At 46.2% G+C, this 934,204-nt stretch overlaps 9 protein-coding genes, 1 long non-coding RNA gene and 15 other non-coding genes across 38 annotated transcripts; 20 read left to right on the top strand and 5 right to left on the bottom strand.

The window, feature by feature from the left end:
• The first annotated feature begins 18,774 nt into the window (after positions 1–18,774).
• LOC141198608 (uncharacterized) lies at positions 18,775–559,337 on the top strand. Of its 8 annotated transcripts, XM_073663035.1 has the most exons (9): positions 528,832–528,898; positions 540,699–540,984; positions 542,231–542,303; positions 546,460–546,543; positions 546,673–546,852; positions 546,935–547,058; positions 553,312–553,409; positions 553,605–553,695; positions 557,087–559,337. In XM_073663035.1, the coding sequence occupies exons 4-9, from the start codon at positions 546,466–546,468 to the stop codon at positions 558,589–558,591; spliced, it is 2,076 nt and encodes a 691-aa protein (XP_073519136.1). In that variant the 5' UTR covers positions 528,832–528,898; positions 540,699–540,984; positions 542,231–542,303; positions 546,460–546,465; the 3' UTR covers positions 558,592–559,337. The 8 variants fall into 8 exon arrangements, with proteins under 8 accessions (XP_073519142.1, XP_073519135.1, XP_073519140.1 ...); XM_073663036.1 differs by lacking the exon at positions 542,231–542,303; XM_073663037.1 differs by lacking the exon at positions 540,699–540,984 and having other exon boundaries at positions 528,840–528,898.
• LOC141198580 (oocyte zinc finger protein XlCOF7.2-like) lies at positions 31,986–32,514 on the top strand. The gene is made up of 2 exons (XM_073663005.1): positions 31,986–32,299; positions 32,374–32,514. Exons 1-2 carry the CDS (start codon positions 32,120–32,122, stop codon positions 32,512–32,514), a joined length of 321 nt encoding a protein of 106 aa, XP_073519106.1. The 5' UTR covers positions 31,986–32,119.
• Positions 42,306–44,862, top strand: LOC141198622 (uncharacterized). Its single transcript, XM_073663060.1, has one exon. It carries the CDS (start codon positions 42,615–42,617, stop codon positions 44,166–44,168), a length of 1,554 nt encoding a protein of 517 aa, XP_073519161.1. The 5' UTR covers positions 42,306–42,614; the 3' UTR covers positions 44,169–44,862.
• Positions 138,409–149,992, bottom strand: LOC141198630 (gastrula zinc finger protein XlCGF66.1-like). 2 transcript variants are annotated; one of them, XM_073663070.1, is made up of 6 exons: positions 149,651–149,992; positions 142,135–142,307; positions 139,173–139,322; positions 138,867–139,046; positions 138,660–138,783; positions 138,409–138,577 (listed from the first exon to the last, which is right to left on the bottom strand). In XM_073663070.1, exons 3-6 carry the CDS (start codon positions 139,248–139,250, stop codon positions 138,459–138,461), a joined length of 501 nt encoding a protein of 166 aa, XP_073519171.1. In that variant the 5' UTR covers positions 139,251–139,322; positions 142,135–142,307; positions 149,651–149,992; the 3' UTR covers positions 138,409–138,458. The 2 variants fall into 2 exon arrangements, with proteins under 2 accessions (XP_073519171.1, XP_073519172.1); XM_073663071.1 differs by lacking the exon at positions 149,651–149,992 and having other exon boundaries at positions 142,135–142,942.
• LOC141198564 (uncharacterized) lies at positions 181,614–185,145 on the top strand (the record flags this gene model as incomplete). Its single annotated transcript, XM_073662992.1, has 1 exon — positions 181,614–185,145. A coding segment is annotated over one exon (825 nt), but the record flags the coding sequence as incomplete, so codon positions are not given.
• On the top strand, positions 237,599–453,813 carry LOC141198618 (uncharacterized). 5 transcript variants are annotated; one of them, XM_073663053.1, is made up of 8 exons: positions 237,599–237,663; positions 441,961–442,158; positions 443,591–443,736; positions 443,866–444,045; positions 444,129–444,252; positions 444,337–444,434; positions 444,633–444,723; positions 451,201–453,813. In XM_073663053.1, exons 3-8 carry the CDS (start codon positions 443,659–443,661, stop codon positions 452,490–452,492), a joined length of 1,863 nt encoding a protein of 620 aa, XP_073519154.1. In that variant the 5' UTR covers positions 237,599–237,663; positions 441,961–442,158; positions 443,591–443,658; the 3' UTR covers positions 452,493–453,813. The 5 variants fall into 5 exon arrangements, with proteins under 5 accessions (XP_073519154.1, XP_073519155.1, XP_073519156.1 ...); XM_073663055.1 differs by lacking the exon at positions 237,599–237,663 and adding an exon at positions 422,578–422,662 and having other exon boundaries at positions 451,204–453,813; XM_073663051.1 differs by lacking the exon at positions 237,599–237,663 and adding an exon at positions 422,578–422,662.
• LOC141198621 (uncharacterized) lies at positions 248,416–256,324 on the top strand. 2 transcript variants are annotated; one of them, XM_073663058.1, is made up of 8 exons: positions 248,416–248,682; positions 248,778–248,848; positions 250,240–250,389; positions 250,519–250,623; positions 250,707–250,830; positions 250,914–251,011; positions 251,208–251,298; positions 253,591–256,324. In XM_073663058.1, exons 3-8 carry the CDS (start codon positions 250,282–250,284, stop codon positions 254,748–254,750), a joined length of 1,686 nt encoding a protein of 561 aa, XP_073519159.1. In that variant the 5' UTR covers positions 248,416–248,682; positions 248,778–248,848; positions 250,240–250,281; the 3' UTR covers positions 254,751–256,324. The 2 variants fall into 2 exon arrangements, with proteins under 2 accessions (XP_073519159.1, XP_073519160.1); XM_073663059.1 differs by having other exon boundaries at positions 248,416–248,848.
• LOC141198634 (uncharacterized) lies at positions 473,848–501,337 on the top strand. The gene is made up of 8 exons (XM_073663076.1): positions 473,848–473,941; positions 493,714–493,863; positions 493,988–494,167; positions 494,251–494,374; positions 494,458–494,555; positions 494,740–494,830; positions 497,386–498,373; positions 498,453–501,337. Exons 2-8 carry the CDS (start codon positions 493,786–493,788, stop codon positions 499,078–499,080), a joined length of 2,187 nt encoding a protein of 728 aa, XP_073519177.1. The 5' UTR covers positions 473,848–473,941; positions 493,714–493,785; the 3' UTR covers positions 499,081–501,337.
• Positions 559,338–577,893: 18,556 nt separating the features above from the next.
• Positions 577,894–587,331, bottom strand: LOC141198617 (uncharacterized). Its single transcript, XM_073663050.1, has 6 exons — positions 587,125–587,331; positions 586,816–586,995; positions 586,617–586,740; positions 586,436–586,533; positions 586,147–586,237; positions 577,894–580,490 (listed from the first exon to the last, which is right to left on the bottom strand). Exons 1-6 carry the CDS (start codon positions 587,200–587,202, stop codon positions 579,136–579,138), a joined length of 1,926 nt encoding a protein of 641 aa, XP_073519151.1. The 5' UTR covers positions 587,203–587,331; the 3' UTR covers positions 577,894–579,135.
• A 12,981-nt stretch (positions 587,332–600,312) lies between these two features.
• LOC141198587 (uncharacterized) lies at positions 600,313–603,393 on the top strand. Its single transcript, XR_012270491.1, has 3 exons — positions 600,313–600,350; positions 600,587–600,714; positions 603,335–603,393. It is a non-coding gene; the product is annotated as an uncharacterized lncRNA (long non-coding RNA).
• An 83,511-nt stretch (positions 603,394–686,904) lies between these two features.
• TRNAG-GCC (transfer RNA glycine (anticodon GCC)) lies at positions 686,905–686,975 on the bottom strand. The gene has a single exon. It is a non-coding gene; the product is annotated as a tRNA-Gly (tRNA).
• Positions 686,976–687,098: 123 nt separating this feature from the next.
• Positions 687,099–687,171, top strand: TRNAK-CUU (transfer RNA lysine (anticodon CUU)). Its single transcript has one exon. It is a non-coding gene; the product is annotated as a tRNA-Lys (tRNA).
• Positions 687,172–687,950: 779 nt separating this feature from the next.
• TRNAG-GCC (transfer RNA glycine (anticodon GCC)) lies at positions 687,951–688,021 on the bottom strand. Its single transcript has one exon. It is a non-coding gene; the product is annotated as a tRNA-Gly (tRNA).
• A 123-nt stretch (positions 688,022–688,144) lies between these two features.
• On the top strand, positions 688,145–688,217 carry TRNAK-CUU (transfer RNA lysine (anticodon CUU)). The gene has a single exon. It is a non-coding gene; the product is annotated as a tRNA-Lys (tRNA).
• Positions 688,218–688,996: 779 nt separating this feature from the next.
• Positions 688,997–689,067, bottom strand: TRNAG-GCC (transfer RNA glycine (anticodon GCC)). The gene has a single exon. It is a non-coding gene; the product is annotated as a tRNA-Gly (tRNA).
• Positions 689,068–888,700: 199,633 nt separating this feature from the next.
• LOC141198647 (U2 spliceosomal RNA) lies at positions 888,701–888,890 on the top strand. The gene has a single exon (XR_012270504.1). It is a non-coding gene; the product is annotated as a U2 spliceosomal RNA (small nuclear RNA).
• Positions 888,891–889,988: 1,098 nt separating this feature from the next.
• Positions 889,989–890,179, top strand: LOC141198641 (U2 spliceosomal RNA). The gene has a single exon (XR_012270498.1). It is a non-coding gene; the product is annotated as a U2 spliceosomal RNA (small nuclear RNA).
• Positions 890,180–891,277: 1,098 nt separating this feature from the next.
• On the top strand, positions 891,278–891,468 carry LOC141198640 (U2 spliceosomal RNA). Its single transcript, XR_012270497.1, has one exon. It is a non-coding gene; the product is annotated as a U2 spliceosomal RNA (small nuclear RNA).
• Positions 891,469–892,567: 1,099 nt separating this feature from the next.
• LOC141198643 (U2 spliceosomal RNA) lies at positions 892,568–892,757 on the top strand. The gene has a single exon (XR_012270500.1). It is a non-coding gene; the product is annotated as a U2 spliceosomal RNA (small nuclear RNA).
• A 1,098-nt stretch (positions 892,758–893,855) lies between these two features.
• LOC141198636 (U2 spliceosomal RNA) lies at positions 893,856–894,046 on the top strand. Its single transcript, XR_012270494.1, has one exon. It is a non-coding gene; the product is annotated as a U2 spliceosomal RNA (small nuclear RNA).
• A 1,096-nt stretch (positions 894,047–895,142) lies between these two features.
• Positions 895,143–895,333, top strand: LOC141198639 (U2 spliceosomal RNA). Its single transcript, XR_012270496.1, has one exon. It is a non-coding gene; the product is annotated as a U2 spliceosomal RNA (small nuclear RNA).
• Positions 895,334–896,432: 1,099 nt separating this feature from the next.
• On the top strand, positions 896,433–896,623 carry LOC141198649 (U2 spliceosomal RNA). Its single transcript, XR_012270506.1, has one exon. It is a non-coding gene; the product is annotated as a U2 spliceosomal RNA (small nuclear RNA).
• A 21,991-nt stretch (positions 896,624–918,614) lies between these two features.
• Positions 918,615–918,805, top strand: LOC141198651 (U2 spliceosomal RNA). Its single transcript, XR_012270508.1, has one exon. It is a non-coding gene; the product is annotated as a U2 spliceosomal RNA (small nuclear RNA).
• A 1,098-nt stretch (positions 918,806–919,903) lies between these two features.
• Positions 919,904–920,094, top strand: LOC141198638 (U2 spliceosomal RNA). Its single transcript, XR_012270495.1, has one exon. It is a non-coding gene; the product is annotated as a U2 spliceosomal RNA (small nuclear RNA).
• Positions 920,095–921,192: 1,098 nt separating this feature from the next.
• LOC141198650 (U2 spliceosomal RNA) lies at positions 921,193–921,383 on the top strand. Its single transcript, XR_012270507.1, has one exon. It is a non-coding gene; the product is annotated as a U2 spliceosomal RNA (small nuclear RNA).
• The last annotated feature ends 12,821 nt before the right edge of the window (positions 921,384–934,204 follow it).

Here is a 934,204-nt window from a genome sequence, read left to right as displayed (position 1 = left end):
ATGTACTGGTCCCTCTGTATGGCGGAGCCTCCAGGCTTCTTAGGCCAAGGGACCTGAAATCCCTCGCAGGTTGGTTCTCTGCTGCTGGGCTTGTAACCATGACAGCCTCGGACCCCAATGTCCGGTAGATTGGTTCTCTGCCAGGACCGGCTCTCGTCGCCTCTGTCCCTGGCTTGCAGTTTCTCCTCTGCCTCACGGACTCCTCAGCTACAGCTGAACTGTCCCTCCTTCTCTGGGACTAGTCTCACTCCTTAGCTAGGTCGTCCAGTTTTCTCTAACCCTGCCCCCAGTTCCAGCTTTTATAGGGGCAGCCAGCTCCCCCTGCTGGCCTGGGACAGGAGGTGCTGTATGCTAATTGTCCCTAACCAGGGGACCTCCCTCCTGCTTTCAGAAACAGATTATTGTTTGTGGCATCCAGGCCTGGGGTGACACACACACACTGCTCTATATTTAGTATGATGCCCCCACTCCTCCATATATATAGCATGATGGTCCCACTGCTCCATATACAGGTGCATCTCACTAAATTAGAACATCATCAAAAAGTTAATTTATTTCAGTTCTTCAATACAAAAAGCTGTCTTTCAGCTCATCTGCGTTGTTGGGTCTGGTGTCTCTCATCTTCCTCTTGACAATACCCCATAGATTCTCTATAATAGATTCTCTATGGGGTTAAGGTCAGGCGAGTTTGCTGCCAATCAAGCACAGTGATACTGTTGTGTGTAAACCCGGTATTGGTACTTTTGGCCGTGTGGACAGGGGCCAAGTCCTGCTGGAGAATGACATTTCCATCTCCAAAAAGCTTGTCGGCAGAGGGAAGCATGAAGTGCTGTAAAATGTCCTGGTAGACGGCTGTGCTGACTTTGGTCTTGATAAAACACAGTGGACCTACACCAGCAGATGACATGGCCCCCCCAAACCATCACTGATTGTGGAGCCTTCACACTAGACCTCAAGCAGCTTGGATTGTGGACTCTCCACTCTTCCTCCAGACTCTGGGACCTTGATTTCCAAATGAAAATTGGAACTCTAGGACCTTGTGGAGTGTGTCAATGACTGCCTTCTGGACATCTGTCAAGTCAACAGTCTTCCTCATGATTGTGGAGCATACTGAAACAGTATTGAAGAACTGGAATAAATTAACTTTTTGAAGATATTCTAATTTAGTGAGATGCACCTGTATATACTATGATGGTCCCACTGCCCCACATACATATAGTATAATGGCCCCACTACTCCATATGTAGTATGATGGACCCACTACTCCAGATATATAGTAGGATGGCTCCACTGCCCGATTATTTAAAAAAATAAAGTTTATTCTCACTTAATCCTGATTCCCTACATCACGGCCTCTGTCTCCTCTTCCATGGCGGGACAGCAGAGCAGAGCGATGCAATGATGTCACCGAGCCACCTGCGTGAGTATGCTGACATCTCGTTAACCGCAGGCCTATGGCGATCTGTGGCATATGAAAGAGATAGTGATAGGGCAGGGAGCTTGTGTCTCACTGCTTTATCATGCGACGCCTCTGCATAAGAGACATTAGGGCTACATTAGCTAGGCCACAGAAGACACTGGAGCTGGAGTATATAGAATAGGAGACACTGGAGCTGGTGTATATTCATCACAGGATACATTGGGGCTAGAGCATATACATCACAGAAGAAGCTGGAGTATATAGACTAGGAGACACTGGAGCTGGAGTATATAGAATAGGAGACACTGGGGCTGGCGTATATTCATCACAGGATACATTGGGGCTAGAGTATATACATCACAGAAGAAGCTGGAGTATATAGAATAGGAGACACTGGGGCTGGAGTATATAGAATAGGAGACACTGGGGCTGGCGTATATCCATCACAGGATACATTGGGACTAGAGCATATACATCACAGAAGAAGCTGGAGTATATAGAATAGGAGACACTGGAGCTGGAGTATATAGAATAGGAGACACTGGGGCTGGCGTATATTCATCACAGGATACATTGGGGCTAGAGCATATACATCACAGAAGAAGCTGGAGTATATAGAATAGGAGACACTGGGGCTGGAGTATATAGAATAGGAGACACTGGGGCTGGCGTATATCCATCACAGGATACATTGGGGCTAGAGCATATACATCACAGAAGAAGCTGGAGTATATAGAATAGGAGACACTGGGGCTGGAGTATATAGAATAGGAGACACTGGGGCTGGCGTATATTCATCACGGGATACATTGGGGCTAGAGCATATCACGCGCCCCCTGGGCCAGTGTTGTTTGGGGGATACCCAGAGCCGGATCAGATGGGGGTTGTAGTCTCCGAGTGGCGGTGACCCGGTCCGTGCCCAGGGTGTCAAGCTCAGTGTGTGGCAGTCCTACAGATGTTACTAGATGTTCTTTTATGTCGACTACGCCACCCGTTGAATTGCGGTCAATACGGCCGCCGCTGCAGCAGGGTCCACTGAGGCTGGTGATGTGTGTGCAGCTTAGGTAGTATAACCCCCAACGGGAGGGGTATAGCCTCAGGGGGTCAGGTGTAGAGGATGGTGGTTGTGGAGGTGCAGGGAGGATGGTAATGAGACTCAGAGTCGGGCTGTGCAGTTCAGGGTCTTTACTTACTGCTGTTATGCTGGTCACTCCGGCCTTGAGTGACCGCCCGAGCCGTGCTGCGTCCACCAGGTCCTGGACTCGGCCAACTCCCAAGTAATTCTGGAGCGTGATCCTGAGCTCCCTTTCTGACGTTCCTTCTCTCTCTGGCCTTCCCCACCAGGGATCCACCTAAGTCCGGCTCCCTCGGGCCTCTTGTTGGTAAACCCTTGTCTCTGGGTTCCCTGACCCTATTCCTGGTCTGCCTTCCGGGTGGATTTAGTGGGTGGCCGTGGCAGATCCTGCCCACGACCTCCGGTCTCTGGCTGAGGATTAGTGCCCTCCACCAGCTTGGGATCCGGTACCCTTGTGCCAACTCTTCACCCGCTGATCTAATCTTGGGTTCTTGGAGTTCTCTCTTCTCCCCCTCTGGGTCCTTCTTTCTCCTCTCTCTCTCTCTTGGCCCTGGAGCTGCTCTTCTCCTCTGCTCTCTTCCTCTGACTCACTCTGCCAAAGACTGACAGACTGACTGACCTCTACAAAAGACCCTGATCTAAGATGGTTCCCACCTTATATACTCCCTCTATGTGTGAGCTCAGGTGACCAGCACCCATTGAGCTCCTAGCATTACCCAGACTGCTCCCCCTATCTGCCCCTACACTACTGGGATGTTCCACCCCCCTCCCACTCCAGCCAGGGACAGACACTGTCGTACCTGCACATTTCTCTAGTGGGAGTACCATTGGTCTGTCCCTCGGAAATGGGATGTGTGTAGTGCATGCAGCCTACTGAGCTCAGTTCCACACTCCATCCTTACCCGGGAGTGGAATACCACACCTCTGGCTTGAGGTGTAATACCCCTGTAGCAGCCGAATCCTCAGGGTGCTACATTCCCCCCTGGTAAATCACAGCACGTCCTCGGGCTGCAAGATATAAAAACATCCAAGACATACAAATTTTTTTTTTTTCATAAACATAAACATATAAACATATAAAACATCATATATATTATCAGCAATAAACTTTTCATATAAACATTTTTCATAAATAACACTCTTGTAAACATTCCTGTCTCTGGTTCCTCCGGTCACGGTGCAACTTGTGACCGGGTAAAGTGCGACAGTCTCTTGAAGAAAAATGGTTTTCCCATAAAACCAGTAGGGGGCGCTTTAGGAAGCGCAACTATATACAAAGGGGATATGGCCGCTCTCAGTCCTCGGCCAGGTATTAGGAACTAGGGACACACGGGCATCAGTTCACACTTTGTCCCAACGGGGAACATATTTTAAATAAGTAACAGTTCTTGGTACCCCGACGGGCAACTTTATACAGTCTCTCTCTACCGTACTTCAACGACGGCGTCCTCCTGCTCTTTCTTGTTGGTTGGTTTCAGTTTCAGACCCGTCCGGGTCCTCTTGCTCCTCCTCACACCGCAGCTCCTCCTCCGTCAGGCGATGCACATGGAGGGCGTAGGGTCCTTTGGCACACTTGTGCCGGGTGAAGGTGACCTCGTCCCCTACATACAGGTCACGACCTCTGTGTCCCTCCGGCAGATGGCTTTCTACGTCTCTGCGGGTCACAAAGACGTCGCCGGGGGTATGATGGTCTCTAATGAAGCCCCACCCATGCTGCAGGTTGAATTTTATCACAGTCCCGGTGGTACGGGGACCATGAGCTACACGGGGGTTCCTCCTGGTCCGGCTCTTCTGCTCCGCGCTCCTTATCTGTGCTTGCTGTTCCCGGACCCGCCTCTCTCTCCGCTCCTTCTCGAAGACCTCGAGCTGCTGGCGGCAGCACTCTGCACGCTCCGCTGCGGCCGCCCGAGTCTCCTGAGTGAACCCCATGAGGTCTCCTCCGGTGGGGTCCCACTCAAACTGTGCCTCCTCCAGCGGGGGCGAGGTCCTCTTTACAGGCTTCGGAGCCGGAATCAGGGGCTCGCACATGGGCCTTGCTCTCTGGAGTTCCAGCTGAATGTACTCCTGGGGCCATATGAAGGGCTGCCCATCCGGGCACGTATGCTGGGCGAATAGATCTTCACCCAGGTGCGGCACTCTAGATGTTGAGGGCGCGTTGATGGTAGCGGCGCCCGGGTTAACCAGGCCTTGCGACCAGGCTTGGGGCACCCTAAAGGCAAAGGGCACCGTAAGAACGGCGGCGCCCGTGGTTACTCGGCCCTGCGACCAGGCCGGTGGCTCCGCGGAGGTAGGGGGCGCTGTTGGAATAGCGGCGCCCGGGGGTACTAGGCCTTGCGACCAGGCCGGTGGTATTTCCTGCTTGGCCACGCTCGAGGTCGAGGCGTGTGACGTCACAGGGGTCGCGGCCGCGGTTTCCGGTTGAGGCCTAGTCGGCGGCGGTGACGATGCAGCGACGGGCACGGCCGGGGGAATTTCGGGCTCTGCGACGGGGAGCTGGGGCAGGCACGCGGTTTCCCGGCTCGGGGTAGAGACGTCGCCTTTACCTGCCTCCGTCCGTTCAGCTCCCTTCTCGGCGCCGTCTCCGGCCTTCAGTCCTCCTGCACCATCCTCAGAGGCGGTCTGTCTCCTCGTCTCGGGTGGCGTGCTCCGCTGTCGGGTTTCGGTCTGCTGGGCCATCTCTCGGCTCCACTCCGCCAACGTCTCTCGCTGTACCCGGGCCATCCTCCGTGCGAGGCTCTCCAGCGCGGTCTGTGCACACTCCCGGTCTCGGGGGAGCTGTGCCAGGACCTCCACTAAGCCTAGTGGGGTTGTGGCTTGTAGCAGGCTCCTGACCACTGGGTCGGTGCTGCCTGTCTCTCCCTCCATCTCCGGGTAGGCTTTCTCTGGACTCCTCTCCAGACTTCTTGTCTCCGGGTGCGCTCTCTCCAGACTGCTCCAGGCGACACCCATCTTCGTTCTCTTGTTCTGTCTCCGCCCACATTGAGGGTGGTCCCGGGGCAACTTTGTGATTGTCAGTTCCAGGGGCAGTTCTCTCACGCTGATGAACACTTCCAGCATCACAGTCTCTGTTGGTGGGCGCGGTTTCCGCTTTTGGCGCCATTCTTCGACCTGGCCCACGATGGGAGGTGGCCTCTTGCCACCCTCTGGCACGCCCATAATGGCGTCCGCTCTTCCAAGGCGGGAAATCTTTGGAAATGGCGGGAATCGTCTCCCAGTGGCGGGAAACTCCATGGATGGCGGGAAAAAGCTGCAAATGGCGGACAACCGGCGGGAAACGACCTGTGATGGGGTCCGTTGGCGGGGACCCTCCGGAACCGGCGGGAGACTTCTTTTTAAGGTAACGGTGAACTTTTCTTCAGGCACGCAGTACCCGGTTGTTGCGGGCACGAGATCCTGCCGACTACGCCAAAGTTGACGCGCCCCCTGGGCCAGTGTTGTTTGGGGGATACCCAGAGCCGGATCAGATGGGGGTTGTAGTCTCCGAGTGGCGGTGACCCGGTCCGTGCCCAGGGTGTCAAGCTCAGTGTGTGGCAGTCCTACAGATGTTACTAGATGTTCTTTTATGTCGACTACGCCACCCGTTGAATTGCGGTCAATACGGCCGCCGCTGCAGCAGGGTCCACTGAGGCTGGTGATGTGTGTGCAGCTTAGGTAGTATAACCCCCAACGGGAGGGGTATAGCCTCAGGGGGTCAGGTGTAGAGGATGGTGGTTGTGGAGGTGCAGGGAGAATGGTAATGAGACTCAGAGTCGGGCTGTGCAGTTCAGGGTCTTTACTTACTGCTGTTATGCTGGTCACTCCGGCCTTGAGTGACCGCCCGAGCCGTGCTGCGTCCACCAGGTCCTGGACTCGGCCAACTCCCAAGTAATTCTGGAGCGTGATCCTGAGCTCCCTTTCTGACGTTCCTTCTCTCTCTGGCCTTCCCCACCAGGGATCCACCTAAGTCCGGCTCCCTCGGGCCTCTTGTTGGTAAACCCTTGTCTCTGGGTTCCCTGACCCTATTCCTGGTCTGCCTTCCGGGTGGATTTAGTGGGTGGCCGTGGCAGATACTGCCCACGACCTCCGGTCTCTGGCTGAGGATTAGTGCCCTCCACCAGCTTGGGATCCGGTACCCTTGTGCCAACTCTTCACCCGCTGATCTAATCTTGGGTTCTTGGAGTTCTCTCTTCTCCCCCTCTGGGTCCTTCTTTCTCCTCTCTCTCTCTCTTGGCCTTGGAGCTGCTCTTCTCCTCTGCTCTCTTCCTCTGACTCACTCTGCCAAAGACTGACAGACTGACTGACCTCTACAAAAGACCCTGATCTAAGATGGTTCCCACCTTATATACTCCCTCTATGTGTGAGCTCAGGTGACCAGCACCCAATGAGCTCCTAGCATTACCCAGACTGCTCCCCCTATCTGCCCCTACACTACTGGGATGTTCCACCCCCCTCCCACTCCAGCCAGGGACAGACACTGTCGTACCTGCACATTTCTCTAGTGGGAGTACCATTGGTCTGTCCCTCGGAAATGGGATGTGTGTAGTGCATGCAGCCTACTGAGCTCAGTTCCACACTCCATCCTTACCCGGGAGTGGAATACCACACCTCTGGCTTGAGGTGTAATACCCCTGTAGCAGCCGAATCCTCAGGGTGCTACACATATACATCACAGAAGAAGCTGGAGTATATAGAATAGGAGACACTGGGGCTGGAGTATATAGAATAGGAGACACTGGGGCTGGCGCATATACAGTTCTGCTCAAAAGTTTACATACCCCGGCAGAATTTTTGCTTTCTTGGCCTTGTTTCAGAGAAAATGAATGATAACAAAAACACTTTTTCTCCACTCATGGTTATTGGTTGGGTGAAGCCATTTACTGTCACATTTCTGTGTTTTCTCTTTTTAAATCTTAATGACAACTAGTGATGAGCGAGCATGCTCGCTACTGCTCGTTGCTCGCCGGAGTATCTCACTGCTCGAGATGCTCTGCGCTCACCGAGTATTTCCGGGTTGGTCGGGCGGTAAGTCGGGTCCCGTCCCTGCATGTTTGGCGCTCTTTACAGAGCCAATGAACATGCAGGGATTGCCTGCCATGCACTGTAATGCCATAGCCATGTTGGTTGTGGGCATTACAGTGATTGGCTGGCCGCACAGCGTCATCAGGTGTATATCAGACCTGGCACCGCCATGCTCATCACAGTCACTCCGGATCAGACAGTGTAGGGAGAGCTGCTGCTGCGTTAGGGAGAGATTTGATTGTGTATTAGGTAGTGTAGGGAGAAAAACCGCACATTACACATATCCATCTCAACAAACAGTCCTTTTGAGGACTAATCCATCTGCAGAGATATCAGGCAGGCAGTGTATATAGGCAGGCAGGCAGTGTATATAGCAGACTGCAGTGCATATAGCACAAGAGGCTCCATTCCAATTCTGCCTTCTGCTGCTGTTAGATATTTCTATACAAAGGCCCAGGTCTCAGGGGCGAGGAATACTTTTCTTTGGATCTTAATCCTCATTATTTGCTTATAAAGCAATCCAGAGAACACCGTTTTTCTGCGCCATTTGCTTGTTGGCACTGCAGAATACAGCCAGGTCCTTTCCATATTAGAGCGCTAGAAATCCAGCTATTTAAAACTGTGTTTTCTCCGTCACACGGATCACATATACGTTGTCAGAAAATACTGCCATTTCTGGCCTCCATTTTTTCAGTGTGTCAGTGAAGCAATTCACAGCAGTTTGCTGTTCACACTACTTACCTACAGGCCAGGTATTTAAAACTCTGTTTTCTCCATCACACCGATCATGTTAGAACCTTGCTGTTAGGTTTTTTTTCCTTTGCTGGTCACATGACCTTGTTGGCCTATTTAATCCTGCTCCGCCCTTCTGGCTTTGCTGGACTTCATTGTATATCTACTTTCTAGCTAGCCTGTGCTCTGTATCTAACTCTGTTAGTTTGCTTGGTCTACGGACCTCTAGGTTCTATCTATTTTGTTTGTTCGTCTGTCTGCTGCTATTTCTGTTAGGAGGTGTCCCATATTCCTCCCAGTCCTTAGTACTTGTAGGGATTCCCTCCCCAAATCTATAGGTCTCCGTACAGACTAGATTAGGACTTTAGCAGGTCTGATCGCAGGATCAGGTTCCCTGTTACATCGTAGGGATTCAGCTGAGTCTTATAGTAGGGACAGATCTCCTCTCTTTCCTTAGCTTTGGTAGCAGAACATAACAGATCACATATAACTTCGCTTCAAACTCAGTCATTTGTAGTGAGCGTGGAAGATACTATCCTCCATTTAAAATGGGCAAGGCACGTGGCAAGGGACGGGGAACTGGACGTGATGGTAATGGTGCATGCAGAGGCCGAGGACAAGGCCGTGGGCAAGCCGAAATTGTGCCACAACAAACACCCACATCTTCTCGCCTGACCTTCCTGTCCCAATTTCTAGGGGACCGCAGCACACCACTATTGAACCCAGATCAGTGTCAAAAGGTTGTTGGTTGGATAGCGGATAATGCTTCCAGTCACTTAGCCACCACCACCACCACCCTGTCTTCCACACGGTCATGTCTCAGTAGCCATGAGTCTGGACCTCATATTCCTCACCCTGAGCCTCCTTCCTCCCACCATGCCGAGTACCCAGAGACAACTGATCCCACAATCTGAAGAGCTGTTCACTTTTCCATTTATAGATTCGGGCCTCTCGCCCGGTCCACTTGAAGCGGGGCAAGAGGAGATCACGTCTAGCGATGCCCAAATATTTGAGCAGCCACGGTCACACGAAGGCGCCGGTGGGAAACTGTCACAAGAGGTGGACGATGATAAGACACAATTGGCAGAAAGTCAGGAATAGTACCAGGGTGCAGAAGTGGGAGACGAGGTGGTGGATGATATAGTAACTGACCCAACCTGGCAGGAGGACATGCAGAGCTGTGCTATATTACCCGTACCACATGTATAATGGAATTCCTTAACATTACAATGAAACATTAGACCTCGCCAATAACCCCTTCTCCCATAAGTCAATGTCTCTCCAACAATAACCCCCTTGATGGCATTCCAGGTGTATCCAACCATAAGCCCCATATTTTCTCAAATGTATTCATTGAGTTATGTTTTTTATATACCCCTTTTTCTAATCTGATAATATTATTTATCCTATTTTTGAATTCACTAACCTCTGGAGGTGAGGGGTTAATCCATTTGAATGCAATATGTTTCCTAGTTTTAAATAAAATATGTGAAATCCCTATTGAAATTGGGTCAAATTCCATATCATCTTCTAATATACCTAATAGGCATTTTTTGGGTCTGGTTGAATATCTATTTTATATACCCTCTTTATAATAGACAGAACTCCTTTCCAGTATTTACCTAACTCCCGGCATTCCCATAGCGGATGTAATAGGCCCGCAGCATCCATGTTACATCTTGGACATTCAGCGGCAGTCCGGTATCCTATGTTACATAGGAATCTAGGCGTCTTATATTTCCTGTGTATTAATATGATCTGGGGAAATCTCTGCCCCTCATGTAAAGATAATTGGGGAACCAGTTCTAATACCGCTCCCCATTGATCCTCAGAAATTGGACCTATATCTCCATCCATTTTTGTCTAGCTGGAGAAGGAAATATTTTTAAATAATTATCAAGAAGGATTCAGTAAATATCAGAAATATACGACCCTTAGTATTTCCCTTCTCTAATACCAACTTAACAAAAGTATTATTTTCTACCCAGAAGGGCGTCCATCTTGATTGTGCATTAAATGAATGCCGAAACTGTAGATATTTATACAATTGTTTATTTGTCAACCTAAACTCCCCCTTTAATTGATCAAAGGACTTAAGTATCCCTTCAGACGATGTTTTATATCGTATATACAGTACAGACCAAAAGTTTGGACACACCTACTCATTAAAAGATTTTTCTGTTTTTTCATAACTATGACAATTGTACATTCACACTGAAGGCACCAAAACTATGAATTACCACATGTGGAATTATATACTTAACAGAAAAGTGTGAAACAACTGAAAATATGTCTTATATTCTAGGTTCTTCAAAGTAGCCACCTTTTGCTTTGGTGACTGCTTTGCACACTCTTGGCATTCTCTTGATGAGCTTCAAGAGGTAGTCACCGGAAATGGTCTTCCAACAATCTTGAAGGAGTTCCCAGAGATGCTTAGCACTTGTTGGCCCTTTTGCCTTCACTCTGCGGTCCAGCTCACCCCAAACCATCTCGATTGGGTTCAGGTCTGGTGACTGTGGAGGCCAGGTCATCTGGCGTAGCCCCGCATCACTCTCCTTCTTGGTCAAATAGTCCTTACACAGCCTGGAGGTGTGTTTGGGGTCATTGTCCTGTTGAAAAATAAATGATGGTCCAACTAAACGCAAACCGGATGGAATAGCATGCCGCTGTAAGATGCTGTGGTAGCCATGCTGGTTCAGTATGCCTTCAATTTTGAATAAATCCCCAACAGTGTCACCAGCAAAGCACCATCACACCTCCTCCTCCATGCTTCACGGTGGGAACCAGGCATGTAGAGTCCATCCGTTCACCTTTTCTGCATCGCACAAAGACACAGTGGTTGGAACCAAAGTTCTCAAATTTGGACTCATCAGACCAAAGCACAGATTTCCACTGGTCTAATGTCCATTCATAGAATCATAGAGAATCATAGAATGGTAGAGTTGGAAGGGACCTCCTGGGTCATCTGGTCCAACCCCCTGCTCAAAGCAGGATTCACTAGATCATCTCAGACAGATGTCTGTCCAGCCTCTGTTTGAAGACGTCCATTGAAGGGGAACTCACCACCTCTCGTGGCAGCCTGTTCCACTCATTAATCACCCTAACTGTCAAAAAGTTTTTTCTAATATCTAATCTGTGTCTCCTCCCATTTAGTTTCATCCCATTGCTTCTAGTCTTTCCTTGTGCAAATGAGAATAAAGATGATCCTTCTACAATGTGACAGCCCTTGACATATTTGTAGACAGCTATTAAGTCTCCTCTCAGTCTTCTTTTTTGCAAGCTAAACATTCCCAAATCCTGCAACCGTTCCTCATAGGACATGGTTTGCAGACCAGTCACCATTCTGGTCGCTCTTCTCTGAACTTGCTCCAGTTTGGCTATGTCTTTTTTAAAATGTGGTGCCCAAAACTGTACACAGTATTCCAGATGAGGTCTGACCAAAGAGGAGTAAAGACCGATAATGACTTCACGTGATCTAGACTGTATGCTTCTGTTAATACATCCCAGAATTGTATTTGCCTTTTTTGCTGCTGCATCACACTGTTGACTCATGTTCAGTCTATGATCTATTAGTATACCTAAGTCTTTTTCACATGTACTGTTGCTTAGCTCTATTCCTCCCATTCTGTATATGCTTTTTTCATTTTTATTGCCCAGATGTAGTACTTTGCATTTTTCCCTGTTAAAAACCATTCTGTTGGTTGCTGCCCACTGCTCCAGTTTATTTAGGTCTTTTTGAATCCTCTCTCTCTCTTCAGTTTACCCTCAATTCCTTCATCTAAATCATTGATAAAGATGTTGAACAATACAGGTCCCAGGACGGAGCCCTGTGGTACCCCACTTGAGACATTCATCCAGCTGGATGTGAAGCCATTTACAACCACCCTTTGAGTCCGATCACTAAGCCAGTTATGAATCCACCTAACAGTTGCCTGGTCCATTGCATACTTGGTCATTTTTTCAATAAGGATGGTGTGAGATACTTTGTCAAATGCTTTGCTGAAGTCAAGATATACTATATCTACAGCATTTCCCTGATCCACCCAGTCAGTGATTCTGTCATAGAAGGAAATTAAGTTAGTCTGACATGACTTGTTAGTTACAAACCCATGCTGACTCTGGTTAATCACTTCATTCTTATCCATGTACTTACATACATGTTGTTTAATAATTTGTTCAAAGATTTTTCCTGGTATAGAAGTCAGACTCACCGGCCTATAGTTCCCTGGGTCCACCTTCTTCCCCTTTTTGAAGATAGGAACAACATTTGCTCTTCTCCAGTCTTCTGGGACTTCTCCTGTTCTCCAAGAATTTTCAAAGATTATGGAGAGTGGTTCTAAAATTTCTTCTACGATCTCCTTCAGTACTCTGGGGTGCAATTCATCTGGACCTGGAGACTTGAACTCATTTATGTTAGCTAAATATTCCCTCACAATCTTTCTGTTTACAGATAACTTGGATTCCTCTATTCCTTTAAAAGGACAGTGAAGATCAGTTGATGTTACATTTTCTTTCTGAGAGAAAACAGATGCAAAATAGGAATTAAAAAGTTCAGCCTTCTCAACATCCTGTCTTACCATTTCTCCATTTTCATCCTGTAAAAATCCTATAGCATCTTTGACTTTTCTTTTACTTTTGACATACCCCCAAAATCCTTTTTTATTGCTTTTGACATCTCTTGCAAGCCTTAATTCATTGTCAGCTTTAGCTAACCTGATACGTGCCCTGCAGGATCTGCAGACAGCATTATAATCTTCTTTAGATATGCCTCCCTCTTTCCATTTAATAAACATTTCTTTCTTTCTTTTTAGCATGTGTTTAAGTTCTGTGTTCATCCATCCTGGTTTCCTTAAATGCTTCCCATTCTTCCTACTTTTCGGGATTGTTAACGATTGTGCTTTGAGAATCTCATTTTTAAAAATTTCCCATCCTTCCTGGACATTTTTGTCCTTAAGGACATCCAGCCATTGGATCCCTCCTATTCTCTTTCTGAGTCTCTTAAAATCTGCCTTTCTAAAATCTAACCTTGAAGTTTGAGTCTTCACATGTCTTCCTCCTCTAGTTATCCAAAATTCTATAATAGCATGATCGCTGCCTCCTAGGGTCCCAGTCACCTTTACCTCCTCAACCATTTCCTCCCTGTTTATAAGGATTAGATCCAAAGTAGCAGATCCCCTTGTTTTCTCCCCTACCTTTTGGAAGATAAAGTTGTCAGCAAGAGAGGATAAGAATTTGCTTGACCTGTTAGTTTTACTTGAGAGAGATTCCCAACAAATGTCTGGATAGTTGAAATCTCCCATGACCACTACGTCATATTTTTTGGAGAACTTGGTCATTTGATACATAAAGAGTTCATCCATATCTTCAGCTTGCCCAGGTGGCCTGTAGTAAATGCCTACAATGGTGTCCTTTCCGTTGTTCTCTCCTTGTATTCTTACCCAAACAGTTTCCACAGAACTCCCAGTCTCTGAAGCTTCAATCTCTGTGCAGATATACGCTTTTCTAACATACAATGCGACACCTCCTCCTCGTTTATCAAGTCTGTTTCTTGCAAATAAGTTGTATCCTTTTAGCCTTTTATTCCAATCATGTGTATCGTCCCACCAAGTTTCAGTGATTCCAATGACATCATATTTCTTTTCCTGCATTAGTAGTTCCAATTCTCCTTGTTTGTTGCCCATGCTTTGTGCATTTGTATAAAAACATTTTAGTTTGTGATTGGTTTCTCTTCCTCCCATATTTTTATTATTTAAATTGTTTTGTCTTTGTTCTTCCTTTCCACTTCCAGTAGCAGAGATCTCAATAGTATTTGTCAGCTGTATGGCTTTTTCTGGCCTTTTGCTTCCCTTCCCACATTGTTGTAGTTTAAAGCTCTTCTGATGAGTGTAGCAAGGCGACTTCCAAATACATGTTTTCCAGTCTTCGTAAGGTGCACCCCATCTCTAGCAAGTAGTCCATCGTATAGGTAATTCATTCCGTGATCCAGAAATCCAAATCCTTGTTGACGGCACCATCGACGTAGCCAGTTGTTCACCTGTAGAATCTTATTCCACCTCATTGTTCCATGGCCATCCACTGGGAGGATGGATGAGAAGACCACCTGCGCTCCCAATTCTTTCACTTTCTTGCCTAAGTCTTCAAAGTCACTGCAGATGGTTTCCAGGTCCTTTCTTGCGGTGTCATTTGTCCCCACATGTATTAGCAGGAATGGGTAGTGATCTGTAGGTCTGATCTGTAGGTTCTGTAGTGATCTGTAGGTTCCTTGAGCTTGAAGTTCACCTTTAATCTCTTTAAAAGTTTTCCTGGGCTCTTTTGTTACCATTCGTATTATATCCGTCTCTTTGATTTGTCATAAATTTTCCTCCTGCGGCCACGTCCAGGGAGGTTGGCTACAGTCCCATGGATCTTAAATTTCTAAATAATATGTGCAACTCCAGTCACAGGAACATCAAGCTGCTTGGAGATGGTCTTATAACCTTTACCTTTAACATGCTTGTCTATAATTTTCTTTCTAATCTCCTGAGACAACTCTTTCCTTTGCTTTCTCTGGTCCATGTTGAGTGTGGTACACACCATGTCACCAAACAGCGCAGTGAGTATCTGTAGCCCCATATACAGGCCCACTGACTGATTACAAGATTGTAGACACCTGTGATGATAATTAGTGGACACAACTTGATTTAACATGTCCCTTTTGTCACATTATTTTCAGGGGTACCATCATTTCTGTCCAGGCCTATTTCATGAGTTTAATTTTTTTTTTAATTCTGTGGAAGCAGGGTTGAAAAGCAATGACTGACTTTCATTTGTTAGTTTTCAAAGATTTTTAATTTATTATTACTTTTGTCAGATTCAAGTTATTTCTGTGACCGTTGTGGGTTTTTCTTTCATTAAACGAGGGGTACCAACAATTTTGACCACGTGTGTATATTGATACAACAACAATGATAGAATACAAAGCATGTGGCTTGGAAACTGCTGTTCTCATGATTGTGCTGCATTCAAGCAGCATTGTGATTATATCAATAGTGAACATTACACGACGGTCATATAGTGAAGTCCCCACACACCAATTGTTTATTTAATTCTCCTAAAAAAACTGATAGGTTATGTGTACATAAGTCTCTGAATCATAATGGGGATAATTTGGGAAGCTTGGGGAACCTGACATGATCGAGAGGAGATGAGTTTAATGACAAACATATGAAAACATCGTGTCGGCATAACCTGCATTTTCTTACATCATAAGACACAATACGTATATCCACATCATTGGTTTTTTCCTTTAAAAAAATATTCCATATAAACAGCACGTAATTGACAAAGTTGTATCCTTTTTTTGTAGTAGACATAAATATATTTAAAACGCACATATACTGTATGTGCAGACCTTATCATACACTGCTCAAAAAAATAAAGGGAACACTGAAATAACACATCCTAGATCTGAATGAATGAAATATTCTCATTGAATACTTTGTTCTGTACAAAGTTGAATGTGCTGACAACAAAATCACACAAAAATCATCAAAGGAAATCAAATTTATTAACCAATGGAGGGCTGGATTTGGAGTCACCACCAAAATTAAAGTGGACAAACACACTACAGGCTGATCCAACTTTGATGTAATGTCCTTAAAACAAGTCAAAATGAGGTTCAGTATTGTGTGTGGCCTCCACGTGCCTGTATGACCTCCCTACAACGCCTGGGCATGCTCCTGATGAGGCTGAGTATTGTGTGTGGCCTCCACGTGCCTGTATGACCTCCCTACAATGCCTGGGCATGCTCCTGATGAGGCTGAGTATTGTGTGTGGCCTCCACGTGCCTGTATGACCTCCCTACAACGCCTGGGCATGCTCCTGATGAGGTTGCGGATGGTCTCCTGTGGGATCTCCTCCCAGACCTGGACTAAAGCATCCGCCAACTCCTGGACAGTCTGTGGTGCAACATGACGTTGGTGGATGGAGCGAGACATGATGTCCAAGATGTGCTCCATTGGATTCAGGTCTGGGGAACGGGCGGGCCAGTCCATAGCTTCAATGCCTTCATCTTGTAGGAAGTGCTGACACACTCCAGCCACATGAGGTCTGGCATTGTCCTGCATTAGGAGGAACCCAGGGCCAACCGCACCAGCATATGGTCTCACAAGGGGTCTGAGGATCTCATCTCGGTACCTAATGCAGTCAGGCTACCTCTGGCGAGCACATGGAGGGCTGTGTGGCCCTCCAAAGAAATGCCACTCTACCCCATTACTGACCCACTGCCAAACCGATCATGCTGAAGGATGTTGCAGGCAGCAGATCGCTCTCCACGGTGTCTCCAGACTCTGTCACGTCTCTCACATGTGCTCAGTGTGAGCCCTCTTTGATCTGTGAAGAGCACAGGGCGCCAGTGGCGACTTTGCCAATCCTGGTGTTCTGTGGCAAATGCCAAGCGTCCTGCACAGTGTTGGGCTGTGACCACAACCCCCATCTGTGGACGTCGGGCCCTCATACCACCCTCATGGAGTCGGTTTCTAACCGTTTGTGCAGACACATGCACATTTGTGGCCTGCTGGAGGTCATTTTGCAGGGCTCTGGCAGTGTTCCTCCTGTTTCTCCTTGCACAAAGGCGGAGGTAGCGTTCCTGCTGCTGGGTTGTTGCCCTCCTACAGCCCCCTCCATGTCTCCTGGTGTACTGGCCTCTCTCCTGGTAGCGCCTCCAGGCTCTGGACACTACGCTGACAGACACAGCAAACCTTCTTGCCGCAGCTCACATTGATGTGCCATCCTGGATGAGCTGCACTACCTGAGCAACTTCTGTGGGTTGTAGAGTCCGTCTTATGCTACCAAGAGTGTGAAAGCACAATCAACATTCAAAAGTGACCAAAACATCAGCCAGAAAGCATTGGTACTGAGATGTGGTCTGTGGTCCCCACCTGCTGAACCACTCCTTTATTGAGGGTGTCTTGATAATTGCCAATAATTTCCATCTATTGTCTATTCCATTTGCACAACAGCATGTGAAATTGATTGTCAATCAGTGTTGCTTCCTAAGTGGACAGTTTGATTTCACAGAAGTTTGATTTACTTGGAGTTATATTCTGTTGTTTAAGTGTTCCCTTTATTTTTTTGAGCAGTGTATATATATATATATATATATATATATATATATATATATATATATATATATATATATATATATATATATAAATCATACATATATGCAGACCTTATCCATACATACACCCACATATAGACAGGCTTACAGTATATGTAACCACACAGAGAGTCAGCACTTGTGAGGTAGCCAACAGGCAGATGCCCCCTTGCTCAGGCAAGCCCTGCGGTAATAGTAATACACGCGCCACCCCCAATTGCCATAGACCATAATAATGCTCAACTTTGTTCCCCTCCAAAGTTATTGTGCTCAATAATACTAAAGGTTCATTTAGATGTCTGTGCAATGTATGGACTGGCCGTGGGTCTCTCCTGACCTGAGCATGACGACTTCATAGAAGTTTATGTAGCTCCATGGTGAAGTCCTGGTGATAAGAAACAGGGAAGGGTCAATGGAATCTTCCCACCTGGTGGAGTTGAGACGGTCAGGCACAACTGTGCAAAGAGAAGTAGCACAATGGTATTCCTCTTATAGACTGCTTCTCCACTGTTCAAGTTGACAGAAGGAGGCAAAAAAATGAGGAAAAAAAAGCTTTATGATGACCCGAGGAAGATATCAGATCGATTTTGAAACACATTGCTATCTTTTAATATGTTTTTTGTTTTTCTACCCTTTCTCATCCTTGTCTTCAGCATGACAGCGCCCACCATAAATCTTCCTAGTCAGGTCACAGTCCAGAGTCAGAATTCCAAGGTCAGCGTGTGTCAAGGCAAAAAGGGTAATACAAACGGGTAGTCAATAGGGAAAGCCAGGGTCTGGCAACAGAATACCAGAATGTCTAAATTCAGAGCACAAAGCACAGAGGGAACAGACCACATTGAGCTGAAAGCTACAACTGGCAGCTATCTGAGACTGACAGCTCAGGTAAGTAGCAGGTTAATCACTAGGAACAGGGAACACTTTACACACCTGAAGGAAACTCAGCATCTCCCAATCTCAGATTGGACGGCTGAGCTGTCAATCAAAGTACTGACAGCTCAGCACGTCCCTGCACTAGATTAGATGACTGAGCTGTCAGTCACTGCGTCCAAGACACATTGAGCGGAGGAATCGTGACAGACACAATATCAAACACACTGCAGGACACAACAGTCCCCATGATAAAGTCGGAGTCAGCACAGGTGCAAAATAGATGAAACAACCACTCACACCGTCGGTTCATGGAGGGGCGGCTGCGCAGTATTATAAGTGTGCATGGATAAGGCCGATATAGGGCGCCAGTCACACAGATAAGTGTGGTATATAGTGTCTGGCCTATAACCTAATAGAGATGCTCACCACACACTAAACACTTGTACACGCTCCATCCTGCCGGGTACAGTGGAGTCCTGCATCCACTGAGGCCCCTGATCATGTGACCCCTGACTCCTCCCCTCCTGTGACCTCATCACAGGTCCTGTGCGCACAGAGCAGCCATATATGTGGTGGCGGCTCTGCAGGTGGAGGTATGTGGAGATTCCCCATTATTCTCTATATAGCCACCATACTCCGCAGCGCTGTACACACATTACTATCACAGTCCCCATTGGGGCTCACACCCTCTATAGACTTTATTCACACATTGCAATTGCATTAATTAAATTAGATTTCTACATTTGTGTGACCTCCCAACTGTTAGAGAAGATAAAGAGGGATAGATTGTACATCATGACATCTTCGGTCACGTCCATAACCATTCCTCTAACCCCTAACACCACCCATTACCATTTGATTCTACCTTGAAAACATAAAGTAAATGGACAACCCCTTTAAGGCCTCACTCTCACTTGCAATTAAATTGGTTGAATGCAATCCGATAAAAAATCAGATTGCATTCGGACCAATTTAATCCCATGTTTCTGTGCTCAGTTGCGTTTTTTTTTACAGCACCGATCAGATTGCGATTGGGCTGGAAAACAATCTCAGCATACTGCGATTGCGTGCTGGAATCGGATCACACGCACCCATATAATCTATGGGTGCGTGTGAAACATCGCACTGCACTTGGATAACACCCGAGTGCAGTGCGATACCCACCGATGCCAGCAGCAGAGGAGATGGAGAAATTGATTTCTACGTCCCCTCCGCAGCTATGCCGTGATCCTCTTCATGAGAGAGGATCGCAGCATGGAGCACTGACATTCGGCTCCCGCTCGCCGCAGAGCAGGAGCCGAATGTCATTAGCATATCACATCCGATGCTCTCGCAACGGATGCCATACGCTAGTGGGACCCCAGACTAAGGCTGTGTTTACTGCTAAATCCGTCCGTTGTTCTGTTACTTTGTAGGAATAGAGCAATGGAAAACAGACTGGAGATGGATTCACCATTAGATGCCCAGGAGTGGAGTTCGACTGTCACCACTGACTATAATGAGCTCCGTCAACTTTCTGTCAAGATTCCTATCATATTTCTCACCTAAGTTGTTCTTGTTCTTATAAATCCACTCTCAGGCCGTCTCCTCGGTGTTCCTCTCTATCCTCAGACCATCTCCTCTGCATTTTCTTGTTGGTCTCCTCAACGCTCCTCTTTACTCTCAGCCCATCTCCTCAGCACTGAGGCCATCTCCTCCATGTTCCTCTCTGCTATCAGGCCATCTCCTTGGGCTCCTCTCTGCTCTCAGGCCATCTCCTCAGTGCTCCTTTCTGCTCTCAGGTCATCTCCTCAGCGCTCCTCTCTGCTCTCAGGCCATCTAAGCGCTCCTCTCTGCTCTCAGGTCATCTAAGCGCTCCTCTCTGCTCTCAGGCCATCTTCTCAGCGCTCCTTTCTGCTTTCACCCCATCTCCTCAGCTCTCTTCTTTACTCTCAGGCCATCTTCTCAGCGCTCCTCTTTACTCTCAGGCCATCTCCTCAGTTCTCCTCTCTGCTCTCAGGCCATCTCCTCAGCGCTCCTCTTTACTCTCAGGCCATCTCCTCAGTTCTCCTCTCTGCTGTCACTCCATCTCTTCAGCACTGCTCTCAGGCCATCTCCTCAGTTCTCCTCTCTGCTGTCACTCCATCTCTTCAGCACTGCTCTCAGGCCATCTCCTCAGCGATCCTCTTTGCTCTCAGGCCATCTCTTCAGCGCTCCTGTCTGCTCTCAGGCCATCTCTTAGCGCTCCTGTCTGCTCTCGGGCCATCTCCTCAGTGATCCTCTCTGCTCTCAGGCCGTCTCCTCAGTGCTTCCCTCTGCTCCCAGGTTGTCTCCTCAGCGCTCCTGTCTCCTCTCAGGCCATCTCGTCATTGCTCCTCTTTGAAACTCCCCGGCGATCCTCTATCCTCAGGCAATCCCCTCAGTGCTTTTCTCTGCTCTCAGGCCATCTCTTCAGTGATCCCCTCTGCCCTAAGTCTGTCCCCTCATCACTTTTCTATGCTCCCAGGTAGTCTCCTCAGCTCTTCTCTCTAAATAAGCTGTCTCCTCAGTGTCCCTCTCTTCTCTCAGGCTGCCTCCTTCGCACTCCTCTCTACGCTCAGGCTGTCTCTTCAGCGCTACTCTCTACACTCATGCTGTCTCCTCAGCTCTATGCTCAGGCTGTCTCCCCAGTGCTCCTTTCTACCCTCAGGTTGTCTCTTCAGTGCGCCTCTCTGCTCTCAGGCTATCTCCTCAGCGCTCCTCTCTGTATTTGGGCCATCTCCTTTCTTCTCTGCTCTCTAGCTGCCTCCTTAGTGCTCATATCTAACCTCAGGCCATCCCCTCAACATTCCTCTCCACTTTCAGGCTGTCTTCTCAGCCCTCCTTTCTACCCTCAGGCTGTCTCCTCAGCTCTCTTCTGTACCCTCAAGACATCTCCTCACCATTCCTCTTTGACGTCAGGCCATCTTATTGGCATTCCTCTCTGCAATCAGGCTGCCTTCTCAGCGTTCCTCTCTTCCCTCAGACCTTCTCCTCAGCGTTCCTCTCTGCTCTCAGGCCATCTCATCATTATTCCTGTGTCCTCAGACTAGGGCTCATTACAACTTTGAACACCACAATGTGCCCTGTACCAGCAGAGAAGAGGTTTCCACTTTTAGTGTTCTGAACACAATCTACGAGCCTGTGTAACAAATACTACAATCAGCATTACTCACCTTCCCCTGCTCCAGTGCCGGCTCTCTGCTGCTGCTCGGGTCTTCTTTATAGGCTGCAGTGGTGATGTCATGTCTTTAGCGTGTGTGACAACCGCAGCCAGTCACTGAGCTCAACGGTTCATACTGAATAAATTGGCATCAGTTCTGAGATCAGTGGTTGACTGCAGCGGTCTAATGCGCTATAGTTATGATGTCACCTGGGCTGAAAATTTAGTATTTTAACAATTTTTTCATGTCGCCATTTTCTGAGACCCGTAACTATTTTCATTCTTCCATCGATGGACTGGTTTCAATAATTATTTCTTGTTTTCTTCGTTTTTGTTGATACAATTTTGGAGGAAATATGACATTTTAATAGCTTTTTATTACATTTTAATGTGGAATTGTGGTGATCAAAACCATTTTTCCTAGTGTTTTGAATTTATACCACATGGGAAAAAATATTTCAAAATTGTATTAATTCAGGCAGTTACGTGCATGGCAATACCGAATAATGTTTTCAATGTATTACATTTTGCTATTTACTTGGCGGGGGTGATATAAACTAAATTATTGTTTGTGTTTTTTTATATTTTGTCGTTTTTATATATATATTTTTCATTACTCTCCTTGTCCTGCCCGAATTTTTCTCCACTTCCACATAGTGCTATAACCATCTATAGTGCCCTATAAAGTAATAGCCCCCCTCTCAGTGCCATATACAGTAATGATCCTCATATTTGTTAACCCCATAGTTTTAGTGCCCCACACCACTAATAGGGTCGTTCTTCTCTTTTGCTGTAATCTACAGGATATGGTTGTAATCATTTATTTTTTGTAACACCAGAACTTAACACCTGAGCATGCACTGCACCCTCCTAGGTGCCACCATACCAGTGTTTCTTTATGTATTACCATATAAAACAGTGCACCCCTAAGACACATTGAAAGAACTGAGAGATTTAAACTTGCTTATAACATATCATAATCACAATGGAGACAAGCTTCAGAATATTACCCAACTATTTTCACTTTTTGGCTTTGTCAGGGGTGAGATGTGGAGTCCACGTTCTATGGATTGAGGGATGATTCCTGAACATTGCACCCATAGCTTATAGCAGTTGAGAATAAAAAATAGTTTTCTTGATCACTTTGAAACATACACTGTCTGCGCAATTATTAGGCAAGTGAATATTTTGACCATAACGTCATTTTTATGCAGATTTTCCAAATGCAAGCTATATAAACATTTGTTTATTGGATGAAGTAGACCAGGTGTTGTGTAGAATTATTAGGCAGCTTCTTTTCCTCAGGCAAAATGGGCCAAAAAGAGTTTTAACTGATTATAAAATCTCAAAAATGGTTAAAAGTCTTACAGAGGGATGCAGCACTCCTTAACCACTTCGCGCCAGAGCCTGTTTTTGCCTTCGTGACCGGGCCAATTTTTACAATTCTGACCACTGTCACTTTATGAGGTAATTACTCTGGAACGCTTCAACGGATCCCCCTGATTCTGAGATTGTTTTTTCGTGACATATTGTACTTCATGATAGTGGTAAAATTTCTTCGATATCACTTGTGTTTATTTGTGAAAAAATCGGAAATTTGGCGAAAATTTAGAAAATTTTGCAATTTTCAAACTTTTAATTTTCATGCCCTTAAATCAGAGAGATATGTCACACAAAATAGTTAATAAATAACATTTCCCCCATGTCTACTTTACATTAGCACAATTTTGCAACCAAAATTTTTTTTTGTCAGGGAGCTATAAGGGTTAAAAGTTGACCAGTGATTTCTCATTTTTCCAACAAAATTTACAAAAACATTTTTTTAGGGACCACATCATACTTGAAGTCACTTTGAGGGGTCTTTATGACAGAAAATACCCAAAAGTGACACCATTCTAAAAACTGCACCCCTCAAGGTGCTCAAAACCACATTCAAGAACTTTATTAACCCTTCAGGTGCTTCACAGGAATTTTTGGAATGTGGAAGAAAAAAATTAACATTTAACTTTTTTCACAAAAATGTTACTTTAGATCCAATTTTTTTTATTTTCACAGGGGTAACAGGAAAAAATGGACCGCAAAATTTTTTTGTGCAATTTCTCTTGAGCGCGCTGATACCCCATATGTGAGGGAAAACCACTGTTTGGGCGCACTGCAGGGTTCGGAAGGGAAGGAGCGCCATTAGACTTTTTGAATGTAAAATTTGTTTGAATAATTAGCAGACGCCATGTTGCGTTTGGAGAGCCCCTGATGTGCCTAAACAGTGGAAACCCCCCACAAGTGACACCATTTTGGAAACTAGACCCCTTAGGGAACTTATCTAGATGTGTGGTGAGCACCTTGAACCCCAAGGTACTTCACAGAAGTTTGTAATATTGAGCTGTAAAAATAAAATTTTCACATTTTTCCCACGAAAACATTTTTCATCCCTTAATTTTGCATTATCATAAGGGTAATAGCATAAATTGCACCATGAAATTTGTTGTGCAATTTCTCCTGAACGCGTTGATACCCCATATGTGGAGGCAAACCACTGTTTGGGCGCACGGCAGGGTTTGAAAGGGAAGGAGCGCCATTTGACTTTTTGAATGTAAAATTTGTTTGAATAATTAGCGGACGCCATGTTGCATTTGGGGAGCCCCTGATGTGCCTAAACAGTGGAAACCCCCCACAAGTGACACCATTTTGGAAACTAGACCCCTTAGGGAACTTATCTAGATGTGTGGTGAGCACCTTGAACCCCAAGGTGCTTCACAGAAGTTTATAATAATGAGCTGTAAAAATAAAATGTTCACATTTTTCCCACAAAAACGTTTTTCATCCCTTTAACTTTGCATTATCATAAGGGTAATAGGATAAATTGCACCATGAAATTTGTTGTGCAATTTCTCCTGAACACGCCAATACCCCATATGTGGAGGCAAACCACTGTTTGGGCGCACGGCAGGGTTTGAAAGGGAAGGAGCGCCATTTGACTTTTTGAATGTAAAATTTGTTTGAATAATTAGCAGATGCCATGTCGCATTTGGGGAGCCCCTAATGTGCCTAAACAGTGGAAACCCCCCACAAGTGCCACCATTTTGGAAACTAGACCCCTTAGGGAACTTATCTAGATGTGTGGTGAGCACCTTGCACCCCCAGCTGCTTCACAGAAGTTTATAATATTGAGCCGTAAAAATAAAATTTTCACATTTTTCCCATAAAAAATGTTTTTCATTCCCTAATTTTGCATTATCATAAGTGTAACAGGATAAATTGCACCATGAAATTTGTTGTGCAATTTCTCCTGAGTACGCCGATACCCCATATGTGGGGGAAAACCACTGCTTTGGTGTACGGCAGGGTTCGGAAGAGAAAGGAGCGCTATGTTGGCTGGGATAGGCAGCAGACACCATGTCACATTTGAAGAGTCGCTGACATGCCGAAACAGCAGAAACCCCCACAAGTGACCGCATTTTGTAAACTACACCTCTCAAGGAATTCATCTAGGGAAGTAGTGAGTATTTTTTAATTTTTTAATTTATACCATTGGGCAGTGAAAAAAGCATAATTATATTTTTACCACAAAAAAATGTTTTACCCTCAGATTTTACATTTTCACACCGGGCAATGGGTAAAAATGGTGCCGAAATGTGTCACACAATTTCTTCTAATAGTGGCAATACCCCATATGTGGCTGTATCGTACCGCTCAGCCATACGGCGAGATCTGGGGGGCGACGGAGAGCTATTTGACAATTGGAGAACAAATTATTGTAGAATAGGCATTTGGATTTGGGAGCACAAAATTTTCTGAATTTCTTTTGGGGGGCAAGGGCCATTTAGCTTTTCCAGAGCCTTTCTGCTACCAGTAACTTGGAAGTCCCTTATATTTTTAACAAATGACGGACCTGAGTGGGGACTAGCTTTTTTTGAGGACTGAGTTGAAGCTTTTATTGGGAACATTTTACGCAACATTTATCCGGCGCTCTAGGCTGAGCACTTACATTGGGGTTTCCATCTAAATTTCCAAGTGATGTAATTCAGATGAAACCCCTGCGGGATCCATTCACTGTAATGAGGCAGCAGAGTTACTCTGGACTCCTTCTGGCCCCTGTTTAGCGGTGTCCTTTTTTTCTGAAGTGCACAAAACTGTGGCCAACCGCACTTTTATGCACGCCTAAAACAAATGACACCGTGGGATCACAGGCCGGACGGCATCCACAGTGGCCTATATCTGCCTCATTACAGGGAATCTTCCGTCATGGCTTCCGTCTGAATCACGTATTTCAGAGATTTACACGGAAACTCTGGTGTAAGTGCTCAGCGCAGTGCGCAGGATAAATGTGAGCAGAGCCTTACTGCGATCTTTGGGAGACATAATAAACAAATCTGTAGCTGGTGAAGAATTGGTTTTATTTATTTTTTACGCCGTTCCCCGTGCGGTATAAGTGATGAGATTACTTTATTCTTCGGGTCGGTGCGATTACAGAGATACCAGATTTATATCGTGTTTTTATGACTGACAGCTGTCACACACTAAGAGACGCTTTTTTTTGCAAAATCTAGTTTTTGCATCGCCATATTTTGAGAGCTATAATTTTTCCATATTTCGTCCAACAGAGTCATGTGACAGCTTGTTTTTTGCGGGACGAGTTGACATTTTTATTGGTACCATTTTTGGGTACGTGACATTTTTTGATCGCTTTCTATTCCGTTTTTTGGGAGGTAAAATTAACAAAAACCAACAATTCAGGAATTGTTTTTTGAGGTTTTTTTTTATGCCGTTCTGCGTGTGGTAAAAGTGATCAGGCAGCGTTATTCTTCGGGTCAGTACGTTTACAGGGATACTACACTTACTGTATATTTATCGGTCGACCATGACAGCACCACGAGAGAGGGAATCCGCCCACCAAGGACAGGAAACCTACAGGCTTAAAAGGGGGCGGCCCTCCCTCTCGCCTCAGCTTCCAAAAATACCTTAGAGTGGCCTTGGTCATAGGGGATGAAATCAGACATTTCCAATTTGCGGCCTTGCCATTCGGTCTCGCTATAGCCCCTAGAATATTTACGAAGGTGATAGCGGAGGTGATGGCTCATGTACGGGAACATAATGTGTTAATTATCCCTTACTTAGATGATTTTTTGATCATTGGAGACTCAGCCTCTCAATGTGTCTCCCATCTTAAATTGGTCTCCTCTATTCTGGAAGGCCTGGGCTGGATCCTAAATCTGGAGAAATCCAGGGTAGTCCCTTCGAGAGTACAGCAGTTCCTAGGTATCATGCTAGACTCAGACCTCCAGATGTGTTTCCTTCCAGAAGCCAAAAAACAGAAGGTCATAAGGCTGGTGGAAGGAGCTCTTGCGAACCCGGTCATGTCCCTTAGGGCTGCAATGTCCTTACTTGGTACCCTGATATCTTGTCTGCCGGGGGTAATGTGGGCACAATACCACTCCAGAGTTTTACAGTGGGACGTCCTACAGAATGAGGTCTCGTTACATGGGCACTTGGAGAGACTTATGTTCCTATCTCCCCGGTCTATTGACTCTCTACAGTGGTGGGTGAATTTAGAAAGCTTGTCTCGAGGAGTTCCCTGGGTGGTCAGAATATCTGAAATAATTACAACTGACGCAAGTCTACATGGATGGGGAGCTCACTTGGGGGATATGATTGCCCAGGGGTTCTGGTCGGATGCTGAGAGAGCTCTTTCCTCTAATACTAGGGAACTACTGGCAGTTGATAGGGCTGTTAATCATTTCTTACCATTCCTTCACAATAAGAACATTAGGATCCTGTCCGATAATAATATAGCAGTAGCTTATATTAACCATCAGGGGGGTACTCGTGCTGGATCGCTAATGAGAGTGGCGGATCATCTCTTTCAGATCTCGGAACACCATCTCCTCTCTTTAACAGCCCTCCACATCAAAGGGAAAGAAAATTCAAAGGCAGACTTCTTAAGTCGTCATTTTTTAAGGCAAGGCGAATGGGAACTAAAACAGGACATTTTTTCCCTATTAGTCCGGAAATGGAGTCTTCCGGTGGTGGATCTCTTCGCCACAAAGCAAAACCGGAAGACAAAGGTTTTTTGGTCCCTAGATCCGAGAGAAAGGCCCCTGACAGTAGACGCTCTCCAAATCCCTTGGAACTTCAGTCTGGCCTATGCCTTCCCACCGTTAAACCTTCTGCCTATGGTGCTAAGAAAGATCAGAGAGGACAAGGCAAGGGTCCTCTTGATCGCCCCCTTTTGGCCCAAAAGACCCTGGTTCTCATGTCTGAGGAACATGTCCATCTCGGACCCTTGGGTCCTGCCCGAAGTTCCAGATCTCCTCAGCCAGGGTCCAGTGCTCCATCCGCGAGCTCCGGCCTCCACTTGACGGCGTGGAATTTGAGAGGTCCCTGCTAGAACTAAAAGGTTTTTCCCAGAGTCTAGTATCTACTTTATTACGTAGTAGAAAGCCTGTCACTACCAAAATTTATGCAAAAGTTTGGAACAAGTTTTTATCTTTTTCTAAATCTTCAGTGGATAAGGGAGCGCCAATTGGGAAGGTTTTAGAGTTCCTACAAAGGGGCTTCGAGCTGGGGTTAGCAACAAGCACCTTGAAGGTCCAAGTGTCGGCACTAGGTGCCCTCTATAACTGTGTCCTCGCAGAAAACTATTGGATTTTCCGCTTTATAAAAGCAGTAGGTAGGTCCAGGCCGGTTACCAAAACTAATGTCGTTCCATGGGACCTAAACCTGGTTCTGAAAGCGTTAGCTGGGGCACCCTTTGAACCGATAGATTCTGTATCCCTGAGATCTATTACCCTCAAAACAGCGCTTCTTGTAGCCCTAACATCTGCTAGGAGGATTGGTGATATTCAGGCTCTGTCCTCTGGCCCTCCCTTCACCCAGGTTCTGGACGACAGAATAATTCTTAGAGCAGATCCAGCATACTTGCCTAAGGTAGCTTCCGGGTTTCATAGACTTCAGGAAGTAATATTACCCTCTTTTTGTCCGAACCCTAGTAATCAGATAGAAGCAGATTTCCATGCTTTAGATGTGAGAGGGTGTGTGGTTAGGTACCTTGCTGTCACTCAGCCCTTTAGGAGAGAGAATTCCTTATTTATCTCCTATCAGGGGGTTAGGAAGGGGCTTAAGGTCTCTAGATCCACCATAGCTAGATGGATTAGGGAGACCATTACGCTAGCCTATGTATCCAGCGGAGAGGAAGCACCGCGTGGCCTGAAAGCTCACTCTACCCGGGCGGTGGAAACCACATGGGCAGAGAGGTCTGGCGTCTCGATGGAGGACATATGTAAGGCAGCTACCTGGTCTTCTCCATCTACCTTCTATAAGCACTATAGACTAGATCTGAGTGCTTCGTCTGACCTCACATTTGGGAGAAGGGTGCTCCAAGCCGTGGTCCCTCCCTAGAATCTTCATCTCTGCAATTCTCTCGTGGTGCTGTCATGGTCGACCGATAAAGAGATTAGTTACTTACCGGTAACGGGATTTCTCGGAGACCATGACAGCACCCTTATATTTCCTCCCTTCACCCCTTTTTGGGAGCACTTCTTATCTGTTTTCATTCTTTATTCTCACACATTGATGTTGTAAGAAAATGTATATACTGTTTGTTTCATGATTATGTTGCTATGTCTACTAACCGGGCGGTCCTCTCAATGCTCTGTAATCCAAACTGAGGCGAGAGGGAGGGCCGCCCCCTTTTAAGCCTGTAGGTTTCCTGTCCTTGGTGGGCGGATTCCCTCTCTCGTGGTGCTGTCATGGTCTCCGAGAAATCCCGTTACAGGTAAGTAACTAATCTCTTTTTTTTATGTTTTGGCGCTTTTACACAATAAAACAATTTTATAGAAAAAATATTTTTTTTGCATTGCTTTATTCTGAGCGCTATAACTTTTTTATTTTTCGGCTGATGGAGCTGTATGGCGGCTTTTTTTTTGCGGAACAAGAAGACATTTTCAGCGGTACCATTTTTATTTCCATTTTGCTTTTTGATCGCATTTTTTTCCACTTTTTGTTTGGCGATATGATGAAAAAGCATATTTTTTTGCTCCGTTTTTTATTTATTTTTATTACGGTGTACACAGAAGGAGTTAATTAGTGTGACAGTTTTATAGATCGGGTTGTTTCGGAGGCGGCGATACCAAATATGTGTACTTTTTTTGGTTTTGCATCAATATACGGATTTATTGGTTTAATATTTTTTATTTATTTTTAGTTATTTTGTGATTTTTTTTTAACCGTTTAAAAACATTTTTTTTTTACATTTTTGCTTAGTCCCTGTATGAGACATTAATTTTTATTTTTCTGATCACTAATCTCATGTAATGTAATAGACATATATTACATTACATGAGATCTTTGCTGACTGCTTCACAGTCAGTGTGTTCTGCCAGGCTTCAGCTGCAGGCTGAGCCAGGCAGGACACCATATATGGCAGATCTGGAGGTGGTCATGTGACCTACAGCTGCCATAGCAACGCCAGGTCCTGGAAGGTATAAGGGGGCCGTCGGAGAGGTAAGTGGACGACCCCCTCTCCTCCTGCTGTCTTCTATATGCCGCGATCACTATAGATCGCGGCATATAGAAGACAGCAAAGGGTTAACATCACTGGGACCTGATCCAATCAGGTCCCGATGATGTTCCCTGTCAGAGCTAATGCTCTGCACCGGAATCGCAGTGCTTGCAGGACCCTGGGGGTCCTGAGCGCTGCGAGACCACCCACCGTTTTTAAACGTTGGCGCTGCACAGAGCCCAGAAAGCGCCGACGTTTATCTACAGTGGGCCGTCGCGAAGCGGTTAAATTGCTCAGATATTGGGTGTGATCACACAACCTTCAAAAGTCTACAGGGTCACAAAAGAAAAAAAAAGAATAGCATTAACTGCTAAAGATTTCAGGAGACTCAAACTTGAAGCGACCAGGAAGATATTATCCTCTTGAGCTGTCATATTCCAGAACTGCCGCCTCTCTGGATGCCCAGAAGTACAAGGTGTTCGGTGCTCAGAGACAAGGCCGAGGCTGAATACCGAACACCACTGAACAAGACTCAAGAAAAAACTTGGCCAAGAAATATCTGAAGACAGATTTTTCAAAGGTTTTATGGACTGATGAGAGTGACTCTTGACAGACCAGATGGATGGGCCCGTGGCTGGATAAGTAATGGGCACAGACCTCGACTTCGACTCAGACATTAGCGAGGTGGAGATGGGCACTGCTATAGGCTGGTATTATTACAGGTGAGCTTGTTGGACCTTTTCTTTCCAGAACTTAACGTGGAAATAAATAAACCATTAACATATTTTATTGGCTGTACAAAGACTGTTGCGTTCTTTATATTATTAAATTACCGTATTTTTTGGACTATAAGACGCACTTTATTCCTCAAAAATTTTGGAGGAAAGTGGGGGGTGCGTCTTATAGTCCAACATACATAAATACTGTGGCTGTGTGTGGTGGGGGATGTGGGGGGAGCGACAGCGGCAGAGAAGCAGGGCACTGGATGCAGCAGCCGCCTGCTGCAGCCTACACTGTGCCCGCTACTAAAGAAAATGAATATTCACTGCTCCCCACGCCCATGGGCATGGGGAGTAGTGAATATTTATTTTCCTTAATAGCGGCACACTGTGCCTGCAGTGTGGCTCCTGGTATGTATGGCACCCTTCATCCCTATAAGTATGGTCCCCCTCATCCCTCTTCTTGGTATGTATGGTACCCTTCATCCCTGTATGTATAGCCTCCCCCCTCATCCTGGTATGCTTGGCACCCCCTGATCCCCATCACGCTGCACACAAAAAATAAACAATCACACTCCCCTCCTCTCTCCTCCAGCGCTGCATCCCGCTCTGCTGCCGACAGGATTCTCACTGTGTGAGCTGCACATGGCGTCCCTGACATGCGCCCTCACACAGTGATCTGCTGTGCCGAAATAGTCACTGCTCCCCACGCCAGGACTGTGTGCGTGGTGAGCAATGACCATTCATTCTCCTTAATAGCGTGCACACTGTAACTTCAGCGCGTCTCCTGCTGCCGCTCTGCCATGCATGCCAGGATGGTGGATTGGGGTGCCATGCATACTAGGATGGTGGATTAGGGTGCTATGCTTACCAGGATTTTGGATTGGGGTGCTATGCATACCAGGATGGGGATAGGGGCCACTTATTACAGGAAGAAGGGGGCCATATATACCAGGATGGAGGATATTAACAGAATTGGGGGACATTACCCCTATAACAGTGTCAGCAGCAGACCCCCTCCCACTTAACAGAGCATAATGACCACATTTTTTGCTTAATTTGTTTTTTTCTATCTTCCTCCTTTAAAACCTAGGTGCGTCTTATGGTCCAGTGCGTCTTATAGTCCGAAAAATACGGTATCTGAATTATTTTATAACTTCCGTAATCCCAACTGATAACACATAGGTATCTCTATCTGACCTCAACATGTATGAAGTGCTCTACCACATTATTGCTTTATACCAGCATCACAATGCTATTAATTTTTTTATTACACAGAATTTTATATATTTTACACCAACTCATCTTCAATTCACTCAGATTCCCACAATATGAGATACTAACAATTTATCTATATAATTTTCCTAGAGAAGAATGGATAGAGACAAAAAGAAGATGGCGGAGAGGATATTCCACCTCACCCTAGAGATCCTCTTCCGGCTTACTGGAGAGGTGAGAGATTCTGATGGCGTCACATTACATCATTCTTATCTATGGGAATAACAGATGGACAGAACTGGAGAGGTGAGGACTCTGGAAATGTCTGGAGGGAGATTTATTAATGTGTCTCTCCATAACCAGAGATTAATCATGGGGCCTCCATCTCACCCCCTGATACATGAGGACATCAATGACCAGAAGATCCTAGAACTCACCTACAAGATGATTGAGCTGCTGACTGGAGAGGTGACACTGCTGGGACATTATACAGTAACGCTATGAAGGGATCGAGGGGATGACGGTATCATTGTATGTGTCAGGTTCCTATAAGGTGTCAGGATGTCGCCGTCTATTTCTCCATGGAGGAGTGGGAGTATTTAGAAAGACAAAAAGATCTATACAAGGACGTCATGATGGAGGTTCCCCAGCCCCTCACATCTCCAGGTAATAGACAGGACTAAATACACACGGCCTATAATTATCTGTATGTAAAGAATGAATTCAGTCCCTGTATGTGTTTCCTCCAGATCTATCCAGTAAGAGGACAACACCAGAGAGATGTCCCCATCCTCTTCTTCCACAGGACTGTAAACAAGAAGATCCCAATTTTCCTCAGGATCATCAGGTAGATGGAGAGAAGATGTCATGAGATGTCTCCTATGATGTGTAGACGGCTGTAAAGGTCTTGTGTTCAGTCTTGTTTTATCCACCAGTATTATGTTTTATATTTGTGTAATGAGAACGGTGGAGATGACAGGATTAGAGCTGATCATAGAGGTGACTTCTCCATCTGTCTTTGACTTTTATAATATTTGTTTCAGGGTGAAGATCTGATCCATATTAATACTACAGAGACATATGTGAGGGCTGATGAGCGGTGTAAAGAGGAGATTCCTACATATGACTACCCAGGTGAGTAGTAACCACTGAATACAGAGAAGTCACAGATTCTTCTCAGTCACCGGCTGTGGCTGCTTTATCGGTGGTGTAGTCCGGCAATATCACAATCGTGTGATCACCATTTTGCCGCTCTACCACAACATTCTCCTCCATCCAAAAATGTTCACATTACTTTGTGTGATTGTGAAAGACATTTTCTGTAGAACTTACAACCTGGAGGATCCACCTACCCCCTGGGATTAAAAGACTCTGTCCGTTACCTGCCCAGATCTGTAAACTGCAAAGCCAAATGTCAGCGTACGTAGAATGTGCTGACGAGTGAGAAAATCACTTGAAGAAAAATTATGATGGACCTCTTAGAGGAAGCGAAGGGTAATGATGATGTTGGCTTACTAGGTGCCTGATATCTTATTAGATGAATCCACCTTCTGTGCTGCTGAATGTTCTCATATGGTCCCTACAAGACCAGGTCCAGTCTTTCTGACCAAACTTCACTTTTATGAGATACAACATTAAATGTGCAGTGAGGGCCAAGTGTGAATTTCTGTATAATAACAACAGAGTTTCCCTTTATCCTGAGTTTTCAAACCAACTAACTTCAAACAGAATTGTGATATCCTATACAGAAAACATTACACCTGTGCCATGATATATCTCTAAGCTGTGCATGGCTGATGGGTGTAATATACATTTATTCACGCCTGCAGGAGATGTGTTGGCATGGCTCGAGCCCTGGTTTCATGGATTCACCCCACGTTATAAATTACATTGTTTTTGATCCCAAAGGAGTTCAGATTACTGCACAATCTCTCCTGAAATGGGGGCACTAATACTTTCTCTACTCTTCTGGTCCGGACTCATAGTAGCTCCAATGGTCCACCATAAATTAATGCGTTTAGTGAGTTTAGAGTTGGAGCTCTCCTTACATATGTTATTGTTGGGGATGTAACATATCTTTTAATCTGTCTTTTTTTTACAGGTTCATTTTGTATGATAGTTTGATTGTGGTGGGATTGGCCTGCCTCACTTATGTGTCTCTGTAACGCCCTGGTAGTCTTTCAAAGAAGGTCTCCATTGCCTCTTCCAAATGCCCGAGGTCTAAATTTAAGACACCTCAGCTCTGCACTATTTTAAAAAGTTCTCCTTGAACATCTAATATTTCTTCTTGAAACTCATCTGACAGAAAATATTGTCCCTTACGATAGTTTAGATTCCCAAGAGCCCCCGAGCCCCATACTCTAATTACCCCAGAGAGGTTTCACCACAAGTTATTCATTTTTCTCTGATGAAGACTGTTGAGTTTGATCATTTCAGTAGATGTGTTATTGTCTATACTCACAGTTTTTGACTTCAGTAGTTAGTGCCCAAAATTCTCTGATTTAATCTCTTCCTGCAGCCAGTTTTCTGTTCCTAATCAGGACCCATTTTTCAAATCTGACGTGTGCCACTTTATGTGGTGATAAGTGTTGGAATTCTTCACAAAGGATAATGGGAAACAAATGGACCTTACAAATTATTTTCCAACTTCTTTTGAACCCGACAATACCCTATATTCGTTTGTACACTACTGTCTGGGTACATAGCACGGATAAGGAGGGAAGGAGCGCCATTTAGCTATTTGAATGCAGATCTTGCTGGAATAGTTTGCAGACACAATGTATTGGGGGAACTGTTCATGATCACCTGGCAGCTCAAAACATGGCCACCACGAATAGGCTTGGCTCTATCTACTCCATTTTCCAGATCCCAGGGATTGCCTTTCTCATCACCCTTTAACCCCAAGAAGAATAGTCAGGTAGCCGGGTCATAACCAAGAGGGCAGAGAAAATACAAAATCAGAAGACACAAGAGTAGTCAGTAAACGGGCCGAGGTCACAACAGGAAACAAATACACAAGCCGAGAGCTGAGCACAGAGGACTGAACCAGAGGATAACAAGGCTGTATCTGGCAGCTCCGGCAATATTCTTCAAGCTTTAGTAGGGTGTGGTGCTTTCCAGTTGGCTGAAGCAGGGAGCAGATTACTCCAGCTGGACAGCACACGCACCCATACTGCCAGACTGGATGGTACTACAGGTCCCAGGCACCCTAATCTTAGTGGCTGGACAGAGCCTGTGCCACCCAGAGCTTTTGGTTCCGACATCTCCTCCATCATCAACACCACCTGCAGAATGAATAAGGCGGTGCCTGGTGACAGAAGGAGACATCGGGGGAGCAGATCCCAGAGGAGATGGGACACATCATTTATAGAATCCCTAATATAACAAAATGGCAGAAAACCAGAGCAGTAGAAATCCCCATAAAGTGTCTCCATTTTGGAAATTATAACCCTTAGTAAATTTATCTATAGGCGTAGTGATTATCTTGACTCCACAGGCACTTTCCGGAAATTGGCACGCAATGGATGTTGGAGAGTGAAAATTGCACTTTGGCCATTTTATTACCCAACACATAGTGCCCAGATTGTGCTTCAGGAGACACACACAGTAAATGAAGTGGGTACTTGTCACTATAGTAATGCCAAATACATGGATGCTTGTGACAACACCGCTTTTCTTCTTAATTATGCCAAACATGATTTCTGATTTCCAAGAGCAATATACCTTTTTATTTTTATGTTGACTTTTTTAACCTGTGTTCTTCTTTGGTTGATTAACACAGACTATTGTTTGAATAATACTGAATGTTAACACTTGAGTTGAGATGTACTGCAACTTGTCTGCAAATCTTGCAAGATAGGGACATGGAGCAATACTGTTTGATAATATACTAATTTCATATTATACCAGCCCAGCGAATTGTTGATTTGTCGAGCAATGGAGGACAAACTATGCAAGTTGATTAAATGCTCAAACAATGAGTCATGAGCTTCTTCCACCTTCATCCCTAACCCTAACCCTTGACCTGTGAATGATGGTTGCAAAGACAATTGTGATCTATAAAAAGGGGGTCTCTGCCTCTATTCGGTGTCATTCTACAGCATATCAGCTTAGGGGACTTCGGTCCCAGCTGGAGGAATACAGATCGGCTCCATTGACCATTGCTGAACCCTCAGAGACGTCTTGAAGAATCCAGGTAGGAACAAACAGTTCACCTGGCCGCAGACCTCACTGCTCTCGGTTAGTTTCCTAAGCTTGTCGTTACCTCCTCTCTTTGGGGGCCAGCCAAAAGCGGGGGACCACTGGTGCCGGTAGTTGGCTCTGGAAGCCCCAAAATCGCAGCTGTTCTATCCCAGGCGTGCCAGCGGAAGGGTGAGGACTCTAATTTGCACCATCTTGGGTACTTGCTGGGACTGTTTTACCTGTTTATTGTTAGAACCCTCCTGTTTGTTTTTGTTTCTATCTTGTGTTTTGCGGTCACGTGACCATCTTCCTATATATTCCAGCTCCGCCCTTCTGGCTTTGCTGGACTTCAGTGTTGTTTTGACTGTCTCTCTAGCCAGGTGCTTTTGTGCCTATCTATCTCTAGTTTGCTTGGTCCTCTGGACCTCTAGTACTTTTGTCAGTTTATCTTTTGCTCTGCAACAACTTCTGTTAGGAGGTGTCCCATTTTTGTCCCAGTCCTTAGTTCTTTTAGGGACCCCTCCCTTTCTCTATAGGTCTCCGTTCAGACTAGCCGAGGACGAAGGCGGGTCTGTTCTCAAGGAACAGGTTGCCGCTACAATGTAGGGACTCAGCTTAGTCTTACTGTAGGGACAGCTCTCCCCTTCTTTCCCTAGTTTATGTTGCAGATCATAACAGTAAGTCCAGCCCAAACAAAAACCTTAAGGAAAGAAATCCGGGGATCAGTATGGTTTCTGTTCAAGATTTGGCTCAACGCCTGCAGGGATTGTCTCTGGAGTTGTCCGAGCTCCGGAAACACGGGAGTAGCTGTCCTGGGGCGCATTTTGTCGAACCCAAGGTAGGACTCCCTGATATTTTTTATGATAAACAACAAGATTTTTTTTCCTTTAAAAATGCTTGTTTATTATATTTTCGTTTGAGACCAAGGTCCTCTGGGAATGAATCACAGCGCATTTTGTTTATCATATCTTTTGCGCAAGGAACCACAGGGGTGGGCCTTTTCTCTCCAACCTAATGATCCGTGCTTTAGGTCAGTGGAGGATTTTTTTTCTGCTATGGGGCTATTGTATGACGATCCTGATCGAGTCTCATCTGCTGAGACTGAACTGAGGCGTTTGAATCAGGGGTCAGGTGATGTTGAAAATTATTGTACACACTTCAGGAGGTGGTCCTCAGAAGTGAAATGGAATGATTCGGTGTTAAAATGTTTTTTTCTTGCTGGTCTAAGTGAAAGGGTTAAGGATCTGCTGATTGCATTTCCCGCACCTGAAACCTTGCAGGAAGCCATGCAATTAGCTATACGTGTGGACAGGAGACTGCGTGCCAGGGTTGATGATGAAAAAATTCCTGCAATGGCAGCTCCTAGTCCCCAGAGGGTCTGCTCGGACGGCGGAGAACCGATGGAGTTTGGGGTGATGTCACTTCGCTCTCAGGAAAGAGACCGCAGGTTTTCCAAGGGATTGTGTTTTTATTGTGGTAAAACTGACCATTTGATTAAGAACTGTGAGCTTTGTTTAAGTAAAGAAAAAAAAAAAGGTCAGTTACGCCCGTATTGCTTGTTTGAGCTCTAAGGGAGTATTTCTTTCAGGGAGTACCTCATTGCAGGAAGATTTGATTGAATTTCAGGTATTTGTGGATTGTGGTTCAACACTTAATGTGATTGATAAGGGTTTTTTGGAAAAACTTAAATTGGAATCCAAACCTTTGTCATCACCTATTTCTGTGATTGCAATTGATAACACTCCTTCGAAACGTATTACTCGCAAGGTATTTCCCTTCACTATCAATGGCATTCACCAAGAAAATTTGGATTTGGTGGTATTAAATAATTTACCCTCTCCAGTCGTTTTAGGTTTGCCTTGGTTAAAACTGCACAATCCTTTACTGGACTGGTCTACTAATGAGATTAAGTCTTGGAGTCCTAAGTGCTATGATAAGTGTTGTAATGGTCGCATTGCGGTTGTGGAAAAAGGGGAATTACCTGTACCTATTCAGGATTTTTGGAAGTTTTTTTCAGAGGAGGAGTCGCAAGTTTTACCTCCTCATAGGGACTATGATTGCACCATTGAGTTTGTTCCTGGAGCTACTCTTCCCAAGAGTCTCTTATTTAATCTGACTATCCCTGAAAGAAAGGCCTTGGAGGAATACATACAGACGAGATTGGCTGCTGGTCATATTAGACCTTCTAAGTCGCCTGGTGCCGTTGGATTTTTCTTTTTGCTAAAAAAAAGGACGGCGGTTTACGTCCATGTCTGGACTTTCGTGAAATTAATAAGATTACCGTACGCAATTCCTACCCATTGCCGTTAATTCCTGACTTGTTTAACCAGTTAGTGGGGGCCAAGTGGTTCTCTAAAATTGATCTCCGGGGGGCATACAATTTGTTACGAATGAAGGAGGGTGATGAATGGAAAACTGATTTTAACACTCCGGTAGGTCATTTTGAGAATCTGGTGATGCCTTTTGGTCTTACCAATGCACCCGCGTTTTTTCAGAACCTTATTCATGACATCCTGAGACCTTTGATTGGTAAGAATGTGGTTGTGTATTTGGATGACATTCTGATTTATTCACCAGATCTGGAGTCTCATTGGCAGAGTGTACGTGAAGTTTTGCAGTTATTGAGTGATAATTCACTCTTTGCTAAGCTGGAGAAATGTGAGTTCGCTGTGCAGAGAATTAGTTTTTTGGGCTACATTATCTCCAGCGAGGGCTTTGAGATGGACCCGGTGAAGGTTCAGGCTGTGCAGAAATGGCCTAGACCTATTGGTTTGAAACCAATACAGAGATTTTTGGGTTTCGCCAATTATTACAGGAAATTCATTAAGAATTTTTCTATAATTGTTAAGCCGCTGACCGATCTCACCAGGAAAGGTGCGAATACGGTCCAGTGGACTACTGAGGCCATTGAAGCTTTTGTGTATCTCAACGAGAGGTTCAGTTCTGCCCCTATCCTTATGCAGCCTGATGAGACCAAGCCTTTTTTGGTCGAGGTGGAGGCTTCTTCGGTGGGGCTCGGTGCAGTTTTGTCGCAGGAGAACAAGGATGGAGTACATCCCTGTGCTTTTTTTTTGAAAAAAATTTCAGAGACCGAACTTAATTACGATGTTGGTAATCAGGAATTGCTGGCTATTAAACTCGCGTTTGAACATTGGTGTCATTTCTTGGAAGGTGCTAGATTTCCTATTCAGGTTTTCACAGATCATAAGAATTTGATCTATCTGGATGCTGCCAAACGCTTGAATGCCCGTCAAGCTAGGTGGGCACTTTTTTTTTCTCGGTTTAATTTTTCTGTTACCTATATCCCTGGTACTAAGAATGTTAAAGGTGATGCTTTTCTCCCATGGTTGGTACCGAGGAGGAGGAGAGCATTTTACAGGAAGGAGTTGTGGTAGCAGCATTGGACTCCGTTTTGGAAGATGGGATTCTGAAAGCCCAAGAGGATGCCCTATCTAACACTCCTCATGGGAGGTTGTTTGTGCCTAGAACCTTTAGGAGAGAGTTGTTTGTGGAGTATTATGAGTCTCGGTTGGCAGGTCATCCAGGAATTTCTGAGACTAAGAGACTTATCAGTCGCAGGTTTTGGTGGCCTGGGTGGCAGAAGGAAGTCATCAAGTGGGTACGTCAATGTACGGTGTGTGCTGGGTCAAAGGCTTCACATACCCCTGCTGCGGGGTTGCTTTGCCCTCTGGTGGTTCCTAGTGCGCCTTGGACGCATCTGGCAATGGATTTTATTACTGACCTTCCTGTGTCCGATGGTTTCACTGTCATCTGGGTTGTCGTGGACCGTTTTAGCAAGATGTGTCATTTGGTTCCATTCATTAAGCTACCCTGCGCTAAGACACTCGCTAAGGCGTTTGTTAAGGAAATTGTCAGGCTCCATGGCGTTCCCACTGACATTGTTTCTGATAGGGGACCTCAGTTTGTGGCTCGCTTTTGGTGTGCTTTTTGTGACAGGTTGGGAGTCCATTTGTCATTTTCGTCTGGTTATCATCCTGAGTCTAATGGACAGACTGAAAGAAAGAACCAGGATGTTGAACAGTTTTTGCGTTGTTTTATGGCGGACAATCAAGAGGGGTGGTCTGAGTTTCTGCCACTCTCAGAATTTGCTCTTAACAACCATACATCCTCCTCTGCTGGGTGTTCTCCTTTTTTTTGTTGTACTGGGAGACATCCGTCTTTTGGTTCGTTCTCCAAATTGGGGTCGGCGGTGCCGGAGGAGGAGAATTTTTCCGGTGATTTGGAGAGAGTTTGGACTAATGTACGTTGTAACCTTCAAGAGGCTAACAAAAAGTCCAAGAAGTATTTTAACAGGAAACGTAAAGAGGTTTTGTTTACTGTGGGTGACATGGTTTGGTTGTCCTCAAAGAATCTGCGGTTGAGGATTCCCTCTAAAAAATTGGGTCCGAAGTTTGTGGGGCCATTTAAGGTGCTTCAGGTGGTTAACCAGTCTGCTGTTAGGTTGGAGGTTCCCACCTCCTGGAAGATTAATCCTGTGTTTCATGTTTCCTTGTTGAAAAAGGCTGATGTATCGGATAGGGAGGCCACTGTCAGAGTTCCTCCGGTGGTGGAAGACGGCGAATATGAAATTTCTCGTATCCTGAATTCCAGAGGGCATAGAGGGAGATTGCAGTATCTCGTCGCTTGGAAAGGTTTCGGTCCTGAGAATAACTCCTGGGTAAAGGCAGATGATGTCTCTGCACCTAGACTTGTCAGAGCTTTCCACAGGAGATTTCCGGATAGGCCTGGAGGATCTGGAGGATCCTCATAAAAGAGGGGGGTACTGTTAGAACCCTCCTGTTTGTTTTTGTTTCTATCTTGTGTTTTGCGGTCACGTGACCATCTTCCTATATATTCCAGCTCCACCCTTCTGGCTTTGCTGGACTTCAGTGTTGTTTTTACTGTCTCTCTAGCCAGGTGCTTTTGTGCCTATCTATCTCTAGTTTGTTTGGTCCTCTGGGACCTCTAGTACTTTTGTCAGTTTATCTTTTGCTCTGCAACAACTTCTGTTAGGAGGTGTCCCATTTTTGTCCCAGTCCTTAGTTCTTTTAGGGACCCCTCCCTTTCTCTATAGGTCTCCGTTCAGACTAGCCGAGGACGAAGGCGGGTCTGTTCTCAAGGAACAGATTGCCCGCTACAACGTAAGGACTCAGCTTAGTCTTAATGTAGGGACAGCTCTCCCCTTCTTTCCCTAGTTTATGTTGCAGATCTTAACATTTATTGTCCGCTTTGTGGTTCAATAAACTATTACCACACTGTTTTACCTGCACCCTGTGTTGTCTGAGTAGTATTACGCCCACGGAAGACCCGGTGTCTTCACAATGTTAAATATGGTTTGGGCACACTGCAAGGCTCAGAAGCGAAGGGAAGATTTGACTTTGGGAGAGCGGATTTTGCTGGATTGGTTTATGGATGAGTAGAAGTTTTTATTGGTATCATTTTTGCCTACATAATAATTTTTGATGGCTTCTTATTCCATATTTTGGAGGCAGAATGAAAAAACAGTTGAACACCACGTTATACTGGTTCATCCTATGAGGTTTTCTATTATACTGTGACTGTCATTCTATCAATAACTTGCCATTTCTACAGACACTTTAAGTAGAAATGTTCAAAAATTACATTTCAAGGATATTTTATTCAAAAATAATTGTTTCTTATTGTTAAACAAAGTAGCACTCTGTAATGCTAAGTATGTAAATATGAAGTATGAAATATGACTAGCATTACTGCTGTAGAAAATAGAAATAAATGAGAAATTGTAGCACATAAATTGGCCAATTCATGTGTACCTGACAGCTGCGGTAAGGTGTTTCTTGATGTCAGGACCCTACCAATGTGAATACCTCTCTAAGGGACATCCGTCTGCTTATGTGTGGGAAAGTAAGATTTTCTACAGCAGTAATGCTATTCATATTTCATATGTCATATTTACATACTTAGCGTTACAGAGTGCTACTTTGTTTGTTAATTGTATATGGAGGTAGCTTCTCCTAGTAAGCACCTGTTCACACCTATTTCTTGTATTGGAAGTGCCGTTAGAAACAGAAAAAAATATGTTTAAGCTTTGACAGAGCACTCCACCTCTATGCCGCAGGTGGTTTTAATTGCAGTAGGATCTTGCTTTCCCACACATAAGCAGACGGATGTCCCTTAGAGAGGTATTCACATTGGTAGGATCCTGACATCGAGAAACGCCTTACCGCGCCTGTCAGGTACACATGAATTGGCCAATTTATGCGCTAAGATTTCTCATTTATTTTTATTTTCTACAGCAGTAATGCTACTCATATTTCATACTTCATATTTACATACTTAGCGTTACAAAGTTCTACTTTGTTTGTTAATTGTATATGGAGGTATCTTCTCCTAGTAAGCAACTGTTCACACCTATTTCTTGTATTGGAAGTGCCGTCAGTTTTTTCTGTTTCTATGTTTTTTATTCTTGGCAGATGACTGTACCAGGAGATCAGAGGGACAGCTGACATCTTCAATTTTTAAATCAGATGATCTTCAGATTCCACGGGATACAATTGAAGTGAATGCCATTACTCCAGATATACCATCATCCCTTCACAGCAAAGATCTATCATCTAATCCTATGAAACAGGTCCTGTCTTCTGATTCATTACCGACTACTAAGGAAAATCAAAATAAAAAAATAAGCATTACAAAACGTACTGCTCCTAACGCAAAGAAGTCATTTTCATGTTCAGAAAATAGGAATAGTTTTATCCTTGAAAAGTGTATTCTTAAGCATCAAAAATTACACACAGCTTACAACAGATTTTTTTGTTCCAAATGTGGGAGATGTTTTAACCAGAAATCAGACTTTGTCAAGCACCAGAGAATTCACACAGGGGAGAAGCCTTTTTCATGTTCAGAATGTGGGAAATGTTTTAACCAGAAAGTGCATCTTGATCGCCACCAGAGAACCCACACAGGGAAGAAGCCTTTTTCATGTTCAGAATGTGGGAAATGTTTTAACCGGAAATCAGACTTTGTCAGGCACCAGAGAATTCACACAGGGGAGAAGCCTTTTTCATGTTCAGAATGTGGGAAATGTTTTAACCAGAAATCAGACTTTGTCAGGCACCAGAGAATTCACACAGGGGAGAAGCCTTTTTCATGTTCAGAATGTGGGAAATGTTTTAACCAGAAATCAGACTTTGTCAGGCACCAGAGAATTCACACAGGGGAGAAGCCTTTTTCATGTTCAGAATGTGGGAAATGTTTTAACCAGAAATCAGACTTTGTCAAGCACCAGAGAAATCACACAGGGGAGAAGCCTTTTTCATGTTCAGAATGTGGGAAATGTTTTAACCAGAAATCAGACTTTGTCAAGCACCAGAGAAATCACACAGGGGAGAAGCCTTTTTCATGCTCAGAATGTGGGAAATGTTTTAACCAGAAATCAGACTTTGTCAAGCACCTGAGAATTCACACAGGGGAGAAGCCTTTTTCCTGTTCAGAATGTGGGAAATGTTTTAACCAGAAAGCACATCTTGAAAACCACCAGAGAACCCACACAGGGGAGAAGCCTTTTTCATGTTCAGAATGTGGGAAATGTTTTAACCAGAAATCAGATTTTGTCAAGCACCAGAGAATTCACACAGGAGAGAAACCTTTTTCATGTTCAGAATGCGGGAAATGTTTTAACCGGAAAGACTATCTTGATGGCCACCAGAGAATCCACACAGGGGAGAAGCCTTTTTCCTGCTCAGAATGTGGGAAATATTTTAACCATAGATGGATTTTTGTTGTACACCAAAGAACTCACACAGGGGAGAAACCTTTTTCATGTTCAGAATGTGGGAAATGTTTTAACCATAAATCAGATTTGAATAGGCACCAGAGAACCCACACAGGGAAGAAGCCTTTTTCCTGTTCAGAATGTGAAAAATGTTTTAGTTGGAAAGCACATCTTCATAACCACCAGAGAACTCACACAGGGGAGAAGCCTTTTTCATGTTCAGAATGTGGAAAATGTTTTACCCAGAAATCAGTTCTTGTTAGACACCAGAGAATTCACACAGGGGAGAAGCCATTTTCATGTTCAGAATGTGGGAAATGTTTTAACCAAAAATCAGATTTGATTAAGCACCAGGGAACCCACACAGGGGAGAAGCCTTTTTCCTGTTCTTTATATTTTTAATCCAAAAAATTTTCATTGAGCTTTTTTTCATTAGTTTTTTTGATAAAACACAGAAACCAGTACGTACAATAATAAAATAACATACCATAGGGATGACATACATGCATCTCTCCTATATATCCTTTCAGGTGGCCCATTACCGTCTGATAACTTTCAGTTACTATATCTTACAATTAACATTCCACATTCATGAAATCTCTTATATAGCCATAATATTGTAATAAACATTATAATCCTATACACATATAGGTGTGCTATATTACCCATACCACATGTTAAGGAATTCCAATGAAACATTAGACCTCGCCAATACCCCCATTACCACCCATAAATCAAATAGTCTCTCCAACAATAACCCTCTTGATGGCATTCTAGGTGTATCCAACCATAATCCGATAATATTATTTATCTTATTTTTGAGTTCACTCATTTCTGGAGGTGAGGGAGTAATCCATTTGGATGCTATATGTTTCCTAGCTTGAAATAAAATACGTGAAATCCCTATTGAAATTGGGTCAAATTCCATATCATCTTCTAATATACCTAATAGGCATTTTTTGGGTCTGGTTGAATATCTATTTTATATACCCTCTTTATAATAGACAAAAAACTCCTTTCCAGTATTTACCTAACTCCCGGCATTCCCATAGTGTATGTAATATTTGAGGTCTACCTATGATGTCAATTACAGGCCTCTCTCATCTTTTTAAATGGGAGAACTTGCACAATTCGTGGCTGATTATCGTATTTTTCGGACCATAAGACGCACTTTTTTCCCCCCAATATTTGGGAGGAAAATGGGGGGTGCGTCTTATGGTCCGAACCTTACCTGCGGTGGTGGTAAAGTGGGATCGCAGGGCCCTCCAGGAACGCGGCGGTGGCGTCGTCGTCAGCAGCAGCAGAGATGAGCGGCTGGGGCAAGCAACTGTGCCTGGCTGGTACTGGGGCTGGCGCCGGTGTCGGGCTGTGAGCGGTGTGCGGCCTGAGCAGATTTTTGATGTGCGTGGCCAACTTCCTAGAGCTGTGATCTACAGGAAAATGGCCACCGGAGCTACCGGTCCGCGCATGCGGCGGCTCGGGCGGCGATTTTCATGTAGATCACAGCTCTAGGAAGTTGGCCGCGCACACCGGAAACCTGCTCAGGCCGCACGCCGCTCACAGCCCGGCGCCAGCCCCAGTACCAGCCAGGCACAGTTGCTGGCTCCAGCCGCTCACCTCTACTGCCGCTGACGACGCCACCGCCGCTAATTCCACCGCGTTCCTGGAGGGCCCTACGATCCCACTTTACCACCACCGCAGGTAACGTTCGGACCATAAGACGCACCCCCCATTTTCCTCCCAAATATTGGGGGAAAAAAGTGCGTCTTATGGTCCGAAAAATACGGTAATCAGCCACGAATTGTGCAAGTTCTCCCACTTAAAAAGATGAGAGAGGCCTGTAATTGACATCATAGGTAGACCTCAAATATGAGAGACAAAATGAGGGAACAAATACTGAAAATCACATTGTCTGATTTGGAAAGAAATTTTTTTCAAATTTGGGTGGAAAATAAGTGTTTGGTCAATTACAAAAGTTCATCTCCATACTTTGTTATATATCCTTTGTTGGCAATGTCAGAGGTCAAACGTTTTCTGTAAGTCTTCACAATTTTGGCACACACTGTTGATAGTATGTTGGCCCATTCCTCCATGCAGATCTTCTCTAGAGCAGTGATGTTTTGTGGCTGTCGCTGGGCAACAAGGACTTTCAACTCCCTCCAAAGCTTTTTATAAGGTTTAGATCTGGAGACTGGCTAGGCCACTCCAGGACCTTGAAATGCTTCTTACGAAGCCACTCCTTCGTTGCCCTGGCGGTGTGCTTGGAATTATTGTCATGCTGAAAGACCCAGCCCCGTTTCATCTTCAATGCCCTTGCTAATGGAAGGAGGTTTGGACTCAAAATCTCACGATACATGGCCCCATTCATTCTTTCATGTACATGGCCCCAAAGCATGATGTTGCCACCCCCGTGCTCACAGTAGGTATGGTATTCTTTGGATGCAACTCAGCATTCTTTCTCCTCCAAATACGACAAGTTGTGTTTCTACCAAACAGTTCTACTTTGGTTACATCTGACTATATGACATTCTCCCAATACTCTTCTGAATCATCCAAATGTTCTCTAGCAAACTTCAAACGGGCCCGGACATGTAATGACTTAAGCAGGGGGACACGTCTGGCACTGCAGGATCTGAGTCCCTGGCAGCTTAGTGTGTTACTTATGGTAGCCTGTAAAAAAAAAAAAACAGGCAATGTGAACTGAGGTCTAAGATGGTAGACATGCAAGAAATAGGAGCATGTTCACACTAGCAAAAAAGAAACAAAACCTACAAAAGACAAAAGACAAAAATATATCTCATACCCTACCATCATTATATATAAATGTAAAGCAAAGTTGCATAATAAATATAGGGTACTTAGTGAACTATTTTTGATCAAAAAAAGTATACAAGCCGTCCCACCAGCGGCAAGGTGACCCTAAATTGGGACGGTACCTATACTGCCTATATTAAAAACCTTACTGTATATCAAAGTTGAAGTAATGCATATAAAAGGGTAGACAAATAGGACCGGGTCCCAACTCCAGACCACCCAGGCCAGTGGTAAGCTACATATATACCAGTCAGCTCAACAAAGGGGATGCCACACCCTTAAATTGCACAGAATGCAAACAAGACAAAAAACCAGGCAATGTGAACTGAGGTCTAAGATGGTAGACATGCAAGAAATAGGAGCATGTTCACACTAGCAAAAAAGAAACAAAACCTACAAAAGACAAAAGACAAAAATATATCTCATACCCTACCATCATTATATATAAATGTAAAGCAAAGTTGCATAATAAAAATAGGGTACTTAGTGAACTATTTTTGATCAAAAAAAGTATACAAGCCGTCCCACCAGCGGCAAGGTGACCCTAAATTGGGACGGTACCTATACTGCCTATATTAAAAACCTTACTGTATATCAAAGTTGAAGTAATGCATATAAAAGGGTAGACAAATAGGACCGGGTCCCAACTCCAGACCACCCAGGCCAGTGGTAAGCTACATATATACCAGTCAGCTCAACAAAGGGGATGCCACACCCTTAAATTGCACAGAATGCAAACAAGACAAAAAACCAGGCAATGTGAACTGAGGTCTAAGATGGTAGACATGCAAGAAATAGGAGCATGTTCACACTAGCAAAAAAGAAACAAAACCTACAAAAGACAAAAGACAAAAATATATCTCATACCCTACCATCATTATATATAAATGTAAAGCAAAGTTGCATAATAAATATAGGGTACTTAGTGAACTATTTTTGATCAAAAAAAGTATACAAGCCGTCCCACCAGCGGCAAGGTGACCCTAAATTGGGACGGTACCTATACTGCCTATATTAAAAACCTTACTGTATATCAAAGTTGAAGTAATGCATATAAAAGGGTAGACAAATAGGACCGGGTCCCAACTCCAGACCACCCAGGCCAGTGGTAAGCTACATATATACCAGTCAGCTCAACAAAGGGGATGCCACACCCTTAAATTGCACAGAATGCAAACAAGACAAAAAACCAGGCAATGTGAACTGAGGTCTAAGATGGTAGACATGCAAGAAATAGGAGCATGTTCACACTAGCAAAAAAGAAACAAAACCTACAAAAGACAAAAGACAAAAATATATCTCATACCCTACCATCATTATATATAAATGTAAAGCAAAGTTGCATAATAAATATAGGGTACTTAGTGAACTATTTTTGATCAAAAAAAGTATACAAGCCGTCCCACCAGCGGCAAGGTGACCCTAAATTGGGACGGTACCTATACTGCCTATATTAAAAACCTTACTGTATATCAAAGTTGAAGTAGTGCATATAAAAGGGTAGACAAATAGGACCGGGTCCCAACTCCAGACCACCCAGGCCAGTGGTAAGCTACATATATACCAGTCAGCTCAACAAAGGGGATGCCACACCCTTAAATTGCACAGAATGCAAACAAGACAAAAAACCAGGCAATGTGAACTGAGGTCTAAGATGGTAGACATGCAAGAAATAGGAGCATGTTCACACTAGCAAAAAAGAAACAAAACCTACAAAAGACAAAAGACAAAAATATATCTCATACCCTACCATCATTATATATAAATGTAAAGCAAAGTTGCATAATAAATATAGGGTACTTAGTGAACTATTTTTGATCAAAAAAAGTATACAAGCCGTCCCACCAGCGGCAAGGTGACCCTAAATTGGGACGGTACCTATACTGCCTATATTAAAAACCTTACTGTATATCAAAGTTGAAGTAATGCATATAAAAGGGTAGACAAATAGGACCGGGTCCCAACTCCAGACCACCCAGGCCAGTGGTAAGCTACATATATACCAGTCAGCTCAACAAAGGGGATGCCACACCCTTAAATTGCACAGAATGCAAACAAGACAAAAAACCAGGCAATGTGAACTGAGGTCTAAGATGGTAGACATGCAAGAAATAGGAGCATGTTCACACTAGCAAAAAAGAAACAAAACCTACAAAAGACAAAAGACAAAAATATATCTCATACCCTACCATCATTATATATAAATGTAAAGCAAAGTTGCATAATAAATATAGGGTACTTAGTGAACTATTTTTGATCAAAAAAAGTATACAAGCCGTCCCACCAGCGGCAAGGTGACCCTAAATTGGGACGGTACCTATACTGCCTATATTAAAAACCTTACTGTATATCAAAGTTGAAGTAATGCATATAAAAGGGTAGACAAATAGGACCGGGTCCCAACTCCAGACCACCCAGGCCAGTGGTAAGCTACATATATACCAGTCAGCTCAACAAAGGGGATGCCACACCCTTAAATTGCACAGAATGCAAACAAGACAAAAAACCAGGCAATGTGAACTGAGGTCTAAGATGGTAGACATGCAAGAAATAGGAGCATGTTCACACTAGCAAAAAAGAAACAAAACCTACAAAAGACAAAAGACAAAAATATATCTCATACCCTACCATCATTATATATAAATGTAAAGCAAAGTTGCATAATAAATATAGGGTACTTAGTGAACTATTTTTGATCAAAAAAAGTATACAAGCCGTCCCACCAGCGGCAAGGTGACCCTAAATTGGGACGGTACCTATACTGCCTATATTAAAAACCTTACTGTATATCAAAGTTGAAGTAATGCATATAAAAGGGTAGACAAATAGGACCGGGTCCCAACTCCAGACCACCCAGGCCAGTGGTAAGCTACATATATACCAGTCAGCTCAACAAAGGGGATGCCACACCCTTAAATTGCACAGAATGCAAACAAGACAAAAAACCAGGCAATGTGAACTGAGGTCTAAGATGGTAGACATGCAAGAAATAGGAGCATGTTCACACTAGCAAAAAAGAAACAAAACCTACAAAAGACAAAAGACAAAAATATATCTCATACCCTACCATCATTATATATAAATGTAAAGCAAAGTTGCATAATAAATATAGGGTACTTAGTGAACTATTTTTGATCAAAAAAAGTATACAAGCCGTCCCACCAGCGGCAAGGTGACCCTAAATTGGGACGGTACCTATACTGCCTATATTAAAAACCTTACTGTATATCAAAGTTGAAGTAATGCATATAAAAGGGTAGACAAATAGGACCGGGTCCCAACTCCAGACCACCCAGGCCAGTGGTAAGCTACATATATACCAGTCAGCTCAACAAAGGGGATGCCACACCCTTAAATTGCACAGAATGCAAACAAGACAAAAAACCAGGCAATGTGAACTGAGGTCTAAGATGGTAGACATGCAAGAAATAGGAGCATGTTCACACTAGCAAAAAAGAAACAAAACCTACAAAAGACAAAAGACAAAAATATATCTCATACCCTACCATCATTATATATAAATGTAAAGCAAAGTTGCATAATAAATATAGGGTACTTAGTGAACTATTTTTGATCAAAAAAAGTATACAAGCCGTCCCACCAGCGGCAAGGTGACCCTAAATTGGGACGGTACCTATACTGCCTATATTAAAAACCTTACTGTATATCAAAGTTGAAGTAATGCATATAAAAGGGTAGACAAATAGGACCGGGTCCCAACTCCAGACCACCCAGGCCAGTGGTAAGCTACATATATACCAGTCAGCTCAACAAAGGGGATGCCACACCCTTAAATTGCACAGAATGCAAACAAGACAAAAAACCAGGCAATGTGAACTGAGGTCTAAGATGGTAGACATGCAAGAAATAGGAGCATGTTCACACTAGCAAAAAAGAAACAAAACCTACAAAAGACAAAAGACAAAAATATATCTCATACCCTACCATCATTATATATAAATGTAAAGCAAAGTTGCATAATAAATATAGGGTACTTAGTGAACTATTTTTGATCAAAAAAAGTATACAAGCCGTCCCACCAGCGGCAAGGTGACCCTAAATTGGGACGGTACCTATATTGCCTATATTAAAAACCTTACTGTATATCAAAGTTGAAGTAATGCATATAAAAGGGTAGACAAATAGGACCGGGTCCCAACTCCAGACCACCCAGGCCAGTGGTAAGCTACATATATACCAGTCAGCTCAACAAAGGGGATGCCACACCCTTAAATTGCACAGAATGCAAACAAGACAAAAAACCAGGCAATGTGAACTGAGGTCTAAGATGGTAGACATGCAAGAAATAGGAGCATGTTCACACTAGCAAAAAAGAAACAAAACCTACAAAAGACAAAAGACAAAAATATATCTCATACCCTACCATCATTATATATAAATGTAAAGCAAAGTTGCATAATAAATATAGGGTACTTAGTGAACTATTTTTGATCAAAAAAAGTATACAAGCCGTCCCACCAGCGGCAAGGTGACCCTAAATTGGGACGGTACCTATACTGCCTATATTAAAAACCTTACTGTATATCAAAGTTGAAGTAATGCATATAAAAGGGTAGACAAATAGGACCGGGTCCCAACTCCAGACCACCCAGGCCAGTGGTAAGCTACATATATACCAGTCAGCTCAACAAAGGGGATGCCACACCCTTAAATTGCACAGAATGCAAACAAGACAAAAAACCAGGCAATGTGAACTGAGGTCTAAGATGGTAGACATGCAAGAAATAGGAGCATGTTCACACTAGCAAAAAAGAAACAAAACCTACAAAAGACAAAAGACAAAAATATATCTCATACCCTACCATCATTATATATAAATGTAAAGCAAAGTTGCATAATAAATATAGGGTACTTAGTGAACTATTTTTGATCAAAAAAAGTATACAAGCCGTCCCACCAGCGGCAAGGTGACCCTAAATTGGGACGGTACCTATACTGCCTATATTAAAAACCTTACTGTATATCAAAGTTGAAGTAATGCATATAAAAGGGTAGACAAATAGGACCGGGTCCCAACTCCAGACCACCCAGGCCAGTGGTAAGCTACATATATACCAGTCAGCTCAACAAAGGGGATGCCACACCCTTAAATTGCACAGAATGCAAACAAGACAAAAAACCAGGCAATGTGAACTGAGGTCTAAGATGGTAGACATGCAAGAAATAGGAGCATGTTCACACTAGCAAAAAAGAAACAAAACCTACAAAAGACAAAAGACAAAAATATATCTCATACCCTACCATCATTATATATAAATGTAAAGCAAAGTTGCATAATAAATATAGGGTACTTAGTGAACTATTTTTGATCAAAAAAAGTATACAAGCCGTCCCACCAGCGGCAAGGTGACCCTAAATTGGGACGGTACCTATACTGCCTATATTAAAAACCTTACTGTATATCAAAGTTGAAGTAATGCATATAAAAGGGTAGACAAATAGGACCGGGTCCCAACTCCAGACCACCTAGGCCCGTGGTAAGCTACATATATACCAGTCAGCTCAACAAAGGGGATGCCACACCCTTAAATTGCACAGAATGCAAACAAGACAAAAAACCAGGCAATGTGAACTGAGGTCTAAGATGGTAGACATGCAAGAAATAGGAGCATGTTCACACTAGCAAAAAAGAAACAAAACCTACAAAAGACAAAAGACAAAAATATATCTCATACCCTACCATCATTATATATAAATGTAAAGCAAAGTTGCATAATAAATATAGGGTACTTAGTGAACTATTTTTGATCAAAAAAAGTATACAAGCCGTCCCACCAGCGGCAAGGTGACCCTAAATTGGGACGGTACCTATACTGCCTATATTAAAAACCTTACTGTATATCAAAGTTGAAGTAATGCATATAAAAGGGTAGACAAATAGGACCGGGTCCCAACTCCAGACCACCCAGGCCAGTGGTAAGCTACATATATACCAGTCAGCTCAACAAAGGGGATGCCACACCCTTAAATTGCACAGAATGCAAACAAGACAAAAAACCAGGCAATGTGAACTGAGGTCTAAGATGGTAGACATGCAAGAAATAGGAGCATGTTCACACTAGCAAAAAAGAAACAAAACCTACAAAAGACAAAAATATATCTCATACCCTACCATCATTATATATAAATGTAAAGCAAAGTTGCATAATAAATATAGGGTACTTAGTGAACTATTTTTGATCAAAAAAAGTATACAAGCCGTCCCACCAGCGGCAAGGTGACCCTAAATTGGGACGGTACCTATACTGCCTATATTAAAAACCTTACTGTATATCAAAGTTGAAGTAATGCATATAAAAGGGTAGACAAATAGGACCGGGTACCAACTCCAGACCACCCAGGCCAGTGGTAAGCTACATATATACCAGTCAGCTCAACAAAGGGGATGCCTTATGGTAGCCTGTGTAACGTTGGTCCCAGCTCTCTGCAGGTCATTCACTAAGTCCCCCCATGTGGTTCTGGGATTTTTGTTCACCATTCTTGAGATCATTTTGATCCCACGGGGTGAGATCTTGTGTGGAGCCCCCGATCGAGGGAGATTATCAGTGGTCTTGTATGTCTTCCATTTTCTAATTATCGCTCCCACAGTTGATTTCTTCACACCAAGCTTCTTGCCTATTGCAGATTCAGTCTTCCCAGCCTGGTGCAGGGCTACAATTTTGTTTCTGGTGTCCTTCAACAGCTCTTTGGTCTTCACCATAGTGGAGTTTCGAGTGTGACTGTGGACAGGTGTCTTTTAAACTGATAACAGGTTCAAATAGGTGCCAGTACAACAGGTAATGAGTGGAGGACAGAGGAGTCTCTTAAAGAAGAAGTTACAGGTCTGTGAGCCAGAAATCTTGCTTGTTTGTAATTGACCAAATACTTATTTTCCACCAAAATGTGAAAAAAATTTCTTTCCAAATCAGACAATATAATTTTCAAGATTTGTTTTCTCATTTTGTCTCTCATAGTTGAGGTCTACCGATGATGTAAATTACAGGCCTCTCTCATCTTTTTAAGTGGGAGACCTTGCACAATTGGTGGCTGACTAAATACTTTTTTTCCCCACTGTATATTAGTGCATTAGGAATCGCCAAAACACCAGATTCCTTGTGTCACTTTATAGTTATTCAAATTTTATCCTAGCCGATTTCTTTTTCCATATAAGAGAACGAAACTTGGTATGAATTTTCTGAAAATGGGAGTTATGGATCCAAATAGGGGCATTATGCAGAATGTATAAGAGTTGGGGCATCAATATAATTTTTAATAAGTTCCCTCTTCCTACAGCCGATAATGGTAATCTCCACCACACATCTATTTTCTTTTTATAGTTTTCCAGAAGAAGATATAGATTCAGTACAATGTAATCCTGAGATCTTTTTGTTATACTTATACTTGGTATTAGAATTTCTCAACCCTTTGTATTCTTGTATGTTCTAATATGCTCGAATTAGGGATATCCTCACCAGGGCCGGCCTTTGGGGCGTGCCAGCTGTGCAACTGCACAGGGCGCCTCAAACTTGAGAGTGAAGGGGGGCGCTGCGCTGGCTCCCTCCCCGTCGGTATTTTTCTTATGGAAGAGCAGAGAGGGAGCGCCCAGCGTTTCTTCTGTGCTCAGGCGCCGGCGCCCCCTCTCTGCTCTGAAATGTCCGGCCGGGACCCGGGCGCGCTGCACTCTCTCCTCCTCACACACAGGGGCGGAACTACCGCCCGTGCAGCCGGTTCATTGAACGGGGGCCCCGAGGGAGAGGGGGCCCCTTCAGCCTCCAGCAGGGCCGCCATCAGGGCATGACTGCCCTGACTCCAGTATGGGGCCCGGCCGGTAGGGGCCCCCTTGGGGGCCCCCCTCTTGTGTGTCTCTCTCCTCATGGGGCCCCCGGCCCCATGCTAAGCGCCGGGGCCGGAACATCTCTGTCATGATTTCTCTGACTTCCGGTCATGTGACGGCACCGTCACATGACCGGAAGTCAGGAGAACCTGGTGTCATCGATTTGGACGAGGATTCTGCAGGGATCGCATGGGGGTAAGTATAACAAGTTTTTTTTTTTTTTTAAATACAATTTACTAGGAGTGGGGGGAATGGGAGGTGCACATGTGGGGGAGGGGAATGAGAGAGGTGCACATGTGGGGGAGGGGGATGAGAGAGGTGCACATGTGGGGGAGGGGGATGAGAGGTGTGCACATGTGGGGGAGGGGGATGAGAGAGGTGCACATGTGGGGGAGGGGGATGAGAGAGGTGCACATGTGGGGGAGGGGGATGAGAGATGTGCACATGGGGGGGATGAGAGAGGTGCACATGTGGGGGAGGGGGATGAGAGAGGTGCACATGTGGGGGAGGGGGATGAGAGAGGTGCACATGTGGGGGAGTGGGATGAGAGAGGTGCACATGTGGGGGAGGGGGATGAGAGAGGTGCACATGTGGGGGAGGGGGATGAGAGATGTGCACATGGGGGGGATGAGAGAGGTGCACATGTGGGGGAGGGGGATGAGAGAGGTGCACATGTGGGGGAGGGGGATGAGAGAGGTGCACATGTGGGGGAGTGGGATGAGAGAGGTGCACATGTGGGGGAGGGGGATGAGAGAGGGGCACATGTGGGGGAGGGGGATGAGAGATGTGCACATGGGGGGGTGAGAGCTGCACATGGGGGAATTGGGAGAAAATGAGCTGCACATGGGGGAATTGGGAGTAGGGGGATAATGAGCTGCACATAATGAATGTGGGGTGGGGGACAGTAAATGATGATGGGGTGGGGAGAGCAGGACATGATATAATGAATTGGGGCAGGGGGTGCATGTAAATAATGAATGCGGGGAGCAGGAAGTATAGAGTAGGGGGCGTTGCGGATGCAGGAGTGTAACTGGTAACAAATTGGCGGAAAGAGTAGAGGTTCTAATTAAATTATATATTAAGTGCCTATTTACAGTTAATGGGGGCACCGTGGTGGATTACAATTTATATTTGGAATGGTAGGTTGTATAATAACTAACCATATATTGATGGTGGATACACGTCTGTATTCAGCTGCGTAATGTAGAAGTTGGGGAATGTGCTCTAGATAACTGTGTTATTTTATGCAGAGACGAGTCCTGGCTGGAAGACGTAATGGCGGTCTGTGCTGGATGAAGGAGAAAAGCGTAGCTGAAGGACTTCACCTAGAGACGTCACCAGTGAGTCAGTGTATTACATGTACACTTACACTATATACTATGTACCGGGCTCCTGTGTATAATGTCACTGGTGATCACTGTATTACCTGTACACTGACACTATATACAGAGCTCCTGTGTATAATGTCACTGATGATCACTGTATTACCTGTACACTGACACTATATACAGAGCTCCTGTGTATAATGTCACTGGTGATCACTAGATTACCTGGACACTTACATTATACATACCATGTATAGAGCTCCCGTGCATAATGACACTTATGGTAATATTAGTAATGTGGTGGTAATATTAGTAATGTGGTGGTAATATGTGGTCTGGTCATGGTGTGGCAGTTTTTCCCCCTTCTGTGTGGTATTATTCGGTCACTATGTTGTGGTAATATGTGGTCTGGTCATGGTGTGGCAGTATTCCCTGTATGTGGTATTATTGGTCATTTTTAAAAAAAAATGTATATGACACATTCCCTTAAAGAAAACTAAATAAAAATATATCTAAAAAGAGTATTGGATATTTTAAGAAAATTTTAATAGGTTAGAGTAGGGCCCTGCCAGAAGAGTCTACCTTATCGTGGTGGCGGCTTTAAAACTTTTCAACTTTTGTTGCTTGTTATTACTTGATCATTTGATTAATAAAAAATGCACTTGTTGTTTTCACCTACATGAGTTTAATTTTTTTTCTTTGGGGGGGGGCGCCAAGAGGGATTTCGCACAGGGCGCCATATACCCTAAGGCCGGCCCTGATCCTCACATGGTGGAATAACCGACTTATCCCAATTAATGGACAGGCCTGACCATTCACCAAACTCTCCAATAATGTTTAGAATAGGATCAATAGAGTTCTGGATATCACCTACTGTACATATATAACGGTTTGTGTATTATACAATCACTGTATTTTATGTAGTGTGGGCACCCGCTTCTGCAGTGCCACCATGTAACCAATTGTTTGTGAAATAAAGGTTTTTGACCAAACTCATGTTTGGTGTTTCTGCTTTGGGTTCCTGATTATTCCCAAATGGTCTGCCATTCATATCCTAGTGTAGATATGTCACCATCTTATTGGTACTAGACAATTGTTTGATACGTAGATCCTTTCCTTTGGTTTAATATATATTATTTGCTTCGTTCAATTTTTGTTGTGTTAACCCCTTTACTCCCGAACGTGATTTGCACGTTAATGACCAGGCCAATTTTTACAATTCTGACCACTGTCACTTTATGATGTAATAACTCTGGAACGCTTCAACGGATCTCACTGATTCTGAGATTATTTTTTTGTGACATATTGCACTTCATGATAGTGTTAAAATTTCTTCGATGAGACTTGCGGTACTTTGTGAAAAAATCTGAAATTTGGCGAAATTTGAATTTTTATGCCCTTAAATCAGATAGAGATGTCACACAAAATAGTTAATAAATAACATTTCCCACATGTCTACTTTACATCAGCACAATTTTTGAACCAAAATTTTTTTTTGTTAAGAAGTTATAAGGGTTAAAAGTTGACCAGCGATTTCTCATTTTTCCAACATAATTAAAAAAAAACTTTTTTTAGGGACTACATCACATTTGAAGTGACTTTGAGGAGCCTTTGTGACCGAAAATACCCAGAAGTGACACCTTTCAGGTGCTTCACAGGACGTTTTGGAATGTGGAAGAAAACAATGAACATTTAACTTTTTTTCACAAAAATGTTACTTTAGAAAAAACATTTTTTTATTTTTGCACTAAGTATCGTGGGTGCTCGAGTGACATGCTCGAGTCCCTGCCCCGCATGTTTCACGGTTGTTAAACACCCAAAAAAAACATGCGGGGATTGCTCGTGTATGGCTGGCATCCCACATGCGGGGTGGAGACTTGAGTATGTCACCCGAGCACCCACGATACTCGGAGCAAACCCAAGCACCCGATGCAAACTCAAGTAGCGAACACTTGCGCTCAACACTAGTCGCCATATCCTCATCATTTTTTTTTCTTTACTTTTGAAAAAATACCAACCCTAACACAACCCTAACCTTAACACAACCTCAATCCTAACCCCAACCCTAACCCTACCCCAAGGGATCCATTCACTATAAAGAGGCAGCAGAGTTACTCTGAACTCTATCTGGCCTCTGTTTAGCAGTGTCCTTTGTTTCAGAGGTTCAGAAAACTGTGGCTAACGGCACTTTTATGCACATCTAATTAAAAGACAGACACCGTGTGATCACAGGCCAGACTGCATCCACGGTGCCTCCATCTGACTCATTACAGGGAGTCTTCCGCCGGGGGTTCCATCTAAATCACGTATTTCAGAGATTTACAAAGAAACCCCGGTGTAAGCCCTCAGTGCAGAACGCAGGATAAATGTGAGCCAAGCCTTACTTTGATCTTTGGGAGGCAGAATGAACAAATCAGCAGCAGGTGAAGAATTAATTTTATTCATTTTTTTATGTCGTTCCTCATGTGGTATAAGTGATTAGACTACTTTATTCTTTGGGTCGGTGCGATTACAGTGATACCAGATTTATATTGGGTTTTTATGTTTGGCTGCTGTCACACACTAAAATACACTTATTTTTGCAAAGACTAGTTTTTGCATCGCCATATTTTGATAGCTATAATTTTTCCATATTTCGACCGACAAAGTCATGTAAAGGTTTGTTTTTTGCAGGACAACTTGACGTTTTTATTGGTGCCATTTTCGGGCACGTGACATTGTTTGATCACTTTCTATTGCAATTTTTGGGAGGCAGAATAAACAAAAACCAACAGTTCACGAATAATTTTTTTTATGCTGTTCCACATGTAGGGTGACACCACTGAATGTAAATTCTTGGTGATATTGGACGTTTTTTGATATATGAATTATTTCTGTCATTACAGAGTGTCCAAGTAAAAAATGTTTGATTAAATTCAAATGGATCTTAAAGCCAGAGAACTGGTCTGGCAATCTAAGGCTATAGAAATTTTTAAAAAAGGTAGTAAATGTGGTTTTAGTGACACCTCCACCTCAAATAAAGAAACCATACGTCAATAGAAAAATCTATTATTCAAGAAAACCAAACTTTGATGGACCAAAACTTCACTTGAGAATTATCTAGATCAAAAAATAATTCCTAGGAGTCTGAGAATCCATCTTTTTCCCACTTTTGAACTTGAAGATGAAACCCTTGTTAGTAAATGGATCACAGTAGCACCTACATGTTCCATTTTGTTCATTAAGGTCATAGTGGACAAAAATACCTCCCTCTTGGTGGAAATAGATAATGAGATTGAAAAAAATAGAAAAAGTCATGCATAAAGATATGTCAACTAAGAATCTTCAAAATGGCATAAAGATATTGAGAAGGACTTGGAAAAATGTGAACATAATCTAAGTCAAGGCAAATTGAAAAAATTTGCCAGAGATCAGGCGGATTATGAATCCAATAAAGTATACAGATGGCAATTCAAGAAATTGTATAGAAAAACACCCTAGACGCGAAGTATATCCTCAAATTCACATCAGCAGCAGAAAGCACATCATCCAATAGGGACCAGGATGGACCGGATGGTGCCAGTTATAGTGGGCAGAAAACAAGATATTTTGATAAGAAAAAGAAATTTGGAGCACCTACTCATGGAGGAGGTAGAAACCAAAGGAATGATAAACTTAAGGTGATTAATCTCTTGACCTATATTCTCACTGAGGCACAAATAAATGTGTTAGAAAAATGATTAACCTTTTCTCCGTCTCAACCCTTAGACCCATTTCTAGCAATCAGAGATGTTCATTTCTTCGCCAGAAAACTTATATTGAAAAAACTTCATCATAAAACCAACAATGAAGAAATTTTTACCACTAAAGAAGAAATTGAGGCTTTGCGTATCTTGGAATCACTAGCAGAAGAAAACACGACTATTGCAGCAGAGGTAAGTACTTTCCCCATACAACTTTTCAATAAATCCGAAACATTTTCAGCTCTAAATTTAGGGTCCAGCAGTTGACATTTTCACCAAACTTGTATCAGCAGAAATTGAGCAACTTAACACTAAAAAAACTTACTCAAATTTGAGCAATGCAGACGGAACAGCATTAAAAGAAATGCAAGATTGGAAAGATGTTGTATTTAAGGGGGCAGATAAAGGTGGTAACTTAGTTATCTGGCCTAATACTGTGCATGAAAAACAGGCATATAAATTGTTGAATGATACCAACAGTTATTGGAAATTACCAGCTAAACCTATGTCGGCCTTTCAGATGGAATTGATCAACTTCTAGAGAGAGCTCAGAAAGAAGAAATGATCCCTAAAAAAATGGTCGATGTGATCAAAGAACTAAATCTCAGATGGCCAACTCTACATCTAATTCCGAAAATTCATAAGGATCCAATGGATCCCCCTGGAAGACCCATTGCAGCGGGCATTGGAGGCCTTTGTGAGGTAATTGGGCAAACCATTGATTATTTTTAAAACCTCTGGTAACCACTTTACCGTCTTATATTAAAGACACCACAGCGGCTTTACGGAGATTAGACAACATGCATCTGACTGAGAACATGATTATGGTAACAGCAGATATTGAATCTCTGTACTCTCCATTAGGCATACCGACGGGCTAACTGCAGTTGCGTGGTTTCTGAGAAGGAGTAACATTGAATCTGACATGGCAGAACTAATTTTGATTCTCCTTGATTTCATTTTAACCCATAACTGTTTCATTTTTAATAATAAAGTGCATTTAACACTACAAGTGTAATGCAGGTGCCGGAATGCAACGCACAGAGACACAAGGCGAGAACAGTCAGAAATGTTTGTAAACAGTTTTATACAACAGGTATACTGAAACAAGGGATTAGCAACAAGGGTAATGAACAGTGGTTTGAAATATCAGAAAAATATGAAATTTCTCAAAATAAGGCGCAGTCTCTTAAAATAAGGCGCAGTCTCTTAAAGTAAGGCGCAGTCTCTTAAAATAAGGCGCAGTCTCTTAAAGTAAGGTGATGCCCTCAAGCATGAGAAGCACCACACAAGTTCTTTAACCGTGAATTTGGCCCTAGCGGGGGTCACCGGTTATTCCCGCTAGGCCGTGAGTCTCTTTCCGGATGAATTCAATTAAATCACGTTGTGCTACTTTAGCCCCAACCGTCCCCCTCCCAACCTGAGTACTTAAACCCAATTGTCCCCGATACCGTGGGTGAGCAGTGGAAGTGACGGCCCTGCTCACGTATGCAGCTCCTCTCTGCTTGGCTGTTGGGGGCAGTCTCTCGAGCCTTGGATAGGGGGGTCCAGGCCTCGGCGGCCGACGTCGGGTTCCGCGAACTCACTCAGCACAGCGATCAGGTTCCTAGTATCCTCAGCAGGCACAGCACTCGAGTCACAACTGTGAGGGATCCGGAGCTCTTTTACCGGTGCCCGGCTGGAGCACCTCTCAGGCCTCTGGATTTGGCCTGTCACACGGGGTTTCTCAGGACGCAGGGAGCACGTCTGCTCCTCTCTGCTGCTTGGCGCCAAAGACCCCTCAGGTTTGGCGCGCTGGCCTCTTATCTCTCTGAACTCCTTCCTGGAAGTCACCTGATCGGGTCCAGCCTCTGAATCTCTCCTGCCTGCAACTTCCTTTGTGTATTTTGGTTCCGCTTGACTGTCTCTGGCCAGTAGATGGCAGTCTCGCTCCATCCTTGAAACGTCATGTTGAAGTTCTGTTACAAGCTTTTTAGCTCGTTCTACATTCCTCCCTCCTTTTTGCTCGCCAGTCCTCGGGCGAGTGGACTCCTCGCAGAATTGATGTCTCCTTCCAGGCAGTGCAAGCTCAGACAGGAGTTGGGCACACTCCTGCGTTTTATGTTGGATTCGAGACCAGATAAACTCTTCCTGAGCATACCGGTTAGGAGGAATTCCGGCATTAGCCCGCTCAGTTCTGCGGGGCTCTTCTTGCGGAGGAGACTCCGGGAGATCCGAGGAATCAACTACTGGGGATTGCAAATCATTTCCTGACTCATTCTGACTTCCACTCGGGAGTGGCACCAACGGTTCTGACGGGCCCAACTGCATTGTGGCCCACCCTTCTTCATCCCCCAAGGTTCCTGTATGTGGCACTTCAGCCAACACGTCTGAGGGCCCAGCCCTGTTACAGACTTCTGCTTCAGAGGAGCAAGGTCGAAACATATTACGGTGCAACACCCTGGATGTCGCGGTGTCATCCCCTTCGGGCCTAACCTCGTAGACGGGGTTGTCTGGGTGAACCTTCTTCACCACCCGATATGGTATTGCCTCCCAACGATGGTCCAGCTTACTCCCAAATCGTTTAGCCCTCACCAGCACTCGGTCTCCTGGCTGAAGCGATCCACCTGTGGTCGGGGGCCGAACTGCATGCTCTACTTCCTGAAACTTCTGAGCAACCAGTCTTCTCACGGTATGGAGTCGACGCTGGTGTTCTCGAATCCAGGTACTTGGGCTACTGCCCGGACCGGGGTCTTCTGAGTCTAGCTTCAGTTCGGTGATTTCTCGGCCACTTCTTCCAAACAGCAACATGTAGGGGGTGTAGCCGGTGGTTGCATGAACTCGATTATTATACACCCACACCAGCTCGGACACGAATTCGGGCCACTTCATCTTTTTGTCCGCTTCCAGTGTTCGCAACATTTGCAACAGGGTTCGGTTAAAGCGCTCGCAAGCCCCGTTCCCTTGCGGGTGGTAGGGCGTTGTCCGGGAACGGTCGATCCCATAGATGCGGTATAGCTCATCCATCACTCGTCCTTGGAAGCAGGCCCCCTGGTCAGAATGTATTCGCTTCGGGCACCCATAAATCCGGATGAAATCTTGACAGATGGCCTTGGCTGCGGCTTCTGCCGTCTGATCTTTAGTGGGCGTCACTACTGCAAACTTGTTGAAGTGATCAGTCATGACTAAACAGTGTCCATAACCGTTGTATGAAGTTCCTACCATCAAGTAGTCAATCATCAAGACTTCCAAGGGGGCAGAAGTTCGGATGGTCTGAATGGGAGCTCTTTGCTCCGGGGGCTTGTTCAACTCACACTGGCGACATGTTCGGCAGACCCCCTCGACTTCTTGTCGCAGTTGAGGCCAATACACCAGCCGTTGCAACCACCGGAAGGTCTTTTCTACTCCGAAGTGAGCACCTCTTCTATGAGCTTCTTGGTCTAGCTGTGTTACTAGTGCTCCTGGAACTACCACTTGCCAGGTAACATCAAACTCTCGAGGCAGCTGGATTCTTCGGCATAGCAAGCCATCCTTCAGGAGGAGCCTCTCCCACTGGCCTAGGATTTGTAGGGTAGTTGGAAGTGAAGCGGCTCTGGTTTCCTGGTCGGGTCTCTGATTAAGGGCGACCCATTCTCTCAACTTTGCTAGCTCCGGGTCGGATTGCTGCAGATGTATCCATTCGTCTCTTGAACGTCCCAGAATCTGAGTGGGCCTCGGCTCCCTTCTGGTCTCTTGGGCGTCGACCACAGCAGCGGCGAACTGACTGAAATCCGGGATCTCGTCGCCTTCGAGCTCCTCATCTCTGTCCTTCTTCGGCCCCGCCTGAGTGACCCGGGACAGGGCATCTGCATGTGTGTTCAGGGCCTTGGACCGATAGGCGATTTTATACTGGAATTTGGACATCCTTGCGACCCACCGCTGTTCTAACGCGCCCAGTTTGGCGTTCTCCAAGTGGGCCAAAGGGTTGTTATCTGTCCGCACTTGCACTTCTGACCCTGACAGGTACTCAGCAAACTTCTCGGTCATGGCCCACACCAGTGCCAGTAGCTCCAGCTTAAACGAACTGTAGTTGTTCGGATTCTTCTCCGTATCTCGGAGTGACCTGCTGGCATACGCGATCACTCGCTCTTTCCCTCCTTGTACTTGAGCCAGCACTGCTCCCAGCCCATGCAAGCTTCCATCAGTATACAACATGAACGGCTGCGAAAAGTCAGCGTAGGCCAGAATCGGGGCATCTGTTAGCGCCATTTTCAATGCTCGGAATGCCTCTTCTTGTCGTGGGCCCCACTGAATGGGCTGCCGCTTGGCTCCCCCGGCTGTTCCTCTCAGCAATTCATTGAGCTGGTTCGCAATCTTAGCGAAGTCTTTAATGAATCTGCGGTAGTATCCAGCGAGCCCCAGGAATGCCCTTAGTTCCCTTAGATTGGCGGGCGTGGGCCACTTCTGCACGGCAGCTACTTTCTCCGCAGTGGGGTGCACCCCTGCACTGGACACAGTGTGCCCCAGATATTCAATTTCTCGTTTGAAGAGACGACACTTACGAGGCTTAATTTTCAGGCCGTGCCTTTGTAGCCGTTCTAACACTTGTTCCAATCGGCGGAGATGATCCTCAAACGTTGCGGAATAGATAATTATATCGTCCAGATATATTAAAGTGGCTTCAAAGTTGAGGTCCCCCAAGCATCTCTCCATCAGCCGTTGGAAGGTTCCTGGCGCATTTGTTAGTCCGAATGGCATTCGATTGAACTCAAACAGGCCCATAGGGAGAACAAAAGCTGTCTTCAGACGATCCTTCTCAGCTACTGGGACCTGCCAATAGCCACTGGCCAGGTCGAGGGAGGAGAAGAATTTGGCGCTCCCTAGTGCAGATAGAGACTCTTCGATTCGGGGGAGTGGATAGGAGTCCCGTACTGTACAGGCATTCAGCTTCCGATAGTCTACGCAGAATCTCAGGGTACCGTCCTTCTTTCGGACCAGCACGATCGGAGCCGCCCAGGGGCTCTGGCTTTCACGGATCACACCGTTCCGCAACATGTGGGCCAATAGCTCTTTCACCTCCTGGTACATTTGAGGCGGGATCTGCTGATATCTCTCTCGGATGGGAGCAGTATTTCCGGTGGGTATTTCGTGCTGAATGTCCCGAGTGCACCCGAAATCATCTTCATGCTGTGCAAACACTCCCTGATATCGCTGTAGAAGTTGTTCGATCTGCCTCACTTGTCCAGCAGAAAACTCAGTCAGGTTAGCTTCCATTTCTTCCAGGAGGTGGCGTCCAGCCAACGGTTCTCTTCCATGTTCCTGGCTATTGAAGGACACCTCTAGGGTCCATGGCTTTCCTTCCACAGGTGCCAGCCCTATAATGTCAGCTCTAGTAAGGGCCTCCGGCATTACGCACACTCGCGCCACCTCTTGTCGGGGCAACAACTGTAAACTGGTGCCACTTAAATTGATGCAGCGCACGGGTACTCGACCGTGCCGCACGGTGGCCAGAGTTCGAGCAATCAGGAGTCCAGAGGGCGCTTCTTCTCCCTCCATTGGTTCAACTTGAATGTCCACGCCCTCTAAGGACACATGTGCCAGCACCGGCAAAGTGAGTACAGTCTGTCCCACCGGCAGTGTTATTGTGGCTTCGGGCGGTATCGATACCTTACCAAGGTACTGGGAGGTAGTGGGCAACTTTTGAATCTGACTGACCCGCACGAGGTGCTGGAACACTCTCTTGTTAGCTGGGTCTCGAGTGGCGCGGGTCCAGTTGTTTTTGCTACAGCCCTCAGCCAGGAACTGTCCGACTTCTTTCAGCACATTCATGCCCAGGGTTACAATGGGCCCATCGCCTCCGGGCCCGGTGGTCAGTACAATCCCTTTTCGACCGAGGTCCTTTCCACATGCCCGCACAAACATCCATACTACTCCCGCTACTGGGATAGGTAGTTGATTAGCCGCCACCAGTTTGACAGTGGGTTCCCGGCAGGAACGAGCGACTTCAGGAAAGTGACTTTGGAAGTACTTCTCAGGCATAGTGGTCACTTGAGACCCGGTGTCCATCAAACAACGGATCCGCTGCCCATTGAATTCAGCCCAGATAATGGGCCTCTCGGAGACAATGTCTTCAGAGCTCCCTCTTCTACTCTCTGAAGCTCGAGACCCCACGGTATGCTCCACAACCGTGGGGCATTTTAGTTTAACAGCTGTCCCCTCCTCCTCCTTTCTCGGTTGGGACAGTCTTTGGAGATATGCCCCCTACCTCCGCAGGTCCAGCACTCCGGTCCTCGTTCTGCTGATAGGTCGGGTACATGTCGTGCTGGGGCCAGATAGGAACGTCTTTCTCGTTCTGGTCTCCGTCCGCGTTGAGCAGTACGGTCCGTCGGCAAGGGGGCAGTAGGAGTCTTCCTAATAGAATTCAGCTCACCCCGAATGTCTCGAATTTCCTGACGTATTTCCCGTACCCAATCAGGCTCTTGGTTGGTGAATCCAGGAGCAATTGCCTCATGACTTCTAACTGTGGCTTTGAGAACAGGAACTTCTCTCTCCAGGACTCTAGCTTCAGCCCCTACCTCCAGGAAGCCCATATCAGGGCTCAATCGCAGCCGCTCCTTCAGGATCTGCCTCAGGGAAGGGTCTTTCAAGCCAGCAATCAGTTGGTCACGCAACACCTCATCCAATGGTCCCAGTCCTCGGTTCCCATCTCGAGTTTTCTTAGTGATATGGGCCGTCACTTCCTGTAATGCATTAACATACTGATTTACTGTCTCATTTTCCCCTTGGACCCGCTGAAACAACCGTAAGCGCAAGTGTCCCAAATCTGTAGTGTCACGAGTGCATGTCCTCTAGAATTTTTATCACTTTATCCACGGTGTCACGGTCCCCAGGTGGGCGGTACATCACAGTCTGTCGGGCCTCTCCATCAAGGGTTAGGAGGGCCAACTCCGCCTGGGCTAGAGGGTCAAGGGGATACATACGTAGCATACTTCTCAGTCTTTCTGCCCAGTCCCAAAGTGACATGCCATCCCCTGTAAACTTGGGGTATATGGCTCCGGCCGGACCCAGCCATAGACTGATCCGCCATCTCTGCGTCTGAATGTTGCATCCTGCCGACTACGCCAAATGTAATGCAGGTGCCGGAATGCAACGCACAGAGACACAAGGCGAGAACAGTCAGAAATGTTTGTAAACAGTTTTATACAACAGGTATACTGAAACAAGGGATTAGCAACAAGGGTAATGAACAGTGGTTTGAAATATCAGAAAAATACGAAATTTCTCAAAATAAGGCGCAGTCTCTTAAAATAAGGCGCAGTCTCTTAAAGTAAGGCGCAGTCTCTTAAAATAAGGTGCAGTCTCTTAAAGTAAGGTGATGCCCTCAAGCATGAGAAGCACCACACAAGTTCTTTAACCGTGAATTTGGCCCTAGCGGGGGTCACCGGTTATTCCCGCTTGGCCGTGAGTCTCTTTCCGGATGAATTCAATTAAATCACGTTGTGCTACTTTAGCCCCAACCGTCCCCCTCCCAACCTGAGTACTTAAACCCAATTGTCCCCGGTACCGTGGGTGAGCAGTGGAAGTGACGGCCCTGCTCACGTATGCAGCTCCTCTCTGCTTGGCTGTTGGGGGCAGTCTCTCGAGCCTTGGATAGGGGGGTCCAGGCCTCGGCGGCCGACGTCGGGTTCCGCGAACTCACTTAGCACAGCGATCAGGTTCCTAGTATCCTCAGCAGGCACAGCACTCGAGTCACAACTGTGAGGGATCCGGAGCTCTTTTACCGGTGCCCGGCTGGAGCACCTCTCAGGCCTCTGGATTTGGCCTGTCACACGGGGTTTCTCAGGACGCAGGGAGCACGTCTGCTCCTCTCTGCTGCTTGGCGCCAAAGACCCCTCAGGTTTGGCGCGCTGGCCTCTTATCTCTCTGAACTCCTTCCTGGAAGTCACCTGATCGGGTCCAGCCTCTGAATCTCTCCTGCCTGCAACTTCCTTTGTGTATTTTGGTTCCGCTTGACTGTCTCTGGCCAGTAGATGGCAGTCTCGCTCCATCCTTGAAACGTCATGTTGAAGTTCTGTTACAAGCTTTTTAGCTCGTTCTACACAAGGAACAGCTACGGGGGTCACATGTGCCACTTCATACGTGAACTTATTTTCAGCAGCAGAAGGGAAGGAAGGGAGACACAGATTCTCTACTTCGTGGGTAGGCGGAGCCCCATAGGATAGTCACCTCAGATTGGAAAATGACGACCGGCCCCTCCAGTATATAGGCTCCTCCTACTCCCATGTTCATCAGTCTTTTTATCTGAGGTCTCAGAGGATAGTCGCTGCTTCGGCAGCTACTCAGAAGAGTTTGTTATTTTATATCCAGCGAGTCCTGGACCCCCCGTGGTCTAGAGGTCTCTAGGGGTCTCGGCGCTGCTGAGACCCCTGACCCTCCCCTGGCAGCTCTGTGTACCCCTTGAGGAGGTGCCCACTTATGCCTGCCGGCCCCGGGGGATACAGGGCACTCCCTGGCGGAGGCGCACACCACACATCTGAGAGGGTCCCTGCGTGCTCCGCCATAGGGGGGAGCAAAGGGCCATGGCGCCACACATCCCTGAGGATCCCTGTGGCATTCAGCCGGGTAAGTGCTCTTTGGTCTAAAGAGTATCTTTGACGGCTACGGCAAGTGTACTGCCTGTGTGTTTCTTGTCTATTTCAGACACTGCCTTGACTGGGGAGCAGAGACGGAGGTTGCTTCCTGCCTTCATTGAGGCAGGAAGCTCCCTGTATTTGCGCGCGTTTCCTTGCTTTTATTGACTTGCTTACTGCCTTCATAGAGGTAGTTTTCTGCCCTCGTTTTTTGAATAAGCGCGGGCGTTGACGGGGGGCGTGGCCTAGCGGGGGCGTGGCTTAGCGTCTCCTGGCTTCCTGCCGTCATTACTTAGACAGGAAGTGCTTGGTTGAGCACGCGCTGGCAGTCCCTGCTTCTCCCTCCGGCGTCCAGCGGCACCTCCTGCTCTCTGCTCCCCGTCCGTCCACACACTCAGGAGGAGCGGTCGCCGCAGTACCGGTGAATCCCCTCTGCCTCCGGCAGAGGTTCGTTGTCAATGCTGTCACTTCGGCTACCTATTAGGAGTCCTCGTGAGCACTGCCGCTTTCCCTCCTAAAGCTATTTACTTCACTGACCTTTTTAGGCAGCGTAGTATTATAGTTGCTGTGATGTTAACCCCTTCTGAAAAAGTGGAGCTTTAGGGGAAACACATGGTGTTTAAGGGAGTTTCCCCCTATTGATTTTTTGCTCGGCTTTCTGGGGTAGCTCTTTTCTAAGGGTGAGCTTTAACCCCTCAGAGCCTGACACATATGTGGCACCCCAGGGGTCTGGTTTCCACAGTAATAGCAGTATTACGTCTGTGAGCAGGTGGGAGGTCTCCTGGGCAGGAATCCTAAGCATGCCACACCTCCTGCCCAGTCCTGGGAGGGGAAGAACTTCCCCTACATAAACTGGGGCTGAGGCAGGGTTAGGGAGAGGAGTTCCAGACAGAGACGGAGTCTGGTCTGGACACGCAGAAACAGGGACAGATAGACATCAGGAGCTCTGTAGGAGCCAAGGAGAAGCGCCAGGGGCTGGAGCTGTGCAGAGCTCGCCCTGGGAGAAGGTACTAAAACCGGACACAGGAGTCCGAGGCTGTGGGGACTAAGATATACCCAGCAGCAGAATCCATCCGGCAGGGGATTCCAGGTCCTCTGGCCATAAAAGCCCGGAGGCTCAGTCACAATGAAGGGACCAGCACCGCCATCCCGGAGCGGAGGCTAACAGGAGGCCCCAGGTCACCAGCCATACGGGTGAGCACCACACGGTATACCCAGGGACGTGGGCTACTTGTAACCGCCGAAAGCAGGGTAGCCAGGAAGGGTACAGACTAACGGGAAGGCCTACAACTCCACCTGGCCAGGGGAAGTCCGGCTTACTCGCAGACTAACCAGGCCCCAACTACTAGCCAGTACTCCCGGGGGAATTTGCCTTGTACCATCAGTAAAGGCCCTGAACTGTACCCTCGCGTCTCCGTGCTTCCTTGTCGCACCGTTAGTGCTGGGACATCCACACCATCACACCCAACATCACCCACATCCGCTGCCCTGAGGCCATACCTCTCCCGTTGGGGGTTATATCAACATTGCTGCACACCTATACTACCGGCCTCAGCGGTCTGCCCTGCAGCGGCGGTTTCATAACCGCATTCAACGGGTGGCGTAGTCGGACACTAATACCATCATACCAATAACTGCCACTTAGTTTGACCACCCTGGGCGCGGACCGGGTCACCGCCACACGAAGACTACTACCCCCATCGGATCCGGCTCCGGGTATCCCCCGCGCGCACGCGCGCCGCACTACAGCACTGGCCCAGGGGGTGAGTCAACTTTGGCGTAGTCGGCAGGATTACGTGCCCGCAACCACCGGGTACTGCGTGTCTGAAAAAAGAGACTTTTATACTTACCTGTGGTGAAGTTTCCCGCCGTCCGGAGTCGTTTCCCGCCATCTGGAGCCGATTCCCGCCATCCGACGCCATCTTCTGCCTTCTTCCCGCCATCCGTGGAGTTTTCCCGCCATTGGACGCCATCCTGAGGGCGCCGCGCGGGAAGAAGAGGGGCGTGGACTCCGAAAGCCCGCGAGAACTGAAGCCCCGCCTCACGTCCGGACGTTGCGTAAGGTCCTGGAAGGAGCCCAGCAGACGCCGACGTCACAGGAGCGCGACGGAAGGTCCTCAACCCTGACAATCCACTGCGGAGCCGCGGCCTACGGAAGAGGATCATCGCAAGGTAGGCCACGGTCCACTAGGGGGGAGGAGGATGTCGGATACGGAGGAGAGCTTCACCGCCACAGCCGCCGCCAGCGCCACCGCTGCTGCGGTCATGCCTTTCACCATGCCCTATATCCCGGGGGCAGCCTGGCTACCCCAGTACTCAGGGGAGTCACATACCCTAAATGACTTCAGAGAAAGGCTGGATAGCCTCTTCCAGGTGTATCCCCTCACGGAGGCGCAAAAAGTGAGCATCCTGGTGGCCCAATTAATCGGGGCAGCCCAAAGGGAGGTAAAGTCCTGGCCACCTGGGAGGAAGAGGACTGTCAGAGACATACTAACCCGGCTGAAAGACACATTTGACACCCGCACCTCAGCCGAAATAAAACTAAGATTTTATGGGTGCAAACAACGGGCACATGAGAGTATAAGAGACTATGCTCTAAACCTACAAGAGGCCCTGAGAGCCATTAAGCAGGCAGACCCTGACAGCGTGGGAAATGAAGATAAGCTGTTGACTGAACAATTCATTGAGGGTCTACTGTGCAATGCCCACCGGACCCAGTTGCGGGCAATGGCCTTACAGGACCCTGACCTGGACTTTGCACAGTTCAAGGACAGAGCCATCCGGGTGCTCCGAGAACCGGCACCAGGTGGCGCTGTGACCCACAGGCGCCCTGCTATCACTTATCACCAGGAGACGGCGCCCTTGTCTGCAGGGCCTGTGGGAGCTGATGCGCAGGCTTTAAACAGTGACCCGGCTACAGACCTGCACCATCAGGTCCAAGAGCTAACTAAAAGCGTTGCCGCGCTAACCCGAACTGTGCAGTCTTTACAGGTTTCTACTGCAGGGAAGATCGAGCTGGCATCCGGACCGGAGGACATCCCGTGGCGCCGACCAAGGAGGACCCCACCGGCCAGAGGAAGACCCAGCGATCGATACAACGAGGACGGACGACCTATTTGCCGCCGCTGCATTCAACCCGGACATGTGGCAAGGTACTGTCATTTAAACGGGCACAACCTGGGGTAGAGGGCCAACCCCCAGGCATAAGACCATCAGGCCCATCAAACTGGTGTGATAAATACATAGGGGGACGTCCAATCTTGCCTGTGGTACTGGATGGCATTCCTATGAGTGCCCTACTAGACACTGGGTCACAGGTCACCACCATCCCGTACGTGCTCTTCAAGCAGTACTGGAATGATTCGGACATAACCCGCTACCCAGACGACGACCTGAGTATCATCGCCAGCAATGGTCAGCCCGTGCCGCAGGTGGGATTCAAGGAGGTGACCATTAAAATCGGTAAAGTCGAACTGGCGGCACAAGGACTGATTATAGTGGACATAGACCGTCATGAGAGTCACCCTAGAATCACCCTGGGAACCAATGTAATTGAAAATTGTCTTGCAGAGGTGATTCTCATTTTACAGCAGGTTGCCAAGAACGCCAGTTCCGGCCAGCAGCGTGTGCTCCAAAAAGAGATCCGGGCACTGATGAAGCGGCAACAGGTGGAACTATCTGGTGGTGAGATAGGTAGCGTGAGAATGTGTGACCCGTTCCCCATTGCCATGCCCCCAAAAAGTGAGATGATGATTTGGTGCCGGGCAGCTATTGGTCTAAGAGGTAGAGACTACCAAGCAATGGTAGAACCCGTCTACTCAGACAGTAGGCCCATCATTTTGACAGCACGGGGGGTGGTCGATGTACGCCATGGGAGGGTGCCCGTTCGCATCATAAATATCGGTGAGAGAGAAGTACACCTGCCCCGGTATGCCACGCTAGCTAAATTGTTCACCATAAACCAGAATTCTGTACAGGCCGTGGAACCCTTGCCTCCATCTCAACCAGAGGAAGGTAACGGCTCTAAGAAACCAGTGGAGGACTGGTGTCAGCAACTACATCTGGGTACTGACTCCACTCCCTCACACCAGAAACAAGGAGTCTATCGGGTGGTTCAAGAGTACGAGAGAGTGTTTAGTAAACACCCGTTAGACTTCGGGCGAGTAAAGGGGGTAGAACACCACATCCCCACGGGAGACCATCCTCCCATAAAGGAGAGATACCGACCCGTACCCCCTGCACACTACCAACACGCCAAGGGGATGCTTAGAGACATGAAGGAGGCTGGGGTAATCAGGGACAGCTGTAGCCCCTGGGCAGCTCCACTAGTCTTAGTGAAAAAGAAGGACAACACTATGAGAATGTGTGTAGACTACAGGAAGGTCAACCGTATCACACACAAAGATGCGTACCCGTTACCAAGGATAGAAGAGTCCTTAGCTGCATTAAAATCTGCTAACTTCTTCTCTACTTTGGATCTCACTAGCGGGTACTGGCAGGTTCCTGTAGCAGAGGCAGACCGAGAGAAGACCGCATTCACCACCCCGATGGGTCTCAGCGAATTTAACTGTATGCCGTTCGGGCTCTGCAACGCACCAGGAACCTTCCAACGGTTGATGGAATGCTGTCTGGGACACCGGAACTTCGAGACGGTCCTGTTATACCTGGACGATGTCATCGTCTATTCCAAGACCTGCGAGGACCACCTGAAACACCTGGCAGAAGTGTTCGAAGCTCTGGCAAACTACGGCCTAAAGGTGAAACCCTCCAAGTGTCACCTCCTGAAACCAAAGGTGCAATACCTGGGACACGTGGTGAGTGCTGACGGAGTGGCTCCTGACCCTGATAAGATCACCGTGATTAAGGACTGGCCAAGACCCTCCAGCATAAAGGAAGTGCGGCAGTTCCTCGGGTTGGTAGGCTACTACCGAAGATTCATTCCCGGTTTCACCAAAATGGCAGCCCCTATGCAGGACCTCCTGATAGGTCAATCTCGAAAAGCCAAAAACCAGAAGCCGCCCTTCAGGTGGGAAAAGCTGGAAGAGGAGTCCTTTTGCCAGCTGAAGATGGCCCTCACGGGGGATGAAATCCTGGCATATCCAGACTACAGCCAGCCCTTTATCCTCCACACGGACGCAAGTAACATCGGGCTAGGAGCCGTGCTGTCCCAGATCCAGCAAGGAAAAGAACGAGTAATCGCTTACACTAGCCGAAAGCTACGACCCACCGAGAGGAACCCTGAGAATTATAGCTCATTCAAGCTGGAGTTCCTGGCAGTAGTGTGGGCAGTGACCGAACGTTTCAAGCATTACCTTGCCTCCTCCAAATTCATCGTGTACACGGATAACAACCCGTTGACACACCTGGACACTGCAAGGCTCGGTGCTCTGGAACAGAGATGGATGGCTCGCCTGTCCAACTTTGAATTCACCATCAAATACCGGGCAGGACGCTCAAATGCCAACGCGGATGCCCTGTCTAGAATGCCGAACTTACCGGACGTAGGGGAAGATCCAGAAGATCTGGAAGAAGTTGAGCTCCCTGCGTTCCACCGTCATGGGATTACCCTGTATTCCCACTGTGTGAAGGACAGACGCTCCGCGACGTTCAATCCCTTGCCCCACTACAACTGGGCGGAGACGCAAGACAGTGATCCTGCAGTCCGTCTGGTGAAGGAAATGCTGACCCAAGCCGATGCCAGTCTGGACCCAGACGCCCCAGAGGAGACTAAGCAACTGTGAAAGGAGAAAAGTAGGCTGTTCCTCTACAGGGAGAAGTTGTGCCGGAGAATGGTTAACTCTCGAACACATGAGTTGACCTGGCAGGTAGTGGTCCCCAGACGAGACGCGGCTATGATTCTGGAGGCGTACCACAACGGAGCAGGACATTTCGGGTGGAAGAAGCTGGAGTTCTTATTGCGTGAACGGTTCTACTGGGTAGGCATGAGAGGAGCCATCGAGAGGTGGTGCAGAGACTGTGGACCGTGCCACCTAAGAAGGAAGGACCGTGCCAGTCAGAAGACTCCCTTGCAGCCCATCATCACCCGACAGCCACTGGAACTGGTAGCCCTGGACCATGTGAAACTGGCTCCAAGCAGATCTGGGTATGTCTACGCCCTCACAATCGTAGATCATTACTCCCGGTTCCTGGTGGTGGTCCCGGTCAAGGACTTAACGGCTCAAACAGCAGCTAGAGCCTTCCAGCAGCACTTCTGCTGTCCACACGGGTACCCGGACCAAGTGCTGACAGACCAAGGGCCAGCCTTCGAAGCGGAAGTCTTCCAGGAGTTCTGCAACCTGTATGGCTGCACGAAGATAAGAACAACGCCCTATCACCCACAGACTAATGGACTCTGCGAGAAGATGAACCAGGTGGTGATAGACCTCCTGAAAACATTGCCCCTGGAAGAACGCAGTCTGTGGCCTGAGAAGCTGCCTGATCTGGTGGACCTATACAACCACATCCCTGTAGGTTCTACCAACTGTACCCCGGCTTACCTAATGAGAGCGAGGCCTGGTAAGCTGCCTATCGACCTGGATATGGGAGTCCTGACGCCCGAGGACACCTCGCCAGAGGCAGACTGGGATACAGGACGGCAGCAGCAGTATCGGAAAGTGCAGGAGAGCGTGGAGCGAAGTCTGTCTCAAGCTAGAGAAAGGCAAGAGAGGGCTTATAATCAGTATGCTCCCGCTGTTCCCCTGGTACCTGGAGAGCAGGTCTTGAAGAGGAAAAGACGGCTCCACAAGTTGGACGACCAGTGGGAGAAGGACCCGTACACCGTACTGCCATCAAGCCATGAGAACCCAAAGATTTGCGTGATCAGTAAGGATGGAGGAGAAACCACAGCCGTTGTCTCCAGAGACCACCTGAAGAAGTGTCCCGAGCAGCTGCAAAACCCTGAAGAAGAAGATCAAGAAAACCCTCGACCCGCAGAGGAAAGGGAAGAAATGATCAGGACTGTACTCGGAGACTTCCCCCGGTCTTGGACACAAGTAAACGGTGCTGTCGTGGTACCCGTCCTCACCTTTCTCCAGCCGGTCCCGCAAGTGCCTACAGAGGAACCAGTAGAGCTGGAAAAGCAGCCGGCCCAAGAGGCAGAAGAGTCCACACCAGCAGTACAGAAGGATCAACCCTATGCTAGTAGTGAGCCTGCCGTGCCCCTAGTGAGCCAAAGAGTGCGCAGAAAGCTGCCCAGCCTGCCCATAACACCTCCTACACCCTGTAGTGCAGGACCAGTTAGTGAGCTCCGTAGGTCCACTAGGGTTACCAGAGGCCAGATGCCCGTATGTTGGAGAATCTAAGTTGGCTAGTTGCTTTAACTATTTTATGTTTACCTGTTTTGTTGTAGCCGTTGCTAATTATGTTTTTCAGTTACAGATTTCTTTATATGGACTGACAGGTTATGGACAGTGAGTAACCGGAACTCTGTTGTAAATATGTTTGGAGCGTAACCCAGGAATGGACTAAAGACTGTTAAAGACTCGGGGCAGGACAGACCCCTACCTGGTTACGGCTCCCTGTTCTTTGGTGAAATGGACACCCTTATTGCTTCCCGGTTACGGACACGCCGTGACCATCTCATGTATTTAATTGTTATTGTTTATACCCTGTTATGTTTTGAAAAAAAAATAAAAAATATGTTTAGTCCGGGAGTACTAAATTTCACTAGGGGGGAATGTGGCACCCCAGGGGTCTGGTTTCCACAGTAATAGCAGTATTACGTCTGTGAGCAGGTGGGAGGTCTCCTGGGCAGGAATCCTAAGCATGCCACACCTCCTGCCCAGTCCTGGGAGGGGAAGAACTTCCCCTACATAAACTGGGGCTGAGGCAGGGTTAGGGAGAGGAGTTCCAGACAGAGACGGAGTCTGGTCTGGACACGCAGAAACAGGGACAGATAGACATCAGGAGCTCTGTAGGAGCCAAGGAGAAGCGCCAGGGGCTGGAGCTGTGCAGAGCTCGCCCTGGGAGAAGGTACTAAAACCGGACACAGGAGTCCAAGGCTGTGGGGACTAAGACATACCCAGCAGCAGAATCCATCCGGCAGGGGATTCCAGGTCCTCTGGCCATAAAAGCCCGGAGGCTCAGTCACAACGAAGGGACCAGCACCGCCATCCCGGAGCGGAGGCTAACAGGAGGCCCCAGGTCACCAGCCATACGGGTGAGCACCACACGGTATACCCAGGGACGTGGGCTACTTGTAACCGCCGAAAGCAGGGTAGCCAGGAAGGGTACAGACTAACGGGAAGGCCTACAACTCCACCTGGCCAGGGGAACTCCGGCTTACTCGCAGACTAACCAGGCCCCAACTACTAGCCAGTACTCCCGGGGGAATTTGCCTTGTACCATCAGTAAAGGCCCTGAACTGTACCCTCGCGTCTCCGTGCTTCCTTGTCGCACCGTTAGTGCTGGGACATCCACACCATCACACCCAACATCACCCACATCCGCTGCCCTGAGGCCATACCTCTCCCGTTGGGGGTTATATCAACATTGCTGCACACCTATACTACCGGCCTCAGCGGTCTGCCCTGCAGCGGCGGTTTCATAACCGCATTCAACAGGTGGCATAGTCGGACACTAATACCATCATACCAATAACTGCCACTTAGTTTGACCACCCTGGGCGCGGACCGGGTCACCGCCACACGAAGACTACTACCCCCATCGGATCCGGCTCCGGGTATCCCCCGCGCGCACGCGCGCCGCACTACAGCACTGGCCCAGGGGGTGAGTCACATATATATATATAAAAAAAAAAAAAAGAGTGAGTTTTGAAAACAGGCTGTGCAGCTTTCACACTTTTTTGCCATCCTTGTACATCCTGGCATCTGGTGTGGGTGGTATGTCGGATCAGGGGCCTGGGAGTGCGGATCGGTCTCCTGATCCGTTTCAGGTTCAGTCGCACGCCTCTGATACACTCAGGCCTTCTACTACATCAAGTTCAACGCTCAGTGATGTTAAAGTGGAGACGCTCACTCGCTCCATTGATAGTCTCTCTAGTCTCCTGGGACAGTGGGTGTCAGCTAGATCACACCCAATGCCACGAGGTAAAAAGCGCCGCAAGACTATGGTGGCGTTGTCTCCCTCGCAGAGCGCATCAGAGGCTTCGGATTCACCAACAGATTCGGTTGATGAAATTTCTGAGTCCGAAGAGGAGGATCAACAGGATCGCTCTGTTTCTCTTTCAGGTCGTGTAGATGGGCTTATTAAGGACATGCGGGAAGTATTAGAGCTGTCTGAAGAGCCGACAAGACCGTCTAGGTCGGCCCGTCTGTATCAGAAGACACGCCGTGTTCGTTCTACATTACCTGCGCATGAGGAACTTAACGAAGCGGTGGAGAAGGAGCGTCAGTGTCCGGATAAACGCTTCTGAGGAACGCGTTTTTTTGATGCCCTATATCCCTGTGCCAAGGAGATGGTTATTAATTGGGTTCCCTCTCCTGAGGTGGATATATCTCTGTCTCAGCTGACCAAGTCTTCCCTGCTTCCTGTTAAAGGGAGAGCCAATCTTCAGGATCCTTTGGACAGAAGATCGGAGTCAGCGGCGAAATCCATCTATGAAGCCGCAGGTCATGGTTTCCAAGCGGCCTTGGGGGCCATGTGGGCCGGTGAGGATTCTCTGCGGTGGTTGGATCAGCTGCGTGCGGCGTGGCAGGATGGGACTTTGCGTTCAGAAGTGGAAAAGCTTTTTCAGCGAATGGAAGAAGCTATGTGTTATGGCAGAGATGCAGTACTGGACACTGCTTCAATTCTGTCCAGGGCTCAGGCTTCGGCAGTCACGATTAGAAGAGCTCTGTGGCTTAAACAGTGGACCGGAGATGCGGTATCCAAACAGGGATTGCTTAGTCTGGCATATAAGGGCGGTCAGCTCTTTGGTTCAGATCTTTCGGAACTAATTGCCAAAGCTAAAGCTAAGGATGTTACTCTGCCTGGGAAAAAGGCAGTGGCATCCACAGCCAGCAGGACAGGGCCCGGCAGAGGTCTTCGGTCCTTTCGGGCCAGGGGACGATTCAGTCAGCCTTCTTGGAGATTGGGTCATCCCTCATCCTCCGGCAGATCCGCCCAGAAATCTCGTACTCCCTGGAAGCAACGGTCCCGTCAGGACAGACGAGAGGTTGATAAAAAGTCCGCTAAGGCTGACTGACGCCAGGGATCCCCCCGAGGGCTTTCGGGTGGGAGGTCGTCTGCTACAATTCGGGTCGATCTGGGCATCCCACATAGCAGATGCCTGGGTGACACGGGTTATGTCGGCAGGCTATTTCATAGAGTTTCATTCTCTACCTCCAGACAGGTTTCGTCTGACGGGCATTCCGTCCGTGCCAAGACTGGCTGCCGCACTGTTTCAGGAAGTCGACTCTCTCCTACAGCAGAGTGTGGTGGTTCAGGTTCCTCCGGAAGACCAGGGAAAGGGTTTTTATTCCAACCTTTTTGTGGTCCCCAAAAAGGAGGACAAGTTTCGTCCGGTGCTGGATCTCAGGGATTTGAATATTTACGTCCAGACACGGAAGTTCCGCATGGAGTCTCTCCGATCGGTGATAGCGACCCTGTCGCAGTACGATTTCTTGGTGTCGATAGACATCCGCGACGCCTATTTGCATATCCCTATCGGCAGGGCTCACCAGTGTTTCTTGCGTTTCGCTATAGGTCAAGCCCATTACCAGTTTGTGGCCCTACCCTTCGGGTTGGCCTCAGCTCCCAGGGTTTTTACAAAAATTCTGGCTCCTCTCATGGCGCTTCTTCGAAGACAGGGGGTTACGATCGTCCCCTACCTGGACGACCTGTTCATAGTGTCACCCACAGCAGAGGAGGCAATAACGGCTCGCGATCTCTCCCTTCAGTGCCTGATGGACGTCGGGTGGCTGATCAATTGGAAGAAATAGTCATTGGAGCCAGCACAGTCCATTCTTTTCCTGGGGATGCAGTTCGATACAGTTCGGGCAGTTGTGTCCCTGCCTCCTGTCAAACAGATGAACCTTCGTCTTCTGGTCCAGGCTATGAGGTCGGCGCTGTCAATGTCCCTTCGGGAATGCATGCGCCTTCTGGGTCAAATGGTGGCAACTATGGAAGCAGTACCGTTTGCACAATTTCATTCCCGGGATCTCCAAGACCTTATTCTGACCCATTGGGATCGATCACTAACTTCTCTGGATCGCTCGGTCATTATCTCCCGCAGGGTGCGAGAGTCTCTTGGATGGTGGTTACGTCCGGAGACTCTATCCGTGGGGAAATCCTTCCTTCCCCCGAGATGGTCGGTGGTGACAACCGATGCCAGCCGGACAGGCTGGGGGGGAGTTTGGAACGACCTCTGGATTCAGGGGGTCTGGTCGCCAAAGGAGTCGTCTCTCCTGATCAACATTTTGGAGTTGAGAGCAATATTTCTCTGCCTCCAACATTGGACGGTCTTATTGAGCGGTCTACCGGTCCGGATCCAGTCGGACAATGCTACGGCTGTCGTGTACATCAACCACCAAGGCGGGACGAGGAGTTCCAGTCTCATGTCGGAGGTCTCTCGGATCCTGGTCTGGGCCGAGTCCAAAGTTCCAGCAATTTCTGCAATTCACATTCCAGGGGTGTTGAATATCTCGGCGGACTTCCTCAGTCGCGAGCAAGTGGACCCTGGGGAATGGAGTCTCCATCCAGAAGTGTTTTCTCTGCTGTGTTCCCGTTGGGGGACTCCTCAGGTGGACTTGATGGCATCCAGGCTGAACGCCAGGGTTCCGACGTTCATGTCCAGGTACAGGGACCCGGAGGCAGTGGCGGTGGATGCTCTAGTGGCCCCGTGGGGTCAGTTCAAGCTGATCTATGCGTTTCCGTCGATATCCTTACTGCCTCTGGTGATCCGACGGATCAAACTCGAAGGGGTATCAATAATTCTGATAGCACCAGACTGGCCGCGGAGGACATGGTATTCGACGCTAGTGTCTCTTCAGGCGGCACCTCCGTTTCCGCTACCCCTTCGCCCGGACTTGCTCACTCAGGGGCCCATTCGTCATCCAGACCTGAGGTCCCTTCGTTTGACGGCGTGGCTCTTGAGACCGAGATCTTGACCCGTCGCGGTTTTTCGCCCGAGGTCATTGCTACCTTGCGGGCGGCCCGGAGTACAGCTACGTCCAGGATTTATCACAGAACTTGGGAGTCTTTCTATTCATGGTGTTCTGGATCCTCAAGAAACCCGAGTGTTTTTTCCATCCCCAACTTCTTGGCTTTTCTGCAATCTAGTCTGGCCAGGGGTTTGGCAGTAAGTACGGTGCGGGGACAGGCTTCTGCTCTTTCCGCACTTTTTAGGAAGGCTATTGCCTCTCGCAGGGATGTGCGTTCTTTTTTTCGCGGAATCGCACGTCAGTTTCCGCCACGGAGGGCAGTTGTGGCTCCATGGCGGCTTAATCTAGTCCTGGAAGCCCTTCAGCATAGGCCTTTTGAGCCTATGGATTCTGCTAAACTTTTACTACTTTCTTGGAAGGTGGCCTTCTTGGTGGCAGTCACCTCTTTGAGAAGGGTATCGGAATTGGCAGCACTTTCTTGCTTACCTCCTTTTCTGGAATTTTTTCCGGATCGCGTGGTGCTTCGTACTCGTGAAGATTTTTTGCCTAAGGTAGTGTCACAATTCCACATTAATCAGGACATTGTGTTGCCTTCGCTTTGTCTAGGACCTAAGAATCCAAGGGAGCGGGCCTTGCACTCGTTGGACTTAGTGCGGGCATTGAAGATCTATCTTACGATCACTCAAGGTTTTCGGAAGTCGGACTCTCTTTTTGTAATTCCGGCAGGTCGTCGGCGTGGTCAACGTGCTTCCAAAGACACGATAGCTCGGTGGATCTGTTCAGCTATCCTGGAAGCGTACCGGCTCAAGGGCGAGCCTTGTCCGGTTAAGGTTAAAGCTCATTCCACGAGAGCCATTGGCTCATCGTGGGCTTTTCGTCAGGGGGCCTCGGCAGCGCAGCTCTGCCGGGCGGCCACCTGGCGCTCCGTTCACACCTTTACTAAGTTTTATAAGGTGGACGTAAGTGCTTCAGCCGATGCGGCCCTGGGACGCAGGGTCCTGCAGGCGGCGGTAATTTAAGTTATCCCTTTACTTAGTTTTCCATTATTTAGTGCGGTTTGCGCTCTTGCCTAGGTTTTGGGGTATGGAAGCTTCTGCCTCTATTTCCCACCCTTAAGTAGGTACTGCTTTAGGACGTCCCACGAAGTAGAGAATCTGTGTCTCCCTTCCTTCCCTTCTGCTGCTGAAAGACGGATTTTGGTAAGAACTTACCTGTAAAATCCTTTTCAGCGAAGGAAGGAAGGGAGACACAGCACCCTCCCAGGGCAGAAGTGTGTTGTTGTGTTTCTAGATGCAGCGCGTCTCCTTCCTGATGTCGATCTTCTGGACTGGGTTTAGCGCTCTACGGCTCTCCTTCCAGTTTCGCCAGCTCTACACAGTTGTCAGGTCCAATGGGGTATGCCTAAGACTGTGTGTTTCTATTACATAACCTGTTTTCTCTCATTTCTGAAATTTCAGAGGGGGATATGTTGTTCTGCTGGTTGGTCTGCTCTTCCTTAGCTTGTGTACGGACTGATGAACATGGGAGTAGGAGGAGCCTATATACTGGAGGGGCCGGTCGCCATTTTCCAATCTGAGGTGACTATCCTATGGGGCTCCGCCTACCCACGAAGTAGAGAATCTGTGTCTCCCTTCCTTCCTTCGCTGAAAAGAGATTTTTTTGGACGACTTGATACCGGGCATAGAAAATATACATCACTAGATGTGTTTTATTGACGATGTGTGGTTTATTTGGGAAGGGTCATTGTCCACCCTGAATGAAGTAATGTCCAGACTCAACAACAAGTAATTTAATTTAAAACTTTACTTTTATAACAGGTCGAGATGTGGAGTTTCTTTAAATCAAAATCCACACTGAATCAGAGGGAAATTTGTCAACGGAAGATTACAGAAAGAGTACTGCAAAAAATTCATTACTTCATGCCAGTTCATCTCATCCTAGTTCTACCATTAGGGGAATCCAGTAGGCCAGTTTTTATGGATTAAAAGAATTTGTTCTGGAGAGAAAGCCTTTGAGGAAAAATCAAGAGATCTACGATGTAGATTCCAGGCGAGAGGTTAAAGTCGGAGAAAAATTAACCAAGGCTATTTAAGAGCTAAGAAAATTTCTAGAAACTAACTATTGTACCAAAATCAGAAAGTTAAGGATAGTGACATGGACAAAACCAGGTACGATTGATTGCTAACTATAGTAACCAATGGTTTGAATTTTTAGTAATTATTAAAAAACATTGGGGAGTACTACAAGTTGATCCCGTTCTGAAGTATTGCTTACCTGCAAATCCTGCAATAACAGCACGAGGTTACAAGAACTTGAGAGACCTACTAGTACACAGCCAAAATGAGGGGGATCAGAGGAAAAAGAGTGAGACGTGGATGGCAACCAAAGGCTTTTTTCCTTGTGGCAGATGCAAAGCCTGTCCAATATTGTTAAAACTAAACAATTCCAAAATGCAGATGGCACTAGGGTATATGATATTCGGCACCATCTCACATGTAGTTCTAAATGGGTAATCTGCCATGCTCTCTGTCCCTGCGGAAATTTTTTTTATAGGCCTCACTACGAACATGTATCAGAAAGCATATAAGAGATATAGAAAAATCAAATATGGAAGAAGACATTGAGAATTTAAAGACATTACACTTCCGCATGTGTCATAACGGGGATGCCAGTTTACTAAAAGTTAAAGGCATTGATCAGGTACATCTGGGTTCGAGAGGGGGCAATATTAAGAGGATACCGGCCAAGTAGAAAGTAAGTGGATTTTTCGACTAGGGACCTTGGCACCATCTGGGTTAAACAAAAGTTTTGGTTTTGGTTCATTTTTGTAAGGGTGGAGGCATTGTAACTTAATGATGTTATTTTTATGGTTTTTAATATGTTTTTAATTATGATTTTAATTATATCTTTTCTATACTACAATAGGATAATAATAATAATAATTCTTACCTGTCTCCCTGTGCCTCCTCCCTTCTATTCACACCTGGTTTCTTTCATGTGTAATTAGCTAAGAGGTATACATTTAGAGGGCCTTGTCTCTGACCATGCAATGTCTCTGAGCAGTTATCCTAAGTAGCAGTTTCCAAAGTAGCTGACAGAAATGTGCCAGAAATGAGGCCAGAAGTGACCAGAAGGTACAAGTAACTATTTATTAAATGTGCTTAGTTTCTCCTTCTCATTCACACTTAAACCTTCATTATGCTTACATATGCCCTTACTGTCTTTGCACCACTAATCCTTACTCTCCTTCGCTATCCCTAAACCCCAGCACCCTCTAACCAAATAATCATCTTTCCTTCCCTCTTACCTCCCCACATGACCTCATCTGCAGGCCTGCTCCTTAACCTTAGATCTATCCTACCAAAACACAAAACAAGCCGGACACTTTCCTTCTCCCACCTGCTCTCCCTCTCTCTGCTTCTCCTCACTGCAGGTGACATTTCTCCCAAATCCTGGACCCCCACAACTTACATTTCCCACCAATTCCCCCTTGTATCACTTCTAACCAACTGCAAACTACCGCAACCTCTCCTACGTAAAACCCGTGCCCCTGACACCCACCCCCATGCTCCCTCTCTCTGGAGCACTCTGAAACGCCCACTCTGTCTGCAACAAGCTCCATTTTGTCCACGACCTCTTTACCTCTTGTCACCTCTCCTTCCTGGACATCACAGAGACATGGTTGACACCCTCCAACACTGCCTCCCCTGCCGCGCTGTGTTACGGTGTCCTCCATTTCACCCACACTCCTCGCCCTGGTAACAGACATGGTGGAGGAGTGAGTCTTCTCCTTTCTACCAACTGCACCTTTAATCCCATCTCACCACTATCCTCCCTTATTCTCCCTTCTTTTGAAGTCCACTCTGTCCGCATCTACTCTCCCTCCAACCTGTCATATACCAACCTCCGGGCCCGGTCACTGCTTATATTGACCAATTCTCCACCTGGCTTCTTTACTTTCTCTCTGCTGACATTCCCACAATCATCCTGGGCGATTTCAACATCCCCACTGACACTCGCCAGTGAACAGCATCCAAACTCCTGTCGCTTACTTCATCCTTTGGAATTACTTAGTGGTCCCCCTTAGGAACCCACACAGACGGACACACACTAGACCTCATCTTCACCCGACTCTGCTCCCTATCTAACCTCACAACCTCCCCGTATCCCTATCTGACTACCATCTACTCACTTTCTCATCCCTGTCCTTCTCACCTGTCACCCATGTCCAGAAACTAGCACACGTCCGCAGAAACCTTGCACATCTAGACACTCACACTCTCTTACTCTATTCTACCACTGACATCCATATCTTCACTCCACGACACAGAGAACGCCACTGCTTTCTACAATGCCACTCTTGTCGCTTGGTCGCCCCTCTTGTCTATGGCAGAGCGCGACGGGTTAATAGGCAACCCTGGCACAACAACTTCACTAAACAGCTTTGGCAAGGGTCGAGGGTTGCGGAGCAGCGTTGGAAGAAAACACATTCACAAGATGACTTCACTGCATTCAAACAAGCAACATTTGCATTCAAATCAGCCCTCGCCTCTGTTAAAAAGGCCTACTTCACAACCCTCATATCTTTCTTATCCTACAACCGCAATTATTCAACACTTTCAACTCTCTCCTCCGCCCTCCACTGCCCCCTCTGACCTCCATCATCTCTGCTGAGGAGTTTGCCACACACTTCAAAAACAAGATTGACCAAACACGGCAAGACTTTACTGTCCGACCACCACAACCCCTTTGTTTCTTAGACCATTGCCCTTCCCCCATGACCTCCCTTTCCAACATCACGGAAGGAGACCTGATTCATCTCCTCTCCAAATCACACCTCACCACTTGTGCTCTCGACCTCATCCCATCACACCTCCTCCCCAACCTCACCCCCACACTCATCCCATCCCTAACCCATCTCTTCAACCTATCACTAACTTCTGGTACCTTCCCCGCTGCCTTCAAACATGCCACAATCATGCCCATCCTCAAAAAGCCATCCCTAGACCCAACTGCTTTGTCCAGATACCGCCTGATATCGCTGCTCCCATTTGCCTCCAAACTGCTTGAGCAACACGTTGACGCTGAACTTTCCTCTCTCTTCTCATCTAACTCTCCCTTTGACAACCAACAATCTGGCTTCTGACCCCACCGTTAAACCGAAACTGCCCATACCAAAGTTACTAATGACTTACTTACAGCTAAAGCTAACAGACAATTCTCTGTACTCCTTCTTCTTGACCTGTCCTCTGCCTTTGACACAGTTGACCACTGCCTCCTACTACAGATCCTCTCTTCCTTTGGTGTCAAAGGCTTTGCCCTATCTTGGAACTCCTCATACCTTTCTAACCGCACATTTAGCATCTCCCACTCCCACACTACCTCCTCATCCCGCTCCCTCTCTGTTGGAGTCCCTCAAGGCTCTGTCCTAGGACCCCTATTCTTCTCCATCTATACCCTTGGCTTGGGACAGCTCGTAAAATCTCATGGCTTCCAGTACCATCTGTATGCTGATGACACCCAGATCTACCTCTCTGGCCCAGATGTCACATCTCTGCTGTCCAAAATCAAAACATGTCTATCAGCCATATCCTCCTTCTTCTCCTCCCGCTTCCTCAAGCTCAATGTGGACAAAACTGAACTCATCATCTTTCCCCCATCTCGCATATCTTCCCCACCTGATCTTTCTATCACAGTAAATGACATCACACTTTCCCCTGTACCGGCAGTCTGCTACCTCGGAGTAACTCTTGACTCTGCCCTGTCCTTCAAACCCCACAACCAAGATCTCGCCACCTCCTGTCACCTCCAGCTCAAAAATATTTCCAGAATCTGTCCTTTCCTCAACCCTCAATCTACTAAGCATCATCTCCCGCCTAGACTACTGCAACATCCTCCTCTGTGGCCTACCTGCTAACACTCTTGCACCCCTCCAGTCCATCCTTAACTCTGCTGCGCGATTAGTTCATCTCTCACCTCGCTACTCCTCTGCTACCCCCCTTTGCAAATCCCTTCACTGGCTCCCAATTGCCCAGCGTATCCAGTTCAAACTACTAACACTGACATAGAAAGCCATCCATAACCTTTCTCCTCCATACATCTCTGAACTAATCCTCTCGATATATTCCCTTATGTAATCTCTGGTCCTCCCAAGACCTCCTTCTCTCCTTCACACTTATTCGTTCCTCACCCAATCGCCTCCAAGATTTCTTCCGAATATCTCTCATCCTATGAAATTCTGTGCTTCAACACATCCGATTAGCCTCCACATTTGGATCCTTCAGACGAAACCTGAAAAACTCTCTCTTCAAACAAACTTACAGCCTGCCATGACCTTGCTTGCTGCCAATTCAACAACACCGGAGCTACTGCAACCCCCCCAACCTACTGCCTCCTTCCCCGTTCCTGTAGAATGTAAGCCCGCAAGGGCAGGGTCCTCTTCCCTCTGTACCAGTCTATCATTGTTAGTTCATTTACTGTAAGTGATATCTGTATTTGGTATGTAACCCCTTCTTATGGTCAGCACCAAGGAATCAATGGTGCTATATAAATAATAATAATAGTGCCTAGCACTAGGAAGTGACTGCCTTTATGCTGTCTATCCGGTGAGCACGCCGGTATGCTGATAAGTTTAACTCATTAATATTCATTTAACAAACGTAATATGCAGACAACATAGAACACATATATACAGTTATATGAAAAAGTTTGGGCACCCCTATTAATCTTAAGCTTAATGTTTTATAAAAATTGATGTTTTTGCAACAGCTATTTCAGTTTGATATATGTAATAACTGTTGGACACAGTAATGTTTCTGCCTTGAAATGAGGTTTATTGTACTAACAGAAAATGTGCAATCTGCATTCAAACAAAATTTGACAGGTGCATAAGTATGGGCACCCTTATCATTTTCTTGTTTTAAATACTCCTACCTACTTTTTACTGACTTACTAAAGCACTTTTTTTGGTTTTGTAACCTCATTGAGCTTTGAACTTCATAGCCAGGTGTATGCAATCATGAGAAAAGCTACTTAAAGTGGCCACTTGCAAGTTGTTCTCCTGTTTGAATCTCCTCTGTAGAGTGGCATCATGGGCTCCTCAAAACAACTGTCTAATGATCTGAAAACAAAGATTATTCAACATAGTTGTTCAGGGGAAGGATACAAAAAGCTGTCTCAGAGATTTAACCTGTCAGTTTCCACTGTGAGGAACATAGTAAAGAAATGGAAGAACACAGGGACAGTTCTTGTTAAGGCCAGAAGTGGCAGGCCAAGAAAAACATCAGAAAGGCAGAAAAGAAGAATGGTGAGATCAGTCAAGGACAATCCTCAGACCACCTCCAGAGAGCTGCAGCATCAACTTGCTGCAGATGGTGTCACTGTGCATCGGTCAACTATACAATGCACTTTGCACAAGGAGAAGCTGTATGGGAGAGTGATGCGAAAGAAGCCGTTTCTGCAAGCACGCCACAAACAGAGTCGGCTGAGGTATGCAAAAGCACATTTGGAGAAGCCAATTTCTTTTTGGAAGAAGGTCCTGTGGACTGATGAAACCAAGATTGAGTTGTTTGGTCATACAAAAAGGCGTTATGCATGGCGGCAAAAAAACACAGCATTCCAAGAAAAACACTTGCTACCCACAGTAAAATTTGGTGGAGGTTCCATCATGCTTTGGGGCTGTGTGGCCAATGCCGGCACCGGGAATCTTGTTAAAGTTGAGGGACGCATGGATTCCACTCAGTATCAGCAGATTCTTGACAATAATGTTCAAGAATCAGTGACAAAGTTGAAGTTACGCAGGGGATGGATCTTTCATCAAGACAATGATCCAAAACACCGCTCCAAATCTACTCAGGCATTCATGTAGAGGAACAATTACAATGTTCTGGAATGGCCATCCCAGTCCCCAGACCTGAATATCATTGAACATCTGTGGGATCATTAGGGAGGGCTGTCCATGCTCGGCGAACATCAAACTTAACTGAACTGGAATTGTTGTGTAAAGAGGAATGGTCAAAAATACTTTCATCCAGGATCCAGGAAATCATAAAAAGCTACAGGAAGCGACTAGAGGCTGTTATTTTTGCAAAAGCAGGATCTACTAAATATTAATGTCACTTTTCTGGTGAGGTGCCCATACTTATGCACCTGTCAAATTTTGTTTGAATGCAGATTGCACATTTTCTGTTAGTACAATAAACCTCATTTCAAGGCAGAAACATTACTGTGTCCAACAGTTATTACATATATCAAACTGAAATAGCTGTTGCAAAACACCAATTTTTATAAAACATTAAGCTTCAGATTAATAGGGGTGCCCAAACTTTTTCATATAACTGTAAAAGTAAGCAGACATTGGCTAGTTTAAAGTGCACCTGTCAGCAGGATTGTGCAAGCTAAAGTACATACACTGTCAGGTGGGCGACATTACACTGATTGACATGATTCCTTTGCTAAGCAATGTGAACTGAGGTCTAAGATGGTAGACATGCAAGAAATAGGAGCATGTTCACACTAGCAAAAAGAAGCAAAACCTACAAAAGACAAAAATATATCTCATACCCTACCATCACTATATATAAATGTAAAGCAAAGTTGCATAATAAATATAGGGTACTTAGTGAACTATTTTTGATCAAAAAAAGTATACAAGCCGTCCCACCAGCGGCAAGGTGACCCTAAATTGGGACGGTACCTATACTGCCTATATTAAAAACCTTACTGTATATCAAAGTTGAAGTAATGCATATAAAAGGGTAGACAAATAGGACCGGGTCCCAACTCCAGACCACCCAGGCCCGTGGTAAGCTACATATATACTAATCAGCTCAACAAAGGGGATGCCACACCCTTAAATTGCACAGAATGCAAACAAGACAAAAAACCAAGCAATGTGAACTGAGGTCTAAGATGGTAGACATGCAAGAAATAGGAGCATGTTCACACTAGCAAAAAGAAGCAAAACCTACAAAAGACAAAAATATATCTCATACCCTACCATCATTATATATAAATGTAAAGCAAAGTTGCATAATAAATATAGGGTACTTAGTGAACTATTTTTGATCAAAAAAAGTATACAAGCCGTCCCACCAGCGGCAAGGTGACCCTAAATTGGGACGGTACCTATACTGCCTATATTAAAAACCTTACTGTATATCAAAGTTGAAGTAATGCATATAAAAGGGTAGACAAATAGGACCGGGTCCCAACTCCAGACCACCCAGGCCCGTGGTAAGCTACATATATACTAATCAGCTCAACAAAGGGGATGCCACACCCTTAAATTGCACAGAATCCAAACAAGACAAAAAAACAAGCAATGTGAACTGAGGTCTAAGATGGTAGACATGCAAGAAATAGGAGCATGTTCACACTAGCAAAAAGAAGCAAAACCTACAAAAGACAAAAATATATCTCATACCCTACCATCATTATATATAAATGTAAAGCAAAGTTGCATAATAAATATAGGGTACTTAGTGAACTATTTTTGATCAAAAAAAGTATACAAGCCGTCCCACCAGCGGCAAGGTGACCCTAAATTGGGACGGTACCTATACTGCCTATATTAAAAACCTTACTGTATATCAAAGTTGAAGTAATGCATATAAAAGGGTAGACAAATAGGACCGGGTCCCAACTCCAGACCACCCAGGCCCGTGGTAAGCTACATATATACTAATCAGCTCAACAAAGGGGATGCCACACCCTTAAATTGCACAGAATGCAAACAAGACAAAAAACCAAGCAATGTGAACTGAGGTCTAAGATGGTAGACATGCAAGAAATAGGAGCATGTTCACACTAGCAAAAAGAAGCAAAACCTACAAAAGACAAAAATATATCTCATACCCTACCATCATTATATATAAATGTAAAGCAAAGTTGCATAATAAATATAGGGTACTTAGTGAACTATTTTTGATCAAAAAAAGTATACAAGCCGTCCCACCAGCGGCAAGGTGACCCTAAATTGGGACGGTACCTATACTGCCTATATTAAAAACCTTACTGTATATCAAAGTTGAAGTAATGCATATAAAAGGGTAGACAAATAGGACCGGGTCCCAACTCCAGACCACCCAGGCCCGTGGTAAGCTACATATATACTAATCAGCTCAACAAAGGGGATGCCACACCCTTAAATTGCACAGAATGCAAACAAGACAAAAAACCAAGCAATGTGAACTGAGGTCTAAGATGGTAGACATGCAAGAAATAGGAGCATGTTCACACTAGCAAAAAGAAGCAAAACCTACAAAAGACAAAAATATATCTCATACCCTACCATCATTATATATAAATGTAAAGCAAAGTTGCATAATAAATATAGGGTATTTAGTGAACTATTTTTGATCAAAAAAAGTATACAAGCCGTCCCACCAGCGGCAAGGTGACCCTAAATTGGGACGGTACCTATACTGCCTATATTAAAAACCTTACTGTATATCCAAGTTGAAGTAATGCATATAAAAGGGTAGACAAATAGGACCGGGTCCCAACTCCAGACCACCCAGGCCCGTGGTAAGCTACATATATACTAATCAGCTCAACAAAGGGGATGCCACACCCTTAAATTGCACAGAATGCAAACAAGACAAAAAACCAAGCAATGTGAACTGAGGTCTAAGATGGTAGACATGCAAGAAATAGGAGCATGTTCACACTAGCAAAAAGAAGCAAAACCTACAAAAGACAAAAATATATCTCATACCCTACCATCATTATATATAAATGTAAAGCAAAGTTGCATAATAAATATAGGGTACTTAGTGAACTATTTTTGATCAAAAAAAGTATACAAGCCGTCCCACCAGCGGCAAGGTGACCCTAAATTGGGACGGTACCTATACTGCCTATATTAAAAACCTTACTGTATATCAAAGTTGAAGTAATGCATATAAAAGGGTAGACAAATAGGACCGGGTCCCAACTCCAGACCACCCAGGCCCGTGGTAAGCTACATATATACTAATCAGCTCAACAAAGGGGATGCCACACCCTTAAATTGCACAGAATGCAAACAAGACAAAAAACCAAGCAATGTGAACTGAGGTCTAAGATGGTAGACATGCAAGAAATAGGAGCATGTTCACACTAGCAAAAAGAAGCAAAACCTACAAAAGACAAAAATATATCTCATACCCTACCATCATTATATAAAGCAAAGTTGCATAATAAATATAGGGTACTTAGTGAACTATTTTTGATCAAAAAAAGTATACAAACCGTCCCACCAGCGGCAAGGTGACCCTAAATTGGGACGGTACCTATACTGCCTATATTAAAAACCTTACTGTATATCAAAGTTGAAGTAATGCATATAAAAGGGTAGACAAATAGGACCGGGTCCCAACTCCAGACCACCCAGGCCCGTGGTAAGCTACATATATACTAATCAGCTCAACAAAGGGGATGCCACACCCTTAAATTGCACAGAATGCAAACAAGACAAAAAACCAAGCAATGTGAACTGAGGTCTAAGATGGTAGACATGCAAGAAATAGGAGCATGTTCACACTAGCAAAAAGAAGCAAAACCTACAAAAGACAAAAATATATCTCATACCCTACCATCATTATATATAAATGTAAAGCAAAGTTGCATAATAAATATAGGGTACTTAGTGAACTATTTTTGATCAAAAAAAGTATACAAGCCGTCCCACCAGCGGCAAGGTGACCCTAAATTGGGACGGTATCTATACTGCCTATATTAAAAACCTTACTGTATATCAAAGTTGAAGTAATGCATATAAAAGGGTAGACAAATAGGACCGGGTCCCAACTCCAGACCACCCAGGCCCGTGGTAAGCTACATATATACTAATCAGCTCAACAAAGGGGATGCCACACCCTTAAATTGCACAGAATGCAAACAAGACAAAAAACCAAGCAATGTGAACTGAGGTCTAAGATGGTAGACATGCAAGAAATAGGAGCATGTTCACACTAGCAAAAAGAAGCAAAACCTACAAAAGACAAAAATATATCTCATACCCTACCATCATTATATATAAATGTAAAGCAAAGTTGCATAATAAATATAGGGTACTTAGTGAACTATTTTTGATCAAAAAAAGTATACAAGCCGTCCCACCAGCGGCAAGGTTTTGCTTCTTTTTGCTAGTGTGAACATGCTCCTATTTCTTGCATGTCTACCATCTTAGACCTCAGTTCACATTGCTTGGTTTTTTGTCTTGTTTGCATTCTGTGCAATTTAAGGGTGTGGCATCCCCTTTGTTGAGCTGATTAGTATATATGTAGCTTACCACGGGCCTGGGTGGTCTGGAGTTGGGACCCGGTCCTATTTGTCTACCCTTTTATATGCATTACTTCAACTTTGATATACAGTAAGGTTTTTAATATAGGCAGTATAGGTACCGTCCCAATTTAGGGTCACCTTGCCGCTGGTGGGACGGCTTGTATACTTTTTTTGATCAAAAATAGTTCACTAAGTACCCTATATTTATTATGCAACTTTGCTTTACATTTATATATAATGATGGTAGGGTATGAGATATATTTTTGTCTTTTGTAGGTTTTGCTTCTTTTTGCTAGTGTGAACATGCTCCTATTTCTTGCATGTCTACCATCTTAGACCTCAGTTCACATTGCTTGGTTTTTTGTCTTGTTTGCATTCTGTGCAATTTAAGGGTGTGGCATCCCCTTTGTTGAGCTGATTAGTATATATGTAGCTTACCACGGGCCTGGGTGGTCTGGAGTTGGGACCCGGTCCTATTTGTCTACCCTTTTATATGCATTACTTCAACTTTGATATACAGTAAGGTTTTTAATATAGGCAGTATAGGTACCGTCCCAATTTAGGGTCACCTTGCCGCTGGTGGGACGGCTTGTATACTTTTTTTGATCAAAAATAGTTCACTAAGTACCCTATATTTATTATGCAACTTTGCTTTACATTTATATATAATGATGGTAGGGTATGAGATATATTTTTGTCTTTTGTAGGTTATGATTCCTTTGCTGATTAAATCCATCCAGTGGTTCTTGTGTAATCTTTATATTCTTTTCTGAGATAATGATATGCTCGTGCTCTGGGGCAGGCATTTGGGGAGGGACTTTATCTTGGTGCTCTGCTTGTGTATTCATTTGTCTGCTTTCTGGTAGGTCACTGTGCGTTCAGTGACCTGCCCCCTATTTTAAATAATGCATATGCAATTGGGTATATGAAAGTCTGACATTTATATGCATCAAAATGGCGACTACGCGAGCGCATGCACAATAGCCCATTTTGATCGAATTGATTAGATCTATGCTTCAACCAGGTTTTGTTCTCAACTATTTTTTCGGCTCTATTTAGCATCCAATTGCTATAACCTCTCTTGGATTGTCTATTTCTGATATTACTTCTCTTATATAGCCAATTTCCGTGCTACAACTACGTTTTGCCCGGATCATCTCCCCTACAGGTATACCTCTAGTTGTGTGTCTTGTGTGATGACTCTTTGTGTGCAGGATTGTATTACCTGCTATACTTTTTCTGAAAGTTGAGGTGATCATAGTTTTAGAGGGAATGCCAACCAGATTTAAATTAAAAAAAATCTGTGTGTGTCAGTTCTTAATGGAAAGTAAACTTTAAGTTAAATGGGTTGCAATTGAAATAATCACATTTTGTACAGCAGATACATCGGAATTCCATATGATGATCATATCATCGATGTATCTGCCGCACCACCATATAAAGTCTCTATATGGATTGTCCACGCAGTACACATACGCCTCCTACCACCAGCTCATAACTAAGTTGGCTAAAGAGGGAGAGAATTTTGCCCCCATTGAAATTCCATTGATTTGCATGTAATATGTTTCATTAAACAAAAAATAATTGTTTCGTATGAGCAAATGTACAACATCCAAAACAAAATTGTAAATCTGTTAAAAAATTACTGTATTTTTTCATGTGAAAATTTAGAGCATAAAGAACTATTTTGTGGGGGATCGATGTATACAGTGAGAAGCTATCCAAGAAAAATTTGGACCACTCCTTCACTGTGTCTTTTACCGGCTCATCTTCCTCTCCCCTTCCCCTTATTGTCGGGGTCCCTCAAGGATCAGTCCTAGGCCCCCCTTCTGTTCTCTTTGTACACCGCTGATGACACCAATTATACACCTCTTCTCCGGACATCACCCCTGCATTATTACAAAATACCAGTGATTGTCTTTCAGCTGTCTCTAACATTATGTCCTCCCTCTATCTAAAATTGAATCTGTCAAAAACTGAACTACTCATATTTCCTCCCTACACTAACCTACCTGTGCCCGATATTGCCATCTCCGTTTGTGGCTCCACCATTACTCCCCAGCAACAAGTCCACTGTCTTGGGGTCACACTCAATTCAGATCTTTCCTTCACTCCTCACATCAAATCAATCACTCGCTTGTGTCATCTACACCTCAAAAACATCTCTAGAATCAGAACTTTTCTTACTTTTGACTTGGCAAAAACTCTTACTGTAGCTCTTATTCATTCTCGTCTGGACTATTGCAACTCTTTACTAATTGGGCTCCCTCTTTCTAAACTTTCCCCTCTCCAATCCATCCTGAATGCAGCAGCCAGGATCATATTCCTCACCAACCGATACACCGATGCCTCTTCCCTGTGCCAGTCATTGCACTGGTTGCCAATCCAATACTGAGTTCAATATAAACTTTTCACTCTTACCCACAAAGCTCTCCACAATTCAGCACCGCCCTACATCTCCTCCCTCATCTCAGTCTACCACCCTCCCCGTGCCCCCTGTTCTGCCAATAACTTAAAGCTAAAATCCTCCTTAATCCGAACCTCCCACTCCTGTCTCCAAGATTTCTCCATTCTTTGGAATGCACTACCCAGGACAATTCGATTAATTCCCAATACCCACAGATTTAAGCGTGCCGTAAAAACCCATTTGTTTAGACTGGCCTATCGCATTAACACACTTGTCTAACTGTCCCAGTTAGGCCAATATCAAAATTTTCTTCAAAATCATGTTCATACCATCCATGCACTGATTAGCCTCTGTCTCTACTAGTGTTGAGCCACCCCCGTAGTGTTCGAGTTCGGTTCGGTTTGTCGATCACCCGTATGTTCGCCGAACTGTTCGTCGAACACCTTCGAACACCGTTAAAACCAATGGCAGGCAAGCAAAAACCCATAGAAACACATAGAAAACACATAGAAAACACTTCAAAGGTGTCCAAAAGCTGAAAAACCGCTCAGAAGACACAACTAACACATGGAAAAGTGACAAGTACCTATAGTCATGCGAAAAGAAAGGAGGTGGAGGAGTAAAAGGAGGGGGAGACACAGATATAGACATGTCATGCCCTTCTAGACTCAAGAAAGACTGGAGTAAAAATGTAAAATCAGCCTACCAACACCCAGACGTCGTGACAAGAAAATTAAAAAAAGAAATATCTTTAGGTAGAATGGCGGTTCCATTCAGAACACTTTCCTTACAAGGCGTAGTGGTATCCCCGTTGTGAGTTGTGCAAAAAACGGAACCCAATACATTCGGACTAATCCACCATTTGTCATATCCAAGGGGCAGGTCCGTAAACGACAACATCGATGCGGAACCAAGTACAGTAGTATATACTGTACATCCTTTGACAAGGCAATCAGGCGGATCAAGAAGTTGGGAAGGAGCACCCTAATGGCCAAAACAGACATTGATCCGGTTACTTACTACCTGTGCCTCCGAATAGTGTCCACCTATTGGGCTGCTTCTGGGAAGGAGCATACTATATAGATCGCTGTTTGCCCATGGGGTGCTCCAGATCCTGCTCACTATTTGAGGCATTTAGTTGCTTCCTCGAATGGGTTGTAATGGACGTTTCTAAGGGGGCACATATTATCCATTACCTCGACAACTTCTTATGCCTGGGCCCAAAAGATTCGCCACAGTGTGAATACGCGCGGTAGTCCACCTGTGAGAAGGAGAGAGCTGGAGGGAGAGCGGACACCACAGAGCCGAGGGGTTAGATGGAGAACGGAAGAAGGAAAGAGTGCGAGGGAGGTAAGGGAGTACAGTGGAAGGCCGACCTGAGCTCCCCCACATTCCTGCTGGGCGGGGAACAGCCCTGGGAAGAAAAGCCGCTTGCGCATCCCTTTGAGGTTACGGGCACGAGCGGGCAGAATGACTACGCTGGAGTGCCAAGCCGACACGGCCAGTCCGTTCCTGCCCGTGTGACCTCCGTGTCGCCGGGTTTGTGCCAGAGCCGCGGTGGACCCTGACGGCCAGCCCCCCTCTCCCATTACTGGTGCCTGTCCGCTGGTGGGTCGAGCCCCCCCCCGTGGTGGGGGGGTAACATCTGCAGAAGAAAGACCATCTTCCAGCCAAACTAAGATGTCTACTTCTTTTCGTGGACAATGTGATACGATCCCTTTCTTACGGACACGCCCATCGCTACAAATTCCAGATGAGGCACAAAAACAGCAGGTGCTTCAACGGATATCAAGTGCTCCTTCAAGTGGGCTCTCCTCCACCTCAACTTCAACATCACAAATACTCCAGTCCTCAGAGGTGTCACCCCAATAACACTTGCTTCCTCACAGCTCCCAAGTCTCCAGCTGCCCTTCTGAATATGGGGTAACACAGATGGTTGAGTCTGCAGAGCTGTTTACTCATACTATAGCCTGGGAAACGGAGGTCTGCTCCAGAGCTTCTGTTAATCCAGACGAGGAAATGATCTGCACTGATGCCCAGAATCTTTATAAGTCGGATCCAGGACCAGATGAAGAAGGTTCTGAGCATAATGTAGACCCTCGTTCCCAAACTGTAACTCCTGTTGGTGGAGACAATGATGAAGACTATGATGAGACTCAAATACCTGATTGGAGCGACAACTTGACTTTTCGGTCAGGGCAGGAAGAGGTTGGCTCTGAGGACGACGGGTGTGAGAACACACAGGGTGATGATGACGAGGTTGGAGATCCCACTTACTGTCAACCCACAGTCAGCCAGTCGATGAGGTCAGCAGAGGAGGTGGAGGAGGATGTGACTAGCCCAGGGGATGGGGATGACTCTGTACCCAGGCCTTTGCCTGGTCTTGGGGATGTCGCGGTGGTCGGCTCCCGGGCCCGTACCCTGGGGTCACTCTTTAAAAGGGTGGATAATTGTTAATTTTATAAGAGTTCGTGACGCCACCTGTGGTATCTGGTGAGAAGCACCAGCTCTGCAGCAGTCCACAGAGGCCGGTGATAAGGCAGCTCGATGGTATAGCTCCCCACAGGTGGAGCTAGGCCTCAGAAAAGCGTATGCAGGGGGAATGCAGGACAGGTGAGACCCAGCTGGGTCAGAGCAAGAACGGGAACGGACACGGTAGTCACTTCAGTACCTTTTACTGGTGGAAATTCAGGCACATCCCGGAGCTGTAGGGTGAAGGGTGTATATCAGGATCCTCCCCAATGAGCGGATGTAGGGCCTCCTGTTTCTTGCCTCTGCGTAGTAAGTTTCTGACCTGCCTGGAGCTAGGCCTAACTTTGTCTCTGTCCTGCGCTGGCTGACCTTGTGGTAGGGCCTTGTCTTGGAGTTCATGCTCCCAGTATGAGGGGCCTAAGCGTCTCCTGGCTCTGTTACGTATCAGCACCTTAGCGATCCTGGGACTTGTAGTTCTCCAGGGATTCCGGTTATGTCTTACTGGGTCATAGAGATCCCGGTAAGCTCGGATCCGGTGTCCGGTAAATGTTTCGGGGTGAGCTGGTTAAGCTCCTCTGCCCCCTATGTACTAACTCTCCACTCGCCTTTGGCCTACTCGGGCCCTCACTAGGCTATACACACTAACTGCAGCTTGCCACGCTTCACCGATCTTATGGCGCCGGCACACCTTAAGCTCTAACCGGGCTCCCTGAATCTAGCTAGCAGGAGCCTCGTGCTCCACTGCTGAATTATTAACTGAGTTCTCTAGACTAGACTGAGCTCCACTGCAGACTGACCTCTCTTAGGCTTCTCTACTGCAGGAACTCTTCAGAGGAACTGAACTGCCTAGCTCCACCTTCCCTATTTATATCCCTAACGGGCTCCCTCTGCTGGTCTGAGGTGAAAGGTGGAGATGTGTGAATGTTTATGGGGGCCTCTTGTGGAGGATTCCATCAATGCACTCTTCTAGGATCAGGGATACCAAGCGCAGCTGGGCGTCACAGATGCTATTGACGACGAGGTTAGGTTGTGCCTTCCTGGACAGAGACGGAGTACTGGAAGCACGTCAACAACTGCATCCTCAACCACAACTCTGCCTCTGACCACAAGTCGTACTGGCTCTTTAGGTCGCATGGGCTCTAAGCCTTGCATAGCCTGGGCATTTTTTCAGATCGATAAGGATGACCCAACTCGTGTTATCTGTAATATTTGTTATCAAAAGCTAAGTAGAGGCCCAAAAATCCATAGTTTGAGTACGTCATGCATGAACCGTCACATGGATATGAAGCATAAGTTGCAGTGGGAAGCTCACTGTGCTACAATGCGGCCTAGTGGGCCGGGCCAACCACCGTCTGCCCCATCTTGTGCATCCGCGGCCTCTTCATCCTCTGTGACTGGGGGGACAGCAGTCACACATGTTTTTGGACGCAGACCTGCCACCTCTTTACCCGCAACAGCCAGTGTGATTGGCAGGTCATCAGTTCATTTGGAAGTGGAAACACCAGCTGGTGTTGAGCCCTCTCCGACATCGAGAGCACCACCTTTGGATCAAGGCAACCTAACATGTCCGCCTGCATCGTCCTCACAGACCGGCAGTTTGCCGGGGACACCCTACTCAACCCCGTCTAATCACAACAGCCAGCCCTCGGTCCCTCAGATGTGGACAAGTAAAAGACCATTTCCTCCTAGCCATGACAAAGCTAAGAGGTTGAATTTCACCATCTGCAAGCTGTTGGCTACAGAAATGCTGCCTTTCCGCCTGGTGGACACAGAGGATTTTCGAGACCTTATGTCCATCGCAGTGCCCCAGTACCAGATGCCCAGTCGGCACTACTTCTCAAAGAAAGGTGTCGCACACAACATCACCGCTTCTTTGAGAAACTCTGTGTGTGACGGGGTGCATTTCACCACAGACACTTGGACGAGTAGGCATGGACAGGGGAGTTACATGTCGCTGGCTGGGCACTGGGTAACTATGGTGACAGCAGGACAAGGGGCTGCTGTCCAAGTCTTGCCGTCCCCACGAGTTGTACATCAATCCTCTTTATCTAGAAGTTCCCCCACTGCTTCTGCCTCCTCAACCTCCTCTCGGTCCTCCACCTGCACCCGAAGCCTGTCTGGTAATGCCACTCGCTTTCTAACTGCGCAGAAGGAATCCTGCACACCTCCTTACTATGCTGCAGCAGGGCTTAACGGCATCAGGTGGTGTTTACTTTGAAATGTCAGGGAAATGTGAGTCACACAGCTGAGGAGTTGTGGTCTGCTCTGGAGACCCAGTTTCATGAATGGTTGTCTCCACTGGACCTGCAACCAGGGAACGCCGTGTGCGACAATGCTGCAAACCTGGGTGCGGCCCTTCGCCGGGGCAATGTCACACACGTGCCTTCTATGGCTCACGTGTTGAACCTGGTTGTCCAGCAATTTTTAGCCCACTATCCCGGACTAGATGGCCTTCTGCAGAGGGCACGGTCACTGTGTGCTCACTTCCGCCGTTCGCATCCCGCAGCTCAACGACTTACATCTCTACAGAAGTCGTTGGGCCTGCCAGTTCACCGGCTGAAATGCGATGTGCCGACACGGTGGAATTCAACTCTGCACATGTTGCAGCGACTGTGGCAGCACCGACAAGCCCTGGTGCAATACGTTCTGACGTATAGCCTGGGCCAATGAGATCCAGAGGTGGGGCAAATGACGCTGCAGGAGTGGTCTCAGATCAGGGACCTATGAAGTTGACGCGCCCCCTGAGCCGTGGGGTACCCGGAGCCTGGCCGGTAGACGCTGGGGGTTGTAGTCACTGTGGCGGTGACCCGGTCCGTGACTAGGGCGGTCAATCCAAGGGTAATTTGTATATATGGGTTATATAATGTCTCTACGCCAAAGGGGCCGCCGCTGCGGAACAGTCCTCTGAAGCTGGTGGTTTTGCAGCAATGGTATTACTACTCCCCACAGGAAGAGTGTAGCTTCAGGGCAGTGTGGGTGGATGATGGTGGTTGTAGTGCAGGGAGTCAGTATGAACACAGAGTCCGTGTGATGCAGTCCCAAGATCTTTACTCACAGTTGTTGCAGTCCAGATTACAGGTACCAGAGCAATCTCCCTCGTCGTGCTGTGCGTACTCAGTGAGGGGCTCAGTCCACCCCCAGATAGCTCCAGAGTACTTAACAGGACCCTCTTCTGTGTGTCCTTTCTCTGGCCTTCTCCCTGCACCTCACACCCAGTGACACTTCTATCCGGTATCCTCGGGCCTTGGCGGGCGACGTGTGTTCCATCCCCTGGGTCCTATGTGGCTACCTTCTTAGTGAGACTGGTGTGGACTTTGGCCTGCAGTACATGAAATGCTGCAGCCTCCAGTTTCTAGTTGAGCCTTGCTGTTTCTCCGCTAGTTGAGGGACCGGTTCCCCTTATCTGGCCTGACCCCTCTACCTCCTGGTAGCAGCGGGCGTACGGGTGGCCTTCTGCACGGCCCGTACCCCTAGGGTCACTTCGGTTCCTGGAGCCTTCCTGCTCCCACTCCTCTCTTCTCTCCTTCAGTCCTGGGCCTCCCAGGCTAGGCCCGCCTCCGGGGCAGAGCTCATGCAGAGCCTCTGCTCCTGTCACTTCTTCTCCTCTGACTGGCTTGCTCTTTCTAAGATGGCTTCCTATTTATACTCTCCCTGTCATGTGCTCTCCTAAGCTGCTTTCTCCACCCACACCCACTACATAGGACCCTCCTGCCAGCTAGGGACCTGGGACTGTGCTCTCCCTTAGGAGCAATCTCACCCTACCCCCACTGCGGGTATGTGTTGGATGCAGGTGTGAGGGTCCCGAGCCATTCTCCTTCCTTACCTGAGGGTGAGAAACCACACCTCTGGGTGAGATGCAGTACCTCTGTGGCGACTGAACCCTCAGGGGCGCCACACACCCTTCTGCACAGTTTTGAAATGGCGACGAAGATGTTTAGTGCTGACGATGCCATTATCAGCATGACTATTCCTGTGATTTACATGCTGGAGCACACGTTAAGCAGAATTCAGAGTCAGGTGGTGGGACAAGAGGAGGTGGAGCAAGTAGAGGAGGAGTCGTATGCGGAAGGGATAACATCTCCAAGGTCCAGACGGTCGGCAGCACCAAGGCGGCAGGCATGGGAGGGCGGGGGAGAGGGATTAACCAGGGCGCATGGTAGCAGCCAAACTGTTGAGGAAGGTGCAGGAGCCGAGGAAGAAGTGGAGGACGAACTGGCGATGGGCATGTAAGACTCATCAGATGAGGGAGACCTTGATCACATTTCTGTTGTGTGAGGTTGGGGGGAGAGGGCAGAGGAAGGAAGCATGATTCTTATGTAATGCAGGTGCCGGAATGCAACGCACAGAGACACAAGGCGAGAACAGTCAGAAATGTTTGTAAACAGTTTTATACAACAGGTATACTGAAACAAGGGATTAGCAACAAGGGTAATGAACAGTGGTTTGAAATATCAGAAAAATACGAAATTTCTCAAAATAAGGCGCAGTCTCTTAAAATAAGGCGCAGTCTCTTAAAGTAAGGCGCAGTCTCTTAAAGTAAGGCGCAGTCTCTTAAAATAAGGCGCAGTCTCTTAAAGTAAGGTGATGCCCTCAAGCATGAGAAGCACCACACAAGTTCTTTAACCGTGAATTTGGCCCTAGCGGGGGTCACCGGTTATTCCCGCTAGGCCGTGAGTCTCTTTCCGGATGAATTCAATTAAATCACGTTGTGCTACTTTAGCCCCAACCGTCCCCCTCCCAACCTGAGTACTTAAACCCAATTGTCCCCGATACCGTGGGTGAGCAGTGGATGTGACTGCCCTGCTCACGTATGCAGCTCCTCTCTGCTTGGCTGTTGGGGGCAGTCTCTCGAGCCTTGGATAGGGGGGTCCAGGCCTCGTCTGTCGGCGGCCGACGTCGGGTTCCGCGAACTCACTCAGCACAGCGATCAGGTTCCTAGTATCCTCAGCAGGCACAGCACTCGAGTCACAACTGTGAGGGATCCGGAGCTCTTTTACCGGTGCCCAGCTGGAGCACCTCTCAGGCCTCTGGATTTGACCTATCACACGGGGTTTCTCAGGACGCAGGGAGCACGTCTGCTCCTCTCTGCTGCTTGGCGCCAAAGACCCCTCAGGTTTGGCGCGCTGGCCTCTTATCTCTCTGAACTCCTTCCTGGAAGTCACCTGATCGGGTCCAGCCTCTGAATCTCCCCTGCCTGCAACTTCCTTTGTGTATTTTGGTTCCGCTTGACTGTCTCTGGCCAGTAGATGGCAGTCTCGCTCCATCCTTGAAACGTCATGTTGAAGTTCTGTTACAAGCTTTTTAGCTCGTTCTACATTCCTCCCTCCTTTTTGCTCGCCAGTCCTCGGGCGAGTGGACTCCTCGCAGAATTGATGTCTCCTTCCAGGCAGTGCAAGCTCAGACAGGAGTTGAGCACACTCCTGCGTTTTCTGTTGGATTCGAGACCAGATAAACTCTTCCTGAGCATACCGGTTAGGAGGAATTCCGGCATTAGCCCGCTCAGTTCTGCGGGGCTCTTCTTGCGGAGGAGACTCCGGGGGATCCGAGGAATCAACTACTGGGGATTGCAAATCATTTCCTGACTCATTCTGACTTCCACTCGGGAGTGGCACCAACGGTTCTGACGGGCCCAACTGCATTGTGGCCCACCCTTCTTCATCCCCCAAGGTTCCTGTATGTGGCACTTCAGCCAACACGTCTGAGGGCCCAGCCCTGTTACAGACTTCTGCTTCAGAGGAGCAAGGTCGCAACATATTACGGTGCAACACCCTGGATGTCCCGGTGTCATCCCCTTCGGGCCTAACCTCGTAGACGGGGTTGTCTGGGTGAACCTTCTTCACCACTCGATATGGTATTGCCTCCCAACGATGGTCCAGCTTACTCCCAAATCGTTTAGCCCTCACCAGCACTCGGTCTCCTGGCTGAAGCGATCCACCTTTGGTCGGGGGCCGAACTGCATGCTCTACTTCCTGAAACTTCTGAGCAACCAGTCTTCTCACTGAATGGAGCTGATGCCGGTGTTCTCGAATCCAGGTACTTGGGCTACCGCCCGGGCCGGGGTCTTCTGACTCTAGCTCCAGTTCGGTGATTTCTCGGCCACTTCTTCCAAACAGCAACATGTAGGGGGTGTAGCCGGTGGTTGCATGAACTCGATTATTATACACCCACACCAGCTCGGACACGAATTCGGGCCACTTCATCTTTTTGTCCGCTTCCAGTGTTCGCAACATTTGCAACAGGGTTCGGTTAAAGCGCTCGCAAGCCCCGTTCCCTTGCGGGTGGTAGGGCGTTGTCCGGGAACGGTCGATCCCATAGATGCGGTATAGCTCATCCATCACTCGTCCTTGGAAGCAGGCCCCCTGGTCAGAATGTATTCGCTTCGGGCACCCATAAATCCGGATGAAATCTTGACAGATGGCCTTGGCTGCGGCTTCTGCCGTCTGATCTTTAGTGGGCGTCACTACTGCAAACTTGGTGAAGTGATCAGTCATGACTAAACAGTGTCCATAACCGTTGTATGAAGTTCCTACCATCAAGTAGTCAATCATCAAGACTTCCAAGGGGGCAGAAGTTCGGATGGTCTGAATGGGAGCTCTTTGCTCCGGGGGCTTGTTCAACTCACACTGGCGACATGTTCGGCAGACCCCCTCGACTTCTTGTCGCAGTTGAGGCCAATACACCAGCCGTTGCAACCACCGGAAGGTCTTTTCTACTCCGAAGTGAGCACCTCTTCTATGAGCTTCTTGGGCTAGCTGTGTTACTAGTGCTCCTGGAACTACCACTTGCCAGGTAACATCAAACTCTCGAGGCAGCTGGATTCTTCGGCATAGCAAGCCATCCTTCAGGAGGAGCCTCTCCCACTGGCCTAGGATTTGTAGGGTAGTTGGAAGTGAAGCGGCTCTGGTTTCCTGGTCGGGTCTCTGATTAAGGGCGACCCATTCTCTCAACTTTGCTAGCTCCGGGTCGGATTGCTGCAGATGTATCCATTCGTCTCTTGAACGTCCCAGAATCTGAGTGGGCCTCGGCTCCCCTCTGGTCTCTTGGGCGTCGACCACAGCAGCGGCGAACTGGCTGAAATCCGGGATCTCATCGCCTTCGAGCTCCTCATCTCTATCCTTCTTCGGCCCCGCCTGAGTGACTCGGGACAGGGCATCTGCATGTGTGTTCAGGGCCTTGGACCGATAGGCGATTTTATACTGGAATTTGGACATCCTTGCGACCCACCGCTGTTCTAACGCGCCCAGTTTGGCGTTCTCCAAGTGGGCCAAAGGGTTGTTATCTGTCCGCACTTGCACTTCTGACCCTGACAGGTACTCAGCAAACTTCTCGGTCATGGCCCACACCAGTGCTAGTAGCTCCAGCTTAAACGAACTGTAGTTGTCCGGATTCTTCTCCGTATCTCGGAGTGACCTGCTGGCATACGCGATCACTCGCTCTTTCCCTCCTTGTACTTGAGCCAACACTGCTCCCAGCCCATGCAAGCTTCCATCAGTGTACAACATGAACGGCTGCGAAAAGTCAGCGTAGGCCAGAATCGGGGCATCTGTTAGCGCCATTTTCAATGCTCGGAATGCCTCTTCTTGTCGTGGGCCCCACTGAATGGGCTGCCGCTTGGCTCCCCCGGCTGTTCCTCTCAGCAATTCATTGAGCGGGTTCGCAATCTTAGCGAAGTCTTTAATGAATCTGCGGTAGTATCCAGCGAGCCCCAGGAATGCCTTTAGTTCCCTTAGATTGGTGGGCGTGGGCCACTTCTGCACGGCAGCTACTTTCTCCGCAGTGGGGTGCACCCCTGCACTGGACACAGTGTGCCCCAGATATTCAATTTCTCGTTTGAAGAGACGACACTTACGAGGCTTAATTTTCAGGCCGTGCCTTTGTAGCCGTTCTAACACTTGTTCCAATCGGCGGAGATGATCCTCAAACGTTGCGGAATAGATAATTATATCGTCCAGATATATTAAAGTGGCTTCAAAGTTGAGGTCCCCCAAGCATCTCTCCATCAGCCGTTGGAACGTTCCTGGCGCATTTGTTAGTCCGAACGGCATTCGATTGAACTCAAACAGGCCCATAGGGAGAACAAAAGCTGTCTTCGGACGATCCTTCTCAGCTACTGGGACCTGCCAATAGCCACTGGCCAGGTCGAGGGAGGAGAAGAATTTGGCGCTCCCTAGTGCAGATAGAGACTCTTCGATTCGGGGGAGTGGATAGGAGTCCCGTACTGTACAGGCATTCAGCTTCCGATAGTCTACGCAGAATCTCAGGGTACCGTCCTTCTTTCGGACCAGCACGATCGGAGCCGCCCAGGGGCTCTGGCTTTCACGGATCACACCGTTCCGCAACATGTGGGCCAATAGCTCTTTCACCTCCTGGTACATTTGAGGCGGGATCTGCCGATATCTCTCTCGGATGGGAGCAGTATTTCCGGTGGGTATTTCGTGCTGAATGTCCCGAGTGCACCCGAAATCATCTTCATGCTGTGCAAACACTCCCTGATATCGCTGTAGAAGTTGTTCGATCTGCCTCACTTGTCCAGCAGAAAACTCAGTCAGGTTAGCTTCCATTTCTTCCAGGAGGTGGCGTCCAGCCAACGGTTCTCTTCCATGTTCCTGGCTATTGAGGGACACCTCTAGGGTCCATGGTTTTCCTTCCACAGGTGCCAGCCCTATAGCGTCAGCTCTAGTAAGGGCCTCCGGCATTACGCACACTCGCGCCACCTCTTGTCGGGGCAACAACTGTAAACTGGTGCCACTTAAATTGATGCAGCGCACGGGTACTCGACCGTGCCGCACGGTGGCCAGAGTTCGAGCAATCAGGAGGCCAGAGGGCGCTTCTTCTCCCTCCATTGGTTCAACTTGAATGTCCACGCCCTCTAAGGACACATGTGCCAGCACCGGCAAAGTGAGTACAGTCTGTCCCACCGGCAGTGTTATTGTGGCTTCGGGCGGTATCGATACCTTACCAAGGTACTGGGAGGTAGTGGGCAACTTTTGAATCTGACTGACCCGCACGAGGTGCTGGAACACTCTCTTGTTAGCTGGGTCTCGAGTGGCGCGGGTCCAGTTGTTTTTGCTACAGCCCTCAGCCAGGAACTGTCCGACTTCTTTCAGCACATTCATGCCCAGGGTTACAATGGGCCCATCGCCTCCGGGCCCAGGGGTCAGTACAATCCCTTTTCGACCGAGGTCCTTTCCACATGCCCGCACAAACATCCATACTACTCCCGCTACTGGGATAGGTAGTTGATTAGCCGCCACCAGTTTGACAGTGGGTTCCCGGCAGGAACGAGCGACTTCAGGAAAGTGACTTTGGAAGTACTTCTCAGGCATAGTGGTCACTTGAGACCCGGTGTCCATCAAACAACGGATCCGCTGCCCATTGAATTCAGCCCAGATAATGGGCCTCTCGGAGACAATGTCTTCAGAGCTCCCTCTTCTACTCTCTGAAGCTCGAGACCCCACGGTATGCTCCACAACCGTGGGGCATTTTAGTTTAACGGCTGTCCCCTCCTCCTCCTTTCTCGGTTGGGACAGTCTTTGGAGATATGCCCCCTACCTCCGCAGGTCCAGCACTCCGGTCCTCATTCTGCCGATAGGTCGGGTACATGTCGTGCTGGGGCCGGATAGGAACGTCTTTCTCGTTCTGGTCTCTGTCCGTGTTGAGCAGTACGGTCCGTCGGCAAGGGGGCAGTAGGAGTCTTCCTAATAGAATTCAGCTCACCCCGAATGTCTCGAATTTCCTGACGTATTTCCCGTACCCAATCAGGCTCTTGGTTGGTGAATCCAGGAGCAATTGCCTCATGACTTCTAACTGTGGCTTTGAGAACAGGAACTTCTCTCTCCAGGACTCTAGCTTCAGCGCCTACCTCCAGGAAGCCCATATCAGGGCTCAGTCGCAGCCGCTCCTTCAGGATCTGCCTCAGGGAAGGGTCTTTCAAGCCAGCAATCAGTTGGTCACGCAACACCTCATCAAATGGTCCCAGTCCTCGGTTCCCATCTCGAGTTTTCTTAGTGATATGGGCCGTCACTTCCTGTAATGCATTAACATACTGATTTACTGTCTCATTTTCCCCTTGGACCCGCTGAAACAACCGTAAGCGCAAGTGTCCCAAATCTGTAGTGTCACCGTGCATGTCCTCTAGAATTTTTATCACTTTATCCACGGTGTCACGGTCCCCAGGTGGGCGGTACATCACAGTCTGTCGGGCCTCTCCATCAAGGGTTAGGAGGGCCAACTCCGCCTGGGCTAGAGGGTCAAGGGGATACATACGTAGCATACTTCTCAGTCTTTCTGCCCAGTCCCAAAGTGACATGCCATCCCCTGTAAACTTGGGAAGATGGCTGAGCATAGCCCCCAGGGGTATATGGCTCCGGCCGGACCCAGCCATAGACTGATCCGCCATCTCTGCGTCTGAATGTTGCATCCTGCCGACTACGCCAAATGTAATGCAGGTGCCGGAATGCAACGCACAGAGACACAAGGCGAGAACAGTCAGAAATGTTTGTAAACAGTTTTATACAACAGGTATACTGAAACAAGGGATTAGCAACAAGGGTAATGAACAGTGGTTTGAAATATCAGAAAAATACGAAATTTCTCAAAATAAGGCGCAGTCTCTTAAAATAAGGCGCAGTCTCTTAAAGTAAGGCGCAGTCTCTTAAAGTAAGGCGCAGTCTCTTAAAATAAGGCGCAGTCTCTTAAAGTAAGGTGATGCCCTCAAGCATGAGAAGCACCACACAAGTTCTTTAACCGTGAATTTGGCCCTAGCGGGGGTCACCGGTTATTCCCGCTAGGCCGTGAGTCTCTTTCCAGATGAATTCAATTAAATCACGTTGTGCTACTTTAGCCCCAACCGTCCCCCTCCCAACCTGAGTACTTAAACCCAATTGTCCCCGGTACCGTGGGTGAGCAGTGGATGTGACTGCCCTGCTCACGTATGCAGCTCCTCTCTGCTTGGCTGTTGGGGGCAGTCTCTCGAGCCTTGGATAGGGGGGTCCAGGCCTCGTCTGTCGGCGGCCGACGTCGGGTTCCGCGAACTCACTCAGCACAGCGATCAGGTTCCTAGTATCCTCAGCAGGCACAGCACTCGAGTCACAACTGTGAGGGATCCGGAGCTCTTTTACCGGTGCCCGGCTGGAGCACCTCTCAGGCCTCTGGATTTGGCCTATCACACGGGGTTTCTCAGGACGCAGGGAGCACGTCTGCTCCTCTCTGCTGCTTGGCGCCAAAGACCCCTCAGGTTTGGCGCGCTGGCCTCTTATCTCTCTGAACTCCTTCCTGGAAGTCACCTGATCGGGTCCAGCCTCTGAATCTCCCCTGCCTGCAACTTCCTTTGTGTATTTTGGTTCCGCTTGACTGTCTCTGGCCAGTAGATGGCAGTCTCGCTCCATCCTTGAAACGTCATGTTGAAGTTCTGTTACAAGCTTTTTAGCTCGTTCTACACTTACCTCGCTACCAACACAACAAGGACTTGGACCTCCTGGATGCGCAAGACACATGAGTGCCTTCTTGCTGCACTACCTGCAACATGACCCTTGGATTGTCAGAATTCGAAGTAATCCCGACTACTGGGTTGCCACACTCTTAGATCCCCGGTACAAAAGTAAATTTGCCGAAATAATTCCTGCCATAGAAAGGGATTCACGCATGCAGGAGTATCAGCAGAGGCTGTTGCAGAATCTTACATATGCTTTTCCACAAAACACCAGTGGTGCACGCAGTAAATCTCACAGTTCTAACTTGCAAACCGTGGGACTGTCGAGTCTTCATCACTCAAACCGTAACAGTAACACATTATCTGCTGGTAACAGCAATTTTGTGGAATCGTTTCACCACTTTTTTAGACCATTCTTTGCAAGGCCACAGGAGACAAGAAGTCTGACACATAGTCAACGCCTAGAGAGGATGGTACAGGAGTATCTCCAAGTGAACATCGAAGCCATGACTGTGTCACTGGACCCTTGCTCATTTTGGGATTCCAATCTGGAAAAATGTCCGGAGCTCGCCACTCACGCCTGGGAGATCTTGTCATGCCCTGCAGCCAGCGTTCTCTCTGAACATGTGTTCAGCGCTGCTGGTGGTATGCTGACAGATAAGCGCACGCGGCTGTCCACTGAGAATGTAGACAGACTCACGTTCATAAAGATGAACAAATCATGGATCCGCAAGGACTTTTCTACCCCTGTGTCATCCTGGGGAGAGTAAAAGCTTGAGGATTTGGTAAAATCACCTCACCAACCGTTTTAAGCAACTCTGGGGCAATTTATGCCACTTAAGTGGTGCCTGTGCCACAATTTTTGTAAAAAATGGAGACTCTTTTTGGAGTCCCCTTGCTGTGTTTTACGTGACGTTGGCATCGTCAATTCCAGGTGGGTCGGGTCGCCCCCCCCCCCTTTTAACTGTAAGAAACTACATACACTATGGCTTGGGGTAACACAGATGGTTGAGTCTGAAGAGCTGTTTACTCAGAGGTCTGATCCAAAGCTTCAGTGTCTGCTAGTCAGCGTAGAATTTTTAACTGCATCTAGCCTAGGCAATACTTTGGGCATAGTAGCCCAGCTGCGAAGCAAGCTGCACCGCCTGTGTATCTAATAAGAATTTTTAAAGGCATCTAGCCTAGGCAGACTGTGGGGACCCCCAACCAAACCCAGATGCTCAGCACCCCTACCGCCCCCCTTTCCTTGACAATACAATAATGTAACTCTTACAACTGGATGGGTGAGGATCGGTCACAGCTTTATTAACCCTGGGTCTCCACACCGGCAAGTTGGCCAACAAGTGTAACTCTCCAACATGTCCTTTCTATTTCCAGGCCACGGAGGATCCTGCGTACTCGTATGCAGGACTCTGACCCCCATCCATCACTCTTAATGCTTGTTCCACTCCGTCCTGGAGTCCTGACAGGAATATGTCCAGTCCAATATCCATTAAGTGAACACCATCGGGCCATATGAGGCCTGCTTTATCTCCTTCCAGTTGTCGGTGTTTTATCACTACACCGCCTCTGTCTCTTCTAAATTTTGCCATCCGAATATTTATTACCCGCCTTGTCCGTTCAATGGCCGTGATGTCTCGCGCACCTTGCCATACCGCTATCGGCACAATCTCTGACCATACTATAGTTAGTTTTGTGAAAAATTCTCTAAAGCTTTCAGTGTCTAGTTTCATTATTGCCATTAGTTATGCGCTCTTGTGATGACCTAGGTCGTTTCCCCCGGCCTGTATAACTAAGATGACCGGACCTCTTGCCTCTCTCCCTACCTTGATTACCTCCATTAGTACCTGTGGCCATAGCAGGCCTCTAATACCTAATTCGCTTATGCACAGCGCCCCGAAGAAGGCGATCGCAAATGCAGTAGACAGTAGTATTGCTTCAAATTGTGAGTGTCATGTTAATGGTGTTAGGGCTATGATATGAGAAATAAGTTTTAGTGACATGGGACGAGACGTCTACACTCCTGACTTGGCTGACCCCTTTTCCACCCTTTTATGGATTGTCTGATGATTAATCTCTTTGTCACATCTCCCCAATTCAGTAGTTGGAAGTGAAATGCTACTCCAGTCAGACACCGCTGCGCTGACGCCCCTGATATGCCCCTCATCATTAGCTGGTGGAGAAATTCTATGGTGACTTGTAATCTGGCTTGTTCACATTGGTCAACCCGTCTGCCTGCTACTAGCCGTGTCCACTCTTCCCATGCCTTACCGTATGCCTGCCACATCGACGGGGCAACTGATGCTCTGATTAATGGCATCAACTGTTCGCCACTAGATCCCATAGGGAGGGTGGGCAACTGTTGCCCGATGGGTGGGCATTGGGGAGGAGCTCTGTGAAAATCTGCCAATTGAATTGTTATAAAGCGTTAGCAGCAGCTTTAGACCCCTCAGCATAGTGGCTAGCGCGGACCCATACATTGTGTTTTAGGCACAGGAATGCTAGCCGGCGTAGTAGGCCTAGCACTGGGAGAGACGATGATGCCATCTTATTAATGCAGTGCGCTAGGCTGGTGTTTTTTGTTATGAAGCGTATATTTTTGTTAGCCAGGCGCGCGCCCCATATTTCTATTGCTACCACTATTGGGAAGAAAAACTATTTTCCGGGCTAGATGCAGCTAAAAATTATTATTAATTTCAAAGCTGGTGGAGCTTAGTATAGATGGCCTAATACAATGAGTACCACACACTGCTATTATGCCCAAAATTATTTTCCAGGCAAGATGCAGCTAAAAATTATTATTAATTTCAAAACTGGTGGAGCTTGGTATAGATGGCCTAATACAATGAGTACCAAACACTGCTACTATGCCCAAAATTATTTTCCAGGCAAGATGCAGCTAAAAATTATTAGTAATTTGAAAGCTGGTGGAGCTTAGTATAGATGGCCTAATAGAATGAGTACCACACACTGCTAATATGCCCAAAATTATTTTCCAGACAAGATGCAGCTAAAAATTATTAGTAATTTGAAAGCTGGTGGAGCTTAGTATAGATGGCCTAATAGAATGAGTACCACACACTGCTAATATGCCCAAAATTATTTTACAGGCAACATGCAGCTAAAAATTATTATTAAATTCAAAGCTGGTGGAGCTTAGTATAGATGGCCTAATACAATGAGTACCACACAATGCTACTATGCCCAAAATTATTTTCCAGGCAAGATGCAACAAAAAAATATTAATTTCAAAGCTGGTGGAGCTTGGTATAGATGGCCTAATACAATGAGTACCACACACTGCTACTATGCCCAAAATTATTTTCCAGGCAAGATGCAGCTAAAAATTATTATTAATTTCAAAACTGGTGGAGCTTGGTAGAGATGGCCTAATACAATGAGTACCACACAAAACTACTATGCCCAAAATTATTTTCCAGGCAAGATGCAGCTAAAAATTATTATTAATTTCAAAGCTGGTGAAGCTTGGTATAGATGGCCTAATACAATGAGTACCACACACTGCTACTATGCCCAAAATTATTTTCCAGGCCTGATGCAGCTAAAAACTATTAGTAATTTGAAAGCTGGTGGAGCTTAGTATAGATGGCCTAATAGAATGAGTACCACACACTGCTAATATGCCCAAAATTATTTTACAGGCAAGATGCAGCTAAAAATTATTAGTAATTTGAAAGCTGGTGGAGCTTAGTATAGATGGCCTAAAAGAATGAGTACCACACACTGCTAATATGCCCAAAATTATTTTCCAGGCAAGATGCAGCTAAAAATTATTAGTAATTTGAAAGCTGGTGGAGCTTAGTATAGATGGCCTAATAGAATGAGTACCACACACTGCTAATATGCCCAAATTATTTTCCAGGCCTGATGCAGCTAAAAATTATTATTAATTTCAAAGCTTGTGGCGCTTGGTATAGATGGCCTAATACAATGAGTACCACACACTACTACTATGCCCAAAATTATTTTCCAGGCAAGATGCAGCTAAAAATTATTATTAATTTCAAAACTGGTGGAGCTTGGTATAGATGGCCTAATACAATGAGTACCACACACTGCTACTATGCCCAAAATTATTTTCCAGGCAAGATGCAGCTAAAAATTATTAGTAATTTGAAAGCTGGTGGAGCTTAGTATAGATGGCCTAAAAGAATGAGTACCACACACTGCTAATATGCCCAAAATTATTTTCCAGGCAAGATGCAGCTAAAAATTATTATTAATTTCAAAGCTGGTGGCGCTTGGTATAGATGGCCTAATACAATGAGTACCACACACTACTACTATGCCCAAAATTATTTTCCAGGTAAGATGCAGCTAAAAATTATTATTAATTTCAAAACTGGTGGAGCTTGGTATAGATGGCCTAACAATGAGTACCACACACTGCTACTATGCCCAAAATTATTTTACAGCAAGATGCAGCTAAAAATTATTAGTAATTTGAAAGCTGGTGGAGCTTAGTATAGATGGCCTAATAGAATGAGTACCACACACTGCTAATATGCCCAAAATTATATTACAGCCAAGATGCAGCTAAAAATTATTATTCATTTCAAAGCTGGTGGAGCTTGGTATAGATGGCCTAATACAATGAGTACCACACAAAACTACTATGCCCAAAATTATTTTCCAGGCAAGATGCAGCTAAAAATTATTAGTAATTTGAAAGCTGGTGGAGCTTAGTATAGATGGCCTAATAGAATGAGTACCACACACTGCTAATATGCCCAAAATTATTTTACAGGCAAGATGCAGCTAAAAATTATTATTAATTTCAAAGCTGGTGAAGCTTGGTATAGATGGACTAATACAATGAGTACCACACACTACTACTATGCCCAAAATTATTTTCCAGGCCTGATGCAGCTAAAAATTATTATTAATTTCAAAGCTTGTGGCGCTTGGTATAGATGGCCTAATACAATGAGTACCACACACTACTACTATGCCCAAAATTATTTTCCAGGCAAGATGCAGCTAAAAATTATTATTAATTTCAAAACTGGTGGAGCTTGGTATAGATGGCCTAATACAATGAATCCCACACACTGCTACTATGCCCAAAATTATTTTCCAGGCAAGATGCAGCTAAAAATTATTAGTAATTTGAAAGCTGGTGGAGCTTAGTATAGATGGCCTAAAAGAATGAGTACCACACACTGCTAATATGACCAAAATTATTTTCCAGGAAAGATGCAGCTAAAAATTATTATTAATTTCAAAGCTGGTGGCACTTGGTATAGATGGCCTAATACAATGAGTACCACACACTACTACTATGCCCAAAATTATTTTCCAGGCAAGATGCAGCTAAAAATTATTATAAATTTCAAAACTGGTGGAGCTTGGTATAGATGGCCTAACAATGAGTACCACACACTGCTACTATGCCCAAAATTATTTTCCAGGCAAGATGCAGCTAAAAATTATTAGTAAAATGAAAGCTGGTGGAGCTTAGTATAGATGGCCTAATACAATGAGTACCACAAACTGCTGATATGCCCAAAATTATTTTACAGGCAAGATGCAGCTAAAAATTATTATTAATTTCAAAGCTGGTGGAGCTTGGTATAGATGGCCTAATACAATGAGTACCACACACTGCTACTATGCCCAAAATTATTTTACAGCAAGATGCAGCTAAAAATTATTAGTAATTTGAAAGCTGGTGGAGCTTAGTATAGATGGCCTAATAGAATGAGTACCACACACTGCTAATATGCCCAAAATTATATTACAGCCAAGATGCAGCTAAAAATTATTATTAATTTCAAAGCTGGTGGAGCTTGGTATAGATGGCCTAATACAATGAGTACCACACAAAACTACTATGCCCAAAATTATTTTCCAGGCAAGATGCAGCTAAAAATTATTATTAATTTCAAAGCTGGTGAAGCTTGGTATAGATGGCCTAATACAATGAGTACCACACACTGCTACTATGCCCAAAATTATTTTCCAGGCCTGATGCAGCTAAAAATTATTAGTAATTTGAAAGCTGGTGGAGCTTAGTATAGATGGCCTAATAGAATGAGTACCACACACTGCTAATATGCCCAAAATTATTTTACAGGCAAGATGCAGCTAAAAATTATTAGTAATTTGAAAGCTGGTGGAGCTTAGTATAGATGGCCTAAAAGAATGAGTACCACACACTGCTAATATGCCCAAAATTATTTTCCAGGCAAGATGCAGCTAAAAATTATTATTAATTTCAAAGCTGATGGCGCTTGGTATAGATGGCCTAATACAATGAGTACCACACACTACTACTATGCCCAAAATTATTTTCCAGGTAAGATGCAGCTAAAAATTGTTATTAATTTCAAAACTGGTGGAGCTTGGTATAGATGGCCTAACAATGAGTACCACACACTGCTACTATGCCCAAAATTATTTTCCAGGCAAGATGCAGCTAAAAATTATTAGTAATTTGAAAGCTGGTGGAGCTTAGTATAGATGGCCTAATACAATGAGTACCACACACTGCTGATATGCCCAAAATTATTTTACAGGCAAGATGCAGCTAAAAATTATTATTAATATCAAAGCTGGTGGAGCTTGGTATAGATGGCCTAATACAATGAGTACCACACACTGCTACTATGCCCAAAATTATTTTACAGCAAGATGCAGCTAAAAATTATTAGTAATTTGAAAGCTGGTGGAGCTTGGTATAGATGGCCTAATAGAATGAGTACCACACACTGCTAATATGCCCAAAATTATATTACAGCCAAGATGCAGCTAAAAATTATTATTCATTTCAAAGCTGGTGGAGCTTGGTATAGATGGCCTAATACAATGAGTACCACACAAAACTACTATGCCCAAAATTATTTTCCAGGCAAGATGCAGCTAAAAATTATTAGTAATTTGAAAGCTGATGGATCTTAGTATAGATGGCCTAATAGAATGAGTACCACACACTGCTAATATGCCCAAAATTATTTTCCAGGCAATATGCAGCTAAAAATTATTATTAATTTCAAAACTGGCGGAGCTTGGTATAGATGGCCTAATACAATGAGTACCACACACTGCTACTATGCCCAAAATTATTTTCCAGGCAAGATGCAGCTAAAAATTATAAGTAATTTGAAAGCTGGTGGAGCTTAGTATAGATGGCCTAATAGAATGAGTACCACACACTGCTAATATGCCCAAAATTATTTTCCAGGCAAAATGCAGCTAAAAATTATTATTAATTTCAAAGCTGGTGGAGCTTGGTATAGATGGCCTAATACAATGAGTACCACACACTGCTACTATGCCCAAAATTATTTTACAGCAAGATGCAGCTAAAAATTATTAGTAATTTGAAAGCTGGTGGAGCTTGGTATAGATGGCCTAATAGAATGAGTACCACACACTGCTAATATGCCCAAAATTATATTACAGCCAAGATGCAGCTAAAAATTATTATTCATTTCAAAGCTGGTGGAGCTTGGTATAGATGGCCTAATACAATGAGTACCACACAAAACTACTATGCCCAAAATTATTTTCCAGGCAAGATGCAGCTAAAAATTATTAGTAATTTGAAAGCTGATGGATCTTAGTATAGATGGCCTAATAGAATGAGTACCACACACTGCTAATATGCCCAAAATTATTTTCCAGGCAATATGCAGCTAAAAATTATTATTAATTTCAAAACTGGTGGAGCTTGGTATAGATGGCCTAATACAATGAGTACCACACACTGCTACTATGCCCAAAATTATTTTCCAGGCAAGATGCAGCTAAAAATTATAAGTAATTTGAAAGCTGGTGGAGCTTAGTATAGATGGCCTAATAGAATGAGTACCACACACTGCTAATATGCCCAAAATTATTTTCCAGGCAAAATGCAGCTAAAAATTATTATTAATTTCAAAGCTGGTGGAGCTTGGTATAGATGGCCTAATCCAATGAGTAACACACACTACTACTATGCCCAAAATTATTTTCCAGGCAAGATGCAGCTAAAAATTATTATTAATTTCAAAGCTGGTGGAGCTTGGTATAGATGGCCTAATAGATTGAGTACCACACACTGCTACAGGCCCTAAAGGTTTTATTTGGCTAGGTGCAGTAAAAAATTTGTATTACGTACACAGGTGGTGTAGCTTGCAACACAGGTAGGCTACTCCACTGACTAACACACACTGCAAGAGGCCAAAAAGGATTTGCTTATCTAGATTTAGCCAAATGCTGTGAAAAACACTTGCACAGCACTAAAACAGACCTGCCTGGCAAAAAGTGATAGGAACTGATGTAACCTAGCCCTCAAAAGCCCTGGAATTACAACTAGTCACTACTCCCAACCTATCTGTCGATTTAAGAGCACAGACCTGCCTGCTAAAAGTGCTACGAACTGCTGTAACCTAGCCCTCAAAAGGGCTGCAATTACAAACTAGTCCCTACTCCCTAAACCTTTCTGTCTACTTAAGAGAAAATTTGCTTGCAATTCAGTTACACAATATAGCGCTAACAGCAGCAGCAGTGCCGTCTAACACTCAGCTGCAGCAGTGAGAAAATGGTGGCGACGGGGAAAATGGCTTGGTCTTATAGGGCAAGGACATGTGACATACACTGCCAATGACACATGCCCTTGTTTGTGTGAAAAAAAGCACTTTGCTCCGTGTGTGCGCTGCTGATAGGCTGACAGACTGCACCTCCCCACTGTAAATGCGGGAAAGAGAAAAAAAAATGGAGATCTTCATTATTTATGCAGAGATCCATCCCCTGCCCCTCCCCCCACCCCGCTGTACACTCAAACTGCGTATTAACATTAATTTTCATCATTACTGAGAAAAAATCCAGTTACGAAAAATCCAGTTGGGTGCACGAACAGTTATCGAACATAACCTCGAACAGCCGGATTTTTTTCAAATCGTTCGGGTTCCTCGAACGGCTCGAACACCGCCCAAAACAGCTCGAATTTGAGATTGGCGAACAGTTCGATTTGAACACTTCTCTTCTCTAGTCTCTACTGTACACACACTGGCTGGCGACCAGTTCATGTGGTGTTATATACTTACCCTATTTAGCATATTATGGCTGTATTATACAACATATGTATATGTTACCTTTTGTGTCTCCCCTATTTCCTCATAGACTGTAAGCTTGCGAGCAGGGCCCTCACTCCTTTTAATATCTGAGTTTTGCTTATTTGGTAATGTCTTTTTGTCTGTTCAAACCCCCCCTAAAATTGTAAAATGCTGCGGAATATGTTGGCGCTATAAAATAAATATTATTATTATTATGGTTGTCATATGATGTCACTCATGGCCTGCAACATGTCAGTACTACCCTGAAGGAAACCAGGTGCCCTCTGGATGAGGGGTTGGAGGAGCCGGGTAACCCACTCCCCCAGCCCCTCACCCAGAGAGCCAATGTCAGACACGATTGGTCTCATGGGGCGTGGATTTATTCCTCTATGGGTTTTGGGCATACAATATTGGCATGACAGGAGTTTCTATTTTGAGATACTCCATTTCTTTCTTTGAAAAAAACGTAAACTGAAATCTTGTTCCAACAAAGTAAAAAGTTTAGTTTTAACAGACTGAGTTGGATTACCTGATAAACGCCTGTACACATTATTGTCAAACAGCATATCTTCAACCCAGTTCACATGATCCTTTTATCCGTGACAACCACTGATCCTCCTATGTCTGAGGTTTTGATAAGTTGGTATTGGTTCTGAGTTGTTGTAGGGCGCACTGTAAACTGGGTTGGATATTGCTGGTATAAATTCATCCATCTTGGATTTTTTCAGAAAGCGTCTTCAGCTCTGATTCTCTTATTTTGTAATCGATCCATAGCTGGTTTGTGTTTTTGTACTGGATATAAATTTGGATTTGGTACACTAATGACATCTTGTTGAGATTATCAGCAGTACTGTTATGAGTATTTTCTTTTTTCCAAGCAGAACAGTGAAAGTTGCTCCGTAAAGCGTAAAGACCTGAGGGCGTTTTCTGGATTCAATTCACCACAATGTACATTAATTCAATCGTCAGAATGCTTTCTAAGAGGGATATTCCTGATGGATTTGTTGACATCACAAATTGTGGAAAAAAGGTCGAAATTGTAAGTGGGTACACAGTTCATACCACGAGAGTCTGTGTTAGTCATCAGTTAAGGCTGTAGTAGATAAGTTACAGGGAATCTGTCACCCTCTGGGACTTATCTGACCTCTAAAATGGTGTAAAGGTGATAGAAATTTAAATCTATACCTACCTGTACGCCTCATATTAGTGGTCTTGTTCTAGTAATAAAAAAACATTTCACAGCAAGTTTCTGATGCGTTCCCGTCCCGGGGCCCGCAAGAAATCCTTTCTCCTGCGTGAATTACAATGTCCCCCCCCTGCACGTCCGTGCCCTCTGACGTGCAGTTGCCGCGACCAAATCCAGCGCCTGCGCACTTCTTCTTTCACCCAAGGTGCACTTCTTCCTGCCATCTATGTTCACTGTACTGCAGGGATCTTGTGCGCAGGCGCCATGAAGTCAGAGTGACTCGTTAAATGGCGCCTACGTATTATTACGACATGGCGATCGCGATCGCATAGAGGCTGTGGGGGCGCGATCATGCCCTATGGGAAAAGGTAGTTGAACTGTATAACACAGAAAAGGGATACAAAAAAATATCCAAGGAATTAATAATGCCAGTCAGCAGCGTTCAAAATGTGATTAACAAATGGAAAATCAGGGGCTCTGTAAAAACCAAACCACGGTCTGGTAAACCAACAAAAATTTCGGACACAATTGCCAGGAAAATTGTTCGAGATGCGAAGAAAAACCCACAAATAGCATCAGCTGAAATTCAGGAGTCACTGAAAACTAGCGGTGTGGCTGTTTCAAGATGCACAATAAGGAAGCACTTGAAGAAAAATGGGCTGCATGGTCGAGTCGCCAGAAGAAAGCCATTACTGCACAAATGACACAAAGCATCTCGTCTACAATACGCCAAACTGCACAGAGACAAGCCTCAAAACTTCTGGGACAAGGTAATTTGGAGTGATGAGACCAAAATTGAACTTTTTGGCCACAACCATAAACGTTACATTTGGAGAGAGGTCAACAAGGCCTATGATGAATAGGAACACCATTCCTACAGTAAAGCACGGAGAATGCCAAGAGTGTGCAAAGCAGTCATCAAAGCAAAAGGTGGCTACTTTGAAGAACCTAGAATATAAGACATATTTTCAGTTGTTTCACACTTTTTTGTTAAGTATATAATTCCACATGTGTTAATTCATAGTTTTGATGCCTTCAGTGTGAATGTACAATTTTCATAGTCATGAAAATACAGAAAAATCTTAAAATGAGAAGGTGTGTCCAAACTTTTGGTCTGTACTGTATATTGTACCCATAAATAAATATTTTTTATGAGAAAAAAATATAGAAAAAGTACACACATTTGGAATCGTCGCGTCCAGAACGACCCGACCTATAAAACTGTCCCACTAGTTAACACCTTCAGCGAACATCGTAAAAAAAATACTAAAAAAACAAGGTACGGACTGTGGCCTGAGGCTTTATGTGAGCTCCCACTCATAATCCTGTAATCCCAGCCTGTACCGACTAAAAGATTTATACCGCTAATCCTACCTCCTAACACACTCCGCTACCTGTGAGGAGTTGATATCGGGGGTCCCCGAGGAGACTGACCCGTCAAAAGAGAAGCACTGGCAAGGAGGACAGCCAGTCCAACATGGCGCCGGCCGAAGAAGCACAACAGGGGAGATAAGATGTCGGAGGCCGCATCTCATCTGAGACGCTTTGCTCGTGTGACTAAGGCAGCCGTAGAGGATTCTCTTTTAGGCTGCGTGCACACGATGCGTTTTTCATGCGTTTCCGCTGCGGAATTTCCGCAGCGGAAACACATCAAAAACGCATGGTAATCCGCACCCCATGGTCCCCAATGGCATTCCGCAATGTTAATGCACATGCTGCGGATTTTTCCGCAGCGTTTCTGCAGCGCTCATAAATCCGCAGCATGTTCATTAATTTTGCGGAAGCGCAGCCACTGACTTGCATTGAGACGCATAGAATCCGTGTCTGTACATTTGTACAAGCGGATAATATGCGTTTCAATGTGCGGATGGTACCCAGTTCTGGAGGAGAGAAGACTCTCATCCAGACCTGGGTACCATTGTACCTGTAAAAAAAAGAACAAAATAATAAAGTTTATATTCACCTGTCCGGCGGCCCCTGCAGCGCTTCTCATTCCAGGACCTGAGATGACGTCTCGGTCATGTGACCGCAGGCTGTCTCGCGAGATGCCGGCAACCTGGAAGAAGCCAGGAAGGAGCGCGACAGCTCACGCGGCGGGGCATTGGAGGTGAGTATAGCTTTATTTTTTTATTTTTACGGTCACACTGTATAAATCCATGCCGTTTGCATGGATTTATACAGTGTGACCTAGTTGTCAAGCACTTTCCAAGTGATGCTATCGCCTGGAAAGTGCTTGTCAGTCCGCATGCGGAAACACATGCGTTAACGCATGTGGGTACGCATGTGAATCCGCATGTATTCTGCAGGAAAAACACATGCACAATCTGCATGCGTTTTTTCTGCCAGGGAGATGCAGAAATGCTGCAGAAATTTTCTGCTTCATTTCTGCATCGTGGACACATAGCCTAAGGTCAGCCGGGGGAGGAACAGGAGGAGCAGGGAGAACCGTGTGCTCCTGATAAAGAGCAAATGATGCAGCAAAAATATTCAGCAGCAACTGTCCTGGGCATAAAGTGAAGGAATTTACTTGGTGCCGGCAGTAAACCTAGAGCATACCACAGACCAGGAACCCACCATGAGGGATGTGCTAACTGTGGTCAATATGTCCAACAAGTCCCTGCAAAGGGCGTTTGAAAGAATTAAAGAAACAGAGGGCAGAATTAGTAATATTGAGGATCAATTGTCTCCTATGCAAAGGATATGAAAACATACAAGCAAAATCTGATTACCCTGCTTAATAAAACAGATGATTGGAGAAGAGACCCTGTAGAAAAAATCTACTCCTATAAGGAGTCCCAGAAAGAGCTGAAGGCAAAAACCCAGTTGAATATATGGCGACCTGGCTCAGGGATGTGTTTGGAAGAGAGGTTCTGTCTCCCATGTTGGCAATAGAGCGTGCTCATAGGGTGCCTTTCAGACCCCCTCCACCAGGAGCTCCGCCAAGGCCCTTTGTATTGAAGTTACTGCACTATAGAGACACAATCCTTCGCAAAGCACGTGACTGTCCTAACTTATCCATTGAAAAGACCAAGGTGGCCATCTTTCCTGACTTCTCTGCTGAAGTGCAGAAACGCAGAGCACAATTTACACCTGTAAAGAAAAGGCTGCGAGACTTACTACTCCCATATTCTGTGATGTATCCGGCACACCTGAGGATCGTTGTCTCAGGAAAGGTGCTCATCCATGAATCTCCCCGGGAAACTACACAATGGCTGGACATCAGCGAAGCTAAATTTAAAGTGGATAAATCCGGACCTCCATAAACATCAACACTTTTGCTTTGGTGGCTTTTGAATCTTGATGCCATTTGATATGGACAGCGGGAATCTCTAAAAAGGATTTGAAGAAGAGCTTTTCTTTTTAGGTCAGGCTTTGGACTTATAAAAGCTTCCAATCTCTCCTCCGGGGAGAAATATCTGTGATGTTTGATTGATTGTATTGCAATGTTAGAAGTTATTTATGTTATGTGTTAAAAAGGGGTACATGCAAAAAAAGAAGGGAGGGTGGAGGAACAGCTCAAAACGGTCTACTGGTTATTCTGTTTCCCTGCGCACATATGGCTGAGCTTGTAAATACTATAGCGTGAATTGTGCGGGGCATGGGAGAACCAACTAAGAGGTGGCTGTATATACTTGGTTATATCAATACAAGCCAGCTATTGTCTGCTTGTTAGAAACACATTTGACCCATGAAACAAAACAAATTCATAGGTCGTGGATAGGCCATGTTTTTCATTCAGTATTTTCTTCTCATGCCAGAGCGGTATCTGTTTTGATTTATAAATCAATCCCATTTAAATGTCTTAAAACTGTCATGGATACTGAAGGACGGTATATTGGTATATTAGGCTATATATACGGAAACAAATAATTTTGGTAGCTTTATATAAACCCCCTCCATTTATAAGGATAATTATTAAAAAAAATATTATACTTTACATTGGAATTTCCTACGACTCCAGTTTTGTTGGTTGGAGATTTCAATAATTATCTCCACCCACATTGGGATAGACTACATATGGGTAACATCCCTGACCCGGCCTCCTCTACGGGGATGGCTAGATTATTTTCAGAAATTGGGTATGTGGATATTTGGAGACAGAGAAATCCCTCAATTAGACAATATTCATGCTACTCAATGTCACACCATTCCTTGTCAAGGACTGACTTGGCAATTGGAACAGAATCTCTGAATCCGTTAATTCACAAAGTAAAATATTTTCACAGGGGAATCTTAGACCATTCTCCGATATGTGCGCAATTGAGAACAGGGGGAATAGAGGGGGCAATGAAATGCCCGTGATGATTGAACCATATTGGCTAATGTTGGTGGGTAATTCTTTAAAATAGGATCTGATATAATTTTTTTAAATAAACGAGGGATCAACATCAAAAATCAAGATGGATAAGTGGATTCAGAAATTTCATTTAAGCCCGAATCAGACATTACAATTTGAACACATTAGACACTATATCCTGAGTCATCTGAAAGACACCTCCCTAGAAATTACTACTAATGACTTTGATTGCTTAGTGAGGGCCACGAGGACTTCATCATCTATCTCTTCCTTATACAATGCAATGAGGGATGTGATGTTGGGAGTAAATCCTGACATTTTTTTCAAACACTGGGAAAAAATTTTTAAATGATCAAGACATTGGAGTTAAGATAAGAGAAGGTTGGGGAAAAACCTGTAAAGCAATAACTAATGAGATGTGGAGGGAAACCCAATTTAAGATCATTCATAAAGCAAGATACGCCTCTGATCTCCCCAAAATGCCCCTTAAAAGTGATAGAATTACTTATTGTCCTAAATGTAAAACCCCTTCTACGGACTTATCACATGGGCTTTGGCTGTGTCCAAAACTACGCATCTTCTGGGGGCTATTCTAGATTGCATTAAAGAAATGTGGAACTTTAAAACACAACTCCCTCTTACGATGATATTGTTTCACTACTGGCCTAGAGATAAAACAAAAGAAGGAAGGTCTCCATTTAAGATCCCCCCATTATTCTATGTTTTGGTTCTATTGGCAGAGCGTATGTTACTAGGCTGCTGGTTGGAACCTTCAATCCCGACTTTACAGGATTTCATCTCACAATTAAAAAATCCATTATATCTAGAAAGAATAAAAGCAGGAAAAAATAAGAAACTCACGAGCAAATACTTTGTGAAATGGAAAAACTTTTATTGGAAAACACTGTAATCACGAAGAAATCACATATTGTAACGTCGTTTGTTAACTCCGTTTGGTGTCACACTGAGACATTGAGAGGGTCCCCAGGAAAACTCCTACAAGACCCAACAGTTGATTCTGCAAATATTGTTTGATACATACGAATCTATTGGGAAAAGTAATAGATATTAGAACTCATAATGAGAAACCAACTTGCATAAAGGTGTGAAATGGTTACAGAAAGATTAATAATGAATAGCATGTAGATCAGGGAAAGGAAGGAGGATGAGAATAAGAACAAATTAGAAAGGAAGGATTGGTCTATGTCACAACGTATGGCTGAAAGCTCAAGAATCAACAGCAAGACCCATCTGGATTGATTTTTTCTTGTGTTTGGATGTGTTTTGATTTATCTTTACAAAAATACTAATAAAATATGTTTAAAAAATAATAATAATACTATGGGATGCCATGAAGGCCTATGGTACAGGAACACTTATAAGAGATATTATTAGATATAAAGCTAAAACTAAAGAATTCACACAAGATTTCCAAAACGGGGTACAACAGGCTGAGGTGCAATACATCCTAAACCCATCAGCTGGTAATGGCCGGGAGTAAGAGGCAGCTCAGAGATTATTTCATGATCATCTTATCTCTAAGGCGGAAAACAAGCAGTTCTTTACAAAGAAAAATATTTTGAACAGGGGGAAAGTGTGAGGCATCTTCTTTCTAGCGTAGATAAATCACAGGAGGGTCCATCTTATGTCGCGGAAAATGGAGACACCACATCAGGAAACAATGTGCTAAATGCCTTTCATACTTACTATTCTAATATTTATGAATCAAGATTTAGAGGAAATGAGGACGAACTTGGATTGTTTCTTGAAAATATAAAATTACCTAAGTTTGAAGAGGAAAGTAGCTCCTACCTAGGAAACCCACTGACAATGTCTGAACTTGAGGACGCATTACAGTCCCTTGGTAATGAAAAGGCACCGGCTCTGATGGATTGCCATGTGAGTTTTTTAAAAAATATAAGGATCTCCTAATCCCTAAACTATTAGATACTTTTAATGAAGCAATAGAATCGGGTCACATGCCAAAATCTACGAATGAGGCAATTGTAGTGGTCCTTTTGAAACCAGGGAAAGACCCGCTGTCATATCGTCCCATTTTTCTTCTATCGGTAGACACTAAAATTATTGCAAAGGCCTGGCAAATAGATTATTTCACATTATTACAGAGATTATTCATCAGGATCAATCAGGCTTTGTGCAAAACTGGTCCACAGCAATGAATTTATTATAAGGCTTTTTTTTTTGAATATTCAGAAATCAGATGTAATAATAGGACATAAAGCTATTCTTTCTCTCTCTATGCGGCTAAAGCATTTGATGGCGTAGAATGGATATACCTGTGGGAGGTTCTGAAAAGGTTTGGGGTGGGTCCCAAATTCCTATCATACATACAGGTTTTGTACTCTGGACCTCAGACTAAAATAAGAACTAACGGTCTCTTATCTGCTACAATCACGTTGGGGAGGGGCACACGACAGGGATGCCCCCTGTCCCCTCCTTCTCGCGATGGCCATTGAACCTTTGGCCTGTATGTTGAGTGCTAGTCCGGATATTGTAGGCTTTAAATATGGTATCTTAGATGAATGATTTTCACTCTATGCTGACGATTTACTGATATATATACAGTTGAAACCAGAAGTATACACTATATAAAAAGACACACATGCATACTTTTCTCAATATCTGACATTAGTGATGAGCGAGCATGCTTGTTTAACTCTTTAAACGAGCATGCTCGGGTACACGCCGAGTAGTTTCGGCGTGCTCGGCATTTCAGTTGAAGCAACCGCGTCTGCATGTGTCGCGGCTGTTACACAGCTGTGACATATGCGGGGATTGCCTGTTTGTTAGGCAATCCCTTCATGTGTCACACACGTATAACAGCAGCGGATGATGGCGGAAGCTGGTAAGATTGTGTCAATATCCACCATGAAACGAGTACTGTATCAACATGGGCTGAAAGGCCACTCTGCCAGGAAGAAGCCATTACTAGAAAAGAAACATAAAAAAGGCAGATTAATGTTTGCAAATGCACACAGGAACACAGACCTTAATTTTTGGAGACATGTCCTGTGGTCTGATGAAACTAAAATTGAACATTTTGGGCACAATGACTATTGTTGCATTTGGAAGAAAAAGGAAGAAGCTTGGATGCCTAAGAACACCATCCCAACTGTGAAACACGGGGGTGTCAGCATCATGTTGTGGGTTTGTTTTGCTGCAGGAGGGACTGATGCACATCACAAAATAGATGGTAGCATGAGAAAAGAAGATTATGTGGCAATACTGAAGCAACATCTGAAGACACCAGCCAGGAAGTTAAAGCTTGGGCGGAAATGGGTCTTCCAAATGGACAATGACCCGAAGCATACTGCCAAAATGGTAACAAAGTGGCTTAAGGATAGCAAAGTCAATGTTTTAGAGTGCCCATCACAAAGCCCTGATCTCAATCCTATTGAAGATTTATGAGCAAAGCTGAAAAAGCAGGTGCGAGCAAGGCGACCTATAAACCTGGATCAGTTACAGCAGTTTTGTCAGGAAGAATGGGCCCAAATTCCGACCAACTATTGTGAGAAGCTTGTGAAGGATATCCCAAAAGTTTGACCCAAGTCATTCAGTTTAAGGGCAATGGCACCAAATACTAATGAAATGTATGTAAACTTTTGACTTTGCAGTAAATTATAAAAATTCCTTAAAACATTCTTTCTCTCTCATTATTCTGGCATTTGGCAAATATTATAAATTATGGTAATCCTAATTCACCTAAAACGGGAAAGGCTTATTCTGATTTCATGTCAGATATTGAGAAAAACATGCACATGTGTATTTTTATATAGTGTATGGAAACTTCTGGTTTCTACTATAGGTGATATCCAGAAGTCTATTGATCCTATTCTGAACATTATTGGTGAGTTTGGTGAATGGTCAGGACTGTCCATTATTTGGGATAAGTCGGTTATTCTACCATTTGAGGATATCCCTAATTCGAGCATATTAGAACATACACGAATACAAATACACGAATACAAATACAGTTATATGAAAAAGTTTGGGCACCCCTATTAATCTTAAGCTTAATGTTTTATAAAAATTGGTCTTTTTGCAACAGCTATTTCAGTTTGATATATGTAATAACTGTTGGACACAGTAATGTTTCTGCCTTGAAATGAGGTTTATTGTACTAACAGAAAATGTGCAATCTGCATTCAAACAAAATTTGACAGGTGCATAAGTATGGGCACCCTTATCATTTTCTTGTTTTAAATACTCCTACCTACTTTTTACTGACTTACTAAAGCACTTTTTTTGGTTTTGTAACCTCATTGAGCTTTGAACTTCATAGCCAGGTGTATGCAATCATGAGAAAAGCTACTTAAAGTGGCCACTTGCAAGTTGTTCTCCTGTTTGAATCTCCTCTGAAGAGTGGCATCATGGGCTCCTCAAAACAACTGTCAAATGATCTGAAAACAAAGATTATTCAACATAGTTGTTCAGGGGAAGGATACAAAAAGCTGTCTCAGCGATTTAACCTGTCAGTTTCCACTGTGAGGAACATAGTAAGGAAATGGAAGAACACAGGGACAGTTCTTGTTAAGGCCAGAAGTGGCAGGCCAAGAAAAACATCAGAAAGGCAGAGAAGAAGAATGGTGAGATCAGTCAAGGACAATCCTCAGACCACCTCCAGAGAGCTGCAGCATCAACTTGCTGCAGATGGTGTCACTGTGCATCGGTCAACTATACAACGCACTCTGCACAAGGAGAAGCTGTATGGGAGAGTGATGCGAAAGAAGCCGTTTCTGCAAGCACGCCACAAACAGAGTCGGCTGAGGTATGCAAAAGCACATTTGGAGAAGCCAATTTCTTTTTGGAAGAAGGTCCTGTGGACTGATGAAACCAAGATTGAGTTGTTTGGTCATACAAAAAGGCGTTATGCTTGGCGGCAAAAAAACTCAGCATTCCAAGAAAAACACTTGCTACCCACAGTAAAATTTGGTGGAGGTTCCATCATGCTTTGGGGCTGTGTGGCCAATGCCGGCACCGGGAATCTTGTTAAAGTTGAGGAACGCATGGATTCCACTCAGTATCAGCAGATTCTTGACAATAATGTTCAAGAATCAGTGATAAAGTTTAACTTACGCAGGGGATGGATCTTTCAGCAAGACAATGATCCAAAACACCGCTCCAAATCTACTCAGGCATTCATGCAGAGGAACAATTACAATGTTCTGGAATGGCCATCCCAGTCCCCAGACCTAAATATCATTGAACATCTGTGGGATCATTTGAAGAGGGCTGTCCATGCTCGGCGACCATTAAACTTAACTGAACTGGAATTGTTTTGTAAAGAGGAATGGTCAAAAATACCTTCATCCAGGATCCAGGAAATCATTAAAAGCTACAGGAAGCGACTAGAGGCTGTTATTTTTGCAAAAGGAGGATCTACTAAATATTAATGTCACTTTTCTGGTGAGGTGCCCATACTTATGCACCTGTCAAATTTTGTTTGAATGCAGATTGCACATTTTCTGTTAGTACAATAAACCTCATTTCAAGGCAGAAACATTACTGTGTCCAACAGTTATTACACATATCAAACTGAAATAGCTGTTGCAAAAAGACCAATTTTTATAAAACATTAAGCTTAAGATTAATAGGGGTGCCCAAACTTTTTCATATAACTGTAGTTGAGAAATTCTAATACCGAGTATAAATATAACAAAAAGATCTCCGGATTACATTGCACTGATTCTATATCTTCTGGAAAAGCTTAAAAAGAAAATCGATGCGTGGTGGAGATTACCATTATCAGCTGTAGGAAGAGGGAACTTATTAAAAATTATTTTGGTACATTCTGCATAATGCCCCTATTTGGATCCATAATTCCCATTTTCAGAAAATTCATAGCAAGTTTCGTTCTCTTATATGGAAAAATAAATCGTCTAGGATAAAATGTGAATATCTACAAAGTGACAAGGAATCTGGTGGATTGGCGATTCCTAATGCACTAATATATTATATGGCAGTGCAATTGGAACATTTGGGTGGGTGGCATAGCGCTGAAAACCCAAATAGTATTAAGGGGTTAATTACCTCAGGACACCGTGGAATATTCCTATTTTATAGCGGAACTGAATGACCTCGCACACAAGAAATCACTATACCCTACACTTGCTCTACTCTACAAGGTCTGGGATAGGGGTAAAGATATAATGGAAATAGGAGACTGCAATGAATCTACACCTATATGGTTTAATAATAAATATGCAGAGGTCTATAAATTAGAGGGATTCCGGAGTTGGGTGGATAAAGGAATATATACGATATAAAACATATATACGATATAAAACACATTGTGTGAAGGGATACTTAGGGAATCATAGAATGGTAGAGTTGGAAGGGACCTCCTGGGTCATCTGGTCCAACCCCCTGCTCAAAGCAGGATTCACTAGATCATCTCAGACAGATGTCTGTCCAGCCTCTGTTTGAAGACGTCCATTGAAGGGGAACTCACCACCTCTCGTGGCAGCCTGTTCCACTCATTAATCACCCTAACTGTCAAAAAGTTTTTTCTAATATCTAATCTGTGTCTCCTCCCATTTAGTTTCATCCCATTGCTTCTAGTCTTTCCTTGTGCAAATGAGAATAAAGATGATCCTTCTACAATGTGACAGCCCTTGACATATTTGTAGACAGCTATTAAGTCTCCTCTCAGTCTTCTTTTTTGCAAGCTAAACATTCCCAAATCCTGCAACCGTTCCTCATAGGACATGGTTTGCAGACCAGTCACCATTCTGGTCGCTCTTCTCTGAACTTGCTCCAGTTTGTCTATGTCTTTTTTAAAATGTGGTGCCCAAAACTGTACACAGTATTCCAGATGAGGTCTGACCAAAGAGGAGTAAAGACCGATAATGACTTCACGTGATCTAGACTGTATGCTTCTGTTAATACATCCCAGAATTGTATTTGCCTTTTTTGCTGCTGCATCACACTGTTGACTCATGTTCAGTCTATGATCTATTAGTATACCTAAGTCTTTTTCACATGTACTGTTGCTTAGCTCTATTCCTCCCATTTTGTATATGCTTTTTTCATTTTTATTGCCCAGATGTAGTACTTTGCATTTTTCCCTGTTAAAAACCATTCTGTTGGTTGCTGCCCACTGCTCCAGTTTATTTAGGTCTTTTTGAATCCTCTCTCTCTCTTCTCTAGTATTAGCTATCCCTCCTAGCTTTGTGTCATCAGCAAATTTAATCAGTTTACCCTCAATTCCTTCATCTAAATCATTGATAAAGATGTTGAACAATACAGGTCCCAGGACGGAGCCCTGTGGTACCCCACTTGAGACATTCACCCAGCTGGATGTGAAGCCATTTACAACCACCCTTTGAGTCCGATCACTAAGCCAGTTATGAATCCACCTAACAGTTGCCTGGTCCATTGCATACTTGGTCATTTTTTCAATAAGGATGGTGTGAGATAGTTTGTCAAATGCTTTGCTGAAGTCAAGATATACTATATCTACAGCATTTCCCTGATCCACCCAGTCAGTGATTCTGTCATAGAAGGAAATTAAGTTAGTCTGACATGACTTGTTAGTTACAAACCCATGCTGGCTCTGGTTAATCACTTCATTCTTATCCATGTACTTACATACATGTTGTTTAATAATTTGTTCAAAGATCTTTCCTGGTATAGAAGTCAGACTCACCGGCCTATAGTTCACTGGGTCCACCTTCTTCCCCTTTTTGAAGATAGGAACAACATTTGCTCTTCTCCAGTCTTCTGGGACTTCTCCTGTTCTCCAAGAATTTTCAAAGATTATGGAGAGTGGTTCTAAAATTTCTTCTACGATCTCCTTCAGTACTCTGGGGTGTAATTCATCTGGACCTGGTGACTTGAACTCATTTATGTTAGCTAAATATTCCCTCACAATCTTTCTGTTTACAGATAACTTGGATTCCTCTATTCCTTTAAAAGGACAGTGAAGATCAGTTGATGTTACATTTTCTTTCTGAGAGAAAACAGATGCAAAATAGGAATTAAAAAGTTCGGCCTTCTCAACATCCTCTCTTACCATTTCTTCATTTTCATCCTGTAAAAATCCTATAGCATCTTTGACTTTTCTTTTACTTTTGACATACCCCCAAAATCCTTTTTTATTGCTTTTGACAACTCTTGCAAGCCTTAATTCATTGTCAGCTTTAGCTAACCTGATACGTGCCCTGCAGGATCTGCAGACTGCATTATAATCTTCTTTAGATATGCCTCCCTCTTTCCATTTAATAAACATTTCTTTCTTTCTTTTTAGCATGTGTTTAAGTTCTGTGTTCATCCATCCTGGTTTCCTTAAATGCTTCCCATTCTTCCTACTTTTCGGGATTGTTAACGATTGTGCTTTGAGAATCTCATTTTTAAAAATTTCCCATCCTTCCTGGACATTTTTGTCCTTAAGGACATCCAGCCATTGGATCCCTCCTATTCTCTTTCTGAGTCTCTTAAAATCTGCCTTTCTAAAATCTAACCTTGAAGTTTGAGTCTTCACATGTCTTCCTCCTCTAGTTATCCAAAATTCTATAATGGCATGATCGCTGCCTCCTAGGGTCCCAGCCACCTTTACCTCCTCAACCATTTCCTCCCTGTTTATAAGGATTAGATCCAAAGTAGCAGATCCCCTTGTTTTCTCCCCTACCTTTTGGAAGATAAAGTTGTCAGCAAGAGACAACTTAAGTCCTTTAATCAATTAAAGGGGGGATTTGGGATGACAAATAAACAATTGTATAAATATCTACAGTTTCGGCATTCATTTAATGCACAATCAAGATGGACTCCCTTTTGGGTAGAAAATAATACTTTTGTTAAGTTGGTATTAGAGAAGGGAAATACTAAGGGTCGTATTTCTGATATTTACTGAATTCTTCTTGATAATTATTTAAAAATATTTCCTTCTCCAGCTAGACAAAAATGGATGGAGATATAGGTCCAATTTCTGAGGATCAATGGGGAGTGGGATTAGAACTGGTACCCCAGTTATCTTTACATGAGGCGCAGAGATTTTCCCAGATCATATTAATACATAGGAAATATAAGACGCCTCGATTCCTATGTAACATAGGATACCGGACTGCTGCTGAATGTCCAAGATGTAACATGGATGCTGCGGGCCTATTACATCCGCTATGGGAATGCCGGGAGTTAGGCAAATACTGGAAAGGAGTTCTGTCTATTATAAAGAGGGTATATAAAATAGATATTCAACCAGACCCAAAAAATGCTTATAATAAGAAGCCACCAAACAATGTTATGTAGGCAAAAATGATACCAATAAGAACTTCTACTCATCCCACAAAAAAACAAGCCCCCACTCAAGTCAAACAGAGGATTCCACATTATTAGATTCTCAAAGGCTCTTAAGAATCAACATGGCTTCCATAAACCAATTCGAGCAAAATCCGCTTTTCCGAAGTTAAATCTGCCCCTCGCTTCTGATCCTTGCAGTGCGCCCAAACCACATTTATCATCCATGTATTTGGCATTACTATAGTGAGAAGAACCCACTTAATTTACGGTGTGGGTCTCCTGGAGCACAATCTGGGCACTATGTGTTGGGTAAAAAAGCGACCAATATGCAATTTTTACTCTCCAACATCCATTGTGTGATAATTTTCAAAAAGTGCCTGTGGAGTCAAAATAATCACTGCTATGGATTAATTCACTGAGGGTTATAATTTCCAAAATGGAGTCACTTTATGGGGATTTCTACTGCTCTGGTTTTCTGATATTTTGTCATATTAGGGCTTTTCCAAATAGTGGGTCCCATCTCCTCTGGGATCTGCTCCTGCGACGTCTGCTTCTCTCACCAGAAGCCGCCTTATTCATCCTGCAGGTGGCGCTGGTGATGGAGGAGACGTCAGAACCAGAAGCTCTGGGCGGCGCAGGCTCTGTCCAGCCACTAAGATTAGGGTTGCTGGGACCAGTAGTACCATCCAGTCTGGCACTATGGGTGTGTCTGCTGTCCAGCTGAACTAATCTGCTCCCTGCTTCAGCCAATTGGAGAGCACCGCACCCTACTAAAGCTGGAAGCATATTGCTGGAAGCTGCCAGATACAGCCTTGTTCGCCTCTGGTTCAGTCCTCTGTGCTCAGCTCCCGGCTTGTGTATTTGTTTCCTGTTGTGACCTCGGCCCGTTTACTGACTACTCTTGTGTCTTCTGATTTTGTATTTTCTCTGCCCTCCTGGTTCTGACCCGGCTACCTGACTATTCTTCTTCTCATGTCACACCACAGAACAGCAGGTAACACCATGGCCCAAGCCTAGGGGTCTCTGTGTAAGTCCAGATCCATGTAGAGGTGTTAAATAAGTGATGAGCAAGGCAAACCCTGGGATCTGGAAAATGGAGTAGATAGCGCCAAACCTGTTTGCGGTAGCCATCTTTTGAGCTGCCAGGTGACCATGAACAGTGCCCCCAATACATGGTGTCTGCAAACTATTCCAGCAAATTCTGCATTCTTAATAGCTAAATGTCGCTCCTTCCCTTCTTAACCTGCCATGTGCCCAGACAGTAGTGTACAACCGTATATAGGGGATTGTCAGATTCAAGAGAAGTTGGAAAATAATTTGTAAGGTGTATTTGTTTCCTATTATCCTTTGTGAAGAATTCCAAAGTTATCACCACATAAAGTGACACGTTAGATTAGAAAAATGGGGCCTGATTAGGAACACAAAACTGGCAGCAGGAAGGGGTTAAATCAGAGTATTTTGGGCACTAACTACTGTACTCAAAAACTGTGAGTATAGAGAATAACATCTACTGAAATGATCAAACTCAACAGTCTTTTTCAGTAAAAAATGAGTAACTAGTGGTGAAACCTCTCTGGGGTAATTGGAGTATGGGGCTCGGTGGCTCTTGACAATCTAAACTATCGTAAGGGACAATATTTTCTGTCAGATGAGTTTCAAGAAGAAATATTAGACATTTAAAAATAACTTTTTATAGTAGTGCAGAGCTGAGGTGTCTTACATTTAGATCTCTGGCATTTGGAAAAAGCAATGGAGACCTATTTTCAAAGACTATCAGGGAGTTAAGAGTCTCACAAAAGTGAGGCAGGCCGATCCCACCACAGCCTGTCAAAAAAAATATTTTTTTATTCTAGGTTAGATCCCCAACAACAACGTATGTTTGGGGGGAGACCTCCAACACTAAACTGGAGTTTAGAGAAAGTATTAGCGCCCCCATTTCAGGAGAGATTGTGCGGTAATCTGAATTCCTTATGACTGAAAACATAATGGAATTTATGACGTGGAGTGAATCCATGAAACCAGGGCTCGAGCCATGCCAACACATCTCCTGCAGGAAGCCAACAGCATCATTACCCTCCGCTTTCTCTTACAGGCCCATCATAATATTTTTCTTCAAGTGATTTTCTAATTTGTCAGCACATTCTATATACGCTGTCATTTGGCTTTGTAGTTTACAGACCTGGGTAGGTAATGGTCAGCATCATCTAATCCCAGGGGGTAGGTGGATCCTCCAGGTTGTACGTTCTATAGAAAAGGGCTTTCACAATTTACAAAGTCACTTGAACATTTTCAGATGGAGGCGAATGTTATACTCCAGTGGCAAAATGGTGATCACACGATTGTGATACGGCCGGACTACACCACCGATAAAGCAGCCACAGCCGGTGACTGAGAAGAATCTGTGACTTCTCTACATTTAGTGGTTACTACTCACCTGGGTAGTCATATGTAGGAATCTCCTCTTTACACCGCTCATCACCCCTCACATACAGTGCCTACAAGTAGTATTCAACCCCCTGCAGATTTAGCTGGTTTGATAAGATGCAAATAAGTTAGAGCCTTCAAACTGCAAACGAGAGTAGGTTTTATGAACAGAAGCATAAATCTTACAAACCAAAAAGTTATGTTGCTCAGTTGAATTTTATTAAATTTTAAACATAAAAGTGTGGGTCAATTATTATACAACCCCTATGTTTAATATTTTGTGGAATAACCCTTGTTTGCAATTACAGCTAATAATCGTCTTTTATAAGACCTGATCAGGCCGGCGCAGGTCTGTGGAGTTATCTTGGCCCACTCCTCCATGCAGATCTTCTCCAAGTTATCTAGGTTCTTTGGGTGTCTCATGTGGACTTTATTCTTGAGCTCCTTCCACAAGTTTTCAATTGGGTTAAGGTCAGGAGACTGACTAGGCCACTCCAACACCTTGACTTTTTCCCTCTTGAACCAGGCCTTGGTTTTCTTGGCTGTGTGCTTTGGGTCGTTGTCTTGTTGGAAGATGAAATTACGACCCATCTTAAGATCCTTGATGGAGGAGCGGAGGTTCTTGGCCAAAATCTCCAGGTAGGCCGTGCTATCCATCTTCCCATGGATGCGGACCAGATGGCCAGGCCCCTTGGCTGAGAAACAGCCCTACAGCATGATGCTGCCACCACCATGCTTGACTGTAGGGATGGTATTCTTGGGGTCGTATGCAGTGCCATCAAGACTCCAAACGTCACGTGTGTGGTTGGCACCAAAGATCTCGATCTTGGTCTCATCAGACCATAGAACCTTGAACCAGTCTGTCTCAAAGTCCTCCAAGTGATCATGAGCAAACTGTAGACGAGCCTTGACATGACGCTTTGAAAGTAAAGGTACCTTACGGGCTCGTCTGGAACGGAGACCATTGCGGTGGAGTACGTTACTTATGGTATTGACTGAAACCAATGTCCCCACTGCCATGAGATCTTCCCGGAGCTCCTTCCTTGTTGTCCTTGGGTTAGCCTTGACTCTTCGGACAAGCCTGGCCTCGGCACGGGAGGACACTTTCAAAGGCTGTCCAGACCGTGGAAGGCTAACAATAGTTCCATAAGCCTTCCACTTACGGATGATGCTCCCTACAGTGGAGACAGGTAGGTCCAACTCCTTGGAAAGGGTTTTGTACCCCTTGCCAGCCTTGTGACCCTCCATGATCTTGTCTCTGATGGCCTTGGAATGCTCCTTTGTCTTTCCCATGTTGACCATGTCTGAGTGCTGTTCACAAGTTTGGGGAGGGTCTTAAATAGTCAGAAAAGGCTGGCAAAAGAGATCTTTAATCCACACATGTGAAGCTCATTATTCTTGGTGCCTGAACTACTTCTTAATACTTTAGGGGGACCAAACAGAATTCTTGTGGTTTGAGGGGTTGAATAACAAATGACACTCTGAATTAACTTTTAACGTTTTAAAAAAAACAAACAAACAAACAAAAAAAACAATATTTGCAGCAGTGCATTTCCCACTTCCAGGCTGATCTACAGTACAAATGTCACAATGCCAAGTTAATTCCGCATGTGTCAACCAGCTAAATCTGCAGGGGGTTGAATACTACTTGTAGGCACTGTAGGTCTCTGTAGTATTAATATGGGTCAGATCTTCACCCTGAAACAAATATTGTAAAAGTCACAGACAGATGGAGGAGTCACATCTACAACCCCTGGCAAAAATTATGGAATCACCGGGCTCGGAGGATGTTCATTCAGTTGTTTAATGTTGTTGAAAAAAAGCAGATCACAGACACGGCACAAAACTAAAGTTATTTCAAATGGCAACTTTAGGGCTTTAAGAAGCACTAAAAGAAATCAAGATTAAAAATGTGGTGCTCAGTAAGGGTAATTTTTTTCAGACCAAGCAGAGGGAAAAAATTATGGAATCACTCAATTCTGAGAAAAATTATGGAATCATGAAAAACAAATACACAAAAGAACACTCCCATACATCACTAGTATTTTGTTGCACCACCTCTGGCTTTAATAACAGCTTGCAGTCTCTGAGGCATGGACTTAATGAGTGACAAACAGTACTCTTCATCAATCTGACTTCAACTTTCTCTGATTGCTGTTGCCAGATCAGCTTTGCAGGTTGGAGCCTTGTCATGGACCATTTTCTTCAACTTCCACCAAAGATTTTCAATTGGATTGAGATCCGGACTATTTGCAGGCCATGACATTGACCTTATGTGTCTTATTTCATGGAATGTTTTCACAGTTTTTGCTCTATGGCAGGATGCATTATCATCTTGAAAAATGATGTCATCATCCCCAAACATCCTTTCAATTAATGGGATGAGAAAACTGTCCAAAATATCAATGTAAACTTGGGCATTTATTGAAGATGTAATGACAGCCATCTCCCCAGTGCCTTTACATGACATGCAGCCCCATATCATCAATAACTGTGGAAATTTGAATGTTCTCTTCATGCAGTCATCTTTATAAATCTCATTGGAACGGCACAAAACAAAAGTTCCAGTATCATCACCTTGCCCAATGCAGATTCGCGATTCATCACTGAATATGACTTTCATCCAGTCATCCACAGTCCATGATTGCTTTTCCTTAGCCCATTGTAACCTTGTTTTTTTCTGTTTAGGTGTTAATGATGGCTTTTGTTTAGCTTTTCTGTATGTAAATCCCATTACCTTTAGGCGGTTTCTTACAGTTCGGTCACAGACATTGACTCCAGTTTCCTCCCATTCATTCCTCATTTGTTTTGTTGTGCATTTCCTGTTTTGAAGACATATTGCTTTAAGTTTCCGGTCTTGACACTTTGATGTCTTCCTTGGTCTACCAGTATGTTTGCTTTTAACAACCTTCCCATGTTATCTGGACCAAATACAAACTTTAGATACAGCTGACTGTGAACAACCAACATCTTTTGCAACATTGCGCGATGATTTACCTCCTTTTAAGAGTTTGATAATCTTCTCCTTTGTCTCAATTGACATCTCTCGTGTTGGAGCCATGATTCATGTCAGTCCACTTGGTTCAACAGCTCTCCAAGGTGTGATCACTCCTTTTTAGATGCAGACTAACGAGCAGATCTAATTTGATGCAGGTGTTAGTTTGGGAAATTAAAATTGACAGGGTGATTCCATAATTTTTTCCTCAGAATTGAGTGATTCCATAATTTTTTCCCTCTGCTTGGTCTAAAAAAAAATGACCCTTACTGAGTACCACATTTTTAATCTTGATTTCCTTTAGTGTTTCTTAAAGCCCTAAAGTTGCCATTTGAAATGACTTTAGTTTTGTGCCATGTCTGTGATCTGCTTTTTTTCAACAACATTAAACAACTGAGTGAACATCCTCTGAGCCCGGTGATTCCATAATTTTTGCCAGGGGTTGTATGATCAGCTCTAATCCTGCCATATCCACCGTTCTCATTACACAAGTATAAAACATATAATACTGGTTGATAAAACAAGACTGAACACAAGACCTTCAAAGCCGTCTAAACATCATAGGGGAGATCTCATGACACCTTCTCTCCATCTACCTGATGAGCCTGAGGAAAATTGGGATCTTCTTGTTTACAGTCATGTGGAAGATGATGGGGACATCTCTCTGGTGTTGTCCTCTTACTGGATAGATCTGGTGGAAACACATACAGGACTGAATTCATTCTTTACATACAGATAATTATAGGCCATGTGTATTTAGTCCTGTCTATTACCTGGTGATGTGAGGGGCTGGGGAACCTCCATCATGACGTCCTTGTACAGATCTTTGTGTCCTTCTAAATATACCCACTCTTCCATGGAGAAATAGACAGTGAAGTCTTGACACCTTATAGGGACCTGACACAAACAATGATACCATCATCCCCACGATCCCTTCATAGCATTACTGTATAAGGTCCCAGCATTCCCAGCAGTGTCACCTCTCCAGTCAGAAGCTCAATCATCTTGTAGGTGAGTTCTAGAATCTTCTGGTCATTGATGTCCTCATGTATCAGGGGGTGAGGTGGAGGACCCATGATTGAGCTCAAGGGTCTTCCCCATCCCTCAGACACAGGGGCCTGACAGCGCTCACTAGAGGTCTTCTTCACTACTTTGTAATCCTGGTTATGGAGAGACACATTAATAAATTTCACTACAGACATTTCCAGAGTCCTCACCTCTCCAGTTCTGTCCATCCGTTATTCCCATAGATAATGAGGTAATGTGACGTCATCAGAATCTCGTACCTCTCCAGTAAGCCGGAAGAGGATCTCTAGGGTGAGGTGTAATATCCTCTCCGCCATCTTGTCCCTGTCCATATCCATCCTTGATTGGTAAATGTGGAAAACTCTTTTCTATAGTAGATCTTCACTGAGAGGATCCGATATTGTAGAGACCTTAATGAGAAGAAGATGAGCCTATGTAACATCATAAAAATCCTGTGTAATAATACAATTACTGGAGAAAATAAAGGAAACATATGAGGAGATTTATTATTTTAAAGAATTTAGCTTTCTTCTTTATATATGCTAATAAAACCTATATATTTTAGGCAACAGACAGCAAGCAGTTTCTTCCTTGGAGTCTGTAGCTGAATACGTTTCTCATAGACTCATCTTCCGTATTGCCAATTCTCATCTCATTTACCAACACTGGAATCGGCATTAGCAATACTGCAGGAGATATTCATTACACGTGACATGAGAAATAACTACTTCATGATGAGGACGACATCTTCATCTTCTACTACGGCTCTAGAAACATATTCGGCCAGAGTCCGTCACTGACTACATCTCCACTGGCCGTCTATATGAACGTTTCCCGTCTTCCCCGGACTGTAATCTTATATCATGTTACATCTCATTTCTGATTTACACACAGAAGTTTGAGGATTTTATAAAAGATTTTTTATTTGCACAAACAGGGCAGACAGAAATGATTTGATGCCAAAGTCTCCATGTACAGTGTTTTATGGGGTTTATTTCTGGCCTTATATTACAAGAAAAACACCAGAAAAAAAGATATTAAAATGTTTCAAAAGAAAATTGGCACCATCAGTTCATGTAACAATAAAAAAAAACATGCAAAACGCATAAGATACATTTTGTTATTTTTTAATACGTTAAACATTTGTTTTTTAAAAAAATAACTCTTTTGAGCATCAGGACATAGATGTACGTCGCAGGGATCGCACAGGTGTGGCTGCACAAAACCCTGGCAGCTTACCCACTTGCTGCTGTCAAAAGCAAACATGGCATCTAAGAGGGTTTGGTAGAATTCAGCTCAATGCCCCTTCCCCCAAGTACTCGATAGCAGGGGGCTGCCTAGTTACTACGATACTTAAATGCCTAATAATGGTGTCTGGGCCTGTAATGTACGAATGTCTATTAGGCCAGGCCAGAGGCAGCGTCCAATAAGTTACCTTTTAATGCCCCCAGACACATTAGCCTAAAGTTGATGAAAGCACTAATTTCGGTGGTTTGTTCAACAATATAATGTATTTGGGGGCCTCCTGACAGATTATGCCAGGGCAGAGAAGGATTTGGCATACTGAATTTCAGATGCTAATCCGTTTGTTCTTCCTGTAGATAATCCTCCGCTAGAGGAATCTGGAGGCGACCCTCATACAGTTCACAGGAAAGCTGGAATATTTGTGTGTATGGGGGAGTCAGGAGAGATAGCCGTCTGCCAAATGACCGATCAGCCAACACTTATCTCATGTGTACGGGCCGTTAGTATTACATGACAAGCAGTGATAGTACACAGCACTACAGTAGTACAGTGCATTACCGGAGCCTTCAGTGGCTTGTATTGCTGTATGATCGCACTAAGCAGAGTTGTTTAAAAAAGTTTAAAAAAAAGGTTTAATGTGAAAAAAATAAATAAATCAGTTTTGGCATTTTGGAGTCATATTTCCTGACTCTGCAGACCGCATGCTACCGATGTACTTGACAGGCCAGGTCCAGATGGTATTACTCACTGCACAATGTTAGTTAAGTCACGTCCATAACAACTTCATAATACACTATTATCCTTTACACATCTTGTACACAGTGGTGTAGATAGAAATCACAGGTCCCACAGCAATAGCTGTAATTGGGCCCCTCAACCCCAAAAGGAAAAAAATATATATATGTATTTGGCATATCTCTTGACTCTGCAGATCGCATGCTGTCATTGTACTTGGCAGGCCAGGACCAGATGGTATGGAGATGAATGAGGGAGACCAAAGTCCAAAAATCAAAAAACTTTTCTTTACTTAACAAGAACTTGATGAGAAGCATATACATCAGATAGCAGGCACAACACTTTATGAATGCTTCTTCTACACTATGCAGAGTCAAGATTTTCCGGTTACATGTGGTGGCACATAAGTTTTGTTACAAGCTACAACAGTCCAGAAAATCATTATGGGAAGGCCCATCATCACCTGTGGGGACTATATAGGGCGAGACGTGTCGCTATGGCCCCTCATAGTTAGGGTATGTGCACACGATCAGGAGCCGCTGCGGGTTTGACGCTGCATACTAATGCAGTGTCAAACAAGCAGCGGAGAGATGTTACAGCATAGTGGATGGGATTTGTAGAAATCCCATGTCCACTATGAGTCTCCGTGCACCTGCGGATCACCCGCGGACATGGACATGCGGCGCATCTTTCCAGACCGCAGCATATCAATTTCTCATGTGGAGTCGCTAGTCTCCACATGAGAAATTAGATCACTACAATGTATTGAATGCAGTGAATACACATGGTTCAATGAACACATGGGGATTCACCTGCGTTCATATAACGCAGTGCTTTGGATGCATCATAAAGTATACTGCGTCCAAAGAGCTGCCTGTCCGGATCGTGTGCACATTCCTTTACTGTTAGCTCCCTGTTTATTTGTGAGGACCTCACTGGCTGAGGTGCATTGGTACAACTCCTCACTGATACTCTCAAAGTTCATCTGATGAGGGCCACACACTTCTTGTTGAAGCATTGCATCTTCAGCTCTCCGTAGGAGAACTGGTGTCCCAGTTTGGCAACACTGTAGCTTCCTGTCTACTATAGACAATTGTTTCCATAAATTCTATTTGTCTAAGATAAGGAATCCTTCCTTAACTTAATCCCTTTTAATTAGGTCTTCTGCTTCCTCAGTGCAAAGTTCTGTACCGTTTAAGTAGGCCTCCTGGCCTGAGCGAAGGACCTCATCCTGCTGCTCACCTTAGTGAAGTTTTCTTCCCTTAATTAGGCCTATTGGTCTTCTGTTCCCACTCGGCAGAGTTCCGAACCGTTTAAGTAGGCCTCCTGGCCAGAGCTATGCCCCCTGCATGTAATCTGGATTCCCACTGCCAATCTTTGCTTTCCTTCAGAAAGTACTATCTGATGTCTTCCTCCTGGCACACAATATGATATCAATTAAAAAAAAAAAGACAGAAACAATACACAAATACCCTGAAATAAATAAATAAACCGCAATAGTGCATAAAAGTAATAAAGGGTACTTAGTTAACATAATTTTGATCAAAATAATGCGAAAGCCATCCCGTCTCATCACGGCGACCCTTATGAGACAGTCCTAACTCTAATATTAAAAACCTTACCATTTGTTAAGTGACATACATGTGGATAAGGGCTGAGAGACTGAACCACTAATGGACACAGAGACATGGGAAGCAAGATGAAATAGACTTTCCAGCTCAGGCAAAGGGTGACCACACACTTATATGCACTTGTGCACATTAGACTGAAAAAACCTGAAGGACTGAACTGGAATGTAAATTGGTGTGTATGCAGCATGTAAGAGGATGTTCACACATGGCCACCAAACAGACAAAAACAAAGACAGAAACATGTAAGAGAATGAGAAGTCCTAATATTCTGAACAGCCATGTTAAACCTAGCAGCCATCTTGTTCAGAAGTTTGAGCTAATGAGATGCATTTCCTGTGCGTCCTAGTCACAAGGGAATCATAAAATGATGTCAGTGCCATTAGCAGGTATGGTTAGTATACACAAAGGTTAATAGCAACAGCTGCAGGTCAATGTAAGAGTAAATAAGTAGTGTTACATACATAGTTACATAGTTTATAAGGCCGAAAAAAGACAAGCGCCCATCCAGGTCAGCCTATTTCTTGTGCACTGCAGCTATTCCGCAGCGTTGATCCAGGGGAAGGCAACAAAAAACCATGCGGTATAGGCCAATTTACATCATTGAGGAAAAATTCACTTCCCGACACCAATCTGGCAGTCAGATTAAATCCCTGGATTAATTAACTATCACTAAGCATAAGATGTAATTTTATTGCTCTCAAGAAAGGCGTCCAGGCCTCTCTTGAACTCATTAAGTGAGTTGGACATCACCACTTCCTCTCCCAGAGAGTTCCAGAGTCTCACGGCTCTTACCGTAAAGAATCCCCTTCTATGCTGGTGCAGGAACCTCCTTTCCTCCAGACGCATAGTGTGCCCCCTCGTCTTTGTCACCATCCTTGGTATAAACAGGTCATGGGAGAGATCTCTGTACTGCCCCCTGATGTATTTATACATGTTTATGAGGTCTCCCCTAAGCCTTCTCTTTTCCAACGTAAATAGGCCTAATTTTGACAACCTCTCTGGGTATTCTAGTCCCTCCATTCCCTTTATTACCTTAGTCGCCCTCCTTTGTACCCGCTCTAGCTCCAATATGTCTTTCCTGAGCACCGGAGCCCAGAACTGTGCACAATATTCTAAGTGCGGCCTTACCAGCGCTTTATACAGAGGAAGAACAATGTTCTCATCATATGCCCCTATTCCTCTTCTGATGCATGCCATGACTCTATTTGCCTTCGCAGCTGCTGCCTGACACTGAGCACTGCAATTTAATTTGCTATTAACCAAGACGCCCAGGTCCTTCTCCATGTCAGATTTCCCCAACGGTTTCCCATTTAATATGTATGGGTGACTGCTGTTTTTCTTTCCCATGTGCATGACCTTACATTTATCGGCATTGAACCCCATTTGCCATTTTTTGGCCCAATTCCTTAGGGTAGTAAATAATGTCCTTGTAATTGTGGTATGGAAATTAGGACAATACAGTTGGCAATATGTCGAGAATTATTAGGAAACTGTCATTACTAGTGTTGAGCATTCCGATACTGAAATATCGGGTATCGGCCGATATTCGCGGTATCGGAATTCCGATACTTAATTCCGATACTTTTACAATATCGAATACCGGAATCGGAAGTTCCCATAATGCCTGCGCTCTGCAGTGTCTCTGAACGATGACAAGCTGGATGGCAGCACTCAGCTGAGATCCAGCCTGTCATCAGAATGCCATCCCAGCGTGAGAGAATTCTCCTGATTGTTTAAAAGCCGGCGCGCGGTAAAAAACCGGCAGGCGGTAAATAGCCGCCGGCTTTTAAACAATCACACAGCCCCATACTGCTTCCCCGCAGCCTCCCACCCCGATCCTCCGCTCCCCTCGCCACCTCCCATCCTGATCGTAAGTTAAGACCGGGCGGGGAGCGCAGCACCAAGGAGCGGGGAGCGAAGGACCCGGGCGGGGAAGCCGGCAGTGAAAAGACTTCACCGCCGGCTTTCCCGTTCTGTGCTGCGCTTTCCCGCCGGTTATTTCAAATGAACAGCTGAGGTATCAGGTGATGCCGATCAGCTGTTCATTTGAAGTCGCCGCGGTGCCCTCGGAGGGTTCATGTGAGTTCATGCTTGACTGCATTGCATGAACTCACATGAACTTTCCCACGGCCGCACAGGTCAGCCTCACCTCCCAGACCATCAGCCCGTCATGATTAGTGTGTGTGGGTGTCTGTGCGTGTGTCTGCGAGTGTGTGTGCAATGTCTGCGGGGGTGTGCGCGGTGTCTGTGCGATGTCTGCGAGTGTGTGCGGGTGTGTGCGGTGTCTGTGCGATGTCTGCGAGTGTGTGCGGGTGTGCGCGGTGTCTGTGCGATGTCTGCGAGTGTGTGCGGGTGTGCGCGGTGTCTGCGGGTGTGTGTGCGCGGTGTCTGTGCGATGTCTGGGCGTGTGTGCGGGTGTGTGCGGTGTCTGTGCGATGTCTGGGGGTGTGTGCGGGTGTGCGCTGTGTCTGTGCGATGTCTGGGGGTGTGTGCGTGCAGGCAGACATAGGCCGATGTGACACTACTACTCCCATCGGCCTATGTCTGTCCCCCGTCCACTCGTGCCAGCAGGATCAGCTCGATGGGAGCAGTAGTTCCCATCAGCCTGATCCTGCTATTTAAATTGACCCATGGTCCCCAATAAATTTTAAATACATGTCATTGGTGGCCAGTGGTTACCTACAGTAAATTAGTTTATACATTACCTGTCCCTGCCGATCGCCACCTAAAATAAAGTAAAAAATAAAAAACTACACCTATACTCACCTAATTCCCCGAAGCCATCGATCTCCTGTAATAAAATATAAAATAATAAACCACAACCTTATCCTTACCCCTCCGTAGTAGTCCACGAGTGTCCCACGAAGATCTCCAGTTCAGAGGAGCCACATAGAATGTGACCGCTCTGAACAGCCGCCGCCGCTAGAATGACGGGGCCGTAAAGCAGCCCCGTCATTGCATAAGCGGGTTCACCGGAGTTCAGGCAGCGCTGCTCCGGTTAGCTGCTTTACAGCCCTGCTGTATCGTGAGAAATTCCCACGGTACAGCAGTGCCGTAAAGGAGGTCTCCGGAGCTGCGCTGACTGAATGCACTCCGGTGACCTCAGTCAGTGGCTCCCGCTGCCGGGAGCTGACGTGTTCCCGGCAGTGTGAGCTTACAGCAGCCATGCACAGCTGTCACCATCTCCAGATGTGACAGCTGTGCATGGGAGATCAGCGCAGGAACGTGGACAGGTAACTATTTTTTTTTTTAGTAAACTAAGAATTAAATAAAATGGTGTGTTTTATTTCAAATAAATTATTTTTTTCTGGGTGTAGTGTGTGTTTTTTCTTTTTAACACTTTGTAGGTTAGTAATGGGGGTGTCTTATAGACGCCCATCATTACTAACCTGGGCTTCATGGCAGCTGGCGCTGAAATGAACCCCAGCCCTATTACCCCCTGCCACCGCACCAGGGCAGCGTGGAAGAGCGAGGCTAAGTGCCATTTCTGGGGCGGCTGACGGCTGGTGTTTCTAGCCAGGGAGGGGGTCAATATTCATGGCACCCTTCCTGAGCTATTAATATCAGCCCCCAGCTGTCTGCCTAGCCTTTGCTAGCTATTAAAATAGGGGGGACCCCACGTCATTTTTTGGGGGGGGTCCCCCATTTTAATAGCTAGTAAAGGCTAGGTATTCAGCTGGGGGCTGATATTAGTAGTCTGGGAAGCTCCGTTGGTATTACCCCCTTCCCAGGCTTCAAACATCTGCCCCAGCCGTCTGCTTAACCTCCGCTAGAGACTAAAATTATGGGGGATCCCACGCCAATTTTTTTTTTAAATAAATCCTTTATTTTAACACTAAATGACATTTGAGGAGTTAATAAAGATGCAGTCCCTAAATTATTATTTATTTTTTAATTAATTTTTCCCAAAAATGTTGACATGGGCTTTGCCATATTTTTGTATGCCAGCCAGGTACAGCATCCAGCTTCTATGAACGCGCCATTTTCCGGGGTGGCTGCGGACTGCAATTTGCAGCGGGGGGGGGGGGGGGGGGCAGAAAGCTTGGGTCTCCCTGCCCTGCAGATTCCATCCCCCAGCTGCCTAGTTGTACCTGGCTGGACACAAAAATAGGGAGAAGCCCCACGTATTTTTTTTTTTAATTATTTCATGAAATTCATGAAATAATAAAGAAAAAAAGGGCTTCCCTATATTGTTGTGTTCGGCCAGGTACAAATAGGCAGCTGGTGGATGGGGGCAGCCCGTTCCTGCCTGCTGTACCTGGCTGGACACAAATATAGTGCGAAGCCCCACGTCAATTTTTTTTTAATTATTTCAGGAAATTCATGAAATAATTAAAAAAAAATTGATGTGGGGCTTCGCCCTATATTTGTGTCCAGCCAGGTACAGCAGGCAGGAACGGGCTGCCCCCAACCACCAGCTGCCTATTTGTACCTGGCCGGACACAACAATATAGGGAAGCCCTTTTTTTCTTAATTATTTCATGAATTTCATGAAATAATTAAAAAAAAAAATACGTGGGGCTTCGCCCTGTTTTTGTGTCCAGCCAGGTACAACTAGGCAGCTGGGGGCTGGAATCTGCAGCGCAGGGAGACCCAAGCTTTCTGGGCCCCACCCGCTGCAAATTGCAGTTCGCAGCCGCCCCGGAAAATGGCGCGTTCATAGAAGCGCCATCTTCTGGCGCTGTACCCAACTCATCCAGGGCCCTGGTGCGGTGGCTCACTGGGTAATAAAGGGGTTAAGGCCAGCTTGGCATTATTAGCTGGCCCTAAGCCCGAAATTCATGGGGTCACGCCAATATTAGACATGACCACCATGAATTTCTAGTAAAGTATTTTAAAAAAACACAACACCCAGAATAAAGTCCTTTAATTGAAATAAAGACACAATTCTTTATTGTTCTAAATTAAACTATACTTACCATCACGCCCATTCCAGCTGAAGCCAACGATCTCCTGCAATAAAAGAAAAATAATAAAGCAACCTTATCCTTACCTTTCCATGGTTCCCAGGACAGCTCCAGCTCTGCTACATCGAGATGACAGGTTGGACCGCAGCAGAACGCTGCCATCCAGCCTGTCATCCCGCGGACACTGAGAAGAGCAGGCTTGCTTGCGCTCCTCAGTGTCTCTCTGTGACGGCATCCAGATGAGCCGAGGTCATGTCCAATGAACTCGGCTCACCTCATGCACGTCACTGACAGCGTGGGAAAATTCTCCTGCACTCAGCGCTTCAGCGTGAGAATTCTCCCACGCTGTCAGTGACGTGCATGAGGTGAGCTGAGTTCATTGGACATGACCTCACCTCATGCACGTCACTGACAGCGTGGGAGAATTTTCCTGCACTCAGCGCTTCAGCGTGAGAATTTTCCCACGCTGTCAGTGACGTGCATGAGGTGAGCTGAGTTCATTGGACATGACCTCACCTCATGCATGTCACTGACAGCGTGGGAAAATTCTCACGCTGAAGCGCTGAGTGCAGGAGAATTCTCCCACGCTGTCAGTGACGTGCCTGAGGTGAGCCGATTTCATTGTCGGCTCATCTGGATGCCGTCACAGAGAGACGCTGAGGAGCGCAAGCATGCCTGGATGCGCCATTTCTGGGGCGGCTGACGGCTGGTGTTTCTAGCCTGGGAGGGGGTCAATATTCATGGCTCCCTTCCTGGGCTATTAATATCAGCCCCCAGCTGTCTGCCTAGCCTTTGCTAGCTATTAAATTAGGGGGGACCCCACGTCATTTTTTTTGGGGGGGTCCCCCATTTTAATAGCTAGTAAAGGCTATGTATTCAGCTGGGGGCTGATATTAGTAGCCTGGGAAGCTCCGTGGGTATTACCCCCTTCCCAGGCTTCAAACATCTGCCCCAGCTGTCTGCTTAACCTCCGCTAGAGACTAAAATTAAGGGGAACCTCACGCCAATTTTTTTTTAAATAAATCCTTTATTTTAACACTAAATGACAAGTACAGTAATCAACACTGTCACTGTACTTCATATATATGTGACTGACATGTTTCTATCTATCTAATCTATGTGTGATTCTCTATTCCTTCTATTCTAAATTGTCGGGTACAGATGCTGAATTGCCGGCCGGCTTTCTTAAAGAGACGGTGCATGAAAACACTATTATTTTTTTAAATAAATCCTTTACACTAAATGACAAGTACAGTAACCAACACTGTCACTGTACTTCATATATATGTGACTGACATGTTTCTATCTATCTAATCTATGTGTGAAGCTCTATTCTGTCTGTCATAAATTGTCGGGTACCGCTGCTGAATTGCCGGCCGGCTTTTTTAAAGAGACGGTGCATGAAAACACTATTATTTTTTTTAATAAATCCTTTACACTAAATGACAAGTACAGTAAGCAACACTGTCACTGTACTTCATATATATGTGACTGACATGTTTCTATCTATCTAATCTATGTGTGGTGCTCTATTCTTTCTGTTGTAAATTGTCGGGTACCGGTGTATGCCGCTGATGAATTGCTGGCTTTTCGCATAATACATTCTACATTATTCTTAGTTGTTTTACTTCATGTAGAATTAACCTACAAGGAAAGAAAGGATTTATTTTCATTCCGATATTAGTGTCCCATTGACTTGCATTGGTTTCCGGTATCGGAATCGGCGATATCCGATACTTTTTGAGTATCGGTCCGATCCAATCCGATACGATATTTCCTGATATCGGAAGGTATCGCTCAACACTAGTCATTACTTAAGTAACGACATGAGAATTTATAGATTCTAATGGAGTTTGGTAAAAATACTCATAAATATTGTCATGTTGCATTATCACATTGGTGTTCTAAAATGCACGTCCTCCCTGCAGTATGATGTTATCATGTATAAGTCTTTTGCCGCAATATGTAGTTCCTTTGTTTAAGCTATGCATAAAAAGGCTCTGATACTGTTGTTCAGGGCCATTCTATCGCCAGTCTACAGGCAGTCCATGAAAGTCCATCGCCAAGGCAGTCCACCGCCAAGGCCACACCATCGCCAGACCGAAGCCACACCATGGCCAGACCATCGCCAGATATCCTAATGCTGTGTCGCTCGTCTAGACACCTGCGCGTGTCAAGTATATTCTCCCTGCCTGCTTTCTGAACTGTTCTGCCACGTACCTCTGAATAAACTTCATTCTCTGCTTTGAAGAAATTGTCTACACTGTTTTCTCGGCTCTTCCAGCTCTCAGTAAGGATTTTCTTACAAAACACAAATACCCTGAAATAAATAAATAAACAAAGAAACAAACCGCAATAGTGCATGAAAATAATAAAGGGTACTCAGTTAACATAATTTTTGACCAAAATAATGTGAAAGCCATCCCGCCTCGTCGTAGCGACCCTTATGGTACAGTCCTTACTCTAATATTAAAAACCTTACCATTTGTCAAGTGACATACATGTAGATAAGGGCTGAGAGACTGAACCAAAACAGTGGACACAGAGACATGGGAAGCAAGGTGAAATAGACTTTCCAGCTCAGGCAAAGAGTGGCCACACCCTTATATGCACTTGTGCACATTACACATAAGGCTTTCGCATTATTTTGATCAAAATTATGTTAACTAAGTACCCTTTATTATTTTCATGCACTATTGTGGTTTATTTATTTATTTCAGGGTATTTGTGTATTGTGTTTCTGTCTTTTTTTCTGGTTAGTGGCCATGTGTGAACATGCTCTTACATGCTGCATGCACACCAATTTACATTCCAGTTCAGTCCTTCAGGTTTTTTCAGTCTAATGTGCACAAGTGCATATAAGGTTGTGGCCACCCTTTGCTTGAGCTGGAAAGTCTATTTCATCTTGCTTCCCATGTCTCTGTGTCCATTAGTGGTTCAGTCTCTCAGCCCTTATCCACATGTATAGCACTTTACTTGGGCTACATCTAGGAAAAGGTCTTAATCACTTTCTGAGTGACTTACCATACTCTGCATCTGGTCCTCTTTTTAATATTTGTGTGAGTCTATTTGTTCTTTGTTGAAATTAATAAAGGTTTACACATTTTATTCTATTGGGCATTGGCGTCCCTGTTTGTAGGTTTTTCCTTCAGAGAGACCAATGGTCTGTATTTCTCACCTACTTACCCCTATCTGACTCATCACAAGGGAATTGTTCTCCTGTGTGCCCATCTAGCTCAGTATGATGGTCTCACACAGTATGATACTATTATTAGTATCAGACTTGGATACTAATAATAAAAATAATAAACAGTATATTATTATTCTATAGGTGAGTATTGCTGTACTTTATTGGGGCACTTTATTAGCTCCTTCCCAGAGCATAGGTAGTCAGAGATCGTTCCAACTTATACATTCATCTTCATAGCACATGGAAACATTCCCCATGTATAAATCCCACAGACAATCATCCCTTATTTTTGCACTTTGACCTCAATTCCAGCCCTGAACAACTAGCAATCAGCGAGCGTCAGTCACTATTCATGTGGATGACGAGTTCTTGTTGATCTATTGCTTCTTGCCCCTTCAATACATATTATTATAAATGTCTATTACCTACAGAGGCTCAAGGAGCGGAGCCGCGCGTGTAGGAGGCGTACGGAGCGGAGCCGCGCGTGTAGGAGGCGTACGGAGCGGAGCCGCGCGTGTAGGAGGCGTACGGAGCGGAGCCGCGCGTGTAGGAGGCGTACGGAGCGGAGCCGCGCGTGTAGGAGGCGTACGGAGCGGAGCCGCGTGTGTACGGAGCCGCGTGTGGACGAGGCGTACGGAGCGCAGCCGTGTGTACGAGGTGTACGGAGTGGAGCCAGGCGTGTACGAGGTGTACGGAGCGGAGCCGCGTGTGTACGAGGTGTACGGAGCGGAGCCGTGTGTACGAGGTGTACGGAGTGGAGCCAGGCGTGTACGAGGTGTACGGAGCGGAGCCGCGTGTGTACGGAGCGGTATCGCGTGCGTTTGTACAAGGTGTACGGCGTTCAGCTGTGTGTACAGAGCGGAGTCGGGTGTACGGAGCAGAGCCGTGTGTGTACGAGGTGTACGGAGCGGAGCCGTGTGTGTGTACAAGGTGTACGGAGCGGAGCCGCGCGTGTACGGAGCAGAGCCGCGCGTGTACGAGGTGTACGGAGTGGAGCCGCGCGTGTACGAGGTGTACGGAGCGGAGCCGCGTGTGTACGAGGTGTACGGAGCAGAGCCGCGTGTGTACGAGGTGTACGGAGCGAAGCGGCGCGTGTACGAGGTGTACGGAGCGAAGCCGCGCGTGTACGAGGTGTACGGAGCGAAGCCGCGCGTGTACGAAGTGTACGGAGCGGAGCCGTGTGTGTACGAGGTGTACGGAGTTCAGCCGTGTATACAGGGCAGAGCCGTGTGTTCAAGGTGTACCGAGTGCAGCCGTGTGTACAGAGCGGAGTCGGGTGTACGGAGCAGAGCCGTGTGTGTACGAGGTGTACGGAGTGGAGCCGTGTGTGTGTGTACGAGGTGTACGGAGCGGAGCCGCATGTGTGTACGGAGCGGAGTCGCATGTGTGTACGGAGCAGAGCCGTGTGTGTGTACGAGGTGTACAGAGCGGAGACGCGTATGTGCGAGGCGTGCGGAGCGGAGCCGTGCGTGTATGAAGCGTGCGAAGCCGTGTGTGTATACCTCCCAACTTTTGAAGAATAGAAAGAAGGACGGATGTTGAGGCAAATTTTAGCCATGCCATTTACCATTTCTTTCTCCCCTGGCAGGAGGAGTTGTCATAGGGGCGCTGGTAGTGAGGGACATTCAGCAGAGGAGCCGGGTAGAATGACTCGCTCCAGCGAGCTGTTCCGGAGCTGCGCTCATTGAGTGGCAGGACACCGCTCCTGAGCGCAGCTCCGTGGCCCGTTGGAGTGGCTCATTCTCCTCGGCTCCTCAGCGTCAGCGGTCAGACGATTACAGCGGGGGACATCTCTGGACAGGTGACTATATGAATTTTATTATTTTAATTTTATTTTTACACTGGTGGACACTGGGGGAGCAGACCCTACTACCCTCATCATTGTCCCTGCTGGTGCTGATCCCAGTGTCGGCAGGAACTATGATGAGGGCAGTGTTCAGCACCCGGCGCTTGGGAACAGCACAAACTGTAGCGTTGATTCCCAGGCGCCGATACGTGTTACACTGATAACACACAGATGTCATCCATGTGGGACGTTTTGCGGACCGTGCATGTGCAAAAAATGGACATGTCAGCTTGTGGAGCACACATCCCATGAAAACACACTGACATGTGCGCTGACCCATAGATTTGAATGGGTCTACGTGTGGAAACTGTCACCACACGTACTAGAAACACGGAAGTGTGAAAGAGGCCTTAGATAGCAAAAAATCCCAAACCAGAAAGAGTACAAATATCAAATGCAAATGCATACAGTATAGACCTGACAGGGATAATGCTAAGTGATTAGGATCAGTGTCCGTGTAGTGAACAAGTGAGGCATAGATGCAACATTGGTATGGGAGCCTAGGGATATGAATGGCAAATGCCTATAGGTATAATCAGAGGGTAATCTAGAGGTGACACTTGTATGTAAGGCTGAGCGTAGTAATCCTGGATGGTGGAAGTAGTCACCAGCTGCATCCCCTCACCCCGACGCGCGTTTTACCGCCAGCTTCTTCCGGGGGCGTGTCAGAGTGAGGGATGACTCAAATATTTAAATTCAAAGGTGGCCAATGGGAGTCCCAGAGTGCCCGACTCATGTGAGACTTAATGGATGCATGACGCTGTTGTGCCAGCTTCTCCGAATGGGAATCTTCCTTCCGGCGCCCAATGACCGCAAGCGTGGAACACAAGCGGGTCATGTGATGAGCATCATCAGAAGTCCTGGAGGCATCGAAAGCGGCCCATGCACACTGTCTCTGTGATGCAGATTGATGCGGATTGAAATCAATGGATTACTAAGGGTCGTGTAGATGAAATGATGCAATAATACAAAAAGGAGAACTCAATAGGAAACGATGTAGGTGTATGATGAATTATAGATTATGAAATGATGAGTTATGAATATATTAGAATAATTTAAGGGGGGCCATGTTGCAGGGAAAATGATGCACAATGATACACTGAGGGGATTATATCTAATGAGAAACGTGATGATGTGTAATAAATCACTGTGTAAATATGAAAAATAAAGAATAAATAAAGCTGCCTAGCCTCTCACTGGTGGAAAGTGAATACACTGATGAGTGTGGTGAAAGTGAAGATGCTAATTAAAGTTATATGAATGGGCAGGCACCAGTGCTGGTGGCAGGAAAGAGTAGGAAAGGATAAGAATGAAATTATGAAAATGCCCTTTAAAGTTACAGTTATATGAAAAAGTTTGGGCACCCCTATTAATATTAAGCTTAATGTTTTATAAAAATTGGTGTTTTTGCAACAGCTATTTCAGTTTGATATATGTAATAACTGTTGGACACAGTAATGTTTCTGCCTTGAAATGAGGTTTATTGTACTAACATTCAAACAAAATTTACAAGATAAAGTGACATGTGCTGGGGAACAGCGTATCAATATAAAATAATCAATATAGGGCAAGTGAGCACATAATTGCGGGTATATATGTATCTAATGGACATCATGATTAAAAATATATAAAAAATCATAGTAAGAGATCTAAGATAAACTAATGTTTACATGTCTAAGTCAGTAATAAGTAAAAATTAATCATGCCCCAAAAGGGGCAAGAAGGCCTGATATATTAGGCCTAAGATGTTAACAAGACATAATAAAATCATGATGATTGTAGGACAGAAGGTAGCTACCCGCCTAAAAGCTACCTATAAAATGCCCGTCTAGGTGAATTAATTAAGACAATAAGGAAACAATGAGATCAAATGATATACATAAAGTGGGGCCCAACTTCTGGTTTCAACTGTATCTGTGTGAATAAAGTTCTATGTACAGTTGAAACCAGAAGTTTCCATACACTATATAAAAAGACACATATGATGTTTTTCTCAATATCTGACACGAAATCAGAATAAACCTTTCCCGTTTTAAGTCAATTAGGATTGCCATAATTTTTAATATTTGTCAAATGGCAGAAAAATTAGGAAGCGAGAATGTTTTATCGCATTTTTATTACTGCAAAGTTAATTAGAGACACACTTGTGGATGTATTTTAATGCCCACCTGAAACACACTGCTTCTTTGTGTAGCATCATGGGAAAGTCTAAAGAAATAAGCAAAGATATCAGGAAGGGAATTGTGGACTTGCACAAGTCTGGCTCATCCATGGGTACAATTTCAAGATACCTGAAGGTGCTTCGTTCATCTGTACAAACAATTATACACAAGTACAAACAAGATGGGAATGTCCAGCCATCATACCGCTCAGAAAGGAGATGGGTTCTGTGTCCCAGAGATGAACATGCTTTGGTCCGACATGTGCATATCAACCCAAGGACAAAAGCAAAATACCTTGTGAAGATGATGGCGGAAGCTGGTAAGATTGTGTCAATATCCAGAGTGAAATGAGTACTGTATCAACATAGGCTGAAAAGCCACTCTGCCACTCTGCCATGTATCAACATGGCCAGGAAGAAGCCATTACTGCAAAAGAAACATAAAAAAGCCAGATTAATGTTTGCAAATCTGCACAGTAACAAAGACCTTAAAGAAGATGTCCAGTACTTTTTACTATGGCCCAAATGTCCCCCAATGTATTTACCCTGTTCAGATAAAAGTTTTTGTAAATACCTTTCTTTGTCCTTCTGGCCGCTCACGTGACGCCCGGCTGCAGCCAGCTCTGACATCCACTGATGTCACGTCAAATTCTGGCTGCAACCGTGCGTGACTCAGTGCTGCGCTCCACAGTGAGTGATGGGCTGTGGGCGGGGTTACCCCGCGCGTCACACCCAGCATCCACCGCTCTCTTTCCCTCTCCTCATTGGGAAAGCACGCAGTGGATGCTGGGTGTGACCCGCGGGGTAACCCTGCCCATAGGCCCGGCATCCAAAGCGGGGACCGTGTCACTGATGTCTCGCCTCACTTGACGTGACATCAGTAGAAGGAAGAGCTGGCTGAAGTTGGGGGTCACGCGATGCTTGTGAGCGGCCAGCGATAGCGCCGCTCACAGGCCAGAAGGACAACGAAAGGTATTTACAAAAACCCTTATCTTAACAGGGTAAATACATTTGTGCCATAGTAAAAAGTACTGGACAACTCCTTTAATTTTTGGAAACATGTCCTGTGGTCTGAAGAAACTAAAATAGAACTTTTTGGGCTTAATGACCATCGTTACGTTTGGAGGAAAAAGAGAGAAGCTTGGAAGCATAAGAACACCATCCCAACTGTAAAACGGGGGTGGCAGCATCATGTTGTAGATTTTTTTTGCTGCAGGAGGGACTGGTGAACTTCACAAAATAGATGATATCATGAGAAAAGAAGATTATGTGGCAATACTTGTTACGGATCCGGGTGGTGGAACCTCTGTGCCGCGGTGCAAGGAGGGGCGTAACTAAGTATCAACTCAGACCGACCCTGGTCGTACGGCGGCTAACGACTCCGTGACCAGGGAGGGACCGAGCAGAGGGACCAGGTACTACTCTGGGGATGACCTTGTAAGAGAGCAGGTGGCTCCCACGGGTCAGAAGACTGGGGCTGACCGGTATAGCGGATGGACACAACAAGCAGGCAGAAGTCTCTGGATAGTTGACAGGTGGTCACGGCACGTGACGGCAGAGCAGGTTAAAGTCTCTAGGTTAACAGACAGGTAGTCACGGCAAGTGACAGCAGGAGCCTCCAGGTAGGCTACGGCAAGTGACGGCCAAGCAGTCTGAAGTCTCTAGGTTAGCAGGCGGGTGGTCACGGCAAGTGATGGCAGAGCCTCCAGGTAGGCTAGCAGGTAACAGGCCGGTAACAGGCGAGTGCTCCCAGGTAAGCGGGCTAGAAGGCACGGCAGGCAGGTAACTGGCAGGTGCTTCCTGGTAAGCAGGCGGACTTGCCCATAGACAGACTGGCGGGTAGAACGGAAGGCAGTGTAAGGATCTGAGTCATGTGTCTGTTCTGTCCGGTTTCTGCCCTTGTCCAAGATGGAGCTGTATGTACCTGTTCTGTTTGGTTCTGCCCTTGTCCAAAATGGAATTGACAGCCTCGGGGTCCATCTTGTTTCCTGTCTGATATCTCCTGCTTCCTGTGTGCTATATATATATAAAGAGACTCCGGCCAACTATACTTTGCTTGTGTATCTTGTATCTTACCTGCTGCCAAGCTTGAAGGACTTGCATCTTGCCTGTTGCTTCTCTACACTGGGATTCCCCACCTGTTACCTGCCTGCCGTTTATCTGGACTTTCATCTGTGTGCAAAGACCCGCTCTGCATCCACCTGCAGTTCAGCCTGCTCCCTGCAAGGAGCCTTATCCGGGCTCAGGATCCTGTGGACTGTGCACCTGGGACATCTAACGGTTTGTACTGACATCACAACCGTTTTCCATAGACTGTTTAACTGATCTCCCACCTGTTACCTGCCTGCCGTTTATCTGGACTTTCATCTGTGTGCAAAGACCCACTCTGCATCCACCTGCAGTTCAGCCTGCTCCCTGCAAGGAGCCTGGTCCGGGCACTGGATCCTGTGGACTGTGCACCTGGGACATCTATCGGTTTGTACTGATATTACAACCGTTTTCCATAGACTGGTTACTGATTGCTTATTGCCTATTCCTGCCTGCTATAACATATGCTTGCCTGCTGCAATATACCCTGTTAATACAAAAATATCGTGTTTTGTCTTCATTCCGACCCACGCTATCGATCTCCACAAGTATATAGTTGACAGGCAGACTGTCGGGCTGGAGAGTAGTCAGACTGGCGGACTGGAACAGTAGTCAGGCTGGCAACTGGACCTGAGGGCTGAAGCAGAAGTAAGTATGCTGTGCATCAACTTTTGCCCGGGCACCTCCATTTTGGAGGAGGAGCCTTATATATGGGAGGACCCTCGGCTATTGGCCGGGGACTCTTTAGGACGGCACGCGTGGCCCCTTTAAGAGAGAGGGAGCGCGTGTTTGTCTTCATTCCGACCCACGCTATCGATCTCCACAAGTATTAAGTATATAGTTGACAGAATACACAAGCCTCAAAAGAATGGAGTTCGCTGGGTCAGATACTGTGGACGTGCGTCTAAAGAAAATATGCTCATATATCACAGGACTTCATGGGGACCTGCAGGCTACTAAAACAAAACTTGCAGCAATAGAGACTCAAATGACTCATAATGCTAATGTGGCCGACTCGTCCATCCACGCATTAGCAAATCGCCTGTCAACTCATGAGACTGCAGCTCCGGTTCCAGTAGCAATGCCAACTCCGGCTCCGGCTTTCCCTAAACTCCCGCCATTCAGGTTTGGTGGAGAAAAATTCCGTGGGTTTTTAAATCAGTGTCAACTGTATTTTTCTTCACAGGCAGCTCACTTCCCAACTGAATGAGCGAAAGTATTAACCATGATAATGCTGTTAACTAACAAAGCTCTTGCCTGGGCAAATCCTCTGATTGAAACTGATGATATGTGTTTAAATTCACTGGAAGACTTTATTTCTGCAATGGGTCAAATGTTTGGTGACCCCAATCGGAGTGCCACAGCAGAAGCCGCATTATTGACACTCCAACAGGGAAAGCGCTCTGTCGTAGAATATGCAATGGAGTTTCGGAGGTGGGTGCTGGACACTACGTGGTGCGATTCGGCAAGACATGCAGTGCTTAGGAGGGGTTTATCCGCTGCAATTAAGGATGAGCTGGCATGGGGGGAGTCACCTGTTGCCCTGGGAGACTTTATCAATCATTGTATTCGGATAGATGTTCGTCTCACAGAACGTCGGCAAGAGAGATGGGCGGATGCTAATCGGAAGAACTTACTATCTTTTTCTCCTCCCTCCAGAGAAACTCAGAATAAGTCTCTCTTCAGGTGGAGTCGGAACCTATGCAGGTGGATGCAATTCAAAGAACTCGTCCTGACGCACGCAAGGAACATCGTTTCAGAGAAAATTTATGCTTCTATTGCGGAAAATCTGGTCACTTTATTTCAAATTGTCCCAGTAAAATTCGCAGGACTACAGCTGCAGTGATCGAATACGATGTCTCAGACGATGCCTCAGTAATTTCTCATCAAAGTCCTCCTCGGGATAAAGAAACCGACCAGGATTACGATTTCTCCGACTGTGCTTCTGATACCTCTTCACCCGTGAATGCAGCCGTTCTTTCAGTAGGCTCCACTACTTCGGCCTCGGAGAGCTCTAAGAAAAATTCACACTGTTACATTCCTCTCAAGATAAAGATTCAGTCCGGCTGGGTTACTAGTTCTGCTATGGTTGACTCTGGAGCCAGTGGTAATTTCATGGACATCGCATTCGCTAAAAAACACGGTATACGTTCACAGAGGAGAATCGCACCGGTATTAATGGAGACCGTGGATGGGTCCCCGTTAGCATCTGGGCCTGTTGACCATGAAACAGCAGCATTGAAGGTTCGTATGGGGGCGGACCATGCAGAAAGACTGTCGTTTTTGCTGATCTCTTCTCCCCACTTTCCTGTAATCTTAGGCTTACCGTGGCTACAATTACAAAACCCTACTATCAACTGGGCAACAAAGGAATTGCAGTTTCCAGAACGGCAGATGTCTTCCAGGAAATCAGCTTTAATTGGGTCAGCATGTGTAAGTGATCTAAAACTACCTATGGAATATCAAGATTTTACAGATGTATGTGATAAAAAAAAAACGCGGACAAGCTGCCACCACACCGGCAGTATGATTGCCCCATAGAACTCTTACCTGGCGCCGCGATTCCGTTCGGTAGCATTTATCCTCTGGCCGGACCTGAACTAAAAGCTCTCAAAGAGTATATCGATGAGAATTTAACTAAGGGGTTTATACGACCATCTTCCTCTCCAGCTGGTGCCCCAATCTTCTTCGTGAAATAGAAGGATGGCTCACTTCGACCATGTATCGATTATCGTGAGCTCAACAAAATTACGGTCAGAAATTCTTAACCACTTCCACTAATTCCTGAATTACTTGAGAGGATACGATATGCCAAAATCTTCACAAAATTAGACCTTCGTGGAGCATACAATATAGTACGGATTCGCCCTGGTGACGAATGGAAAACAGCTTTCCAGTCACGTTACGGACATTTTGAGTACCTTGTTATGCCTTTCGGACTTCGTAATGCACCGGCTACCTTTCAACACTTGGCAAATGATATATTTAGAGACATACTCGATATTTTTGTTGTGGTTTATTTGGATGACATTTTAATTTTTTCCAGCAACTTTGAGGATCATCAGCGGCATGTGAGAATGGTGTTGGATCGTCTACGGCAAAATCAGTTGTGCATCAAGTTGGAGAAATGTGAGTTTCACAAGTCGGAAATTCAATTTTTGGGGTATGTTATTTCTCCTCAGGGTCTCAGCATGGATTCAAGCAAGACTCAAGCCATTCAGGAGTGGCCAATTCCCAATACACTAAAGGAGGTGCAACGATTTATTGGATTCGCCAATTTCTACAGACGGTTCATTAAAATTTTTTCGGAGATTGTCTCACCCATTACCCAACTGACACGGAAAAAGACGCTGTTGGTCTGGTCGCCACAAGCGCAGACAGCATTTGACAGGTTGAAGTCTAAATTCACATCAGCTCCCATTCTCATACATCCGGAGCCGGATCGAGCCTTCATAGTGGAAGTAGATGCCTCGGACTGTGCTATAGGGGCTGTACTTTCACAGAGAACAGGTGAGAAAGATCTTTTGCATCCATGTGCTTTTCTTTCACAGAAGTTATCACCTGCAGAGAGAAACTACGACGTTGGAAACAAAGAATTGTTGGCCATTATAACGGCATTTAAAGAATGGAGACATTTGCTACAAGGGGCATCCCAACAAATTGTCGTACTTACGGACCATCGTAACCTTGAATTCATGAGGTCGGCAAGGTGTCTAAAACCCAGACAGGCTCGGTGGAATCTTTTTCTTAATCAGTTTGATTTTATTATTTCCTATAGGCCGGGTTCTCGTAATGGGAAAGCAGATGTATTATCCAGAATTCATTCAGTTGATATAAACCCGGCTGCACCTCCAAGAACCATACTCTCGAAAGACAACTTTATAGGTCTGTTACACAATCAAGATCTATTAACAGCTATCAGGGAGGCGTACGCTGCAGACCCGTTCCTGATTCAACCGTCCAGCCAGGTAAATCTAACCTTGAAAAATAGACTTTGGTTCCAGGGACAACGCCTGTATATTCCGGAAACGGTTACATTAAGGGTGCTAAAATTAATGCATGACTCTAAGATTGCTGGTCATAGAGGAGTTCAGAAGACTCAAGAATTCTTATCTCGCTTCTTCTGGTGGCCAACTTATCGGAAAGACGTTCAGCATTACGTCTCATCTTGCGAGGTATGTGCAAGATCAAAGGTTCCTCGCTCCTCACCTACCGGACTGTTGCAACCCCTTTCTATTCCATCCCGTCCCTGGGGGTCTATTTCAATGGATTTTATTGTTGAGTTGCCTATGTCAAAAGGAAAGAACACTATCCTAGTAGTAGTTGACCGCTTAACCAAGGCTGCTCATTTCATTCCCTGTACCGGCTTACCAACAGCGAAACAGACAGCGGATCTTATTTTGCAAGAGGTTTTTCGCCTACATGGAGTTCCTGATGAAGTGATATCAGATCGAGGAGTCCAATTTACTTCAAGATTTTGGCGAAGCTTTTGTGCAGCTCTGGACATTAAGGTAAATCTGTCATCTGCTTTTCATCCGCAGTCTAACGGTCAAACGGAACGGACAAACCAGACATTGGAGCAGTATCTGCGTTGTTACGTGTGTCATCTGCAGGATGATTGGGTAAACTTACTTCCGATGGCCGAATTCACGTATAATAATTCACAGAGTGCGTCCACCAAACAGTCTCTGTTTTTTGCTAACAAGGGGTATCATCCCAGCATTCTTCCACGGTTTCCAACAGATACAGCCGTACCCGCAGTAGCCGATCGGATTACTCTTCTTCGGCAAAATCTAGAGGTCTTAAAAGAAACGCTGGCTACAGCTCAAGAAAGATATAAGAAGGCAGCAGATAAGTTCCGCAAGTCAGCACCAACATACAAGGTAGGAGACATGGTTTGGCTTTCAACAAAGAACTTAAAACTAAGAACTCCAACGTCTAAATTGGGGCAGAAGTATGTTGGGCCATACAAAATCGGTAAATTGGTAAGCCCTGTAGCCTGTCTACTCAAGTTGCCAAAATCTTTGAAAGTACACCCTGTTTTTCATGTCTCTCTGCTCAAACCGGTAGTACCAAATCCTTTTTCCGGACGCATACCTGTTCCACCCGATCCAGTTGTTATTGACGGGCAAGAGGAATTCATCGTGGAGGGGATCATCGATTCTCGCATTTATAGAGGACGGCTCCAGTACCTAGTGAAATGGCAAGGCTATCCATCGGAGGAGAATTCTTGGGAACCTCGGGAGAACATCCACGCTACTCGTTTGATTAAACTGTTCCACAGCAGATATCCCAACAAACCGGCTCCAAGGTTGTCCGGAGGACACCCTTTAAGGGGGGTGTAATGTAAGGATCTGAGTCATGTGTCTGTTCTGTCCGGTTTCTGCCCTTGTCCAAGATGGAGCTGTATGTACATGTTCTGTTTGGTTCTGCCCTTGTCCAAAATGGAATTGACAGCCTCGGGGGCCATCTTGTTTCCTGTCTGATATCTCCTGCTTCCTGTGTGCTATATATATAAAGAGACTCCGGCCAATTATACTTTGCTTGTATATCTTGTATCTTACCTGCTGCCAAGCTTGAAGGACTTGCATCTTGCCTGTTGCTTCTCTACACTGGGATTCCCCACCTGTTACCTGCCTGCCGTTTATCTGGACTTTCATCTGTGTGCAAAGACCCGCTCTGCATCCACCTGCAGTTCAGCCTGCTCCCTGCAAGGAGCCTGGTCCGGGCTCAGGATCCTGTGGACTGTGCACCTGGGACATCTAACGATTTGTACTGACATCACAACCGTTTTCCATAGACTGTTTAACTGATCTCCCACCTGTTACCTGCCTGCCGTTTATCTGGACTTTCATCTGTGTGCAAAGACCCACTCTGCATCCACCTGCAGTTCAGCCTGCTCCCTGCAAGGAGCCTGGTCCGGGCACTGGATCCTGTGGACTGTGCACCTGGGACATCTATCGGTTTGTACTGATATTACAACCGTTTTCCATAGACTGGTTACTGATTGCCTATTGCCTATTCCTGCCTGCTATAACATATGCTTGTCTGCTGCAATATACCCTGTTAATACAAAAATATCGTGTTTGTCTTCATTCCGACCCACGCTATCGATCTCCACAAGTATATAGTTGACAGGCAGACTGTCGGGCTGGAGAGTAGTCAGACTGGCGGACTGGAACAGTAGTCAGGCTGGCAACTGGACCTGAGGGCTGAAGCAGAGGTAAGTATGCTGTGCATCAACTTTTGCCTGGGCACCTCCATTTTGGAGGAGGAGCCTTATATATGGGAGGACCCTCGGCTATTGGCCGGGGACTCTTTAGGACGGCACGCGTGGCCCCTTTAAGAGAGAGGGAGCGCGCGCGCACCCTAAGCACAGTGCCCGGGAAGCTGCGCGCGCCGGCAGCAGCAGGAAGAGGAGCGCAGGAGGATGCCGCGCAGTGAGCGGGGAGGTGAGAGGGACGGCGTCTCTGCCTGGCAGGAGGCTGAGACGCCAATGCTACAATACTGAAGCAACATCTTAAGACATCAGCCAGGAAGTTAAAGCTTGGGCGGAAATGGGTCTTCCAAATGGACAATGACCCGAAGCATACTGCCAGAGAGTGGCTTAAGAATAACAAAGTCAATGTTTTGGAGTGGCCATCACAAAGTCCTGATCTAAATCCTATTGAAAATTTATGGGGAAAGCTGAAAAGGCTGCGAGCAAGGCGACCTACAAACCTGGATCAGTTACACCAGTTATGTCAGGAGGAATGGGCCCAAATTCCAACCAACTATTGAGAGAAGCTTGTGGAAGGATATCCCAAACGCTTGACCCAAGTCATTCAGTTTAAGAGCAATGGTACCAAATACTAATGAAATGTATGGAAACTTTTCACTTTGCAGTAAGTAATAAAAATTCCTTAAAACATTCTCTCTCTCTCTCATTATTCTGGCATTTGGCAAATATTAAAATTTATGGTAATCCTAATTGACCTAAAACCGGAAAGGTTTATTCTGATTTCATGTCAGATAGTGAGAAAAACATGCATGTGTGTCTTTTTATATAGTGTATGTAAACTTCTGGTTTCAACTGTACTTGAACTTTATGTCCATATCTATATATAGATATATATGTGTGTGTGTGTGTGTATATATATACATATATATATATATACTACAGACCAAAAGTTTGGACACACCTTCTCATTTAAAGATTTTTCTTTACTTTCATGGCTATGAAAATTGTATATTCGCACTGAAGGCATCAAAACTATGAATTAACACATGTGGAATTATATACTTAACAAAAAAGTGTGAAACAACTGAAAATATGTCTTATATTCTAGGTTCTTCAAAGTAGCCACCTTTTGCTTTGATGACTGCTTTGCACACTCTTGGCATTCTCTTGATGAGCTTCAAGAGGTAGTCACCGGAAATGGTTTTCACTTCACAGGTGTGCCCTGTCAGGTTTAATAAGTGGGATTTCTTGCCTTATAAATGGGGTTGGGACCATCAGTTGTGTTGTGCAGAAGTCTGGTGGATACACAGCTGATAATCCTACTGAATAGACTGTTAGAATTTGTATTATGGCAAGAAAAAAGCAGCTAAGTAAAGAAAAACGAGTGGCCATCATTACTTTAAGAAATGAAGGTCAGTCAGTGCGAAAAATTGGGAAAACTTTGAAAGTGTCCCCAAGTGCAGTTGCAAAAACCATCAAGTGCTACAAAGAAACTGGCTCACGTGAGGACCGCCCCAAGAAAGGAAGACCAAGAGTCACCTCTGCTTCTTAAGATGTTTATCTGAGTCACCAGCCTCAGAAATGGCAGGTTAACAGCAGCTCAGATTAGAGACCAGGTCAATGCCACACAGAGTTCTAGCAGCAGACACATCTCTTCAACAACTGTTAAGAGGAGACTTTGTGCAGCTGGCCTTCATGGTAAAATAGCTGCTAGGAAACCACTGCTAAGGACAGGCAACAAGCAGAAGAGACTTGTTTGGGCTAAAGAACACAAGGAATGGACATTAGACCAGTGGAAATCTGTGCTTTGGTCTGATGAGTCCAAATTTGAGATCTTTGGTTCCAACCACCGTGTCTTTGTGCGACGCAGAAAAGGTGAACGGATGGACTCTACATGCCTGGTTCCCACCGTGAAGCATGGAGGAGGAGGTGTGATGGTGTGGGGGTGCTTTGCTGGTGACACTTTTGGAGATTTATTCAAAATTGAAGGCATACTGAACCAGCATGCAAGTATATAATTCCACATGTGTTAATTCATAGTTTTGATGCCTTCAGTGTGAATGTACAATTTTCATAGTCATGAAAATAGAGAAAAATCTTTAAATGAGAAGGTGTGTCCAAACTTTTGGTCTGTACTGTATATAGTTGAATATTTATATATATATATCTATGTGAGGACACAGCATTTCTTCTTAATTCTGCCAAATGCAGTTAGTAGTGGGCACAGGGACAGGAGCTATTGTCGCTGACTCTAGTTGTAGATGTAAATAATTGTTGGAATCTTGAATGGCTGCTGTGTACAGATTATAGCGCCCCCTACAGCTTATTGTCCTGCTGTCCTCGTGGAACAAAGGCACAGGATAACTGACAGATTGATCATTGTTAGTTTTGCTGTCTACCTGTTGTATTAGTGAGTTCAAGGTTGTTCTGCAAATATTGAAGGTCAAACTATGAACACTTCGACAATGAGAGATGACTTTCTCCCAATCCTGTAGAAAAAAATGCCTGAATACGAGGTGTGACCTAGAAAAGTAGGATCTGCCTCTTTTCCCACACACTCTACAGCAAGCCACCGACCAGCTGGAGGAACACAGATCTGCTCCACTGACCATCACTGAACCCTCAAAGACGCTGGAGAATCCAGGTTGGGACAATCAGGTCACCTGGCCACGTACCTCACTGCACTCACTCAGCTTCCTAAGCTTGCCACTACCTCGTCTCTGGTTGCCGGCCAATAGATGGGGTAGTCAGCCCTGGATGCTCAGAGCCAGTGGAAAGGTGAGACTATGTCATGTGCACCATCTTTTGTACTTGCTGGGGCTGTACTGTATGTGACTGGCTGGTGTTGGTGCAATAAATTATTGCCGCACTGTGTTACCCTCACTCTGTCTGGTCTGAGTAGTGTCTGGCCCACGGGAAAGGAGATCGGGCGTTCAATGGGGGATGAGCCCTGGTCCATATGATTTTCTAAAGATGAGACCACCCACTGACCCTCGTGTCTCCACTCTATCTATCTATTAGATTTCAAAATGTTTATGAATTTCTCTAGAAAAATATTTAGATTTGAGAGTCCTCAGTGGTTGATACCTTTTAATGGCTAACTGAAAAGATGGTAACAAATTGCAAGCTTTCAAGACTACTCAGCTCTCTTCATCAGGCTAGTATACCACAAAATCTGAAGAGTCACATATTTATACACAATAAGGGTATGTGCACACGATGCAGAAATGAAGCCGAAAATTTCTGCATCATTTCTGCATCTCCCTGGCAGAAAAAACGCATGCGGATTGTACATGCGTTTTTCCTGCGTAATACATGCGGATTCACATGCGTTTCCGCATGCGGATTGACAAGCGCTTTCCAGGCGATTTTAGCATCACTTGGAAAGTGCTTGACAACTAGGTCACACTATATAAATCCATGCAACCGGCATGGATTTATATAGTGTGACCGTATAAGAATGTTTAAAAATAAAAAAATAAAGGTACACTTATCTTCTGATGCCCCGACGTGTGCTGCCTCATTCGTTCCTGGCTTGTTCCTGGCTGCCGGGATATCGCGAGACACTGCACTGAAGGGCCTGCGGTCACATGACTGTGACGTCACCGAAGGTCCTTCAGTCTTGCACGCGAGCAGAGGGAAGGAGACCGGGGGCCGTCAGAAGGTGAATATATCTTTATTTTTTATTTTATTCTTGTTTTTACAGTTTCTATGGTACCTGGGTGTGGAGGAGGGTCTCCTGTCCTCCACACCCGGGTACCATCCGCACATTAGAACGCGCCAATAACGCAAGTACAAATGCAGTCTTGCGGAATTGGTGCGTTATAATGCAAGTCAATGGCGGCAAAAACGCCGCGTTTCCGCAAAATTAATGGACATGCTGCGGATATTTGAGCGCAGCATAAACGCTGCGGAAAAATCCGCAGCATGGGCACAGCACATGCGGATTATCATTGGGGAACATTGTTGCCCTTCTACCATGCGTTTTTAATGCATTTCCGCAGCCGCAGAAACGCTGTGGAAACGCATAAAAAACGCATCGTGTGCACACAGCCTAAGACACACAAATTATGCAATAGGTAAGACAGGTGATGAAAAGCAGAGTTATTATGAAAGAGATAAACAGTTCTGGCTATAAATATTTTTGTAGATAAGGAGTGTGAAGGTTTTATTGTCCTGTGTCCAGTGTTGTGATGACCTCACAGGTCTGAGTCTGAGGAACACATTCCTTAGTTGATGTAGAATGACATAAATCCATGCGACACATTCATTCCTGTTCTGAAAGTGTTAAAGGTCATCATCAGTTTATATTCTGAGATTCTTCTTTTTCTTTGAGATTTGAAGTTACCTTTTAATACCAGTAATTTCATGGCTTTTGTGCTGTGATCAGGGGAACAAAAATGCTTGGCTACAGGCAGATCTATTCTTTTTTCTTTTATTGTGTGGCGATGATGATTTTTGCCCTGTCTCCCCTACATAAAGACCCCCAGCTGGACATTTGGTACATATAATTAAGTACACTACATTAGATGTGATACAGCTGAACGTACCTGGGATCTTATAGTCCTGATGTGAATTGGGGATCTTCATCTTGTCTGTGGTCGTTATAAAAGGACAGGTTTTGCATTTTTTCTGGTTGCAAGGAAAGGTTCCTGTAGCTGGTGGAGATGACAGGGAGCTTCTGACATTGTCAGGAAAACTTGGTCAGACCTTGCAGCCCTCTGGCGCCCCCTTATCCTGCTGGTTAAACACAGTATTGACCGAGGATAAGCAACAGGGCGCAGCTGCTCTCATTTATGTCGACTATTGTGGCACGTGATGTGACTGGACGTATATATACCACCAGTTCCTTGAATTTCTCTATAAAATGATCTATGACAATGATTATATAATGTACATTGTGGACCATTCAGCCTCAGATGCAGAGTGTGAACATTGCCAAAAATCTATATTGCACATTTAACTGAAATAAATGATACAATTCATCAGAAATGTTAACCATTTAGACGCTTTTCCAAAGTTCCGGATAAATATGAACAAAATGTAAATGTTGATTCATAAGCCGTGAATTCAGCGGGTCAGTCCTGAGGGAATTTACATCCCATGTAGGAATTCAGAGGATCTGGGAAGGGATTTTGCGACAAATGAACAACACCGGATGGAATGGGCCCAGATAACCCGGCACCCAGGCTGGAAAAGATCCATACGCTGGTTTTCTTCGATGCCGATATGAAAGAAATAAAAACAAATATTTTCTAACACTTTTCTATTTTTTTTATAATTATTTGATATTAACCCCTTTACTACCTTGGGTCAGGCCCCTGTGACGTGCCGGGGAGGAGGGGGGATATGGAAATGAAGCTAATAGGCGGGGATTTCTTCGCGTTCCCCAGACGTGAAGCTTGCCAAAACTAATTTAATAAAAAGCTATTACACAGCAAGTAGACCTCTAATATGGGACATACAGGTGAGTATAGATTCACACTTCTATCACCTGTATCCCCATATTAGAGGTCAGATAGGTCCCAGGGGGTGACAGATTCCCTGTAACATGTTAACTGCCATGGGTGGACTCCACCTGTGGCTGTTAGGGGCACATGACAGCTGTACTGATCAGCTGTCATGTCCCTGGAAAGGTGCGGTGTCATCACCGAAGTCCACACGCTTCGCACACGCGCAGTTCCACATGCGTCGTACACACGCGGCTCCTCTCCGTGCACCTCGTACACACGCGGCTCCGCTCCCTACACCTCGTACACACGCGGCTCCGCTCCGTACACCTCGTACACACACGGCTCTGCTCCGTACACCTCGTACACACGCGGCTCTGCTCCGTACACCTCGTACACACGCGGCTCTGCTCCGTACACCTCGTACACGCGCGGCTCCGCTCCGTACACCTCGTACACGCACGGCTCCGCTCCGTACACCTCGTACACACGCAGCTCCGCTCCGTACGCCTCGTACACGCGCGGCTCTGCTACATCCACACTGTAAACCCCTCCTGACCCCACACATAAACTTCAGCTCATCCAGCACCATGACAACCAGCACAGCAGAGTCCTGCATCCACTGAGGCCCCTGATCATGTGACCCCTGACTCCTCCCCTCCTGTGACCTCATCACAGCTCCTGTGCGCACAGAGCAGCCATATATGTGGTGGCGGCTCTGCAGGTGGAGGTATGTGGAGACCCCCATTACTGGGCGCAGGGGGCATTAACCCCTTCTGCACGGAGACTCTTTTGGGGTCTTGTGTTGCCCCTTTATAAGAATCATAAGGTTTTTGTTCTGTCTCCTGTAATAGATACATACGACCTAACTATGGAGACAGGAAGGGAGGAAACGTATTGTTCTCATAGTACAGGACCCCTTTACTGGCCCCACAGTGTAATGCCCCCAATATGCCCCTTATGCAGGATGTATGATGCCCCCACACAGTGTAATGCCCCCATTATGCCCCTTATGCAGTATGTATGATGCCCCCACACAGTGTAATGCCCCCATTATGCCCCTTATGCAGGATGTATGATGCCCCCACACAGTGTAATGCCCCCATTATGCCCCTTGTGCAGGATGTATGATGCCCCCACACAGTGTAATGCCCCTATTATGCCCCTTGTGCAAGATGTATGATGCCCCCACACAGTGTAATGCCCCCATTATGCCCCTTATGCTGGATGTATGATGCCCCCCACAGTGTAATGCCCCCATTATGCCCCTTATGCAGGATGTATGATGCCCCCCCACAGTGTAATGCCCCCATTATGCCCCTTATGCAGGATGTATGATGCCTCCACACAGTGTAATGCCCCCATTATGCCCCCTATGCAGGATGTATGATGCCCCCCCACAGTGTAATGCCCCCATTATGCCCCTTATGCAGGATGTATGATGCCCCCCCACAGTGTAATGCCCCCATTTTGCCCCTTATGCAGGATGTATGATGCCCCCACACAGTGTAATGCCCCCATTATGCCCCTTATGCAGTATGTATGATGCCCCCACACAGTGTAATGCCCCCATTATGACTCTTATGCAGTATGGATGATGCCCCCACAGTATAATGTTCCCACAGTACCGCCTGAGATCCTGCAGTTGGAATAAGTCCTGAGGTTTTACTGTTGGAATAAAACCTCTGGAACATGGTTTTCCCTTTTTCTGCTCCCCTACATAAATACTCTTGATATCGAGGCTTTGTACAGTAATATACCGCATGAGGATGGTATCAGAGGAGTAAGACATTTCTTGAAATGGAGATCAGTAGAGTGTAGCAGACATAATGACTTCATGGAGGATCTTATAAAATTCACTCTTACACATAACTTCTTTCTTTTTGATAGGAAGTACTTCCCCCGAGCTCAGCGGTACTGTGATGGGGAGCCTCTGTGCCCCCTTGTATGCTAACCTTTTTCCTGGGCTGGTGGGAGGAAACCACAATATGCAGAGATGATCATAAGTGGTGACATCCATATATTGGGGTGTGGTATAGATATATTGACAAAATTTTTATCATCTGATCAGGGACGAGTGAACAGTTTCTTGAATTTGTCAGGAAACTCAACATCAATAGAGTGGGCCTGAGATTTACAACGGAGTTTAGTTATAACCCCTTGCCTTTCCTGGATGTACTAATCAAGAAAGAACTGGATGTGACCCTAGGGACATTCATCTACCATAAACCTACAAGCACTAATAAACTATTGAAGTGGGATAGCCACCACCCCATCTGCCTGAAAAAAAAGAATACTCAAGGGCAAATTTTTATGGTCGAGAAGGACGTGTTCAAATGTCACATTTTAATATACAGACAATAGACATGAACACAAGATTAATGCAAAAGGTTACCCACAGTACATTTTGGATTTCGCACGATTGTGTACAGAAAAACGGGAGAGACAGACTCTTCTCCATACCTAACCAAGAGACCAAGAAAAAGATGGGATAACACGAGTAATAGGAACTGAGTAACCAAATCTTTAATATCTTAACAAAACACTAGGATGTACTTGTGGCCGACCTGGACCTGAAGGGAGCTGTGGGACCTATTCCCACAATAACTTCCAGAAAGAGTCGGTCAATTAGGGACCATTTAGTGCATAGTGTCTATAAAAAACCTGCACGCAAGGGGACTTGGCTGGATAGAAGAATCTGTAGTTTTTTTTAGATGTGGAGAATGTTGTACATGTAATTGGATGAGTGCATGTAAATCTTTCTCGAGTTCCTCCGCCGGTAAAACCTTTTTCCAGAGGGATTAATCCAACTGTAAAACCTCAGGATGGGTATATATGGCCATATGCACCTGCTCCCTAGATAATGTAGGCAACAAGACCAAGACGGGATCTATGAGGAGGGTGGGGGAGCATTTGACCAATATACGCCATGGTCGGGACACCCCATTATCGAGACACATGAACAGTGTACATGTTACATAGTTACATAGTTTATAAGGCCGAAAAAAGACAAGCGTCCATCCAGTTCAGCCTATTTCTTGTGCACTGCAGCTATTCCGCAGCGTTGATCCAGGGGAAGGCAAAAAAACCCCATGCAGTATAGGCCAATTTACATCATTGAGGAAAAATTCACTTCCCGACTCCAATCTGGCAGTCAGATTAAATCCCTGGATTAATTAACTATCACTAAGCATAAGATGTAATTTTATTGTTCTCAAGAAAGGCGTCCAGGCCTCTCTTGAACTCATTAAGTGAGTTGGACATCACCACTTCCTCTCCCAGAGAGTTCCAGAGTCTCACGGCTCTGACCGTAAAGAATCCCCTTCTATGCTGGTGCGGGAACCTCCTTTCCTCCAGACGCATAGTGTGCCCCCTCGTCTTTGTCACCATCCTTGGTATAAACAGATCATGGGAGAGATCTCTGTACTGCCCCCTGATGTATTTATACATGTTTATGAGGTCTCCCCTAAGCCTTCTCTTTTCCAACGTAAATAGGTCTAATTTTGACAACCTCTCTGGGTATTCTAGTCCCTCCATTCCCTTTATTACCTTAGTCGCCCTCCTTTGTACCCTCTCTAGCTCCAATATGTCTTTCCTGAGCACCGGAGCCAGTGTACAGTGAAACCGAAGACATCTCCAATTGCATCATTGAGGTGGTTAAACCCAATGTAAGAGGAGTTGGTCACAATAGATGTATCCTCAAAAAGGAAAGTGAGTGGGTCTCCTGACTGTATTCACTAGTCCCGAAGGGACTCAATGAGCAAATTTCATATGCCTGTTTTGTGTGAATACAGCCCCATCCTGGATTACATTTTTGGATTTTATACTCTACCCATTGCTACTCAGTTCCCTGTGAATGGGGTTCACATTTTTTGTACTTTATCGAGATATATTCTACATTTACTATATAGTAATTAACAAGTATGATGATCCTTGTGTATCTCTAATTATGCAATAGGGTTCAAATTTGACCATTTAGGAATATACTGTGGGCCATCATCCAATATTTTTTGTAGTGATGAAGTAGATCTAAAAGCCTATTGCATGATGTGAGGCTGTGCAATATGTGACGCTGAGTCACTTTTCACGGCCAGGCCATGAGAAGGAATAGTCAAGGAGTCCGAAGTCAAAAGCCAGGAGGGTACGTCATAAACCGAGGGAAGAGGCAAAGGCATAGTCAGGTAACAGTCCATTGGTCAGAATACCAGAAGGATAGCGGATCAGAGCAGAAGGGGTCAGGCATCAGAAGATCAATACACAGAACACTAAGGCACAGAGCCACAAACCTCACACTACGTGAATGTACGTCTGGCAGAAAAAGCCCAGTTAAGTAGCCTGGCAGTCACCTGGAATAATGAACACCTGAAGATAGCCGGTGCCTCCCAGTCTCAGATTGGACAGCCGAGCTGTCAATAAACACACTGACTGCTTCAGCACGCCCCTGTACCTGACTGGATGACCGAGCTGTCAATCAAAGTACCGACAGCTTCAGCATGCCCCTGTACATGATTGGACGGCTGAGCTGTCAGTAACTGCATCCCGGACACAGTGAGGGGTGGAACCGTGACCCAATACTTGTTTTTAATCTCCCATGATGCTGATCTCAGAGACAGGACTTTTCTATATTGGTGGAATGCAATACAAATTCATTATGCACTTCGGCGTAGAACATATACTTCTGGACATGGGCAGTCACAGATAGGAGACTGGGATGCTCTTCAGAGTGGAACGCACACATCCAGGCATACGTAATCTCCGACAATGTTCCTAGATACGCTCTGGTGTGTAACACATAACTACGGACATGCGCAGTCACGGATATGAGTGGAGCGCCAGCAATCAGTTTATCTGGAGTTTCAGTTAAAGCGCGTCACTTCCGGACATGCACACTAGGGGATGGACATTATCGAACCTCTAGCGCATGAGAATTAACGCAGGCGCAGTACATTATTGTAGACAGACTCCATTCTATATACACTATGTCAATTCACCTCTAGGAATGGGAATGAGCCTCCTAGTCTGGGGAGGGGTTTTGGATGAAGTTGAATATTTAAACATGGACACCTGGCTATTAGGCACACTCCTGAAGATGATGTGTGTTCAGATGTTTTAGCTGCCTTTGATTCAGCCTGTCTCATCTGTTTCCCTTCAAGCCAGGACTTGCGTTTTTTATTTGTCTCAGCTATCTAATAATTGAATCTACACATATAAAGCATACAGTGTATCACTTCCTCACAGTAAGACTCTTCTAGTTGTCCATAGCAACCAATCAGTGCTCAGCTTTCATTTTACCTCAGCAGCTTCATTGTTGAAAGCTACAATCTGGTTGCTATAGCCAACCAAAAAGATCTTACTGTGAGGCAATTCTCAAAAATGAGGCCCCAGTTACCTCTGCAACAGCCGTTGCTATAATTACAGACTTTAGACCAACTTATCAGGTTTCCCCCCCTTGCGACTATATGGTTGCTGCACCTTTAAGAGTGACTCCTTGGATGCAGTCTCTAACTCTTTGAGACCCTTTGGGCAAAAACTGTGGTTTGGCATTTGTGGCACCCCAGTGGTCCAGTTGCCACTGTGGCCTTGCCTCCCTCACAGGGGGTAATGCCATGCCTGGTTTACCAGTATACAACACTTTCCTGGCTCCAAACCAGAAAGGGGAGCTCCTCCCCTTCAAATTGGAATCTGGAGGCGGGGTTAGAAAGAGTTAGTGGAGAGGAGTTGGAGACAGGAGAGCGACGAGGAAGGACCTGGGGAAGGGAGCTGTGTACAAGCTCGCCCCAGAAGAGAGAAGCGCAAAGGAACCGGACACCGGAGTCCGTGGTTGTGGGGCACTGAAGGCCCAGCAGCCGAATCCGGAGGGCAGGAGACTGCAGGTCTCCTGGCCCCACCAGATGCCCGGCGGCACAGCAGCACTATAGGGCACAGCACCGCCACGTGGGAGCGACACTTAAGGAAGGCCCGAGCTGTCTGCCATACGGGTAAGGAAGAGACGTTTTACTCAGGGACAAGGGCCGCAGCATAGCTTCAAGTAGCAGGGCCAAAGAGAATAGCGCAGAGGGAAGGCCTACAACTCTACATGGCGAGGTGGATCCCCAACTTGCTTCCAGGCCGCCTGGACCTCTACTACCAGCTAGTACCCGTGCCCCGGTCTGCCTAACTACCGCAAGTAAAGATAAAAGGAAACCGCCATTAAGCTGTGGACTGGTCATTATCTGCGGTATCACCTGCATTACACCGTATCAACAACATCCACCTCCACAATTCTACATATACTGCCCTGGAGCTTAGCTCTGCCTGTGGAGAGCTGAACCAACTCTGCTGTGTGACCATCAGCTCCAGAGGATCTGCACCGCAGCGGCGGCCCCATATAGCCGCATACCACAGGTGGCGTCACGAACATTATCTCTAAAAACTTTATTTCCCCTTTTACTTTCCCTTTAATTGACCGCCCTGGGTCACGGACCAGGTCACTGCCACCGTGACATCCCCAGCACCAACCGGCCCGTCTACTGAGTACCCCACGGCCCAGGGGGTGCATCACATTAAACACACAGACACCCATTTTTTTCTTTATTTCTATAGAGCCTAAATTCTGGGGACAAATCTTGTCAAGGTGAACAATTTTTAGGTTTCATGTTTGCAGTATTTTTAGTCTGATGTTAAAGACGGCAGCGCAAAATTTCACTCAAACCAGATGAAAAATGTTTTGTATTCTATGGGCTCCACACACAGATTTACTGCTTTATATATGTAGATATAAAGAAGAAAGCTAAATAGTGTAAAATAATAAATCTCATATGTTTCCCTTATTACCTCCAATAATTGTATTATTACACAGGATTTTTATGATGTTACATCTGCTCATCTTCGTCTCATTAGGGTCTTTACAATATTGGATCCTCTCAGCGAAGATCTCCTATATAAGAGAATTTTCCTTTTTGATCCATCAAAGATGGATATGGACAGAGACAAGATGGCGGAGAGGATATTACACCTCACCCTGGAGATCCTCTTCCGGCTTACTGGAGAGGTGAGAGATTCTGATGACGTCACATTACATCATTCTTATCTATGGGAATAACAGATGGACAGAACTGGAGAGGTGAGGACTCTGGAAATGTCTGGAGGGAGATTTATTAATGTGTCTCTCCATAACCAGGATTACACAGTAGTGAAGAAGACCTCTAGTGAGCGCTGTCAGGACCCTGTGTCTGAGGGATGGAGAAGACCCCTGAGCCCAATCACGAGACCTCCACCTCACCCCCTGATACATGAGGACATCAATGACCAGAAGATCCTAGAACTCACCTACAAGATGATTGAGCTGCTGACTGGAGAGGTGACACTGCTGGGAATGCTGGGACATTATACAGTAACACTATGAAGGGATCGGGGGGTGACGGTATCATTTTATATGTCAGGTTCCTATAAGGTGTCAGGATGTCGCTGTCTATTTCTCCATGGAGGAGTGGGAGTATTTAGAAGGACCCAAAGATCTGTACAAGGATGTCATGGAGGTTCCCCAGCCCCTCACATCATCAGGTAATAGACAGGACAAAATACACACGGCCTATAATTATTTGTATGGAAAGAATGAATTCAGTCCCTGTATGTGTTTCCTCCAGATCTATCCAGTAAGAGGACAACACCAGAGAGATGTCCCCGTTCTCTTCTTCCACAGGACTGTAAACAAGAAGATCCCAATGTTCCTCAGGATCATCAGGTAGATGGAGAGAAGGTGTCATGAGATCTTCCCTATGATGTGTAGACGGCTGTGAAAGTCTTGTTTTATCCACCAGTATTACAGTTATATGAAAAAGTTTGGGCACCCCTATTAATCTTAAGCTTAATGTTTTATAAAAATTAGTGTTTTTGCAACAGCTATTTCAGTTTGATATATGTAATAACTGTTGGACACAGTAATGTTTCTGCCTTGAAATGAGGTTTATTGTACTAACAGAAAATGTGCAATCTGCATTCAAACAAAATTTGACAGGTGCATATAACTGTATATGCTCTATATTTGTGTCATGAGAATGGTGGAGATGGCAGGATTAGAGCTGATCATAGATATGACTTCTTATCTGTTTGTGACTATTACAATATTTGTTTCAGGGTGAAGATCTGACCCATATTAGTACTACAGAGACATATGTAAGGGGTGATGAGTGGTGTAAAGAGGAGATTCCTACATATGACCACCCAGGTGAGTAGTAACCACTAAATACAGAAAATAACAGCGTACGTAGAATGAGCTGAAAAGTTAAAAATCACTTGATAAAAAATTATCATGATGGGCCTTTAAGAGAAAGCGGAGGGTAATGATGCTGTTGGCTTCTTAGAACCCTGATATCTTATTGGATGAATCTACATACTCCATTCTGTGCTGCTGAATAAGCTCATATGGTCCCTACAAGACCAGGTCCAGTCTTTGCGGCCAAACTTGGCTGTAATATACATTTATTCACGCCTGCAGGAGATGTGTTGGCATGGTTTGAGCCCTGGTTTCATGGATTCACTCCACGTCATAAAGTACATTGTTTTCAGTCCCAAGGAATTCGGATTAGCACAATCTCTCCTGAAATGGGGGCACTAATACTTTCTCTACTCTCCTGAACGGAACTTATAGTAGCTCCAATGGTCCATACTACATGAGTGCATCTACGGTTTAGTGTTGTAGTTCTCTGCCGATACATACGTTCTTGATGTGGGTGAAACATGTTTTTTTTTATTCTATGTCTATTTGTTTACAGTTTTTCCTTTTGTATGATTTGTGGTGGGATTTGCCTGCCTCACTTACAGTTAGGTCCATATATATTTGGACAGAGACAACATTTTTCTAATTTTGGTTCTAGACATTACCACATTGAATTTTAAACAAAACAATTCAGATGCAGTTGAAGTTCAGACTTTCAGCTTTCATTTGAGGGTATCCACATCAAAATTGGATGAAGGGTTTAGGAGTTTCAGCTCCTTAACATGTGCCACCCTATTTTTAAAGGGAACAAAAGTAATTGGACAGATTTAATAATTGTAAATAAAATGTTCATTTCTAGTACTTGGTTGAAAACCCTTTGTTGGCAATGACGGCCTGAAGTCTTGAACTCATGGACATCACCAGACGCTGTGTTTCCTCCTTTTTTATGCTCTACCAGGCCTTCACTGCGGTGGTTTTCAGTTGCTGTTTGTTTGTGGGCCTTTCTGTCTGAAGTTTAGTCTTTAACAAGTGAAATGCATGCTAAATTGGGTTGAGATCAGGTGACTGACTTGGCCTTTCAAGAATATTCCACTTCTTTGCTTTAATAAACTCCTGGGTTGCTTTGGCTTTATGTTTTGGGTCATTGGTCGTCGTTTCATACTACAGATGGACAATCAGTTTGGCTGTATTTGGCTGGATCTGAGCACACAGTATGGCTCTGAATACATCAGAATTCATTCGGCTGCTTCTGTCCTGTGTCACATCATCAATAAACACTAGTGACCCAGTGCCACTGGCAGCCATGCATGCCCAAGCCATCACACTGCCTCCGCCGTGTTTTACAGATGATGTGGTATGCTTTGGATCATGAGCTGTACCACGCCTTCGCCATACTTTTCTCTTTCCATCATTCTGGTAGAGGTTGATCTTGGTTTCATCTGTCCAAAAAATGTTCTTCCAGAACTGTGCTGACTTTTTTAGATGTTTTTTAGCAAAGTCCAGTCTAGCCTTTTTATTCTTGATGCTTATGAGTTGCTTGCACCGTGCAGTGAACCCTCTGTATTTACTTTCATGCAGTCTTCTCTTTATGGTAGATTTGGATATTGATATGCCTACCTCCTGGAGAGTGTTGTTCACTTGGTTGGCTGTTGTGAAGGGGTTTCTCTTCACCATGGAATTTTCTGCAATCATCCACCACTCTTGTCTTCCGTGGGCGCCCAGGTCTTTTTGCATTGATGAGTTCACCAGTGCTTTCTGTCTTTCTCAGGATGTACCAAACTGTAGATTTTGCCACTCCTAATATTGTAGCAATTTCTCGGATGGTTTTTTTCTGTTTTTTCAGCTTAAGGATGGCTTGTTTCACCTGCATGGAGAGCTCCTTTGACCACATGTTTACTTCACAGCAAAACCTTCCAAATGCAAGCCCCACACCTCAAATCAACTCCAGGCCTTTTATCTGCTTAATTGAGAATGACATAACGAAGGGATTGCCCACACCTGTCCATGAAATAGCCTTGGAGTCAATTGTCCAATTACTTTTGATCCCTTTAAAAACAGGGTGGCACATGTTAAGGAGTTGAAACTCCTAAACCCTTCATCCAGTTTTAATGTGGATACCATCAAATGAAAGCTGAAAGTCTGAACTTCAACTGCATCTGAATTGTTTTGTTTAAAATTCCTTGTGGTAATGTCTAGAACCAAAATTAGAAAAATGTTGTCTCTGTCCAAATATATATGGACCTAACTGTATGTGAGTCTGCAAGTCCCTGATAGTCTTTAAAAAAAGGTCTCCATTGACTCTTCCAAATGCCTGAGATCTAAATTTAAGACACCTCAGCTCTGCACTATTATAAAAAGTTCTATTTAGATGTCTAATATTTCTTCTTGAAACTAATCTGATAGAAAATATTGGCATTTTTTGATAATTTAGATTGCCAAGAGCCCCCGAGCCCCATTACCCCAGAGAGGTTTCACCACTAGTTACTCATCTCAATTTTTTTTTGCTGATGAAGACTGTTGAGTTTTTATTCATTTCAGTAGATGTGTTATTGTCTTTAGTCACAGTTTTGCCCATCAACATTTAATACCTCTACGTGGATATGGACTTACACAGAGACCCCTAGGCTTGGGCCACTGTGTTACCTTCTGTTCTGTGGAGTGAGATGGGAAGAATAGTCAGATAGCCGGGTGAGAATGAGGAGGGCAGAGAAAATACAAAATCAGAAGTCACAAGAGTAGTCATTCAACGTGCCGGGGTCACAACAAGAAACAAATACACAAGCCGGGAGCTGAGCACAGAGGACTGAACCAGAGGAGAACAAGGCTGTATCTGGCAGCTTCCAGCAATATGCTTCCAGCTTTAGTAGGGTGCGGTGCTTTCCAGTTGGCTGAAGCAGGGAGCAGATTACTCCAGCTGGACAGCACACACACCCATACTGCAAGACTGGATGGTACTACTGGTCCCAGGCTCCCAAATCTTAGTGGCTGGACAGATCCTGCGTTGCCCAGAGCTTCTGGTTCTGACGTCTCTTCCATCACCAGCGCCACCTGCAGAATGAATAAGGCGACTCCTGGTGAGAGAAGCAGACGTCGCAGGAGCAGATCCCAGAGGAGATGGGACACACCATTTGCAGAAGCCCTAATATGACAAAATGGTAGTAAATGAGAGCAATAAAAATCCCCATTGTGGAGATTATAACCCTCAATGAATAGTAGTGACTATTATGACTTCACAGCCACTTTACAGAAATTTGTGCACAGTGGATGTTGGAGAGTGAAAATTGCAAATATACCATTTCATTACCCAACACATAGTGCCCAGATTGTGCTCCAGGAGACACACACCGTAAATTAAGTGGGTTCTTCTCACTATAATAATGCCAAATACATGGATGCTAAATGTGGTTTGGGCGCGCTGCAAGGCTCAGAAGTGAGGGGGAGACTATACTTTGGGAGAGTGGATATTTCTGGATTGGTTTATGGGTACATGTTGCTTTTCAAGAGCTTTTGAGCCACTAATAATGGGGAAACCTCTGTTTTTCCATTGACAGATGATGGACCTGAGTGGGGACTTGTTTTTTTTTAGATGAGTAACAGTTTTTATTAGTATTATTTTTGCCTACATAATATTGTTTGGTGGTTTTTTATTCCATGTTTGGGAGGCAGGATGAACAAACAATTGAACACCACGCTCCACTGGTTCATCCTATGATGTTTTCTATTAGGCCGGAGTCACACCAGCGTATGGTATCTGATACAAGAGCATCAGATGTGATATGCTATTGACCTTCGGCTCCTGCTCTTCAGCGATCAGGAGCCGAGTGTCCTGCTACTGTGCTGCGATTTTCTTGCATGAGATGATCGCAGCACAGGTGCAGAAGAGATGGAGAAAGTATTTTCTCCATCTCCTCCATGGTATGACCCGGCGTATATCGGACTGCACTGGGTTGACATCCGTGTGCAGTCTGTTGTTTCACTTCCACCCATAGACTTGTATGGGTGCGAATGAATCGAGTATCGCTGCTAATCACAGCATACTGCGATTGTCTTCTCATGTCGAATCAGCATGAGTAAATAATCGCTGATCTGAGCTGGCCGATATAATAACACTGGGCCGAGTGCTATGCGATGTTTTATTGCATAGCACTTGGCCATGTTATACAGTAGTGTTACTCCGGCCTTATACTGTGAACTGTCATTGTCTTGGTGAATAATTCAATATTTTTACATAACTTGGCATTTCTACTGACAGTTTAAGTAGAAATGTTCAAAAATATAAAATTCGAGGATATTTTATTCAAAAATAATAATTGGTTTTATTCTTGGCAGATGACTGTACCAGGAGATCAGAGGGACAGCTGACATCTTCAATTTTTAAATTAGTTGAGCTTGAGATCCCACAGGATACAACTAAAGTGAATGCCACTACTGCAGATATACCATCATCCCTTCACAGCAAAGATCTGTCATCTGATCCTATGAAACAGGTCCTGTCTTCTGATTCATTACCGACTACTAAGGAAAATCAAAGTCACAAAATAAGCATTAAAAAACAAACTACTGGTAAAGCTAAGAAGCCATTTTCACAATCAGAATATGGAAATAGTTTTCCCCTCGAAAAGTCTTTTCTTAAACATCCAAAAATTCACACAACGAAGAAAATATTTTCTTGTTCCACGTGTGGAAAATGTTTTAACCACAAATTAGGTCTTGTTAAACACCAGAGAAGTCACACAGAGGAAAAGCCATTTTCATGGTCAGAATGTAGGAAATATTTTAAGCAGAAATGGAATATTGTTATACACCAAAGAATGTACACAGGGGAAAAGCCTTTTTCATGTTCAGAATGTGGTAAATATTTTACATGGAAATCAAATTTGTTTCAGCACCAAAGAATTCACACAGGAGAGAAGCCTTTTTCATGTTCAGAATGTGGGAAATTTTTTACCCGGAAAGCGAATCTTGATATCCACCAGAGAACCCACACAGGGGAGAAGCCATTTTCCTGTTCAGAATGTTTAAAATGTTTTAATTTTAAATCGCTTCTTGATAGACACCAGAGAACCCACACAGGGGAGAAGCCTTTTTCTTGTTCAGAATGTGGAAAATGTTTTAACCAGAAATCAGATCTTGTTATTCACCAGAGAACTCACACAGGGGAGAAGCCATTTTCATGTTCAGAATGTGGGAAATATTTTACATGGAAATCAAATTTGGTTCAGCACCAGAGAACTCACAGAGGAGAGAAGCCTTTTTTCATGTTCAGAATGTGGGAAATGTTTTAACCAAATTTCAACTTTGCTTGACCACCAGAGAACTCACACAAGCAAAAAGCCTTTTTCATGTTCAAAATGTGGGAAATGTTTTATCCATAAATCAGCTTTGGTTAAGCACCAGAGAGCTCATACAGAGGAGACGCCTTTTTCCTGTTCAAAATGTGGAAAATGTTTTACCCGAAAAGCGCATCTTGATATCCACAAAAGAACCCACACAGGAGATAAGCCTTTTTCCTGTTCAGAATGTGGAAAATGTTTTAATTTTAAATCGTTTCTTGATAGACACCAGAGAACCCACACAGGGGAGAAACCTTTTTCCTGTTCAGAATGTGGAAAATGTTTTAATCAGAAATCAGATCTTGTTATTCACCATAGGACTCACACAGGGGAGAAGCCTTTTTCATGTTCAGAATGTGGGCAATATTTTACATGGAAATCAAATTTGGTTCAGCACCAGAGAAGTCACACAGGAGAGAAGCCTTTTTCCTGTTCAGAATGTTGGAAATGTTTTGTAAAGAAATCTTCTCTTCTTAGTCACCAAAGAATTCACACAGGGGAGAAGCCTTTTCCATGTTCGTAATGTGGGGAATGTTTTACACAGAATTCATCTCTTAATAAACTTTAAAGAAATCACACAGGGGAAAAGCCTTTTTCATGTTCAGAATGTTGGAACTGTTTTAACTCTTCTGTTCCTAGGGTACATGTGAAGTTGTTACATCACATGAGCCCTGCGCCCAATCAGCTTCATTCGGCTTCACTGTCCCCTTCTTCGGACGTATTGAACATCAACAAGAAGCCAGGGCTGCTGCTGCTTTCTGATTTCCTCTTATTGTTCGATGTGTCCAAAGGTGGGGACAGTGATGCCAGCGTGAATGGCCGCAGAGCTCAGATGACATAAAAATGTCACATAAGCCTCGGAAACGCAAGTGCTCACACCACTGAAACTGCACAGGCATGGGACGTTTGTATAATTGTTTTCATTTTAACAGGACCAAATATGAGGAATGAGAAGGGGTTGTCTAAGAGTAAAGATGTGCGGTTGTGGATGTTAATAATCACCTAGGCAGGTTATCGATGCAATTAGTTTTATTCCTTCCGGCCATGGTGAACAGCAATTCCAGGTAAATGTCCAACAGGCAATTCTCTTAGTCCTAGAGTTCCAACCTGTGATCAGTAGTTCCACTGCCCCGTACCAGGTGATACCCACTGTCCCCCAAGTTTTGGTTGGCCCACAGCTTTTTGTATCTCCCGCCGGTATATTGGCAGTCACAGCATATGCTCCTTTGGATGATGGATATCACAACCGCAGCCCGTGATTCCACCCAGCTCTCCGTCCGACTAGCAATGAATCTTCCCTTTCTCCTGCACAGGGTTCAGCCCCCTGAATCGGCAGAAGAGCTCACCCCTCCCTCCCCCAGCTAATTGTGCCTTAGTGGAGATATTTTCTCAGGTGGAACCCTCCCCTGGTTTTGCATGTGAGACTACCTGTGGTGACGGAGAGAACAATGGCCCAAGGTCTTGGAGCTATGGTCACTGAATGGAATAGATACCGGAGGTTGAACTGATGAGCAAACAAATCACTAACAAAACACAGCAAGCAAATTTCTAACAAAATACAAAATTAAGATTGATGAAAAGGGGTGCTCAGTGCTGGAAAAGTATTTAGAAAGCGGCCAGGTCCTCACACTAAGTACTGGACAACCTCTTTGAAGATCAAAAATTCCACACAGAGAGAAGCCATTATCGTACCTAAAGTGTGAAAAAAGAATTACCGGAACATCGTATTTTGTTGACCATCAAAAATAACTCAGACGAGGAGAAAATATATATGTTATTGACAAATTGTACAAAAACATATAACAGACAAGCATATAATTAGATGAGAAAGGGAAATTACTTTAAAACTTTTTTTTTGACTATAAGACACACTTTTACCAAGAAAAAAATCTTGCTAATAAGTGAGTGCATCTTATCGACAGTGTCCTTCCAGATCACTGAGAGAACTGCTCTTCCACCTCCAGCCCCACACTTATCTAACTGATTGGTGCAGACCAGGAGAGGAAAGTAGCGGGATCTGCACAGAGGCTGCATGTCCTGAGTTAGCAGCTGAAGAACCTTCTACTTGACTAGCTCAAGGACCTTCCAGATCATGTAATCAAATCACATCACCTGGAAGAAACTGCAAAACGGGGTAATGTATATACAGTATATGTGTATGCAAATGTGCATATGTAACAGAGGTGTGTGTGTATATAAATGTGCATATATAGCAGAGCTGAGTGTGCATGTACTGTCCATGCAGCAGTGTTATGTGCTTGCCTGACTGTCTATGCAAATGCTGGAGCTCAACCCATTGATTGCCCGTACTCCTTTCCTGTGGGCATAACACTACTCAGACAATGCAGGGTGAGGGTACCACACTCCGGTAAGAATTTATTAGTCACCAATGGTTAACAGCATATGGTATTAGGTATTCAGTGGCGCTGGTAGGTATGCCTCTTTGAACCTGCTGCAAGTAAGACAACTTACCACAAGTGGTCAGGGAATGTTAGAATAATATGCTTATGAACTTGCGCTCAATGGAGGCATATACAAAAGTGGGGTGACACTCGAGTTAATTAAACATAAGACAATTTATTAAGAAAAAATGATAAAAATAGGTCTTTTTGATAAAATTAGTTAAATAATTTAAAAAGGAGGGATGAGGTGATGCGTCATATGGGGTATAGTTGGATGGGTGGCAGGCGTTCTTCTCTGTTGAGGAAATACTTGGCACGTTGTAGGACGAGTTTGCACCTGGTTAAAAAGCGGATAAGTATTAAGTGAAAGGGAGGGGAGTTTGGTAAACAGTTCTTAGGGAGTGTATTATTGGAAGCTACAAACACGAAACGCGCGTTAGGGGCACTCTGGACCACTTGTCCTGACCTTGGGTAATTATAATTGATTTGATGGTTATTGATGTACTTTAACCAACACATATACTGTTTTGTTAGGTATTTTCTATTCATGTTTATGGCAGGGTTTCCTTTGGTTTAAATCCTATGACAGGATGATAAGCATCTGTTATTAGCATTGGTGATGGTGTGACATTTGTTCACTCTAACACAGTGGAACTATACAGAATTTAGTATTTATATGTGATACATATTTTTTTGATGCCCTGTTGTGTCTACCTGCTGTCTATGCGATATATCAATACTTACCCACTGCAATAAGTATATAGTGTCTGTGATTTCCCAGATATATCTACACTTACCTCTTGTTAAATTTGTCATACAATATATATGCCACCTAGGTCAGGTTTATATTCTTGGTACAACTTATTTTTCGGTATTTAATATTTTTATTATTTCTGCTCAATACAATTTCTTATATTGTATCTCTATTTGGCTGTATACTCCTAATTTCTTCTATGTAGGATTTATGCTTGATACATAGGAGGGCCTTTGATTTATTGGTCTTATATCGGTACCTTTGCAACCATATTGTTCAAGATATACTGATGGTATTGATTACAGAAAAAATTCCAAACTACTGAAGGTTCCAGTGAGTGCTGTTGCAGCAATAATCTGGTAGTTGAAAGAACATCATTTCACCATAAACCTGCCACAGCCAGATTTCAGACCGAAGAGTGAAACAAATTATCCTAAAAATTGTCCAAGAGCCAACTATTATCTGAGGAAAGCTACAGGAGGACCTGGAATCAGGAGGTAAAATTGTTTCAAAGAAAACTATAAGTGATGCACTCTAGCTCCATTTCTGAACAAAAAGCATGTTCAAGCATGTTTAACCCCTTAAGCCCCGAGGGTGGTTGGCACGTTAATGACCAGGCCAATTTTTACAATTCTGACCACTGTCACTTTATGAGGTAATTACTCTGGAACGCTTCAACAGATCCCCCTGATTCTGAGACTGTTTTTTCGTGACATATTGTACTTCATGATTGTGGAAAAATTTCTTCGATATCACTTGTGTTTATTTGTGAAAAAAACGGAAATTTGGCGAAAATTTTGAAAATTTTGCAATTTTCAAAATTTGAATTTTTAAGCCCTGAAATCAGAGAGATATGTCACACAAAAGAGTTAATAAATAACATTTTCCACATGTCTACTTTACATCAGCACAATTTTGGAACCAAAATGTTTTTTGTTAGGGAGCTATAAGGGTTAAAAGTTGAGCAGCGATTTCTCATTTTTCCAACAAAATTTACAAAACCATTTTTTTAGGGACCACGTCACATTTGAAGTCACTTTGAGAGGTCTTTATGACAGAAAATACTCAAAAGTGACACCATTCTAAAAACTGCACCCCTCAAGGTGCTCAAAACCACATTCAAGACCTTTATTAACCCTTCAGGTGCTTCATAGGAATTTTTTGAATGTGGAAGAAAAAAATGAACATTTAACTTTTTTCACAAAAATGTTTCTTTAGACCCAATTTTTTTTATTTTCACAGGGGTAACAAGAAAAAATGGACCCCAAAATTTGTTGTGCAATTTCCCCTGGGCACGCAGATACCCAATATGTGGGGAAAAAACACTGTTTGGGCGCACGGCAGGGCTCGGAAGGGAAGGAGCGCCATTTGACTTTTTGATTGTAAAATTTGCTTGAATAATTAGCGGACGCCATGTTGTGTTTGGAGAGCCCCTGTGTGCCCAAACTTTGGAGCTCCCCCACAAGTGACCCCATTTTGGAAACTAGACCCCCCCAAGGCACCTATCTAGATGCATAGTGAGCACTTGGAACCCCCAGGTGCTTCACAAATTGATTCGAAAAAATGAAAAAAAAAACCTTTTTCATTTTTACGAATCAATTTGTGAAGCACCTGGGGGTTCCAACTGCTCACTATGCATCTAGATAGGTGCCTTGGGGGGTCTAGTTTCCAAAATGGGGTCACTTGTGGGGGAGCTCCAATGTTTGGGCACACAGACTCTCCAAATGCAACATGGTAACCGCTAACAAATTGAAGGGAAAATCGGCTCAAATTGTTAGCGGACACCATGTTGCGTTTGGAGAGCCCCTCTGTGCCCAAACTTTGGAGCTCCCCCACAAGTGACCCCATTTTGGAAACTAGACCCCCAAGGCACCTTTCTAGATGCATAGTGAGCACTTGGAACCCCCAGGTGCTTCACAAATTGATTCGTAAAAATGAAAAAGTGAAAGAAAAACCACTTTTTCATTTTTATGAATCAATTTGTGAAGCATCTGGGGGTTCCAAGTGCTCATTATGCATCTAGCTAGGTGCCTTGGGGGGTCTAGTTTCCAAAATGGGGTCACTTGTGGGGGAGCTCCAAAGTTTGGGCACAGAGGGGCTCTCCAAACGCAACATGGTGTCCGCTAACAATTTGAGCCGATTTTCCATTCAATTTGTTAGTGGACACCATGTCGCGTTTGGAGAGTTCGTGATGTGCCTAAACAGTGGAGCTCCCCCACAAGTGACCCCATTTTGGAAACTATACCCCTCAAGGATTTTATTAAGGTGTATAGTGAACATTTTGAACCCAGAGGTACGACACAGAATTTGTTTACATTACGTCATCATATTGAATAAGTTGTCATTAGTCTTGAGCGCAAGTGCTCGCTACTTGAGTTTGCATCGGGTACTCAGGTATGCACCATGTACAGAGTGTGCTCGAGTGACATGCTCGAGTTCCTGCTCCGCATGTTTCACGGTTATTAGACACCCAAAAAAAAAAACATGCGGGGATCGCTCGTGCATGGCAGGCAATCCCCGTAAAGTTTTTTTGGCCGCGAAGCATATGGGGCAGAGACTCGAGCATGTCACTCAAATACCCACAATACTCAATACATACCAGAGCACCCGATGCAAACTCAAGTAGCGAGCACTTGCGCTCAACACTATTCGCCATATCGTCATCTTTTTTTCTTACTTTTGAAAAAAATCCCAACCCCATCACAACCCTAGCCCTAACCCTAGTATAACCCTAACCATAGCACAACCCTAGCCCCAGCACAACCCTAGCCCCAAACCCAGCCCTAACCCTAGCCCAATCCTAACCCAAGAGTTTATTTTTGACGCCGTTCCTTGTGCGGTATAAGTGATTAGATGACTTTATTCTTCGGGTCGGTGTGATTACAGCAATGCCAGAATCATATGGGGTTTTTATGACTGACAGCTGTCACACACTAAAAGACGCATTTTTTGTAAAATCTAGTTTTTGCATCGCCATATTTTGAGAGCTATAATTTTTCCAGATTTTGGCAGACAGTCATGTGACGGCTCGTTTTTTGCGGGATGACTTGACGTTGTTATTGGTGCCATTTTCAGGCACGTGACATTTTTTGATCGCTTTCTATTCCGATTTTTGGGAGGCAGAATAAACAAAAACCAACAATTCAGGAATTGTTTTTTTTTTTTATTTATTCTGTTCCGCGTGTGGTAAAATTGATGAGGTAGCGTTATTCTTCGGGTCAGTACGTTTACAGCGGTACCACATTTATATTGTTTTTTCTATGTTTTGCACTTTTACATAATAAAAGCAATTTTATAGAAAAAAATATTTTTTAGCATCGCTTTATTCTGAGAGCTATAACTTTTTTATTTTTCGGCTGATGGAGCTGTATGTCGGCTTGTTTTTTGCGGGACGAGATGACGTTTTCAGCGGTACCATTTTTATTTACATGCGTCATTTTGATCACCTTTTATTCCACTTTTTGTTTGGCGGTATGGTGATAAAGCATTGTTTTTTGCTTCGTTTTTTTTTTTTTTTTTTTACAGTGTTCACTGAAGGGGTTAACTAGTGGGACATTTTATAGGTCAGGTTGTTCCGGACGCGGCGATACCAAATATGTGTACTTTTATTGTTTTTTTTTTTTTTTTTAATAATAATATTTATTGATGGGTACATTATATTTTTATTTTTGGTGGATTATTTTTTTTTAATATTTTTGCAATTTTTTTTTTTTTTTTTCACTTACAGACAGTTTATACACTTTATTACTTTGTCCCACTCTGGGACTTTCACTTTTTTTTCTCTGATCGCCTGCATGGCACAGGAATGCAGCACCATCCCTGAGCCATGCAGGCTGTCAGCGGTGCACATTGAGAAGATTGTTTGGAGATGCACTGCGCATGTCCAAACAATCTTCCTGCTGTCTGGTGACCCGGATGTTGTCATGACGACATCGGGTCGTCATGGCAACACCCGGGAAGCCTTTGCAGACTGCGCTGGAAGCCGGAAGAGGAGGTGAGTATCGCCGATCACCTCCCCTTGCCCCCGCAATGCCGCGATCGACTTCGATAGACTTCGATCGCAGCATCGCGGGGGTTAATGTGCTGGGAGCGGTGCAGGACCGCTCCCTGCACATAGTATCGGGTGTCAGCTGTGACAATCAGCTGACACCCGGCGGCGATCGCGCCCGCACAGCCTGTGTGCGCGCGTGATCGCCATGACGTACTAATACGGGTCTGGCTCTTAAGTCCCAGGGCACAGACGCGTATTAGTACGTCAGATGTTGTTAAGGGGTTAAAGTTTGTTCAACAACATGTGGACAAGAATGTGAATTACATAGTCTGATCAGATGAGACCAAAAGTGAACTCTTTGGATGCCATAATACACTCCAAGTTTTGACACTAAAAGGCACTGCATATCACCCCCAAAACAACATACCAACAGTGAAGTTTGGAGGTGGGAGCATCATGGTGTGGGGCAGTTTTTCAGCATACGGCACTAGCAAACTTTGTATAAATGAAGGAAGGATGAATGCACAAATATACAGAAACATTTGTGATAAAAAATCAGCCATCTTCCAGGATGATGAACATGAATCTAGGGTTTACATTTCAGCAAGATAATGATCCCAAACACACAGCCAAGGAAACTCTGAAAAAAAGCTGGTAGAATGACCCCGCCAATCACCTGACCTGAATTCAATAGAAAATGTATGGAAGAAACTAAAGGACAGAGTTCATAGAAGAAGCCCATGGGACCTTAGGATTTGAAGAGCGTTTGTGTTGAAGAATTGTCCAAAATCACGCTTGAGTAATGCATGCTACTAGTTTCTCCATACAGGAGGCATCTTCAAGCTGTCATCACCAACAAAGGCTTTTGTACGAAGTATTACTTTTATTTTATTTTTCATGATTACACATAATTAAATTTATGGCTATCTATGATTGGATTTCTTTACCTGTGTGGATTAGATGGGTTGTTACCGACAACTGGTGAAAATTTCATGTCAATAGAACGTTTAGATAGTTAGGTCCAAAAAATATTTGGACAGTGACATAAGTTTTGGAATTTTAGCAGTTTACCAAAAGATATTCAAGATAAAATTATATAATCAATCTGGGCTTATAGTGCCAACTTTCAGCTTTAATTTGAAGGTATTAACATCCTAATTGGAGTAAAGGTTTAGAAATTACAGCTCTGTTATATGGAGCCGCCTCTTTTGGTCAATTCTCAAAAGCTCTTTCATTGGCTGTATGGGCTCTTCTCTCATTAATCCATCATCAATGAAGCAAGTAAAAGGTCTTGAGCTGATTCCAGGTGTGGCTTTTGTATTTGGAAGCTGTTGCTATGAACCCATAACACAGAAAGATGCTCTCAATGGAAGTGAAAAGATCAAATCACCAAAGGGATTGCAGAAATGTTAGGAGTGACCAAATTAACAGTTTGATACATTCTGCAAAAAAAAGTGCACTGTTGAGCTTGGAAACTCAAAAAGTTGTGGACGTCCACTGAACAAAAACAGTGGTGGCTGATTGAATAATTCTTTCCATGGTGAAGAAAAGCCCCTTTACAATATCAACCTAAAGCCCCCGTCTCACATAGCGATATCGCTAGCGAGATTGCTGCTGTGTCACGGTTTTGGTGACGCAACAGCGACCTCACCAGCGATGTCGCTATGTGTGACACTTTGCAGCGATCAGGCCCCTGCTGTGAGGTCGCTGATCGCTGCAAAATATCCTGGACCATTTTTTGGTCGTTGGCCTCCCGCTGGCCAGCACACATCGCTGTGTGTGACCAGCGGGACCAACAATCAGGCTGGTATCCATGGTAAACAGCGGGTTACTAAGTGCGCGCGTGCCCCTAGTAACACGATGTTTACCATGGATACCATCGGGTCACTAGGGGCACGCGCGCACTTAGTAACCCGCTGTTTACCATGGATACCACTCTGCTACGGTGCGCGGGAGGTTACCGTTCACCTTAGCAGAGTCGTATCCATGATAAACATCTGGTTACTAAGTGCGCGTATGCCCCTAGTAACCCGATGTTTACCATAGTTACCAGCCTGCTTCTGCTTCAGCAGCAGGCTGGTAACCGGGAGCAGGACATCGTGGACGATATCGCTGCTTCCCTCATCGCTGGTGAGCCTGCCTGTTTGACAGCTCACCAGCGATGTATTAGCGATGCAGCAACGATCCCTGACAGGTCGTATCGTTGTCGGGATCGCTGCTGCATCGCTTAGTGTGACGGGGCCTTAAGTGATGAACACTGTCCAGGAAGTAGGTGTTTTTTAGTGTCTAGGTCCAACATAAAAGAGAAGACTTCAAGAGAGAGCAAATACAGAGGGTTCACCACAAGGTGCAAAGCATTAATGAGCCTTAAAAATACAAAGGCTAGATTAGACAATATGAGGCGGGTGTGTAGTACCGTGCCACGGCCACTACCAGAAGACAGCTAGCTCCGCAAGTGAGTATTTCTGGACGGCAACAATAAGTGATCGGCAGGGGAGTCGGGTGTTTGACCCCAACCCATCAAACATCGATGACCTATCCTAAGGATAGATCATCAATGAAAAAGTAGTGGACAACCTCTTTTAGTTGCCCCATTACTTTTGAGCCCTCGAAATGAAGAGGCTTTGTAGACCAATGGATGCAATTCCTAAACGTTTCACAGGGTATTTTTGTTCAACCCCTTTTTTTGTATCATTTTAAATCCAAATTAGTGGCTTGCGGAGCTTAAATCACGAATATTCAGTCACATTCCAAATACTTCTGGACCTAACTGTATTCATATATTTTCTAATGATGAGCAAGCATGCTTGCCACTGCTCGATACTTAATAGATCATCGCGGTGCTCGGATTTTCAATCAAATATCTCTGGTGCCATAGTTCCTGCCCCACATGTTTCGCGGATGTTAGACAACCATTAAACACACAGGGATTGCCTGCCTTACACGGTAATGCCGTGTTGCCATGTTGGCTACTTGAATTACTGTGATTGCCGGCCGCATTCCTTCATCTGGTTTTATACTCGAACAAGTAATGAGCGCACCCCGATGACTGATTAAGTATCGAGCAATGGCGAGCACGCTCGCTCATCACTAATATTTACAATACATGGACAGATATTGCATCTCTCATACACGCGCGGCTCCGCTCCGTACACCTCATACACACGCGGCTCTGCTCTGTACACCACGTACACGTGGCTCCGCTCCGTACACGCGCGGCTCCGCTCCGTACACCTCGTACACGCGCGGCTCCGCTCCGTACACCTCATACACACGCGGCTCCGTTCTGTACACCTTGTACACGTGCGGCTCCACTCCGTACATGTGCGGCTCCGCTCCGTATGCCTCGTACACGCGCGGCTCCGCTCCATACACCTCGTACACACGTTGCTCCGCTCGGACACCTCGTACACGCGGCTCCGCTCCCTACACCTCGTACACACGCGGCTCCGCTCCGTACACCTCGTACACACGCGGCTCCGTTCCGTACACCTCTTACACACGCGGCTCTGCTCCGTACACCTTGTACACACGCGGCTCTGCTCCGTACACCTTGTACACACGCGGCTCTGCTCCGTACACCTCGTACACGCGCGGCTCTGCTCCGTACACCTCGTACACGCGCGGCTCCGTACACCTCGTACACGCGCGGCTCCGCTCCGTACACCTCGTACACGCGCGGCTCCGCTCCGTACACCTCGTACACGCGCGGCTCCGCTCCGTACACCTCGTACACGCGCGGCTCCGCTCCGTACACCTCGTACACGCGCGGCTCCGCTCCGTACACCTCGTACACGCGCGGTTCCGCTCCGTACACCTCGTACACGCGCGGCTCCGCTCCGTACACCTCGTACACGCGCGGCTCCGCTCCGTACACCTCGTACACGCGCGGCTCCGCTCCGTACACCTCGTACACGCGCGGCTCCGCTCCGTACACCTCGTACACGCGCGGCTCCGCTCCGTACACCTCGTACACGCGCGGCTCCGCTCCGTACACCTCGTACACGCGCGGCTCCGCTCCGTACACCTCGTACACGCGCGGCTCCGCTCCGTACACCTCGTACACGCGCGGCTCCGCTCCGTACACCTCGTACACGCGCGGCTCCGCTCCGTACACCTCGTACACACGCGGCTCCGCTCCGTACACCTCGTACACACGCGGCTCCGCCCGTACACCTCGTACACACGCGGCTCCGCTCCGTACACCTCGTACACACGCGGCTCCGCTCCGTACACCTCGTACACACGCGGCTCCGCTCCGTACACCTCGTACACACGCGGCTCTGCTCCGTACACCTCGTACACACGCGGCTCTGCTCCGTACACCTCGTACACACGCGGCTCCGCTCCGTACACCTCGTACACACGCGGCTCTGCTCCGTACACCTCGTACACACGCGGCTCTGCTCCGTACACCTCGTACACACGCGGCTCTGCTACATCCACACTGTAAACCCCTCCTGACCCCACACATAAACTTCAGCTCATCCAGCACCATGACAACCAGCACAGCAGAGTCCTGCATCCACTGAGGCCCCTGATCATGTGACTTCTGACTCCTCCCCTCCTGTGACCTCATCACAGGTCCTGTGGGCACCGAGCAGCCATATATGTGGTGGCGGCTCTGCAGGTGGAGGTATGTGGAGACCCCATTACTGGGCGCAGGGGGCATTAACCCCTTCAGCACGGAGACTCTTTTGGGGGTCTTGTGTTGCCCCTTTATAAGAATCATAAGGTTTTTGTTCTGTTTCCTGTAATAGATACATACGACCCAACTATGGAGACAGGAAGGTGGAAACGTATTGTTCTCATAGTACAGGACCCCTTTACTGGCCCCACAGTGTAATGCCCCCATTATGCCCCTTATGCAGGATGTATGATGCCCCCCACACAGTATAATGCCCCCATTGTGCCCCTTATGCAGGATGTATGATGCCCCCACAGTGTAATGCCCCCATTATACCCCTTATGCAGGATGTATGATGCCCCCACACAGTGTAATGCCCCCATTATGCCCCTTATGCAGTATGTATGATGCCCCCACACAGTGTAATGCCCCCATTATGCCCCTTATGCAAGATGTATGATGCCCCCACACAGTGTAATGCCCCCATTATGCCCCTTATGCAGGATGTATGATGCCCCCACACAGTTTAATGCCCCAATTATGCCCCTTATGCACGATGTATGATGCTCCCCACACAGTTTAATGCCCCAATTATGCCCCTTATTTAGTATGTATGATGCCCCCCACACAATGTAATGTTCCCCCAGTACCGCTTGAGGTTTTACAGTTGGAATAATCCCTCTGGAAAATGGTTTTCCCTCTGCCTGCTCCCCTCCATGTATACCCTCGAGCATGTATACATGCATGTAGGGGAGCAGGCCTTACTAGATATCGAGGCTTTGTACAGTAATATACCGCACGAGGATGATATCAGAGGAGTAAGACATTTCTTGAAATCAAGATCAATAGAGTGTAGCAGACATAATGACTTCATCGAGGATCTTCTAAAATTCCCTCTTACTCAAAACTTCTTTCTTTTTGACAGGAAGTACTTCCACCAGCTCAGGGGTACTGCGATGGGGAGCCCCTGTACCTCCTTGTATGCTAACCTATTCCTGGACTGGTGGGAAGAAACCATAATATTCAGGGATGATCATAAAGTGGTGGCATCCATATATTGGGGTACAGTATAGATATATTGACTACATTTTTATCATCTGGTCAGGGACGAGTGAACAGTTTCTTGAATTTGTCAGGGAACTCAACATCAATAGAGTGGGCCTGAGATTTACATCTGATTTTTTTTTACCAGTTTCCTTTCCAGGATGTATTAATTTAGAAATAACAGGATTGGACCCTAGGGACACTCTACCATAAACCTACAAGCACTAATAAACTATTGAAGTGGGATAGCCACCACCTCATCCCCTAAAAAAAGGAAAACCCAATGGGTCAATTTTTACGGTTGAGAACTAACTGTACTAATGTCACAGATTCTAATATACAGCGAATATACATGAACACCAGATTCAGGGATAAGGGTTACCCACAGTACATTTTGGATTCCACACAATCGTTTGCAGAAAAACGAGAGAGATAGAAACCCCTCCATACCAGACCATGAGACCAAGAAAAAGATGGTGTTTTAAAACCTCACCTTGCCACCCCGCCTGACGTTACTATTACAAATATCAAAGAAGACTGACCGTCACTATCAAAATAGAAAACTGGTGTGTACAGGTGCTTACTAAGAGTAGCCATCTCCATATATAACAATCATATAAAGTAGTACTCTGTAACGCTAAGTATGCAAATATGAAAAATATGAAATTTGAATTGCATTACTGCTGTAGAAAGTAGAAATAACTGAGAAATCTTAGTGCTTAAATTGGCCAATTCATGTGTACCCGGCAGCCATGATAAGGAGTTTCTCTTTGCCAGGGCCTAAATAGTGTGAATCCTCTCTTGGGCCGGTTTCACATGTCCTTATATTTCCGGGACCGGAAAAACTGGTACCTGAGATATCCGTGTGTCCGTCTGTGGCAACCGTGTGCCGCCTGTGTGCAGCATCAGGATCACACGGACCGGCGCCTGGGAATCAGCGCTACAGTTAGCACTGTCCCCAAGCGCCGGGTGCTGAACACTGACTCATCCTGGTTCCCTGCACAAAGAAGACTGACCGTCCCTGCACCTCCTCATCTTCCATCTCCAAATTGTCGTCCATATCAGTGACAAACTGGAAGCACTGCCTCAGTGAAGCGGCAACAGGTTCTGTTGAAACTCTTTTCTTAAGGTGACAAACAGCACACCACTGCAGAGTTGTTGAAAGGTCTAACAGACCAGGCAGATCTGTGGCTCTCGCCACTGAACCTACAACCAGGTATGGTTGTGTGTGATAATGGTCTTAACCTGGTGGTGGCTCTGAAACTTGGCAAGCTCGTATACGCTCCATGCCTGGCCCACGTGCTCAACTTAATGGTTCAGCGTTTTCTGAAACCTACCCAGATTTGCCTGAGCTACTTGTGACGGTACACCGCATGTGCGCCCATTTCCGCAAGGCAGCCAAAGCTGTTGCCGGACTGGCAGTGCTGCAGCAGCTTTCAAGTTCGTGCTTACAGACTGTTGTGCAACGTGACCACGCACTGGAACTCCATATTACATGTGTTGGCAAAGCTTTGTGAGCAGAAGAAAGTTGTAGTTGAATACCAGCTACATCATGCTCGGCCTCCGCGCATAACAACCGAGAAGTAGGCATGGATGTCTGACATCTGTGAGATTATACCAAACTTTGAGGAATCGACAAAGAGGGTGAGTGGCAAAGATGCCATAATCAGGGTAACCAATCCGCTTCTGTGTCTACTCAAACACTCGCTGCTCACAATTATAGAGGAAGCTTTGCATGTGAACCAGGAGGAGATGGAGGAAGAATGAAGACAGGGTAATACTACCAAGCCCAGCCTCATGTCAACTTCTCTGGATGGGATGATAATGAGGAGGAGGAACAGGAGATGATTGCCTATGCTACAGAGGGTGCTAGCCACACCAGATTCATCCTATCTGTTTAGCGTGAATGGGGTGAAGAGGAGGAGGAGAGCGAGGAGGAAAAGGAGGAGATGGATAGTAGTCCTCCTGGTGAGGACAGGGAAGTCTGTTGGGAATCTGGCACACATGGCTGACTTTATGTCCCGCTGCTTTCCCGTGACGCTTGCGTTGCACGAAGTTTAGCCAACACTGATTACTGGTTGTTCACTCTTCTTGACCTATTCTACAAGCAGAACTTTCAATCTCTCCTTCCTGCAATGGAGAGGGCTAGTAAAATGGTGCAATACCAGAAGTCCCTAGTTGAACAATTAGTACAAAAATTACCATCTGACAACACTGGCAGCAGAGGTCATAGATCCTTGGACAACCGAGGAGCAGAGATGAAGGAGACTCAAACCAGGTCACACAGAGGCAGGGGGAGACTATCAAAGGTCTGGGACAGTTTCATTAGACCCTCCCAGTGCCCTAATGCACGGGATACTCTAACAAGGAGGGAAACGTTTTGGAACAGCATCCCCCATGATTCCTCTGTGCCATACAACTATAGGATATCCGAACTGGACATGTGGCATCAACTGTTTCTCTACGCCTTGGAGGTGATGGCCTGTCCTGACACTAGGGTTTTGTCAGAGTGGGTTTTTAGTGCCGCTGGGGCATAATAACTGATAGGTGCATCCTTCTGTCAAATGAAAAGGCTGACAGGTTGACTCATATCAAAATGAACAAGATCTAGATTGGCACAGGCTTTTCAACCCCACCGGATGACACTAGCAGAACATAAATCCAATTAAAATGTTCCTTTTTTTCTGGTGCATTCCCATACACCCCTTTTCCACTCAAACAAGTGTATACGGTTCATGGTTTATTATTTTCCGTGTCCTCCTCCTTATCCACCATATCAACAGGGTGATCGTGAGACCCTCGCTCTTATTTTTTTTACAGGGTGTGTATGATGCCCTTCGTCATCATTTTGAGAGGCCTACCTCTAAAAATCTCTTACACGCACACATATCTATGTGTATAATCCCCAGGGGGAAATGTTTTTCAGCCCTTGCACTTAGTGAATATGCTTTACCAATCTAGGAGTCCCACTCCTTTCAACTGGGATACAAATGTTTTCTGAGGCCCTCCTCTACGTCTCTTCTAAGCCATATTGAAATCCCTCCTTCTAATTTTTGGCTGCCCTTGCACTATCTAACAATTTTAACAGAATGTGTATGAGGACCTTTTTATGTCTAATACAGGGTATATCAGAGATCCTTCTCCTTCTTATTTTTGGCAGTTCTTAATAGGGAAAAGAAAATATGTAGCCTGAAAAGAACTTTTGTTTTAGGTTGTTGCAGCAGTAAATATTGTAGTGCGGCAGTGTTCACAATGTGCGGTAATGAGGCAGTGACCCAAGGAAAGTTCAACTTAAATGTCTTTATTTGCAAAAACTCACAATTTAAATGCAAATGATGTCCTCCGGATTGCAGCTGGGTGGTCCAAACGCCCGTGTAAACTGGTTGACGTGGGCGACTGCAGCGCTGTTTTCCTCTGAGGTGCGCCAGTAACATTGCCTTCACAGGCCTGTGTTATACCTTCACACAGGCTTGCAGTGCACAGAGTCTCCTGCACTGGAGCTAGCAAACAAACCACTGACATTCCCAAACCTTTGCTGCAGGTTTTTAAATGAAAACTGTTGACATGAGCCACTTGTAAGACTCGGGCTGGAGGGAGTGATCCACCCCACTTCCATCCTGTAGATCACTCCAAAAATAAAAGCCCATGTCGGGTTTTCTTAACCCAACTTCTTAAGCTTGACCTAGTCCAAACTTACTTTTATTTTGCACTACAACCATAGCTATGTCTGTGATTGCAATGCACTCTAGCGGGTTCAATAACCTTCTATGAGAATGCTGGGGGATACATACCATCTCTTGCATATGATCCTCCTCACTGCCTCACAATGGACTTTACCAGTCTAGGAGACACACTCCATACAAATGGGAAAAATTTCAGAAATCTCATGCATACTATTCCTTTTTTTTCCTGACATGGAAGACTGCTGCATTTTTGAAACAAGCAACATGTCAATTCTTTTAGCATTTTTCCAGCGTTTGTGCTGCATTTTTTCAAAATTGAAAGCAATGAGAAAGTGCAAAATGCAGTAAAAATGCTACGGGTGAACATAGCCTAAGGAGTGGAGGAGGCGGTTTTTTTTTCTCTTTTTATTTTTGCCGCTATGGTGCCCATAAATTGAGAAGGCTCGTGCGGCTCAGCACCAGACACCATCTCTTTTCCCATCATCACAATTTCAACGATCTCCACATTCCCACGATAGTGATGCAATTGAAAAAAATAGTAAATCAGGGAGTCGAAAACTCGCTGACACACCAATCAGCCTTTGCCTGTGAGTCTGAGACTCCGTGCACTGCAGGCACAATGACGTCACACCTGTAGGGCCTCAGTACTCACACTGTAAACAGTACTGTGTTGTTTTTTTTAAATATCAGGAATAGTGGGGGCATCATATTACGTGAAGGACTGTGGGGGCTCTCATACTGAGTGGGCGGCTGGTGGGGCTATTATACTGAGTGTGGGTCTGTGGTGGACTGTAAGGGCCTCCATACAGGGTGGGGGTCCTCATTTTGTGTAGCAGGCTGTTGTTGCCATAATACTGTGCGAGGTCCTGTGGGGGCCATCATACTGTGTGGGAGCCCTCATTCTGAGCTACATGGGCACACAGGAGAACAATTTTCTTGGTGATGAGTCAGATAGAGATAAGTAAGTGAGAAATGCAGACCTTTGGTCTATCTGGTTGCAAACTTAAATTTATATGGTGCTGTGTGTCAGGAGGGAGATATCAGATCTGATCCGATCTGAAGGAAAGCAAAGATTTAATGGCAATGTGAATCCAAATTCCAGGCAGGGAGCATAGCCGAGACAAAGAGCAGGGCGAGGTCCTTATCTCAGGCCAGGAGGCCTACTTGAACGGTATGGAAGGTCTAATTAAAGGGGATTAAGTTAAGGAAGGATTCCTTATCTTAGGCCAGGATTTAATCAAGGTCTATACTAGAGAAGAAGCCACAGTGTCTCTAAAGTGGGACGCAAGTTCTCCTACTGAAAGCTGAAGAAGCTGTGCCACTGCAAGGTGTGTGTGGCCCTCATCGAATGGACTTTGAGAGCACAAGTAACGAGTCGTACCAATGTACCTCAACCAATGAGGTCCTCACAAATCAACTGGGAGTTGCTCTGAGGGGCCATAGTGACACATCTCGACCGGTAAGGTCCCCACAGGGTATGAAGTGCCTTCCCACATTTTTTTCTTGCTGGCTGTCATAGCTTGTACAAACAAGTTATGTACCACCACATGTAACTGGAAAGTTCCTGACTCTGCATAATGCAGGAGAAGCATTCATAAAGTGTTGTGCCTGCTATCTGATGTATATAACTCTCATCAGGTTCTTGTTAAAGAAAAGTTTATTTTTAGACTTTGGTCTCCTGCATTCGACTCCACTCCAACTGGTCCGGACCTGCCAAGTACAACAGCAGCATGTGGTCTGTAGAGTCCGGGAATATGACTCGACTAAATATATTATATATAATGTATATACCGTATATATATAATATATATATTGTAATGCAGCTTCTTGCTGCATTGCTAAAATGTCCAGGGGGTGTGTTCTGGCTGACCATTTACCTCCCCCTCAGGTGACTGATCACATGTGTGTGACATTATCACAGGTCCTGTGTGCACAAAAGGATATATAAATCCTGGTGGTTTTGAAACAGTAGAGAGTGAGAGGCCTGGTGATGCCTGGAAGGCAGAGGCTGTATCCCTGTGTCCCGGATACCAGTAGCCTTGGAAGGCAAGAGGCTTGGTAGGCCTGGAGTGATGCCTGGAAGGCAGAGGCTGTATCCCTGTGTCCCGGATACCAGTAGCCTTGGAAGGCAATCGGCTTGGTAGGCAAGAGGCCTGCAAGGCGGAGGCTGGATCCCTGTGTGTGTGGGGGGGATACCGGTAGCCTTGGAAGGCACGCCACCTGGAGACTAAGTCTGGGGAGCCTTAAAGTCACAGCTGTGGCAGAACTGAGCTGATAGAAGCAGCTGAGACCCGGCAAAGGTAAATCGGCGCTATAAATGAATATTGTTGCTGTACCTTGCTGAAGTCTGTATTTGAAGTCAAGCAGGCATAGCTGCCACTGGAAAGGCTCTAGGATACATGTGTAACATTCCTGCGAGCTACTAAGATGGACTGTGTTCTAAGCGGTTTATGATGTGTAATAAACTGCTGAACTTCATATTACCGGAAAATGTTGCATGTGTGCTTTAATTGACCTGGTGAAGTGAGTGCCCCCAGCATGATGAATAGCGCTACCTTACAATATATATACAGTACAGACCAAAAGTTTGGACACACCTTTTCATTTAAAGATTTTTCTTGAAGGAGTTCCCAGAGATGCTTAGAACTTGTTGGCCCTCTTGCCTTCACTCTGCGGTCCAGCTCACCCCTAACCATCTCGATTGGCTTCAGGTCTGGTGACTGTGGAGGCCAGGTCATCTGGCGTAGCACCCCATCACTCTCCTTCTTGTTCAAATAGTCCCCCTTACTCAGCCTGGAGGTGTGTTTGGGGTCATTGTCCTGTTGAAAAATAAATGATGGTCCAACTAAACGCAAACCGGATTGAATAGCAAGCCGCTGCAAGATGCTGTGGTAGCCATGCTGGTTCAGTATGCCTTCAATTTTGAATAAATCCCCAACAGTGTCACCAGCAAAGCACCCCCACACCATCACACCTCCTCCTCCATGCTTCAGATATATATATATATATATATATATATATATATATATATATATATATATATATATATATATAAATATTCAACTATATACAGTACAGACCAAAAGTTTGGACACACCTTCTCATTTAAAGATTTTTCTCTATTTTCATGACTATGAAAATTGTACATTCACACTGAAGGCATCAAAACTATGAATTAACACATGTGGAATTATATACTTGCATGCTGGTTCAGTATGCCTTCAATTTTGAATAAATCTCCAACAGTGTCACCAGCAAAGCACCCCCACACCATCACACCTCCTTCTCCATGCTTCACGGTGGGAACCAGGCATGTTGAGTCTATCCGTTCACCTTTTCTGCGTCGCACAAAGACACGGTGGTTGGAACCAAAGATCTCAAATTTGGACTCATCAGACCAAAGCACAGATTTCCACTGGTCTAATGTCCATTCCTTGTGTTCTTTAGCCCAAACAAGTCTCTTCTGCTTGTTGCCTGTCCTTAGCAGTGGTTTCCTAGCAGCTATTTTACCATGAAGGCCAGCTGCACAAAGTCTCCTCTTAACAGTTGTTGTAGAGATGTGTCTGCTGCTAGAACTCTGTGTGGCATTGACCTGGTCTCTAATCTGAGCTGCTGTTAACCTGCGATTTCTGAGGCTGGTGACCTTGGATAAACTTATCCTCAGAAGCAGAGGTGACTCTTGGTCTTCCTTTCCTGGGGTGGTCCTCATGTGAGCCAGTTTTGTAGCGCTTGATGGTTTTTGCTGCTGCACTTGGGGACACTTTCAAAGTTTTCCCAATTTTTCGCACTGACTGACCCTCATTTCTTAAAGTAATGATGGCCACTCGTTTTTCCTTACTTAGCTGCTTTTTTTTTGCTGTAATACAAATTCTATCAGCTGTGTATCCACCAGACTTCTGCACAACATAACTGATGGTCCCAACCCAATTTATAAGGCAAGAAATCCCACTTATTAAACCTGACAGGGCACACCTGTGAAGTGAAAACCATTTCCGGTGACTACCTCTTGAAGCTCATCAAGAGAATGCCAAGAGTGTGCAAAGCAGTCATCAAAGCAAAAGGTGGCTACTTTGAAGAACCTAGAATATAAGACATATTTTCAGTTGTTTCACACTTTTTTGTTAAGTATATAATTCCACATGTGTTAATTCATAGTTTTGATGCCTTCATTGTGAATGTACAATTTTCATAGTCATGAAAATACAGAAAAATCTTTAAATGAGAAGGTGTGTCCAAACTTTTGGTCTTTACTGTGTATATATATATATATATATATATATTTTTTTTTTTTCTCCCTTAGAGGTCGGGGAGCCCAATAACATCTATTGCTGTTTGACCTGTGATTTCTATCTACGCCACTGTGTATAGGATAATAGAGTATATTAAAGTTGTTATGGACGAGACTTAACCACTTCGGACCAGAGCCTGTTTTTGCCTTCGTGACCGGGCCAATTTTTTCAATTCTGACCACTGTCACTTTATGATGTAATTACTCTGGAACGCTTCAACGGATTCCCCTGATTCTGAGATTGTTTTTTCGTGACATCAGGATAGTGGTAAAATGTCTTCGATATCACTTGCGTTTATTTGTGAAAAAATCGGAAATTTGGCGAAAATTTTGAAAATTTTGCAATTTTCAAACTTTGAATTTTCATGCCCTTAAATCAGAGAGATATGTCACACAAAATAGTTAATAAATAACATTTCCCACATGTTTACTTTACATCAGCACAATTTTGGAACCCCAATTTTTTTTTGTTAGGGAGCTATAAGGGTTAAAAGTTGACCAGCGATTTCTCATTTTTCCAACAAAATTTACAAAAACATTTTTTTAGGGACCACATCATATTTGAAGTCACTTTGAGGGGTCTTTATGACAGAAAATACCCAAGTGACACCATTCTAAAAACTGCACCCCTCAAGGTGCTCAAAACCACATTCAAGAACTTTATTAACCCTTCAGGTGCTTCACAGGAATTTTTGGAATGTGGAAGAAAAAAATTAACATTTAACTTTTTTCACAAAAATGTTACTTTAGACCCATTTTTTTTTATTTTCACAGGGGTAACAGGAAAAAATGGACCCCAAAATTTTTGTGCAATTTCTTTTGAGCGCGCTGATACCCCATATGTGGAGGCACACCACTGTTTGGGCGCACGGCAGGGTTTGGAAGGGAAGGAGCGCCATTTGACTTTTTGAATGTAAAATTTGTTTGAATAATTAGCGGACGCCATGTTGCATTTGGGGGGCCCCTAATGTGCCTAAACAGTGGAAACCCCCCACAAGTGACACCATTTTGGAAACTAGACCCCTTAGGGAACTTATCTAGATGTGTGGTGAGCACCTTGCACCCCCAGGTGCTTCACAGAAGTTTATAATATTGAGCCATAAAAATACAATTTTCACATTTTTCCCACAAAAAATGTTTTTCATTCCCTAATTTTGCATTATCATAAGGGTAACAGGAGAAATTGCACCATGAAATTTGTTGTGCAATTTCTCCTGAGTACGCCGATACCCCATATGTGGGGGAAAACCACTGCTTTGGTGTACGGCAGGGTTCGGAAGAGAAAGGAGAGCTATGTTGGCTGGGATAGGTTGCAGACACCATGTCACATTTGAAGAGTCGCTGACATGCCGAAACAGCAGAAACCCCCACAAGTGACCCCATTTTGTAAACTACACCTCTCAAGGAATTCATCTAGGGAAGTAGTGAGTATTTTTTAATTTTTAAATTTATACCATTGGGCAGTGAAAAAAGCATAATTATATTTTTACCGCAAAAAAATGTTTTACCCTCAGATTTTACATTTTCACACAGGGCAATGGGTAAAAATGGTGCCGAAATGTGTCACACAATTTCTTCTAAAAGTGTCAATACCCCATATGTGGCTGTATCGTACCGCTCAGCCATACGGCGAGATCTGGGGGGGACGGAGCGCTATTTGACAATTGGAGAACAAATTATTGTAGAATAGGCATTTGGATTTGGGAGCACAAAATTTTATGAATTTCTTTTGGGGGGCAAGCGCCATTTCGCTTTTCCAGAGCCTTTCTGCTACCAGTAACTTGGAAGTCCCTTATATTTTTAACAGATGACGGACCTGAGTGGGGACTAGCTTTTTTTGAGGACTGAGTTGAAGCTTTTATTGGGAACATTTTACCTAACATTTATCCGGCGCTCTAGGCTGAGCACTTACTTCGGGGTTTCCATCTAAATTTCCAAGTGATCTAATTCAGATGAAACCCCTGCGGGATCCATTCACTGTAATGAGGCAGCAGAGTTACTCTGGACTCCGTCTGGCCTCTGTTTAGCGGTGTCCTTTTTTTCAGAAGTGCACAAAACTGTGGCCAACCACACTTTTATGCACGCCTAAAACAAATGACACCGTGGGATCACAGGCCAGACGGCATTCACAGTGACCTATATCTGCCTCATTACAGGGAATCTTCCGTCATGGGTTCCGTCTGAATCACTTATTTCAGAGATTTACACGGAAACTCTGGCGTAAGTGCTCAGCGCAGAGCACAGGATAAATGTGAGCAGAGCATTACTGCGATCTTTGGGAGACATAATAAACAAATCAGTAGCAGGTGAAGAATTGGTTTTATTTATTTTTTACGCCGTTCCTCGTGTAATATAACTGATTAGATTACTTTATTCTTCGGGTCGGTGCGATTACAGAGATACCAGATTTATATCGGGTTTTTATGACTGACAGCTGTCATACACTAACAGACACTTTTTTTTTTGCAAAATCTAGTTTTTGCATCGCCATATTTTGAGAGCTATAATTTTTCCATATTTCGGCCGACAGAGTCATGTCACGGCTTGTTTTTTGCGGGACGAGTTGACATTTTTATTGGGTACGTGACATCTTTTGATCGCTTTCTATTCCGTTTTTTGGGAGGTAAAATTAACAAAAGCCAATAATTCAGGAATTGTTCTTTGAGGGTTTTTTTTATGCTGTCCTGCATGTGGTAAAAGTGATCAGGCAGCGTTATTCTTCGGGTCAGTACGTTTACAGCGATACTACACTTACTGTATATTTTTTTTTTTATGTTTTAGCGCTTTTACACAATAAAACAATTTTATAGAAAAAATATTTTTTTTGCATTGCTTTATTCTGAGCGCTATAACTTTTTTATTTTTCGGCTGATGGAGGTGTATGGCGGCTTTTTTTTTGCGGAACAAGATGACGTTTTCAGCGGTACCATTTTTATTTCCATTTTGCTTTTTGATCGCATTTTTTTCCACTTTTTGTTTGGCGATATGAGGAAAAAGCATAGTTTTTTGCTCCGTTTATTATTTATTTTTATTACGGTGTGCACAGAAGGAGTTAATTAGTGTGACAGGTTTATAGCTCGGGTTGTTTCGGACGCGGCGATACCAAATATGTATACTTTTTTTATTTTTGCATAAACATACGGATTTATCGGTTTAATGTTTTATTTATTTATTTTGTTGTTTTTTTTTTAACAGTTTGAAAACATTTTTTTTTATTTTTTTTACATTTTTACTTAGTCCCTGTATGGGACAATAATTTTTATTTTTCTGATCACTGATCTCATGTAATGTAATAGACATATATTACATTACATGAGATCTTCACTGACTGTTTCACAGTCAGAGTCTCCTGCCTGGCTTCAGAAGCAGGCTGAGCCAGGCAGGACACCATATATGGCAGAGCTGGAGGCGGTCATGTGACCTCCAGCTGCCATAGCAACCCAAGGTCCTGGAAGGTATCAGGGGTCTTCGGAGAGGTAAGTATACCACCCCCTCTCCTCCTGCTGTCTTCTATATGTCTCGATCACTATAGATTGTGGCATATAGAAGACAGCAAAGGGTTAACATCACTGGGACCTGATCCAATCAGGTCCCGATGATGTTCCCTGTCAGAGCTATCGCTCTGCACCGCTCCTGCAGCGCTTGCAGGACCCTGGGGGTCCTGAGCGCTGCGGGACCACCCACCGTTTTTAAACGTCCGTGCTGCACGGGTGGTCGGGAAGCGGTTAACTAACATTGTGCAGTGACTCTGTTTTCCGTATAGTGATGGATATTTTTTGTTGCTAAATCTTTTATATTGTTTTTTCACTTTTAACCTTTTACTAAACTTTTTTAAACAATTCTGATTAGTGCGATCATACAACATACAAGCCTCTGATTGCTCTGGTGCTGCACTGTACTACTGTAGTGCTGTGTATCATCACTGCCTGTCAGTGTAATACTAATTACCCCATACACATGAGTTAAGTGTTGGCTGAATGGTCATTTGGCAGATGGCTATCTCTCCTAACTCCCCTATACACACAAATGTTCAAGCTATGGTTGGTATAAGAGAGTCGGCTCCAGACTCCTCTACAGGAAGAGCAAACGGATTAGTCTCTGAAATTCACGATGCCAAATCCTTCTCTGCCCTGACATCATAGGTCAGAAGGCCCCAAATAAATTATATAGTCCACCAAACCTCCCAAAAATCAGTGCTTTCATGCAACTTTAGTCTAATGTGAATAGGGGGCGATAAAAGGTAACTTATTGGAAGCTGTCTCTGGCCCGGCATAGTAGACTTTCATACATTGCAGGCCCAGACACCATTATTAGGCATTTAAGTATTGTAGTAACTAAGTAGCTCCATATAATCGAGTACTTGGGGGAGGAGGGGCATTTAGCCCATCTGTGTCAAACCTTATTAGATGCCATGTTTGCTTTTGACAGCAGCAAGTGGTTAAACTACCAGGGTTTTTATTACAGCCGCACCTGTGCCATCCCTGCGGTGAACATCTATGTTCTGGTGCCCAAAAGAGTTAATTTTTTTTACAACAAATGTTTAACGTGTTAAAAAATAACAAAATATGTTCTTTGGTATTTGCATGTTTTTTTCTTTTTACAAGAATTGTTGGTGCCAATAATATCTACTTTTTTCTGGTGTTTTTCTTGTAATATAGGAATGCCTAATGCTAGAAATAAACCCCATAATACACTGTACATGGAGACTTTGTTATCAAATCATTTCTGCCCTCGGTGTTTGTGCAAACAAAACAGCTTTATAAATGCCTCAAACTTCTGTGTGTGAATCAGACATGAGATCTAACGTGATAGAAGATTACAGTCCGGGGAAGACGGGAAACATTCATATAGACGGCCGGTGGAGATGTAGTCAGTGACGGACTGTGGCTAACTATGTTTTAGAGCCGTAGTAGAAGATGTTTTCCTTATTATGAAGTAGTTATTTCCATGTCACGTGTAATAAATATCTCCTGCAGTATTGCTAATGCCGATTCCAGTGTCGGTAAATGAGACGAGAATTAGCTTTATGGAAGATGAGTCTATGAGAAACATGTTCAGCTGCAGACTCCGAGGAAGAAACTGCTTGTTGTCTGTGGCCTAAAATATAAAGGTTTTATTACTAGATGTAAAGAAAAAATGAAATACTGTAAAATAATAAATCTCCTCATATGTTTCCCTTATTATCTCCAGTAATTGTATTATTACACAGGATTTTTATGATGTTCCATCGGCTCATCTTCTTCTCATTCAGGTCTCTACAATATTGAATCCTCTCAATGAAGATCTTCTATATAAGAGAATTTTCCTGATTTACCCATCAAGGATGGGTATGGACAGAGACAAGATGGCAGAGAGGATATTACACCTCACCCTAGAGATCCTCTTCCGGGTTACTGGAGAGGTGAGAGATTCTGATGACGTCACATTACATCATTCTTATCTATGGAAATAACAGATGGACAGAACTGGAGAGGTGAGGACTCTGGAAATGTCTGTAGTGAGATTTATTAATGTGTCTCTCTATAACCAGGATTACACAGTAGTGAAGACCTCTAGTGAGCGCTGTCAGGACCCGGTGTCTGAGGGATGGGGAAGACCCCTGAGCCTAATCACTGGGCCTCCACCTCACCCTCTGATACATGAGGACATTAATGACCAGAAGATCCTAGAACTCACCTACAAGATGATTGAGCTGCTGACTGGAGAGGTGACACTGCTGGGAATGCTGGGACATTATACAGTAACGCTATGAAGGGATCGGGGGAATGACGGTATCATTGTATGTGTCAGGTTCCTATAAGGTGTCAGGATGTTTCCGTCTATTTCTCCATGGAGGAGTGGGTGTATTTAGAAGGACACAAAGATCTGTACAAGGACATCATGATGGAGGTTCCCCAGCCCCTCACATCACCAGGTAATAGACAGGACTAAATACACACAACCTATAATTATCTGTATGTAAAGAATGAATTCAGTCCCTGTATGTGTTTCCTCCAGATCTATCCAGTAAGAGGACAACACCAGAGAGATGTCCCCGTCCTCTTCTTCCACAGGACTGTAAACAAGAAGATCCCAATGTTCCTCAGGATCATCAGGTAGATGGAGAGAAGGTGTCATGAGATCTCCCCTATGATGTGTAGACGGCTGTGAAGGTCTTGTGTTCAGTCTTGTTTTATCCACCAGTATTATATGTTTTATACTTGTGTAATGAGAACGGTGGAGATGGCTGGATTAGAGCTGATCATAGATGGGACTTCTCCTTCTGTCTGTGACTTTTACAATATTTGTTTCAGGGTGAAGATCTGACCCATATTAATACTACAGAGACATATGTGAGGGGTGAAGATCAGTGTACAGAGGAGATTCCTACATATGACTACCCAGGTGGGTAGTAACCACTAAATGCAGAGAAGTCACAGATTCTTCCCAGTCACCGGCTGTGGCTGCTTTATTGGTCGTGTAGTCCGGTCATATCACAATCGTGTGATCACCATTTTGCCGCTAGAGCATAGCATTCTCCCCTAGTTACTCATTTTTCTGATGGAGACTGTTGAGTTTGATCATTTCAGTAGATGTGTTATTGTCTATAGTCACAGTTTTTTACTACAGTAGTTAGTGCCCAAAATACTGATTTAACCCCTTCCTGCAGCCAGATTTGTGTTCCTAATCAGGGCCCATTTTTCAAATCGTGTGTCACTTTATGTGGTGATAACTTTGGAATTCTTCACAAATGATAATAGGAAACAAATGGACCTTACAAATTATTTTCAAACTTCTCTTGAATCCGACAATCCCCTATATACGGTTGTACACTACTGTCTGGGCACATGGCAGGTTAAGAAGGGAAGGAGCGCCATTTAGCTATTTGAATGCAGATCTTGCTGGAATAGTTTACAGACACAATGTATTGGGAGCACTGTTCATGGTCACATGGCAGCTGAAAAGATGGCTACCATCTACTCCGGAGCTATCTACTCCGTTTTCCAGATCCCAGGGATTGTCTTGCTCATCACTTATTTAACCCCTCTACATGGATCTGGAGTTACACAGAGACCCCTAGGCTTGCGCCTCGGTGTTACCTGCTATTCTGTGGAGTGAGATGGAAAGAAGAATAGTCAGGTAGCCGGGTCAGAACCAAGAGGGCAGAGAAAATACAAAATCAGAAGACACAAGAGTAGTCAGTAAACAGGCCGAGGTCACAAGAGGAAACAAATACAAAAGCCGGGAGCTGAGCACAGAGGACTGAACCAGAGGAGGACAAGGCTGTATCTGGCAGCTTCCGGCAATATGCTTCCAGCTTTAGTAGGGTGTGGTGCTTTCCAAATGGCTGAAGCAGGGAGCAGATTACTCCAGCTGGACAGCACACACACCCATACTGCCAGACAGGATGGTACTACAGGTCCCAGGCACCCAAATCATAGTGGCTGGACAGAGCCTGTGCCGCCCAGAGCTTCTGGTTCTTACGCCGCCTCCATTACCAGCGCCCCCTGCAGGATGAATAAGTCATTGCCTGATGATAGAAACAGACGTCACAGGAGCAGATCCCAGAGGAGATGGGACCCACCATTTGCAGAAGCCCTTATATGTCACAATGTCAGAAAACCAGGGCTGTAGAAATCCCCATAAAGTGACTCCATTTTGGAAATTATAACCCTCAGTGAATTAATCTATAGGAGTAGTGACTATTTTGACTCCACAGCCAATTTCCTGGAAATTAGCACGCAGTGGATTTTGGTGAGTGAAAATTGCAAATACGAGGGTCAGTCAATAAGTAATGCCTCCTATTTTTTCTCCTTTTAATTGGCAAGAAATTCAAATGCAATTAGATAGGTTGAAAACCACAACATTAACGATTAATTTGTCACTTTTCAATATAAACTCCATCCATTTCCACAGTCTTTGTTTAACAAGGGCATGTATTCCAGCATGGTAAAAAGCATGGTCTTGCTTCCTAAGCCATTGACGCACGGACTTTTTCACGGCCTCCTCAAACTCAAAGTGAATCCCACGATGAGCTTCTTTTAGCAGCCCGAACAGATGGAAGGTCACCACGAATGATGTCATCGACTCGCTGAATGTTGCTTGGAGTCACTGCAGTTACTGGCCTGCCACTCCGCATTTTGTCAGTCAACGGTGATGGCCCTTCAGCTGTGTTACAGCGACAAACCCATCGTCTAACAGTACTGACATCCACTGTTGCATCACCGTACACATTTTTCAGTCTCTCATGAATTTGAATGAGCGTTTCACCTTCTGCATGCAAGAATTCAATCACAGAACGTTGTCTAATACGAACATCGATGTCAGCCATTTTGCAAGCAGATACAGTCCTGCCACCTGTTGGTGCAGGAAGTTGCAATTGCTGTGGATTGGAGAAGAAGGTTTGAGGAACTGTGCCAAATTCGAATATTTAACATAACTACCTTATTTAAGGAGAAAAAAAATAAGAGGCATTACTTAATGACTGACCCTCGTATATTAATTTATTACCCAACACATAGTGCCCAGATTGTGCTCCAGGAGACACACACCGTAAATTAAGTGGGTTCTTCTCACTATAGTAATGCCAAATACATGGAGGCTAAATGTGGTTTGGGTGCACTGCAAGGCTCAGAAGCTGAGGGGAGATTTGACTTTGGGAGAGTGGATATTGCTGGATTGGTTTATGGAAGCCATGTTGTTTTTCAAGAGCCTTTGAGCCACTAATAATATGAAAACATCTGTTTTTCCACTGATAGATGATGGACCTGAGTGGAGACTTGTTTTTTGTGAAATGAATTGAAGTTTTTATTGGTATTATTATCACTTACATAACATTGGTATGAAATGGAATGTAAAATTCAAGGATATTATATTAAAAAATAATATTTTTTTTATTCTTAGCAGATGACTGTATCAGGAGATCAGAGGGACAGCTGACATCTTCAATTTTTAAATCAAATGATCTTGAGATTACACAGTATACAATTGAAGTAAATACCATTACTCCAGATATACCATCATCCCTTCACAGCAAAGATCTGTCATCTGATCCTTTGAAACAGGTCCTGTCCTCTGATTCATTACCGACTACTAAGGAAAAAAAGAGTCACAAAATAAGCATTAAAAAACGAACTGCTCCTAAAGCAAAAAAGCCATCTTCACATTCAAAACCTGGAAATAGTTTTCCCCTCAAAAAGTCTCTTCTTAAACATCAAAAAATTCACACAGCAGAGACTAGATTTTCTTGTTCCAAGTGTGGGAAATGTTTTAACCATAAATCATATCTTGTTTGTCATGAGAGAACTCACACACAGGAGAAGCCATTTTCATGTTCAGAATGTGGGAAATGTTTTAACCGGAAATCAGATCTTGTTAGGCACCAAAGAATTCACACAGGGGAGAAGCTTTTTTCATGTTCGGAATGTGGGAAATGTATTAACCAGAAATCAGATTTTGTTAAGCACCAAAGAACCCACACAGGAGAGAAGCCTTTTTCATGTTCAGAATGTGGGAAAAGTTTTAACCGGAAAGCAAATCTTACTAGCCACCTCAGAATTCACACAGGGGAGAAGCCTTTTTCATGTTCAAAATGTGGGAAATGTTTTAACCGGAAAGCGAGTCTAGATATCCACAAGACAACCCACACAGGGGTGATGCCTTTTTCATGTTCAGAATGTGAGAAATGTTTTAACCAGAAATCAGATTTTGTTAGTCACCAGAGAACTCACACAGGGGTGATGCCTTTTTCCTGTTCAGAATGTGGGAAATGTTTTGTGAAGAAATCATCTCTTCTTAGTCACCAAAGAATTCACACAGGGGAGAAGCCTTTTTCATGTTTAGAATGTGGGAAATGTTTTGTAGAGAAATCAAATCTTAATAAACATCAGAGAACCCACAAAGGGGAGAAGCCTTTTTCATGTTCAGAATGTGGGAAATGCTTTAACAGGAAAGCGCATCTTGAAAGCCACCAGAGAACCCACATAGGGGATAAGCCTTTTTCATGTTCAGAATGTGGGAAATGTTTTGTTGAGAAATCAAATTTTAATAAACATCAGAGAAGCCACATAGGGGAGAAGCCTTTTTCATGTTCAGAATGTGGGAAATGCTTTAACCGGAAAGGGCATCTTGATAGCCACCAGAGAACTCACAGAGGGGAGAAGCCTTTTTCATGTCCAGAATGTGGGAAATGCTATAACCAGAAAGAGCATCTTGATAGACACCAGAGAACCCACACAGGGGAGAAGCCTTTTTCCTGTCAAAAGTGTGGCAAATGTTTTGTACAGAAATCATCTCTTCTTAGTCACCAAAGAAATCACACAGGGGAGAAGCCTTTATCATGTTCTTAATGTTGAATATGTTGGAAATCAACTCTTAATAAAAATCAGAGAAGTCACACCGGGGGGAAGCCTTTTTCATATTCAAAATGTTGGATATTTTTAACCGAAAATTATATCTCCTTAAAGGGGTTGTCCACTACTAAAGCAACCCCTTGTCATTCCTCATGTTTGGCCTGGCTAAAATAGCACTCATACTCACCGTTCCGGCGCTGTTCCTGCGTTGTCATCACTCGCATTTTCGGGGCTTATGTTAGGTTGTTACATCACTGGAGCCCTGCGCCCAATCAGCGCCGGATTCACTGTCCCCTTTTTCAGACTTATTGAACATCAACATGAAGCCAGGAGTGCGGCTGCTCTCTGACTTCCTCTTGATGTTCAATTTGTCCAACTGTGGAGACAGTGACGCCAGTGCTGATTGGGCATAGGGCTCACATGAGCCCAGGGAATGCAAGTGCCGACAATGCTGGAATGGCGCCGGCATGGGAGATTAGTTTGTGTTTTCACAGAAGAAAACCTGTATGTGTTTGAAAATGTGCATATTGCTCCCCCATCTTAATTAAACAGACGTGATAGAATTCTAATAATCCTTCTACACTGATTGGGGACAGTTCATCAGCATTTCTTTACGCGCAGACACTAATGTCTTCCTTGCAAATAAACTCCACATGTAATTGATGAGAACCGACTCATATCCATTGCATCCACACATGTCGTCCTCCACACCCTGTGGTTCCTGTGTTAAATCCAATATAGTGTTGGTGGCCTGGTATTCAATCCGTTGAAGCTGGCACAGTTCCTGTAGTTGCCATTTCTTGTTGCGACTATGCATCCACTCTGGTACTCTTCCCAAGGCGTAGCTTCTGGGGTTGGACATGGTAGCATCTGAAACCTGCTATGTATGCCTCACCTATGGTCTCCTGGGTCTGTCTATATTCCTCCCTGGTTGTGGAACCTTTGAACGGTGTCTACAACCACTAGTCCCCTGCAGCTCCCCTGGATCGGCCGGGCTGAGTAGTATCCCACCGCTGCCACCAAATGTGAAGACACGGGGTCTTCCATGGACATAATACTACTCAGACATCATAGAGTCAAGCAATATGGCAATACTTTATTTAACCAAAAACAATAAACATATAGAACAGTCCCAGCAATGACCCAAGATGGTGCAAAATTACACAGTCTGGCCCCTGCGCTTAGCCTTCCAGGACCAACTACCTCAACCCCGCACCCCGCTTTGGTTGGACACCCACAGAAAGGAAGTAGCTGCAAGCTTAGGAAGCTGATAGTCCATTCAAGTAAGTGGCCAGGAAATCCGAGGATCCTACCCTGGCTTCTCCGAACATATCCATGGAACCAGGTGACTGGATGGTACCAACCTGGCTTTCTCCGAGTGTACCATGGGTTCCAGTTGACCAAAGGGTCCCACCTGGCAACCCCAAAAAACATATCTGTAGCATCGGCGTCTCTGCCTCGTACTAGGCAGAGACGCCGTCCCTCTCACCTCCCCACTCCTGGCGCGGCGCCCTCCAGCGCTTCTCTCCCTGCTGCTTCCGGCACGCGCTCCTTCCCCGGCAGTGTGCTTAGGGCGCGCGCGCTCCCCCGCTCTTAAAGGGACCGCGCGCGCCGTCCTAAGGAGTCCTCGGCCAATTGCCGGAGGACCTCCCATTTATAAGGCACCTCCTCCAAAATGGAGGTACCCGAGCAATGTTGTTTGCACTGTGTCTCACCTGTGCTTCAGCCCTCAGGTTCCGCTGCTAGCCTGACTTCTCATCCTGCCTGCCAGCCTGTTACTTACCTGCCTTGTCCATCAGACCGCTCACCTGGGAGCGTCTCCTACTTACCTGCCTTGTCCGTCAGACCGCTCACCTGGGAGCGTCTCCTACTTACCTGCCTTGTCTGCCAGTCCGCTCACCTGGGAGCGTCCTTCAGTTACCTGCCTGTTACCTGCCTCGTCAGTCAGACCGCTCACCTGGGAGCGTACACCAGTTACTTGCCTGTTACCTGCCTTGTCTGCTGACTGCTCACCTGGGAACTGTTAGAACCTTGTTCTTAGGTTTTTTCCTTTGCTGGTCACTTGACCTTGTTGGCCTATTTAATCCTGCTCCGCCCTTCTGGCTTTGCTGGACTTCATTGTTTAACTACTTTCTAGCTAGCCTGTGCTCTGTATCTAACTCTGTTAGTTTGCTTGGTCTACGGACCTCTATGTTCTATATATTTTGTTTGTTCGTCTGTCTGCTACTATTTCTGTTAGGAGGTGTCCCATTTTCCTCCCAGTCCTTAGTACTTGTAGGGATTCCTTCCCCACATCTATAGGTCTACGTACAGACTAGCTTAGTACTTTAGCAGGTCTGATCGCAGGATCAGGTCCCCTGTTACATCGTAGGGATTAAGCTGAGTTCTATCGTAGGGACAGATCTCCTCTCTTTCCTTAGCTCTGGTAGCAGAACATAACAGGAGCGTCCACCAGTCACCTGCCTGTCTCCTGCCTCGTCTGTCAGACTGCTCACCTGGGAGCGTCCACCAGTTACCTGCCTGTTACCTACTGTCTCCGTCAGCCTGCTCACCTGGGAGTGCCCGCCAGCTACCTGTCAGGTACCCGCCTCGCCTGTCTACCCAGAGACTGTCCCGGTCACTTGCTGTGACCACCTGCCTATCTACCCAGAGACTGCCCCGGTTACTTGCCGTGACCACGATGCCCATCTATCTAGAGACTGCCCCCGTCACTTGCCGTGACCAACTGCCTGTCTACCCAGAGACTGCCCCCGTCACTTGCCGTGACCACCTGCCTATCTACCCAGAGACTGCCCCGGTCACTTGCCATGACCACCTGCCTGTCTTCCCAGAGACTGTCCCTGTCACCTGCTGTGACCACTTGCCCGCTTACCCAGAGACTGTCCCCGTCACTTGCTGTGACTACCTGCTTGCCCTCCCTGGGAGTCACCCGCTTCCTTACAAGGACTTCCCCCTTGTATTGCAGCTCAGAGGTTCCACCTCCCAGACCCGTTACAGTTTGCTCGGGCCATGGAACCCGGTGGCACCCAAGCTCCCTCGCTCTCGGACCTATGTCATGAACTGTCCCGTCAGAGGTCCCAACAGGAGTCCATCCTAAGTCACCTGTGGAATGTCAACTCTCGCCTGGACACTCTGACTGCTCCACCAGCAACCACCGCTAGTGTCATGACTCGCAACCCGGCAGCGCCGCTGCCCACCAATACCATGGCATCCTGTCCCGGACCCCGGCTGTCTGCACCTCCTCGCTTCGGAGGCGACCCCGCTCAAGCTCGGGGCTTCATAAACCAGTGCACCCTGCACTTTGAACTCTTGACTCACCAGTTTATCTCCAACCGGGCCAAAGTGGCATTCATCATGTCCCATCTCACTGGGGAGGCACTGGCATGGCTTAACCCCCTGTGGGAGAGAGGGGATCCCCTGGTGTCCGACCTGTCGTCTTTCCTCATTGCTTTCCGGAGAGTCTTCGATGAACCGGGACGAAAGACCTCACCTGCCTCCTCTTTGCTACGTCTCCATCAAGGGAGTCTCACCGTGAGCCAATATGCCATACGGTTCCGCACCCTCGCTTCTGAGCTTGCCTGGGATAATGAGGCCCTGGTGTCCGTCTTCTGGGAGGGTCTTTCCGGTCGGATTAAAGATGAGCTCGCCGGTCGGGATATTCCTACCACCCTGGATGACCTGGTGTCGCTGGCTACCCGGATTGACATCCGGTTTCAGGAACGCACCAAAGAGACCACCCGTGAGAGAAGGTTTCCCCGCCTAGCTCCTACTTTCCAGAAACCTGTCTCCTCTTCTGTCACTCCCCGGGCGTACTCACCCGAGCCCATGCAGATCGACCTGACCAAGGTGGTCAAATCTCGCCAAGAGTCTCGCCGAGCCGAGGGGAGCTGCTTCTATTGTGGCAGTAAGGAGCACCTGATTCGTTCCTGCCCGGAGAGGCCGGGAAACTCCAGTGTCTAGGACCGCTCGGAGAGGTCGCCCTAGACAAAAATAAATCCTCTCCAACCCTGACTTTGTCTGTATCTATCTCCTGGGGAGAGAACCGTCACTTTGAACTCGCCCACCTGGATTCTGGATCCGCTGGAAACCTCATCTCCCAGTCTCTGGTTGAGAAATACCGTATTCCCACCAAGTCTCTGGCTGAACCCTTGTCGGTCGCCTCAGTGGATGGAAGACTCCTTCCGGTGACCATCCTGCTCGCCACGGAACCCATAACCCTGCAGGTGGAAATGCTACACTCTGAGGTAATCTCCTTCCATGTGTTGCCCGGACTCTTCCACTCCCTATTGCTAGGTCTACCTTGGCTCCAGACACATGAACCCGTGTTGAACTGGCATTCCGGTGAAGTACTCCGGTGGGGGCCGGACTGCCATAAGACCTGCCTGGTTCCAGTTCGTCCGGTTCGTCCTCCACCTACCCCAGCTAATTTACCCGGTCTTCCGGCTCCTTACTGGACCTATGCTGACGTCTTTGGTAAGAAGGAGGCAGAGACATTGCCACCTCATAGGCCATATGATTGCCCGATCGACCTGGTACCTGGCGCCACTCCACCCCGTGGGCGTATTTATCTGTTGTCTGCGGCCGAAACCCGGGCCATGTCTGAGTACATAGAGGAGAATCTGGCCAGGGGATTCATCCGGAAGTCTACTTCCCCGGCTGGAGCCGGATTCTTCTTTGTCAAGAAAAAGGATGGCTCGCTACGCCCCTGTATTGACTATAGAGGACTCAATCAGATCACGGTTAAAAATAAATACCCCCTTCCGCTCATCTCTGAGTTATTTGATCGCCTTAAAGGCGCCAGGATCTTTTCCAAGCTGGATCTACGTGGAGCGTATAACCTGGTCCGTATCCGTCAGGGAGACGAGTGGAAAACGGCATTTAATACCCGTGACGGACACTATGAGTACCGTGTGATGCCCTTCGGTCTCTGCAATGCTCCCGCCGTCTTCCAGGAACTGGTCAACGACATCTTCCGTGACCTTCTTTACTCCTGCGTGGTGGTATACCTGGACGACATCTTGGTCTTCTCTCCGGATCTTCCCTCACACCGGAGGGATGTTCGTCAGGTCCTGCTGAGGCTCAGGCAGAACCACCTCTATGCTAAATACGAGAAGTGCCTTTTTGAGCAGACCTCTCTTCCATTCCTGGGCTATGTTATCTCCCAGACAGGTTTGCGAATGGATCCCGAGAAGCTCTCTGCTGTTCTAAAGTGGCCCCGTCCGGAGGGCTTGAAGGCGATACAGCGATTCCTGGGCTTCGCTAATTACTATCGTCTCTTCATTCCTCACTTCTCGTCTCGGACTGCGCCCATATCTGCGCTCACCCGTAAGGGAGCAAATCCCAAGGTATGGCCACCCGAAGCTGAGGAGGCCTTCCTTTCCCTGAAGCAAGCCTTCTCCTCTGCCCCTGTGCTGCACCGTCCGGACTGCAACAAACAGTTCTACCTGGAGGTTGATGCTTCCTCCTCTGGAGCCGGAGCGGTGCTCACCCAAAAGTCTTCTTCCGGGAGAATGGTAACCTGCGGCTTCTTCTCTAAAATCTTCTCCTCCTCTGAGCGCAATTACTCCATTGGAGACCGAGAACTGTTAGCTGTTAAATTGGCACTGGAGGAGTGGCGTTACCTGCTTGAAGGGGCTCTATACCCGGTGATCATCTACACGGATCACAAAAACCTGGCATATCTCCAAAATGCCCAGAGACTTAATCCACGTCAGGCCCGGTGGTCTTTGTTTTTTGCCCGCTTCGATTTCATTCTTCATTTCCGCCCGGCGGACAAGAATGTCAAAGCTGATGCCTTGTCCCGATCCTTCCTGTCCTCCGACCAAGAGGAGGAGCCTATGCACATTATCGACCCCTCCAAGGTATTGAATGTGGCCCCCCTGGATTTGACTCGTCTTCCACCCGGCAAGACGTTCGTGGCGCCTCCTGACCATGAGAAGGTTCTTCACTGGGGTCATTCTTCTAAACTTGCTGGCCATGCCGGCCAAAAAAAGACCTTCCTACTCATTTCCCGGCATTACTGGTGGCCTACCCTGCGTAAGGATGTGGTAGACTTCGTCTCTGCTTGTTCATCTTGTGGCCGCAACAAGGTTCCCAGACACTTACCAGCTGGTCATCTCCTGCCGCTTCCCATACCTGTTGCCCCGTGGCAACACATCGCTATGTACTTCATTACTGATCTTCCTGTCTCTGCCGGGTGTACTGTCATTTGGGTGGTCGCGGACTGCTTTTCTAAAATGGCCCACTTCATTCCCCTGCCTGGTCTTCCGTCTGCACCTGAGCTGGCTAAGGACTTTATCCGCCATATCTTCCGTCTTCATGGCCTACCCCTCCACATCGTATCGGATCGAGGGGTTCAGTTTACCTCGCGCTTCTGGAGAGCCACATGTAAACTGCTGGACGTCACCCTGGACTTCTCCTCCGCTTACCACCCTCAGTCCAATGGTCAAGTGGAGCGGATCAATCAGATCCTTACCAGCTATCTCCGGCACTTTGTTAATGCCCACCATTCTGATTGGGTGGACCTCCTCCCTTGGGCCGAGTTCTCTTACAATAACCACGAGAGCGAGTCCTCTTCCAAATCCCCGTTCTTTGTTGTCTATGGCCAGCACCCCCGGATTCCGTTTCCCGTCTCCGCCTCTGTGGACAACCCTGCCGCGCAGTCTCTTGTCAGCGAGTTTTCTACCATTTAGGAGAGTACCAGGTCCGCTCTTCTTCTGTCCTCCGAGCGGATGAAGAGATATGCTGATAAGAGACGTCTGGATCCGCCTCAATTCCGTCCGGGAGACAAGGTTTGGCTCTCCTCCAAACATGTACGGCTCAAGATACCCTCCTACAAGTTAGGTCCTCCCTTCATCGGCCCATTCGAAATCCTCAGGCAAATTAATCCAGTGGCCTACAAATTAAAACTCCCGGCCACCTTATGGATTCCTAACTCCTTCCATGTATCTCTCCTCAAACCCGTTGTCTTTAACTCTTTTTCCAATAATCCAGGTGCCTCTCCTGCTCCGGTTTCCGCTGATGACGTCTTTGAGGTAGAGAGTATTCTGGCCTCCAAGAGGGTAAGAGGAAAGACCTTTTTTCTGGTAGATTGGAGGGGGTTTGGTCCTGAGGAGACAACTTGGGAGCCCAGGGAAAACATCAACGCCCCGCTTCTCCTTGAAAAATTTCTTTCTGGCCAAAAAAAGAGGGGGCCTAAAGGGGGGGGTACTGTAGCATCAGCGTCTCTGCCCCGTACTAGGCAGAGACGCCGTCCCTCTCACCTCCCCACTCCTGGCGCGGCCTCCTCCAGCGCTTCTCTCCCCGCTGCTTCCGGCACACGCTCCTTCCCCGGCAGTGTGCTTAGGGCGCGCGCGTGCTCCCCCGCTCTTAAAGGGACCGCGCGCGCCGTCCTAAGGAGTCCCCGGCCAATTGCCGGAGGACCTCCCATTTATAAGGCACCTCCTCCAAAATGGAGATGCCCGAGCAATGTTGTTTGCACTGTGTCTCACCTGTGCTTCAGCCCTCAGGTTCCGCTGCTAGCCTGACTTCTCGTCCTGCCTGCCAGCCTGTTACTTACCTGCCTTGTCCGTCAGACCGCTCACCTGGGAGCGTCTCCTACTTACCTGCCTTGTCCGTCAGACCGCTCACCTGGGAGCGTCTCCTACTTACCTGCCTTGTCTGCCTGTCCGCTCACCTGGGAGCGTCCTTCAGTTACCTGCCTGTTACCTGCCTCGTCAGTCAGACCGCTCACCTGGGAGCGTACACCAGTTACTTGCCTGTTACCTGCCTTGTCTGCTGACTGCTCACCTGGAAGCGTCCTTCAGTCACCTGCCTGTCTCCTGCCTCGTCTGTCAGACTGCTCACCTGGGAGCGTCCACCAGTTACCTGCCTGTTACCTACTGTCTCCGTCAGCCAGCTCACCTGGGTGCGCCCGCCAGCTACCTGTCAGGTACCCGCCTCGCCTGTCTACCCAGAGACTGTCCCGGTCACTTGCTGTGACCACCTGCCTATCTACCCAGAGACTGCCCCGGTCACTTGCCGTGACCACCTGCCCATCTATCCAGAGACTGCCCTCGTCACTTGCCGTGACCAACTGCCTGTCTACCCAGAGACTGCCCCCGTCACTTGCCGTGACCACCTGCCTATCTACCCAGAGACTGCCCCGGTCACTTGCCGTGACCACCTGCCTGTCTTCCCAGAGACTGTCCCTGTTACCTGCCGTGACCACTTGCCCGCTTACCCAGAGACTGTCCCCGTCACTTGCTGTGACTACCTGCTTGCCCTCCCTGGGAGTCACCCGCTTCCTTACAAGGACTTCCCCCTTGTATTGCAGCTCAGAGGTTCCACCTCCCAGACCCGTTACAATATCCATGGGACCAGGTGACCTCATTGTCCCAACCTGCTTTCCCCAAATGTATCCATGGGTTCTGTGATCGTCAATGGCGCAGATCTGTATCCCTTTCAGCTGAGCCGGGGTCCTCCTAAGCTAACATCCTGTATCCCGCTTGATCGAGCCATGTGTCCTGCATGCTGTCCTAAAGAGTCTCTCAATCTACTTGCAGCATGACAGAAATCCCTTTTTATATTTAAATCTGTGGCTCATTCACAGGTATGGGGGGAAGGTGGCAAAGGCTTAGGTTTCATTATTTGAGCATTTAATCGATTTGCATAGTTTGTCCTCTGTTTTGCGAGTCAACAAGCCACAGGGCTCACACAATAGTTAATCAACATATATAGCAAAATTGTTCAAAGACCATACATCTCTGTCTCACAAAATTATCAGGGAATAAGTTGCAGTAAATATCAACTTAAGTGTCAACATTCAGATAATATGACAAAGTCTCCTGACTTACTGAAAATAGACGTCTGAATAATTAAGATTAAACTCTGTGTTACAGCAAATGTGCATATGTAGCAGAGCTGTGTGTGTATGTAAATGTGCTTATGTAGCAAATCTGTGTGTATGTAAATGTGCATATGTTGCAGAGCTTTGAATGTATGTAAATGTGCATATCTAGCCGAGCTGTTAATGTATGTAAATGTGCTTATGTTGCAGAGCTGTGAATGTATGTAAATTTGTGTATATAGCAGAGCTGAGTGCATGCATTGTCTATTCAGCAGTGTTGCGTGTGTATATATGTGCGCTGTAGAGTGTTCATTAATGTTCTTGCTGTGAACCTATATGTGAATAAAACACATGGTGCAGAGAAACACTAACAATAGATCTACTAGTTCCATATTCTACCCTAGTACATTAAAATGTGTAATATTCACCCCTCCACTTTACACCAGCAAGGAAAATTTAATTAGTAGAAAAAATATTTTTCCTTTTTTCTGCAGTCTTAACCTTGGATGTGTCTTATGATTAGGTGTGTTTTATAGTCTGCAAAGTATAGTATATTAGAATTAAAAATATATGCAGTTACTAATATCTTTAATCCAAAAAGCTATATTCAATGTGCATTCAATATTTCACATTGTTATACAGTGGGTGAAATAAGTATTGAACACGTTGTCAAGTACACACTTCTCAACATGTGACGTGGGGTGTGCCTGCAAGGGTTAATTCATCTCCTCACACTCAACCCAACACTCAACCTCTGTTCTAGGCTATAAAATGAGCGTAAATAACACCCCGACTTGGTCCGCACACCCCGGTTACAGAACACGATGCCACCACTCATCAAACCCCAGGTGATAAGTCCCCTAAATACAGTGGGTACGGAAAGTATTCAGACCCCTTTAAATTTTTCACTCTGTTTCCGTAGTGCCGGCGTCCCTGCCCTCTGCTAGGCAGGGACGCTGCTCCTCTCACCGCTCTGCTCCGTGCCCGGCTTCCTCCCCCCGCTCTGCTGTCAGCGCGCGCTCCGTCCCGGCGTCCTCCTCCTGCTCTGCTCTCAGCGCGCGCTCCTTCCCGGCCCCTGTGCTTAGGGCGCGCGCGCGCGCGCTCCCCTCCTCTTAAAGGGGCCGCGCGCGCCGCCCTAAAGAGTCCCCGGCCAATGGCCGGAGGACTTCATCATATATAAGGCACCTCCTCCAAAATGGAGGTGCCCGAGCAATGTTGTTTGCACCTGTGTCTCACCTGTGCTTCAGCCCTCAGGTCCCGTTGCCAGTTACCTGCCAGTTTCCTGCCAGTTTCCTGCTAGTTACCTGCCAGTACCTGCCAGTTACCTGCCTGATTCCTGCCTGAATACTTGTTACCTGTCTGCCAGTCTGAGGTCCGACGGTCTGCCTTACTACTCCTGTCAGTCTGTCTAAAGGACCAGCCTGCCCGCTCACCTGGGAGCGCATATCAGCTACCTGCCTGCTTGCCTGAGGTCCGACGGTCTGCCTTACTACTCCGGTCAGTCTGTCTATGGACCAGCTTGCCCGCTCACCTGGGAGCGCTTCTCCGTTATCTGCCTGCTTGCCAGCCCGGAGGCTCCGTTGTCACGTGCTGTGACCACCAGCTACTCCAGACTCTTGCCCGCTCACCTGGGAGCGCATCTCCGTTACCTGCCTGCTTGCCAGCCCGGAGGTCCCGTTGTCACGTGCGGTGACCATCAGCTATTCCAGAGACTCTTGCCCGCTCACCTGGGAGCGCTTCTCCGTTACCTACCTGCCTGCCAGCCCGGAGGTTCCGCCGTCACGTGCCGTGACCACCTGCTATTCCAGAGACTCTCGCTTGCTCACCTGGGAGCACACATCTACCACCTGCCTGCTAGCCTACCCGGAGGCTCTGCCATCACAGGTCGTACCTAACCCTTACCCAGAGACTGCCCTGATCACTTGCCGTAACTCCCTGTCCGTTCACCCAGAGACTGCCACCCGCTCCCTTACAAGGGCCGCCCCCTTGTATAGTAGCTCAGAGGTTCCGCCTCCCGGACCCGTTACAGTCCGCCTCCCGGACCCGTTACAGTTTGCTCGGGCCATGGAACCCGGACGGAAGACCTCATCTGCATCATCGTTGCTACGCCTCCGTCAGGGGAGTCTCACCGTGGGCCAATATGCCATACGGTTCCGTACCCTTGCCTCGGAGCTGGCCTGGGATAACGACGCTCTGGTTTCCGTCTTCTGGGAGGGTCTGTCCGGCCGTATTAAAGATGAACTTGCCGGTCGGGACATTCCTACCACTCTCGATGACTTAATAACTCTTGCCACCCGAATTGACCTACGGTTTCAGGAGCGTGCCAAAGAGGTCACCCGTGAGAGAAGGATTCCACGTTTAGCTCCTACTTTCCAGAAACCCGTCATTCCCTCCATCTCTCCCCAGGTACACTCTCCTGAGCCTATGCAGGTCGACCAGACCAAGATGGTCAAAACCCGTCAGGACTCACGCCGTGCCGAGGGGAGCTGCTTCTACTGTGGCAGTAAGGAGCACCGGATCCGTGCCTGCCCGGAGAGGTCGGGAAACGCCTGTGTCTAGGTTCGCTCAGAGAGGTCCACCTAGACAAGAATAAATCCTCTCCATCCCTGCTGTTGTCAGTTTCGATCATCTACGGGGAGAACCGTTATTTCGAACTAGCCCAACTTGACTCTGGAGCAGCCGGGAACCTTATTTCACAGTCCCTGGTTGAGAAATACCGCATCCCCACCAAACCTCTGGCTGTACCCTTGTCTGTCGCTGCCGTGGATGGGGGCCTCTTACCTCGCCCTATTCAACTCATCACCGAATCCATTACCCTGCAGGTGGGAATGCTGCATTCTGAAAGTATCTCCTTTCATGTTCTGCCTGGACTCTCTCACGCCCTCTTGCTAGGTCTGCCCTGGCTCCAGAGACATGCACCCGTGCTAGACTGGCAAACCGGAGAGGTCCTTCGCTGGGGACAAGACTGTCATAAAACCTGCCTGGTTCCCGTCCATCCCGTCCGTCCCTCTCCTACCCCAGCTAATCTACCTGGACTTCCGATTCCTTATTGGTCTTATGCAGATGTCTTTAATAAAAAGGAGGCAGAGACATTACCACCACATAGACCATACGACTGTCCCATCGATCTGCTACCCGGTACTACTCCTCCCCGTGGGCGTATCTATCCTTTATCCGCTGCTGAGACCCGGTCAATGCCCGAATATATTGAGGAGAATCTGGCCAGAGGATTCATCCGGAAATCTACCTCCCCGGCGGGAGCAGGCTTCTTTTTCGTCAAAAAGAAGGACGGCTCTCTCCGTCCCTGTATAGACTATAGAGGCCTAAACCTGATCACAGTGAAGAATAAGTACCCCCTTCCGCTCATTCCAGAATTATTTGATCGTCTGAGGGGGGCTAGGATCTTCACCAAACTGGACCTTCGTGGGGCGTACAACCTGGTTCGTATTCGTCAGGGGGATGAATGGAAGACGGCATTCAACACCCGGGACGGCCACTATGAATACCTGGTAATGCCCTTTGGTCTCTGTAACGCTCCTGCCGTCTTTCAAGAGTTGGTCAATGACATCTTCCGGGACCTTCTCTACTCCTGCGTAGTGGTGTACCTGGACGACATCTTGGTCTTCTCTCCGGATCTCCAGACTCACCGGAGGGACGTTCGTCAGGTCCTGCTCAGGCTAAGGCAGAACCATCTCTACGCTAAATTTGAGAAGTGCCTCTTTGAGCAGACCTCGCTTCCGTTTCTGGGCTACATTATCTCTCAGACCGGCCTTCAAATGGATCCTGAGAAACTGTCTGCCATCGAGAAATGGCCCCGACCGGAGGGGTTGAAGGCCATTCAGCGTTTCCTGGGCTTCGCCAACTACTACCGCCTCTTCATACCACACTTCTCTTCCCGGACGGCCCCAATTTCTGCGCTCTCCCGTAAAGGTACTAATCCCAAAGAGTGGCCACCCGAAGCAGAGGAGGCCTTTCTTTCCCTTAAACAGGCCTTCTCTTCCGCCCCGGTGCAGCATCGCCCAGATGGCAACAAGCAGTTCTTCCTGGAAGTTGACGCCTCCTCCTCTGGAGCCGGAGCGGTACTTACTCAAAAATCATCTTCCGGGAGGATGGTAACTTGTGGCTTCTTCTCTAAACTCTTCTCCTCCTCTGAGCGCAACTATTCCATAGGAGACCGAGAGTTATTGGCCATCAAACTGGCATTGGAGGAGTGGCGTTACCTGCTCGAGGGGGCTCTTCACCCGGTAATAATTTACACTGACCACAAGAACTTGGCTTACCTCCAGCATGCCCAGAGACTTAACCCGCGCCAAGCCCGGTGGTCCTTGTTTTTTGCTCGTTTTGATTTTGTCCTTCATTTTCGCCCGGCTGACAAAAACGTCAAGGCGGATGCCTTGTCTCGATCCTTTCTGGTGTCTGATCTCGAGGAGGATCCGAAACATATCATCGATCCCGCCAGAGTAATGCAGGTGGCTCCCGTGAGTCTAAATCGTCTTCCTCCTGGTAAGACGTTCGTACCAGTACCTGATCGGGAGAAGATTCTACACTGGGGTCATTCGTCTAAACTAGCTGGCCACGCCGGTCAGAAAAAGACCCTCCAGCTTATTACCCGGCACTACTGGTGGCCTAACCTGCACAAGGATGTAATAGACTTTGTTTCTGCCTGTGTGTCCTGCGCCCGCAACAAAGTTCCGAGACACCTGCCGGCCGGCCGCCTCCTACCTCTGCCAGTACCTGCTGCCCCCTGGCAGCATATAGCGATGGACTTCATTACTGATCTGCCCGTCTCTGCCGGTTGTACGGTCATTTGGGTGGTCGCTGACCGCTTCTCCAAGATGGCTCACTTCATTCCACTGCCAGGTCTTCCGTCTGCACCCGAGCTGGCTAAAGACTTTATCCGCCACATCTTCCGTCTTCATGGCCTGCCCCGTCACATCGTGTCGGATCGTGGGGTACAGTTCACTTCCCGTTTCTGGAGAGCCACTTGTAAATTGCTGGACGTCACCCTGGACTTCTCCTCCGCTTACCACCCACAGTCTAATGGTCAAGTGGAGCGGATCAATCAGAACCTGACCAGTTACCTTCGGCACTTCGTTAATGCCCACCATTCTGACTGGGTGGATCTCCTGCCATGGGCCGAATTCTCGTACAACAATCACGAGAGCGAGTCTTCCTCCAAATCCCCGTTTTTTGTAGTCTACGGTCAGCATCCTCGGATCCCGTTTCCCGTCTCCACCTCGGCGGACAATCCGGCTGCGGAATCTCTTGTTAACAAATTTTCCTCCATATGGGAGAGTACCCGGTCCGCACTCCTTCTGTCATCCGAGCGTATGAAAAGACACGCTGACAAAAAACGTCTGGACCCTCCTCAATTCCGCCCTGGGGATAAAGTCTGGCTCTCGTCCAAATATGTCCGGCTCAAGATCCCTTCCTATAAGTTAGGGCCTCGGTTCATCGGCCCACTGGAGGTCATCAGTCAGATCAACCCGGTGGCCTATAAATTGAAACTCCCGGCCAACTTACGGATCCCTAACTCCTTCCATGTATCTCTCCTCAAACCTGTGGTACTTAACTCTTTTTCCAAGTCTACAGGTACGCCTCCTGCTCCGGTTTCTGCTGAGGACGAGTTTGAGGTAGAGAACATTCTTGCCACCAAAAGGGTAAGAGGAAAGACCTTTTTCCTGGTAGATTGGAAGGGGTTTGGTCCTGAGGAGAGAACGTGGGAGCCCGGGAGAACATCCATGCCCCTCTCATCCTAGCTAAATTTCTGTCTGGCCTAAAAAAGGGGGGGCCTAAAGGGGGGGGTACTGTAGTGCCGGCGTCCCTGCCCTCTGCTAGGCAGGGACGCTGCTCCTCTCACCGCTCTGCTCCGTGCCCGGCTTCCTCCCCCCGCTCTGCTGTCAGCGCGCGCTCCGTCCCGGCGTCCTCCTCCTGCTCTGCTCTCAGCGCGCGCTCCTTCCCGGCCCCTGTGCTTAGGGCGCGCGCGCGCGCGCTCCCCTCCTCTTAAAGGGGCCGCGCGCGCCGCCCTAAAGAGTCCCCGGCCAATGGCCGGAGGACTTCATCATATATAAGGCACCTCCTCCAAAATGGAGGTGCCCGAGCAATGTTGTTTGCACCTGTGTCTCACCTGTGCTTCAGCCCTCAGGTCCCGTTGCCAGTTACCTGCCAGTTTCCTGCCAGTTTCCTGCTAGTTACCTGCCAGTACCTGCCAGTTACCTGCCTGATTCCTGCCTGAATACTTGTTACCTGTCTGCCAGTCTGAGGTCCGACGGTCTGCCTTACTACTCCTGTCAGTCTGTCTAAAGGACCAGCCTGCCCGCTCACCTGGGAGCGCATATCAGCTACCTGCCTGCTTGCCTGAGGTCCAACGGTCTGCCTTACTACTCCGGTCAGTCTGTCTATGGACCAGCTTGCCCGCTCACCTGGGAGCGCTTCTCCGTTATCTGCCTGCTTGCCAGCCCGGAGGCTCCGTTGTCACGTGCTGTGACCACCAGCTACTCCAGACTCTTGCCCGCTCACCTGGGAGCGCATCTCCGTTACCTGCCTGCTTGCCAGCCCGGAGGTCCCGTTGTCACGTGCGGTGACCATCAGCTATTCCAGAGACTCTTGCCCGCTCACCTGGGAGCGCTTCTCCGTTACCTACCTGCCTGCCAGCCCGGAGGTTCCGCCGTCACGTGCCGTGACCACCTGCTATTCCAGAGACTCTCGCTTGCTCACCTGGGAGCACACATCTACCACCTGCCTGCTAGCCTACCCGGAGGCTCTGCCATCACAGGTCGTACCTACCCCTTACCCAGAGACTGCCCTGATCACTTGCCGTAACTCCCTGTCCGTTCACCCAGAGACTGCCACCCGCTCCCTTACAAGGGCCGCCCCCTTGTATAGTAGCTCAGAGGTTCCGCCTCCCGGACCCGTTACAGTCCGCCTCCCGGACCCGTTACAGTTTCATTGCAGCCATTTGGTAAATTCTAAAAAGTTCATTTTTTTCTCATTAAAGTACACTCTGCACCCCATCTTGACTGAAAAAAAACAGAAATGTAGACATTTTTGCAAATTTATTAAAAAAGAAACACTGAAATATCACATGGTCATAAGTATTCAGACCCTTTGCTCAGACACTCATATTTAAGTAACATGCTGTCTATTTCCTTGTGATCCTCCTTGAGATGGTTCTACTCCTTCATTGGAGTCCAGCTGTGTTTAATTAAACTGATAGGACTTGATTTGGAAAGGCACACACCTGTCTATATAAGACCTCACAGCTCACAGTGCATGTCAGACCAAATGAGAATCATGAGCTCAAAGGAACTGCCCAAGGAGCTCAGAGACAGAATTGTGGCAAGGCACAGATCTGGCCAAGGTTACAAAAGAATTTCTGCATCACTCAAGGTTCCTAAGAGCACACTGGCCTCCATAATCCTTAAATGGAAGAAGTTTGGGACCATCAGAAGTCTTCCTAGACGTGGCCATCCAGCCAAACTGAGCAATCATGGAAGAAGAGCCTTGGTGAGAGAGGTAAAGAAGAACCCCAAGATCACTGTGACTGAGCTCCAGAGATGCATTGGGGAGATGGGAGAAAGTTCCACAAAGTCAACTATTACTGCAGCCCTCCACCAGTCGGGCCTTTATGGCAGAGTGGCCCGACGGAAGCCTTTCAATAGTGCAAGACATGAAAGCCCGCATAGAGTTTGCTCAAGAACACATGAAGGACTCCCAGACTATGAGAAATAAGATTCTCTGGTCTGATGAGATGAAGATAGAATTATCACCAAAAAGTTCTAAGCGGTATGCGCGGAGAAAACAAGGCACTGCTCATCACCTGCCCAATAAAATCCCAACAGTGTAACATGGTGGTGGCAGCATCATGCTATGGTGGTGTTTTTTAGCTGCACGGACCAGACGACTGGTTGCAATTGAAGGAAACATGAATGCGGCCAAGTACAGAGATATCCTGAATGAAAACCTCTTCCAGAGTGCTCTGGACCTTAGACTTGGCTAAAGGTTCACCTTCCAACAAGACAATGACCCTAAGCACACAGCTAAAATAACAAAGGAGTGGCTTCAGAACAACTTTTTGACCATTCTTGACTGGCCCAGCCAGAGCCCTGAGCTAAACCCAATTGAGGATCTCTGGAGACCTGAAAATGGCTGTCCACCAACGTTCACCATCCAACCTGACGGAACTGGAGAGGATCTGCAAGGAAGAATGGCAGAGGATCCCCAAATCCAGGTGTGAAAAACTTGTTGCATCATTCCCAAGAAGAATCATGGCTGTACTAGCTCAAAAGGGGGCTTCTACGCAATACTGAGCAAAGGGTCTGAATACTTATGACCATGTGATATTTCAGTTTTTCTTTTTTAATAAATTTGCAAAAAATTCTACATTTCTGTTTATTTTCTGTCAAGATGGGGTGCAGAGTATATTTTAATGAGAAAAAATGAACTTTTTAGAATTTACCAAACGGCTGCAATGAAACAAAGAGTGAAAAAATTTAAAGGGGTCTGAATACTTTCCGTACCCACTGTATGTTAGTGTCAGACAATCAAAAAGGCCACACACTCTCTGAAAGGCTATGGATTCTTTAAAGCATACAAGGATCAAACCTATTAAAGATTTTAAGCTTTAATATAAAAATATACAGTGTTTACAAATAAAGGTATAAAAAGGTAAAAATAAAACCACACAAATATGCAAAACAGCTATAAAATAAAAAGGGATAAATAACAGAATGCCTTAATGTTTACATCTACAATTAAGTTCTATTTCCTTGAGGGAAGGGGAATGAATTATGAATCAGACCGGCACATCAGGCCCTCACATGTGAGCAACTTTCTTTTGTGCAACCCATTTTTTATATGCCTGGTCCTGGGCTCATGTTTCCTGGACGGACTGGATTAGAATATTACAATTGCTGGTCTGTGACTGGATCCTGGGCTAATTTAGGGGCAAGCACTTTGCATTTTAAATAGTTTGTGTCTCAGTATTCTTCCAGGAGACCCCACTATGGTTCTGAGTTCCAGCAATAAGAGTAGGCAGACATTGTCTTTGTGTAGAGACGGTCATGTGGATGCTAACTTAACTAGTTATTTTACTGCTGTTCTACATTTCCTTTACAATGATAAGTTTCCTTCACACGCATTTCACCAATTTTGTAACTAAATATATTTCTAAATGTGCTATTGACATGAAATTCTCACCAGAATGTCACACAAGAAAGATCTCATCATGGGTAAAACCAGTGAGCTGTCTCAAGACCTATGCAACTTTATTGTTGCAAAACATACTGATGGCATTGGTTACAGAAGAATTTATAAACTACTGAAGGTCCCAGTGATCACTGTTGCATCAATTATCCGGTAGTTGAAAAAACATAATTTCAGCATAATTGGCCATAACCAGGTTTCAGACAGTTTTAGAAAGAGGAGTGAAAAGAATTATACAAAAATTGTCCAAGAGCCAAGGATTACATGAGGAGAGCAGCAGAAAGACCTGGAATCAGCAGGTACAATTTTTTTCAAAGAAAACTATACTCCTCCTTCATGGCCTGTATGTACGCTCACCACTCAAGACTCCATTGCTCAACAAAAAGTATGTTTAAGCGTGTTTTAAAGTTTGCTGAACAACATTTAGACAAGAATGTGAAATACTGGGAGAAAAAAGTCTGGTCAGATGAGACCAAAATTGAACTCTTTGGATGCCGTATTACACACCATGTTTGGTGACCGAAAGGCACTGCATGTCACCACCAAAACTCCATAGCCACATTGAAGTTTGGAAGTGGGAATATCATGATGTGGGGCTGTTTTTCAGCATACGGCAAACTTTATATCATTGAAGGAAGGATGAATGGACAAATGTACCGAGGCATTCTTGATAAAAATCTGCTGTCATCTACCAACATGATGAAGATGAAATGAGGGTTTACATTTCAGCAAGACAATGATTCCAAACACACAGCCAAGTAAACTTTCAATAGGTTTCAGATTAAAAAAAATAAAGCTGCTACAATGACCATATTAGAGGTCTCAAATCTCCCAGTGGGTGACAGATTCCCTTTAAAGTGGCGAGTCTCAACTTTAATTTAAGGGTAGTCACATCCTAATTGGAGTAAAGGTTTAGGAATCACAGCTCTTTAAAACCCCTTTGCAACCTATGACGTCTTAGTACGTCATAGGCTACCTCCCCCGCTTCAGTGAGGGCTGAGCCCGCACTGAACCGAGCACATGTCAGCTGATTCTTATAGCTGACGTGCCCGCAACAGCCGCGGGTGGAATCGCGATCCACCCGCGGCTGTTAACATGTTAAATGCCGCTGTCAATCTCCAACAGCGGCATTTAACGCGCGCTTCCGGGAAACGCGTCCTAAGCCCCGCCCATCGGCAACCCCGTCATGTGATCGCGGGTCACCGATGGGTGGGCATGACATCCCAGAGTCTGCAGCAGACGCCTGTGGTTGTCATGCGCTGGTCGCTATGAGCGCCACCTAGTGGTCGGCGCTCATAGCACAGGACCAATTCTGCTATATGCAGGGGATCTGCTGATCCGCTGTATGTAGCAGAGGCGATCAGATAGTTGCTGCTTCTAGTCTCCTACGGAGACTATAGAAGCATGCATAAAGTGAAAAAAAAAGTTTTTAAAAATATAATTTTTTTTAAAAAAAATAAAAGTTTAAATCACCCCCCTTTCGCCCCATTCAAAATAAAATATTAAAAAAAAAACCCTACATACACATATTTGGTATCGCCGCGTTCAGAATCGCCCGATCTATCAATGTAAAAAAAGAATTAATCCAAACGGTAAACGGCGTAACGAGAAAAAAATTCTAAACGCCAGAATTACGTTTTTTGGTCGCCGCAAAATTGCAATAAAATGCAATAACGGGTGATTAAAACATCGGATCTACCCCAAAATGTTATCAATAAAAACGTCAGCCCGGCGCGCAAAAAATAAGCCCTCACCCGGCCCCAGATCCCGAAAAATGGAGACGCTACAGGTCTTAGAAAATGGTGCTATTTTTTTTTTTTTACCAAATTTTGGAATTTTTTTCACCACTTAAATATAAAAGAACCCATACATGTTTGGTGTCTACGAACTCGTAATGACCTGTAGAATAATAATAGCCGGTCAGTTTTAGCATTCAGTGAACGTGGTAAACAAAATAAATAAAAAACAACTGTGGTATTGCACTTTTTTTGCAATTTCACCGCACTTGGAATTTTTTTCCCGTTTTCCCGTACATGATATGGTAAAACTAGTAATGGCGTTGAAAAGTACAACTCGTCCCGCAAAAAATAAGCCCTCACATGGCCATATTGACCAAAAAATAAAAACACTATGGCTCTGGGAACAAGGGGAGCAAAAAACGAAAACGCAAAAAAGGAAAATGCTCTGGTCCTTAAGGGGTTAATATGGAGCTGCCTCTTTTTCAAGGGACCAAAAGTAATTGGACAATTATCGCAAAAGGTCTTTGACTGGCTGTATGGGCTCTTCCCTCATTAATCCATCATCAATGAAGCAGATAAAAGGTCTGGAGCTGATTCCAGGTGTAGCTTTTGTATTTGTAAGCTGTTGGTGTGAACCCATAACACAGAATGAAAGGTGTGGACTCACTGAAGAAAACAGTGGTGGATGATTGCAGAATCCTTTCCATGGTGAAGAAAATCCCCTTCACAATATCAACCTAAGTGCAGAACACTTTCCGGGAAGTATGTCTTTCAGTGTCTACATCTGCCATAAAAGATGAGACTTTATGAGAGCAAATAAAGAAGATTCACCACAAGGTACAAACCATTAATCAGGCTTAAAAATACAAATACCAGATTAGACTTTGCTAAAAAAAACATCTAAATAAGTCAGTCCAGTTCTGGAAAAGCATTTTTGGGACAGATGAAACCAAGATCAACCTGTACCAGAATGATGGGAAGAAGAAAGTATGAAGAAGGCTTGGAATGTCTCATAATTCAAAGCACAGCACATCCTCAGTAACATATGGTGGAGGCGGTGTGATGGTGCGGGCTTGCATGGCTTCCAATGGTGCTGGGTCACTAGTGTTTATTGATGATGTGATTGAAGACAGAAGCAGCCGGATGAATTCTGAAGTGTACAAGGTGATACTTTCTGCTTAGATTCAACCAAGTGCAGTAAGGTTGATTGGATGGTGCTTCACAGTACAGATGGACAATGACTCAAAACATAGTGCAAAAGCAAAGAAGTAGAATATTCTGCAATGGCCAAGTCAGTCACCAGAGCTGAACCCCATCGAGCTGCATTTACAGGCTTAAAGAAGTTGTCCACTACTTGGACAACTCCTTGTCATACCCTACACTTGGTCCGGATAAAATAAAAAAAGCTAATACTCGCCTCCGTGATGTCGAGACTCGCAGTCCCAGGGCTCTCGTGCGGTTGTTGTGACACGTGAGCCAGGCCCCGAAACATAGCTGGCGTCACTATCCCTGCCTTTGTACGAATTAAACATGAAGAGGAAGTCAGAGATCAGCTGCAGACCGGACTTTCTCTTTATGTTCAGTTCGACAGAAAGCGGGGGGATAGTGACACCAGCGTGTTTGATGACGTCCACGGCTTCCAGACTTCAGGCAGTAATTACAGCAAAGGATTCTCTACAAAGTATTAAACATGAACATTTTATTTATGGTAACGTTCATTTGTCCAATTACTTTTGAGCTCCTGAAATGAGGAGGCTTTGTAGAAAAATGATTGCAGTAACTAAATGTTTAACAAGATATATTTGTTCAACCCCTTTAATTAAACCTGAAAGTCTCCACTTTAATTGCATCTCAGTTGTTTCATTTTAAATCCAGATTAGTGGCCTGCAGAGCTGAAATCACAAAGATTCACTGTCCAAATATTTCTGGACCTAACTGTATTCATATATTTACACTATATGGACAAATATTGCATCTCTTGCCCCCAAAATAAACCCAAAATGTTCTCCTGCCCCTTTTCCTAACTCACAATCCCAAAATAGACAAGGACATTCGGAGTTGCCAATCCTCCCTCTTGTAGACTTCAGGAGATAAAGCATCTTCAGCCTCGGCTCTTTACTTCTCCTACAACCAACATGGGGAGAAAACGAAACACTTTTTTTTAACCAGTTATTTTTTATTCTAGTTTTTTTTTTATGAAGGGGAATTACAAAAAAATGTCCCCAATCCCCTTTCCCTTCTCCCAATCCATAATGCTGGGGTAAGATTATCTCTCCAGAGACCCCTGTACAGGAATATTAGGGCTCCAGCGACATCACATCTATTATACAGAGAATAGCGCTATCTCCATAGCTCTGTACACAAGGACATAGAGATCAGACAAGGTCCTCATATTCAGGCAGCTTCTATTTTACTCCAACCCTCTTTATAAGAACAAGATCAGAGTCTCATTATACCGAGCAGAGAAGCTCCAGGGACAAAGACCCCGTCTGCTCCTAACACGCCGGGGGTCCGGAGTATCCAGCCACGGGGCCCGGATTCTCTCATTTGTGGCCCCAGCGTTTCTTGTAGAATAAATCCCTTTCTCATCCAGTCCTGTAGTAATGACTTTGTTATCAGGTTTTGTAGGAGGGTTCGTCTGACTCCATCTTATGTCATCAATATCTGTGCGAGAAACAAGAGACGTCCGAGCGCAGTTTTACCGAGTGTCCAGTGTCAGTTCTTCTACAGTCTGATAAAGAGCCGCGGTGTCTCGACCGAACCTGTATACAGCATACACACGGCTCCGTACACACACGGCTCCGCTCCGTACACACACGACTCTGTACACAAACGTCTCCACTCTGTACACCTCATACACGTGCAGCTCCGTAAACCTCGTACACACGTGGCTCCGCTCCATACAAAGATGACTCCACTATGTAGATACATGGCTCTGGTCTGTATACAAACCGCTCTGTACACACGGCTCCAATCTCTGTACACGTACGGCTAAGCTCCGTAAACAGTGTACACACGCGGCTCCGCTCCGTACACCTCGTACACGCGCGGCTCCGCTCCGTACACGCGCGGCTCCGCTCCGTACACCTCGTACACGCGCGGCTCCGCTCCGTACACCTAGTACACGCGCGGCTCCGCTCTGTACGCCTCGTACACACGCGGCTCCGCTCCGTACACCTCGTACACACGCGGCTCCGCTCCGTACGCCTCGTACACGCGAGGCTCCGCTCCGTACACCTCGTACACGCGCGGCTCCGCTCCGTACACCTCGTACACGCACGGCTCCGCTCCGTACACCTCGTACACGCGCGGCTCCCCTCCGTACACCTCGTACACACGCGGCTCCGCTCCGTACACCTCGTACACACGCGGCTCCGCTCCGTACACCTCGTACACACGCGACTCCGCTCCGTACACCTCGTACACACGCGGCTCCGCTCCGTACACCTCGTACACACGCGGCTCCGCTCCGTACACCTCGTACACACGCGGCTGTGCTCCGTACACCTCGTACACACGCGGCTCTGCTCCGTACACACGCGGCTCCGCTCCGTACACCTCGTACACACGCGGCTCCGCTCCGTACACCTCGTACACACGCGGCTCCGCTCCGTACACCTCGTACACACGCGGCTCCGCTCCGTACACCTCGTACACGCGCGGCTCCGCTCCGTACACCTCGTACACGCGCGGATCCGCTCCGTACACCTCGTACACACGCGGCTCCGCTCCGCACACCTCGTACACGCGCGGCTCCGCTCCGTACACCTCGTACACACACGGCTCCGCTCCGTACACCTCGTACACACGCGGCTCCGCTCCGTACACCTCGTACATACGCGGCTCTGCTCCGTACACCTCGTACACACGCGGCTCCGCTCCGTACACCTCGTACACGCGCGGCTCTGCTCCGTACACCTCGTACACGCGCGGCTCTGCTCCGTACACCTCGTACACACGCGGCTCTGCTCCGTACACCTCGTACACGCGCGGCTCTGCTCCGTACACCTCGTACACGCGCGGCTCTGCTCCGTACACCTCGTACACGCGCGGCTCTGCTCCGTACACCTCGTACACGCGCGGCTCTGCTCCGTACCCCTCGTACACGTGCGGCTCCGCTCCGTACACCTCGTACACACGCGGCTCCGCTCCGTACACCTCGTACACACGCGGCTCCGCTCCGTACCCCTCGTACACGTGCGGCTCCGCTCCGTACACCTCGTACACACGCGGCTCCGCTCCGTACACCTCGTACACACGCGGCTCCGCTCCGTACACCTCGTACACACGCGGCTCTGCTCCGTACACCTCGTACACACACGGCTCTGCTCCGTACACCTCGTACACACGCGGCTCTGCTCCGTACACCTCGTACACACGCGGCTCTGCTCCGTACACCTCGTACACACGCGGCTCCGCTCCGTACACCTCGTACACACGCGGCTCCGCTCCGTACACCTCGTACACACGCGGCTCTGCTCCGTACACCTCGTACACACACGGCTCTGCTCCGTACACCTCGTACACACGCGGCTCTGCTCCGTACACCTCGTACACACGCGGCTCTGCTCCGTACACCTCGTACACACGCGGCTCTGCTCCGTACACCTCGTACACACGCGGCTCTGCTCCGTACACCTAGTACACACGCGGCTCTGCTACATCTACACTGTAAACCCCTCCTGACCCCACACATAAACTTCAGCTCATCCAGCACCATGACAACCAGCACAGCAGAGTCCTGCATCCACTGAGGCCCCTGATCATGTGACCCCTGACTCCTCCCCTCCTGTGACCTCATCACAGCTCCTGTGCGCACAGAGCAGCCATATATGTGGTGGCGGCTCTGCAGGTGGAGGTATGTGGAGACCCCCCATTACTGGGCGCAGGGGGCATTAACCCCTTCAGCACGTTGACTCTTTTGGGGTCTTGTGTTGCCCCTTTATAAGAATCATAAGGTTTTTGTTCTGTTTCCTGTAATAGATACATACGACCCAACTATGGAGACAGGAAGGGAGGAAACGTATTGTTCTCATAGTACAGGACCCCTTTACTGGCCCCACAGTGTAATGCCCCCATTATGCCCCTTATGCAGGATGTATGATGCCCCCCACAGTGTAATGCCCCCATTATGCCCCTTATACAGTATGTGTGATGCCCCCACACAGTGTAATGCCCCCATTATGCCCCTTATACAGGATGTATGATGCCCCCACACAGTGTAATGCCCCCATTATGCCCCTTATACAGGATGTATGATGCCCCCCACAGTGTAATGCCCCCATTATGCCCCTTATGCAGGATGTATGATGCCCCCCCCACAGTGTAATGCCCGCATTATGCCCCTTATACAGGATGTATGATGCCCCCACAGTGTAATGCCCCCATTATGCCCCTTATACAGGATGTATGATGCCCCCACAGTGTAATGCCCCCATTATGCCCCTTATGCAGTATGTATGATGCCCCCATTATGCCCCTTATACAGGATGTATGATGCCCCCACAGTGTAATGCCCCCATTATGCCCCTTATACAGGATGTATGATGCCCCACACAGTGTAATGCCCCCATTATGCCCCTTATGCAGTATGTATGATGCCCCCACAGTGTAATGCCCCTTATGCAGGATGTATGCTGCCCCACACAGTGTAATGCCCCCATTATGCCCCTTATACAGGATGTATGATGCCCCCCACAGTGTAATGCCCCCATTATGCCCCTTATGCAGGATGTATGATGCCGCCCCCCACAGTGTAATGCCCCCATTATGCCCCTTATGCAGGATGTATGATGCCCCCCCCACAGTGTAATGCCCGCATTATGCCCCTTATACAGTATGTATGATGCCCCCACACAGTGTAATGCCCCCATTATGCCCCTTATACAGGATGTATGATGCCCCCACACAGTGTAATGCCCCCATTATGCCCCTTATACAGGATGTATGATGCCCCCACAGAGTGTAATGCCCCCATTATGCCCCTTATGCCGGATGTATGATGCCCCCCACACAGTGTAATGCCCCCATTATGCCCCTTATACAGGATGTATGATGCCCCCACAGTGTAATGCCCCCATTATGCCCCTTATACAGGATGTATGATGCCCCCACAGTGTAATGCCCCCATTATGCCCCTTATGCAGTATGTATGATGCCCCCACAGTGTAATGCCCCCATTATGCCCCTTATACAGGGTGTATGATGCCCCCACAGTGTAATGCCCCCATTATGCCCCTTATACAGTATGTATGATGCCCCACACAGTGTAATGCCCCCATTATGCCCCTTATGCAGTATGTATGATGCCCCCACAGTGTAATGCCCCTTATGCAGGATGTATGCTGCCCCACACAGTGTAATGCCCCCATTATGCCCCTTATGCAAGATGTATGATGCCCCCACAGTGTAATGCCCCCATTATGCCCCTTATGCAGGATATATGATGCCCCCCACAGTGTAATGCCCCTTATGCAGGATATATGATGCCCCCCACAGTGTAATGCCCCCATTATGCCCCTTATGCAGGATGTATGATGCCCCCACAGTGTAATGCCCCTATTATGCCCCTTATGCAGGATGTATGATGCCCCCCACAGTGTAATGCCCCCATTATGTCCCTTATGCAGGATGTATGATGCCCCTTATGCAGGATGTATGATGCCCCCACACAGTGTAATGCCCCCATTATGTCCCTTATGCAGTATGTATGATGCCCCCACACAGTGTAATGCCCCCATTATGCCCCTTATGCAGGATGTATGATGGCCCCACACAGTGTAATGCCCCCATTATGTCCCTTATGCAGTATGTATGATGCCCCCACACAGTGTAATGCCCCTTATGCAGGATGTGTGATGCCCCCACACAGTGTAATGCCCCCATTATGCCCCTTATGCAGGATGTATGATGCCCCACACAGTGTAATGCCCCCATTATGCCCCTTATGCAGGATGTATGATGCCCCCCACACAGTGTAATGCCCCTATTATGCCCCTTATGCAGGATATATGATGCCCAAACACAGTGTAATGCCCCTATTACACCCCTTATGCAGTATGTATGATGCCCCCACACAGTGTAATACCCCCATTATGTCCCTTATGCAGTATGCATGATGCCCTTACACAGTGTAATGCCCCCATTATGCCCCTTATGCAGTAGGTATGATGCCCCCACACAGTGTAATGCCCCCATTATGCTCCCTATGCAGTATGTATGATGCCCCCACACAGTGTAATGCCCCTATATTACCCCTTATGCAGTATGTATGATGCCCCCACACAGTGTAATGCCCCCATTATGTCCCTTATGCAGTATGTATGATGCCCCCACACAGTGTAATGCCCCTATTATACCCCTTATGCAGTATGTATGATGCCCCCACACAGTGTAATGCCCCCATTATGTCCCTTATTCTTTATGCATGATGCCCCCACACAGTGTAATGTTCCCTCAGTACCGACTGAGGTCCTGCACTTGGAATGATTCCTCTGGAAAATGGTTTTCCCTCTGCCTGCTCCCCTCCATGTAGACCCTCGAGCATGTATACATACATGTAGGGGAGCAGGCCTTACTAGATATTGAGGCTTTGTACAGTAATATACCGCATGAGGATGGTATTAGAGGAGTAAGACGTTTCTTGAAATCAAGATCAATAGAGTGTAGCAGACCTAATGTCTTCATGGAAGATCTTCTAAAATTCACTCTTAGGCTGCGTGCACACGATGCGTTTTTCATGCGTTTATGCTGCGGAATTTCCGCAGCGGAAACGCATCAAAAACGCATGGTAATCCGCACCCCATGGTCCCCAGTGGCATTCCGCAATGTCAATGCACATGCTGCTGATTTTTCCGCAGCGTTTCTGCAGCGCAAATAAATCCGCAGCATGTTCATTAATTTTGCGGAAGCGCCGCCATTGACTTGCATTGAGACGCATAGAATCCATGTCTGTACATTTCTACAAGCGAATTCTATGCGTCTCTATGTGCGGATGGTACCCAGGTCTGGAGGATAGAAGACTCTCATCCAGACCTGGGTACCATTGTACCTGTAAAAAAAGAATAAAATAAAAAATAAAGTTTATATTCACCTGTCCGGCGGCTTCTCTCTGCTTGCCGGCAGCGCTTCTCCTTCCAGGACCTGAGATGACGTCACGGTCATGTGACCGCAGACTGTCTCGCGATGTGCCGGCAACCTGGAAGAAGCCAGGACGAGCGCGACAGCACACGCCGGGGCATCGGGGGTGAGTATAGCTTTATTTTTTTTATTTTTACAGTCACACTGTATAAATCCATGCCTTTTGCATGGATTTATACAGTGTGACCTAGTTGTCAAGCACTTTCCCAGTGATGCTATCGCCTGGAAAGTGCTTGTCAGTCCGCATGCGGAAACACATGCGTTAACGCATGTGAATCCGCATGTATTCTGCAGGAAAAACGCATGCACAATCTGCATGCGTTTTTTCTGCCAGGGAGATGCAGAAATGCTGCAGAAATTTTCTGCTTCATTTCTGCATCGTGGGCACATAGCCTTACTCATAACTTCTTTCTTTTTGACAGGAAATACTTCCACCAGCTCAGGGGTAGTGCGATGTGGAGCCCCTGTGTCCCCTCGTATGATAACCTCTTCCTGGGCTGGTGGGAGGAAACCACAATATTCAGGGATGATCATAAGTGGTGGCATCCATATATTTGGGTACAGTATAGATATATTGACCACATTTTTATCATCTGGTCGGGGACGAGTGAACAATTTTTTTTTAATTTTTCAGGGAGCTCTACACCAATAGCGATGGCCTTAGATTTACATCTGAGTTTAATTATTACCAGTTGCCTTTCTTGGATGTACTAATCTAGAAATAACGGGATGGGACCCTAGGGACACTCAACTACCATAAACCTACTAACACTAATAAACTATTGAAATGGGATAGCCACCACCCCATCCCACTGAAAAAGGCAATACCCAATGGCCAATTTTTACAGTTGAGAAGGAACTGTTCTAATGTCACAGATTTTAATATACAGACAATAGACATGAACACCAGATTCAGGGAAAAAGGTACCCACAGTACATTTTGGATTCCGCACGATCGTTTACAGAAAAACAGGAGAGACAAACATTCCTCCATACCTAACCAAGAGACCAAGAAAAAGATGGGATAACACTGGTAATAGGAACTGAGTAACCGTATCTTTAATATCCTCAGAAAACACTAGGATGTACTTGTGGCCGACCCGGACCTGAGGGTGCTGTGGGATCTACTCCCACAATAACTTTCAGAATTGGTCAGTCAATTAGGGACCATTTAGTGCATAGTGTCTATAAAAAACCAAGGGGACATGGCTAGATAGAAGAATCTTTGGTTTCTTCAGATGTGGAGAATGTTTTTTCTGTAATTGGATGAGACATATAAATCTTGTTCCTCCACTGGTAAAACCATTGTTCAGAGGGATTATTCCAACTGTAAAACCTCGGGACTTGTATATATGGCCACATGCACCTGCCCCTAGATTATGTAGGCAAGGTCAAGAGGGAATCTAGGAGTAAGGTGGGGTAGCATCTGGGCGATATATGCCATGGTCACGACACCCCATTAGCGAGGCACATGAACAGTGTACATCGAGGTGAAGCCGGAGACATCTCCTTTTGTATTATTGAGGTGGTTAAACCCAATGTGAGAGGAGGTGATCACAATAGATGTATCCTCAAAAAGGAAAGTGAGTGGATTTCCAGATTGGATTCACTAGACCCTAAGGGACTGAATGAGCAAATTTCCTATGCTTGTTTGTGTGAATACAACCCCATTTTGGGTTACATTTTTGGATTTTATACTCTATTCATTGCTACTCTCATTGTTCATTCATTGTTCCCTGTAAATAGGGTTCACATATTGTTTTACTTCATGAAGAGATCTGAGCTTCTATATCAGAATTATTTCTTATCAGTTATATCCCATATATACTATTTACACTGTGTGCAGAATTATTAGGCAAATGAGTATTTTGATCACATGATACTTTTTATACATGTTGTCCTACTCCAAGCTGCATAGGCTTGAGAGACAACTACCAATTAAGTAAATCTGGTGATGTGCATCTCTGTAATGAGGAGGGGTGTTGACTAATGACATCAACACCCTATATAAGGTGTGCTTAATTATTAGGCAACTTCCTTTCTTTTGGCAAAATGGGTCAGAAGAGAGATTTGACGGGCTCTGAAAAGTCCAAAATTGTGAGATGTCTTGCAGAGGGATGCAGCAGTCTTGAAATTTCCAAACGTTTGAAGCGTGATCAACGAACAATCAAGCGTTTCATGGCAAATAGCCAACAGGGTCCCAAGAAGCGTGTTGGCCAAGAAAGGCGCAAAATAACTGCCCATGAATTGAGGAAAATCAAGCGTGAAGCTGCCAAGATGCCATTCGCCACCAGTTTTGCCATATTTCAGAGCTGCAACGTTACTGGAGTATCGAAAAGCTCAAGGTATTCGATACTAAGGGACATGGCCAAGGTAAGGAAGGCTGAAAAACGACCACCTTTGAACAAGAAACATAAGATAAAACGTCAAGAATGGGCCAAGAAATATCTTAAGACTGATTTTTCAAAGGTTTTATGAACTGATGAAATGAGAGTGACTCTTGATGGGCCAAATGGATGGGCCAGAGGCTGGATCAGTAAAGGGCAGAGAGCTCCACTCCGACTCAGACCCCAGCAAGGTGTAGGTGGGGTAATGGTATGGGCTGGTATCATCAAAGATGAACTTGTGGGACCTTTTCAGGTTGAGGATGGAGTGAAGCTCAACTCCCAGACCTACTGCCAGTTTCTGGAAGACAACTTCTTCAAGCAGTGGTACAGGAAGAAGTCGGTATCGTTCAAGAAAAACATGATTTTCATGCAGGACAATGCTCCATCACATGCATCCAACTACTCCACAGCGTGGCTGGCCAGTAAAGGTCTAAAAGAAGAAAAAATAATGACATGGCCCCCTTGTTCACCTGATCTGAACCCCATAGAGAACCTGTGGTCCATCATAAAATGTGAGATCTACAGGGAGGGAAAACAGTACACCTCTCGGAACAGTGTCTGGGAGGCTGTGGTGGCTGCTGCACGCAATGTTGATTGAAAACAGATCAAGCAACTGACAGAATCTATGGATGGAAGGCTGTTGAGTGTCATCATAAAGAAAGGTGGCTATATTGATCACTAATTTTTGGGGGTTTTGTTTTTGCATGTCAGAAATGTTTATTTCTAAATTTTGTGCACTGATATTGGTTTCCCTGGTGAAAATAAACAAGTGAGATGGGATTATATTTGGTTTTTATTAAGTTGCCTAATAATTCTGCACAGTAATAGTTAACTGCACAAACAAATATCCTCCTAAGATAGCCAAATCTAAAAAAAACCCACTCCAACTTCCAAAAATATTAAGCTTGGATATTTATAAGTCTTTTGGGTTGATTGAGAACATAGTTGTTGATCAATAATAAAAATAATCCTCGAAAATACAACTTGCCTAATAATTCTGCATGCAGTGTAGTAACTAACAAGTGTGGTGATCCTTGTTTATCTCTAATTATGCAATAGGGGTCAAATTTGACCATTTAGGAATATACTGTGGGCCATCATCCCATATTTTTTGTAGTGACAAAGTAGATCTACATGACTATTGCATGATGGGAGGATGTGCAATACTTGTGTATAATCTCCCATGAAGCTAATCTCAGAGACAGGACTTTTCTATATTGGAATGCAATCCAAATTCATTATGCGCTTCAGCGTGCAACTCATACTTATGGACATTCGCAGTCTCAGAATGATCCTAGATGTGCTCCGGCGTGTAACACAACTACGGGCATACGCAGTCCCGGGTACTACTGGCACGGTAGGAATCAGTTTATCTGGCTTTTCAGTGTAAAGCGCGTCACTTCCGGACATGCACACTAGGGGATGGACATTATCGGACCTCTAGCTCATGAGAAGTAGCGCAAGCGCAGTACATTATTGTAGACAGACTCCATTCTATATACAGTGAGTACGGAAAGTATTCAGACCCCTTTAAATTTTTCTCACCCTTTGTTTCATTGCAACCATTTAATAAATTCTAAAAAGTTAATTTTTTTTTTCTCATTAAAGTACACTCTGCACCCCATCTTGACTGAAAAAAAACAGAAATGTAGAACGCTTTGCAAATTTATTAAAGAAAAACTGAAATATCACATGGTCATAAGTATTCAGACCCTTTGCTCAGTATTGAGTAGAAGCACCCTTTTGAGCTAGTACAGCCATGAGTCTTCTTGGGATTGATGCAACAAGTTTTTGACACCTGGATTTGGGGATCCTCTGCAATTCTTCCTTGCAGATCCTCTCCAGTTCCGTCAGGTTGGATGGTGAACATGGGTGGACAGCCATTTTCAGGTCTCTCCAGAGATGCTCAATTGGGTTTAGGTCAGGGCTCTGGCTGGGCCAGTCAAGAATGGTCATAGAGTTGTTATGAAGCCACTCCTTTGTTATTTTAGCTGTGTGCTTAGGGTCATTGTCTTGTTGGAAGGTGAACCTTCGGCCAAGTCTGAGGTCCAGAGCACTCTGGAAGAGGTTTTCATCCAGGATATCTCTGTACTTGGCCGCATTCATGTTTCTTTCAATTGCAACCAGTCGTCCTGTCCCTGCAGCTGATAAACACCCCCATAGCATGATGCTGTCACCACCATGTTTCACTGTTGGGATTGTATTGGGCAGGTGATGAGCAGTGCCTAGTTTTCTCCACACATACCGCTTAGAATTATCACCAGAAAGTTCTATCTTCATCTCATCAGACCAGAGTATCTTATTTCTCATAGTTTGGGAGAACTTCATGTGTTTTAGAGCAAACTCTATGCGGGCTTTCATATGTCTTGCACTGAGGAGAGGCTTCCGTTGGGCCACTCTGCCATAAAGGCCCGACTGGTGGAGAGCTGCAGTGATAGTTGACTTTGTGGAAATTTCTCCCATCTCCCTACTGCATCTCTGGAGCTCAGCCACAGTGATTTTGGGGTTATTCTTTACCTCTCTCACCAAGGCTCTTCTCCAGCGATTGCTCAGTTTGGCTGAACGGCCAGGTCTAGGAAGACTTCTGATGGTCCCAAACTTCTTCCATTTAATGATTATGGAGGCCACTGTAAACCTTGAGTAATGCAGAAATTCTTTTGTAACCTTGGCCGGATCTGTGCCTTGCCACAATTCTGTCTCTGAGCTCCTTGGACAGTTCCTTTTGAGCTCATGATTCTCATTTGGTCTGACATGCACTGTGATCTGTGAGGTCTTATATAGACAGGTGTGTGCCTTTCCAAATCAAGTCCTATCAGTTCAATTAAACACAGTTGGACTCCAATGAAGGAGTAGAACCATCTCAAGGAAGATCACAAGGAAATGGACAGCATGTGACTTAAATATGATTGTCTGTGCAAAGGGTCTGAATACTTATGACCATGTGATATTTCAGTTTTTCTTTGTTAATAAATTTTAAAAAAAATCTACATTTGTTTTTTTCAGTCAAGAAGGGGTGCAAAGTGTATATTAATGAGAAAAAAAATGAACTTTTTAGAATTTACCAAATGGCTGCAATGAAACAAAGAGTGAAAAATTTAAAGGGGTCTGAATACTTTCCATACCCACTGTAAAGCGGTGCTGCACGTAGTGGCTTAGAGGAATGCGGTGTCCACCGCTAGTTCCTGGTGGTGCTGTGTGCGTTGTTAGGGGCAGGATGGTATCTAAAGGCGGGGGGCGGGAATAGTGAGGGCGGCTGACCAATCGCCGCCAATCCCACAGGGCTGTGTAGTGTGAACTCCGGAAGTGCACGTGTGACGTCACCGGAAGTGACTCACTGCTCCCAGGAAGCTGTGCGTTCAACAGGCCAGTGTAAATGCGTTTCAGTGAGCCGGAAGTTTGAGGGAGAGAGAACGTGCGTTCCACCAGTATAGAGCATAAGACCCCATGGGCATGAGCCAGAGCCTTTGATGGAGTGGTGAAGGATCCAGGAGAGGGGACAAGAATGTGCCAGAGAGGAATAATCTTCAATAAAGGAGACAATATATGAGTAGGATATGGAGATCAAAACATGTATATTATTGACCTATTCAAATTGAAGACCACATTTCCAAGCGTAAAATACATTTCAACATAGGGTCACATAAGATCCCTGGGTGACAAGTTTCTTTATACCAATTGTCCAATGAGAACCAAACTCCAAATATAAAAAAACCTTATAGAAAGGCAGTAGGTCATAGTCCCTATTAAGGCTTTTCGGTGAAAAGCACCGTGATGGGTACCAATGTGGCCCCCCCCATATGCAAATTGCTTCATGTCATCTTTCGAGAATCAGGTAGTCTACTCTAATCCGCTTTTTCAAGAACATTCCATTCTCTGGGAACGTTTCATAGATGACATCTTTTGCATATGAGAGGGTCCCTTAGAATCCTTAGAGGTTTTTCTCCACACTTAACTCCGCATAGCCAGATTTGAGCTTCACCATGACATATGATTCAAGCAGTGTTAGTTTCCAAGGATCAAGGATACACAGGGCCACCTAACAACTGACCTCTATTCCAAGCCCACCGATCGCAATGGCCTATTACACTTTTCTAACAATCATCCAAGGTCGTTGAAGAAATCTATACCTACATCACAATTTCAGAGGGTCAAACAGATAGTGTCCAGTGACACTATCCGCAATCAGAGGTTACAAGAAATGATGACCAAATTCATTGAACGAGGCTATCCACCTAACTTCTTGCATCCCCAGGCGTCGAATTCCAGAACTGATCGTCCAAACACTAAGGACAGAATCCCCTTCGTTCACACGTTCCACCCCTTCGCCTACATCTTACATAAAACCATTAGGAAACACTAGAACATCTTACAAACCAGCTATCCCACGATCCCTGCGTTCCAACAACCCCCTTCCTACCGTGTTTTAAGAGAGCAACCAATATTAGAGACTCTCTGGTATGTGCCGATTTGGGCACAGCGCACCAATGTCCTAAACAACGGTTCTTCCAGAATCCCAAAATGGATTCAAAGCACAAGTCCACAATTCTGTGCAAAAACCTAATGTTACCCATTCCCCAACACTTTAGCACGGCAGGACATAGTATTTCTCAATTCAAATACCAGGTATTGGAACAAGTTTTGACACCACGTCGGAGGGGGCGACCAAGTGAGCCTTCTCAAACGTAGAGAAGCCTTCTGGATTCATGAATTACAGTCCTTAGAGCCGAAAGACCTTAATAGGGACTGTGACCTACTGGCTTTTTATATAAGGTTTTTTTATGTTTGGAGTTTGGTTCTCAATGAACAATTGGTATAGAGAAACTTGTCATCCAGGGATCTTATGTGACCCCATGTTGAAATGTATTTTACGTTTTTAAATGTGGTCTTCAATTTGAATAGGTCAATAATATACATGTTTTGATCTCCATATCCTACTCAAATATTGTCTCCTTTATTGCAGATTATTCCTCTCTGGACACTCTTGGCCCCTCTCCTGGATCCTTCTCAACTCCAACAAAGGCTGTGGCTCATGCCCATTGGGGGCTCTATATTGGTGTAACGCACTTTCTCTCTCCCTGGCACTCAAACTTCCAGCTCACTGGAACGCGTTTACACCGGCCTGTGGAACGCACAGCTTCCTGGGAGCAGCGTGTCACTTCCGGAGTTCACACTACACAGCACTGCGGGATTGGCCGCGATTGGTCAGCCGCCCTCACTATTCCCGCCCCCCACCTTTAGAAACCATCCTACCCCTGAAAACGCGCACAGTACCAGGAACTAGCGGTGGACACCGCGTTCCTCTAAGCCACTACGTGCAGTACCAACTTATAACCAGGTACTAGAGGTCACAGGTATGCTACGTCCAGCTCTATTCTGTGTATCTCTGCCTCCACAGTCCTTCTCAGCTGATAACTGTGAGTCTGCCACTCTCTGCTCTTTTCTGCAGACCCAAGCAACCAGTGTCACTATATCTCCACACTTTTGAATTCCTACCTTTGAATACCATCCAGCAGTCTAGTAGGTGTCAGCTCGCTTCAATTTTTATATATACTTGCTCTATACTATGATGTTGTATCCGTATTAATGGGGTTTGATGAAATATTATGCACTGTTTGACAGCATGTTTATTGTTCAGGTTAAACAAGAGATATTATCATGTTATTGCGCAATGATCCATTTGTATATGCTTTTTTAATTTTATTATTTATTATTATTCTTCTATTTATTGTTTTGTTCTTTGTGCTATTTCCAACAGTTACTGATGAAGGTCAGATCGACCTAAACGCTAACTTTTGTTTTTGGACTGCATTAAAAAAATTGAACCATTGAATGCCGAGGTTATTCTCCATTCCAGTGTCAGAAAATGCGACGAGAATTAGCTTTATGGAAGATGAGTCTATGAGAAACGTATTCGGCTGCGTGCCCACGTTGCGTATTACAGGCGTATATGCTGCGGAATTTCCGCAGCGTAACCGCTTGTAAAACGCATGTATATCCGCACCCCATGGTCCCCAATGGCATTCCGCAATGTCAATGCCCATGCTGCGGATTTTTCCGCAGCGTATATGCTGCGGTCAAAAATCCGCAGCATGTTCGTTAATTTTGCGGAAGCGCAGCGGAATCAATGTGCGGATGGTACCCAAGTCTGGATGAGAGGAGACTCTCATCCAGACCTGGGTACCAAAGAACCTGTAAAAAAAAGAAAAAATAAAGTTTATACTTATCTTCTGATGTCTTCCCGGTGTTTTCCCGCCGTCGCGCTGTTGTGTGAAGGACCTGCCACGTCATTGAGTCATGTGACCCATCACATGACTCAATGACGTCACCGCAGGTCCTGCACACAACAGCATGAGCCGCTCAAGACTCCGGACGGGGCAGAGAATGCATCGGAAAGTGAGTATAAACTTTATTTTTTTTATTTTTTACCATTCTGATTCTTTTTTTTTTAACTATTACTTGGTCACACTATATAAATCCATGCCGGTTGCATGGATTTATATAGTGTGAACAAGTTGTCAAGCACTTTTCCAAGTGATGCTTAAATCACTTGGAGAAGTGCTTGATAACCCGCATGCGGAAATGCATGCAAAGACGCCTCACAAACGCTTCTACCTGGCGGGAAAACCGCATGTAAAATCCGCATGCGATTTTCCCGCCTGGGAGAAGCGTAAAAAATATGCTTCAGTTCCGCAACGTGGGCACTTAGCCTTCAGCTGCCGACTCCGAGGAAGAAACTGCTTGTTGTCTGTGGCCTAAAATATAAAGGTTTTATTACTAGATGTAAAGTAAAAAACTAAATGATGTGAAATAATAAATCTCCTTATATGTTTCCTCTCATTATCTCCAATAGTTGTATTATTACACAGGATTTTTATGATGTTCCATCAACTTATCTTCTTCTCATTCAGGTCTCTACAATATCGGATCCTCTCAGTGAAGATCTTCTATATATGAACATTTTCCTGATTTACTCATCAAAGATGGATATGGATAGAGACAAGATGGCGGAGAGGATATTACACCTCACCCTAGAGATCCTCTTCCGGCTTACTGGAGAGGTGAGAGATTCTGATGACGTCACATTACATCATTCTTATCTATGGGAATAACAGATGGACAGAACTGGAGAGGTGAGGACTCTGGAAATGTCTGTAGTGAGATTTATTAATGTGTCTCTCCATAACCAGAGATTAATCACGGGACCTCCACCTCACCCCCTGATACATGAGGACATCAGTGACCAGAAGATCCTAGAACTCACCTACAAGATGATTGAGCTGCTGACTGGAGAGGTGACACTGCTGGGAATGCTGGGACATTATACAGTAACGCTATGGAGGGATCGAGGGGATGATGGTATCATTGTATGTGTCAGGTTCCTATAAGGTGTCAGGATGTCGCCGTCTATTTTTCCATGGAGGAGTGGGAGTATTTAGAAGGACACAAAGATCTGTACAGGGACTTCATGATGGAAGTTCCCCAGCCCCTCACATCACCAGGTAATAGACAGGACTAAATACACATGGCCTATAATTGTCTATATGTAAAGAATGAATTCAGACCCTGTATGTGTTTCCTCCAGATCTATCCAGTAAGAAGACAACACCAGAGAGATGTCTCCGTCCTCTTCTTCCACAGGACTGTAAACAAGAAGATCCCAATGTTCCTCAGGATCATCAGGTAGATGAAGAGAAGGTGTCATGAGATCTCCCCTATGATATGTAGACTGCTGTGAAGGTCTTGTATTCAGTCTTGTTTTATCCACCATTATTATGTTTTATATTTGTGTAATGAGAACGGTGGAGATGGCAGGATTAGAGCTGATCATAGATGTGACTTCTCCATCTGTCTTTGACTTTTATAATATTTGTTTCAGGGTGAAGATCTGACCCATATTAATACTACAGAGACATATGTGAGGGGTGATGAGCGGTGTAAAGAGGAGATTCCTACATATGACTACCCAGGTGAGTAGTAACCACTAAATGCACAGAAGTCACAGATTCTTCTCAGTCACTGGCTGTGGCTGCTTTATCAGTGGTGTAGTCCGGCTGTATCACAATTTTGTGAGCACCATTTTGCCTCTAGACCACAACATTCTCCTCCGTCTGAAAATGTTCAGATTACTTTGGGAAATTATGAAAGCCCTTTTCTATAGAATTTACAACCCGGAGGATCCACCTGCCCCCTGAGATTAGATGATGCTGACCATTACTTGCCCAGATCTGTAAACTACAAAGCCTAATGACAGCGTACGTAGAATGTGCTGACAAGTTAGAAAATCACTTGAAGAAAAATATTATGATGGTCCTGTAAGAGAAAGCGGAGGGTAATGATGCTGTTGGCTTCCTAGAACCCTGATATCTCTCCTTTCTGTGCCGCTGAATGTCCTCATATGGTCCCTACAAGACCAGGTCCAGTCTTTCTGGCCAAACTTCACTTTTATGATCGACATTAAATTTGCAGTGAGGGACAAGTGTGAATTTCTGTACAATAACAGCAGAGTTTCCCTTTATCCTGACTGTTCAATTTATTTTAAAACCGACTAACTTCAAACAGGATTGTGATAAACTACATAAAACATTACACCTGTGCCATGATATATCTCTAAGCTGTGCGTGGCTGATGGCTGTAATATACATTTATTCACGCCTGCAGGAGATGTGTTGGCTCCAGCCCTGGTTTCATGGATTCACTCCACGTCATAAATTCCATTATGTTTTCATCCTAAGAAATTCAGATTACTGCACAATCTCTCCTGAAATGGGGGCGCTAATACTTTCTCTACTCTTCTGGTCAGGATTTATAGTAGCTCCAATGGTCCACCATAAATAAGTGCCACTCCAGTTTAGTGTTGGATTTCTCCCTTCATACATACGTTGTTGTTGGGGATGTTACATGTTTTATATTCTTTCTTTTTTTTTACAGGTTCATTCTCTATGATAGTTTCATTGTAGTGGGATTGGCTTTCCTCATTTATGTGACTCTGTAACTCCTTGGTAGTCTTTCAAAAAGGTCTCCATTACCTCTTCCAAATGCCCGAGATCTAAATTTAAGACGCCTCATCTCTGCACTATTATAAAAAGTTCTCTTTGAACGTCTAATATTTCTTCTTGAAACTAATCTGACAGAAAATATTGTCCCTTACTATAGTTTAGATTGCCAAGAGTCCCCGAGCCCCATACTTTAATTACTCCCATTACCAGCGCTGCCTGCAGAATGAATAAGGCGGCTCCTGGTGACAGAAACAGATTCACAGGATCAGATCCCAGAGGAGATGGGACCCACCATTTGCAGAAGCCCTAATATGACAAAATGTCAGAAAACCAGGGCAGTAGAATTCCCCATAAAGTGACTTCATTTTGGAAATTACAACTCTCAGTGAATTAATCTATAGGAGTAGTGACTATTTTGACTACACAGGCACTTTCCGAAAATTAGTCCTGGATGTTGGGGAGTAAAAATTACAGATTGGCCATTTTATTATCCAACACATAGTGCCCAGATTGTGCTCCAGGAGACACACACCTTAAATTAAGTGGGCTCTTCTCACTATAGTAATGCCAAATACATAGATGCTAAATGTGTTTTGGGCGCACTGCAAGGCTCAGAAGCGAGGGGGAGATCTGACTTCGGAAAAGCAGATATTGCTGGATTGGATTATGGAAGCCATGCTGATTATCAAGAGCCTTTGAGCCACTAATAATGTGGGAACCTCTGTTTTTCCATTGACAGATGATGGACCTGAGTGGGGGCTTGTTTTTTGTGGGATGAGTAGAAGTTTTTATTTGTATCATTTTTCCCTACATAACATTGTTTGATGGCTGCTTATTCCATATTTTGGAGGCAGAATGAACAGTTGGACACCACGCTCTACTGGTTAATCCTATGAGGTTTTCTATTAGACTGTGAACTGTCATTCTGTCAATAACTTCCCATTTCTACAGACATTTTAAGCACAATTAACACAAGAATCCCATAGAAAAATAAATAAAGATTGCATACCACTTCTTAATCAATCTAAACAAACACAAATCTAAAAAATAGAGGAATATTTAAAATATTTTTAATCCTCTATTTTTTAGATTTGTGTCTCATAAAATAGATTTTTAAACTTGAGCATATATTTCTTCATTTCCCTGGATTAGCATGTAGCCCAGTGATCTGTTTGTTTAGACATTTTAAGTAGAAATGTTCAAAAATATAAATTTCAAGGATATTTTATTCAAAATTAATAATTGTTTTTTTTTTCTTGGCAGATGATTGTGCCAGAAGATCAGAGGGACAGGAGATTTTTAAATCTGATGATCTTGAGATCCCACAGGATACAATTGAAGTGAATGCCATTACTCCAGATATACCCTCATCCCTTCACAGCAGACATCAATCATCTGATCCTATGAAACAGGTCCTGTCTTCTGATTCATTACCGACTACTAAGGAAAATCAAAGTGACAAAATAAGCATTAAAAAACGAACTGCTCCTAAAGCAAAGAAGACATTTTCAGGTTCAGAATATGGAAATATTTTTACCCTCTCAAAGTCTATTCTTAAACATCAAAAATTACACACAGCGGACAATAGATTTTCTTGTTCCATATGTGGGAGATGTTTTAACCAGAAATCAGATTTTAATATACACCAGAGAACTCACACAGGGGAGAAGCCTTTTTCATGTTCAGAATGTGGGAAATGTTTCAACCGGAAAGCACGTCTTAATATCCACCAGAGAACCCACACAGGAGAGAAGCCTTTTTCATGTTCAGAATGTGGGTTATGTTTCAACCAGAAAGCACATCTTAATAACCACCAGAGAACCCACACAGGGGAGAAGCCTTTTTCCTGTTCAGAATGTGGGAAATGTTTTAACCAGAGATCAGATTTGATTAATCACCAGAGAATTCACACAGGGGTGAAGCCTTTTTCATGTTCAGAATGTGGGAAATGTTTTAACCAGAAATCACATCTTGTTAAACACCAGAGAACTCACACAGGGGAGAAGCCTTTTTCATGTTCAGAATGTGGGAAATGTTTTAAACAGAAATCGCATCTTATCCTACACCAGAGAAGTCACACAGGGGATAAGCCTTTTTCATGCTCAGAATGTGGGAAATGTTTTAACCAGAGATCAGGTTTGATTAATCACCAGAGAATTCACACAGGGGAGAAGCCTTTTTCATGTTCAGAATGTGGGAAATGTTTTAACCATAAATCACATCTTGTTAAACACCAGAGAACTCACACAGGGGAGAAGCCTTTTTCATGTTCAGAATGTGGGAAATGTTTTATACAGCAATCAAATCTTATCAACCATCACAGAACTCACACAGGGGAGAAGCCTTTTTCATGTTCAGAATGTGGGAAATGTTTTAACTATAAATCAACTTTGGTTAAGCACCAGAGAACCCACACAGAGTAGAAGCCTTTTTCCTATTCTTTTTTTTTCAATTCAATAAATTTGAGATTTTTTTCATTGGTTTCTTTTTGACAAATCAAGAAACCAGTACATACAATAATAAAATAACATACAGTGCCTACAAGTAGTATTCAACCCCCTGCAGAATTAGCTGGTTTGATAAGATGCAAATAAGTTAGAGCCTTCAAACTGCAAACGAGAGTAGGTTTTATGAACAGAAGCATAAATCTTACAAACCAAAAAGTTATGTTGCTCAGCTGAATTTTATTAAATTTTAAACATAAAAGTGTGGGTCAATTATTATTCAACCCCTATGTTTAATATTTTGTGGAATAACCCTTGTTTGCAATTACAGCTAATAATCGTCTTTTATAAGACCTGATCAGGCCGGCACAGGTCTGTGGAGTTATCTTGGCCCACTCCTCCATGCAGATCTTCTCCAAGTTATCTAGGTTCTTTGGGTGTCTCATGTGGACTTTATTCTTGAGCTCCTTCCACAAGTTTTCAATTGGGTTAAGGTCAGGAGACTGACTAGGCCACTCCAACACCTTAACTTTTTCCCTCTTGAACCAGGCCTTGGTTTTCTTGGCTGTGTGCTTTGGGTCGTTGTCTTGTTGGAAGATGAAATTACGACCCATCTTAAGATCCTTGATGGAGGAGCGGAGGTTCTTGGCCAAAATCTTCAGGTAGGCCATGCTATCCATCTTCCCATGGATGCGGACCAGATGGCCAGGCCCCTTGGCAGAGAAACAGCCCCACAGCATGATGCTGCCACCACCATGCTTGACTGTAGGGATGGTATTCTTGGGGTCGTATGCAGTGCCATCCAGTCTCCAAACGTCACGTGTGTGGTTGGCACCAAAGATCTCGATCTTGGTCTCATCAGACCATAGAACCTTGAACCAGTCTGTCTCAGAGTCCTCCAAACGATCATGAGCAAACTGTAGACGAGCCTTGACATGACGCTTTGAAAGTAAAGGTACCTTACGGGCTCGTCTGGAACGGAGACCATTGCGGTGGAGTACGTTACTTATGGTATTGACTGAAACCAATGTCCCCACTGCCATGACATCTTCCCGGAGCTCCTTCCTTGTTGTCTTTGGGTTAGCCTTGACTCTTCGGACAAGCCTGGCCTCGGCACGGGAGGACACTTCCAAAGGCTGTCCAGGCCGTGGAAGGCTAACAGTAGTTCCATAAGCCTTCCACTTACGGATGATGCTCCCAACAGTGGAAACAGGTAGGCCCAACTCCTTGGAAAGGGTTTTGTACCCCTTGCCAGCCTTGTGACCCTCCACGATTTTGTCTTTGATGGCCTTGGAATGCTCCTTTGTCTTTCCCATGTTGACCATGTCTGAGTGCTGTTCACAAGTTTGGGGAGGGTCTTAAATAGTCAGAAAAGGCTGGCAAAAGAGATCTTTAATCCACACATGTGAAGCTCATTATTCTTGGTGCCTGAACTACTTCTTAATACTTTAGGGGGACCAAACAGAATTCTTGTGGTTTGAGGGGTTGAATAATAAATGACACTCTGAATTAACTTTTAACGTTTTAAAAACAAACAAAAAACAAAAACAAAAGTTGCTGCAGTGCATTTCCCACTTCCAGGCTGATCTACAGTACAAATGTCACAATGCCAAGTTAATTCCGCATGTGTCAACCAGCTAAATCTGCAGGGGGTTGAATACTACTTGTAGGCACTGTACCATAAGGATGACATACATGCATCTCTCCTGTATATCCTTTCAGCTTGCCTATTACCATCTGATAACTTGCAGTTACTATATCTTACAATTAACATTCCACATTCTTGAAATTTCTTATATAACCATAATATTGTAATAAACATTATAATCCTATACACATATAGGTGTGCTATATTACCAATGTCACATGTTAAGGAATTCCAATACACATTACAATGAAACATTAGACCTCGCCAATACCACCTTCCCCCATAAGTCATTGTCTCTCCAACAATAACCCCCTTGATGGCATTCCAGGTGTATCCAACCAAAAGCCCCATATTTTCTCAAATGTATTCATTGAATTTAATTTTTTACATAACACTTTTTCTAATCTGATAATATTATTTATCCTATTTTTGAGTTCACTCATTTCTGGAGGTGAGGGGTTAATCCATTTGGATGCAATATGTTTCCTAGCTTGAAATAAAATATGTGAAATCCCTTTTGAAATTAGGTCAAATTTCATATCATCTTCTAATATACCTAATAGGCATTTTTTGGGTCTGGTTGAATATCTATTTTATATACCCTCTGTATAATAGACAGAACTCCTTTCCAGTATTTACCTAACTCCCGGCATTCCCATAGCGTATGTAATAGGCCCGCATCATCCATTTTACGTCTTGGACATTCAGCAGCAGTCCGGTATCCTATGTTACATAGGAAATATCAGACCCCTAGATTCCTATGTATTAATTAGTGTTGAGCCACCCCCCTAGTGTTCGGGTTCGGTTCGTCGAACACCGGGATGTTTGTGGAACTGTTCGTCGAACACTGTCGAGCACCGTTAAAACCAATGGCAGGCAAATAAACATACATAGAAAACACCTTCAAAGGTGTCCAAAAGCTGACAAACTGCTCAGAAGACACTCTCTTTAAAAAAGCCGGCCGGCAATTCAGCATCGGTACCCGACAATTTAGAACAGAAAGAATAGAGCATCACACATAGATTAGATAGATAGAAACATGTCAGTCACATATATAAGAAGTACAGTGATAGTGTTGATTACTGTACTTGTCATTTAGTGTTAAAATAAAGTCTCTAGTGGAGGTTAAGCAGACGGTTGGGGCAGATGTTTGAAGCCTGGGAAGGGGGTAATACACACGGAGCTTCCCAGGCTACTAATATCAGCCCCCAGCTGAATACCTAGCCTTTACTAGCTATTAAAATGGGGGACCCCCAAAAAAATGACGTGGGGTCCCCCCTATTTTAATAGCTAACAAAGGCTAGGCAGACAGCTGGGGGCTGATATTAATAGCCCAGGAAGGGTGCCATGAATATTGGCCCCCTCCCAGGCTAGAAACACCAGCCGTCAGCCGCCCCAGAAATGGCGCATCCATAGGCAGCTGGTGGTTGGGGGCAGCCCGTTCCTGCCTGCTGTACCTGGCTGGACACAAAAATAGGGCGAAGCCCCACGTCAATTTTTTTTTTTATTATTTCATGAAATTGACGTGGGGCTTCGCCCTATTTTTGTATGCAGCAGGTAGGAACGGACTGCCCCCAACCACCAGCTGCCTATTTTTACCTGGCCGGACACAACAATATAGGGAAGCCCTTTTTTTATAATTATTTCATAAAATAATTTAAAAAAAAAAAAAATACGTGGGGCTTCGCCCTATTTTTGTGTCCAGCCAGGTACAACTAGGCAGCTGGGGGCTGGAATCCGCAGCGCAGGGAGGCCCAAGCTTTCTGGGCCCCCCCGCTGCAAATTGCAGTCCGCAGCCACCCCAGAAAATGGCGCGTTCATAGAAGCGCCATCTTCTGGCGCTGTACCCAACTCATCCAGGGCCCTGGTGCGGTGGCTCACTGGGTAATAAAGGGGTTAGGGCCAGCTTGGTATGATCAGCTGGCCCTAAGCCCGAAATTCATGCGGTCACGCCAATATTAGACATGACCGCCATGAATTTCTAGTAAAGTATTTAAAAAAAACACAACACCCAGAAAAAAAGTCCTTTAATTGAAATAAACACTTAATTTTTTAATGTTCTAAATTAAACCATACTTACCATCACGCCCATTCCAGCTGAAGCCAACGATCTCCTGCAATAAAAGAAAAATAATAAAGCAACCTCATCCTTTTTTTAAATCAAATAGGTTTTTATTGAACATATTTCAAATATACAATAATTTCAAAAGCATCGCATTTTTTAAACAAAAAGGTAATGTAAATAGGAAACACAAACCCCTTTATAATCCCTTCCCCCCCCACACCCTTTTCCGACAGCAACCCTTCCCTTATGTTGTATTATATTGAAAGGTAAAGTGAAATATAATGAAGTCCCATGCCACTAAAGAACTCTCCTATTAGACCGTTATGATAAAAAAGACAAAACCCAAAGGTGTATTCCTGAAATGTCCGTTTATACTTCCTTATTCATGTTTGCACTCTGTATTCTTAGATTCCTTTGTATTGTATCCAAGGTTCCCATACTTTTTCAAATGTTTTCTGCTTTCCTCTTTTCCCATATATTCTTCTTTCCATTTGTATGGTGAATTCTATTTGTCTAAAAAATTCTTCCTCGGAGTGAGGATCAGCCCCAATCCAGTTTCTCGCTATATCTTTCCTAGCACAATAAAGTATTCTAGCAATAGCTATTTTTATATTTTTGTCAGCTAATATTTCTTCTACATAACCCAGCAAGCATGTTATAGGGTCTCCTGGGACTTCGCAACTATACGTTTCATCAATTGCAGCAAGGACCCCAGACCAAAACCTTAATAGTCTAGGTCATTCCCGCATCATGTGGAATATGCCCGCCTCCCCTCCCCCACATCTTGGGCATTTTGAGTCGCCCCTTAGTCCCATTTTATGCATAATTAGCAGAGATCTATAGACTCTGTGGATTCCATAAATATGAGACAATCTTGCAGGTTCGCTCATTGAGAGTATAGGTATGTATTCCAGTATGTTTTCCCAAATGTCGTCCCTTATTAGACCAATCTCTTCTTCCCATTTACTTTTAGATCTTATTGGAAACTCCAGTAAATAGGTATGCATCAAGTCCCTATACGTGTTCGAAATTACTCCCCTAGTTGTTCCCTCCTGACAAATATATTCCATAACTAGATCTGATTCCACTTATCATACATTTTTTAATTCCTTGGGACTTGATTGCATGATTAATCTGTCTATAATGATACCATTCTGAGTTTGGCAGCGAAAACTCACTCTGTAGCTGCGAGAAGGGTTTGACACTTTCCCCCTCCATAATTTGATACATGTATTTAATTCCTTTATCTATCCATTCTCTCATGACATCAATCTTTTGCATTTCTGGGAGGTTATTATTATTCCATATAGGGGTAGATTTAGTTAGGCCCTTTATTCCTCTCACTCTCTTTACCATATTCCAGATTTTATATATAAGTTCCACTGTAGGCTCCCCCCCCCCCACTCTATTCATGTCTCCTCCCTCCAAACCCTCTAGTATTTGTCTTTCTCCCATGGAATATTCCAAGATTCTTTTTGTAGATCCGCCAGATCCAAGACATGACCATCCCCTAAAGTGTTGACTCTGTGCTGCTAGATAATAAATCTCTGGGTTCGGCAGCGCCAGTCCACCCTCCTCCTTAGGTCGTTGGAGAGTTTCCAATTTTATTCTTGCCTGCTTCTTTCCCCATACCAGAGCTCTAATCATTACATTTAGGGATTTAAATCTCTTTTTAGATATCCAGACGGGGGCATTATGCAGGATATATAACAACTTAGGCATCAAAATCATCTTAAATAAATTTATTCTCCCCACCACCGTTAAATGTAATTTATTCTATATATCTATTTTGGTTTTCAATTTTTGAAGCAGTGGCGATAAATTAATGTTGAGATAATCTGATATCGGTATAGATATTTGTATTCCTAAGTATTTAAACTCTTTTTTTAACCTGAAAATTATCAACTTTCTTTTTCCCATTTGTCAGATCCGCTTCTTGATCTACTTTAAACAATACTGATTTGGACCAGTTAATCTTCAGCCCCGATATCTTCCCAAACCTTTCAATTATCTGCATGGCGTGACTCAATGAGTCATCTGAATCGCTCAAAAATAGCAAAATATCATCTGCATACACAGCAATTTTTTCATCCAGCACTCCATACTTGAATCCCAGGACTTCCCTCGTCTCCCTGATAAGTGCAGCCAAAGGTTCAATTGCCATGGCAAAAAGAAGCGGCGACAGTGGACACCCCTGTCTGGTTCCTCTATCCAAATGGAATGTAGGCGATACTGCTCCGTTAACTCTTATCCTGGCAACAGGTTGGGAATATAATAATTGTACCCATTCAATAAACCTTGGTCCGAGGCCAAATTTTTGCATAACTATCCACAGATATTCCAATTGTACACTATCAAACGCCTTTTGGGCGTCCAGTGAGGTGATTATTCTACGACCTGGATTATCGGGTTTTAATTGGAGGTTAAGATATAATCTTCTTATGTTAGCAGTGGATCTGAGAAAAAAGATTGTTACATCTTTAAAGGGAATGAGGTGTGCAGAGTTCCTCTTTCTCCTTTCTTGGTAATTTTTGTGTACATTTGGAAACAGTTTTATTAAAAGACAACTAGGTGTATCTCTTGTCCTTTGAGTGAAGTTTAGACCATAAAGATATATGAGGGATTTTCTTCTCTCTTTTTTTTTTTCCTTTTCCTTTTTTTTTCTGATTATGTTAATCAACTGTGTATTGCAATCCAGAATGGAAACGGAGGAAGAAAGAGAAAAGGAAAAAAAGAAACAAAAAAAACAACTTGTTTTACAGATTCACTTTCACTTCTCAGGGGGATATAAAGAGAGTCAGATCAAGGCGGGAACCCCCTGCAATACCAACCACTCACTGGACTAAGTGGGAGCAAAGTTGTCTCAGTCAAGTAACAGTATTCTTTGGGGACAGATTGTTCTTGTTGGATGATATGAGGGGGTAGTGGTGTAGCAGAGACAGCCTGCAGTGTCAGGGAAAGGAAAAAAATGGCTGCTGCGTACTCAGCAGTATCCTTCCGCCAAGTTTATACTGGGTCACTCAGCCCCCACTTACGTCCACCTCTCCGGTCCCGGACTCAGATCTCCCACTCCACGGCCCGCTGAGCTCCCTCCTCTCACCGGTGATCTGGGGTAGAGCTGGACATCAAATTGCTGAGGGAAGGAAGGCTGGATGACGAGCTGCCGCCGCGTCTAGATCCCTCCGCCGAGCCTCCACATGTGCGCCTGGCACCCACCGGGGAGTCTCTGGTCTCGCCCAACTCACCGGTCCTCGTCAGGCTTCAGATGCCCCCTTGCTCCGGGCCCTCTTCTGAATCCCGAGGTGAGTCGATCGGGGAAGTCTGATGAGGACTTGGAAGCAGGCCGGAGCTAGAGGGAGAGGGAGGGAGAAAAAAAGTCCGCAGCTCCTGTCAGCTCTGGATCTCAGGCCTTCCTCAGGGAATAAAAAGATTTCTCCAGCCTCTGGGCAGTTGGATCTTCCGGGGGAGCGATCAATACGATCTGAGGGGCTTGGGTTTGGCAGATGGGGTATTTTTCTGTGGCAATGAGCACCTACACCTAAAGCCTTAGAAGTAAGGCTATTTCCCAGGAGCTTGTGAGACGTGCGTCCTTTCAGCTCAGGGATCAGGCCATGCCCCCCTAAACACCTCATTGAACGTGCTATCAACAACACGAAAAATAGTGACCAAGAAACCATAATTAATAAAAACATGGAGAATAATTAGAGTGCCAATTTTGAATTTCATTTTATCACCACCTTTAATAACCATCATAAAAACAATGGTGAAATCATCCAAAATCACTGGCACATTTTGCTGAACAACCCAATACTGGGAAAATCATTGCTTAGAAATCCAGCATTTCAGAAACTTTTTATCATCCAAAAAATTAAAGAACAGAGTAAAGATCAATTAAAGAACCATGTTGTCCCAACAGAATCACAAATGTAATGTGAGAAATTGTGTTGCCAGACGATTTGCCATGGTCTCTACTCATTTACCCTCAACCCCACAGGAGAAATATTCCCTATTAAAAGCCCCATGTCATGTTCCACTAGTTTATTTATGTAATCATATGCTCATGTCATAAATTATATGTGGGTAGGATGAACCAACCTCTACACAAAAGACTCAACTCAAACCAATCCAATATCCAAAAAGGTTTTCTTAAACATGGGCTATCACGTCACTGCACCTTTCAACATAATAAAGAATTTAAACATTTTCGGATCTTTCCCATAGAGCAAATTCCTCCATATATTCAAAACTGCATTGAACAATTAAATTGGAAAGAAATGTTTTGGATCTACAAACTTAACACCTTCACCCCTAATGGTCTTAATGAAATCACAGATGTGTTCCTTTAATAATTTTTATTCTGACTTAACAGTTAACTAATTCATCGAGATTTTAACATGATTAATAATATTCCAGGATCAACGAATGACAGATTCTCTTTTAATCAATTATCTAATTTTCATAATTCATATATACAAAAAGCTCATATTCGATTGGCTGCATATTCAACACAATGTTTTGGTATAATTGTATATATTTTAAATATAGATTAAAGATTAGCACATAGCCCTTCACTTAGTATAGTTTGTCGCAAACATGTGACCATAATCTATTACTAACATCTCAGCACACATGAAATGCTTTCCAATACACATTGTAAGCGTTTGATCCATTCTCCTTAGTTTAATGCATCTTATTAAATGATGCCGCTCACCCATTTTCCCTTCATCTCTTCTTGTTTTCTCACATCCACCATCCTGTTTTACCTGACAACCTTCTTTGTACTGCTGCTTGCCTCTGACCCGGAGCGCTTGTCGACCGGAATCCTCTGGTGCGGCTTGGGAGATCAGCCGACGTTCCTGTGTGTTATACTATTCATCTTATTTAAACCGAAGTGTGTATCAACTTACTTTAGAGTCCACCTTCTCCCCCTCACTCATCTAATCATCAGGCGTATCTGACATTTCCTTTTGTCAGATATGCCATTCAGCTCCCACACTAGAAGCTCTCCTTTGGTAATGATCACAAGCTCTATTTGGAGCACCAGAAAAGCCACACTCGAAAACCACTAAGCACACACTGATTATTTCTCCCCACCTACTGGTTAACTGTAACGGGTCTGGGAGGCGGAACCTCTGAGCTACTATACAAGGGGGCGGTCCTTGTAAGGGAGCGGGTGGCGACCAGGGAAGACGGGCAGGCAGTCACAGCAGGTGACCGGGACAGTCTCTGAATGAACGGGCAGGAGGTCACGGCAAGTGACCGGGGCAGTCTCTGGGTGAACGGGCAGATGGTCACAGCAAATGACCGGGGCAGTCTCTGGGTAAAGGGTTGGTACGACTTGTGGCGGCTGATGGTAGACGTGAGCTCCCAGGTGAGCAGGCGAGAGTCTCTGGATAAACGGGTGGTCACAGCATGTGACGGCGGAGCCTCCAGGAAGACCAACAGACAGGCGGCAGATGAGCGCTCCCAGGTGAGCGGGCAGAAGTCTCTGGACAGGCGGGTGGTCACAGCACGTGACGGCAGAGCCTCCAGGTAGGCTAGCAGGCAGGTAGCAGATGTGCGCTCCCAGGTGAGCGGGCAAGCTGGTCCATAGACAGACTGACAAGAGTTGGAAGGCAGACCGTCGGACCTCAGGCAGTCAGGCAGGTAGTTGATGTGCGCTCCCAGGTGAGCGGGCAAGCTGGTCCTTAGACAGACTGACAGGAGTAGTAAGGCAGACCGTCGGACCTCAGGCTAGCAGGCAGGTAGCAGGAAAATCAGGCAGGAAACAGACAGCAAACTGGCAGGACTCTGGCAGGAATCAGGCAGGTAACTGGCAACGGGACCTGAGGGCTGAAGCAGAGTAGAACAGTGCAACAACATTGCTCGGGCACCTCCATTTTGGAGGAGGTGCCTTTTATATGGGAGGTCCTCCGGCAATTGGCCGGGGACTCCTTAGGACGGCGCGCGCGGTCCTTTTAAGAGAGGGGGAGCGCGCGCGCGCCCTAAGCACACTGCCGGGGAAGGAGCGCGTGCCGTAAGCAGCGGGGAGAGCCGCGCTGGAGGACGCCGCGCCAGGAGCAGGGAGGTGAGAGGGACGGCGTCTCTGCCTAGAACGGGGCAGAGACGCCGATGCTACAGTACCCCCCCCCTTTAGGCCCCCTCTTTTTTTGGCCAGAAAGAAATTTCTCAAGGAGAAGCGGGGCGTTGATGTTCTCCCTGGGTTCCCAAGTTCTCTCCTCAGGACCAAACCCCCTCCAATCTACCAGAAAAAAGGTCTTTCCTCTTACCCTCTTGGAGGCCAGAATACTCTCTACCTCAAAGACGTCATCAGCGGAAACCGGAGCAGGAGGGGCACCTGGATTATTGGAAAAAGAGTTAAAGACAACTGGTTTGAGGAGAGACACATGGAAGGAGTTAGGAATCCGTAAGGTGGCCGGGAGTTTCAGTTTGTAGGCCACCGGATTTATTTGCCTGAGGATTTCGAATGGGCCGATGAAGCGAGGACCTAACTTGTAGGAGGGTATCTTGAGCCGCACATGTTTGGAGGAGAGCCAAACCTTGTCTCCCGGACGGAATTGAGGCGGATCCAGACGTCTCTTATCAGCATATCTCTTCATCCGCTCGGAGGACAGAAGAAGTGCGGATCTAGTACTTTCCCAAATGGTAGAAAACTCGCTGACAAGAGACTGCGCGGCAGGGTTGTCCACAGAGGCGGAGACGGGAAACGGAATCCGGGGGTGCTGGCCAAAGACAACAAAGAACGGGGATTTGGAAGAGGACTCGCTCTCGTGGTTATTGTAAGAGAACTCGGCCCAAGGGAGGAGGTCCACCCAATCAGAATGGTGGGCATTAACAAAGTGCCGGAGATAGCTGGTAAGGATCTGATTGATCCGCTCCACTTGACCATTGGACTGAGGGTGGTAAGCGGAGGAGAAGTCCAGGGTGACGTCCAGCAGTTTACATGTGGCTCTCCAGAAGCGCGAGGTGAACTGAACTCCTCGATCCGACACGATGTGGAGGGGTAGGCCATGAAGACGGAAGATATGGCGGATAAAGTCCTTAGCCAGCTCAGGTGCAGATGGAAGACCAGGCAGGGGAATGAAGTGGGCCATTTTAGAAAAGCGGTCAACGACCACCCAAATGACAGTACACCCGGCAGAGACAGGAAGATCGGTAATGAAGTCCATAGCGATGTGTTGCCACGGGGCAACAGGTATGGGAAGCGGCAGGAGATGACCAGCAGGTAAGTGTCTGGGAACCTTGTTGCGGCCACAAGATGAACATGCAGAGACGAAGTCTACCACATCCTTACGCAGGGTAGACCACCAGTAATGCCGGGAAATGAGTAAGAAGGTCTTTTTTTGGCCGGCATGGCCAGCAAGTTTAGAAGAATGACCCCAGTGAAGAACCTTCTCACGGTCAGGAGGCGCCACGAACGTCTTGCCGGGTGGAAGACGAGTCAAATCCAGGGGGGCCACATTCATCACCTTGGAGGGGTCGATAATGTGCATAGGCTCCTCCTCTTGGTCGGAGGACAGGAAGGATCGGGACAAGGCATCAGCTTTGACATTCTTGTCCGCCGGGCGGAAATGAAGGATGAAATCGAAGCGGGCAAAAAACAAAGACCACCGGGCCTGACGTGGATTAAGTCTCTGGGCATTTTGGAGATATGCCAGGTTTTTGTGATCCGTGTAGATGATCACCGAGTATAGAGCCCCTTCAAGCAGGTAACGCCACTCCTCCAGCGCCAATTTAACGGCTAATAGTTCTCGGTCTCCAATGGAGTAATTGCGCTCAGAGGAGGAGAAGATTTTAGAGAAGAAGCCGCAGGTTACCATTCTCCCGGAAGAAGACTTTTGGGTGAGCACCGCTCCGGCTCCAGAGGAGGAAGCATCAACTTCCAGGTAGAACTGTTTGTTGCAGTCCGGACGGTGCAGCACAGGGGCAGAGGAGAAGGCTTGCTTCAGGGAAAGGAAGGCCTCCTCAGCTTCGGGTGGCCATACCTTGGGATTTGCTCCCTTACGGGTGAGCGCAGATATGGGCGCAGTCCGAGACGAGAAGTGAGGAATGAAGAGACTATAGTAATTAGCGAAGCCCAGGAATCGCTGTATCGCCTTCAAGCCCTCCGGCCGGGGCCACTTTAGGACAGCAGAGAGCTTCTCGGGATCCATTCGCAAACCCGTCTGGGAGATAACGTAGCCCAGAAATGGAAGAGAGGTCTGCTCAAAAAGGCACTTCTCGTATTTAGCATAGAGGTGGTTCTGCCTGAGCCTCAGCAGGACCTGACGAACATCCCTCCGGTGTGAGGGAAGATCCGGAGAGAAGACCAAGATATCGTCCAGGTATACCACCACGCAGGAGTAAAGAAGGTCACGGAAGATGTCGTTGACCAGTTCTTGGAAGACGGCGGGAGCATTGCAGAGACCGAAGGGCATCACACGGTACTCATAGTGTCCGTCACGGGTATTAAATGCCGTTTTCCACTCGTCTCCCTGACGGATACGGACCAGGTTATACGCTCCACGTAGATCCAGCTTGGAAAAGATCCTGGCGCCTTTAAGGCGATCAAATAACTTGGAGATGAGCGGAAGGGGGTATTTATTTTTAACCGTGATCTGATTGAGTCCTCTATAGTCAATACAGGGGCGTAGCGAGCCATCTTTTTTTTTGACAAAGAAGAATCCGGCTCCAGCCGGAGAAGTAGACTTCCGGATGAATCCCCTGGCCAGATTCTCCTCTATGTACTCAGACATGGCCCGGGTTTCGGCCGCAGACAACGGATAAATACGCCCACGGGGTGGAGTGGCGCCAGGAACCAGGTCAATCGGGCAATCATATGGCCTATGAGGTGGCAATGTCTCTGCTTCCTTCTTACCAAAGACGTCAGCATAGGTCCAGTAAGGAGCCGGAAGACCGGGTAAGTTAGCTGGGGTAGGTGGAGGACGAACCGGACGAACCGGAACCAGGCAGGTCTTATGGCAGTCCGGCCCCCACCGGAGTACTTCACCGGAATGCCAGTTCAACACGGGTTCGTGTGTTTGGAGCCAAGGTAGACCTAACAATAGGGAGTGGGAGAGTCCGGGCAACACATGGAAGGAGATTACCTCAGAGTGCAGCATTCCCACCTGCAGGGTTATGGGTTCCGTGGCGAGCAGGATGGTCACCGGAAGGAGTCTTCCATCCACTGAGGCGACCGACAAGGGTTCAGCCAGAGACTTGGTGGGAATACGGTATTTCTCAACCAGGGACTGGGAGATGAGGTTTCCAGCGGATCCAGAATCCATGTGGGCGAGTTCAAAGTGACGGGTCTCTCCCCAGGAGATAGATACAGACAAAGTCAGGGTTGGAGAGGATTTATTTTTGTCTAGGGCGACCTCTCCGAGCGGTCCTAGACACTGGAGTTTCCCGGCCTCTCCGGGCAGGAACGAATCAAGTGCTCCTTACTGCCACAATAGAAGCAGCTCCCCTCGGCTCGGCGAGACTCCTGGCGAGATTTGACCATCTTGGTCTGGTCGACCTGCATGGGCTCGGGTGAGTATGCCCGGGGAGTGACAGAAGAGGAGACTGGTCTCTGGAAAGTAGGAGCTAGGCGGGGAAACCTTCTCTCTCGGGTGGTCTCTTTGGTGCGTTCTTGAAACCGGATGTCAATCCGGGTAGCCAACGACACCAGGTCATCCAGGGTGGTAGGAATATCCCGACCGGCGAGTTCATCTTTAATCCGACCGGAAAGGCCCTCCCAGAAGACGGACACCAGGGCCTCATTATCCCAGGCAAGCTCAGAAGCGAGGGTGCGGAACCGTATGGCATATTGGCCCACGGTGAGACTCCCTTGACGGAGACGTAGCAAAGAGGAGGCAGATGAGGTTTTTCGTCCCGGTTCATCGAAGACTCTCCGGAAAGCAATGAGGAAAGACGACAGGTCGGACACCAGGGGATCCCCTCTCTCCCACAGGGGGTTAAGCCATGCCAGTGCCTCCCCAGTGAGATGGGACATGATGAATGCCACTTTGGCCCGGTCGGAGATAAACTGGTGAGTCAAGAGTTCGAAGTGCAGGGTGCACTGGTTTATGAACCCCCTAGCTTGAGCGGGGTCCCCTCCGAAGCGAGGAGGTGCAGACAGCCGGGGTCCGAGACAGGATGCCATGATATTGGTGGGCAACGGTGCTGCCGGGGTGCGAGTCGTGACACTAGCGGTGGTTGCTGGTGGAGCAGACAGTGTGTCCAGGCGGGAGTTGACATTCCGCAGGTGGTTCAGGATGGACTCCTGCTGGGATCTCTGACGGGAGAGTTCATGGTATAGGTCAGAGAGCGAGGGAGCTTGGGTGCCACCGGGTTCCATGGCCCGAGCAAACTGTAACGGGTCTGGGAGGCGGAACCTCTGAGCTACTATACAAGGGGGCGGTCCTTGTAAGGGAGCGGGTGGCGACCAAGGAAGACAGGCAGGCAGGCAGGCAGTCACAGCAGGTGACCGGGACAGTCTCTGAATGAACGGGCAGGAGGTCACGGCAAGTGACCGGGGCAGTCTCTGGGTGAACGGGCAGATGGTCACGGCAAATGACCGGGGCAGTCTCTGGGTAAAGGGTTGGTACGACCTGTGGCGGCTGATGGTAGACGTGAGCTCCCAGGTGAGCAGGCGAGAGTCTCTGGATAAACGGGTGGTCACAGCATGTGACGGCGGAGCCTCCAGGAAGACCAACAGACAGGCGGCAGATGAGCGCTCCCAGGTGAGCGGGCAGAAGTCTCTGGACAGGCGGGTGGTCACAGCACGTGACGGCAGAGCCTCCAGGTAGGCTAGCAGACAGGCAGCAGATGAGCGCTCCCAGGTGAGCGGGCAGGAGTCACTGGACAGGCAGGTGGTCACAGCACGTGACGGCAGAGCCTCCAGGTAGGCTAGCAGGCAGGTAGCAGATGTGCGCTCCCAGGTGAGCGGGCAAGCTGGTCCATAGACAGACTGACAAGAGTTGGAAGGCAGACCGTCGGACCTCAGGCAGTCAGGCAGGTAGTTGATGTGCGCTCCCAGGTGAGCGGGCAAGCTGGTCCTTAGACAGACTGACAGGAGTAGTAAGGCAGACCGTCGGACCTCAGGCTAGCAGGCAGGTAGCAGGAAAATCAGGCAGGAAACAGACAGCAAACTGGCAGGACTCTGGCAGGAATCAGGCAGGTAACTGGCAACGGGACCTGAGGGCTGAAGCAGAGTAGAACAGTGCAACAACATTGCTCGGGCACCTCCATTTTGGAGGAGGTGCCTTTTATATGGGAGGTCCTCCGGCAATTGGCCGGGGACTCCTTAGGACGGCGCGCGCGGTCCCTTTAAGAGAGGGGGAGCGCGCGCGCGCGCGCCCTAAGCATACTGCCGGGGAAGGAGCACGTGCCGGAAGCAGCGGGGAGAGCAGCGCTGGAGGACGCCGCGCCAGGAGCGGGGAGGTGAGAGGGACGGCGTCTCTGCCTAGAACGGCCGATGCTACATTAACATTATATTCTCTTTTTTAAGAATTATTTTTCTAATGTCATATAGAATAATTGTGCCAGATATTGTTAGAGACTAAGTACAAACCATTGGGATATCATTCCCCTTTTTCCCCCTTTCATAATGAACCAATTTTGCAGCTCTATGCTGATCATTGAAACTCTTGGGTGGCCTTCAGCACTGTTAAACCACATTCATACTCCAATAAATCAATTGAGCACCAGTTCCCACCCCATTTATGAATACACTCATAACAATTTTTTTTTTTTTACACTAATGGTATGAAATAAATTTTTTAGTTGTTTTTATTAATACACGATATTATGTTTTAATGCAATTAATATATTCAATATTTTTCTGTCTTTAATACTTCAACCAACCTCTTTTTCATGGACTTACATATGAAATTGACACATCATGTGTCCCTGTTTGGTGTTTTTTTTTCTCCAAAAAGACCGCATATAAAACTGCTCAAGTTACACATGGTACCTATTAAGTTATGTCCTGAGGAAGTTGTGTTTGACTTTGAAAAGCGTTGACTTTTAACTAGTGATGAGCGAACGCGTTCGCCACTACTCGGTACTCACCCGAGCATCATGGTGCTCGACAAGCTCGGCTCAGGCGGGAACTCGAGGCCTCTCCCTGCATGTTTGGCGCTCTTTAGAGAGCCAATGAACATGCAGGGATTGCCTGCCATGCACTGTAATGCCGTAGCCATGTTGGTTGTGGGCATTACAGTGATTGGCTGGCCGCACAGCGTCATCAGGTGTATATCAGACCTGGCGCCGCCATCATAGTCACTCCGGATCAGACAGTGTAGGGAGCTGCTACTGTGTCAGGGAGAGATTTGCTTGTGTATTAGGTAGTGTAGGGATAAACAACGTACATTACACATATCCATCTCAACAAACAGTCCTCCTGAGGACTAATCCATCTGCAGAGATATCAGGCAGGCAGTGTATATAGGCAGGCAGGCAGTGTATATAGCAGACTGCAGTGCATATAGCACAAGAGGCTCCATTCCAATTCTGCCTTCTGCTGCTGTTAGATTTTTCTATACAGAGGCCCAGGTCTCAGGGGCCAGGAATAATTTTTTTTGCATCCTAATCCTCATTATTTGCTTAAAAACCAATCCAGAGAACATGTTTTTTCTGCGCCATTTGCTTGTTGGCACTGCAGAATACAGCCAGGTCCTTTCCAAATTACAGCGCTAAAAATCCATCTATTTAAAACTGTGTTTTCTCCGTCACACGGATCACATATACGTTGTCAGAAAATACTGCCATTTCTGGCCTCCATTAAAAAATAATTTCAGTGTGTCAGTGAAGCAATTGACACCAGATTTCTGTTTAAAATAGTTACCGTATTTTTCAGACTATAAGACGCACCGGACCATAAGACGCACCTAGGTTTTAGAGGAGGAAAAAAAAAAAATGTAAGCAAAAATGTGGTCATGATGCACTTTTAAGGGGGAGGGGGTCTTCTGCTGACACTGGTATAGGGGTAATGTCCCTAAATTCTGACAATATCCCCCATCCTGGTATATATGCCCCCCCCTTCCTTTAATACGTGGTCCCCATCCCCATCCTGGTATGCCTGGCACCCCTCCATCCTGGTATGCATTGCACCCCTTATCCCCAATCCTGGTATGCATGGCACCCCTCATCCCCAATCCTGGTATGCATGGCTCCCTCATCCTTATCCTGGTATGCATGGCACCCCTCATCCCAAATCCTGGTATGCATGGCACAGTAATCCCCATCCTGGTATGCATGGCACCCCTCATCCCTGTCCTGGTATGCATGGCACCCCTCATCCCCAATCCTGGTATGCATGGCACCCCTCATCCCTATCCTGGTATGCATGGCACCCCTCATCCCTGTCCTGGTATGCATGGCACCCCTCATCCCTGTCCTGGTATGCATGGCACCCCTCATCCCTGTCCTGGTATGCATGGTCCCCTCATCTTTATCATGTTATGCATGGCACCCCTCATCCCTGTCCTGATATGCATGGTACCCCTCATCCCTATCCTGGTATACATGGCACCCTCATCCCTGTCCTGGTGTGCATGGCCCCTCAGCTTTATCCTAGTATGCATGGTCCCCCTAATCCCCATGAAGCTGCACATAAAAAAACACTCATACTTACCTTTCCTCTCTCCTCCAGCACTGCGTCCTGTCTGCCTGCACTGATCTCTCCATGTGAGTAGCGCATGATGTCACTGCCATGGGCGGCTCACAAGGAGAGATCAGCTGCCGAAAGTCAGTGCTCCCCACACCGGGACTGTGTGCGCGGGGAGCAGTGACTTCATGCTGCTTAATAGCCGGCACACAGCGGAGTGCAGCGCGGCTCCTGCTGCCGGGCGAACGCGTGTGCCCGCTTATTAAAGGGCATGAATATTCACCCCTCTCCACTCCCATGGGCGTGGAGAGAGGTTGAATATTCATGCCCTTTAACAGCGGGCACAGGCGATTCCGGCAGCAGCAGGAGCCGCAGCGCGGCTACACTGTGTGCCGCTATTAAAGAGCATGAATATTCACTGCTCCCCACGCCCATTGGGTGAATATTCATTTTCTTAAGCAGCGGGGACAGTGTAGGCTGCAGCGGGTAGCTGCTGCCTCCTGTGCCCCGCTCCTCCACCGATACCGCTCACCCCACACCCCGTATATATATACACCACCCCAAGATTCGGACTATAAGACGCACCCCCCATTTTCCTCCAAAATTTTGGAGAAAAAGTGCGTCTTATAGTCCGAAAAATACGGTACCTACAGGCCAGGTATTTAAATCTGTGTTTTCTCCGTCACACGGCTCACATATACCTTGTCAGAAAATACTGCCATTTCTGGCCTCCATTAAAAATTTCCTTTAGTGTGTCATTGAAGCAATTCACCGCAGTTTGCTGTTCAAACTACTTACCTACAGGCCAGGTATTTAAAACTCTGTTTTCTCTATCACACGGATCACATTTAAGTTTGCTCCAAACTCAGTCATATGTAGTGAGCGTGGAAGATACTGTCCTCCATTTAAAATGGGCAAGGCACGTGGCAAGGGACGGGGAACTGGACGTGATGGTAATGGTGCATGCAGAGGCAGAGGACAAGGCCGTGGGCAAGCCGAAATTGTGCCACAACAAACACCCACATCTTCTCGTCTGACCTTCCTGTCCCAATTTCTAGGGGACCGCAGCACACCACTATTGAACCCAGAGACTATTGAACCCAGAGCAGTGTCAAAAGGTTGTTGGTTGGATAGCGGATAATGCTTCCAGTCAATTAGCCACCACCACCACCCTGTCTTCCACACGGTCAAGTCTCAGTAGCCGTGAGCCTGGACGGCATATTCCTCACCCTGATCCTCCTTCCTCCCACCATGCCGAGTACCCAGAGACAACTGATCCCACACTTGGACACTCTGAAGAGCTGTTCACTTTTCCATTTATAGATTTGGGCCTCTCGCCCGATCCACTTGAAGCGGGGCAAGAAGAGATCGCGTGTAGCGATGCCCAAATATTTGAGCAGCCACGGTCACACGAAGGCGACAGTGGGAAACTGTCACAAGAGGTGGACAATGATGAGACACAATTGCCAGAAAGTCAGGAGGACCAGGGTGCGGAAGTGAAAGACGAGGTGGTGGATGATATAGTAACTGACCCAACTTGGCAGGAGGACATGCAGAGCGAGAATAGCAGCACACAGGGGGAGGGAGGCAGAGCACCCCAACAGGCAGGAAGAAGTAGTGTGGTGGCCGCAGACAGAAGGCAGGCAACCGTTCCCCGTAACACCAGAACGAAGGAAGTTGTCAGTACAGCTGTTAGGTCTTCCCGAGTCTGGTTGTTTTTTAAAGACTCTGCCGATAACCCCAAAAAGGCCATTTGCACCACCTCCCAAGCCAGCATCAGCATGGGTGGCAAAACGACCAGCCTGACCTCCACCAGCATGATCAGGCACATGGCAGCAAAGCACCCAACTTTGTGGGCCGAACCCCAGGGTCCAGGAACAGTGTCTGCGGGTGGCACCATTGCTTCTTCCGCTGTTGTGCATGCAAGCCAATCCCCTGTCCGTGGTGCATGCGAAGACGCCTCCTGCCCTGCACCTGTCGTTGCACACTCTCAAGTAGAAGCATCAGGAAACATGTCCATGTCCTTGTCCCAGCGCAGAGTTCAGTTGTCCATACCCCAGTCCTTGGAACGCAAGAGCAAATATGCAGCCAACGCCCCACAGGCCACACTACTAAATTCTCACATTTCACGACTGCTTGCGCTCGAAATGTTGCCTTTTAGGCTGGTGGACACGGAAGCATTCCGCAACCTGATGGCGGCGGCCGTCCCTCGGTACTCGGTCCCCAGCTGCCACCATTTCTCCCGGTGTGCGGTCCCCACATTACACAAGCACGTGTTCCAAAATATTAGCCGTGCTCTCAACAATGCAGTTACCGGTAAAGTCCACCTAACCACGGACACATGGACAAGTGCTTGTGGGCAGGGATGGCATATCTCGCTGACGGCACACTGGGTTAACATAGTGGAAGCCGGGACCCAGTCAGACCTTGTGACGGAACACGTCCTCCCGACGCCAAGGATTGCGGGCCCTAGGTCAATCAGGGTTTCCCCCATGGTCTACAGCTCCTGCACCTCATCCTCCTCCTCCTCTTCAGCCTCCATCTCGGAAATTACCACATCAGTCACAAGCTGGAAACACTGCAGCACTGCCTCGGCCAAGCGGCAACAGGCTGTGCTGAAGATAATATGCTTAGGTGAAAAACCACACAATGCTGAATAGTTGTGGAGAGCTCTGAAAGAGCAGGCAGATCTGGGGCTCACACCGCTGAACCTACAGCCAGGCATGGTCGTTTGTGACAATGGCCGGAACCTGGTGGCGGCTCTGAGGGGAGGCGAGCTCACACACGTACCATGCCTGGCCCATGTGCTTAACCTCGTGGTTCAGCGGTTTCTCAAATCCTACCCGGAGCTGCCAGATCTGCTTGTTAAAGTACGCCGCCTGTGTGCCTGTTTTAGAAAGTCAGCTACAGCTTCCGCCGCCCTTGCAGTGTTTCAGCAGCGCTTGCAGCTTCCGGCTCACAGACTGGTGTGTGATGTCCCCACGCGTAGGAACTCTACACTGCAGATGTTGGGAAGGATTTGTGAACAGAAGAGGGCAGTTGTTGAGTACCAGCATCAACAAGGCCATCGGTATTCAGTTCAGACTCTACACATAAGACCTCAGGAGTGGATATGGATGTCATACATATGTACCATCCTCCAAAACTTTGAGGACTCCACCAAGATGGTGAGCGGCGATGACGCCATAATTAGCATCACCATCCCGCTTCTCTGTCTTCTGAAATGCTCTCTGCTCACAATCAAAGAGGATGCATTGCAGGCGGAGCACGATGAGATGGAGCAAGGAACCATACAGGTTGATTACACACAGCCAAGCCTCATCTCATCCCAACGTGGATTGGGTGACAATGAGGAACAGGAGGAGGAGGAGGAAGGACAGGAGCTAGTTTCATGCACTATAGACGCTACTACTTGCACAGCTGTCATACCATCTGTTCAGCGTGGATGGCCAGAGGACAGAGAGGAGGAGGAGGAGGAGAGCATGGTCAGTCATCCTCTTGGTGAGGACACGGAAGTCTTGCCTGTTAGTAGTCTGGCACATATGGCTGAGTTTATGTTACGCTGCCTTTCCCATGACCCTCACGTTCTCAAAATTTTGGGTGACAGTCATTACTGGTTGGTGACACTTATAGACCCACGCTACAAGGAGAACTTTCTCCTCTCTTATTCCTGAGGCGGACAGGTGTACAAAAATGGGGCACTAACAGAAGGCCCTTGTTGCGGAACTATTAAAAAAATGCCCATCTGAAAACGCTGGCGGCAGAGGGCACACTTAGTTGGACAACCAAGGAGTACAGGCGAGAGAGACACAACTTCAATCCAGCAGAGGCAGGGGAACACTGTCAAAGTTCTGGGCGAGTTTTCTCAGACCCTCCCATTGGACAGCCCCTGAGGCACGGGGTACTCTCACAAGGAGTACAAAGTTTGGGAAGATGGTGAGGGAGTACCTTGCCGACCGTACCAACGTCCTCCGTTATTCCGCTGTGCCTTATAATTATTGGGTATCCAAGCTGGATACGTGGAATGAACTGGCTCTCTAAGCGTAGGAGGTCCTGGCCTGCCCTGCCGCCAGCAATTTATCAGAGCGGGTTTTTAGTGCTGCTGGTGGAATTATAACTGATAAGCGCATCCGCCTGTCAACTGAAAATGCTGACAGGCTGACTCTTATAAAAATGAACAAGGGCTGCATTGGGCCAGACTTCTCAACACCACCGAATGATAGCAGCGTAACATAAACTCAAATCCAGTGTCTTTTCTTGGGAGGTGTATTCCCATGCACCTTTTCACACCCACTCATGGGTATACGCTTCCTGATTTTGGCTATTTACTCTTGTCCTCCTCCTTCTCCTCATCCTCCACCACCATATCACCAGGGTGACCGTGGTCTGTGATGCAACACCCACATAATTTTTTTAAAGGGTGTTTATGATGCCCGTAAATTTTTTTTATATACAGTATGTTCATGTATACCCCCCCCAGGGGTAAATGTTTGTCAGCCCATACACTTAGTGCATGGGCATTACAAGTATAGGAGGCCCGCTCCTTTCTAATGGGAACATTTTTTTATGAGGCCCTCCTCCATGTCTCTTCCAAGGGGCATTGAAGTGCCTCAAAATTTTTGGCAGCCCTTGCATTCACTGCATAGGCCAACACTATAGGAGGCTCTCTCCTTTCTAATGGGAATTAGTCATTACTGTGGCCCTGCTATATGTGTCTTTAAATTCTTAGTGGGGTTTTTCCTGAAATTGGTCAGCCGTTGGACTCACTGCATACCCTATAACTGTATAGCAGACTCTCTCCTTTCTAATGGGAAAATGTCGTACCTTGTTACTGTGGCCCTGCTCTGTGTGTCTTTAAATTCTTAGTGGGGTTTTTCCTAAAATTGGTCAGCCGTTGGACTCACTGCATACCCTATAACTGTATAGCAGACCCTCTCCTTTGTAATGGGAACATGTCGTACCTTGTTACTGTGGCCTTCCTCCATGTGTCTTTAAATTCTTAGTGGGGTTTTTCCTAAAATTGGTCAGCCGTTGGACTCACTGCATACCCTATAACTGTATAGCAGACTCTCTCCTTTCTAATGGGAACATGTCGTACTTGTTACTGTGGCCCTGCTCCTTGTGTCTTTAAATTCTTAGTGGGGTTTTTCCTAAAATTGGTCAGCCGTTGGACTCACTGCATACCCTATAACTGTATAGCAGACTATCTCCTTTCTAATGGGAATTTGTCATCACTGTGGCCCTGCTCCATGTGTCTTTAAATTCTTAGTGGTGTTTTTACTAAAATTGGTCAGACGTTGGACTCACTGCATACCGTATTACTGTATAGCAGACTATCTCCTTCTAATGGGAATTTGTCATCACTGTGGTCCTGCTCCATGTGTCTTTAAATTCTTAGTGAGGTTTTTCCCAAATTTTGGCAGCCCTTGCAGTCACAGCATGGGCATTACCACTATAGGAGACCCGCTCCTTTATAATGAGAACATTTTTTTTACTGAGACCCTCCTCTATGTCTCTTCAAAGGGGTATTGGGTTGCGTCCAAATTTTTAGCAGCCCTTGCAGTCACTGGATACGCAATAGCAGTATATTAGACCCACTTGTTAATAATGGGAACAACAAAGCATAGCCGGCTGATGTCTCTCTAACAATAGCTAGGGCCGACTGCTGGCCTTTTAAGAATAGTAAGGGCCGTCTGATGTCCCTATAAAAATAGGCTTTATGACTTTCAGAGTCCCTCTATCATAAATAAAACAGGATGTGTCTGATGATGTGTCACACACCACATTGCCAGATAAGGTTGTAAAATGTTAAAATGACATTTCCCGGTGAATGAATTGTCTTAAAAAAAAACGTAAAAAAAACAAAACAATAGGATCTTTCTTTAGTATAAAAAACAGCGTCACCAATTTAACAACAATGTAATCACATTGTTCAGCTCATGCACCTCTTCCTCCATCTCCGAAATGACCACATCCGTCACAAGCTGACAGCACTGCCTTGGCCAAGCGGCAACAAGCTGTGCTGAAGCTAACATGCTTAATTGAGAAACTGCCCAGCGCTGCAGAGTTGTTGAAAGCTGTAACACAGCAGCCTGATCTGTGGCTATCACCGCTGAACATACAGCCAGGCATGGTCGTGTGTGACAATGGGCGGAACCTGGTGACGGAGAAATGACAGCCGGGGTAGATACGGTTTCCCTCTATGCTAGTCCTTTCACCGAGCTAAAGAATATGGCTGTGGTGAAATACAACTCCCACTGAGAAGCTGTTTTAGATTGAAAAACATTGTGCCCACCAGAGGATTTGATTCTGAGGGCTAACCTTTCTCCCCCGCTCAAGAGCCCCATAGCAGCTGCAAAGTTAGCGCTATCATGAACTCTCCTGAGGTAGAAGCCAAAGCATACCAGAGGATTCTCTGGTGGGACCGTCCAACCCAGCCAAGAAGCAGTCCTGGCTTAGAAAAGTGTGTGGAAAGGTTCCTGGACACTCTATGGCTGCTTTTTTACTGAGGAGAAAACACACACAAACACGGGGAGAGCATACAAAGTCCTTGCAGATGTTGTCCTTGCTGGGATTTGAACCCATGATCCCAGTGCTGCAAGTCTTCACTGCTAACCACTGATCCAATGTGCTGCCATTCACCCTCTAATATCTAACAGGCTGGAGAAACTTGAACCTACTGCCACTCTATCTTCAGCTCCTTTGTGAGAAAATGTATTTGGGCAGCCACTCAGTCTACCAAATAAAATTCCTGAAAAGGAAATTGGAGATGGCTTCGCTACTGGTACTGGGGGCAGTGCTAATACCACAGTGTCGTACCATAGTTTGCTGGAAATATTCCAGGCTGGTAGGAGGCAAGCAAATTACCACAGAAAAGTACCAGCAGTAATGTTCAGGGACCAGCGCTTGTAGAAGTCGAAGACAACACCGGGAGAAATAGTGACGGCTGGGGACCGAGTATGGACACGAGGCATGTGGTTGTGAAAAGCTTCCGCCTAAAAGGCCACATTTCAAGTGAAAGCAGCTTTACAGGACTTCCTGTGAGAAATGACACGCAGGGTAGATAGGGTTTCCCTCTATGCCAGTCCTTTCACCAAGCTAAATACAACTGTCAGCAAAAAAAGTTGTGGACTGGCTCCGTACCGTCCCTGGCCACATTCACCTGTCCACTTGTTTGTGGTTAGGCGGTCCTTCCTATAAGTGCACTGGGGAGGGCACGGGTAATGTTGTGGGACCCGTGCTAGTGGAAGGCGGAGGCAATACCGGGAAATATAGGGCGGCTGGGGACAGAGTATGGACACCCGGCTGTCGCCAGCATGAGGTTATGAAAAGCTTCCGCCTCCACGAGCCTAAAAGGCCACATTTCAAGTGCCAGCAGCTGTCAAAAATTTGGCAGTATAGTATTGCAGCCTGTGGGTGGGTGGCTGCCTGCATACTTGCACTTGCATTCCAAGGAATGGGGTAGGGACAACTGAACGCTGCAGTGGGACAAGGACGTGGACGGTGATTGTTGCAAGTCCGCAATGACAGGTTCGCATGCGCCAAGGATCACTTATTATGGACACACTTTTAGGCAGTGACCTGGGAGTCAGAGATGCTTCCAGAGATGCTTCCCCATGGTGTTCCCATGTCTTTTCAGCACTGTATGCATGTGTGTGATGATGTGTCACACACCACATGGCCACATAAGGTTGCAAAATGTTAAAATGAAATTTCCTGGTGAATGCATTTGTCTTGGTTGAAAGCAAAAAAGCATCAAAAACGCTACGTGTGAGCATAGCCCAAGGTGTGGAGGAGTATTTTTGTTTTTGGTTATTTATTTTGCCTTCTATACAAGTCATTACCCTGGAAAGGATGTTCCTTAACATATTTCCCAGGAAAATCCATTTTGGTTTTGTTTTTGTATGTTTTATGGTGAGTCCGTAAAAGTGCCTTAATACTCTGACAACGATGTTGACAGCAGTGATCTGGGAGTCAGAAATGCTTCCAGGGGTCTTCCCCATGCTGTCCCCATGTCATTTGAGCACTGTTCCCATCGATTTGGGCAATTTTTAGGCCCTCTGCAGACCGCCGGGGGTAGCAGCCTGAAAAATGCTCGATTTTCCCATAGACTTACATTGGGCTCATTGCTCGGGAAGAGCACCCGAGTATTCCAATTTGCTCGACCCGAGCAACGAGTACCCGAGCATTTTAGTGCTCGCTCATCACTACCCAACACCCCTGCTTTCCTCACAACGGCCTCTCTTACGTTGAAAAAAATGTATGTGACAGATAATGTCCCTTGGACGCTCAGGATCTGGGCCATGATTGCCTAATGTACGGTGCGCCCTGTCAGTCTTCAGCTCCTTATCAATAGGGTCACCAAGGATATTATTGAATAATGTCTATAGTGTTGGCATGATCGCTTGTGCATTGATGCTTTCAGGTATACACCTTATCCGGATATTATTGTGATTTTCTTGGTCATCAACCATATTAATCAGATCGTTTATTTGCTGGCTGTGAAGATCGAGTGTTTGTTTCTGAGCATTTTGATGGCCCACAACTTGCACGACATCATCCTCTAATCTCTGTACCTTGTCAGTAAGCTGTGACAGGCTAGAAGTGAGGGGACGTATTTCAGTTTTTTATGTGGTCTCCAGCGTTTGTATATATTGCTCTATCTATTGTTTAGTAGGGATAGACGCACAATATGAAATAAAAAATCAATTATAGCGTTCTCCATATCAGAATCCCCTGTGGCTCAGGGTGGGGAGTAAATTTCCCTGTGAAGCAAGCACTGCTCAGTATGTGGGCTTTGGTGAGAGTACAGGGAGATTTGTGGAGCTGTTTTCCTGTGAGGCCTACATTAAGAGAGAAGTTGGTGCAGGACTTACAGGCCTGAGCTGTCTGGCATCATGAGGGTTAAGACTGCTTCCTTTTCTAAGCTGAGATGAGGCAGTAATAGCTCCAGAGCAGAATGATAAGACTTTCAATAAGAAACACTGCATACGAGACATGCTGACGGAGGTGGAGGACCTCAGACTAACCTCGGATCTCTTCCTCCTTTCCCATATCGTAAGTCATGTTTGAGGCTGTAAATTGCTTATAATTCCCCCAGGAACACAGTCTGAAGAGAGTGCTCTCAGTGTGTGCATTCTCTCAGTGCTATGTCCATGCCATGGCCTTCCTGTTGATGTTCAATACGTCCAACGGCGGCGTTGATTGGGAGCAGGATTGTGTGATGTAACAACCTTATGTGAGCCCCGGGAACGCGAGTTGTGACACCAATGGAACGGCACCAGAACGGGAGGTGCGTATGAGTGTTTTTATTTTAACAATGCCAAACATGAGGAATGAGAAGGAGTTGTCCTAGTAGTGGAAAACCCCTTAATGAAGATACAATTTTCAGTTAAAAATGAAAAAGGCTTCTCCCCTGTGTGACTTCTCTGAAGTTTATTAAGAGTTGATTTCCATGTAAAACATTTCCCACATTAAGAACATGAAAATGGCTTCTCGTCTGTGTGAGCACTTTGGTGACTAAGAAGTGATGATTTCTTCACAAAACATTTCCCACATTCTGAACAGAAAAAAGACTTCTCCCCTGTGTGAGTTCTCTGGTGCTTAATAAAATCTGAATTATCGTTAAAACATTTCCCACATTCTTAACAGGAAAAAGGCTTCTCCCCTGTGTGAGTTCTCTGGTGCTTAATCAAAGCTGATTTCTGGCTAAAACTTTTCCCACATTCTGAACAGGAAAAAGGCTTCTCCCCTGTGTGAGTTCTCTGGTGCTTAATCAAAGCTGATTTCTGGCTAAAACTTTTCCCACATTCTGAACAGGAAAAAAGTTTCTCCCCTGTGTGAGTTCTCTGGTGCTTATCCAAATCTGATTTCTGGCTAAAACATTTTCCACATTCTGAACAGGAAAAAGGCTTCTTCCCTGTGTGAGTTATATAATGTCTGATAAAACTTGACTTCAATGTGAAATATTTTCCACAATCTGAACAAGAAAATGGCTTCTCTCCTGTGTGAATTGTCTGATGGTTATCAAGATGCACTTTCTGTTTAAAACATTTCCCACATTCTGAACAGGAAAAAGGCTTCTCCTCTGTGTGAGTTCGGTGATGTCTGATTAAACTTGAATTATTTGTAAAACATTTTCCACATTCTGAACAAGTAAATGGCTTCTCCTCTGTGTGACTTCTCTGGTGATTAACAAGATTTGATTTCTGGTTAAAACATTTCCCACACTTAAAACAAAAAAATCTATTCTCTGCTGTGTGAATTCTTTGATGTTTAAGAAAAGACTTTTCAAGGAAAAAACTATTTCCACATTCTGAACATGAAAATGGCTTCTTAGCTTTAGGAGCAGCTGGCTTTTTAATGCTTATTTTGTGACTTTGATTTTCCTTAGTAGTCGGTAATGAATCAGAAGACAGGACCTGTTTCATAGGATCAGATGACAGATCTTTGCTGTGAAGGGATGATGGTATATCTGGAGTAATGGCATTCACTTCAATTGTATCCTGTGGGATCTCAAGATCAACAGATTTAAAAATTTAAGATGTCAGCTGTTCCTCTGATCTCCTGGTACAGTCATCTGCCAAGAATAAAACCAATTATTATTTATGAATAAAATATCCTTAAAATTTATATTGTTGAATATTTCTACTTAAACTCTCCGTAAAAATTTACTTTATGTAAAAGTATCATTATTTACCAAGAAAACATATCACAGAAAAAATCAGCCTTAGGGTATGTGCACACGATGCAGAAATGCTCAGCATTTTTTCCTGAGCATTTCTGCATCTCCCTGGCAGGAAAAAACGCATGCGGATTGTACATGCGGTTTCCTGCCAGGGACATGCGGAAATGAAGCGGTCTTCACTTTCATTTCCGCATGCGGGTTGACAAGCGCTTCCCAAGCGATTTTAGCATCACTTGGAAAGTGCTTGTCAACTTCACACTATATAAATCCATGCAGCCGGCATGGATTTATATAGTGTGTGAATGTCAAAAAATAAAAAATAAATATATACTTTACCCTCTGATGGCCCCCGGTGTGCTGCTTCGCTCGGTCCCGGCTACCGGCAGTGAAGACTGAAGGACCTGCCGACGTCAGCGTCACGTGACCCGTCACATGACTCTGACGTCAGCGAAGGTCCTTCTTCATTCAACCGCGAAGTGCGGGGAACCAAGCAGGAGTGCTGCGCGGGCCGTCAGAAGGTAAGTATATATATATTTTTTATTTTATTCTTTTTTTTTTAATGGTACCTGAGTCTGGATGAGAGTCCTCTCATCCACACCCGGGTACCATCCGCACATTAGACCGCATGAAAAGCACATCAACATATACAGTGATGCGGATTCCATGCGGTCTAATGCAAGTCAATGGCGCCAAAAAAGCAGCTTTTCCGCAAAATTAATTGACATGCTGCGGATTTTTGAGCGCAGCGTTTATGCTGCGGAAAAATCCTCATCATGGGCACAGCACATGCGGATTTCAATTGGGGAACATTGCTGCCCTTCTACTATGCGTTTTTCATGCGTTTCCGCGGCGTTTACGCAACTGCAAAAACGCCGCGGAAACGTATGAAAAACGCATCTTGTGAACTCAGCATCACTTAGCATCACTTGGAAAGTGCTTGTGACAACTAGGTCACACTATATAAATCCATGCAAACTGCATGGATTTATATAGTGTGACCCGAGAGAGTGGTTAAAAATAAAAAAATAAATATATACTTACCCTCCGATGGCCCGCGCTGGCTTGCTTTGCTCGGTGCCGGCAGCGATGGATTGAAAGACCTGCCGACGTCAGCGTCGCGTGACCCGTCACATAACTCTGACGTCAGAGCAGGTCCTTCAATCCACTGCAAAGTGCCGGGAAGCAAGTAGGAGCGCAGCGCGGGCCGCCAGAAGGTAAATATACATTTATTTTTTATTTTACTCTTTTTTTACAGATTTTTTAATGGTACCTGGGTGTGGATGAGACTCTCCTCTCCTCTACACCCGGGTACCATCCGCACATTAGAACGCGCCAATTACGCAAGTACAGATGCAGTCTTGCGGAATTGGGGCGTTCTAATGCAAGTAAATGGCGGCGAAAACGCAGCATTTCCGCAAAATAATTGGTAGTGCTGCGTTTTTTTCCGCAATGATAATCCGCAACGGAAATTTCCGTAGCATGTGTACAGCACATGTGGATTATCATTGGGGAACATTGCTGCCCTTCTACCATGCGTTTTTAATGCGTTTCCGCAGCTGCAAAAACGCTGCAGAAACGCATTAAAAATGCATCGTGGGCACACAGCCTTACTAACACCAAATCAGATAACAAATGCATTAGCATTTTAGTGTTGGTTGGGTGTGCTGGGGTGTCTGTCCATGTGGGGTGCACTTATATAGTGCTGGGCAGCTCTCCTGATCTAATAGTATGAGCATCATCAATAGGCTACGCCAGACACTGTGCATCACACCTACCTGTGTGACTGGCGTCCTAAACAAGCTTCATCTGTGTGCATCTTTAATACTAGGCAACCACCCCCTCCATGAATTGGTAGGTTTGTGAGTGGTTGCTCCACCAGTATTTTGCACCAGCGCTGCCCCCCCCCCCTTTATCATGGGGGTCTGCGGCATCCTGTAGCATTTGTTATATGATTTGGTGTTAGTAAGGCTGTATCTTTTTCTGTGATTTTTTTTTTGTCCTATGTTAGCCGTCATTATTCACCAAGACAATAACAGTTCACAGTCTAATAGAAAACCTCATAGGATGAACCAGTGGATCGTAGTGTTCAACTGTTTGTTACTTCTGTCTCCTAAATATGGAATAAAAAGCCACCAAACAATGTTATGTAGGTGAAAATAATATCAATAAAACTTCTACTAATCTCACAAAAAACAAGTCCCCACTCAGGTCCATCACCTGTCAATGGAAAACCAGAGGCTTCCACATTATTAGTGGCTCAAAGGCTCTTGAAAAGCAACATGGCTTCCATAAACCAATCCAGCAATATCCACTCTCCCAAAGTCAGATCTCCCCCTCACTTCTGAGCCTTGCAGTGCGCCCAAACCACACTCAGCATCCATGTATTTGACATTACTATAGTGAGAAGAACCCACTTAATTTACGGTGTGTGTCTCCTGGAGCACAATCTGGGCACTATGTGTTGGGTAATGAAATTATATATTTGCAATTTTCACTCTCCAACATCCACTACGTGCTAATTTCCGGAAAGTGCCTGTGGAGTCAAAATAGTCACTACTCCTATAGATTATTTCACTGAGGGTTATAATTTCCAAAATGGAGTCACTTTATGGGGTTTTCTACTGCTCTGGTTTTCTGCAATTTGGTCACATTAGGGCTTCTGCAAATGGTGTGTCCCATCTCCTCTGGGATCTGCTCCTGTGACGTCTGCTTCTCTCGCCAGGAGCCGCCTTATTCATCCTGCAGGCGGCGCTGGTGATGGAGGAGACATAGGAGCCAGAAGCTCTGGGCGGCACAGGCTCTGTCCAGCCACTAAGATTAGGTTGCCTGGGACCTGTAGTACCATCCAGTCTGGCAGTATGGGGGTGTGTGCTGGCCAGCTGGAGTAATCTGCTCCCTACTTCAGCCATTTGGAAAGCACCACACCCTACTAAAGCTGGAAGCATATTGCCGGAAGCTGCCAGATACAGCCTTGTTCTCCTCTGGGTCAGTCCTCTGTGCTCAGCTCCCGGCTTGTGTATTTGTTTCCTGTTGTGACCTCGGCCCGTTTACTGACTACTCTTGTGTCTTCTGATTTTGTATTTTCTCTGCCCTCCTGGTTCTGACCCGGCTACCTGACTATTCTTCTTCCCATCTCACTCCACAGAACACCAGGTAACACCATGTTCCAAGCTTAGGGGGTCTCTGTCTATGTCCAGATCCATGTAGAGGGGTTAAAGAATGATGAGCCAAGAAATCCTTGGGATCTGGAAAATGGAGTACCGTATATTCCGGCGTATAAGACGACCTGGTGTATAAGACGACCCCCCTACTTTCCTGTTAAAATATAGAGTTTAGGATATATTCACTGTATAAGACTACCCCTTTTCCAACGCATATCAAACACCGGTAAAAATTAAAAAAAAACAGATTTGAATTTAACATGGTCCTTTTTTTAATTTAAATTCTTATGACATGCAGGTATATAGCAGGAAAACTGTCACTCATAAACATATTAAAATAGGGGGGACCCCACGTCATTTTTTGGGGGGATCCCCCATTCTAATAGCTAGTAAAGGCTAGGTATTCAGCTGGGGGCTGATATTAGTAGCCTGGGAAGCTCCGTGGGTATTACCCCCTTCCCAGACTTCAAACATCTGCCCCAGCCGTCTGCTTAACCTCCGCTAGAGACTATAATGATGGTGGATCCCACGCCAATTTTCTTTTTAAAAAATCCTTTATTTTAACACTAAATGACAATTGAGGGGTTAATAAAGATGCAGTCCCTAAATTATTATTAATTTTGTAATTAATTTTTCCCAAAAATGTTGACGTGGGCTTCGCCATATTTTTGTGTCCAGCCAGGTACAGCAGGCAGGAACGGGCTGCCCCCAACCACCAGCTGCCTATTTGTACCTGGCCGGACACAACAATATAGGGAAGCCCTTTTTTTTTTAATTATTTCATGAAATAATTAAAAAAAAAAAGACGTGGGGCTTCGCCCTATTTTTGTGTCCAGCCAGGTACAACTAAGCAGCTGGGGGCTGGAATCTGCAGCGCAGGGAGGCCCAAGCTTTCTGGCCCCCCCCCGCTGCAAATTGCAGTCCGCAGCCACCCCGGAAAATGGCGCGTTCATAGAAGCGCCATCTTCTGGCGCTGTACCCAACTCATCCAGGGCCCTGGTGCGGTGGCTCACTGGGTAATAAAGGGGTTAAGGCCAGCTTGGCATTATCAGCTGGCCCTAAGCCCGAAATTCATGGGGTCACGCCAATATTAGACATGACCGCCATGAATTTCTAGTAAAGTAATTAAAAAAAACACAAACACCCAGAATAAAGTCCTTTAATTGAAATAAAGACACAATTTTTTAATGTTCTAAATTAAACCATACTTACCATCACGCCCATTCCAGCTGAAGCCAACGATCTCCTGCAATAAAAGTAAAATAATAAAGCAACCTCATCCTTACTTCTCCATGGTTCCCAGGACCGGTCCAGCTCTGCTACATTCACATGACAGGCTGCACCGCAGCAAAACGCTGCCGTTCAGCTTGCCATGCGGCAGACACTGAGAAGCGCAGGCATGCTTGTGCTCCTCAGTGTCTGACTGTGACGGCATCCAGATGAGCCGAGATCATGTCCAATGAACTCGGCTCACCTCATGCACGTCACTGACAGCGTGGGAAAATTCTCCTGCTCCCCGCATGCGCAGTAGAAGTTTCCCACGCTGTCAGTGACGGACGTCCAGGAGGTGAGCTGAGTTCATTGTCGGCTCATCTGGATGCCGTCACAGCCAGACACTGCAGAGCGCAAGCATGCCTGCGCTTCTCAGTGTCTGCGGGGTGACAGGCTGGATGGCAGCTTTCTGCTGCGATCCAGCCTGTCATGTGAATGTAGCAGAGCTGGATCGGTCCTGGGAACCATGGAGAGGTAAGGATGAGGTTGCTTTATTATTTTACTTTTATTGCAGGAGATCGTTTGCTTCAGCTGGAATGGGCGTGATGGTAAGTATGGTTTAATTTAGAACAATAAAGAATTGTGTGTTTATTTCAATTAAAGGACTTTATTCTGGGTGTTTGTGTTTTTTTTAACTTTGACTATGGGGTTAGTAATGGGGGTGTCTTATAGACGCCTCTCCATTACTAACCTGGGCTTGATGTCAGCTGGCATTATAAGCTGACATCAACCCCAGCCCTATTACCCCCTGCCACCGCACCAGGGCAGCGTGGAAGAGCGAGGCTAAGTGCCAGAATTGGCGCATCCTATGGATGCGCCATTTCTGGGGCGGCTGACGGCTGGTGTTTCTAGCCTGGGAGGGGGCCAATATTCATGGCTCCCTTCCTGGGCTATTAATATCAGCCCCCAGCTGTCTGCCTAGCCTTTGCTAGCTATTAAATTAGGGGGGACCCCACGTCATTTTTTTTGGGGGGTCCCCCATTTTAATAGCTAGTAAAGGCTAAGTATTCAGCTGGGGGCTGATATTAGTAGCCTGGGAAGCTCCGTGGGTATTACCCCCTTCCCAGGCTTCAAACATCTGCCCCAGCTGTCTGCTTAACCTCCGCTAGAGACTAAAATTAAGGGGAACCCCACGCCAATTTTTTTTTAAATAAATCCGTTATTTTAACACTAGATGACAAGTACAGTAACCAGCACTGTCACTGTACTTCTTATATATGTGACTGACATGTTTCTATCTATCTAATCTATGTGTGATGCTCTATCTTTCTGTTATAAATTGTCGGGTACAGATGCTGAATTGCCGGCCGGCTTTTTTAAAGAGACGGTGCATGAAAACACTAATATTTGTTTTAATAAATCCTTTACACTAAATGACAAGTACAGTAAGCAATACTGTCACTGTACTTCATATATATGTGACTGACATGTTTCTATCTATCTAATCTATGTGTGATGCTCTATTCTTTCTATTCTAAATTGTCGGGTGCCGGCTTATGCCGCTGCTGAATTGCCGGCTTTTCATATATTGTCACAGAAGCGATGCGAACTTCCCTGCTCCGGACACAGCGCACCGCTTCTGTGACAAGTGAAAACTGTCGGCACAGAAGTCCTGCGCTGTGTCCGGAGCTGGGAATACGCAGCGATGTGTCAGTTTCAGCACAGAAGCGCTGACTGTCTGGACCTACCGCCGCCGTATTTTAACTCCCTCCACCTTATATTAACTCCGACATGGCAGGGATACGGCCACGGCAGCTTATTAACACCCCCAGAGTATCCCCGCATGTCAATTTCTGAAAGTTCAAAAGCATTACCGGCGTATAAGACGACCCCAGACTAGACAGAAGATTTTTCAGTCTTCAAAAGTCGTCTTATACGCCGGAATATACGGTAGATAGCTACTAGTGTTGAGCCACCCCCGTAGTGTTCGAGTTCGGTTCGTCGAACACCCGTGTGTTCGCCGAACTGTTCGTCGAACTGTTCGTCGAACACCTTCGAACACCGTTAAAACCAATGGCAGGCAAACAAAAACACATAGAAACACATAGAAAACACCTTCAAAGGTGTCCAAAAGCTGACAAACTGCTCAGAAGACACAACTAACACATGGAAAAGTGACAAGTACATATAGTCATGCGAAAAGAAAAGAGGTGGAGGAGTAAAAGGAGGGGGAGACACAGATATAGGCATGTCATGCCCTTCTAAAATCCAAAAAGTGAGAAGCCGACACGTTCAGTCCGCTCCTGCCCGTGCCACCTCCGTGTCGCCGGGTTTGTGCCAGAGCCGCGGTGAACCCTGACGGCCAGCCCCCCTCTCCCAATACTGGTGCCTGTCCGCTGGTGGGTCGAGCGAGCCCCCCTGTGGTGGAGGCAGCTCTAAGCTTTTTAATTTAAATTGTCTCTCTAATTTGAATAAATACACTTTAAATCCATTTACAAGGATCTATTGGAGGGCAAGTCTCATGCCAGCAGCCGTGTAATTCCAGCTCCAGTAGCGTCCACTAAAGCTGCTGCAGTTAAAAAGCTTTTATAAGGATCGAGCTCGACTGTCCACCGCAAGGCATCCTACTGCCAGTCCGAGCCCCTATGCCTTGGGGTGCCTCCTGATGCTCTTCACTGAGTATCCCGTGGTCCCGAAGCATTTCCTTTGAAAAAATGAAGTGTCCAAACTACAGGTGGTGTAGCTTGCTTAACAGCCGGGATAATCTGCTGACTAGCAGACCCTGCTACTAGGCACAAAGTATTTCCTGGGCTAGATGCAGTTAAAAATTTGTAATTAGATACTCTCGTTGGATGCTGAGAAAGCATTCCATAGAGTCTCCTGGCACGCCATATATGATTCTCTTAAAAAGCTTGGGGTAGGGGTCTAGGGGACCCTTTTATAGCTAAAATCACGGCCCTGTATCACAATACGTCACCTAGGCTGAAGATAAATGGAACTGTAGCACCCTGAGGGCTCGGTTGCTACAGAGGTATTGCACCTCACCCAGAGGTGTGATATCTCACTCTCAGGTAAGGATGTAGTGTGGATCAGGACCCGACACCTGCATGCATTACACCACATTGCCGTGGGGCAGGGCGACCAATATGCCCCTGAGATGGGCACGACAGTCCCTGTCCCTGGCTGGAGTGGGGGGAGGGAACACCGAGGAAGGGGAACCCTGTAGTGCAGGAGCAGGGAGGAAGCAGTTCCTGGGTGCATTGAGAAGGGAGTATAAAAGGTGGGCACCATCTTAGTTCAGTGCAGAGAAGTCTGAGCAGAAGTGGCAGGGAGCAGGGGCTCTGCATGAGCTCTGCTCCGGAGGCGGGCCTAGTAACAGAGGCCCAGGCCTGGAAGAGGGAGAAGGAAGGAAGAGGAGCGGAGAAGGCTCCAGGAACGAGGAACGAAGGGATCTCAGGGGTGCGGACGGGCGAGTCGCCACCGCACGCCCGAATCCACCTGCGTGGAGGGGTCAGGCCAAAGGGGAAGACCGGTCCCTGAAACTAGTGGAGGCAGGAAACGACCCTCAGCTAGAAACAGGAGGCTGTGACATTTTATGTGGCGCAGCCCCTCGCTACACCCGCTAGGAAGGCACCACATAGGGTCAGGGAAACTGGCGCCAAGTTTACCAAGAGGAGGCCCGAGGCAGCCGGACAGAAGGGTTGGTAAGAAAGGCCAGACAAAGGACACACAAAGGGGGTCCTGTGAAGCACTCCAAAGTTATCTGGGAGTTGTCTGAGCCCCTCACCTGGTGAGCACAGTACGACGTGGGCAGCCGTTACCTGCAGACGTGGTCTGGATAATAAGAACTGTGAGTAAAGGCCCTGGACTGCATCACTGACTCCGTGTCATTACTGCTGCTGCCCTGCATCATCAACCCCATCCTCCGCATACACTGCCCTGAGGCTATACTCCTCCCGTGGGGAGTTATGCTGCGCTCTGCTGCACCCACAACACCAGCCTCAGCGGTCTGCCCTGGAGCGGCGGTTCACTCTGACCGCAATCCACGGGTGGCGTAGTCGGACATTTAAACATCAAAACCACATAAATAGTTCCGCCACTGGTTTGACCGCCCTGAGCCACGGAACCGGGTTGCCGCCACGGAGACTACAACCACCAGCATCCACCAAAAAGGGTCCGGCTCCGGGTGTCCCAAGGCCCAGGGGGCGCGTCAGAACATTTTCATCACCTTTCACAATCACCAATGGGACAAGGCAGGGATGTTCTCTGTCCCCTCTCTTATACATCCTAGTGACGGAGCACCTGCTCTCATCAATTCGCCATAACCCCAATATTAGGTGGATTGAGGTGGGAGGCACCGAGTACAAGTGCTCTCTATTTGCTGATGATGTCCTAGTATATATCACTCAATCACATATATCCATCCATGCTGTTATGGCTGAAATAGATCACTTTGTTACATGGTCAAATTTTAAAATCAATGCAGCGAAGTCTGAGGCCCTCGATGTCTCCCTCCCCAAATCCATATAGGATTCCATCCAGTCCAACTTTCCCTTTGCCTGGCCCTCACAGGGTATCAAATACTTAGGAATTCCTATTCATAGAGACCTCTCCCATCTATGTTATCTTAATTTTGGGCCCTTTATTGAACAACTCCATACAGACCACGGTTGGCAAGTTAGAACTGTAAGATTCACTACGTGAACCACTGGTGTTTTGTGGAAAAGCACATGTACACTGTGTTCCAAATTATTATGCAAAAAGTGTTTAGGAGTGATAAGGGAAGAATTTGTTTGTTTGTCAGTTAAACTCATTGATGGTGATGTGTGTCAGGGCTCTTTATATCACTGTAAGCAATTGCAGACACCTGTGCTAATTAGTTTGGCAGGTGTGTCCAATGAAAGGCAAGACTACTTAAGAAGGCTCTCTCACATTATTAAGCAGCCTACATTTTCTGCCAAAATGGGAAAGAAAAAGGATGTGTCGGCTGCTGAGAAGCAACAAATTGTGGAGTGTTTAGGTCAAGGCATGACTACAATCAACATTGTGCGATGATCAGGATGAAGTGTCTTGGCAATCAAGAAGTATGTAGCTGATTCACAGTACACACGTGTGCGTGCTGATAAGGGCAAATTGAGGACTCTTTCCTACAGGCAATTACGTCAGGCTGAAAGAGCAGCGGCAAAAAAGCCTTGTCATAGCAGCAGACAAGTTTTTGAAGCTGCTTGTGCCTCCAACGTCCCCCGAACAACAAGATGCAGGGTCCTTCAGAGGTTTGCAGCTGTGCATACGCCATCCTGTCGACCTCCTCTATCCACTTCACACAAGCAGAAACGGCTCCAGTGGGCCAAACATTACATGAAGACTGATTTCAAAACTGTTTTGTTCACGGATGAGTGCCGTGCAGCGCTCGATGGTCCAGATGGATGGAGTGGAGGATGGCTGGTTGATGGACACCCCACGCAAACACGGCTACAGCGCCAACAAGGAGGAGGTGGAGTAATGTTTTGGGCTGGAATCATGGGGAGAGAGATTGTCGGCCCCTTTAGGATCCCTGAAGGCGCTAAAGATGAACTCCATAATGTATGTGGATTTTCTCAAACAGCACTTCCTGCCATGGTTCAAGAAGAAGAACCGTGTATTTCACAGCAAGATCATTTTTCTGCATGATAATGCACCATCTCATGCTGCACATAAAACATCTGCATCTCTGGCTGATATGGGCATAAAAGGGGACAAACTTATGGTGTGACCCCCATGCTCCCCTGACCTCTACCCCATTCAGAACCTTTGGAGCATCATTAAAAGGAGTGTCTATGATGGCGGGAGGCAGTTCACATCTAAGCAACAGCTCTGGGAGGGTATTCTGTCCTCATGCAAAACAATTGAAGCAGAAACCATCCAAAACCTGACAAATTCAATGGACGAGAGAGTTCAGAAGCTCCTTTCGAACAAGGGGTCCTATGTGAAAATGTAACATCACCTAGAATAAAGTTTTGAGTTGAAAACTGTTTGATTTCAGTTTCTAACAACCTGCTAATGCATATAATTTCAAAAATGACCATTTTTTTGGTCTTTATTAAAATGAAAAGGTTGATCGAAAAGTTTGGGGGATCTAAGAGTGTGGCAACCCAGTAGTCATGATTACTTCGAATTCTGACAATATGAGGGTCATGCTGCAGGTAGTGCAGCAAGAAGGCACTTATGTGTCTTGCGCATCTCGGAGCCCCAAAATTATTTTCCGGGCTAGATGCAGCTAAAAATTATTATTAATTTTAAATCTGGTGAAGCTTTAGTATAGATGGCCTAATAGGATCAGTGCTGCACACTGCTACAAAGCCCAAATTATTTTCCAGTCAAGATACAGATAAACATGATTAGTAATTTTAAATCTGGTGGAGCTTATTATAGATGGCCTAATAGAATCAGTGCTGCACACTGCTACAAAGCCCAAATTATTTTCCAGCCAAGATACAGATAAACATGATTAGTAATTTGAAAGCTTAAAACGGTTGGTAGGGTGATTTTAACCAATCATCAAGCTTTTACTCTCCCCAGGATGACACAGGGGTAGAAAAGTCGTTTCGGATCCATGATTTGTTCATCTTTATGAACGTGAGTCTGTCTACATTATCAGTGGAGAGCCGCGTGCGCTTATCTGTCAGCACACCACCAGCAGCGCTGAACACACGTTCAGACAGAACGCTGGCTGCGGGGCATGACAAGATCTCCGAGGCGTAAGTGGCTAGCTCCGGCCATTTATCCAGATTGGAAGCCCAAAAAGAGCAAGGGTCCAGTGACACAGTCATGGCTTCAATGTTTACTTGGAGATACTCCTGTACCATCGTCTCTAGGCGTTGACTATGTGTCAGACTTCTTGTCTCCTGTGGCCTTGCAAAGGATGGGCTAAAAAAGTGGTGAAATTATTCCGCAAAATTGATGTTACCAGCAGATACTGTGGTTCTGTTACGGTTTGAGTGCTGAACACTTGACGGTCCCACGGTTGGCAAGTTGGAACTGTGAGATTCACTACGTGCACCACTGGTATTTTGTGGAAAAGCACATGTAAGATTCTGCAACGGTCTCTGCTGATACTCCTGCATGCGTGCATCCCTTTCTATGGCAGGAATAATTTCTGCAAATTTACTTTTGTACCGGGGATCTAACAGTGTGGCAACCCAGTAGTCAGGATTATTTCTAATTCTCACAATTCGAGGGTCATGTTGCAGGTAGTGCAGCAAGAAGGCACTCATGTGTGTTGCGCATCCAGGAGCACCAAGTCCCTGTTGTGTTGGTGGCGAGGTAACAATCATGCTTCCTTCCTCTGTCCTCTCCCCCCAACCTCGCACAACAGAAATGTGATCAAGGTCTCCCTCATCTGATGAGTCTTCCATCAGTTCGTCCTCCACTTCTTCCTGGGCTCCTGCACCTTCCTCACTAGTTTGGCTGCTACCATGCGCCCTGGTAAAACCATCTCCCCCACCCTCACATGCCTGCCGCCTTGGTGCTGCCGACCGTCTGGACCTTGCAGATGTTAGCCCTTCCGCATACAACTCCTCCTCCTCTACTTCCTCCACCTCCTCTTGTGCCACCACCTGACTCCGAATTCTGTTTAACATGTGCTCCAGCATGTAAATCACCGGAATAGTCATACTGATAATGGCATCGTCAGCACTAAACATCTTCGTCGCCATTTCAAAACTGTGCAGAAGGGTGCATAGGTCTCTGATCTGAGACCACTCCTCCAGCGTGATTTGCCCCACCTCTGGATCTCGTTGGCCCAGGCTATACGTCAGAACGTATTGCACCAGGGCTTGTCGGTGCTGCCACAGTCGCTGCAACATGTGCAGAGTTGAATTCCACCGGGTAGGCACATCGCATTTTAGCCGGTGAAGTGGCAGGCCCAATGACTTCTGTAGAGATGTAAGTCGCTGAGCTGCGGGATGCGAACGGCGGAAGTGAGCACACAGCGACCGTGCCCTCTGCAGAAGGCCATCTAGTCTGGGATAGTGGGCTAAAAATTGCTGGACAACCAGGTTCAACACGTGAGCCATACAAGGCACGTGTGTGACATTGCCCCGGCGAAGGGCCGCACCCAGGTTTGCAGCATTGTCGCACACGGCCTTCCCTGGTTTCAGGTCCAGTGGAGACAGCCATTCATGAAATTGGTTCTCCAGAGCTGACCACAACTCCTCAGCTGTGTGACTCACATTTCCCAGACATTTCAATGTAAAAACCGCCTGATGACGTTGAGCCCTACTGCCAGCATAGTAAGGAGGTGTGCAGGATCCCTTCTGCGCAGTTAGAAAGCTTGTGGCATGACCAGACAGGCTTTGGGTGCAGGTGGAAGACCGAGAGGAGGTTGAGGAGGCAGAAGCAGTGGAGGAACTTTGAGATAAAGAGGATTGACGCACAACTCGTGGGGGCGGCAAGACTTGGACAGCAGCCCCTTGTCCTGCTGTCACCATAGTTACCCAGTGCCCAGTCAGCGACATGTAACGCCCCTGTCCATGCCTACTCGTCCAAGCGTCTGTGGTGAAATGCACCCTGTCACACACAGAGTTTCTCAAAGAAGCGGTGATGTTGTGTGCGACATGCTGGTGGAGCGCAGGCACACCTTTCTTTGAGAAGTAGTGCCGACTGGGCATCTGGTACTGGGGCACTGCGACGGACATAAGGTCTCGAAAATCCTCTGTGTCCACCAGGCGGAAAGGCAGCATTTCTGTAGCCAAGAGCTTGCAGATGGTGAAATTCAACCTCTTAGCTTTCTCATGGCTAGGAGGAAATGGTCTTTTACTTGTCCACATCTGAGGGACCGAGGGCTGGCTATTGTGCTTAGACGGGGTTGATAAGGGTGTCCCCGGCAAACTGCCGGTCTGTGAGGAAGATGCAGGCGGACATGTTAGGTTGCCTTGATCCAAAGGTGGTGCTATCGATGTCGGACAGCGCTCAACACCAGCTGGTGTTACCACCTCCAAAGAAAATGATGACCTGCCAATCACGCTGGCTGTTGCGGGTAAAGAGGTGGCAGGTCTGCGCCCCAAAACAGGTGTGACTGCTGTCCCCCCAGTCACAGAGGATGAAGAGGCCGCGGATGCACAAGATATGGCAGACGGTGGTTGGCCCGGCCGGCTAGGCCGCATTGTAGCACACTGAGCTTCCCACTGCAACTTATGCTTCATGTCCATGTGCCAGTTCATGCATGAAGTACTCAAACTATGTATTTTTTGGCCTCTACTTAGCTTTTGCTGACAAATGTTACAGATAACACGAGTTGGGTCATCTTTATCGATCTGAAAAAATGCCCAGGCTATGCAAGGCTTAGCACCCATGCGACCTGAAGAGCCACCACGACTTGTGGTGAGAGGCAGAGTTGTGTTTGAGGATGCAGTTGTTGACGTGCTTCCAGTACTACGTCTCTGTCCAGGAAGGCGCAACCTGACCTCGTTGTCACTAGCATCTTCCTCCACCTCCTCTGCTGACCTCATCTCTTGGCTGACTGTGGGTTGACAGTAAGTGGGATCTCCAACCTCATCATCATCACCCTGTGCGTTATCACACCCGTCGTCCTCAGAGCCAACCTGTTCCTGCCCTGACAAAAAACTAAAGTTGTCGCTCCAATCAGGTATTTGAGTCTTATCATCGTCTTCCTCATTGTCTCCACCAACAGGAGTTACAGTTTGGGAATGAGGGTCTACATTATGGTCAGAACCTTCTGCGTCTGGTCCTGGATCTGACTCATAAAGATTCTGGGCATCAGTGCAGATCATTTCCTCGTCTGGATTCACAGAAGCGCTGGAGTCGACCTCTGATTCCCAGGCTATAGTATGAGTAAACAGCTCTGCAGACTCAACCATCTGTTCTACCTCATACTCAGATGGGCAGCTGGAGATTTGGGAGCTGTGAGGAAGCAAGTGCGATTGGGGTGACACCTTTGAGGACTGGAGTATTTGTGATGTTGAAGTTGATGTGGAGGAGAGCCCACTTAAAGGAGCACTTGATATCCGTTGAAGCACCTGCTGTTTTTGTGCCTCATCTGGAATTTGTAGCGATTGGCGTGGCCGTAAGAAAGGGATCTTATCACATTGTCCGCTAAAAGAAGTAGACATTTTAGTGTGGCTGGAAGATGGTCTTTCTTCTGCAGATGTTACTGTTGCTTTAACACCTACCCCACGGACACAACCTTTTTTCCCCTTCCCAACACGCCTATTCCCCTTTCCACCAGCAGCAGGCCTTTTTCCACTCATTTTGGTGGTTAACTAATTAACAACTCTGGAGTTGTTTGCACAAAAAAACAATGGATGGGAACCGAGCAGAGCTGAGTGGCCAAACTGTGGTATTAGGCCAAAACTATTGGCTGGGTTAGATGCAGAAAAAAATTATATTCAATTTGCAACCTGATGGAGGTCAGTATAGATGGACTAATAGAGAAAGTCCCACACACTGCTAGAAGGCCAAATATTTTTTCAGAGCTAGATGCAGATAAAAATTATTTTTAATTTGCAACCTGATGGAGGTCAGTATAGATGGACTAATAGAGAAAGTCCCACACACTGCTAGAAGGCCAAATATTTTTTCAGAGCTAGATGCAGATAAAAATTATTTTTAATTTGCAACCTGATGGAGGTCAGTATAGATGGACTAATAGAGAAAGTCCCACACACTGCTAGAAGGCCAAATATTTTTTCAGAGGTAGATGCAGAAAAAAATATATTCAGTTTGCAACCTGATGGAGGTCAGTATAGATGGACTAATACAACAAGTCCCACACACAGCTAGAAGCCCAATATTTTTTCAGAGGTAGATGCAGAAAAAAATATATTCAGTTTGCAACCTGATGGAGGTCTGTATAGATGGATTAATAGAACAAGTCCCACACACAGCTAGAAGCCCCATAATTTTTCAGAGGTAGATGCAGAAAAAAATATATTCAGTTTGCAACCTGATGGAGGTCAGTATAGATGGACTAATACAACAAGTCCCACACACAGCTAAAAGCCCAATATTTTTTCAGAGGTAGATGCAGAAAAAAATATATTCAGTTTGCAACCTGATGGAGGTCTGTATAGATGGATTAATAGAACAAGTCCCACACACAGCTAGAAGCCCAATATCTTTTCAGAGGTAGATGCAGAAAAAAATATATTCAGTTTGCAACCTGATGGAGGTCTGTATAGATGGATTAATAGAACAAGTCCCACACACAGCTAGAAGCCCAATATTTTTTCAGAGGTAGATGCAGAAAAAAATATATTCAGTTTGCAACCTGATGGAGGTCTGTATAGATGGATTAATAGAACAAGTCCCACACACAGCTAGAAGCCCAATATTTTTTCAGAGGTAGATGCAGAAAAAAATATATTCAGTTTGCAACCTGATGGAGGTCAGTATAGATGGACTAATACAACAAGTCCCACACACAGCTAGAAGCCCAATATTTTTTCAGAGGTAGATGCAGAAAAAAATATATTCAGTTTGCAACCTGATGGAGGTCTGTATAGATGGACTAATACAACAAGTCCCACACACAGCTAGAAGCCCAATATTTTTTCAGAGGTAGATGCAGAAAAAAATATATTCAGTTTGCAACCTGATGGAGGTCAGTATAGATGGACTAATACAACAAGTCCCACACACAGCTAGAAGCCCAATATTTTTTCAGAGGTAGATGCAGAAAAAAATATATTCAGTTTGCAACCTGATGGAGGTCAGTATAGATGGATTAATACAACAAGTCCCACACACAGCTAGAAGCCCAATATTTTTTCAGAGGTAGATGCAGAAAAAAATATATTCAGTTTGCAACCTGATGGAGGTCTGTATAGATGGATTAATAGAACAAGTCCCACACACAGCTAGAAGCCCAATATTTTTTCAGAGGTAGATGCAGAAAAAAATATATGCAGTTTGCAACCTGATGGAGGTCAGTATAGATGGACTAATACAACAAGTCCCACACACAGCTAGAAGCCCAATATTTTTTCAGAGCTAGATGCAGAAAAAAATTATATTCAATTTGCAACCTGATGGAGGTCAGTATAGATGGACTAATAGAATGATGCTATGCCCAAAAGATTTTACTTCACTAGGTGCAGTAAAAAAATTGGTATTCTATACACAGGTGGTATATCTTGCAACACAGATAGGCTACTCCACTGACTAACACACTCTGCAATAGGCCAAAAAGGATTAGCTTTGCTAGATTCAGCCAAATGCTGTGAAAAAAACTTGCACAGCACTGGCACAGACCTGCCTGGCAAAAACTGATAGGAACTGATGTAACCTAGTCCTGAAAAGGACTCCAATTACAATTAGTCTTTACTCCCACAATCTATCTATTTAAGAGCACAGACCTGCCTGATAAAAGTCGTAGGAAATGCTGTAACCTAGTCCTTAAAAGGACTGCAATCACAACTATTCCCTACTCCCAAGCTATCTGTAGATTTGTGCGAAAATTGGCTTGAAATTAACAAGGTATAGCGCACACAGCAACAGCGGTGCCGTCTAACACGCAGCTGCAGCAGTGAGAAAATGGTGGCGACGGGGAAAATGGCTTGGTCTTATAGGGCAAGGACATGTGACATACACTGCCAATGACACATGCCCTTGCTTGTGTGAAAAAAAGCACTTCGCTCCGTGTGTGCACTGCTGATAGGCTGACAGACTGCACCTCCCCACTGTAAATTCGGGAAAGAGAAAAAAAAAATGGAGATCTTCATTGTTCCTGCAGAGATCCATCCCCTGCCCCTCCCCCCACCCCGCTGTACACTCAAACTGCGTATTAACTAGAGATGAGCGTTGTTCTACTCGAACTGTTCGCCAATCTCAAATTCGAGCTGTTTTGGGCGGTGTTCGAGCCGTTCGGCGAACACGAACAATTTGAGAAAAATTCGGCTGTTCGAGGTTATGTTCGATAACTGTTCGTGCACCAAAATCATAACTGGATTTTTTCTCAGTAATGATGAAAATTAATGTTAATACGCAGTTTGAGTTTTTTCAGAGGTACAAAAGTAAATTTGCCGAAATTATTCCTGCCATAGAAAGGGATGCCCGCATGCAGGAGTATCAGCAGAGACTGTTGCAGAATCTTACATGTGCTTTTCCACAAAACACCAGTGGTGCACGTAGTGAATCTCACAGTTCCAACTTGCCAACCGTGGGACCGTCAAGTGTTCAGCACTCAAACCGTAACAGAACCACAGTATCTGCTGGTAACATCAATTTTGCGGAATCATTTCACCACTTTTTTAGCCCATCCTTTGCAAGGCCACAGGAGACAAGAAGTCTGACACATAGTCAACGCCTAGAGACGATGGTACAGGAGTATCTCCAAGTAAACATTGAAGCCACGACTGTGTCACTGGAGCCTTGCTCTTTTTGGGCTTCCAATCTGGATAAATGGCCGGAGCTAGCCACTTACGCCTTGGAGATCTTATCATGCCCCGCAGCCAGCGTTCTGTCTGAACGTGTGTTCAGCGATGCTGGTGGTGTGCTGTCAGATAAGCGCACGCGGCTCTCCACTGATAATGTAGACAGACTCACGTTCATAAAGATGAACAAATCATGGATCCGAAACGACTTTTCTACCCCTGTGTCATCCTGGGGAGAGTAAAAGCTTGATGATTGGTTAAAATCACCCTACCAACCGTTTTAAGCTTTCAAATTACTAATCATGTTTATCTGTATCTTGACTGGAAAATAATTTGGGCTTTGTAGCAGTGTGCAGCACTGATCCTATTAGGCCATCTATAATAAGCTCCACCAGATTTAAAATTAAAAATAATTTTTAGCTGCATCTAGCCCGGAAAATAATTTTGGGGCTCCGAGATGCGCAAGACACATAAGTGCCTACTTGCTGCACTACCTGCAGCATGACCCTCATATTGTCAGAATTCGAAGTAATCATGACTACTGGGTTGCCACACTCTTAGATCCCCCAAACTTTTCGATCAACCTTTTCATTTTAATAAAGACCAAAAAAATGGTCATTTTTGAAATTATAAGCATTAGCAGGTTGTTAGAAACTGAAATCAAACAGTTTTCAACTCAAAACTTTATTCTAGGTGATGTTACATTTTCACATAGGACCCCTTGTTCGAAAGGAGCTTCTGAACTCTCTCGTCCATTGAATTTGTCAGGTTTTGGATGGTTTCTGCTTCAATTGTTTTGCATGAGGACAGAATACCCTCCCAGAGCTGTTGCTTAGATGTGAACTGCCTCCCGCCATCATAGACACTCCTTTTAATGATGCTCCAAAGGTTCTGAATGGGGTAGAGGTCAGGGGAGCATGGGGGTCACACCATAAGTTTGTCCCCTTTTATGCCCATATCAGCCAGAGATGCAGATGTTTTATGTGCAGCATGAGATGGTGCATTATCATGCAGAAAAATGATCTTGCTGTGAAATACACGGTTCTTCTTCTTGAACCATGGCAGGAAGTGCTGTTTGAGAAAATCCACATACATTATGGAGTTCATCTTTAGCGCCTTCAGGGATCCTAAAGGGGCCGACAATCTCTCTCCCCATGATTCCAGCCCAAAACATTACTCCACCTCCTCCTTGTTGGCGCTGTAGCCGTGTTTGCGTGGGGTGTCCATCAACCAGCCATCCTCCACTCCATCCATCTGGACCATCGAGCGCTGCACGGCACTCATCCGTGAACAAAACAGTTTTGAAATCAGTCTTCATGTAATGTTTGGCCCACTGGAGCCGTTTCTGCTTGTGTGAAGTGGATAGAGGAGGTCGACAGGATGGCGTATGCACAGCTGCAAACCTCTGAAGGACCCTGCATCTTGTTGTTCGGGGGACGTTGGAGGCACAAGCAGCTTCAAAAACTTGTCTGCTGCTATGACAAGGCTTTTTTGCCGCTGCTCTTTCAACCTGACGTAATTGCCTGTAGGAAAGAGTCCTCAATTTGCCCTTATCAGCACGCACACGTGTGTACTGTGAATCAGCTACATACTTCTTGATTGCCAAGACACTTCATCCTGATCATCGCACAATGTTGATTGTAGTCATACCTTGACCTAAACACTCCACAATTTGTTGCTTCTCAGCAGCCGACACATCCTTTTTCTTTCCCATTTTGGCAGAAAATGTAGGCTGCTTAATAATGTGAGAGAGCCTTCTTAAGTAGTCTTGCCTTTCATTGGACACACCTGCCAAACTAATTAGCACAGGTGTCTGCAATTGCTTACAGTGATATAAAGAGCCCTGACACACATCACCATCAATGAGTTTAACTGACAAACAAACAAATTCTTCCCTTATCACTCCTAAACACTTTTTGCATAATAATTTGGAACGCAGTGTACATGTGCTTTTCCACAAAACACCAGTGGTTCACGTAGTGAATCTTACAGTTCTAACTTGCCAACCGTGGTCTGTATGGAGTTGTTCAATAAAGGGCCCAAAATTAAGATAACATAGATGGGAGAGGTCTCTATGAATAGGAATTCCTAAGTATTTGATACCCTGTGAGGGCCAGGCAAAGGGAAAGTTGGACTGGATGGAATCGAGACATCGAGGGCCTCAGACTTCGCTGCATTGATTTTAAAATTTTACCATGTAACAAAGTGATCTATTTCAGCCATAACAGCAGGGATGGATATATGTGATTGAGTGATATATACTAGGACATCATCAGCAAATAGAGAGCACTTGTACTCGGTGCCTCCCACCTCAATCCACCTAATATTGGGGTTATGGCGAATTGATGAGAGCAGGTGCTCCGTCACTAGGATGTATAAGAGAGGGGACAGAGGACATCCCTGCCTTGTCCCATTGGTGATTGTGAAAGGTGATGAAAATGTTCTGACGCACCCCCTGGGCCTTGGGACACCCGGAGCCGGACCCTTTTTGGTGGATGCTGGTGGTTGTAGTCTTCGTGGCGGCGACCCGGTTCCGTGGCTCAGGGCGGTCAAACCAGTGGCGGAACTATTTATGTGGTTTTGATGTTTAAATGTCCGACTACGCCACCCGTGGATTGCGGTCAGAGTGAACCGCCGCTACAGGGCAGACCGCTGAGGCTGGTGTTGTGGGTGCAGCAGAGCGTAGCATAACTCCCCACGGGAGGAGTATAGCCTCAGGGCAGTGTATGCGGAGGATGGGGGTGATGGTGCAGGGCAGCAGCAGTAACGACACGGAGTCAGTGATGCAGTCCAGGGCCTTTACTCACAGTTCTTATTATCCAGACCACGTCTGCAGGTAACGGCTGCCCACGTCGTACTGTGCTCACCAGGTGAGGGGCTCAGACAACTCCCAAATAACTTTGGAGCACTTCACAGGACCCCCTTTGTGTGTCCTTTGTCTGGCCTTTCTTACCAACCCTTCTGTCCGGCTGCCTCGGGCCTCCTCTTGGTAAACTTGGCGCCAGTTTCCCTGACCCTATGTGGTGCCTTCCTAGCGGGTATAGCGAGGGGCTGCGCCACATAAAATGTCAGAGCCTCCGGTTTCTAGCTGAGGGTCGTTTCCTGCCTCCACTAGTTCGGGGACCGGTCTCCCCCTTTGGCCTGACCCCTCCACGCAGGTGGATTCGGGCGTGCGGTGGCGACTCGCCCGTCCGCACCCCTGAGATCCCTTCGTTCCTCGTTCCTGGAGCCTTCTCCGCTCCTCTTCCTTCCTTCTCCCTCTTCCAGGCCTGGGCCTCTGTTACTAGGCCCGCCTCCGGAGCAGAGCTCATGCAGAGCCCCTGCTCCCTGCCACTTCTGCTCAGACTTCTCTGCACTGAACTAAGATGGTGCCCACCTTTTATACTCCCTTCTCAATGCACCCAGGAACTGCTTCCTCCCTGCTCCTGCACTACAGGGTTCCCCTTCCTCAGTGTTCCCTCCCCCCACTCCAGCCAGGGACAGGGACTGTCGTGCCCATCTCAGGGGCATATTGGTCGCCCTGCCCCACGGCAATGTGGTGTAATGCATGCAGGTGTCGGGTCCTGATCCACACTCCATCCTTACCTGAGAGTGAGATATCACACCTCTGGGTGAGGTGCAATACGTCTGTAGCAACCGAGCCCTCAGGGTGCTACAGTTCCATTTATCTTCAGCCTAGGTGACGTATTGCGATACAGGGCCGTGATTTTGGCTATAAAAGGGTCCCCTAGACCCCTACCCCAAGCTTTTTAAGAGAATCATATATGGCGTGCCAGGAGACTCTATGGAATGCTTTCTCAGCATCCAATGAGAGTATCTAATTACAAATTTTTAACTGCATCTAGCCCAGGAAATACTTTGTGCCTAGTAGCAGTGTCTGCTAGTCAGCGGATTATCCCGGCTGTTAAGCAAGCTACACCACCTGTAGTTTAGACACTTCATTTTTTCAAAGGAAATGCTTCGGGACCATGGGATACTTAGTGAAGAGCATCAGGAGGCACCCCAAGGCATAGGGGCTGGGACTGGCAGTAGGATGCCTTGCGGTGGACAGCCGAGCTCGATCCTTATAAAAGCTTTTTAACTGCAGCAGCTTTAGTGGACGCTACTGGAGCTGGAATTACCGCGGCTGCTGGCATGAGACTTGCCCTCCAATAGATCCTTGTAAATGGATTTAAAGTGTATTCATTCAAATTAGAGAGACAATTTAAATTAAAAAGCTTAGAGCTGCCTCCACCACAGGGGGGCTCGCTCGACCCACCAGCGGACAGGCACCAGTATTGGGAGAGGGGGGCTGGCCGTCAGGGTTCACCGCGGCTCTGGCACAAACCCGGCGACACGGAGGTGGCACGGGCAGGAGCGGACTGGCCGTGTCGGCTTCTCACTTTTTGGATTTTAGAAGGGCATGACATGCCTATATCTGTGTCTCCCCCTCCTTTTACTCCTCCACCTCTTTTATTTTCGCATGACTATATGTACTTGTCACTTTTCCATGTGTTAGTTATGTCTTCTGAGCAGTTTGTCAGCTTTTGGACACCTTTGAAGGTGTTTTCTATGTGTTTCTATGTGTTTTTGTTTGCCTGCCATTGGTTTTAACGGTGTTCGAAGGTGTTCGACGAACAGTTCGACGAACAGTTCGGCGAACACACGGGTGTTCGACGAACCGAACCGAACTCGAACACTACGGGGGTGGCTCAACACTAGTATTAACATTAATTTTCATCATTACTGAGAAAAAATCCAGTTATGATTTTGGTGCACGAACAGTTATCGAACATAACCTCGAACAGCCGAATTTTTCTCAAATTGTTCGTGTTCGCCGAACGGCTCGAACACCGCCCAAAACAGCTCGAATTTGAGATTGGCGAACAGTTCGAGTAGAACAACGCTCATCTCTAATAGCTACCACGAACAGGCTTGGCGCTATCTTTTGAGCTGCCAGGTGACCACGAAGAGCGCCCCCAATGCATTGTGTCTGCAAACTATTCTAGCAAGATCTGCATTCAAATATCTAAATGTCGCTCCTTCCCTTCTTAACCTGCCATGTGCCCAGACAGTAGTGTACAACCGTATATAGGGTATTGTCGGATTCAAGAGAAGTTGGAAAATAATTTGTAAGGTCCATTTGTTTCCTATTATCCTTTGTGAAGAATTCCAAAGTTATCGCCACATAAAGTGACACACGTCAGATTTGAAAAATGGGGTCTGGTTTAGGAACAGAAAACTGGCTGCAGGAAGTGGTTAAATTAGAGTATTTTGGGCACTAACTACTATAGTCAAAAACTGTGAGTATAGACAATAACTCATCTACTGAAATGACCAAAGTCGACTGTCTTCATCAGCAAAAAATGAGTAACTAGTGAAGAAAGTTATGCTCTAGCAGCAAAATGCTGATCACACCATTGTGATACGGCTGGACTACCCCACCGATAAAGCAGCCACAGCCGGTGATTGAAAAGAATCTGTGACTTCACTGCATTTAGTGGTTACTACTCACCTGGGTAGTCATATGTAGGAATCTCCTCTTTACACCGCTCATCACCCCTCACATATGTCTCTGTAGTATTAATATGGGTCAGATCTTCACCCTGAAACAAATATTGTACAAGTCACAGACAGATGGAGAAGTCCCATCTATGATCAGCTCTAATCCTGCCATCTCCACCGTTCTCATTACACAAGTATAAAACATATAATACTGGTGGATAAAACAAGACTGAGCACAAGACCTTCACAGACATCTACACATCATAGGGGAGATCTCATGACACCTTCTCTCCATCTACCTGATGATCCTGAGGAACATTGGGATCTTCTTGTTTACAGTCCTGTGGAAAAAGAGGACGGGGACATCTCTCTGGTGTTGTCCTCTTACTGGATAGATCTGGAGGAAACACATACAGGGACTGAATTCATTCTTGACATACAGATAATTATAGGCCGTGTGTATTTAGTCCTGTCTATTATCTGGAGATGTGAGGGGCTGGGGAACCTCCATCATGACGTCCCTGTACAGATCTTTGTGTCCTTCTAAATACTCCCACTCCTCCATGGAGAAATAGACAGTGACATCCTGACACCTTATAGGAACCTGACACATACAATGATATCGTCATCCCCCCGATCCTTTCATAGCGTTACTGTATAATGTTCAAGAATTCCCAGCAGTGTCACCTCTCCAGTCAGCAGCTCAATCATTTTGAAGATGAGTTCTAGGATCTTCTGGTCATTGATGTCCTCATGTATCAGGGGGTGAGGTGGAAGCTCCATGATTGGGCTCAGGGGTCTTCCCCATCCCTCAGACACAGGGTCCTGACAGCACTCTCTAGAGGTCTTCTTCACTACTGTGTAATCCTGGTTATGGAGAGACACATTAATACATCTCACTACAGACATTTCCACTGTCCTCACCTCTCCAGTTCTGTTCATCTGTTATTCCCATAGATATGAACGATGTAATGAGACGTCATCAGAATCTCTCACCTCTCCAGTAAGCCGGAAGAGTATTTCAAGGGTGAGGTGTAATATCCTCTCCGCCATCTTGTCTCTGTCCATATCCATCTTTGATGGGTAAATTTGGGTAAAAATGGGTAAACTTAGAGAATTCGATATTGTAGAGACCTGAATGAGAAGATGAGTCGATGTAACATCATAAAAATCCGGTGTAATAATACAATTACTGGAGATAATTAGGGAAACATATGAGGAGATATATTATTTTACAGTATTTAGTTTTCTACTTTACATCTAGTAATAAAACATATATTTTAGGCCACACACAACAAGCAGTTTCTTCCTTGGAGTCTGTAGCTTAAGACTCTTCTCATAGAGTGCACAGGAGAGTTAATCCGGATTTAGGCTTAAATTTCACTACCGACATATTCACCAAAGTCCTCTTGATGCTAGAAGAAAGATGCAAGTGTATCAATAGTAAAACTCTAATAGAATTTGGTTTTCCAGCACTATTTCGACCATCCTTTGATGTTATGGACAAAGATATTCTGCGAAACAAAAGTTATGATTTGGAAAGGTTGAAAGAATTTGTCACATTAAATAAGCCTCTTTTGGTTGATAACCAAAGATCGGCGTATTTGGCAATAACGGATCAGATTTTACGTGGAAATGGGAGACTGTTTTTCCTTGATGGACCAGGAGGTATCGGTAAAATATTCTTAATTAATTTGCTGCTCACAGAAATTTGTTCAAATAACATTGCTGTGGCCGATGCCTCGTCTGGGATTGCGACCACTCGTCTAGATGGAGGACGCACGGCTCATTCAGCACTAGGATTGCCCTTGAATCTAGCGCTCTTGGAAACTCTTGTCTGTAATAACACTAAGGGCTCAGGGAAAGCTAAAGAATTACAGACTTGCAAATTAATTGTTTGGGAGGAATGTACCATGGCGCACAAGAAAGCTGTTGAGGCCCTCGATCGCACCTTGAAAGATCTGCAGGGATCCAATCTCTTAATGGGGGAAATTGTACTTTTTACAGGTGACTTCTGCCAAACGTTACCTTTTCTTAAGGGAGCAACGCCAGCAGACGAGCTGAATGCCTGTTTAATATCTTCTCATCTATGGAGACATATGCAAAACCTACAAGAAACAAAGTGATCATAAACCCTGCTGTAACTAAATAAGTAAAAAAGCTAAAGTGCATTTAAATAACATAGAGTTCTTAGTGAACACAGTTTTTGATCAAAAAAGCATAACAGCCATCCCACCATGGCAAGGTGACCCTTTTCAGGATGGAGACATATTAAGAAGCTACTCCGACTACAAATATACGGGTTCTCTTGATGGGAAATTCTACTGTGGACAAATTTACACCCCACCTACTATGCCTCAGAAACGACAGGTTCCCTACAGATTCCACTACCGGCTTAATCTCCTTCCCGGAAAACTTTTACAAAATGGCGTCCTCAGTACTGGAGGTTATTAACCAAGTTTTCTCCGATATTTGTAACAATTTTAACAACCATCAGTCGCTTTGTGAATGCGCAATTCACCAGCCCAGGGGAATGGGGATAACTCGGTACCCGGGCCTTTAGCCTGGCCTTTAGGGATGTCGCGGTGGTCGGCTCCCGGGCCCGTACCCTGGGGTCACTCCTTAAAAAGGGGTTGATTTTATAAAAGAATGAGTTCGTGACGCCACCTGTGGCTTCTGGTGAAGATCACCAGCGCTGCACAGTCCACTGAGGCTGATGATAAGGCAGCTTGATGGTATAGCTCCCCACAGGTGGAGCTGGGCCTCAGGGCAGTATAGGAACGGGGATGCAGGACAAAGAGACTCTGCCGGGCCAGAACAAGAACAGGGACGGACATGATAGTCACTTTAGTACCTTTTACTGGTGGAATTTCAGGCACTCACCGGAGCACTGTAGGGTGAAGGGTGTATGTCCAGATCCTCCCCAATGAGCAGGTTTTGGGCCTCCTGGTTCTGGCTTCTGCGTAGTAAGTTTCTGACCTGCCTGGAGCTAGGCCTAACTTTGTCTCTGTCCTGCGCTGGCTGACCTTGTGGTAGGGCCTTCTCTTGGAGTGCATGCTCCCAACTTACGGGGCCTATGTGTCTCCTGGCTCTTGTACGTATCAGCACTTTAGCGATCCTGGGACTTGTAGTCCTCCAGGGATTCTGGTTTATCTTACTGGGTCGTGGAGATCCCGGCAAGCTTCGGACCCGGTGTCCGGTAACTACTTCTTCTTTGGGGTGAGCTAGTTAAGCTCCTCTGCCCCCTATGAACTAACTCTCTACTCTTCGCCTTCGGCCTACTCGGACCCTCAATAGGCTACTCACACTAACGGCAGCGTGCCACGTTTCACCGATCTTATGGCGCCGGCACACCTAAAGCTCACTATTCTGAGCTACGACTCAACCGGGCTCAACTCTGTATTCAGACTTGCACAAACTGAACTCTCCAGAGGAATTGCTGAGTCACTGAGCTCCACTGCAGACTGACCTGTTTCTGTGTCTCGATCTGCAGGAACTCATCAACAGACTGAGCTGCCTGGCTCCACCTTCCCTTATATATCTCCCTAACGGGCTCCCTCTGGTGGTCTGAGGTGGAAGGTGGAGATGGGTGAATGGTTATGGGGGCCTCTTGTGGAGGAATCCTTCAATACACCCTTCTAGGATCTGTGATACCAAGCACAGCTGGGCTTCACATTCCCCCCTAGTTAAACTCAGCACTCCCGGACTGAAGTACATTTTATAAAACAGTAACAATAGGAACATAAGCAATACTAGAACATTCTTCCCTTTATGGGAGGCACGAATCTTAAACGTTACATAACCAAAATAAATACAGAGTGTCCTCAGAATCCAAGGCTCCTGTGGTGAGGTTCCCATACAGGATGTCCATCCCACAAGGTAGAGTACTTTGGTAGTTTTTGAGGGACCTGTCCTAAACCCTCTACGTAGGCCCTGGGATGGCTGCAGGGCATGAAGATCCTGAATTGGACCTCCAAACGATCCACTCCAGACAGGTTTTCCTTCTGAGGTCACCTAATGGGCACTCCAGGGAGCGCAATTATATACAATAAGAGTTTCTATGGGCTGCACACAGTCCTCAGCCACGCAGATCATTATGCAAATAAAGAATTAATGAGAAAAAAGCACAAATTGATAAGCATGCATGAAATTATACAACTATGCAATACATCACAATTTAATACTCAATACCCCAGGGGTAACTATCTACACTCTCTGAAATTTTGCTACTTTACTCAGTGTACCTAGCAGGAGGTTTACCTCTTGTGCTGCGCACTGATCTGCGTAGTGCAGTAGGTGGTGGGGTGTCAGTGTCTATATCCTCAGTTACTCTACCAGTTCTATGCGTGACCATGTTGTAAAACTGTCTTAACCTCTCTACCTTAACTGCCTTAATCAAGTCTACCATTGGCTGGGCCCTCTTGCTCCGCTCCTGCCGGGGATCCTTCATCCGGGGATACTTCTTGAGCTGGCTCTTCTACAGCACTTACAGGTTCAACTTGCTGTGGAGGGTTTTCTGGCTGTTCATAGAATTCATAGAATTGGAGTACTGGAATAATTACTGCACCTCCTATTTGAGGCCAATCAGCAGGGAAGTCTCCTAGGTCAGTGTGGATCACTGTTTCTTTAGGTTCTTCCTTGGTTGTGAGAGGCACTTCATCTTGGGGTTTCAGTACGTCTGGACACAACTTTAAGTGGTCCCTGGACACTGTAGCAGTTGTTTTTCCTCCATCACGACTGATTATGCATGTCTTTTAGCTGTCAAATCTTGACGGTAGCACAGTGTAAGGGTCGTTTTCCCACTGGTCATCAAGTTTGTGGTTGCGTCTTTTCCTTTTTAGTACTGTTTCACCAGGTGTGCAAGGTTCTGCTGGTGCGTCTTTGTTGTAGTGCATTTCCTGCTTTTCTCTCACCCGAGTAAGACTGTCCTTGACACAAGCTTGTACCCTTCTGTACTGCTTTTGTCTGGTGGTGTCCCAGTCCTCAGTGGTCATATCAGCTTCAGGTTCAACAACACCAAGCTCCAAATCCATGAGCAGCTTTCCTGGCCTTGCCCACATGAGATATGCCGGAGTGCAGTTGGTGGAACTGACTGGTATATGATTAAACAGATCCACTAAATCAGGTAGTAGGTCTGGCCACTGGTTTCTCTCCTCAAGTGGTATGGTCTTTAGCAGGTCGATGATGATGTTGTTCATCTTTTCGCAGAAACCGTTGGTTTGTGGGTGGTAAGGTGTAGTTCTTATCTTTTTACACCCGTACAGATGGCAGAACTCTTTGAACAATTCAGCCTCAAAGGCCGGGCCTTGGTCAGTCAATACTTGCTCAGGATATCCATGGGGTCTGCAGAAGTACACTTGGAACGTCTTTGCTGCTGTCTCTGCTGTCAGGTCTTTGACAGGGGCGACCACCAGGAAACGTGAGTAATGATCCACCATAGTCAAAGCATAGGAGTACCCTGACCTGCTGGGGGAGAGCTTGAGATGGTCAAGGGCCACGATCTCCAGAGGTCGAGTCGTCTTAATCGGTTGCAGGGGTGCTTTCTGGCTGCTGAAGTCTTTTCTTCTTAGGCTACAGGGTCCACAGTCCCGGCACCACCTTTCAATGGAGCTGCGCATTCCTACCCAGTAAAATCGACATTTCAGCAGGGTCTCTAGCTTTTTCCAGCCAAAGTGCCCCGCCTGATCATGGTAGGCCTCTAATACCATCTGGATGTCTGTCTTCGGGACCACTATCTGCCATACCATCTCATGGGTTCTTGGATTAACGTACCTCCGGCACAGCTTCTCACGGTAGATAAACAGCCGGCTTCTCTCGTTCCACAGCTGCTTTGCTTGCAGAGACGCATCTTTCTCCAGGGAGGCACCTTCTTGGGTTATCAGCTGTTTAATGTGGCTGACAACTGGGTCGCTGTCCTGGGTCTCTTTCCAGCTGTGATGAGGCAGGGGGTTTAACGTCTTTTCACGCGGCTTCCTGGAGGCTCGTTGCTCATGGATCATCCCATTCTGGTGAAAGGCAGGTAGCTCTATCTCTTCCAGGTCATCCACTTCTTCTGTGTCTGACTGGTGAGGCATCCTAGACAGGGCATCGGCGTTGGTGTTCTTGCGGTCTGCCCGGTATTTAATTGTAAATTGGTAGTTTGACAGCCGAGCCATCCATCGTTGTTCCAGAGCCCCCAACTTAGCTGTTTCAAGATGGGTCAAGGGGTTGTTATCAGTAAAGGCAGTGAACTTGCTGGAAGCCAGATAGTGCTTGAATCTTTCAGTGATGGCCCAAACCAAGGCCAGGAACTCCAACTTGAAGCTGCTATAGTTCTCTGGGTTCCTCTCAGTCGGACGGAGCTTCCTGCTTGCATATGTGATGACTTTCTCTTGGCCATTCTGTTTCTGATTTAGCACAGCTCCCAGACCTTTGTTGCTGGCATCTGTATACAGCAGGAACGGTTGACTGTAGTCAGGGTAGGCTAGGATCTTATCACCTGTCAGGATCTCCTTCATTTCTTGAAATTACTCCGCTTGCTCCTTACCCCAGTGGAATGGGGGATTTTTGCCTTTAGGGGACTGCCCTACCAGGAGGTCTTGCAGAGGAGCTGCTTTCTTTTTGTAGTCCCTTACGAACCTCCGGTAGTATCCGACTAGTCCCAAGAACTGACGCACCTCCTTGAGGTTCTTTGGCTCCGGCCACTTCTGGATGGCTGTGACTTTCTCCGGGTCTGGTGCTACCCCTTCTGGACTGACAATGTGCCCCAGGTACTGTACCTTCCTCTTGAGCAGATGGCACTTTGAGGGCTTCAAATTCATCCTGTACCGGGACAGTGACCCAAATACCTCTGCCAGGTGTTTCAAGTGGTCCTCGTACGTTCTGGAGTACACAATTACGTCCTCCAGGTAAAGTAACACAGTCTCGAAATTGCGGTGTCCCAGGCAGCACTCCATCAATCTCTGGAACGTTCCGGGGGCATTGCAGAGTCCAAATGGCATACTGTTGAACTCGCAGATTCCCTTCGGGGTGGTGAAGGCCGTCTTCTCCCGATCCTCCTCAGCCACAGTGACTTGGCAGTACCCACTAGTGAGGTCAAGGGTAGAAAAGTAATTTGCAGACTTCAAGGCAGCTAGGGACTCCTCTATGCGTGGCAAAGGGTATGCATCTTTATGTGTAATGCGATTTACTTGACGGTAATCTACACACATTTTCGTGCTCCCGTCCTTTTTCCTAACCAGCACTAGGGGAGCCGCCCAGGAACTACAACTATCCCTAATTACTCCCGCCTTCCTCATGTCATGCAGCATTTCTTTTGCCTTCTGGTAGTGAGCTGGGGGTATAGGCCTATAGCGCTCTTTGATTGGGGAATGGTTGCCTGTGGGGATATGATGTTGAACCCCCTTAATCCTCCCGAAGTCTAGTGGATGTTTACTGAACACCTGCGAGTATTCTTGAACCACCCGGTGTACACCCTGTTTTTGATGGGCAGGAGTGGTGTCTGTCCCAATGTGGAGCTGTTGACACAAATCCTCCACCTGGGTTGCAGGGTCATTATCCTCTACTTCATCTGGTGAGGTTAAGGACTCCGCCTCATGGATGCAGTTATTATTGACAGCATGTAATTTGGCAACAGTGGCATAACGTGGCAGTTTGACCTCATCTTCCCCTAGGTTAAGAAGACGGACAGGCACCCTCCCATTACATACATCTACCACTCCCCTGGCAGTTAAGAGCGTGGGTCTATGCTCAGAGCAAAGGGGTTCTACTACCGCCTGGTAGCTCTGTCCTCTAAGACCTATGGCAGCTCTACACCAGATGAGCATCTCACTCATTGGGGGAACGACAATGGGCATTGGGTCTGTTACCCTCACGTTACCAATTTCACCATCTGTTAACTTTACTTGCTGTTGATACGTCAGGACGCGGATCTCTCTCTGCAGTGCCCTCCTCTGTCTCGGTCTGGCAGTGTCAGCGATCTGTTGGAGCAAGAACACAACCTCTCCCAAACAGTTACCAACAACATTAGTGCCTAGTACCATATATGGGTTGCTGTCATCAGGGTTAGTCTCCACTACAATAAGTCCCTGGTCCTTCAGCTCCACTCTCCCCACCTTTACAGTCACATTCTTAACCCCGAGTAGGTTAAGGGGGAGTCCATTTGAAGCATATACTGACAAATTTGGAGCTGGCGGACGTAGATCGTCCATGGACCAGAACCTCTTGTAGAGGACTTCAGGCATGATGGTTACCTGAGATCCTGTGTGCAGCAGGGCATGCATCGGGATCCCGTCCAACACAATGGACAGGAAAGGTCTTCCTCCGACGAACCCGTTATACCAGTCTGATGGGCCTGGTGAGTCTACTCCTCGGTGGCGGCCCTCGGACCCAGGGTTTTCCCATTTAAAGGACAATTCTGAGCGATGTGTCCGGTCTTACGGCATCGGTAGCAGATTGGTTCCCTCGGCGGGCGGCGCTGGTCACTGGTCCTTGGCGAGGGTGGTGTTGGCCTCCTCCTTCTCCGCATCCAGGGGACATCCTCAGGGCTGTCGGCTAGTAGGTGTCACGCTGTCTCAGCGTACAGGGGGGTCAGGGACCAGATCTGACCCTAGACGGGGGCCCTGACTAATCCCTCAACCTGTAGGTACTGTTAATGGTACAGAGGTCCAGGCCGCCAGCGTAACCCTAAACTCCTGAATATCCCTGAACCTAAGTAATCTAGTCCTGAGAAGGACCCCAATCACAACAATGGGGAACAGGATAGAAAATGCCCAAAACACAGTACTAGACAAACGAGACAGTACAAGGGGAAAACCAAAAACCACCTTGCATACAAAAACTAACACCACAATTACAGAGGGAACAACAACAGGTTAGGAGATAAATGATAAAGGGAGGAAGGGAACAAACCACACCGCATGCTCCTCGCTCCGAACTCCACCAAACAACGATCCACTCTGAAGGTCTGCAAGAAATGCTTTCACCGACAACTTCCCTATCAGACCAGCAGGTATTTGAAGGAATCCCAATACTGCAGCATTAACTGCAGCTGGGCGAGGCTGAGCCTCGTCAAGCACAGAGAGAGAGAATTAACTCCCTCACAACCAAAAAACACAAAGCACCAAAAACTCAGCTGCGAGAAGTCAGGCTGTGTAGTCTCGACGATCTTCGTGGCGACACACCCATGACAGCAGGATCTTCCCTCCTTCCTCGGGCTCCGTCCGCAGCTGCAGAGCACTCAGCACAGTGGTCAGGGTTTTGCTCAACTGACTGTCCAGTTCTTTAGGGGACGTTGCAGGGACTTTAGCTTCAGCAGTCACTGGGGAAAAGGTGGGTGTTGCAAGCACTGGAGTAGCCCCACCCTGGTAACGTTGGATGGCATTTGTTTCCAGGGGCTGCAGTCCCTTTATAGCCATGTCCTTTAGATTGTCAAAGGTGGCATCTGGATGATCCAGGGACCACCAACGCACAGTCCTGCTTTCATCTGGAGACTTCAGTCCCCGGACAAACTGTTCCTTCAGCATTCTGTTCTCATTCTCAATGCTGGTTGGACTAACCTGGTTCAGAGCCCGCAGGGCCCCCTGAAGACGCCAGGCGTAGTCCCGAACATTGTCCTCTGGTTGTTGGGAACAGCTGTAGAACCTCATCCGGAGGTCCGCCTCAGTAAGGTCCTCAAATACAGTCTGTAGTTTTTGGAATATGGCGAACACTGTCTCCCGGTCTGTGGCTGACCATGTTTCCACTTCCCGTTCCGCAGCACCGGTCAGTTGTCCTAATACAACGGCAGCTCTTTGTTTGCCGGTCATAGAGTACATGTCCAAAATACCACATATCTTCCGTTTGAATCCAGACAGGGTATCTGGTTTGCCGTTGTACTGTGGGAGCCACTTTGCTCCAGGAATGTACGGTAAAGTCATAGGAATTACAGGTGTTACAGGCGCTGCTGGTGGAGCGGCGGATTCGGCCTGCCCATTATCGGGCGCGGGCTGAACTTCAGGGACGTTGACCGGTAGGTCGGCGTTCTGCTGTTCGACGGACATCTTAGCACCCCCTAGTTAACCGTGGCCTACCTTCTGGTTTTTCTTCCGGTAGGCCGCAGCTTCGCAGGTGACGGTTGCCTTCAGGACCTTGCGTCGCTTGCGTCCTAAGTCATTCAGCGACGCTCCGTACAGGACCTGGCGCTTCCTGATTTGACGTCGAGGCGTGGGGCGTGTCCGGGACTTCGCGCTCTTTTGCAGGTACGCCCCTTACTTTCCCGCGGTTACGCCCTTCTTCTCGCTCAACGGCCCAACAATGGCGGCTATCTTCACCACAACTTTACGTACACCGTTCAAAATAAAGGCGCACAGTACCCGGTGGCAATGGGCAAAACACGGCGTCGTTGCAGCGGGCACGCAATCCTGTTCGTGACGCCATGAGGAGATGACAAGCCCAGGGGAATGGGGATAACTCGGTACCCGGGCCTTTAGCCTGGCCTTTAGGGATGTCGCGGTGGTCGGTTCCCGGGCCCGTACCCTGGGGTCACTCCTTAAAAAGGGGTTGATTTTATAAAAGAATGAGTTCGTGACGCCACCTGTGGCTTCTGGTGAAGATCACCAGCGCTGCGCAGTCCACTGAGGCTGATGATAAGGCAGCTTGATGGTATAGCTCCCCACAGGTGGAGCTGGGCCTCAGGGCAGTATAAGAACGGGGATGCAGGACAAAGTCTCCGCCGGGCCAAAGCAAGAACAGGGACGGACATGATAGTCACTTCAGTACCTTTTACTGGTGGAATTTCAGGCACTCCCCGGAGCACTGAAGGGTGAAGGGTGTATGTCCGGATCCTCCCCAATGAGCAGGTTTTGGGCCTCCTGGTTCTGGCTTCTGCGTAGTAAGTTTCTGACCTGCCTGGAGCTAGGCCTAACTTTGTCTCTGTCCTGCACTGGCTGACCTTGTGGTAGGGCCTTCTCTTGGAGTGCACGCTCCCGACTTACGGGGCCTATGTGTCTCCTGGCTCTTGTATGTATCAGCACTTTAGCGATCCTGGGACTTGTAGTCCTCCAGGGATTCCGGTTTATCTTACTGGGTCGTGGAGATCCCGGTAAGCTTCGGACCCGGTGTCCGGTAACTACTGCTTCTTCGGGGTGAACTAGTTAAGCTCCTCTGCCCCCTATGAACTAACTTTCTACTCTTCGCCTTCGGCCTACTCGGACCCTCAATAGGCTACTCACACTAACGGCAGCGTGCCGCGTTTCACCGATCTTATGGCGCCGGCACACCTAAAGCTCACTATTCTGAGCTACGACTCAACCGGGCTCAACTCTGTATTCAGGCTTGCACTAACTGAACTCTCCAGAGGAATTGCTGAGTCACTGAGCTCCACTGCAGACTGACCTGTTTCTGTGTCTCGATCTGCAGGAACTCATCAACAGACTGAGCTGCCTGTCTCCACCTTCGCTTATATATCTCCCTAACGGGCTCCCTCTGGTGGTCTGAGGTGGAAGGTGGAGATGTGTGAATGGTTATGGGGGCCTCTTGTGGAGGAATCCTTCAATACACCCTTCTAGGATCTGTGATACCGAGCACAGCTGGGCTTCACACAATCCTAGGCCGTAAACGGAGGGGAGCCGCGTGTGTATGAGGCGTACCGAGCGGAGTCGCCTGTGTACGAGGCGTACCGAGCGGAGCAGCGTGTGTACGAGGCGTACCGAGCGGAGCCGCGTTTCACTTCAGGAAAGCCGTGGACACTCCAGGAAAGCCGTGGACACTCCAGGAAAGCCGTGGACCCTTCAGGAAAGCTGTGGACTGCTCTTGTAAGGGCAGGAGTCATGGGGCATGTAGGGTTACGGTACTGACCTATATGGCAGAATAGAGCTAATTGCTCCGGTCTCTACCCTTCCCAGTCCTGAGGAGGATTCTGTCCTTTGTTTGCCTTGGATGAGGAGGAACTTCCTATTCACTCAGTGGATCTTCCATCCTGATTTGTTGACTGTAAAAAAATACTTCTTTCTGTATTTTTTCCTATCGAGGACTTCTTATCAGATGTGATTAATCAAAGACTATATTCTTATGAAAAAAATGTATAGATTTATTCTTGGATTGTCCATTAAAAAGAATGATTGCAGTAATTATATATAATAGTAAATGGTTACAGAGTGATTGTCCATTTGTCCATAATTAGCTTAATAGTTGAGATTCACCCATCTTCCCCTGGGATCCTGGATGGTAGATTGCGTCTATCTGTGTCCAGCACGTGTGTCAGTATGACACCATGTGTCCGTTGGACCTACATCAGCAGCTGTTTCACACACAGATCCTCGTTCAGTGTCCTGTGGAATGGCCAGCGCCCCCCTGTCTCTAACATGGGCTTTTATAGGCCCCCCCATAACACCTGTTCTTCTGTATATGGCACTGAACTAAAAATACACAAATATCACGTCATCTAGAAACCCTAGCATGATGGCTGATTCAATCTTATGCAATGTATGATACAGATTTCAGAATAAAATGAATATCCGTAATTAGAATTTAACATTGACATTTCCTCCTATACTTCATATGCATTATATGTGACCACTGTCATTTTCAGGCATTTGTATGACGTTTTTCTTCCAGGTCTATCTCCATTTACAGATATATTGTCCACCACTATAGCGCTCTGTTCATTTAAATCTATATTTATGAGAAACAGAGGTGTTCTTATTTTTATACTACTGTAGTAGTTTTTATACACTTTAATCAAAAGTTATGTTTTATTATTGTTCTCACCTTGCTGCTATATACCTCAAGCAAGTTATTGGTAGATTTGGAAAGAACAAAGGATGTGGGTGTGGGGCACGTAAGGCCATTGATGTAGGCAAGTCCTTCTATAACAAAGCCACGGAAGAAAAATATGTCATCAGATCATTCATAAATTGCAGAAGTAAAGGGGTCATCTATAAAGCCACATGCGTCTGTGATTTGGAATATGAAAGACTTTTTTTATAGAAGGACTTGCTCGTGTGCGTGCTGTTATTTTGAGTCATGCGTTCCGGCAGTATGCAGATCGTTGACGCACCGGAAGTGACGCGTCGTGATGTCACACTGCAGAATAATGCGTTCCAATAAGAGGAAATGACGTTGTGGTGTTCAGAAATGAAGGGTTTTGCTTGGTACTTTTGAATTATTTAAGGGGGACCGGGCAACAGGCCGCTATTACACAGGAGGAGACTTGAAGACCTACACAATGGAATGGTTTAATTCCCTGGTGAATCCCTCACAGGGAAGAAAAGTTTCATGAAAATAAGGACACCCTTACCTGGTTCCTTAACAGGATGATGGTTAGACATTTGTCTTTGCTCCCATTCATGTGGATCTGAAAAGGATCTGATGCCTGAGAATTAACTACTAGAACTGGGGGAGACCGTTCCTTTTTTCTCACGTATATGATGGCATGTGGGACACGTTGTTTGGATCGGTATATCTACCCATTGTGTTCAGAGGCGTTGCTTGAGATTTGTTAATGTATATGTAATACCTCTCTGTGCTGTGACATTCACACCTGCCCACCTGTGGTTTATATCTATATATATCTATATATATATCTTGTTTGTGTCTCTATTTTAATTCTGATATTTTAATGAATTAAATTAAATGCTATCTTCTAATTTATGTCCTTTGTATAAACCTATATTATATTCATCTGGGAAAGTACCTTTTCTGTTTTCTACCTTTACAAACTGATTACGCTATTGCCTGATCACAGATATAAGTGACCTGCTTTATCTCCCTCTTCACAATATTGCATCTTGTGAAACCGCTTCTTCCTTCCTGCAGCAGCAATGTTCCCTGATTCCTCATGTCCTGAGCGGCTTTCAGCCTGTTTTGCGCAGCCGGCGTTGGATCTGTAATCATCTCACTCTCCGCATCTCCCAATTCCTGAAACACCAATGGATCCTGCTGCTTAGTCCGGGATTCAGCTGCTGAGATTTCTGTTATATATATTCCTCTAAGGTCGGCCTTCATGGCTTCCCATACATAGAAAATAGAAGTTGTATTTTTATTAATCACAAGATTCTCCTTTAGTTTCCCATCAATTTTCCCCTTAAGGTCTATAACTTGCAACCAAAAGGGGTTAATTTCCCTGTGGGTCTGTACTGCATTGGGAGATTAAGCTTAGGGAGACACAGAGGAGAATGATGGGATAGCGCTCTGCGCAGGAGCTGATGTCAGATATAAGACCCTGCATCAGTTAATTTCCAAGAGACAAATCATTTCTCCACAAAGAGGAGAATGTGGACGAGAAGCAGGAGTATTGGTATACATTAGGACGACCGGCTCTCCAAAGATCAATTACAGCTGTCTCCTTAAGTAAGTGACCAAAAGGGGTACAATTGCCTTTTACCCTCTTAGCTTCATGTCTCCCTCTATCCCAGAGAGAGTCCGGTATATTATTAATGTCCCCTATTATAATATAGGGGGTGTGCGAGAAACCATCAATAATAGAGAGAATTTTGTGTATGATTCTACTGGAATATGGTGGTGGTATGTAGATAGAGATTAGTAATAGAGACTTAGTAATAACTTACAGAACAAACATCCGTACTGACCCTCTGTATCTATTTATCACTATAAGACGCTCACATTGTGCACTAGGGTGTACTAATATACTGACTCCCCGAGAGTATGGAGAGCGCGTGGAGTGATAGTCGCCTGTAACCACTTCTCGTTTAGTAGGTGAAGTTTTTGAAGAGGTAAGATGTGCTTCTTGCAGGAAAATCAGAGCAAGTTTTTCCATCTGAAGATACTGAAAGATCACCTGTCTTTTAAAACTAGAAGAAAGACCCCTTACATTCCCGCTATTGCCACGGACCCCGCCATATATAATCAAATAGATAAACGGAGGCTCAGTCACTGTTGAATGTATGGGAGAATCCCACCTACAACTTAAGTCTCCTTGGAGGATGATTCAACCCCACTTAGACATAAAACAGCGATATAATCATAATAGAACCTGAGGAAAACAACATTTGTAAAGAACTGTCCAACAAGCAGGGACACACTTCTTCCCATATACTCGAGGATCACTGTGTTTCTGAAGAATTGGGGTTTGTACCACAGGATCTTCAACTTGTAACATCCCGAATTTGATCCCGGTGTATTTGCCTCTCATTCAGCCAGTGAAGGACTTCTTTTGAATCTTGAATAAAGCGCACAGAACCTCCGGCTACCACCCTTAATTTGGCAGGGAATATCATTGACTATAGAACGTGCAGATCTCTCAGATGTTTTTTGATATCAAGTAATCTGGCTCTTTGTTTCTGTACTTCTATAGAGTAATCTGGAAAGATTGAGATTTTGGATCCATTAATTATTAGATCTGGGTGATCCCTTGCCTGCCGCAGGATAATATCTCTGTTCTGATAGTGTAATGTTTTAGCCAGCACAGGTCTTTGTGGCAGCCCAGGAGGAAGAGGACAGGTTGGCGCCCTATGAGCTCATTCTACAGCCTATAGGGGGGTTAAGGTTTCAGGCCCAATTTTTAATTTCCTCCAGTTTTCAAAGAATTCAATAGGAGAGGAGCCTTCTATTTTTTTTCAGGCACATCAATAAGTGGTATATTATTGCATCTTGATCTATTTTCAAGGTCATCTGTTTCTGCCAGCCATGCTGATATTTGCTGTTCTACAAGCCTGTTCTCCTTGCTCATATCGGCTATCTGATCCTCAGTGGCGCTGACTCTGTCTTCCACTGCCCCTGCTGTTTTGTATTCTCTGCAGTTTGCGACGTATATCTGCTATCTCATCGTTAAGACCACCAAACTGTACATTCAAAACATAGAGGATTTACATGTATGTCATCTTTGTGAAGATTAGGCTGTGGGGCAGTGAGTACTGTGCCACATGCAGTTTCGCTGACTTTTCACCCCTTCAGTAATGCAGCTGCTTCTCCCATCTCCTCTTCACCCCACTCCTCTGCTCCTGAGCCCATGGACAATTACGGGGTAGCTGCTATAAGAAGGTCACCGTCACCTGCTGAGACCTGTGTTTCTGTGCAGGCAAATCACTCCAGCCTGACCAGCACTATCCTCCTCCATGTCTCCCCTGCTCAATCTGTCCCCTGCGTGACAACCGTGGTGTCATCTTGGAGCTGAGAGCCGCTTCTCCTGCAGTCTTTCTGTGGCTTTCCCTGGTCATTTTTTTCTCCTGGAGCAAAGTACCTCCACACTCAGCAAGATATGACACAGTTCTCTATATTTTCCATCTCTTGGGAGGGCACTATATGGAGATTGCTTATTATATATAAATACGAAAAAAAACTACAAAAAACTAAGTCTCTTTATTACTCACAGGATACTAAGGCTGGAACGCTATTAGCCAATAGAGTAAAAACCCAAGCGATTAAAGCTAAAATTCCCTTTCTCAAGAAAAGCCTGAATCAATCATAACTGTTCATAACTCCATTCCCATAGGTGGAGAAGAGTGAATATTCATTCTCTTTAGTAGCAGGCACACGTGTTCAACGAGCAGCAGCAGCCAGCTACAGCTACTGCCTGTGCCCCGCTCCTCCGCCGCCGTCCCCCCCTCCACAGTCAAAATGTATTATCCGAGCTATAAGATACACCCCCCACTTTCCTCCAAAACTTTGGAGGAAAAAAGTGTGTCTTGTAGTCCAAAAAATATGGTACCTTTTAGGTACAGTGCAAAGGTCAGAAGGGAAGAAGCACCATATTGAAGTTCAGATTTTGTTGTACTGGTTTGAGGGTACCATGTCACTTTGGCAGAGCCGCTGAAGTGCCAGAACAGCAGACCCATCCCCATAAGAGACCCCATTTTACAAACTAAACTTATTAATGAATTCCTCTAGGGGTGCAATGATCAAATTGACACCACAGGTGGGTCACAGAATTTATACCATTGGGCAGTGAAAAAAAAAAAATTAAATTTTTACCACCAAAATTTAGTGTTAGCTCCAGATTTTACATTTTCACAAGGGGAAATGACAAAAATGGCACCAAAATTTGTCCCACAATTTCTGGTGAATGTAAAAATACCCCATATGTGGCTGTACAGTACTGCTTAGCCATACCGAGACTTGGGAGAGGCGGACCGCTATTTTTCTACTGGAACGCAGATTTTCCTAGAATAGTTTGTGGACTCCATATACAGAGCCCCTTACTGCTAGAAAAGCAGAATCCCCCCTCAAATGACCCTATTTTGGAAATGATACCCCTTTTGGGAATTTATCTACAGGTGTAGTGACGATTTTGACTCAATGGGTGTTTTCCAGAAACAGGCAGCAGTGGATATTGCTGAGTGAAAACTGCAAACTGCCATTGTATTCCCCAGCACGTTGTAGTGCCCAGTACTTTGTATTGCCCATACATTGTGCCCAGCTCGTGCTGCTGGAGACATGCACCCTTAAATTAAGCGGGTTGTCATCACTACAGAAATGACAAACATATGGGAGCTAAATGTGATTTAGGCACACTGGGGCTCAGAAGGGAGGTGGGTACTTGGATTTGAGAGCGCAGAATTTGCTGAACTTCTTTTGCGGGGAGTGAGGAGCCATAGTCCTCTTCCAGAGCCTTTGTACTACCAATAACGTGGAAGCCACCTATATTTCCATTGACAGATGACGGACCTGAGTGGGCACTTGCTTTTTTGTGGATTGATTTGAAGCTTTTTTTGGGAACATTTTACATAACATTTGGGATCACATTTATCCTGCGCTCTACACTGAGCACTTATATCGGGGTTTCCATGTAAATCTCCAAGAGGTGTGATTCAAATGAAACCCAGAGGGACCCATTTACTAAAAGGAGGCAACAGAGTTACTCTGGCCTCTGCTCAGTGGTGTCCTTCTTTTCAGAAGTGCATAAAACTGTGGCAGACTTCGCTTTTATGCACACCTAAAAAGACGGACACCGCCGGATCACAGGCCAGACGGTGTCCTCAATGCCTCCATCTGCCTCATTGTAGGGAATCTTCTGCCAGGGGTTCTGTTTGAATCACGTATTTCAGAGATTTACACAGAAACCCCGGGTGTAAGCCCTTAGCGCTGAGTGCAGGATAGATGTGTGTGGAGCCTTACTAAGATCTTTGGGAGGCAAAATGAACAAATCAGCAGCAGCAGTGTGCTGTCACACACTAAAAGACGCTTTTTATTGTAAAAATTACGTTTTGCATTGCCATATTTTGAGAACTATAATTTTTCCATATTTCTGCCGACAGAGTAATGTAAGGGCTTGTTTTTTGCAGGACAAGTTGACATTTTTATTGTACCATTTTCGTACACATGACATTTTTTGATCGCTTACTATTCTGACTTTTGGGAGGCAGAATGAACAAAAAACAGCAATTAAGTAGTTGTTTTTTTTATGCCGTTCAGGTCGTGGTAAAATTAATACGGCAGCTTTGTTCTTCGAGTCGGTACGATTACAGTGATACAACATTTATATCTTTTTTTTATGTTTTGACTCTTTTACACAATACAAACTATTTTATAGATAAAATATATTTTTGCATCACTTTATTCTGAGAGCTGTAACTGTTTTATTTTTAGGCTAAGGGAGCTATATCACGACTTATTTTGCCGGACAAGATGATGTTTTCAGCGATACCATTTTTCTTTACATTCGTCTTTTTGATGGCGTTTTACTCCACTTTTTCTTGATCGCAGCATTTAGGGGTTAAAGTACTGGGAGTGGTGTGGGCACTGCTCCTGTCACTGAGTGCCAGGTGTCAGCTGTCAGAATTAGTTGACACCCAGAGGCAATCATGCGTGCACAGTACCTACCGACCTGAACGTATGGATACATCCAAGGTCGTAAAGGGTTAAGAACCATCTGAGATAGACTTAGACACTAACAAAAAAAGAAGAATATCAGTTACACTAACTAAAACCACAGATAGACTAAACAAAAAAAGGAAAAACAACCTTAAAGACAAGGAAGACAAATAAGAGGTCAATTATGTGACCTACTCAATCTGAGAGGCAGAAAACAGGATCTCAGTGGAGAGTATTTTGTCAATGCCGAGGTAGGCCAAATACATGCCTAGGTCACCTCAGCCGTCTTTTCCTTTTTTCTGGAAGGGACAGTTTGCCAGTCATTCTCCCTGCAACGTGGGTTCAAATTTTGCTCTTGAGGATGATCTGGGATGTTGAGGTCCCTTCGTCTCAGTAAGTCTCTACCCTCTTCGTATGTTGTGATGGAGTGCCAGGCATTGCTGTGGTTAATGGGGAGATATAAGGGGAAGCCCCATCTGTAAATGATCAAGTTCTCCCTGAGACTAGAGGTAATGGGGACAGATTCCTGCAAAAGCGAAGGCTAGTAGAGGACACATCAGAGAAAATCTTCATTTGGTTGAAGGTTTTGGGGAGTTACACTTTCTTTCTTGAGCAGAAGAGCAGGTACTCTTTAACATGAAAGAAGTGGATTCTGGTTAGGACATCACGTGGAGCAGTCTCTGGAAGGTGTTTAGGGCACGGGACCCTAAGGCTTTGTCAATAATCATATCATGGCTGGAGCAGTCTGGTTATCATACCTGGGTAATGGAACAGTGCTGGAGCTATATTAATAGGACAGGTACTGAGGTAGTTGCTAAATATGGGCACGGGCTGCCAGTGCACTGCAGTCAAGGGGCAATCTTCTTCAGCTTCCAAGTCATGCCCCCCTCACTGTCAAATTTTAATTCAGAAGGTCAAAATCATTAAGAAATGGCTCATTTCATAACTAAACCTGACAACTTTTGAAAATATGTAAAACAATGTTACATGATCTGAAAGATCCTTGAGCTAGTCGAGTGGAAGGTCCTTCAGCTGCTCACTCAGGACATGCAACCTCTGATGGTCCCGGTTCCTTCCTTTCCTGCACTGCACCAATCAGTTACATAAGTGTTGGGGCTAGAGGAGAGAGAGCAGTTCTCTCAGTGATCAGAAAGGACAATGTCTCAGCATTCTCCACTATCACAGGAAGCTGCCTCCAGTCTATAACACCCAATCACTTATTAGCAAGATTTGTTTCTTGCTAAAAGTGTATTTTATAGGCCAAAAACTACGGTAAGTTCTAAGGTAATTTCCCTTTCTCATTTAATTATAAGATTGTGCAAAAACATATAACAATTTGTCAATAACATACATAGTTTCTTCCCATTTGAGTTAATTTTTGATGGTCAACAAAATCCGATTTTCCAGTAATTAATTTTTCACACTCTAGGTATGATAATGACTTATTTCTCTGTGGGATTTTTGATGTTTAAAAGGTTTGAACAACCCCTTCTCATTCCTCTTGTTTGGTCCCATAAAAATAAAAACACTTATACAAATCTCCCATGTCAGTGCTGACAGCGGTGTCGGTACTTGCGTTCTCAGTGCCCATGTGAGGTTGTTACGTCATGTAAGCCCTGCGCCCAATCAGCGCTGGCGTCACTGTCCCCACTTTCAGACAAATCAAACCTCATGACGAAGTCAGATAGCAGCCGTAGCTCTGGCTTCATGTTGATGTTTAATACGTCCGAAGGTGGTGACAGTGAAGCCGGCACTGATTCGTGTGAGTCCCAGGAACGTGAGTCCCGACACTGCTGGAACAGCGACAGCACGGGATCTGAGTATTAGTGTTTTTATTTAATCAAGGCAAACATGAGGAATGACAAGGGGTTGTTGTCGTAGTGGATAACCCCTTTAAGAAGATACAATTTTCAGTTAAAACATTCCAACATTCTGAACATTAAAAAATATTCTCCCCTGTGTGACTTCTCTGAAGTTTATTAAGAATTGTTTTCCCAAGTAAAAAATTTCTCAAATTAAGAAAATAAAAATGGTTTTTACCCTGTGTGACTTCTCTGGTGACTAAGAAGAGATTTATTCACAAAACATTTTACACATTCTGAACAGGAGAAAGGCTTTTACCCTGTGTGAGTTCTCTGGTGCCTAACAAAATTTGATTTCTGTGTAAAACATTTCCCACATTTTGAACATGAAAAACATTTCTCCCCTGTGTGAATTCTCTGATGTTTGATAAGACTTGATTTATCTGCAAAATATTTCCCACATTCTGAGCATGAAAAAGGCTTCTCCCCTGTGTGAGTTCTCTGATGTTGAATAAGACATGATTTCTCTGTAAAACATTTCCCACATTCTGAACATGAAAAACGCTTCTCCCCTGTGTGAGTTCTCTGATGTCTGGTAAGACTTGGCTTCTCTGTAAAACATTTCCCACATTCTGAACATAAAAAAGGCTTCTCCCCTGTGTGAGTTCTCTGATGTTTGATAAGACTTGATTTATCTACAAAACATTTCCCACATTCTGAACATGAAAAACGCTTCTCCCCTGTGTGAATTTTCTGATGGCCAAGAAGATGCGCTTTCCGGTTAAAACATTTCCCACATTCGGAACATGAAAACGGCTTCTCCCCTGTGTGACTTCTCTTGTGAGTAACAAGATATGATTTCCAAAAAAAACATTTCCCACATTCTGAACATGAAAATGGCTTTTCCCCTTTGTGAGTTCTCTGGTGACTAACAAGGTCTGATTTCTCTTTAAAACATTTCTCACACTTGGAACAAGAAAATATATTCTCCGCTGTGTGAAAATGTTGATGTTTTAGAAAAGACTTTTGGAGGGGAAAACTATTTCCATATTTTGAACATGAAAATGGCTCATTTGCTTTAGGAGCAATTTGTTTTTTATTGCTTATTTTGTGACTTCGGTTTTCCTTAGTAGTCGGTAATGAATCAGAAGACAGGACCTGTTTCAAAAGATCAGATGACAGATCTTTGCTATGAAGGGATGATGGTATATCTAGAGTAATGGCATTCACTTCAATTGTATCTTGTGGGATCTCAAGATCATCCGATTTGAAAATTGAAGATGTCAGCGGTCTCTCTGAACTCCAGGTACAGTCATCTGCCAAGAATAAAACCAATTATTATTTTTGAATAAAAAAGGCTTGAATTTTATATTTTTGAACATTTCTACTTAAATTATCCATATCCTGTGCTGGGCTGATTGCAAGCACTACAAGTCAAAAAACAACCAGCGAGGCTGCCGAGCATGAAGAGGCTGGATTGAGCGTCCCAGAGGCTGCAGTTAAGTACAAAGGCGGCAGTAAAGTACATAGTTAAACGCAATAATATAGTTTAACACCAGAGCATAGTTTGGTGTTTTCCTTACTAACCTTCTATTTGTTTTTCTGCTTTTACTTGTATTGTTTATCCCCATATAGTATGTGCTCCATGGGCAATGCTACCAGGTGTGTGTCTTGTGAGATGTATGCATGCTTTGAACAGCTGTTTGAGGGTGAAAATGTCTGCGCTCGATGTCAACGAGTTACATGTTTGGAAGCCCAGATACCGGATCTAAATGTGCAGCTAGCGACACTCAGGAGCATTGCAAACCTGGACAGGAGTTTAGAGTTCACTGAGCTTGTACTGATTGGGGCCAGTGATATGGAGGAGGGTGGAGGTGGGGAAGATCAGGATAGAGAAGTACGTAGCTGGGTAAATGTTACAAGAAGGAGTAGAGGGAAAAGTGCCAGGGAGCCCAGTCCTGATCTGGCACAACCTAGTAAATATGCCTGTTTGGCTGATATTAGGATTGCTATCCCAGGACTGGGATCACTGCAGCAGGACGCTCCTAGCAACCAGGAAGACGTCTGTCGTACAGTGCTGGCCAAAAGTATTGGCACACCTGCAATTCTGTCAGATAATACTCAGTTTCTTCCTGAAAATGATTGCAATCACAAATTCTTTGGTATTATTCTCTTCATTTAATTTGCTTGCAAGGAAAAAACACAAAAGAGAATGAAACAAAAATCAAATCATTGATAATTTCACACAAAATCCCAAAAAAGGGCCGGACAAAAGTATTGGCACCCTCAGCCTAATACTTGGTTGCACAACCTTTAGCCAAAATAACTGCGAACAACCGCTTCCGGTAACCATCAATGAGTTTCTTACAATGCTCTGCTGGAATTGTAGACCATTCTTCTTTGGCAAACTGCTCCAGGTCCCTGATATTTGAAGGGTGCCTTCTCCAAATTGCCATTCTGAGATCTCTCCACAGGTGTTCTATGGGATTTAGGTCTGGACTCATTGCTGGCCACCTTAGAAGTCTCCAGTGCTTTCTCTAAAACCATTTTATAGTGCTTTTGGAAGTGTGTTTTGGGTCATTGTCCTGCTGGAAGACCCATGACCTCTGAGGGAGATCCAGCTTTCTCACACTGGGCCCTACATTATGCTGCAAAATTTGTTGGTAGTCTTCAGACTTCATAATGCCATGCACACGGTCAAGCAGTCCAGTGCCAGAGGCAGCAAAGCAACCCCAAAACATCAGGAAACCTCCGCCATGTTTGACTGTAGGGACCGTGTTCTTTTCTTTGAATGCCTCTTTTTTTTTCCTGTACACTCTATGTTCATGCTTTTTCCCAAAAAGCTCTACTTTTGTCTCATCTGACCAGAGAACATTCTTCCAAAACGTTTTAGGCTTTCTCAGGTAAGTTTTGGCAAACTCCAGCCTGGATTTTTTATGTCTCGGGGTAAGAAGTGGGGTCTTCCTGGGTATCCTACCATACAGTCCCTTTTCATTCAGACGTCGACGGATAGTACGGGCTGACACTGTTTTACCCTCGGACTGCAGGGCAGCTTGAACTTGTTTGGATGTTAGTCGAGGTTCTTTATCCACCATCTGCACAATCTTGCATTGAAATCTCTCGTCAATTTTTCTTTTCCGTCCACATCTAGGGAGGTTAGCCACAGTGCCATGGGCTTTAAACTTCTTGATGACACTGCGCATGGAAGACACAGGAACATTCAGGTCTTTGGAGATGGACTTGTAGCCTTGAGATTGCTCATGCTTCCTCACAATTTGGTTTCTCAAGTCCTCAGACAGTTCTTTGGTCTTCTTTCTTTTCTCCATGCTCAATGTGGTACACACAAGGACACAGGACAGAGGTTGAGTCAATTTTAATCCATGTTAACTGGCTGCAAGTGTGATTTAGTTATTGCCAACACCTGTTAGGTGCCACAGGTAAGTTACAGGTGCTGTTAATTACACGAATTAGAGGAGCATCACATGATTTTTCAAAGGGTGCCAATACTTTTGTCCACCCCCTTTTTTAGGTTTGGTGTGGAATTATATCCAATTTGGCTTTAGGACAATTCTTTTTGTGTTTTTTTCATTGAAGACAAATTAAATGAAGAGAATAATACCAAAGAATTTGTGATTGCAATCATTTTCAGGAAGAAACTGAGTATTATCTGACAGAATTGCAGGGGTGCCAATACTTTTGGCCAGCACTGTAGGAAGGAGGGTAATAGGAATGCAGCAAAGACCAGACAGATGTTGGTGGTAGGAGACTCTATAATTAGGCGGACAGACGGAGTCATCTGCCGCCGAGACCGTGAATGCCGAACAGTGTGTTGTCTGCTGGTTGCTCGGGTTCAACATATTGCGGATCGGATACACAGATTGCTGGGTGGGTTTGGGCAAAACCCAGCAGTCATGGTACATATCGGTACTAATGACAAAGTTAGAGGGAGGTGGAAGGTCCTTTAAAATTATTACAGGGAACTAGGAGAGAAGCTGAAGGCCAGGACCTCCAAGGTGGTGTTTTCAGAAATACTGTCGGTGTCACGAGCGTCACTAGACAGACATCGGGAGCTTAGGGAGATAAATAAGTGGCTTAGACATTGGTGCAGGAAGGAAGGGATTGGTTTCATGGAGACCTGGGCCGACCTTCTCACCAGTCCGGTGAGAGGGGGCAGGTGGATGCTGGTTGACTTCAGTAATAATGTCTTTTACAATTAGATTTTTGCCCTAGTTTTTACTCAATATTTATTCCTGTACAAAGGACCTTTTTGAATGAATTAAATTTAATGTAATTGACTCCTGGATGAAATGTAATCATGTTATTTTGAAAAAGAGGTGATGTTTTGATTAAAAATGACTATGAATTATATATAATCATATGAAATAATCATGTTCAAAAGGGGATACTTAAAGGGACTATGAACTATATGTAATCATCAGACTAATCATTCATTAGTTACTAAATATTTTAGTGACATGTCTGCACATCCTGTATATGTTAATTCTGATAGATATATATCACTTGCACTTTATATTTATATAATTATATACATATTCCCTTTATTATATCCCATTATGGCTAATAAGTAATACATCATACATACTCCCCTGTATGCGTTACCCCCTGATCCCCTCATTTGAGCTTCATTTTTATCTTATTTGTATTGTTGTATGTTTTTTGTCTATGTCTGTGCCCTTTTGTGTTTTTATTACATTAATTGCTATCAAATAAAAAATATTTTTATATGACTTTTTTGTCCAGTGAATATCGTTTTGTTGGTTTATTGATCTTGTGTTTAGATATTGTGAATTTATTTTCTTGGTAACTCTGAGAAACTCCTTCTGTTTTGTAGGATTTATTCTACTGTAGGGAAGGGCCGCATCTCAATGGGGAGGGAGCAGCTATGCTGGGGGAAAAAATGGTCAGACGGATGGAGGAGCTTTTAAACTAGGATCTGGGGGGAGGGAGGGTATGCGTGCTTATAAGGGGATAGATAGACTAGACCAGGGATCTCAAACTCAGCTGGGCATATGGGCCGCACATGGAAAAACATTTAATTTGGGGGGCTGCATTATTTGCATGACAAAGTGACATTTTTAGTGATATCATTTTATTTTATATACACCTTTTGAACTGGTCCTCATCTTGCAGACATGGTCTCCCATCCAGGTTCCCCATATTGCAGACATGGTCTCCCATCCAGGTTCCCCATATTGCAGACATGGTCTCCCATCCAGGTCCTTCATATTGCAGACATGGTCTCCCATCCAGGTCCTTCATATTGCAGACATGGTCTCCCATCCAGGTCCCCCATATTGCAGACATGGTCTCCCATCCAGGTCCCCCATATTGCAGACATAGTCTCCCATCCAGGTCCCCCGTATTGCAGACATGGTCTCCCATCCAGGTCCCCCATATTGCAGACATGGTCTCCCATCCAGGTCCCCCATATTGCAGACGTGGTCTCCCATCCAGGTCCCCCATATTGCAGACGTGGTCTCCCATCCAGGTTCCCCATATTGCAGACGTGGTCTCCCATCCAGGTCCCCCATATTGCAGACGTGGTCTCCCATCCAGGTCCCCCATATTGCAGACATGGTCCTCATATTGCAGACATGGTCTCCCATCCAAGTCCCCCATATTGCAGACATGGTCCCCCATCCAGGTCCCCCATATTGCAGACATGGTCCCCCATATTGCAGACATGGTTCCCATATTGCAGACATGGTCTCCCATCCAGGTCCCCCATATTGCAGACATGGTCCCCCATATTGCAGACATGGTCCTCCATCCTGGTTCTTATCTTGCAGACATGTACCCCATCCAGGTCCCCCCCATACTGCGCACAGGGTCCATCCGTCCCCCATACTGCGCTAAGGGTCCCCATCCCCCCATACTGCGCTAAGGGTCCCCATCCCCCCATACTGCGCTAAGGTTCCCGTCCCCCCATACTGCGCTCAGGGTCCCCGTCCCCCCATACTGCGCTCAGGGTCCCCGTCCCCCCATACTGCGCTCAAGGTCCCAGTCCCCCCATACTGCGCTCAGGGTCCCAGTCCCCCCATACTGCGCACAGGGTCCCGTCCCCCCATACTGCGCACAGGGTCCCCGCCCCCCCAGCCGTGATCGTTACGGGGTCTATGTGCCTGCAGCCCGCAAGAAGCAGCCGGAGGGGCAACATGCGGCCCGTGTGTTTGAGACCCCGGGACTAGACAGAGAGAGTGGGACAGCAGGGGCAATAGAGCATCTAGGGTGGGGCTAGGATATGCAAGGCATGTAGGGAGCTGAGTAGGAGTAGCAAATGTGCTAATTGTATTAAATGTCTGCTGGCAAATGCAAGAAGTCTCGCAAACAAAATGGCTGAACTGGAGACTCTTATGTCGGTCATGGAATATGATGTGGTGGGCATTACGGAAACTTGGCTGGATGAAAGCCATGACTGGGTGACAAACATGGAGGGATACATTACATTTAGAAAGGACAGGAAAGACAAAAAAGGTGGAGGGGTGTGTATTTTCGTAAGATCCAACTTAAAACGTGTTCAATGATAACATGGATGGAAGCTGCGACAATGTAGAGTCAATTTGGGTAAATGTACATGGGGATGGCAATAATGGAAAGCTGCTAAGTGGAGTTTGTTACAAGCCTCCTAATATAGCTGAACTGGTAGAGGACAAAATGATGGAACAAATTAAAAATGCAGCAAATAATAATAGGGTCCTTAATATGGGGGATTTTAACTATCCAGACATTCAATGGGACACAGAATCTTCCAGATGTGTTAAAAGCTGAAAATTCTTATCCACAGTCCAGGACAATTACCTCTCTCAGCTAGTAGATGAACCAACCAGGGGAGGTAATCTGCTGGATCTTGTGCTGTCATATAGACCAGATACCATTTCAGATCTACAGGTCCGGGAGCATTTGGGATAAGTTTCAATGTAATATTCAATAAAACATTTCTAAAAGGAAATGCAAAAACCTGAAACTTTAGGAAAGCTGATTTCAACAAATTAAGGGAAGAGCTTAATTGTGTAGACTGGGACCATATCATGGTAACTGGGGATAGATACCGAACGTAAATGGGGCATGTTTAAGGAAATACTTTGGACTTTGCAAAGGCATTCAATACTGTATCACATAACAGCCTTATACTGAAGCTACAGAAGAAAGGACTTAGATGGGTAAGGAATTGGCTAAATGATAGGAAACAAAGGGTCGTCATAAATGGCACATTCTCTAAATGGGATATAGTCAGCAGTGGGGTGCCGCAGGGATCTGTGCTAGGACCAATTCTCTTTAACCTCTTTATTAATGACCTGGGGGATGGGATTGTGAGTAAAACATCAGTTTTTGCTGACGATATCAAACTATGTAGGATATTGAAATCTGATCTTGACATTACGATATTGCAGAATGATCTGGATAAGATGACTGAATGGACAAACACTTGGCAAATGAGGTTTAATGTAGATAAATGTAGTGTAATGCACACAGGATGGAGTAATCCTATGGCTACATATACATTAAATGGGAGTATACTCGGGACTACAGAACAGGAGAAGGATTTGGGTATTCTGGTTACAAGTACTCAATGTCAAGCAGCTGCCGCAAAAGCAAACAACATTTTAGGGTGTATAAAAAGAGAAATAAAATCCTGCGATCCCAACATATTGTTACCCCTTTATAAATCACTGGTGAGGCCACATCTGGAATATGGAATCCAGTTTTGGGCTTCACATTTTAAAAGGGATATTCAGAAGTTAGAGTCAGTTCAAAGGTGGTAACTAGATTATTACAAGGGATGGAGGCCTCTCATATGATGAGAAGTTGGAAAAGTTGAGCTTGTTTAGCTTAGAAAAACGACGGATCTCATTGACATGTATAAATATATGTGTGGTCAGTACAAAGATCTAGCACATGACTTATTCCTTCCAAAGACTAAGGACCAGGGGGCAATCATTACTGGTGGAAGAAAGGCGATTCCGGCACCTAAACAGAAAAGGGTTCTTTACAGTCAGAGCAGTCAGACTGAGGAATGCCCTACTACAGGAGGTAGTAATGGCCGACACTATAACAGCTTTCAAAAAAGGGCTGGATGATTTCCTTGATACACATAACATTGTGGGCTAGAGTTAAATTAGACAAAATGTTACACCTATAAAAGTACATTTGATGCAGGGTTCTTGTACTGATCGCCTTTCTCGGCGTCAAGAAGAAGGAATTTTTCCCCATGATGCAAATTGGCTGAATGTATCCTGGGTTTTTTGCCTTCTTCTGGATCAAAAGATTTAGGTACAGGGATTTTAGTAATACCATAACAGTAATACAAAAAATAAAACTAATTAAAAATTATTTATGGTTATTTGTAATTGTAATAGTGCAGTAATAATAAAAATGGTAATTCATTTGTGAAGCCTAGTTCCAGTAAGTTAGTGTAGTGTTGGTATGGGGAGTACAATTGGGGGAGAAAGGTTGAACTTGATGGATCTAGGTCTTTATTCAACCTACGTTACTACGTTACTATGTTACACTATCTGACTTCCAAACAAGAACCCATCTATCTAGCCAATATCTCTCAGTACACGGGCGCACACTCAGCAGCGTCTGTGTCCTTCAGTAACATGGATAAAATGGCGCTGAGGGAACTTGGCCGGTTTTTATATCGAGAGGAAATGTGATTTCAGCAGCGAATTGCAGAAGCCCTTGTATCTGGACACTGTGGATGCTTCCTGCGCTCTGACTGGCTAGCCGCGCATTCCTGACTTAAAGTTACCGGCTACAGGAAAAAATAAATAAATAAAAAAATTACAAGCGCACTACTGATCTGACCTGATTTGAGCTATCACCAGCCCCCCCCACTCATCTGCCACGTCCCCCCGCTCATCATAAACAAGCACTATGCTAGCTAAACTGATCAAAACGCTGTAGTTGCCCCGCAATCACGTTCCCGCATTTATTCCCTGATTTTGCCGATTATTTCCAAATTTAAGAAATTTTGCTTGCACTTCCGATCATGAATCCGAATGTGCCACATTCGTGTCGAATTGAGGCTGTGTGCCCACAATGCGTTTTTCAAGCGTTTTCGCTGCGGAATTTCTGCTGCGGAAACGCTTGAAAAACGCTTGGTAATACGTGCCCCATGGTCCCCAATGACAATCCGCATGTTCTGTGCCCATGCTGCGGAATTTTCCGCAGCGGATTTTATGCGCGGAAAAATCCGCAGCATGCCCATTATTTTTGCGTTTACGCATGCGGAATTGCCTACTCAATGCATTAGAAAAACGCATGGCAATTCCGCATGTCAAAAACACTTCAAAACCGCGTGTTAAATTCCCCACACGTTTTTTCTGACAAGGAGATGCAGAAATTAAGCAGAAATTTTCCGCTTCATTTCTGCATCGTGGGCATATAGCCTTAAGTCGTAAGATCTGATTTCGAATAAATTCGCTATTCACTACTTACCATGCTGCTAGCCTATTGTCCTGTAGCTGATCCCAGCCTTGTGCAGGTCTACAATTTTGTCCCTGGTGTCCTTAGACATCTCTTTGGTCTTGGCCATGGGGGAGAGATTGGAGTGTGATTGATTGAGTGTGTGGACAGGTGTCTTTTATACAGGTAATGAGTTCAAACAGGTGCATTTAATACAGGTAATGAGTGCAGAGTAGGAGGGCTTCTTAAAGAAAAACTAACAGGTCTGTGAGAGAACAGAATTCTTGCTGGTTGGTAGGTGATCAAATATTTATTTAATGCAATAAAATACAATTTAATTATTTAAAAATCATACAATGTGATTTTCTGGATTTTTTTTAAGATTCTGTCTCTCACAGGTGAAGTGTACCTACGATAAACTTGCAAAATCAGCAGTGTATCAAATACTTATTTTCCCCACAGTAGCAGCAGCTATGGACGTCCATCACGATAGCTTCATCCTCATCGCTAATGCTATAATATGAGAAGTTCAGCTAACAGGCTCTAATGATTGGCATTATCTAGGAGACTGTCTATTGTACTATATGATTGCTGAAAAGATTAGGGATAAAGCAAGAGAATCTCTCAATATCCTATAACTGCTGCTATAAGCACAAGATAAGAGAAACTGCCAATGTGTCGGCTTCATGAATTTTAAAGCTTACCACGGTGAATTTATTCACAGTTCTCCTGAATAAATTGTTCTGTTAGATAGAAACGGTAGGAAGATCTATTATCCTGATTAAACAAACATAATTGATATATATTGCAATAATCTTGAGTGACAAACTCTTTACTACTAATATCCTAGCTGACTTTCAGTTCTGGGACCATTGAGTCAATAATTTTTACATTTTGCTACTATATTTCTAGTTTTAATCGTGAAAAAATAAAAGTTAATTTTTACCATTTACTCCAATTGGATTAGCCTGTGAAATTTGGAAATATAAGTTTTGGAGATATATAATAATTTGTCAGAGCAGTGAATGGATTTACAGATCTGGGCAGTTAAAGGTCAGCATCTCCTAATCCCAGGGGGGAGGTGGATCCTCCAGGTTGTAAGTTCTATAGAAAAGGGCTTTCATAATTCACAAAGTCATTTGAACAGTTTTTGGTGGAAGAGAATGTTGTACTTTAATGGAAAAATGGTGATCACACGACCTATAAAGCAGCCACAGCCGGTGACTGAGAAGAATCTGTGACTTTTCTACCTTTAGTGGTTACTACTCACCTGGGTGGTCATATGTAGGAATCCCCTCTTTACACCGCTCATCACCCCTTACATATGTCTCTGTAGTATTAATATGGGTCAGATCTTCACCCTGAAACAAATATTGTAAAAGTCACAAACAGATAAGAAGTCCCATCTATGATCAGCTCTAATCCTGCCATCTCCTCCGATCTCATTACACAAGTATAAAACATATAATACTGGTGGATAAAACAAGACTGAGCACAAGACCTTCCAAGCCGTCTACACATCATAGGGGGAGATCTCATGACACCTTCTCTCCATCTACCTGATGATCCTGAGGAACATTGGGATCTTCTTGTTTACAGTCATGTGGAAGAAAAGGACGGGGACATCTCTCTGGTGTTGTCCTCTTACTGGATCGATCTGGAGGAAACACATACAAGGACTGAATTCATTCTTTACATACAGATAATTATAGTCCGTGTGTATTTAGTCCTGTCTATTACCTGGTGATGTGAGGGGCTGGGGAACCTCCATCATGACGTCCTTGTACAGATCTTTGTGTCCTTCTAAATACTCCCACTCCTCCATGGAGAAATAGACGGCGACATCCTGACACCTTATAGGAACCTGACACATATAATGATACCGTCATCCCCCCGATCCCTCCATAGCACTACTGTATAATGTCCCAGCATTCCCAGCAGTGTCACCTCTCCAGTCAGCAGCTCAATCATCTTGTAGGTGAGTTCTAGGATCTTCTGGTCATTGATGTCATCATGTATCAGGGGGTGAGGTGGAGGCCCAGTGATTGGGCTCAGGGGTCTTCCCCATCCCTCAGACACAGGTGCCTGACAGCGCTCACTATAGGTCTTCTTCACTACTGTATAATCCTGGTAATGGAGAGACACATTAATAAATCTCACTCCAGACATTTCCAGAGTCCTCACCTCTCCAGTTCTGTCCATCTGTTATTCCCATAGATAAGAATGATGTAATGTGACGTCATCAGAATCTCTCACCTCTCCAGTAAGCCGGAAGAGGATCTCTAGAGTGAGGTGTAATATCCTCTCCGCCATCTTGTCTCTGTCCATAACCATCCTTGATGGGTAAATCAGGAAAATTCTCTTATATAGAAGATATTCACTGAGAGGGTCCGATATTGTAGAGACCTGAATGAGAAGAAGATGAGACGATGTAACATTATAAAAATCCTGCGTGATAATACAATTACTGGAGATAATAAGGGAAACATATGAGGAGGTATATTATTTTACAGTATCTAGTTTTCTTCTTTACATCTAGTAATAAAACCTATATATTTTAGACATCAGACCACAAGCAGTTTCTTCCTTGGAGTCTGTAGCTGAATATGTTTCTCATAGACTCATCTTCCATAACGCTAATTCGCGTCTCATTTAAATCTTTATGACAACCCAAAACATCCAAATAACCCTGATCAAAAGTTCACATACCCTGGTGATTTTGGCCTGATAACATGCACAGAATTTGACACAAATGGGTTTGAATGGCAACTAAAGGTAACATCCTCACCTGTAACCTGTGTGCTTGTAATCAGTGTGTGTGCATAAAAGCTGAGTGAGTTTCTGGGATCCAGACAGACTCTTGCATCTTTCATCCAGCCACTGACGTTTCTGGATTGTGAGTGAAAAGAATTGTCAACGGATCTACGAGAAAAGGTAGTTGAACTATATAACACAAGAAAGGGATACAAAAAAAAATAGCCAAGGAATTGATAATGCCAGTCAGCAGCATTCAAACTATGAATAACAAATGGAAAATAAGGGGCTCTGTAAAAACCAAACCATGGTCAGGCAGACCAACAAAAATTTCAGCCACAACTGCCAGGAAAATTGTTTGGGATTCAAAGAAAAACCCACAAATAACATCAGCTGTAATTCATGACTCTATGAAAACTAGCGGGGTGGCTGTTTCAAGATGCACAATAAGGAGGCAATTAAAGAAAAATGGGTGCATGGTCGCCAGAAGAAAGCCATTACTGCGCAAATGCCACAAAGCATCTCGCCTACAATACGCCAAACAGCACAGAGACAAGTCTCAAAACTTCTGGAACAAGGTAATTTGGAGTGATGAGACCAAAATTGAACTTTTTGGCCACAACCATAAACATTACATTTAGATAGAGGTCAACAAGGCCTATGATGAAAGGAACACCATTCCTACTGTAAAGCACGGAGGTGGATTGCTTATGTTTTGGGATTGTGCGAGCTACAAAGGCACAGGAAACTTGGTAAAAGTTGAAGGAAAGATGAATGCAGCACGTTATCAGCAAATACTGGAGGCAAATTTGCACTCATCAGCCCGGAAGCTGCGCATGGGACGTACTTGGACGTTCCAACATGACAAGTGATTTTGATGAGTGATTCTGACAAGTGATTTTAACGAGTGATTCTGACAAGTGATTTTGACGAGTGATTCTGACAAGTGATTTTGACGAGTGATTCTGACAAGTGATTTTGACAAATGATTCTGACAAGTGATTTTGACGAGTGATTCTGACAAGTGATTTTGACGAGTGATTTTGACGAGTGATTCTGACAAGTAATTTTGACGAGTGATTCTGACAAGTGATTTTGACAAATGATTCTGACAAGTGATTTTGACGAGTGATTCTGACAAGTGATTTTGATGAGTGATTCTGACAAGTGATTTTGATGAGTGATTCTGACAAGTGATTTTGATGAGTGATTCTGACAAGTGATTTTGACGAGTGATTCTGACAAGTGATTTTGACGAGTGATTCTGACAAGTGACTTTGACAACTGTAATAATAATAATAAAAAAAAATTAACTGTTCGCTGTTGGGACTTAACCCCAAAATTCTGTGTCCCAAAGCCAGTGCACTAACCACTGAACTATAAACTCAGCTGTAAAAATATAGGAGTTCTATTTGGTTACATTATTTTCAGTGCACACTTGTCTAAAACTCATTGGGACTTATGCACAGACTGAAAGCAAGCCAAATTCAAATGATATTTAATTTTGATGTGTGAGTCTGATGTGTGACTTACTTCAAACTTCAGAATCATAATGACTTTTAGTCATCCTGAGTATTTTCATGGTTGATCTCATAAGACAAGAAAAGGTATCAGTTAGTATCACTTGACTGGATAGCACAATAGTAAGGCACCAGTCTCTAAAGCTGCAGTGTTAGATTTCAAATCCTGATAGGAATAAGATTTTTTTTTTATTATTATTACTATGGCTATTTCGCACACAAACTACAGGGGTGTTTTACTTTTAATATCTGACACTCAGATTGTCATCCTGATGTGTTAACAGTTTCAGACACGCTGTCTATTTGCATGGTAAATTACATAGCCAAAGTAAATTGGGAGTTTGTAGCCAGTTCTTTGGTGGAAGGAAATAAAAATTTACAATAAAGACATTTTATCACTAGACCCCTTTAAGAAATTATGCAAATATAAAGCCACTTGGAAATATATATGCTGTAAATTAGTGCCTCCCAATTTAGTTTGGCTATGTAATTTACCATGCAAATAGACAGTGTATAATAGATCTCTCTGTCTGTAATGACTCTATATAATAGATCCCTCTGTGTGTAATGACTCTATATAATAGATCCCTCTGTGTGTAATGACTCTATATAATAGATCCCTCTGTGTGTAATGACTCTATATAATAGATCCCTCTGTGTGTAATGACTCTATATAATAGATCCCTGTGTAATGACTCTATATAATAGATCCCTCTGTGTGTAAAGACTCTATATAATAGATCCCTCTGTGTGTAATGACTCTATATAATAGATCCCTCTGTGTGTAATGACTCTATATAATAGATCCCTCTGTGTGTAATGACTCTATATAATAGATCCCTCTGTGTGTAATGACTCTATATAATAGACCCCTCGGTGTGTAATGACTCTATATAATAGATCTCTCTGTGTGTAATGACTCTATATAATAGATCTCTCTGTGTGTAATGACTCTATATAATAGATCCCTCTGTGTGTAATGAGGCTCTATAATAGATCCCTCTGTGTGTAATGACTCTATATAATAGATCCCTCTGTGTGTAATGACTCTATATAATAGATCCCTGTGTGTAATGACTTTATATAATAGATCCCTCTGTGTGTAATGACTCTATATAATAGATCCCTCTGTGTGTAATGACTATCTAATAGATCCCTCTGTGTGTAATGACTCTATATAATAGATCCCTCTGTGTGTAATGACTCTATCTAATAGATCCCTCTGTGTGTAATGACTCTATATAATAGATCTCTGTCTGTAATGCCTCTATATAATAGATCCCTCTGTGTGTAATGACTCTATATAATAGATCCCTCTGTGTGTAATGACTCTATATAATAGATCCCTCTGTGTGTAATGACTCTATATAATAGATCCCTCTGTGTGTAATGACTCTATATAATAGATCCCTCTGTGTGTAATGACTATATATAATAGACCCCTCGGTGTGTAATGACTCTATATAATAGATCTCTCTGTGTGTAATGACTCTATATAATAGATCCCTCTGTGTGTAATGACTCTATATAATAGATCACTCTGTGTGTAATGACTCTAAATAATAAATCCCTCTGTGTGTAATGACTCTATATAATAGATCCCTCTGTGTGTAATGAGGCTCTATAATAGATCTCTCTGTGTGTAATGACTCTATATAATAGATCCCTCTGTGTGTAATGACTCTATATAATAGATCCCTGTGTGTAATGACTTTATATAATAGATCCCTCTGTGTGTAATGACTCTATATAATAGATCCCTCTGTGTGTAATGACTCTATATAATAGATCCCTCTGTGTGTAATGACTCTATATAATAGATCTCTCTGTCTGGAATGCCTCTATATAATAGACCCCTCGGTGTGTAATGACTCTATATAATAGATCTCTCTGTGTGTAATGACTCTATATAATAGATCCCTCTGTGTGTAATGACTCTATATAATAGATCACTCTGTGTGTAATGACTCTATATAATAAATCACTCTGTGTGTAATGACTCTATATAATAGATCCCTCTGTGTGTAATGAGGCTCTATAATAGATCCCTCTGTGTGTAATGACTCTATATAATAGATCCCTCTGTGTGTAATGACTCTATATAATAGATCCCTGTGTGTAATGACTTTATATAATAGATCCCTCTGTGTAATGACTCTATATAATAGATCCCTCAGTGTGTAATGACTCTATATAATAGATCCCTCTGTGTGTAATGACTCTATATAATAGATCACTCTGTGTGTAATGACTCTATATAATAGATCCCTCTGTGTGTAATGACTCTATATAATAGATCCCTCTGTGTGTAATGACTCTATATAATAGATCCCTCTGTGTGTAATGACTCTATATAATAGATCCCTCTGTGTTAATTACTCTATATAATAGATCCCTCTGTGTGTAATGACTCTATATAATAGATCCCTCTGTGTGTAATGACTCTATATAATAGATCCCTCTGTGTTAATTACTCTATATAATAGATCCCTGTGTGTAAAGACTCTATATAATAGATCCCTCTGTGTGTAATGAGGCTCTATAATAGATCCCTCTGTGTGTAATGACTCTATATAATAGATCCCTCTGTGTGTAATGACTCTATAATAGATCCCTGTGTGTAATGACTTTATATAATAGATCCCTCTGTGTGTAATGACTCTATATAATAGATCCCTCTGTGTGTAATGACTCTATATAATAGATCCCTCTGTGTGTAATGACTTTATATAATAGATCCCTCTGTGTGTAATGACTCTATATAATAGATCCCTCTGTGTGTAATGACTCTATATAATAGATCTCTCTGTCTGGAATGCCTCTATATAATAGATCCCTCTGTGTGTAATGACTCTATATAATAGATCCCTGTGTGTAATGACTCTATATAATAGACCCCTCGGTGTGTAATGACTCTATATAATAGATCTCTCTGTGTGTAATGACTCTATATAATAGATCCCTCTGTGTGTAATGACTCTATATAATAGATCACTCTGTGTGTAATGACTCTATATAATAAATCCCTCTGTGTGTAATGACTCTATATAATAGATCCCTCTGTGTGTAATGAGGCTCTATAATAGATCCCTCTGTGTGTAATGACTCTATATAATAGATCCCTCTGTGTGTAATGACTCTATATAATAGATCCCTGTGTGTAATGACTTTATATAATAGATCCCTCTGTGTGTAATGACTATATAATAGATCCCTCAGTGTGTAATGACTCTATATAATAGATCCCTCTGTGTGTAATGACTCTATACAATAGATCACTCTGTGTGTAATGACTCTATATAATAGATCCCTCTGTGTGTAATGACTCTATATAATAGATCCCTCTGTGTGTAATGACTCTATATAATAGATCCCTCTGTGTGTAAAGACTCTATATAATAGATCCCTCTGATAGATCCCTGTGTGTAATGATTCTATATAATAGATCCCTCTGTGTGTAATGACTCTATATAATAGATCGCTCTGTGTGTAATGACTCTATATAATAGATCCCTGTGTGTAATGACTCTATATAATAGATCCCTCTGTGTGTAATGACTCTATATAATAGATCGCTTTGTGTGTAATGACTCTATATAATAGATCCCTCTGTGTGTAATGACTCTATATAATAGATCCCTCTGTGTGTAATGACTCTATATAATAGATCACTCTGTGTGTAATGACTCTATATAATAGATCCCTCTGTGTGTAATGACTCTATATAATAGATCCCTCTGCGTGTAATGACTCTATATAATAGACCCCTCTGTGTGTAATGACTCTATATAATAGACCCCTCTGTGTGTAATGACTCTATATAATAGATCTCTCTGTGTGTAATGACTCTATATAATAGATTCCTCTGTATGTAATGACTATATAATAGATCCCTCTGCGTGTAATGACTCTATATAATAGATCCCTCTGTGTGTAATGACTGTATATAATAGATCCCTGTGTGTAATGACTCTATATAATAGATCCCTCTGTGTGTAATGACTCTATATAATAGATCACTCTGTATGTAATGACTCTATATAATAGATCCCTCTGCGTGTAATGACTCTATATAATAGATCCCTCTGTGTAATGACTGTATATAATAGATCCCTCTGTGTGTAATGACTCTATATAATAGATCCCTCTGTGTAATGACTCTATATAATAGATCACTCTGTGTGTAATGACTCTATATAATAGATCCCTCTGTGTGTAATGACTCTATATAATAGATCCCTCTGTGTGTAATGACTCTATATAATAGATCCCTCTGTGTGTAATGACTCTATATAATAGATCACTCTGTATGTAATGACTCTATATAATAGATCCCTCTGTGTGTAATGACTCTATATAATAGATCCCTATGTGTGTAATGACTCTATATAATAGATCCCTCTGTGTGTAATGACTCTATATAATAGATCCCTCTGTGTAATGACTCTATATAATAGATCACTCTGTGTGTAATGACTCTATATAATAGATCCCTCTGTGTGTAATGACTCTATATAATATAGGAGTTTCACTTTTTGTATTGAAGAACTGAAATAAACTAACTTTTTGATGATATTCTAATTTAGTGAGAAACGCTTGTAGCACTGGTGTGTGCATATGAATAAAGGAAACGGCTGTATACATGTGTATATAAGACTGGTAACATATATATAATGGTGATTGTGTCCTTCTGTCCGAAGCCTGCACTATTTGTTTCCAGAGTCAGCGCATGTGCATGCCGCATTACGGCGCCGCTTTATTGAAGATATTGAGTGTGCGAATTCGCAGACACAGTGTCTTCAATACAATGACACCGGAGGGTATTACAGAGCACAAACTTGCCGGGTCCATGTGCCACAATACACGCTGCCGGCCAATCAAGGGCCAGCAGTGACGGTGGCGTGCATGTGACTGGGCGCATCGCAGTGATGTCGTTCACCCCCGTTGCTTGGACATTGAAGTCAGCTACAGTCTTCAGAAGACGACGATGCCCTGCAGGGGAGCGGGGGAGAGGCGAGTAGGATGCGGAGATTGTTCAGGTTGGGAATAGATGGGGACGGTGGTGAGGAGTCAGATGTGTCTGTGCTGTAATCTCCGCAGACGAGTCCTGGCTGGAGAAGTCACAATGTCTTTCTGAGAAAGATGGAAAAGTGAACGACTCCATCAGAAAGAACATCAGCTGTGATTATCTGTAACTGTGCTGTATAGTCTATAAGTCCTGCAGGACCGGTATCTACCACTAGATGTCACTGTATGGCGGGAATAGTGTGGGACTTTGTGGAGATTTTTCTTTCAGTTACAGCGCGGTCATCTCCAGTAATAGGCTGCACCAGCATAGTGTGATCAGGGGTTACCAGTAAGGGACCACTCAGATACTGCGCCCCCCGGAGCTGAACACCTAGCTACACCTGTGCAAGTGTTCACACCACACAGAGCCCCCAAAAGAGTCTCCGTGCTGAAGGGGTTAATGCCCCCTGCGCCCAGTAATGGGGTCTCCACATACCTCCACCTGCAGAGCCGCCACCACATATATAGCTGCTCTGTGCGCACAGGAGCTGTGATGAGGTCACAGGAGGGGAGGAGTCAGGGGTCACATGATCAGGGGCCTCAGTGGATGCAGGACTCTGCTGTGCTGGTTGTCATGGTGCTGGATGAGCTGAAGTTTATGTGTGGGGTCAGGAGGGGTTTACAGTGTGGATGTAGCAGAGCCGCGTGTGTACGAGGTGTACGGAGCAGAGCCGTGTGTGTACGAGGTGTACGGAGCAGAGCCGTGTGTACGAGGTGTACGGAGCAGAGCCGCGTGTACGAGGTGTACGGAGCGGAGCCGTGTGTGTACGAGGTGTACGGAGCAGAGCCGTGCGTGTACGAGGTGTACGGAGCAGAGCCGTGTGTACGAGGTGTACGGAGCAGAGCCGCGTGTACGAGGTGTACGGAGCAGAGCCGCGTGTGTACGAGGTGTACGGAGCAGAGCCGCGTGTGTACGAGGTGTACGGAGCAGAGCCGCGTGTGTACGAGGTGTACGGAGCAGAGCCGCGTGTGTACGAGGTGTACGGAGCAGAGCCGCGTGTGTACGAGGCGTACGGAGAGGAGCCGCGCGTGTACGAGGCGTACGGAGCAGAGCCGCGCGTGTACGAGGTGTACAGAGCAGAGCCGCGCGTGTACGAGGTGTACAGAGCGGAGCCGCGCGTGTACGAGGTGTACGGAGCGGAGCCGCGCGTGTACGAGGTGTACGGAGCGGAGCCGCGCGTGTACGAGGTGTACGGAGCGGAGCCGCGCGTGTACGAGGTGTACGGAGCGGAGCCGCGCGTGTACGAGGTGTACGGAGCGGAGCCGCGCGTGTACGAGGTGTACGGAGCGGAGCCGCGCGTGTACGAGGTGTACGGAGCGGAGCCGCGCGTGTACGAGGTGTACGGAGCGGAGCCGCGCGTGTACGAGGTGTACGGAGCGGAGCCTGGTGTGTACGAGGCGTGCGGAGCGGAGCCGCGCGTGTACGAGGTGTACGGAGCGGAGCCGCGTGTGTACGAGGCGTACGGAGCGGAGCCGCGCGTGTACGAGGCGTGTGGAGCGGAGCCTGGTGTGTACGAGGCGTGTGGAGCGGAGCCTGGTGTGTACGAGGTGTACAGAGCAGAGCCGCGCGTGTACGAGGTGTACGGAGCGGAGCCGCGCGTGTACGAGGTGTACGGAGCGGAGCCTGGTGTGTACGAGGCGTGCGGAGCGGAGCCGCGCGTGTACGAGGTGTACGGAGCGGAGCCGCGTGTGTACGAGGCGTACGGAGCGGAGCCGCGCGTGTACGAGGCGTGTGGAGCGGAGCCTGGTGTGTACGAGGCGTGTGGAGCGGAGCCTGGTGTGTACGAGGTGTACAGAGCAGAGCCGCGCGTGTACGAGGTGTACGGAGCGGAGCCGCGTGTGTACGAGGCGTACGGAGCGGAGCCGCGTGTGTACGAGGCGTACGGAGCAGAGCCGTGTGTACGAGGTGTACGGAGCGGAGCCGCGTGTGTACGAGGCGTACGGAGCAGAGCCGTGTGTACGGAGCGGAGCCGCGCGTGTACGAGGTGTACGGAGCAGAGCGGTGTGTGTACGAGGGGTACGGAGCGGAGCCGCGTGTGTACGAGGTGTACGGAGCGGAGCCGCGTGTGTACGAGGTGTACGGAGCGGAGCCGCGCGTGTACGAGGTGTACGGAGCGGAGCCGCGCGTGTACGAGGTGTACGGAGCGGAGCCGCGCGTGTACGAGGTGTACGGAGCGGAGCCGCGCGTGTACGAGGCGTGCGGAGCCGCGCGTGTACGAGGCGTACGGAGCGGAGCCGCGCGTGTACGAGGCGTACGGAGCGGAGCCGCGCATGTACGAGGCGTACGGAGCGGAGCCGCGCGTGTACGAGGCGTACGGAGCGGAGCCGCGCGTGTACGAGGCGTACGGAGCGGAGCCGCGCGTGTACGAGGCGTACGGAGCTGAGCCGCGCGTGTACGAGGCGTACGGAGCGGAGCCGCGCGTGTACGAGGCGTGTGGAGCGGAGCCTGGTGTGTACGAGGCGTGTGGAGCGGAGCCTGGTGTGTACGAGGCGTGCGGAGCGGAGCAGCGCGTGTACGAGGCGTGCGGAGCGGAGCCGGGCGTGTACGAGGCGTGCGGAGCGGAGCAGCGCGTGTACGCGGCGTACGGAGCGGAGCCGGGCGTGTACGCAGCGTACGGAGCGGAGCCGTGTGTGTACGAGGTGTACGGAGCGGAGCCGGGTGTGTATGAGGCGTGCGGAGCAGATGCTGCCCCTCTCCAGGAGCGATCACAGCAGCACGACCTGAGACGTTCTTGTTCTACACAGACTGTCCTGACAGAACACGGCTCGTCAGGACGTAGCCCCGACCTCCAGCGACAGCCGGACAGTCCCATTGGATCGGGGACGGTTGGGAGGTTTCTGTATATAAGTTGTGTGTGATAATTGTAGATTTACTAATGTCTTAGCATAAAAGGATGTACCTGAGTGTTTGTGCCGGGGTCCACATGCATGGAGGGGTTGAGGCTTTGCTGGCTGTATTATGCAGACGGCATCTGCCTGTAACAGTAGTAACCAGAAACTACTAGAAACTCTGCACCAAAATGAAGCAAATCCTTATTCTGGGGACTTCGCCTTGTACGTAACACCCCCGGATCCGGTACAAGCCGGGCAGATGTTCTCATTCATGTCATTTTCTGCTGAAGGTTTTGCGGTTTTCTGGAAACTATAAGAAAGAAAAAGCGTAAAACAATATTTGTTTCTGCTGCATTGACATAAGTACAATCTTTCATTACATATAAATCTATTACACGTCGGGTCAATGCTGTAACGAAAACAAAAATAATAACCTTACTTTGATTTTTTCCCCCATTTTTCAATACTTTATGTGCTAAATTGAATGTTGTCATTCCAAAGAACAACTAGTCCCACAAAACACAAGCCCTCCGTCTATGTGAATGAAAAAACAAAGTTAGATTTTTTGGGAAAAAGGGAGGAAAAAAACAAAAAATTGCTCTTGTCAGAATAATGTAATTGCTATATATATATATATATATTTAAAATTGAATAATTTTACCCCAAAATTGTGATCTCTGATAATATTATCATTCTTCATGCGAGATTAATCATTAGTCTGTAGATAAATCCAAACATCTGGAAGATGTAGAACAATATATCTGTGATTCTCTTCTGCCAGGATAAGCGCCTCCTTTCTGTCCTTTCTGTGATGGAGAAAACGCTTGAAAGATTCAGAAAGTCCGATGAGTTTTTGGAGCTTATTGTAAAGGGCCTTAATGACGACCTGGGAAAGAAACCACCAGAAACAAAGGATCCAACCAGGTAAGTTCTAATGATCCCATCTGATAAAATGATCGGCTTTATTTCCATGGGATCGTTCTGTAGCAGAGATGGGACCTGCAGCATTTTGATCCTGAACTTCACTATGTATAGATGTAGCAAAGCTTAATGTGACAATTCACACAGCGCATTGATAAATTGTCACAGAAGGTTAGCTCTCATAATAGAATTAACATCACTTATAGTGGAACTAAACTTACAATTTATTTTCAGAATTGTGAAAATTATGGCACTTTGCAAAGCACTTCATTAGTTTCTTTGGCGTCATATCCGTAAAATGATCATATTAAAGTGGTCTCCAGACCCTGCTTTTCCCCAGTGCAGGAGCGTTGCTGGGGTCCTAAGAGATCAGGGACCCCAGCCCCAAAGTACATGTTTCCCCATATAACCTCCCTGCCACTTAAAAGAGGATTTATACATATATAATTACAGTATACCACTGTTACTAATCTAAAATACACTATACAAAGACCAATATTCCCAAAATTACTACTATACAAGGCCAAAATGATCCTGCTACACAATGTCCTCTACCATCACCACCACACAGCGAGTCCATATATGAAAGAAAACCCCGCAGGGTAAAAGACCATCAAAGGAGTCCAGGGAGTATAAAATCTATCATATTTATTCAGCAATAGAAGAATAGGATGATGGGGGAAGGGACACAACACATATGTGATTGTTAGACATGTAAGCCAAAAAAAAGCAAGGCACGCAAGGAAGGGGTCATTCCAGGTATAATGGCTGTCTATAGTATCATCATGAGTATACTAAAATATCCCAAAATAGACACCGCATATATTCCACTGGGGGCAACAGTCATCATATGCAGGTGCATCTCACTAAATTACAATATCATCAAAAAGTTAATTTATTTCAGTTCTTCAATACAAAAAGTGAAACTCATATATTATATAGAGTCATTACAGACAGAGTGATATATTTCTAGTGTTTATTTCTGTTAATGTAGAGGATTATGGCTTACAGCCAATGAAAACACTAAAGTTATTATCTCAGTAAATTAGAATAATGAACAAAAAACACCTGCAACGGCTTCCTAAGTGTTTAAAAATGTCACATAGTCTGTTTCAGTAGGCTCCACAATCATGGGGAAGACTGCTGACTTGACAAATGCCAAGAAGGCAGTCATTGACACCATCCATAAGGTCCCAGAGTTCCAATTTTCCTTTGGAAATCAAGGTCCCAGAGTCTGGAGGAAGAGTGGAGAGGCCACAATCCAAGCTGCTGGAGGTCTAGTGTGAAGTTTCCACAATTAGTGATGGCTTGGAGAGCCATGTCATCTGCTGGTGGAGGTCCACTGTGTTTTATCAACACCTAAGTCAGCGCAGCCGTCTACCAGGAAATTTTACAGCACTTCATGCTTCCCTCTGCCGAGAAGCTTTTTGGAGATGGAAATTTCATTCTCCAGCAGGACTTGGCACCTGTCCACACTGCCAAAAGTACCAATACCTGGTTTACACACAACTGTATCACTGTGCTTAATTGGTCAGCAAACTCAAATGACCTTAACCCCATAGAGAATCTATTATAGAGAATCTATGGGGTATTGTCAAGATGAAGATAAGAGACACCAAACCCAACAAAGCAGACCAGCTGAAGGCTGCTATCAAAGCCACCTGGGCTTCCATAACACCTCAGCAGTGCCACAGGCTGATCGCCTCCATGCCACGCCGCATTGATGCAGTAATTGATGCAAAAGGAGCCCTGACCAAGTATTGAGTGCATTTACTAAACATACATTTCAGTAGGCCAACATTTCGGATTTTAAAAACATTTTTCAGGCTGATGTTATAAAGTATTCTAATTTACTGAGATAATGACTTTTGTGATTTCATTGGCTGTAAGCCATAATCAGTGACGTACCGCCAATGGTGGCAGGCCACACCACTGCTATGGGGCCCGTGAGCCTCGGGGGAGCGAGGAGGATAGGTGAGTATTGGGGGGGGGGGGTGGCAGGCTGCGGCGGCGGAGGAGCGGGTACACGCAGTAGCGGCTGCTGTAGCTACCACGTGTGCCCGCTGCTAAAGGGACATGAATATTCCCTCTTCTCCACTTCCATGGGCGTGGAGAAGAGGGAATATTCATTCTCTTTAGTAGCGGGCACAGAGGAGCGCTGAGCCGTGGCTCCTGCTTACAGTGCCCGCTACTAAAGAGAATGCATATTCACGCTTGTCAACGCTCATAGTCCCGGTGTGGAGAGGAGTGAATATGCCGGCAGCAGCAGCAGCTCACCTCGACAACTGAGAGCGTGCGCTGCTCAGATACCAACATGAACTGCTGGCAGACAGAAGACAGCAGCTCTGGAGCAGAGGTGAGGAAGGAAGGTGAGTATAAGTGTTTATTTTTTGTGTGTGCAGTGATGGAGCCACACATACCAGGATTGGGGGATGAGAAGGCCATACATACCAGGATTGGGGGATGAGAAGGCCACACATACCATTCCTGACCCCATTTCTGGCGATTGGATATTTCCCTGGATCTCGTGTATCCTGCTGCATATCGCTGTATATAACATAGGCTTACGTCATGTGAACAATGGCCAAATAGCTGATGGCTGAGAACTCGTCCTGTATGATAAAATCTGCGATGGAGGTCCCTAATACGGCTTCCAATGAAGATGTGAAATCATCCAAATGTGTATAAGAACTAGCGAGTGATAAAGGAGACAATGGCTGGTAGGTAATAAGTCATTACCTGTCTGCCAATATCTTCTTCTGGAAGACTTCAAGATATCATGTATTACATATTACATATTATTTTGAAAGCGAACCATGTAATACCACATGTGTCCTGGAGAGGCCACTACGTCCAGCAAAACACAGCTGATTGCTGAGGGGGTTCACTGCCAGACCCCCGACTATCAACTGATCGCCTGCAAGTCCTCATTTGGGGACAGGAGTTGTTCACACTTGGCATATTTTGTGATTCATGAGGGGAGGACAGTAGCCGGATATAGACTTTTTCTATAAAGTCAGATTAAAGGGGTTTTCAGGAATGTTTTTATGTAATATATAGGAGGTTCCCAGTGGTAGAGAAAACACACAGAGCTTTACTTTCTCCTGCTGCTCCAGCTCTGGATCTTCAGCGCTTCCTGTGCTCTATTGTGACTGGCTGCAGGGGTGATGGCTCAACTTCAGCATACATCATTGCTGCAGCCAATCACTGAGCTTAGAAGCTCTGTCAGCGTGGGCCACTGAGCCAAGTGATTGACTGCAGAGCTGCAGTCATGATGTCACCCTTGAAGCCAATGACTAAAGATCAGCGGCAGCGGTGAAGTGCTGGAGCTGGAGCAGGAGGTAGTAAAGCTTCATCTCTTCTACTTAAGTGACGATTTATAGGATTTATATTTAAGTGATGAAAAAAAAATTCTGAAATTTGTAAAAAAAAATAATAAAAATAATTTGCTTGTGTTGCCACTTTCCGAGATCCGAAAGCCGCGGCGTTTTCATTTTTCGGGAATGGGGCTGCGTGAGGGCTAGTTTTTTGCACCACAAAGTGATGGTTATATTGATATCATTTTGGGGTATATACAATGTTTTGATTGTCTGTTATTTTATATTTTTTTCTTGTTGCAACGACTGAAAATCTGTAATTCTGGCATTTTATGTAATGTTCTAGTTACGCCGTATACTAAATGGATTAATTTATTTTAGATTTTGATGGATCTGACTTTTACAAACGCAGCGATACCAAATATGTGTATTTTTTAAATGTTTTATATTTCTTAATTTTTAATGGGGGGAAAACTGGGATGATTTGAACTTTTATGCTTTTTTCATTTTTTTTTACTTTTCACTGTATTTGTTCGTCTCTTTAGGGGGCTTGAACCTGCAATCATCTGATTGCTTGTGCTATATACAGCATTGCTATATATAGCAGAAATCACGGTCTGCTATGAACACTAGCAACAGGCTGGCTGTCACAGGAATACAGTGATGACAGACAGTGTGCAGTGATGGGGCCACACATACCAGGATTGGGGGGGTGAGGAGGCCCCACATACCAGGATTGGGGGATGAGGAGGCCACACATACCAAGATTGGGGGATGAGGAGGCCACAGATACCAAGATTGGTGGATGAGGAGGCCATACATACCAGGATTGGGGGGATGAGGGGGCCACACATACCAGGGGATTGGGGAATGAGAAGGCCACACATACCAGGATTGGGGGATGAGGAGGCCACACATACCAGGATTGGGGGATGAGGAGGCCATACATACCAGGATTGGGGGATGAGGAGGCCACACATACCAAGATTGGGGGATGAGGAGGCCACAGATACCAAGATTTGTGGATGAGGAGGCCATACATACCAGGATTGGGGGATGAGGGGGCCATGCATACCAGGATTGGGGGATGAGGGGTGCCATATGTACCAGGACTGGGGGATGAGGGGTGCCATACATACCAGGATGGTGAAATTTTCCAGTAGCTGCTGCATTTCCTACCCTAGGCTTATACTCAACTCAATACGTTTTCCCAGTTTTTTTGTGGTAAAATTAGGGGCCTCGGCTTATACTCGGGTCGTCTTATTTAAAACATACGGTATTTTAAAATCAGTGAGTACGTGGTGCCCATAATACTGCAGGACTGTGTGGTGCATTATACTATATGGGGGCTGCATTTTACCCTTTGGGGTGTGAAATATACTGTATGGAGGACTATGGGGCGTGCATTATATTCTATCGAGGACCCTGGGAAGTTCATTATACTATATGGAGGATTGTGGGGGGTGCATTATACTATATGGAGGATTTTGGAGGGTGCATTATACTATATGGAGGATTATGGGTGGCATATTATACTATATGGAAGTCTATGTGGAGCCATTATGATATTTTGAGGGCTATGTGGGGGGCCGTTATACTGTATGAAAGCAATTATACGGTGTGAAGGTTTGTGTGGGGTCTATTATACTGTTTGGAGGGCTGTGTGGGGCCATTATACTGTTTGGAGGGCTAGTGTGGGCCATTATACTGTATGTAGGCCCATTATACTGTATGGAGGGCTGTGTGGGAGTCACAGTTGGGGGAATCATACTGTGTTAGGGTCACCATACTTTGCCTTGGGAGTTGAAGTGGGGTACAATAAGGTCATTATACTGTTCATGTAGAGGCTAATGTGAAGGAATGCACCATGGGGGTATCATACTGTGTTTGGGGGCACTTTTATTGGCATCATACTTCATGGGGGCAATGAAAGAGGAATCTAGGACTTCAGTAGGAGGAAAATTAGAAAAGCGAAGTAAAGGCTGGAAAGTTGTGAGATCGGCTCTTCTGTGACACAGACAAATATTCATTTATTTTTTTGGTGGGGGGGTCCAATTAGAGCTTCTGCTATGGGGCCTCATGATTTCTATGTGCGCCCCTGGCCATAATCATCAACATTAACAGAAATAAACACGTGAAATAGATCACTTTGATTGTAATGACTCTATATAATATATGAGTTTCATTTTCAGCATTGAAGAACTAAAATAAATAAACTTTTTGATGATATTCTAATTTAGTGAGATGCACCTGTATATATAAGGGGTGTGGGTGTCATCATGCTATAAGGGGCTATGGGAGTCATCATGCTATATATAAGGGGCAGTGGGGCCATCATATTATATAAAATGGGGAGTGGGTGCCAGAATACAGTTTATAAGGGGCTGTGGGGACATCATACAGTATAAAGGGAGCTGTAGGGGCCATAATATAGTGTACAAGTGGGTGTGGGGGCCATCATACAGTATATATTGGGCTGCGGGGGCCATCATACAGTACTGTATATATGGGGCTGTGAGGGCCATTATACAGGATATAGGTTATTGTAGGGACCATCATGCCAGTTATAAGGAGTTATAGAGACCTTCATACAGTGCATAGGGAGCTGTGGGGACCATCAGACAATGCATAGGGAGCTGTGTAGACCATCATACAATACATAGGGAGCTGTGTAGACCATCATACAGTGCATAGGGAGCTGTGGGGACCATTATGCAGTGCATAGGGAGCTGTGGGGACCATTATGCAGTGCATAGGGAGATGTGGGGACCATCATACAGGGCATAGGGAGCTGTGGGGACTATCATACAGAGCATAGGGAGCTGTAGGGACCATTATGCAATGCATAGGGAACTATGGGGACCATCATACAGTGCATGGGGGAACTGTGGGGACCATCATACAGTGTCTAGGGATCTGTGGGGACCATCGTGCAGTATCTAAGGAGCTGTGGGGACCATCATACAGTGTGTAGGGAGCTGTGGGGACCATCCTACAGTGTATAGGGAGCTGTGGGGACCATCATACAGAGTGTAGGGAGCTGTGGGGACCATGATATCAGTGCATATGGAGCTGTGGGTACCATCATACAGTGCATAGGGATCTGTGGGGACCATCATACAGTGCATAGGGAGCTGTGGGGACCATCATACAGAGCGTAGGGAGCTGTGGGGACCATGATACAGTGCATATGGAACTGTGGGTACCATCATACAGGGCATAGGAAGCTGTGGGGACCATGATACCAGTGCATACGGAGCTGTGGGGACCATCATACAGGGTATAGGGAGCTATGGGGATCATTATACAGTGCGTAGGGAGCTGTGGGGACCATCATACAGTGTGTAGGGATCTGTGGGGACCATCATACAGTGCATAGGGAGCTGTGGGGACCATCATACAGTGTGTAGTGAGCTGTGGGACTATCATACAATATACCGGGTGCTATGGGGGCACTCAGGACATTATTTCTTTTAAATGGGTGCATCATCAGAAATTTATTCTTTTCCCACCCCGAAATCATCGTCCATAGACTTGAAGAAGAACTTTGTAGTTGGGTGTAGTTTGATTGTGTCTTTAAGGGGGCATTATTACTTAAAGGGGATACTCAACGGTATTTGTTGCTTGGAGGGAACACTTCAGATATTGAAACTTTCATAAGAGCATATCTGGCATTATTACTTGCTAGGTAGCACAGTGGGGTCTTTACTACTTTCTATGGGACTCTATTATTTTTATAGGTCCCTTCTATCTGGCACACAGTCTTTGTAGCATTAATTGGTGGAGGGTAATCATAGTAATGACATAATTTTTGAAGTATTGAGGTTCCTATTCCACGTCGGAAGAGCAGGCAGCATGGGGAGGTTGTGCAGGGTGGGAATAGATGGGGACGGTGCTGGAAATGTGAGAAGTCAGATGGTCTTTGTACAGGGTGTTTTTTATGTAGAGGCAATGGTCATATCATAATACTATGTACTCACTGTGTAGTGTTGATGGTAGAGGGCATTGTGTAGCGGGATTATTATTGCCTTGTATAGAAGTAATTTTGGGAATATTGGTCTTTCAGTTGTGTATTTTAGGTTAGCAACAATGGTGTACTGTAATTATATATGTATAGGTCCTCTTTTAAGTGGCGGGGAGGTTGTATGGGGAAACACCTACTTTGGGGCTTTGGCCCCTGATCTTTTAGGACCCTAGCAACGTCCCGACATACAAGGGATATCGGGGGGCACAAAGTGTTCTGGAGGTTTCCTTTACAGTATGAAGCATTTTCCACACAGTATCCTTCCTCTGTAATATACTCCAGGACTGGTGAGGCGCACTGTCGCTCCCTATTTCACCATAACTCGGCCTCAGCACTGCAGTGCTGATCAGCAGGTCTGCTTACTTGTTCTTCGGTTTCGCGCACTATGTCTTCCACTACTGGCGCCCTTGAACCCTTGCACTGGTGACTCCCACTAGTACATCATATTCAGTGCTGCTTTGGGGTCCGTAACTCGGCGTCCAATCCAAGGACCCTTCTCTGTAAGGCCACTCTGTCTCATCTGTCCAAAAAAGTCGGGCGCACTTCATGGCCGCCTCATATAGAATGAATGGAGCAGCATTTTAGCATGCGGACCACCGTTCCAATCTAAAGGGGATGACGGTTCCTGTAGATTGGAGCTTGTTTTCATTGGACAACCCCTTTAATCTTTCACACACTGTTTCTGCATTTCAGTCTATTTTTTGGTAAATATTCGATGACCTGGTGTAATTTGTGATGTGTTGTTCTTCACCTGAGGTTGTATTGACCTCATTTTATAACTTCTAAGGACCAGACTTTTTTTTAATGTATCCTGAATAGAACACAATAGAATTGTATGGAAAACATTATTGTGTTCTTCACAATTCAAGGCAACGTGTCCTTATGAGATCTTTTTCTTGAAGGTATATGGCCCTCAGGTTCTTTATCACCATGCAATCTGAAGAGCCAACTTAGACTAAGAGTGGCCACCACTGGGCATACACCATGGTGCAGCAAGGGCTAGCAATCTGTCCCTCCAATTGTGTGGGTACTTATTGCTTAGGGAATGTCAGTCCAATTCTTCTTTTTAAGAGGGTTCACTGTCTGTGCATCTCTGAGCCCGAAGAATATTAACCAGGTGTTACTGTATTACTGCTGTTCCAAGTGGCAAGCACATGGTTCTCTTAGAGACAGGACCCTTGTTTAAACCCAAGTAGACTTGAATTGGAAAGGCCACTGGTCTGGACCAGGACTCTGGTTGTGTCCGGTGATGGTGGCATGCACGGTTTCTATGTACGTGTCTGTGTGTAGTCAGAAAAGCATTTCAGTAGTGGCCTAATAACTGCAAGGACCGACGGAGGTGTTGGACAAAGGTAACGAGTGGCTGCAGAACGGTTGGTAAATGTGGCCACTTCATGCGAATATTGGCCACTGATGACTGAGGCCTCCCTCCTGGTTTGGTCCTGGAGACCCCCGGCCACTTGTTGAACATCTTTCCTGTTTTTTCCTGTTACACAAGACCCTGTGTCTCCTGTATTCTGCAGCTGCGTCCCGTTCTTCAGTCTTCTCTCTGTAGCATGGTGTGTATGACGTCCTGGATACAATGTTACTGCTCCATCACAGACTGAACCCCAGAACAATTGTCATGGAATTTGGTACCAGAGTTCTCTCTGTGTATGGAGCCCCCATATTTTGTGATTACTCTTATCATTCTCACTGTGTAAGGTGAAAACCAAGAAAAAAACACACAAAACAATATATATATATATATAAAATAAATTTTTTTATTGAAATAGCAATAAGCAACATTGTAATGAAAATATTACTGGTCCTTTAAGAAATTAAACTATGGTCACAGTCACTCTCAGATTGGCCCCGGTGGAGACCACAAAACGAGCTGCGGTCATTGGGGACCACCTGAGAGTCATTGGGACCCAAAGATCCAGAAGAAGGCAAAGAAACCCCCCCAAAAGAATTCTGATTCAGGGGGGAAAAAAATTCCTTCCTGACCCCATTTCTGGCGATCGGATGTTTCCCTGGATCTCGTGTATCCTGCTGCATATTGCTGTATATAACATAGGCTTACGTCATGTGAACAATGGCCAAATAGCTGTTGGCTGAGAACTCGTCCTGTATGATAAAATCTGCGATGGAGGTTCCTAATACGGCTTCCAACGAAGATGTGACATCATCCAAATGTGTATAAGAACTAGCGAGTGATAAAGGAGACAATGGCTGGTAGGTAATAAGTCATTACCTGTCTGCCAATATCTTCTTCTGGAAGACTTCAAGATATCATGTATTACATATTACATATTATTGTGAAAGAGCACCATGTAATACCACATGTGTCCTGTAGAGGCCACTACATCCAGCAAAACACAGCTGATTGCTGAGGGTGTCACTGCCGGACCCCCGACTATCAACTGATCGCCTGCAAGTCCTCATTTGGGGGCAGGAGTTGTTCACACTTGGCATATTTTGTGATTCATGAGGGGAGGACAGTAGCCGGATATAGACTTTTTCTATAAAGTCAGATTAAAGGGGTTTTCAGGAATGTTTTTATGTAATATATAGGAGGGTCCCAGTGGTAGAGAAAACACACAGAGCTTTACTTTCTCCTGCTGCTCCAGCTCTGGATCTTCAGCGCTTCCTGTGCTCTATTGTGACAGGCTGCAGGGGTGATGGCTCAACTTCAGCACACATCATTGCTGCAGCCAATCACTGAGCTTAGAAGCTCTGTCAGCATGGTCCACTGAGCCAAGTGATCGGCTGCAGAGCTGCAGTCATGATGTCACCCTTGAAGCCAGTGACTAAAGATCAGCGGCAGCGGTGAAGTGCTGGAACTGGAGCAGGAGGTAGTAAAGCTTCATCTCTTCTACGTAAGTGACGATTTATAGGATTTATATTTAAGTGATGAAAAATAATTTGCTTGTGTCGCCACTTTCCGAGATCTGAAAGCCGCGGCGTTTTCATGTTTCGGGAATGGGGCTGCGTGAGGGATAGTTTTTTGCACCACAGACTGATGGTTATATTGATATCATTTTGGGGTATATACAATGTTTTGATTGTCTGTTATTATATATTTTTTTCTTGTTGCAATGACTGAAAATCTGTAATTCTGGCATTTTATGTAATGTTCTAGTTACGCCGTTTACTAAATGGATTAATTTATTTTATATTTTGATGGATCTGACTTTTACAAACGCAGCGATACCAAATATGTGTATTGTTTAAATGTTTTATATTTCTTAATTTTTAATGGGGGGAAAACTGGGATGATTTGAACTTTTATACTTTTTTAATTTTTTTTACTTTTCACTGTATTTGTTCATCTCTTTAGGGGGCTTGAACCTGCAATCATCTGATTGCTTGTGCTATATACAGCATTGCTATATATAGCAGAAATCACGGTCTCCTATGAACACTAGCAACAGGCTGGCTGTCACAGGAATCCAGTGATGACAGACACAGGGATCTTCAGTGATCAAGTCACGGGTGCGCCAATGAAGAGATGGAATGGTGCACCCCCTGCTGGCGCACATTAAATGCCGCTGTCACACACTGATAGCAAGATTTAATAGGCTAACTGTCGTGGGCAGAGCTCCGCTCAACCTGCGACTGTTAGAGGCATATGATTGCTGAATAACACAGCCATCATCTGCCGAGAAAGATGCAGACTCGGCGTGTGAGCCTGCAAGAAATGCGGGGAGCAGAATTATGACGGATATAGTCCTTCATAAGTTAAGATGCATTTCTTAGTTAAAGAGTGACCGTCATTAACTGTATTTTCTAGACTATATGACGCACTTTTTAACAACAAAAAATCTTGCTCAGTATTGTGTGCGTCCTATAGACCAGAAGCAGCGTCCTATCAAGTATGCTTATCATGTGTCTGGCACCTGCCGGAGCAGATTTCAGCTGATCGTGGGGGTGCCAGGTGTCAGACCCCCCGATCTCATACTGATGAGCTATCTTACAGATAGGTCATCAATTCTTAAGTCCCAAATAACCCTTTAAGGGGACTGGGAATGAAATCACCACCAAGGCACCAACAGAATAATAAATATGTCCTTGTATAAACTGTTGGTTCATTATAAGCTCATTGTCTACACAATGCAGAAATGAATGATTTATACAGGGGCATCTTTATAAACTCATTACACAGTGGTATTTCACAATGGTGGTGGTTTAGGGGCCTGAAATGAAGTGATGGGTTACCTTTAATACATACATGAACATTCACACACATACACACTCACTTCAACACACACATACATACACACACAAACACACAGACACAAATACACACTCACCTCTATGCACATAAAATAAACACACGTGCACACACCCCTTCAGTGCTGCAGTGCTCAGTACACAAACACACAGACCGTTAGTCCAGGGACACACAAACCATCACACAGCCACCCCTTTATTGAAGGGGTCACAGATACACACCCCTTCAGTGCTGGGGTCACAGACACACATCCCTTTGGTACTGAGGTCACACAAACAGACACCAACACACACCTTCAGTGCTGGAGCCACACACACAGCCCTTCAGTGCTGCATTTCAGGGGACATGTACACATGTGCCAAACACACGTGCACACACACCTTCAGTGCTGCAGTGTTGAAGACAGAAACACACTCCCCATTAGAGCAGGGACACACAAACCATCACACAGCCACCCCTTTATTGATGGGGCCATAGAGACACACCCCTTCATTGCTGGGTTCACAGACACACATCCCTTTGGTGCTGAGGTCACACAAACAGACACAGGCACACACCTTCAGTGCTGGGGCCACAGACACAGCCCTTCAGTGCTGCATTTCAGGGGACATGTACACGTGTGCCAAACACACGTGCGTACACCCCTTCAGTGCTGCAGTGTTGAGGAAACAAGCACACACCCCATTAGTGCAGGGACACGCAAACCATCACACAGCCTCCCGGTTATTGATGGGGCCATAGAGACACACATCTTTATTGCTGGGGTCACAGACACACATCCCTTTGGTGCTGAGGTCACACAAACAGACACATGCACACACCTTCAGTGCTGGGGCCACACACACAGCCCTTCAGTGCTGCATTTCAGGGGACATGTACACGTGTGCCAAACACACGTGCACACACCCCTTCAGTGCTGCAGTGTTGAGGAAACAAGCACACACCCCATTAGTGCAGGGACACGCAAACCATCACACAGCCTCCCGGTTATTGATGGGGCCATAGAGACACACATCTTTATTGCTGGGGTCACAGACACACATCCCTTTGGTGCTGAGGTCACACAAACAGACACAGACACACACTTTCAGTGCTGGGGCCACACACACAGCCCTTCAGTGCTACATTTCTGGAGACATGTACATGTGTGCCAAACACACGTGCACACTCCCCTTCAGTGCTGCAGTGTTGAGGACACAAACACACACCCCATTAGTGCAGGGACACACAAACCATCACACAGCCACCCCTTTATTAATGGGGCCATAGAGACACAGCCCTTCATTGCTGGGGTCACAGACACACATCCCTTTGATGCTGAGGTCACACAAACAGACACAGACACACACCTTCAGTGCTGGGGCCACACACACAGCCCTTCAGTGCTGCATTTCAGGGAACATGTACACGTGTGCCAAACACACGTGCACACACCCCTTCAGTGTTGCAGTGTTGAGGAAACAAGCACACACCCCATTAGTGCAGGGACACGCAAACCATCACACAGCCACCCCTTTATTGATGGGGCCATAGAGACACACATCTTTATTGCTGGGGTCACAGACACACATCCTTTGGTGCTGAGGTCACATAAACAGACACACACTTTCAGTGCTGGGGCCACACACACAGCCCTTAAGTGCTGCATTTCTGGAGACATGTACATGTGTGCCAAACACACGTGCACACTCCCCTTCAGTGCTGCAGTGTTGAGGACACAAACACACACCCCATTAGTGCAGGGACACACAAACCATCACACAGCCACCCCTTTATTGATGGGGCCATAGAGACACAACCCCTTCATTGCTGGGGTCACAGACACACATCCCTTTGGTGCTGAGGTCACACAAACAGACACACACCTTCAGTGCTGGGGCCACCAACACAGTCCTTCAGTGCTGCATTTCAGGGGACATGTACACGTGTGCCAAACACACGTGCACACACCCCTTTAGTGCTGCGGTGTTGAGGAAACAAGCACACACCTCATTAGTGCAGGGACACGCAAACCATCACACAGCCTCCCCGTTATTGGTGGGGCCATAGAGACACACATCTTTATTGCTGGGGTAACAGACACGCATCCCTTTGGTGCTGAGGTCACACAAACAGACACAGACACACACCTTCAGTGCTGGGGCCACATACACAGCCCTTCAGTGCTGCATTTCAGGGGACATTTACACGTGTGCCAAACACACGTGCACACACCCCTTCAGTGCTGCAGTGTTGAGGACACAAACACACACCCCATTAGTGCAGGGACACACAAACCATCACATATCCACCCCTTTATTGATGGGGTCACAGAGACACCCCTTCATTTCTGGGGTCACAGACACACATCCTTTTGGTGCTGAGGTCACACAAACAGACACAGACATACACCTTCCGTGCTGGGGCCACACACACAGCCCTTCAGTGCTGCATTTCTGGAGACATGTACATGTGTGCCAAACACGCGTGCACACAACCCTTCAGTGCTGCAGTGTTGAGGACACAATGCACACCCCATTAGTGCAGGGTCACACAAACCATCACACAGCCACCCCTTTATTAATGGGGCCATAGAGACACAGCCCTTCATTGCTGGGGTCACAGACACACATCCCTTTGGTGCTGAGGTCACACAAACAGACACAGACACACACCTTCAGTGCTGGGGCCACACACACAGCCCTTCAGTGCTGCATTTCAGGGAACATGTACACGTGTGCCAAACACACGTGCACACACCCCTTCAGTGTTGCAGTGATGAGTAAACAAGCACACACCCCATTAGTGCAGGGACACATAAACCATCACACAGCCACCCCGTTATTGATGGGGCCATAAAGACACACATCTTTATTGCTGGGGTCACAGACACACATCCCTTTGCTGCTGATGTCACACAAACAGACACAGACTTTCAGTGCTGGGGCCACACACACAGCCCTTAAGTGCTGCATTTCTGGAGACATGTACATGTGTGCCAAACACACGTGCACATACCCCTTCAGTGCTGCAGTGTTGAGGACACAAACACACACCCCATTAGTGCAGGGACACACAAACCATCACACAGCCTCCCCTTTATTGATGGGGCCATAGAGACACAACCCCTTCATTGCTGGGGTCGCAGACACACATCCCTTTGGTGCTGAGGTCACACAAACAGACACACACCTTCAGTGCTGGGGCCACCCACACAGTCCTTCAGTGCTGCATTTCAGGGGACATGTACACGTGTGCCAAACACACGTGCACACACCCCTTTAGTGCTGCGGTGTTGAGGAAACAAGCACACACCTCATTAGTGCAGGGACATGCAAACCATCACACAGCCTCCCCGTTATTGATGGGGCCATAGAGACACACATCTTTATTGCTGGGGTCACAGACACACATCCCTTTGGTGCTGAGGTCACACAAACAGACACAGACACACACCTTCAGTGCTGGGGCCACATGCACAGCCCTTCAGTGCTGCATTTCAGGGAACATGTACACGTGTGCCAAACACACGTGCACACACCCCTTCAGTGCTGCAGTGTTGAGGACACAAACACACACCCCATTAGTGCAGGGACACACAAACCATCACATATCCACCCCTTTATTGATGGGGTCACAGAGACACCCCTTCATTTCTGGGGTCACAGACACACATCCGTTTGGTGCTGAGGTCACACAAACAGACACAGACACACACCTTCCGTGCTGGGGCCACACACACAGCCCTTCAGTGCTGCATTTCTGGAGACATGTACATGTGTGCCAAACACACGTGCACACAACCCTTCAGTGCTGCAGTGTTGAGGACACAATACACACCCCATTAGTGCAGGGGCACACAAACCATCACACAGCCACCCCTTTATTAATGGGGCCATAGAGACACAGCCCTTCATTGCTGGGGTCACAGACACACATCCCTTTGGTGCTGAGGTCACACAAACAGACACAGACACACACCTTCAGTGCTGGGGCCACACACACAGCCCTTCAGTGCTGCATTTCAGGGAACATGTACACGTGTGCCAAACACACGTGCACACACCCCTTCATTGTTGCAGTGATGAGGAAACAAGCACACACCCCATTAGTGCAGGGACACATAAACCATCACACAGCCACCCCGTTATTGATGGGGCCATAAAGACACACATCTTTATTGCTGGGGTCACAGACACACATCCCTTTGGTGCTGATGTCACACAAACAGACACAGACACAGACTTTCAGTGCTGGGGCCACACACACAGCCCTTAAGTGCTGCATTTCTGGAGACATGTACATGTGTGCCAAACACACGTGCACATACCCCTTCAGTGCTGCAGTGTTGAGGACACAAACACACACCCCATTAGTGCAGGGACACACAAACCATCACACAGCCACCCCTTTATTGATGGGGCCATAGAGACACAACCCCTTCATTGCTGGGGTCGCAGACACACATCCCTTTGGTGCTGAGGTCACACAAACAGACACACACCTTCAGTGCTGGGGCCACCCACACAGTCCTTCAGTGCTGCATTTCAGGGGACATGTACACGTGTGCCAAACACACGTGCACACACCCCTTTAGTGCTGCGGTGTTGAGGAAACAAGCACACACCTCAATAGTGCAGGGACATGCAAACCATCACACAGCCTCCCCGTTATTGATGGGGCCATAGAGACACACATCTTTATTGCTGGGGTCACAGACACACATCCCTTTGGTGCTGAGGTCACACAAACAGACACAGACACACACCTTCAGTGCTGGGGCCACATACACAGACCTTCAGTGCTGCATTTCAGGGGAAATGTACACGTGTGCCAAACACACGTGCACACACCCCTTCAGTGCTGCAGTGTTGAGGACACAAGCACACACCCCATTAGTGCAGGGACACACAAACCATCACACATCCACCCCTTTATTGATGGGGTCACAGAGACACCCCTTCATTTCTGGGGTCACAGACACACATCCCTTTGGTGCTGAGGTCACACAAACAGACACAGACACACACCTTCAGTGCTGGGGCCACACACACAGCCCTTCAGTGCTAGATTTCTGGAGACATGTACATGTGTGCCAAACACACGTGCACACTCCCCTTCAGTGCTGCAGAGTTGAGGACACAAACACACACCCCATTAGTGCAGGGACACACAAACCATCACACAGCCACCCCTTTATTAATGGGGCCATAGAGACACAGCCCTTCATTGCTGGGGTCACAGACACACATCCCTTTGGTGCTGAGGTCACACAAACAGACACAGACACACACCTTCAGTGCTGGGGCCACACACACAGCCCTTCAGTGCTGCATTTCTGGAGACATGTACATGTGTGCCAAACACACGTGCACACACCCCTTCAGTGCTGCAGTGTTGAGGACACAAACACACACCCCATTAGTGCAGGGACACACAAACCATCACACAGCCACCCCTTTATTGATGGGGCCATAGAGACACAACCCCTTCATTGCTGGGGTCACAGACACACATCCCTTTGGTGCTGAGGTCACACAAACAGACACACACCTTCAGTGCTGGGGCCACCCACACAGTCCTTCAGTGCTGCATTTCAGGGGACATGTACACGTGTGCCAAACACACGTGCACACACCCCTTTAGTGCTGCGGTGTTGAGGAAACAAGCACACACCTCATTAGTGCAGGGACACGCAAACCATCACACAGCCTCCCCGTTATTGATGGGGCCATAGAGACACAGCCCTTCATTGCTGGGGTCACAGACACACATCCCTTTGGTGCTGAGGTCACACAGACACACACCTTCAGTGCTGGGGCCACACACGCAGCCCTTCAGTGCTGAATTTCAGGGAACATGTACACGTGTGCCAAACACACGTGCACACACCCCTTTAGTGCTGCGGTGTTGAGGAAACAAGCACACACCTCCTTAGTGCAGGGACACGCAAACCATCACACAGCCTCCCCTTTATTGATGGGGCTATAGAGACACACATCTTTATTGCTGGGGTCACAGACACACATCCCTTTGGTGCTGAGGTCACACAAACAGACACAGACACACACCTTCAGTGCTGGGGCCACATGCACAGCCCTTCAGTGCTGCATTTCAGGGAACATGTACACGTGTGCCAAACACACGTGCACACACCCCTTCAGTGCTGCAGTGTTGAGGACACAAACACACACCCCATTAGTGCAGGGACACACAAACCATCACACATCCACCCCTTTTTTGATGGGGTCACAGAGACACCCCTTCATTTCTGGGGTCACAGACACACATCCCTTTGGTGCTGAGGTCACACAAACAGACACAAACACACACCTTCAGTGCTGGGGCCACACACACAGCCCTTCAGTGCTACATTTCTGGAGACATATACATGTGTGCCAAACACACGTGCACACTCCCCTTCAGTGCTGCAGTGTTGAGGACACAAACACACACCCCATTAGTGCAGGGACACACAAACCATCACACAGCCGCCCCTTTATTAATGGGGCCATAGAGACACAGCCCTTCATTGCTGGGGTCACAGACACACATCCCTTTGGTGCTGAGGTCACACAAACAGACACAGACACACACCTTCAGTGCTGGGGCCACACACACAGCCCTTCAGTGCTGCATTTCAGGGAACATGTACACGTGTGCCAAACACACGTGCACACACCCCTTCAGTGTTGCAGTGATGAGGAAACAAGCACACACCCCATTAGTGCAGGGACACACAAACCATCGCACAGCCACCCCTTTATTGATGGGGCCATAGAGACACACATCTTTATTGCTGTGGTCACTGACACACATCCCTTTGGTGCTGAGGTCACACAAACAGACACACACCTTCAGTGCTGGGGCCACCCACACAGTCCTTCAGTGCTGCATTTCAGGGGATATGTACACGTGTGCCAAACACACGTGCACACACCCCTTTAGTGCTGCGGTGTTGAGGAAACAAGCACACACCTATTAGTGCAGGGACACGCAAACCATCACACAGCCTCCCCGTTATTGATGGGGCTATAGAGACACACATCTTTATTGCTGGGGTCACAGACACACATCCCTTTGGTGCTGAGGTCACACAAACAGACACAGACACACACCTTCAGTGCTGGGGCCACATGCACAGCCCTTCAGTGCTGCATTTCAGGGAACATGTACACGTGTGCCAAACACACGTGCACACACCCCTTCAGTGCTGCAGTGTTGAGGACACAAACACACACCCCATTAGTGCAGGGACACACAAACCATCACACAGCCACCCCTTTATTAATGGGGCCATAGAGACACAGCCCTTCTTTGCTGGGGTCACAGACACACATCCCTTTGGTGCTGAGGTCACACAAACAGACAGAGACACACACCTTCAGTGCTGGGGCCACACACACAGCCCTTCAGTGCTGCATTTCAGGGGACATGTACACGTGTGCCAAACACACGTGCACACACCCCTTTAGTGCTGCGGTGTTGAGTAAACAAGCACACACCCCATTAGTGCAGGGACACACAAACCATCACACAGCCACCCCGTTATTGATGGGGCCATAGAGACACACATCTTTATTGCTGGGGTCACAGACACACATCCCTTTGGTGCTGAGGTCACACAAACAGACACAGACACACACTTTCCGTGCTGGGGCCACACACACAGCCCTTAAGTGCTGCATTTCTGGAGACATGTACATGTGTGCCAAACACACGTGCACACACCCCTTCAGTGCTGCAGTGCTGAGGACACAAACACACACCCCATTAGTGCAGGGACACACAAACCATCACACAGCCACCCCTTTATTGATGGGGCCATAGAGACACAACCCCTCCATTGCTGGGGTCACAGACACACATCCCTTTGGTGCGGAGGTCACACAAACAGACACACACCTTCAGTGCTGGGGCCACCCACACAGTCCTTCAGTGCTGCATTTCAGGGGATATGTACACGTGTGCCAAACACACGTGCACACACCCCTTTAGTGCTGCGGTGTTGAGGACACAAACACACACCCCATTAGTGCAGGGACACACAAACCATCAAACATGCACCCCTTTATTGATGGGGTCACAGAGACACCCCTTCATTTCTGGGGTCACAGACACACATCCCTTTGGTGTTGAGGTCACACAAACAGACACAGACACACACCTTCAGTGCTGGGGCCACACACACAGCCCTTCAGTGCTGCATTTCAGGTAACATGTACACGTGTGCCAAACACACGTGCACACACCCCTTGTTGCAGTGATGAGGAAACAAGCACACACCCCATTAGTGCAGGGACACACAAACCATCACACAGCCACCCCGTTATTGATGGGGCCATAGAGACACACATCTTTATTGCTGGGGTCACAGACACACATCCCTTTGGTGCTGAGGTCACACAAACAGACACACACCTTCAGTGCTGGGACCACACACACAGTCCTTCAGTGCTGCATTTCAGGGGATATGTACACGTGTGCCAAACACACGTGCACACACCCCTTTAGTGCTGCGGTGTTGAGGACACAAACACGCACCCCATTAGTGCACGGACACACAAACCATCACACATGCACCCCTTTATTGATGGGGTCACAGAGACACCCCTTCATTTCTGGGGTCACAGACACACATCCCTTTGGTGCTGAGATCACACAAACAGACACAGACACACACCTTCAGTGCTGGGGCCACACACACAGCCCTTCAGTGCTACATTTCTGGAGACATGTACATGTGTGCCAAACACACGTGCACACTCCCCTTCAGTGCTGCAGTGTTGAGGACACAAACACACACCCCATTAGTGCAGGGACACACAAACCATCACACAGCCACCCCTTTATTAATGGGGCCATAGAGACACAGCCCTTCATTGCTGGGGTCACAGACACACATCCCTTTGGTGCTGAGGTCACACAAACAGAAACAGACACACACCTTCAGTGCTGGAGCCACACACACAGCCCTTCAGTGCTGCATTTCAGGGGAGATGTACACGTGTGCCAAACACACGTGCACACACCCCTTCAGTGTTGCAGTGTTGAGGAAACAGCCACACACCCCATTAGTGCAGGGACACGCAAACCATCACACAGCCTCCCCGTTATTGATGGGGCCATAGAGACGCACATCTTTATTGCTGGGGTCACAGACACACATCCCTTTAGTGCTGAGGTCAAACAAACAGACACAGACACACACCTTCAGTGCTGGGCCACACACACAGCCCTTCAGTGCTGCATTTCAGGGGACATGTACACATGTGCCAAACACACGTGCACACACCCCTTCAGTGCTGCAGTGTTGAGGACACAAACAAACACCCCATTAGTGCAGGGACACACAAACCATCACACAGCCACCCCTTTATTGATGGGGCCATAGAGACACAACCCCTTCATTGCCGGGGTCACAGACACACATCCCTTTGGTGCTGAGGTCACACAAACAGACACAGACACACACCTTCAGTGCTGGGGCCACACACACAGCCCTTCAGTGCTAGATTTCTGGAGACATGTACATGTGTGCCAAACACACGTGCACACTCCCCTTCAGTGCTGCAGAGTTGAGGACACAAACACACACCCCATTAGTGCAGGGACACACAAACCATCACACAGCCACCCCTTTATTAATGGGGCCATAGAGACACAGCCCTTCATTGCTGGGGTCACAGACACACATCCCTTTGGTGCTGAGGTCACACAAACAGACACAGACACACACCTTCAGTGCTGGGGCCACACACACAGCCCTTCAGTGCTGCATTTCTGGAGACATGTACATGTGTGCCAAACACACGTGCACACACCCCTTCAGTGCTGCAGTGTTGAGGACACAAACACACACCCCATTAGTGCAGGGACACACAAACCATCACACAGCCACCCCTTTATTGATGGGGCCATAGAGACACAACCCCTTCATTGCTGGGGTCACAGACACACATCCCTTTGGTGCTGAGGTCACACAAACAGACACACACCTTCAGTGCTGGGGCCACCCACACAGTCCTTCAGTGCTGCATTTCAGGGGACATGTACACGTGTGCCAAACACACGTGCACACACCCCTTTAGTGCTGCGGTGTTGAGGAAACAAGCACACACCTCATTAGTGCAGGGACACGCAAACCATCACACAGCCTCCCCGTTATTGATGGGGCCATAGAGACACAGCCCTTCATTGCTGGGGTCACAGACACACATCCCTTTGGTGCTGAGGTCACACAGACACACACCTTCAGTGCTGGGGCCACACACACAGCCCTTCAGTGCTGAATTTCAGGGAACATGTACACGTGTGCCAAACACACGTGCACACACCCCTTTAGTGCTGCGGTGTTGAGGAAACAAGCACACACCTCCTTAGTGCAGGGACACGCAAACCATCACACAGCCTCCCCTTTATTGATGGGGCTATAGAGACACACATCTTTATTGCTGGGGTCACAGACACACATCCCTTTGGTGCTGAGGTCACATAAACAGACACAGACACACACCTTCAGTGCTGGGGCCACATGCACAGCCCTTCAGTGCTGCATTTCAGGGAACATGTACACGTGTGCCAAACACACGTGCACACACCCCTTCAGTGCTGCAGTGTTGAGGACACAAACACACACCCCATTAGTGCAGGGACACACAAACCATCACACATCCACCCCTTTATTGATGGGGTCACAGAGACACCCCTTCATTTCTGGGGTCACAGACACACATCCCTTTGGTGCTGAGGTCACACAAACAGACACAAACACACACCTTCAGTGCTGGGGCCACACACACAGCCCTTCAGTGCTACATTTCTGGAGACATATACATGTGTGCCAAACACACGTGCACACTCCCCTTCAGTGCTGCAGTGTTGAGGACACAAACACACACCCCATTAGTGCAGGGACACACAAACCATCACACAGCCGCCCCTTTATTAATGGGGCCATAGAGACACAGCCCTTCATTGCTGGGGTCACAGACACATATCCCTTTGGTGCTGAGGTCACACAAACAGACACAGACACACACCTTCAGTGCTGGGGCCACACACACAGCCCTTCAGTGCTGCATTTCAGGGAACATGTACACGTGTGCCAAACACACGTGCACACACCCCTTCAGTGTTGCAGTGATGAGGAAACAAGCACACACCCCATTAGTGCAGGGACACACAAACCATCGCACAGCCACCCCTTTATTGATGGGGCCATAGAGACACACATCTTTATTGCTGGGGTCACAGACACACATCCCTTTGGTGCTGAGGTCACACAAACAGACACACACCTTCAGTGCTGGGGCCACCCACACAGTCCTTCAGTGCTGCATTTCAGGGGATATGTACACGTGTGCCAAACACACGTGCACACACCCCTTTAGTGCTGCGGTGTTGAGGAAACAAGCACACACCTATTAGTGCAGGGACACGCAAACCATCACACAGCCTCCCCGTTATTGATGGGGCTATAGAGACACACATCTTTATTGCTGGGGTCACAGACACACATCCCTTTGGTGCTGAGGTCACACAAACAGACACAGACACACACCTTCAGTGCTGGGGCCACATGCACAGCCCTTCAGTGCTGCATTTCAGGGAACATGTACACGTGTGCCAAACACACGTGCACACACCCCTTCAGTGCTGCAGTGTTGAGGACACAAACACACACCCCATTAGTGCAGGGACACACAAACCATCACACAGCCACCCCTTTATTAATGGGGCCATAGAGACACAGCCCTTCTTTGCTGGGGTCACAGACACACATCCCTTTGGTGCTGAGGTCACACAAACAGACAGAGACACACACCTTCAGTGCTGGGGCCACACACACAGCCCTTCAGTGCTGCATTTCAGGGGACATGTACACGTGTGCCAAACACACGTGCACACACCCCTTTAGTGCTGCGGTGTTGAGTAAACAAGCACACACCCCATTAGTGCAGGGACACACAAACCATCACACAGCCACCCCGTTATTGATGGGGCCATAGAGACACACATCTTTTTTGCTGGGGTCACAGACACACATCCCTTTGGTGCTGAGGTCACACAAACAGACACAGACACACACTTTCCGTGCTGGGGCCACACACACAGCCCTTAAGTGCTGCATTTCTGGAGACATGTACATGTGTGCCAAACATACGTGCACACACCCCTTCAGTGCTGCAGTGCTGAGGACACAAACACACACCCCATTAGTGCAGGGACACACAAACCATCACACAGCCACCCCTTTATTGATGGGGCCATAGAGACACAACCCCTCCATTGCTGGGGTCACAGACACACATCCCTTTGGTGCGGAGGTCACACAAACAGACACACACCTTCAGTGCTGGGGCCACCCACACAGTCCTTCAGTGCTGCATTTCAGGGGATATGTACACGTGTGCCAAACACACGTGCACACACCCCTTTAGTGCTGCGGTGTTGAGGATACAAACACACACCCCATTAGTGCAGGGACACACAAACCATCAAACATGCACCCCTTTATTGATGGGGTCACAGAGACACCCCTTCATTTCTGGGGTCACAGACACACATCCCTTTGGTGTTGAGGTCACACAAACAGACACAGACACACACCTTCAGTGCTGGGGCCACACACACAGCCCTTCAGTGCTGCATTTCAGGTAACATGTACACGTGTGCCAAACACACGTGCACACACCCCTTGTTGCAGTGATGAGGAAACAAGCACACACCCCATTAGTGCAGGGACACACAAACCATCACACAGCCACCCCGTTATTGATGGGGCCATAGAGACACACATCTTTATTGCTGGGGTCACAGACACACATCCCTTTGGTGCTGAGGTCACACAAACAGACACACACCTTCAGTGCTGGGACCACACACACAGTCCTTCAGTGCTGCATTTCAGGGGATATGTACACGTGTGCCAAACACACGTGCACACACCCCTTTAGTGCTGCGGTGTTGAGGACACAAACACGCACCCCATTAGTGCACGGACACACAAACCATCACACATGCACCCCTTTATTGATGGGGTCACAGAGACACCCCTTCATTTCTGGGGTCACAGACACACATCCCTTTGGTGCTGAGATCACACAAACAGACACAGACACACACCTTCAGTGCTGGGGCCACACACACAGCCCTTCAGTGCTACATTTCTGGAGACATGTACATGTGTGCCAAACACACGTGCACACTCCCCTTCAGTGCTGCAGTGTTGAGGACACAAACACACACCCCATTAGTGCAGGGACACATAAACCATCACACAGCCACCCCTTTATTAATGGGGCCATAGAGACACAGCCCTTCATTGCTGGGGTCACAGACACACATCCCTTTGGTGCTGAGGTCACACAAACAGAAACAGACACACACCTTCAGTGCTGGAGCCACACACACAGCCCTTCAGTGCTGCATTTCAGGGGAGATGTACACGTGTGCCAAACACACGTGCACACACCCCTTCAGTGTTGCAGTGTTGAGGAAACAACCACACACCCCATTAGTGCAGGGACACGCAAACCATCACACAGCCTCCCCGTTATTGATGGGGCCATAGAGACGCACATCTTTATTGCTGGGGTCACAGACACACATCCCTTTAGTGCTGAGGTCAAACAAACAGACACAGACACACACCTTCAGTGCTGGGCCACACACACAGCCCTTCAGTGCTGCATTTCAGGGGACATGTACACATGTGCCAAACACACGTGCACACACCCCTTCAGTGCTGCAGTGTTGAGGACACAAACAAACACCCCATTAGTGCAGGGACACACAAACCATCACACAGCCACCCCTTTATTGATGGGGCCATAGAGACACAACCCCTTCATTGCCGGGGTCACAGACACACATCCCTTTGGTGCTGAGGTCACACAGACAGACACAAACCTTCAGTGCTGGGGCCACCCACACAGCCCTTCAGTGCTGCATTTCAGGGGAAATATACACGTGTGCCAAACACACGTGCACACACCCCTTCAGTGTTGCAGTGTTGAGGAAACAAGCACACACGCCATTAGTGCAGGGACACGCAAACCATCACACAGCCTCCCCGTTATTGATGGGGCCATAGAGACACACATCTTTATTGCTGGGGTCACAGACACACATCTCTTTGGTGCTGAGGTCACACAAACAGACACAGACACACACCTTCATTGCTGGGGCCACATACACAGCCCTTCAGTTCTGCATTTCAGGGGAAATGTACACGTGTGCCAAACACACGTGCACACACCCCTTCAGTGCTGCAGTGTTGAGGACACAAACACACACCCCATTAGTGCAGGGACACACAAACCATCACACAGCCACCCCTTTATTGATGGGGCCATAGAGACACAACCCCTTCATTGCTGGGGTCACAGACACACATCCCTTTGGTGCTGAGGTCACACAAACAGACACACACCTTCAGTGCTGGGGCCACCCACACAGCCCTTCAGTGCTGCATTCCAGGGGAAATATACACGTGTGCCAAACACACGTGCACACACCCCTTCAGTGCTGCAGTGTTGAGGAAACAAGCACACACCCCATTAGTGCAGGGACACGCAAACCATCACACAGCCTCCCCGTTATTGATGGGGCCATAGAGACACACATCTTTATTGCTGGAGTCACAGACACACATCCCTTTGGTGCTGAGGTCACACAAACAGACACAGACACACACCTTCAGTGCTGGAGCCACACACACAGCCCTTCAGTGCTGCATTTCAGGGGAGATGTACACGTGTGCCAAACACACGTGCACACACCCCTTCAGTGTTGCAGTGTTGAGGACACAAACACACACCCCATTAGTGCAGGGACACACAAACCATCACATATGCACCCCTTTATTGATGCGATCACAGAGACACCCCTTCATTTCTGGGGTCACAGACACACATCCCTTTGGTGCTGAGGTCACACAAAGAGACACAGACACACACCTTCAGTGCTGGGGCCACACAAACAGCCCTTCAGTGCTACATTTCTGGAGACATGTACATGTGTGCCAAACACACGTGCACACTCCCCTTCAGTGCTGCAGTGTTGAGGACACAAACACACACCCCATTAGTGCAGGGACACACAAACCATCACACAGCCACCCCTTTATTAATGGGGCCATAGAGACACAGCCCTTCATTGCTGGGGTCACAGACACACATCCCTTTGGTGCTGAGGTCACACAAACAGACACAGACACACACCTTCAGTGCTGGAGCCACACACACAGCCCTTCAGTGCTGCATTTCAGGGGAGATGTACACGTGTGCCAAACACACTTGCACACACCCCTTCAGTGTTGCAGTGTTGAGGACACAAGCACACACCCCATTAGTGCAGGGACACACAAACCATCACACATGCACCCCTTTATTGATGGGGTCACAGAGACACCCCTTCATTTCTGGGGTCACAGACACACATCCCTTTGGTGCTGAGGTCACACAAACAGACACAGACACACACCTTCAGTGCTGGGGCCACACACACAGCCCTTCAGTGCTACATTTCTGGAGACATGTATATGTGTGCCAAACACACGTGCACACTCCCCTTCAGTGCTGCAGTGTTGAGGACACAAACACACACCCCATTAGTGCAGGGACACACAAACCATCACACAGCCACCCCTTTATTAATGGGGCCATAGAGACACAGCCCTTCATTGCTGCGGTCACAGACACACATCCCTTTGGTGCTGAGGTCACACAAACAGACACAGACACACACCTTCAGTGCTGGAGCCACACACACAGCCCTTCAGTGCTGCATTTCAGGGGAGATGTACACGTGTGCCAAACACACGTGCACACACCCCTTCAGTGTTGCAGTGTTGAGGAAACAAGCACACACCCCATTAGTGCAGGGACACGCAAACCATCACACAGCCTCCCCGTTATTGATGGGGCCCTAGAGACGCACATCTTTATTGCTGGGGTCACAGACACACATCCCTTTAGTGCTGAGGTCAAACAAACAGACACAGACACACACCTTCAGTGCTGGGCCACACACACAACCCTTCAGTGCTGCATTTCAGGGGACATGTACACATGTGCCAAACACACGTGCACACACCCGTTCAGTGCTGCAGTGTTGAGGACACAAACACACACCCCATTAGTGCAGGTACACACAAACCATCACACAGCCACCCCTTTATTAATGGGGCCATAGAGACACAACCCCTTCATTGCTGGGGTCACGGACACACATCCCTTTGGTGCTGAGGTCACACAAACAGACACACACCTTCAGTGCTGGGGCCACCCACACAGCCCTTCAGTGCTGCATTTCAGGGGAAATATACACGTGTGCCAAACACACGTGCACACACCCCTTCAGTGCTGCAGTGTTGAGGAAACAAGCACACACCCCATTAGTGCAGGGACACGCAAACCATCACACAGCCTCCCCGTTATTGATGGGGCCATAGAGACACACATCTTTATTGCTGGGGTCACAGACACACATCCCTTTGGTGCTGAGGTCACACAAACAGACACAGTCACACACCTTCAGTGCTGGGGCCACACACACATCCCTTCAGTGCTGCATTTCAGGGACATGTACACATGTGCCAAACACACGTGCACACACCCCTTCAGTGCTGCAGTGTTGAGGACACAAACACACACCCCATTAGTGCAGGGACACACAAACCATCACACAGCCACCCCTTTATTGGTGGGGTCATAGGCACACATCCCTTTATTGGTGGGGTCAGAGACACACATCCCTTTATTGGTGGGATCACAGACACACATCCTTTTAGTGCTGGGGTCACAGACACACATGCCTTTATTGGTGGGGTCACAGACACACATCCTTTTAGTGCTGGGGTCACAGACACACTTCCCTTTAGATCTGGGGTCACACAAACCTTCAATGCTGTGCCTACACACACACTCACATGCACGCACACCTACCTTCTTGCTGAATCCCAAAAAGTCTACTCACTTGATAATTGCCAGACGTATGATAGTTACTCCACAGATCTCAGAACAGCCTTGAGGAAGGTCAGGAAGAAAGAAAACAATGCAGCTAATAATCATGTGGAAATATCATGGGGATGAGGACACAGTCCATACAGCACACACTGCAGATCTCTTCCTGATCCTACTCTGCTGTTTGTGCTGTGACACAATGCTGTGCAGCCAGTCTTCCTCCCTTTCCGATGTGACCCGATCCCCAGCGTTCAGTGATGAGCTACTTACCTGGACTGGTCCTCTTCAAGCTGTGACACAAGATGGCTCAGGAATAGAACTTTGTACATTCTGTAGCAGTTATGATGTCATGTGAGGTCTATGATGTCATGTTCTCGGTGCTGTCATGTGCTTTGTGATGTCATCATAACGGACACTGCTGTTTTATGTATCAAGTTTACACTTCAGGAAATAAATTACTAAACAAAAAAGTCACAGACTGCAAATATCCCACAGCCCCATGTTATAATTCATGACAGCTATTTAAATGAACCTTTATTTTAATCCATATAACCTACTGCTATATGAAAAACACTCGAGACCTGAACTGGAATTTTAATTGTCGTGCATGCAGCATGTAAGAGCATGTTCACACATGGCCACTAACCAGAAAAAAACTAAGACAGAAATACAATACACAAACACCCTGCAATAAATAAATAAATCGCAATAGTGCATGAAAATAATAAAGCGTACTTAGTTAACATAATTTTGATTGAAATAATGCGAAAGCCATCCCGTGTCGTCACGGCGACCCTTATGGGACAGTCCTAACTCTAATATTTAAAACTTTACCGATGGCTTTCACATTATTTTGATCACAATTCTGTTAACTAAGTCCCCTTTGTTATTTTCATGCACTATTGCGGTTTATTTTACTGCAGGGGATTTGTGTATTGTGTTTCTGTCTTTGTCTTCTACTGCTATGTGAGTTACAGGAAAACACTGGACTAAAATCACTGACTGCGGTGGAATCCCCAATAAAATGTACATTTTATTTCCTTAAATAACATTTTCCTATACACACCTTACCTAATAACCGTGACATTTTGTGGAGCGTGCCAAATACTACTCTCCATTTAAAGTCTGCCAGCTGTGTTTTCTTGAACCTATTCACACTTGGTCGCAGACCAATACCACACTACAAGGCCAGTGCCTAAAAACGTGGTCATCAGACGTGATCCCATATTACTGCCGTAAACATCCTGAAATTTTTGGGAACTGTCAAATATTATACTCCATTTAACCCCTTTAAAGCATGGGGCGTAATAGTACGCACTAGGCTATCACCCCCGGTTCAGTGAGGGCTCCGGCGCTGAGCCCCCACTGAACCGGGCACATGTCGGCTGATTTATACAGCTGACATGTGCCCCCAACAGCCGCGGGTGGAATCGCAATCCACCCGCGGCTGTTAACATGTTAAATGCCGCTGTCAATCTCTGACAGCGGCATTTAACAGCGCTGCGCCGGAAGCGCATCACTTACCCCGCCCATCGGTGACCCCGTCACGTAATCGCGGGTCACTGATGGGTGGGCATGACAACTCTGGGTCTGCAGCAGACCCCAGTGATTGTCATGTACTGACGCTATGAGCGCCACCTAGTGGTCGGCGCTCATAGCACAGGAGCATTTCTGCTACATAGAGCTGATCTGCTCATCACCTCTATGTAGCAGAGGTGATTGGACAGTTGCTACTTCTAGTCTCCTAATGAGACTATAGAAGCAAGCAAAAAGTGTAAAAAAAAAATGTTTTTGAAAATATTAAAAAAAAATAAAAAATATATAAAAGTTTAAATCACCCCCCTTTCGTCCCATTCAAAATAAAATTCTAAAAATACCACCCACATACACATATTTGGTATCGCCGTGTTCAGAATCGCCCGATCTATCAATATAAAAAAAGAATTAATCCGATCGGTAAACGGCGTAACGAGAAAAAAATTCTAAACGCCAGAATTATGTTTTTTGGTCGCCGCAACATTGCAATAAAATGCAATAACGGGTGATCAAAACATCGGATCTACCCCAAAATGGTATCAATAAAAACTTCAGCTCGGTGTGCAAAAAATAAACCCGGTCCCAGATCCCGAAAAATGGAGACGCTACGGGTCTTGTAAAATTGCGCCATTTTATTTTTTTAATTATGGCACTTTGCAAAGCACTTCATTAGTTTCTTTGGCGTCATATCCATAAAATGATGATATTAAAGTGGCCTCCAGACCCTGCTTTTCCCCAGTGCAGGAGCGTTGCTGGGGTCCTAAGAGATCAGGGACCCCAGCCCCAAAGTACATGTTTCCCCATATAACCTCCCTGCCACTTAAAAGAGGATTTATACATATATAATTACAGTATACCACTGTTACTAATCTAAAATACACTATACAAAGACCAATATTACCAAAATTACTACTATACAAGGCCAAAATGATCCTGCTACACAATGTCCTCTACCATCACCACCACACAGTGACTCCATATATGAAAGAAAACCCCGCAGGGTAAAAGACCATCAAAGGAGTCCAGGGAGAATAAAATCTATCATATTTATTCAGCAATAGAAGAATAGGATGATGGGGGAAGGGACACAACACATATGTGATTGTTAGACATGTAAGCAAAAAAAAGCAAGGCACGCAAGGAAGGGGCCATTCCAGGTATAATGGCTGTCTATAGTATCATCATGGGTATACTAAAATATCCCAAAATAGACACCGCACATATTCCACTGGGGGCAACAGTCATCATATGCAGGTGCATCTCACTAAATTAGAATATCATCAAAAAGTTAATTTATTTGAGTTCTTCAATACAAAAAGTGAAACTCCTATATTATATAGAGTCATTACAGGCAGAGAGATCTATTTCAAGTGTTTATTTCTTTTAATGTTGACGATTATGGCTTACAGCCAATGAAAACACTAAAGTCATTATCTCAGTAAATTAGAATAATTAACATAAAACACCTGCAACGGCTTCCTAAGTGTTTAAAAATGTCCCATAGTCTGTTTCAGTAGGCTCCACAATCATGGGGAAAACTGCTGACTTGACAAATGCCAAGAAGGCAGTCATTGACACCATCCACAAGGTCCCAGAGTTCCAATTTTCCTTTGGAAATCAAGGTCCCAGAGTCTGGAGGAAGAGTGGAGAGGCCACAATCCAAGCTGCTTGAGGTCTAAGGTGAAGTTTCCACAATCACTGATGGTTTGGGGGGCCATGTCATCTGCTGGTGTAGGTCCACTGTGTTTTATCAACACCAAAGTCAGCGCAGCTGTCTACCAGGAAATTTTACAGCACTTCATGCTTCCCTCTGCTGACAAGCTTTTTGTAGATGGAAATTTCATTCTCCAGCAGGACTTGGCCCCTGTCCACACTGCCAAAAGTACCAATACCTGGTTTACACAACAGTATCACTGTGCTTGATTGGTCAGCAAACTCACATGACCTTAACCCCATAGAGAATCTATTATAGAGAATCTATGGGGTATTGTCAAGAGGAAGATAAGAGACACCAAACCAACAAAGCAGACGAGCTGAAGGCTGCTATCAAAGCCACCTGGGCTTCCATAATACCTCAGCGGTGCCACAGGCTGATCTACTCCATGCCACGCCGCATTGATGCAGTAATTGATGCAAAAGGAGCCTGACCAAGTATTGAGTGCATTTACTGAACACACATTTCAGTAGCCCAACATTTCGGATTTTAAAAACATTTTTCAAGCTGATGTTATAAAGTATTTTAATTTACTGAGATAATGACTTTTGTGATTTCATTGGCTATAAGCCATAATGAGTGGCGTACCGCCAATGATGGCAGGCCACACCACTGCTATGGGGCCCGTGAGCCTCGGGGGAGCGAGGAGGATAGGTGAGTATTGGGGGGTGGGAGGTTCCGGCGGCGGAGGAGCAGGCACACTCAGTAGCGGCTGCTGTAGCTACCACGTGTGCCCGCTGCTAAAGGGACATGAATATTACCTCTTCTCCACTTCCATGGGCGTGGAGAAGAGGGAATATTCATTCTCTTTAGTAGCGGGCACGGAGGAGCGCTGAGCCGTTCACCTGTTGGCATATACACTCCTCTCCACGCCGGGACTATGAGCATTGACAAGCGTGAATATGCATTCTCTTTAGTAGCAGGCACTGTAAGCAGGAGCCACGGCTCAGCGCTCCTCCGTGCCCGCTACTAAAGAGAATGAATATTCCCTCTTCTCCACGCCCATGGAAGTGGAGAAGAGGTAATATTCATGTCCCTTTAGCAGCGGGCACACGTGGTAGCTACAGCAGCCGCTACTGAGTGTGCCCGCTCCTCCGCCGCCGCAACCTCCCACCCCCCAATACTCACCTATCCTCCTCGCTCCCCCGAGGCTCACGTGCTACATAGCAGTGGTGTGGCCTGAGGGTGTTCACTGCCAGATCCCTGACTATCAACTGATCGCCTGCAAGTCCTCATTTGGGGACAGAAGTTGTTCACACTTGGCATATTTTGTGATTCATGAGGGGAGGACAGTAGCCGGATATAGACTTTTTCTATAAAGTCAGATTAAAGGGGTTTTCAGGAATGAGGGGTGCCATATGTACCAGGATTGGGGGATGAGGGGTGCCATACACACCAGGATTGGTGATGAGGGAGCCATACATACCAGGATTGGGGGATGAGGGGGCCACACATAACAGGATTGGGGGATGAGGGGTACCATATGTACCAGGATTGAGGGATGAGGGGTGCCATACATACCAGGATTAGTGATGATGGAGCCATACATACCAGGATGGTGACATTTTACAGTAGCTGCTGCATTTCCTACCCTAGGCTTATACTCAACTCAATACGTTTTCCCAGTTTTTTTGTGGTAAAATTAGGGGCCTCAGCTTATACTCGGGTCGTCTTATTTAAAACATGGTATTTTAAAATCAGTGAGTATGTGGTGCCCATAATACTGCAGGACTGTGTGGTGCATTATACTATATGAGGGCTGCATTTTACCCTTTGGGGTGTGAAATATACTGTATGGAGGACTATGGGGAGTGCATTATACTATATGGAGGATTATGGGGGGTGCATTATACTATATGGAGGATTTTGGAGGGTGCATTATACTATATGGAGGATTATGGGTGGCATATTGTACTATATGGAAGTCTATGTGGGGTCATTATGATATTTTGAGGGCTATGTGGGGGGCCGTTATACTGTATGAAAGCAATTATACGGTGTGAAGGTTTGTGTGGGGTCCATCATACTGTTTGGAGGGCTAGTGTGGGCCATTATACTGTATGTAGGCCCATTATACTGTATGGAGGGCTGTGTGGGGCCATTATACTGTTTGGAGGGCTAGTGTGGGCCATTATACTGTATGTAGGCCCATTATACTGTATGGAGGGCTGTGTGGGAGTCACAGTTGGGGGAATCATACAGTGTTAGGGTCACCATACTTTGCCTTGGGAGTTGAAGTGGGGTACAATAAGGTCATTATACTGTTCATGTAGAGGCTAATGTGGAGGAATGCACCATGGGGTATCATACTGTGTTTGGGGGGCACTTTTATTGGCATCATACTTCATGGGGGCAATGAAAGAGGGATCTAGGACTTCAGTAGGAGGAACATTAGAAAAGCGAAGTAAAGGCTGGAAAGTTGTGAGATCGGCTCTTCTGTGACACAGACAAATATTCATTTATTTTTTTGGTGGGGGGGTCCAATTAGAGCTTCTGCTATGGGGCCTCATGATTTCTATGTGCGCCCCTGGCCATAATCATCAACATTAACAGAAATAAACACTTGAAATAGATCACTTTGATTGTAATGACTTTATAGAATATATGAGTTTCATTTTCACCATTGAAGAACTAAAATAAATAAACTTTTTAATGATATTCTAATTTAGTGAGATGCACCTGTATATATAAGGGGTGTGAGTGTCATCATACTATAAGGGGCTATGAGAGTCATCATGCTATATATAAGGGGCAGTGGGGCCATCATATTATATAAAATGGGGAGTGGGTGCCAGAATACAGTTTATAAGGGGCCGTGGGGCCATCATACAGTATAAAGGGAGCTGTAAGGGCCATAATATAGTGTACAAGTGGGTATGGGGGCCATCATACAGTATATATTGGGCTGCGGGGGCCATCATACAGTACTGTATATATGGGGCTGTGAGGGCCATTATACAGGATATAGGTAGTTGTAGGGACAATCATGCCAGTTATAAGGAGTTATAGAGACCATCATACAGTGCATAGGGAGCTGTGGGGACCATCAGACAATGCATAGGGAGCTGTGGAGACCATCATACAGTGCATAGGGAGCTTTGGGGACCATTATGCAGTGCATAGGGAGCGTGGGGACCATTATGCAGTGCATAGGGAGATGTGGGGACCTTTATACAGGGCAAAGGGAGCTGTGGGGACCATTATGCAGTGCATAGGGAGCTGTGGGGACCATTATGCAGTGCATAGGGAGCTGTGGGGACCATTATGCAGTGCATAGGGAGCTGTGGGGACCATTATGCAGTGCGTAGGCAGCTGTGGGGACCATTATGCAGTGCATATGGAGCTGTGGGGACCATTATGCAGTGCATAGGGAGTTGTGGGGACCATCATACAGAGCGTAGGGAGCTGTGGGGAGTATCATACAGTACTTAAGGAGCCGTGGGGACCATCATACAGTGTATAAGGAGCCGTGGGGACCATCATACAGTGTATAAGGAGCCGTGGGGACCATCATACAGTGTATAAGGAGCCGTGAGGACCATCATACAGTGCATAAGGAGCTGCAGGGACCATCATACAATGCGTAGAGAGCTGTGGGGACCATCAGAAAATGCATAGGGAGCTGTGGAAACCATCATACAGTGCCTGAGGAGCTGTGGGGACCATCATACAGTGCATAGGGAGATGTGGGGACCATCATACCGAGCGTAGGGAGCTGCGGGGACCATCATACAGTACATAAGGAGCCATGGGGACCATCATACAGTGTATAAGGAGCCATGGGGACCATCATTCAGTGCATGAGGAGCTGCGGGGACCATCATACAGTGCGTAGAGAGCTATGAGGACAATCATACAATGCATAGGGAGCTGTGGAGACCATCATACAATGCATAGGGAGCTGTGAAGACCATCATACAGTGCATAGGGCACTGTGGGGACCATCATACAGAGCATAGGGAGCTGTGGGGACCATCATACAGAGCATAGGGAGCTGTGGGGACCATCATACAGTGTCTAGGGAGCTGTGGGGACACTCATACAGTATCTAAGGAGCTGTGGGGACCATCATACAGTGTGTAGGGAGCTGTGGGGACCATCATACAGTGTATAGGGTAGTATGAGGACCATCATACAGTATCTAAGGAGCAAGGAGCTGTGGGGACCTTCATACAGTGCATAGTGAGCTGTGGGGACCATCATACAGAGCGTAGATAGCTGTGGGGACCATCATACAGTGCATAGGGAGCTGTGGAGACCATCATACAATGCATAGGGAGCTGTGAAGACCATCATACAGTGTATAAGGAGCCATGGGGACCATCATTCAGTGCATGAGGAGCTGCGGGGACCATCATACAGTGCGTAGAGAGCTATGAGGACAATCATACAATGCATAGGGAGCTGTGGAGACCATCATACAATGCATAGGGAGCTGTGAAGACCATCATACAGTGCATAGGGCACTGTGGGGACCATCATACAGAGCATAGGGAGCTGTGGGGACCATCATACAGAGCATAGGGAGCTGTGGGGACCATCATACAGTGTATAGGGAAGTATGAGGACCATCATACAGTATCTAAGGAGCAAGGAGCTGTGGGGACCATCATACAGTGCATAGTGAGCTGTGGGGACCATCATACAGAGCGTAGATAGCTGTGGGGACCATCATACAGTGCATAGGGAGCTGTGGGTTCCATAATACAGAGCTTAGATAGCTGTGGGGACCATCATACAGTGCATAGGGAGCTGTGGGTTCCATCATACAGAGCATAGGGAGCTGTGGGGACCCTCATACAGAGCATAGAGAGCTGTGGGGACCATTATGCAATGCATAGGGAGCTGTGGGGACCATCATACAGTGCATGGGGGAGCTGTGGGGATCATCATACAGTGTCTAGGGAGCTGTGGGGACCATCGTACAGTGTCTAAGGAGCTGTGGGGACCATCATACAGTGTCTAGGGAGCTGTGGGGACCATCATACAGTGTATAGGGAGCTGTGGGGACCATCATACAGAGCGTAGGGAGCTGTGGGGACCATGATACCAGTGCATATGGAGCTGTGGGTACCATCATACAGTGCATAGGGAGCTGTGGGGACCATCATACAGTGCATAGGGAGCTGTGGGGACCATGATACAGTGCATATGGAACTGTGGGTACCATCATACAGGGCATAGGGAGCTGTGGGGACCATTATGCAGTGCATACGGAGCTGTGGGGACCATCATACAGGGTATAGGGAGCTGTGGGGACCATGATACAGTGCATATGGAACTGTGGGTACCATCATACAGGGCATAGGGAGCTGTGGGGACCATTATGCAGTGCATACGGAGCTGTGGGGACCATTATGCAGTGCATACGGAGCTGTGGGGACCATCATACAGTGCGTAGGGAGCTGTGGGGACCATCATACAGTGCATAGGGAGCTGTGGGGACCATCATACAGTGTGTAGTGAGCTGTTGGACTATTATACAATATACAGGGTGCTATGGGGGCACTAAGGACATTATTTATTTTAAATGGGTGCATCATCAGAAATTTCTTCTTTCACCTCCCAGAAATCATCGTCCATAGACTTGAAGAAGAACTTTGTAGTTGGGTGTAGTTTGATTGTGGATTTAAGGGGGCATTATTACTTAAAGGGGATTCTCAACGGTATTTGTTGCTTGGAGGGAACACTTCAGATATTGAAACTTTCATAAGAGCATATCTGGCATTATTACTTGCTAGGCAGCACAGTGGGGTCTTTACTACTTTCTATGGGACACTATTATTTTTATAGGTCCCCTCTATCTGGCACACAGTCTTTGTAGCATTAATTGGTGGAGGGTAATCATAGTAATGACATAATTTTTGAAGTATTGAGGTTCCTATTCCACGTCGGAAGAGCAGGCAGCATGGGGAGGTTGTGCAGGGTGGGAATAGAAATGTGAGAAGTCAGATGGTCTTTGTACAGGGTGTTATTTATGTAGAGGCAATGGTCATATCATAATACTATGTACTCACTGTGTAGTGTTGATGGTAGAGGGCATTGTGTAGCAGGATTATTATTGCATTGTGTAGAAGTAATTTTGGGAATATTGGTCTTTCAGTTGTGTATTTTAAGTTAGCAACAATGGTGTACTGTAATTATATATCTATAGGTCCTCTTTTAAGTGGCGGGGAGGTTGTATGGGGAAACACCTACTTTGGGGCTTTGGCCCCTGATCTTTTAGGACCCTAGCAACGTCCCGGCATACAAGGGATATCGGGGGGCACAAAGTGTTCTGGAGGTTTCCTTTACAGTATGAAGCATTTTCCACACAGTATCCTTCCTGTGTAATATACTCCAGGACTGGTGAGGCGCACTGTCGCTCCCTGTTTCGCCATAACTCGGCCTCAGCACTGCAGTGCTGATCAGCCGGTCTGCTTACTTGTTCTTCGGTTTCGCGCACTATGTCTTCCACTACTGGCGCCCATGAACCCTTGCACTCGTGACTTCCACTAGTACATGGGTCTCAAACTCGATAGAGTAAATGGGCCGCACTTAAAAAAAATTGTAAGCTGGCGGGCCGCATTCCTTTCAAATTTAATACAGTACAAAATTATTGTTAAACAATTATCTATTTGAACTACTATAACAATTCTCCATTACGTTACTATAATTCTGCTAGGTTTAAACTTAACGGAAATTTGCCGGCTTACTCCACATGCTTATTTTAACAATCCAGTTTTCCACTTCAAGTGTCGCAGAATTCAATCTGGCTGTTCAGTTGGCAGCATTTGCCAGATACGAGAATGTCAAGATTGGGCTTGAAATCATGAGTGTCGGCCAATCGCAATGTTGCACGAAGATGTTCATCTGTAAGTCTTGACCATAATGCTGATTTGTTAAGCTTCATTGAAGAGAAAAACTGTTCTTATACAGTACAGACCAAAAGTTTGAACACACCTTCTCATTTAAAGATTTTTCTATATTTTCATAACTATGAAAATTGTACATTTACACTGAAGGCATCTAAACTATGAATTAACACATGTGGAATTATATACTTAACAAAAAAGTGTGAAACAACTGAAAATATGTCTTATATTCTAGGTTCTTCTAAGTAGCCACCTTTTGCTTTGATGACTGCTTTGCACACTCTTGGCATTCTCTTGATGAGCTTCAAGAGGTAGTCACCGGAAATGGTTTTCACTTCACAGGTGTGCCCTGTCAGGTTTAATAAGTGGGATTTCTTGCCTTATAAATGGGGTTGGGACCATCAGTTGTGTTGTGCAGAAGTCTGGTGGATACACAGCTGATAGTCCTACTGAATAAACTGTTAGAATTTGTATTATGGCAAGAAAAAAGCAGCTAAGTAAAGAAAAACGAGTGGCCATCATTACTTTAAGAAATGAAGATCAGACAGTCCGAAAAATTGGGAAAACTTTGAAAGTGTCCCCGAGTGCAGTTGCTAAAACCATCAAGCGCTACAAAGAAACTGGCTCACATGAGGACCGCCCCAGGAAAGGAAGACCAAGAGTTACCTCTGCTTCTGAGGATAAGTTTATCCGAGTCACCAGCCTCAGAAATCGCAGGTTAACAGCAGCTCAGATTAGAGACCAGGTCAATGCCACACAGAGTTCTAGCAGCAGACACATCTCTACAACAACTGTTAAGAGCAGACTTTGTGCAGCAGGCCTTCATGGTAAAATAGCTTCTAGGAACCCACTGCTAAGGACAGGCAACAAGCAGAAGAGACTTGTTTGGGCTAAAGTACACAAGGAATGGACATTAGACCAGTAGAAATCTGTGCTTTGGTCTGATAAGTCCAAATTTGAGATCTTTGGTTCCAACCACCGTGTCTTTGTGCGACTCAGAAAAGGTGAACGGATGGACTCTACATGCTTGGTTCCCACCGTGAAGCATGGAGGAGGAGGTGTGATGGTGTGGGGGTGCTTTGCTAGTGAGACTGTTGGGGATTTATTCAAAATTGAAGGCATACTGAACCAGCATGGCTACGACAGCATCTTGCAGCGGCATGCTATTCCATGCAGTTTGCGTTTAGTTGGACCATCATTTATTTTTCAACAGGACAATGACCCCAAACACACCTCCAGGCTGTGTAAGGGCTATTTGACCAAGAAGGAGAGTGATGGGGTGCTACGTCAGATCACCTGGCCTCCACAGTCACCAGACCTGAACCCAATTGAGATGGTTTGGGGTGAGCTGGACCACAGAGTAAAGGCAAAAGGGCCAACAAGTGCTAAGCATCTCTGGGAACTCCTTCAAGATTGTTGGAAGACCATTTCCGGTGACTACCTCTTGAAGCTCATCAAGAGAATGCCAAGAGTGTGCAAAGCAGTCATCAAAGCAAAAGGTGGCTACTTTGAAGAACCTAGAATATAAGACATATTTTCAGTTGTTTCACACTTTTTTGTTAAGTATATAATTCCACATGTGTTAATTCATAGTTTTGATGCCTTCAGAGTGAATGTACAATTTTCAAAGTCATGAAAATACAGAAAAATCTTTAAATGAGAAGGTGTGTCCAAACTTTTCGTCTGTACTGTACGTATGTACTTCTGAACATGGCCATGATCCTGGCAGCGGCTTTAAGAAGATTTGGAAATTTTTCTCGTGCGACAAACCAATAGAGATCTGGAACAGCAATGTCCATATACTTCTGTTTAAGAACAGCGTCGCATTGCAAGTCCACAATCTCCATCTGCAGATCTTCTGAAACACAAGCAATGTCTACCGCAAACGGAGTGGCAAAGAGTGTAAATTCAGCTTCAAGATCCTGAAACCCATGAAAACGTCTATCAAACTCTTGTAGTAACTGAGAAATTATATTGGAAGAGTAGTTCAAGCGTTCGGGTTCCGCTCGTACCAGCGACTGCACAGCTGAGAAATGAGCCAAATTGCCAGACTGCAGCTGCTGGGCCACATAGACAGCTACATCTGATTGCTTTTATACCAGCAATCATCATTGTAATCATCTGCTTTGGGCCCTGGAGCTTCAGGTTGAGTGCGTTGAGGTGTTCTGTGACATCTGTTAGAAACACTAAGTCAAATAGAAAAGCTGGGAAGGAAAGTTGGAAAGCGTCTTTATCTTTCAGCGCCATAAAAATCTATCTCCTGTCTCAAAGCAAAAAATCTTTCCAACCCTCTTCACCGACTCAACCATCTGACCTCGGTATGCTACAGGAAGTCTCCATATTCACTGTCCATATCAGACAGGAATGAAGTGAACGGCCTATGGTTAAGACCTCTTGCCCGTATAAAGTTACCAGTCTTAAGCACAAAGTCCATAACTTCTTTCATTTGTACACTTTTTCCACACAGCGCCCCCTGATGCAGAATGCAGTGTATAGCACTGAAAGGACCTGACAATGAACGCTGGCTTCATTTTGCTTTCAATAATCCCACAACACCAATGTTTTCAGGACACATTGCTGGTGCCCCATCCGCTACCACAGACACCAGTTTATCCCATGGCAGTCCTGCTGGGTTAATACAACCTTCAAGCTCTTTAAAAATGTCCCGACCGGTCGTTGTGCCTTTCATTGGTAATAAATCCAATAATTCCTCGGTTATGTTTAGGTTTTCATCAACCCCACGAATGAACACAGCACAGTATGGAGTATCTGTTACCCTCAGTAAATGGTCGTGAATGATTTGCTCTCATGTTACTGAGTAACTCGCTTTTCCAGAAGCTTCACTTGACCCGTTAATACTTGGGAAGAAGTTTCGCTCTTTTTGAAGAGACGCTTTCATCTGCTGAAGCTTTTCCTCTCTGTTTGTCAGACATTGCTCCATACTGTCCTCCATGCTGCGTCATGTAATGACGACGCACATTGTAGTCCTTAAGCTGCGACAAATGAAGACAAATCAGACTCCGGGCTCTCTCCGACCTCTGTGACAAAATATAAGTTTTCCCACTTTTCCTGAAATATTAGTTTTTCATCAGCAATCTTGCGCTTTTTTGATGACGATGCCATTTATGATGTTAAACAGGTGCTCTGTGTATTGAAAAATATGTCTGTTAGCAACTCCGTCCTGCTCCCATAGAAATGCATCATAGTCTGCGGGCGTATGCAGAGTACGGACTATAATGGTGCTGGCCGAGTGAACATGCGCTCTGTCGTGCATCGCCTACTTGAGGCAGACACTCGGACATAGTAGACTTCGTCCAGTAGGTGTATACTCCCGAAAATGATGCAGGACAGAGCACACGTTGACTCTGTCAGCACCATTATATATTCTATGATCCTCGTTGGCACATATGTCCAAATCCCATTTTATATTGGTTCGGACATAAGCCCCGACGGGACCAACACACATGGGCAAGAACACAATGTGAAAGGGGCGTCAGCAATATATGAGGCTGCTGTGTTCTGCCCATACATTGCTTAGTTCACTGCCAGAGCAGTTTTCAACTGATAAAGGGGTGTGCCGGGCGCCCGCACCCCACTGATTTCATATCACTGATTTATTCAATGAAGTGGCCATTTAATCATTAAAGGGGTTGTCAGACAATTTTATTTTGATGGCCTATCATTAGAACAGGTGATCGATATCTGATCGGTGGGATGCAACATCCAGCTCCCCCCACTGATCAGCAGTTCCCGGTGCCTGTGGTATGTGCTCACTTGCGGAGCTGAACTTCACAGCTCCATCAACTGCATAGTGGGCACGGCTGGGCACTTCATATCCACTCTTATTGAGGCGTAGATTTGCATTACCCAGTTGCAGCCATTATAAAGGATAGGCCATCAATATAAAAGCAATGGACAATCCCTTTAAGTCCTGCAGAATCTCTTTATGTAGCTTCTCACCATAGCAATGCCATACATGTCAATATTAAAGAGAACCTGTAATGTCAGAAAACGCTATTTACCTGGAGATATAGAGTCAATCTGCAGGTAAATATCTTCACAATGCTACATGGCCGTCTTACTGTAAGTGCAGCTACCAGGAAAGAATTAACTTATTTCCTCCCGGGAGCTATGGGCTTTCAGTCATAGAAGTTACATTCATCGCTCACAGCACTGCTCACTATACTGTAAGCACGCCCCAGAACTTTTGATTTTCTCCGCACAGATGCGCTGCACACTGAGCTGGCAACCCAAGTGCTGGAGCGTGCTTACAGCAACTACTCATAGTGTAGTAAACAGGCTTAAGGAACTCCTTGCATGACTGAAAGCCGATGGCTCTTGAAAGAAATATAGTTCAGTTTCCCAGTAGCTGAACTTTTAGTAAAGCTGCCAGGAAACGTCGTAACACTATTTACCTGCAGATTATTCCTGTATCTGACATTTTCAGCTATACCATTTTTGGTATATGGCTTTTTGATAATTTTTTATTCTACTTTCTGTCAGTATGATGGAAAAGCTACATTTTTGGTGCATTTATTATTTTTTATTCATCATAAGGCTATGATCACACATTACGTTTTTGCAGTGTTTTTTTCTGCAACCAAAATTTGCTCTTGCTTATAAGTGCTCTTTCACATGTCAGTATCTCCAATGCTGGAGACATTGATACAGGTAGACCCATTCAAATGAATTGGTCTGTGCACATCTCAGTGTGTTTCCACAGACCGTGTGTCCATGTGCTCCACATACTGACATGTCTGTTTTTTTGCAGATGCACGGTCCGCAAAATGTACCACACGGATGACATCCATGTGTCATCCGTGTGACACGGACCGGTGCCTGGGAATCAGCGCTACAGTTAACGCTGTTCCCAAGCGCTGGGTGCTGAATGCTGCCCTCATCATGGTTCCCTGCCGGCGCTGCGATCAGCACCAGCAGGGACAATGATGACGGTAGTAGTGTCTGATCTCTCAGTTTCCAACTATAAAAATAATAAAATCCATATACTCACCTCTCCTAGGTGTCCCCCGCTGTAATCCTCCGACCAATGCTGCCAAGGAGCAGGGGAGAATGAGCGGCTCCGGAGCTGCGCTCAGTGAGTAACAGGACACGGCTTCTGAGCTCAGCTCTGGAGCCACTCATTCTCCCCGACTCCTCGGTATCAAAGGATTACAGCGGGGGACACCTAGGAGAGGTGAGTATATGGATTTTATTGTTTTATTCTTAGTTTTACACAGGGACACAGTGGGAGCAGACACTACCACTACCCTCATCCTTGTCCCTGCTGGTGCTGATTGCAGCGCAGGCAAGGAATCATGATGAGGGCTAGCTGTACGCTGATTCCCTGGTGCCGGTATGTGTGATCCTGATGCAGCACATGGGCCGCACACGGATGCAACATGTAAAACGGATATCTCCGGTAACGGAAATATATGTGAAACCGGCCTAAAAAACAGGTTTTGTGGCGTTTTTTGGTGGAGATTATAGGAATCTACAGTACTTTTAATAAAGTCAGTTTTATTCACCAAAAAACTGCAAAATCAGTGTTTTCCCACTTTCTTATTGCTATGGGTGACAAACGCTGCAAAAATGCTTTTGTTCAATGTCCCCGTTGGGGCATACGTTCGAACCCTACAAGAAAACGGTATACGGATATTTGTGCCTACAGGGCCATAGACTGTAATGATGCCGGCAGAGCAAACGTGCGCTCTGCCTGATTTTCTGGAGTGCACGCCTACAGGAGGCGGACACTCAGACATAATAGACTGCATCTGAATGTGCGCTTCCAGTATGTGTACACTTCCGAAAATGATGCCAGCAGAATGCACGTTCGCTCTGTCGGCACCATTACAGTATATGGCCCCATAGGCACATATGTCTGAATCCCGTTTTGTGGGGGGGTCCGGACGTATGCTCCGATGGGGACATTGAGTATAATGTGAAAGCACAGTAAGCCAGGGATATGGTACAGATTTATACCACAAATGTGTACTTTTTTTTTTTTTCACTTTCAAGTTTAGTAGCAAAATACTTTTATTTCATATTTTATTTAGATTCTTTTTATGTAGCTTTTAACTATTACTTTATAGTAACTGATCTAATATCCTGCAATACTTCTGTACTGCAGAATATTAGGTCTGTCTGTCTGTCTTATATTGACAGTTCACATGTAGGACCCTGCATTTTCCAGGCCCCAAAGATGGCTAACCTAAAGCCATTACTTGGCCTCAGGTTACCATAGGCTTAAGAGTAAGCCCCTCCCCTGAAATAGCCATCTACACTGTGTTCCAAATTATTATGCAAATAATATTTTCTCTGATTTTCCCAAATTACCTATATGAATTGCAGTCATTGTAATTTTCCAGTCAAATAACTATTAGAGTACAATTGAAAGGTTTTTGTACAAACTGCCTATGATAACAGTATATTTAAAAAAAAACAAAAAAAACCTCAAACTGCACTCAAAATGCATGTTCCAAATTATTATGCACAGCCGAGTTTTCAACCTTTTCATTTTAATAAAGAATAAAAAATGGTCATTTTTTAAATTATAAGCATTACAGGTTATTACAAACTGAAATCAAACAGTTTTCAACTCAAAACTTTATTCTAGGTGATGTTACATTTGCACATAGGACCCCTTGTTCGAAAGGAGCTTCTGAACTCTCTCGTCCATTGAATTTGTCAGGTTTTGGATGGTTTCTGCTTTAATTGTTTTGCATGAGGACAGAATACCCTCCCAGAGCTGTTGCTTAGATGTGAACTGCCTCCCGCCATCATAGACACTCCTTCTGATGATGCTCCAGAGGTTCTCAATGGGGTTGCGGTCAGGGGAGCATGGGTGCCACACCATAAGTTTGTCCCCTTTTATGCCCATAGCAGCCAGAGATGCAGATGTGTTATGTGCAGCATGAGACAGGGCATTATCATGCATGAAAATGATCTTGCTGCGGAATGCACGGTTCTTCTTCTTGAACCATGGAAGGAAGTGCTGTTTGAGAAACTCCACATACATTATGGAGTTCATCTTTACCCCTTCAGGGATCCTAAAGGGGCCGACAATCTCTCTCCCCATGATTCCAGCCCAAAACATTACTCCACCTCCTCCTTGTTAGCGCCGTAGCCGTGTTTACATGGGGTGTCCACAGCCATCCTCCACTCCATCCATCTGGACCATTGAGATCATTTCATGCATGATAATGCATTAAATGAATCAGAAATACACTCTATACATTGTTAATGTGGTAAATGAATATTCTAGCTGCAAACGTCTTGTTTTTATTACAATATCTACATAGGTGTATAGTGGCCCATTTCCAACAACGACCACTCCAGTGTTTTAATGGTACATTGTGTTTGCTAACTGTGTAAGAAGGCTTATGGATGTTTAGAAAACCCTAGAAAACCCTTGCACAAGTATGTTAGCCCAGCTGAAAACAGTTTGGCTGATTTGAGAAGCTATAAAATTGACCTTCCTTTGAGCTAGTTGAGAATCTGGAGCATTACATTTGTTTGTTCTATGAAACTGTCAAAATGGCCAGAAACTCGACAGTCTATTCTTGTTCTTACAAATAAAGGCTATTCCATGCGAGAAGTTGCCAAGAAACTGAAGATTTCCTACAACAGTGTGTACTACTCCCTTCAGAGGAGAGCACAAACAGGCTCTAACCAGAGTAGAAAGAGAAGTGGGAAGCCCCTCTGTACAACTGAGCAACAAGACAAGTACATTAGAGTCTCTAGTTTGAGAAATCGACGCCTCACAGCTCCTCAACTGGCAGCTTCATTAAATAGTACACACAAAATGCCAGTGTCAACGTCTACAGTGAAGAGGTGACTCCGGGATGCTGGCCTTCAGGGCAAAGTGGCAAAGAAAAAGCCATATCTGACACTGGCTAATGAAAGGAAAAGATTACTATGGGCAAAAGAACACAGACATTGGACAGAGGAAGATTGGAAAAAAGTTTTACGGGCAGACGAATCAAAGTTTGAGGTGTTTGGATCACACAGAAGAACATTTGTGAGATGTAGAACAACTGAAAAGATGCTGGAAGAGTGCCTAAAGTCATCTGTCGAGCATGGTGGAGGTAATATGATGGTCTGAGGTTGCTTTGTGTAACATACCTGGCGGCGTCCTTGCATGGTGGTCCATCTCCCACTGTGCAAGAGGGCGCACTTGATCTCCTGTCCAGAATGTCTCTCTGACTTCCCTCCATGCTGTCTGTTTGTGTCTGTTTCTGCTGCTTAAGGGCGGCGCCCGATCACTTCCTGCCTTTTGTACCTGCTGTGGGTCACACCCCTTGTGCGTCCTCAGCCTATTGCTGTCTGTCACTTGGTATATAGCTCAGCAGCTCCCTTCTATCCCTGCCTGAGCATAGTGTTTCCTTCAGTGTGTGCTTGCACTCTGAAGGTGCCAGGTCCCGTCTCTTGTCTCCTGCTTTTTGTATCAGTTCCCGTGTCTGAACTGAGTCCTGTATGTCTCCTGCTTTGCGGTATCAGCTCCCGTGTCTGAACTGAGTCCTTTCTGTGTTATCTTGTCTGACCTGTCTGAACTCGCTCCTAGCCTGTTCCTCTCGCCTTCTAGTGGCCGATTTCCTAGACCCGCTCCTGTGTCTGGTCTGTCCTGTCTGAACACGCTCCTTGCCTGTTCGTTCCGCCTTTTAGTGGCCGATTTCCTAGACCCGCTCCTGTGTCTGGTCTGTCCTGTCTGAACACGCTCCTTGCCTGTTCGTTCCGCCTTCTAGTGGCCGATTTCCTAGACCCGCTCCTGCGTCTGGTCTGTCCTGTCTGAACACGCTCCTTGCCTGTTCGTTCCGCCTCTCTGGGGGCCGTATTCCCAGACCCGCTCCTGTATCCCTCTGCAGTGTCGGTCTCCTCCGTACACTCAGTTCCAGTCTGAACTCTCTCCTGTCCTTTACCTGTTTTGCCTCTATGTCCGTTCCCTTCCTTTTTCTGCAGAGTCTGAACTCGTACCTAACTCCTGCTTGTTGTCTCTGCAAGTACTGTGTGAGTATCTGGCTCTGTCTTTCCCTTCCTGTCTGTTCCGTGTGTACAGAGCCCTGTCCTCCCTTCTCAGCCTTGTCTGCACTCTAGCTGTGCTTGCCTGTAACCCTCTGCCTGTATTGTTCCTGAGTCCCGGTGTGTACGGGGTCCTATCCCGCCTGTGTTCCTACCTGCTAGTGCCTCCCTGTCTGCACTCTAGCTGTGCTTGCCTTTACCCCCCTGCCTGCATACCCGCCTGCCTGCATACCAGTCGTGCCTGCCTATACCCTCCAGTCTGTGTGCCAGCCTACCAGCCTGTTCCTGTATTCCCCTGTGTGGGTCAACAGCCGTGTCCGGGGTCTGTCCTGGAGTAGCACCTGGTCCCTCTGCTCGGTTCCTCCTTGGTGCACTGGCGTCGTATGCCGTCGTGCGACCCTGGTCGGATCGGGTGAATACTTAGTCACGCCCCTCCAGGCATTCACTCTCCGGCACGGTCCAGTGGAATCACTACCAATCACACGCACACGCCGCTTAGCCCGGGCGTGTGCATAACAGCATGCTCAGGCCATGGTTCCCGTTGAGCCCCACGGCCTTCGCTCTCTGAGAAGTTTTCCAGCGAATACATGCATTAAAATAAATAAATAAATTTTTTTTTCCTTAGCTGAGTTCCAGGCGAATTACGCACCGTCCAGATGGATCTATCAGCTCTCGTTCCTGCGGATCCGCCACGTTACTATGGGGATCCAAGACAGTGTCGTGCATTTGTGGAGCAATGCATGCTACACTTTAAGGCCTACCCTCTCTATTTTCCTTCCGATTGGGCTAAAGTGGCCTTTATGATTGACTACCTAGCGGGTGATGCCTTGAAATGGGTCACCCCCCTATGGGAAGCATGGGATCCTGTCATCCTTGACCTGCAGGCCTTCCTGGTGGCCTTTCGTATGGTCTTCGAGGACCCTAACTCTGAAGCCCCTGCTGAAGCTTCACTTCCCAATATCCCGGAGCAGCCCCGACGGGTAATGTGTGTGGGTAGCGCAATAGTCCTCCAGCCCAATGAGACTACTGCCCACCCAGAATCCTCACAGGGTGACTACGCTTTCCGGAATACTTCTCTCAACCTCAAGAGGCAGTCCAGACGTGCTAGACTTAGAGGCAAGCCGTCACGCCAGGGTCTGTCCTCCCTGAGACCTCCTGACCCCAACCTTGAAGTCCCTACTGAAGCTTCATCTCCCTGTATCCCGGAGAAACCCCAATGGGTAATGTGCGTGGGTAGTGCACCAGTTCTCCTGGCTGAAGAGACTTCTGCCCATCCAGACTCCACACAGGAGAACTTCCTGCACCCGGCATCAGATGCTTCTCTCTCTTTAACCGGTGTGCATGTCCAAGGATGCTCCAAAGCTGTGGTTACCTCAGAGTCTGTGCACCTCTACTACCTGGCGGAGGATCCCCTGTTGCCTCCTGAACCCTCCGGGATACCACTCGATGACAAATGGAGAGAGACTTCTCTACACCCGGTACACAATACTTTGTCCGCTTCGTCCTGTGAGCCTGACAATGGGTACCCCAAAGTGGTAGTTACCTCCGAGTCTCTACACCCCTCCGACCAGGCGGAGGATCTCCAGTTGTCTCCTGAACCCTTCGGGGTGCTACCTGGTAGCGAAAGGACAGAGACTCTCCTATACTCTGTACCTGATACCTCGCTCGCTTCGTCCAGTGAGTCCAACCTAGTGTACTCCGAAGCAGAGGTTACTCCTGAGTCTCTACACCCCTCCGACCAGGCGGAGGACCTCCAGTTGTGTTCAGAATCCTTCGGGGTGCCACCTGGTGGTGAATGGACAGAGACTTTCCTATACTCTGTACCTGATACCTCGCTCGCTTCGTCCAGTGAGTCCAACCTAGTGTACTCCGAAGCAGAGGTTACTCCTGAGTCTCTACACCCCTCCGACCAGGCGGAGGACCTCCAGTTGTGTTCAGAATCCTTCGGGGTGCCACCTGGTGGTGAATGGACAGAGACTTTCCTATATCCTGTACCTGATACCTCGCTCGCTTCGTCCAGTGAGTCCGACCTAGTGTACTCCGAAGCAGAGGTTACTCCCGAGTCTCTACACCCCTCCGACCAGGCGGAGGACCTCCAGTTGTGTTCAGAACCCTTCGGGGTGCCACCTGGTGGTGAATGGACAGAGACTTTCCTATACTCGGTACCCGATACCTCGCCTGCTTCCTCCAGTGAGTCTGACCTAGTGTACTCTGAAGCAGTTGTTTTCTCTGAGCCTCTGCACTCTTCTGACCCGGCGGAGGACCTCCAGTTGTTTCCTGAATCCTCCGGGATACCACCAGATAACAAAGAGACAGTGACTTTTCCTCATTATGTACCTGATAACCCGTCTATTTTTTCCTGTGAGCTTGACAAGATGTACCTCGAAGCAGAGATTACCCTCAAGTCTCTGTCCCCCTCCAACCCAGTGAACGACTGGTCCTCGAATTCCCTGCGGAAGATTCTGGCAGGCCTGAAGAAGAGGGGGCGTAAGGGGGGAGGTACTGTAACATACCTGGCGGCGTCCTTGCATGGTGGTCCATCTCCCACTGTGCAAGAGGGCGCACTTGATCTCCTGTCCAGAATGTCTCTCTGGCTTCCCTCCATGCTGTCTGTTTGTGTCTGTTTCTGCTGCTTAAGGGCGGCGCCCGATCACTTCCTGCCTTTTGTACCTGCTGTGGGTCACACCCCTTGTGCGTCCTCAGCCTATTGCTGTCTGTCACTTGGTATATAGCTCAGCAGCTCCCTTCTATCCCTGCCTGAGCATAGTGTTTCCTTCAGTGTGTGCTTGCACTCTGAAGGTGCCAGGTCCCGTCTCTTGTCTCCTGCTTTTTGTATCAGTTCCCGTGTCTGAACTGAGTCCTGTATGTCTCCTGCTTTGCAGTATCAGCTCCCGTGTCTGAACTGAGTCCTTTCTGTGTTATCTTGTCTGACCTGTCTGAACTCGCTCCTAGCCTGTTCCTCTCGCCTTCTAGTGGCCGATTTCCTAGACCCGCTCCTGTGTCTGGTCTGTCCTGTCTGAACACGCTCCTTGCCTGTTCGTTCCGCCTTTTAGTGGCCGATTTCCTAGACCCGCTCCTGTGTCTGGTCTGTCCTGTCTGAACACGCTCCTTGCCTGTTCGTTCCGCCTTCTAGTGGCCGATTTCCTAGACCCGCTCCTGCGTCTGGTCTGTCCTGTCTGAACACGCTCCTTGCCTGTTCGTTCCGCCTCTCTGGGGGCCGTATTCCCAGACCCGCTCCTGTATCCCTCTGCAGTGTCGGTCTCCTCCGTACACTCAGTTCCAGTCTGAACTCTCTCCTGTCCTTTACCTGTTTTGCCTCTATGTCCGTTCCCTTCCTTTTTCTGCAGAGTCTGAACTCGTACCTAACTCCTGCTTGTTGTCTCTGCAAGTACTGTGTGAGTATCTGGCTCTGTCTTTCCCTTCCTGTCTGTTCCGTGTGTACAGAGCCCTGTCCTCCCTTCTCAGCCTTGTCTGCACTCTAGCTGTGCTTGCCTGTAACCCTCTGCCTGTATTGTTCCTGAGTCCCGGTGTGTACGGGGTCCTATCCCGCCTGTGTTCCTACCTGCTAGTGCCTCCCTGTCTGCACTCTAGCTGTGCTTGCCTTTACCCCCCTGCCTGCATACCCGCCTGCCTGCATACCAGTCGTGCCTGCCTATACCCTCCAGTCTGTGTGCCAGCCTACCAGCCTGTTCCTGTATTCCCCTGTGTGGGTCAACAGCCGTGTCCGGGGTCTGTCCTGGAGTAGCACCTGGTCCCTCTGCTCGGTTCCTCCTTGGTGCACTGGCGTCGTATGCCGTCGTGCGACCCTGGTCGGATCGGGTGAATACTTAGTCACGCCCCTCCAGGCATTCACTCTCCGGCACGGTCCAGTGGAATCACTACCAATCACACGCACACGCCGCTTAGCCCGGGCGTGTGCATAACACTTTGGTGCTGTGAGAGATTTGTACAAGGTAAATAGGCTATCACTCCATTTTGCAACGCCATGCCATACCCTGTGGACAGCGCTTGATTGGAGCCAATTTCATCCTACAACAGGACAATGACCCAAAGCACACCTCCAAATTATACATGGACTATTTAGGGAAGAAGCAGGCAGCTGGTATTCTATCTGTAATGGAGTGGCCAGCGCAGTCACCAGATCTCAACCCCATTGAGCTGTTGTGGGAGCAGCTTGACCGTATGGTACGCAAAAAGTGTCCATCAAGCCAATCCAACTTGTGGGAGGGGCTTCAGGAAGCATGGGGGGAAATTTCTCAAGATTGTCTCAGCAAATTAACAGCTAGAATGACAAAGGTCTGCAATGCTGGAATTGCTGCAAAGGGAGGATTCTGTGACGAAAGCAAAGTTTGAAGGAGAAAATTATTCTTTCAAATAAAAATCATTATTTCTAACCTTCTCAATGTCTGGACTATATTTTCTAATCATTTTTCAACTCATTTGGTAAATAAAAGTATGAGTTTTCATGGAAAACACAAAATTGACTGGGTGACCCCAAACTTTTGAACGGTAGTGTACATCTATAGATATAGACATAAAGTTCAAAGGAAAACACAGTTTGAGGTATAAATTTCCACAATAAAACAAGTGTTGTGTGCATAAAGTCTTATTGTGAAGGATGTGTCCTTGTTAATCTCTGAATCTCTGAGACTATTGGAGCAGAATCATAGAATCATAGAATGGTAGAGTTGGAAGGGACCTCCTGGGTCATCTGGTCCAACCCCCTGCTCAAAGCAGGATTCACTAGATCATCTCAGACAGATGTCTGTCCAGCCTCTGTTTGAAGACGTCCATTGAAGGGGAACTCACCACCTCTCGTGGCAGCCTGTTCCACTCATTAATCACCCTAACTGTCAAAAAGTTTTTTCTAATATCTAATCTGTGTCTCCTCCCATTTAGTTTCATCCCATTGCTTCTAGTCTTTCCTTGTGCAAATGAGAATAAAGATGATCCTTCTACAATGTGACAGCCCTTGACATATTTGTAGACAGCTATTAAGTCTCCTCTCAGTCTTCTTTTTTGCAAGCTAAACATTCCCAAATCCTGAAACCGTTCCTCATAGGACATGGTTTGCAGACCGGTCACCATTCTGGTCGCTCTTCTCTGAACTTGCTCCAGTTTGTCTATGTCTTTTTTAAAATGTGGTGCCCAAAACTGTACACAGTATTCCAGATGAGGTCTGACCAAAGAGGGGTAAAGACCGATAATGACTTCACGTGATCTAGACTGTATGCTTCTGTTAATACATCCCAGAATTGTATTTGCCTTTTTTGCTGCTGCATCACACTGTTGACTCATGTTCAGTCTATGATCTATTAGTATACCTAAGTCTTTTTCACATGTACTGTTGCTTAGCTCTATTCCTCCCATTCTGTATATGCTTTTTTCATTTTTATTGCCCAGATGTAGTACTTTGCATTTTTCCCTGTTAAAAACCATTCTGTTGGTTGCTGCCCACTGCTCCAGTTTATTTAGGTCTTTTTGAATCCTCTCTCTCTCTTCTCTAGTATTAGCTATCCCTCCTAGCTTTGTGTCATCAGCAAATTTAATCAGTTTACCCTCAATTCCTTCATCTAAATCATTGATAAAGATGTTGAACAATACAGGTCCCAGGACGGAGCCCTGTGGTACCCCACTTGAGAACAGAAGCTTCAGGCCGGAGTCACACTACACGGAGACAAAATTGTCCCAATCCTCACTGATGAGAGTCGCACGAGTGTTCTTCGTATGGTAATCCATGTGTAATGCGATTGCAATGCAATAATGTGATAGATTGTCACCCATCATCAGTATGCAACGCTTTTTTTTCTCTGCAACTAATTCTCCAATCATTTACAGGACCATTTACAGTGTTCTGTGCTACAGAATGATGATAATGTGTCCATAAAAATCGGATGCCACATGGATGGTCTGTGTGGTGTCCAATTGTTTCTCGCACCCATAGGCTTGTATTCATAGGCGGATTATAATGAGGGCAATCCGGGCGACCGCCCGGGGCCCCGAGCCTCCAGAGGGCCCGCGGCTCCGGGCGGGGTGTCTATGTCCGGATTGCCCTCATTATATGTGCGGGCCACCGCCGCGGCACATACCGGCAGCAGTGGCGGGAGGGGGGGTCCGGGCCAGACCACTCCCCCAGCAGCGGCGCACGGCCGCTACTTCTTCATCGGCCGGGCCAGCACTGCAGCAGTTAACTTCCTTGTGCTGGCCCGGCCGCGTCACTGCTAGGAGACACGGCCCTGTGCGCGGCCATGTCTCCTAGCTGTGACGTCACACGGTGCGCGCCCGGCCTGCACTGCTACTTACCACCGGAGAGGAGCAGGAGCCAGGAGGACTGGAGCCAGGAGAACTGGATCCGAGCCTGGGGATGGTGTGTGTGTGTGTGTGTGTGTGTGTATATATGTATGTGTGTGTGTGTTTATGTATGTATGTAAGTGTGTGTGTTGTAAGGCAGCGCTAGTCATCATACTGGGGTTACTTGCTTCGCTGCGTCAATCAATGCACACGTGCAATGTCTTTACGTATTTTCTCACAATGCTGCAGTTTATTACTTCATAAGCCACAGTTCGCCGGGTCCAACTCCGTGGCACGCCGACACACATTAACACAATGTTCATGAGCCAAGTGGCACACAGGCCCACTTGCTCCAGGTTACAGCTTACAGCAAGGTAAAAATAGCAATGTTCATATCACAATGTCCATATAGCACGGGGTATTACCTTTGCCGGGTTTAGCTGTCTCAGTCCATTACGCTTGCCACCACTGTGGCTTTGTGGCTTCCCAGGTAGGGGTCTCTAGCCGTCGTCCCCTCAAAGGCCACTGACATCCACACAGGATCCAGGCTCTGCCTTTCATGACTCTTACTCAAGCCGGCTCTCCCTCAACGGCCACTGACATCCACACAGGATCCAGGCTCGACCTTCCAGGTGCCAGGCTTCACTCCAAAGCCGCTGCCTTCCAAGGCCACTAGCATCCGCACAGGATCCAGTCTTTGCCTTTCAGGCTGCCAGGCTTCACTCGGCCTCACTAGGCCTCTCACAAACGGTGTCCCACTCACAAGGAGCACAGGCCTCACGCCTTACACCGAACACCTGTCTCAAATTAAGCAGGGTTTATATATGCATCCTGTGCACACACACACTCACTGATAGGACCTTGCTGATGTCACAGTCATGTGATCAGACAGACATTCTGTGCACGCAGGACCTGTGCTATGTCACAGTCATGTGACCAGTCAGTTAAAGGGGAAGGTACATGGTTAGGTAAAACACATCCTGGACCATTTACAGTAATGCTAGCAAGCTGCTGCATTACATATCCCCCCCTCTGTTCAAACTTGTGGGGTTGAACACATAATATACACAATAACATTATAACCCCCAGCTCACATAGAGACCATGTACTTTACAATTGTGCTACTCAGCCCCTGGAACCTTAGTCAATGACATTAGCCCATTCCTTAGGGACCTACCATTTGTCACTGTCACTGACTTCGTCAGGTCACCTTTCCGGGTCGTAACCTTGTCAGGTCTTCCCCGCTCCCAGCGGTCAGTCATAATCTTGTCAGACCTCCCCCGCTCCCAGCAGTCAGTCGTAACCTTGTCAGGTCTTCCCCGCTCCCAGCGGTCAGTCATAATCTTGTCAGACCTCCCCCGTTCCCAGCGGTCAGTCATACAGCGGTGTGACTCACATGCCCTGGTATCTAAGGTCCGGTTCGAGTCCGTAATGTCCCGTCCTCTATTGGGTCGTTTGTATGGGCCTTTCAAACCTGAGTTACTGGAGGTCTCACTACCTCTAAACCCACGCCCACTACTCTCAGGACATCTTGAAAGGTCCCTAACTCCAGCTATAGCTGTTCTGTTATTTAGGGGGCCCTTTCTCTGTCTGGTCTCGTAATTTCTAGACGGCTGCCATCTTCTGTTACTCAGATGATGCTGTCTATCCACTCGCAGTCTAGCGAGATTCAACTGTTCTACCTCTCACAGGTAGGTCACTCGGTACTCCAACAGCATGCGCATATATCCCAGGCTTTCTTCTGTACCTACAGCGGAGAATGATACCATGCCGTCTTCGTCTGGTTTCCAGTCCTGACGATCACGTGGACTGCTTACTTTCACCACACCAGACTTCTTGACCATCATCTGCATGGCTTGACCATTTCTCCCAATGAGCTTCCTCACCAAAACATGCGGCACCCGGACGACCTCTTCACGCATACTGTGAGCTTTCCTCATCAACTCCAGTTGTCTAACGGCTTGTTCCGTCTTCAACCTGAGAAACCGTTTCGTGCGAATACATCGCCAGTGCATGTCACTTAGGATAGCCACCCTCTTCACTGTGACTTCGGTCGTGGACAAGACCACCAGCTGTTTAGCTTCTGAGGTCAAGTACACCTTACAGGCTCCCACGGCCTTCTTAAACTCCTCATGCACGGACTCACGGGTGCATTCTTCCCTCAAATCCTCAGGTACATCTACGAGGCACTTTTACCGAGACGTTTCGGTCTCACCAGTGGTTTCCAGATGACCAACCAGCTCAGGTTTCAGGGACAACTGACCTCCAGCTTCTTCACCCTGTATGCTTCTCCTGAGCTGACTCACAGCTACAAATTCACGAATTTTCGTCTTGACCACTTCCATCTCATATTTATCTGTGGTTAACACTCTCTTAGCTCTCCTCAGGTCCACCTTCTCATGGTATAAGGGAGTGGGTGCAACGTGTTCGCCCTTTTCCTTCTCCAAGAAGGCCTTGTTCACTGAGTGATACTTTGTCAGGCGACTTTTGAGCCCGGAAACTTCTTCCTCTAGCTCCGCCACTCGCCTCTCAGCGGCCCGTCTCTGAAGCTCTTCCTCCTTCAACTGCTCTTCCAGCTGCAGAGTTCTCTCAGACCTCACCGTCTCCAATGCGCCCACTCGGCTCTCAATAGCTAGTCTCTCACGCTTCTCTTGCATCCACTGGGTTTGTAGCAACTCCTTGAGCTGCTTGATCTCGGCTCCGACATCCACCGAACCCTCCGAGCCCACATCACTCGAGGGGGTATCTGCTTCATACCTCCCATCACCAGCGGTCAACTCCTGGCCCTGGTCTGTGGCTTTTCCGATGGACTCCTCCATCCTCTCTCGCTCAGCTTCCATCTTGCTGACTGTTTCCTTAAGGTACGTCTCCGCCTTCTGGAGAGTATCACAGGACTTCTGTAGCTCCTTCACCTGAGCTTCCAGATCTAGGGTCTCTCCCCGGAGACCAACATTCTCCTCACGGGTGTCTTGCAGAGTGGTCTCAGCCACTTGGCGCACTTGCTCTGCACCCGCCTTATCCTCCTCTAGTTTTTTCTTCACCTTGAGGAGATCCTCATAATCTCTCTTACTCTGTTGCAGTTCACTACTGCGTTCACCACACTCCTTCTTGGAGTCACACAGCTCCTGGTTGAGCTGTTTGTGCAGTCGTTCTAGGATTTGTTCACGTCCAGAAACACCATCCTGCTGCGCCTCCTTCTCAAGCTTCAACTGCAAAACCTCTTCCTTGATTTTGTGGTGGTCCTCCTTAATTGCGTAGAACATTTCCTTCCAATGGTTAATTTCCGCGTTGCTTCCCTCCACGTCTCACTGCCAGTTCCTCATAACCTGGTATATTTTCTGCTGTTCAGACTCCAGGTTCAGCTGGTCTGCGGACACGTTCCCCAGGTTTTCACATAACTGCTGCACGTCACTCTGACACTGTTGCCTGATAGGCTCCAGCTCTTGGTCATGACTGGCCACCTTCTCTTTCAGGGCGGTCAGATCCTGATCCGTCAGTCTCAGTACCGTACCGGAGGTTGCTACTGGCAACGTCATCTCCTCTTCTACCTCTACAGGAGGACCCACACTTGAAGCAAAGGCACACAGTACTACATTCTCTTTATTTTCATTTTCAGCGAGGACTACCGGAGCAACCTTTTTGTGGACCTTGCGCCGTCGACGACGAGAGGGGGACTCTCTCCCCTCGTCTAGCCCCTCCTGACTGAACTCACTTTTTACTTTCATAGTGTCACAGTCAGCTACGGGGCCTGTGTCACTCCCCATGGTGTTGTGGACTAACAGGTCACCTCCCACTTTGACGTCACCCCCTTCTACTGGAGTTACCCCGTTATCAACGGTCCCATTGTCATTTTTAGGAGGTACCAACCCACAACCAGTAACAATTTTCAGTTTTCTACACTCCACACTCTTGTGAAAATCCGTCCCTTTTTTAGACTCCGCCCCCTTTTTAAGAACCACACCGGCAGGGTAATTTTTACACAAAAAATCAGCAGTAATCTTAGGACTCAGTTCACAACATCTCTTACCACCTCCCCGGGCACTCTGCGACAACGATGGCGCCCCTGGAGAGTTCATAGAATGGTCCACTGCCGCCATTCCATATGGTGCCCACAGCTCCTGTGGTTCCTGCACCATGTCCAGTTTCATGTCCAGTAGACGTTTCTCAAATACCTGCTCCGGTTTTAACAGGCACTTTAATCGCTCAATAGCTTCAGACCCAGTTGCTGCTCCTTTCACAGCCATTTTTACCTGCTCCTGCATTTCCTCAGGACACTATTCACACACCGCTCTCCCCGTAAAAAATCTTCGTGGCCCCGCCGAGCTACAGCAAACCAGATTTGAGTGCGACGCCAATCTTCGCAACCCCGCCGAGTTGCCGCAAGATGCTTTAATCCACACTCGTCCTGAGCCGTTGCCCCTAGCAACCGGGCTGCAGTTGCCCCTAGCAACCGGGTTGCAGTTGCCCGCATCCTCGAACCATATGTAAGGCAGCGCTAGTCATCATACTGGGGTTACTCGCTTCGCTGCGTCAATCAATGCACACGTGCAATGTCTTTACGTATTTTCTCACAATGCTGCAGTTTATTACTTCATAAGCCACAGTTCGCCGGGTCCAACTCCGTGGCACGCCGACACACATTAACACAATGTTCATGAGCCAAGTGGCACACAGGCCCACTTGCTCCAGGTTACAGCTTACGGCAAGGTAAAAATAGCAATGTTCATATCACAATGTCCATATAGCACGGGGTATTGCCTTTGCCGGGTTTAGCTGTCTCAGTCCATTACGCTTGCCACCACTGTGGCTTCCCAGGTAGGGGTCTCTAGCCGTCGTCCCCTCAAAGGCCACTGACATCCACACAGGATCCAGGCTCTGCCTTTCAGGACTCTTACTCAAGCCGGCTCTCCCTCAACGGCCACTGACATCCACACAGGATCCAGGCTCGACCTTCCAGGTACCAGGCTTCACTCCAAAGCCGCTGCCTTCCAAGGCCACTAGCATCCGCACAGGATCCAGTCTTTGCCTTTCAGGCTGCCAGGCTTCACTCGGCCTCACTAGGCCTCTCACAAACGGTGTCCCACTCACACGGAGCACAGGCCTCACGCCTCACACCGAACACCTGTCTCAAATTAAGCAGGGTTTATATATGCATCCTGTGCACACACACACACACACTGATAGGACCTTGCTGATGTCACAGTCATGTGATCAGACAGACATTCTGTGCACGCAGGACCTGTGCTATGTCACAGTCATGTGACCAGTCAGTTAAAGGGGAAGGTACATGGTTAGGTAAAACACATCCTGGACCATTTACAGTAATGCTAGCAAGCTGCTGCATTACAGTGTGTATATGTATGTGTGTGTGTGTATATGTATGTATGTATGTGTGTGTATATGTATGTATGTGTGTGTGTGTGTGTGTGTGTGTGCAGGCAGATATCATTGTGTGATGTTTGTTTATATGTATTTTTGTGTTTCAAATGTGTTTATTCGTGTATGTATATCTGTATATGTTTGTGTGTGTGTGCGACTGCATGCGGCCTCCTCCTGAGTATAGATGGCGCCGTGCGGCCTCCTGCTGTTTCTGGGGTGGGGTGGGGGGGCGCCGTGCGGCCTCCCACTGTGTATAGATGGCACCGTGCGGCCTCCCGCTGTGTATAGATGGCGCCGCGCGGCCCCCTGCTGTGTATAGATGGCGCCGTGCGGACCCCTGCTGTGTATAGATGGCGCCGTGCGGCCCCCTGCTGTGTATAGATGGCGCCGTGCGGACCCCTGCTGTGTATAGATGGTGCCGTGCGGCCCCCTGCTGTGTATAGATGGCTACGTGCGGCCTCCTGCTGAGTATAGATGGCGCCGTGCGGTCTCCTGCTGTCTCTGGGGGGGCACCGTGCGGCCTCCTGCTGAGTATAGATGGTGCCGTGCGGTCTCCTGCTGTCTCTGGGGGGGGCGCCGTGCGGCCTCCCGCTGTGTATAGATGGCACCGTACTGCTCCCTGCTGAGTATAGGTGGCACCGTGCGGTCTCCTGCTGTCTCTGGGGGGGCGCCGTGTGGCCTCCTGCTGAGTATAGATGGCGCCGTGCGGTCTCCTGCTGTCTCTGGGGGGGGCGCCGTGCGGCCTCCCGCTGTGTATAGATGGCACTGTGCGGCCTCCCACTGTGTATAGATGGCTACATGTGCTCAATATTGAGTCATACAATTAATGTAAGGCTATGTGCCCACGATACAGAAATGTTCCGGATTTTTTTTAGCGTTTCTGCATCTCCCTGGCAGAAAAAACGCATGCGGATTGTACATGCGGATTGTACATGCGGATTTTACATGCGGATTGTACATTCGTTTTTCCTGCCAGGGACAAGCGGAAGTGAAGCGTTCTTCACATGCATTTCCGCATGCGGGTTGACAAGCGATTTTAGCATCACTTGGAAAGTGCTTGACAACTGGCAATCAGCATGGATTTATATAGTGTGACCGTAAAAGAATGGTAAAAAATAAAAAATATATACTTACCTTCTGATGGCCTGCCGACGTCAGCGGTCGCATGACCCGTCACATGACTAAATGACGTCACAGCAGGTCCTTTTCAGACCATCGCGAGCTGCCGGCAAGCCAGGACACATGGGATAAAGACACCGGGGGCCATCAGAAGGCAAGTAGAATATTTTTTTTTTATTTTATTCTTTTTTTACAGGTTCTATGGTACCCGGGTCCGGAGGAGAGTCTCCTGTCCTCCGCACCCGGGTACCATCCGCACATTGAAACGCATGGATTACGCATCTACAGATGCAGTGATGCGGATTCCATGCGTTCTAATGCAAGTCAATGGCGGCGAGAACGCAGCGCTTCCGCAAAATAATTGGTAATGCTGCGGATTTTTCCGCAATGATAATCCGCAGCGGAAATTTCCGCAGCATGTACACAGCACATGGGGATTATCATTGGGGAACATGGCAGACCTTTTACCAAGCGTTTTTTAAGCATTTCCGCAGCGGAATTGCCGCTGCAGAAACGCTTAAGAAACGCATAGTGGGCACACAGCCTAAAAAAAAAATATTATAATTAATATTCTGCCAAATTAATTTCACGTGAACTATCACAGGGAATCATGTGACATGTCACGTTGTTATGCACACGCCCGGGCTAAGCGGCGTGTGCGTGTGATTGTAGTGATTCCACTGGACCGTGCCGGAGAGTGAATGCCTGGAGGGGCGTGACTAAGTATTCACCCGATCCGACCAGGGTCGCACGACGGCATACGACGCCAGTGCACCAAGGAGGAACCGAGCAGAGGGACCAGGTGCTACTCCAGGACAGACCCCGGACACGGCTGTTGACCCACACAGGGGAATACAGGAACAGGCTGGTAGGCTGGCACACAGACTGGTGGGTATAAGCAGGCACGACTGGTATGCAGGCAGGCGGGTATGCAGGCAGGGGGGTAAAGGCAAGCACAGCTAGAGTGCAGACAGGGAGGCACTAGCAGGTAGGAACACAGGCGGGATAGGACCCAGTACACACCGGGACTCAGGAACAATACAGGCAGAGGGTTACAGGCAAGCACAGCTAGGGTGCAGACAAGGCTGAGCAGGGAGGACAGGGCTCTGTTCACACGGAACAGACAGGAAGGGAAAGACAGAGCCAGATACTCACACAGTACTTGCAGAGACAACAAGCAGGAGTTAGGTACGAGTTCAGACTCTGCAGAAAAAGGAAGGGAACGGACATAGAGGCAAAACAGGTAAAGGACAGGAGAGAGTTCAGACTGGAACTGAGTGTACGGAGGAGACCGACACTGCAGAGGGATACAGGAGCGGGTCTGGGAATACGGCCCCCAGAGAGGCGGAACGAACAGGCAAGGAGCGTGTTCAGACAGGACAGACCAGACGCAGGAGCGGGTCTAGAAAATCGGCCACTAAAAGGCGGAACGAACAGGCAAGGAGCGTGTTCAGACAGGACAGACCAGAGAACACAAAAAGGACACAGTTCAGACACGGGAGCTGATACCGCAAAGCAGGAGACATACAGGACTCAGATCAGACACGGGAGCTGATACCGCAAAGCAGGAGACATACAGGACACAGTTCAGACACGGGAGCTGATACCGCAAAGCAGGAGACATACAGGACTCAGTTCAGACACGGGAGCTGATACCGCAAAGCAGGAGACATACAGGACACAGTTCAGACACGGGAGCTGATACCGCAAAGCAGGAGACATACAGGACTCAGTTCAGACACGGGAACTGATAGAAAAAGCAGGAGACAAGAGACGGGACCTGGCACCTTCAGAGTGCAAGCACACACTGAAGGAAACACTATGCTCAGGCAGGGATAGAAGGGAGCTGCTGAGCTATATACCAAGTGACAGACAGCAATAGGCTGAGGACGCACAAGGGGTGTGACCCACAGCAGGTACAAAAGGCAGGAAGTGATCGGGCGCCGCCCTTAAGCAGCAGAAACAGACACAAACAGACAGCATGGAGGGAAGCCAGAGAGACATTCTGGACAGGAGATCAAGTGCGCCCTCTTGCACAGTGGGAGATGGACCACCATGCAAGGACGCCGCCAGGTATGTTACAGTACCTCCCCCCTTACGCCCCCTCTTCTTCAGGCCTGCCAGAATCTTCCGCAGGGAATTCGAGGGCCAGTCGTTCACTGGGTTGGAGGGGGACAGAGACTTAAGGGTAATCTCTGCTTCGAGGTACATCTTGTCAAGCTCACAGGAAGAAATAGACGGGTTATCAGGTACATAATGAGGAAAAGTCACTGTCTCTTTGTTATCTGGTGGTATCCTGGAGGATTCAGGAAACAACTGGAGGTCCTCCGCCGGGTCAGAAGAGTGCAGAGGCTCAGAGAAAACAACTGCTTCAGAGTACACTAGGTCGGACTCACTGGAGGAAGCAGGCGAGGTATCGGGTACCGAGTATAGGAAAGTCTCTGTCCATTCACCACCAGGTGGCACCCCGAAGGGTTCTGGAGACAGCTGGCGGTCCTCCGCCTGGTCAGAGGGGTGTAGAGACTCACGGGTAACCTCTGCTTCAGAGTACACTAGGTCGGACTCACTGGAGGAAGCAGGCGAGGTATCGGGTACCGAGTATAGGAAAGTCTCTGTCCATTCACCACCAGGTGGCACCCCGAAGGGTTCTGGAGACAACTGGAGGTCCTCCGCCTGGTCGGAGGGGTGTAGAGACTCGGGAGTAACCTCTGCTTCGGAGTACACTAGGTCGGACTCACTGGACGAAGCGAGCGAGGTATCAGGTACAGGATATAGGAAAGTCTCTGTCCATTCACCACCAGGTGGCACCCCGAAGGATTCTGAACACAACTGGAGGTCCTCCGCCTGGTCGGAGGGGTGTAGAGACTCAGGAGTAACCTCTGCTTCGGAGTACACTAGGTTGGACTCACTGGACGAAGCGAGCGAGGTATCAGGTACAGAGTATAGGAGAGTCTCTGTCCTTTCGCTACCAGGTAGCACCCCGAAGGGTTCAGGAGACAACTGGAGATCCTCCGCCTGGTCGGAGGGGTGTAGAGACTCGGAGGTAACTACCACTTTGGGGTACCCATTGTCAGGCTCACAGGACGAAGCGGACAAAGTATTGTGTACCGGGTGTAGAGAAGTCTCTCTCCATTTGTCATCGAGTGGTATCCCGGAGGGTTCAGGAGGCAACAGGGGATCCTCCGCCAGGTAGTAGAGGTGCACAGACTCTGAGGTAACCACAGCTTTGGAGCATCCTTGGACATGCACACCGGTTAAAGAGAGAGAAGCATCTGATGCCGGGTGCAGGAAGTTCCCCTGTGTGGAGTCTGGATGGGCAGAAGTCTCTTCAGCCAGGAGAACTGGTGCACTACCCACGCACATTACCCATTGGGGTTTCTCCGGGATACAGGGAGATGAAGCTTCAGTAGGGACTTCAAGGTTGGGGTCAGGAGGTCTCAGGGAGGACAGACCCTGGCGTGACGGCTTGCCTCTAAGTCTAGCACGTCTGGACTGCCTCTGGAGGTTGAGAGAAGTATTCCGGAAAGCGTAGTCACCCTGTGAGGATTCTGGGTGGGCAGTAGTCTCATTGGGCTGGAGGACTATTGCGCTACCCACACACATTACCCGTCGGGGCTGCTCCGGGATATTGGGAAGTGAAGCTTCAGCAGGGGCTTCAGAGTTAGGGTCCTCAAAGACCATACGAAAGGCCACCAAGAAGGCCTGCAGGTCAAGGATGACAGGATCCCATGCTTCCCATAGGGGAGTGACCCATTTCAAGGCATCACCCGCTAGGTAGTCAATCATAAAGGCCACTTTAGCCCAATCGGAAGGAAAATAGAGAGGGTAGGCCTTAAAGTGTAGCATGCATTGCTCCACAAATGCACGACACTGTCTTGGATCCCCATAGTAACGTGGCGGATCCGCAGGAACGAGAGCTGATAGATCCATCTGGACGGGTGCGTAATTCGCCTGGAACTCAGCTAAAGGGGGAAAAAAATTTATTTATTTATTTTAATGCATGTATTCGCTGGAAAAACTTCTCAAAGAGCGAAGGCCGTGGGGCTCAACGGGAACCATGGCCTGAGCATGCTGTTATGCACACGCCCGGGCTAAGCGGCGTGTGCGTGTGATTGTAGTGATTCCACTGGACCGTGCCGGAGAGTGAATGCCTGGAGGGGCGTGACTAAGTATTCACCCGATCCGACCAGGGTCGCACGACGGCATACGACGCCAGTGCACAAAGGAGGAACCGAGCAGAGGGACCAGGTGCTACTCCAGGACAGACCCCGGACACGGCTGTTGACCCACACAGGGGAATACAGGAACAGGCTGGTAGGCTGGCACACAGACTGGTGGGTATAAGCAGGCACGACTGGTATGCAGGCAGGCGGGTATGCAGGCAGGGGGGTAAAGGCAAGCACAGCTAGAGTGCAGACAGGGAGGCACTAGCAGGTAGGAACACAGGCGGGATAGGACCCAGTACACACCGGGACTCAGGAACAATACAGGCAGAGGGTTACAGGCAAGCACAGCTAGGGTGCAGACAAGGCTGAGCAGGGAGGACAGGGCTCTGTTCACACGGAACAGACAGGAAGGGAAAGACAGAGCCAGATACTCACACAGTACTTGCAGAGACAACAAGCAGGAGTTAGGTACGAGTTCAGACTCTGCAGAAAAAGGAAGGGAACGGACATAGAGGCAAAACAGGTAAAGGACAGGAGAGAGTTCAGACTGGAACTGAGTGTACGGAGGAGACCGACACTGCAGAGGGATACAGGAGCGGGTCTGGGAATACGGCCCCCAGAGAGGCGGAACGAACAGGCAAGGAGCGTGTTCAGACAGGACAGACCAGACGCAGGAGCGGGTCTAGGAAATCGGCCACTAAAAGGCGGAACGAACAGGCAAGGAGCGTGTTCAGACAGGACAGACCAGAGAACACAAAAAGGACACAGTTCAGACACGGGAGCTGATACCGCAAAGCAGGAGACATACAGGACTCAGATCAGACACGGGAGCTGATACCGCAAAGCAGGAGACATACAGGACACAGTTCAGACACGGGAGCTGATACCGCAAAGCAGGAGACATACAGGACTCAGTTCAGACACGGGAGCTGATACCGCAAAGCAGGAGACATACAGGACACAGTTCAGACACGGGAGCTGATACCGCAAAGCAGGAGACATACAGGACTCAGTTCAGACACGGGAACTGATAGAAAAAGCAGGAGACAAGAGACGGGACCTGGCACCTTCAGAGTGCAAGCACACACTGAAGGAAACACTATGCTCAGGCAGGGATAGAAGGGAGCTGCTGAGCTATATACCAAGTGACAGACAGCAATAGGCTGAGGACGCACAAGGGGTGTGACCCACAGCAGGTACAAAAGGCAGGAAGTGATCGGGCGCCGCCCTTAAGCAGCAGAAACAGACACAAACAGACAGCATGGAGGGAAGCCAGAGAGACATTCTGGACAGGAGATCAAGTGCGCCCTCTTGCACAATGGGAGATGGACCACCATGCAAGGACGCCGCCAGGTATGTTACACATGTGATAAATCAGGTGTGTGTGTGTGTTGGTGGGGGGGGTGTCTGGGGGGGGGGGGGCCGCGCCTTCTAAACTGCCCGGGGCCCTTACTACTCTTAATCCACCCCTGCTTGTATTAGCGAGTCTTGCGCGATATACGCCTGCAATCACAGCACGCACTCCGAATACGCCTGAGAAACAAAACGGTGATCTGAGCTGCCCCATAGAATAACACTGGGCCGAGTGCTGTGCGATGTTTTATGTGTTATACGGTAGTGTGACTCCGGCCTTACCTGACATATCTGCTTCTAGAAGGATGTGACATGGAAGGAGGAAGAGCAGCAGAATCCTGTAGTTGTGGATGAAGGACTTGTACAGGCAACCAGCTAAACACTGATAAAGAGAACAAGTAATGGGAGCATCTCTCCAGGGAAAGTTGCCGACAATGTCTGACTGTATTCACACAGATACAGAAGACTTTATTCACACACATATAGATGACTTTATTCACACAGATACAGAGGACTTTATTCACACAGGTGCAGAGGACTTTATTCACACAGATACAGAGGACTTTATTCACACAGATAAGGAGGACTTTATTCACACAGATACAGTTGTGCTCAAAAGTTTACATACCCTGTAGAATTTTTGCTTTCTTGGCCTTGTTTCAGAGAATATGAATAACAAAAAAAAAATTTCTCCACTCATGGTTATTGGTTGGGTGAAGCCATTTATTGTCAAACTACTGTGTTTTCTCTTTTTAAATCTTAAAGACAACCAAAAACATCCAAATGACTCTGATAAAAAGTTCACATACCCCAGTTCTTAATACAGTGCATTGTCCCCTCTAACATTAATGACATCATGAAGTCTTTTGTGGTAGTTGTGGATGAGGTTCTTTATTCTCTCAGATGGTAAAGCTGCCCATTCTTCTTGGCTAAAAGCCTCCAGTTCCTGTAAATTCCTGGGCTGTCTAGCACGAACTGCGCTCTTGAGATCTCCCCAGAAACCCTCAATGATATTGAGGTCAGTAGACTGAGATGGCCACTCCAGAACCTTCTATTTGTTCTGCTGTAGCCAATGACAGGTCGACTTGGCCTTGTGTTTTGGGTCGTTGTCATGTTGGAACGTCCAAGTACATTCCATGCGCAGCTTCCGGGCTGATGAGTGCAAATTTGCCTCCAGTATTTGCTGATAACGTGCTGCATTCATCTTTCCTTCAACTTTTACCAAGGTTCCTGTGCCTTTGTAGCTCATACATCCCCAAAACATGTGATCCACCTCCGTGCTTTACTGTAGGAATGGTGTTCCTTTCATCATAGGCCTTGTTGACCTCTGTCCAAATGTAACGTTTATGGTTGTGGCCAAAAAGTTCAATTTTGGTCTCATCACTCCAAATTACCTTGTTCCAGAAGTTTTGAGGCTTGTCTCTGTGCGGTTTGGCATATTGTATGCGAGATACTTTGTTGCATTTGCGCAGTAATGGCTTTCTCCTGGCAACTCGACCATGCAGCCCATTTTTCTTCAAGTGCCTCCTTATTGTGCATCTTGGAACAGCCACAGCGCTAGTTTTCAGAGACTCCTGAATTTCAGCTGATGTTATTTCTGGGTTTTTCTTTGCATCCAGAACAATTTTCCCGGCAGTTGTGACCGAAATTTTCGTTGGTCTACCTGACCGTGATTTGGTTTTTACAGAGCCCCTGATTTTCCATTTGTTAATCACATTTTGAACGCTGCTGACTGGCATTATCAATTCCTTGGATACCTTTTTGTATCCCTTTCCTGTGTAATACAGTTCAACTACCTTTTCCCGTAGATCTGTTCACAATTCTTTTGCCTTCCCCATGACTCACAATCCAGAAATGTCAGTGGCTGGATGAAAGATGCAAGAATCTGTCTGGATCCCAGATACCCACTCAGCTTTTATGCACACACATTGATTACAAGCAAAAAGGTCACAGGTGAGGATGTTACCTTTAGTAGCCATTCAAATCCATTTGTGTCAAATTCTGTGTATGTTATCAGGCCAAAATCACCAGGGTATACGATGTCTGCTATTTCAACTTTCTTCTCTGCTAGATACCTAAAACTCAATATGGATAAAACTAAATTCATCATCTTTCAACCATCTCGCTCAACCCCCCATCTGACCTATCCATCAAAGTCAATGGCTAGAGGGTAGAGACCATAGACACATACTGCTAAATAGGGAATCATATTGAATTTTTATGTTAGAAACCCGAGTACCCTTTGGATTGAATCTCAGGTAGGATCTAATACTACAATATTAATAACAGTTATGTTTACAGCTTCGACATGGTATATCGTTCGTTTTTATATTTATTCTGTATTTGTATCACAATATTTTTATTTTTTCTACATGCCAATAATACTATCTCCCGCATCCGCGCATTCCTCAGCAAACACTCTGCAAAAACACTAGTGCATGCCCTCATCATCTCCCGCCTTGACTACTGCAACCTCCTGCTCTGTAGCCTCCCTTCCAACATTCTCGCGCCCCTCCAATCTATCCTAAACTCTGTGACTTAGCCTCCTGGTACTTACCTGCACGCAACCTCCGATCCTCACAAGATCTCCTTCCCTACTCCCCTCTTATCTCCTCTTCCCAACAATTGCATGCAAGATTTCTCCTGTGCATCTGTAGCGCCCCGAGGGTTCGGCCGCTACAGGGGTATTGCACCTCAACCAGAGGTGTGGTATTCCACTCCTGGGTCAGGATGGAGTATGGACCAGGGCTCATTTAGCTGCACACATATACACTCTTCATGTCCGGGGGACAGCTCTACGGTGCTCCCATTAGTATGCAGGCACGACTGACTATGTCCCTGGCTGGAGTGGGGAGGGGGGGAACCCTAGTGATGTGGGAGCAGATAGGGGCTGGTTTCTGGGCATAGGAAGGAGCTCATTGGATGCAGGTCACCTGAGCTCAGATACGGAGGAGGTATAAAAGGTGGGCACCATCTTGGAATTCAGTTCAGTCTGTGAGGAGAAGACAGGGAGCAGAGGCTCTGCAGGAGCTCTGCTCCAGAGCCAGGCCCAGGGACACGGGCAGGGCACGAGAGGGAGAGAAAGAAAAGGAACAGAACAGAAAGGCCCAGAAACACGAAGGTAGAAGGAACCCTAAGGACCCAGGAGATTACGGGTGACGGGTCAGGCAAGGAAAGGGTACCGGATCCCAAGTTGGTGGAGGCAAATAATCCTCAGCCAAGAATCGGAGGTCGTGATCATTTAATGGTGCGACCCCTCGCTAAACCTACTAGGAAGGTACCACATAGGGCCAGGGAAGCTGGCGCCAAGTTCTCCCAGAGAAGGCCGGAGGCAGCTGGACAGAAGTTTGGTCACTGGTGGGGCATGGCCAGAGAAAGGATAGAAGGGTGTTCTGTGCCATGCTCCTGAATTGCCTGGGGGTTGACCGAGCCCCTCACCTGGTGGACGCAGCACGGCTTGGGCGGTCACTACCTGTACAGAAGTGGCTTGGAGTATACGAACTGTGAGTAAAAGACCCTGGACTGCAACACATTGTCTTTGTGTTTCTTACCTCGCCAGCACTAACGGTACAGGGACGCCCTGCACCACCACAACCCCCACCATGTACGCTCACTGCCCTGAGGCTACACTCCTCCCGTGGGGAGTTGAACTATTCCCTGCTGCACCCACAACACCAGCCTCAGCGGTCTGCTCTGCAGCGGCGGTTCACTCTGACCGCAATCCACGGGTGGCATAGTCGGACATTACAAAATATATAGAAGACTGCCACTGGTCTGACCACCCTGAGCCACGGGACTGGGTTGCCACTACTACCCCCATCAGCACCGTACACTAGAAGGCCGGTTCCGAGTACCCCACGGCCCAGGGGGCGAGTCACATCTAATTAGCATTTGGTACCATTGCCCTTAAACTAAATGACTTGGGTCAAACGTTTGGGATATCCTTCCACAAGCTTCTCACAATAGCTGGTTGGAATTTGGGCCCATTCCTCCTGACAAAACTGGTGTAACTGATCCAGGTTTGTAGGTCGCCTTACTAGCACCTGCCTTTTCAGCTTTGCCCATAAATTTTCAATAGGATTGAGATCAGGGCTTTGGGTCATTGTCTATTTGGAAGACCCATTCACGCTCAAGCTTTAACTTCCTGGCTGATGTCTTGAGATGTTGCTTCAGTATTGCCACATACTCTTCTTTTCTCATTCTATCATCTATTTTGTGAAGTGCACCAGTCCCTCCTGCAGCAAAATAACCCCACAGCATGATGCTGCCACCTCCGTGTTTCACAGTTGGGATGGTGTTCTTAGGCTTCCAAGCTTCTCCCTTTTTCCTCCAAATGTAACGAAGGTCGTTATGCCCAAAAATTCTATTTTAGTTTGATCAGACCACAGAACATGTCTCCAAAAAATAAAGTTGTCCAGCACTTTTCACTGTGGCCCAAATATCCCGCAATGTATTTACCCTGTTCAGATAAGGGTTTTTGTAAGGGTTTTGCTCACAGGCATCATGTGACCCCCGGTTGCATCCGGCTCTTCCTTCCACTGATGTCACATCAAGTGAGGCACGATATCAGTGACGTGGTCCCCGCAATGGATGCTGGGCTGTGGGCAGGGTTACACCACACGTCACACCCAGCATCCACCGCGCGCTTTCCCAATGAATGAGGAGAGGGAAATCATGCGGTAGATGCTGGGTGTGACACACTGGGTAACCCTGCCCACAGCCCATCACTCACTGTGGAGCGCAGAACTGAGTCAAGCCCGGAACTTGACGTGACATCAGAGGTCAACAAGGCCTATGAAGGACAACAAAGGATATTTACAAAAACCCTTATCTGAACAGGGTAATTATATTGGGGGGCATTTGAGCCATAGTAAAAAGTACTTGCCAACTTCTTTTAGGTCTTTGTTCCTGTGTGTATTTGCAAACATTAATCTGGCCTTTTTTATGTTTCTTTTGGAGTAATGGCTTTTTCCTGGCTCCGCTCCCTACACCTCATACACACACGGCTCCGTACACCTCGTACACGCGCGGCTCCACTCCGTACACCTCCTGCTCTGCTCCGTACACCTCGTACACACACTGCTCTGCTCCGTACACCTCGTACACACGCGGCTCTGCTCTGTACACCTCGTACACACGCGGCTCCGCTCCGTATACCTCGTACACACACGGCTCCGCTCCGTACACCTCGTACACACACTGCTCTGCTCCGTACACCTCGTACACACGCGGCTCTGCTCTGTACACCTCGTACACACGCGGCTCCGCTCCGTATACCTCGTACACACACGGCTCCGCTCCGTACACCTCGTACACGCGCGGCTCCGCTCCGTACACCTCGTACATACACGGCCCTGCTTCGTACACCTCGTACACACGCGGCTCCGCTCCGTACCCCTCGTACACGCGCGGTTCCGCTCTGAACACCTCGTACACACGCGGCTCTGCTCCGTTCACCTCATACACGCGCAGCTCCGCTCCATACACCTCGTACATACACGGCTCCGCTCCGTACACCTCTTACACACACAGCTCCACTCCGTACACCTCGTACACGAGCGGCTCCGCTCCGAACACCTCGTACACACGCGGCTCTGCTCCGTACACCTCGTACATGCGCGGCTCCGCTCCGAACACCTCGTACAGGCATACCTCCCAACTCGTGAAGATCAGAAACAGGAAAATTTTGGCCACGCCTCTGGCCACAACCCAATCGACACCCATTTACTAGTATCTTTTTCCGCTGGCAGGAGCAGTTGTCAGAGGGGCGCTAATAGCGAGGGAAATTCAGCCAGATGGCCGAGACTGCAGTGTGTAGACCCAAATCCAGGACTGTCCACTGTATTCCGGACAGTTGGGACTAGAGATGAGCGGATGGATTCCTGAGTCTCTGGTCCAGTGTCCAGGTCAGTGCTACCTGTGGACGGGAGACCGTGAGTCTCTTATCTTTCAGGGCAGCGCAACGTCATCTGTGCGTCCTGCTCATCTCTCGTTGGGACCTGAGGATTAGTTTTTGTTCCCTCATTCACAAGCGGAGTCGCAATGATTTCATTAGAGCTGGTGGCTCAGCAGGGGCCGCTGTGGCTATAATGTATTAAGGTTGTGGATTCAAGACCCAGGGACTCCCAGAAAAATATATATTTTTGTAATTGTTCACAAATTTTCTACTTTTGTTTAGAGGGTCAAAAAATCATTTTCTTCACCTCAGTATACAGGCACCATAAAAATACATTGCTATATACAATGTATTTCTATGGAGATGCATACTCAGCTTCTGTACTGTCTGTGCTTTTTTGACTCTACAATGCATTGCCTGCAATCTAGAGTTAAGTTAACGAAATCCTCCTCTGTTCACCATTGAGAGCTGTAGCTCAGTGGTTAGAGATAAAGCCTCTGACTACTGAGATGTAGGTCTGAGTCCCAGCAGAGGCCACAGCAGGCAAAGGAAGAGGGGAGTGTAATATAATGTAATTTATTCACTGACCAGTGAGTGGCCTGCCCCCAAGGAGGAAGAGCTACACCCCAACACCAGAGAGGTGAGTATAAATAGAACCGTAGTGACAGGACAGTCCTGCAGAATACGGGACGGTTGGGAGCTATGCGTACACACTCTGTGCTCCTCGTACACACGGCTCTGCTCCGTAAGCCTCGTACACATGTGGCTCCGCTCCGTACACCTTGTACACACGCTGCTCTGCTCCGTACACCTCGTAAACACGCTGCTCCGCTCCGTACACCTCGTACACACACGGCTCTGCTCCGTACACCTCGTACACGCGTGGCTCCGCTCCGTACACCTCGTACACGCGTGGCTCCGCTCCGTACACCTCGTACACGCGCGGCTCCGCTCCGTACACCTCGTACACGCGCGGCTCCGCTCCGTACACCTCGTACACGCGCGGCTCCGCTCCGTACACCTCGTACACGCGCGGCTCTGCTCCGTACACCTCGTACACACGTGGCTCCGCTCCGTACACCTCGTACACACGTGGCTCCGCTCCGTACACCTCGTACACACGCGGCTCCGCTCCGTACACCTCGTACACACGCGGCTCCGCTCCGCACACCTCGTACACACGCGGCTCTGCTCCGTACACCTCGTACACACACGGCTCTGCTCCGTACACCTCGTACACACACGGCTCCGCTCCGTACACCTCGTACACACGCGACTCCGCTCCGTACACCTCGTACACACGCGGCTCTGCTCCGTACACCTCGTACACACGCGGCTCTGCTCCGTACACCTCGTACACACACGGCTCTGCTCCGTACACCTCGTACACACACGGCTCTGCTCCGTACACCTCGTACACACACGGCTCCGCTCCGTACACCTCGTACACACACGGCTCTGCTCCGTACACCTCGTACACACACGGCTCCGCTCCGTACACCTCGTACACGCGCGGCTCTGCTCCGTACGCCTCGTACACACGCGGCTCTGCTCCGTACGCCTCGTACACACGCGGCTCTGCTCCGTACACCTCGTACACACGCGGCTCTGCTACATCCACACTGTAAACCCCTCCTGACCCCACACATAAACTTCAGCTCATCCAGCACCATGACAACCAGCACAGCAGAGTCCTGCATCCACTGAGGCCCCTGATCATGTGACCCCTGACTCCTCCCCTCCTGTGACCTCATCACAGCTCCTGTGCGCACAGAGCAGCCATATATGTGGTGGCGGCTCTGCAGGTGGAGGTATGTGGAGACCCCATTACTGGGCGCAGGGGGCATTAACCCCTTCAGCACGGAGACTCTTTTGGGGTCTTGTGTTGCCCCTTTTTAAGAATCATAAGGTTTTTCTGTTTCCTGTAATAGATACATACGACCCAACTATGGAGACAGGAAGGGAGGAAACGTATTGTTCTCAGAGTACAGGACCCCTTTACTGGCCCCACAGTGTAATGCCCCCATTATGCCTCTTATGCAGGATGTATGATGCACCCACACAGTGTAATGCCCCCATTATGCCCCTTATGCAGTATGTATGATGCCCCCACACAGTGTAATGCCCCCATTATGCCCCTTATGCAGGATGTATGTATGATGCCCCCCACAGTGTAATGCCCCCATTATGCCCCTTATGCAGTATGTAAGATGCCCCCCCACAGTGTAATGCCCCCATTATGCCCCTTATGCAGGATGTATGATGCCCCCACAGTGTAATGCCCCCATTATGCCCCTTATGCAGGATGTATGTATGATGCCCCCCACAGTGTAATGCCCCCATTATGCCCCTTATGCAGTATGTAAGATGCCCCCACACAGTGTAATGCCCCCATTATGCCCCTTATGCAGGATGTATGTATGATCCCCCCACACAGTGTAATGCCCCCATTATGCCCCTTATGCAATATGTAAGATGCCCCCACACAGTGTAATGCCCCCATTATGCCCCTTATGCAGGATGTATGTATGATGCCCCCCACAGTGTAATGCCCCCATTATGCCCCTTATGCAGTATGTAAGATGCCCCCACACAGTGTAATGCCCCCATTATGCCCCTTATGCAGGATGTATGTATGATGCCCCCCACAGTGTAATGCCCCCATTATGCCCCTTATGCAGTATGTAAGATGCCCCCACACAGTGTAATGCCCCCATTATGCCCCTTATGCAGGATGTATGATGCCCCCACACAGTGTAATGCCCCCATTATGCCCCTTATGCAGGATGTATGTATGATGCCCCCCACAGTGTAATGCCCCCATTATGTCCCTTATGCAGGATGTATGATGCCCCCACACAGTGTAATGCCCCCATTATGCCCCTTATGCAGGATGTATGATGCCCCCACACAGTGTAATGCCCCCATTATGCCCCTTATGCAGAATGTATGATGCCCCCACACAGTGTAATGCCCCCATTATGCCCCTTATGCAGGATGTATGTATGATGCCCCCCACAGTGTAATGCCCCCATTATGTCCCTTATGCAGGATGTATGATGCCCCCACACAGTGTAATGCCCCCATTATGCCCCTTATGCAGGATGTATGATGCCCCCACACAGTGTAATGCCCCCATTATGCCCCTTATGCAGAATGTATGATGCCCCCACACAGTGTAATGCCCCTTATGCAGGATGTATGATGCCCCCACACAGTGTTATGCCCCTTATACAGTATGTATGATGCCCCCACACAGTGTAATGCCCCCATTATGCCCCTTATGCAGGATGTATGATGCCCCCCACAGTGTAATGCCCCCATTATGCCCCTTATGCAGTATGTATGATGCCCCCACACAGTGTAATGTTCCCCCAGTACCACCTGAGGTTTTACAGTTGGAATAATCCTTCTGGAATTGGTTTTCCCTTTGGCTGCTCCCCTACATGTAGACCCTCGAGCATGTATACATGCATGTAGGGGAGCAGGCCTTACTAGATATCGAGGCTTTGTACAGTAATATACCGCATGAGGATGGTATCAGAGGAGTAAGACATTTCTTGAAATTGTGATCAATAGAGTGTAGCAGACTTAATGACTTCATGGAGGATCTTCTAAAATTGACTCTTACTCATAACTTCTTTCTTTTTGACAGGAAATACTTCCACCAGCTCAGGGGTACTGCGATGGGGAGCCCTTGTGCCCCGTCGTATGCTAAATTATTCCTGGACTGGTGGGAGGAATCCACAATATTCAGGGATGATCATAAGTGATGGCAGCCATATATTGGGGTATGGTATAGATATATTGACAACATTTTTATCATCTGGTCAGGGACGAGTGAACAATTTATTGAATTTGTCAGAGAACTCATCAATAGAGTCGGCCTGAGATTTACATTGGAGGTTAATTATAACCCTTTGCCTTTCCTGGATGTACTAATGAAGAAAAAACTGGATGGGACCCTAGGGACACTCATCTACCATAAACCTTCAAGCATTAATGGTCTATTTATGGTCTATGAAAGTGGGATAGCCACCACTCCCTCCTCCTAAAAAAAGGAATTCCCAAGAGCCAATTTTTATTGTTGAGAAGGAACTGTTCTAATGTCACAGATTTTAATATACAGGCAATAGACATGAAAACCAGATTCAGGGAAAAGGGTACTCCTGGTACATTTTGGATTCCTCATGATAGTTTGCAGAAAAGCGGGAGAGACAGACACTCCTCCATACCTAACCAAGACACCAAGAAAAAGATGGCATAACACGAGTAATAGGAAGTTATGACAATAAGAGTGACCACTTCTTTAATATCCTCAGAAAACACTGGGATATACTTGTGGCCGACCCAGACCTGAGGGTGCTGTGTGATCTACTCCCACAATAACTTCCAGAAAGGGTCAGTACAATTAGGGGCCGTTTAGTGAATAGTTTCTACTAAAAACCTGCACTCAAGTGGACTTGGCTGGATAGAAGAGTCTGCGGTTTCTTTAGATGTGGAGAATGTTGCACATGTAATTGCATGAGACCATGTAAATCTTTCTTGAATTTCTCCATGGGTAATACCTTTTTTAAGGGATTATTGCAACTGTAAAACTTCAGGACTTATATATATGGCCACATGCACCTGCCCCCTAGATTATGTAGGCACGACTTAGAGGGAGTCTGGAAGGAGAGTGGGGGAGCATTTGGTCGATATATATGCAATGGTTGGGACACCTCATTAGCGAGACACCTGAACAGTATACATCGAGGTGAAACCGGAGACCTTCTTTTGTATCATTGAGGTGTTTAAGCCCAATTTGAGAGGTAGTGATCACAACAGATGTATCCTCAAAAAAGGAAAATGAGTGGATTTCCATACTGAATCCAATAGCCCCTAAGGGACTCAATAAGCAAAATTTCCTATGCCTGTTTTGTATGAATACAGTTCCATTCTGGATTACATTTTTGGATTTTATACTCTACCCATTGCTACTCAGTTCCCTGTGAATGGGGTTCACATATAGTTGTACTTCATCGAGATATCTGAGCTAGTGATGGGCTAGCCCTAAAATGCTCGGGTGCCCGATGATCGGGTCAAGCACATTGGAATGCTCAGGTGCCCGACCTGAGCAACGAGCCCAATGTACACTGTGCAGAATTATTAGGCAAGTTGTATTTTAGAGGATTATTTTTATTATTGATCAACAACTATGTTCTCAATCAACCGAAAAGACTCATAAATATCCAAGCTTAATATTTTTGGAAGTTGGAGTGTTTTTTTTTTTAGATTTAGCTATTTTAGGAGGATATCTGTTTATGCAGGTAACTATTAGGCTATGTGCCCACGATGTAGAAATGAAGCAGAAAATTTCTGCAGCATTTCTGCATCTCCCTGGCAGAAAAAACGCATGCAGATTGACGAGCGCTTTCCAGGCGATAGCATCACTTGGAAAGTGCTTGACAACTAGGTCACACTGTATAAATCCATGCAAATAGCATGGATTTATACAGTGTGAACCGTAAAAATTAAAACAAATAAAACTATACTCACCCCCGAAGCCCCGGCGTGGCTGCAGCGCTCGTTCCTGTCTGCTTCCTGGATGCCGGCATATCGCGAGACAGAGCGGTGAAGGACCTGCGGTCACATGACTGTGACGTCACCGCAGGTCCTTCAGCGATGCCGGCATTCAGAGAGAAGCCTTCGGAAAGGTGAGTATAAACTTTATTTGTTATTTTATTCCTTTTTCACAGGTACAATGGTACCCAGGTCTGGATGAGAGTCATCTCTCCTCCAGAACTGGGTACCATCCGCACATAGAGACGCATAGAAGCCGCTTGTACAAATGTACAGTCGCGTTTTCTATGTGTCTCAATGCAAGTCAATGGCGGGAGTTCCGCTGCGCTTCCGCAAAATTAAATGACATGCTGCGGATTTTTGTACGCAGCATAAATGCTGCGGAAAAATCCGCAGCATGTGCATAGAACATGCGGAATCCCCTTGGGGACCATGGGGTGCGGATTACCTAGCGTTTCACAAGCATTTATGCTGCGGAAATTCCGCAGCATAAACGCTTGAAAAACGCTATGTGGGCACCCAGCCTTACTGTGCAGAATTATTAGGCAACTTAATAAAAACCAAATATAATCCCATCTCACTTGTTTATTTTCACCAGGTAAACCAATATCAGTGCACAAAATTTAGAAATAAACATTTCTGACATGCAAAAACAAAAGCCAAAAAAATTAGTGATCAATATAGCAACCTTTCTTTATGATGACACTCAACAGCCTTCCTTTCATAGATTCTGTCAGTTGCTTGATCTGTTTTCGATCAACATTGCGTGCAGCAGTCACCACAGCCTCCCAGACACTGTTCCGAGAGGTGTACTGTTTTCCCTTCCTGTAGGTCTCACATTTTATGATGGACCACAGGTTCTCTATGGCGTTCAGATCAGGTGAACAAGGCAGCCATGTCATTATTTTTTCTTCTTTTAGACCTTTACTGGCCAGCCACGCTGTGGAGTAGTTGGATGCATGTGATGGAGCATTGTCCTGCATGAAAATCATGTTTTTCCTGAACGATACCGACTTCTTACTTACCACTGCTTGAAGAAGTTGTCTTCCAGAAACTGGCAGTAGGTCTGGGAGTTGAGCTTCACTCCATCCTCAACCCTAAAAGGTCCCACAAGTTCATCTTTGATGATACCAGCCCATACCAGTACCCCACCTCCACCTTGCTGGCGTCTGAGTCGGAGTGGAGCTCTCTGCCCTTTATTGATCCAGGCTCTGGCCCATCAAGAGTCACTCTCATTTCATCAGTCCATAAAACCTTTGAAAAATCAGTCTTAAGATATTTCTTGACCCATTCTTGACGTTTTATCTTATGTTTCTTGTTCAAAGGTGGTCGTTTTTCAGCCTTCCTTACCTTGGCCATGTCCCTGAGTATCGCACACCTTGTGCTTTTTGATACTCCAGTAACGTTGCAGCTCTGAAATATGGCAAAACGGGTGGCGAATGGCATCTTGGCAGCTTCACGCTTGATTTTCCTCAATTCATGGACAGTTATTTTGCGCCTTTTTTGGCAACACGCTTCTTGCGACCCTGTTGGCTATTTGCCATGAAACGCTTGATTGTTCTCTGATCACGCTTCAAAAGTTTGGAAATTTCAAGACTACTGCATCCCTCTGCAAGACATCTCACAATTTTGGACCTTTCAGAGCCCGTCAAATCTCTCTTCTGACCCATTTTGCCAACGGAAAGGAAGTTAACTAATAATTAAGCACACCTTATATAGAGTGTTGATGTCATTAGTCAACACCCCTCCTCATTACAGAGATGCTCATCACCAGATTTACTTAATTGGTAGTTGGCTCTCAAGCCTATGCAGCTTAGAGTAGGACAACATGTATAAAAAGTATCATGTGATCAAAATACTCATTTGCCTAATAATTCTGCACGCGGTGTAAGTCTATGGGAAACTCGAGCTTTTTTCCAGTGTCTCCCCAAGAGGGACTAAAAATTGCCAAAATCGATGGGAACAGTGCTCAAATGGCATGGGAAGACCCCTGGAAGCATTTCTGACACCCAGGTCACTGCTGTCAACAATGTTGTCAGAGTTATTACGCCACTTTTACGGACTCACAATAAAACATACAAAAACAAAATGGATTTTCCTGGGATTTATGTTAATGAACATCCTTTCCAGGGTAATGACTTGTATATAAGGCAAAATAAATAACCAAAAACAAAAATACTCCTCCACCTTATAGGCTATCTTTCACACGTAGTGCTTTTGAATCGTGACAAATGCTTTCACCAGGAAATGTCATTTTAACATTTTACAACCTTATCTGGCCATGTGGTGTGTGAGACATGATCAGACACATCCTGTTTCATTTATGAAGGAGGGACTCTGAAAGTCACAAAGCCTATTTTTATAGGGCCATCAGGCGACCTTTACTATTCTTAAAGGGCCAGCAATCGGCCCTCACTATTCTTAGAGAACCATTAGCCGGCTATGCTTTGTTGTTCCCATTACTAAAGAGTGGGTCTCCTATACTGTTATTGCATATGCAGTGAGTGGCAGGGCTGCCCAAAATTTGGACGCACCCCAATATCCCTTTGAAAATTTGGACGCACCCCAATACCCCTTTGAAGAGACTTAGAGGAGGGCCTCCTGAAAACAATGCTCCCATTATTAGAAAGTTGGTCTCCCATTGTGTTTGCCTATGTAGTGAATGCAAGGGTTTTCAAAAATTTGGAGGCACTCCAATGCCCCTTGGAAGAAACGTGGAGGTCAGAGGGCCTCCTGAAAACAATGTTCCCATTATTAGGAAGTGGGTCTTCCATTGTGTTTGCCTATGCAGTGAATGCAAGGGTTGACAAAAATTTGGAGGCACTTCAATGCCCCTTGGAAGAGACATGGAGGTCAGAGGACCTCCTGAAAACAATGCTCCCATTATTAGAAAGTGAGTCTTCCCTTGTGTTTGCCCATGCAGTGAATGCAAAGGTTGCCAAAAATTTGGAGGCACTCCAATGCCCCTTGGAAGAGATGTGGAGGTCAAAGGGCCTCCTGAAAACAATGATCCCATTATTAGGAAGTGGGTCTTCCATTGCGTTTGCCTATGCAGTGAATGCAAGGGTTGCCAAAAATTTGGAGGCACTCCAATGCCCTTTGGAAGAGATGTGGAGGAGGGCCTCATAAAAAAATGTTACCATTAGAAAGGAGCAGGTCTCCTATACTTGTAATGCCCATGTACTAAGTGTATGGGCTGACAAACATTTATCCCTGGGGGGTTTACATGAACATACTGTATAAAAAAATTTTTTTACGGGCATCATAAACACCCTTCAAAAAAAATTATGTGGGTGTTGCATCACGGACCACGCTCACCCTGGTAATATGTTGGTGGAGGATGAGGATAAGGAGGAGGACAAGAGCAAATAGCCCAAATCAGGAAGCGTATACCCATGTGTGGGTGTGAAGAGGTGCATAGGAATGCATCTCCCAAAAAAGACACTGGATTTGAGTTTATGTTACGCTGCTATCATTCGGTGGTGTTGAGAAGTCTGGCCCAATCCAGCCCTTGTTCATTTTTATAAGAGTCAGCCTGTCAGCATTTTCAGTTGTCAGGCGGATGCGCTTATCAGTTATAATTCCACCAGAGGCACTAAAAACCCTCTCAGATAAAATGCTACAGTGGTGGCCAAAAGTATTGGCACCCCTGCAATTCTGTCAGATAATACTCAGCTTCTTCCTGAAAATGATTGCAATCACATTCTTTGGTATTATTATCTTCATTTAATTTGTCTTCTATGAAAAAACACAAAAAGAATTGTCCTAAAGCCAAATTGGATACAATTCCACACCAAACCTAAAAAAGGGGTGGACAAAAGTATTGGCACTGTTTGAAAAATCATGTGATGCTTCTCTAATTCATGTAATTAACAGCACCTGTAACTTACCTGTGGCACCTAACAGGTGTTGGCAATAACTAAATCACACTTGCAGCCAGTTAACATGGATTAAAGTTGACTCAACCTCTGTCCTGTGTCCTTGTGTGTACCACATTGAGCATGGAGAAAAGAAAGAAGACCAAAGAACTGTCTGAGGACTTGAGAAACCAAATTGTGAGGAAGCATGAGCAATCTCAAGTCTACAAGTCCATCTCCAAAGACCTGAATGTTCCTGTATCTTCCGTGCGCAGTGTCATCAAGAAGTTTAAAGCCCATGGCACTGTGGCTAACCTCCCTAGATGTGGACGGAAAAGAAAAATTGACGAGAAATTTCAACGCAAGATTGTGCGGATGGTGGATAAAGAACCTCGACTAACATCCAAACAAGTTCAAGCTGCCCTGCAGTCCGAGGGTACAACAGTGTCAACCCGTACTATCCGTCGGCATCTGAATGAAAAGGGACTGTATGGTAGGATACCCAGGAAGACCCCACTTCTTACCCCGAGACATAAAAAAAGCCAGGCTGGAGTTTGCCAAAACTTACCTGAGAAAGCCTAAAATGTTTTGGAAGAATTTTCTCTGGTCAGATGAGACAAAAGTAGAGCTTTTTGGCAAAAAGAATCAACATAGAGTGTACAGGAAAAAATAAGAGGCATTCAAAGAAAAGAACACGGTCCCTAACAGTCAAAAATGGCGGAGGTTCCCTGATGTTTTGTGGTTGCTTAGCTGCCTCTGGCACTGGACTGCTTGACCGTGTGCATGGCATTATGAATTCTGAAGACTACCAACATATTTTGCAGCATGTAGGGCCCAGTGTGAGAAAGCTGGGTCTCCCTCAGAGGTCATGGGTCTTCCAGCAGGACAATGACCCAAAACACACTTCCAAAAGCACTATAAAATGGTTTGAGAGAAAGCACTGGAGACTTCTAAGGTGGCCAGCAATGAGTCCAGACCTGAATCCCATAGAACACCTGTGGAGAGATCTCAAAATGGCAGTTTGGAGAAGGCACCCTTCAAATATCAGGGACCTGGAGCAGTTTGCCAAAGAAGAATGGTCTACAATTCCAGCAGAGCATTGTAAGAAACTCATTGATGGTTACCGGAAGCGGTTGTTCGCAGTTATTTTGGCTAAAGGTTGTGCAACCAAGTATTAGGCTGAGGGTGCCAATACTTTTGTCTGGCCCATTTTTGGAGTTTTGTGTGAAATGATCAATGATTTGATTTTTGCTTCATTCTCTTTTGTGTTTTTTCCTTGCAAGCAAATTAAATGAAGATAATAAGACCAAAGAATTTGTGATTGCAATCATTTTCAGGAAGAAACTGAGTATTATCTGACAGAATTGAAGGGGTGCCAATACTTTTGGCCACCACTGTAGCTCCAAGACGAAGAGAGCCATTTCATTTCACATAAGCAGCTTGGATGCCCAATAATAATAAGGCACAGAGGAATCACAGAGGACGTTGGTACGGTCGGCAAGGTACTCCCTCAGCATCTTCCCAAACTTTGCACCCCTTGTGAAAGTACCCCACGCCTCAGGGCCTGTGCGATGGGATGGGCTGAGAAAATTTTCCCAGAACTTTTACAGTGTTCCCCTGCCTCTGCTGGATTGGAGTTGTGTCTCTCTCACCTGTAGTCCTTGGTTGTCCAACGAACTGTGACCTCTGCCGTCATCGTTTTCAGATGGGAATTTTTTTAATAGTTCCGCAACAAGGGCCTTCTGGTACTGCCACATTTTTGTAGACCTGTCCGCCTCAGGAATAAGAGATATAAAGTTCTCCTTGTAGCGTGGGTCTGGAAGTGTCACCAACCAGTAATGACTGTCACACAAAATTTTGAGAACGCGAGGGTCATGGGAAAGGCAACGTAAAATAAACTCAGCCATGCGTGCCAGACTGCTAACAGGCAAGACTTCCGTGTCCTCACCAAGAGGACGACTGACCATGCTCTCCACCTCCTCCTCCTCTCTGTCCTCAGGCCATCCACGCTGAACAGATGGTATTACAGTTGTGCAGGTAGTACCGTCTATAGCGCAGGAAACTAGCGCCTGTTCTTCCTCCTCCTACTCCTCTTCCTCATTGTCACCCAATCCACGTTGGGATGAGATGAGGCTGGGCTGTGTGTAATCACCATGTATGGTTCCTTGCTCCATCTCATTGTTCTCCACTTGCAATGCATCCTCTTTGATTGTGAGCAGAGAGCGTTTCAGAAGACAGAGAAGCAGGATGGTGATGCTAATTATGGCTTCATCACCGCTCACCATCTTGTTGGAGTCATCAAAGTTTTGGAGGATGGTACATATGTCTGACATCCATGTCCACTCCTGAGGTCTTGTGTGGAGTCTGAACTAAATATAGACGGCCTTGTTGATGCTGGTTCTCAACAACTGCCCTCTTCTGCTCACAAATCCTTCCCAGCATCTGCACTGTGGGGACATCACACACCAGTCTGTGAGCCGGAAGCTGCAAACGCTGCTGAAACACGGCAAGGGCTGCGGAAGCTGTAGGTGACTTTCTAAAATGGGCACACCGGCGGCGTATTTTAAAAAGCTGATCCGGAAGCTCCGGGTAGGATTTGAGAAACCGCTGAACCACGAGGTTAAGCACATGGGCCAGGCATGGTACGTGTGTGAGTTTGCCTTGCCTCAGAGCCGCCACTAGGTTCCGGCCATTGTCACACACGACTATGCCTGGCTGTAGGTTCAGCGGTGTGAGCCAAAGATCTGCCTGCTCTTTCAGAGCGGTCCACAACTCAGCATTGTTTGTCACCTAAGCATATTAGCTTCAGCACAGCCTGTTGCCGCTTGGCCGAGGCAGTGCTTCCAGCTTGTGACTGATGTGGTCATTTCGGAAATGGAGGCTGAGATGCAGGAGCTGTAGACTGTGGGGGCAACCCTGATTGACCTAAAGGCCGCAATCTTAGGCGTCGGGAGGACGTGTTCCATCCCAAGGTCCGACTGGGTCCCGGCTTCCACTATGTTAACCCAGTGTGCCGTCAGCAAGATGTACCGTTCCCTGCCCACGAGCACTTGTCCATGTGTCCCTGGTTAGGAGTACTTTCACGGTAACTGCATTATTGAGGGCACGGCTAATGTTTTGGGACACGTGCTTGTGTAATGCGGGGACAGCACGCCGGGAGAAATAGTGGCGGCTGGGGACCTAGGGACGGCCACCGCCATCAGATTGCTGAATGCTTCTGTCTCCATGAGCCTAAAAGGCAACATTTCGAACGCAAACAGTCACGAAATGTGGGAATTTAGTAGAGTGGCCTGTGGGGCGTTGGCTGCGTATTTGCTCTTGCGTTTTAAGGACTGGGGTATGCACAACTGAACGCTGCACTGGTACAAGGATGTGGACATGCTTCCTGACCCTGCTACTTGAGAGTGTGCAATTACAGGTGCAGGGCAGGAGGCATCTTCGCATGCACCATGGACAGGTGCTTTGCTGCCATGTGCCTGATCATGGTGGTGGTGGTCAGGCTGGTAGTTTTGCCATCCCTGATGCTGATGCTGGCCTGGTAGGTGGTGCAAATGGCCTTTGTGTGGTTATCGGCAGAGTCTTTAAAAAACAACCAGACTCGGGAAGACCTAACAGTTGTACTGGCAACTTCCTTCGTGTTGGTGTTACGGTGAACGTTTGCCTGCCTTCTGTCTGCGGCCACCACACTACTTCTTCCTGCCTGTTGGCATGCTCTGCCTCCCTCCCCCTGTGTCCTGCTGTCCTCGCTCTTCCACTTCCGCACCCTGGTCCTCCTTTTGAATTTCTGGCAATTGTGTCTCCTCATCGTCCACCTCTTGTGACACTTGTCGCCTTCGTGTGACCGTGGCTGCTCAAATATTTGGGCATCGCTACATGTGATCTCCTCTTGCCCCTCTCAAGTGGACTGGGCAAGAGACCCGAATCTATAAATGGAAAAGTGAACAGCTCTTCGGAGTGTCCAAGTGTGGGATCTGTTGTCTCCAGGCACTCTGCATTATCTGCTATTCAACCAACCTTTTGACACTGCTCTGGGTTCAATAGTGGTGTGCTGCGGTCCCCTAGGCATTGGTACAGGAAGGACAGGCGAGAAGATATGGGTGTTTGTTGTGGCACAATTTCAGCTTGCCCACGGCCTCGGCCTCTGCATGCACCATCACCATTACGCCCAGTTCCCCGTCCCTTGCCACGGGCCTTGCCCATTTTAAATGGAGGCCAATATCTTCCACACTCACTACAAATGGCTGAATTTGGAGCGAAGTTATATGTGATCTATGTGACGGAGAAACCACAGTTTTAAATACCTGGCCTGTAGGTAACTATTTTAAACAGCAAACCGGTGTCAAACACTTCGCTGACACACTGAAACAAATTTTTAATGGAGGCCAGAAATGGTAGTATTTTCTGAAAACGTATATATGATCCGTGTGACGGAGAAAATACAGTTTTAAATAGCTGGATTTTTAGCACTGTATTATTGAAAGGACCTGGCTGTATTCTGCAGTGCCAACAAGCAAATGTCGCAGAAAAACTGTGTTCTCTGGATTGTTTTTTAAGCAAATAATGAGGATTAAGATCCAAAAAAAAAGTATTCCTGGCCCCTGAGACCTGGGCCTTTGTATAGAAATATCTAACAGCAGCAGAAGGCAGAATTGGAATGGAGCCTCTTGTGCTATATGCACTGCAGTCTGCTATATACACTGCCTGCCTGCCTATGTACACTGCCTGCCTGATATCTCTGAAGATGGATTAGTCCTCACGACTGTTTGTTGAGATGCATATGTTTGGATCTGTTCTACCTACACTACCTAATAAACAAGCGAATCTCTCCCTAGCTCAGCAGTACCTCTCCCTACTCTGCCTGATTGCGGAGTAGACTGACGAGTACAGCGGCGCCAGGTCTGATATAGACCTGATGACGCTGTGCGGCCAGCCAATCACTGTAATGCCACAACCAACATGGCTGCGGCATTACAGTGAGTGATAAGCTATCCCTGCATGTTCATTGGCTCTGTAAAGAGAGCCAAACATGCAGGGAGGGGACCCGAGCATCCGCCCGAGCATCTCGCAAGTACTCAGCGAGCTCCAAGCATCTCGAGTACTGAGATGCTCGGGCGAGTACCGAGTACTTGCGAGTATGCTCGCTCATCACTAATCTGAGCTTCTATATCAGAATTGTGTTATCAGTTATTTCCCACATATACTATTTAGTAATTAACAAGTGTGGTGATCCTTTTGTGTCTCTAATTATGTATTAGTGGTCAAATTTGACCATTTAGGAATATACTATGGGCTATTGTAGATGGAAGTGACCCAAAGTGTACATATACTGTATATACAGTGTGGAAAATAAGTATTTGACATACTATTTTGCCAGTTTTCCCACCTACAAAGAATGGAGAGGTCTCTAATATTTATTGTAGGTACACATCAACTGTGGAAGAATCTAAAAATAAAAAACAGAATATCACATTGTATGATTTTTAAATAATTAAATTACATTTTATTGCATGAAATAAGTAATTGATCATCTACCAACCTGCAAGAATTCTGGCTCTCACAGACCTGTTAATTTTTCCTTAAGAAGCCCTCCTACTCTTCTCTTCTTACCTATATTAATTGCTCCTTTGTTACATGTATAAAAGACACCTGTCCACACACTCAATCAATCAGACTCCAACCTCTCCCCCATGGCCAAGACCAAAGAGCTATGTAAGGACACCAGGGACAAAATTGTAGACCTACACAAGGCTGAGATGGGCTACAGGACAATTCGCGAGCAGCTTGGTGAGAGGGCAACAATTGTTGGCACAATTATTAGTGATGCGCGAACGTGCTCGGATAAGGGGTTATCCAAGCATGCTTTGGTGCTAACTGAGTATCTTTGGCGTACTCTAAAAACATGTTCGCATTACCATGACTTCATGTCTCGTGGCTGTTAGACATCCAAAACATATGCAGGGATTGCCTGTTTGTTAGGCAATCCCTGTATGTGTTGTAGGTGTCTAACAGCCATGAGACATGCAGCCACGGCGAAACAAACATATTTTTTTAGCATGTAGATTATTTATTATCAGAAAATGGAACAAATACAAGATGACTGTCAATCTTCCTCAGCCTGAGGCTCCATGCTGCATTTCGCCTCGTGCGGTAAGGATGATTCTGAGAAAGGTCTGGAATTCGTCCAGAACTACATGGTAGGACCTGGTCAATCATCTGAAGAGAGCTGGGAACACAGTAACAAACATTACCGTTAGTAACACACCATGATGTCATGGATTAAAATCCTGCAGGGCACCCAAGGTTCCCCTGCTCACACCAGCACATGTCCAGGCCTGTTTGAAGTTCGGCAGTGACCATCTGGATGATCCAGAGGAGGCATGGGAGAAGGTCATGTGTATCAGATGAGACCAAATAGAACTTTTTGGAATCAACTCCCCTCGCCGTGTTTGGAAGAAGAAGGATGAGTACAACCCCAAGAATACCGTTGCAACTGTGAAGCATGGTGGGGGGAAACATCATACTTTGCGGGTGCTTTTCTGCAAAGAGGATAGGAAGACTGCACCTTATTAAAGGGAGGATGGGGTCATGTATCTCGAGATTTTGCCCAACAACCTAATTCCCTCAGTAAGAGTATTGAAGATGGGTCGTAGCTGGGTCTTCCAGCATGACAATGACCTTAAACACACAGACAGGGCAACTATGGAGTGGCTCCGTAAGAAGCATTTCAAAGTCCTGGACTGGCCTAGCCAGTCTCGAGACCTGAACCCAATAGAAAATCTTTGGAGGCAACTGAAAATGTTGTGCATCGACAGCCCCGAAACCAAAAAGATCTGGAGCAGATCTGTATGGAGGAGTGGGCCAAAATCCCTGCTGCAGTGTGTGCAAAGCTGGCCAAGAACTACAGGAAACGTCTAACCACTCTAATTGCCAACAAAGGTTTCTGTACCAAATATTAATTTCGGTTTTTCTTTTCTATCAAATTCTTATTTCATGCAATAAAATGCAAATTAATTATGTAATAACCATACAATGTGATTTTCTGGATTTTTTTTCAAGATTCTGCCTCTCACAGTTGAAGTCTACCTGCGATAAAAATTACAGACCTCTCCATTCTTTGTAGGTGGGAAAGCTTGCAAAATCCGCAGAGTATCAAATACTTAATTTCCACTCTGTATGTATGTTGGTGTGTGTGTTGCTGTGGTAGCCCTTTCAAGAAGAGCTAATTTGGATTAAGATATATTATCTCTAAATCTGCCATTTTTGTTCAAATGAAATAAATACGATGCATTGGAGAAAGAAAATAACACACAGCCAGTGTCTGAGTGTATAATTCTTGTCTGCTCTCAGAGCACAAGCAACACGTATGGACAAATTCACAAATAAATGTGGTCTCCGACTGGGAAGGAGGTTACATCCATGCATGTAAAGGACATATGTATACAAAATAAAAGGACACCTGTGCCAGAAATTCATAACCCCATTGACATAGCTGAAGCATTTCGTTGCTGTTATAGCTCGCTGTATAATATTCATGGACAATACCACGACATGCCACCTAATATTCTTGAAACAAAATATGGACACTGCTTTTCCTTCCAGACAGACCCCTGAGCAGGATTTACTAGACAAAGCTTTCACTGAACAAGAGATAGGAGAGGCCAATAAATCATTCCCTATCGGGAAGAGCCCTGGGCCAGATGGATTCAATAATAGATTTTATAAGATATTTGTACCCATGTTATTACCATTTTAGCCGAAGAGCTCAATAATATCTCAGAAGACTCCCCTCCTTTGCCCCCAATCAGTTAAGAGTCATATAATGGTTTTTCTCAAAGCCTGGAAAAGAACCAAATGCCTGCCCTAATATTCATCCAATATCATTCATTAATGTAGATGTCAAAATATTCTCTAAAATAATTGCACCATGGCTCTCCCACTACCTACCCTCAATTGTTAGCAGCAATCAGGTTGGCTGCATTAAAGGTAGAGAGGCTCGTGATAATACGGATAAAACATTGTTAATTTCACATGCAAAAAAAAACCAGGGGATCCCAATGTGCCTTGTTTTTGTCAACACTGAAAAGGCGTTCAACAGAGTGCACTGGACTTTCTTGAAGAGCATATTGCCACAGATTGAGTTGAGCTCTTTCTTGTTATCTAAAATTCTATCCTTCACTGACCCTAAAGTGATAGGGTAACCGGCCTTCTATCTGACACATTTTCTATTAAAAAGGGGACGAGACAAGCGTGTCCCTTATCACCTCTGCTATACACATTGATGATGGAACATTTAGCTGTAGAATTACATAAAATTCCTGATATTAGTGGAGTTACTATAGGCTCACACAGCGTCGGACTGGAGTACATTGGGCCCACCAGAGAAAATCATTCTTGGGGCCCACTACGTAGCTACATAGAAATAAATATAAGACCTCCAATTGTGTGGTAACACGCTAATATCAGGGTATAATATAAGATAGTACACTTCTTATTGTTATAGAAAGAGATGGCGCCCACATTTTGGTGCAAACTCAATGATAAATGTCCCCTGATGTGTAATAACAGCTAAACCAATGTTTTATAGCACCAGCGTAGTGGATGGGATTTTATGACATCTCATCCATACGCTGAGAAAATCCAGAGCGTGAATTAACCGATGCTGCGGATATTCACCACCGACTTCATCCTTTGCAATACAAAAGGATCAAGTCAGGCTACATTCCCACAGAGTGAAGCCGCTGCGGCCCGACACTGCAGTGGAGTCGCAGCACTTCCGCCCTCATTATGCTAATGAGCAGCGCCATTTTTTTTTTCTCCTGTGGACTTTCCTAATAGATGTTAGTCTATTGGGAAAGTCCACATGTGGACCCGCAAGAGAAATTGACATGCTGTGGATCTGAAAGACGTGCCACTTGTCAGAATCCGCGGGTGATCCGCAGCCTGAGATGCACACATAGTGGACATGGGATTTCTAGAAATCCCATCCACTATGCTTTAACATCTGGCCACTGCAGTTTTGACACTGCATAAACACACAGTTTCAAAACCGCAGAGAATCCTGAACGTGGGAACATAGCCTCAGTGGTAAAGGTGAACCAGCAGTAAAGACAACAATATCTGCACTATATCTGTGTGGATATTACCGCTGTTAATTTGCTATGGGTTTTCCATTGTAGAAATTCTGCAGCAAATGCATAATGTGAATGTATCCACTAATAGTGGTGGGGGCCCTAAATCACTTATGTATGGCGTTATTAGTGATATAAAAAAAGAGCTTTCCCTTACTTAAATCTCTCTGCCACATTTAAGGCCATAACTTCTTATCAAGGGCCTCACTTTGCTAGTAACTTTTAGTAAGACTTTTAGTAAGTCAGGGGTGATACAGGGAGAGGGGACTAAGTCAGTCATGGGTGATACAGGGAGAAGGGGCTAAGTCAGTCAGGGGTGATACAGGGAGAGGGGGCTAAGTCTGTCTGAGGTGATAAAGGGAGAGAGGTCACATGGGTTGATACAAGAAAGGGGTCGCAGTCAGAGGTGATACAGGGAGAGGGGGCTCAGGTCAGGGATGATACAGGGAGAGGAGGTGCAGTCAGGGGTGATACAGGGAGAGGGGGCTCAGGTCAGGGGTGATACAGGGAGAGAAGGTGCAGTCAGGGTGATACGAGGAGAGGGGGCTCAGGTCAGGGGTGATAAGGGGAGAGGGGGCTCAGGTCAGGGGTAATACGGGGGATGAGGATCAGTTAGGGGGTGCAGTCAGGTGTGATACAGGGAGGGGGTGCAGCCAGGGGTGATATGGAGGGAAAAGCCTCAGTCAGAGGGGATAAGGGAATGGGGTGCACCGTGCAGTCAGTCAGTTGTGAAAGGGGCGATGAGGGAATATGGCCCCCATTCATCCTTAAGTAACTTAACCCCTTCCCCTCTATCATCCCTGACTAAAGGCCCCCCCATTTGTATTTACTCACTGTTAGGCTGGCAGGGGGGACCTCCTTCAATCATTGCCAGCAGCTGTAAGGCTGCGTGCCCACTATGCGTTTTTCAAGCGTTTTTGCCGCGGAATTTCCGCAGCGAAAACGCTTGATAATACATGCCCCATGGTCCCCAATGAGAATCCGCATGTGCTGTGCACATGCTGCGGAAATTTCCGATGCGGGTATCATTGCGGAAAAATACGCAGCATGTCCATTATTTTTGCGGACACGCAGCGTAATTGCCGCCATTGACTTGCATTGAAATGCTTAACATCCGTATGTATACATGTATACATGCGGATGTTAATGCGGTTCAATGTGTGGATGGTACCCGGGGCTGGAGAAGAGGAGACTCTCACCTCCAGACCCAGGTACCATGGTACCTGTAAAAAAAAGAATTTAAAATAAAAAATAAATATTTATTTACATAGAATTATATAGAAGGTTTGCTGTGTCTGTTAACGTAGTGTCCAGAGGCTGGAGGCGCTACCAGGAGACAGGCCAGTACACCAGGAGACGTGGAGGGAGCCATAGGAGGGCAACAACCCAGCAGCAGAACTGTTACCTCCTCCTTTGTGCAAGGAGGAACAGGAGGAGCACTGCCAGAGCCCTGCAAAATGACCTCCAGCAGGCCACAAATGTGCATGTGTCTGCACAAACGGTTAGAAACCAACTCCATGAGGGTGGAATGAGGGCCCGTCGTCCATATATGGGGGTTGTGCTCACAGCCAAACACAATGCAGGATGCTTGGCATTTGCCACAGATCACCAGGATTGGCAAAGTCGCCACTGGCGCCCTGTGCTTTTCACACATGAAAGCAGGTTCACACTGAGCACATGTGACAGAGTCTGGAGACGCCGTGGAGAGCGATCTGCAGCCTGCAACATCCTTCAGCATGAACGGTTTGGCAGTGGGTCAGTAATGGTGTGGGGTGGCATTTCTTTGGAGGGCCGCACAGCCCTCCATGTGCTCGCCAGAGGTAGCCTGACTGCCATTAGGTACAGAGATGAGATCCTCACACCCCTTGTGAGACCATATGCTGGTGCGCTTGGCCCTGGGTTCCTCCTAATGCAGGACAATGGCAGATCTCATGTGGTTGGAGTGTGTCAGCAGTTCCTGCAAGATGAAGGCATTGAAGCTATGGACTGGCCCGCCCTTTCCCTAGACCTGAATCCGATTGAGCACATCTGGGACATCATGTCTCGTTCCATCCACCAACGTCACGTTGCAGCACAGACTGTCCAGGAGTTGGCGGATGCTTTAGTCCAGGTCTGGGAGGAGATCCCACAGGAGACCATCCGCAACCTCATCAGGAGCATGCCCAGGCATTGTAGGGAGGTCATACAGGCACGTGGAGGCCACACACAATACTGAGCCTCATTTTGACTTGTTTTAAGGACATTACATTAACCTTGGATCAGCCTGTAGTGTGTTTTTCCACTTTAATTTTGGGGGTGACTCCAAATCCAGGCCTCCATTGGTTAATACATTTGATTTCCATTAATGATTTATGTGTGATTTTGTTGTCAGCACATTCAACTTTGTACAGAACAAAGTATTCAATGAGAATATTTCATTCATTCAGATCTAGGATGTGTTATTTGAGTGTTCCCTTTATTTTTTTGAGCAGTGTATATAGGTTTTATTACTAGATGTAAAGAAGAAAACTAAATACTGTAAAATAATAAATCTCCTCATATGTTTCCCCTTATTATCTCCAGTAATTGTATTATTACTGTTATGCACACGCCCGGACTGACTGGGGTGTGCTTGATTAGTGATCCCACTGTACCATGAACCGAGGAGTGCCTGGAGGGGCGTAACTAAGTATCAACCCGATCCGACCAAGGTCGCATGGCAGCTCAGTCGACTCCGTGCACCAGGGAGGAACCGAGCAGAAGGACCAGGTGCTACTCCAGGTCAGACCCCGGACATCGCTGTTGGAATGCAGGAACTGGGGAATGCAGGAACAGGCAGGTTAGGCTGGCATACAGACAGGTGGGTATTGGCAGGCACAGTTGGTATGCAGACAGGTGGGTACTGGTAAGCACGGCTGGTATGCCGACAGGGAGGTACTGGCAGGCACGGCTGGCGTGCAGATAGGGAGGCACTAGCAGGTTGGAGCGCAGGCTGGATAGGGTCCAGTACAGACTGGGATACAGGAACAGAGCCGCAGATGCGGTAGACAAGCAGAGTAAAGCGAAACCGCCGGAGCGGAGGACAAGGCAGAGCAGAGCGAAACCGCCGGAGCGGTGGACAAAGCAGAGCAGAGAGGAACCGCTGGTTCGGTGAGCAAGCAGAGCAGAGCGAAACCGCCGGAGTGGTGGACCAGGCAGAGCTGAAAGAAACCACTAGTGCGGTGAGCAAGCAGACAGAGCGAAACCGCAGGTGCGGTGGACAAGGTAGAGCAGAGCAAAACCGCCGGAGCGGTGGACAAGGCAGAGCAGAGAGAAACCGCTGGTGCGGTGAGCAAGCAGACAGAGCGAAACCGCAGGTGCGCTGGACAAGGTAGAGCAGAGCGAAACCGCTGGAGCGGTGGACAAGCAGAGCAGAGAAGAACCACCGGAGCGGTGGACAAGGGGGAGCAGAGCGAAACCGCAGGAGCGGTGGACAAGCAGAGCAGGACAGGGCTGAAGGTGCAGGCAGAGAGGACTGGGCTCTGTTCACATGGAACAGACAGGAAAATACAGGAAGACGGTTAGAACACAGGAGGTAGATATGGAGGAAGGGAAAAGGGACAAGCAGAACCAGATACACACAAGGTACTTACAACGAAGTAGCGAGTGGACTCTAAAGTCACAAACAGAAGTAGAGAGACAACGAGTTGGAGCTAGGTGCAGGTTCAGACACTGCAGAAAAAGGGAAGGTACGGATATAGAAATAAACAGACAACAGGCTAGGAGATAGTTCAGACAGGAACTGACACTGGAACGAAGTCACAGGTAACAGGCCTGGGAATACAGCCCCCAGGATGGCGGAAACAGACAAGATGAGAACAGGACCTGGCAACTCAGAGGCGAAGGAGCACACTGATTGTTAGTGTTGCTCAGGCACCACCTTCAGGGTGGAGGGGGTTTAAATATCCAGTGACTCACAGCAATAGGCTGGGGATGCATTAGGAGCGCGCCCACAGCAGCTATAAGAATCAGGAAGCAACCGGGCCGCCGCCCTAAGCAGTCAGACAAGGGACAAGCACACAGCATGAACTGGAGCAAGGTTTGCAGGCTGGACTGATGGGTAAGATTGCGGTCTTGCATAGTGGGAGGTGGTGCACTATGCAAGCACGCCACCAGGGATGTTACAATTACACAGGATTTTTATGATGTTACATCGGCTCATCTTCTCATTCAGGTCTCTACAATATCAGATCAGTGAAGATCTTCTATATAAGAGAATTTTCCTGATTTTATCCATCAAGGATGGATATGGACAGAGACAAGATGGTGGAGAGGATGTTACACCTCACCCTAGAGATCCTCTTCCGGCTTACTGGAGAGGTGAGAGATTCTGATGACGTTACATTACATCATTCTTATCTATGGGAATAACAGATGGACAGAACTGGAGAGGTGAGGACTCTGGAAATGTCTAGAGTGAGATGTATTAATGTGTCTCTCCATAACCAGGATTACACAGTAGTGAAGAAGACCTCTAGTGAGCGCTGTCAGGCCCCTGTGTCTGAGGGACGGGGAAGACCCCTGAGCCCAATCACAGGGCCTCCACCTCACCCCCTGATACATGAGGACATCAGTGACCAGAAGATCCTAGAACTCGCCTACAAGATGATTGAGCTGCTGACTGGAGAGGTGACACTGCTGGGAATGCTGGGACATTATACAGTAACGCTATGAAGGGATCGGGGGGATGATGGTATCATTGTATGTGTCAGGTTCTTATAAGGTGTCAGGATGTCGCTGTCTATTTCTCCATGGAGGAGTGGGAGTATTTAGAAGGACACAAAGATCTGTACAAGGACGTCATGATGGAGGTTCCCCAGCCCCTCACATCACCAGGTAATAGACAGGACTAAATACACACGGCCTATAATTATCTGTATGTAAAGAACGAATTCAGTCCATGAATTTTCTTTCCTCCAGTTCTATCCAGTAAGAGGACAACACCAGAGAGATGTCCCCGTCCTCTTCTTCGACAGGACTGTAAACAAGAAGATCCCAATGCTCCTCAGGATCATCAGGTAGATGGAGAGAAGGTGTCATGAGATTTCCCCTATGATGTGTAGACGGCTGTGAAGGTCTTGTGCTCAGTCTTGTTTTATCCACCAGTATTATATGTTTTATACTTGTGTAATGAGAACGGTGGAGATGGCAAGATTAGAGCTGATCATAGATGGGACTTCTCGATCTGTCTGTGACTTTTACGATATTTGTTTCAGGGTGAAGATCTGACCCATATTAATACTACAGAGACATATGTGAGGGGTGTTGAGTGGTGTAAAGAGGAGATTCCTACATATGGCTGGCCAGGTGAGTAGTGACCACTAAATACAGAGAAGTCATTGATTCTTCTCAGTCACCGGCTGTGGTTGCTTTATCAGTAGTGTAGTCCGACCTTATCACAATCGTGTGATCTCCATTTTGCCGCTAGATCACAACATTCTCCTCCACCCAAAACTGTTGAAATGACTTTGGGTATTGAAAACCCTTTTCTATAGAACTTGCAACCAGGAAGATCCACCTCCCCCTGGGATCTCAAATTTGGACTCATTAGACCAAAGCACAGATTTCCACTGGTCTAATGTCCATTCCTTGTGTTCTTTAGCCCAAACAAGTCTCTTCTGCTTGTTGCTTGTCCTTAGCAGTGGTTTCCTAGCAGCTATTTTACCATGAAGGCCTGCTGCACAAAGTCTCCTCTTAACAGTTGTTGAAGAGATGTGTCGGCTGCTAGAACGCTGTGTGGCATTGACCTGGTCTCTAATCTGAGCTGCTGTTAACCTGCGATTTCCAAGGCTGGTGACTTGGATAAACTTATCCTCAGAAGCAGAGGTGACTCTTGGTCTTCCTTTCCTGGGGCGGTCCTCATGTGAGCCAGTCTCTTTGTAGCGCTTGATGGTTTTTGCAACTGCACTTGGGGACACTTTCAAAGTTTTCCAAATTTTTCAGACTGACTGACCTTTGTTTTTTAAAGTAATGATGGCCACTCGTTTTTCTTTACTTAGCTGCTTTTTTCTTGCCATAATACAAATTCTAACAGTCAATTCAGTAGGACTATCAGCTGTGTATCTACCAGACTTCTGCACAACACATCTGATGGTCCCAAGCACATTTATAAGGCAAGAAATTTCACTTATTAAACCTGACAGAGCACACCTGTGAAGTGAAAACCATTTCCGGTGACTACCTCTTGAAGCTCATCAAGAGAATGCCAAGAGTGTGCAAAGCAGTCATCAAAGCAAAAGGTAGCTACTTTGAAGAACCTAGAATATAAGACATATTTTCAGTTGTTTCACACTTTTTTGTTATGTATATAATTCCACATGTGTTAATTCATAGTTTTGATGCCTTCAGTGTGAATGTACAATTTTCATAGTCATGAAAATACAGAAAAATGTTTAAATTTAGAGAAGGTGTGTCCAAACTTTTGGTCTGTACTGTATACCCGTGCCTTCGGAGATGAGTATATGGTGCGTATATATTCATAGAAGAGGCCTACAAAAGACATTCCTCTCAACACTATATACATCCAATCCCATCTTACATTGTCAAAAGCTTTTTCAGCATCTATTGCAGGTAAAGCTGGTGTTTCTCTCGTCCTTGGGTTAAAATTTATCTTGTCAAGTGTCAATAGTACTTTTCTAATGTTTATCGTGGCCGGTCTACCCTTGATGAAACCTGACTGTGTGCGTGATATTAGCTTTGGCATGATGGTGGCCAATCTATCTGCCATTATCTTGGAGAGTATTTTGTCAACATTTCTGAGAGAAATCGGTCTGTATGAGCCCGGGCCCATTGGGTCTTTTCCTGGTTTATGTAATAATTTGATATAGGCCATGACGCTTGAATTAATCATTCCTTTTCCCTCCAGTATGTCATTAAATAGATCTGTTAAAAGAGGGGCTATGTCTTCTATTAGCGTTTTGTAGAATTCACTTGTGTATTCATCTGAGCCTTGTGCTTTGCTGTTGTGGAGTTTTTTGATGGTGGTTATTTTCTCTTCTAGTGTGATTTTGGCGTTTAGGTGTTGTTTAAACTCATCTGTCAGTTTTGGTAGTTTAACCCTTTCTAGTAAAGTGCTATTTCCAAACTTTTCAGTAGAGGTGTTGCTATACAGATCTCTGTAAAAGGATCCTAGTCTTTCTGTTATTTTCCTGGGATGTTACCCTTCGAGTCCTTCAAACATTGGGGGCCTTGTACTGTTAACTTATTTCTCACCAGATTCGCCATCATTTTCCCTGATTTATTTCCATATTTGGATAAGTTAATTTCGAGATCCCGCTGGTATAATTGTTCCCTTTTTTCCACCCACACGATCTTTGTTCCTTCAACCACTTTTCCCTGTTATGTTTATTCATACTGGTTTGAAATTTGGTGTAGGCATCTCTAAGTTTCTCAGAGGCCTCCTCGAATTTTTTTTGAGTGTTTCTTTTTTTGCCACAGACATATGACATTATTCTGCCTCTTGTTACTGCTTTTACCATTTCCCATAGTCATTTATTATTTTCCCTATTCTCTTCGTTATCTATTAGAAAATCTGACCACTAATCCTTTTACTCTTAGGGTGAAGCCTTCATCATCTTTCAATAAGGAGGAGTATCTCCATAAAAAATCTGAACCTTTTGGCGTGTATCAGCTATATCTAACAGTATCAATGCATGATCAGATATTACTATGTTTTGCATCTGGGTCTCCTCTACCCTTCTTAGTATGTTTGCCGATATGAGAAAATAATCTATTCTGGATAGCGAGCCACACGCATGCGAATAGTGAGTGGACTCCCTATTCTGAGGGTGTAGTAGTCTCCATGCATCACCTAACCCCGTAGACAAACAAAATGGGTAAAACTCTATCCTGTCTTTTGGCGGTTTTGGTCGCCTTTTGATAGTTCTTCCTGTCCTCCTCAACATTGACCACCTAACTTAGAGCACCTCCCACTATTCTATTTGTGCCCAGATCTGCTATTACCGTTTTCTCCAGTTGATGGAAGAAGATTTTATTATTTGTATTTGGTGCATAGACATTGTATAAGCTATACGTTTCTCCCCTACAGGTAATGACAGAATATGAAGTCTACCGTCTTCTCCCACATAAGTTTCACTCATCTGCCCATTTATATTTTTATTCATTAATGTGAGCACCCCTGCTTTCTTATCAACCGATGATGCCCCGAAAACTTTACCCACCCACATTTTTTTCATTCTCCGGAAATCTTTTTTTTCTAAATGGGTTTCTTGGAGTAGAGCTACATCTGGCTTCAGGCGTTTCAGGTGACAAAGAATCATCATACGCTCTTGCGGAGAGCGTATCCTTTTAACATTCCATGAAATTATTCTCATAATTTTTTCCAACATTTTTTTGGGTTACCTTTTCCCCCAAGTGTCTGGTTTTTCTCCCCCATTTTTTCCCTTTTCTCCCCCTTTCCCTGCTTTCAGCTGCAACTGTTCAAGTGAGATAACGTGTGTAGATGAACCGCTCCAGGATTGTATTTTATTATAGATCCCTACAAACAAAACTTGGCTTTTTTAAACTCTAAACATGAACCAAACTTGATGACCATGTTAATAAATGACCCTAAGCTTATATACAGTATTTTAAGCTTCTTTGACTTCACTTCTTCCTGGTCAAATCTCCCTCACCACGGCACCTCCTGTATCATTTTATTTATTTATCTATCACCCCCTTTTTTTTGCCACATTTTCCTTTCAGATTGTTCCTATAGCCCCTCTTTTCAAATTATACCCTTATTATTGTCTCCCCCCCCTCCCCCAGACTCGTCCAACATATTACATGAAAATACAAAACATTCAGTACCCTCCTACCAGTTAGCCCTTAATGGATATTACTGGGGAGAGACCAAGATCTGGATGAGGCAAGGTGGTGAGACACTTGGAGGGTATATGTGAGGAATATCACAGAGTCTTATATAATCAACGTCCTGAGTAGACTCCCATATCTTTCCCCAAGAGTGCTTTTACTCACTGTCCCAACAGTTCTTTCTTTTCATGGGGTTTTTGATCTCCTGTCTTGCCTCTGCTTTCTCGGTGAATTTGATGAGGAGGGGGGTGATCACCCGATGTCTTCTTCAGGTGTTCCTTGCGACTCTCTAGGATCTGTTCTTCGTGCATAGGGGCTGTCCTGTTGTTGTAGATTCAAGATGTTATCCATGAACGCTTCCGCTGCTTTCGGATCTGTGAAGGGTCTGGAGGATGCATCCCACAGTCTTATATGAAGAATTGCTGGATATCTTAATTGAAAACGTATATTTTTGCTAAATAAGACTGAAAAGATTAAAGCAAAGGATCTGCGTTGTCTGGTTACTTCAGCTGAAAAGTCTTCAAATAGTGGAAGTTTTACCCCTCGGACCAACAGGGGCTGTCTGAGGCGGCGATATTTCTATATAATGTCATTTTTATCAGAAAAATCAAGATACTTTACTATTACTTGTCTTGGTCTTTTATTGTCCCCTTTCTCCATATTTCCTGGTGGACCAATGCGGTGCACCCTTTCAGATTTGCGTCCTGTTGTGATGTCCGGTGCTTTGGGTATGTCTATTTCACAGAGTTTTTTCAGCTCTTCATAGGGGAATGTCTCTGGCAGTCCCACTATTCCGAGATTACTCCTTCTGGATCTGTTCTTCAGGTTGTCTATTCAGTCTCTCAATACAACATTTTCTCTTGTAAGTCTAGCCAGACTCTCTTGATCAGTGTGCGCATCGTCCTCTATTGCAGATATCCTTGTTTCTATTCTGTTTATTTACTCAGTGGCCTCATGTAGCTGTTCCTGCATTGCCTGCAGTGCCTGTGTCACTGATTATTTCAAGGTATGTAATATCTCAGGTAATAGTTTATAGGCCACCTCCGAGGCCAGTCTCTTATAGTCCAATCTCAGTACCTGGGTGTCTCTGTTAGCATCGGTGCCAGTGTTCATGTGCGTCTCCAGCCTGCTTTCCTCTGCAGTGGCGCGAGTGTCTGCATGTACCAGCACCATGACACCTCCCTGAAAGCGCGGGCTGTCTTGTTTTTGGCATTGCTGCGCAGTAGATATCATTCCATGTAGGTGGGACGCGTGCCCCACCGTTCAGTCTTCCTGACTTGCCTGGTTACGGAGCCTATCGCCGCTATTTGTAGCCGGTACTTTAGTAAGGTCTGTGGAGGTGCCGGGAGCTCAGGAGTCATCCTCCCTACATTACCAGCGCTGGAACCAGAAGTCCTCAATTTTGCATTTCTTTTGGAAATCAAGATCCTAGAGTCTGGAGGAAGAGTGGACAGGCCACTATCCAAGCTGCTTGAGGTCTAGTGTGAAGTCAGTGATGGTTGGGGAGCCATCTCTTCTGCTGGTGTAGGTTCAATGTGTTTTATCAAGACCAAAGTCAGCGCAGCCGTCTACCAGGACATTTTACAGCACTTCATGCTTTCCTCTGCAGACAAGCTTTTTGGAGATGGAAATTTCATTCTCCAGCAGGACTTGGCACCTGTCCACACTGCCAAAAGTACCAATACCTGGTTTAAAAACAACAGTATCACGGTGCTTGATTGGCCAGCAAACTCGCCTGACCTTAACCCCATAAAGAATCAATGGGGTATTGTCAAGAGGAAGACGAGAGACACCAGACCCAACAATGGAGACGAGCTGAAGTCTGTTATCAAAGCCACCTGGCCTTCCATAACACCTCAGCAGTGCCACAGGCTGATTGCCTCCATGCACATTGATGCAGTAATTGATGCAAAAGGAGCCCCAACCAAGTATTGAGTGCATTTACTGAACATACATTTCATTAGGTCAACATTTCGGATTTTAAAATCATTTTTCAAGCTGGTGCTATAAAGTATTCTAATTTACTGAGATAATGACTTTTGTGTTTTCATTGGCTGTAAGCCATAGTCATCAACATTAACAGAAATAAACACTTGAAATAGATCACTCTATTTGTAATGACTCTATATACTATGAGTTTCACTTTTTGTATTGAAGAACTGAAATAAATTAACTTTTTGATGATATTCTAATTTAGTGAGATGCACCTGTATAAAACCAAGAGGCTTGGTTTTTATGACAGAAAATGTGTTGGTATTAATACAAACCGTATTGGAATCCCAAGGCTTTTCATTTCCGGAGCCCAGCCCGCCTAAACGTGTCAGCTTCCATTTTTACCATTATACCTCTGGAAGAACCTTTCCTCCAGCCACGGGGCAGCAGCAGCGGCTTTTTATGTTCTTATAGGTGTTGTGCCTACACACAACAGCCTTAGGTTAGTGCTATCATCGATTATAACCTATCCCTAACCAGGCGGAATTGCCCTATTTTGTATGCGCTTCTGTCCCTCTCCAGAGCTTTTCAGTCTATAGCAAAAGTGACTATTTTGATTCCACAGCCACTTTCTGGAAATTATCAAGAAGTGCATGTTGGAGAGTGAAAATTGCAAATGTGTCATTTTATTACCCAACACATAGTGCTCAGATTGTGCTCCAGGAGACACACACCGTAAATTAAGTGGGTTCTTCTCACAATAGTAATTCCAAATACATGGATGCTGAGTATGGTTTGGTCACACTGCAAGGCTCAGAAGCGAGGGGGAGATTTGACTTTGGGAGAGCGGATATTGCTGGATGGGTTTATGGAAGCCATGTTGCTTTTCAAGAGCCTTTATTAGACTATGAACTGTCATTGTCTTGGTGAATAATGTAATTTTTTAAAGAACATGCATTTTAAGGAGTGTTTGTAGAAATGTTCAAAAATATAAATTTTAAAGATATTTTATTTAAAATTAATAATTGTTTTTTTTCTTAGCAGATGATTATACCAGGAGAGCAGAGGGACAGCTGACAACTTCAATTTTTAAATCAGATGATCTCGAGATCCCACAGGATACAACTGAAGTGAATGCCATTACTACAGATATAACATCATCCCTTCACAGCAAAGATCTATCATCTGATCCTTTGAAACAGATCCTGTCTTCTGATTCATTATCAATTACTAAGGAAAATCAAAGTCACAAAATAAGCATTAAAAAACAAACTGCTTCTAAAGCAAAGAAGCCATTTTCACTTTCAGAACCTAGAAAAAGTTTTCCCCTCGAAAAATCTTTCCTTAAATATCAAAAAATTCACACAGCGGAGAATAGATTTTCTTGTTCCAAGTGTGGGAAATGTTTTAACCAGATATCAGATCTTGTTTCTCACCAGAGAATTCACACAGGGGAGAAGCCTTTTTCATGTTTAGAATGTGGGAAATGTTTTAACCGGAAAGCGCATCTTGATTGCCACCAGAGAACTCACACAGGGGAGAAGCCTTTTTCCTGTTCAGAATGTGGGAAATGTTTTAACCAGAAATCAAATTTTATGAAACATCAGAATACTCACACAGGGGAGAAGCCATTTTCCTGTTCAGATTGTGGGAAATGTTTTAATCAGAAATTAGATTTTGTTACTCACCAGAGAACTCACACAGGGGAGAAGCCTTTTTCATGTTCAGAATGTGGGAAATGTTTTAACCGGAAAGCGCATCTTAATAACCACCAGAGAATTCACACAGGGGAGAAGCCTTTTTCATGTTCAGAATGTGGGAAATGTTTTACAGACAAATCAAGTCTTATGAAACATCAGAATACTCACACAGGGGAGAAGCCATTTTCCTGTTCAGACTGTGGGAAGTGTTTTAATCAGAAATGTTTTAACCGGAAAGCACATCTTATTAACCACCAGAGAATTCACACAGGGGAGAAGCCTTTTTCCTGTTCAGAATGTGGGAAATGTTTTAATCAGAAATCAGATTTTGTTAAGCACCAGAGAATACACACAGGGGAGAAGCATTTTTCATGTTCAGAATGTGGGAAATATTTTAAACAGAAAGCTCATCTTGTTATCCACCAGAGAACTCACACAGGGAAGAAGCCTTTTTCCTGTTCAGAATGTGGGAAATGTTTTAACCAGAAATCAAATGTTGTTATACACCTAAGAACCCACACAGGGAAGAAGCCCTTTTCCTGTTCAGAATGTGGGAAATGTTTTACAGAGAAATCAAGTCTTATCAAACATCAGGGAACTCACACAGAGAAGAAGCCCCTTTTTCCAGCTTAGAATGTGGAAAATGTTTGACCAGAAATCCGATTTGGTTAAACACCAGAGAACCCACATAGCTGAGAAGCCTTTTCCATGTTCAAAATGTGGGAGATGTTTTGTGAATAAATAATCTCTTCTTGGTCACCAGAGAACTCATACTGGGGAGAAATCTTTTTCATGTTCAGAATGTTGGAAATGTTTTAACCGAAAATTGTATCTTCATAAAGGGGTTGTTCACTACTAGGACAACTCCTTCTCATTCCTCATGTTTGGCCTTGTTAAAATAAAAACACTCATACGCACCTCCCGTTCTGGCACTGTTCCATTGGTGTCACAACTTGCTTTCCCGGGGCTCACATAAAGTTGTTACATCACACAAGCTCTGTGCCCAATCAACGCCGCCTTCACTGTCCTCGCCTTTGGATGTATTGAACATCAACAGGAGGGACATAGCCTGGACATAGCACCAAGAGAATGCACACATTGAAAGCACTCTCGTCAGACTGTGTTCCTGGGGGAATTATAAGCAATTTACAGCCTCCAACATGACTTTCGATATGGGAAAGAAAGAAGAGATCAGAGGTTAGTCTGAGGTCCTCCACCTCTGTCAGCATGCCTGGTATGCCGCGTTTCTTATGGAAGGTCTTATCTTCCTGCTCCGGAGCTATTACTGCCTCACCTCAGCATGGAAAAAAAGCAGTCTAAACCCTCATGATGCCAGACAGCTCCAGCCTGTAAGTCCTGCAGCAATTTCTCTCTTAATGTAGGCCTCACAAGAAAACAGCTCCACAAATCTCCCTGTACGCTCACCAAAGCCCCCACTGTGCAGTGCTTGCTTCACAGGGACATTTACCTCCCAGCCACAGGTTATTCTGATGTGGGGAACAACATAACTTATTTGTATATCAGATTGTATCTATCCCTACTAAAGAAGATATGGAGCAATATATTCAGAGGCTGGAGACCACATACAATACTGAAACACGTCCCCTCACTTCTATCCTGTCACAGCTTACTGACAAGGTACAGAGATTAGAGGATAATGTCGTCCAGGTTAGAGGCCATCAAAATGCTCAGAAACTAACACTGGATCTTCACAGGCAGTAAATAAACCATCTGTTTAATATGGTTGATGATCAAGAAAATCACAATAATATCTGGATAAGGGGTATACCTGAAAGCATCAATGCACAAGCGATTATGCCAACACTGCGATCATTATTCAATAATATCCTTGGTGATCCTATTGATAAGGAGGTGGAGATTTATAAGGCGCACCGTACATTAGGCAATCATGGCCCAGATCCTGAGCGTCCAAGGGACATTACCTGTCGCATACATTTTTTCAATATAAAAGAGGCCATTGTGAGGAAAGCAGAGGAGTTGGGTCCTGGTGATTTCAATGGAAAACGCATATAATTGCTCACATATCTATCCTGAATGACACTTGCTAAAAGAAGGGTATTGAAACCACTACTTGATGCCCTCTGGGAAAATGGCCTGATGTACTCCTGGGGCTACCCATTCTAGCTGTAAATTTTCAAAGATCCAAGCAACATGAGACCTATTTGTGATGTCCTGGACATTCCATATATCTGACTGGCCACCTGCTCCACCATTGCCACAGAGAGTTCCAGCACGTCGCAGAAGGCGTTCAGTGGATCAGGAACTTGATGGTGATGCAGCCAGATGGAAAAGGAACCTGCCAATCATATGAGCTCCTGAAATGAATCTAGTCTTCCTTGATGAGAGAGACAGTTTTCAGATGATTACTTATTTCTTTAAGCATATAATTAGATACAGTTGTGCACAAAAGTTTACATACCCCGGCAGAATTTTTGCTTTCTTGGCCTTGTCTCAGAGAATATGAATGATAACAAAAAAACTTTTTCTCCACTCATGGCTATTGGTTGGATGAAGCCATTTATTGTCAAACTACTGTGTTTTCTCTTTTTTAAATCTTAATGACAACCAAAAACATCCAAATGACCCTGATCAAAAGTTCACATACCCCAGTTCTTAATACCGTGTATTGCCCCCTTTAACATCAATGACAGCTTGAAGTCTTTTGTGGTAGTTGTGGATGAGGTTTTTTATTTCCTCAGATGGTAAAGCTGCCCATTCTTCTTGGCAAAAAGCCTGCAGTTCCTGTAAATTCTTGGGCTGTCTAGCATGAATTGCGCGCTTGAGATCTCCCCAGAGTGACTCAATGATATTGAGGTCAGTAGACTGATATGGCCACTCCAGAACCTTCACTTTGTTCTGCTGTAGCCAATGACAGGTCGACTTGGCCTTGTGTTTTGGATGGTTGTCATGTTGAAACGTCCAAGTACATCCCATGTGCAGCTTCCGGGCTGATGAGTGAAAATTTATCTTCAGTATTTGCTGATAACGTGCTGCATTCATCTTTCCTTCAACTTTTACCAAGTTTCCTGTGCCTTTGTAGTTCACACATCCCCAAAACATCAGCGATCCAACTCTGTGCTTTACAGTAGGAAAGGTGTTCCTTTCATCATAGGCCTTGTTGACCTCTCTCCAAATGTAACGTTTATGGTTGTGGCCAAAAAGTTAAATTTTGGTCTCATCACTCCAAATTGCCTTGTTCCAGAAGTTTTGAGGCTTCTTTGGCGTATTCTAGGTGAGATACTTTGTGGCATTTGCGCAGTAATGGCTTTCTTCTGACGACTCATCCATGCAGCCCATTTTTCTTCACGTGCCTCCTTATTGTGCATCTTGAAACAGCCACACCGCTAGTTTTCAGAGTCCTGAATTTCAGATGATGTTATTTGTGGGTTTTTCTTTGCATCCAGAACAATTTTCCTTGCCGTTGTGGCTGAAATCTTTGTTCGTCTACCTTTGCTGTGTTATACAGTTCAACTACCTTTTTCCATAGATCCGTTGAAAATTCTTTTGCTTTCCCCATGACTCACAATCCAGAAATGTCAGTGCACACACACTGATTACAAGCAAACAGGTCACAGGTGAGGATGTTAATTCTGCTGGGGTATGTAAACTTTTGAGCAGAACTGTACCATTGCTACAGCAGTGGATACAAAAGGTCTAATATCCCTTATTTATAGGCAGTTACTGGCCCTATAGTTGGATAAATATCCTTTGATAGTTAAGACAAAATGGGAGGAGGATGTGGGTCCCTTATCTGAGGAGCAATGGGGGAAAATACTGAAATGACACCGAAACTTTCATTGTCGGAGTCACAAAGATTGTCCCGAATTCTTCTGATTCATAGGGTATATAGATCCCCAAGTATTTTATTTAAAATTGAAATACAAACGGATGACGCATGTCTTAGATGTGATCAAAATGACGCCCACCTGATACATATGATGTGGGAATGTGTAAATATTGGCGACTACTGGAATGGGGTGATCGCTCTTGTACTATCTGTATTTGGGATACAACTTCAGTTGGAACCTAAAATCTGTATCCTAGGACTCCTGGGAGAAGACGTAGACCCAGACTCCCATATAGCAATAGCTACCTCAAGAATATTATTCCAAGCCAGAAAGTTGTTGGCACTACATTGGATAGACAATTCTCCCCCAACGATAACAGAACTAAAATCCAGGATAAATAACACTCTATGCTTGGAAAGGGGATCTTATATTAAAGGAACGCTCTCAAGAAATCTATACACATATGGGAGCAATGGTTAATTACCCCAGGTATTGCTTCAGAAAACCTTCTCAGAAATACTATACTGGACCATTTGTACATTTCCTTATATTAAACCAGGAATTTATATCCTTATACCTAAGGTGTCAGCTAATAATAATTGTCTCAGTCCACACAATTGCCCCTTCTTAGATATATTCTTTTTCTTTTGATGTCCCAATAGGGAAAAAAATAAGCCGTCCGGAAGTATTCAGATATTTATGTACAAATGTAAAATTACTATTCCAAAACATTGTACTATAGAGTGATATTGGGATTTATATCATTGTAAACCGGTTCTTGTATTGTTTACTGGTTTTTCTTTCTTTTTATTTTTTTTGTCACAAAGTTTATTTAAAAAAAAACAAAATGTTGGTCTTTCTTTGTTTTGTTAAATAAAAATGATCTGATTGAAAAAAAGAAATGAGGGAAGGTCTTTACTAGATCAAACGTATACAAAATGCCAAGATCACATGTGAAGGTTCTCGTATGAATTCACAGATAAATGTGGTCTCTCATTGACAAGGAAGTTACATCCACGGATGCAAAGGACATACGTATCCAAAATAAAAGGATCACCAAGACTATAAATTCATAGCCCCACTGACATAGCGGAAGCATTTTGTTGCCATTGTAGCTCGCTATATAATATTCATGGACAACACCACGACATGCCGCCTAATATTCTTGAAACAAAAATTTATAAATATATTATGGACACTGCCGTTCCTTTCTTACAGACCCCTGAGCAGGAGATACTAGACTAAGCTTTCACTGAACAGGAGATATGAGAGGCCAATAAATCATTCCCTATCGGGAAGAGCCCTGGGCCAGATGGATTCAATAATAGATTTTGTAACATGTTTGCACCTCTGTTATTACCATTTTTAGCCAAAGTGCTCAATAATATCTCAGAAGACTCCCCGTTTTGCCCCCCAATCACTTAAGGCTCATATAATGGTTTCATCAAAGCCTGGAAAAGAACTAAATGCCTGCCCTAATATTCTTCCAATATCATTAAATAATGTAGACGTCAAAATATTCTCTAAAGTGATTACAACACGGCTCTCCCACTGTCTACCCTCAATTGTTAGCAACGATCAGGGCAGAGAAGCTCGTGATAATACAAATAAAACATTGTTAATTTCACATGCAATAAACAGGGGATCTCAATGTGCCTTGTTTCTGCCTACACTAAAGAAGCGTTCAACACAGTGCCTTGGTCTTTCTTGAAGAGCACCCTACCACAAATTAGGTTGGACTCTTTCTTGTTATCTAAAATTCTATCCTTCTACACTGACCCTAAAGTGATAGGGTAAACGGCCTACTATCTGACACATTTTCTATTAAAAAGGGGACGAGACAAGATTGTCCCTTATCACCTCTCCTATACACATTGGTGATGGAACATTTCGCGGTAGCATTACATACAAATCCAGATATTAGTGGAGTTACTATAGACTCACATCACTATAAACTAGCTCTATGCGCAGATGAGCTGTTGCTCTATGTTTCAAACCCAGTGATCTCATTTCTCTCTGTAATAAAGGAATTATAACTCGGCCATGTAAGCAATTTTAAAGTCAACTACTCTAAAACAGAGGCCATGAACATAACTTTTAACCCTGAACTGACACAATAACTAATTTCTAATTTCCCCTTTAAGTGGCAGAAAGACACAATTAAGTACCTGGGTATACAAATTCTGGGGAACTTGGATGATCTGTATATTTTAAATTATATCCCCCATCCTTGAACAAATGGTTAAAAATCGAATGAATTATAACTTGAAACCCTTGTCCTGGTTTGGTCGTATTAGTGTGATCAAAATGGACATTTTACCAGATCTTCTTTATATATTTCAGACCGTTCCGGTCTGCGTTCCTCAGACCTTTTTCTCCCGTCTCAACAATTCTAACAGCAAGTTTGTATGGGGAACATCGAGGCCTAGGATACGTGTTACAATATTGTGAAGAAACAGGAGGGAGGGTTAGGGAGCTGCAACGCTGAATCCAAACAGGGTGAAGATAGTCCACTGAAGGGTGCCGGTCCGGCTGGTGAGCACAGACATATGAAGAAAACGAAAAGGAGAAAATCAGCACTCCAACAGGTAAAATATGAAAAAAATGTATTGGATCATTTAAAAAAAAAAAAAAAAATGTAAAATTCTTATGCGCTTCTGGCGCTAGGGTTGTGTCCTTAGTTATAGCAGATGAGAAAAGGACAATGAAGTCATATATATATATATACAGGCACAATGGAGACACATGACACGAAATGAGAAATCAATTAGACATGCAAAAGGTGTGAAGAAAATCCCGGCCACAGTTCACATTGAAGGCAACGAGATCAAATACAGACAAGATGATCATTGCAAGCGTCACACAACAAGCCAGAAATGCAAAACACCATGATGGTGAAAAATAAGATAGAATTAGACCTCATCCTCTTATTCATGCATATCCGTATCCCCCTCTGTATATAAACTGTTTATTGCAGGACATTTGTGTGAAGACCACCGGTGTTAGTTGCCAGGGATTATCCCATATAGGAACACAACACCGGGATTAAGTGTACAGGTGTGAGATCACAGGGTCAGAACATCGCAAATGCCATCAACTATAGCAACGGAAGGTGGAAGGATATACTGATTATAGAGGGACAGGAACATGTATACTGTACATGAGATGGATGATAGATTCAGTATAGAGCATCGCAATAACAATGTCCAATAAACAGAGAAAACGCATCAGTGTCTAAATTGTGAATAGAAATATTGTTCTTATCGATCTGACACGTAAAAATATAATATAAAATAATATGCACAATAACCAATATGGAGAAACTATAAACCTATAACAATGAACATATAGAGGGGAAAAAATTATGCAAATCAAAATTGAGGAAATCCACCCGCATCTGATCTGGTGCAAAGTATAATATCCTGGCAAAGGATCATAGAGCCGCAGATATACCGAGCATTATCTGTCATATCAACGGGAGGCAAATAGATGCATCATTGTAAAACAGACAAGAACAAGTACAGAACACTGGTGAGATTACTGTGGAGCATTGTAATGGCGAATCAGATTACTGTGGAGCATTGTAATGGCGAATCAGATTACTGTGGAGCATTGTAATGGCGAATCAGATTATTGTGGAGCATTGTAATGGCGAATCAGATTACTGTGGAGCATTGTAATGGCGAATCAGATTACTGTGGAGCATTGTAATGGCGAATCAGATTATTGTGGAGCATTGTAATGGCGAATCAATTACTGTGGAGCATTGTAATGGCGAATCAGATTAGATGGAGCGTACAAATCCATGATATCCAAGAGCTGGATGTATAACAGATCAATGGCAATGGGAGACGTCTGCATAGAGTCTGATGGAGAACCTGATCGTGAGGCTATAGATGGAGCAAGCATTTCTATCTGTATCAACGAAAAACAGGTAATTACATTATAATAAAACTCACAAAAACAAATATCTGATGCAGAACTGAATCGTGAAGCTGTGGATGTAGCGGGAATTTCTATCTGTATCAACGAAAAACAAATCATTGGATTATATTGCGAAAAAACTGACAAAAATAAATATATGAGAAATGGAAGATAAATAAGCTGCAGAACATTGAATGGAAATACTCCGTCATTGCTGAAAAATCTATAAGATATTTGCATCATTTATGTGCGTTCTGCGAAGATGAATCAGCGATGATAGCGCAATATACAGAAAGGAAAATAAGTACACCGGCAAATAATAACCGGAAAAACACAAAATAAATTCAGAAAACCTGGAATGTCACCATATAGATGTCTGCTGGGAATAAACCAGTATGAATTTCATCAATAGATGTAAAACCGGTCATTGCGGAAATTCATTACCCGAAGGGTATTTAGTATTTACACGTCAGATCCAGAAGGCTTCACGCATATTAAGGTGTTTCTGTCTGTTTCCACCCCTTACCGGATAATTAACTTTTTCAAGACCAAAGAAAGAACAATGTGTGAGATCATTATTCTCTATGGACACAAAATGTTTTGATGCCCCGGAGTATGTGCTATTAGAACTGTTGATATATGAAATCTGCTCCGGTGCTCTCTATGAATCCTACCAATTTGTATAAAACAATGTTGTCCACTATTCTGGAGGAAGGCATTTATTTGTCGGCGTTTAATAACAAAATTCAGCGCTGGCTGTTACCTGATTATCCCATTTTTCATGGGCTCCCCAAAACACACAAGGTTATCTCCCCCCCACCCTTCGCCCTATTATCTCGGGTATGGGTTCATTGAATGAGAATTTAAGCCAATGGCTGGTGAACATTTGTATCCTCTGGTTATTCAAACACCAGGCTATGTGAAAGATACTACGTCTGTCCTGAGGGTTTTTGACAGGTTTGTGTGGCAGGAAGAATATAGGTTTGTCACCAGTAATGTTGTCAACCTGTATTCCTCCATCCCTCACGCATTGGCCATCATTGCTGTTCAACACCATTTAAATAAATATAGTGGATATTCTGTGAATTTAAAAAGGTTCATTATAACATAAAATATTTGTTGTCCCACAACAATTTTATGTTTGATTCTAAATATTATTTACAAGTACTTGGAGCCCCCATGGGCTCCAAATTCTCACCATCTTTGGCTTTTCTGTACATGTCGTGGTGGGAAGAAATCTACATTTTTTCTGATGATAATCCATTTTTTTAGCACATTTATTTGTTTGGTAGATATGCTGATGATGTACTTTTGGTATGGAGAGGTGACCCCCAGTTAGTGTCACAATTTGTTTTGTATTTGAATTCTTATTCCTTAAATTTAAAATTCACTGTCAGTGAACCTTTGATTTCCACTCCATTTCTGGATATTTTCCTGACAGGGATAGTAACATCTCATAAAGTGGACACCACACTCTATAGAAAACCTTTGTCAGGCAACACATTACAGTAATGTGTCTTCCAATTCTCAACTTACTCTATACAGTTCGCAGAGATGACTCAGTATAGGTGGAGGGAAGCACTCCCGATGCCGTTCAGCGAATGTGACCCGTGCTACACAAACTATGTAACTTCCAACATAAGTACTGATCCATCCTCTGTGGATTCTTTTATGCCTAAGTGAGACCTGCCCATATACCCCCTGTGATGACATCACGGGGGCTAGTCTCCAGCCTTCATATTTTTATTAGATATCTTTTTTTTTGCAATAACTTATCGTGGGTTGATCGTAGAGGCCCGAAAGTGATACCATATTTTCCGTTATGATTTTACCTTTCTCCAGAGACCACACACGGTATAGCTGCCGTCTTCTATTTTGTAACTTTTGCGCCACAGCTCCCTAGAGGGGCTTACAGCGACGGTTAAATATCCATATTGTTCCTTAGCGGACCCTGCCACCCAAAATATAGGCCCCATTATTATCGGACATATGGAACTTTAGTTATTTCATATCGGCTTTTGGCCGTCTGCAGGCCTTTGTTACATTCCCTTTCAAGCACTGGGAATACAACCTTCTCAGTTAGCTGTAAATCTATCACAAGCCTGTGTTAATTGGGTTTGGTAGCAGCTTTTGGGCCAGCATTTGCTTGCAAGGCCCTTCTCATGTGTGTGTTGATTTGCATAGAGATCACTGGCCAAAGTGTCAGCTCTTCTCCCATGGACAATTACTATAGGGGAGGAGAGAAGAAGAGTCTGAGAGAGAGACTTCTTAATATCTATGACAGGGGAGAAGAAAAAGATTTTCAATACTTCCATGACAATCTGTTTTTCATTGATACAGATAGAAATGCTTGCTATACCTATAGCCTCACGATCAGGTTTTCCATCAGACTCTATGCAGACGTCTCCCATTGCCATTGATCTGTTATACATTCAGCTCTTGGATATCATGGATTTGTACATTCCATCTAATCTGATTCACCATTGCAATGTTCTACATTAATCTCACCAGTGTTTTGTACATACTTGTTTTGTCTGTTTTACAATGATGCATCTATTTGCCTCCCGTTGATATGACTGATAATGCTCGGTATATCTGCAGCTCTATGATCCTTTGCCAGGATATTATACTTTGCACCAGATCAGATGCGGGTATATTTCCTAACATCGGTGGTTTTCACACGAATTTCCTGCAATAAACAGTTTATATACAGGGTGGGATACAAATATGCATGAACAAGAGTATGAGGTTTAATTCTATGTTCCTTGTATGTAGTATTATTTGGTCACTATCTGGTGGTAATATGTGGTCTGGTCATGGTGTGGTGGTATTTGCTCCTTGTATGTAGTATTATTTGGTCACTATGTGGTGATAATATGTGGTCTAGTCATGGTGTGTCAGTATTCTTTGTATGTGGTATTATTTGGTCACTTTGTGGTGGTAATATGTAGTCCGGCCATGGTGTGACGGTTTTTGTCCATTTGTATGTGATATTATTTGAAAAAATGTATGTGACACATTCCCTTAAAGAAAAATAAAGAAAAATATACCTAAATAGAGTACTGGATATTTTAAGAAATGTTTAATAGGTTAGAGTAGAGTAGGGCCCGGACAGAAGAGTTTACCTTGTCGTGGCGGCGGCTTACAAAATCTTTTGGCCAAACAAAAGCTGCTGCTATGTATGTGATATGGTGTTCCATGGGAACTGTTAGGGTATGTGCACATGGACAGGAGCCACTGTGGGTTTGACACTGCGTGCTTATGCAGCATCAAACCTGCAGCGGCCAGGTGTTACAGCATAATGGATAGGATTTCTAGAAATCCCATGTCCACTATGGGACTCTGTGCACCTATGGATCACCTACGGAAACTGACATGCGTCGCGTCTTTCAGACCCGCAACATGTCAATTTGTCTTGCGGGTCCACATGTGGACTTTCTCCACAGAATAACATTTATGAAGAAACTCCGCATGTACAAAAAAACAAATCGCGCCACTCAATTGCATAAAATGAGGGCAGAAGCCGCACGACTATCCCGCAGCTTCGGGGCCACAGGCGTCTCCTGAGCGTGGGCACATACACTTAATGTGTGATTGATAAGGATGTGGTGCAGAAATGGAGTTTTTCCAAGAGTGGGCGGTGTGACTGTGGAAGGTTCGAGGAGTCGAGGTGGAGCTGGGGTGGAGCCTGGGCGGAGCCTCAAGGGTGCCCGAAATTTTTTTGCCAGTATGGGGTCTGAAATTACTGGTGGCAGCCCTGCACACATATACATGCACTCATATACTAATCTTTTATGATATTAAGGTCTTCTGGAGAGGGCTGTAGAGCCCACTGTGGAGGAGGGGACACAGCAGGCAGGACTGATTTCAGCTTTCTGCCCCTGCGTGCTGTCCGATGCTGTGGACTCTCCTCCCCCCTCTTTGAGGAAATGCTGCTGGCAAAAGAACAGCAGGAGGCAGAAGACCCCCTGTAAGACCCTGCAGGAGGACAGACACAGCAGCCAATGAGCGCTCTCATCAGTCTGATGGGGAAGTATTCATTGGCCAGCAGCCTCTCTCCTGCATGACATGCCCCATTTTTCAATGCCCGCACTCTGCCCAGGGTATCAAAAATCATTATGGGTGGACGGGGTTAAGCAGCATCAGCCCTCAGTCAAGGGGCCCCATAGCAGCTGCGTGGTCTACTGCCTGAGCACTGCGCCCCTTCCTGCATGGGCCCCCCTTCACCTCTGGGCCCGGGTGCAGCTGCATCGGCGGTGTGTCCACCCCTGGCTGAACCCCTTGCTGCGGCTCTGAACAAATGTAATATTATTTACACACAAACGAGCGGTAAAGAAATCAGTGACACACCTGTGGGATAAGAACGTAAGAACGTCCATTACACCCTCAGATGACTTCCCTCGTGGGTACAGTGTCCGAAATGGGGTCACTTTAGGGGGTCGTATGTTCTTCACACCTCGAGGGCTTTGCTATTGGCCGCTCCGTACACCTCATATACAAGCAGCTCCGCTCCGTACACCTCGTACACACAGCTCCGCTCCGTAAGCCCCGTACACGCGCGGCTCAGCTCCGTAAGCCCCGTACACGCGCGGCTCAGCTTCGTACGCCCCGTACATGCGCGGCTCAGCTCCGTACGCCCCGTACACGCGCGGCTCAGCTCCGTACACCCCGTACACGCGCGGCTCAGCTCCGTACGCCCCGTACACGCGCGGCTCAGCTAAGTACGCCCCGTACACGCGCGGCTCAGCTCCGTACATCCCGTACACGCGCCGCTCAGCTCCGTACGCCCCGTACACGCGCGGCTCAGCTAAGTACGCCCCGTACACGCGCGGCTCAGCTCCGTACGCCCCGTACACGCGCGGCTCAGCTCCGTACGCCCCGTACACGCGCGGCTCAGCTCCGTACGCCCCGTACACGCGCGGCTCAGCTCCGTACGCCCCGTACACGCGCGGCTCAGCTCCGTACGCCCCGTACACGCGCGGCTCAGCTCCGTACGCCCCGTACACGCGCGGCTCAGCTCCGTACGCCCCGTACACGCGCGGCTCAGCTCCGTACGCCCCGTACACGCGCGGCTCAGCTCCGTACGCCCCGTACACGCGCGGCTCAGCTCCGTACGCCCCGTACACGCGCGGCTCAGCTCCGTACGCCCCGTACACGCGCGGCTCAGCTCCGTACGCCCCGTACACGCAAGGCTCCGCTCCGTACACCTCGTACACGCACGGCTCTGCTCCGTACACCTCGTACACACGCGCGGCTCCGCTCCGTACACCTCGTACACGCACGGCTCTGCTCAGTATACCTCGTAAACGCGCGGCTCCGCTCCGTACACACTAGGCTCCGCTCCGTACACCTCGTACACGCACGGCTCCGCTCCGAACACCTCGTACACACACGGCTCTGCTCCGTATGCCTCGTACACACACGGCTCTGCTCCGTACGCCTCGTACACACACGGCTCTGCTCCGTACGCCTCGTACACACACGGCTCTGCTCTGTACGCCTCGTACACACGCGGCTCTGCTCTGTATACCTCGTTCATGCGCGGCTCCGCTCCATACACACTAGGCTCCGCTCCGTACACCTTGTACACACAGGGCTCTGCTTCGTACGCCTCGTACAAACGCGGCTCTGCTCAGTACACCACGTACACACGCGGCTCTGCTCTGTACACCTCGTACACGCGCGTCTCTGCTCCGTACACCTCGTACACGCGTGGCTCTGCTCCGTACACCTCGTACACGCGTGGCTCCGCTCCGTACACACTAGGCTCCGCTCCGTATACCTCGTACACGCACGGCTCCGCTCCGTACACCTCGTACACACATGGCGCTGCTCCGTACGCCTCGTACACACACAGCTCTGCTCCGTACACCATGTATACAAGCGGCTCTGCTCAGTATACCTCGTACATGCACGGCTCCGATCCGTACACCTCGTACACACACGGCTCTGCTCCGTACGCCTCGTACACACGCGGCTCTGCTCCATACACCTCGTACACACACGGCTCTGCTCAGTGCACCTCGTACATGCACGGCTACGCTCCGTACACCTCGTACACACATGGCTCAGGTCCGTACGCCTCGTACACACGCGGCTCCGCTCCGTACCCCTCGTACACGCGCGGCTCCGCTCCGTACACCTCGTACACACGCGGCTCCGCTCCGTACACCTCGTACATACACGGCTCTGCTCCGTACGCCTCGTACACACGCGGCTCTGCTCCGTACACCTCGTACACACGCGGCTCTGCTCAGTATACCTCGTACATGCGTGGCTCCGCTCCGTACACACTAGGCTCCGCTCTGTACACCTCGTACACGCACGGCTCCGCTCCGAACACCTCGTACACACACGGCTCTGCTCCGTACGCCTCGTACACACACGGCTCTGCTCCGTACACACACGGCTCTGCTCCGTACACCTCGTACACGCGGCTCTGCTTCGTACACCTCGTACACACGCGGCTCTGCTCCGTACACCTCGTACACACGTGGCTCCGCTCCGTACACCTCGTACACACACGGCTCCGCTCCGTACACCTCGTACACGCTCGGCTCCGCTCCGTACACCTCGTACACGCTCGGCTCCGCTCCGTACACCTCGTACACGCGGCTCCGCTCCGTACACCTCGTACACACGCGGCTCCGCTCCGTACGCCTCGTACACACGCGGCTCCGCTCCGTACGCCTCGTACACACGCGGCTCCGCTCCGTACGCCTCGTACACGCGCGGCTCCGCTCCGTACACCTCGTACACTCGCGGCTCCGCTCCGTACACCTCGTACACACACGGCTCTGCTCCGTACGCCTCGTACACACGCGGCTCTGCTCCGTACACCTCGTACACACGCGGCTCTGCTCCGTACACCTCGTACACACGCGGCTCTGCTCAGTATACCTCGTAAACGCGCGGCTCCGCTCCGTACACACTAGGCTCCGCTCCGTACACCTCGTACACGCACGGCTCCGCTCCGAACACCTCGTACACACACGGCTCTGCTCCGTACGCCTCGTAAACACACACGGCTCTGCTCCGTACGCCTCGTACACACACGGCTCTGCTCCGTACACCTCGTACACGCGGCTCTGCTTCGTACACCTCGTACACACGCGGCTCTGCTCCGTACACTTCGTACACACGCGGCTCTGCTCCGTACACCTTGTACACACGCGGCTCCGCTCCGTACACCTCGTACACGCACGGCTCCGTTCCGTACACCTCGTACACGCTCGGCTCCGCTCCGTACACCTCGTACACACATGGCTCCGCTCCGTACACCTCGTACACACGCGGCTCCGCTCCGTACACCTCGTACACACACGGCTCCGCTCCGTACACCTCGTACACACGCAGCTCCGCTCCGTACACCTCGTACACACGCAGCTCTGCTCCGTACACCTCGAACACACGCGGCTCCGCTCCGTACGCCTCGTACACACGCGGCTCCGTACACCTCGTACACGCGCGGCTCCGCTCCGTACGCCTCGTACACGCGCGGCTCTGCTCCGTAGACCTCGTACACACGCGGCTCTGCTCCGTAGACCTCGTACACACGCGGCTCCGCTCCGTACACCTCGTACACACGCGGCTCCGCTCCGTACACCTCGTACACACACGGCTCCGCTCCGTACACCTCGTACACACGCAGCTCCGCTCCGTACACCTCGTACACACGCAGCTCTGCTCCGTACACCTCGAACACACGCGGCTCCGCTCCGTACGCCTCGTACACACGCGGCTCCGTACACCTCGTACACGCGCGGCTCCGCTCCGTACGCCTCGTACACACGCGGCTCCGCTCCGTACACCTCGTACACGCGCGGCTCCGCTCCGAACACCTCATACACACGCGACTCCGCTACGTACACCTCGTACACACGCGGCTCCGCTCCGTACACGTCGTACACACGCGGCTCTGCTCCGTACACCTCGTACACACGCGGCTCCGCTCCGTACACCTCGTACATGCGCGGCTCTGCTCCGTACACCTCGTACACACGCGGCTCTGCTCCGTACACCTCGTACACACGCGGCTCCGCTCCGTACACCTTGTACACACGCGGCTCCGCTCCGTACACCTCGTACACACACGGCTCCGCTCCGTATACCTCGTACACGCGCGGCTCCGCTCCGTACACCTCGTACACGCACGGCTCTGCTCCGTACGCCTCGTACAAACGCGGCTCTGCTCCGTACACCTCGTACACACGCGGCTCTGCTCAGCATACCTCGTACACGCGCGGCTCCGCTCCGTACACATTAGGCTCCGCTCCGTACACCTCGTACACGCACGGCTCCGAACACCGCGTACACACACGGCTCTCTCCGTACGTCTCGCACACACACGGCTCTGCTCCGTACGCCTCGTACACACACGGCTCTGCTCCGTACGCCTCGTACACACACGGCTCTGCTCCGTACACCTCGTACACACGCGGCTCCGCTCCGTACACCTTGTACACAAGCGGCTCTGCTCTGTACACCTCGTACACACACTGCTCCGCTCCGTACGCCTCGCACACACACGGCTCTGCTCCGTACACCTCGTACACGCACGGCTCTGCTCCGTACGCCTCGTACACACACGGCTCTGCTCTGTACGCCTCGTACACACGCGGCTCTGCTCCGTATACCTCGTTCATGCGCGGCTCCGCTCCGTACACACTAGGCTCCGCTCCATACACCTTGTACGCACACGGCTCTGCTCCGTACGCCTCGTACACGCTCGGCTCCGCTCCGTACACCTCGTACACGCTCGGCTCCGCTCCGTACACCTCGTACACGCGGCTCCGCTCCGTACACCTCGTACACACGCGGCTCCGCTCCGTACGCCTCGTACACACGCGGCTCCGCTCCGTACGCCTCGTACACACGCGGCTCCGCTCCGTACGCCTCGTACACGCGCGGCTCCGCTCCGTACACCTCGTACACTCGCGGCTCCGCTCCGTACACCTCGTACACACACGGCTCTGCTCCGTACGCCTCGTACACACGCGGCTCTGCTCCGTACACCTCGTACACACGCGGCTCTGCTCCGTACACCTCGTACACACGCGGCTCTGCTCAGTATACCTCGTAAACGCGCGGCTCCGCTCCGTACACACTAGGCTCCGCTCCGTACACCTCGTACACGCACGGCTCCGCTCCGAACACCTCGTACACACACGGCTCTGCTCCGTACGCCTCGTAAACACACACGGCTCTGCTCCGTACGCCTCGTACACACACGGCTCTGCTCCGTACACCTCGTACACGCGGCTCTGCTTCGTACACCTCGTACACACGCGGCTCTGCTCCGTACACTTCGTACACACGCGGCTCTGCTCCGTACACCTTGTACACACGCGGCTCCGCTCCGTACACCTCGTACACGCACGGCTCCGTTCCGTACACCTCGTACACGCTCGGCTCCGCTCCGTACACCTCGTACACACATGGCTCCGCTCCGTACACCTCGTACACACGCGGCTCCGCTCCGTACACCTCGTACACACACGGCTCCGCTCCGTACACCTCGTACACACGCAGCTCCGCTCCGTACACCTCGTACACACGCAGCTCTGCTCCGTACACCTCGAACACACGCGGCTCCGCTCCGTACGCCTCGTACACACGCGGCTCCGTACACCTCGTACACGCGCGGCTCCGCTCCGTACGCCTCGTACACGCGCGGCTCTGCTCCGTAGACCTCGTACACACGCGGCTCCGCTCCGTACACCTCGTACACACGCGGCTCCGCTCCGTACACCTCGTACACACACGGCTCCGCTCCGTACACCTCGTACACACGCAGCTCCGCTCCGTACACCTCGTACACACGCAGCTCTGCTCCGTACACCTTGTACACACGCGGCTCTGCTCCGTACACCTCGTACACGCACGGCTCCGCTCCGTACACCTCGTACACGCTCGGATCCGCTCCGTACACCTCGTACACACATGGCTCCGCTCCGTACACCTCGTACACACGCGGCTCCGCTTCGTATACCTCGTACACACACGGCTCCTCTCCGTATACCTCGTACACACGCGGCTCCGCTCCGTATACCTCGTACACACGCAGCTCCTCTCCGTACACCTCGTACACACGCAGCTCTGCTCCGTACACCTCGTACACGCTCAGCTCTGCTCCCTACACCTCGTACACGCTCGGCTCCGCTCCGTACACCACGTACACACGCAGCTCTGCTCCGTACGCCTCGTACACGCTCGGCTCCGCTCCGTACGCCTCGTACACGCGCGGCTCCGCTCCGTATACGCCTCGTACACGCTCGACTCCGCTCCATACACCTCGTACACACGCGGCTCTGCTCCGTACACCTCGTACACGCTCGGCTCTGCTCCGTACACCTCGTACACGCTCGGCTCCGCTCCGTACACCACGTACACACGCGGCTCTGCTCCGTACACCTCGTACACGCGCGGCTCTGCTCCGTACGCCTCGTACACGCTCGGCTCTGCTCCGTACGCCTCGTACACGCTCGGCTCTGCTCCGTACGCCTCGTACACGCTCGGCTCTGCTCCGTACGCCTCGTACACGCTCGGCTCTGCTCCGTACGCCTCGTACACACGCGGCTCAGCTCCGTACGCCTCGTACACGCGCGGCTCCGCTCCGTACGCCTCGTACACACGCGGCTCCGCTCCGTACACCTCGTACACGTGCGGCTCCGCTCCGTACACCTCGTACACTTGCGGCTCCGCTCCGTACACCTCGTACACACGGCTCTGCTCCGTACGCCTCGTACACACGCGACTCTGCTCCGTACGCCTCGTACACACACGGCTCTGCTCAGTATACCTCGTACACACGCGGCTCTGCTCAGTATACCTCGTACACGCGCGGCTCCGCTCCGTACACCTCGTACACTCGCGACTCCGCTCCGTACACCTCGTACACACACGGCTCTGCTCCGTACGCCTCGTACACACGCGGCTCTGCTCCGTACGCCTCGTACATACGCGGCTCTGCTCAGTATACCTCGTACACGCGTGGCTCCGCTCCGTACACACTAGGCTCCGCTCCATACACCTCGTACACGCACGGCTCCGCTGCGAACACCTCGTACACACACGGCTCTGCTCCGTACGCCTCGTACACACACGGCTCTGCTCCGTACGCCTCGTACACACACGGCTCTGCTTCGTACACCTCGTACACACGCAGCTCTGCTCAGTATACCTCGTACACGCGTGGCTCCGCTCCGTACACACTAGGCTCCGCTCCGTACACCTCGTACACGCACGGCTCCGCTCCGAACACCTTGTACACACACGGCTCTGCTCCGTACGCCTCGTACACACACGGCTTTGCTCCGTACGCCTCGTACACACACAGCTCTGCTTCGTACACCTCGTACACGCGGCTCTGCTTCGTACACCTCGTACACACGCGGCTCTGCTCCGTACACCTCGTACACACGCGGCTCTGCTCCGTACACCTTGTACACACGCGGCTCCGCTCCGTACACCTCGTACACGCACGGCTCCGCTCCGTACACCTCGTACACGCTCGGCTCCGCTTCGTACACCTCGTACACACATGGCTCCGCTCTGTACACCTCGTACACACGCGGCTCTGCTCCGTACACCTCGTACACGCACGGCTCCACTCCGTACACCTCGTACACGCTCGGCTCCGCTCCGTACACCTCGTACACACATGGCTCCGCTCTGTACACCTTGTACACACGCGGCTCCGCTACGTACACCTCGTACACACGCGGCTCCGCTCCGTACGCCTCGTACACTCGCGGCTCCGCTCCGTACGCCTCGTACACGCGCGGCTCCGCTCCGTACGCCTCGTACACGCGCGGCTCCGCTCCGTACGCCTCGTACACGCGCGGCTCCGCTCCGTACGCCTCGTACACGCGCGGCTCCGCTCCGTACACCTCGTACACACGCGGCTCTGCTCCGTACACCTCGTACACGCGCAGGTCCGCTCCGTACACACTAGGCTCCGCTCCGTACACCTCGTACACGCACGGCTCCGCTCCGAACACCTCGTACACACACGGCTCTGCTCCGTACGCCTCGTACACACACGGCTCTGCTCCGTACACCTCGTAGACGCGGCTCTGCTTCGTACACCTCGTACACACGCGGCTCTGCTCCGTACACTTAGTACACACGAGGCTCTGCTTCGTACACTTCGTAAACACGAGGCTCCGCTCCGTATACCTCGTACACACGCAGCTCCGCTCCGTACACATCGTACACACGCAGCTCTGCTCCGTACACCTCGTACACACGCGGCTCCGCTCCGCACACCTCGTACACACGCGGCTCCGCTCCGTACGCCTCGTACACACGCGGCTCTGCTCCGTACGCCTCGTACACACGCGGCTCTGCTCCGTACACCTCGTACACACGTGGCTCTGCTCCGTACACCTCGTACACACGCGGCTCCGCTCCGCACACCTCGTACACGCTCGGCTCCGCTCCGTACACCTCGTACACACATGGCTCCGCTCCGTACACCTCGTACACACGCGGCTCCGCTCTGTACACCTCGTACACACACGGCTCCGCTCTGTACACCTCGTACACACACGGCTCCGCTCCGTATACCTCGTACACACGCAGCTCCGCTCCGTACACATCGTACACACGCAGCTCTGCTCCGTACACCTCGTACACACGCGGCTCCGCTCCGCACACCTCGTACACACGCGGCTCCGCTCCGTACGCCTCGTACACACGCGGCTCTGCTCCGTACGCCTCGTACACACGCGGCTCTGCTCCGTACACATCGTACACACGCAGCTCTGCTCCGTACACCTCGTACACACGCGGCTCCGCTCCGCACACCTCGTACACACGCGGCTCCGCTTCGTACACCTCGTACACACACGGCTCTGCTCCGTACGCCTCGTACACACGCGGCTCTGCTCCGTACACCTCGTACACACGCGGCTCTGCTCAGTATACCTCGTACACGCGTGGCTCCGCTCCGTACACACTAGGCTCCGCTCCATACACCTCGTACACGCACGGCTCCGCTGCGAACACCTCGTACACACACGGCTCTGCTCCGTACGCCTCGTACACACACGGCTCTGCTCCGTACGCCTCGTACACACACGGCTCTGCTTCGTACACCTCGTACACGCGGCTCTGCTTCGTACACCTCGTACACACGCAGCTCTGCTCAGTATACCTCGTACACGCGTGGCTCCGCTCCGTACACACTAGGCTCCGCTCCGTACACCTCGTACACGCACGGCTCCGCTCCGAACACCTCGTACACACACGGCTCTGCTCCGTACGCCTCGTACACACACGGCTTTGCTCCGTACGCCTCGTACACACACAGCTCTGCTTCGTACACCTCATACACGCGGCTCTGCTTCGTACACCTCGTACACACGCGGCTCTGCTCCGTACACTTCGTACACACGCGGCTCTGCTCCGTACACCTTGTACACACGCGGCTCCGCTCCGTACACCTCGTACACGCACGGCTCCGCTCCGTACACCTCGTACACGCTCGGCTCCGCTCCGTACACCTCGTACACACATGCCTCCGCTCTGTACACCTCGTACACACGCGGCTCTGCTCCGTACACCTCGTACACGCACGGCTCCACTCCGTACACCTCGTACACGCTCGGCTCCGCTCCGTACACCTCGTACACACATGGCTCCGCTCTGTACACCTCGTACACACGCGGCTCCGCTCCGTACGCCTCGTACACTCGCGGCTCCGCTCCGTACGCCTCGTACACGCGCGGCTCCGCTCCGTACGCCTCGTACACTCGCGGCTCCGCTCCGTACACCTCGTACACACGCGGCTCTGCTCCGTACACCTCGTACACGCGCAGGTCCGCTCCGTACACACTAGGCTCCGCTCCGTACACCTCGTACACGCACGGCTCCGCTCCGAACACCTCGTACACACACGGCTCTGCTCCGTACGCCTCGTACACACACGGCTCTGCTCCGTACACCTCGTAGACGCGCGGCTCTGCTCCGTACACCTCGTACACACGCGGCTCCGCTCCGTACACCTCGTACACACACGGCTCTGCTCCGTACACCTCGTACACACGCGGCTCTGCTCCGTACACCTCGCACACACACGGCTCTGCTCCGTACACCTCGTACACACGCGGCTCTGCTCCGTACACCTCGTACACACACGGCTCTGCTACATCCACACTGTAAACCCCTCCTGACCCCACACATAAACTTCAGCTCATCCAGCACCATGACAACCAGCACAGCAGAGTCCTGCATCCACTGAGGCCCCTGATCATGTGACCCCTGACTCCTCCCCTCCTGTGACCTCATCACAGCTCCTGTGCGCACAGAGCAGCCATATATGTGGTGGCGGCTCTGCAGGTGGAGGTATGTGGAGACCCCATTACTGGGCGCAGGGGGCATTAACCCCTTCAGCACGGAGACTCTTTTGGGGTCTTGTGTTGCCCCTTTATAAGAATCATAAGGTTTTTGTTCTGTTTCCTGTAATAGATACATACGACCCAACTATGGAGACAGGAAGGGAGGAAACGTATTGTTCTCATAGTACAGGACCCCTTTACTGCCCCCCACAGTGTAATGCCCCCATTATGCCCCTTATGCAGGATGTATGATGCCCCCACACAGTGTAGTGCCCCCATTATGCCCCTTATGCAGTATGTATGATGCCCCCACAGTGTAATGCCCCCATTATGCCCCTTATGCAGGATGTATGATGCCCCCACACAGTGTAATGCCCCCATTATGCCCCTTATGCTGGATGTATGATGCCCCCCACAGTGTAATGCCCCCATTATGCCCCTTATGCAGGATGTATGATGCCCCCCACAGTGTAATGCCCCCATTATGCCCCTTATACAGTATGTATGATGCCCCCCACAGTGTAATGCCACCATTATGCCCCTTATACAGGATTTATGATGCCCCCACACAGTGTAATGCCCCCATTTTGCCCCTTATGCAGTATGTATGATGCCCCCCACACAATGTAATTCCCTCTTTTTGCCCCTTATGCAGGATGTATGATGCCCCCACACAGTGTAATGCCCCCATTATGCCCCTTATGCAGTATATATGATACCACCACACAGTGTAATGCCCCCATTATGCCCCTTATCCAGTGTGTATGATGCCCCCACACAGTGTAATGCCCCCATTATGCCCCTTATGCAGGATGTATGATGCCCCCACACAGTGTAATGCCCCCATTATGCCCCTTATGCAGGATGTATGATGCCCCCACACAGTGTAATGCCCCCATTATGCCCCTTATGCAGTATGTATGATGCCCCCCACACAATGTAATGCCCTCATTATGCCCCTTATGCAGGATGTATGATGCCCCCACACAGTGTAATGCCACCATTATGCCCCTTATGCAGGATGTATGATGCCCCCCACACAGTGTAATGCCCCCATTATGCCCCTTATCCAGTGTGTATGATGCCCCCACACAGTGTAATGCCCCCATTATGCCCCTTATGCAGGATGTATGATGCCCCCACACAGTGTAATTCCCCCATTATGCCCCTTATGCAGGATGTATGATGCCCCCACACAGTGTAATGCCCCCATTATGCCCCTTATGCAGTATATATGATACCACCACACAGTGTAATGCCCCTTACCCAGTGTGTATGATGCCCCCACACAGTGTAATGCCCCCATTATGCCCCTTATGCAGGATGTATGATGCCCCCACACAGTGTAATGCCCCCATTATGCCCCTTATGCAGTATATATGATACCCCCACACAGTGTAATGCCCCCATTATGCCCCTTGTCCAGTGTGTATGATGCCCCCACACAGTGTAATGCCCCCATTATGCCCCTTATGCAGGATGTATGATGCCCCCACACAGTGTAACGCCCCCATTATGCCCCTTATGCAGGATGTGCAATGCCCCCACACAGTGTAATGTACCCACAGTACCGCCTGAGGTCATACAGTTAGAATAGGTCCTGAGGTTTTACAGCTGAAATAATCCCTCTGGAATTGGTTTTACCTTTGCCTGCTCTCCTATATGTATACCCTCGAGCATGTATATGACGCGCCACCTCGGTCGTGGGGTACTCTCTGCCCGTCCGGTCGTTGCTAGGGGAGATGTCACAGTGGCGGTGACCCAGGGCAATAAAAAGGTGATAATTTACAGGGGATTTATAGTTTTTATATAAATGTTCATGACGCCACCTGTGGTATGCGGCTAAAGGGAGCCGCCGCTGCGGAGCAGGTCCTCTGGAGCTGTTGTTAATGCAGCAGAGTTGGTTTAGCTCTCCACAGGTAGACCTTAGCTCCAGGGCTGTGCTGAGATGTTATAGATGTTGCAATTGTGGTGCCGTGTAGTGCAGGGGGTGATGGCGCAGCAATTATTTCTCAGAGACAGCGGGGTGCAGTCTTCAGGGTTTACTCACAGTTGTTAAGTTCCTCAGGTTACACTTTCCAGATTACAACCACCCACGTCGTGCTGCGTTCACCAGGCAGGGGTTCAGCAATCCCTCAGGTATTTCAAGAGTGCCTGACAGGACCCCGTTCTATATGTCCTTCTCAGCCGTCTTCCTGCGCTGGTGTGTGACCCACTACTCGGTAGCGTCAGCCCTCCCTGGGAAAAGGTGTACTCGGACGGCGGGCCGGTGTTTGTAGGGGTGGATGCAGTCGCGGCCTTGGCCCTGTCCGTGCCCTGGGCGCACACATTAAAAATATGGGCTTTAGTGGAAGAGTGGTTATTTGTCGACTACGCCACCTGTGGTTTCTGGTGAGGACCACGAGCGCTGCAGCAGTCCTCTAAGGCAGAGGTCCCCAACCGCCGGTCCGCGGACCAGGACCGGGCCGTTGGGGTTTTTCAGCCGGTCCGCGGGGAGAGGGGGCCCCTCCAGCCTCCAGCAGGGCCGCCATCAGGGCATGACTGCCCTGACTCCAGTATGGGGCCCGGCCGGTAGGAGCCCCCTCGGAGCCCCCCTCTTGTGCGTCTCTCTCCTCATGGGGCCCCCGGCCGCATGCTAAGCGCCGGGTCCGGGACATCTTAGCGCTGCGCTGCTGCGGCAGCACCTTCATGATTCCCCTGACTTCCGGTCATGTGACGGCGCCGTCACATGGCCGGAAGTCAGGAGAACCTGGTGTCAGCGATTTGGACGAGCGCCAGGATTCTGCAGGGATCGCATGGGGGTAAGTATAACAAGTTTTATTTTTTTTTAAATACAATTAACTAGGAGTGGGGGGAATGGGAGATGCACATGGGGGGAGGGGAGAGATGAGAGATGCACATGGGGGAGGGGAGAGATGAGAGATCCACATGGGGGGGAGGGGAGAGATGAGAGATGCACATGGGGGAGGGGAGAGATGAGAGATGCACATGGGGGGGAGGGGAGAGATGAGAGATGCACATGGGGGGGAGGGGAGAGATGAGAGATGCACATGGGGGAGGGGAGAGATGAGAGATGCACATGGGGGGAGGGGGGAGGGGAGAGATGAGAGATGCACATGGGGGGAGGGGAGAGATGAGAGATGCACATGGGAGGGAGGGGAGAGATGAGAGATGCACGGGGGGGATGAGAGATGCACGGGGGGGATGAGAGATGCACGGGGTGGATGAGAGATGCACGGGGGGGTGAGAGATGCACGGGGGGGGTGAGAGATGCACGGGGGGGGTGAGAGATGCACGGGGGGGGTGAGAGATGCACGGGGGGGGTGAGAGATGCACGGGGGGGTGAGAGATGCACGGGGGGGGTGAGAGATGCACGGGGGGGGTGAGAGATGCACGGGGGGTGGATGAGAGATGCACGGGGGGTGGATGAGAGATGCACGGGGGGTGGATGAGAGATGCACGGGGGGTGGATGAGAGATGCACGGGGGGGTGAGAGATGCACGGGGGGGGGTGAGAGATGCACGGAGGGGATGAGAGATGCACGGAGGGGGATGAGAGATGCACGGAGGGGGATGAGAGATGCACGGGGGTGAGCTGCACATGGGGGGGTGAGAGATGCACATGGGGGGGTTATGTTTACATAACTTTGTTGCCTTATGAAGGGCGGGGGGGGCCCCCAAAAATTTCTTGCACAGGGGCCCACTACAGTCTGTGTCCGCCCCTGGGATGAAGTAAATGCAGCTGAACAGCAGCTGTCAGGACAGCTGCCCTGTCCTGCTGCAGGGCGTGATGGGGCCTCAGTGATGCGGCTCCTGGCACAGCATATTATGTGGGGCTCCTGGCATAGCTCCTGGCGGGGACCTGGTCTACACTATATGATAAGTATGCACTAAACTCCAAATCCCTCCATTACCCCGCCCCCATATGACCAAAGCCCCGCCCACCCCACCCCCTCCTTGCTGGGCCATGGAAAAATGATCTTGCTTCAAGCCGGTCCCTGGTGCAAAAAAGGTTGGGGACCACTGCTCTAAGGCCGGTGTTTTGGCAGCCAGGATGTTATAGCTCCCCGCAGGTGGAGCTAGGCCTCAGGGCAGGGTAGAAGAAGTGCAGTGCAGAGGAATGGTGGTCGAGGTGCCGCGCAGAAATGAAAGAGAAGAGGCGGTGTATGAAGTCATCCAGGTTTTTACTCATGGTAGACTTGTTTTCAGCCACAAAGCTTCTCTTTGTTCCTCACGGCATACTGCGGCCACCAGGATGGGGTTCAGCACACTCCGGGTAGCTCGGCTGCACCAGACAAGACCCCTGCACCGGAATGTTCCTCTCTCCTACCGTACTAGAACCGCCTCGTGCCCCATTAAAGTCCCGTACAGGTACTGCAATGTCCGTTGAAGGTGACTTCTAGCACCCGGACCGCCTAAGTCCTTTATTGGTGACTGGAGTGTAAACATTGCTCAAGGCTGGGGTCCCTCTGGATAGACGCAGATTAAAGGAATACAGGTGGTGACTCCACTCCGTCCGTATTCCCCCTGGGATCCACTGCAGCCTCCGGACTTTTCTGACAGAGACATGGAGTACAAAGTCAGATAATCGGGGACCGGTACCCCCTTTTGCGGCAGGAGTCTCTCTGACCCAGTCAGAACAAGGGTAGCCGGTGGCGACTCCGCTCCGTCAGCACCCGTTGAGATCCTTTCGCCTGCGGAGCTCTTCTCCTCTGCTCCCCTCCTAGGCCCTCTTACTTGGACAGAGCTTGCTGTAACTCAATTCTGCCCAAGTCCCCAATCTCAAGGCCTGAGACTGGGCATCGCAGCCTCCCGAGGCATCTGCAGCTTGTACTGTCTGGCTCCTCCAGGGAACTGCGACCAAAGACCCTGTATTAAAGATGGACTCCATATTTATATGGATCCATTGGTGTAACCGTAAAGTGCTCCCTCCATCCTCACTCACTAAGATTCCCCCTACTTTTGGTTCCCCCCATACTCCTCCATTCAGGACCGGGGCAGCACATTGTGCTCTAAACCCCCTTCAGAATGGGAGTGTGTAGTGTTGGATGTGTGGTGGGGTCCGGTGTGGTGCTCCATCCTTACCTCGGAGAGGAAGTACCACACCTCTTTCCATGAGGTGCAGTACACCTGTGGCGACTGAACCCTCAGGGGTGCCACACTGGCGCTCACCCTCCTTGCCCTGAGCCTCGCCAATGTCCCAAGCCGGTATCCTTGGATCTTTCTGGGCAACCTGGAGTTCCCTGGATCCTATGTGGTTACCTTTTTGGCGACTTGAGTGCGGATGTGGCAACTGCACCCTGAATGTACAGAAGCCTCCGGTTTCTAGTTGAACTTTGTAATTGTCACTAGTTAGGGGCCGGTGCCCTCTGCGGCTCGATCCCTCCACCGCCTGGCAGATTCGGGCATACGGGTGGCCTCCAGCACTGCCCGTACCCCTGGGATCCCTTCCTCGTTCCTGGAGCCTTCCTCCTGCTCCTCTCCTCCTCAGTCTGTCCTGGACCTCTCTCTAGGCCCTCCTCTCGAGCCGAGCACCTGCAGAGCTCCTGCTCCCAACTCTTCCTCTCAGACTGCTCTGACTGACTGACCTGTCCTTTCAAGATGGCTTCACTCTATATACTATCCTAACAAGTGCTCTTCTGAACTTCTTCCTCCACCCACACCCACTACATGGTTCCCCCTACTTTGGTCCCCCCCACTCCAGCCAGGGACAGGGCTCAGCAGGAAGCGCGATGCATCTTGCCCCTCCTGCTGGTCTGGAGTAGTGTAGTGTTGGATGCAAGTGTTTGGGTCCTGAGCAGCACTCTATCCTTACCTGAGAGTGAGATACCACACCTCTGGGTGAGATGCAGTACCTCTGTGGCGACTGAACTCGCAGGGGCGCCACATATACATGCATGTAGGGGAGCAGGCCTTACTAGATATCGAGGCTTTGTACAGTAATATACCGCATGAGGATGGTATCAGAGGAGTAAGACATTTATTGAAATCGAGATCAATGGAGTGTACCAGACATAATGACTTCATGGAGAATCTTCTAAAATTCACTCTTACTCATTACGTATTGCTTTTTGACAGGAAGTACTTCCACCAGCTATGGGGTACTGCTAACCTATTCCTGGGCTGGTGGGAGGAATCCACAATATTCAGGGATGATCATAAGTGATGACATCCATATATTGGGGTATGATACAAATATATTGACTACATTTTTCATCATCTGGTCAGGGACGAGTGAACAATGTTTTGAATTTGTCAGGGAACTCAATATCCATAGAGTTGGCCTGGGATTTATATCAGAGTTTAATTCTTATCAGTTGCCTTTCTTGGATGTACTAATCAAGAAAGATTGGGATGGGACCCTAAGAACACACATCTACCATAAACCTTCAAGCACTAATAAACTATTGAAGTGGGATAACCACCAACCCATCTCCATAAAAAGAGGAATACCCAGGGGCCAATTTTTATGGTTGAGAGGGTACTGCTCTAATGTCACAGATTTTAATATACAGGCAATAGACCTGAACATCAGATTCAGGGAAAAAGGGTACTCATGGAACATTTTGGATTTCACGTCGTTTGCAGAAAAATGGGAGAGCCAAACGCTCCTCCATACCAATCCATGAGACCAAGAAAAATATTGGACTACATGAGTAAGAAAAACTTATGACAGAGTGACTGTATCTTTCATATCCTCAGAAAACACTGGGATATACTTGTGACTATCCCGGACCTGAGGGTGCTGTGGGATCTATTCCTACAATAACTTTCAGAAAGGGTTGGTCCATTAGGGACCATTTAGTGCATAATTTCTATAAAAAACCTGCACCCAAGGGGACTTGGCTAGATAGAGGAATCTGCGGTTTCTTTAGATTTGAACGACATTGTACATGTAATTGGATGAGACCATGTAAATGTTTCTTGAGCTCCTCCATGGTTGAAATCTTTTTTCCAGTGGGATTATTCCAACTGTAAAACCTCAGGACTAGTATATATGGTCACATGCACCTGCCCCCTAGATTATGTAGGCAAGATCAAGAGGGAGTCTAGGAGGAGGGTGGGGGGCATTTGGGTGATATATGCCATGGTTGGGAAACCCCATTAGCGAGAGACATGAACAGTGTACATTGCGGTGAAACCGGAGACATCTCCTTTTGTATCATTGTGGTTGTTAAACCCAATGTGAGAGGAGAAGATCACAATAGATGTATCCTCAAAAAAGAAAGTGAGTGGATTGTTAGGGGCCAGTGAATCCAGTCTAAGGGACTCAATGAGAAAATTTCCTATGCCTGTTTAGTGTGAATACAGACCCATTCTGGATTATATTTTTGGATTGTATACTCTACCCATTGCTACTTGGTTCCCTGTGAATGGGGTTTACATATTGTTGTACTTCATCGAGATATCTGAGCTTCTATATCTGAATTATTACTTATCAATTATATTCCACTTATACTATTTCATAATTAACAAGTGTGGTGATCCTTGTGTATCTCTAATTGTGCAATAGAGGGGAAATTTGACCATTTAGGAATATACTGAGGGCCATCATCCCATATTTTTTGTAGTGATAAAGTAGATCTACATGCTTATTGCATGATGGGAGAATGTGCAATACTTGTTTTTAGTTTCCCATGACGCTGATCTCAGAGATAGAAAAATCCTATGTTGGTGGAATGCAATCCAAAACCATTATGCTCTCTGGTGTGAAACGCATGCTTCCGAGACTGTGATGCACTCCGGCATGGAACGCACGTATCCGGGCACGTTTGTGCTTTCTGCCCGCCCGTTGTTTTGTGCTGAATTGTGGGGAATACTTGAGAATTTATTTTTGTTCCATCTGTCTTTAGTTGATCCCACTGATGCATCAGATAAGTCCTCAGAGAATTATAATTAGAGGAACCCATGGACACATTAGGATATGTGAAGCTGACCTCTGCTCTCCTCTATTTCCTTTGAATTTATTGTGTGACCTGTATTTCAAAACAGTAGCTCTTGGTTTGTTTCATTTCCATGTGTAAATTGAATTTGACTCGTAGTCTTTAATATCTCTTTCAAACTTAGTTTTTTTGATGTCTGAGATCCATCCTCCAGACTTTGTAAATTCTTTTGCATATTTTGTTTGAGTTTTGTATCCATAAAGGCTTCTACACTAGGCGGAATACTTTCAACTAGTTATTTTCAAGAAACAAATATCAAACGCAATGTGACTTGGTTATCCTATAAGTTTTTTTTTTAAATGTGGACATACATCCTGTAAAGCGTGCAACTATGTTTATAAAACCGACACATTTGAAGAAAACCTAATGGAACAGCAATTTGCAATACACAATTTCATCAATTGTAACACTATAGGGGTCATCTATTTAATAGAGTGTATAGAGAGTTAACTACAATATGTGGGATGCACGTCAGGTCCGCAAAAAACTATATTAGCAGACAATTATCCGACGCCATCAATCCCACAACATTAAACGTGTCTGTGGTTTCAAGACACTTTTTTCACAAAAACATAACGCGGATGCTCGGGTTCAACATATTGCGGATCGGATAGACAGATTGCTGGGTGGAGCTGGGGAAAACCCACTGTTCATGGTACACATTGGTACTAATGACAAAGTTAGAGGGAGGTGGAAGGTCCTTAAAAATGAGTACAGGGAAGCTGAAGACCAGGACCTCAAAGGTGGTGTTTTCACAAATACTGCCAGTGCCACCTGCGTCACTAGAAACACGTCGGGAGCTTAGAGAGATAAATCAGTGGCTTAGAAATTAGTGCAGGAAGGAAGGGTTTGGGCTCATGGAGAACTGTGCTGATTTCGCGGTTGGCTACAGGCTCTACGGTAGGGATGGGTTGCATCTCAATAGGGGAAGGTGCAGCTTTGCTGGGGGAAAAAATGGTCAGACGGATGGGGGAGCTTTTAAACTAAGATCTGGGGGGAGGGTAGTCATGCTTATAAGGGGTTAGATAGACTAGACCGAGTGGGAGAGTAGGGGCTGTGGAGGATCTAGGGGGAGCTGGGATAAGCAAGGAAAGTAAGGAGTTGAGTAGGAGTAGGAAATTTGCTAATTGTATTAAATGTCTACTAGCAAATGCAAGAAGTCTCGCAAACAAAATGGCTGAACTGGAGACTCTTATGTCAGTCACAGAATACGATGTGGTGGGTATTACAGAAACCTGGTTGGATGAAAGCCATGACTGGGTGACAAATATAGAGGGATACACTACATTTAGAAAGGACAGGAAAGACAAAAATGGTGGAGGGATGTGTATTTTCGTAAGATCCAACTTAAAAACTGTGCTCAATGACAACATTGGGAGAAGCTGCGACAATGTAGAGTCAATTTGGGTAAATGTACATGGGGATGGCAATACTGGAAAGCTGCTAAGTGGAGTTTGTTACAAGCCTCCTAATATAGCTGAACTTCTAGAGGACGAAATATTGGAACAAATTAAAAATGCAGCAAATAATAATAGGGTCCTTATTATGGGGGATTTTAACTATACAGATTTCCAATGGGACATAGAATCTTCCAGTTGTACTAAAAGCTACAAATTCTTATCCACAGTTCAGGACAATTACCTCTCTTAGTTGGTAGATGAACCAACCAGGGGAGGTAATCTGCTGGATCTGGTGCTGTCAAATAGACCAGATACAATTTCAGATCTATAGGTCCGGGAGCATCTGGGAAACAGCGACCATAATATGATAAGTTTCAATGTAATATTTAATAAAACATTTCAAAACGAAAATGCTAAAACCTGGAACTTTAGGAAAGCCTTTCAACAAATAAAGGGAAGAGCTTAATTGTGTAGACTGGGACCATATCATGGTAACTGGGGATACCGAATATAAATGGGGCATGTTTAAGGAAATATTACTAGATTCCTGTAGAAAATTTATACCCTGGAATAAAAAGGAACCAGGAATAAAAAGAAACCATTATCGATAAATAAGACAGTACAAATTTTAATAAGACAAAAACAAAGGGCATTCAAAATCTTGAAGGCCAAGAATATAGAAATAGCATTTCAGTAGTATAAAGACCTAAATAAGAAATGTAAAAAGAAATCAACCTAGCAAAATTATCTACAGAGAAACAAATTGACAGGGACATTAAATTCCCAAAAATGTTATACATACATCAATGCCAAAAAGAGTAAATCAGATGGTATTGGCCCCTTAAAAGACAATAATAACAAGATAATTATAGAGGACAAAGAAAAGGCTGAGATATTAAGCAGACACTTTTCATACGTGTTCACCTTCAAACAGTCTGTTTCAGGGTTCTTTCAAGAGGGCAAAAATCAAAGTTCACCTCCTAATATAACTAGTTTAACACAAAAGAAGTACACCTGCGTCTGAGCAAATTAAACATTGTCAAATCCCCTGGACCAGATGGTATTCATCCACGGATACTGAGGGAATTGAGCTCAGTAATTGACAAACCGCTGCATCTCGTATTCTTAGACACTCTTGTAACAGGGGTAGTGCCACAGGATTGGAGGATAGCTAATGTGGTACCGATATTTAAGAAAGGTAAGAAGGTGGATCCAGGTAACTACCGTCCAGTAAGTCTGACATCAGTAGTGTGCATAGTTTTTGAGGGCATCATAAGGGATGACCTGCAGAGAATAATATAATAAATGATAATCAGCATGGATTCATGAAAAATAGGTTGTGTCTAACCAACATGTTGGGGTTCTATGAGGGGATAAGTGCAAATCTGGATGTTGGTAATGCGGCTGATGTGATTTACCTGGACTTTGCAAAGGCATTTGATACTGTATCACATATACTGAAGCTACAGAAGCAATGACTTGGGGGAACTATATGTAGATGGGTGAGGAATTGGCTAAATGATAGGAAACAAAGAGTCGTCATAAATGGTACAGTCTCTAAATAGGACATAGTCAGCAGTGGGGTGCTACAGGGATCTGTGCTAGGACCAATTCTCTTTAACCTCTTTATTAATGACCTTGGGGATGGGATTGAGAGTTAAGTGTCAAGTTTTGCTGACGACACCAAACTATGTAGGATATTAAAATCTGATCTTGACATTACGATATTGCAGAACGATCTGGATAAGATGACTGAATGGGCAAACACTTGGCAGATGAGGTTTAATGTAGATAAATGTAGAGTAATGCACCTAGGATGTAGTAATCCTAATGCTGCATATACATTAAGTGGGAGTATACTCGGGACTACAGAACAGGAGAAGGATTTGGGTATTCTAGTTACAAGTAAGCTGAGCAGCAGTGCTCAATGTCAAGCAGCAGCCGCAAAAGCAAACAAGATTTTAGGGTGTATAAAAAGAGAAATAAAATCCTGCAATCCCAACGTATTGTTACCCCTTTATAAATCACTGGTGAGGCCACATCTGGAATATGGGATCCAGTTTTGGGCTCCACATTTTAAAAAGGATATTCAGAAGTTAGAGTCAGTTCAAAGGCAGCAACTAGATTATTATATACAGTGCTGGCCAAATGTATGGGCACCCCTGCAATTCTGTCAGATAATACTCAGTTTCTTCCTGAAAATGATTGCAATCACAAATTCTTTGCTCTTATTCTCTTTATTTAATTTGCTTGCAAGGAAAAAACACAAAAGAGAATGAAGCAAAAATCAAATCATTGATCATTTCACACAAAACTCCAAAAAAGGGCCGGACAAAAGTATTGGCACCCTCAGCCTAATACTTGGTTGCACAACCTTTAGCCAAAATAACTGCGAACAACCGCTTCCGGCAACCATCAATGAGTTTCTTACAATGCTCTGCTGGAATTGTAGACCACTCTTCTTTGGCAAACTGCTCCAGGTCCCTGATATTTGAAGGGTGCCTTCTCCAAACTGCCATTTTGAGACTCTCCACAGGTGTTCTATGGGATTTAGGTCTGGACTCATTGCTGGCCACCTTAGAAGTCTCCAGTGCTTTCTCTAAAACCATTTTATAGTGCTTTTGGAAGTGTGTTTTGGGTCATTGTCCTGCTGGAAGACCCATGACCTCTGAGGGATACCCAGCTTTCTCACACTGGGCCCTACATTATGCTGCAAAATGTTTTGGTAGTCTTCAGACTTCATAATGCCATGCACACGGTCAAGCAGTCCAGTGCCAGAGGCAGCAAAGCAACCCCAAAACATCAGGGAACCTCCGCCATGTTTGACTGTAGGGACCGTGTTCTTTTCTTTGAATGCCTCTTTTTTTTTCCTGTACACTCTATGTTGATGCTTTTTCCCAAAAAGCTCTACTTTTGTCTCATCTGACCAGAGAAAATTCTTCCAAAACGTTTTAGGCTTTCTCAGGTAAGTTTTGGCAAACTCCAGCCTGGCTTTTTTATGTCTCGGGGTAAGAAGTGGGGTCTTCCTGGGCATCCTACCATACAGTCCCTTTTCATTCAGACGTCGACGGATAGTACGGGTTGACACTGTTGTACCCTCGGACTGCAGGGCAGCTTGAACTTGTTTGGATGTTAGTCGAGGTTCTTTATCCACCATCCGCACAATCTTGCGTTGAAATCTCTCGTCAATTTTTCTTTTCCGTCCACATCTAGGGAGGTTAGCCACAGTGCCATGGGCTTTAAACTTCTTGATGACACTGCGCACGGAAGACACAGGAACATTCAGGTCTTTGGAGATGGACTTGTAGCCTTGAGATTGCTCATGCTTCCTCACAATTTGGTTTCTCAAGTCCTCAGACAGTTCTTTGGTCTTCTTTCTTTTCTCCATGCTCAATGTGGTACACACAAGGACACAGGACAGAGGTTGAGTCAACTTTAATCCATGTTAACTGGCTGCAAGTGTGATTTAGTTATTGCCAACACCTGTTAGGTGCCACAGGTAAGTTACAGGTGCTGTTAATTACACGAATTAGAGAAGCATCACATGATTTTTCAAAGGGTGCCAATACTTTTGTCCACCCCCCTTTCTTAGGTTTGGTGTGGAATTATATCCAATTTGGCTTTAGGACAATTCTTTTTGTGTTTTTTTCATTGAAGACAAATTAAATGAAGAGAATAATACCAAAGAATTTCTGATTGCAATCATTTTCAGGAAGAAACTGAGTATTATCTGACAGAATTGCAGGGGTGCCAATACTTTTGGCCAGCACTGTAGGATGGTAGACCTCTCATATGATGAGAGGTTGAAAAAGTTGAGCTTGTTTAGCTTAGAAAAACGACGCCTCAGAGGGGATCTCATCTACAGGTATAAATATATGTGTGGTCAGTACAAAGGTCTAGCACATGACGTATTCCTTCCAAAAATATCAAATAATTTGGTCCAGAATCTGATAAATTAGTCAGAGACCAAATTTAATTCAGCAAACCTTAAATTTTTATTAATAAAATACACAGACACAAAATAGAAAAGAGATAAAAAGCACCTCCATGCTATGAGGGATCAACCACTGCATATATATGCCTAATATTATATGTATATGGTATAAAATTAATACTATACTTCCATAAAGTGCTAAAGTGCAAGCTGTGAGTTAAAGATATCCTAACAGTGCAAAATGCAAAACATGGTGTAACAAGATGATAAACATACCACAGAGCAGCTATATTGCTGGCACCAAGGTTGTGCAGCGTCCTTGGGGTTGAGGGATGCTGCACAACCTTGGTGCCTGCAATATAGCTGCTCTTTGATATCATTCTGCATGGACAGCCACCAAAAAAGTCTGGCAATGGCTTTCCATGTAGCAGTAACCCCAGGATGACCACTTAAGACGGAATCATGAAATTCTTGTAACACACACAATCTTAGGTACACAGGCACAAATGATTTAGATCCTGGAGTGTCCGGAGAAGCCAATGATTGGGCGTTATGGATCTCCTTTTCCAATTCTGAGGTTACCATAGAAACTACAATACCCTGAGGAATTATGGAGGATGGAGGTACTGGAGGTGAAACTGAATTGAGACTACGAGATAATGCGTCAGCTTTCACATTCTTAGACCCCGGTCTGAATGTAATGCCTCTGCGGGAGTTTATCTTTTAGCTGATTCAATGTAAGCTAGATTCTTCTGATCAGTGACCACAGTAACTGGATGAACCGCTCCTCCAAAAAATGCCTCCATTCCTCAAAGGCTAATTTTACAGAAAGTAACTCACGATTCCCAACATCATAACTTCTTTCCGCCGGCGAAAATTTTTTAGACAAAAAAGCCCATGGACGCAAGTTAGTCAGAGTTTTGGACCCCTGCGACAAAACCACCCCCACTCCGACCTCCGAAGCATCCACCTCTACAATGAATGGCTCTTTGAGATCCGGTTAGATCAGAATGGGAAGAGACATGAAACACTCTTTTCATGTTTCAAAAGCCCTGATAGCACTCTGTGACCACACCTTGAGATTTGCCACCTTACATGTAAGGTCAGTAAGAGGTTACACAATCTGAGAAAACCCCTTGATAAATTTCTTATAATAGTTGGCGAATCCCACAAAATGCTCCAAAGGCTTGAGATCACAAAGCTGAACCCAGTCAATTATGGCCTGTACCTTCCAAAAACACATTTCTCTAATTTAGCACACAAAGAGTTCTCCCTTAATCTTTGTAACACAACAGGGACATGTGCATTTAATAACCCAAATGGCATGACAAGTAGTGTTGAGCTAACTTGTTTGGCATTTAAAATTTGTGTTCGTGTGCAGGGTCCCGACTTGTTCGCGCCAAAAAATTGGCTCCGAAATGCTGAACAAATTCGCTCAACACTAATGACAAGGTTTTCAAACAGACCCTCAGACCTTAAAAACGCTGTTTTCCACTAATCACCCTCCCGGATGCGTATCAAATTGTAAGCCCCTCTAAGATCAAGTTTAGAGAACACCATGGCCCCCAGAAGCTGATTATATAGGTTGTGGATGAGTGGAAGTGGGTACGTATTTTTAACCATGATTTTGTTGAGTTCTCGGAAATCAAGGCAAGGACGGAGACCCCCATCTTTCTTTTATACATAGAAAAAAGCAGCAGCTACCAGAGAGGAGGAAGGACAGATATGACCCTTCCGTAAACTTTTGTTAGCATATTCTTGCCCATTCAGACCCAGACAAATTGTAAAGGAGAGCTTTAGGCAATTTGGCACAAGGAATAAGATCAATAGCACAATCATAAGGATGATGGGGAGGTAGTATCTCCGTCTCTTTCTCCAAGAACACATCTCCAAAGTCCTTCAGGTACCCCGGCAGACCCTTCAGACTAGAGGAGCATATTTGTACAGTTTTTAGCGATTTCTTGCAACAATTAGGGCCACATTTAACAATCTCCCTCTGACACCAATCAATAACAGGATTGTGAATCTGCAACCATGGAAGCCCTAGTACCAACCCAACAGGTAAATTATCCAACACAAAACATGAGAAGGATTCAAAGTGGAGTGCTCCCACTTGAAGCGTGAAATCCACTGTTACCTTCTTGATCAAATTCCTAGATAATGGTGTCTTGTCAAGGGCGAAGATTTGCATGGGTCTTTCTAAACTAACTGTCCCTAACCCTAACTTCCGAACCAGTCCCGAATCAATAAAGTTAGCAGCAGACCCACAGTCAATGAAAGCCAATGTTGATAACATCTGGTTCTCAAAGCATAACACTGTATTTATCAGTACTTTAGAAGAAAAAGGTACCTGGGAGTCTGGGTGACCTCCTCGGCCATCACCCACACTCAGACGTTCTCCTGATGGTTTGCTAGCCTGAGGGCGAGTAGGGCAATTCTTGAGAAAATGTCCAGAGAGACCACAGTACAGGCAGTCTGAGATCTTGTCTACGTCTACAACACGAAGATTGGCAACTTTAATCTCCAATGGCTCCACCTCCGGTAAATGGACCTGCTCCGGGGATATATAATGGGCAGCTTGGTGTTCCTCATGTCTCTCATGGATTCTACAGTCCATTCGTATGGCCTGGGTCATGGCTTCCGCCAGGGAACAAGGAGCTTCATGGAGGACCAGGGCGTCCTTAAGGGTTTTGGAAAGGCCTTTGTGGAACTGGCACCTGAGACCTGCATTGTTCCACAGAACTGCAGTGGACCACTGCCAGAACTCAGTACAGTAGTCCTCAGCTGTGCGACGCCTTGAACCAGGTTTATGATCTTAGCCTCAGGGACCTGGATCCTCTTGGGTTCGTCATATGTCAGTCCTAAACTGTCAAAGAAGGTGTCAACAGAAAACCGTTCTGGGGCTTGTGGGGACAAGGAAAATGCCCAGGTCTGAGGGCACCCTTGCAGAAGGGACAGGATTATTCCCACCTGCTGGAACTCTTCCCCTGACGATCAGGGGCGCAGGGTAAAAAATAACCTACAGCTCTCCCTGAAGACCCTAAACTGGTCTTTCTCTCCAGAAAATTTATCAGCGAGGTCTAATACAGATTCCGGAGAGACCAACTGTACATCAGAGGGTACTAACGTCACAGCCACTGCCGACAGCTTCAGCACGCCCCTGTACAAGCGGAGCAAAACCGCAGGTGCGGTGAACAAGCAGAGCAGAGCAAAACCGCAGGTGCGGTGAACAAGCAGAGTGGAGCACAACCGCAGGTGCGGTGTACAAGCGGAGCAAAACCGCAGCAGGTGCGGTGAACAAGCAGAGCGGAGCAATACCGCAGGAGCGGTGAAAAAGCAGAGCGGAGCAAAACCGCAGGTGCGGTGAACAAGCAGAGCGGAGCACAACCGCAGGTGCAGTGAACAAGCACAGCGGAGCACAACCACAGGTGCGGTGAACAAGCAGAGCGGAGCACAACCACAGGTGCAGTGAACAAGCACAGCGGAGCACAACCACAGGTGCGGTGAACAAGCAGAGCGGAGCAAAACCGCAGGTGCGGTGAACAAGCAGAGCGGAGCAAAACCGTAGGTGCGGTGAACAAGCAGAGCGGAGCAAAACCGCAGGTGCGGTGAACAAGCAGAGCAGAGCAAAACCGTAGGTGCGGTGAACAAGCAGAGCGGAGCAAAACCGCAGGTGCGGTGAACAAGCAGAGCGGAGCAAAACCGCAGGCCCGGTGAACAAGCAGAGCAAAACCGCAGGCACGGTGAACAAGCAGAGCAGAACAGAACCGCAGGTGCGGTAGACAAGCGGAGCAGAGCGTAACCACCGGAGCGATGAACAAGCAGAACAGAGCAGAAGGTGAAGGCAGACAGGACAGGGCTCTGTTCACATGGAACAGACTGGAAAATACAGGAAGATGGTTAGAACACAGGAGGTAGATATGGAGGCAGGGAAAGGGGACAAGCAGAACCAGATACACACAAGGTACTTACAATGAAGTAGCGAGTGGACACAAAACTCACAAACAGAAGTACAGAAGTTGGAGTTAGGTGCAGGTTCAGACACTGCAGGCAAAGGGAAGGTACGGACATAGATATAAGTAACGGGCTAGGACACTGTTCAGACAGGAACTGAACCGGGAAGAAGCCTGGGAACTCAGCCCCCAGGGTGGCGGAAACAGACTAGAAGTCAGAGATACAGGTAGTGGCCCTGCGTACTCGGCCCCCAGGGTGTCGGAAACAGACTAGAAGTCACGGGTACAGGAAAAGGCCCTGGATACTCAGCCCCCAGGGTGGCAGACAGACTAGAGTCAGGACAGGACCTGGCACCTCAGTTGCAAAAGACAAACTGAGTGAAAGTGTTGCTCAGGCACCTCCTACTGGGTGGAGGGGGTTTAAGTATCCAGTGACTCACAGCAATAGGCTGGGGACGCATTAGGACTGTGCACACAGTAGCTATAAGAAACAAGCAGAAAGCCGCGCCGACGCCCTAAGCAATCAGACAAGAGACATGGACACAGCAGGTAATGGAGCAAAGAGTGCAGCATGGACTGACAGGTAAGATTGCGGTCTTGCATGGTGGGAGGTGGTGCACCATGCAAGCACGCCACCAGGGATGTTTCAACCATATTGGACCACCGAGCTGTCAATCAAAGTACCGACAGCTCCAGCACGCCCCTGTACAAGATTGGACAGCTGAGCAGTCAGTAACTGCATCCCAGACACAGTGAGGGGTGAAACTGTGACGATTATCATTTTCTTCCATACAGTACAGGGTCAAATTGTCTGAGAAGTACTCAGTAATCAATGGACACCCAAGTGTTTGAAAGGGAAGGATATAAAAGTATCACAGAGACTCACATGTTGCCAACCATGAATAAGCATTGGTTTCATATGTGGGCACTTGGTGGTATGCCATCACAACATCACAACAGTTTTTATGAATTTACAATAAATGTGAGGTTTTAACAATATAGACAATACTGGAGAATTCATCTCTCCTCCTTTCTCTACTTGAAATGTCCCTGACCAGGGCGGTTCCATGGGGTGATCTTCAGACAAAGTGCATTGAATAAACAGTGAGCTTACCTCCCTCTTCATTTTCCCATTATATGCATGTTTTCCCTATAGTGACGAATATTTATTTTTGCTAAAACTGTGATAGTTTCACTTTAAAACTTTTTTTAAACCTTTTTTATAAACTTTTTTAAACAACTCTCATTAGTGCGATCATACAACATACAAGCCTTTTATTTCTCAGGTGATGCACTGTACTACTGTTGTGCCATGTATTATCACTTGTCAGTGTAATAGTAACGGCCCCATACAGATGAGATACATTTTGGCTGAACGGTCATTTGGCAGATGGCTATCTCTCCTGACTCCCCCATACTCACAAATATTCCAGCTTTCCTGTGGTCTGTATGACTGACTGCATTTGTAGTCAACCAAAACCCCCAAAATCAGTGCTTTCATGCAACTTTAGTCTAATATTTAAGGGTGGCGTTAAAAAGTAACTTATTGGACTCTGCCTCTGGCCTGGCCTAATAGACTTTCGCACATTGCAGGCCCAGAAACCATTATTAAGCATTTAAGTATTGTAGGAACTAGGCAGCCCCATACTATTGAGCATTTGGGGAAGAAGGAGCATTGGGCCGAACTCTGTCTACTTAGATGCCATGTTTGCTTTTTGCAGGAGCAAGTGGTTAAGCTGCCAGGGATTTTGTTGCAGCCGCATCTGTGCCATCCTTGCTGTGTACATGTATGTTCTGGTGCCCAAAAGAGTTCATATAAAAACAAAAACCCCAAAAAATGTTTAACGTGTTAAGAAATAATAACATGTGTTTTCTGCTTTTTGCATGTTTTTTCTTTTTACAAGAATTGTTGGTGACAATTTTCTTTTGAAACATTTTAATATCTGCTTTTTTTTTTTTCTCTTGTAATATTGGAAAGCCTAAGGCCAGAAATAAACTTCATAATACACTGTACACGTAGACTTTGGTATCAAATAATTGCTGTCCGCGGTGTTTGTGCAATCAAAACAGCTTTTATAAAAGCTTCAAACTTCTGTGTGTGAATCAGACATGAGCTGTAACTTGATAGAAGATTACAGTCTGGGGAAGATGGGAAACATTCATACAGACAGCCGGTGGTGATGTGTTCAATGACGGTTTGTGGCTAAATATGTTTTTAGAGCTGTAGTAGAAGATGTTGCCTCATCATGTAGTTATTTCTCATGTCACGTGTAATGAATATCTCCTGCAGTATTGCTGATGCCAATTCCAGTGTCGGAAAATGAGACGAGAATTAGTGGTATGGAAGATAAGTCTATGAGAAACGTATTCAGCTGCAGACTCCGAGGAAGAAATTGCTTGTTGTCTGTGGCCTAAAATATAAAGGTTTTATTACTAGATGTAAAGAAGAAAACTAAATACTGTAAAATAATAAATATCCTTATATGTTTCCCCTCATTATCTCCAATAGTTGTATTATACCAACAGGATTTTTATCTTCTACTCATTCAGGTATCTACAACACCGAATCCTGTCAGTGGAGATCTTCTATATAAGAATATTTTCCTGATTTATCCATCGAAGATGGATATGGACAGGGACAAGATGGCGGAGAGGATATTACACCTCACCCTAGAGATCCTCTTCCGGCTTACTGGAGAGGTGAGAGATTCTGATGACGTCACATCATTCTTATCTATGGGAATAACAGATGAACAGAACTGGAGAGGTGAGGACTCTGGAAATGTCTGTAGTGAGATTTATTAATGTGTCTCTCCATAACCAGGATTACACAGTAGTGAAGAAGACCTCTAGTGAGTGCTGTCAGGACCCTGTGTCTGAGGGATGGGGAAAACCCCTGAGACTAATCACGGGGCCTCCACCTCACCCCATGATACATGAGGATATCAATGACCAGAAGATCCTAGAACTCACCTACAAGATGATTGAGCTTCTGATTGGAGAGGTGACATTACTGGGAATGCTGGGACATTATACAGTAACGCTAAGAAGGGATCGGGGAGATGACGGTATCAATGTATGTGTCAGGTTCCTATAAGGTGTCAGGATGTCGCCGTCTATTTCTCCATGGAGGAGTGGGAGTATTTAGAAGGACACAAAGATCTGTACAGGGACGTCATGATGGAGATTCCCCAGCCTCTCACAACACCAGGTAAATGACAGGACTAAATACACACGGTCTACAATTATCTGTATGAAAATAATTAATTCAGTCCCTGTATGTGTTTCCTCCAGATCGATCCAGTAAGAGGACAACACCAGAGAGATGGCCCTGTCCTCTTCTTCCACAGGACTGTAAACAAGAATATCCCAATGTTCCTCAGGATCATCAGGTAGATGGAGAGAAGGTGTCATGAGATCTCCCCTATGATGTGTAGACGGCTGTGAAGGTTTTGTGCTCAGTCTTGTTTTATCCACCAGTATTTATATTTGTGTAATGAGAACGGTGGAGATGACGGGATTAGAGCGGATCATAGATGGGACTTCTCCATCTGACTTTTATAATATTTGTTCCAGAGTGAAGATCAGACCCATATTAATACTACAGAGACAAATGTGACGGGTGATAAGCGCTGTAAAGAAGAGATTCCTACATATGACCACCCAGGTGAGTAGTAACCACTAAATGCAAAGAAGTTACAGATTCTTCTCAGTCACCCGCTGTGGCGGCTTTATCGGTGGTGTAGTTCGGCCGTATCACAATCGTGTGATCACCATTTTGCCGCTCGACCACAACATTCTCCTTTATCTGAAAATGTTCAAATTACTTTGTGAAATCGTGAAAGCCCTTTTCTATAGAACTTACAACCTGGAGGATCTACCTACCCCCTGGGATTAGAAGACACTGTTCGTTACCTGCCCAAATCTGTAAACTACAAAGCCAAATGACAGCGTATGTAGAATGTGCTGACAAGTTAGAAAATCACTTGAAGAAAAATATTATGATGGGTCTGTAAGAGAAAGTGGAGGGTAATGATGCTGTTGGCTTCCTAGATCCATGATATCTTATTGGATGAATCTACCTTCTTTCCCCTCTGTGCTGCTGAATGTCCTCATATGGTACCTACAAGACACTGTACAATAACAACAGTTTCCCTTTATCCTGACTTTTCAATTTCTTTTAAAACCAACTAACTTCAAACAGGATAGCGATAACCTACACAGAAAACATTACACCTGAGCCATGATATATCTCTAAGCTGTGCGTGGCTAATGGCTGTAATATACATTTATTCACGCCTGCAGGAGATGTGTTGGCATGGCTCGAACCCTGGTTTCATGGATTCACTCCACGTCATAAATTCCATTATGTTTTCAATCCTAAGGAATTCAGATTACTGCACAATCTCTCTTGAAATGGGGTCGCTAATACTTTCTCTACTCTTCTGGTCAGAATTCATCGTAGCTCCAATGGTTTATCATAAATGAGTGCAACTCCAGTTTAGTGTTGGATTTCTCCCTTCATACATACGTTGTGTTAGATCCCTCCTGTTTGTTTTTTCCATCTTGTGTTTTGCGGTCACGTGACCATCTGCCTTTATATTCCAACTCCGCCCTTTTGGCTGTGGTGGACTTCATTGTTTTTTGACTGTTTTGCTGGCCAGGTGCTTCTGTGCCTATCTCTATCAGTTTGCTTGGTCCTTTTGGGACCTCTAGTACCTTTTTGTCAGTTTATCTTTTTGTGTTCTGCAACAACTTTCTCTGTTCAGGAGGTGTCCCATTTTTGTTCCAGTCCTTAGTTCTTTTAGGGACCCCTTACCTTTATTCTATAGGTCTCCATTCAGACTAGCCTAGGACTAAGGCGGGTCCGTTCGCTAGGAACAGGCAGCCCGCTATATCGTAGGGATTCAGCTTAGTCTTATTGTAGGGAAAGCTTTCCCCTTCTTTCCTTAGTACTTGTTGCAGATCATAACACGTTGTTGTTGGGGATGTTACATGTTTTTATATTCTTTCTTTTTTTTACAGGCTCATTCTGTATGATAGTTTCATTGTATTGGGATCGGCCTTCCTCACTTATGTGACTCTGTAACTCCCTGGTAGCCTTTCAAAAAGATCTCCATTGCCTCTTCCAAATGCCCGAGATCTAAATTTAAGACAACTCAGCTCTGCACTATTCTAAAAAATGGTCTTTGAATGTCTAATATTTCTTCTTGAAACTCATCTGACAGAAAATATTGTCCCTTACGATAGTTTAGATTGCCGAGAGCCACCGAGCCCCATACTCTAATTACTCCCATCACCAGCGCCGCCTGCAGAATGATTAAGGCGGCTCCTGGTGACAGAAGCAGACGTCGCAGGACCAGATCCCAGAGGAGATGGGACACACCATTTGCTGAAGCCCTAATATTACAAAATGTCAGAAAACTAGGGCAGTAGAAATCCCCATAAAGTGACTTTATTTTGGAAATTACAACCTCAGTGAATTAATCTATAGGAGTAGTGATTATTTTGACTACACAGGCACTTTCCGAAAATTAGCAATGGATGCTGGAGCATAAAAATTGCATATTGGCCATTTGATTACCCAACACATAGTGCCCAGATTGTGCTCCAGGACACATACACTGTAAATTAAGTGGGTTCTTCTCACTATAGTAATGCCAAATACATGGATGCTGAATGTGGTTTGGGCACACTGCAAGGCTCAGAAGCGATGGTGAGATTTGACTTCGGAAAAGCAGATGTTGCTGGATTGGTTTATGGAAACCATGTTCCATATTTTGGAGGCTAAAAGAACAAACAGTTGGACACCACGCTCTACTGGTTCATCCTATGAGGTTTTCTATTAGACTGTGAACTATCATTCTATCAATAACTTGCCATTTCTACAGACATTTTAAGTACAATTAACACAAGAATCCCATAGAAAAATAAATAAAGATTGCATACCACTTCTAAATCAGTCTAAACAAACAGATCTCTGGGCTACATGCTAGTCCAGGAAAATGAAGAGATATATGCTCAAGTTTAAATATTCCTCTATTTTTTAGATTTGTGTGTAATAAAATAGATTTTTAAACTTGAGCATATATCTCTTCATTTCCCTGGATTACCATATAGCCCAGGGATGTGTTTGTTTAGACATTTTAAGTAGAAATGTTCAAAAATATAAATTTCAAGGATATTTTATTCAAAATGAATAATTGTTTTTTTTCTTGGCAGATGACTGTACCAGGAGATCAGAGGGACAGGAGATTTTTAAATCGAATGATCTTGAGATCCCACAGGATACAATTGAAGTGAATGCCATTACTTCAGATATACCATCATCCCTTCAAAGCAAAGATCTATCATCTAATTCTATGAAACACATCCTGTCTTCTGATTCATTACCAACTACTAAGGAAAATCAAAATAAAATAAGCATTAAAAAACGAACTGCTCCTAAAGCAAAGAAATCCTTTTCACTTTCAGAAAATGGAAATAGTTTTACTTTCGAGAAGTCTATTCTTAAACATCAAAAAAAACACTCAGCGGACAATAGATTTTTTTGCTCCAAATGTGGAAAATGTTTTAATCAGAAATCAGTTTTTGTTAATCACCAGAGAACTCACACAGGAGAGAAGCCTTTTTCATGTTCAGAATGTGGGAAATGTTTTAACCGGAAAGCGCATCTTAATAACCACCAGAGAACTCACACAGGGGAGAAGCCATTTATCTGTTTAGAGTGTGGGAAATGTTTTAGCCAGAAATCAGATTTGATTAAGCACCACAGAACCCATACAGGGAACAAGCCTTTTTCATGTTCAGAATGTGGGAAATGTTTTAACCAGAAAGCGCATCTTAATAGCCACCAGAGAATTCACACAGGGGAGAAGCCTTTTTTCTGTTCAGAATGTGGGAAATGTTTTATCCAGAAATCAGATCTTTTTAGACACAAGAGAACTCACACAGGGGAGAAGCCCTTTTCATGCTCAGAATGTGGGAAATGTTTTAATCGTAAAATGATTCTTGATAGCCACAAGAGAACTCGCACAGGGGAGAAGCCTTTTTCTTGTTCAGAATGTGGGAAATGTTTTAACCGAAAAGCGCATCTTAATAACCACCAGAGAACTCACACAGGGGAGAAGCCATTTGTCTGTTTAGAATGTGGGAAATGTTTTAATCGTAAAATGATTCTTGATAGACACAAGAGAACTCACACAGGGGAGTAGCCTTTTTCTTGTTCAGAATGTGGAAATGTTTTAATCATAGAATGATTCTTGAAAGTCACAAGAGAACCCACACAGGGAGAAGCCCTTTTCCTGTTCAGAATGTGGGAAATGTTTTACAAGGAAATCAAGTTTGATTAAGCACCAGAGAACCTACACAGGGGAGAAGCCCTTTTCCTGTTCAGAATGTGGGAAATGTTTTAACCAAAAATCAGTTTTGGTTACGCACCAGAGAACCCACACAGGGGAGAGGCCATTTTTATGTTCAGAATGTGGGAAATGTTTTAACCATATATCACATCTTAATAAACACCAGAGAACCCACACAGGGGAGAAGCCTTTTTCATGTTCAGAATGTGGGAAATGTTTTAACCGGAAAGCGCATCTTAATAACCACCAGAGAACTCACACAGGGGAGAAGCCATTTGTCTGTTTAGAGTGTGGGAAATGTTTTAGCCAGAAATCCGATTTGATTAAGCACCACAGAACCCACACAGGGAACAAGCCTTTTTCATGTTCAGAATGTGGGAAATGTTTTAACCAGAAAGCACATCTTAATAAACACCAGAGAACCCACACAGGGGAGAAGCCTTTTTCATGTTCAGAATGTGGGAAATGTTTTAACCAGAAATCAGGTTTGGTTAAGCACCAGAGAACTTACACAGGGGAGAAGCCTTTTTCCTATTCTTTTTTTTTAATCCAATAAATTTTTATAGAGATTTTTTCATTAAGTTTTTTTTTGACAAAACATCCCAATCCTGGTATGCACGGCACCCCATCCCTCATCCTGGTATGCATGGTTGCCTCATCACCAATCCTGGTATGCATGGCACCACTCATCCATCCCCAATCCTGCCATGCATGGCACCCCATCCCTCATCCTGGTATGCATGGCACCCCATCCCTCATCCTGGTATGCATGGCCCCCTCATCCCCAATCCTGGTATTCATGGCAACTTTTATCCCAAATCTGGTATACATGGCACCCCTCACTTTTATCCCAAATCTGGTATACATGGCACCCCTCATCCCAATCTTAGTATGCATGGCTCCCTCATCCCCAATCCTGGAGTGTATGGCACCCCATCCCTCATCCTGGTATGTATGGTACCCTTTATCGCTATCCTGGTATGCATTGCACCCCACATGCCCCAATCCTGGTATGCATGGCACCCCATCCCTCATCCTGGTATGTTTGGTACCCCTCATCCCTATCCTGATATGTATGGTACCCCTCATCCTGGTATGCATGGCACCCCATCCCTCATTCTGGTATGAATGGCACCCCATCCCACATCCTGATATGCATGGTACCCCGCATCCCTATCCTGGTATGCATGGTACCCCTCATCTCTATTCTGATATGTATGGCCCCCCTCAACCCCATCCTGGTATGTATAGTGGGCACAATGTACTGGACACTACAACGTAGTGGTCACTTCAACGGCAGTTTGAAATTTTCACTCAGCAACATCCAATGCTGCTTGTTTCTGGAAAACACCCATTTGTCCCTACACCTGTAGGTAAATTCCCAAAGGGGTATAGTTTCCAAAATGGGGTCACTTGAGGGTGGATTCTGTTTTTCTTGCACTTAGGGGCTCTGTATAGAAGAAATTGTGTGACACATTTCGGCACCATATTTACCCATTGCCCTGTGTGAAAATGTAAAATATGAGGCTTAAACATTTTTTTTGTGGTAAAAAATATAATTATTTTTTCTTCACTGCCAATGGTATGACTTTACAAATGTAAAAATACTCACTACTTCCCTAGATAAATTCCTTGAGAGGTATAGTTTACAAAATGGGGTCACTTGTGGGGGTTCCTGCTGTTTCGGCATGTCAGCGACTCTTCAAATGTGACACGGTGTCTGCAACCTATCCCAGCCAACATAGCACTCCTTTCTTTTCCAAGCCCTGCCGTGCGCCAAAGCGGTAGTTTTCCACCACATTTGGGGTATCGGCATACTCAGGAGAAATTGCACAACAGTTTTTGGGGTGCATTTTCTCCTCTTACCCTTGTAAAAATAAAAAATTTGGGGCTAAAAGATCATTTATGTGGAAAGAGTGCTCACCACACATCTAGATAAGTTCCTTGAGGGGTCTAGTTTCCAGAATGGTGTCACTTGTGGGGGGGGTTCCTCTGTTTAGGCACATCAGGAGCTCCCCTAATGCGACATGGCGTCCGTTAATTATTCAAGCAAATTTTACATTCAAAAAGTCAAATGGCGCTCCTTCCCTTCCGAACCCTGCCGTGTGCCCAAACAGTGGTTTTCCCTCATATATAGGATATCGGTGCACTCAGGAGAAATTGCACAACAAATTTCATGGTGCAATTTCTTCCATTACTATTATGATAATGCAAATTGGTGACTGAAAAACATTTTTGTGGGAAAAATGTGAAAATTTTATTTTTACGGCTCAATATTATAAACTTCTGTGAAGCACCTGGGTGTTCAAGGTGCTCACCACACATCTAGATAAGTTCCCTGAGGAGCAAAAAGTCAAATGGCGCTCCTTCCCTACCGATTCTTGCCGTGCACCCAAACAGTGGTTTTCCCTCACATGGGGTATTGGTGTGCTCAGGAGAAATTGTACTACAAATTGGTAGTCCATTTTTCCTGTTACCCATGCGAAAATAAAAAAAATTGTGTCTAAAGTAACATTTGTGTGAAAAAAAGTTAAATGTTCATTGTTTTCTTCCACATTCCAAAAATTCCTGTGAAGCACCTAAATGGTTAATAAACTTCTTAAATGTGGTTTTGAGCACCTTGAGGGGTGAAGTTGTTAGAATGGTGTCAACTTTTGGGTATTTTCTGTCATAAAGGCCTCTCAAAGTCCCTTCAAATAAGATGTGGTCCCTGAAAAAATGGTTTTGTAAATTTTGTTGGAAAAATGAGAAATCAGTTGTTAACTTTTAACCCTTATAACTTCCTAATAAAAAAAAATTGGTGCTGATGTAAAGTAGACATGTGGTAAATGTTATTTATTAACTATTTTGTGTGACATATCTCTCTGATTTATGGGCATGAAAATTCAAAGTTTGAAGATTGCTAAATTTTCGCCAAATTTCAGATTTTTTCACAAATAAACGCAAGTCATATCGAAGAAATTTTGCCACTATCATGAAGTACAAGATGTCACGAAAAAACAGTCTCAGAATCAGGGGAATCGGTTGAAGAGTTCCAGAGCTATTACCTCATAAAGTGACAGTGGTCAGAATTGAAAAAATTGGCCCGGTCACGAAGGCGAAAACCGGCTCTGGCGCAAAAGGGTTAAACTTTTCCAGAAGAAGATACAGATTCAGTGGAATGTAATCCGGAGTTCTTTTTGTTATTCTTGTACCCGGTATTTGAATTTCTCAACCGTTTGTATTCGTGTATGTTCTAAAATGCTCAAATTAGGGATATCATCAAATGGTAGAATAACCGACTTACCTCAATTAATGGACAGTCCTGACCAGGTGTGCACCTACTGCTGGTGCAGCCGGTGCAACTGCATCGGGGCACGACGGTGCAGGGGGGCCCTTGCCGGGCGGCTGATAATGAGGGTAATCTGGCCTGCTTCTCGGAGCCCCATGGCCAGATTGCCATCATCATATGTGGTGGGCATGGAGCGATCCCTGCAGCTCCGCTGCTGACAGGAGGAAAATGGCAGCAGAGCTGCAGAGATCCGTTTTCTGCTTCCTGCCCTGTGCTTCCTCCCTGACACAGGCCCGCGCTGCTTGATGACGTCATTTGGTGCGAGCCTGTGTGTCAGGGAGGAAGTTACCGGAGACGAGGAGGTGCAGGGGAGCGAGCTGAGGTAAGTTGTGTTTTTTATTTTTTTAACAAACTGGGGAAGCTGGGGAGAGCAATGAGAGGAGGCTGGGGAGAGCATTGAGGGGAGGCTGGGAAGAGCAATGAGAGGAGCTGGGGAGAGCAATGAGAGAAGGCTGGGGAGAGCAATGAGAGGAGACTGGGGAGAGCAATGAAAGGGGGCAGGGGAGAGCAATGAGAGGAGGCTGGGGAGAGCAATGAGAGAAGGCTGGGGAGAGCAATGAGGGAAGGCTGGGGAGAGCAATGACAGGAGGCTGGGGAGACCAATGAGAGGAGGCTGGGGAGAGCAATGAGAGAAGGCTGTGGAGAGCAATGGGAAGAGGCTGGGGAGAGCAATGAGAGAAGGCTGGGGAGAGCAATGCTGGGGCTGGGGAGAGCAATGATGGGGATGGAGGGAGAGAGCAATGACGGGGGTGCTGGGAGAGAGCAATGATGGGGGTGCTGGGAGAGAGCAATGATGGGGGTGCTGGGAGAGAGCAATGACGGGGGTTTCACTTTGCTTGTACTGTAAAGTCTTGTATATTTTCCATGTGCACATAGCCTTACAGTTAATTGGGGAGAGTCACAGAGACTGAATAATTAATATTATTGGCCGGTGGAGATTATAGTTAATGGGGGGGCACAGTGCTGCTTATCACTTTATATTTTGATTACTAAGTGGCTAATAGTATATTAATGGGGGGGTACATATCTGTATTCAGGAGCGCAGTGCGGGGGAGACATGTATGTATACAATATATGTGACCTTGTTATTTTCTAGGCTGGAGAGCATCATGACAAGACTAATCGTGGCTGGGAGATGTCGACATGAAGGTCTGACCAGATGGAGAAGAAGCAGCAGAAACCGACTCTGATCACGTCAGCGGTAAGTGCCTGGATGTAAATATTATTCTGTATCTGCACTGTGTGACTAGGCGTGATCTTAAAATCCCTTAGGCAGCATTTTCACATTTGTGTGAAATGTTCGTGTGCTGCCAGATTTTTTTATCGGATGGTCCATGGACTCGTACAGTTTTATAGATCCATTCACACATCCATGAAAATCACGTATCTGAGAATGAGATCTGTGAGGGTCAGAGAATGTCCTGTTCTGGTGCAATTTTGAGGATTAGAATAGGACATGCTTAATGCATCTGTAATCATTGCTCTGGAGGGAGGGAGGGCTTGGCTTCTATCTGTGTACATATGCTTTTGCATGGGCAGCCATTTTAGGGGGTCTCGTGTGTACACGGTAGTGTGGTTCAAACAGTATTTTTTTCTTTTTTTCAAATGTTCCATGTATGCTCACTGTATGCTATTTTTTATTTCAGATGTCTTACAATAGCGAGGAATTTGTCCGTGAACTAATCGAGATGTATTGGTCCCTGCCCTGCTTTTGGCAGATTAAGTCTGCCAAGTACAGTAACCGAAATAAAAAAAAGGGAGGCATATGGGAAACTAGTTGCTCTCTTTAAGCAGCATAATCCCTGCGAGAAGGTGGATGAGACTGTTGTTCGGAAAAAGATCCAGGGTCTTCGCACAGTCTATAAAAAAGAGCTGGACAAGGTGGAGAAGTCAATGAAGTCTGGTGCCGGCACAGATGAGGTTTATGTGCCCTCGTTATGGTACTATGACTTGCTTGGCTTCACCTGTGACCAGGAGCTGCTGCGCACAATGGTATCTTCGATGCGGCAGACCCTGGATCAAGACCCTGTGATCCCGACTGACACCCCTGTTGGAGATGTAAGTAGCTTCTTTGCTTGCTTCCCTGTAAATAGCATTTAAACTTGGTATGTACATGCCATAGTTGAATAGAAAATATTAACTGTTTTACCTGCTTAATTCTGCAGTTTACAAAAGTTATCCCTTCCAGTTCAGATAAGTACACTCCTTTACTATTTTCGCCCCACTCACTTCTCATATTGTTGAATGCCATTTCATATCCTGTACAGCTAGTGCCTCCCCACACATTTGTTTCCAGTGCACGTTTACCCATGCTGGTCATGATATATCCAATGCCAACACATTTCTGTGGTGTGGTACTGGATGTTGTAAAATAATTTTTGGGTTTAGCTTTAACATTAATTTTCTGTTCCCGCAGCAACATCAGTAAGATCTGTCAACCACAACAAGTGATGACATCCTGGGCGATGAACCTAGCCTGGCGGAGGCTACTGAGGAGTCGAGTGAAGACCCTGCACCCTCAACTCAGCTACTATACCTCGGCGAATAATCAATTCACATAAGAGAAAGGCCACCTTGTCGCCATCACCAGAGCTAGTCTCTTTGGCAAAGCAAATTTTAAGCCAGCAGACCAACACCGGCATGGACAGCTTTGACAACTTCGCCGCTGATCGACTTCAGAAGCTGGATGACACACAGAGGATCCATGCCGAAAGGGTCATTTTCGAGACTTTAATTAAAGCGGCAGCCGGTCAACTGGATGAAACGTTAACTGTACATAGTAGGATCGACCGTGATCCTTGTGCAAGGCAGTCATGGACCCAAATGCCGGAGCTACTGCGTAGCACACCAGTACGACGGATTGTACCTCAGCAAAACCTGCCACTTGCCACCCCCCACCCCCCCACAATATCCCAGGTTTCCTCATTCTTTCCTTGAAGAACTATCTTCTCCGCCCAGGCAAGGATTTTTGAATGCAGAAAACCAATATCAAGATCTTTAGTGACATTTTACTTTTAGGGTTTAAGTAAAATGTTTAAATTGTTAAGTTATTGTTTATTTAATAGTTAATTTAATTGTTTATTTATTAAAATATTTGTTCGTAATAAAAATGTTTTTTGGATTAAAACTTGCAGCCTGCTTTACTGAATTCAGCATATAGTTATTAGCAGGTCTACTAGGCGGGGTAATGGGCAGGGTGCATCTATACAGATGAATAGATATAATGGGTGTGAGTGATGAAACATGTTATTTGTTTGTAACAAAGCTTACACAACAGTGGATATAAACTTTAACGTTTTTTATAAAAACAAAATAAATATAACAACAACAAAAAACAAAAATATAGTAACAACAAAAAACAAAAAAGTTAGTGGCTGCCGCGCCGCTGTTGGGCCACCACAAACCTTGCCAGCATCATTCCGTGCTGTTGGACTGCTTCTGCTAGTGTCCGCTGTGACGCCAGGAGGTCATCTAATGTAGGGATTTCTACGGAGGGAATGGTAAAACTTAAGACGAATAATTCTGTACATTCATCTAATTAACAGGTACATGTTTGTTATTTAACACTTACGGTTTTCGGTTTGCTCAGGTGATGATGAGCTGATGGACCACCGGGATCCTCTGGCATCACCGGCTAGGGAAAGACACAACACTTCATAGTACATGACAGCCCTATACTTTCCAAGTTGTATGGACCTTATATTATGTGAAAGTATTACCGGAAGTCAAAGCTACACCCATATCATGGAGTGATGTTGGCGAGCCTGTAGGTGACTCCTGCTGGGGCTCCGGGTCAGCAGGTGACTCCTGCTGGGGCTCTGGGTCAGCAGGTGACTCCTGCTGGGGCTCTGGGTCAGCAGGTGACTCCTGCTGGGGCTCTGGGTCAGCAGGTGACTCCTGCTGGGGCTCTGGGTCAGCAGGTGACTCCTGCTGGGGCTTCGGGTCAGCAGGCGACTCCTGCTGGGGCTTCGGGTCAGCAGGTGACTCCTGCTGGGGCTTCGGGTCAGCAGGTGACTCCTGCTGGGGCTCCGGGTCAGCAGGTGACTCCTGCTGGGGCTCTGGGTCAGCAGGTGACTCCTGCTGGGGCTCTGGGTCAGCAGGTGACTCCTGCTGGGGCTCCGGGTCTGCAGGTGCTGGAGAAAAAATAACTTATTACATACCTGAGGTACTGAACTGTAATTACAGTTGTAACCAATGTGCTGCCATATACTGTGCTAACCTATGTTAACACCACTCACCACGATGGGGCAGGGTCTGTGACCGGATGCTGGTGATGCGGTCACTAGATCTGAACCTCAGATCCGCCAGCTTCTTTCGGATCTGGGCAGTGGAGCGCTGAACCCCAAATCTTTGGGCCAGGCCCCGACTTATCCTCCGCAGCACCGCCTGCTTATGGAGCACTGGATGTCCTGGGTGCTCATGGCACTCATAGTCCCTGGCATCCAGCTCTGCTATCAGGTAGCGCACCTCTGCATCCCCCCATGGAGTTGCCCGTTTCCTGGCCACCATCCGTGCCTCATCTTGACGCTGAGCTTCCTCAACCAGCAATGCAGCAGACACAACAGCACACTGCACATTGTTCATGATGCTGCAAACTGAAAAATATAAAATGAAAACATGAGAAAAGTTTTAAAAAAAATAAAGCAATAAATGCATTCCATTCCGTTAGCGCGCATGCCAGAAAACATGCTGTACGGGTGTGCGCACACGAGACCCCCTAAAGTGGCTGCCCATGCAAAAGCATATGTACACAGATAGAAGCCAAGCCCTCCCTCCCTCCAGAGCAATGATAGCAGATAATTAGTAGGTGTCCTATAAATTAAGAAGGTAATGGGAACGCATTTGAGACCCCAAACGATACTTATCGTGCACAGAGATAGATGTCAGAAGAACAGTTGAAGAATCGATGTGGAGCGCAGCCCAGAGAACTCTACTACAAGCTGCAATCCACCACGCAGTCAGGAACAAAGGACGGAAGCGCTACTATGTTCCCTTCTGTTTAAGACAAGGCCGCCCAATCAGAACGCAGTAGCGACCACTAATCGGAGTTGAGGGGTGCGGAAAAGGCAACGCAAATGCACGCCTATGTGTCTCAATTCTGAGTCGCTTACTAGGTCGTTGGTAAGGTGTCAAACGCACAGATGCATGCTACCCAGCGGGATTTCAACGATCAAAAAAAGGTCCAGACCTTTCCGACACGACCAGCGATTTCACAGCAGGGGCCTGGTCGCTGCTACGCGTCACTCTAAGCGAGATCGCTACTGAGGTCGCAGTTGCGTCACAGAACTTGTGACTCAGCAGCGATCTCGCTAGCGATCTCACTTAGTGTGACGGTGCCTTTAGGCAGTGGGGCAGAGAATGTTGTGCCACATGCAGTTTTTCTGTCTTTTCGCCCCTTCATTAATGTAGCTGCCTCTCCCATATCCTCCTCACCCGACTCCTCTGCTCCGGAGCCCATGCACAGCTATGGGGTAGCTGCTATAAGAAGATCATTGTCACCTGCTGAGACCTGTGTTTCTGTGGGGGCAAATTGCTCCAGCCTGACCACCACTTCCCTCCTCCTCATCTCCCCTGCTCAATCTGTCTCCAGATTACCTTAACCATGGTGTCATCTTGGAGCTGAGAGCCTGCTTCTCCCACCATATTTCTGTAGCTTTTCCTTGTCATTTTTATCCCCCGCAGCAAAGTACCTACACACTAAACAAGATATCCGGTAGATGAATGGCGATTTTCAGGATGATATCCAGGTCCTATATCAGATACATAGCTAGATGTTCTGCAGGACCTCCTCCATCTCCTTATTCTCACATGCCGTCAAGGTGGTTCTCCTTTTACTTGGTCTCCAAGGTGGATAAACAAAGTACTGCTGCTTTCTGTGTGAATGGGATAGTCTTGCAAGAGAATATCACTACTATAACAGAGACTGGCCTCCCTGACATTCACTTCAGCCAGGGAGTAAAAATGTCCTGCATCCAGAGGTTGTTGACCCACCTAAGATTTTTTTACCACCATTGCATATCACATTGGGCCTAATGAAGAACAATGTAAAGGCAATGGATAAAAATGTAAAGACATTCAAGTATCTCATTGACAAATTTACAAGGTTAAGTGAAGCAAAAAAAAAGATAGGAGTCTTTATTGGACCTCAGATTTGTAAGCTTCTTCAAGATGAGGAGTTTCCCTGTTTGTTGCAGTGCAAGGAAAAGGCTCCATGGGTAGCATTCACATCAGTGGTAACAACTTTTTGGGGAAACTCAAGAGTAAATAACTATGAAGAGTTGGTGGAAAATCACCCCAAAACATATAGGAATCTTGGCTGTAACAAGTCATTAAAGATTATACATTTGCATCTAAACTTCGCAGTGAGCGACGAGTGATAGATTTCACTAAAATACTGCGGCTATGGAGAAAAGATATCAAGGAAAATGGAATCCATCAATGCTTCCAGATTACTGTTGGACAATTGCTGCAGGGTGTTACCTAACCTACTAAGCATAGTATTAGATTGTGTCATAATTGGTAGCAGATGAGGAATGTTGCTCACCTTATGGGGTTATGCATACAGGCACAACTCCAGGATAATATATAATCTGTATTAATACTTGATAACGGTCTGCTGCCACCTTGATATACCATGGAGGATCCTCCAAAAGGTTCTAACATTAATTTGGCAGGTAACGCTCCTCAGTTTCTGAAGCTACTTCCCCTTATCGGGTGGATGAGTGGGTTGCAGACACAATGTGGGATTTGGGAACATTTTCAACACTTATCAGTGAGTTCATTTCCAAACAAATAGCATTTTTCCAAACAACTGGACAATAAACCACTCTAACACACAGCTTAGTGAAATATAATGTGGATATAAAAGGAAGTATGTTCCTGCACGCCATTTGGTAATAAATTAGGACACAAAAAATAGGAATGTATTTTAATATAACATTGATCCTGTTTATATAAAAATTTAAAAAAAATATAAAAAAAAATGTATAAAAAATAAGTAAAAAAAAAGAAGAATGGCACAATACCACCTGCCCCATATATAGAAATGTTGTTTACCTAAGGCTAAGTGCCCACGACGCAGAAATGCTGCAAATTTTTTTCGCTTCACCCTGGCAGGAAAAACGAATGCGGTTTTTACATGTGCTTTTCCTGCCAGGTAGAAGCGTTTGTGAAAAGTTTTTGCATGCGTTTCCGCATGCGGATTGACAAGCGCTTTCCAGGCGATTTTAGCATCACTTGGAAAGTGCTTGACAACTTGGTCACACTATATAAATCCATGCAACCGGCATGGATTTATATAGTGTGACCAAGTAAATAGTTAAAAAAAAAGAATAAGAATGATAAAAAATTAAAAATAAAGATTATACTTACCTTCCGATGTCCCCCGGTGTTTTCTCCGCTCCGTCCGGTCTATTGTATGGGTCGCGGTGGTGAGAAGGACCTGTGGTGACGTCATTGAGTCATGTGACAGGTCACGTGACCTGTCACATGACTAAATGACGTCGTGGCAGGTCCTTCACACCACCGCGATACCATTGGGCAGTGAAGAAAACATAATTATATTTTTACCTCAAAAAAATGTTTTACCCTCAGATTTTACATTTTCACACAGGGCAATGGGTAAAAATGGTGCCGAAATGTGTCACACAATTTCTTCTAAAAGTGGCAATACCCCATATGTGGCTGTATCGTACCACTTAGCCATACGGCGAGATCTGGGGGGGACGGGGCGCTATTTGACAATTGGAGAACAAATTATTGTAGAATAGGCATTTGGATTTGGGAGCAAAAAATTTTCTGAATTTCTTTAGGGGGGCAAGGGCCATTTCGCTTTTCCAGAGCCTTTCTGCTACCATTAACTTGGAAGTCCCTTATATTTTTAACAGATGACGGACCTGAGTGGGGACTAGCTTTTTTTGAGGACCGAGTTGAAGCTTTTATTGGGAACATTTTACGTAACATTTATCCGGCGCTCTAGGCTGAGCACTTACATCGGGGTTTCCATCTAAATTTCCAAGTGATGTAATTCATATGAAACCCCTGCAATACGCGTCAGTGCCCTGGGCTTTAAGAGCATGACCCGTATTAGTACGTCATCGCGCGCGCACACAGGCTGTGCGGGTGCGATCGCCGCCAGGTGTCAGCTGATTGTCACAGCTGACACCCGGTACTATGTGCAGGGAGCGGTGCCGCACCGCTCCCAGCACATTAACCCCCGCAATGCTGCGATCGAAGTTGATCGCAGCATTGCGGAGGCAAGGGGAGGTGATCGGTATACTCATCTCCTCTTCCGGCCTCCAGCGCTGTCTGCCGCGGCTTCCCGGGTGTTGCCATGATGACCCAATGTCGTCATGACAACATCCGGGTCACCAGACAGCAGTAAGATTGTTTGGACATGCGCAGTGCATCTCCAAACTATCTTCTCCCTGTCCAGCGCTGACTGCCTGCATGGCTCAGGGATGGTGCTCCATCCCTATGCTGTGCAGGCGATCAGAATAAAAAAAGTGAAAGTCCCACAGTGGGACGAAGTAAAAAAGTGTAAAAACTCCCAGAAAGTGAAAAAAAAATAGTAAAAATATTTAAAAAAAAAATAAAAAAAATAATCCACTAAAAATAAAAATATAATGTACCCATCAATAAATATTATTATGAAAAAAAAAAAACAAACAATAAAAGTACACATATTTGGTATTGCCGCGTCCATAACGACCTGGCCTGGCCCACTAGTTAACCCCTTCAGTGAACACGGTAAAAAAAAAAAAAAAAACAGAGCAAACAACAAAGCTTTATCATCATACCGCCAAACAAAAAATGGAATAACACGCGATCAAAAAGACAAATATAAATAAAAATGGTACCGCTGAAAACGTCATCTTGTCCCGCAAAAAACAAGCCGCCATACAGCTCCATCATCCAAAAAATCAAAAAGTTACAGCTTTCAGAATAAAGCAATGCAAAAAAATAATTTTTTCTATAAAATAGCTTTTATTGTGTAAAAGTGCCAAAACATAAAAAACGATATAAATGTGGTACCGATGTAAACGTACTGACCAGAAGAATAACGCTACCTTATCAATTTTACCACACGCGGAACAGAATAAAAAAAAAAAAACATTCCTGAATTGTTGCTTTTTTGTTTATTCTGCCTCCCAAAAGCTGGAATAGAAAGCGATCAAAATACGTCACATGCCTGAAAATGGCACCAATAAAAATGTCAACTCATCCTGCAAAAAACAAGCCATCAAATGACTGTCGGCCAAAATATGGCGATGCAAAAACTAGATTTTACAAAATGTGTCTTTTAGTGTGTGACAGCTGTGAATCATAAAAACCCAATATGATTCTGGTATCGCTGTAATCGCACCGACCCGAAGAATAAAGTAATCTCATCACTTATACCGCACGAGGAACGGCGTAAAAAATAAACGAACGCTAGGGCTGGGGTAGGGGTTGTGCTAATGTTAGGGTTGGGGTTGTTTTTTTTTTTCAAAAGTAAAAAAAAAAAAAAAAAAAAAAAAAAAAAGATGACGATATGGCAACTAATGTTGAGAGCAAGTGCTCGCTACTTGAGTTTGTATCGGGTGCTCGGGTATGCACTGAGCATCGCGGGTGATCGAGTCTCTGCCCCATATGCTTCGCGACCAAAAAAACCTCGCGTGGATTGCCTGCCATGCACGAGCGATCCCCGCATGTTTTTTTTAGGGTGTCTAATAACCGTGAAACATGTGGGCGGGGACTCGAGCATTTCACTTGAGCACCCGTGATACATGGTGCATACCTGAGTACCCGATGCAAACTCAAGTAGCGAGCACTTGCGCTCAAAAGTAATGACAACTTATTCAATATGATGACCTAATGTTATCAAATTCTGTGTCGTACCTCTGGGTTCAAAATGTTCACTATACCCCTTAATAAAATCCTTGAGGGGTATAGTTTCCAAAATGGGGTTACTTGTGGGGGAGCTCCACTGTTTAGGCACATCAGGGGCTCTCCAAACGCAACATGGTGTCCGCTAACAAATTGAATGGAAAATCGGCTCAAATTGTTAGCGGACACCATGTTGCGTTTGGAGAGCTCCTGATGTGCCTAAACAGTGGAGCTCCCCCACAAGTGACCCCATTTTGGAAACTAGACCCCCCAAGGCACCTATCTAGATGCATAGTGAGAACTTGGAACCCCTAGGTGCTTCACAAATTGATTCGGAAAAATGAAAAAGTATTTTTTTTTCCACTTTTTAATTTTTACGAATCAATTTGTGAAGCACCTGAGGGTTCCAAGTGCTCACTATGCATCTAGAAATGTGCCTTGGGGGGTCTAGTTTCCAAAATGGGGTCACTTGTGGGGGAGCTCCACTGTTTAGGCACATCAGGGGCTCTCCAAACGCAACATGGTGTCCGCTAACAATTTGAGCCGATTTTCCATTCAATTTGTTAGAGGACACCATGTTGCGTTTGGAGAGCCCCTGATGTGCCTAAACAGTGGAGCTCCCCCACAAGTGACCCCATTTTGGAAACTAGACCCCCCAAGGCACCTATCTAGATGCATAGTGAGCACTTGGAACCCTCAGGTGCTTCACAAATTGATTAGTAAAAATGAAAAATTGGAAAAAAAAAAACTTTTTCAATCACTTTGTGAAGCACCTAGGGTTCCAAGTGCTCACTATGCATCTAGATAGGTGCCTTGGGGGGTCTAGTTTCAAGCAAATTTTACAATCAAAAAGTCAAATGGCGCTCCTTCCCTTCCGAGCCCTGCCGTGCGCCCAAACAGTGGTTTTTCCCCACATATGGGGTATCTGCGTGCCCAGGGGAAATTGCACAACAAATTTTGGGGTCCATTTTTTCCTGTTACCCCTGCGAAAATAAAAAAAATTGGGTCTAAAGTAACATTTTTGTGAAAAAAGTTAAATGTTCATTTTTTTCTTCCACATCCCAAAAATTCCTGTGAAGCACCTGAAGGGTTAATAAAGTTCTTGAATGTGGTTTTGAGCACCTTGAGGGGTGCAGTTTTTAGAATGGTGTCACTTTTGGGTATTTTCTGTCATAAAGACCTCTCAAAGTCACTTCAAATGTGATGTGGTCCCTAAAAAAATAGGTTTTGTAAATTTTGTTGGAAAAATGAGAAATCGCTAGTCAACTTTTAACCCTTATAGCTCCCTAACAAAAAAAAATTTTGGTTCCAAAATTGTGCTGATGTAAAGTAGACATGTGGGAAATGTTATTCATTAACTATTTTGTGTGACATATCTCTCTGATTTAAGGGCATAAAAGTTCAAATTTTGAAAATTGCTAAATTTTCAAAATTTTCGCCAAATTTCCGTTTTTTTTCACAAATAAATGCAAGTGATATCGAAGAAATTTTACCACAATCATGAAGTACAATATGTCACGAAAAAACAATCTCAGAATCAGGGGGATTCGTTGAAGCGTTCCAGAGTAATTACCTCATAAAATGACAGTGGTCAGAATTGTAAAAATTGGCCTCGTCATTAAAGTGCAAACCACCTTGGGTTGTAAAGGGGTTAATTCGCTGAGGTTATAATATCAAAAATGGAGTCACTTTATGGGGATTTCTACTGCTCTGGTTTTCTGCCATTTTGTCACATTAGGGCTTCTGCAAATGGTGGGTCCCATCTCCTCTGGGACCTGCTCCAGCGACGTCTTCTTCTCTCACCAGGAGCCTTATTCATTCTGTAGGCTGCGTTGGTGATGGAGGAGATGTCAGAACTAGAAGCTCTGGGTGGCGCAGGCTCTGTCCAGCCACTAAGATTAGGGTGCCTGGTACCTGTAGTACTATCCAGTCTGGCAGTATGGGTGTGTGCTGTCCAACTGGATTAATCTGCTCCCTGCTTCAGCCAATTGGAAAGCACCGCACCCTACTAAAGCTGGAAGCATATTGCCGGAAGCTGCCAGATACAGCCTTGTCCTCCTCTGGTTCAGTCCTCTGTGCTCAGCTCCCGGCTTGTGGATTTGTTTCCTGTTGTGATCTCGGCCCGTTTACTGACTACTCTTGTGTCTTCTGATTTTGTATTTTCTCTGCCCTCCTGGTTCTGACCCGGCTACCTGACTATTCTTCTTGTCATCTTACACCACAGAACATTAGATAACACTGTGGCCCAAGCTTAGGGGGTCTCTGTGTAAGTCCAGATCCATGTAGAGGGGTTAAAGGGTGATGAGCAAGGCAATTCGTGGGATCTGGAAAATGAAGTAGATAGCACCAAGCCTGTTTGTGGGGGCCATCTTTTGAACTGCCAGGTGACCATGAACAGTGCCCCCAATACATTGTGCCTGCAAACTATTCAAGCAAGATCTGCATTCAAATAGCTAAATGGCGCTCCTTCCCTCCTTATCCGTGCTATGTACCCAGACAGTAGTGTACAACCGTATATAGGGGATTGTCGGATTCAAGAGAAGTTGGTAAATAATTTGTAAGGTCCATTTGTTTCCTATTATCATTTGAGAAGAATTCCAAAGTTATCACCACATAAAGTGACACGCGTCAGATTTGAAAAATGGGGCCTAATTAGGAACACAAAACTGGCTGCGGGAAGGGGTTAAATCAGAGTATTTGGGGAACTAACTACTGTAGTCAAAAACTGTGACTGTAGACAATATCACATCTACTGAAATGATCAAACTCAACACTTCATGAGTAAAAAATGAGTAACTAGTGGTGAAACCTCTCTGTGGTAATTAGAGTATGGGGCTCGACGGCTCTTGGCAATCTAAACTATCGTAAGGGACAATATTTTCTGTCAGATGAGTTTCAGGCTGCGTGCCCACATAGTGTTTTTCAAGCGTTTATGCTGCGGAATTTCCGCAGCGTAAACGCTTGTGAAAAGCTAGGTCATCCGCACCCCATGGTCCCCAAGGGGATTCCGCAACTTCTATGCACATGCTGCGGATTTTTCCGCAGCGTTTATGCTGCGTTCAAAAATCCGCAGCATGTTCATTCTTTTTACGTTTCCGCAAGCGGAATTGCCATTTCCAATGCATTAAAAAACGCAAGGCAATTCCGCATGTGGAAATCGCGCGATAAACGCGTGCGGAATTCCGCATGCGTTTTAACTTGCAGAAATAAAGCAGAAATTTTCTGCTTCATTTCTGCAACGTGGGCACATAGCCTCAAGAAGAAATATTAGACATTCAAAGAGAACTTTTTCTAATAGTGCAGAGCTGAGGTGTCTTAAATTTAGCCCTCGGGCATTGGGAAGACGTAATGGAGACCTTCTTTTAAAGACTACCAGGGAGTTACAGACTCACATAATTGAGGCAGGCCAATCCCACCACAATCAAACTATCATACAAAATGACAATAAAGAAAAAACATCCTCAACAAGAACATATGTATGAAGGGAGAGCTCCAACACTAAACTGGAGTTGCATTCAACCATTGCATGAGCTGGACCATTGGAGCTACCATGAGTCCTGACCAGAAGAGTAGAGAAAGCATTAGCGCCCCCATTTCAGGAGAGATTGTGCAGTAATCTGAATTCCTTAGAATAAAAAACATAATGTAATTTATGACGTGGAGTGATTCCATAAAACCAGGGCTCGAGCCATTTCCTGCAGGCGTGAATAAATGTATATTACAGCCATCAGCCAGGCACAGCTTAGAGATATATCATGGCACAGGTGTAATGTTTTTTATAATAATAATTTTTATTTTTATATAGCGCCAACATATTCCACAGCGCTTTACAGACATTATCATCGCTGTCCCCAATGGGGCTCATAATCTAAATTCCCTATCAGTATGGTCTTTGGAGTGGGGAGGAAACTGGAGAACAAGGAGGAAACCCACGCAAACACAGGGAGAACATACAAACTCCTTGCAGATTTTGTCCTTGGTGGGACTCGAACCCGGGACCACAGCGCTGCAAGGCCACTGTGCTGCCCTTTTTATTTTTTATGAAGTCTTATCACAATCCTCTTTGAAGTTAGTCAGTTTTAAAAGAAATTGAAAAGTATAAAGGGAAACTCTGTTGTTATTGTGCAGAAAATCACAATTGGCCCTCACTGCACATTTAATGTTGTCGATCATAAAAGTAAAGTTTGGTCAGAAAGACTGGACCTGGTCTTGTAGGGACCATATGAGAACATTCAGCAGCACAGAAAGGACTTTCAATGCCCGAAGTCATTTGAACAGTTTTGCTTTGGGTGGAGGAGAAAGTTTTGGTTTAGAAGCAAAATGGTGATCACACGATTGTGATACGGCCGGACTACACCACCGATAAAGCAGCCACAGCCTGTGACTGAGAAGAATCTGTGACTTCTCTGTATTCAGTGGTTACTACTCACCTGGACGGTTATCTGTAGGAATATCCTCTTTACACCGCTCATCACCCCTCACATATGTCTCTGTAGTATTAATATGGGTCAGAGCTTCACCCTGAAACAAATATTGTAAAAGTCACAGACAGATGGAGAAGTCACATCTATGATCAGCTCTAATCCTGCCATCTCCACCGTCCTCATTACACAAGTATAAAACATATAATACTGGTGGATAAAACAAGACTCAACACAAAAGTTTCACGGCCGTATACACATCATAGCGGAGATCTCATGACACCTTCTCTCCATCTACCTGATGATCCTGAGGAACATTGGGATCTTCTTGTTTACAGTCTTGTGGAAGAAGAGGACGGGGATATCTCTCTGGTGTTGTCCTCTTACTGGATAGATCTGGAGGAAACACATACAGGGACTGAATTCATTCTTTACATACAGATAATTATAGGCCGTGTGTATTCAGTCCTGTCTATTACCTGGTGATGTGAGGGGCTGGGGAACCTCCATCATGACGTCCTTGTACAGATCTTTGCGTCCTTCTAAATACTCCCACTCCTCCATGGAGAAATAGACAGCGACATCCTGACACCTTATAGGAACCTGACACATGCAATGATACTGTCACCCCCCCGATCCTTTCATAGCATTACTGTATAATGTCCCAGCATTCCCAGCAGTGTCACCTCTCCAGTCAGCAGCTCAATCATCTTGTAGGCGAGTTCTAGGATCTTCTGGTCATTGATGTCCTCATGTATCAGGTGATGAGGTGGAGGCTCTGTGATTGGGCTCAGGGGTCTTCCCCATCCCTCAGACACAGGGTCCTGAGAGCGTTCACTAGAGGTCTTCTTCACTACTGTGTAATCCTGGTGATGGAGAGACACATTAATAAATCTCACTCCAGACATTTCCAGAGTCCTCACCTCTCCAGTTCTGTCCATCTGTTATTCCCATAGATAAGAATGATGTAATGTGACGCCATCAGAATCTCTCACCTCTCCAGTAAGACGGAAGAGGATCTCTAGGGTGAGGTGTAATATCCTCTCCGCCATCTTGTCTATGTCCATATCCATCTTTGATGGGATAATCAGCAAAATTCTCTTATATAGAAGATCTTCACTGAGAGGATCTGATATTGTAGAGACCTGAATGAGAAGATGATGAGCCGATGTAACATCATAAAAATCCTGTGTAATAATACAATTACTGGAGATAATAAGGGAAACATTTGAGGAGATTTATGTTTTACAGTATTTAGTTTTCGGCTTTACATCTAGTAATAAAACCTATATATTTTAGGCCACAGACAACAAGCAGTTTCTTCCTCGGAGTCTATAGCTGAATACGTTTCTCACAAGATGGTGGTTTGATGGCTTTACGCGATGGTTGTTTGTTCTCGGCCCCGACCCTTTCACAATTCCTGTTTCCTGGTTTAATCGCAAGAGAAACACATAACGAGAACCTGGCTTACACCTCTGGGTTTTCACAAATGCGGCATTGATAAATGTCCACCATGTAAATATGCCGAACACAAGAAATAGATTTAATCACATTAAATAAAAACATTTCATTAAACAATTTATGTGGATGGGAACCAGCTAAGCCGCATTTTGTCCACAGCTATTATGTCACTGTTCACACCACACAGACCCCCTAAAAGAGTCTCCATGTAATGGGGGATCCCCACATACCTCCACCTGCAGAGCCACCACCACATATATGGCTGCTCTGTGCGCACAGGACCTGTGATGAGGTCACAGGAGGGGAGGAGTCAGGGGTCACATGATCAGGGGCCTCAGTGGATGCACAGTGTGAACTGTGCTTCTCCTGTACAGTGATATCCAGAGTGAAGGTGCTACATGGAGACGTCTCCACAGTCAGTGACATTTCCGGCATTATTTGCCCCTCACTACTGGCACAATGACCCCGCTCCGCCATGGACACTTCTCCGGCCAATTGGCGGCAGATTTAAAATAAGTACGCCACCGTCGGGAGACATATTCTAGAATACCCGATGCGTTAGAATCGGGCCACCATCTAGTATGTTATAAATGTGCACCCTTTAGAGCCTTTCATGTGGAACTAAAGGGTGTTTAGCCTAATAAATAATTTAAAAAAACGACATGGAGTCCCCTTATTTTTGTAGCCAGCAAAGGAAAAGCAGACAGCTGAGATCTGATATTATCAGATTGGGAAGGTCTCTGGTTATTGGTCCCTCCTCAACCTAAAATTACTTACGATTATGTCTTTTTGTCTTTGCTCTTCCTGATTGCCCTCATGCGTTGACAATTGGTGTAAAGTGTCTTGGGATTGATGTAAGCTGTAGTTTGTCAAAAATCACAGCTGGCATCAGGCCCTAGTGTTAGTAATGGAGATGTGTCTATCAGACAACCCCATTACTGACCTAGTAAGTGTTAAATAGTTAATTATGGATATTCATTTTATTCTTAAATCTGAGTTCTATACATCAGCCATCGTGTCTAGTTGACATGCGCTATTTGTGTGTGTATTTTTAGTTCACTACCATATGTAGAACAGGTGTGCCATACGACTGACTATAAAAGCCCATGGTGCAGAAAGGGGGGGCTCTCTCTCGCTCTTCCCATTCCACAGAACACAGAAGAAGGATCTGTATGCTGAGGAAGCAGCTGACATGTAGGCCCGGACACGTGCTGGACAAAGATGTGATTTACCAGCCAGGATCCAAGGAAAGATGAATCTCAACAATTAAGCTAATTATGGACAAATGGACAATTACTTTATAACTAATTATTGTATGTACCTGCTGCAATCTGATTCTTTTTAATGGACAATCCAAGAATAAATCGATACATTTTTTTATAAGAATATCGTGATATTGATACTTTGAGAAGTCCTCAGTAGAAAAAATAATACAGAAATGAGTATTATTTAACACTTATGAAAAATATTCCCCACATCCTGCATTGAACTACTGTACCCAATGTATTATATATTTTAGGAGTTGGAGTCGGTCCATTTTATAGCGACTTCAACTTCGACTCCACTAAAATGGGCTCTGTCTCTGACTCCACAGCCCTGGCGAGGACTGCCAAACACACACGGCTCCGCTCCGTACACCTCGTACACGCGCGGCTCCGCTCCGTACACCTCGTACACGCGCTGCTCCGCTCCGTACGCCTCGTACACGCGTGGCTCCACTCCGTACGCCTCGTACACGCGCGGCTCCGCTCCGTGCATCTCGTACGCACGCAGCTCCGCTCCGTACGCCTCGTACGCGCGCGGCTCCGCTCCGTACGCCTCGTACACGCGCGGCTCCGCTCCGTACGCCTCGTACACGCGCGGCTCCGCTCCGTACACCTCGTACACACGCGGCTCAGCTCCGTACACCTCGTACACACACGGCTCTGCTACATCCACACTGTAAACCCCTCCTGACCCCACACATAAACTTCAGCTCATCCAGCACCATGACAACCAGCACAGCAGAGTCCTGCATCCACTGAGGCCCCTGATCATGTGACCCCTGACTCCTCCCCTCCTGTGACCTCATCACAGCTCCTGTGCGCACAGAGCAGCCATATATGTGGTGGCGGCTCTGCAGGTGGAGGTATGTGGAGATTCCCCATTATTCTCTATTATTTCTTCCTCTTCCTTCTATGTCGCCTCCATACTCTGCAGCGCTGTACACACATTGTTATCACCGTCCCTATCGGGCCTCACTCTTTCCTTAGTCTTTCTTCACACGTGTTCACATTTGCCGCCTTCTCCATCTGTGTAATGATGTTTTCATCCATTTTTAGGAATATTTAACCCCTTGGCATCGGGTGATTTAAAGATTTTGTGCTTTAGAACTGAATTCACTTTAAAATGCACTGAAAAAAGAGAAAACCCTTCATGAAATGTCCAGTGTGAATGAGCGGTGATGTGATCCTCCCGGTCGGTGCGATACCGAAATTAAGAAGAATTTATTATTATTTATTGGTTAAAATAAAATTCTGAATTTGGGGAAGAAGGGGAAGGATTTATAATGTTTATTGTTTTTATATATATTTTTATAGATTTTCAGTTATTCCCCATTCGGCCCCTGCGCATACCCCCTCCCACCTCCATAGGGCTATAACCATCCATGGGGGCCTAGATCCAGGGGCTAGCTGGCACATTATATCCCGGGGTTACAAGCCGTAGCCCATGAGAAGCGGCCCGTCCCTAATGGCCACCATCCACATAGGACTATAGTTAGGTGAATCGATGGGATCCGCCAGCAGCCTAATGTGTATGGGCGCTTTCCTATTCCTATGAAGAAGATGATGTTGGAGAGAAAAGGATACGAAGCTTTGGATTTCCGGAGGCCGATTCTTTTGTTCTCAGGGAGATAAGCGAATGCCGGAGCAGCTCTCTCATAGAGAACACAGAAGCTCGGAGCAGAGACCAATGTTCTAGTGTATGGGGGAGTCACGGAAGATAGATTTTGGATGTATCTGATGTGTTTGGGGCCTTTATCTATTTTCCTTTGGCTGCCTTATAAAGGTAACTGAGTTATTAGACTTTAAAGCAGCCACTATTAACACCTTGATGAAATATGAAGTACTAGGTATGTCAAATGCTAGCTCCCTGACATTCATGCAGGCTCGTAAGACAAGCCCGCGTGTTTGCCAGCAGATGATGGCTGTGATAATCAGCCATCATCTGACCCAGTGTTAAATGCCGCTGTTAATCTGTGACAGTGGCATTTACAGCGCGTCAACAAGGGGGCGCACTGTTCTAACTGTTCATCGGCCCTCCCCCGATGCGATTGTGACACCCCAGGGGTCTGGTTGCCACAGTGATAGAGATATTATGTCTGAGAGCAGGTGGGAGGTCCTTTGGTCAGGGATCCTGTGCATGCCACACCTCCTGCCCAGTCTTGGGAGGGGAAGGACTTCCCCTATATAAACCTGGGGCTGAGGCAGGGTAGGGAGTTCTGAGAGGAGAAGACAGGGAGCAGAGCTGCTCTATGGGCTCTGCTCCACAGGCAGGCCCTGTCCAGGGGCCTGAGCCTGGAGTCAAGGTGAGTAGAGACAAGAAACAGCAGAAGCAATACTACTACGAGTCAGGGGCTGGCAGCTGCAGAGCTCGCCCTGACTGAGAAGCTTTCTTGCCGGACCCGGCGTCCGAGGCTGTGGGGACTAACTCTTACCCAGCAGCAGAAGCCGACCGGCAGGGGATTTCAGGTCCTCAGGCCCAGAAACCCGAAGGCACGGTCACACGCATGGGACCAGCACCGCCATCGTGGAGCGGAAGCCATTAGAAGGCCCCGAGTCACCGGCCATACGGGTGAGCACCACACGGTACACTCAGGGACGTGGGCTACTTATATCCGCTTCTAGCAAGGTAGCCAGAAGAGTACAGTCAGTTTGGGAGGCCTACAACTCCGCCTGGCCAGGGGAGATCCCATCTGCTCAAGGACTGACCAGGCCCCGTTCACTAGCAAGTACTCCGGGAGGGTCTATCGTTGTTACCAGTAAAGACCCTGAATTACACCGCACCGTCTCTGAGTGGTTCCTGCTACCCCCATCATCCACATCTGCTGCCCTGAGGCCATACCCCTCCCGTTGGGGGTTATACCATCTACGCTGCACCATCCATCCACCGGCCTCAGCGGACTGTCCTGCAGCGGCAGCTCCATAGCTGCATTCAACGGGTGGCGTAGTCGTCCTACATCTACCGCTGTTACATCGCCGCTCAGTTTGACTCCCTGGGCACGGACCGGGTCACCGCCACGAGACTACAACCCTCAAGAGATCCGGCTCCGGGTAAGCTCCCGCGTGCGCAACGCAGCGCGACACAGGCCCAGGGGCGCGTCAACTTTGGCGTAGTCAGCAGGATCTCGTGCCCGCAACCACCGGGTACTGCGTGCCTGAAAAAGAGACTTTTCAAACTTACCTGTGGTGAAGATTCCCGCCATCCGGCGCCTTCTTCAGCCTTCTTCCCGCCATCGGTGAAGTTTCCCGCCATCCGGCGCCATCTTCTGCCTTCTTCCCGCCCTCCGTGGAGTTTTCCCACCATTGGACGCCATCTTGAGGACGCCGCGCGGGAAGAAGAGGGGCGTGGACTCCGAAAGCGCGCGAGAACTGAAGCCCCGCCTCACGTCCGGACGTTGCGTAAGGTCCTGGAAGGAGCCCAGCAGACGCCGACGTCACAGGAGCGCGACGGAAGGTTCTCAACCCTGACGATCCACTGCGGAGCCGCGGCCTACGGAAGAGGATCATCGCAAGGTAGGCCACGGTCCACTAGGGGGGAGGAGGACACCAGGAACGGACAGCAAGATGGCGGACCGGCAGCAGACTAAGCTGCCCAGCATCGGCAGCGCCCCAGCCGTCGCGGGCCCCGACCAGCACCAGGAGAAGACGCGTGACGCAGGAGCGGTCGCGGGAGCAGGTAAGAGGAGTCTCCCTGTCCCGGACGCTGCCAGCGTCAGCCTGCTCCCGGGCCCCCTGGTGGAGCCGCTGACCCCGGGCGCTGCGAACACCGACCTGCTCCAGCCCCCGCAACAAGCCCTGCGGCCGAGCCCTCCAGCCCTGGGCACCGCCACCACCAGCCCGCGCCCAGGCCCAAAGTCGCACTCTCTGACCCCGGGCGTCATCAACGGCGACCCTCTCCAGGCCCGGTCGCAAGGCCTAGTGAACCAGGGCGCCGCTGTTCCAACAGTGCCCTCTACTTCCAAAGCACCCCCGGCCTGGTCGCAAGGCCGAGTACCCCCGGGCGCTGCCGCCCCTACGGCGCCCTCAACCTCCACAGTGCCACCCCTGGGCGCAGATCTTTTCGCACAACATGCCAGCCCGGACGGGCACCGCGGACGTGATCTCTATCCGGGTGATGTGGTTACCTTCACCCGGCATAAGGGTGCCAAAGGACTGTACGCCCTCCATGTACACCGTCTGACTGAGGAGGAGCTGCAGTACTACCAATACGAGGAAGGCCAAGAGGACCCGGACGGGTCTGAAGCCTACACACAAGAAGGAGCAGGAGGATGCCGTTACTGAAGTACGGTAAAGTGGAACTGTACATAGTTACCCGTAGGGGTACTTGTGTTGCTAATTAAAATATGGTCCCCGTTGGGACAAGTGTGAACTGTTCCCGTGTGTCCCCTATCCTTAACCAGGCTGAGGACTGTGAGCAGCCATCCCATCTCCCCACAGGCTGAGGACTGTGAGCAGCCAATCCTTATCCCCACTGGCCGAGGACTGAGAGCGGCCATATCTTGTAAATATTATGTGTTTCCAGTTATTTATAGGAGTCCTTGGTGGATTTACCGGGAATCCTTTGTACAGTTAGTGGAGCGTAACCCAGGATGGACTAAAAGACTGTTAAGGACTCGGGGTAAGACAGACCCCTACCTGGTTACGTCTCCCTGTTTTGGTGAAATGGACACCTTGCTTTTCAAAACTGCACCCGGTTGCGGACACGCCGTAACCATCTTATGTGTTTTTCTTATTGTATTGTTATTGTTATACCTTGTTATGTTTTTCTAAAAAAATATGTTTAGTCCCGGAGTACTAAATTTCACTAGGGGGGAATGTGACACCCCAGGGGTCTGGTTGCCACAGTGATAGAGATATTACGTCTGAGAGCAGGTGGGAGGTCCTTTGGTCAGGGATCCTGTGCATGCCACACCTCCTGCCCAGTCTTGGGAGGGGAAGGACTTCCCCTATATAAACCTGGGGCTGAGGCAGGGTAGGGAGTTCTGAGAGGAGAAGACAGGGAGCAGAGCTGCTCTATGGGCTCTGCTCCACAGGCAGGCCCTGTCCAGGGGCCTGAGCCTGGAGTCAAGGAGAGTAGAGACAAGAAACAGCAGAAGCAATACTACTACGAGTCAGGGGCTGGCAGCTGCAGAGCTCGCCCTGACTGAGAAGCTTTCTTACCGGACCCGGCGTCCGAGGCTGTGGGGACTAACTCTTACCCAGCAGCAGAAGCCGACCGGCAGGGGATTTCAGGTCCTCAGGCCCAGAAACCCGAAGGCACGGTCACACGCGTGGGACCAGCACCGCCATCGTGGAGCGGAAGCCATTAGAAGGCCCCGAGTCACCGGCCATACGGGTGAGCACCACACGGTACACTCAGGGACGTGGGCTACTTATATCCGCTTCTAGCAAGGTAGCCAGAAGAGTACAGTCAGTTTGGGAGGCCTACAACTCCGCCTGGCCAGGGGAGATCCCATCTGCTCAAGGACTGACCAGGCCCCGTTCACTAGCAAGTACTCCGGGACGGTCTATCGTTGTTACCAGTAAAGACCCTGAATTACACCGCACCGTCTCTGAGTGGTTCCTGCTACCCCCATCATCCACATCTGCTGCCCTGAGGCCATACCCCTCCCGTTGGGGGTTATACCATCTACGCTGCACCATCCATCCACCGGCCTCAGCGGACTGTCCTGCAGCGGCAGCTCCATAGCTGCATTCAACGGGTGGCGTAGTCGTCCTACATCTACCGCTGTTACATCGCCGCTCAGTTTGACTCCCTGGGCACGGACCGGGTCACCGCCACGAGACTACAACCCTCAAGAGATCCGGCTCCGGGTAAGCTCCCGCGTGCGCAACGCAGCGCGACACAGGCCCAGGGGCGCGTCACGATCGTGTAACACCGATGGGTCGTCGTGACAGCCAAGGGTCAGCTGAAGACCCTGTGCCTGTCATGACAGTACTCTTGTGAAAGCCAACCTGTGACCTGTGCCTGCCATTGATAGGAGACTTATCATTTATGATTTTTGCTATACACAGCAATACTGTGGCATTGCTGTATATAGCTCAAGCGATCAGATGATCTCAGGGGGAATAAAACATTTTTATGCAAAAAATGAATAAATATATTTATGTGTGTGTGTGTTCAAATCACACCCCTTTTTGCCTAATTAAAAATTAGGAAATAAAAAACAACAACACCTATTTGGTTGATATCGCTACGTTCATAAAAATCAGATCAAGATATAAAATAAATTAATCCAATCTTGACTGAAAAAAAACAGAAATGTAGAAATTTTTGCAAATTTATTAAAAAAGAAAAACTGAAATATCACATGGTCATAAGTATTCAGACCCTTTGCTCAGTATTGAGTAGAAGCACCCTTTTGAGCTAGTACAGCCATGAGTCTTCTTGGGAATGTTGCAACAAGTTTTTCACACCTGGATTTGGGGATCCTCTTCCATTCTTCCTTGCAGATCCTCTCCAGTCCCATCAGGTTGGATGGTGAACGTTGGTCGACAGCCATTTTCAGATCTCTCCAGAGATGCTCAATTGGGTTTAGGTCAGGGCTCTGGCTGGGCCAGTCAGGAATGGTCACAGAATTGTTCTGAAGCCACTCCTTTGTTATTTTAGCTGTGTGCTTAGGGTCATTGTCTTGTTGGAAGGTTAACCTTCGGCCAAGTCTGAGGTCCATAGCACTCTGGAAGAGGTTTTCATCCAGGATATCTCTGTACTTGGCCGCATTCATATTTCCTTCAATTGCAACCATTCGCCCTGTCCCTGCAGCTGAAAAACACTCTCATAGCATGATACTGCCACGACCATGTTTCACTGTTGGAATTGTATTGGACAGTGATGAGCAGTTCCTGGTGTTCTCCACACATACCGCTCAGAATTATCACAAAAAAGTTCTATCTTCGTCTCATCAGACCAGAGAATCTTATTTCTCATAGTTTGGGAGTCCGTCATATGTTTTTGAGCAAACTCTATGCGGGCTTTCATAAGTCTTGCACTGAGGAGAGGCTTCCGTTGGACCACTCTGCCATAAAGGCCCGACTGGTGGAGGGCTTCAGTGATAGTTGACTTTGTGGAACTTTCTCCTATCTCCATACAGCATCTCTGGAGCTGGCTCTTCTCCCACGATTGCTCAGCTTCGCTGGACGGCCAGGTCTAGGAAGACTTTTGGTGGTCCCAAACTTCTTCCATTTAAGGATTATGGAGGCCACTGTGCTATTAGTAACCTTGAGTAATGCAGAAATTGTTTTGTAACCTTGGCCAGATCTGTGCCTTGCCACAATTCTGTCTCTGAGCTCCTTGGGCAGTTCCTTTGAGCTCATGATTTTCATTTGATCTGACATGCACTGTGCGCTGTGAGGTCTTATATAGACAGGTGTGTGCCTTTCCAAATCAAGTCCTATCAGTTTAATTAAACACAGCTGGACTCCAATGAAGGAGTAGAACCATCTCAAGGAGGATCACAAGGAAATGGACAGCATGTGACTTAAATATGAGTGTCTGAGCAAAGGGTCTGAATACTTATGACCATGTGATATTTCAGTTTTTCTTTTATAATTTGCAAAAATTTCTACATTTCTGTTTTCTTTCAGTCAAGATGGGGTGCAGAGTGGACTTTAATGAGAAAAAAATGAACTTTTTAGAATTTACCAAATGGCTGCAATGAAACAAAGAGTGAAAAATGTAAAGGGGTCTGAATACTTTCCGTACTCACTGTATATATTGTATCAGAGAAAACTTACCGCATAGAAATAATAACAGATCCATACTCGCTATGTAGATACAGTAACACAATCAAGCTTGCTACATTGATACCACAACAATTGTATAATAAAAAGCGTGTGGTTTGGAAACTGCCGTCCTAGTTGTGCTGCATTCAAGCAGCATTGTGATAACAATAGTGAACATTACATGAGGGTCTTAGTAAAGTCCCCACACACCAATTGTTTTTTTTAATTCACCTAAAAAAACTGATAGGTTATGTGTACATAAGTCTCTGAATCATAATGGGGATAATTTGGGAAGTCTGGGGAACCTGACATGATCGAGAGGAGATGAGTTTAATGACAAACATATGAAAACATCATGTCTGCATAACCTGTGATTTCTTACATCATAAGACACAATACGTATATCCACATCATTCCATATAAACAGCACATAATTGACAAAGTTGTATCCTTTTTTGTAGTAGACACATAAATATATAAAAGCACATATAGTGTATGTGCAGACCTTATCATACATACACCCACATATAGACAGGCTTACAGTATATGTAGCCACACAGAGGGTCAGCACTTGTGAGGGAGCCAGCAGGCAGATGCCCCCTTGCCCATCCCAGCCCTGCGGTAATAGTAATACACCCCAACCCTCCCCAATTACCATAGACAATAATAATGCTCAACTTTGTTCCCCTCCACAGTTATTGTGCTTAACAATACTAAGGGCTCATTTAGACGTCTGTGCAATGTATGACCGTGGATCTCCTGACCTGAGCATGACGACTTCATAGAAGTATATACAGCTCCATGGTGAAGTCCCGGTGATAAGAAACAGGGAAGGGTAGATGCAATATTCCCACCACCTGGTGGAGTTGAGCCGGTCAGGCTCAACTGTGATGAGAGAAGTAGCACAATGGTATTCCTCATATAGACTGCTTCTCCACTGTTGAAGTCATCAGAAGGAGACAAAAAATGAGGAAAAAAAGCTTTATGATGGTCCTAGGAAGATGTCAGATCGATTTTGAAACACATTGCTATCTTTTAGTATGTTTGTTGTTTTTCTACACCTTCTCATCCTTGTCTTCAGCATGACAGCGCCCACCATAAAGCTTCTTTTCTCATTTTTTACCTCACAATTATAGAAATATATGAGGCTGTCACGCTCCGGTCAGGAGACTCGCGGCCAGCCCATGCATTGTAGTCTGTACTTGGACATTAGAATGAGCTGTAACGAGGTTGTTTTTATCCTCTTTGCTGTAATGTATAGGACACAGTTCAGACTGAACTTTCGTCAGTCCTCATAGAGCAGAGACGCTTAGCACGTGATACCAATAGAGCTCACAGTATTAGAAATATTTATTTTTTCTCCCACCACATATTCAAAAAACCTCATGGAAAAAAGGCAGCCATATTTACCAAAACCAAGATGCTGTTACACTGACTCACTTTTCACGGACAAGCCGTGAGTCAGGGTAGTCAAGGAGTTCGAGGTCAACAGCCAGGAGAGTACATTATAAAAAGAGGGAAGATACAAAGGCCTAGTCAGGTCACAGTCCAGAGTCAGAATTCCAAGGTCAGCATGTGTCAAGGCAAAAGGGGTAATACAAACTGGAAGTCAATAGGGAAAGCCAGGGTCCAGCAACAGAAGATCAGAATGTCTGAATTCTGAGCATAAAGTGCAGAGGGACCAGACCACATTGAGCTGAAAGCTACGACCAGCAGCTATCGGGGACTTACAGCTCGGCTAAGTAGCTGGGTAATCACTAGGAACAGGGAACACCTGAAGTAAACTCAGCACCTCCCAGTCTCAGATTGGGCGGCTGAGCTGTCAATCAAAGTACCGACAGCTCAGCACGTCCCTGCACTAGATTGGATGACTGACCTGTCACTCACTGCGTCCAAGACACACTGAGCGGAGGAATCGTGACAGACACAATATCAACTACACTGCAGGACACAACAGTCCCCATAATAAAGGCGGAGGCAGCACAGGTGCAATATAGATGAAACAACCACTTACACCGACGGTTCATGGAAGGGCGGCTGCGTAGTATTATCTGTGTGACTGGCGCCCTATATCGGCCTTATCCATCTGCACTTATAAGTGTGGTACATAGTGTCTGGCCTATAGCCTAATAGAGACGCTCACCACACACTTAACACTTATACAGGCTCCATCCTGCAGGGTACAGCAGAGTCCTGTATACACTGAGACCCCTGATCATGTGACCCCTGACTCCTCCCCTCCTGTGACCTCATCACAGGTCCTGTGCGCACAGAACAGCCATTTATGTGGTGGCGGCTCTGCAGGTGGAGGTATGTGGAGATTCCCCATTATTCTCTATATCGCCTCCATACTCCGCAGCACGTACACACATTAATATCACCATCCCCATTGGGGCTCACACTCTCTATAGACTTTATTCACACATTGCATTTTGCAGCTACAAAAACAATTAGATTTTTACATTTGTCTGACCTCCCAACTGTCAGGGAATATAAAGAGGGATAGATTGTACATCATGACATCTTAGTCCACGTCCATAACCATTCCTCCAACCCCTAACCACACCCATTACCATTTAATTCTAACCTGAACACATAAAGTAAATGGACGACCCCTTTACACTTAGGCCGTCTCCTCGGTGTTCCTTTCTATCCTCAGACCATCTCCTCTGCATTTCTTGTCGGTCTTCTCAGCGCTCCTCTTTACTCTCAGGCCATCTCCTCAGCACTCCTCTTTACTCTCAGGCCATCCCCTCAGCGCTCCTCTTTACTCAGGCCATCTCCTCAGCGCTCCTCTTCACTCTCAGGCCATCTCCTCAGTGCTCCTCTTTACTCTCAGGCCATCTCCTCAGTGCTCCTCTTTACTCTCAGGCCATCTCCTCAGCGCTCCTCTTTACTCTCAGGCCATCTCCTCAGCGCTCCTCTTTATTCTCGGGCCATCTCCTCAGCGCTCCTCTTTACTCTCAGGCCATCGCCTCAGCACTCCTCTTTAATCTCAGGCCATCTCCTCAGCGCTCCTCTTTAATCTCAGGCCATCTCCTCAGCGCTCCTCTTTACTCTCAGGCCGTCTCCTCAGCGCTCCTCTTTACTCTCAGGCCATCTCCTCAGCACTCCTCTTCACTCTCAGGCCATCTCCTCAGTGCTCCTCTTTACTCTCAGGCCATCTCCTCGGCGCTCCTCTTTACTCTCAGGCCGTCTCCTCAGCGCTCCTCTTTACTCTCAGGCCATCTCCTCAGCACTCCTCTTCACTCTCAGGCCATCTCATCAGCGCTCCTCTTTACTCTCAGGCCATCTCCTCGGCGCTCCTCTTTACTATCAGGCCAATCTCCTTAGCGCTCCTCTTTACTCAGGCCATCTCCTCAGCGCTCTCCTTTACTCTCAGGCCATCTCCTCAGCGCTCTCCTTTACTCTCAGGCCATCTCCTCAGCGCTCTCCTTTACTCTCAGGCCATCTCCTCAGCGCTCCTCTTTATGCTCAGGCCATCTCCTCGGCGCTCCTCTTTACTCAGGCCATCTCCTCGGCGCTCCTCTTTACGCTCAGGCCATCTCCTCGGCGCTCTTCTTTACGCTCAGGCCATCTCCTCGGCGCTCTTCTTTACGCTCAGGCCATCTCCTCGGCGCTCCTCTTTACGCTCAGGCCATCTCCTCGGCGCTCCTCTTTACTATCAGGCCATCTCCTTAGCGCTCCTCTTTACTCAGGCCATCTCCTCAGCGCTCTCCTTTACTCTCAGGCCATCTCCTCAGCGCTCCTCTTTACTCAGGCCATCTCCTCAGCACTCCTCTTTACTCTCAGGCCATCTCCTCGGGACTCCTCTCTGCCCTCAGTCTGTCTCCTCATCGCTTTTCTATGCTCCCAGGCAGTCTCCTCAGTGCTTCTCTCTACACATAGGCTGTCTCCTCAGTGTTCCTCTCTGCTCTCAAGCTGCCTCCTTTGCACTCATCTCTAACCTCAGGCTGTCTCCTTACCACTCATCTCTTCCTTCAGGCAGTCCTTTTAAGGACTAGGTTACAGCATTTCCTACGACTTTTATCAGGCAGGTCTGTGCTCTTAAATAGATAGATTGTGGGAGTAAAGACTAATTGTAATTGGAGTCCTTTTCAGGACTAGGTTACATCAGTTCCTATCAGTTTTTGCCAGGCAGGTCTGTGCCAGTGCTGTGCAAGTTTTTTTCACAGCATTTGGCTGAATCTAGCAAAGCTAATCCTTTTTGGCCTATTGCAGAGTGTGTTAGTCAGTGGAGTAGCCTATCTGTGTTGCAAGATATACCACCTGTGTATAGAATACCAATTTTTTTACTGCACCTAGTGAAGTAAAATCTTTTGGGCATAGCATCATTCTATTAGTCCATCTATACTGACCTCCATCAGGTTGCAAATTGAATATAATTTTTTTCTGCATCTAGCTCTGAAAAAATATTGGGCTTCTAGCTGTGTGTGGGACTTGTATTAGTCCATCTATACTGACCTCCATCAGGTTGCAAACTGCATATATTTTTTTCTTCATCTACCTCTGAAAAAATATTGGACTTCTAGCTGTGTGTGGGACTTGTTCTATTAATCCATCTATACAGACCTCCATCAGGTTGCAAACTGAATATATTTTTTTCTGCATCTACCTCTGAAAAAATATTGCGCTTCTAGCTGTGTGTGGGACTTGTTGTATTAGTCCATCTATACTGACCTCCATCAGGTTGCAAACTGAATATATTTTTTTCTGCATCTACCTCTGAAAAAATATTGGGCTTCTAGCTGTGTGTGGGACTTGTTCTATTAATCCATCTATACAGACCTCCATCAGGTTGCAAACTGAATATATTTTTTTCTGCATCTACCTCTGAAAAAATATTGGGCTTCTAGCTGTGTGTGGGACTTGTTGTATTAGTCCATCTATACTGACCTCCATCAGGTTGCAAACTGAATATATTTTTTTCTGCATCTACCTCTGAAAAAATATTGGGCTTCTAGCTGTGTGTGGGACTTGTTCTATTAATCCATCTATACAGACCTCCATCAGGTTGCAAATTAAAAATAATTTTTATCTGCATCTAGCTCTGAAAAAATATTTGGCCTTCTAGCAGTGTGTGGGACTTTCTCTATTAGTCCATCTATACTGACCTCCATCAGGTTGCAAATTGAATATAATTTTTTTCTGCATCTAACCCAGCCAATAGTTTTGGCCTAATACCACAGTTTGGCCACTCAGCTCTGCTCGGTTCCCATCCATTGTTTTTTTGTGCAAACAACTCCAGAGTTGTTAATTAGTTAAACACCAAAATGAGTGGAAAAAGGCCTGCTGCTGGTGGAAAGGGGAATAGGCGTGTTGGGAAGGGGAAAAAAGGTTGTGTCCGTGGGGTAGGTGTTAAAGCAACAGTAACATCTGCACAAGAAAGACCATTTTCCAGCCAAACTAAAATGTCTACTTCTTTTAGCGGACAATGTGATAAGATCCCTTTCTTACGACCACGCCAATCGCTACAAATTCCAGATGAGGCACAAAAACAGCAGGTGCTTCAACGGATATCAAGTGCTCCTTTAAGTGGGCTCTCCTCCACATCAACTTCAACATCACAAATACTCCAGTCCTCAAAGGTGTCACCCCAATCGCACTTGCTTCCTCACAGCTCCCAAATCTCCAGCTGCCCGTCTGAGTATGAGGTAGAACAGATGGTTGAGTCTGCAGAGCTGTTTACTCATACTATAGCCTGGGAATCAGAGGTCGACTCCAGCGCTTCTGTGAATCCAGACGAGGAAATGATCTGCACTGATGCCCAGAATCTTTATGAGTCGGATCCAGGACCAGACGCAGAAGGTTTCTGACCATAATGTAGACCCTCATTCCCAAACTGTAACTCCTGTTGGTGGAGACAATTAGGAAGACGATGATAAGACTCAAATACCTGATTGGAGCGACAACTTTAGTTTTTTGTCAGGGCAGGAACAGGTTGGCTCTGGGGACGACGGGTGTGATAACGCACAGGGTGATGATGATGAGGTTGGAGATCCCACTTACTGTCAACCCACAGTCAGCCAAGAGATGAGGTCAGCAGAGGAGGTGGAGGAAGATGCTAGTGACGACGAGGTCAGGTTGCGCCTTCCTGGACAGAGACGTAGTACTGGAAGCACGTCAACAACTGCATCCTCAAACACAACTCTGCCTCTCACCACAAGTCGTGGTGGCTCTTCAGGTCGCATGGGTGCTAAGCCTTGCATAGCCTGGGCATTTTTTCAGATCGATAAAGATGACCCAACTCGTGTTATCTGTAACATTTGTCAGCAAAAGCTAAGTAGAGGCCAAAAAATACATAGTTTGAGTACTTCATGCATGAACCGGCACATGGACATGAAGCATAAGTTGCAGTGGGAAGCTCAGTGTGCTACAATGCGGCCTAGCCGGCCGGGCCAACCACCGTCTGCCATATCTTGTGCATCCGCGGCCTCTACATCCTCTGTGACTGGGGGGACAGCAGTCACACCTGTTTTGGGGCGCAGACCTGCCACCTCTTTACCCGCAACAGCCAGCGTGATTGGCAGGTCATCATTTTCTTTGGAGGTGGTAACACCAGCTGGTGTTGAGCGCTGTCCGACATCGATAGCACCACCTTTGGATCAAGGCAACCTAACATGTCCGCCTGCATCTTCCTCACAGACCGGCAGTTTGCCGGGGACACCCTTATCAACAATAGCCAGCCCTCGGTCCCTCAGATGTGGACAAGTAAAAGACCATTTCCTCCTAGCCATGAGAAAGCTAAAAGGTTGAATTTCACCATCTGCAAGTTCTTGGCTACAGAAATGCTGCCTTTCCGCCTGGTGGACACAGAGGATTTTCGAGACCTTATGTCCGTCGCAGTGCCCCAGTACCAGATGCCCAGTCGGCACTACTTCTCAAAGAAAGGTGTGCCTGCGCTCCACCAGCATGTCGCACACAACATCACCGCTTCTTTGAGAAACTCTGTGTGTGACAGGGTGCATTTCACCACAGACACTTGGACGAGTAGGCATGGACAGGGGCGTTACATGTCGCTGACTGGGCACTGGGTAACTATGGTGACAGCAGGACAAGGGGCTGCTGTCCAAGTCTTGCCGTCCCCACGAGTTGTGCGTCAATCCTCTTTATGTCAAAGTTCCTCCACTGCTTCTGCCTCCTCAACCTCCTCTCGGTCTTCCACCTGCACCCAAAGCCTGTCTGGTCATGCCACAAGCTTTCTAACTGCGCAGAAGGGATCCTGCACACCTCCTTACTATGCTGGCAGTAGGGCTCAACGTCATCAGGCGGTTTTTACATTGAAATGTCTGGGAAATGTGAGTCACACAGCTGAGGAGTTGTGGTCAGCTCTGGAGAACCAATTTCATGAATGGTTGTCTCCACTGGACCTGAAACCAGGGAAGGCCGTGTGCGACAATGCTGCAAACCTGGGTGCGGCCCTTCGCCGGGGCAATGTCACACACGTGCCTTGTATGGCTCACGTGTTGAACCTGGTTGTCCAGCAATTTTTAGCCCACTATCCCAGACTAGATGGCCTTCTGCAGAGGGCACGGTCGCTGTGTGCTCACTTTCGCCGTTCGCATCCCGCAGCTCAGCGACTTACATCTCTACAGAAGTCGTTGGGCCTGCCACTTCACCGGCTAAAATGCGATGTGCCTACCCAGTGGAATTCAACTCTGCACATGTTGCAGCGACTGTGGCAGCACCGACAAGCCCTGGTGCAATACGTTCTGACGTATAGCCTGGGCCAACGAGATCCAGAGGTGGGGCAAATCACGCTGGAGGAGTGGTCTCAGATCAGGGACCTATGCACCCTTCTGCACAGTTTTGAAATGGCGACGAAGATGTTTAGTGCTGACGATGCCATTATCAGCATGACTATTCCGGTGATTTACATGCTGGAGCACATGTTAAACAGAATTCGGAGTCAGGTGGTGGCACAAGAGGAGGTGGAGGAAGTAGAGGAGGAGGAGTTGTATGCGGAAGGGCTAACATCTGCAAGGTCCAGACGGTCGGCAGCACCCAGGCGGCAGGCATGTGAGGGTGGGGGAGATGGTTTTACCAGGGCGCATGGTAGCAGCCAAACTAGTGAGGAAGGTGCAGTAGCCCAGGAAGAAGTGGAGGACGAACTGATGGAAGACTCATCAGATGAGGGAGACCTTGATCACATTTCTGTTGTGCGAGGTTGGGGGGAGAGGACAGAGGAAGGAAGCATGATTGTTACCTCGCCACCAACACAACAGGGACTTGGTGCTCCTGGATGTGCAACACACATGAGTGCCTTCTTGCTGCACTACCTGCAACATGACCCTCGAATTGTGAGAATTAGAAATAATCCTGACTACTGGGTTGCCACACTGTTAGATCCCCGGTACAAAAGTAAATTTGCAGAAATTATTCCTGCCATAGAAAGGGATGCACGCATGCAGGAGTATCAGCAGAGACTGTTGCAGAATCTTACATGTGCTTTTCCACAAAATACCAGTGGTGCACGTAGTGAATCTCACAGTTCCAACTTGCCAACCGTGGGACCGTCAAGTGTTCAGCACTCAAACCGTAACAGAACCACAGTATCTGCTGGTAACATCAATTTTGCGGAATCATTTCACCACTTTTTTAGCCCATCCTTTCAAGGCCACAGGAGACAAGAAGTCTGACACATAGTCAACGCCTAGAGACGATGGTACAGGAGTATCTCCAAGTAAACATTGAAGCCACGACTGTGTCACTGGACCCTTGCTCTTTTTGGGCTTCCAATCTGGATAAATGGCCGGAGCTAGCCACTTACGCCTTGGAGATCTTGTCATGCCCCGCAGCCAGCGTTCTGTCTGAACGTGTGTTCAGCGCTGCTGGTGGTGTGCTGACAGATAAGCGCACGCGGCTCTCCACTGATAATGTAGACAGACTCACGTTCATAAAGATGAACAAATCATGGATCCGAAACAACTTTTCTACCCCTGTGTCATCCTGGGGAGAGTAAAAGCTTGATGATTGGTTAAAATCACCCTACCAACCGTTTTAAGCTTTCAAATTACTAATCATGTTTATCTGTATCTTGGCTGGAAAATAATTTGGGCTTTGTAGCAGTGTGCAGCACTGATTCTATTAGGCCATCTATAATAAGCTCCACCAGATTTAAAATTACTAATCATGTTTATCTGTATCTTGACTGGAAAATAATTTGGGCTTTGTAGCAGTGTGCAGCACTGATCCTATTAGGCCATCTATACTAAAGCTTCACCAGATTTAAAATTAATAATAATTTTTAGCTGCATCTAGCCCGGAAAATAATTTTGGGGCTCCGAGATGCGCAAGACACATAAGTGCCTTCTTGCTGCACTACCTGCAGCATGACCCTCATATTGTCAGAATTCGAAGTAATCATGACTACTGGGTTGCCACACTCTTAGATCCCCCAAACTTTTCGATCAACCTTTTCATTTTAATAAAGACCAAAAAAATGGTCATTTTTGAAATTATAAGCATTAGCAGGTTGTTAGAAACTGAAATCAAACAGTTTTCAACTGAAAACTTTATTCTAGGTGATGTTACATTTTCACATAGGACCCCTTGTTCGAAAGGAGCTTCTGAACTCTCTCGTCCATTGAATTTGTCAGGTTTTGGATGGTTTCTGCTTCAATTGTTTTGCATGAGGACAGAATACCCTCCCAGAGCTGTTGCTTAGATGTGAACTGCCTCCCGCCATCATAGACACTCCTTTTAATGATGCTCCAAAGGTTCTGAATGGGGTAGAGGTCAGGGGAGCATGGGGGTCACACCATAAGTTTGTCCCCTTTTGTGCCCATATCAGCCAGAGATGCAGATGTTTTATGTGCAGCATGAGATGGTGCATTATCATGCAGAAAAATGATCTTGCTGTGAAATACACGGTTCTTCTTCTTGAACCATGGCAGGAAGTGCTGTTTGAGAAAATCCACATACATTATGGAGTTCATCTTTAGCACCTTCAGGGATCCTAAAGGGGCCGACAATCTCTCTCCCCATGATTCCAGCCCAAAACATTACTCCACCTCCTCCTTGTTGGCGCTGTAGCCGTGTTTGCGTGGGGTGTCCATCAACCAGCCATCCTCCACTCCATCCATCTGGACCATCGAGCGCTGCACGGCACTCATCCGTGAACAAAACCGTTTTGAAATCAGTCTTCATGTAATGTTTGGCCCACTGGAGCCGTTTCTGCTTGTGTGAAGTGGATAGAGGAGGTCGACAGGATGGCGTATACACAGCTGCAAACCTCTGAAGGACCCTGCATCTTGTTGTTCGGGGGACGTTGGAGGCACCAGCAGCTTCAAAAACTTGTCTGCTGCTATGACAAGGCTTTTTTGCCGCTGCTCTTTCAACCTGACGTAATTGCCTATAGGAAAGAGTCCTCAATTTGCCCTTATCAGCACGCACACGTGTGTACTGTGAATCAGCTACATACTTCTTGATTGCCAAGACACTTCATCCTGATCATCGCACAATGTTGATTGTAGTCATGCCTTGACCTAAACACTCCACAATTTGTTGCTTCTCAGCAGCCGACACATCTTTTTCTTTCCCATTTTGGCAGAAAATGTAGGCTGCTTAATAATGTGAGAGAGCCTTCTTAAGTAGTCTTGCCTTTCATTGGACACACCTGCCAAACTAATTAGCACAGGTGTCTGCAATTGCTTACAGTGATATAAAGAGCCCTGACACACATCACCATCAATGAGTTTAACTGACAAACAAACAAATTCTTCCCTTATCACTCCTAAACACTTTTTGCATAATAATTTGGAACACAGTGTACATGTGCTTTTCCACAAAACACCAGTGGTTCACGTAGTGAATCTTACAGTTCTAACTTGCCAACCGTGGTCTGTATGGAGTTGTTCAATAAAGGGCCCAAAATTAAGATAACATAGATGGGAGAGGTCTCTATGAATAGGAATTACTAAGTATTTGATACCCTGTGAGGGCCAGGCAAAGGGAAAGTTGGACTGGATGGAATCCTATATGGATTTGGGGAGGGAGACATCGAGGGCCTCAGACTTCGCTGCATTGATTTTAAAATTTGACCATGTAACAAAGTGATCTATTTCAGCCATAACAGCATGGATGGATATATGTGATTGAGTGATATATACTAGGACATCATCAGCAAATAGAGAGCACTTGTACTCGGTGCCTCCCACCTCAATCCACCTAATATTGGGGTTATGGCGAATTGATGAGAGCAGGTGCTCCATCACTAGGATGTATAAGAGAGGGGACAGAGGACATCCCTGCCTTGTCCCATTGGTGATTGTGAAAGGTGATGAAAATGTTCTGATGCACCCCCTGGGCCTTGGGACACCCGGAGCTGGAGCCTTTTTGGTGGATGCTGGTGGTTGTAGTCTTCGTGGCGGCGACCCGGTTCCGTGGCTCAGGGCGGTCAAACCAGTGGCGGAACTATTTATGTGGTTTTGATGTTTAAATGTCCGACTACGCCACCCGTGGATTGCGGTCAGAGTGAACCGCCGCTCCAGGGCAGACCGCTGAGGCTGGTGTTGTGGGTGCAGCAGAGCGTAGCATAACTCCCCACGGGAGGAGTATAGCCTCAGGGCAGTGTATGCGGAGGATGGGGGTGATGGTGCAGGGCAGCAGCAGTAACGACACGGAGTCAGTGATGCAGTCCAGGGCCTTTACTCACAGTTCTTATTATCCAGACCACGTCTGCAGGTAACGGCTGCCCACGTCGTACTGTGCTCACCAGGTGAGGGGCTCAGACAACTCCCAGATAACTTTGGAGCGCTTCACAGGACCCCCTTTGTGTGTCCTTTGTCTGGCCTTTCTTACCAACCCTTCTGTCCGGCTGCCTCGGGCCTCCTCTTGGTAAACTTGGCGCCAGTTTCCCTGACCCTATGTGGTGCCTTCCTAGCGGGTGTAGCGAGGGGCTGCGCCACATAAAATGTCACAGCCTCCGGTTTCTAGCTGAGGGTCGTTTCCTGCCTCCAATAGTTTCGGGGACCGGTCTCCCCCTTTGGCCTGACCCCTCCACGCAGGTGGATTCGGGCGTGCGGTGGCGACTCGCCCATCCGCACCCCTGGGATCCCTTCGTTCCTCGGTCCTGGAGCCTTCTCCGCTCCTCTTCCTTCCTTCTCCCTCTTCCAGGCCTGGGCCTCTGTTACTAGGCCCGCCTCCGGAGCAGAGCTCATGCAGAGCCCCTGCTCCCTGCCACTTCTGCTCAGACTTCTCTGCACTGAACTAAGATGGTCCCCACCTTTTATACTCCCTTCTCAATGCACCCAGGAACTGCTTCCTCCCTGCTCCTGCACTACAGGGTTCCCCTTCCTCAGTGTTCCCTCCCCCCACTCCAGCCAGGGACAGGGACTGTCGTGCCCATCTCAGAGGCATATTGGTCGCCCTGCCCCACGGCAATGTGGTGTAATGCATGCAGGTGTCGGGTCCTGATCCACACTCCATCCTTACCTGAGAGTGAGATATCACACCTCTGGGTGAGGTGCAATACCTCTGTAGCAACCGAGCCCTCAGGGTGCTACAGTTCCATTTATCTTCAGCCTAGGTGACGTATTGTGATACAGGGCCGTGATTTTGGCTATAAAAGGGTCCCCTAGACCCCTACCCCAAGCTTTTTAAGAGAATCATATATGGCGTGCCAGGAGACTCTATGGGATGCTTTCTCAGCATCCAACGAGAGTATCTAATTACAAATTTTTAACTGCATCTAGCCCAGGAAATACTTTGTGCCTAGTAGCAGGGTCTGCTAGTCAGCGGATTATCCCGGCTGTTAAGCAAGCTACACCACCTGTAGTTTGGACACTTAATTTTTTCAAAGGAAATGCTTCGGGACCACGGGATACTCAGTGAAGAGCATCAGGAGGCACCCCAAGGCATAGGGGCTGGGACTGGCAGTAGGATGCCTTGCGGTGGACAGCCGAGCTCGATCCTTATAAAAGCTTTTTAACTGCAGCAGCTTTAGTGGACGCTACTGGAGCTGGAATTACGCGACTGCTGGCATGAGACTTGCCCTCCAATAGATCCTTGTAAATGGATTTAAAGTGTATTCATTCAAATTAGAGAGACAATTTAAATTAAAAAGCTTAGAGCTGCCTCCACCACAGGGGGGCTCGCTCGACCCACCAGCGGACAGGCACCAGTATTGGGAGAGGGGGGCTGGCCGTCAGGGTTCACCGCGGCTCTGGCACAAACCCGGCGACACGGAGGTGGCACGGGCAGGAGCGGACTGAACGTGTCGGCTTCTCACTTTTTGGATTTTAGAAGGGCATGACATGCCTATATCTGTGTCTCCCCCTCCTTTTACTCCTCCACCTCTTTTCTTTTCGCATGACTATATGTACTTGTCACTTTTCCATGTGTTAGTTGTGTCTTCTGAGCAGTTTGTCAGCTTTTGGACACCTTTGAAGGTGTTTTCTATGTGTTTCTATGTGTTTTTGTTTGCCTGCCATTGGTTTTAACGGTGTTCGACGAACAGTTCGACGAACAGTTCGGCGAACACACGGGTGTTCGACGAACCGAACCGAACTCGAACACTACGGGGGTGGCTCAACACTATACACAATCTATGAGCCTGTGTAACAAATACTATAATCAGCATTACTCACCTTCCCCTGCTCCAGTGCCGGCTCTCTGCTGCTCGGGTCTTCTTTATAGGCTGCAGTGGTGATGTCATGTCTTTAGCGTGTGTGACAACTGCAGCCAATCACTGAGCTCAACTGTTCATACTGAATATATTGGCATCAGTTCTGAGATCAGTGGTTGACTGCAGCGGTCTAATGCGCTACAGGTGTGATGGACTCTACCAGGCATGTAGAGTCCATCTGTTCACCTTTTCTGCGTCGCACAAAGACACGGTGGTTGGAACCAAAGATCTCAAATTTGGACTCATCACCGTGTCTTTGTGCGAAGCAGAAAATGTGAACGGATGGACTCTACATGCCTGGTTCCAACCCTGAAGCATGGAGGAGGAGGTGTGATGGTGTGACGGTGCTTTGTTGGTGACACTGTTGGGGATTTATTCAAAATTGAAGGCATACTGAACCAGCATAGCTACCACAGCATCTTGCAGCGGCATGCTATTCCATCCGGTTTGCATTTAGTTGGACCATCATTTATTTTTCAACAGGACAATGACCCCAAACACACCTCCAGGCTGTGTAAGGGCTATTTGACCAAGAGGGAGAGTGATGGGGTGCTACGCCAGATGTCCTGGCCTCCTCAGTCACCAGATCTGAATCCAATCGAGATGGTTTGGGGTGAGCTGGACCGCAGAGTGAAGGCAAAAGGGCCAACTAGTGCTAAGCATCTCTGGGAACTCCTTCAAGATTGTTGGAAGACCATTTCCAGTGACTACCTCTTGAAGCTCACCAAGAGAATGCCAAGAGTGTGCAAAGCCGTCATCAAAGCAAAAGGTGGCTACTTTTGAAGAACCTAGAATATAAGACATATTTTCAGTTGTTTCACACTTTTTTGTTAAGTATATAATTCCACATGTGTTAGTTCATAGTTTTGATGCCTTCAGTGTGAATGTACAATTTTCATAGTCATGAAAATACAGAAAAATCTTTAAATGAGAAGGTGTGTCCAAACCTTTGGTCTGTACTATATATAATATAATATATATATATGTATATATATATATATATATATATATATATATATATATGGGCAGAGGAAGTGGGGGGTTAGGTAAGGTTGCAGCTGGACACGTTGTGTATGAGGGGAGGTATGTGTTCCCGAGGTACCAAGCTTCGGTGATGTAGGACCCGGAGAAGCAGGCTCCAGCACACATAGTGCTGAGAGGGAGTTAATGGGCCCGGATTAAAGGGCTGGGTTTTATGAGCAGCTGAAAGAGCTGGGGGATCAGCTGCTCACTTACCTCCAGTCCAGGTCTTGGAAGGCCTGACTTAAGACAGCTGCGCCTGTCTCAGTGTGCTGTGTGTTGTGCAAGGTGAGCAGACCTTGCATGTGCTGCTCAGAGTCTGCTGGAGGCAGAGAAAAGCATCTGCATTTAAACGGCTGAGGCCGCGCTCTATATGGACCTGCTATTTTATGTTTTGTTCTGTTATACCTTTTTGGAACCTGAAAGAGGCTGTGATATTTTTGTCTCCTGCCTGGTTTATGGACATTTAATAAACCACCAGTTTGTTTGAACCTATGGACTGCATCCCTGTGTGAACCAGCGCCTACCGTAGAGCTGACCCCTCACAATAAATAAATATATATATATTTTTTTTTTCATTACTCTCCTTAGGTGTCCTGCCTATTTTTCCCACTTACACATAGTGCTATAACCATCTATAGTGCCCTATAAAGTAATAGCCCCCCCCTTCTCATTGCCTTATACAGTAATGATCCTCATCTTTGTTACCCCATAGTTTTAGTGCCCCACACCACTAATAGGTTTCTTCTCCTCTTTTGCTGTATTCTACAGGATATGGTTGTAATCATTTTTTTTTGTAACACCTGAGCATTCACTGCACCCTCCTAGGTGCCACCATGCCAGTGTTTCTTTTTGTATTACCATAAAAAAACAGTGCACCCCTAATACACATTGAAATAACTGAGAGATTTAAACTTGCTTATAACATATCATAATCACAATGGAGACAAGCCTCAGAATATTGCCCAACTATTTTCACTTTTTGGCTTTGTCAGGGGTGAGATGTGGAATCCACATTCTATGGATTGAGGGATGATTCCTGAACATTGCACCCATAGCTTATAGCAGGTGAGAATAAAAAATAGTTTTCTTGATCACTTTGAAACATACACTGTGCGCGCAATTATTAGGCAAGTGAATATTTTGACCATATGATCATTTTTATGTAGATTTTCCAAATACAAGCTGTATAAACTTAAATGTTTAGTGGATGAAGTAGATCAGGTGATGTGTATTGTAGTGAGGGGTGTGTGGCCTATGGATATTGAAACCCTTTATCAGGGGTGTACAATTATTAGGCAGCTTATTTTTCTCCGGCAAAATGGGCCAAAAACTGTTTTAACTGACTATAAAAACTCAAAAATAGTTAAGTCTTACAGAGTGATGCAGCACTCCTTAAATTGCTCAGATATTGGGTGTGATCACAGAACCTTCAAAAGTGTATAGGGTCACAAAAGGAAAAAAAGAATAGCATTAGCTGCAAAAGATTTCAGAAGACTCAAACGTGAAGCGACCAGGAAGATATTATCCTCCAGTGCTGTCATATTCCAGAACTGCAGCCTTCCTGGAGGCCCAGAAGTGCAAGATGTTCAGTGCTCAGAGACAAGGCCGAGGCTGAATACCGACCACCACTGAATAAGACACAAGAAAAGACTTGTCCAAGAAATATCGGAAGACAGATTTTTCAAAGGTTTTATGGACTGATGATAGTGACTTTTGACGGACCAGATGGATGGGCCCGTGGCTGGATCAGTAATGGGCACAGACCTCGACTTCGACTCAGATGCTACCGACGTGGAGGTGGGAACTGCTATGGGCTGGTATTATTACAGATGAGCTAATTGGACCTATTCAAGTTGAAGATAGATGCAAAATCAACTCCCAAACCTTCTGCCAATTTTTAGAAGACACTTTCTTTAAACAGAGGTACAGAAAAAATCTTCATCTTTAAAAAAAAACAGGATTGTTCTGCAGGACAATGCTCAATCGCAGCATCAAAGTCTTCACTGCTCAGTACCTGGAAAGGTCTTAAAGATGAAAGACTAATGACATGACTTTTTCCTCTCTGGACCTAAACCTTCCTGAGAACTTTCGAGCTTTTCTTAAACTCGAGATTTATGGTGAAGGAGAACAGTCCCCTCTCTGAGAAGTGTCTGGGACTATGGTTGGTGCTGCCCACAAAGATGAATGTCAACAGAGTAAGAAACTAATTGACTCCATGGATGGGTGGCTTATCACTGGTGTTGAGAAGAATGGTGGCTATATTGGTCACTGATATATATTTATTAAATGTCAGAAATGTATACTATAACAGATGAAAATAAACAATTAAGATGGAAAATTTACATTTTTCATATAGTTGCATAATAATTCTGGACACAGAGATATTCTGCTAAGACAACACCTCACTTTTACTTTCTTAAATATTCAGGTTTCAGGTTTATTACCCTTTGGATTGACCAACAACACTGGAGATGTTAAGGCTGTGTGCCCACAATGCGTTTTTTAAGCGTTTCCGCAGTGGCAAAAACGCTGCAGAAACACTTAAAAAACGCATGGTAGAAGGCCTGCCATGTTCCCAAATGATAATCCGCATGTGCTGTGCACATGCTGCAGAAATTTCCGCTGCGGATTATCATTGCGGAATAAAATGCAGCACTACCAATTATTTTGCGGAAGTGCTGCGTTTTCGCCGCCATTGACTTGCACTGGAACGCATGTATTCCGCTTCACTAGATAAGCACATGCGTTCAATGTGCGGATGGTACCCGGGTGTGGAGGACAGGAAAAAAAAAAAAAAGAATAAAATAAAAAATAAATGTTATACTTACCTTCTGACGGGCCCCGCTGTGCTCGTCCTCCCATGCCGGCAACTCACGGTGGACTGGAGGACCTGCGCTGACGTCATAGTCATGTGACGGCAGGTCCTTCAGTGTACCGCGATCTGCCTGCAGCCAGGATGGAGCGAAGCAAGACTGCTGGGCCATCAGAAGGTAAGTATAGATTTATTTTTTTAATTTAACATTCTTTCGGTCACACTATATAAATCCATGCTGTTTGCATGGATTTATATAGTGTGACCAAGTTGTCAAGCACTTTCCAAGTGATGCTAAAATCGCCTGGAAAGCGCTTGGCAACCCGCATGTGAAAATGCATGTGAAGAACGCTTCACATCCGCTTGTCCCTGGCAGGAAAAATGCATGTACAATCCGCATGTACAATCCGCATGTACAATCCGCATGTGTTTTTTCTGCTAGGGAGATGCAGAAATGCTCAGGAAAAATCCGGAGCATTTCTGCATCGTGGGCACATAGCCTAAATAATAAAAGTAACGATCAAAAATAGAAATTGCCTAATAATTGTGCACACAATGTAGAGTAGCCGGTGGAGATAGAAGCACTTTCCAGAACTTATCGTGGAGTAGTGAGATGTATACAAATAAACCATTAACATATTTTATTGGCTGTACAAAGACTGTTGCGTTCTTTATATTGTTAAATTACCTGAATTATTTTATAACTTCCGTAATCCCAACGGATAGTGTGGCGCCCCTGCGGGTTCAGTCGCCACAGAGGTACTGCATCTCACCCAGAGGTGTGGTATCTCACTCTCAGGTAAGATACGAAATGAGGGGTCGCTCACTGTAAAATTGGGTGCTCAGAGGTAATGTAAAGTCTAATAATATGGAAGAAAACCTCGACACACCATTGGAAAAATAGGATATGGACAATGCAGATTGTGCAACAAGAATATAGTTTATTCAGCCGTCCTTTTAATAGTCAAAAAAATTGCTATACACAAACATATACCATCCTTTAGTTATTCATAGTCCAAGAATATTGTGATCAAGCATTCACTCTCAGGTAAGGATGGAGTGCTGCCCGGGACCCTAACACCTGCATCCAACACACCACTCCAGGCCAGCCGGGGGGAGTGCAAGATGTCTCTGGTTCTTGCTGAGCCACTTCCCTTGGCTGGAGTGGAGGGGAACCAAGTGAGGGGGAACCATGTAGTGGGTGTGGGTGGAGGACGTAGATTAGGGGAGCACTTCAGTAGCTGTATAAAAAGGGGAGCCATCTTAGAAAGACAGTTCAGTCAGAGGAGGAGAGTGTGTGGAGCAGAGGGTCTGCAGGAGCTCTGCTCCAGAGCGGGCCTAGTGAGAGGCCCAGGACTGAGAGAGAAGAAAGAGAGAGAGGGAAGACGAGCGGGAGCAAGAGAAAGGCTCCAGGAACAGAAGAAGGGATCCTAGGGGTACGGGAAGTGCTGGAGGCCACCCGTACGCCCGAATCTGCCAGGCGGTGAAGGGATCAAGCCGCAGAGGGGACCGGCCCCTTAACTAGTGGAGAACTACAAGGATCAGCTAGGAACCGGAGGCTGCTATACTTGCAATGTGCACTGGCCACATCCGCAATTATATCGCCGAGAAGGTGGCCACAGAGGGTCCAGGGGACTGCAGGTCGCCCAACAAGACCCGAGGCTACTGGATTGGGACACTGATTGTGAGGCGCAGGGCAGGAGGGTGAGAGCCAGTGCAGGAAGACGACTGAGAAAGGCACACAGAAGGGGGTCCTGTTAAGTGCTCCTGAATTATCTGGGGGATTGCTGAACCCCTGCTTGGTGAACGCAGCGCGACGTGGGAGGCTGTAAGCTGGACAGTGCAACCTGAGGAACTTAAGAACTGTGAGTAAACTTGGAAGACTGCACCCCACTGTCTCTGTGATTATTGCCTGCACCATCACCCCCTGCACTACAGCGCCCAGCATAACCTATAACATCAACACTGCCCTGGAACTAAGCTCTACCTGTGGAGAGCCACACCATCCCTGCTGCAGTAACATCAGCTCCAGAGGACCTGCTCCGCAGCGGCAGCTCCTTTAGCCGCATTCCACAAGTGGCGTCATGAACTTTGTACATAAATCCCCTGTAAATATTCCCTTTTTGAATGACCGCCCTGGGTCACGGACCGGGTCACCGCCACTGTGACATCTCTCATAGCAACAACTGGCCCGGCACCGAGTACCCCACGTCAATAGCACATCGGTATCTCTGTATGACCTGAAGATGTATGAAGTGCTCTACCACATTATTGCTTTATACAGGCATCACAATGCTATTAATTATTTTTATTACACAGAATTTTATATATTTTAAACCAACTCATCTTCAATCCACTCAGATTCCCACAATATGAGATACTAATAATTTATCTATATAATTTTCCTAGAGAAGAATGGTTAGAGACAGAAAGAAGATGACGGAGAGGATATTACACCTCACCCTAGAGATCCTCTTCCGGCTTACTGGAGAGGTGAGAGATTCTGATGACATCACATTACATCATTCTTATCTATGGAAATAACAGATGGACAGAACTGGAGAGGTGAGGACTCTGGAAATGTCTGTAGTGAGATTTATTAATGTGTCTCTCCATAACCAGGATTACACAGTAGTGAAGAAGACCTCTAGTGGGCGCTGTCAGGACCATGTGTCTGAGGGATGGGAAAGACCCCTAAGCCCAATCACGGGGCTTCCATCTCACCACCTGATACATGAGGACATCAATGACCAGAAGATCCTAGAACTCACCTACAAGATGATTGAGCTGCTGACTGGAGAGGTGACACTGCTGGGAATGCTGGGACATTATACAGTAACGTTATGGAGGGATCGGGGGGTGACGGTATCATTGTATGTGTCAGGTTCCTATCAGGTGTCAGGATGTCGCTGTCTATTTCTCCATGGAGGAGTGGGAGTATTTAGAAGAACACAAAGATCTATACAAGGACGTCATGATGGAGGTTCCCCAGCCCCTCACATCACCAGGTAATAGACAGGACTAAATACACACGGCCTATAATTATCTGTGTAACATACCTGGCGGCGTCCTTGCATGGTGGTCCATCTCCCACTGTGCAAGAGCGCGCACTTGATCTCCAGTCCAGAATGTCTCTCTGGCTTCCCTCCATGCTGTCTGTTTGTGTCTGTTTCTGCTGCTTAAGGGCGGCGCCCGATCACTTCCTGCTTTTTGTACCTGCTGTGGGTCACACCCCTTGTGCGTCCTCAGCCTATTGCTGTCTGTCACCTGGTATATAGCTCAGCTGCTCCCATCTATCCCTGCCTGAGCATAGTGTTTCATTCAGTGTGTGCTTGCACTCTGAAGGTGCCAGGTCCCGTTCTTTGTCTCCTGTCTTGCGGTATCAGTTCCCGTGTCTGAACTGAGTCCTGTCTATGTCTCCTGCCTTGCGGTATCAGTTCCCATGTCTGAGCTGAGTCCTGTCTTTGTCTCCTGCCTTGCGGTATCAGTTCCCGTGTCTGAACTGAGTCCTGTCTGTGTACTCTTGCCTGCTGCCTTTCCTGGAGGCTGTATTTCCAGGCCTGTCTGAACACGCTCCTTGCCTGTTCCTCCCGCCTTCTAGGGGCCGATTACCTAGATCCGTTCCTGTATCTTGTCTGTCCTCTCTGAACACGCTCCTTGCCTGTTCGTCCCGCCTCTCTGGAGGCCGATTACCCAGACCTGCTCCTGTATCTTGTCTGTCCTGTCTGAACACGCTCCTTGCCTGTTCGTCCCGCCTCTCTGGGGGCCGTATTCCCAGACCCGCTCCTGTGTCCCGCTGCAGTGTCGGTCTCGTCCGTACACTCAGTTCCAGTCTGTACTCTCTCCTATCTTTCATCTGTCTTTTCTCTATGTCCGTTCCTTTCCTTTTTCTGCAGAGTCTGAACTCGTACCTAATTCCTGCCTGTTGTCTCTGTACTCCCGTTTGTGAGTTTGTGGTCCACTCGCTACTTCACTGCAAGTACCCTGTGGGTGTCTGGCTCTGCCTTTCCCTTCCTGTCTGTTCCGTGTGAACAGAGCCCTGTCCCCCCTACTCAGCCTTGCCTGCTCTGACTCCTTTGCTCACTGCTCCGGCGGTTCTAGCCTGCTCTGACTCCTTTGCTCACCGCTCCGGCGGTTCTAGCCTGCTCTGACTCCTTTGCTCACCGCTCTGGCGGTTCTAGTCTGCTCTGACTCCTTTGCTTACCGCTCCGGCGGTTCTAGCCTGCTCTGACTCCTTTGCTCGCTGCTCCGGCAGCCTTGCTCCGCTCTGACCCTTTTGCTCGCTGCTCCGGCAGTCTCGCTCCACTCTTGCTCACCGCTCCAGGCGGCCTCGTCCTGCTTTACTCTTGCTCACTGCTCCGGCAGTCTCGCTCAGCTCTGATCCTTTGTTCACCGCTCCTGGCGGCCTTGTCCTGCTCTACTCTTGCTCACCGCTCCAGGCGGTCTTGTCCTGCCCTGTTCTCGCTCACCTCTCTGGGCGGCCTCACTCTGCTGTGTTTGTCCGCCACATCTGTGGTTCTGTTCCTGAGTCCCAGTGTGTACTGGGTCCTATCCCGCCAGTGTCCCTACCTGCTAGTGCCTCCCTGTCTGCACTCTAGCTGTGCTTGCCTGTACCCCTCTGCCTGTATTGTTCCTGAGTCCCAGTGTGTACTGGGTCCTATCCCGCCTGTGTTCCTACCTGCTAGTGCCTCCCTGTCTGCACTCTAGCTGTGCTTGCCTGTACCCCCCTGCCTGCATACCCGCCTGCCTGCATACCAGTCGTGCCTGCCTATACCCACCAGTCTGTGTGCCAGCCTACCAGTCTGTTCCTGTATTCCCCTGTGTGGGTCAACAGCTGTGTCCGGGGTTTGTCCTGGAGTAGCACCTGGTCCCTCTGCTCGGTTCCTCCTTGGTGCACTGGCGTCATATGCCGTCGTGCGACCCTGGTCGGATCGGGTGAATACCTAGTTAAGCCCCTCCAGGCATTCACTCTCTGGCACGGTCCAGTGGAATCACTACAATCACACGCACACGCCACTCAGCCCGGGCGTGTGCATTACAGCATGCTCAGGCCATGGTTCCCGTTGAGCCCCACGGCCTTCGCTCTCTGAGAAGTTTTCCAGCGAATACATGCATTAAAATAAATAAATAAATTTTTTTTTTTTCCTTAGCTGAGTTCCAGGCGAATTACGAACCGTCCAGATGGATCTATCAGCTCTCATTCCTGCGGATCCGCCACGTTACTATGGGGATCCAAGACAGTGTCGTGCATTTGTGGAGCAATGCATGCTACACTTTAAGGCCTACCCTCTCTATTTTCCTTCCGATTGGGCTAAAGTGGTCTTTATGATTGACTACCTAGCGGGTGATGCCTTGAAATGGGTCACCCCCCTATGGGAAGCATGGGATCCTGTCGTCCTTGACCTGCAGGCCTTCCTGGTGGCCTTTCGTATGGTCTTCGAGGACCCTAACCCTGAAGCCCCTGCTGAAGCTTCACTTCCCAATATCCCGGAGCAGCCCCGACGTGTAATGTGTGTGGGTAGCGCAATAGTCCTCCAGCCCAATGAGACTACTGCCCACCCAGAATCCTCACAGAGTGACTACGCTTTCCGGAATACTTCTCCCAACCTCAAGAGGCAGTCCAGACATGCTAGACGTAGAGGCAAGCTGTCACGCCAGGGTCTGTCCTCCCTGAGACCTCCTGACCCCAACCTTGAAGTCCCTACTGAAGCTTCATCTCCCTGTATCCCGGAGAAGCCCCAACGGGTAATGTGCGTGGGTAGTGCACCAGTTCTCCTGCCCGAAGAGACTTCTGCCCATCCAGACTCCACACAGGAGAACTTCCTGCACCCGGCATCAGATGCTTCACCCACTTTAACCGGTGTGCATGTCCAAGGATGCTCCAAAGCTGTGGTTACCTCAGAGTCTGTGCACCTTTACTACCTGGTGGAGGACCCCCTGTTGCCTCCTGAATCCTCCGGGATACCACTCGATGACAAATGGAGAGAGACTTCTCTACACCCAGTACTCGATACTTTGTCCGCTTCGTCCTGTGAGCCTGACAATGGGTACCCCAAAGTGGTAGTTACCCCCGAGTCTCTACACCCCTCCGACCAGGCGGAGGACCTCCAGTTGTCTCCTGAACCCTTCGGGGTGCTACCTGGTAGCGAAAGGACAGAGACTCTCCTATACTCTGTACCTGATACCTCGCTCGCTTCGTCCAGTGAGTCCAACCTAGTGTACTCCGAAGCAGAGGTTACTCCCGAGTCTCTACACCCCTCCGACCAGGCGGAGGACCTCCAGTTGTCTCCAGAACCCTTCGGGGTGCTACCTGGTAGCGAAAGGACAGAGACTCTCCTATACTCTGTACCTGATACCTCGCTCGCTTCGTCCACTGAGTCCAACCTAGTGTACTCCGAAGCAGTGGTTACTCCCGAGTCTCTACACCCCTCCGACCAGGCGGAGGACCTCCAGTTGTCTCCAGAACACTTCTGGGTGCCACCTGGTGGTGAATGGACAGAGACTTTCCTATATCCTAGATCTGATACCTCGCTTGCTTCGTCCAGTGAGTCCAACCTAGTGTACTCTGAAGCAGAGGTTACCCGTGAGTCTCTACACCCCTCTGACCAGGCGGAGGACCGCCAGTTGTCTCCAGAACCCTTCGGGGTGCCACCTGGTGGTGAATGGACAGAGACTTTCCTATACTCGGTACCCGATACCTCGCCTGCTTCGTCCAGTGAGTCCGACCTAGTGTACTCTGAAGCAGATGTTTTCTCTGAGCCTCTGCACTCTTCTGACCCGGCGGAGGACCTCCAGTTGTTTCCTGAATCCTCCGGGGTACCACCAGATAACAAAGAGACAGTGACTTTTCCTCATTATGTACCTGATAACCCGTCTATTTCTTCCTGTGAGCTTGACAAGATGTACCTCGAAGCAGAGATTACCCCCAAGTCTCTGTCCCCCTCCAACCCGGTGAAGGACTTCCAGTTGTCTCCTGTACCCTCTGGGGTGCCACCTGAAAATATGTGGAGAGAGACTTCCTTGTCTGCTGTTCCTGGTACTCCACCCGTTTCGTCTGTTGCTGAGGATGGCTGGATAGGAGGTAGCATCCTAGCTAACCAGATGAGATCAGTTTTTCCTGTGGACAGTGGAAGTGATCTCCTTGAAGTGAACGACTGGTCCTCGAATTCCCTGCGGAAGATTCTGGCAGGCCTGAAGAAGAGGGGGCGTAAGGGGGGGGGTACTGTAACATACCTGGCGGCGTCCTTGCATGGTGGTCCATCTCCCACTGTGCAAGAGCGCGCACTTGATCTCCAGTCCAGAATGTCTCTCTGGCTTCCCTCCATGCTGTCTGTTTGTGTCTGTTTCTGCTGCTTAAGGGCGGCGCCCGATCACTTCCTGCTTTTTGTACCTGCTGTGGGTCACACCCCTTGTGCGTCCTCAGCCTATTGCTGTCTGTCACCTGGTATATAGCTCAGCTGCTCCCATCTATCCCTGCCTGAGCATAGTGTTTCATTCAGTGTGTGCTTGCACTCTGAAGGTGCCAGGTCCCGTTCTTTGTCTCCTGTCTTGCGGTATCAGTTCCCGTGTCTGAACTGAGTCCTGTCTATGTCTCCTGCCTTGCGGTATCAGTTCCCATGTCTGAGCTGAGTCCTGTCTTTGTCTCCTGCCTTGCGGTATCAGTTCCCGTGTCTGAACTGAGTCCTGTCTGTGTACTCTTGCCTGCTGCCTTTCCTGGAGGCTGTATTTCCAGGCCTGTCTGAACACGCTCCTTGCCTGTTCCTCCCGCCTTCTAGGGGCCGATTACCTAGATCCGTTCCTGTATCTTGTCTGTCCTCTCTGAACACGCTACTTGCCTGTTCGTCCCGCCTCTCTGGGGGCCGATTACCCAGACCTGCTCCTGTATCTTGTCTGTCCTGTCTGAACACGCTCCTTGCCTGTTCGTCCCGCCTCTCTGGGGGCCGTATTCCCAGACCCGCTCCTGTGTCCCGCTGCAGTGTCGGTCTCGTCCGTACACTCAGTTCCAGTCTGTACTCTCTCCTATCTTTCATCTGTCTTTTCTCTATGTCCGTTCCTTTCCTTTTTCTGCAGAGTCTGAACTCGTACCTAATTCCTGCCTGTTGTCTCTGTACTCCCGTTTGTGAGTTTGTGGTCCACTCGCTACTTCACTGCAAGTACCCTGTGGGTGTCTGGCTCTGCCTTTCCCTTCCTGTCTGTTCCGTGTGAACAGAGCCCTGTCCCCCCTACTCAGCCTTGCCTGCTCTGACTCCTTTGCTCACTGCTCCGGCGGTTCTAGCCTGCTCTGACTCCTTTGCTCACCGCTCCGGCGGTTCTAGCCTGCTCTGACTCCTTTGCTCACCGCTCTGGCGGTTCTAGTCTGCTCTGACTCCTTTGCTTACCGCTCCGGCGGTTCTAGCCTGCTCTGACTCCTTTGCTCGCTGCTCCGGCAGCCTTGCTCCGCTCTGACCCTTTTGCTCGCTGCTCCGGCAGTCTCGCTCCACTCTTGCTCACCGCTCCAGGCGGCCTCGTCCTGCTTTACTCTTGCTCACTGCTCCGGCAGTCTCGCTCAGCTCTGATCCTTTGTTCACCGCTCCTGGCGGCCTTGTCCTGCTCTACTCTTGCTCACCGCTCCAGGCGGTCTTGTCCTGCCCTGTTCTCGCTCACCTCTCTGGGCGGCCTCACTCTGCTGTGTTTGTCCGCCACATCTGTGGTTCTGTTCCTGAGTCCCAGTGTGTACTGGGTCCTATCCCGCCAGTGTCCCTACCTGCTAGTGCCTCCCTGTCTGCACTCTAGCTGTGCTTGCCTGTACCCCTCTGCCTGTATTGTTCCTGAGTCCCAGTGTGTACTGGGTCCTATCCCGCCTGTGTTCCTACCTGCTAGTGCCTCCCTGTCTGCACTCTAGCTGTGCTTGCCTGTACCCCCCTGCCTGCATACCCGCCTGCCTGCATACCAGTCGTGCCTGCCTATACCCACCAGTCTGTGTGCCAGCCTACCAGTCTGTTCCTGTATTCCCCTGTGTGGGTCAACAGCTGTGTCCGGGGTCTGTCCTGGAGTAGCACCTGGTCCCTCTGCTCGGTTCCTCCTTGGTGCACTGGCGTCGTATGCCGTCGTGCGACCCTGGTCGGATCGGGTGAATACCTAGTTAAGCCCCTCCAGGCATTCACTCTCCGGCACGGTCCAGTGGAATCACTACAATCACACGCACACGCCACTCAGCCCGGGCGTGTGCATTACAATCTGTATGTAAAGAATGAATTCAGTCCCTGTATGTGTTTCCTCCAGATCTATCCGGTAAGAGGACAACACCAGAGAGATGTCCCCATCCTCTTCTTCCACAGGACTGTAAACAAGAAGACCCCAATGTTCCTCAGGATCATCAGGTAGATGGATTGAAGGTGTCATGAGATCTAGCCCTATGATGTGTAGACGGCTGTGAAGGTCTTGTGTTCAGTCTTGTTTTATCCACCAGTATTATGTGTTTTATACTTGTGTAATGAGAACAGTGGAGATGGCAGGATTAGAGCTGATCATAGATGTGACTTCTCCGTCTGTGACTTTTACAATATTTGTTTCAGGGTGAACATATGACCCATATTAATACTACAGAGACATATGTGAGGGGTGATGAGTGGTGTAAAGAGGAGATTCCTACATATGACTACCCAGGTGAGTAGTAACCACTAAATACAGAGAAGTCACAGATTCTTCTCAGTCACCGGCTGTGGCTGCTTTATCGGTGGTGTAGTCCAGCCTTGTTATAATCGTGTGATCACCATTTTACCTCTAGACCACAACATTTTCCGCCATCCAAAAATGTTCACATTACTTTGTGTAATTGTGAAAGAACTTTTCTGTAGAATTTACAACCTGGAGGATCCACCTACCCCCTGGGTTTAGTAAACGCTGACCATTACCTGCCCAGATCTGTAAACTACAAAGCCAAATGACAGCATACGTAGAATGTGCTGACAAGTGAGAAAATTACTTGAAGAAAAATTATGATGGACCTGTAAGAGAAAGCGGAGGGTAATGATGGTGTTGGCTTCCTAGAACCCTGATATCTTCTTGGATGAATCTCCCTTCTCTCCCTTCTGTGCTGCTGAATGTGCTCATATGGTCCCTACAAGACCAGGTCCAGTCTTTCTGACCAAACTTCACTTTTATGATCGACAACATTAAATGTGCAGTGAGGCCAAGTGTGAATTTCTGTCCAATAACAACAGAGTTTCCCTTTATCCTGAGTTTTCAATTTCTTTTCAAACCGACTAACTTCAAACAGGATTGTGATAAACTATACAGAAAACATTACACCTGTGCCATGATATATCTCTAAGCTGTGCGTGGCTGATGGCTGTAATATACATTTATTCACGCCTACAGGAGATGTGTTGGCTCGAGTCCTGGTTTCATGGCTTCACTCCGCGTCATAAATTCCATTATGTTTTCAATCCTAAGGAATTCAGATTACTGCACAATCTCTCCTGAAATGGGGGCGCTAATACTTTCTTTACTCTTCTGCTCAGGACTCATAGTAGCTCCAGTGGTCCACCATAAATGAGTGCGACTCCGGTTTAGATCTGAAGTTCTCTCCCCTGATAAATACGTTGTTGTTAGGGATGTAACATATCTTTTATTCTGTATTTTTTTCCATGTTCATTTTGTATGATAGCTTTATTGTGGTGGGATTGGCCTGACTCACTTATGTTTCTCTGTAACTCCTTGTTAGTCTTTAAAAGTAGGTCTCCATTACCTCTTCCCAATGCCCGAGGTCTAAATTTAAGACACCTCAGCTCTGCACTATTATGAAAAGTTCTCTTTCAATGTCTAATATTTTTTCTTGAAAGTCATCTGACAGAAAATATTGGCCCTTATCATAGTTTAAATAATGAAGAACCACCGAGTCCCATACTATAATTCCCAATACCCACAGTTTCAAGTGGACCCTAAAAACCCATTTCATTGGACTGGCGTATCGCCTCCACACACTATCTGTCCATCCCAGTTGTCCGTCCCAGTTTTCCCCCATATTAAAATCTTCTTCAATTTCAGGATCATACCAACCATGCGCTTAATAGCCTCGGTCAGGACTGCACACATACTGGCAGGCGACCAGTCCATGTATTATTTATCCTATTTAGTATATTAAGGCTGCATTATACAATATATGTACATTCTACCTTTTGTGTCTCCCCCATTTCCTCATAGACTGTAAGCTTGCGAGCAGGGCCCTCATTCCTTTCGATATGAGATATGCTTATTTTGTATTGTTGTATAAGTCCCCCCTAAAATTTGTAAAGTGCTGCGGAATATGTTGGCGCTATAAAAATAAACATTATTATTATTATTATTATTACCTCAGAGACGTTTCACCACTAGTTACTCATTTTTTACTGATGAAGACTGTTGAGTTTGATCATTTCAGTAGATGTGTTATTATCTATAGTCAGTTTTTGACTACAGTAGTTAGTGCCCAAAATACTCTGATTTAACCCCTTACTGCAGCCAGTTTTCTGTTGCTAATCAGGACCCATTTTCAATTCTGACGTGTGTCACTTTGTGGTGATAACTTTGGAATTCTTCTCAAATGATAATAGGAAACAAATGGACCTTACAAATTATTTTCAATGTTTTTTTGGATCTGACAAACCCCTATATACGGTTGTACACTACTGTCTGGGCACATGGCAGGTTAAGAAGGGAAGGAGCGACATTTAGCTATTTGAATGCAGATCTTGCTGGGATAGTGTGCAGACACAATGTATTGGGGGCACTGTTCATGGTCACCTGGCAGCTCAAAAGATGGCTACCACGAACAGGCTTGGCGCTATCTACTCCATTTTCCAGATCCCAGGGATTGCCTTTCTCATCACCATTTAACCCCACTACATGGATCTGTTCTTACACAGAGTCCCCTAGGCTTGGGCCATGGAGTTACCTGCTGTTCTGTAGTGTGAGATGGGAAGAAGAATAGTCAGGTAGCCGGGTGAGAACATGGAGGTCAGAGAAAATACAAAATCAGAAGACACAAGAGTAGTCAGTAAACGGGCCGAGGTCACAACAGGAAACAAATACACAAGCCGGGAGCTGAGCACAGAGGACTGAACCAGAGGAGGACAAGGCTGTATCTGGCAGCTTCCGGCAATATGCTTCCAGCTTTAGTAGGGTGCGGTGCTTTCCAGTTGGCTGATGCAGGGAGCAGATTACTCCAGCTGGACAGCACACACACCCATACTGCCAGACTGGATGGTACTACAGGTCCCAGGCTACCTAATCTTAGTGGCTGGACAGAACCAGCGCCGCCCAGAGCTTCTGACGTCTCCTCCATCACCAGCGCCGCCTGCAGGATGAATAAGGCGGCGCCTGGTGACAGAAGCAGATGTCCCAGGAGCAGGTCCCAGAGGAGATGGGACCCACCATTTACAGAAACCTTAATATGACAAAATGTCAGAAAACCAGAGCAATAGAAATCACCATAAATTGACTTCATTTTGGAAATTATAACCGTGAGTGAATTAATCTATAGCAGTAGCGATTATATTGACTTCAGGCACCTTCTGGAAATTAGCACGCAGTGGATGGTGGAGAGTGAAAATTGCAAATATACTATTTTAATACCCAACACATAGTGTCCAGATTGTGCTCCAGGAGACACACAGCGTAAATTAAGTGGGTTCTTCTCACTATAGTAATGCCAAATACATGGAGGCTGAATGTGTTTTGGGCGCGCTGCAAGGCTCAGAACGAGCGGGAGATTTGACTTTGGCAGAGCGGATATTGCTGGATTGGTTTATTGATGAGTAGAAGTTTTTATTGGTATCATTTTCGCCTACATAACATTTTTTGGTGGCTTCTTATTCCATATTTTGGAGGCTGAATGAACAAACAGTTCAACACTACGCTCCACTGGTTTATTCTATGAGGTTTTCTATTAGACTGTGAACTGTCATTCTGTCAATAACTTGTCATTTCTACCGACAATTTTAAGTAGAAATGGTAAAAAATATAAATTTCAAGGATATTTTATTCAAAGTTAATAATTGTTTTTTTTTCTTGGCAGACGACTGTACCAGGAGATCAGAGGGACAGGAGATTTTTAAATCGGATGATCTTGAGATCCCACAGGATACAATTGAAGTGAATATCATTACTCCAGGTTTACCATCATCCCTTCACAGCAAAGATCTGTCATCTGATCCTATGAAACAGGTCCTATCTTCTGATTCATTTCCGACTACTAAGGAAAATCAAAATAAAAAAATAAGCATTAAAAAACGAGCTGCTCCTAAAGCAAAGAAGGCATTTTCAGAAAATGGAAATAGTTTTACCCTCGAAAAGTCTATTCTTAAACATCAAAAAATTCACACAGTGGACAATAGATTTTTTTGTTCCAAATGTGGGAGATGTTTTAACCAGAAATCAGATTTTGTGAAGCACCAGAAAACCCACACAGGGGAGAAGCCTTTTTCATGTTCAGAATGTGGGAAATATTTTAACCATAAAACAAGTCTTGTTACACACCAGAGACTTCACACAGGGGAGAAGCCTTTTTCCTGTTCAGAATATGGGAAATGTTTAAACCAGAAATCAGCTTTGGTTAAGCACCAGAGAACTCACACAGGGGAGAAGCCTTTTTCATGTTCAGAATGTGGAAAATATTTTAATCGTAAAATGATTCTTGATAGCCACAAGAGAACTCACACAGGGGAGAAGCCTTTTTCATGTTCAGAATGTGGGAAATGTTTTAACCAGAAATCAGCTGTTGTTATACACCTGAGAACCCACACAGGGGAGAAGCCTTTTTCATGTTCAGAATGTGGGAAATGTTTTAGCCATAAATCAGTTTTGGTTAACCACCAGAGAACCCACACAGGGGAGAAGCCTTTTTCTTGTTCAGAATGTGGGAAATGTTTTAACAATAAATCGGTTTTGGTTAATCACCAGAGAACCCACACAGGGGAGAAGCCTTTTTCATGTTCAGAATGTGGGAAATGTTGTAACCAGAAATCAGATTTGATTAACCACCAGAGAACCCACACAGGGGAGAAGCCTTTTTCATGTTCAGAATGTGGGAAATGTTTTAACCATAAATCAGATTTTATTAAGCACCAGAGAACTCACACAGGGGAGAAGCCTTTTTCATGTTCAGAATGTGGGAAATGTTTTAACCATAAATCAGCTTTGGTTAATCACCAGAGAACCCACACAGGTGAGAAGCCTTTTTCATGTTCAGAATGTGGGAAATGTTTTAACCATAAATCAGCTTTGGTTAATCACCAGAGAACCCACACAGGGGAGAAGCCTTTTTCATGTTCAGAATGTGGGAAATGTTTTATCCAGAAATCAACTTTGGTTAATCACCAGAGAATTCACACAGGGGAGAAGCCTTTTTCATGTTCAGAATGTGGGAAATGTTGTAACCAGAAATCAGATTTGATTAAGCACCAGAGAACTCACACAGGGGAGAAGCCTTTTTCATGTTCAGAATGTGGGAAATGTTTTAATCAGAAATCAGCTTTGGTTAATCACCAGAGAACTCACACAGGGGAGAAGCCTTTTTCCTAATCTTTTTCTTTTTAATCCAATACATTTGAGATTTTTTTCATTAGCTTTTTTTTTTTTTACAAAACAAGAAACCAGTTCATACAATAATAAAATAACATACCATAGGGATGACATACATGCATCTCTCCTGTATATCCTTTCAGCTTGCCCATTACCGTCTGATAACTTTCAGTCACTATATCTTACAATTAACATTCCACATTCTTGAAATCTCTTATATAACCATAGTATTGTAATAAACATTATAATCCTATACACATATAGGTGTGCTATATTACCCATACCACATGTATATTGGAATTCCTTAACATTACAATGAAACATTAGACCTCGCCAATACTTCTCCCAAAAGTCATTGTCTCTCCAACAATAACCCCCTTGATGGTATTCCAGGTTTATCCAACCATAAGCCCCATATTTTCTCAAACGTATTCATTCAGTTATGTTTTTTATATACCCCTTTTTCTAATCTGATAATATTATTTATCCTATTTTTGAGTTCACTAATTTCTGGAGGTGAGGGGTGCAATCCATTTGGATGCAATATGTTTCCCAGCTTGAAATAAAATATGCAGCATTTGAAACAACGGATACCGGAAGCCTGTGCTAGCATTTCTTCTGCGGTGTTGCTGTCAGTGTGTCAAGAGTGGGATAAGAGGGTTGCATTGACATTCCAACACAATGGGCAGCACTTTGAACACATTTTATAAGTGGTCATAAACTTGTAAAAAATTCATGAAAGAATAAAGTTATGTTAAAAGCAAGCTCACCATTGTTTTTCTTATGAAATTATCAATAAGTTTGATGTGTCACATGACCCTCTTCCCATTGAAAAAAATAAAGTTGGATCCAAAATGGCAGAATTCAAACTGGCCGCCATGGTCACCACCCATCTGGAAAAGTTTTCCCCCTCCCATATACTAATGTGCCACAAACAGGAGGTTGATATCACCAACCATTCCCATTAAATTTAGGTGTATCCAAATAAATGGCCCACCCTGTATATATCAGTAAATCGTCAGCATAGAGTGAAACTCGTTCATCTAAGATACCATATTTAAAGCCTACACTATCCGGACTAGCACTCAACATACAGGCCAAAGGTTCAATGGCCATCGCGGAAAGGAGGGGAGACGGGGCATCCCTGCCGTGTGCCCCTCCCCAACGTGATTGTAGCAGATAAGAGACCGTTAGTTCTTATTTTAGTCTGAGGTACAGAGTACAAAACCTGTATGTATGATAGGAATTTGGGACCTACCCCAAACCTTTTCAGAACCTCCCACAGGTATTTCCATTCTACGCCATTGAATACTTTAGCTGCATCGAGAGAAAGAAAGAATAGCTTTATGTCCTATTATTACATCTGATTTCTGAATATTCAAAAAAAGCCTTCGTAAATTTATTGCTGTGGACCAGTTTGGCATAAATCCTGATTGATCCTGATGAATAATCTCTGTAATAATGTGAAATAATCTATTTGCCAGGGCCTTTGCAATAATTTTAGTGTCTACCGATAGAAGAAAAATGGGACGATATGACAGCATAGATTTTGGCATGTGACCAGATTCTAAAGCTTCATTAAAAGTATCTAATAGTTTAGGGATTAGGAGATCCTTATATTCTTACATAGCAGTCGATCAGAGCCGGTGCCTTTTCATAGGCAAGGGACTGTAATGCATCCTCAAGATCAGGCATTGTCAGTGGGTTTCCTAGGTAGGAGCTACTTTCCTCTTTAAACTTAGGTAATTTTATATCCTCAAGAAACAATCCAAGTTCGTCCTCATTTCCTCTAAATCTTGATTCATAAATACTAGAATAGTAAGTATGAAAGGCATTTAGCACATTATTGTTTCCTGTTGTGGTGTCTCCATTTTCCGTGACGTAAGCTGGACCCTCCTGTGATTTATCTACGGTAGAGAGAAGATGCCTCACACTTTCCCCCTGTTCAAACTATTTTTGCTTTGTAAAGAACTGCTTGTTTTCCACCTTAGAGATAAAGTGATCATGAAATAATCTCTGAGCTGCCTCTTACTCCCACCCATTACCATCTGACGGGTTTAGGGTGTATTGCACCTCAGCCTGTTGTACCCCATTTTGGAGATCTTGTGTGAATTCTTTAATTTTAGCTTTGTATCTAATAATATGTCTTATAAGTGTTCCTCTACCATAGGCCTTCATGGTATCCCATAGTATTATTATTATTATTTTTTTTTTTTTAACATTTTATTGGTTTTATTGTAAAGATAATACAAAACACATCCAAACATAAACACAAGAAGAAATCAATCCAAATGGGTCTTGCTGTTGATTCTTGAGCTTTCAGCCATACGTTGTGGCATAGACCAATCCTTCCTTTCTAATTTGTTCTTATTCTCATCCTCCTTCCTTTCCCTGATCTGCATGCTATTGATTATTAATCTTTGTCTAACCATTTCACACCTTTATGCAAGTTGGTTTCTCATTATGTTCTAATATCTGTTACTTTTCCCAATAGATTCTTATGTATCAAACAATATTTGCAGAACAAGAATACAAAAAGACTTAGGTATACTAATAGATCATAGACTGAACATGAGTCAACAGTGTGATGCAGCAGCAAAAAAGGCAATTACAATTCTGGGATGTATTAACAGAAGCATACAGTCTAGATCACGTGAAGTCATTATCGCACTTTACTCCTCTTTGGTCAGACCTCATCTGGAATACTGTGTCCAGTTTTGGGCACCACATTTTAAAAAAGACATTGACAAACTGGAGCAAGTTCAGAGAAGAGCGACCAGAATGATGACCGGTCTGCAAACCATGTCCTATGAGGAATGGTTACAGGATTTGGGAATGTTTAGCTTGCAAAAAAGAAGACTGAGAGGAGACTTAATAGCTGTCTACAAATATCTCAAGGGCTGTCACATTGTAGAAGAATCATCTTTATTGTCATTTGCACAAGGAAAGACTAGAAGCAATGGGAGGAAACTGAATGGGAGGAGACACAGATTAGATATTAGAAAAAACTTTTTGACAGTTAGGGTGATCAATGAGTGGAACAGGCTGCCACGAGAGGTGGTGAGTTCTCCTTCAATGGACGTCTTCAAACAGAGGCTGGACATACAGTACAGACCAAAAGTTTGGACACACCTTCTCATTTAAAGATTTTTCTGTATTTTCATGACTTTGAAAATTGTACATTCACACTGAAGGCATCAAAACTATGAATTAACACATGTGGAATTATATACTTAACAAAAAAGTGTGAAACAACTGAAAATATGTCTTATATTCTAGGTTCTTCAAAGTAGCCACCTTTTGCTTTGATAACTGCTTTGTACACTCTTGGCATTCTCTTGATGAGCTTCAAGATGTAGTCACCGGAAATGGTTTTCACTTCACAGGTGTGCCCTGTCAGGTTTAATAAGTGGAATTTCAGGTTGGGACCATCAGTTGTGTTGTGCAGAAGTCAGGTGGATACACAGCTGATAGTCCTACTGAATAGACAGCTGCTTTTTTCTTGCCATAATACAAATTCTAAGTAAAGAAAAACGAGTGGCCATCATTATTTTAAGAAGTGAAGGTCAGTCAGTCCGAAATATTGGGCAAACTTTGAAAGTGTCCCCAAGTGCAGTTGCAAAAACCATCAAGCACTACAAAGAAACTGGCTCACATGAGGACCGCCCAGGAAAGGAAGACCAAGAGTCACCTCTGCTTCTGAGGATAAGTTTATCCGAGTCACCAGCCTCAGAAATCGCAGGTTAACAGCAGCTCAGATTAGAGACCAGGTCAATGCCACACAGAGTTCTAGCAGCAGACACATCTCTATAACAACTGTTAAGAGGAGACTTTGTGCAGCAGGTCTTCATGGTAAAATAACTGCTAGGAAACCACTGCTAAGGACAGGCAACAGGGAGTTAGACACGCTGTCCTCCGCCTCCATATGAACGGCCATACCTGGGACCACAGCACCAAACGGAAACGCAGGAGCACTGCACCGCACCATAAGTGAAGTCCCCTATAGGCTGTTAAGCACAAGGCATATGAATGAGGTACTGGTCTTCAAAACTTCCCCCTCCTACTTGGGACTCTGGCATGTTTCTAATGCACATCCCTTGCCATTACAGTGTCATTTAGGATTTCTTATAATCCTTCCACTAAATTCCTTCCGGCACATATCCACATCTCAACCTATATAAGTAGCGCGACTTAATGAATAAGGCCTGGATTAGGCCGAAACGTCTACTTACTGTCGCCACTACATGATACTGGTTTGATGTTATGCCTATATTAATAAATGAACACTGCAACTAAATCTACGAGTGTACGATGATATAATTCCTTGTAAGGACAGGCAACAAGCAGAAGAGACTTGTTTGGGCTAAAGAACACAAGGAATGGACATTAGACCAGTGGAAATCTGTGCTTTGGTCTGATGAGTTCAAATTTGAGATCTTTGGTTCCAACCACCATGTCTTTGTGCGACGCAGAAAAGGTGAACGGATGGACTCTACATGCCTGGTTCCCACCGTGAAGCATGGAAGAGGAGGTGTGATGGTGTGGGGGTGCTTTGCTGGTGACACTGTTGGGGATTTATTCAAAATTGAAGGCATACTGAACCAGCTTGGCTACCACAGCATCTTGCAGCGGCATGCTATTCCATCCGGTTTGCGTTTAGTTGGACCATCATTTATTTTTCAACAGGACAATGACCCCAAACACACCTCCAGGCTGTGTAAGGGCTATTTGACCAAGAAGGAGAGTGATGGGGTGCTACGCTAGATGACCTGGCCTCCACAGTCACCAGACCTGAACCCAATCGAGATTGTTTGGGGTGAGCTGGACCGCAGAGTGAAGGCAAAAGGGCCAACAAGTGCTAAGCATCTCTGAGAACTCCTTCAAGATTGTCGGAAGACCATTTCCGGTGACTACCTCTTGAAGCTCATCAAGAGAATGCCAAGAGTGTGCAAAGCAGTCATCAAAGGAAAAGGTGGCTACTTTGAAGAACCTAGAATATGACATATTTTCAGGTGTTTCACACTTTTTTGTTAAGTATGTAATTCCACATTTGTTAATTCATAGTTTTGATGCCTTCAGTGTGAATGTACAATTTTCATAGTCATGAAAATACAGAAAAATCTTTAAATGAGAAGGTGTGTCCAAACCTTTGGTCTGTACTGTACATCTGTTTGAGATGATTTAGTTAATCCTGCTATGAGCAGGGGGTTGGACCAGATGACCTAGGAGGTCCCTTCCAACTCTACCATTCTATGATTCTATGAATCATCTATTGGGTCTTGTAGGAAATCAATATGTGATTTCTCCTTGATTACAGTGTTTTTCAATAAAAGTTTTCCATTTAACAAAGTATTTGCTCATGAGTTTATTTTTTCTGCTTCTATTCTTTCTAAATATAATAGATTTTTTAATTGTAAGGTGAAATCCTGTAAAGTTGGGATTGAAGGTTCTAACAAGCAGCCTAGTAACATACGCTTTGCCAATAGAACCAAAGCATAGAATAATGGAGGGTTCTTAAACGAGGAACTTCCTACTTTCGTTTTCTCTCTAGGCCAGTAGTAAAACAATATCATCGTAAGAGGGAGTTGTGTTTTAAAGTTCCACATTTCTTTAATGCAATCTAGAATAGCCCCCAGAAGATGCGTAGTTTTGGACACAGCCAAAAGTCCATGTAACAAGTCCGTAGAAGGGGTTTTACATTTAGGACAATAAGTAATTCTATCAGGTTTAATGTGCATTTTGGGGAGATCAAAGGTATCTTGCTTTATGAATGATCTTAAATTGGGTTTCCCTCCACATCTCATTAGTTATTGCTTTACAGGTTTTCCCCAACCTTCTCTTATTCTTAACTCCAATGTCTTGATCATTAAATTGTTTCTCCCAGTGTTTGAAAAAAAATTCAGTATTTACTCCCAGCATCACATCCCTCATTGCATTGTATAAGAAAGAGATAGATGATGACGTCCCCGTGGCCCTCACAAAGCAATCAAAGTCATTAGTAGTAATTTCTAGGGAGGTGTCTTTCAGATGACTCATGATAGTGTCTAATTTGTTCCAATTGTAATGTCTGATTAGGGCTTAGATGAAATTTCTCAATCCACTCATCCATCTTGATTTTTGATGTCGATCCCTCGTTTATTTAAAAAAAGTCTATGATATCCTCTTTTAAAGAATTACCCACCAACATTAGCCAATATGGTTCAATTATCACGGGCATTTCATTGCCCCCTCTATTCCCCCGTTCTCAATTGCGCACATATCGGAGAATGGTCTGAGATTCCCCTGGGTAACTATTTCACTTCATGAATTAATGGGTTCAGAGATTCTGTTCCAATTGCCAAGTCAATCCTTGACAAGGAATGGTGTGACATTGAGTAGCATGAATATTGTCTAATTGAAGGATTTCTCTGTCTCCAAATATCCACGTACCCAATTTCTGAAAATAATCTAGCCATCCCCGTAGAGAAGGCCGAGTCAGGTATGTTACCCGTATGCAGCCTATCCCAATGCGGGTGGAAATAATTATTGAAATCTCCCATCAACAAAACTGGAGTCGTAGGAGATTCCAATGTAAAGTATAATACGTTTTTAATAATTTTATCCTTATATGTAGGAGGTTTATATAAAGCTTCTAAAATTATTTTAATTCAGTATATATAGCCTATTATACCAATATACCGTCCTTCAGTATCCATGACAGTTTTAAGACATTTAAATGGGATTGATTTATGAATCAAAACAGATACCGCTCTGGCATGAGAAGAAAATACTGAATGAAAAACATGGCCTATCCACGACCTATGAATTTGTTTTGTTTCATGGGTCAAATGTGTTTCTAACAAGCAGACAATAGCTGGCTGGTATTGATATAACCAAGTATATACAGCACACCTCTTAGTTGGTTCTCCCATGTCCCGCACATTTCACGCTATAGTATTTACAAGCTCAGCCATATGTGCGCAGGGAAACAGAATAACCAGTAGACTGTTTTGAGCTGTTCCTCCACCCTCCCTTATTTTTTGCATGTACTTCTTTTTAACACATAACATAAATAACTTCTAACATTGCAATACAACCAATCAAACATTCCAGACATTTCTCCCCGGAGGAGAGATTGGGAGCCTTTATAAGTCCAAAACCTGACATAAAAAGAAAAGCTCTTCTTCAAAACCTTTTCAGATAGTCCCGCTGTCCATATCAAATGGCATCAAGATTCAAAAACCACCAAAGCAAAAGTGTTTTGATTTTTATGGAGGTCCGGATTTATCCGCTTTCAATTTAGCTTCGCTGATGTCCAGCCATTGTGTAGTTTCCCGCGGAGATTCATGGATGAGCACCTTTCCTGAGACTACAATCCTCAGGTGTGCCGGATACATCACAGAATATGGGAGTAGTAAGTCTCGCATCCTTTTCTTTACAGATGTAAATGGTGCTCTGCGTTTCTGCACTTCAGCAGAGAAGTCAGGAAAGATGGCCACCTTTGGTCTTGGATAAGTTAGGATAGTCATGTGATTGTATCTCTATAATGCAGTAACTTCAATACAAAGGGTGGTGGCGGAGCTCCTGGTGGAGGGGGTCTGAAAGCCACCCTATGAGCACGCTCTATTGCCAACATAGGAGACAGAACCTCTCTTCCAAACACATCCCTGAACCAGGTCTCCATAAATTCAACCGGGTTTTTGCCTTCAGATCTTTCTGAGACTTCTATAAGGAGTAGATTGTTTCTACAGGGTTTCTTTTCCAAGTCATCTGTTTTATTAATCAGATTTTGCTTGTATGTTTCAATATCCTGTATAGGAGACAATTGATCCTCAATATTACTAATTCTGCCCTCTGTTTCTTTAATTCTTTCAAACGCCCTTTGAATGTCTCTCCTTATAGATGACATATCTTCCTTCATAAATCCCGTATGGGTGGTAATGCTGGTCAGGGACTTGTTGGACATATTGACCTCAGATAGCACATCCCTCATGGTGGGTTCCTGATTTGTGGTATGCTCTATGTTTACTGCCAGAGCCAAGTAAATTCCTTCACTTGATACCCAGGAAAGTTGCTGCTGATTTTTTTGCTGCGTCATCTGCTCTTTATCAGGAACACACGCTTCTCCCTGCTCCTCCTGTTCCTCCCCACGCTGACCTTTAGGAGAATCCTCTACAGTCTCCTCTGTCACCCGGGCAAAGCGTCTCAGACGAGATGCAGCCTCCAACATCTTATTTCCCTGTTGTGCTTCTTCGGCCGGCGCCATGTTGGGCTGGCTGTCCTCCTTGCCAGTGCGGCTCTTTTGATGGGTCATTCTCCTCGGGGGCCCCCAAAATCAACTCCTCACAGGTCCTGGAGTGTGTTAGATGGTAGGATCATTGGTATAAATCTGTTTTCTGTCGGTGTAGGCTGGGATTACAGGATTATGAGCGGGAGCTCTCAGTCCGTGTGTCTGCTCACATCAAGCCTCAGGCCATGCCCCCTGCCTTGTTTTTTAATTATTTTTTACGGTGTTCACTGAAGGGGTTAACTAGTAGGACCGTTTTATAGGTCGGGTCATTCTGGATGCGACGATACCAAATGTGTGTACTTTTTTATATATTTTTTTCCATAAAAAATATTTATCGGTACAGTGTGTATATATATATATATAATATATATATATATATATATATATATATTACTATTATTTTGTCATTTTTTTTAAAAAGTTTTTACTATTTTGTATTGTACTTTTTTTTTTTACTTAGTCCCACTATGTGATGTTCACTTTCACAGCTGTGATTACAGTTATAAAGCATAGCAGCAATGTAAGAGCTTCGCTATGCTTTATAACTGTCGGTGCTGCACTGACACCAGTTAGGTAGATCGTGCACTATGCACGACCTAAATAACTTGTTAGCTCTGGTCACCCGGATGTCATCATGACGACATCGAGTCACCATGGCAATGATCGGCCCCTGAGGTAACTAGTTTCTGATGACATATGGGACATCACCGCTTTCAGGAGAAATTGTGCAATAAGTTATGGGGTTCAGTTTCACCTATTAACCCTTGTGTACCTGACAAATTTGCAGCAAATACAAAAATTACATTTTTACCACTAAAATGTCATATTTCCACAACTCAATGTTATAAAATTCTGTAAGGCACCTATGGGTTCAAAATACTCACTACAGCCCTAGATGGATTTCATAGGCAGTGAAGTTTCCAAAATGGTGTCACATGGGGAGGGGGGATGGTTCTGCCACCTCAGGGTGGCTTTTAGAAATCTGCATTCTAAAAGCCAAAACCCAAAGCAGAAACACTGAACATGACGTCATGGAAGGCGTTATCTTGGTTTTGGCTTTTAGGTTTTGGCTTTTGCGCCACACTCGGTACCCTGGACCACTTAGAGCAGAAGTATAAGGCATATTACCTACGTGGTCCAAGGTACCAAGTGTGGAGCATACTCGGTACCTTGGACCACTTAGAGCAGAAGTATAAGGCATATTACCTATCTTGTCTTCTTGTCTACAAGTTTTGACCTGACCCTCATGTTGAACACGTCCTCTAACATCTAACCAGCATCTTCTGGGCACTTCTCTCCACAGCCGGTCATTAAGCCCCTCTTATATATAACGCTGTCTGCCATTGATCTGGTGTTGTGTCCATTGTTTCCCCTCCCCCTTCCCTCTCTTTGGAATACTCCGTACCTTACATTCAATGACTAATGAAGGAGGTGTACTCTATTTAAATCTTCACAAGAGGGATTCATTCCCTGGTCCCATCAGTTGGCTCGCCGCCTGTGTAGGGTCACTTTATATCTACAATCCTCTTATGCTACACAGTTAAGCTCATCTATATGTTATTATTTTTAGGCTACCCCAGGATCATTGACATGCTACACTAGGCATATTGCTTTATACACTTGGCCTCATTCTACTTGTACATACTTGCTCCTTTTTGGTTCAGGATACTTGTGTGTCTAAATATATATATATATATAGTGTGGGCACCCGCTTCTGCAGTGCCACCATGTAACCAATTGCTTGTGAAATAAAGGTTTTTGACTGACCTCATGATTGGTGTTTCTGCTTTGGGTTTCTGATTATTCCCAAATGGTCTGCCATTCATATCCTAGCATAGATATGTCACCATCTTATTGGTACTAGACAATTGTCTGATACGTAGATACTTTCCTTTGGTTTGATATATATTATTTGCTCCGTTTTTTTGTTTTTATTGTTTTAAAAGCCAAGTTGCGCTTCTTCCCATCCGATCCCTGCCGTGTGCTCAAACACTAGTGTGCAACCACATTTGGGAGAAATTGCTTAACAAATTGTGGGGTCCAGTTTCTCCCATTATCCCTTGTGTAAATTATAAATTTGGTGCTAAAACAGTATTTTAGTGGAAAAAATATATTTTTTGTTCTCACACCTAAATGTTATGAAGTTTTGTGAATCACTTGTAGGTTAGAAATGCTCAGTACACCCCTAGATGAATTCATTGGGAGGTTTCTTCTGTTTTTCTATGCCAGGGGCTCTCCAAATGCGACATGGCATTCATCTATTCCAGACAAATAGCTCTCTTTCCTTTCCTAGCCCTGCCATATGCCCAAACAGTAGTTTTTGACCACATATGGGGTATCATCGAGTTCAGTAGAAATTGCATTACAAATTATGGGGTCCGTTTTCTCCTGTTATCCATTGTGAAAATTACAAATTTGGAACTAAAACAACATTGAAAAAATTAAAATGAAAATTTTCAATATGTCGACCTAATGTTATCTGTGTGGTACCTGTGGGTTCAAAATGCTCACTATACCCCTGTAAAAAAATGTTTGAGGTGTGTAGTTTCCAAAATGGGGTCACTTGTGGGGGGTTTCTGCTGTTTGGGCACCTCAGGGGCCCTGCAAATGCGACACAGTGCCCATAATTTATTTCACCCAAATTTGTGTTCCAAAATTCAAATAGTCCTCCTTCCCTTCCAAACCCGGCCATTTGTCCAAACAGAGGTTTTTGCCCACATAAACTGTGTAACAAATCAAATTTTGGTGTCCATTTTGTCGTGCTATCCCTTGTAAAGTAAAAAATTGGGGCTAAAGTAACATTTCAGAGGCAAGATTTAAATTAATATTTTTTTAATTCCACTTTGCATTAATTCCTGTGTAGCACCTGAAGGGTTAAAAAATTTCTTGACAGCGATTTTGAAATATTTGAGGGATGTGGTTCTTAAAATGGCATCACTTTTGGGGAGTTTACGGTATATAGGCCCCTTAAAGTTCTTTGAAATCTGAATAGGCCCTTAAAAAAAAGGTTTTGAAAATTTCTTGCAAAAATGAGAAATTGCTGCTAAACTTTTAACCTTTCTAACATTCTAACAAATTAAAGTGACGTTTGAAAAATGATGCAGATGTAAAGTAGACATATTGGAAATTTTATTTATTAATTATTTTGTACGGCAGAACTAACTGGTTTAAGGATATAAAAATTGAAAGTTTGAAAATTTTCCCAAAACTTCTGATATTTTCACAAATAAGCGCAAAAATATATGGACCCAAATTTACCATTAACATAAAGTAAAATGTGTCACGGAAAGCCGTCTCAGAAGCACTAGGATCCGTTGAAGCGTTCCAGAGTTATCACATAAAGTGACACTGGTCAGATTTCAAAAATTTCACCTGGTTAGGAAGGTGAAAATTTGGCTCAGTCACTAAGGGGATAAATGCTTTTAGATTTATCTGAATATTCACAAGTTTTCTGTATGGTGCGAAATATATTCCACTACTACCTTGTTTAACAGTAAGATTAATATCAAGAAAATTAAGGGTTTTTTTAATGAGAAAAATGAGTGAGCCTTGAATTGAAAGGCTTGTTATTAATGTAGTGACCAAAGTTCTCTATTTCCTCTCGTGTACCCTACCAGAATATCAAAATGTCGTCAATAAAACAGACGTACCATATGATACTTGATTGAAAATTACAGTCTCCATATAAAAATTGTTCATCCCATTTGTACATGGCTATATTAGCCTGGGAAGGTGAAAATTTGTCTCCGATGCCAACTGCTTGTCTCTGTAAAAAATCCCTAATGTTCATGAATAGATGACTGGGATCATTGTCATCCCAGTCATCTATATATTCTATTTTTGGGTATATATTTTTTGTGGTTTTAATTTTAGGTACCAGCTGACGATTAATCTCCAATTAGCCCATGACATGGGTCACATTCAAAGAGTGCATAGACATATCATATATAGGGAGCTAGAAGTATCATGTTCAGACCATGAATAAGGCTTATTGCCAAAACGCAAAGGTCCGTCCCGATACCTATTTTATCTTGCTGACCAGCCAGTTACTGCTTCTGGATGTTTTTAATGGTGAAATACAAGTAAAGCTTTATATATACTTACCTGGAATGATCTGTCACTGCTGGATTCCTCCTCTCTTGTACATATGTATCTTCAATATGTTTTGGTAAACAGCTAAAATGCCAAAACTTGTGTCACTGTCCAAATATTTAGCGGACCCAAGTATCTAAAGGTGCCATTGATATGAAATTTTCAGCAGATGTCAGTAACAACCAATGCAATCCAAACAGGCAAAGAAATCAAACCATAGATGTCTGTAAATTAAGTTATGAGAAATGACACAGGGAAAGAGTATTGAAGTTGCCGTCTGCAATTTTTTTAATACTTCATACAAAAGTCTTTGTTGGTGATGACAGCTTCAATACACCTTCTGTATGGAGAAACTAGTCTCATGCATTGCTCAGGTGTGATTTTGGCCCATTCTTCCACACAAGCACTATTCACATCCTGAAGGTCCCTTGAGCTATTTCTATGAACTCTGAGTTTTAGTTCCTTCCATATATTTTCTATTGGATTCAGGTCAGGTGATTGGCTGGGTCATTCTAGCAGCTTTATTTTTATCTGAAACCAATTGAGAGTTTCCTTGGCTGTGTGTTTGGAATCATTGTATTGCTGAAATGTAAACCCTTAGGCTATGTTCACACACGTTGTGTTTTTTTCTGCTGTTATCTTTTCTTTGGCAGGAAAACAGCTGTTTAAAAAACGCAGGTTTTGTTGCGTTTTTGCTGCATTTTTTTGACCACCCATTACTTCCTATGGGTGAAAAAACGCAGCAAAAACACTGGTGCGTTTTCTGCTGCAAAAACACTGAATGAGGTGACATGCTCTATTTTCCAAAAAACACAACCAAGTCACAAAATACACAGCAAAAAAAATAAAAATGTGTGAGCGGAGAATTCTGGTTTCTCATAGACTTTGCTAGTGCTGCAAAACGCAGCTGAAAATTTGCATAAAAATCAGTAGCAAAATACGTTGCAAAAGCCAGCGTGTGTGAATATAGCCTTATTTCAGCTTCATCATCCTGGTAGATGGCGGCAGACTTTTATTAAGAATGTCTCAATACATTTGTCCATTCATCCTTTTGTGACGACACAGCTTTTTTTCTTAATTATGCCAGACATAATTTCTGATGGCCAAGAGCAATATACCTTTATTTTTATGTTGACTTTTTTTAAACTGTGTTCTTCTTTGGTTGCTCAACACAGACTATTGTTCAACAAGTAACAATACGGAGAAAAACAAGAGAACACTCACCGGTCTAAAAAATCCTCCTTTATTTCATCCATTAAAAATCCATAGCAGGGGAGTCGGTGGTACACGTTGTACTTTAATGTATACTGTATATACAGTACAGACCAAAAGTTTGGACACACCTTCTCATTTAAAGATTTTTCTGTATTTTCATGACTTTGAAAATTGTACATTCACACTGAAGGCATCAAAACTATGAATTACCACATGTGGAATTATATAGTTAACAAAAAAGTGTGAAACAACTGAAAATATGTCTTATATTCTAGGTTCTTCAAAGTAGCCACCTTTTGCTTTGATGACTGCTTTGCACACTCCTGGCATTCTCTTGATGAGCTTCAAGAGGTAGTATGAGACCTGTCAGTGAGTCATGTCTGACTCACTGACTGTACCTGTGAGAGCCAGCTTATTGCTGGATCCCATAGGCCACCGTACCATGGGATCATCACATGATCTCAAGGTACCATGGTAACCATCGGGACCCACGATTCTCATCGCGGGGGTCCGATGGTTATTAAGGGGGGTATTTTATCATAAAGGGCCCTCAAAGTCACTTCAAATGTGATGTGGTCATTAAATAAATGGTTTTCTAAATCTTGTTGGAAAAAGGGGAAATCGCTGGTCAACTTTAAATCCTTATAACTTCCTAACAAAAAAATTTGGGTTCCAAAATTGTGCTAATGTAAATTAGACATGTGGGAAATGTTATTTATTAACTATTTTGTGTGACATATCTCTCTGATTTAAGGGCATGAAAATTCAAAGTTTGAAAATTGCAAAATTTTCAACATTTTTGCCAAATTTCCGATTTTTTTCACAAATATACGCAAGTCATATCGAAGAAATTTTACAACTATCATGAAGTACAATATGTCATGAAAAAACAATCTCAGAATCAGTGGGATCGTTGAAGCGTTCCAGAGTAATTACCTCATGAAGTGACAGTGGTCAGAATTGTAAAAATTGGCCCGGTCATTAATGTGCAAACTATCTTCGGGGGTAAAGGGGTTAAAGGAAAGTTGAGTGCAAGGAAAAAGTGTGGTAGGAAAAGGTGCACAAGCAACCGGGATAACCGCAGCCTTGAAAGGATTGCTAAGAAAAGGCCATTCAAAAATTTGGGGGAGATTCACAAGGAGTGGACTGCTGCTGGAGTCATTGCTTTAAGAGCCACCACACACAGACGTATCCAGGACATGGGCTACAAGTGGTGCATTGCTTGTGTCAAGCCCCTCATGACCAATAGACAACGCCAGAAGCGTCTTACCTGGGCCAAAGAGAAAAAGACCTGGACTGATGCTCAGTGGTCCAAGGAGTTGTTTTCAGATGAAAGTAAATTTTGCATTTAATTTGGAAATCAAGTTCCCAGAGTCTGGAAGAAGAGTGGAGAGGTCACAATCCAAGCTGCTTGAGGTCTAGTGTGAAGTTTCCACAATCAGTGATGGTTTGAGGAGCCATGTCATCTGCTGGTGTAGGTGCACTGTGTTTTATCAAGACTAGTGATGAGCGAGTATGTTCTGTTAATCATTTCGCCGAGCATGCTCAGGCAAACACCGAGTATCTTCAGAGTGCTCTGTGTTATGTTTGAATCACTACAGTGTGCATGTTTTGCAACTGTTTGACAGCTTTAATAAATGTGAGGAATGTATGTTTCTTAGGCATTCCTCACATGTATTAAAGCTGTCAAACAGTTGCAAATCAGGCACACGAGAGTGATTCAAACATAACACAGAGCTGTGTTCGCCTGAGCATGCTTGTAAATCTCGAATAACGAGCATGCTCGCTCATCAATAATCAAGACCAAAGTCAGCACAGCCGTCTATCAGGAAATTTTAGAGCACTTCATGATTCCCTCTGCCGACAAGCTTTCTGGAGATGGAATTTTCATTCTCCGGGAGGACTTGGCACCTGTCCACACTGCCAAAAGTACCAATACCTGGTTTACACACAACAGTATCACTGTGCTTGATTGGCCAGCAAACTCGCCTGATCTTAACCCCATAGAAAATCAATGGGGTATTGTCAAGAAGAAGATGAGAGACACCAGACCCAACAATGCAGACGAGCTGAAGGCTGTTATCAAATCAACCTGGGCTTCCATAACACCTCAGCAGTGCCACAGGCTGATCACCTCCATGCCACATTGATGCAGTAATTGATGCAAAAGGAGCCCCGACCAAGTATTGAGGACATTTACTGAACATACATTTCAGTAGGACAACATTTCGGATTTTAAAATCATTTTTTCAAGCTGTTGTTATAACGTATTTTAATTTAGTGAGATAATGACTTTAGTGTTTTCATTGGCTGTAAGCCATAATCATCAACATTAATAGAAATAAACACTGGAAATAGATCACTGTTTGTGATGACTCTATACAATATATGTTTCACTTTTTGTATTGAATAACTGAAATAAATTAACTTTTTGATGATATTCTAATTTTGTGAGAAGCACCTGTATATATACAGGAAAGTCCAGGGTCACTGGAGGACACTTCTGCTGTAATTTACACCACTTTTGTGTTGTCAATGCTGATGATTTTGTTTTCTGCTCCATCACTGTCATGACCCTCCCGGCAAATTTATACCCAAACTCTTAATTTGGAGTTGATTTTTCAGGACCTCACTCTAGCAACTCCATTTTAGTCTCCTCACTAGTGAGCAGTCTACAGTGGAGGCTAAAATGATAAAAAGTCCTCACGTATCTGAAGCTGAACCCATGCAAGTTAACCGCCTATTAAAATGTGAAAGTGCTTAGAGAAAAGAACGGAGACTTTGGGAAAAGCTGTGTTTTTATTGTGGCAACACTGACCACTTTCTCGTCAATTGTCCTTCTCGACTACATAAAGCTGTGGCAGTGGATCTCAACTTTTCCGAAGAAGAATCAGTCTTGTCTGAACCAGCGCCTCCAGTGAATGTGGTCATCCATTCAATTTCTTCTATTGCACCCAACAGTAAAAAAGAAAACAAGGACTCTCATTGCTTTATTTTTATCAAGTTTCAAGTTGATTCTCAAATGATTTCCACATCTGCCATGGATGATTCAGGAGCAAAAGGCAATTTTATGGACATCTTTCGCAAATGAACATGGGGTAAAAATTCAAAACAGACTTTCATCTATTATCATGGAAACTGTTGACAGATCTACACAAAATTCGGAACCAGTGAATCAAGAGACTGAACCCTTAGAGATGTTATGGAACCTAATCACCATGAGGTTTTATCCTTCCTACTAATCTCATCTCCACATTTTCCAATAATCCTGGGGTTTCCATGGCTACAGACTCAAAATCCCACTATCAATTTGGAAACCAAAGAAATGTCTTTTCCATCTACTGTACCCTTCCCACAGGCTTCACCAAATGAAGAGTTTGTAGAGGATTCTTGTGCCTATACAGTGTAATACTTTAATTAGCCAGATGATTAGATGTGGTAATCCAAAAGAAATACATTATTGGGTTTTATTAGAGATTGCTGGCTGTTTTATTAATGTTCTGCTTGCTCTTCAGTTTATGTACACTAATTTAGCTTGTAAAGTGTTCAGCATTCCACTAATTTCATTACTATCTAAGCAGCCTCTAACCATTTTTCAAAAGTCGTCTAGGCCTATTGTGTAAGTGTTGAAAGAAGATCCGGCAGAGCCTTCACCACAGGGAATCTCACATGTAGACCCAGGTGATGCGGTCGACCTGAGAAAGATACCTCCACTAATGCACACTTAGCTTTTGAGGGGGTGGGTGAAAGGAGTTCTGCCCATTCAAGAGACTTGAGCCCAGAGAAGCAGAAGGGAGCATGTGTTTCTGTAGCTGTGGGACTTGGGACAGAGAATCAAGGAACATCAGAAAGATGAAAGGAGAATGAGAGACATCCTTCAGGACAGCAGATGGATTGCACGGCATCCAAAGAGACACCGATTTGTATTTCACATGATTCTAGTCAGATATGGATTTGCTCCATTTAACCATCAGAGATACCATAGATACTTTTGGGGAGACCAGGAGAGGACAAAGAAGTCACCTGGTCCCATGGATGTTGTTTGGGCGTTGCTAGGGTGAACCCACCAGTCACCTAGAACCCATGGAGACATTTAGAGTTGCCAGGAGGGACCCACCGGTCGCCTGGCCCCATGGAAACACTCAGAGAGGCCAGGTTGGGACCCTCAGGTCTCCTGGCCTTGTACCTTGATGGACTGCTAGCTTCCTAAGCTTACTGCTACCTCCTCTCTGTGGGGGCCCACCAGAAGCGGGGGGCCACTGGTTGAGGTAGTCGGCCCTGGAAGTCTCCAAAGGTGCAGTTGTTCTATCCTAGGCAGTCGAAGAAGGAAGGGTGAGACTGTGTAATGTTCCGTCTTGGGTATATGATGGGATTGTTCTGTGTGTTTGTCAGTTTGTGGGTCAATAAAGTATTGCCACGCTGTTTTACCCTCACCCTGTGCTGTCTGAGTAGCGTTACGCCCACGGAAGACCCCGGGTCTTCACAATCCTGATTAATCTTCTAAACTACCATCTGTGTATAAAGAATTTGATGATGTATGTGACAAGTAGTATTGTGTCTAGGTGTTAGCTTAGTTTCCAGTCTCCAAGCTCCTGAACATTCTTTCCTAGATTGTTCTCACCCATCTACGGATTGTTCCTACAACTCCTTTTGCTAACTACAAGAACTTCTGCTACTGCTTGCTCTTCTGCTCATGCTCCTTTGGCCACTGGTTTCCAGCAGTACTGTGCCGATATCGTAACACACCGTCCAATCAACCTTACTGCATTTGGTGGTATCTGAGCAGAAAATATCGGCCATTGGAAACCAAGCATGCCTGAAACTTCACACAGCCTCCACCATGTGTTACAGAAGATGTGCTGTGTTTGGATCATGAGCCGTTTCAAGCCTTCTCCAAACTTTATTCTTCCCATCTTTTTTATACAGGTTGATATTAGTTTCATCTCTCCAAAGAATGCTTTGCACCTTGTGGTGAACCCTCTGTATTTGCTCTTATGAAGTCTGCTCTTTTATGGTGGGCCTAAACACTGAAACACCTTTTTCCTGGAAAGTTTTCTTCACGTAGGTTCATATTGTGAAGGGGCTTTTCTTCACCATTTAAAGGATTCTGCAATCATCCTCCACGGTTGCCTTCAGTGGGCGTGCACACCTTTTTGAGTCCCCAAGCTCAGAAGTGAACTTTTTTTTTGCAAAATATGCCATGCTGTTAATTTAGCAACTCCTAATATTTCTGATCATTTGTAGATTTGATCTTTTCTCTTCCATTGAGAGCTCATTTCTGTGTTATGAGTTCACAGCAACAGCTTCCAAATACGAAGCCACACCTGGAATCAGCACAAGACCTTTTACCTTTAATTGATGATGGATTAATGGGGGAAGAGCCCATACAGCCAGTGAAAGAGCTTTTGAAATAATTGTCTAATTACCTTTGGTCCCTTGAAAAAGATGCAGCCCCATATTAAAGAGCTGTAATTCCTAAACCCTATATCCAATTATGATGTGAACACCCTCAAATTAAAGCGGAGAGTTGGAACTTTAAGGCCAGACTGATTATATAATTGTATCCTAAATATGTTTTGGAAAACAACTAAAATGCCCAAACTTGTATCACTGTCCAAATATTTTCTGGACCCAACTATTTAAAGAAATCAAACCAAAGATGGCCAAAAATTAAGCTATTTGTAATAATGAGAAATGACACAGGGAATAAGTATTTAACTCACTTACTTAAGTTTATTTAATACTTCACACAAAAGCCTTTGTTGGCGATGACAGCTTCAAGATACCTCCTGTATGGAGAAACTAGTCACATGCATTGCCCAGGTGTGATTTTGGCCCATTATTCCACACTAACACTCTTAAAATTCTGAAGGTCCCTTGGGGAATCTTCATCATCCTGGTAGTTGGCCCTAAATGCCCCAAAGTTTCTGAGGTTCTAATCCCCAGAGAGCCAATGGGATTGTATATGCTGTTAACTGTTGTTGATCCAATAAAGTCTTATCTGAGTGTGGTCCCCTACCCTGCATGGTCTGAGAAGTGTTAGACCAACGGGAAAGGAGTACGGCAATCAATAGGATGAACTCTGGCCCATGTGGTCTTTGTAACACTGCTGCATGGACAGTGCATGCACACTCAGCTCAGCTACATACGCACATTTACATACACACAGCTCTGCTACATATGCATATTTATATACACAGAGCTCTGATTCACATTTACATACACACAATACGTACATACAATATGTTAATAACATATATAGTTTCTAACCGTCTGAGTTATTTTTGATGATCAACAAAATACGATTTTCCAGAAATTCATTTCTCACACTCTAGGTATGATAATGTCTTCTCTCTGTATCGGATTTTTGATCTTTAAATGGGGCTGTCCACTACTTAGACAACCCCTTCTCATTTCTCATGTTTGGTCCTGTTAATATAAAAACAATTATACAAACCTCCCATGCCTGTGGCGTTCTAGCGGTGTCAGCACTTGCATTTCCAGGGATTATATGACGTTGTTACGTCATGTAAGCCCTGTGCCCAATCAGCCATGGCATGACTGTCTCCACCTTTTAACACATCGAACAATAAGAGAAACTCAGAAAGAAGCTGTAGCCCTGGCTTCCTGTTGATGTTCAATCTGTCCGAAGGCGGGGACAGTGAAGCTGGCGCTGACTGGCCGTAGGGCTCGTGTGATGTAACAACCTCACAATAGCCCCGGGTACACAAGTGCAGACACGGCTGGAACAGCGACAACATAGAGGGTGAGTATGAGTGTTTTTATTTTAATGAGGCCAAACATGAGGAATGACAAGTGGTTGCCCTAGTATTGGACAACCTTATTAGGAAGATACAATTTTCAGTTAAAACTTTTCAAACATTCTGAACATGAAAACCGCTTATCCCCGTATGAATTCTCTGGGGCTTATTCAAATCTGATTTCTGGTTAAAACATTTCCCACATTCTCAACAGGAAAAAGGCCTCACTTCTGTGTGGGTTCTCTGGTGCTTAATCAAAGCTGATTTCTGGTTAAAACATTTCCCACATTCTGAACATGAAAAAGGCTTCTCCCCTGTGTGGGTTCTCTGGTGGTAATCAAGATTGTGTTTCCGGTTAAAACATTTCCCACATTCTGAACATGAAAAAGGCTTCTCCCCTGTGTGGGTTCTCTGGTGGTTATCAAGATTCTGTTTCCGGATAAAACATTTCCCACATTCTGAACATGAAAAAGGCTTCTCCCCTGTGTGGGTTCTCTGGTGGTTATCAAGATTCTGTTTCCGGATAAAACATTTCCCACATTCTGAACATGAAAAAGACTTCTCCCCTGTGTGGGTTTTCTGGTGGCTACGAAGATGTGATTTCCAGCTAAAACATTTCCCACATTCTGAGCATGAAAAAGGCTTCTCCCCTGTGTGGGTTCTTTGGTGTATAACAACATCTGATTTCCATTTAAAACATTTCCCACATTCTGAACATGAAAAAGGCTTCTCCCCTGTGTGGGTTCTCTGGTGGTTATCAAGATTCTGTTTCCGGTTAAAACATTTCCCACATTCTGAACATGAAAAAGGCTTCTCCCCTGTGTGAGTTCTCTGGTGGTTATCAAGATGCTGTTTCCAGCTGAAACATTTCCCACATTCTGAACATGAAAAAGGCTTCTCACCTGTGTGGGTTCTCTGATGGCTATCAAGATACGCTTTTAGGTTAAAACATTTCCCACATTCTGAACATGAAAAAGACTTCTTCCCTGTGTGCGTTACTTGGTGCAAAACAAGACTACATTTATGTCTAAAATATTTCCCACATTCTGAACAGGAAAAAGACTTCTCCCCTGTGTGTGTTCTCTGGTGACTAAGAAGAGATGATTTCTTCATAAAACATTTCCCACATTCTGAACATGAAAATGGCTTCTCCCCTGTGTGAGTTCTCTGGTGACGAACAAGCTTCGATTTCTGGTTAAAACATTTCCCACACTTGGAACAATAAAATATATTTTCTGCTGTGTGAATGTCTTGATTCTTAAGAAAAAACTTTTGGAGAGGAAAACTATTCCCATAATCTGAACGTGAAAATGGATTATTTGCTTTAGGAGCAGTTTGATTTTTAATGCTTATTTTGTGACTTTGATTTTCCTTAGTATTCGGTAATGAATCAGAAGACAGGATCTGTTTCAAAGGATCAGATGACAGATCTTTGCTGTGAAGGGTTGATGGTAAATCTGGAGTAATGGTATTCACTTCAATTGTATCCTGTGGGATCTCAAGATCATCGGATTTAAAAATTGAAGATGTCAGCTGTCCCTCTGATCTCCTGGTACAGTCATCTGCCAAGAAAAAAACAATTATTATGTTTGAATAAAATATCCCTGAATGTAATATTTTTGAACATTTCTACTTAAACTGTCGGTAACAATGGAAAGTTACGTAGAAAAATTTTATTATTCACCAAGACAATGACAGTTCACAGTCTAATAGAAAACCTCATAGCATGAACCAGTGGAGCGTGGTGTTCAACTGTTTGTTCATTCTGCCTGTCAAATATGGAATAAAAAGCCACCAAACAATGTTATGTAGGCGAAAATAATACCAATAAAAACTTCTACTCATCCTGCAAAAAAACAAGTCCCCACTCAGGTCCATTATTTGTCAGTGGAAAAACAGAGGTTTCCACATTATTAGTGGCTCAAAGGCTCTTAAAAAGAAACATGGCTTCCATAAACCAATCCAGCAATATCCGCTCTCCCAAAAACAAATGCCCCCCTTGCTTCTGACCCTTGCAGTGCGCCGAAACCACATTTAGCATCCATGAATTTGGCATTACTATAGTGAGAAGAACCCAGTAAATTTATTGTGTGCCTCCTGGAGCACAATATGGGCACTATGTGTTGGGTAATAAAATGGCCAATGTGCAATTTTCACTCTCCAAAATTCAGTGCGTGCTAATTTCCGGAAAGTGTCTGTGGAGTCACTAGTCCTATAGATTAATTCATTGAGGGTTATAATTTCCAAAATGGAGTCACTTTATGGGGATTTCTAATGTTCTGGTTTTCTGCCATTTTGTCATATTAGGGCTTCTGCAAATGGTGTATCCCGTCTCCTCTGGGATCTTCTCCTGCGATGTCTGCTTCTGTCACCAGGAACTGCCTCATTCATTCTGCGGGTTGCGCTGGTGATGGAGATGTCGGAACCAGAAGCTCTGGGCGGTGCAGGCTCTGTCCAGCCATTAAGATTAGGGTGCTTGGGACCTGTAGTACCATCCAGTCTGGCAGTATGAGTGTGTGCAATCTAGCTGAAGTCACACTACTAAAGCTCGGAGCATATTGCCAGAAGCTGCCTGATACAGCCTTGTTCTCCTCTGGTTCAGTCCTCTGTACTCAGCGCCTGGCTTGTGTGTTTGTTTCCGGATGTGGCCTTGGCCCATTTACTGACTATTAGTGATGAGCGAGCATGCTTGTCACTACTCGTTACTTACCTGAGCATCACAATGCTCGAAATGCTCAGTACTTAGCGAGTATTTTTTTTTCTTAAATTTTCGGGAGCGAGCTCGAGTCCCGGCCTCACATGTTTGGCACTTTTTAGGCAGCCAATTAACATGTAGGTATCGCCTGCCAGTCACTGTAATGCCGTAGCCATGTTGGTAGTGACATTATAGTGAATGGCTGGCCACATAGCATCATCAGGTCTATATAAGACCAGGGACCCTGCCCTCATCACAGTCTACCCCGGAAATAGGCAGAGTAGGGAGAGCTGCGGCTGAGCGATGCAGAGAATTCTAGCTTTTAGACAGGAATTCCACACCAGTTGTATTTATTTCATCTGAACCAACAGCCCTTGTAATGGCTCATTCTGATGTATATTAATACTGCTGTTAGCAGGTTAGGCAGAGTTTGTGGAGAGATAGTGCACTACAGGTTAGGCTTCATTGCATGTTCTTTCTGGTGCTGTAACTCATATCAATAGCCCTAGTTCTCAGGGATAATAATATTCCTTTTTGCTCTTAATCCTGCTAATTTTTGTGAAAAGCAATATACTACACTATTTTTACTGCTCCATTTGTTTGTTAACAGTATACAGCCACACTTAGTTGATTTGACTAGCATTGCTATGTAGTGCAAGCATAGAAAAAGTCCATCTGTGGTGGTCAGATTTTACTGCGTAATGATCCTGAAATTTTTTGGAATCTGCAAAATATTATACTCCATTTAAAATGTGCCAGTTGTGTGTTGAAAACATACATCCTGACTTGGCCGCTAACCAATAGCATATTGCTATTGCAGTAAAACTTGCTCATCTGAAGTGGTCAGATTTTTACTGCGTTAATAATCGTGAAATTTTGTTGAAGTTGCCAAATATTATACTGCATTTAAAATGAGCAAGGCGCGTAGTAAGGGACGGGGAAGTGGATGTGATGCTGATGGTGCACGCAGAGGCTAAGGCTGTGGGCAAGGTGAAACTGTGCCTGCTGCAGTAGCACAACAAACATCCACATCATGTCGACCTAGCGTCCTGTCTACAAACCCCCACTTTGTAGGGGGTTGCAGAACAACACTCTTGAAGCCAGACCAGTGTGAAAAGGTTGTTGGGTTGATAGCAGACAATGCTTCCAGTCAGTTTCCAGCACCACCCTGTCTTCCACACGGTCCAGTCTCAGTAGTCTTGAGTCTGGACCACATAATCCCGCACCCGGCAACCCCGCCAATCAGCTGCTATTGGTGCCAGTGGCTTCCGTCGGCCAGAAGCGCTTACTTGCAGAGCTTGGCCGTCTAGCTTTAGTGGCCGCCGCAGGGTACTCAAACAATAGTAAGGGCCGCCTGATGGCGCTTTATAAATAGTGAGGCCTGAAAAAAAAATGGGACTTACAGAGTCTCTCTTTCATAAATGAAACAGATGTATCTGATCATGTCTTACACACCACATGGCCAGATAAGGTAGTAAAATGTTCAAATTACATTTACCGGTGAATGCATTTTCCACCGTTGAAGGCAATGTGAACGTGCAAAAACACTAAGTGTGAACATAGCCCAAGGTGTGGAGGAATATTTTTTCTGTTATTTATTTTGCATTATATAGAAGTCATTATCCTGGAAAGAATGTTTCTTAAAAATTGTTGTTTCCAGGAAAATCCATTTTATCTTCGCTTTTGTATTTTTTATTGTCAGCCCGTAAAAGTGGCATACTACTCTGGTAACATTGTTCACAGCAGCGACCTGGGATTCAGAGATGATTCCAGGGGTCTTCCCCATGCTGTTTCCATGCCATTTCAGCACTGTTTTCATAGATCTGAACAATTTTTAGACTCCCTCCAGCCCTACGGAGGATATGGGGGGGGGGGTTGGGGAGGGAACCGCCGGAAAATTGCTCGAGTAACAAATAACCGAGCATCACTACTGACTACTCTTTTGTCTTCTGATTTTGTATTTTCTCTGCCCTCCTTGTTCTGACCCGGCTACCTGACTATTCTTCATATCTCACTCCACAGAACAACAGGTCACACCAAGGCCCAAGCCTAGGTGTCTCTGTGTAAGTCCAGATTCATGTAGATGGGTTAAAGAAGTTAAAGGTTGATGGGGAAAACTGTGACTATAGACAATAACACATCATATTTTCTACTGAAAAGATTAGGCTGAACAGTCTTAGGCTCTGTGCCCACGATGCGTTTTTTCTGCAGTGGCAAAAACGCTGCAGAAACGCTTAAAAAACGCATGGTAGAAGACCTGCCATGTTGCCCAATGATAATCCGCATGTGCTGTGCACAAGCTGCGGAAATTTCCGCTGCGGGTTATCATTACGGAAAAAAACGCAGCACTACCAATTATTTTGCGGAAGCGCTGCGTTTTCGCCGCCATTGACTTGCATTGGAAAACATGGAATCCGCATCACTGCATCTGTACATGCGGAATCCAAGCGTTTCAATGTGCGGATGGTACCCGGGTGTGGAGGAGAGGAGACTCTCCTCCACACCCGGGTACCATAGAACCTGTGAAAAAAAGAATAAAATAAAAAATAAATATTATACTTACCTTCTGACGGCCCCCGGTCTCCTTGTCTTCGCTTGCTGGCAGGTCCTTCAGTGTAGTGTACCGCAAGCTGCCGGCATGCCAGGACAGAATGAAGCAAGACTCCAGGGGCCATCAGATGGTAAGTATAGATTTATTTTTCTATTTTTTGACATTCTTTGGGGTCGTTTGCATGGATTTATATAGTGTGACCAAGTTGTCAAGCACTTTCCAAGTGATGCTAAAATCGCTTGGAAAACGCTTGTCAACCCGCATGCGGAAATGCATGTGAAGAACGCTTCACATCCGCTTGTCACTGGCAGGAAAAACGCATGTACAATCCGCATGCATTTTTTCTGCCAGGGAGATGCAGAAATGCTCAGGAAAAAACCCAGAGCATTTCTGCATCGTGGGCACCTAGCCTTAATCAGTAAAAAAAAATGAGAAGAGTAACTAGTGGAGAAACCTCCCTGGAGTAAATAGATTACCAGCAGCCACAAACTCTAAATTATCGTAAAATCCAATATTTTCTGTCAGATGAGCTTCAAGAAGAAATATTAGACATTTAAAGAGAACTTTTTATAATACTGCAGAGCTGAGGTGTCTTAAATTTGAATATCTGGCATTTGGAAAAGGCAATGGAGACCTCTTTTTAAAGAGACCAAGGAGTTACTGAGTAACATAAGTGAGGCCGACCGATCCCACCACAAATCATACAAAATGAAAATCTGTAAACAAATAGACATAGAATAAAAAAATGTTACATCCCCAACAACAATATATGTATGAGGGGGGAGCTCCAACACTAAACTGGAGTTGCACTCATTTATGGTGGACCATTGGAGCTACTGAGTCCTGACAAGGAGAGTAGAGAAAGTATTAGTGCCCCCATTTCAGGAGAGATTGTGCAGTAATCTGAATTCCTTAGGATTGAAAACATAATGGAATTTATGACGTGGAGTGAATCCATGAAACCAGGGCTGGAGCCAACACATCTCCTGCAGGCGTGAATAAATGTATATTACAGCCATCAGCCACGCACAGCTTAGAGAGATATCATGGCACAGGTGTAATGTTTTCTGTATAGTTTATCACAATCCTGTTTGAAGTTAGTTGGTTTTAAAAGAAATTGAAAAGTCAGGATAAAGGGAAACTCTGCTGTTATTGTACAGAAATTCACACTTGGTCCTCACTGCACATTTAATGTTGTCGATCATAAAAGTGAAGTTTGGCCAGAAAGACGGGACGTGGTCATGTAGGGACCATATGAGCACATTCAGCAGCACAGAAGGGAGAGAAGGTAGATTCATCCAATAAGTTATCAGGGTTCTAGGAAGCCAACAGCATCATTACCCTCCGCTTTCCCTAAGAGGTCCATTATAATATTTTTCTTCAAGTGATTTTCGAACTTCTCAGCACATTCTACATAATGTGACAAAGTCACTGGTAAAGTACTGGAGGAGAGATGTGTAGCACTGAGATTGTTAGCTCCAGTAATTAAACATAGGAAAAAGGTTCCAGCACACGAGGGGGTAAATCAGCCATCTTTAGTGATAGAATGATTGAACACCTGTAGAGAGGGAGGAGGTCATAGGATAAAATTCGCAGCCTTTAGAGTATTTGTGGGGTGGGCCTGGAGGTAACAGCCGTACTTTAAATAGAAACTGTTCCTGTGTCTGCCTCTTTAAGAAGCTGAGTGAGTCGATCACAATACGCTGACATTTGGCTTTGTAGTTTACAGATCTGGGCAGGCAAGGGTCAACGTCTCCTAATCACAGTGGGTACGTGGATCCTCCAGGTTGTAAGTTCTATAGAAAAGGGCTTTTAATGCCCAAAGTCATTTGGACAGTTTTGGGTGTTAAAATATGTTGTGGTCTAGAGGGAAATGGTGATCACACGATTGTGATACGGCCGGTCTACATCACCCATAAAGCAGCCACAGCCGGTGGCTGTGACTTATCAGCATTTAGTGGTTACTACTCACCTGGATAGTCATATGTAGGAATCTCCTCTTTACACCGCTCATCACCCTTCACATATGTCTCTGTAGTATCAATATGGGTCAGATATTCACCCTGAAACAAATATTGTAAAAGTCACAGACAGATGGAGAGGTCACATCTATGATCAGCTCTAATCCTGCCATCTCCACCGTTCTCATTACACAAGTATAAAACATATAATACTGGTGGATAAAACAAGACTGAGCACAAGACCTTCACATCCATCTACAAATCACAGGGGAGATCTCATGACACCTTCACTCCATCTACCTGATGATCCTGAGGAACATTGGGGTCTTCTTGTTTACAGTCTTGTGGAAGAAGAGGACGGGGACATCTCTCTGGTGTTGTCCTCTTACTGGATAGATCTCGAGGAAACACATACAGGGACTGAATTCATTCTTTACATACAGATAATTATAGGCCGTGTGTATTTAGTCCTGTCTATTACCTGGTGATGTGAGGGGCTGGGGAACCTCCATCATGACGTCCTTGTACAGATCTTTGTGTCCTTCTAAATACTCCCACTCCTCCATGGAGAAATAGACAGCGACATCCTGACACCTTATAGGAACCTGACACATACAATGATATCGTCATCCCCCCCAATCACTTCATAGCGTTACTGTATAATGTCCCAGCAGTGTCACCTCTCCAGTCAGCAGCTCAATCATCTTGTAGATGAGTTCTAGGATCTTCTGGTCATCGATGTCCTCATGTATCAGGGGGTGAGGTGGAGGCCTCGTGATTGGGCACAGAGGTCTTCCCCATCCCTCAGACACAGGGTCCTGACGGCACTCACTAGAGGTCTTCTTCACTACTGTGTAATCCTGGTTATGGAGAGACACATTAATAAATCTCCCTCCAGACATTTCCAGAGTCCTCACCTCTCCAGTCCTGTCCATCTGTTATTCCCATAGATAAGAATGATGTAATGTGACGTCATCAGAATCTCTCACCTCTCCAGTAAGCCGGAAGAGGATCTCTAGGGTGAGGTGTAATAACCTCTCAGCCATCTTGTCTCTGTCCATATCCATCTTTGATGGGTAATTCTGAAAAATTCTCTTATATAGAAGATCTTCACCGACAGCATCTGATATTGTAGAGACCCGAATGAGAAGAAGATGAGCCGATGTAACATCATAAAAATCCTGTGTAATAATACAATTACTGTAGACAATTAGGGGAAATATATCAGGAGATAGAAGGTGTAGGTGTTGTATTCTCTAGTCTTGTATGGACTGGAACACAGGTTGAATTGCTGACTCAGACATCTCCTCCATGCTCCCAATCACTGGCTGTGTTACTCACTGCGTCAGCAGCTGATTGGCTGTAATAATCACAAGTTCGTTGGGGCTGACCAGGAAATACAGAGATTGGCAGGGACCCTAACAGCAATGATATTTTTATTATTTTACAACATTCAGTTATTTTCATTGACTTCTACTAATAAAACCTATATATTTTAGGCCACAGACAACAAGCAGTTTCTTCCTCTGAGTCTGCAGCTGAATACGTTTCTCATAGACTCATTTTCCATAAAGCTAATTCTCGTCTCATTTACCAACACTGGAATTATATTATACTGTGTGTGGGGGAGATGGCGGTACTGTGGGAACATTACACTGTGTGGGGGCATCATATATACTGCATAAGGGCAAACAAAAAACCGAAGAAAGATGATCTAGAGGCCGTATTGTAAAACTACAATAATCTTTATTAGTATCAATAATCAATTTTTTTTTTGGAAGTGCATTGAGGTGAAGGGTGCATTGCTGGAAAAGGAAAAAAAAAACAACAAAAAAACCTCTCTAAATCTCTTAGTTTGCGAGTGTGAACGAGCTGCGTGTGTCCGGAGCGTAAGTGCGAACGAAAGTAAGTGTGTGACTTGTTTTTCAGTGACTTTGGATTCAGGGAGTTTGGAAGGGAGGACTTAGGACTGAATTGCTGACTGTATTTCATTCTTTCTTTACGTTACTTTTTACTTAATTAATCCACCTGACCTACTTAGCTGATTCCCCCGTCCATACTTGATACTTAATTGATCCCCCGTCCATACTTAACTGATCCCCCGCCGATATCTAATTGATACACTTGCACATCCCTAATTGATCCCCGTCCATACACCTATATATAAATAATTGTGTTTTGTACTTGTATATATATACTGACTGTATCCCCATATTTAGAATGACGTCCATGTTGGCCGGAGCCGTGCAGTGTACATCTTGCGCAATGTATGCATTCCGTGAGCAACCGCTCGAGGATCCATACTGCTGCGAGAGATGTGAGCATATCGTGCACTTGGAAGCCCAAATTCTGGATCTAAGTGCTCAGATAGCGATACTGAGGAGCATCGACAACATGGAACGGAGTTTGCTGCTCACCGAGCAGACACTCAATGGGTCAATACTGGGGGTGGAGCATAGAGGGGAAGTGCAGGCTGAACAGGCAGGGAGCTGGATAACAGTTAGGAGGGATAGAGGGAAGAAGTATAGGAAGGCTGGTTCAGAACCGGCATTATTGGAGCACGACAGATCCTCTGACCGCCGGGGGAGTGTATGCTCCAGTAATGAGGGGGAGGGGGGGAAGTGTAGGGCAGGCAAGACAGGTTCTGGTAGTGGGTGACTCTATTATTAGGGGGACAGACAGGGCAATCTGTCACAAAGACCGGGATCGCCGAACGGTGTGCTGCCTCCCTGGCGCTCGAGTCCGGCACATCGCGGATCGGGTTGACAGGTTACTGGGTGGGGCTGGCGAAGAAGTGAGTGGTAGATGGAGGGTCCTTAAAAATGATTTCAGGGACCTAGGTAGGAAGCTTAGGGCAAGGACCTCCAAGGTAGTTTTCTCAGAAATACTACCAATCCCGCGAGCCACACAGGAGCGCCAACGGGAAGTTAGGGAGGTGAATAAGTGGCTAAAGAGTTGGTGTAAGGCAGAAGGGTTTGGGTTCATGGAGAACTGGGTTGACTTCGCGGTCGGCTACAGGCTCTACCGTAGGGACGGGCTGCACGTCAATGGGGAGGGTGCAGCAGTGCTGGGGAAGAAGATGGCTAATAGGTTGGAGGAGTTTTTAAACTAGAGACGGGGGGGGGGGAACCAAGGAAATAGGTGGGATGTGAGGCAAGCAAGGGGGAAGGGGAGAAGTGAATATAATGAGGGTGGAGAGGGGGGTGGGGATAGTACAGTTAGATCGTTAGAGAAGAATATGATGCTAAATAACCCCAAAGTTTTATCTTGCATGCTGACCAACGCAAGAAGCCTGACCAATAAGGCGGATGAGCTGCGGGCGCTTATATCGGAGGAGAGGTATGACATCGTAGGCATAACAGAGACTTGGCTAGACGATAGCTACGACTGGGCGGTAAATTTATTAGATTATAGTTTATTTAGAAGGGACCGGAAACAGGGGAAAGGCGGAGGAGTCTGCTTATATGTAAAGTCATGTCTAAAACCCAGACTAAGGGAAGATATAGGAGAGGGAGAAGATGGGGTCGAGTCCATGTGGGTAGAGATAGAGGGGGCAAAAAATAACAATAAAATATTACTGGGGGTCTGCTATAAGCCACCAAATATAACAGAGGAGAATGAGAATCTGCTATTAGGACAAATAGACAAAGTAGCAAAACATAATGAAGTGATTGTAATGGGGGATTTCAACTACCCGGATATTGACTGGGAAACAGAAACCTGTAGATCTCAGAAAGGAAAAAGGTTCTTGACAAATATTAAGGATAATTATCTCTCCTAACTAGTGCAGGAACCAACGAGAGGGAAGGCCGTGTTGGACTTAATATTGACTAATAGGCCTGATAGAATAACTGAGGTACAGATAGGGGGGCACCTAGGTAATAGCGATCATAATATTATCGACTTCAAAATGCCCTTCAGTAGGGTTATCAATAAGGGAACAACAAAAACATTAAACTTTAGGAGGGCGAAGTTTGATCAGCTGATAGAAAACATTCAACTTATTGACTGGGACAAAGTACTTAATCAAAGGAATACGAATAGTAAATGGGAAACCTTCAAAAGAATTCTGAATACTCAGTGCGAGAGGTATATACCGTATGGGAATAAAAGGGCCAGAAATAAGAGGAAACCAATATGGTTGAACAAGAACGCAAAAGGGGCGTTAAATAGCAAAAAAGAGGCATTCAAGAGATTAAAACAGGAAAACAGTAAGGAGGCACTAAAGTGTTACAAGGAAAAAACGAGAACCTGTAAAAAACAAATAAAAATAGCGAAGGAGGAAACAGAGAAACGTATTGCTAGGGAAAGTAGATCAAATCCCAAACTGTTCTTTACGTATATAAATAGTAAAAGGATTAAATCGGATAATATTGGACCGATAAAAAGTGAAGAAGGCAAAATCATAGAGAAAGATGAGGATAAAGCTAATCTAATCTATTAAATAATTTTTTTTCGACAACTTTCACAAAGGAAATAGAACTAACAGGAGAAATGAGAAGTGACAAACTTAATCCTCCACTAAGTATGACTAATCTAACCCAAGTTGAGGTACAGAAACTCCTCAGTAACATTAAAATAAACAAATCACCAGGACCTGATGGCATACACCCACGGGTACTAAGGGAACTAAGTAATGTGATAGACAGACCGTTATATCTTATATTTAAGGACTCTGTTGAGACTGGGTCTGTACCACTTGATTGGCGACAGGCGAATGTAGTGCCAATATTCAAAAAGGGAGCGAAAAGTGACGCCGGAAACTATCGGCCGGTGAGTCTGACGTCCGTTGTGGGCAAAATTTTTGAAAGCTTCATTAAAGAGGCAATTACGGAGCATCTTGATGCTAATAATCTTTTAATCCCGAACCAACATGGATTCATGAGGAATCGCTCCTGCCAAACAAACCTGATTGACTTCTACGAGGAGGTTAGCTCTCGAGTAGATCAGGGGGAACCAGTGGATGTCGTGTATCTCGACTTCTCAAAAGCGTTCGATAGCGTGCCACATAATAGGTTGGTATACAAAATGAGAATGATGGGGCTGGGGGAAAATGTCTGCAAGTGGGTAGCTAACTGGCTAAAGGATAGAAGGCAGAGGGTGGTTATAAATGGAATATACTCAGATTGGGTAAGCGTCACTAGTGGGATACCACAGGGGTCTGTACTAGGCCCAATGTTATTTAATATCTTTATTAACGACATAGTCAACAGGATAAATAGTAAAATATCAATATTTGCAGATGACACAAAGTTATGTAAAACAATTAATACAAAAGAGGATAGTGAAGACCTACAGAGGGATTTGGATAAGCTGGGTAGGTGGAGCATTAAATGGCAAATGAGGTTTAATGAGGAGAAATGTAAGGTCATACATATGGGAAGGAAAAATGGAAGTCACCAGTACTCACTGAATGGGAAATCATTGGGGAATTCAGAGATGGAGAAGGACTTGGGCATCTTGATTGATAGCAAACTAAATTGGAGTGCCCAAAGTCAGGCCGCTGCTGTAAGGGCAAACAGGGTAATGGGATGTATCAGAAGAGGTATAGCTGCAAAGGATGAGAACATTGTTCTTCCACTGTACAAAGCTCTGGTCAGACCACACTTGGAATACTGTGCTCAGTTATGGGCCCCAATATATAGAAAGGATATAAATTAGCTTGAAAAGGTACAAAGGAGGGCAACAAAATTAATAAGGGGAATGGAGGGACTGCAATACCCAGAGAGGTTGGCAAAACTAGGACTATTCAGCCTGGAAAAGAGAAGGTTGAGGGGGGACATAATAAATGTGTACAAATATGTTAGGGGACAGTATAGAGATCTTGCCCGGGATTTGTTCAAAAGGAGGGATATTACGGTAACAAGAGGGCATTCACTAAGACTGGAAGAGAAAAGGTTTCAGCACCAGCATAGGAAGGGGTTCTTTACGGTAAGAGCAGTGAGAATATGGAATTCACTGAGTGAGGAGACGGTAATGTCGGATTCACTACACCAGTTCAAGCGGGGACTGGATGCTTTTCTAGATACCAGGCAGATTTCTGCATATACTTAAAAATAGAATAAAATAGTAGGTTGATACAGGGATTTATTCTGACTGCTGGTTTCAGAGTCGGGAGGGAATTTTTCCTCAGGTGAAGATTGGCTAAATCATTTGGGGTTTTTGCCCTCCTCTGGATCAACTTTAGCAATTACAGAACTAACAGGTCGAACTTGATGGACGCAAGTCTTTATTCGGCTTTACTAACTATGTAACTATGTAATTGTTTACCCTCACATTGCGGCTGAATTTGTGGTTCCATGTAGCAAATGACAGTAAGTTCTAATTTTGACTGCAGGTTTCTTTGTAGAGTTGTACCTTAACTTGTACCTGAACATTTCTTTTTCTCTCCTTTAGACTTTTAACATTATCAAAATTCAGACTTTACAAATTATGGGTCCCCTCCTTTCCATATTGTTTGATGGGAATACCCACTGTACACCAATGATGAGAGTTTTGTACCGAGTGGTTGGGGTCTAAGGGCTAGCGTTTCTCCTTGTGGAGAATGCCAAGCCAAGCCTGGCATGTCAGAGTGAGGAGACGTATAAGCCGTGCATGCTCCTCTGGGCAATTAAATATGCAAATTGTCTCTTCAGAGAGGAAGAATATTAGAACTTTAGCGCCACCTTTTGGAAGTAATCCTAAAAGTCAATATCGACCCTTTAACGAGCCTTTCCATATGACTTAGGATAAAAGCCAAACCAGACTCTCAATTTGCAGACACGGTGTGTCGGGGAAACTCTGCATGATGCCGCTGCACATAAGACTATGTTCACACGTCAGTAATCATCCATTAGAACGTTCTAACATGATTATTGGATGTGTGAACATAGTCCGTATCCAGCAGCAATCTGATAACAGAACAGTTGTGCAGGCCCAACTTTTTTTTATGTGGCAAAAAAAAAAAACTTATTTCAATTTGATCCATTTTGTAACATTGAACCCTATGGAAAACTGATTTGTTAATTAGCCATCCATTTTTTTTTTCATTTTGCAAAAGGTTAATTGTTCGATTTACTGGATCAGTTTCAAAAGGAAGAAAACAGATGGCTAATAAACGGATCCGTTTTCCATAGACGTCAGTGTTAAGAAAATGGACCGAGTTGAAATTAGTTTCTTTTCAGGTGGACAAAAAAGTTGTGTCAATTATTTTTTTTTGTGTGTGAATGGATCGCTGCTGGATCCATCCTAACTGATGATTACTGGACATGTGAACATAGGCCAACGCTATGGGAGCTGTGGAAATGGCGGTGTGTTCACAATCATTTACACTTCAGAGACCAAAGAAGTCTTCAGTTGTAGTGACAAGTTGGAGTCACAGTGATGTAAATTTATCAGAAATCTGTGGCGGTGAATAGAAGAGACTTGGAGCACAAAGCTGGTGCGATGGGGCGGTCATTTTCAAGACTGCTTAAGCTGTAGCGTTATTGGCAGCACATCATCGCCCTGTGTGATCAGATCGTGTGCTGCTGAGATTCTATCATATTAACCATCATTCTGTGCGGACAGAAGTGCGGCTCGCCTGTCTAAACACCTCCAGAAGTGACTGCCTATGGATATGATGCTGCTGATGGGCAGAATGGGTATAATGACTAAACCCAGCATTACAGGGTGCTATATACCATCCAGACGGCTCCTCTTACTTCTCTTGTACATTTTCTGTCCGTGGATGTGCTGTATGTTGCTGCTGCCGGTAAGCAGGGCCCGGACAGTTCTCTCCCATTGTGCACCTTGCATGGCGGCTACACTAGCAGTAGAGGAGAGGTGATCATCTCGCAGCCCATGTGGAGTACGGGCTACATTGTGTCCTCATGAAGCCTGTCAGTAACCTTATCTGCAGATTAACATCTCTGCTATACTAATAGGATTGCAGGGTAACTGTGTGTTAATAGTGTGTATCTGTCCGTACACAGTATGTTCAGAGCTGCAGAATTACAGCACATAATAGGCTGATCTATCTGCTGGCATGTTGGCGACACAGCATCTACCTACAGATATTGTATGTCCTATTTCATTACGATGGTGCTTGGGAGAATACTAATCTAATGACGGAAACCCTTTCTTGTCTTTCTGCCTGTACAGCAATCCCGCAGGGAGGCCTCCGTACCCTCTTTCTGGCTTTTCTTTGTTTCCACCTTTCCCTACACAAGATAACAATAGATCAGTGCCAGTATCTGAACCTGTTCCTTCCACATACAACTCTGCCAAAACTGCCGCCCCCGCATACGGCCTAATTACAGATCTGCCGGTGCCTGTCCCCCCGTCTGAAGTAAGTGCGCAGCCGTGATCAGAAAAAGCCAAAAAATGTCAATTAAACTTTAATAGGTGGGCAGGGAAGATGTTTCTGTAAAGGGGTTGTCTGGTCTAAAACGACAAGTCTGCAGTCACTGTGTATGACTGCAGACTTGTGAATCCTCACATAGAGCACACTGCACACAGTGAGGATTCTGTGGTGTCCACACCGGGAAAGGCGGTCAGGTGGCCACAAGTATATGACGCACCCCCTGGGCCATATTCTTTAGGGGAATACCCGGAGCCGGATCAGATGGGGGTTGTAGTCTCCGAGTGGCTGTGACCCGGTCCGTGCCCAGGGTGTCAAGCTCAGTGTGTGGCAGTCCTTACTGATGTTACTAAAGTTCTTTATGTCGACTACGCCACCCGTTGTATTGCGGTCACTACGGCCGCCGCTGCAGCAGGGTCCGCTGAGGCTGATGGTGTTGGTGCAGCTTAGGTAGTATAACCCCCAACGGGAGGGGTATAGCCTCAGGGGGTCAGGTGCAGAGGATGGTGGTTGTGGAGGTGCAGGGAGGATGGTAATCAGAGACAGAGTCGGGTTGTGCAGTTCAGGGTTTTTACTTACTGCAGATGTTCCGGTCACTCCGGCCTTGAGTGACCACCCGAGCCGTGCTGCGTCCACCAGGTCCTGGACTCGGCCAACCCCCAAGTAGTTCTGGAGCGTGGTTCTGAGCTCCCTTTCTGTCCTGTCCTCGTCTCTGGCCGTCCCCACCAGGGATCCACCTATGTCCAGCTCCCTCGGGCCTTTTGGTGGTAAACCCTTGTCTCTGGGTTCCCTGACCCTATTCGTGGTCTGCCTTCCGGGCGGATATGGTGAGTGGTCGTGGCAGATGCTGCCCACGACCTCCGGTCTCTGGCTGAGGTGTGCTGTAGCCTCCACCAGCTTGGGATCCGGTACCCTGTTGCCAACTCTTCACCCTGTGGTTTAGTTTGGGTTCTCAGAGTTCCTTCTTTCTCCCCCTCTGGGTCCTTCTTTCTCCTCTCTCTTGGCCTGGGGCTGCTCTGCTCCTCTGCTCTCTTCCTCTGCAAAGACTGGCAGACTGACTGACTGACCAGCCTTCTACAAAAGACTCCTCTGCAAAGACCCTGATCTAAGATGGTTCCCACCTTATATACTCCCTCTATGTGTGAGCTCAGGTGACCAGCACCCAATGAGCTCCTAACTTTACCCAGACTGCTCCCCCTATCTGCCCCTACACTACTGGGATGTTCCACCCCCCTCCCACTCCAGCCAGGAACAGACACTGTCGTACCTGCACATTTCTCTAGTGGGAGTACCATCGGTCTGTTCCCCGGAAATGGGATGTATGTAGTGCATGCAGCTAACTGAGCTCAGTCCCACACTCCATCCTTACCCGGGAGTGGAATATCACACCTCTGGGTTGAGGTGCAATACCCCTGTAGCAGCCGAATCCTCAGGGTGCTACATTCCCCCCTGGTAAATCACAGCACGTCCTCGGGCTGTAAGAGATAAAACACCAAAATATACAATTTTTCATATAAACATAATAAAACATATAAAACAACATATATTAGCAGCATCATAAAACTTTTCATATAAAACTTTCTCGTAGTCGTTTCTTGCTTCTAGCTCCTCCGGTCACTGTGCAACTGATGACCGGGCAAAGTGCGACAGTCTCTTTCAGATTAAATACGGCTTTCCTATAAAACCAGTAGGGGGCGCTTTAGGACGCGCAACTATATACAAAGGGTAGGTGGCCGCTCTCAGTCCTCGGCCAGGTATCAGGAAGGAATGACCGCTCTCAGTCCTCGGTCAGTGGGATTAATGGACACACGGGTTAACAGTTCAGTTCTCTGGTCCCAACGGGGACTATATTAGCAGCAACGGTTCACTGTGCCCCGACGGGCAACTATATACAGTCTCTACTCTGCCGTACTCAACGACGACGTCCTCCTGCTCTTTCTTTGTGATTGGTTCCAGGTTCTGGTTCAGACCCGTCCGGGTCCTCTTGCTCCTCCTCACACCGCAGCTCCTCCTCCGTCAGGCGATGCACATGGAGGGCGTAGGGTCCTTTGGCACACTTGTGCCGGGTGAAGGTGACCTCGTCCCCTAAATACAGGTCACGACCTCTGTGTCCCTCCGGTAGGTGGGACTCAACGTCTCTTCTTGTCACGAAGACGTCGCCTGGGGTGCGGTGATCCCTGATGAAACCCCACCCATGCTGCAGATTAAATTTTATCACAGTCCCGATGGTACGGGGACCATGCGCTGCACGGGGGTCTCTCCTGGTCCGGCTCTTCTGCTCCGCGCTCCTGACTTGGGCTTGCTGTTCCCGGACCCGCCTCTCTCTCCGCTCCCTCTCGAAGACCTCGAGCTGTTGCCGGCAGCACTCAGCACGCTCCGTTGTAGCTGCCCGAGTCTCCTGAGTGAACCCCATGAGGTCTTCTCCGGTGGGGTCCCACTCATACTGGGTCTCTTCTAGCGGGGGCGAGATCCTCTTCACGGGCTTTGGAGCCGGGATCAGGGGTTCACACATGGGCCTTGCCCTCTGGAGTTCTAGTTCGTAGTACTCTTGGGGCCAGATGAAGGGCTGCCCATCCGGCCAGGTATGTTGGGCGAACAGGCTTTCACCCAGGTGCGGCACTCTCGATGTTACGGGCGCTGTGGTGGTAGCGGCGCCCGGGTTGCCCTGGCCTTGCGACCAGGCTTGGGGCACTTTGAAGGTGAAGGGCACCGTAAGGACGGCGGCGCCCTGTGTTACTTGGCCCTGCGACCAGGCCGGAGACTCCGCGGAGGTAGGGGGCGCTGTTGGCATTGCGGCGCCCGGGGGTACTAGGCCTTGCGACCAGGCTGGTGGTACTTCCTGCTTGGCCACGCTCGGGGTCGAGGCGTGTGACGTCACAGGGGTCGCGGCTTCCGGTTGAGGCCTAGTCTGCGGCGGTGACGTTGCAGCGGCGGGCACGGCAGGGGGTACTTCGGGCTCTGCGACGGGGAGCTGGGGCAGGTACGCGGTTTCCCGGTTCGGGGTAGAGACGTCCCCTTTACCTGCCTCCATTCGTTCGGCTCCCTTCTCGGCGCCGTCTCCGGCCTTCAGTTCTCCTGCGCCATCCTCAGAGGCGGTCTGTCTCCTCGTCTCGGGTGGCGTGCTCCGCTGACGGGTTCTTGTCTGCTGGGCCATCTCACGGCTCCATTCTGCTAACGTCTCTCGCTGCACCCGGGCCATCCTCCGTGCGAGGCCCTCCAGCGCAGTCTGTGCACACTCCCGATCTCGGGGGAGCTGTGCCAAGACCTCCACTAAGCCTAGTGGGGTCGTTGCTTCTAGCAGGCTCCTGACCAACGGGTCGGTGCTGCTCTGCTCTCCTCCTGTTGTCTCCAGCAGGCCTTCTGGAGTGGCGACCGGCAACAGGCTCCTGACCACTGGGTCGGTGCTGCCTGGAGTGGCGGCCCGCATCAGGCTCCTGACCACTGGGTCGGTGCTGCCTGGCTCTCCCTCCATCTCCGGGTAGGCTCTTTCTGGACTCTGCTCCAGGCTTCTTGTCTCCGGGTGCGCTCTCTCCAGACTGCTCCAGGCGACACCCATCTTTGCTCTCTTGTTCTCAGTCCTCCCACTTCGAGGGCGGTCCCGGGGCCACTTGGTGATTGTCAGCTCCAGGGGCAGTTCTTTCACGCTGACAGACACCTCTAGCATCACAGTCTCTGTTGGTGGGGGCGGTTTCCACTTTTGGCGCCATTTTCGGTCCTGGCCCACGATGGGAGGCGGCCTCTTGCCATCCTCTGGCACGCCCCTAATGGCGTCCGCTCTGACAAGGCGGGAAACCTTTGGAAATGGCGGGAATCGTCTCCCAGTGGCGGGAAACTCTGCAGATGGCGGGAAAAAGCTGTTAATGGCAGACAACCGGCGGGAATCGATCTGTGATGGAGTCCGATGGCGGGGACCCTCCGGGACCGGCGGGAGACTTCTTTTTGAGGTAAACTTGTTCTTTTCTTCAGGCACGCAGTACCCGGGTGTTGCGGGCACGTGATCCTGCCGACTACGCCAAAGTTGACGCACCCCCTGGGCCATATTCTTTAGGGGAATACCCGGAGCCGGATCAGATGGGGGTTGTAGTCTCCGAGTGGCTGTGACCCGGTCCGTGCCCAGGGTGTCAAGCTCAGTGTGTGGCAGTCCTTACTGATGTTACTAAAGTTCTTTATGTCGACTACGCCACCCGTTGTATTGCGGTCACTACGGCCGCCGCTGCAGCAGGGTCCGCTGAGGCTGATGGTGTTGGTGCAGCTTAGGTAGTATAACCCCCAACGGGAGGGGTATAGCCTCAGGGGGTCAGGTGCAGAGGATGGTGGTTGTGGAGGTGCAGGGAGGATGGTAATCAGAGACAGAGTCGGGTTGTGCAGTTCAGGGTTTTTACTTACTGCAGATGTTCCGGTCACTCCGGCCTTGAGTGACCACCCGAGCCGTGCTGCGTCCACCAGGTCCTGGACTCGGCCAACCCCCAAGTAGTTCTGGAGCGTGGTTCTGAGCTCCCTTTCTGTCCTGTCCTCGTCTCTGGCCGTCCCCACCAGGGATCCACCTATGTCCGGCTCCCTCGGGCCTTTTGGTGGTAAACCCTTGTCTCTGGGTTCCCTGACCCTATTCGTGGTCTGCCTTCCGGGCGGATATGGTGAGTGGTCGTGGCAGATGCTGCCCACGACCTCCGGTCTCTGGCTGAGGTGTGCTGTAGCCTCCACCAGCTTGGGATCCGGTACCCTGTTGCCAACTCTTCACCCTGTGGTTTAGTTTGGGTTCTCAGAGTTCCTTCTTTCTCCCCCTCTGGGTCCTTCTTTCTCCTCTCTCTTGGCCTGGGGCTGCTCTGCTCCTCTGCTCTCTTCCTCTGCAAAGACTGGCAGACTGACTGACTGACCAGCCTTCTACAAAAGACTCCTCTGCAAAGACCCTGATCTAAGATGGTTCCCACCTTATATACTCCCTCTATGTGTGAGCTCAGGTGACCAGCACCCAATGAGCTCCTAACTTTACCCAGACTGCTCCCCCTATCTGCCCCTACCCTACTGGGATGTTCCACCCCCCTCCCACTCCAGCCAGGAACAGACACTGTCGTACCTGCACATTTCTCTAGTGGGAGTACCATCGGTCTGTTCCCCGGAAATGGGATGTATGTAGTGCATGCAGCTAACTGAGCTCAGTCCCACACTCCATCCTTACCCGGGAGTGGAATATCACACCTCTGAGTTGAGGTGCAATACCCCTGTAGCAGCCGAATCCTCAGGGTGCTACATTTACAATATGCGTACTTCCGGCCACAATCTGGCTACACTGTTTCCAGCGCGCTCAATGCAAGTGTATTGTGCGAGGCCTTGAACTGTAGTTGGATTCTGGCTGGGAGTATGCATAGCGCGTACTTGCAGACAGCAGTGCACACTATGTGAGAATTCACAAGTCTGCAGTCAGTGTCATGTCGGATCAGAAAACCCCTTTAAGAGCTTGTCTAATCTTGTTTCATCAGGAGCACACTGCTCCTCTGTCTTGCTGGCTACCTCCTTGCTGGGGTCAGTGCTCTCCTGAAGATGGACAGTTTCAACCAGCGGCATGGTCGCGCCGCTGGTCTGAACTATGCACTTTCCTCTGCTGTCGGCAGAGACCGCTTTGACTTTGCAGCGTCGGAGGAGCACAGAGGTACTGAATCCAGGGATGCGGCCAACTTCAGAGCTGCACTTGCAAGCTGTATAGCAAACTGCTTTCCTTGCCTAGGAGACTGGCCACCACTGATAGACAGCAGCAGTGGCCGGTAACCTAGGCACCGAACATTTCTGTTTCTGTAGTCTCTCACCAGTACCTGTATATATTTCTTAGGTGGGTGTGAACGGCTTTACATATAAGATGCCTGATCTCCCTGAAACGTTTCCTGAGCTGTCAGATTTGAGGTTTGTATTTTTACAACTAAAATAAAAAATAAAAAGTTTAATTTTTATTTGTCAAAAAAAAAATTCTGAATTCTATATTAGTTCTAATGATAAAATGACATCCATCCTAGTATTCCCCAGGGCCACCCCTATAGATAAGTCTGTGGGGGCTTATTCTGCACACTGGCTTCTCTGTACCCTGTTGTAACATTTCCATGAAAGTCTTCGACGCACGTTTCTCTTTTTTTCTACTTCAGCGTGTCACAGCTCACCGATATGATGGAGCAAGAGGATGTTCTTCTGGAGCAGTTTGTAAATCTTCCACAACTAAAACAGATTATATCTGATAAAGAGGAGCTAGTGAAAAATATCGAGGAGCTGGCAAGTAAGATTTGGTGGATGGTAGTTGAATACGGTTTTGAGGAATGAAGAGTTTTTCTGGTTCTTGGGGAAAAAAAATATAGATAGATAGATATACAGTACAGACCAAAAGTTTGGACACACCTTCTCATTTAAAGATTTTTCTGTATTTTCATGACTATGAAAATTGTACATTCACACTGAAGGCATCAAAACTATGAATTAACACATGTGGAATTATATAGTTAACAAAAAAGTGCGAAACAACTGAAAATATGTCTTATATTCTAGGTTCTTCAAAGTAGCCACCTTTTGCTTTCATGACTGCTTTGAACACTCTTGGCATTCTCTTGATGAGCTTCAAGAGGTAGTCACCGGAAATGGTCTTCCGGCCCATTTCAAGTTTGCCAATGACCATCTGGCATGGGAGAAGGTCTTGTGGTCAGATGAGACCAAAATAGAACTTTTTGGTATCAACTCCACTCGCCGTGAGCAAGAAGGAGGATGAGTACAACCCCAAGAACACTGTCCCAACCGTGAAGCATGGTGAGGAAAATGTCATACTTTGGGGGTGCTTTTCTGCAAAGGGGACAGGATGACTGCACCATATTGAAGGGAGGATGGATGGGGTCATGTATCGCGAGATTTTGTCCAACAACTTCTATCCCTCAGTAAGAGCATTGAAGATGGGACGTGCCTGGGTCTTCCACCATGACAATGACCCGAAACACATAGCCAAGGAAACTAAGGAGTGTCTCTGCTAGAAGCATTTCAAGGTCCTGGAGTAGCCTAACCAGTCTCCAGACCTGAACCCAGTAGAAAATCTTTAGAGGGAGCTGAAACTCCAATGTTGCCCAGCGACAGCCCCGAAACCTGAAAGATCTGGAGAAGATCTGTATGGAGGAGTGGGCCAAAGTCCCTGCTGCGGTGTGTGCAAACTTGGTCAAGAACTACAGGAAACTTCTGACCTCTGTAATTGCAAACAAAGGTTTCTGTACCAAATATTACGTTCTGTTTTTCTATTGTATCACATACTTATTTCAATCAATAAAATGCTAATTAATTATGTAAAAATCATACAATGTGATTTTCTGGATTCTTCTTCTGTCTCTCACAGTTGAAGTATACCTGCGATAAAAAAAGAAATACAGACCTCTCCATTCTTTGTAGGTGGGAAAACTTGCAATATCGGCAGTGTATCAAATACTTATTTTCCCCACTGGATATACACAGCGGGTGAAATACTCACACTTCACCAATTTTCTAAGTAACTATGTTACTAAAGGTGCTATAGGCATGAAATTCTCCCCAGATATCAGTAACAGACCATCCAATCCACATAGGCAAAGAAATCAAACAATAGATGTCCATAGATTAAGTTATGTGTAATAATGAGAAATTACACGGGGAAAAAGTATTGACTATGCTTACTGAAATGTATTTAATACTTCGTACACAAGCCTTTGTTGGTGATGACAGCTTCAAGATTCATCCTGTATGGAGAAACTAGTCGCATGCATTGCTCAGGTGTGATTTTGTCCCATTCTTCCACACAAACACGCTACAAATCCTGAAGATCCCTTGGGCTCCTTCTATGAACTCTGAGCTTCAGTTCCTTCTATAAATATTCTGTTGGATTCAGGTCAGGTGATTGGGTGGGCCATTTTAGCAGCTTTAATTATCTCTCTCTGAAAACAATTGAGCGTTTCCTTGGCTGTGTGTTTGGGATCATTGTCTTGCTGAAATGTCCACCCTTGTTTCATCATCATCCTGGTAGATTGCAGCCGATTTTTATCAAGAATGTCTCGTACATTTATCCATTCCTCCTTCCTTCATTAATATGAAGATTGCCGTATGCTGAAAAACAGCCACATTCCATGATGTTCCCACCTCCAAACTTCACTGTTAGTATGGTGTTTTGGGGGTGATATGCAGTGTCTTTTGGCCTCCAAACATGGTGTGTATTATGACATCCAAAGAGCTCAATTTTGGTCTCATCTGACCAGACTCTATCCTCCCAGTATTTCACAGGCTTGTCTAAATATTGTTGAGCAAACGTTAAACACGCGTCAACATGCTTTTTGTTCAGCAATGGAGTCTTGCGTGCTAAGCGTGCATACAGACCATGGAGGTTGAGTGCATCACTTATAGTTTTCTTTGAAACAATTGCTGATTCCTGGTCTTTCTGTAACTCTCCACAGGTGGTCCTTGGTCATGGACAACTCTTTTGATAATTAACTTCACTCCTCTGTTTGAAATCTTGCTAACGAGACACCTTTTTATAGGCCATCAGTTGAACCACCTAATATTATTTTTCACTAAGTGGCAGGATGGGTTTCTAATTACTGATAGATTTCAGCTGTTGTCATGACTTTCCATGGCTTTTTGCCTCTCTCTCTCTTCATGTGTTCAGTACCTTTTTCCTGTGTCATTTCTCATTATTACACATAATTCATGGACATCTATGATTTGATTTCTTTGCCTGTGTGGACTGGATGGGTTGTTACCGACATCTGGTGAGAATTTCATGTCAATAGCACCTTTAGTAATATATTTACTTAGACAATTGGTGACATGTTCAATACTTATTTCATCCTCTGTATGTGTATATTAATATAGAATTTTTTTTAATTTTTTTAATCCAGAAAAGAATCTTCAAATTGAGCCAATTCTGGAGTGAAAGCGACAAGCATTATTAGATAAGGTAAGCCACTGTGGATGGGGCTGACATGACAGGCGCAGTCTTTACGGCAGGTTTGGTTCATTTGTGGATTGTGCTAAGGAATTCTGACGATCTCACCCTTGCTATATTGAAGTTGGTGAAATTCACATTGATAATCTGCTGTATTTTCACCCCACAATGACATGCCGGGATTTGGAACATCTTTGGCGTTCTCATTTTTCTATATGGGCAATCTTTACAGTTTGCGGATGAGATTTGTAAAGTCTCATCCACTTACCTTATAAACCTGCTCTGATCTGGCCGTAAAAGCTGCAGCAAATGCGGCCGGCGTGAATTCATCCTCATTTCCTTGTGTTTTTCTTCTCTTCCAGTATGAGCTTCTGACTCAAATGAAAACCAGCAAAGACAGCATGAGCTGAGCGAGGTAATGTGGCGGATACGGGGCTAGAGAAGATGGCGCCTGCGGGACAGTGATATCACCTCTTGTGAATGGTGGATTCTATTCTATATTGATTGTTACCTTTCATTATTATCCTGTCTGTGATGATCATGAGACTGATGCAAAGCCTTGTGAACAGAATAAGAAGTTTGAGTCTAGTATTAGGATTAATGGCCAGTTTGCATTTTTTTTTTATCTAGATTGTGTTATGGAAAATCGAAAAAAAACTCAGTAGTTAAAAATAACATGTAAAGAGAACCTGTGAGCTTTCTCATGCCTCCCGAAGCGCCACCATGGATTTATTCATCTTTTTGTACCCTGTGTAAAGAGCCCATTAATAGTGGCTTACTGATTTCTAGCATTTTTATAACTGCGGCCGTGATAATAAGTAGGTGAATATTTGTGGGGGCATTGCAACGCGCCCCACCACTAGTCACCCTCTAATTAGCAAATTGCCACCACAATTATAAAATAGATTTTCGCCAAATGCAGAAATCAGAAAGCCACTAAAAGGGGTTTGTTAGGACGGGTATAAAGTGAGAAATAAATACATGGTGACGGTTTGTGATCTCGGGGGAGCTGACAGGTTACCTTTAACATAAAGTCCTGGTCATTTTCTGATGACACATCCCCTTTAATTGCAGAACTGTGCTGTCAGTAGATCTCTTTGATAAGTTAAAGGGTAATAAAAGCCCTTTATGTGTTCCTGTGGAAACTGGACTTCTAATCTGCAGAAAGCCGCTGAAGCCACAAATGACATTATTGTTCAGTAGAACAAAGGGAACGTTCTGAAAGGTTTACAGTGCGGGGGGATATGGACGGCGTGCACTGTAAGGGGGCCATGCAAGAATTGGCTGAATATTGAAATATTAGTATATGTATGATGTCGCTACTAGTGATGTGCATATCGGTTGCAGCCGCAGCAGCTGCATGTGTCGCGGCTGTTACACAGCTGTGACACATGCAGAGACTGGCTAACAAACAGGCAATCCCTGCATGTGTCACAGCTGTGTAACAGCCGCGATACATGCAGCCGCCCCGGCTGCAACGGAAATGCTGAACACGACGAAACTACTCAGCGAGTACCCGAGTGTGCTCGTTTAAAGTGTTAAACGAGCACGCTCGCTCATCACTAGTCGCTACATGTTCCCAGATTGCCACTATAGTCCTATACAATGTTTTCAGCATCATCTCGCCCAGTTTTCCATATAATACACATTTTTATATCAGCTGATCTTTTCTACTAGACAGACGATAGGTCCAATTGTCCAGACTTGTATTTAATCCTGATGATTAGTACTGTGAGGTTATAGCATGTGAATGGTACATGACCAGATGCTTTCACAGCAGCCAACCAGAGCTTGGCTTTCATTTTTTAGGAACAGTTTGAGGAATGAAAGCTGCATTATGATTGGCTGCAATGGACGATCTGTAAATGAGCCCCATTTGCTGGGGAAACCTACTGCCGCTAGTAAAATAGGTGAGTCCCTGTGCCATATGGGATGAGGTGTAACGTCCTGCTCCTTCCCCCCTCGCAGAGCTGCAGTCTCAGCGCACTACAGGCCAGGTTAAAAGTCGCTGCCCACCAAGCTGAAGAGGACGCTGACAATTTTGCCGAAAATTTCCTTGAGGGAAAAACAGAAATAGATGATTTTTTAACTCTGTTCATGGAAAAGAGAAGAGTAAGTGCTGTGGTATTGGTTTAATAGTGGTGCGCCTTATACTGGGGAATTGCATGAATAGCAGTTCCCTAAGATATGTCTGTATACAGGGAATTGCTGCCATTAATGGTTCAGCATCTGGGCTGGTCAGCCTTGGATCCATAGAGCGAATGTTATCTGCGGTCTGGATCTGGTGGAGCAGCGGACACGGCTTGTACCGATGAGCGGGAAGCCATGGCCTCCACATTGTATGTCCTCCTAGAGAGGAAAGAAGAGGTTAATCCAGCTCCCCTGCTGATTGTGCATACTCCCCCCAGCAGGGCAAAATGGCTACAAGAGGGGTGCACCCAGCACCAGGGCCGAAGAAAATCATTGTAAAAACCATTTATTGAAAAAAATGTTACAAAGAATTCATCTAATAAAAAAAGCATTTCTCCGCGGCATGCACGACTGCCGCGCTTCACACCATGTGTTCTCCTAGTATGTTCTAGCTCTCCAGCGCTAGGTGGGGGGAAATAATGAAGGTATAGGGTATCCGGTGCCTCCACATCAGCACAATGGTGATGTCAGAAGCCTCGGGGTTAATGCGGCTGAGAAAGTTCCTCCACCCAAGAGAGGAGGCGATGGATCACGTAGTAGAAAACATAGAGGCTTCATGGCTCCTCACATTAAAGATCAGAGAACCAGATGGCATGCATGGTGGAACTGATTTAATGGATATTAACTAAATAAATCATTGATTGGAGAAACAAATGTATATATATTCAGTTCAGAGAACTAATGATCTGTCTACATCATATCCTATACCTTCATTATTTAACCACGACCTAGCGCTGGAGAACTGCGCCATACTAGGATTAAGAGCGCAGAGTCTGAAGTGCGTCAGTTTTAAAAACTTTTCAATAAATGGTTGTTTTTACAATGATTTTCTTCCGATCTGGTGCTGGATACAGCCCTCTTGTATTGTATGTCCTCCTGTGTTATCTCAGTATGACTGGCAGTCACTGATGCACCTATAGTGCACCTATACAACGACTGCACGAAGAAGCCTAGGAAAGACAAAGATAGTGACTGACACTGGCTCCATGGCCCAAGGTGGCATTGTAATTGCTCTCTAGATCATATTGTGCATCTGTGCAGAGCCGAGTCCTGTCATGTTTCACTTATGTCTCTAGAAGCCATTCACATCACCGACGATTTGTCTCCTATCTCTCAGTGCTGCCACAGTAGAGAAGCTGCAACAGTCCATATCCCTGCACAGCCAGGACCATGCACCGCTATAGGTACGATAATATACCGCCATGTTGTCTGCATGTTCATATACACCATCCATACCACGCACCGCTATAGGTACGATAATATACCGCCATGTTGTCTGCATGTTCATATACACCATCCATACTGTGCACCGCTATAGGTACGATAATATACCGCCATGTTGTCTGCATGTTCATATACACCATCCATACTATGCACCGCTATAGGTACGATAATATACCGCCATGTTGTCTGCATGTTCATATACACCATCCATACTATGCACCGCTATAGGTACGATAATATACCGCCATGTTGTCTGCATGTTTATATACACCATTCATACCATACCATGCACCGCTATAGGTACGATAATATACCGCCATGTTTTCTGCATGTTTATATACACCATCCATACTATGCACCGCTATAGGTACGATAATATACCGCCATCTTGTCTGCATGTTTATATACACCATCCATACCATACCATGCACTGCTATAGGTACGATAATATACCGCCATCTTGTCTGCATGTTTATATACACCATCCATACCATGCACCGCTATAGGTATAATAATATACCACCATCTTGTCTGCATGTTTATATACACCATACCATACCATACCATGCACCGCTATAGGTACGATAATATAACGCCATCTTGTCTGCATGTTTATATACACCATCCCTACCATACCATGCACCACTATAAGTACGATAATATACCGCCATCTTGTCTGCTTGTTTATATACACCATCCACACCATGCACCGCTATAGATACGATAATATACTGCCATGCTCTCTGCATGTTCATATACACCATCCATACTATGCACCGCTATAGGTACGATAATATACCGCCATCTTGTCTGCATGTTTATATACGCCATCCGTACCATGCACCGCTATAGGTACGATAATATACCGCCATCTTGTCTGCATGTTTATATACATCATCCATACCATGCACCGCTATAGGTACCATAATATACAGCCATCTTGTCTGCATGTTTATATACATCATCCATACCATGCACCGCTATAGGTATAATAATATACCGCCATCTTGTCTGCATGTTTATATACATCATCCATACCATGCACCGCTATAGGTACCATAATATACAGCCATCTTGTCTGCATGTTTATATACATCATCCATACCATGCACCGCTATAGGTACGATAATATACCGCCATCTTGTCTGCATGTTTATATACACCATCCATACCATACCATGCACCGCTATAGATATAATAATATACCGCCATCTTCTCTGCATGTTTATATACACCATCCATACCATGCAGCGCTATAGGTACGATAATATACCGCCATGTTTTCTACATGTTTATATACACCATCCATACTATGCACCGCTATAGGTACGATAATATACCGCCATCTTGTCTGCATGTTTATATACACCATCCATACCATGCACCGCTATAGGTATAATAATATACCGCCATCTTGTCTGCATGTTTATATATACCATACCATACCATACCATGCACCGCTATAGGTACGATAATATACCGCCATCTTGTCTGCATGTTTATATACACCATCCCTACCATACCATGCACCACTATAGGTACGATAATATACCGCCATCTTGTCTGCATGTTTATATACACCATCCATACCATGCACTGCTATAGGTACGATAATATACCGCCATCTTGTCTGCATGTTTATATACACCATCCATACCATGCACCGCTATAGATACGATAATATACCGCCATCTTGTCTGCATGTTTATATACACCATCCATACTGTGCACCGCTATAGGTACGATAATATACCGCCATCTTGTCTGCATGTTTATATACACCATCCATACCATACCATGCACTGCTATAGGTACGATAATATACCGCCATCTTGTCTGCATGTTTATATACACCATCCATACCATGCACCGCTATAGGTACGATAATATACCGCCATCTTGTCTGCATGTTTATATACATCATCCATACCATGCACCGCTATAGGTACCATAATATACAGCCATCTTGTCTGCATGTTTGTATACATCATCCATACTGTGCACCACTATAGGTATAATAATATACCGCCATGTTGTCTGCATGTTCATATACACCATCCATACCATGCACCGCTATAGGTACGATAATATACCGCCATCTTGTCTGCATGTTTATATACACCATCCATACCATACCATGCACCGCTATAGATATAATAATATACCGCCATCTTCTCTGCATGTTTATATACACAATCCATACCATGCAGCGCTATAGGTACGATAATATACCGCCATGTTTTCTACATGTTTATATACACCATCCATACTATGCACCGCTATAGGTACGATAACATACCGCCATCTTGTCTGCATGTTTATATACACCATCCATACCATGCACCGCTATAGGTATAATAATATACCGCCATCTTGTCTGCATGTTTATATATACCATACCATACCATACCATGCACCGCTATAGGTACAATAATATACCGCCATCTTGTCTGCATGTTTATATACACCATCCATACTATGCACTGCTATAGGTACGATAATATACCGCCATCTTGTCTGCATGTTTATATACACCATCCCTACCATACCATGCATTGCTATAGGTACGATAATATACCGCCATCTTGTCTGCATGTTTATATACATCATCCATACCATGCACCGCTATAGGTACGATAATATACCGCCATCTTGTCTGCATGTTTATATACACCATCTATACCATGCAGCGCTATAGGTACGATAATATACCGCCATCTTGTCTGCATGTTTATATACACCATCCATACCATGCACCGCTATAGGTACGATAATATACCGCCATCTTGTCTGCATGTTTATATATGTAGCACCCCGAGGACTCGGCTGCTACAGGGGTATTGCACCTCAGACCAGAGGTGTGGTATTCCACTCCCGGGCAAGGATGGAGTGTGGAACTGGGCTCAGTTAGCTGCATGCACTACACTCACCCCATTTCCGGGGGACAGACCAACGGTACTCCCACCAGATAGATGTGCAGGTACGACAGCTTCTGTCCCTGGCTGGAGTGGGGAGGGGGGAGGAATATCCCAGTGGTGTAGGAGCAGACAGGGGAGGGACTCTGGGCATAGGTAGGAGCCCATTGGGTGCTGGTCACCTGGGCTCGGGTGTCAGAAGGGAGTATAAAGAGGTGGGCACCATCTTAGTAGGGAGTGAGTTCAGTCTGGAGGAGAAGCAGAGAGGAGCTCAGCCAGAGAGGGCTGACAGGGAGCTGTGGCTCAGTCCGGGCCCAGCTCCAGAGTCAGGCCGGGAGAGGAGGCCTGAAGCCGAGAGAGAGAGAAGTAAGAGGAAGAAGGAACAGAAACACCAGGAAAGGCCCAGAGACGCAAGTAAAGAGGGAACCCTAAGATCCCACGAAATAACGGGTGAAGGGTTGGCAGAACAGGGTGCCGAATCCCAAACTGGTGGAGGCCAATTATCCTTAGCCAGGAACCGGAGGTCGTGGACAAGTTTTGGCGCGACCCCTCGCCATATCTACCAGGAAGGCATACCATATAGGGTCAGGGAAACCGGGAAAGGTTTCACCACTAGAAGGCCCGAGGGAGCTGGACAAAGGTGGATCCCTGGTGGGGACGGCCAGTAGGAAGGAAGAGAGGGGAGCTCAGGACCACGCTCTGGAACTGCCTGGGAGTTGGCCGAGTCCCGCACCTGGTGGACGCAGCACGGCTCGGGTGGTCCTAACTGTGCACAAGGGACCTGATAAAGAACTGTGAGTAAAGCTGTGAAAACTGCAATTGCACGTCTCAGTGATTCCTCGTCGCACCGGCACCATCAGTGCTGGGACATACACACCATCTCTCTCAACATCATTCTCTTCCTCTGCCCTGAGGCCATACCCCTCCCGTTGGGGGTTATACCATCCACGCTGCACATCCGTACCACCGGCCTCAGCGGACTGCCCTGCAGCGGCGGCTTCATAGCCGCATTCAACGGGTGGCGTAGTCGGACACTATTACCATCATACCAATAACGCCACTTAGTTTGACACCCTGGGCACGGACCGGGTCACCGCCACGAGGACTACTACCCCTATCGGATCCGGCTCCGGGTATTCCCCGCGTGCGCAACGCTACACAACATGGCCCAGGGGGCGCGTCAACTTTGGCGTAGTCGGCAGGATTACGTGCCCGCAACCACCGGGTACTGCGTGCCTGAAGAAAAGTTCACATTTACCTCAAAAAGGAGTCTCCCGCCAATTCCAGAGGGTTCCCGCCATCGGACGCCGTCCGGAGTCGTTTCCCGCCGTTTGCCCGCCATCTGCAGCCTTTGCCCGCCATCAGCGAAGTTTCCCGCCATCAGGAGACGATTCCCGCCATCTGAGACGGTTTCCCGCCCTGGCAGAGCGGACGCCATTGTGGGCGTGCCAGAGGGTGGCAAGAGACCACCTCCCATCGTGGGCATGGCCCCAGAATGGCGCCAAAAGCGGAGACCACCCCCGCCAACCGAGACTGCAAGAATAGAGATGTCTATCAGCGTGGGAGGGCTGCCCCTGAAGCTGACAGTCACCAAGTTGCCCCGGGGCCACTCCCAATGGGGGCGGATAGAGAACAAAACGGAGGGACTGGGGGCGGCCTGGATCAATCTGGACAGACCGCACCCGGGAATGGAGGAAGAGTCGAGCAGTACCGACCCCGTGGTCCGGAGCCTGTTGCAGGCCGCCACCCCAGAAGGCCTGGTGGAGATCCTGGCACAACTCCCCAGAGATCGGGAGCGCGCACAGACTGCGCTGGAGGCCTTGGCCCGGAAGATGGCCCGAGTACAACAGGAAGCACTGGCCGAATGGAGAAGGGAGATGGCCCAGCAGGCTGGAACCCGCCAGCAGAGGACGCCACCCGCAACGTGGAGCATGTCTGCCCCTGAGGATGGTGCAGGAGGGACGAAGGCCGGAGACGACGCCGCGGAGGGAGCCGCAGGGATGGAAGCAGGTAATGGGGACGTCATCACCCCGAGCCCAGTAGCCGTAAGCCTGCCCCAGCTCCCCGTCGCAGAGCCCGAAGTCCCACGCACCGCGCCCGTTGCCGCACCGCCACTGCTCCCAACTAGGCCTCAAGCGGCCGGAGCCGCAGTCACGCCCCCTTCCGCGCCACGCCCCTTGACCCGGAGCGCGGCAAAACAGGAAATGCCCCCGGCCTGGTCGCAAGGCCGAGTACCTCCGGGCGCCGCGGCCCCCACAGCGCCCTCCTCCCGGAAGGTGCCATACTTGGACCCAGATAGGATGCCTCCGGCCTGGATGCAAGGCCGAGCACCCCCGGGCGCCGCTGCCCCTACAGCGCCCTCTACCTCCACAGTGCTGCCCCTGGGCGAAGATCTCTTCGCGCAGCATACTAGCCCGGACGGGCTGCCCTTCGTGTGGCCACCAGAGTACATCAACCCCCGACTCCGGAGGGAACGGCCCCTGTGTGAGCCTCTGATCCCGGCACCGGCGCCCGCCAAAATTGTCCCGCTCCCGTTGGAGGAGGCCCAATTCGCATGGGATCCGACCGGTGAGGACCTCATGGGGTTCACCAAGGAGACCCGGGCGGCCGCAGCCCGGCGTGAGGAGTGCTGCCGTCAACAGCTAGAGGTCTTTGGGAGAGAACGGCGAGAGAGGCGGATCCGCGAGGAACAGCTACAGGTCCGAAGCGCGGAACAGAAGCGAAGGGCCCGACGAAACCCCCGTGCGGCCCACGGTCCCCGCACCACCGGGACCGTAATAAAATTCCAGCTAGAGAATGGCTGGGGCTTTATCCAGGACCACCGAACCCCCGGCGACGTCTTTGTTACCCGCAGGGATGTCGAGAGCCACCTTCCAGAAGGACACCGAGGACGTGACCTCTACTCAGGTGACGAGGTCACCTTCACCCGGCATCAGTGTGCTAAAGGACTGTACGCCCTTCATGTACACCGGCTGACTGAGGAGGAGTGGCAGTACGAGGAAAGCCAAGAGGACCCGGACGGGTCTGAAGACTACCCTTGGGAAGGAGCAGGAGGACATCGTTACTAATGAACGGTAATTGAAACTGTATATAGTTACCCGTAAGGGTACCTGTCATGCTGCTAATTGGAGTGTGGTCCCCGTTGGGACTAGTGTGGAACTATTAAAGAACTGTTTCCTGTGTGCCCCTATCCCTTACCAGGCTGAGGACTGTGAGCAGCCATTCCCCTATTCCCACTGGCCGAGGACTGAGAGCGGCCATACCCTGTAAATAGTTGCGCTTCTTGAGGCGCCCCCTACTGGTTTTATAGAAGAACTGCTTTTCTATTTTGGAACTAGTGACTGTTGCACTTTACCTGGTCACAAGTTGCACGGTGGCCAGAGATCAAGAACGTGTTGGTCAAGAATGTTTTATATGAAAAAGTTTTATATGATGCTAAAAGAGTTAATGGTATTTTATAAGTGTGTGAAGAAAGTCTGATAATGTTTCCGTAATGTTTTATACCTGTAACGTTAAAAGAGAAAAGTACCTCCCATAAAGGGATGATTGAAAGTTGATATGTCTTACATGTGAGAGTACACTTTAAAATTTTTGTATGTTTTAATTTGCTTTTGCTCTTTTCCAGCCCGAGGATGTGCTGTGGTTTACCAGGGGGGAATGTAGCACCCCGAGGACTCGGCTGCTACAGGGGTATTGCACCTCAGACCAGAGGTGTGGTATTCCACTCCCGGGCAAGGATGGAGTGTGGAACTGGGCTCAGTTAGCTGCATGCACTACACTCACCCCATTTCCGGGGGACAGACCAACGGTACTCCCACCAGATAGATGTGCAGGTACGACAGCTTCTGTCCCTGGCTGGAGTGGGGAGGGGGGAGGAATATCCCAGTGGTGTAGGAGCAGACAGGGGAGGGACTCTGGGCATAGGTAGGAGCCCATTGGGTGCTGGTCACCTGGGCTCGGGTGTCAGAAGGGAGTATAAAGAGGTGGGCACCATCTTAGTAGGGAGTGAGTTCAGTCTGGAGGAGAAGCAGAGAGGAGCTCAGCCAGAGAGGGCTGACAGGGAGCTATGGCTCAGTCCGGGCCCAGCTCCAGAGTCAGGCCGGGAGAGGAGGCCTGAAGCCGAGAGAGAGAGAAGTAAGAGGAAGAAGGAACAGAAACACCAGGAAAGGCCCAGAGACGCAAGTAAAGAGGGAACCCTAAGATCCCACGAAATAACGGGTGAAGGGTTGGCAGAACAGGGTGCCGGATCCCAAACTGGTGGAGGCCAATTATCCTTAGCCAGGAACCGGAGGTCGTGGACAAGTTTTGGCGCGACCCCTCGCCATATCTACCAGGAAGGCATACCATATAGGGTCAGGGAAACCGGGAAAGGTTTCACCACTAGAAGGCCCGAGGGAGCTGGACAAAGGTGGATCCCTGGTGGGGACGGCCAGTAGGAAGGAAGAGAGGGGAGCTCAGGACCACGCTCTGGAACTGCCTGGGAGTTGGCCGAGTCCCGCACCTGGTGGACGCAGCACGGCTCGGGTGGTCCTAACTGTGCACAAGGGACCTGATAAAGAACTGTGAGTAAAGCTGTGAAAACTGCAATTGCATGTCTCAGTGATTCCTCGTCGCACCGGCACCATCAGTGCTGGGACATACACACCATCTCTCCCAACATCATTCTCTTCCTCTGCCCTGAGGCCATACCCCTCCCGTTGGGGGTTATACCATCCACGCTGCACATCCGTACCACCGGCCTCAGCGGACTGCCCTGCAGCGGCGGCTTCATAGCCGCATTCAACGGGTGGCGTAGTCGGACACTATTACCATCATACCAATAACGCCACTTAGTTTGACACCCTGGGCACGGACCGGGTCACCGCCACGAGGACTACTACCCCTATCGGATCCGGCTCCGGGTATTCCCCGCGTGCGCAACGCTACACAACATGGCCCAGGGGGCGCGTCATATACACCACCCATACCATGCACCCACTATAGGTACGATAATATACCGCCATCTTGTCTGCATGTTTATATACACCATCCATACCAAACCACGCACCGCTATAGGTACGATAATATACCACCATCTTGTCTGCATGTTTATATACACCATCCATACCATGCACCGCTATAGGTAGGATAATATACCGCCATGTTGTCTGCATGTTTATATATACCATCCATACCATACCATGTACCGCTATAGGTAAGATAATATACCGCCATCTTGTCTGCATGTTTATATACACCATCCATACCATGCACCGCTATAGGTAGGATAATATACCGTCATGTTGTCTGCATGTTCATATACACCATCCATACTATGCACCGCTATAGGTAGGATAATATACCGCCATCTTGTCTGCATGTTTATATACACCATCCATACCACGCACCGCTATAGGTACGATAATATACCGCCATCTTGTCTGCATGTTTATATACACCATCCATACTATGCACCTCTATAGGTAGGATAATATACCGCCATCTTGTCTGCATGTTTATATACACCATCCATACCATACCATGCACCGCTATAGGTAGGATAATATACCGCCATCTTGTCTGCATGTTTATATACACCATCCATACCATGCACCGCTATAGGTAGGATAATATACCGCCATCTTGTCTGCATGTTTATATATACCATCCATACCATACCATGCACCGCTATAGGTATAATAATATACCGCCATCTTCTCTGCATGTTTATATACACCATCCATACCATGCAGCGCTATAGGTACGATAATATACCGCCATGTTTTCTGCATGTTTATATACACCATCCATACTATGCACCGCTATAGGTACGATAATATACCGCCATCTTGTCTGCATGTTTATATACACCATCCATACCATACCATGCACCGCTATAGGTACGATAATATACCGCCATCTTGTCTGCATGTTTATATACACAATCCATACCATGCACCGCTATAGGTAGGATAATATACCGCCATGTTGTCTGCATGTTCATATACACCATCCATACCATGCACCGCTATAGGTACGATAATATACCGCCATGTTGTCTGCATGTTCATATACACCATCCATACCATGCACCGCTATAGGTATGATAATATACTGCCATGTTGTCTGCATGTTTATATACACCATCCATATCATGCACCGCTATAGGTACGATAATATACCGCCATCTTGTCTGCATGTTTATATACACCATCCATACCATACTATGCACCGCTATAGGTATGATAATATACCGCCATGTTGTCTGCATGTTCATATACACCATCCATACCATACCATGCACCGCTATAGGTACGATAATATACCGCCATGTTGTCTGCATGTTCATATACACCATCCATACCATACCATGCACCGCTATAGGTATAATAATATACCGCCATGTTGTCTGCATGTTCATATACACCATCCATACCATGCACCGCTATAGGTATGATAATATACCGCCATCTTGTCTGCATGTTTATATACACCATCCATACCATACCATGCACCGCTATAGGTACGATAATATACTGCCATCTTGTCTGCATGTTCATATACACCATCCATGCTCTGCACCGCTATAGGTACGATAATATACCGCCATCTTGTCTGCATGTTCATATACACCATCCATACCATACTATGCACCGCTATAGGTATGATAATATACCGCAATGTTGTCTGCATGTTCATATACACCATCCATACTATGCATCGCTATAGGTACGAGAATATACCGCCATCTTCTCTGCATGTTTATATACACCATCCATACCATGCACCGCTATAGGTACGATAATATACCGCCATCTTGTCTGCATGTTTATATACACCATCCATACTATGCACCCGCTATAGGTATGATAATATACCGCCATCTTGTCTGCATGTTTATATACACCATCCATACTATGCACCGCTATAGGTACGATAATATACCGCCATCTTGTCTGCATGTTCATATACACCATCCATACTATGCATCGCTATAGGTACGAGAATATACCGCCATCTTCTCTGCATGTTTATATACACCATCCATACCATGCACCGCTATAGGTATGATAATATACCGCCATGTTGTCTGCATGTTTATATACACCATCCATACTATGCACCCGCTATAGGTATGATAATATACCGCCATCTTGTCTGCATGTTTATATACACCATCCATACTATGCACCGCTATAGGTACGAGAATATACCGCCATCTTCTCTGCATGTTTATATACACCATCCATACCATGCACCGCTATAGGTACGATAATATACCGCCATCTTGTCTGCATGTTTATATACATCATCCATACCATACCATGCACCGCTATAGGTACGATAATATACCGCCATGTTGTCTGCATGTTCATATACACCATCCATACCATGCACCGCTATAGGTATGATAATATACCGCCATGTTGTCTGCATGTTCATATACACCATCCATACCATTCACCGCTATAGGTATGATAATATACCGCCATCTTGTCTGCATGTTTATATACACCATCCATACCATACCATGCACCGCTATAGGTACGATAATATACCGCCATGTTGTCTGCATGTTTATATACACCATCCATACCATACTATGCACCGCTATAGGTATGATAATATACCGCCATGTTGTCTGCATGTTTATATACACCATCCATACCATACCATGCACCGCTATAGGTACGATAATATACCGCCATCTTGTCTGCATGTTTATATACCCCATCCATACCATGCACCGCTATAGGTATGATAATATACCGCCATCTTGTCTGCATGTTTATATACACCATCCATACCATACCATGCACCGCTATAGGTACGATAATATACCGCCATCTTGTCTGCATGTTTATATACACCATCCATACCATACCATGCACCGCTATAGGTACGATAATATACCGCCATCTTGTCTGCATGTTTATATACACCATCCCTACCATACCATGCACCGCTATAGGTACGATAATATACCGCCATGTTGTCTGCATGTTCATATACACCATACCATACCATGTACCGCTATAGGTAAGATAATATACCGCCATCTTGTCTGCATGTTTATATACACCATCTATACCATACCATGCACCGCTATAGGTATGATAATATACCGCCATCTTGTCTGCATGTTTATATACACCATCCATACTATGCACCACTATAGGTATGATAATATACCGCCATCTTGTCTGCATGTTTATATACACCATCCATACCATGCACCGCTATAATTCCATTAATGTATTTGGTGAAATATAAAGTAGGTTGTATTGAGCTGTGATACAACTCCCATTTTAAGTCCCTTTTTATAATAAAGGTATCAATCCCTCTATAATAATAAACTTTGGGCCCAATCCATGTTTTCATTTGCACATTTTTGTGTGGTTTTCTGTGTTTTTGGCTGTTTCTCATTTCGGCCTTATACTTTTTTAATTTGCCCCTTTTGTAAAGTCTATTTTATGTCTTCGCCTGGGTTTATTTAAAATGTTACAAAGTCTTTACAGAAATGTAAAAAAAAGGAGCATGGAGCGCACCTCCAAAACTCATCCATTTGATGTAATGATCAGACTGTATGAAGCCCACTGCCACGTCACGCCAAACCTCATAGTGGGTCCTAACATTTCCTGCCTGAACGGGAGCGGAGCCGTGCGCCACCCACCGCCGCAGCGACAATGCACCAGCAGGGCGGGCGGCCCGGTGCCTCACAGCACCCATGCTGCAAGACCGAGTCCCCATGACTCCAGGCCGCGCCGCCCCACAAGCACAAAACCACAGCAACAATGGCCGACACACTGCACCAACACCACATGAAAGGAGCAAAAGCCACTCACCTTCCTCAAGCTCTCAAGTGACAGCAAAAATAGCCTAGACCCTTCTGCAGAAATGTACTAGGCCCCCACCCCAAATTATTCTATAGACGGCTGTCATTTTTACTCCGTTTTTTTGCGACATTGCAGTCGAACATATTAGACTTGTGCTAAATCCACCCAAATTCATAAAACCACATGCACAATTTATAAGAATCAGGCGCAAAAATATGTAGGAATACTAAAAGACATAAAAAGAAAAGTGACTTAAAACACATTACAGATCGGGCCCTTTTTTCCCCTTTTTTGGCTCTGATCCCCATACAACCAGCGAGGTTCAGGTACATGGACATGGTGCTTTCTACAAAGTGATGTGAATGCTCAGTAACTTCACAGAGGTAACATGGAATACTTGTATACTCGCACATCTAGTGTATTCTACAGAAGAAAACCACATGCAGGACACCAGAAAGAAAAGGGCAGAAAACTTATTTTCTAAGGTTTATTTTTTATTAACATAACCCAGATTTTCCAGCTTTAGGCTCTAGTAAAGCATTGGATCAGACATTATGGATGGATCTACACCCCTTACCAATCACTCCATAGAACTTGATGGACATGTCTTTTCTCAATCATACTAAGGCTGTGAGTACAAGGAGTCTTTCTGACGCTTTCAAAGCAGAAACTGAACCTCCAAGTTTTTGAGAAGTTTTACATTTTTGAGGTGAGTTTCCACTCCGTTTCTGCTCCAAAGACTCCTCAAAAACTCAGTGTGCACAAACCCCAACTATGTCCTGTAATTTCTGAAAGGTTTTAAAGACTTACTAATATGACAAACTGACGGATACATGCAATAAACCTGCTAAGGGGCCAATCACAATGGGCCAGTAAAACTGCTAGCCGCACAGGCCCTGCGCAGACATTCGGCAGAGACAAGTGGTCTCATGCCATACCTCCATCTCACTTAAAGAAGCCCCCCCATGAGGATTCTTTATACTAAAGCTGCTTATATGTGTATGTAGTGTGGTGTGTGTTACTATACTGATCTACTGCCACATTCTTCAGGAGAAGGAGGTAGATGACTATATTAATACACTCACACTACACTACATTACACTACACTACACTACACTACACTACAACACACTCACACTACACTACACTACACTACACTACACTACACTACACTACACTACACTACACTACATTACACTACACTACACTACACTACACTCACACTACACTACACTACACACACTACACTACACCACACTACACTACACTACACACACTACACTACACTCACACTACACTACACTACACACACTACATTACACTACACTACACTACACTACATTACACTACACTCACACTACACCTACACTACACTACACTACACTACACTACACTACACTACACTACACACACACACACACACACACACACATACACTACACTACATACACTCACACACACACACACATACACACACACACACACACATACATACACACACACACACATACACACACATACACACACACACATACATACACACACACACACATACACACACACACATACATACACACACACACACACACACACACATACACACATACACACACACACACACACACACACACACAGACAGACAGACAGACAGACTCACCGTCCCCCGGCTCCATTACTCCTGCCTGCTCTGACTTCTCCGGGGCAGCAGTGCAGGCCAGGCGCGCACCGCGTGACGTCACAGCTAGGAGACACGGCCGCGCACAGGGTCGTGTCTCTTAGCAGTGACGCAGCCGGGCCAGCACAGGGAAGCTAACTGCTGCAGTGCTGGCCCGGCCGATGAAGAAGTAGCGGCCGTGCGCCGCTCGCTGCTGGGGGAGTGGTCCGGGCCCCCCCTCCCACCACTGCTGCCAGTATGTGCCGCGGCGGCCCGCACATATAATGAGGGCAATCCGGCCATAGACTCCCCGCCCGGAGCCTCGGGCCCCCTGAAGGCTCGGGGCCCCGGGCGGTCGCCCGGATTGCCTTCATTATAATCCGCCTATGGTCCCATTGCTCCAGTCCGGCCCTGGCTACAGTTCATACTAGTCCAGACAACAGATATCACGTCCATCGCACATGTATCCAGTCAGCAACTACAGTGGGCTGATGCAATATATACTCAGCAGGCATTTACAAATGAACATACCACAAGAGTGAAAGTACAGTCTCATATGAAACAATGACTCAATTGAGGCCTCTGAGAGACTAACAAGAGTAATGGAACGATTGATTTACCTGATTACCAATTTTGTGTCTGGCCTTATGGATACATAAGATCCAGCTTGCATGTCTTTCTCTGCTTACTATTACTGAATGGAAACAGTGATTCCCGATGCTGAACGCTCTCCAGGAGAGACCCGTGCACCTCAATCTCATGAGCAAGTAAATCTCCAATAAAACACAACAATAAGACCGACATAACCAGTGCTCCGTGCTGGAAAAAGTCTGTATCCCTTAGAGACGTGCACTCTGCTCTACATCCATTGGTCCAATAGTCTTTAGTCCGTGGCCAGCTCCTCACACTGATGAAACTGGTGTAACGCCTGTACAAGAGATAGCAGCCACAACACTTATTACTCACATCTTCATCTGTTTTACATAGAGGCAGAATCATTTTATATCCTGGTGGTGGTGCTTCACTTGTAAATGACTTTAAAGCAGTACAGTTGCTGGGCCTGAAAACTCCATTCCTTTTTTTCTGCCCTTCACTGACCACTGCTCTTCCAGTAATTCCCTTGCCCCAGCCTGGAAAGTCCAGTATTTACTCACTATGACTCCCAGGTGTAGCCTACACGTTACCTTCTCTTCAGTCGTACTGTCCATTGACAATATGGAAAGGAGTCTGCTGCTCACTGAGCAGCTGCTCACTGGGGTAGATGTGGGGGAGGGTGGTAGTAGGAAGCTGCAGGACAGTGAGGGGGGGTAGAGGGAAGAGTACCAGGGAGGCTAGTCCTGATCAGGCACACCCCAATAAGTTTGCAAAGTTGGCATATGAGGGGGGTGACGGTACAGGGGTAGCACTGCTGCAGCAAGACATGTCCCCTGAAAGCCAGAGGAGTGTCAGCTCCAGTAAGGAGGGAAATAGGAGAGCAGGGCAGGCCAGGCAGGTGCTGGTAGTGGGGGACTCAATTATTAGGGAAACAGATAGGGCAATCTGTCACAAAGACAGGGATTGTCGAACAGTGTGCTGCCTACCTGGCGTTCGAGTCTTGGCACATCGCTGATCGGGCTGACAGATTACTGGGAAGGGCTGGTGAGGACCCAGCGGTCATGGTGCACATTGGAACAAATGACAAAGTTAGAGGTAGGTGGAAGGTCCTTGAAGATGATTTCAGGGAATTAGGCTGCAAGCTGAAAGCAAGGACCTCCAAGGTGGTATTCTCTGAAATACTACCTGTACCACGTGCCACGCCAGAGAGGCAACCGGAGATTAGGAAGATAAATAAGTGGCTCAAGAACTGGTGTAGGTAGAAGGGATTTGGGTTCCTGGAGAACTGGGCTGACTTCTCAGTTGGCTACAGACTCTACGCTAGGGACCGGCTGCACCTCAATGGGTGCTGGGGGAGAAAATGGCTAGAAGGTTGGAGGAGTGTTTAAACTAGGGATTGGGGGGAGGGTATTCATTTTATAGGTGGGGAAGATAGTGCAGATAGTGACCTGGGCACAAATAAAGAAATTGGGGGTGGGGTTAGAACAGTCAATAAAGTAAGAAGGAATAGAGGTACAGAGAGATACAGTACAGACCAAAAGTTTGGACACACCTTCTCATTTAAAGATTTTTCGGTATTTTCATGACTATGAAAATTGTACATTCACACTGAAGGCATCAAAACTATGAATTAACACATGTGGAATTATATACTTAACAAAAAAAGTGTGAAACAACTGAAAATATGTCTTTTATTCTAGGTTCTTCAAAGTAGCCACCTTTTGCTTTGATGACTGCTTTGCACACTCTTGGCATTCTCTTGATGAGCTTCAAGAGGTAGTCACCGGAAATGGTCTTCCAACAATCTTGAAGGAGTTCCCAGAGATGCTTAGCACTTGTTGGCCCTTTTGCCTTCACTCTGCGGTCCAGCTCACCCCAAACCATCTCGATTGGGTTCAGGTCTGGTGACTGTGGAGGCCAGGTCATCTGGCGTAGCACCCCATCACTCTCCTTCTTGGTCAAATAGCCCATACACAGCCTGGAGGTGTGTATGGGGTCATTGTCCTGTTGAAAAATAAATGATGGTCCAACTAAACGCAAACCAGATGGAATAGCATGCAGCTGCAAGATGCTGTGGTAGCCATGCTGGTTCAGTATGCCTTCAATTTTGAATAAATCCCCAACAGTGTCACCAGCAAAGCCCCCCCACACCATCACACCTCCTCCTCCATGCTTCATGGTGGGAACCAGGCATGTAGAGTCCATCCGTTCACCTTTTCTGCATCACACAAACACACGGTGGTTGGAACCAAAGATCTCAAATTTGGACTCATCAGACCAAAGCACAGATTTCCACTGGTCTAATGTCCATTCCTTGTGTTCTTTAGCCCAAACAAGTCTCTTCTGCTTGTTGCCTGTCCTTAGCAGTGGTTTCCTAGCAGCTATTTTACCATGAAGGCCTGCTGCACAAAGTCTCTTCTTAACAGTTGTTGAAGAGATGTGTCTGCTGCTAGAACTCTGTGTGACATTGACCTGGTCTCTAATCTGAGCTGCCGTTAACCTGCGATTTCTGAGGCTGGTGACTCGGATAAACTTATTCTCAGAAGCAGAGGTCTTCCTTTCCTGGGGCGGTCCTCATGTGAGCCAGTTTCTTTGTAGCGCTTGATGGTTTTTGAGACTGCACTTGGGGACACTTTCAAAGTTTGCCCAATTTTTCAGACTGACTGACCTTCATTTCTTAAAGTAATGATGGCCACTCGTTTTTCTTTACTTAGAATTTGTATTATGGCAAGAAAAAAGAAGCTAACAGTCTATTCAGTAGGACTATCAGCTGTGTATCCACCAGACTTCTGCACAACACAACTGATGGTCCCAACCCCATTTATAAGGCAAGAAATCCCACTTATTAAACCTGACAGGGCACACCTGTGAAGTGAAAACCATTTCCGGTGACTACCTCTTGAAGCTCATCAAGTGAATGCCAAGAGTGTGCAAAGCAGTCATCAAAGCAAAAGGTGGCTACTTTGAAGAACCTAGAATATAAGACATATTTTCAGTTGTTTCACACTTTTTTGTTAAGTATATAATTCCACATGTGTTAATTCATAGTTTTGATGCCTTCAGTGTGAATGTACAATTTTCAAAGTCATGAAAATACAGAAAAATCTTTAAAAGAGAAGGTGTGTCCAAACTTTTGGTCTGTACTGTACATAAAATGCATGTACACTAATGCCAGAAGCCTCACCAACAAAATGGAGGAATTAGAATTAATTTTGTTGGAAAATAATTATGACATGGTGGGGATATCTGAGACGTGGCTGGACGAGAACCATGACTGGGCAGTTAATTTACAGGGCTATAGTCTGTTCAGAAATAACCGTACAAACAATCGAGGGGGGGGGGTGTTTATATGTAAAATCATCCTTAAAACCCATCTTGCGGGAGGATATATGTGAATCTAATGGAAATGTAGAGTCCCTGTGGGTGGAGATAAGGGGAGGGGGAAAAAATTATAAATTACTGATAGGGGTTTGTTATAAGTCTCCAAAAATAATGGAAGCAGCGGAGAATATCCTCGTAAAGCAAATAGATGAAGCAGCGACTCAAGGAGAAGTCATTATTATGGGGGACTTCAACTACCCTGAAATACATTGGGGGACAGAAACCTGTAGTTCAAGCAAAGGTAATAGGTTTTTGACAACTATGAGAGACAATTACCTTTCACAACTGGTTCAGGACCCAACAAGAAGGGGGGCACTGCAAGACCTAATATTAACCAACAGGGCAGACCGCATATCAAATATATGAGTTGGGGGTCACTTGGGTAATAGTGATCACAAAATAATACATTTTCATGCAACCTTTAATAAGATGTGTAGTAGAGAGGTTTCAAGGACACTAAACTTCAGGAAGGCAAATTTCCAAAGGTTGAGAGATGATCTTAGTGCAATAAACTGGGACGATATCCTGAGACATAAAGCTACACAAAGCAAATGGGAGACATTTATTAGCATCCTGAATAGGACCTGTGCACAATATATACCCTATGGGAATAAACATGCTAGAAATAGGAGGAAACCACTATGGCTAAATAGAGCTGTAAGGGGCGCAATATGTGACCAAAAGAAAGCATTTAGAGAACTAAAGCAAGTAGGTAGTGATGAGGCATTAAATAAATATAGAAAATTAAATAAATTCTGTAAAAACCAAATCAAGGCAGCAAAGATTGAGGCAGAGAGAATCATTGCCAGAGAAAGTAAAAATAACCCCAAAATATTCCATTAAATGTCACTTGCTTAACCCAGCAGGAAGTACGGCGGCATCTAAAAATCACTAAAGTTGACAAATCCCCGGGCCCCAATAGGATACACCCGCGAGTACTGCAGGAATTAAGTAACATCATAGATAGACCATTATTTTTAATCTTTAAAGATTCCATAATAACAGGGTCTGTACCATAGGACTGGCGTATAGCAAATGTAGTGCCAATATTCAAAAAGGGGACAAAAACTGAACTTGGAAATTATAGGCCAGTAAGCTTAACCTCTACTGTGGGTAAAATCCTGGAGGGTTTCCTAAGAGATGCTATACTAGAGTATCTGAAGAAGAATAACCTCATGACCCAATATCAACATGGGTTTACGAGGGACCGTTTCTGTCAAACTAATCTGATCAGCTTTTACGAGGAGGCAAGTTCCGAACTGGACCGAGGAAATGTAGTGGATGTTGTGTATATGGACTTTTCAAAAGCTTTTGATACGGTTCCACACAAAAGGTTGATACATAAAATGAGAACAATGGGGATAGGGGAAAATATAAGTATGTGGGTTAAGAATTGGCTCAGTGATAGGAAACAAAGGATGGTTATTAATGGAAAACACTCAGACTGGGTCTCAGTTAACAGTGGGGTACCACAGGGGTCAGTATTGGACCCCCTTCTTTTTAACATATTTATTAATGACCTTAAAGGGGGCATACAGAGTAATATTTCAATATTTGCAGATGACACTAAACTCTGCAGGGTAATCAATACAGAGGAGGACAATTTTATATTACAGGAGGATCTATGTAAACTAGAAGCTTGGGCTGATAAATGGCAAATGAACTTTAATGGGGATAAATGTAAGGTAATGCACTTGGGCAGAGGAAATACAAGGTAGAATTACATGCTTAATTGTAAAACACTGGGCAAAACTGTAACTGAAAAAGACCTGGGTGTATTGGTGGACGACAAGCTCACGTTTAGTGGCCAGTGTCAGGCAGCTGCTGCAAAGGCAAATAAAATAATGGGATGCATTAAAAGAAGCATAGATGCTCATGAGGAGAACATAATTTTACCTCTACACAAGTCACTAGTGCAACCACACTTAGAATACTGTGTTCAGTTCTGGTCTCCGGCGTATAAGAAAGACATAGCTGAACTAGAGAGGGTGCAGAGAAGAGCGACAAAGCTTATTAGAGGACTGGGGGGTCTGCAATACCAAGACAGGTTATTACACTTGGGGTTATTTACTGTGGAAAAACGAAGGCTTAGGGGTGATCTTATTACTATGTACAAGTATATGAGGGGACAGTACAAAGACCTGTCTACTGATCTTTTTACTCTGAGGCCAGAGACGGGGACAAGGGGGCATCTTCTACGTCTGGAGGAAAGAAGGTTTAATCATAATCACAGACGGGGATTCTTTACTGTAACAGCAGTGAGACTATGGAGCTCTCTGCCGCATGATGTTGTAATGAGTGATTCACTAATAAAATTTAAGAAGGGCATGGATTCCTTTCTTGAAAAGTATAATATTACAGGTTATATATACTAGATTCCTTGATAGAGAGTTGATCCAGGGAACTAGTCTGATTGTTGTATGGAGTCGGGAAGGAATTTTTTTCCCCAATGTGGAGCTTAGTGTTTGCCACATGTTTTTTTTTGCCTTCCTCTGGATCAACATGTTAGGCTATGGGTTGAACTAGATGGACTTTGTCTTCCTTCAACCTTAAAAACTATGTTACTATGTTACTTTGCCTGTGCTGTCTCAGGGTTACCCGCTAACCCACAGCTCTACCTCCTTAAGCTCTTGGTCGTATCCAGTGCAGCTGACCTCTTTCTGTCTATAGTCCACTTCACCACACAGGGTACAGGCTGCTCTGGCCATATTACTCTGCCACTGGATCCAGTTACAGAATCTTGCTATCTCTGTTCTGCTTCCTTCCAGTCTCACACTCCTCACTATGCGGCCTCATCTGTCACACTCTCTGTATTTGGCGTCACCTCACTACTCATTCCAGTGCTGACTTCTCTAAGCAGGAAGAAACTCTCTTCTTACTTCCAAACACTCCTCCCATCTGTAGGGCCAGCTGACTGTTAAGTCTTCCTTACCCAGTTGTCCAATCTACTACAGCTCTGATGGGAGATATTACATTAAATTCAGCATTAAACATTGCTCAACCATTATACATGTTATAATGACACAAACTGTAAAAGTCTTCTGGGACGGTGTCCGACATCTTCACACACTTTTACTGTATAACCACGAGTCACTTAAATGTCAGGGACATCGATCTGTCTAGTTAGGGGCAGAAGTGATTGTGAATCAATGTCACCTCTTCTGATGCAGATGAAAGTGACAACAGGAGCCCGGGAGAGGAACAGCGAGACACCCCGAAAGAGGGAATGGTGCAGATAGTGGCCTATTATGACTGCACAAGCCCATGTACATTGGTAGCGTACAAACAAGGGGAACAAATACCTGAACCTGGCAGATCCAAATTCAGACTGGTAGAAGCACTACTCTGACCCTGGTCTGTCCCTACATGATGGTGGAGGTTGGCACCCTGAGATAACGCAATGGCGCCCCCTATCAATAGTGGCTCACCCTGAATGCTCCTAACAACTCCTAGTTTATCTATGCTTGTGTAGCAACTTACTTGGGAAAATAGGTTAAACACTAAAAACTACAACTGACCCTGCTTGCTCCTGTACAGACTAGATACCTTGACTACACAGTCCCCAGCGGTACCTGCGGATGAAGAGATAGATCTAACCACAGACTAGAAGATGGCAACTATGGCCTAAACTGCCTAAAAGGCAGACAAGTTGCTTCACGTTCCTCCTAAAGAACCAGAGGGCAGAGCAGAGTGTGAATTATCTAAAAGAAGAGAATTGTGCTGAACAAAGGAATAATCCCAAAGCAAGTAAAGTAAGAAACAAACTGAAGGGATCAAATCCTGGAGCATGACATTGCTACAGACAAGTCCTCTCTCTTCCTCCTCCCTGACTTCTCTAGTTTTCCATTTCTGTTGTGTCTTGGTAATTGTGGGTAACATGAGGCAGCCCATTCAGGTTGTACAGGTGGTCTGGCTCTGCCAGGTCTGCATCCATACGTGCCGTCACAAGAAGGTTTGCTATATCTCGCAGCACAGTCTCAAGAGGACGGAAACAAACTCCATGTGGGCGGCATGAGGGGCCAATATCCTGTAGTGGACAAAGGACAAATACCACCACACCATGACCAGATCACATATTACCACCACATAGTGACCGAATACTACCATACTGAGCATTAATACAAAAACAGAATACTAATATTACCATTACTAATAGTGCCATTATTCACAGGAGCTCTGTGTATAGTATACAGTGTATAGTGTCAGTGTACAGATAACACACTGACTCACTGGTGATGTCTCTAGTTGAAGTCCTTCATCTCCACTTTTCCTCTTCATCCATCGCAGACCGCTATCACTTCTTCTCGCCAGGACTCGTCTCTGCATAAAATAACACAGTTATCTAGAGCAGCTTACAGAGCACATTCCCCAATATTTCCCCAACTTCTACACTACACCAGATGAAGAAAAAAAGTGATATAGTGCCGCCCTGCACAGTAACATGAACCCCCCACAGAAAACAGTATCCTCAAAAATAAAATACATTACAGCAGTAATAATATCCTTTAATTAGCCCCTACAGTAATAATGTCCCACATCCTACTCCCATTGTCTTCATCCTGCCCCCATTGTCTCCATCCTGCCCCCAATGTCTCCATCCTGCCCCCATGTTTCCCTTTGTCTCTATCCTGCCCCCAATGTCTCTCCATCCTGCCCCCAATGTCTCTCCATTCTGCCCCAATGTCTTTCCATTCTGCCCCAATGTCTCTCCATTCTGCCCCCATTTCTTTCCATTCTGCCAATGTCTCTCCATTCTGCCCATGTCTCCATTCTGCCTCCATGTGTCTATTTTGCCCCATGTCTCCATTCTGCCCCCAATGTCTCTCCATTCTGCCCCCAATGTCTCTCCATCCTGCCCCCAATGTCTCTCCATTCTGCCCCAATGTCTTTCCATTCTGCCCCAATGTCTCTCCATTCTGCCCCCATTTTTTCCATTCTGCCAATGTCTCTCCATTCTGCCCATGTCTCCATTCTGCCTCCATGTGTCTATTTTGCCCCATGTCATCATTCTGCCCCCAATGTCTCTCCATTCTGCCTCCAATGTCTCCATTCTGCCCCGTCTCCATTCTGCCCCCAATGTCTCTCCATTCTGCCTCCGATGTCTCCATTCTGCCCCGTCTCCATTCTGCCACCATGTTTCTATTCTGCCTCCATGTTTCTTTTATGCACCCAATGTCTCCATTCTGCTCCCCTTTCTCCATTCTGCCCCCCTTGCCTCCATTCTGCCCCAATGTTTCTATTCTGCCCCAATGTCTCCATTCTGCCCCCCTTGTCTCCATTCTGCCCTCCCTGTCTCCATTCTGCCCCCTATCTCTATTCTGCCCCCCTTGTCTCCATACTACCCCCTGGTTTCTATTCTGCCCCCAATGTCTCCATTCTGCCCCGTCTCCATTCTGCCCCCATGTTTCTATTCTTCCCTCCATGTCTCCATTCTATCCCCCTTGTCTCCATTCTGCCCCCATGTTTCTATTCTGCCACCCTTGTCTCCATCCATACTGCCCTCTGGTTTCTATTCTGCCCCCAATGTCTCCATACTGTCCCCATGTCTCCATTCTGCCCCCTATCTCCATTCTGCCCCCTGTCTCCATTCTGCCCCGTCTCCATTCTGCCCCCTATCTCCATTCTGCCCCCTATCTCCATTCTGCCCCCCGGTCTCTATTCTGCCCCGTCTCCATTCTGCCCCCCTGTCTCCATTCTTCCTCCATGTTTCTATTCTGCCACCCATGTCTCCATCCATACTGCCCTTTGGTTTCTATTCTGCCCCCAATGTCTCCATACTGTCCTCATGTCTCCATTCTGCCCCCCGGTCTCTATTCTGCCCCGTCTCCATTCTGCCCCCTCTCTCCATTCTGCCCCCCGGTCTCTATTCTGCCCTGTCTCCATTCTGCCCCCCTGTCTCCATTCTTCTCCCCTGTCTCCATTCTGCCCCGTCTCCATTCTGCCCGCCATGTCTCCATTCTGCCCTCAATGTGACTCCATTCTGCCCCCAATGTCTCCATTCTGCCTCCATGTTTCCCATTCAACCCCCCCATGCCTCCATTCTCCCCTCAGTGTCCCTCACCCTGCCCCCACCCTGTGCGGTTTTGGTGATTTTTTTCCTCTATAGACTTCTATGTGGAGCATAAAAAACCTCTGTAAGAAACTGCAGATACTTTTTTAAGTGCAGAATCAAAGCTTTTCTGTACTGTAAAAAACAATTAAAAACGCGGTTTCACATCTGCATCAAAATGCATCAGATAAGGGGGAAAAAGCCTAAAATAGTGCACCAAAGATGCAATAACCAGAGGAGATTGTTATTGTGTAGATTGGTGCACAGTATTTATGCTACGTGTGAACACGGCCTTACAGACACAAAAAAGCCAGATGTCATATAGTGAAACTACACAGAGAGGAGAAAGTTCTGAAGGGTCCGACTGTGAATGAGGGAACAAAAAATAATCCACAGGTCCCAACTAGAGAAGAGCAGGACGCACAGATGATATTGCAGCAGCCCGGGCTAATCTAAAGCCGCGACAGGGCCTCCCGTCCAGCCACCAATTACCACTGACCTGGATGCTGGACCTGAGTCCCATGAGTCGATCATCTCATCTCTAGTCCCAGCCGTCCTGGATCCAGCAGACAGTCCCGGATTTAGGTCTATGCCCTGCAGTCCCGAGTTTCTGCTGAATGTCCCTCACTGCCACCGCCCCTCTGATAACTCTTCCTGCCGGGGGAGAAAGACATGGTAAATGGGCGTAGCTTGGGGTGTGGACAGGGGCGTGGCCAGACTACGCGTGCCGCATGGTTTCGCCCTCTTTCTAGTCCTCATAGGTTGGCGGTATGCTTGTACTGAGGAGATCTGGGATATCAGTGATTAGGTCCCATATTGTGCACTGTAAGGTCTGGAAAAGCTCCTTCTATCCGTCTCTGTAGCACCAGAGGAAGAACAGAGGGGAAAAGACAGGATTTTCTACATGTCGCGTTATGTAGATGTTCTGCAGATTTATCACAACCGTCCACAAGAAGAAACTGCCATCACAGAGCCGCCTTTAGCTGTTGGAAAAGTTTAAACTTAGTTTTGAATAGTTGCTATAGGCAACAGGGACCGTTTCTATTTACGCTGGGTCACATGATGCTGGTGCTGGGTGATGTCATGTGACGGAATGTTGTGGGTGATGATGTCACAGACGGCGTTGTGATGTCACCCTTGGGGTATATAAGGGGGCTCCATCCACCTGGAGCTCATATCTCATTGGCCATATCTTGGTGCTGAGATACCCCCTGGAGACAATGAGGATCGCCATATTGTTTCTGTGCTGTACCCTGTGAATTACCATAGGCTGCCGGTGAGTACCTGTCTATTATTACATATGGAGGACGTTTAGAATCAGCTGCGGCAGGGGAAGGGGATGGGGAGGGGGGTCCTGTAAGAATTTACCTGCGGGAATAAGAGGTTATGGCAGGGAAAGGAGCTTAGGAAGTGACAGTCAGAGGGGATATAAGTGTGGGGTGACCCCTCTGACTCCCACATTCCTGCCTTGTCCTTGTAGTCATTAATGACTTTGGTGTTGTCCCTTATATATCACTTTGCAGTCACCAGTGATCGCTCCGCACTGTGATCCTAAACTACAGTCTCATTTACCTTTTTGCAAACGCCCAGAAGGGGAGGAGTGACATCACACCCATGTGAGCAGATCCCGCCCACTTTTACTGCAGTCGTAATGCGAGCTAGCTGCATTCTGTTTTCATTGAAATGTCAGCAGCTGCTCCCCCTAGTGTTTACAACATGAAAACATCAAAACAGTTAAAATATTTTTTTCAGATTTTATACCATTAAAACCTTTTTAAATATATATGTGTATTTATATATAAATACTTTACAATTTTACAATTGTAAAAAAATTGCTGACACTTTCCCTTTAAAAGATCTAAAGACGTTCTGCTTCATGTGCCATTGTGACCAATCACAGCACAGATTATATTTTTTAAACTTTTCTTGAAAAACTGAAGCTGCTCCGTGATTGGAAATCATGTGGAAGGGTTCTCTTTTAGACATTTAGTTAGGTCCAAAGTATCAGTGACATGATGGATAGAACTGTGCAATGATGTCACAGAGGGCTTTGTGATGTCACCCCTGGGTATATTAGAAGCCTCGGCCCATCTGCAGCTTGTATCTCATTGACCATACCTTGGTTCTGAGAGACCTCTGGAGATGATGAGTATCATCCTATCATTTCTGTGCTTTACGTTGCTCTACCCCCCACATTACAGTACACTGAGGGCGAGTATGTTCTCATCAATATGGAGGTCACAAGGATCAGCTAATGAGAATATCGCCTCTTGCAGGACTTCTCATACTGGACACGTGACCGTCCGTCATATGAAAGTCCAACTGTAAATAATATTCCATGGACCCTGGAGGTGAATCCCAAACTTCTTCCTGATCTTCTCAATGGGATATTTCTGAAAGTTGCTTGATAATGTATCCATCACTGTATAATAACAAGGGCTCTCTGTTTGACTGGATTGGGTATAAAATATACAGGACTTTATTATGTTTTTTTTCTTTATTATAGGATGACCCACTACCCGTGGATCTCAGGAGAAGCACCTATCAAGCTTCCATCAATCTTCCTCTTTGGCTCTTCCGTGACGCAGTTTTTGTTGCGGTGATGACACTACTGACAATACTAGAGTATTTGGCCTTAAGTCTTGTCCTGAGCAAGTGGGCAATGTCTGAACCTGGTGAAACAATCAGAAAACTCCTGAGAACAAAACCATTCTGAAGGGACAAAGTGCTTGTAAGGAGCCGATTTGCATCCCTCAGATTCAGGAGCAAGACTCCAGGAGAACACCTGTCCTGCCCAATGGCAAATGTTCTACTCCATCCATGGCTCCTGCACCGCAGGATGCGAAAAAGGTTCCTAGCTGCAACTATAAAGTGGCGTTCAGTGATATTGTCTGGGTCAGAACGATCCCTCACAACAATATAGGAAGAAGAGCTCGAAGTTCCACGGAGCATAAAGAGAGGTTACTGATTTTTCAGAGAAACCAACAACCCAGAATTCCAGAGCCAAGAGCACCAGAACCTAGAACACCAGAACCTAGCATGTCAGAACCTAGTATGTCAGAACCTAGAATGCCAGAGCCTGAAATGCCTACAACACCTCCACCCAAAATCAAGAGGAGAAGATGTTTCCTTAGATGTCTTAGAGGCGAGGAAGATTGAGAAGGCAACTGCTTGAACTTTCCCATTGCTCGTGTTTTCATCACAGGTTAGTCCTATACATGCTGTCTGATGGGCACCATCTTACTACATACAATGCAGCATTGCACCTGAAATCGAATGGATATTTTGTCACACACTTGCACTTTAGCACCTTATCATATGGCACATATATCTATGAACGCTTTGCTAAGTATCACTGTCTAGTATGTGCTTCTAATGAACCTATTTTAGGAAAACATGTCGAGGTTTGGCATACTATGTACTTGAGTTTGGCGTACTATATGCTTGTTGGTAAATTCTATTGCCATCTATAATCTACTAGATATTATAATGTCTCTGGTGGGATGCCCCATGCCGAATTGTTGATAACTGACTATGAGCATTGTCCCCTATTTCTTATCTAATATGGTTACAGGTTTATGTGAAGTAATGTTTAAGAGTAGTGTATGTTCTGTGAGCTAAATTGTCATACTTACCGTTTATACTCGAGCATAAGCCGACCCAAATATAAGCCGAGGCACCTAATTTTGCCACAAAAAAATTTGGATTACTTATTGACTGGAGTATAAGCCTAGGGTGGGAAATGCAGCAGCTACTGGTAAATTTCCCCATCATGGTAAGCATTGCCTACTCATCACCAATCCTCGTATGCATGGCTCCCCTCATCCCCAATCCTGGGATGCATGGCCCCCCCTCATTCCCAATCCTGGGATGCATGGCGCCCCTGTCCTGGTATACATGGTCCCCCATCACTGCACACATGAAAAAAATAAACACTTCTACTCACCTTCCTCCGATCTGCTCCAGCGCTTCATGCTGTTCTGCCAGCAGCTGATCTCAGCATCTGAGCAGCGCATGACATCACTGCCATGCGCCCTCAGACGCTAAGGTGAGCTGCAGGGATATTCACTCCTCAGCACTCCGAGACTATGGGCTTGGAGGGGAGTGAATATTCATTTTCTTCAATAGCGCAGTGTCAGCAGCAGCCGCAGCTCCTGCTGAGGCTCAGCGATCCTGTATGCCCACTACTAAAAATGATGAATATTCACTCTCGTCCACGCCCATGGCAGTGGAGAAGAGTGAATATTTATACTCTCTAATAACGGGCACAGAGGATCGCTGAGCTGCAGCAGGAAGCAGGCGGCAGCGACTGATACTGCGCGCTATTAAAGAAAATGAATATTCACTTCTCTCCACTTCCATGGGCATGGAGAAGAGTGAACATTCATTTTTTTTAGCAGCGGGCTACTTGCCTGTGCCTCGCTCCTCTGCCGCCAAAACACCCCCACCACCTTTCACTGCCGGAATGTAAGTATACACTCGAGTATAAGCCGAGGTTTTTTTTTTCAGTATAAAAAATGTGCTGAAAAAGTCGGCTTATACACGAGTAAATATGGTATGTACTAGATAGATTATAAATTTTGATGCTTATGTACTAGATAGATTATTAGTTTAATTGGTGATTTTTTTTTACTCTTTATTCATAAGGAAGCTCGAGGATTGCATCTTACAGAAGACGAGAAGTCTAAATGCCAAAAGGTGATGGCCTCCAGCCAGAGGGTCATTACCTGTTGATGGCACACAGCCGGAGGGTGATGAACTATTGATGGCCATAGACAGAGGGTCATTACCTGTTCATGGCGCACTGCCGGATGGTCATTACCTCTTGATGGCACACAGCCGGAAGGTGATGACCTATTGATGGTCCATAGCCAGAGGGTCATTACCTGTTGATGGCACACAGCAGGACAGAAAATAAAAACATTTGGCGGTACACAGCCGGAAGGTGATGACCTATTGATGGCCATAGCCAGAGAGTCATTACCTGTTGATGGCGCACTGCCGGATGGTCATTACCTGTTGATGGCACACAGCCGGAGGGTGATGGCCTATTGATGGCCATAGCCAGAGAGTCATTACCTGTTGATGGCGCACTGCCAGATGGTCATTACCTGATGATGGCACACAGCCGGAGGGTGATGGCCTATTAATGTTCCAAAGCTGGAGAGTCATTACCTATTGTTGGCCACAGTCAGAGGGTCATTACCTGTTGATGGCATACAGCTGGCCAGAGGATCATTATGTGTTTATGGCACACAGCCGGACAAAGGATAAGATCTTTTGATTGCATACACCGGATCCCTCCCTGATAACAAGGAACCCTGGGGAATATTGGTCATCCTGATCCCCCACTGACTATATACTTGCTCCACCTCAGCCTACACCATCATGGAGGACACTTCCACCTGTGCCAATGTAAGGTTGGACTTTCTTTTATAATTACAGCAGATTAATAAACATCATAAAGCTGTAAAATTATCGAGCAATTTATTATAAAGAAATATAAATTATAATAGATAGCTATAGAGGGCACATAAGACGACTAACTATAGAAAGCATGGTATCGCCTGATATATACTGTATATTCTAGATGGCGCTATTACACTAAATACATCACAACCTCCAGGGTGATATTACCGTACAATGCGAGATCACTAATAATGGCCACAGATTATGAGAAAATGACCAGCTCCATAGTCCTGGAGTTATTATAAATGTCTCTAGTGTGAGGCAGGGACTGGACGAGTGTTGGAGGGAGGTATATTCCCCCAGGACGTCCTTTAAGTATCCATGCTGCAGAATCTGCCGTATACTTCTGTTCTAGCAGTCAGACATTTCACTCTGCAAATCACAGGCTCAACATTGTGTAAAACTAACACAGTATATAAGAGCACTCAGAATATAAACTAGCGGCATGCCGTGCACTGCCCACGTCATGTGTACGGGATACAGGACCTGCAGGACCTGGTACGGCCATTATAGTTGATAGATTAATGATACCTGTGCAGATGAAGGGAAAAAAAATATGTGCAACAACAGGAGGAGAAAGTCTCAAAATGTAATTTGAAAAGTATAACAGAGAAATGGGAAACTTCTGGAGATGCAGATAAGTGGTACCAGGGCGAAACGTAAGTGCAGGCAGACAAGCCAATGGCCTGGTAACAGAGGCCAAGCAGAGCCGGGTATGTGGTAATACAAATGGGTGGTGGACTGAGTCGAGGTTTCGGTAATCATGGTGTAACAGACCGAGCAGACTGACTGGGCAGGAGAGAATTTCATGTTTTCTTGATTATAGCATCATTCAGAGAATTCCTGCTCCTAATTATTAAAAGGGGTTGTCCGCAACTATTTTATTTTTTTTCTACCATGGGCCTAAGAACTAAAAGGTAAGTATTTGCTAACTATATGCCTGTTGGGCCCGGTGACGATCTCTGCCATTTCAGAGAGGTCACGGATCGCTCCTGCCAGTGATTTTGCAGCTCCCTCTCTGTTCTGTTGATGGGGTGTGACTGCCGATGTCATGCTGACTTGACAGCTAGCTCCCTGCTGTCTAACTGCAGGGAGCCATCTGTCAATGAGAATGAAGTTGGCAGTCTGGCCTCATTGACAGAGCAGCCGGGAAGAGGAAGAGCTGTTCTGTTGACGTGAAGCAGCAGAATCGCTGTTAGGAGCAGTTCAGGTGTGATCAGAGACGCCACAGGGTAGAACAGGCAGATAGTAAGCAATTACCTGCCTGATAGTTCTTAGGCACATTGCATTTTTCTATCTCATCCTGTAAGAGTCACCTTCTCTTCAACGAAAAAGAGACACTGTGAAACCTACGCGTATCGAACACCAAAAGTTCTTAATCCTAGTATACAAATACATGTAGGGAGTTACAATTTACATGTTCGACTGCCCCATCATATGGGCGTGTTGATAGTTCCTCACGCCCAATTTTTCAAAGTAAAGAAATTATAGGTTGTCAAAATAACAGAATAAAAACAAATAATATTGAAAAATTGAGATTAAAATAACAAAAGAAAAAGAAAAGGTTATAATGTATAATATTATATATAAAAAAAAAAAACATGGTATATACACCTCTGATTATAATGCATGGAATATACACATACAGACCAAAAATTTGGACACACCTTCTCATTTAAAGATTTTTCTGTATTTTCATGACTATGAAAATTGTACATTCACACTGAAGGCAGCAAAACTATGAATTAACACACGTGGAATTATATAGTTAACAAAAAAATGTGAAACAACTGAAAATATGTCTTAGAATCTAGGTTCTTCAAAGTAGCCACCTTTTGCTTTGATGACTGCTTTGCACACTCTTGGCATTCTCTTGATGAGCTTCAAGAGGTAGTCACCGGAAATGGTCATCCAACAATCTTGAAGGAGTTCCCAGAGATGCTTAGCACTTGTTGGCCCTTTTGCCTTCACTCTGCGGTCCAGCTCACCCCAAACCATCTCAATTGGGTTCAGGTCTTGTGACTGTGGAGGCCAGGTTATTTGGCGTAGCACCCCATCACTCTCCTTCTTGGTCAAATAGCCCTTACACAGCCTGGAGGTGTGTTTGGGGTCATTGTCCTGTTGAAAAATAAATGATGGTCCAACTAAATGCAAACCGGATGGAATAGCATGCCGCTGCAAGATGCTGTGGTAGCCATGCTGGTTCAGTATGCCTTCAATTTTGAATAAATCCCCAACAGTGTCACCAGCAAAGCACCCCCACACCATCACACCTCCTCCTCCATGCTTCACTGTGTGAACCAGGCATGTAGAGTCCATCCGTTCACCTTTTCTGCATCGCACAAAGACATGGTGGTTGAAACCAAAGATTTCAAATTTGGACTCATCAGACCAAAGCACAGATTTCCACTGGTCTAATGTCCATTCCTTCTGTTCTTTAGCCCAAACAAGTCTCTTCTGCTTGTTGACTGTCCTTAGCAGTGGTTTCCTAGCAGCTATTTTACCATGAAGGCCTGCTGCACAAAGTCTCCTCTTAACAGTTGTTGTAGAGATGTGTCTGCTGCTAGAACTCTGTGTGACATTGACCTGGTCTCTAATCTGAGCTGCGCTTAACCTGCGATTTCTGAGGCTGGTGACTCGGATAATCTTATCCTCAGAAGCAGAGGTGACTCTTGGTCTTCCTTTCCTGGGGCGGTCCTCAAGTGAGCCAGTTTCTTTGTAGCGATTTATGGTTTTTGCAACTGCACTTGGGGACACTTTCAAAGTTTTCCCAATTTTTCGCATTGTGTGACCTTCATCTCTTAAAGCAATGATGGCCACTCGTTTTTCCTTACTTAGCTGCTTTTTTCTTGCCATAATACAAATTCTAACAGTCTATTCAGGAGGACTATCAACTGTGTATCCACCAGACTTCTGCACAACACAACTGACGGTCCCAATCCCACTTATTAAACCTGACAGGGCACACCTGTGAAGTGAAAACCATTTCCGGTGACTACCTCTTGAAGCTCATCAAGAGAATGCAAAGAGTGTGCAAAGCAGTTATCAAAGAAAAAGGTGGCTACTTTGAAGAACCTAGAATATAAGACATATTTTCAGCTGTTTCACACTTTTTTGTTAAGTATATAATTCCACATGTGTTAATTCATAGTTTTGATGCCTTCAGTGTGAATGTACAATTTTCAAAGTCATGAAAATACAGAAAAATCTTTAAATGAGAAGGTGTGTCCAAACTTTTGGTCTGTACTGTATATAGATAACATATATTTTGCACCATTAATTTTGCTGTAAATACATATATATAGAAGTATTTAAGGTCATCACAGAGGAGATATGTATCATCAACTTTTAAACAGTTGGTGATGGAAACCCATATTTGTAACTACAGTGTCAAAGATGCTGAGAGACGTATTTGTCTTTTCACTGGGCTGGGTTTTTTGTGAACAGCTGAAGAGATGGGTGGGACGGCTGTTCACCATATCTCCTCCTCTGGCTCTAATTCATGTGGATAGAGACATCGCTACATAGATATATATTCATATATATCTCTATTTATATCTTAAAAAATTGTAGATTTTAGACATATATTATACATAGATATATGATAGATATTATATACTTTAAATAATTCTATATTTTTAGTACATACAGTACATACATCATAGCTAAGCACATACATATATATGTTTGTTAATGTTGTTATATATATATATATATATATATATATGCAAATTGCCTCTTCAGAGAAAAAGAGGACTTGTACTCTATAGCGCCACCTATTGGAAGCAGCAATCCTACAAGTCACAATCAACCCTTTAACGAGTCGTGCAATATGACTTAGGATAAAAGCCAAATCAGAATCTCAATTTGCAGACACGGCGTTTCGGGCTGTTGGCCCTCGTCAGTGCAAAGTATGAGAACTGATTTGGCTGGTGAGAGGCTCTGGACTGAGGTCTTTTTCTCTGAAGAGGCAATTTGCATATTCAATTTCCCAGAGAAGCATTGCATGGCGAATAAGCCTCCTTACCTTGACGTGCCAGAGCCGGTGTGTCACTCTCCATAAGGAGAAACGCTACCCCTTAGACATATCATATATATATATATAGATTGAGGAGACATTATAGATACATACTTACATAGTTTCACCATATATACATAAATAATATATTTATATCATATAATAATATTGATTCATTTATATAGCACTATTAATTCCATAGTGCTTTACATACATTTGCAGCACTGTCCCCATTGGGGCTCACAATCTAAACATCCTATCAGTATGTCTTTCAAGTTTCATAGTTCCATCTATCTATCTAATACATAAAAATAGAATCTAATAACATTTCTATGGATTGTCTTTCTGTTCCTATTATGTAAAGTATGAAGCTTTGCCATTATTTGTGACATGTTAATAAATTGTTTCCTTTCACTTCCTTTCTGTTTTTTTGCTCCACCTTGGAAACGGACAATCACACACACATCAAACTACACAAAACAATGGACCACATCCAATTATAGTCACAACAGCTTCCAAGAGACCATATAGTGTAAACCCGCACACAGGAGACACCACATAGTGACCATCACTCAAGAAACACAACACCAGACACCAAACTACAGCACACAACAAGGACGAGACAGTGCACAGGTGTGAACGACGTCAAATGATCCAACAAATACAAGACACAAATGCGGAAGGATGATATAGAACAGGGATGATGGAAAGCGCAAATGGTGTGACACATGGCCACTGCTCCTGTTAGCACCACTAAGGGCACACAGAGGTTCATTTCACCGCACTCCCCATGCAATAGCATCCGGCCTATTTCTAGTATATATATAATGCAAAATCAGATAAGAGTCAACGAAAATGAATTCTTGCAGCCGACTATAGATTATATTCTAAGCGTCCTGTTTCTCCAAAGAAATGATTAGTGTCTCTACACATCTCAGAGTCAGTTGTTTCTGACCGCAAAGAGAACATCTGTCTACTTTCCACTCATTCTAGGACCTTTCAGTAAAACTATATCTACTGTATATATACTGTATATATATATATACACACACACACATATATATACACACATTATATAGTTATTACAAAAATGATTATAACATTCCCCCCTTTTGTAAATGTCAATATCACATCTCTGTACCCATCAGGGCTTTTGTTCTCTTATTACGGTTTTCACAGGACCCATCGGATTTCAGAGTCTTGGTTATTTTCGGGGAAGGTATAATGTTCAGAATCATTATCATCAGGTTCCATAGTCTCCATTCCTCCATACATAGTCTTTGTTATGGCAGAGTCAATAAGTCTTTGTGCGAGTCCTCTAATGCACAGTATAGCACAACAGCCACAAACAGGGAGTACACTGGCCACAATGGCCAGAGATATCAGCGCGGAAGTGACCTGGCCAGACCATTTCCCAAACCATCCTTCAATCCAGGAAGAAAAATTGTCAACATATCCAGAGTTCTCAGCCAGTTTATTAGATAGGGCAGTCAGTCCATCAAGGGCATTGGTGATGCTACCATCAGGAGCTGTAGTATTATTAGGGATGAAATTGCAACAAAATCCTCCAACATGCTACATACATCTTCTCTTTCTGCTAAGAGGATGCCTAATGCCATTCTGTTCTGCCAAGCCATGAGGGAAGTTGGTCCTAGCTGCTCAGCTATCCCTTTAGCTGCATCTCGAGTGTAATTAACAAATCTCTGTTGGTTGTAGTATACAGAAAAAACTGGAAGTCTGAACTGAAACGTAAATTGATGTGCATGCAAATTGTAAATGCAGGTTCACACAAGGCCGCTAGACAGAGAAAAACCAAAAACAAGCAAAATACCCAAATAACTGAAAGTAAATGGATAAATCGCACAGTGCAAAAATAATAATAAATAATAAAGGGTATTTAGTAAACATCCAGATGAGCCGAGTCTCTCACGGTCACCGCATGCGCAGGAGAATTCTCCCACGCTGTCAGTGACGTGCATGAGGTGAGCTGAGTTCATTGTCGGCTCATCTGGATGCCGTCACAGCCAGACACTGAGGAGTGCAAGCAAGCCTGCGCTTCTCAGTGTCCGCGGGATGACAGGCTGGATGGCAGTGTTCTGCAGCGATCCAGCCTGTCATCTCGATGTAGCAGAGCTGACGCTGTCGTGGGAACCATGGGAAGGTAAGGATGATGTTGCTTTATTATTTTATTTTTATTGCAGGAGATCGTTGGCTTCAGCTGGAATGGGTGTGACGGTAAATATGGTTTAATTTAGAACAATAAAGAATTGTGTCTTTATTTCAATTAAAGGATTTTATTCTGGGTGTTTGTGTTTTTTTTTAACTTTGACTATGGGGTTAGTAATGGGGGTGTCTTATAGACGCCTCTCCATTACTAACCTGGGCTTGATGTCAGCTGGCATTATAAGCTGACATCAACCCCAACCCCATTACCCCACTGCCACCGCTACAGGGCAGTGGGAAGAGCGAGGCTAAGTGCCAGAATTGGCGCATCCTATGGATGCGCCATTTCTGGGGCGGCTGACGGCTGGTGTTTCTAGCCTGGGAGGGGGCTAATATTCATGGCACCCTTCCTGGGCTATTAATATCAGCTCCCAGCTGTCTGCCAAGCCTTTGCAAGCTATTAAAATAGGGGGGACCCCACATCATTTTTTTGGTCAGGTCCCCCATTTTAATAGCTAGTAAAGGCTAGGTATTCAGCTGGGGGCTGATATTAGTAGCCTGGGAAGCTCCGTGGGTATTACCCCCTTCCCAGGCTTCAAACATCTGCCCCAGCCGTCTGCTTAACCTCCGCTAGAGACTAAAATTAGGGGGAACCCTACGCCAATTTTTTTTTTAATAAATCCTTTATTTTAACACTAAATGACAAGTACAGTAATCAACACTATCACTGTACTTCTTATATATGTGACTGACATGTTTCTATCTATCTAATCTATGTGTGATTCTCTATTCTTTCTATTCTAAATTGTCGGGTACTGCTGCTGAATTGCCAGCCGGCTTTTTTAAAGAGACGGTGCATGAAAACACTAATATTTTTTTAAATAAATCCTTTACACTAAATGACAAGTACAGTAAGCAACACTGTCACTGTACTTATTATATATGTGACTGACATGTTTCTATCTATCTAATCTATGTGTGATTCTCTATTCTTTCTATTCTAAATTGTCGGGTACCGCTGCTGAATTGCCGGCCGGCTTTTTTAAAGAGACGGTACATGAAAACACTAATATTTTTTTTAATAAATCCTTTACACTAAATGACAAGTACAGTAAGCAACACTGTCACTGTACTTCATATATATGACTGACATGATTCTATCTATCTAATCTATGTGTGAAGCTCTATTCTTTCTGTTATAAATTGTCGGGTACTGGTGTATGCCGCTGCTGAATTGCCGGCTTTTCATGTTTCACTGTGAGCACTGTTCCCATCGATTTGGGCAACCACCTCCCCCAATACATTCTACATTATTGTTAGTTGTTTTCCTTCATGTAGAATTAACCTACAAGGAAAGAAAGGGTTTATTTTCATTCCGATATTTGTGTCCCATTGACTTGCATTGGTTTCCGGTATCGGAATCGGCGATATCCGATACTTTTTGGGTATCAGCCCGATCCAATCCGATCTGATATTTCCTGATATCGGAAGGTATCGCTCAACACTAACTGTAACCCTTCTGGGTCCTCCTGATCATGTAGGGGAAAAGGGACAGTACCTAGCTGTGGTCTGGCTGTTGCTCAAGCTACACAGTTTAGTTTGTTAAGGCTTTTTGCAGTATATCTAAGCAATTCTAACCATTCATTTTTCTCCTCATAGATTGTCTCTAGAGCTAGTTTATCTTCATAGATTAAGTTAGTGAACCCAACTGTGGGATCCATGGACTCCATTATGGTTCTTTCTGACATACTTTCCTTGGGGCATGTTTTGGTATTATTCTGAACTTCTATGTAGAAATGTCCTATTGGGTCTGTTCCTGATGCATCAGATCCAATACCATATAACCTTTGGTCTCTCATCTTAGGTTTTTTTTAAGATTAATACTAATTTTGCTACAATCATCCTTTTTTGTGCAACGGGAAGTTTATTTTTTCCTAATGAGGAACCTGGATTTCAAATCTGTGTGGCCATAAATTTTATACTCATAGTCTTGGTTGTCCATCCAGCAAGGGACCAACTAGTAAACATTCGGACTCCCCTGTTATTTTGGTTTATAACACAAACATATTTTTCTGACCCAGTTAGTTTGGCAGCTTGTTCACCATCTTCACGTCCTTTATATAACAGGCAGAAGTCCATCAAAAAGGTGACCGTCTGACCTACTTCAAAAGTGAGATTTAAATTATTAAATCCAAAACCTCTCCAACCCTCTGGACTTTCCCACCCTGCTGGATCTATTACCTTACAATTTCCCATAACCATGTGTAGGATTCCCAAAATAACTGTCCCTAGTACATCTTTTTTTTCTTCTACTGCCTACCCTGTCTCCGTCCACCGGGAAAAGGGAAGTGGGTGTCTTCACCGGTTTGAGATGAATTCTCCCTTTTGGAGAACCCCCCTTTGTAGCCGGGTTTATGCTTCAGGAGACTGGGTTTGTTTCCTGCCTAACTTTCCCTAGACTTCCGTCAACCCTTTTAATAGTGGGACAGACGTATCCGTGATGTACGTTCAGCAATTTTGACAGCAGTGGGAGTGGTCAATAGGACTTGGTAAGGACCTTCCCACTTAGGCTGGTGCCAGTGTTTCTTCTTTATCACCTTCACAAGGACCCAGTCAGCACGTTTCACAACCTCAGGTTTCGGTAGCAGTTCTCCTGAGAAAAAATTAGGGGTAGAGACTTATTTGAGTGTTGTTATCTTAGCCAATTATTCTGCTAATGTACAGTCTGATTCCACATCTATTCTCTTGAAGGGTTTTCGCTGAGGTAACAGAAAGTAAGGTAACCAAATGTGTTGGAATAGGTGTAGCATCGGAGCAAAACCTTCAGTACAGTCAACATTGTCCCACCTGAGTGTATCATGACATGGGGTCTATTTATCCGGAAACAGAGAGACAACTTAACCCAGAGTTAGGTGATTTGGGTTCCAGTATCATCTCTATGCTGACTAGAGATGAGCGTTGTTCTACTCGAACTGTTCGCCAATCTCAAATTCGAGCTGTTTTGGGCTCTGTTCGAGCCGTTCGGCGAACACGAACAATTTGAGAAAAATTCGGCTGTTCGAGGTTATGTTCGATAACTGTTCGTGCACCAAAATCATAACTGGATTTTTTCTCAGTAATGATGAAAATTAATGTTAATACGCAGTTTGAGTGTACAGCGGGGCGGGGGGAGGGGCAGGGGATGGATCTCTGCAGGAACAATGAAGATCTCCATTTTTTTTTCTCTTTCCCGCATTTGCAGTGGGGAGGTGCAATCTGTCAGCCTATCAGCAGCGCACACACGGAGCGAAGTGCTTTTTTTCACACAAGCAAGGGCATGTGTCATTGGCAGTGTATGTCACATGTCCTTGCCCTATAAGACCAAGCCATTTTCCCCGTCGCCACCATTTTCTCACTGCTGCAGCTGCGTGTTAGACGGCACCGCTGTTGCTGTGTGCGCTATACCTTGTTAATTTCAAGCCAATTTTCGCACAAATCTACAGATAGCTTGGGAGTAGGGAATAGTTGTGATTGCAGTCCTTTTAAGGACTAGGTTACAGCATTTCCTATGACTTTTATCAGGCAGGTCTGTGCTCTTAAATAGATAGATTGTGGGAGTAAAGACTAATTGTAATTGGAGTCCTTTTCAGGACTAGGTTACATCAGTTCCTATCAGTTTTTGCCAGGCAGGTCTGTGCCAGTGCTGTGCAAGTTTTTTTCACAGCATGTGGCTGAATCTAGCAAAGCTAATCCTTTTTGGCCTATTGCAGAGTGTGTTAGTCAGTGGAGTAGCCTATCTGTGTTGCAAGATATACCACCTGTGTATAGAATACCAATTTTTTTACTGCACCTAGTGAAGTAAAATCTTTTGGGCATAGCATCATTCTATTAGTCCATCTATACTGACCTCCATCAGGTTGCAAATTGAATATAATTTTTTTCTGCATCTAGCTCTGAAAAAATATTGGGCTTCTAGCTGTGTGTGGGACTTGTTGTACTAGTCCATCTATACTGACCTCCATCAGGTTGCAAACTGCATATATTTTTTTCTTCATCTACCTCTGAAAAAATATTGGGCTTCTAGCTGTGTGTGGGACTTGTTCTATTAATCCATCTATACAGACCTCCATCAGGTTGCAAACTGAATATATTTTTTTCTGCATCTACCTCTGAAAAAATATTTGGCCTTCTAGCTGTGTGTGGGACTTGTTCTATTAGTCCATCTATACTGACCTCCATAAGGTTGCAAACTGAATATAATTTTTTTCTGCATCTACCTCTGAAAAAATATTTGGCCTTCTAGCTGTGTGTGGGACTTGTTCTATTAGTCCATCTATACTGACCTCCATAAGGTTGCAAACTGAATATAATTTTTTTCTGCATCTACCTCTCAAAAAATATTTGGCCGTCTAGCTGTGTGTGGGACTTGTTCTATTAGTCCATCTATACTGACCTCCATCAGGTTGCAAATTGAATATAATTTTTTTCTGCATCTAGCTCTGAAAAAATATTGGGCTTCTAGCTGTGTGTGGGACTTGTTATACTAGTCCATCTATACTGACCTCCATCAGGTTGCAAACTGCATATATTTTTTTCTTCATCTACCTCTGAAAAAATATTGGGCTTCTAGCTGTGTGTGGGACTTGTTCTATTAATCCATCTATACAGACCTCCATCAGGTTGCAAACTGAATATATTTTTTTCTGCATCTACCTCTGAAAAAATATTGGACTTCTAGCTGTGTGTGGGACTTGTTCTATTAATCCATCTATACAGACCTCCATCAGGTTGCAAACTGAATATATTTTTTTCTGCATCTACCTCTGAAAAAATATTGGGATTCTAGCTGTGTGTGGGACTTGTTGTATTAGTCCATCTATACTGACCTCCATAAGGTTGCAAACTGAATATAATTTTTTTCTGCATCTACCTCTGACAAAATATTTGGCCTTCTAGCTGTGTGTGGGACTTGTTGTATTAGTCCATCTATACTGACCTCCATAAGGTTGCAAACTGAATATAATTTTTTTCTGCATCTACCTCTGACAAAATATTTGGCCTTCTAGCTGTGTGTGGGACTTGTTCTATCAGTCCATCTATACTGACCTCCATAAGGTTGCAAACTGAATATAATTTTTTTCTGCATCTACCTCTGAAAAAATATTGGGCTTCTAGCTGTGTGTGGGACTTGTTCTATTAATCCATCTATACAGACCTCCATCAGGTTGCAAACTGAATATATTTTTTTCTGCATCTACCTCTGAAAAAATATTGGGCTTCTAGCTGTGTGTGGGACTTGTTCTATTAATCCATCTATACTGACCTCCATCAGGTTGCAAACTGCATATATTTTTTTCTTCATCTACCTCTGAAAAAATATTGGGCTTCTAGCTGTGTGTGGGACTTGTTCTATTAATCCATCTATACAGACCTCCATCAGGTTGCAAACTGAATATATTTTTTTCTGCATCTACCTCTGAAAAAATATTGGGCTTCTAGCTGTGTGTGGGACTTGTTCTATTAATCCATCTATACAGACCTCCATCAGGTTGCAAACTGAATATATTTTTTTCTGCATCTACCTCTGAAAAAATATTGGGATTCTAGCTGTGTGTGGGACTTGTTGTATTAGTCCATCTATACTGACCTCCATAAGGTTGCAAACTGAATATAATTTTTTTCTGCATCTACCTCTGACAAAATATTTGGCCTTCTAGCTGTGTGTGGGACTTGTTGTATTAGTCCATCTATACTGACCTCCATAAGGTTGCAAACTGAATATAATTTTTTTCTGCATCTACCTCTGACAAAATATTTGGCCTTCTAGCTGTGTGTGGGACTTGTTCTATCAGTCCATCTATACTGACCTCCATAAGGTTGCAAACTGAATATAATTTTTTTCTGCATCTACCTCTGAAAAAATATTGGGCTTCTAGCTGTGTGTGGGACTTGTTCTATTAATCCATCTATACAGACCTCCATCAGGTTGCAAACTGAATATATTTTTTTCTGCATCTACCTCTGAAAAAATATTGGGCTTCTAGCTGTGTGTGGGACTTGTTCTATTAATCCATCTATACAGACCTCCATCAGGTTGCAAACTGAATATATTTTTTTCTTCATCTACCTCTGAAAATATATTGGGCTTCTAGCTGTGTGTGGGACTTGTTGTATTAGTCCATCTATACTGACCTCCATAAGGTTGCAAACTGAATATAATTTTTTTCTGCATCTACCTCTGACAAAATATTTGGCCTTCTAGCTGTGTGTGGGACTTGTTCTATTAGTCCATCTATACTGACCTCCATAAGGTTGCAAACTGAATATAATTTTTTTCTGCATCTACCTCTGAAAAAATATTTGGCCTTCTAGCTGTGTGTGGGACTTGTTCTATTAGTCCATCTATACTGACCTCCATAAGGTTGCAAACTGAATATAATTTTTTTCTGCATCTACCTCTAAAAAAATATTTGGCCTTCTAGCTGTGTGTGGGACTTGTTCTATTAGTCCATCTATACAGACCTCCATCAGGTTGCAAATTGAATATAATTTTTTTCTGCATCTAACCCAGCCAATAGTTTTGGCCTAATACCACAGTTTGGCCACTCAGCTCTGCTCGGTTCCCATCCATTGTTTTTTTGTGCAAACAACTCCAGAGTTGTGAATTAGTTAACCACCAAAATGAGTGGAAAAAGGCCTGCTGCTGGTGGAAAGGGGAATAGGCGTGTTGGGAAGGGGAAAAAAGGTTGTGTCCGTGGGGTAGGTGTTAAAGCAACAGTAACATCTGCAGAAGAAAGACCATCTTCCAGCCAAACTAAAATGTCTACTTCTTTTAGCGGACAATGTGATAAGATCCCTTTCTTACGGCCACGCCAATCGCTACAAATTCCAGATGAGGCACAAAAACAGCAGGTGCTTCAACGGATATCAAGTGCTCCTTTAAGTGGGCTCTCCTCCACATCAACTTCAACATCACAAATACTCCAGTCCTCAAAGGTGTCACCCCAATCGCACTTGATTCCTCACAGCTCTCAAATCTCCAGCTGCCCGTCTGAGTATGAGGTAGAACAGATGGTTGAGTCTGCAGAGCTGTTTACTCATACTATAGCCTGGGAATCAGAGGTCGACTCCAGCGCTTCTGTGAATCCAGACGAGGAAATGATCTGCACTGATGCCCAGAATCTTTATGAGTCGGATCCAGGACCAGACGCAGAAGGTTCTGACCATAATGTAGACCCTCATTCCCAAACTGTAACTCCTGTTGGTGGAGACAATGAGGAAGACGATGATAAGACTCAAATACCTGATTGGAGCGACAACTTTAGTTTTTTGTCAGGGCAGGAACAGGTTGGCTCTGAGGACGACGGGTGTGATAACGCACAGGGTGATGATGATGAGGTTGGAGATCCCACTTACTGTCAACCCACAGTCAGCCAAGAGATGAGGTCAGCAGAGGAGGTGGAGGAAGATGCTAGTGACGACGAGTTCAGGTTGCGCCTTCCTGGACAGAGACGTAGTACTGGAAGCACGTCAACAACTGCATCCTCAAACACAACTCTGCCTCTCACCACAAGTCGTGGTGGCTCTTCAGGTCGCATGGGTGCTAAGCCTTGCATAGCCTGGGCATTTTTTCAGATCGATAAAGATGACCCAACTCGTGTTATCTGTAACATTTGTCAGCAAAAGCTAAGTAGAGGCCAAAAAATACATAGTTTGAGTACTTCATGCATGAACCGGCACATGGACATGAAGCATAAGTTGCAGTGGGAAGCTCAGTGTGCTACAATGCGGCCTAGCCGGCCGGGCCAACCACCGTCTGCCATATCTTGTGCATCCGCGGCCTCTTCATCCTCTGTGACTGGGGGGACAGCAGTCACACCTGTTTTGGGGCGCAGACCTGCCACCTCTTTACCCGCAACAGCCAGCGTGATTGGCAGGTCATCATTTTCTTTGGAGGTGGTAACACCAGCTGGTGTTGAGCGCTGTCCGACATTGATAGCACCACCTTTGGATCAAGGCAACCTAACATGTCCGCCTGCATCTTCCTCACAGACCGGCAGTTTGCCGGGGACACCCTTATCAACCCCGTCTAAGCACAATAGCCAGCCCTCGGTCCCTCAGATGTGGACAAGTAAAAGACCATTTCCTCCTAGCCATGAGAAAGCTAAGAGGTTGAATTTCACCATCTGCAAGCTCTTGGCTACAGAAATGCTGCCTTTCCGCCTGGTGGACACAGAGGATTTTCGAGACCTTATGTCCGTCGCAGTGCCCCAGTACCAGATGCCCAGTCGGCACTACTTCTCAAAGAAAGGTGTGCCTGCGCTCCACCAGCATGTCGCACACAACATCACCGCTTCTTTGAGAAACTCTGTGTGTGACAGGGTGCATTTCACCACAGACACTTGGACGAGTAGGCATGGACAGGGGCGTTACATGTCGCTGACTGGGCACTGGGTAACTATGGTGACAGCAGAACAAGGGGCTGCTGTCCAAGTCTTGCCGTCCCCACGAGTTGTGCGTCAATCCTCTTTATGTCAAAGTTCCTCCACTGCTTCTGCCTCCTCAACCTCCTCTCGGTCCTCCACCTGCACCCAAAGCCTGTCTGGTCATGCCACAAGCTTTCTAACTGCGCAGAAGGGATCCTGCACACCTCCTTACTATGCTGGCAGTAGGGCTCAACGTCATCAGGCGGTTTTTACATTGAAATGTCTGGGAAATGTGAGTCACACAGCTGAGGAGTTGTGGTCAGCTCTGGAGAACCAATTTCATGAATGGTTGTCTCCACTGGACCTGAAACCAGGGAAGGCCGTGTGCGACAATGCTGCAAACCTGGGTGCGGCCCTTCGCCGGGGCAATGTCACACACGTGCCTTGTATGGCTCACGTGTTGAACCTGGTTGTCCAGCAATTTTTAGCCCACTATCCCAGACTAGATGGCCTTCTGCAGAGGGCACGGTGGCTGTGTGCTCACTTCCGCCGTTCGCATCCCGCAGCTCAGCGACTTACATCTCTACAGAAGTCGTTGGGCCTGCCACTTCACCGGCTAAAATGCGATGTGCTTACCCGGTGGAATTCAACTCTGCACATGTTGCAGCGACTGTGGCAGCACCGACAAGCCCTGGTGCAATACGTTCTGACGTATAGCCTGGGCCAACGAGATTCAGAGGTGGGGCAAATCACGCTGGAGGAGTGGTCTCAGATCAGGGACCTATGCACCCTTCTGCACAGTTTTGAAATGGCGACGAAGATGTTTAGTGCTGACGATGCCATTATCAGCATGACTATTCCGGTGATTTACATGCTGGAGCACATGTTAAACAGAATTCGGAGTCAGGTGGTGGCACAAGAGGAGGTGGAGGAAGTAGAGGAGGAGGAGTTGTATGCGGAAGGGCTAACATCTGCAAGGTCCAGACGGTCGGCAGCACCAAGGCGGCAGGCATGTGAGGGTGGGGGAGATGGTTTTACCAGGGCGCATGGTAGCAGCCAAACTAGTGAGGAAGGTGCAGGAGCCCAGGAAGAAGTGGAGGACGAACTGATGGAAGACTCATCAGATGAGGGAGACCTTGATCACATTTCTGTTGTGCGAGGTTGGGGGGAGAGGACAGAGGAAGGAAGCATGATTGTTACCTCGCCACCAACACAACAGGGACTTGGTGCTCCTGGATGCGCAACACACATGAGTGCCTTCTTGCTGCACTACCTGCAACATGACCCTCGAATTGTGAGAATTAGAAATAATCCTGACTACTGGGTTGCCACACTGTTAGATCCCCGGTACAAAAGTAAATTTGCAGAAATTATTCCTGCCATAGAAAGGGATGCACGCATGCAGGAGTATCAGCAGAGACTGTTGCAGAATCTTACATGTGCTTTTCCACAAAATACCAGTGGTGCACGTAGTGAATCTCACAGTTCCAACTTGCCAACCGTGGGACCGTCAAGTGTTCAGCACTCAAACCGTAACAGAACCACAGTATCTGCTGGTAACATCAATTTTGCGGAATCATTTCACCACTTTTTTAGCCCATCCTTTGCAAGGCCACAGGAGACAAGAAGTCTGACACATAGTCAACGCCTAGAGACGATGGTACAGGAGTATCTCCAAGTAAACATTGAAGCCACGACTGTGTCACTGGACCCTTGCTCTTTTTGGACTTCCAATCTGGATAAATGGCCGGAGCTAGCCACTTACCCCTTGGAGATCTTGTCATGCCCCGCAGCCAGCGTTCTGTCTGAACGTGTGTTCAGCGCTGCTGGTGGTGTGCTGACAGATAAGCGCACGCGGCTCTCCACTGATAATGTAGACAGACTCACGTTCATAAAGATGAACAAATCATGGATCCGAAATGACTTTTCTACCCCTGTGTCATCCTGGGGAGAGTAAAAGCTTGATGATTGGTTAAAATCACCCTACCAACCGTTTTAAGCTTTCAAATTACTAATCATGTTTATCTGTATCTTGGCTGGAAAATAATTTGGGCTTTGTAGCAGTGTGCAGCACTGATCCTATTAGGCCATCTATAATAAGCTCCACCAGATTTAAAATTACTAATCATGTTTATCTGTATCTTGACTGGAAAATAATTTGGGCTTTGTAGCAGTGTGCAGCACTGATCCTATTAGGCCATCTATACTAAAGCTTCACCAGATTTAAAATTAATAATAATTTTTAGCTGCATCTAGCCCGGAAAATAATTTTGGGGCTCCGAGATGCGCAAGACACATAAGTGCCTTCTTGCTGCACTACCTGCAGCATGACCCTCATATTGTCAGAATTCGAAGTAATCATGACTACTGGGTTGCCACACTCTTAGATCCCCCAAACTTTTCGATCAACCTTTTCATTTTAATAAAGACCAAAAAAATGGTCATTTTTGAAATTATAAGCATTAGCAGGTTGTTAGAAACTGAAATCAAACAGTTTTCAACTCAAAACTTTATTCTAGGTGATGTTACATTTTCACATAGGACCCCTTGTTCGAAAGGAGCTTCTGAACTCTCTCGTCCATTGAATTTGTCAGGTTTTGGATGGTTTCTGCTTCAATTGTTTTGCATGAGGACAGAATACCCTCCCAGAGCTGTTGCTTAGATGTGAACTGCCTCCCGCCATCATAGACACTCCTTTTAATGATGCTCCAAAGGTTCTGAATGGGGTACAGGTCAGGGGAGCATGGGGGTCACACCATAAGTTTGTCCCCTTTTATGCCCATATCAGCCAGAGATGCAGATGTTTTATGTGCAGCATGAGATGGTGCATTATCATGCAGAAAAATGATCTTGCTGTGAAATACACGGTTCTTCTTCTTGAACCATGGCAGGAAGTGCTGTTTGAGAAAATCCACATACATTATGGAGTTCATCTTTAGCGCCTTCAGGGATCCTAAAGGGGCCAACAATCTCTCTCCCCATGATTCCAGCCCAAAACATTACTCCACCTCCTCCTTGTTGGCGCTGTAGCCGTGTTTGCGTGGGGTGTCCATCAACCAGCCATCCTCCACTCCATCCATCTGGACCATCGAGCGCTGCACGGCACTCATCCGTGAACAAAACAGTTTTGAAATCAGTCTTCATGTAATGTTTGGCCCACTGGAGCCGTTTCTGCTTGTGTGAAGTGGATAGAGGAGGTCGACAGGATGGCGTATGCACAGCTGCAAACCTCTGAAGGACCCTGCATCTTGTTGTTCGGGGGACGTTGGAGGCACAAGCAGCTTCAAAAACTTGTCTGCTGCTATGACAAGGCTTTTTTGCCGCTGCTCTTTCAACCTGACGTAATTGCCTGTAGGAAAGAGTCCTCAATTTGCCCTTATCAGCACGCACACGTGTGTACTGTGAATCAGCTACATACTTCTTGATTGCCAAGACACTTCATCCTGATCATCGCACAATGTTGATTGTAGTCATGCCTTGACCTAAACACTCCACAATTTGTTGCTTCTCAGCAGCCGACACATCCTTTTTCTTTCCCATTTTGGCAGAAAATGTAGGCTGCTTAATAATGTGAGAGAGCCTTCTTAAGTAGTCTTGCCTTTCATTGGACACACCTGCCAAACTAATTAGCACAGGTGTCTGCAATTGCTTACAGTGATATAAAGAGCCCTGACACACATCACCATCAATGAGTTTAACTGACAAACAAACAAATTCTTCCCTTATCACTCCTAAACACTTTTTGCATAATAATTTGGAACGCAGTGTACATGTGCTTTTCCACAAAACACCAGTGGTTCACGTAGTGAATCTTACAGTTCTAACTTGCCAACCGTGGTCTGTATGGAGTTGTTCAATAAAGGGCCCAAAATTAAGATAACATAGATGGGAGAGGTCTCTATGAATAGGAATTCCTAAGTATTTGATACCCTGTGAGGGCCAGGCAAAGGGAAAGTTGGACTGGATGGAATCCTATATGGATTTGGGGAGGGAGACATCGAGGGCCTCAGACTTCGCTGCATTGATTTTAAAATTTGACCATGTAACAAAGTGATCTATTTCAGCCATAACAGCATGGATGGATATATGTGATTGAGTGATATATACTAGGACATCATCAGCAAATAGAGAGCACTTGTACTCGGTGCCTCCCACCTCAATCCACCTAATATTGGGGTTATGGCGAATTGATGAGAGCAGGTGCTCCGTCACTAGGATGTATAAGAGAGGGGACAGAGGACATCCCTGCCTTGTCCCATTGGTGATTGTGAAAGGTGACGAAAATGTTCTGACGCACCCCCTGGGCCTTGGGACACCCGGAGCCGGACCCTTTTTGGTGGATGCTGGTGGTTGTAGTCTTTGTGGCGGCGACCCGGTTCCGTGGCTCAGGGTGGTCAAACCAGTGGCGGAACTATTTATGTGGTTTTGATGTTTAAATGTCCGACTACGCCACCCGTGGATTGCGGTCAGAGTGAACCGCCGCTACAGGGCAGACCGCTGAGGCTGGTGTTGTGGGTGCAGCAGAGCGTAGCATAACTCCCCACGGGAGGAGTATAGCCTCAGGGCAGTGTATGCGGAGGATGGGGGTGATGGTGCAGGGCAGCAGCAGTAACGACACGGAGTCAGTGATGCAGTTCAGGGCCTTTACTCACAGTTCTTATTATCCAGACCACGTCTGCAGGTAACGGAAGCCCACGTCGTACTGTGCTCACCAGGTGAGGGGCTCAGACAACTCCCAGATAACTTTGGAGCGCTTCACAGGACCCCCTTTGTGTGTCCTTTGTCTGGCCTTTCTTACCAACCCTTCTGTCCGGCTGCCTCGGGCCTCCTCTTGGTAAACTTGGCGCCAGTTTCCCTGACCCTATGTGGTGCCTTCCTAGCGGGTGTAGCGAGGGGCTGCGCCACATAAAATGTCAGAGCCTCCGGTTTCTAGCTGAGGGTCGTTTCCTGCCTCCACTAGTTCGAGGACCGGTCTCCCCCTTTGGCCTGACCCCTCCACGCAGGTGGATTCGGGCGTGCGGTGGCGACTCGCCCATCCGCACCCCTGGGATCCCTTCATTCCTCGTTCCTGGAGCCTTCTCCGCTCCTCTTCCTTCCTTCTCCCTCTTGCAGGCCTGGGCCTCTGTTACTAGGCCCGCCTCCGGAGCAGAGCTCATGCAGAGCCCCTGCTCCCTGCCACTTCTGCTCAGACTTCTCTGCACTGAACTAAGATGGTGCCCACCTTTTATACTCCCTTCTCAATGCACCCAGGAACTGCTTCCTCCCTGCTCCTGCACTACAGGGTTCCCCTTCCTCAGTGTTCCCTCCCCCCACTCCAGCCAGGGACAGGGAGTGTTGTGCCCATCTCAGGGGCATATTGGTCGCCCTGCCCCACGGCAATGTGGTGTAATGCATGCAGGTGTCGGGTCCTGATCCACACTCCATCCTTACCTGAGAGTGAGATATCACACCTCTGGGTGAGGTGCAATACGTCTGTAGCAACCGAGCCATTTATCTTCAGCCTAGGTGACGTATTGTGATACAGGGCCGTGATTTTGGCTATAAAAGGGTCCCCTAGACCCCTACCTCAAGCTTTTTAAGAGAATCATATATGGCGTGCCAGGAGACTCTATGGAATGCTTTCTCAGCATCCAACGAGAGTATCTACTTACAAATTTTTAACTGCATCTAGCCCAGGAAATACTTTGTGCCTAGTAGCAGTGTCTGCTAGTCAGCGGATTATCCCGGCTGTTAAGCAAGCTACACCACCTCTAGTTTGGACACTTAATTTTTTCAAAGGAAATGCTTCGGGACCACGGGATACTCAGTGAAGAGCATCAGGAGGCACCCCAAGGCATAGGGGCTGGGACTGGCAGTAGGATGCCTTGCGGTGGACAGCCGAGCTCGATCCTTATAAAAGCTTTTTAACTGCAGCAGCTTTAGTGGACGCTACTGGAACTGGAATTACACGGCTGCTGGCATGAGACTTGCCCTCCAATAGATCCTTGTAAATGGATTTAAAGTGTATTCATTCAAATTAGAGAGACAATTTAAATTAAAAAACTTAGAGCTGCCTCCACCACAGGGGGGCTCGCTCGACCCACCAGCGGACAGGCACCAGTATTGGGAGAGGGGGGCTGGCCGTCAGGGTTCACCGCGGCTCTGGCACAAACCCGGCGACACGGAGGTGGCACGGGCAGGAGCGGACTGAACGTGTCGGCTTCTCACTTTTTGGATTTTAGAAGGGCATGACATGCCTATATCTGTGTCTCCCCCTCCTTTTACTCCTCCACCTCTTTTCTTTTCTCATGACTATATGTACTTGTCACTTTTCCATGTGTTAGTTGTGTCTTCTGAGCAGTTTGTCAGCTTTTGGACACCTTTGAAGGTGTTTTCTATGTGTTTCTATGTGTTTTTGTTTGCCTGCCATTGGTTTTAACGGTGTTCGAAGGTGTTCGACGAACAGTTCGACGAACAGTTCGGCGAACACACGGGTGTTCGACGAACCGAACCGAACTCGAACACTACGGGGGTGGCTCAACACTAATGCTGACGACACCCAATTATACACTTCTTCCCCTGACATCACCCCTACCCTAATACAAAATACCAAGGATTGTTTGTCTGCTGTGTCTAACATAATGTCCTCCCTCTATTTTAAACTGAATCTCTTCAAAACTGAACTTCTGGTGTTTTCCCCCTCTACTAACCTAACTCTACCTAACCGAAATTACCTTGGAAGGTTCAACCATAACTCTCAAGCAGCACGCCCGCTGTCTTGGGGTCATATTCGACACTAACCTCTCCTTTACTCCCTATATCCGATCACTCACTCGCTCTTGTCACCTGCATCTTAAAAACATCTCCAGAATCCGATCTTTTCTCACTTTTGAAACTGTTAAAACTCTTACTGTCGCTCTTATTCACTCTCGTCTGGACTACTGCAACTCTCTTCTGATCGGTCTCCCTCTTACCAAAATTTCCGCTCTCCAATCTGTCCTGAATGGGGCAGCCAGGGTCATATTTCTGTCCAGCCGCTTCACCTTGTGCCAGTCATTACACTGGTTACCCATTCGCTACAGGGTCCACTATAAACTCATTGCTATCACCCACAAAGCTCTCCACAGTTCTGCACCACCTTATATCAACTCTCTCATCTCAGTCTATCGTCCTACACGTGCTCTCCTTTCCACAAATGACCTAAAACTAACATCCCCCATAATCCGAACCTCGCACCTCCGTCTCCAAGACTTCTCTCGTGCTGCGCCAGTTCTCTGGAATGCTCTACCCCAGACGATCCGATCGATGCCTAGCCCTGATGTCTTCAAGCGCGCCTTAAAATGTGACTCCGCAGCTCCAGGCGTCGGGCACAGCCACCACCGTCCTTGCGACCAGGGGACTGCAGAGAGTATCCGACCCATGCCCGGCATACTGGAGGGTCTAGGCCCTGCGCTCCGGTGCCTATCACACATATAGCCAACAACTATAAAAATCAATATCTATCATGAACACTGACATACAGACACTTAGCCAATATTATATAATAACTTGTGAAATGAGTCAATCAGGCATCTTAAGAGATTTGGTATAAGATATAACATGCCAGGTGACAATAACACTCAGGTGTATTCTACTTCAACACTTACGACAGACAATGTTTCCAATAATGGACAAGAAAGCAGGTGAGACAAAACTTTGAATAGTTAGTAAAGTCGCAAGCTGTAAATACTTTATGATCTTTACCATCTCTCCTGTGCTATGGCTCAATACTGCAGCATATCTAAAGAGGTTACTGGGCAATGTATATTTGTTTTCTGCATATACATATGTAGCACCCGGAGGGCTCGGCTGCTACAGGGGTATTGCATCTCAGACCAGAGGTGTGGTATTCCACTCCCGGGTAAGGATGGAGTGTGGACTAGGGCTCAATAAGCTGCATGCACCACACACACCCCATTTCCGAGGGACAGCTCAACGGTGCTCCCACTAGACAGAAGTGCTGGCACGACCACATCTGTTCCTGGCTGGAGTGGGGAGGGGGAGGAAAACCCAGTGGTGTAGGAGCAGATAGGGGTGGGTCTCTGGGCATAGGTAGGAGCCCATTGGTTGCTAGTCACCTGGGCTCGGGTGTTAGAAGGAGGTATATAAGGTGGGCACCATCTTAGGACAGCAGTCAGTGCAGTGCAGAGAAGAAGCTAAGAGTGAGAGGAGAAGACAGGAAGCAGAGCCCCTGCATGGGCTCTGCTCTGCAGGCAGGCCTTGTCAGGAGGCTGGAGCCTGACAGAGAGAGAAAGGAGAATGAACAGAAAGGACAGTAAGAAAGGAAGCAAGGAACAGGAACACAGAGAAAGGCCCAGAGACACGAGGACAGAAGGAACCCCAAAGGCCCAGGAGACACAGGGTGAAGGGTTGGCAGAGCAGGGTACCGGAACCCAAATTGGTGGAGGCGACTAATCCTCAGCCAAAACCGGAGGTTGTGACCACATCTTGGTGCGACCCCTCACTACATCCACCAGGAAAGCATACCACATAGGGTCAGGGAAACCGGAGAGAGGTTTCGCCAACAGAAGGCCCGAGGAAGCTGGACAAAGGTGGGTCACTGGTGGGGACGGCCAGAGAAAGGAAAGGAAGGGAGTCCTGTGCCACACTCTGGAATTGCCTGGGAGTTGGTCGAGCCCCTTGCCTGGTGGACGCAGCACGGCTTGGGCAGTCACCGCCGGTACCGAGGTGACTAGGACCAGTAAAGAACTGTGAGTAAAGCATTGGAAACTGCAACCACACGTCTCTGTGTTTCATCGCCGTACGGGCACCATTAGTAGTGGGACGCTCACACCATCACTACCCTCATCTACTCTAGCTGCCCTGAGGCAATACTTCTCCCGTGGGGAGTTATCCCATTCTTGGCTGCGCATATAACATCAGCCTCAGCGGTCTGCAGCGCAGCGGCGGTCCCCACTGACCGCAATCCACGGGTGGCGTAGTCGGACACTTATTACAACACAAATAGACTGCCACTGGTTTGACCACCCTGGGCACAGACCGGGTCAGCGCCACGGAGACTACAACCCCCAGCATCTTACAGAAGGCCCGGCTCCCTGTATCCCCTGCACAGCACAGGCCCAGGGGGCGCGTCACATATATGCCATCTTTGAAGATAGCACCTTTTATTACCCATGTAGTTTGTTCAGATTTTGGGGATGCTTGTTGCATCTCTTTGAGGATTTGTAGGTCAATAAGACTAGTCTCATGTAATGTCAGTATGTTGCGGTGGCTGCTTGTGCTGATAGGTGTTTCGGAGTGCTTTGGCCATCAGGACTTTATCCTGAGTTACTACTGCATATTCTGTGGCATTTGTGCCATCTGGGTTATTTTTTGTCTGTCAGGGCATTCTCGATGAAAATGCCCAATCTTCCTGCAATGCCAACAAGATGTTTTGTCGCCCACTCCCCTACCTCTTCCTCTACCTCTCCCCTACCTCTGTAACCCTGTTCTTCATTCAAGTCTTTCTGTGTGAGGACAATATCACACCCATCCTGTATTACTAACACCAGTCCCTTTTTATCCTTCTTTTTGTCTTTATAATATTTTTCTGCATGTCGGCCATTTTCTCTCTTTCAGGCTTCACACAACCATATATTTGCACTTGTAAGTCCAGACTTTTTTAATTTCTCACTGCACTTTCCTATTTCTTCCACCAAATTTTCACATTTCATCAAACTAAGTTTATCATCAAATCCAAACCTTTTCTACCATCTGTCCCCATACTTTGCACATTCTGGGGGTATTTTATGGATATTCTTCACATCGCCTTCCAGGGGTCCATTCTTTTGATAACACCATAAACATTCACATTCATGACCCTTACCTGAGACATCTCCCATGTTTAGAGTAAAACCCTTTGTAAGGACGTCTAATTTGACTATGGCCGTACATTGTTCAGGCTGATCTATATTAAGAGGACTATTATCTTTTGGATAATATAATTTTCCTTCTTCGATTTCACATATTTTCAGTTGTTTCACACTTTTTTGTTAAGTATATAATTCCACATGTGTTAATTCATAGTTTTGATGCCTTCAGTGTGAATGTACAATTTTCATAGTCATGAAAATACAGAAAAATCTTTAAATGAGAAGGTGTGTCCAAACTTTTGGTCTGTACTGTATGTGCACACGTTAAGTACTTTCTGCAGACATTTCTGCACCAAAAACGTCTTGTGGCAGGAAAAACACAACATAACATAAATTCGCACACTTTTACCGTATTTTTTACTTGCATTTTCCCCCCCATGCATCTGATGAAAATCGCTGAATGGATTGACAGGCTGCAAATATAAAACTGCTTCTAATCTGCAAGGAAAAAAGAAGCAGCGTGTGCACGAGGCCTCAGGAATCTCATTCACTTTGTTGGTAGGAGGAAATGCCGCAACAAATACTTAAATATGCCCAAACCCAAAGCTCTAATCTCTCGGGCTCCAGAGTGCAGAAGCAGTTAACCCCTTCCTGACAGGGCCAATTTCTGTTTTTGAACTTTAGTTTTTTCCTCCCCTTCTTCCCACAGCCATAACTTTTTTACTTTTCTGTCCACATAGACATATGAGGGCTTGTTTTTTGGGGGACGAATTGTAATTTTGATTGACACCATTGATTTTACCACTTTGTACTGGAAAACAGGAAACAAAAATTCCAAGTTCGGTGAAATTGAGAAATACACGCAATCTGACATAGTTTATTGGAAATTATTTTTACAGTGTACATTTTGTGGTAAAAATGACCTTGCAGTGTGATTCTGCTCATCGGTACGATTACAGCGACACCAAACAAGTCCAGTTCTTTCATTATTTTACCGGTGAAAATAAATCAGAAGTTTGAAATAAAACCATTTTTGGGTTGTCGCCATTTTCCGAGACCCGTAACGTTTCTATTTTTTTATTGATACCATTTTGGAATGGATATGACATTTTGATCACTTGTTACAGCATTTTTAGGGGTATTGCAGAAAATAATGTCATTTTGGCGTTTTTGAATATTTTTCTGTTTTATGGTGTTTACGAATCGTGTTGCTTGTGGTTTTATTTTGATAGATCAGACTTTTCTGAATGCAGCGATATCGCATATGTGTATTTTTTACATTTTTTAATATCTTTATTTTTAATGCAGGAAAATGGGGGCGATTGGAACTTTTATGTTTTTTTTTAAATATCTTTTAAAACTTTTTAAAATAGCTTTTAACTTATAGCTTGTGCTATATACAGCGATGCCACAGTATTGCTGCAGTTAGTGAAAATCACGGTCTCCTTTGAAGCACGGCTTTAGTCAGGATTTCAAGGGAGGTCCGTAATGGAGCACTGTGTTGTGCCATTATACAGTATGGAGCGCTATGTGAGGCCCATTATACAGTATGGAGCACTATGCAAGACCATTATTCTGTATGGAGCACTATGCGAGACCATTATTCTGTATGGAGCACTATGTGTGGTCCATTATACAGTATGGAGCACTATGCGAGGCCATTATACTGTATGGAGGACTATGCGGGGCCCATTATACTGTATGGATGACTATGTGGGGCCATTATACTGTATGGAGGACTATGTGGGGCCATTATACTGTATGGAGGACTATGCAAGGCCATTATACTGTATGGAGCACTATGTGTGGTCCATTATACAGTATGGAGCACTATGCGAGGCCATTATACTGTATGGAGGACTATGCGGGGCCCATTATACTGTATGGATGACTATGTGGGGCCATTATACTGTATGGAGGACTATGTGGGGCCATTATACTGTATGGAGGACTATGTGGGGCCATTATACTGTATGGAGGACTATGTGGGGCCATTATACTGTATGGAGGACTATGTGGGGCCCATTATACTGTATGGAGGACTATGTGAGACCATTATTCTGTATGGAGCACTATGTGTGGTCCATTATACAGTATGGAGCACTATGCGAGGCCATTATACTGTATGGAAGACTATGCGAGGCCATTATACTGTATGGAGGACTATGCGGGGCCCATTATACTGTATGGAGGACTATGCGGGGCCCATTATACTGTATGGAGGACTATGTGGGGCCATTATACTGTAGGAGGACTGTGTGGGGCCATTATACTGTATGGAGGATTATGTGGGGCCATTATACTGTATGGAGGACTATGAGGGGCCCATTATACTCTATGGAGGACTATGTGAGGCCCATTATACAGTATGGAGCACTATGTGAGACCATTATACTGTATGGAGCACTATATGGGGCCATTATACTGTATGGAGGACTACGTGGGGCCATTATACTGTATGGAGGACTATGCGGAGCCCATTATACTGTATGAGGACTATGTGAGGCCCATTATACAGTATGGAGCACTATGTGAGACCATTATACTGTATGGAGGACTATGTGTGGTCCATTATACTGTATGGAGGACTATGCGAGGCCATTATACTGTATGGAGGACTATGCGAGGCCATTATACTGTACGGAGGACTATGCGGGGCCCATTAAACTGTATGGAGGACTATGTGGGGCCATTATACTGTATGTAGGACTATGTGGGGCCATTATACTGTATGGGAGATGACACACCCAGGGGATTGGGGGAGGGACGACTCGGCGCCCGGGCCTTAGTTGTTGTTTGCCTGACCTTGGGGTGGGGGGGGATGTCGCGGTGGTCGGCTCCCGGGCCCATACCCTGGGGTCACTCTTTAAAAAGGGAAAAAGAAGGGGGGGGGGTTGTGTGGGAAAAAGGGGAATATTCGTGATGCCACCTGTAGTTTCTGGTGAGGATCACCAGCGCTCCGGCAGTCCTCTGAGACCGGTGTTCAGGCAGCTTAGCTGCTGCAGCTCCCCACAGGTGGAGCAGGGCCTCAGGGCAGCGTAGAGAAGAGAGAGTGAGGTAAAGCGTTGGCGGGTGCAGGGCCGTGGAGGAAAGAGCAGACAGAGACAGTAGTTGCAGTCATCCAAGTCTTTACTCACAGATTTGATCGTTCAGCTCAGAGCTTCTCTCTGCTGTCACACGGCGAGCTGAGGCCGCCAGGGTGGGGCTCAGCACACTCCAGGTAGTTCTGGAGCACTTGACAGGACCCCCGCTCTAGTGTGTCCCTCTCTTCTCCTACTTCTCCTTCTCTCTCCTTCTCCCCACTGAGTCCCGTACGGGTACTGCAATGTCCTTTTTGGGTAACTTGAAGCTCCCGGACCGACTGGGTGCCCTTTTTGGTGACTTGTGGTGAGAACGTGGTGTAAGGCCGGGTCCCTCTGGATAAACTCAGATTAGGCAATACAGGTAGCGACTCCGTCCGTATCCCCCTGGGATCCACATAAGCCTCCAGACTTTTCCGACAGAGACGTGAAGTGCAAAGTCAGATAATCGGGGACCGGTACCCCCTCTTGCGGCAGGGTCTCTCTGGCTGGGCCAGAATGAGGTAAATGTAGCACCCTGAGGATTCGGCTGCTACAGGGGTATTGCACCTCAACCCAGAGGTGTGATATTCCACTCCCGGGTAAGGATGGAGTGTGGACCTGAGCTCGGTAGGCTGCATGCACTACACACATCCCATTTCCGAGGAGCAGACCGACGGTACTCCCACTTAGAAATGTGCAGGTACGACCGAGTCTGTTCCTGGCTGGAGTGGGAGGGGGGGTGGTACATCCCAAGTAGTGTAGGGGCAGATAGGGGGAGCAGCCTGGGTAAAGATAGGAGCTCATTGGGTGCTGGTCACCTGAGCTCACACATAGAGGGTGTATATAAGGTGGGCACCATCAAAGAACAGGGTCAGTCAGTCTTTGCAGGTCAGTCTGTGAGAAGTCAGAGGAAGAGGAGCAGAGCAGCCCCAGAGAGAGAGAGAGGAGAAAGCCAGAAAGACCCAGAGGGGGAAACAGAAAAGGAACTCTGAGAACCCAAAGTCCATCAGCGGGTGAAGAGTTGGCAAAAGGGTACCGGATCCCAAGCTGGTGGGGGCAAAAGCACACCCTAGCCAGAGACCGGAGGCCGTGGGCAGTGTCTGCCACGGCCACCCACCACATCCACCCCGAAGGCATACCACGTGGAGGGTCAGGGAACCCAAGGCCAAGGGTGTCCCAACAGAAGGCCCGAGGGAGCTGGACCTGGGTGGATCACTAGTGGGGACGGCCAGAGGAAGGGACAGAAGGAGAGCTCAGGGTCACGCTCCGGACTTGTTTGGGGGTTGGCTGGATCCAGGACCTGGTGGACGCAGCACGGCTCGGGTGGTCACTTGAAGCTGGAGTGACCGGAACATCAGCAGTGAGTAAATACCCTAAACTGCACAACCCGACTCTGTCTTCATTTTACATCTACGCTGCACCACCACAACCCCCATCCTCTGCACCTGACCCCCTGAGGCTATACCCCACCCGTTGGGGGTTATACCATCACAAGCTGCACCTACACCATCAGCCTCAGCGGACCCTGCTGCAGCGGCGGCCATAGTGACCGCAATACAACGGGTGGCGTAGTCGACAATAAAGAACTTAATAACATCTGTAGGACTGCCACATACAACTGAGTTTGACACCCTGGGCACGGACCGGGTCACAGCCACTCGGAAGACTACAACCCCCATCTGATCCGGCTCCGGATATTCCCACTAAAGAATATGGCCCAGGGGGCGCGTCAACTTTGGCGTAGTCGGCAGGATTACGTGCCCGCAACACCCGGGTACTGCGTGCCTGAAGAAAAGTGCAAGTTTACCTCAAAAAGAAGTCTCCTGCCGGTTCCGGAGGGTCCCCGCCATCGGACTCCATCACAGGTCGATTCCAGCCGGTTGTCCGCCATTAACAGCGTTTTCCCGCCATCTGCAGAGTTTCCCGCCACTGGGAAGCGATTCCCGCCATTTCCAAAGGTTTCCCGCCTTGGAAGAGCGGACGCCATTATGGGCGTGCCAGAGGGTGGCAAGAGGTCACCTCCCATCGTGGGCCAGGACCGAAAATGGCGCCAAAAGTGGAAACCGCCCCCACCAACAGAGACTGTGATGCTAGAGGTGTCTGTCAGCGTGAAAGAACAGCCCCTGGAGCTGACAGTCACCAAGTGGCCCCGGGACCGCCCTCGAAGGGGGAGGAGACGAAAGAAGAGAGCAAAGATGGGTGTCGCCTGGAGCAGTCTGGAGCGAGCGCACCCGGAGGCAAGAAGCCTGGAGAAGAATATCGGAGGAGCTTACCCGGAGATGGCGAGAAAGCAGAGCAGCACCGGCCCGTTGGCCAGGAGCCTGCTAGAAACAGAGGAGGGAGAGCAGAGCAGCACCGGCCCGCTGGCCAGGAGCCTGCTGGAGACAACTGTAGGAGAGCAGAGCAGCACCGACCCGTTGGTCAGGAGCCTGCTGGAAACAACGACCCCACTAGGCCTAGTGGAGGTCCTAGCACAGCTCCCCCGAGACCGGGAGTGTGCACAGACCGCTCTGGAGGGCCTCGCAAGGAGGATGGCCCGGGTGCAGCGAGAGACGTTGGCGGAGTGGAGCCGTGAGATGGCCCAGCAGACCGAGACCTGTCAGCGGAGCACGCCACCCGAGACGAGGAAACAGACCGCCTCTGAGGATGGCGCGGGAGGATTGAAGGCCGGAGACGGCGCCGAGAAGGGAGCCGAACGAGTGGAGGCAGGTAAAGGGGACGTCTATACCCCAAACCGGGAAACCGCGTACCTGCCCCAGCTCCCCGTCGCAGAGCCCGAAGTCTATCCTGCCGTGCCCGTCGCTGCAACGTCACCGCCGCAGACTAGGCCTCAAACGGGAGCCGCGACCCCTGTGACGTCACACGCCTCGACCCCGAGCGTGACCAAGCAGGAAGTACCACCAGCCTGGTCGCAAGGCCTAGTACCCCCGGGCGCCGCAATACCAACAGCGCCCCCTACCTCCGCGGAGCCCCCGGCCTGGTCGCAGGGCCAAGTAGCCCAGGGCGCCGCCGTCCTTACGGTGCCCTTTACCTTCCAGATACCCCAGGCCTGGCCGCAAGGCCCGGGCAACCCGGGCGCTAACACCACCGCGCCCATAAGACCAAGAGTGCCGCATCTGGGAGAGGACCTGTACGCCCAGCACACGTGCCCGGATGGGCAGCCATTTATATGGCCACCGGAGTTCCACCATCCCCGACTCCGGAGAGAGAGACCCCTGGATGAACCCCTGATCCCGGCTCCAAAGCCCGTTAAGAGGATCTCGCCCCCGCTAGCAGAAGCGCAGTTTGAGTGGGACCCCACCGGAGAAGACCTCATGGGGTTCACTCAAGAGACTCGGGCAGCTGCAGCGGAGCGTGCTGAGTTCTGCCGCCAACAGCTCGAGGACTTCGAGAGGGAGCGGAGAGAGAGGCGGGTCCGGGAACAGCAAGCTCAAGTAAGGAGCGCGGAGCAGAAGAGCCGGGCCAGGAGAGACCCCCGTGCAGCGCATAGTCCCCGCACCACCGGGACTGTGATAAAGTTTAACATGCAGCATGGGTGGGGCTTCATCCGAGACCACCGCACCCTAGGCGACGTCTTCGTGACGAGGAGAGACGTTGAGTCCCACCTACCGGAGGGACACAGAGGTCGTGACCTTTACATCGGGGACGAGGTCACCTTCACCCGGCACAAGTGTGCCAAAGGACCCTACGCCCTCCATGTGCATCGCCTGACGGAGGAAGAGCTGCGGTGTGAGGAGGAAGAACAAGAGGACCCGGACGGGTCTGAAACTAGAGTTAAAGGTAACCATAAAGCAAGAGCAGGAGGACGCCGTCGTTAAGTACAGCAGAGTACAAGCTGTATATAGTTGCCCGTCGGGGCACAGTGAACTGTTGCTAATATAGTCCCCGTTGGGACCAGCAAGTGTGAACTGTTCCACGAGTTCCAAAGACTGTCGCACTTTACCCGGTCACACGTTGCACAGTGACCGGAGGAGGAGCCAGAGGCGACGAGAATGTTTTATAAGAATGTTTTGCTGCTAATGTATGTTATTTTATATGTTTATACGATGTTGTTGATATGAAAAAAATTGTATGTTTTGGTGTTGTTTATGTCTTACAGCCCGAGGACGTGCTGTGATTTACCAGGGGGGAATGTAGCACCCTGAGGATTCGGCTGCTACAGGGGTATTGCACCTCAACCCAGAGGTGTGATATTCCACTCCCGGGTAAGGATGGAGTGTGGACCTGAGCTCGGTAGGCTGCATGCACTACACACATCCCATTTCCGAGGAGCAGACCGACGGTACTCCCACTTAGAAATGTGCAGGTACGACCGAGTCTGTTCCTGGCTGGAGTGGGAGGGGGGGTGGTACATCCCAAGTAGTGTAGGGGCAGATAGGGGGAGCAGCCTGGGTAAAGATAGGAGCTCATTGGGTGCTGGTCACCTGAGCTCACACATAGAGGGTGTATATAAGGTGGGCACCATCAAAGAACAGGGTCAGTCAGTCTTTGCAGGTCAGTCTGTGAGAAGTCAGAGGAAGAGGAGCAGAGCAGCCCCAGAGAGAGAGAGAGGAGAAAGCCAGAAAGACCCAGAGGGGGAAACAGAAAAGGAACTCTGAGAACCCAAAGTCCATCAGCGGGTGAAGAGTTGGCAAAAGGGTACCGGATCCCAAGCTGGTGGGGGCAAAAGCACACCCTAGCCAGAGACCGGAGGCCGTGGGCAGTGTCTGCCACGGCCACCCACCACATCCACCCCGAAGGCATACCACGTGGAGGGTCAGGGAACCCAAGGCCAAGGGTGTCCCAACAGAAGGCCCGAGGGAGCTGGACCTGGGTGGATCACTAGTGGGGACGGCCAGAGGAAGGGACAGAAGGAGAGCTCAGGGTCACGCTCCGGACTTGTTTGGGGGTTGGCTGGATCCAGGACCTGGTGGACGCAGCACGGCTCGGGTGGTCACTTGAAGCTGGAGTGACCGGAACATCAGCAGTGAGTAAATACCCTAAACTGCACAACCCGACTCTGTCTTCATTTTACATCTACGCTGCACCACCACAACCCCCATCCTCTGCACCTGACCCCCTGAGGCTATACCCCACCCGTTGGGGGTTATACCATCACAAGCTGCACCTACACCATCAGCCTCAGCGGACCCTGCTGCAGCGGCAGCCATAGTGACCGCAATACAACGGGTGGCGTAGTCGACAATAAAGAACTTAATAACATCTGTAGGACTGCCACATACAACTGAGTTTGACACCCTGGGCACGGACCGGGTCACAGCCACTCGGAAGACTACAACCCCCATCTGATCCGGCTCCGGATATTCCCACTAAAGAATATGGCCCAGGGGGCGCGTCATATGCAGGTGGCGACTCCGCTCCGTCCGCACCCCCTGAGATCCTTTCGCCTGTGGAGTTTGTCTCCTCTGCTCCCCTCCTAGGCCTTCTTAGTTGGACCCTGACCGGGGACAGAGCCAGGTATAACTCTGCCCCGACCTCCCGTCTCGAGGCCTGAGACTGGGAACCGTGGACCCTCAGCCAGCCGCAGCCTTGTGCTGACTTGCTGACCGAAAGACCCACGACCAAAGACCTTGTTGCTAAAATGGCCTCTGATTATATATCATTCTAGTTAAGTGCTGTAGATTAATGCTTCCTCCACACTCACTCACTACTTGGTTCCCCCTAATCTTTGGTTCCCCCCAACTCCTCCATTCAGGCCCGGGGCAGCACTATGGTGCATTAGGCCCCCTTCAGAACTGGAGTGGTGTAGTGTTGAGTGTGTGGTTGGGGTCCTGTGCAGTACTCCATCCTTACCTAAGAGAGGAGATACCACACCTCATTCTGATGTGCAGTACCCCTGTGGCGACTGAACCCTCAGGGGCGCCACAAAAGCAATGTAGGGCCCCGTTATACTGTATGGAGGATTATGTGGGGCCCATTATACTATATGGAGAACTATGTGGGGCTCATTATTCTGTATGGAGCACTGTGTGGCCATTATACTGTATGGAAAGCAATGTAGGGCCCTGTTATACTGTATGGAGCAGTATGTGGGGCCAGTATACTGTATGGAGAACTATGTGGGGCCCATTATACTGTATGGAGCACTATGTGGGGCCCATTATACTGTATGGAGCACTATGTGGGGCCCAATATACTGTAGAGAGCACTATGTGGGGCCCATTATACTGTATGGAGCACTATGTGGGGCCCATTATACTGTATGGAGCACTATGTGGGGCTCATTATACTGTATGGCGGTCTATGTGGGGCCCATTATACTGTATGGAACACTGTGTGGGGCCCATTATACTGTATGGAGCACTGTGTGGGGCCATTATACTGTATGGAGCACTATGTGGGGCCATTATACTGTATGGAAAGCAATGTAGGGCACTGTTATACTCTATGGAGCACTGTGTGGGGCCATTATACTGTAAGGAGGATGTGGGGCCATTATACTGTATGGAGGACTATGCCAGGCCATTATCCTGTATGGAGTACTATGTGGGGCCCATTATTCTGTATGGAGGGCTATGTGAGACCATTACACTTTATGGAGGATTATATGGGGCCATTATACTGTATGTAGGACTATGTGGGGCCATTATACGGTATGGAGGACTATGTGGGGCCATTATACTGTATGGAGGACTATGTGGGGCCATTATACTGTATGGAGGACTATGCGGGGCCATTATATTGTATGGAGGACTATGTGGGGCCATTATTCTGCATGGAGGACTATGTGGGGCCATTATACTGTATGGAGGATTATGTGGGACCCATTATACTGTATGGAGGATTATGTGGGGCCATTATACTGTATGGAGGATTATGTGGGGCCCATTTTACTGTATGGAGCACTATGTGGGGTTCATTATTCTGTATGGAGCACTGTGTGGCCATTATACTGTATATAATAAGCAATGTAGGGCCCTGTTATTGTGACGCTCTAGCCCTCCCTGGGAAGGTGAACTCGGACGGCGGGCCTGTAGTTGTGGGGGATGTCATCGTGGCCTTGGCCCGGTCCGTGCCCAGGGCTGTCACATAAAAAATTATGGGCTTCTGGATGAGTGGTTGTTTGACTACGCCGGCAGTCCTCTGAGGCCGGTGTTCAGACAGCTCAGATGGTACGGCTACCCACAGGTGGAGCAAGGCCTCAGGGCAGCATAGAGAGAGAGAGAGCGTGGAATAGAGCGTTGGGGGGTTCAGAGCTGTGGAGTAAGGAACAGACAGAGAAAAGGGTTGAAGTCATCCAAGTCTTTACTCACAGGTGAAGTGGTTCAGCTCAGAGCTTCTCTCTGCTGTCACACGGCGTGTTGCGGCCACCAGGATGGGGTTTGTGGCGCCCTGCTGTGCATGGAGCCACAGATCCTGGAGGGGTGTATTAAAGGATTTCTCCACAAGATACCTACACACACCTCCACCCTACCTCAGTCCACCAGAGGGAGTCCGGATAGGGATATAAATACGGAGGGTGGAGCTAGGCAGAGGCGGTCTGTGAGTTTGTTCTCCTCAGGAAGTGAGTGGAGACAGAACAGTCTGGAGTCCACAGCCAGTTCCTGCAGAATGAGACACAAAAAAACAGGTCAGTCTGCAGTGGAGCTCAGTCAGACTCAAGCAGCTCGAGTAAAGTGAGCTAGGAGCGTTGCTGATGCTCAGAGAGCAGCAGAAGAGGCAGCAGCTAACTGCCAGTGTGTATAGCCTAGTGAGGGCCCGAGTAGGCCGAAGGCTAGAGGAGCGAGTAGCATTGGGGGCAGAGGGGCTTTACCAGCTCACCCCAGAAACCAGTTCGAGTCTGCAGGGATTCTTTACACGCAGCAGAGGACAACCAGAACCCCTGGCGAACTACATGTCCCAGGAATACCAAACGCGGACTGTTATACCAGGGTCAGGAGTTACCGAGGCCCCATATACCATGGGGTGTGTACTCCTACAGAAGACCCTACCGCAGGATCAGCCGGTGCAGGACAGAAACCAAGTTAGGCCTAGCTCCATGCAGATCAGAAACTTACTACAGAGAGGCAAGAGACAGGAGGCCATACACCCGCTCACTGGGGAGAATCCGGACTTGCACCCCTCACCCTACAGCGCTCCGGGGTGTTCATGACTCTGACCTGGCTGGGTCCCCTCTGTCCTGCATCCCCAACTCCTACGCTGCCCTGAGTCCCCGCTCCGCCTGTGGGGAGCGATTCCATCTAAGCTGCCACAACACCGGCCTCAGTGGACGGCCGCAGCGCTGGTGATCCTCTCCAGACACCACAGGTGGCGTCACGAACTTTGACATTTCATTTTCCCCTTTTTAAGAGAGACCCCAGGGTACGGGCCCGGGAGCCAACCACCGCGACATCCCCCAAGAACAGGCATTAAGGCCCGGGCGCCGAGTAGTCCCCATCCCCTGGGCGACACATCTCTCTAACTGGCGTCACGAACAGGATTGCGTGCCCGTTGCCACCTGGTACTGTGCGCCTTAAGAAACTGTAAAACTCACAGTGGTGAAGCTTTTCCCGCCATTTTCTGGAGTTTCCCGCCACTGTCAGCCATATTTCCGGTCGCCGCGCGGGAAGAAGAAGGGCGTAACCGCTGGAAGCGCGCGAAGTCGAGGACACTCCCCGCCCCTGACGTCAAATCAGGAAGCGTCAGGTCCTGGAAGGAGCCAGAGGACACCCTGACGTCGGACGCAAGCGACGCAAGGTCCTACCAGAAGACCTTCACCTGCGGAGCTGCGGCCTACAGAAGGAGGTAGGCCACGGTTCACTAGGGGGGTGCCAAGATGTTGCAGCAACAACCCGACGTCGCGGCCCAGGCTGACAGCCCCGATGATGCACCCGCGGCCGCCGCCGCGCAAGACGGGGCAGACGCTCCATCACCATGGCCTGTAGCCCCTATCGTACCATTGACTTTACCATACATGCCTGGAGCAAAGTGGCTCCCCCAGTACAGCGGCAAGCCAGACACTCTGTCTGGATTCAAGCGCAAAATATGCAGCATCCTGGACATGTATTCTATGACGGGCAAACAAAGAGCTGCAGTTGTTGTGGGACAATTGACTGGTGCTGCGGAGAGAGAAGTAGAGACTTGGTCGGCCGCAGACCAGGAGTCAGTGTCCGCAATTTTCAAAAAATTACAGACTGCCTTTGAGGACCGCACTGAACCAGACCTCCAGATGAGGTTCTACCAATGCTCTCAGAAACCGGAGGACAGCGTTCGAGACTATGCCTGCCGCTTACAAGGTGCCCTGCGAGCTCTAAAACAGGTTAGTCCAATTAGCATAACAAATGAGAGTAAAATGCTAAAAGAACAATTTGTCCGGGGGCTGAGGTCCCAAGCGGAGAGCAGGACTGTGCGTTGGTGGTCCTTGGATCATCCAGATGCTACCTTTGACACCCTTATGGATATGGCTATAAAGGGACTGCAACCCCTGGAGACGGCAGATACTGCAATCCAACGTTACCAGGGTGGGGCCACTCCAACGCCAGCAGCACCCATCTTTTCCCCCCTGGCCGCTGAAGCCAAAGTGCAGGCAGTGCCCCCTACTGAGCTGGACTGTCTGCGCTCAGAAGTGCGCCAGCTGACCAAAAACCTGTCCACTGTAATGAGTGCCCTGCAACTACGGACGGAGCCAGAGACGGAGGGAAATATCCTGCTAGCCGACTGCCCTGAGGATGTCCCTTGGATGAACCGGAGGAGAAGGAGAACGTCGCCACTCCGGAGGAGGACATCGCCAACCCGGAGGAGGACAACGCCGCCCCCAGGAAGGACCAACAACCAGCGCCATCCTTACCAAGAGTTCGTCTGCCACCGCTGCCAGAAGGCAGGTCACACAGTGCACCAGTGTCCTTTAAACAAGCAAACCCTGGGTCCGAGGGCCAACACCCAGGAATCGACTCAGCAGGCCCCTCACACTGGCACCACAGGTTCGAGGGAGGAAGACCTTTCCTATCCATCATACTGGACGGCATTGCGATACCTGCCCTGCTGGACACCGGATCCCAGGTAACAATCATACCTGATATCCTCTATAGCAAATACTGGTCCATGGACAGTCTCCAACCCCCAAACCCTGACTTTTCAGTATATGCCTCTAACGGCCTCCCTCTTGACCTACTTGGGGTTAAGAATGTAGCAGTAAAAGTGGGGAGAGTGGAGTTAAAGGACCAGGGGCTCATTGTAGTGAAGACTGTCAATGAGGAAAATGGACTGAATGTAGTACTAGGCACTAACATTGTGGGTAACTGTTTGGAGGAGGTTGTGTTTTTACTCCAACAGCTTGCTGACACCGCCAGACCGGGGCAGCGGAGAGCACTCCAGAGGGAGATTCGAGCCCTGATGTACCAGCAGCAAGTAAAGCTAACCGGTGGTGCGGGTAACAGACCCCGTACCCATTGTGATTCCCCCAATGAGTGAAATGCTTATCTGGTGTAGAGCAGCAATAGGTCTTAAAGGACATAGCTACCAGGCGGTAGTAGAACCCCTTAGCTCAGAACACTGACCTACACTCTTAACTGCCAGGGGGGTAGTAGATGTACGCAATGGGAGGGTGCCCGTTCGTCTTCTCAACTATGGGGAAGACAAGGTCAGATTACCACGTTATGCCACTGTTGCCAAAGTTTACACTGTAAATAATAACTCTATTCACACGGCCGAGTCCTTAACCTCCCCAGACCAAGTGGAGGATAATGATCCTACAACACAGATTGAGGATTGGTGTCAACAGCTCCACGTTGGGACAGACACCACTCCTGCCCACCAGAAACAGGGAGTACACCGGGTGGTTCAGGAATACGCGCAGGTATTCAGCAAACACCCACTTGACTTTGGGAGGATTAAGGGGGTACAACATCACATCCCCACAGGCAACCATCCCCCCATCAAGGAACAGTACAGGCCTATACCTCCAGCACACTACCAGAAAGCCAAGGAGATGTTGCATGACATGAAGAAGGCAGGGGTAGTAAGGGATAGTTGTAGTCCCTGGGCAGCTCCCCTAGTTCTAGTCAGGAAGAAGGATGGAAGCATGAGAATGTGTGTAGATTACAGACAAGTAAATCGCATTACACATAAAGATGCATACCCTTTACCCCGTATTGAGGAATCCCTGGCTGCCTTAAAGTCTGCAAATTACTTTTCCACCCTTGACCTTACTAGTGGGTACTGGCAAGTAGCTGTGGCTGAGGAGGATCGGGAGAAGACGGCCTTCACCACCCCAATGGGACTCTGCGAGTTCAACAGTATGCCGTTTGGACTCTGCAATGCCCCTGGAACGTTCCAGAGATTGATGGAGAGCTGCCTGGGACACCGCAACTTCGAGACTGTGTTGCTATACCTGGATGACGTGATAGTGTACTCCAAGACGTATGAGGACCACTTGAAGCACCTGGCAGAGGTGTTTGAGTCACTGTCCCCGTATGGGATGAAGTTGAAACCCTCAAAGTGCCACCTGCTCAAGAGAAAGGTACAATAACTGGGGCACATTGTCAGCCCAGAAGGGGTAGCACCAGACCCGGAGAAGGTCACTGCCATACAGAAATGGCCGGAGCCGAAGAACCTCAAAGAGGTGCGTCAGTTCTTGGGACTGATAGGATACTACCGGAGGTTTGTACAAGACTACACTAAGAAAGCAGCGCCTCTGCAAGACCTCCTGGTAGGACAGTCCCCCAAGGGCAGAAATCCCCCATTCCACTGGAGTAAAGAACAGGCTGAATCATTTCAAGAAATGAAGGAGATCCTGACAGGTGATGAGATCCTAGCCTACCCTGACTACAGCCAACCGTTCCTGCTGTATATTGATGCCAGCAATGAAGGATTGGGAGCTGTCCTAAGTCAGAAGCAGAATGGCCAGGAGAAAGTCATCGCATATGCAAGCAGGAAGCACCGCTCGACTGAGAGGAACCCAGAGAACTATAGCAGCTTTAAGTTAGAGTTCCTGGCCTTGGTCTGGGCCTTCACAGAAAGGTTCAAGCACTACTTAGCCTCCAGCAAGTTCACTGCCTACACTGACAATAACCCCTTAACTCATCTTGAAACAGCCAAGCTGGGAGCCATGGAACAACGATGAATGGCTCGGCTGTCAAACTACCAATTCACAATAAAGTACTGGGCGGGCCACAAGAACGCCAACGCCGTTGCCTTGTCCAGGATGCCTCACCAGTCAGACACAGAAGAAGAAGTGGATGACCTGGAAGAGATTGAGCTACCTGCCTTTCATTGGAATGGGATGATCCACGAGCAACGAGCCTCCAGGAGGCAGCGTGGTAAGACGTTAAACCCTTTGCCTCACCACAGCTGGAAAGAGACCCAGGACAGTGACCCGGTTGTCAGCCGTATCAAAGAGCTGATAACCCAAGAAGGTTCCTCCCTGGAGAAGGATGCGTCTCTCTAAGCAAAACAGCTGTGGAATGAGAGAAGCCGGCTGTTTATCTACCGTGAGAAGCTGTGTCGGAGGTACGTCAATCCAAAAACCCATGAGATGGTATGGCAGATAGCGGTCCCCAAGACGGACATCCAGATGGTGTTGGAGGCCTACCACGATCAGGCGGGGCACTTTGGCTGGAAAAAGCTAGAGACCATGTTGAAGTGTCGATTCTACTGGGTGGGAATGCGCAGCTCCATTGAGAGGTGGTGCAGAGACTGTGGACCCTGTAGCATCAGAAGAAAAGACTACAGCAGCCAGAAGGCACCCCTGCAGCCCATCAAGACGACTCGACCCCTGGAGATCGTGGCCCTGGACCATGTCAAGTTGTCACCCAGCCAGTCAGGATATGCCTATGCCCTGACCATGGTGTATCATTACTCCAGGTTCCTGGTGGTCGCCCCTGTCAAAGACCTGACAGCAGAGACAGCAGCGAAGACGTTCCAAGCGTACTTCTGCAGACCCCATGGATACCTTGAGCAGGTACTGATTGACCAAGGCCCGGCCTTTGAGGCTGAATTGTTCAAAGAGTTCTGCCATCTGTACGGGTGTAAAAAGATCAGGACTACACCGTACCACCCCCAAACTAACGGTCTCTTTGAAAAGATGAATAACATCATCATCGATCTACTGAAGACTATACCACTAGAAGAGAGAAACCAGTGGCCAGACCTACTACCTGACCTAGTGGATCTGTATAATCACATACCAGTAAGTTCCACCAATTGCACTCCGGCATATCTCATGCGGGCAAGACCAGGAAAGCTGCCCATGGACCTGGAGCTTGGTGTTGTAGAACAAGAAGCAGATGTGACCACTGAAGACTGGGACACGACCAGAATGGAGCAGTACAGAAGAGTACAAGCATGTGTCGAAGACAGTCTCACTCGGGTGAGGGATAAACAAGAAGCACAATACAACAGAAGTGCACCAGCAGAACCATTCACACCAGGAGAAGTGGTATTGAAAAGGAAGCAGAGGAACCACAAGCTTGATGACCAGTGGGAGAGAGAACCCTACTCTGTGTTGAATTCAAGGTTTGACAACAGGAAGACACGTCTGATCAGCAAAGATGGAGGAAGAACAACTGCAACAGTATCTAGGGACCACCTGAAGTTGTGTCCAGATCTGCTAAAATCCCAAGAAGAAGTGCCTCTCATTTTCCCGGAGGAACCTGATGAAGCAGTAATACATACTGATTTAGGAGACTTCCCGGCAGATTGGCCTCAAATCGGAGGAGCAGTCATAATTCCAGTACTCCAATTCTTCCAACAGCCAGAAGACCCTCCACAGCAAGTTGAACCTGTAAGTGCTGCAGAAGAGCCTAGTGCCGCAGAAAAGCCTGCTCAGGAAGAATCCCCGGAAGAAGGATCCCCGGCAGAAGCAGAGCAAGAAGGCAAAGCCAATGGTGAACTTGCCAGCCCATTAGTGAGGTTAAGGCAGTTTTTCAATACCATCACTAGTAGAACAAACAGGGTAGCTGAGAGAAACACTGACACTACACAGACCACCGCACTACGCAGATCTACACGTAGCATGAAAGGTCAACTCCCTGTCAGGTACACTAAGTAAAATAGTTAAACCCCGACAGATGTAGATAGTTATCCCTGGGGTATGATATTGTATTGTATAATACTGTATATTATTGCATTATTCTGTGTATGTATTGCTATGTATTTATTGCCTTTTACAGGCCTTTAACTTATATTTTGCCCCTCTAATACACAATCCAAGTGAAACGGACACTTTACTTATTTGCTTCCCATTACCCGCTTGGGTATCTAAGAACTCTGTGGCTGAGGACTATGTGCAGCCCAAAGACTTTATTTGTACATATTTGCACTCCCTGAGTGCCCCTTTGCGCAACCTCTCCAGAAGTGACTTGGACTTTCTGGTTGCTCATTGCCTACTGTTTATTGAACTATATATGTATATTTATCCATGTTCTGGTTATGCAACGTTCAAGTGTCCTTACCTCCCATAAAGGGAAGCTTGTTATTGTTGTTGTTACAAAATGTGCTTCAGCCCGGGAGTGCTGAGTTCAACTAGGGGGGAATGTGACGCCCTGCTGTGCATGGAGCCACAGATCCTGGAGGGGTGTATTAAAGGATTTCTCCACAAGAGACCCTCGGAGCATACACACACCTCCACCCTACCTCAGTCCACCAGAGGGAGTCCAGATAGGGATATAAATACAGAGGGTGGAGCTAGGCAGAGGCGGTCTGTGAGTTAGTTCTCCTCAGGAAGTGAGTGGAGACAGAACAGTCTGGAGTCCACAGCCAGTTCCTGCAGAGTGAGACACAGAGAAACAGGTCAGTCTGCAGTGGAGCTCAGACAGACTCAAGCATCTCGAGTTAAGTGAGCTAGGAGCGTTGCTGACACTCATAGAGCAGTAGAAGAGGCAGCCAGCTAACTGCCAGTGTGTATAGCCTAGTGAGGGCCCGAGTAGGCCGAAGGCTAGAGGAGCGAGTAGCATTGGGGGCAGAGGGGCTTTACCAGCTCACCCCAGAAACCATATACCGGACAACGGGTCCGAATCTGCAGGGATTCTTTACACCCAGCAGAGGACAACCAGAACCCCTGGTGAACTACATGTCTCAGGAATACCAAACGCTGACTGTTATACCAGGGTCAGGAGTTACCGAGGCCCCATATACCAGGGGGTGTGTACTCTAACAGAAGGCCCTACCACAGGATCAGCCGATGCAGGGCAGAAAATAAGTTAGGCCTAGCTCCAAGCAGGTCAGAAACTTACTACAGAGAGGCAAGAAACAGGAGGCCGTACACCCGCTCACTGGGGAGAATCTGGACGTGCACCCCTCACCCTACAGCGCTCCGGAGTGTTCCTGAACTATTTCCAGTAAAGGTACAGAAGTGACTTTTGTGTGTGCTTCCCCTTCTTGCTCTGACCTGGCTGGGTCCCCTCTGTCCTGCATTCCCAACTCCTACGCTGCCCTGAAGCCCCGATCCGCCTGTGGGGAGTGATTCCATCTAAGCTGCCACAACACCGGCCTCAGTGGACGGTCGCAGCGCTGGTGATCCTCACCAGACACCATAGGTGGCGTCACGAACTTTGACATTTCATTTTCCCCTTTTTAAGAGAGACCTCAGTGTACAGGCCCAGGAGCCGACCACCGCGACATCCCCCAAGAACAGGCATTAAGGCCCGGGCGCCGAGTAGTCCGCATCCCCTGGGCGCCACAGGGTTCAGCACACTCCAAGTACTTCAGGTGCACTTGACAGGACCCCAAGCTCTAGTGTGTTCCTCTCTTCTCTTAATTCTCCTTCTCCCTCCTTGTGTTCCCCACTGAGTCCCGTACGGGTACTGCGATGCCCTTTACGGGTGGCGTGTAGCCCCCGGACCGACTGGGTGCCCTTATTGGTGACTGGTGGTGAGAACTTGGTGTAAGGCCGGGTCCCTCTGGATAAACGCAGATTAGAGGATACAGGTGGCGACTCCGCTCCGTCCGTATCCCCCTGGGATCCACATAAGCCTCCGGACTTTTCTGACAGAGACGTGAAGTGCAAGGTCAGATAATCGGCGACCGGTACCCCCTCTTGCGGCAGAGTCTCTCTGACTAAGCCATAATGAGGCATGCAGGTGGCGACTCCGCTCCGTCCGCACACCCTGAGATCCTTTCGCCTGTGGAGCCTATCTCCTCTGCTCCCCTCTTTTGCCTTCTTGTGTGGACTAAGACCAGGAACAGAGCTGGCTATAACTCAACTCTGCCCCAATCCCCAGTCTCGAGGCCTGAGACCGAGAATCACAGAATCCTAGAACAGCTGCAGCTTGTACTGACTAACCACTCCAGGGAACTGCGACCAAAGACCCGGTACTAAAGATGGCCTCTGTTTATATATGATTCTATTAAGGTGTGTTATAAAGTGCTTCCTCCACCCTCACTCACTACTTGGTTCCCCCTTACTTTGGTTCCCCCCAACTCCTCCATTCAGACCCAGGGCTGCACTATGGTGCTTTAGATCCCCGTCCTGAACTGGAGTGGTGTAGTGTTGAGTCCGTGGCAGGGGTCCCGTGTAGTACTCCATCCTTACCTTGGAGAGGAGATACCACACCTCGGTCTGAGGTGCAGTACCCCTGTGGCGACTGAACCCTCAGGGGCGCCACATTATACTGTATGGAGCACTCTGTGGGGCCCATTATACTGTATGGAGGATTATGTGGGGCCATTATACTGAAGGAGCACTATGTGGGGCCAGTATACTGTATGGAGTACTATGTGGGGCCCATTATACTGTATGGAGCACTATGTGGGGCCCACTATACTGTGTGGAACACTATGTGGGGCCCATTATACTGTATGGAGAACTATGTGGGACCCATTATTCTGATATGGAGGGCTATGTGGGGCCCATTATTCAGTATGGAGGACTATGTGGGGCCATTATTCTGTATGGAGGACTATGTGGGGCCATTATATTGTATGGAGGACTATGTGGGGCCATTATTGTGCATGGAGGACTATGTGGGGCCATTATTATGCATGGAGGACTATGTTGGACCCATTATTCTGCATGGAGGACTATGTGGGACCCATTATACTGTATGGAGTACTATGTGGCGCCATTATTCTGCATGGAGGTCTATGTGGGACACATTATACTGTATGGAGGACTATGTGGGGCCATTATACTGTATGTAGGACTATGTAGGGCCATTATACTGTATGGATGACTAGGTGGGCCATTATTCTGCATGGAGGGCTATGCGGGGCCATTATACTGTATGAAGGACTATGCGGGGCCATTATACTGTATGGAGGACTATGTGGGGCCATTATACTGTATGGAGGACTATGTAGGGCCATTATACTGTATGGATGACTATGTGGGCCATTATTCTGCATGGAGGACTATGCGGGGCCATTATACTGTATGAAGGACTATGCGGGGCCATTATACTGTATGGAGGACTATTCAATGTTATATTTGATAAGGGAAAACTTCCTCAGTTGTAGACATTTTTTAAATAAATATCACGGTTGTCTTGCAACTTTGTCCAAGCTTTTCATTTTGGCCCTCCGGGTATTTGAGTTTGACAAAATATAAAGGGATGTCTGGGCATACAGTATTGCCATATCGCACTGCGTCATAATTCAGCTGTCACAGAGAGAGACTGCAGACTTTTCTTTTGCAAGCAGAAAACCCTATAAGATATAAAGGGATGTCCGGGCATACAGTATTGATGACCTATCTACATCTACAGGATAGGTCATCAATAGCAGATCAGTGGGGGTCCGACACCTGGCGTCCCCAAGAGCAGCTGTTTGCTCAGGCAGCATTACTGAGCGGCTGCTGCTGGTTCTGCAGCTCAGCTCCTGTTCATTTGAATAGTAGTGACTACAGTACCAGCAGCGACTGGCAGAGGCCACTACACTCTGGATAGAGCTGCGCTTGCTCCGGAGCTTGTAACAGCTGACTGATGGGGGCACCAGTTGTCAGACCCCACCTATCTGCTTTTCATGACCTATCCTGTATATGTAGAGAGGTCATCAATCCCATATGCCTGGAAATATCCTTTACTCTCTTATAGTTGTTTTCTGGTCACAAGAGAAAAGTCTGCAGTTACTCTGACTGCAGACAGCTGAATTATCACACTGTCACGATTTGCGCACACTGTCTCGATTTTCCTGTATTTTAATGCGGGAGGGCGGTCACTTGACCTCATGTATGCGATTTACATACTTGCAGTCACATGCCGACTAGTCTCATCCAGATTCTTTCAATTCTCTTATATTGAGTGGAGCAAGATGAGTCTCGTCCGCACATGACTGCAAGTATGTAAATAACATACATTTAAAGGAAAATTCCTTTAAAGAGAATTTCCAACCTTCTTGAAAATTTTACAGGGGACAGGGTTTGTTTTAAGAAAAAGAAAAACAACCTTAAAGGGGTGTCCAGCTTTAGGCTACAAGCCTGCAATTTCTCTGTGCGCGCTGTGAGGATTCTCAGGTGTCGGTGCCCGATGTGAATTGAGTGCAGCCGAACACAGTCTAGTCAGAATGTGGCCAGAAGTAGAAGTATGCGTATCACATGCTTGTGGTCACACACCCGACACCTGAAAATCCTCACAGAGAGCAGGGCGTGCAATGTGAGGATTCACAAGTCTGCAGTCACATAAAGTGACTGCAGTCTTGTAGCTTAAGGCAGCTTGCACCTGTTCACACTTGCTTTATTCTGTTCGGAGGTGCTGGTCAAGTTTTTTTTATAGTTTACTTTTGGAGGTTGTGACAGCCTCCTTTTCTGACTGTGCACTCCTCTGATCAGCCTAAGGCCCCCTTCACATGTACATGTCTGCGTTACGTGTGGCATCCGTTTTTTCCATGGATACCACACGTGCCCATTATAACCTACTAGCTATTCAACCCGTTCTACGCCCGGGTGGCAAGCATTTTTATTGGTATATGGTATCCCATGCTGGTATGTGCTGCCCCCCTTCTGGTATTTGTGCTGCCCCCATCCTGTCCCCACCATCCCATCCTGGTATGCATGGCACCTCTCACCCCCAATTCTGGTATGCAAGGCACCCCTCACCCCCAATCCTGGTATGCATGGCACCCCTCACCCCCAATCCTGGTATGCATGGCACCCCTCACCCCCAATCTTGGTATACATGGCACCCCTCACCCCAAATCCTGGTATGCATGGCACCACTCACCCCCAATCCTGGTATGCATGGCACCCCTCACCCCCAATCTTGGTATGCATGGCACCCCTCACCCCCAATCTCGGTATGCATGGCACCCCTCACCCCCAATCCTGGTATGTGTGGTACCCCATCCCTCATCCCTATCCTGGTATGTATGGTATCCCAGATCCTGGTATGCATGGGCCGCTCACCCTCATCCTGGTATGCATGGCACCCCTCATCCCCATCCTGGTATGCATGGCACTCCTCATCCCTATCCTGGTATGCATGGGCCCCTCATCCCCAATCCTGGTATACATAGTACCGCTCATCCCCAATCCTGGCATACATGGTACCCCTCATCCTTATCATGGTATGTATGGTACCCCTCATCCTGGTATGCATGGTACCCATCATTCCTATCCTGGTATGTATGGTCCCCTCATCCCTATTCTGGTATGCATGGCACCCCTCACATCCCTATTCTGTTATACATGGCACCCCTCACACCCCAATCCTGGTATGCATGGTCCCCTCACCCCCCAATCCTGGTATGCATGGTCCCCTCACCCCCCAATCCTGGTATGCATGGTCCCCTCACCCCCCAATCCTAGTATGCATGGTCCTCTCACCCCTTAACCCTGGTATGCATGGTCCCCTCACCCCCCAATCCTGGTATGCATGGTCCCCTCAACCCCCAATCCTGGCATGTGTGGTACCCCTCACCCCCCAATCCTGTTAAGTGTGGTACCCCTCACCCCCCAATCCTGGTATGCATGGTCCCCTCACCCCCCAATCCTGGTATGCGTGGTACCCCTCATCCTGGTATGCTTGATCCCCTCACCCCACAATCCTGGTATGCATGGTCCCCTCACCCCACAATTCTGGTATGTGTGGCCCCCTCTTCCCTTTCACACTGTACACACATACAAAAAAATAAACAGTTATACTCACCTTTCTTCTCTGTGCTCCAGCGCTGCTGCGTCCTGTTCTGCCGGAGGCCGGGGGAGGAGTGTGGAGACGGAGCACCGCGCTGTCCGGCGCCATTTTGCTGAAGACACACTGCAAATGTATCTTCAGTAAAATGGCGCAAGATAGCGCTATGTGCATGCGCCGATCCGGCGCCTCACTCCTGCCACCGTCTCCGGCGAAGAGAGGCGCTGCGGCAACGCTCCTCCCGGTCAGGTAAGTATGTAAGTATGGTGTCGGAGATCGCGGTATGCGTTCAGTGCCTACGCATACCGCGATCTCCGGTGCCATACACCTCCTCTTACCTGTAACGGCTGGATGGGTGATTCTGTCTGGAGCGAGACTGCGCGTCGCGCATGCGCAGTCTATCGAGGCTTCAGACAGAGACACGCTTGCAGTGTTATATTATAGATGGTGTTTTTCCGGTAACGGTTTTATATGAATTTATGAAGGTGCCTAAGGCTTTTAATTAATGCTGGATCCTACCTGCCCTTTACATTTTTACGCTTATAGCCCGGGAGAGGCATGACTGATAAATATTAGGATTAGGATCCCATCAAAGAAAGGTCACCTTGTCACGGCTAGTGGGCTCTCCTGAATTTGCCAATTTATGAGCTAAATACTGTAATTTTTATAAGTAAATTCTATATAACAGTAATGCGGTTCAAATGTCGTATATTCAATGTTTGCAGCACTTACAGGGGCGGCTGTATTCTCCTGTATCTATCTATACTGAGGAGAGGGTGGACATGCCTTGGTGTTTGGGACCTGATCTTTTAAGACCCTAACAACGCCCCCGCTGCTATCCGTCCTTGGTGACACTGTTTACCTCTTGGTATCACTTTGCAGCAGCCAACAGAATGTCTCCGCACTGTGACCCTAAACTACATTCTCACTTATCTTTTTGCAAAGGACCAGAAAAAGAGGGGAGGAGACATCACACCATGTGAGCAGATCCCACCCACTTTTACTGCAGTCTTAATGCAATCTAACACTACACTAGATTCATGGGAAATGTCTGCAGCTGCTCCCCCTAGTGTTTAAAAGTTGAAAATATCAAAACTTTTACAATTTTTATATTTTTTTACCATTAAAAGATTTTTTTTTTAAATTAAAACTTTAGTGCTTTACATTTTTTCAATTGTTGCTGCGAGACCTCTGAAGATGATGAGTATTATACTATCCATTTCTGAGCTTTACGTTGCTTTACTCCCTACTTCACAGTACACTGACGTTGAGTATGGTCTCATCCATATGGGGTCACAAAGGTTCAGCTAATGTTATCGCCTTTTGCAGGGCTTTTCATACTGGATACATCACCGTCCATCATATGAAAGTCCAACCATAAACAATATTCCATGGACCCTCAAGGTAAATCCCAAACTTCTCCCTGATCTTCTCTATGGGATATTCATGAAGCTGCTTTATATTTTATCCATGACTGTATAATAACAAGGGCTCTCTGGTTGATTAGATTATGTATAAGAGAATTTCGAAATGTTTTTTTTTTATTACAGGATGACCCAGGGTCGGCTCCAGGTTTTTCTGGGCCCCGGGCGAAAGAGTCTCAGTGGGCCCCTTTAACACATACCACGATTCATGATGCAGAGATACGGCGGAGAAATATATATATATATATATATATATATATATATATATATATATATATATATAGTACAATGCAAAGATTTCACTTCTTACATTACATGAGTGATATCTATTGTAAATTCTACAATAGCTCAGAAACCGGTGAATCGCTCCACACAGAATACTGGCCCTCATATAAGGCTCCATACGGAATACTGGCCCCCATATAACGCTTCATACGGAATACTGGCCCCCATATAAGGCTCCATACAGAATACTGGCCCCCATATAACGCTCCATACAGGATACTGGTCCCCTTATAAAGCTCCATACAGGATACTGGCCCCCATATAACGCTCCATACAGGATACTGGTCCCCTTATAACGCTCCATACAGGATACTGGTCCCCTTATAAAACTCCATACAGGATACTGGCCCCCATATAACGCTCCATACAGGATACCGGTCCCCTTATAACGCTCCATACAGGATACCGGTTCCCTTATAACGCTCCATACAGGATACTGGCCCCCATATAATGCTGCATGCAGGCTGCTACCCCCCACATAATGCCCCATACAGGCTGTCCCCCCCTTATAATGCTCCATGCAGGCTGTTACCCCCCACATAATGCCCCATACAGGCCCCCCCCCTTTTAATGCTCCATGCAGGCTGTTAACCCCCACATAATGCCCCATACAGGCTGCCCCCCCTTTATAATGCCCCATGCAGGCTGTTCCCCACCTTATAATGCCCCATGCAGGATGCTCCCCCCCTCTTTATAATGCCCCATGCAGGATGTCCCCCCCTCTCTTTATAATGCCCCATGCAGGATGCCCCCCCCTTCTCTTTATACTGCCCCATGCAGGATGCCCCCCCCCCTTCTCTTTATACTGCCCCATGCCTCCATACATTAAAAAAAAAAAATCAAATACTCACCTCCCTTCTGCTACCTGCTGCCCGCTGCTCGGGTCCGAACTCCAGCGTTGTCGGCGTCTTCCCGCTCAGCGCTCCCTGTGACGGCTCAGGGGAGGGCGCGGTGTAAAGACGTCACCTGAGACGTCACAGGGAGCACAGAGCAGGAAGACAGCTGATCTGCGGAGGCACGGGGAGAGGTAAGTATCGGGCAGCCGGGGCCCTGAGCAAGCGGCGGAGAAGGGCGGGCGCTGACACCGCTCTCCTCCGCCCATAGCCCAGCGGGGTGCGCGACCGCCAGTGGGCCCCTCTGCCTGCTCAGGGCCCCGGCATTTGCCCGGGTGCGCCGGGTGCTGACGCCGGCCCTGGGATGACCCACTACGTGTGGTTCCCTGGAAAAATTCCTCTGAAGATTCCATCAAGCTTCCTCTTTGGATCTTCCGTGCCACAGTTTTTGTTGCGCTGATGACACTTGTGACAATACTAGAGAACTTGGCTTTAAAGCGCACCTGTCAGCAGGATTGTGCTTAGTAAACCACATACACTGACCGGTGGGCGCCATTACACTGAGTAAAATGATAGCTTTGTTGATGAAATCCGTCCAGAGGTTCTTTTATAATCTTTAGTTTCAGTTTTGCCATAATGAGATACTCGTGCTCTGGGGCGGGACTTTAGGGAGGTGCTGTAGCTGGTGCTCTCATTATGTATGCCTATCTCTGACAGGTCACTGTGCTTTCAGTCGCCGGCCTAATATTTTAAATATTGCCTTTGTAATTTCTCTGCCAATTTGAAATTTACATCCCCAAAATGGCCGCAAAGGCCCGCGCATGCGCAGTAGCATCTTTCGGTTGCCGAAAGATGTTACTGCACACGCGCGGTTGCCATTTTGCTAAAGGAAAAAGAAACTTGCCTGCAGCAATATGGCACCCAGCAACCGAAAGATGCTACTGCGCATGCGCGGGCCCCGGCGGCCATTTTGGGGGATGTAAATTTCAAATTGACAGAGAAATTACAAAGGCAATATTCACTGTCAACCCAGATAACCCCTTGCGAACTGCCCCCTTCTGCTTGCTACAAAACATGACAAACTGCATAGCCCCACAGGATAAAGGGCAGGGAAGGCCCAAAAGGATGGGAAGCGAAAGAAAAGCAGCAAGTGCCCAATGTTTTCGCAAGTGTCTGCAAAGTCAATGAGGGAAGAGATGCGCTGCAATGGTCAGAAAATGAGAGAAGAGCTGTGCTGCATTGGCTGGGAATCAAACCCAGGCCTCCCACGTGGCAGGCGAGAATTCTACCACTGAACCACCAATGCTTGGATGAGTCCTTTATGTCAGTGGTGCCTGCCAGAACAAGGTTCCAGGATCAGACGGCCACCATCGCCCGACCTGACCAAATGAAGCTCTTGTGGTGCGGTGCGGTGCGGTGCATGTCTGCAGCCCAGCTAGCTCAGTTGGTAGAGCATGAGACTCTTAATTTCAGGGTCGTGGGTTTGAGCCCCATGTTGGGCGGTTGCTTATTGCTGCCTTTTACTACTTATGCTAACCACTGTCAACCCAGATAACCCCTTACGAACTGCCCCCTTCTGCTTGCTACAAAACACGACAAACAGCATAGCCCCGCAGGATAAAGGGCAGGGAAGGCCCAAAAGGATGGGAAGCGAAAGAAAAGCAGCAAGTGCCCATTGTTTTCGCAAGTGTCTGCAAAGTCAATTAGGGAAGAGATGCGCTGCAATGGTCAGCAAATGAGAAAAAGAGCTGTGCTGCATTGGGCAGGAATCAAACCCAGGCCTCCCACATTGAAGGCGAGAATTCTACCACTGAACAACCAATGCTTGGATGAGTCCTTTATGTCAGTGGTGCCTGCCAGATCCAGGTCCCAGGATCAGACGGCCACTACCGCCCGACCTGACCAAATGAAGCTCTTGTGGTGCGGTGTGTTGCGTTGTGTTGCGTGTGTGTCTGCAGCCCGGCTAGCTCAGTCGGTAGAGCATGAAACTCTTAATCTCAGGGTTGTGTGTTTGAGCCCCATGTTGGGCGGTTGCTTATTGCTGCCTTTTACTACTTATGCTAACCACTGTCAACCCATATAACCCCTTAAGAACTGCCCCCTTCTGCTTGCTACAAAACATGACAAACAGCATAGCCCCACAGGATAAAGGGCAGGGAAGGCCCAAAAGGATGGGAAGCGAAAGAAAAGCAGCAAGTGCCCAATGTTTTCGCAAGTGTCTGCAAAGTCAATGAGGGAAGAGATGCGCTGCAATGGTCAGCAAATGAGAAAAGAGCTGTGCTGCATTGGCTGGGAATCAAACCCAGGCCTCCCGCGTGGCAGGCGAGAATTCTACCACTGAACCACCAATGCTTGGATGAGTCCTTTATGTCAGTGGTGCCTGCCAGAACAAGGTTCCAGGATCAAACGGCCACCATCGCCCGACCTGACCAAATGAAGCTCTTGTGGTGCGGTGCGGGGTGGTGCATGTCTGCAGCCCGGCTAGCTCAGTCGGTAGAGCATGAGACTCTTAATCTCAGGGTTGTGGGTTTGAGCCCCATGTTGGGCAGTTGCTTATTGCTGCCTTTTACTACTTATGCTAACCACTGTCAACCCAGATAACCCCTTACGAACTGCCCCCTTCTGCTTGCTACAAAACACGACAAACAGCATAGCCCCGCAGGATAAAGGGCAGGGAAGGCCCAAAAGAATGGGAAGCGAAAGAAAAGCAGCAAGTGCCCATTGTTTTCGCAAGTGTCTGCAAAGTCAATGAGGGAAGAGATGCGCTGCAATGGTCAGCAAATGAGAAAAAGAGCTGTGCTGCATTGGGCAGGAATCAAACCCAGGCCTCCCACATTGAAGGTGAGAATTCTACCACTGAACAACCAATGCTTGGATGAGTCCTTTATGTCAGTGGTGCCTGCCAGATCCAGGTCCCAGGATCAGACGGCCACCACCACCCAACCTGACCAAATGAAGCTCTTGCGGTGCGGTGCGTTGCATTGCGTTGCGTGTGTGTCTGCAGCCCGGCTAGCTCAGTCGGTAGAGCATGAAACTCTTAATCTCAGGGTTGTGCGTTCGAGCCCCATGTTGGGCGGTTGCTTATTGCTGCCTTTTACTACTTATGCTAACCACTGTCAACCCATATAACCCCTTAAGAACTGCCCCCTTCTGCTTGCTACAAAACATGACAAACAGCATAGCCCCGCAGGATAAAGGGCAGGGAAGGCCCAAAAGGATGGGAAGCAAAAGAAAAGCAGCAAGTGCCCAATGTTTTCGCAAGTGTCTGCAAAGTCAATGAGGGAAGAGATGCGCTGCAATGGTCAGCAAATGAGAAAAGAGCTGTGCTGCATTGGCTGGGAATCGAACACAGGCCTCACGCTAGGCAGGTGAGAATTCTACCACTGAACCACCAATGCTTGCATGAGTCCTTTATGTCAGTGGTGCCTGCCAGAACAAGGTTCCAGGATCAGACGGCCACCATCGCCCGACCTGACCACATGAAGCTCTTGCGGTGTGTGTGTGTGTGTGTGTGTGTATGTGTATGTGTTTGTGTGTATATGTATGGATGTGTGTGTGTGTGTATGTATGTGTGTGTGTGTGTGTGTGTGTGTGTATATGTATGTGTGTGTGTGTGTGTGTATGTGTGTGTGTGTATATGTATGGATGTGTGTGTGTGTGTATGTATGTGTGTGTGTGTGTGTGTATGTATGTGTGTGTGTGTGTATATGTGTGTGTGTGTATGTATGTGTGCGTGTGTGTGTGTGTATGTGTTTGTATGTATGTGTGTGTGTATGTGTGTGTGTATGTATGTGTGTGTGTATGTGTGTGTATGTATGTGTGTGTGTATGTATGTATGTGTGTGTGTATGTATGTGTGTGTGTGTGTGTGTGTGTGTGTGTGTATGTGTGTGTGCGTGTGTGTGTGTGTGTGTGTATGTACAGTACAGACCAAAAGTTTGGACACACCTTCTCATTTAAAGATTTTTCTGTATTTTCATAACTATGAAAATTGTACATTCACACTGAAGGCATCAAAACTATGAATTAACACATGTGGAATTATATACTTAACAAAAAAAGTGTGAAACAACTGAAAATATGTCTTATATTCTAGGTTCTTCAAAGTAGCCACCTTTTGCTTTGATGACTGCTTTGCACACTCTTGCCATTCTCTTGATGAGCTTCACGAGGTAGTCACCGGAAATGGTCTTCCAACAATCTTGAAGGAGTTCCCAGAAATGCTTAGCACTTGTTGGCCCTTTTGCCTTCACTCTGCAGTCCAGCTCACCCCAAACCATCTCGATTGGGTTCAGGTCTGGTGACTGTGGAGGCCAGGTCATCTGGCGTAGCACCCCATCACTCTCCTTCTTGGTCAAATAGCCCTTACACAGCCTGGAGGTGTGTTTTGGGTCATTGTCCTGTTGAAAAATAAATGATGGTCCAACTAAACACAAACCGGATGGAATAGCATGCCGCTGCAAGATGCTGTGGTAGCCATGCTGGTTCAGTATGCCTTCAATTTTGAATAAATCCACAACAGTGTCACCAGCAAAGCACCCCCACACCATCACTCCTCCTCCTCCATGCTTCACTGTGTGAACCAGGCATATAGAGTCCATCCGTTCACCTTTTCTGCGTCGCAAAAAGACACGGTGGTTGGAACCAAAGATCTCAAATTTGGACTCATCAGACCAAAGCACAGATTTCCACTGGTCTAATGTCCATTCCTTGTGTTCTTTAGCCTTAACAAGCCTCTTCTGCTTGTTGCCTGTCCTTAGCAGTGGTTTCCTAGCAGCTATTTTACCATGAAGGCGAGCTGCACAAAGTCTCCTCTTAACAGTTGATGTAGAGATGTGTCTGCTGCTAGAACTCTGTGTGGCATTGACCTGGTCTCTAATCTGAGCTGCTGTTAACCTGCAATTTCTGAGGCTGGTGACTCGGATAAACTTATCCTCAGAAGCAGAGGTGACTCTTGGTCTTCCTTTTCTTTTAGGCGGTCCTCATGTGAGCCAGTTTCTTTGTAGCGCTTGATGGTTTTTGCAACTGCATTTGGGGACACTTTCAAAGTTTTCCCAATTTTTCGCACTGACTGACCTTCATTTCTTAAAGTAATGATGGCCACTCGTTTTTCTTTACTTAGCTGCTTTTTTCTTGCCATAATACAAATTCTAACAGTCTATTCAGTTGGACTATCACCTGTGTATCCACCTGACTTCTGCACAACACAACTGATGGTCCCAACCCCATTTATAAGGCAAGAAATCCCACTTATTAAACCTGACAGGGCACACCTGTGAAGTGAAAACCATTTCTGGTGACTACCTCTTGAAGCTCATCAAGAGAATGCCAAGAGTGTGCAAAGCAGTCATCAAAGCAAAAGGTGGCTACTTTGAAGAACCTAGAATATAAGACATATTTTCAGTTGTTTCACACTTTTTTGTCAAGTATATGATTCCACATGTGTCAGTTCATAGTTTTGTTGCCTTCAGTGTGAATGTACAATTTTCATAGTCATGAAAATACAGAAAAATCTTTAAATGAGAAGGTGTGTCCAAACTTTTGGTCTGTACTGTATGTGTGTGTGTATGTGTGTGTGTATGTGTGTATGTGTGTGTGTATGTATGTGTGTGTGTATGTGTGTGTGTATGTGTGTGTGTGTATGTGTGCGTGTATATGTGTATGTATGTATGTGTATGTGTGTGTGTGTATGTGTGTGTGTGTGTGTATGTGTGTGTGTAATGTATTGTAGTGTAGTGTAGTGTAGTGTGAGTGTAGTGTAGTGTAATGTAGTGTAGTGTGAGTGTAGTGTAGTGTAGTGTAATGTAGTGTAGTGTAGTGTAGTGTGAGTGTATTAATATAGTCATCTACCTCCTTCTCCTGAAGAATGTGGCAGTAGATCAGTATAGTAACACACACCACACTACATACACATATAAGCAGCTTTAGTATAAAGAATCCTCATGGGAGGGCTTCTTTAAGTGAGATGGAGGTATGGCATGAGACCACTTGTCTCTGCCGAATGTCTGCGCAGGGCCTGTGCGGCTAGCAGTTTTACTGGCCCATTGTGATTGGCCCCTTAGCAGGTTTATTGCATGTATCCGGCAGTTTGTCATATTAGTAAGTCTTTAAAACCTTTCAGAAATTACAGTACATAGTTGGGGTTTGTGCACACTGAGTTTTTGAGGAGTCTTTGGAGCAGAAACGGAGTGGAAACTCACCTCAAAAATGTAAAACTTCTCAAAAACTTGGAGGTTCAGTTTCTGCTTTGAAAGCGTCAAAAAGACTCCTTGTACTCACAGCCTTAGTATGATTGAGAAAAAAGACATGTCCATCAAGTTCTATGGAGTGATTGGTAAGGGGTGTAGATCCATCCATAATGTCTGATCCAATGCTTTACTAGAGCCGAAAGCTGGAAAATCTGGGTTATGTTAATAAAAAATAAACCTTAAAAAATAAGTTTTCTGCCCTTTTCTTTCTGGTGTCCTGCATGTGGTTTTCTTCTGTAGAATACACTAGATGTGCGAGTATACAAGTATTCCATGTCACCTCTGTGAAGTTACTGAGCATTCACATCACTTTGTAGAAAGCACCATGTCCATGTACCTGAACCTCGCTGGTTGTATGGGGATCAGAGCCAAAAAAGGGGAAAAAAGGGCCCGATTTGTAATGTGTTTTTAAGTCACTTTTCTTTTGATGTCTTTTAGTATTCCTACATATTTTTGCGCCTGATTCTTATAAATTGTGCGTGTGGTTTCATGAATTTGGGTGGATTTAGCACAAGTCTCATATGTTCCACTGCAATGTCGCAAAAAAACGGAGTAAAAATGACAGCCGTCTATAGAATAATTTGGGGTGGGGGCCTAGTACATTTCTGCAGAAGGGTCTAGGCTATTTTTGCTCTCACTTGAGAGCTTGAGGAAGGTGAGTGTTTTTGCTCCTTTCATGTGGTGTTGGTGCAGTGTGTCGGCCATTGTTGCTGTGGTTTTGTGCTTGTGGGGCGCCGCGGCCTGGAGTCATGGGGACTCGGTCTTGCAGCATGGGTGCTGTGAGGCACCGGGCCGCCCGCCCTGCTGGTGCATTGTCGCTGCGGCGGTGGGTGGCGCACGGCTCCGCTCCCGTTCAGGCAGGAAATGTTAGGACCCACTATGAGGTTTGGCGTGACGTGGCAGTGGGCTTCATACAGTCTGATCATTACATCAAATGGATGAGTTTTTGGAGGTGCGCTCCATGCTCCTTTTTTTTACATTTCTGTAAAGACTTTGTAACATTTTAAATAAACCCAGGAGAAGACATAAAATAGACTTTACAAAAGGGGCAAATTAAAACCGTATAAGGCCGAAATGAGAAACAGCCAAAAACACCGAAAACCACACAAAAATGTGCAAATGAAAGAATGGATTGGGCCCAAAGTTTATTATTATAGAGGGATTGATACCTTTACTTATAAAAAGGGACTTAAAATGGGAGTTGCATCACAGCTCAATACAACCTACTTTATATTTCACCAAATACATTAATGTAATTATAGCGGTGCATGGTATGGATGGTGTATATAAACATGCAGACAAGATGGCGGTATATTATCATACCTATAGCGGTGCATAGTATGGATGGTGTATATAAACATGCAGACAAGATGGCGGTATATTATCATACCTATAGCGGTGCATGGTATGGATGGTGTATATGAACATGCAGACAAGATGGCGGTATATTATCGTACCTATAGCGGTGCATGGTATGGTATGGATGGTGTATATAAACATGCAGACAAGATGGCAGTATATTATCGTACTTATAGCGGTGCATGGTATGGATGGTGTATATAAACATGCAGACAAGATGGCGGTATATTATCATACCTATAGCGGTGCATGGTATGGTATGGATGGTGTATATAAACATGCAGACAAGATGGCGGTATATTATCATACCTATAGCGGTGCATGGTATGGATGGTGTATATGAACATGCAGACAAGATGGCGGTATATTATCGTACCTATAGCGGTGCATGGTATGGATGGTGTATATAAACATGCAGACAACATGGCGGTATATTATCATACCTATAGCGGTGCATAGTATGGATGGTGTATATAAACATGCAGACAAGATGGCGGTATATTATCGTACCTATAGCGGTGCATGGTATGGTATGGATGGTGTATATAAACATGCAGACAAGATGGCGGTATATTATCGTACCTATAGCGGTGCATGGTATGGTATGGATGGTGTATATAAACATGCAGACAAGATGGCGGTATATTATCATACCTATAGCGGTGCATAGTATGGATGGTGTATATGAACATGCAGACAAGATGGCGGTATATTATCATACCTATAGCGGTGCATAGTATGGATGGTGTATATGAACATGCAGACAAGATGGCGGTATATTATCGTACCTATAGCAGTGCATGGTATGGATGGTGTATATAAACATGCAGACAACATGGCGGTATATTATCGTACCTATAGCGGTGCATAGTATGGATGGTGTATATAAACATGCAGACAAGATGGCGGTATATTATCATACCTATAGCGGTGCATAGTATGGTATGGATGGTGTACATAAACATGCAGACAAGATGGCGGTATATTATCATACCTATAGCGGTGCATTGTATGATATGGATGGTGTATATAAACATGCAGACAAGATGGCGGTATATTATCATACCTATAGCGGTGCATAGTATGGATGGTGTATATGAACATGCAGACAAGATGGCGGTATATTATCATACCTATAGCGGTGCATAGTATGGATGGTGTATATGAACATGCAGACAAGATGGCGGTATATTATCGTACCTATAGCAGTGCATGGTATGGATGGTGTATATAAACATGCAGACAACATGGCGGTATATTATCGTACCTATAGCGGTGCATAGTATGGATGGTGTATATAAACATGCAGACAAGATGGCGGTATATTATCATACCTATAGCGGTGCATAGTATGGTATGGATGGTGTACATAAACATGCAGACAAGATGGCGGTATATTATCATACCTATAGCGGTGCATTGTATGATATGGATGGTGTATATAAACATGCAGACAACATGGCGGTATATTATCGTACCTATAGCGGTGCATAGTATGGATGGTGTATATGAACATGCAGACAAGATGGCGGTATATTATCGTACCTATAGCGGTGCATAGTATGGATGGTGTATATGAACATGCAGACAACATGGCGGTATATTATCGTACCTATAGCGGTGCACAGTATGGATGGTGTATATGAACATGCAGACAACATGGCGGTATATTATCGTACCTATAGTGGTGCATAGTATGGATGGTGTATATGAACATGCAGACAACATGGCGGTATATTATCGTACCTATAGTGGTGCATAGTATGGATGGTGTATATGAATATGCAGACAAGATGGCGGTATATTATTATACCTATAGCGGTGCATAGTATGGATGGTGTATATGAACATGCAGACAACATGGCGGTATATTATCGTACCTATAGCGGTGCACAGTATGGATGGTGTATATGAACATGCAGACAACATGGCGGTATATTATCGTACCTATAGTGGTGCATAGTATGGATGGTGTATATGAACATGCAGACAACATGGCGGTATATTATCGGACCTATAGCGGTGCATAGTATGGATGGTGTATATGAACATGCAGACAACATGGCGGTATATTATCGTACCTATAGTGGTGCATAGTATGGATGGTGTATATGAACATGCAGACAACATGGCGATATATTATCGGACCTATAGTGGTGCATAGTATGGATGGTGTATATGAACATGCAGACAACATGGCGGTATATTATCGTACCTATAGTGGTGCATAGTATGGATGGTGTATATGAACATGCAGACAACATGGCGGTATATTATCGTACCTATAGCGGTGCATGGTATGGATGGTGTATATAAACATGCAGACAACATGGCGGTATATTATCGTACCTATAGCGGTGCATGGTATGGTATGGATGGTGTATATGAACATGCAGACAACATGGCGGTATATTATCGTACCTATAGCGGTGCATAGTATGGATGGTGTATATGAACATGCAGACAACATGGCGGTATATTATCGTACCTATAGCGGTGCATGGTATGGATGGTGTATATAAACATGCAGACAAGATGGCGGTATATTATCATACCTATAGCGGTGCATAGTATGGATGGTGTATATAAACATGCAGACAAGATGGCGGTATATTATCGTACCTATAGCGGTGCATGGTATGGTATGGATGGTGTATATAAACATGCAGACAAGATGGCAGTATATTATCGTACTTATAGCGGTGCATGGTATGGATGGTGTATATAAACATGCAGACAAGATGGCGGTATATTATCATACCTATAGCGGTGCATGGTATGGTATGGATGGTGTATATAAACATGCAGACAAGATGGCGGTATATTATCATACCTATAGCGGTGCATGGTATGGATGGTGTATATGAACATGCAGACAAGATGGCGGTATATTATCGTACCTATAGCGGTGCATGGTATGGATGGTGTATATAAACATGCAGACAACATGGCGGTATATTATCATACCTATAGCGGTGCATAGTATGGATGGTGTATATAAACATGCAGACAAGATGGCGGTATATTATCGTACCTATAGCGGTGCATGGTATGGTATGGATGGTGTATATAAACATGCAGACAAGATGGCGGTATATTATCGTACCTATAGCGGTGCATGGTATGGTATGGATGGTGTATATAAACATGCAGACAAGATGGCGGTATATTATCATACCTATAGCGGTGCATAGTATGGATGGTGTATATGAACATGCAGACAAGATGGCGGTATATTATCATACCTATAGCGGTGCATAGTATGGATGGTGTATATGAACATGCAGACAAGATGGCGGTATATTATCGTACCTATAGCAGTGCATGGTATGGATGGTGTATATAAACATGCAGACAAGATGGCGGTATATTATCATACCTATAGCGGTGCATAGTATGGTATGGATGGTGTACATAAACATGCAGACAAGATGGCGGTATATTATCATACCTATAGCGGTGCATTGTATGATATGGATGGTGTATATAAACATGCAGACAACATGGCGGTATATTATCGTACCTATAGCGGTGCATAGTATGGATGGTGTATATGAACATGCAGACAAGATGGCGGTATATTATCGTACCTATAGCGGTGCATAGTATGGATGGTGTATATGAACATGCAGACAACATGGCGGTATATTATCGTACCTATAGCGGTGCACAGTATGGATGGTGTATATGAACATGCAGACAACATGGCGGTATATTATCGTACCTATAGTGGTGCATAGTATGGATGGTGTATATGAACATGCAGACAACATGGCGGTATATTATCGTACCTATAGTGGTGCATAGTATGGATGGTGTATATGAATATGCAGACAAGATGGCGGTATATTATTATACCTATAGCGGTGCATAGTATGGATGGTGTATATGAACATGCAGACAACATGGCGGTATATTATCGTACCTATAGCGGTGCACAGTATGGATGGTGTATATGAACATGCAGACAACATGGCGGTATATTATCGTACCTATAGTGGTGCATAGTATGGATGGTGTATATGAACATGCAGACAACATGGCGGTATATTATCGGACCTATAGCGGTGCATAGTATGGATGGTGTATATGAACATGCAGACAACATGGCGGTATATTATCGTACCTATAGTGGTGCATAGTATGGATGGTGTATATGAACATGCAGACAACATGGCGATATATTATCGGACCTATAGTGGTGCATAGTATGGATGGTGTATATGAACATGCAGACAACATGGCGGTATATTATCGTACCTATAGTGGTGCATAGTATGGATGGTGTATATGAACATGCAGACAACATGGCGGTATATTATCGTACCTATAGCGGTGCATGGTATGGATGGTGTATATAAACATGCAGACAACATGGCGGTATATTATCGTACCTATAGCGGTGCATGGTATGGTATGGATGGTGTATATGAACATGCAGACAACATGGCGGTATATTATCGTACCTATAGCGGTGCATAGTATGGATGGTGTATATGAACATGCAGACAACATGGCGGTATATTATTATACCTATAGCGGTGCATAGTATGGATGGTGTATATGAACATGCAGACAACATGGCGGTATATTATCGTACCTATAGCGGTGCATAGTATGGATGGTGTATATGAACATGCAGACAACATGGCGGTATATTATCGTACCTATAGCGGTGCATAGTATGGATGGTGTATATAAACATGCAGACAACATGGCGGTATATTATCGTGCCTATAGCGGTGCATAGTATGGATGGTGTATATGAACATGCAGACAACATGGCGGTATATTATTACACCTATAGCGGTGCATAGTATGGATGGTGTATATGAACATGCAGACAACATGGCGGTATATTATCGTACCTATAGCGGTGCATAGTATGGATGGTGTATATGAACATGCAGACAACATGGCGGTATATTATCGTACCTATAGAGGTGCATAGTATGGATGGTGTATATGAACATGCAGACAAGATGGCGGTATATTATCGTACCTATAGCGGTGCATAGTATGGATGGTGTATATGAACATGCAGACAACATGGCGGTATATTATCGTACCTATAGCGGTGCATAGTATGGATGGTGTATATGAACATGCAGACAACATGGCGGTATATTATCGTACCTATAGCGGTGCATAGTATGGATGGTGTATATGAACATGCAGACAACATGGCGGTATATTATCGTACCTATAGCGGTGCATGGTATAGATGTTGTATATGAACATGCAGACAACATGGCGGTATATTATCGTACCTATAGCGGTGCATAGTATGGATGGTGTATATGAACATGCAGACAACATGGCGGTATATTATCGTACCTATAGCGGTGCATGGTATGGTATGGATGGTGTATATAAGCATGCAGACAACATGGCGGTATATTATCGCACCTATAGCGGTGCATAGTATGGATGGTGTATATGAACATGCAGACAACATGGCGGTATATTATCGTACCTATAGCGGTGCATAGTATGGATGGTGTATATGAACATGCAGACAACATGGCGGCATATTATCGTACCTATAGTGGTGCATAGTATGCATGGTGTATATGAACATGCAGACAACATGGCGGTATATTATCGTACCTATAGCGGTGCATGGTATGGATGGTGTATATAAACATGCAGACAACATGGCGGTATATTATCGTGCCTATAGCGGTGCATAGTATGGATGGTGTATATGAACATGCAGACAACATGGCGGTATATTATAGTACCTATAGAGGTGCATAGTATGGATGGTGTATATGAACATGCAGGCAAGATGGCGGTATATTATCGTACCTATAGCGGTGCATAGTATGGATGGTGTATATGAACATGCAGACAACATGGCGGTATATTATTGTACCTGTAGCGGTGCATAGTATGGATGGTGTATATGAACATGCAGACAACATGGCGGTATATTATCGTACCTATAGCGGTGCATAGTATGGATGGTGTATATGAACATGCAGACAACATGGCGGTATATTATCGTACCTATAGCGGTGCATGGTATAGATGGTGTATATGAACATGCAGACAACATGGCGGTATATTATCGTACCTATAGCGGTGCATAGTATGGATGGTGTATATGAACATGCAGACAACATGGCGGTATATTATCGTACCTATAGCGGTGCATGGTATGGTATGGATGGTGTATATAAACATGCAGACAACATGGCGGTATATTATCGCACCTATAGCGGTGCATAGTATGGATGGTGTATATGAACATGCAGACAACATGGCGGTATATTATCGTACCTATAGCGGTGCATAGTATGGATGGTGTATATGAACATGCAGACAACATGGCGGCATATTATCGTACCTATAGTGGTGCATAGTATGCATGGTGTATATGAACATGCAGACAACATGGCGGTATATTATCGTACCTATAGCGGTGCATAGTATGGATGGTGTATATGAACATTCAGACATCATGGCGGTATATTATCGTAGCTATAGCGGTGCATAGTATGGATTGTGTATATGAACATGCAGACAACATGGCGGTATATTATCGTACCTATAGCGGTGCATAGTATGGATGGTGTATATAAAGATGCAGACAACATGGCGGTATATTATCGTACCTATAGCGGTGCATAGTATGGATGGTGTATATGAACATGCAGACAACATGGCGGTATATTATCGTACCTATAGCGGTGCATAGTATGGATGGTGTATATGAACATGCAGACAACATGGCGGTATATTATCGTACCTATAGCGGTGCATGGTATGGTATGGATGGTGTATATAAACATGCAGACAACATGGCGGTATATTATCGCACCTATAGCGGTGCATAGTATGGATGGTGTATATGAACATGCAGACAACATGGCGGTATATTATCGTACCTATAGCGGTGCATAGTATGGATGGTGTATATGAACATGCAGACAACATGGCGGCATATTATCGTACCTATAGTGGTGCATAGTATGCATGGTGTATATGAACATGCAGACAACATGGCGGTATATTATCGTACCTATAGCGGTGCATAGTATGGATGGTGTATATGAACATTCAGACATCATGGCGGTATATTATCGTAGCTATAGCGGTGCATAGTATGGATGGTGTATATGAACATGCAGACAACATGGCGGTATATTATCGTACCTATAGCGGTGCACAGTATGGATGGTGTATATGAATATGCAGACAACATGGCGGTATATTATCGTACCTATAGCGGTGCACAGTATGGATGGTGTATATGAATATGCAGACAACATGGCGGTATATTATCGTACCTATAGCGGTGCATGGTATGGATGGTGTATATGAACATACAGACAACATGGCGGTATATTATCGTACCTATAGCGGTGCATGGTCCTGGCTGTGCAGGGATATGGACTGTTGCAGCTTCTCTACTGTGGCAGCACTGAGAGATAGGAGACAAATCGTCAGTGATGTGAATGGCTTCTAGAGACATAAGTGAAACATGACAGGACTCGGCTCTGCACAGATGCACAATATGATCTAGAGAGCAATTACAATGCCACCTTGGGCCATGGAGCCAGTGTCAGTCACTATCTTTGTCTTTCCTAGGCTTCTTCGTGCAGTCGTTGTATAGGTGCACTATAGGTGCATCAGTGACTGCCAGTCATACTGAGATAACACAGGAGGACATACAATACAAGAGGGCTGTATCCAGCACCAGATCTGAAGAAAACCATTTTAAAAACAACCATTTATTGAAAAGTTTTTAAAACTGACGCACTTCAGACTCTGCGCTCTTAATCCTAGTATGGCGTAGTTCTCCAGCGCTAGGTCGTGGTTAAATAATGAAGGTAGAGGATATGATGTAGACAGATCATTAGTTCTCTGAACTGAATATATAGACATTTGTTTCTCCAATCAATTCTTTATTTAGTTAATATCCATTAAATCAGTTCCACCATGCATGCCATCTGGTTCTCTGATCTTTAATGTGAGGAGCCATGAAGCCTCTATGTTTTCTACTACGTGATCCATCGCCTCCTCTCTTGGGTGGAGGAACTTTCTCAGCCGCATTAACCCCGAGGCTTCTGACATCACCATTGTGCTGATGTGGAGAGGCACCGGATACCCTATACCTTAATTATTTCCCCCCACCTAGCGCTGGAGAGCTAGAACATACTAGGAGAACACATGGTGTGAAGCGCGGCAGTCGTGCATGCCTCGGAGAAATGCTTTTTTTATTAGATGAATTCTTTGTAACATTTTTTTCAATAAATGGTTTTTACAATGATTTTCTTCGGCCTGGTGCCGGGTGCACCCCTCTTGTAGCCATTTTGCCCTGCTGGGGGGAGTATGCACAATCAGCAGGGGAGCTGGATTAACCTCTTCTTTCCTCTCTAGGAGGACATACAATGTGGAGGCCATGGCTTCCCGCTCATCGGTACAAGCCGTGTCCGCTGCTCCACCAGATCCAGACCGCAGATAACATTCGCTCTATGGATCCAAGGCTGACCAGCCCAGATACTGAAGCATTAATGGCAGCAATTCCCTGTATACAGACATATCTTAGGGAACTGCTATTCATGCAATTCCCCAGTATAAGCTGCACCACTATTAAACCAATACCACAGCACTTACTCTTCTCTTTTCCATGAACAGAGTTAAAAAATCACCTATTTCTGTTTTTCCCTCAAGGAAATTTTGGGCAAAATTGTCAGAGTCCTCTTCAGCTTGGTGGGCAGCGACTTTTAACCTGGCCTGTAGTGCGCTGAGACTGCAGCTCTGCGAGGGGGGAAGGAGCAGGACGTTACACCTCATCCCATATGGCACAGGGAGTCACCTATTTTACTAGCGGCAGTAGGTTTCCCCAGCAAATGGGGCTCATTTACAGATCGTCCATTGCAGCCAATCATAATGCAGCTTTCATTCCTCAAACTGTTCCTAAAAAATGAAAGCCAAGCTCTGGTTGGCTGCTGTGAAAGCATCTGGTCATGTACCCTTCACATGCTATAACCTCACAGTACTAATCATCAGGATTAAATACAAGTCTGGACAATTGGACCTATCGTCTGTCTAGTAGAAAAGATCAGCTGATATAAAAATGTGTATTATATGGAAAACTGGGCGAGATGATGCTTAAAACATTGTATAGGACTATAGTGGCAATCTGGGAACATGTAGCGACTAGTGATGAGCGAGCGTGCTCGTTTAACCCTTTAAACGAGCACACTCGGGTACTCGCTGAGTAGTTTTGTCGTGTTCAGCATTTCCGTTGCAGCCGGGGCGGCTGCATGTATCGCGGCTGTTACACAGCTGTGACACATGCAGGGATTGCCTGTTTGTTAGCCAGTCTCTGCATGCTCGCTCATCACTAGTAGCGACATCATACATATACTAATATTTCAATATTCAGCCAATTCTTGCATGGCCCCCTTACAGTGCACGCCGTCCATATCCCCCCGCACTGTAAACCTTTCAGAACGTTCCCTTTGTTCTACTGAACAATAATGTCATTTGTGGCTTCAGCGGCTTTCTGCAGATTAGACGTCCAGTTTCCACAGGAACACATAAAGGGCTTTTATTACCCTGTAACTTATCAAAGAGATCTACTGACAGCACAGTTCTGCAATTAAAGGGAATGTGTCATCAGAAAATGACCAGGACTTTATGTTAAAGGTAACCTGTCAGCTCCCCCGAGATCACAAACCGTCACTATGTATTTATTTCTCACTTTATACCCGTCCTAACAAACCCCTTTTAGTGGCTTTCTGATTTCTGCATTTGGCAATTGTGGTGGCAATTTGCTAATTAGAGGGTGACTAGTGGTGGGGCGCGTTGCAATGCCCCCACAAATATTCACCTACTTATTATCACGGCCGCAGTTATAAAAATGTTAGAAATCAGTAAGCCACTATTAATGGGCTCTTTACACAGGGTACAAAAAGATGAATAAATACATGGTGGCGCTTCGGGAGGCATGAGAAAGCTGACAGGTTCTCTTTACATGTTATTTTTAACTACTGAGTTTTTTTTCGATTTTCCATAACACAATCTAGATAAAAAAAAAATGCAAACTGGCCATTAATCCTAATACTAGACTCAAACTTCTTATTCTGTTCACAAGGCTTTGCATCAGTCTCACAATCATCACAGACAGGATAATAATGAAAGGTAACAATCAATATAGAATAGAATCCACCATTCACAAGAGGTGATATCACTGTCCCGCAGGCGCCATCTTCTCTAGCCCCGTATCCGCCACATTACCTCGCTCAGCTCATGCTGTCTTTGCTGGTTTTCATTTGAGTCAGAAGCTCATACTGGAAGAGAAGAAAAACACAAGGAAATGAGGATGAATTCACGCGGGCCGCATTTGCTGCAGCTTTTACGGCCAGATCAGAGCAGGTTTATAAGGTAAGTGGATGAGACTTTACAAATCTCATCCGCAAACTGTAAAGATTGCCCATATAGAAAAATGAGAACGCCAAAGATGTTCCAAATCCCGGCATGTCATTGTGGGGTGAAAATACAGCAGATTATCAATGTGAATTTCACCAACTTCAATATAGCAAGGGTGAGATCGTCAGAATTCCTTAGCACAATCCACAAATGAACCAAACCTGCCGTAAAGAATGCGCCTGCCATGTCAGCCCCATCCACAGTGGCTTACCTTATCTAATAAAAAAAATTCTATATTAATATACACATACAGAGGATGAAATAAGTATTGAACATGTCACCAATTGTCTAAGTAAATATATTACTAAAGGTGCTATTGACATGAAATTCTCACCAGATGTCGGTAACAACCCATCCAGTCCACACAGGCAAAGAAATCAAATCATAGATGTCCATGAATTATGTGTAATAATGAGAAATGACACAGGAAAAAGGTACTGAACACATGAAGAGAGAGAGAGAGAGGCAAAAAGCCATGGAAAGTCATGACACCAGCTGAAATCTATCAGTAATTAGAAACCCATCCTGCCACTTAGTGAAAAATAATATTAGGTGGTTCAACTGATGGCCTAGAAAAAGGTGTCTCGCTAGCAAGATGCCACACAAGAAACATCTCATGATGGGTAAAACCAGTGAGCGGTCTCAAGACCTCCGCAACCTAATTGTTGCAAAACATACTGACGGTATTGGTTACAGAAGAATTTCTAAATTACTGAAGGCTCCAGTGAGCACTGCTGGGGCCATAATCCAGAAATGTAAAGAACATAATTTCATAATAAACCGGCCACGACCAGGTGCTCCCCGCAAGATTTCAAACAGAGGAGTGAAATTAATTATCAAAAGAGTTGTCCATGACCAAGGACCACCTGTGGAGAGTTACAGAAAGACCAGGAATCAGCAATTGTTTCAAAGAAAACTATAAGTGATGCACTCAACCTCCATGGTCTGTATGCACGCTTAGCACGCAAGACTCCATTGCTGAACAAAAAGCATGTTGACGCGTGTTTAACGTTTGCTCAACAATATTTAGACAAGCCTGTGAAATACTGGGAGAATATAGTCTGGTCAGATGAGACCAAAATTGAACTCTTTGGATGTCATAATACACACCATGTTTGGAGGCCAAAAGACACTGCATATCACCCCCAAAACACCATACTAACAGTGAAGTTTGGAGGTGGGAACATCATGGTGTTGGGCTGTTTTTCAGCATACGGCAATCTTCATATTAATGAAGGAAGGAGGAATGGATAAATGTACGAGACATTCTTGATAAAAATCGGCTGCAATCTACCAGGATGATGATGAAACAAGGGTGGACATTTCAGCAAGACAATGATCCCAAACACACAGCCAAGGAAATGCTCAATTGTTTTCAGAGAGAGATAATTAAAGCTGCTAAAATGGCCCACCCAATCACCTGACCTGAATCCAACACAATATTTATAGAAGGAACTGAAGCTCAGAGTTCATAGAAGGAGCCCAAGAGATCTTCAGGATTTGTAGCGTGTTTGTGTGGAGGAATGGGACAAAATCACACCTGAGCAATGCATGCGACTAGTTTCTCCATACAGGATGAATCTTGAAGCTGTCAACACCAACAAAGGCTTGTGTACGAAGTATTAAATACATTTCAGTAAGCAAAGTCAATACTTTTTCCCCGTGTAATTTCTCATTATTACACATAACTTAATTTATGGACATCTATTGTTTGATTTCTTTGCCTATGTGCATTGGATGGTCTGTTACTGATATCTGGGGAGAATTTCATGCCTATAGCACCTTTAGTAACATAGTTACTTAGAAAATTGGTGAAGTGTGAGTATTTCACCTGCTGTGTATATCCAGTGGGGAAAATAAGTATTTGATACACTGCCGATTTTGCAAGTTTTCCCACCTACAAAGAATGGAGAGGTCTGTATTTTTTTTTTTATCGTAGGTATACTTCAACTGTGAGAGACAGAAGAAGAATCCAGAAAATCACATTGTATGATTTTTACATAATTAATTAGCATTTTATTGATTGAAATAAGTATGCGATACAATAGAAAAACAGAACGTAATATTTGGTACAGAAACCTTTGCTTGCAATTACAGAGGTCAGAAGTAGTGTTGAGCATTCCGATACTGAAATATCGGGTATCGGCCGATATTCGCGGTATCGGAATTCCGATACTTAATTCCGATACTTTTACAATATCGAATACCGGAATCGGAAGTTCCCATAATGCCTGCGCTCTGCAGTGTCTCTGAAGGATGACAAGCTGGATGGCAGCGCTCAGCTGCGATCCAGCCTGTCATCAGAATGCCATCCCAGCGTGGGAGAACTCTCCTGATCGTTTAAAAGCCGGCAGGCGGTAAAAAGCCGCCGGCTTTTAAACAATCACACAGCCCCATACTGCTTCCCCGCAGCCTCCCACCCCGATCCTCCGCTCCCCTCGCCACCTCCCATCCCGATCGTAAGTTAGGACCGGGCGGGGAGCGCAGCACCAAGGAGCGGGAAGCGAAGGACCCGGGCGGGGAAGCCGGCAGTGAAAAGACTTCACCGCCGGCTTTCCCGTTCTGTGCTGCGCTTTCCCGCCGGTTATTTCAAATGAACAGCTGAGGTATCAGGTGATGCTGATCAGCTGTTCATTTGAAGTAGCCGCGGTGCCCTCAGAGGGTTCACGTGAGTTCATGCTTGACTGCATTGCATGAACTCACATGAACTTTCCCACGGCCACACAGGTCAGCCTCCCAGACGATCAGCCCATCATGATTGGTGTGTGTGGGTGTCTGTGCGTGTGTCTGCGAGTGTGTGCGGGGTGTCTGTGCGTGTGTCTGCGAGTGTGTGCGGGGTGTCTGTGCGATGTCTGTGCGATGTCTGTGCGATGTGTGCGCGGTGTCTGTGCGATGTCTGCGGGTGTGTGCGGTGTCTGTGTGATGTCTGCGAGTGTGTGCGGATGTGTGCGTGCAGGCAGACATAGGCCGATGTGACACTACTACTCCCATCGGCCTATGTCTGTCCCCCGTCCACTTGTGCCAGCAGGATCAGCTCGATGGGAGCAGTAGTTCCCATCAGCCTGATCCTGCTATATAAATTGCCCTACTTTGTCCCCAATAAATTTTAAATACATGTCATTGGTGGCCAGTGGTTACCTACAATAAATTAGTTCATACATTACCTGTCCCCGCCAATCGCCACCTAAAATAAAGTAAAAAATAAAAAACTACACCTATACTCACCTAGACACCTAATTCCCCGAAGTCATCGATCTCCTGTAATAAAATATAAAATAATAAACCACAACCTCATCCTTACCCCTCCGTAGTAGTCCACGAGTGTCCCACGAAGATCTCCAGTTTAGAGCAGCCACATAGAATGTGACCGCTCTGAACCGCTGCCACCGCTAGAATGATGGGGCCGTAAAGCAGCCCCGTCATTGCATAAGCGGGTTCGCCGGAGTTCAGGCAGCGCTGCTCCGGTTAGCTCCTTTACGGCCCTGCTGTATCGTGAGAAATTTCCACGGTACAGCAGTGCCGTAAAGGAGGTCTCCGGAGCTGCGCTGCCTGAATGCACTCCGGTGACCTCAGTCAGTGGCTCCCGCTGCCGGGAGCGGACGTGTTCCCGGCAGCGTGAGCTTACAGCAGCCATGCACAGCTGTCACCATCTCCAGATGTGACAGCTGTGCATGGGAGATCAGCGCTGGAACGTGGACAGGTAACTATTTTTTTTTAGTAAACTAAGAATTAAATAAAATTGTGTGTTTTATTTCAAATAAATTATTTTTTTCTGGGTGTAGTGTGTTTTTTCTTTTTAACACTTTGTAGGTTAGTAATGGGGGTGTCTTATAGACGCCCATCATTACTAACCTGGGCTTCATGGCAGCTGGCGCTGACATGAACCCCAACCCTATTACCCCCTGCCACTGCACCAGGGCAGCGTGGAAGAGCGAGGCTAAGTGCGCCATTTCTGGGGCGGCTGACGACTGGTGTTTCTAGCCTGGGAGGGGGCCAATATTCATGGCACCCTTCCTGGGCTATTAATATCAGCCCCCAGCTGTCTGCCTAGCCTTTGCTAGCTATTAAATAGGGGGTACCCCACGTCATTTTTTTGGGGGGGTCCCCCATTTTAATAGCTAGTAAAGGCTTGGTATTCAGCTGGGGGGCTGATATTAGTAGTCTGGGAAGCTCCGTGGGTATTACCCACTTCCCAGGCTTCAAACATCTGCCCCAGCCGTCTGCTTAACCTCCGCTAGAGCCTAAAATTATGGGGGATCCCACGCCAATTTTTTTTTAAATAAATCCTTTATTTTAACACTAAATGACATTTGAGGAGTTAATAAAGATGCAGTCCCTAAATTATTATTTATTTTTTAATTAATTTTTCCCAAAAATTTTGACGTGGGCTTCGCCATATTTTTGTATGCCAGCCAGGTACAGCATCCAGCTTCTATGAACGCGCCATTTTCCGGGGCGGCTGCAGACTGCAATTTTCAGCGGGGGGGGGGGGGGCAGAAAGCTTGGGCCTCCCTGCGCTGCAGATTCCATCCCCCAGCTGCCTAGTTGTACCTGGCTGGACACAAAAATAGGGCGAAGCCCCACGTATTTTTTTTTTTAATTATTTCATGAAATTCATGGAATAATTAAGAAAAAAAGGGCTTCCCTATATTGTTGTGTCTGGCCAGGTACAAATAGGCAGCTGGTGGTTGGGGGCAGCCCGTTCCTGCCTGCTGTACCTGGCTGGACACAAATATAGTGCAAAGCCCCACGTCAATTTTTTTTAAATTATTTCAGGAAATTCATGAATTTAAAAAAAAAATACGTGGGGCTTCGCCCTATTTTTGTGTCCAGCCAGGTACAACAAGGCAGCTGGGGGCTGGAATCTGCAGCGCAGGGAGGCCCAAGCTTTCTGGGCCACCCCCGCTGCAAAATGCAGTCCGCAGCCACCCCGGAAAATGGCGCGTTCATAGAAGCGCCATCTTCTGGCGCTGTACCCAACTCATCCAGGGCCCTGGTGCGGTGGCTCACTGGGTAATAAAGGGGTTAAGGCCAGCTTGGCATTATCAGCTGGCCCTAAGCCCGAAATTCATGGGGTCACGCCAATATTAGACATGACCGCCATGAATTTCTAGTAAAGTATTTAAAAAAACACAACACCCAGAATAAAGTCCTTTAATTGAAATAAAGACACAATTCTTTATTGTTCTAAATTAAACCATACTTACAGTCACGCCCATTCCAGCTGAAGCCAACGATCTCCTGCAATAAAAGAAAAATAATAAAGCAACCTCATCCTTACCTTTCCATGGTTCCCATGACAGCTTCAGCTCTGCTACATCGAGATGACAGGCTGGACCGCAGCAGAACGCTGCCATCCAGCCTGTCATCCCGCAGACACTGAGAAGCGCAGGCTTGCTTGCGCTCCTCAGTGTCTCTCTGTGACAGCATAAAGATGAGCCGAGGTCATGTCCAATGAACTCAGCTCACCTCATGCACGTCACTGACACCGTGGGAAAATTCTCCTGCACTCAGCGCTTCAGCGTGAGAATTCTCCCACGCTGTCAGTGACGTACATGAAGTGAGCTGAGTTCATTGGACATGACCTCGGCTCATCTGGATGCCGTCACAGCCAGACACTGAGGAGCGCAAGCATGCCTGCGCTTCTCAGTGTCTGCGGGATGACAGGCTGGATGGCAACGTTCTGCTGCGGTCCAGCCTGTCATCTCGATGTAGCAGAACTGAAGCTGTCCTGGGAACCATGGAAAGGTAAGGATGAGGTTGCTTTATTATTTTTCTTTTATTGCAGGGGATCGTTGGCTTCAGCTGGAATGGGTGTGATGGTAAGTAGAGTTAAATTTAGAACAATAAAGAATTGTGTGTTTATTTCAATTAAAGGACTTTATTCTGGGTGTTTGTGGTTTTTTTTTTAACTTTGACTATGGGGTTAGTAATGGGGGTGTCTTATAGACGCCTCTCCATTACTAACCTGGGCTTGATGTCAGCTGGCATTATAAGCTGACATCAACCCCAGCCCTATTACCCCACTGCCACCGCTACAGGGCAGTGGGAAGAGCGAGGCTAAGTGCCAGAATTGGCGCATCCTATGGATGCGCCATTTCTGGGGCGGCTGACGGCTGGTGTTTCTAGCCTGGGAGGGGGCCAATATTCATGGCACCCTTCCTGGGCTATTAAAAACAGCCCCCAGCTGTCTGCCTAGCCTTTGCTAGCTATTAAATTAGGGGGGACCCCACGTTATTTTTTTGGGGAGTTCCCCCATTTTAATAGCTAGTAAAGGCTAGGTATTAAGCTGGGGGCTGATATTAGTAGCCTGGGAAGCTCCGTGGGTATTACCCCCTTCCCAGGCTTCAAACATTTGCCCCAGCTGTCTGCTTAACCTCCGCTAGAGCCTAAAATTAAGGGGAACACCACGCCAATTTTTTTTTAAATAAATCCTTTATTTTAACACTAAATGACAAGTACAGTAATCAACACTATCACTGTACTTCATATATATGTGACTGACATGTTTCTATCTATCTAATCTATGTGTAATTCTCTATTCCTTCTATTCTAAATTGTCGGGTACCACTGCTGAATTGCCGGCCGGCTTTCTTAAAGAGACGGTGTACGAAAACACTAATATTTTTTTAAATAAATCCTTTACACTAAATGACAAGTACAGTAAGCAACACTGTCACTGTACTTCATATATATGTGACTGACATGTTTCTATCTATCTAATCTATGTGTGAAGCTCTATTCTGTCTGTTATAAATTGTGGGGTACCGCTGCTGAATTGCCGGCCGGCTTTTTTAAAGAGACGGTGCACGAAAACACTAATATTTTTTTAAATAAATCCTTTACACTAAATGACAAGTTCTGTAAGCAACACTGTCACTGTACTTCATATATATGTGACTGACATGGTTCTATCTACCTAATCTATGTGTGATGCTCTATTCTTTCTGTTGTAAATTGTCGGGTACCGGTGTATGCTGCTGATGAATTGCCGGCTTTTCATGTCATTCTACATTATTCTTAGTTGTTTTACTTCATGTAGAATTAACCTACAAGGAAAGAAAGGGTTTATTTTCATTCCGATATTTGTGTCCCATTGACTTGCATTGGTTTCCGGTATCGGAATCGGCGATATCTGATACTTTTTGGGTATCGGCCCGATCCAATCCGATACGATATTTCCTGATATCGGAAGGTATCGCTCAACACTAGTCTTGACAGATCAAGGTCCAGAGTTTGAGGCTGAAATCTTCCAGGAGTTCTGCAACCTCTACGGCTGTAAGAAGATTCGGACAACGTCTTACCACCCACAAACCAACGGGCTATGTGAGAAAATGAATATTATCGTCATTGATCTCCTCAAAACGTTGCCCCTGGAAGAACGCCGCCTGTGGCCGGAGAAGCTGCCAGTCCTGATAGACTTATACAACCATATCCCGGTGAATGCTACAAATTGCACCCCGGCTTACCTGATGAGGGCAAGACCAGGTAAGCTGCCGATAGACCTGGAGATGGGAGTCCTGACCCCCGAGGACATCTCCCCAGACGCGGACTGGGATACGGAACGGCGGCTACAGTACAAGAAGGTACAGGAGAGTGTGGAGAGGAGTCTGGCTCAAGCGAGAGAAAAGCAAGAGAGGCTCTTCAACCAACACGCCCCTGCTGGTCCCCTGGAACCTGGTGAGCAGGTCCTGAAGCGGAAGAGAAGGCTTCACAAGCTAGATGACCAGTGGGAGAGCGACCCGTACACAGTACTGCAGTCCAACCACAACAACCCGAAGGTATGTGTAATTATCAAGGATGGAGGAGAAACCACTAGCACCGTCTCCAGAGACCACCTAAAAAGGTGCCCCAAGCAACTACAGAGTGCAGGAGAAGATCAAGATGACCTTGAACCCGCAGAAGACAAGAAAGAAATGATCAGCACAGTTCTTGGAGAGTTCCCCCGATCCTGGACTCGGATAAATGATGCAATAGTGGTACCCGTCCTACACTTCCTTCAACCAACCCAGCAGGAACCTACAGGAGAGCAGGGGGAATCAGAAGACCAAGCAGCCCTAGAGGCAGAAGAACCCATGCCAGCAGCCCAGGAGAGTCAACCCTCTGCTGACAGTGAGCCTGCCATACCTGCGGTAAGCCAAAGGACCCGCAGATAGCTGCCTGCACTGCCTGTAAACCCAGCTAGTAGCTGTACCCTGAATGCTAGTGGGGAAAGTCAGGTTAGACCACCACCAGACAGTGGGTTACGCAGGTCAACCCGGAGCACTAGGGGGCAAATACCAGCTCGCTGGAAGATCTAAATGCTGTATATTGTAAATGTTTTATGTTTGTTGCCTGGTTGCTAATTATGTTTTTCCAGTCTTTCTAGTTCATGGACTAACAGGTTATGGACGCTGAATAACCGGAACTGTCTTGTAGATAGTTGCACTTGGTGCCCTCTTTCGAAGATGGCCACGGAAGAAAAATCTGTCCGGTGTGGCCTCCTTGTGGCCCAAAGTAGAGAGCTCAGCCTTGTCGCCACGCCCAAGGCCAGGAACTTGGGGTTTATGGAAACAGGTCCCCACACCGTGGAAAACTTCACCTTGTTGGGTGACATGGACACCCGGTCACGGAAGTGCCGTGACCTCAAGGACAAAATATACTTGTATATATGTTATGTTGTCATTTATACCCTGTATTTGTGTTTCCTGTTTAGTCCGGAGTACTAAATTTTAATAGGGGAGAATGTGTCACCCCAGGCCTGGATGCAACAAACAATAATCTGTGTCTGATAGCAGGAGGGAGGTCCCCTGGTTAGGGACAATTAGCATACAGCACCTCCTGTCCCAGGCCAGCAGGGGGAGCTGGCTGCCCCTATAAAAGCTGGAACTGGGGGCAGGGTTAGAGAGAACTGGAAGACCTAGCTCAGGAGTGAGACTAGTCCCAGAGAAGGAGGGACAGTTCAGCTGTAGCTGAGGAGTCCGTGAGGCAGAGGAGAAACTGCAAGCCAGGGACAGAGGTGACGAGAGCCGGTCCTGGAAGAGAACCAATCTACCGGGCATTGGGGTCCGGGGCTGTCAGGGTTACAAGCCCAGCAGCAGAGAACCAACCTGCGAGGGATTTCAGGTCCCTTGGCCTAAGAAGCCTGGAGGCTCCGCCACACAGAGGGACCAGTACAGCGAGGAGCAAGCAACAGGTACCCAAGGCCCTAGTCGCATGCCATACAGGCGAGAAGTACACGGCCAGCTCAGGGACGTGGGCTATTACACCACTAAAAGGGGGATAGTCAGAAAGAGCATAGAGAGAACGGTAGGCCTACACACTCACCCTGACCAGTGGGGCTCGCCCGAATGCTCTCAGACACCCAGGCTCATTCCTAACCGGTACTGTTGGGTCATTAATAATATCTACAATAAAGACCCTGAACTGTTTGAAGCGGACTCTCAACTCTTACTATTGCGGCCTGCACTATCAACCCAACATCCACCTACACTGCCCTGAGGCTGCACACCAACACCAGCCTCAGCAGTCTGCCTCGCAGCGGCGGTTATCCCTGACCGCAATCCACGGGTGGCGTAGTCGGACATTCAAAACACTGATAAATAGACTGCCACCATTTGGTTTGACCACCCTGAGCCACGGGATCGGGTTGCCACTACTACCCCCATCAGCACCGTACACTAGAAGGCCCGGTTCCGTGTACCCCACGGCCCAGGGGGCGAGTCATGTGCATCAAATTATACATACACATATGGGGCAGTGGGGCTTCATACTATATACAGGTGCTTCTCACAAAATTAGAATATCATCAAAAGTTAGTTTATTTCAGTTCTTCAATGCAAAAAGTGAAACTCCTATATTATATAGAGTCATTACACACAGAGTGATCTATTATATAGAGTCATTACACAGAGGGATCTATTATATAGAGTCATTACACAGAGGGATCTATTATATAGAGTCATTACACAGAGGGATCTATTATATAGAGTCATTACACACAGAGGGATCTATTATATAGAGTCATTACACAGAGGGATCTATTATATAGAGTCATTACACACAGAGGGATCTATTATATACAGTCATTACACACAGAGGGATCTATTATATAGAGTCATTACACACAGAGGGATCTATTATATAGAGTCATTACACACAGAGGGATCTATTATATAGAGTCATTACACACAGAGGGATCTATTATATAGAGTCATTACACACAGATGGATCTATTTTAAGTGTTTATTTCTGTTAATGTTGATGATTATAGCTTACAGCCAATGAAAACACAAACGTCATTATCTCAGTAAATTAGAATACTTCATAACAACAGCTTGAAAAATGTTTTTAAAATCCGAAAAGTTGGCCTACTGAAATGTATGTTTAGTAAATGCCCTCAATACTTGTTCGGGCTCCTTGTGCATCAATTACTGCATCAATGCGGCAATGTGGCATGGAGGGATCAGCCTGTGGCACTGCTGAGGTGTTATGGAAGCCCAGGTGGCTTTGATAGCAGCCTTCAGCTCATCTGTATTGTGGGGTCTGGGGTCTCATCTTCCTCTTGACAATACCCCATAGATTCTCTATAATAGTTTCTCTATGGGGTTAAGGTCAGGCAAGTTTGCTGCCAATCAAGCACAGTGATACTGTTGTGTGTAAACCAGGTATTGGTACTTTTGGCCGTGTGGACAGGGGCCAATTCCTGCTGGAGAATGACATTTCCATCTCCATAAAGCTTGTGGGCAGAGGGAAGCATGAAGTGCTGTAAAATGTCCTGGTAGACGGCTGCGCTGACTTTGGTCTTGATAAAACACAGTGGACCTCCACCAGCAGATGACATGGCCCCCCAAACCATCACTGATTGTGGAGACTTCACACTAGACCTCCAGCAGCTTGGATTGTGGCCTCTCCACTCTTCCTCCAGACTCTGGGACCTTGATTTCCAAATGAAATGCAAAATTTACTTTTCATCTGAACACAACACCTTGGGCCACTGAGCATCAGTCCAGGTCTTTTTCTCTTTGGCCCAGGTAAGACGCTTCTGGCGTTGTCTATTGGTCATGAGGGGCTTGACACAAGCAATGCGACACTTGTAGCCCATGTCCTGGATACGTCTGTGTGTGGTGGCTCTTGAAGCAATGACTCCAGTAGCAGTCCACTCCTTGTGAATCTCCCCCAAATTTTTGAATGGCCTTTTCTTAGCAATCCTTTCAAGGCTGCGGTTATCCCAGTTGCTTGAGCACCTTTTTCTACCACACTTTTTCCTTCCACGTCCATTAATATGCTCGGATACAGCACTCTGTGAACAGCTGCTTCTTTAGCAATGACCTTTTGTGGCTTACCCTCCTTGAGGAGTGTGTCAATGACTGCCTTCTGGACATCTGTCAAGTCAGCAGTCTTGCCCATGATTGTGGAGCCTACTGAAACTGACTAAGGGACCTTTTTAAATGCTTAGGAAGCCTTTGCAGGTGTTTCTTGTTAATTCTAATTTACTGAGATAATGACTTTTGTGTTTTCACTGGCTGTAAGCCATAATCATCAACATTAGCAGAAATAAGCACTTAAAACAGATCACTCTGTTTGTAATGACTCTGTATAATATATGAGTTTCACTTTTTGGATTTAAGAACTGAAATAAATTCACTTTTTGATGATATTCTAATTTTCTGAGAAGCACCTGTATGTAGTAGTGCGGCAATTATACTATATACAGTCAGGAGTATAAGTACTTGATACACTGACAATTTCGAAAGTTTTTCCACCTACAAAGAATGAAGAGGTCTGTTTTGTTCTACTTAACTGCTGCAACTTGGACCTTTAACAGGATTTATATTTGACCTATGAGAAAGCATACTATGTGTATTTGGCAGATTAACTCAGGCATGTTTATGATAAACTGAATACCTGGATTGGAGTCCTATTTGTATACAGAATATTGACTATTAATGCTGGCAGAGTAAGTCTTAGGCTATATTTACACTAGGTGGTTTTTTTCTGCAGCAAAACATAATCTCTTGGCAGGAAAGAAGTAGCGTCAAAAACGCAGGTTTTGGTGTGTTTTTTTGCAGTGGTTCTTGGTGCATTTTTGGTGCGTTTTTCAGGATCCCAAAGTTCAGCTTTGCTTCCACCATAGACACATGAAAACAGGTCACCATTGCAAGACATATGTTCATGAAAAAGTACACATTACAAATGTAACAGGGGGGGGGTCTGGAATGGTTTATCTAAGACCCTGGCAGTGCATTGAATTTGTAGGACACTATTTACTTTCACATTATGGTTTGTCATTGAGTTGCTCAGGCATTGTTCATTTTCACGCCTCCCTGGGCCACACGTGTTGTTCAATCTCACACCTAGCTCAACCAATGTTTACTTTGTAGGCATCACTAATTTAATTAAACTGTAATAAAACTGTAATAATCCAAGCTGCTATCTCAGGTGACCAAGACAAGATGGTTTAAACTTGGGAAAATCACAAGAATAAATGTGTGTCACATACTTGCTTTTTTCACTAAAAACACAGCAAAATGTTCACACTAGGCTTTTTTTCAGCATTTTTTTCCACCACCCTTTTTTTAAAGGGGTGAAAAACGCTGAAACAAGTGACATACTCTATTGCAAAAAGCCATGGAGAGCACAAAATACTGAGGACAAATAAGCAAGCTTTGTGCATGAGATTTCGGAAATCTCATAGACTTTGTTGGTACTGTAAAACGCAGCTGAAAATTTGCATAAAAAAGCCCGCTAAAAAAACGTCTAGTGCGAATGTAGCCTTGTATAACAGTTCGCCAATGAGTTAGGATATATGACCACGATGCAGAAATGCTGCGGATTTTTCCTAAGCGTTTCTGCATCTCCCTGGGTTGTCAAGCGCTTTGCCAAGTGATTTTAGCATCACTTGGAAAAGTGCTTGACAACTTGGTCACACTATATAATTACATGCAACTGGCATGGATTTATATAGTGTGACGAAGTTACAATGCTGCAAATGCAGCATCAGTAATAAAAAAAAAGAATAATAATGGTGAAAAATAAAAAAAAAACATTATACTTATCTTCCGATGGTCCTCGATCTCCTTCTCCGGTGCGTCCGGTGTCTTCGGCGGATCACGGTGCTGTAAAAGGACCTTCCATGACGTCATTTAGTCATGTGACAGGTCACGCGACCGCCGATGTCAGCAGTCGCGTGACCTGTCACATGACTAAATGGCGTCATGCAAGGTCATTTTACCACCACGAGCAGCCGAAGAGCCAGCAGCACCGCCGGGAGCAGACAGGGGCCATCAGAAGGTAAGTATATGTTTATTTTTTATTTTAATTCTATTTTAACTACAGGTACTATGGTACCCAGGTCTGGAGGAGAGTCTCTTCATCTCCAGACCCGGGTACCATCCACGCATTGAGTAGCATAATATCCACATGTGTATGTGTAGTCATGCGGATGTTATGCGTTCCAATGCAAGTCAATGGCGGCTAAATCGCAGCGACTCTGCAAAATTAAAGGACGTGCTGCGGATTTTTCCGCAATGATAATCCGCAGCGGAAATCTCCGCAGCATGTGCACAGCACATGCGGATTATCATTGGGGACCATTGCAGACCTATCACCAAGCGTTTTTTAAGTGTTTCCGCGGCTGAAGTTACGCTGCAGAAATGCCTAAAAAACGCATAGGGGGCACACAGCCTTAAAAGTTCTATGGTGAAGAAAAACACGTGAGATAATAAATGCGAAATATACAATATTTCCCATAATATGACTGAGGATATCTTTAGGGTGTATTCACTGTTTTTTCTTCTGCAGCAAAAATGCTGTGTTTTACAGTACCATCTTAGTGAATGACATTTCTGAAATCTCATTCACATGCTGTTTTTTTTGCATTTTTTTTAAATCTGCAGCTTGTCAAGTCTTTCAGAGGTTTTGCAGCATTTTTCACCCATTCAAATGAATGGAAAAAAAAACACAAGTAAAAACACCTGAATTTTAAGCAGCGTTTTTCCTGCCTCCTTTGATTTTTGAGGTAGAAAAAAAAAGCTGCCAAAATCCAACTTGTGAACACACCTTTATCCTGGTTGTGTTCTAATTAGATATAAAATAGAACGGCCATGATAACATGGGTAGTTAATTGTATGGTGTTTTCACTTTATATATTACCAGGCCGCATTCTATTTGCGCAGAGCTGCTCCGTGAAGATTCTATCACAAGATTCCGTGATGACATCACAGGTGATGGTGACATCACTGCTCACAGTCGCTATATATACAATGCACATAGGCTCACCCGTGCCTTTCTTGGCTCTATAGTGACTGATAGCACTTGCAGTTTTTCACTATGGCTGGAATTGTTTTGGACATTCCTCAGGTAAAAGCACTATTGTTGATCCTTATGATCAATCGTCCTAACAGTGTGCTTCTACCACCCGATGGCGTCCTCAGCTTCACTCACCGGCTGGTAATGGAGCTAGTAAAGGATTGCCTGACCAAACACCGACAACGTCGTCTAACGTCAGACTATCTGACGGATTTACTTCAGAACATCAGGACATTACTACACCAGGTAAGTGGCGGACACTCTGCACAGAACATCTCAATATTAATAGATAATAATGGAGGGATAGAAGCTTTTTCTTCTAATATATCGTATTTTGCAGACCAAAAGACGCACCAAAAATTTTTGGGAGGTAAATAGGAAAAACATTTATTATAATAAAATGGGGGTCTGTCTTATAGTCCTGTCTTATAGTCCGAATTTTCGGTTGCTTACTGAGGGGGGTGGTGGCAGTGGAGCGAGGTCACAGGAGGCAGAGTCGCTGCTGCAGGAAGTCGGCAGTAGGAGTGGGGCGCTGCTGCAGGCCCCAATCTGGGAGGAGCGGGGTGTCCAGAAGGTGCGAGGCTGCGGGCCCTGGGCTTCAAGGAAATGTTAGCGGTAATTCAGGAGGGGAGGCCCTGCTCTGCTTATTGATTTCTCTGCAGTGGGTTTCAAGAAGTAGGCTGCTGGAGATGGCCAATACGCAAATTGAGATCTCAGCTCGTCATTGAGCCGAGATCTAAATCTGCACATGCACTGCTTCCAGCGGCCATTTGCCTGAAGCCCACCGCCAGAAAATCAATGGGCAGAGCGGGGACTCCCCTCCTAAATCACCGCTAACATTTCCTTGAAGCCCAGGGCCCGCAGCCTCGCACCTCCTGGATACCCCGCTCCTCCCAGCTCGGGGCCCGCAGCAGCGCCCCACTTCTACTGCCGGCTTCCTACAGCAGTGACCCTACCTCCTGTGACCTCACTCCACCACAGCCACCCCCCTGGTAAGCTACATTCAGACAATTATTATTATTAATAATCTGTCTGATATGCTGGGGTGGAGAGTTCCAGAGTAGGGGGGATGCACGGGAGAAATCTTGTATGCGATTGTGGGAAGAGGAGATAAGAGGGGAGTAGAGAAGAAGATCTTGTGAGGATCGGAGGTTGCGTGCAGGTAAGTACCGGGAGACTAGGTCACAGATATATGGAGGAGACAGGTTGTGGGTGGCTTTGCATGCCAAGGTTAGGGTCTTGAACTGGAGTCTCTGGGTAATGTGGAGCCAGTGAAGGGATTGGCGGAGCAAGGGGAAAAGCCAGGGAATAGCGGGGGGACAGGTGGATTAGTCAGACAGCAGAGTTTAGGATAGATTGGAGGGGTGCGAGAGTGTTAGAAGGGAGGTCAAAAATTTTGGAAAAAAAGGCATCTTATAGTCCAAAAAATACGGTAAAACACAACGAGTCCCCAAATACAGTATGTAGTCATTGTATCTGCAGACAGAGAACCGATGTCACATACAATTTCCGCCTCCATTCTGACCACTCTCATCTCAAAATTCTCCTTTCCATTTTTCCTTCTTTATAGGCTGAAGAAAGATCTCAGACTGAAGATTTGGCTGTCTTTAAAGAACTGGCCGAAAAAGTCCTGTCTATACTAGAACGCTCATTGGAACGCCCGGTAAGGATCAATATTAATAGACGTATCTTAATCCACCGTATCTGAGGAGACTTTCTGAGAAAAGGTCTGAAGATGGCGCGGGATTTGTATCGTTATAATTGGTGCATCTGTAAATGTTGGTTTAGTCCTTCATGATTTATGTATTTGGTGATTTAGTGAAATCTTCCACATATTAATTAGATATATTATATCTATCAGGAAACAACAGGAGGCGACGCCAAATATGGGCAAAATGTGACCCCGAAAATCCCTGACCCTAATAGGAGTCAGCCGGAGCTGAACAGCGATCTGATTACAGGTGAGCGATCACCCGACCTTCTACAAGGAATGTCCAGATATTACAGAGGACGGAGGATAATGTTAGATTTACTCTCTACTCTGTGTAATGGGAACCTGGCAGCACATTGTTACATATAGAAGTAGTGGTGTGACGGTATAGGCCATTGTCCCCTAATAATAATTGTTTGTAGAAATCCAATGTGCCAGTCAGGAGAAATGTAAAGTAGACACCATATACAAATCAGAATGGAAGTGCGCTGGGGGCGTGAAAGAAGAAATCCAAGTGCAGTGACACGCCCCCAGTGCACTTCCAGGCTAATTTGCAAATCTCTCCTATGTTTCAGCTCTCTTACCATCACTCGTATGTGCAGCGTGGGTGGGGGCTTCCTCATTCATGTGATGGAGGGTCCATTCTGCAGTGCTATAGCAAGTAACATGAAATAAATTAAATTTAAATTGCATTACTGCTCTAGAAAATGGGAAAAAACTAAGATACTGAGCACATAATTTGGCCAATTCATGAATGCCCAGCAGCCAATGACAAGGCAATATTTTTGTTGGAATCCTCTCCTAATGTGAATCCTCTCCTAGGCTGAAGCCTACATTTATATGGGTAGGTAGGATCCTGTTGTAATTAAAACCACCCCGGGCTGATGGGTGGAGATAGGTTCCCAGCAAAAAAGGTCGCCTTGCCGTGACTGCTGGGCATGCACCGAGCAAAAGAAGGTCGCCTTGCCGTGGCTTCTAGGCATGCACCCAGCAAAAGAAGGTCGCCTTGTCGTGACTGCTGGGCATGCACCCAGCAAAAGAAGGTCGTCTTGCCGTGACTGCTGGGCATGCACCCAGCAAAAAAAAAGGTCACCTTGCCATGGCTACTTGGCATGCACCCAGAAAAAGAAGGTCGCCTTGCCGTGGCTGCTGGCCATGCATGAATTGGCCAAATTATGCGCTAAGTATCTTCCTTTTATCCTATTTTCTACAGCAGTAATGCAATTCAAATTTCATTTATTTCATGTTTACATGCTATAGCGTTACAGAGTGCAACTTTGTTAGTTATGTATTTGGATGGCTACTCTTAGTATGCACCTGTTCACACCCATTTTCTTTTCGGAAGTGATGGTCAGTCTTTTGTTATTTATGAAGGGGTTCCTCCATCATTTACATTACATTTATCTATGGATTCCCCGTATATTCTCATATTTAGAATCCCCATATAACGAGTATTAATCCCATTTACAGACATCTTGTCATTTCTCCGTTATATTGCTGTATTATCTATGTAGGAATAATATCCTCTAATACATTTCATTTCTTCATCATTATTTTAGAAACAACTGAGCTGTCGAATCCTAACAATGGAATTAGTGAGATCCCGGAGATCCAAGAATCCGTAAGTATCATAGAGGGGGATGCGTGTGTGTCATCAGATCATGGGGTGTGAATGACTCGTCCAGTATTATCCCCCATACAACCATGGGACGTCTCTATTCTAAGTGTAGATGACCCTATGGTGTTAATTACATTTGAATTACAGGGAATCTGTCACCAGGTTTATGCTATTTGGTCTGAGAGAAGCATGATGCAGGGACAGAGACCCTGATTCCATGTGTTGATTACTTTACTCGGTGGAGCAGTTGTGATAAAATCACAATTTTTTTCTGCTGCAGAGATCTGAATGCTGAGTCTTGTATAACCCTGCCCACACCATTGATTGGCAGCTTTCAGTGTACACTGTGCATAGGCAGAAAGCAGCTAATCAGTGGTGGAGGCAGGGGTACAGAGCAATAGGACTACCTGGCTAGACAGATAGTCTTCTAGTGATAATCTACTGATTTTATTGAAACAGCCACACACAGCCTAGTAAGTAACACATCACTGAAATCAGGGTCTCTGCCCCTACATCATGGTGCTTTCAGAATACATAGCAAACACCTGGTGACAGATTACCTGTAAGTCCTCCTCTGTGTGATCTCCCACATTATCCAGAATGTTATAGTAATGTATGATGACCGTTGCAGGGCGGCTCCAGGATTTCGTGGGCCCTGGGCGAAAGAGTCTCAGTGGCCCCTTTAACACATACCACGATTCATGATGCACAGATACCGCAGATAAATATAAATATATATATATATATGTATATATATATAGTACAAGCCCGAAGATTTCACTTCTTACATTACATGAGCGATATCTATTGTAAATTCCACAATAACTCAGAAAGCGGCGAATCCTCACAGCTCACAGTGCAGACCGGACAGTAATGTCCTCCACACAGTATAATGGCACCACATAGTCCTCTATACCGTATTATGAGCTCCATATATTGCTCCATATAGAATAATGGACCCCATAAAATGCTCCACGCAGGCTGTGCCCCCATATAATGCCCCATGCAGGCTGTGACCCCCACATAATGCCCCATGCAGGCTTTGACCCCCCACATAATGCCCCATGCAGGCTGTGCCCCCCCCCCACATAATGCCCCATGCAGGATATCCCCCTCCCACATAATGGCCCATGCAGGATGTCACCCCCCATATAATTCCCCATGCAGAATGTCCCTCCCACATAATGCCCCATGCAGGCTGTGCCCCCCACATAATGCCCCATTCAGACTGTGCCCCCCCACATAATGGCCCATGCAGGATGTCACCCCCCCATATAATTCCCCATGCAGGATGTCCCCTCCACATAATGCCCCATGCAGGATGTCCCACCCCACATAATGCCCCATGCAGGATGTCCCCCACACATAATGCCCCATGCAGGATATCCCCCCCACATAATACCCCATGCAGGATGTCACCCCCCATATAATTCCCCATGCAGGATGTCCCCCCCACATAATGCTCCATGCAGGTTGTCCCACCCCACATAATGGCCCATGCAGGATGTCACCCCCCATATAATGCCCCATGAAGGATGTCACCCCCCCATTTAATGCCCCATGCAGGATGCCCCCCCAACACATACTGCCCCATGTAGGATGTCACCTCTCACCCCATACAATGCCCCATGCAGGATGTCACTTCTCCCCCCATATAATACCCCATGCAGGATGTCACTCCCCCCATATAATGCCCCATGCAGGATGTCACCCCCCATATAATACCCCATGCAGAATGTCACCTCTCACGCCATATAAAGCCCTATGCTGGATGTCACTTCCCCCCCACATATAATGACCCATGCAGGATGTCACTTCTCGCCCTCATATAATACCCCATGCAGGATGTCACCCCCCTATATAATGCCCCATGCAGAATGTCCCCCCCATATAATGCCTCATGTAGGATGTCACCGCTCACCCCATATAATGCCCCATGCAGGATGTCACTCCCCCCCATATAATGCCCCATGCAGGATGTCACTTCCCCCTCCCCATATAATACCCCACGCAGGATGTCCCTACCTCCCCCCCATATAATGCCCCATGCAGGATGTCACTTCTCCCCCCATATAATGCCCCATACCTCCATACATTAAAAAAAAAATCAAATGCTCACCTCACTGCTCATCACCTGTGGAGAGGTAAGTATTGTGCCGGCCGTGGTCCTGGGCAAGCATTGGGGGGGGGAGCAAGGCCCACTAGCTGGCGCTGGCACCACTCTCCTCTGCTCACCGGTCCCATAGCGCGCCAGGGTGCCCGACAGCAAGTGGGCCCCTCGCCTACTCAGGGCCCCGGCACTTGCCTGGGTGTGCTGGGTGCTAGCGCCAGGTCTGCCCAGCGTCCAGTTTGTATCCTCCCAACATCATATCAGTGTAAATCATCTGGGACATAATATGGGGGGAGAAGTTTTTGCATCTGTAACTTTTTTCCTGTATCTTCAATAAATCAGTATTATTTCTTATTCTTTTATAGAGCGTGATGGATTCATTGGTTCCGGCGAGAAAGCCGCATATGAGCGACTATGAAACTTCCAAACTCATCAGCAGTGGAAATTTTGGGTGAGATTTCTGTTGCCATAATCCACATTTCTCAGGGTTCCCTATGACAATGCTTCTGCCGCTGCACTCTGCCATTCAGTGTTATCATAGGGAAATTATATGATCTGTAGCAAATCAAACTGTAAGGAAAGCGATTTAAATAATATAATTACATATAATATAATATATAATAATATAATATTATTACATTCGCCTGTGCTAGACCCTCATCTGTTCTTATGCTGCCTCCTCCACCTGAGCTTTTCTGCTCTCCACTCTGATCTTTGTTTTGATGGGGGGGCTCCATTATGAAGCTGATCAGAGAAGTTGGCTACACATGGTCACATGAAGGGTGACACCATATTGACGTCAATGACATCTACACCCTCCACCATGACCATGTGGGCCCAATCACTGGCCTCAGCAGCAGAAGAGAGCCCTGGAGCACATTCATTTTGGACCAATTTTATTTGCACTAAATTGTATTTGGTCAGTTATAGCGAATCTGCCCAAAGAGAATTTCGGTAGATTCTCGTATCTATAATGTGACCTGGGTGATGGCTCCGGCAGAAGTGGCATTGTGGAGACCTCCCATAGGTGATCTATGTAGTGCTATTTTATGTATTTCTAGATGTGGATTTATAGTGGCGGCCAGACTTCTAGTATTAAACATATGCAAATTGTCTCTTCAGAGAGGAAGCAAACTAGAACTCCACCTATAGGAAGTAGCAATCCTAAAAGTCAATATCGACCCTTTAACAAGCCTTGTCGCATGACTTAGGATAATAGCCAAAACCAAAATCTCAATTTGCAGGAACTGTGTTCTGGGGTACTGCCCCTCTTCAGTGCAAAGTGTGAGATATGGTTTGACTGGGTGAGAGGTGTCTGACCGGTATCCAAGGGGTTGACGTTTCTCCTTGCGGACATGAGGAGACTTTTAAGCCGCAATGCTCCTCTGGGAAATAGGATTGCTACTTCCTATAGGTGGCACTAGGGTGCTAGTTCTCTTCCTCTCTGAAAAGAGACAATTTGCATATTTCCCAGAAGAGCATTGCAGCTTAAAAGTCTCCTCACCTTGACATGCTTAACATGGCTTTTTCCGCAAGGAGAAACGTTACCGCTTGGATCCCGGTCAGATGCCTCTCACCCAGCCAAACCATATCTCACACTTTGCACTGATGAGTGCTTGTACCCCAAAACATAGTGTCCGAAAATTGAGATTTTGGTTATGGCTATTATTCCATGTCATGTGATAAGGCTCGTTAAAGGGTCGATATTGACTTTTAGATTACTACTTCCTATAGGTGGCACTAGAGTTCTAGTTCTCTTCCTCTATGAAGAGACAATTTGCATATTTCCCAGAGGATCATTGAGGCTTAAAAGTCTCCTCACCTTGACAAGCTTAACATGTCACTCTTCGCAAGGAGAAATGTTACCCCTTGGATACCAGTATTAAACATATAATGATTTCTATAGATGGATTATTAATAAGGATTTATTATAACCGATGGATTCTCCTTCTCTCCAGGGCCGTCTACTTAGTGCATCATAAAGACTCACACCAGACCTTTGCTATGAAGAAAATGGCTAAGCGGAACCTAAATACTGCACAGAGATTGGAATGGGCCTTCCTGGAGAGGGACATCTTAACATTTGCTGATTGTCCCTTTGTGGTCTCCATGCTCTGCTCCTTTCCAACTAGATCTCACCTGTGTATGGTCATGGAGTATGTAGGAGGTAAGACACATCTGTTGTATTATATTCAGCCCATGTCTGCTTTCATCTTATCACTGCTCATATCATTAGGACATTGTTGGTTACATCCCCACAGAGCATTTACTATAGGTTATCTATTACCAAGATGCTCGTAAATTCATTGATCTTGGTGCAGGGGCGCTATGGGGCTCATCAGTCGGAGGGGGTCTGTCGACGCTCGGCAGTGGGCAGCATCCCTCCACCTGTCATCACAATTTCAGCGGTATTTGCTTCTTCAAGGAGGTGGGGCTGGTGGGGGCAAAAATACTGAGTAGGTGGCTAGTAGGGGCCAAAATACTGAAAGGGGGCCGTATGACTAGATATGGGGGGACTGTGAATGCTGAGTGGAGGTCATCATATTAAGTGGGGTGCTGTGGGGGTCCTCACTCTATATGGAGGCCCCCATTCTGTGTGGGGACATCATACTGAGTGGGGAGTTATGCGGACCATTATATCGTGTGAGGGACTGTGGGAACCATTATCCTGAGTGGGAGGGTTGCTGTGGGTGCCATCACACCGAGTAGGGGGTTGTGGCTGGCCTCCTTCTAAGTGGTGGCCTCCTTAGGAGGATTCACTGTGGGGATACCATACTCATTGAGTGTGGATGTGGGCATTTTTGGGAGCATCATACTCTAAAATGGCCATAAAAGTTGTATTGCTGGTGAGAACACCAAGCTGCTTCAACAGGGATATAAATATATTTCTTTTTTATTTTTTAGGGTGGGGGGCAATTACAACTTTTGATATGGGGTCTTGTGATTTCTATGTGCGCCACTATCTGTGTGATCTCCCCAGGATGTTTCCGCTCACTGCTCATTATACATCATGGTTATCTGCTCGTGGTATATCATGGTTATCTTCTGTATAAACCCCTCACCGGTCATATTTCCTTTCTTCTATAGGTGGAGACTGTGGGACCCTTCTAAGCACCAGGGGTCCTTTCTCTGTCCCCATGGCCCGCTTGTACTTTGCAGAGGCGGTACTTGCCGTGGAATACCTGCATAGTTACGGTGTGGTGCACAGAGACCTGAAGCCGGAAAAGTAAGTGCCCCCGTAGTATAATAAAGTGGGGAAAGTTGTCATTTATTATCATTCAGTCTGTGAGGCTAAAACCATCTTCTCTTTTGCAGCCTCCTGATTACATCTACTGGACATATTAAAGTTACCGATTTTGGGATTTCAAAACTTGGTCTAATGATACCGAAAACCAACACCTACAAGGAATTAGCAGTGGACATCTCCAGAGAGTTCCAGGACCGTGAGGTCAGCATCACCTACAAGAACTTAGCTTGTTATTTGCAAATCTCATCACACTATTGTCTCTTCTCTACGTTCTTCCTTTCTAGAGAACTTTTCCACTAATATTTTATCTTCTGCATTGTGTTTTAACGATGATATCTTGTCATAATAATTGTTTCATCGATTCTCATCTCTATGTTCTGTTGGTTTCCAGTTCTGTGGCACCCCATGTTACATAGCCCCAGAGATCATCCTGAAAGAAGGCTATGGAAGACCTGTTGACTGGTGGTCATTGGGGATCATCCTGTATAAATTCCTGCTGGGATGTGTACCATTTGATGCTGATTCCCTCACTGAGCTTTATAAAAGGGTTGTCATTGGTGAGTAGAATAAACCGATCATTGCGTTGATTGGTTACATTTGTTTAGTTATTTCCTTTGCTTTATGTTACAGTCCAGTAAAGAGGTTTTATTTTCTGTAATTTTCTATGTAACAGGAGAACTAATTTGGAATTGTGATCGCGCTCCACCCCTGGATGCTCAGAATCTCATCACTGAGCTGCTCAGAAGAAATCCTGTGCGTAGACTTGGGACAGGTAACAGATATACTAGTATTAATATTCCCTTATTAGACCAAGGACATATCGCTCATGTCCATGAAGATCAGCATTTCTCTATCAGCTCATCTACTGTATTTCTAGTTCTCCACACTAAGACTTTCAGTTTATTTCCTTCATGTCGGCTCAGTTTTGTCATTAGTTCAGATTACGATAAACTGTTCAGATATGGAGCCATCCCTGACTATGTCCGCATCACTTTTGTTTTTCTTTTTCTAGGAGGAGCATTTGAGATCAAGGTTCATCCATTCCTGAGTGAATTGGACTTTGACAACATTCTGAGCCAGGAGCTGGAGTATGTTCCTCAGCTTGTTTCAGATGCAGACACCAGCTTATTTATCAGTAAGTAGAAGGAGATGTCATCTAGACTAAGCGACTGTTTGTCTCATCTTCCCTAATATTAGTGATCATCTGTTTCCATTAATATTAGTGATAAATAGTGACTGTGTTATACTGACAGCCTCTAATAATACTTCATTACCTATTTCTTGTAGATCATTCAGATATAAACAAACATCTGGTCTCAAAGGATGAGGAAGGCACAAGTGAGAACAATGAGAGCCTTGACTTCCAAAATTTTACGTCATCTTCTGAAAAGCTTTGTAAAGTAAGTATGTGATTAATAAATCCAAAATATGTAAAAAAAAATTAAAAAAAACTCTAAAAGCACATAAAAAAAATATTTTATATCTTATTTTTATCCGTATTTAGCTCTGTATCATCGCTACCAGGATGGTGAACAATGAGGATTCCAATGCCCCTCCAGAGTATACACCAGAAACCAACACAAACATCTCAGAAATGTGAGTAGATTATAAAGGGTCGTTACTTCATTACTGGGAGTTCCAGGCTGATCTATGTACACAACACCAAATATAGGACATGAATATCAGAATATCAAATGCAGCATTCACCGCTTCATGGTTAACGGTCATTGTACTTTTGGCTTCAGAAAATGCAGAAGATAACAGCCCATAATTGTGGCAGGTCATGCATTTTTAGCACTGCCTACTCTGTAGGAGAGCTGTAGTATTACTTGCCAGCCATTCTTGGTAGTTGTGTTCTGATCCATGGAAGGTAGTTTTGAGCAGAAAACCTTCCCCACTATGACAGTCACATGTCCTATTAGGCCTTATAGTCAGTGTTCTTATAGTGAGACAACCCATTTTATACTGTGTTTACTTACGATTTACATGTTTTTCTTCTTCAAACAGGCAGAAAGAATCTGTTCCTGTATGTAATACAGACGATGCTGTTACCATCTTGCCACCCTCGTACCCATTGCCAGGTATGTACATGTCTACAGCACCAACAATGTGAATGTTGACTTCAAGGCTCAAATATTTCCACATGGTTTTTCTGGTCTACTATGTTATCCATGTTTCATGGATCTCAGCTATGTTGACCATGGGTTCGTACTGTATCCCTATTTCCCTAATTTTGTACAGGAGTTTTTTTTCATGTTTTCTGTATATTACGTTGCATCATCTATTAACCTAGTGAGATATAGCGACTGTGTTATACTGACACCCTCTAACAATCCTTCCTTACCTATGTCTTGTAGATCACTCTGATGAAAACAACCATCTGGTCTCAGAGGATAAGGAGGGCACAAGTGAGGACGATGAGAACTTTATCTTCCGAATATTTGCATCATCATCTTCTGAGAGGCTTTCTAAAGTAAGTATGTGATCGATAAATCCAAAATATGTACAAAAAAAGGATCTATAAAATTAAAGAGTATGTATATTTAATAACTTATTGTTATCCACATTTAGCACTCTACCACCACTAACGGGATGGTGAACAACGAGGATCCCAAGGCCCCTCCAGAGTGTACACCAGAATCCAACACAAACATCTCAGAAATGTGAGTAGATTATGGGGTCATTACTGGGAGCTCCAGGCTGATATATGTGCACAACACCAAATATAGGACATAAATACCATAATATCAAATGCAGCATCCACAGCCCCATGGTTATGGGTCATTATGCTTTCAGCTTTCGGAATTGTTGGAGATAACAGCCCATAATTGTGGCCGGTCATGCACTTTTAGTGCTGCCCTCACTGTAGGAGAGATGTAGTATGAAATGCCGGCCATTCTTGGTAGTTGTTTTCCTCTCAGCTCTCTATAAAAGGTAGTCTTGAGCAGAAGACCTTCCCCACTATGACAGTCATATGTCCTACTAGGCCTTATAGTCGGTGTTCTTCTAGTGAGACAACCCCTTTTATACGGAGTTTACTTGAGATTTACATGTTTTTCTTCTTCAAACAGGCAGAAAGTATCTGTTCCTGTATGTAATACAGACGATGCTGTTACCATCTTGCCACCCTCGTCCCCATTGCCAGGTATGTACATGTCTACAGCACCAGCAATATGAATGTTGACTTCAAGGCTCAAATATTCCCACATGGTTTTATACAATACTATAGGTCTCTTATGTTATCCATATTATGACAAAGCAGATCCTATAAGAAGATATTGTTACTGATTTTTTTTTTTAATTTTTCATCAGAATTTCCATCTCATGAAGAAAGAAAATCGGCAATAAATCTGAGTATGGAGCAACAAAACTCAGAAAATGGAAAAAATGGGAAAAAGAGACGAGGTAAGTGTGAGAATCAACTCCATGTTGTGTGATGTCAGTGAGAATAATTCATGTGGAGTAGATGTCATCTGTCAGTGATGGGATTGTCACATGTATGATTGCTGACAATGACCCCTGACCTCTGTATGATAATATTCCTCTGCCGTCCGGCCACAGTGACTGCACAGCATTATCATGTAATATGGAGTCCCATCACTTACATTATATTTATTTCTCTTCTCATAGGTTCCATCTTCCGCCGGATCTTATCATCCTGTCGGCGTGGATTATCCAGGGCTGCTCGCGCATTTGCATGCTGTCACTGTTGCCCTAAAACCATCTAAAAGACGGGACACCTAAGCATCCAGCGCCCTGAAGTCCAGCAGATCCATCATCACTGCTGGAGCTGTATAGAAGGACCTTCACCATCTACCTGTGGCCTTCTGACTGGTCAACCTGGACAAGTTTCAGTAACGCCTCTGTCATCGGGCTCCGCGGTATTCATACTGCTCGTCTGACTTGTCATTTACTGATCACCTGGTATCTGACCTCGGCTATCTTCCTGACTTTGATTTAGTCTATTGATAATGTTCACGATTTTATTCATCCCATTATTAATTAAAAAAAAGTAAAATCTGTTACTGTTGCTCTGATTCCTTTTTGTCTTGAATTCACAAATACTTGTAACTCACTAATTGCTCTTCTTCTCACTAAATGTATTTCTCATTATCCTTAATGCAGCAGTCAGTCTCATATTTCTGTCCAGCAGTTACAATGGTGCCTCCACCCTGTACCAGTCATTACACTCATCCACAAACCTCTCCACACTGCTGCACAGTCCTGCATCTCTACCATATCTACACTCCAATGAGCTAAGATTAACATCCTCCATAATCAGGACCTCCCACTCTCATGTCCAAGACATTTTCTCTGCTGCACCAGCTCTCAGGAGTGCACTACTGCAGGCAATCAGGTTCATTCCCACTATCAGAGATTTTAAGTGTGCAGTAGAAACAGATTATTTGTGGCAGGACTATCAAATCACCTCACTATTCTAAGTTTTTCCTACAGCACTCAGTAGCACTTAATATTTGTACATATACAGATAATGGTTGGTGACTGGTTCATGCAGCCTTAATTCCACAAAGATAGAAATAAAAGGTCAACATGTTTCATACATCCAAACCATCCTTAATCATGGCAGAAAAACATAATTTTAAGTTCCCACTATGAATATTTGGTGAGATATCACAGCTGTGTATTTTCACAGCACAAAGAACGCATCTTACAGATCAGCAAATCACAGTGTGCTGACGCTTAGTGTTGTAGTTTTGAACAACACCATTCATTTTATCATATAATGTGTTGAAAAATGAGAAAAAATGCCAGGTTTGGGTTCCTTCATTTTACAGTGTGTATTGTGTTGTAAAAACAAACTGACAAAATGATTCAGAGTCAGTAGTACGATTACTGTGATACCAAACTTATAAGGTTTATATATATATATATATATATATATATATATATATATATATACAGTGTTTAGCATAAATCAGTACACCCAAATAGATTTGTCAGCAAACCTGTAGTTTCCTTTCAGAATCATCATTTTATATGGGATACCATACTACAAAATACTCTCGCAAATTTGAGCCATTGAATGCAAACAAGATTTGGTATTTTGCAGACCCCAAAAAAGTAATTTTCTTAACAAACTCATTCAAGATCATGTTTCAAAAATGAGAACATCCCAGTAACAGTCTTAAGAGAAAAGCTAAGTTTAGACAACAAAATTCTAATTAACAAGAACTGAACCACAGGTAAGTGTAATTATTCATTAAACAGATGTCCAGCAGACAGGTGTCTGTAAAAGGAAGTTACTTAATAAAGAAAACTCCTTCCCATTTCATGCTATCAGCAATGGCACCACATAGAAGGGAAATGTCACAAAACCTGAGAAAGAAAATAATTTCTTTGCAATAAATGTGAAGTCTACAAGAAGATCAGCAAAACTTTACTTATCAGTCAGAATACTGTAGCAAAAGTGATGCAAAACTATAACAAAGATGGAACTGCAACCATCTTACAGAGACGTCCAGGCCGACTATGGAAGTTAACACCTAAACAAAAGCGTCCTCTGATGAGAAGGGTAAGTGGCACCACATAGAAGAGAAATGTCACAAGACATTTCTGAGAAAGAAAATAATTTCTTTACAAAAAATGTGAAGTCTACAAGAAGATCAGCAAAGCTTTTCTTATCAGTCAGATGGAAGTTAATGTGGCACCCCAGGGGTCTGGTTTCCACAGTAATGTAATGTTATGTCTGAGAGCAGGTGGGAGGTCCTTTGGTCAGGGATCCTGTGCATGCCACACCTCCTGCCCAGTCTTGGGAGGGGAAGAACTTCCCCTATAGAAACCCGGGGCTGAGGCAGGGTTAGTCAGTCAAGGAGAGTAGAGACGAGAAACAGTCATAGGAAGAAACAGCAGAAGCTCAGTGGGAGCAATACTACTACGAGTCAGGGGCTGGCAGCTGCAGAGCTCGCCCTGACTGAGAAGATTTCTTACCGGACCCGGAATCCGAGGCTGTGGGGACTAACTCCTACCCAGCAGCAGAAACCGACCGGCAGGGGATTGCAGGTCCTCTGGCCCAGAAACCCGAAGGCACGGTCCCACGCGTGGGACCAGCATCGCCATCGTGGAGCGGAAGCCATCAGAAGGCCCCGAGTCACCGGCCATACGGGTGAGCACCACACGGTACACTCAGGGACGTGGGCTACTTTTACCCGCCGCTAGCAAGGTAGCCAGAAGAGTACAGTTAGTTGGGAAGGCCTACAACTCCGCCTGGCCAGGGGAGATCCCATCTGCTCAAGGACTGACCAGGCCCCGATTGCTAGCAAGTACTCCGGGAGGGTCTATCTTTGTCACCAGTAAAGACCCTGAACTACACCGCATCGTCTCTGAGTGGTTCCTGCTACCCCCATCATCCACGTCGGCTGCCCTGAGGCCATACCCCTCCCGTTGGGGGTTACACCATCCACGCTGCACCATCCTTCCACCGGCGTCAGCGGTCTGCCCTGCAGCGGCAGCTCTATAGCTGCATTCAAAGGGGGGCGTAGTCATCCCACCATCTACCGTTAATAGACTGCCACTGAGTTTGACACCCTGGGCACGGACCGGGTCGCCGCCACTCGGAGACTACGACCCCCATCTGATCCGGCTCCGGGTATCCCCAAACAGCACTGGCCCAGGGGGCGCGTCATTAACATCTAAACAAAAGCATCTTCTGATGAGAAGAAAATCGACAGGCAAATTCATTGCTATTAGCTGAAGAAGTAGAAAGCCAAACCAGGGCGAGTGTTTTCCATGACACGACACGGTGTACACTGCAAATGAATGGCATTCATGAGTGTCCTCCACAAAGGAAGCCTCTCTCCCTTAAAGCCCATGAACAATAAAAGTCCGTCTACAATTTGCCAGGGTCCATGCTTAAAACTATGAGGACTACCGGGACTCTATACTGTGTATGTGCATCTTATGTGTATGTCCGTATTTTATGTTTGTGTGCACTATGTATATGCATACGTTAAAATGTGTATAGAGTATTAGCATGTGCAAATTTTATATGTGTGCCTAATATAAATATACATGGAAATGTATATGTAGGTGGTGCCTGATGGAGGGTGGGGGGCCCAGATCAGAAGTCCTGATTAAGGGCCCTTCACTGTCATTGTCTGCCCCTTATATAAACAGTAAAATCCTCTTTAATAACTGGACTTCCATTGGGGTGGACTTCTCATAGATGGCCAGTAGGCATACTATATTGTGAATCTGGGCATCTCTCACAGAAAATCTGATCTGGATATGAGGGTGGTCTTCTATAAGCGGTGATGTTTTGGAGAGATTTAGGGAAAAGTCCCAATGCTTATCCATCGATCTGGTAATTTGAGTAAAATATTTGTGTTGGTAACTGATCACAAAGTCACAAAATATGTAAGATTTGGCATAACCTGGTTCATTTTTCAAAAAGTTATGCTCAATTTTTTTAGCACCAAGTTTTGTTGCTTTTTTGTAGACTTACACTAACTTAGTATATTGTGTGAGAATTAAATGAATTATGAATTAGTTGGCGCATTTTACCACACTCTGGTGGTCCCTGACAGTCCTTCTTTATCTGCCCTGTAGTGATGCCAATGTAAACTTCCAAGTGACCGCGCAGTCAATCACTGTCACGAATGCAGGACAACCTATGATTAGCTAATTTTTGGGAAATCCTTATAACAAAAGGGGATTGAAAATATTTACAATTATTTTAAAAGCATTAAAAAAAAACAGACCCAATACTTATAATTAGTTTGTTGAAAGTAGTCTAATTAAAGGGAGCTGAAAGGATTAGAGATTATGAACCCGATTCACCAGTGTTTTTGCCAGAAAACTGGCATAAAGCTCTTGAAAAGTTGCAAAGTTTTGTGACTTTTCCCATTTTCACATAATTTTAACTTCTTTAAAGCCCAAGGCGTACTGATACGTATCTGCGCCCTGGGACTTAAGAGCCTGATACGTATTAGTACATCTTTGCGATCGCGCACACAGGCCGGGTGTCAACTGATTGTCACAGCTGACACCCGGTGCTATGTGCTGGGAGAGGTCCCGCACATTAACCCCCGCAATGCTGCAATCGAAGTCGTTCGCAGCATTGCGGGGGCAAGGGGAGGTGATCGGGATAGTCACCTCTCCTGCCGGCGTCCAGCAATGTGTGCCGCGGCTTCCCGGATGTTGCCATGATGACCCGATTCACTGAGGGGTGCAGTTTTAAGAATGGTGTCACTTTTGGGTATTTTCAGTCATAAAGACCCCTCAAAGTGACTTCAAATGTGATGCGGTCCCTAATAAAATGGTTTTGTAAATTTTGTTGGAAAAATGAGAAATCGCTGGTCAATTTTAACCCTTATAGCTCCCTAATAAAAATAAATTTGGGTTCCAAAATTGTGCTGATGTAAAGTAGACATATGGGAAATGTTATTTATTAACTTTTTTTGTGTGACATATCTCTCCGATTTAAGGGCATAAAAATTCAAATTTTGAAAATTGCAAAATTTTCAAAATTTTCGCCAAATATCTGTTTTTTTCACAAATAAACACAAGTGATATCGAAGAAATTTTACCACAATCATAAAGTACAATATGTCATGAAAAAATATTCTCAGAACCAGGGGGATCCGTTGAAGCGTTCCAGAGTAATTACCTCATAAAGTGACAGTGGTCAGAATTGTAAAAATTGGCCTGGTCATTAACGTGCAAACCACTTTGGGTTGTAAAGGGGTTAAGGACTCTACCTGCATATACAGTCATGGCGGAAAGTGCTGGCACCCTTGAAATTGTTTCAGAAAATTACACATGTTTTATTACACGCATGTTTATTTCCTTTGTGTTTATTGGAACAACACAAAAAAACTGAGAAAAAAAAGGCAAATTGGACATAATTTCACACAAAACTCCAAAAATGGGCCGGAATACATATATATATTTTTGATGGGACAACACTGAAGATGCGACACTTTGATACAATGTACAGTAGTCAGTGTACAGCTTGTTTAACTGTAAATTTGGTGTGCCTGCAAAATAACTCAACACACAGCCATTAATGTCTATACCGCTGGCAACAAAAGTGAGTACACCCCTAAGTGTGTTCTCAGCTGATGTTATTTGTTGGTTTTTCTTTGCATCCCGAACAATTTTCTTGGCAGTTGTGGCTGAAATTTTTGTTGGTCTACCTGACTGTGGTTTGGTTTTTACAGAGCATCTGATTTTCCATTTGTTAATCACAGTTTGAACACTGCAGACTGGCATTATCAATTCCTGGGATATCTTTTTGTATCCCTTTCCTGTGTTATACTCTTTTTGCCTCCCTTTCCTGTGTTATACATTTCAACTACCTTTTCCCGTAGATCCGTTGATAATTCTTTTGCTTTCCCCATCTCAAAATCCAGAAACGTCAGTGGCTGGATCCCAGAAACTCACTCAGCTTTATGCACACACACTGATTACAAGCAAACAGGTCATAGGTGAGGATGTTACCTTTAGTAGCCATTCAAACCCATTTGTGTCAAATTCTGTGCATGTTATCAGGCCAAAATCACCAGGGTATGTGAACTTTTTGATCAGGATTATTTGGATGTTTTTGGTTGTCATTAGTGATGAGCGAGCACTAAAATGCTCGAGTACTCGTTGCTCGGGTCGAACAAATTGAAATACTCGGGTGCTCAACCCGAGCAATGAGCCCAATATAAGTCTAGGGGAAACTTGAGCATTTTTCAGGTGGCTCCCCACGGCGGTCTGCAGAGGGCCTAAAAATTGCCCAAATCGATGGGAACTGTGCTCAAATGACATGGGAACAGCATGGGGAAGACCCCTGGAAGCATCTCTGACTCCCAGATCACTGCTGTCAACAACGTCGTCAGAGTATTACGCCACTTTTACGGCGTAAGGAACATCCTTTCCAGGGTGATGACTTGTATATAAGGCAAAATAAATAAACAAAAACAAAAATACTCCTACACACGTAGCATTTTTGACACGTTTTTGCACTTTTGCATTGCTTTCAACCAAGACAAATGCATTCACCAGGAAATGTCATTTTAACATTTTACAACCTTATCTGGCCATGTGGTGTGTGACACATCATCAGACACATGCATACATTGCTGAAAAGACATGGGAATAGCAAGGGGAAGACCTCTGGAAACATCTCTGACTCCCAGGTCACTGCCTAAATGTGTGCCCATCATAAGTGATCCTTGGCACATGCGAAGATGCCTCCCGCCATGCACCTGTCATTGCAGACTTGCAACAATCACCGTCCATGTCCTTGTCCCACTGCAGTGTTCAGTTGTCCCTACCCCATTCCTTGGAATGCAAGCACAAGAATGCCGGCAGCCACATAACCTCAGGCTGCAATGCTATACTGCCAAATTTTGGACAGCTGCTTGCACTTGAAATGTGGCCTTTTAGGCTCGTGGAGGCAGAAGCTTTTCATAACCTCATGCCGGCGACGGCCGGGTGTCCACACTCGATCCCCAGCCGCCACTATATTTACCGGTATCGCCTCCGCCTTCCACAAGCATGGGTCCCATAACATTACCCGTGCCCTCTCCAGTGCACTTACTGGGAAGGACCGCCTAACCACAAACACGTGGACAGGTGAATGTGGCCGGGGACGGTACGGAGCCAGTCCACAACTTTTTTTGCTAAGAGTTGTATTTAGCTCGGTGAAAGGACTGGCATAGAGGGAAACCGTATCTACCCTGCGTGTCATTTCGCCCAGAAAATTCTGTAATTGAGCTTGTTGCAGAAGCAATGGCAGCCCATCCAACATCAACTCGCACTTGTCAATGGTGCTTTGACACACACACATCTTTCTTTGCGCATTTAATTTCTTGAATACAGAGTTGGAAAATGGCCTGATCCGTAATGCGTTTTGAGAAATAACATGCATAAGCATGGCCGATCCGCATTAAAAAAGCAGCCATAGAGTGTCCAGGAACCTTCCCCCACACTTTTCTTAGCCAGGGCTGCTTTTCGGCAGGGTTGGACGGGCCCACCAGAGAACCGGAGACTACTCCGGCGGGCCCTGGCTTCTCCTTCAGGAGAGTTCATAGTGCCGAGGTGAGGCCATGATAATGATAGAGGCCATCATCTGCTTATTTTCTGTTACTTGGAATGCAATTGCAAGTATGCATCCAGCCACCCACCCACCCACAGGCCGCAACACTAAACTGACAGATTTCTGGGCAGCTCTTTGCACTTGAAATATGGCCTTTTAAGCTTGTGGAGGTGGAAGCTTTTCACAACCTCATGCAGGCGGCGGCCGGGTGTCCATACTCGGTCCCCAGCCGCCAGCATTTTTCCCGGTATCGCCTTCGCCTTCCACAAGCACGGGTCCCACAACATTACCCATGCCCTACCCAGTGCACTTACTAAGAAGGACTGCCTAACCACAAACACGTGGACAGGTGAATGTGGCCAGGGACGGTACGGAGTCAGTCCACAACTTTTTTTGATAAGAGTTGTATTTAGCTCAGTGAAAGGACTGGCATAGAGGGAAACCGTATCTACCCTGTGTGTCATTTCTCCCAGGAAGTCCTCTAAAGCTGCTTGCACTTGAAATGTGGCCTGAACATTACTGCTGGTAGTTTTCTGTGGGAATTTTCTTGCCTCCTACCAGCCTGGAATATTTCCAGCAAACTATGGTACAACACCATGGTATTAGCACTGCCCCCAGTACCAGTAGCGAAGCCATCCTCAATTTCCTTCTCTGAAATTTTATTTGGTAGACTGAGTGGCTGCCCAAATTCATTTTCTCACAAAGGAGCTGATGATAGAGTGGCAGTAGGTTCAAGTTTCTCCAGCCTGTTAGATATTAGAGGATGAACGGCAGCACGTTGGATCAGTGGTTAGCACTGAAGTCATGCAGCACTGGGATCCTGGGTTCAAATCCCAGCAAGGACAACATCTGCAAGAAATTTGTATGTTCTCCCCATGTTTGCATGTGTTTCCTCCTCAGTAAAAATAGAGTGTCCTGGAATCTTCCCACACACTTTTCTTAGCCGGGACTGCTTCTCGGCAGGGTTGGACAGTCCCACCAGAGAATTCTCTGGTGTGCCTTGGCTTCTACCTCAGGAGAGTTCATGATAGCGCTAACTTTGCAGCTGCTATGGGGCTCTTGAGCGGGTGAGAAAGGTTAGCCCTCAGAAACAAATCCTCTGGTGGGCACAATGTTTTTCAATCTGAAACAGCTTCTCAGTGGGAGTTGTATTTCACCACAGCCATATTCTTTAGCTCTGTGAAAGGACTGGCATAGATGGAAACCGTATCTACCCCGGTTGTCATTTCTCCGTCACCAGGTTCCGCCCATTGTAACACATGACCATGCCTGGCTGTATGTTCAGCGGTGAGAGCCACAGATCAAGCTGCTGTGTTACAGCTTTCAACAACTATGCAGCGCTGGGCGGTTTGTCAATTAAGCATTAAGCATGTTATCTTCAGCACAGCCTGTTGCTGTTTGGCCAAGGCAGTGCTGCAGTGCTGTCAGCTTGTGACTGATGTGGTCATTTCGGAGATGGAAGAGGAGGTGCATGAGCTGAACAATGTGATTACATTGAGGTTAAATTGGTGATGCTGTTTTTTATACTAAAGAAAGATCCTATTGTTATGTTTTTTTATGTTATTTTTTATGACAAATGCATTCACCGGGAAATGTCATTTTAACATTTTACAACCTCATCTGGCAATGTGGTGTCATCAGACACATCCTGTTTTATTTATGATGGAGGGACTCTGAAAGTCATAAAGCCTATTTTTATAGGGACATCAGACGGCCCTTACTATTCTTAAAAGGCCAGCAGTCGGCCCTAGCTATTGTTAGAGAGCCATCAGAGGGCTATGCTTTGTTGTTCCCATTATTAACAAATGGGTCTCCTATACTTTTATTGCGCATCCAGTGACTGCAAGGGTTGTCAAAAATTTGGACGCAACCTAATACCCCTTTGAAGAGACATAGAGGAGGGTCTCAGTAAAAAAAAATTTCCCATTATAAAGGAGCGGGTCTTCTATAGTGGTAATGCCCATGCTGTGCTGCAAGGGTGGCCAAAATTTTTGAAAAAAACACTAACAATTTAAAGACACAAAGAGCATGGCCACAGTAACAAGGTACGACATGTTCCCGTTAGAAAGGAGAGGGTCTGCTATACAGTTATAGGGTATGCAGTGAATCCAACGGCTGACAAATTTTAGGAAAAACCCCACTAAGAATTTAAGGACACACAGAGCAGGGCCACAGTAACAAGGTACGACATGTTCCCATTAGAAAGTAGAGGGTCTGCTATACAGTTATAGGGTATGCAGTGAATCCAACGGCTGACAAATTTTAATGAAAAACCCCAATAAGAATTTAAAGACACACAGAGCAGGGCCACAGTAACAAGGTACGACATGCTCCCATTAGAAAGGACAGGGTCTGCTATACAGTTATAGGGTATGCAGTGAGTCCAACGGCTGACCAATTTTAGGAAAAAACCCACTAAGAATTTAAAGACACATAGAGCAGGGCCACAGTAACGACAAATTCCCATTAGAAATGATAGGGTCGGCTATACTGTTATAGGGTATGCAGTGAGTCCAACGGCTGACAGATTTTAGGAAAATCCCCACTAAGAATTTAAAGACACACAGAGCAGGGCCACAGTAGCAAGATATGACATGTTCCCATTAGAAAGGAGAGGGTCTGCTATACAGTTATAGGGTATGCAGTGAGTCCAACGACTGACCAAGTTTAGGAAAAAACCCACTAAGAATTTAAAGACACATAGACCAGGCCACAGTAATGACAAATTCCCATTAGAAAGGAGAGAGTCTCCCATAGTGTTGGACTATGCAGTGACTGCAAGGGCTGCCAAAAATTTGGAGGCACTTCAATGGCCCTTGGAAGAGACGTGGAGGAGCGCATCATAAAAAAATTTTACCATTAGAAAGGAGCGGGCCTCCTATACTTGTAATGCCATGCACTAAGTGTATGGGCTGACAAACATTTACTCCTGGGGGGTATACATGAACATACTGTATAAAAAATTTTTTTTTACAGGCATCATAAAAATGTAGCGCCACGAGGGCTCGGCCGCTACAGGGGTATTGCACCTCTGCCAGAGGTGTGATATTCCACTCCCGGGTAAGGATGGAGTATGGACCAGGGTTCAGTTAGCTGCATACAGCACACTCACCCCATTTCCGAGGGACAGCTCAACGGTGCTCCCATTAGACAGAAATGCAGGCACGACAGACCATGTCCCTGGCTGGAGTGGGGATGGGGTAGGAATACACAGTGATGTAGGAGCAGATAGGGGTTGGTTCCTGAGCGTAGATAGGAGCCCATTGTTTGCTGGTCACCTGGGCTCATGTTCTAGAGGGAGGTATAAAAGGTGGGCACCATCTTAGAACAGTGTTCAGTCAGAGAGAAGAAGTGACAGAGTGGGGGCCTTGGTTGTCGAACGAAGTGTGCCCTCTGCCTCCAGCGTTTTCAGATGGGAATTTTTTTAATAGTTCCGCAACACGGGCCTTCTGGTACTGCCTCATTTTTGTACACCTGTCCGCCTCAGAAGTAAGAGATATAAAGTTCTCCTTGTAGAGTGGGTCTAGAAGTGTCACCAACCAGTAATGACTTAATATTTTGAGAATGCGAGGGTCATGGGAAAGGCAGCATAACATAAACTCAGCCATGCGTGCCAGACTACTAACAGGCAAGACTTCCGTGTCCTCACCAAGAGGATGACTGACCATGCTCTCCTCCTCCTCCTCTCTGTCCTCTGGCCATCCACGCTGAACAGACGGTATGACAGCTGTGCAGATAACACCATCTATAATGCATGAAACTAGTTCCTGTCCTTCCTCCTCCTCCTCTTCCTCATTGTCACCCAATCCACGTTGGGATGAGATGAGGCTTGGCTGTGTGTAATCACCCTGTATGGTTAATTGCTCCATCTTATCGTGCTTCACCTGCAATGCATCATCTTTGATTGTGAGCAGAGAGCGTTTCAGAAGACAGAGAAGCGGGATGGTGACGCTAATTATGTGTCTCTGGCCCACGGCCTTGTCCTCGGCCTCTGCATGCACCATTACCATCACGTCCAGTTCCCCGTCCCTTGCCACGTGCCTTGCCCATTTTAAATGGAGGATAGTATCTTCCACGCTCACTACTAATGACTGAGTTTGAAACGAAGTTATATGTGATCGGTGTGATGGAGAAAACAGAGTTTTAAATACCTGGCCTGTAGGTAAGTAGTGTGAACAGCAAACTGCTGTGAATTGCTTCACTGACACACTGAAAAAATGGAGGCCAGAAATGGCAGTATTTTCTGACAACGTATATGTGATCCGTGTGACGGAGAAAACACAGTTTTAAATAGCTGGATTTCTAGCGCTCTAATATGGAAAGGACCTGGCTGTATTCTGCAGTGCCAACAAGCAAATGGCGCAGAAAAACGGTGTTCTCTGGATTGCTTTATAAGCAAATAATGAGGATTAAGATCCAAAGAAAAGTATTCCTCGCCCCTGAGACCTGGGCCTTTGTATAGAAATATCTAACAGCAGCAGAAGGCAGAATTGGAATGGAGCCTCTTGTGCTATATGCACTGCAGTCTGCTATATATGTGGCACCCCAGGGGTCTGGTTTCCACAGTAATGCAATATTATGTCTGAGAGCAGGTGGGAGGTCTCTTGGTCAGGAATCCAATGCATGCCACACCTCCTGCCCAGTCCTGGGAGGGGAAGAACTTCCCCTATATAAACCTGGGGCTGAGGCAGGGTTAGAGAGTAGAGAAGAAGTAGAGACAGAGAAGCAGCTATAGGAAAAGCACATAAGGAGCTCTTTGGGATCAGTGTTACAAGGAGTCAGGGGCTGGCAGCTGCAGAGCTCGCCCTGACTGAGAAGTATCACCGGACCCGGAGTCCGAGGCTGTGGGGGCTAATCTCTACCCAGCAGCAGAAACCGACCGGCAGGGGATTGCAGGTCCTCTGGCCCAGAAACCCGAAGGCACGGTCACACGCGTGGGACCAGCACCGCCGTCGTGGAGCGGAAGCTACTAGAAGGCCCCGAGTCACCGGCCATACGGGTGAGCACCACACGGTACACTCAGGGACGTGGGCTACTTATACCCGCCTCTAGCAAGGTAGCCAGAAAAGTATCGTTAGTTTGGGAGGCCTACAACTCCGCCTGGCCAGGGGAGATCCCATCTGCTCAAGGACTGACCAGGCCCCAATCGCTAGCCAGTACTCCGGGAGGGTCTATCTTTGTCACCAGTAAAGACCCTGAACTACACCGTACCGTCTCCGAGTGGTTCCTGCTACCCCCATCCTCCACGTCGGCTGCCCTGAGGCCATACCCCTCCCGTTGGGGGTTATACTACCACGCTGCACAATTCTACCACCGGCCTCAGCGGTCTGCCCTGCAGCAGCAGCTCCTTAGCTGTACTCAACGGGTGGCGTTGTCGTCCAACATCTACCGCTAATACAGCGCCACTTAGTCTGACTCCCTGGGCACGGACCGGGTCACTGCCACGAGACTACAACCCTCAACAGATCCGGCTCCGGGTAAGCTCCCGTGTGCGCAACGCAGCGCGACACAGGCCCAGGGGCGCGTCATATACACTGCCTGCCGGCCTATATACACTGCCTGCCTGATATCTCTGCAGTTGGATTAGTCCTCAGAAGGACTGTTTGTTGAGATGGATATGTGTAATGTGCGGTTTTTCTCCCTACACTACCTAATACACAATCAAATCTCTCCCTAACGCAGCAGCAGCTCTCCCTACACTGTCTGATCCGGAGTGACTGTGATGAGCATGGCGGCGCCAGGTCTGATATACACCTGATGACGCTGTGCGGCCAGCCAATCACTGTAATGCCCACAACCAACATGGCTATGGCATTACAGTGCATGGCAGGCAATCCCTGCATGTTCATTGGCTCTGTAAAGAGCGCCAAACATGCAGGGAGGGGACCCGACTTCCCGCCCGACCAACCCGGAAATACTCGGTGAGCGCAGAGCATCTCGAGCAGTGAGATACTCGGGCAAGCACCGAGCAGTAGCGAGCATGCTCGCTCATCACTAGTTGTCATTAAGATTTAAAAAGAGAAAACACAGAAATGTGACAGTAAATGGCTTCACCCAACCAATAACCATGAGTGGAGAAAAAGTGTTTTTGTTATCATTCATTTTCTCTGAAACAAGGCCAAGAAAGCAAAAATTCTGCCGGGGTATGTAAACTTTTGAGCAGAACTGTATATGCGCCAGCCCCTGTGTCTCCTATTCTATATACTCCAGCCCCAGTGTCTCCTATTCTATATACTCCAGCTTCTTCTGTGATGTATATGCTCTAGCCCCAATGTATCCTGTGATGAATATACGCCAGCCCCAGTGTCTCCTATTCTATATACTCCAGCCCCAGTGTCTCCTATTCTATATACTCCAGCTTCTTCTGTGATGTATATGCTCTAGCCCCAATGTATCCTGTGATGAATATACGCCAGCCCCAGTGTCTCCTCTTCTTTATACTCCAGCCCCAGTGTCTCCTATTCTATATACTCCAGCTTCTTCTGTGATGTATATGCTCTAGCCCCAATGTATCCTGTGATGAATATACGCCAGCCCCAGTGTCTCCTATTCTATATACTCCAGCCCCAGTGTCTCCTATTCTATATACTCCAGCTTCTTCTGTGATGTATATGCTCTAGCCCCAATGTATCCTGTGATGAATATACGCCAGCCCCAGTGTCTCCTATTCTATATACTCCAGCTCCAGTGTCTCCTATTCTATATACTCCAGCTTCTTCTGTGATGTATATGCTCTAGCCCCAATGTATCCCGTGATGAATATACGCCAGCCCCAGTGTCTCCTATTCTATATACTCCAGCTCCAGTGTCTTCTGTGACATAGCTAATGTAGCCCTAATGTCTCTTATGCAGAGGTGTCGCATGATAAAGCAGTGAGACACAAGCTCCCTGCCCTATCACTATCTCTTTCATATGCCACAGATCGCCATAGGCCTGCGGTTAACGAGATGTCAGCATACTCACGCAGGTGGCTCGGTGACATCATTGCATCGCTCTGCAGTCCCGCCATGGAAGAGGAGACAGAGGCCGTGATGTAGGGAATCAGGATTAAGTGAGAATAAACGTTATTTTTTTAAATGATCGGGCAGTGGAGCCATCCTACTATATATCTGGAGTAGTGGGTCCATCATACTACATATGGAGTAGTGGGGCCATTATACTATATGTATGTGGGGCAGTGGGACCATCATAGTATATACAGGTGCATCTCACTAAATTAGAATATCTTCAAAAAGTTAATTTATTCCAGTTCTTCAATACTGTTTCAGTATGCTCCACAATCATGAGGAAGACTGCTGACTTGACAGATGTCCAGAAGGCAGTCATTGACACACTCCACAAGGTCCTAGAGTTCCAATTTTCATTTGGAAATCAAGGTCCCAGAGTCTGGAGGAAGAGTGGAGAGTCCACAATCCAAGCTGCTTGAGGTCTAGTGTGAAGGCTCCACAATCATTGATGATTTGGGGGGCCATGTCATCTGCTGGTGTAGGTCCACTGTGTTTTATCAAGACCAAAGTCAGCACAGCCGGCTACCAGGACATTTTACAGCACTTCATGCTTCCCTCTGCCGACAAGCTTTTTGGAGATGGAAATGTCATTCTCCAGAAGGACTTTGCCCCTGTCCACACGGCCAAAAGTACCAATACCTGGTTTACACACAACAGTATCACTGTGCTTGATTGGCAGCAAACTCGCCTGACCTTAACCCCATAGAGAATCTATTATAGAGAATCTATGGGGTATTGTCAAGAGGAAGATGAGAGACACCAGACCCAACAATGCAGATGAGCTGAAAGACAGCTTTTTGTATTGAAGAACTGAAATAAATTAACTTTTTGATGATATTCTAATTTAGTGAGATGCACCTGTATATGGAGCAGTGGGACCATCATGCTATATATATGGAGGAGTGGGGGCATCATACTAAATATAGAGCAGTGTGTGTGTGTCACCCCAGGCCTGGATGCCACAAACAATAATCTGTTTCTGAAAGCAGGAGGGAGGTCCCCTGGTTAGGGACAATTAGCATACACCAGCTCCTGTCCCAGGCCAGCAGGGGGAGCTGGCTGCCCCTATAAAAGCTGGAACTGGGGGCAGGGTTAGAGAGAACTGGAAGACCTAGCTCAGGAGTGAGACTAGTCCCAGAGAAGGAGGGACAGTTCAGCTGTAGATGAGCCGGTCCTGGCAGAGAACCAATCTACCGGACATTGGGGTCCGAGGCTGTCAGGGTTACAAGCCCAGCAGCAGAGAACCAACCTGCGAGGGATTTCAGGTCCCTTGGCCTAAGAAGCCTGGAGGCTCCGCCACACAGAGGGACCAGTACATCGAGGAGCAAGCAACAGGTACCCAAGGCCTGAGTCGCAAGCCATACAGGAGAGAAGTACACGGCCAGCTCAGGGACGTGGGCTATTACACCACGAAAAGGGGGATAGTCAGAAAGAGCATAGAGAGAACGGTAGGCCTACACACTCACCCTGACCAGTGGGGCTCGCCTGAATGCTCTCAGACACCCAGGCCCATTCCTAACCGGTACTGTTGGGTCATTAATAATATCTACAATAAAGACCCTGAACTGTTTGAAGGGGACTCTGAACTCTTACTATTGCGGCCTGCACTATCACCCCCAACATCCACCTACACTGCCCTGAGGCTACACTCTTCCCGTGGGGAGTTATCCTACCCCTGTGCTGCACACCAACACCAGCCTCAGCGGTCTGCCTTGCAGCGGCGGTTGTCTCAAACCGCAATCCACGGGTGGCGTAGTCGGACATTCAAAACACTGATAAATAGACTGCCACTACTACCCCCATCAGCACCGTACACTAGAAGGCCCGGTTCCGGGTACCCCACGGCCCAGGGGGCGAGTCAGCTTTGGCGTAGTTGGCAGAATTGTGACCAACCCGCCACAAACGGGTATTGCGTGCCTGGAAAAGACTCTATACATATCTGAGTGAAGTTTCCCGCCATTCGGGGCCATTTCCCGCCAATCGTAGCTGTTTCCTGCCATCGGGCGCCATCTTCGGGACGCCGCGCGGGAAGAAGAGGGGCGTGGACGTCCAAAAACGCGCGAGACCTGAAGCCCCGCCCTACGCTGAGACGCTGCTCAAGGTCCTGGAAGGAGATCCAGCGGATGCCGACGTCATCACCGAGCAACGCAAGGTCCTCGCCCAGAGCATCGCGAGCGGAGCCGCGGCCTACAGAAGAGGATCGCCAGAAGGTAGGCCACGGTTAACTAGGGGGGAGGAAGATGTCGGACGCGGAGGGACCCTCTACCACCAGCGTAGCTGCTGCAGCTGTGATGCCGTTTTCCATGCCCTATATCCATGGGCGGATTATAATGAGGGCAATCCGGGCGACCGCCCAGGGCCCCGAGCCTGCAGGGGGCCCGCGGCTCCAGGCGGGGTGTCTAATGCCGGATTGCCCTCATTATATGTGCGGGCCGCCGCGGCACATAGCGGTAGCAGTGGCGGGAGGGGGGGGCCCGGACCGCTCCCCCAGCAGCGGCCGCCGCTACTTCTTCATCGGCCGGGCCAGCACTGCAGCAGTTAACTTCCCTGTGCTGGCCCGGCCGCGTCACTGCTAGGAGACATGGCCCTGTGCGCGGCTGTGTCTCCTAGCTGTGACGTCACGCAGTGCGCCCCGGCCTGCAGTGCTGCACCGGAAAAGAGAGAGAGCAGGCAGGAGGAATTGAGCCGGGGGATGGTGAGTGTGTGTGTATGTGGGCAGATGTGTGTGTGGGCAGGTGTGTGTGTGTTTGTGGGCAGGTGTCTGTGTGGGAAGGTGTCTGTGTGGGCAGGTGTGTGTGTGTGTGTATATGTGTGTGTGTATATGTGTGTGTGTGTGTGGGGGCAGGTGTGTGTGTGTTTGTGGGCAGGTGTCTGTTGGGGGGCAGGTGTCTGTGTGGGCAGGTGTGTGTGTGTATATGTGTGTGTGTGTATATGTGTGTGTGTGTGTGTGTGGGCAGGTGTCTGTGTGGGCAGGTGTCTGTGTGGGCAGGTGTGTGTGTGTGTGTGGGCAGGTGTATGTGTGTGGGCAGGTGTATGTGTGGGCAGGTGTTTGTGTGTGTGTGGGGGCAGGTGTGTATGTGTGTGTGTGTGTGTGGACAGGTGTGTGTGTGTGTGGGCAGGTGTGTGTGTGGGCAGGTGTGTTTGTGTGTGGGCAGGTGTGTGTGTGTGGGCAGGTGTGTGTGTGTGTGGGCAGGTGTGTATGTGTGTGGGCAGGTGTGTGTGTGGGGGGGTGGCAGGTGTGTGTGTGTGTCTGTGTGGGCAGGTGTGTGTGTGTGTATATGTGTGTGTGTGTGTGTGTGTGTGTGTGTGTGGGCAGGTTAGAATGTCTTGCCCTGTTGAACACTACACCTGACTTGAGGCCACCACCTCTTGGTTGTCCAATGTTCTTGCTTCTCTAGGGCTCTTCTAAGATATTCATTATACCAGCTCCCCAGAATACCAAAGTTAGGGTGGGTGACCGCGAGCCCTGGTGGTGGTCATAACTGCGGCCACCCAGGGACAATACTCCATAACAACAATCCCCTGAGGTGGTGTAGGATGTAAGGACCTATTCACACTACATTCAGCGCTGCATTCAGGTCTTTACACAAGGCTTACAACTGAATCCCTGAAATTCAGGATTGTGCTGTCTGAAATGAGACATCTGAAAGCAGAGAAAATGGAGCCTAAAGATTCAGACTTTAGCCTCGGTTTGCCTTTGTTCAAATCAATGGCTATGTCAAGGCACATCTGAATGCCATTTTTCAGGGATTTAGATAGAAGCTTGGAAAGAGGAGATGAATGCATTGCAAAATTCAGTGTGAATAGGCCCTTATCTGGAGTCTTGATATTGATGCCACAAGCATTTTACTTGTTTTTAACTTAAAAAAAAATACACACACACAAATTATACACACACACACACACTATACATACACACACACTATACATACACACACTATACATACACACACATTATACACACACACACACTATACATACATACACACACACACACACTATACATACACACACACTATACATACACACACATTATACACACACACACTATACATACACACACACAAATGTGTGTGTGGGCAGGTGTGTGTGTGTGGGCAGGTGTGTGTGGGCAGGTGTGTGTGTGATGTCTGTCTGTTTGTGTGTGTATGTGTGTGGGCAGATGTCATTGTGTGATGTCTGTTTGTATGTATTTTTGTGTTTCAAATGTGTTTATGCGTGTCTGTATATGTTTGTGTGTGTGTATGACTGCATGCGGCCTCCTGCTGAGTATAGTTGGCGCCGTGCGGCCTCCTGATGTCTCTGGGGGGGCTCCGTGCGGCCTCCTGCTGTGTATAGATGGCTATGTGCGGCTCCCTGCTGTGTATAGATGGCTACGTGCGGCCCCCCGCTGTTTATAGACGGCGCCGTGCGGCCCCCCGTATAGATGGCTACGTGCGCCCCCCCGCTGTGTATAGATAGCTATGTGCGGCCCCCGCTGAGTATAGATGTCGCCGTGCGGCCTCCTGCTGTATATAGATGGCTACGTGCGGTCTCCCACTGATTATAGATGGCGCTGTGCGGCCTCCTGCTGTCTCTGGGGGGAGCGCCGTGCGGCATCTATACTCAGCAGGAGGCCGCACGTAGCCATCTATACAAGTATACTCAGCAGGAGGCCGCACGTAGCCATCTATACGGTGCCATCTATACACAGCGGGAGGCCGCACGGCGCCATCTATACACAGCGGGAGGCCGCACGGCGCCATCTATACACAGCGGGAGTCTCAGTGCTTTGCAAGAGCAGTCAATAAATTCTGCTTGACTAATTCTGAGCACCATAAAGTCTGGTTCGCTTCTAACCTGCTGTCTTCATTTTCAGCTTGCTGAATTCTAACTCATTTACTGTCATTCGAGACGATGCCTTTGCTGGTCTCTTTCACCTTGAATACCTGTAAGTGCTCCACTTAATGTCATATTTTTGATTCTGTTCTTCTTCATCTTTTGGCATGTGCAATTGTATGAGCAAGTATTCATATGAATTTATGACCTACTTAAACCTTTTAGGACCTTAAATTTTATTCAATCAAATTTTTTTCCAGTTTAAAACTATGGGACATATATGTGCCTTGGTCCTCAAATGGTTTTTAAAGGGGCTGCAAACATAAATACGAAAAAAATAATTCAATTAGTGCTTTTTGTGTTCATTTAATTTTTATTTGAAGTCCATTTTTTTATATACCTTGAAATTAAGCCCTACCCCATGGAATGAAGCCCTACCTACATGACATCTGAGAGCTACATGGATCCCGCTTGTGAGGTGCCTGTCCGTCACTACTATTCAGTTTTAGGGTCCACTCACTAAGCCATATGTTCTCTCATGCAAGAGAATAGGGCCAATTATGCTAATGACACTGGGCTCAAACTCTGTCAGAGCTTCAACTGAGTGTGATCCGATTCTCTCGCAGCACAGATATGGAGAAGATGGGGAACTTAATTTCTCCATCTTCTCCATAGTCTCTGTGAGTGTTCATCGGACTGCACTTGGACGACATCCGAGTGCAGTCCAATGTTTTATGTGCACCCATAGACTTGTATGGGTGCACATGGTCCGAATATCGAATGAGATTATTTTCTCATGCCAATAATCGCACTGTCCCATAGTATAACATAGGGCCGAGTCCTATCCGATAAAACATCACATAGCATTCGGCCGTGTTATACGACAGTGTGAGCGAGCCCTTAGAGTCAAGGAATATTTACATGCAAATGATGATATTACTCTCCAAGTGTATATTTTTTTAGGCGAGTTCATAGTAAATGCTTTGCATTTTTGACATGTGATCAACTAAAGAACAAGAAAGATTTAGGACCTCCCCTATAGAGAAACGGAAAATAGTTTGGAGGACTTGCATGTCCTTTTTTATTTATTATGAGAAAATCATAAAAGATCCCGTTTTTTAACCATGCTGTGACTTTCTGCTGAGGGAGAGGGAGAGAGCTGCCCTATTCAGAGTCTGTAATAAGACCTGCTGACAAAAGTGTTGAAGATACAGTCTAATGTGAATTAACAATGAAAAGAAGTTAATTTAACAAATGGCTTGTATTTTTTTTAATACAAACTTTTTTGTCTTTACAGCTCCTTTAAAGGGAATCTGTCATCAGGTTTTTGCTACCTAATCTGAGAGCAGCATAATGTAGGGTTAGAGGCACTGATTCCAGTAATGTGTCACTTACTGGGCTGCTTAGTGTTGTTTTGATAAAATCATTGATTTGTCAGAAGGTAATTATTACTAGATGACTAGTAAGTTCTGTAGAACCCCACCCCCATCACTGATCAGTAGATTTCTGTGTACACTGAGCATGGGCAGAAAGCTGCCAATCAGTGGTGTGGGTGGGGCTATACAGAGCGCAGCATTCAGAGAGCTGCTAGATCTGCAGCAGATAAAATGGTGATTTTCTCAAAATGACAACAAGCAGCTGAAAAAGTGACACATCGCTGGAATCAGGGTATCTGCCCCAATATTGTGCTGCTCTCAGATGAGGCAGCACAATTAATATTATGCCAAATTAATTTCCCGTGAACTATCACATGATCTATCACAGGGGATCATGTCACATGTCACGTGATAAATCAGGTGTGTGGAGGGGGCCCGCGCCTTCTAAACTGCCCGGGGCCCTTGCTACTCTTAATCCACCCCTGCCTATATCCCCGGAGCGGCCTGGCTGCCCCAGTATGCCGGCGAGTCGCATACCTTGGGCGACTTTAAAGAAAGGCTGTATAGACTGTTCAAAGTTTATCCCCTGACAGAAGAACAGAAAGTAAGCATACTGATAGGGCAGTTAACTGGTGCGGCCCAGCGGGAGGTAAAGTCTTGGACAGCTGAGGAGAAAAGGACTGTAAGGGGGGTTCTGACCCGTCTACGGGACACCTTTGATACCCGTACCTCAGCAGAAATCAAAATGCGGTTCTATGAATGTAAGCAGCGAGCTCAAGATAGCATCCGAGATTCTGCCCTAAATTTACAGGAAGCCTTGGGGGCAATTAAGCAAGCTGACCCTGGCAGCGTGCAGGATACAGATAAACTATTGACTGACCAGTTCATAGAAGGTCTGCTGTCCAGCGCCCACAGAACCCAGCTTCGCCTCATGGTCCTACGGAACCCCGATTTGACTTTTGCACAGTTCAAAGATAGGGCCATCCGGGTGCTCCGAGAACCTGCACCGGGTGGCGCTGTAGCTTCCCGGCGCCCTGCCATCCCTTACCACCAGGGGGCGGCGCCCTATCCCGCAGACCTTGTGGGGGCTGATGCGCAGGCCCTAAATCCATCCCCGCCTGCAAACCTGCACCATCAGGTCCAAGAACTAACAAAGAGTGTTGCTGCATTGACCAGGACCGTACAGTCATTACAGATGGACCCGTCAGGACCAATCAAGCTGGCTTCCAGTCCGGAGGATGTCCCGTGGCGTCGACGGAGGAGGATCCCGTCGTTCAGAGGGAGGCCCGCCGATCATTACACTGAGGATGGACAGCCGATTTGCCGCCGTTGCAGCCAGCCGGGACACGTAGCCAGGTACTGTACTTTAAATGGGTCCGACCTGGGGCAAAGGGCCAACCCCCAGGCATAAGGTCATCAGGCCCATCTAATTGGCGTGATAAGTACGTAGGGGGACGCCCGGTTTTACCCGTAGTGCTGGACGGTATCCCAATGAGTGCACTGCTGGACACCGGGTCCCAAGTGACTACCATCCCCTATGTACTTTTCAAGCAGTACTGGAGTGACACTGATATAACTCGTTATCCAGACGATGACTTGAGCATCATCGCCAGCAATGGTCAACCCGTGCCGCAGGTGGGGTTCAGAGAGATGACCATTAAGATTGGTAAAGTTGAACTGCCGGCACAGGGAGTGATCATTGTGGACATTGACCATTGAGAAAGTCACCCTAAAATAACCTTGGGTACTAATGTGATTGAAAATTGTCTTTCAGAAGCAATTGTTATTTTGCAGCAGGTGGAGATGAATGCGAGCTCCAGCCAACAGAGGGTCCTCCAGAAGGAGATAAGAGCCCTGATGAGATGGCAACAGGTAGAACTGTCTGGTGGTGAGATCGGTAGCGTGAGGATGAGCGACCCGTTCCCCATTGCCATGCCCCCCAAAAGTGAAATGATCTGGTGTCGGACTGCAATCGGGTTAAGAGGGAGAGACTACCAAGCCATGGTAGAACCCGTGTACTCAGACAGCAGGCCCACCATTTTGACAGCCCGGGGGGTGGTCGATGTCCGCCATGGAAGGGTGCCCGTCCGGATCTTAAACATTGGGGAAAGGGAAGTACACTTGCCCCGGTACGCTACACTAGCCAAATTGTATACTGTTGAACACAATGCTGTCAGGGCCATGGAACCCTTGCCTCCATCTCCCTAGGCAGAGGGTAATGGTTCCCAGAAACCCAAGGAGGACTGGTGCCAGAAACTCCACGTGGGTGCTGACTCCACTCCCTTGCACCAAAAACAAGGAGTCTACCGGGTGGTTCAAGAGTACGAGAGAATCTTTAGTAAGCACCCGCTAGACTTCGGCAGAGTGAAAGGGGTAGAACACCACATCCCCACGGGGAGCCACCCACCAATAAAAGAAAGATACAGACCTGTACCACCCCGCACACTATCAGAACGCAAAGGGCATGCTGAGAGAAATGAAGGAAGCCGGGATCATTAGAGACAGTTGTAGCCCCTGGGCAGCCCCCTTGGTTCTGGTAAAAAAGAAAGACTGTACTATGAGAATGTGCGTGGACTATAGAGAAGTCAATCGTATCACCCATAAAGACGCATACCCGTTGCCTAGAATAGAGGAGTCTTTGGTCGCACTAAAATCAGCTAATTTCTTCTCTACTTTGGACCTTACTAGTGGGTACTGGCAGGTTCCTGTGGCAGAGGCTGATAAGGAGAAGACCGCCTTCACCACCCTGATGGGATTAAGTGAATTCAACTATATGCCGTTCGGGCTCTGCAACGCACCCAGGACCTTCCAGAGGCTGATGGAATGCTGTCTAGGGCACCGAAACTTTGAGACGGTCCTACTTTACCTGGACGACGTGATTGTCTATTCGAAGACTTACGAGGACCATCTAAAGCACCTGGCCGAGGTGTTCGAGGCCCTGGCAGGCTTTGGCATGAAAGTGAAACCCTCCAAGTGCCATCTGTTAAAGCCGAAGGTACAGTACCTGGGACACGTGGTGAGTGCAGAAGGAGTAGCCCCCGACCCTGACAAAATCACGGCAATAAAGAACTGGCCAAGCCACTCTAACATAAAAGAAGTGAGGCAGTTCGTCGGGTTGGTAGGCAACTACCGAAGGTTCATCCCCAGGTTCACCAAGATGGCAGCCCCTATGCAGGACCTCCTTATAGGACAATCTAAGACCAGAAGCCAAAAGCCACCCTTCAAGTGGGACAAGCCGGAAGAGGAGCCCTTCCGCCAGCTGAAGATGGCCCTCACGGGGGATGAGATCCTGGCCTACCCTGATTATGGCCAGCCTTTTATCCTCCACACAGACGCCAGTAATGTGGGGCTGGGAGCCGTACTGTCACAGAACCAACAGGGCAGAGAAAGGGTGATCGCGTACGCCAGCCGGAAGCTGAGGCCCACCGAGAGAAACCCGGAGAATTACAGCTCCTTTAAACTGGAGTCCTTGGCAGTGCTGTGGGCCGTAACAGAATGTTTCAAGCATTACCTGGCCTCTATGAAGTTCACTGTGTACATGGACAACAATCCGTAGACACATCTGGACAATGCGAGACTTGGTGCCCTAGAGCAGCGGTGGATGGCCCGGCTAGCAAACTATGACTTCACCATTAAGTACCGGCCAGGCTGAGCCAATGCCACTGCAGATGCCCTATCGAGAATGCTCCACTTGCCTGATGAGGGAGAAGATCCAGACGAGTTGGAGGAAATAGAGCTCCCTGCATTCCACCGGTACGGGGCCACTCAGTACTCCCACCGTGTAAGAGACAAAGACTTGACCACTGTCATGTTCAATCCCTTACCTCACCACGGCTGGGCTGAAACGCAAGATAGTGACCCTGCAATTCGCCTGGTGAAAGACCTGTTGACCCAGGCAGACGCTAGCCCTGGCTCGTACGCTCCAGAGGAAGCCAAGCAGTTATGGAAGGAGAAAAGCAGGCTATTCCTCTACGAAGGTAAGCTGTGCAGAAGGCTTGTCAACCACCGGACGCACGAGCTGACCTGGCAGGTAGTGGTCCCGAGACGAGATGCAGCAATGGTCCTGGAGGCCTACCATGACAGAGCGGGACACTTCGGGTGGAAGAAACTGGAGTTCCTACTGAGAGAGTAGTTCTACTGGGTCGGAATGAGAGGGGCCATAGAGAAGTGGTGCAGGGACTGCGGCCCATGTAACCTCAGAAGGAAGGACGGTACCAGCCAGAAGACGCCCTTGATGCCCATCATCACCAGGCAGCCTCTTGAGCTGGTAGCTCTGGACCATGTGAAACTGGCTCCAAGCCGGTCGGGCTACGTCTATGCCCTGACAATAGTGGACCACTATTCCCGGTTCCTGGTGGTGGTTCCTGTTAAAGACTTGACAGCCCAAACAGCAGCCAGAGCCTTCCAACAACACTTCTGCCGTCCACACGGGTATCCGGAACAGGTCTTGACAGATCAAGGTCCAGGGTTTGAGGCTGAAATCTTCCAGGAGTTCTGCAACCTCTACGGCTGTAAGAAGATTCGGACAACGTCTTACCACCCACAAACCAACGGGCTATGTGAGAAAATGAATAATATCGTCATTGATCTCCTCAAAACGTTGCCCCTGGAAGAACGCAGCCTGTGGCCGGAGAAGCTGCCAGACCTGATAGACTTATACAACCATATCCCGGTGAATGCTACAAATTGCACCCCGGCGTACCTGATGAGGGCAAGACCAGGTAAGCTGCCGATAGACCTGGAGATGGGAGTCCTGACCCCCGAGGACACCTCCCCAGACGCGGACTGGGATACGGAATGGCGGCTACAGTACAAGAAGGTACAGGAGAGTGTGGAGAGGAGTCTGGCTCAAGCGAGAGAAAAGCAAGAGAGGCTCTTAAACCAACATGCCCCTGCTGTTCCCCTGGAACCTGGTGAGCAGGTCCTGAAGCGGAAGAGAAGGCTTCACAAGCTAGATGACCAGTGGGAGAGCGACCCGTACACAGTACTGCAGTCCAACCACAACAACCTGAAGGTATGTGTAATTACCAAGGATGGAGGAGAAACCACTAGCACCGTCTCCAGAGACCACCTAAAAAGGTGCCCCAAGCAACTACAGAGTGCAGGAGAAGATCAAGATGACCTTGAACCCACAGAAGACAAGAAAGAAATGATCAGCACAGGTCTTGGAGAGTTCCCCCGGTCCTGGACTCGGATAAATGATGCAATAGTGGTACCCGTCCTACACTTCCTTCAACCAACCCAGCAGGAACCTACAGGAGAGCAGGAGGAATTAGAAGACCAAGCAGCCCTAGAGGCAGAAGAACCCATGCCAGCAGCCCAGGAGAGTCAACCCTCTGCTGACAGTGAGCCTGCCATACCTGCGGTAAGCCAAAGGACCCGCAGATAGCTGCCTGCACTGCCTGTAAACCCAGCTAGTAGCTGTACCCTGAATGCTAGTGGGGAAAGTCAGGCTAGACCACCACCAGACAGTGGGTTACGCAGGTCAACCCGGAGCACTAGGGGGCAAATACCAGCTCGCTGGAAGATCTAAATGCTGTATATTGTAAATGTTTTATGTTTGTTGCCTGGTTGCTAATTATGTTTTTCCAGTCTTTCTAGTTCATGGACTAACAGGTTATGGACGCTGAATAACCGGAACTGTCTTGTAGATAGTTGCACTTGGTGCCCTCTTTCGAAGATGGCCACAGAAGAAAAATCTGTCCGGTGTGGCCTCCTTGTGGCCCAAAGTACAGAGCTCAGCCTTGTCGCCACGCCCAAGGCCAGGAACTTGGGGTTTATGGAAACAGGTCCCCACACCGTGGAAAACTTCACCTTGTTGGGTGACATGGACACCCGGTCACGGAAGCGCTGTGACCTCAAGGACAAAATATACTTACATATATGTTATGTTGTCATTTATACCCTGTATTTGTGTTTCCTGTTTAGTCCGAAGTACTAAATTTTACTAGGGGAGAATGTGTCACCCCAGGCCTAGATGCCACAAACAATAATCTGTGTCTGAGAGCAGGAGGGAGGTCCCCTGGTTAGGGACAATTAGCATACAGCACCTCCTGTCCCAGGCCAGCAGGGGGAGCTGGCTGCCCCTATAAAAGCTGGAACTGGGGGCAGGGTTAGAGAGAACTGGAAGACCTAGCTCAGGAGTGAGACTAGTCCCAGAGAAGGAGGGACAGTTCAGCTGTAGCTGAGGAGTCCGTGAGGCAGAGGAGAAACTGCAAGCCAGGGACAGAGGCGACGAGAGCCGGTCCTGGAAGAGAACCAATCTACCGGGCATTGGGGTCCGGGGCTGTCAGGGTTACAAGCCCAGCAGCAGAGAACCAACCTGCGAGGGATTTCAGGTCCCTTGGCCTAAGAATCCTGGAGGCTCCGCCACACAGAGGGACCAGTACAGCGAGGAGCAAGCAACAGGTACCCAAGGCCCTAGTCGCATGCCATACAGGCGAGAAGTACACGGCCAGCTCAGGGACGTGGGCTATTACACCACGAAAAGGGGGATAGTCAGAAAGAGCATAGAGAGAACGGTAGGCCTACACACTCACCCTGACCAGTGGGGCTCGCCCGAATGCTCTCAGACACCCAGGCCCATTCCTAACCGGTACTGTTGGGTCATTAATAATATCTACAATAAAGACCCTGAACTGTTTGAAGCGGACTCTGAACTCTTACTATTGCGGCCTGCACTATCACCCCCAACATCCACCTACACTGCCCTGAGGCTACACTCTTCCCGTGGGGAGTTATCCTACACCTGTGCTGCACACCAACACCAGCCTCAGCAGTCTGCCTCGCAGCGGCGGTTATCTCTGACCGCAATCCACGGGTGGCGTAGTCGGACATTCAAAACACTGATAAATAGACTGCCACCATTTGGTCTGACCACCCTGAGCCACGGGATCGGGTTGCCACTACTACCCCCATCAGCACCGTACACTAGAAGGCCCGGTTCCGTGTACCCAACGGCCCAGGGGGCGAGCCATGTGCATCAAATTATACATACACATATGGGGCAGTGGGGCTTCATACTATATACAGGTGCTTCTCACAAAATTAGAATATCATCAAAAGTTAGTTTATTTCATTTCTTCAATGCAAAAAGTGAAACTTCTATATTATATAGAGTCATTACACATAGAGGGATCTATTATATAGAGTCATTACACACAGAGTGATCTATTATATAGAGTCATTACACACAGAGGGATCTATTATATAGAGTCATTACACACAGAGGGATCTATTATATAGAGTCATTACACACAGAGGGATCTATTATATAGAGTCATTACAGAGAGGGATCTATTATATAGAGTAATTACACACAGAGGGATCTATTATATAGAGTCATTACACACAGAGGGATCTATTATATAGAGTCATTACACACAGAGTGATCTATTATATAGAGTCATTACACAGAGGGATCTATTATATAGAGTCATTACACACAGAGGGATCTATTATATAGAGTCATTACACACAGAGGGATCTATTATATACAGTCATTACACACAGAGGGATCTATTATATACAGTCATTACACACAGAGGGATCTATTATATAGAGTCATTACACACAGAGGGATCTATTATATAGAGTCATTACACACAGAGGGATCTATTATATAGAGTCATTACACACAGAGGGATCTATTATATAGAGTCATTACACACAGAGGGATCTATTATATAGAGTCATTACACACAGAGGGATCTATTATATAGAGTCATTACACACAGAGGGATCTATTTTAAGTGTTTATTTCTGTTAATGTTGATGATTATGGCTTACAGCCAATGAAAACACAAACGTCATTATCTCAGTAAATTAGAATACTTCATAACAACAGCTTGAAAAATGTTTTTAAAATCCGAAAAGTTGGCCTACTGAAATGTATGTTTAGTAAATGCCCTCAATACTTGTTCGGGCTCCTTGTGCATCAATTACTGCATCAATGCGGCAATGTGGCATGGAGGGATCAGCCTGTGGCACTGCTGAGGTGTTATGGAAACCCAGGTGGCTTTGATAGCAGCCATCAGCTCATCTGTATTGTGGGGTCTGGGGTCTCATCTTCCTCTTGACAATACCCCATAGATTCTCTATAATAGATTCTCTATGGGGTTAAGGTCAGGCGAGTTTGCTGCCAATCAAGCACAGTGATACTGTTGTGTGTAAACCAGGTATTGGTACTTTTGGCAGTGTGGACAGGGGCCAAGTCCTGCTGGAGAATGACATTTCCATCTCCAAAAAGCTTGTGGGCAGAGGGAAGCATGAAGTGCTGTAAAATGTCCTGGTAGATGGCTGCGCTGACTTTGGTCTTGATAAAACACAGTGGACCTCCACCAGCAGATGACATGGCCCCCCAAACCATCACTGATTGTGGAGACTTCACACTAGACCTCCAGCAGCTTGGATTGTGGCCTCTCCACTCTTCCTCCAGACTCTGGGACCTTGATTTCCAAATGAAATGCAAAATGTACTTTTCATCTGAAAACAACACCTTGGGCCACTGAGCATCAGTCCAGGTCTTTTTCTCTTTGGCCCAGGTAAGACGCTTCTGGCGTTGTCTATTGGTCATGAGGGGCTTGACACAAGCAATGCGACACTTGTAGCCCATGTCCTGGATACGTCTGTGTGTGGTGGCTCTTGAAGCAGTGACTCCAGCAGCAGTCCACTCCTTGTGAATCTCCCCCAAATTTTTGAATGGCCTTTTCTTAGCAATCCTTTCAAGGCTGCGGTTATCCCGGTTGCTTGTGCACCTTTTTCTACCACACTTTTTCCTTCCACGTCCATTAATATGCTCGGATACAGCACTCTGTGAACAGCTGCTTCTTTAGCAATGACCTTTTGTGGCTTACCCTCCTTGAGGAGTGTGTCAATGACTGCCTTCTGGACATCTGTCAAGTCAGCAGTCTTGCCCATGATTGTGGAGCCTACTGAAACAGACTAAGGGACCTTTTTGAATGCTTAGGATGCCTTTGCAGGTGTTTCTTGTTAATTCTAATTTACTGAGATAATGACTTTTGTGTTTTCATTGGCTGTAAGCCATAATCATCAACATTAGCAGAAATAAACACTTAAAACAGATCACTCTGTTTGTAATGACTCTGTATAATATATGAGTTTCACTTTTTGGATTGAAGAACTGAAATAAATTCACTTTTTGATGATATTCTAATTTTCTGAGAAGCACCTGTATGTAGCAGTGCGGCAATTATACTATATACAGTCAGGAGTATAAGTACTTGATACACTGACAATTTAGAAAGTTTTTCCACCTACAAAGAATGAAGAGGTCTGTTTTGTTCTACTTAACTGCTGCAACTTGGACCTTTAACAGGATTTATATTTCACCTATGAGAAAGCATACTATGTGTATTTGGCAGATTAACTCAGGCATGTTTATGATAAACTGAATACCTGGATTGGAGTCCTATTTGTATACAGAATATTGACTATTAATGCTGGCAGAGTAAGTCTTAGGCTATATTCACACTAGGTGTTTTTTTTCTGCAGCAAAACATAATCTCTTGGCAGGAAAGAAGTAGCGTGTGTTTTTTTGCAGTGGTTCTTGGTGCATTTTTGGTGCGTTTTTCAGGATCCCAAAGTTCAGCTTTGCTTCCACCATAGACACATGAAAACAGGTCACCATTGCAAGACATATGTTCATGAAAAAGTACACATTACAAATGTAACGGGGGGGGGGGGGTGTGAATTGGTCTGGAATGGTTTATCTAAGACCCTGGCAGTGCATTGAATTTGTAGGACACTATTTACTTTCACATTATGGTTTGCCATTGAGTTGCTCAGGCATTGTTCATTTTCACACCTCCCTGGGCCACACGTGTTGTTCAATCTCACACCTAGCTCAACCAATGTTTACTTTGTAGGCATCACTAATTTAATTAAACTGTAATAATCCAAGCTGCTATCTCAGGTGACCAAGACAAGATGGTTTAAACTTGGGAAAATCACAAGAATAAATGTGTGTCACATACTTGCTTTTTTCACTAAAAACGCAGCAAAATGTTCACACTAGGCTTTTTTTCAGCATTTTTTTCCACCACCCTTTTTTTTAATGGGTGAAAAACGCTGAAACAAGTGACATACTCTATTGCAAAAAGCCATGGAAAGCACAAAATACTGAGGACAAATAAGCAAGCTTTGTGCATGAGATTTCGGAAATCTCATAGACTTTGTTGGTACTATAAAACGCAGCTGAAAATTTGCATAAAAAAGCCCGTTAAAAAAACGTCTAGTGTGAATATAGCCTTGTATAACAGTTTGCCAATGAGTTAGGATATATGACCACGATGCAGAAATGCTGCGGATTTTTCCTAAGCGTTTCTGCATCTCCCTGGGTTGTCAAGCGCTTTGCCAAGTGATTTTAGCATCAGTTGGAAAAGTGCTTGACAACTTGGTCACACTATATAATTACATGCAACCGGCATGGATTTATATAGTGTGACCAAGTTACAATGCTGCAAATGCAGCATGAATAATGAAAAAAAAGAATAATAATGGTGAAAAATAAAAAAAAAAACATTATACTCATCTTCCGATGGTCCTCGATCTCCTTCTCCGGTGCGTCCGGTGTCTTCGGCGGATCACGGTGCTGTAAAAGGACCTTCCATGACGTCATTTAGTCATGTGACAGGTCACGCGACCGCCGATGTCAGCGGTCGCGTGACCTGTCACATGACTAAATGGCGTCATGGAAGGTCCTTTTACCACCGCGAGCAGCTGAAGAGCCAGCAGCACCGCCGGGAGCAGACAGGGGCCATCAGAAGGTAAGTATATGTTTATTTTTTATTTTAATTCTATTTTAACTACAGGTACTATGGTACCCGGGTCTGGAGGAGAGTCTCTTCATCTCCAGACCCGGGTACCATCCACGCATTGAGTCGCATAATATCCACATGTGTATTTGTAGTCATGCGGATGTTATGCGTTCCAATGCAAGTCAATGGCGGCTAAATCGCAGCGACTCTGCAAAATTAAAGGACGTGCTGCGGATTTTTCCGCAATGATAATCCGCAGCGGAAATCTCCGCGGCATGTGCACAGCACATGCGGATTATCATTGGGGACCATTGCAGACCTATCACCAAGCGTTTTTTAAGTGTTTCCGCGGCTGAAGTTACGCTGCAGAAACGCCTAAAAAACGCATAGTGGGCGCACAGCCTTAAAAGTTCTATGGTGAAGAAAAACACGTGAGATAATAAATGCGAAATATACAATATTTCCCATAATATGACTGAGGATATCTTTAGGGTGTATTCACTGTTTTTCTTCTGCAGCAAAAATGCTGTGTTTTACAGTACCATCTTAGTGAATGACATTTCTGAAATCTCATTCACATGCTGTTTTTTTTGCATTTTTTTTAAATCTGCAGCTTGTCAAGTCTTTCAGAGGTTTTGCAGCATTTTTCACCCATTTAAATGAATGGAAAAAAAACACAAGTAAAAACACCTGAATTTTAAGCAGCGTTTTTCCTGCCTCCTTTGATTTTTGAGGTAGAAAAAAAATACTGCCAAAATCCAACTTGTGAACACACCTTTATCCTGGTTGTGTTCTAATTGGATATAAAATAGAACGGTCATGATAACATGGGTAGTTAATTGTATGGTGTTTTCACTTTATATATTACCAGGCCGCATTCTATTTGCGCAGAGCTGCTCCGTGAAGATTCTATCACAAGATTCCGTGATGACATCACAGGTGATGGTGACATCACTGCTCACAGGCGCTATATATACAATGCACATAGGCTCACCCGTGCCTTTCTTGGCTCTATAGTGACTGATAGCACTTGCAGTTTTTCACTATGGCTGGAATTGTTTTGGACATTCCTCAGGTAAAAGCACTATTGATGATCCTTATGATCAATCGTCCTAACAGTGTGCTTCTACCACCCGATGGCGTCCTCAGCTTCACTCACCGGCTGGTGATGGAGCTAGTAAAGGATTGCCTGACCAAACACCGACAATGTCGTCTAACGTCAGACTATCTGAAGGATTTACTTCAGAACATCAGGACATTACTACACCAGGTAAGTGGCGGACACTCTGCACAGAACATCTCAATATTAACAGATAATAATGGAGGGATAGAAGCTTTTTCTTCTAATATATCGTATTTTGCAGACCATAAGACACACCAAAAATTTTTTGGAGGTAAATAGGAAAAACATTTATTATAATAAAATGGGGGTCTGTCTTATAGTCCTGTCTTATAGTCCGAATTTCGGTTGCTTACTGAGGGGGGTGGTGGCAGTGGAGCGAGGTCACAGGAGGCAGAGTCGCTGCTGCAGGAAGTCGGCAGTAGGAGTGGGGCGCTGCTGCGGGCCCCAAGCTGGGAGGAGCGGGGTGTCCAGAAGGTGCGAGGCTGCGGGCCCTGGGCTTCAAGGAAATGTTAGCGGTAATTCAGGAGGGGAGGACCTGCTCTGCTTATTGATTTCTCTGCAGTGGGCTTCAAGAAGTAGGCTGCTGGAGATGGCCAATACGCAGATTGAGATCTCAGCTCCTCATTGAGCCGAGATCTAAATCTGCACATGCACTGCCTCCAGTGGCCATTTGCCTGAAGCCCACCGCCAGAAATTCAATGGGCAGAGCGGGGACTCCCCTCCTAAATCACCGCTAACATTTCCTTGAAGCCCAGGGCCCGCAGCCTCGCACCTCCTGGATACCCCGCTCCTCCCAGCTCGGGGCCCGCAGCAGCGCCCCACTTCTACTGCCGGCTTCCTACAGCAGTGACCCTACCTCCTGTGACCTCACTCCACCACTGCCACCCCCCTGGTAAGCTACATTCAGACAATTATTATTATTAATAATCTGTCTGATATGCTGGGGTGGAGAGTTCCAGAGTAGGGGGGATGCACGGGAGAAATCTTGTATGCGATTGTGGGAAGAGGAGATAAGAGGGGAGTAGAGAAGAAGATCTTGTGAGGATCGGAGGTTGCGTGCAGGTAAGTACCGGGAGACTAGGTCACAGATATATGGAGGAGACAGGTTGTGGGTGGCTTTGCATGCCAAGGTTAGGGTCTTGAACTGGAGTCTCTGGGTAATGTGGAGCCAGTGAAGGGATTGGCGGAGCGAGGGGAAAAGCCAGGGAATAGCGGGGGGACAGGTTGATTAGTCAGACAGCAGAGTTTAGGATAGATTGGAGGGGTGCGAGAGTGTTAGAAGGGAGGTCAAAAATTTTGGAAAAAAAGGCATCTTATAGTCCAAAAAATACGGTAAAACACAACGAGTACCCAAATACAGTATGTAGTCATTGTATCTGCCGACAGAGAACCGATGTCACATACAATTTCCGCCTCCATTCTGACCGCTCTCATCTCAAAATTCTCCTTTCCATTTTTCCTTCTTTATAGGCTGAAGAAAGATCTCAGACTGAAGATTTGGCTGTCTTTAAAGAACTGGCCGAAAAAGTCCTGTCTATACTAGAACGCTCATTGGAACCCCCGGTAAGGATCAATATTAATAGACGTATCTTAATCCACCGTATCTGAGGAGACTTTCTGAGAAAAGGTCTGAAGATGGTGCGGGATTTGTATCGTTACAATTGGTGCATCTGTAAATGTTGGTTTAGTCCTTCATGATTTATGTATTTGGTGATTTAGTGAAATCTTCCACATATTAATTATATATATTATATCTATTAGGAAACAACAGGAGGCGACGCCAAATATGGGCAAAATGTGACCCCGAAAATCCCTGACCCTAATAGGAGTCAGCCGGAGCTGAACAGCGATCTGATTACAGGTGAGCGATCACCCGACCTTCTACAAGGAATATCCAGATATTACAGAGGACGGAGGATAATGTTAGATTTACTCTCTACTCTGTGTAATGGGAACCTGGCAGCACATTGTTACATATAGAAGTAGTGGTGTGACGGTATAGGCCATTGTCCCCTAATAATAATTGTTTGTAGAAATCCAATGTGCCAGTCAGGAGAAATGTAAAGTAGACACCATATACAAATCAGAATGGAAGTGCGCTGGGGGCGTGAAAGAAGAAATCCAAGTGCAGTGACACGCCCCCAGTGCACTTCCAGGCTAATTTGCAAATCTCTCCTATGTTTCAGCTCTCTTACCATCACTCGTATGTGCAGCGTGGGTGGGGGGTTCCTCATTCATGTGATGGAGGGTCCATTCTGCAGTGCTATAGCAAGTAACATGAAATAAATTTAAATTGCATTACTGCTCTAGAAAATGGGAAAAAACTAAGATACTGAGCACATAATTTGGCCAATTCATGAATGCCCAGCAGCCAATGACAAGGCGATCTTTTTGTTGGAATCCTCTCCTAATGTGAATCCTCTCCTAGGCTGAAGCCTACATTTATATGGGTAGGTAGGATCCTGTTGTAATTAAAACCACCCCGGGCTGATGGGTGGAGATAGGTTCCCAGCAAAAAAGGTCGCCTTGCCGTGACTGCTGGGCATGCACCGAGCAAAAGAAGGTCGCCTTGCCGTGGCTGCTAGGCATGCACCCAGCAAAAGAAGGTCGCCTTGTCGTGACTGCTGGGCATGCACCCAGCAAAAGAAGATCGCCTTGTCGTGACTGCTGGGCATGCATCCAGCAAAAGAAGGTCGTCTTGCCGTGACTGCTGGGCATGCACCCAGCAAAAAAAAAGGTCACCTTGCCGTGGCTACTTGGCATGCACCCAGAAAAAGAAGGTCGCCTTGCCGTGGCTGCTGGCCATGCATGAATTGGCCAAATTATGCGCTAAGTATCTTCCTTTTATCCTATTTTCTACAGCAGTAATGCAATTCAAATTTCATTTATTTCATGTTTACATGCTATAGCGTTACAGAGTGCAACTTTGTTAGTTATGTATTTGGATGGCTACTCTTAGTATGCACCTGTTCACACCCATTTTCTTTTCGGAAGTGATGGTCAGTCTTTTGTTATTTATGAAGGGGTTCCTCCATCATTTACATTACATTTATCTATGGATTCCCCGTATATTCTCATATTTAGAATCCCCATATAACGAGTATTAATCCCATTTACAGACATCTTGTCATTTCTCCGTTATATTGCTGTATTATCTATGTAGGAATAATATCCTCTAATACATTTCATTTCTTCATCATTATTTTAGAAACAACTGAGCTGTCGAATCCTAACAATGGAATTAGTGAGATCCCGGAGATCCAAGAATCCGTAAGTATCATAGAGGGGGATGCGTGTGTGTCATCAGATCATGGGGTGTGAATGACTCGTCCAGTATTATCCCCCATACAACCATGGGACGTCTCTATTCTAAGTGTAGATGACCCTATGGTGTTAAATACATTTGAATTACAGGGAATCTGTCACCAGGTTTATGCTATTTGGTCTGAGAGAAGCATGATGCAGGGACAGAGACCCTGATTCCATGTGTTGATTACTTTACTCGGTGGAGCAGTTGTGATAAAATCACTATTTTTTTCTGCTGCAGAGCTCTGAATGCTGAGTCTTGTATAACCCCGCCCACACCATTGATTGGCAGCTTTCTGTGTACACTGTGCATAGGCAGAAAGCTGCTAATCAGTGGTGGAGGCGGGGGTACAGAGCAATAGGACTACCTGGCTAGACAGATAGTCTTCTAGTGATAATCTACTGATTTTATTGAAACAGCCACACACAGCCTAGTAAGTAACACATCACTGGAATCAGGGTCTCTGCCCCTACATCATGGTGCTTTCAGAATACATAGCAAACACCTGGTGACAGATTACCTGTAAGTCCTCCTCTGTGTGATCTCCCACATTATCCAGAATGTTATAGTAATGTATGATGACCGTTGCAGGGCGGCTCCAGGATTTCGTGGGCCCTGGGCGAAAGAGTCTCAGTGGCCCCTTTAACACATACCACGATTCATGATGCACAGATACCGCAGATAAATATATATATAGAATAATGGACCCCATAAAATGCTCCACGCAGGCTGTGCCCCCATATAATGCCCCATGCAGGCTGTGACCCCACACATAATGCCCCATGCAGGCTGTGCCCCCCATATAATGCCCCATGCAGGCTTTGACCCCCCACATAATGCTCCATGCAGGCTGTGACCCCCACATAATGCCCCATGCAGGCTTTGACCCCCCACATAATGCCCCATGCAGGCTGTGCCCCCCCCCCACATAATGCCCCATGCAGGATGTCCCCCTCCCACATAATGGCCCATGCAGGATGTCACCCCCCATATAATTCCCCATGCAGAATGTCCCTCCCACATAATGCCCCATGCAGGCTGTGCCCCCCACATAATGCCCCATGCAGGCTGTGCCCCCCCACATAATGGCCCATGCAGGATGTCACCCCTCATATAATTTCCCATGCAGGATGTCCCCTCCACATAATGCCCCATGCAGGATGTCCCACCCCACATAATGCCCCATGCAGGATGTCCCCCACACATAATGCCCCATGCAGGATATCCCCCCCACATAATGCCCCATGCAGGATGTCACCCCCCATATAATTCCCCATGCAGGATGTCCCCCCACATAATGCTCCATGCAGGATGTCCCACCCCACATAATGGCCCATACAGGATGTCACCCCCCATATAATGCCCCATGCTGGATGTCACCCCCCCATATAATGCCCCATGCAGGATATCCCCCCAACACATACTGCCCCATGTAGGATGTCACCTCTCACCCCATATATTGCCCCATGCAGGATGTCACCTCAAACCCCATATAATGCCCCATGCAGGATGTCACTTCTCCCCCCATATAATACCCCATGCTGGATGTCACTCCCCCCATATAATGCCCCATGCAGGATGTCACCCCCCATATAATGCCCCATGCAGAATGTCACCTCTCACCCCATATAAAGCCCTACGCTGGATGTCACCCCCCCCATATAATGACCCATGCAGGATGTCACTTCTCCCCCTCATATAATACCCCATGCAGGATGTCACCCCCCTATATAATGCCCCATGCAGGATGTCCCCCCCATATAATGCCTCATGTAGGATGTCACCTCTCACCCCTTATAATGCCCCATGCAGGATGTCACTCCCCCCCATATAATGCCCCATGCAGGATGTCACTTCCCCCCCCCCCATATAATACCCCACGCAGGATGTCCCTACCTCCCCCCCATATAATGCCCCATGCAGGATGTCACTTCTCCCCCCATATAATGCCCCATACCTCCATACATAAAAAAAAAAATCAAATGCTCACCTCACTGCTCACCAGCTGTGGAGAGGTAAGTATTGTGCCGGCCGTGGTCCTGGGCAAGCATTGGGGGGGGGGGAGCAAGGCCCACTAGCTGGCGCTGGCACCACTCTCCTCTGCTCACCGGTCCCATAGTGCGCCAGGGTGCCCGACAGCAAGTGGGCCCCTCGCCTACTCAGGGCCCCGGCACTTGCCTGGGTGTGCTGGGTGCTAGCGCCAGGTCTGCCCAGCGTCCGGTTTGTATCCTCCCAACATCATATCAGTGTAAATCATCTGGGACATAATATGGGGGGAGAAGTTTTTGCATCTGTAACTTTTTTCCTGCATCTTCAATAAATCAGTATTATTTCTTATTCTTTTATAGAGCGTGATGGATTCATTGGTTCCGGCGAGAAAGCCGCATATGAGCGACTATGAAACTTCCAAACTCATCAGCAGTGGAAATTTTGGGTGAGATTTCTGTTGCCATAATCCACATTTCTCAGGGTTCCCTATGACAATGCTTCTGCCGCTGCACTCTGCCATTCAGTGTTATCATAGGGAAATTATATGATCTGTAGCAAATCAAACTGTAAGGAAAGCGATTTAAATAATATAATTACATATAATATAATATATAATAATATAATATTATTACATTCGCCTGTGCTAGACCCTCATCTGTTCTTATGCTGCCTCCTCCACCTGAGCTTTTCTGCTCTCCACTCTGATCTTTGTTTTGATGGGGGGGCTCCATAATGAAGCTGATCAGAGAAGTTGGCTACACATGGTCACATGAAGGGTGACACCATATTGATGTCAATGACATCTACACCCTCCACCATGACCATGTGGGCCCAATCACTGGCCTCAGCAGCAGAAGAGAGCCCTGGAGCACATTCATTTTGGGCCAATTTTATTTGCACTAAATTGTATTTGGTCAGTTATAGCGAATCTGCCCAAAGAGAATTTCGGTAGATTCTCGTATCTATAATGTGACCTGGGTGATGGCTCCGGCAGAAGTGGCATTGTGGAGACCTCCCATAGGTGATCTATGTAGTGCTATTTTATGTATTTCTAGATGTGGATTTATAGTGGCGGCCAGACTTCTAGTATTAAACATATGCAAATTGTCTCTTCAGAGAGGAAGCAAACTAGAACTCCACCTATAGGAAGTAGCAATCCTAAAAGTCAATATCGACCCTTTAACAAGCCTTGTCACATGACTTAGGATAATAGCCACAACCAAAATCTCAATTTGCAGGAACTGTGTTCTGGGGTACTGCCCCTCTTCAGTGCAAAGTGTGAGATATGGTTTGACTGGGTGAGAGGTGTCTGACCGGTATCCAAGGGGTTGACGTTTCTCCTTGCGGACATGAGGAGACTTTTAAGCCGCAATGCTCCTCTGGGAAATAGGATTGCTACTTCCTATAGGTGGCACTAGGGTGCTAGTTCTCTTCCTCTCTGAAAAGAGACAATTTGCATATTTCCCAGAAGAGCATTGCAGCTTAAAAGTCTCCTCACCTTGACATGCTTAACATGGCTTTTTCCGCAAGGAGAAACGTTACCGCTTGGATCCCGGTCAGATGCCTCTCACCCAGCCAAACCATATCTCACACTTTGCACTGATGAGTGCTTGTACCCCAAAACATAGTGTCCGAAAATTGAGATTTTGGTTATGGCTATTATTCCATGTCATGTGATAAGGCTCGTTAAAGGGTCGATATTGACTTTTAGGATTACTACTTCCTATAAGGGGCACTAGAGTTCTAGTTCTCTTCCTCTCTGAAGAGACAATTTGCATATTTCCCAGAGGATCATTGAGGCTTAAAAGTCTCCTCACCTTGACAAGCTTAACATGTCAATCTCCGCAAGGAGAAATGTTACCCCTTGGATACCAGTATTAAACATATAATGATTTCTATAGATGGATTATTAATAAGGATTTATTATAACCGATGGATTCTCCTTCTCTCCAGGGCCGTCTACTTAGTGCATCATAAAAACTCACACCAGACCTTTGCTATGAAGAAAATGGCTAAGCGGAACCTAAATACTGCACAGAGATTGGAATGGGCCTTTCTGGAGAGGGACATCTTAACATTTGCTGATTGTCCCTTTGTGGTCTCCATGCTCTGCTCCTTTCCAACTAGATCTCACCTGTGTATGGTCATGGAGTATGTAGGAGGTAAGACACATCTATTGTATTATATTCAGCCCATGTCTGCTTTCATCTTATCACTGCTCATATCATTAGGACATTGTTGGTTACTTCCCCACAGAGCATTTACTATAGGTTATCTATTACCAAGATGCTCGTAACTTCATTGATCTTGGTGCAGGGGCGCTATGGGGCTCATCAGTCGGAGGGGGTCTGTCGACGCTCGGCAGTGGGCAGCATCCCTCCACCTGTCATCACAATTTCAGCGGTATTTGCTTCTTCGAGGAGGTGGGGCTGGTGGGGGCAAAAATACTGAGTAGGTGGCTAGTAGGGGCCAAAATACTGAAAGGGGGCCGTATGACTAGATATGGGGGGACTGTGAATGCTGAGTGGAGGTCATCATATTAAGTGGGGTGCTGTGGGGGTCCTCACTCTATATGGAGGCCCCCATTCTGAGTGGGGACATCATACTGAGTGGGGAGTTATACGGACCATTATATTGTGTGAGGGACTGTGGGAACCATTATCCTGAGTGGGAGGGTTGCTGTGGGTGCCATCACACCGAGTAGGGGGTTGTGGCTGGCCTCCTTCTAAGTGGTGGCCTCCTTAGGAGGATTCACTGTGGGGATACCATACTCATTGAGTGTGGGTGTGGGCATTTTTGGGAGCATCATACTCTAAAATGGCCATAAAAGTTGTATTGCTGGTGAGAACACCAAGCTGCTTCAACAGGGATATAAATATATTTCTTTTTTATTTTTTAGGGTGGGGGGCAATTACAACTTTTGATATGGGGTCTTGTGATTTCTATGTACGCCACTATCTGTGTGATCTCCCCAGGATGTTTCCGCTCACTGCTCATTATACATCATGGTTATCTGCTCGTGGTATATCATGGTTATCTTCTGTATAAACCCCTCACCGGTCATATTTCCTTTCTTCTATAGGTGGAGACTGTGGGACCCTTCTAAGCACCAGGGGTCCTTTCTCTGTCCCCATGGCCCGCTTGTACTTTGCAGAGGCGGTACTTGCCGTGGAATACCTGCATAGTTACGGTGTGGTGCACAGAGACCTGAAGCCGGAAAAGTAAGTGCCCCCGTAGTATAATAAAGTGGGGAAAGTTGTCATTTTTTATCATTCAGTCTGTGAGGCTAAAACCATCTTCTCTTTTGCAGCCTCCTGATTACATCTACTGGACATATTAAAGTTACCGATTTGGGGATTTCAAAACTTGGTCTAATGATACCGAAAACCAACACCTACAAGGAATTAGCAGTGGACATCTCCAGAGAGTTCCAGGACCGTGAGGTCAGCATCACCTACAAGAACTTAGCTTGTTATTTGCAAATCTCATCACACTATTGTCTCTTCTCTACGTTCTTCCTTTCTAGAGAACTTTTCCACTAATATTTTATCTTCTGCATTGTGTTTTAACGATGATATCTTGTCATAATAATTGTTTCATCGATTCTCATCTCTATCTTCTGTTGGTTTCCAGTTCTGTGGCACCCCATGTTACATAGCCCCAGAGATCATCCTGAAAGAAGGCTATGGAAGACCTGTTGACTGGTGGTCATTGGGGATCATCCTGTATAAATTCCTGCTGGGATGTGTACCATTTGATGCTGATTCCCTCACTGAGCTTTATAAAAGGGTTGTCATTGGTGAGTAGAATAATCCGATCATTGCGTTGATTGGTTACATTTGTTTAGTTATTTCCTTTGCTTTATGTTACAGTCCAGTAAAGAGGTTTTATTTTCTGTAATTTTCTATGTAACAGGAGAACTAATTTGGAATTGTGATCGCGCTCCATCCCTGGATGCTCAGAATCTCATCACTGAGCTGCTCAGAAGAAATCCTGTGTGTAGACTTGGGACAGGTAACAGATATACTAGTATTAATATTCCCTTATTAGACCAAGGACATATCGCTCATGTCCATGAAGATCAGCATTTCTCTATCAGCTCATCTACTGTATTTATAGTTCTCCACACTAAGACTTTCAGTTTATTTCCTTCATGTCGGCTCAGTTTTGTCATTAGTTCAGATTACGATAAACTGTTCAGATATGGAGCCATCCCTGACTATGTCCGCATCACTTTTGTTTTTCTTTTTCAAGGAGGAGCATTTGAGATCAAGGTTCATCCATTCCTGAGTGACTTGGACTTTGACAACATTCTGAGCCAGGAGCTGGAGTATGTTCCTCAGCTTGTTTCAGATGCAGACACCAGCTTATTTATCAGTAAGTAGAAGGAGACGTCATCTAGACTAAGCGACTGTTTGTCTCATCTTCCCTAATATGTGATCATCTGTTCCCATTAATATTAGTGATAAATAGTGACTGTGTTATACTGACAACCTCTAATAATACTTCATTACCTATTTCTTGTAGATCATTCTGATATAAACAAACATCTGGTCTCAAAGGATGAGGAAGGCACAAGTGAGAACAATGAGAGCCTTGACTTCCAAAATTTTACGTCATCTTCTGAAAAGCTTTGTAAAGTAAGTATGTGATTAATAAATCCAAAATATGTAAAAAAAAAATAAAAAAAACTCTAAAAGTACATAAAAAAATATTTTATATCTTATTTTTATCCGTATTTAGCTCTGTACCATCGCTACCAGGATGGTGAACAATGAGGATCCCAATGCCCCTCCAGAGTATACACCAGAAACCAACACAAACATCTCAGAAATGTGAGTAGATTATGGGGTCATTACTGGGAGCTCCAGGCTGATATATGTGCACAACACCAAATATAGGAAATAAATACCATAATGTCAAATGCAGCATCCACCGCCCCATGGTTATCGGTCATTGTGCTTTCAGCTTTCGGAATTGTTGGAGATAACAGCCCATAATTGTGGCCAGTCATGCACTTTTAGTGCTGCCCTCACTGTAGGAGAGATGTAGTATGAAATGCCGGCCATTCTTGGTAGTTGTTTTCCTCTCAGCTCTCTATAAAAGGTAGTCTTGAGCAGAAGACCTTCCCCACTATGACAGTCATATGTCCTACTAGTCCTTATAGTCGGTGTTCTTCTAGTGAGACAACCCCTTTTATATGGAGTTTACTTGAGATTTACATGTTTTTTTCTTCAAACAGGCAGAAAGTATCTGTTCCTGTATGTAATACAGATGATGCTGTTACCATCTTGCCACCCTCGTCCCCATTGCCAGGTATGTACATGTCTACAGCACCAGCAATGTGAATGTTGACTTCAAGGCTCAAATATTCCCACATGGTTTTTATACAATACTATAGGTCTCTTATGTTATCCATATTAAGACAAATCAGATCCTATAAGAATATATTGTTATTGATTTTTTTTTTAAATTTTTCATCAGAATTTCCATCTCATGAAGAAAGAAAATCGGCAATAAATCTGAGTATGGAGCAACAAAACTCAGAAAATGGAAAAAATGGGAAAAAGAGACGAGGTAAGTGTGAGAATCAACTCCATGTTGTGTGATGTCAGTGAGAATAATTCATGTGGAGTAGATGTCATCTGTCAGTGATGGGATTGTCACATGTATGATTGCTGACAATGACCCCTGACCTCTGTATGATAATATTCCTCTGCCGTCCGGCCACAGTGACTGCACAGCATTATCATGTAATATGGAGTCCCATCACTTACATTATATTTATTACTCTTCTCATAGTTTCCATCTTCCGCCGGATCTTATCATCCTGCCGGCGTGGATTATTCAGGGCTGCTCGCGCATTTGCATGCTGTCACTGTTGCCCTAAAACCATCTAAAAGACGGGACACCTAAGCATCCAGCGCCCTGAAGTCCAGCAGATCCATCATCACTGCTGGAGCTGTATAGAAGGACCTTCACCATCTACCTGTGGCCTTCTGACTGGTCAACCTGGACAAGTTTCAGTAACGCCTCTGTCATCAGGCTCCGCGGTATTCATACTGCTCGTCTGACTTGTCATTTACTGATCACCTGGTATCTGACCTCGGCTATCTTCCTGACTTTGATTTAGTCTATTGATAATGTTCACGATTTTATTCATCCCATTATTAATTAAAAAAAAGTAAAATCTGTTACTGTTGCTCTGATTCCTTTTTGTCTTGAATTCACAAATACTTGTAACTCACTAATTGCTCTTCTTCTCACTAAATGTATTTCTCATTATCCTTAATGCAGCAGTCAGTCTCATATTTCTGTCCAGCAGTTACACTGGTGCCTCCACCCTGTACCAGTCATTGCACTCATCCACAAACCTCTCCACACTGCTGCACAGTCCTGCATCTCTACCATATCTACACTCCAATGAGCTAATATTAACATCCTCCATAATCAGGACCTCCCACTCTCATGTCCAAGACATTTTCTCTGCTGCACCAGCTCTCAGGAGTGCACTACTGCAGGCAATCAGGTTCATTCCCACTATCAGAGATTTTATGTGTGCAGTAGAAACAGATTATTTGTGGCAGGACTATCAAATCACCTCACTATTCTAAGTTTTTCCTACAGCACTCAGTAGCACTTAATATTTGTACATATACAGATAATGGTTGGTGACTGGTTCATGCAGCCTTAATTCCACAAAGATAGAAATAAAAGGTCAACATGTTTCATACATCCAAACCATCCTTAATCATGGCAGAAAAACATAATTTTAAGTTCCCACTATGAATATTGGTGAGATATCACAACTGTGTATTTTCACAGCACAAAGAACGCATCTTACAGATCAGCAAATCACAGTGTGCTGACGCTTAGTGTTGTAGTTTTGAACAACACCATTCATTTTATCATATAATGTGTTGCCAAATGTGAAAAAATGCCAGGTTTGGGTTCCTTCATTTTACAGTGTGTATTGTGTTGTAAAAACAAACTGACAAAATGATTCAGAGTCAGTAGTACGATTACTGTGATACCAAACTTATAAGGTTTATATATATATATATATATATATATATATATATATGTATATATATATATATATATATATATATATATACAGTGTTTAGCATAAATCAGTACACCCAAATAGATTTGTCAGCAAACCTGTAGTTTCCTTTCAGAATCATCATTTTATATGGGATACCATACTACAAAATACTCTCGCAAATTTGAGCCATTGAATGCAAACAAGATTTGGTATTTTGCAGACCCCAAAAAAGTAATTTTCTTAACAAACTCATTCAAGATCATGTTTCAAAAATGAGAACATCCCAGTAACAGTCTTAAGAGAAAAGCTAAGTTTAGACAACAAAATTCTAATTAACAAGAACTGAACCACAGGTAAGTGTAATTATTCATTAAACAGATGTCCAGCAGACAGGTGTCTGTAAAAGGAAGTTACTTAATAAAGAAAACTCCTTCCCATTTCATGCTATCAGCAATGGCACCACATAGAAGGGAAATGTCACAAAACCTGAGAAAGAAAATAATTTCTTTGCAATAAATGTGAAGTCTACAAGAAGATCAGCAAAAATTTACTTATCAGTCAGAATACTGTAGCAAAAGTGATGCAAAACTATAACAAAGATGGAACTGCAACCATCTTACAGAGACGTCCAGGCCGACTATGGAAGTTAACACCTAAACAAAAGCGTCCTCTGATGAGAAGGGTAAGTGGCACCACATAGAAGAGAAATGTCACAAGACATTTCTGAGAAAGAAAATAATTTCTTTACAAAAAATGTGAAGTCTACAAGAAGAACAGCAAAGCTTTTCTTATCAGTCAGATGGAAGTTAACATCTAAACAAAAGCATCTTCTGATGAGAAGAAAATCGACAGGCAAATTCATTGCTATTAGCTGAAGAAGTAGAAAGCCAAACTAGGGTGAGTGTTTTCCATGACACGACACGGTGTACACTGCAAATGAATGGCATTCATGAGTGTCCTCCACAAAGGAAGCCTCTCTCCCTTAAAGCCCATGAACAATAAAAGTCCGTCTACAATTTGCCAGGGTCCATGCTTAAAACTATGAGGACTACCGGGACTCTATACTGTGTATGTGCATCTTATGTGTATGTCCGTATTTTATGTTTGTGTGCACTATGTATATGCATACGTTAAAATGTGTATAGAGTATTAGCATGTGCAAATTTTATATGTGTGCCTAATATAAATATACATGGAAATGTATATGTAGGTGGTGCCTGATGGAGGGTGGGGGGCCCAGATCAGAAGTCCTGATTAAGGGCCCTTCACTGTCATTGTCTGCCCCTTATATAAACAGTAAAATCCTCTTTAATAACTGGACTTCCATTGGGGTGGACTTCTCATAGATGGCCAGTAGGCATACTATATTGTGAATCTGGGCATCTCTCACAGAAAATCTGATCTGGATATGAGGGTGGTCTTCTGTAAGCGGTGATGTTTTGGAGAGATTTAGGGAAAAGTCCCGATTCTTATCCATCGATCTGGTAATTTGAGTAAAATATTTGTGTTGATAACTGATCACAAAGTCACAAAATATGTAAGATTTGGCATAACCTGGCTCATTTTTCAAAAAGTTATGCTCATTTTTTTTAGCACCAAGTTTTGTTGCTTTTTTGTAGACTTACACTAACTTAGTATATTGTGTGAGAATTAAATGAATTATGAATTAGTTGGCGCATTTTACCACACTCTGGGGGTCCCTGACAGTCCTTCTTTATCTGCCCTGTAGTGATGCCAATGTAAACTTCCAAGTGACCGCGCAGTCAATCACTGTCACGAATGCAGGACAACCTATGATTAGCTAATTTTTGGGAAATCCTTATAACAAAAGGGGATTGAAAATATTTACAATTATTTTAAAAGCATTAAAAAAAAACAGACCCAATACTTATAATTAGTTTGTTGAAAGTAGTCTAATTAAAGGGAGCTGAAAGGATTAGAGATTATGAACCCGATTCACCAGTGTTTTTGCCAGAAAACTCGCATAAAGCTCTTGAAAAGTTGCAAAGTTTTGTGACTTTTCCCATTTTCACATAATTTTAACTTCTTTAAAGCCCAAGACGTACTGATACGTATCTGCGCCCTGGGACTTAAGAGCCTGATACGTATTAGTACATCTTTGCAATCGCGCCCGCACACAGGCTGTGCGGGCGTGATCGCCGCCGGGTGTCAACTGATTGTCACAGCTGACACCCAGTGCTATGTGCTGGGAGAGGTCCCACACATTAACCCCCGCAATGCTGCGATCGAAGTCGTTCGCAGCATTGCGGGGGCAAGGGGAGGTGATCGGGATAGTCACCTCTCCTGTCGGCGTCCAGCAATGTGTGCCGCGGCTTCCCGGATGTTGCCATGATGACCCGATTCACTGAGGGGTGCAGTTTTAAGAATGGTGTCACTTTTGGGTATTTTCAGTCATAAAGACCCCTCAAAGTGACTTCAAATGTGATGTGGTCCCTAATAAAATGGTTTTGTAAATTTTGTTGGAAAAATGAGAAATCGCTGGTCAATTTTAACCCTTATAGCTCCCTAATAAAAATAAATTTGGGTTCCAAAATTGTGCTGATGTAAAGTAGACATATGGGAAATGTTATTTATTAACTTTTTTTGTGTGACATATCTCTCCGATTTAGGGGCATAAAAATTCAAATTTTGAAAATTGCAAAATTTTCAAAATTTTCGACAAATATCTGTTTTTTTCACAAATAAACACAAGTGATATCGAAGAAATTTTACGACAATCATAAAGTACAATATGTCATGAAAAAATATTCTCAGAACCAGGGGGATCCGTTGAAGCGTTCCAGAGTAATTACCTCATAAAGTGACAGTGGTCAGAATTGTAAAAATTGGCCTGGTCATTAACGTGCAAACCACTTTGGGTTGTAAAGGAGTTAAGGACTCTACCTGCATATACAGTCATGGCGGAAAGTGCTGGCACCCTTGAAATTGTTTCAGAAAATTACACGTTTTATTACACGCATGTTTATTTCCTTTGTGTTTATTGGAACAACACAAAAAATCTGAGAAAAAAAAGGCAAATTGGACATAATTTCACACAAAACTCCAAAAATGGGCCGGAATACATATATATATTTTTGATGGGACAACACTGAAGATGCGACACTTTGATACAATGTACAGTAGTCAGTGTACAGCTTGTTTAACTGTAAATTTGGTGTGCCTGCAAAATAACTCAACACACAGCCATTAATGTCTATACCGCTGGCAACAAAAGTGAGTACACCCCTAAGTGTGTTCTCAGCTGATGTTATTTGTTGGTTTTTCTTTGCATCCCGAACAATTTTCTTGGCAGTTGTGGCTGAAATTTTTGTTGGTCTACCTGACTGTGGTTTGGTTTTTACAGAGCATCTGATTTTCCATTTGTTAATCACAGTTTGAACACTGCAGACTGGCATTATCAATTCCTGGGATATCTTTTTGTATCCCTTGCCTGTGTTATACTCTTTTTGCCTCCCTTTCCTGTGTTATACAGTTCAACTACCTTTTCCCGTAGATCCGTTGATAATTCTTTTGCTTTCCCCATCTCAAAATCCAGAAACGTCAGTGGCTGGATCCCAGAAACTCACTCAGCTTTATGCACACACACTGATTACAAGCAAACAGGTCATAGGTGAGGATGTCACCTTTAGTAGCCATTCAAACCCATTTGTGTCAAATTCTGTGCATCTTATCAGGCCAAAATCACCAGGGTATGTGAATTTTTTGATCAGGATTATTTGGATGTTTTTGGTTGTCATTAGTGATGAGCGAGCACTAAAATGCTCGAGTACTCGTTGCTCGGGTCGAGCAAATTGAAATACTCGGGTGCTCAACCCGAGCAATGAGCCCAATATAAGTCTAGGGGAAACTTGAGCATTTTTCAGGTGGCTCCCCACGGCGGTCTGCAGAGGGCCTAAAAATTGCCTAAATCGATGGGAACTGTGCTCAAATGACATGGGAACAGCATGGGGAAGACCCCTGGAAGCATCTCTGACTCCCAGATCACTGCTGTCAACAACGTCGTCAGAGTATTACGCCACTTTTACGGCGTAAGGAACATCCTTTCCAGGGTGATGACTTGTATATAAGGCAAAATAAATAAACAAAAACAAAAATACTCCTACACACCTTGGGCTATGTTCACACGTAGCATTTTTGACACGTTTTTGCACTTTTGCATTGCTTTCAACCAAGACAAATGCATTCACCAGGAAATGTCATTTTAACATTTTACAACCTTATCTGGGCATGTGGTGTATGACACATCATCAGACACATGCATACAGTGCTGAAAAGACATGGGAACAGCAAGGGGAAGACCTCTGGAAACATCTCTGACTCCCAGGTCACTGCCTAAATGTGTGCCCATCATAAGTGATCCTTGGCACATGCGAAGATGCCTCCCGCCATGCACCTGTCGTTGCAGACTTGCAACAATCACCGCCCACGTCCTTGTCCCACTGCAGTGTTCAGTTGTCCCTACCCCATTCCTTGGAATGCAAGCACAAGAATGCCGGCAGCCACCCACCCACAGGCTGCAATACTAAACTGACAAATTTTTGACAGCTGCTTGCACTTGAAATGTGGCCTTTTAGGCTCGTGGAGGCGGAAGCTTTTCATAACCTCATGCCGGCGGCGGCCAGGTGTCCATACTCGGTCCCTAGCCGCCACTATATTTCCCGGTATCGCCTCCGCCTTCCACAAGCACGGGTCCCATAACATTACCCGTGCCCTCCCCAGTGCACTTACTGGGAAGGACCGCCTAACCACAAACACGTGGACAGGTGAATGTGGCCAGGGACGGTACGGAGCCAGTCCACAACTTTTTTTGCTAAGAGTTGTATTTAGCTCGGTGAAAGGACTGGCATAGAGGGAAACCGTATCTACCCTGCTTGTCATTTCTCCCAGAAAATCCTGTAATTGAGCTTGTTGCAGAAGCAATGGCAGCCCATCCAACATCAACTCGCACTTGTCAATGGTGCTTTGACACACACACATCTTTCTTTGCGCATTTAATTTCTTGAATACAGAGTTGGAAAATGGCCTGATCCGTAATGCGTTTTGAGAAATAACATGCATAAGCATGGCCGATCCGCATTAAAAAAGCAGCCATAGAGTGTCCAGGAACCTTCCCCCACACTTTTCTTAGCCAGGGCTGCTTTTCGGCAGGGTTGGACGGGCCCACCAGAGAACCGGAGACTCCTCCGGCGGGCCCTGGCTTCTCCTTCAGGAGAGTTCATAGTGCCGAGGTGAGGCCATGATGATGATAGAGGCCATCATCTGCTTAGTTTTCTGTTACTTGGAATGCAATTGCAAGTATGCAGCCAGCCACCCACCCACCCACAGGCCGCAACACTAAACTGACAGATTTCTGGGCAGCTCTTTGCACTTGAAATATGGCCTTTTAAGCTTGTGGAGATGGAAGCTTTTCACAACCTCATGCAGGCGGCAGCCGGGTGTCCATACTCGGTCCCCAGCCGCCAGTATTTTTCCCGGTATCGCCTCCGCCTTCCACAAGCACGGGTCCCACAACATTACCCATGCCCTACCCAGTGCACTTACTAAGAAGGACTGCCTAACCACAAACACGTGGACAGGTGAATGTGGCCAGGGACGGTACGGAGCCAGTCCACAACTTTTTTTGATAAGAGTTGTATTTAGCTCAGTGAAAGGACTGGCATAGAGGGAAACCGTATCTACCCTGCGTGTCATTTCTCCCAGGAAGTCCTCTAAAGCTGCTTGCGCTTGAAATGTGGCCTGAACATTACTGCTGGTACTTTTCTGTGGGAATTTTCTTGCCTCCTACCAGCCTGGAATATTTCCAGCAAACTATGGTACAACACCATGGTATTAGCACTGCCCCCAGTACCAGTAGCGAAGCCATCCTCAATTTCCTTCTCTGGAATTTTATTTGGTAGACTGAGTGGCTGCCCAAATACATTTTCTCACAAAGGAGCTGATGATAGAGTGGCAGTAGGTTCAAGTTTCTCTAGCCTGTTAGATATTAGAGAGTGAACGGCAGCACATTGGATCAGTGGTTAGCACTGAAGTCTTGCAGCACTGGGATCCTTTGTTCAAATCCCAGCAAGGACAACATCTGCATGAAATTTGTATGTTCTCCCCATGTTTGCGTGTGTTTCCTCCTCAGTAAAAATAGAGTGTCCTGGAATCTTCCCACACACTTTTCTTAGCCAGGACTGCTTCTCGGCAGGGTTGGACAGTCCCACCAGAGAATTCTCTGGTGTGCCTTGGCTTCTACCTCAGGAGAGTTCATGATAGCGCTAACTTTGCAGCTGCTATGGGGTTCTTGAGCGGGTGAGAAAGGTTAGCCCTCAGAAACAAATCCTCTGGTGGGCACAATGTTTTTCAATCTGAAACAGCTTCTCAGTGGGAGTTGTATTTCACCACAGCCATATTCTTTAGCTCTGTGAAAGGACTGGCATAGAGGGAAACCGTATCTACCCCGGTTGTCATTTCTCCGTCACCAGGTTCCGCCCATTGTAACACACGACCATGCCTGGCTGTATGTTCAGCGGTGAGAGCCACAGATCAAGCTGCTGTGTTACAGCTTTCAACAACTATGCAGCGCTGGGCGGTTTGTCAATTAAGCATTAAGCATGTTATCTTCAGCACAGCCTGTTGCTGTTTGGCCAAGGCAGTGCTGCAGTGCTGTCAGCTTGTGACTGATGTGGTCATTTCGGAGATGGAGGAGGAGGTGCATGAGCTGAACAATGTGATTACATTGAGGTTAAATTGGTGATGCTGTTTTTATACTAAAGAAAGATCCTATTGTTATGTTTTTTTATGTTATTTTTTATGACAAATGCATTCACCGGGAAATGTCATTTTAACATTTTACAACCTCATCTGGCAATGTGGTGTCATCAGACACATCCTGTTTTATTTATGATGGAGGGACTCTGAAAGTCATAAAGCTTATTTTTATAGGGACATCAGACGGTCCTTACTATTCTTAAAAGGCCAGCAGTCGGCCCTAGCTTTTGTTAGAGAGCCATCAGAGGGCTATGCTTTGTTGTCACCATTATTAACAAGTGGGTCTCCTATACTGTTATTGCGCATCCAGTGACTGCAAGGGTTGTCAAAAATTTGGACGGAACCTAATACCCCTTTGAAGAGACATAGAGGAGGGTCTCAGTAAAAAAAATGTTCTCATTATAAAGGAGCGGGTCTTCTATAGTGTTTATGCCCATGCTGTGACTGCAAGGGTGGCCAAAATTTTTGAAAAAAAACACTAACAATTTAAAGACACAAAGAGCAGGGCCACAGTAACAAGGTACGACATGCTCCCATTTGAAAGGACAGGGTCTGCTATACAGTTATAGGGTATGCAGTGAGTCCAACAGCTGACCAATTTTAGGAAAAAACCCACTAAGAATTTAAAGACACATAGAGCAGGGCCACAGTAACGACAAATTCCCAGTAGAAATGATAGGGTCGGCTATACTTTTATAGGGTATGCAGTGAGTCCAACGGCTGACAGATTTTAGGAAAAACCCCACTAAGAATTTAAGGACACACAGAGCAGGGCCACAGTAACAAGGTACGACATGTTCCCATTAGAAAGTAGAAGGTCTGCTATACAGTTATAGGGTATGCAGTGAATCCAACGGCTGACAAATTTTAATGAAAAACCCCAATAAGAATTTAAAGACACACAGAGCAGGGCCACAGTAACAAGGTACGACATGTTCCCATTAGAAAGGACAGGGTCTGCTATACAGTTATAGGGTATGCAGTGAGTCCAACAGCTGACCAATTTTAGGAAAAAACCCACTAAGAATTTAAAGACACATAGAGCAGGGCCACAGTAACAACAAATTCCCATTAGAAATGATAGGGTCGGCTATACTGTTATAGGGTATGCAGTGAGTCCAACGGCTGACAGATTTTAGGAAAATCCCCACTAAGAATTTAAAGACACACAGAGCAGGGCCACAGTAACAAGATATGACATGTTCCCATTAGAAAGGAGAGGGTCTGCTATACAGTTATAGGGTATGCAGTGAGTCCAACGGCTGACCAAGTTTAGGAAAAATCCCACTAAGAATTTAAAGACACATAGACCAGGCCACAGTAATGACAAATTCCCATTGGAAAGGAGAGAGTCTCCCATAGTGTTGGACTATGCAGTGACTGCAAGGGCAGCCAAAAATTTGGAGGCACTTCAATGGCCCTTGGAAGAGACGTGGAGGAGCGCATCATAAAAAATTTTTACCATTAGAACGGAGCGGGCCTCCTATACTTGTAATGCCATGCACTAAGTGTATGGGCTGACAAACATTTACTCCTGGGGGGTATACATGAACATACTGTATAAAAATTTTTTTTTACGGGCATCATAAAAATGTAGCGCCCCGAGTGCTCGGCCGCTACAGGGGTATTGCACCTCTGCCAGAGGTGTGATATTCCACTCCCGGGTATGGATGGAGTATGGACCAGGGATCAGTTAGCACACTCACCCCATTTTCGAGGGACAGCTCAACGGTGCTCCCATTAGACAGAAATGCAGGCACAACAGACCATGTCCCTGGCTGGAGTGGGGAGGGGGTAGGAATACCCAGTGATGTAGGAGCAGATAGGGGTTGGTTCCTGAGCGTAGATAGGAGCCCATTGGTTGCTGGTCACCTGGGCTCATGTTCTAGAGGGAGGTATAAAAGGTGGGCACCATCTTAGAACAGTGTTCAGTCAGAGAGAAGAAGTGACGGAGTGGGGGCCTCTGCAAGGGGCTCTTCTCCGTAGGCGGGCCTAGCCTCTGAGGCCCAGCCAGAACAGAGAGAAGAGAAGAAGAGAAGTTCAGTGAGTGGAGTAAGAGAAGGAGTTCAGCCAGAGAGGGCTGACAGGGAGCAGTGGCTCAGTCTGGGCCCAGCTCCACGAGGCAGGCCTAGGGTGAAGGCCAGGAACAGAAAGGAACAAGAACAGAAAGGAACAAGAACAGAAAGGAACAGAAGAGAAAGAGAAAGAGAGAAACAGAAGGGCTCAGGAACAAGACGGCAGAAGGGACCCTAAGAACCCACGAGAATACAGGGTGAAGGGTCAGGCAGATTAAGGGTACCGGATCCCAAGTTGGTGGAGGAGAAACAGCCCTCAGCCAAAGACCGGAAGTCGTGATCATTTATTGGTGCGACACCTCATCAAACCTGCTAGGAAGGCACCATATAGGACAGCGGGGAACAGGAACCACGTTTACCCGCACAAGTCCACGGCAGCTGGACAAAAGTGGGTCACTGGTGAGGCAGGCCAGAGAAAGGATTGAAGGGGGTCCTGTGCCATGCTCCTGAATTGCCTGGGGTTGACCGAGCCCCTCACCTTGTGGACGATGCACGGCTCTGGCGGTCATTGCTGACAGAAGTGACCCGGAGTACATGAACTGTGAGTAAAAGACATTGGACTGCAGTACGTTGTCTGTGTACTCTTTCGCTCCTCCAGCACTAACGGCACTGGGACTCTCTGCACCATCACCCCCACCATCCACTACACTGCCCTGGGGCTGCACTCTTCCCGTGGGGAGTCACACTACCTCAGCTGCATACATCATCAGCCCCAGCGGTCTGCCTTGCAGCGGCGGTTCATAATAACCACAATCCACGGGTGGCGTAGTCGGACATCACTTAGGACTGCTAAAGGACTACCACTGGTCTGACCACCCTGAGCCACGGAACCGGGACGCCACTACTACCCCCACCGTCTCCCTATTGCCCGGCTCCGAGTGCCCCACGGCCCAGGGGCGAGTCAAACACCCTTTAAAAAAATTATGTGGGTGTTGCATCATGGACCACAGTCACCCTGGTGATATGGTGGTGGAGGATGAGGAGAAGGAGGAGGACAAGAGCAACTAGCCAAAATCAGGAAGCGTATACCCATGTGTGGGTGTGAAAAGGTGCATGGGAATACACCTCCCAAGAAAAGACACTGGATTTGAGTTTATGTTACGCTGCTATCATTCGGTGGTGTTGAGAAGTCTGGCCCAATCCAGCCCTTGTTCATTTTTATAAGAGTCAGCCTGTCAGCATTTTCAGTTGACAGGAGGATGCGCTTATCAGTTATAATTCCACCAGCGGCACTAAAAACCCGATCGGATAAAACGCTGGCGGCAGGGCAGGCCAGGACCTCCAAGGCATAGAGAGCCAGTTCATTCCACATATCTAGCTTGGATACCCAATATTTATAAGGCACAGAGGAATCACAGAGGACGTTGGTACGGTACGGCAAGGTACTCCCTCAGCATCTTCCCAAACTTTGCACTCCTTGTGAGAGTACCCTGCGCCTCAGGGCCTGTGCGATGGGAGGGTCTGAGAAAACTCTCCCAGAACTTTGACAGTGTTCCCCTGCCTCTGCTGGATTGAAGTTGTGTCTCTCTCGCCTGTACTCCTTGGTTGTCGAACGAAGTGTGCCCTCTGCCTCCAGCGTTTTCAGATGGGAGTTTTTTTAATAGTTCCGCAACAAGGGCCTTCTGGTACTGCCTCATTTTTGTACACCTGTCCGCTTCAGGAATAAGAGATATAAAGTTCTCCTTGTAGAGTGGGTCTAAAAGTGTCACCAACCAATAATGACCTAAAATTTTGAGAATGCGAGGGTCATGGGAAAGGCAGCATAACATAAACTCAGCCATGCGTGCCAGACTACTAACAGGCAAGACTTCCGTGTCCTCACCAAGAGGATGACTGACCATGCTCTCCTCCTCCTCCTCTCTGTCCTCTGGCCATCCACGCTGAACAGACGGTATGACAGCTGTGCACATAGCACCGTCTATAGTGCATGAAACTAGTTCCTGTCCTTCCTCCTCCTCCTCTTCCTCATTGTCACCCAATCCACGTTGGGATGAGATGAGGCTTGGCTGTGTGTAATCACTCTGTATGGTTAATTGCTCCATCTTATCGTGCTCCGCCTGCAATGCATCATCTTTGATTGTGAGCAGAGAGCGTTTCAGAAGACAGAGAAGCGGGATGGTGAGGCTAATTATGGCGTCATCGCCGCTCACCATCTTGGTGGAGTCCTCAAAGTTTTGGAGGATGGTACATATGTCTGACATCCACGTCCACTACTGAGGTCTTATGTGTGGAGTCTGAACTGAATACCGATAGCCTTTTTGATGCTGGTACTCAACAACTGCCCTCTTCTGCTCACAAATCCTTCCCAACATCTGCAATGTAGAGTTCCAACGTGTGGGGACATCACCAGTCTGTGAGCCAGAAGCTGCAAACGCTGCTGAAACACTGCAAGGGCGGCGGAAGCTGTAGCTGACTTTCTAAAATGGGCACACAGGCGGCATACTTTAACAAGCAGATCCGGCAGCACCGGGTAGGATTTGAGTAACCGCTGAACCACGAGGTTAAGCACATGGGTCAGGCATGGTACGTGTGTGAGCTCGCCTCGCCTCAGAGCCGCCACCTGGTTCCGGCCATTGTCACACACGACCATGCCTGGCTGTAGGTTCAGCGATTTGAGCCACAGATCTGCCTGCTCTTTCAGAGCTGTCCATAGCTCTTCAGCATTGTGTGTTTTTTCACCTAAGCATATTAGCTTCAGCACAGCCTGTTGCCTCTTGGCCGAGGCAGTGCTGCAGTGCTTCCAGCTTGTGACTGATGCGGAGATGGAGGCTGAGGAGGAGGAGGAGGCTGAGGAGCATGAGGTGCAGGAGCTGAAGACCGTGGGGGCAAACCTGATTGACCTGGGGCCTGCAATCCTTGGCGTCGGGAGGACGTGTTCCGTCCCAAGGTCCGACTGGGTCCCGGCTTCCACTATGTTAACCTAGTGTGCTATCAGCGAGATGTACCGTCCCTGCCCACAAGCACTTGTCCACGTGTCCGTGGTTAGGTGGACTTTACCGGTAACTGCGTTGTTGAGGTCACGGCTAATGTATTGGGACACGTGCTTGTGTAATGTGGGGACGGCACACTGGGAGAAATAATGGCGGCTGGGGACAGAGTACCGAGGGACTGCCGCCACCATCAGGTTGCGGAATGCTTCTGTCTCCACAAGCCTAAAAGGCAACATTTCGAGCCAAGCAGTCGTGAATTGTGAGAATTTAGTAGTGTGGCCTGTGGGACGTTGGCTGCATATTTGCGCTTGCATTCCAAGGACTGGAGTATGAACAACTGAACGCTGCACTGGGACAAGGACATGGACGTGCTTCCTGATGCTGCTACTTGAGAGTGTGCAATGACAGGTGCAGGGCAGGAGGCATCTTTGCATGCACTATGGACAGGGGATTGGCTTGCATGCACAACAGCAGAAGAAGCAATAGTGCCACCTGTAGACACTGTTCCTGGACCCTGGTGTTCGGCCCACAAAGTCGAGTGCTTTGCTGCCATGTGCCTGATCATGCTGGTGGTGGTCAGGCTGGTCGTTTTGACACCCCTGCTGATGCTGGTCTGGCTCGTGATGCAAATGGCCTTTTTGTAGCTATCGGCAGAGTCTTTAAAAAAAAACAGACTCGGGAAGACCTAACAGTTGTAGTGGCAACTTCCTTCATGTTGGTGTTACGGGAAACGGTAGCCTGCCTTCTGTCTGCGGCCACCACACTGCTTCTTCCTGCCTGTTGGGGTGCTCTGCCTCCCTCCCCCTGTGTGCTGCTGTCCTTGCTCTGCATGTCCTCCTGCCAGGTTGGGTCAGTTACTATATCATCCACCACCTCGTCTCCCACTTCTGCACCCTGGTACTATTCCTGACTTTCTGCCAATTGTGTCTCATCATCGTCCACCTCTTGTGACAGTTTCCCACTGTCGCCTTCGTGTGACCGTGGCTGCTCAAATATTTGGGCATCGCTACACGTGATCTCCTCTTGCCCCGCTTCAAGTGGACCGGGCGAGAGGCCCGAATCTATAAATGGAAAAGTGAACAGCTCTTCAGATTGTCCAAGTGTGGGATCAGTTGTCTCTGGGTACTCGGCATGGTGGGAGGAAGGAGGATCAGGGTGAGGAATATGAGGTCCTGACTCATGGCTACTGAGACTTGACCGTGTGGAAGACAGGGTGGTGGTGGTGGTGGCTAAGTGACTGGAAGCATTATCCGCTATCCAACCAACAACCTTTTGACACTGATCTGGGTTCAATAGTGGTGTGCTGCGGTCCCCTAGAAATTGGGACAGGAAGGTCAGGCGAGAAGATGTGCGTGTTTGTTGTGGCACAATTTCGGCTTGCCCACGGCCTTGTCCTCGGCCTCTGCATGTACCATTACCATCACGTCCAGTTCCCCGTCCCTTGCCACGTGCCTTGCCCATTTTAAATGGAGGATAGTATCTTCCACGCTCACTACAAATGACTGAGTTTGAAGCGAAGTTATATGTGATCGGTGTGATGGAGAAAACAGAGTTTTAAATACCTGGCCTGTAGGTAAGTAGTGTGAACAGCAAACTGCTGTGAATTGCTTCACTGACACACTGAAAAAATGGAGGCCAGAAATGGCAGTATTTTCTGACAACGTATATGTGATCCGTGTGACGGAGAAAACACAGTTTTAAATAGCTGGATTTCTAGCGCTCTAATATGGAAAGGACCTGGCTGTATTCTGCAGTGCCAACAAGCAAATGGCGCAGAAAAACGGTGTTCTCTGGATTGCTTTATAAGCAAATAATGAGGATTAAGATCCAAAGAAAAGTATTCCTGGCCCCTGAGACCTGGGCCTTTGTATAGAAATATCTAACAGCAGCAGAAGGCAGAATTGGAATGGAGCCTCTTGTGCTATATGCACTGCAGTCTGCTATATACACTGCCTGCCTGCCTATATACACTGCCTGCCTGATATCTCTGCAGATGGATTAGTCCTCAGAAGGACTGTTTGTTGAGATGGATATGTGTAATGTGCGGTTTTTCTCCCTACACTACCTAATGCACGATCAAATCTCTCCCTAACGCAGCAGCAGCTCTCCCTACACTGTCTGATCCGGAGTGACTGTGATGAGCATGGCGGCGCCAGGTCAGATATAGACCTGATGACGCTGTGCGGCCAGCCAATCTTTGTAATGCCCACAACCAACATGGCTATGGCATTACAGTGCATGGCAGGCAATCCCTGCATGTTCATTGGCTCTGTAAAGAGCGCCAAACATGCAGGGAGGGGACCCGACTTCCCGCCCGACCAACCCGGAAATACTCGGTGAGCGCAGAGCATCTCGAGCAGTGAGATACTCGGGCAAGCACCGAGCAGTAGCGAGCATGCTCGCTCATCACTAGTTGTCATTAAGATTTAAAAAGAGAAAACACAAAAATGTGACAGTAAATGGCTTCACCCAACCAATAACCATGAGTGGAGAAAAAGTGTTTTTGTTATCATTCATTTTCTCTGAAACAAGGCCAAGAAAGGAAAAATTCTGCCGGGGTATGTAAACTTTTGAGCAGAACTGTATATGCGCCAGCCCCAGTGTCTCCTATTCTATATACTCCAGCCCCAGTGTCTCCTATTCTATATACTCCAGCTTCTTCTGTGATGTATATGCTCTAGCCCCAATGTATCCTGTGATGAATATACGCCAGCCCCAGTGTCTCCTATTCTATATACTCCAGCTCCAGTGTCTTCTGTGACGTAGCTAATGTAGCCCTAATGTCTCTTATGCAGAGGCATCGCATGATAAAGCAGTGAGACACAAGCTCCCTGCCCTATCACTATCTCTTTCATATGCCACAGATCGCCATAGGCCTGCGGTTAACGAGATGTCAGCATACTCACGCAGGTGGCTCGGTGACATCATTGCATCGCTCTGCTCTGCTGTCCCGCCATGGAAGAGGAGACAGAGGCCGTGATGTAGGGAATCAGGATTAAGTGAGAATAAACTTTATTTTTTTAAATGATCGGGCAGTGGAGCCATCCTACTATATATCTGGAGTAGTGGGTCCATCATACTACATATGGAGTAGTGGGGCCATTATACTATATGTATGTGGGGCAGTGGGACCATCATAGTATATACAGGTGCATCTCACTAAATTAGAATATCTTCAAAAAGTTAATTTATTCCAGTTCTTCAATACTGTTTCAGTAGGCTCCACAATCATGAGGAAGACTGCTGACTTGACAGATGTCCAGAAGGCAGTCATTGACACACTCCACAAGGTCCTAGAGTTCCAATTTTCATTTGGAAATCAAGGTCCCAGAGTCTGGAGGAATAGTGGAGAGTCCTCAATCCAAGCTGCTTGAGGTCTAGTGTGAAGGCTTCACAATCAGTGACGGTTTGGGGGGGCCATGTCATCTGCTGGTGTAGGTCCACTGTGTTTTATCAAGACCAAAGTCAACACAGCCGTCTACCAGGACATTTTACAGCACTTCATGCTTCCCTCTGCCGACAAGCTTTTTGGAGATGGAAATGTCATTCTCCAGCAGGACTTGGCCCCTGTCCACATGGCCAAAAGTACCAATACCTGGTTTACACACAACAGTATCACTGTGCTTGATTGGCAGCAAACTCGCCTGACCTTAACCCCATAGAGAATCTATTATAGAGAATCTATGGGGGATTGTCAAGAGGAAGATGAGAGACACCAGACCCAACAATGCAGATGAGCTGAAAGACAGCTTTTTGTATTGAAGAACTGAAATAAATTAACTTTTTGATGATATTCTAATTTAGTGAGATGCACCTCTATATGGAGCAGTGGGACCATCATGCTATATATATGGAGGAGTGGGGGCATCATACTAAATATAGAGCAGTGTGTGTGTGTCACCCCAGGCCTGGATGCCACAAACAATAATCTGTTTCTGAAAGCAGGAGGGAGGTCCCCTGATTAGGGACAATTAGCATACAGCACCTCCTGTCCCAGGCCAGCAGGGGGAGCTGGCTGCCTCTATAAAAGCTGGAACTGGGGGCAGGGTTAGAGAGAACTGGACGACCTAGCTCAGGAATGAGACTAGTCCCAGAGAAGGAGGGACAGTTCAGCTGTAGCTGAGGAGTCCGTGAGGCAGAGGAGAAACTGCAAGCCAGGGACAGAGGCGACGAGAGCCGGTCCTGGCAGAGAACCAATCTACCGGACATTGGGGTCCGAGGCTGTCAGGGTTACAAGCCCAGCAGCAGAGAACCAACCTGCGAGGGATTTCAGGTCCCTTGGCCTAAGAAGCCTGGAGGCTCCGCCACACAGAGGGACCAGTACATCGAGGAGCAAGCAACAGGTACCCAAGGCCTGAGTCGCAAGCTATACAGGAGAGAAGTACACGGCCAGCTCAGGGACGTGGGCTATTACACCACGAAAAGGGGGATAGTCAGAAAGAGCATAGAGAGAACGGTAGGCCTACACACTCACCCTGACCAGTGGGGCTCGCCCGAATGCTCTCAGACACCCAGGCCCATACCTAACCGGTACTGTTGGGTCATTAATAATATCTACAATAAAGACCCTGAACTGTTTGAAGCGGACTCTGAATTCTTACTATTGCGGCCTGCACTATCACCCCCAACATCCACCTACACTGCCCTGAGGCTACACTCTTCCCGTGGGGAGTTATCCTACCCCTGTGCTGCACACCAACACCAGCCTCAGCGGTCTGCCTTGCAGCGGCGGTTATCTCCAACCGCAATCCACGGGTGGCGTAGTCGGACATTCAAAACACTGATAAATAGACTGCCACCATTTGGTCTGACCACCCTGAGCCACGGGATCGGGTTGCCACTACTACCCCCATCAGCACCGTACACTAGAAGGTCTGGTTCCGTGTACCCCACGGCCCAGGGGCCGAGTCAGCTTTGGCGTAGTAGGCAGAATTGTGACCAACCCACCACAAACAGGTATTGCGTGCCTGGAAAAGACTCTATACATATCTGAGTGAAGTTTCCCGCCATTCGGGGCCATTTCCCGCCAATCGGAGCCGTTTCCCGCCATCGGGCACCATCTTCGGGACGCCGCGCGGGAAGAAGAGGGGCGTGGACGTCCAAAAACGCACGAGACCTGAAACCCCGCCCTACGCTGAGACGCTGCGCAAGGTCCTGGAAGGAGATCCAGCGGATGCCGACGTCATCACCGAGCAACGCAAGGTCCTCACCCAGAGTATCGCGAGCGGAGCTGCGGCCTACAGAAGAGGATCGCCAGAAGGTAGGCCACGGTTAACTAGGGGGGAGGAAGATGTCGGACGCAGAGGGACCCTCTACCACCAGCGTAGCCGCTGCAGCTGTGATGCCATTTTCCATGCCCTATATCCATAGGCGGATTATAATGAGGGCAATCCGGGCGACCGCCCAGGGCCCCGAGCCTGCAGGGGGCCCGCGGCTCCAGGCGGGGTGTCTAATGACGGATTGCCCTCATTATATGTGCGGGCCGCCACGGCACATAGCGGTAGCAGTGGCGGGAGGGGGGTCCCGGACCGCTCCCCCAGCAGCGGCCGCCGCTACTTCTTCATCGGCCGGGCCAGCACTGCAGCAGTTAACTTCCCTGTGCTGGCCCGGCCGCGTCACTGCTAGTAGACATGGCCCTGTGCGCGGCTGTGTCTCCTAGCTGTGACGTCACGCAGTGCGCCCCGGCCTGCAGTGCTGCACCGGAAAAGAGAGAGAGCAGGCAGGAGGAATTGAGCTGGGGGATGGTGAGTGTGTGTGTGGGCAGATGTGTGTGTGGGCAGGTGTGTGTGTGTTTGTGGGCAGGTGTCTGTGGGGGCAGGTGTCTGTGTGGGCAGGTGTGTGTGTGTATATGTGTGTGGGCAGGTGTGTGTGTGTGTGTGTGTGGGCAGGTGTGTGTGTGTGTGTGTGGGCAGGTGCGTATGTGTGTGGGCAGGTGTGTGTGTGTGTGTGTGTGTGTGTGTGAGTGGGCAGGTGTGTGTGTGTCTCTGTGTGGGCAGGTGTGTGTGTGTCTGTGTGGGCAGGTGTGTGTGTGTGTATATGTGTGTGTGTGTGTGTGTGTGTGGGCAGGTTAGAAAGTCTTGCCCTGTTGAACACTACACCTGACTTGAGGCCACCACCTCTTGGTTGTCCAATGTTCTTGCTTCTCTAGGGCTCTTCTCAGATATTCATTATACCAGCTCACCAGAATACCAAAGTTAGGGTGGGTGACCGCGAGCCCTGGTGGTGGTCATAACTGCGGCCACCCAGGGGCAATAATCCATAACAACAATCCCCTGAGGTGGTGTAGGATGTAAGGACCTATTCACACTACATTCAGCGCTGCATTCAGGTCTTTACACAAGGCTTACAACTAAATCCCTGAAATTCAGGATTGTGCTGTCTGAAATGAGACATCTGAAAGCAGAGCAAATGGAGCCTATAGATTCAGACTTTAGCCTCGGTTTGCCTTTGTTCAAATCAATGGCTATGTCAAGGCACATCTGAATGCCATTTTTCAGGGATTTAGATAGAAGCCTGGAAAGAGGAGATGAATGCATTGCAAAATTCAGTGTGAATAGGCCCTTATATCTGGAGTCTTGATATTGATGCCACATGCATTTTACTTGTTTTTAACTTAAAAAAAAAATACACACACACAAATTATACACACACACACACACTATACATACACACACACTATACATACACACACATTATACACACACACACACACACACTATACATACACACACACACAGATGTGTATGTGGGCAGGTGTGTGTGTGTGGGCAGGTGTGTGTGTGTGTGGGCAGGTGTGTGTGTGTGTGATGTCTGTTTGTGTGTGTGTGTGTGGGCAGATGTCATTGTGTGATGTCTGTTTGTATGTATTTTTGTGTTTCAAATGTGTTTATGCGTGTCTGTATATGTTTGTGTGTGTGTATGACTGCATGCGGCCTCCTGCTGAGTATAGTTGGCGCCGTGCGGCCTCCTGATGTCTCTGGGGGGGCTCCGTGCGGCCTCCCGCTGTGTATAGATGGCTACGTGCGGCCCCCCGCTGTTTATAGACGGCGCCGTGCGGCCCCCCGCTATGTATAGATGGCTACGTGCGCCCCCCGCTGTGTATAGATGTCGCCGTGTCCTGCTGTGTATAGATGGCTACGTGCGGTCTCCCGCTGAGTATAGATGGCGCTGTGCGGCCTCCTGCTGTCTCTGGGGAGAGCGCCGTGCGGCATCTATACTCAGCAGGAGGCCGCACATAGCCATCTATACACGTATATTCAGCAGGAGGCCGCACGTAGCCATCTATACGGTGCCATCTATACACAGCAGGAGGCCGCACGGCGCCATCTATACACAGCGGGAGGCCGCACGGCGCCATCTATACACAGCGGGAGGCCGCACGGCGCCATCTATACACAGCGGGAGTCTCAGTGCTTTGCAAGAGCAGTCAATAAATTCTGCTTGACTAATTCTGAGCACCATAAAGTCTGGTTCGCTTCTAACCTGCTGTCTTCATTTTCAGCTTGCTGAATTCTAACTCATTTACTGTCATTCGAGACGATGCCTTTGCTGGTCTCTTTCACCTTGAATACCTGTAAGTGCTCCACTTAATGTCATATTTTTGATTCTGTTCTTCTTCATCTTTTGGCATGTGCAATTGTATGAGCAAGTATTCTTAGGAATTTATGACCTACTTAAACCTTCGAGGACCTTAAATTTTATTCAATCAAATTTTTTTCCAGTTTAAAACTATGGGACATATATGTGCCTTGGTCCTCAAAGGGTTTTTAAAGGGGCTGCAAACATAAATACGAAAAAAATAATTCAATTAGTGCTTTTTGTGTTCATTTAATTTTTATTTGAAGTCAATTTTTTATATACCTTGAAATTAAGCCCTACCCCATGGAATGAAGCCCTACCTGCATGACATCTGAGAGCTACATGGATCCCGCTTGTGAGGTGCCTGTCCGTCACTACTATTCAGTTTTAGGGTCCACTCACTAAGCCATATATTCTCTCATGCAAGAGAATAGGGCCAATTATGCTAATGACACTGGGCTCAAACTCTGTCAGAGCTTCAACTGAGTGTGATCCGATTCTCTCGCAGCACAGATATGGAGAAGATGGTGAACTTAATTTCTCCATCTTCTCCATAGTCTCTGTGAGTGTTCATCGGACTGCACTTGGATGACATCCGAGTGCAGTCCAATGTTTTACGTGCACCCATAGACTTGTATGGGTGCACATGGTCCGAATATCGAATGAGATTATTTTCTCATGCCAATAATCGCACTGTCCCATAGTATAACATAGGGCCGAGTCCTATCCGATAAAACATCACATAGCATTCGACCGTGTTATACGACAGTGTGAGCGAGCCCTTAGAGTCAAGGAATATTTACATGCAAATGATGATATTACTCTCCAAGTGTATATTTTTTTAGGCGAGTTCATAGTAAATGCTTTGCATTTTTGACATGTGATCAACTAAAGAACAAGAAAGATTTAGGACCTCCCCTATAGAGAAACGGAAAATAGTTTGGAGGACTTGCATGTCCTTTTTTATTTATTATGAGAAAATCATAAAAGATCCCGTTTTTTAACCATGCTGTGACTTTCTGCTGAGGGAGAGGGAGAGAGCTGCCCTATTCAGAGTCTGTAATAAGACCTGCTGACAAAAGTGTTGAAGATACAGTCTAATGTGAATTAACAATGAAAAGAAGTTAATTTAACAAATGGCTTGTATTTTTTTTAATACAAACTTTTTTGTCTTTACAGCTCCTTTAAAGGGAATCTGTCATCAGGTTTTTGCCACCTAATCTGAGAGCAGCATAATGTAGGGTTAGAGGCACTGATTCCAGTAATGTGTCACTTACTGGGCTGCTTAGTGTTGTTTTGATAAAATCATTGATTTGTCAGAAGGTAATTATCACTAGATGACTAGTAAGTTCTGTAGGACCCCACCCCCATCACTGATCAGTAGATTTCTGTGTACACTGAGCATGGGCAGAAAGCTGCCAATCAGTGGTGTGGGTGGGGCTATACAGAGCGCAGCATTCAGAGAGCTGCTAGATCTGCAGCAGATAAAACGGTGATTTTCTCAAAATGACAACAAGCAGCTGAAAAAGTAACACATCGCTGGAATCAGGGTATCTGCCCCAATATTGTGATGCTCTCAGATGAGGCAGCACAATTAATATTATGCCAAATAAATTTCCTGTGAACTATCACATGATCTATCACAGGGGATCATGTGACATGTCACGTGATAAATCAGGTGTGTGGAGGGGGCCCGCGCCTTCTAAACTGCCCGGGGCCCTTGCTACTCTTAATCCACCCCTGCCTATATCCCCGGAGTGGCCTGGCTGCCCCAGTATGCCGGCGAGTCGCATACCTTGGGCGACTTTAAAGAAAGGCTGTATAGACTGTTCAAAGTTTATCCCCTGACAGAAGAACAGAAAGTAAGCATACTGATAGGGCAGTTAACTGGTGCGGCCCAGCGGGAGGTAAAGTCTTGGACAGCTGAGGAGAAAAGGACTGTAAGGGGGGTTCTGACCCGTCTACGGGACACCTTTGATACCCGTACCTCAGCAGAAATCAAAATGCGGTTCTATGGATGTAAGCAGCGAGCTCAAGATAGCATCCGAGATTATGCCCTAAATTTACAGGAAGCCTTGGGGGCAATTAAGCAAGCTGACCCTGGCAGCGTGCAGGATACAGATAAACTATTGACTGACCAGTTCATAGAAGGTCTGCTGTCCAACGCCCACAGAACCCAGCTGCGCCTCATGGCCCTACAGAACCCCGATTTGACTTTTGCACAGTTCAAAGATAGGGCCATCCAGGTGCTCCGAGAACCTGCACCGGGTGGCGCTGTAGCTTCCTGGCGCCCTGCCATCCCTTACCACCAGGGGACGGCGCCCTATCCCGCAGACCTTGTGGGGGCCGATGCGCAGGCCCTAAATCCATCCCCGCCTGCAAACCTGCACCATCAGGTCCAAGAACTAACAAAGAGTGTTGCTGCATTGACCAGGACCGTACAGTCGTTACAGATGGACCCGTCAGGACCAATCAAGCTGGCTTCCAGTCCGGAGGATGTCCCGTGGCGTCGACGGAGGAGGATCCCGTCATTCAGAGGGAGGTCCGCCGATCATTACACTGAGGATGGACAGCCGATTTGCCGCCGTTGCAGCCAGCCGGGACACGTAGCCAGGTACTGTACTTTAAATGGGTCCGACCTGGGGCAAAGGGCCAACCCCCAGGCATAAGGTCATCAGGCCCATCTAATTGGCGTGATAAGTACGTAGGGGGACGCCCGGTTTTACCCGTAGTGCTGGACGGTATCCCCATGAGTGCACTGCTGGACACCGGGTCCCAAGTGACTACCATCCCCTATGTACTTTTCAAGCAGTACTGGAGTGACACTGATATAACTCATTATCCAGACGATGACTTGAGCATCATCGCCAGCAATGGTCAACCCGTGCCGCAGGTGGGGTTCAGAGAGATGACCATTAAGATTGGTAAAGTTGAACTTCCGGCATAGGGAGTGATCATTGTGGACATTGACCGTCGAGAAAGTCACCCTAAAATAACCTTGGGTACTAATGTGATTGAAAATTGTCCTTCAGAAGTAATTGTAATTTTGCAGCAGGTGGCGATGAATGCGAGCTCCAGCCAACAGAGGGTCCTCCAGAAGGAGATAAGAGCCCTGATGAGATGGCAACAGGTAGAACTGTCTGGTGGTGAGATCGGTAGCGTGAGGATGAGCGACCCGTTCCCCATTGCTATGCCCCCCAAAAGTGAAATGATCTGGTGTCGGACTGCAATCGGGTTAAGAGGGAGAGACTACCAATCCATTGTAGAACCCGTGTACTCAGACAGCAGGCCCACCATTTTGACAGCCCGGGGGGTGGTCGATGTCCGCCATGGAAGGGTGCCCGTCCGGATCTTAAACATTGGGGAAAGGGAAGTACACTTGCCCCGGTACGCTACACTAGCCAAATTGTATACTGTTGAACACAATGCTGTCAGGGCCGTGGAACCCTTGCCTCCATCTCCCCAGGCGGAGGGTAATGGTTCCCAGAAACCCAAGGAGGACTGGTGCCAGAAACTCCACGTGGGTGCTGACTCCACTCCCTTGCACCAAAAACAAGGAGTCTACCAGGTGGTTCAAGAGTACGAGAGAATCTTTAGTAAGCACCCGCTAGACTTCGGCAGAGTGAAAGGAGTAGAACACCACATCCCCACGGGGAGCCACCCACCAATAAAAGAAAGATACAGACCTGTACCACCCCGCACACTATCAGAACGCAAAGGGCATGCTGAGAGAAATTAAGGAAGCCGGGGTCATTAGAGACAGTTGTAGCCCCTGGGCAGCCCCCTTGGTTCTGGTAAAAAAGAAAGTCTGTACCATGAGAATGTGCGTGGACTATAGAGAAGTCAATCGTATCACCCATAAAGACGCCTACCCGTTGCCTAGAATAGAGGAGTCTTTGGCCGCACTAAAATCAGCTAATTTCTTCTCTACTTTGGACCTTACTAGTGGGTTCTGGCAGGTTCCTGTGGCAGAGGCTGATAAGGAGAAGACCGCCTTCACCACCCCGATGGGATTAAGTGAATTCAACTATATGCCGGTCGGGCTCTGCAACGCACCCGGGACCTTCCAGAGGCTGATGGAATGCTGTCTAGGGCACCGAAACTTTGAGACGGTCCTACTTTACCTGGACGACGTGATTGTCTATTCGAAGACTTACGAGGACCATCTAAAGCACCTGGTCGAGGTGTTCGAGGCCCTGGCAGGCTTTGGCATGAAAGTGAAACCCTCCAAGTGCCATCTGTTAAAGCCGAAGGTACAGTACCTGGGACACGTGGTGAGTGCAGAAGGAGTAGCCCCCGACCCAGACAAAATCACGGCAATAAAGAACTGGCCAAGCCCCTCTAACATACAAGAAGTGAGGCAGTTCCTCGGGTTGGTAGGCTACTACCGAAGGTTCATCCCCAGGTTCACCAAGATGGCAGCCCCTATGCAGGACCTCCTTATAGGACAATCTAAGACCAGAAGCCAAAAGCCACCCTTCAAGTGGGACAAGCCGGAAGAGGAGTCCTTCCGCCAGTTGTAGATGGCCCTCACGGGGGATGAGATCCTGGCCTACCCTGATTATGGCCAGCCTTCTATCCTCCACACAGACGCCAGTAATGTGGGGCTGGGAGCCGTACTGTCACAGAACCAACAGGGCAGAGAAAGGGTGATCGCGTACGCCAGCCGGATGCTGAGGCCCACCGAGAGAAACCCGGAGAATTACAGCTCCTTTAAGCTGGAGTCCTTGGCAGTGGTGTGGGCCATAACAGAACGTTTCAAGCATTACCTGGCCTCTGTGAAGTTCACTGTGTACACGGACAACAATCCGTAGACACATCTGGACAATGCGAGACTTGGTGCCCTAGAGCAGCGGTGGATGGCCCGGCTAGCAAACTATGACTTCACCATCAAGTACCGGGCAGGCCGAGCCAATGCCAATGCAGATGCCCTATCGAGAATGCCCCACTTGCCCGATTAGGGAGAAGATCCAGACGAGTTGGAGGAAATAGAGCTCCCTGCATTCCACCGGTACGGGGCCACTCAGTACTCCCACCGTGTAAGAGACAAAGACTTGACCACTGTCATGTTCAATCCCTTACCTCACCACGGCTGGGCTGAAATGCAAGATAGTGATCCTGCAATTCGCCTGGTGAAAGACCTCTTGACCCAGGCAGATGCTAGCCCTGGCTCGGACGCTCCAGAGGAAGCCAAGCAGTTATGGAAGGAGAAAAGCAGGCTATTCCTCTACGAAGGTAAGCTGTGCAGAAGGCTTGTCAACCACCGGACGCACGAGCTGACCTGGCAGGTAGTGGTCCCGAGACGAGATGCAGCAATGGTCCTGGAGGCCTACCATGACAGAGAGGGACACTTCGGGTGGAAGAAACTGGAGTTCCTACTGAGAGAGCGGTTCTACTGGGTCGGAATGAGAGGGGCCATAGAGAAGTGGTGCAGGGACTGCGGCCCATGTAACCTCAGAAGGAAGGACGGTACCAGCCAGAAGACGCCCTTGATGCCCATCGTCACCAGGCAGCCTCTTGAGCTGGTAGCTCTGGAGCATGTGAAACTGGCTCCAAGCCGGTCGGGCTACGTCTATGCCCTGACAATAGTGGACCACTATTCCCGGTTCCTGGTGGTGGTTCCTGTTAAAGACTTGACAGCCCAAACAGCGGCCAGAGCCTTCCAACAACACTTCTGCTGTCCACACGGGTATCCGGAACAGGTCTTGACAGATCAAGGTCCAGCGTTTGAGGCTGAAATCTTCCAGGAGTTCTGCAACCTCTACGGCTGTAAGAAGATTCGGACAACGTCTTACCACCCACAAACCAACGGGCTGTGTGAGAAAATGAATAATATCGTCATTGATCTCCTCAAAACGTTGCCCCTGGAAGAACGCAGCCTGTGGCCGGAGAAGCTGCCAGACCTGATAGACTTATACAACCATATCCCGGTGAATGCTACAAATTGCACCCCGGCTTACCTGATGCGGGCAAGACCAGGTAAGCTGCCGATAGACCTGGAGATGGGAGTCCTGACCCCCGAGGACACCTCCCCAGACGCGGACTGGGATACGGAACGGCGGCTACAGTACAAGAAGGTACAGGAGAGTGTGGAGAGGAGTCTGGCTCAAGCGAGAGAAAAGCAAGAGAGGCTCTTCAACCAACAAGCCCCTGCTGGTCCCCTGGAACCTGGTGAGCAGGTCCTGAAGCGGAAGAGAAGGCTTCACAAGCTAGATGACCAGTGGGAGAGCGACCCGTACACAGTACTGCCGTCCAACCACAACAACCCGAAAGTATGTGTAATTACCAAGGATGGAGGAGAAACCACTAGCACCTTCTCCAGACACCACCTAAAAAGGTGCCCCGATCAACTACAGAGTGCAGGAGAAGATCAAGATGACCTTGAACTCGCAGAAGATAAGAAAGAAATGATCAGCACAGTTCTTGGAGAGTTCCCCCGGTCCTGGACTCGGATAAATGATGCAATAGTGGTACCTGTCCTACACTTCCTTCAACCAACCCAGCAGGAAACTACAGGAGAGCAGGAGGAATCAGAAGACCAAGCAGCCCTAGAGGCAGAAGAACCCATGCCAGCAGCCCAGGAGAGTCAACCCTCTGCTGACAGTGAGCCTGCCATACCTGCGGTAAGCCAAAGGACCCGCAGATAGCTGCCTGCACTGCCTGTAAACCCAGCTAGTAGCTGTACCCTGAATGCTAGTGGGGAAAGTCAGGTTAGACCACCACCAGACAGTGGGTTACGCAGGTCAACCCGGAGCACTAGGGGGCAAATACCAGCTCGCTGGAAGATCTAAATGCTGTATATTGTAAATGTTTTATGTTTGTTGCCTGGTTGCTAATTATGTTTTTCCAGTCTTTCTAGTTCATGGACTAACAGGTTATGGATGCTGAATAACCGGAACTATCTTGTAGATAGTTGCACTTGGTGCCCTCTTTCGAAGATGGCCACGGAAGAAAAATCTGTCCGGTGTGGCCTCCTTGTGGCCCAAAGTAGAGAGCTCAGCCTTGTCGCCACGCCTAAGGCCAGGAAATTGGGGTTTATGGAAACAGGTCCCCACACCGTGGAAAACTTCACCTTGTTGGGTGAAATGGACACCCGGTCACGGAAGCGCCGTGACCTCAAGGACAAAATATACTTATATATATGTTATGTTGTCATTTATACCCTGTATTTGTGTTTCCTGTTTAGTCCGGAGTACTAAATTTTACTAGGGGAGAATGTGTCACCCCAGGCCTGGATGCCACAAACAATAATCTGTGTCTGAGAGCAGGAGGGAGGTCCCCTGGTTAGGGACTATTAGCATACAGCACCTCCTGTTCCAGGCCAGCAGGGGGAGCTGGCTGCCCCTATAAAAGCTGGAACTGGGGGCAGGGTTAGAGAGAACTGGAAGACCTAGCTCAGGAGTGAGACTAGTCCCAGAGAAGGAGGGACAGTTCAGCTGTAGCTGAGGAGTCCGTGAGGCAGAGGAGAAACTGCAAGCCAGGGACAGAGGCGACGAGAGCCGGTCCTGGAAGAGAACCAATCTACCGGGCATTGGGGTCCGGGGCTGTCAGGGTTACAAGCCCAGCAGCAGAGAACCAACCTGCGAGGGATTTCAGGTCCCTTGGCCTAAGAAGCCTGGAGGCTCCGCCACACAGAGGGACCTGTACAGCGAGGAGCAAGCAACAGGTACCCAAGGCCCTAGTCGCATGCCATACAGGTGAGAAGTACACGGCCAGCTCAGGGACGTGGGCTATTACACCACGAAAAGGGGGATAGTCAGAAAGAGCATAGAGAGAACGGTAGGCCTACACACTCACCCTGACCAATGGGGCTCGCCCGAATGCTCTCAGACACCCAGGCCCATTCCTAACCGGTACTGTTGGGTCATTAATAATATCTACAATAAAGACCCTGAACTGTTTGAAGCAGACTCTGAACTCTTACTATTGCGGCCTGCACTATCACCCCCAACATCCACCTACACTGCCCTGAGGCTACACTCTTCCCGTGGGGAGTTATCCTACACCTGTGCTGCACACCAACACCAGCCTCAGTAGTCTGCCTCGCAGCGGCGGTTATCCCTGACCGCAATCCACGGGTGGCGTAGTCAGACATTCAAAACACTGATAAATAGACTGCCACCATTTGGTCTGACCACCCTGAGCCACGGGATCGGGTTGCCACTACTACCCCCATCAGCACCGTACACTAGAAGGCCCGGTTCCGTGTACCCCACGGCCCAGGGGGCGAGTCATGTGCATCAAATTATACATACACATATGGGGCAGTGGGGCTTCATACTATATACAGGTGCTTCTCACAAAATTAGAATATCATTAAAAGTTAGTTTATTTCAGTTCTTCAATGCAAAAAGTGAAACTCATATATTATATAGAATCATTACACACAGAGTGATCTATTATATAGAGTCATTACACAAAGGGATCTATTATATAGAGTCATTACACACAGAGGGATCTATTATATAGAGTCATTACACAGAGGGATCTATTATATAGAGTCATTACACACAGAGGGATCTATTATATAGAGTCATTACACACAGAGGGATCTATTATATAGAGTCATTACACACAGAGGGATCTATTATATAGAGTCATTACACACAGAGGGATCTATTATATAGAGTCATTACACACAGAGGGATCTATTATATAGAGTCATTACACACAGAGGGATCTATTATATAGAGTCATTACACACAGAGGGATCTATTATATAGAGTCATTACACACAGAGGGATCTATTATATAGAGTCATTACACACAGAGGGATCTATTATATAGAGTCATTACACAGAGGGATCTATTATATAGTCATTACACACAGAGGGATCTATTATATAGAGTCATTACACACAGAGGGATCTATTATATAGAGTCATTACACAAAGGGTTCTATTATATAGAGTCATTACACACAGAGGGATCTATTATATAGAGTCATTACACACAGAGGGATCTATTATATAGAGTCATTACACACAGAGGGATCTATTATATAGAGTCATTACACACAGAGGGATCTATTATATAGAGTCATTACACACAGAGGGATCTATTATATAGAGTCATTACACACAGAGGGATCTATTTTAAGTGTTTATTTCTGTTAATGTTGATGATTATAAGTAAACAATGGTGCAGCAGTCTCAGGGAGCGCCAAAGGAATACTGGACAATTTAATAGATGTCAACCGACTTTTATTCTTCCTCCAATACCACTGCCACAACGCGTTTCAACGGTCTAAGCCGTCTTCTTCAGGTGATGAAGACGGCTTAGACCGTTGAAACGCGTTGTGGCAGTGGTATTGGAGGAAGAATAAAAGTCGGTTGACATCTATTAAATTGTCCAGTATTCCTTTGGCGCTCCCTGAGACTGCTGCACCATTGTTTACTTGTGATATATCTCCATACGGAGCCAAAGCGGCAGGAGCAGCTGGGCATATTTGGATGTGTGAGGACCTGCGGTTATCCAGCCACCGGGTTAAACTACTGAGGACCTGCGGTGACGTGGTATCTGGTCCAGCAGGATCGTGTGACCACTTGAGGAGCACGGAGTTGCGAGGCAAACACCAACAGGACGGTATTACAAATAGAGGCGACCCGGAGCCTCATTAATCACACGCTTAGTCTTGGTTGTGTAGACGTACACAACCATCACAGGTGAGTGTACTGGCACTTTTTAAATTATTTAAATAGCCCTGTGAGTCTACACATGCGCCCTTTCTTTTCTTTTCGAATGTTGATGATTATGGCTTACAGCCAATGAAAACACGAAAGTCATTATCTCAGTAAATTAGAATACTTCATAACAACAGCTTGAAAAATGTTTTTAAAATCCGAAAAGTTGGCCTACTGAAATGTATGTTTAGTAAATGCCTTCAATACTTGGTCGGGCTCCTTGTGCATCAATTACTGCATTAATGTGGCATGGAGGCGATCAGCCTGTGGCACTGCTGAGGTGTTATGGAAGCCCAGGTGGCTTTGATAGCAGCCTTCAGCTCATCTGTATTGTGGGGTCTGGGGTCTCATCTTCCTCTTGACAATACCCCATAGATTCTCTATAATAGATTCTCTATGGGGTAAAGGTCAGGCGAGTTTGCTGCCAATCAAGCACAGTGATACTGTTGTGTGTAAACCAGGTATTGGTACTTTTGGCCGTGTGGACAGGGGCCAAGTCCTGCTGGAGAATGACATATCCATCTCCATAAAGCTTGTGGGCAGAGGGAAGCATGAAGTGCTGTAAAATGTCCTGGTAGAAGGCTGCGCTGACTTTGGTCTTGATAAAACACAGTGGACCTCCACCAGCAGATGACATGGCCCCCCAAACCATCACTGATTGTGGAGTCTTCACACTAGACCTCCAGCAGCTTGGATTGTGGCCTCTCCACTCTCCCTCCAGACTCTGGGACCTTGATTTCCAAATGAAATGCAAAATTTACTTTTCATCTGAACACAACACCTTGGGCCACTGAGCATCAGTCCAGGTCTTTTTCTCTTTGGCCCAGGTAAGACGCTTCTGGCGTTGTCTATTGGTCATGAGGGGCTTGACACAAGCAATGCGACACTTGTAGCCCATGTCCTGGATACGTCTGTGTGTGGTGGCTCTTGAAGCAGTGACTCCAGCAGCAGTCCACTCCTTGTGAATCTCCCCCAAATTTTTGAATGGCCTTTTCTTAGCAATCCTTTCAAGGCTGCGGTTATCCCGGTTGCTTGTGCACCTTTTTCTACCACACTTTTTCCTTCCACGTCCATTAATATGCTCGGATACAGCACTCTGTGAACAGCTGCTTCTTTAGCAATGACCTTTTGTGGCTTACCCTACTTGAGGAGTGTGTCAATGACTGCCTTCTGGACATCTGTCAAGTCAGCAGTCTTGCCCATGATTGTGGAGCCTACTAAAACAGACTAAGGGACCTTTTTAAATGCTTAGGAAGCCTTAGAAGGTGTTTCTTGTTAATTCTAATTTACTGAGATAGTGACTTTTGTGTTTTCATTGGCTGTAAGCCATAATCATCAACATTAGCAGAAATAAACACTTAAAACAGATCACTCTGTTTGTAATGACTCTGTATAATATATGAGTTTCACTTTTTGGATTGAAGAACTGAAATAAATTCACTTTTTGATGATATTCTAATTTTCTGAGAAGCACCTGTATGTAGCAGTGCGGCAATTATACTATATACAGTCAGGAGTATAAGTACTTGATACACTGACAATTTCGAAAGTTTTTCCACCTACAAAGAATGAAGAGGTCTGTTTTGTTCTACTTAACTGCTGCAACTTGGACCTTTAACAGGATTTATATTTCACCTATGAGAAAGCATACTATGTGTATTTGGCAGATTAACTCAGGCATGTTTATGATAAACTGAATACCTGGATTGGAGTCCTATTTATATACAGAATATTGACTATTAATGCTGGCAGAGTAAGTCTTAGGCTATATTCACACTAGGTGTTTTTTTTCTGCAGCAAAACATAATCTCTTGGCAGGAAAGAAGTAGCGTCAAAAACGCAGGTTTTGGTGTGTTTTTTTGCAGTGGTTCTTGGTGCATTTTTGGTGCGTTTTTCAGGATCCCAAAGTTCAGCTTTGCTTCCACCATAGACACATGAAAACAGGTCACCATTGCAAGACATATGTTCATGAAAAAGTACACATTACAAATGTAACAGGCGGGGGGAGGTGAATTGGTCTGGAATGGTTTATCTAAGACCCTGGCAGTGCATTGAATTTGTAGGAAACTATTTACTTTCACATTATGGTTTGCCATTGAGTTGCTCAGGCATTGTTCATTTTCACACCTCCCTGGGCCACACGTGTTGTTCAATCTCACACCTAGCTCAACCAATGTTTACTTTGTATGCATCACTAATTTAATTAAACTGTAATAATCCAAGCTGCTATCTCAGGTGACCAAGACAAGATGGTTTAAAGTTGGGAAAATCACAGGAATAAATGTGTGTCACATACTTGCTTTTTTCACTAAAAACGCAGCAAAATGTTCACACTAGGCTTTTTTTCAGCATTTTTTTCCACCACCCTTTTTTTTAATGGGTGAAAAACGCTGAAACAAGTGACATACTCTATTGCAAAAAGCCATGGAGAGCACAAAATACTGAGGACAAATAAGCAAGCTGTGTGCATGAGATTTCGGAAAACTCATAGACTTTGTTGGTACTGTAAAACGCAGCTGAAAATTTGCATAAAAAAGCCCGCTAAAAAAACGTCTAGTGTGAATATTAATTCACTATTAATTACTAACTTAATTTCCTTCTATGACAGAATCACTGACTGGGTGGATCAGGGAAATGCTGTAGATATAGTATATCTTGACTTCAGCAAAGCATTTGACAAAGTATCTCACACCATCCTTATTGAAAAAATGACCAAGTATGCAATGGACCAGGCAACTGTTAGGTGGATTCATAACTGGCTTAGTGATCGGACTCAAAGGGTGGTTGTAAATGGCTTCACATCCAGCTGGATGAATGTCTCAAGTGGGGTACCACAGGGCTCTGTCCTGGGGCCTGTATTGTTCAACATCTTCATCAATGATTTATATGAAGGAATTGAGGGTAAACTGATTAAATTTGCTGATGACACAAAGCTAGGAGGGATAGCTAATACTAGAGAAGAGAGAGAGAGGATTTAAAAAGACCTAAATAAACTGGAGCAGTGGGCTGCAACCAACAGAATGTTTTTTAACAGGGAAAAATGCAAAGTACTATATCTGGGCAATAAAAATGAAAAAAGCATATACAGAATGGGAGGAATAGAGTTAAGCAACAGTACATGTGAAAAAGACTTAGGTATACTAATAGATCATAGACTGAACATGAGTCAACAGTGTGATGCAGCAGCAAAAAAGGCAAATACAATTTTGGGATGTATCAACAGAAGCATACAGTCTAGATCACGTGAAGTCATTATCGGTCTTTACTCCTCTTTGGTCAGACCTCATCTGGAATACTGTGTACAGTTTTGGGCACCACATTTTAAAAAAGACATAGACAAACTGGAACAAGTTCAGAGAAGAGCGACCAGAATGGTGACTGGTCTGCAAACCATGTCCTATGAGGAACGGTTGCAGGATTTGGGAATGTTTAGCTTGCAAAAAAGAAGACTGAGAGGAGACTTAATAGCTGTCTACAAATATGTCAAGGGCTGTCACATTGTAGAAGGATCATCTTTATTCTCATTTGCACAAGGAAAGACTAGAAGCAATGGGATGAAACTAAATGGGAGGAGACACAGATTAGATATTAGAAAAAACTTTTTGACAGTTAGGGTGATTAATGAGTGGAACAGGCTGCCACGAGAGGTGGTGAGTTCCCCTTCAATGGACGTCTTCAAACAGAGGCTGGACAGACATCTGTCTGAGATGATTTAGTGAATCCTGCTTTGAGCAGGGGGTTGGACCAGATGACCCAGGAGGTCCCTTCCAACTCTACCATTCTATGATTCTATGATTCTATGATAATATAGCCTTGTATAACAGTTTGCCAATGAGTTAGGATATATGACCACGATGCAGAAATGCTGCGGATTTTTCCTAAGCGTTTCTGCATCTCCCTGGGTTGTCAAGCGCTTTGCCAAGTGATTTTAGCATCACTTGGAAAAGTGCTTGACAACTTGGTCACACTATATAATTCCATGCAACCGGCATGGATTTATATAGTGTGACCAACTTACAATGCTGCAAATGCAGCATCAATAATAAAAAAAAGAATAATAATGGTGAAAAATAAAAAAAAAACATTATACTCATCTTCCGATGGTCCTTGATCTCCTTCTCCGGTGCGTCCGGTGTCTTCGGCAGATCACGGTGCTGTAAAAGGACCTTCCATGACGTCATTTAGTCATGTGACAGGTCACGCGACCGCCGATGTCAGCGGTCGCGTGACCTGTCACATGACTAAATGGCGTCATGGAAGGTCCTTTTACCACCGCGAGCAGCCGAAGAGCCAGCAGCACCGCCGGGAGCAGACAGGGGCCATCAGAAGGTAAGTATATGTTTATTTTTTATTTTAATTCTATTTTAACTACTGGTACTATGGTACCCGGGTCTGGAGGAGAGTCTCTTCATCTCCAGACCCGGGTACCATCCACGCATTGAGTCGCATAATATCCACATGTGTATTTGTAGTCATTCGGATGTTATGCGTTCCAATGCAAGTCAATGGCGGCTAAATCGCAGCGACTCTGCAAAATTAATAGACGTGCTGCGGATTTTTCTGCAATGATAATCCGCAGCGGAAATCTCCACGGCATGTGCACAGCACATGCGGATTATCATTGGGGACCATTGCAGACCTATCACCAAGCGTTTTTTAAGTGTTTCCGCGGCGGAAGTTACACTGCAGAAACGCCTAAAAAACGCATAGTGGGCACACAGCCTTAAAAGTTCTATGGTGAAGAAAAACACGTGAGATAATAAATGCAAAATATACAATATTTCCCATAATATGACTGAGGATATTTTTAGGGTGTATTCACTGTTTTTTCTTCTGCAGCAAAAATGCTGTGTTTTACAGTACCATCTTAGTGAATGACATTTCTGAAATCTCATTCACATGCTGTTTTTTTGCATTTTTTTTAAATCTGCAGCTTGTCAAGTCTTTCAGAGGTTTTGCAGCATTTTTCACCCATTCAAATGAATGGAAAAAAAAACACAAGTAAAAACACCTGAATTTTAAGCAGCGTTTTTCCTGCCACCTTTGATTTTGGGGTAGAAAAAAAATGCTGCCAAAATCCAACTTGTGAACACACCTTTATCCTGGTTGTGTTCTAATTGGATATAAAATAGAACGGCCATGATAACATGGGTAGTTAATTGTATGGTGTTTTCACTTTATATATTACCAGGCCGCATTCTATTTGCGCAGAGCTGCTCCGTGAAGATTCTATCACAAGATTCCGTGATGACATCACAGGTGATGGTGACATCACTGCTCACAGTCGCTATATATACAATGCACATAGGCTCACCCGTGCCTTTCTTGGCTCTATAGTGACTGATAGCACTTGCAGTTTTTCACTATGGCTGGAATTGTTTTGGACATTCCTCAGGTAAAAGCACTATTGTTGATCCTTATGATCAATCGTCCTAACAGTGTGCTTCTACCACCCGATGGCGTCCTCAGCTTCACTCACCGGCTGGTGATGGAGCTAGTAAAGGATTGCCTGACCAAACACCGACAACGTCGTCTAACGTCAGACTATCTGACGGATTTACTTCAGAACATCAGGACATTACTACACCAGGTAAGTGGCGGACACTCTGCACAGAACATCTCAATATTAATAGATAATAATGGAGGGATAGAAGCTTTTTCTTCTAATATATCGTATTTTGCAGACCATAAGACGCACTAAAAATTTTTGTGAGGTAAATAGGAAAAACATTTATTATAATAAAATGGGGGTCTGTCTTATAGTCCTGTCTTATAGTCCGAATTTCGGTTGCTTACTGAGGGGGGTGGTGGCAGTGGAGCGAGGTCACAGGAGGCAGAGTCGCTGCTGCAGGAAGTCGGCAGTAGGAGTGGGGCGCTGCTGCGGGCCCCAAGCTGGGAGGAGCGGGGTGTCCAGAAGGTGCGAGGCTGCGGGCCCTGGGCTTCAAGGAAATGTTAGCGGTAATTCAGGAGGGGAGGCCCTGCTCTGCTTATTGATTTCTCTGCAGTGGGCTTCAAGAAGTAGGCTGCTGTGTAACGGGTCCGGGAGGCGGAACCTCTGAGCTACTATACAAGGGGGCGGCCCTTGTAAGGGAGCGGGTGGCAGTCTCTGGATGAACGGACAGGGAGATACGGCAAGTGATCAGGACAGTCTCTGGGTAAGGGGTAGGTACGACCTGTGATGGCAGAGCCTCCGGGTAGGCTAGCAGGCAGATGGTAGATGGGTGCTCCCAGGTGAGCAAGCGAGAGTCTCTGGAATAGCAGGTGGTCACGGCACGTGACGGCGGAGCCTCCGGGCTGGCAGGCAGGCAGGTAACGGAGAAGCGCTCCCAGGTGAGCGGGCAAGAGTCTCTGGAATAGCTGGTGGTCACCGCACGTGACAACGGGACCTCCGGGCTGGCAAGCAGGCAGGTAACGGAGATGCGCTCCCAGGTGAGCGGGCAAGAGTCTCTGAGATAGCTGGTGGTCACAGCACGTGACAACGGAGCCTCCGGGCTGGCAAGCAGGCAGGTAACGGAGAAGCGCTCCCAGGTGAGCGGGCAAGCTGGTCCATAGACAGACTGACCGGAGTAGTAAGGCAGACCGTCGGACCTCAGGCAAGCAGGCAGGTAGCTGATATGCGCTCCCAGGTGAGCGGGCAGGCTGGTCCTTAGACAGACTGACAGGAGTAGTAAGGCAGACCGTCGGACCTCAGACTGGCAGACAGGTAACAAGTATACAGGCAGGAATCAGGCAGGTAACTGGCAGGTAACTGGCAGGTAACTGGCAGGTAACTGGCAACGGGACCTGAGGGCTGAAGCACAGGTGAGACACAGGTGCAAACAACATTGCTCGGGCACCTCCATTTTGGAGGAGGTGCCTTTTATATGATGAAGTCCTCCGGCCATTGGCCGGGGACTCTTTAGGGCGGCGCGCGCGGCCCCTTTAAGAGGAGGGGAGCGCGCGCGCGCGCGCCCTAAGCACAGGGGCCGGGAAGGAGCGCGCGCCGAGAGCAGAGCAGGAGGAGGACGCCGGGACGGAGCGCGCGCTGACAGCAGAGCGGGGAGAGGACGCCGGGCAGGAGCGCGCGCTGACAGCAGAGCGGGGAGAGGACGCCGGGCACGGAGCAGAGCGGTGAGGGGAGCAGCGTCCCTGCCTAGCAGAGGGCAGGGACGCCAGCGCTACAGTACCCCCCCCTTTAGGCCCCCCCTTTTTTAGGCCAGACAGAAATTTAGCTAGGATGAGAGGGGCATGGATGTTCTCCCGGGGCTCCCACGTTCTCTCCTCAGGACCAAACCCCCTCCAATCTACCAGAAAAAAGGTCTTTCCTCTTACCCTTTTGCTGGCAAGAATGTTCTCTACCTCAAACTTGTCCTCAGCAGAAACCAGAGCAGGAGGCGTACCTGTAGACTTAGAAAAAGAGTTAAGTACCACAGGTTTGAGGAGAGATACATGGAAGGAGTTAGGGATCCGTAAGTTGGCCGGGAGTTTCAATTTATAGGCTACCGGGTTGATCTGACCGATGACCACCAGTGGGCCGATGAACCGAGACCCTAACTTATAGGAAGGGATCTTGAGTCGGACATATTTGGACGAGAGCCAGACTTTATCCCCAGGACGGAATTGAGGAGGGTCCATCGCTAAATGCTGCCAGGGGGCAGCAGGTACTGGCAGAGGAAGAAGGCGGCCGGCCGACAGGTGTCTCGGAACTTTGTTGCGGGCGCAGGACACACAGGCAGAAACAAAGTCCATAACATCCTTGTGCAGGTTAGGCCACCAGTAGTGTCGGGTAATAAGCTGGAGGGTCTTTTTCCGAGCGGCGTGGTCAGCTAGTTTAGACGAATGACCCCAGTGTAGGATTCTCTCCCGATCAGGTACCGATACGAACGTCTTACCAGGAGGGAGACAATTTAGACTCACGGGAGCCACCTGCATTACTCTGGCGGGATCGATGGGGCAGTCACATGGTCTATGAGGTGGTGATGTCTCTGCCTCCTCCTTAACAAAGACATCAGCACTAGACCAATAAGGAATCGGAAGTCCAGGTAGATTAGCTGGGATAGGAGAGGGACGGACGGAATGGACGGGAACCAGGCAGGTTTTATGACAGGCCTGTCCCCAGTGAAGGACTTCTCCGGTTTGCCAGTCAAGCACGGGTGCATGTCTCTGGAGCCAAGGCAGACCTAGCAAGAGGGCGTGAGGGAGACCAGGCAGAACGTGAAAGGAGATACTCTCTGAATGCAGCATTCCCACCTGCAGAGTAATGGATTCGGTGATGAATTGGATGGGGCGAGGTAAGAGGCCCCCATCCACGGCAACAACAGACAAGGGTACAGCCAGAGGTTTGGTGGGGATGCGGAATTTCTCCACCAGGGACTGTGAAATAAGATTTCCGGCTGCTCCAGAGTCAAGTTGGGCTAGTTCGGAATAACGATTCTCCCCGCAGATGATTGAGACTGACAACAGCAGGGATGGAGAGGATTTATTTTTGTCTAGATCGACCCCTCTGAGTGAACCTAGATACAGGCGTTCTCCCGACCTCTCCGGGCAGGCACGGATCAGATGCTCCTTACTGCCACAGTAGAAGCAGCTCCCCTCGGCACGGCGGAAATCCTGACGGGATTTGACCATCTTGGTCTGGTCGACCTGCATAGGCTCAGGAGAGTGTACCTGGGGAGAAACGGAAGGAATGACGGGTTCCTGGAAAGTAGGAGCTAGACGTGGAATCCTTCTCTCACGGGTGACCTCTTTGGCACGCTCCTGGAACCGTAGGTCAATCCGGGTGGCAAGGGTTATTAGATCATCGAGAGTGGTAGGAATGTCCCGACCAGCAAGTTCATCTTTAATACGGCCGGACAGACCCTCCCAGAAGACGGATACCAGGGCTTCGTTATCCCAGACCAGCTCCGAGGCAAGGGTACGGAACCGTATGGCATATTGGCCCACGGTGAGGCTACCCTGACGGAGGCGAAGCAGAGAAGATGCGGATGAGGTCCTCCGTCCGGGTTCGTCGAAGGCTTTCCGGAAAGCCATGAGAAAGGCAGGCAAGTCGGACACCAGGGGATCTCCTCTCTCCCATAGAGGATTTAGCCAGGCCAGGGCCTCCCCGGTGAGATGGGACATGATAAAGGCAATTTTGGCTCGGTCGGAGTTAAACTGGTGGGATAATAGTTCAAAATGCAGGGTGCACTGATTTATGAAGCCCCGAGCCTGGACGGGGTCGCCTCCGAAGCGAGGAGGTGCAGAGAGCCGGGGTCCGGAAAAGGATACCATGGTACTGGCGGAGGTTGTTGGTGGATCAGACAGAGTGTTCAGGCGAGTATTAACATTCCGCAGGTGACCCAGGATGGTCTCCTGTTGGGACCTCTGACGGGACAGTTCAAGACAGAGGTCCGAGAGCGAGGGAGCTTGGGTGCCACCGGGTTCCATGGCCCGAGCAAACTGTAACGGGTCCGGGAGGCGGAACCTCTGAGCTACTATACAAGGGGGCGGCCCTTGTAAGGGAGCGGGTGGCAGTCTCTGGATGAACGGACAGGGAGATACGGCAAGTGATCAGGGCAGTCTCTGGGTGAACGGACAGGGAGATACGGCAAGTGATCAGGACAGTCTCTGGGTAAGGGGTAGGTACGACCTGTGATGGCAGAGCCTCCGGGTAGGCTAGCAGGCAGATGGTAGATGGGTGCTCCCAGGTGAGCAAGCGAGAGTCTCTGGAATAGCAGGTGGTCACGGCACGTGACGGCGGAGCCTCCGGGCTGGCAGGCAGGCAGGTAACGGAGAAGCGCTCCCAGGTGAGCGGGCAAGAGTCTCTGGAATAGCTGGTGGTCACCGCACGTGACAACAGGACCTCCGGGCTGGCAAGCAGGCAGGTAACGGAGATGCGCTCCCAGGTGAGCGGGCAAGAGTCTCTGAGATAGCTGGTGGTCACAGCACGTGACAACGGAGCCTCCGGGCTGGCAAGCAGGCAGGTAACGGAGAAGCGCTCCCAGGTGAGCGGGCAAGCTGGTCCATAGACAGACTGACCGAAGTAGTAAGGCAGACCGTCGGACCTCAGGCAAGCAGGCAGGTAGCTGATATGCGCTCCCAGGTGAGCGGGCAGGCTGGTCCTTAGACAGACTGACAGGAGTAGTAAGGCAGACCGTCGGACCTCAGACTGGCAGACAGGTAACAAGTATACAGGCAGGAATCAGGCAGGTAACTGGCAGGTAACTGGCAGGTAACTGGCAACGGGACCTGAGGGCTGAAGCACAGGTGAGACACAGGTGCAAACAACATTGCTCGGGCACCTCCATTTTGGAGGAGGTGCCTTTTATATGATGAAGTCCTCCGGCCATTGGCCGGGGACTCTTTAGGGCGGCGCGCGCGGCCCCTTTAAGAGGAGGGGAGCGCGCGCGCGCGCGCCCTAAGCACAGGGGCCGGGAAGGAGCGCGCGCCGAGAGCAGAGCAGGAGGAGGACGCCGGGACGGAGCGCGCGCTGACAGCAGAGCGGGGAGAGGACGCCGGGCAGGAGCGCGCGCTGACAGCAGAGCGGGGAGAGGACGCCGGGCACGGAGCAGAGCGGTGAGGGGAGCAGCGTCCCTGCCTAGCAGAGGGCAGGGACGCCAGCGCTACATGCTGGAGATGGCCAATACGCAGATTGAGATCTCAGCTCCTCATTGAGCCGAGATCTAAATCTGCACATGCACTGCCTCCAGCGGCCATTTGCCTGAAGCCCACCGCCAGAAATTCAATGGGCAGAGCGGGGACTCCCCTCCTAAATCACCGCTAACATTTCCTTGAAGCCCAGGGCCCGCAGCCTCGCACCTCCTGGATACCCCGCTCCTCCCAGCTCGGGGCCCGCAGCAGTGCCCCACTTCTACTGCCGGCTTCCTACAGCAGTGACCCTACCTCCTGTGACCTCACTCCACCACAGCCACCCCCCTGGTAAGCTACATTCAGACAATTATTATTATTAATAATCTGTCTGATATGCTGGGGTGGAGAGTTCCAGAGTAGGGGGGATGCACGGGAGAAATCTTGTATGCGATTGTGGGAAGAGGAGATAAGAGGGGAGTAGAGAAGAAGATCTTGTTAGGATCGGAGGTTGCGTGCAGGTAAGTACCGGGAGACTAGGTCACAGATATATGGAGGAGACAGGTTGTGGGTGGCTTTGCATGCCAAGGTTAGGGTCTTGAACTGGAGTCTCTGGGTAATGTGTAGCCAGTGAAGGGATTGGCGGAGCGAGGGGAGAAGCCAGGGAATAGCGGGGGGACAGGTGGATTAGTCAGACAGCAGAGTTTAGGATAGATTCGAGGGGTGCGAGAGTGTTAGAAGGGAGGTCAAACATTTTGGAAAAAAAGGCATCTTATATTCCAAAAAATATGGTAAAACACAACGAGTCCCCAAATACAGTATGTAGTCATTGTATCTGCAGACAGAGAACCGATGTCACATACAATTTCCGCCTCCATTCTGACCGCTCTCATCTCAAAATTCTCCTTTCCATTTTTCCTTCTTTATAGGCTGAAGAAAGATCTCAGACTGAAGATTTGGCTGTCTTTAAAGAACTGGCCGAAAAAGTCCTGTCTATACTAGAACGCTCATTGGAACGCCCGGTAAGGATCAATATTAATAGACGTATCTTAATCCACCGTATCTGAGGAGACTTTCTGAGAAAAGGTCTGAAGATGGCGCGAGATTTGTATCGTTACAATTGGTGCATCTGTAAATGTTGGTTTAGTCCTTCATGATTTATGTATTTGGTGATTTAGTGAAATCTTCCACATATTAATTATATATATTATATCTATCAGGAAACAACAGGAGGCGACGCCAAATATGGGCAAAATGTGACCCCGAAAATCCCTGACCCTAATAGGAGTCAGCCGGAGCTGAACAGCGATCTGATTACAGGTGAGCGATCACCCGACCTTCTACAAGGAATGTCCAGATATTACAGAGGACGGAGGATAATGTTAGATTTACTCTCTACTCTGTGTAATGGGAACCTGGCAGCACATTGTTACATATAGAAGTAGTGGTGTGACGGTATAGGCCACTGTCCCCTAATAATAATTGTTTGTAGAAATCCAATGTGCCAGTCAGGAGAAATGTAAAGTAGACACCATATACAAATCAGAATGGAAGTGCGCTGGGGGCGAGAAAGAAGAAATCCATGTGCAGTGACACGCCCCCAGTGCACTTCCAGGCTAATTTGCAAATCTCTCCTATGTTTCAGCTCTCTTACCATCACTCGTATGTGCAGCGTGGGTGGGGGCTTCCTCATTCATGTGATGGAGGGTCAATTCTGCAGTGCTATAGCAAGTAACATGAAATAAATTAAATTTAAATTGCATTACTGCTCTAGAAAATGGGGAAAAACTAAGATACTGAGCACATAATTTGGCCAATTCATGAATGCCCAGCAGCCAATGACAAGGCGATCTTTTTGTTGGAATCCTCCCCTAATGTGAATCCTCTCCTAGGCTGAAGCCTACATTTATATGGGTAGGTAGGATCCTGTTGTAATTAAAACCACCCCGGGCTTATGGGTGGAGATAGGTTCCCAGCAAAAAAGGTCGCCTTGCCATGACTGCTGGGCATGCACCCAGCAAAAGAAGGTCGCCTTGCCGTGGCTGCTAGGCATGCACCCAGCAAAAGAAGGTCGCCTTGTCGTGACTGCTGGGCATGAACCCAGCAAAAGAAGGTCGTCTTGCCGTGACTGCTGGGCATGCACCCAGCAAAAAAAAGGTCACCTTGCCGTGGCTACTGGGCATGCACCCAGAAAAAGAAGGTCGCCTTGCCGTGGCTGCTGGCCATGCATGAATTGGCCAAATTATGCGCTAAGTATCTTCCTTTTATCCTATTTTCTACAGCAGTAATGCAATTCAAATTTCATTTATTTCATGTTTACATGCTATAGCGTTACAGAGTGCAACTTTGTTAGTTATGTATTTGGATGGCTACTCTTAGTATGCACCTGTTCACACCGATTTTCTTTTCTGAAGTGATGGTCAGTCTCTTGTTATTTATGAAGGGGTTCCTCCATCATTTACATTACATTTATCTATGGATTCCCCGTATATTCTCATATTTAGAATCCCCATATAACGAGTATTAATCCCATTTACAGACATCTTGTCATTTCTCCGTTATATTGCTGTATTATCTATGTAGGAATAATATCCTCTAATACATTTCATTTCTTCATCATTATTTTAGAAACAACTGAGCTGTCGAATCCTAACAATGGAATTAGTGAGATCCCGGAGATCCAAGAATCCGTAAGTATCATAGAGGGGGATGCGTGTGTGTCATCAGATCATGGGGTGTGAATGACTCGTCCAGTATTATCCCCCATACAACCATGGGACGTCTCTATTCTAAGTGTAGATGACCCTATGGTGTTAATTACATTTGAATTACAGGGAATCTGTCACCAGGTTTATGCTATTTGGTCTGAGAGAAGCATGATGCAGGGACAGAGACTCTGATTCCATGTGTTGATTACTTTACTCGGTGGAGCAGTTGTGATAAAATCACTATTTTTTTCTGCTGCAGAGGTCTGAATGCTGAGTCTTGTATAACCCCGCCCACACCATTGATTGGCAGCTTTCTGTGTACACTGTGCATAGGCAGAAAGCTGCTAATCAGTGGTGGAGGCAGGGGTACAGAGCAATAGGACTAAGTGGCTAGACAGATAGTCTTCTAGTAATAATCTACTGATTTTATTGAAACAGCCACACACAGCCTAGTAAGTAACACATCACTGGAATCAGGGTCTCTGCCCCTACATCATGGTGCTTTCAGAATACAAAGCAAACACCTGGTGACAGATTACCTGTAAATCCTCCTCTGTGTGATCTCCCACATTATCCAGAATGTTATAGTAATGTATGATGACCGTTGCAGGGCGGCTCCAGGATTTCGTGGGCCCTGGGCGAAAGAGTCTCAGTGGCCCCTTTAACACATACCACGATTCATGATGCACAGATACCGCAGATAAATATATATATATATATATATATATATATATATATATATATATATAGTACAAGCCCGAAGATTTCACTTCTTACATTACATGAGCGATATCTATTGTAAATTCCACAATAACTCAGAAAGCGGCGAATCCTCACAGCTCACAGTGCAGACCGGACAGTAATGTCCTCCACACAGTATAATGGCACCACATAGTCCTCTATACCGTATTATGAGCTCCATATATTGCTCCATATAGAATAATGGACCCCATAAAATGCTCCACGCAGGCTGTGCCCCCATATAATGCCCCATGCAGGCTGTGACCCCCCACATAATGCCCCATGCAGGCTGTGCCCCCCACATAATGCTCCATGCAGGCTGTGACCCCCACATAATGCCCCATGCAGGCTTTGACCCCCCACATAATGCCCCATGCAGGCTGTGCCCCCCCCCCACATAATGCCCCATGCAGGATGTCCCCCTCCCACATAATGGCTCATGCAGGATGTCACCCCCCATATAATTCCCCATGCAGAATGTCCCTCCCACATAATCCCCATGCAGGCTGTGCCCCCCACATAATGCCCCATGCAGGCTGTGCTCCCCCACATAATGGCCCATGCAGGATGTCACCCCCCATATAATTCCCCATACAGGATGTCCCCTCCACATAATGCACCATGCAGGATGTTCCACCCCACATAATGCCCCATGCAAGATGTCCCCCCCACATAATGCCCCATGCAGGATATGCCCCCACATAATGCCCCATGCAGGATGTCACCCCCCATATAATTCCCCATGCAGGATGTCCCCCCCACATAATGCTCCATGCAGGATGTCCCACCCCACATAATGGTCCATACAGGATGTCACCCCCCATATAATGCCCCATGCAGGATGTCACCCCCCATAGAATGCCCCATGCAGGATGTCCCCCCAACACATACTGCCCCATGTAGGATGTCACCTCTCACCCCATATATTGCCCCATGCAGGATGTCACCTCTCACCCCATATAATGCCCCATGCAGGATGTCACTTCTCCCCCCATATAATACCCCATGCAGGATGTCACCCCCCCATATAATGCCCCATGCAGGATGTCACCCCCCATATAATGCCCCATGCAGAATGTCACCTCTCACCCCATATAAAGCCCTATGCTGGATGTCACTTCCCCCCCACATAATGACCCATGCAGGATGTCACTTCTCCCCCTCATATAATTCCCCATGCAGGATGTCATACCCCCTATATAATGCCCCATGCAGGATGTCCCCCCCATATAATGCCTCATGTAGGATGTCACCTCTCACCCCATATAATGCCCCATGCAGGATGTCACTCCCCCCCCATATAATGCCCCATGCAGGATGTCACTCCCCCCCCCCCATATAATACCCCACGCAGGATGTCCCTACCTCCCCCCCATATAATGCCCCATGCAGGATGTCACTTCTCCCCCCCATATAATGCCCCATACCTCCATACATAAAAAAAAAAAAAAATCAAATGCTCACCTCACTGCTCACCAGCTGTGGAGAGGTAACTATTGTGCCGGCCGTGGCCCTGGGCAAGCATTGGGGGGGGGAGCAGGGCCCACTAGCTGGCGCTGGCACCACTCTCCTCTGCTCACCGGTCCCATAGCGCGCCAGGGTGCCCGACAGCAAGTGGGCCCCTCGCCTACTCAGGGCCCCGGCACTTGCCTGGGTGTGCTGGGTGCTAGCGCCGGGTCTGCCGAGCGTCCGGTTTGTATCCTCCCAACATCATATCAGTGTAAATCATCTGGGACATAATATGGGGGGAGAAGTTTTTGCATCTGTAACTTTTTTCCTGCATCTTCAATAAATCAGTATTATTTCTTATTCTTTTATAGAGCGTGATCGATTCATTGGTTCCGGCGAGAAAGCCGCATATGAGCGACTATGAAACTTCCAAACTCATCAGCAGTGGAAATTTTGGGTGAGATTTCTGTTGCCATAATCCAAATTTCTCAGGGTTCCCTATGACAATGCTTCTGCCCCTGCACTCTGCCATTCAGTGTTATCATAGGGAAATTATGTGATCTGTAGCAAATCAAACTGTAAGGAAAGCGATTTAAATAATATAATTACATATAATATAATATATAATAATATAATATTATTACATTCGCCTGTGCTAGACCCTCATCTGTTCTTATGCTGCCTCCTCCACCTGAGCTTTTCTGCTCTCCACTCTGATCTTTGTTTTGATGGGGGGGGCTCCATTATGAAGCTGATCAGAGAAGTTGGCTACACATGGTCACATGAAGGGTGACACCATATTGACGTCAATGACATCTACACCCTCCACCATGACCATGTGGGCCCAATCACTGGCCTCAGCAGCAGAAGAGAGCCCTGGAGCACATTCATTTTGGACCAATTTTTATTTGCACTAAATTGTATTTGGTCAGTTATAGCGAATCTGCCCAAAGAGAATTTCGGTAGATTCTCGTATCTATAATGTGACCTGGGTAATGGCTCCGGCAGAAGTGGCATTGTGGAGACCTCCCATAGGTGATCTATGTAGTGCTATTTTATGTATTTCTAGATGTGAATTTATAGTGGCGGCCAGACTTCTAGTATTAAACATATGCAAATTGTCTCTTCAGAGAGGAAGCAAACTAGAACTCCACCTATAGGAAGTAGCAATCCTAAAAGTCAATATCGACCCTTTAACAAGCCTTGTCATATGACTTAGGATAATAGCCAAAACCAAAATCTCAATTTGCAGGAACTGTGTTCTGGTGTACTGCCCCTCTTCAGTGCAAAGTGTGAGATATGGTTTGACTGGGTGAGAGGTGTCTGACCGGTATCCAAGGGGTTGACGTTTCTCCTTGCGGACATGAGGAGACTTTTAAGCCGCAATGCTCTTCTGGGAAATAGGATTGCTACTTCCTATAGGTGGCACTAGGGTGCTAGTTCTCTTCCTCTCTGAAAAGAGACAATTTGCATATTTCCCAGAAGAGCATTGCAGCTTAAAAGTCTCCTCACCTTGACATGCTTAACATGGCTTTTGCCGCAAGGAGAAACGTTACCCCTTGGATCCTGGTCAGATGCCTCTCACCCAGCCAAACCATATCTCACACTTTGCACTGATGAGTGCTTGTACCCCAAACATAGTGTCCAAAAATTGAGATTTTGGTTATGGCTATTATCTTATGTCATGTGACAAGGCTCGCTAAAGGGTCGATATTGACTTTTAGGATTACTACTTCCTATAAGGGGCACTAGAGTTCTAGTTCTCTTCCTCTCTGAAGAGACAATTTGCATATTTCCCAGAGGATCATTGAGGCTTAAAAGTCTCCTCACCTTGACAAGCTTAACATGTCACTCTCCGCAAGGAGAAATGTTACCCCTTGGATACCAGTATTAAACATATAATGATTTCTATAGATGGATTATTAATAAGGATTTATTATAACCGATGGATTCTCCTTCTCTCCAGGGCCGTCTACTTAGTGCATCATAAAGACTCACACCAGACCTTTGCTATGAAGAAAATGGCTAAGCGGAACCTAAATACTGCACAGAGATTAGAATGGGCCTTTCTGGAGAGGGACATCTTAACATTTGCTGATTGTCCCTTTGTGGTCTCCATGCTCTGCTCCTTTCCAACTAGATCTCACCTGTGTATGGTCATGGAGTATGTAGGAGGTACGACACATCTATTGTATTATATTCAGCCCATGTCTGCTTTCATCTTATCACTGCTCATATCATTAGGACATTGTTGGTTACTTCCCCACAGAGCATTTACTATAGGTTATCTATTACCAAGATGCTCGTAAATTCATTGATCTTGGTGCAGGGGCGCTATGGGGCTCATCAGTCGGAGGGGGTCTGTCGACGCTCGGCAGTGGGCAGCATCCCTCCACCTGTCATCACAATTTCAGCGGTATTTGCTTCTTCAAGGAGGTGGGGCCGGTGGGGGCAAAAATACTGAGTAGGTGGCTAGTAGGGGCCAAAATACTGAAAGGGGGCCGTATGACTAGATATGGGGGGACTGTGAATGCTGAGTGGAGGTCATCATATTAAGTGGGGTGCTGTGGGGGTCCTCACTCTGTATGGAGGCCCCCATTCTGAGTGGGGACATCATACTGAGTGGGGAGTTATGCGGACCATTATATTGTGTGAGGGACTGTGGGAACCATTATCCTGAGTGGGAGGGTTGCTGTGGGTGCCATCACACCGAGTAGGGGGTTGTGGCTGGCCTCCTTCTAAGTGGTGGCCTCCTTATGAGGATTCACTGTGGGGATACCATACTCATTGAGTGTGGGTGTGGGCATTTTTGGGAGCATCATACTCTAAAATGGCCATAAAAGTTGTATTGCTGGTGAGAACACCAAGCTGCTTCAACAGGGATATAAATATATTTCTTTTTTACTTTTTAGGGTGGGGGGCAATTACAACTTTTGATATGGGGTCTTGTGATTTCTATGTACGCCACTATCTGTGTGATCTCCCCAGGATGTTTCCGCTCACTGCTCATTATACATCATGGTTATCTGCTCGTGGTATATCATGGTTATCTTCTGTATAAACCCCTCACCGGTCACATTTCCTTTCTTCTATAGGTGGAGACTGTGGGACCCTTCTAAGCACCAGGGGTCCTTTCTCTGTCCCCATGGCCCGCTTGTACTTTGCAGAGGCGGTACTTGCCGTGGAATACCTGCATAGTTACGGTGTGGTGCACAGAGACCTGAAGCCGGATAAGTAAGTGCCCCCGTAGTATAATAAAGTGGGGAAAGTTGTCATTTATTATCATTCAGTCTGTGAGGCTAAAACCATCTTCTCTTTTGCAGCCTCCTGATTACATCTACTGGACATATTAAAGTTACCGATTTTGGGATTTCTAAAGTTGGTCTAATGATACCGAAAACCAACACCTACAAGGAATTAGCAGTGGACATCTCCAGAGAGTTCCAGGACCGTGAGGTCAGCATCACCTACAAGAACTTAGCTTGTTATTTGCAAATCTCATCACACTATTGTCTCTTCTCTACGATCTTCCTTTCTAGAGAACTTTTCCACTAATATTTTATCTTCTGCATTGTGTTTTAACGATGATATCTTGTCATAATAATTGTTTCATCGATTCTCATCTCTATGTTCTGTTGGTTTCCAGTTCTGTGGCACCCCATGTTACATAGCCCCAGAGATCATCCTGAAAGAAGGCTATGGAAGACCTGTTGACTGGTGGTCATTGGGGATCATCCTGTATAAATTCCTGCTGGGATGTGTACCATTTGATGCTGATTCCCTCACTGAGCTTTATAAACGGGTTGTCATTGGTGAGTAGAATAATCCGATCATTGCGTTGATTGGTTACATTTGTTTAGTTATTTCGTTTGCTTTATGTTACAGTCCAGTAAAGAGGTTTTATTTTCTGTAATTTTCTATGAAACAGGAGAACTAATTTGGAATTGTGATCGCGCTCCACCCCTGGATGCTCAGAATCTCATCACTGAGCTGCTCAGAAGAAATCCTGTGCGTAGACTTGGGACAGGTAACAGATATACTAGTATTAATATTCCCTTATTAGACCAAGGACATATTGCTCATGTCCATGAAGATCAGCATTTCTCTATCAGCTCATCTACTGTATTTCTAGTTCTCCACACTAAGACTTTCAGTTTATTTCCTTCATGTCGGCTCAGTTTTGTCATTAGTTCAGATTACGATAAACTGTTCAGATATGGAGCCATCCCTGACTATGTCCGCATCACTTTTGTTTTTCTTTTTCTAGGAGGAGCATTTGAGATCAAGGTTCATCCATTCCTGAGTGACTTGGACTTTGACAACATTCTGAGCCAGGAGCTGGAGTATGTTCCTCAGCTTGTTTCAGACGCAGACACCAGCTTATTTATCAGTAAGTAGAAGGAGACGTCATCTAGACTAAGCGACTGTTTGTCTCATCTTCCCTAATATGTGATCATCTGTTCCCATTAATATTAGTGATAAATAGTGACTGTGTTATACTGACAACCTCTAATAATACTTCATTACCTATTTCTTGTAGATCATTCTGATATAAACAAACATCTGGTCTCAAAGGATGAGGAAGGCACAAGTGAGAACAATGAGAGCCTTGACTTCCAAAATTTTACGTCATCTTCTGAAAAGCTTTGTAAAGTAAGTATGTGATTAATAAATCCAAAATATGTAAAAAAAAAGAAAAAAACTCTAAAAGTACATAAAAAAAATATTTTATATCTTATTTTTATCCGTACTTAGCTCTGTATCATCGCTACCAGGATGGTGAACAATGAGGATCCCAATGCCCCTCCAGAGTATACACCAGAAACCAACACAAACACCTCAGAAATGTGAGTAGATTATAAAGGGTCATTACTTCATTACTGGGAGTTCCAGGCTTATCTATGTACACAACACCAAATATAGGACATAAATATCAGAATATCAAATGCAGCATTCACCGCTTCATGGTTAATGGTCATTGTACTTTTGGCTTCAGAAAATGCAGAAGATAACAGCCCATAATTGTGGCAGGTCATGCATTTTTAGCACTGCCTATTCTGTAGGAGAGCTGTAGTATTACTTACCAGCCATTCTTGGTAGTTGTGTTCTGATCCATGGAAGGTAGTTTTGAGCAGAAAACCTTCCCCGCTATGACAGTCATATGTCCTATTAGGCCTTATAGTCAGTGTTCTTATAGTGAGACAACCCCTTTTATACGGAGTTTACTTGAGATTTACATGTTTTTCTTCTTCAAACAGGCAGAAAGAATCTGTTCCTGTATGTAATACAGACTATGCTGTTACCATCTTGCCACCCTCGTCCCCATTGCCAGGTATGTACATGTCTACAGCACCAACAATGTGAATGTTGACTTCAAGGCTCAAATATTTCCACATGGTTTTTCTGGTCTACTATGTTATCCATGTTTCATGGATCTCAGCTATGTTGACCATTGGTTCGTACTGTATCCCTATTTCCCTAATTTTGTACAGGAGTTTTTTTTCATGTATTCTGTTTATTACGTTGCATCATCTTTTAACCTAGTGAGATATAGCGACTGTGTTATACTGACACCCTCTAACAATCCTTCCTTACCTATGTCTTGTAGATCACTCTGATGAAAACAACCATCTGGTCTCAGAGGATAAGGAGGGCACAAGTGAGGACGATGAGAACTTTATCTTCCGAATATTTGCATCATCATCTTCTGAGAGGCTTTCTAAAGTAAGTATGTGATCGATAAATCCAAAATATGTACAAAAAAAGGATCTATAAAATTAAAAAGTATGTATATTTAATAACTTAATGTTATCCACATTTAGCACTCTACCACCACTAACGGGATGGTGAACAACGAGGATCCCAAGGCCCCTCCAGAGTGTACACCAGAATCCAACACAAACATCTCAGAAATGTGAGTAGATTATGGGGTCATTACTGGGAGCTCCAGGCTGATATATGTGCACAACACCAAATATAGGACATAAATACCATAATATCAAATGCAGCATCCACCGCTCCATGGTTATGGGTCATTGTGCTTTCAGCTTTCGGAATTGTTGGAGATAACAGCCCATAATTGTGGCCGGTCATGCACTTTTAGTGCTGCCCTCACTGTAGGAGAGATGTAGTATGAAATGCCGGCCATTCTTGGTAGTTGTTTTCCTCTCAGCTCTCTATAAAAGGTAGTCTTGAGCAGAAGACCTTCCCCACTATGACAGTCATATGTCCTACTAGGCCTTATAGTCGGTGTTCTTCTAGTGAGACAACCCCTTTTATACGGAGTTTACTTGAGATTTACATGTTTTTCTTCTTCAAACAGGCAGAAAGTATCTGTTCCTGTATGTAATACAGACGATGCTGTTACCATCTTGCCACCCTCGTCCCCATTGCCAGGTATGTACATGTCTACAGCACCAACAATGTGAATGTTGACTTCAAGGCTCAAATATTTCCACATGGTTTTTCTGGTCTACTATGTTATCCATGTTTCATGGATCTCAGCTATGTTGACCATTGGTTCGTACTGTATCCCTATTTCCCTAATTTTGTACAGGAGTTTTTTTTCATGTATTCTGTATATTACGTTGTATCATCTAGTAACCTAGTGAGATATAGCGACTGTGTTATACTGACACCCTCTAACAATCCTTCATTACCTATGTCTTGTAGATCACTCTGATGAAAACAACCATCTGGTCTCAGAGGATAAAGAGGGCACAAGTGAGGACGATGAGAACTTTATCTTCCGAATATTTGCATCATCATCTTCTGAGAGGCTTTCTAAAGTAAGTATGTGATCGATAAATCCAAAATATGTACAAAAAAAGGATCTATAAAATTAAAAAGTATGTATATTTAATAACTTAATGTTATCCACATTTAGCACTCTACCACCACTAACGGGATGGTGAACAACGAGGATCCCAAGGCCCCTCCAGAGTGTACACCAGAATCCAACACAAACATCTCAGAAATGTGAGTAGATTATGGGGTCATTACTGGGAGCTCCAGGCTGATATATGTGCACAACACCAAATATAGGACATAAATACCATAATATCAAATGCAGCATCCACCGCTCCATGGTTATGGGTCATTGTGCTTTCAGCTTTCGGAATTGTTGGAGATAACAGCCCATAATTGTGGCCGGTCATGCACTTTTAGTGCTGCCCTCACTGTAGGAGAGATGTAGTATGAAATGCCGGCCATTCTTGGTAGTTGTTTTCCTCTCAGCTCTCTATAAAAGGTAGTCTTGAGCAGAAGACCTTCCCCACTATGACAGTCATATGTCCTACTAGGCCTTATAGTCGGTGTTCTTCTAGTGAGACAACCCCTTTTATACGGAGTTTACTTGAGATTTACATGTTTTTCTTCTTCAAACAGGCAGAAAGTATCTGTTCCTGTATGTAATACAGACGATGCTGTTACCATCTTGCCACCCTCGTCCCCATTGCCAGGTATGTACATGTCTACAGCACCAGCAATGTGAATGTTGACTTCAAGGCTCAAATATTCCCACATGGTTTTATACAATACTATAGGTCTCTTATGTTATCCATATTATGACAAAGCAGATCCTATAAGAATATATTGTTACTGATTTTTTTTTTTAATTTTTCATCAGAATTTCCATCTCATGAAGAAAGAAAATCGGCAATAAATCTGAGTATGGAGCAACAAAACTCAGAAAATGGAAAAAATGGGAAAAAGAGACGAGGTAAGTGTGAGAATCAACTCCATGTTGTGTGATGTCAGTGAGAATAATTCATGTGGAGTAGATGTCATCTGTCAGTGATGGGATTGTCACATGTATGATTGCTGACAATGACCCCTGACCTCTGTATGATAATATTCCTCTGCCGTCCGGCCACAGTGACTGCACAGCATTATCATGTAATATGGAGTCCCATCACTTACATTATATTTATTTCTCTTGTCATAGGTTCCATCTTCCGCCGGATCTTATCATCCTGCCGGCGTGGATTATCCAGGGCTGCTCGCGCATTTGCATGCTGTCACTGTTGCCCTAAAACCATCTAAAAGACGGGACACCTAAGCATCCAGCGCCCTGAAGTCCAGCAGATCCATCATCACTGCTGGAGCTGTATAGAAGGACCTTCACCATCTACCTGTGGCCTTCTGACTGGTCAACCTGGACAAGTTTCAGTAACGCCTCTGTCATCGGTATTCATACTGCTCGTCTGACTTGTCATTTACTGATCACCTGGTATCTGACCTCGGCTATCTTCCTGACTTTGATTTAGTCTTTTGATAATGTTCACGATTTTATTCATCCCATTATTAATTAAAAAAAAGTAAAATCTGTTACTGTTGCTCTGATTCCTTTTTGTCTTGAATTCACAAATACTTGTAACTCACTAATTGCTCTTCTTCTCACTAAATGTATTTCTCATTATCCTTAATGCAGCAGTCTCATATTTCTGTCCAGCAGTTACACTGGTGCCTCCACCCTGTACCAGTCATTACACTCATCCACAAACCTCTCCACACTGCTGCACAGTCCTGCATCTCTACCATATCTACACTCCAATGAGCTAAGATTAACATCCTCCATAATCAGGACCTCCCACTCTCATGTCCAAGACATTTTCTCTGCTGCACCAGCTCTCAGGAGTGCACTACTGCAGGCAATCAGGTTCATTCCCACTATCAGAGATTTTAAGTGTGCAGTAGAAACAGATTATTTGTGGCAGGACTATCAAATCACCTCACTATTCTAAGTTTTTCCTACAGCACTCAGTAGCACTTAATATTTGTACATATACAGATAATGGTTGGTGACTGGTTCATGCAGCCTTAATTCCACAAAGATAGAAAGAAAACCTGTAGTTTCCTTTCAGAATCATCATTTTATATGGGATACCATACTACAAAATACTCTCGCAAATTTGAGCCATTGAATGCAAACAAGATTTGGTATTTTGCAGACCCCAAAAAAGTAATTTTCTTAACAAACTCATTCAAGATCATGTTTCAAAAATGAGAACATCCCAGTAACAGTCTTAAGAGAAAAGCTAAGTTTAGACAACAAAATTCTAATTAACAAGAACTGAACCACAGGTAAGTGTAATTATTCATTAAACAGATGTCCAGCAGACAGGTGTCTGTAAAAGGAAGTTACTTAATAAAGAAAACTCCTTCCCATTTCATGCTATCAGCAATGGCACCACATAGAAGGGAAATGTCACAAAACCTGAGAAAGAAAATAATTTCTTTGCAATAAATGTGAAGTCTACAAGAAGATCAGCAAAACTTTACTTATCAGTCAGAATACTGTAGCAAAAGCGATGCAAAACTATAACAAAGAAGGAACTGCAACCATCTTACAGAGACGTCCAGGCCGACTATGGAAGTTAACACCTAAACAAAAGCGTCCTCTGATGAGAAGGGTAAGTGGCACCACATAGAAGAGAAATGTCACAAGACATTTCTGAGAAAGAAAATAATTTCTTTACAAAAAATGTGAAGTCTACAAGAAGATCAGCAAAGCTTCTCTTATCAGTCAGATGGAAGTTAACATCTAAACAAAAGCATCTTCTGATGAGAAGAAAATCGACAGGCAAATTCATTGCTATTAGCTGAAGAAGTAGAAAGCCAAACTAGGGTGAGTGTTTTCCATGACACGACACGGTGTACACTGCAAATGAATGGCATTCATGAGTGTCCTCCACAAAGGAAGCCTCTCTCCCTTAAAGCCCATGAACAATAAAAGTCCGTCTACAATTTGCCAGGGTCCATGCTTAAAACTATGAGGACTACCGGGACTCTATACTGTGTATGTGCATCTTATGTGTATGTCCGTATTTTATGTTTCTGTGCACTATGTATATGCATACGTTAAAATGTGTATAGAGTATTAACATGTGCAAATTTTATATGTGTGCCTAATATAAATATACATGGAAATGTATATGTAGGTGGTGCCTGATGGAGGGTGGGGGGCCCATATCAGAAGTCCTGATTAAGGGCCCTTCACTGTCATTGTCTGCCCCTTATATAAACAGTAAAATCCTCTTTAATAACTGGACTTCCATTGGGGTGGACTTCTCATAGATGGCCAGTAGGCATACTATATTGTGAATCTGGGCATCTCTCACAGAAAATCTGATCTGGATATGAGGGTGGTCTTCTATAAGCGGTGATGTTTTGGAGAGATTTAGGGAAAAGTCCCAATGCTTATCCATCGATCTGGTAATTTGAGTAAAATATTTGTGTTGATAACTGATCACAAAGTCACAAAATATGTAAGATTTGGCATAACCTGGTTCATTTTTCAAAAAGTTATGCTCAATTTTTTTAGCACCAAGTTTTGTTGCTTTTTTGTAGACTTACACTAACTTAGTATATTGTGTGAGAATTAAATGAATTATGAATTAGTTGGCGCATTTTACCACACTCTGGGGGTCCCTGACAGTCCTTCTTTACCGGCCCTGTAGTGATGCCAATGTAAACTTCCAAGTGACCGCGCAGTCAATCACTGTCACGAATGCAGGACAACCTATGATTAGCTAATTTTTGGGAAATCCTTATAACAAAAGGGGATTGAAAATATTTACAATTATTTTAAAAGCATTAAAAAAAAACAGACCCAATACTTATAATTAGTTTGTGAAAGTAGTCTAATTAAAGGGAGCTGAAAGGATTAGAGATTATGAACCCGATTCACCAGTGTTTTTGCCAGAAAACTGGCATAAAGCTCTTGAAAAGTTGCAAAGTTTTGTAACTTTTCCCATTTTCACATAATTTTAACTTCTTTAAAGCCCAAGACGTACTGATACGTATCTGCGCCCTGGGACTTAAGAGCCTGATACGTATTAGCACATCTTTGCGATCGCGCCCGCACACAGGCTGTGCGGGCGTGATCGCCGCCGGGTGTCAACTGATTGTCACAGCTGACACCCGGTGCTATGTGCTGTGAGAGGTCCCGCACATTAACCCCCGCAATGCTGCGATCGAAGTCGTTCGCAGCATTGCGGGGGCAAGGGGAGGTGATCGGGATAGTCACCTCTCCTGCCGGCGTCCAGCAATGTGTGCCGCGGCTTCCCGGATGTTGCCATGATGACTCGATTCACTGAGGGGTGCAGTTTTAAGAATGGTGTCACTTTTGGGTATTTTCAGTCATAAAGACCCCTCAAAGTGACTTCAAATGTGATGCGGTCCCTAATAAAATGGTTTTGTAAATTTTGTTGGAAAAATGAGAAATCGCTGGTCAATTTTAACCCTTATAGCTCCCTAATAAAAATAAATTTGGGTTCCAAAATTGTGCTGATGTAAAGTAGACATATGGGAAATGTTATTTATTAACTTTTTTTGTGTGACATATCTCTCCGATTTAAGGGCATAAAAATTCAAATTTTGAAAATTGCAAAATTTTCAAAATTTTTGCCAAATATCTGTTTTTTTCACAAATAAACACAAGTGATATCGAAGAAATTTTACCACAATCATAAAGTACAATATGTCATGAAAAAATATTCTCAGAACCAGGGGGATCCGTTGAAGCGTTCCAGAGTAATTACCTCATAAAGTGACAGTGGTCAGAATTGTAAAAATTGGCCTTCCCATTAACGTGCAAACCACTTTGGGCTGTAAAGGGGTTAAGGACTCTACCTGCATATACAGTCATGGCGGAAAGTGCTGGCACCCTTGAAATTGTTTCAGAAAATTACACATGTTTTATTACACGCATGTTTATTTCCTTTGTGTTTATTGGAACAACACAAAAAAACTGAGAAAAAAAAGGCAAATTGGACATAATTTCACACAAAACTCCAAAAATGGGCCGGAATACATATATATAGTTTTGATGGGACAACACTGAAGATGCGACACTTTGATACAATGTACAGTAGTCAGTGTACAGCTTGTTTAACTGTAAATTTGGTGTGCCTGCAAAATAACTCAACACACAGCCATTAATGTCTAAACCGCTGGCAACAAAAGTGAGTACACCCCTAAGTGTGTTCTCAGTTGATGTTATTTGTTGGTTTTTCTTTGCATCCCAAACAATTTTCTTGGCAGTTGTGACTGAAATTTTTGTTGGTCTACCTGACTGTGGTTTGGTTTTTACAGAGCATCTGATTTTCCATTTGCTAATCACAGTTTGAACACTGCAGACTGGCATTATCAATTCCTGGGATATCTTTTTGTATCCCTTTCCTGTGTTATACTCTTTTTGCCTCCCTTTCCTGTGTTATACAGTTCAACTACCTTTTCCCGTAGATCCGTTGATAATTATTTTTCTTTCCCCATCTCAAAATCCAGAAACGTCAGTGGCTGGATCCCAGAAACTCACTCAGCTTTATGCACACACACTGATTACAAGCAAACAGGTCATAGGTGAGGATGTTACCTTTAGTAGCCATTCAAACCCATTTGTGTCAAATTCTGTGCATGTTATCAGGCCAAAATCACCAGGGTATGTGAACTTTTTGATCAGGATTATTTGGATGTTTTTGGTTGTCATTAGTGATGAGCGAGCACTAAAATGCTCGAGTACTCGTTGCTCGGGTCGAGCAAATTGAAATACTCGGGTGCTCAACCCGAGCAATGAGCCCAATATAAGTCTAGGGGAAACTTGAGCATTTTTCAGGTGGCTCCCCACGGCGGTCTGCAGAGGGCCTAAAAATTGCCCAAATCGATGGGAACTGTGCTCAAATGACATGTGAACAGCATGGGGAAGACCCCTGGAAGCATCTCTGAATCCCAGATCACTGCTGTCAACAACGTCGTCAGAGTATTACGCCACTTTTACGGCGTAAGGAACATCCTTTCCAGGGTGATGACTTGTATATAAGGCAAAATAAATAAACAAAAACAAAAATACTCCTACACACGTAGCATTTTTGACACGTTTTTGCACTTTTGCATTGCTTTCAACCAAGACAAATGCATTCACCAGGAAATGTCATTTTAACATTTTACAACCTTATCTGGCCATGTGGTGTGTGACACATCATCAGACACATGCATACAGTGCTGAAAAGACATGGGAACAGCAAGGGGAAGACCTCTGGAAACATCTCTGACTCCCAGGTCACTGCCTAAATGTGTGCCCATCATAAGTGATCCTTGGCACATGCGAAGATGCCTCCCGCCATGCACCTGTCGTTGCAGACTTGCAACAATCACCGTCCACATCCTTGTCCCACTGCAGTGTTCAGTTGTCCCTACCCCATTCCTTGGAATGCAAGCACAAGAATGCCGGCAGCCACCCACCCACAGCCTGCAATACTATACTGCCAAATTTTTGACAGCTGCTTGCACTTGAAATGTGGCCTTTTAGGCTCGTGGAGGCGGAAGCTTTTCTTAACCTCATGCCAGCGACGGCCGGGTGTCCATACTCGGTCCCCAGCCGCCACTATATTTCCCGGTATCGCCTCCGCCTTCCACAAGCACGGGTCCCATAACATTACCCGTGCCCTCCCCAGTGCACTTACTGGGAAGGACCGCCTAACCACAAACACGTGGACAGGTGAATGTGGCCAGGGACGGTACGGAGCCAGTCCACAACTTTTTGCTAAGAGTTGTATTTAGCTCGGTGAAAGGACTGGCATAGAGGGAAACCGTATCTATCCTGCGTGTCATTTCTCCCAGAAAATCCTGTAATTGAGCTTGTTGCAGAAGCAATGGCAGCCCATCCAACATCAACTCGCACTTGTCAATGGTGCTTTGACACACACACATCTTTCTTTGCGCATTTAATTTCTTGAATACAGAGTTGGAAAATGGCCTGATCCGTAATGCGTTTTGAGAAATAACATGCATAAGCATGGCTGATCCGCATTAAAAAAGTAGCCATAGAGTGTCCTGGAACCTTCCCCCACACTTTTCTTAGCCAGGGCTGCTTTTCGGCAGGGTTGGACGGGCCCACCAGAGAACCGGAGACTCCTCCGGCGGGCCCTGGCTTCTCCTTCAGGAGAGTTCATAGTGCCGAGGTGAGGCCATGATGATGATAGAGGCCATCATCTGCTTAGTTTTCTGTTACTTGGAATGCAATTGCAAGTATGCAGCCAGCCACCCACCCACCCACAGGCCGCAACACTAAACTGACAGATTTCTGGGCAGCTCTTTGCACTTGAAATATGGCCTTTTAAGCTTGTGGAGGTGGAAGCTTTTCACAACCTCATGCAGGCGGCGGCCGGGTGTCCACACTCGGTCCCCAGCCGCCAGCATTTTTCCCGGTATCGCCTTCGCCTTCCACAAGCACGGGTCCCACAACATTACCCATGCCCTACCCAGTGCACTTACTAAGAAGGACTGCCTAACCACAAACACGTGGACAGGTGAATGTGGCCAGGGACGGTACGGAGCCAGTCCACAACTTTTTTTGATAAGAGTTGTATTTAGCTCAGTTAAAGGACTGGCATAGAGGGAAACCGTATCTACCCTGCGTGTCATTTCTCCCAGGAAGTCCTCTAAAGCTGCTTGCACTTGAAATGTGGCCTGAACATTACTGCTGGTACTTTTCTGTGGGAATTTTCTTGCCTCCTACCAGCCTGGAATATTTCCAGCAAACTATGGTACAACACCATGGTATTAGCACTGCCCCCAGTACCAGTAGCGAAGCCATCCTCAATTTCCTTCTCTGGAATTTTATTTGGTAGACTGAGTGGCTGCCCAAATACATTTTCTCACAAAGGAGCTGATGATAGAGTGGCAGTAGGTTCAAGTTTCTCCAGCCTGTTAGATATTAGAGGGTGAACGGCAGCACATTGGATCAGTGGTTAGCACTGAAGTCTTGCAGCACTGGGATCCTGGGTTCAAATCCCAGCAAGGACAACATCTGCAAGAAATTTGTATGTTCTCCCCATGTTTGCATGTGTTTCCTCCTCAGTAAAAATAGAGTGTCCTGGAATCTTCCCACACACTTTTCTTAGCCAGGACTGCTTCTCGGCAGGGTTGGACAGTCCCACCAGAGAATTCTCTGGTGTGCCTTGGCTTCTACCTCAGGAGAGTTCATGATAGCGCTAACTTTGCAGCTGCTATGGGGCTCTTGAGCGGGTGAGAAAGGTTAGCCCTCAGAAACAAATCCTCTGGTGGGCACAATGTTTTTCAATCTGAAACAGCTTCTCAGTGAGAGTTGTATTTCACCACAGCCATATTCTTTAGCTCTGTGAAAGAACTGGCATAGAGGGAAACCTTATCTACTCCGGTTGTCATTTCTCCGTCACCAGGTTCCGCCCATTGTAACACACGACCATGCCTGGCTGTATGTTCAGCGGTGAGAGCCACAGATCAAGCTGCTGTGTTACAGCTTTCAACAACTCTGCAGCGCTGGGCGGTTTGTCAATTAAGCATTAAGCATGTTATCTTCAGCACAGCCTGTTGCTGTTTGGCCAAGGCAGTGCTGCAGTGCTGTCAGTTTGTGACTGATGTGGTCATTTCGGAGATGGAGGAGGAGGTGCATGAGCTGAACAATGTGATTACATTGAAGTTAAATTGGTGATGCTGTTTTTTATACTAAAGAAAGATCCTATTGTTATGTTTTTTTATGTTATTTTTTATGACAAATGCATTCACCGGGAAATGTCATTTTAACATTTTACAACCTCATCTGGCAATGTGGTGTCATCAGACACATCCTGTTTTATTTATGATGGAGGGACTCTGAAAGTCATAAAGCCTATTTTTATAGGGACATCAGACGGCCCTTACTATTCTTAAAAGGCCAGCAGTCGGCCCTAGCTATTGTTAGAGAGCCATCAGAGGGCTATGCTTTGTTGTTCCCAATATTAACAAGTGGGTCTCCTATACTGTTATTGCGCATCCAGTGACTGCAAGGGTTGTCAAAAATTTGGACGCAACCTAATACCCCTTTGAAGAGACATAGAGGAGGGTCTCAGTAAAAAAAATGTTCCCATTATAAAGGAGCGGGTCTTCTATAGTGGTAATGCCCATGCTGTGACTGCAAGGGTGGCCAAAATTTTTGAAAAAAAACACTAACAATTTAAAGACACAAAGAGCATGGCCACAGTAACAAGGTACGACATGTTCCCGTTAGAAAGGAGAGGGTCTGCTATACAGTTATAGGGTATGCAGTGAATCCAACGGCTGACAAATTTTAGAAAAAACCCCACGAAGAATTTAAGGACACACAGAGCAGGGCCACAGTAACAAGGTACGACATGTTCCCATTAGAAAGTAGAGGGTCTGCTATACAGTTATAGGGTATGCAGTGAGTCCAACGGCTGACCAATTTTAGGAAAAAAAACACTAAGAATTTAAAGACACATAGAGCAGGGCCACAGTAACAAGGTACGACATGTTCCCATTAGAAAGTAGAGGGTCTGCTATACAGTTATAGGGTATGCAGTGAATCCAACGGCTGACAAATTTTAATGAAAAACCCCAATAAGAATTTAAAGACACACAGAGCAGGGCCACAGTAACAAGGTACGACATGCTCCCATTAGAAAGGACAGGGTCTGCTATACAGTTATAGGGTATGCAGTGAGTCCAACGGCTGACCAATTGTAGGAAAAAAAACACTAAGAATTTAAAGACACATAGAGCAGGGCCACAGTAACGACAAATTCCCATTAGAAATGATAGGGTCGGCTATACTGTTATAGGGTATGCAGTGAGTCCAACGGCTGACAGATTTTAGGAAAATCCCCACTAAGAATTTAAAGACACACAGTGCAGGGCCACAGTAACAAGATATGACATGTTCCCATTAGAAAGGAGAGGGTCTGCTATACAGTCATAGGGTATGCAGTGAGTCCAACGGCTGACCAAGTTTAGGAAAAAACCCACTAAGAATTTAAAGACACATAGACCAGGCCACAGTAATGACAAATTCCCATTAGAAAGGAGAGAGTCTCCCATAGTGTTGGACTATGCAGTGACTGCAAGGGCTGCCAAAAATTTGGAGGCACTTCAATGGCCCTTGGAAGAGACGTGGAGGAGCGCATCATAAAAATTTTTTACCATTAGAAAGGAGCGGGCCTCCAATACTTGTAATGCCATGCACTAAGTGTATGGGCTGACAAACATTTACTCCTGGGGGGTATGCATGAACATACTGTATAAAAAATTGTTTTTACAGGCATCATAAAAATGTAGCGCCCCGAGGGCTCGGCCGCTACAGGGGTATTGCACCTCTGCCAGAGGTGTGATATTCCACTCCCGGGTAAGGATGGAGTATGGACCAGGGTTCAGTTAGCTGCATACAGCACACTCACCCCATTTCCGAGGGACAGCTCAACGGTGCTCCCATTAGACAGAAATGCAGGCACGACAGACCATGTCCCTGGCTGGAGTGGGGAGGGGGTAGGAATACCCAGTGATGTAGGAGCAGATAGGGGTTGGTTCCTGAACGTAGATAGGAGCCCATTGTTTGCTGGTCACCTGGGCTCATGTTCTAGAGGGAGGTATAAAAGGTGGGCACCATCTTAGAACAGTGTTCAGTCAGAGAGAAGAAGTGACAGAGTGGGTGTTAGAACCTTGCTGTTAGGTTTTTTTTCCTTTGCTGGTCACATGACCTTGTTGGCCTATTTAGTCCTGCTCCGCCCTTCTGGCTTTGCTGGACTTCATTGTATATCTACTTTCTAGCTAGCCTGTGCTCTGTATCTAACTCTGTTAGTTTGCTTGGTCTACGGACCTCTATGTTCTATCTATTTTGTTTGTTCGTCTGTCTGCTACTATTTCTGTTAGGAGGTGTCCCATATTCCTCCCAGTCCTTAGTACTTGTAGGGATTCCCTCCCCACATCTATAGGTCTTCGTACAGACTAGATTAGGACTTTAGCAGGTCTGATCGCAGGATCAGGTTCCCTGTTACATCGTAGGGATTCAGCTGAGTCTCATAGTAGGGACAGATCTCCTCTCTTTCCTTAGCTTTTGTAGCAGAACATAACAGTAAGTCCAGCCAGCAAATTCTCTAAGGAAAGATTTTTCTGTTCCATCATGGTGTCGGTTCAGGATTTGGCTCATCGCCTGCAGGGACTCTCTCTGGAGGTGGCCGAGCTCCGTCAGCACGTGAGTAACTGTCCTGGAGCACATTTCTTGGAGCCTAAGGTATGTTTGCCGGATTTGTTTTTTGGTGAACACCGAGAATTTTTTTCATTTAAAAATGCTTGCTTATTGTATTTTCGTTTGAGACCTAAGTCCTCTGGGGATGAATCCCAGCGCGTAGGGTTCATAATGTCACTTTTGCGCAAAGAGCCTCAGGAGTGGGCCTTTTCTTTGCAACCTAGTGATTCATGCTTCAGATCAGTGGATAGTTTTTTTTCTGCTTTGGGACTATTATATGATGATCCTGACCGTGTCGCATCAGCTGAGACTGAGTTGAGACGTCTAAAACAAGGATCGGGTAATGTGGAAAAATATTGTACACATTTTCGTCGTTGGTCCACTCAAACAGGGTGGAACGATTCTGCTCTGAAAAGTCTATTTCTTGCTGGGCTCAGTGAAAGGGTTAAAGACCTGCTAATTGCTTATCCTACACCTGAAGATTTGCAACAGGCTATGCAATTAGCTATACGGGTGGATAGAAGACTGCGTGCTAGGGTTAATGAGAGCAAATCCTCTGCTATGTCAGTTTCTGAAAATAAGTAAAAAGATAGGGGCGCAATAGCGCTGTTATCCAACAACAACCACGTGGGTAAAAAGAAAATGTGCTCACCTTAATGAGTTGTGAAATGCACAACTCATGTAAGAATTAGTGACGAAGGGCTGCAGCCAACACAGAATCCCTAGGGATCTTGTAGGTAGTCTGTAGTAGGATGAAGTAGGTGCTGGTAAAAAATCCGCGCTCCTCCGTAGTGAAGAATTATGACGAGAGATTGTATAATTAAACAATCTTGTGGTTTATTGTTAAAAGCTACGATTACTACGCGTTTCGTGGACGTCCCGTCCACTTCCTCAGGTACATAGCTGATGTAGACCGATTTATCAAACGGTCTTATATACATAAAACTACACGTGGTGAAAAAAAAAAGGAGAAAAGCCCGCTGTTATTCTTGGCGCCAAGACCAACCAACGGTTTACAGAGAGACAGTGAAATTACTTATAAATAGATTAAATAAAATTATTGGTCGACTAATTACACTCTTATGCAGATAAAATGAAAACCATAGAACAAATAATTAAAATGACCTCTGAAATGTAATGATCCAAATGTTTTAAAACATTTATATTAAAGCACATGGGATAAAACATTTGTAGTTGATCGAGGACCGCAGTGTATGCGATCCCAAAGTCCTAGCTATATTGTATCATGTGTGAAAGATCAGAGAGTCCAGACCGCTCTGCCAGACCTCACACCTCGTCGGCTGACAGGCAGAAAACCAAGAGCTGAAGGAATGGCAGAAGGTGCAAGCCTGCTACTGGTGTATTAGGTATGAGGTGTTTGTCAGTGAGGAAAGGGGGGGAAGGAGGGAGGACGGGCATGTAGAGATGACTGAGGACCGCAAGTGTGTAAACTCCTGAACGATTGGTATATTACAATGTATTGAAGATAAGATCTTCCAGATCACTGTGCTGGATCTCACACCTCGTCGGCTGACTGACAGAGGACAGGGAACTAAAGGAAGAGAAGAAAATGCAAACTAGTCTCCGTGGGACGTACTAGTCTGCTAAAGGTATATTATGTGTGTTATCAGTAGCAGTGTAAATAGAAGGGGGCAGGTTGTAGGAAAGAGTGGGGGAATGAGGAGATGGCTGTGTGACTGTAGAATGCTGAGATACTTAATTCTTATTATGTGCTGTGGCATATGTATATAGATGTTAGTGTAGAAGACCTCGGGAAATGCATGGAAGGAATTGGTATGCGAATTGCAAGGCTAGAAATCTTGCTGTTCTGTTATCATCAATATATATAATATGTATGGCAGGAATAAGGACGATAACGAATTTTGTGTTGTAGGAATTGTGGGGTTTGAGCCATGTGTCAGAATACATTGGGAATAAAAAAGGGGGGTGGGGTGGACATATGATATATAATTGAATTAGAAATGTATATAATGGGTATATGTGATAACTGACCTCAAGACTCATATAAAAACCTCTGTGATTTCATTTAGCCCTTGTGGCTTCAAAGTGTTGAGTTTATACATCCAATAAATTTCTTTACGATTCAGACATTGCACCCTATTAGGGGTGTCAGGCAAAACATGTTCAATAGGTAAGATCTTAAGATCCCTGTAATCCTGCTTGTGTTGCAGGACCATATGTCGGGACAGCCCATGTTTCATGAATCCTGTGGTTATATTATGTCTATGAGAATTGAGTCTATTATGTAGTGCCTGAGTCGTCCTGCCCACATATTGTTTAGGGCAACTACATTCAATAACGTATATCACATAATCTGTTTCACATGACATGGGATATGACATTTTGAAATTTTCACCAGTGGCCACCGAAGTGAAATTATCAGTGGAATGTATAATGGATTTACAACACATGCAGCTCTTCTTACCACATTTAGTAACTAAGTGTTTTTTTCCCTCTACCACAATATTTGGTTCCTGCCTACGTAATTTACTCGGAGCCAATATATTTCTTAATGTAGGTGCTCTCCTGAATATTATGGAGGGATTTCTTGGTAAGACCTGATTTAATAAACGGTCATTTTGAAGAATATGCCAATTTTTTTGAAGAATTTCTCTGATTTCCCTATGTTGTTGATTATATGTGGTGATGAATTTTAGTTCATGCTCAAAATTATCATTCTTTTTTCGTGCTGGTTCCCTCAGTAATGAACTTTGATTATTTTTTTCCCTCACCTGTTTGAATGAATTGAATACCAAATCTTTGGGATATTTCTGCTGTATAAATCTCTGTTTCAGAACCTCTGATTGTTTGTCATAATCTATTTCAGTGGTACAGTTTCTACGGATTCTTTGGAATTGATTGTGCGGAATATTAGTAAGCCATTTTTTATAATGTCCACTGGAAAAATGGATGTAGCTATTGGTATCCACTGATTTAAAATAAGTTTTAGTGAAAATTCTGTCATCTTTTACATATAAAACAAGATCCAGAAAATTAATAGATTCTTCACCACTATCCTTATTAAAAGAAATACCCCAATTGTTATTGTTGAGAAAGCAGAAAAACGTAGTGGGGTCTATAATTTTCCTGTCAATGATGAAGATTAGGTCATCTATATATCTTCTATAAAAGATGATCCCCTTATTAAAAATCCCCTGGAAGATAAAAACTTGCTCAAACAATCCCATAAAAATGTTGGCGAAGGTCGGTGCTACTTTAGAGCCCATAGCCACTCCCTTAATCTGCTGGTAAGTTTTTTTCAGAAAATTAAAATAATTATTTTTCAAGATAAAAGTGAGCCCTGCTAAAATAAAGGATCTATGGTTGGAGGACAGGCGAGTATCTCTGGAAATGATGTATTCCACGCACAACAGACCAATATCTATGTCAATGTTAGTATATAGAGAAGATACATCCAGGCTTAAAAAGACATATGATTTTTCCCATCTGATGGTTTGCACTAATTTGATAAGGTGTGCAGAATCCTGGAGATAGCTTCTAAGGTTTCTAACGTGGGGTTGTAAAAGCACGTCCAAGTATTGAGCCAAATTGGATGTAAGGGAGCCTATCCCCGATATAATGGGTCTCCCAGGGGGGTTTCTGGAATCCTTGTGTATTTTAGGGAGATGATAAAAAAATGGCATGCATGGACTCTGAATAGTCAGGAATTTCCTTTCGTTATCATTTAAAATGTTCTCATCCCGTGCTTTGGAGATAAGTTTCTTATATGTGGGAATCATGTTTAAGAGTGGATTGGAAAAAACTTCTCTGTAATAATTATTGTCACTTAGTATCCTATGTGCTTCCTCCACATATACATTGTAGTCTTGGATGACTATTCCCCCCCCCCTTATCTGCCGATCTAAGAACTATATTCTTATTCTTTCTTAGATTATTTAGTGCAGTAATTTCGTTACGGCTCAAGTTGTTATTTCTAGATGGCAGTGGTGCCGCAATTATTTCTTTGAGATCTTGCAGGGTAATGTCACAAAAAATATCTATCTGGTGACTCTTACTTTCTATAGGATAGAAGTTTGATTTTTTTCTTAAGTCAACATGACATGCCCTATTAGATGGGGAGCACTCCATACCATCATTAATTCCCTCTGCGGGATATTTGTCTGGTTTTGTAATAAAATGTCTTTTTAGGGTTAATTTCCTGATGAAAGTCTGTAAATCCAAAAAGATATCAAAATCTCTCGATTTGTAGGTAGGGCAGAAGGACATACCCTTGGATAATAATTTTTTCTCATCATCATCGAGTGTGTATGATGATAAGTTATAGATATTGGATTTCCCTTCTTTTTCTTTTAATATTTTTTCTCTTTTGTTAGTCTTTTTGCGTTTAGTCCCTCCTCTAACTCCTCTGTGGGATTTTTTCTTTTTCCCAGTCTGTGGAAGAACCGGTCTATGGTTTCCTGGCCTGGAGGCATAGCCTGGGGTAAAAAATCTGTGACACAGATGGAGTTATCAACCCTTGTATTGTCCACCAGAATCCTATTGTCATTTTTAGGACTGATGGAATTAGTCCATTTTTCTATTTCCTCTGAAGGAGAGGATGTGATTGTAATAGGAGTGCAATGTAATGATAAATTGAGTAGATCTGTGATGTCTGCTGGCATATGATTTGGAGACATATTACTGTTAACCATTGTGAGGGATCTTCTCCTCTCTTCCTGTATTTGATTTATTTGTATCTTTATATCCTCTAAATTTTTCTTAGTTTTTGCCAGTGTCTGGTACGCTATAAAGGAGTTAAGGGTTTTGGTAGGACCCTTGTCAGTGCAAACAGGTTTCTGGACTAATGTGGGAATAGGATTAGTATTGATACCTTTGTATACCCCTGTGTCCATTCTAGATTGTTTTCCATTAACTGGAGTGTCTTTTATGTTATTCCCAGGCAATATGGGGGCTGCTGTTGTTTTTGTGTTGTCAATAGGGGAAGAACTGATAAGTTCACCTCTATTGATGCTATTTCTCTGAGGAGAGACAATAGTGATGGATATGTCAGTAGTCACTTTGTCCATCTCTATGGAGGGACATGGAGTTGGCACAGCTGTTTTTTCTGTGTACTCCGAAATAGATTGCTCCTTCTGACGAGCACTGAACGGGGCATAGTGCTTATCTTTGCTATTATTATTTCTCCTGTGGTAATTGCTATTGGAGAATGTTTTTATTTTTTTGGGTAATCCATGAGAATGTATCCTCTTAGGAGGGCTCACTGTCTTTATTCTTAATTGGACCGGCACTATAGTACTAACAGATCTTTTATAGTCATCCCTATCTCTTTGGAGTTTTTTTGCTTTTTTTATAATGGTTTCATGTTCATTTTGCAGAATAGTTGTAGTAATATTGTTATTAATCTTCCCAAAATCAGGGTGTGTTTCAAATGCTAATAAATTTCTAGCAGTTTCAAAAACTCTATTTGTAGTAGCTATACATAGTTCCGACCTTTTTGTGTGGATGCTTTTTAGCAAACTTTGCATGCAAGAGTCTAAAATAGTTGTCCATTCGTTACTAAACTGTTTGTCTTCAGGAAACGGTGGGGGCATTGTAATCCTCAATCCCCGTGGACATAGTTTTTCTTCCATGTAAATGGTTAGAAAACGGATATCAAGTTCTAATCGTAGTTCATCTTTGAGCGCTTCTTCAAGATCATGAAATAAGTTTTTCATGATACTGGTATCATTCTCATTAAAGTTTACAGTATTATCAGTAGATGTTACCTCAGGAATACGGGTGGTAATTCCTATGGCTTGTCTAATTAGCCGTTCTCTAGATGACATACGGCTATTGAAATATTCCATGGTGTGGATACAGAACCGCTGATGCTGCTCCCAAGAACGACCAGACTGAACTGTCCCCAGCCCAGTCAGTGGTAACTGAAAATAAGTAAAAAGATAGGGGCGCAATAGCGCTGTTATCCAACAACAACCACGTGGGTAAAAAGAAAATGTGCTCACCTTAATGAGTTGTGAAATGCACAACTCATGTAAGAATTAGTGACGAAGGGCTGCAGCCAACACAGAATCCCTAGGGATCTTGTAGGTAGTCTGTAGTAGGATGAAGTAGGTGCTGGTAAAAAATCCGCGCTCCTCCGTAGTGGAGAATTATGACGAGAGATTGTATAATTAAACAATCTTGTGGTTTATTGTTAAAAGCTACGATTACTACGCGTTTCGTGGACGTCCCGTCCACTTCCTCAGGTACATAGCTGATGTAGACCGATTTATCAAACGGTCTTATATACATAAAACTACACGTGGTGAAAAAAAAAAGGAGAAAAGCCCGCTGTTATTCTTGGCGCCAAGACCAACCAACGGTTTACAGAGAGACAGTGAAATTACTTATAAATAGATTAAATAAAATTATTGGTCGACTAATTACACTCTTATGCAGATAAAATGAAAACCATAGAACAAATAATTAAAATGACCTCTGAAATGTAATGATCCAAATGTTTTAAAACATTTATATTAAAGCACATGGGATAAAACATTTGTAGTTGATCGAGGACCGCAGTGTATGCGATCCCAAAGTCCTAGCTATATTGTATCATGTGTGAAAGATCAGAGGGTCCAGACCGCTCTGCCAGACCTCACACCTCGTCGGCTGACAGGCAGAAAACCAAGAGCTGAAGGAATGGCAGAAGGTGCAAGCCTGCTACTGGTGTATCGGGTATGAGGTGTTTGTCAGTGAGGAAAGGGGGGGAAGGAGGGAGGACGGGCATGTAGAGATGACTGAGGACCGCAAGTGTGTAAACTCCTGAACGATTGGTATATTACAATGTATTGAAGATAAGATCTTCCAGATCACTGTGCTGGATCTCACACCTCGTCGGCTGACTGACAGAGGACAGGGAACTAAAGGAAGAGAAGAAAATGCAAACTAGTCTCCGTGGGACGTACTAGTCTGCTAAAGGTATATTATGTGTGTTATCAGTAGCAGTGTAAATAGAAGGGGGCAGGTTGTAGGAAAGAGTGGGGGAATGAGGAGATGGCTGTGTGACTGTAGAATGCTGAGATACTTAATTCTTATTATGTGCTGTGGCATATGTATATAGATGTTAGTGTAGAAGACCTCGGGAAATGCATGGAAGGAATTGGTATGCGAATTGCAAGGCTAGAAATCTTGCTGTTCTGTTATCATCAATATATATAATATGTATGGCAGGAATAAGGACGATAACGAATTTTGTGTTGTAGGAATTGTGGGGTTTGAGCCATGTGTCAGAATACATTGGGAATAAAAAAGGGGGGTGGGGTGGACATATGATATATAATTGAATTAGAAATGTATATAATGGGTATATGTGATAACTGACCTCAAGACTCATATAAAAACCTCTGTGATTTCATTTAGCCCTTGTGGCTTCAAAGTGTTGAGTTTATACATCCAATAAATTTCTTTACGATTCAGACATTGCACCTTCGCCAACATTTTTATGGGATTGTTTGAGCAAGTTTTTATCTTCCAGGGGATTTTTAATAAGGGGATCATCTTTTATAGAAGATATATAGATGACCTAATCTTCATCATTGACAGGAAAATTATAGACCCCACTACGTTTTTCTGCTTTCTCAACAATAACAATTGGGGTATTTCTTTTAATAAGGATAGTGGTGAAGAATCTATTAATTTTCTGGATCTTGTTTTATATGTAAAAGATGACAGAATTTTCACTAAAACTTATTTTAAATCAGTGGATACCAATAGCTACATCCATTTTTCCAGTGGACATTATAAAAAATGGCTTACTAATATTCCGCACAATCAATTCCAAAGAATCCGTAGAAACTGTACCACTGAAATAGATTATGACAAACAATCAGAGGTTCTGAAACAGAGATTTATACAGCAGAAATATCCCAAAGATTTGGTATTCAATTCATTCAAACAGGTGAGGGAAAAAAATAATCAAAGTTCATTACTGAGGGAACCAGCACGAAAAAAGAATGATAATTTTGAGCATGAACTAAAATTCATCACCACATATAATCAACAACATAGGGAAATCAGAGAAATTCTTCAAAAAAATTGGCATATTCTTCAAAATGACCGTTTATTAAATCAGGTCTTACCAAGAAATCCCTCCATAATATTCAGGAGAGCACCTACATTAAGAAATATATTGGCTCCGAGTAAATTACGTAGGCAGGAACCAAATATTGTGGTAGAGGGAAAAAAACACTTAGTTACTAAATGTGGTAAGAAGAGCTGCATGTGTTGTAAATCCATTATACATTCCACTGATAATTTCACTTCGGTGGCCACTGGTGAAAATTTCAAAATGTCATATCCCATGTCATGTGAAACAGATTATGTGATATACGTTATTGAATGTAGTTGCCCTAAACAATATGTGGGCAGGACGACTCAGGCACTACATAATAGACTCAATTCTCATAGACATAATATAACCACAGGATTCATGAAACATGGGCTGTCCCGACATATGGTCCTGCAACACAAGCAGGATTACAGGGATCTTAAGATCTTACCTATTGAACATGTTTTGCCTGACACCCCTAATAGGGTGCAATGTCTGAATCGTAAAGAAATTTATTGGATGTATAAACTCAACACTTTGAAGCCACAAGGGCTAAATGAAATCACAGAGGTTTTTATATGAGTCTTGAGGTCAGTTATCACATATACCCATTATATACATTTCTAATTCAATTATATATCATATGTCCACCCCACCCCCCTTTTTTATTCCCAATGTATTCTGACACATGGCTCAAACCCCACAATTCCTACAACACAAAATTCGTTATCGTCCTTATTCCTGCCATACATATTATATATATTGATGATAACAGAACAGCAAGATTTCTAGCCTTGTAATTCGCATACCAATTCCTTCCATGCATTTCCCGAGGTCTTCTACACTAACATCTATATACATATGCCACAGCACATAATAAGAATTAAGTATCTCAGCATTCTACAGTCACACAGCCATCTCCTCATTCCCCCACTCTTTCCTACAACCTGCCCCCTTCTATTTACACTGCTACTGATAACACACATAATATACCTTTAGCAGACTAGTACGTCCCACGGAGACTAGTTTGCATTTTCTTCTCTTCCTTTAGTTCCCTGTCCTCTGTCAGTCAGCCGACGAGGTGTGAGATCCAGCACAGTGATCTGGAAGATCTTATCTTCAATACATTGTAATATACCAATCGTTCAGGAGTTTACACACTTGCGGTCCTCAGTCATCTCTACATGCCCGTCCTCCCTCCTTCCCCCCCTTTCCTCACTGACAAACACCTCATACCTAATACACCAGTAGCAGGCTTGCACCTTCTGCCATTCCTTCAGCTCTTGGTTTTCTGCCTGTCAGCCGACGAGGTGTGAGGTCTGGCAGAGCGGTCTGGACCCTCTGATCTTTCACACATGATACAATAGAGCTAGGACTTTGGGATCGCATACACTGCGGTCCTCGATCAACTACAAATGTTTTATCCCATGTGCTTTAATATAAATGTTTTAAAACATTTGGATCATTACATTTCAGAGGTCATTTTAATTATTTGTTCTATGGTTTTCATTTTATCTGCATAAGAGTGTAATTAGTCGACCAATAATTTTATTTAATCTATTTATAAGTAATTTCACTGTCTCTCTGTAAACCGTTGGTTGGTCTTGGCGCCAAGAATAACAGCGGGCTTTTCTCCTTTTTTTTTTCACCACGTGTAGTTTTATGTATATAAGACCGTTTGATAAATCGGTCTACATCAGCTATGTACCTGAGGAAGTGGACGGGACGTCCACGAAACGCGTAGTAATCGTAGCTTTTAACAATAAACCACAAGATTGTTTAATTATACAATCTCTCGTCATAATTCTTCACTACGGAGGAGCGCGGATTTTTTACCAGCACCTACTTCATCCTACTACATCACACCAATGTGAGCAGATCCCGCCCACTTTTACTGCAGTCGTAATGCGAGCTAGCTGTATTCTGTTTTCATGGAAATGTCAGCAGCTGCTCCCCCTAGTGTTTACAAGACGAAAACATCAAAACAGTTAAAATATTTTTTTCAGATTTTATACCATTAGAACCTTTTTAAATATATATGTGTTTTTATATATAAATATAAATACTTTACTATTTTACAATTGTAAAAAAATTGCTGACACTTTCCCTTTAAAAGATCTAAAGACATTCTGCTTCATGTGCCATTGTGACCAATCACAGCACAGATTATATTTTTTAAACTTTTCTTGAAAAACTGAAGCTGCTCCGTGATTGGAAATCATGTGGAAGGGTTCTCTTTTAGACATTTAGTTAGGTCCAAAGTATCAGTGACATGATGGATAGAACTGTGCAATGATGTCACAGAGGGCTTTGTGATGTCACCCCTGGGTATATTAGAAGCCTCGGCCCATCTGCAGCTTGTATCTCATTGACCATACCTTGGTGCTGAGAGACCTCTGGAGATGATGAGTATCATCCTATCATTTCTGTGCTTTACGTTGCTCTACCCCCCACATTACAGTACACTGAGGGAGAGTATGTTCTCATCAATATGGAGGTCACAAGGATCAGCTAATGAGAATATCGCCTCTTGCAGGACTTCTCATACTGGACACGTGACCGTCCGTCATATGAAAGTCCAACTGTAAATAATATTCCATGGACCCTGGAGGTGAATCCCAAACTTCTTCCTGATCTTCTCAATGGGATATTTCTGAAAGTTGCTTGATAATGTATCCATCACTGTGTAATAACAAGGGCTCTCTGTTTGACTGGATTGGGTATAAATATACAGGACTTTATTATGTTTTTTTTCTTTATTATAGGATGACCCACTACCCGTGGATCTCAGGAGAAGCACCTATCAAGCTTCCATCAATCTTCCTCTTTGGCTCTTCCGTGACGCAGTTTTTGTTGCGGTGATGACACTACTGACAATACTAGAGTATTTGGCCTTAAGTCTTGTCCTGAGCAAGTGGGCAATGTCTGAACCTGGTGAAACAATCAGAAAACTCCTGAGAACAAAACCATTCTGAAGGAACAAAGTGCTTGTAAGGAGCCGATTTGCATCCCTCAGATTCAGGAGCAAGACTCTAGGAGAACACCTGTCCTGCCCAATGGCAAATGTTCTACTCCATCCATGGCTCCTGCACCGCAGGATGCGAAAAAGGTTCCTAGTTGCAACTATAAAGTGGCGTTCAGTGATATTGTCTGGGTCAGAACGATCCCTCACAACAATATAGGAAGAAGAGCTCAAAGTTCCACGGAGCATAAAGAGAGGTTACTGATTTTTCAGAGAAGACAACAACCCAGAATTCCAGAGCCAAGAGCACCAGAACCTAGAACACCAGAACCTACCATGTCAGAGCCTAGTATGTCAGAACCTAGAATGCCACAGCCTGAAATGCCTACAACTCCTCAACCCAAAATCAAGAGGAGAAGATGTTTCCTTAGATGTCTTAGAGGCGAGGAAGATTGAGAAGGCAACTGCTTGAACTTTCCCATTGATCGTGTCTTCATCACAGGTTAGTCCTAGACATGCTGTCTGATGGGCACCATCTTACTACATACAATGCAGCATTGCACTTGAAATCGAATGGATATTTTGTCACAGACTTGCACTTTAGCACCTTATCATATGGCGCATATATCTATGAACGCTTTGCTAAGTATCACTGTCTAGTATGTGCTTCTGATGAACCTATTTTAGGAAAACGTGTCGAGGTTTGGCATACTATGTACTTGAGTTTGGCGTACTATGTGCTTGTTGGTAAATTCTATTGCCATCTATAATCTACTAGTTATTATAATGTCTCTGGTGGGATGCCCCATGCCGAATTGTTGATAACTGACTATGAGCATTGTCCTCTATTTCTTATCTACTATGGTTACAGGTTGATGTGAAGAGAGCTGTGCCATTGGTAGAGATTTTTCTACTGATTTGTCAGTTATATTTATGTTAGTTTAGCAAATTTCTGCTTGTAGGGTCTAATGTTTTAGCATAGTGTATGTTCTGTGAGCTAAATTGTCATACTTATGCACTAGATAGATTATAAATTGTGATGCTTATGTACTAGATAGATTATTAGTTTAATTCGTGATTTTTTAAATATTTTTTAACATCAGGAGACTCAAGAATCGCATCTTACAGAAGACAAGAAGCCTAAATGCCGAAGGGTGATGACCTGTTGATGGCCCACAGCTGGAGGGTCATTACCTCTTGATGGGACAAAACTGGACAGAAGATAAAAACATTTGATGGCACACAGCCGGAGGGTGATGACCTATTGATGGCCATAGCCAGAGGGTCATTACCTGTTGATGGTACACAGCCGGACAGAGGATCATTACCTGTTGATGGCACACAGCCGGATGGTCATTACCTGTTCATGGCGCACTGCCGGATGGTCATTACCTGTTGATGGCACACAGCCGGAGGGTGATGACCTATTGATGGCCATAGCCAGAGGGTCATTACCTGTTGATGGTACACAGCCGGACAGAGGATCATTACCTGTTGATGGCACACAGCCGGATGGTCATTACCTGTTCATGGCGCACTGCCGGATGGTCATTACCTGTTGATGGCACACAGCCGGAGGGTGATGACCTATTGAAGGCCATAGCCAGAGGGTCATTACCTGTTTATGGTGCACTGCCGGATGGTCATTACCTGTTGATGGCACACAGCTGGAGGGTGATGACCAGTTGATGTCGCACTGCCGGATGGTCATTACCTGTTGATGGCACACAGCCGGAAAGAGGATCATTACCTGTTGATGGCACACAGCCAGCCAGAGGATAAGATCTTTTGATTGCATACACCGGGTCCCTCCCTGATAACAAGGAACCCTGGGGAATACTGGTCATCTTGATCCCACACTGACTATATACTTGCTCCACCTCAGCCTACACCATCATGGAGGACACTTCCACCTGTGTCCACTGTAAGGTTGGACTTTCTTTTATAATTACAGCAGATTAATAAACATCATAAAGCTGTAAAACTATCGAGTAATTTATTATAAATTATTATAAAGAAATATAAAGTATAATAGATAGCTATAGAGGGCACATAAGACGACTAACTATAGAAAGCATAGTATCGCCTGATATATACTGTATATTCTAGATGGCGCTATTACACTAAATACATCACAACCTCCAGGGTGATATTACCGTACAATGCAAGATCACTAATAATGGCCACAGATTATGAGAAAATGACCAGCTCCATAGTCCTGGAGTTATTATAAATGTCTCTAGTGTGAGGCAGGGACTGGACGAGTGTTGGAGGGAGGTATATTCCCCCAGGACGTCCTTTAAGTATCCATGCTGTAGAATCTGCCGTATACTTCTGTTCTAGCAGTCAGACATTTCACTCTGCAAATCACAGGCTCAACATTGTGTAAAACTAACACCGTATATAACAGCACTCGAATAAAAACTAGCGGCATGCCGTGCACTGCCCACGTCATGTGTACGGGATACAGGACCTGCAGGACCTGGTACGGCCATTATAGTTGATAGATTAATGATACCTGTGCAGATGAAGGGAAAAAAAATATGTGCAACAACAGGAGGAGAAAGTCTCAAAATGTAATTTGAAGAGTATAATAGAGAAATGGGAAACTTCTGGAGATGCAGATAAGTGGTACCAGGGCGAAACGTAAGTGTAGTCAGACAAGGGAAAAGTGCAAATGATCCAGCGTAAAGGTTTGTTTAGTAGAAAAAATATTAAAACTTAGCTTTTATTAGCCATATAAAACACTGCTCCACAAAGAATACAGCAAATGTGCAACTATCATAGCTTACAGACCTACGCGTTTCAACAAATCATGTCTTAATTATGGTCCTACTACTAGAATGACAAAAATGCATATATATATATATATATATATATATATATATATATATCAACGTGCCTGTATGACCTCCCTACAACACCTGGGCATGCTCCTGATGAGGTTGCGGATGGTCTCCTGTGGGATCTCCTCCCAGACCTGGACTAAAGCATCCGCCAACTCCTGGACAGTCTGTGGTGCAATGTGACGTTGGCGGATGGAGCGAGACATGATGTCCCAGATGTGCTCAATCGGATTCAGGTCTGGTGAACGGGTGGGCCAGTCCTTAGCTTCAATGCCTTCATCTTGCAGGAACTGCTGACACACTCCAGCCACATGAGGTCTGGCATTGTCCTGCATTAGGAGGAACCCAGGGCCAACCCCACCAGCATATGGTCTCACAAGGGGACTGAGGATATCATCTTAGTACCTAATGGAAGTCTGGCTACCTCTGGCGAGCACATGGAGGCCTGTGCGGCCCTCCAAAGAAATGGCACCCCACACCATTACTCACCCACTGCCAAACCGGTCATGCTGAAGGATGTCGCTCTCCACGGCGTCTCCAGACTCTGTCACGTCTGTCACATGTGCTCAGTGTGAACCTGCTTTCATCTGTGAAGAGCACAGGGCGCGAGTGGCGACTTTGCCAATCCTGGTGTTCTGTGGCAAATGCCAAGCGTCCAGCATGGTGTTGGGCTGTGAGCACATCCCCTATCTGTGGATGTCGGGCCCTCATACCACCCTCATGGAGTCGGTATCTAACCGTTTGTGCAGACACATGCACATTTGTGGCCTGCTGGAGGTCATTTTGCAGGGCTCTGGCAGTGCTCCTCCTGTTCCTCCTTGCACAAAGGCGGAGGTAGCGGTCCTGCTGCTGGGTTGTTGCCCTCCTACGGCCCCCTCCACATCTCCTGGTGTACTGGCCTGTCTCCTGGTAGCGCCTCCTGCATCTGGACACAGCCAACCTTCTTGCCACAGCTCGCATTGATGTGCCATCCTGGATGAGCTGCACTATCTGAGCAACTTCTGTGGGTTGTAGAGTCTGTCTCATGCTACCACGAGTGTGAAAGCACAACCAACATTCAAAAGTGACCAAAACATCAGCCAGAAAGCATTGGTACTGAGATGTGGTCTGTGGTCCCCACCTGCAGAACCACTCCTTTATTGAGGGTGTCTTGATAATTGCCAATAATTTCCATCTATCGTCTATTCCATTTGCACATCAGCATGTGAAATTGATTGTCAATCAGTGTTGCTTCCTAAGTGGACAGTTTGATTTCACAGAAGTTTGATTTACTTGGAGTTATATTCTGTTGTTTTAAGTGTTCCCTTTATTTTTGGAGCAGTGTATATAGATACATACAGTGAGTACGGAAAGTATTCTGACTCCTTTAAATTTTTCACTCTTTGTTTCATTGCAGCCATTTGATAAATTCTAAAAAGTTCATTTTTTTCTCATTAAAGTACACTCTGCACCCCATCTTGACTGAAAAAAACAGCAATGTAGAATTTTTTTGCAAATTTATTAAAAAAGAAAAACTGAAATATCGCATGGTCATAAGTATTCAGATCCTTTGCTCAGACACTCATATTTAAGTCACATGCTGTCCATTTCCTTGTGATCCTCCTTGAGATGGTTCTACTCCTTCAATGGAGTCCAAATGTGTTTAATTAAACTGATAGGACTTGATTTGGAAAGGCACACACCTGTCTATATAAGACCCCACAGCTCACAGTGCATGTCAGACCAAATGAGAATCATGAGCTCAAAGGAACTGCCCAAGGAGCTCAGAGACAGAATTGTGGCAAGGCACACATCTAGCCAAGGTTATAAAAGAATTTCTGCATTACTCAAGGTTCACAAGAGCACAGTGGCCTCCATAATCCTTAAATGGAAGAAGTTTGGGACCACCAGAAGTCTTCCTAGACCTGGCCGTCCAGCCAAACTGAGCAATCGTGGGAGAAGAGCCTTGGTGAGAGAGCTAAAGAAGAACCCCAAGATCTCTGTAGCTAAGCTCCAGAGATGCAGTAGGGAGATGGGAGAAAGTTCCACAAAGTCAACTATCACTGCAGCCCTCCACCAGTTGGGCCTTTATGGCAGAGTGGCCAGACGAAAGCCTCTCCTCAGTGCAAGACATATGAAAGCCCGCATAGAGTTTGCTCAAAAACACATGAAGGACTCCCAGACTATGAGAAATAAGATTCTCTGGTCTGTTGAGACAAAGATAGAACTTTTTGGTGATAATTCTAAGTGGTATGTGTGGAGAAAACCAGGCACTGCTCATCACCTGCCTAATACAATCCCAACAGTGAAACATGGTGGTGGCAGTTGTTAGAACCCTACTGTTAGTTTTTTCTATTTTGTGGTCACGTGACCTTCTCTTTCCTTAGTTCTTGTAGCAGATCATAACAGCAGTATCATGCTATGGGAGTGTTTTTCAGCTGCAGGAACAGGACAACTGGTTGCAATTGAAGGAAACATGAATGCGGCCAAGTACAGAGATATCCTGGATGAAAACCTCTTCCAGAGTGCTCTGCACCTCAGACTTGGCCAAAGGTTCACCTTCCAACAAGACAATGACCCTAAGCACACAGCTAAAATAACAAAGGAGTGGCTTCAGAACAACTCTGTGACCATTCTTGACTGGCCCAGCCAGAGCCCTGACCTAAACCCAATTGAGCATCTCTGGAGAGACCTGAAAATGGCTGTCCACCAACGTTTACCATTCATCCTGACGGAACTGGAGAGGATCTGCAAGGAAGAATGGCAGAGGATCCCAAAATGCAGGTGTGAAAAACTTGTTGCATCATTTCCAAGAAGACTCATGGCTGTACTAGCCCAAAAGGGTGCTTCTACTCAATACTGAGCAAAGGGTCTGAATACTTATGCCCGTGTGATATTTCAGTTTTTCTTTTTTATTAAATTTGCAAAAATTTCTACATTTCTGTTTTCTTTCAGTCAAGATGGGGTGCAGAGTGGACTTTAATGAGAAAAAAATGAACTTTTTAGAATTTACCAAATGGTTGCAATGAAACAAAGAGTGAAAAATGTAAAGGGGTCTGAATACTTTCCGTACCCAGTGTACATGCATGGAAATAAATGCAGAATTATATTTCTTAATACTGCAGTATCAGATCCTGTCTTGAATTTAACCCCTGTGGTATCCAATGTGAAAATCCACAGGGACTCCCGGTTCAGAAGTTTGCACTTATGATCCCCCCCTCGTGTGGATCTATATACCTTCTCTATCTCCATATATTTAAAGAATGAGGTGTCACCTTTATGAATTCTCGCAAAATGCCTCGATACTGCTGATGTATTTATGGCTTCCAAATTAATCGCATCAGAAAGATGTCTTCTGATACGGACTTTCAGCGCACCTGTGGTACAACCCACATAGTGGACCTTACACAAGGTGCATTCTATAAGGTATATAACCCCTGATGAATTACAATTGAGGAAATCATGAGTTTTATATTCTCTATCATTACTTAAGGATTCTGATTCCTTCTGAAAAGTGATGTTATCTGAACAATTTCGTATTGCTCGTATTAGCTCACCGTAAGGGATATTTCTCTTAATATGTGGCGGATGACAACATTTAGCTGATAGAATAGAATTTGAGGCTGTAGATTTTCTGTGGGGATTAATTTTGACCAATTCTTTCTCCTTGGTAGCCTCAAGTTCGAGATCCAAAAAAGTAATTTTGGATGAATGGTAGAACTAAGTGAATTTAAGATTAAAATGATTGCAGTTGATGTACTGTACAAATTGTACCACCTCCTCCTGTGTGCCCCCCCACACCAGGAGGAGGTCATCAATAAATCTACCGTACCACACAATGTGTCCACTATATGTGTTATCATTATGGGAAATGAAAAGCTCCCCCCACCTACACATCACTATGTTCACTAGCGAAGGAGAAAATTTACTGCCCATGCTGACTCCTCTTTTCTGTAAAAAAATAACTTTTATCAAAGCTAAAATAATTCCGCTCTAAGAGGAACTGTACTGCTATGACCAGAAATTCTTTTATTTCTATAGTGTACGAACTGTATGTGTCAAGGTGGTAGGTTAAACATGCTAAAGCAATATGGTGTGGAATTGAGGGGGTATAATGCCACCACATCACAGGACAATCATCCAAAGTTTTTTTGCCATTCAAATTTATCAAAAATGGTCACTATGAATTTTGAATCCCTAATGTAACTCGGAGTTTCCTGAACCAGAGGCTGTAGGTAAAAATCCATCCAGGCACTTAATTTTTCACCATGGGAACCAATCCCCACCACTATGGGTCTTAACCCCTTTACAGCCCAGGGCGTACTAATACGTACAGTACAGACCAAAAGTTTGGACACACCTTCTCATTTAAAGATTTTTCTGTATTTTCATGACTATGAAAATTGTACATTCAGACTGAAGGCATCAAAACTATGAATTAACACATGTGGAATTATATAGTTACCAAAAAAATGCGAAACAACTGAAAATGTGTCTTGCTTTGATGACTGCTTTGCACACTCTTGGCATTCTCTTGATGAGCTTCGCTGTAATCACACCGACCCAAAGAATAAAGTTGTCTAATCACTTATACTGCACAAGGAACGGTGTGAAAAATAAACTCTAGGGTTAGGGTTGTGCTAGGGTTGGGATTTTTTTCAAAAGCAAAAAAAAAAAAAAAGATGACGATATGGCGACTAGTGTTGAGCACAAGTGCTCGCTACTTGACTTTGCATCGGGTGCTCGGGTATGCATTGAGTATCGCGGGTGCTCGAGTCTCTGCCCATATGCTTCACAGTCAAAAAAAATGTGCGGGGATTGCCTGCCATGCACCAGCAATCCCTGCATGTTTGTTTTGGGTGTCTAATAACCGTGAAACATGTGGGCAGGACTCGAGCATGTCACTCGAGCACTTGCGATACATGGTGCATACCCGAGTACACGATGCAAACTCAAGTGGCGAGCACTTGTGCTCAAGACTAATGACAACTTATTCAATATGATGACCTAATGTTATCAAATTAAGTGTCGTACCGGGTTCAAAATGTTCATTATACCCCTTGATAAAATCCTTGAGGGTTGTAGTTTCCAAAATGGGGTCACTTGTGGGGGGTTTCAACTATTTAGGCACATCAGGGGCTCTTCAAACATGACATGGCGTCTGCCCTCAATTCCAGCAAATTTTGCGTTCAAAAAGTCACACAGTGCTCCTTCCCTTCTGAACTCTGCCGTGCACCCAAACACTGTATTTTCCCCACATATAGGGTATTGGCGTACTCAGGAGAAATTGCAAAAAGTTTTTGGGGTCTATTTTCTCCTCTTACCCTTGTGAAAATAAAAAAATTGGGGCTAAAACATAATTTTTTATTTTCATGGCTCCATGTTATAAACTTCTGTAAAGGTTCTCTGAGGGGTCTAGTTTCCAAAATGGTGTCACTTGTGGGGGGTTTCCACTGTTTAGGCACATCAGGGGCTCCCCAAACACAACATGGAGTCCGCTAATTATTCAAGCAAATTTTACTTTCAAAAAGTCAAATGGCGCTCCTTCCCTTCCGAACCCTGCCGTACGCCTAAACAGTGGTTTTTCCCCACATATGGGGTATCTGCGTGGTCAGGGGAAATTGCACAACAAATTTTGGGGTCCATTTTATCCTGTTAACCCTGTGAAAATAAAAAAAATTGGGTCTAAAGTAACATTTTTGTGAAAAAAGTTAAATGTTAATTTTTTTCTTCCACATTCCAAAAATTTCTGTGAAGCACTTGAAGGTTTAATAAATTTCTTGAATGTGGTTTTGAGCACCTTGGGGGTGCAGATTTTAGAGTGGTCTTACTTTTGGGTATTTTCTGTCATAAAGACCCCTCAAAGTGACTTCAAATGTGATGTGGTCCCTAAAAAAATGGCTTTGTAAATTTTGTTGGAAAAATGAGAAATCTCTGGTCAACTTTTAACCCTTATAGCTCTCTAATAAAAAAAAATTTGGTTCCAAAATTGTGCTGATGTAAAGAAGATATGTGGTAAATGTTATTTATTAACTATTTTGTGTGACATATCTCTCTGATTTAAGGGCATAAAAATTCAAATTTTGAAAATTGCTAAATTTTCAAAAATTTTCGCCAAATTTCAGTTTTTGTCACAAATAAATGCAAGTGTTATCAGAGAAATTTTACCACAATCATGAAGTACAATATGTCACGAAAAAACAATCTCAGAATCAGGGGGATCCGTTGAAGCGTTCCAGAGTAATTACTTCATAAAGTGACAGTGGTCAGAATTGTAAAAATTGGCCTGGTCATTAATGTGCAAACCACCTTGGGTAGTAAAGGGGTTAAAGGTGATGGGAAAATATTTTTATGTATTTTTGGAGGCGAATGGTAAACTGGAACAACTGGGTGATCTACGTATAAATATTCCATTAATTTTTTTTTTAGGGCCCCTGAGTGCAAACCTTCGTTTAATAGATTATACATAGCAGCATTAAACTCAACAGTAGGATCTCTAGCTAACTCCAAATAAACATCCCTATTTTCTAAATCCATCAAATTCAATTTTTTATACAATCCTGCATTCAGTACTATAGTGCCACCTTTATCCGCTGAGCGGACTAGTATGTCTGAATTATCCTTTAATTTTTTCAGAGCGTCTTTTTCTCTATATGTCAGATTAGAGTCCAAATGATTAGTAGAAGATAATTCATTCTTTAATTCCACTAGTTCTTTTTCAATTAAGTCCTGGAACTGATCCAGAACCAATGGTCTGGACTGAAGTGGGTAAAAGAAAGGATTACCAGCCCGAAAGTCGTCATTTAAATTTACATTTGGAATTAAAGATTCCGTCTCGAATTGTTTCATTTGTAATAAAGACTGTTGTTCTGTGAATAATAACATGGAATCCTGGCTTGTCCTAGGAGAAACTTCTTCTGAAGCTGTATTCTGTGGATTTTTCATGTCCATAAAATGACATCGGATGGTGAGGTTACGTGCTAGTTTGTTAACATCCAGAATTGTTCTGAAAATGTCGAATTCGTTAGAAGGTGAAAAGCTCAGGCCTTTAGCCAGGAGAGAAATTTGACTCTCAGATAAGATGTAGCTAGAGAGATTCCAAACAGGTGACTCTAATAATGGCGTTTTTTGCTCTGTGTTGGGTACTTGTTTGCAATTACGCTTACGTCCCGCCCTTGTGTGACCCGCCACTAGCTGTTTCATCAGCGGCTTTCCCTCCCTGGGAAAGGGGTGTACTCGGACGGCGTGCCCAGTTGTTAGAATGGGGATGCAGTCGAGGCCTCGGCCCGGTCCGTGCCCAGGGCGCACACAATAAAAATAGGGGCCAGTTGATGAGTGGCAATTATGAGTGAATAAACGACTACGCCACCTGTGGTGTCTGGTGATGCGCCACCAGCGCTGCTGCAGTCCTCTGAGGCGGGATGTTGTGGCAGCCGATGGTAGTACTACTCCCCACAGGCGGAGCAGGGCCTCAGGGCAGAGGAAAAAGGAGGATGAGGGGAGTCGTAGTAGGTGCAGTGGTGCGGTGTGGTGTCGCGCTGCAATAATGGAGGCAATGGATATAGTCTTCCAAGCTTTACTCACGTTGTTAGAGGTCAGCTGCAAGGCTTCTCCTTGCTCCTCATGGCGTGCTGTGGCCTCCAGAGAAGGGGGTTCGGCACACCCCGGTAGTTCAGGTGCGTCTATCAGGACCCCCAGCACCAGCGTGTTCCTAGAAATCTCCCCCTTGGGCCTCTCCTGTCAGTGTGCAGTGCGTGTTGCAAGGCTGGGTCTCCCTCTGGCTATACACAGAACAAGGGCACGGGTGACGACTCCGCTCCGTCCGTTACCCGGTGGGAACCACTTAGCCTCCGGGCTTTTCCGACTGAGACATGAAGTAACAAAGTCAGATATCGGGGGCCGGTACCCCTCTTGCAGCAGGAGTCCCTCTGACTAGGCCAGAATGGAGAGTACAGGTGGATTATGCCGATCCGTCCGTATTCCCTGTGATCCTTTTGCCTGCGGAGCTCTCCTCCTCAGCTCCCCTCCAGGCCTTCTTAAGCAGGGACCTTGACCGGGTAGAGACCTCCGTTAACTCTATCCCGCTCCTCGTCTCAAGGCCAGCACACGGGGACCGTGCATCTCCAGCACGCTGCAGGCTCCTACACAAGGCCACTGCCAGCTGTGAAGACCACAATCAAACAATCTTGAATTTAAGATGGCTGGCTATTAAATATGTACTGTATCTACAAGTGTAACCTAAAAGTGCATCCTCCACCCTCACCCACTACATGGTTCCCCCTATCTTTGGTTCCCTCATCTCCATTATCCTGCTGGGGCAGCACACTAGTGCATACTAGCCCCCCATAGGACAGGAGTGTGTAGTGTTGAGTGATGAGGTGGGATCCTGACAGGTACTCCATCCTTACCTGGGAGAGGAGATACAACACCTCTTTCACAAGATGCAGTACCCCCCTGTGGCGACCGAACCTTCAGGGGTGCCACATTCCCCCCTGGTGAAACACCGCACGTCCGCGGGCTGCAAAGAGAGCAAAACATGGTACAGGCTTTTTATATGCTTTTTCACAACAATCAACAATCTTCCCATTATGGGAGGCTCTGATTCTTAAACGTTGCAGATAAATAGTACAAATGTATAAAAACATCAAAGAGACATTATGCATGTAGACAGCTTGGTAGGAAAATAGAAAAAGAGGCAGTTCAGCAGCAAGAGGGACCTGTCCCAAACCCTCAACGTAGGCCCTTGGGTGGCTGCATGGCATGGAGATCCTGTGTTGGACCTCCAGGAGAGCCACTCCAGACAGGTTTTGCTTCTGAGGTCTGAGGTAGAAGTAGAAGTGGGTTTTGTATAAAACCAATAGGGAGCACCTAAATAGATGCATAACTATATACAATAGAGTCTGTCTACTTCCAGTCCGCAGGGACAAATGTCTCTCTAAACCGGGAGGAAAACATGGTAATAAACATAAACAATCAACAAGTCAACTCAAAGATACAGCCTCCGGGGCCGCTTAGTCCAGGTACCTCCACCTAGGGAAAGGCTCGTTCTTGTCACGGAGCTAGACCGGTCCCCTACTGGCAGGTGCGCAGGGGCCTCACCCTGGAATACTCTATGCACATCCAGGGCATACCACCCACGCTCCCCATGGTGGCGGGTGTACGACACCAAGTCACCCGGGTAGAGATTCTGGCCAGGGTCATCCCTCCTCAGTTGTGGCTCGAAGTCTCTGCGGTTCACAAATACGTCCTGAGAAAACTGGGGACTTCTGATGAAGCCCCACCCCGCCTCCTGGTGGAAGCTGACGATCAGCCCTTCCTCCCGGGGTCTTGGATGGGCTGCCTCCTCCTGGCAGGCCTTGGACTTGGCGGCCTTAGCGCACACCTCCAGGCGCTCGCAGCGTACCCGCCTCTCCCGCCGCTCCTTGTCCAGCTGGAGGAGCTCCTTGCGGCAGAAGTCCTTACGCCTCCGCTCTTCCGCCCAGGTCTCCTGGGGGAAGTCCATTAGGTCCCCCCCTGGTTGTCCCAGACCATCTCGTCCGCTGCCGGGCAGGTAACCAGTGGCGCTGGCTGTCGCGACAACAGGGGTTGCTGCAGGTCCTTTGGTGACGCGGACCAGTCCGGGTTGGGGCAGGTGGTGTCCCCACTAAGCACAGGCTCTTCTAGCCCGGGAGTAGGGAGGCATTGCAGGCCTCCGGCGGAGAATGACACGTAAGCCTCCAGCTCCGGAGCGAAGATCTGCTCCCAAACAACGGCGCCCAGGGACAGGGGTGCCGGCATTAGATCGACTAGGGCCTCCGTGCGTCTCCCACCTGGGACAGGGGTTTGTATCTTACCCAGTCCTGGGCTGCACTCGGCCTCTTAGGTTTCTTCCTCCTGGGTTGCTGCTCTGCTTTATTGGCTTGCAGCACCTTGGAGGCAGGACCGGATCTTCTGCGTCACCTCCTCTCTCCATGCTGCGGACACCGTACGCTGAGCCTCCACAGCCCTCCGGGTCAGGTCCTGTGACTCCACTCGGAGGAACTCGGCCTCCTCCGGGGTCAGGTGAATCCACCGTATTCCGAGTGAGGCAGCAGTTGGTGGGGCGGCATCGGAGCATCTCTCCTGAGCTGCTTCCATCCTCGCTGCTGGGTGTGGAGTCTCTAGGATTGTTGTGGCCACACCTTGTTGTTGCTTATTCCTCCTTCTCTTGGGGCGGCTCCAGGGTGGCTGACTGACAGGCAGCCCTTGGGACGTCCCATCCGCCTTGACGGACACTACTTCGCGGACAGTCTCTAATGCAAGGGCCGGTCCTAGCTGTTGGCGCCATGGGGGAAGCCAGACCCACGATGGGAGGTGCTGGGTGGTTGTCCTTTTTGCACACAATGGCGTCCGTTCTTCTTGGGCGGGCGCCATCTTGGGTGTTTAAGACAGTCTGTTGTAAAGACGCGCAGTACCCGCTGGCAATGGGAATCACTTCTTCTGTTACTGCAGACACGCAATCCTGCCGACTACGCCAGTGATGTTTGACCCGCCACTAGCTGTTTCAGTAGCGGCTAGCCCTCCCTGAGAAAGGGGTGTACTCGGACGGCGGGCCCAGTTGGTAGAATAGGGATGCAGTAGCGGCCTCGGCCCGTTCCGTGCCCAGGGCGCACACATTAAAAATAGGGGCTAGTTGATGAGTGGCAATTATGAGTGGATAAACGACTACGCCACCTGTGGTGTCTGGTGATGCTCCACCAGCGCTGCTCCAGTCCTCTGAGGCGGGATGTTGTGGCAGCCGACTGTAGTACTACTCCCCACAGGCGGAGCAGGGCCTCAGGGCAGAGGAAACAGGAGGATGAGGGGAGTTGTAGTAGGTGCAGTTGTGCGGTGTGGTGTCCCGCTGCAATAATGGACCGGAGGCAATGGATGTAGTCTTCCAAGCTTTACTCACGTTGTTAGAGGTCAGCTGCAAGGCTTCTCCTTGCTCCTCACGGTGTGCTGCGGCCACCAGAGAAGGGGGTTCGGCACACCCCGGTAGTTCAGGTGCGTCTATCAGGACCCCAAGCACCAGTGTGTTCCTAGAAATCTCCCTCTTGGGCCTATCCTGTCCATGTGCGGTGCGTGTTGCAAGGCTGGGTCTCCCTCTGGCTATACACAGAACAAGGGCACAGGTGGCGACTCCGCTCCGTCTGTTACCCGGTGGGAACCACTTAGCCTTCAGGCTTTTCCGACTGAGACGTGAAGTAACAAAGTCAGATATCGGGGGCCGGTACCCCTCTTGCAGCAGGAGTCCCTCTGACTAGGCCAGAATGGAGAGTACAGGTGGTATATGCCGATCCGTCCGTATTCCCTGGGATCCTTTTGCCTGAGGAGCTCTCCTCCTCAGCTCCCCTCCAGGCCTTCTTAAGCAGGGACCTTGACCGGGTAGAGACCTCCGTTAACTCTATCCTGCTCCTCGTCTCAAGGCCAAAGCACGAGGACAGTGCATCTCCTGCATCTCCAGCACGCTGCAGGCTCCTACACAAGGCCACTGCCAGCTGTGAAGACCACAATCAAACAACCTTGAACTTAAGATGGCTGGCTATTAAATATGTATCTACAAGTGTAACCTAAAAGTGCGTCCTCCACCCTCACCCACTACATGGTTCCTCCTATCTTTGGTTCCCCCATCTCCATTATCCTGCTGGGGCAGCACACTAGTGCATACTAGCCCCCCATAGGACAGGAGTGTGTAGTGTTGAGTGATGAGGTGGGGTCCTGACAGGTGATCCATCCTAACCTGGGAGAGGAGATACCACACCTCTTTCACAAGATGCAGTACCCCCCTGTGGCGACCGAACCCTCAGGGGCGCCACACCCTCTTCCTTCGTTTTTTGTAATCGTTCCACCAGCACTAGATAATTTATTTTTGATAAAATACAATTGTTGCATTTCTCCCATTGAACTCATAGATGAATCTGAGTAATCATCAGAGGTGGCAGCAAAAGAATTATCCGTAACATCATCATGCTCCTTAAAACTCCCTCTTCCAGATCTCTGAAAACGTTTGTGGGAGCTTTTTTTTAAGATGGATGGTAATTGTTTATTCCAACTATAAATCTTGTTCTGCGCATAGTCCTCACTGTCCCTTTTGAACTTGGATCTTTTTATATCCATAATGGTGTTCTCCAACTTGGCCAAATTAGATTTCAGTTTGTCATTACAAATATTAAATTCTTTTAGTTGCACATATTTCCCCAAAGACGATTGTATATTTTTAATATCCAATTTAATTTAAGTCAGTTCCAGTTCCTCATGTTTGATTATGAGGTGCATAAGATTCAGTGAACACTGACTAAGAATCGCATTCTGATCTTCTTGAAAACCGTCATTGTATATAGTGGTGGCGACTTTTTTTTAAACGCAGACCTCTAGGGATCATTTCCTTTTTTATATATGTGTCCAAGGTTGTGAGATCCCACCAAACTTTAAGTTCTCTGGTCATTTTGTTTTCCATCTGGAACATGAGATCTTTAAATTCATCCAGTTCTGTTGTCACCACTGACGGTTTATTATCAAAAATAGATGCTAGTTTGTTCAGTCTAGCCGAACAATCCTCTGTGTCACTGAAATTCATTATGTCAAATTGAGGGGATGTGAAAATCCACAGGGACTCCCGGTTCAGAAGTGTGCACTTGCAGTCAGACAAGCCAATGGCCTGGTAACAGGGGCCAAGCAGAGCCGGGTAAGTGGTAATACAAGTGGGCAGTGGAATGAGTCGAGGTTTTGGTAATCATGGTGTAACAGATCGGGCAGACTGACTGGGCAGGAGAGAATTTCATGTTTTCTTGATTATAGCATCATGCGGAGAATTCCTGCTCCTTAATATTAAAAGGGGTTGTCCGAGACTTTTTTTTTTTTTTACCATGGACCTAAGAACTAACAGGCAAGTATTTGCTAACTATGTGCCTGTTGTGCCAGGCGCCGATATCTGCTGGTTCAGAGTGGTCACGGAGCGCTCCTGATTTTTCAGCTCCCGCTCTGATCTGTTGATCTGTGACTGCCGGTGTCATGCTGATTGACAGCTGGCTCCCTGCTGCCTAACTGCAGGGAGCCGTCTGTCAATCAGCATAAAGTTGGCAGTCACGCCTCTTTGACAGAGCAGTCGGGAAGAGGAAGAGCTGTTCTGTTGACGTGAAGCAGCCGAATCGCTGTTAGGAGCGGTCCAGGAGCAATCTGAGCCACCACAGGGTAGAACAAGCACGTAATAAGCAATTACCTGCCTGATAGTTCTTAGGCCCATTGCATTTTTCTATCTCACCCTGTAGGAGTCACCTTCTCCTCAACCAAAAAGAGAAGGTGCATATCCACCGACATTGTGATACGCCAGCTTCCAGATCCAATTGCAGATAAAATTATGATTTTATTGTTAATCCATTAAAAAGATATACACATTGCAAAAATAAAATAAATAAAGGTGGAGACCTCTGTGAAACCTACACGTTTCGAACGCCAAACGTTCTTCGTCCTGCTATAGAAATACATGTAGGGAGTTACAATTTACATGCTCGACCGCGCCATCATATGGGCGTGTTGATCGTTCCTCACGCCCAATTTTCTAAGTAAAGAAATGATAGGGTGTGGGAATAACAGAATAAAAACAAGTGATCTAATCTTGAAAAGTAGGCAGTGTGTATAAAAAATACACAAAGATGATACAAACAATATGATATATACATTAAAATAAAATCAAAAAGATAATAAAAGAAAAGTGCTAAACCTGTGTCAGAGAAATAGCTCAGAGCTTAGCGCAAGGAAGCACTCCTTAGAAGAACTCCTTAGGAAAACAGATACAACTACAGCAAGCTGTACCTTCCAGGACTGACCAATGACCAAAATCCAAGCTCTGATTTAATAAGATCACGGTTACACCCACATACCTTCTATTGGTGAGCTCATATGAGGACTTGTCATAGGTGTGCTAGATCTTTTAGAAGTTTATGAGATCCCCAACTTTCAGGATATCTTCGCCCATGGAGGTCTTGGGCGGGAAATATCATGGTCATGTTTTCTATCATGATTTTACCTTTCTATAGAGATGAAACATGGCATGGATAGCATTATCCATCTAAACGATATTAAGTTGGGGGTGTTCGGCTGGCCTTACAATGATGTGAGTGAATGCGTTATGATCGTCCCTTTGCTACGATGTCGAAAATACATCTCCCATGAATATTGGATTGATGCAAACCCCAATATTCATCACTGACCACAATCTTCAGAGTGTCTGAGACAAGTCCTTTGAAAAGAGGAAGCCCTTGCTTCGGAAATGTACTTATCCGCCTCTGAGTATGCAAATTCTAGACTTGCTGGCTGGTTCTCATCAGATTCTTTGTTGAATTTACCTGACCACGGCAGGAGGCCCTAAGTCAATAGAGGTTGAAGTGTCAGCTCTTTCTCACTTTTCTAGTTATAATCCTATATGTTCAATGTGAGGGTGATATGTCCCCTCTCCAGAGATGTCTTTTTGGATTTTACAATTTTTCTTTACGACAGGGTGCAAAATTACCCTCCCCACCCCCAACCAGGATCAAACTGGGGTGTCTGGGGCCCCAATAGGAATTGATTCTAGGGGCCCACACTACAGCTGTATATGAAAACCTGTTAGCCATTATCCCGATTATAGTGGAGCGTCGGTTGTAAAATACAGGAGGCTCCTGCACCTCTTTCTGTGCGATACCATAACTGGGATGTACAATTACGGTAATTTGCAGTAAAGGACTTTGTTGGTGAAAACAAGTTATGACCATAGGATCCACAGGAGAGGTGATAACTCCATAGGATCCACAGGAGAGGTGATATCTTATTGGTCAGTGATTGATTGGTCTGACCATTTGGGACTGTACCGATTGGAAGAATGGGGAGTTTTTATCCCTGACAGGGCACTTTTATTCCTATTGTAAAATGGAGCGGCAGATCAGGTGTGTCATCTTCTTTGCCAGAAAAAGCCAAGTGCAGTGCTCATATAAAATACATATAATACAGACTGTCTTTGATGTGAGCTCAGGAGCAGATGATGGGAGTGTTACAGATTCCCCTTTAAAAAGGACCTTTTGCTGACAGCCTCTTCACATGGAAGCTCTGTGCTTTGCTCCTGCTCTGCATCCTTTCATTTCCACCTATTAGCAGTGAAATATTGATTCCTTCACATCAAAGGCTGGGGGAAAGTACACAGAGAAGCTTAAAGTGCACTCAGACATGACCAGAAGCAAGCATCAGAAGGAGCAGAGTCCAGATAGTGGGCCTTCCAACATGGCGCCTCCTCCCCCACACCAGCCAGAGTGAGAGATGCTGAGGCTGCTGCAGCAAAGCTGGGGAGATTTGCCAGACTGACCTTAGATTCTGACCCTTCAGATGATTTACAACCTGATCAGGTATGCTCACAGAGGAAGAGAGATACAGAGACTGTGCAGGGGAGGCAATGTGGCACTACTCTCACAGCAACAGTTAAACAGAGAAGTGCAGGAAATGCAGAGCACTAACAACACCTATGGAGAAGTCAATGATTCTGGGCAAGAGCCTACACGACAAGATGTTTTCTCTGCTGGAAAATCCTGTAGCTTCTCATTAGAAATTCTCAACAAACACATGGGAGGGCTTAGAGAGGACATTAATCTCATCAGACAAAACATGAAGAAAATAAACAGCCGAGTCAATGAGTTGGAGGAAAGAGTGAGTTCTGTTGCGGACCAAATGCCTACTATACATAAATATCTCAGGAGAGGTCTTCAGAATATCAATGCCCTTCTCAAGAAGGTTGATGACCTAGAGAATAGGCATCGGCGAAATAACATACGTTTAGTCGGGGTTCATGAAAAAGCGGAGGGTCGTAATTCAGTTGATTTTTTTTTAATCCTGGCTGACTACAATGTTCGGCAAAGACACTCTCTCTCAATTTTTTGCAATTGAAAGAGCTCACAGAGTTCCTACACGTCCTTTGCCACCGGGTGCTCCACCAAGACCTGTACTCATCAAATTACAAAATTTTAAAGAGAGAGAGACCTTATCCTACGAAAGGCCAGGGACCACTCTTCACTTACCCTTGATGGAAGGAAAATATCTATTTATCCTGACTTTTCAACAGAAGTTCAGAAGGAGAGGGTTAAGTTCTGGGATAGAAAAAGGAGGCTCTGTGAAAAGCAAATTTCCTATTCTATAATCTACCCTGCTCGCCTCAGGGTGGAGTTCATATGTTTGACTCCCTTCCAGATGCTTTATCATGAATGGATGCCAATAAGAGATCTCTGCGAAATGGAGCTGGATGAGAGACTTCTCATGAGGCGGTTTTCTCCAAGCACTTTTCATATACCATTATGAAAAAATGCCTATCCCTGAATCTATTCCGTTATTCTATTATGAGCGGGAAATGTTGAGCTATGATGAGTTATGTACCTGCCTTACTGTACATACAAAGTATTCTTATTTTGTGAGTAGAGCATCTGTGGAGAAAATCTCTTTTGACAGAAAACTTCATCCACTATACATTTACTTTCAATTATTTGGGTATTTTTCTTGTTTTTGGTTTCTCTTCATCCACTATAAGTTCATGCTCAAAACTTATAATTCTGCTCTCCATCCGGCTAAACAAGTCTACTTTACCACTCTCATCACATCTCTAGCCAACAATCCTAAACGACTCTTTGAAACCTTCCACTCTGTAACGGGTCTGGGAGGTGGAACCTCTGAGCTACTATACAAAGGGGCAGTCCTTGTAAGGAAGCGGGTGGCTCCCAGGGAAAGCGGGCAGGCAGTCACGTCAAGTGACAGGGACAGTCTCTGGGTAGAAGGGCAGGAGGTCACGGCGAGTGACGGGGACAGTCTCTTGACAGGCGGGTGGTCACGGCAAGTGACAGCAGGATAAGAGTCTCTAGACAGGCGGGTGGTCACGGCAAGTGACAGCAGGGTAAGAGTCTCTCGACAGGCAGGTGGTCACGGCAAGTGGCAGCAGGATAAGAGTCTCTGGACAGGCAGGTGGTCACGGCAAGTGACAGCAGGGTAAGAGTCTCTGGACAGGCAGGTGGTCACGGCAAGTGACGGCTAAGCCTCCAGGTAGGCTAGCAGGCAGGTAGCAGGTGAGCGCTCCCAGGTGAGCGGGTAAGAGTCTCTGGACAGGCTGGCAGGCAGGCAGGTATCAGGCAGGTATCTGGCAGGTGCTTCCTGGTCCGTGGGCGGACTGATCCATAGACAGACTGGCAGGTGCTGGTAGGCAGACTGTCGGACCGCAGGATTGCAAGCAGGTAGACAGGTATCAGGCAGGTATCTGGCAGGTGCTTCCTGGTCCGCAGGCGGACTGATCCATAGACAGACTGGCAGATGCTGGTAGGCAGACTGTCGGACCGCAGGATTGCAAGCAGGTAGACAGCACTGGAAAACAAGCTGGCAACGGGACCTGAGGGCTGAAGCAGAGTTGAAAGGCTTTGCAACAACATTGCTCGGGCACCTCCATTTTGGAGGAGGTGCCTTATATATGGTGAGATCCTCCGGCCATTGGCCGGGGACTCCTTAGGACGGCGCGCGCGGCACCTTTAAGAGAGAGGGAGCTCGCGTGCGCCCTAAGCACAGTGACCGGGAAGCAGCGCACGCTGCCAGCAGAGCGGGAGGAGGATGCCGGGCACGGAGCGGAGAGGTGAGGGGAACGGCGTCCCTGCCTAGCAGGAGGCAGGGACGCCGACGCTACACACTCCCTCCTGAGCTCTAAAGTACAGACCCCCGTCACCAACCTAAGCGCTGACGATCTGGCCACTTATTTCCTACAAAAAATCAATCATATCTGTCAAGACATTTTTACACAATCCCCTCAGAGTCTGGATTCCCTTCCCTCCCGCACCTCAAGTTCACTTTCCATCTTCGAGCTGGTCACAGAAGAAGAAGTGACCAGACTCCTCACTTCTTCCCGCCCTACAACCTGCAACAGTGACCCTATTCCCTCACAGCTCATTCAGTTCCTTTCCCCAGCTGTCACCGTGGAGGTTTCACCAATTTAAGATACACTAGGTAACTGCTCTCCTCCTAATTAAATATGTCCGAGTGAATGCAAATCAACCAAATTTGCTAATATGGTTGAAAAACTTCACTCAGAGACTAAACCACGCAAAATGACATACTTTATTATGTACACATGGGGTTATATAGTATTCTACTTCTAGGTGGGATTAGTAAAATTCATTGCTCCTTCTGATAACTTGGCACACTGCAATTTGCTCATCCATGTATCTCCTGGCCTCAGTAACACCTTAGGAATTCTGATGGGAGGGGTGAAGTCGTCTCTCAGCGCCATCTTTGCCAACTCGACATGAATCTCTCTGTTATCAGCCATGCACATACATACGTCATTCCCAGGAAATCATTTAGTTGTTCATGTCTACAATAAGGCTGTGTGCCCACGATGCGTTTTTTAAGCGTTTCCACAGCGGCAATTCCGCTGCAGAAACGCTTCAAAAACGCTTGGTAGAAGGCCTGCCATGTTCCCCAATGATAATCCGCATGTGCTGTGCACATGCTGCAGAAATTTCCTCTGCGTCTTATCATTGCGGAAAAAAACGCAGCACGATCAATTATTTTGCGGAAGCGTTGCGTTTTGCATTGAAACGCATGGAATCCGCATCACTGGATCTGTACATACGCATTCCATGCGTTTCAATGTGCGGATGGTACCCGGGTCTGGAGAAGAGGAGACTCTCCTCCGGACCCAGGTACCATAGTACCTGTAAAAAAAGAATAAAATAAAACATAAATATTATACTTACCTTCTGATGGCCCCCGGTGTGCTTGTCTTGGCTTGCCGGCAGATCGCGGTGGACTCAAGGACCTGCGCTGATGTCATTTAGTCATGTGACGACAGGTCCTTCAGTGTACCGCGAGCTGCCGGCAAGCTGAGACGCATTGCATAAAGACACCGGGGGCCATCAGAAGGTAAGTATGACATTTATTTTTTATTTTTTAACATTCTTTCGGACACACTATATAAATCCATGCCGTTTGGATGGATTTATATAGTGTGACCAAGTTGTCAAGCACTTTCCAAGTTATGTTAAAATCGCTTGGAAAGCGCTTTTCAATGCGCATGCGGAAATGCATGTGAAGAAAGCTTCACATCCGCTTGTCCCTGGCAGGAAAAACGCATGTAAAATCCGCATGTACAATCCACATGTAAAATCCGCATGTACAATCCGCATACCTTTTTTCTGCCAGGGAGATGCAGAAACGCTCAGGAAAAATCCGGAGCATTTCTGCATCGTGGGCACATAGCCTGAGAACAGAAACTGTTATATATCATTAACTATTAACATAATCAATGTGCATATACACATTTGCATACATACATACACATAGATTATTCCATCATCTCTATATTAATTCACACTGAATAGGTAATCTATTAAAATAAACTAATTGATTTTCTATAATATATATATTTTACCTTGACATCACTACCCACCTAACTAAAATATTTGACCTCTCTCTTTCTTCAGGTATCTTTCCCTCCTCACTTAAACATGCCATCATAACCCTTTTACTGAAAAAGCCATCCCTGGACCAGAACAGCACTGCTAACTACAGACCGGTCTCTAATCTTCCCTTCATCTCTAAACTCCAGGAACGCCTGGTCCATTCCCGCCTAATCCGCTATCTCTCAGATAACTCTCTTCTCGACCCTTTACAATCCGGTTTCCGCTCCTCACACTCTACTGAAACTGCCCTCACTAAAGTCTCTAATGATCTACTAACAGCTAAATCTAATGGTCACTACTCCCTGCTGTTTCTCCTGGATCTCTCTGCCGCTTTTGACACTGTAGATCATCAGATCCTACTCGCTATGCTCCGCTGTATAGGCCTCAAGGACACCGCTCCCTCCTGGTTCTTCTCCTACCTCTGACCGCTCCTTCACGGTATCTTTTGCCGGCTCTTCTTCCTCTAATCTTCCTCTTACTATCGGGGTTCCACAAGGATAAGTCCTAGGTCCCCTCCTCTTCTCCTTGTATACTGCTCCTATTGGACAAACCATCAGCAGATTTGATTTCCAGTACCATCTCAATGCTGATGACACCCAACTATACACCTCTTCACCTGACATCACCCCCACTCTAATACAAAATACCAGTGATTGTCTGTCTGCTGTCTCTAACATCATGTCTTCCCTCTATCTGAAACTGAATCTCTCCAAAACTGAACTCCTTGTTTTTTCTCTCTCTACTAACCTACCTATACCTGACTTTTCAATTTTCTTGGGTTGCGCCACCATAACCCCCAAGCAGCAAGCTCGATGTCTTGGAGTCATATTTGACACACAACTTTCCTTTATCCCCCATATACAATCATGTAATGCAGGTGCGGGAATGCAATGCACAGAGACACAAGGCGAGAACAGTCTGAGATGAAAATAAACAATTTTATGCAACAGGTATTCTGAACAAGGGATTAGTAACAAGGGTAATGAACAGTAATTCAATATATCAGCAAAAGGCAAAATCTCTCAAAATAAGACGCAGTCTCTCAAAGTAAGGTGAAGCCTCTCAAAGTAAGGTGAAGTCTCTTAAGTAAGGTGCAGTCTCTTTAGTACGGTGAAGTCTCTTAAGTAAGGTGAAGTCTCTTAAGTAAGGCGAAGTCTCTTAAGTAGGATGATGCCCTCAGTCATGGGAGACACCACGTAAGTTCTTTAACTGTACATTTGGCCCTAGCGGGGGTCACCGGTTATTCCCGCTAGGCCGTGAGTCTCTTCCGCATAAATTCAATTAGATCACATTGTGCTCCTTTAGTCCCAACCGTTCCCCTCCCAACAGTGAACAGTGGAAGTGACGGCCCTGTTCACGTATGCAGCTCCTCCGCTTCCGCTGGCGTGACTTTCCTGGGGCAACCGTCTCTCAACTCATCTCTGCTTGGCTGTTGGAGGCAGTCTCTCGAGCCTTGGATAGGGGGGTCCAGGCCTCGTCTGTCGGCGGGCGACGTCGGGTTCCGCAAACTCACTCAGCACCGCAATCAGGTTCCTAGTCTCCTCAGCAGGCACAGCACTCAGGTAACATCCGCGAGATATCCGGAGCTCTTTTACCGGTGCCCGGCTGTGGCACCTCACAGGCCTCTGGCTTAGGCCTGTCACGCGGGGTTTCTCAGGATGCAGGGAACACGTCTGCTCCTTTCTGCTGCTTGGCGCCAAAGACCCCTCAGGTTTGGCGCGCTGGCCTCTTATTTTCCGGAACTCCTTCCTGGAAGTCACCTGATCAGGTCCAGCGTCTGAACTTGCTCTCCCTGCAACTTCCCTTGCATATCTTGGTTCCGCTTGACTGCGTCTGGCCAGTAGATGGCAGTCTCTTTCCATCCTTGAAACATCATGTAGAAGTTATTTTACAAGCTCTCTTGACTGGGCTACATTCCTCCCTCCTTTTTGCTCGCCAGTCCTCGGGCGAGTGGGCTTCTCGCAGAACTGATGCCTCCTTCCAGGCAGTGCAAGCTCAGACAGGAGTTGGGCACACTCCTGCATTTTCTGTTGGATTTGAGACCAGATGAACTCTTCCTGAGCATACCGGTTAGGAGGGATTCCGGCATTAGCCCGCTCAGTTCTGCGGAGCTCTTCTTGCGGAGGTGACTCCGGGAGATCCGAGGAATCAACCACTGGGGATTGCAAATCATTTCCCGACTCATTTGGAATTCCACTCGGGGTTGGCATCAACGGTTCTGACGGGCCCAATTGCATTGTGGCCCATTCTTCTTCATCCCCTAAGGTTCCTGCATGTGGCACTTCAGCCAATACGTCTGGGGGCCCAACTCCATTACAGACTTCTGCTTCAGAGGAGCAAGGTCGCAGCATATTACGGTGCAACACCCTGGGTGTCGCGGCGTCATCCCCTTCGGGTCTAACCTCGTAGACTGGGTTGTCTGGGTGAACTTTCTTCACCACCCGATATGGTATCGCCTCCCAACGATGTTCCAGTTTACTTCCAAATTGTTTAGCCCTCACCAGCACTCGGTCTCCTGGCTGAAGTGATCCACCTGTCGTTGGGGGCCGAACTGCATGCTCTACTTCCTGAAACTTCTGAGCAACCAGTCTTTTCACTGTATGGAGCCTACGCCGGTGTTCTCGAATCCAGGTACTTGGGCTACCGCCCGGGCCGGGGTCTTCTGAGTCTAGCTCCAGTTCAGGGATTTCTCGGCCACTTCTTCCAAACAGCAACATGTAAGGGGTGTAGCCGGTGGTCGCATGAACTCGATTATTATACACCCACACCAGCTCGGACACATATTCGGGCCACTTCATCTTTTTGTCCGCTTCCAACGTTCGCAACATTTGCAACAGGGTTCGGTTAAAGCGCTCGCATGCGCCGTTCCCTTGCGGGTGGTAGGGCGTTGTTCGGGAACGGTCGATTCCATAGATGCGGTACAACTCATCCATCACTCGCCCTTGGAAGCAGGCCCCCTGGTCAGAATGTATTCGCTTCGGGCACCCATAAATCCGGATGAAATCTTGACAGATGGCCTTAGCTGCGGCTTCTGCCATCTGGTCTTTAGTATGCGTCACTACTGCGAACTTGGTGAAGTGATCAGTCATGACCAAACAGTGTCCATAACCATTGTATGAAGTTCCTATCATCAAGTAGTCAATCATCAAGACCTCCAAGGGGGCAGAAGTTCGGATGGTCTGAATGGGAGCTCTTTGTTCCGGGGGCTTATTCAACTCACACTGGCAACATGCTCGGCAGACTCCCTCGACTTCTTGCTGCAGTTGAGGCCAATACACCAGCCGTTGCAACCACCGAAAGGTCTTTTCTACTCCGAAGTGAGCACCTCTTCTATGAGCTTCTTGGGCTAGCTGTGTTACTAGCGCTCCTGGAACTACCACCTGCCAGGTAACATCAAACTCTCGAGGCAGCTGGATTCTTCGGCATAGCAAGCCGTCCTTCAGGAGAAGCCTCTCCCACTGACCTAGGATTTGTAGGGTAGTTGGAAGAGAAGCAGCTCTGGTTTCCTGGTCGGGTCTTTGATTAAGGGCGACCCATTCCCTCAATTTTGCTAACTCCGGATCGGATTGCTGCAGATGTATCCATTCGTCTCTTGAACGGCCCAGAATCTGAGTGGGCTTCGGCTCCTCTCTGGTCTCTTGGGCATCGACGAACTGGCTGAAATCCGGAATCTCGTCGCCTTCGAGCTCCTCATCTCTGTCCTCTTTCGGCCCCGCCTGAGTGACCCGGTACAGGGCATCGGCATGGGTATTCAGGGCCTTGGACCGATAGGCAATCTTATACTGGTATTTGGACATCCTTGCGACCCACCGCTGTCCTAATGCGCCCAGTTTGACGTTCTCCAAGTGGGCCAAAGGGTTGTTATCTGTCCGCACTTGCACTTCTGACCCTGACAAGTACTCAGCAAATTTCTCGGTCATGGCCCACACCAGTGCTAGTAGCTCCAGCTTAAACGAACTGTACATCTCCGGATTCTTCTCCGTATCTCGGAGTGACCTGCTGGCATACGCGATCACTCGCTCTTTTCCTCCTTGTACTTGAGCCAGCACTGCTCCCAGTCCATGCAAGCTTCCATCGGTGTACAACACGAAAGGCTGCGAAAAGTCGGCGTAGGCCACGATTGGGGCATCTGTTAGCACCATTTTCAATGCTCGGAATGCCTCTTCTTGTCGTGGACCCCACTGGATGGGCTGTCGCTTGGCTCCCCCTGCTGTTCCTCTCTGCAATTCATTGAGCGGGATCGCAATCTTAGCAAAGTCTCTAATGAATCTGCGGTAGTATCCAGCAAGCTCCAGGAACGCCCTCAGTTCCCTTAGGTTGGCGGGCGTGGGCCACTTCTGCACGGCAGCTACTTTCTCTGCAGTGGGGTGTACTCCTGCACTGGACACAGTGTGCCCCAGATACTCAATTTCTCGTTTGAAGAGACGACACTTTCGAGGCTTAATTTTCAGGCCGTGTCTCTGAAGCCGTTCTAACATTTGTTCCAATCGGCGGAGATGATCCTCAAACGTAGCGGAATAGATAATTATATCGTCCAGATATATTAAAGTGGCTTCAAAGTTGAGGTCCCACAAGCATCTCTCCATCAGCCGTTGGAAGGTCCCTGGCGCATTTGTTAGTCCGAACGGCATCCGATTGAACTCAAACAGGCCCATAGGGAGAACAAAAGCGGTCTTCGGACGATCCTTCTCAGCTACTGGGACCTGCCAATAGCCACTGGCCAGGTCGAGGGAAGAGAAGAATTTGGCGCTTCCTAGTGCAGATAGAGACTCTTCGATTCGTGGGAGTGGATAGGAGTCCCGGACTGTACAGGCATTCAGCTTTCGATAGTCCACGCAAAATCTCAGGGTACCATCCTTCTTTCGGACCAGCACGATCGGAGCCGCCCAGGGGCTCTGACTTTCACGGATCACACTGTTCTGCAACATGTGGGCCAACAGCTCTTTCACCTCCTGGTACATTTGAGGAGGGATCTGCCGATATCTCTCTCGGATGGGAGTAGTATTTCCGGTGGGTATTTCGTGCTGAATGTCCCGAGTGCACCCAAAATCATCTTCATGCTGTGCAAACACTCCCTGATATCGCTGTAGAAGTTGTTCGATCTGTCTTACTTGTCCAGCAGAAAACTCAGTCAGATTAGCCTCCATTTGTTCCAGAAGGTGGCGTCCAGCCAACGGTTCTCTTCCATTCTCCTGGCTGTTGAGGGACACCTCCAGGGTCCATGGTTTTCCTTCCACAGGTGCCAGCCCTATAGCGTCCGCTCTAGTAAGGGCCTCTGGCATTATGTACACTCCCGTCACCTCTTGTCGGGGCAACAACTGTAAACTGGTGCCACCTAAATTGATGCAGCGCACGGGTACTCGGCCGTGCCGCACGGTGGCCAGGGTTCGAGCAATCAGGAGTCCAGAGGGCGCTTCTTCTCCTTCCATTGGTTCAGTTTGAATGTCCACGCCCTCTAAGGACACATGTGCCAGCACCGGCAACGTGAGGATAGTTTGTCCCACCGGCAGTGTCATTGTGGCTTCGGGCGGTATCAATACCTTGCCAAGGTACTGAGAGGTAGCGGGCAATTTTTGAATCTGGCTGACCCGCACGAGGTGTTGGAACACTTTCTTGCTAGCTGGGTCTCGAGTGGCACGGGTCCAGTTGTTTTTGCTACAGCCCTCAGCCAGGAACTGTCCGACTTCTTTCAGCACATTCATGCCCAGGGTTACAATGGGCCCATCGCCTCTGGGCCCTGTGGTTAGTACGATCCCTTTTCGACCGAGGTCCTTTCCACATGCCCGCATGGACATCCATACTACTCCCGCTACTGGAATAGGTAGTTGATTGGCCCCCACCAATTTGACAGTGGGTGTAGTGTCACCGTGCATGTCCTCTAAAATTTTTATCACTTTATCCACGGTGTCACGGTCCCCAGGTGGGCGGTACATCACAGTCTGTCGGGCCTCTCCATCAAGAGTTAGGAGTGCCAGCTCCGCCTGGGCTAGGGGATCAAGGGGGTACATCCGTAGCATACTTCTCAGTCTTTCTACCCAGTCCCACAGTGACATGCCATCCCCTGAAAACTTGGGAAGATGGCTGAGCATAGCCCCCAGGGGTATATGGGTCCGATCGGACCCAGCCACAGACTGATCCCCCATCTCTGCGTCTGAATGTTGCATCCTGCCGACTACGCCAAATGTAATGCAGGTGCGGGAATGCAACGCACAGAGACACAAGGCGAGAACAGTCTGAGATGAAAATAAACAATTTTATGCAACAGGTATTCTGAACAAGGGATTAGTAACAAGGGTAATGAACAGTAATTCAATATATCATCAAAAGGCAAAATCTCTCAAAATAAGACGCAGTCTCTCAAAGTAAGGTGAAGCCTCTCAAAGTACGGTGAAGTCTCTTAAGTAAGGTGCAGTCTCTTTAGTAGGGTGAAGTCTCTTAAGTAAGGCGAAGTCTCTTAAGTAGGGTGATGCCCTCAGTCATGGGAGACACCACGTAAGTTCTTTAACTGTACATTTGGCCCTAGCGGGGGTCATCGGTTATTCCCGCTAGGCCGTGAGTCTCTTCCGCATGAATTCAATTAGATCACGTTGTGCTCCTTTAGTCCCAACCGTTCCCCTCCCAACCTGATTATCTAAACCCAATTGTCCCCGGTACTGTGGGTGAACAGTAGAATTGACGGCCCTGTTCAAGTATGCAGCTCCTCCGCTTCCGCTGGCGTGACTTTCCTGGGGCAACCGTCTCTCAACTCCTCTCTGCTTGGCTGTTGGAGGCAGTCTCTCGAGCCTTGGATAGGGGGGTCCAGGCCTCGTCTGTCGGCGGGCGACATCGGGTTCCGCGAACTCACTCAGCACCGCAATTAGGTTCCTAGTCTCCTCAGCAGGCACAGCACTCAGGTAACATCCCCGAGATATCCGGAGCTCTTTTACCGGTGCCCGGCTGTGGCACCTCACAGGCCTCTGGCTTAGGCCTGTCACGCAGGGTTTCTAAGGATGCAAGGAACACATCTGCTCCTTTCTGCTGCTTGGCGCCAAAGACCCCTCAGGTTTGGCGCGCTGGCCTCTTATTTTCCGGAACTCCTTCCTGGAAGTCACCTGATCAGGTCCAGCGTCTGAACTTGCTCTCCCTGCAACTTCCCTTGCATATCTTGGTTCCACTTGACTGCATCTGGCCAGTAGATGGCAGTCTCTTTCCATCCTTGAAACATCATGTAGAAGTTCTTTTACAAGCTCTCTTGACTGGGCTACAATCACTGACTCACTCATCTCACCTGCACCTTAAAAACATCTCCAGAACCCCCATTTTCTCACCTTTGATACTGCAAAAACTCTTACTGTCGCTCTTATTCACTCTCGTCTGGACTACTGCAACTCTCTTCTAATCGGTCTCCCTCTAAACAAACTCTCTCCTCTCCAATCCATTCTGAATGCAGCAGCCAGGGTCGTATTTCTTTCAGGCCGCTTCACCAACGCCTCTAACCAGTGCCAGTCATTGCACTGGTTACCCATTCACCACAGAATACAATACAAACTCATCTCTCTCACCCATAAAGCCCTCCACAGTTCTGCACCACCCTATATCTCATCCCTCATTTCTGTCTATCACCCCTCCCGTGCCCTCCGTTCTGCAACTGATCTAAAACTAACATCCTCCTAAATCCCAACCTCACAGGGGGAGGGGATTTTACCACCTACCTCCACCCTTTCTGGGATAAATTCCATACTGGAAATATTTTTCAAAATGCACAAATACATCTCTACATTATCTGCTAGAGGAGGTAGGCATAGTGGACCTATGGAGAATACGGCACCCTGATGTCAGACAATATTCCTGTTACTTCACCTCCCATCATTCTTTGTCAAGAATAGACCAAGCTATTGGCTTTGAATCAATCATACCCTATATTAAATCAGTGAGGTATCTGCCAAGGAGTTTCTCTGACCACTCGCCTATACAGGTATAACTGCAGATGGGTGCTGTGAGGTCTCTGGGGGAATATACATGGCACATCAATCCTTTTTGGCTGCAACTAATTGGTCCTTCTCTTAGCTCTAGAATCTTAGAATATTTTCGTTTTAATGATGGGTCGTCATCTACGAGATTTATATGGGATGCTATGAAAGCATATGTACGGGGAATACGCATAGGGGAGATAAAATCATAGAATCATAGAATCATAGAATGGTAGAGCTGGAAGGGACCTCCTGGGTCATCTGGTCCAACCCCCTGCTCAAAGCAGGATTCACTAAATCATCTCAGACAGATGTCTGTCCAGCCTCTGTTTGAAGACGTCCATTGAAGGGGAACTCACCACCTCTCGTGGCAGCCTGTTCCACTCATTGATCACCCTCACTGTCAAAAAGTTTTTTCTAATATCTAATCTGTGTCTCCTCCCATTTAGTTTCATCCCATTGCTTCTAGTCTTTCCTTGTGCAAATGAGAATAAAGATGATCCTTCTACAATGTGACAGCCCTTGACATATTTGTAGACAGCTATTAAGTCTCCTCTCAGTCTTCTTTTTTGCAAGCTAAACATTCCCAAATCCTGCAACCGTTCCTCATAGGACATGGTTTGCAGACCAGTCACCATTCGCTTTTCTCTGAACTTGCTCCAGTTTGTCTATGTCTTTTTTAAAATGTGGTGCCCAAAACTGTACACAGTATTCCAGATGAGGTCTGACCAAAGAGGAGTAAAGTCCGATAATGACTTCACGTGATCTAGACTGTATGCTTCTGTTAATACATCCCAGAATTGTATTTGCCTTTTTTGCTGCTGCATCACACTGTTGACTCATGTTCAGTCTATGATCTATTAGTATACCTAAGTCTTTTTCACATGTACTGTTGCTTAGCTTTATTCCTCCCATTCTGTATATGCTTTTTTCATTTTTATTGCCCAGATGTAGTACTTTGCATTTTTCCCTGTTAAAAACCATTCAATAAGATAAAATCCAAAATAAAGGAGTTAACCCAAAAATTACAACAGAATGTTTGCAAAAAGGAGGCACAAGTAGAATGAAATGGGAAAATGCACAGAAAATATTGCCTGATCATTTGCTATCATTAGCTTCTCAGAAACAACTGTTTGTTAAGCAAAGATACTTTATAAAGCAAGGGTCTCAAACTCGGCTGGGTAGATGGTCCGCATTCTTTGCATGACAAAATGACATTTTTAGTGATATCATTTTTTTTCTATACACCTTTTGAATTTGTCCTCATCTTGTATTAACCCCTTTACAGCCCATGACGTACTAATACGCGTCTGTGCCCTGGGCTTTAAGAGCCTGACCCTTATTAGTACGTCATGGCGATCGTGCGCGCACACAGGCTGTGCGGGCGCGATCGCCGCCGGGTGTCAGCTGATTGTCACAGCTGACACCCGGTACTATGTGCAGGGAGTGGTCCCGCACCGCTCCCGGCACATTAACCCCCGCAATGCTGCGATCGAAGTCGATCGCAGCATTGCGGTGGCAAGGGGAGGTGATCGCAATACTCACCTCCTCTTCCGGCCTCCAGCGCTGTCTGCCGCGGCTTGCCGGGTGTTGCCAAGATGACCCGATGTCGTCATGACAACATCCGGGTCACCAGACAGCAGGAAGATTGTTTGGTCATGCGCAGTGCATTACCGAACAATCTTCTCACTGTGCAGCGCTGACTGCCTGCATGGCTCAGGGATGGTGATCCATCCCTATGCTATGCAGGCGATCAGAATAAAAAAAGTGAAAGTCCCAGAGTGGGACAAAGTAAAAAAGTGAAAAACCTCTCAGAAAGTGAAAAAAAATTTTGAAAAAAATTGTAAAAATATTTAAAAAAAATAAAAAAAATAATCCACCAAAAATTAAAATATAATGTACCCATCAATAAATATTATTATGAAAAAAAAAAAAAAACAATAAAAGTACACATATTTGGTATCGCCGCGTCCGGAACGACCTGACCTATAAAACTGCCCCACTAGTTAACCCCTTCATTGAACACGGTAAAAAAATAAATAAATAAAACAACGAAGCCAAAAACAATGCTTTATCATCATACCGCCAAACAAAAAATGGAATAACACGCGATCAAAAAGATGAATATAAATAAAAATGGTACTGCTGAAAACGTAATCTTGTCCCACAAAAAACAAGCCGCTATACAGCTCCATAATCCGAAAATTCAAAAAGTTATAGCTCTCAGAATAAAGCGATGCAAAAAAATAATTTTTTCTATAAAATGTCTTTTATTGTGTAAAAGCGCCAAAACATAGGAAAACGATATAAATGTGGTACCGCTGTAAACGTACTGACCCAAAGAATAAAGCTACCTTATCAATTTTACCACACGTGGAGTAGAATAAAAAAAAAAAAAAAACAATTCCTGAATTGTAGGTTTTTGTTTATTCTGCCTCCCAAAAGCTGGAATAGAAAGCGATCAAAATATGTCACGTGCCTGAAAATTTCAAAAGAAAATCGCCGCACTGTGGTCTAATGGTGCTCAAGTAGGGGCCGAACCCGCAGATATATGAAAAAAGCCTTGGCACTCGGAATGTTTCCAAATGTGAAAATTTTATTATTGCAGTCCAAAATATTATAAAACGTTTCGGTCTTAGTGACCTTCATCAGTTAACTGCAAAATGTAACATAATGTGAGTACAGAAAATACAATACATATATTAAATACAATAGACATTCAAATTTTATATATGTAAGGGACAGGACCACTGACAAGGAAAGACAACGTGAGGATGGTAATTAGGAGGGATAGGGGACAGGGATGCGGATCTATAAGCAGCGCTCAGTAGATTAAGGCAGACTACACATACCGCATGTTAGAATGTGGCTAAGGATACTGATATTCACTCAGTATGGACGATAATGGTAAGGACCACCTAGAATCAATAATATAAGTGAGCATGTATACAGAAGCTAGTATGTTACACAGGGAGTGCTGTGTTAGTGACAGAGGGCATTACCTTATTGCTTCATATGACCTGGATGGCGCCAGAACGCGGTGTCCACCGCTTGTTGTGGTAGCCAGTGTGTGTGTGAGAAGGTTCTCATTTATGCAGGAGCTAATAGAGCCCTGCGCAGGTGCTGCTGGGGTTAATTAGCGTGCACTTGGGAGGCTGAGCGCGCGGGACCGGAAGTAGCTCGATGACGTCACCGGAAGTGACGTTCCCTAGTGATGATTGCGTTCCACAGTCACTGTGTTTGCGTTCCAGCTAGCAGGAAGCGCTAGTACGTGCTAGTAGAGAAGAGGGGCGCTTTCCTGGACTAGGGTATAACTGAGTAGGGCTTTCAGAGAGGAGGAGGAGGAGAGGACCAAGGGTAGGGAACATCTGAAACAAAAATAATCGCAATTAATATCATGATATACTGAACAAAATCGCACAGCTTGAAAAGGATAATAGTTGAACTATAGTAGATGAATAATTTATATACAGTCTATTCACATAAGTGCCTAAAACCAGAAAGCTGTAAATTTATACATAAGGCATTTTGCAATGAGCGGTATGTATACAATACTGCGTTAGTAAATAAGTCTATGTACCTGTGTCTGCATTACATTGTGTGTCTGCATTTCATTGTGTGACACCTGTATGTATACAAATGGTGATCTAGTTTTCCTCGTGTGGATGTTGGATATTCATGTACACAGATACACCTACATATTCCCATTAATGTATATACGTACATGAAAAACGTACAGAGAAAAGTGTATAGAGAAAATATAGACATAAATCCCAGCATATTATTACATAGGTGCTAGATGACTGTCTGGGCTGTCTAGACAATGGGTGAGTATCCATTAGGTGAAGGATAGTAAGTCGTATTCGCGGTTGAGGCCTTTGGGTGATAGAGACTCTAGAGTGTGTATCCAGAAGGCCTCTCTCTGTTTAAGGAGGCGGATACGATCGCCACCACGTCTTGGTTGTGGAACCTGTTCTAGGACTTGATACTTCAGTTGAGATATATTATGTCCTTTACTGATAAAGTGGTGTGGAATGGGTAGTAATAGGTTTTTGCAGCGGATTGTGGACTTGTGTTTAGAGATCCTGTCCCTAACGGATTGGGTGGTCTCACCTATATATATCTTGCCACAAGGGCATTTGATAAGGTATACCACAAAGGAACTTTCACAGGTGAAGTAGCCTTTGATGTGAAATTTCTTACCCGTATATGGGTGGTGAATGGTATTTCCTCGTAGGACGTTATTGCATTGTCTGCATTGGAGGCATGGGAATGTGCCGGTTTTGGGGTTCTGCAGGAATCGTTGTGTGGGTCCCTGTTTGGTGACGCCTATATCTGCCCGAACTAAAGAATCTCTGAGATTGCGGGCCCGTTTGAAGCAGGGCAAAAAGGGCTTCTGGAAGCTAGGGATAGTAGGATAGCCTGAGCGGAGTATATTCCAGTTTTTTCGGATTGTTTTATGTAAAACATATGCATAGGGGTGAAAAGTGTGTACAAAAGGAATCCGGTCGGAATTATCGCTGCGAGGCCGATGCTCTGTTTGTTGAATTGTTAGTAAAGATGGAGGGTATCCTCTGGAGATGAACTTAGAGCCCATTTCTTGTAGCCTTTGATGGCGTGTACTGGGATCTGATACTATCCTCTCTACTCTCTTGAGCTGGGACCTAGGGATAGATCTTTTGATATGTGCCGGATGATTGCTGGAATAGTGGAGTAGTCCGTTGCAGTCCGTCGGTTTAGAATACAGGTCTGTGGAGAGGAAGCCATCGTCATCTTTGATGACGACAGTGTCCAAGAAGCTTACTTTATGCTGGTCATAGGTGACAGTAAAACCTAGATCAGGCCAGGCTGTGTTGAGGAGGTTGAAGAACGTGTTCAGGGTTTCGGGGGTGCCATTCCAGATGCAAAAGATGTCATCAATTTATCTCTTCCAGAGTACGGAATGTGTCTGGAAGAGAGGGTTAGTATAGACTACCTGGGTCTCGAAGGCTGCCATGTAGCAGTTAGCATACGGTGGCGCTACGTTCGAGCCCATAGCCGTCCCTTTGACCTGGAGATAGTACTTATCTTGGAACATGAAGTAGTTTTTGTGAAGTACTATGGTGAGTAGGTCAATTACCAGGTCAGTAAGTCTAGGGTCAGTGTCGGACTCCTTAAGCAGGGACTCCACCGTGTAGATGCCCTGATTATGAGCTATAGAGGTATATAGATTCTTGACGTCAAATGACACTAGAAGAGAAGCGGCGGGAACTTGTTGTAGATCAGATAATGTTTTCAGGAACATATCGGTGTCTAGCAAAAAGGCCGGGGTTTTCTGAATCAGGGGTGTGATGATTTTCTCGAGAAATCTGGACAACGGAGAAAAGATGGAGTCGGTGGAGGCAACTATGGGTCGTCCGGGTGGGTTAGTCAAGTCTTTATGTATCTTGGGTAGTATATAGAAAACTGGAGTGATAGGGTAAGTTTTGTTGAGAAATTCACCTGTCTTACTGTCGATAATACCCGTTTCTATGTATCTATTAACTGTAGTCCTAATGAGGTTGGTGAAGGAGGTGGTAGGGTCCTGAGGGAGTTGTCGATAGGTAGTCGTGTCATGCAATTGACGCTCTACCTCCCGGATATATTTGTCTCTATCCATGATCACTATAGCCCCTCCTTTGTCAGCGGGCTTAATGATCAGGTCTTTGTCATTTTTGAGGCTATTGAGAGCCTGTTGGTCCAGTGCAGACAGATTGGGCTCATAATGGAGTTTCCCTCTGTCTACACTGGTCCTTAGGTCTCTGAAGGCTGAGTCTACGAACCCAATAAAGGTTTCCAGAGCATGTGAGCCATGGGGAGGCCTGTACATACTTTTGTTGAATAGTCCCAGACTCTGAGATGTGATAACCACGTCAGTGTTAATTCTCGTGGTGGTTGGGTTTTTTGTTAAGGAGGGGAGGTCGGTATCCATGAAATGAGTCTTGAGCCTAAGAGAGCCTAAGAGAGTGGTAGAAGCGTTGTAGCTCCAGCCTCAAAAATGACAAAGACCTGATCATTAAGCCCGCTGACAAAGGAGGGGCTATAGTGATCATGGATAGAGACAAATATATCCGGGAGGTAGAGCGTCAATTGCATGACACGACTACCTATCGACAACTCCCTCAGGACCCTACCACCTCCTTCACCAACCTCATTAGGACTACAGTTAATAGATACATAGAAACGGGTATTATCGACAGTAAGACAGGTGAATTTCTCAACAAAACTTACCCTATCACTCCAGTTTTCTATATACTACCCAAGATACATAAAGACTTGACTAACCCACCCGGACGACCCATAGTTGCCTCCACCGACTCCATCTTTTCTCCGTTGTCCAGATTTCTCGAGAAAATCATCACACCCCTGATTCAGAAAACCCCGGCCTTTTTGCTAGACACCGATATGTTCCTGAAAACATTATCTGATCTACAACAAGTTCCCGCCGCTTCTCTTCTAGTGTCATTTGACGTCAAGAATCTATATACCTCTATAGCTCATAATCAGGGCATCTACACGGTGGAGTCCCTGCTTAAGGAGTCCGACACTGACCCTAGACTTACTGACCTGGTAATTGACCTACTCACCATAGTACTTCACAAAAACTACTTCATGTTCCAAGATAAGTACTATCTCCAGGTCAAAGGGACGGCTATGGGCTCGAACGTAGCGCCACCGTATGCTAACTGCTACATGGCAGCCTTCGAGACCCAGGTAGTCTATACTAACCCTCTCTTCCAGACACATTCCGTACTCTGGAAGAGATAAATTGATGACATCTTTTGCATCTGGAATGGCACCCCCGAAACCCTGAACACGTTCTTCAACCTCCTCAACACAGCCTGGCCTGATCTAGGTTTTACTGTCACCTATGACCAGCATAAAGTAAGCTTCTTGGACACTGTCGTCATCAAAGATGACGATGGCTTCCTCTCCACAGACCTGTATTCTAAACCGACGGACTGCAACGGACTACTCCACTATTCCAGCAATCATCCGGCACATATCAAAAGATCTATCCCTAGGTCCCAGCTCAAGAGAGTAGAGAGGATAGTATCAGATCCCAGTACACGCCATGAAAGGCTACAAGAAATGGGCTCTAAGTTCATCTCCAGAGGATACCCTCCATCTTTATTTAATTCAACAAACAGAGCCTCGGCCTCGCAATGATAATTCCGACCGGATTCCTTTTGTCCACACTTTTCACCCCTATGCATATGTTTTACATAAAACAATCCGAAAAAACTGGAATATACTCCGCTCAGGCTATCCTACTATCCCTAGCTTCCAGAAGCCCTTTTTGCCCTGCTTCAAACGGGCCCGCAATCTCAGAGATTCTTTAGTTCGGGCAGATATAGGCGTCACCAAACAGGGACCCACACAACGATTCCTGCAGAACCCCAAAACCGGCACATTCCCATGCCTCCAATGAAGACAATGCAATAACGTCCTACGAGGAAATACCATTCACCACCCATATACGGGTAAGAAATTTCACATCAAAGGCTACTTCACCTGTGAAAGTTCCTTTGTGGTATACCTTATCAAATGCCCTTGTGGCAAGATATATATAGGTGAGACCACCCAATCCGTTAGGGACAGGATCTCTAAACACAAGTCCACAATCCGCTGCAAAAACCTATTACTACCCATTCCACACCACTTTATCAGTAAAGGACATAATATATCTCAACTGAAGTATCAAGTCCTAGAACAGGTTCCACAACCAAGACGTGGTGGCGATCGTATCCGCCTCCTTAAACAGAGAGAGGCCTTCTGGATACAAACTCTAGAGTCTCTATCACCCAAAGGCCTCAACCGCGAATACGACTTACTATCCTTCACCTAATGGATACTCACCCATTGTCTAGACAGCCCAGACAGTCATCTAGCACCTATGTAACAATATGCTGGGATTTATGTCTATATTTTCTCTATACACTTTTCTCTGTACGTTTTTCATGTATGTATATACATTAATGGGAATATGTAGGTGTATCTGTGTACATGAATATCCAACATCCACACGAGGAAAACTAGATCACCATTTGTATACATACAGGTGTCACACAATGAAATGCAGACACACAATGTAATGCAGACACAGGTACATAGACTTATTTACTAACGCAGTATTGTATACATACCGCTCATTGCAAAATGCCTTATGTATAAATTTACAGCTTTCTGGTTTTAGGCACTTATGTGAATAGACTGTATATAAATTATTCTTCTACTATAGTTCAACTATTATCCTTTTCAAGCTGTGCGATTTTGTTCAGTATATCATGATATTAATGGCGATTATTTTTGTTTCAGATGTTCCCTACCCTTGGTCCTCTCCTCCTCCTCCTCTCTGAAAGCCCTACTCAGTTATACCCTAGTCCAGGAAAGCGCCCCTCTTCTCTACTAGCACGTACTAGCGCTTCCTGCTAGCTGGAACGCAAACACAGTGACTGTGGAACGCAATCATCACTAGGGAACGTCACTTCCGGTGACGTCATCGAGCTACTTCCGGTCCCGCGCGCTCAGCCTCCCAAGTGCACGCTAATTAACCCCAGCAGCACCTGCGCAGGGCTCTATTAGCTCCTGCATAAATGAGAACCTTCTCACACACACTGGCTACCACAACAAGCGGTGGATACCGCGTTCTGGCGCCATCCAGGTCATATGAAGCAATAAGGTAATGCCCTCTGTCACTAACACAGCACTCCCTGTGTAACATACTAGCTTCTGTATACATGCTCACTTATATTATTGATTCTAGGTGGTCCTTACCATTATCGTCCATACTGAGTGAATATCAGTATCCTTAGCCACATTCTAACATGCGGTATGTGTAGTCTGCCTTAATCTACTGAGCGCTGCTTATAGATCCGCATCCCTGTCCCCTATCCCTCCTAATTACCATCCTCACGTTGTCTTTCCTTGTCAGTGGTCCTGTCCCTTACATATATAAAATTTGAATGTCTATTGTATTTAATATATGTATTGTATTTTCTGTACTCACATTATGTTACATTTTGCAGTTAACTGATGAAGGTCACTAAGACCGAAACGTTTTATAATATTTTGGACTGCAATAATAAAATTTTCACATTTGGAAACATTCCGAGTGCCAAGGCTTTTTTCATATATCTGCGGGTTCGGCCCCTACTTGAGCACCATTAGACCACAGTGCGGCGATTTTCTTTTGAAAATATAAAAAATAACCCAACCCAAAAAGTTTGGTTGATTAGTCTGTGGCATTCTTTTAAACTGTTGCTTATGGCGGTCTTTGTGAGCTTCTCAGTGCCGTTCAACCAGCCAGGTATCCTGCCTGCAGTAGATGGAATGTGGCAATGGAACACTGGCTGCGCGTGTCATAATAGGCTCTGAGCCTTTATATACCAGCGCACGGCAGCAGCCACCTTCAGTCTGCTCCTGGACAGCCAGCAGCAGCAGGAAAGGTAAGTAATCAGCAACACTCCTGCTAAGGGTAGACAGCTGCTCGTCCCCCCCTTAATTGGTTCTCCTCCCTTCCACCGGTGTTGAGGCGGGTGGGAACAGCAGGGGGTGAGGGTGCTGTGCTAAAATAGTTGGAGTCATGCAGATCTAAAACGCGTGGATTGCTGCAGCAGCAAGCCGAAAAGTGCAGGCATGTAAGGGATCTAGAGGTTGACAACATGTCTTCTTAACGGGGGTCCAGGTGGCCATCTCCACAAATGGACTTTTCAGGATCCGAGGGTGGCACCGTAGGCCGAAACCAATTCTGGTTATCGCTTCTCGGCCTTTTGGCTAAGATCAAGTGTAGTATCTGTTCTTATCAGTTTAATATCTGATACGTCCCCTATCTGGGGACTTATATTAAATGGATTTTTAGAACAGGGAGATGGTAAAAGAGCTTGCTCTGTCCACTCCACGCATTGACCTGGTATTGCAGCATTTCCAGGACCGGTGCACTCATTCTTTAATGCAGTTTCTAAAATCAGAAAGAATTGAATTCAATGCTTTTTGTTGCTTTTGCTTGTTTGTCGGATTTTTGGATGGACTTTTTGGCTTTGCTTTTCTTCTCCTCATTGTATTTTTCATGTTAAAAGTTGCAGAAGCCAGATGACAAACTCATTTTGGTTCAACTTCAGCAACTCAGCATTGCATAGCCATGTACTGTAATGCAATGCTATCTATCTAGCTCTCCCTCTTTACTTCCTTTTGGATAAGCAGCCATATTAGGCAAGCATTTTGGAGCTTTCACCTAACTAATTACAGGTGGTGAGATAAGCTGCACAATATAATTGTTCTTTCAGTATATTGTTGCACACACACCATCTATTTAGCAAATGCCCTTGTTATCAACAGCAGCCATTTAAACTCACCTGAGCTAACAAGTATGTGCGCTGGTTACTCTGCTGCACTTAAAATGTCTTTTTTGGCTTGCTCCAATGCCTTTTCTGAAACGTTGTCTCCCTCTGGTGGAACACTGACTTCTTTCATTTAACGCCTGCAGACTATAAAAAATAACCCAACCCAAAAAGTTTGGTTGATTAGTCTGTGGCATTCTTTTAAACTGTTGCTTATGGCGGTCTCTGTGAGCTTCTCAGTGCCGTTCAACCAGCCAGGTATCCTGCCTGCAGTAGATGGAATGTGGCAATGGAACACTGGCTGCGCGGGTCATAATAGGCTCTGAGCCTTTATATACCAACGCACGGCAGCAGCCACCTTCAGTCTGCTGCTGGACAGCCAGCAGCAGCAGGAAAGGTAAGTAATCAGCAACACTCCTGCTAAGGGTAGACAGCTGCTCGTCCCCCCCTTAATTGGTTCTCCTCCCTTCCACCGGTGTTGAGGCGGGTGGGAACAGCAGGGGGTGAGGGTGCTGTGCTAAAATAGTTGGAGTCATGCAGATCTAAAACGCGTGGATTGCTGCAGCAGCAAGCCGAAAAGTGCAGGCATGTAAGGGATCTAGAGGTTGACAACATGTCTTCTTAACGGGAGTCCAGGTGGCCATCTCCACAAATGGACTTTTCAGGATCCGAGGGTGGCACCGTAGGCCGAAACCAATTCTGGTTATCGCTTCTCGGCCTTTTGGCTAAGATCAAGTGTAGTATCTGTTCTTATCAGTTTAATATCTGATACGTCCCCTATCTGGGGACCATATATTAAATGGATTTTTAGAACAGGGAGATGGTAAAAGAGCTTGCTCTGTCCACTCCACGCATTGACCTGGTATTGCAGCATTTCCAGGACCGGTGCACTCATTCTTTAATGCAGTTTCTAAAATCAGAAAGAATTGAATTCAATGCTTTTTGTTGCTTTTGCTTGTTTGTCGGATTTTTGGATGGACTTTTTGGCTTTGCTTTTCTTCTCCTCATTGTATTTTTCATGTTAAAAGTTGCAGAAGCCAGATGACAAACTCATTTTGGTTCAACTTCAGCAACTCAGCATTGCATAGCCATGTACTGTAATGCAATGCTATCTATCTAGCTCTCCCTCTTTACTTCCTTTTGGATAAGCAGCCATATTAGGCAAGCATTTTGGAGCTTTCACCTAACTAATTATAGGTGGTGAGATAAGCTGCACAATATAATTGTTCTTTCAGTATATTGTTGCACACACACCATCTATTTAGCAAATGCCCTTGTTATCAACAGCAGCCTTTTAAACTCACCTGAGCTAACAGGTATGTGAGCTGGTTACTCTGCTGCACTTAAAATGTCTTTTTTGGCTTGCTCCAATGCCTTTTCTGAAACGTTGTCTCCCTCTAGTGGAACACTCACTTCTTTCATTTAACGCCTGCAGACTATAAAAAATAACCCAGCCCAAAAAGTTTGGTTGATTAGTCTGTGGCATTCTTTTAAACTGTTGCTTATGGCGGTCTCTGTGAGCTTCTCAGTGCCGTTCAACCAGCCAGGTATCCTGCCTGCAGTAGATGGAATGTGGCAATGGAACACTGGCTGCGCGTGTCATAATAGGCTCTGAGCGTTTATATACCAGCGCACGGCAGCAGCCACCTTCAGTCTGCTGCTGGACAGCCAGCAGCAGCAGGAAAGGTAAGTAATCAGCAACACTCCTGCTAAGGGTAGACAGCTGCTCGTCCCCCCCTTAATTGGTTCTCCTCCCTTCCACCAGTGTTGAGGCGGGTGGGAACAGCAGGGGGTGAGGGTGCTGTGCTAAAATAGTTGGAGTCATGCAGATCTAAAACGCGTGGCTTGCTGCAGCAGCAAGCCGATAAGTGCAGGCATGTAAGGGATCTAGAGGTTGACAACATGTCTTCTTAGTGGGAGTCCAGGTGGCCATCTCCACAAATGGACTTTTCAGGATCCGAGGGTGGCACCGTAGGCCGAAACCAATTCTGGTTATCGCTTCTCGGCCTTTTGGCTAAGATCAAGTGTAGTATCTGTTCTTATCAGTTTAATATCTGATACGTCCCCTATCTGGGGACCATATATTAAATGGATTTTTAGAACAGGGAGATGGTAAAAGAGCTTGCTCTGTCCACTCCACGCATTGACCTGGTATTGCAGCATTTCCAGGACCGGTGCACTCATTCTTTAATGCAGTTTCTAAAATCAGAAAGAATTGAATTCAATGCTTTTTGTTGCTTTTGCTTGTTTGTCAGATTTTTGGATGGACTTTTTGGCTTTGCTTTTCTTCTCCTCATTGTATTTTTCATGTTAAAAGTTGCAGAAGCCAGATGACAAACTCATTTTGGTTCAACTTCAGCAACTCAGCATTGCATAGCCATGTACTGTAATGCAATGCTATCTATCTAGCTCTCCCTCTTTACTTCCTTTTGGATAAGCAGCCATATTAGGCAAGCATTTTGGAGCTTTCACCTAACTAATTATAGGTGGTGAGATAAGCTGCACAATATAATTGACCTTTCAGTATATTGTTGCACACACACCATCTATTTAGCAAATGCCCTTGTTATCAACAGCAGCCATTTAAACTCACCTGAGCTAACAGGTATGTGCGCTGGTTACTGTGCTGCACTTAAAATGTCTTTTTTTGGCTTGCTCCAATGCCTTTTCTGAAACGTTGTCTCCCTCTGGTGGAACACTGACTTTTTTCATTTAACGCCTGCAGACTATAAAAAATAACCCAACCCAAAAAGTTTGGTTGATTAGTCTGTGGCATTCTTTTAAACTGTTGCTTATGGCGGTCTCTGTGAGCTTCTCAGTGCCGTTCAACCAGCCAGGTATCCTGCCTGCAGTAGATGGAATGTGGCAATGGAACACTGGCTGCGCGTCTCATAATAGGCTCTGAGCCTTCATATACCAGCGCACGGCAGCAGCCACCTTCAGTCTGCTGCTGGACAGCCAGCAGCAGCAGGAAAGGTAAGTAATCAGCAACACTCCTGCTAAGGGTAGACAGCTGCTCGTCCCCCCCTTAATTGGTTCTCCTCCCTTCCACCGGTGTTGAGGCGGGTGGGAACAGCAGGGGGTGAGGGTGCTGTGCTAAAATAGTTGGAGTCATGCAGATCTAAAACGCGTGGATTGCTGCAGCAGCAAGCCGAAAAGTGCAGGCATGTAAGGGATCTAGAGGTTGACAACATGTCTTCTTAACGGGGGTCCAGGTGGCCATCTCCACAAATGGACTTTTCAGGATCCGAGGGTGGCACCGTAGGCCGAAACCAATTCTGGTTATCGCTTCTCGGCCTTTTGGCTAAGATCAAGTGTAGTATCTGTTCTTATCAGTTTAATATCTGATACGTCCCCTATCTGGGGACTTATATTAAATGGATTTTTAGAACAGGGAGATGGTAAAAGAGCTTGCTCTGTCCACTCCACGCATTGACCTGGTATTGCAGCATTTCCAGGACCAGTGCACTCATTCTTTAATGCAGTTTCTAAAATCAGAAAGAATTGAATTCAATGCTTTTTGTTGCTTTTGCTTGTTTGTCGGATTTTTGGATGGACTTTTTGGCTTTGCTTTTCTTCTCCTCATTGTATTTTTCATGTTAAAAGTTGCAGAAGCCAGATGACAAACTCATTTTGGTTCAACTTCAGCAACTCAGCATTGCATAGCCATGTACTGTAATGCAATGCTATCTATCTAGCTCTCCCTCTTTACTTCCTTTTGGATAAGCAGCCATATTAGGCAAGCATTTTGGAGCTTTCACCTAACTAATTACAGGTGGTGAGATAAGCTGCACAATATAATTGTTCTTTCAGTATATTGTTGCACACACACCATCTATTTAGCAAATGCCCTTGTTATCAACAGCAGCCATTTAAACTCACCTGAGCTAACAAGTATGTGCGCTGGTTACTCTGCTGCACTTAAAATGTCTTTTTTGGCTTGCTCCAATGCCTTTTCTGAAACGTTGTCTCCCTCTGGTGGAACACTGACTTCTTTCATTTAACGCCTGCAGACTATAAAAAATAACCCAACCCAAAAAGTTTGGTTGATTAGTCTGTGGCATTCTTTTAAACTGTTGCTTATGGCGGTCTCTGTGAGCTTCTCAGTGCCGTTCAACCAGCCAGGTATCCTGCCTGCAGTAGATGGAATGTGGCAATGGAACACTGGCTGCGCGGGTCATAATAGGCTCTGAGCCTTTATATACCAACGCACGGCAGCAGCCACCTTCAGTCTGCTGCTGGACAGCCAGCAGCAGCAGGAAAGGTAAGTAATCAGCAACACTCCTGCTAAGGGTAGACAGCTGCTCGTCCCCCCCTTAATTGGTTCTCCTCCCTTCCACCGGTGTTGAGGCGGGTGGGAACAGCAGGGGGTGAGGGTGCTGTGCTAAAATAGTTGGAGTCATGCAGATCTAAAACGCGTGGATTGCTGCAGCAGCAAGCCGAAAAGTGCAGGCATGTAAGGGATCTAGAGGTTGACAACATGTCTTCTTAACGGGAGTCCAGGTGGCCATCACCACAAATGGACTTTTCAGGATCCGAGGGTGGCACCGTAGGCCGAAACCAATTCTGGTTATCGCTTCTCGGCCTTTTGGCTAAGATCAAGTGTAGTATCTGTTCTTATCAGTTTAATATCTGATACGTCCCCTATCTGGGGACCATATATTAAATGGATTTTTAGAACAGGGAGATGGTAAAAGAGCTTGCTCTGTCCACTCCACGCATTGACCTGGTATTGCAGCATTTCCAGGATCAGTGCACTCATTCTTTAATGCAGTTTCTAAAATCAGAAAGAATTGAATTCAATGCTTTTTGTTGCTTTTGCTTGTTTGTCGGATTTTTGGATGGACTTTTTGGCTTTGCTTTTCTTCTCCTCATTGTATTTTTCATGTTAAAAGTTGCAGAAGCCAGATGACAAACTCATTTTGGTTCAACTTCAGCAACTCAGCATTGCATAGCCATGTACTGTAATGCAATGCTATCTATCTAGCTCTCCCTCTTTACTTCCTTTTGGATAAGCAGCCATATTAGGCAAGCATTTTGGAGCTTTCACCTAACTAATTATAGGTGGTGAGATAAGCTGCACAATATAATTGTTCTTTCAGTATATTGTTGCACACACCATCTATTTAGCAAATGCCCTTGTTATCAACAGCAGCCATTTAAACTCACCTGAGCTGACAGGTATGTGCGCTGGTTACTCTGCTGCACTTAAAATGTCTTTTTTGGCTTGCTCCAATGCCTTTTCTGAAACGTTGTCTCCCTCTAGTGGAACACTGACTTCTTTCATTTAACGCCTGCAGACTATAAAAAATAACCCAGCCCAAAAAGTTTGGTTGATTAGTCTGTGGCATTCTTTTAAACTGTTGCTTATGGCGGTCTCTGTGAGCTTCTCAGTGCCGTTCAACCAGCCAGGTATCCTGCCTGCAGTAGATGGAATGTGGCAATGGAACACTGGCTGCGCGGGTCATAATAGGCTCTGAGCCTTTATATACCAGCGCACGGCAGCAGCCACCTTCAGTCTGCTGCTGGACAGCCAGCAGCAGCAGGAAAGGTAAGTAATCAGCAACACTCCTGCTAAGGGTAGACAGCTGCTCGTCCCCCCCTTAATTGGTTCTCCTCCCTTCCACCAGTGTTGAGGCGGGTGGGAACAGCAGGGGGTGAGGGTGCTGTGCTAAAATAGTTGGAGTCATGCAGATCTAAAACGCGTGGATTGCTGCAGCAGCAAGCCGATAAGTGCAGGCATGTAAGGGATCTAGAGGTTGACAACATGTCTTCTTAGTGGGAGTCCAGGTGGCCATCTCCACAAATGGACTTTTCAGGATCCGAGGGTGGCACCGTAGGCCGAAACCAATTCTGGTTATCGCTTCTCGGCCTTTTGGCTAAGATCAAGTGTAGTATCTGTTCTTATCAGTTTAATATCTGATACGTCCCCTATCTGGGGACCATATATTAAATGGATTTTTAGAACAGGGAGATGGTAAAAGAGCTTGCTCTGTCCACTCCACGCATTGACCTGGTATTGCAGCATTTCCAGGACCGGTGCACTCATTCTTTAATGCAGTTTCTAAAATCAGAAAGAATTGAATTCAATGCTTTTTGTTGCTTTTGCTTGTTTGTCAGATTTTTGGATGGACTTTTTGGCTTTGCTTTTCTTCTCCTCATTGTATTTTTCATGTTAAAAGTTGCAGAAGCCAGATGACAAACTCATTTTGGTTCAACTTCAGCAACTCTGCATTGCATAGCCATGTACTGTAATGCAATGCTATCTATCTAGCTCTCCCTCTTTACTTCCTTTTGGATAAGCAGCCATATTAGGCAAGCATTTTGGAGCTTTCACCTAACTAATTATAGGTGGTGAGATAAGCTGCACAATATAATTGTTCTTTCAGTATATTGTTGCACACACACCATCTATTTAGCAAATGCCCTTGTTATCAACAGCAGCCATTTAAACTCACCTGAGCTAACAGGTATGTGCGCTGGTTACTGTGCTGCACTTAAAATGTCTTTTTTTGGCTTGCTCCAATGCCTTTTCTGAAACGTTGTCTCCCTCTGGTGGAACACTGACTTTTTTCATTTAACGCCTGCAGACTATAAAAAATAACCCAACCCAAAAAGTTTGGTTGATTAGTTTGTGGCATTCTTTTAAACTGTTGCTTATGGCGGTCTCTGTGAGCTTCTCAGTGCCGTTCAACCAGCCAGGTATCCTGCCTGCAGTAGATGGAATGTGGCAATGGAACACTGGCTGCGCGTCTCATAATAGGCTCTGAGCCTTCATATACCAGCGCACGGCAGCAGCCACCTTCAGTCTGCTGCTGGACAGCCAGCAGCAGCAGGAAAGGTAAGTAATCAGCAACACTCCTGCTAAGGGTAGACAGCTGCTCGTCCCCCCCTTAATTGGTTCTCCTCCCTTCCACCGGTGTTGAGGCGGGTGGGAACAGCAGGGGGTGAGGGTGCTGTGCTAAAATAGTTGGAGTCATGCAGATCTAAAACGCGTGGATTGCTGCAGCAGCAAGCCGAAAAGTGCAGGCATGTAAGGGATCTAGAGGTTGACAACATGTCTTCTTAACGGGAGTCCAGGTGGCCATCTCCACAAATGGACTTTTCAGGATCCGAGGGTGGCACCGTAGGCCGAAACCAATTCTGGTTATCGCTTCTCGGCCTTTTGGCTAAGATCAAGTGTAGTATCTGTTCTTATCAGTTTAATATCTGATACGTCCCCTATCTGGGGACCATATATTAAATGGATTTTTAGAACAGGGAGATGGTAAAAGAGCTTGCTCTGTCCACTCCACGCATTGAACTGGTATTGCAGCATTTCCAGGACCAGTGCACTCATTCTTTAATGCAGTTTCTAAAATCAGAAAGAATTGAATTCAATGCTTTTTGTTGCTTTTGCTTGTTTGTCGGATTTTTGGATGGACTTTTTGGCTTTGCTTTTCTTCTCCTCATTGTATTTTTCATGTTAAAAGTTGCAGAAGCCAGATGACAAACTCATTTTGGTTCAACTTCAGCAACTCTGCATTGCATAGCCATTTACTGTAATGCAATGCTATCTATCTAGCTCTCCCTCTTTACTTCCTTTTGGATAAACAGCCATATTAGGCAAGCATTTTGGAGCTTTCACCTAACTAATTACAGGTGGTGAGATAAGCTGCACAATATAATTGTTCTTTCAGTATATTGTTGCACACACACCATCTATTTAGCAAATGCCCTTGTTATCAACAGCAGCCATTTAAACTCACCTGAGCTAACAGGTATGTGCGCTGGTTACTCTGCTGCACTTAAAATGTCTTTTTTGGCTTGCTCCAATGCCTTTTCTGAAACGTTGTCTCCCTCTGGCGGAACACTGACTTCTTTCATTTAACGGCTGCAGACTATAAAAAATAACCCAACCCAAAAAGTTTGGTTGATTAGTCTGTGGCATTCTTTTAAACTGTTGCTTATGGCGGTCTCTGTGAGCGTCTCAGTGCCGTTCAACCAGCCAGGTATCCTGCCTGCAGTAGATGGAATGTGGCAATGGAACACTGGCTGCGCATGTCATAATAGGCTCTGAGCTTTATATACCAGCGCACGGCAGCAGCCACCTTCAGTCTGCTGCTGGACAGCCAGCAGCAGCAGGAAAGGTAAGTAATCAGCAACACTCCTCCTAAGGGTAGACAGCTGCTCGTCCCCCCCTGAATTGGTTCTCCTCCCTTCCACCGGTGTTGAGGCGGGTGGGAACAGCAGGGGGTGAGGGTGCTGTGCTAAAATAGTTGGAGTCATGCAGATCTAAAACGCGTGGATTGCTGCAGCAGCAAGCCGAAAAGTGCAGGCATGTAAGGGATCTAGAGGTTGACAATAGTGTTGAGCCACCCCCGTAGTGTTCGAGTTCGGTTCGGTTCGTCGAACACCCGTGTGTTCGCCGAACTGTTCGTCGAACTGTTCGTCGAACACCTTCGAACACCGTTAAAACCAATGGCAGGCAAACAAAAACACATAGAAACACATAGAAAACACCTTCAAAGGTGTCCAAAAGCTGACAAACTGCTCAGAAGACATAACTAACACATGGAAAAGTGACAAGTACATATAGTCATGCGAAAAGAAAAGAGGTGGAGGAGTAAAAGGAGGGGGAGACACAGATATAGGCATGTCATGCCCTTCTAAAATCCAAAAAGTGAGAAGCCGACACGGCCAGTCCGTTCCTGCCCGTGCCACCTCCGTGTCGCCGGGTTTGTGCCAGAGCCGCGGTGGACCCTGACGGCCAGCCCCCCTCTCCTAATACTGGTGCCTGTCCGCTGGTGGGTCGAGCCCCCCGCGGTGGGGGGGGGTAACATCTGCAGAAGAAAGACCATCTTCCAGCCAAACTAACATGTCGACTTCTTTTCGTGGACAATGTGATACGATCCCTTTGTTACGGACACGCCCATCGCTACAAATTCCAGATGAGGCACAAAAACAGCAGGTGCTTCAGCGGATATCAAGTGGTCCTTCAAGTGGGCTCTCCTCCACCTCAACTTCAACATCACAAATACTCCAGTCCTCAGAGGTGTCACCCCAATCGCACTTGCTTCCTCACAGCTCCCAAGTCTCCAGCTGCCCGTCTGAGTATGGGGTAACACAGATGGTTGAGTCTGCACAGCTGTTTACTCATACTATAGCCTGGGAAACGGAGGTCTGCTCCAGAGCTTCTGTTAATCCAGACGAGGAAATGATCTGCACTGATGCCCAGAATCTTTATAAGTCGGATCCAGGACCAGATGAAGAAGGTTCTGAGCATAATGTAGACCCTCGTTCCCAAACTGTAACTCCTGTTGGTGGAGACAATGATGAAGATGATGATGAGACTCAAATACCTGATTGGAGCGACAACTTGACTTTTCGGTCAGGGCAGGAAGAGGTTGGCTTTGAGGACGACGGGTGTGATAACACACAGGGTGATGATGACAAGGTTGGAGATCCCACTTACTGTCAACCCACAGTCAGCCAGTCGATGAGGTCACCCGGGCCTTTGCCTGGCCTTTGGGATGTCGCGGTGGTCGGCTCCCTGGCCCGTACCCTGGGGTCACTCTTTAAAAGGGTGGATAATTGTTAATTTTATAAGAGTTTGTGACACCACCTGTGGTATCTGGTGAGAAGCACCAGCGCTGCAGCAGTCCACTGAGGCCCGTGATAAGGCAGCTCGATGGTATAGCTCCCCATAGGTGGAGCTAGGTCTCAGGGCAGCGTATGCAGGGGGAATGCAGGACAGGCGAGACCCAGCTGGGTCAGAGCAAGAACGGAAACGGACACGGTAGTCACTTCAGTACCTTTTACTGGAGGAAATTCAGGCACATCCTGGAGCACTGTAGGGTGAAGGGTGCATATCAGGATCCTCCCCAATGAGCGGGTGTAGGGCCTCCTGTTTCTTGCCTCTGCGCAGTAAGTTTCTGACCTGCCTGGAGCTAGGCCTAACTTTGTCTCTGTCCTGCGCTGGCTGACCTTGTGGTAGGGCCTTCTCTTGAAGTTCACGCTCCCAGTATGCGGGGCCTAAGCGTCTCCTGGCTCTGTTACGTATCAGCACCTTAGCGATCCTGGGACTTATAGTTCTCCAGGGATTCCGGTTATGCCTTACTGGGTCATAGAGATCCCGGTAAGCTCGGATCCGGTGTCCGGTAAATGCTTCGGGGTGAGCTGGTTAAGCTCCTCTGCCCCTTATGTACTAACTAGCCACTCGCCTTCGGCCTACTCGGGCCCTCAATAGGCTATACACACTAACGGCAGCTTGCCGCGCTTCACCGATCTTATGACGCTGGCACACCTTAAGCTCTATCTGGGCTCCCTGAATCTAGCTAGCAGGAGCCTCGTGCTCCACTGCTGAACTATTAACTGAGTTCTCTAGACTAGACTGAGCTCCACTGCAGACTGACCTCTCTTAGGCTTCTCTACTGCAGGAACTCTTCAGGGGAACTGAACTGCCTAGCTCCACCTTCCCTATTTATATCCCTAACGGGCTCCCTCTGCTGGTCTGAGGTGGAAGGTGGAGATGTGTGAATGTTTATGGGGGCCTCTTGTGGAGGATTCCATCAATACACTCTTCTAGGATCTGTGATACCAAGCGCAGCGGGGCGTCACAGATGCTATTGAGGACGAGGTTAGGTTGCGCCTTCCTGGACAGAGACGGAGTACTGGAAGCACGTCAACAACTGCATCCTCAACCACAACTCCGCCTCTGACCACAAGTCGTAGTGGCTCTTCAGGTCGCATGGGCTCTAAGCCTTGCATAGCCTGGGCATTTATTCAGATCGATAAGGATGACCCAACTCGTGTTATCTGTAATATTTGTCACCAAAAGCTAAGTAGAGGCCAAAAAATCCATAGTTTGAGTACTTCATGCATGTACCGTCACATGGATATGAAGCATAAGTTGCAGTGGGAAGCTCACTGTGCTACAATGCGGCCTAGCAGGCTGGGCCAACCACCGTCTGCCCCATCTTGTGCATCCGCGGCCTCTTCATCCTCTGTGACTGGGGGGACAGCAGTCACACATGTTTTTGGACGCAGACCTGCCACCTCTTTACCTGCAACAGCCAGTGTGATTGGCAGGTCGCCAGTTCATTGGGAAGTGGAAACACCTGCTGGTGTTGAGAGCTCTCTGACATCGAGAGCACCACCTTTGGATCAAGGCAACCTAACATGTCCGCCTGCATCTTCCTCACAGACCGGCAGTTTGCCAGGGACACCCTACTCAACCCCGTCAAAGCACAACAGCCAGCCCTCGGTCCCTCAGATGTGGACAAGTAAAAGACAATTTCCTCCTAGCCATGAGAAAGCTAAGAGGTTGAATTTCACCATCTGCAAGCTCTTGGCTACAGAAATGCTGCCTTTCCGCCTGGAGGACACAGTGGATTTTTGAGACCTTATGTCCATCGCAGTGCCCCAGTACCAGATGCCCAGTCGGCACTACTTCTCAAAGAAAGGTGTGCCTGCGCTCCACCAGCATGTCGCACACAACATCACCGCTTCTTTGAGAAACTCTGTGTGTGACAGGGTGCATTTCACCACAGACACTTGGACGAGTAGGCATGGACAGGGGCGTTACATGTCGCTGACAGGGCACTGGGTAACTATGGTGACAGCAGGACAAGGGGCTGCTGTCCAAGTCTTGCCGTCCCCACGAGTTGTACGTCAATCCTCTTTATCTAGAAGTTCCTCCACTGCTTCTGCCTCCTCAACCTCCTCTCGGTCCTCCACCTGCACCCAAAGCCTGTCTGGTAATGCCACCTGCTTTCTAACTGCGCACCTCCTTACTATGCTGGCAGCAGGGCTCAACGGCATCAGTGTTTACTTTGAAATGTCTGGGAAATGTGAGTCACACAGCTGAGGACTTGTGGTCAGCTCTGGAGACCCAGTTTCATGAATGGTTGTCTCCACTGGACCTGCAACCAGGGAAGGCCGTGTGCGACAATGCTGCAAACCTGGGTGCGGCCCTTCGCCGGGGCAATGTTACACACGTGCCTTGTATGGCTCACGTGTTGAACCTGGTTGTCCATAAATTTTTAGCCCAGTATCCCGGACTAGATGGCCTTCTGCAGAGGGCACGGTCGCTGTGTGCTCACTTCCGCCGTTCGCATCCCGCAGCTCAACGACTTACATCTCTACAGAAGTCGTTGGGCCTGCCAGTTCACCGGCTGAAATGCGATGTGCCGACACGGTGGAATTCAACTCTGCACATGTTGCAGCGACTGTGGCAGCACCGACAAGCCCTGGTGCAAAAGTTTCTGAAGTATAGCCTGGGCCAACGAGATCCAGAGGTGGGGCAAATCACACAGCAGGAGTGGTCTCAGATCAGGGACCTATGAAGTTGACGCGCCCCCTGGGCCGTGGGGTACCCGGAGCCAGGCCGGTAGACGCTGGGGGTTGTAGTCACTGTGGCGGTGACCCGGTCCGTGACCCAGGGCGGTCAATCCAACGGTAATTTGTATATATGGATTTTATAATGTCCGACTACGCCACCTGTGGAGTGCGGCCAAAGGGGCCGCCGCTGCGGAACAGTCCTCTGAAGCTGGTGGTTTTGCTGTAATGGTATTATTACTCACCACAGGAAGAGTGTAGCTTCAGGGCAGTGTGGGTGGATGATGGTGGTTGTAGTGCAGGGAGTCAGTAATGAACACAGAGTCCGTGTGATGCAGTCCCAAGATCTTTACTCACAGTTGTTGCAGTCCAGATTACAGGTACCAGAGCTATCTCACCCGTCGTGCTGTGCGTACTCAGTGAGGGGCTCAGTCCACCCCCAGATAGCTCCGGAGTACTTAGCAGGACCCCCTTCTGTGTGTCCTTTCTCTGGCCTTCTCCCTGCACCTCACACCCAGTGACACTTCTATCCGGTATCCTCGGGCCTTGGCGGGCGACTTGTGTTCCGTCCCCTGGGTCCTATGTGGCTACCTTCTTAGTGAGACTGGTGTGGACTTTTGCCTGCAGTACATGAAATGCTGCAGCCTCCGGTTTCTAGTTGAGCCTTGCTGTTTCTCCTCTAGTTGAGGGACCGGTTCCCCTTATCTGGCCTGACCCCTCTACCTCCTGGTAGCAGCGGGAGTACAGGTGGCCTTCTGCACGGCCCGTAGCCCTAGGGTCCCTTCGGTTCCTGGAGCCTTCCTGCTCCCACTCCTCTCTTCTCTCCTTCAGTCCTGGGCCTCCCAGGCTAGGCCCGCCTCCGGAGCAGAGCTCATGCCGAGCCTCTGCTCCTGTCACTTTTCCTCCTCTGACTGGCTTGCTCTTTCTAAGATGGCTTCCTATTTATACTCTCCCTGTCATGTGCTCCCCTAAGCTGCTCCCCTAAGCACCCACTACATAGGATCCTCCCACCAGCTAGGGACCTGGGACTGTGCTCTCCCTTAGGAGCAATCTCGCCCTAACCCCACTGTGGGTATGTGTTGGATGCAGGTGTTAGGGTCCCAAGCCATACGCCTTCCTTACCTGAGGGTGAGATACCACACCTCTGAGTGAGATGCAGTAACTCTGTGGTGACTGCACCCTCAGGGGCGCCACACACCTTTCTGCACAGTTTTGAAATGGCGACGAAGATGTTTAGTGCTGACGACGATGCCATTATCAGCATAACTATTCCGGTGATTTACATGCTGGAGCACACATTAAACAGAATTCAGAGTCAGGTGGTCGGACAAGAGGAGGTGGAGGAAGTAGAGGAGGAGTCGTATGCGGAAGGGATAACATCTCCAAGGTCCAGACGGTTGGCAGCACCAAGGAGGCAGGCATGGGAGGGTGGGGGAGAGGGATTAAACAGGGCGCATGGTAGCAGCCAAACTGTTGAGGAAGGTGCAGGAGCCGAGGAAGAAGTGGAGGATGAACTGGCGATGGGCATGGAAGACTCATCAGATGAGGGAGACCTTGATCACATTTCTGTTGTGCGAGGTTGGGGGGAGAGGGCAGAGGAAAGAAGCATGATTCTTACTTCGCTACCAACACAACAAGGACTTGGTCCTCCTGGATGCGCAAGACACATGAGTGCCTTCTTGCTGCACTACCTGCAACATGACCCTCAGATTGCAGAATTCGAAGTAATCTTGACTACTGGGTTGCCACACTCTTAGATCCCCGGTACAAAAGTAAATTTGCCGAAATAATTCCTGCCATAAAAAGGGATTGACGCATGCAGGAGTATCTGCAGACGCTGTTGCAGAATCTTACATGTGCTTTTCCACAAAACACCAGTGGTGCACGAAGTGAATCTCACAGTTCTAACTGGCCAACCGCGGGACTGTCGAGTCTTCATCACTCAAACCGTAACAGTAACACAGTATCTGCTGGTAACAGCAATTTTGTGAAATCGTTTCACCACTTTTTTAGACCATCCTTTGCAAGGCCACAGGAGACAAGAAGTCTGACACATAGTCAATGCCTAGAGAGGATGGTGCAGGAGTATCTCCAAGTGAACATCGAAGCCATGACTGTGTCACTGGACCCTTGCTCATTTTGGTATTCCAATCTGGAAAAATGGCCGGAGCTCGCCACTCACGCCTTGGAGATCTTGTCATGCCCTGCAGCCAGTGTTCTCTCTGAACGTGTGTTCAGCGCTGCTGATGGTGTGCTGACAGATAAGCGCACGCGGCTGTCCACTGAGAATGTAGACAGACTCACGTTCATAAAGATGAACAAATCATGGATTCGCAAGGACTTTTCTAATCCTGTGTTATCCTTGGGAGGCTAAAAGCTTGAGGATTTGGTAATATCACCTCACCAACCGTTTTAAGCAACTGTGGGGCAATTGATGCCACTTAACCCTAGAACGCATGACCATAAAAATCTACACTTTCATATACCTGGGGCCTTTTAGGCCCGTGTGCAAATAACATTGAATAACTCAAACTCAAATGACAAACAACTATATACATGAAGAATACCTAGAGTTTCAAAATTCTAACTAAAGTAATCTTGCAGAAAATAGAAAACAATTAACAGGGCGGGACTGCGAGGCCCCAGGTATGCGTTCTAGGGTTAAGTGGTGTCTGTGCCACAATTTTGGGAAAAAATGGAAACTCTTTTTGGAGTCCCCTTGCTGTGTCTTAGGTGACGTTGGCATCGTCAATTCCAGGTGGGTTGGGTCGCTCCCCCCCCCTTTTAACTGTAAGAAACTACATACACTATGGCTTGGGGTAACACAGATGATTGAGTCTGAAGAGCTGTTTACTCAGAGGTCTGCTCCAAATCTTCAGTGTCTGCTAGTCAGCGTAGAATTTTTAACTGCATCTAGCCTAGGCAATACTTTGGGCGTAGTAGCCCAGCTGCGAAGCAAGCTGCACCGCCTGTGTATCTAATAAGAATTTTTAAATGCATCTAGCCTAGGCAGACTGTGGGGACCCCCAACCAAACCCAGACGCTCAGCCCCCCTACCGCCCCCCTTTCCTTGACAATACAATAATGTAACTCTTACAACTGGATAGGTGAGGATCGGTCACAGCTTTATTAACTCTTTATACTCATTCCATTAGAAAGACATTTTATTTCTAAAATAATTCAGCTTGTTGCAGCATGCCCTGGGTCTCCACTCCGGCAACTTGGCCAACAAGTGTAACTCTCCAACATGTCCTTTCTATTTCCAGGCCACGGAGGATCCTGCGTACTCGTATGCAGGACTCTGACCCCCACCCATCACTCTTAACGCTTGTTCCACTCCGTCCTGGAGTCCTGACAGGAATATGTCCAGTCCAATATCCATTAAGTGAACACCGTCGGGCCGTATGAGGCCTGCTTTATCTCCTTCCAGTTGTCGGTGTCGTACCACTACACCGCCTCTGTCTCTTCTAAATTTTGCCATCCGAATATTTATTACCCGCCTTGTCCGTTTGATGGCCGTGATGTCTCGCGCACCTTGCCATACCGCTATCGGCACAATCTCTGACCATACTATAGCTAGTTTTGTGAAAAATTCTTTGAAGCGCTCAGTGTCTAGTTTCATTATTGCCATTAGTTATGCGCTCTTGTGATGACCTAGGTTGTTTCCCCCGGCCTGTATAACTAAGATGACCAGACATCTTGCCTCTCTCCCTACCTTGATTACCTCCATTAGTACCTGTGGCCATAGCAGGCCTCTAATACCTCTCCAGTTGAAATATGTGTTATGAAACTCTAATTTCCTCCTGCCTGGGCGGACTTTCGCCCTTTAATCTGCCCAATATATATACGAGTGGCCTATCACCCACACTGTTGGCTTAGCGTCACCTGTAAAAGAAACAAACCACGTTAGGATAACAAGTCCGGTCTTATGTATCTTGCCAAACACGTGGCTCACCATCTCTCTATCCTCTGAACTTCCGTTTCTGACAGTCCTGCTCTTGCTGCTTCTGTGGCCGCGCCTATGCGGAATGAGTGTGTCCCGTAATCTTTGGGGTGGTTCCCTGCCGATGTTATGCATTTATTAAATATAGCTTGGAACTGGTATCTTGCTAATGGCGTCCCATCAATGTGTGATAGGAACAAATTACTTTGTGATCTGATGGTTAGATATGGTTTTACTATTGTTACCCGACTCAGTGTACCGTTTGTGGGTTGTAGAAGTACCCAAGTGCCCCTGCCCGCTGGAACCATTTTCGATTTGTGTATGCGTAGACGTATTGCATTATTGGCTATGACTACGTCCTGGTGTAATAAGCCTCCACTGGTGCTAATTTTGGATTGAGGGACTAATTCGCTTATGCATAGCACCCCGAAGAAGGCGATCACAAATGCAGTAGACAGTAGTGTTGCTTCAAATTGTGAGTGTCATGTTAATGGTGTTAGGGATATGATGTGAGAAATCAGTTTTAGTGACACGGGACGGGACGTCTACACTCCTGACTTGGCTGACCCCTTTTCCACCCTTTTATGGATTGTCTGATGATGAATCTTTGTCACATCTCCCCAATTCAGTAGTTGGAAGTGAAATGCTACTGTGACACCCCAGGGGTCTGGTTGCCACAGTGATAGAGATATTACGTCTGAGAGCAGGTGGGAGGTCCTTTGGTCAGGGATCCTGTGCATGCCACACCTCCTGCCCAGTCTTGGGAGGGGAAGGACTTCCCCTATATAAACCCGGGGCTGAGGCAGGGTTAGTGAGAAAGAAGACAGAACAAGAGTAGAGAAGAGAAGCAGCATAGCAAGAAACATCAGGAGCTCTGTGGGGAGCAGTGTTACAACGAGTCAGGGGCTGGCAGCTGCAGAGCTCACCCTGACTGAGAAGATTTCTAACCGGACCCGGAGTCCGAGGCTGTGGGGACTAACTCCTACCCAGCAGCAGAAACCGTCCGGCAGAGGATTTCAGGTCCTCTGGCCCAGAAGCCCGAAGGCACGGTCACACGCGTGGGACCAGCACCGCCATCGTGGAGCGGAAGCCATTAGAAGGCCCCGAGTCACCGGCCATACGGGTGAGCACCACACGGTACACTCAGGGACGTGGGCTACTTATTCCCGCCTCTAGCAAGGTAGCCAGAAGAGTACAGTTAGTTGGGAAGGCCTACAACTCCGCCTGGCCAGGGGAAATCCCATCTGCTCAAGGACTGACCAGGCCCCTATCACTAGCAAGTACTCCGGGAGGGTCTTTCTTTGTCACCAGTAAAGACCCTGAACTACACCGCACCGTCTCTGAGTGGTTCCTGCTACCCCCATCATCCACGTCGGCTGCCCTGAGGCCATACCCCTCCCGTTGGGGGTTATACCATCCACGCTGCACCATCCTTCCACCGGCCTCAGCGGTCTGCCCTGCAGCGGCAGCTCCATAGCTGCATTCAACGGGTGGCGTAGTCACCAACCATCTACTGCTAGTACATCGCCGCTCAGTTTGACTCCCTGGGCACGGACCGGGTCGCCGCCACGAGACTACAACCCTCAAGAGATCCGGCTCCGGGTAAGCTCCCGCGTGCGCATCGCAGCGCGACACAGGCCCAGGGGCGCGTCAACTTTGGCGTAGTCGGCAGGATCTCGTGCCCGCAACCACCGGGTACTGCGTGCCTGAAAAGCAAAGACTGTTCAAACTTACCAGTGGTGAAGATTCCCGCTATCCGTGGAGGTTTCCCGCCATCCGGCGCCATCTTTTACCTTCTTCCCGCCATCCGCAAAGTTTTCCCGCCATCCGGCGCCATCTTCGACCTTCTTCCCGCCATCCGTGGAGTTTTCCCGCCATTGGACGCCATCTTGAGGACGCCGCGCGGGAAGAAGAGGGGCGTGGACTCCGAAAGCGCGCGAGAACTGAAGCCCCGCCTCACGTCCGGACGTTGCGTAAGGTCCTGGAAGGAGCCCAGCAGACGCCGACGTCACCGGAGCGCGACGGGAGGTCCTCAACCCTGACGATCCACTGCGGAGCCGCGGCCTACGGAACAGGATCATCGCAAGGTAGGCCACGGTCCACTAGGGGGGAGGAAGATGTCGGATACGGAGGAGAGCTTCACTGCCTCAACCCCCGCCAGCGCCACCGCTGCTGCAGTTATGCCCTTCACCATGCCCTATATCCCGGGAGCAGCTTGGCTACCCCAGTACTCAGGGGAGTCGCATACCCTGCATGACTTTAGAGAAAAGCTGGATAGCCTCTTCCAGGTGTACCCCCTCACAGAAGAGCAAAAAGTGAGCATCCTGGTGGCCCAACTAACTGGGGCAGCCAAAAGGGAAGTAAAATCCTGGCCACCTGGGAGGAAGACTGTCGCAGGGATACTAACCCGGCTGAAGGACACCTTTGATACCCGCACCTCAGCCGAGATTAAGCTTAGATTCTACGGGTGCAAACAGCGAGCGCATGAGAGTATAAGGGACTATGCACTAAACCTACAAGAGGCCCTGAGGGCCATAAAGCAGACCGACCCTGATGGGGTGGGAAACGAGGACAGGCTGTTGACTGAACAATTTATAGAGGGTTTATATTGCAATGCCCACCGAACCCAGTTGCGGGCAATGGCCTTACAGGATCCCCATCTAGACTTTGCACAGTTCAAGGACAGAGCCATCCGGGTGCTCCGAGAACCGGCACCGGGTGGCGTTGTGACCCACAGGCGCCCAGCTATCACTTACCACCAGGAGGCGGCGCCCTTGTCGGCAGGGCCTGTGGGAGCTGATGCGCAGGCTTTGGACAATGACCCGGCTCCAGACCTACGCCATCAGGTCCAAGAGCTAGCTAAGAGCGTTGCTGCGCTAACCCGAACTGTGCAGTCTTTACAGGTTTCCACCCCAGGGAAGATCCAGCTGGCATCCGGACCGGAGGACATCCCGTGGCGTCGACCAAGGAGGACCCCACCGGCCAGAGGAAGACCCAGTGACCGATACAGCGAGGACGGACGACCCATCTGCCGCCGCTGCAATCAACCCGGACATATGGAAAGGTACTGTTCTTTAAACGGGCACAACCTGGGGTAGAGGGCCAACCCCCAGGAAAAAGATCACCAGGCCCATCGAACTGGCGCGACAGATATGTGGGAGGACGTCCAGTCTTGCCTGTGGTACTGGATGGCATTCCCATGAGTGCCCTACTGGACACCGGGTCACAGGTCACCACCATCCCGTACGTGCTCTTTAAGCAGTACTGGAATGACTCGGATATTACCCGCTACCCTGACGACGACTTGAGTATCATCGCCAGCAATGGCCAGCCCGTGCCACAGATCGGATTTAAAGAGGTGACCATCAAAATCGGTAGAGTCGAACTGGCAGCACAGGGACTGATCATTGTAGACATTGACAAACATGAGAGCCACCCAAAAATAACTCTAGGAACTAATGTAATTGAAAATTGTCTTGCAGAGGTGATTTTCCTTCTACAGCAGGTTGCCAAGAACGCCAGCTCCGGCGAGCAGCGAGTGCTCCAGAAAGAGATCCGGGCACTGATGCGACGGCAACAGGTGGAACTCTCCGGCGGTGAGATTGGTAGCGTAAGAATGTGTGACCTTTTCCCTATTGCCATGCCCCCAAAAAGTGAAATGATGATTTGGTGCCGGGCAGCTATTGGTCTGAGAGGTAGAGATTACCAGGCAATGGTAGAACCAGTTTACTCAGACAGTAGGCCCACCATTTTGACAGCACGGGGGGTGGTCAATGTACGCCATGGGAGGGTGCCCGTTCGCATAATCAATATCGGGGAGAGGGAAGTGTACCTGCCCCGGTATGCCACGCTAGCAAAATTATATACCATCAACCAAAACTCTATACAGTCTGTGGAACCCTTGCCTCCATCTCACCCGGAGGAAGGTAACGGCTCTAAGAAAGTAATGGAGGATTGGTGTCAGCAACTACACTTGGGAACTGACTCCACTCCCTCCCACCAGAAACAGGGAGTCTACCGGGTGGTTCAAGAGTATGAGAGAGTGTTTAGTAAACACCCGTTAGACTTCGGGCGAGTCAAGGGGGTAGAACACCGCATCCCCACGGGAGATCATCCTCCCATAAAAGAGAGGTATCGACCCGTACCCCCTGCACATTACCAACACGCCAAGGGGATGCTTAGAGACATGAAGGAGGCTGGGGTAATCCGGGATAGTTGTAGCCCCTGGGCAGCCCCGCTAGTTTTAGTCAAAAAGAAAGACAACACCATGAGGATGTGTGTAGATTACCGGAAAATCAACCGTATCACACACAAGGATGCGTACCCCTTACCAAGGATAGAGGAGTCATTGGCTGCTTTAAGGTCTGCTAACTTCTTCTCTACCTTGGATCTCACTAGCGGGTACTGGCAGGTTCCTGTAGCAGAGGCGGACCGGGAGAAGACCGCATTCACCACCCCGATGGGACTTAGCGAGTTCACCTGCATGCCGTTCGGACTCTGCAACGCCCCAGGAACCTTCCAACGATTAATGGAGTGCTGTCTGGGCCACAGAAACTTCGAGACGGTCCTGTTGTACCTGGACGATGTCATCGTATACTCCAAAACTTATGAGGACCACCTGAAACACCTGGCGGAGGTGTTCGAAGCTCTGGCGAGTTACGGCCTAAAGGTGAAACCCTCCAAGTGTCACCTCCTGAAACCAAAGGTGCAGTACCTGGGACACGTGGTGAGCGCTGATGGAGTGGCTCCCGACCCCGATAAGATCACCGCAATTAAGGGATGGCCAAGCCCCTCCAGCGTAAAAGAAGTGCGGCAATTCCTCGGGTTGGTAGGCTACTACCGAAGGTTTATTCCCGGTTTCACCAAAAAGGCAGTGCCTATGCAGGACCTCCTGATAGGCCAGTCCCGGAAGGCCAAGAACCAGAAGCCGCCCTTCAAATGGGAAGAGCTAGAAGAAGAGTCCTTCCGCCAGCTGAAGATGGCCCTCACGGGGGATGAAATCTTGGCGTACCCGGATTATAGTCAGCCCTTCATCCTCTACACCGACGCCAGTAACATCGGGCTAGGAGCCGTACTGTCCCAGATCCAGCAGGGGAAAGAACGAGTAATCGCCTACGCCAGCCGAAAACTGCGACCCACCGAAAGGAACCCCGAGAATTATAGCTCATTTAAGCTAGAGTTCCTGGCCGTGGTATGGGCAGTCACTGAGCGCTTTAAGCATTACCTTGCTTCTTCCCGGTTCACCGTGTACACGGATAACAACCCGCTGACACACCTGGACACGGCAAGACTCGGTGCCCTGGAGCAGAGGTGGATGGCCCGTCTGTCCAACTACGAGTTCATAATCAAATACCGGGCAGGGCGCTCCAATACTAACGCGGACGCCCTGTCCAGGATGCCCAACCTGCCGGACGAAGGAGAAGATCCGGAGGGACTGGAGGAAATTGAACTCCCTGCGTTCCACCGTCATGGGACTATCCAGTATTCCCACCGGGTAAGGAGTAAGCAGGCTGCTACGTTGAACCCCTTACCTCACTACAACTGGGCGGAAACGCAAGACAGCGACCCTGCCGTCCGACTGGTGAAGGAGATGCTGACTCGGCCGGAGGCTCGCCTTGAACCAGACGCTCCGGAGGAAGCCAAACAACTATGGGCAGAGAAGAGTCGACTGTTCCTTTACAAAGGGAAGTTGTGCCGCAGAATGGTTAACTCCCGGACGCATGAATTACTCTGGCAAGTAGTGGTGCCACGAAGAGACGCAGCCATGGTGATGGAGGCATACCACGACGGAGCTGGACACTTCGGGTGGAAGAAGCTGGAGTTCCTGCTGCGCGAGCGATTCCACTGGGTAGGCATGAGGGGAACCATTGAGAAGTGGTGCAGAGACTGTGGCCCGTGCAATCTGAGAAGGAAGGACCGCGCCAGCCAGAAGACTCCCCTGCAGTCCATCGTCACCCGGCAACCGTTGGAACTGGTAGCCTTGGATCATGTAAAACTGACCCCAAGCAGAAGTGGCTACGTCTACGCGTTAACCATCGTGGATCATTACTCCCGGTTTCTGGTTGTCGTCCCCGTCAAGGACTTAACGGCTCAAACAGCAGCTAGAGCCTTCCAGCAGCACTTTTGCCGTCCACACGGGTACCCGGACCAAGTGCTGACGGACCAGGGACCTGCCTTTGAAGCGGAGGTCTTCCAGGAATTCTGCAATCTGTATGGCTGCCGGAAGATAAGGACGACACCCTACCATCCGCAGACTAATGGACTTTGTGAAAAAATGAACCAGGTGGTGATGGATCTTCTAAAAACGTTGCCCCTGGAAGAACGCAGTCTGTGGCCTGAAAAGTTGCCCGATCTGGTGGACCTATACAACCACATGCCGGTAGGTTCCACCAACTGTACCCCGGCTTACCTAATGAGGGCAAGACCTGGTAAGTTACCTGTTGACCTGGAAATGGGAGTCCTGACACCCGAGGACACTTCACCAGAAACAGACTGGGACACAGAGAGGCAGCAGCAGTACCGGAGAGTACAGGAGAGCGTGGAGCGAAGTCTCTGTCAGGCTAGGGAAAGACAAGAGAAAACTTACAACCAGTATGCTCCCGCTGTTCCCCTGGTACCCGGAGAGCAGGTCTTGAAGAGGAAGAGACGGCTCCACAAGTTGGACGACCAGTGGGAGAAGGACCCGTACACCGTACTGCCCTCAAGCCACGAAAACCCGAAGGTCTGTACCATCAGTAAAGACGGAGGGGAAACCACAGCCATTGTATCCCGGGACCACCTGAAGAAGTGTCCCGAACAACTGAGGAACCCTGAAGAGGAACAAGAAGACCATTGACCCGTAGAGGAAAGGGAAGATTTGGTTAGTACCGTGCTCGGGGACTTCCCTCGGTCTTGGACTCAAGTCAATGGTGCAGTTGTGGTACCCGTACTCACCTTTCTCCAACCATCATCCCAAGAACCTACGGAGCAACCGGTAGAGCTGGAAGAACAGCCGGTCCAGGAGGCAGAAGACTCTACACCAGCAGACCCGGAAAATCAACCCTCTGCTTATAGTGAGCCTGCCATACCCCTAGTGAGCCAGAGGGCCCATAGACAGCTGCCCAGTTTACCCTTGACAGCTCCTACACCCTGTAGTTCAGGGCCAGACAATCAGCTCCGTAGGTCCACTAGGGCCACTAGAGGCCAGCTACCCGCACGTTGGAGGATCTAAATGTTTAAGCTATCTTATATGTTTACTTGTTTATAGTTGCTTGTGTATAATTTTGTGTTTCTAGTTCTTTTTAGGAGTCCTTGGTGGATTTACCGGGAATCCTTGTACATAGTTGGAGCGTAACCCAGGATGGACTAAAGACTGTTAAGGACTCGGGGCAGGACAGGCCCCTACCTGGTTACGTCTCCCTGTTTTGGTGAAATGGACACCTTGCTTTTCAAAACTGCACCCGGTTGCGGACACGCCGTAACCATCTTATGTGTTTTTCTTATTGTATTGTTATTGTTATACCTTGTTATGTTTTTCTAAAAAAAAAAAAAAAAAATATGTTTAGTCCCGGAGTACTAAATTTCACTAGGGGGGAATGTGACACCCCAGGGGTCTGGTTGCCACAGTGATAGAGATATTACGTCTGAGAGCAGGTGGGAGGTCCTTTGGTCAGGGATCCTGTGCATGCCACACCTCCTGCCCAGTCTTGGGAGGGGAAGGACTTCCCCTATATAAACCCGGGGCTGAGGCAGGGTTAGTGAGAAAGAAGACAGAACAAGAGTAGAGAAGAGAAGCAGCATAGCAAGAAACATCAGGAGCTCTGTGGGGAGCAGTGTTACAACGAGTCAGGGGCTGGCAGCTGCAGAGCTCGCCCTGACTGAGAAGATTTCTAACCGGACCCGGAGTCCGAGGCTGTGGGGACTAACTCCTACCCAGCAGCAGAAACCGTCCGGCAGAGGATTTCAGGTCCTCTGGCCCAGAAGCCCGAAGGCACGGTCACACGCGTGGGACCAGCACCGCCATCGTGGAGCGGAAGCCATTAGAAGGCCCCGAGTCACCGGCCATACGGGTGAGCACCACACGGTACACTCAGGGACGTGGGCTACTTATTCCCGCCTCTAGCAAGGTAGCCAGAAGAGTACAGTTAGTTGGGAAGGCCTACAACTCCGCCTGGCCAGGGGAAATCCCATCTGCTCAAGGACTGACCAGGCCCCTATCACTAGCAAGTACTCCGGGAGGGTCTTTCTTTGTCACCAGTAAAGACCCTGAACTACACCGCACCGTCTCTGAGTGGTTCCTGCTACCCCCATCATCCACGTCGGCTGCCCTGAGGCCATACCCCTCCCGTTGGGGGTTATACCATCCACGCTGCACCATCCTTCCACCGGCCTCAGCGGTCTGCCCTGCAGCGGCAGCTCCATAGCTGCATTCAACGGGTGGCGTAGTCACCAACCATCTACTGCTAGTACATCGCCGCTCAGTTTGACTCCCTGGGCACGGACCGGGTCGCCGCCACGAGACTACAACCCTCAAGAGATCCGGCTCCGGGTAAGCTCCCGCGTGCGCATCGCAGCGCGACACAGGCCCAGGGGCGCGTCACTACTCCGGTCAGACACCGCTGCGCTGACGCCCCTGATATGCCCCTCATCATTAGCTGGTGGAGAAATTCTATGGTGACTTGTGATCTGGCTTGTTCACATTGGTCAACCCGTGTGCCTGCTACTAGTCGTGTCCACTCTTCCCATGCCTTACCGTATGCTTGCCACGTCGACGGGGCAACTGACGCTCTGATTAATGGCATCAACTATTCGCCACTAGATCCCATAGGGAAGGTGGGCAACTGTTGTCCCGATGGGTGGGCATTGTGGAAGAGCTCTGTGAAAATCTGCCAATTGAATTGTTATAAAGCGTTAGCAGCAGCTTTAAACCCCTCAGCATAGTGGCTAGCGCGGACCCATACATTGTGTTTTAGGCACAGGAATGCTAGCCTGGGTAGTAGGCCTAGCACTGGGAGAGACGATGATGCCATCTTATTAATGCAGTGCGCTAAGCTGGTGTTTTTTGTTATGAAGCGTATATTTTTGTAAGCCAGGAGCGCGCCCCATATTTCTATTGCTACCACTATTGGGAAGAAAAATTATTTTCAGGGCTAGATGCAGCGAAAAATTATTATTAATTGAAAAGCTGGTGGAGCTTGGTATAGATGGCCTAATACAATGAGACCCACACACTGCTAGAAGGCCAAATATTTTTTCAGAGGTAGATGCAGAAAAAATATATATTCAGTTTGCAACCTTATGGAGGTCAGTATAGATGGACTAATAGAACAAGTCCCACACACAGCTAGAAGGCCAAATATTTTTTCAGAGGTAGATGCAGAAAAAAATTATATTCAGTTTGCAACCTTATGGAGGTCAGTATAGATGGACTAATAGAACAAGTCCCACACACAGCTAGAAGGCCAAATATTTTTTCAGAGGTAGATGCAGAAAAAAATTATATTAAGTTTGCAACCTTATGGAGGTCAGTATAGATGGACTAATAGAACAAGTCCCACACACAGCTAGAAGCCCAAATATTTTTTCAGAGGTAGATGCAGAAAAAAATTATATTCAGTTTGCAACCTTATGGAGGTCAGTATAGATGGACTAATAGAACAAGTACCACACACAGCTAGAAGGCCAAATACTTTTTCAGAGGTAGATGCAGAAAAAAATTATATTCAGTTTGCAACCTTATGGAGGTCAGTATAGATGGACTAAGAGAACAAGTCCCACACACAGCTAGAAGGCCAAATATTTTTTCAGAGGTAGATGCAGACAAAAAATTATTTTGAATTTGCAACCTGATGGAGGTCAGTATAGATGACTAATAGAACAAGTCCCACACACAGCTAGAAGGCCAAATATTTTTTCAGAGGTAGATGCAGAAAAAAATTATATTCAGTTTGCAACCTTATGGAGGTCAGTATAGATGGACTAATAGAACAAGTCCCACACACAGCTAGAAGGCCACATATTTTTTCAGAGGTAGATGCAGACAAAAAATTATTTTGAATTTGCAACCTGATGGAGGTCAGTATAGATGACGAATAGAACAAGTCCCACACACAGCTAGAAGGCCAAATATTTTTTCAGAGGTAGATGCAGAAAAAAATTATATTCAGTTTGCAACCTTATGGAGGTCAGTATAGATGGACTAATAGAACAAGTCCCACACACAGCTAGAAGGCCAAATATTTTTTCAGAGGTAGATGCAGACAAAAAATTATTTTGAATTTGCAACCTGATGGAGGTCAGTATAGATGACTAATAGAACAAGTCCCACACACAGCTAGAAGGCCAAATATTTTTTCAGAGGTAGATGCAGACAAAAAATTATTTTGAATTTGCAACCTGATGGAGGTCAGTATAGATGACTAATAGAACAAGTCCCACACACAGCTAGAAGGCCAAATATTTTTTCAGAGGTAGATGCAGAAAAAAATTATATTCAGTTTGCAACCTTATGGAGGTCAGTATAGATGGACTAATAGAACAAGTCCCACACACAGCTAGAAGGCCAAATATTTTTTCAGAGGTAGATGCAGAAAAAAATTATATTCAGTTTGCAACCTTATGGAGGTCAGTATAGATGGACTAATAGAACAAGTCCCACACACAGCTAGAAGGCCAAATATTTTTTCAGAGGTAGATGCACACAAAAAATTATTTTGAATTTGCAACCTGATGGAGGTCAGTATAGATGACTAATAGAACAAGTCCCACACACAGCTAGAAGGCCAAATATTTTTTCAGAGGTAGATGCAGAAAAAAATTATATTCAGATTGCAACCTTATGGAGGTCAGTATAGATGGACTAATAGAACAAGTCCCACACACAGCTAGAAGGCCAAATATTTTTTCAGAGGTAGATGCAGACAAAAAATTATTTTGAATTTGCAACCTGATGGAGGTCAGTATAGATGACTAATAGAACAAGTCCCACACACAGCTAGAAGGCCAAATATTTTTTCAGAGGTAGATGCAGACAAAAAATTATTTTGAATTTGCAACCTGATGGAGGTCAGTATAGATGACTAATAGAACAAGTCCCACACACAGCTAGAAGGCCAAATATTTTTTCAGAGGTAGATGCAGAAAAAAATTATATTCAGTTTGCAACCTTATGGAGGTCAGTATAGATGGACTAATAGAACAAGTCCCACACACAGCTAGAAGGCCAAATATTTTTTCAGAGGTAGATGCAGACAAAAAATTATTTTGAATTTGCAACCTGATGGAGGTCAGTATAGATGGACTAATAGAACAAGTCCCACACACAGCTAGAAGGCCAAATATTTTTTCAGAGGTAGATGCAGACAAAAAATTATTTTGAATTTGCAACCTTATGGAGGTCAGTATAGATGGACTAATAGAACAAGTCCCACACACAGCTAGAAGCCCAAATATTTTTTCAGAGGTAGATGCAGAAAAAAATTATATTCATTTTGCAACCTTATGGAGGTCAGTATAGATGGACTAATAGAACAAGTCCCACACACAGCTAGAAGGCCAAATATTTTTTCAGAGGTAGATGCAGAAAAAAATTATATTCAGTTTGCAACCTTATGGAGGTCAGTATAGATGGACTAATAGAACAAGTCCCACACACAGCTAGAAGCCCAAATATTTTTTCAGAGGTAGATGCAGAAAAAAATTATATTCAGTTTGCAACCTTATTTAGGTCAGTATAGATGGACTAATAGAACAAGTCCCACACACAGCTAGAAGCCCAATATTTTTTCAGAGGTAGATGCAGAAAAAAATATATTCAGTTTGCAACCTGATGGAGGTCTGTATAGTTGGACTAATACAACAAGTCCCACACACAGCTAGAAGCCCAATATTTTTTCAGAGGTAGATGCAGAAAAAAATATATTCAGTTTGCAACCTGATGGAGGTCAGTATAGATGGACTAATACAACAAGTCCCACACACTGCTAGAAGCCCAATATTTTTTCAGAGCTAGATGCAGAAAAAAATTATATTCAATTTGCAACCTGATGGAGGTCAGTATAGATGGACTAATAGAATGATGCTATGCCCAAAAGATTTTACTTCACTAGGTGCAGTAAAAAAATTGGTATTCTATACACAGGTGGTATATCTTGCAACACAGATAGGCTACTCCACTGACTAACACACTCTGCAATAGGCCAAAAAGGATTAGCTTTGCTAGATTCAGCCAAATGCTGTGAAAAAAACTTGCACAGCACTGGCACAGACCTGCCTGGCAAAAACTGATAGGAACTGATGTAACCTAGTCCTGAAAAGGACTCCAATTACAATTAGTCTTTACTCCCACAATCTATCTATTTAAGAGCACAGACCTGCCTGATAAAAGTCGTAGGAAATGCTGTAACCTAGTCCTTAAAAGGACTGCAATCACAACTATTCCCTACTCCCAAGCTATCTGTAGATTTGTGCGAAAATTGGCTTGAAATTAACAAGGTATAGCGCACACAGCAACAGCGGTGCCGTCTAACACGCAGCTGCAGCAGTGAGAAAATGGTGGCGACGGGGAAAATGGCTTGGTCTTATAGGGCAAGGACATGTGACATACACTGCCAATGACACATGCCCTTGCTTGTGTGAAAAAAAGCACTTCGCTCCATGTGTGCGCTGCTGATAGGCTGACAGATTGCACCTCCCCACTGCAAATGCGGGAAAGAGAAAAAAAAATGGAGATCTTCATTGTTCCTGCAGAGATCCATCCCCTGCCCCTCCCCCCACCCCGCTGTACACTCAAACTGCGTATTAACATTAATTTTCATCGTTACTGAGAAAAAATCCAGTTATGATTTTTGTGCACGAACAGTTATCGAACATAACCTCGAACAGCCAAATTTTTCTCAAATTGTTCGTGTTCACCGAACAGCTCGAACACCGCCCAAAACAGCTCGAGTTTGAGATTGGCGAACAGTTCGAGTAGAACAACGCTCATCTCTAGTTGACAACATGTCTTCTTAACGGGAGTCCAGGTGGCCATCTCCACAAATGGACTTTTCAGGATCCGAGGGTGGCACCGTAGGCCGAAACCAATTCTGGTTATTGCTTCTCGGCCTTTTGGCTAAGATCAAGTGTAGTATCTGTTCTTATCAGTTTAATATCTGATACGTCCCCTATCTGGGGACCATATATTAAATGGATTTTTAGAACAGGGAGATGGTAAAAGAGCTTGCTCTGTCCACTCCACGCATTGACCTTGTATTGCAGCATTTCCAGGACCAGTGCACTCATTCTTTAATGCAGTTTCTAAAATCAGAAAGAATTGAATTCAATGCTTTTTGTTGGTTTTCCTTGTTTGTCGGATTTTTGGATGGACTTTTTGGCTTTGCTTTTCTTCTCCTCATTGTATTTTTCATGTTAAAAGTTGCAGGAGCCAGATGACAAACTCATTTTGGTTCAACTTCAGCAACTCTGCATTGCATAGCCATGTACTGTAATGCAATGCTATCTATCTAGCTCTCCCTCTTTACTTCCTTTTGGATAAACAGCCATATTAGGCAAGCATTTTGGAGCTTTCACCTAACTAATTACAGGTGGTGAGATAAGCTGCACAATATAATTGTTCTTTCAGTATATTGTTGCACACACACCATCTATTTAGCAAATGCCCTTGTTATCAACAGCAGCCATTTAAACTCACCTGAGCTAACAGGTATGTGCGCTGGTTACTCTGCTGCACTTAAAATGTCTTTTTTGGCTTGCTCCAATGCCTTTTCTGAAGCGTTGTCTCCCTCTGGTGGAACACTGACTTCTTTCATTTAACGCCTGCAGACTATAAAAAATAACCCAACCCAAAAAGTTTGGTTGATTAGTCTGTGGCATTCTTTTAAACTGTTGCTTATGGCGGTCTCTGTGAGCTTCTCAGTGCCGTTCAACCAGCCAGGTATTCTGCCTGCAGTAGATGGAATGTGGCAATGGAACACTGGCTGCGCGGGTCATAATAGGCTCTGAGCCTTTATATACCAGCGCACGGCAGCAGCCACCTTCAGTCTGCTGCTGGAAAGCCAGCAGCAGCAGGAAAAGTAAGTAATCAACAACACTCCTGCTAAGGGTAGACAGCTGCTCGTCCCCCCCTTAATTGGTTCTCCTCCCTTCCACCGGTTTTGAGGCGGGTGGGAACAGCAGGGGGTGAGGGTGCTGTGCTAAAATAGTTGGAGTCATGCAGATCTAAAACGCGTGGATTGCTGCAGCAGCAAGCCGAAAAGTGCAGGCATGTAAGGGATCTAGAGGTTGACAACATGTCTTCTTAACGGGAGTCCAGGTGGCCATCTCCACAAATGGACTTTTCAGGATCCGAGGGTGGCACCGTAGGCCGAAACCAATTCTGGTTATCGCTTCTCGGCCTTTTGGCTAAGATCAAGTGTAGTATCTGTTCTTATCAGTTTAATATCTGATACGTCCCCTATCTGGGGACCATATATTAAATGGATTTTTAGAACAGGGAGATGGTAAAAGAGCTTGCTCTGTCCACTCCACGCATTGACCTGGTATTGCAGCATTTCCAGGACCAGTGCACTCATTCTTTAATGCAGTTTCTAAAATCAGAAAGAATTGAATTCAATGCTTTTTGTTGCTTTTGCTTGTTTGTCGGATTTTTGGATGGACTTTTTGGCTTTGCTTTTCTTCTCCTCATTGTATTTTTCATGTTAAAAGTTGCAGAAGCCAGATGACAAACTCATTTTGGTTCAACTTCAGCAACTCTGCATTGCATAGCCATGTACTGTAATGCAATGCTATCTATCTAGCTCTCCCTCTTTACTTCCTTTTGGATAAACAGCCATATTAGGCAAGCATTTTGGAGCTTTCACCTAACTAATTACAGGTGGTGAGATAAGCTGCACAATATAATTGTTCTTTCAGTATATTGTTGCACACACACCATCTATTTAGCAAATGCCCTTGTTATCAACAGCAGCCATTTAAACTCACCTGAGCTAACAGGTATGTGCGCTGGTTACTCTGCTGCACTTAAAATGTCTTTTTTGGCTTGCTCCAATGCCTTTTCTGAAACGTTGTCTCCCTCTGGTGGAACACTGACTTCTTTCATTTAACGCCTGCAGACTATAAAAAATAACCCAACCCAAAAAGTTTGGTTGATTAGTCTGTGGCATTCTTTTAAACTGTTGCTTATGGCGGTCTCTGTGAGCTTCTCAGTGCCGTTCAACCAGCCAGGTATCCTGCCTGCAGTAGATGGAATGTGGCAATGGAACACTGGCTGCGCGTCTCATAATAGGCTCTGAGCCTTCATATACCAGCGCACGGCAGCAGCCACCTTCAGTCTGCTGCTGGACAGCCAGCAGCAGCAGGAAAGGTAAGTAATCAGCAACACTCCTGCTAAGGGTAGACAGCTGCTCGTCCCCCCCTTAATTGGTTCTCTTCCCTTCCACCGGTGTTGAGGCGGGTGGGAACAGCAGGGGGTGAGGGTGCTGTGCTAAAATAGTTGGAGTCATGCAGATCTAAAACGCGTGGATTGGTGCAGCAGCAAGCCGAAAAGTGCAGGCATGTAAGGGATCTAGAGGTTGACAACATGTCTTCTTAACGGGAGTCCAGGTGGCCATCTCCACAAATGGACTTTTCAGGATCCGAGGGTGGCACCGTAGGCCGAAACCAATTCTGGTTATCGCTTCTCGGCCTTTTGGCTAAGATCAAGTGTAGTATCTGTTCTTATCAGCTTAATATCTGATACGTCCCCTATCTGGGGACCATATATTAAATGGATTTTTAGAACAGGGAGATGGTAAAAGAGCTTGCTCTGTCCACTCCACGCATTGAACTGGTATTGCAGCATTTCCAGGACCAGTGCACTCATTCTTTAATGCAGTTTCTAAAATCAGAAAGAATTGAATTCAATGCTTTTTGTTGCTTTTGCTTGTTTGTCGGATTTTTGGATGGACTTTTTGGCTTTGCTTTTCTTCTCCTCATTGTATTTTTCATGTTAAAAGTTGCAGAAGCCAGATGACAAACTCATTTTGGTTCAACTTCAGCAACTCTGCATTGCATAGCCATTTACTGTAATGCAATGCTATCTATCTAGCTCTCCCTCTTTACTTCCTTTTGGATAAACAGCCATATTAGGCAAGCATTTTGGAGCTTTCACCTAACTAATTACAGGTGGTGAGATAAGCTGCACAATATAATTGTTCTTTCAGTATATTGTTGCACACACACCATCTATTTAGCAAATGCCCTTGTTATCAACAGCAGCCATTTAAACTCACCTGAGCTAACAGGTATGTGCGCTGGTTACTCTGCTGCACTTAAAATGTCTTTTTTGGCTTGCTCCAATGCCTTTTCTGAAACGTTGTCTCCCTCTGGCGGAACACTGACTTCTTTCATTTAACGGCTGCAGACTATAAAAAATAACCCAACCCAAAAAGTTTGGTTGATTAGTCTGTGGCATTCTTTTAAACTGTTGCTTATGGCGGTCTCTGTGAGCGTCTCAGTGCCGTTCAACCAGCCAGGTATCCTGCCTGCAGTAGATGGAATGTGGCAATGGAACACTGGCTGCGCATGTCATAATAGGCTCTGAGCTTTATATACCAGCGCACGGCAGCAGCCACCTTCAGTCTGCTGCTGGACAGCCAGCAGCAGCAGGAAAGGTAAGTAATCAGCAACACTCCTCCTAAGGGTAGACAGCTGCTCGTCCCCCCCTGAATTGGTTCTCCTCCCTTCCACCGGTGTTGAGGCGGGTGGGAACAGCAGGGGGTGAGGGTGCTGTGCTAAAATAGTTGGAGTCATGCAGATCTAAAACGCGTGGATTGCTGCAGCAGCAAGCCGAAAAGTGCAGGCATGTAAGGGATCTAGAGGTTGACAATAGTGTTGAGCCACCCCCGTAGTGTTCGAGTTCGGTTCGGTTCGTCGAACACCCGTGTGTTCGCCGAACTGTTCGTCGAACTGTTCGTCGAACACCTTCGAACACCGTTAAAACCAATGGCAGGCAAACAAAAACACATAGAAACACATAGAAAACACCTTCAAAGGTGTCCAAAAGCTGACAAACTGCTCAGAAGACATAACTAACACATGGAAAAGTGACAAGTACATATAGTCATGCGAAAAGAAAAGAGGTGGAGGAGTAAAAGGAGGGGGAGACACAGATATAGGCATGTCATGCCCTTCTAAAATCCAAAAAGTGAGAAGCCGACACGGCCAGTCCGTTCCTGCCCGTGCCACCTCCGTGTCGCCGGGTTTGTGCCAGAGCCGCGGTGGACCCTGACGGCCAGCCCCCCTCTCCTAATACTGGTGCCTGTCCGCTGGAGGGTCGAGCCCCCCGCGGTGGGGGGGAGTAACATCTGCAGAAGAAAGACCATCTTCCAGCCAAACTAACATGTCGACTTCTTTTCGTGGACAATGTGATACGATCCCTTTGTTACGGACACGCCCATCGCTACAAATTCCAGATGAGGCACAAAAACAGCAGGTGCTTCAGCGGATATCAAGTGGTCCTTCAAGTGGGCTCTCCTCCACCTCAACTTCAACATCACAAATACTCCAGTCCTCAGAGGTGTCACCCCAATCGCACTTGCTTCCTCACAGCTCCCAAGTCTCCAGCTGCCCGTCTGAGTATGGGGTAACACAGATGGTTGAGTCTGCACAGCTGTTTACTCATACTATAGCCTGGGAAACGGAGGTCTGCTCCAGAGCTTCTGTTAATCCAGACGAGGAAATGATCTGCACTGATGCCCAGAATCTTTATAAGTCGGATCCAGGACCAGATGAAGAAGGTTCTGAGTATAATGTAGACCCTCGTTCCCAAACTGTAACTCCTGTTGGTGGAGACAATGATGAAGACGATGATGAGACTCAAATACCTGATTGGAGCGACAACTTGACTTTTCGGTCAGGGCAGGAAGAGGTTGGCTTTGAGGACGACGGGTGTGATAACACACAGGGTGATGATGACAAGGTTGGAGATCCCACTTACTGTCAACCCACAGTCAGCCAGTCGATGAGGTCACCCGGGCCTTTGCCTGGCCTTTGGGATGTCGCGGTGGTCGGCTCCCTGGCCCGTACCCTGGGGTCACTCTTTAAAAGGGTGGATAATTGTTAATTTTATAAGAGTTTGTGACACCACCTGTGGTATCTGGTGAGAAGCACCAGCGCTGCAGCAGTCCACTGAGGCCCGTGATAAGGCAGCTCGATGGTATAGCTTCACACAGGTGGAGCTAGGTCTCAGGGCAGCGTATGCAGGGGGAATGCAGGACAGGCGAGACCCAGCTGGGTCAGAGCAAGAACGGAAACGGACACGGTAGTCACTTCAGTACCTTTTACTGGAGGAAATTCAGGCACATCCTGGAGCACTGTAGGGTGAAGGGTGCATATCAGGATCCTCCCCAATGAGCGGGTGTAGGGCCTCCTGTTTCTTGCCTCTGCGCAGTAAGTTTCTGACCTGCCTGGAGCTAGGCCTAACTTTGTCTCTGTCCTGCGCTGACTGACCTTGTGGTAGGGCCTTCTCTTGAAGTTCACGCTCCCAGTATGCGGGGCCTAAGCGTCTCCTGGCTCTGTTACGTATCAGCACCTTAGCGATCCTGGGACTTATAGTTCTCCAGGGATTCCGGTTATGCCTTACTGGGTCATAGAGATCCCGGTAAGCTCGGATCCGGTGTCCGGTAAATGCTTCGGGGTGAGCTGGTTAAGCTCCTCTGCCCCTTATGTACTAACTAGCCACTCGCCTTCGGCCTACTCGGGCCCTCAATAGGCTATACACACTAACGGCAGCTTGCCGCGCTTCACCGATCTTATGACGCTGGCACACCTTAAGCTCTATCTGGGCTCCCTGAATCTAGCTAGCAGGAGCCTCGTGCTCCACTGCTGAACTATTAACTGAGTTCTCTAGACTAGACTGAGCTCCACTGCAGACTGACCTCTCTTAGGCTTCTCTACTGCAGGAACTCTTCAGGGGAACTGAACTGCCTAGCTCCACCTTCCCTATTTATATCCCTAACGGGCTCCCTCTGCTGGTCTGAGGTGGAAGGTGGAGATGTGTGAATGTTTATGGGGGCCTCTTGTGGAGGATTCCATCAATACACTCTTCTAGGATCTGTGATACCAAGCGCAGCAGGGCGTCACAGATGCTATTGAGGACGAGGTTAGGTTGCGCCTTCCTGGACAGAGACGGAGTACTGGAAGCACGTCAACAACTGCATCCTCAACCACAACTCCGCCTCTGACCACAAGTCGTAGTGGCTCTTCAGGTCGCATGGGCTCTAAGCCTTGCATAGCCTGGGCATTTATTCAGATCGATAAGGATGACCCAACTCGTGTTATCTGTAATATTTGTCACCAAAAGCTAAGTAGAGGCCAAAAAATCCATAGTTTGAGTACTTCATGCATGTACCGTCACATGGATATGAAGCATAAGTTGCAGTGGGAAGCTCACTGTGCTACAATGCGGCCTAGCAGGCTGGGCCAACCACCGTCTGCCCCATCTTGTGCATCCACGGCCTCTTCATCCTCTGTGACTGAGGGGACAGCAGTCACACATGTTTTTGGACGCAGACCTGCCACCTCTTTACCTGCAACAGCCAGTGTGATTGGCAGGTCGTCAGTTCATTGGGAAGAGGAAACACCTGCTGGTGTTGAGAGCTCTCTGACATCGAGAGCACCACCTTTGGATCAAGGCAACCTAACATGTCCGCCTGCATCTTCCTCACAGACCGGCAGTTTGCCAGGGACACCCTACTCAACCCCGTCAAAGCACAACAGCCAGCCCTCGGTCCCTCAGATGTGGACAAGTAAAAGACAATTTCCTCCTAGCCATGAGAAAGCTAAGAGGTTGAATTTCACCATCTGCAAGCTCTTGGCTACAGAAATGCTGCCTTTCCGCCTGGAGGACACAGTGGATTTTTGAGACCTTATGTCCGTCGCAGTGCCCCAGTACCAGATGCCCAGTCGGCACTACTTCTCAAAGAAAGGTGTGCCTGCGCTCCACCAGCATGTCGCACACAACATCACCGCTTCTTTGAGAAACTCTGTGTGTGACAGGGTGCATTTCACCACAGACACTTGGACGAGTAGGCATGGACAGGGGCGTTACATGTCGCTGACAGGGCACTGGGTAACTATGGTGACAGCAGGACAAGGGGCTGCTGTCCAAGTCTTGCCGTCCCCACGAGTTGTACGTCAATCCTCTTTATCTAGAAGTTCCTCCACTGCTTCTGCCTCCTCAACCTCCTCTCGGTCCTCCACCTGCACCCAAAGCCTGTCTGGTAATGCCACCTGCTTTCTAACTGCGCACCTCCTTACTATGCTGGCAGCAGGGCTCAACGGCATCAGTGTTTACTTTGAAATGTCTGGGAAATGTGAGTCACACAGCTGAGGACTTGTGGTCAGCTCTGGAGACCCAGTTTCATGAATGGTTGTCTCCACTGGACCTGCAACCAGGGAAGGCCGTGTGCGACAATGCTGCAAACCTGGGTGCGGCCCTTCGCCGGGGCAATGTTACACACGTGCCTTGTATGGCTCACGTGTTGAACCTGGTTGTCCATAAATTTTTAGCCCAGTATCCCGGACTAGATGGCCTTCTGCAGAGGGCACGGTCGCTGTGTGCTCACTTCCGCCGTTCGCATCCCGCAGCTCAACGACTTACATCTCTACAGAAGTCGTTGGGCCTGCCAGTTCACCGGCTGAAATGCGATGTGCCGACACGGTGGAATTCAACTCTGCACATGTTGCAGCGACTGTGGCAGCACCGACAAGCCCTGGTGCAAAAGTTTCTGAAGTATAGCCTGGGCCAACGAGATCCAGAGGTGGGGCAAATCACACAGCAGGAGTGGTCTCAGATCAGGGACCTATGAAGTTGACGCGCCCCCTGGGCCGTGGGGTACCCGGAGCCGGGCCGGTAGACGCTGGGGGTTGTAGTCACTGTGGCGGTGACCCGGTCCGTGACCCAGGGCGGTCAATCCAACGGTAATTTGTATATATGGATTTTATAATGTCCGACTACGCCACCTGTGGAGTGCGGCCAAAGGGGCCGCCGCTGCGGAACAGTCCTCTGAAGCTGGTGGTTTTGCTGTAATGGTATTATTACTCACCACAGGAAGAGTGTAGCTTCAGGGCAGTGTGGGTGGATGATGGTGGTTGTAGTGCAGGGAGTCAGTAATGAACACAGAGTCCGTGTGATGCAGTCCCAAGATCTTTACTCACAGTTGTTGCAGTCCAGATTACAGGTACCAGAGCTATCTCACCCGTCGTGCTGTGCGTACTCAGTGAGGGGCTCAGTCCACCCCCAGATAGCTCCGGAGTACTTAGCAGGACCCCCTTCTGTGTGTCCTTTCTCTGGCCTTCTCCCTGCACCTCACACCCAGTGACACTTCTATCCGGTATCCTCGGGCCTTGGCGGGCGACTTGTGTTCCGTCCCCTGGGTCCTATGTGGCTACCTTCTTAGTGAGACTGGTGTGGACTTTTGCCTGCAGTACATGAAATGCTGCAGCCTCCGGTTTCTAGTTGAGCCTTGCTGTTTCTCCTCTAGTTGAGGGACCGGTTCCCCTTATCTGGCCTGACCCCTCTACCTCCTGGTAGCAGCGGGAGTACAGGTGGCCTTCTGCACGGCCCGTAGCCCTAGGGTCCCTTCGGTTCCTGGAGCCTTCCTGCTCCCACTCCTCTCTTCTCTCCTTCAGTCCTGGGCCTCCCAGGCTAGGCCCGCCTCCGGAGCAGAGCTCATGCCGAGCCTCTGCTCCTGTCACTTTTCCTCCTCTGACTGGCTTGCTCTTTCTAAGATGGCTTCCTATTTATACTCTCCCTGTCATGTGCTCCCCTAAGCTGCTCCCCTAAGCACCCACTACATAGGATCCTCCCACCAGCTAGGGACCTGGGACTGTGCTCTCCCTTAGGAGCAATCTCGCCCTAACCCCACTGCGGGTATGTGTTGGATGCAGGTGTTAGGGTCCCGAGCCATACGCCTTCCTTACCTGAGGGTGAGATACCACACCTCTGGGTGAGATGCAGTAACTCTGTGGTGACTGCACCCTCAGGGGCGCCACACACCTTTCTGCACAGTTTTGAAATGGCGACGAAGATGTTTAGTGCTGACGACGATGCCATTATCAGCATAACTATTCCGGTGATTTACATGCTGGAGCACACATTAAACAGAATTCAGAGTCAGGTGGTCGGACAAGAGGAGGTGGAGGAAGTAGAGGAGGAGTCGTATGCGGAAGGGATAACATCTCCAAGGTCCAGACGGTTGGCAGCACCAAGGAGGCAGGCATGGGAGGGTGGGGGAGAGGGATTAAACAGGGCGCATGGTAGCAGCCAAACTGTTGAGGAAGGTGCAGGAGCCGAGGAAGAAGTGGAGGATGAACTGGCGATGGGCATGGAAGACTCATCAGATGAGGGAGACCTTGATCACATTTCTGTTGTGCGAGGTTGGGGGGAGAGGGCAGAGGAAAGAAGCATGATTCTTACTTCGCTACCAACACAACAAGGACTTGGTCCTCCTGGATGCGCAAGACACATGAGTGCCTTCTTGCTGCACTACCTGCAACATGACCCTCAGATTGCAGAATTCGAAGTAATCTTGACTACTGGGTTGCCACACTCTTAGATCCCCGGTACAAAAGTAAATTTGCCGAAATAATTCCTGCCATAAAAAGGGATTGACGCATGCAGGAGTATCTGCAGACGCTGTTGCAGAATCTTACATGTGCTTTTCCACAAAACACCAGTGGTGCACGAAGTGAATCTCACAGTTCTAACTGGCCAACCGCGGGACTGTCGAGTCTTCATCACTCAAACCGTAACAGTAACACAGTATCTGCTGGTAACAGCAATTTTGTGAAATCGTTTCACCACTTTTTTAGACCATCCTTTGCAAGGCCACAGGAGACAAGAAGTCTGACACATAGTCAATGCCTAGAGAGGATGGTGCAGGAGTATCTCCAAGTGAACATCGAAGCCATGACTGTGTCACTGGACCCTTGCTCATTTTGGTATTACAATCTGGAAAAATGGCCGGAGCTCGCCACTCACGCCTTGGAGATCTTGTCATGCCCTGCAGCCAGTGTTCTCTCTGAACGTGTGTTCAGCGCTGCTGATGGTGTGCTGACAGATAAGCGCACGCGGCTGTCCACTGAGAATGTAGACAGACTCACGTTCATAAAGATGAACAAATCATGGATTCGCAAGGACTTTTCTAATCCTGTGTTATCCTTGGGAGGCTAAAAGCTTGAGGATTTGGTAATATCACCTCACCAACCGTTTTAAGCAACTGTGGGGCAATTGATGCCACTTAACCCTAGAACGCATGACCATAAAAATCTACACTTTCATATACCTGGGGCCTTTTAGGCCCGTGTGCAAATAACATTGAATAACTCAAACTCAAATGACAAACAACTATATACATGAAGAATACCTAGAGTTTCAAAATTCTAACTAAAGTAATCTTGCAGAAAATAGAAAACAATTAACAGGGCGGGACTGCGAGGCCCCAGGTATGCGTTCTAGGGTTAAGTGGTGTCTGTGCCACAATTTTGGGAAAAAATGGAAACTCTTTTTGGAGTCCCCTTGCTGTGTCTTACGTGACGTTGGCATCGTCAATTCCAGGTGGGTTGGGTCGCTCCCCCCCCTTTTAACTGTAAGAAACTACATACACTATGGCTTGGGGTAACACAGATGATTGAGTCTGAAGAGCTGTTTACTCAGAGGTCTGCTCCAAATCTTCAGTGTCTGCTAGTCAGCGTAGAATTTTTAACTGCATCTAGCCTAGGCAATACTTTGGGCGTAGTAGCCCAGCTGCGAAGCAAGCTGCACCGCCTGTGTATCTAATAAGAATTTTTAAATGCATCTAGCCTAGGCAGACTGTGGGGACCCCCAACCAAACCCAGACGCTCAGCCCCCCTACCGCCCCCCTTTCCTTGACAATACAATAATGTAACTCTTACAACTGGATAGGTGAGGATCGGTCACAGCTTTATTAACTCTTTATACTCATTCCATTAGAAAGACATTTTATTTCTAAAATAATTCAGCTTGTTGCAGCATGCCCTGGGTCTCCACTCCGGCAACTTGGCCAACAAGTGTAACTCTCCAACATGTCCTTTCTATTTCCAGGCCACGGAGGATCCTGCGTACTCGTATGCAGGACTCTGACCCCCACCCATCACTCTTAACGCTTGTTCCACTCCGTCCTGGAGTCCTGACAGGAATATGTCCAGTCCAATATCCATTAAGTGAACACCGTCGGGCCGTATGAGGCCTGCTTTATCTCCTTCCAGTTGTCGGTGTCGTACCACTACACCGCCTCTGTCTCTTCTAAATTTTGCCATCCGAATATTTATTACCCGCCTTGTCCGTTTGATGGCCGTGATGTCTCGCGCACCTTGCCATACCGCTATCGGCACAATCTCTGACCATACTATAGCTAGTTTTGTGAAAAATTCTTTGAAGCGCTCAGTGTCTAGTTTCATTATTGCCATTAGTTATGCGCTCTTGTGATGACCTAGGTTGTTTCCCCCGGCCTGTATAACTAAGATGACCAGACATCTTGCCTCTCTCCCTACCTTGATTACCTCCATTAGTACCTGTGGCCATAGCAGGCCTCTAATACCTCTCCAGTTGAAATATGTGTTATGAAACTCTAATTTCCTCCCGCCTGGGCGGACTTTCGCCCTTTAATCTGCCCAATATATATACGAGTGGCCTATCACCCACACTGTTGGCTTAGCGTCACCTGTAAAAGAAACAAATCACGTTAGGATAACAAGTCCGGTCTTATGTATCTTGCCAAACACGTGGCTCACCATCTCTCTATCCTCTGAACTTCCGTTTCTGACAGTCCTGCTCTTGCTGCTTCTGTGGCCGTGCCTATGCGGAATGAGTGTGTCCCGTAATCTTTGGGGTGGTTCCCTGCCGATGTTATGCATTTATTAAATATAGCTTGGAACTGGTATCTTGCTAATGGCGTCCCATCAATGTGTGATAGGAACAAATTACTTTGTGATCTGATGGTTAGATATGGTTTTACTATTGTTACCCGACTCAGTGTACCGTTTGTGGGTTGTAGAAGTACCCAAGTACCCCTGCCCGCTGGAACCATTTTCGATTTGTGTATGCGTAGACGTATTGCATTATTGGCTATGACTACGTCCTGGTGTAATAAGCCTCCACTGGTGCTAATTTTGGATTGAGGGACTAATTCGCTTATGCATAGCACCCCGAAGAAGGCGATCACAAATGCAGTAGACAGTAGTGTTGCTTCAAATTGTGAGTGTCATGTTAATGGTGTTAGGGATATGATGTGAGAAATCAGTTTTAGTGACACGGGACGGGACGTCTACACTCCTGACTTGGCTGACCCCTTTTCCACCCTTTTATGGATTGTCTGATGATGAATCTTTGTCACATCTCCCCAATTCAGTAGTTGGAAGTGAAATGCTACTCCGGTCAGACACCGCTGCGCTGACGCCCCTGATATGCCCCTCATCATTAGCTGGTGGAGAAATTCTATGGTGACTTGTGATCTGGCTTGTTCACATTGGTCAACCCGTCTGCCTGCTACTAGTCGTGTCCACTCTTCCCATGCCTTACCGTATGCTTGCCACGTCGACGGGGCAACTGACGCTCTGATTAATGGCATCAACTATTCGCCACTAGATCCCATAGGGAAGGTGGGCAACTGTTGTCCCGATGGGTGGGCATTGTGGAAGAGCTCTGTGAAAATCTGCCAATTGAATTGTTATAAAGCGTTAGCAGCAGCTTTAGACCCCTCAGCATAGTGGCTAGCGCGAACCCATACATTGTGTTTTAGACACAGGAATGCTAGCCTGGGTAGTAGGCCTAGCACTGAGAGAGACGATGATGCCATCTTATTAATGCAGTGCGCTAAGCTGGTGTTTTTTGTTATGAAGCGTATATTTTTGTAATCCAGGAGCGCGCCCCATATTTCTATTGCTACCACTATTGGGAAGAAAAATTATTTTCAGGGCTAGATGCAGCGAAAAATTATTATTAATTGAAAAGCTGGTGGAGCTTGGTATAGATGGCCTAATACAATGAGACCCACACACTGCTAGAAGGCCAAATATTTTTTCAGAGGTAGATGCAGAAAAAAAATATATTCAGTTTGCAACCTTATGGAGGTCAGTATAGATGGACTAATAGAACAAGTCCCACACACAGCTAGAAGGCCAAATATTTTTTCAGAGGTAGATGCAGAAAAAAATTATATTCAGTTTGCAACCTTATGGAGGTCAGTATAGATGGACTAATAGAACAAGTCCCACACACAGCTAGAAGGCCAAATATTTTTTCAGAGGTAGATGCAGAAAAAAATTATATTCAGTTTGCAACCTTATGGAGGTCAGTATAGATGGACTAAGAGAACAAGTCCCACACACAGCTAGAAGGCCAAATATTTTTTCAGAGGTAGATGCAGACAAAAAATTATTTTGAATTTGCAACCTGATGGAGGTCAGTATAGATGACTAATAGAACAAGTCCCACACACAGCTAGAAGGTCAAATATTTTTTCAGAGGTAGATGCAGAAAAAAATTATATTCAGTTTGCAACCTTATGGAGGTCAGTATAGATGGACTAATAGAACAAGTCCCACACACAGCTAGAAGGCCAAATATTTTTTCAGAGGTAGATGCAGAAAAAAATTATATTCAGTTTGCAACCTTATGGAGGTCAGTATAGATGGACTAATAGAACAAGTCCCACACACAGCTAGAAGGCCAAATATTTTTTCAGAGGTAGATGCACACAAAAAATTATTTTGAATTTGCAACCTGATGGAGGTCAGTATAGATGACTAATAGAACAAGTCCCACACACAGCTAGAAGGCCAAATATTTTTTCAGAGGTAGATGCAGAAAAAAATTATATTCAGTTTGCAACCTTATGGAGGTCAGTATAGATGGACTAATAGAACGAGTCCCACACACAGCTAGAAGGCCAAATATTTTTTCAGAGGTAGATGCAGACAAAAAATTATTTTGAATTTGCAACCTGATGGAGGTCAGTATAGATGACTAATAGAACAAGTCCCACACACAGCTAGAAGGCCAAATATTTTTTCAGAGGTAGATGCAGACAAAAAATTATTTTGAATTTGCAACCTGATGGAGGTCAGTATAGATGACTAATAGAACAAGTCCCACACACAGCTAGAAGGCCAAATATTTTTTCAGAGGTAGATGCAGAAAAAAATTATATTCAGTTTGCAACCTTATGGAGGTCAGTATAGATGGACTAATAGAACAAGTCCCACACACAGCTAGAAGGCCAAATATTTTTTCAGAGGTAGATGCAAACAAAAAATTATTTTGAATTTGCAACCTGATGGAGGTCAGTATAGATGACTAATAGAACAAGTCCCACACACAGCTAGAAGGCCAAATATTTTTTCAGAGGTAGATGCAGAAAAAAATTATATTCAGTTTGCAACCTTATGGAGGTCAGTATAGATGGACTAATAGAACAAGTCCCACACACAGCTAGAAGGCCAAATATTTTTTCAGAGGTAGATGCAGACAAAAAATTATTTTGAATTTGCAACCTGATGGAGGTCAGTATAGATGACTAATAGAACAAGTCCCACACACAGCTAGAAGGCCAAATATTTTTTCAGAGGTAGATGCAGACAAAAAATTATTTTGAATTTGCAACCTGATGGAGGTCAGTATAGATGACTAATAGAACAAGTCCCACACACAGCTAGAAGGCCAAATATTTTTTCAGAGGTAGATGCAGAAAAAAATTATATTCAGTTTGCAACCTTATGGAGGTCAGTATAGATGGACTAATAGAACAAGTCCCACACACAGCTAGAAGGCCAAATATTTTTTCAGAGGTAGATGCAGACAAAAAATTATTTTGAATTTGCAACCTGATGGAGGTCAGTATAGATGGACTAATAGAACAAGTCCCACACACAGCTAGAAGGCCAAATATTTTTTCAGAGGTAGATGCAGACAAAAAATTATTTTGAATTTGCAACCTTATGGAGGTCAGTATAGATGGACTAATAGAACAAGTCCCACACACAGCTAGAAGCCCAAATATTTTTTCAGAGGTAGATGCAGAAAAAAATTATATTCATTTTGCAACCTTATGGAGGTCAGTATAGATGGACTAATAGAACAAGTCCCACACACAGCTAGAAGGCCAAATATTTTTTCAGAGGTAGATGCAGAAAAAAATTATATTCAGTTTGCAACCTTATGGAGGTCAGTATAGATGGACTAATAGAACAAGTCCCACACACAGCTAGAAGGCCAAATATTTTTTCAGAGGTAGATGCAGAAAAAAATTATATTCAGTTTGCAACCTTATGGAGGTCAGTATAGATGGACTAATAGAACAAGTCCCACACACAGCTAGAAGCCCAAATATTTTTTCAGAGGTAGATGCAGAAAAAAATTATATTCAGTTTTCAACCTTATTTAGGTCAGTATAGATGGACTAATAGAACAAGTCCCACACACAGCTAGAAGCCCAATATTTTTTTAGAGGTAGATGCAGAAAAAAATATATTCAGTTTGCAACCTGATGGAGGTCTGTATAGATGGACTAATACAACAAGTCCCACACACAGCTAGAAGCCCAATATTTTTTCAGAGGTAGATGCAGAAAAAAATATATTCAGTTTGCAACCTGATGGAGGTCAGTATAGATGGACTAATACA

This window comes from Phyllobates terribilis, unplaced genomic scaffold (assembly GCF_046119375.1).
Source record: "Phyllobates terribilis strain yellow unplaced genomic scaffold, ASM4611937v1 Scaffold_98__1_contigs__length_5973952, whole genome shotgun sequence".
In the NCBI taxonomy this organism is placed as follows: domain Eukaryota; kingdom Metazoa; phylum Chordata; class Amphibia; order Anura; family Dendrobatidae; genus Phyllobates; species Phyllobates terribilis.
Note: the sequence above shows the minus strand (reverse complement) of the source record. Positions and strands in the feature narration are given on the sequence as shown.

Excerpts from the sequence above, each read along its gene's own strand:
- LOC141198634 (XM_073663076.1), top strand. The coding sequence starts at position 493,786 with ATGGATATGGACAGGGACAAGATGGCGGAGAGGATATTACACCTCACC. Across the intron at positions 494,375-494,457 it reads CCAGCCTCTCACAACACCAG|ATCGATCCAGTAAGAGGACA; the intron begins GTAAATGACAGG and ends TGTTTCCTCCAG. Across the intron at positions 494,831-497,385 it reads TCCTACATATGACCACCCAG|ATGACTGTACCAGGAGATCA; the intron begins GTGAGTAGTAAC and ends TTTTCTTGGCAG.
- LOC141198618 (XM_073663053.1), top strand. The coding sequence starts at position 443,659 with ATGGATATGGACAGAGACAAGATGGTGGAGAGGATGTTACACCTCACC. Across the intron at positions 444,046-444,128 it reads TTGAGCTGCTGACTGGAGAG|GTTCTTATAAGGTGTCAGGA; the intron begins GTGACACTGCTG and ends TGTATGTGTCAG. Across the intron at positions 444,253-444,336 it reads CCAGCCCCTCACATCACCAG|TTCTATCCAGTAAGAGGACA; the intron begins GTAATAGACAGG and ends TCTTTCCTCCAG.
- LOC141198608 (XM_073663034.1), top strand. The coding sequence starts at position 166,526 with ATGACTGTGACGTCACCGAAGGTCCTTCAGTCTTGCACGCGAGCAGAG. Across the intron at positions 553,410-553,604 it reads ATGTTCCTCAGGATCATCAG|GGTGAACATATGACCCATAT; the intron begins GTAGATGGATTG and ends TATTTGTTTCAG. Across the intron at positions 553,696-557,086 it reads TCCTACATATGACTACCCAG|ACGACTGTACCAGGAGATCA; the intron begins GTGAGTAGTAAC and ends TTTTCTTGGCAG.
- LOC141198621 (XM_073663058.1), top strand. The coding sequence starts at position 250,282 with ATGAACATTTTCCTGATTTACTCATCAAAGATGGATATGGATAGAGAC. Across the intron at positions 250,390-250,518 it reads TCTTCCGGCTTACTGGAGAG|AGATTAATCACGGGACCTCC; the intron begins GTGAGAGATTCT and ends CTCCATAACCAG. Across the intron at positions 251,012-251,207 it reads ATGTTCCTCAGGATCATCAG|GGTGAAGATCTGACCCATAT; the intron begins GTAGATGAAGAG and ends TATTTGTTTCAG.
- LOC141198630 (XM_073663070.1), bottom strand. The coding sequence starts at position 139,250 with ATGGATATGGACAGGGACAAGATGGCGGAGAGGATATTACACCTCACC. Across the intron at positions 139,047-139,172 it reads TCTTCCGGCTTACTGGAGAG|GATTACAAAGTAGTGAAGAA; the intron begins GTACGAGATTCT and ends CTCCATAACCAG. Across the intron at positions 138,578-138,659 it reads CCAGCCCCTCACATCACCAG|ATCTATCCAGTAAGAGGACA; the intron begins GTAATAGACAGG and ends TGTTTCCACCAG.
- LOC141198580 (XM_073663005.1), top strand. The coding sequence starts at position 32,120 with ATGGACAGAACTGGAGAGGTGAGGACTCTGGAAATGTCTGGAGGGAGA. Across the intron at positions 32,300-32,373 it reads TTGAGCTGCTGACTGGAGAG|GTTCCTATAAGGTGTCAGGA; the intron begins GTGACACTGCTG and ends TGTATGTGTCAG.
- LOC141198617 (XM_073663050.1), bottom strand. The coding sequence starts at position 587,202 with ATGGATATGGACAGAGACAAGATGGCTGAGAGGTTATTACACCTCACC. Across the intron at positions 586,534-586,616 it reads CCAGCCCCTCACATCACCAG|ATCTATCCAGTAAGAGGACA; the intron begins GTAATAGACAGG and ends TGTTTCCTCGAG. Across the intron at positions 580,491-586,146 it reads TCCTACATATGACTATCCAG|ATGACTGTACCAGGAGATCA; the intron begins GTGAGTAGTAAC and ends TTTTCTTGGCAG.
- LOC141198622 (XM_073663060.1), top strand. The coding sequence starts at position 42,615 with ATGAAACAGGTCCTGTCTTCTGATTCATTACCGACTACTAAGGAAAAT.